The sequence below is a fragment of the Pristis pectinata genome, chromosome 11, assembly GCF_009764475.1.
Source record: "Pristis pectinata isolate sPriPec2 chromosome 11, sPriPec2.1.pri, whole genome shotgun sequence".
Lineage (NCBI taxonomy): Eukaryota > Metazoa > Chordata > Chondrichthyes > Rhinopristiformes > Pristidae > Pristis > Pristis pectinata.
The window spans coordinates 24,512,237-25,502,255 of NC_067415.1; the positions used below are offsets into that span (position 1 = coordinate 24,512,237).

A 990,019-nucleotide genomic window follows, 5' to 3' on the forward strand; every position below is an offset into this window, starting at 1 on the left:
TGGGATGTGAAAGGTGAACAAGGAAACTAGGTGGACCAGTGAGTGTGCGGGAGGAAAATGCTGGAGGTACCGAGATACACCTTTTGCCTCCACAGATGCTCTTGGCCCCCTGAGTTTGTCCAGTGTCTGGTTTTTGTTCCAGATTCCAACATCTGCAGTCTTGTTTGTCTTGTTACTTGTTGATCCCCATTTTAAGGTGCACTGGGTTCAGAGCTACCAATTGAATAGGGAGATTTAGACTTTGAGGTTCATGAATGGTACCGATGACCTGCCATTAACTCACAATGGAAAACTCATTTGACTCTTTCAAAGATGCAGTTCAGAGGGCATAATTAAGACCTGGGAAACATCAGAATTGTCCTGGGCCAATGTCCAAAAGTTACAGGTGTCACACGGGTACATTTGGGATCATATTGACGACCCGTCCTTTCAGGTATTTACCAGCTATATCAATAATCTGAACAAAAACAGAAGTGTGGGGGACATCATCAATCCCACACATGCACATCAGAAATTCATGTTCATTCCAAAATCAGCTGCAACTTTGAAACATACAGAGTCCTTTCTGAATATGTATATTTCAGTTTTAATTGAGGGCATGTACTTCCCTAAGATATTGAAAGCTGTTGGGCTGAGAGACCAGAGGCTAGCCTGGTTTGAGACTCCAAATCTGTTGCCACATGGAACCATCTGAACCTATATGGCAATTAAGATTTCTGTCCTTTGAACTCTGACCCAACCATTGAAGTTAAACTAGTCCCAGAGGTGAAAGGTGAAGGACCAAGTGACTGTTTTGGAAATATTGGACCAATTATTCTTTCACCCCTCACTTGAGTTGTCTGAAATAGGCAGAGGTCATGAATTCATGCAAATATGAGGCAATTAAAATTCACATTGTATTTTACTTTGGAAGTCTCACCAGATCCCTTTTTCATGAAACTTCGTAGTTGAAAAGCAAAAAGCTACAGATGCTAGAAATTTGAAATAAAAACAGAAAGTGCTGGAGACACTCAACAGGCCAGGCAAGTCTTCAACCTGAAACATTAACTCTGGTTCCTCTTCCAAGATGCTGCTTGACCTGCTGAGTATCTCTAATCTCTATGTTTTTATTTACAAATTTTAGCAGGTCTGTTAGCAGGTCTGAAATAATATTTAATACCACTTTATGTGTGGCTATGATTGCTGGGTCCTGAGGAGACATTTTTGTTTCTGAATAACTACCTTCCCCAAATTAGCGTTTTATTTACCCCCACCTGTATTTTATCTCCCTATGATGGCTTTTATTGTTTCTAATTTATTAGCATTGAAGAAAACTTAAGGAGGAGCAGACGAGTCAAGTTCATTAATTTGTTTTGTTTTGGATCAGCACTGCATCAGAAAGCCATTCACCAGGCTAATTTTTGGGACTTTTATAGCTTCCTTATAAAAACAAAATAGAAAATGTTAGGTTTTGCTAGTGTTAGGCATCTGTGGAGAGAGATACCTGCCATTCATTTTTTTCTTGGTCTCCAACCTATCACCCCATCCCATCACCCACCTTCTCTGCAACTTAAATCATGCCTGTTTTCTAAGTGTTTCCATTCTGAGGAAAGGTCATGGGGTCTCTCTCCACATATGCTGCCTGAGGTGCTGAATGTTTCCAGCATTTACTGTTTTTATTTTCAGATTTCCAGAAAATGAAGTATTTTGCTTTTCACCTCCTGCAAGCACCGTTGTTGTTGGCTGGAGCAGAGGGCTGTGCCAAGCACTGGCTGTTAAAATAATCAGAGGTCCATTGGTGTAATGCCTAGGTTACCTGGCTGATGGCCAGAGATCTGGAACATTGATCCAGAGAGGCAAGTACAAATCCTGTCATTGCAGCTAGAGAATTTCAATTCAAGTAATAAAAGACTTGGATATTTTTTAAAAATAAACTCAGTAAAAGTAATCACAAAACCACAGCAATATTGTAGAACAAAATCTTGTTAACTAATATCCTTCAGGGAGGTAAATTTGCCTTTCTTACCTGTCTGGGTTATATGTGACTCCAGACCTAATGCGATTGACTCTTATTTGCAATTAGGGATGAACAATCAATAACAGCATTGCCAGCAATATCCACATCCTGCAAATGATTTTTTACAAAATCTATTATACTTCTGGAGACAGAAAAAAGCTGCAGATGCTGGAATCTGGAGCAACAAACAATCTGCTGGAGGAAGTCAACAGGTTGAGCAGCATCTGTGAGAGGGAAAGGAATTGTCGACATTTCAGGTCGAAACCCTGCATCGGTCTTGAAACATCAACAATTCCTTGCCTCCCCATAGATGCTCCTCAACCCGCTGAGTTCCTCCAGCAGATTGTTTGTTGCTCCATTGAACTTCTGTCTGCCACAGGGCACATCATCCTGCCTCACCATCTTCTGAGCACCATTGCAAACAATAGAGCTTGCAGTTTTCTGTTTGTCAGACTAATAGTGTATCATCTTCTGTATTTACTGGCACAATCAATACAAGAAAACTCAGGTATTTGTCCCTCAATTCTACACTGCACCATGGCATTAGAAGAGAGAAAGTGATCCAGAAACATTTGAACAGGGATCTCTCCTCAGTGGTACACCATCAATGAATCAGGATCATGAAAGTTTGCACATGATGCAGGCATCAACTCCAGCCTACCAGACAACCTGGACCCATTGCAATTCGCCTATCGCTGAAACAGGTCTACAGCGGATGCCATCTCCATGGCCCTACACTCAGCTCTGGAGCATCTGGACAGTAAAGACACCTATGTGAGACTACTGTTTATTGACTACAGCGCTGCCTTCAATACAATAATCCCAAGCAAGCTTGTCACCAAGCTCCGAGACCTAGGACTCAACACCTCCCTCTGTAACTGGATCCTTGACTTTCTAACAAACAGACCGCAATCAGTGAGGATAGGCAGCAATACCTCCGGCACGATTATTCTCAACACTGGTGCCCCACAAGGCTGCGTTCTCAGCCCTCTACTCTACTCCCTATACACTCATGACTGTGTGGCCAGATTCTTCTCTAACTCCATCTACAAATTTGCAGATGATACCACCGTTGTAGGCTGTATCTCAAACAGTGATGAGTCAGAGTACAGGAAGGAGATAGAGAGCTTAGTGGAATGGTGTCATGACAACAACCTTTCCCTCAATGTCAACAAAACAAAAGAGCTGGTCATTGACTTCAGGAAAGGGGGCGGTGTACATGCACCTGTCTACATCAATGGTGCTGAGGTCAAGAGGGTTGAGAGTTTCAAGTTCCTGGGAGTGAACATCACCAACAGCCTGTCCTGGTCAAATCACGTAGATGCCACGGCCAAGAAAGCTCACCAGTGCCTCTACTTCCTCAGGAGGCTAAAGAAATTTGGTTTGTCCCCTTTGACTCTCACCAACTTTTACCGATGCACCATAGGGGGTGGGATAGAGAGAATAAAGGAAATGTCCAAGATTGCCCAAGGTCCTAATACAGGATGGTGAATAATTGTCAATTGCAACTGACCATATTGAAAGAATATTGAAATATTGAAAGAGGTGATGTATACTCAGCACATCAGGCAGCATCTGTGGGGAGAGAGAGAAAAAAACTGAACTAATTTTAGAGATGTATTACCTTACATCCGATGTGGTCAGTTCTGACACAAACAGGGAAGGCTGGTTATTGGAAATTGTTGAATTCAATATCGAGTCCTGAGGGCTGCAATGTGCCTAGATAGAAAGTACAATTCCTCAAGATTTCTTTGGGTTCATTTGGAATAGTATAGGAAGCCAAAGACACAAAGATCACAGTGGAAATGGCTTGGGGAATTAAAATGATGGGCAACGTGAAGCTCAGGGTCATCTTTGTGGACTGAACAGAGGCCTTTTGCAAAGCAAACACTGAATCAGCATTTGGTTTCTCCAATGTCAAGGAGACATCATCGTGAGCAAAGGATGCAACACGTTAGATTGGAAGAAGAGCAAGTGAATCACTGCTTCACCTGGAAGAACTGTTTGAGTCCCTGGGTGGTGGGAATGGATGAAGTGAAAGGATGGGTGTTAAATTGTTTGCAGTTGCTATGGGAAATGATAGGTGGAGGTGGAAGTATGCACCAGTCAGGGAGAGGATAGTCCTTTCAAATGCTAAAAAGGGAGAGAGAGGAGGTATCAGGTGTGGAATCACTATGAAGACAGCAGGAAATTACAAAGGGTGATCCATTGCATGTGAAGGTTGGTGGTGTGGAAGGCGAGAACAAGGGGAATCTTATCCTCGGTCTGGCTGGGAACGGAGGGGTGAGAGCAGAGTTGTGGGAAATAGAGTCATAGTTGAGAATCACCGACTATGATTGAAGGAATGCCACAGTTAAGGATAAAGGAAGACACCAGAAGCTCTTGTGTGGAAAGTATCATTATCAGATCAGATACCATGGAGCTAGAGAAATTGGGAAAATAGCATAGAGTCCTTGCAGAGTGGGAGGAGGTATAGTCAAGATAGTTGGAATCTCTAGGCATGTAAAGGATATTGTCAGAACTGGCTAGTTCTGATACAAGGTTACACCTGTTACACTAACTCAGTTATTTTCCTTTCACAGATGCTACTGGATCTTCCGAGCATTTCCAGCATTTTTTTTTAATTTCAGATTTTCAGCCTCTGCTGTATTCTGTACGTCATAGTTCTAGCATTGTGTTTGTTTCTCTCCACTGCCCCCATTCACTCCTCCAGATGGATCAAGAATTCATCACCCTCTCCTAGATGGCACCAAAAGCGTTTGCATCACCTGAGCAACCTTGGTCTCCACCCTATTATGAACACTCCCTTTGTTCTCACTACACCTCTCACTTCTCTGCAACTTAAAACAAACATTTCTAAGTTCTGATGAAAGGTCGTTGACCTGAAACATCAGTGCTGTTTCTCTCTCCACAACTGCTGCCTGACCTGTTGGATATCTACAGCATCTTCTGTTTTAATTTTAGATTTCCAGCATCTTCAGTTCTTTGCTTTTCAATTTAATTGATGTGTTGGATATAAAGTGAGGAGGGGTGTTTGAAGGAATTAGTGGAGCAAACGGTAGCTTATGAGAAGTGAATGATAAAGGAGAGCTTGTTTTAGAAACAATGATGTGGAAGGAGGGGCTGTTGGTTTTGACATTATGTCCCTGTGGTTGAATATTGAAGAATATGATGGAAGGAAAGGAATCATGGAATGAATGTGAAAAGAATGAGGTCAGTTCTTACAAAGAGAGATGGAAAGGTGAAAAGCTGTACTCAGAAAATCATTGAACTTCTCCCCACTCTGAAACCAGCCCTTAGGGGTGATACCGGCACTGACTCTGTCACTTGCCCCAGGCCATTCCTGCTGAATAGTCATCCCAGAAAGGCTCCTGCAGAGCCAGGGGAGCAGAATCTGCTCTGATAATGACATTTTCCACACCAGTCTTTTCCCACTAAGAGACATTAGACAACTGGAAGATACCTTCTGACTCCTTTGTTGTAGTAAAAATATATCCACTGTGTCTAAAGGCAGGGACTCAGACCCCACTTCAAGTGAGTTTCATATTCTCATATGACATAGAAGGAGACCATTCAACCAATCATGTCTATTCCAGCTCTCATCAATCCCTTCTTCATCTTATTTTCCCTGTAACCTATCCTTTTTCACTTGCTCTTCGCTCCTGATTATCCTACCACTGACGTACATGAGAGGGAGTTTACAGGAGTAAATAAACCTACCAACCAGCACGCCTTTGGGATACAGAGAGAAACCAGAACATTCAGATAAATCCATGCAGTAACTTTCTGCCCATTCTACACAACCTAAAGCTGAATCAGGGCTGTAATTGGTGATCCCAGCAGAGCTATAAATAACCCACCTTTGTTGTTCTTTTTGTGATATATCACTCACATCTTCCTCTTCAAACGCTCCAAGTTCACCATGTTAACAATTCCATTCTTTGTCCAGCATTATGGGACTGTCCTTGCTTAGTTTTATTCTGACCCATTTGAAAATGTATTATCAGCAGTGACTAAACATCTCTCTCCCTGAAATGTGATTTTAGGAATTCTGTCCTTGGCTATCTGGTCCTCCTCATTAAAGGAGCTCCTCTCAGATGCAGGAACAATTTCAGCTCTCATTCTAATATAGCAACCGCCTTTTTTTGCATTTTTGATCTGAACAGTCGATGTTGGACTGCTTCTCTAACATTTAGTCTTGAAAACAGCCATCACTTCCTTCAGTTCAATATATCAGAACGCCTGGGCCATTACCATGAGGCCTTCATTCTTTTGGCAGTTTTCAAACCACCCTTTCTGCCACCTTCAGAACTGGGCCAGTTGCAATTTTGGAATTGCATTAACCTCAAATTGAGTTTTGAACTCTTGTTCCACTCCAGCACAAAATGACAACTTCCACCTTTTTGGGAACCTTACAAGCTCTACTCTCCTTAAACTCAGACTCTTTAAACTTGAGTGTTCAAATTCTCTATTTCCCTAACTACAGGGTTTTTGGCATTATCATTTTTACTACAATATAAAGAGCAATGTTGCAGATTATTTAGCTGTTTGTATCCTAGGATTGGATTCGAATCGCTGAGCTGTTTTGAGCAGAAGGAATTGGTGGGTAGATATTAAGGGGCTCCTGTGTGATATTGAAAGAGATGGAGAGATAAAAAGCTGTATTCACCTGTCATAAGACCATTAGACTTCTTCCTACTCTGTTGTCAGGACATGGGAGTGATACTCCTAGCTAGCACTTACCCTGTCAACCACTGCCCAGGACTGCCTGGCAATTGCATTGGGGAGGATTCCCAGGAACAGAAACTTCCTCCTTGCCCTGACTTCTACCACAGGGAAACATTAGAAAATCTAGATAATTCTCTGATCTCTTCATCCTACCTGAAGGAGGGAATAGAAATCTGGCAGAGCATTGTCCAATTCTTGGCATAATTAAGTCATATTATAATGAGTGAAAAAATCTGTAGATGTTGGAAATCTTAAATAAAAACAGAAAATGCTGGAAATGCTCAGCATGTGTAGAGAAACAAAATTAACATGTCAGGGTCTTCAACTTCAAGTAACACTATTTTCATCCAAGTTATCAGGGGAGCTTTGTCTGCTGATCACCCACTCTCAGAAATTTCAGACCCATGGGGTTTTATCTGCTGGTCTTCATCCACTCATCTCCAGCCAGCACATTGACCACAGGCTTTAAATGAGGGATTGCTGGCATGAAATAAATCACAGGGTGGTGGTGGAGGGGAGTGGGGGGCACTGTTCTTCCTGGTCTCACAATGGAAAGTTGCACCCAGGTGTGCTTTTACACAAGCCACTGAAGGCCAGGAAATGATTAAGATAGAGAATGATGTGTTAGCCATTATTTCAAGGGGATTTGAATACAGGCATAACAAAATCTTTTTGCAGTTGTATAGGGTTTTGGGGATTTTTGGAGTCTCTACAGTTTTGGTCTCCTTATCTGAGAAAAGATATATTTACCATAGAGGGATATCAGTAAAGATTTACTAGACATTTTACAAAGATGGTGCATTTGCCATTCGAGGAGAGATTGAGGAGACTGGGACTGTAGTCCTTAGAATTTAAAAGAATGAGAGAAGATGTCATCAAAACAACAAAATTCTTTAAAAGACTTGACAGGCTTGATACAGGGAAGTTGTTTCCCCTTGTTGAGGAGTCCAGGACTGGGAGAGACAGTTTCAGAATAAGGGGTAGACAGTTTAGGACTGAGATGAGGAGAGACTTCTTCAATCAGAGGGTGGTGAACCTTTGGAGTTCTCTATCCCAAAGGGCTATGGAAGCCCAGTCAATGTGGTCATTCAAAACACAGGTCATTAGATTTCTGGATATTGGGGGTATCAGGCCTTATTGGGATAGTTCTGGATAATAGCACTGACAGAAAATCAGCAATGATCAATAATAGCAATGGAACAGGTTCAAAGAGTGTACTGCCTACTCCTGTTCCTATTTCTTATGATCTTGCCTAATGTAGGGAGACAAGCTGCTACCCAGTGAAAAGGTTGCTCAGTTTAAGTGTCATCAGAGACACATTGACCTTGTTGGACATTAATTAGTATCTATGCTGGAGGCTGCTACCTGGATTGGGAAGAGGGCTCATTCACCTTCAAAACCAATATATTATCCCTTATTTTAAAGTTTCCTTCACCAAACTTCAGAATTTTCTGATTACCTTTTTATTGTAATCAACCAACCAATCTTTCTAATTCTTGATTGCTGGTTCTGCATCAGTTTCTTTAAACCCTTCTGCAAAATCCCTTGGGACAATTTTAATATCTAAAGCATTATATTAATATATTGTTTTTGGATAATTCTCTGTGCTCTATTGAGTGATTTTTGGGAATATAATTAGTCACAGAATACATCTGAATCACCCAAGGTTTTAATTGTGATTACAAGCTCTCAATGCATGAAAATCCTATTGTATCTGCTGATGAAGATCAACAAAGCAGAATAACAAGATGAATCACAACTGAGTCACGCAGTCTGTTCTTCTGAAATTCTAGTTCTCACCTAATCCTAATTTGTGCTGAAATAGCCACACAAGGATTTGAAATTCTTTACTTGCAATGATAATTGCAATCGTGCAAAACACAATTAGCATATTGTCTTCATTTTCTGTTCTCAAAACCATTGCCTTGTGAAACTCAAGCATTCATCTAACCCTTTCTACTTCAGTGTGTTCTATGTATATTTAGAACATTTCATTGGGCAAGAGCAAAAACAGGACCAGAAAAGATTGTTGAATGATAGTCCATCTCAACACCTAAAACATCTCTCAAATATTGCAAGAACATTGGGATTAATGGCTCAAAAAGTGAATTAGCTAAAATTCCTACTCCCTTGACCAAAGCTCCTCAAAGAGGCATCAAGTAGGTTTATCACCCTATCTATGCCACGAGTTGACAATGGCAATGTCTTCTTCTTCTTCTTCTTCTTCTTCTTCTTCTTCTTCTTCTTCTTCTTCTTCTTCTTCTTCTTCTTCTTCTTCACTTGCTTTGAAGGCATTTCAGACAATTATGAGCATTTCTCCTATATTGTCTACTCGTTCAAAGACCTGTCCTTCTCTCTTTTAGATTGTTCTGCACTTTGTTCTTCAACTATTGCCCTGAGTAATTTTTATACCATTCATTGCATCTCTCTTTTTTAAATCTAGAGTCACTATCTACAACTCCAGAGTTATGAGTTAATTTATTTATTCACATTAGTGTCTCAAATATTTGACTGATATTAACCTCCTAATCCCCAGGGAAAATTATCCCAGATTCTTGAACATTTCCTTAAAGCCCAGGTGCTTGATAGACAGTAATTTTAAAAATAAAATAAGGACTGTTTTAATACATCTTCCATCACTTCAGGATGTCTTAAACTGCTTTACGGCCAATGAAGTACATATTGTAGTGTAGTCATAGATACCATATAGAAATGCGGCACTCATCTTTTACACAACAGAATACCAATGTGAAAATGATCCAGTAATCTTTCCCATGCTTGGTTAGTAGGATAACGGGGGATACCTCCTCTATTATTATTTTCTAATACTACCATGGGATCTTCTATGTCCACCTAAGAAAGGAGACAAAACCTCAATTAAATATCTTACTTGGAAAACAACTACCTTTACATCCTTTGTGCTGGTCTTTGGAAAGGTGCATTAAATCAGTGGTGCACAGTCAACAAATATTCACTTCAAGGGCCCAGTGCTGCAACACTGCACGGTCCAAATGATCCAATGGATCAGGCGATAGATCAGATCTTACACACCTCGGGAGCTGAAAAGCCTTTTCTTCATGCATTCCCTCACCGTGACATGAAAGAAGATAAATCATGAGCCAGATTTAAATGTACCACATGGTATGCAAATATTTGGTACAACAGAATTTTTATTAAACCTGAGCCGCTAAAGGTGCAACCCTTCATGAATAACACGCTAAAGTATCAGTCTAGTTTTCTGAGCTCAAGGCTCAGGAATGATATTTGAAAATCTTCTGTGTCAGTGGTAAGAGTCAGACGTTTTGTGGTATACATTCAATTCACTGAAAACATACAGCTCCAACAGCTCAGGACGCTTGTCACCATCTAGAGCAAAGCAGTCCACTTGATTGGCCCCTGGTCCTTCACCTTAACCATCCCCCCTCCACAATTGGACTCTGTGTCTGTACATCTACAAAATGTACTGCTGCAATGTACTTCAGGGCTTCATCAACATGAGGAATGTCCCCCAAACCTACTCTCTACCATTTAGGCAGTTGATGTAACATACAGGCTGTTGTCCTTGGCATTGTAGAAAGTGAATTTTATATTTGCTTATCTGCCAATTCTTATAGCCCTTTCAAATCAGTTCTCCTGTTCCTGATCACGATAAATGAAGCCACTTTTGACCTTTATGGGTCAAGAACACCTGTGCATTTCACAGACCTTCACTGTCATTCATATATTAACTGCTCAAGGACCAAGACAATAATTTTTAAACATTACAGGACTACATCTTCCATTCTTTGCTTGTTCTTTCTAACTTTTTAAATAGTGGAGCAGCATTTTATGGACAGTTAACTAATGTCATAACAAGACAGCAGAACAAATTTCCCTTGTCTTACTACGTGCAGCGGTTCAAGAAGGCAGCATACCACAATCTTCTCAGGGGCAATTAGGGATGGGCAATTAAATGCTGGCTCAGCCTGCAAAGCCCACATCCCTTGAATGAATAAAAAAAATCCTGTCGTGAACAATGGTAAACAATTAAACAGATAACAGGAGCTGGGGACTCTGCAAGCATTGATGGTAGAGTCCAGAAAAGACAAGTGTTACCTACAGTTTTCAGCTAGAAGTTCCAAGAAGAAGGTTCAATCTGGCCTCCTTCTGAGGGCTCCATCATCACAAAAACTGGTCATCAATAGTTCATTCTGTACGATATCAAGAAATGACTAAGTACATTGGATACAGAAAAGCTATGGACCCAACAACATTCCAGCTGCAACACTGCAATCGTTGAAGCCTGAAACATCATAATTAACATAAATATTGTGTCTATAACAGTTCACCAGACTCTGTGTATCCTCTACTGAGTGACTAGTCTCCTGATTCCCAAAACCTATCCAGTATCTTCATGGCAAGTCAATTATTGAAGAAAATTATTGTTTTCCTTTCTGTCTTTTCTTTGTTCCTCTCTTTTTCCTCTCTCTCTCCTCTCTTTCCTTCTTGTTCACTTTATTTATCTTTTTATATCTAACATGACACTGTTTCACCAGTTTTCTTTCTCTAGCTTGTTGTGTCTCTTTCACCATTGTCTTTTAAGGGGAAGACACTGGGCATAACTTTCCTGAGATCCTGGAACAATTCTGCACCATTTTAATCTATTGCACCTCTGGAAATTCAGGGCAAATACAGTACATGCATTCTAAAAAGTGAAATAAAAAACTCATTTGCGTTACTCTCTATGGGATGACAATCCAACAATCCATCAACTTTGCTTTTTACACGTATAGATATCTTCAGAGGAGGAAGCGTCATTTTCAACCCAAATGGGCCAACAGCAGTGACTGATATGGTTAGATTAAAGCTTTAAAGGTTTCATGACAAATTCATTGCTTTGAGTTCTTACAGTTTTGTAACTTTCACTAGCACAAAGCTGAAGGACAAGCTCACTGCACAGTATAATATGACTCACAGGTTTCACTTTCAATGCAATTAGCCATTTGTGCCTTATGATCCTGAACTTGCTCACACATTTCCTTTTTGCTATATGGGAATTAACAAATGAGTTAACTATAAGCAATTTAACCATCACGTTATCTTTGTAAGCAAAAAACAAACTGCTGGAGGAATTCAGCGGGTCAAGCAGCATCTGTGCAGGTAAGGGCACAGTCGATGTTTCGGGTTGAGATGCAACATCAGGACTGAGTTCCTCCAGCAGCTTGTTTTTTTGCTCCAGGTTCCAGCATTTGCAGTCTCTTGTGTCCACATTACCTTTGCATATACAAACCAGGCACACAGCTGCTTCATGTTGCAGTTTCTGAGTATTAAGGATGGGTGAACACTTGAAACATCATAATTTTTCTTTTTAAAGATGAGACAACCAGCTATGTATTTCCAGAATGTTTTATTTATATCTTCCACGCTTATACATTCTTAAATGCTAAATCCATTTCTCCAGACTGTAAATTTTTATAGTGACAGCATTCCATGTTTGTCAGCAGTGAATATAGCGACAGGACAGGTTTAACCTTATTGTCTGAACAAAATCTGGCACTGTGTATCACCTGTGTACTTCATGGCGATAACTTATCTTGGTGCCTTTCTAATATATTACAGTTCTTCCCCACCTCCTTGATCTCTAATTTTTAATACAACATTGGCATGCTGGGTCAGTTCTCTCGTGCAAATCAGAATGAAAGCAAATCAACAGCTCATTCCACTCCACCTGATTTTCTTCCTTAGTCGATGGATAGGTACAAAACAGGCTGCACATCCAACTTATATCCCAGTGGGTCTTAGTTACAAACTTGCCAGTCCTAATAAGACCTGCTGGTGAGTCATTAAAATTTGATATCCTGATGCAAATATTAACCATATTTGAACTTCTTTCTTCACTTTCCCTGGCTGTGCCTGTGGCAGGGGCTGCATGTTATCACAGTTATTAATAGCTGCCCAATATGCTGAATTTCTCTGTTGCTAACCTGAGTATTACAGGGATGTATATTGATGTCCAGCAGAAAACTCTGTCCACATCTGGATTGGTTAATATTTGTTTTATTTTATGTCAGACCCAGGGAATGCAGAGTATATAGAGAAACACAAAGCAACACAGAGAGCTATTAAAACATGTCAAACTGGATTATTTAACTCTGCAGTTACACTAAGCACATGCATATATACCAGACACACATGTCATAGATTTACATACACCACACTACTTGCCCCCTTTTTAAAGAAAAAAAATGACTCATAGATTATTTACAGCTTCACAGGTCTTCTGAATCTCTAAGATCTTCTTAAAGGAATTTGTGTTTTTGGCATTGTTTCCACTTCTTAACTTGAGGAAAACGTCACTCTGGACTCAGTTCAGTAAAATCTTGAGTCCTTTCTTCCACATTTTCCACTGATCAATTTCTACTATACATTTATAAACACATAGCTCTTCAACATTCTCTTGTACATCTCTTTCAGGAATTAAGTAATTTACATGTACACATCTAATTTCATGTTTACTTCCTCGAGATATCTCCTTATATTGCATACTTTGATTATCACTCCAGTATCCCGTTTCCAAAGGCCAGATTTGACAGCTGGTGTTAACACACTTACTCTATCATGTTGTTAAGTTGTTTCTCTCAAATGAATTGAATCATAATTTAGGTTCTACTTTAATTGTCTCTCTTCTACCATTCCTTCAAGATTTGGCTGAACTGAGTTCAATCGTGTTCTGAATCTTCATATTAGTTCAGCAGGTGTTTAATTGTCATGGAATATGGCATCATTCTGTGGTTTATCAAGAAATTTCCTGATCACTGTCTCTTTGTTAAAGTTGAGCGTCCTGTAATATTTGTGTCTTCAACATTTCTTTGATAGTTCTCACTGATCTCAAAATCATACCATTTGATATTGGATGATATGGTTATATATATGTGCTTAATTCTATTTTGTTTCATGAATTGCTTAAATGGAAATGAATAAAACTGAGGACTACTATCCAAGACCAATTCTACTAGGCTATAATAAAGAAAACCAAATCTCAATTCTTTGATATTATGTTCTGCCATAGAACAGGATCCAACATGTTTTGGATGAGACAGAGAAATAATCTGAAGCAAAAAAAAATGCTGGAAGAACTCAGCAGGTCAAGCAACATCTGTGGAGAATCCCTTTGCCTCTATGCTGTGTGACCCGCTGAGTTTGTCCAGCAGTTTATATATTGATCCAACTTGTTTTGTCTTGATCCATTTCAAGTGACTATCTATGAGCAAAGTTACTGGAATAATCAATAAAGACCTTTGGAAAGATCTCATTTGCCATTTCTAAGTCTATAAGGGAGTCTTCACTGGCCCGGCTTTGCAAACCTGACAGACAGTGCATTGCCTTTTATCCCTTCAGGATCCTTATCTAGTCCAGGGCAATAGACAATATCTTTGGCATTAGCCATCCTGTTCACAATACCAGAATGTTCAATGTGAAGCTCTCTGAAATTTGTTTTCTCAGTACAAAGGCTTGTGGTAGGTAACCAAAGTAAAAGCTCTGCCCAATAGATATTGAAGAAACATTTTAATTTGTTATGCCGAGTATCTGCCCCCAATTAAATCATCTGGACTAATTTAGCCCATTCTTGTGAAGTTTCCTTTTTATCCTTATTTTACAAAAATATCCTTTCGTTATTTCTTGGCTACTCCACTGTTCTAACCAGAAAATCATCTCATAGAGTCATAGAGCAATACAGCACGTATGCAGGCCCTTTGGCCCAACGAGTCCCTGCTGACCATGGTGTCCTCCCAGCTAATACCAATTTCCTGTGTTTGGCCTATATCCCTCTAAGCCCTGCCCCTCCATGTACCTATCCAAGTGCTTCTTAAATAATACTATTGTACCTGCTTCAACCACTTCCTCTGGCAGCTCATTCCATATATTCACCACCTTTTGCGTGAAAAAGTTGCCCCTCAGGTCCCTTTTAAATCTTTCCCTTCTTACCCTAAATCTATGCCCCCTAGTTTTGGACTCCCCTACCCTAGGGTAAAGACTGTTACCATCCACCTTATCTATGCTGCTCATAATTTTAGATATTTTTATAAGATCACCCCTCATTCTCCTACGTTCGAAGGAATAAGGACCAAGCTTGGCCAGCCTCTCCCTATAACTCAGGCCCTCTAGTCCTGGCAACATCCTCGTAAATCTTTTTTGCACTATTTCCAGTTTAATCACATCTTTCCTATAACAGGGTGACCAAAACTGTACACAGTACTCCAAGTGCAGCCTCACCAACAACTTACACAACTGCAACATAATGTCCCAACTCCTATACTCAAATCCCCCGACTGATGAAGGACTGCAAGCTAAACGCCTTTTTCACCACCCTGTCTACCTGTGACATTGCTTTCAAAGAAATATGCACATGTACTCCTAGTTCCCTCTGTTCCATTACACTCCCTAGTGCCCTGCCATTCATAGTTTAAGTCCTACACTGGTTTGACTTTCCAAAGTGCATCACCTCACACTTCTCTGTATTGAAATCCATTTGCCACTCCTCAGCCCACTTTCCTAACCGATCAAGATACCCCTGTAATCTACGATAATGTCCTTCACTATCAACAACACCTCCTAATTTTGTGTCATCTGCAAACTTACTGATCAATCCTTGTGCTTTTGCATCCAAATCGAATAACAAATAACAAGGGTCGCAACACTGACCCCTGTGGCACTCCACTAGTCACCAGCCTCCATTCTGAAAAACAACCTTCAATCAATACCCTCTGCTTCCTACCTCCGAGCCAATTTTGAATCTACCTAACAAGATCTCCCTGGATTCCATGGGATCTAACCTTTCAGATCAGCCTGCCATGTGGGACCTTGTCAAAGGCCTTGCTGAAGTCCAAATAGACAACAACCACTGCCCTACCCTCTTCTACCGTTCTGGTTACCTCTTCAAAAAATTCCAATAGGTTTGTCAAGCATGATTTTCCATGCACAAAACCATGCTGACTTCTAATCAGACTCTGTCTATCCAAATGCTGGTAGATCCTGTCCCTCAGAATTCCCTCCAGTAACTTCCCACTACTGATGTCAGGCTGACTGGCCTGTAGTTCCCTGGCTTGTCTTTGCTACCTTTCCTAAACAACAAAACAATATTAGCCACCTTCCAGTCTTTGGGAACTCCACCAGTGGCTAACGATGAACCAAATATCTCTTTTTCTCTAGCCTCCAACAAAGTTCAAGGATGCACTCGGTCAGGCCCTGGGGATTTATCCACCTTAATGCACTGTAAGGCTGCAAATACCTCCTCCCTGGTGATACGAATGTCCTCCAAAACAGCTCCACTTGTTTCCCTTATCTCTTGAGCAACCATGATTTTCTCCTCAGTAAACACCAAGGATAAATAGTCATTAAAAATCTCACCCATCTCCTATAGCTTAGCGGCCCTGCTAATCTCTCAGGGGATCTACTCTCTCCCTAGCCACCATTTTACTCTTAATATATCTATAGAACTCTTGGTATTTTCCCTAACCTTACGGGTCAGATCCACCTCATACCTTCTTCTTTGCCCTCCTGATTTCCTTCTTAAGTGTATTCTTAATCTTTCTATAGTCATCAAGGGATTCACTTGTCCCAAACCTCCTAAACCCAATGTATGCTTGCTTCTTTTTTCTTGACCAGGGCCTCAATATCTCTTGTCAGCCAGGGTTTCCTAAACTTGCTAGGTTTACCCTTCACCCTAACAAGAACATGCTGCTCCTGGACTCTTGATATCTCACTCTTAAAAGCCTCCCACTTGCTATTCATTCCTTTCCCTTCAAACAGGCTCTCCCAATTGACCTCCACTAGATCCTGCCTAATTCCCCCAAAATTAGCCTAGTTTAGGACCCTAACCTGTGGACCTGTCCTATCCTTTTCCACCACTACCTTAAAACTAGTAGAATTATGGTCACTAGAGCCAAAGTGTTTCCTGACTGGCACTTTAGTTACTTGCCCTGGCTCGTTCACTAAGAGAATGTCCAGTAATGCACCCTCCCAAGTAGAGCCCTCTGTATATTGACTCAGGAAACTTTCCAGGACACATTTCACAAATTCTACCCCGTCCAAGCCTTTAACTTCAAGCCTTAACAGTCAATATTGGGGAAATTAACATCTCCCACTGATACAACCCTATTATTCTTACAATTATGAGCAATTTCTCTGCACACCTACTATTGGGGGGGGTGGGGGGCAGGTCTATAATACAGCCCTAGTATTGTGATCCTCCCCTTCTTGTTTCTGAGTTCTACCCATATGGTCTCACTGGACGATCCCCCAAGAATGTTGTCTCTAAGCACTGCTGTTACGTCCTCCCTTATCAAAAAGGCAACACCCCCTCCTCGCTTACCTGTACCTCTGTCACGCTTGTAGCATCTGTATCCTGGAATATTGAGCTGCCAGTCCTGCCCTTCTCTCAGCCATGTTTCTGTCATGGCTATAACATCCCAATCCCCAGATCCAATCCATACTCTGAGTTCGTCTGCCTTACCTGTTAAACCTCATTCATTGAAATAAATGCAACCGAGTATTCCTTTCCCTGCCTTTACTGTGCCCCTGGCTATCTTGATTACTAAACTTGCTCTCACTGGCTACCACTTTATCCTATGACTTGCTCTTGCTCAGGGTCCCAATCCCCTGCCAATCTAGTCTAAACCCTCCTGTGTAGCATTAGCAAATTTCCCTGCAAGGATATTAGTCCCTCTCTAGTTCAAGTGCAACCCGTCCTGTGCTTCTTAACTTCTTAACTATACTCATTCTGCTGGACCTAATCCCTTGTTCTACCTATGTCATTTGTACCAACGTGTACAACCACTTCTGGCTGTTTGCCCTCCCCTTTGAGAATTTTCTGCAGCCACTCAGAGACATCCTTGATCCTGGCACTTGGGAGGCAACACACTATCCTGGTATCTCTTCTGCAGCCACAGAATCTCCTGTCTGTTCGCCTCACTATCAAGTCTCCTATCACTATCGCCTTGTCTGACTGCATGCTTTCCCTCTGAGCCTCAGAGCTGGTCACAGCGCCAGAGAACTGACCACTATTGCTAGCCCCTGAAAGAACATCCCCCTCAACAGTATCCTCAGAGTATACCTGTTAGTGAGGGGAATGTCCACAGGGGAACCCTGCACTGACTGCCTACTCCCCTTACTTTTCCTAGTGGTTACCCATCTATCTGAAGCCTGTACCCTGGTGTGACCACCTCAGTAAAAGTCTCAGCTATGATGCTCATCTTCTACTATTTTCAGTGTGATGATCATGACCTCACTCCTTATAATCAGAATTCTCATATAGTAACCTCAACAATGCATCAGCAATTGCATTTTGTTTTGGACACTTACATTCAATTATCATCATATTAAATAAGAGAATGACCCACGTTTCTTGATATAGCCTTTATCAGTATATCTGAAAGATCAAGAATTGCTCACAAAGGTTTATGGTCTGTGAGCAAATTAAAAGCTCTACCCAAAGGAACTGATGAAACTTGTTCACTCCAAAACAATCTCTAATGTTTCTTTCCCAATTTTTCTCTTGTGTAACTGCCTCTACACATTTTACTGTCTGAAGATTTTATTCTCCAATACTTGTGGCCAGTAGTGCATTAACTCAATCTCACAGGTAATGTTCTTGCTGACATCTTATTGACAAGGCAATCAATACCTTGTTGTAACTTATTCATTGCAGCCTGATAGATCATTGGTGATGACTTCAGATCATATGGAGTTTTGTGTTGAAATAAAGGAGTAAAACTCTGTTGATTATCCAATACTGCTGACTCAATGCCTTTTATGCACGCTTTGAAAGGGAGAATAACACTACACCTGTGCAAATCCCAACAGCATCCAATGACCCTGTGATCTCTGTCTCAGAGGCTAATGTGCGAAAATCCTTCAAGAGGGTGAACCCTCATAAGGCGTCAGGCCCCGATGGTGTACCTGGCTGTGCACTGAAAACCTGTGCAGACCAATTGTCTGGACCATTCAAGGACATCGTCAACCTCTCACTGCTGCAGTCTGAGGTTCCCACCTGCTTCAAAAGGGCAGCAATCATTCCAGTGCTCAAGAAGAGCAGGGTGAGCAGCCTCAATGACTATCATCCAGTAGCACTCACATCTACTGTGATGAAGTGCTTCGAGAGGTTGGTTATGGCTGGAATTAACTCCTACCTGAGCAAGGACCTGGACCCGCTGCAGTTCGCCTACCACAACAGGTCTACAGCAGACGTAACCTCACTGGCTCTCCACTCTGCTTTGGAGCACCTAGAGAACCGCAAGACATACACCAGGCTACTGTTTATCAATTACAGCTCGATGTTCAACACCATTATTCCCTCAGTACTAATAACCAAGCTTCAAAACCTGGGCCCCTGTACCTTCCTCTGCAACTGGATCCTCGACTTCTTTATCAGGAGACCAGTCAGTGCAGATAAGCAATAACATCTCCTTGCTGACTATCAACACAGGCGCACCTCAAGGATGCGTGCTTAGCCCACTGCTCTACTTTCTCTACACTCATGACTGTGTGGCTAAGTACAGCTAAACGCCATCTATAAATTCGCTGATGACACCAGGTGTTGGTCACCAGGCTGATCCCTTGGTTTGATGGTTTGTTGCATAAGCCCAATGGGCCTATACACTAGAGTTTAGAAGAATGAGTGGGGAGCTCATTGAAGTGTACATAACAGTGTGGATGCAGAGCTCTTGTAGGGGGCACAGTCCCAACTGGCGTTGAGGAAGCTTACAGGATTGAGATAGATCAGCCAGTTGAGTAGTGTCGCAACAAAATCCTCGCACTCGATGTCAACAAGAACACACACCAGTCCTCATTGAGGGGTCAGCAGTGGAAAAGGTGAGCAGCTTCAAGTTCCTGGGCATCAACATCTCAGAGGATCTATCCTGGACCCAACAGATTGATGCAATCACAAAGAAGGCATGCCAGCGGCTCTACTTCATTAAGAGTTTGAGGAGATTCAGTATGTCACCAAAGGCTCTTACAAATTTCTATAGATGTATGGTGGAGAGCATTCTGACTGGTTGCATCACAGCCTGGTATGGACCCTCCAATGCACAGGATCACAAGAGGCTGCAGAGGGTTGTAGACTCAGCCAGCTTCATCATGGGCACAACCCTCCCCACCATCAAGGACATCTTCAAGAGGCAGTGCCTCATAGTGATGGCATCCATCACTAAGGACCCTCACTATCCAAGACGTGCCCTCTTCTCGTTACTACCATCAGGGAGGAGGTACAGGAGCCTGAAGATCCAAACTCAACGATTCAGGAACAGATTCTTCCCCTCCACCATCAGAATGCTGAACAGTCCATGAACCCATGAACACTACCTCATTATTCCTTTTTTTTGCACTATTTATTTATTTTTGTAATTTATAGATTTTTATGTCTTTGCACTGTACTGTTGCCACAAAACAACAAATTTCACAACATATGTCAGTGATGATAAATCTGATTCTGATTCTGAAGGCTCTCCTTTTCCACTTTCATTTGAGGATATGCACGTGACAACCTAGTTTGTTGAAAACTGACTGCCACCAATCCTGCATATAAATCCCAGGAAGAAAACAATGTATATTGCTCAGTATTAATTACTTGCTTCAAGGTCACCATGTAATCACAACAGCTGTAAAGCAAATATAGTCTGACAGTCATTTTTGCTTTAATTACTACTATAATTTCAATAGATTGGTTTGCTGTTGGCTTGACACAGATATGAGCATTGTAGCCTATTATACTCATGGAGACAGCCTTGAATAATTCTGCACACTTTGACAGTAGAGTGTCCAAGTATGATTGTGAAAGGCAGAGTACTTTTCAAATAGTGAGAGATAGAAAGGTGTTGGCCACCAGACTGATACCTTGGTTGGGTGGTTTGTTGTATAAGCAGACTGGGCCTAGACACTCCAGAGTTTATAAGAATGAGTGGGGATCTCATTGAAGTGCACGTAACAGTGTGGATGCAGAGCTCTTGTAGGGAGCATAGTCTCAAAATAAGGGGTTGTCCATTCAAGACAGAGATGAGAAGAAACTTCTTCACCCAGAAGTTACTTGAGCTTTTACTTTGGTCACAGACCACATGCCTTTGTACTGAGAAAGCAAATTTCGAAAGAGCATTACAATGAACCTTCTGGTATTGTGAACAGGATAGCCATTGCCAAATATATTGATTATAAGTAGATAAGGATCCTCAAAAGATAGAAGGCAAATGTACTATCTGTCAGGTTTAGAAAACCTTTGTGGAGGCTCGGTCACCTTTCTCACAGAAAACTGATAGATTTTTTGATATGAAGTGAATCAAGGGTTATGGGGTTAGTACAGGAAAGTGGTGCTAAGTTAAAAGATCACCTATGATCTTATTGAATGGTGAAGTAAGTACATGGGGCTGAATGGCCTACTCCTACTTCTATTTCTTATGTCCTACAAAGAAATCACACTACTGGAGATGCATTTGTGTTTGGACTTATGGATATCTACCCATTTTTCTGGCGATGAAAATATATATGTCACACCTGTACAGAAACTTTATATGTGACTTTAGTCGTAACAACTTGAGCAATGAACCCAAGGTCTGAAATTTGCAGTTGTGTTGAAAGAAAGATGTACTTAATAATTGCTCCATTATGAAAAAAGGACCAAGACATTTCATCTACATCATTTATATTGTTTTTGCTAAATACTAGGTAGATAATAGAAAAGATATGTAGTTTCTAATAATCTTTTCTGAAGATTTGTAGAAACACACTGACCATACAAGAAGCAATGACCTCAGTAATATGCCTCACAGCTTCACCCTGATCTCAAGTGGAGTCTGTGATGTCCAGTTGTCGTTTATGTGATTTCTGACTCACAAATAATGCACTGTCCATCTTAGACACATCCTGTGGTAGTGTCTACTGGATCCCACATTCTCCTCATAAGTAAGCTCAGAACCTACAGGAGTGGAAGCAAGTCATCCTCCATCCTAAAGCACTCCTTAAGAAGATCTCCAGTCCTGCCTCAATCTGCCAGGTACTTCAGGACTCCATGAGCATAGCCTAACAATGGAGATATTGTCTCAGTGTGCTAATGGTTTGTTTTATCTGATTTTGTGTTTCAGCATGGCTTTTATTGTGCAGCACAACCCTCAGCCATCGGTTCACTAGAGAACCCTCTCTTCCAATAGTTTTGGTTTTGCCTTAATGGGTCAAATGTGGCAGACACAGAGGATTGCTGCATAATGATATCATTAGCCTGCATCAACCTGTGTGAATCACTTCCTCTGGTCACACACTAGCCAGACATTGAGAGAGTGGAATCCCTTTTTGTTTCAGTATAGAAAAGAGGTAACACGTGGTGCTCACAAAATCTGCACAGATAATAACATCCTGCGCCATAGGGAAGCTTGCAAGTCACAGCAAAGTTGTATGTTTTCTCTATGTGTTGTTCTGTCCATTCATGTATTTCTTTGCACAACAGCAGATGGGAAGCTGTGAAATGTTGCAAATATCTCCAATGGCAATTTAGAAGGAGCCAGCCCCGTGGAAGTTGATTGTTGCAGTCAGTTTGGCAGCCCTGCTACTGATGTCGTTCTTCTGCCCTGAGGCTACAGTGGTGCTTGAAGCAGGTGGCAGGTTTCAGTGAGGATGCTCTTATTATGTGCAGCCATCTTGTACCTTGTCTCTTTCTGATGTGCAATGAGGAAGTTGCTTCTGGAACCCTTTGCTTAGCCTCCAGCTATTCCAGGCAGTGGGCCAAATACAGCTCAGCTTGGCACAGGTTCTTTCTGTGCAATGAAGGCAATTAATACAAGATAAAAGTGTTACACAAGCAACTAAATTAAGATGTCTCTTGTTCTCCTCCTCCTGCTTCAACCAATTTCTCCTGTTCTGCCTCTCTCCTACTCACAAGTATTTTCAAGGGAATATCTGATAATTCACCTGAATGGAAACAACTGTTTTGTGCAGAAGTCTTGGTCTGTAAATGTTTCTTCAGAACTCCCAAATTGAAATAACCATAGTTAGTACCAATTGCTTATAGAATTGTAACAGCGACCAGGATAAATCAACCTCTAAGTGATTTATAATTGGTTAAGAAGTACTGGTCTGGGGGTCTTTTCTACTGTTGAATATATGTTCAAACACAACTTGTTTAAGTAAGAGGTTCAGTGGATATATCTAAGGTGCACTCTTTGCATTAAATCAATGTTATACACCGATTGATATCATGATCTACATTGTCATCAAATCAGATCACAAATGTATGCATCTCTACGACTGCTAATGAAGATCTCTAAAGGCACTCAGCGTACCCAAAAAATAGACACCACCAATCCCAACTTCTCCCAATTTCTGGAGTATTAAGGACTTTATTTTCTGCTTTTATGCTCATATTTTCCTTAACCTATGAAATTATAAGGGGCTCAAAGGTGCTGGCTATATCTGGTAGTTCTCAACTCAGCAGGTGCCAGACTTACGTGGAGCTGCTGTGAGTCTGGGATGTGCTGGGTGACAGTCTGCCACTGATCTGGTACAGGATTGCAGTCCCCATCATTTGAATAGGGATTCCCAACCTGGACATTAAGAGGAACAAGGTTATTTATTTCACACTTATTTTGTTTTAAAGGTTATTTATTATTTCACAGTGATTTAAGATGTTTCAACTATTTTTTAGTCAATAATATATATCCTTTTATTTAGAACAATCTAAATAATTTAAATGTCTCTAGTTTTGTTTCCTGTCAGGGTGGTCCAGAGATGGGGCCTCACTAGTACTCTAGATAAGGCTCATTCACTGCTGAGGCCAGATACCTCCCAGGGGCTTGTTGGGCCTTGCTAAAACAGGCCCAGGTAAGTGATGACAGGTTGTGACTATACCTTATTTCAGCCCAAGTACTTTCTGTGCAATGAAACCAATTAATACATTGCATTTGCTGGAGCAGCATTCTCTGGTCAATTGTGCTAAACAAGCAGACAAAATTAAGATGTTACAGAAAACAATCTGCTGGAAGAACTCAGCAGATCGAGCAGCATCTGTGGGAGGAAAGGAATTATTCGCATTTTGGGTTGAAACCCTGCATTAGGACTCTTGACCCAAAACGTTGACAATTCCTTTCCTCCCACAGATGCTATTTGACCCGTTGAGTTCTTCCAGCAGATTGCTTGTTGCTCCAGATTCCAGCATCAGCAGGTCTTGTGTCCCCAAATTTAAGATGTTATAGAGTCATAGAGTCATAAAGTACTAAAGCACAGAAACAGGCCCTTCAACCCATCTAGTCCATGCAGACCTGATCTTCTGCCTAGTCCCATTTACCTGAACCCAGACCATATCCCTCCAAACCCCTCCCATCCATATACCTATCCAAACCTCTCTTAAATGTTACGATTGAACCCTCATCTACCACTTCACTGATAGCTCATTCCACACTCACAGCACCCTCTGAGTGAAGAAGCTCACCCTCAGATTCCCCTTATATATTTTACCTTTCATACTAAACCTATGTCCTCTAGTTCTAGTCTCACCCAACCTGAGAGGAAAAAGCCTGTATGCATTCACCCTATCCATACCCCTCATAATTTTGTGTATTTCTATAAGACCTCCCCTCATTCTCTGCGCTCCAAGGAAAAAATTCCTAACCAATTCAACCTTTCCCTATAACTCAGGTCCTCAAGTCCCGGCAACATCCTTGCAAATTTTCTCTGCACCCTATCAAACTTATTGATATCTTTCCTGTAGGTAGGTGACCAGAACTGCACACAATACTCCAAATTCGGCCTCACCAACGTCTTTGTAGAAGTCTTTAAAGTGGAGATTGATAAACTTGTGAAAGATTGGGGGATCTGACACAGGTGGTGTTGAGGCCTGGTATAGATCAGTCACATTCATATTGAATGGTGTGGCAGGCTTGAGAAACCAGGTGGCCTGTTTCTATTTTCTTATGTTCTTATAAAAAATTTTAAGAGGAATAGATAACGTAGACAGCCAGCGCCTCTTTCCCAGGGCACCAATGATCAATACAAGAGGACATGGCTTTAAAGTAATGGGTGGGAAGTTCAAGGGAGATATCAGAGGAAGGTTTTTTGCCCAGAGAGTGGTTGGAGCATGGAATGTGCTGCCTGGGGTGGTGGTGGAGGCAGGTACATTGGTCAAATTCAAGAGATTGCTAGATAAGCATATGGAGGAATGTTAAATAGAAGGATATGTAGGAGGAAGGGGTTAGATAGTCTGAGGTGAGGTTTAAAGGTCGCCACAACATTGTGGGCCGAAGGGCCTGTATTGTGCTGTACTGTTCTATGGTTCTATGGTTGTACAACTTCAACATAATATCCCAACTCCTGTACTCAATGCCATGATCTATGAAGGCCAAAGTGGCAAAAGCTCTCCTTATGACCCTATCTATCTGTGGCGCCACTTTCAAGGAACTATGAATCTGTATTCTTAGGTCCCTCTGTTCTACCGCACACCTCAGAACCCTACCATTCACTGTACAAATCTTACCCTGGTTTTTCCTCCGAAAGTGCAACACCTCACACTCGTCTGCATTAAGTTCCATCGGCCATTTTTCAGCCCATTGTTGTTTGTTTGAAAGGAAAACCTGTTCCTATTATTCTTAAAGATGGGTGTTAACCTGAGATGCCTCAGGGCAGTGATTAGTGATTAATCAATGCTGGGTACTAGTTTATTAATCTGTGTAAAATCATAGACTGAATTTTTGATGTATGCTGTGAGTGGACAAGAGGCTTCTTAGAGCTAGAAACTGTCTCTAATCTCTTGGAGTTCTTTACCTCACGGAGTCATGGAGGCTGATTCATTAGAAGTATTTGAAGCGGAGGTAGATAAACTTTTGAAAGATCAGGAAAGTGAGGTCCATGGAGATCTGACACAGTGGAGGAGATGAGGCCTGGGATAGATCAGCCATGATCATATTGAATGGCAGAGCAGTCTTGAGAGGCCAGGTGACCTACTCCTGCTCCTATTTTATAGTGTTCTTGTGTTCTAGTGTTTTCATACATGTCTGACGAGAGTATATTTCTTCACCCCTTTGATCAGAATTATCAGCTGTCATTGTAGTTGCCTTTAGAGTCCAGTGAGGATAAAGCTCTACATTAGCCAACAAACTAACATCAAGGCTAAGATTCTGCTAAGATTATGGTTACTGAATAAAATTGTGACAAATACACAAGTTGTACTGAAACTGTTAATGCTTAGAATAAGATATGTTCCAAATTCCCTTGCAAAATTTACTCAAATGTAGCGGCTGCTACTGCGATGTGAAAATAAAGACGTGAGCCTGTGAACTGTTGAACAAGACTGATTTATTTTCGCACCTTCCGCGGGCCTTTTAAGGAGTGCGGTTCCCGCCCTCCGAACTCGGAAATGACGTACGCGCTATGTCATCAACTTTTTGCGCGCGCGGGTTCTCCCCCATCACTCAGGGAAGACGAAGGCCCAGCGCCATCTTGGGCCTCGCTGTTGCGACGACGTGCGCCCCGACCGCCAAGCTGGTTCGCTTGCTCGGACAGTGAGTCGCTACACAAAGATACAAGACCTCTTACAGAATTTTCAGCTGAAAAGACTGGCCAGAATTTTCTTAGAAAAGATATTTTCTATATTAGTAGCATTTAATGGCACTGGATTTGCCAAATTTATTGCACTTAAAGAACCTTAATTTTCTAGAAATAGAGATTTTTGTGTTGCTGAAGGAATAATTATATTCTTACCTGCACTTTCCTAATGATTTCCAAACTTGAAAATTATATAGCTTGCTAGAAAAGCTTTTCTTTATCTATAATTCATAAGCTTTTATGCCACCATCCTCTGTTTTTTGATTCATTGGAATTTTCCTGGTATGTATGGACCGTGGCACTAAATTGTCAAATTGAAGATAAATCCCAGAAGTGAAGGAGTTAAAGTTTTCACTTGGAATTGTTAAAGCACAGAATTAGAATCAGGTGGAAATGAGGAGCAAGGTGGCCAGAGAGTGGGTGAAGCATTGATGTGGCAGATACTTCATGTGCAATGCTCCAAACATTTGTTAAGAATAGCTTTCACTTAAATAGCATTTCTAATGTAGACTGAGGCATAAGCAAAATTGGATGCAAGTTTTAAAATCGGAGAACAGATTTTAAGAAAGCTTTAAAACAAGGAGAAGCAAGTTTTGGGAGGGATTAAGGGAGGAAAGTCAAGAGAATAAGCCTATACTGTTGAAAACAAGGCCACCATTGGCAAGAAGATCAACAAACCGAGTTGTAGAGTCGAAAGAGTGGAGAGATGGAGGCTGTAAGAACTTAGTCCATTACAAGTTTAGGTGTGACATGGAAGCATGGATACTACAAAGAATTGGAGAAACTTAAATAGAAGGGTGGGGATTTCAAACCTGAAATTGTTGCAGCCCATTGTGAATAGGAACAGGCTGCTAAAGCCCTAAACTCTGAATTCCCTCCCTACACCTTTTCACATCATTGCTGCCCTTTCCCCTTGAAGTTGCTTCTTAAAGTCACTTCATTCACATCATTATCCCTCCTTTCGTCTTGGATGCCTGACCTTGAACCTTATTGTCTACCTGCAATGCACTTCCCTGTAGCTGTGACACTTTACTCTGTATTCTGTTATTGTTTTTACCCTGTTCTACCTCAATGCACTCTGTACTACCTCAATGCACTGTGTAATGAATTGATCAGTAAGAACAATATGCAAGACAAGTTTTTCACTGTACCTCGGTACAAGTGACAATAATAAACCAATACCAATACCAATTCTGTTTGGCGAATGTCCTGTGAAGTACCTTGGAACACCACTATATTAAAGGTGCTTTATGAATATAAGTTGCTATTGCAGTTGTGTTGTTCTCCAAGTATTTTTAAATTTTTCAGCTATTTCCTATAATCCTCTTCCATTACATCCATTTTAATAATATTATCCCCCCAGCACCCTTAGCCGTTTCCAAAAGGAACCGTAAATGTTTCAGCAAGACACAAGAAGGACTGCAAATGCTGGAAATCTGGAGCAACACAGAAAAAAATGCAGGAGGAACTCAGCAGGTCAGGCAGCATCTATGGAGGGAAATGAACATTTGACGTTTCAGGTCGAAACCCTTCATCAGATCCATAGATGCTGCCTGACCTGCTGAGTTCCTCCAGCAGTTTTTGTGTGTTGCTCAATAAATATTTCATCAAACGGAAAGACTTACATCAATATGTACGATAAACTCTCTTGCTATTATCATGTATTTTACTTGTGGGTAGGAGTACAAGTTCTAACTAAATCCTCAGGTACATCATTAAATTATACAATAACAAACATTTACCTATTTTAGATTATTACTATTGGGTGGAGTTAACCACCTATGATACTATTGGCATCATCATAAAAAGGAGAACATTACCTTTGGTGATGATGGCAAAGATTAATGTCTGATATCACTGTACACATCAGTAGGAAAGAGACTTCAAACACTTCTTTGAACGAGTATTTTAGCTCAGGTCATAGGATAGGTTTTTTGAATTGCCAATCAAAATTCAGAGCCTTTTGAGTTAGGATTGAATATGGTGAATTTGCCTTTGAAGGTCAGAAAACTCGATTATGGTTGAAGATTGTGCACTGACCTTTCATGTTCCTGCCATGGACAGCTCTACATTCCAAGCATTGATTTGTAAAACATACTTTAGGGTTGAAACACAGGTTAAATTTTACAAAGTGCAAAGCACTGTAGCAAGAGCATGAACTTTAACCCACTGTTTCATCCACTGCCAGAAACCTCTTTCTTTGTATTTATCTAATATTTTTGACGTGGTTTTATGTCATAATTTACTGCTTTTTATGCTGCACTGTTTCTCAATGCTCTGATTGGATCTCAGCTGGGTCACTGAGATCAAAACTTGAGCAAATTAAAACCTACAGGTGAATACTAATATTTGTATAAAATTGTATTGGCTTAAGGAAATTTGAATAAGTCAGAAGAGATTTCCATTTTTCTCTCTCTTTTCCATGTTTATTGGTGATGGGCCTGAAGCCACTCTCTGAACAGGGACTTACCTCTAGAATAAGTCTAGTAGGTGTGTAAGTTGGTGGAAGTTAAAGAGTCAAGCATGAATTGGTAGCCAATGCAATATAGCTGGATTTGCTTTCCCATTAGTATTTTGTACCACACTTCCTGAGATCTAGTTCAGTTATAATTATCATCATTGAAAATTTGAAGTCAATTCTCTGAATAAGTTTGTTGTTAATGTCTACGCTGAATTTTAGCTAACACTCTAATGCCACTAAAAGTAAGATTTTTTTGTATAAGGTAATGTGTCTTGAGACAATGCAATGAGGTGCAATGTGGGATGTAGGTTTACACCACAAGTTTCCCCTGCATGCTGAGTTCCCACTAAGAACATGAGCTGTCAGATAACAAGCTTTCCCACAGAGTCAGGCTGAGAAATTTTCCATAAGCTGTCTTCAAACTACCAGGCAAAACTGGTTTGTTGTCCATCTGTTCATTCAGCTGGAAGAGAATTTGAAGCATGAGGAGGCCTAGCAAAAGGAAGAATTCATTGGAATATTTGACCAAAATATAATTTGTCAGGTGTGTCTTATGCATAAATGCACGTGGATAGGGATGTAATTGCAGGGATGACATCATCTATCAGGAGTTCCTCCTGTTGCCTTGGTGCTGTTTACAGCTGCATGAAATATCCTGCCCCGCCAGGATCTGATCCATTATCACTTCAATGGCACCTACTCTATGACAATTAATCAATTAATCATAAACAATTGAACTGTTGAGAATTCAGCAAATTTGAAGTAAGAGTTTGAATTTTGTAAGATGCTCTATTGGTATAGGTTGCCTATTTGCATTGCGACTAGGTGGCACTATATGGTTATCTTTCAATATAATGCTAATAACTCTGACCCTCAGATTTGGCACATGATCACTGGCATGTCCAAAGGGCAGGTACCACAGAACCATAGAACCATAGAACAATACAGCACAATACAGGCCCTTTGGCCCACCATGTTGTGCCGCCCTTCAAACCACACCTAAAATTATCTAACCCCTTCCTCCCACATATCCCTCTATCTTAAATTCCTCCATATGCTTATCTAACAATCTCTTGATCTTGTCCAATGTATCAGCTTCCACCACCACCCTAGGCAGCGCATTCCATGCACCAACCACTCTTTGGGTGAAAAACTTCCCTCTGACATCTCCCTTGAACTTCTCACCCATTACCTTAAAGCTATGTCCTCTTGTTTTGAGCATTGGTGCCCTGGGAAAGAGGCGCTGGCTGTCCACTCTATCTATTCCTCTCAATATCTTGTATACCTCTATCATGTCTCCCCTCATCCTCCTTCTCTCCAATGGGAACAGCCCCAGCTCCTTTAGTCTCTCCTCATAATCCATACGCTCTAATCCAGGCAGCATCCTGGTAAATCTCCTCTGCACCCTTTCCAATGCCTCCACATCCTTCCTATAATGAGGCGACCAGAACTGGACACAGTGCTCTAAGTGTGGCCTAACCAGAGTTTTGTAAAGCTGCATCATCACTTCGCAGCTCTTAAACTCGATCCCCCGACTTATGAAAGCTAACATCCCATAAGCTTTCTTAACTATCCTATCTACCTGTGAGGCGACTTTCAGTGATCTGTGGATATGAACCCCCAGATCCCTCTGCTCCTCCACACTGCCCAGGATCCTGCCATTTACCTTGTACACCGCCTTGGAGCTTGTCCTTCCAAATTGTATGACCTCACACTTCTCTGTATTGAACTCCATCTGCCACTTGTCAGCCCAGCTCTGCATCCTATCAATATCCCTCTGTAAGCTTCGACAGCCCTCCATACTATCCACAACACCACCAATCTTTGTGTCATCTGCAAACTTGCTAACCCAGCCTTCCACCCCCTCATCTAAGTCGTTAATAAATATCACAAAAAGTAGAGGTCCCAGAACCAATCCCTGTGGGACACCACTAGTCACAGACCTCCAACCCGAATGCACTCCCTCCACCACAACCCTCTGCTTTCTACAGGCAAGCCAATTTTGAATCCACATGGCCTGGATCCCTTGGCCTCTGACCTTCTGAAGAAGCCTACCATGCGGAACCTTGTCAAACGCCTTACTAAAATCCATGTAGACCACATCCACTGCACTACCCTCATCAATCTTCCTGGTCACCTCCTCAAAGAACCCTATCAGGCTTGTGAGGCAAGATCTTCCCTTCACAAAGCCATGCTGGCTGTCCCTAATCAGTCCATGATTCTCTAAATGCTCATAGATCCTATCTCTTAGAATCCTTTCTAACAGCTTACCCACCACAGATGTAAAGCTTACCAGCCTGTAATTCCCTGGACTATCCCTACTACCTTTCTTGAATAAGGGGATAATATTCACCACCCTCCAATCCTCCGGTACCATCCCCGTTGGCAATGAGGACTCTAAGATCCTAACCAACGGTTCAGCAATCTCCTCCCTCGCCTCACGAAGCAGCCTGGGGAATATTCTGTCAGGCCCCGGGGACTTATCTGTCCTAATATTTTCTAACAACTCCAAAACATCCTCTCTCTTAATATCTACATACTCTAGAACATTACCCTCACCAACACTGTCCTCAGCATCATCAAGACCCCTCTCCTTGGTGAATACTGAAGAGAAGTATCCATTGAGAACCTCACCCACTTCCACAGCTTCCAGGCACATCCTCCCACTTTTGCCTTTAATCGGACCTACCTTTACCCTAGCCATCCTTCTGCTCTTCATGTACGAGAAAAAAGCCTTGGGATTCTCCTTAACCCTACTCACCAAAGCCTTTTCATGTCCCCTTCTTGTTTTCCTCAGCCCTTTCTTAAGTTCCTTCCTGCTACTCTATATTCCTCACGAGCCCTGTCCGATCCTTGCTGCTTATACCTTATGTATGCTGCCTTCTTCTTCCTAACTAGTTGTTCCACCTCTCTCGTCACCCACGGTTCCTTCACCCTAACATTCCTTCTCTGCCTCACCGGGACAAATTTATCGCTAACATCCTGCAAAAGATTCCTGAACATCGACCACATCTCCATAGTACATTTCCTTTCAATAATGTCACCCCAGCAAGTCCAGCAACTGAAATTAGTGTCTGAAGCAAATGATGCAGTCAGGAGGATACGGCATTTAAAGATGCATTCAAAAACCTTGGTCTCTCAATTGAGATTAGTAAACTGCATTCATGTTCTTGGAACTGTCTTCCTGGTCTTGACCACTGCACCTATCTATTAGCATTGTTGCTGGAGTAAATACATGGAAAAGCTCCTGCCTTCCTGAGGGAACAAAACATTTCTTCTAAACTAAGATCTGCTATGCATCATCTGAAAACCTTGTACGTAGTCGGTCTTTGTTGAGTATTGTACAGCAAAACATTTGCAATTATTTCAGTAGCTACAACATCCATAAACACCATCTTCTGAAAGAGGCACTGCCTAACTTTAATTAGTCCTGGATACTCACAGTACTGCACCACTGAAGGGTGTATGGAGTGCTGGCAGCACAGAAAAATCAATGCACGGATCTCACAAAGCTGGGGTACTGTTTACATTTCAGTGAGCAGGCTAGGGTCAATAACAATGTGCTCCATGAGTCTATTATTGGGGATTATCCAAATTAATCCCCAAGACCTTATCTTTCATTTATTTTTTGTTTCTTTCTCAGCACTTATTGACTACTCCATTTGTCGACATTACAAGGACTGCATTTTGTAAATAACCTATTGTTTGTAAAATTTCATGTCCAGAGGATATGATGGAGCATTGAGAAAGCAACTTACTTTTTTCCCTAATTTGTCATGAAGAACAGAAGTATTGTTGAAAACTTGAATTTTTAAATAGATTTTGCATTTAAACAGAAGTTACTACTATGAAAATACTTCATCTCTTATTGGTAAATGCTGCTTAGACACAAAGATCTTATAATTCCTCAAATGTCTTCTTATGTACAAATAGGAGTCGATGGTACTAAGCTTAGAGCAGAATCACTTGATACTCAGTCTAATTAAACTGAAGGTTTAACTATACACGGGTGTCAGGTGTCAAAGTCTTCATAGGCTGATTCATCTGGAAATTTAATAGCACATCCATGGGAGATGAAGCAACAGCAGGTCAGGAAATGAAAGCATATTGAAGTTCAAAATAAGAAGTCATTTATTACCTTAGTTTTTAACAAAGATATGTTAGCTACCATACACTGGCTGTACCTTAGTTACATACAAAAGACTCAGCAATTTAAACTTTAAAGGTTATGTTTGCTTTCTTGTGAAATAAGGGTCTATGCGTGTAGTTCAGTCCAAGGATGATGTCTGTTTTTCCAAGGTTCCCAGCTGCTGTTTGTTATCGTTTATGAAATGAATGATGCCTGAGGAATGGAGTCCTGACTGTTGCCAAGATTCTTATCAAGTACATTTGCAAATGAATCCTTGACAACAAGATGATTTAATTGCCAAGAACGTTAGATGATCCTATTTTAGATATTTGCCAATGAAGGCTGGCCATGTTTATCAATATATGTTTTGATATTTGAGTATTAAAGTTACAAATTGACTTTGACACCCTACTTCAATGACTGCATTTGTGGAGGACTTTTATGGATCTGCTATATGCCTTTTGTTCTGTGGCCTTGATCTGTCATGTACAAGTCCCAAAACAAAACAGTGTAAATAGGTGATTTTTATATCTTTCAGTTATATTTTTCTTTTCTATTGTATAAGATATCTATGAAGAGACGAGAGCTTTTCTGTTGTCTGTTTTGCGCTATTGTCCAAAATCAAAATTACTTCAAAGTCCTCTACTTCAAAAACCATATTCTTTCATTGAAATTATTTTTGGGTCTTTTGTGCAAAGGTCACATAACTTCCAAATTTGTTCTGGGTGGTCCATGGATTTAATGCAAATAAACACATATAAACACAGAGCCTGTCCGGTGTCTGCATTCACATTAAATGGTTTCCAATGCAAGTTTTGACGTCATGGTGAAAAATTCATTTGTACATAAATGGTCCACTAGTAACATGAATCACTCACCAAAGAAGACCCTTAAAGGACAACAACATGCTTTTGCATTACATAAAAAGGATCAGCCTTACCTGCCTGATGAAACCAATGTGTTGATCTTCTATCAGCTAGATTTTCTTCAAGATTTTTCATTACTCTTTAATCCCAGAACCACACCCAGACCAATCAATCCACTGATCAGGCCCCCACACCAGCTCTCCAACTCCTCCCAAACACCAATTGACCCCACCAAATCACTTCTCTGACACCACTTGCCTTCAATACAAATATTTCTTTGACTCTACCCTCAATCCACCAGGCAACACCATCACTTGCCCAATAGGTTGTCTAATACACCACCTCACCCAAGCTCAATTGATTCTTTGACATGCTCGCCAACAGCAGGCACTGTCCACTTGTCCCCTGTAAACTCTCACCAGCCATTGGATCTTCTGACCAGATCATCCTGACACTTAAAGTATGAATCCAGCCCTTAAAGATCTGATTCCCACCACCCCCCTGAACCAAAGTCTAACTCACTCGACCCACCAATATCCCCCTTAATCTATGACCTACCACGGCAGTGAAGCTAGCAGAGGCCTTTGTGTGGGTTTGCATGTCCAAGATCTATCTATCACACATGAATTTTTGGGCCTTGTTGTGATGGAGTGGGAGATAGGTAGCTGGTGTAAAATACTGGTGCTAGCCCACCATGCCGTGTTACCTTAGAGCACATTCTGAGGCATGGAATTTCTAGATTCGCTCTTGTTTAGAGCACTAAATACGTTCTGAATTTGGCACTAATGCTCAGTTGCAGGATCCCAACAAATTGTGGAATTGGGTATAATTACTTTACAAAATCAGTAGGATGGTTTACACACTGACTGCTGCATTGAAATATGACCTGCTCTGTTCCCAATGTCAGCTGCCTGCAAAGATCTGCTGTACTATGGCTGGCATGGAGAGTGTTCTTTGAGACTAAGATCCATTTCACATGATTTCTGGTGGCTAAGACACATGTGCTTGCAGAGATTGCAGCCATTGTGCCTTTGACACAAGGAGTCATGAGCAGTGAATCTTCATCTTAAAGAACTCTTTCCACGGCTGCCAGAGAACAGCAAAATAAAAGGCTACCATGGCTGTGAGGTGACAGGGAAAAACGTGGGACACATGTCAATGCCACAAGAGGCTCCATGTCACTGAGAGGATGAGCTCATTATTCAGGTAGATTTCACCGCATTTTTGTGCTATGCTTGACTTTGAAAGTCTGTGATAAACACTGTGACATCCTGTAATGATGTAGTGACTATGCACAGCACTGGCGACTCAGGCAGATACACACAGACCACAACAGATTGATGCTCCAGTTGTTATTTTAATTCTTTTATTTCTTTTAATTCACTTCCCCTAGCCAACTTGTTGTGGGGTTTCCTCTTTGTTTTACTGAGAGAGATAAATGTAGCTCGTATGTTGTACATTATTGCTCCAATTTCTGTCCATAAGGCAGAGATGAGTATAACGAATGTTGATGATGTTATTCCATGCTTGAATAATGCAGGAAAAAGGTCAGCTGTGCAAAGGTGAATTATGCCAAAAGTGCTCAATCCAATTTCCCAATGGATGGGACTTCCACCAGAAATGATCACTATCACATTGAAACTACCCATAATGGCTTTTACGTGAAGTTTGCCCTTAAAAAACTGACACAACACTCTCCAGTTTCAAGCTATATATTCTAACAATGGTATAGAAATATTTATTTTGACCTCTCTCTTTTCATTTTTCCTGGGGTATTCCTGAGACTAAATGTTATGAGACAAGTTCGAGGTCTCAAAAGTAATGGACTCTAAACACAGTCTGGCGAGGAAGGATTTTATTTACAAAGGCAAATGTGGGAAAAGCTGATGAGGGCAACACACACACACACACACGCACACACACACACACACACACACACACACACTGGTGATAGCATGCATGGGGAAATCCCAACAGGGGTAAAATACATGCGTGTGTGCGTGCGCGCACACACACACACACACACACACACACACAACAAACTGGATACAAACAATGAAGGAGAAAGCACTATGCTACCCACCACCCCTTGACTCAGTGCAGGCACAGCTCCACGCCCAGGGAATCCTAACTTAAGCTGCTTCTAAACCTGTGGAAATGCACACTCTTACCAATGGTCTCTTCAGCATTGTTTCACGATTCCTCCGGGGCAACAAAGACCCAGAACCAACACATGGAGCACTCTTTATAGTGCCGGAGGGCTGGGGGCGGCCCAGCCTAGGTAGTTCGAACAGGCCAAGGTACCAAGGTGTTTACCAAAGCCAATCATCAGGTGTGCCCTAATGAGTGGGGGTGGAGCTAGGCCTTGATTGACAGTGGTGTGGCTTTCGACCAAGTGCCGGGCCGTGCTGTCACGTGACAGCCTCGGCCTTCTACAATACACTAAACAATGTGGATTTTTAGCTATTATACATCAATGCACAAATGAAAATGCTTATGATCTTTCTAATTATGTGTCTAGCGGCCAGATCTTGCCCCCTTTACAAATGTGGTTTCCCATCCATGAAAATCTGTTTTGGCATCTTAAGAAGCTTTGAATTACCCAATAAACAGGTGCTATGGAACCCAATTTAGACCCTTCCACCTGTCCCTTCCTTCACATTCTTGCTTTGCTGATGCTGTTTGACGAAGCAATGTCATCCGGGAGAACTCAGCATAGCCCTGACAGAAATTTTAAAATTACAAAATGGTTGCATAAGATAGATAAGGGGAAGATGCTCCCACGTTGTGGGGGGTGTAAACCTCCAACCAACTATAGCACCTCTACATCATCTCTGTTAGACATCAGTTAATAGTTAAAATTATGATAGAGCCTGGACCTTTTAAAGAGTATGCTCCAGGAACTTATTGGATAAATTCACTGAGCCATCAGAGATCATTTATTATCAGGGTTAAAAAGTACATCAGGCAGAAGAAAAGGATATTTGTGAATATGACAGTTATGACGTGGTTGTGTGTCATTTTCCACCCATGCCTCACAAGAGTGTATTGCTCAGTGGGAAAATAATACCATAGCACAGCCAGTGTTTCACCTGAAAAACAAGTCAAATTATACTCCATGCTGTGTACAAAACATACAAGGTCACAGCAAGTACATTATGTGCTGATGGTTTGTGATAACTAGTGTCAGTGCTCTCTGGATAAGGATATTCTGCTTTTACGGACTGGGTGAGAGACTGTCTCTGTGCTTGATACAGTGAAAAAGAATGCCACCATGAGTACTGAATGTTCTTTCTGCCATCCAAATGAGCCGAAGTTATTTTTAACTCATTCATCAAAAAATATATTTACATTTGACACACTGTCATTCAAATGCCATTAACCTTAGTTTCTCTTTGCACAATTGTTTTGTTTTACTTAACTACCAGTATCCTGTAAATGGGAAGCATTTTCTGAATGGAATAAATGCAATGACACTAAAATACGTGGTGTCGTAGACAGTGAAGTTGGTTATCAGGAACTGTAGAGACATCTTGATCAGCTGGGTAAGTGGGCTCAGGAATGGCAAATGGGGTTTAAGATAAGATATCTTTATTAGTCACATGTACAGCGAAATACAGCAAAATGCATCTTTTTGCGTAGAGTGTTCTGGGGGCAGCCTGCAAGTGTCACCATGCTTCTGGTGCCAATATAGCATGCTCACAACTTCCTAACCCCTACGTCTTTGGAATGTCGGAGGAAACCGGAGCACCCGGAGGAAGCCCACGCAGACACTGGGAGAATGTACAAACTCCTTACAGACAGGGGCCGGAATTGAACCTGGGTCGCTGGCGCTGTAATAGCATTATGCTAACTGCTACACTACCGTGCCTGCCCTAATTCAGATAAGTGTGAAGTGTTGCATTTGGAAGGACAAGTCAGGATAGGACTTTCACAGTGGGGTAGGGGCCTGTGGAATGTTGTGGAACAGGGCGACCTAGGAGTACGTACATGGTTCCCTGAAAGTGAAGTCACTGATAGACAGAGTGGTGAAGAAGGCTTTTGGCACAATGGCCTTCATCATTGAATATAGAAGTTGGGATGTTATGTTGCAGTTGTACAAGACATTGGTGAGGTCATATTTGGAATATTGTGTTCAGTTTTTGTCACCCTGCTATAGGAAAGATGCCATTAAGCTGGAAAGAATGCAGAGGAGATTTACGAGAATGTTGCCGGAACTCAAGGGACTAAGTTAAGGAGAGAGGTTGAGCAGTTTGAGACTTTATCCATTGGAGCATAGGAGAATGAGGGATGATATTATAGTGGTGTATAAAGTCATGAGGGGCATAGATAGGGTAAAGGCATACAGTCTTTTTTCCCAGGGTTGGAGAATCAAGAACTAGATGACACAGATTTAGGGTGAGAGTGGAGAGATTTAATAGGAACCTGAGGGGCAACTTTTTCATCCAGAGGGTGGTCCATATAGGGATTGATCTGCCAAAGGAAGTGGTTGAGGCAGGTACATTAACAACATATAAAAGGCAATTGGACAGGTACATGGAGAGGAAAGAGTAGACGGATACGGGCCAAATGCAGTCAAATGGGACTAGCTTAGATGGGAATCTTGGTCAGCATGGACCAGTTGGGCTGAAAGGTCTGTTTCTGTGCTGTATGTCTCTATGACTCAGTAATGTTACTCAAATGAAAATAATGCAGGTTTCTCACTTGAACCTTCTTGGATAAGCCACCTATTCAATGGTTGGGCCCCACTAACTAAAAATGTTTTTCTGGCATCATGTCAGATTTCCATAGATCTTATAGGAATCACACCTATTTCGTATTAATAATAATCTGATGGAAAAGTATACATATTGTAATTTAAAATGTGGGCTAATACTGTATATGACATGACTATTTTCAAGTTCCAGTGATTAAATTGACCTGCAGGCTGATTTTGTTGAGAGTTATGTGATTTATCCTTGGAAGTATTGGCAGAAAGTATTTTGTGCAGCTAGTAATAGGTTGTTTAGTTATGAATAATTCTGCACTGCTGCAGAAGCAGGTGTTCTGAAGAACAAACATCACATTTTGATCAAGAAAAGCATTAAGAATGCTGGTTACTTTTCCCATATCATCCAATGATTTAAAGAATTCTCCAGCCCTAGAGCCAGTGGTGTGAAATCTGGCCTGCAGCAACAGAGAACAACCAAAATTTGGTTGAAGGTCCAACACAGAACTTTTAGGTTTCCACCTATAAAGTAAGTGATAGACTGAGTGAAACTGCACTGATACAGGACACAGAGGTTTGCCTATTTATGGACTGAATGCTCCTATTATTGATTTGGAGCATTAAAAATTCACTGATCCATGAAGTTGATGAGATACTCAATAAGCCACATTGCAAGCTCCCACCTAGAATTTAAATATCATGGAGGACTAAACTAATTTAGAGAGATAGCTCAGATGTCATCTCCTCGCTCTTAAACCTTATAAGCAATTTACTGTTTTATAACACAAGTGTGCACAGAGGTGCATATTAAGAAAAAGAAAAGCACAAACATAAAAACAAATTTCTGTCACACTGCTGCCCCACCAAAAGCAAGAAGCCACAGTTGGAGCATGGCAAGTTTACACCGTCAATTAATATTTTTAATGAGAACATAGAAATGAGAAAAAAATTGGCACAGAAACATAACCACAGGACGTGAAGTATGATTGTTTTAATAACATTTTATCTTTATATTATTCTTATTGTTTTAAGGTTAACTCTGCTGGAATTTCTTTGCCCAGTTTCTCTTTGTCTAATTTGCAAATAGTTCATTTCCAGTAAAGCTAAAGGACTTAAACATTTTCACTTCACTGGTTGAAAGAATACTATGTGAAATAAGTTTTAGGCAATCTGAATTAATAGTTTTACTAAAGGACCAAGTATAGTATAAAAAAGGAAGGCATGGGATTTCAGAAGAGAGAAGGAATCTAAAGAAAATTGAGAGGAGAAAAGAGATTTCAGAAGCATGGAGGAAAGGATAAACATTTTCTCCTCAGACCCTGAAACAGAAACATTCAGGCAAACTGCAGTTTCCTACCTACCATCCAACAGACATCAGCAAAGAATAGAGATCAGATCTGCAACTTGATATCTGTGATCTGCAGTCTGTGATTTGATCTCAGTGACAATGAAGTAACAGAAATATAACTTTGTTAGAGTAGTATGTTACTTGGATAAGAACTTGCAGGTGCTGGCATTCCCAGACTGATGTTTCCTCTGTCCTTTTAGGTGCTCTAGGAGTGTTACAGGTGCTGTCGAAGAAGCCTTGGCAAGTTGTTGGAGTGCATTTTGCTGATGGTGAGCTAATGGTGGAGCAGGTTAATAATTAGGACGCTGGATAAGATTACTTGGTCCTGGATGGAGTTGAACCTGTCGAGCATGCTGGAGTTGCACTCACCCAGGTAAATGGAGATGATTGAACCACACTACTGACCTGTGTCTTGATGGTGGAAAGGCTCTGAATAGTTGAGATGAGTTACTCACTGTAGAATATCAAGCATCAGATATGCTCCTTTTCTCATAGTATTTATGAGATCGGCCATGTTAAGTTTCTGGATAATAGTGAGCCTCAGGATGTCGGGAGCAGTAATGCCACTGAATGTCAAGGAGTGTGGTCTTATTGCTCTTGCCAGCAGTTTTGAGATAGGGATATCACTTACCACACTAGCTCATCCCTGACTGCTGTCCAGATCTTGCTTCATGTTCGCATGAACTATTTCATTATCTGCAAAACTGCAAATGGAACTCTGCAATCCCATTTTTGACATTATGATAATGAAGTTGCTGCGATAGCTGGGTCTAAGACACCACTAACTGAGGCTGAGATTATAGTTTCCACTGACCATAACCTTCTTCCTTTTTCCTTGGCTTAACTCCAATGAAAAGATTTTCCCTTAATTATACATGATTTTAATTTCAGCAGAGCTCCTTCATGCCACAATCAGTTCAAAATTGCCTTAGTGGCAAAGGCAATGATTCTCACCTGGCCTCTGGAATTCAGTGGTTTGTTCATACTTGGACCAAGGCTGTAATGAAATCTGAACTAAGTGGTTCTGGTGAACCCAAATTTAGCACCGGTAAGCAGGTTATTGGTGAGCAAGGCTAAGTAGATGTCACTGTCATTGGCAGCTTCTATACCTTTGCCAGTGATTGAGTGTAGACTGATGGACAGTCACTGGCTGGATCAGATTAGTCCTGCTTTTTAGTGGACAGACATTCCTGGGCAAATTTCCATGTTGTCAGATAGATGTCAGCATTGACTATTGCCACAGCTAATTCTATGGCATGCATTCAACATTATGAAATGATATTGTTTGAAGCCATAGCTTTTACTGTATCTAGTGAATTCAAACATTTCGTGATGAACATTGGAAGTGAATCAAGTCAAGCCAAAAGGCATAAGGAGAATCATGGATTAAAGAAAACATTCTTCAAGAAGTTGTCACCTTGCTGTCAGCAATTTTCATTTTCTTCCTTCTGTTCTGCACCACTGTCTGGTGCACAATGCTGCAGCAGTTAGTACCACTAACTCACAACTCTAGGGACTTGGATTCAATCCTGACCTCAGGTGCTGTGTCTGTGGAGTTTGCATATTCTTCCTGTGACCGTGTGAGTTTCTGTCGGGTGCTTCAGTTTCCTGCCACATCCCAAAGAAGTCCTTGCGAAAAGATCCTAAGGAAAGTCGATGAACATGCAGCAGAGAATAAGTTGCAGAGCTACAGGGGAGAAAGGAGAGGAAATGGGACTGATGGAATTGCTCTGCTTGGAGCCAACATGAACCCAATTGGGTTGAGTGACCATCTTCTGGCTATGAACATCGATTTATGTTATTTACATGGTTTATGTTATCACTGGATGGCCCAAAGTGCCTCAGAACTATTTGTTTTCATAACATAGGGGAACATGGCAGAAACATCCTTCACTGATGGCAAACAACACTCAACTAACAGCAATGGCTGACATAACAATGTATCAGAGGTTATACTGTAAACCTTTAATGTACTACATCCAATTAGTTCATTTCATATGCTGTTGATGTCAGGACACTTATAGAATTGAAACAAAAGCAGAGAGTGCTAGAAGCACTCAATAGGTCAAGCAGTGTCAGTGGAGAGAGAGACTGAGTTGATGTTTAGGTTCAAGCACTCTTCTTCAAAACTGGAAAAGTGAGAAAACGAGCATGTTTTAAGTTGTGTAAAGTGGGAGGGTAGAGAGAACAAGAGCAAACACCTGTGATAGGATGCAGTCCAAAGTTGTTAAGGTAACAATTACTCTAAAATCAACAGTTGGAACAAGGTAGTACAGAGACAAATATCAACTCTCACCTTCTCCCATTCTGCTTCCTAGAAGGAATTTGTTCCACTTCCCAACATAATTTCTCTATTTCTGTCATCTGTTCTGATGCCAAGGCTTTCCACGTTATTCCTTTAAGCGGTCTTCCTTTATCCTTAACAGTGGCTTCACCTCAACCATCGTTGACAGGGTGCTCATCGCCTCATTTCCCATCTCAGCTTCTTTCCTCACAGCCAGAACAAGGATAGGGTTCCCTGTGATGGACATTCACTTCCCAGGCCCCAAAAAGGCTTATTGCTAACTTCAGTTTTTTAACACAGTAGCATGACCTGTCCAAAGGTCAAAGTGGTTGCTCATTAAGCTAAAATCCCTTTTGTAAAAAAATGGCAGAAATCGTCCAAGGTTCAAGATGTTTGTTATTTGTTCAGTTAAACTTCTAACCAATATTCCCTGCTCAGCCTTTTAACATAAACAAGAGAACAATGGGATCCACATTTACTTAGTTAAACACTCCAGTCACCTGGCCTGAAAATGTGGTTGAAAAAATATCACATGCTAATGATGTCAACTAAGTGAAAAAACAGTATAAATGTTAGAAAGCAGTCAGGGTCGGGGGAGAGCGGTTACAGAAAGAGGGGGGTTACAGAAAGAAGACCTAGAATTCATTCCTTAGCCTTAGGTTTTTGCGATGGATGTTCATCTCCAACTTGTTGATGTAACTTTTTAGCCTGTAAGAATTGTACTTGTGTTTGGAAATCTTTTGTAAGTTACAAGTCGTTGTTCGGATCTTTATGACACAGAACAGTGAGGAGGAACTTGCATGAGAAAAACTGCATCTGGTTTAACAAAGCACACAATGAAATTGATGCAGTCAAGTTTTATTCAGTGATTAAGAAGCTGTTGTAGTTGGAAATAAAACATTTAACTGAATCACGACTGGTAAAATAATGATGTGTATTAATGACGTGAATGTTCCGCCAGACCAAGTAAAATGCTGATCGACTCCATCTCCTCCAGGGCAGTCTTCTGGGATCAAGAATAACTTGTTTCCACTCCGGCTTTGTGAGTTCCAATTGGCTGATGGGGCCAATGTGGGAAACATCAAGCAAAAAAAACCAAACTGCTAGAGGAACTCAGTGGGTCAGGCAGCATCTGTGGAGGAGCAGTTGAGCAGTAAAAGGATTGACAGGATAATATCATGGTAGAGGATTCATTTGCTGTATTTACTGCCAGGATTTAATCCAGAAAATCCTTGAGACTTTTTTCATGTGTATTACACTAAACTTCCTGGCCATCGAAGATGACACAGTGCAACCCCCAAAAGATCACAAGATTAATGGAAAAGTCCCTTGTGAGACAGATTAGTTTTACCTGAATGATGATGAGCTGTTGCAGTATCAATCCTGTTCAGTACAAGAGGAACCATAGGTTCGGACATTTGGCGTATGCACTTGGCTGAGGGGCCAATGGCGCAAAGCTACTGTCCACGGGATTATGACTGAATGCTAAATCAGAATCCTGCCTGTATGCCAGTTTCATCCAGCTATTCCACTGTAGGTCCATCTATTGCATCCACTTTGGGATTCAGGCTGTAAAGTCAGGTGAAAGTTGCAAGTAGATCTTCCTCATCTGTGACTGGCTACAAAATGAATTGAGGGATATGGATCTAGCGCAGAAAAGTGACGCAGATGTGGATTAGCCATATCCTTATTAAGTGGCAGAGCTGGCACAGGATGTCAAATGGCCTACTGCTGCTTCTACTTCTTATGTTTTTATATATACTTGCAGACTCTTGCTCCAGTGAAATAAACAAAGTGTTGCTCACCTACAACAGAATCAGCACATTCAGCAAATGCTACCCCTTCAATACTATGAAATTCAAAACTGTCAAACGTCAATTTTCCCATGGCTTATTAGCCAAAAGAAAGCAGGGTAGCAAAATAGAACACCCAGTCCAAATATACACAAGTCAAAAACTGCATCAAGCACCTGGATTAAACAACTTCCTCTGCAGCTTCCATTTTGTTTCTTCCATAAATAAGCACATAACCATATAATAAACAAGCAGAACCACATCTAGCTTGAATTTTAATTTTCCATTCACGGTAGCTGTGTGTGCTCGACTTCCTCACAGCAGAGCATTAACTGAATTGCAAGGAAACATTCAGCCTTGTGGCTGAACCTAGAAACTTTCAAGTAGATGAAAATATATTCAATTCTTATTAGGGTTTGCATGTGTAACGAAAGGCACAGCCAAGATCCATACAGTAGCTTATTGGATTTTGCACCATTTCATGCATGATACATTTCATACATCATACCGAACCTGACATGATTCAATCAATTTGATATATCATGTTAATAATCCAAAATACAATTGTGTTCATAAATTCTGTGAACAACTCCTTTTTCTGTCATTTTGGTGACATTACAAGTTATACATGGACCCTATATTCTTATTTTTTGGGAAAAGGAGCAAATAACCTTAATTTTGCAAAAATGTTACATTAGGAATCAAATGGAGACTGAGCAGAAGCTTCTATGAAGCATAAATTTGTTTGAAAATTCACACAGAAAACAGGCCAGTGCTCAGGACCACTGCTTTGTCATAACTGAAACTGTCAATTTTTATCTCACTGGAGTAAGGAACTCACAAACTTTTACCAGTGTTGTGAGCACACTATGAAATCAACATTTCATTATTTCAACAACTGCTGTATGTTCACTGAATAAGCACATTTCTTTATTTTATGAAGCATTTTATCTTTTTATACCAGTGTTTTGAGGTATCACATTCTGCAATTCTGGCAAGACTCCAACGTATTGGCTGTTATTATTGCACAATATTAGTATTTAATTGCTCCAAGAAAATGGAGGGAATCTTGACACAAGGATGAGAGCTATCATTTAGTAAATAATCCTCTACTGTTTTCCACTGTACATTAGTTACAGCTGGTGACATTGGTGTGTAACTCCAGCTGACTGTGGTTAGCAGAAACAGGCTTCAACAATTTTGTTATAATATATCAAAATTAGCAAAAACATTTTCAAATTATACCAACAGTATAATCCTCCATTAATTTGGCTTATGTTAGAACTTGTATTTAAATGTAAATTTAACTCATTTATTCTTTTCATGTGCCAGAGTAATTGTTTCACTGTCAAAAACACAACCTGGTGAAGAATAGAGAGAGGATGGATGGCAAAGGAAAAAAATGAGAGGAAAGGGGAAATGAATGAGAGCAAGAGAAGATAAAATAGATGGCAATAGATGAAAGAAAAAACAGAGGGGATGATGCCAAAGACAAGGGTATTTCTTTGAGGAAAGGCGGCAAAAACATAAGAGCAGCAACTTGGTGTGAGGACGAAGGAAAATACGAGCACAAAATGAGAGAGTGCTGGGACAGAGAACACCAGAATAAAGTGGGGATCAAGAACAGACTACAAGTTTGAACACTGGAAGGTTGGGGGAGCCAAGGGTACTGACTGCATTGGGAGAGTGGAAGAAGAGAACCAAATGGACTAGATTGAATGAGAGGAGTTCCTAGTTGAATTGACAAGGAAGCAAGAGTATCAAAATGAACTGCAGTGGATGGAAAAGAGGGTGAATACAAGATAAGATAAGACAAGATTTCTTTATTAGTCACATGTACATCGAAACACACAGTGAAATGTGAAATGCATAAACAGGGTCTTCACAAACTCTTAAGTCCTCTGTCTCTTTTGATGAGAAGGATGACTCGAGAGCTTCCTCGTTCTTGTCTTAAGATCACCAGGTGCTAAGTTTTATGGGAAAAAAGATGTTACCTGCCTCCTAGATATTGGAAGGTGAGCTAACCTGAGTGGGTTCAGAACAGAATATTGAACAGGACTCCCGAGCATGAAAGATGTCTTTATAAGCTGGTTGATAGAGGTCAGGCAAATGGCTGTTGTCACCTTTTTCCAATTATGGTTGTCGATCATAATTCCTGTCCCTATTTCCTGGTATAAAAGCTGACCTAAATGTTCTCAGAGTGGTGAGGGCCTACAAGGAATACTCAAATATGAAATGCTCCAGCACACTGCATATTCTATTTGGATTAATAGTGAAAGTTTCTGTTGGCAATCACAGTGGTTGCAATGAGATTGATGACTGACAGATGTTTGAGCTCTGCTACTTTGTCAGATTTTTGTGAGCCTGGGCCAACTTTGAACAACTAACACTGCTGGTCAGCTTTTGTTAGTTCCTGGATTAACATTTTTGAAGAAACGATGATAAGCCACATTATATATGCATTATGGAAGTGATACTAATAGTGTTACTGATAGCTTTATTTTATGCAATCCTATCTTATAATCTGAGTTTTTTTAATTGTCCTGGGAAATGTGCCGATCAGACAAGAATTCTTACCTGTGAATAGTATCTAGTGCATCAGTGAAACCAAGTGTAGAATCCTTGAAGAAAGAAATCAGACAGTAAAGATTATATGAAGCAGTCATGAAATAATGTTATTAGGGTCTGCACTGAGGAATTTTGTTGGCAAATGAAACAGTATTTGGTTATTATTTATAGCTCATAGAAAATATGATATCTGATCCAGGAGGGGAATCCTCCAGAGCAATGCAATGGCAACTTGAGAAATAACTTTGCACATTTCTGACTGATTGATTCTCACAGCTGTTCCATCTGGATTCTTAACAATGTTGGAAACCTAGAAGATAAATGCAATAATTCTTTTCTCTGGCACTTGGAACCATGGCATTTGGAATCCAATTGAGGGACACAGACCAGATGCATGGCATCTGTTTAAATCTCTGAAGATAGCAGCCGTTTGACCAGTCAGCAGAAGTTACCTGCTGTGCCTTGATCCCCAGGGACTGTTTTTCTGACTGAAAAATAATCATAAGAATACTGCAGTGAGCATTCACGTTTTCCAACTTGCTTTTTTGTTTGTTAAATAAAAATGAATAGCACACATTATTTCCTTAGTTTTGCTGCTTCTTTTGGAGTAACTGCTGCAGACCATCTCCAAGGAGGTTCCAGACTGCCAGGAACAAGAGCTACAGCCAGTAATAGCAATGATCAGGACTAGTTTTATCAGGACTGCCGCCCTGGAGCCCTTTGTACTGTAAGAGAAGCCAACCAGATCTGGCAGTAATGGGATTTGGGTGGTACCTATGAGAAGCACAAGAAATGAAAGAAGGATCACATTTTATGACAAATCTTAAATTCTACCAGATTAAGTACAACTGCGGTTCTTGTAACATTAATAAATGAATGAGTTGCTAAGAAACTTCTGCAAAGCAGTTCACTTTAATGTCAAATGTCTTAATTTGTTTGACTACAATGAAACTATTGGCAACTTAGTGAACAAAAATTTCTTCAAACAATAGTAATTCATTGTCCTGACTGACAAATACCAAGCTACCTTTATCAAATTGTTACAACACAGCATTGCTTCGATTATTGGATCTCTCACTGTTCTCTTTAGTTCGTGCTGCAGTACGAAGATCTAGATCATTTTTCCATGTGTAGTTAATATAATTTCATTATTCATCTCCATGACAAAACTACTGAAGGTAGTGCATTCTGTCCTCTGAGGTAAAATCCCTGAGGCTTGACAAGAATTCAACACATCAGCTTAGATTAAAACCTCAGCCACTGAACGCGGTTGTTGATAATGAGATTTTGTCTTCCGTTCCTCTTGCCTATTGGGACAGGTAAGTTCTCATCTCATATCACAACTTTTTGACAACAGAAGGAAGTAAGTTTTAAGTATTAATCATGACTCAAGATGGTTCAATCTCTAAAATCACGCAAACAACATGCTCTAGAAATAATGCAGAACTTGGAGCTTTTTGAATTGGTTGTCTGCCAGTAGCTTTTGAATATGAAAGGGGCAGCCCCCTAAGAATGGTCAACATAAAATTGGGTAAAGCGATATTTCAGGTGCCCTTAACACCCAGCCAGAAAGATGATACATCATTATCTAAATGATACATTTCCACCTATTTCAGGAACCCCACTGTCAAACTTACTGGCAGAGGGCAAAGCAGGCATAGACTTAATCTACACAAGCTTCCTCAGCTGCTGTCTAAAGGTTAGTGTACAATAAGTACATTTTAAAACTATTCTTGAGTGTAGCAGGAGAAGCAGGGGCCCTTCCCCTGACCCTTTAGTATCTTCATCAGTTGACCACCTCCCTGCACCCTGCAGCCCAACCTGCAGTCCTGATGAAGAGGCTCGATGCAGAATGTCGACTGTCCATTTCCCACCACAGAAACTTCCTGACCCGCTGAGTTCCTTCAGCATTTTGTGTGTTGCTCCAGATTTCCAGCGTCTGCAGTCTCTCTTGTGCGGCCATCTACTGGTAAGTCAAGTGTCTATCTAAACTGAGTATGCTACTGGTGGAGGCTCGATGTACACTAGCTGCTCACTTGAATATTAACCTCAGTTCAAATTCAGACCTCAGGACTGGAGAGTACACTCCATGTTTGACATCCATTTCAGACCCAAAAAAGGGCTGAAATCAATTTTGGCCCTGGTATTTCCCTCTGCTTAGTACTTTGAAAAACACAAGTAAGTCATTTATTAGTGTCTGCTTTATAATAATGAGAAAATAGTGAAAGCTTTCCTACAGTTTATAGCTGATGGAGTCTGTCAAATTTCTTTTACTGGCAGACATTGATTGACTAAGTGATAAAAACACAGTGCAGTGGATGTTTTGATTTTGTCATTTTGGATTTAGTCCTTGGAGTGCCTGATAAATATGTGCAACTGGGTGAAATTTAGACAGGATCGGTTACACCAGATTACTGCAGGGAATACAGGTAGTGGTAATTCCTAACAAATTCCTGGAGAATGTAAAAACCTGAGGAAGTATCTTCAAGAAATAAGCAGGAGTTTAACTTTAATAATTCCGTAGAAGTGGTTTAGAAGATGATGCAATTTTCTGATCTTCAAGACAAGAATTGCCTTTTAATGTTTCCATATAAATAGCATTGCTGTGTTATATCCTTGTGTACAGAAGTATTTAAAGCACCAGCCTTCAAGTTTCATGTGTGTTCTCAGTGCTTCATGATGCTCTCCAGATATTGTATTTGAAGCATATTTTCAGCATAGCTTTTAAGGTATCCAGTTTGTGCACAATAGGGAAATGTGGGCTCCAATGGGGATTCCTCACTATCTGTGCTTTGGAGGATGAAAACAAGGAGGTAAATCATATTATTTTATAGAAGACTTCACACATCCTCTGTAATTCTGACCAATCAAAATAACAATAATTTTCCCTAAACATCTGAAGAACGATGTACCTGGTGGCTACAGTCCCTCAGGAACACAGAGATTCTTGTGATGTTTCCACCATGTTGGTACAGAACCAAGCTCTGGAGCATGGGCAGTACGACCAATGGCTGCCAGCTCGCTCAGTTTGCCTTGTCTCACTCAATCCAGACTAGCACAGGCAATGTCACTGATGGCAATCAAATTATCATCCTCATATGTGGTAAAGAGGTTGTTGCTGCGTTGTTTGCCAGAGAAAGGAATTGTTGAATTTTGAACATTGGAAGCTGTCAGCAACTGCCAAAGACCTGGCTTTTCCCAAATGGCAAGATTTCCTACAATTCAGGACATTTGATGGTATGCAATAGAGTCAATTTTGATTCCCTTCACCTGGCTTGGATGGTAAAATTTTCAGAAATCTGAACTTACTGCCCCATCAGTTCGGACAATGCAGGAAACGCCCTTTTATAGGAGCTTACCAGCAGGTGACCAAGACATTCGTCTAATTAAGGCACTCAACCTTAATATGACAATCAGGACACTATGACATAACTATGATCTGATGACCATTTGAGACAGGAACTGACTAGAGTGCTGGTTTCACAAGTGATGGGATAGAGACTCAGTTAAGATAGGTTTTTATTTATTTGTTAGGTCCCAGAAGATCTGGAGTCCTTTTCCAGCATTCAGAAAGAGATTGAATCAGTGTCCTTCTGGGACTCTTACCCTACACAATTGCCACCCTAACCCTGATGACTACCCACTTCATATGCCTTCCTTGATGTACCAGTACTGAAGCAGTTATCCCTTGCCACCCCTGAAAGACTGCAACCTGAAAGAGTTGCATTACTTTCTAACTTCACTCATGAAAAAAAGCACTGAGTTTGTGCAGTATTACTACTTCCCTTGTTGTCTCTATATCTTATGACCTAGATTGTTGCTGAACTACATCAACATTGACATTTACCTTCTCTACATCCAGAGTATAAACTTGCCAGCCAAAATCAATGTTTTTCAATGGTTTTGATGCCTCTGATGGTCAGAAACTTCTGAATTATTGAAAATAGAACAACTTTTTAAAATTATAATTAAAAAAATATCAGCAAAAACACTGAAAAGCATTCTTAAATATTTGAAAACATTGCTGCAAACAGAAATAATTGTTAAAATGGAACTTACTCTTTTCTTTCCTCCTCACAGCCATGAAATTTCCATTGACATGAACAGATTCAAGGGGACAGATTCCCCATTTACCAGATCAGAGGTCTGCACCATTGATTAGGAAATCTTTCATCTTTCATCTGGAGAATTTAAAAGAAATTTACTGATTACATGTCAAGTAAAAAAAACTGGGAATAGGTAATGGCTACCGTGAAGCTACCATATTATTGTAAAATAAAGGTCTGGTTTATTAAGGTCATTCAAAGAAGGAAACCCGCCGTCCCTACCATGTCTGGCCTATGGGTAACCTCAGACCCACCTATGTAGTGTACTCTTAACTGTCCTCTGAAATGACGCAGCAAGAGACCAATTAGGGATGGACAATAAATGCTGGCCTGCCAATGACATTCACATGCAGAACTGCCGGCAAAACACAACAAAATCTGGTGCAATGTCTACTTCTTTGGGGTGGTGCCACATTTTGTCTCACTACCCTTCTGTGCAACTCCCCGGGATCTTTTACCACAAGAGCATCAGCTATTTACAAATTAATGAATGAGTTAGGTGAGGGAAATGAGGGATGAACATAATATATCTAAGTCAGCCGATGGTATAAAGCAGATGAGAAAATAATCTGTAGGGTGGCTGCAAAGAGCTGCATAAGAACATAAGAATTAGAACCAGGAATACACCATTTGATGCTCTTTGGGTCTGCTCTAGTATTCAATAAAATCATGGCTGATTCTAGGCCCAAAGTTCATTTTCCCTATACCTGCTGATTGTCACAGTGACAAAAAGTCAATTAATCTCAGCCTTGAGAATACTCAATGACTGAGCATCCACAATGATTCCAACAGAGAATTACAAAGATTTACAACCCTTTTTTCATCTTAGTCCTAATTAACCAATTCTTTAACCTGAGACAACATTCCCTAGTTCTGGACTCTCTACTTGATAGAAAATAATGTTTTGCATCCATCTTGTCAATTTTTCTCAGAACTTTGTATGTCTCAATGCAATTATATCACTTCTGCACTCCTGTGAATTAGACCACTGTTACTAAATGCTTCTTCAATGGTCAATCACAGGAATCAATGTAGTACATCTATGCTGTATTGACTCCAAGCCAAATGTATTCTTCAGGAATATAGATGGTTAAATGAGTGAGCAAGAATGCAGAATGTGAAGTATCCACTTTGGTTGGCAAATGTTCTAGTTGGAGTCTCTTTTTATTCTATTGTTTACTGCTTTATATTTCATCGTGTTCCATAATTTAATCAAATTCTTGCACCAAGTGATTTATGTGTATGGAAAACAAGAAACCACCTAACAGAAATCCCTGCAAGTACTAATGTATCACATCAACTACAGTCCTTTTGTCTGATTATACGTATGAGACAGAGATTAGAGATAATTTTTGATGTGGAGTCACTGTCAAAAGAGGTTGAGACCACAATAGTTTACTTAACTTGGAGCTGTTAAAGTGATTTGTGATAAGGGAGGAATCTTTTATATCATATAGTTTTGTGCTAACCATTTTCAGCATCAATCACCTGATACAAGCTCAATTTCTCACAATGAAGATTCATCAAAAAATATGGTGAAGTAATCTAGGTAATTTGTTATTGATACATTTAAAATTTTATACTAAACTACAGCATCTGGAATAAAAATATGAACAATGCAATTTATTCCCATTTAATGTTTTGTCCACCTTATTATTTTATAAGAAAAGCAAATATTTGGTTTGATTGTTTCCAAAAAAAGATAAAATTGTATAACATTGTTCAACTTGAAATATTATTGGCTATCTGAAATTAATGCAGGGGAGTTGAACAGGGCTTGCAGCAGCACACTACATGTCTGTGTTTCATTGCTTCTGTAACCTGAGGCTATAAATTTAGTTAAGTGCTATGCACTTAAATTTTTACCTTGCAGCTTAGTAATAGTGCACTACCCGGTTAAGCTATTTTCAAAAGTGGTTTTAAAAATGAACTGACCTTTATTGACTATATAGCCAGTCAGAACTTGGTTCCAACATAATATCAAAACAGCGTAAATATTGTATTTGAGTAAGATTCTGGAAGATCAAAGCTCAGATAGCCTCAAGAATCACTGGTAACTGAGGCCAAAATGAGAAATAGAAAATTAATTTCCAACTTCCAGAGGCCTATTGCACCTACCTCCCCCCACATACAGACAGCTCCTTTCACTCTTTAGCTGTCTTTCTTCTAGCTATTCATTGGGGATTAGACGTCATTAATAATCAAGTTGAAAGGAATAAAGGGTGAGTTTTATTTTGTAATGGTGTGATAACACACACACACTGACAGATCGTGTCTTGAGAACCTTGTCTGAATTCATCTATTTGTCAGCTTGAAACAGTGCTTCATTTTGTTGAATGATATCTACACAGTAATCCATATTTTTGTGACACATAGATTGCCCAAGCCTTTTTGAACAAAGCTGTCACACCCACTGCCCAAATAATAGAGTCTTAATGGCACAGAAGGAGGCTATTTGACTCAACAAGTCCATGCTGGCATTCTGTAGTCCAATCTAGTCAGATGCATTCCCTCGTTCAATCTTATAACCCTGCGAGCTTACTATCCAATTTTGTTTGAAATCATTGATCATCTCTGCTTTTACCACCCTGTAGGCAGTGAGTTCCAGGTCATTACCACTCACTGCGTAGTAAAGGCCTTCACATTAACCCTGTGTCGCTTGCCCTATGTCTTAATTCTGGGTCTTCCAGTTCTGGACCATCACCTAATTGGAACAGCTTTTGTTTATCTACATTATCCAAGCCTATCTTATTTTTGTACACCTCAAACAAATCTCCTTGCAAACCCCTGCTTCTACAGCCTAAACCTTGTAGCTAGAATCCCTCATCCTTGGAATCATTCTGGTCAATCTACCTTGCACCCCTTAAGAACTTCCACATTTTCTTTAAGTGTAATGACCAGTGCCAGACACAATGGTCTAACTGTGGCCTAATCGGAGCTTTATAGATGTAACTTCCCTGCTTTTCTACTCAGTACTTGTATTAATGAAGCCCAAGATCTGATATGCTATATTGACTCTTTCCATCCTTTCTGCCAAAATATATCACCTCGCACATGGTGGTTAAATTTCCTTTGTCACTTATATGTTGAGCTAGCTTTGTCCAATTACAATTGTTTGGTATTATCATCACTGTCTATCACACCTCCAAGTTTATCACAATAAATGTTTAGAATTTTACTTTGTACTCCAATATCCAATTCCTTTATATATATGTAAAAATAGTGTTGTTCCTAATACTGACTACCAACATCCAGTCTGAAAAACAACCATTTACCATGACTCACTGTTTCCTGTCCTTCATTCTTTTATCCTAATCGGCATTGACTGCATACAGTATACTGGGTTCATGCAACTAGGTGCTCCAACACGCAGAAATCATACAATGGTATAAGAAGGCAGACCTTACCCTCAGTGTACAAGGATGAAATAAGGACACTTCTGTAAACAAAGCAAATTAAACTTCAACATGGCACAGGAATAGTGCAAGGTGGGTGGTTAGTTGAGGGAGTGTGGAGTTAGAAATGTTAATGGACTCATGGGTCTGAAATTTAATGAAATCTGTCTAATTTTAACAACTGGGCTTCTTGAATAGAATGCTGCAGATACTGGAAATCTGAAATAAAATCAAAACATGATGGAAACAGGCAACAGCTGTGGCGAGAGAAACAAAGTCTTCCTTGAAACCATTGACCTTTTGACCCCATTGACCAGAACTCACTGTAGTGAGACCAGCGAGCTGATTGGGCTGTCAGTCAATCCTGTTGGTAACAGCCTGGCTCTCTGTTAACATTGTGCAATTTCAGGTGGGTATCCTGAGCTCATTATTTAAAGTGTGAATGTATCTCTGAAAGGGAGCTGTATTTACTCATTTCACTTTTGGCTTCAGAGATTATTTTGTGCTTCTCTAACTTTGCAGCAAAAAGGAGAAAAATTACTTCATGGTTTCTGGTACCTCCCTGTAAGTGATACACACCACAGCCCGGGAGTGAAGTAACAGTTTCACAAAGCAGCAAGAGGACACACAACAGTATCAGCAGAAATGACTGAGTAGAAGCGGTAGAAAGAGTTCGCATCAAAATGTTCCCTCTGAGAACCTGGAACCATTGCCACAGGAGGCAGCAATGCTCACACTACACTCACTCACACTCCAGCTCATCTCCCTTATTCTATCCAAATGAGCAAACATCCTGTGCACCATCACTTCCTTCTCTGCTGGTTACGAAAATGAACTCTACCACCTCTTGTGCATATTCCAAACACAAATTCCTTTTTTGCTTGTTGCTTTCACTATTTCCACAAGTGCCGGCTCCACTCACTTGCTCTCAAGTACACAACCTGCACCTCTTCCCAACTCTCCTGCAAATTCACATTCAAGGCACTGTTTTCAAGATATTCTCCCACCATCTCTCCTCCCTATCATTTTATGAACTACACCCACATTGCCTCCTGCCTTCTCAGTAGCCACTAACAGCTCTTTCTTTCCATTTTATAACAGAACACACAATGCACTGGTTGTTGATAGTGAGGAGGGTAGTTTTAGACGACAGAATGATATAGATTGTCTGGTACGTATACTGGACAGGACAATGGCAAATGGAATTTAATCCTGATAAGTGTGAGGTGATGCAATTTGGGAGGTCAAATAAAGGTGGGACCTATATCACGAATCGTAGGGCCCAGGAATTATACAGGAAAAAAGAGATTTTGATAAACATGTCCAAAGACTCTGAAGATGGCAGCCCAAGTAGGTAGGGTGGTGAAGAAGGCAAAGGGGATGCTTGCCTTTATTAGCCAGGGTATACAGAATAGCAGCAGTGGGGTCTTGATACAACTTTATACAACATTGGTTAGGTCATGACTGGAATATTGTATGCAGTACTGCTTGCCATACTGCAGGATGGATGTGATTGCAGTGGGATGGATGCAGAGGAGGTTCACCAGGGTATTCTCTGGGATGGAATGATTCAGTCATGGGGAAAGACTGGATAGGCTGGGTTTGTTTTCCTTGCAGTGGAGGAGGTTGAGGGGGGACCTGATAGAGGTATACAAACTTATGAGAGGCATAGATAGGGTAGATAGTAAAAAAAAATTCCCCTGACGGACGTGTCTAGGACCAGAGAGCATAAGTTTAAGGTGAAGAGTAAGAGGTTTGGAGTGGATGCAAGGAAGAATTTTATCACCAAATGGTGGTTACAATCTGAAATGCACTGCCTGAGAAGGTGGTGGAGGCAGGTACTCTCAGGATATTTAAGAAACATCTTGATCAGCACTTTAATTGCCAAGGCGTAGAAGGCCTGGTAAATGGGATTAGTATGGATAGGTACTTGATGGCTGTATGGACATGGTGTGCCAATGGGCCTGTTTCTGTGCTGGATGACAACCATGACTCTGTGACAAGAAGTAAGTTCCAAACTAGAGAGGACCAAACAACACTCTGCCCTTCTGTCCTGTGGAGCAGGATTGGCTAACAATGAATGTGGTTTCCAGAGCATCCTGTCTCCAAAGACACTATGGAAGCCAGGAGAGTGAGAGATTTCAAAACTGTGATAGAATTTGTCAGGTATTAAGGAGTGAAGGTGATACGGAGCTCTGAGGACTGAGCCATCCAAAGGATTTCTAGTTGGGTGGCCAAGCACAGACAGGTGGAGCCAAATGAAACATCCCTGGCTCACAAATATAGTTTGGGGAATATTTGACTAGCCTAGATCGATGTCTTGATGGGTCACTTGATAATCCACTCAGCACTAGTAACATTTGGGAAAAGTATCACCTATTTTTGACTCAAAATACAACTCCTGTATTAAAGTTGATCACCTGCCTGAGACGTGTGAGCTCTCCAGCCAGCCATTTGAAAGGCTGCTGTGGAGGACTAGACAAGTCTTCAAAAAATTCACCAGCTGTGAGAGCTTGTAGTTTACAAGAAGGATTGAATAGACTGTGCTCTTTTCAAAAGAAAAGACCAATGTGTGACCTGATGGAGCTCCTTCATTTTAGGTAATGGTTTGGTAGGGTAAGTATAGAAAAAGTGTTTCCATTTGCAAGTGTTACTGGAACCAGGGGTGATCAATATAAAATAGCTATGATATTGAATTGGGAATTCATGAAAATCTTATTTGTCCAGATAGTAGTTAGAGTGTAGGACTTACTTCCAAGAGGAATAATTCAGGCAAGTATGATGGATGCATTCAACAGGAAGGCAGATAAATACAAGAACACAAGAGAGAGAACAGTTTTGAGAGATATGTTGATAGAGTCAGATGAGGATGAGTGAGAGAGTGCTCATGTGGAACAAAAACACCAGTATGACCTTGTGGGATGTAATGGCTTGTTTCTGTCCTTCAAATACTTTGTTCGCTTTACATGTTGTTTATGCCAATCAGTCAAAGTTAAAAAAAAACTCACCCCTTTCTTGAAAACATTAAGTCGAAATCACTACCCTGCACATATTGGCCCTTTAATCTTTGCTATTGTAACTTAAGTATGCTCACATAGAAAAGAAAACAGCAGGTTAAAGAAAGGGTCAACAGATGAGTGTTTTAACTTATTTAAATTTAGTCTGGAACTTGTATAACATGGATATGTTATTAATAGGTCTTTAATTAAGCTTACCCACATTAAACATTATTTGGTCATATTGCTCCAATTCTTGTGTGACTTCTTGCAGTCATTTGCTTCTTATGTTTTGTAGCATTTATCCCTAAATTCTTTAACCACCTTGTGACATTTTTTCCATGATAAAGGTACTACATAAAGGCAAGTTATTGTTGAATACCCAGTAGTGTACCTAATTATATTTTAGACTCCAAAGACATAGTCCTATCTAAACACATGTCCTGTCAAAAATCACATTTTAATAACATGTCTGACAATATATATTGCAAAGCATTTCAAAAGAAGTATTATAATTTCTGACCAGTATGTTCATTTGGTCATAGTGGAACATATTCTTTATAGTGTGTTTTGCATTGAAATTACAGAATTGAAACAGTCCTCACTGGTGTTTTACTCTCACATCCCAGTTTCACATGCCTTCTTGGTTTCTCTTAATTCTTTAATCATTTTTGTTTAACTAGCTATCTAAAGTTTTCAAATGGTAGTGCTACCATTCAAAAGTGGACCAGCTCTACACACAAATTAGGTTCATTTGAGGCTCCCTGGGGACCTTATTACCATTTGTAAACTGGAAGCAAGCAGCACATTTCTCGAAATCATCACATATCAAATTTCCTCGTATATTCTTCAAAATCACCTTTCTGTTATCTCCAGGATGCTGTTGCTAATTCACAAAGGCTCATCAATCACAGCCAAATTACAAACATAATTAGAATTTATCTGTACCTTTCTATTGTCAGTGCAACATGTTTAATTGTGTATTCAGGATTAAATCAAAACTTTAGGAGTGATTACAAGGAAAACCCACTGCTGGCAATGATTTGATTGCCCATTATCTGAATAAAGTAATGTATCACTTTTATAAACATCTCACCAAGAGTGCATCATTTTGCACTTCTAAATTATGTATTTATTATACAATTTATCTGCATGAATTGTCAGTGGCAATAATTGTTAACAATGTAGTGTTGCTGTGGCATCATTTGATATGTTAAGTTTCAACTGATTTATTACTTAGCTATTCAGACTAGAACTGTCTGTACATCATGATCATCCCAATGGTAACAGATTCATTGAGTACATCAATCCAGCAACTTTCTAAGACAACTGTTCCCACAAGCAGCAATAAAGGTTGTCTTAGTGCAACAAATCACTCATTGCCACTGTTTTCAGTGTTTGTATGAGGACTCTTTTCAGATTTCATTGACAGTTCCAATAAAATTGTGCTAAGGTCCCAAAAATTTAAAGGATTATTGGATTATTCACAATTGCCATTGTTTCCCAGGATATTTGCGGCTGACAGTGTTGGATGAAGAAGGGTTGGAGAAGGTTTTCCACAGCATAAACTCTGATAAGTTAGGACCAGATTGTTTGTTTCTGAGCTATAGATTCAATGAAAAGGCATTTATGATTTCCAACATCTTACATTTTATTTTAGCTCTCTAGCAACTATGCAACTGCATTTTTAAAAAGATTAACCCCAAAGAATAGCTTTGCAATCTAATGTAACAACATTGAAAAGTGCTTGCTCCTTTAAAATCCAATAAAGAATGAAAAATCTGTCAGAAACAAACTTGGTAGATATTTACTGCACCAATTTCCACATAATATTGGTAGATTCTTGATAAGCACCAAAATGACCAATTTTTCTAATCCTCATTCTGTGGAATGGGTAATCAAAAATCTCTAATGAATCTGAAACAGGTATAATGTAGTAAGTTACAAGAAGTGGGTGGGGGGGGGGGAGGGAGGGCAAATTCAGTGAGGTACCACATGGCTATTTCTGGTATAGCATGTTGAAAATATACTTGGAAAGGGTTGTCTTGTTCTTGTAGCTAACCTGAACTGCTAACAAAATTATAGATGGAAACATTTGAGTACCAGCTTCATAATGGCTTCAAGTTTGCAGGGTTTTTCCAACAGTTTCACATGGAGCTGTCAGCAATTTTTAGCACAAATGCTGATAAGTTTCAGATCTCCTGCAACTATGCCAGTGTTATGTTACAGGAGTAGCAAGATAATATCATAAATTAATCCCATGTGGTGAGAAGAGAGGGTTAAAGGAGAAAGGAAGATAATTTAAATCATCAGTGTGAATTGGGAAAATTGAAGACGCAGTGAACATTAGAGCAAGATAAAAGAAATCATTTCGGTGTACTGATAGCAGGCATTGCATTATAGGACCAATAAAGGGGCATTAAGGGTGATTGCTGTCAGGAGGGTACAGATTTATATTATTTTGTGCAGTTTTGCTGCAGAGAACATCAGCATTATTCTCAAGCTGCTAGGTAAAGAGGTGAACAACACATCCAATTTTAAAGTGGAAATAAAAGTCACTAATGAAATGTTATTTGTAAGACTGAATGACTTAAAAGTTCATAAAAACCCTTAGGATGTGACCTTCAGTGGACTGGTCAGCTTCAACTATGCCTGGCTGGGATCCCAATAAAGTACCCTTGCACTTCTAGCCACTTACTTATTCCTGACATGACCTTAGGCCCCTGATTATGATTGACAACCATGTCCCTACACCTATCCTACAGCATTCCCTCCCCCCAAACCTGGCCATTTACCTGTTCACTGACACTACCTGAACCTACCACACCTCCATCCACTTATCTGATCACCAACCCAAACTTTGGTTGAAGTTCAACCAAATATTTGAGTACCAGATGTACTGCCTCTGGTACATCTGCCCAGCCTCAGACCTCTCCGGGACCTGTTCCTCAAAACACACATTGGACCTGAAGTGCAACTGAAGATTACAGCATCAGATGCAGGGTGGAAATAGCTGTAGTCTAGCCGTTGCTTCAACAGCTAGCACACCCATGAGGGCACATATACTTAATTTATATTTTTATTGCATATCATGCAGTCAAATTTTATTGGTATCGTATAATGAAGGATAGAGTGAAGCAAAATATGCATTATTCAAGCAGAACCATAGGTTTTTTTTCCAGACAACCACTTTGTTTGAACATCAGGAAATGTCAGCTGCTCCAAAGCTAATAGGGATTTACTGGTTTGTGTTAATTGAGACTAAACACATGAATAGTCAATAAAGACATTCTGCTGTGATCCATTATATTTATATTTCAAAGAAATATAAGAAATCATTCCATGTAATGAGATTGAAAACTGGTAAAATAACAAGGTTATCTCTAATACAAAATATAGCATGAATTGCATGTTATTCTCAGTGTATGAAATCTAAAGAGTTCTGTTCCATAAGCCAGGTATGGAGTATCAAACGTTTCCAATCATGATCGTTTTCATGGCAGTGTCAAAACCAACCAGAAATCAAATTGGCTAAATTGTGACAGTTTACCTTTCTCTCTTTCTTATGGAGACAGAACTCAGGCCACAGTTTGCAAAGCAAAGGTGATCAGAGATGGAGTCAGAATATGGAATAATGTATTTGGCTCCCTGAGCTGCTACTAACCTGGCTCAACCAGGATCTGCTGTTTCATTGCAGACTGATCTATCCAGTGAGAAGAGGTGTACTGCTTCCACTTGGACAGAAGTTGGCCTGCTGCAGTGTGTGTGATGAGAAACAGGCCCAGGCCACTATTCTTGATTGTCTAATGCTACACAATTGACCCCTCTGCACTTTGCTGCTTGTCACAACAGGCAATTGCTAAAATCAGTGTACAATATATTCAAAAGAATCTTTCCTTCTAAATCCAAATAAAAACAATGCACATGTCCATGGATTTACTATAATTAGAATTTGATAATTATGTCCCAACTCACATTTCTCTCCTTATGCAACATACAAGTTCAGAATATCTTTTCACTGTAGGCTGGACTGTCAGATTAATCACAGCTTCGTCTTTCAGTATCAGTCAATACATCTAGACTCTCTACCATATCATTCTGATCCAAACAATAGAAGGGTAAAGTATATTTTTGGTAGTAAATATATATGAAGAACACATAAACAAATATTTGACCTTTGGATGCTCTCCAAAGGACAGGATTATGTAAAGTAAACCAACAAGGACAATTCTGAGAATTACTGATAGAAATACAAATAATCATGGAAGTCAAAGAGCATAATGTTCACAGCAGATAAAATACAATCAAAACATGCACTGAATGTTGCTCACCTCACACAAACTCTGTAAATTTCACAGTGCCACGACATATCTTCCACATTCCTGACCATCCCACTGTCACCCTTTCTGAACCAAAGTCCTAGAGGTCATCAGGGCTTATCCTCAATGATTTCCCACAGTAACACAATTCTGTATTCTGTGACGTGATGTAAATACTCCAAAGTGTCAAACCATTTTTAATATTCTATAAACCAAAATGAGATTCTGCATTTATATACCTATAATAATAAAAATCTCTGCATAAATATAGGTAAAGAGTCAATGTATGACTTATAAACATGTAAGCATGGACAGACATGTAAATGATAAAAATCTTCCAAAGTATGTAGCTTGATTATGCTGGTGGATTGTACATGTTGGTTGTGTAACTAAGCAAAGATTTAATAATAGAGATAATGTGGATATCTTGGAAATTTTTAAATTCCCCTAAGGGAGAAGAAAAAAACCCTATCCAAAAACTATTGAGTGGAGGTTTGAGTGGGATCACTTAGGGTCAGATGTGGGTTTGTAGGTGGTGTGTGGCCAAACTGGGAGGCCTAAGACTTGCTCCAAACTGGGGATCATTTAAACATTTGCACAAATTCCCAGTTCCCGTTGCACCTGCTCAAGTGGCTCATGCTTTTGGTGATAGGCGTCAGCTCACTTGGCTTACTGAGTGCATCCCAAAGACAAGTCTCTCGAGTTGGGGAGATGGGGGAGGAGCTAAGACAGTGGTGGGAGGGGCATTGGTTACAGCAGTGAAGATGAGGGCACACTCATGGCCTCCTTGCTCCATAAAATTTTCTTTTCAAATCCACCTTTCATTGGAGCAGACATTGATGAATCCAGAGCCTGACCGTCCTCAAGCCTCACTCACATCTGTTGGTTTCCATGGGAGGAAATTAACAGCATTAACCAAATATAATGGTAAATACTGATAGCACCTCCCAAAGCTGTGGGCTCCACAGCTGGGAGAACAAGGGCAGCATGCTCATGGAAATACCACTACCTGCAATTTCACCTCCAAATTGCACTCCATCTTGATCTGGAAACATCACTGTTTCTTCATCGTCAGTGGGTATACATCCTGGCAATCTCTCCTCAACAGCACTGTTGGAAAACCATTACCAGAAGAACTCCAGTAACTAAGGAAAGTGGCTCATGACCACCTTCTCAAAGACAATTTGGGATGGGCAATGAATCAGTGACATACACACATGATGAAAAATGACTAAATAACAAAAACGTACATGGACAGTGAGAACAATATACCGTTGAAGAAAAAAGCCTATCAAATTACTTTAGCAGTCATTTTGGATGCCATGTTGGATTGCATACTAGGATGAACACTTACTACTAGAAAAATAGGTTTGTAGCAGTAAAAAATTGACAAAATGATTTAAACATAGATCAATAACATATTGATCAATATGTTGGGAAGACTTTTGATCCAACTTCACTGAGCTTGCTGAACTGCCTTTGCTCTCTGTTAAACCAAACCTTAACTTTAAAACTTCATTTCACACCCATGGCTAAATCTTCTTCAGCCTCAGGGATGTCTAGACTCCTCCAATTCTGGACTATTGTGCATCACTTGAATGCTATCACTTCATCAGTGACATCTTCAGTGGAAAGGTTCTAAGCTCCAGAACTCTTCTTCAAAATCTCTCTGCCTCTCTAACTCTCTTTCATCCTTTAAAACTTCCTTATAAATCTATTTCTTTGGCCAAGCTTCAGTCTTCTGTCCTTATGGCTTGGTGTTGATCTTTTTTGCCCTTGTAAAGTGCCTTGGAACATTTTTGCCTTGTTAAATGAGCCATATAAATAAAAATATATGGACGTTGCCAAGACCAACTCTTGTCAATTGCACAGATTCAACAGGTAGCAGGATACATACTGTTCCCAACATACATTTGTACCTGATGTATACTGAATTGAAAATGGCCAGTTGTATGAACTTGATTTTTGTAAATTCTTTGAACTTTTCTATTCACAAGTATTAATGGAAAGCTACTGAAAATGAAAATCTCCATATTTTCTTTGGAACAATGAAATTAACTGGAATTTATTCTAATTGTGCATAAGACATCAAAGCAAAGTGACTTGTAAAGTTATTTGACCTTCTCCACTGCCACAGCAAGGACAAACACAAACTTGAAGAACAACACTTCATTTTTCACATGTCTTGCTTACAACCCCAAGGAAATAATACTGAATTTTAAAATTTCAGGTAACCCACACCCCTGTGTTCCTTTTCCACTCTAACTGGTCCACCTAGATGATCTCTCCCTTGGTTCACTTCTTCCATTTCGCACACCCCCCCTCCACCCCATTATCTAGATTCGTTACCCTCCCCCATCACCCACACATCTATCCACCTGGGTTTCTTCTCCCTTGGCTTATCTTTCCTATTGCCTCAACTACCTGGTTCTATCTGCTCATCATCCCTCCCTTATCTAGTTTCACATCACCTTCCAACCTCTGTCTCTATCTTCCCCCTCCCCTCCCCCCTCCTGGCCTCATCTGCCCATTTTTTTTCATGATCTGTTTCCATCTATCATCCACCAGCTTCTGTCTCAAAACTGCCCCCCATTTCCACCTGGCTCCATCTGCCCATCATCCCCCACCTCACCTGGTTCCACCTATTACCTACCAGACCCTGTCTCACCCCTCCGTTTTACATCTTTATACTGTCTGTCTTCCTTCTACAATCTCAGTCCTGATGCAGGGTATTGACCTAAAACATCGACCATTCCTTTACCTCCACAGATGCTGCTCAACCCACTGAGTCCCTCCAGCAGTTTATTTTTGACTCCAGATTCCAGCATCAGCAGTCTCTTGTGTCCCCAATTTAGAACATAGAACATAGAACGATTACAGCACAATTCAGGCCCTTCGGCCCACAAAGCTATGCTGAACATGTCCCTACCCTAGAAATTACTAGGCTTACCCATAGCCCTCTATTTTACTCAGCTCCATCTACCTATTAACAGTCTCTTGAAAGATCTTATCGTATCCGCCTCCACCACCGTTTCCGGCAGCCCATTCCACGCACTCACCACTCTCTGAGTAAAAAAACTTACCCCTGACATCTCCTCTATATCTACTCCCCAACACCTTAAACCTTTGTCCTCTTGTGGCCACCAATTCAGCCCTGGGGAAAAGCCTCTGACTATCTACCCTATCAATACCTCTCATCATCTTATACACCTCTATCAGGTCCCCCCTCATCCTCCGTCTCTCCGAGGAGAAAAGGCCGAGTTCCCTCAGACTGCTTTCATAAGGCATGCTCCACATTCCAGACAGCATCCTTATAAATCTCCTCTGCACCCTCTCTATGGTTTCCACATTTTTCCTGTAGTGAGGTGACCAGAACTGAGCACAATACTCCAAGTGGGGTCTGACCACGGACCTATATAGCTGCAACAATACAGGGTCAACCTGCGCCGCCACTTTGAGTGTCCTATGGACTTGGACCCCAAGATCCCTCTGATCCTCCACACTGCCAAGAGTCCTACCATTAAGACTATATTCCGCCAACATATTTGACCTACCAAAATGAACCACTTCACACTTATCTGGGTTGAACTGCATCTGCCACTTCTCAACCCAACTCTGCATCCTATCTATATCCCTCCGTAACCTCTGACAACCCTCCAAACTATCGACAACACCCCCAACCTTTGTGTCATCCGCAAACTTACTAACCCACCCCTCCACTTCCTCATCCAGGTCATTTATAAAAATCACAAATAGTAAGGGCCCCAGTACAGATCCCTGAGGTACACCACTGGTCACCGACCTCCACTCAGAATACAACCCCTCAACAACCGCTCTTTGCCTTCCGTGTGCCAGCCAGTTCTGGATCCACACCGCAATGTCCTCTTGGATTCCATGTCTCCTCACCATCTCCATAAGCCTCACACGGGGTACCTTATCAAACGCCTTGCTGAAATCCATATACACTACATCTACTGCTCTCCCTTCATCAATGTGCTTAGTCACATCCTCAAAAAATTCAATCAGGCTCGTAAGGCAGGACCTGCTCTTAACAAAGCCATGCTGACTATTCCTAATCATATTATACCTCTCCTAATGTTCATAAATCCTGCCTCTCAGGATCTTCTCCATCAGCTTACCAACCACTGAGGTAAGACTCAACGGTCTATAATTTCCTGGGCTATCCCTACTCCCCTTCTTGAATAAGGGAACAACATCCGCAACCCTCCAATCATCTGGAACCTCTCCCGTCTCCATGGACGACAAAAAGATCATCGTCAGAGGTTCCGCGATCTCCTCCTTCGCCTCCCACAGCAACCTGGGGTACATCTCATCCGGTCCCGGTGACTTATCTAACTTGATGCTTTCCAAAAGTTTCAGCACCACCTCTTTTCTAATATCTACATGCTCAAGTTTTTCAAGCCACTGGAAGTCCCCACTACAATCCCCCAGATCTTTTTCTATGGTGAATACTGACGTAAAGTATTCATTAAGTACCTCCGCTATTTCTTCCGGATCCATACACACTTTCCCACTGCTGCACTTGATAGGCCCTATCCTTTCACATTTCATCCTCTTACTCTTCACATACTTGTAGAACACCTTGGGGTTTTCCTTGATCCTGCCCGCCAAGGCCTTCTCATGTCCCCTTCTGTCTCTCCAAATCTCTTTCTTAAGTTCCTTCCTTTTAGCCTTGTACTCCTCCAGATCTCTAACATTTCCTAGCTCTCTGTACCTTTTGTATGCTTTTCTTTTCCTTTTGACTAGATTTATTATAGCCTTCATACACCACGGTTCCTGTATCCTATCACGACTCCCCTGTCTCATTGGAACATGTCTGTTCAGAGCTCCATACAAATATCCCCTGAATATTTGCCACATATCTTCCGTACTTTTCCCAGAGAACATCTGTTCCCAATTTAATCTTCCCATTTCCTGCCTGAGAACATCATAATTCCCTTTACTCCAAGTAAACACCTTTCTAGCCTGTCTGTTCCTATCCCTCTCTAGTGCTAACGTAAAGGAGATAGAATTATGATCACTATCACCAAAATGTTCACCCACTGAGAGATCTGACACCTGACCAGGTTCATTTCCCAATATCAAATCAAGCACAGCCTCTCCTCTTGTAGGTCTATCTACATACTGTGTCAAGAACCCTTCCTGAACACACCTAACAAACTCCTCCCCATCTAACCCCCTCACTGTCTGGAGACACCAATTGATGTTTGGGAAATTAAAATTCCCCATCACAACAACTCTGTTATTCTCACACCTTTCTAGGATCTGCTTCCCTATCTGCTCCTCAATAACCCTGTCACTATTGGGCGGCCTATAAAAAACACCCAGCACCATTATCGACCCCTTCCTGTTCCTAACCTCCACCCACAGAGACTCCATAGACAATCCCTTCACAACGTCCACCTTTTCCGCAGCTGTGACACTATCTCTGATCAACAGTGCCCCACTTCTCTTGCCTCCCTCCCTGTCCTTCCTGAAACATCTAAAACCCAGCACATGAATCAACCATTCCAGCCCCGGAGCCATCCAAGTCTCCGTAATGGCCACCACATCATAGCTCCAAGTATCGATCCAAGCTCTAAGCTCATCCGCCTTGTTCACAACACTCCTTGCATTAAAATAGACATATCTCAAGCCTGTCTGAACACGTCCCTTCTCTATCACCTGCCCACGGCACCCACTCCTAGCCTCCTCCACTCGAGAGCCAAACACCTCCTCCCCAGTCTCTCCAGTATGGATCCCATCCCCCAACAATTCTAGTTTAAACTCTCCCCAGTAGCCTTAGCAAACCTCCCCGCCAGTATGTTGGTCCCCCTGGGATTCAAGTGCAACCCGTCCTCTTTGAACAGGTCATACCTGCCCCAAAAGAGGCCCCAATGATCCAGAAAACTGAATCCCTGCTCCTTACTCCAATCCCTCAGCCACACATTTAACCTCCTCATTCTGTTCCTATACCCACTGTCGCTTAGCACAGGCAGTAATCTGGAAATTAAACTCTAAAGTTTGTTGAGGTATTTTCCAAAAAGTAAATACTGATTGCTTTATTTATGCCATCATTTTGAGAAGTCAAATTTAGCACTTTGAAAATCCCCACTGTTTATTTCTCACATTTTGCACATAAACTACAATGCTGTACAAGGAGTTTTACAAAGGAAACATACCATAGATGTTGATAATCTGAAAATAAAGACAGAAAAACTTGGAAATATTAAGTGTGTGTAAAGAGGGTAATAGTGTTAAAAATTCAGATTGAACATAATGTTATTTTATGTTTACTTCAGACATAAAATGATCAGTATAAATTTGAAAGTCTCAAATGAATGTATCACTTCTCAAGTATGCAGAGCGATTTTGAACAAATGCCTTAAATTTAAACACATTTACTTAAGCAGAACCTTTTCATGTATTTTCTTTTAATTCCAGAAGTTTCTGCAAGTGAAGTGCTTCTCATAGAGTGAGTAAGAACTGAAAATCTTGCACTGTTAGTTTTTTGTCCTCATTGTGCTGTGTTCACAATTCAGGCTCTGTGTTCTCCCTGGTTTCACAAAAGGTTATCAGCCTGAGGCATAACCATTTCCCTCACTGCAACTGCTGTTCATTTCAAGCATTTTATGATTTTATGTCCACCAACACTGCTCTCACTGCCCCTAAATGGAAGAAAGTTTAATTAGGCAACTTAATTTGAATCAAATCAGGTTGTATTGCAACAACCAAAATCTTCACTATTTTCACACCATATTTTGACATACGCCACCAGGCTCAATTTTTTCGGCCATTCAAGGCCATCAAGGTTTATTGTTAGAAAGTGATCCAATGAATGTACTTGCTTCCCACTATCTTTTTCTGTATGCAAAAAGTTAAGGAGAAGTTTGCTATTGAAATATTGATTATAATCTGTGATTCTGTATTAGCATTGGTTTTCTCCAGATTTAGGCTCATTGGTTTTTTGGTCATTATTAATTTTATTTAATTAGCATCATTAAAACAGATTAGTGGTTACAATGATTTGCATGTCTCTTTGCCATGCTATTCTAATACTTTCCTTAATGTAAAATAATATGCTCAGTTGATTTTAAATTATAATTTGACTTTCAGATGTCTAAATTTACATTGCAAAAACACAAGAATGTTTGACCTCTTGCACATGGTAGCATACATGAAAGGAGCAGTAACCTACTGTAGTTCAGTTCACTGATTTTAATGAACTCTTCTGGATTAATGATCCAAATGTTAAGGACTGTAAGATAAAGTCATTCCTATAAAGCATGGAGATATATTGTGATGCACAGCAAGGAGTGCGTCTATGCAAAAAGTGTGGAAGTTAGAATGCAATTTTTATGGCAGCTCATAAAGGCTGCATAACTTGGTACTAGTGGAGCACAATTTCTGTGTAGATATTTGTAAATGATTGACTTTTATTCTCCAGATTGACTCTTAGTCTCTTAATAAATGAAGTGGGAGGAGGGGCAGGCGGAGGGGGGTGAATTCAATACTCCCAGGAACAGGCATGGGAATAACAGTAAGTGATTAACCCACATTTACTGAGTGCAATATTGACAGCATGCTAATATCTTAAATGATTTCAGCAGCAAGGCAGTGCTAACATTATTATTGATTGGCTGGGCATAACAACAGGGAATGAGTATTCACTGGTGGTCAAGGCCAGTTAATAAGTCTTCAAATGCCATATCCTATCAAATATTATCCTCAGATGTTGCTTGATTCACCACATCCCTATTACTCAACTACCAATCAGGTCCTATGCCTAATATACACATGCTGTACAACATCCTCACATTTAGCACTTCTCACTTATATCTCACAATTTGCATTGACTACCAACTATTCAACAAGCATGGCTATTCTGCCCAAACAGGATATATAGTACTCATTAACATGTCACTCCCTGTCATGGAGGACAAGGTAGCGTTCCAACAATGACAGTAGGTGCACCTACATGTCATAACCATTCTGGAGGAAGCAAACAATGCTGGTCAAAGTTGGGTCACAGTTGTGGCATTGTGGCAAGTAGAAGAACTGAAATTATCAAAGAATTATCTTAATCCTCCTTAGAATATTCCACCTTCCCCTCAGCCCACACTCTGTTCAGATTTACTATTTATCCTTGTGCCTTCTCTTTTCAGATAGATACTGGTGAAGGTACTTCTTGACGATGAGTGTATGTTCAGCTGTGCCATATTAAGGGAAGGCATTAGCCATAGTGCTGAGCACTGGCTTCATATTCCTGTAGCACATGGGTGTTACAGTGGAACAGCTTGTAGAGCTGATGCCTCACAGCTCCAATGACCTAGGTTCCATCCTGACTTCCAGTGATGTCTTTGTGACATTTGCATGGGTTTCCCTCAAGTTTTCTGTTTGCCAAAGATGTATAGGTTGACAGACTAATAGCTACCATAAATTGCCCATTGTATGTAGGTGAGTGGTAGAATCTAGGGAGAGTTGATGGGAATGTAGATTGAGTAAAATGGGATTAGTGCAGGATGAAGGTAAATACACATTCGATAGTCAGTGTGGACTCAGTGGGTGAAGGCCTTTTTCCTAGGTGTATGACTCTATGGCACATTGATTAACATCATGACTTATTTGCACTGCATATTATTGGTGAGTGCTGTGCAAATATCCTCATCAATGTAATTGTTTTCAAAGTGGGGGACATGGTCCTCAGGTGGGTTGCCGAATGCTAATAAGTCAGTCACTATCTCCATTCCTTTAAACAAACACCAGTCCACAAATCAGAAAGCTTATTATTATTGGGCTGCTTAGGTGAACTAGTTGATTACAGCGGGCCACCTGAAAAAAATTTGTTGAAAGCCACTACTTTAAGGCACTCCAAACAAAACAAGCACTGTTGTTTCATAATTGTTTGTAACTGCGGCCAGCTTCCCTGGTGACCATCTGAAGGAAGTGCTAGATCTCCTGTTTCAGAATATCTTCTGAAGGTTAGGCTGCCCTGAATTCAATCAGTGCCTGGGCGTGTGGAGCCTGATCAGCAGTCCACTGGAGGCTGCTTTCAAAAAGGTACAATTCTGAAAAAAAACAATAACTGATTAGTACATATTGATGAGGTTTCCACTGGATTTAGGAAACCTATTTATTAAAATTACTATCGGGCAGTATTTCCCAAGAAAATAGCCATTCAATTTTAACTCCAAATCTGTCAAGTTAAAATCACTCAGGGCTACTTAGGTAGAAACAGATGAAGCTTAGGAACGAGTCTTAATAGAATGAGTAGTTATTACAAGGAATAAATTTAAGATTATCATTAGGAATGTAGGAAGCGATATTTTGCTGGTCAATGTTGAACCCTGGATATTGATTGTGCAGGATTCCGCAATGGTAATACCACTGAATGTCAAAGGTAGGTGGTTTCTCTCTATTATCACTCTATTGTTGGAGATAGTCATTGTCTGGTACTATGGTTACTTGCCACTGAACAGCCCATGCCCCAAGGAACTGCTGCAGCGATATTATATGGCTGGGATGATTGATTTCCAGGAACCACAACCATCTTCCTGTTTGTGAGGTATGACTAATCATTAAAGTATTTTCTTCTTCATATCTATTGTCTTCAGTTTTACTAGAGCTCCTTTATACCACAATTGCCTTGATGTCAAGGGCAGTCACTCTCACTTTGCCTTCTGGATCTTAACTCTTTTGTCTTTGTTTGGACCAAGGCTGTAATGAAGTCTACAGCTGAGTGGATCTGGCAAAACACAAAACAGGATCATTAAACAAGTTATCAATGCATAAATCCCAGTTTATATCATTGCTACAGTATAACACTTTCCACCACTTAATTGGTAAATGATAGTCTGATGAGACAGTGATCAGCCAGATTGGATTTGTCCTGCATTCTGGGACAGGACATTCCTGAGCAACTTTCCATGACGTTGTAACTTTAACTGGAACTTGAGCTGTTGGGTTGCGATATTTATTCTTGCCCACTTTAGCAAAAATTATTTCTGCATATAAAAAGTTATTTGAATAAGAAAAAGCATAACTTTTAAATATTAATTTTGGAGTGCTTGATACCATACATCTGAACAATCTGCATTGCCTCTGAAATGAGTTCATAATCATAAAATCTTATGGACTGTATTGTGTGTCTATGTCATTTGCAGATGCATATATATTGCATGATCTGGAAAGTGAATGGCTCACTAAATCAGAGCAGACTACACTCTTTTTAAATTTATGAAAGCATTTCTAATGCCCCAACCTTAAAAGGCTTGCAAACTGAATTGGTGTAGACAATTGTACCAGAAAGATAACAAGTCAATTCAACCTTTAAAATTGATCACTTGGGTCATCAGCTTATTCAATATTCCAAGTTTAGGATCGATCGCTTTAAGAAGGATTTATTCTAACATCACAGAGTTCAATATAAGGACTATCTGAATAATTAATTGCCAATATAAAGATTGAATGTACTTTAGTGGTTTTTCTTGTACCTCTATTTCCATAAAGTCTCTAATATCAATGTAGTCTGTAAAAAATAATCAAAAAAAGACAGGCAAAATTTAAATAACTGGTAGGTTTATTTCACGAAACAATCACTAAATATAAAGACCTGCTGCTATTTTTTTCAGAATATGTAATGTTGTTGCTTTTAAAAAGTATTATCTTGGTCTTGTTTTATTGTTTCCAGAATCTGATTTCTTTTTTGTTATATAATTTTCCCTGTGTTTTATAAGCCAGTCTTCTGAAGCTGCTGTATAATGTATACATGCTTCACTGTACAAATCAAATTCATTATTCAAAAGGATGAGCAACTGCTAAAATCACAGTTTGGTGTGAAACTTGTATGTAAAAATCAGAATATATTAACAAAGCTTTGGCAATCATCGGTTTTACTTGATGTAATACCACACAGCAGCAAATGTTCACATTCCCGGCAACAACATACAACAAATTGATATTTATCCATGAGAAGAACCTCACAACATATACATCTTTGAACCAACAGCCATTGCTTAATCTTAAAAAAAATGAGAATGATTTTATTTCTCCATTTTAGCTCGCTGCTTTGTTCTGAAGCACAAACATGAGTGAATGATCTGCAGATTTCAATTCTGCAATTGGTCAAGCAGATTTTAATCTGTAGGAAATGAGAGATCTGATGCAGAAGGATTTCACCAGGCAGTCTATTGATAAATTTGTGCTTCTGTTTCATGGTAAGCTCATAACTATATTCAAGCTGCATTATACCTGCTGTTGCTATGCAGTAATGCAGGACCCACAGAAAACATGTACTCCACAGAATTTTAAGTCAAAACCAGTTCCGTACAAATACCACACAAGTACACTAAAGCCTAATGAATTCCTTAAATTTCTAGTTTCAATTGCACCATCAAACAGTAGAAATTGCCATATTTCACAGCCATAGAAGGCCACTCAAATACATTGTTGCAATTAGTTCAAATGGAATTTAGTAGGAGGTTCCCTGTCATCTCAGACAATAGAATAATTTGTAGATAGGATTTCTATAGGTAACAATTTCACTCTAAAATCGCAGTAATCCTGTGAGTGTCAGAGTGTGTATTTGACACATATTTCGACTTCTTAAATAAATATTTCACAAGACATAATGAGTGCAGTTTCAATGCAGGGAAATAAAATTTAACTTTGGCTGGGTGCGAAATGAACTTCTGCTACACATTATCTTTCCACTGATTCGCAGACTGTATTCACTATTGATCAAACTGTGGCACTGCCTGATTTGAATTTCGTACCCTAAGAGTAAGATTCCATGGCTAATTTCATTGCCAATTTATTGATGAAATAACATTGAGCAAAACGACTTTTTGGTTTCCATAGCAGTTTGTATGTCTGCAGATATATTTTAATAAATCTCCGCAGAGACCATTCATTACCGTCTGACAACACATTCTGTTACATTGGCAAGAAAATTTGAGCCGGGACAAACAAGCAGCTAATCCATTGCTGCCTTACTGAAAATACATTTCACCCCATTCTACCTTAAGTCTAGAATTAATGGCGTCCACCTAAGTGTGGCTGGAAGGTTGCCCTGGACCTTGCAGGTATTTCTATCTCTAGCTTCTATTTATATTTCTATCCTTCTGACCACGTGAGCAACATATCTGGCAATCAAGTTACGATAATATTCTATTTTTTTGTTATGGCTGGCACAGAGTTATTTGGTGGACAGTCAATTAAACAAAAATTTTCAATTACTACCTGAATTTAAACTTAAATCAAAAATTTAAATCAACACATCATTATACATACATTCACATAAAATATGAAGCCCAATTTTCCACATTCACGTTATCTGTATCCTGGATTATTCATGAGAACTTTCAGAATTAATGGGAGCCCAGGGAAAGATATAGAGTTATAGAATTATGGAGCAAGGAAACAAGCCCTTCAGCCCATCGAGTCTCACTGATCATCCTGCACCTATCTACATTATTTCTATGCTAACCCCATTTTATTCTCCCTACATTCTCATCAACCCCCCCCCCCACATCTGACTACTTACCTGCACTGTAGGGCCAATTTAGAGTGGCAATTAACCTACCAACCCACATGGCTTCAGGATGTGGGACAAACACAAAGGAAGCCCATGGGGTCACAGGGAGAACATGCAAACTGCATACATATAGCCCCAGAGGTTAGGATTGAACCCAGTCACTGGAGCTGTGTGGCAGCAACATTAAGCATTTCTTTTCTCTGATGATCCATGTTACTCCTGCCAGAAGACAGTGACTGCTACAGTTAGCAAACCTGAATGGCTTTCCTCCAGCAATCCCATCTGCATTGTGCTGCAAAAGGTGCTGACAGGTTTAGCACTGGAATGATGTGTCTAGTAACTGCATTGTATCAGGGGAATATTACTGTCTGTCCCTCAATAGTCGGCAATAATTCCAATGTTTGGAATTGTGAGCTCATGGTAGATGATTCTGGTGTTGCACTGCTAGTGTTTTGGTTGAACTATCTGAGGTACAGAATATTTCATTGAAACGAAATTTGGTAGAAAAAGCTTCAAATATTTTAATATGAAGTCCAATTTCTCTGATCGTAATGGACAGCTCTCACAGAAGCGTTTCTCAAAATATTGCAAATGTACAGCCTCTGCCTTAATTTTAATAAACAGAGAACTGAGGGTTACATCCCACAATTTCCTTCCAGCATTCCCATTGGGAACAAGAGACAATGGAACCACACTACTGCAACAGTATTCCAAAATCTGCACTCAGGGCTCATAACTATAACTATGCTACTAAATATTTGACTGGAAAATTTGGGTGAGTGAGTTTGAATGCGGCAAAGATTTCAAAGTTCAGAGTATCAATTGTAGGGAATCTGGAGCATTTACCCAAAAGGTTTGTACTGTAATCCAATATATAAAACCATATAATCCTAAAATCACTACCTGGCAGAAAGACAACCAGAATAACTGTTATTTCAAGTCTAAAACAAAATCAAGCCCTTTGGCAGAATTCAGGATCAAACAGCAGAATTTCTCCTAGTTTGATAATCAATTTTAATGACTGATTGTTTACCATATTACATGAAGGGTTGATGTAGAAATTGCCAAGCTTTTGAATCATTTCTCTTATTCAATTTCATAGTGTAACTGCTTCAGTTTAGAAGCCTTTGATAAAATCAGAATGACTTTACTTATCAAGTTAACTGAATTCTGTTTGTGGATTTGTCTGCTATAATCAGTTCTAGTAAACATTTAAGGCCCCATTGCTACTGATTGCTTGACTGATTTCCATTGCAAACACAGAGGTATATAGTATTCTTAGTATAAGTGTACTTTGGGTCATGAGTGTAATTTGATTCTATAGATAGTTAAAAATAACAGTTAAATCATGAAAAGCATCACACAAAAATCCAAATCACAGCTCGAGCCAGTTCTAAAATGTAAATAGATGTAGGCCCAATAACCGTCACAAGAATTTTATTTAAATAGAATTAAAATATTGATCCAGTAAGTGGGACCATCTCAAAGTACTTGATGCGTGACATAAATCCATTTGGATTTAATGTGAAACAAAATTGCTGGAAGTACAAAGCAGATAAAATTCACTATCTGAAAATGAAAGTTAATTAAATTCTGGACACTATAAAAAGGCTAACTTCTCTCCCCAATGCTGACATGTCCGCTGTTCATAAATATTTTCTTTTTAATTTTAGGTATATATTCCCCTTACTTTTGGCACTGATACAAATCTGAAAATGAAATGCAACTCTGGAAGAGCTTTAATTCAGAGGAAGTTTTCTGTTGGCTGGTAGTGAGAGACCATTGAGAGACCTGGGCCTTATCAAAAAGCTACCAACCAGGTACCCAGCTGAAAGCAACATCCTGGACAAAGGGGTGGTCATTTAAAACTAAGATGGGTAAAAATTCTTCCTCACTAGGAATGGTGAATCTCTGGTACTCTCTTCCATGGAGTGTTGTGATGGTTAGATCATTGGAAGTACTTGAAGAGGAGGTAGATAAATTTTTTGAAAGTTCGGGGAATTGAGCGTTGTGGGAAACTGGCACTTAAGAGGAGTTGAGGCCTGGGACAGATCACCCATGATCATGTTGAATTGTGGAGCAGGCTTGAGATAATTTTTGCTCCTATTTTCTTATGTTCTTGTGGAAACACCCTGCTATGTTCTGGCTACCACAATATCCAATAATCCAGAGCTGGTCCAGCTGTCAGTCATGGATAGGGGTGCTGGTGGTGGGAGTGTTGGGGGAAATGGACAGAAGTTGTTGAAGTACAGTTGGGAAGGTGCCTGGAGTTTAGAAGTTTCACTCTCATTCTCGTTCCTCCCAAGAACTTCCCATGATGTTGTAGCAATGTTTTCTCAACTAAAGGTACAAAAGTGGCAAAATCACTGATAAATGACATAATAATTTGTCAAATATAAAATAATTCTCAGGGGAAAGGTGCTGACAGAAGAAATCTGACATAAAATGACAGGTGAAATTTGTAGGGACAAAGCCAGAAGAGAAGCATTGAAAATGGAACCATGAAGACTAGTCAAGAAAGAGATTAACAAGAAATCAAATGTCCTACATAAAAAATTAAAATTAAGAGGCTTTCAAAGCTTTAGGGAAGTGAGAGAAATTAAAATTACAAGAGACAGTTCAAACCCAAAAAATATATAGTGCTGAATATGCACTAAAAATTAAACACTTTCACATGATCACAGACCAGATAAATTAAAGTGCATACTATGGAAGAATGAACACAAGGAATATTATGTAGACATAATGAAATGAATCAAGTAATTGGGAGTTACTGTAGGCCATGCAGGAACCCAAGTGAATGCATGTCTGATCAAGTGAAAAGTAAACTGCAGCAAAACTACAATTTTGTCTTGATTCATTCTCAGGGTGTGGGCATAGCGGCCAAGATGGCAATTATTGTCCACTACCACTTGTTCAAGGTTTGATATGATGGAACAATTTGCTGGGCCACTTCAGAGGATAGAGCCAAATGCAATGGTCTGGGTCTGCAGTCAGATGTAGTGCAGCTTGGCAGGTTCCTTTCCCAAATGCACAATCTCATTGTTGGGAATTTCACAAATTTATTTGTATTTTCCTATTTATAATTCCTCCAGAACTACCATTACGTATTCACTATTTACCAGACCCTACACCTGGCTTCCTCACTTCTTTTGTTATTTAATATCTCCTGCTATCCACACTATCTTTAACTTCCTTCATGGACTCTTCCCCACCCTACATCCCTTCCCTCTTTCCCTGCTGGTTAAAATACATTTTATCTCTTTTTCTTTTTTACTAAAAGGTCATTGACTGAAATGTTAGCTCTGAGTCTTGCTCCATAAATGCTGCCAGACCTGCTGAGTACTTCTGGTATTTTCTATTTTATTTCTGTATCTATTCTGTAACAATACCAAATGCTTCATGCTTTTTTTTATTTCGACTTAAAAGCAACTGACTCAAATTGTCAAAGTGTCATGGTAGGATTTTAATTCACATTCTCCATATATAAGGCATCAAGGGCTATAAGGAGAGAATAAAAATATGGTATTGAGATTGATGATCAACATGATCATAGGAATGTAGACCATTATCAAACAAGACTGTATCATTGTCCCAACACTTCTCTCAATCTTTCTTATAATGTTGCACCTTTCAACCAATAAACATTCTGCAGAAGTAAACCTAATCTTCAGAACTCATGGGAAATGTTCAATCTATGGCAATTATACTCCAGAACCAAGGTCACCTTGATAAGTGCAAACATCACCTGCATGTTGCTGCTTATGTATGCTTGGAAGCAGTCACTGAAGCATATAAGACGATGAAACATATAAGCAATGTTCATAGGATGAAAGACTTGCTGCACCACACTGGTCTCTGACAATAAAAGTCCATTGCAAGTCCCAGGAAAACATCAATCACTTTGCATATCTTGTGAGCCTCCTCAGTTGTCAGCTTCCCATAGGCAACTTGTTCCAGATCAGAACCATTTACTGCATAAAGGTTATCCTCACACTTCCCCCGTACGTTTTGCCCATCCCTATAAATCTGTGTCCCCTGGTCCTTGAACTATTTTCTAACATGATCAGCTCTCCTCTCTTCATCCTGTTTAAACTTATAGTGATCTTGTACTTCTTATCAAATCTCTCAATATTTTTTGCTCCAAGGAGAACAACCCCTGCTTCTCCAGTCAAACTATGGAACTGAAATCCTTCACCCCTGGAACCATTTTAGTAAAATTTCTACTGCATCCTCTCTAGAACCTTTAACAAAGTGTGGTAACTGGAATTGAATGCACGGTTCCAATTGTCCCCTTCCCCACGTTTTATAATGTCTTTGTGTTCATATTCAACATGTGTACATGAAGCTCATTTGGAATAATGCACTCAACTTACTTAAGATATTGAAAAAAATCTTCAGATTCTGAAAATCAACAAGAAAGAACAGAAAATACTGGAGATACTAGAAATTAAACACTGTTTAAAGTTGCAGAGAAGGGAGAATGGTGTAGAGATAAAGGCTTTGTCTCTGATAAGATGAAGACAAACAAAGGCTGAATGACACAAGTGACAGTAATGGTGACTGAGAATGCAAAGGTTTCATCACCTTTGCTGCCACAATTTCAGCTTTGTTCTCACTTTCACATGGTCCATCCCTGACCCTGCTTTTTCAACCTCTATTTTTTTCTCAGATAATAGGTTAGTAACCAATATCCATTACAAGCCCCCAAACTCCCAGAACTATAGAGTCATTGAGAGGTACAGCATACAAACAGGCCCTTTGGCCCACCGTCCATGCCAACCATCAACCACCATTTACCCAAACCCTAAATGAATCACTTTCTTTTCACCCCACATTCTCATCAACTCCCCCTAGATTCCACCACTCATGTACACCCTGGGGGCAATTTACAGCAGCCATTCACCTACCAACCCACATGTCTTTGGGATCTGGGAGGAAAATGGAGCACCTACGGAGACCCACGCCATCACAGGGAGAACATGCAAACTCCACTCAGACAGCACCTGAGGTCTGTATTGAACCCCAATCTATGGCGCTGTGAGGCAGTGGCTCTTCTGGCTGTGCCACCCAATCTTCTCCCATCCTGCAATGACTCCATTCCATTCACCTAGTTTCTCCAGCTCCATGATACCCATCCTGGTGATGACACCCTCCACACCAGAGGTTCTGAAATTCCACCTTTTGTCCATAACCCTAGTCTACCATGGTTGACAGGGCTCACAACATTTCCTGTAATTGTGTTCTCACTTACTCTCCATTCAACCAAAGCAAGGTTAGCATTCCCTTGTCCTCGCCTTCCACATTCAACGGATCATCCTTTGTCACTTCCACCACCTTTGAAATGATGCCAACACCAGACACATCCTCCTTCTCCATTCCCTTTCAGTATTCCAAAGTGACTGTTCACTTTTCAACTCCCCAGTTCACTCCTCCATCTCCAGCAACACTCAATCTCTTTGTTGCTGCAGGAAATGCACACCTGCTTTTTTATCTTCTTACCAGACCCAAACATTCCTTCTAGGTGAAGCGGTGATTCACTTAAGCCTCGTCCAATGTAATGTACTGCAATTAGTTCTCATGTCATTATCTTCTCTACGTTAGAAAAACCAAATGCAGATCAGGTGACCCCTTTGCAGAATACCTCTGTTCAGTCTGCAGGAGTGACCGTGAGCTTCCAAAATTTTTTCATTTAAATTTTTCATTTCACTCTCACTCTGACTTCTCTATCTTTGGGCTCTTGCATGCTTCAAAGAATTCCAAAGTAATCTTGAGAAACAACATCTGATCTTCCAACTGAGCATCTTAAAGATCTTATGAACAATGAATTTAATAACTTCAGATAACCAGTCTTTCCTGTTTGCATCAGAATCAAACAGGCTGACCTGCTGAGAATACGCTGCATTTGTTTTTAATTTCAGCTATCAGCAACTGCAATATTGTGTACCTCACCACTGCAACATTTCTGTTTCTTTCCTCTGTTCTCATTCTTCTCCTTCCGTTCACATTCTAGACAGATAAGCGACAATTGATAAGCCAAGGCCATCCTCTTTCAGCTGGCATTTGTGTCATTCAAACTCTCTTGATCATAGCAATTCCCTTTGTTCTCTCCACCCTTTCCACTTCTTTGCAAATTAAAATATGTTTGGTTTCAAATTTTCCTAATTCTGATGAAGGGTCATTGACCTGGAATGTTAATTCTGTTTCTCTCTTTATAGATGCCCTCTAACCTGCAGACTTTTGATATTAATGGAGTATTTTGAAATCATTATCAAGTATGTCGGTTAAGTTAATATTAATAAAAAGGATTTTAAAATGGCTAAACAAATAAAAAGTTTAATGTCTAAGCATCTTATTATAATATAATGCGTCCATTGTCCAAGAGAGAAACAACTCTTGTAATCTACTAAAAACAAAATGTCTGTTGGGAACATAAAAGACCTACAGGTTCCTGGAACCTAATTTCATTAAAATCAAAAATGTCACTGCACTTGGCTATACACAGCACAGTTGTATATTTAATCAAGGATACCTAATGCAATTGATAAAATTGCTTAATGTCCATGATGCGTAAAAGCCAGACCTATCTTCAGGCTGTTTAACAATAAGATGCTCTTGATAAGCCATTTTTTATCATTCAGTAAGGTGATTGACAGAAGAGAGGCTAATATGTCTGTCATGTCCAACAGAAATTCTGGGGTGTGAAAGACAAGCTTTTATGTCAAGGCACTGCTAACACTGCCATGACAGCCACACAGAGATTCAGTATCCCTGGAAGTGTGCCCTCCCTACTCATTTCAATGATTTTACCATTGAGCTCATGCTAAACTATTGGTTGAGTACCTGGACACATTTGCAGAGGCCAATATGTGAGGGGTTAGCACCAATTAAAGCAAGGCTGCACTAATTAAACCTAGCTTAATCTTGTTAAAGGGGAGGTAGATAATGGCTGGGACACGGGCTGACAACTGAATCTGGCCTGGCAAACATTGCAGAATGGTGTAACGTTGGAGAAGATGAGTTCCAAGCTTTTCAAACACTAGAAGGCTGAGTGGATGAGATGAAAAGGAGGGGATATGTCTTGTATCAGCAAGGGGCCAGAGGCTCTCTGGACACCTATTCAGAAAGCTGTGAGACCAGATAGCCATGGTGGTCACTGCCACAAACCAAGCCTCAAAAAATTGAGAGCAATTCTTAAGAAGTTTGTGGACCACAAATGTTAAAGAGGTAGTGAATGGAAGCCCAATCCCACCGACTGCATCACCAACCTCAGATACTGCTCAATTTTTTATTCAATTATTTGTTATTGAGATATGATAGCATTAAAAAAGCACCATTCATTGTCCATCATTGATCATCTGAGTGAACGCCAGGCATTTCCTCAGAATTGCTGAGAAATTTAATAGTGAATGTGAGTATAAAATGGGAAGGTTCGTGCATTGATGTCTCTATACAAACTATTGACAGGCACATTTCGCTCTGTTTGTGTTTTGACCATCATTCCCCTGGCAACTGCTAGGTTGCACATCCCTCAACTGAGACAATAAATAGTTATAATTTTTGGTCACTTCTAGCACCAGCCTGTTGCAATACTCTGACACCCTGGGACAGTGTTATACATGTAAATCAAATGTGTTCTACACCTCTCTTTAATGGTCATGCTAAAATCTATGATTCATGATCAGGAAAATTGCAAAGTGCATACAAATCTCTCTCTCTGTATATGTTGAATACATGAAGCATTGGAGCTTTAAGGTTCAGCTATAAATGAAATTATATCGTCTTATTGAACCTACTCAAACAGTGAGCAATTTTAAAATTCAAAACATAGCACAATAATACCATATTAAACAACCATGATATATGGTGTCTGATAAAGCACAGGTTGTCGTCAACCCTGTGACCTAGGGATTGAAGATTGCCGTGCAAACAGAGTAACGGTGTGAGACTATCACTGTTTAGGTCAAACGCTCATCATTATTATATTGGGTACCTCTGAAGGCCTCACAATTTTGGCATGATCCAAAAAATATTGCATATTCTCAGGGTCAAAAAGATGCTGCCTGTTCTGACTGTTGAAGAGTCCCAGTGTTCTTGGAGCCAACTGGGTTGCAGAAACATCAGCATCAAGGTAAGCAGCATCCATTATACGATGAGATGGACTCTGACCTCACGATCTACCTTGTTGTGACCTTCCACCTTATGCACTGCACTTTCTCTGTAGCTGTGACATTTTACTCTGTATTGTTATTGTTTTTACCCGTACTACGTCAATGCACTCTGTACTAACTCAATGTAACTGCACAGTGTAATGAATTGACCTGTACAATTGGTGCGCAAGACAAGTTTTTCACTGTACCTCGGTACAAGCGACAATAATAAACCAATACCAATACCAATCAGCAGTGTCAGCTGACTGGGGCACTGGCAGGCCCTCAAAGTGAGTGGGACAGGGGTTTAATTGTGATCTTGGGTGTTGGGGAGGCAGGAAGTAATGGAGCGTAACTGAGGCATCAGGGTCTGAGGATATTGAGGGCAATTAACAAAGGTCAGGAAGCAGATTGACATTTTGGAAGTCAGAAGGAGGCTCGGACCTTAGGGAACAAGTTTTGGGGCTCATTGTTAGGTGTTTGTGATTAGAGGTTGGGGAGGATGTGAACAGGAATCAGGGGTGATTTATAATCAGGGCCCTGGGCAAAGGTAAGAAGGGGAACGTATATGGGGCTCCCTTCCGGCAGAACATTGATAAAACATCGATAAAGTGTACAGGGAAGATAGCCTATATAAGGAGATGAAACGGAGACGTGAGAAAGGGGCTGGTAGGTTAATCGGTGAGATGGAGGATGAGGGGGATGGAGCCAAGACCAGGAAGGGGAGCAGGGAGTTTAGAGACAGACGCTGGTGGTTGATAGGTGGAAACAGATAAAGTTTAAAAATAATAATAAATATGGTCAGATGAAGCCAGATAAGGGGAGGAAGAAGGTGGAGACAGAGGCTAGAAGGTGATGAGGAACCAGATGGGGGCGGGAATAAGAAGAGTAGGACAAGGGAGAAGAAAACCAGGCGGATAGGTGCGTGTGGGTGATGGGCAATTGGAACAAGGTGGGGGAGGGTAACAAATCTAGTTAACGGGGAGGTGAGGGGGGAATGGAGAAGGTGAACAAAGGGAGAGACAATCTGGGTGGACCAGAAGGAGTAGAAAATATAATCTCTGTTTGTTCATCTTTTTCATACAGTACTAAAAATTGGAGATAAATTTATAGTCATGTTATTGTACAGTACACAGAAGCAGTCCTTTAATGTTGCTGACAATAAGAATTTGCATTTAGATAACACCATTTACGACCTCAGAATGGAAACTCCAATCATTCTACAGCCACAGGATTAGTCTATTTAGCCCCTCAAGCCTGATCTTTTATTCAATGAGGTCATGGCTGATCTCCCTTCCCTTTCAATTTCAGATTTTAAATTAACAATTGATCAGATGTAAATTGCCATTTGTGGAAGAGATTCTAAATTTCCAGCTCCCTCTGAATTTATCTTTATTAAATACAGTCCTGAAAGACTTGCAGTAATATTGAAACTTAGTTTAGTTCTAGAAACCGCATCCAGAAGAAATAGTTTCTCCCCATTTAACCAATTAGTTCCTCTTAACAGCTTGAAAACTTAAAACCATCATCATCCCATCATCCTTCCAGGAAACTTGCTTCTCGTTTGTGTAATTGTTCCTCAAAATATAACTCCTTGAAGTCCATTCATTATTCTGCTGCTCTCCCACCATGGTCATACACTTCCCAAGGAGCAGTGCCTAGAATGCCTCTCTGTATTCCAGATGTGGTCCAACGATGGCCTTGTCTGCTGTAACAAAAATTCTATCCTATTGAATCCGGTGCTCCAGATATAAAGGCCAGCATTCCTTTAACACACTTGGTTATTTTCTGCAAATTCCCTGACATTTTAATAATTCACATGACCCTCCATAACGCATAACACCCATGTCCCTCCTTCCTGAATTGTGTTTTCCTCTATGCCATAGTTGAGAGAGCCCTTGACTGTATCTCATCTATTTCTCACACCTCTGCCCTCACCCTCAACAAAGCAAGAACAGAATTCCCCTGGTCCTCACTTCCCATCCTACCATCTTCGCAATTTCTGTCAGCTTCAACAAGATTTCATCACCAGGCACATCTCTCCCTCTCTTCCATGCCCTTTTATCTTTTCCATTCCCACCATCCCGGGACCCAAACAGTTCTTCTAGGTGAACTAGTGATTTGCTTCTTGAAATCTAGTATACTGCATTCAGTTCTCACAAACCCGGAATGAGTGAGCCTTTGTGGAGCACCTGCATTCAATCCGCAGGCCCAACTGTGAGCTCCTGGTTGCCTGTCACTTGAATTCTTTACCACAGTCTCACTCTGAGCCATCTATCTGTGGCCTCCTGTACTGTTACAACAAGCCCCAACATAAATTTGAAGAACAGCACCACTTCTTCAGTCTGGGCATATTGTAGTCTTCTAGACTCAATATTGAATTCAACAGCTTGACTTAACTTGCTTTCCCTGCTTGCATCACAAATGACCAATTCCACCATAAAACAGCTTTCCTCTCTCCATTAGCAATGCCAGATGTGTTTAACAAAACTCAATTCTCTACGATTTGCAAGTTTTATATTCCAGTACTTATATATTCTCTTTCTAACTACATTCATCTCACAGTTTTAAGTTTCTTTGTATTACCTCTCTCTAACTGCCCTCATTAATCCATCATACCAGGTTACTCAATCAATAGTTTATCCACAAGGCAACCCTGACCTCACCCTATCAGAGACGTTCTCTTTGTCCTATCTATTCCACCCCATCCCCCCTACAAATTAAAACCTTTCCTTTAATACACCAGATATTTCCTGGATATTGTGGAGTTTATTTTCTCTCTTTGCACATCTGCTGAGTATTTGCAGCTTTTTTCTGTTTTTATTTCAGAATTTCAGCATCTGCAGTCTCCGGATTTTCTTTTGGAATGCCACTGTTTCTACGGGATCTTTCATGGTCCGTGAGAGGGTGCTGCAGCGTCTGCTTTAATTACTGCACCCAAGTCTTCGAAGAAGACAGCCCCCTGTCTTAGAGCCACAGATTTTGAGTCCAGGCTGACTTATAGGCATGCTCAAAAAATATTTTGACATTACCTAGCAGCCACATCTGTAAAAGCTAAATGGACCTGTATTTTTACATCACAACTCATAGGAAATGGAAGGCAATTTGAACCAACTTTAATTTAAAACCGTTAATTAATGTTGCAGTAAAAAAATAATGAAGCCCCACAATGTTAAGGAGAAATCTGGTGTAGGTAGGGTTTTACACAATACTACTGGTTCTATATTGATTGTACTACTTGATTGGACCGCTAATAGATATTCATACCTGTATTTTCCAGTAAAGAGTGAAATGGTTATGGCTGCAATTAAACCTCTTGGAGATTTAAGATAAATTGACAGCCATGTCAAACCAAGTAGAATTAACTACCATAAATAAAAACAAGTTGAAAAATACACAGCAGCTCAGCACACATGCAAGAAATGAAAAGATTAATTATTCAGATGGAGCTGTTCAGAATTTAGCAGATAACACATCAGATAACTGTCAGAATTATTGTTCTTAGGCCTGGCAGTTACAAAATGACAGCAGGTCATTTGGCTTGGTCAATCATTGTTCAGCTTCCATTTAAACAAATAGTTTCAATCACTTTTCTTATTCATTCAGGGGAAGTGGGTGTCACTGAAAAATAATAGTCTTCTCCTAATTGACTTTGAGATGGAGGTGATGAACTACCTTCTTGATCCGTTCTTGTGGTGAAGGCATTCCTTCAGTGGTGTTGGCTGAGAACGTCTAGGATATGGAGCCAGAGATAATAAAGCAACAATGCTCTATTTCTTTTTAAGGACAGGGTGTGACTGATAAGGAATTTAGTGGTATTCCCATGTAGCTTCTAGATGATATATCTATCCTTTTTCATATCCCTTGAGCTCCTTTTCCTTCATCCACCTAGTTGATCATGGATGATGGAATAAATGGTTTCGTGGCTAAGTTTGCGGATGACACCAAGATAGGTGGAGGAGTAGGGAGTATTGATGAGATAGGAAGGTTGCAGAGAGACCTAGATAGTTTAGGAGAATGGGCAAGGAAATGGCAGATGAGATTCAATGTTGAAAAATGTGCAGTTGTACACTTTGGAAGCAGAAATAAGCAGGCAAATTATTATCTAGAAGGAGAGAAAATTCAAAGTACGGAAGTACAAAGGGACTTGGGGGTAATCGTGCAGGATACCTTAAAGGTTAACCACCAGGTCGGATCGGTGGTAAAGAAAGCGAATGCTATGTTGGCATTCATTTCAAGAGGTAAAGTGTATAAAAGTAAGGAAGTGTTGATGAGGCCCTATGGGGCACTAGTGAGGCCTCATTTGGAATATTGTGCGCAGTTTTGGGCCCCACATCTTAGGAAGGATGTGTTGACATTGGAGAGGGTTCAGAGGAGATTTACGAGGATGATTCCAGTAATGAAAGGGCTTACGTATGATGAGCGTTTGTCGGCTCTTGGACTGTACTCACTGGAGTACAGAAGAATGAGAGGGGACCTCATAGCGACATTTATAATGTTGATAGGAAAGGACAGAGTAGATGTGGCTAGGCTGTTTCCCTTGGTGGGTGAGTCCAGGACCAGAGGGCACAATCTTAGAATTAGAGGGTACAGTTTCAAAACAGAGATGAGGAGAAATTTCTTTAGCCAGAGGGTGGTGAGTTTGTGGAACTCCTTGCCACATACAGCAGTGGAGGCCAGATCAGTGGGGGCGTTCAAGGAGGAGATAGATATCTAAATAGTCAGGGTATCAAGGGATATGGGGAGAAGGCCGGAAATTGGGATTAGAATAGGTTTTTTCCACCCCCCCCCCCCATTCCCCATTCCCCATTTCTCATTTCTTTTTTTCCCTTTTCCTTGGAGCAAACTCGATGGGCCGAATGGCCTGCTTCTGCTCCCTTGTCTTGTGATCTTGTGATCATACCTTACACATAAACATTTCTGCTTCTAACCCTGGAGGTGTATTTCTTTGCTTTAACTAAACATTTGTATTAACTGAACTAAAAAAGCTAAAAGCTAAACCCAATTTCCATAGCAGTTCTGGTAGGGTCACAACATAACCTCCGTGGGAAAATACTGGGACCTGGATACACCAGTTGCCTTCCTAGATGGAAAATCCCATCAGCCCTGTAAGGACAATGGCTTGGTGCATTAGCAAGGATGTGGATTTCATTCACTGATAATGGTCTTGATATATGACCATTGACTGATGCATCCTGGGCGTCATCTGCAATAGTGAGCTCTACTGCTGAGGAAGAGATAGAGTTCAGACTAGAGAAACAGAAACTAGAGAAACAAGAACATAATATTTGTACTTACAAATGATATAGAAAAACTTATATTGAGCCACCTGATTTAGCTAGGTGGCCTCCAACAATGCCAAGTGGACAATTGAGATGCTTAGCACAGAAGATCATGGTGAGCAGATTGATCTGAGACTCAATGCCACAATCTCACATTGGATCTGTGGGACAGGTGGCTGCAATCTCCTAGCCCTGGGCAGACTTGATGAAGTATCTTTTATTGTCTTCTTGGTGGCTCATGATGAGTGACTTCTGCAATTGACTCAGTGATGAGATGCTGGTTCTAAATATCATGTGCATCTGATGATTTCATCAATTTGGACAACAGGCTGACATTGATACATGAATTCCAATTGTTTATTCCCAGAAAAAGGTAATGTGACTTTAAGCTCTATTATGATGTGCTGAGGAAGTCTTAATCAATGGGAAAATAGGGTATTAATCAGGAGTTTTATAATATGTGATGTCATTTCATGGGTACTTACAATAACACAGAAGAAGGCCATTCAGCCCATCAACTCCTTGCCAGCTTCCAACAGAACAAACCCATAAGCCCATTTCTATTTCCCCTCTACTTATTTCCTATGGCCCTGAACATATTGTCTCTCACATCTCCACAAACTCCCTTCTGATGCTCTTGCCATTTACCTACCATAGAGTCATACAGCACAGAAACAGGCCCTTCAGCCCAACTGGCCCATGCCAACCAAGATTCCCATCTAAGCTGGTTCCATTTGCCTTCGTTTGGCTCATATCCCTCTAAGTATTTCATATCCATGTACCTGTCCAAGTACCTTTTAAATATTGTTACTGTACCTACCTCAACCATTTCCTCTGGCAGCTCTTCTCATATACTAACCACCCTCTGGATGAAACAGTTGCCCCTCAGGTTCCTAGTAAATCTCTCCCCTGTCACCTTAAACCTATGCCTTCTAGTTCTTGATTCCCCAAGAACTAGAAGGCATAGGTTTAAGGTGACAGGGGAAAAAAGACTGTGCACATTCACCCTATCTATACTCATAATTTTATACACCTCTATAAAATCACCCCTCAGTCTCCTACCCTCCAATGAAAAAAGTCCCAACCTGCTCAACCTCTCTTCATAACTCAGTCCCTCGAGTCCCAGCAACATCCTCATAAATCTCCTTTTCACTCTTTCCAGCTGAATGGCATTTTTCCTATAGCAGGGGTAGAGCAGGGGTCTACTCCGAGGGGTAAGTTACAGTAGGCAATTGACCTCTACTATGTGAGTGGAAACCCACATGGTATAGGGAGAATGTACGAACTCTGCACAGGCAACACCCAAGATCAGGATCAAACCAAGGTCCCGAGAGCAATGCCAATAATGTGGGACAGCACCCAGACTCACTTAGTTGGGATACGAGGTACAATGAGTGGGTGCCTTTTGGAGTCCTCTTTTATATGTCACATGGAAGAATAATTGAATGAAGAAGAGCAGGGAAGTACTGCTGGATGCAAAGGAAACAACCAAGGCAGATACTCCTGGATCTTTTAGAGGATCAATACTTTAAAAAGTTCCATTCTAGCAGAGAGATCGTTTTGTCACCTGTTTCAAAGAAGTCCTCAGGTTATGGATGAAAATATGAGCATGTACTTACTGTGCAGTAAAGTCAAAATAAAGAATTTTTTCTCTAATGCAGGAACGTTAAATTGTCGGCAGCCAGATCACTGAATTGTGCAGCGGTCATATTGTTATTGGATTTCTCTGGAACATTTTCAAGAAGTAAGTTTTGTTGGTGGACTATGTTTCCATTTCCAGACAAGATGGCTAAATAGTCAATTTATAAATCACCTCACACTAAAATTGTGACATTTTCCTGAGAGAAATATTCTCACTGCTGACTAGGCTGTAACACTGTCGATGCCTGCCTTTCTGCCTGTGGTACTTCAGAGGGAAGGGGCAGCTCTTCTTCTGATTGCTGACCCATGAGCTAATTTTAGAAACTTTAGCTGTGTATTTATGAAATTGAATCCCATCAAGCTGCCACATGTCTTATTGAAATGTACCAATCTACTTTTAGCACCGTGAATCTGCTTTTCTGTAGAAATTTGATCATCCTTGTGAGGAAAGATTTTAATAATAGTTGGGCAGAGATGGATAAATGTAAAGGTAGCATTGAGCTGAAAATGAGGTAAAGTGGCATTGTTACCTTAGATAATATTCTTTAAAAAATGCCTTGACATTGTTATGCAATGGAGAAGCATTTTTGTTCTGGAGAAAAATGCAATGATGAGCATTTTCAGGTTGTTTCACATCGCTTAGAAAATTCAACTTGACATCTCCCTGCATCAGTAGAAAATGCTGGAAATGCACAATGGGCCAGACAGCATCTAAAGAAAGAGAAACAGAGTTGACATTTTAGGTTAAGACCTTTTGTCAGAACTGGGGACGAGGGAAAACAAGTTAGTTTTAAGTTGCAGAGAAGTTGGGGGAAGGATGGATAGGACAAAGGAAATATCTCTCATAGAGTGAGTCCAGGGTTGCCATGGAGATTAGCTATTGATGAAAAGAGTTAGAGACAGAGAACACAAACAAAGGAACATAAAAGCTGTGAAACAAGGGCAGTTAGAAAGTGAGAACACATTAAAATAAATATAGAAGCTATGAAATGTAAAGCTGTAAGACATGCAGATTAGGCACTGTTAGCAGAGAGAAAAACTCAACCAATATTATAGATGGATGACCTACAGAACAAACTGAGGAAGCAAGTTATCCAAAGTTATTGATTTGATTTGGACCTTCTGGACTCAACTTTCCCCATTAACTTTAAGACCACAGTGGTCTCACCCTATCAGGGATATTCCCTATGTCCTATCCACCCATCTGTTTTTATTTTGGATATTATTTCAAATGTCCAACATCTACAATTTTTTGATTTTCTCTTCCCTACATCGGTCAACCAAATTTGATTTCTAGATCAGGGATTCATTGGTTGGCATCATTCCTATGCATTGTTCCTGTTGGAGCATTTCAGGAGAAACTCACACCACATTTTTCTGGAGGCACTGGTTCTTGGCCACATTCAGGATGACAAGCTCTTACTTACACAGTACCAGATTGGGGATGCATAATATGCAATATGTCATGCATGGAAGCATCGGTCTTCAACACCATGGAGCGCAGAAACTGTATGGAAGTCCCTTACGTGCTTCAAATAGTGAGGTCACTTTGGGGCAGCTTTGCCCTCAGGTGGGTGATAAGATATTGCACTGGAGGTGGGTTCCAGGGGCAATATTCCTTTTTCATTGCCTGCCTTCCCCCCCCCCCAACCTACAAACAAAGAACCCTTGTCAGCTAGAGAATATTGGTGTCAAGCACGATGATTTCAATGATTACTGTACTTGTGGACTCCCTGACAGAGGTAGGGACAGTCCTTTGAGGTCATAGAATCATAGAGTTATACAGCACAGAAACAGGTCTTTCGGCCTTCGTCTATGCTGACCAAGGTGCCTTCCTGAGCTAGTTTAATTTGCCTGCATTTCTCCCATATCTCTCTAAACCTTTCCTGTCCTTGAACCTGTAAAGTCTTACTTACACAGTGCCAGATTGGGAATTCTGCAAGGAAAGTAAGATACTTATTGGCAACCTTGGGGATGCCTCCCTCACACTGCGCAAGCTGTTCATCAGTTTAAAATCTCTTATTCACCAACAGATCTGGGATTCTCCTGACCCTATGATCTTCCCAACCCCCACCCCAATGAGCTGTTGATGACAATTTCTCCTCCTGTCCAACACTTGATTGCCACAAGAACTGTTGGATGTCTCAACCACAGTCCCATCCCCACAGTAATCTGCTCCCAATCCTTTGGACATAGCTTTGAAGTTTTTGCTGTCAGTTGTTATATTTCTTACTAGATTTCTCTCTTATTTTAATTTCCCTTATCAATTTACATTTCTTACCCTGATACAAATAAAGCCCTACCCATGGATATCTCCTGCTTTCCTCAGTGTTGGTTCCAGTACCCCATGAATTAAAACTTATATGAGCCACACATTTACTTTTTGATCTTACTGATCCCATCCCAATTTGTACATAGCTCAGGTAATAATCCAGAGGTAATGTTTTTAAATATGTACTCTACCTGCCTATACTCCTTTAGTAGAACCTCCTACATGAAAACATGAGACCTCAAAACAGAATCCTGTGGCAGATGTATTGTCCAGACTTCTCAAAGGGAAAATGAAAGCATCATCTAAAGCCTATCTCAAGTGAGTATTTTCCAGTAGTGGCTTTGAAAATTATAGAATAAATACATTAAGTTGGGGTTTTAGATTTTTTAAAAAGTGGTTGGAATTGCAGAAACCTATGAATGAACAATTTCACTTCTGCCAAAATGCCATCAAGAGCATTCAAAATGAGGCATGTGTGTGACAGTACCCGTTGTTCTAAGATAAATGATATTGACTGAGTTACATATGGGCACACTTGTATAGGAGCAATGAAGACAAATGCTCACAGTTCTATATGGACCAGGTTTGGATTGAGATCCAGAGGAGCTGACAAATCTGTACACTGTCTGTCAGCAGCACAGTTCAATACCCACGAGAACTTTATTGCGAGAGCGTACATGGTCAATAAACCTCTTTCAACAAGTGTAGATACATTTTTGAGGAAAGCAATATGACCATTTCTTAGTCCTACTGACAGTCATTATGATTTGTTGGAAGTTAAAGTCCATGGGAACTTCTGCTACCAAGGAATCTACCTGAGATCAGCTTAGAACATTTTTTGTATGCCAAAGTCTACTGGAGGAAATAATCTCTGACAATAGACCACAGTTCCACTTGAGGTTTCTTAACAACTTTGTGAGAAGGAATGTTATCAAACAAACCTCAGTATTGCCCAATTGTTCAGCATCCAATGGCCCAACAATCTGTCAGAATAATAAAGGACTCCTTAAAGAAACAAGTACTACAAGTTTCTTTTTCTTTCAGCTTGAAGTAATGATTAGTAAATTTCCTGTTAATGTGGAGATCTACTCCACATAGCACTGCAGGGTACATACCAGAAGAACACCTCATGAGAAGACAATTATGGATGAGATTGAGATTATCATAACTGAGTCTTACTGACAGGGTGAAACAGAAACAAAATTGTCAGAAATGCAAACACTGATCATGTCTGAATCCTGAAGCCTCTAATGGATGCCAAGAAATGGGAAATTGGAATAGTTATTCGTGTTTGTAATTTCAAATGACATCTCATTTAGATTTCTGACAAAATCAGGAGTGTGCATGTGGATCACGTCTCTGGCAAAGCATTACATGACTGAGTCAAATTATAATCACATTTAAATTATGACATAGGTTGTGTTGCACTAACTGCAGCAGCACCCTCATCACCACCACATTCATCAGAATTTTCAGCAACATCAGTGGTGGCAAAGGCAGATCATCAGCGAGGGCAACACCTGCAGCTGCAAATATTCAACCTGCAGGGTAGCTCCAGGGGATGAGCCTGCTGGAATTGGAATTGGAATTGGTTTATTATTGTCACTTGTACCGAAGCACAGTGAAAAACTTGTCTTACATACTGTTCATACAGATCAATTCATTACACAGTGCATTGAGGTAGTACAAGGTAAAACAATACTGAATGCAGAGTAAAGTGTCACAGCTACAGAGCGAGTGTAGTGCAGGTAGACAATAAGATGCAAGGTCATAACGAGATAGATTGTGAGGTCAAGAGTCTATCTTATCGTACTAGGCAACCATTCAATAGTCTTATAACAGTGGGATAGAAGCTGACCGTCAGCCTGGTGGTAGGTGCTTTCAGGCTTTTCTATCTTCTGCCTGATGGGAGAGGGGAGAAGAGAGAATGTCTGGGGTGGGTGGGGGTCTTTGATTATGTTGGCTGCTTTACTGAGGCAATGAGAAGTGTAGACAGAGTCCATGGAGGAGAGGCTGGTTTCCGTGATGTGCTGAGCTGTGTCCACAACCCTCTGCAGGTTGCTGCGGTCCTGGGCAGAGCAGTTGCCATACCAAGCTGTGATGCATCCAGATAGGATGCTTTCTATGGTGCATTGATAAAAGTTGGCGAGTGTCAAAGGGGACATGCCAAATTTCTTTAGCCTCCTGAGGAAGTAGAGGTGCTGGTGAACTTTCTTGGCTGTGGCTTCTATGTGGTTGGACCAGGACAGGCTATTGGTGATTGGTGAAATTGAAGCTCTCAACCCCCTCAACCTCAGCACTGTTGATGTAGACAGGTGCATTTGCACCATCCCCCTTCCTGAAGTCAATAACCAGCTCTTTTGTTTTGCTGACATTGAGGGAAAGGTTGTCATAACACCATGTCACTAACCTCTCTATCTCTTTCCTGTACCTCAGCTCATCATTATTTGAGATACGGCCCACTACGGTGGTATCATCTGCAAACTTGTAGATGGAGTTAGAGCAGAATCTGGCCACACAGTCATGAGTGTATAGGGAGTAGAGTGGAGCTGAGGACAAGTTTAGGAGTGAAGCTATTTCTGGTGAAGGTGCAGATGGAGAAGAATTTAGACCTATGTGAGGATCTACTACTTAGTACAATCTGTGGCAAGATAAAATCTATAGGTTGTTCATTATACCAAATCTGCATTGCTATTATTTCTAAGTGATATATAGATATAATGAGTTTACTAAAAAAAAAGTAGTTTGCATTTTTAAAAGGAGGAGCAGTTTAGTGTGTTTCCATATATGGATGTATTATGCTGTAGTTGGATAAGGGAGTCATTTGATATATCTGCTTTGCAACAATAGAGTGACTGAAACAGTCAACCTAGGGTTAGAGCTTATTGGAATGTGCATAGTTCAGCCTTGATAATAAACCTTGTTAATATTATTCTTCACTATCTATTAAGTTCATTTGTATGTCTTAGCACCATACATGAAAGACATGGATCAAACACTGGCTACTGGTCACTGGCTATACAACTTCAGATTTATTACCATGCACATTGTAATTTATGTTCTAAACAGGTTCCCAGAAAATTGTATGATAAATAAGGAAGCACCTTGTTCAATTTATGGAGCCAATAACCAGCATCACCATGTAGCTAACTCCATCCCTTCCTGATTATGTAAGGGTTTTAGTCTTCATAGATCAGAAAAATGTATGTAATCACATCATTTGTCAATGCTTCAGAAATACTGTTACACATCAAGGTGTATTTCATTTATTGCAATTAGTCTGAAATAATCTCATGAAGAATTTTTGTAAAATCAACAATAACAAAGTGAAGGTAAAAGAAAAATTCAAAATCTTGATTGGGGGCAGAGTATAATCATTATGCAGTATCAGTAATTTAACCTAGAACCAAGATATTAATATGATGCCATTTTAACTTTTACAGATGCACCATAGAAAGCATCCTATCTGGATGTATCACGGCTTGGTACGACAACTGCTCTGCCCAGGACTGCAAGAAACTGCAGAGAGTTGTGGACACAGCCCAGCGCATTACGGACACCAGCCTCCCCTCCTTGGACTCTGTCTTTACTTCTCACTGTCTTGGTGAAGCAGCCAGCATAATCAAAGACCCCACCCAGCCGGGACATTCTCTCTTCTCTCCTCTTCCATCGGGTAGAAGATACAGGAGCCTGAGGGCACGTACCACCAGACTTAAGGACAGCTTCTACCCCACTGTGATAAGACTATTGAACAGTTCCCTTATACAATGAGATGGACTATGACCTCACGATCTACCTTGTTGTGACCTTGCACCTTATTGCACTGCACTTTCTCTGTAGCTGTGACACTTTACTCTGTACTGTTATTGTTTTTACCTGTACTACATCAATGCACTCTGTACTGACTCAATGTAACTGCACTGTGTAATGAATTGACCTGTATGATCGGTTTGTAAGACAAGCTTTTCACTGTACCTCAGTACATGTGACAATAATAAACCAATACCAATACCAATACCAATGATGAGTGGATTTAAGCTAGGTAGGAACTTAACAAATCCAAAACAAAGTTATCACATCCATTTCCAGTTTTAATGAAGGTGTACGGAGAACTAAACTGCTCCTGGCTGATGGGGAACTTGTGTAGATATTTTAAAGAGGCTATGCCTTAGATTTTCTCTGTTTCAGGTTCAACATTGGTTACACAGGTCTCCCAGACCTAAGACGGTAAGGGAAAGTGAAACTACCATATGATACGGTAATTGCTAATCCACTACCTTTTTCGGACCAGGACAAGACAAGAATGATTCACTCCTATCCCACAGGATTTTCTGTTAACCTCATCAGAAATTGGACTCCACACCCACAGTCTGATCTTTCCCTGACCCCATCTCTCTCTCCAGTTTCTTGCTGTTTCTGCTCCAATCACTTCCCATTCCGCCATCCCTGTACCCAATCCCTTTCCAACCTTCTGTGATCACAACTAAAGCAACACTCCCCTTTCCTACACTGTATTTTTACACCAGGAAGCACAGGGTGGTACATTAGGACCAATGCATTATACACGTGGTGTAGGACCTTAAAGGTTACTGAGGGGTTGGAGAGGTCTTCCCTTCTTTAAACACTCCTGACCTTCTGGAGAATTATCTGACTGACAGGGAGCTAGTCAGAATGGAACCCAATTGGGTGAACTGTTTAAATAAAAAGTTTGCCTGCCATGAGCTTAGAATTTCATGAGACTTTGGGGAAACCCAGACCAGGACTCCATCCCTTCCAGCTGGAAATCCCAGCACAGTAAATCCAGTGGCCTCTGTTTCACTGACCTTTATCTTCAAAAGAATACTGTCAAAATTACAAAACTGTGTTTCACAAACATGTTATTTATCTGAAAATGACTTTCAGACAGATGTACTCTAATCAAAAATTTAGAAAGATTTATCAAATGTTCTACTCTCTGTCAATAGATGTGTTTAGATGTCATTGATTTTAAGCTCCATTATATTTACAAAACACTTGAGATCTATTTTAAAATCAATATTTCCTTAAAATGAACTCTTCACCCACATAAACACACAGGTGAACTGAATTTGAATTATTCAGCAACTCCTTTCAGTTCTGCAGTTTAAAGAAAGGTCAATTAACTTTGCTACAAAAATATGTTAATTTAATGCTGCAGAAAACCTTGTCATTTTAAGATGAATCAATGATAAGTACAGTTCAAAATATTTTCCACAAATTAAACATTTTTCCCAATTTTTTGATTCATTTTGCATGGAATTTTAAAAAAAATTATATGTAAGCGGTCACATTTGTCAATTCTGCAGTAGCTGATGTGAATTTGGTGTAACGTTCATTGTTTTTGTCCACTGTGAAAATAAAGCATTATTCTCACTAAGAGATGACTGCGAGCAGCCAAACATCCTTGTGAGTCAGATGGTTGTGAATTCAAATCCTTACCATGGAGTTGAGCTAATAATATCAGCGCACTTTCAAGAGAGTACTCCATTGTCAATGATTATGACTTATTAAATTGAGGTCTGATTTATCTGTATATATGGACATAGAGAATGCTCTCTCTCATATAGAAAAGAATACATAAAACACATGAATTGATGTATATAACAAAAATTGACTACACTTCAAAAAGTAATTCATTGCTTTGGGATATCCTGGGAACAAATATTCCTATTTAGCCTTTAGTGCACTTAACTCAGAATTTCAATATATTAACAACTGTGCTGTGAAGAACTAATATTTAGGATTAGCATTTTATAGAAGTACAGATGAATAATAGCCTTCCTTCCATAAGATCAGTCTTCCGGAGGATGAACCCGAGGAAAGCATCTGGCCCAGATGGTGTCCCTGGCCGTGTCCTCAGATCCTGCGCTGATCAGCTGGCAGGGGTATTTACAGACATATTTAACCTCTCTCTGCTTCAATCTGAGGTTCCCACCTGTTTTAAGAAGACCACTATCATCCCAGTGGTCACTTAAAACAAGGTTACGTGCCTTAATGACTACCGACCAGTGGCTCTGACATCCACCATCATGAAGTGCTTCGAGAGACTGGTCATGGCACACATTAATTCCAGCCTCCCAGACAATCTTGACCCTCTGCAATTTGCTTACTGCCGAAACAGGTCTACAGTAGACACCATCTCCCTGGCCCTACACTCATCTCTGGAGCATCTGGACAGAAAAGACACCTACGTTAGACTATTGTTTATTGGCTACAGCTCAGCCTTCAATACTATAATTCCAAGCAAATGCATCACCAAACCCCAAGACCTGGGACTCAACACCTCCCTTTGCAACTGGATCCTTGACTTTCTGACCAACAGACCGCAGTCAGTGAGGATAGGCAGCAACACCTCCAGCACGATTATTCTCAACACTGGTGCCCCACAATGCTGCATCCTCAGCCCTCTACTCTAATCCCTATACACTCATGACTTTGTGGCCAGATTCTACTCTAACTCCATCTACAAGTTTGCAGGGAATGCCACCATAGTGGGCCATATCTCAAATAACGATGAGTCAGAGTACAGAAAGAAGATAGAGAGCTTAGTGACATGGTGTCATGACAACAACCTTTCCCTCAATGTCAGCAAAACAAAAGAGCTGGTCATTTACTTCAGGAAAGGGGGCGGTGTACATGCACCTGTCTACATCAGTGGTACTGAGGTTGAGAGGGTTGAGAGCTTCAAGTTCCTTGGAGTGAACATCACCAATAGCATGCCCTGGTCCAACCACATAGATGCCACATCCAAGAAAGCTCACCATGCCTCTATTTCCTCAGGAGGCTAAAGAAATTTGGTATGTCCCCTTTGACACTCACAAACTTTTATCGATGCAGCGTAGAAAGCATCCTATCTGGATGCATCATGGCTTGGTATGGCAACTGCTCTGCCCAGGACTGCAAGAAACTGCAGAATTGTGGACACAGCCCAGCACATCACTGAAGCCAGCCTTCCCTCCATGGACTCTGTCTATGCCTCTCGCTGCCTTGGTGAAGCAGCCAGCATAATCAAAGACCCCACCCACCTGGGTCATGCTCTTTTCTCCCTTCTCCCATCAGGCAGAAGATACAGGAGCCTGAGGGCACATGCCACCAGGCTTAGTGACAGCTTCTATTCCACTGTGATAAGACTCTTGAATGGTTCCCTTATACAATGAGATGGACTTTTGACTCACAAGCTACCTTGTTATGACCTTGCAACTTATTGTCTACCTGCACAGCACTTCCTTTGTAGCTGTGACACTTTACTCTGTATTCTGTTATTGTTTTTACCCTGTACTACCTCAATGCACAGTGTAATGAATTGATTTGTACGAATGGTAATGCAACACAAGTTTTTCACTGTACCTCGGTACAAGTGACAATAATAAACCAATACCAATACCAATAGTCACGTGATATAATGTTCAATGGCTATCAGAGATGAAGAATGTTGCAGAAATCATCTCATGATTGACATGAAATTTTAAAAGTAGCTGGAATATTTCTTTGACATACCAGTTTTACTAATGTTGCAGAAGACCAACACTATGAGTAACATGGCTCATTCATATCTATTGGTTAATAGGTATTTCAGGCTTGCAAGAATAGCTATATTTTTTTCTGTACTAAGCATAACTGAAGAATACTCACATGATTTGAAGTTGGTGTGCTTAATAAATCCATAAAAACCCAATCAGTGTTGTTGTGACTAGATTGGATATTTCTATTGTCATCAGACGTGAAAAGCATTCCTGTTAATAAGCTCTTGCTCCCTACAAAATGAAGTGTGACCATCAGCGTAGACTATTTGATCCAGGAGTGTTTTCCAGAACTGAACAGGCATCCTCGTTACTGCTCACTGGAAATAATACTAACTCGGTGCTATAGGCATTATTCAATAGGTCAAACTCCATTAAAGTAAAAATTAAACAAGAGGATAAAAATTAAATTGGCAGATTTTATTAACTTACAAAATGTAACTAGCCCAGGTGCAAAATAATTAAATTTGCAACTCTCCCAACAGTAGTGAACTTGGATGGAGACTGTAATGGTAAGCCTATAACTGGAGGTTGAGTTGACCCATGCTGAGATAATTTAAGAGTAAGTGATATAGCTACTGGCTGCAAGAGATATTTCTCCACTGGAGCAGAGAAATATCTATCAATGGCATTAAAACAGCCATATTGTTCTGCCTACTTTTTTGAACTGTATCCCCTCCCAATCGCACTCTCCTCCCCAAGAGGAATTAATAATTAATATAATCCATTTTGTTAGAAAGTGGTAATAATGACTTTCTGGCTCAAGTATGCAAAAAAAATATTAGCATTGGTATTTGATGGTAAACATTTTTTTTAAAGTACTTTGGGCATTTTGGGACCTATAATGCAAATACCATCAGACAAGATCAATGATCACAATATGTTCCAAATTGTCCCATTAATCCTCTATCTCTATTTGTCCTTACTCCGTCCATAAATTTAAAATCCAATCTCAACATACTACCACAAGCATCTCTAGCCTTACCACCTTTCATATTTTCTTGGTCATGATTATTATGCTTCCTTACCACATGCTCACTCATCTTACCTTTCTCCTACCTTTTAGAAAACTCTTTCAAAATCCAGCTGTCATCTTTAAAAAGACCCTTCAGGACTATTCCTTTTCACCAAGGTCTTTATTGCCTTTTCAGGGTTTTTCACAAAAGCAGAGACAAATCTCAGTAAAGAAGAAATATTATACATACTGTTGCTGGGTCTCAGCTCTGACTATTTCCTTATTGCCCTAATTTAGCAACTATTACTCAGAATATACAGAAACTATGTCAGGAGAATAGAGAGGTCAGCTTATTCCATTCTGGTTGCTGTTTAAACTCATTCGTTCTCATCACAAATGAAAGCAGAAAATGCTGGTGATACTTAATTACTGTCTGATCTGGCAGTACCTATGGAAAGACAAACAGTTAATTTTTCAGGTCAGTGGGTCTTAATCAGAAGCTTTTTTTACTTTCTTTCATTGGTTGCCAGACCTACATTTCCAACATTTTGTGTATTTATGCCAGATTTCCATTATCTGCAGTATTTTGCTGTTGTATTAGTTCATATTTACCCACTTTATTATTAACATTCCTTCAACCCTGTTTCTTTCATCCATCCATCAATCAAATCCTGAGCACCAATGCTGCAATTGAATTCCAAGCCCCCTGCTCTCTTCTCAAAATTCTTTATATTTACTCATCTCCACGAGTCTTCATTCTTGAATCTTTCTCTACTGCAATGAATCTACATATATTTATTGTATTCCACCCTTTCATACTTAGAGCATTTCTAACAGGTTTCCCCATAATTTGGACTGAAAAGATACACAGCCTTCGAAGTTCTTACATGCTAAAATAAATCTGTGTGAATGACCCACTTTCATTAGTGTTCTCACTGTTTTTCTATGTATAATATGCAATATGTCATGCATGGAAGCATCGATATTCAACATTTTGGAGTGCAGAAACTGTATGGAAGCCACTTATGTAAACCGCTGCTTCAAATAGGCCACTTTGGGGCAGCTTTGTCCTCAGGTGGGTGATGAGGTGGGTTCCAGGGTCGATATTCCTTTTTCATTGCCTGCCTTCCCCCCTACCCCCCCCCCCCCAACCTACACACGAAGAATCCTTGTCAGTTAGAAATTATTGGTGTCAAGCACGATGATTCCAATGATTACTTCACCTGTGGATTCCCTGACAGAGGATAAGGTAGGGACAGTCCTTTGAGGTCATAGAATCATAGAGTTATACAGCACAGAAACAGGCCTTTTGGCTCGTCATCCATGCTGACCAAGGTGCCTTCCTGAGCTAGTTTAATTTGCCTGCATTTCTCCCATATCCCTCTAAACCTTTCCTGTCCGTTAACCTGTCAAGATATCATTTAAATGTTGTAATTGTACCCGCCTCTACCACTTCCCCCAGCAGCTCATTCCATATACCCACCATCCTCTGTGCAAAAAATGTGCCCCTCAAGTCCACTTTAAATTTTTCCCTTTCACCTTAACCCAATGTTCTCTAGTTTTAGATTCCCTACCCTGGGTAAAAGTTTGTAACCATCCACCTTATATATGTCCCTCATGATTTTTTAAACCTCTATTGGGTCACTCCTCAGCCTCCTTCGCTCCAGAGAAAACAGTCTTAGCCTATCCAGTCTCTCCTTATAACTTAAACCCTCCAGTCCCAACCACATCCTTTTGATTTTTTTTTCACATTCTCTAGCTTAATCACAGCCTTCCTATCGTATGGTGACCTGAAGTGCACACAGTATTCCAGGAGTGGTCTCACTAACATCTTGTACAGCTGTGGCATGAAGTCCCAACTCTTATACTCAATGTCCTGACCAATGAAGGCAGGTGTGCTGTTCACCTTCTTCACCAGCATTGCCATTTTCAGGGAACTATGTACTTCTACCTCCATGTCTCTCTGTTCTACAACACCCCCGCCCTGTCATTCACTGTGCATTTCCTGCCCTGGTTTAACTTCCCAAAATACATCACTTCACATTTGTCTGGATTAAATTCCATCTGCCATTCCTTTGCCCACTTTTCCAGTTAATCTGGATCCCGTTCTAACCTTAGACAACCTTCTTCACTGTTCACTGCACCACCAATTTTGGTGAGATCTGCAAACATACTAATCATGCCACTGACATTCTCATCCAAATAATTGATATATATGACAAGCAACAGGGAACCCAGCACCGATCCCTGTGGCACAACACTGGTCATAGGCATCCAAACTGAGAAACAACCCTCAACTATCACCCTATGTCTCCTTCCACCAAGCCAATTTTGTGTCCAATTGTCTAGCTCATCCTGGGTCCCATGTGAACTTGCCTTCTGGACCAGTCTACCATGTGGGACCTTGTCAAAAGCCTTGCTAAAGTCCATGTAGACAATGTCTATTGCCCTACCCTTATTAATCCTCTTGGTCAGCTCTTTAAAATAGCTCAAATTCCTGATTTCTCATGCACAAAGCCATGCTGACTATCCCTAATCAGTCCTTGACTTTCCAAATACAGATAGATCCTGTCTCTCAGATTTCACTCCATTATCTTTCCTACCACTGATGTTAGGCTCACCTGCCTGTCATTCCTGGGCTTTACCTTGCAGCTCTTCTTAAATAAAGGTATAACATTAGCCACCCTCCAGTCTTCTCGTACCTCACTCATAGCTAAGGCAGATACAAGAATCTCTGCCAGGACCCCAGCAATTTCTTTTCTTCTCTTCTCATAACATCCTAGGATATACTTGGTTAGGCCTCAGGCCACCAATACCTCCCCTTTCATAATATCAAAATGTTTCAGGCCATTGTTGTTCTCTTCCCTGAAGTTCCTAGTTTTCATGACCTTCTACATTGTATGTGGAGGTCTGAATCATGTCTTCATTGCCCAGAAAGCCTGATCCTATGCTCAAAGCCAACGGCATTTCAGAAGCCTGTAGCTGAACTGCAATATCAAAACAGCAACATCAGTTGAATTTTGCATGCCCAGGGGCTTTGTACCTGAACAGGTCATAGACACAGAGGATCATGATATAATTTACTGGTGCACATGAGCACAGAGGTGCCAACCGACAATCAATTTTTATCTACAAAACTACTGTGTAGTGCATAAAGACATGCTGTATGCAATAGATTACTAGTCTTTCATTTTACAGGTTTTTCTTTATATTTTTATTCCTTCACACACTAAACAGTATCCTAGGGCAGCCTCTCCAAAGCCTCAATAGTGTGGCACCTAAAATGTGCACACTGTTCTAATTAAGGTCTCGTTAGTTCTTTGGATAGGCTCAAACCTCTTTGCTTTCATCTTCTGTACTGAGAGGCAAAAAGTAGAATTCCATTGCCTATTGGTTTTACGGCCTTATTAACTTCAAATACAGTTTATGAAGCCACTAAAGGAAACATCGACCTGTTTGCAGAACACTATTTGCAGAACACTCTCAGGTAAGTACAAAAAACTGGCACACATATTGTTGGCTGTTCCCATGAGATCAACAATGATCTAGCAGTCTTGGCCCCTATCATGTTGCCTTTCCAGCTGAGAAATGAAGTACATTACCAATGTTGATCTTAAACTGGAACAATAGCAATCAGCAAAAGTAGCTTCACATAGGCAGCAGTGGACAATCGCTCATTAGGGCAAAAAAATGGATATCAAGGAAACAATTCCAACCAAATAACTCCATGTTATTTGGAACTCTCAGTCAACAAATCCACTTAAATTCTTAGTTATGAAACAAAACGCTATGGAAAGTTGTGTAGCCCAGGCTGGCCATCAACAATAGATGTCATAAGATATATGATCTTCTCAGGTAAACAGCAGTGGCATCAGCAGAGCTGTTTCATGTTTCAACAATGCAATGTTTTGTTTAAGGTGCTATGGCTTGTATTGGTTAACCATTTCATTTTCTCTCGATGAGATGCGAACTATAAATGACTATCTACTTTTCATCTCCTCAACAATTTCCATTTGCATTGCTGATCTACAAAACAAGCAGAAAAGCAGGCCATGGTCAACAGAGTTCAAGAATTAGGCAATAGTGATCACCATATTGTTTTCCTTGTTTTCTTTAGTTTTTGTTCTAATTGTGATTTTAATGTTAGTATAATTTATGTTGTTAATTTATGTTTTTCTTGTGAATGATGTGTATCTGATGCTATGTACCCGTGATGCTGCTGCAATTAAGTTTTTCATTGCACCTGTGCACACATGTACTTGTGCATATGACAACAAACTCAACTTTGACTTTGTTCGTCAGCCTCCAGTAAATGCTTAATGTCTTATTGAGATTCACCTCTGTGGTTCATTCCTTCCTATCACAATAGAGGAAATGAAGGGAAGTTGCCTTCCATTCAAATCAATAACAAAATGTTTATTATTTATTTTGAGATCTAGGCAGCTCTGACAAGACCAGCTTTTATTGGCCATCTCTAATTGCTCTTGGAAACTGAGATGGATCAGCTATTTTCCAGCAGAATATAGTTGCAAACACTTCAAGCTTTTCTTTAGCACTCAGATACTTGGCCCCGCTATTGCTGGGGACGGAGATGTTCTTGGAGATTTTTTCTTCCCTTAGCTGTTTGATTGCCGACCACCATTGATAACTAAATGTGGTAGGAGAGCAGAGTTTCGATCTTATCCTTTCCGTTTATGATCGCTTAGCTCTCTCTTTTGCAATGAAGACGCAAGAGACTGCAGATGCTGGAATCTAGAGCAATAAACAATCTGCTAGAGGACCTCAGGTGTGTCAAGCACATCTGAGGGGGTCAGAGAAATTATCAACATCTTGAGACAAAACCAGGGTATTGAATCCCAAAACATCACAATTCCTCCCCCCCCCCCCCCAACCCACAGATACTGCTTGACCCACTCAGTTCCTCCCGCAGGTTGTTTGTTGCTGTCTTTTGCATATTGCTTTTGCCATTTAGCATGTAAGTAATTCTCTGTTGTAGCCTGACTAGGTGGGCACATCAGTTGCGTTGCTCCTATACGCCTTTCTGTACTGCCTAGTAAACCAGGGTTGATTTACTAGTTTGATTGTAATGGCAGAATGAAGAATACGTAGAGCTATGAGGTTTCTGTTTGTGTAATACACATTTCTGCTGCTGCTGGCTCACAGTGCACCATGCCACCAGATCTGCTCAGAGTCTATTCCACTTAGCATGTTCCTTCACATACTGGAGGATGTCTTTGGTGTGAAGATGAGACTTTGTCTCCACAAGGACTATGCGGTGGCTACTTCTACCAATGATGTCATTGAGGACATCTGCCATGGGTGGACAGGTGAGGCCGAGTTCAAGTAAATCTATCCCATGTGTTTCTTCACTCACTATCTGCTGCAGACCTGACAGCTTTGTCCCCCAGGACTTAGCCAGCTCAACCCATGGTGGTGCTGCCAAGCTACTCTTGGTGTTGAACATTGAAGTCCCCTATCCCAAGAACATTCTGTGCCCTTCCTTATACTACTACTTTGCAGATTTAACATGAGCTCACAAGGATAAATTCTCACTCCAAAAAATCTAACAACAAATCTAACAGTGGGTACACCCGCTGCATCTGTGCTATCTCTTATCCCAACTATTATTGGAACACCCAGGGATCAAATGGTGGGCATGTTTGTACAGTGGATTGAAAGTGCTACTAAATTAAAATAAATAACCTCACAATTGATTAAATACTGAGCCAATGCACTTATGCTAAAATTGAATCCCTGGGATAAAATCAAGTAAAACCTAGTGCATTATGCTGTCCATGAGAGTAAGACCTTTATAAAAGAAGGAAAACTATAAAGCCCATTGTTCACAAAGGTATCAATAATTCAAATTCTACCTGGCTGTAAGATCCACTGAATCCAGTCTCAAAGGAGGTAATTAAAGATAGGTTTTACTTTGTCAACAGTAGGTCTTACTAAAGTAATATTTCTCAAAATGATAATTACGATTCACTAACTTCCAAGTCATAGGAGAGTTGCAAATAAAGGCGATATCTATTGCTGCACATCTGTTTCTCTAAATACAGGCTCCATGGAGAAGCCACTAAAAGACAAATAAATGAAATCCCTGCTCCAGCACGTCTCCTCCTCTAAAATTAGTAAAGACATTGGAAAGAGCACTGAATGGATTTTTTTGAAAATAGTATACAGATAAAACACTTGGTATTTCAGAAGAGAAGGAAAAAGCCATTCTCAATTTCTCTATTACACAAACTGGACTCACCATTCTCACTAACGACAATTTTTAAAAAATTATTCATTCATTGGGTTATCGGTGTCACTGACAATACCTTCATTTTTTGGCCTTCCTCAATTGTTCATGAGAAGGTGGTTGTGAGCCATGTTCTTCAACCACTGGTAGAGGTTCTCCCACAGTACTGTTGGGTAAATTTCCAGGATTTTGACCTAGTGATATTGAAAGGCCAGCGATATGTTTCCAAGTCAGGATGGTGTGCGACTTGCAATGGAACCTGCAGATGGTGATGTTCCCATAAACCTGCTTCCCTTGTTCTTTTTGGCAATAGAGGCCACTAGATTGGGAGGTGCTGTCAGATCACCTAGGAAAGTAAATACAATGCATTTTGCATGTAGTATGTAAGCCCAGAAATTGATCATGCCCAAATTGGGGAGAACTGTATGTGTATCAGTCACTGTATACACCTGGAGAATGGCAGTGGTATGACGTTGTGAAATATATCTCCTTTCTTCGGTTGATTAGTGAGCTCTATGTGCGAGTTGTTGACCCAAAGGGAGCTTGTCAATCCTAAGAACATTAAAAGCATAAGAAAGTTCAAGGCGGCTTAGGGTAAGGAATATCCAGCAGCTCCCCCTAGCTATAATGTGGAGCCAGCCTTTCTACACCTCTTGGCTCTCTAATGAGGTTAACAGCAAGAATCCAAAACCTTACTATTCCTCTGGTTTGCATTCTGTTTTAAAGTCATTAGGTCAATTGTGGAGCGCTTGAAAATTATATGACTTTCTCAGCACAATCCAATTTTGCAAAGATGGCCTCAAACAGACATTGGACGTTTTTTTGCATATTTAAAATATTGATTGCCTGTTTCGGGAAATAAAAATAAAGAAAACGCAATGCTGGAAATCTGAAATAAAACAGAAAATACTGGAAGCGCTCAGCAGGTCAGGTAGCATTTATGGAAAGAAAAGCAGTCAACATTCTAGGTACAGAATCCTTCATCAGAACTGGAAAGGGAGAAAAACAAGTTAGCTTTCAGTGGCAGAGAAGGTGGGGGATGGGTAGAACAAAGGGAATACCTGATGAGTTAAATTAAACTAAATGGAATTCCACATGAATTTTATCAAATACAATTTATCATTAAGCCACACAAGAAGGTACTATGGCAGATAACCAAAAGATTGGCCAAAAATATAACTGTGTGTCTGACAGGAGGAAACTGAGGTAGAAAGGTGGAAGGGGGTTGGGAAAAGAATTCTGAGGGATTAGGGCCTTTGCAGCTGAAAGCATAGATGACAATGACATAGGAATTTCATATGTTTATTGATTATTCAACAACTGTTTCTAATAATGACATTTCTAATCATTATCCTGAAATTCAATTGGATCAGAAGATGCTGCCAGCTGCCATCTGACCATTGTTCACTTCTGATCTTTGTGTTAAGTAGACTTGCCTTTTCTAAATTCGTCAGTGCTAATTTCAACTATATGGTGAAGCCATGGCTTTGCATAATATAATGCAGTTGTATAGATGGCTGGAGTAAGCCTTGCCCATGAATCAACTTCACTTTTCTCATCCAGCTACACTATTCCCCTAGGTTTAGCTCACTGTCAAATCTGTTCAGGACTTTGAAAGCTGTTAAGTGTTCCTTTAATAGATTTTGAACATTTCAGAGTCATTGAGTGTAATACAGTATGGAAACAGGCCCTTCATCCCTACTCGTCCATGCTTGCCATGGTGCCTTCCAAAGCTGTCCCATTTGCCCACGTTTGGCCCATATCGCTCTAAATCCTTCCTATCCATGTATTTATCCAAATGTCTTTTAAATGTTGTTATTGTACCTGCCTCAACCTCTTTCTCTGGAAGCTCATTCCTTATATGCACCACCCTCTGCGTGAAGTTACCCTCAGGACCCTTTTAAATCTTTCACCTCTCACCTTAAACCTATGCCCTCTAGTTTTTAGTTCCCTTCCCTGGGAAAAAGACTATGTGATTTCACCCTATCTATACCCCTTGTGATTTTATGCACCTCTATAATGTCATCCCTCAGTCTACTACCTTCCAAGCCTGCCCATCTCCCTATAACTCAAGCCCTCAAGTCCTGGCAGCATTCTTGTAAATCTTCTCTGCACTCTTTCCAGTTTAATTATGTCTTTCCTATAACAGGGCAACCAAAACTGAACACAATACTCCAAGTGCAGTCTCACCAACAACTTATACAACTGCAATATAATGTCCGAACTCCTATACTCAGTGCCCTGACTGATGAAGGCCAGTGTGCCAAATGTTTTCTTCACCATCCTGTCTACCTCTGACCTTGGAAAATATGTACTTGTACTCCCAGGTCCCTTGTTCCACAACACTACCTAGGGCCTGATCATTCACTGTAGATGTCCTATCCTGGTTTGACTTCCCAAAATGCAGCAATTCACACTTATCTGAATTGAAAGCCATTTGCCAATCTTTGGCCTACTTATCTAGCTGACCAAAATCCCGCTATAATTTTTGATGACTTTCACTGTCTATGATACCATCTATTTTAAATATCATCTGCAAAGCTACTAACCATGCCTTGTACATTCACAAAGGTCCCAGCACTAACCCCTGTGGAACAAGTCACACGCCTCCAGTCTGAGAAACAATCTTCGACCATCATTCTCAGCTTCCTACCATTGAGCCAGTTATGAATCCAATTAGTCAACTCTCCCTGGATCCCATGCAAGCTAACCTTCCAGACTAGCCTGCCATGTGGAACCTCATCAAAGGCCTTGCTAATGTCCATAAAGACAATGTCCACTGCTGCACCCTCATCTATCCTCTACCTCTTTGAAAAACTGAGATTTGTCAGACACGATTTCCATGCATACTGATCTTTAAGGGGACTTATTCTTTCCTTAGCCACCCTTTTACTCTTAAGATATCTATAGAATCCTTGGGAACTTCCTTAACCCTGCCTGCCAGAACAATCTCATGCCCTCGTTTTGCCCACCTGATTTCCCTGTTAAGTGTACTCCTACACTTCTTATAGTCATCGAGGGATTCACTTGTTCCTGATTGCCTAAACCCAATGTATGCCTCCTTCTTTTTCCTGACCAGAGCCTCAATATCTCTCAGAAGCCAGGGTTTCCTAAACTTGCCAGCCTTGGCCTTCACTCTAGCATGAACATGCTGCCTCTGGACTCTTTTAAAACCCTCCCACTTGCCAGTCGTCCCTTTACAAACAAACAGCCTCACCCAGTCGATCTCTGCGAGGTCCCACCTAATGTCTCCAAAATTGGCTCTGACCCAGTTTAGGACCTTATCCTGTGGATCTGTCCTATCTTTCTCCATAACTATTTTAAAACTAATAGAGTTATGGTCACTGAACCCAAAGTGCTCCCCAACTGACACTTTAGTCACTTGCCCTACCTCGTTCTCTAAAAGAGGAGGTCTAGTGTTGTGCCCTCTCTAGTAGGGCCCTCTATATATTGATTAAGGAAACTTTCTTGGATACATTTAACAAACTCTGCCCTGTCTAAGCCCTTTGCACTATGGGTGTCCCAATCAATGTTAGGAAAGTTAAAATCTCCAACCAATACTACCCTATTATGCTTACAACTATGTGCAATCTCCCTACACATCTGCTTCTCTAATTCCCACAGACAACTGGGAAGCCGATAATACAGTCCCATCAAAGTGAACATTCTCTTCATCTCACTGGATGATCCCCCAGGAAAATCCTCTCTCAGCACTGTTGTTATTTCCTCCCTCATCAAAAAGGCAACTCCCCCTCCTCTCTTACCTGTAAGTTACCAGTCCTGCCCTTCTCTCAGCCATATTTTTGTTATGGCAATAATATCCCACTCCCCAGAGGCAATCCATGCCCTGAGTTCATCAGCCTTACCCATTAAGCCTCTTGCATTGAAATAAGTGCAGTTTAAAGTCATTCCTCTCCCTTTACTGTGCTCCTGGCTTTCTTGACTATTAAACTTACTCTTGTTGGTTATAGTATTTTCCCCCGACTTTTCTTTGGTCAGGGTCCCATCCTCCTGAAAATCTAGTTTAAGCCCTCCTGAGTAGGATGAGCAAATCTCCCTGCCAGGATATTGGTCCCCCTCCAGTTCAGGTGCAACCCATTCCTCTTGTACGAGTCACCTCTGCCCCAGAAGAGATCTCAATGATCCAAGAACCTGAATACCCGCGCTCTGCATCAGGTCCTCAGCCACGCATTCATCTGACCTACCATTCTGTTCCTGCCCTCACTAGCATGTGGCACTGGGAGTAATCCAGAGATCATTACCCTTGAGGTCCTGTTAACTCTCTGTACTCACTCTGCAGGACCTCATCCCTTTTCCCACCTATGTCATTTGTACCACAGTGTACAACAAACTCTGGCTGTTCACCCTCCCCCTTGAGAACGTTCTGCAGCCACTCACAGACAAATTTTTGATGTCCCTGACATACAGATAGATTCAAAAACTATTATAATTCAATGAAATAATTAAACAATTAAGATTATAATGTTGGAATGCTTTAAAACACTTAAAACAATTAAAATCACTTAAGCAAACTCAAATAATTTAAACATCACAGTGATTTAATCCTAACTCTTGTCCTATGGAGTCATTCCATGGAAATGAATGTACGATACTGTGCGAGGTCTAATCTAATGCAGGATTAGTGGGTAGATTCCTTAATATAAGCACTGGAGATTTGCAGCAAATTCAGGCACTGCCATTGGATTCCATGAGGAGTCCATTTTTAGAAAAAAAACTAGCAAAGAGCAATCAAATTGTTTGCAACTTCTGCATTTACAGAAGGGTCCACAACTTCCTAATAGAACACAGAACTTAGAAGAGTACAGCACAGGAACAGGCCCTTCAGCCCACAATGTTGTGCCAGACTAATTAAACTAGTAATTAAACACCTAACTAAATTAATCCCTTCTGCCATATCTCTCCATTCTCTGCACATTCATGTGCCTATCTAAGAGCCTTTTAAACACCCCTATCAAATTTGCCTCCACCACCAGCCCTGGCAGAGCATTCCAGGCACCCACCACTCTCTGTATAAAAAACTTGCCCTGCACATCTCCTTTGAACTTACCCAGTCTCACCTTAAATGCATGCCCTTTAGAATTAGACATTTCGATCCTGGGAAAAAGATATTGACAGTCTACTCTATCCATACCTCTCATAATCTTATAAACTTCTATCAGGTCTCCCCTCAGCCTCCTCCGTTCCAGAGAAAACAACCCAAATTTGTCCAATCTCTCCTTACAGCATATGTCCTCTAATCCAGGCAGCACCCTGGTAAACCTTGTCTGCTCCTTCTCTAAAGCCTCCACATCCTTCCTATAATGGGGCAACCAGAATTGAATGCAAAACTCCAGATGTGGCTGAACCAAAGTTTTATAAAGCTACAATGCAACTTACTGACTTTTGAATTCAATGCCTTGACTAATAAAGGCAAGCATGCCATACACTTCTTTACCACCCTATCAACCCATGCAGCCACTTTCAGGGAGCTATGGACTTGGACCCCAAGATCCCTCTCTACATCAACACTGTTAAGGGTCCTGCCATTAACTGTATCCCTTTACATTGGATCTCCCAAAGTGCAACACCTCATACTTAGCCAGATTAAACTCCATCTGTCATTTCTCTGCCCATATCTGCATGATATTTTGCTGTATCCTTTAGCAATCTTCTATACTATCCACAACACCACTAACCTTTGAATTGTATGCACATTTTGTAACCCACCTATCCATCCATGTTTTCATCCAAGGCAGTAATACATACCACAAACAGCAGGGGTCCCAGAATAGGTCCCTGCGGAACACCACTAGTCATGGACCTCCAGCTAGAATAAGTCCCATTAACCACTACCCTCTGTCTTCTATAGGCAAGCCAATTCTAAATCCAAACGGCCAAGTCACTGTGGGTCCCTTTGTGCATCTTAATCTTCTGGATGATCTTCTAATGATTACTTTGAGGAAATACCACATTTCCCAGAAAGTTCAAACCTAGTAAGTTTTCCATTTTTAATTTGCTTTATCCCCCCGTGGGTTGACATAATAACTGATCACTCTTTGGATTTGCTCACACCTTTAAATTATTAAGTAGTTCCTGAAATATGTATTAATACTGGTTCTGGTCTTTTTGCAAAACTAAAAAATACTACTTTTTTTGAATAGAAAATGAAGAATAAAGTATCAACTTCTGTTTTATTTCCACTTCCTTGCTTTTCATCTCATCGTCGATATTCAATTTTCTTCCTGTCATTCTATTTACTACGCCTATTTCTCATGTTCTATGTCCTATGTCTAAGAATTACTGTTTATGAGGGAGAGACAATCTATGAACAGTAAAATGCCATAAAATCAAATTGAAATAAAGATATACCAGGCTTTTAAGGGCTATTGCAAAGACAGGTGTTAAAACTAGGCCTCTTTTCCTTTGACTTCAGAAGATCAAGATACAATCTATATAGTTAGTTGGAATGACAATATTTTAAAAGCAACATCAAGTATTGCCTGTATCTGAACCTTTTGTCACTTCTCTGGAACAGATGCAATTAGTGTTTGAAGTATAAACTGATGTCAATGTGAAATGCTGACAATCCTGCATTGATCTGCTGCAGTTCTACTTCATCTGGTAAAAATACCTTGGCTCAATTGGATTAGAACTTGCACATTATTTCTAAAGTGTGGTGGCAGCAGCAGACAAAATAATTATAAATGAATATCCTGCAACTTTTGTTTGTATATGCAAACATTTTTTTGTTTGATGAATATTTGTATTTAATTTTCTTTATCCAATAGGCAAAGCCTCCATATCTGAAATAAAAATGCTGGAAATACTCAGCAGGTCAGGCAGCAACTGTGGAAAGAGAAACAGTTAGTGTTCCAAGACCATGACCCTTATTTTTATCCCAGGTTTCCAACATCCATATTTTTTTATTTCCATGTCTGAATATCTTGTGTGTCTAAATATAACTGAATATAGTTTTACTAATTCCTTAATCATCAGCCTTGGAGAGGTGTAACTCAGATCAATTAGTATGATACCAGTGCTTATAAAATTATTTGCGGGGTGGTTACATTAATTTGCTGCATAATCCCTTCAGTTTAAAAGTTTAGATATTTTAAATGATGGAAATGATTTGGTGTAGCACCTCCTGTAGAGGGGAATAATAACAGAATATCTTGCTAAACTCAGCAAGTCAAAAAATTGAATTTTTAAACTGTTTTTCCCTCTCCATAGATACTGCCTGACATGCTAAGTATTTTCAGCACTTTATGTTTTAATTGCTGACTTCCAGCAGCTGTTATACTTTGTTTTAGGATCCTTTAGGGCGAATCTGAAACCTCTGAATAAAATAAGCGACTCTGCACTTTCTTAACCTATCTGATAGAAGAACCCTGACTGAGGCTCAGCCAGAAATAGTATGAGAATAATTAATTCAGTGCCAAATCATGTAAAGAAATCAAATCAGAGAAGCATTTAGAAATCATAATATGATTAATTGCCAAAATGGATAACCATGGACTAATAACTAAGAGTCAAATGGAATCGTGGACAAATTTCATTTAACTTACTTGGAGTTTTTGTGAGGAGTAAAGAGCAGGTAAGTGATGGAGTGCATTTTTGTTTCGAGAGACTTTCAAAGGACAATCAATGACCCCATATTATGCTTGCTAACCAAGCTAATGTAAGGCAACTGGACAGCAGTTCTTGATTTCCATGTTTAAATGTATATGTGTTCTTGTTGGAAGTTGCTCTCCAATTTATAGTAGTATAATTCTTACAATAAAATCCTAGGTGATGAAACATTTTGTCCAATGTGACACTCATCCCAATCTCTGAAAGGCAATTAAGGAATTCATCAAATTCTATGTTAAATTTCTGGGTTGGAAAATGTTTGTCAATTTTTTAAATATGCCTCCAAAAGGAAGAATTTTAAGATTCTCGTGTAAATTATACAGAGGCATAGAACTGTACGGCATAGAAACAGGCCATTTGGCCCACTATGTCCCTGCAGACCTCTGTACATACCTACACTACTCAACTACCCACATTTGGTCCATAGCCTGCTATGCTTTGGCAATTCAAGAGATTCTCTAAGTACTCCTTAAATGTTGTGGATGTACCTGCCTCCACCACCTCCTCAGGCAGTGCTTTCCAGATTCCAACCACTCTCTGTGTGAAAAATATCCCCTCTATACCCCCTACCTTTCATCTTATACCTATGCTCTCTTGCTTTAGAAACCCCAATCAACAAAAAGGTTCTATCTATCCTTCTATCCCTTTTATAATTTTGAATGCCTCCAGCAGGTTACTTTTCCCACTCCAGGGAAAACAAACCCAGCCTATCCAATCTCTCTTTATAACTGAAATACTCCAATCCAAGCAACATCATAATGAATCTCCTCTGCACCCTCTCCAACTCAATCACATCCTTCCTATTGTGTGGCAAATAGAACTGCATGTAATACCTAACCAATGTTTTATAAAGTTGTAATGCTCCTGCTCTTATATCCTATGCCATGGCTGAAGAAGGCAAACATCCCATATATCTTCATCACCATCCTTCCATCTGTGCTGCCACTTTCGGAGATCTATGGATTCGTATCCCAAGGTCCCTCTGTTCATCAACACTGCCTAAACTCTACCATTTACAGTGTATGTACTATCCTTGCTTGACCCTCCAAAATGCATCACTCCGCAACTGTCTAGATTAAACTCCATTTGCCATTGCTCACCCAATTTTCCAACTGAATTATATCATGCTATAGCCTGACACTTTTCCTTGCTATCTTCAATACCACAGATTTTCATATCACCTGCAAACTTACTAATCACTCCATCTACATTCACATCCAAGTCATTAATGTATTTATTTGGCAAAACTATTTATTTCTCTTTCTTGCCGATCGAGGCTAAAGTTGTTGCATGGCACTTTGTAAAAATGGCTATTTGTGTAGCTGTGCAGTAAATAACAAACGCAAGAATGGCCAACTTCTGCCTGAATTTTCCTCAGTGATTTGATGACCAGCTGCAGAAATCCAAGTGATGATAACCAATACAGAACAGGAAATGAAATTAAGCTTGTCCCTTCTTAATAATATTAAATAATGACAAGCTTAGTTTGGCTTCTTGTTCTGTATCAGTCGGAACCGTTTAGATAGACATTCTGTTGTTGCTGCATGCTGTAGAAACCTGCACTTCAAATTTTCTATTATTAGAAAGATAAACAGACAGAACTGACTTTACTGCCCTTCAATCACCCACTTATTAAAGGTTAATTTTTGAAACATTTGCAAATTGAGTAATGGTTGTTTAGGAACTTTCAAATTAACTGGGATGGCTTGTTGGCAATAGGTACTGGCTTTTGCCTTTTGAGCAGTTATTTTTTGTAAAGAGGTTTTTTTTAATTTAATTAAATTAATTTTGTGTCTGAAATGTCAAATAACTCGAGGATACAGAGCACTCACCTACAGCAAAAAGAATTTACTTAAGGTAAAGGTAGTTTGCTAATTGAATATCCAGTCTCTAAGTAGAGCCCTCCTGTCCCTTCACTCTTGCAAAACCCTTGATGATCTCCTTCTTACTTGTCTCCCTAACATCAATCTTCCCTCTGGCTCCTTAATCATTCCTCTGGCACAAGTCACAGTAATTTCCCCTATAACCTTCTACATAATCATTTCCTCAACGGTGTGTATGTATAATGGAGCAGGAGACACAAGAGAGACCGCAAGATGCTGGAAATATGTAGCAACGTACACAAAATGCTGGAGGAACTCAGCAGGTCAGGCAGCATCTATGGAGGAAAATGAACAGTTGATGCTTTGGGCTGAGACCTTTCATCGGGGAGCAGGACTGGGATTTGTCAGCTCTACGATGCCCTGATATCAAACTGACAACCCAGAAATCAGGGAATTGCTAGGGAAGAATATTTATGCACAGTAACCAAAATTCCCACTCCCCAGCTACAAGATGGATTGCTTTTACCACATGTATGTAATGCAGGCAAATATCACCTAGCGCAACTGATAGAAAAACATCTCAGTTGGGGACTATTCTAAAAGTACCCCTCACATAACTCTTAACCATACAGCTTCTTTGAATGTTTTTTCAGTTGGAGCAGCACTTTTCTATGAAATTTGCTCAGTAAGTATTGGCATACCAGTGAATTGTACTGTTGAAAGGAAGGGAGAAGTAAAACACATTTAAAACCACAATATCAATTTTGTTGTAGACCACAATAGGAGTGCAAAAGCAGTGCAGGAAATGTTAAACATTGCATGCTCTAATAGTTCAACGGTTCAACCATGTCTGGCACTTATGATAAGAGCATACACTGCAGCTCTTAAATCACACAAAATAATTTCCCTATTAAAAAAAAGCACTTTAGCTGCCAAGAGGTGATAATTAGCTCTTGCTGGGAAATGTTAGCAATTCCACACAAAACAGCTGGCCTTTTTCAACACAAGTGAAAGTAAGTTTTCAGATATAGCCCAAATTTGGAAATCCTACATTTATCAGCTGACCACTTTCTGGTTGCATTCTGGATTCCATGGGGAGAATCTTGCCTGGGGCAGAATTGGTGAGCATAACTCTTCAAAAAGAAAAATGAAGCAGAAATTGATTTATTTATCTTTTTAAGTATTTATTTTTAAAGATGTCTTTGAATCACATCTAGAAACATCAGAAAATCTTGATGAAATTGAGACCGCAGCTGTGAAAGGCTTCCATAGATGTTTTACAAGAAGGGATCCTTCTGGCCAACTCATGTGACCCCAATGTATTACTGAAGGCACATATCACTCTAACCTGCGACTGGCAAGGAAAACAAGATCCTCCTTCTGGATTTTTCTGTCTGGGCAGTAGAGAATGCCTGAGTAATACAGGCAGTAAACTAGTGTTGCTACAATCTGGGCTAATGTAACCCTCAGTTTTGTGGAATCAGTGTCATTCATTCTTCAAGTACAATCACTAAAATTCAGATGATGTAGAGGGTATGATAATGCATGAATTCCCATCAAAGTTGCATTAGGGTATCAGTTCAGGCCAAACCTCAACATTAAAGAGGATGTGTATAATATTACTTGAAATTTAAAGTAGATTAACAGGCTTCAACATCAGTCATAACTACTTTCCCAAACTACAAAGTTGATTAAGTTGTTCTGTTGTATAGTTATTTTAATCAACCATACAATTCAAATACTTTGGGTCAAAGTAACTGAATGGGTTAAAACCATTGGTTATAAACATTAAAGAAACTCCTGTCACAGTCATGCTTCAAAGGTTTTGACAAATGGTCCCACTTAGATGAAGAGCTCCTTAAAGACCAATGTTTCTTTGCGGTTTCAGCTGTAGATTCCTGCTGTCAGACAATCCAAACCTGCACAGGACCATGTTTATTATGCCAACAGCTAGATTTGTGACCAACTTATGAATAGAAGCAACTTTAATGGGATTATTTTCATTACTGATGGACATTGAACTAAATGCTCTGGGGCTTTCTCAAGTTTCCTTTCTACCTGTCAGCAGCAGAGTAAATTTAAGAAAATAAGGACAGAGGTGATCGTTACTTTGCAATACATTCCATGATTTCAGAGTAGCTGGACATAAGGAATTTATGCTTTACCACAAGTCAATTTCAATTGTATTTGCCAAGTGCAGGGTTATTAAGCAATTCCATTCTCATTGCCAATTACTTCCAGTATTTTTTATGGATTCCAATGATAGAAGTCTAAAATTACCTTTTAAGTTATTTTCCAACAAAAACATCAATTTCATACTGGTAAGTTTATGATCTTTTGACCATTTCAACCATGATATATTCTTGGGAATAACAAAATTGCATGTCTGAGACAATGCAAGGTTAAAATTTCAGCTTTATTTATGTTACATTGTCGTGGATAACATCATTTTCTTACACTTTTGTCTAAACTTTTATCTGATACCTGTTTAATTATATTAAAAAGTAGGAATCTGCAAGCTGTCTTCTAATAGGCTGGAGGAACATTGTTATTTTAAAAGAAAACAATAAAGAGTAGCATTTTAATTGTTTAATTTTTATCAAATTCATCGTATTTGTGGAGGCAAGTAATTTTTATTGTAGTTGTTTTTCAGTATTGCTAATCTAATGGGAAATAAAGCAAGCTTACAATCACACGAACACAATGAGTAGTAGTAGGCTACTGGGCCCCTCAAGCACTGCCATCCAATATCATCTATGCTGGCCTCAATTTCTCTTGTGCCAGTTCTCCATAACCCGCAATTCATCAGTCTTTCAAATATTTACCCATCTCCACCTTAACTACTATGCACTTCAGTTTTAAATGACCTGTCCCTTATTTTCTAGCTATGAGCCCCTGTTTGTGGCTGTCCCACTAGTGGAAACATCTCAATTATCTATCCTGTCAAGCCCCTTTAGGATCTTACTTGTTTGAATAAAGATGCCTCATTCTTCTGAACTCCAAGAATAGAAACCCAAATTGTCTAGCTTCTCTTGATAGGACAGCCTTCTCATCCTTGGAATTAACCTGGTGAATCTTCTTTGGGCTTCCTCCAATGCTACTCTATCCTTTCTTAGGTAAGGGGATCAAAATGGTGTGTAGTGCAGGTGTGCCTCACCAACATCCTGAACAACTGTAACAAAACCCACTGTTCATATAACTCCAACCCTCTTACAATAAAAGCCAACATACCATTTGTCTCAACTACTTGTTGGACCTGCCTGCCAATTTTTTGTGACTCATGCACTAGAACACCTAGATCCTTCTGAACTTCACTCATTTACAGCCTCTCTCCATTCAGATGATCTGCCTTTTGATTGCTCTTACTGGAATGCACGACCTCACATTTCCCCACATTAAACCTCATTCGCTAGGTTTTCACCCACTCATTCTATCTCTATCCCACTGCATTATCACAAGGACTTCATCATGTGTCCTCCCACCTAATCTTCGTATCATTGGCAAACTGGAAAACCTTACATTTTGTTCCCTCTTCCAGATCATTAATGTAAATAGTAAACAATTGAGGGCCAAGAACCAATTCCTGGGGTACTCCCACAACTTGCATTCTTCCCAGCTGAAAAGGACCCATTTATTCCAATTCTGTTTTCTGTATGACAGCCAGTTTTCAATCCATGCAAACACACTTCCTCCAATATCTCTATGCATCAGCCTCTTATGTGGGACCTTGACACTCACCTAATATTTATCAATTCATTTGCTGATCTATTTGAGATAAATACAAGTAGAAAATCATTAATTTGCATGTCATAAAGGTGAGCCACTTGTCACAGCATATCTTGCCTTTGACTTGTTCTTGTAGTCATAATATTTATGTGGCTGGTCCAGTCAAGTTTCTGGTTAATGGCATCCCCCCGAGATATTGATGTTGGGGTTGGACACTGCTTGGATGTATTCCTGCAGTGACATCCTGAGACTCTGATGCTTCACTTTCAATAATCACATCTAGCTTTCTTTGTGTGAGCTAATAGTATGTTTTCCCTTTGATGCTCATTAACTTTAGTTTTTACCAGGGCTCCTTGCCCTCATATTCAGCCAGACACTGCTTCAAATGTCAAGGCAGTCTTTCTCTCCTCACCTCTGGGAATTCAGCTCTTTAGTCCAAGCCTAGACTAAAGCTGTGGGTATTCCTGGCAAAGCCCAAACTCGGCACTGGTAAGCAAATCTGGGAAGCCCAAACTCGGCACTGGTAATTATTGGTGATAAAGTTTTGCTTGATAGCACTGAAAATGAAACCTTACAGCACTTTGCTGATGACTGAAGAATAGACTGATTGGGTAGTAATTAGCCAGACTTCATTTGTTCTATTTTTTTTGTGAACTAGACATGCTTGGTCAATTTTCCACATTATCAGGTAGATGCCAGTATAACAGTACCAGAACCACATGGCTTGAGGACAGCTCGTTCTGAAACACAGGTTTTCAGTACTACTGCTGGGACAATATCTGCTCGTACAACCTTCGCTGTATCCAGTTCTCTTAGCTGTTTTGTGACATCACACACTATTAGGTTTAGAGCAATATGAATTTGTAAGAAAGAAGGATGATCAGACAACTTGAGAATATTTATGTGATGGAATCCAGAAAGTATTTGTAGCAGAACCAGTTGTATAAAATTGACTTTGGATTAATAGAAAACTGTTCAAGATTATTAGGTAAACAACAGGACTGTCTTGGTTGAAATAACCACATAGGATTTTGAGACTTGCACAGGATATCACAGGTGTAACATCTGGTATGGTACATTTCTCTGATAAGCACTGCATTAACTCTACTTAGAGAGAGTTTGGGTTGGCCCTCTGTGTCCATTCTGACCATCAAGTACCTATCTATACTAACCTCTTTTCCAGCACTTGCTATATAGCCTTCTTTGGCTTGCCAATTCAAGTGCTCGTCTGGATCCTTCTTAAATGTTTCTTTATCCAGTCTTTACCACCCTCCCAGGCCATGCGTTCCAGATTCCAACCACCCTCTGGGTGAGAAAAGTTCCTTCTTAAATCTCCTTTAAACCAATTATTGCTTATCCTAAGCCTATACCCTCTGGTTTTAGACACCCCTGCTACTGGGAAATGAAATATCTATTTCTCGCATAATTTTGTATATCTCTATTAGGTCCACCCTCAGATGCCTTTGCTCCAAAGAAAACAAACTCAGTCTTTCCAGTCTGCAAATCCAGCCTATCCAGTCTTCTGGTAATGTTTCATGATTCTTATTCAATTGCAATTTATGTATTTTTTCTATGGTGTATCATGGCTCTTCTACTTGGGCAGAAAGAGACAGAAGAATTCAAAGCACCCTTTTCCCAGTGCAATTGTTATGAGGAGGTGAAGTAGTCTAACAATTGTAACAACTAATAATGAATGCTAGATAGTGGCATCCAATAAGAAAATCCATATATAAATGCTGCAATCCAACAATTACAAATCTCAGACTCTCTTGAAACAACATAGGAGGAAAGATGAACTTGCATTGATATCTTCAGTTTTGCTGGATGCCCCCAAATGCTTTACAGTTGATAATGAATATCTGAAGAAGTCATTTTCAGGGAAACAACAGTATATAATGAAACATACATTGCAAATGAAGCACTTTAGGGACGAATAAGATACAAGAAGGCAGAAGCAATAGCACATACAAAATATACTACAGTAGAGACCCTAGCTATATTATTCAGCTTTAATTCCTTTTTTTTTAGAAAAGGACACAAAAATTATCAGTCCACTGTGCCAAATATTGCAGCAGGACCACCTATTTATGAACCTGGATATTATATTCATGCAGAGTTTACTTTGATTTCATCATACTTAATAGAAAACTCTTGCTGGTCCTACAGAATTTCAGTATTGCACTATGTTAGCGTAGATCCATTAGTATTACCAGAAAATGGATATCCCTACCATCTTTAGCATGTATTTAAAATAACCAGTCTTATTAATAGTTCAAGAAGCCTGCAAAGACTTTTCACTGGATATGTGGTTACAATTTTGGCACTACAACCAAGCAGCAACTTGCTCAAAATAACACATAAACAGCCAGCACAGAAAAGCCACGACTACAGTTTATAAAACTGATGCTGCTATTTCAAGATACTTTAGTTGTAATAACAAAAACCTCAACATTGATTTACACTCTGTGCAGGCAATTTTTATAGCTGAGAAATATATACACTGAAACTTGTGCTATACAATGTGCTAACTTCTTTATCACATTAATAAGGACATAATGAATACGAGAACCTGTTTAAATGATTGAACTGAACTTCGATAGATCAAATCCTGAAGCATATTTCTAGCAGCAGCTTACATCAACTTTGTGCAGTTCAAGACACAAGCAAAATTTCACTATAGCTGACAATTTCTCTCCAGTAACTCAAATAGCTACCTTTGTAAAACAAAATAATTTTAATCTGATTAAACCCAAATTTTGGTACAGATTGACAATACAGAAATAAAAATCAACAAGGAGAATATTATTGCAGGCATTTTTTTTTACGATATATCAAGTGCATTTCAAGCAGAGCAGAACAGTTGTTACAATGCAGAAAGGCTCCTTGTCTCATTAATCACATACCACAATGAACAACTTTTAACATGATCTAACTCTTGGGAACCATAACTTAGGGAGGATTATCCTTCAAAATACACAAGTTTTTTTTCCACTATAACAAGGCAAACTCAGTTACAGAATTTTATTGATACAGTAGAGTGATACAAATTTGACAGGGAAGGTAACTAAAGGTGTACAATTTGAATGACTAATACACCATCAGTATTAAAATATTTTAACTAAAACCCTTTTATTTTTCCAATTTTATCTAAATTTCTAGACAGTTCTGGCATTAATACTGACAAGTAAAATGCCATAAGCATTTTTAGCTGACTTCACATTTTATACAACTGAGGACTTCCTGTCCAACAACTTCAGTGGTGGAAAGCAGAAGCAACAGAGCTGGTTACAGAAACAAGTAGATATAATCATACACTCAAGGGATTTAGAAAAAGTGACTTTCCAACAAATCTAACCACAGAAGTATGTGCTGCAGGAAATTGCAATATGCATTTGTTCTTTCTAAGAACCAGTCCCTTCTCAAAAGGATGCCACAGAAGGTACAATTATTAAGTATTGCTTCAGTTGTCAACGTTCATTGTAACCAACTTTCTTCACCTACACATTTAATACACAGTTGTGTTGGTGATTTAAAGCTGTAATTTAAAAGCTATACAAGCACATTTTCAATCAAAACATTAAAAAAAATATTTACAATATCATTTATTTCAATCTTTCTATAAAGTCAGTACATTGTAGTCAGCACACATCACAATGCACGACAACCCACAATTAATGAATTGATGTGTTTGCCAAAAGCTTGTGACCTTAGGACTGCAGATGCAAGGGTAATAGATACAAGATGCCTTCTTTAACAACCAATTATCTGTTACACTGTGTCCTGCCTTGAGCTGTACAGTACAATTGTCAAGCTCCAATGCAAACAGAAAATATTTACTTTTCATCTTCTTTCCCTTTTGTTGGGCTTGCGTCGCACCTGTAGGACACAAAATAGTTTTATTTTGAAAGAATAATACTTGATATGACACTTCAGTTATGGTTTTATGGCATTCAAAATGCAATGTGTATTCCCTAAGTTTAGTTTTGAATAACACACGATTCAAAGTTTCGGAACAAATAAAAGGTAATGGTTTGAATAGGATTCATTACAAGATTTACCAGATGTTATGCTTCTATTCCATGTTAAACAACTGATCCATGAGAAGGTAAAAAATGGAAACAATAAAGAAAAATGTGCTTTTATTTTTTCTTCTTTATTAATTTTACTGCTACTCAGAGGTTTTCCAAAGTGAGGTTGTAATAAAGAAGTGCTAATACTCTGGATATACATCCAAGATTTGTAAAAACAGTTATATATTAACACACATGTACATTCAATCGATAACCATACCCTCAGTGTACTTAATTCATTTTCCTCTTCTGCGTTCACTCCATCCATTGAGCCTTCCTGGGAAATATCCATATTCTCCAATGAACTATCATGACGTGAATCCATTTCTGAAGAATCATTCTCTCTACTGGCAGCTTGTCTTGATCTTCCTCCCCGACTGCAAAGACATGGGAGCAAAGTATTTTCAAAACTGCCATGAGGAGCCCATTATAACAAATGATTGACGTGGTGAATAATTGATACACTGATCTAAATGTGATTCATTTCTGGCTTTCAAGTTCATATTTTGCATCAGAGTTTACATTCATTCTGACATTTTCAATACCAAAATTTGTTGGATTAAGGGGTACTGTGTAAAGATGTCCACTACTTAGCTCACCATTTACTTTAATTGAAGCTTAATACTTCGAATGTGGTGTTAAAAAAAATTGTACTCTTAAGACAGGGAAATATCCAAACTCAGTACCGCAGACCTGCTATCACGCTTTATGTAATGTCTGGAAACCAAATATGCAAGGATACACTTAGTGTCCAAACTTCAGTGTCTCAGCCCAACAGCAAGAATTCTCATCTCAGTTTAGTGCTGCAGTAACTAATGTGAAGTCTCACTTAGAGTGCACTGCAAGGATACCCATTGTTCAATAGTGCATTTTCCAAGTGTGCTGATAGATTGAAATATTCGCGCTCTCTTACTGTACCTAGCAATAAGGCACCCATTTTAAAATTAGTTAGCATTATTGGGTACAAAAGGTGAACAAGAAATTCATATCCTCCCTTCCCTGGTACTAACATCCGTGAGCAACATAAAAGGTTAAAATTTATGACCTGTAGACCAACCACTTGTTCTAAAGTTATGAGATTCTACTAAGAACAGTGTGACTATGCATTTAAGCCAATGTGAATCAATCACAGACAGCCACATGGATTTTTAAAACAGGCATGTCTATAATTAACCTTGTTAAATGCAAGTTTATGAACATCTCCTTCTTTGCCTGTCCCTTGGGGTCGAGAATGACTTATTTTTATTCCAATACTGAGGTGTGAGAGTTGTTCATGCATGATTTCTTTTAATTTGGGTAGTCATGGGTTCGATAGAAAAAGGTCATGGACCAATTGCAAAGAAGTCCAAGATGACTGGATTCCAAGTTCTGTAGCATGCACTTAGCACACACCATGTAAACGCACACACCATGCACGTGTGCGCGCGCACACACAGTTGATAATCTAGGATCTTTTCCCAAGCAGGATTTTTTTTGCATTCTTTCAACATGGATAATCAAGACCTGAAACCTCAATTACACCATTTGTTTATACTTGGAATTGGCTCAACTTTAATGGATTACGTAGTGTTAATTATCAGGTGGAAGTCATGTAGCAAAAAAAACTGTTAAAACTAATTTGTATGTTAATTCATCCTGACAAATTCTGTTTTCATAAAATCTAAGTGAAAATATCTGTGTAATTATAGGTTATTTTGTGCAAGGAAAATAATTCTTCCTCTTAACATGGTAGATAAGCAAGTATCAATAATAATTATTTATTTACAGACTTGGCAATGAAGACAGTAAAGACACCTATTGTTTATTGACTACAGCTCTGCCTTCAATACTATAATTCCAAACAAACTCATTTCCAAACTCCTAGACCTGGGACTCAACACCTCCCTTTGCAACTGAATCCTTGACTTCCTGACCAACGGACCACAATAAGGATAGGCAGCAACACCTCTGCCACGATTATCCTCAACATTGGTGCCCTATACACTCATGACTGCATGGCCAGAATCTGCTCTAACTCCATCTACAAGTTTGCAGATGATACTACAGTAGTGGGCCAGATCTCAAATAACGATGAATCGAAGTACAGGAAGGAGATAGAGAGCCTAGCGACATGGTGTCATGACAACAACCTTTCCCTCAATGTCCAGCAAAACAAAGAGCTGGTCAGTGACTTCAAGAAGAGGGATGGTATACATGCTCCTGTTTACATTGACAGTGCTCAGGTCGAGATGGTTGAGAGCTTCCAGTTCCTTGGACGTGAACATCACCAATAGCCTGTCCTGGTCCAACCACGTTGACACCATGGCCAAGAAAGCTCACCAGCACCTCTACTTCCTCAGGAGGCTAAAGAAATTTGGCATGTCCCCTTGACCGACCAATTTTTATCGATGCACCATAGAAAAGCAACGTATCCGGATGTATCATGGTTCGGTATGGCAACTGCTCTGCCTGTGACCGCAAGTAACTGCAGAGGGTTGTGGGATACAGCTCAGCACATCATGGAAACCAGACTCAGTCTACACTTACTTCTTGCTGCCTTGGTAAAGCAGCTACATAATCAAAGACCCACCCATCCTCTCTTCTTTTCTCTTCACCCTCTCTTCTCCCCTCTCTGGGCAGAAGATACAAAAGCCTGAAAGCACAAACCACCAGACTGAAGGACAGCTTCTATCCCGCTGTTTTAAGACTATTGAATGGTTACCCAGTACAATAAAGTGGACTCTTGACCTCACAATCTACCTCGTTATGACCTTGCACCTTATTGTCTACCTGCAATGCACTTTCTCTGTAACTGTAACACTTTATTCTGCACCCTGTTATTGTTTTACCTGGTACTACCTCAATGCACTGTTGTCCGTGAATTGATCTGTATGAAGGCAAGTTTACTTACTGTACCTTCGTACATGTGACAATAATAAACCAATAAATTTACCAATTCAATGGTCTCACACAATGATCATTAATGACTTAGATGAATGAAAAGTAGTTTCACAAGAATAGTGGATTGTATTGGTGCCTTCTTAAGGACAGCTATATATAGGCTGCTTGTGTGTACTACAGCCAGTTTTTATTTATCACAAATAGAAACACAAACAAGGGATATATGGATTATTCTAATTTTCACTGCATAGTTTAAAAGCACTTCCACTTCATTGATTCATAACCTTGCCCTTGTTTAAACAGCTAAACATTGCTGATTCCATTCAAAACCATGTGCATTAAGCAGAAAGATTCAGCTCTTATTTTATTTGCTTCTAACTCACACTAGACATAAGACTTGTATCTTAATATTGATTCTGTGAAACAGAGATGAACTGCAACTAGCACAGTCATTTAGTATTTTAGGATAAAAATGATCAGCCAGGAGATGTATTTATAAAAATTTATATATCTTAGGAAAATGAGAGTGTAATGATGACCAAAGTTAAAATGGAAAACTATAAAATCAAGTTGAGTGTCAGAACACACAATCGTTGAAGAATTTTTACACAGATTCAAGTTTGCATGTTAGATGTAGTTTATATAAGCAAAATTACTCCTCAATAGCAATTTAAAGTTATACTGATGGAGATGCAAAAGTCAGGAGAATTAACTACATGTTAATTAAAGGAAATAGCAGAATTCAGGATCTATTTTAAAATCCCGTGACCTCACAGATTTTATTGTGCCTTCTATAACTGTTGGGACCACTTAATTCCCATTGTTACAAAAACAGGGGAATTGCTCCAGCCTTTGGACAATTCCTTCATCTCCCAAACATCCCAACTCTGCATGTTATCTCACAAATTAGAAATTAGACAAGTTCTTAATTTTGCAAACACATCTGACTAAAAGTTTTTAATTTTCAACTTAGCAAGGATCAGATTTATTTATTTTTCATCTAAACTGTCATCAGTAGAGGTACAAAACAGTGTTCAAAATATATGATTTTTAACAAAGAGCTTCTATCTTCAATTTTAAAACGGGTCATCACTTACAAATTTTTCTTTGGTTGTGATTGAGATGTAGGTGGGGTCTTGGGTGGCCTTCCTCGTTTCTTCTGTGGTGTTGATTCCGTAGATAGAGAGTCATTCACATCAGATTCTGGAGTTTCTATTCTATAGTACAGATGATTATAACATTTAGTATTCTTAGCTCTATTTGTTATAAACTTACAAACACATCCAGATAATTATATATGAAAGGTTTGACCTAGTAACTTGGAGGACATCTAATAGATATAGAATTAGTCTGTAAAGTTACAATTTATACAAAAATAAAATACTGCAGATACTGGAAATCAGAAATAAAACGTGTACTGGATATACTCAGCAGGCTAGGCAGCATCTGTGGAAAGAGAAGTAGAGTTAACATTTCAGGTCAATGACCTTTCATCAAAACTATAAGCCAATGACAAAAGATTAAATTACAGAAAGTAAAACTTCATCAGTTCATAATCATCAGTTGAACTTTTCAGTCTTCAACTTCTTCCTTCGTTTATGTTTTCAATTCATATCATTTTGGATTAAGTATTTTAAAATCCATTCTGAATTTACACAATAGGCAGATATAATCTACCTATACCTCTCAATTTTATATACTTTTATCAGGTTGCCCCTCAGCCTCCTATGCTTCATTGAAAAAAATCCAAGTTTATTCAACCTCTCTTTATAGCTAATAGTCTCCAATCCAGGCCAACATCTTGATGAACCTCTTCTGCAGCATCTCATGCCCCCTCAACTTTCCTATTGTGCAGTGACCAGAAATGCAGACAATACTCCAAATATAGCCTAATCATAGTTTAATACAGCTGCAACATGACTTACCAACTTCTATACTCAGTGCCCTGACCCATCAAGGCAAACCTTCCTTACCACCTTATCCACTTGTGTTGCCACTTTCAGGGAGCAATGGATGAGCACCTCAAGATCCCTCTGTACGTCAATGCTCCCAAGGGTCCTGCCATTTATTGTATTCTTTCCTCTTTCATTTGACCTCCCAAAATGCAAAATGTCACATGATTAAACTCCATCTGCCATTTCTCCACCTAAATTTCCAACTCATCTATATCCTGCTGTATCCTTTGACAACCTTCTTCACTATCCACAATTTCACCAATTTTTGTGTCATCTGCAAACTTACAATCAGACTATCAGAGGAAAAGTCCAGAAAAATACAGCTTTGGAGATTTAATGAGTAGGCACCTTGAATTATATGGGTCTGTTATAGCAAGAAGCAGTTCAGAAGAGATTGATAAACTGGGGCTTCATAGATTTAATGAAAACAAACTTTTCACGGAGCTAATAACTCCAGGTCTACAACAATGACAAGGTAAGAATATAATCTTGTAATCAAAATACTAGACAAGTGGGGTCTTAATGACCATTCAGGTAGCTTGCCATGCATGTGCAGTGGAGGACAATGAGGGCAAAGAGCAAGAGGTACGAACAACAGGGGTTGGGAAATTCCAGATATTGCATTTAAACAGTGGGAGTTGCCATCATCAAAGTATTTAGTTGACTCAAAAAAGTCATTCTGGGACTGAGTATCGGAGGGACATTCATACACAGCAACAATCAGTTAGGCTACAGAATGTGTGAGTAGATAGTAGATTAACATTTGAGGGTAGAACAAGGATTTATGATCTTTAAATAGATTAAGAGATTTGTAAATTGTAAGAGCAATGAGTATTTGTAAAAGGAACAATGCATAATCTCAATACAGTTAAACTCGCTCATCATCCATCTCGTTATGAATCACAAACTCAAACTTCTATTGGAGAAGAATGATTGGGGGAACCTCAGGTCCTATGCTCTCAAATCCCTTTTGGAAAATGACAGTTAAATTTGCTTCCATTGCTCTTCCAAGGCATGAATTGAGATAATAAACTAGTAATTGCAAGGACTATTGGGTTACAATTAATCTTGACATTTTACAACAATGATCGAACGCTCTCACTAACTGTTATTAGGTTTAAAATAGCCGATTGTACTCAGCATTCTGAAACAAACAATGTCTTAAAGAAACCTTAATGATTGTCAAAGACAAACCTAAAAAGATTATGGCAGAGGTAGGTGAAAATTTAGTATAACTCAAAGTGTGAAGCTGCATGATCTTCACAAGGTCACAGAATCAGAGTAAAACTGCATGGAAACATGCTCTTAAACCTAACGAGACCACTCCAACCATCAAGTATCCATTTACACTAATCCTATACCAATTGCATTGTATTGCCCCATGTTCCCTTCAACTCACATCCAGATTGTATCATTCATCTATACACTAGGGTCTATTTACAGTTATCAACCAACCTACCAACCTACACTGCTTTGGAATGATGGAGGAAACCAGTCCACCCAGAAAAAACCCATGCAATCACAGGGAGAACATGCAAGCTCGACATAGACAACACTGGAGGTCGGAATCAAGTCTGGCTTGCTGGAGCTGAGAGGCAGCAGCTCCACTAATTGTGTCACTGGGCCACCCCTAAATTAGGTCAAAAAGGAACTCAGGGAGGTAGGAAATGGGAGGGATACAGATGTGGATGAGTCCAGCATCAAGTGGAATGGATATATGAGGACCTGACTGCCTTTTTTTTGTATGGCATTTTGGCCCAGAAAAGATACATTATAGCAGAATTGCATGAAACTGTACCAACATAGTGAGGCCCCACCTTCCTGTTCTTATTTTTGTATGTGAGGTACATACAAAAGATCATTTAGTTAAGGTGCAGATCACAAGAGTTGCACTGGCAAAATGGCAAAGTGGGGTGGGCAGTTCAAGTGGGGCACAGAATGGAGACATGTGACTGGGTTAGGGGTGGGGTGTGTCCTGAATATTATCAGCAGGAATCAGGAGTAAATACCTGCCAAAAAATTGTCACATTAGTCTTGATAAGCATGGTCTTTTATTAGCTTCAAAGCAAGCCTTAACTCCTCATTCAAGGGATTCCTCTGCGAGTGTCTCAAGCCATTAGTGGACTTAACATGCAAAGATGGCACTGTTTGATGTACTGCACACATCTGCTGACCTCTATGCACATGCTCATTGTAAGCAGGGAAATGCCAGAACAAATTTTTGAAAATGGGCAAACCTTATAAAAATGACTTAACTACTTTGAGCAATTAGGTTTTTACATTAAAACCCTTCCCAGAAAAAAAAGTGGCACTTTTTGAAAGAATTAGAGTAATTTGTAGAGAATACAACACCACCTGCTGGTGTGACCAAATTAGCATGTTAATTTTACCATTTAACACAAAAACTTCCATTACAGTGCAATCAGATGCCATGTTGGGAATAAATTAAATGAACATATTGATATATTAGTGAACAAACACTGATGAAACTTCCTGCTGCTTGTGAAGGGTGGGTTTATTAAAAGTATGAAATTAATTCCAATAACTTTATAAAAAACTGAATGTTCATCTTTCTCTTTGGATGAATGGACAAGTCTTTACAGATCTCTATGGTTTCTAGTTTTTCGCCATCTGAAAGTACTTAGTACTGCCCATTTTAGATCCAATTCAAAATCTTGGTTACAATGAAATTTATTCTGAAACAATTTTGCCCATTCACTCAATATTTCTAATATGTTTCGAATTTAATGCTTCCAAATATTGTGCCCTGTGCCAACGACATTAGCCACCTTTGTATCATTAACACACTTGGAAATGTGGTTTCAATTCCATCATTTTAATAGCATATAAATTCAGTTGATGCAAAAGAGTGCAGTTGTTAGAAATCCAAAACAAAAACAGTGAATGCTGGAAGTGCTCTGCTGGTCAGGCAGCAACAGTGAAAAGAGAAACAGTGTCAATGTTTTGGGTCAAGGATCCTTCATTAGAATTGGAAAAGTGAGAACATAAGCATAATATTAAAGTAGCAGAGGGTGGGGTAAAGAGAACAGGGGGGAATGTCAGTAAATGGTTGAACATAGCAGTGAAAAAGTTGAGAAATCCAATCTTTCAGCAACATTCTGGCAGGTTTAATTGTCTGTGTTCTCACTAATGCCTTGCTAATGAAGAGAAACAATCCTACTTCCCAACTGCAAATGTTCATAACCTTAGTGACCTGAAACTATGCTGCAAAGGTTGCATAAATTTGAGTTATACGGGGACAATTTCTATTGGAAAAATTATTTAACTACACCCATCAAATTTAATCAATAGATAAAATCCAAAACAGAGCTTCAAACCATCAATATAAGCACTTGCCAAAGTTAGTTCATTGATTTGGCAACTATCTGAATAGTTTCCATGCTTACTCTTTATAAAATTTACCATATTTCTATTTGTCCTGAATATTTTGTAGGTCTTTTTAGAATTTTACTTGAATAATAAAAATCAATTAATGTCTTCAAACATCAGTGCATCCATAGCCAAAAAATTATCCATTTCCAAGTACTAACCTTTGCTGGGATTTTTTGGGTGTTCTTGGCTGCCTCATTCTTTTTTGCTTCTGTTCTTTGTTTTCATTATCTCCATCACCATCTTCTTCATCTGCTGATACTGGCCTCTTCTTACTCCTTTTGCCTCCTTTCCCTTGGGTCTCTCCCTTTGAGAGTTCCTCATTAGCAGCTTTGGGTGGACGCCCTCTCCTCGTTTTCTTTGGTGGACTATTCTGTTCATCTTCATTCTCCAAGAGGTCTTCTTTTGATCTTTTCTCTTCTGGCCACTGCTGTTCATCTGATTCAGAGGTATGTGCAGCTCTTTTTCGGCCACGTTGACTTGCTTTAGCAGGTTTCACCTGATCCAGAAGTTCTACACTTGATCTATCCTCTTGATCTAATGAAATTGCAGAGGATCCTTTCTTTCGTCCTCTAGGTTTATCGGTTTCTGACTATAAAGAATAATTGGTTAACACCATTGATTTGTGGTATTAGAACAGAAATAGCCTTTATTATCCTATTGCAGGTATCTGTTAAAGCAATAAACAACTGTGCAGTAGCATTTATGAGACTCATTTACTCCAAAAATAATCTGAATGAGAAGCTCATTGCATTAAGCAGCCTGCAAAGTTACCACACTGTGAAACATTTAACAGGCAGATGTAAACACAGATTATTCAAGTCATAGAGTAATAAAGCATGGAAACAGGCCCTCTGGCCCAAGTAGACCATGCCAAACAAGGTGCCCACCTAAGCTAGTCCCATTTGCCCATGTTTGGCCCATATCTCTCTAAACCTTTCCTATCCATGTACTTATCCATATGTCTTTTAAATGTTGTTATTATACCAGCCTCAACTACTTTCTCTGGCAGCTCATTCTGTATACAAATCACTCTGCATGAAGTAGCTTCTTAGGTCTCTTTTAAATCTTCCCATCACATTTCAAATCTATGCCCTATAGTTTTGGGTTCCCATTCCCTGGGAAAAAGGCTGTGTGCATTCACCCTATCTAAAAATTATTCTATTTAACCAGAACAACTACAGATTACATTTGGATTATTCTACTTAAACAGAACAACTACAGATTACATTTGGATCTGACTGCAAAACCTTTGACAACTTCTTTCATGCTCACAATCCTGTCATCACCACTTAGCTATTCATTTTTATTCTTTGCAAAGTTATATGCTCCTTTTCGCTAACATCCTTTCAAGGTGTCAGAACACAAACAGAATGCATCCTATGTGTAAAACATGGCTTGTAGGAAGCTGATCCAAAGCCAAGTTCATCTGGGAGAAATTACCATTGCCAGTCAACCCTAACAGGATAAACATATTACAAGCTTAACCTTGATGTTTGATATTAATGAAGAAAGACTGTTTTCAGGAAATATTAGGTACCAAGAGGCAAGTCACAGATTGTGTTAAATAAATACATTATGTGTTTTCAAAATGGAGGAAGAGGATTAAAAATCTCAAGCACAGGGAGACATTAAAAAGTCAATCTAAAAAAGGGAGGAACTTGGTGAATTTCAAATGTTAAAACAAGCTCTTTGAGAAATAATGCAGTTTCAGATGAACAAATCTTCAAGCTTTAAAAGCCTGCAGATCAGAGAATTCAAAAGATGATGCAAATGCAGCAGTCCCAATTTTAATGCTGAGGGAATAGTCGATTTTACAAGTCTTTTTATTACTGCTATGGCTTTAGAATGGAAAATTCTAAAAAAGTTGCCTTATTAATTAAGAAGGGACGGAATAACTCTCCCTTACTGAAATACACGTTAATAAGTTGCACTCTGAAAATGACACAAAGCTTGAAAGTGTCACTGACATCCATGTTTTCAAAATGCTTAACTTTTGGCACAGCAGTTCACTCAACACATCTCTGCAGCCTCCAATCTAGGCAGCAACATACTTGACTCCACCACAACACCCTTGTCTCTCACCCTGACCGTTCCCTCAATTTGGCCATCTTCTCCAGTCCTTTAAGTCTAAGACACAAATGAAAGTGGATACAGCAGATCAATAGCTAAGCCATTCATTACCAGATCAAGCTGAACCATAGAAAGCATGACTGGGCACTGCTCTCACTCATTAAAGCTAGTAATTGCTCCAGGATCAAAGAATGCAAAAATAACCCTTTACTTCTTTCCTCCACGGCCAACACACTTTTTAAAACCCCTCTGCACAGTTTCCTCCACCCTTACCAGCAGGTCACGGAGCCAATGAATATCTTTATTACCAAAATTGAAACTATGCCATCATCTAACTTGACATTTCCCTCCCTTCCTCTGAATGGAAGAAATTTTCAGAATTACCAGAAGGCACCATCTCTTCTTCTTCACTATCCCTCTCCTCAAAAACAAAGCAAATCCTTGATCCCTCCAATCTTCCTAATAATTATTGCAATTCCAACCCTTGAACATATTGCTACCCAAATTTCCAATTTTTTTCCCTAGAACTTCTGGTTTGAATCCTTGAGAGAAAGATTTCTGTACCTGCCACAATTTTAAAACAGCTAGTATCAAATTCACCAATGCTTGTGATATTGGAATCATCCCTTCTTGACTAGCCTGTAGCATTTGACATGGTTGATCACATTATCCTCCTCTAGAGTTCTTCTACTGTTGCCCAGTTGGTGGGATTCCACCCAACTACATTAATTCTTAGCTAGGCTGTGTAGCCAGAGAATAACCCACAATGGGTGTTCTTCCTGCATCGGCCTCTGGCGAACTGCTGGGACCTATTCTTGCTCCTCCCTCTCATCTTCACGCTGCCCATTCTGGAAAAAAAAAATCGGCAATTTCCACAGCTACCACGATGATAACCAGCTGTACCTTACCACTGCCTCTCTTAATCTTGCCAGTGTCTCCAAGTTATGTTGAATCTTGGACTGCAGAAGTTTACTCCAACTAAATAGCGGGACAAGCAAAATCTTCATCTTCGCTCTGTTCCTTCGCCACCATCTCCAATACTTTTGTCAGCAACTATTGATACCTGAACCAGACAACTCAATCTTGTGTTAAATTTTGCCTGAGATGAGCTTCAGACCATGCCATTTATAAGAACTGCTTATTTCTACCTCAGTAATTCCTGACTCCAGCCTTGTCTTAGCTCATTTACTGCTGAAAATTCAGGCCTTTGATATCTTTACATTTGACCGTGCCAGCATGACTGTAGCTTGTTTTCCTTGTTCTAGCCTCCATAAACTCTGCTACCCGAATCCTAACTCGTCCCAAATCCCAATCACTGGTCAAGCCTGTGCTTCCTGATTCACACTGGATCTTGGTTAAGCAATGCCTTGATTTTCAAAAATCCTCATTCTTTTTTTTAATCCCAACCCCCCTTTCCACCAACTATGCCCACAACTGACCCTACTATTAAACTCCTCCAATCTTTACTAATCCCTATGCTAATCCGATTTGGATCTCTTAAGAATCCCTTCAATTGCTTTAATAATCTTAGCTGTCAAGTCCTTGAATCTGGAATTTCCTCTATTCTCCTTACACCCTCCTCTTCCTTTTTCTCGCCTCAGGATATGCCTCAAAACCTACCTTTCTGTTAAGCTTTTGATCACCTGTCATCCATTGTCTAGTACCTCATGTGGCTTGCTGTCAGTTATGCTCAAAAGCACTCATGTGTACCACCTTATGACTGATTGTTACATTAAAGGTACTTTATCAATGAAAACCAACCAAGGCTTAAAGAGTATGAAGACAAACTACATTATTGTAGTTTATATTCCTTGAAGTTTTGGAAGTTTAACAGGTGATCTGACTTAAACCTTTAAAATGAAGAATGGGTAAGGATGGATGTAGAAAAATCTTCCAGTGGTGGGGAAAAACCCAGAACAAGAGGTGAAAAACTCTTAATTTGATCTAGGTTGACTTGCAGTGATATCAACAAATACCTTTTCTTTGAAACAGCATAGCACAAATCTGGAACTCAATATCCTCTGAAGTCTGAGAGGAATGGCCTGCATCAGGGTGGCGTGGGGGCAGGGTGGGGAGAGTCACTGAAATTTACAAAATTGGAATCAGTAGAGGCAAGATTTGGAGCGGGAGCTTTGAAAAGAGGTGAGTCTCTGCGCGTGTGCCTGTGAGTTTCATTTTGCAAGAGTCTAAACGAGACATATTTGCAAGTTGTTAATAGCTGATTGGCTTATTAACAGCAGCAAATAAAAGGAAGGTAGGTGTAAGCAGAATGGCCAATGTTGGTGTGGATGAAGGTTAGAGTGGGGGACTGAGGCTTTGGCGAGAGGAGGCTAAGGCTAAGGTAAGGCTCTGGTAAGTTTCTATCTTTCTTGCTTTGTTTTCTCCTTTAGTACCAGGCCAGAGTAGTTACAATGGCTCCAGGGTCAGTGGTGTGTTCATCTTGTGAGATGTGGGAGTTCTGGGAGACCTCCAGTCTCCCTGATAGCTACATCTACAAGAAGTGCATCCAGCTGCAGCTCCTTACAGACTGTGATAGGGAATTGGAGATGCAGCTGGATGACCTTTGGCTCCTACGGGAGAACGAGGAGTTCATAGATAAGAGCTACAGAGAGGCAGTCACTCCTAAGCTGCAGGTAGTGCAGAGTACCCCTGTGGCCATCCCCCTCAATAACAGGTATCCTGCTTTGGATACTGTTGGGGGGTGGGGGGGGGGGTGGTGGGATGACCTACCAGAGGAAAGCCGCAGTGCCCAGGTGACACAGAAGGAAAGGGGTGAGAAGAGGAGAGCAGTAGTGATAGGGGATTCCATAGTAAGGGAGTGGAGGGGTGGGGGGGGCAGACAGGAAATTCTGTGGACATGAAAGACTCCTGGATGGTATGTTGCCTCCTGGGTGCCAGGGTCAAGGGTGTCTCCGACTGGATCCACAGCATTCTGAAGGGGGAGGGCAAACAGCCAGAGGTTGTGGTACATATTGGTACCAAGGACGTAGGTAGGAAAGGAGATGAGGTCCTGAAGAGGGAATATAGGGATCCAGGTAGGAAGCTGAAAAGCAGGACCTCAAGGGTAGTAATCTCTGGATTGCGGCCTGGGCCACGTGCCAGTGAGGGTAAGAATAGGTTGATTTGGCAGACGAATGCGTGGCTGAGGAGTTGGGGCAGGGTTTCAGATTTGTGGATCATTGGGTTCCCTTCTGGGTAAGGTACGACCTGTACAAAAGGGATGGGGACCAATGTTCTTGTGGGCAGGTTTGTTAGAGCTGTTGGGGAGGGTTTAAAACTAGTTCAGCAGTGGGATGGAAATCCAAGTGATAGGTCAGAGGTTGGTGCATTTAGTGTATAAGTAGATGCAGTGTGTAGAAAGACGGAGGAAGGATAGGCATTTGAAAGGGCAAAATTGCAGTCAGTTGGATGGGCTGAAGTGTGCCTACTTTAATGCAAGTAGTATCAGGAACAAGGGTGATAAACTTAGAGCATAGGTAAATACAGGGAACTATGATATGGTGGCCATTACAGAGATCTGGCTGTCACAAGGGCAGGAATGGCTGCTGGATGTTCTGGGGTTTAGATGTTTCAGAAGCGACAGGGATGGAGGTTAAGAGGTGGGGAGTGGCTTTGCTGATCAGGAACAGGGTCACAGGGGCATGAGAAGGCCTTGAGTAGGATTAAGGAAAACCCCAAGGCGTTTTACACCTATGTGAGGAATAGGATGATGACTAGAATGAGGGTAAGACCGATCAGGGATAAAAAAGGAAATATGTGCCTGGAGTTGGAAGGGGTAGGGGATGCCCTTAATGAATACTTTGCTTCAGTATTCACCAGTGAGAGAGACCTTGACGTTTGTGAGGATGGCGTACAACAGGCTGATACGCTAGGGCATGTTGATGTGAGGAAAGAGAATGTGCTGGAACTTTTGAAAAACATTAGGATAGATAAGTCACCAGAGCCGGATGGGATATATCCAAGATTTTTACAGGAAGGGAGGGAAGAGATCTTTGCATCACCACTGGTGACAGAATTGGTGCCAGATGATTGGAGGGTGGTACGTTTTTCCTTTGTTTAAGAAAGGGAGTAGGGATAACCCTGGGAATTAAAGACCAGCGAGTCTTACTTCAGTGGTGGGCAAATTACTGGAGAAGATTCTTAGAGACAGGATTTATGAGCATTTGGAGAAGCATAGGCTGATTAGGGACAGTCAGCATGGCTTTGTAAGGGGTAGGTCGTGCCTCACCAGCCTGATTGAATTCTTTGAGGATGTGACAAAGCACATTGATGAAGATGGAGCAGTGAATGTGGGGTACATGGATTTCAGTAAGGCATTTGACAAGGTTCTTCATGGAAGGCTCATTCAGAAAGTCAGGAGGCATGGGATCCAGGGAAACTTGGCTGTATGGATTCGGAATTGGCTTGCCCATAGAAGACAGAGGGTGGTGGTAGATGGAGTGTATTCTGCCTGGAGGTTGGTGACCAGTGGTGTTCCACAGGGATCTGTTCTGGGACCCCTGCTCTTTGTGATTTTTATAAATGACTTGGATGAGGATGTGGAAGGGTGGGTTAGTAAGTTTGCTGATGATACAAAGGTTGGTGGTGTTGTGGATAGTGTAGAAGGTTGCTGCCGATTACAACAGGACATTGATAGGATGCAGAGCTGGGCTGAGAAGTGGCAGATGAAGTTCAACCCGGAAAAGTATGAAGTGATACACTTTGGAAGATCGAATTTGAAGGCAGAATACAAGGTTAATGGCAGGACTCTTGGCAGTGTGGAGGAACAGAGGGATCTTGGGGTCCACGTCCATCGATCCCTCAAGGTTGCCGTGCAGGTCGATAGGGTTGTTAAGAAGGCGTATGGTGTGTTGGCCTTCATTCGTTGGGGTATTGAGTTCAAGAGCTGTGAGGTAATGTTGCAGCTCTAGAGAACTCTGGTTAGACCTCAGTTGGAGTATTGTGTTCAGTTCTGGTTACCTCATTATAGGAAGGATGTGGAAGCTTTAGAGAGGGTGCAGAGGAGATTTACCAGGATGTTGCCTGGATTGGACAGCATGTCTTATGAGGATAGGTTGAGTGAGCTAGGGCTTTTCTCTTTGGAGAGGAGGAGGATAAGATGTGACTTGATAGAGGTGTACAAGATGATAGGAAGAATAGATAGAGTGGACAGACAGAGACTTTTTCCCAGGGCAAAAATGGCTAACACAAGTGGGCATAATTTTAAAGTGATTGGAGGAAGGTATAAGGGGGATATCCAAGGTAAGTAGTTGTTTTTTTTTGTTTTTACAGAGTGGTGGGTGTGTGGAATGCACTGCCGGCAGAGGTTGTGGGGGCAGATGCGCGAGAATCATTCAAGAAACTCTTAGATAGACACATGAATGATAGAAAAATATGGAGGGCTATGTGGGAGGGAAGGGTTAGATACACCTTGGAGCAGGATAAAATGTCAGCACAACACTGTGGGCCTAAGGGCCTGTACAGTGCTATAATGTTCTATGTTAGGTTAGGATATTGCTGTTTAAAGAACAATAGCATATAGAGTTGAAATATGATGAATCAGAATCTAATTAAGTTTTGGAATAGGGTCTCTCATCCACGAGCAATTCAGGCTCTTTAAGAATTGGAGTATAAAAACTGGGTGAAGTACAATCAACAGAAAAGACCAAAAACACACAACACTAAATGTATAGATATACAAACAGACAGATTTGTTTTCAATGAAGCACTTCTTCCTTGAAAAGCAAAAATGAAAAAAATCTAACCTTCCAACACTTTCCATAAAAAGTACTTATGCCTACCAAGGAAATCACTGGGTTAGTAATGAGCCATTAATCATCTTGATAAGCCATCTTGTCTTATCCCAAAACCACTGATATGATCCTTAATAACACTAAATCAAATTAGTTCCGACCTCAAGATAGCTTTGCCATGGAATAAAGTCTTCTCTTAAACACAGTTAGACATACCCTCAGATGGTCCGAGTCTTCCCTCTTTTCCATTTTCTTTGCTTGAAGAGGGGGATTCTTCATTACTGTGATGTCTTCATTTTCACTGTGATCGATTTCAGAGCTATCCAGCCTCGAATAAATGATTTGCAAATTAAACATTTAAATGCACCTAACATAATTAAATTGATTTTCTCATCCATCTACTTCATTTCTAGAAGTAGTTTTTCCCCAATTTTTCCAAATTGATACCATATCATAAGATGAATAGCAACTACTGTTTAAACATTATTGGTTATTCTGAAAGAGAATCATTAATACATGTATTTGTTTACTAATGGGTCCTTGGGGAATCCATTTTCCCCACATTAAATAACTATTACCTGTATTAAGATTATGCAGCTATCATAATGGTTGTCTGAAAAGGATAAAATTAGTCTCTATCATCATCATGGTTATTTCAAAGTACTTAGTAGAAAGATTATAAACTAGGAAACTCCATTCTTATTTTGTTTACTTTTATGTACAAAATGAAGCTTCCTACAACAGAAATAATCTGTCAAATAATTATGAATTAACTAACTGCAATTTTAAAACACAACATGATATCAACAGTGAACAACACTGTTATCCTCATCTCTATTATCTTTAAAAGAAAAGCAAATGCCAGGGTACTATAGCTGGGCACAATACTTCTGTGGGTCCAAGTCTGCAGAGGCTGATTAGTTCCTCTCCTTTTAGCTATGTCATTCCTTTTAAAAGGAGCTGCTGGGCAATGTTCACTAAAGAGTATCTAAGATAATTTTCCCTTTATTTGAACAAATGGCAATCTCACCTGGGACCTTCCTAATCAATTATTATAGTTTGTTATAGAACTAATTAGTCAGCCATTATTCATAATCTGCCACTTTGACAAAAATTTGCAACACTTGCTTTCTCTAAGAATGTTTTCTGCAAACATATTTCATTTTTCCCTTTTGAATATTTTAGTTATCTTCTGTTTTTCTTAATTTTTACTTATAGAAATGGCATCTCAAATCATTTTCCCTACAGAAAATATACTGGCTTTTAAAACAGTTACTATTTACATCTAGTTTTTCAAATTAAATGGCACTGGAAATTCTTAATATTAGGCATTTAGCTAAAAAGTATTAGAACAAAACTAAATGTTATACTGGGAATTATGCATTCCTCCATGCAAAATAATTTAATTTAAATTTGCTAAAATTTGAAAATTTCTCAAAAAAGCTAAGCTTCTGGATTAGAAACTTCAGGGAACTATAAAAAAAATTGAGTTGATTGACAACTGAATGTCTTTTGGTAGACCAAAGTTACTCCTAACCAAATAAGAAAATATCAGGCCTGTTATTTTGTACCTTCCTTTACTTCTTCCAGGAGAACTGGGATTAGAATTGCTGCTGGCATTACTCATAGTCTCCATCCGCGATGACTTGGTCTGTGCCTGTTTTCCAGCTGAAGACAGAGGCTTATTTACTGCACCAAGAACATTTGTTGCCTTCGGCTATATGGAACAGAAATCCAGAATGACATAGTACTGATCAGTAGTTAAAATTCAAATTAGTAAACAGCAGTTTTAAATTTTAAGATCTAATTAATATATTTAATGCAATTAACCATGATAAAAACAAATACACTTTTTTTTAAAAACACCATTACTTCACCTTAAAAAGATCATTCCTCAGCAAGTCAAAAAGATATCAAAAGCATAAGAAATGAAAAAAAGGTCAAAGGCTTCTATTTTATACAAAATGAAACAAAATCAAGAATGAGATTTGTGAACAGATATTGAACAGAAACTGAAGTTTCTCTATTTACATGCATGTTAGAATTTAAAAGATGAAAAAATACCTTTCCAGGTGTGAAAAAAGCTTTCATTTCTGAAGGCAGATAATTTTTGCTGTTGTTGAAATTCTAGAAAAGGTTGAGAAAGCAATCATATCAACTCCAGTAAATATCGATAATGTTATAATACAGTAAAGTAGCAAGACAGCAATTTGTCAACTTCAAATCATTATTCATACTAGGATACTCTATAAAAGTTCTGAAACTGTCAATAAGATTTTTTTTTAATGAAAAAAACAAAATTCAAATGAACTTTGCTTAGATTCTCCTTTGAACGAAATAAATGGTCTGAGAGCAAGGATAGTTTTATTATGATGAGCCAAGCCAAAGATAGAGAGGTGTAAAACTACCTTTTCTCACAATAAAATCATTTTTGTGGTTGCTAGTACCATAAAATGTTTGAAGTTGTAGTACCTGGAATAAACATGCAAATCAGGTTTTCCCGACAGTATCAGGAAGTTTCATTTTACTTAAAAAGCCGGAATCCCTGGTGATAACTATCAGAAACACAGGCAGAAGTGATGGAGCCTCCTAGATTTTTTGGGCTATTCTTTTGCCTCTTCATTTGGAGAGTCCCACACTTCCATTTCCTTCAAGCTATTTTCAGCTTAAAACTAAAGCACTGGTTTCCATTGCAATCTATTACAAATGCTTAAACAAAATTAGTGAAAGGTAGGGAAGAGGTAAAAAGGGTGTGATAACGGTTACAATTAATAAGCGATTTTAGTGCTGGGGAGAAATAGAACAAAAGAATGCTCTAGAGGAATTGAAGACAGAATCTATTTGGTTAGATTTAAGCAGCAAGGGATTTATCACACAACTGGGTAGGCCACCAAATAGTGAGAGGGAAATGCAAGAACAAATCTGCACAGATGTGCAAGAACTGTGCAATGACAATATAAGAGACTTTAATTACCCTAATATTGATTAAGACAGAGTAAAAGGTGAGGGGGAGGAATTTCTTAAATGTGGTTAGGAAAAGTTCTTTGTTCGGTGTAAATTCAGCTCAATGAGGAAGGAGGCATTGCTAAACATGGTTCTCGGGAATGAGGTGGACTGACTGCAAACATAAAATCAGTGAGCATCCTAGAGGCTAACTTCAAAAGGATGAGTGGGTATCTGGCCAGGATAGTGGAATCAAATATTGGAAGGATAATGGAACAAATGAACCTTTAACTGTAATGGAACAAATTAACTTTTAAGTGATATTTCAGGTACAGTTTAGGTCTATTCCCACAAAGGGGGAGAAAGGTGGAGAAAGCAAAGCCAAAACTCCATGGAGAACAAAATAGAGAATGTGATAAAACAAAGGGCAAGGGTGGGGGCGGGGCAGGGCGGGGGGTGGGGGTGGTGTATAATTCAAGTGAGAACCAAGCTAAGTATTGGAGAATGATGGCGAAAAGAAAAAAGGGTACAGTAAAAGAGGAAATACAAGAGAAGGGCAACCCAAAAGTCTTCAACTGACAGCTAAATAATAATTGGGTAGTAAAAGGAGGCATGGGACTGATTAGGGATGAAGCAGCTGATTTGAACATAGATTAGCTAGAACACTTAATTGCTGGTATTTGCTGACAGATCCAAATTACTGGCTAAGCTCTGGTGATTTTGCAGCAATATTCTGCTATTTGGTGCTAGAGTCCAATAGTAGAGCAGGAGCTTGTTGAGATTCCTCAGTACCTATGCTTGGGAATCTGCACTCAAAAGCTGCGAGTTAGACCTACCGCACAATCCGCAAGGCCAATCAGTGAAAGGGGATTTTAGGGTTACGGAGAAGGTAGGCAAGAACAATTTCTCAATTTATTTATTTGGTTTTAACATTTAAATCTTTTGAACGTAACTATGATTAATTTTATTTTTTTTCAAAATGTAATTATTTCACTTCCAAGAGGTTTCAAGCGTCTGAATAACAGGCCCATTTAGAAACACTGGAAAGCCTCCACAGTTTTGATAAACAGCAAAATAGGGCATGGATCTTTGCCGACTGTAAACATCTTAGAGTTTGTGGAAGGGGTTTGTTCTGGTCTGCTGATATCACCCAATTCTGTCATTCAAGGCCCTCCAGGCTTCACTTCTACTTCAGGAGCACCAAGTGTCAACAAGATTGGCTTTCCAGAGACAGGCGATGGCACTAAGTGACAGGTGGTGGTAAAAGGTTAGATAAATAATAAAAAGTTTGGAGAAATGTAAATACGAGATGAATAAAAACTGAAATCATAGAAGGAGAAAATACTCAACGCTGAAATGGCTGTTTATCTAAAATTGCTGAATTCAATGTACCTGGCCGGAAGATGATGTGTTGTCCCTCAGGTTTGCAATGGGCTGTCCTCTAGGAGTTTGCATCCTCCTCTAGGAGGAGGACAAAAAAAGGCCATAACAGGAGCAACAGACAATCTGCTGGAGGAACTCAGCAGGTCGAGAAGCATCTGTGGTTCTCCAAGAGATTGTTTGTTGCTCCAGATTTCAGCATTTGCAGTCTCTTGAGGCCATAATAGGAGTTAGATGTAGAATTAAAGTGATAGGCAACTGGATGCTCAGGAATCAAATTTGCACACTTATGCAGGCACTTTGGTCAACCAAACTATGTTTGGTTTCTCCACAGTAGAAAAAACTGTATCATGAGTGCCAAACGCAAGATACTAAGTTGAAATAGTACAAGTAAATCATTGTTTCTCCTGGAAAGTATGGTTAAAGTCCTGGAACACAGAAAGGGAGGAGGTAAAACAACAGGTTCTGTACTTCCTGCAACTACATGGATTGTGCAATGAGAAGGGCAGATGGAGGTATGAACCAGTCAATGCCAAAGGGGTTACTTCTGAAAGGAGAAGGCAAAATGTATCTAGTAACTGTATCAGTTGCAGATCTCAGAAATTGTGGAGGATGATCCTTTGAGTGTAGGGGTTGGTGGATTAAAGGTGAGGGGAATGCCATTTTTGTTCTGGTGGGAAGTGAGGGGCTGAAAACAATAGTGATAAAAGGTACAATCTTGGCAGAAAGGACAAGTGGAGACAATATTGACGAACCATTACATGTAAAGGTTGTGTTGGAATAGAGGGATTTGGGGGTATGTATACCTGGGTGCACTTAGACAGAACATAATGAGAGAACAGTTTGTAAGAACAAAATAAGATTCTAGCTTTCATAAACACATATGAAGTACAGAAGAGAGATGAGGAGGAACCTTTATAAAACACCAGAGAGGCCATAATTGGAGCACTGATCCACTTCTGGTTAGGAAGAAGACAGTGACGTAGCTGATAGAGCTGCAGCTTGCAGCACCAGATACCTGGATTCAATCCTGACAATGTGTGCTATGTGGAATTTGTACATTCTCCCTATGACTGCATGAATTTTCTCCGGGCGCTCCATGTCCAAAGACACGTGGGAAGGGAGGTTAATTGGCCATTGTTAATTGCCCAAAGTATGTAGGTGAATGGTCGAATCTGGGGAGAATAAAAAAAAGGGACTACTGTAGGATTGTGTAAACGTGTGATTGATGGTCAACATGGATTTGATGGGCCAAAGGGACTGTATCTCTCTATGACTCTAAGGTGAACTAATGATTAGAAGTAGATTTAAAGTAGCAATATGATGCACTATTAAATAAAGCAGCAACTGGAATCTTACCACAAAACATAAGTGAAGGCTATGTTGAAAGCCACTCATAGACTGTTTGTATGACAGCAAGTGTCTCATCTCGAGTTTCAAAAATCTCTCCACCATCTACAAAGCACCAAGATGGTTTACACTTTCCTGGATGAGTGCAACTCAAACAGAACAGAGGATGCATGATACCATCAGGATAAGGCAGCCTACGTAAATAGCACCTAGTCACCACCCTCAACATTCAATCTCTCCTCACTGCACTTCACTGCATTGCAGCTGCAGTGGTTACTTCTGAGAGCAATGATCTCTCCAATCTGGAAGGGCAAAGGCAGCAGGGTGCTTAAAGTTCTCCAAATCACACACCACCAGGAACTGGATATATATTTGCTATTCCTTTAGTTTTGCTTCCAAATAAACAGTTCTGTGGGATCACCATCGCAAGGATCACATCAGTGAAAGAAACTAACCAGCATCTTCATAAGAATGCTTTACAATGGGCAACAAATGTTGTCTATGTCAATAACATTTGCATTCCATGAATGGAGACAAATACAACATTATTAACTTCTATTCAAGTCTCAGATTTTCATAACATTTCCACAGATTTACTACAATGTGATATTGATGCATATTATATATTACATTCCCATTTTTTCATATGAAAATGCAAGTACAATGTAAACATTAGAGGAGCATTTTGAATAGAAATAACTCCTAAATTAAACTGACCGTACATACCTTATCAGGATGAGTGAAATATTTAGCAGGGAGGACTGGGTCCTTGGGAGACTCCAAGCTATATGTAGTACTTTTAGAAATGATGATGTTCATTGCAACATCACAAACTGTGTATAATTTCTAAAAAGGAAGCATATTAGCATGTAAATCTTTCCAATTAATATTTGAAGAGAAATATGAAAATGTTCAGCCACATTTAATATATTCCTTCCTGTTAAAATCCTACCAGTTTTCACCTAAAAATACTGAAATGATGCATTTTAAATCTTCAATCATGTTTTCTAAAAGGAATTAATCAAATATACAGATTACTGGTAGGTTACCATGCTTACGATTGTGAATTATACAGTGGCATGCAAAAGTTTGGGCACCCCTGGTCAAAATTTCTGTTACTGTGAATAGCTAAGTGAGTAAAAGATGACCTGATTTCCAAAACGCATAAAGGTAAAGATGACACATTTCTATAATATTTTTAGCAAGATCACTTCTTTATTTCCATCTTTTACAGTTTCAAAATAACAAAAAAGGAAAAGGGCCTGAAGCAAAAGTTTGGGCACCCTGCATGGTAAGTACCTAGTAACACCCCCTTTGGCAAGTATCACAACTTAAACGCTTTCTGTAGCCAGCTAAGAGTCTTTCAATTCTTGTTTGGGGGATTTTCGCCCATTCTTCCTTGCAAAAGGCTTCTAGTTCTGTGAGATTCTTGGGCCATCTTGCATGCACTACTCTTTTGAGGTCTATCCACAGATTTTCGATGATGTTTAGGTCGGGGGACTGTGAGGGCCATGGCAAAACCTTCAGCTTGTGCCTCTTGAGGTAGTCCATTGTGGATTTTGAGGTGTGTTTAGGATCGTTATCCTGTTGTAGAAGCCATCATCTTTTCAGCTTCAGCTTTTTTTTTTTACAGACTGTGATGTTTGTTTCCAGAATTTGCTGGTATTTAATTGAATTCATTCTTCCCTCTACCAGTGAAATGTTTCCTGTGCCACTGGCTGCCAGCCGAAAGCATGGTCGATCCACCCCCGTGGTTAACAGTTGGAGAGGTGTTCTTTTCATGAAATTCTGCACCCTTTTTTCTCCAAACGTACCTTTGCTCATTGCGGCCAAAAAGTTCTATTTTAACTTCATCAGTCCACAGGACTTGTTTCCAAAATGCATCAGGCTTGTTTAGCTGTTCCTTTGCAAACTTCTGACGCTGAATTTTGTGGTGAGAACACAGGAAAGGTTTTCTTCTGATGACTCTTCCATGAAGGTCATATTTGTGCAGATGTCACTGCACAGTAGAACAGTGCACCACCACTCCAGAGTCGCTTAATCTTCCTGAAGGTCTTTTGCAGTCAAACAGGGGTTTTGATTGCCTTTCTAGCAATCCTACAAGCAGTTCTCTTGGAAAGCTTTCTTGGTCTTCCAGACCTCAACTTGACCTCCACCATTCCTGTTAACTGCCATTTTCTTAATTACATTACAAACTGAGGAAACGGCTACCTGAAAACACTTTGCTATCTTCTTATAGCCTTCTCTTGCTTTTTGGGCATCATTTATTTTAATTTTCAGAGTGCTAGGCAGCTGCTTAGAGGAGGCCATGGCTGCTGATTGTTGGGACAAGGTTTGAGGAGTCAGGGTATTTATAAAGCTTTGAAATTTGCATCACCTGGCTTTTCCTAACGATGACTGTGAAGAAGCCATAGCCCTAACAAGCTAACGAACGTCTGAGACCTTGGTAAAAGTTATCTGAGAGCTCAAATCTCTTGGGCTGCCCAAGCTTTTGCATGGTTTTCCTTTCCTTTTTTCACTCTAAAATTGTACAAAACAAAAATAATACACTAATCTTGCTTAAAATATTGAAAAGAATGTTTCATTTATGACTTTTGGAAATCAGTTCATCTTCTACTCACTTAACTATTCCCAGTAACAGAAATTTTGACCAGGGGTGCCCAAACTTTTGCATGCCACTGTAAGTATAGTCATCTAGTGGAATTGTATTTGAGATCCATGTTAATGATCTGAAAATTTAAATTTCACCAGCACAGCCAGTGAATTTCAGTTAAATTATATTGCTACCTTTATCCATTGCACAAGACTCTAGATCCACTTCAATAGTTAACTACTCTTCAAAGTAGTGGAGCAAACCATTTAGTTCAAGGTAAACAGGATGCCGATTACACCCACATCTCATGAATAACAAAAATTTGAGACACAAATGTTTATTTCAATGTACCTCATTAAAGGTCTCAATACAACATTCAAACAGTGCCCTTCTCTTTGATTAACAATAGAATTTTTTAAAAAAAGTAACAGGTCAGATCATTGTGACATTGTGCTTCCCTTGCAGTCAATAGTCATGCTTGCCCAAAGGTCGAATTCACTTTTTGCCACTGCACAGCTCCCAACACACTGTTAGCCTATCCTGCAAACTGCAACGAAGCCGTGGTGTTAAAGGGGATGAGAGTACAGTGAAGCTGATGGCTTCCTGACCACTGTTTCCAATGTGTCTGATAATCAGGGATTTCTGAAGTAGTTAAAAAAATAATTTAAAAATTGACAGCTTTTTTCATAATAATATGCCACTTCTACTTAATTAAAATAAATACAAATTGAAATAAAGAAAAACAAACAAAAAATGGACAAGGTGGGTCATAAGGGCCAGTTTCTATGAAAAATATATTGCCTTTATATGAAGGTCAACAACCACAATTTAAATGTATGGGTCTGCACTTGAAGCCCTAACCATGACTGGCATAAAGCTCAGCAACTTACGCAGTCCAATGGACTCAAGAGCAAATCCATACACAAGAGCAAAAGGTCAGATTTGTGTGCATCTGACCTTCTGTGGATCCTCAATTCGCACTACAGTGTGCAAGCACAGATGTCTGGAATGCATTGCTGCACTCTGCAGTTACATGGAGATTCTCAAAGTTCCAACCAAATACCCTAATTATTGAAGCAAAGTACTATAGATGTTGGAAATCTGAAATTAAGAAAAATCAAATGCCAGGAGGTTAGGAGCATCTGTGGAGAGAGAAACAGTTTTGCATCAATTTTGATTGAAGGTCATCAACCAGAATTGTAATGCTGTTTATTGCTCCTCAGATGCTGCCTCACCTGTTGGGTAATTTCTGCATGTATTCTTGAATATGCAGGTTATTTGCACTAAATTTATAGCCAAACCTCATTCATCTTTGGATCATCTGGTCCTTGGACATCTTTTGTCTGTTTTATATTTTCTACCATTTTCCTAATAAAAGCATGACTGTTATTTTCATTTTTAGCCATCAGGATTTCAAGCATGAACCATAAGCATCTGGAAAAGATAATTAAAAGAGAAATTCATTTATCAATTAAAAAATCTGATTTTATGGAAGATATGCAGATTTCCAATTTAACCCTTTTATTAAAATAGGCATACTTATCTACTTCTACTTCAATTCAGAACATTTGATGAAGTAACATTCAACAGTACTTTAGCAGCAAACAACTTCTCCCCAAATGCTCTACTGTATCAATTACATGGGGATAGATCTACATTCTCTATCTCACTTGAGTTTCCCTCTTGCCTTACAATTTTGATAACAGGAAACTTATTCTGATATTACAACCCTGCATGAGGTGTGACCAAGGTCTGGTGTAAACTGTTAAGAATCTTCACCCCCTCTCTTATGACTTGAAGCATTTTATATTTGCATTCCATCTTAGAACTGGGAAAATTGAAGATGGAGATATCTACCACAAAAACTTCCATATTCTGCAGTTGAGCCACACAACCTATGCTCCAATATTCTAAAATCTATTTTTTTTTGCTTAAGCACTATACAGGTCCTCCCCAGGGTACAAACACCCTACTCACATACAGCTTGTACATACGTTTGAGAGACCAATAGTATGGATTTGCTGGCAGCATCTTCTGTATCTGGGAACTCAGTTTGCGGCTGCATTTCCTACTTGCGATTACAAATGGTTCACAGGGACAGAACCCTGCCATAACCTGGGTAGGACCTGTAGTTCTCACTTAGTGCCAAAACAGTGGACATATTTTATTTGGTTGCCACCTCAAGCTTACATAAACCACTACACATAATGAAGACAAGTGATAGTATCTTCTTTCCCCTCTTGCACAAAATTCCCATCTAGACCAGAGTCATGACTCCAGCATAAGCAATCCATTCTGTACAATCCTTCTAAAGCAAAGCCATTATTTTCATTTACTCTTTTCCCAAGAAGTACTTAAAAGATGTGCATATCTCCCCTCCCCCTAAAAGTAAATTAAGTATTTGAAAGATGTGCAGATCATTTACCTTTTGCTGGATGCGAAAAAAAGGTCAAGATTAATGAGGTTTGTGAACAAACAACTCATTTAAAGTGAAACTCTCAACTTCAGGAGAAAACCCTCTTTTCTAAAGGAAAGACTTGATTCCCCCACCCCCCCTTTCCCCCAATAATTATACCAATTCTTCACAATTTTATTTTCAAGAATTTGGTTAATTCTGACTGCATTCTCCCTGAAAATAGAGATGCTTTGATGTCTGATAATCTGAATGTAATGTCTTCTTAAGAAACAATCATTGTAGTTCAAGATAATTAATTATTTATGAAACATTTTAAGACATCTAGAGGATGTAAAGGTTTGTCCTAGATCTAAATTTATTCCATTTGTAATCATGAAGTCAGAAGACTAATACATTAAAAATGAATGCAGTTATTTTTTTAAATAACAAAGTAGTAAATTTCAGTCAGTTTCCAGAGCTGTTGACAAAGTGAACAAATATACAACACAAGGGAGGAGTGGTACAAAGAAGAAAAAAATTAACCAGCCACTAGACAAATGCAGGAAAAATGAACAAAGAGCTAGAAGCAACCAGATACAGAAGGAAAATATTAAAGAGTTTGTAGGATAACATACACAGATGAAGAAGTAAATCTCTGCAACTTTAAATTATTTTGTAAGCACAACAACATTACAGTGAAATTGGATAGCATACTTACTCTTTAATGTCCTTCAGCTGTTCAATATCCTGTACCTTTACATAATCTGGATCATGAGCAAGAAGGTGAATTGTGTACGGAACAGCATACTCAGGCAGCAATGATAACAACTTTTCTGCAGTTGTGCAAAAGAAAAAAAGATTAGTAACTTTCAAGTATTCCAGAAAAAGGACACCCTATTACAACTGCAATGGTGACAAATTTTTCATTTAACACCAAAAAGAATTTGCCTAATTATGTCAGCAAAGACAGATGGAATTTAACTCGAATAAGTGTGAGATGTTGCATTTTGGGACGTTAAGCCAGGGAAGGACTTGCATAGTAAATGGTAGGGCCCTGGAGAGTGTTGTAGAACAGAGAGACCTAGGGGTACAGGTACATAATTCTCTAAAAGAGGTGACACAAGTAGACAGGGTGGTAAAGGGGGCATTTGGCACGCTTGCCTTTATTAGTCAGGGCATTCAGTACAGAGAATGGGGTGTTGTGTTGCAACTGTACAAATCATTGGTGAGACCACACTTGGAGTATTGTGCACAGTTCTGGTAGTCCAGCTATAGGATGGATGTCATTAAGCTGGAAAGGGTGCAGAAAAAATTCATGAGGATGTTACTGGGACTGGAGGGCTTCAGTTATAAGGAGAGGCTGGATAAGCTGGGGCATTTTACCTTGGAGCATAGGAGGCTGAGGGGAGACTTTACAGATGTATATAAGACCATGAGTGCCATAGGTAAGGTGGATGGTCAGTTTTTTTTCCCAGGTAGGGGAGTCTAAAACTAGAGGACATAGATTTAAGGTGAGAGGGAAGAGATTTAAAAGGGACCTGAGGGGGCAACATCTTCCACACAGAGGGTGGTGGGTATAAGGAACAAGCTACCTGAGTAAGCTATTGAGGCCAGTACAATTACAACATTTGAAAGACATTTGGACAGGTCCATGGATAGAGAAGATTTAGAGGGATATAGGCCAAACGCAGTCAAATGAGACTAGTTCGGATAGACATCTTGATCAGCATGGACAAGTTGGCCAGAGGGCTTGTTTCCGTGCTGTACAACTCTATGAATCTATAAAATAAACTGACAGTTCTAAAGATTTTCAATATTTATACTTGCTTTAGATGACTCTCACCTCACCACAACCCCCATTTCAGATGGCATATGCTGTTTCTCATAGCATTATGTACAAATACCAGAAACTAACTTATTTGGACACAATCATTCTAGTCAAAATAGGAAAATTTGTGACATTAATGTTAAAAGTCCCGAACCTATTCTTACAAGCTGGATTTAAAAAATTATAATAGACAAAAAGTTTTCCAAACTGTAAAGCAAACAAAAATGCAGTTAAAGGCATGCTGTAGTAATAGATGCTTAAGCTGTATCAGCTCGTAACTGTTATACACTGTTTAATTTATCATCAGCCTTATCGCTATGAGGTGGAGGATTGAAGCTAGGTACTCAGGAGAAAGTGATGGAACACAAGGGTTCAGTCACTTGACTCATTTTCTACATCTACTGGCCAGACCTCACATTCTGTATTTGGGACAGTTGGCCAATAAAAAACAATGGGAAGAAAAGCGCTCTTGTATGATTGACAAAATAACATTCTTTAAATGCTGGTGCTGTTTTATATAATGTTTTGACTATCATCACTTAGTGATAATACATTATTTTGAAAAGCATTGAATGTACTTTGAAAAAGTGAAGATTCATTACAACTCTATCATAAGGTTTCATTATATAGAAAATACTGCCATAAATAAATCACCAAGAATACAAAATTTTTTATGTTATTGATAGTCAATATTTGCAGCAAAATCTTGACCAATAAGACAATGACACCTCAGAGTACTCCAACCAGGGGATGAAGCAACCATCACACTACTCAGTGGAGCCTTACCAGCAAGCAGCATTAACCAAATCAGTTTGAGAACCCACCCACAGAACCACACCCAGTTAATCTTCCTATTACAGATCTTGGACATTATATAACTAAGCAATAAATACCACCTACCAAATAGCCATTTTTCAAGCTGTCAGCTGAATGCTCAAAAACTATCATGTACAAGGCATTCTATGACAGCAATGCAGGTCAACAAAGAACACTTGGGGGGGAAAAAAAAGTGAAATTACTGAAATATTTGAAGTTAGATAATCATTTCAAATTCACCAAGTATTTATCAGTTCATAAATCCATCAGTGAGTAGCCTGAAAAACACCTTGATCATTTCCCTTGATTTTATTTTAAAAAGCTATTGGCCCATTTTAACTCATTACTTTTAATTAACTTCTCTAGCTATTCACCTGCGTACACTACTCTGAGTGGGAAAATAAAATTAAAGTGATTTTAATAAGAAACCTCTAATACTGTGGAATTAACTTCTGCCTCAAGAAAAAAAGATGCTGCACACTTCTTTGAATAAGAAAAATAAAACTATTAGAATTTCTTCTGCTGCAACAGGTTATGTTATTTCCTAAAACTTGGTGACACCTACCACTCACTGCTGCATGCTGCTTCAGATATTCCCTCCTAATATTGATATTTTTCACTAGGCATTGCCTGGCATGTGCTCTTCTTTCTTTTGCTGGGTCCTTTGCACACAGTGAAAAAATTGCCATATACTCCAGTGGTAGTCGTAGCTTGGCAAGTCCTTTGTTGAGTTTCTGTGCAAATATCTGCCTCACTTGATAACATTCATCCTGTAAATAAACAAATTTCACTGAAACAGACATAAGAAGATAGCCAATCTAAAAATTAGAAACTAAATGCTTAAACTGACATCACAACGTACAGATTCCAACTTTTTTTTTATTGATTCACACCATTTCATAATCAACCATCGAAAAGCTCTAACTTGCATAAACTGTAAGCACAGGATTAAGAAAATTCAACGTTTGACATATAATGTCCTGGTTGGTAAGCCAGCTACACTTGATGCAGGTTTTTACACCATTTAAAAAAAATTTAACCTGCACTGTTTAATCTGTCTACAGTTTTGAACTAATCAGCATCAGTTCCAGAAACTACATTCAAAGCACTCTGAATTTTATGCTGAGAAGCCTAAATTGGAGTAAATTATAAAGCTGAATTCCAGACCTTTTATGAACAGTTCTACAAACATTTCATTACTGACCAATGAATACCAAATTGTTTCTGAAACATGTGGAATGATTATGCTTTAAAAAAAATTGTTCCTGGTACATGGACCACACTTACAAATCAGTTTATTGCCTTTTTCAGTTACCCTAAGAGGATTGAAACTTCATGTAGGCCACACTGTTATGGTAGCTTCACATCCCTGCTGCATATTAATAAATTACATTAATTTCCTTCACCATTCATGCATCATGGCTACAAAATGTACCACCTACAAAATGCAGTGCAGTTACTTGCCAAGGCCACTCTAACAGCACCGCCTAAAGCTATGAGAATTATCAACAAGTGCAACTCTCAAACCAGTGACATTAACAGCAAGGAAGACAAGGGCAGTAGGCACAGTGGAACACCACCACCTGCAGGCTCCCCTCCAAGTCACGTACCATCTTGATGAAGAAATATATTGCTATTCATTTATCGTAGTGAATAACTGAAAAGCAAAAAAAAACTGCAGATGCTAGAAACTAAGTACTTTCACCAATAGAACAGTAGTGGTTGCCCGCAATGCCTATATCCCAAAAAAAATCTTAATATTTTCATTTAGTAATTTGTAGGAAAGTAATGATATGTTGAAATTAAATTTCTCAATTTGCCATAAGACAATGTGAATTTATCTATTCCAGAACTACTAATGCTCAGCCACCCTGTGATCAATTTTAAACACTTTTCAAGTAAAAAATGCCAATTAAGAGTTTCCTGTTCTTTCTTTAATCAGAAGGTTAACTCTGTAATCATCTTGACTGTCAGGGTTCACCCTACAAGTTAGCTCATGCTTAGAATACCAACATCCTAATTGGTCCTTTGTTGGATTCTATGAAATGCACTGATCTACACAAAAATAAAATCTATTAACATGATAAAAACTCTTAAATTTCTGTGCCTAGGACTGCCATAACTGCAATGAATCAATAGCTCATGCATGACAAATAAAGATCACAAAAATAAAAATGAATGCCCCTCAAGCAAGACTTAGGCCACTTTCTAATCAGATTTCTCTACTAAAGCTGATACTCAACAGAAGCTTCACAAGAGTTTGATTAATTTACCACAAATCAAACTAAGCATGTGCTTCAAAGAACCAATCCTTGACAAGTTCAATAAGAAGATCATGATGGAGTTAGATACGATGAAAAAAAGAGAAGTGTTTAATCAGCAACTGGTTCAAAGACCAGGAACACAGTTTCAAAGTGGAATGTGAGGGAAACCAAAAATAAGATACTGGATTTGAATAGAAACTTAGTGTTCCAAGGGTAATGATGAATTAATCAGGGCTTTCAAAAAGAAAATATATAATCACCTGAGAGAAAATAATTTTGGGGCCAAAGGGAAAGAGGCTAATTGCAGTCAGCTGGTATGACTCCAAGGTCCAAATGGCATCAATGTCATAAAAACAGAGTAATGAAATTAAGTTATTTACAGCTGAAAAAATATTTTAGGTAGCAGATTGTTGGTGAAAGTATACTTTCACCTCTTTCCTACATAAAAATATAAACAGCAGTGAGATTTGTGATTAGATCCATTTTAGCTATGTTGACCAGTCTTACCTTCAAGTACTGCACTGTGGTATTTTGACAACATCTACCAAAAAGGCAAGGCAGAATTGCAATTGACCATCTCATCTGAATCTCAGCCTCCAACAACATAGCAATCCCTTGTATATTGTATTGAGGTGCTGGCCTTGATTACGCGCCCAACCCTATTGTATGACTTTAACCTATGATCTAACTCAGTGGTTATTAAAGTACCATAACGACAAGTACAATGATATTATATCCTTAAATGCAGCAATGCTCTTTGCTTCAAAAACTTGTGTGAAAGCATTCTTTATTCCAAGAAACTTCAAGTGCTTGAAAGGAAACTAAGAGAATATTCTGGAACAACTATTAGCAGTTGAAGAACATTTCTGTTAGTATAAACACATCGGGACTTGGCTTTCAAACAGTATTAATTGATTAAAGTCAGCTATCCATTTCAAATTCAAATAATCCTTCTAGATATTGGCTCCTTGAAGCGCATGCTTTGTTTGATGTTGTAGATTAGTATACTAGGTGTGAATAACTATATGAAGAAAAAAAATTTAAAACATTTATCATCAAGAGATTGTAGGAAGGAATACAAAATGGCCTGGAAGTTCTTGAGGAGGGCCTGCCAGCTGTATCCCTCATTGCTCAGAGTTTAACTTCTTCAAATCTGGATGGTTAATCTTGGTGACTGGCTCAAACAGTCCTAAAGCAGAGTAGCAAGGCTAGGAACAAATTCAGCTAACGAATGAGGAAGATGGTGGAAGGGTGCTGGTTGAGCCCCTGTTCAAGGAAGAAGCAAATAGTCCTAAGCTATCTGCTAAGGATAAAGGTGTACGGGGAATGACATTCACAGTGAAGGAGAATGGTTATGATAAGGAAATTGCTCAGTGTTCCTCGGTGGTAGAGAAGATATTGGAGAAGATTCTTAGGGGTAGGATTTACATGTATTTGGAAAAACGTGGCTTGATTAGGAACAGTCAACATGGCTTCATACAGGCTAGGTCATATCTTACAAACTAAGTTTTTTGAGGAGATGACAAAGGTTGATGAGGGTAGGGCAATGGATGTTGTCTACATGGACTTTAAGCATTCGACAAAATCCTGCATAGTAGGCTGATTCAGAAGATTAAGATGCACGGGATCCACGGTGATGTTTTTTTTTGATTTCAGAATTGGCTTGCCAATAGAAGACAGAGGGTAGTGGTGGAAGGTTGTTATTCTGACTGGAGGTCTGTGACCAGGGGTGTTCCGCAGGGATTGGTGTTGGGGTCTCCATTGTTTTTGTTGTTGTAATTAATAAAATCCTACCGTAATGTAGAATGTGTTTTGTTACAGGAACATGCAAATGTTTAGATGCACAATATAGCTTATATACAGTATTAATTACTCTCTACATATATTATAAGTTTGCAACTCTGTAAAGCAAACTAATTCACTATTGTTATAAAATGTTAATATATTGTAGTACAAAACAATAATAGAAAGACAAATATATTCAGTGATTTTTCAAGATCAGTTTAAATTAAAAGCTTACTTTCACAATGTATTATCAAAGCAAAATTAGTATTCCCCCACCCACCATTGAGAGACTATTGACTTGGTATTTATTTCTGAAAATCCAAAGCAATAAATGTAATCAGATAGCCACCAAAAATACAAATTAGATTAAGAGAGATAAAAATCACTTACATTCATTACCAGTGCACATAACTGAAACTGTTCCAGGGTGATGATTTCATAGTAACATGGCTCCTGTGCTAGCTTCAAAACTGCACAACCAGCAGCCAGGCGCAGGCGTGACATATCGGGCTTGCTGCACAGGAAGAAACAGGGAAACAGAAAGATTAATTGGATGGTCATTTACACTTTAAATTCATGATGTGGATTAAAAACCCTACTTGTGTTTAACTCAGTTTTACAATAACTTGACTAATTATTTATTACTAGTTCCTTATTTCTCTGAAGTTTTTATGAATACTTTTAATACTATGCACAACACACATCAGCTTCCCTTCTACCTCACTCAGTTTTCAATTTCTTGGTAGTACATGATTTCAGTTTGAACAAAACTAAACAGGAGTTTTCATTAAAGCACCAGACTAAGATATTATTGTGAATACTGAGCAGTAAACATATGAGGCTTGAAAAACTATTTAAAATCAAATCACAACCATATGGTTAAATTAAGTTCTTAAGAGAACTTATTTTCTTTACATTGAACTAAACACACAATTAAAAGCAGAATCAACTTATTTAAAAAAAACCTCAACACTTTTTTATCCATCCTCGTGGCAGACAATGATGATCATCACCTACATCCTAGATGTAGTGAAAGTACATCCCACAAAACAAAAACAGTAGAGAACCCAGACCAACGACATCGGCTCCCTATCTTCCCAAGTATTCTCAGTGATGTCAAGTACTGTTGGTAGAGTTGCTAATCGTAATCACTTATTTTCAAAAAAATTGGTCTGCTCTCAATAAGTTATAAAATGTTCTAATGTGAGCGCCAACAATTTTCCCCTGTGGACACAATGATCATTGGAATTTAAAATATGTTCAATGTGGGCCCAATTTACCACTTCAATTTATACTCAATTAACCAAATACACCAAATACACACAATGTCCTTTGTTTGGAGAAGAAAACACAAGTTCCAGTTCATTTAACCACCATTCATGCCCATCAGGAAGGGAACCTGTCACTGGAAAATATTTTCAATTTTTACTACAACTCATGCTGTGCCATTAAAAAAAAATTCAAAAATACTGCAGAACATAGAACAATACAGCACAGGAACAGGACTTGCACCCCAAGATCCCTCTGTGCATCAATGTTCCTAAGGGTTCATCCATTTACTGTATACTTTTCACTTACATTTGACCTCCCAAAGTGCAATACCTCACACTTGTCCAGATTAAATGCCATTGTCATTTTTCTGCTTACACCTTCAACTGATTTATATCCTGCTACATCCTTTGACAACCTTCTTCACTATCTACAACTCCACCAATTTTTGACCACTTTAGTCTACAAACTTACTAATCAGCCCATTTGCAGCAACTTGTGTAACTCTGCAACCTTTTAAGCACCATTTTTGGTTTGAGTGTCTCCCAGAGTGCAAATAAAGTGGAAGCCCCACATCTGTCAAAGTAAGACAGTTTAAGTTGAAGGCCAAGGTTAAAACATGTCCCTGGGGAATTGCATTAAGCATTTTACTGTGTTTAAGCAATATTGCGTGAACTGTGTGTTCTTAATGCCAAGACTGAACCCAAAAAGCAAATCATCTAATTCTATTCCCATGTGCAGAAACCTATTTCCTTTGATGAGGAATGCAAGAATAGTTTTGCTGATTTCAATGCCTAATCACCTCCCCTCAGAAATAAACTTCATTTTAGTTCATTAATTAGTATCCACTGTTTCACCAAACTAAATTACACTTGATTACCCCACCCACTGTTTAATGTAGTTCTACACAAAGAAAAAAAAAGCACCCCCCCCCCTTCTTGAATTATGGCAATTGGTGGGGTGGGGGGGTGTGAAATTATTATTAGAGTTAGACTTATCTTACAAAATAAACAATGCACAAAATGGAAAACCAAACACCTTACTATTGTATTTATACAAAATCTTAATTGGATTGCAAAAATCGTATTGTTCCTGCAAGTTGATAAACAAAGTACAAAACCTACCTGAAAAGCACATACACTGTCTCAACTGGTTATTACACACCTAATTTTCCCCTGTTCTGTCAGGTCACCATCACTATGTAATATTGCAGTTAGCAGTCTCAAGGTAGAGGTCCCTGATTTATTAGCGTTGGTCCTCATTCCCATCAACCACCGTACCATCATCTTCATGGCCTGTATCTGTAAACAAAACACACAATATTGATACATTTTTAGAAATAAATGATCTCAAGCTATATTTTAGAAATATAAATTACAATTACAACAACCTACAAATTGACAATTAATAACTGCAATTATTAATTATACTGAGTTATGCACTGCATACATTCACATTGATTATCTGAGGGGTAATTAGTTAAAAGAATGAGGTTATAGAGCTACAGCCAGTGAACCTATTTGCAAATATTTTAATGTCTTAACTGATGTAAGAATTGTATATTAATTCATAGACAATCTATTACTAATACAACATTAATGTAACCTAGAATGACAAGGGCAGCAAATGCAAGGAAACACCACCAACTGTTGGTGCTCCTCCAAGTTACACACTCCCTTAACTTGGAAATATATTGCTGGCCCTTCATCTTTGCTGGGTCCAAATCCTGGATCTCCCTACCCTCTCACACTGTGGGAGTATCTTTGCCAGAGGGACCTCAGCAGTTCAAGGTGGCAACTCACCACCACCCTCTTAAGGGCAATTAAGAATGGGCATTAAATTGCTGGCCTTGCTAGTAATGCCTAGATCCTGAAAAATCAAGGTTTGTGATAATTGTAGGCAGATTTAATTGAAATTAAATGCTTAAATGTTTTACAATTTAAATCACATTTGATCAGATGCATTTTTTGACTTCAGGGTGGGAATCTCAATTACAATATTTGAAGGGCTTACAATGACTTGGCAATTAATCTCAGCAAGGATTCAAATGCATTTAAACTGACTCAAAGAAATAAATCTCATCAGTAGATTATTCTTGTTGTTTCAGTGTACCAGACCTAGACAAGCAGCTCCTCAAGCCTGTTTGCCACGTAATGACATCACAGTTGAACTATATACAAACTTCTTTTTAAAGTGCTTTGTCATTTCTCAAGACTTCATGCTCATTTCAGAGACTTCAGATTCATGGCTTTCCTGGCAACCCACCCAAGCAGATTAGCTTCTGTGTGTATAGATATACTTCATGTTAACTGATTAAATTTTCTCTTCATAACTTTCCTGCTATAGGGAGTACTGCAGGCAGACTCAACAAATCTTAGAAGAAGTAGATAAATATTTGAAGTAAAATGGATAAGTATTTGAAGCAAAAGAAAGTAGAATGAATAATGCTAATTATGGGATGTTCCTACTTCAAACAAGAAAAAGTGATGGTAACCTCTGGTGTAAGATCCTGATAAGATTCAAGTTAATGTGGTTAAATGAGAATGAATGGTGTTTATTTTGGGCTGAGCTGTGCTGTAGTTTGTCTACTGCAGTCAGTGGACTTATCCTGGGCTGGGTGCAAAGGACAGAATTTGCTGGGACCAATGCAGGGAAATTCCCAGAGTTCTATTCAAAATACAGCTCATTTTATCTGTTGGTTCTTCGTTTCCCTCTACTGCTGGCAGTGAAGCTTCAGTGGTGAATGGGCTTCCGATGGCATACTGCTGAGGCCCCAATGACGGTACACACCAACAACCTTCGACAAGAGAAAAGGTTGGGGAGTGAAGCCTGAGCTCTTGTCAAAATTGCCCAGATTTGGCAATGATTTTTAACTATCTTTGATATTCAAAGACATTAAAAAAGTCATTAATATTGATTTACATAATTATTTTATTAAGTAAATTGGATTAAAAGAATACATTCAATTTAAGTATTAAATGAAAAATATTTCCAGGTCGGGAACACTATTCAAATGAATGGGAATTCTAATCCTACAACAGATTCCCCAGCTGTGGTGGTGGGTCTGTTTAAGTGTGGCATATACCAGCGAGTGGCAGAACACCAGTCATTTCCTGCAGAGCTGGTTGTCTCAGTCAACACAATCTGGCCCCTGGTCTACGCCATGAATTATTTTGTAAAACACTGCAAGAACGAACGATCACTCTATATTTCTATCCTCTCAGAAACTTAATTATTTTGAATATCATCACACAATATTTATGTGGTCATGATCCTGGAATTATTTTTAATACAACCAAAATATTCAACTGTAGCCAGCACTATGACTTTTTCTTAAATTTCCTGATGTAAACTTTAGGACAAATATACTACTGGATTCATCCAATTTCTAAATTTCTTTCCAATTAAATTGTTGGGGCAGGCTCAAGTTCCTGAGTGGCCTTCAGCCCTACTACAGTATTCACTTAACAATATGGCCCAACAAATTAAAAAGTTCAGTTCTGCAATCACCATTGCAAATATTATACAACACAGATATACAAAACATCATTCCTAATGTGGTATCAGTGAAATGGACCATATAGTTTTCTAATTGTACTTTTTCTATTCCTATGTTATAGGTCTCAAATCTAATCTAAGGAGTGTACTCTTTACTGCGCTAGTACAATTATTTTAATTTCTAACACCAGCCATTCCAACTAATTTAGTTTCCTAATCCAGTAGGACAAGATAGAATATTCATCCTAGCCTGGATTCAAAGTACCAATAATTCAAACTCAGCAATACAATAAAAGTATTTTTAATTTTTTTTTAATATTCTGACTGAGATGAAGGATTTACTCACTGCTTCTGGAATTTTGAATTCAAGATTGCACTTAATTAATTCTTTTCCCTTTGAAATTTCCATTTCCTCAATTTGTGACTGAAACTATTAATCAACTCTAAGGCTAAAAGGCAGAGTATGACTGAAACAGATAAAATGAGCTGCATTTTGCGCAAAACCATGTGGATTTCCCTGCACATGCTAGCTTGTTCGGAGTTTTCACACATGTATGTACAAATGCAAATTCTTGAACTTGCTAACAGACATTCATTTGCTACTCCCTGACAGCAGACCAAGAATGAGTACAAACTTGCAGCTGCACTCATGCTGGGCAATCTGCTCAAAGAACATACACCCAGTTAAACCTGATTTAGAGAGCCATGCTTCATTGATTTCTGTGAACTATGATGAAATATGGTACATGTTAATATTTGGAGATTTTAATCATTTGAATTTAAGGTGTAGGTGTCCCCATTTTCTTAAAATACTTTTTCTTTTAAAGATAGTTTAATTTTTAATCAATTTGAATGTTACAAAATTTAGGGCAATGCAGCTTTTCAAAGATTTTTTTTAGCATTTCTGTGGATGGTGCTTGATCTGGCACCAAAATGAGTCAGGATTTGAGAATGGAAGGCCATGCCATGGCACTGGGGCCTCACAGCCAATATTGGAGTTGGCATTCTCACAAGCTGGGAGCATGATATTTTTTCATCTAACTACCATCTGCGTACTTTGAGCCAAGATACTTTTCCTTGACAAATCCCATTATAAATGCTTCTAAATTGAGGCAGTGCTTATAAAGTACTTCTTTAAAGTTCCATTTCAATTATGCAACATATTAAATTCTTGTAAAGACAATTGCTTCCCCTATTACCATTTTTGAACAGCTTTATAACAATTGATCTCAAATATATAGATATCTTTTCAATCTGAATTATTATACACAGTACTAAGGGTACAATGGTGATGCAGTGTTTAAATTACAAGTCTGGTAATTCAGAGACTTGGACTAAGGATCTATATTTGCCATCCTTGACCCTTCTGGCCTTTTTACGATTCCTGATCCATGGCAATGTAGTTTCTCTTAACTGCCCTCTCAAGTACCCTAGCAAACCATTCAGTTTTAAGCTTACTGGTCCATTACTGCAGTGGCTAAAGATCACCACCATTTTCGCTACAAGAAAATAGAAGCAGAGTAGCCACCTGGCCTCCCAAGTCTGCCCTGCCATTCAAAACAATCATGGGTGATATGTGTCATATTGGGTTGAGGATTACCTCCCCTGTAGGATATTAGTGAACCAGATGGGTTTTTAAAACAACATTCTAAAATTATACTGCTACCATTTTGGTACTACCTTTATACTTCCAGACTTACTTATAACTACAGTTTAAATTTATCAGCTGATGTGATGGGATTTAAATGTCTCCACATCAATGGTCCAGGCCTCCCAATACTACTCCAATAAGTCAACAGTATGTTAATGTAATCCAAGTACAGGATCCCTCTGCAATTGGATCCTTGACTTTCTTATCGGGAGATCACAGTCAGTGCGGATTGGTAATAACATCTCCTCCTCGCTGATAATCAACACAGTTGCACCTCAAGAATGCATGCTTAGCCCCCTGTTCTACCCTCTCTACATTCTTGACTGTGTGGCTAAGCACAGCTCAAACGCCATCTATAAATTCGCCGATGACACCACTGGTGTTGGTACAATCTCAGATGACAATGAGGAGGCGTACTCGAGTGAGATAGATCGGCTGGTTGAGTGGTGTCGCAACAATAACCTCGCACTCAACGTTAGAAAGACCAAGGACTTGATTGTGGACTTCAGAAAGGGAAGTGGGGAGAACGTAGATCAGTCCTCATTGGAGTCAGCAGTGGAAAAGGTAAACAGCTTCAAGTTCCTGGGTGTCAACATCTGAGGATCTATCCTGGGCACAACACATTGATGCAGTCACTAATGCAGCACGCCAGCAGCTCTACTTCGTCAGGAGTTTGAGGAGATTTGGTACATCATCAAAGACCCTTACAAAATTTCTATAGATGTACAGTGGAGAGCATTCTGACTGGTTACATCGCAGCCTGGTATGAAGGCTCCAATATACAGGATTGCAAGAGGTTGTAGACTCAGCCAACTCCATCACAGGCACAACCCTTCCCACCATTGAGGACACCTTGAAGAGGCGGTGACTCAAAAAAGTGACATCCATCTCTGTGGACTTTCACCATCTGGGACATACCCTCTTTTCATTACTACCATTGGTGAGGAGGTACAGGAGCCTGAAGACCTATACTCAACGATTCAGAAACAGCATCTTCCCCTCTGCCATCAGATTTCTGAACGGTCCATGAACACTACCTCGTTATTCCTTTTGCTTTGCACTATTTATTTATTTTGTGTAATTTATAGTACTGTTAGGTCTTTGCATTGCACTGCTACTGCAAATTTCACATCATGCAAGTCAGTGATAATAAATCTGATTCTGATTCAGTGCAAATGGAAGAGTACTGAATCAGGTCTGAGTTTATCTGGAATGATACTAAGGATACTGAGAAGCAGATTGGGAGGCAGATTTTGGAAAGGTGCAAAAATAACAGGGTTGATATCATGGGAGACTTCAACTTCCCAAATATTGATTGGCACCTGTTTAGTAACAAAGGTTTAGACGGGGCAGAGTTTGTTAAGTGTGTCCAGGACGGATTCCTGTCACAATATGTTGACAGGCCGATTAGAGGGAATGCCATATTAGATCTAGTATTAGGTACTGAACCGGGTCAGGTGATGGATCTCTCAGTGGGTGAGCATTTGGGGGACAGTGACCACTGCTCCCTAACCTTTAGCATTGTCATGGACAAGGATAGGAGCAAAGAGGACAGGAAGATATTTAATTGGGGAAGGGCTGAACCGTTGGCTAGGATCTTTGAGTCCTCGTTGTCCACCAGAATGGTACCAGAGGATTGGAAGGTGGCAAATGTTGCCCCCTTATTCAAAAAAGGTAGTAGGAATAGTCCAAGGAATTACAGACGAGTCAGCCTTACGTCTGTGGTGGGTAAGCTGTGGGAAAAGATTCTTAGAGATAGGATCTATGAGCATTTAGAGAACCATGGTCTGATTAGGGACAGCCAGCATGGCTTTGTGAAGGGCAGATCACCTCTCACAAGCCTGATAGGATTCTTTGAGGACATGACCAGGCAGATTGATGAGGGTAGTGCAGTAGATGTGGTCTACATGGATTTTAGTAAGGCATTTGACAAGGTTCCACATAGTAGGCTTCTTCAGAAGGTCAGAGGGCATGGGATCCAGGGAGGCTTGACTGTGTGGATTCAAAATTGGCTTGCCTGTAGAAAGTAGAGGGTTGTGGTGGAGGGAGTGCATTCAGATTGGAGGGCTGTGACTAGCGGTGTCCCACAAGGATCGGTTCTGGGACCTCTACTTTTCGTGATTTTTATTAATGACTTGGATGAGGGGGTAGAAGGGTGGGTTGGCAAATTTGCAGACGACACAAAGGTCGGTGGTGTTGTGGATAGTGTGGAGGACTATAGAAGATTGCAGAGGGATATTGATAGGCTGCAGAGCTGGGCTGAGAAGTGGCAGATGGAGTTCAATCTGGAGAAGTGTGAGGCGGTGCACTTTGGAAGGACAAACTCCAAGGCGGAGTACAAAGTTAATGGCAGGCTTCTGGGTAGTGTGGAGGAGCAGAGGGATCTGGGGGTTCATATCCACAGATCACTGAAAGTTGCCTCACAGGTGGATAGAGTAGTTAAGAAAGTTTATGGGATGTTAGCTTTCATAAGTCAGGGGATTGAACTTAAGAGTCGCGAGGTAATGATGCAGCTCTACAAAACTCTGGTTAGACCACACTTGGAATATTGTGTTCAGTTCTGGTCACCTTATTATAGGAAGGATGTGGAAGCGTTGGAAAGGGTGCAGAGGAGATTTATCAGGATGCTGCCTGGTTTGGAGAATATGGATTATGAGGAGAGACTAGGGCTTTATTCTTTGGAGAGGAGGATGAGGGGAGACATGATAGAGGTATACAAAATATTAAGAGGAATAGACAGAGTAGACAGCCAGCACCTCTTTCCCAGGGCACCAATGCTCAATAAAAGAGGACATGGCTTTAAAGCAATGGGTGGGAAGTTCAAGGGAGATATCAGAGGGAGGTTTTTTACCCAGAGAGCGGTTGGGCCATGGAATGCGCTGCCTGGGGTGGTGGTGGAGGCAGGTACATTGGTCAAATTCAAGAGATTGTTAGATAAGCATATGGAGGAATTTAAAATAGAGGGATATGTGGGAGGAAGGGGTTAGATAGTCTTAAGCAAGGTTTAAAAGTCGGCACAACATTGTGGGCCGAAGGGCCTGTATTATGCTGTACTGTTCTATGGTAAATTATGAGGCTGTAAGGCTAGAACTTGCGAGTGTAAATTGGGATGACATTTTTGAAGGGAAATGTACTATGGAGATGTGGTTGTTGTTCAGTGATCTCTTGCAGGATGTTAGGGATAAATTTGTCCCGGTGAGGCAGAGAAAGAATGGCAGGGTGAAGGAACCATGGGTGACAAGAGAGGTGGAACATCTAGTTAGGAGGAAGGCAGCAGCATACGTAAGGTGTAGGCAGCAAGGATCAGATAGGGCTCTTGAAGAATATAGGGTAGCAAGGAAGGGGACATGAAAAGGCCGTGGCGAGTAGAATTGATTAGATTAATTGAAAGAGAGGGAAGAATTGATTAATCTATTTGGTTAGAATTAAGGACTAGAGGAGGGTGCCATTACACTACTGGGATTATTCCAGAGGACTTAACTAGTGACAAGGACGAAGAGGAGCAAATTTGCAGGAAAATTTACAATATGTCCAAAAACCTTAGAATTCTAAGGGGGAGTTCAGCTATCGTAAAATTGACTGGTATCGTAACACAAGAGCAAAAATGAGGAGAAGTTTTTAAGTGTTGAGCTGAAATTTCTTGATCAGTGTGTTCCAGGCCTAATCTGGAAGGAGGCATTGAGTGTACTTTGTCCTAGGGAATGAAGATGGCAATGTAAACAAATATCACCATGAACATCTAGGGAAAGACTATTATAGTATTATGAGGTTTAGAATAGTTATGGGAAAGGATACGGACCACTCTTATGGTTAAAAAAGTCAATTGTAGAGGACCAATTTCAGATCTGGCCCAGATAAAATGAAGGCTAGCAAATAAAACTAGATTTGAAAAATGGATTAGACTTTAATGAGGAAATGGTTCAGATACAGTCCAGATACATTCCCACAAGAGAGGAAGATTGGGTAATTGAAACCAGAACTTCTGGAATGACCAAAGAGAGACCAATGTAGAAGAAATGGATGTATGATAGATGTTAGGTTGAAGGCACATGGGAACCAGGTTGATTATTGGAAATATGGTTGGGGAGGTGGGGGGGGGGGGTGTGAAGGTTACTGGTAAAAGAGCAAAGAGAGAGTATGACTGGCAGCAAACATAAAAAGGATTCCAAAATTCTTAATTAGCATTTAAATAAGAAATGAGAGATAGGGCCAATCAGAAATCAAAAAGGGGATTTAGCCACAAAAGCAAAGATACTACATGAATACTTCTACTAGGCAAGGAGATATTGTCCAAGTTTCAAAGGATGAAGATGTACCTTAGAATGATCAGCTCTACTTAAAGTGGATGATCACCCAGTCCAAATGTGTTGAGGGAAGAGTGGAAATTGCAGAGGCAATGGCTGTAACCCTCTAATTGCTGTAATCCTCTAAACATCTGCTGATAAGCTGCTGACTAAAAATGCTGCACCTTTTTGGTTTTGGGCAAGTGTGCAATGACACGAGAAATGCAGGCCTGTCAATTTAACTTTTATGATAGGATACTCTTGGAAATTATAATCATAGAATCATAGAACAATACAGGCCCTTTGGCCCACCATGTTGTGCCAACCTTTAAACCATGCCTAACACACATTGTATATTCTTGATCTGAATTCTCCCTGACCTTTAACCATGCCTTTTTTATCCACAGGGTCCAGTTCCTCCCTGAACACCTCGCTGCCTTCACCTGGTGCCTGGTCCTATAGTGCCTCGAACAGCTCCTGCAGCACCGTACAGAGCACTTCAGCTTAGAAGGATTGCATTGAACCATCCACTGTCTGAACCTTTTTTTCCCCCTTTACTTTCTATGGCTATGTATTAACGGTTGTAATGACAAAATATACTGTTTGTGATCTATGTAGTATGTAATATGAAGTTTACTATGCATTGTTTTATCAAAAAAAACATAATTAAGCAGATTATGCTGTACAGAAAACTCTGTTGTTTTCTGCCATAAATTTGAAGAGGCAGCACCACATCAACTTGTTTGCCTGGGTTAGGTTAGACAAAGCTGTAATTTCAATTCTACTGTTCGTCCTTAACACTTCAATTCTTTCCTTATGTTCCACCCCTAGAATCTACTGCCTCAGTTTCCTTGTCCAAACCAGTATTCCTTCCCCTTCTGCTGTGCGTGAGTTAATACTTTCTGGGGCAGAATTAACAGTCACTTAGATAAAAGTGGTTTCATTTGGGAAAGCTAATTTGTGTTTAACAAACTTGAGAACATTTGTTTGATAAATTAACTTTCAATAGTTATCCAATGAGAGGCGTCACTGGGGCTGAATGAAAAGTGGCAGCGGTAGCATGAATAGAAAACTGGATAAATGATGGACAAAAGAATAGTAGTGAATGTTTATTTGAATTGGAAGGAAGTGCACATTACTGTTCCCTATGAGTCAATAACAGGATCACTGCTTTTCTTAACGTACATTAATACTTGGATTTGGGTATACATGGCGCAATTTCCAAATTTGCAGACAAGATCTGTAAGGAGGACAGTAATAGATTTCAGGAGAATACAGACAAACACCAAAGGCAGATGAAATTTAATACAGAGAAATTCAAACTATTGTATTTCAGTAGGAAGAGCAAAGAGAGACAATATAAACAAATGGAAAAATTCTAATAAGGGATATAGAAACCGGGGCATGAGGGTACATGTGCTTAAATCATTGAAAGTGACAGGCAAACACGAGAAAGGGGTTTTAAAGAAATGCATAGTAAATCCTGAGCTTTATAAATAGAAGCACAGAGTAAGAGACTGAGGAAGCTATTAAGAGTTGTGGCCAGTTCTGGTTACCACACTTTAGGAAAGATGTGAAGACCTTAAACAGGCTGCAGAAGAAATTTACTAAAATTATTCCAAAGATAAGGGACTTCAGTGACATAGATAGATCAGAGAGGCCTGGACCATTCTCATTGGAACGGAGGAGGTTGAGAAGGGTATTTAGAATTATGAAGAAGCTAGACAGAGTTAATAAAGAGAAACTGTTCCCATTGGCAGAAATGTCAAGAAGCAGAGGACATAGGACGAAGATGACTGGCAAAGGAATTAAAAGTGATATGAGGCACATTCAATAAGCAGCTGGATACGCACTCAAAAGAAAAAAAATGCAAGGCAATCATCAGGGAGAGGAGAGTGGGACTAGTTTAATTGCTCTTGCACAGAGCCAACACAGACTTGATGGGATGAAAGGGCTCCTGCCATGCTGTAACTTTTTGACATTAATCCAGATAGGATCAGGAATAGCTACTTATTGAGTTTTACTACATGTGTTCACCCACTCAATGAGATCATGGGCAGTCTTTCTTCAACCCCATTTATCCACATTACTTCACATCTTTCCCAAGCAAATTCTACCAATCTGAGTCTTCAACATCTAGAGGCTTCTGTGGGAATGAGTTCCAAACTTCCACTCTAACCTATTTGTAATCACTTCCTGCTTTCACTAAAATGTGTTGACTCTAATTTTACAGGGTGAAATTCACTGGTTGGCAAGTGAAAATTGGTGAGGTAAGAACTTTGAGCTTTTAAAATTAAAATTGTACTCAGTTGTTGATTCTCTCAAAGAAAATAGTTTACAAAGGCAAATCACTGCTGTAAAATCTGAAATAAAAACAGAAGAATTTGAACATTCAGTACCCATGATGAAAGAGACAAGAGTTAACATTGCAAGAAGTTCTGTTTGTTACCTGCCATATCGAATCCCTTAAAATTCCTTGAGTAGCTCATTCCTCAGCAGTGCAAGATGAAAGCAGCAAGAGAAAACTAATTGTTTTTTTACAATGTACAATGAAAGCACTTAACTGAAGGGCACTTACTTTTGTCAGTGTCTCTGGACATACTTCATCATCTGGCACCCAAAGCTTTGTTGTTTTCTTTACTGGGAACTAAAGACAGAATATTATGACTGGTATTAAAGCACCTAATCAATTGAAATACAATAGCATTTCAGGTATTTTTAAGAAAAACATATTTAATCAACTGGCCACATTCAGTTCATAAAAAGCTTGAAAAGAACATCTCTGAAATGAAATTATGCTTTAAACATTTTTTCAGTTAAGGGAGGCAGGGAAATTGCAGAGGTATTAGCCATAGGGAAACACCATGATAAATGGCATGAAAATAGCAAGGAGGGCATAAATTGGCCTTGAACTTTTTAATTTTTATTTTTGTGTTACTTTAGGTATTGCCAGGACCATTCTTTTCAATATACATTGGTGAGTGGACTTGGATATACAAATTACAAATCAAGCACTTTTGGTCTTTTAAAATTAGTTTCTATAAAGCATACATGAAGAGATAATAATTACATCACATGGACAAAATCATAATGACTTCATTACTTGTGCCCTGGCAAGTTTTGTTTTGGTAATATAAATACTTCTACTACAATATGATATCAAAATATATACGTAATAAAAACCAAAAACGTAATTCTTGAAGCGTGCTATCCACATAACTTTCAGAATATATACTGTAGCTGAACAAACTATGGCATCCACTTTGAAAGAGTCCACGAACACTACTGGTCTCTGCAACTGCAGTCATCAACGATGCAAATCTGAAAGAACTCATATATCTACAGTAGCTGAAACAAAATAATGTGTACCCCTTTCTAAATATGCCAGTGCTGTGGCAACTAACTTGTAGGGTTAGAGTGAGCATATCACAAGTGCAGAGCCCATCAGAGGTGATGTGGGCATTTATCAGACTTATGGGCAGGCATGGTAGTGTAACGGTTAACGTAACACCATTACAGCGTCAGCGACCCGGGTTCAATTCCGGCCACTGTCTGTAAGGAGTTTGTACGTTCTCCCCGTGTCTGCGTGGGTTTCCTTTGGGTGCTCTGGTTTCCTTCCACATTCCAAAAGACGTACGGGTGAGGAAGTTGTGGGCATGCCATGTTGACGACGGAAGCATGGCGATACTCGCGGGCTGCCCCCAGAACACGCTACACAAAAGATGCATTTCACTGTGTGTTTCGATGTACACATGACTAATAAATATATCTTATCTTATATATTCTTTGAATAGATTCTGCAGCACCTTTCGATCTACTTTTGTGCAAACTAATTAAAGACTAAACTCTAATCATCAAATGTTTAGAAAAACTGTTCCTTGAGTGGAGAGTCATTGGCTTGCACATTAACCCAAAACAAATCTTCCTCCTGAAATTGCAGCACCTGCTGTTTTTAACATAGGTTAACATAGAACACTACAGCACAGTTCAGGCCATTTGGCCCACAATGTTGTGCCGACATTTTATCCTGCTCTAAGATCTACCTAACCCTTCTCTCCCACACAGCTCTCCATTTTCCTATCATTCATGTGTCTATCTCTGAAATGTCCCTAATGTATCTGCCCCCACGACCTCTGCCGGCAGAGCGTTCCACGCACTCACCACTCTGTGTAAAAAAAAACTTACCCCTGACGCCCCCCTTATATCTTCCTCCAATCACCTTAAAATTATGCCCCCTCGTGCTAGCCATTGTCGCCCTGGGAAAAAGTCTCTGACTGTCCACTCGATCTTGCCTCTTATCATCTTGTACATCTCTATCAAGTCACCTCTCACCCTCCTTCTCTCCAAAGAGAAAAGCCCCAGCTCACTCAACCTATCCTCATAAGACATGCTCTCCAATCTAGGCAGTATCCTGGTAAATCTCCTCTGCACCCTCTCTAAAGCTTCCACATACTCCCTATAATGAGGCAACCAGAACTGAACACAATACTCCAAATGTGGTCTAACCAGAGTTCTAGAGAGCTGCAACATTACCTCGCGGCTCTTGAACACAATACCCCGACTAATGAAGGTCAACACAGTATACGCCTTCTTAACAACCCTATTGACCAGCGCAGCAACCTTGAGGTATCTATGGACAGGAACCCCAAGATCCCTCTGTTCCTCCACACTGCTAAGAGACCTGCCATTAACCTTGTATTCTGCCTTCAAATTCGATCTCCAGAAGTGTATCACTCAACACTTTTTCGGGTTGAACTCCACCTGCCACTTCTCAGCCCAGCTCTGCATTCTATCAATACCCTGTTGTAATTTACAGCAACCTTCTACACTATCCACACCACCACCTACCTTTGTATCATGACAAAACTTACCAACCCACCCTTCCACATCCTCATCCGAGTCATTTATAAAAAATCACAAAGAGCAGGGGTCCCAGAACAGATCCCTGCGGAACACCACTGGTCACTAACCTCCATACACCACATCCACTGCTCTACCTTCATCAATGTGCTTTGTCACATCCTCAAAGAATTCAAATCAGGCGCGCGAGGCACGATCAATCCCTCACAAAGCTATGCTGACTGTTCCTAATCAGCCTATGCTTTTCCAAATGCCCATGAATCCTGTTGCTAAGAATCTTCTCCAGTAATTTGCCCACCACTGAAGAAAGACTCACTGGTCTGTAATTCCAAGGGTTATCCTACTCCCTTTCTTAAACAAAGGAACAACATCTATCACCCTCCAGTCATCTGGCACTACTCCTGTGGCCAGTGAGGACGCAAAGATCATTGCCAATGGCACAGCAATCTCTTCCCTCACTTCCCGTACTAACCTTGGATATATCCCATCCGGCCTCAGTGACTGCTCTATCCTAATGTTTTTCAAAAGTTCCACCACATCCTATTTCCTCACATCGACATGCCCGAGCGTATCAGCCTGTCATACGCCATCCTCACAAACATCAAGGTCTCTCTCATTGGTGAATACTGAAGCAAAGTATTCATTAAGGACCTCCCCTACCTCTTCCGATTCCAGGTACATGTTTCCTCTTTTATCCCTGATCGGTCCTACCCTCACTCTAGTCATCCTCTTATTCTTCACATATGTGTAGAACGCCTTAGGGTTTTCCTTGATCCTACTTGCCAAGGACTTCTCATGCCCCCTTCTAGCTCTCCTAACTCCATTCTTAAGCTCCCTCTTGGCTACCTTGTAACTCTCCACAGCCCTGTCTGAACCATGCTTTCTAAACCTCAGGTGAGCGTCTTTCTTCCTCTTGACAAGATAGTCTACATCTCTTGTCAACCATAGTTCCTTCACTCTACTATCCTTACCCTGCCTCAATGGGACAAAGCTATCCGGAACCCTATGCAAGTACTCCCTAAAAAACCTCCACATTTCCGCTGTGCATTTCCCCAAGAACATCTGTTCCCAATGTACCCTCCCAAGTTCCTGCCTAATAGCATCATAATTCCCCCTACCCCAGTTAAATACTTTCCCATATTGTCTGCTCCTATCTCTCTCCAAGGCTATGGTAAAGGTCAAGGAGTTTTGGTCACTATCTCCAAAATGCTCTCCCACCAAGAGATCTGAAACCTGATCAGGCTCATGGCCTAGTAACAGGTGCAGAATGGCCTCTCCTCTAGTCAGCCTGTCCACATACTGTGTCAGGAATCCTTCCTGTACACACCAAACAAACTCTGCCCCATCTATCCCCTTTACACTAAGGAGGTGCCAATCAATATTAGGGAAGTTGAAATCACCCATGACAACAACCCCGTTATTTTTGCACCTCGCCAAAATCTGCCTCCTGATCTGCTCCCCAGTGTCTCTGCTGCTATTGGGGGGCTGTAGAATACTCCCAATAGAGTGATCGCTCCCTTCCTGACTTCCACCCACACTGACTCAGTAGACAGTCCTTCCAGGACATCCTCCCTTTCTACAGCTGTGATACTGTCCCTGATCAGCAAAGCCACGCCCCCACCTCTTGCCTCCGTACCTTTTCCTTTTTGAAACATCTAAACCCGGAATATTCAGCAGTCATTCCTGCCCTTGTGACAGCCAAGTCTCTGTAATGGTTACCACGTCATAGCTCCACATACTTACCCACGCTTTAAGTTCATCACCCTTGTTCCTGATACTTCTCGCATTAGACAAACTTCAGACCATCCAACTGACTGTAATTTTGCACTTTCAACTGCCTATCCTTCCTCAGTCTTTCTAAACTCTGCAGCTACTTGTACACTAAACGCACCAACCTCTGACCTATCACTCTGGTTCCCATCTCCCTGCCAAACTAGTTTAAACCCTCTCCAACAGTTCTAGCAAACCTGGCGGCAAGGATATCGGTCCCTCTCCAGTTCAGGTGTAACCCATCCCTTTTGTACAGGTTGTACCTTACCCAGAAGGGATCCCAATGATCAACAAATCTGAAACCCTGCTCCCCGCACCAATTCCTCAGCCACGCATTCATCTGCCAAATTATCCTATTCTTACCCTCACTGGCACATGGCACAGGCAGCAATCCAGAGATTACTACCCTTGAGGTCCTGCTTTTCAGCTTCCTACCTAGTTCCTTATATTCCCTCTTCAGGACCTCCTCTCTTTTCCTACCTATGTCATTGGTACCAAAATGTACCCCGACCTCTGGCTGTTCACCCTCCCCCTTCAGAATGCTGTGAACCTGATCCGAGGCGTCCCTTACCCTGGCACGCAGGAGGCAACATACCATCCAGGAGCCTCTCATGTTCATAGAATCTCTTGTCTGCCCCTCTTACTATGGAATCATTTATCACTACTGCCCTGCCCTCCTCTTCTCCCCCCTTCCCTTCTGCACCACACGACCAGGCTTAGGGCCAGAGACCTGGTTACTACGGCTTTCCCTTGGTAGGTCATCTCCCCCCCAACAGTATCCAAAGTGGTATATCTGTTATTGAGAGGAATGGCCACAGGGGTCCTCTGCACTACCTGCCTATTCTCATTATCCCATAGGAGCCAAAGGTCATCCAGCTGCAGTTCCCTTAACATGGTCTGTAAGTGGATTCCCTTAACTGGATGTCTCCCAGAACTCCCACATCTCACAAGCTGAATACATCACTGACCCTGGAGCCATTCTCACTACTCTAGCCTGGCACTAAAGGAAACACCAAAGCAAAGAAAGAAAAGAACTTACCAGAGACTTACCTTTGCCTCTTCTCGCCAAAGCCTCTTGAGCCAAAGCCTCAATATTCGAACTCTAACACTGGCCCACTGTCACAATGGCCGCTCCGCTTATACCTGCCTTCCCTTTATTTGCTGCTGTTAATAAGCCAATCAACTGGTAACAATGTGCCTTGTTTAGCCTCTTGCAAGGTGAAACTCAAGCCCAGGCACAGAGACCCACCTCTTTTCTAAGGTCCCGCTCCAAATCTGGTTCCAACTCCCGACCCTGCAAGGTGAAACTCACAAGCAGACACACACAGAGTCACCTCTTTTCAAAGGTCCCGCTCCAAATCTGGCTCCAACTCCCGACTCTGTAAGGTGAAACTCACAAGCACACGCACAGAGACTCTGTTGCCTGCCATTTGGTAAGTATTGAAAAAATGATTCAAGCCTTTCAAATATGTTGAACAGTTGGGATTTTGAAGGAAAATCCATCACTTCACTAGCACCTTCTCAAGGGCAATTAGAGATGGGCAATTAAATGCTGGCTCAGTCTGTGCAGCCCATATCCCTTGAATGAATAAAAACATTAGTTTCAGGTTCATAAATCACTATGGCTTTCTTCAGATCTTTTTTTATTGAGGTTGTGGCGACTCACTGCACTGGCATCGAACCAGCTCCCGACATCGCGAACGTCGTTGGAGGCCCCGATCCAAGATGGCGCAGGGTCCTCCTTCTTCTCCATCGTCGGGCTAGGAAAGCCTGCGCACGGGAAGGTCAGGTGACCCGCGCGTTAAGTTTTCGGATATTAAAGGCGCACTGCGTCCCTGTCGTTCATTCGACTTCTGACTTCAAACCAGAGACTCTGTGTCTTCATTTCATAGTATGTAGCTAGCCGCTACATCGGTGACCTGGACAGGCCCAAACATTTTTGGACCCACGATGTCTGCACAAGAGGTACAGGCAGTAGCCCTTAAAGTGCCCACATTCTGGACCGTCAGGCCTCGTGTCTGGTTCGACCAGGCCAAGGCCCAGTTCCACATTTGCCAGATCACCAGGGACAACAAGTACTACTACTATGTGGTGAGCGCCCTGAACCAAGACACCGCAGCCCAGGTCGAGAACTTCATCCAGGCGCCCCCGGAGGAGGAGAAGTATGGTAAGTTCAAGACCCCTCCTTCTTGAGACTTTCGGCCTTTCCCAACGCAAACGGGCCTCCCGCCTCCTTCACCTTGATGGGTTGGGTGACAGAGCCCCCTCTGCGCTCATGAACAAGATGTTGGCCCTGGCAGACGGCCACAAACCCTGTCTGATGTTTGAGCAGGCCTTTCTGGAGCAGTTACCCGACGACATCCACCTGCTCCTAGTGGATGCCGATTTCAGCGACCCCTAGTAGGTGGCTGCCCGGGTGGATGTCCTTTGGCGGGCGAAAAAGGAGAGCGGGGCGTCCATCGAGCGCATTGCCACGCCACGTACCCAGCGGCCCAGCAGGCCAGACCTGGCAATCGAACGCACCCCACCCACCACCAGGTCTGAGACACCGACCGACCAATGGTGTTTCTACCACCAGTGGTGGGGCGCTGACGCCCGCAGGTGCCGGCCACCATGCAGGTTTCCGGGAAATGCCAGAGCCAGCTGCCGCTGATGGCTATGGCAGCTGGCCACCCGGATAGCCTCTTGCAGGTGTGGGACAGGCGTTCCGGACGTCGGTTCCTGGTGGACACTGGAGCTGAAGTCAGCGCCATGCCTCCCAACAGCCACGAGATTCGCAACTGCACACCAGGACCCGTCCTCAGAGCCGCCAACGGCAGCGCCATCCGGACCTTTGGCACCTGTTTTGTGCACCTCCAGTTCGGCACCTGCAACTTTACTTGGAAGTTCATCCTGGCCACCATCGTGCAACCACTCCTCGGGGCAGACTTCCTTCACGCCCACAGTCTGCTGGTTGACCTGCGGGGTAAGCATTTGGTACATACTAGGACCTTCCAAACATTCTCATTGGGTGAGGCCAAGCTACCGGCCCCACACCTCGACTCTGTCACCACATCGACCAACGAGTTTGCCAGGGTCCTGGCAGAGTTCCTGTCCGTACTAACGCCCCAGTTCTCCACCACCTTGCCCAAGCATGGCGTCCAGCATCACATCCCCACCCAGGGCCCTCCCCTCCACGCCCCTACCCGGCAGCTACCCCCGGACAAGCTCCGCCTTGCGAAAGAAGAATTCAAAAGAATGGAGGAGTTGGGGATCATCCGCAGATCAGACAGCCCATGGGCCTCTCCGCTACACATGGTCCCCAAGGCAGCCGGAGGCTGGCGACCATGTGGCGATTACAGACGCCTCAACGACATTACTACCCCGGACCGGTACCCCGTGCCGCATATTCAGGACTTTGCTGCCAACCTGCACGGGCGGTCCAGTTTTTCCAAGGTCGACCTCGTCCGCGGGTATCACCAGATCCTAGTGCATCCAGATGACATTCCAAAGACAGCGCTGATCACACCTTTCAGCCTCTTTGAATTCATCCGGATGCCCTTTGGCCTCAAGAACGCTGCTCAGTCCCTCCAACGACTCATGGACGCGGTTGGGCGCAACTTTGACTTCGTCTTCATATACCTTGACGACATCTTGATCACCAGCAGCAGCCGCCAGGAACATTTCACGCACCTCCACCAACTCTTTTCTTGCCTGAGGGATTTCGGCCTGACCATCAACCTGGCCAAGTGCCAGTTCGGGCTTAAGACAATTTATTTCCTGGGCCATCGGATCGACAAACACGGCACCACGCCCCTGCCTGCAAAGGTCGACGCCATCCGCCATTTCGCCAGACCCACCTCCATCAAGGGCCTGCAGGAATTCCTCGGTATGGTAAACTTTTATCACTGGTTCATACCATCCGCAGCCCGCATCATGCGCCCGTTGTTTGCTCTCCTGTCAGGCGGAAGCAAGGACATTGTTTGGTCGGAAGAGGATCACACCGCGTTCGTCGAAACCAAGCAGGCCTTGGCGGACGCTGTTATGTTGGTGCATCCTCGTACGGACGTCCCGACTGCCCTCATGGTCGATGCCCCCAGCACAGCAGTCAGGGGCGTTCTAGAGCAGCTTATCGAAGGGCGTTGGCAACTGCTAGCGTTCTTCAGCAGGCACCTTCGGCCACCAGAGCTCAAATATAGCGCCTTTAACCGCGAGCTGTTGGCATTGTATCTGGCCATCAGACACTTCCGATACTTCTTGGAGGGCAGGCCGTTTACAGCTTTCACAAACCACAAGCCGTTGACCTTCGCTTTCAACAAGGTCTCAGATCCCTGGTCAGCACGGCAGCAGCGGCACTTGTCGTACATCTCAGAGTACGCCACTGACGTCCACCATCTGTCTGGGAAAGAGAACGTGGTCGCAGCTGCACTGTCACGGCCCACCATCCGAGTTTTGTCCCGGGGGTGGATTTCGGCACCTTGGCGGAGGCACAGCGAACGGACATGGAGATGCCCAGCTATCGCACCACAGTCTTGGGCCTGCAATTGCAAGACCTACTGGTAGGCCCCGGTGAGTGCACCCTGCTCTGCGATATCTCCACAGATAGACCCCCGCCCCATCGTCCCAGCTGCCTGGCGCCGACGGGTGTTTGATTCCATCCATGGCCTTGCACACCCATCCATCCGGACTACTGTCCAGATGGTGTCTGACAAGTTCGTCTGGCATGGCCTGTGTAAACAGGTCTCCGAATGGGCCCAGTCCTGCACACGCTGCCAGACCTCAAAAGTACAGCAGCAGGTCAAGGCCCCCCTGCAGGACTTTCAACCTACCCGCCGGAGGTTTGACCATATCCATGTTGACCTGGTCGGCCCCCTCCCAGTCTCCCGAGGAGCACAGTACCTCCTCACGATTGTCAATCGTTTTACCCGCTGGCCTGAAGCCATTCCCCTCGCAGACACCTCCACCCAGTCCTGTGCACGGGCCCTTTTGTCAACTTGGGTGCCCCGTTTCGGTGTCCCGGCACATATCACCTCAGACAGGGGAGCTCAATTCACCTCCGGCCTGTGGTCTGCCGTTGCCGACTTGTGGGGTTCCCGGATCCACCTCACCACCGCCTACCACCCCCAATCCAATGGGCTGGTGGAGAGGTTCCATCGACACCTGAAGTCGGCACTCATGGCCCGCCTTAAGGTGCCCAACTGGGTGGACAAACTCCTCTGGGTCCTGCTGGGGATACGCACCGCACCAAAAGAGGACCTGCATGCCTTGTCCATGGAGATGGTCTATGGAACGCCCTTAGTCGTCCCCGGCGAGTTCCTACCAGCCCCTCGGGGGCCAGAGGAAGAACCTGCTGAGGCGCTCAACCGACTGCGCGAGCGGCTTGGAAACCTGGCCCCGATACCCACCTCGCGACACGGACAGGCCCCAACCTGTACGCCGACTACCCTCCGAGACTGTGAGTTTTGTCTTTGTCAGGAGGGGTGTGCACTGAACACCACTGCAGTGGCCGTATGAAGGGCCATTCCAGGTCGTCAGGAACAATGGGTCTACGTTCATGCTGGACATTGGGGGGTGCGAGGAGGTTTTTACAATTGACCGGCTGAAGCTGGCTCATTTAGACTTGGACCAACCCACGGTGGTCCAGCGAGCACAACAAAGGGGCAGGCCACCCAAGTCATAGTTTATTTAATTCTGGTTTTTGCGATGGTATCGCCAGTTCGGGGGGGGAGGTTATGAAGCAACTCACCACACCGGCATCGAACCGGCACCCGACATTATGAATGTCGTCGGAGCCCCCTCATGGGGTCGTCCTCCTTCTCCATCGTCGGGCTAGGAAAGCCTGCGCGCAGGAAGGTCAGGTGACCCACGTGTGACATCAGCGCAGGAACTGTAGTGTGGGAAGTTTTCAGATATTAAAGGCACACCGCGCCCCTGTCGTTCTTTTGACTTCTGATTTCAAACCAGCGACTCTGTGTCTTCATTTTGTACTGTGTAGCTAGCCGCTACAAGGTCTTGCTTTGATTCTCACACTAGTCAGATAAATTCCTCGTGAATGTGGGCTGCATCACTTTCTGGGGCTTTGATTAATACAGAGCAATGGTGTTCTTTGACACAAACTTAAGCTGGTAAATAAAAAGTACTTTTTCTTCATAATGACAGCCATATAGTTTGAGGAGTTGCTGTGCTATGTAGCAAAAATTCTGCGCAATATACAGCTTTAGCAAAAGTAAACCAACAAGATATTGTAACTAAAAATAGAAGTGGGAAGACCCTTTGATTTGAAACATTAACTGTTTCTCTTTGTGGATGTTGTCTGACTTGCAGAGTGTTTCCAGCATTTTCTGTTTTATTTCAAATTTAGAGCATCTACAGTTTTTTTTAATTTTCAAGACTTTTGCCACTAAACCAATATCCTGGCACATCGCAAAATAGGTTTGATTCAATACCTGTGCACTTTTGGATAAAGCACCAGCATGAATGACAAAATCCAACACCTTTTTTTAAAAAATAGATCTAAGGACAGCGTTTTTGCATCATGTGAAACGAGTGGCAGGAGTCCTGAAGGTTTATTCCTCTAAAATCAGATCAAATGGATTTCAATTTTTGCAGCAACTTCATCATGTAGCTTGCAGAATTGTGCACAAACATATCACATCTCCCCACAACATTTTGAACTTTCCTAAGCAATGTTGTGGAAGAGAGGGAATTGCATACTTGCACAATTTCCATTTCAGCCGTCAGAGTATTCCTCTCAAATTCATTCTCACCATCATAGAATGTAAACAGAACACAAACAATGTATCTAAGGACTTCCATTAAGAGTATTTTTTTCGAAGTTCCTATTATGCCTGTCAATCATAGAGTTGTACAGAATAGAAATGGGCCCTTCAGCCCACCATGTCAATGCTGACCTTTTTGCCCATCTACACTATTCTTATTTGCCCACATTGAATTTATATCTTTCTATGGCTGGCCTATTTAAATGCCTGTCTAAATGTTTCTTAAGTGCAGTGATTGTATCTGACTCTACCATCTACTCTGGCTGCGAGTTCTGGATATTAACCATTCTCTGTGTAAAAACTTTCCCCTCAGATCCCTTTTAAAACTTCTTCTCACTTTAAACCTATGCCCTCTTGTATTTGATACCACTACCATATGAAAAAGATTCTGACCATCTACCCGTTCTATGCCTCTTAGTTTTATATATCTGTCAGGTAAGCCTCCTTTGCTCCAGGGAACTAGACCAGCCTATCCAATCTCTTCAATCCAGGCAACATCCTGGTGAATCTCCTCTCTCTCCAGCACAACCGCATCTTTCCTATAGTGCGGCAACCAGAACTGCACACAATATTCTAAGTGCACTCTAACTAGTTTTGTAAAGTTGCAACATAGCTTTCCAACTTTTATACTTCATGCCCATTCTATGAAGGCAAACATGCCATATGCCTTCTTCACCACTCTTTCTACTTGTATTGCCACTTTCAGGGAACTATGGATTTGAAACAGAAACCACAAGTCCCACTGTTCATCAACATTCCTTTGCATCCTACCATTTATTGTATATGTCCTACCACTATTTTTCTTCCAAAATACATTCACCTTGCACTTATCCAGTTTAAATTCCATTTGCCAACATTCCACCCAACTATCCATTTGATCTATGTCTTCCTGTAGCCTTAGACACTTTCTTGCTCTCCACACCATCAACTTTCATGTCATCTGCAAACTTGCTAATCATACCTCCTATATTCACATCCAAGTCATTAATACACATCACAAATAACAAAGGTCTTAGCACCAATTCCTGCAGTGCACCATTGGTCACAGATTTAAAATCAGAAGAGCCTCCTTCCACCATACTCTCTGCCTCCTATCACCAAACCAATTTTAGATCTAATTAGTCAGCTCGCCTTGGATCTCATCTGCCTTAACCTTTTGGACTAGCCTACCGTGCAAGACCTTATCAAATGTTTTACTCAACTTAATACAGACAATGTCTATCACCCACCCTTCACCAATTGCCTGAGACTTCACATTATTTTCTAAAATGGCTGAATAATACTTGCTGTAAAGCTGGTGGGCAAAAGGCAGAATTCTTGCTGCTGGAGCTTTATTGTGATGGAGGTCACATAAAAATCCATGCATTTGATTCAGCACAGGTCCCAATTACACTGCCACTCATACGAATTCAAGAGTAATATTCTCCTCACCCTCATTCTTTTACATTTTAATTAGTTTCTGATTTCCGTACTGCTCCATGTTGAGGCTATAGTTTTTCAACAGAATGTACAAGGCACTGTGTAAGTTCCCCAAAAATCAGTCAGGTTTTTTTTCCAGAAACCACAGATATGACAACTCTGTAGTTAGAACATAGAACACTACAGCACAGTACAGGCCTTTCGGCCCACAATGTTGTGCCGACATTTTATCCTGCTCTAAGATCTATCTAACCCTTCCCTCCCACATAGCCCTCCATCTATCATTCATGTGTCTATCTAAGAGTCTCTTAAATGTCCCTAATGTATCTGCCCCCACAACCTCTGCTGGCAGTGCGTTCCACACACCCACCACTCTCTGTGTAAAAAAAACTTACCCAGACTAGCTCAGGCACTCCATTAAGTAATTCTTCAACAAAATCTTTCTTTCCTTTCACAATATCATAAACATCTTGATACTTATATTGCCCCATTTCAGATTCCATATTCACTTTTCTGGAATTATTCCCACAAGTCACCACTTTCACATGACTTATCAGTGCAATCCATAGACAATGGGACTGGTCACTAATCGCAATGTTTGGACTTTTGAGAGCGCTTTTCTTCCCATAAAAGAAAACTCCATGAAATTTTTCAAGGTGTATATTTATTGTCAGCAGAGTATTTTCTTGGTGAAAAATATTAGATTTTTCCAGTAGGCCTTTGGCTGTTTGGTTTTTAAAATCTGTTGAAAATGAAAAATCCAAGCCCCATATAGCTCCAAAAGTGTGTGCAATACTGGAATGACTGTGAGAGAGAGGGCGAGAGCATGACAGAGATATCTTTATTAGTCACATGTACATCAAACACACAGTGAAATGCATCTTTTGCATAGAGTGTTCTGGGGGTAGCCCGCAAGTGTCGCCATGCTTCTGGCGCCAACATAGCATGCCCACAACTTCCTAACCTGTACATCTTTGGAATGTGGGAGGAAACCAGAGCACCTGGAGGAAACCCATGCAGACACGGGGAGAACGTACAAACTCCTTACAGACAGCAGCTGGAATTGAACCCGGGTCGCTGGCGCTGTAAAGCGTTATGCTAACTGTTACACTACCGTGCCTGCACAATGACTAATAGGAAATCAGGAAAGTAGAGAATGCCATCAGGATTTCTTTTGTTTTTCCTTTCAAGAAAACTCTCCGCTTACGTTTTCTTAATATTTGTCCAGTATTATGAAAGGACATGCTACATGCTAGAACTACAAAACACTGCAAAAATGGGAATCAGCAAAGGCTTAATGTTTTCTTACAAAGAGCTCCCAATCTAGAAGATTAGGAAGCAGAACAAATATCGACTGCTGGGTTACTAGAAGAAAATAGCATCATGAATGTGGACAATCAGTTTGAAGTACTTACATTTTTCATACTTCAACTATTAATAAGCATTAGTGAAATCTGGGAACAAATTTACAACTCATCTTCTTGGCTTGAAATTGGTGGCAGGTGGAAGATATCACAAATGAAAACAACAGAAACAGCAAGCTACCATATCAGTACTTACCCGGTCATTCATTAACAAATCTTTCACAACAAAACCAGCCACCAGGGATTTCAGAGGTGCAGAAAACTGTTCTGGAGCCAGCATAGCTATATGCCCAATTGAAATCAAAGGCGTTATGAGCTGCTCTGGGTTGCTAGGATCCAAACTCTTGTGTAAAGGCTAAAATAAAAAAAACAAGAAAAGGTCGTCAGTTTACAATGTCTTTTTCTGCAAATGCCACAGTTGTGTTTCTGTGCTCTGACATCCCAGTGTAGTGATACTATTAGGGAATGCTTCACAGGAGGTTGTGGGTGCAATTTTCCAAGTGTTAAATGAAGCTCGAGAGGTCTGGTGGCCTACTCCTGGCTCCTATTTTCTTGTGATCTTTTCTTGAAAATTACAAACTGTGATTTCCCAGATCCATTCTCTGAGAGCACTAAACTGCATAATCATTCTAATGAGCAACAAAAGATAATAGGCTGATGCCGAGTTATGAATGGGTTCGATTTTTACTGATGCCCATAAGTCGATCTTGTCCATATGTTGGAAAATACACAAAATAACTCTATATAGTAACTGTATCTACACAGTATTGTAATGAATGGTGCCGATGAGGGCCAATTAATGCGAACATTTATTTATTGTCTTCCCTTGCCTAGTTACAATGGCAAAGAATCAGGATGTCCCATGCTGAATGGCTGGTTTCAATGGGCTTTAAGTATCAGTGGATGTTACATTGTTTATTGGAGTATCATTGCACAAGTATCAAAAGAAGCAATTGTTTGTCAATTTCCAAAGCAACTCTTAAGTGGCTTCCCGTGGCAAAACTGGCAGCTTGGGTTCTTAAGAGACAATGGTACCTGATTATTGCAGGGAGGTTAAATGTAAACAGTTTTTTTCTCCAAGACTGGTTCTCATTTGTATTTAATAATATTCATGGAATCTCATTCATATGTAAAGGTGTCCAAAAGTGGGGCGTTTGCAACCTGGGGAGGGCCTGCATAAAGGAATCTAATGATATTTGATATGTGTGGATCGCTTTAACAAACTGCATTTCAGCAAGATTATGTATCTTTCACTAGAAAATGTCACTTTCCTTCTGAATATTACATTTCTGGGAAGAGTAAGAAGGGATTTAAAGATGTTCTCTGTGCAGTTATCAATACTTTGAAGCCTTTCGTTAATCAACTGAACTACCCTAGTTAGAATGAATATTGTATCCAAAATAAAGCAGAAGAGGACTTCTATAAACCAATTCATTGCAGATTCTGACACAGCTACCACAATAAATAAGATAAACTTAGGAGTAGTTTATGGTAATAACATTTAACCAAGTAGGCAGAGGGACAGAGAATTACTTCACAGAAACACAGAACTTTTGATTTCCTTGACATTTCAGGTCGAGGACCTTCATGAGGACTGGTCCACATGAAGAGTCTCGACCTGAAACAATAACTGTACATTTCCCTTGAGATGCTGTCTGGCTTGCTTAGTTCCTCCAACAGTTTGTTTTTTTCTCCAGATTCCAGCATCTGCAGTCTTCCTAGTATAGTTATTTTGAAAGGACCAGGAGCACATAGTCCTGATCATTTTAGAACATTCTAATTGTGCAGCACATTCCATCCTCCAAGAAATTGGATTCTTTCAACAGTTACTATCCAAATCCTTAAAATTAATCTCATGATCTTTGCAGAAAACACAAAGTTTATTTTGGGACATTAACCCAAGAGAACCCATTTGACCTTGAATGCTGATAGACATTAATAAAAAAGACAATTTAAGAACACAAGCTAGAGATTCCATTTCACCTCCTTTATTAACCTCAGTGATGAACTGAATTGCCTTTAGTAACTGTTTAGAGTTGGGAATACGACTTCAATGCTTTTGATGCAAGTATTAACTAGAATTTCTTTAATTAAGTAATCTCCATGCATCAAGATTACTTCAACTAGACAGGCCCAATCTTAGGATGGTGATGCTGCAGAAATTAAATTTATGGACTTGCAATTCATAGACTTGGCTAACAGTCCAAACAACAAAGTTCAAATACCATCCAAGGCAGCTGTGGAACTTAAGCCATTAATATTTTGAAATTAAAACAACTGATTGTTAAGTCATTATGATCACAGAACTGCTGGAGTATTGTAAAAAGCCACCTAGATCATTAATGTCCTTCAGGGAATCTGCAAATCTTACCCAGTCTGACCTACTGGTAACCAATGTGGCTGTCCCCAAAATTCTCCCTGAAATGACCCAACAAGCTTCTCACTTGTACCACTGAAATACAACAAATAAAACTGGATGGACAACCCAGCATCAACCTAAGCACCAAATTCACCCAAGGCAAAACCACGTTCAGGCCAGTCAACCTTGGAATAGCCTCTTCACAAAAATCTAGTGACTAGTGTTCAAATTAGTAACCTTCATGCCATAAAAATGACAGACAATGACCATCTCCAACAGGAGGGTGTTTACCAACTACCCTTGACACAATGATACTTCCATTGCCAAGTTCCCTACCATCAACATCCTGCGGGTCATCACTGCAAAGAAACTCAACTGGATAAGTCACAAGATTTTGTAACCGGGTATTCTGTGGCAACCAACTCCCATCCTGACAAAGATTTTCCACCATCTACTAGACACAAATCAGGACCATAATTGAATACTCTTCACTTGCCTGGAGGGGTGCAGCTCTAGCAGCACTCAAGTGCGTCAACACCAAGCAGTATAAAGCAATCCATTTGACTGGTACCTCATCCACCTCCCTAAACTTTCATTCCCTCTACTATCTGCTCAGACTGGCTGCAGTACGTACTATCTACAAACTGAACTGCAGTTCTTCCCCCAAGCTGCTCATTGAGCATCTCGCAAACTCACAACTTTTATCATCAAAAAGGTTAAAGGCTTCACTTGCATGGGGAACACCACCACCTGCACGTTTCCTTCTAAGTCCCAAATCATCATAATTCAGAGATATGTTACATCCATCGTCATTGGATCTAAACCTTGGAACTCCTTCCCAAATAGCAATGCGAGTGTATCTTCACCAAAAGGACTATAGCTGTACAACAAGCTATTTCACCACCATCTTTTCAAGGGCAATTAGGAATTGGCCATAAATTCTGACTTTCCCAGAAATTCCCTGATCCAAAAAAATGAATAAACTTCTTTACCCTACATGCTCAAATCAACAACATGTCATGCCACCTTCCTGCAGGTTCCCTCGGACAGATACTAAATATAACAAGTTTCTTCAAAAACACAGATCGGGTTTTGGTGATAGCATGAGGGGGCCAGGGGAGGGCACAAATGCATTTTAACTCAAGACCTGTACAGTAAGCTAAAATTGCTTTCCTATCGGGCTAACAAAGTGGAAGGAGGAAGTTATGAAATAAGTTATGCTAAATTGTACAAAAATGCTAGTCTAATATAACTGTCGAGGCCATAAACAAAGTCTTGTACATGTAATCACAACCAAAAGCAAGTTACAGTTTAGAGTATAATGTGGAATTTAGGTTATTTGAACACGCTTATAAAGATTTTACCCTCATTAAGCTAATACATCAAACAGAAAAACAATTTGGAACCATCAATTGATCTTGGTAGGAATAGGATAACTGCAAATATAATTGAAATTCAATTTAAATGGTGAATGTTTTACCTCAAATATTTGTGCAAACTGTGTCTCTTTGCTGGAGAATATTGCATGAATGCAGTGAATGGCATGCTTGGCTTGTCGAGCAGTGCCTTTCTTGGCCTTCTGTTGCAGTACTGGTAACAAAGCGCTAGGAAAGAGGAAAGCATAATGTTGACTTTGATTGTGGTTTCACAAAATTTGGGAAAATTGAATTGATTTTGCAAGTGATAGAAAGGTTAATACCAGTGCCAAATACCCTTTGGCACTGACCTGAATATTTCCAAGAGCCCCACTCATGGAATAGCACCCTCTGCTGTCAGTAGATTTGTCCACCTTATTTCACGTGCACACAAGACAACAGATGGGCAAAAATTAATTCTGCGCTAAGAAATTAATTTGAGAGTTCTTTTATCATAAATCAAGCAATACCAAACCCAGTGACACAACCACCAATGTGCAATTGAACATAATTTACTTCAAATTTTTAATAACTATTTTGACTTTTGTTCCATTATCTCGTGAACGTGGAATGCAGCAGGGCCAGTGGGATGCACTAACACAGCATTTTAAAATTTTATGGACATACTTGACATACAACTTTTTTTCTCCCTCTTTCTAGCCCTCACCCATCGACTGTACATTTTCCAGTAAATTCAGTGTGGAATTCATGTTAATACTTGATGTATTGGAAGAATGCTTAATTTTCCATTACTAATGTTTTGTGCAGCAGACTTTTAAAACAGTAGTTAGGAGCACAAGTCAATACAACCTGTCCACTCACTTTTGTTTTCTACAACAACATTCAAACTTGTACAAAAGCACATCACAACAAAGTTAGTGAAAAATGCATCCATTGAACATGAAAAAACATTTACATCATGAAAGAAAGCTAATCTGCAATTCACAGAGTAAAAAATATTTAATACATTCAAAATTCCAAAAGCTGATTTTTCTTGAATAACCATTCTGATATTAATCGGGATAAAAAGCTTGAATCTTGCAGGACAGAAAAAAAAACATATGCTCATACTGGCTCTTTGAAAGAGGTATTTATATTTCACTACTACTCTATATCATATATGGTAATGAAACATACGATCTGATGTGAGGAAAGTCATCTTCAATTTTCTGCCCAGTATTTCGGAAGATTTGTAAAGCAGCTTCTGCTACCTTTTCATCATCCATTTTCAAACACTGCAGGAGGGATTCAAATGTTTCCGCAGAGTGAAAAGAGATTGAATGAGTGAATGATAACACCTAGAATAAAGAGAAAGAAGTCTTTAATGGATAGGGTATTCTAAAATAAAAGAAATTTTGAAACTCTGTCAATAATTTAATTTTATTCCATGAAAACATATATTTTAGAAATCATGTTAAATATATGTTACACAATACTTCATAGCATAAAGCTGTTTTGCATGTTCTTAATATTTTGAATGGAACTGTAGGGCACAATGATACAGCAATTAATAACTGCTGCCACACAGAAAAAGAAGCCTTGGGTGTTATCTGTGTCATGTTTGTATATTCTCCCTGTATCTCAGTGGGTATCACCTCCCTTACCAAAGACATGCTAATAGGTTAACTGTAAATTACCCCTTGTGCAGATGGATAGCAGAGGCATTAGGGAAGAATTGATAGGGCATGTGTGAGAGTATGGTTAAAAGGGGAAAAGGAAGTGGGGAGTGACACAGATGGAATGGTCTGGTGGGAGCCAGCACAGACATGATGGACTGATTAGCCTCCTTCTCTGTTGTGATTAGATGTCATATTTTCCAAATGAAATTCAATCATTCTGAAATATATTCAACTCAATTTCTGAAATTTTGATCCATTTAAGTAAAAGGGATCTGAATTTCAAAACCACAGCAAATGCAAGTACAGTAAAACTGATAATCTGGCACCCATGGCACTTTGGTGGTGCTGGACTGACAACTTTCAGACAAAACACTTTTAATTCATTTTCTTCAAAAACAAAAAGGATGTTACACAGTATTATAATAAATTTTCCAGTGAACTTGACAAGTTGAAAGGGAGGGTGGGATCCAGGGCCCCATGCCAAACCTCACCTAGTGAGCCTATTGCCAAACCATGGGGATTTCTGAAGAGTGAGATAACAAATTACTGGAGTTTTTCTGTACTATTAATTCAGCCATTTATTGTTACGATTGTCTATTCATTATAGACAAGCTCTGGAATTCATTGAAATGAAAATTAGGAAGTGTCTATCACTGTCCTCCAAGCTACCATGGGATGAGAGATGATTTTATTGACCCATTGATATTTTGATGGGCCTTGATATGGTAGATACTGAGAGAATATTCCCTCTCATGGGGCAACTGGGTTTGGGGGATATAATTTCAAAATAAGTTGTCCCACATTTAATATAGAGATGAAGTGGAATTTCTTCTCTCAGAAGTTTGTGAACCTTTGGAATTGTCTATCCCAGAGATCAGTGGAAGCTGTATCACTGCAAATATTTAAGGTTGGGATATTCAAGGATAAGAAAGACAGATTTTGTGTCTATTGCCAAGTGGTATGAACAACAGGGAGGAAAGTGGAAATGAAGTCAAAATTAGATCAGTCATGATCTTATTGAATGGCAGTTCGGGCTCGAGAAGCCATATCACCTGATCTTTCTATTTCATTTATTCTTATTATGGCCAGATCTATGTCTAGGCAGCAAACTGAAAATCTCTCTCAATCTCTCAGGAATCCACTGGTATGGTGCATTACAACAATTCTCACAAAAAACTTTACTAGAATTTTCTCAGCACATTTTTAATCAGAATGAAACAAAAATGAATGCAATTGCATCATAAATCCATCAAAGTCTTAAAATTACAGCAGTTAAATTAAGGTATACTTTATAATCAAAGACTCACAGAAGAATTAATTAAACATGCCTGCCCAAAGACTTCTAGGACAATTCTACTGATATAATCTTAAAAATTACTGCTTCCTGTTACATCTTAAAACAGGTCTTTTTTTTTAAATCTTCCTCTAAAAATATCTGAATTTTCAAATTGGATTGTTTTAGACCACTTCAATGAATCAGGCTGCTTTCTTTTAGAGAAAAAAGGTGGTACAACAAGGTGACCTTCCAAATAGCTGATCTTAATTTGTTTTTAACAAAAGAGACAATAAATAGAAAAGGTGAGGAAAACGAACTGCAGACTTGATACATTGGTCCTGCAGAACATTGACAAGAGAGAATTTCTAGTGTATCCCAATGCAATTCATTACAGTAATAGTGGACATATTTCAAATTGATGGCTTTCCTAGATACAAGGGTTGTTGATGCACCCAGATGCACAGAAATCAAATATTACAATTAAAATGCCTCCTTTGCCAATCAGATAAAGTTCCTTATAATCATCTTGATACATTACCATGATACTCCATATGCAACTTTCATGGCATTGCATTTACATAATTTCTATCTATGAACATCGTGGATCACTTTACAACCCAATTATGAAGTTTCAAAGTGTAATATAAGAAATAATATTCTGTGGTGCAGTGCCACATCCCACTAAAAAGATTTAATGATAATGTTTCTAGACCCTAATTGAGTCTGAACTTGAAGGACTCTTTTTACAGAATCATAGAAATGGTTACAAGAAACCACTAATCATAATATAATTGAAATTTATTATTGAAAGTATTATTGTGTCAAATTATGAATAACTTTAAGTTGCGGTACTTCAGACATTTACCTTAAGCAATTCAAGGCCTGCTCGAATTGCTTCATCAGTTGGCACACCCTCCTCTTCATCATCAGCTGTACCATCGATGGATTTATTAATTTGTTTGATTAATGCGCTATTAAAAACAACATATGAACCATTTTGTAAAAGTACCATGACAAGTCATTTAATAGCACTATTTTTTTAAAAAAAAGATTGAGACCATACACAAATTATCAAACTGCAAACTTCAGCGTAGAGGTGGTTCTTCTATAATGTGATGGTTATATTCCTAAGGAACCTGGCATTACAGAAAGTTGCATTACAGCATTGCCTTCAGAGCACAAATTTAAACAGGTTTTCCTGACTGCGATCCTGCTATGACCAATTGGGTTGTAGTCACGTTTTGGAAACACATGTTATAGCAAAATTACCTGTAGTACACAATATACTTACACGTGAAAATGACAGGAGAATATTATTGCCAGATCAACATCTACAGTAATCCATCATTTGAATTATGAATTTTCTCTATAATGCCACTGACTGTTTGGGAGTACGTGTCACAATTCACAAAGCTATTTTTTGCTGTAACAAACTGCACACCACTGTCCACTCAAGGCATTTGGCTCTTCCTCTCATATCACTGTGTTTTCATTGTGATCATAATGCCCTGCTTGCTATTGTGATTTATCAAAATTTATTTTGTGCAGTCTTCAAGATGGCTTCAACTATTCCAGCAACTCGAAACATTGCACCCTCTAAGAATCATGGCAAACTACAGCTATTGCTGCAAAGCTGGAAGTGAAAGCAATGAACTCTCGGTGGACATTGGTCATTCCTTAAATCTTGCAGTGCGAACAATCCTTAACAACATTGAAAAAATAAAAGTATCCAAAACTATTATGCCTGGAAGTGATGTTACAATAGAAAGAATGGAAAAGGGGTTAAGCATGTGGTTAGTAGATCCAAATTATAGGTATGAATTCCTCTGAGTTTGATAAAGATCCAGGAAAAAGAGGGATCATTAAGGCAAGACTTGAAAGATGGTGAGGAAAGTGATGGAATCCTGAAAGTACTAGTACGTTCAAGTACTGTTATGGCTGGTTTGAACATTTCAAGTAGAAAATTATCCCCACTGCTTCAGGCTTCCAAGGCAGCCAAAGAACATCCTACTCCCTCCTTGGAGATGAAGTTGAGAGTGACTGTAAATTTAAGTCTCTCCTATTCTACCATTTGGAGAAACTGGGGGCTCTGAAGGGATAATTAAAGTCTGAGCTTCTAATAATGTGCTGCCTTTCCAAGATGATATTACATAGTTTCTCTCCCCATACACCGAACAATATTGTGCAAAGAATAACCTGGACAACCTCATCACCTCTGGATCCATTTAATATCGATGACATGGCTGACAACAGTGAGGTAGCATGTTTGCTCCCCAACACTACTTCATTGTTACAATTATTAGACCAGGGTGTTACTGATATGTTCAAGACTTACTGTTCTGTCTGTCCTAGTTCTGATGAAGGGTCTTTGACCCAAAACATTAACTCCGTTTCTCTTTCCACAGATGCTGCCTGACCTGCCAAGTGTTTCCTTCATCTTCTGTTTTGATTTCAGATTTCTAGCATCTGCATTTTTTTTATTTTAGCAATGCTTTAACATGTCATGCTGTCAAAAAAGTTGGATTAAGTTAGGCTGAAGGACCAGTTTCTGTGCTGTGTTAGTCTAAAAGCCCACAGGATTCAAGCAGTGCTGGCAAATTGGATCCATAACTGACTCAGCAGTACGAATCAAAAGTGCAATTATGATAGATGGAAGACGGTTAATAGTTGGGTTCCACTGGTCTCAGTACACTGTTCTTTTCTTTTTGTAATATTTATTGAAGAATAGGGCATAAAGTAGGCAGCACAATAAAGACATCTGCAGGTGACACTAAAATTGGCAGTGTGGTTTACCATCCTGCTCTTGTATTCAATGCCACACCTAATAAAAGTAAAGATTTAGTCTGCAAAATATATAAATGATCTGGTCAATTAGGCAGAAATGGAATTCACACTTGAATAGTGTAAGGCAATATATTTGAGGAGCTGCAAAACAGCAACAGAATACAAAATAAGTGGGAAGATACGTAGAGATGTTAAGGAACAGAGGAACTTTGGGGTGCAAGTTCTCAGGTCCTCAAAGGTTGCTAAAAAGGAGAGCAGGGAGATAATGCTAGTACTGTACACACCAGTTATATCACAGTTTGAGTAGTGTGTAAAGTTCTCATCAAAATACGAGAATAGGTGATTGAGTTAGAGAGTGTACAGAGAAGACGTTCCAGGATTGGAAAATTCTAGTTACGTGCTAAGATCAGATAAGGTAGGTTTGGTTTCTTTGGAACAAAAGGGGCTGAGACCAGATGGGCATTTAGATGTGTAAAATTATGATGGGTCTGGATAGAGGAAAGAGGAAGAACCTTAGCACAAAGGTTCAGCTAGTAGAGCTACTGCCTCACAGCACTAGAGACCCGGATTCAATCCTTTCCTCAGGTGCTCTCTGTGACCACATGGATTTCCTCTGGGCACTCCAGTTTGCTCCCACATCCCAAAAGGTGTGTGGGTTGGTAGGTTTATTGACCACTGTAAATTGCCTCTATGTGGGTCAGTGGTAGAACCTGAGGAGTGGGGCGGGTTTAATTGATTAAAATGTGGGGAGAATAAAATTAGGATTAATGTAGGATTAGTTTAAATGGGTGGCTGATGATCAGTGTGGAGTCAATTGGCCAAAGAGCCTATTTCCATGCTGTTTGTCTCTATGACTCTTTTTTGACCAACATGGACAAAATATGCCGAAAAGCCTGCTACTGTCATAAGTTTCCTAGAATGCCAAGACTAAAGTGGTTCAAGAAGTTGGCTCATCAGTATCTGAAGACTAATTAGATTTGAGGAATAAATGCATGTTTTGACAGCAAGGCTGCTGTGTATTTGAAAATAATACAACTGCCAGGATCGAAGATCTCTTTAACCCCTTATTGAACAATTGCACAACAGATGTGGGGACTGCCAGAAGGTGAGAGGCTGGTTCTGTCAGAATTTTCCTAGAAGGAGTCAGTAAATCAGCAAATTGAATGTCAGTTCAAACTACTCTCCTTTCACTCAGATTATGCAAACACTAAGCTCTCAATTTCCAGAATACCATATGCACATCAATAAGCTTCAGCTAATTAAATATGAAATAAATGATACAAATCTAAAGAGTTGAGGGGATGGGGATCCATACTAGCAACAAATACACCCAGCAAATGTATACAGTATGTACTTGTCTTTCAAGATATCAGGCCAAGCTGAATACACTGGTAAAAAAAAACAGGATCTTTAATGTTAATCAAGGGAAAGAATTAAAAAGCAAGTTAGCCAAACCTTTCTACAACACTGATTGTCAATTGGCTGATGTACTGATTTCAATTCTGGGTGTTTGGCTATTTCTGTCAAAGTGCCAAAACTATACAATTGGGTTAAATAGCCTTCTTTTCTATGGGGTTTCATTCTGAAATGCTATGAATAAAGAAATTTATATTTTGAAAATATGGTATCAAATATGCAAGCAAATTAACAACAGGCTTGAGGTAATTTAAACATTTTTATGTATTTGTTAAGTTACACTCATAAATATAGAAAAGTGTGTGTTATGAGATCATTGTTTATACCTCACTAAATCTCCTACCCTTTACCTTAAACTGATGTTCCCTGGTCAGAATCATCTCTGCTAGGGGAAAAGATTCTCACCATTTACTCTACCCATGCTGCTCATTATTTTGTCTCTCTCAATCAGGACAGTCCTTAACCTCATCCACTCCAAGAACAATCCCAGCCTATTGAGTTGTCACCTCAAAGCTTAACTGCTCCATTCGTGGCAACATCTTGATGATTCTCCTCTACACCTCCCCTAGTGCAATCAAATACTTCCTGAACTGCACATAGTACTCTAGTTCTGGTCTAAATAATGTGTTCAACAGTCGTATCATAACCCTTTTTTTATATTCTATGCCACGGGTAATGACATCATGTATCCCACGTTTTCTTGACCACCTTATCTACCCATGCTGTTGAGATCCTTCGACTTGTACACCAAGGTCCCTCTGCTCTTCAGCATATTCTAGGATCCCACTGTCCACTTTGTACATCCTAGCCTTATTCGTCCTCCCAAAATTTTTCAGCATTAAAATCCATCTGTCATTTCTCTGCCCATTTAACCAACTCATTAATATCACACTATAGTTGAAGATTACCCCCCTCACAATTAACCACACCAATCCCCATGTCATCTGTAAACTTACTGATCATCCTTCCTACATACATATTCAGATTATTAATGCATGTAACAAAACAGCAAGGGTCCTTGTGGTATACAGTCACAGACTTCCAATTGCAAAACATCCCTCAACTATCACCAAGCCACTTTCAGAAACATTTTGTCAAATTTCCCTGAATTCCATGGGCTCCTACCTTTTGGACAGTTTCCCTTGTGGAACCTTTCCAAAGGCCTTTCAAAAGCCTGTGTAGACTGATTCTTTCCCACACCATCACTTTTGAAAAACTCAGTCTGACAGAATCTCCCTTTAAAGCCATGCTGACGGTCCTTGATCGATTCCACCCTCTCCAAGTACAGATTAATCTTCTCCCTCAGAACTTTTCCCAAATAATTTTCTTACCACTGATGTTAGACTTCCAGTCTGTAAGTACCTGGCCCCATTGCTTTTCTTGAATGAATGTACCATATTCACTGTCCTCCAGTCATCTGGCACCTCTTCTTTGACCAGAGAAGATTTAAATTATTTTTTTCAGAGCTGCAGACTTTCACCACCCTTGCCTCTCATAGCAGCCTGGGATACATTAAGATGTATCCCAGGCTGCTATGAGAGGCAAGGGTGGTGAAAGTCTGCAGCTCTGAAAAAAATAATTTAAATAATTTGATGTCTTATTGGAGTTAAAGGTGGATAAATCCCCAGGGTCTGATAAGATTTATCCACCTTTAACTCCAATAAGACATCAAATACCCCCTCCTTTTCTATGGTAATTTGTTTTGGAATTCCACCATACTCCTCTGTGAATTTCAAACTACAATGTCCTTCTTAAATGAAAATTTCTCATCTGTATTCATTTAAGAACTCATCACAAATTTTCATCTAAATCCTCTGCTCAATGCACAAATTGCTCCTTAGGTTACCCTCCTGCCCTTAATATATGCTTTGGGATTTTCCTCAGTTTTGTCTGCCAGTCCTATTTTGTGTCTCTTCTTCACCCTCCTAATTACTTCTTTTAAAAAATACCTTCCAATACAATCTGTACTCTGCAGAGCCTCTCCTGGTTTCATTTCTCTAAACATGCCAATAAACCACTTTTTTTTTCCATTATCCAACCCTGTTTTGGATGTTAAAGTAATTGAGAGTTTAATTTCACCTTTAGTCCATCAAGCACAGAAACTATGAATGATTATATCATTCTAAACATTCTTCCCACACCAACTCATGGAACCCTTCCTTTACAGAATACTAATTCCCTGCCAGTAAAATAAAATCATTTTCTGATCTGCTCATTTCAATCGCATTTCACAACAGCTATGGTCAATTATCACATGATTCCTGACAAAGACTACATTGAAATGGGCAAAGATAATAAGATGAAACATTTCAAATTTACAATACTTCACACTTTAATTAAAATGCTGATTTTTTCAAAACAACAAATGATTTCTGCCAGGTTCCCCCAACATATTCTTTTGGATTCAAGGGACCATCAGAGCACTCTGGTAGCAATGGCATGGTGGGGGGGGGGGGGGGGGGGGGGGCGCAGTGGTTTGGTTTATATGTGCAATTAAAAGCAAGCAGAAGAAATGAAACAAGCAAGTTTAGCGACAACGTTAAAAGATTCTTTGTGAAGTATATTGCCCACTATATTAGCACAACTTCATTTCCTTCAGCAAGATCTGCATTCAAAAAGTGGTTTCTATTCTCTCAGTACCTTCATTAACATTACCTTTGAACAAACTCAACACAGATCACTTTAGACTCACAGCCATGGTACAAAACTACTTTCAAATTAGAACTGGTGTTAAGCTGGCAACCTTATTCAATCACAATGAGTCGTGGTGAAAGGTACAGTAATATTATTTTCAATGGAACTGAACAGTGGGATATAGAACTGGTGGCAGGTACTCATGCACGTGTTTAGCTAAGATTACAAATGCGAAGATTACCTTTGGCATAAAACCTCCAAACAATAACACAGAAGAAAGAAATAGGAAAAGGCCATTCCAGCATTCAGTAAGATCACAGTCAATTTTTGTTTTAAAACTTTACCTCCACTTTCATGCACTAATTCCAAGTAGTTTTATCTGGGTCATGATTAACTGATCCCTTATTTTGATACCAAGACCCATGATGTACACATTTCAATCAGGGGGGGAAAAAAAAATCAACTTTGCATCTAGCCTACTAAGCATGTAGTGTTGTAGGTTTCAGTAAGATTGCCTCTAGATTCAAGACAGTATAGGCTTAGTCTAATTTCTCTCAAAGGACAAACTTATCATCTCATGGATCGATTTGGTTAACATTTTGTTGTGCTCTCTCCATCTCAAGTACGTCCTTTCTTACATAGAGAGACCAGAACTGTACACAATATTGCAGATGCAGTCTCACCAGACCTCTATATAACTGAAGCAAAACACTTCTACTCCTCTACTCAAACCTTCTCGTAATAAAAGCCAATATGAAGTTTCCTTTCCTAATTGCTTGCTGTGCCTCCATGTTAACTTTCAGTTTACAGACATCCAGGTCCATCTGAACACCAACACCTTTTAATCTCTCACCATTTAAAAATTACTCTTCCCTCCTTTCAAGGTGGTCAGCATACACCAAATTTAACTAACTGTTAGTGGGAAGGTGTATGCTGAGCACTTTGACAATTTTGTATTTGCACTCCTTATGGTATGATTATTAAGGAAGCAACTCTAACAAGAATACTATATAGAGAGAACTCACCTAATTAAATTTAGACAAACTCTCACTTAAAAGCTTTTCATCTTCATACAAATCAGTGATGTGCGTAAAGTTAATAATAAAGAGCCATGTTGGAATATAAAAAAGTACAGAGGATCTTAAAAAAAGAAATAAGTCAAGCAAAGTGCATGGAGAACATGCTACATGGCTGAAGTTCTAAGTGGATAGTTTCCATATGCCTTTGGAGAAGAGGATATTACCAATGCAGGAGGTTTACAAGTGCTACTTGGGAGGTGCAGGGAGGTTTGTTATTGCTACTCGAAAGGGTTTAAGCTAGTGAGGCAGGGGGTGCAACCCAGAATGACAATGCAGCAGATGCAGAGTCAGAATCATATGTAGAAAAGAGAACAGGCAAGTCCAATGGGCAGTGCAAACAGGGACAGGTGGGAAAGCACGAGAAGGCTGGTAGGCTTAACTGCATTTACTTTAACGCAAGAAGCTTTGCGGACTTTAGATGAGCTGAGAGTATGGATCAGCACATGGGATTATGATATTGTTGCAATCACAGAAACAATGTTGAGGGAAGGGCAGGACTGGCAGCTCAAATGTTCCAAGGTATAGAAGTTTCAGGCACGACAAAGGGGAGTACAAAAAGGGAAGTTGTTTTGCTGATCAGGGAGAGCATTACTGCAGTAGTCAAGGAGGATATTGTGGAGGGATCAGCCGATAAGACTATATGGGTAAAACTTAGAAGTAAGAAAGGGGAGATCATGTTAAGCAGTCATATAATAGGTTTCCCAATTGTTAGCCAGAATTGAAAGAACAGATATGTAGACAAATTGAAATAGGGGGTAAAAAATAGTGCTGTAGTACTGAAGGATTTTAAACTTCCCAGTAGTGACTGGAATTGCCATAGTGTAAGGCGTTCGGCAAGCAGGATTAAGAAGGATCCCAAAACCTTTATTAATATTGGAAAGCAAGAGGGTAGCTAGGGAAAGAGTACAGTGGCATGCAAAAGTTTGGGCACCCCGGTCAAAATTTCTGTTACTGTGAATAGTTTAAATGAGTAGAAGATGAAATGATCTCCAAAAGTCATAAAGTTAAAGATGAAACATTCTTTTCAACATTTTAAGCAAGATTAGTGTATTATTTTTGTTTTGTACAATTTTAGAGTGAAAAGAGGAGCACCATGCAAAAGTTTGGACAGCCCAAGAGATCTGAGCTCTCAGATAACTTCTACCAAGGTCTCAGACCTTCATTAGCTTGTTAGGACTATGGCTTATTCACAGTCATCGTTTGGAAAGGCCATATGATGCAAATTTCAAAGCTTTATAAATACCCTGACTCCTCAAACCTTGTCCCAACAATCAGCAGCCATGGCCTCCTCTAAGCAGCTGCCTAGCACTCTGAAAATTAAATTAAATGATGCTACAAAGCAGGTAAAGGCTATAAGAAGATAGCAAAGCGTTTTCAGGTAGCCGTTTCCTCAGTTCATAATGTAATTAAGAAATGACACTTAACAGGAATGGTGGAGGTCAAGTTGAGGTCTGGAAGACCAAGAAAACTTTCCAACAGAACTGCTCGTAGGATTGCTGGAAAGGCAAATCAAAACCCCCATTTGACTTCAGGAAGATTTAGCAGACTCTGGACTGGTGGTGCACTATTCTACTGTGCAGTGACACCTGCACAAATATGACCTTCATGGAAGAGTCATAAGAAAACCTTTCCTGCGTCCTCACCACAAAATTCAGCGTCAGAAGTTTGCAAAGGAACATCTAAACAAGCCTGATGCATTTTGGAAACAAGTCCTGTGGACTGATGAAGTTAAAGTAGAACTTTTTGGCCACAATGAGCAAAGGTACGTTTGGAGAAAAAAGTGTGCAGAATTTCATGAAAAGAACACCTCTCCAACTGTTAAGCACGGGGGTGGATCGATCATGCTTTGGGTTTGTGTTGCAGCCAGTGGCACGGGGAACATTTCACTGGTAGAGGGAAGAATGAATTCAATTAAATACCAGCAAATTCTGGAAGCAAACATCACACTGTCTGTAAAAAAAAAAGCTGAAGATGAAGAGAGGATGGCTTCTACAACAGGATAACTATCCTAAACACACCTCAAAATCCACAATGGACTACCTCAAGAGGCACAAGCTGAAGGTTTTGCCATGGCCCTCACAGTCCCCCGACCTAAACATCATCGAAAATCTATGGATAGACCTCAAAAGAGCAGTGCATGCAAGACGGCCCAAGAATCACAGAACTAGAAGCCTTTTGCAAGGAAGAATGGGCGAAAATCCCCTAAACAAGAATTGAAAGACTCTTTTAGCTGGCTACAGGAAGCGTTTACAAGCTGTGATACTTGCCAAAGGGGGTGTTACTAAGTACTGACCATGCAGAGTGCCCAAACTTTTGCTTTGGGCCCTTTTCCTTTTTTGTTATTTTGAAACTGTAAAAGATGGAAATAAAAAAAGTAATCTTGCTTAAAATATTAAATGTGTCATCTTTAACTTTATGCCTTTTGGAAATCAGGTCATCGTTTACTCGCTTAGCTATTCACAGTAACAGAAATTTTGACCATGGGTGCCCAAACTTTTGCATGCCACTGTATGTTTCTTCTCGGACCAAAAGGAAAAGTCATGTGTGGAACCAGGGGACACGAGCAGGATCCTAAAGAAATACTTCTTATCGGTATTCACCAGGGAGAAATATGTGGAAGATGGAGAGTTAGGGGAGGGGTACACTGATATTCTAGAACACATCTGTGTCAGGAAGAAGGAAGTGTTGGTGATACTGCATACAGTAAGGTGGATAACTCCCCAGGGATTGACAGGATCTATCACAGGGTGCTTTGGGAAGAAAGGGAGGAGATTTCTGGGGCTCTAATGGGGATTTTTGCAATTTTGTTAGCCATGTGTGAGGTACCAGAAGATTGGAGGATAGTTGATGTTGTTCCCTTTTTCAAAAAGGGCATAAAGGATAAGTCAGGAAACTAAAGACTGGTGAGCAATACATCAAATAGTGGGGAAATTACTGGAAAAATTTCTAAGGGACAGGATCTATGTTCACTTGCAAGTGAATTCCTGTCTCACATCTGATTGAGTTTTTTTGAGGAGGTAGCAAAGAAAATTGAAGAAGACAGGGCAGTAGACATGGTTTACCTGGACTTTAGCAAGGCTTTGACAAAGTCCAAGGCTGGCCCAGAAGGTTAGAGCACATGGGATCCAAGGTGTGCAGGATCCAAAACTGGCTTGGTGATAGCAGGAGAGGTTAGTGATCAAGGGATGTTTCTTAGACTTGAAGTCTGCAACCAGTGGTGTACCGCAGAGATCAGTGCTGGGACCAGTGAGGCTTTTTATGTACATAAATGACTTGGATGAGAACGTGGGGGGGGAGCTGATTAGTAAGTTTGCACATGGCACAAAAATTGGCATAATAGAAGATAGTGAAGTTGATTGTGAAAGGATACAGAGGGATTTAGACTTCAGGAGTGTTGATGTACAGAGGGACCTTGGGGTGCAAGTTCGTAGCTCCACGAAAATGCAGACGCAGATTGATATGGTAGTGAAGAGGGCATTCAGCATCCTTGCCTTCATAGGACAAGCCATTGAGTATCATTCAGAAAGTCAGGAGGCATGGGATCCAGGGAAACTTGGCTCTGTGGATTCAGAATTGGCTCACTCATAGAAGACAGAGGGTGGTGGTAGATGGTGTATATTCTGCCTGGAGGTCGGTGTTCCGCAGGGATCTGTTCTGGGACCCCTGCTCTTTGTGATTTTTATAAATGACTTGGATGAGGATGTGGAAGGGTGGGTTAGTAAGTTTGCTGATGATACAAAGGTTGGTGGTTTTGTGGGTAGTGTAGAAGGGTGCTGTAGATTACAACAGGATATTGATAGAATGCAGACCTGGACTGAGAAGTGGCAGATGGAGTTCAACCCAGGTAAGTGTGAAGTGATAGACTTCGGGAGATCGAATTTGAAGGCAGAATACAAGGTTAAAGGCAGGACTCTTGGCAGAGTGGAGGAACAGAGGTATCTTGGGGTCCATGTCCATAGATCCCTCAAGGTTGCTGCGCAGGTCAACAGGGTTGTTAAGAAGGCATAAGGTATGTTGGCCTTCATTAGTCAGGGTATTGAGTTCAAGAGCCATGAGGTAAATGTTGCAGCTCTGTAGAACTCTGGTCAGACCAACTTGGAGTATTGTGTTCAGTTCTGGTCACCTCATTATAGGAAAACTTTAGAGAGGGTGCAGAGGAGATTTACCAGGATGTTGTCTGGATTGGAGAGCATGTCTTATGAGGATAGGTTGAGTGAGCTAGGACTTTTCTCGTTGGAGAGGAGGAGGATGAGAGGTGACTTGATAGAGATGTACAAGATGATAAGATGCATAGATTGAGTGGACAGTCAGAGACTTTTTCCCAGGGCGTTGGAGGAAGATACAAGGGGGATGTCGGAAGATACAAGGGGGATGTCAGAGGTAGTTTTTTTTTTTACACAGAGAGTGGTGGGTGCGTGGAATGCTCTGCTGGCAGAGGTTGTGGGGGCAGATATATTAGGGGCATTTAAGAGACTCTTAGATAGCCACATGAATGATAGAGAAATGGAGGGCTATGTGGGAGGGAAGGGTTAGATAGATATTAAAGCAGGATATAATGTTGGCACAACATCGTGGGCCAAATGGCCTGTACTGTGCTGTAATGTTCTGTGAGAGTTAGGATGTCATGTTGCAGTTGTACAAAAGATGTTGGAGTACTGTGTACAGTTCTGGTCGCCGCACTACAGGAAGGCTGTGGTAGCATGAGGAAGAATGCAGATGAGATTCACCAGGATGTTGCCTGGAATGGAAGGCTTTACTTAGAGTGGATAGGCTGTGTTTATTCTCACTGGAACGTAGGAGGCAGAGAGGTGACCTTATAGAGGTTTATAAAGTTATGAGGGGCATTGATAGGATAAATAGAGTCTTTTTCCTAGGGTGGGGGAATCTAAAAATAGAGTGCACAGGTTTAAGGTGAGAAATTTAAAGGAGATTTGAGGGTTAAGTTTTTTTACATAGCGGATTACAGTTATATGGAACAAGATGCCAGAGGAAGTGGTATAGGTCGATATAATTAGTGTTCAAAAGGTGTTTGGACAGGTACTTGGGTCATGGAGTCATACAGCAAGGAGACAGGCCCTTTGGCCCAACTAGTCCATGCCAACCAAGATTCCCATCTAAGCTACTCCCATTTGCCCATGTTTGGCAAGAGAGGGATACCAGTCTAAAGTAGGCAAAGGGGATTAATGTAGCTTGACAAATGACAAGTTGGGCAAGTGTCCTGTTTCTTTGCTGTACCATTCTATGAGTCTATGCAACAGTAAAGGAGGGCACAGTGGCAACACCGAAATGGATAAAAAAAATTAAAGACCGACAGACCTCAAAGTAAGAAAGTGATCCAGTCTAGATGGGCTCATCTGAAGTTACTGACAGAAGAATGTTGAGAACTACAGGAGCTCTGGCCACAATTTTTCAATTGGAATAAGAAACAATACAACTTGATGGTAATATGTTTAAGAGTTGAAGAACAGAGTTTGCTGGAGGATGTATACAAATCTTTGAAGGCGGCAGCACAAGTTGAGAAGGTGGCTAAAAATGCATATACTAATAACAGAATAGAGTACAAAAGCAAAAGCTAAACTTTATAAAATATTGGTTAGCCTTCAGCTGGTGTACTGTGACTAATTGTTGATGAAGCTTTAAGAAGAATGCCATGGCCTTAAAGAGGATGCAGAAGAAATTTGCAAGAATTCTATCAAGACTTGGGGACTTCAGTTCTATGAAGTAACAGGTTTGTTCTCCTCAGAGCAGATGTAGTTGGGAGGATATCTGGTAGAATTATTCAAAATTATGAAGAAGTTTGACAAGAATAAACAAATAGAGATTGTTTCCAGTGGCAGCAAGATCAGCAACCAAATGTTGCAGCGAAATAATTTATGTAACAAGTTGTAATCTGAGATACTCTGCCTTCGAGAGGTGGAAAATAATAAAATAATTCCATAGCAACATTGAAAATTGAACTGGAAGAGAAACTATTTACAGGGCTGTGCAGAAAGAAGTGTGATAAATTGGATTGTTTAACCAAAAAGTAGGTACAAACACTAATGGCCAAAAGTCTTCCTTCTATGCTGAATTTTATTAGTCAGCGGTACCATTTATGCCAATTATGTCCTGGTCTGACATTGGTAATTAGAAATTAAAAAATGTCAACATCAGTCGTGCAGGGTTCAATTTGTGAACTTCTAATTGTAAGTTTTTAAATCTCAGACCCATCTCCTCACTTAACTGGCACGTTCGAAAAGAAATAAGACATTTGGCACATGTAGTCATTCTAACATTTATGCACTACACAAGCCCCTTTAAATGTTTCTTTGGATATTTATCAGATTCCACTAACCCCTTCTTTCTCATAAAGATGCCTTTAAATGCTTCTACATTATTTGGCTCAACTATTCTACTTCAGTGCCTGCATTTCATTATTTACTAAGTTTATCATATTATGAAAAAAAGGTTCCAAAGTTAAAACTTGTATTGTAGCCTACACATAAAAAATAATACTGGATTGGTGTTGTATCCAGTTGTCTGGATCCCATTTTAACCAGCAATATGCCCTCAAGAACTGTAATATTTAAAAGCAGTTCTGATGGCAAAATAATCAGACTTTTTGTTATTATTAAAAATAATAATACCTAATGGATTCAGTGTCTATATGGACAGGTGCTATCCTCTCCAGGAGAAACTTCACCATTTCCAAAAACGGGTTTGTAGGTTGTTTAGGGTTACTTAACTTTCGGGTGATTTCACGCTGTTCAAAAAGAAAAAGAGAATTATTGAAACAATATAATTGTGTTTCCAGGAATTGTCAATACACTTTAATATACCATGATTTCTGCAATTACCACACATCCTTCTGCTTGCTTGCAGGAACAGTTTGGACTAACAAGCACATCCAGTTGAGATCTGATTCGTTCATCCTCTTCTAAAAATTGATCAAATTTCTTCATGAAGTCCTGGGCTTTTCCTGGATCAGGCAAGTTTTCTGACAACAAAATATTGTTTTAATCACATTTGCTGTTACAATAATTGTACTGTCCATCCTTGGTGTTTTGTCTTACAGTTCTTCATTATATTCATTGCATTCAATTAACAGTATGCAATATTATAAATAACAGGCTTGCAAAAAAAATGCAAGTATAAATACTTACTGGCAATGATCATCACTTTTGAGAATATGGCTTTATCAGTGGGATCAGACTGAAAATTAAAGATAAAAAAAATTAATATATTTTCACACACAATTACAATGCATTTAACAATCAAAATCATAGATATTTGCCCAGTGATTTTTTTTAAGGAAGCATATACTCCAATTAAACAAATGTTTTACTCACACGTCATACATTTGCTTAGTATCAACTAACAAAACAAAACAAAAATAAGTACCTTACTGTGACAGAATTTAGCTGGCTGGCTAAAATTGGTTTCAGACAAAGTAGTGAAGAAATTGTGATGAGCCAAATTGCTCTAACTTACAGCCAGCAATTCCAAAGGAAACAACTGGCGAATAGCCATTAGTCCAGTACGTCTAGAACTTCCATAAATGTGCATTGAAAAGCTGAATGCCAAAAAACCTCCAAATGATCAAATGCCTATGCGAGCTTCACCATGGACTCAACTACGAGGTCTGGCAGCAGAACACTGATATGAAGAGAGGGGCTGGATGTACCTGACATCCAGCCACTGCGCTTTAAGCCTAGGAGAACTGGCACATGAATGGAAACTCCATTCATTTGGACGTCACTCCACCCTACAGAAAAAGGCAGGTGTAGGTTACATGCTCGAGTTGCCTGACAATTTAAAATACTAACAAATAATACAAAATATTAAAATATGCTCCAAGTTTTACATTTTTAGTAAAGCAATTTAGATATCAATAATTTATATAAAAAAGTCTGTAACAGATTTTTAAAAACTAATCAGAAGTCTTTGACAGAGACAAGTTGTCAAAGGTTGTCAGGTGGTTCTGCGGTCAGGGCCTCAGTAGCATGTCACCCGAGTGTGTTCGTCATTCAGACCTTGTTCTGCCTTGTAGGGTCATTCTTGGGTACAGTGGGTCAGCCTGACCAGCCTCTGCATCCAGGAAAAGTAAGTCCATACAGGCAGGGATCGCTGGTGACGTGTCCAGGGAGTGAGCGCATCAAGGACATTCCAGCTCCATAACTCCCTTTCTCAGACTACTTTTGGGTTCACAACCTCTAAGTACTTGGCTCCTAATCAAATTCTCATGGCCAAAAATGCATACAAAAGACCCCACCCATTAAAATAAAAATAACCTCAAAATATTTAATTATTAAATAAAAAGAATCACCTATGTCATATTCCTGATAGATGTCTATAAGATTATAAGAGGAATATACAGGGTAGACAGTCAGAATCTTTTCCCAGGTTAGAAGTGTCAAATACTAGTGGCCATCCATTTGAGGTGAAAGGGGGAAAGTTTAAAGGAGACATCCAGGGCTTTACAGAGAGTGGCAGGTGCTTGGAATGGGCTGATGGGGGGAGTGGCGGAAGCAGATATGATAGTGGCATTTAAGAGGCTGTTAGACACATGAATATGCAAGTAATATGGATCATGTACAGGCAGAAGAGAATTAGTTTAATTTGGCATCATCTTCGGCACAGACATTGTGGGCCAAAGTGCTTGTTCCTGTGCTGTACTGTTTTAGGTCCAAAGTATGCTGACCATTCCATACTGCACTAAGACAGAGATTGTCAAACTTTCTGATGCAAGTTCTCAACCCAAAATGTCGACCATCCCTTTGCCTCCACAAATACTGCTCAAGATGCTGAGTTTTTCCAAGTTTATTTTTTGCTCCAGACTCTAGTATCTGCAGTCGCTTGTGTCCCCAAAATAATGACAGCAATGCATAGCCAAGTGTATGTATGACCCACAGGGAACTTGGAAGTGATCAGGTTCCCACGACAATACCGCTCTTATCTTGGCAGTAAAGGGAAATGCTGATGGGGCAATTCTCTTGTATTGTGGCATCCTGCAGACATAAAGCACCAGCAAAGAGAGGACCGACAGCTTAGTAAGAGGTGGACTGACCAAGTGAACTGCTGTATTCCCTGTGTATACTGTGTTCAGGGGTTTGAAGCAACTTTGGTTAAACCAGGCAGGAATTATGGTTCCAGGTAAAACTCAATGCAAGGAATGAGGTGGTCTTCCCCAACGAATGTCATGTCTATTTTAGAGCTTAGGCAGAACCAGAATTTAAGATTACGTAACTATTTCGACACTGCTACCTGCACTGCAACTTCCAAATACTGATGTTTGGATACAAATGAATGGCATAGTTTGAACACGGAACTAAAATTGAAAATAGAAGGAAAATTGAAGTGATGGTTGCGTTGAAACAAGGCCTAGAACAACATTCTTGCAGGCAGGTTTACTAGTATATTGGGAAGGGTTTAAACTAACTTTGCAGGGGGATGGGAAGCTGAAGATTGAATCAAAACAGAAAAAGAATTGGAAAATAGAAAAGTAGTTAGAAGGCTGAGTAAACAAATGTTCAAAAATAGGCCAAAAATAGACTGTGTTTACTGGGATATACCCAAATGCAAAGTGTTCAGTGAACAAGGAAGTGAGCTGAAGGCATTGCTAGTCACATGGAAGAATGATATTTTAGCTATTATTGATAAATGAGAGGATTGGCAGCTTAATGTTTCTAGTTACAAGGCTGTTAGATGAGATACATGTAAAAAAAATAGGGATAATGGCAATAGTAGTTAAAGAAAGAATTAAGAGTTTTGTGATGGGATGATATGGTAAAAGGATCATCAAATGGAAACTATGCAAGTTAACTAAAGTACCAAAATACAGCAATCACACTGTTGGTAATGTGCTACTGTGAGGGAAATTAAAGAGCACATTTACAGGCAGATTTCTGAAGTCCGAAAATATTAGGGTAGTAACAGTGGGGGATTTCAACTACACTAATATTAACTGGAATACAGACAATGTAAAACCTATTGGGGGGGGGGGGGGGGGGGGGAGGGGAACACAAAGAACTCCTAAATTTACATTCAGGAGACCTGATTTATCCATTATGTAGCAAGCCCAGCAACAAGTGGAGAAAGGGGGGAAAACTATTCCAAATTTTCTTATGAGGAAAGAAATAGGGAAGACCATAAGACCACAAGAAATAGCACAAGACCACAAGATGCAGGAAGAGGAATAAGCCTGCTTCACCACTCACTAAGATCACAACTTATCCAACTTTCACAAGTTCTTCAATTTGGAGCGGGAGCTTTGTAAAGAGGCGATTCTCTGCATGTGTGCTTGTGAGTTTCACGTTGCAAGAGTCTAAATGAGGCACATTTGCAAACTACCTGATTGGCTAATTAACAGCAGCAAATAAAAGTAGATATAAGCGGAGCGGCCATTGTTGGTGTAGACCAGGGTTAGAGCGGGGGACTGAGGCTTCAGTGAGAGGAGGCGGAGGCTAAGATAAGGCTCTGGTAAGTTTTTCTTTCTTTCTTGCTTTGGTGTTTCCTTTAGTGCCAGGCCAGAGTAGTTAGAATGGCTCCAGGGTCACTGGTGTGTTCATCTTATGAGATGTGGGAGTTCTGAGAAAGCTCCAGTCTCCCTGATAGCTACACCTACACGAGGTGCATCCAACTGCAGCTCCTTACAGACCGTGATATGGAACTGGAGATGCAGCTGGATGATCTTCAGCTCCTACGGGATAACGAGGAGTTCATAGATACGAGTTACAGGGAGGCAGTCACTCAGAGGCTGCAGGGGGCAAGTAGCTGGGTGACTGTCAGAAGGAAGGAAGGAGAATGGGCAGGTAGTGGCCATTCCCCTCAATAACAGGTATACCACTTTGGATACTGTTGGGGAGGGGGAAATGACCTACCAGAGGAGAGCTGCAGTGCCCAGATATCTGGCACTGAGCCTGGTCGTGTGGTGCAGAAGGGAAGGGGAGAGAAGAGAAGAATGGTAGTGATAGGGGATTCCATAGTAAGGGGGGCAGACAGGAGATTCTGTGGTCGTGTAAGAGACTCCTGGATGATATATTGCCTCCCAGGTGCCAGGGTCAGGGATGTTTCTGATCGGGTTCACAGCATTTTAAAGGGGGAGAGCGAACAGCCTGAGACTGCAGTACATATTGGTACCAATGATATAGATAGCAAAAGAGATGAGGTCCTGAAGAGGGAATATAGGGAGCTAGATTGGAAGCTTAAAAGCAGGACCCCAAGGGTAGTAATCTCTGGATCACTGTCTGTGCCACGCGCCAGTGAGGGTAATAATAGGTTGATTTGGCAGATGAATGCGTGGCTGAGGAGTTGGTGCAGGGGGCAGGGTTTCAGATTTGTTGATCATTGGGATCTCTTCTGGGGAAGGTACAACCTGTACAAAAGGGACAGGTTACACCTGAACTGGAGGGGGACCAATATTCTTGCAGGCTGGTTTGCTGGAGCTGTTGGGGAGGGTTTAAACTAGTTCAGCAGGGGGATAGGTCAGAGGTTGGTGCATTTAGTGTACAAGTAGATGCAGCATGCAGAAAGACTGTGAGGAAGGATAGGTAGTTGAAAGAGCAAAATTGCAGTCAGTTGGATGGGCTGAAATCTATCTACTGTATCAGGAACGGGGTGATGAACTTACAGCATGGAACTATGATGTGGTGGCCATTACAGAGACTTGGCTGTCACAAGGGCAGGAATGGCTGTTGGATATTTTGACATTTAGATGTTTCAAAGGGGACAGGGACGGAGGTAAAAGAGGTGGGGGAGTGGCTTTGCTGATCAGGGACAGTGTCACAGCTGCAGAAAGGGAGGATGTCCTGGAGGGATTGTCTATTGAGTCAATGTGGGTGGAAGTCAGAAACAGGAAGGGAGTGCACTCTATTGGGAGTATTCTACAGACCCCTCCCACCCCACCCCACCCCACCCCACCCCCACCCCACTATAGCAACAGAGACACTGAGGAGCAGATCAGAAGGCAGATTTTGGAGAGTGCAAGAACAACAGGGTTGTTGTCCTGGTTGATTTCAACTTCCCTGATATTGATTGGCACCTCCGTAGTGTAAAGGGGATAGATGAGGCAGAGTTTGTTAGGTGTGTCCAGGAAGGATTCCTGACACAGTATGTCGACAGGCCGACTAGAGGAGAGGCCATTCTGGACCTGGTACTAGGCAATGAGCCTGATCAGGTTTCAGATCTCTTGGTGGGAGAGCATTTTGGAGACAGTGATCAGAACTCCTTGACCTTTACCATAGCCTTGGAGAGGGATAGGAGCAGACAATATGGGAAAGTATTTAATTGGGGTAGGGGGAATTATGATGCTATTAGGTAGGAACTTGGGAGCGTAAATTGGGAAGAGATATTCTTAGGGAAGTGCACAGTGGAAATGTGGAGGTTGTTTAGGGAGTACTTGCATGGGGTTCTAGATAGGTTTGTCCCACTGAGCAAGGGTAAAGATGGTAGAGTGAAGGAATTGTGGTTGACAAGAGATGTAGAATATCTTGTCAAGAGGAAGAAAGAAGCTTACCCAAGGTTTAGAAAGCATGGATCAGACAGGGCTCTGGAGAGTTACAAGGTAGCCAGGAGGGAGCTTAAGAATGGATTTAGGAGAGCTAGAAGGGGATGTGAGATGGCCTTGGTGAGTAGGATTAAGGAAACCCCAAGGCATTCTACACATACGTGAAGATAGGAGGATGACTAGAATGAGGGTAGGACCAATCAGGGATAAAAGAGGAAACGCGCCTGGAGTTGGAAGAGGTAGGGGAGGTCCTTAATGAATACTTTGCTTCAGAATTCATCAGAGAGAGAGAGACCTTGACGTTTGTGAGGATGGCATATGACAGGCTGATACGGTCAGGCATGTCGACGTGAGGAAAGAGGATGTGCTGGAATTTTTGAAAAACATTAGGGTAGATAAGTCACCAGGGCCTGATGGGATATATCAAAGGTTATTAGGGGAAGCGAGGGAAGAGGTTGCTGCACCTTTGGCAATGATCTTTGCATCCTCACTGTCGACAGGAGTAGTGCCAGATGATAGGAGAGTGGCACACGTTCTTCCTTTGTTCAAGAAAGGCCTCGGAATTATAGACCAGTGAGTCTTACTTCAGTGGTGGGCAAATTACTGGAGAAGATTCTTAGAGACAGGATTTATGGGCATTTGGAGAAGCACAGGCTGATTAAGGACAGACAGCATGGCTTTGTGAGGGACAAGTCACGACTCACGAGCTTGACTGAATTGAGGATGTGACAAAGCACATTGATGAAGGTAGAGCAATGGATGTGGTGTACATGGATTTTAGTAAGGCCTTTGATAAGGTTCCTCATGGAAAGCTCATTCAGAAAGTCAGGAGGCATGGGATCCAGGGAAACGTGGCTGTGTGGATTCAGAATTGGCTTGCTCATAGAAGACAGAGGGTGGTGGTAGATGGTGTATATTCTGCCTGGAGGTCGGTGACCAGTGGTGTTCCACAGGGATCTGTTCTGGGACTCCTACTCTTTGTGATTTTTATAAACGACTTGGATGAGGTTGTGGAAGGGTGGGTTACTATGTGGCTGATGACACGAAGGTTGGTGGTGCTGTGAATAGTGTAGAAGGTTGCTGTAAATTACAACAGGACATTGATAGGATGCAGAGCTAGGCTGAGAAGTGGCAAATGGAGTTCAACCCAGAAAAGTGTGAAGTGATACACTTTGGAAGACCAAATTTGAAGGCAGAATACACGGTTAATGGTAGGACTCCTGGCAGTGTGAAGAAACAGAGGGATCTTGGGGTCCATGTCCATACAGGTCAATTGGGTTTTTAAATTGTGTTGGCCTTCATTAGTTGGGGTATTGAGTTCAAGACCTGCAAGGTAATGTTGCAGCTCTATACAACTCTGGTTAGACTACACTTGGAGTGTTGTGTTTAGTCCTGGTCGCCTCATTATAGGAAGGATGTGGAAGCTTTAGCGAGGGTGCAGAGGAGATTTACCAGGATGTTGCCTGGTTTGGAGATCACGTCTTTAGAGGATAGGTTGAGTGAGCTTTTCTCTTTGGAGAGGAGGAGGATGAGTGGTGACTTGATAGAGGTGTATAAGATGATAAAAGGCAAAGATCGGATAGAAGTAAACAGAATATAATGAAAGGACCAGGGTGATCAGGGAGATAATGGACAAAAAGAGATGGAAGAAAACACATTTCACAATTTCAAGGCACCATATACCATGTGTATATTCCCTGCCTTTCTTTTATTCTTAATTTTTTAATTCTTAATAAAGAAATAAGGAAAGGGAAGATAGATTATGAAAGTAAACCAGCAAAGAATATAAAAAAAACTTTTACGATCTGTTTTTAATCATATGAAGTGGAAAAGGGTGGCTAAACTGAACATGGTTCCCTTGGAAGATGAGAAGGTGGAATTAATATTGGGTAACGTGGAAATGGCCGAGGCCTTGAACGACTATTTTGTGTCAGCCTTCATGGTGGAGGACACATCTAACATGCCAAACAGAGATGCTATAAATGCGATGGGAGGTAAGGACCTTGATACAATTGCTGTCACTGAAGAGGTAGTGATGAGCAAACTAGTGGGCCTAAAGGTCGACATTTCCCCTGGTCCTGATGGGTTGCATCCCAGAGTACTGAAAGAAATGGTGAAAGTTTTAGTGGAGGCGTTTGTGATAATTTACCAAAATTCTCTGGCTTCCAGGCAGGTCCGGGCAGATTGGAAGGCAGCAAATGTCACATCACTGTTTAAAAAAGGATGTAGGCAAAAGGCTGGTAACTACAGGCCAGTTAGTTTAACGTCTGTTGTTGGGAAAATGCTTGAAGCTCTCATTAAGGAAGAAATAGCAAGACACCTGGATAGAAGTGGTTCCATCAGGCAGACAGAGCATGGATTCAGCAAGGGGAGATCCTGTTTGACAAATGTACTGGAGTTCTTTGAGGATATAATAAGCACAGTGAATTGAGGGGAACAGGTGGATGAGGTAAAGAGCAGGGATATTATGTTGTGATTGTACAGGGTACTGGTGAGGCCGCACCTGGAGTACTGCTGCAGTTCTGGTCTCCTTACTTGAGCAAAGATATACTGGTTTTGGAGGTGGTGCAGAGGAGGTTCAACAGCTTGATTCCAGAGATGAGGGGGTAAGCCTATGAGGAGAGATTGAGTCGCCTGGGATGATACTCACTGAAATTCAGAAGAATGAAACGGGATCTTATAGAAACATGTAAAATTATGTAAGGGATACATAAGATAGAGGCAGGAAGGTTGTTTCCACTGGTAGGTGAGACTAGAACTGGGGGACATAGCCATGGAATTCTCTGCCCAGGGAAGCGGTAGAGGCTACCTCATTAAATATATTTAAGACACAGTTAGATAGATTTTTGCATAGTAAGGGAATTAAGGGTTATGGGGAAAAGGCAGAAAGGTGGATCAGAGTCCACAGCCAGATCAGCCACGATCTTATTGAATGGTGGAGCAGGCTTGACGGGGCAGATGGCCTACTCCTGCTCCTTATGTTTTTAATTTCCTATTGGTTCACATCATATTCAGTGTCTTTTTGGACTTCATTTTGTTCTCCTTTGAGCCTCAGATCTTCTGAGAAAAATTACAAGAAAAAAATAATCTTTATTGAAAACAGATGGCTTTGGTGTACAGGTTGCAAGATAAGAGTGGTGAGAAGAGATAAAGCTCAAATCATCTATCATAAGTGTTGGAATAGTTTGAATTTGTGCTGATTTTATATACACAGAATACATTTGAGTTTTTTTAAACCGCCTTTGCAACTTTTGCAGTTTCAAGAGATTTCTCCCACCACCCCCCTCTCCAAAGTAATTTCAAAACTTTGTAGTACAACACATTTATGGCTACTTATCAAGTTCAATTAGAATAATCTTAACAGCAGCAAGTTTGGAATTTCAACACTATCAAAAGTTCACTAGTGTAATCTACATAATACAATGGAAATATAACTTAGCAAAGTATCTCTAAATAATTCCCAGAGATATTGAATCAAATATCTATAAAAACTGATACTGTAACTCCAGTTGGCATACTCCTCAAAATTGAGACATCCCATATACTTTAATGTAGTCAGAGTTCCATTCCTTGGCAGTACAAAGAAAATAAGAAACAAGTGAGAATAGGTCATTTAGCCCCATATACTTGCTCCATTGTTCCACCATTCAATAAGATCAGAGCTAATCATTTACCTTAAAGCCACTTTCTTATGCCAGCCCCATATCTCTTCATTCTCTGATTCTCTTAATATTCAAAAACCTATTAATCTCTGCCTTTATATACTCAACAAATGAACCAATGATACCTAGCATTGATTGCAATAATTCACAGCCCTCTTACATGGAGAAATCCAAAAATTCTCTAATTTCTGGGTGAAGAAATTTCATCTGATCGCAATCTTGAATGGGTGACCCCCTATTTTGAGGCCTCCAGCCAGGGGAAATATCATGCTTATTTACTCCATTAAGCCCTATAAGGATTTTATACATCTCAATGAGATCACCACTAATTCTTCCAAAATCAAAGGAGAAAGGCACAGTCTACTTAATAGCTGTTTGTACAACAAACTCGCTACTCCAAGAATCAAACTGTTAAATCTCTGTGCACTCTATTACAAGTATGGGGCTCCCCGGATTATGAAAAGACCCAACTTACAGAGACCAGACTTTACACAAGTTCTCCCATAAATTTTTAAAAAATTTTTCAAGGTAGGAAATCCAGTTACAGAATTGCAAGCATCTTCAGGAGTTATGGGATAGGGATAGCAGCGAGTTAATTCAAAAGACAACCAGTCCTCAAAATAAAACTTTGTTTACATGTAACCTCCAGCATAATCAAACAGACACCATTATCTGTTAAGAACGCAGCTGCCAGTTCACAGCAGGATGCAGCTCTGTTAAGAGAATTGCTTTGGAAACTAGCAAGTCTCTTCTATTGACACTTGTAAAATACTTTATCAAACAAATGTTACATCCATTGATAACTTAATGCCATCAAAACTAGCCTTTGGACGTTGAGCATTCTGATTCTGTACCTCTGTAACTACGCAGGGGAAGACAATAAATAAATGTTCATGTTAAATAACCCTCATTGAAATTGCTTGTTTCTGACTAACAGGAAAAAATCAGTTTATGGACAGTTCTCAAAACTCTTATGTAACCTGAGGACTGTCTCTAAAATTAAGTAGGCCAGACCTGAACACAATATTCCAGTTGTGGTCTCAACAGGGTCCTACGTAAATTCAGAATGGTGTCTTTACTCTCATATTCAAATTCTCCTGAAATAATGGCCAACATATTATTTCTTCCAACAAAGTCCTAACAAAGATCTTCAACTGAAACATTAACTATGTTTCTTTCCACTGCTGCTGTCTGATCTGCAGAGTGCTACCAGCATTTTCTTCTGCTATTTTCTTGATTTCCATTATTTGCCCTCCTAATTGCTTGCTCTGTCTGATAATTTTCAGTGATTTGTGTATGTGGACACACAGATCCCTCTGAAAACTAACACTTTTCAGTCTCTCATTGTTTAAAAAAATACTTTGCTAATCTTTTATTTCTAATAAATTGGATAATCTATATTTTTCTATACTATATACCTACCACACCCTCACCCATTCACAACCTGTCAGTACACTCCTGACGATTCTCTACCATCTCTTTCCAATTCAACTTTGTATCATCAGCAAACTCACATATTACACTATTCTCTCAGAGAACGTTTAAGAGGAAAGTACTGCTATATAACAACAGCAGCCACAAAGCACTCTTGGCCAAGGCCTGCTGAAATACACAGCAAATTTATCTTGACCAGATTAACATCCTTAAAAAGCTTACAGAATTAACACTCAATTTATAACACAAGATATCTTTATTAGTCACATGTACATTGAAACACACAGTGAAATACATTTTTTGCGTAGAGTATTATGGGGGCAGCCCTCAAGTGTCGCCACACGTGTGGTGCCAACATAGCACGCCCACAACTTCCTAACCTGTGCGTCTTTAGAATGTGGGAGGAAACCGGAGCACCCGGAGGAAACCCACGCAGACACAGGGAGAACGTACAAACTCCTTACAGACAGTGGCTGGAATTGAATCCGGGTCACTGGTGCTGTAATAGTGTTACGCTAACCGCTACATTACCATGCCTGCTGAATCAACTCACATAGTCTCTAATAAGAAAAATTATGACCACCCAGTTGTTGTCTGAACTTCCCAAAATATTATCCTCCAAGGTGTATAGTTGTTAAAAAAAAACTCAACATGCGACCATATGCAAAAATAGTGGGACAATATATTTGAAGAATCACATTCAGTGCAGTTAGCACAGAAGAAATTTAATTTGCAGCCTCAGTTATTCTCAATATACTGTTCATTAGAAGAGACAGGGAGAGATTTTGTTATAATCATAACTGTATGTTCAATGCAGTCAAGGTACAGATGCTGACAATTTATTTAAAGTTCTAACCAGCCTTTACCCCCACAAACCTTTGCTTATCTTTTTATTTCTACTATATTGGATAATTTATATTTTTCTATATTCTATTTCTACCACATCCTCACTCATTCATAACCTGTCAGTACACTCTTGAACATTCCCTATTGTTTCCTTCCAATCCACAATGCCAACTAACTTTGTATCAGATATATTACATTAACTCTCAGAGGACTAAGATTTGAAATCTCAAGGATGACCTGATGAGTAAAAGTCCAATCTTATGCAAAACATTTAAGTCCAGCACAATGCACAAATTTGTTATTTGTAAGTCAACAGGCACTAGACTGAAATAGAATTGGGATAGCATATTTGTAACTTCTGGCTTAGTTTCACCTCTCAGGAACTAATACAAGGACAAGTTTCAACTGTTCCAGAGTCCTTGAGCCAAAAATATACATAAAAATCAATTGCTCATTTCATGATCAGCACAACATCCTGGCGTCATAACATTTCTATCTAACTCCCTGCACATTAAGTGGAAAAGCACACTTACTTTTTGTTGTTTGTGCAAATCAAGCAAGTCGCGTACATGATGTCTCAGCATGTTCTGACACTTCCACATTTCGTTTAATGCCCTGTTAAAAATTGAAATAAAAAGCAAGGACAACATAAGCAGCCAATTTCAACCCATCTCTGGCTTCATTACGTTATCATTTTCAAGTCCACTACAGAAATATTGAGGAACTTGTTAGATCCTTCTGTGGCACAACATGCCCAATTAATTTAGACACAGTTTATTATTCAGTTACTAGTACTTGAGTATGTGGGCAGCTCTCAAATCTGCACCAATCTTTTCTGCAACCAAGTCTTTGAATTTATTCAATCAGGTTTTTGCCCATCACACCACTAAAAAGGTTTTACTAAAACTCACAAATTACATTACATACCATTGTGACCATGATGCAAATTTCTTTCTCCCCCTTCTCTATCTCCCTGAAACCTTTGAAACTGCATTCGTATCATCTTCCTTTAATGCATCTCTTGTTCAGTTGCATGAAATTACCATTTACTGTCGCTAAAGTAACTGTGGCATTCTGGATGCAAGGATCAGGAACTTCTTCCATAAAATTCTCCCACGTTTTAAGATCTTTGCTCAAACTTTCATTTATATGTGGAATAAGCACATCACAGCCATAAAACAAATAAAAGTAATGTCACATTTCGTGTCTATGCTAAAGCCAGTCACAGAAAAGTTTGGCTGATTTCCCCTATCAGTCACACTTGGTAACCATTGTTTTATTTGTAACTGAAATAATTTTGTGCACTTAATTTATGTAAAAATATCCTCGATTCATTACATTTTACTGGAGAATTTGCTATGCTTTTAATGGGAGAAGCTGCTGCGGTTTCTGTTTCTTCTGCTCTTTAACAGGCTCTGTTCATTAATTAATTTGGCTTTGTCTGCTACACAATACAGTTCTTCTTCTTCTTAGGTAGTTCTTGGCATTGAGGATGATTTGCTTCCACTTCGCTTTTGTGAGTTCTAAGGTGGCTAACAAGGCCAATGTGGGAACTGCAAACTCTTCCATAGCTGAGACATGAGGTGGCCAATGGGTGGGTTTGTAGGTAGCTTGTGAAGTGGTGTGCACCTTCTGCCACTTACGTAGGACTTGTGTGCTTTCAATACCTGGCCAAGGTTCTCAATACTATCATGAATGTTCCTTACCCACTTTGAGAAGTTATGGAGCAGAGGCGGAAACGGGTGGAGAGGAGATGTGGTTAGTGGTGGGGTCTCATTGCAGCTGGCAAAATTGACATGGGGGGGGCAAGTGCAAGCAGAAATAATGGGTCTACCTGGACAGTCCTGTTTGTGGATCTTGGGTAAGAAATAGAAGCGGGAAATGCAGTGTTGGGGCACTCTAGGTTGGAGGCTGTGAAGGGGAGATCTAATGTGATGACATCTGTGAAAGTGCAGGAGACGGTGTTCTGGTGTTTGTTGGTGGGGTCATGGTCCGGGGTAGGTATGAGAGGGTACCCAAGAGCTGTCGTCTGGCCTCTTAGTTTGCCAGACTACAATGGCACTGCCCTTGTTTGAGTGTTTGCTGACTAGGTTGGGATTGGAGTGCTGTGTGTTCGGTGGGGATGAGGTTAGAGTGCGTCAGGGGAGAAGTACAGTTGATGTCGCAACAGCAAATGGAGATGTTAAGATCAAGAGAGAGTAAAATGTCTGAAGGCGCTGTTCAAAAGGAAGGGGGGAAAAGTGTTGAAGATGTGGGAAGGTGCCAGTGGGTTTGAGGATTTCTTGCTAAAAGAATAGACACAGGAGGTGGATGAAGAAGAGCTTGACATCATGACAGGCCCAGAACTTGTTGAGGTGTGCCCGCAGGGGTACAGAAGTAAGGACTCTGCTGAGGACTGACCACTCAGTATCAGAGAGTAGGATCTGCGATAATGAAGACCAGGCAGGGATTGGAGGTGGGGCAAGGTGAGGGGTGGGGGAGCTCAAGGGAAAGAGGGGAGGTGGAAGGGAGAAGTGTGGTGCTGGGATGAGGTCAGAGGGTGGGGGGGGCTGTGGTGAGAACAGCAGCAGGGGAAGGAAGGAAAAGAATCTGAGTGTTAGGAGCTTGGGGCCAGGCAGGAGAGCAAGGTGGTACTGGCGGAGTTTCAAGAGACTGAAATTAAGCGGGAGACATTACTGAGTATGGATAATAGATTTCCTGAAATAATAATATGAATGATTGAGTAAAACGCCCGGGTTTGACCTCACATTGCCCTTGGTTGGCCTATGTTTTTATTTAAATACATTGCCAGGCAGCTGTTCTTCCAACTTACGAACCTTTCGGATTACGAACTGTTCTCGGGAACTGAACCCTATCATAACCTGGGGAGGTCCCATATGTATGGAGGAACTGAATTCTCTCTCTCCCTCAGTGACTTTTCACACACCTCTATAAATTACTGTACAACTTCAAAATAACAATAATGCACTGAAATCTCAGTGAAGCTATCACTTCTGAGTGGTAGCCCATAATTTCCTATGATGATGAAAGTAAAATCATCACAACATGTCAATTTTGCTGTGGAGTTTAACGCTGCTCTAAGTGCAGCTGAACCGTTCCAGTAATTGATGTGTCTAGTACAGATGGAAATTTGCAATTTAAATAAAGGAAAATTTTAAGATGATGCTGTTGGAAGATTTCAATCCAACCTTTAGAAAGCTGACAGCCTCCATGAATCAATAGATCAAGAGAATTTCACAGCTAAGTTAGTTTTATAATTCAGGGTTTTCAAAGTTGTTCTAGCAATAGTTATAACAAACTCCACATTATGCCATGCTCCTTCTGAAGCAGAAAGCTATCTCCTTAGGTGTAGGGAGCATAGGTCCTTTTACTTCAGTGCTCATTTCAGTTGGACAGCTGGAGTGCAGCACTTCAGCAATCCATGTGTTGCTTGTTCAGAAGGTAAAAACATTTTCATCAGATCTCAAGCCTTGAGCTTCTGTTTAATCATCACACAGCTGAACATGCTTAAACTCTAATTAGCATTATATAATTGCATACTTTTGTAAAGAGAATATTGTTTTCTTGAAAATTTAGTCAGAGCAAAGAGACAGCAGTGAATAACTCGGAATCATGCACTTGGCATTTAGTCAAACCAATTTTAAAACATACTTCACAGCATTGGTGTCCAGGGTTGCATAAAGATAGTACAAACACTTCATCCTTTCTGAAGTCTCCAAATTGTGAGGCACCATATACTGTGCAAATATCCGTTCAACAAGTAATCTGCAAGTTAGAATTAAAAGCATGTTTAAGAATTTAAAGCACACTTGGTTTGGTTTTAAAAATATTGCAGTATATTGTTCAAATGCAAGTTTTAAAAAGTACAAAAGATGTAACACTTTTAAAACAGTAATTACTTCTGCAAACTATTTGATATTGTGAATAATTGTATAGTGACCAACACTGCACACAAGAGGTCACTCTTCCAATTCAGGGACAAATTCATCTGGCTAAGCATACATAGTAAACCCTCCAACATTGATTGTTTGTATTCACACAAAAATAGCCATGATATCTTTTCATCTGTAGGCGAGTGGATTGTCCTATCATTTTTCTGACATTTTGTACCCTGGTTGAGCAGTTCTGCATTCTGCAGTATTCAAAGAGATTAAGTACATATGCTAAGCAAAAGAGCAGTTTATGATTATATGGTGTATGTAGATTACACTGAATAGCTAAATCAGATAGACATTTTGAAATAAAGCAGGGTGAACGTCTTAAACTCCATCTTTAAAGGGCTTGCATTTTTAAAGAAAAATAAATTTGATTAATGCAGTGCGTCAATTACTGGCACAATATTGTAACTCTACAAAATAGCAGGCCAGAAAATTTCAATGGTGAGCACGTTTTGAAAACTGTAATTTCCCTTCCAATTCCTTTTGGATACCAAGGATTATTTGACAATTTACACAGAGTAAATCCATTTTTAAAATGTCGTCGCGTGCAGAGCCATGGGATTAATTCTGATCAATATTAAAAGTAACTTTGTAAAAGCTTTGGCCAATAGTTTGACTTGTAGATTTAAGAAAGGGCAACTTCAATTAAAATTCTGAATGACTCTGCAATGATAGCTGATGGGTAATGATGTAATTGAATAAAGATAAACTACAGAGATTACAAAATCCCCAATTCAATTTTTGATTTTTTTTACAGGAGCTTGATAAAAGTTACTGCAAATAAATGCTGCACTTAAAATGCATGGAAATATACACTGGAACTAGAGAGGTGCAAAGAAAAAGCTGTTTCTTTATAGAATCTTTAATTGAAAATAGTACTTCATAGACAGGTGTACATAAAGTGGGCTCCAGGATGATATGAAGAATATTAAGAAATGAGACACACAGTTTTACAGATGAACTGGGTTTCCAAACAGCTTTCTGAAGTAGGTGTAGCTAGGCTGCATCTGGAGTACTGCATTCAATTCTGGTTGCCCCATTATAGGAAGGTTGTGGAAGCAATGGAAAGGGTACAGAAGAGGTTTACCAAGACGCTGTATGGATTAGAGAGCACATGCTATTATTAGGAGAGGTTGGACAAACTTGGACTGTTTTCTCTGGAGCGGCAGAGGCTGAGGGGAGACCTAATAGAACTTCATAAGATTATGAGAGGCACAGATAGACAGCTGATAGCTTTTTCCCCAGGGTTGAAATATCTAATACCAGAGGGTATGCATTTAAGGCAAGAGTGGTTAAGTTCAAAGGAGATGTGCAGGGGAAGTATTTTTTTTAAAAAAAGAGTGTGGGTGCCTGGAATGTGCTGCCAGAGGTGGTGGTGGTGGAGGTGGAGGCAAATATGATAGAGGCATTTAAAAGGCTCTAAGATAGGGACATGAATGTACAGAGAATGGAGGAATATGGACACTGTGGAGGCAGAAGGGATTAGTTTAGTTAGGCACTTAATTACTAGTTTAATTTGTTCAGCGCAACATCGTGGGCTGAAGACCCTGCTCTTGTGCCTATTCAATGTAACAGCTAAGACAAATGAAGGAATCCCCAGAAAGTAAGGTGAAGGTGTCCTAAGGTCCTGCTACAACAGGCCAAAAATAAGAAACAAAAGCCTTGGATGGGAATGAATGCATTAAAGATTTCTCCTAGTTATATACATACATTAAAGAATTGTTTGCACTAACTTCCCCATCTCAGCTGAATATACTCTCCAAGTTCATTTTTTAACCTCTTGTTCTTCACATGTTCTATTGTAGCTATGCACTCTATGGAACAGATGTGACTGCCAAGAGAAAGCTGGATTGAAGTCTCAAATTTTACACTTGCTGTATTAATTGGCAGATAGCCAATGCACATCACAAAAGATAAATAGGACTTAGTGCAGGGCAGCGTACACACAAAAGTTCTTTTTAGGCTATGGAGTTCATGGAAGGTGGTGAACAGAAAGACAATAATGCTCCCTGAAATGTCAAGTTCAAAAGGTGGCAAAGCCAAGCATAAAAATTTTAGCAGCAGAGGTTAAGATGGAATAGAGGTTGTAGCATTTTGTTATCATGGAGAGGATACAGATGTGAAACTTGGCTCAGGGTTAAACAGCACATGAATGCTCTGCTTTAGACCAAGTCAGTGGTTGGGAAAGGAAATAACAAAGTAATAGTTAGCTTTGAGCCCACTGTTCAATTTAATCAAACCATAACTAATCCTCACTTCAACCCTCTTTTTGCCACATTTGATTCATCTATTAACACCCTTAATTAAAGGAAAAGACAAAGCATATTCTGTATTTCCACTAACATTCATTAGAAAAAGCATTTTCTAATTTCACTCCTAAATGATCTAGTTCTAATTCTAAAGATTGTGTCCTTCTGCCAGATTTTCCAGAAGAACTACTTTGTCTGGTCTACTACTATCAGGTAGTTTTTTCAAACAGCTTGATCATCTCTTAAGTATATTAACTCAAGGCAATACAAGCTAAGTTTTTCAACCTCCAGATAATGTCCTCATTACTCAACGTTTTAAGTCAAGGATCATCCGCTGAATGTGCAGTGTACCAATTTCAAGCACTCTACAGGGCTTTGATTAGTCCATCTGAAATAATGTGTACTAATATTTAGAGGCAATGCAGCTTAAGTTCTCTAACTTGATCCCTGGAATGACGGATTTGTTCCATGATCCTATGAAAAAAGATTGAATATAATGGGCCCATATCATCAGGAGCCTTAGAAAACCAAGCTGTGATCTTATTAAAACATAGAAGATTCTGAAGGGGCTTCACAAGGTAAAGGGCTTAATCGTAGGATAAGGTGGCAGCCACTTAACATTCAAAGAGGAAGAATCTCATTTCTCAAAATGCTGTGAATCTTTGAAATTTTCTATCCCAGATCACCGTAGACATTAAGTCTTCAGGCACATAATAAGCAAAGGCAGACAAATGGAATGGTATAGTGGTGTAGCTAGCGGAGCTGCTGCCTCACAGCTCCAGTGACCCAGGTCCAATCCTAACCTCTGGCGCTGCCTGAGCAAGGGTTACGAGTCCTTTCTGTGACTGCATAGGTTTCCTCCAGGTACTCTGGTTTCCTCCCACATCCCAAATATGGGCAGGTTTGTAAATTAATTGCCACTGTAAATTGCCCCTGGTATGCAAGTGAGTGGTGGAATCTGTGGGGAGTTAAGGGTGAGTATAGAGACTACAGGGATTAGTGCAAGATTGGTGTAATTGCATGATTCATGCAGACTTGATGGGCTGAAGGGTCTGTTTCTTTGCTCTATGACTAATCCATTTGAATAGAAGGGGAGTTAAGATTATTTGGAGTTAGATAAGAATATTGAGCTGTGGCCAAGGATCAGATGAGCCATGATCTTACTAAATGGTGAAGTAGGCTCAAAAGGGGACAATGTGACTCAATGTTGCTCCATTTTCTCATGTTTAGGTGTATCTATCTTGAGGAACCATGTTGAAATATTACTTGTCAAACAGATGAGGTAACAACTTCCTTTCACATTCCAGTCATACTGCTTTTAACACCAAATTTTCAAGAGGCTTTTGACATTTTGTTTTATACATGTAAATTAGCTTTTAGTGTTTTGAGGATGCAGACATTCAAATACCATGGTTGCTCTTCAGTTTCTATCAGCGTTTGAAATGATGATAGAACTGTTAGAAAGGCGGCCAACTTTGCATTGTGGAACCATTCACATTAGCTTTGGTGTTCCCTGGATATTAACCAAGCAATCTGACAATGTAAAGGCAGTCCTGAAAGCATGGATACACAGGTTGGCATTAACAACTATAATCTAGAATTTCAAAAGAGATTTGTTGGGAGGCAAATTTTGGAAAGGTAGTCATCCTATTCCAAATGATGAAGTGGAATGCATGATATATAGGAAAAGAAGATTTGTGGGGAAATGGAATAGTGAATCTGGAGGTGTGTCTAGATGAGTTACAGGTAGGACCAATATGTGACACCCATGTATCAGTTTTACTGTATGGAAGACCCTCTTGATGTGTCAAACCTCTGTGAAGAGTCAGCTTGATCCATCCCAGTAACTTCTGGCGAGGGCTCATCTATTTTTGAAAATTACATTTTCTCCCCCCTCAGCTCCAATGACAATAATACTTAAAAGCAGGCAGAATGGGAAAAATTCAACTTGGCAAATTGTTGATATTCTTCTGTGGATCTTTTACAATCAACGTCAATTTATCATTTAAGTGGTTATAACACAGTATAGTATGGAATATAAACATCACTAATGCATTATGCTACAATATATCTGATAATAGGTACTCATCTATTATTAGATATATTGTAGCATAATGCATGTGATATTTAATGTAAACTTTTAGCTCATTTATTTCTAGAATCTGATGTAGTCCAATGTACTCTGTCGACAGTTAACACGCGAGTTATTCTTTCATGTTACCTGGGAAAGGAATGGTAGAAACCACCTGCTCTGTGACAAGCTGGTGGTGAGCAGGGCTTCTGCTCACCTGGTGATGGTTATGCCAAGTGACAGCCACACCCACTGCTGAGGCCTCCATTTCACTTCTCTAATACAGCTTATAACCTTGGCCTCCAGCTCCTATTAACAATGGCAATGTTCCCCCCTCCATATTCCAGCTTCCAAGTTCCAGTGCCTTAAGCCTCCAGACCTCTGCTCAGCAAAAGCCATGGCCCGTGCTGTCTCTGGCCCCTAACTCTAGCTTGTCTCACTGCATCCAACTCCTGGTTGCTGCTTTGATATCTCCATCAATTTCATTATCATGCCACAAATTATTAGGCAGAAAGAACTTCTTCCTGTGGAGATTTGCAAAGTTTGTTGGGTGTTGAAGATCAGAAGTAGCTGCTGTCTGGATCTGTGCAAACCAGGAATGAGGGGTGGGAAACTTCCTTCAGTGCCAAGGGATAATGGGGCGAATCCTAGCCAACTGTTATTCAGCACAGGACAGATCAGGACAGCCCCAATCAAATGAGGATTGTTGGCCATCCTTGTTAGGGATAGAATTGCACTTCATGATGGCTGAGGTGTCGAGAGTCGTTTCTTCCAATAATCATTTTAAATGAGCACTTGAGCCATGTAAGAAAACTGAGAACAAATGTTCCACCCTGACTTGGAAGACAAATGGGGAAACGTATCTTCTTAAAATGCAAAGCTAATTCAATAGAAGAGATAGAAAATTTCTTTAAGGATGAAAATTTGAAGACTCCAGAAAGTAGCAATTCAAAATGTATTTCACAGGGGTGAAATTATTTTTGTCAGCGAGTATACTTTGGCACTAAAAGTAACCGCATCCACAGCTGTGAAAACAAATATTATTGAAAGAGTAAACATTCTTTTCTGGGGTGATGATGGCAATTTTTGTGAATTACTCCACATGCACCCAATACACAAGCTCGATGAGATCTTTCAAAAATTAAACAACATGTCACTTATCCCAGACTGAAAAAAAATCTGCAGAATGCCACGGGGGTGCTTTTTTTTAAATCTATGCACAAAGAAACACCTATGCCAAAGACTGGAACTAATCCTTGTGATCTCAAACTGACCTATCAAAATGTTGTGCTATATGTACTTTTTGGAAGAAGTTACAAGTGGCATGTAATAGCAACCGATATTGGGAAAGTCTTTTCAGAAAATTCCTCAGGATTGAGTATAACTTGTTTCCACTCAAGTTTTGTGGTACTGAAGGGGTCAGGATTTAAGACATGTCCAGGTGGGTCAGGATGTGCTCGACTGATGGGTGGGTAGTTTGAGAGGTGATGTGCTCCTCTCACCATTTACATCTGGCTTCTGTCCACTCCAAACAAATAGACTAAGTCAAGGGCTGGGGACTTCAGCAAGTCAGTTGGGATTTTACAATTTTTGACAAGGAAGCTTTGAAAATATACTTGAATCTATTCCTCTATCCACCTGTGTCTGCTTTGGGAGTCTGGTGTCTGACATGCAAGCTACCTTGCCAGTCCATCAAAGCCCGTCGAGTGTAATAATTGCACATGGAATAGTAACTAATATAGGAAAGTATAAAGTTGATAATGGCTGAATTTGTAAATTATTACAATCAATACATCTTTACATAAATTTACAATTTTATGGATGGCAATCCACAAACCACGTAATCTTCTATTACATACTAGGCATTTTGGTACAATGGTGCCAGTATGCTGTGGTTATAAAACAGACATAGGAGGCATAATCATAAATAAATACTCTTCACTTCCCTCATTTTCTATCACCACAGTAAAAGAACAAAGCTTAAAAAAAAACAGTACGTTCACTGAATGAAAGGCAAAACTATCACAAACAAAATAAATATACATGTTAATGAAAAAGATCCAGGGCAAAAAAAAAATCAAGGCAATGGCACTGAGATTTTCAGATTATGCTGCAGTACTGTTCATTAGAAACTACTTCACAATGTAAATTAGTACAAAGTCAATCTGTTAAAATGGCAGTGGAGTTAGAAGTTTTGTCTTCCAAGCGGCAAATTCTCACAGCTACAAACCGGTAAGATTCCATCTCCTTTGTATAATCTATCACAGAACAAAAAAAATGTTCAGCACTTTTCCATTATATTTTAAATAGGGTAAGTTTCAGGAATTAAAAGAAATAGGTACCAATGCCGCAGGCAGAAACAGGGATGAGGTCCTGCAAAGGGATTTTAGGGAGCTAGGTAGAAAGTTATAAAGCAGGATTTCCAGGGTTATCATCTCAGGATTGTGAGGTGAGAAATAGATACATAGTGCAGTTCAATATGTAACTAAGGAGCTGGTGCAGGAGTGAGGGATTCAGATTTATGGATCATTGGGCTCTCTTCCGAGGAGGTGGGACTGGTACAAACAAGACTGTCTGCATCTGAACTGGAGGGGAACTAATACCTTTGCTGGAAGGTTTGCTAGTGCTACTCAGGAGGGTTTAAACTAGAGTGGCGGGGGAAGGGAAGCACAGCAGCAGGTGGTAGAGCTGAAGGCAAGAAAAATGGTATAACGAGACTGAAGGGAAGGACAGCAAGGGGCAGGCTAATAAACATAGTGGGTGGGACCGATGGGCTGAAATGTGTTTATTTCAACGCTAGGAGTAAGGAGGATGAACTTAGAGCCTGGATCAGTACATGGAATTATGATGTTGTTGCCATTACAGAGACCTGGTTGCATGACAGACAGGACTGACAGCTCAATGTTCCTGGATTCCTTTGTTTTAGACATAATTGGGGGGGGGGGGGGGGGGGGTAAAAGAGGTGGAGGGGGTCACACTACTGAGAAGGGAGAATGTCACATTCTACTCAGAGGACACACTGCAGGGCTCATCCACAGAGGCAATTTGGGTGGAGCTCAGAAAAAAGGTGCAATTATGCTGATGGGATTATATTAGAGGCCTCCCAATAGCTACCGCAAGGTGGAGGAACAGATATGTAGACAGATTATGGAACGGTGCAGAAACAACAGTGTTGTCATAGTGGGGGACTTTAACTTCCCCAGTATTGATTGGAACTTCCTTAATAGAAGAGGCTTAGGTGGGGTGGGATTTCTTCAGTGCTTTCAAGAGAGGTTCTTGAAACAGTATGTGGAGAGTCCAACTAGAAGAGAAAAAATACTGGGCCTGGTTTTGGGAAATGAGCAAGGCCAGGTGAGAGACCTGATAGTGGGTGAATATTTTGGGAATAGTGACCACAACTCATTATGTTTTAAGGTAGTTATGAGTAATAATAAAATCGGATCTTGCGGGAAGGTACTAAATTGGGAGTGGGCAAATTATGATAGGATAAGACAGGAGCTAAGAGGTGTTGATTGGGAGCAGCTGCTGTCAGACAAGTCCACATCTGACATGTGGGAGTTGTTTAAAGACCAGCTGAGCAGAGATCAGGATTGGCATGTTCCAGTAAGGAACAAGGAAAAAGATGATAAGGTAAGGGAACCTTGGTTGACCTAAGGGGTCTTAAATTTAGTCAGCAACAAAAAAAGGAAGCATATGTACAGTTTAGGAAACTAAAATCAGACTGGGCCCTTGTAGAATACAAAGATAGCAGGAAAGTGCTCAAGCAGGCAACTAGGAAGGCCAAAAGGGGCCATGAAATGTCAGGATCAAGGAGAATCCCAAATCATTTTATACTTATATTAAGAAAAAGAGGAGAACTAAGGAGAGGGTAGGTCCACTTAAGGATAAAGGAGGGAATTTGTGCTTGGAGTCAAAGCAAGTGGCTGAGGTACTAAACGAATACTGTGTCAATATTTACTGAGGAGAAGGATTTGGAGGATAGTGAAAGCAGAATGGGGCATGCTCATGTGCTGGGACATTTTAAGATTGAGGGGGAGGTAGTACTGGGTCTCCTGAAAAGCATTGAGGTGAATAAGTCCTCGGGGCCTGATGGCATATATTCCAGAATATTGAAAGCAGCAAGTGAGAAGATTGCTGGGGCTTTGACAAAGATCTTTGTGTCCTCACTAGCAATAGGCAAGGTCCCAGAGGGCTGGAGAGTAGTAAATGTGCTTTTGTTCAAGAAAGGAAATAGGGATAATCCAGGTAACTATAGGCCAGTGAGCCTCACGGCAGTGGTAGGGAAGCTATTGGAGAGGATACTGATGGAGAGGAGTTATGTGCATTTGTAAAGGCCATTGCTTAGGGACAGTCAGCATGGCTTTGTGTGGGGCAGGTCATGCCTTACAAATTTGATTGAGTTTTTTGTGGAGGTGACAAAGGTGCTTGACGAGGGTAAGGCAGTGTACGTCATCTACATGGACTTTAGTAAGGCATTCAGAAGATAAAGATGCATGGGATCCAGGGTGAACTGCAAGTTTGGATTCAGAACTGGCTTGCCCAAAGAAGACAAAGTAGGGGTGGAAGGCTGTTATTCTGATCGGAGGTCCATGACCAGTGGTGTTCCGCAAGGATCGGTGCTGGGACCTCTGTGTTTATGATATACATCAATGATCTGGATGAAAATGTAGATGGGTGGATTAGCAAGTTTGCTGATGTCACCAAGATTGGTGGAGTTGTGGGCAGTGTAAAAAACAATCAAAGAATAAAGTGGATATAGATCAGTTACAGATATGGGCAGAGAAGTGGCAGATGGAGTTTAATCCGGGCAAGTGTGAGGTGTTGCACTTTGGGAGGTCAAATGAAAGGAGAAAGTATACAGTTAATGGTAGACCCCTTAACAGCATTGAGGTACAGAGGGATCTTGGGGTCCAGGTCCACAGTTCACTGAAAGTGGCAATGCAAGTGGATTAGGTGGTAACGAAAGTGTATGGCATGCTTGCCTTCATTGGTAGGGGTGTTGAGTATAAGAGTAAGGAAGTCATGCTGCAGCTGTATAAAACTTTATATTGTGTGCAGTTCTGGTCACCCCATTATAGGAAGGATGTGGAGACTGTGGAGAGGGTGCAGAAGAGGTTTACCAGGAGGCTGCCTGGATTAGAAGATATGAGCTACAAGGAAAGTTGGAAAAACTTGGGTTGTTCTCCCTAGAGCGTCAGAGACTGAGGGGAGACCTGATAGAGGTTTTTAAAATTATGAGAGGCATAGATAGGGGAGACAGTCAGAATCTTTTCCCCCCAGTGTAGAAATGTCAAACACCAGAGGACACACTTTTAAGGTCAGAGGGCGTAAGTTGAAAGGGGATATGAAGAGTGAGTTTTTTTATGCAGAGAGTGGTAGGTGCTTGGAATTGGTTACCAGGGGTAGTAGTGGAAGCAGGCAGTTTGGTGGAACTTGAGAGGCTTTTAGATAGACACATGAATATGAAAGGAATGGAGGGATATGGATGATGCACAGGAGGAGGACATTTGGTATAAACTGGCATCAAGAAGAGCATAACATCATGAGCTGAATGGCCTGTCCCGTGCTGTACTGTTCTATGTTCTAAATAAGTCAGCAGGTCGGACAGTATTTAGGCAGAGAGAAGGTTGGTTATCTTTCATTATAAATGGAAGGTGCTATAACTGGACAGAGCCAGAGAAAACGAACAGCAAATAAGCAGTCTGTAATATGTTACCAGGATTTTTCATTTTAGGTTTACAAAATCTGCTGTAATTTGGTGGTAAAAATTTTAATATTCTCCTGCAATAGTGTAATCACAATGTAAAAGACCTATAGTGTCACCAATTATTAATCCTAACATGGCAGGGAATTGATTTAGTCATCTCTCGTGAATGTTTGAATAAGCATTATGCAGGCATTTTAACTCTGTATAACAGGTACAATAACTTTCATTTCTTTAATAGTTAGAATTGCTACAATCACCTGCATTACATTTACGTCCAAAAGTTATCACGTACTTGTCATCAATGCTGTTTTGATAGTATATATGCAGAAGTTTGTCCTTAATCCATGAAATCTGTTTGGAAGCCTCTTTTCCTGCCTCGGCTTGTAAACAATACTTTTTATAGATCTGTGCCAGCCCCATCATAGCTTCTCTTCTTACTCTCCACTGGGGAGGAAAAAGAAGTATTACTTTAGAAACATGAAACCATATGCATTTGTATTTACTGCACAACAAAAAATAATGAAACAAGCATAAATGTATGCAGCTTGTTTTTATTCTATTTAAAAGGTGCGTGTGCGTGTGTGTTGGGGGGAGAGGGGGTTCATAGTTGCACAATTCTACTGAAAAGCAGAACAAAAAAAAATCATTGCAAGATTACACAATTGGCATCCACGGTAAAAGGCTACGAACAATTGGATAAATTTGTGAACAGTATCCCCGAAGAATTCTGAGCCTTGATTTAAAAAAAACTTCAACTCTTATTGTGATTATTACATTGTATACATGCATTCACCAAATGTTTGTTAAACTATAAAAAGATGACACTGGAAACCCCATTGTGATAGCATTCAAGAGACCTGGATTCTGATACAAGCCCAGAAAGTCAGCTAAAATGTGGCAGGCTGTGGATATTAAATGTTCCCAATTCTTACATAGGCAACTTCATGGAGGATTGTACGATAGTCATAGAGACAAAAAGCCTTCAGCCCATGCTGACCATCATCCACCCATTTACACTAATTCTAAATTAATCCCATTTTTAAAAAAATGTTTTCCCCACATTCTTGTCAACTCCTCCAGATTCTACAACTCATCTACATACTAAGGGCAATTTACAGTGGCCAATCAACTTACCAACCTGCACATATTTGGAATGTTGGAGGAAACCAGAACACTCAGGAAACTTATGTGATAACAGGGAGAACATGCATACTCCCCACAGACAGCATCCAAGGTTAGGATTTATCCCAGATCTTTGGAGATGTGAGGCAGCAGCTCTACTAGTTGTGCCACTGTGCTGCCCCAAGTAGGAAGAAAACTAAGGTAGCGTATTCAGCTATTTCGTAAGTACATACTAGCTTCTTTGTCCATCAGCACAATTGACAGAATGCCTATATAACTGACAATTAAAGAAATCTGTATTCCTATCTTGTTCTAGTCTCTTAACTCTGGATAAAGAAATAACTTCCAAACATTGGTGCAATGCATTGAAGCACAAAATTTGCTAAACATTCAATGACGAGAAGCAATTTTTAAAAATCTGGTTCACTGTATAATATTCAAGTGACATATCTAAGAGTTTAAAAGCTGAGCCCTGGCAATCCCCAAAATTAAGGAAGGAAAACTGTAATGAAAGAAGAGAATAAAGGAAAACAAAGGCCTGCTATTCCAAACTGTAAACTTCATGGAGAGTAATAGCGGAAATGTTTGGGGTCAGTGGGTGGTTGGTGATGTAATCCCTGCTTAAAAAAAATTAAAGTATGCAGCACAGGGAAGCATTTTAAAGAAAAAACTCAAATCTTCTCACCCGTTTGTCTAATGTCCTCTCTCTTACAAAGTTTAGCAGCTGGTCATTAACAAGTGAGAGATCCTTTTTAGCAGCAGTTACAATGGATACAATGACATCATGTCTTATCGCTTCTTCAGGATCATGTGATCTGACTTTGAGAAACTCTGCAATAGATAATAGTCATATTTTTACTGCTCAACTCAACTTCAACCACAAAATGCCAAATACCAGTTTTCAACATTAAGCCACTACCTCTACTACCTTCCAAAATTTAGTAAAATGCTGCATTCATATTCCGATAAAGACAATCTACCCTGGAATCTCATTATTGCTTTTGTTTTAAATGGTTCAGAAGACATTAGTAATAATAAGCCTTTACTAAAATTAGAACCTGTAAGGAACCTCTGCAACTGTACCGAAACTCCTATGAATTGTGATAATCCAAATTTCACTTTTATTCTTGCTTTACAGTAACAAAGATAAGACTATTTTATAGAAAACAACCTGCAATGTTTAAATATTATGGATTAATGAAAACCATGTGAAAGAGACTGTAAAATAGCAATCCTCAAAATAGGATAAATAAACTGAGGCTTCAAGGACCATTTGTTGTCTCATGGTTTGAGATCATACATAGTGTGGATTACAAGAGCAACATGCATTCAAAAAGTACCCAGTAGTTGTTGTTAATTTACTGACATGCTTTACATTACATTTTTATTAGCAACTTAAAACACTAAAACCTTAAAACACAAGAAATGTGCAATAAGCAACTGAAACAAATAACACAAAGCTTGATATGGATTCATTTATTACACTGTCAGTAAAATATGTAAATAATCAGTAGTGCAATATTTGGAGGGTTCAACATGTAAGATTAAAGTCAGATAATAAACTTAGAATGAGGTTACATATCCTGCCTTTCCATCAGGCAATCAAGCCACATCCAACTTTCTGGTCTGAATTGCCAAATTATCTCAATGTTCTCGTACAAAATTATGAGGAATTTAATATGTACAGGCTATCCCTGGGTTAAGAATGCCCAACTTATGGACATTCCCTACATATGAAAGAGTTCCCATAATATTATTAAATTCAAAAGTCTGACTTATGTACATACGTTCATTCCTACGAACAGCAGAAATAGTACGTCTCACTCTCTGCTTTCAGTAATTGTTGCTTCTTATCAACCTTATGTGCTTTTGATGCCATTCATTACAATACTGTGGAGGTATGGTTACCATATTGAGTGATTTTTGTGTATTTTGCAACTTATAGACAAAATCAACTTAGGAATGTCTGTTAAAATGGAACCCATTTGTAACCCGGGAATGGCCTGCATATGAATTTCACACATTTCACCTACAAAATTTAGATTTGATAGTTTTCTAAAATATATTTGGAAATAGTGAATTATGGAGTTGAGCTGAATCAAAATGGCTTTTGCCACCAATTCCAAAACATCACTGCAGTTTAACATCAGCCATTCCTATTGGGCAATCAAAATCCCCAATAATTAGAATGCGGATTCCCAACCTGGAAATTTAGTAGTAAAGTAATTATTTATATATTTTTTTAAACTTTATTTTAGTGCTTTTTACTTGTTCATATCTTTTCTTTTACTTTCAGAATTATTTAAATCAAATTTAATGGTTTTAAGTTATCCTCTTCTATCAGACACTGTAAAGCTTTAACAAAGCCATGGCAACTTAGAAAGAGGCAAAGCTCCATCTCAGCCTTGCCTCGTTAAGGACTAACAAGGAATTCCAGGGGTGGGAAGTTCAATAATGGGACAGTCAAGGCCTAGTCATTCCTTATTACAACTCGCCACCTGTTTGTGTAATGTTGAGGGCCAGGTGATAGGGACTCATGCATTTTTACCAATTAAGTATAAATGAGGAAGAGTGTATAGTGGGGGGTGAATGGAAGCAGAATCTAGCTTGATTTGGTCAGTTATATAATGCCATGCAATCCACATGGGTGAAGTGTGCAAATAAGGAAACATTGCAGGAATGAGGCAAATCACTATCTGATCACTGCTGACTTTGAATTCAGAGCTGAAGTTTCAGTATCAGACTAATTACTAGGTAGAACTAATAACAGCAGGGGAAAACTACACTGACAAAACATTGCCGTTATTAGAATACATGGGTTATACAGTGCACAGCAAAAGGACCCCATTACTCACCTGGTATGTTTTATTTACTTTACATGATGCAAATTAGGCTCCTAAAATAGCTAATTTGGCAAAGGTGATTTTTTTCTTTCTTCTATTTTTCTCTAAGTCATGCCACTAAGCAACTCCTTAAGCAATAACAGCTCACAATCACTACTGCTACACAGCACTTGTACTGAGCCAACCACTTTAAGGCCATAATAAGTGCAAGGCAAAGGCTGAATTTTCTGCAAGTAGTTCAGGTCTTGACCTCTCACAGTCTATCCACAAGTCTGAAATCAGGAGCTTGATGAAATATTCAGCACCTGCCTAAGAACAAGTCCAATAGCACTTGAGAAACACAATCCAAAACACTACAGTTTGCTTGTTGGCATCAGTGATCACGTTCAATAACATCCTCATCAGCAGCACTCAACAGCTGCAGTGTAATTGATCTATAGGGTGTACAGCAACAACTCAACAGTCTAACATGACTGGATCATCCTCTGCTGAGAAGGACAAGCCATTTTGACTTCGGCACACCATCAAATTCTTCAAGAAAGAAGTCACACCAGTTCTTTCATTGCCAGAGGACTGATATTCTGATACATCCAACTGATCTGGATCACACTAAACCTGTCCCATAGCACCTCACTGCTGCCCCCCAAAGCCATGAACTATGGATAGCAAGGTCCACCCACAGACACTCCTTATAATCCATGCATCAGAAACCTTTTTCACCATTTCCAAACATCTCTGATGATCAAACATTAATATTTCAATTTTAATTTTTTTAATAGTCAATGAAAAATTTAGAAACCCATTAAACTGCAATTAAATAAAAACAAAAACTTCCATTTGGCTTTTAAATGAAACCCAGCATCTTTTTCCAATAAAACGGGGCAATATATGCTGGTTACGGCAGGACTAAAACTGAAACTTATCTAGCCTCTCATTTCTGCCCCAGCATTCAAGCACGAGTCCAGGAATGGAGCAAGAGGTTAGATGAGTGCACGTTTATCTTCCAGTCTTCCACGCTGCAATGAATAGGAGCAGAAGTCCAGAATGCACTACTATACATACCGCAATGAGCCAGTGGTGTTCCACTACCAGCTAGTCAGAAGTATGTTTTGGTCCAATATGAGAACACTTATCGAATGAAGCAGTTTGAAATGATTAGAGAAAAATGTCTCTAATAATAGTGATGCATCAAGCTCAACTTCATATTTTAAAAAAATACCCAACATATTTGGATTTCATACACAAACAGCAAAATAAAAGTTACAATGTCATTCATGCAATTTGAATTGCATTTTGACTTTCATCACCAAAAAAAAATCAATAAAACTCAGAGGAGGAGCAACATGATTTCATTTCAGTCCTGGAAGTACAAAATACCTTCAAATTGTTTTGTTCATATCCATTTTCAAAATGGAAAGTAAAATTTAGAGTCTTTACTATACAGGTCCTTGACACCTTACAAACGCCCGACTTATGTGCAGCCTGTACATATGATCGAGTATTTGGGAGACCAGCAGGATGGATTTGCCAGCTTCTGCTGTGTATGAACTTGGTTCGCAGCCGCACTTCAGATTTACAAGCAGTTCAGGGAATGGAACACTGTAGTAACCTGGGGAGGACCTGTAAATATTTATAAATTCATTTTCCACGAACCACATATGAATGAAGCTTCTTTGTTTCCAGCAGGAATGTATCTTAAATCCTCAAAGGAGACTTCAAATTTTCAACACCATTCTCATCAAGAATGAATTTATACATTCCTTTTTAGAGTTGAAGCCATTAATTACTTCAGCTGTGAATGTTTTCAACACATTTTTGATACAATGAGGACTATTGGGCAATTCTTGCAGTTCATTATCACTTGAGGTTAATTAATTTTCTACACACAGTCTAGCCTATATATAAACACAATTCAAAAATCACTGAAACTGCCCACATCCTTTCAGAAATTTAAAGACCCAGTTCACAATTCCCATAATCTTGCCTCTAATAAAAACCCAGTTTAATTCAGAATCTCTTTTCATAAAGATCAATAGAAATCCATGTATGCTGTTCATATGCAGTAATTCTTCCTTCTCAATACTGAAATTTCAAGTCCTCAAAGAATAATCAAAACATCACACCCAGATCCAAATATTTATTAAATTACCTGAAGATTTATTTTAAAATCTGCACATCAACACCTCCCAAATTTGTGCCTTTCTCTTCTGCTGTGTCCTGTTTGAAACTCTTCCAATTAGCCTTCTCTCCCTGAAGCACTCAAATAGCCCTAACCCAAAGTCATAAGTAACAATAAAAGTACAAGAGATAAAAGTACCCTCAATTAGACATGGAATTAAAATCCATTTTATTCTCTGATCTTTGTGGGGTACATCTTACAATGTGCAGCCAGCTACCCAGCTTTGCCAGTCTTGTGTCATTTATTTATGCACCTTCTGGGGTTCAATCTTCCAATGGGAAGTTGCCTCCCTGTTGACTAGGGAATCAGAAAATCTTCGATTACGTAGGGACCACTGACCACAAATGGCTAGCCCACCCACAAATGGCATTGACAGCCAGCAAGACCCACATCCAGGATCACTGGCTGTCAAAGCAGTCTAATGACCAACAACACAACAGACAATTCTGATGAAGAGTACTTGAACTGAAACATTAACTCTGTTTCATTCCCCGTGTACAATTTCTTTCTGTTTCAAGAATATATGGCAACACTATTGCCAAGTCCCCAGTTATCAGCATTCTGCTGACCAGAAACACAATTGGACCAGTCACATAAATACAGTGGTAATGAGAACAAGTCAGAAGTTGGATATCCTGTGGTGAGTGACATTCCATTCTTTATCTAGATGAACCTGTTGAAGTATTCCAGAACACTGTGGTAAAAGGAAAAACCATTCCATGATTTACAAGACACCAATCAGGAGAGTGATGGTATACCCTCCACTTATCTGTGTAAGTGCAGCTCCAACAGTTGAAGAAGCTCAACACCATCTAGGGCAAGACAGCCAGATTGATTGGCACCCTGACCACCATGCTAAACATTAATTCCCTCCATCACTGCTGTAAAGAGACCGCAATGTACATCTTCTACAAAGTTCAATGTGGTACTCACCTAAGCTACTCTGATAGCATCTCCAAAACCCACAATCTTTACTATGAAGAAGGTTAAAGACAGACACATCAGAACACCACCTTCAGCTGGTTTCCCTCCAACTCTCATGCTGTCTGGACAATACATCACCATTCCTTCATTGTGACTGGGTCCAAAATCTGGAACACTCTATCCAACAGTGTCATGATAGCTCCTTCACCACAAAGACTGCAACAATTCAAGATGGTTCGCCACCATTTTCAAGATACAATAGGATTTAACTATACTGTCCTTGCCATCAAATCTCCATATTTGTGATGACACAAACATATTTCTTTCTTTTTTCTATTAGTTAAGAAATCAGTACATTCTTTACAAATTAAAGTCACTTGTATACTTACCAGTAAGGTCTTTTGCTAAATCCGGATGGTTCATAAGACAGTGGCTTGCAAACTTCACACATTCAAGACGGATAGGAACATGGATGTCATTGAATCTACAGGAAGAATTGTAGAAATAATGCAAAGATGGAAACAGTTCATTGAATTGGAAATCTATTTAATGTGCACCTTCAGGTATATTTTCTTATCACCAATTGGAATCATGAAAATCATCAGTAGTCCTTAAGTGGAGTACACCAATAATGGTTTAATGCACAACAATTAACTGCAACAGTTGTTGGGCAGCTGGAGCAACCATACAGAGTTGCTTTTCTTATAACATTAAAATTATTATAAACGTATGTGATTATATCTGAAATGTCTCACATTTTCAGCATGCGAAGTGCTTCTCTTTAGTTGAAGGTAATTTGTCAGCTGAACCTACACTAACTGCAGACTGGTTACTACAAAGGAAGCAACAACTGTTCAGCAAAATGTGATGATTTTTATGCAATTCTTGATCTATAAAGAATTGCTATAAAGGTTGAACATCACTGAACCAAATCTGCACCGTAGAAAAAGCCTCGGTCAATGCATGTCAGCATTTATATGCTCTACTCAAGCCCCATTCATCCTCGAATTTACATCATTAACCTCTGCTCCCTTTTCCCTCAGATGCTCATCTTGTTTTCCTTAAATGCATGTATGTCTGCAGTATCAATTGTGGTTACAAGTTCTCCATTCCTGCCACTCTCTGGGCAAGGAAGTTTTGACAAAATCCCAACAGAATTTCTTGCTGGGTGTTGAATTCATAGTGCAGACACAAAGAATGTTTCTGCTTATCAAAACTGGTCAAATTTTTTTTTAAGAGAACACAATTACTCTTTAGCCAGATCCTGCTACTACATCCTTTCCTGAAACCTTGTACTTCCATCATTATCTTTGTACAGCATTTAAAAAACTCGAGTATCTTTATCTAGATTACAAAACAGTGACCAAAACTGTGCACTGTACAGGGGCATCAGTTTTCCATCACACTACCCCAGGTGCCAATTTGCAAACAGAATAGAAAGACTAGAGTGGATGTACTAAGCAGACCCAAACAATGTCCAATGAGGGAACATGGCTCAGCAACCCCAGTAAATATTACAATAGTCATTGTGGAATATTCAAGCCAAGCCATCTTCAGCTGCTTTATCAATAATCTTCCTTCCAAGTGAAGACTGTACATTATTCAATTCTATTCACTACTCCTGAGAAAGTGAAGTAGTTGATGCTTGCACATGGCACAATCTGGACAACATTCAGAGACAGGCTGACAGGTGGCAAATAACATGAAGTCACACGTGCCAAGCAGTGAACTTCTGCAATAAGAGTGATGGACACTTACCCTTGACATTCAGAAGACCATCAATATCCAGGGAGCCCCATTGACCAGAATTTCTATTGGACCCGCTACATAAGTACTGCAGTTATAAAGGCAGGTTGGCGGCTGGACATCCTGCAGTGAGCAACTCACTCTCTGAGACGCTAAAGCCTTTACACTACGAACAAGGCACAAGACAGGAGCTCGATGGAATACCTTCCATTTGCCTGGATGAAAGCAGCACGACCACCCAAAACAAAGTTGCTTGCTTGAATACATACTCACCAGCCTAAACATTATTTACCTGCACCACTAGTGTGCTGAGTGTAATGTGTACCTTTTACAAAAACCCTGAAGTTATTTGCTCGAGCAACTGCTCTGATAACAACTCCCAAATTCACAATTTCTACTGCCAAAGACAAAAGTAGAAGAGACATACTGCTACCATACTAACGTGGGAAACAAATTGTAGTTGCTGGTGAAGGAACAGCAAAAACACTGAAAGTACCTTCACCAGCAGAACTGAAGCAACTCAAAGAGGTAGCTCACCTCAACCCTCCTAAGAGCAATTAGAGATAAGCAATAAATCCTGGCCTTGACAGCAACACCCACATACTGCAAATGATTTTTTTTTAAAACTAAGTTGCATACACTAGAGGTTCCTAAGCCTTTGCTGTGAAATCTTTGTAAGCTTTGCCGACTTTTAACCTAAAGTAAATGCATTTCATTTTCAGCAAGCAGAAACCCTGTAGATAGATGTAGCTTTCTCAGTAGCCAGATACGAAGGTTCTTCAAAGGGGAACTTAAAACTTTTACAGATGGTTGACTCCAAAATGTACTGAAGAAAACTCAGCATCCCTTGATCAAATTAGCAAATCTATGCTGGATCTTTTTGCCCATGACGTAATGCTGAAAATCATAACCATCTGCAATGTAAATAATATTGAACAGATTCATGACATCCTTTCATTGTATACAGGCCCCTATAAATGTGAAAATGAAGATATCATTTGTAATTTTTTAAACTTGCAATTCACATGATACTGGAAGAACTTACACTTATCAGCTCCTTTCATGGCTTTAGGACATCCAAAGCACTTTGCAATAATGAGAAACTTTTGAAATATGTCATTGTGTCACCAAACTCCGAGACCTAGGACTCAACACCTTCCCCTGTAACTGGATCCTTGACCTTCTAACAAACAGACCACAATCAGTGAGGATAGGCAGCAATACCTCCGGCACGATTATTCTCAACACTGGTGCCCCACAAGGCTGCGTCCTCAGCTCTCTACTCTACTCCCTATACACTCACGACTGTGTGGCCAGATTCTGCTCTAACTCCATCTACAAGTTTGCAGATGATACCACCGTTGTAGGCTGTATCTCAAATAGCGATGAGTCGGAGTACAGGAAGGAGATAGCTTAGTGGAATGGTGTCATGACAACAACCTTTCCCTCAATGTCAACAAAACTAAAGAGCTGGTCATTGACTTCAGGAAAGGGGACGGTGTACATGCACCTGTCTACATCAATGGTGCTGAGGTCCAGAGCTTCAAGTTCCTGGGAGTGAACATCACCAACAGCTTGTCCTGGTCAAATCACGTAGATGCCACGGCCAAGAAAGCTCACCAGCGCCTCTACTTCCTCAGGAGGCTGAAGAAATTTGGTTTGTCCCCTTTGACTCTCACCAACTTTTACCGATGCACCATAGAAAGCATCCTATCTGGATGTATCATGGCTTGGTACGGCAACTGCTCTGCCCAAGACCGCAAGAAGCTACAGAGTGTTATGGACACAGCCCAGCGCATCAAGGACACCAGCCTCCCCTCCTTGGACTGTGTCTTTACCTCTCGTTTTCTTGGTGTAGCAGCCAGCATAATCAAAGATCCCACCCACCCAGGACATTCTCTCTTCTCTTCTCTTCCATCGGGCAGAAGATACAGGAGAATGAGGGCATGTACCACCAGACTTAAGGACAGCTTCTACCCCACAGTGACAAGACTATTGAACAGTTCCCTTATACAATGAGATGGACTATTACCTATGACCTCATGACCTCACGATCTACCTTGTTGTGACCTTGCACCTTATTGCACTGCACTTTCTCTGTAGCTGTGACACTGTACTGTTATTGTTTTTTACCTGTACTACATCAATGCACTCTGTACTAACTCAATGTAACTGCACTGTGTAATGAATTGACCTGTACGATTGGTTTATAAGACAAGCTTTTCACTGTACCTCGGTACAAGTGACAATAATAAACCAATACCAATACGTACCTTCCCAAGTAACACTGCCACAATGGTTTGTTCTGGGATGCCAATTCAGAATCTTTTGCTCCAAACATTTTTGCCAGCAGCTTAACAACTGCTAAACGTTCTTCATTATCATTGCTCTGTGAATAAGAGAATTGGAGAACTTAATTGCTGTGCACATTTTTTTTATATATACAAGATTCATCACTTATGCACCATCTCATCAAAATAAGCGCTCCCTAACATCATCATTAACAAATGCAATTACTTTGCCACTATTAGTGAAACTTGGTGGCAGGAGGGGCAGGACTGGCAGCTCAATGTTCCGCGGTTCCGTTGTTTTAGACATGATAGAGGGGGAGGTATTAAAGGGGGAGGGGTGGCAATACTCAACAGGGAAAATGTCACGGCAGTGCTGAGAGAGGACATACAGGACGGCTTGACTACCCAGGCAATTTGGGTGGAACTGAGGAATAAAAAAGGGATGACCACGTTAATGGGACTACATTATAGACCTCCCAATAGTAAGTGGGATTTAGAGGAGCAAATTTGTAGATAGATAGCAGACAGTTGTAAGAAATATAAAGTTGTGATAGTAGGTGATTTTAACTTTCCACATATTGACTGGGACTCCCATACTGGATGGGATAGAGTTTGTCGAATGTGTTCAGAAAAGTTTCCTCAATCAATATGTAGAGGTCCCAACTAGAGAGTGCAATACTGGATCTCCTCTTATGGAATGAGACAGGGCAGATGACAGAAGTGTGTAGGGGAACACTTTGGATCTAGTGATCATAATTCCATTAGTTTCAAGATAATTATGGACAAGGATAAGACTGGTCCTAGGGTTAAGATTCTAAACTGGAGGAAGGCCAATTTTGATGGCATCAGAAAGGTTCTGGCAGGTGATTGGGATAGGTTGTTTTCTGGCAAAAGAATGCTTGGTAAATGGGAGGCCTTCAAAAGCGAAATACTGAGAGTACAGAATCTGCATGTTCCTGTTAGAATAAAAGGCAAGGCCAACAGGTTTATGGAACCTTGGTTATCAAGGTAAATTGAGGTCCTGGAAAAGAAAAAGGAGGTATAGGCAGTTAGAACCAAATGAGGTGCTTGAGAAGTATAAGAAATGCAAGAGAACACTTGAGAGAAATCGGGAGGGCAAAAAGAGGACATGAGGTTGCTCGGTCAGACAGGGTGAAAGAGAATCCCAAGGGTTTCTATAGCTATACTAGGAGCAAAAGGATAGCAAGGGACAAAATTGGTCCTCTTGAAGATCAGAGTGGACATCTATGTGTGGAGCAGAAAGAGATGGGGGAGATCTTAAATAAATTTTTTGCATCTGTATTTACTTAAGAAACAAACACAGAGTCTATAAAAATGAGGAAAAAGAGTAAAGAGGTCACCATATCTGCATTACGGAAGAGGAGGTGCTTGCTGTCGAGGCGAATTAGGGTGGATAACTCCCCAGGGCCTGACGAGGTGTCCCCTCGGACCTTGTGGGAGGCTAGTGCAGGAAATTACAGGGGCCCTGGCAGAAACACTTAGAACGTCCTTAGCCACGGGCCAGGTGCCGAAGGACTGGAGAATAGCTAATGTTGCCCAGTTGTTTAAGAAAGGCTCTAAGAATAAGCCAGGAAATTATAGGCCGGTGAGCCTGACATCAGTCTTGGGTAAGTTACTGAAAAGTATTCTGAGGGACAGGATAATATAACTATTTGGATAGACAGAGCCAGATTAGGGATAGTCAACATGGCTTTGTGCCATGGCAGGTAGAGTTTTTTGAGCAGGCTACCAGGAAGGTTGATCAAGGGAAGTGGTGGACGTTGTCTATATGGACTTCAGCAAGGCCTTTAACAAAGTCCCACCTGGGAGGCTGGCCCAGAAGATTAGGTCACTTGGCCTTCAGGATGAAGTTATCAATTGGATTCAATGTTGGCTTAGCAGGAGAAGCCAGAGAGTGGTAGTAGATGGTTGTATTTTGATTGGAGGCCTGTGACTAGTGGTGTGCCACAGGGATCGGTGCTGGGCCCGTTGTTGTTTATCATCTATATTAATGATTTAGATGATAATGTGGTAAACTGGATCAGCAAATTTGCAAATGATACCAAGATTGGGGGCATAGTGAATAGTGAGGAAGGCCATCAAAGCTTGCAAAGTGGTCTGGACTAGCTAGGAAAATGGGCTGAAAAAATGGCAGATGGAATTTAATGCAGACAAGTGCCAGGACAAACCAGGGTAAGACTTGCACAGTGAATAGTAGGGCACTGAGGTGTGTGGTAGAACAAAGGGACCTGGGAATACAGATTCATAATTCCTTGAAGGTAGCATCACAGGTAGAATTGGTTGTAAAGAGAGCTTGTGGCACATGGGTCTTCATAAATCAGGGCAGAGTACAGGAGTTGGGAAGTTATGTTGAAGTTGTAATAGGACGTTAGTGAGGCCAAACCTACAGTATTGTGTGCAGTTCTGGTCACCTACCTACAGGAAAGATAGCAATAAGCTTGAAAAAGTGCACAGAAAATTTACATGGACGTTGCCGGGACCTGAGGACCTGAGCTACAAGGATAGGTTGAATAGGTTAGGACTTTAATCCTTGGAACACAGGAGAATGAGGGGAGATCTTATTATGAGGGGTATAGATAGGGCGAATGCATGCAGTCTTTTTCCCCTTAGGGTGGGTCAGACTAGGACTAGAGGTCATATGTTTAGGGTGAAAGATGAAATATTTAAGGGAAATCTGAGGGAGAACTACTTCACTCAGAGGGTGGTATGCGTGTGGAACGAGCTGCCAGCGGAAATGGTAACGCCGGTTCAATTGTTTGGATAGGTGCATGAATGAGAGAGGTATGGAGGGCTATGTTCCGGGTGCAGGTAAATGGGACTAGGCAGAAGATCAGGTCAGCATGGACTGGATGGGCCAAAGGGCCTGTTTTTATGCTGTAGTACTCTACGACTCTTAAAAACAAAACTCGAAGAATTCTAGTCCAGTAATCAGGATTCAGAATCTGGATCCACAATATGGAAAAGTTAGAAACTAATGTCAGGAACCCAAAAATTGCAGAAAAAGACAAGGTAAAACAAATGAAATTGTCACTGATGGACAACTACAGTTGTGTCTGGGCAGGCAAAAGAAATTCTTACAGAGTGGCTTAAAAATAGCAACTGCTTAAGACCCAGCAATCCAAAGTTCTTAGAAAAAGAAAGGACAAGCTAGAATAAGAAAGGGCATTTGAGGATTATTTGGTGATCCAATTACAAATTTCATGACAAAATATGCCATTCCTAGCAAATGGCTTGCAGAAATTTTGCAGTTACTTTTCATTTGGAGTACATTCATTATTGTAGGTGCAGAAGTCTAATTTTGCTTTTTGTAAACAAGATCTACTTGATATTCTATTATTTTTTTAAAAAAAAGTTTTTGTGTAGAAGAGCAGAGCAGCTCAGCTCAAAAAATGATTGTGGCTACATGAATGCTTCAATGGATGCAATCAAGAGCATACTCAAATTTGTTCTTAAAACTTGAGTATGTTACCTGGAATTCCCCGATAGGTGACATGATGTTATATTTTCTTGGATATTTACTTTGCCAGTTCTAAAATCCTATCTACCTAATATTTCTATTGTAAGGTTTCTCTTATAATTCAACACTGCCTTGACATGCATGAACTAAACTGCAATACCCATTGTTTTCCACAAAAAGGTGACAATATTTATCAGTATCAAATAACATATCCAAATAACAATAGCAAATCCTTGTTCTGACAGAGCAGTTTTTTTTTTACAGAATGTGGACTGTACGATACTAGCTGACATATGCTCAAAAATGTGGCTAGAATAACAAATATACTTTAAATATAAATTGCAAAATTCTCTGAAACAACTCTATGATCAAAATCAAAACAAGTTGTGTACTGAACTGCATCAAACAAAACACCAGCCAATAACACAACCTCAATATCTCAGATATGGAAGCAGCCTCATCAGTACAAGGATGCATAATTGTTTATAGTCACTGGTAGAGGGAGACTTGAAAACGTGTTTTCATGATTAGTGAGAGGGATGTAAACATAAAGAGAATAGAATAGGGAAGACAGGAAATTAAATTAAAAAATAACTACATATAATAAGAGCACATGAAGGTTTTCACAGAAATTGGGGCTCTTTTAGCATTCATTAGAATTTCAGTCTTATTTGTATACACCAAAGTGTCCAATCATTAAAAAAAGAGCAAAATCTTCATAAATTTCATGTTTATGTATGCATGTATCATTTACTTTAAAAGTGTAGTGAAAATAAGCATTTAAAACATAAACTCAGCTTAAATATCAATAAAATTATTAATGCTACAGAAAGGCAGTTACAGAAGAACAGCTTAAAGGTGAAGTACCATATGGCCACAATAGAGAACTCATCACCAAGTTCTTAAATGAACAAACAATAGTTAATATTTAGATGGACTGTGTAAAAGCTAATTGTTTACCAAGATCTATTTGAGGAAATCAACTTGTTCACTCGTGAGAATAATATAAAAACTAACACTAGCACCTGCCACTATAAAGAATCCAAACAGATTTATATTTTTTGGACCTCCAACCCAACTCCAAACAATTGTTTTCTCTTGTACTTCAAAAAAAATGCAGAAGGCAGTCATTTGGTCCAGCAGGTCCATGGTGATTTCCAGGGGAATAATCCCCTTAGTCCCATTTTCCTCTATTTTCCTATACCCCTGCAACTTATTCTCTCTTACACAAGCCCATCAACGATCTTTTCATTCTTTTTGCCATTAACCTGCACTGAAGAGGTAATTTATAGTAGCCAATTAACTTACTTTGGGATACAAGAGGAAACTGGAGAATCTGGAGAAACCTACATGATCAAAGAGAGAATATACAATCTCCATACCTCAGCACCAGAGGTCAACAACAAACCTGGGTCCCCAGAGGTGTAAGGCAGCACTAACTGTTGCACCACAGGGCCACCCAAGGTGTCTGATCATATTGTCCCAGCGAACTCTCTTGTCACCTTTTAAGATCTTTTCAAGTTCCATTTGTCCAATTTCCGATCTACTCATGCCTAAGTAACTAACCTGCTCAAAGTCATCCTCCTTCAATCATTCTGGATGTTCTGATCCGATCATCTCAGGCATTACATAAAACTTTTACATCTTGTCCTACTTTGTTGTTAAAGCAAATTACATATCCCATCCTCATGTTTGTCTTCCCCTTCCTCAACCCATCTTTCCCAAGGTTCATCTTGAAAGACAATTTTAACTGAAACAAAATATAAATTTACCATATATCTAGAAAGTAATTTGGCAGGAAAAATATTTTTAAATGTATTCCAAGAAATAGTGTTACAGTGCAGTGGGCAGTGAAGGTTGAATAGAGTTAAAGAAACTTAATGGTCTAATTATATTAATGGCAGAAAATTATCAATAATTACATCAATTTTAAAGAAACATTATTATACATTACTTATTAATAACTTAAAGATCAAGTTGCTGCTTCAGTAAACATGTAACATATAGAAATGAGTTAACAGATGTACCTTAAGTTTAAATTCCAGCTGTGGTAAAACAGAAAGCAACAGATGACTATCAATATTGTAGAGCTCAAGGATCAGGTCAAAGACATGCTCTGATAGATCACTGATGGAGGTCTTGCCCAGCATTAAAACCTGGTTAAAAAACTGTTGGCAGAAAATTTACCAGTTAGTATGAGCTGTATTAAACAATCTGTATTAAATATCAGTTTTATAACTATCCAAAAAAAAGCCTACAAAAAAACCACATCTAATGCAAGAGTGAACATCCTCTCCAACAACCCCCTCCACCCAAGCACTAATTATAAATTGCCTCAAGCCTTGTGATTAGCTGCCCAGCAAAGTGCAAGTCCTCATCAACTGGCAATCCACAGAAATGCTTTGAGAATTGATAAGCCATGCCTCTAGACCGAAAAGTTGTCAGAGGGATCAATTTAAATTTTTGAAAAATTACATTTAACATACCTCATGGTTGTTTCTTTCCTGTGAAATGAAGGGAGTCAATCAACCTGAGCCAGATCTAAGCAGGTAGAGAGAAACAGTGGGCTGATTTCCTAGCATACATGCTGCTTAACTGTGGAAGTTCACTTTTCACTATTGGACTATGAGCCTTTCAGCACTGAAGCATCACTAGAAAAATCCCCAAGTATGTAATTTCCACATAATTGCAAGAGATCCCAATCTTGGAAATAGTTCAGGAAGTAAGAGAAAACAGGTCTGTGTGGAACAGTGAGCTTTTTAAGCAGAGATTTCAGACTACTGCAAGCTAAGAATTCTTGGCAATTAAAATCTGTTCTGTGGGTTCAGGTATTATCTGAACCCATGTGAATTCTTCTTCCTACAAGAGTCCCTTGGGATCGAGGTTGACTAGATTCCACTCCAGTTTTGTGTGTTCTGAGGTGATTGAAGGGACCAATAAGGAGATACTTCCACAGATGGCGCAGGAGGTGCCCAACATAGTAGTAGGCAGTTAGCTTGCTGAGCTGACATGCTACTTCTGCTGTTTACACGGGGATTCCATGTGCTCCGAATGCAGGATTTTGAAGTTCTCAATACCATCCCCAATGCTCTTTTTTCATTGCAACAATCATGGGCCAGAGAACAGTGGAGCTGTCGCACTTCTTCCCCTAATGAGGCTTTTAGCACATCCTTGTCTATCTGGTAATCTCTTCATGCCAAAGAGCTTGGGGGGAGAAAACGTCTTTCAGGAGTCTGGTGTTGGCTATGCAAGTGAAGTGGCCTGCACCAAGGAACAAACTGAGTGTAATTGGAGCTTTAATGCTGGAAATGTTGGCCCAGGAGAGGATACCGACATCGGTTCAACTTTTCTTCCAGTATACCTGGAGGATTTTGCAGAAACAGCATGGTGGCAATTTTCAAAGAGTACTGATTTCAGGACCAAGCTTCATAATATTGGAGAGGGAAAATCAATGAGACCAGCTCACCATCAATAGCAAATATTACTCGCTGAAGACAGCATTCCTCCAACAGTAAGCCCCTTCAAAAGGAGATGTACCCACCATTTTGTTCTTTGAATTGGCTGTCCACTGCCCGTCTCACTCATAGCAGCAATGTCAATGTCAAAGTATTTGCGTTCCCAAGCTAATGACAGCAGTATAGCATTCAAGTCTTTCACTGTTGAGAATACCCATCATGGTCCTAGCACTCAGTTCAGTACTTCGTATTGTGGATTAGAAATAATCTGTGCATGGTTTCTTTCAATGTAGGGCAGCATTGCAGACCAGATATCACATGGCAGGGGGAGGGGGGCTGGGTTGGAATAGGGAGGCAGGCAAGACAACAGGAGACTAAGTTCTGCTGCACAGACATTGCAACGCATGAAGGGAGGTGTAAAGTAACCTGGATACTTGGGCAGCACGGTGACACAGCAGTTAGCACTGCTGCCACACAGCTCCAGGATCTGGGTTTGATCCTGACCTCTGCTGCTGTCCTGTTTTCTCTGCACATTTGACTGTGGCCATTTGAGCTTATACTGGATGTACAATTTTTCTCCCACATCCCAAAGATATGCTAATTGATTGACTACTGAAGATAAAGAAAAACTTCTGGAAATAATGGAAGTCCAGAGTGAATGAGAAACTTAAGGCAATTAGCATCAGGAGGAAAACTAGTATTGGGGAAGTTAATGGGACTCTGAGGTGATATATTAACAGGACCTGACAATGTGTCCAAGGATTTTGAATGAGAATAAGGATTCATATGTTGACAGCTTCCAATATTTCATAGATTCTAGAGCAGTTTCCATAGATTTAAGAGAAAACTGAGGCCCTCTAGCACATAGCTTAATTATCTTAAGTCTGTTATAGATTTTGACACTTATCATTTGACTCAAAATTGAAAATACAATCAATTTCATCAATATTTTTGCATCATCTATTTACAATGCATGTGAAGAATAATGCTAAAAGCAGAAACGTAAAGCTTGATCAACTCTAATTGGAAATGGATTGGTCCTTTACTCCAACTAACGTGGATTACAGTAGGTAGGGGAAGCTGTGAATGCAACCGATAAAAACTGTCCTAACACTTCCACAAAACTAAAGACAAATTATTGATCTGGTTAGAGATTGGCTGAAAAAGAAAACCTGGGGACAATGGGCAAACATTAAGATACGCACTTCTGCATTGTAAAGTCACTTTTAATAAAACTTAAATTAAAGTACGTTTAAGTTTATGTGATGCAACAAAGATGGTAAAATCCAACCTAAAACAAAGGTGATGCTATAGGGATAGCTATTACTGATTAGGGTGTGCCACTTATTATACAAATCAAACCAGACCCAATATTTTCCAAACAGTGAGTCCTGGGGGAAAAGAAATCAGTTAAAAACTTACATTTGTAATATATGGTTCAACTGCTTGAGCAGTTCTTTTCAATAGAGCTTTTGCTAAATCATATGCTTGCTTGTTTAGATTCTGCAACAAAAACAAAACCATCAGATATAATAAATTGAAATAAAGCTATGTTAATTTGGTGAGTTATAGCCAAAGCATTCTGAACTCAGTTCATATTGATGCATAACAAAGAAGTGCACAATATCAAGTTGGAGAAACATTTACAGCATCTTTTTAACCTATGCACACTGCATTTACAAAGGCCAAATTCAGAAGCACAATATATAAATCAGCATCACATTATTAAAAATGTTCTAAGCAATACTAATGAAGTAACTGAATGTTTATAATATTCTGCACTTGTGGCAGTGATGCATTTATCCCTTTACTTGAGATACCCACATAGCTGAAAAATAATTCAAATTATATCAGGGGAAATGGTTGTGCTACAAGACAAGGAGCCTACAGTTCTGTAGATATTAAGCAAGCAACTTGCTTGCGGCTGTTTGGTCATTTTCAGATCTTAATATCTCTTCCTTGCATGCTCAATTATATAAGGAAAATCCACAGTTTTTGTTTTAATTAAAATCTCCACTACTTGAATGGCCTTTTCTTCAATAATTATATGCAGGTGTTCTGCTTCTTCCATTATCACCTTTCCTGCTAGCTCTTTAGGTTCTCCTGTTTCGGCCACTGCCCATGAACACCAAGGCCAAAAGAAGAAAAATAAGAAATGACCACAGTCAGTAGCATTGGGTTACCAGGGTATTTTCCATCACTTAATAAATAAGTCATATATTCATATCTGATGCACCAAATGAAAGGTATTATAATAAAAGTAAATAAAGTTATTTTTAAATGTTATTAAGAAAAGTAAATAGCAACTGCTTAAGTGACATTTTTCAAGATTTTACAACAAGTGCATGGTCACTCCTGAGATTAAAGCAAATAGCTGGTGGAGGGTCTTAGCGCCTTATTGAAATAAGTGATATTTTAATTATTTAGATGGATATCCTGCTGCTGCTCGATGCTTCCACTGTTTTTACAGGGCTACCTACAGAGTTCATATTTTAATATCCTTGAAGTTTGTCTTGGATTGTGTCCCATTTGAAGTGATCACTTACTTACTTACAGAAGCAATAAATCAATGTGTAATGATGTTTACCAAAATGTACAAGGTAAAAGAAAATTCTGCATCTTGATTTGTTTTATATATTTCTGACCAGAATATTTACTTTAGGAGTTTTCCATTATACAAGTTTTAGACTGTATTTTATAATTTTAAAAATATTTAATATGCTTTAATTTAATATGTCCCTGTCCATTCCAAATTCCTTAGTGAACAGAGATGCTTACTTTGCTATTCAAAAACTTGTTACAATAATGAGGCACCGAACAGTGAAAATGAAAAGGGAAGACCAGTTACAGAGAGATCATTAACACTACACACTCTTTCATAAGGTGCCTAAAAGGTTGGCAGTCTTCAAGTAGAGAAATCACCTGACCCAGATGGAATAAATCTGAGATTACTGAGTAACGCAGGAGTTGAAAATTGCCGAGTATCACAAACTTCAAATGCTCCTTAGATATGGAGTGATAACAGAGGATTGGAACATTACAAAAGTTACACTCTTACTGAAAAATGACTGATAAATCAGGAAAATGCAGGCCCATTAGAATAACACCTATGGCAAAGAAACTTTTGGAAGTAATAGTCCAGAGGGCTCCTCAGACCCATACTAATCTCTTAGGGCAAAGAAAAGTCTTGGGATAAGAGAAGAGGGAAATAGAATTGAATTCTCTACCAAAGCACTAGCATGTAGGTAAAATGGTTTCCTTTCAATTTAATCATTCTACAATTCTATTTTCTAAAGAAGACAGCCCCAACCTGATCAATCTATCCTCACAACCAATATTCATGTAGATATCCTTTGTGTATTCAGATTCTTTCCCCAGCACGGTGTCCTTTTCAATAGTATAGAGACCAAAATTGCACAAAAGTGTGTGATGGCCAGAGTCCTCTACAAAGTTTCACATCTTCACTTCTTTTTAATTCTGTATCTACAGAAGTGAATTCCCATTTTTAATTGCTTTACTGACCTGAAACACTGCTGGTACACAACAAATGGTGTAGAGCACCAAAGATCCCATACAGATGATGATGTCAGAATCAACTAATATTGGAGAAAGCAAAATACATGCTGCAAAGATATCAGATCTTTGTGACAGCTTTCCTCAAAGCCAGCAGCATCACTGTACTACTGACCACAAAACACTGGCCTGTATTTCCATATTCAATCTAAACAACACACTCGGCAATGGCTTAAAGGCCTTGGTACATATGGCACAAATTCACCAGAATAATTTAGGGTAAGGAAGGAAAAACAAGGGATATTACATAGATTGTGCTTGTATCCCCTGGAACATAGAAATTAAGAGGCGATTTAAATAAGATGCTCATGATTAAACAATCTGGCAGGGTAGATACATATGAACCATTTCCCCTGGGGGGCAGTCCAAAATAAAAGGGGAATTAATGCCAGGTTTGTTGTCCAAGAGCTCCCAGAGGCTAAATGGAATGAATATCTAGGGCACTTTCCCCAAAAACAGCTCAAAGATAAATCAAGTCCAAATTTTTAAGCTGATTATTACTAGATTTTTGTTAGTTCCATAACCCTTAGTACCATTGTCGAAGTCAAGTAGATTGAGTTAATATGGGGAAAAAAAAGCCGTAAATGGTAGAAAAGGATAGAGGGACTGGCTGTATTAATTAACATCAGCACAGAAACAAGTAAAGTTATATACAGTATATACATAATCTTAAATCAAACCATTTAAGATGAGTAATTTTTCCACTTTAAGTGACCACAATATTAAAACTGTTTCAATACAGGAAAGTAATAATCACCATTGATTTTAATGGTAGTTACATTTCAGCAAATGTAACGTCAGTTCATTGTAGAGGATCCCAGCAAATTCTGGCGTGGTGTACATAATGCTAGAAATAATTATTGAATTTCTGGAGGAAACAAGGTAACTGAATCGCACATGCACTTGAACTATGGAGCAAGTTTCATCAAATATTATCGCATTATGTTGTTAATAACATTTTAAATTTACTGAGAACACAACTGATGTAAAATGATTATCAAATTAAAAGATCCATCCTAAAAGGCAGGTCACTAAGATTAATACATTAGCATTAACTTTGAGGTATTAAAGTGCATATTTCAAATGATTTTTCCTGTTATAAATGCTTGTTGAAAATGCATTTTGGTTTTACAAATCAAATCAATCTGTTCTAAATTTACCTTTTCCTTGAATTCAACAAGTATAATTACTATTTTGCAATCTTAAAATAGAATAAAATAACATTGGTTACTCACCTTATGAGCTGGTACAAGGTTGACAAGAACAGTATCCAAAAGTTCCTGAGAAACAGTGTCCCCTTCACAAACAATGGAACTCATCAGATCCACCATGTGCATGTGAACTTTTTGGTTATGGCCATTGCTACAATATATTCAAAGAGACAAAATGCATCAGATTTAAAGCAAATAATAAGGAATTTATCATGATTTATGACCTCAGGCCATTACTTAATTCATGCAAGATCTAAATACTGAACCCCCCCCCCCCCCCCCCATTCAACAGCATCACACTGCACAGACTGCAGCAATTCAAGGCAGAGGCTCAGCATAACCTTCCTTTCAGAAAACAAGTACAGGCAATTCCCTCATTAAGGGGGGGGGGGGTGTGGTTGTGTTCCTAGAAAATGGTCTGTAATGCAAAACAACGTCATCTCTGCATACTTCAAGAAACGCGAGTTGAAGAAAAGTGTTGATTTATTTACTTCTTGACAAATTCTGAAAAGAATCCTTCATTGGTCTCTTCTGCTATGGTGTAGCAGCAATGCATTTCTCCTCTACGTTTCCTCATCTTGTTCAGTATTAAAGAGGACACTCATGTCCTGGACTTCTGCAAGACAGACTCTTACCGTGATTTTTCCCTAGCTCTTTAGACTCTTGCTTTCAAATTTGCCTCTTCAATCATCTCATATTGCCTCTTTACTTTCACTATACCTCCAATCTGAAGAAACTATAATGGCCCTAGATCTGTATCTAAGTAAGCTAAATTCACCATTATCAATAAGGATTTTAAACTTGCACTGACATCCACCTTTACCGTGGAAGAGAAGGTGTAGTGAAATAAGTGGCTCAGTTACAGCAGAGGCTAAAAAATTGATAAAGGGGAAACACCTGAAGCTTTAGTTTGCTTGAGATAGTTAAGTCACCAGGTTCACACAAAATACTTCTTTAAGTTGCCAAGATAAGCAAAAGGTTAAAATTGTTGAGGTACTGGTCATAATATTTCAATGCCCTTTAGATGCAGGGTGCAGACAAAGGGATGGTGGATTGTAAATGTTACACATGTTCAAAAACAGGATATAGGCTGCCCCCCCCCCCCCCCCCAGTTACGAATGCCCGACTTATGGATACGCTTACATATGAATGAGCTCCCATAATATTATTAAATTCAGAAGTCTGACGTACACAAGTTCATTTCTATGAACAGCAGACCTATTTTCCTCTCTCTCTCTTTCTACTTGTAGTAATTGTTCTTTATCATCAGTCTTGTGTGCTTTCGTTGCCATTCAGTACATTACTGTAGCAGTATGGTTACCGTATCGGGGGGTGTTGGTGTGCCTTTCGACTTATGGACAAAATTGACTTAAGGACACCTGTAAAAATGGAACTCGTTCATTACCTGGGACGGCCTGTATTGTTAAATTGAGCAACAGGCATAAAAGCTATCAGAAATGATAATCATGATCAATTTTAACAGTCATTTGGACATATATATCAAATACAGAAAGCAAATTGACATTTTGATGTGTTAACAGAGGGTTCAGATAGGCAATAGACGGCTCTTTCAGAAAGTCAGGAGGCATGGGATTCAGGGAAACTTGGCTGCGTAGAATTGGCTCGCCCATAGAAGACAGAGGGTGGTGGTAGATGGAGCATATTCTACCTGAAGGTCAGTGACCAGTGGTGTTCTGCAGGGATCTGTTCTGGGACCTCTGGTCTTTGTGATTTTTATAAATGACTTGGATGAGGATATGGAAGGGTGGGTTAGTAAGTTTGCTGAGGACACAAAGGTTGGTGGTGTTGTGGATAGGGACATTCAAGAGACTCTCAGAGAGCCCTGCATTTTTCTATCATTCATGTGGCTATGTGGGGGTGAAGGGTTAGATTGAACTTAGAGCAGGATAAAATGTCGGCACAACATCTTGGGCCGAAGGGCCTGTACTGTGTGGTAATGTTCTATGTTCATTGTGGCTGATGTTGTACCATAAATTAAACACAATTGAAGGCAAGAGATACAAAGAGCAGTAATAGCATAGAATCAAAAGTAGCTTATACATAGCAATGTTTGTGGCTCTGGTTGTTTTTCATTAGGGGTCAGTATTATAATAGGATCACTCCTTTCCCCCACCGCACCAACACACAAATAGCTTCTCCCACAAGCAGAAACATCCTCTCCACATCCACCTTGTCAAGACCCCTTATGTTTCATTCAAGGCCAGTATCACTCTTCTAAACTCCATCAGATAGAAGCCTAACCTATCCAACTATTCTTCAGAACACCCATTCCAGATATTAGTCAATTGAACCTCCCCCAAACTGCATCCAAGGCATTAATATCCATACTTAATAAGGAGATTGATACTGAATACATTAATCCAGATGCAGTCTTATCAATGCCTATTACAGCTGAAGATAACCGACATATCCTGGGATCAAATGTGACTAGAACTGGACCCTCCATGGGGCTGTGCCCAACAACATCAAACCCTTCTCCGAGCTCTGCATTGACCTATGCTCAGAAGACACCCAAAAGCAGGTGCACAAAGACACTCTTAAGGCCACCTTCGAGCAGAGAAGCACCAACAACGATTACTTGGGGGCAAGGGGTAGTTGGGGGGGGGGGGGTGGGGGGTGGGGGAAGGGGAGAAGAGAACAAGCTTCCAACTGCTCAAGTGTACTGCCACTCAGTTCATTAAGTTAATGCTATTTCAAGGCCCAAAGACTCAATGCCAAGGCAGAATGATAATAGTTGATGAAGAAGGTTCGCAATCCCACCTCCCTGAGCAACACATGCCCCCATGGCAAAGAACCGGTCTGTCCAGAATCAGCTGTCTTTTGAAGACCCATCAAGCCTGATGGACACCTTTAATGATTCCAAGGGACTATCAGCAGCAATAGAGCTGAAGCATAACCTCCCTATTTTTATATTAAATTTCCCTATCAATAAACAATAACATTGTCAGCTCTCCTAATTACTTGCAATACCTGTATACTAACCTTTTGCAAATCACCTGTTAGAAAACACAGATCCTTCCTCATCTCTGAATTCTGCAATCTCTCACAACTTTAGTTATCGAGGCGGTGCCTCAAGAAGACGGCACCTCAAGAAGACGGCATCTATCATTAAGGACCCTCACCATCCGGGATATACCCTCTTCTCATTACTACTGTCAGGGAAGAGGTACAGGAGCCTGAAAACCCACATTCAATGATTCAGAAGCTTCTTCTCCTTTGTCATCAGATTTCCGAATGGCCCACGAACTCTACCCCATTATTTTTTTTTTGCACTATTTATTTATTTTGTAATTTATAGATTTTTGTGTCTTGGACTGTACTGCTGCCGCAAAATAACAAATTTCACATCGTATAAGACAGTGATAATAAACCTGATTCTAATGTTTTCTTCTTTCTGCCAAAATGAACAATTTCATACTTTCCCACTTTATCTTCCAGATCTTGCCCATTCACAACCTATCCATATCCCTTTGTAGTCTTTCTTGTATCCCCTTCACAGCTAACTTTCTTACATATCTGTGTCGACAGTAAATTTAGCCGCTATATCTTCAGTGCCTTCATTCCAAGTCATTTATATAAACTATTAAAAGTCGAGGCCCTAGTACTGATCCCTGTGACACACCTCTTGTTACATATTACCAAAGGATCCATTATTTTTACTCTCTTTTTCCCATTCTGTCCATACCAATACCTTACCTCCTATAGCATGAGCTTTAATTTTCCATGATAACATTAAATGCCTTTGGAAATCTAAGTATAGTACATTAGTACCTCACTTAACATTCAGGAATGTTTTCCTAGGCACCAGAGTGCTAAGTGAATCAGCTCTAAAACATTATGTATGTATGGAGATGCATTACCAAAAACATTATTTTTCTGCCTATGAACAATAAGGGCTTCATTGAGGATAAACAAAGGGTATTACATTATTAAACAGCGAACATGCAAAATGCATTGAAAACTGACAAAAATTAATTCACAAAGACATTAGAGCAGCTGTAGTAGCAGGAGACAAAGTGGAAGAGGCTACAGCTAAGTGGATAAGCCAGACTACAGCTCATCCTACTGGGAAACTGGATCAGGTTGTGACTTTTTCTTTTTGAAGAGACCTAGGGTTAATTTCTTTACATGGAGCATCTCTCTCATCCAGTCTTAGACGTTACTGGAGCATAGCTTCTGCCAAACACTGCTCATGCAAATGCTGATGACTTCTACCTAATATTACTGATGTTACCAATGGCCTTCATGATATTATGCAACCTCCAGAATTCCCTTATTAACTGCTTATCTTGACCACTTTTTGGTACAACTGTTTAAATGTGCATCAAAGAAAGGTAGCAAGCCTTGAAAAAGTATATGATATTCTGGTCCATTCACTGGATAAAGGTTGGCATATGTAGTAGAAAGTACATCATCTCAGGAAGGCAAGTTGGTGGACTATCAATGTTCTGTGGATGGCCTGGAGCACTGTCAAGTACTAACAGTGTTTTAAGCTCAAGGTTATTTTCATTGCAGGAATGTTACATTTGGGTAAAAACCTGAACCACTTCTAGAAGATGGCAGCTATTATTCAAGCCCTCATTCACCTTCCAAGTTATAGGCAAATGCTCTTTAGAAAAACCTTCCATCACTCGTGGATTTTCTACGTGATCAACAAGATTTCAGCATGTCTCTTCCCACATTATCCACAGCAAGAGCGTCAGGCAGTCTTTGGTCACCTTAAATCCAGCTTTATGCTTTGCTTCTCGGGAAAAGGAGGTGCACAACAGCATTGCTGTCAGTCCTGATGAAGGGTCTCAACCCAAGACGTCCTGTCATTCTGATGCCAGTCCTGATGAAGGGTATCGACCCAAAACATCAATCGATTATTTCTCTCCATAGATTCTGCCTGACCTGCTGAGTTCCTCCAGCACTTTTTGTGTGTGTTGCTCCAGATTCCAGCAAATAGTGGTCTTGCTGGAAGCTTTTATATCATTAGGATGTGTCAAAATTCTTTGAATAGTCAACACAGCTAAATTGAAATCTTACTCAATATTCACCTGCTTAAAGCAGTCTCAAAACTTGCAATTTTTTTTATGGATTACTAACATTTTAATTCATACATTTATATTTGTGATGTTTAAATCTGTTTTTTTAAAATATTTATTGCACTGTATTAATCAGTGCTCTTAAGTTATTAGTTGTATTTTGAGACTTTTTTGCAACACCACATCCAATAATGTAAACTTGATAATTTAAAACTGACTAATGCTACAACCTTCTTTTACAATTCTCCAGTGGGTGGCAAATTGCAATAGAGTCACACAGCACAGAAACAGGCCCTTCAGCCCACCGGGTTCATACTGATGAAGCCAACTACACCAATCCCATTTTTTCCCTCTCGCATCCCCATCAATTTCTCCTCCCTCCACCCCAATTCTCCTGTCACCCACTTACACTGGGGTCAATTTAAAACAGGCAATTAACCTATCGACAAGCACGTCTTTTGCGTGTAGGAGGAAACCAGAGCACCAGAAGGAGAATATGCAAACTTAAAGATCCAAGGTCAGAATCAAACCCAGGTCTCTGAACCTGTTAGGTAGCAGTGCTAACTACTGTGCTGCCCATTCTTCTGTTTCATACTGAACAGATATATGTGGCTTAAGATCTGCTAGGTGACATTTGTAGAGGCACTGAAGTTACAACAATCGCCTATGAACCATTTGAAAATATGTTACTGAATTTTAATTGCCCAACCAGTTATGTGATACACTCCTTTTGGCCAAGCACATCTTAGATTTCAACTCTCTATTCCTTCCTGTCCCAGTCTGTTTATCATTTCCCTTGTTAAATTACTTTCTCTCCAACCTTGTTTCTACTTTTTGATTTACATCTTTACAAATATGAACCTTAAGCCTCCACCTCCCCCGCCACTTACTGTACAATCCTCTCTCCTATCCTGGTTATGCAGCACTAACATAATTTAGATATAGACCATCCCAACAGTGCAGTTCTCGCTTTTCCCAGCATTGGTGCCAAGATAACCAAATTTCCATGTTAAAGAGAAATAACTTTCTCTTGCTCCTCTAATCATCAAAAGGACCAATCATATCCTTGTGATATTTTTGCAGTGTGATCATTTTGATGAAGGCACTCAGTTAAACTACGTATTACAGGCCATTATCAGGAAAAAAACGGTTTCATTTTTACAGACATCCTTAAGTCGATTTTGTCCCCAGGTAGAAAAATGCACAAAAGTCACTTGATAAGGTAATCATACCTCCACACTAGTATAATGAGTGGCATCAAAAGCATAAAAATGATGATAAAAAAACAATGACCAAAACTGGGAGGGGGGGGGGGGGTAGGGGGGCAGTGGAGGGAGGGAGGGAGGGAGAGGGGAAGCTAGTTCTGCTATTCAGAGGAATCAACATATATACATACGAACTTTTGAAGTTTATATTATGGGAGCTCATTTGTATGTACAGGTGTCCATAACCCAAGGATGGCAGGTACAATACTCTGGTATCAACATACAATAGCAGAGAGTTTAAAAAAAACACATGGCCCAGATTTTGTGGCAACAAAGTGATAATGCTCAACACTGACATTGAATTATGTTTACCTTCTACTTTTGATTTCACCTTTCCCAATGCTGCTGTCAGATGTAGATTAGTAATGCCCAGCAACAGAGAGGTCATTAAGTAAGATGAACAGCCAAACATATCAGAAAATTTTCACAAAATAGGCAAATAAGGAAGTTAAAACTTTTAAATTTTTTAATTTAAATTTAAATCTTTTTTTCAAAAAGTTTTTTAAAATTTTATTTACAGCGTGGGAACAGGCCCTTCTGGCCCAACGAGTCTGCGCCGCCCATTTTAAACCCAAATTAACATACCTGTACGTCTTTGCAATGTGGGAGGAAACCGGAGCACCCAGAGGAAACCCATGCAGACATGGGAAAACGTACAAACTCCTTACAGACAGTGACAGGAATCAAACCCTGTTTGCTGGTGCTGTAATAGCGTCGTGCTAACTGCTACGCTACCGTGTGCCCCAAAAGTAACTTACAGTGGCCAATTAACATACTAACCTGCATGTCATTAATATCCGGGAGGAAACTTGAGCACCAAGAGGAAATCCACCTGGTCACAGGAAGAGCATGCAAGCTCCACACGGACAGTACCAGTGGTCAGGATTGAACCATGATCTCTGGTGCTGCAAGGCAACCTCTCTACTAGCTGTGCCACTGTGCAGTATATTAACAAGCTTTATTCTGTTTAAAGATTGGAACAACTATGGAGATTAAGGTAGAAGATGAATACATTTTAAATTGTATTTTGAAATACTCTGAGGAAAAGGTACAAGAGGTAGGTGATTAGAGAGGGGTGAGAAGGCGGCAACAAGACAATTATTTAATGCAAGATTGTTTAGCAACCTAAACTCCATTTCACATTCACTTTACTTGCAAGCAAAACTTACTTTATTACTTGAAAAAGTGTTCTGTACAACTGAGTGAAGATATCATTGCTATCCTCCAGTTCAAAGCAGATGTTATATGACTTTACCCAGGCAATATTCTAGAAAGAAAAACAAGTACGATCAATGCCCAGCAGGGTTAAGTAGGTGAACTTAAGACGACTGTAGGAGTAAAATCATGTTACAAAATTCAATAATACTCCACATGGCATGTTCTCAATATGACCATACCAATAGTATCAAAAGGTAATTCAATACTCTGCAACAAACAACAGTGGCAAGTCATTCAAATATACTTGGACACCAGCATGCAAATTGGCAACATTAAAATGATCATAACAGCTCAACTTACAATTCTCCAACACTTCGAATATTAATAAAATGAAAGAATTTTATTTCTAAGGAATGAAACCAACGGGGATTCAAGAGGTCTCAGAAGCCGAAACCATCATCCTTTCAGATATTAATCTATTTGTAGTGCTCCACATGGTCCAGCATTAGTTCCAATTTTTTTTTATATATTTAAAATACAAAATTTTTATAAAGAATTCAGATCAGTAAAGCAGTAGGTCCCTCTCAATTGAAGAGAACGAAGTTCTGCAGCAGAACTTCATTACCTCTCATCTGTTCCTGATTTTGCCTGACATACAACCACAGAACAAGTATATCAGTACTAATTTCGCTATTCCAGAGCTAGGGAGGAGATGGGTAAATAGTAGAATATTACTGCCTGAGCACCAACAGTCATCCAGCAAATATCAAGATGATTATCATCTCATTGACAGTAAATTAATAATTGTGAGATTCAAGATAGAACAATTTTTTTGTTATATTGGGGATATTACATTTACCATTCCAAAGGAAATGGGTGGAATCATTGAGCTGAATGGTTCAGCAGTTTCCTGCAGTTCGCAACAATTTCACAACTGGTAAGTTGCGTAGATATGGGTGTTTTATTGTCAAAAGGCTAAAATACATGGTTTTAGTTTTTGTTTCAATCACAATAAAGGACTAGTTCAACACCAAGTCAAGACAAAAGTTCTGTAAGACAAGATGCAATAAGGCTCTGGGTTTTGTGGTCATGAAGCTGAATGAAACAATTTGAATGTGGAAAACTAAGAATGAGTAAATACAACAAATAAGGCTTTAACAAAGGCAGAATGCTACAATCAAGCAGTATTGACAGAGTTAATAAAGAGAGTTATCAAAAGAACAAAGAAGAACGCTACAATATTAACTTTGTTTCTGATTTATGTAGAGAAGTTGAGAAAGGGTTGTATGGGCTCAGCACAAGTTAGTAAATCTTCCTGAAGAGCAAAATATGTGACCAAAATTATAGCTCCATGGATGAAATGACATACTAGATGCTGAGACAAACACAACAAGCAGGACTGCAAAATATCACAGTTTCCAAACAGGAACAAAAAGAAGAGACAAGTTGGAGAACTTAAGAATGACCAAGCCAAGATCACCATTGCTGACAGGTGAGTCCAGCAGCTGGAAGCTCAGGGAATGTCTCCATCGTCTCAGAAAACGTGGCTGCAGGGCAGGTCTGCAGGTAAACACGTGGAGGGGCAGAGTTGGGGGGGGGGGGGGGAAAGCCCCTCTAACAATGAAAGGGGTGTCACCTCAGGGAGCCACATTAGTAGCAATGATGCTATGTTTGTGTTCTTGTTTTCTTTAATTTTTACACTACTGAAAGTAACAATCATGAATGTTAAGCTTTTGTATTTTGTACGGTTTTCTTCCTTTGTAAACATGTTTCTTGTTATTATGAATAAAGCTTATTTTTGAAATTTAAAAAAAAGAGTCCTAAGGACCCCCACCATCCTCCTGGCTAACGTATAATCTCTGGAAAATAAAACTGAAGACCTCAGAGCAAGACTGCAGTAACAGAGGGACATCAGGGACTGTTGTGTACTCTGCTTCACAAAGACATGGCTCACTCCCAGCACTCTGGACACAGTGCTCCAGCCCAAGGGCTTCACCATCCATTGCATGGACCGGATGGTGGCATCAGGAAAAGGCAGAGGCTGCAGCATTTGCTTAATGATTAACTCATCATGGTGCACAGATGTGGCAGTTCTGTTACAGTCCTGCTCCCCCGACATGGAACATCTGGCAGTCAAGTGTCATCCACTCTTTCTGCTGAGGTGCTTCTCCACCATCATCCTGGTAGTGGTGTACATTCCACCCCGGCAAATGTCAAGCTGCCAGTGGAGGAGCTAAGCACTGTGATCAACAGTCACGAGACAGTGTACCGATGCATTCCTGATCATCACGGGGGACTTCAACCTAGCCGGCTTTAAGAAGTCTCTGACAAACTACCACCAACATGTCACCTGCAGAACCAGAGTAGCCAACACACTCGATCACTGCTACACCCCCATTAATAACGCTTACTGTGGCATCCCACACTTGCACTTTGGCAATCTGATCACCTGGCTGTACTTCTACTCCTGACATATAAGCAGAGATTGAAGACTGCAGCACCAGTAGTGAGGACCACAAAGATATGGTGAAGGGAGGTGGAGAAGCATTTACAAGACTGCTTTGAATTGGCGGACTAGACCATATTCAGGGATTCATCTTTGGATCTGAATGAATATGCCATGGCTGTCACCGATTTCATCAAGACCTGCATGGACGAATGTGTACCGTCAAGAACATACCGAGTTTTCCTAAACCAGAAGCCCTAGATGCAGTCCGCTGGGGGCTAGATCTGTGGCATTCAAGACTGGCGATTCAGAACCCTACAAGAAGTCCAGGTACGACCTATGGAAGACCATCGTGAGAGCGAAAAGGCAATCCCGTGTGAAATTAGAGACAAAATTGGACGCATGACAGCTGTGGCAGGGTTTGCATGCCATTACTTCCTATAAGGTGAAAGCTAACAGCATGAATGACACTTCACTCTCTTATGAGCTCAATGCTTTTTATGCACGCTTTGAAAGGGAGAATAACACTACACCTGTGAGAATCCCCACAGCATCTGTTGACCCTGTGATCTCTGTCTCAGAGGCCGATGTCAGAACATCCTTCGAGAGGGTGAACCCTCGCAAGGCATCAACCCCTGATGGTGTACCTGGCAGGGTACTGAAAATCTGTGCGAACCAACTGGCTGGAGTGTTCAAAGACATCTTCAACCTCTCACTGCTGCAGTCAGAGGTTCCCACCTGCTTTCAAAAGGGCATCAATCATACCAGTACCCAAGAAGAGCAGGGTGAGCTGCCTCATTGACTATCACCCGGTAGCACTCACATCCACTGTGATGAAGTGCTTTGAGAGGTTGGTCATGGCTAGAACTAACTCCAGCCTGAGGACCTGGACCCGGTGCAATTTACCTACCGCCACAACGGGCAATCTCACTGACTCTCCATTCAGCTTTGGAGCACCTAGACAACAGCAAAATAAACGTCAGGCTGCTGTTTAGCAATTACAGCTCAGCGTTCAACGCCATCATCCCCTCAGTACTAATCAAACTTCAAAGCCGGGGCCTCTGTACCTCCCCCCCTCTGCAACTGGATCCTCGACTTCCTTATCAGGAGACAATAGTCAATGCGTATCAGTAGTAACATCTCCTCCTCACTGAAAATCAACACAGGCACACCTCAAGGATGCGTGCTTAGCCCACTGTTCTACTCTCTCTACACTCATGACTGTGTGGCTAGGCATAGCTCAAACACCATCTATAAACTTGCTGATGACATAACTGTTGTTGGCAGAATCTCAGATGGCGATGAGAAGGCGTACAGGAATGAGATAGATCAGCTGGTTGAGTGATGTCACAACAACCTTGCACTCAACGCCAGCAAGACCAAGGAAATGATTGTGGGCTTCAGGAAGGGGAAGTTGGGAGAACACACACCAGTCTTCATTGAGAAGTCAGCAATGGAAAGAGTGAGCAGCTTCAAGTTCCTGGGTGTTAACATCTCAGAGGATCTATCTTGGGTCCGACACATTGATGCAATCACAAAGAAGGCAAGCCAGCGGCTCTACTTCATCAGGAGTTTGAGGAGATTTGGTATGTCATCAAGGACTCTTGCAAATTTCTACAGATGTACAATGGAGAGCATTCTGACTGGTTGCATCACTACCTGGTATGGAGGCTCCAATGTGCAGGATCGAAAGAGGCTGCAGAAGGTTGTAGACTCAGCCAGCTCCATCACGGGCAAACCTTCCCCACCATCGAGGCCATCTTCAAGATGTGGTGCCTCAAGGCGGCGGCCTCCATCATTAAGGACCCTCACCATCCAGGATATGCCCTCTTCACATTACTACTATCAGGGAGGAGGTACAGGAGCCTGAAGACCCACACTCAATGTTTCAGGAACAGCTTCTTCCCCTTCGCCATCAGATTTCTGAACGGTCCATGAACACTACCTTGTTATTTCTCTTTTGCACTTTATTTATTTTTGTAAATTACGGTAATTTTTATGTCTTGCACTGTACTGCTGCCACAACATAACAAATTTCACAACATATGTCAGTGATAATAAACCTGATTCTGATTTAAATGGACAAGCTAGGATTTGTTTCAATATTTACAGAGAGGCAAGGAAGTCTACAAAAGGCAATGGATAAGAAAGCTGAAGTATCACAAAAATTGTGTATGTTGATAAGGAATAAAAACTCTTTAAAAACTTTGGGCTATTATTCCTTATTAATATTCACATTAAGGTACATTGTGAAGGTAAGGTCACTTTTGACTTAACTTATAGAATTATCGCAAGAATAACATATTAGCAAAGTTGTGGGGTAGTGGAGACCAACTGAAAAGAGGATAGAGGGGAAGCAAAGAGTAATTAAGGCAGAAAATGGTATTTATTTTTACTCATTGTCATAAAAAACTAAATATGAAAAGTCAATACATTTTGATCACTCTGTACAAGGCAATGCTGGGGCCGTTTTTGGAAGAGTGCCCAGTTTGTTCTCCTTCTGCAAAGATGAAGAAATGTAATAGCCTTGTTAAAACAGTACTGCAGATTACCAGCTGACACCATAGATCTGAACTGAGAGAAAGACCTGGAACACCAGCACTATCTCAAACAAGACAACGGGGTCAGGGGTCACTGAGAATGAAATTCTACAGAATTGTTCAACACGAAAAAAGCAAGGAAATGCGGTCATTACTATTGATAGATAAATCAAAATGTGACCAGCTGAAGTAAGCTCTAAACACTTTGAGGAAAATAAGAATAAAACTTATTGTGTAACGGGTTATCAGAGTACTGTGCAATAATTGGAAATTGATGCCTAATGGTTTCAGGTACACACCTATAAACAGGATTATTTACAGAGTATAAGGAGGAGCTGGAAGGAAAACAAGTCTAAAATTAGACTGAATGGGGCAAAAATCAGTAAATATGACAAATCCGTATTAAAATAGTTTTGTGTTGTAAAACAGTTTGAATGGAAAACACGATGATGCTGGAGGAACTCAGCAGGCCAGGCAGCATCAGTGGGGAAAAGCAGACGGTCAACGTTTCAAGTCAGGACCCTTCTTCAAAGGTGGGCACAGGGTGATTATAGGTGATAGGCAGGCAGGTGCGGGGGAGAAGGGGAGGGCAGATCCACTGGGGGATGGGTAAAAAGGTAAGAAGAAAGAGAAAAGTGGCTAGGAAAGGAAAGAAGAGAAGAAGCATGATGGGGGGGGGGGGGTTGTGGGGAAGGGGGGGCGGGGATCACCTAAAGTGTGAGAATTCAATATTCATGCCATTAGGCTGCAAGGATCCAAGATGGAAAACGAGGTGCTGTTCCTCCAGTTTGTGCTTGACATTCTCCTGGCAGTGGAGGAGGCCAGGGACTGTCATATCAGTGATAGTGTGGGAGGGGGAAGTTGAAGTGACTGGCAAGGGGGAGATGCAGGTCGCAGTTACAGACAGAGTGCAGGATTGTTCTGCACAACGGTCACCTAGTCTGCGTTTGGTCTCACCAATGTAGAGGAGGCCACACTTGGAGCACAAATGCAGTAGATGATATTAAGGGAGGTGCAGGTGAATCTCCGTCTCACCTGAAAGGACTATTTGAGTCCCTGGATGGAGGTGATGTAGAGGCAGGTATTGCACCTATGACGGGTTCAGTGGAAAGTTCCTGGGGTGGGAGCGGGATGGATGCGGGTGGAGGAGGAAGGGGTGGTGGGGGGTGGGGGGGTGGTGAGAGTGGAGGCGCAGGAAATGGCAGAGATACAGGTGCGAGCTCTTTCGCCCACAATCGGGGGGAAGCCCCAGTTAGAAAAGAAGTTAGACATCTTGGATGTCCTGGAGTGGAAAGCCTCATCATGGGAACAGATGCAGCAGAGGTGGAGAAATTGAGAAAAAGGGATAGCATCCTTGCAAAAGACAGGATGGGGGGAACTGTAATCGAGGTAACTGTGGGCATCAGTGGGATTATGTGTTCTGAACCTGTAATACTGCTGCAAGCAAGTTTTTCATCGTACCTGTACCTCACTGTCCTTGTGCACATGACAATAAATTCAACAACTAAAATTTCTGTATGTCTTTGCTTCTCAAAGCAATTGAGAACTCGCTTGAGAATTCAACCATAATTACTTGAATGACACAATTAAATATCAAATATTGTGTGACATAATAGCTACATTAGCTGCCATTGAAAAGTCTATGCTTTGCAAACAGGATTTTGTTTGTTGGAATGGACCAATAAGAAATTCAAGCAGCAATCTGCTATTAACTGTGGTATTCAAAAAATGCATTATATCACTCACCTCAAGTAAATAGAAGTATCTGTTAAACTGTGCACTTTTTGTATCTTCCAGTCCCTTTAGTTGTCTAGTTATGAACATAAAAATATCCTAAACAGAACAAAATTTTAAAATGCTTGAACAGTTTTGAAAACAGACTTCATTGAGCAATGCATAACGGTATTCCAATAATTTACAAATGAAACCGACACCATCGCAAACCTGATTAAGGAAAAAGCAAATTTAAATTTCTTTATCGATTACAACTATACCTTAAGTTTATCTGGCGATGTGTAGGGTGCCTCTGGGGCATAGATTCTAAAAATATCAGCCAAGCAGCAGGCAACCAGCAGTCGCACATCCTTATCAGGATGTTTAAGGAAAAAATCAGAAGCAAGATGTAATGCCAAATTGAGGTACAACTCCTTCTCGTCCTCTGAATCTTGGTCCATGTCCATGAAGGTTTTTACAACCATCTAAGGGGAGAGATAAAGTTATACATTATAAAGATAAGATCTCTTTATTAGTCACATGAACATCAAAACACACAGTGAAATGCATCTTTTGCATAGAGTGTTCTGGGGGGCAGCCCGCAAGTGTCACCACGCTTCTGGCGCCAACATAGCATGCCCACAACTTCCTAACCCGTACGCCTTTGGAACATACTTATAGTGCAACTTCAGTATTTAGTTAAACCCAAATTAAATAATCTGAATAATCAGACATATAATCTGAATGTCTGCAAAGAAAAATTTTCCTTTCAAGTCAGTCATATCTGTAATACTTAACTAGTCAGCAAGGTAATGAGAATTGTAGCTCAGGGCAACTTCAAGATCTGCCATTAGTCATTTGTTCCACCAGGTACAAAGTTAAAACTTGGAACACAATAAGAGGGAGGAGCTACAGATTGAAATCTCAGAATCACTTATGCCCAGGATTAATCAATTTTACAATATCCAGTTTACTATCATCCACAAAGTGAAAAATTACATTCCTATCTATGGCATGCATAAAATATGCGCTTATTGGGGAAAAAAATTGACAAGTGTTTGTATTTTTTGTCTTTACCACCCTTACAACCTAGATCCCAGGAAGTTAATTTGGGGGTGGGGGGCAGGGAGATCAATGTCAAAAAGCAACAACCCTGGTTTAAACTGCAAATAAGTCCACCTAAACAGCTTTCGCCAGTCACCTCTGCTATGAAAGTATGGTTATTCCTGTCGAATATAATAAGCAAAAGGGAGAACACCATTAATTACAACTGGCATGAGCTAACTGGTACATGAGTTGCTGACTTTGAGACTAGCTGATCCCAATGCTGGATTTAGTTTAGTTCAATGCTGCCACACAGCAAAATTACAATACTTATACTAGACAATGAAGCAGCCTTCGAATAGCTTCGACAGGCTAACACAGTGAAAGTGCTGACTTTTTGATAATAGAGGAGAACAATAGAAAGCCCAAAGCGAGCACTGATGACCTCCTGGGTACTTGAGACTTCAAAAAGAATCTTTTCAACATAATTTTAAAAACAAGAGCCATTGCTTTCAAGAAAGTACTTAGTCCGGATAATGGAGTCATAGAGTCATATAGCACAAAAACAGATCCTTTGGCCTACCACATCCATGGCGACCATCAAGTAACATCCACATTAATCACATATACGAACACCTTTATAGCTTGGCAATTCAAGTGCTTGTCTATATACTTCTCAAATATTGTGAGAGTACCTGCTTCCACCACTCCCACAATCCCTTCGGGAAGCAAGTTCCAGATTCCAACTGCCGTCTGGGTGGAAAAAAAAATTCCTCCTCAGATCCCCTCTAACCCCTTACCCTAAATCCACGTCCGCTAGTATTAGCCACCTGCGTTGAGGAAGCGTTCCCTACTTTCTATCCTATCTATGCCCCTCTTAATTTTGCATTTTTCTATCAGGTTTCCTCTTGGCCTCCTACATTCCAATGAAAACAATACCAGCCTATCCAATCTCACCTCCTAACTGAAACATCCTGGCAGCATTCTGGTGAATCTCCTCTGCATTCTCTTCAGTGCAATCACATCCTTCTTATAATGTGGTGACCAGAACTGCACAGAGTACTACAGCCGTGGCCTAACCAAAGTGTTACCATAACCTCCTTGCTCTTACATTCTACGCACCAGCTAATGAAAGCAGGTATCCCGCATGCCTCTTTTCCCACCTTATCTTCATGAGCTGCCACCTTCAGGGATCCTTAAACTTTTACACCAAGGTCCCTCTGTTCCTCATGGCTCCTGGGATCCTTACATTCATTGTTTGTCCTACTCATACTCCCAAAATATATCACTTCACACTTACCACCTGCCATTGCTCTGCTTATTCTTACCAACTGATCAATATTGACCTATAGCCCAATACCATAATGAATCATCTGTGAATTTACTAATCATATGTCTTATATTCATATCTAAATCATTAATGTTTGTAATGGTCATTAATGCATATTATCTTTGGTCCTCAAGGCCTAAACTTCTTTATGCCCATGGTTCAAACAGTAATTTATTTTTAGCTTAAAGCCCCAATTCAGAGCATTGCGAGTGTTGACACTGGAATTTCAGATGATTTCAATATCAAGAAATCTCACCATTAATGATTAACAGTGTGAAGTCCATAATAGGAATACCAGTGAGGGAATCTTCTTCTCAAAGCCAATCCAATTGTTATTCTTTGTACTGTGTACCCTTAACCTCTATGCTAACACAATATGCTGAATCAGGAAACAATTCAGTTCCTTTTTGAATTTACGGCACAGTTTATCACTAGGTGGCAGTCTACTCTACAAGTCCTTGGCTCTGTGTGAAGTAGTTAGCTTGCTATACCTCAAATTAAACATGCTGATTCTTTAGCTAATTCTATAGTATAATCATATCTGTTAACGGTTTTCTGATCTGAAACAAAGTACTTTGTTGATGTATGGTTTTCTTTAATAACTTCTCGGCTCTATTTTACCCAGTCCCACTAAACTACAGTAAAAGTCCTTCAAATAACAAATAATTTAGCTGAAGTCTGTAATTATTTTTGATCTTGCCCAAATCCTTTCCATTGCTGCATTTCCAAAAATATGACAACTGTACAGAATACATTATATATCATAAATGGTGTATCACCATCATTTATTTCACATCATTTTTATATCTCAACAATAGATGATTGACATTCGCAAAAAATCTTCACACATCTGACTACAATACTTTGGAGTTCATCCATTGCCATTCTGTATTAGTTTTGTATGAATGTTACAGGTGATGAAAGTCAATTACAGGCAACCCCCACATTATGGCTGTTTGGGTTATAGAAATTCGCCTTTATAGAATTCACAAATCACTAAAAAAATTTGAGAAACGGAATAAAATTTGCACTCATGGAACTTGTGTGGAAAAAAAGTACACAAGTCAACACAATTTTTTTCAACTCGCGTTTCTTGACACATGCACAGATGATGTGGCTTCGCGATGTGGCCATTTTCTAGGAAAGCAACCCCCCCTCCCCTGTAACTCAGGGTTACCTGTATTCAATTTGTGTTTGCTTGTTTTCCCCACCAAACAAAAACTGCACCCTCTCTATCTTAATCACCGCCTTCCTATAGTGGATTAATGTCCTCAGAAGCGGAATGATTCACAACATCTACATGTTTGGAATTTATTCACATCTAATTAATTAATTTTGATGTCTAATCAATATTGTAATCACTGTTGTAACATAAGGTAACCAAGGTGCATAAATTCCAGTTTATTATTTTATTTTAAAAACAAACCTTTAGTCTTCGAACCATTTCTTCCTTAGATATTTTGTCAGAGATTTCTTTAACCCCGGGTGGGTATATAATCTTTCCGTCATTGGCCTTGGGCTTCGTGTGAGCCATGATAAAAGTTCACGTTTCCTCACCTGAGAATAAACGGAACACAACAGTAAGCACATTTTTTTCTCCCAAAAGAAAAACTATCCTCAGCTAATAAAAACATTAGGTGCCACTGAAAGGGATTTCTTCCCACTTCAGGTATTTCACACTATCAGCATCAAGTACTCAAGGATAGTTTAACCATATGTATGGCATAATCCCCTCTTTAATTCACTATCCAACTCTATGGCCTACTGCACTGTTACAAGACCCAATGCAAGCTCAAAACACACCACCTTATCTTCCATCTGGGTACGTTGCAATCCACCATCAGATTTCTGAACAGTCCATAAACACTACCTCATTATTCTTCTTTTGCACTATTTATTTAGTTCAGTAATTTATAGTAATTTTTAATGTCTTGCACCGTACTGCTGCTGCAAAACAACAGACTTCACAACATAGGTCAGTGATAATAAATCTAATTCTGGACTCAGTATGGAATTCTCCAGCTTTAGATAATATGCTCTTTCTTCTGGCCCACACAAAAACCAATTTTTGCCTATCATCCTTCATTTTCCTTTCCTCTCCAACAAGGCAGAACCACATTGACAACAAATTACACAGTTTAATATAATCCCACCCGACTTCAGTTTATCAGAGAAATTCCCTTTGGTCCCACCCTCCAATCGCCCTTGCTCACTTTCACTGCTACCTCAACTAGCTTGTTTCTCTTCTTCTCAGATAAGATGAAGGGTCCCTCACCTGAAATGTTACCCATTTTTCTTTCCACAGTTGCTGCTTGACCAGCTGAGCTTTTCTTGCATTGTTGTTTTTATAATTTGTTGGTTCATTTTTCTTATCCTACTCATACAAGGCTGGCCTGCTGGGCAGGTGCCACAACCTTACCGTTACATAAGCCAAGAAGCTTAATATGTTTGTTTCTGTTTTCATTAAGCCATTTCATCTTGGCCTATCATAGAATCTTCTCCCACCTTTTCTTCTGTTGAAAGTTAACTCACATCTCTTTCCCAGTTTGATGAATGGTCAGGGATCCAAATCATTAACTGTTTCTCTTTCCACAGATGCCATCTGACCTGCTGAGTTACTCAAGTGTATTTTGTTTTTATTTCAGATTTCCAACATCTGTTTTATTGATTTTGTATGCCTCCTTCTGTTCTGTCCCAATCCCCCCCAAAAAAGCACACTCGATTGCACTAACAGAATTATCCACATCAATGATACTGTGTAAGTGAGGCTAATACTAATCTAAACTCAACAAAAAGCTTTCCAGTATCTGAGCTGCTGCATATTTCCACCATTTTATTTCATATTTTTCATAACGGCAATGCTTTGTATATCAGCTCTGGTATATTTAAAAACTCATTGATCATCTTCTCCAGACAGAAGATGGGAAATTGATAAGCCTTTACCCTCTCTCAGCAGGCACCACCACGTGTATTGCAATCTCTTTAGTTTCCACCTTATCAAAAATAATCCTTTTATTCATTCCTCCCACACCCTGCAACTTAAAACCCCACTCCTTTGCTAACTCTGCTTGGTTCTGGTGAAAGTTCAATGATCTGAGAAGTTAACCATCATCTCTCTTCACAGATGCTACCTGAACTACCAAGGTACTTCCAGTAGTTCCTGTTTTTATTTCAGATTTCCAACATCTGCAGCTTTTGTGTTTTGAGTAAGGAAGCCAAGTTGAATTTGTATAAAACAAATCAGGTAGACCAATACTGGAATATTTACAGTTATTAAATATACAAGGTATTAAAAGCGTGGATTAGTGACAACCAAGATTGACTGGAATGACACTGGGCCTAGCCAGCGGATGGAGGCGGGAACTTAAAAAGAAATGGTAGAGCAAGGTAAGGTTAACTCCCATTTTCTACTAACAGACCCAGCGAGCAAAGTCCAGCATATAAAGGGGAGTCAAGCAGAGTGACTGTTTTGAGGTCAAAGTGCAATGCTTGAGGTCTAAGTGAAGAGGTTTTGTTGAGTAAGGTTTCAGCAAGAAGGCTGAGTGGTGGCAAGGTACAGTAAGGCAAGGTCTTTCTTTTAACCTAGTACCAATTTCAAAAGGTAGAAATGGCAGTCAGCAGGATACTATGCTCCTCCTGTGAAGTGTGGGAGATCAGGGAGAAGCATCTCTAACAACTACATTTTAAGGAAATATGTCCAGCTGCAGCTTCTCTTAGACCACATGGATCAGTTGGAGTGGCAGCTGAACTCACTGAGGATCATACAACAGGCAGTGTTATAGATGACTTTTGGGGAAGTGGTCACACAACAGGTTCAACCAGATAAACAGAGAAACAAAGGACTGCAGATGCTGGAATCTAGATGAAAAACGATGATGCTGGAGAAACTCAGCAGTCCAGGCAGCATCCATGGAGAAAAGCTGGCAGTCAATGTTTCAGGTCCTGCTTTTCTTCACGGATGCTGCCTGGCCTGCTGAGTTCCTCCAGCATCATAGTGTTTTTCATCCAGATAGATGGTTGGCTGTCCAGAGGGGAAGGTATATAGTTCAGGAGTCCCCCATGGTTTTTCCCCTCCAAGACAAGTATACAGTTCTGGATACTGTTGGGTTGGATAACCTCTCAGGGGAAAGCAACAGCATCAGCCAGATCAGTGGCACCATAGCTGGCTCTATTGTACAGCAAGGAAGACCAAAGACTAGGCAAGCAGCAGTGATGGGGACTCTATAGTCAGGGACACAAACAGGCGTTTCTGTGGCTGAGAGTGAGACTCCAGATGGTGACTTGTTTCCCTGGTGCCAGGGTCAAGGATGTCTCTGAGCAGGTGCAGGACATCCTGAAAGGGGAAGGGTGAGCAGCCAGAGATCGTCGTGCATATTGGTACTAACGACATAAGTACCAAGAGAGATGAGATCCTGCAAAGTTAATATAGGGAGATAGGCAGAAGATTAAAAAAGGACCTCAAGGGTTGTAATCCCTGTTTACTCCCTGTGCCACATGCTACTAGGGGTAGGAATAGGAGGATAAGACAAACAAATGTGTAGCTGAAGAGCTGCTGCAGGGGTGAGGGCTTCAGCTTTTCTGGGACAGAGGTGACCTGTACAAGAGGGACAGGTTGAATCTGAACTGGAGGGGGACCAAAATCCTTGCGGAGAGGTTTGCTAGTGTTACTCAGGAGTGTTGAAACTAGTCAGACAACAGGGCGGGATGCAAAGTAGTGGTGTATCAGATAAGAAAGTTAAAGCAAATAAGTCCAGTAGGCAGGCCAGCCATGGTGTGCGAAAGGTCCAAATAGGCTAAGCTACATCTAATTTAATGCATGAAGCCTCATAGATAAAACAGATGAACTCACAGAATAGATCAGCACATGGGATTGTGATATTATACTTACTATGGAAACGTGGTTGAGGGATAGGCAGGACTGGCAGCTCAACATTCAGCTCAGGTAATGGAAATTCACCCTTACAGAAATCACAAATCGCCACCAAAAAATCTGAGATATAGAATAAAAATCTGTTCTCATGAAATTTATGTGAAAGAAAGAAATAATTTTTTTTCCAACTCGCATTTCTTGCAGCATGTGCAGATGACGTGGATTTGTGTTAAGGAAAATTGCAAAATGCATGTACAGATGCTTCTGGCGTGACAAAGATGGAGGTACAAGAGAAGGGGGAGTTGGACTATTGACTAAGGAAAACCTCATTAGAGAGGATATCCCCTGGGTAGAGGGTGAGCAGGGGATACATCCAGTGAGGCCATAAAGGTGGTACATAAAAACAAAAAAGGGTGATCATATTGATGGTGATTATATTGATCAAGAGGAGTTCAGGGCCAGCATTTTACTGTTGCTGGCAAGATTGGGGAACCTTAGTTGATGAGGAATATTGAAGGTCTAGTCAGTAAAATGGAGGCATATGGGATCAAGCGAGTCCCTTGAGGAGTACGAGGGATGTAGGGGTAGACAAGAAAATTAGGAGGTCAAAAAGGGGCGATGAGATATCCCTGCCAGATAAGATAAAGGAGAATCTTAAAAGATTCTATGAATACAAATACATTAAGAACAAAAGGGTAGTTAGGGAGAGAGTAGAAGGATCAGTGTGATTGTCTATGTTGAGCCATGGAAAGCAGGTGAGGTTTTAAATGAATACTTCTCGTCAGTATTTACCGTGAAGGTTGTCAGGGAAGCTAGCAAGTTCAGGGGAGGGAACAGTGATATACTGGAGCATATAAGGATTATGAAGGAGGTAGCGAAGGTCTTGAAATGCATAATGGTGGATTAATCGCTGGGGCCTGACCAGATGCATCCTCGGATGTTATGGGAAGCAAGGTAGGAGATCGCTGGGGACGTGGCAGAGAATAGCTAATGTTGTGCCTTTATTTAAGAAGGGCAGCATAGATAAGCCAGGAATAGGCCAGCGCATTACAGACACCAGCCTCCCCTCCTCGGACTCTGTCTTTACTTCTCACTGTCTTGGTGAAGCAGCCAGCATAATCAAAGACCCCACCCACCTGGGACATTCTCTCTTCTCTCCTCTTCCATCGGGTAGAAGATACAGGAGCCTGAAGGCACATACCACCAGACTTAAGGAGAGCTTCTACCCGACTGTGATAAGACTATTGAACAGTTCCCTTATACAATGAGATGGACTATGACCTCACAATCTACCTTGTCGTGACCTCGCACCTTATTGCACTGCACTTTCTCTGTAGCTGTGACACTTTACTCTGTACTGTTATTGTTTTTACCTGTACTACATCAATGCACTCTGTACTGACTCAATGTAACTGCACTGTATAATGAATTGACCTGTACGATCGGTTTGTAAGACAAGCTTTTCACTGTACCCCGGTACAAGTGAATAATAAACCAATACCAATGAGCCTTAATTCAGTGATGGGAAAGTTATTGGAAGGGATTCTGAGGGACAGGATTTGTTTGCATTTGAAAAGTCAAGGACCAATTAGGGAGAGTCAGCATGGCTTTATGTATGGGAATTTGATTGAGTTTGCTTTTGAAGAGGTCATCAAGAGGATGGACGAAGGCAGGGAAGTAAACATAATCTCCATGGACTCTAACGAGGCCATAACATGGTCCGGCACAGTAGGCTAGTCCAGAAGGTTAGAACACATAGGATCCTGCGTGAGCTAGCTAACTGGATACAAAATTGGCTTGGTAGTAGGAGGCAGAGGGTGGTAGTGGAGAGTTGTTTTTCCAGATTGGAGGCCTCTGACCAGTGGTGTGCCATATGAATTGGTGCTGGGCCCTCTGTTGTTTGTCATGTATATTAATGATTTTGTTGAGAAGGCACATGGCATGATTAGCAAGTTTGCAAATGACACTAAAATTGGTGGTATAGTGGGTAGTGAAAAAGGTTCAACTGGGAAAGTGGACAAGGGAATGGCAAATCAAATTTAACTCAAATGAAAAGTGATGCATTTTGGATCTTTAAACCAGGGCAGTACATGCACAGTGAATGGCAGGGCCTAGGGGCCTCCACTCCCTGTGGAGTGTTGTTGAACAGAGAGACCTTGATGTACAAGTACATAGTTCCCTAAAAGTGGCAACACAGGTAGACAGGCTGGTGCATGGTATGCATGTCTTCATCAGCTGAGGCATTGAGTACAAGTGCTGGGACATCATAGTACAGTTGTACAAAACATTATTTAGGCTACACTTGGAGTACTGTGTGCAGTTCAGGAAAGATGTGATTAAGAGAATGTGCAGAAAAGATTCACATTCCTCATCAGCCAATGTTCCCTAATCTTGCCAGCCTTGTCCTTCACTCCAACAGAGAAGATTCACACTTTCGTTGGAGGGCTTGAGTTATGAGAAATTGGATAGGCTAAGTCTGTTTTCCCTAGAGTGGAAGATGCTGAAATAGAGATACAAAATTTAGAAAGGCATAGATAGGATAGATAACCAGAGTCTGTTTCCCATAGCAGGGGTGAATAAAACTACAGGGCACAAGCTTAAGGTCAGAGGGAGGAGGTTTAAAGGGGATCCAAGAGGTAAATTTTACACACAAAAGCATAATTGGTATCTGGAATGAGCTGCCAGAGGAGGTAATGGAGGCAGGAACAGTAACAACATTTAAGAGGCAACTGGACAGGTACTTGAATAAGCAAGGTGTAGAGGAATATGGAATTAATGCAAGCAAGTGGGATTAGTTTTGACAGGCATGCTGGTTGGCAAAGATGCGGTGGGTCAAAAGGCCTGTTTCTATGCTGTACAACTCTACAACCTATTTATTAAGATAAAAATTTAAGCATTTTTCATGGAAGCAAGAATTTTCAAACAATGGCTTTGAGAACACATTATTGCTTCCAGTTGTCTAAGTGTAGCACAGGTATGGGAAAGGAACTCAAAAGTTTTTAGGAAAATAAGTATTAGAGTAAGCAAATAGAGTCCAAAACTACCAGGGAAAACCACAATCCAAAAAAAAGAGGGGAGAAAGGGGTGAATAAATCAAAAGTGGCAATTGTAATAAATGTTTTTTGGGCATTTTCTCAAGACAAAAGCCTTTAAATAAACCAAAATGAAAAAACTAATTTCTTGGCAACATGAGTAAGTTTATCCTTTTTGTTAAATATTGTCAAAGTCAACTTTTTCCTTGAGGTCTCTTTGAAACAAGCTTGACTTGCTCCCACTGCAAGTATGTGGCTGATGTGGCCAAAGTGGAATCCCACAGATTCTGCCATGGGAGAGATGATGGGCATTTGACTTCCACGTGACCTCAAAACTCAGAATCAGAACCAGGTTTATCATCACTGACTTATGATGTGAAATTTTTTACTTTGAGGCAGCCGTACAGTGCAAAGACATAAAAATTACGATAAATTACAAAATAAATAGTGCAAAATAAAGAGTGTTCGTGGACTGTTCATAAAACTGATGGCCGAGGGGAAGAAGCTGTTCCTAAAATGTTGACTGTGGGTCTTCAGTACCTCCTCCCTGATGGTAGGAACGAGAAGAGGGCATGTCCCAGATGGTGAGGTCCTTACTGATGGATGCTGCCTTCTTGAGGCACCGCCTCTTGGAGACATCATTGATGGTGGGGAGGGTTGTGTCCGTGATGGAGCTGACCAAGTCTACAACCCTCTGCAGCCTCTTGCAATCCTGCGCATTGGAGCCTGCATACCAGGTTGTGATGCAACCAGTCAGAATGCTTTCCACCATACATCTGTAGAAATCTCCTCAAACTCCTAACAAAGTGGAGCTGCTGGGGTGCTCTCAATGTGTTGGGCCCAGGATAGATCCTCTGATGTGTTGATGCCCAGGAACTTGAAACTGCTCACCCTATCCACCGCTGACCCCTCAATGAGAACTGGTCTGTGTTCTCTCGACTTCCCCTTCCTGGAGCCCACAATCAATTCCTTGGTCTTGCTGACGTTCAGTGTGAGGTTGTCGTTGTGACACCACTCAACCAGCCGAACTAACTCACTCCTGTACACCTCCTTGTCACCATCTGAGATTGTACCAACAGTGGTGTTGTCTGCAAATTTATGGATAGCATTTGATCTGTGCTTAGTCACACAGTCATGAGTGTAGAGCAGTGGGCTAAGCAGGCATCCTTGAGGTGCTCGTGTGTTGATTGTCAGCAAGGAGATGTTATTACTCACTGTGGTCTCCTGATAAGGAAGTCGGGGATCCAGTTGCAGAGGGAGGTACAGAGGCCTAGGTTTTGAAGCATGGTGATTAATACTGAGATGCTGATGGTATTGAATGCCGAGCTGTAATCAATAAACAGCAGCATGATGTACCCTTTGCTGTTGTCTAGGTGCTCCAAAGCAGAGTGAAGAGCATCAAGGACAGAACTGTGCCTATCCTCAACAATGGCAGTAAATGCAACTACCTTCAGCTAGAAGCTGAGTGGACAATCCATCTTAGCTTCCTTCCAAGATTCTCGTCAGAAAACAGTTTTCATCCAATTCGATTCACTCTATATAATACCAAGAACTGGCTGACTGCACTGGGTACAGCAAAGGCTATGGAACCTGACAACTAAAAGACCTCTGTCCCTGAACCAGCAACACCTCTGGCCAAGCAATTTCAGTGCAGCTACATCTCGGCTATCTACTGAATGTGGATATTTGCCAAGTTCGGTCCTGTCTGCAACTAATTAGCACAAATCCAATCCATTTAATTATCATCTCGGTTTATTCCTAAAATGATGGAAGGTATCGTAAACAACACTCTCAATCAGCACTTACTCACTAATAACCTGCTTAACAGTACTCAGTTGGGTTTTAATCTTCCACTGTGCTCCAAAACATCATTACAGCTTACTCTAAACATGGAAGTGCAAATGACTGGCCTTGACAGGAAGGCAGCACCTGACTCAACAGAGCACAAAGGAGCCCAGATAAACTGAAAGCAATGCAAGACAAAAGGAAAACTCTTAGTTGGTATGATTCTGGCCAATGTAAAAGAGAAGGTTCCATGTCAGCATATACACCATAAGAGCCTCCTTCTATCCTAAATGTTGCAGGTCTGTCAAATTCTTCTAGTCCTTTGTGTTTGATTTAATTATTCATCATCCTTAAAAATGTAGTCAAGCTATTAACCTCAACTATTCTATTTGATGATTAAAAAAAAGATTCTTTTAAATTTCCTTCTATATTTATTGCTCCCCATTTTGAACTCCCCCTGAATGGAAACTTTTTCTATAACCAGTTATCCCTAGTCAATATTTATCCGTTAATAGACATTGCAGCAAACCAGATTGTATAATGATTTTCTTATTACTCTATGTAAGAACTTGATCTGCTGTATTTCCTAATTATTACAAAAATGACTACACTTCAGAAATACTTCCTTTGCTGTAAGATCATGAAAAGTAGTAAGTAGTAAATAAACCCAAATCCTTTTCTTCTATTTTTACATCCATCCTATTAAACCAATCAATGGTTTTAAAGTAGTCCATTCTGTCACCACTCAGTTGTTTATAGTTAAAGTGACAGAGTCTGTTCAGTTCTTTCTCCATGACTTAGTTATTATCTGTCACTTCTGATATCATCGTTGCTAGTTCTTGCATCTTTTCTGATGCCTCAATATACTTCTAGTAACACAAGCTGAATATGTTTTTCGAAAGTTCTTAAAAGGGACTAGATTTCAAAAATGCAATACAGTTGAAGTTTATATGAAGTACCAACTTATGTGCATGTATGAGCAGAATTACAAAATGCATTTCTCCTGATTTGAAAACATACATCTCTTTGCATTTCTATTTCATATATTGAAATTCAAAGTGGAATAATGAATTCAATTAGGTTTTCAACTGGATCAGTTATTGAAAATCATTAACTTCATAGAAAGTGAAGAAGCTGAACATGAGTGGCATTTTTTTTGCCTGACTTTTTTTCCTTTGCATGGTAGTTCATTTCAGTCAAGTAAAAAGTGCAAATGTTTATTGGTCAGAAAATACTGGCAGCTATGCAATATGTTGCTCTCAGATTTTAGTCAACTACTACCTTTTTGGTTTGCATCTTGTGCAAATCTATAAAATATCTTTTTTAAAAAAAACCTTATATTAGACACTGCATTTACACTATATGTTAGCTACAAGTCTAACCCATTCTCATTTATTTTCAAACAAATGCAAAAACTATTGATTATTTAACACTCTACAGCAGAGATATCAAGTAGGCTATGCTTCATTTTATACCTTTGCAATTAAGGAAATAGTTTTTAGTATAAATTAACCAATTCAGTGCTCTGGGACAGGTAATAAATGCTGGCATTGTTTGTAATCCACATATTCCAACAATGATAATATGCTAACCCTGCTACATCATTATCTACAGCAGTAACTTAACAAATGAAAATCTTTCCTCGGAAATTTCAGCTTAGCAATTTGTTTTCTATTTAATGAACTTGTTTTTTTACCAAATGAAATACTCTTTCATATAAAGCAGGAAGTCAAGTGGCCCACAGATGGCATTAGCAATACATTGGCACTAGCTTATGTAAACAAAAACTACAGAGACACAAGAGACTGCAGATGCCAGGATATGGAGCAAAATAAAAACAAGCTGCTGGATGAACTAAGCAGGTCAGGCAGCATCTGTGGAGGTAACAGAAGTCAACGTTTTGGGCCAAGATCCTATATCAGTACTCAAAAGAGCGCGTTAGTAGAGAGGAACTGGTTGGATCTAAATCAACACCAATACCAATCTATGTTCTAGAAAGAAACGGAAAGACCCAGGCCTTCCTCAGGGGGAATAGAGGTGCATAAGGAACTGGACGTCCGTGTGAAGATAAGGCAGTGGGGGGCCGGGAAATAAGAAATCGCTAACATGGTGGAGAGCATGTGAGGTGTCCCGGATGTAGGTGAGAAGGGACTGAACAAGGGGAGCAGAAGACTGCATCGAGGTACAAGGAGATACATTCAGTGGGGCTAGCAGGCAGAAACAATCGGCCTACCAGAGCAGTCCTGTTTGTGGATCTTGGGGAGGAGACATAAACAAAAGTACGGGGTTGGGGCACGATTAGGTTGGAGACGGTGGATGGGAGATCTCCTGATGTGATGTGATCTGTAATGGTATGGGAGATACCAGCCTGGTATTTATTTGTTGGGAGTCCCATTTGAGTTTTGCAAAGAATTGCCTTCAGTTCATTTGTGTTTTAGCCAAATTTTCTGTGTAAATTACAAAGAATTATGTATTAATGTGACCTCTGTCAGCTTTTTCCCAGGGCAAAAATGGCTAACACAAAGGGGCATAATCTTAAGGTGACTGGAGGAACGTATAAGGGGGATGTCAGAGGTAAGTTGCTGTTGTTTTTTTTACACACAGCGAGTGGTGGGTGCGTGGAACGCACTGCTGGAAAAGGTTGTGGGGGCAGATACATTAGGGACATTTAAGAAACTCTTAGACAGCCACATGAATGATAGAAAAATGGAGGGCTATGTGGGAGGGAAGGGTTAGATAGATCATAGAACAGGATAAAATGTAGGCACAACATCATGGGCTGAAGGGCCTGTACTGTGCTGTAATGTTCTAATTTCACTTTTCCAAAGAAAGTGGAATACATTCTTTGAGCTAAATTGCACAAATAAGTTTAAAAGAATTATGCTCCTGTCTGGCACCCACAGGGAGCAGAGAACCTTAATTTTGAAAATTAGTCATACTCTAAGCAACATGGATAAATGGTGCCTTTTTAACATGGTGATAGATCCCAAGTTTCATAGCCATCTACAGTTTTGCTATCTTGGGTATTTGATACATTTTTGCTTTTCCTCCCCAAGAAAATATGAATAACTGAAGTTTTTATGTGAAGTTATAAATATCTACTTTAACTGTGCAACTAATTTAGTTATCGCATGTATGTTCTGTGGAAAAAAAAATTATTTATTCCTACACTTCTCAGATAAATGTTATAAACACAAGTCAAATGAAACAGAAGTTACTGGTTCCTTATCCTGCTGGCCTTCCCAAAGGTTCAAGTTTCAAAAGGTACCAGTAGACCTCGGGAACCAGACCCAAATAGCATTTCAATATGTGCGAGAGTGAACACCAAGTACTTGGGCTTTTCACCAAAAGCAGAATAAAATGGCTACAAGTGGTGATTCAACAGAATCGAAAATTAGAGGATTTGGCTACATTTCCCCATACTAAAAAAAATTACTTATCCATGTCTTCCAAAGAATACCTAATAAAAGTTGAATGCCTGTAGCACTGTATAGAATCAACAAAAAGTATAGTTTTCAAGTGAAGATTGTTAAAAGCCAAAAGGGAGGACTGGAATGTTGGAAGAGAGTTGAAAAGGAATAAAAAAATACTGGAGAATAAGGGATATATTAATAGTTAATGACGAGGGTGAACAACTATGGCTCAGTTCTCAAGTATTTTTCTGGATGTAGTTAATAGTTTTGGAATGAAATGCATAGGGGAAAATGGACTGAAGGCACAGAATCAACTATGATACTGGATTGGTCCAGATGGCATAATCAGCTTCCATTACTTTGATAAAATTTCCATGAAACTTGGGATCTTTCACCATTTTAAAAAGGCATAATTTATCCACGTTGTCTGGAGAATGACTACTTTTGAAAATCAAGGTTCTCTGCTCCCAGTGGATACTAGACAGGACCACAATTCTTTCATACCTATTTGTGCAATTTAGCACTGAAAAATGTGTTACACTTTCTATAGAAAAGTGAAAATTAGTTGAGAGGTCACATTAATACAAAATAGTTTGCAATTTACACAGAAAATTTGACTAAAACACAAATGAACTGAAGGCAATTCTTTGCAAAATTCAGTTCCTCTTCAGTATCATCTAACCCAATACTACTACTGCTCCTTAGACAGACCTTCAGGTTTGAAGATGACTTGCTTGCACTGCAGTTCTGTGGTTTCTGAGGTCAATGTGGGACATGCAGCTTGGACCACAGGTGGAGCAGATGGTGCTTGACAGGGCAGGCAGGTGTAATGTGACATTTATGTTTGGCTCCCAATAAAGGGACTCTAGATGTTCAGTGCAATTGTGAACATTCCTTCTCCATTTTGAATGATCATGGGCCAAAGATTCCCACAAGTTTACTGGGATGTTATGTTTCTGTTAAGGAGGTTTCCAGAACATGCTCAAATTATTTCCCTTCCTGGTAATTTCTTGCAGTGACTGAGCTGAGTGTACCTGTTTCAGGAGTCTAGTGTCAAGCATGTGAATATTGCGGCCTGCCTGAAAGAGCACTGAGAGATTCAAGTGCTGTGGATGTTGGCCTGTAAGAGGAAGTTGAAAATTGTTCACCTATCCTGATAGTAGATCTGGAGAATCCTGTAGAGACAGTACTGGTGGTACTTCTCTAGTGTATTCTGCTGCCTACTGCAGATAGTCCATCTCTCAGAAGTATACAGGAGAGAAGGAATCATTCCTATCCAGTTGAACACAAGCTTCGTGCTGGGCTGGAGGCTGTGAAACATTTCTTCTCTTCTGACTACCAGAAGCTATGCTGATGCACTTAAGGAGATTGCACATTTCATTAATGATGTCTGCTTTCATTGATAGGTGCATCCCAAGATAGGTCCTCATCTTCCAGTCTTGTCATGGATCTTTAGATTGCAATATTGGCAGAGGATGTAGGTTGATGAGGACTGTTGTTTTGTGGATTTTAGTACAAGTCAATTTGCTCATATGCCTCTCTGTGAACAAGCTGAACATAACTTGGGAGCGTGGGCCCAGAACATGAGCCTATGTGAGAACTGTCTGCTCATTGTGGCTCAATGACTGAGGTTGAAGTGAGCCTGATTCTGGAGTCGAGATAAAGTTAACAGTACCCTCATTTGCCCTGCATTCTGCTTCCATTCTAACAGGAAACTCATTTGAGATGAGATGCAGTACTGTACTGAGCAAGTTTGAGGCAGGTGTTGGGGCAATGACACAACTACATTGGCACCAGTCTGCACTAAGATGGAGTATGTTCCGGATCCCTTGTTCAAAATCATGGCTTATTGTGATCATGTCACAGTCAATAGAACGGAGATGAATTTCTGACGGCAGCCAAATTTAATATAAACAGTCCATAATCCCCCATGGCTGACAGTCAAAGACTTATGAAAAAGACCAGGTATAATCAACAATGCTAGTAAAGATCATGTCGACTATACCTCAAAATGGACAAAATCCATACTGATTCAGGAAGCAACCTCTTTGGCCACTAGGAGGCAGCAGTTGAAGAGAATACCTACAAAAAACTTTCCCTTTGGCACACACCAGGAAGACCCCTCTGTAGTTACCACATTTTGGATTTGTATCCTTTCTTGAAGATGCTCATTAATGGAGCATCCAAGGTCTCCTGGCACAGCTTTGGCAGAAATACAATCTGTCCCTAATGCTTTGTTGTTTTCCAGTTGACATATGGCCTTTCCAACTACTTATTGGTGGGCTGGCAACAAGTCCAGGCCAGATAGTTTGCTGTGGAATGGAGTCAAGGACATTCATATCATGTCAAGGACAGAGTTATACAGTGGCATGCAAAAGTTTGGGCACCCCTGGTCAAAATTTCTGTTACTGTGAATAGTTGAGTAGAAGATGAACTGATCTCCAAAAGTCAAAGTTAAAGATGAAACATTCTTTTCAACATTTTAAGCAAGATTAGTGTATTATTTTTGTTTTGTGCAATTTTAGAGTGAAAAAAGGAGCACCATGCAAAAGTTTGGGCACCCCCAAGAGATTTGAGCTCTCAGATAACTTTTACCAAGGTCTCAGACCTTCAGTAGCTTGTTACGACCATGGCTTGTTCACAGTCATCATTAGGAAAGGCCAGGTGATGCAAATTTCAAAGCTTTATAAATACCCTGACTCCTCAAACCTTGTCCCAACAATCAGCAGCCATGGCCTCCTCTAAGCAGCTGCCTAGCACTCTGAAAATTAAAATAAATGATGCCCAAAAAGCAGAAGGCGGCTATAAGAAGATACCAAAGTGTTTTCAGGTAGCCGTTTCCTCAGTTCGTAATGTAATTAAGAAATGGTAGTTAACAGGAACGGTGGAGGTCAGGTGGAGGTTCAGTTGAGGTCTGGAAGACCAAGAAAACTTTCCAAGAGAACTGCTTGTAGGATTGCTAGAAAGGCAAATCAGAACCCGTTTGACTGCAAAAGACCTTCAGGAAGATTTAGCAGACTCTGGACTGGTGGTGCACTATTCTACTGTGCAGTGACACTTGCACAAATATGACCTTCATGGAAGAGTCATAAGAAAACCTTTCCTGCGTCCTCACCACAAAATTCAGCATCAGAAGTTTGCAAAGGAACATCTAAACAAGCCTGATGCATTTTGGAAACAAGTCCTGTGGACTGATGAAGTTAAAATAGAACTTTTTGGCCGCAATGAGCAAAGGTATGTTTGGAGAAAAAAGCGTGCAGAATTTCATGAAAAGAACACCTCTCCAACTGTTAACCATGGGGGTGATTTGATCATGCTTTGGGCTTGTAGCCAGTGGCACAGGGAACATTTCACTGGTAGAGGGAAGGATAAATCCAATTAAATACCAGCAAATCCTGGAAACAAACATCACACCATCTGTAAAAAAAGCTTAAGATGAAAAGAGGATGGCGTCTACAACAGGATAACTATCCTAAACACACCTCAAAATCCACAGTGGACTAGCTCAAGAGGCACAAGCTGAAGGTTTTGCCATGGCCCTACAGTCCCCCGACCTAAACATCATCGAAAATCTGTGGATAGACCTCAAAAGAGCAGTGCATGCAAGACGGCTCAAGACTCTCACAGAACTAGAAGCCTTTTGCAAGGAAGAATGGGTGAAAATCCCCCAAACAAGAATTGAAAGACTCTTAGCTGGCTACAGAAAGCGTTTACAAGCTGTGATACTTGCCAAAGGGGGGTGTTACTAAGTACTTACCATGCAGGGTGCCCAAACTTTTGCTTCAGGCCCTTTTCCTTTTTTGTTATTTTGAAACTGTAAAAGATGGAAATAAAAAAAGTAACCTTGCTTAAAATATTAAAAGAAATGTGTCATCTTTAACTTTATGCTTTTTGGAAATCAGGTCATCTCTTACTTGCTTAGCTATTCACAGTAACAGAAATTTTGACCATGGGTGCCCAAACTTTTGCATACCACTGTAATTAAAGAGTTCTTCCAAGTGTTCCAGCAGCCATCTCCCTTTGTTTAATAAGTTCTCCTTTTGTCAAGTACCTGGACCATAGATGGTCTTAGCACTGCTGAAGAATCCTGCACTATTTCCACCTACCATCTGCTCTGCAGGGCATGGATTTTCTGTTGAGCCTTAAGTTTTAAGAGCCTGCAGAGGTGTTTGTTTTCCCTTGAGGTGTGATGCTCTTTCCCTATTCTAGGGCACTTAGTGTTTGCAGATATCAACCTGGAATTCCTCTTGATTCCATCATACCATGCCTGGTGTTTTCTGGTACAAAAGCCAAGAGTCTCTTCAAAGGTACCAACTACAACAGACTTCAGAGCCTGTGGTGTAGTAAGGATCCCATCGACACATCCTCCAAAGATTAAGTCTATGGCTACCTTTTTGACACTGCCCAAAACTGGCAGTGTTGTGTCTCTCTCTCTACTGTGAACAGTTTGTAAAGTCCTGGGTTTATCTCTTACTGATTTAGGGGAACAGATGTGAATACAATCTGAGGGAGCAGTTTTTGCCTCCAACATGACCGGCTAAATTTAGAGCCTCACATACAGAGCCAAGGCTCCTAAGGAATGGGAGAGGAAGGTGTTGCCTGAGGCAAGGAAGGAAAGAGGAGACAAATAGTGCAAAAGAAAGGATAAGGGTTAGTGGGAAGGGAAATGAGGGATGGAGGATGCTGCGACTGTAGAGTGAAAATACTGAAGCAGAGAAGATTTCAGGGAGGACTGAGGCCTGGGAGAATGGGAGTGAGGAGGTGGTGTGTGCGCGTACACATTCATGTCGGAGTGGCTGGTCTTCAAGTCATCCTGAAGCCCCTTGCCACTAGATAAAGAAAGTACTTTATCAAACTTGTGTGCAACTGGTGTACAATCATCATCCCAAGATAAAAGACAATCACAGGCAACTTCCGCTCTTCAATATGAAGTTCGGGATTTGAAACATCATGACTTTCATAGATAACTCCAATAGGAACAGATCTGAATGTTGCATCGCTATAGTAGCCCAAGAACTCAGTTGATCTGACATTGATATCACTGTTCTGACAGATACAATGGGCAGGATGATTAGATCAAAGAACAAAGGGCATGACTTGATTAGAGCAAAGAACAATGTGCTGGGTACAGTACCTTTTGCAAAAGGTTCCTCTAACACAGAAACAATGTTGTAATCATTAGTGCATACATCCTAACCATGGAAATCATGGATTAGGTTAAGGAGGATTTCTGCTGTTAACTTGGGAGATAGTGGGGTGGGGGAACTCTCTGGTCCTACTGGGAGACCAATGCCAGAGATACAAAGGATATAAATTTCTGGAAATCAGGGAATGGGAATACCAACTCCTCCTACAAAGCTTGTAACACAATCTTGTTATAACCAATGAAGTGTTTTGTCAGAGTGAGAAATACAGGATCTCAGGTCAATGCCTCTAACAACTTCTGAACTAACCACCACCCAATCTACGTTGTTGTTTGCATAAGCATGGCCCTAAGACATCAGTAACAACAAGAATGCTGCTGCAAGCAAACCATTGTTGAAGGTTTCAACCTGCAAAGAAAACTTTTGTCAGACCCAACACATCAGGGGGGCTGATAGCAAACCAGATAGAACACCATCAGGCAGTTTTTGTGGGCAAGAAAATAACAGCTCCACTGTCATAGTGACTGCACAGGAAAATCAGAGGCTGGCACAGTGGTACAGTTTCATCTCACAACTCCAATGACACAGGTTCAATCCTAACCTCTGGTGGTCTAAGTGGAGTTTGCACATTCTGCTGTGACCACATGGGTTTCTTCTGGGTGGTCAGGTTTCCTCCCACATCCCAAATGTTTACTAGTGAGGGTGGGTGGTAGAAGAATTAGCTTGGAGTCGATGGGCACAGAAGAACAACCAGCGGAAATGGGATTACTAAAACCAGGCATTGAAGGAGAAAGAGGGGCTCATTCAGCCCACAAAGTTTATGTCTTAAGGGTGTAAAATCAATAGGGTGTATTTGTGGAGGATTTTAACTTGACTGGGATTACTTTAGTGTAAGGGGTTTAGATGGGGTGGAATTTGCAAAATGCGCTCGAGGGGATTTTAAGGCTATATGTATAAAGTCCTACTAGGAAAGGGGATGTACACGATTTTGTATTAGGCAATGAGGATGGGTAACTGGTGGAAGTGTCTGTGGAGGAATCCTTTGGAAACAGTTACCATGGTTTGGTACTTTCAGGGTAGTCACAGAAGAAGATAAAGTTGGTCCTAGAGTTAAGCTCTTAAATTAGTGGAAGGCTGATTTCAACAGTACAAGGACTATCTGGCTAAAGTAGATTGGCAGCAGCTGCTAGAGCGATATACAGCATTCAAGAAGTGGAGGGTGTTTAAAGACGAGGTAGTAAGAACTCAGAGTCAGCATCTCCCAAGTAAGGATAAGAAACAAAATGGAAAGACTAAGGAACCTTGGTTTATAAAGGAACTAGAAGGTTTGATCAGAAATAAGGAACCATATGTCAGGTATAGGTATTTTGAGCGAGACCTTTGAGGTTTCTAGAGGATGTAGGAGAGAACAAGAAAGAAATTAGGAGGGCAAAAAGAAGACATGAACATGGCTTTGGTAAGCAGGATTAAGAAGAACCCCAAAAGCTTTCTATAATTATATTAGAACCAAGAGGGTAGCAGGGAAATAGTAGGTTCCTTCAGATGTGTGAATCCAGAGAAAGTGTGCAGGATCGTAAATGCATACTTCTTATTGGTATTCACCAGGGCAAAGGATATGGATGTTGGAGAGTTAGAGAAGCAGAATGCTGATCATTCTGGAACACGTCTGTTTCAGGAAGGAGGAATATTGGCACACATTTAGGTGGATAAATCTCCAGGGCCTGGTGGGATCCATCTCAGGATGCTATGGGAAGCAAGGGAGGAGGTTGCTGGGACTCTAACAAAGATCTTTGCATCTTCATTAGCCATATACAAGGTACCTAAAGACTGAAGGATAGCTAGATGTCGTTCCCATATTCAAAGGGGGCAGTAAGGAAACACCAGGAAACTACAGGCTGGTAAGCCATACATCAATGGTAGGGAAATGATTGGGGAAAAAAATCTAAAGGGACAGCATTTATGTTCACTTGGAAAGGCAGGGACTTATTAGGAGTCAATATAGTTTTGTGCAGGGGAAATCCTGTCTCACAAATCTAATTGAGTTTTTTTTTTGAGGAAGTAACTAAGAAAATTGATGAAGGCAGCACAGTTCGTGTGGTTTACATGGACTTTAGCAAGGCTTTTGATGAAATCCCACATGGTAGGCTGGTCCAGAAAGTTAGGGTACATGGGATTCAAGGTGTATTAACGAACTGGATTGAAAATTGGCTTGGTGATAAGAGATAATGGCTGAAGGCTGTTTTTCTGACTGGCAGTCTGTAATTAGTGGTGCACCACACAGATCAGTGCTGGGACCATTGTTGTTTGTCACTTGCATATAAAAATGATTTGGATGGGTATGGAGGTGGACTAATTAGTAAACTTGCTGATGACACAAAAATTGGTGGTTATGAAAGGATAGAGAGTCATAGATCAGTTGGAAAGTTGGTGGAGCAGTGGCAGATGGAATTTAATCCAAACAAGTGTGAGGTAATGCATTTTGGGATGTCAAATACTAACAAGACATGTACAGTAAATGGCAGGGACCTAGGAGTGTTAATGTACAGAGTGATCTTGGGGTACAAGTTCGTAGCTTCCTGAAAATGGCGACACAGGTGGATAGGGTAGTGAAGAAGGCATTCAGCATGCTTGCCTACATAGGCTGAAGCATGAATACAAGACTTGGGATGTCATGTTACAGTTGTTCAAAACATTGGTTAGGCTGCTCAAGGAGTATTGTGGACAGCTCTGGTTGCCACACTATAGGAAGGATGTGGTAGTATTAGAATGCAGAAGAGATTCACCAGCTTTAGTTATGAGGAGAGTTTGGATAGGCTGTATTTATTATCATTGAAACACAGGAGGCCGAGGGGTGATTATTAAGAGTTTTATATAATAATGAACATCGATAGGGTAATAGTCAGTCTTTTTCCTTGGGTGGAGAAAGTCTAAAATTAGAGAGTATAAGTTTAAGGTGAGAGGGGAGACATTTAGAGACCCAAGAGGCAAGTTTTTTTCTCCCCAACATAGAGGGTGGTGGCTGTATGGAATGAGCTGCCAGAGGAAATGCTAGAGGCAGATACAATTAAAGTGTTTAAAAGGCATTTGGGCAAGTACTTAAATAGGAAAATAGAGGGTTACAGGTCTAATGCAGGCAAATGTGATTAGCATAGATAAGCATCATGGGTGGCATGCATAAACTGGGCCAAAGGACTCATTTCTATGCTGTACAACTCTATGACAAATAAAAACAGCAAGACAGAAATACTTTACAGTACAAGGCATTTTATTCTGTTAAAGCAAGTGCTGCATTTGCTACCTGTTCTTTTTGAAATGCAACCACCTGTGGAGTATTAGTCCTGGCTTTTCTCTTAAGACATACACCACAGCTTTTCACAAAGTACCAAATCTGTAAGTTTTCAGTCTAGCAAGTTTTACCTTAAGTTAAGTGCAAGTCAGAAAAGTGCTATATCCCAGCATAAGTGACCTTCATCAAAAAACTTCAATATTCACAAGAAAATAATTATGGAATTTACCCATTTAGGTTACTTCCAATTCCCTGCTCTCAAGAGACTGCAGATACTGGAATCTGAAGCAAAAAAAAAATCAAACTGGTGGAGAACTCAGCAGGTCAAGCAGCGTCTGTGAAGACAGAGGAATAGTCGACATTTTGGGTTGAGACCCTGCATCAGGACTGACAGTGGAGAAGGAAGATAGCCGGTATAAAGCTGCAAGGCGGAGAGGTGAGGCACTTGCTGGTGGGGAAGGGGAGATGGAGCCAGTCTGGGGTTGGGGGGTGGGGGGGGGGGGGGGGGGGGGGGGTGGAGTTGGAGTTGGAGTTGGAGTTGGAGTCAGAGCCTGGAAGGTAATAAGCGAAGACAACAAAGGACTGCAGATTCTGGAATCTGATAACCTGCAGAAAAAGGGCAGTGCTGTTGTGGTCTGGTGGCTCAGATACCTCCTCATATCTACCCAGACCAGGACCCCACAGACATACACCAGGTCACTGTCTCCCAGACCCTCACAGATCTAATCGCATTGGGGGATCTCCCCTCAGCAGCCTCCAATCTGATAGTGTCCCAACTCCACACTGCTTCTTCGATTTCTTAACCAAGATTCACAAACAGGATTGTCCTGGAAGGCCCAGTGTTTCCACCCAGTCTTGTCACACTGAACTTATCTCCTCATACCTTGACTGTCATCTTTTTGACACCTTCCAATTCCCTGACCCCCATGCTTCATCTTCACCATGAACATCCAGTCCAAATACATATCCATCCCCCATCAAAAAGATCTCAGGGTCCTCTGGTTCTTTTTGGAACACGGATCCACCAGTTCCCCTCAGCCACCTCGCAGAACTTGTTCTTATCCTGAACAATTTCCACTTTTGATTCCTCTCCTTTCTACAAATCAAAGGTGTAGCCATGGGTACTTGCATGGCTCCAGCTATACCTGCCTTTTCATTGGCTACATGGAGCAGCCCTTGTTCCAAACCTTCTCTGGCACAGCTCTCCAAATCTCTCTCCACCACGTCGATGACTGCATTGATGCTGCCTTCTGCATTTGCGTGGAACTATTCAACTTTACCATCTTCGCAGCTAACTTTCACCCTGCCCTCACATTCACTTGGATCATTTCTGACACCTCTCCCCCCCCCCCCCCCTTTCTGGAGCAACACACACACAAAATGCTGAAGGAACTCAGTAGGTCAGGCAGCATCTATGGAGGTAAATAAACAGTCGACGTTTCGGGTCGAGACCCTTCATTGGGACTGGAAAGGAAGAGGGCAGAAGCCAGAATAAGAAAGTCAGGGGAGAGGGAGATGTGTGTGAGGGCTATAGGGCTCCATGTTGACTGTACTTTATGACTCGGCCTCTACTGCTTACGCAGTAATGAATTCCACAGGTTCACTACCTTCTGCAGAAAAAATTCTCCTGATCTCAGTTCTAAATGGCATACTTTATACCCAGAGGTTGTGACCCCTACCTCTGGACTCTCTAGCCTTTGAGATCATTCTCCCTGTAGTCCATCAGTTCCTGTTAAGAATTGTATACGTTGCTATGAGGTCACCTATCATTCTTCTACATGCCCATAAATGCAGCCCTACCAATTCAATTTCTCCTCATCCATCAGTCCTGCCATCCCAGGGATCAGCTTAGCAAGACTTTAATGCACTCCCTCGATGGCAGGAATATCCTTCTTCAGATAAGGAGATCAAAACTGCACATAGAACTCCAAGTAGTTTCACCAGGGTTCTGTACAGCTTCAGCAAGACACCATTGCTCCTTTACTCAAATCCTCTTGTAATGAAGGGCAACATACTATTTGCCTTATTAACTGCTTGCTGCACCTAAATACACACTTTCATTTACTGGTGTGCAAGGACACCCATGTTTTGTTACATTTCCCGTTTCCTCAACCTGCCACCATTCAGATAATAATGCATTTTTAGAACCAAAGTGGGTAACCTCAGACTTATCCACATTAAATTGCATTGCCATGCATTACTCACCCAACTTCTCTGAATCACATTGGAGCCTCTTTGCATCCTCCACATAGCTCACATTTCCAGCCCCACCTCCAGCTTTGTGTCATCTACAAAATGTAGTAATCTCAGCCAAATCATTGAAATATGTTGAGAATAACTGGGGCCCAAGCACTGATCCCCATTAGTCCCCATCAGCGATTTCCTTCAATGCCTCCCTCTCACTGAGCCTTGGTTTCCTAATACATCTCGGAGGCTATTTGTGTCCTCCTTTATGAGGGGGAAACCAAACTCTGCATTTACTTGTTTACCATTTCTTTTCTTCCAGTTTTAGTTTCCCCACTTTCTGACTAGGGGTTCTATATTTTTCTTGAGTAATATTTTTCTCTTCGCTTATTTACAAAAGCTTTTGCATTCCCTACAAGCCAGCATTTATACAGCACCTCCAACCACCTCCCCCCCCGCCAACCCCATCCCCTTTCCAGTCTTTTTGACTTCTTTACCGAATTCTTAATCTCTCCAAATTCTTAGGCCTGCCAATTTTTCTGGCTACTTTAAATGAACCCTCTTTAGATCTAATACCATATCTAATTTCCTTTGGAGACCACAGTTGAGCCCACTTTCCCAGCTTATTCTTGTGCCAGATTTAGTATCAGTTGTAATTGATATATACATTTTATAAACATTGTCCATCGATCATCAACCTACCAAGTACAATTCCCCAATCCTTGGTGTCCTTTGCTCAGAGTCAGGATCCTACTTTCCAATTCTGCAACTTCATCTTCTATCTTAATTAAGAACTATCACGTTATGGTTGCTCTTCCCTCAAGGACCACATACAAGATTGTTAATTATTTCTTTGTCTTTGCACAGTACCCACTCTAGGACAGCCCATACTTCAACTGGTTCTTCAATATATATTGGCCTAAAAAAAAATTCGTCAGGTAAACACTCCCACACTCCAGGAATTTCTCCTGCACAATATTACACCTTAGTTGGTTTGATCAATCTAAGCGTAGATTAAAGTCACCAATGGTTAATTGTACCCTTCTTGTGTGCATCTCTAATTTCCTGTTTAATTCCATCTCTTACATTATCACTTTTATCTGGGGGACTAGAGATAATCCTCTCCCCAATGTTTTCTCCCTTTGGTGTTTCTTAGTTCCACCAAAATAGATTTCATGAGCTTTTCTAGGTTAATGTTCGTCTTCACCATTACATTGGATTTTCTCTTTTTACTTATACCACCATCCCACCTCTTTTCCCTTTTTTGCTCCTACAACATAGTAAATATCCTAGAATATTCAGTTCCTATCCCTGGTCACCCTGTAGAAAGAAGCCGAGAATGCCACTAAACCAGAGCCTGACAGTTGGCAAGGAGAAACTAACTACTGAATCCTACAATAATGGATATCTTCCTCAAACTGATATTCCTTCAGAACTGCAGTTTTCAAAAGTACCAGAGTGCTGATAGCACACTAGTATATACAATTCTTATTTTTCCATTAAATATTTTCTACACAAATTATCTCTCAAAGTTAAATTACCAATCAAGGCCTGATTGTTAATTATACTTTTACACCTTGTTATCAAAATTAAAGAAAATAGTATCTTGCAAGGCTGACTAGCAAGAGTGGCTTGGTAACCTCTTTTAAACTCCCACCACTTCAGATTCTTCTCTATATGCCCACAGAACTAAAACGTCATTCTGTGGATACCAATAACTTTCACAAATCTCTCTCCCAGAACCTCATCCACGATCTTCTAGGCATTATCAGTCATGACAATGGAAAGCATTTCATTGTAAATTACAATACTATGCATCCTATCCTTTGTTGAAAGGCAGCCAACAGAGAATGGGATCCTCCCCCCAGCCCATAAATAAGAAATAGTTAACGCTGGCAAGGAAACAGAACTTGGTGCCCATCCCCATATTGTGCTGGTGAATATGGTACTGGTCCATCATGATTAATCACACAATGAAAAAGGTACCAATTCCATAATGATTTGGAAATTCAACAAATGCTATTTCTCAATCATTCTATTGCATTCAGTAAACTTATGATAATCTACTAGCTGATTATTCGAAAATCCCAATGGTTTGTTTTCTGGCACATCAGGCGAAGTTTGCCTGCTCCCCAAAAATCACTGGGGCTCGTTTCCTCACTTCCCTGAAACTCTCCGGTAGGCCAGTTGCCAAATTCCCCTGCTGCTCCAGTTTCCATGGTCCCTTTAAACTTACTGGGTACACTGGAAACATTTTAATATTCCAACACAATTCTATTACATAGTATTAATAGGAATAAAATCCAACAATCCTGAAAATCTGCTAGTCCAGCAGCCCCAAAGTCTTGAGCATGCCAAATTATCGGAGTTTTACAGTAAAACCAAATTCCATGAACACTATAAATTTACAACTTGACCAAGTGAGACCATTTGCTTTGTTCAGAAAGTATGATTTCACTTCACAGAGATAGTTATTCTTCAAGGCAAGGGAGTGGTAAACAAACTTAAAAAGCAGATAAGTCAGTATTTTTGAGACTTGTCTACTGACTTCCTATACAAGTTGGATTTGATCACTGAACACCTGCGACTCTTCACTCCCTCCTGACGAAAGATTCCGCCAATATAAATGCAGAATATGATGCTCACGTGTCAGCCATACCTCAGTAGGGAGGAGTTTCAACCGTGCAGCACTAATTACCAACCATTAAGGAATGATCTAGAGTACAAAAATCTAGTCTAATGTTCCAATGGTATACTGAGGGAGTGTGCAACAGAGGCGTAGTTAAATGGAGGCTGTTGGCTCTCTTAGATGGATACAAAAGAAACCAGTGCATCGTGTTGAACAAGACCTAGGGAGTTTTATTCCTAGTGTCCCATAAAATATCTATACCCTCCTCAAAACAGCTGAATCAGATTATCTTGTCTATTTCATACTGCAGTTTGTGGGAGTTTGTTGTATGCTAATAGGTGGGTACGTTTCTAACATCCCAAATTTATTCATTGAGTATTTTATTTGCAGTGAAATACTGTGCATCATCCTACCATCTTGAAAAGGTGCCATGTATATGAAAGTCTGATTTCCTACTTCAAGAGTTTAATAACACAACTTCAATTTGACCATTTTTTCCAGAGAACAGTGGAACACATGTCAAAACTACAATTATTCCTAAGCAATGCAATTTTCAGATTGGATTTTTAATAATCCAGTTAGGTAATAAAGTAGAAACTGCCAACTACCTTTGAGAGCTTGGGCAATGCAAGTAAGATTAACTGTGAAATAAGTCTGCCTAACACAATCATGGATTTCTAGTCTCATTTCTTTAAGTTATTAATCACAATAATAATGGTCATTATTTCACTAGCAATATGAGAAAACCTGCAGCACTTTTGATCATTCTGTTACTGAATGAATGCCCAGTAAACACAGCTCCAGAAACAACAACTTGATTATAAACACAAAATAATACTAATAATTAATGAAAGATAAAGGTGTAATGAAGGGTTTTAAAAGAAAGAAGAGGCAGGAGGGACACAGCATTTTAGGAAGGGAATATTAGTATGTGAAATTTAAACAGTTGAAGGTATTGCTGCTGCCAGTGGGGTCAAATCAGGAGGAATGAAGAGTGCAAGGAAAGACAGAATCCTGTAGGACTTGAAACTTCAGATAGGAGATATAAAGGCTATGAAAATATTTGAACCCAAGATTAGGTTTTTGAAATTGAAGGCCTAAAGGTGTTGCAAGGCAGTCCATGTTAATAAGGACAGGGACATGAATTAGTGCAGGATATACAATTTGGATAGTATGCAAGCTGAAGCTTACCTCAACTGGAAGATAGGGCAGTATTGCAAATCTGAAAATAAATAGAGATGAAGGCTACAATACCAAATGCCAGAAGGACAGGAGGTGAACAAAGTTACAACGGCAAAATTGGAATTGGTTTATTAATTGTCACTTGTACGAAGGTACTGTGAAAAACTTGTCTTACATATCATTCATACAGATCAATCCATTACACAGTGCATTGAGGTATTACAAGGTAAAACAATACAGAACGCAAAGTGTCACAGTACTGAGAAAGTGCAGTGCAGGGAGACAATAAGGTGGAATGTCATAACGTGGTAGATTACGAGGTCAAGAGTCCACCTTATCGTACTAGGGAACAATTCTATAGTCTCATAATGGTGTCCTTGAGCCTGGTGGTACATGATTTCAGGCTTTTGTATTTTCTGCCTGATGGGAGAGGGGAGAAGAGAGAATGTCCCAGGTGGGTGGGATCTTTGATTACGTTGGCTGCTTTATCGAGGCAGTGAGAAATATAGACAGAGTCAATGGAGGGGATGCTGGTTTCCGTGATGTGCAAAGTCGTGTCCACGACTCTCTGCAGCTTCTTGCAGTCCCTGGCAGAACATTTGCCATACCAAGCCATGATGCAGAGATAGGATGCTTTCTATGGTGCATCAATAAAAGTTGGTGAGTGTCAAGGGGGACGTGCCAAATTTCTTTAGCCTCCCAAGGGATTAGAGGCGCTAGTGAGCTTTCTTGGCCAGGGCATCTATGTGGTTGGACCAGGACAGCCTATTCGTGATGTTCACTCCTAGAAACTTTAAGCTCTCAACCCTCTCGACCTCAGCACCATTGATGTAGACAGGTGCATGTCTTTAGTCAATGATCAGCTCTTTTGTTTTGCTGACATTAAGGGAAAGGTTATTGTCATGACACCATGTCACTGGGATCTGCATCTCCTTCCTGTAATCTGACTCATCATTATCTGAAATATGGCTCACTACAGTGGTATCATCTGCAAACTTTAGATGGAGTTAGAGCAGAATCTGGCCACGCAGTCATAAATGTACAGTAGAGTAGGGGGCTGAGGATGCAGCTTTGTGGGGAACCAGTGTTGAGGATAATCGTGGCGGAGATGTTGCTGCCTATCCTTATTGATTGCAGTTTGTTGGTCAGGAAGTCAAGGATCCAGTTGCAGAGGGAGGTGTTGAGTCCCAGATCTTGGAGTTTGGTGATGTGTGTGTTTCGAATTATAGTATTGAATGCAGAGCTGCAGTCAATAAACAATAGTCTGATGTAAAACACAATGATGCTGGAGGAACTCAGCAGGCCAGGCAGCATCCGTGGAGAAAAGATGGCGGTCAACATTTTGGGTCAGGACCCTTCTTCTGGAGTTCCTCCAGCACCATTGTGTTTTTCATCTAGATTCCAGTATCTGCAGTCTTTTGTTTCTCTAATAGTCTAATGTAGGTGTCTTTACTGTCTACATGCTCCAGAGACGAGTGTAGAGTCAGGGAGATGGCATCTGCCGTAGACCTGTTTCGACGGTAGACGAATTGCAGTGGGCCGAGGTTGTCTGGGAGGCTGGAGTTAATACGTGCCATGACCAGCCTCTCGAAGCTCTTCATGATGGTGGATGTCAGAGCCACTGGCGGTTGTCATTAAGGCACGTTACCTTGTTTTTCTCGAGTACTGGGATGATAGTGGTCTTATTTAAATTTTATTTACAGCGTGGTAACAGGCCCTTCCGGCCCAACGAGTCCACGCCACCCATTTTAAACCCCCAAATTAACCTACCCGTACGTCTTTAGAATGTGGGACGAAACTGGAGCACCCGGAGGAAACCCACGCAGACACGGGAGAACGCACACTCCTTACAGACAGCGACGGGAATCAAACCCCGATCGCTGGCGCTGTAATAGCGTTGCGCTAACCGCTACGCTACCGTGCCACCAGAAGTTGGGAACCAGGACATAAGGTCAGAGATTCAGCTCTAGGTTGAATGGGTCATTGAAATTGCAAGCAATCCAATTTAGAGAGACCAAAATGCTTGGGGAGAGGAATGAAATTGGTTTCAGACATCATGAATTTGTGGAGGTAGGATGGTCGAAAACACAAGCTCACCACCATGAAAAATATCCAAGGCCTTGCAAAAGATCAGATCACTACATCATAACAGCAGATTCACATTTTAAGCAGAAGCAACAACCCATGTCACACACTGAAATGATATTTTAGCTACATGCAACCACACTTATTCCATCTCTAATATGAATGAGGGGGGTGGGTGAGAAGGGAACCAAGGAATGCAATGCATAAATACAAATATGACAACAACACAAAGTTCTGAAAAGAAAACAACATCTTACTACATCTTGAAAGGGCCAAAGCACCCTGCTTACAATTAAACACAATGGCTTATCAAAGCAAATTCAGCAATTCAGTTTGGTACAGTAGAATATTATAAACAAGTGAATGAGTGACCCTGGGTAATAAAGGGTGAAGGTGGAATGTTGGCCAGGACAGTATAAAAACTCTAGAAGTGTGCTTTTGGGCTTTAAACAAAGGGAACTTCAGTTTAAACATCTCACACAGTAGGCAAAAAAAAAGTAGATACCCAGTTTACTTACAGTAAGTCTTGGAGAGCAGTTTGAATCTAGAACATTGACTCAAAGCCAAGAGGGCTATGAACTCACCAAACAAATAAAAACCCCTCTGCTGGTTGATTTACATCTAGGATGTATATCCTGTAATTCTTTTTCAACATTAACTCAAAATACTTTCATCATGTCATGTTATTTTTGCTTCATATAATAAAACTCTGATAATCTGGCACACTCGGGGTTTCTGTGACGCTGGACTGGGGATTTGAGAGGAAAGTTTTTTGTATATACATGGAGCGTAGTTGATATCTGGAACTCACTGCCAGAGGACATGGTGGAGTAAGGTACAATCACTACTTTTAAGAGACATTAATACAGACACTTGAATAAGCAAGGCACAGTAGATATGTACCTAATGCGGGCAAATGGGATTATTGTAGAAGGGTAAAAAAGTCAGCATGGAAGTGGTGGGCTAAAGGGCCCATTTCTGTGCTGTACAACTCTATGACTGGCAGATCTTCTGGACTGTTGGATGGTACTCCTATTAATGGTCAGCACAGACATCATGGGTTGAAGTGCCTGGTCCTGGATTGTACTGTTATATATTCTATGTCAATACCCCAACACGATTCTATTATACAACTCACTTTTTAGTATACCAGTTGAGTGTAACTAGACCGCAGGAAACAAAGCTTGGTCAGTTTCAAGGGTGCATGCAAAAATGGACTTTGATGAGTTTAAAAGGAGTGCTGGAAACAAGCTCAGTGAGGCCCCACTTCTAAACTTCCTTTAAACTCACAAGGCCCTAAGCAGCATGGGAACTGGGCTCTGGTTAGTCAGGTGCTAAACCATTGGATGGAAGACTATTGAAGCTATATTGTACTAATAAATCAACCAATTTACCTGCTTGTCATCCTGCTTTTGATACAGTTAAACTTTTAACAGGTAAAGAGGGTCAAGGTCATGACACTATCCGGTCATTACATATCCATTTCAAGTTTTCATGTTTCCATATAAATTTTGATGTTGTATTGTATTGAGGAACAAAAACTGTCAATTCACTTACCAAATTCAAATACTGTAAAGCAGTTTCAGTAGGCATAAATAGCCAACTGAATGTCATACTGAAATTTTATTGATAGAAAGTACCCACTTCTAAGAACAGCAGAGTTAGACCAAGCATCCTTTACTGACTAGCTGATAGTTAACACAGATTCAGTTGGAAATTCAAATGCAATTAATTCATTTGATATAACTCAAGAATACAGAATAAAATTTTAAAATCATATGAATAAATGCTCAAGGATGTTTATTGTGAAAAACAGGAGCAACACAACATGACTTTGGCAGAAGTCCAGTCCTTATCCCAAATAGAATCCATCACCCTATTTACCTCACCAAACGACTGTTCATTTTATATATTGTTTGAAAAAAACAAAACAAAAAAAATCACAATTACTTTTGTTAAAATAGCTATTTCACAAGTGCCATTTCTTCTTTGAAATTCCACAAACCTTAAACTGTGTTCCAGAATAAAATTATACATCCACCTTGTTCATCACTAAATATCCAAGACCGCTGGTAGCTTCATTCAAGTTATATACAAATTGTAAAAAGTTGAGGCCCCTTGCCAATCAGAAAAAGACCCATCATGTCCACTGTTTCCTATTAGCCTGCCGATTTTCTATTCACAATGATATTTTTCCTCCTACATCATTAGCTCTTATTTTTTTGTAATGATCTTCCACTGGCACTTCATCAAATGCCTTCTGGAAATCTGTATACATCTACCAGTTTACTTTCATCAGCAGCACGTGCTTCCTAAGAACTTCAATTAAAATAAAAACAGTTAAACATGATTTTACTATCACAAAACCAGACTGACTATGACCAATTACCTTGAATTTTTCAAAGTGCCCTTCTAGAATATATTTAACAACAGTTTCCAAAATTTTCTGTCTCCCCCTCCCCCACAAACACTTTTAATACCAGAGTAAAAGACCAGACTTTAATGGAAACTGATGTGTGTCAGATACAACTATAATATCCATAATTCTTAGATGCATCACCTCAATCACACATATACAGTCTCCTGTATTTTGTAGATAAGAGTCTTGTACTGAAAACATGTCCCAAACATCTTCAAAAATTAAATCATTATCTAACATATTGGTCATATTCATTCTTTAATATCTCACCATTTAAAATGACTAAAATTATAAAAAGATTGCAATGTCCTCAAAGGCAAGAGTCATCACACTTTCTCCTACCTGGCATCACCTGCCTATCATCTTACATTTCTCCTCAGTCCACCAATCACCTCAGGCTCCTCTCTCACAATTCCCCTTCCCCTCTTTATATTGGCCACCTTGCCCCTCTACTCTTAGCCCTGATGTAGGGTTTTGACTCAAAACATTGACAATTCCTTTCCTCCCACAGATGGTGCTTGACCTGCTGAGTTACTCTAGCAAATTATTTGTTGCCAACCATCACATAGGTAGTTTTTAACAAAACCATTAATTCAAATGTCACCAAGGAAGATACATAGTTAAAAGATAAACAGAAACAAAAGCTGCCTTTTCATTGAAGAACTTTATGCCACCATGCATGAACACTAGCTGTCACTGACAAGACTTACTTTTTGATTCAAAATCAAGACTGACCGTAAACTACTAAAGATACTTTTTTTATTCCCTTTCTGAAACACATTGTATTTTGAACTATTCTTGTGGGAAAACCTCAATGCACACTTGGCCAGTTAGGTTGCTGAACAATTATAGCTTGTACTATTAAAAACTCACAGACCCCATGTAACAAAGTGCAAGATTTAAGGTATTTCATAAGAGGAGGAGTTTGAAATTGCCAAAATTAACAGCAGTTCCAGCAGTTTCTGCCCACTGCAATGCATAATGTTGCAAGTAGTAAAGTATCCATAATCACCGACAGCATCCTCAAGATTTCCAAGTTACAGTGTGCATGCATAAAAGTCACAAAGCTTCTGTCATTTTTATGGGGTAAGAGAAACAAAAGCCAATACCATCGTCTCTGACACATAATCCAACCTGCAACTAACACTGACCCAAGCACAATTGATAGAGACTGAAGCAAAAAAAGTTCAAGTATTCCAATTCCTGCACAAATATCCCTTTAAATTAAACTTCAATTTTTAAAAAAAATTTTATTTACAGTGTGGTAACAGGCCCTTCTGGCCCAACGAGTCCGCGTCACCCATTTTAAACCCAAATTAACCTACCCGTACGTCTTTGCAATGTGGGAGGAAGCCGGAGCACCCGGAGGAATCCCACGCAGACACGGGAGAACGTACAAACTCCTTACAGTCAGCGACAGGAATCAAACCCCGATCGCTGGCGCTGTAATAGCGTCGCGCTAACCGCTATGCCACCATGCTGCCCCTGATCAGAATAAACAATTAGCTAGACCAAAAATGAGAATGATTGAAAACAATTCATAGTCATGTTAAAATCTTCTGATTTAAAATGTTACAAGATAAAAATTGATTTTATTGTCTTTAAAGCAGGAAAGCTCATAAATCAGTGTAAATCCAAGTCAAAGGACCACTACAATGCTGTTACAAGGCACATTACAGATGAGCTACATATTTCCAAGATTCCAACGAAACACCAGGAGACCCATATTGACTGAAACGAAGAAGAAATCCTTCTAAGAAAATTATTTCAACTTCAATCACATTTATTTGAACTTTTCAGAAACGTGGGAATAATCATGACCGTATGTCATAACTGGCAGGTATCTACAGTGTGAGTGGCATTCATGTGGTTGAATAGCAATGAAGATGATAAATGCAAGGATATTTCCCATATGTAATTATTTTCTCTATTTTGCCCAGTATTCTATTTTGTAACATAAATTACAACTTCCCACGTTCCAAATTAATATGTAGATTAGCTTTATCCAAATCAATATTTTAGTTCAACTTGAAGCTTGTCCTAATTGTAGCAATGAACAAAATATAATCAATACTTTTGATCTGCTCACCCAATTCTACATCACAAAATATTTTGGTTGTTCCATTAGATTACAAGATTTTATATTAAATTCACCTCACTTCCACAAGTGGCACTTCTCTCAGTTGCTTATCTACAACTTTGGGTAAATTGCAAACTCCACGCATAGCACTGTTTCAATATATAAAATAGCTCAAATTGGGCAAAAAGTTTTCACAAAATGTGTATAAACAAGAATTTCAAAATTCAAGGTGATCATATCAACCATAATTAATTGATTCTCTTCCTGTTAATACAGAGTTTAGATAAAATACATTTTAATAACCTCATATTTCACAGCAACATTGTATTTAATTAATATACTGTTACAATATTAGCCCAGAAGCAAACATGTTAATTGAGTCCTTACAGCATCAATGAAACAGGGAACAATCTGAAACTTAGTAAAAGGTCAGCTACCAAGAGGTTTTATGCACAACTATTAATAGAGATACCTGCAAATTGGAATATCCAGTTCAAAATCAACACCATTTCTTTGAGCTGCTGATATTCTCATTGATTTTTTTTTATTAAACAAATACACCTTCCACTATATTTTATTAACAATAGTTTAATAATTTCTATAGTGGCATCTTCCCAAACAGGTACTGGTCAACAAATACATGGGTGACAGATAACGAAAAAAGTGCAAGTTAGGATACCACCAAAGTTTTAGATGAGGTCACGTTAATGAACTTCATACAAAATTTTATTTCACAAGATATAAAAGACAGTAACGTACCACAGCCCATCTAGTTCCGGACAACATTTCTTCATCAACTGACATCACTAAAATAGACCTGATAATCCTATTGCTGTTTGCATATCTGCTGTGTGCAAATTGACTTTGAGGGTCTACATTAAAAGTGACCACGCTTCAAGAAGTGTCAAGCTTGGCTGGCTATCTCCAGTTAGCCTTTGACCACCCTGCTAGTTACAAACCTTCATGACATTTCTGACTACACAAAGCCATCCAGCACTAGAATTGGTTAAAGCATAGAAGGAGAACATTTACTCCATAAAGTCTGCACTAGCTCAATGAAAGAACAACCCAGCTGGAACTAACCCCATCCCTGCAAATTCTGCCTTTTTAGATGCTTGTTGAACTCCCTCTTGAATGCTACAATTGAATCTGCTTCCATTGCTTCTTCTGGCAATCCACATTATATTCAAAACACTCACTGCATGAAGGTTTTCGTTCTTCTTGTTTTTGACTCTTTTGCAATCACCTATGTCCCCTGGCTCGTGACCCTTCCACCACTCTGCCAATATCCTTCATGGTTTACAAACACCTGTATCAGATCCTCTTGGAACCTCCAATGTTCCAAGAACAACTCTAGCCTCTCCTGGAGACACAAGAGACTGCAGATGCTGAAATCTGGAACAACAAACAATCTGCTACTGGAAATTCCCTCCAGCATATTGTTTGTTGCTCTAGCCTCTTCTGTCCGTTCACTTAACTAAAGTTCTTCCTTGTACCTGGATTCATTTTGGTAAATCTCTTCAGAAGCCTCAATGAAGCCTTTAAATCTTTCATAACCCAGAAATGGTCATGATACTTCAATTGTGGTTGAACCAGTGTTTTATCAAAGGTTCGTCATGACTTCCTTGCTCTTGTACTGCATGGCTCCATTTAAGGACCCATATGCTTTTCTCAGTTGGCCCTACCACTTCTAACAATATACATATCCTCCCAACCTTTCTGCTCTTATATCCCTTTTAGAATTGCACTCTAGTTTATGTTGTCTCTTCTCATTGATTCTTTCCAACAGAATAAAATGTCATTTCTCAGCATTAAATTTAATCTGCCACTTCACCACTCATTGCAACAGGCTATATATAACACTTACAGTCTTAATACTATCCTTCTTACAATCAACAAGCCTCCAAGTTTCGTATCATCTACAAATTTGAAAATTGTGCCTTATGCATCTAAATCCATAAAGAACAGCGACAGTTTTTGAACCCCTTGAGGAATTGCACCATATAATTGCATCCAGTTCAAAAAATCTTTCACTACTACTCTCTGCTTCCTGTTAACCATTTTTTTCTAAACAAAAAAGCATGCTATTAAAATCCTCTTAGTTCATGGGATTCAATCTTGATAACAACCCTACTTTGTAGAACTTTATCACTTGGAAGTCCATTCATGCCACATAACAATCTTTCCCTAATCGACCCTCTTTTCTTCAAAGAAACTATCAGTAGTACAGCAGTATCACAGTGATTAAGTTACCAGACTAGGAATCCAGAAGCCTGTACTGACGATCCAGAGAACCAAGTCCAAAAATCACACCATGGCAGCTGTGGAATTCAAATTCATATTAATAATCTGGAATATGGTAAAAAGAAGCAACAAATATTCTTAGTAATGATGAGTGCAAAAAACTACCAGATTGCTATAAAAAAGATTCACTAATGTCCTTTGAAGGAAGCAAAACTCTCATCCTTACCAAATCTGACTTTTGGACCCACTTCATGTGGTTGATTTGTAAATGCCCTCTGAAATGGCCAAGCAAGCCATTCTAGGGGCATTTAGGGACAGCCTCACCAGCTGTGCCCAGATCCTGAAAAGTAGATTTAAATGAAGCTGACATGATTTTCTTTCAACAACGTTATCCTGGCTTTTTTTGATCAAACCACATTTGCCCAAGTGACCACCAATTCTCATGCTGATTGTTTCTGCAACTTTCTCCAGATGTTAATCTTAATGGGCTACAGTTAGTGAATTTATCCTTGCACCCTCTTTTTGTACAGGAATGCAGCATTTGCAATTCATCTCTTTGTACAACAAGGTGGACTCTTGACTTCACAATCTACCTTGTCATGGCCTTGCACCTTATTATACCTGCACTGCATTTTCTCTGTAACACTTTATTCTGCATTCTGTTGTTGCTTTTCCCTCGTACTACCTCGATGTAGAGAAATTATCTGTATGGATGGCATGCAAAACAAAGTTTTTCTACTGTACCTTGGTACATGTGACAATAATAAACCAATTACTAATCTCCTGAACATATCCCTAACATTAAGATCAGGGTCTGTCAAATTTCCTCCTCTACTTCCCTCAGTAACTAAGGATACATTATATCTGGATTAAATGGCTTATTCATTTTAAGTGCAGCTAGCCTTTCCTGTTAATTTTTAGCCCATCCAGCATCTCACTACATCTTCCTTTGCTGAGATTCCAGCAAAGTCTTCTTCCCTGGTACTAAATGACATACACATTTAATTCCTAGCCATGTCTACTAAAGCCATAAATAAATTCCCTTTTTGTTTCTGATCAGTGCACCTCCTTTTTAAGGCTACTTGTGCATATCCCTACAAGGTATTTTGGCATTCCCTTTTACATTTGCTGCCAGCCTTTTCTCGTTCTCCCTTTTTCACTTCTCTTTTGAAGCACCCACAATCATTCCTGGTTCTCATATATGTTAATGACATAGCCTCTGTCAAATGCTTCTCTTTCAGCTCCATTTTACTCTCTACCTTCTTGATTATTGAGGGAGCTCCAATTCTTTGCATTCTGTGATTGCACCCACACTATCATTGAAACATCTCCAACTTAAATTTCTCCTTTTGTTCAATTACGGTTTTGCCTGCCAAGCTCGACTCCAATTTATCAAGGCCAGATCTCTTCTTATCCTAATGAAGTTGTCTTTCTTTTGGAATGCTCTATATTCTTTTCCATAGCTATCCTAAACCCTATGATCACCTTTTCCTTTACATAGTCGCAGCTGGTACATGCTCCACTTCCTTGAACCAAGTCCAGCAATTTGCCTTCTTCATTGGGCCAGAAGCATATTAATACTTCAGAAACTCTTCCTCTATTTGTTGCTTATGTTACTGCAACCTTAGTCTGTAATTGAACAGCTGATATCCTCCATTATCACTACTTTGTGCCTTTTGCACATTCCTGTAATTTCTTTGCAAATTTGCTCATCAGTATCATTTGCACTAGTTGGCAGCCTATAACATCCCAGTACGGTGTCCAGTTCTGATGACGGATCTTTAATTTGAAACATTAACCATTCCTCGTTCTACAGATGCTGCCTGACCCACTGAGTTTTGCAAGCATTTTCTGTTTTTACTTGAAATTAGTTTAAACTCCACCCCCCCCACAACATAAGCAAAACCCCCACAAGGATATTGGGACCAACTTTATGGAGGTGAAATCTGTCCAGATTAAACTGTTCCCCTCATCTCCCCAAACTGTTCCATGGGTTCAATGTACCTTCGTCCAAAGCAAGTCTACACTGCTACATGTACTCAAATTAATCATGCTGTATTCTAAAATATTTTCTGAAATATCAAATTCAAAAGAAATATATTAAGGTCAGCTCACTAAAACTTCTCTACTAGTATCCTACCTCACACCAAATCTCATTCCATCCTCATCCATATCCACTGACCTACATTGGCTTTACATTAAGTAACATCTCAAATTTACTATGTTCAGCTACATTAGCCGATCCTTCCATAGCTTTACACCTCTCCAATTCTGTAATCTTCTCGAGCCCTCCAAACCACCACAGCATGAATGCACTTCTAATTCTGACCTCTGTGCACCCCATTTTTAAATTCTTTATCCATAAGCAGTCATACTTTCTATTGCCCAAGTACTTAGCTCCAGAATATCCCCCCCCCCTTTAAACCTCTTGTCATCGCTGTCTTATCCTCCAAAGACACTCAGACTGTCTTCTGTCTTGCACTAATGCCACGTACCTGTAAAACATCATGGGACATTTTATTATATTCAACATGAACACATTGTTGAAATTTATACATAGAGTTATTTTAGGACTATTTAAACCTCGTCCAGTAATTGTCTACTCTCAGACTTGAGCACTTAAAAACATGTCAGTTCTTATTCTATAGAGAACAAACTACTAGAGCAAACTGGAATCCCCCTTTGAGTTAGTTGTCTTTCCTTCTGTGTACTGCCTGCCTGTTTGTTGGCTACGTTTCAGGCATTGTTTCAGATTTCCAGCATCTGCAGTATGTTATTAATAATCAATAATATTAGGCTATCTACAGTCATAAAAACAAAGATTAAGTATTTAAGACTATACAGATTTCCATTACCTAATCCAAGTGTGGTTAAATTCCCTTTTGATGAAAGCTATTTGTAGAATTACAGTCAACTATTCAACACTGAAAATACCAAAGTAAACTCTACACAGTTTAGATGATTCAACTCATGTACATGGAGACCAAAACTGGAAAGGTTGAACTATTAGACACTGTAATGACACCAATATTTACATGCCATTGTAACATGTTATCTACATACTTGAATAGGACTTCAGATAGTGGTTCTTCTATGTTTAAGTCAACCCACCAATATAAATCTGCATCTCTCCATTGGTTGTTCCTTGTAACCTAAACTTTACTATGTTATAATGCAAAGAACAAATTTGCAATCTTACTTTTCACTTCTCAGAACATCACAAACATTTTACACTCCAAGCATGGTTGTTATAGTTAACGCTTTGGCAAATGCAGCAATTAATTTACATACAACAAAAAGAAAGATGGAACTGTGGTCAAAAATATGTGCTGTCAATCTGAAGTCCAGGTGTTAAACCCAAACTTGTACTTTATATCTCAAAGACAAGAGTTATACTGCTATGCCAAACTGATAGTCATGCTACAAACTAACTGATGCACATCAAAGACTACACAGAATTTCTAGTGCAAGGTAAACCAGGGAAATTTACTTTCAACAGGCAAAAGGGCCCTTCGGCCCACAACATCCATGCCAACCATCAAGCACCCATATGTACTAATCCCATTTAACAGCACTTGTCAATTCAAATGCTCACCTAGATACTTAAATGTTGTGAGAGTACCTGCCCCCACCACCTTCTCAGGCAGTGCATTAAAGATTGCAATCTCCTTTTGGGTGAAACAGTTTTTTCCCCTCAGATCCTCTTTAACCCTCTACTTCTCACTTTAAACCTATGCCTTCTGGTTTTAGATGTCTCCTATTAAGCAGAAACATTTCTCATAATATACCCTATACACACAGCTCAAAACTTTGAATACCTCTTCCCTCAGCCTTCTCCACTCCAAAGAAAACAAACCCAATCTATTCAGTCTCTCCTCATAACTGAAGCATTCCAGCCCAGGCTGTATCCTGGTAAACCTGTGGGTCTGGTGCATTCACATCCTTCCTATTGTCTGGCAACCAGAACTGCACACAGTACTTTCACTGTGGCCAAACCAAAATTCTATAAGGTTGCACCATGATTTCTATGTTCTTGTATTCTATGCCCTGACAAATGAAAGCTGACATCCTATATGCCTTCAACACCTTATCTACCTGTGCCTTGAGAGATTTTACTAACTCGTACACCAAGGTTCCTCCATTCCTCAATACTTCTTTGGGCCCTGTCCCTTATTAAAACTCCCAAAACATCAAGTTGCACTGAGCAGGATTTAATTCCATCAGCCATTATTCTGTCCACAAGACCAGATGATCAATAGCATTCCGTAATTTAAGACCATCCTCCACACCATCACTTTGTCATCTGCAAGCTTACTAATTATACCTCATAAATAATGCTGTGTAAGAAAAGCAAACTTTTATCCAACTCTGGCATTTGCTAAACCCAAATATTCATACTTGATATGGACACCAAACAGAAAGAGGTAAGAGAATTGGAACACTTCTGTCACCTCCCCCCCCCCCAACCTTGACATAGACGAGAATACAAAAACACAAGAAATGAGGAGTAGGTCATATAGCCCCTCAAGTCTATTCAATTGAGATAATAGCTGACCTGATTTATGGCCTCAAAGACAAAATTACATAACTTCAGAATACTGATTGTCCAATCAACAGCTTTTTTTTGTGAAAAGTTAATAAAAATGGGCACTCAAATTATGAAGTCAGATTGGCTTCCAGACTCCAATGAAGTGTCAGCTTCACTGAGCTACATGGAACTGCCATCCACTATGGGGGGGGGGGGGGGGGGGGGGGGAGTAAAAGTACCATTCTGACAGCTAAAGAGTGCTTTCTGTTTTGAAAATATGGGGACAGCAGCTGCAACACCTTCACAACAGTTAAATAAATCTGAATTCAAGGACCATGATTGATTTGTTTACAGGCTTTTTTTTGCTCTGATCTAAACAAACGAGAACAATTATTCAAAATAATGCCATTAGGATGTGGGGAAATAAATAAAGCCAGTTTATATTCTTTATAAAATGCAGAAAATTCAGAAACTGTTTACAATACTTGGAAAATTCCTTTTGCTCTCAAATGGTAAGTTTTTGCTAATCAAAGCTAGAAAGAGCCATAAGAGTCCTTGTTTTCTTGAAAATCATGCGTTACGTTTAGTTAAAAAAAGTTAATCTGCTAAATATGTTTTCTGATTAAAAACTAAATAGTGGCCTTTTCAATACCAAGGGTGGAAAACACTTGTGCATCAAAACCTGTAACCATTCAACGGCTGCTGTTTGTCGCAGGTAGCAAATGAGAGGAATGTCATAAACACTACCTTGATTTACAGTATTTACCCTCCACTATCAATCACTTTCTAGATCGAACCTAACATTTACAGTAACAATAACAGATTTAATTACTTACATATTAGCCAACATAATCGTCTACAATTCAATACGTCCGATCTTAATTACTTTAAAGAAAATTCTACATCAAATCGGCGATTTCTTGATGAAAGGGAGGAAAAATATAAATATGTGGAGAAGCGCAAGTACGTCAAGCTCTAGGCCAAAGCAAAACACGAGCAAAAACAGGCCCCAAACCCCTGCAAACTCGACCCTTTAGGGAAAAGACCAATCAACCACACTTCTGATATAAATGTTCAATCTCTCTCTCTCCCTTTTACACCCACACACAAAAAAACATACACACACTGCAATCATAATCGTCTCGCCCCATGGCTTCCAGCGGAATCCAAAAGAGCTTTTCACACCAATCCCGGGCACGGTGTCCAGCAGCAGAGACACTCTCCCGATCGCTAAAACAAAACGACAGCAACGAGAGGCAGAGGCGAGTTCGAAAGCAGCGAAGGCGGACAGGCAGGGAACGGAGCCGAGACGCCACTGCGCCCACACCGCAAACTCGGACAACGTGTCCCTCAGCACGCCAACTCTGCGTCTACTACCTTCAAAATGTAACACGGGAAGGCAAGAAAAAAAATAAAATATACCTCATCTTACCTCTCCTCCCCAGCCTTCTGCCCCGCACTCACCCGTGTCAAAACCCAGTCCTCGCCGCGCCGCTGCCGCCTACCCCCGGAACGCTTCAAAATGGCGCCAATTTGTCTCGGGCTGCACCAATGAACGACAGCGGCGATGAGCCGGTTTGGGAGGAGGAGGAGAAGGAGGGGGGTGGGGGTGTCAGAGAGGAGGAATGGGAGGTGGAGAAGAGCGGGAGGCGGGAGACGCTGTCAACAGATAAGTGAATCGCACGGCGCGCCGAAGCTCGTTCACTGAGGCAGTGCTGCACGGGTAGCGACGCGAGTTACTGAGAGCCCTTCCTGGTGTGCAGATATGTTTTGGGAGGGAGCAGGATAGAAAAAAAGGGAGTGAGGTCGCCAACAACCATGCACTCCCCCTGCAAATTATGGGTGTGAATAGAGAATTGTAGCACGACTTGGGATATGAAACAATACACTGCTAATCACGAAATAAGCGAATGGCCTGTTAACTGTTACCGTGCATGCTTTTTATTATACAACATTAATAAAAGTTTAGCCGTAGGAACTTTATGATTCGTGCCACTTCGCTAGAAAACTGAAGCAAGAGCATCTCCAAACGTCGAAAGAAAGGTATTGCAAGCTTGGAAAAACAAAGTAGCCTAAAAGTACTCTTCACGAGATTGGGGATGGAGTTTTGATGTTGATTCATTTGCATCTTGCTATGCATAATGTTCACAGTTTACAAGCATTATTCGTTACAACGCGGTTGTGCCAATATATTTCGACGAAAGTAATAGATTTGTAAAGGAAAAGGTTCCGAATTCGTTACAAAGGATTTCCTTACAGAGTGGTGGAATGTTGGTTCCATTGTTTAAAGGATGCAGAGCGTGTGTTCAGAATCCCATCTCTAAGCATTAAAAAATCTTAATATTGAATTTTTGTCATGGATGTTTATTGTTGTTAGTTTATACCATTCGTATCATTGCGAGGGTAATGCCTAAAGTTTAAGGTCACTAATATAACAGCAAAAGCATGCATTATTTCACCCCCTTAACCTAAGATTGGAGCATCACATTTAATCTGATGCTCCAATCTGACCTCATTGGCGCATCAGATTAAATATGATGATAATCACATAAAGAAATCTTAACGACATATGTGTAGGTAAACGTTTGGTCTTAATTGAGGAGAATGAGGCAGAGAGGTTTAGAGAGGATACCAGGACTTTGGACCAAGGTAGCTGAAAGTGGAGACACAGGAGACTGCAGATACTGGAATATGGAGCAAAAAATAAGCTAGCAAAGGAACTCAATGGGTCATACAGCATCTGTGGAGGGAAATGGACAGTTGTCGTTTTGCGTCGAGACCCTTCATCTGGACTGATTTCAAAGGATTATTAAAGGATTGGAAGGTTTCCAGAAACATGGAAATGTAAGGCTGAAGGGGGATTTGAAAACAAGGGTAAGAATTCTGAAATGAGGTTTTGCTGGATCAGGAGCCAGTGTAGAACAGCCAGCATGGCAGCAATGATTGAATAAGATTTGATATGTTTTAGGACACAGACAGCAGAGTTTTGGATTAGCTCATATTTTCAGATGGTGTCGGGTGCAAGGTCAGTTTAGAGAGTATTAAAAGAGCCTAGAAGTATTAAAAGCAAGGATTAGGATTCCAGCTGCGGATGTGCCAAGGCAGAGGTGATGTTGTGCAGGTGGAAGTAAATAGCTTTAATGATGCAGAAGCTATATTGGATTGCACACCTTGGATGACCTCAGGCAGTTGCTAGGGGGAGGGGAAAAAATGGTGAAAAGCAAATGAAGTTTGTGATGAGGACTTAAAATAATTTGATCTTCTTAATAGTTTGATGGAGAAGTTAAACAGGAAGCCTGACAAATTACAAACAGTAGATGTGAGTTATGGTGTTCATATTAAACTGGGTACGATCATCTTACATATGAAAACGTAACATCAAGTTCCATATAATGTCAGCCAGGGCATGTAGATGAGAAGTAGGGTGTGCAAGAGTATACTCTTGGGGACTCCAAAAGTAGCTGTAACTTTCCAAGCCAAGAGGGTGGCAATGGTATGGTCAATTGTGTCAAAAGTGGTTGACTGGATAAGAACTGTTTCAGAACTAATCTGCAAACCCATTTTGAGGAATTCAAGTACAGAGTTGTGACGAAGCTGGGCATGGATTTAGGAAACAACATGTTTACATGAAAACAGTGATGCGATTTCAGAAAAAAAATTCAGGTATTTTAAGTTCTTGAACAGTAATATTCAAGTGCAGTCTTCCATTGTTATTTTCTAGTAGCTATTTTAACGTGTGCTAGTTCCTCCTAATACCAATGGTGCTGTTGCACAAGGAACTTTGGCCTTTACGCATAACATACATCCGCTGTTCTTATTGCCTCCAGAGGTGGCGGTAGAACCTATGTTTTAGAAAGAAAAGTGAATTTTACTTGCTTGAAGATGGTACTGGAAGCACTCTTTGCCTATCACAACAGAGTAAAACAACAGAGTTTCTATCAAATGACACTGAACAAGGTAAGAAGAGATTCATAATCAACTATTATTTTCTTTCATTTTCTGTGAATATTTATTAATTCAAAGGATGTGATCATCATTTGCAAGACTGTCATTCATTGTTAGCAGTTGTAAATTGTGGGATGACTTTGAACTGCTGAAGAATCACCTGTCATCATTTAACTTGCTGCGCCCATTGAAAAGATGATTAATTGTCCCTCACCTGTATGCAGAACTGAAGTCCTATGCTGGAGGGTGGGTAGGTATAGGTGCTAGGGTTCTTTTTTAAAAAACAATTTAATGATGTGAGAAATTCACAGGTCACTTTTTTTTTTACTGATTCTTGGTTTTTAATTCTAAATTGGTTTTGACTAGAATTCAAGTAATTCAAACTATCATCATGGAAGGTGGAGACATGTTCTCCCAAAAGAGTCTGAATCTATGTTCAGGAATATAATGCTAGTTAAGCAACAAACACCTGCCACACATTCTTATTGTCACATTCGTTATGTGTCAACTTTATCACAACTTGTGACAATTGGTAACATTTGAAAATAATGTCTATTGATTTTTTTTGCATACTGAGATCTAAAGACTTCTATCATGACTATTGCAGTTACTAGGCATTACCTTCCGGAGCTTCCATCACTCTGACTCTGTTGTGCGTTTTGGATCTCTTTCTTGCATTTATACAATGGAATACATCTTGTAGGAGAGCAAGCAACAATGTTATTTAATTTAATTAGAGCCAATATGCATTTATTTATTTGTTAATCATTTTTCCTGTGTTTTTTTTGTTGTTTTCAATTGTCACCTTGGTTTAAACAGTTTTTTGGTGCCAGAATTTAATTCATCTTGTTTGTGCCTTGACTGACTTTCTTAATTATATTTTTCTATGTATTCTATTACTAAATTTATTTTTATTAGTATTTAGTTCATCAGTTAAAACAACAGGATGCATTTATATAGAACTTTCAGTATAGAGAGAAAAATATCCCCTCTGCTTTATTGGCCTGACAATGATCAAAGAGGTATTACAGGGATGATTGAAAGCTTGGCCAAAGATGGGTTTAATGGAGAGTAATAAAAGAGCAGACATTTGAGAAGCAGAATTTTGACTATTTGGCTTTGATAAATGGATGATCTGGGTATTTACCTTGGTTAGGAAACCTGGTCTACATTGCACTAGTTAAGGACAGGCTGGTGAAAATACTATGTAATGAAAATTCCCAGCAAAGATTTACTGAAGTCAACCAGGTTATGTTGGTATGACAAGGGAATTTAGAGCATAGAGTCTTCACAGACGAAGGCATGCCTCCATAGAGTCAGAGGGTCACAAAGCATGAAGATAGGTTGTTTGGCTCATCGAGTTCCTGCCAGCCATCAAGTACCTATTTATCAGTTCCCATTTTCCAGTACTTGGCTCATGACCTTCTATGCCAATGTATTTCTTTGCTCATCTAAGTATTACTTAAATATTATGAGAATATTTGCCCCAGTATATGTGTTCCAGATTTCAACCACCTTCCAGGTAGAAGAAAATGCAGATCCCCTCGAAATCACCAACCAATTGTGGATTGACTAAGATCAGAGATGTTTAAGCATTCAGAATCAAAACAACGTATCTTGGAGCACTATATGGCTGGTGGATTTTGCAGAGACAGGGAAAGTTGAGGTCATAAAGGGTTTGCAAACAGGCACGAGAATTTTAAAATTGTCTTTATTTATTTGGAGCCAATGTAGATCAATAAGTGTAACAGGAACTAATGGAAGTTAGGACACCAAGATGCAGAGTTTGGATGACCTCATGTTTAAGGAGGGTAGAATGATGGAGGGAAGCCAGGCATGCATTGGATCCATAGAACATAGTACAGCATAGGAACAGGCCCTTTGGCCCACCGTGTCTGTGCCGACCATAATGCAAATCTAACAAATCCCATCTGCCTTCACATGGTTCGTATCCCTTGTTACGTACCAGCAACAATAAAAACACAACAAGCCATGTATAAGTGTTAGAATCTATATATTAATAACTACTTGTAATAATAAAAGAAATAAAAACATTAGATATTAAACATTGACCCCAAAAATAAACTAGAAGTGTGTGTGTGGTAAATTTCCAAACCCCAAATCTAGGAATAGTTCTCAAAGTTCAGTTCAGCAAGTCATAAGGTAGAACGATGAGCAAAGGCTTCTGAAAATCGCAGTAGATTGTAGAGAGAATGTAGAGAGAATTTACGAAATCCAGAAGTTCCACAATGGAACCCATACGACACCTGAATGACCAAAGATCTCCAATTGCTTTGTTCCGAAGTATCTGCCACACCGAGGGCACTCGATTTGTGGTCACCCACAGATATACCTGTTTTCCAGTACAGGTTAACGACAAAGTGGACTCCACAGATTGCTCCAAAAATCCATACATGGATTGTATAGTGACAGTCACAGCTATTGTTCTTCTTCCATAGATGCAAAGACTGGCAGTCAGTGTCTCTCTTGCTCCCCATCTCTCTGTGCAGCAGCCAGTACGTTCCAGTTATAGTCTTGCAGTCGTCAGATAACACCACACACACTCTACTACGCTACTGTCCAGGTCCCTTAAAGGGACATTCACAAAGTAGCAACCTGCCTCGTAACACCCTATATTCCTTGTCTGTTTATGTGTAAGTTTAAAAGCCTCTTAAACATTGCTATCATATCTACTTCTACCAACTTCCCTGGCAGCAAGTTCCAGGCAGCTGCCATTCTCCTTGTTTTATTTTTAAAAAAAAATTGCCTCTCACATCTTTCAACTTTCTCCCTCTGACCTTCACACTATGCCCCCAGTATTTGCCATTCCCACCATGGGAAAAAGACTCTGATTATCTACCCTATCTATGCCTCTCATAATTTTATATACTTTGATTAGGTCGATTAATGGCCACAAGAGCATGGATGTTGATTTTTAACAGCAGAGCATTTATGGCTGCTGTGATGCCAGCAATGTTACTGAATGTTGGACAAGCAGTTTGACAGTTTAGAGATGATGGCAGGGTAAAAGGAGTTTGTGCCAGAGTAGAGCTGGGTGCCTTTAGGAAACTGAAATTGTGATTCAGAACCATATTTTCTAAATTCAGAAATGAAAACAGAAGATCAAAGCTGGATCCTTGGGAGACACCAGAGGTTTCAATATTAGAATAGAAAGTGAATCCATTGCAGGTGAATCTTTGGCTATAACAGAATAGATGAGGCATGTGAAATCCTATCCATCTGGATGATAATAGAGAAATGTTGGATAAGAATGATGTGATCAACTTTTGAATGAATAACCACAAGTTGAGAAGGGCAAGGATAAATAGTTTACTTTTGTCACATTTGTATAGGATATAGTTTGTGACTTTGATAGCTGTTTAGTGCCTTGAGAGTGGATTGGGGAGCAACCCCTTTAGACACATTCCCTGCTCTTTCCTCATAGCCCTGCATATTATTCTTTCTCATGCCTATCCAATTCCCTTTTGAAAGCACTGATTGTTTCTTTTCTGTATTGTCCATTTGAAAAGGCCAGCATCCATTGTACGTTCCTAATTACCCTCGAACTGAGTGGTTGAAATCCTTTGCTATTTCAGAGACAAACACACACATAGGTCAGACAGAGAAAGAACAGCATATTTAATAGTGGCTCAGTTGGGGTTTTACAACAATCTCTCGTATTTTTAGGGATTTTTCTTTAAATCCATATTATTAACTGAATTTAAATTCCACAGCAGGATTTGAATTCAGGTCTCTGGATTACTTATCCACTAATTCTCTACCATCTTTTGCCCTGCCACCTTTACAGGCAGTGAGTTCTGGATTATTATTACTTTCTAATTAAAAAAAAAACATTTTTCCTTGCATCATGGTTGTGTCTTTTGGCCAAAATTTTAAATCTGTAACCCTTGGCTCTTGACCATCTTTACTACCCCATCCAAATCAGTCACAGTCATATACACCCTTCATAAATTTCATCTCAAACTTTTTTTCTCCAAAAATAACGATCTCTTTCTCCAGCCTAGCCTCAGCCCAGGAAGCATTTTAGTAATTTTATTTCTGTTATTTCTTTAGGACCTTCACATACTTCCTAAAGTTAGATACCCAGAATTGGATACGATGTTCCAATGTCAGAAACAGAAGTAGGCTGCAATTTCCTGCCCTATTCCCAAACTCTAAATTTCAGTGTCCAAAAATCTGATGATCTGCCTTTCTCAAATGGATAAAAAGCTCCAACATAATAGCCACCAAAGTTATGCTGTAGGAACCTGTTTAGTCTTTGCCAGCTAAAATCACAACTAAGATGTTTTTGTTTTTCATTTTCACAGACTTAACACCTGTGGGAGTTATTTTGCAAGATAGAACTCCAATGGTTTACAGTTCTGCCTGGCAGGCAAGCACATAGTCACTCAAGTTTTAGTTTAACCTTATTTAGTGCACTAAACAGATACAGTATTTGGCACCAATGCTCCAACAGTGGAGCCTTAAATCCCTACATTGGGAAAATTTACCTTAAAATAAAAAATTGATGTGCTGATTGTCACCTTGATTGCTATGTTAAAATGTGACCTGCATTTTCCCTGATGGAAAATATCTTAAGGGGTCACAGCTGCCAAACATTTGCCTCTCAGAGCAATGGAAACATGTCTCAGCCTTAAAGAACTCTTCCCATGGTAGTCAGTTAAAAGTAGAAAAGGCTACAGTGGAAATTGCAGTGGATGTGCAAAAACACCCATTTCCAACCCTTGCTATTTTCAGGGTAGCTCAAGTTTGTGGTGCATCTTTACAGAGTTTGCAGCATGAATCCCTGCTGTGTATAGCTAAAAAAGCACTGTGAGGACCTCTACCAAAGGTCTGCTGCTGGCAACCTCAATTACTCATTGCCCATCTTTCTCTAAGAAAACAGATGCATAACAAGACTCTGGAAATTGAGGATCATTTTCACCATCTTGTGAGTCACCTCTAGAACATAGAACAGTACAGCACAGGAACAGGCCCTTTGGCCCACTAAGTCTGTGCCAACTATAGTGCCAATCCAACTAATCCCATCTGCCTGCACATGGTCTGTATCCCTCCATTTTTTGCCTGTTCATATGTCTGTCTAAATGCCTCTTAAACGTTGCTATTATATCTGCTTCTACCACCTCCCCTGACAGCACATTCCAGGCACCTACCACTGTGTGTGTGTGTGTGTGTGTGTGTGTGTGTGTGTGTGTGTGTGTGTGTGTTTAAAAAAAACTTAAAACTCCAAGTAACGAAAGAATTGATAATAAAATTCACCCCACCTCTAGTGTGCCAGCACAGTATCTGGCCATGCTGGGAAAAGAATGCTCAAAGATCAAGACTTCAAACCCAGCAATCTGCTGGGCATCTGTGCCTGCAGAGATGTGGGCTACCCACAACATGCATCTCAAATCATGGAAGGGCTACCATCAAGGCTATCTTTGCATCAACAATTGACCAAACTATCTTCTATAACCATAGACATTGTATGAAACGAACTCAAGCAATTGAAATAGGAAGAAGAAAATATTATACAAGATTTGTCTGAAATCGGACTATTACACTCTGACACCAGCAATTATGAGCCAATCAGAAAGAAAAAATGTGAAAGCTATGTGATTTCAAAACACTAATTGTTTATATTTTAATCTGAGTGCAAACCAGCATCACATGCACCTCAAGGACCTGATCTGGCATCAGTGGGTCTCTAGGACCTGGGCCCAACATCAATTTGGCTCCAGAAACTGTACCGACAGTGAGGGAATATGAGTCTTTACTGCAAGTCCTCAGCTGAGCCTTCTGTTCACTCTGCATTTCTGGGCTTCATGTTAAACCGGGTGATGACATCACTAACTGCTCTTTTTAAGGATTTTGTTCTGACTTGGCAATTCCAGGCACTACCCATGTGACCACCAAATTTTACAAGGAAATTGGCATCCTGTATCAACGTTTTAAGGAAGAGACAACTTTAAGTTACAATGAATCCTGTACAATATGGGACTATTGGCAACCCAAATGAAAATAGAGAAGAAAGGAGAGCGGACCAGATTTTAAGGTTTTTATGTACCATCTCTTGTTTTCTCTGAACATTCAATGCACTTCCCCAGTATTTTCCTATCCTTTTATCTTCTACCTTTCTCTCTTTCTTTATTCTCCGATGTCCCTTCTTCCTTCACAGAAACTTACTCTTGTCCATCTTTTTCACTCTTCACCAACCCCCGTGGCACCCCACTCACCACCTATTGCCAACCAGAGAAACACCCATTTATCCCAATTCTCTGCCTTCTATTGGTTAACCAATCCTCTATCCATGCTAATACATTAACCCCAACTCCTTGCATCCTTGTCTTATGGATGTCTTTTATGTGGCACCTTATCAAATGCCCTCTGGAAATCCAAGTATACAACATCCACCTGTTCCCCTCAATCCACAGTACTCATTATATCCTCAGCTTTCTCTGTGCAGCTTTCTCTTCCTCTTCTCCTTGTCTCACCACTTCCTGCTCCTCTTATCTCCACTATTCGTTCCTTTCTTCCACCTACTCTCACTTCTCCTTCCTGCCCTGCTTTCAGTTACTCCTATTCAATATTTTCATCTGAACCTGCTTGCCCTGAATCAATTTGGGGAAAAACCATTGGAGAATGGCCTGCAATATGTTAAAAATAAGATGTTTGCATGCAATGTCAAGCAAGTCTTATTACAAATTGCACAACCGATAGCCATGATAAATTTCTGTAAATATGATGGACTCTGTAAAACAGTCATACAGCATAGAAACAGGCCCTTCCGCCCACCAAGTCCATGCCAACCATCAAGTACTGTACTAATCCCAATTACGAACACTTAGTCTGTAGTTTACTATGTCTTGGTGATTCAAGTGCTTGTCCAGATGTTTCTTAAATCTTGTGAGAGTACCTGCCTCCGCCACCATCTCATGTGGTGTGTTCCAGATTGAAGCCAACCTCAGTGAAATAATTGTCCCTCCGATTCCCTCTAAACCTCTCACTCCTCGCCTTAAACCTGTGTTCTCTGGCCATAAACACCTCTGACATGAAGAAAAATTTCTCACTATCTATTATCTCATAATCCTGTACACCTCCATCAGGTCCTCCCTCTGCTCCAAGGAAAACAAATCCAGCCTATCCAGTCTCCCCTCATAATTGAAATATTATATTGTAGGCAACATTGTGGTAAATCTCCTCTGCGCCTTCTCCACATCCTTCCTATATTGTGGTGACAAGAATGCACACAATATTCCAGCTGTAGCCTAATCAATGTTCAATAAAATTGCGCCAAGACCTCCCCGCTCTTATACTCCATGCCCCAGCTAATGAAGACAAACCCTTCACCAACCTATCTGTCTGGGCTGTCACCTCCCAACAATTAATGGTATATATTCTACCCTTATTACGCACAAACCCCCCCTCCCCACCCCCCCCCCCCCCCCCCCCCCACACACACACACAAATACATTGCCTCACTCTTATTAGGATTAAATCTCATCTGGCATTGCTCAGTTTAATTTACCAATTGATTAATATCATTCTGTCTATCATTGCCTAACACTATCCCTCTTTCCCTCATTGCTACCAACAACACCACCAATCTGCAAACTTATTAATCATACCTCTTACATTCACATCTAAATTGGAGACATAAGAAGACTGCAGATGTTGGAATCTGGAGCAACACATAAAATGCTGGCGTAAATCAACGGGTCAGGCAGCATCTATGGAGGGAAATGGACAGTCGACGTTTTGGGTCGAAACCCTTCATCTGGACTTTCAAAATAACATCCAATAGTCCGGAAAGCAGGCTGGTTTATTACCACCAACGTCCTCCTCACTCCCCAATGCTGGATTATCTGAGTTTTCTGTATCTGCCCGAAACCATTTTAAGCAGCCTATGTAGACAGAGGAAAAAAAAGTTAAACTGCATCCAAACAATCTGCTGGAGGAACTCAGGACTGATGCAGGGTTTCGACCCGAAAATCCAACCCCCGTCGATGCTGCCCGACCCGCTGAGTTCCTCCAGCAGATTGTTTGTTACTGTAGATTCCGGCATCTGCAGTCTCTGGTGTCTCCAGAATTTAGTTGCATGGCTGATTAGCGTCAATTAACAATGACACATTGTGGTGAGTGAACTACAACTCCCAGCATGCTGTTGACCAATGACGACGGCAGGTCAGCCATTTTCCCGTTGTGATACGGTCGGCGTTGAATTTGAGCGATGGTATAAAAGGCCAGTTTTTGGTTAAAAAAAGGATTTTCACACATAAACTTCTCTTGGTAATGGTGAGTTTATGTTTTGACCCTTTCTGGATTCTGCTGTTGTCGTTCATTGTTGTTGTTTTAATTTATTTGATTGAAAATACAGAAATTTTGCGTTGAAAGGATTGAAGCTTTGGCCTCGTTACGACTCCTGAATGCTCCGGGACTAACAGTGAACTTTGTAATTTGTCAACGTGGTTCTCGTTCGGATTGTTTTACGGAAAATGAAGCTGACCGGAAAAGAGGAAGCTAGTTCAGAATCTTCTTTGAGGAAACGAAGTCCCGAAATACTGCGTTTGTTCTGTATCAGTCAGGCCATGGCCTTAAAGTTCCTTGTATCAAACGTCGAAGTCTATGTCCTCAGTGATTGTCCGTCAAGAGAATATATGCACTTTGTTTGAGATGTTTTATTTACTGTGGTCTTCACTTTTTTAAAAAAAATCTTAATTTGTCGTTAATTCGCTAATCAAAAACTACATTCATATACAATTCATTTATAGTGAAGTCGTTGTTTGTAAAGTTAGTTGCTTTGTCACTTCAATTCTCTGCCTCACTCTTACTCAGACCTGACAAACAGGAGATGCAGTACATCCTAACAACCTACCACCATTTATTAAGATCAGGGCTGATCTGGTCTTAACCAGAAAGTTGTTGGGAATTCTCAACAAGTCAGAAAACACCTGTGTTGAGAGAAGCAGATTTAATGTTTCAAATCGCTTTAGTTTTGCTTTTGGTCGGCTAGTCTGATCATTGGTCTCAGTTCTTTAATCTTGGAGCTAATGTTGAGCTTTGTTGGGATAGTTTGAGTATGTTCCATTTTTCCACCTATTGCCAATGACCTTTAATTTTCCTCTATAATCCAATAATATATTTTAGCCTTGACAGTCACAGCTCCTTGAGGCAACGAATCTCAAAGATTTGCAAGTGGCTGAGCTCCATATCTTAAGAAAATGCCACGTAATATTATACTCTCTCACCAGGGGCATTTCTCCTATCAAACTCCATACTGAGTTCCTCCAGCATTTTGTGTGTGTTGCTTCAGATTCCAGCATCTACAGAATCTCTTGTGAAACTCCATATCCAAAGATAGTTGCCTCTTCCTAAACTCCAGAAAGCATCAGCTGATTTTACCTAGTTTTTTCTCTTGGGACAAACACATCCTCATAGGAATTAATATAGTGAACCTTCCTGCACTGCTGCTGGCAAGAATATCCATGGGTAAGGAGTTCGAAACTGTACAGAGTACACAATATATACAAATAAGCAGAACAGCTCATTAGGCCCCTCATGCCTGCACTGCCATGCAGTGCAATTATGATTGATCTTTTACCTCAGCACCACTTTCTTGCACTAATCCTATATCTCTTGCTTCCCTTTAATATCTAAAAATCTATTGATCTGTCTTGAATTTACTCTGTGATTGAGCCTTCGTGGACAGAGAATTCCAAAGATTCAATCCATTTTGGATGAAGACTTTTTTCCATTGTGGCTTTAGATGGCCAGACCTTTATTTTGAGATTGTGATCCTCTTGTTCAAACATCAACTCTGCATATATCATATTAAGCCCCTTAATAATTTTTAAGATCTCCTTTGGTTCTTCTAAACTCTTGAGAATTTCGGAGCAGTCTGCTTGACCTTTCCTGTATGACATGTCTGACGTCCCAGGAATCAATCTGGTGAATCTTTACTGCACACCAGGGCGACTCACCAAAGCCCTGTACAATTTTGCTTGTATCATGCTTGTAATAAAAGCCAAACTTTGATTTATCTTCCCAATTACTTCCTGTACCAACTTAGCTTATTGTACAGGAAAACCTCTCTTTAGGATCCTCACACTCAACTGACTAACCTTGCAATTCCCCTCTTTATATTCCACCTGCCTCTTTTGCCAATTTACATGCATTTGTGTTTCTGTAGACATCTGTGCCCTCACCATAACTTAGTTTTCCAGTTTCTGCTATCATCACAAACTTTCAAAACAATGCATTTTGCCCCTTTTCATCTTCAATATTATAATGCACCTTCTGACCATGTGAATCACAGGCTTCCAGACCCAACATTGTGTTTGTTATATTCTGATGATGTGTTTCTGCCATTTTTAGTTCTGTTTTCTAATGTCCTCACACATTCTGGTAACTTACGTTAATTTGCCTGAATTTGGACCTCCTCCAGACAGACCACATTACCAGATTTTTCAAACTTGAAGTTTTCTGATCTTGAGGTAATTTATTCTCCTTTCATTCCTTGATTGTAACAAAAAAAAGGTAAAAATATATTTCACTTTTTAAATTTGAAACTCAAATAATTTCTTCACGTTTCAAACTGTCAGGAAATATATTTTTGATTTTGAATCAGGTTACCATTTCTAAAACCAAATATTTCTTATTACTTTAAACTGCAACTATAGCACTTGCTTGAATTATTGTCCCTTCTGTGATTTATTCTCTCCTGCCTCCAGCATCACAGACTTTGCCGTTTGTTATCTCCTTCCCACTCCTCCCACTTTCTCTACAAACTTAAACTAGCATATCTCTGGCTATTCCCAGTCTTAAAAATTAAGAAAATTCAGAACCTAAACTCTATTTCTCTCTCCACAGATGCTGTCTGACCTAATTATAAAATTTTGTTTTTTGTTATATAGCAGAACACATTTGGTAAAATGAAGCCTTTTAGTTCTGATTTTTTTTAAATTTGAAGGTGATATTTGCATTCTCTCCACATATAGATTAATGAGTCATCAGGCCTCAGTGTCAGCAACATACATGGTGGAAACTTGCATTTTAAGGAGATTCCAAACAATTATATTTTAAGATAAGGTATTTATTTATTAGTCACATGTACATCAAAACACAGTGAAATGCATTTTTTTGCGTTACTGAGAATGTGCTGGGGGCAACCCACAAGTGTCACCACTCTTCCGGCTCCAACCTAGCATGCCCACAGCTCCTAACTTGTACGCCTCTGGAATGTGGGAGGAAACCGGAGCACCCGGAGGAAACCCACGGAGACATGGGGAGAACGTACAAACTCCTTACAGACAGCAGTGGAATTGAACCCGAGTCGCTGGAGCTGCAATAGCGTTATGCTAACTGCTAGACTACCATGCCAGTTTAACCACTCTGTTCAAATGTGACTGGTTACCGTCCAACTGTATCCCCAAGAAAGTACTTTTAACTATTTGAAAATTTATCATATTCCTACTTTTGTTAATGTTTTGGCAATATTCAATTGTGCGCATTCTAACTGACTTACAGAAATAAAAATAAGCTGTTAAACTATTAACTTGTCTTGTACATGCCTGACCTTCCCTGTTAAAGAACCATTACAGAATAATAAAATGTTTGAACAATTTTTTTCAAGTATGTGTTGCGTAGTTTAGAAAGAAGTGGGAGCACTGAGCTGTTCTGTATCAGTGTTCTTTCATTGGTATGATTTGGAAAATTGGATGAATGGAAATTTAGTTGCAGAGCAGGTGCTGTAATTTGCAGTTTAAAGTATTTACTTCAGAAATGGTAACCTGATTCAAAATTAAAAATGTATTTTCTGACAGTTTGAAACATGAAAAAATTACTCATGAGTTTGAAATTTTAAAAATAAAATATATATTTTTCCTTTTTACACAATCAAGGAATAAAAGGAGAAAAAATTATCTTGAAATCAGAATAGTATGAGAAGTAAAAGTTTGGAAAGTTTAACTCTGATTGCATGCACATTGTTCCTTCAACATTTTTTGTGCAAATAATTTAAACTGAAATAGCACCAAATCTTCACATTTAGTACATTAAGGAAGTTCTTTATCACCTTTTGTCTGGGGGCAGGTGTAATTGTAAGCTTTTAAATATATACATTGTGTGGTTATGCTTTATAAAATATTACTTAATAGAAACTTATTTACCCACTGTTTATCATGTTTATCAGATGCCTGGTTCAGAAGTTAATACAGAGTCTTTAGAATTAAGTGATGAAGGAGCAAGTATTCCAAGTTCCAAAAGACAAAAGACAGAGAACACTACTACGCAAATTGAAAGCAACTCTGAATTGACTGTGAAGGAAAAAACAGATGATGCTCACCAACAAAGTGAAACTGATGTCCCTACACCACACAGCAATCAGAACTTTCAGGGAGATAGCAAAGAGAAAGAATTGTCAGCTGTTTCTATATTCAATGAGGAGACTGGGCCATATAAAGAGAATTGTATTACTGTGCCTGAGAACACATCTGAAATTGAAAATGAATTAAAGTTGTTTTATCAGGAATTGGAAAAGATTGAAAGCGAGACTGATTTGCTTGCAAATGGATATGTGGATGGTTCGCAAGATTCAGCAGAGAGCAAAGAAGATGCGATGAATAAATATGGATTAAATACAACTGTTAAGGCTTGCAAAAGAATTGCAGATGTACAACATATGTCTGGAAAAATAGAAAACCCACATACACAGATTTTAACAACTGAATGCCCATATACAGTACATTGGAATCACAATCTTGGAACCCCCATAAGATCTCAGTGGAATCAACTACAGACTTTCATAGGTCCTCAAGGACCACCTCTGCCAAGATTCAATATACCACTTGCTGATCAAAGATACAATGTCTTATCACGAGAGTCAACTTCTTTCCCATATGACCAAAAACTACTAAGTAATAGTTATGTTGATGACAGTAACTTTATAGCATTTTCAAGGAAAAATGATAGTATTTTGCAGACACGGCCTATTAATAACTGTATGATACGATCTAGATATTTTCACAACTATGGCCCACATGAAAATACCACACACCACCAGCAGATTATGTTGAAGCCCAATTTGTGTCAGCAATATCGGCAGGCAGAGCAACTTACAAATCCAGCTGTTGGAGATAAACTGCTTATATTTATGCGTGGTCCTCCAGGCTGTGGAAAATCCACACTTTCACGGTAAGTTTGATCCCAATTGTTTGCAATTCAGTCCTTGTTTTCGAAAGAATGTGATTGTTTATATTAGCTTAACTGCTTGCACTTAGAGAAATCTGCAGTTATTGAATCAGACATGTAATTCATTAGTTATGTGAAAAAGTATTTTGATCTGGATAAACTTTAGTATTAGAACATAGAACAGGAACAGGCTGTTTGGCCCGTGATGTTGTGTCAAACTAATTAAACTAGTAATCAAATGCCTAACTAAATTAATCCCTTCTGCCTACACAATGTCCATGTCCCTGCTTTCCCTGCAGATTCATGGGCCTATCCAGGAGCCTCTTAATAGCCTCAATCGTATTTGCCTCCACTACCACTCCTGGCAGCACATTCCTGGTATCCATCACTCTCTGTGTATATAAAAAAAACTTGCCCCCTCTCACCTTAAACGCATGCCCTTTAGTATTAGGCATTTCGACTCTGGGAAATAGATACCAATTGTCTACTATAAGCCCCTCATAATCGTATAAACCTCTGCCCTCAGCCTCTGCCGCTCCAGAGAAGACAATCCAAGTTTGTCCAACCTTTCCTTATAGCACATGCCCTCTAATCCAAGCAGCATCCTGGTAAACCTCCCCTGCACCCTCTTCAAAGCCTCCATATCCTTCCTATAATGGGGCAATCAGAATTGAATACAATACTCCAGGTGCAGCCTAACTAGAGTTTTATAAAGCTACAACGTAACTTCCCAACTCTAGAACTCGGTGCTCGACTAATAAGGGCTTTACCACCCTATCAACCTGTGCATCCACTTTCAGGGAATTATGGACTTGGACCCCAAAATCCCCCAATACATCAACACTATTAAGGATCTTGTCATTAACAGTATACTGTCCCTTTACATTTGATTTCCCAAAGTGCAACACCTCACATTTGGCCAGATTAAACGCCATCTGCCATTTCTCTGCCCATATCTGCAATGATCTATATCCTGTTGTATCCTTTGGGAATCTTCTACACTATCCACAACACCACCAATCTTTGTATTGTCTGCAAACTTACTAACCCACCCATCTACATTTTCATCCAGGTTATTTATTCATAGTATTGCTTGAAACAATTATGATCAGATTAATTTTTAATGCAGTTTTATAACATTAGAATGAAAGTTTGTGTCAACCTAGTTAAGGTAATACTAGAATGATTTGTTTTATTTTAATTTGTTAATAAAGTATACATTTTAATGGTAAGGATAGAAGATTTTGAAGTTTCCATTTAATTGCCTTAAAGACAACTAAAATTGTTTGAAGATTAAGCAGAAAAGGGTAAATTTGTTAATGATTGGACTTTCTCTGAAAGCTTGGTGCAGGTTTGTAGTTTCAAACTTATATACTATAATGCTGAAATTGTTTCCAAAATTTATGGTTATTTAGACTATGATACTGATATCTCTAGGATATAAATAACCAATAACAGATTCTCATCCTCAAGCCTTGTTTTGGAGAGTACATCCATTATGATACATGTGTGATATTCTGTCAAGTGCCAGGCAGTAACTATATCCAATAAGAAAGGTTTCAGCTATCACCCCCTGACATTCAATGGCATTACCATCACTGGATCCCCCAACTATCAGTATCCTGGCAGTTACCATTGGCCAGAGACTGGAGTAGCTATATGCACAATGAGTCTACAAGAGGTGGTCAGAGGCTACGAATCCCGCAGCGAGTAATGCATCCTCTAATTCCCCAAAGCCTGTTCACCTTCTACAAGGCTCAAGTCAGGAAGATGATGGAATACTTTTCATTAACCTGGATGAGTGCGGCTTCAGCGGCATTCATGCAGCTTGACATCATACAGGACATAGCAAACCTCATCCATAACTATTCATTCACTCTACCACCAATGCATAATAGCAGCAGTTTACCGGATACACTGCAGCAACTCACCAAGACTCCTTAGACAGCACCTTCCAAACCCACAACCTGTAGCAGCTAGAAGGACAAGGGCAGCAAAAGCTTGGGAACACCATCAGAAGTTGCCCTCTAAGCCACACCTGACTAGGAATATAGCACTGTTCCTCTGTCACTGGGTCAAAAATCCTGGAACTGTCTCCCTAACAGCATTCTGGATATACACACATCTCAAGGATTGTAGTGGTTCAAGAAGTCAGCTCACCACCACCTTCTCAAGGACAATTAGGGATGGGCAATTAAATGCTAGCTCAGCCTGCAAAGCCCACGTTCCTTGAATGAATAATAATAACTAAAAAAAAAAGCCCTCTCTTGGTCCAAACTGAGCACACTTTTGTCCTGCATGTGTGCGACTATCCCCCATGACCTGACCTGGTTAACTGCAGGAAATGCAACACCTATCCTTTCATCCCTTCCCTTCCCTTCCCTTCCCAAACAATATTTGCAGGTGAAGTAGTGACTCACTTGCACTTCCAGTCTAGTGTTCTGCATTTGCTGTTCACAATGTGGTCCCCTCTATATTGGAGGAATCAAACCCAGATTAGTTCATCACTGTGCAGAACACCTGAATTCAGTTAACTGGAGTGATCATAAGCTTTTAGTTGCCCATCACTTTAATTCTCCATCCCACTTTGAACTTTCTGTCTGTGGCTTCCTGCACTGTTATAAAGAGAACCAGTGCAAATCCACAGAACACCTTGTCTCCTGTATAGCCATGCTGTAGCCTTCCAGACTCAGTATCAAATTCTGTAGCTTTAACTAATGTGATTTTTTTGCTGGTGCCAGAATTGGCCATTTCTGCCATATGTCATCCATCTGTGATTTTGACTTTGTTTTTCTTTGTCCATTAGTACAGCCTAGTCTGCTGGGCATGTTCCATACCCTGCTTTTGGTAACACAACCCAAAGAGGCATAATTACCCTCTAACTGTCCTATTATGCCTTTTGACTTGGTCTTATCCTATCACAGACATTCTCTTTGCCTGATGCATTCCTCCTGCCACATCTGCAACTTAAAATTGTTCTTTTTAATATTTCTTCTTGTTTCTAATGAAAAGTCTTTGACCTGGTATATTAACTCTGTTTCTCTTTTCACAGATGCTGCTTGACCTGCTGACTGTTCCAGCATTTTCTGTTTTTATTTCAGATTTCCGGTATCTGCAGTTTTTTATTACCCTTTTGGATAGTGTTAAGGGTGATGGCTCTTCAGGGGAGTGCAAGCAGAGTTGGGAACATGGCCCATCTGCTCAGGAGGGATGCAAGAAGAGTGAGACATCAATAATGATAGGGAATTCAATAGTTTGATTTATAATGTGCCAACGAAAAGGGATAGCAATCTTATTGTAAAGTGGCCCCTAGGAAAGAGTGCCTATAGTATGATATCTCGCTGTAGTAATAGGCCATAGGTGAGACCACACCGAGAATATAATTGCAATAGAGGGAGCATTGCAAAGATTTACCTGATTGGTACCTGTGATGGCAGGTCTGTCAAAAGAGGAAAGATTAATAGGCTGGGTCTCTTCAGTAGGGTTTAAAAGAGTGAGAGATGACTTCAATGAGACATGCAAAACACTTAAAGGGCTTGACAGGATAGATAGAAAGAGGATGTTTCCCCTTGGCAGAGATCCAGAATTAGGGATACCACTTTCAAAATAAAGGAAGGTGATTTAGGACAGATATTCTGGAAGAACTTCTTTACATAGAGTAGTGATTCTTTGGAATTCTGTACCCTGTGAGCTTTGGACACTCAGCCATTGATTGCATTCAAAATAGATTTGGGAATAGAGAAGGAAAATATCAATTGCACCCTTCAATTTACTGGGAATGAGATTTGTAAATATGGCAAATGCTTTCTCCAAGAATATTTGTTATACTTTACTAATTTATCTGTTAATTATAGAACCAATGTGTTATAGGATACCTTTTACCTGCATTTTCAGCCTCTGGTCTAGAATGAATTAGCCTATTCCAATCTGCAAAATTTCCTGATCAAATTGTGATGTTGTGACTGTTTATTTCAATTTAGCAGTTGGACAGTAGAATGTACATGACATGGTATGACATTGTTGCTTTCACATGTTTGTGGCTCCTGATTTACTATTAACAGTACATTTGGGAAAAGGATGCTTGTGTATATATATTTAAGGCTGAATAGTCATTCAGTGTTGTCTCTCACAGGGATAGTCTGTTCATTTTTAAAATCATTTGTCATGGGATGAATAAACTAAAAGCACCAGGTAAGCAATTGAGGTTGGAAATTGGTGTTGGCATTAATACTATTGACTTATAACCATAAACAAAAAAAATCTTGGTTTTTTACTGCTTTTCAATCAATTTGCCTGTTTTCTACTTTGTGATACATTTAGGTGTGTGTGTCGGGGGTGGGTTGGAAATTCCAGGAAAATGTAACTGATTACAAATTTTGAATGACTCAATACTAGTTGCTATCTATCAAGACAAATCAAATATAAGGTTTATACATTTTGTGACGAATACATTATGCTTTTTTTTAAAACATTTCATGGAAAAAAATCATACTGGTAACTTCTGCAATTTTGCACATCATTGTTGACACATTGACATGTATATCTGTTCAATGACAAGAAATTCATAATGTTACAGTAATTTAGCCCACATTTTAAGTATCTACTGAACACGTAAAGTTATCTATGTTTATTATACACTTGCATTATATTTGGGGAAGAAATCAAATTGCCAGTATAATATTTTTTGGTATTTCTATATACAGGTTGCTGTTAGATCAGTGTCCTAATGGTGTGGTCTTGAGCACAGATGATTATTTCTGTCAAAACGGAGGTTACTGCTTTGACCCCAACTTCCTTGGGGAAGCTCATGAGTGGAATCAGAACAGAGGTATGACTTGCTTTATTAAATAATTCAGTAGACACTGCTATCTCATATTTGTATCACTTTTGATCCAAAACAATCAGATAAATGTGTGTGGTAATTATACCTATTTTATTTATGACTCAAAAAGGATAAACCTTCATGGGTTATTTATGGAGTATTAATGAAAATAGAAAAAATGTATATGATTACAGAACGTCTGAAGTAGCAGTCTGCCATTTCCTTTCAACACTATAAAAAGTTGAATATTAGGCCGCTAAAAATAATGCTGGAATTCAAAATTCCAAGTATTTTTCAGTGCATTAAACTTCAACTAAAGTAAAAACAAATCTTGAAATAATTGCACGTTAATTGTTTCCGAATCCTAAGATGTTTTGTAATTCAAAATAAATGAAATTTTGACCTTGCTTTCACATATCATGATGCTTGATGATGTATTAATCTGCAAGTTAAGTAATGGCCTTTTTGTTGATCCCTTTAAGATGCTCTTATTATTTGAGCTGTTTGAGTTAAGAATTTGGTTGTTTGGAGATTTAGATTGTGCTACTTACTGTGGGAGATAAGTAGACTCAGTTTGTCATTGGAGCTTAAAAGAAAAGGAAGTGGCATTTGGCAGATTGATATGCAAGTTTAATAACTATACGCACATTTAATTGCTTTTTAACAAGTTGTATTTTATGTTGTTTAACAAAGTAGATATCAACCTTTCTCACTTGATTCATTATCTCTCTCCATGAAGTTTCTCACTTGTTCATCTTTCCAAAACAAAAAAAAACTTTTAAGCCTTTCCTTTTAACAATGTGCACAGGTACTGTCATTCAGCAAACGTTAACTCTGTTTTTCTTTCCACAGGTGCTGTCTGACCTGTTGAGTGTTTCCAGCATTTTCTGTTTTTATTTCAGATTTCCAGCATCTCCAGTTTTGAATTTTCATTCACTCGAGCCACTAAAATCTTTGTTTTTCTTTGACTAAAAATGAATATAGTTAAAATTCTGATTTGTTTTCACCACTCCACATTTTCTGCATGGGAATTAATCAAACATTTGCTCTTCATTGTAAATGGAACTCCATTTTGTTTAAATTTATACTGTACATAATTTGCCCTTAGACTTTCCTTTACCTAATGTAACACAATTTGTTGAGTAACTTTTGGCTCTGTGGATATCATAATATTGATTTCTTCAGAGCTTACTTAATTGTTAATCAATTACATCTGAGTTTCCACACAATGCTTTGGTGGCATGGTTTTTGTTAGTTTACGTTTCATGATGAAGTCTCAGTGCGTTTTGTTTAATATTGTAATGGCAGGTTTTTTCATTAAAGGGAAGAACCACAAAGAAAGTATGTATGAGACCTGGCAAAATTGGAAATAGACTAAGATTTCTGGATTGTTTAGGTTTTATGATGAACAATGCTGGAAATGTGAAATAAAAATGTTAAATGCTAGAAATACATGGGTAGGAGCACCTGTGGAGAGAAGCATCTAATATCTTGGGTCTGTGAAATACAGGTGCATTGAGCCTTGCTTTCATCAATACATTCAAACAGGGGTGAACTCTATTGAGTGTCCCTTTATCAGAATACACTATGAAATAACCATATATAGACATTACCAGTGGACAAGTAACCAACTTTGTCCATCCTATTCACCCTCCATAATGATCATAATACCCTCCATGTAGGCCCAAAAAGGTGTTTTCTTCGTCATCTTCTGTTAAATTTAGGCTCTCATGCTTCAGGTATTTTGTGAATTATGATTGCCACCCCATCCATCTCACGTCCCCTAAGTCTTACTTCCTGGTTTTAACAATCCTTTGCCCAGTCTAATTGTACTTGTAACAACAGCTTGAACAACCAGCACTTAACATCCTGCTGAATCTTTAACTTTTGGTCGTATCCCATCATGCTTTGTTAGGTTGCATTTACAGCATCTTAGTAGAGCAGAGTACATCGCTGAAACAGCATGCTGTACAGTTTGTAAGTTTAAAATATTCAAAATATCCTAAACAAGCCTAATTTGTGTTTTCCTAGGGCAGCAGCACTCAAAAACACTGGCTTTGTTTTCCTTGTGTATGCTCATGACAACTAGTTTTAGATTGTGCCACCTTCCTTAACCCTTAAGCTTCCTTACGACAGAGGGGGAGGCTATTGAGTCCCTGCTGGCTCTCAGAGCACATCCATCCATACTAAATCCCCACTTATCTCCCTGTAACCTTTTCTAATATACCGATTAAATCTCCCCCTCACTCTACCATTCACCTACACTAGGGCTCAGTTACAGCAGCCAATTAATCTATTAGCACATCTTGGGGATGTTGGACCCCAGGGTGTACTGGAATAAACAAAGGCTTCCCATGTCTTAGCTCACACCAAATCCTGTGTACCCATCTCCTCTGTGCTTTCTGACCTATATTAGTTTATAGTTAAGCTTGATTTTAAAATTCTCATCTGTTTTCAAAGTCCTCCATGGCCTTGCCCCTCTATCTCTGTGCTCCACTGAGCTATGTGCTCCTCCATTTGTGGTCTCTTGCTCATCCTGAATTTAATTGCTATCTATTCCCTAAGCTCTGGCATTCTGTCCACAAACCTATCTTCCTCTATGTCCATTTCCTCCTCTAAGACACTCCTTAAGACTTAATTTTGATTACATTTTGGTCATCTATCTTTGTGTCTCCTTCTATGACTTCTTGTCCTTTCTTTTTTGTTTGATAACCCGTCTATGAAGTGCCGTGGCTTGATTTTGCTAAGTTAAAGCATTGTGAAAGTTTTTTTTCCTCTCTCCTATTTCCTCTTATTCTCTTAGGTTTTAATTCATGCTGCTTCAACTATATTTCCACAAACCTGATCACCCATTTTCCCTGCCTGATTCGCATCTAAGCTAATATTGTTTATTCTTATGTTAGGATCTTCATTGATTTCAAATCTGCCATCAGCACCTCTTAGCAGAAAACACACCTGTGACTATTATGTCCTTTTGCACTTTGGACACCATCTCCATACCCTTTTCAAATTTCTTGAATGTGCTGCTGTTAACAAATCCAAATTTGAACCCTTCTGATCAAGTGTTTACCCCTACTAAGCTTTAAAATGGTCCTAATTTGTGTCACAAATGACATCCTATGTGAAGTGAACATAATGATAGAGTCCTTCTGCTTTCTCAGGCTGTCTGTAGCCTTTGACATGGTTGGTTTCTTGGTCTGAACATAACTTCCTTTGTTGTATAGTGGGTGGACTGTCCTTGCTTAGTAGAGATTAGGGACAGCTAATCTTCCTGCTCCTCTATTTATTCTCTACTTAGCCTAGTTACACTCTTGTTTCTCAGCCAACAACCAGAAACACACTGTTAACATCATTGATGCCTAATTTCATCCTGCCATCATCCCTCTATACATTAAACTTCACCTTCATTGATTGAAAGGTGAATTTTTATAATACTTTTTGCATCCCTCTTGTATCAGAATTTTAGTAACTTGAATTCAAGGAAATATGATGATCTATTTGACAGAGCTAAGCAAAGTGATGAACAGATAATCTGTTATTTAAGAAGCATTAAACATTGGCCAGGATAGCAGGGATAATTCATGGTATCTTCAGCATCCTGCTAAGAAGACAGATGATTTCAGTTTTGCATCTCGCATTGAAAAATGATTATTTTGCAAACTTGAATTTAATGGAACTATGTAAATAGGGAAAGCAAGATGGTGATGGGGAAAGGTTTTCAAAAATATATTGGGCATGATTGACTTGTACAATGATGTCATTTACTGTTCACTCTGTTCTTTTGCTGAATTGTTGCATTTAACCAAGGAGTGAGGTTGGATTGTACTTGCAGCTGTTTGTAGTATGGGGTGCAAGTCTTTGTATTTTAGACTTACCTTAATCTTTTATCTTTGGAGATTTATTACTATTTTGCTTGATTAAATTACCTGGAAGAGATTTCTTTCCCCCTTGGATCATTTATTTTCTAATAGCCTTATTATGCAAGATTCTTTACCAATCCAAGAGAAATATTTCTGCAACTCCTGTGGGGGTGCGAGTGAGAGGATATATAAAGTTGGTGGTGGAATTGCCAGATGTACACAGACTTTCAGGGAGAGACAAGATTCCCTTGCTTGGAAGAACACATGGATCACTTCTGGTCTGATTTGAGGGAGGGGGGCATTGACAGGTTTGTACAGATGCTTTAAACATACAGTATATTATTATTTTCATGGTGTGAATTATTGGGCTCTGAGGTAGTTTGAGTTTTGAATAGTTAAGAATTAGATCTTCAGCTTGTGATTTCATCCTCTCCACATGCCTCATCCCTCTGCAAACTTATTAATCTAGATGGAGGAAAGTCTATTTTCATTAGAGAGTAGTCAAACTAAGGGAGAAAACAGGTTGGTTTAGATTTTTCATTGTCATGATCAACCCTATAGAGTCATTCACTTGTATCTTATCCCTGCAATGATTGGATAGAATGAGCAGGGACATACGGAAATCATCAAGCAGATTGAAATAGTGTAGCTCAGTAAAGGGCTGAGTAAGAGGATAAAAGGCCAAAATGATTGGTGTTGAAGGAAATGGCAAGCTGTTCTGATCAGATTCACTGGCCTCCTATTAAGTGAGTCAGAAGTGCGGCCTAGTGGCACAGCTAGTGGAGCTGCTGCCTCACAGCGATGGACCTGGGTTCAATCCTGTAAGTTGGTAGGTTAATAGGCCGCTGAAAATTCCCCTTAGTGTTTGTAAAATCTGAGGGGAGTTAATGGGAATGTGGGGAGAATAAAAATGGGATCGATTTTGAATTAGTATTAATGGTTATTTGTTGGTCAGCACATACTTGGTGGGCCAAAGAGCTTGTTTTATGTGCTGTATCTTATCTCTGCACTTTGAAATCAAATTGTAATGTAATTCGCTATGAGAGTTATTTGGCGCATGGTGTTTTCACCGTGCACCAAGGGTGTTGGCAGGTATATATAGTATAAACTTTAAGCCTTGTTTATATTGGGGCATCAAATCTGGTTCAACAGTGCTAGTGTGCTAGTTGTAATCATTTCCTTTGGATTTGCTGCTGCATTGGAAATGAATACTACTTTGGTCCAGAATTCTCTATTCGTTCTTGGTTCAGCCGCAGCTTGTTTTCCAAAAATAATATTGGGCTGGAGGAAGGTGGAACGTGTGTTCCTCCAAATTTGTGCCCTTTATGACTAATGTAAGAGAATTCTGTCAATAATACCTGCTATTCAATGCAAGAGTTTTGTCTCTTTACTCATTGAATTCTACTTTTTATGTAAAAAGGCAATCTGGTGTGAAGCCAAATTTATTTCTCCTCTGTGATTGAGCTGAGTAATTTTGGATGGCAAAGTTAATTTATAAATACTGCACCAGTCCAGTATTTACAAAACCAGATTATTTGAATTCTATTTTCACAGATTTGAATTTTAATATGCTTTTAAAAACTGCATTTAAGATTACCCTGAGGGGATAGTTAGCTGGATCATCTCACGGGGAAAAAAATCTTTGGTGAGGGACGGCTACCTTCCTATATTGATCAATTATACCTTCTGGTGAGTGAACCAAGAAATGGATATTGATGTCTTTGAAGAAATCTGATATGGGGATTTATAAAATTAAAATGGCTTTTTGAAGAGTAAGGACAAAAATATCTTCTTTCACTTACTAGTTTTATGTAATCGTGGCCCAGAATTTGCTGGAGCAGGACATCTGGTATCATGCAGCCTCTGTTGACCATCTTTTCTCATCTATTAGCTCAAAAAAAGAAGTTTGCAGTGGATATTGCTGGAAAGGTGTTCAGTGATGTCAATGGGGCATCCAGTAAGATTTATGAATGACCAATTAAAGAACAGTGAAGTAGATAGAGAATGACAAAAGGAAGCAGAATGAAATAGACCCAAATTAGGTAAAGGAAGATTGGACAAAGGCTACACAGAAACTTAAAGGAAAATTAAGAACATTTTTAAACTTTTAGAAACAAATTATTATCTTCACATATGAGACTCCAATTTCAGTTACTAGCTTTCTGGACTTCCAAGGTTGTGTGGCATTGCAAAACCAATTTTGTCATTAACTGGGTTATTAAGTCATCTTTCTATAGTGAGTTCATTAGGCAGTTTGAAGATTGGCAGTGAGTTCCAAATTTTTGTGAATTTTCCAGCTCTCTATGGCACTTCATAATTTGATATCCTGCTATAAATATAGTTTATTAAATCACTAGTAAAGCATGTAAATGAAGCCTTGAACATTATTTTGTCCAGCAAATTCTAGGCCTTTATACTTAATATGATGAAGTTTTGTATTCAAATGTGTTTATGGGAAAAAAAATCTATCTATAACTGAGAAACTGCTGTTTACTTAATTTTGATGTACTGTCTCTCTATTTCTACCAAATGCTCTGAATCGCTGTGAGTATTGCCAATGCAATCTGCATGTTTATACATCAAGTTATGTATACATTGCAAATGTTTAGAAAGAATCAGCTTTAATATTGAGGTTGGAAGTGTAATACTTTGCAATTCTTGCCTTGCAAACCAAAAACATTTACAATGTTGATCTGCCATCTCTATTCTTCGAAGAAATGTTATTTCATTACCTAAAGCAGTGGATGATGCAACCTTTTCATACTGTGACATGCAAAAACAAACAGAAACAGAATGAATGGCATAACTTTAAAAATCGTCATATGTTGCTTGTTTGATGTCATGCAACCTCATCAGCAAAACTCAATAAAAGCTAAGTAATAAGTTTCAAGTGCAGGATGAGCACGTCCAAACTGATTGAGAAATACAACAGAAAAGCATCCACACAGCAGAGTCAGAAATCTGTTGCAAAGTAGAAGTGTGATCATTCAAATTAATCACAGTAAATACATGAGAGCCTGTATAGAGATATGATCAAACTGAATTTTAATTTGTAATGTGCAGTGCTGGAATACTATACTTGGATGGAATGGTAGATTTCACCATTAATATGAAGAAATTGTTATTTATTTAAAATGAAAATTGTTAAGCAAATGAGCATTGAATTAATAAATATATTAACAAATCGGAAAAATGTATAGTACCTTGAACCTCAAAATTGGGGTTTGTAAGTAGGTGAGTCATGCATTAAAGAAATAAGTGCAATCTTGTTGGAGGTTGTATGCTAAGGGCATAGAAATACTAGCAGGTATCATTTGAGAAATTTGTCAAAATGAAGAAATTATAGAGTTTTTGAACATTGCTTGTGCTTTACATGACCGGAAACCTAACTACATTTTTCAGAGAAATAAACTATAATAGTTACAAATCTGAATGTAATCTATATTCTCTTTATTTAATAGCAAAAAGATGTATGGATGAAGGCAGGTCACCTATAATTATAGATAATACAAATATCCAAGCATGGGAAATGAAGCCATATGCAGAAATGGTAAGGTGTATGCGTGCTTTAGAGATTAATTCGTAAGTAGTGACTGTAGCCACTTGCCAGATATTGATGGAAATCTTATTAGTACTTACAGAAAGAGAAAGCAACTTTACATTATTTAATATGCAGAAGAGTTTAAGAATATTATGATTGCCTGCATTGCATGCATCTTGTAACTGATGTGCAGCTAGAACTGCAAATTTGTATCAGTTGGAATTTGTTTATTTTATGTATATTGGATAATTTTTTTAGCTTGTGTTGCTACAATTGGGCTTACCATTATGAAGTTTTAATTCTAGTATCCATGCACCTGTTATTCAAAATATGGAACATATAAAGAAACATTTATGTAGAATTGCAAAATGTACATAATTAATCAACCAGGAAATGCTTATTCCTGATGTTGTTTACTTTTACCATCCACAGGCTGTGAAGCGACGTTATAGAATGAGTTTTCGTGAGCCAGAAACTTGGTGGAAGTTTAATGTTGTGGAGCTGGAAAAGTAAGAAAATTACTTTAAACTTTTTGAATTGATTGCTTGTATTGAGCATTACAGAAAGGGCAGTAGGAAAATTTGATATGCTGCATATGAAAGTGCAAGTTGAGGGGAAATCTTCTTATAAATGCCTGAAACTGTAGCTTTTTCTAGGTTTATAGCATGAATGGTGTTATGTTTAATTATGTTCTGTAATATTATCAGTTGTGTTACCATTGTTTGATCTTCTATGTTGGTACTTCCTGCTTCTGAAGCAGAAGTTATGTTCAGAACTATATTTATATTTACAAAACAGTATTTGTAAAATCACAATAGATAATTTGATGTTTATTTGTGTTGACATATGGGTACCATAAAATATTTGTTGTCCTGGACTGATAATACAAAGAAGGCAGGTTCAAATCTTATTATGTTAGTTTGTGAATTTGAACTTGAAAAATCTAGAAATAAAAGCCAGTTTATTCATTCTAATATATTTTTAATATCCAAACTTTTTAAGTAGCAAAAATGTTCCATTTCAATATACAACTCTTGCATTTTTTTGACACTCTGGAAAACTGACAATTCCCCACTTATGGAAACTTGGATGAATAAATTACTATCAGTAAAATGACTGATAAAATTGTCAACATTGCTATCAAGTGGCACTTAATTCAGCAATGATCTCCACTTCAATATTTGATTTGGATCCATCTTGATTCTGGCCATTCTGCAGGAGTTTTTCAGGGCAGTGGTTATGACCCAACAATCTCATTGGTTATTCAGTATTCCTCTCTCAGTCAAAAAGTTAAAAGTACAGATTTTCGCAAATGATCATAGTGCATCAGACAATGAAACAGTTCACCCTTGCGTACATTTTGGCCTAGACAACATCCAGACTTGAGCTATTGTGACAGAACATTCAGGAGCACTAAAGAGGTAGTGACTGTTCTAAAGGAGGAGCTAATCATTTTGGTATTATTGTTGTCAAGCCTTTCTGAGTGCTGCCATTAACTAAAAAAACTTCCTAACTTGGACATTTATTTCTGTTCCTTAAATTTTGCTGGGTCAAAATCCTTAAACCCCCTCCCCAATAACATTTCAGAGTACCATCACCATTCAGACTACAGCAATTGAAGAGACTAAAGTTTACCACCATCTTTGCAAGGGCAACTAGTTGCAGAAATAAATGCTGGACTCACTGATAATATTGGATGATTTGTTACCTTTGTGTGGCAGATTATTTGCAATTTAATCTGTACTACCACCCCTGTCTGCCAATGTTCTAGACTAATCAGAAGATGGAGCCATAAGATGCATTTTGCATGGTATCAATTATATAAATGGCATATCCAGTCATTAAAACTGAGCACTTAAAGTACTAATTCCATTCTCTTTTCTTGTTAGTGCTCATATCGTGTGTGCCAAAGTCTTCCATGACATCACAGCATTGTGCCACAATACTTTAAAACATCTGCCTTTCAAATGTCTTAAAACACATCTCTTTAACATTGCCTTTAGTTATTAGTAATTTCTTGTCTGGATCTCAAACAATGATAAAGACAGAGTACAGGAAGGAGATAGATAGCTGAGTGGTATGATGTCAAGACAACCTTTCCCTGAATGTCAGCAAAATGAAGGAGCTGGTCATTGACTTCATAAAGTAGGGTAGAGTACACACCCTTGTCTGTGTCAATGGTGCTGAGGTGGAGATGGTTGAGAGCTTCAAGTTCCTCAGTGTAAATATTGCCAACAATTTGTCATAGTCCAGCCACATGTATGCTATGGCCAAGAAAGCACACCAGTGCCTCTACTTCCTCAGAAGGCTAAGGAAATTTGGCATGTCCCCGGTAACACTTACCAATTTTTACAATGCACCATTGAAAGTATACTATCCAGATGCATAACAGCTTTCCCAAGACTGCAAGAAATTGCAGAGAATTGTTAATGTAGCCCTGTCCATCATGCAAACCAGCCTCCCCTCCGTTGACTTCTTCTACACTTCCCGCTGTCTCAGGAAAGCAGCCAACATAATCAAGGATCCCTCCCACTGTGCTCATTCTCTCTTGTCCCTTCTCCCCTCTCCCGTCGGGCAGAAGATAAAAAAGTATTGAGAACATGAACCACCAGGCTCAGGGACAGGCTCCATCTCACTGTTATCAGACTCTTGGATGGATATTTCATACGCTAAAAGATGAACTTTTGACTGTGAGGAAAGTAGATGTAAAGCATACAAGTAAAGACAGAAATCGACTGGTGGTTGAGCATGGTGGGACTAATGTTCTGAGATGCATCTGTTTCAATGCAAGGAGTATTGTAGGTAAGGCAGATGAACTTAGGGTGTGGATCGGTATGTGGAATTATGATGTAGCTGTCAGTGAGACTTGGTTGCAGGAGGGGCAGGACTGGCAGCTTAATGTTACAGGGTTCCAATGTTTTAGACATGATATAGAGAGGGAGGTATTAAAGGGAGAGGGGTGGCATTACTTATTAAGGAAAATGTCACGGCAGTGCTCAGAGAGGACATACTGGAGGGCTCATTGCTGAGGCAATATGGGTGGAACTGAGGAATAAGAAAGGGATGACCAAGTTAATGGGACTATATTATTGACTTCCCAATAGTGGATTTAGAGGAACAAATTTGAAGAGAGATAGCAGACAGTTGCAAGAAAAATAAGGTTGTGATAGTAGGTGATTTTAACTTTCCACATATTTATTGGGACTCCCAAACTGTAAAGGGATTGGATGAGATGGAGTTTGTCAAATGTGTTCAGGAAAGTTTCCTTAATCGATATCTAGAGGTCCCAACTAGAGAGAGCGTGATACTGGATCTTATGGGGAACGAGACAGGGCAGGTGACAGAAGTGTGTGTAGGAGAACACTTTGGATCTAGTGATCATAATTCCATTATGATCCATTGATATTCTAAATTGCAGTAAGGCCAATTTTGATGGCATCAGAAGGGATCTGGCAGGCGTGGATTGGGATGGGCTGTTTTCTGGCAAAGAGATGAGAGGTAAGTGGGAGGCTTTCAAAAGTGAAATATTGAGAGTACAGGATATGTATGTTCCTGTTAGAATAAAAGGCACAGCTCACTGGTTTAGGGAACCTTGGTTATAGAGGGATATTGAGGCCCAGGTAAAGAAAAAGAAGGAGGTGCCAATCAGGTATAGGCAGTTAGGATCAAATGAAGTGCTTGATTAGTATAAGAAATGCAAGAGAACACTTAAGAGAGAAATCAGGAGGGCAAAAAGAGGATACAAGGTTGCTCTGGCAGACGGTGAAAGAGAATCGCAAGGGATTCTATAGCTATATTAAGAGCAAAAGGGTAGCAAGGGACAAAATTGGTCCTCTTGAAGATCAGCGTGGTCATCTATGCATGGAGCCGAAAGAGATGGGGGAGATCTTAAATGAATCTTTTGTATTTGTATTTACTCTGGAGACAGACACAGAGACTATAGAACTGAGGCAAAAGAGTAGTGAGATCATCGACCATATTCGGATTACCGAAGAGGAGATGCTGGCTGTCTTGAGGCGAATTAAAGTGGATAAATCCCCAGGGCCTGACAAGGTGTACCCTCAGACCTTGTTGGAGGCTAGTGCAGAAATTGCAGGGGCCCTGGCAGAGATAATTAAAATGTCCTTAGCCATAGGTGAGGTGCCAGAGGACTGGATGATGGTTAATGTTGTTCTGTTGTTCAAACAAAACTCTAGGAATAAGCTGGGAAATTATAGGCTGGTGAGCCTGACGTCAGTCATGGGTAAATTATTGGAAGGCATTCTAAGGGACAGGATATATTAAGTATTTGGATAGACAAGGCCTGATTAGAGATAGTCAACATGGCTTTGTGCAGGGTCTTGACCAGCTAGGAAAATGGGCTGAAAAATGGCTGATGGAATTTAAGGTAGACAAGTGTGAGGTGTTGTACTTTGGGTGGACGAACTCCAGGGTAGGACTTGCACAGTGAATGGTAGGGCTCTGAGTTGTGCGGTAGAACAGAGGGACCTGGGAATACAGATCCATAGTTCCTTGAAAGTGGCGTCACAGGTAGATAGGGTCGTAAAGAGAGCTTTTGACACTTTGGCCTTCATAAATCAGGGCATTGAATACAGGAGTTGGGCTGTTATGTTGGTGAGGACATTGGTGAGGCCGAATTTAGAGTATTGTGTGCAGTTTTGGTCACCTACTTACAGGAAAGATATCAATAAGCTTGAAAGAGTGCAGAAAAAATTTACAAGGATGTTGCTGGGACTTGAGGATGTGAGTTATAGGGAAAAGTTGACTATGAGGGGTATTGATAGGGTGAATGCATGCAGGCTCTTTCCCCTCAGGTTGGGTGAGACTAGAACTAGAGGACGTAGGTTTAGCGTGAAAGGTGAAATACATATGGGGAATCTGAGGGGAAACTTCTGAGTGTGGAACAAGCTGCCAGTGGAAGTGGTGGATGCAGGTTTAATTGTAACATTTAAGAGAAGTTTGGACAGGTACATGGATGGGAGGGGATTGGAGGGATGCGGTCCGGGTTCAGGCAGATGGGACTAGGCAGAAGATCAGGTCAGCATGGACTAGATTCTGTGCTTTAGTACTCTATGACTCTACGAATGGTCCTTGGTTGGGATAAAAGCAATTAAACAGAGCAATATACAGCCTCTAACAACTGGAAAGTTGGCAGTCCAAACAGTCCTCTATTTATAAGTATGTAATAGGTCACATGCTGCTTCTTTCAGCAATGATTACTACATTTTACAGGGAATTAAAGCCAGGTAAACAAAATGTGCAAGCTTGTCAAGTTATAATTTTATTTTGGTATATGTTTGAAATCATGTAAATGCAATGTAAATGAAATTGTTTCTTTATCACTGCAATTGCCCAGGACAATAACTAAACCAATTTTAAACCTTAGTAAATGCTGCTTAATGTTATTTTCTAGCTATATATTGATACATTTTAATTTCTTTCAGGAGGAACAGACATCGGGTTCCACGTGAGAAGATTATTCAAATGATGGCACGTTTTGAACATCCCATGTCTTCCGATATAGTGTTAAATTCAGTGGAGCCTTCGTACAGTAATAAAGTTATGCTGAATCTATTTCCACATTCTAACCAGAGGTGGGAAGGACCGCTTGGTTCAAGTTCCATCAGTGGCGTGACTAATAGATAGCATTAGTGATGCTCATGAACTGTTGGCATTTCAGTACAATATAGCAGACCACTTCTTCCCATAATGTGTATTTCTGGGAGACCAAAGTTTTAACAGCTTATAGTAATAGCTATTTTAGAATATCAGAGTATGTTATTTACACTGGAAAAGGTAGTAAACTGACATTTGGAAAATTTATGTCTTATAATACTCCATTTATTTTCTGTGTCTGAAAGGCATGCCAAAAGGCATAAATATAAGGTTTAGATGGAAAAATATTTTCTTTTATCCTGCTTAAATTTATTTAGTGCAGTTTGTAGTTTTATACATGAATTTGTGACATGAATATAACATGAATTGGAATTCACCGTAACAACTATTTTTAATGAAGGGACTGTTAATAAGGGATACAGATAATGCATCCAGCTTGTTAATTCTAGTTTGACTGCTTTCTGCAGAATTGCACGATAAGGTAGTATATTATCTGTAATTTGTAACAATTGATCTGCTGAACAACCTGCTGGATAATTCATTTATTCTTACTTAACATCTGGACAGCAGTCAGCAAGTTAACCACAGTTCTTGTCCAGATCAGAAGCTTGAATTTTTGTGTTTGTGGATATTTGCATGTATTTAGAGAAAAGAAACCCTTTTCCTTTATTGGTGGAATATCTCAGATGCCCTAGATTTGCATGAAACAGTTGTGAGATTGACTGTTGTAAATTGAATAGGGCTTTAAGGTGGAGAAATGCAACAGTGTTGTTCATTATGATATTGGACATTTTCAAGTGAAAGCTGCAGACTTGCAGGTTTAGTTATACTTTTACTTTGCACTATGGCTTTGACCATTAAATGATCAGTTAGAACATTGATGTAACCTGGTACTTCAAATGCAGTTGGACATATTGTAATGGAGGCCATCTCCCTAATCTGGGAGATAAATTATTTAATTCGTACGTAATATTATTGAGAAAGATTACCAATACTGTACCTTCTCTTAATTATTATTACTATCCAGATAAGGTTTTAAAAAGTAATACGAGCTAGACAATGAGTAGCTGGAAAAGGTTGAAGTTCTTTTGGCTTACTTGTAGGATGTGCCATATAGGAAAATTATTTTTCGTAACTAATTTTGAGCTGTAATTTTAGTATAAAATTGGAATCTGTAATTACACTTTTTAAAGGATTAATGGTGAGATGTGACACAGAAAACTCCAAGCCAGTTTAATTCGCTGAACACAAAAATGTAAGATCTAGGAATAGGCTGTTCAACCCCTTGTGCCTCTTTCCCCATACAGTAAGATCATGACTGATCTGTACCTCTTTGTTACTTTCCTGCTCTAATTCCATGAGCTTGATCCCCTTAATATCCAAAAATTTTTCAATTTTTATTTTGAATATCGTCAATGACTGAGCATCCACCGAACTCTTGAGTTGAGATTTAAAGTTTCAACACCCTCTAGGCACATCTGCCCTGACTGAAGCATTTTGCAGCAGTCCATGAAACATATTAATTTTTAATCAATGTATAATTCAGCCATTGTGTTCAAAGCTGTCAATCTTGACACCATCCTGGTGCCCAAGTCAGAAGACTGTGGTTTCAGTATCACTTCATTATCCATAATCCAGCCTGCGTGTTCAACAAAGCACTAAATCATTTACTACTGTAAAATGCATGATCTTGGCTGATAATGGAGCATGTTACTGCTCAAGGTGCAGTCTTCAGATGAGTTGGAAATATGTGAAGAGAACTTAATAGGTCTGCTATTCATTGATGATATGACCGTTCTGCAATTTTTAAATATCCGCCTTTTCTTGATTCCCATTACCTGATGATTAACAAATATCTTAACTCGACTTTAAAATTAGTACTTGTTATTTATTGAGGAGTTCCCAATTTTAACTGCCATCTGGATGTCAAAGAGTTTACTAAATCTTTTCCAAAACACCAGCTCTAACTTTGAGATGATAACCACTAGTCTTCTGCTCTCCACCTAGTTGAAATGATGTCTTTCTGTCCAACATGACATGGGAGCATAAAACAAATGCTGGAAGATATTACTGGATCAGGCAGCATCTGAAAAGGCAGAGGGATGGTTGATGTTTCAGGTCTGACTTGCTGAGTTCCTCCAGCAGTTTGTTTTTGCTCCAGATTACAGCACCTGCAGTCTCTTGTGTCTCCAGTTTCCTGTAATATGTTGTTTCTAAATTTCAGAGAATACAACCCTAGTTTGTCTAATGTTTCCTCGTAATTTAGTCCTTAGAAACCAGATATCATTTTGAAAAATCTGCCTGCACTTTCTCCAAAGATGATGCATTCTTCATTAAGCTGTTGTAGATCTCCCCCTCCCCTTTCAAGTGGATGTAAAAGATCCAATTTGAAAAACAGCAGCGTTTTCTTGGCAACCTGCTCAATATTATTTTCTTCGACATTATAGAAGTTTATTTATCTTGTCAAGTAATTCTTTGCTGTATATGACACCTTGCTGTGTGCAAATGAACTGTCAGATTGTCCCATTTCTCAACAGTGACTACAGTTCAAAAAATACTTAGTTGCATGTTGTGATGTCTGTAAGTTGTGAAAAGTGCTGAATAAATGTGTATTTTTTTTTAAAGGACTTTTACTTAAGTTTTCTTTCGAAAATCCTATGACCAGCATTTCAAATATTTTAGCAAAAACGTATAAAGGAACATGAGCCTGCCTGTAGTAGCAATATTATACCCACTCTTCTTCTCGTACTAAAGTAGTACCAAAGCATCATACCAGAAATCTGGCATTTTCTGCTCTTTTATTTTACATTAGTTCTATATCCTTCCAGGGAATTGGTTAAAATACTAAATGTCCTTTTAACAATTCCCTGGAAGAATATAGAATGTCCTTAATTATATTTGAAAATCAACTTTTATGAGTACTGTTAACACAATTGTGCATTTGAAATAGTGAAAATATGCATAATTGTAAATTTTGATCGGCTTGCTTGAAAAGGGTGTTTAAAACGTGATAGTTCAGTAACTTAATCAAGTTGGCTGCTGGATTTGTTGTATTTTTTTTGACTTGAGCAATTCCTTTTGAGAAGCTGCCATTGAAATGTCACTGGAGAGCATTGACTGACAAATTTCAAGTTACCAGGTGGGTCGATACAATTAGGTTTTCTAATGGTTGTGGACATCCCCACATTAGCTATATTAAAGTCATAGGTTATTTACTAACATTTGCCATTACCACATAATTAATTGCATTTTACAAGGCTTTAAATTTGGATATAATTGCTGTGAATAATCTTTGATTAGTAGCATTCATTTATGTTAGAGAAATGTATGTTATAAATTTGCTAAAATTCATTACAGCTTGTACAGGAATTTGTTTTATAAGTTTGTATTAAATCTCTAAGTAATTGTCAGTTAAATTGATGGTGGAACATTGTGTCACATCATTATAACTGTTCTGCTAAGTAGGAATATACATTTTGTACAAATATACTTAAAATTGTGTTTGTAAATTTATATTTGAAGACATAGAATTAAATAGGCTAGGATTGAAAGTTTCAATTGCAGTAATTCTATACATAAAAAGTTCTAAAAGGTTGACTGGGAGAAGCTCTTGGGTAACGGGACATCTGGGAAGTGGGAGGGTTTTAAAAGTGAGATGGGGAGAGTTCAGGGCCAACATGTTTCTGTGAGAGTGAAGGGCAAGGCTGGCGGGATTAGGGAACTCTCATTGACAGGGGATATTGAGGCCCTGGTCAGGAAAAAGGAGTCATACGTCAGGTATAAGCAGCTGGGATCAACAAATCCCTTGAGTATAAGCAGAAGTACACTTAAGAAGGAAATCAGGAGGGCAGAAAGGGGGCATGAAAAAATCCTTGTCAGATAAGGTAAAGGAGAATGCTAAAAGATTCTGTAAATTAAGAACAAAAGAAGTAATTAGGGAGAGAATAGGTTGCATTAAGGATCCGTGTCATCTGTGTGTGGAGCCATAGGAGATGGGTAAGGTTTTAAATGAATACTCCTTGTCTGTATTTACCATGGAAAAGGTAAAGGAAGAGAACTGTGTTGCCCTGAAGCATATTGACATTACGAAAGAGGAGGTGTCGGCAGTCTTGAGGCAAAGAAGGTGGACAAATTTTTGGGGCCTGACCAAGTGTATCCTTGGACATTGTGGGATGGGGCCCTGGCATCTGTAAGGTTAGATCACATGGTATTCAGGGTGAGCTAGCCAATTGGATACAAAATTGGCTTGGTGGAAGGAGTGAGGGTGGTCATGGAGGCTTGTTTTTCAGACTGGAGGCCTGTGATGGCCAAAAGGTATGGGTTACGCCTGAACTGGAGGGGGTCCAATATTCTTGCCGGCAGGTTTGCTAGAACTGTTGGGGAGGGTTTAAACTAGTCTGGCAGGGGGTTGGGAACCAGAGTGACAGGTCAGAGGTTGGTGCATTTAGTGTATAAGTAGATGCAGAGTGTAGAAAGACTGTGAGGAAGGATAGGCAGTTGAAAGGGCAAAATTGCAGTCAGTTGGATGGGCGGAAGTGTGTCTACTTTAATGCAAGAAGTATCAGGAACAAGGCTGATAAGCTTAGAGCGTGGGTAAGTATGTGGAACTATGACATGGTGGCCATTACAGAGACTTGGCTGTCGCAAGGGCAGGAATGGCTGCTGGATATTCTGGGGTTTAGATGTTTCAAAAGGGACAGGGACGGAGGTAAAAGAGGTGGGGGAGTGGCTTTGCTGATCAAGGACAATGTCACAGCTGTAGAAAGGGAGGATGTCCTGGAGGAATAGTCCACTGAGTCAGTGTGGGTGGAAATCAGAAAGAGGAAGGGAGTGACCACTCTATTGGGAGTATTCTACAGATGCCCCAATAGCAGCAGAGATGCCAAGGAGCAGATCGGGAGGCAGATTTTGGAGAGGTGCAAAAATAACAGGGTTGTTGTCATGGGTGATTTCAACTTCCCTAATATTGATTGGCACCTCCTTAGTGTAAAGGGAATAGATGGGACTGAGTTTATTTGGTGTGTACAGGAAGGATTTCTGACACAGTATGTGGACAGGCCCATTAGAGGAGAGAGCATACTGGACCTGGTACCAGGCAATGCGCCTAATCAGGTTTCAGGTCTCTCAGTGGGAGAGCATTTTGGAGATAGTGACCATAACTCCTTGACCTTTACCATAGCTTTGGTGAGGGATAGGAGCAGATGATATGGGAAAGTATTTAACTGGGAGAGGGGGAATTATGATGCTATTAGGCAGGAACTTGGGAGCGTAAATTGGGAACAGATGTTCTTGGGGAAATGCACAGCGGAAATGTGAAGGTTGTTTAAGGAATACTTGCATGGGACTCTGGATAGGTTTGTCCCATTGAGGTAGGTTAAGGATGGTAGAGTGAAGGAACTGTGGTTGACACGAGATGTAGAATATCTTGTCAAGAGGAAGAAAGAAGCTTACCTGAGGTTTAGAAGGCATGGATCAGACAGGGCTCTGGAGAGTTACAAGGTAGCCAGGAGGGAGCTTAAGAATGGACTTAGGAGAGCTAGAAAGGGGCGTGAGAGGTCCTTGGCAAGTAGGATCAAGGAAAACGCCAAGGTGTTCTACACGTATGTGAAGAATAAGAGGATGACTAGAGTGAGGGTAGGACTGATCAGGGATAGAAGAGAAAACGTGTGCCTGGAGTCGGAAGAAGTAGGGGAGGTCCTTAATGAATACTTTGCTTCAGTATTTACCAGAGAGAGAGACCTTGACATTTGTGAGGATGGTGTACAACAGAATGATATGCTAGGGCATGTCGACCTGAGGAAAGAGGATGTGCTGGATCTATTGAAAAGCATTAGGATAGTTAAGTCATTGGGGCCAGACGGGATATATCCAAGGTTATTACGGGAAGCCAGGGAAGAGATTGCTGCGCCTTTGCGTCCTCACTGGCTAATTGGAGGGTGGCAAATGTTGTTCATTTGTTTAAGAAAGGGAGTAGGGATAACCCTGGGAATTACAGACCAGTGAGTCTTACTTCAGTGGTGGGCAAATTACTGGAGAAGATTCTTAGAGACAGGATTTATGGGCATTTAGAGAAGCATAGGCCGATTAGGGACAGTCAGCATGGCTTTGTGAGGGACAGGTCATGCTTCACGAGCCTGATTGAATTCTTTGAGGATGTGACAAAGCACATTGATGAAGGTAGAGCAGTGGATGTGGTGTACATGGATTTTCATAAGGCGTTTGATAAGGTTCCTCATGGAAGGCTCATTCAGAAAGTCAGGAGGCATGGGATCCAGGGAAACTTGGCTGTGTGGATTCAGAATTGGCTCGCCCATAGAAGACAGAGGGTGGTGGTAGATGGAGTGTAGTCTGCCTGGAGCTTGGTGACCAGTGGTGTTCTGTGGTGATCTGTTCTGGGACCCCTCTCTTTGTGATTTTTATAAATGACTTGGATGAGGATGTGGAAGGGTGGGTTAGTAAGTTTGCTGATGATACAAGGTTTATGGTGTTGTGGATAGTGTAGAAGGTTGCTGTAGATTACAACAGGACATTGATAGAATGCAGAGCTGGGCTGAGAAGTGGCACATGGAGTTCAACCCGGATAAGTGTGAAGTGATAGACTTCGGGAGATTGAATCTGAAGGCAGAATACAAGGTTAATGGCAGGACTCTTAGCAGTGTGGAGGAACAGTGGGATCTTGGGGTCCACATCCATAGATCCCTCAAGGTTGCCACACAGCTGGATAGGGTTGTTAAGAAGGTGTATGGTGTGTTGGCCTTCATTAGTCAGGGTATGGTGATGTTGCAGCTCTATAGAACTCTGGTTAGACCACACTTGGAGTTTTGTATTCAGTTCTGGTCGCCTCATTATAGGAAGGATGTGGAAGCTTTAGAGAGGGCGCAGAGGAGATTTACCAGGATACTGCCTAGATTGGAGAGCATGTCTTATGAGGATAGGTTGAGTGAGCTAGAGCTTTTCTCTTTGGAGAGAAGGAGGATGAGAGGTGACTTGGTAGAGGTGTACAAGATGATAAGAGGCATAGATCGAGTGGACAGAGACTTTTTCCCAGCGTGACAATGGCTAACACGAGGGACATAATCTTAAAGTGATTGGAGGAAGGTATAAGGGGGGAATGTCAGGGGTAAATATTTTTACACAGTGAGTGGTGGGTACGTGGAACACACTGCTGGCAGAGGTTGTGGGGGCAGATACATTAGGGACATTCAAGAGACTCTTAGATAGACACATGAATGACAGAGAAATGGGGAGCTATGTGGGAGGGAAGGGTTTGATAGATCTTAGAGCTGGATAAAATGTCAGTACAACATTGTGGGCCAAAGGGCCTGTACTGTGCTGTAGTGTTCTATGTGACTAGTGGTGTGCCATAGGGATCAATGCTCAGTTCCCTTTTGTTTGTCATATAAACAATTTGGATGAGAATGTAGGTGACATGATTAGCAATTTTGTGGATGACACCATAACTGGTGGTGTAGTTGACACTGAAGAAGGTTGTCTAAGGTTACAAGAGGATCTATATCGATTGGAAAAGTGGGCAAGGGAATAACAGTTGAAATTTAACTTGGACAAGTGCAAGATGATGCAGTTTGGGAAGTTAAACCAGGGGAAGAGTTGCACATAAATGACAGGGCAATGGGGCGTGTTGTAGAATAGAAAAACTTAGAGGTACAAGTAGATAGTTCCCTGAAAGTCGCGACACAGGTAGACAGGGTGGTGAAGAAGGAGTTATGGCATGCTTGCCTTTTTCAGTTGGGGCCCTGAGTACAAGAGTTGGGACGTCATGTTACAGGTACAAAACGTTGGTGATACCACACTTTGCTATCCTATGGGAAGCATGTAATTAAGCTAGAGAGGATGCAGAAAAAATTCACAAGGATGTTGCTGGGATGGAAGGGCTTGAGTTCTAAGGAGACACTTGATAAGGTGGAACTGTTTTCCCTGGAGTAAAGGAGGCTGAAGGGTGACCTTATAGGGGGTTCATAAAATCACGAGAGGCATAGATAGGATAAATAGTCTTTTTCCAGAGCAGGGGAGTCTAAAACTAGAGGGCATAGGTTTAAGGTGAGAGGGGAAAGGCTTTAAAGGGCATCTGAGAGACAAGTTTTTCACACACACGGTGGTGGATATATGGAATGAGCTGTCAGAAGAGGTGGTAGAGTCAGGTACAATGACGAAGTTTAAAAGATATTTGGACAGGTATGTGCATAGGAAAGCTTTAGAGGGATATGGGCAAATGGGACTAGCTCAGGTAGGCACTTTGGTTGGCATGGACGTGTTGGGTTGAAGGGCCTGTTTCTGTGCTGTATGACTCTGACTAAAATGAGCCAAATGGCCTTCCTCATTGTTACTTTCTTTTATCATCATTGGGTAATTTTAATTGTCATAAAAATACAAGTGGATGCTTAGTAAATGTCATCATATTTGTGTTGATGAAAAGAGAAAAGTAAACCATTGATTTTTCACACTTTTTTTAAATTGATTTGGAACTTTTACGATAAACCTTCAGTAAAACTAATCTATGTCATTTTATATCATTTTCTTCTCACTTGACCTTTCATCTTTTAGAACTAAAGTATAGCTTTTGTGTAATGTTTTCTGGTTTTATTAATGAGCACATTTTTGTTTGATTTGCTGGCAGTGTATATAATTTCCCAGTACTTAATTAATGCTCCATAATGGTCATAGAGTTGCACGGCACTGAAATGGGTCCTTCAGCCCACCACATCCATGCAGATTTTTTGCTCATCTACACAATACCATTTGTTTGCAATGGGCTATGGACTATTTGTGCAAACTGACAGCAAGCAATTAAGTAACCTATAAACTGTCGGCCAGTTTAGAGAAGCAGCAGTTTTTACTGCCTATAGTAGATTTATTTTCATTCATTGCCTGCATATAATGGTGTGGTCTTTGTGTTAATAATAATGACATTGGTTGAACAGTAGCTTCCAGTATCTATGCTGACATACAGATACAGATAGAATTTATCAGCAAAGACACCCAATCTCTCCAAAGAGTTGTACTGTAACAACCCTTACTGATAGACTTTTCCATGAAAAGGCATAAAATGGCAAGAACTTGGATACTTCATCATTCGATTACCACCAAAGACACCTGATTAGAATATGTAGTCATTGTAAAGCCCATGGGAACTTTGCAGGATGGGGACCTCAAAAATTTGAGAATCCCTGATCTAAAGAACATTTTTTTTAGTAAGTATAATTAAACATCTAAACACATTACATTCAAACACTTTTAAAACTTAAGGTGTGTTCATCACTTACAATTTTGTAGGTTGTTCCATTAGCTGCTGAAGTGGCTGTTGAAAATATCCTTTGTGTGCTTTCCAATGTTCAAAGTCTTTTTTTGTAAATTCTTGGATTGGTTAATTGTGAAGTGTACAGTGTAATCACACCAAACTAGGAAACATTACTGATGAAGATGTCTATCAGCAGTTTTTGTGACCTGAAAATTTGTCTCCTAGATTTGAAAGCACTTTTTTCAGTTAGTTATTATAGTAAAGGAAGTGAGGGGTTGTCACTATCCTTACTGATAGCTGCAAACAAGGTATTAATGTAGATCAAGTACCCACTTTAAGAAAGAATTGGCACTCTGTAAATTTATAAATCCATCCAATGGTCTAATTTTGTTCCTGTACTTCTAAAATGCAGCTGTTGTGTTCATGTTATGAAAATATACAGTAATTACTTATACATCTGAAGAAGTAAACACTCTTCAACAAAAGATTGAGAGTATTGATGTGCCCTTATTACTTATGTAATAAGAAGGATATTAGATAGAGATTATTTTCCATGTGTGCTGTTGACTTGAAGTAACCTGACTACATCTGTTTCTTAAGAATAAGTAAAACTGATGCTTTCATGGTGACTGAATTTAAACAGTTAACTTCCTAGCCTTTCAATTATTTTTGTATTTATTCGTGTTCCTTGCTCTGTCAGTTGCATGTTATTTATTTCAGAAAATTCTGCATATTATCACATAAATGCTTTTCTGTTGTAAGATATGAATTTGGAGCAGGCCTAGAGCTGCTCTGTCATTTAATAATATAATAGTTGATTTTAACTTCAACTCTGCATTCTGTCCACCCAAGGTGACCTTTCACCTCTTGTCAAGAATCTGCTCACCCTTGCCTTGAAAATATTCGATAACTCTGCTTTCACCATCATTTGAGAGAGTAAGTTCTAAAGACTCTCAAACCTCAGAGAAAAAAAATGCTACTTCTGTTTTAAATGGGTGATTCCTTATTTTTAAACACTGACCCTTAGTTCTAGATTCTCACATGAACAAATATTCTGTCCTCATCCAACTATGCCAAGGCTCTTCAAGGTCTTGTATTTCAATAAGTCCCTTCTCACTCTTCTGAATTTCAACAGATACGAGCCCACACTGTCCAATCTTTTTTCATGGATACTGAACTGCTTCCAACATAATAATATTCTTTCTTAAATAATATTGCCCACAGTACTCTAGATGTAGTCCTATATCACTGAAGCATAACCTCCCTACTTTTCTATTTATTAATATTGTACTTTATTTTGCAATAAACAATAACATTAGATTGACTTTCCTAATTATTTTCTTTACCTGCATACTAGCCTTCTGCAAATCATGTGGTAGGACTCCAGATCATTCTGCAATCTCTCACCAGTTTGATATTTTTTATTTTTCCTGTCAATTTCAAATTGGATAATTTATCGTTATCGCATTTGCCAGATCTTTTTCCATTCACTTGTCCCATCTATATGCTTTTGTGGCCTCCTCGTGTTCTCTTCACAATTTACTTTCCTAACTTTCACTAGCAAAAGCCACCATACCTGTGGTTCCTTCATCTAGGTTATTTATATAAATTGTAAAAGGTTGAGGTCCCAGCACTGGTCCCTGTGGCATAGCCCTTTTTTACATTTTGCTGACCACTAAAAAAAACACATTTATGGCTACTGTGTTAGTTCTGTTAGCCAATTACCTGACCATTCCAGTCTGTTACCTCTTACTCCCATGGTTTTTTTTATTTTCCACAATAACCTTTGATAGAGCAACTTATCAAATGCCCAGTGGAAATCTAAGTATAGTGCATCCCCTGGTTCTCCTTTATCCAGAGTACATTACTACTTGAACTCCAATAGATTGGTCAAACATGATTTTACTTTAACAAAACCACATTGACTTTACTGATTACCTTGAGTCCTCTGCTTTAATGTCTATAATGATAAATTCTAATATTTTATAAAAAAACAAATACAGTATCCTAAATTTGGAAGAAGTGCAAGTGAATTCCTGCTGCATTCAGAAGGATTGTTTGGCTCCCTGGATGGTGGAAAGGGAAGAGGTGAAAGGACGGGTTTTGCATCTACTACGGTTGTATAGGAAAGCATCATAAGATGAGGAGTGTTAGCTGGAGATAGAAAAATGGACCAGAGAGTCACAGAGAGCAATCCCTTTGAAATAATGAAAAGGGAAGGAAATACGTGTCTGGTGGTAGAATCTTGTTGGAGCTGGTGGAAATCACGAAGGATGATCTATTGAATGCAGAGACTGGTGAAATGGAAGATAGCTCTGTCCAGGAGGTGAGGAGATGAGAGCAGAGGTACAGAAAATAAATTCAGCAAAATGCCCTGTAGATATATAGAAGGGAAGCAATCGTTCATGAAGGAAGCATTTCACAGGCACTTTTATAGAACATCTCATTAAAGCAAATGAGATGGAGAAAATGAGTGAATGGAATGGATTTCTTGCAGGTTGCGGGGTGGGAGTTTGTGGGCTTGTGATGGATGTTTGTGGATGGAGATGGAGAGATCCAGAAATGGAAGGGAAGAGCCACTTCAATCCTCCAATGAGAGAAACACTTGTCATCTATCAGTTTGTCAAGTAAGGTCATTGTAATAACCACAAATTTTTGTGAGTGCAGTCTCTAATTTACCCATTAGAAGTGGTGATTACAGTAAAGAAATGTTAAACTTAGACACCCTCCAGAGATTAGAAGTACAAACACATGCTTTCTCAACATTGGAGGTCATTTAGCACATCGAGTGTATGCTGTTTTTCAGAATTCCCTCATCATTCCCTGTAGCCTATTCTCTCACATGCCCATCAATTCCCCTCAAGATTATTTTATCACCCACCTACACTAGGAGTAATTTACAGTAATGAAGCTGTGGATAAATTTTGTGCTGGTGGTATTTTGAAGTAATCCTGGCATCAGTAATTTTTATTTTCATCACTCTCACAGTGATTGAGCATTATTTCATGTATGAGGAAAACTGAGGTAAGTTTGGATTTCTGTTTGTACATGATAACTAACTCCACTTTTCAACTAAAGCAGTGTAACAGTTCTCAAACTTAAGTCCATGGATTAATTGAATCATATTAGTGATGGTATTGGATGGGATGGCAAATATGTATCAATATAACTCTAGGAAATATTTTTTTTAAAAACTGCTCTATGATGCAGTGGATTGAACCAGAAATAACCAGTATGCCTAATGGGCTGAGACTTTTTGCCAGAGATTTGAAAGGAAATTGCCAGTGAAGTCCTTCTTGCCAGGCAGAACATTCCTGATCTTCACATCTGGGCATTGCAGGGTAGACATACAGAATTTGCTGGAGGTCGGCAGCTGGCACATCTGGACTTCCTGACCTGTCGGATTCGGTGCTGAGTATGGGGGTGAACTGAAGGGCAAGGAGCACTCTCCATCAGGTTTTTCAGTAGCCAGCGCAGCCCCATTCATTTGAATGGGATCACTGACCTGGATTGAAAAAGTAAGCTGTTTATTTTTTAATGTTTCTAAATTTTGTTTTCATTTATTTTTACCAAATGTCTTTTTTAAATTTTCTTTTAAATGTGTTTAATCTATTTCAACTGATCAGTGGCCCAACTATTTATAATTGACCCATATGGCAAAAGACAATAGACAGTTTGGCTGATATGTATGGCTACATGTGGTGAATGTGGATGGTATGAGTGGTGAAGACTTAAATTAGTTTTATGAATTTATTTCAAGTTCTCTGTCTTAACTGGCATGTTTTTGATAGCATAGAAGGTCTACCCTATCAAAAACATACCTATTCAGACAACACAGAAATTACTGAATGTTATGATGTATCACCAACATAAAGAGTAAATTAAATTTGCAAATTTCTAGGCTCTTGTACACTTAGAGTTGTGATTACTATTACCAAAATGTTCTCCCACTAAAAGGTAATTCATCTGTCCAGGCTCATTTCCCAAAACAAGGTCCAGTATGGTCCCTCCTCTAGTTGGACTATCCATGTACTGTTTCAAGATCTCTTGAATGTATTGAAGAAATTCTGCCCCATCTAAGCCTCTTGTGCTAAGGAAATCCCAGTCGCTATTGGGGAAGTTAAAGTCACCCACTATGTTAACCCTGTTGCTTTTACATCTTTATATAATCTGTTTACATATCTGTTCCTCTACCTCCCAGTGGCTATTAGGAGGCCTATAGTACAACCCCATCAGAGTGATTGTGCCCTTCTTATTTTTGAGCTCTACCCATATTGCCTCAGTGAATAAGTGTTCCAATATGTCACAGCTGTATTCCATGAGGACATTCTCCTTGATTAGTAATGCAATTCCTCCACCTCTTCCACCTCCCTCTCTATCTTGACTAAAACATCAAAACCCAGTGGTACCAATGTACTTGAACCCCAAGGTGTCTTTGTTCATCAACATTCCTTAGTGCCCTACCATTTATTGTATATGTTCTACCCTTATTTTACTTAAGGGCGAACAGATAGCCTGGACCTGATGGAGTTTGCTGAGTCTTGGAACCAGCAGATTGAAAAACCACAAATGTGACTCCTTTGTTCAAGTAAAGCAAAAAGCAGGTAACCAAGCCGAATGAACTAGGCTTCTGTTGTTGGCAGGATGCTGTAGTCTATAATCAAGGTCATTTGGACAAGTTTAATAGCCAACATTGTGTTATGAAAGGTAAATCATGTTTGATAAATTTACTAGAGTTCTTTGAGGATCTAACATGCATAGTCCATAGAGGGAAACCTGTAGATCTAGTGTATTGGATTTCTAGACAGCTGTTGACTAGGTGCCAGATAAAAGGATGGCATACAAAATAAGAGCTCACAGGGCAAGTATATTAGCATGTATTGAAGACTGGTTATCACAGAGTCAGAATAAATGGGTTCTTTACAGGCTGGAAAGTTATAACTAGTGGGGTACCCCAAGGATCAGGTCTTGGCTCTCAATTATTTACTATCTATGTTAATGATTTGGAGGAGGGTGGCAAAGTGTGAAGTATCCAGATTTGCCAATGATAGGAAAATAAATGAGACGACATGCTGTACTGAAGATATGTGGATTTTGCAGTAGGACGTTGATAGATTGAGTGAACAAAAACTTGGCAAATGGAGTTTAATGCATGAAAGTGTGAAGTCATGCACTTTGGTAAGAGGAATCAAAAAGCAACTTATTATCTAAATGGAGAGAAGTTGTAAATGGGTGGAGTACAGATGAATCTAGGTAATTGCATTCTGGTCTTTATAAGAGGTAAGATTTCTTTATTAGTCACATGTACACCGAAACACATAGTGAAATGGATCTTTGCTTAGAATGTTCTGGGGGCAGCCCGCAAGTGTCACCACACTTCTGGCGCCAACATAGCATGTCTATAATTCCTAACCCGTCCGTCTTTGGAATGTGGGAGGAAACTGGAGCACCCGGAGGAAACCCACGCAGTCATGGGGAAAACGTACAAACTCCTTACACACAGCAACCAGAATTGAACCCTGGTCGCTGCCACCGTAATAGTGTTATGCTCACCAGTTGGCGTTTAAGAATAGAGGGGTATTATTGTTACAATATACAGGGTGTTGGTGAGGTCACACCTGCAGTACTGTGTGCAGCTTTAATCTCCTTATTTAATAGATATACCAGCATTAAAGGCAGTCCCAAAGAGAATCACTTGACTAATTGCAGGGAAGAGAGAGAGCTGCCTAAATAATATCTGAGATTCTTTCAGTTATTAGTGTGAACTATGGAATATTTTGCCAGCATATTGAACTATAGAATAATAAATGCTCTCTAGTTCCTGTACTTATTAGAATCAGGTTTATTATTGTTAGGATTATTCTGGAGTTATGAAATTATGGATAGCAGATATTAATTAAAATGAGGACACGAGACTGCAGAACCAGTCTTCAGGAAATAAAATCTGTTTACAATTTAACTTCAATTGATACTTTAAGGGTATTGAAACCAATCATTGGGTGTGGGATATTCTGATTGTTCCATTGAAACTACATAGGGGAAGATAATAAATGAATGTTCATGTTAATTGCTGCTCATTGAAAACTTTAGAACAATTAAGTGGCCATCTCCTGTATTAGCACATCGTTAAAGGCGTATCCTTGCCACTTATGCACAGTTCAGGACAGGTCTGCTTTGTCACTTAATGTTCTGGGTGGTTGTATATTCAGGGAGCCATCCATCAACACAGTGACAAAAGAGGTATAGTTTGGGTGTCTGGAGTTTGCGCTCAGAAGCTTTCCAAACAGACACCAGTATTGAATATTCAAACATGTTCTGCTGGTTGGAATGTGCTACCATTGTAAATAAGTAATTCTGCAAATTTACCTGACTATATTCAAAATGTTAAAGTTAAGTTGGTAATTATAGCCAGTGAAACTGCAGTTAATGATTTATTGTTATCTTTGTGCTTAAACAGTATAAAACAGGAGAGAGTGATCCTCTTCGACTCCCCAGTAGATCTGATGTGTAAATAAAGACTTCTATATCTCCCAGTTACAGCTTCCATGTGGCTCAGTTTAGTCAGTCACATCAGTTATCACTGACTTGTATGTCGTGAAATTTGTTGTTTTGCAGCAGCAGTACAGTGCAAAAACATAAAATTATATGTAAATAACAAAATAGTGCAAAATAAAAAAGTGTTCATGGACTGTTCAAAAATCTGATGGTAGAGGGGAAGAAGCTGTTCCTGAAACATTGAGTGTGGGTCTTCGGGCTCTTGTACCTTCTCCCCGATGGTAGTAACAAGAAGAGGGCATGTCCCAGATGGTGAGGGTCCTTAGTGATGGATGCTGCCTTCTTGAGGCACTGCCTCGTGGAGATGTCCTCCATGGTAGGGAGGGTTGTGCCCATGATGAAGCTGGCTGAGTCTACAACCCTCTGAAGCCTCTTGCGATCCTGTTCATTGGAGCCTCTGTACCAGGCTGTGATGCAACCAGTCAGAATGCTCTCCACCATATATCTATAGCAATTTGCGAGTCTTTGGTGATGTATCAAATCTCAAACTCCTAATTAAGTAGACACACTGGCGTGCCTTTTTCATGATTGCATCAATGCGTTGAGCCCAAGTTTGATCCTCTGAGATGTTCACGCCCAGGAACTTGAAGCTGTTCACCCTTTCCACTGCTGACCCCTCAATCAGGACTGGTATGTGTTCTCCTGACTTTCCCGTCCTGAAGTCCGTTATCGATTCCTTGGTCTTGTTGACGTTGAGTGCAAGGTTGTTTTTACGACGCCACTCAACCAGCCAAGCTATTTCACTCTTATATGCCTCTTCATCACCTTCTGAGATTTTATCAACAGCAGTGGTGTCATCTGCAAATTTATAGGTGGCATATGAGCTGTGCTTAGCGACACAGTCATGACTGTAGAGAGAGTAGAGCAGTGGGCTAAACACGCATCCTTGAGGTCCACTTGTGTTGATTGTCAGTGAGGAGGAGAGGTTAAGGAGATGTTATTACTGATCCGCACTGACTGTGGCCTCCGATAAGGAAGTTGAGGATCCAGGTGCAGAGGGAGGTACAGAGGCCCAGGTTTTGAAGCTTGTTAATTAATAGTGAGGGGATGATGGTGTTGAACACCCAGCTGTAATCGATAAACAGCAACCTGACATATGTTTTGCTGTTGTCTGGGTGTTCCAAAGTAGAGTGGAGAGCCAGTGAGATTGTGTTCGCTGTAGACCTGTTGTGGCAGTAGGCAAATTGCAGCAGGTCCAGGTCCTTGCTCAGGCTGGAGTTAATTCTAGCCATAACCAACCTCTCAAAGAACTTCATCACAGTAGATGTGAGTGCTACTGGGTGATAGTCATCGAGGCAGGTCACCCTGCTCTTCTTAGGCACCAATATGATTGTTGTCCTCTTGAAGCAGGTGGGAGCCTCGGACCACAGCAGTGAGAGGTTGAAGATGTCCTTGTTAGTGGTTGAAAATTTTGAGTCAAAAATGATGTGCACTGATGAACTGATTCGAAGTAGAGCAATGTCCAATTTTGTAAAATTACTTACTGATTCCAAACAAAATACTGTTGTATGAGCGCTGAAGGGAAATAATGCTGAGGGTTAACAAAACAGTTGCATTTGTCCAGGGATTGAACGCTAATTTAGTTTGTATATGCATTCAGACAGGCAGATGAATCTCTCCAATTCCTCTGTTTTGGTCACGTGAAAAATTGTCACTTAGGTAAGAAACTGAGTGTTTTTGGCATACTTTATAAAGCTTTAGAATTCCTCTTCGCCTTCTAGCCCCGCCCTTCGTCTTCAACCTTTCCGCCTCCTTCGCTTCCTCCGCCCTTAGCTCTCTCACCCACCTAATCCCCTCCCACATCCCTCCCTATCAACTCTACTGGTGCACCCAGTGCCCATCCAGTATTTACCCAATGCACTTCTGGTTGTTCATTAATCGCTTTCCATCACCCGTCCGGGCAGTGCACTACAGATATGGAACTCCGCACACAGTTAAGAAACCATCTGTGCTTGCGCCCAGTGACCTAACGAATGCAACAACCCTGGTGCCCAGCCCCACCCACCAGCTGCTGCTTCTTGGTGGCGCTCTGCTCACGTCATTGTTGTCGGAGGGAGAGGGGGCGGGGCCACAGCTCGAGCCGCGGAGGCAACCGCGCTCGTCATTGGCTGCGTGACGTGATGCGGCGGGCGGGGGCGCAAAGGTTGGCGTGGACAGACGGCAGGTGCGAGGCTGGCAGTGGGCGGGCGGCCGTCGACATGTCGGCCGAGTGTTTGGCGCGATCCCTTCAGAACCTGAGCCTGCAGCAGCCCGGCGCCAGGCGTGCGGCTAAACCGCACCGAGGCCGCCTTCGCAAGGGAAAACGGCTTTACTTGCTGAGAGGACTTCCTGGATCGGGCAAATCAACTCTGGCCAGGTTTGTTTTTCAGCCCCTGACCGGTCCCGTATTTTTATAATTACAGGAGCTGGGGACCTTTTACACAAACTGATCCGAAATATAGATGGGAAAGAGCGCCAACATTAACAGTTTCTGAAACGGTGAACAGACTTTAAACATAAGCAACTGGGGAAAAAGTCATCGTATTGATCAATGCACTCACAGGAGCCACGGTGCGACTCAGAGTTAGGAAACGAACATTGATCAGTATAAGTTTTTTTTAAAGAAAGGAATATGCAGTAGTTATATCTGATGAATTAATGCAGAAAAACATACATGATCCTATGGCCATTAAAGAAGCTGCTTACTTGGTGACCTAAATTGCGATATAAATAATTCCCCAATTCCTGTATGTCTGTGTTACCCGCCAGCCCTCCCACCCATGGCAAGTAGAGGTTACCTACCCCTTTCATTGCGCCAGCCTCCAAGTACAAGAGATTACTCTAGTAATTTCCGCCACCTTCAATGTGATGCTATTATCAACCACAATTTTCCCTTCCTTCCCCCTTCCGCGTTCTGGAGGAATCATTGCTGACTTTCAAGTTCTCCCTTCCATCGTCACCAATAATAATTCCCCTTTTCGTGGGACTTCACTTTGTAATCACAGGAGATACAACACCTGCCCTTTCATCTCCTCCCTTCTCACCATCCAAGGTTCGACCCACATCTTCCAAGTGAAGGAGTAAACTGCTTGTACTTCTGAAATAAAAATAGAAAATGCTGTAAACACTCAGCAGATCAGGCAGCATGTGTGGAAAGAGGAATGGTTAATGTTTCAAATCCCTTTATTTTCACTTCTACTTCCAAGTTAGTTGACTACGTTTAGTGCTCATAATGAGGAACAAAATGCAGATTGGGCAACCACTTCGCAGAACATATCCAAAGGAACAAAATGCAGATTGGGCAACCACTTCGCAGAACATATCCAATCAGTCCACAAGGGTGGCCCTTATCTTCCTGTCTCCTTTATTCTTCATCCCATTCCCACCTTTCTGTTCCAACAAAGACCAAGATAAAGTCATCTGACCGTGCTGCTCATGCTTCCTCCTCAAGCAATGCACCCAAGAAGCATTTGAGAGGCTCTTATACAGTGCCCAGCCCCTCAGTGTCCAGTGGCGGCAGGATCCTATACCATGGTCCTTTTACGTAAAGCCTTTGTGGAAGCTGCACTCTGGAATATGCCAGTTAGCTGCATTCACTTGGGGACGTCTCCTTATACTGTCAGACGAAAGTGCACCTTTCACTGAGTTGATGATCTTCCAACACCAATTGATGTTTGTCTTGGTCTGCATTGCTTGGGGTGAATCTCAACAAGGATCCTCTTCCAAATCTTCTTGGCAGGCACACAGTCCACGAGGAGCTGGATGATCATCTGATCTGCAATGTAGTTATCTTGAAGCAGCATATGTTGGAAGTGAGACTGTCAAGCAGGAAGGATCTGACAAGGAGGGTGGTTCTTACTGCTGGCTAAGTGAGGTCTTGGTGCTTGTTTGTGAGTTCTGGCGATGAGGCATTCTACCAAATGACGTTGGCAGTTTGCTTGGGAACCCATCCCACAAGATCCATTGTGTCCTTTTACAGGGCATTCTGTGTTGACCACTTCCTGAGGGAGTTGTAGTCAAAGTTTTTCTGCAAAAATCTGAAAGGCAGAAAATGCGGCAAGCATCAAGTGAGTAGAACATGACGCGGCAACCAGGCCAAATCCATCCTTCACGAGACCAGGGACAGATGGAACCCCAGGAAGTAGTTTGTGGAAAACAAAAAAGTAGTGACACTTGGTGTTATGTGCTCTGGTTCTGCACACAGAGCTTGAAGCAGCCACACTCAAAGGTAGCCATCAGGGTGAGGGCTATGTTAGGTATATTTCCCCCCACCCCTTTCTCTGGAGAGCTGTGAATCATGACCCAATTGACACATTCTAGATCCACAGATGAAATGGAAGATGTCTTGGGTGATTGCCACTGTGTAGGAGTGGAATGTGGGCCATACTTGTGCCAAGTATAGCAGCACCGAGAACATTTTGCACCTGATGACCAGGTTCTTGCCTGCCACCAAGAGGGAGTGCTACTCACACATTCCCAATTTCTCTTTCCACTCCAACCAATTCTTGCCAAGAATCCCAATTCCCAACCAGATTCCCAGCACTTTCAAGCAGTTGGACCTGATGGTGGAGGAAACAGAAGATCAGTCAAGCCAGTTGCCAAAGAACATAGCGTCATTCTTTTTGAGATTGATTCTGGCCTCTGAGGCTAGTTCAAACTTGTCACAGAAGCTGATCGATCTGTAGACATACTGTGAGTCTGAGCAGATGACGGTGATGTCATCCATGTACAAGGAGGCTTTGATATGAGTGCTGCCACTACGTGGTATTGTTGCCCCTCTTATGCCTGTGTCTTTCCTGATGGATTTGGCGAAAGGCTCAATACAAAACACAAAGCAAGACAGGAGAGTGAAGAGCATTGCTTGACTTCAGCTTTGATGGAAAAACATTCTGTTTCCCATCCATTAGTTTGGACTGCACTACTGATGTATGTGCAGAGCATTTGTGTCCAATTCCTGATTTCCTCTTTTTTTTGGAGAGCACGTATATCATTTATGTGTGTGATATTCTGTCAAGGCTTTCTCCTGGTTTATGTTCATCAGGCATATGTGTGCCCCTTGTCCCACACATAGACATTGGTATCCTTAAACAGCAAAGGTTGTCAGAGGTTTTACTGCTGTATCTGGTGCAGGTTTGGTCTGGGTGGATTACTGGCCTCAAAGCAGATTTGCCTCCATTGGTGATGACCTTGTACAGAATCTTGTAAACCATATTCAACAGTGAGGTGAGTTGCCAATTTCTGATGAACTCCCTTTCCCCCTTCTGATTGTAGATGAGAGTGATGATAGCCTTCCTTATGGATTTGGACGTACTGCTTGCTAGAAGTGTAGCATTCTACATTACCAGATTTGGGCCCAACCAGTCAAGCAAGGCCAAGTAGAACTCAGCCCATATGCTGCTGTTCCCCTTAAACATTCATTTTCCACTTCTATTAGTGTAGAGCAGTGATGTTGCTCAGGCAATGTACGAAGAGGATTTACAAAGCAGATTCTTCTAATTTCTCTCTTCCCCCACCCCTCCCCTGCCACCCCCCTTCTCCCAACTCCCCAAACACTGTTTATTCAACCAGGAATCTAAAACATCAGTTTCGTGGTGCAGTGATACTGAGTACAGATGATTATTTCATCAGACAAGATGGTTCCTATTTATTTGAGAAGTACTTACTTGATGAAGCTCATGAATGGAATCATGAAAGAGGTGAATGCTGAAATTTGTCTTTATGGATTTCTATTTTTATATATTGCATTTGGAAAAACTTTAGATGTACAGTATAACACCTAATACATTTGTATAATGCATCTGTTTTCAGCCAAATCAGCCATGAGACAAGGGAAATCTCCAATTATTATAGACAATACCAACATTCAAGCATGGGAAATGAAACCATATGTGGTTATGGTATAACCTAGATTTCAATTAATTTCAATGTGTAATATTGACTGATATGGCATCCATATTATTTGAAGATGCTTTTGCTGTTTGTAATTGGCAGAATTCTGTACTATAAATTTTTCTTTTTCTATTTATATTTGTTAAAAACCAGTTTTACCTTATTTACAGGTTTATTTTAACTTTAACATTGTACTTTAATAAAGGGCATGCCACTGCTGTGCTTAATCATTTAATTTGTTGCAATGAGCTATGTTATTCTTACATTTGTAATTACCACATCTTTTAAAAATATGCAATGGCTTGAATTTTTCAAGGAAATATTAGCAATCATCTGCTTAACTTGCATTTCCCCTCACAACCAATGTGTTTGGGATTTTTGTGCGAATGTAGAAGTCTCAAAATTTGCTATATTTTCTGAGATTTTGGATTTCCTCAAAATCCAGCAGTGAGTGCAGCTCCCCAGGGCAGGGTTAGATCTGGTAAGGGAGGAAAAAGACAAATTTTAGTTCATATACATTTTTGTAGGTTGTTATAGTTTATTTAAATGTTTTCATTTTTAATTCTATTTTTAGTAATTTTCAATGTTTTTGAAACATTGAATTTTAATAGGTTTTAATGCTTTTTGAATATTAGATACATTCAGTCTTTTTTGACAGCTTTGATAGCTGGTTAAGCCCAGGGATCTGAATTAACTGGCTATCAAAGCTTTTTTTTCAACTGCTTTATGAGCCAGGTTTGTTTTACAAATATTCCTATCCAAATGTTGACAATATTTACAGGCATAAGAACCTTCCACTTTTCAGACCCTCAGCAATAAGAATCAAACTGTCTGGAATCACAAGTTGACGAGGTTGGGAGCATCTTGAAGCAAGTACAGACTTTTTGTACATTAACGAGTATTGCCAGCTGGCAATACTCATTGCTGACTCAATGATTACTGACTGCAAAGCCTAGGCCATTATTGACAAATTTAGCATGATACGTTAAGGCATTGCTTTGAACAACTTAAATTTTGAAATTCTTTCAAGATAATATTCAATAAAACGAAAGTATCTAACTGGAAAGTATCTAACTGCAGAGGGGTATAATAAAATAGATTACATATGTTCCTGTAATTCTAAATTCATCTCTTCTGTAATTAAGAAATCGTAGTTGGTTATTGCTTAAGGTGACCATAATCTCTTGCAGAACTGTATGAAATCATGACACCAGTCATTCAAGCATATTACAGTTTTTTTTATTTGCTTTACTAGCTATTTCCTGGCATAAGTATTGCATTATAGTGTTAGAAATATCTTGCAATAGAAAGATTCAAATTATAATTATGTTCTTTGTTGACATTGATTTTTACATATTATACAAGGACAACCATACAAAAACTCCTGAATTTTAGGTGGAAATGTTGCTGAAATTCAGTATTAGATTGGTTCTCTAGATTTTAAACCCAGGATTAATGTTTTGTCATCAACAGGCACAAGAAAATGGTTATGACGTGAAATTCAGAGAACCAGACACACCATGGAAATTTGACATTAGAAAACTAACCAGGTTTAAATCTTTCAATCACTTAATGTGTGAGAATAGCAGTTGTGTTATTGAAAATAGTTCAGTCTATTGCAGGCTTTTATAATGCACAAAGAAAGAGCTTAAGGTCATCAAAGTTAATATCATCTTCTATAGAACCTATGTATATATAGAAGTCTGCATCTGTGTGTCCAGAAATTATTCTTAATTGTGTTTATTTAGTCATAGTTTCTGTCTTGGGCACTAACTCTGGAAATGAATTCCACCAACCTATAATATGTATAAAGATGTTTTTTTTGTTTATTTACTGTATTTAATCTTGAATCTGGATTCTTACTCCAAATTCTTGAAGCAGTCCAGTTTAGCTGTTGTCTTCCTTTCATAATTATAAGTACTTCCATAATACTGTCCCATAATCTGTTCGAACAGATGTAATTAGTCTTTTTAGCACTTTTTCTTCCACCTTAATTGCTTTCTAACTAGTTTTTATGGCATCCTGACATAGAATCATAAAAATTTATGTCATTTGGCATATTATGTCCATGCAACTGAAAAGGGGCTATTGTGACTACAGTGAGTTTTTTAAAGGCAGATAGGATTAATCCAACATTACAGTTCTGTCTGTAGCCATGGGGTTACAACACATCAACTGCATATTACGGTACTTATTACCTGCAATCATTTTCTTTTACCTCAATCATATTCTTATGGGATGAATTCCAAACTCCTATCATTCAATCAATGATTTGTTTTCCCTCAACTCTCCTCTAATTTTTTACCCATTAATATAAATTTGTGGCTTCTGGCTATTGACCTTTCTGCAAAGGGTAACGGGTCCTTCCCAATCACCCCATTTAGACCCATTGTATTTATGTGTACCATTGTTAAATCTCCCCTTGGCATCGCCTTTTAAAGAAAACAAGGCAAGTCTGAAATTCTTTGCTCTTGTTCTATACTTTCAAGGATCACTTTATCTCTCCTACTACTTTCAAGAGTCTATGAACATGTAATCCAAGGTCACTCTGTTCTTATGCATTTCTTGATGTCTTTCTGTTTATTTTGCACACCTTGCATTGTTTGCACTTAGAAACATAGAAAAACTACAGCACAATTCAGGCCCTTTGGCCCACAAAGCTGTGCCGAACATGTCCCTACCCTAGAAATTACTAGGCTTACCCATAGCCCTCTGTTTTACTCAGCTCCATATACCTATCTAACAGTCTCTTGAAAGACCCTATCATATCCGCCTCCACCACCGTTTCCGGCAGCCCATTCCACGCACTCACCACTCTCTGAGTAAAAAACTTACCCCTGACATCTCTATATCTACTCCCCAGCACCTTAAACCTATGTCCTCTTGTGGCCACCAATTCAGCCCTGGGGAAAAGCCTCTGACTATCTACCCTATCAATACCTCTCATCATCTTATACACCTCTATCAGGTCCCCCCTCATCCTCCCGTCTCTCCAAGGAGAAAAGGCCAAGTTCCCTCAACCTGCTTTCATAAGGCATGCTCCGCATTCCAGGCAGCATCCTTGTAAATCTCCTCTGCACCCTCTCTATGGCTTCCACATCTTTCCTGTAGTGAGGCAACCAAAACTGAACTCAATACTCCAAGTGGGGTCTGACCAGGGACCTATATAACTGCAACAATACCTCACGGCTCCTAAATTCAATTCCCCGATTGATGAAGGACAATACACCATATGCCTTCTTAACCACAGAGTCAACCTGCGCAGCTGCTTTGAGCATCCTACGGACTTGGACCCCAAGATCCCTCTGATCCTCCACACTGCCAAGAGTCCTACCATTAAGACTATATCCTGCCAACATATTTGATCTACCAAAATGAACCACTTCACACTTATCTGGGTTGAACTTCCTAAATGCATGTTTTTGATTGAATTCCATTTACTACTTTTTTTTGCTGATTTACTCAGTTTGTTGATATATTCCTACTCTACAGAATTCTTTTACACCCTCAACTACATGGCTACTTTTTCCATTATCTAAAAACTTCTTAATCATGTCCTCTGCCTTTAGCTCTAAATATCTTTTTATATCCTGTTGCAGTTTTTTAATCTCTCTACTGTTTTATAATATGTTAACTTCCATTATTGCAACTAACTAACTCTCTGGCCTATTCTTTCTGAAACTAAATAATTTTCTTCATTTTAGTTGTATCTCATCCACATTTATTTAACTGAGCGACATAATGGCACAGCAAGTAGAACCGCTGCCACACAGTGCTAGATACCCAGGTTCTATCCTGATGTCAGTTGCTATCTGTATGGAGTTTGCATGTTCTCCCTCTAACTCTGTGGCTTTCCTCCACATGCTCCAGTTTCCTCGCACATCCTAAAGATGTGTGGTTTGATAGATTAATTGGCAATTTACAATGCCTCTGGTGTGTAGGTGAGTAGTAGAATGTAAGGAGAAATAGATGAGAATATGGGGAGAATAAAAAATCAGATTAATGTGGAATTAGTGTAAATGGGTAATTGATGGTTGGTGCTGACTTGGTGGGCTGAAGGGCCTGTTATTGTGCTGTATCTCTCTGATTCTGTTACTTAACTATTTTAGAATCAGAATCATGCAGTACAGAAACAGGCCCTTCAGTTCACTAAGTCAGTGCCAACCACCTCGTGCTCATTTACAGTAATCCTATCAACTCCAGATTCCACTGCTTGCCTGTACACTAGGGCCAATGTGGAGTGGCCAATTAACCAACCAACCTGCATGTCTTTGGACTGTAGGATGAAACCCACGCAATCACAGGGAGCTGTGCACAAACAACACTGTAGGTCAGGATTCAACCCAGGTTGCTAGTGCTGCGAGGCATCAGCTCTACTAGCTGCTCCACTTTTGCTCTTAGATCTAGCAATGTCTTCATCACTGTATTATAATTAAAAAGTAGTAATTTTAATGTCGAACCTTTTATATAAGTGGAAAAGGAGTGATGGGGATTTAGTGAAATGTGTCCTGGAGGTAGAAGAATGTGGTGAAAAGAATGTTAGGGTTGATCAGAATCTTCTGGTTAAAAACCCCCTTGAGTTTAGCGAGCAATAAAGACGATTAATGGGATCAGAATTTGATACTAATTGGTTGAAAGAGTGCAGTAGTTCTGGTATTGAACTTTTGCAGATGTTGAGTTGACATCAGTATATGTGAATGTTTTTACATTAGCTAGATTAAAGAAATCTTTCAATCTGTCAAATGGTGGACATAGTACTCTTCCCTTCATCCTATCCAGTGTAAACTTAAAGCTTGTATTTTTGTCCATGTAAGATCATGAGAAATAGAAATGTGAGTAGATCACTGGTCCCTTTTGCTTGCTCTGCATTCACTAAAGTCATGGCTGATCTTTCATCTCAGCGTCACTTTTCTGCACTAACTCCATATCCCTCAGTTCCCTTAATCACTAAATATATATTTATCTCTATCTTGAATGTGCCCAGCAACTGAGCCTCCACAGCCCTAGTGTGGAGAATTCCAAAGTCTCGGTATCTTCTTGATGAATAAATTTCTTAATGTGGTGCTGAATTTCTGACCTCTTATTTTGAAACTCGGGTTCTTGGTTCTACATACCCCAGCCAGGGTAAATATCAACTCCATGTCTATCCTGTTAAGCCAAATAAAAAATTCTGAATGTTTCAATGAGATCATTTCTTACTCTTCTACACTACAGGAGGCATTGGCCCATTTTACCTAATCTCTCTTCATGTGACGAATCTGCTTTTGCAGGAATCAATCTGCTGAATCTTTGCTGCATTCCTGCTATCACAAGTGTTCCTTGCTTAGTTAGATTTAAGGTGAGAGGAAGGGGATTTGAGGGGAAGGTTTTTTTTTTACACAGAGTGATTGATATCTGGAGCTCCCTGCAAGAGGAGGGGGTGGAATCACATACAGTTACTACATTTAAGAGACATTTAGACAGGTGCCTGAATAGGCAAGGCATAGAAGAATACGGACCTGATGTGGGCAAATGGGATTATTGTAGCTGGGCAAAAAGTTTGGCATGGACATGTTGGGCTGAAGAGCCCATTTTGTATGCTGACTATAGTTAGGGAGGCCAGACCTGCATATAATATTCCACTTGCATTCTCATCTGGTCCCTGTGTAATTGGAACAGGATGTCTTTATAAATTGTGTTCAAATCCTTTTGGACACAATATACCTCTTGACTTAATTGTTTTTCTCCATGTTAACTTTCAGTAAAAGGACAAGCAGGTCATTGAAACACCAACTCCTTTCAATCTGCCACCATTTAAAAAATATTCTGTTTTGACTTTTTTTCTAGTAAAGTGGAAGACCTCATTTTTCAACCTTGTGTTCCACCTGTTATGTCCTTGCCTATTCACTCAGCCTGATTATAAGCCTCTAAAGCTCCTCTACACCCTCCTGACAAACCACACTGCCCCTTTATTATCAGCACACTTGGATATATTACTCTTGATCTTATCCAAATAATTGATATAGAATGTTAACAACCGGGGTCCCAGTATCAATTCCTAAACCACCCAATCAGTCACTGCCTCCCAACTCAAAAATGCCTTAATTATTCTGTTTTCTGTCCATAAACCAACCTGTAATCCATGTCGGTAGATTACCAGCAATACTGCACACTCTACAATTAATTTCTTCTGTGGCATCTTATGGAAGACCTTCTGAACATTCACTTACACCACATCGAATGGTTCACCCTCATCTGTTATGCTAGCTGCGACATCAAAAATGTCTCTAACAGTGTTGTCAAATGTGACTTCCCTTTCATAAGTCCATGTCGACTCTGCTGGATCTTATTATTATTTTCAAATTGCCCTGTTACCACTTTCTTAATAATAGATTCCACTATTTTCTCTACTAATGTCAGGCTAACTTCATTGAAGGCATAGTGGTAGTGGCTAATCTTTGAGGAACAATTGCAGGAACCACAACAGTTAAAAAAAAATTCCATTGTGCTACAACAACATCAAAGGGAGTGACCAAATCATGGCTAACAGAGGATAGGATTGGATCCAAATGGGAGCCACATAAAATTGTCAGAAAAAGTACCAAGTAGGAGCATTGGAAGCAGTTTAGAATTAAGCAAAAAAAGGGACCAAAACTTTGATTAAGGGAGGGAGAATAGAGCTGGAAAGTAAACTTGTAAGGAACATCAATGTGGAGTGCAAAAAATTCTGTAAGTATCTAAAAAGATAAGACAAATGTAGGTCCCTTGCTGTCCGAAATGAGTGAATTTATAATGGGGAACAAAGATATGGCGGGGCATTTAAGCAAATACTTTGATTGTCTCTTCACGAAAGAGGACACAAATAACTTACAGAAATGCCAGGGACCCAAGAGGCTAACGAAAAGAAGGAATTAAAGGAAATTGGCAATAGTTTAAAAAATATGCTGTAGAAATTAATGGGGCTGAAAGCTGATAAATTTCTAAAGCCTGATAATTTGAATCCCAAAATACCAAGAGAGGAAGCTAGGGAAATTGTGCATTGATTGTCAACATCCTGACTGTGGAATGGTCCCTGTAGGTTAGAGCTTGGCAAATGTAAATCCACCATTTAAAAACAAAATAGAGAAAACAGTTAACTACAAATTCGTTAGCCTAACATCACTAGTATGTTAAATGCTAGAGTCTACTTTAAAGGATGTGATAACTGCATATTTAGAAAATATCATTGGGGTTAGACAAAGTTGGCATGGATTTATGAAAGGGAAATTATGTTCGATAAACCTACTGGAGTTTTTTTTTGAAGTTGTAAATGTTTGAATAGCTAAGGGAGAACCAGTGGATGTAGCGTATTTGGATTTTCAGAAGATCTTTGATAAATTTCTACAAGAGATTAGTGCGCAAAATAAAGCAGATAGGATTACAGTATACTGACATGAATTGAAAATTAGTTGACAGAAAGGGGCAGAAAAGGAATGAATGGGTCTTTTTTTGGGTGGCACACAATGACTGGTGGGGTACCTGAGGGACCAGTGTTTGTGATCCAGCTATTCACAACATACATCAATGAGTGCACTGAATAATATTTCTAAGTATGCTGCTGATACAAAACTGGATGGGCTGACAGCGAAATGAATGATTTTATTCTGATTAGTTGGTGCTAATTGAAATATGAATGAATATGGATACTGAGAAATCCCTTTGTCGCCTTCCACTGGATCTTTTATGTCTATTTGACAGTATTTAGTGGCCATTCCCAGTTGCTTTTGGTGACAACCCCTGATGTTTGGGAGTAGAGTTATCTAGATGGAGATGCCAAACTCCACTGACATTAGTGAAACATAATGAACTTGAATTTTTATGAAGATACGACAGTGGTCATGAAATTTATTTTATTCAGTTTCATTATTTTCCATGGTGGTATTTCAACAGTCAAACTGTAGGAGGCTGGTCCAATATCATGACTATTGAAATAGTGTATGCATTTAATATCTTACTTGAAAGGTGACATGATTAAACCCATAATCCCCTGATGTTGCATGAAGGGTAGAGACTAAATTACATGCTTATCCTCAATGGGAATTTTAACACAAAAGAGACAGTGTTTTCATTGAGGAAAGTTTACATGTTTAGAACGTAGAACACTACAGCACAGGCCCTTCAGCCCACAATGTTGTGCCAACATTTTATCCTGCTCTATTAACCCTTCCCTCCCACATAGTCCCCTATTTTTCTATCAATAGTTTTTGCTATCATCTGAATATTAGGATAATGATCATTTAAGTTGTATCATATTCTGTAAGTTTATAGTAGATAGTTTAATTTTATATATTTTTTGAATGTGTGCAGAATAAATATTCATGGTGTTCCAAGAGAAACAATTGAACGGATGAAGGAACGGTATGAGAGGAATATCACGATTGACAAAGTGCTACATGCAGAAAGGGGAGTCCAAAATAACTGATGCAAAGTTTCAGAAGAGGAACGAACTGAGATGGAGAAAAATCTGATAAACTTAGTACATGGAGGAGTAATACTTGTTGGACAAATCCAGGACTTTCCTCCAAGATTGATAAATCACATTTTATTCAGAATGGAGCAAAACTGCTTTTAAACTAACTTTTTAAAAAAATATTAAAAGCGGTAAAGCACTAAAGGTCTTTAATCACAAACTAAAAATGATAATTGTGACCAACAGATTTTATTCCATAACAATTTTTGTCAAATGCAATTTTCTAACCCTTTTGAGATGGTTACAAGGTTGAATCAGAAGCTATTATTGCAAACTCCTGCGCCAAATTTTCCCGCAGCTATTTTCTATCAGTATTTGTAGATGGGACGCTGTATTGAGAAGTTGTGATGGTAAAAATCAATTTTTTTGTTTTTTAATTATGTTTTAATACTAATTTAAATCATAGAACTGGTGCAACAATTTTATATCCCTAGTTGTAGATGTATATTGTATCTACAATTATTTTTAATTCATTCTCAGGATGTTGACAATGCTGGCATTTATCGCCCATTTCTAGTTACTCTGAGAAGTTGGTAAGTAGTATTGATCTACTGCAATATTTTGTAGCAGTTTTATACAGTTGAATGGATTAGTAGACCAGAGGGCAGTTATGTCTAGTACAAAGATTCACAAATACAATATTACCCTTCCATAAAGAACTTTAATGAGCCATTTAGGTTTTTATGACATTGCTTCATATAATCACTTATATTAACAGGCTTCAATTTCATTTTAAGTGATTTAATATGTTTACCACAATATGTATGTAAGTTTTATATTATGTAAATAAATTAGAATGAAAAATTGTAATAAAATACTATATTGCTTTTAAATGTGTCTTGCTGAGCACTTAGTACAAGGTTTTCAAGGTTCAAATCCAGTTTATTTAGAATGGTGTTTTGATACTTCTGCAGCACTTCAGTCTTTTTACAATTGTAAAGATGCATATCTCTTTGATGCAATTGATGTCAATTTTGCAGTGGACTTGGAAGAGTTCTTTTAAATCTGTTAATTTTTGATTGGCAGACAACTACATTTTAAAAGATTCCATGCCCAAAGTAAACCACAGTGCAGATTTTGAGAGAAAATTCACTGTGGAGCAATAGGAAGGCTGAGAATTTCCTGGATCATATTTTCCAAGACAGCAACCCTGCAGCCAGAGAGAATGCAGGATTACGAATGACTGTCTGAAAGGGCAGGAATCTTCAGGTGCCATTCTATGTTGTAAAAGTTAAATGCTGGCAGGAAAAGATTGAGGGAGAGGTAGCACTAGTGCAAGCAGTACCGTGGTTTTAGATGGGCCACCTTGTATGGTATATGTACATAAATGTATTATACAAGTTTGAAGAGGTGCAGGTGGAATTTGTCACTTGAAATTAACATGTGGCAGTAACACAGACCTGACCAAATAAAGCATGGGATGATACTAAATATCGCCGGATACCAAGTGTTCAGGTAAGGCAACCAGATCAGGAAAGTCAAGCAGTATTGATTTTGAAGAGTATTGCACTGCTGGGACTATACTCTCTGGAGTTGAGGATGAGAGTTATTGAAACATAGAAGATTCTTGAAAGGGATATTAAAACTCATGAAAGATTGGGAGAGAGAGGAAAAAAAACTCTATCCACTGAAGGAATGTCACTTGCTTTATAAGGAATTAGATATTATAGAAGATGATGGGTAAGAGGAAAAACTGTTCTATGCTACATATGGTTGCAATCTGGAATGCACTGCAGGCAATAGTAATGGATGCAGACTCAATAGTAAAGTTCAAAAAAGAGTCTATTTGCTTAGAGTTGAGAAATATAGTTGAGCTATTATGCTATCACAAGACAAAGGAGCAGAAGTAGGCTATTGGGCCCATCAAGTCTGCTCCATGAGCTAAACTAAAACTATTCCTATCTAGCCCCAAGTTCTGGCCTTATCCCCATATCCTTTGATACCTTGACTAATTAGATACCTATCAATCTCCTCCTTAAACGCCCCCAGTGATTGGGCCTCCACAGCTGTATGTGGCAAAGAATTCCATAGATTCACTACCCTCTGGCTAAAGAAATTTATCCTCATTTCTATTTTAAACTGGTACCCTCTAATTCTAAGACTGCCCTCTAGTCCTGGACTCACCCACCAAAGGAAACAGCTTAGCCACATCTACTTTGTCCAGTCCTTCCAATGTTCTAAATGTTTCTGAGGTCCCCTCTCATTCTTCTGTACTCCAGTGAGTACAGTCCAAGAGCCGACAAACGCTTATCGTATGTAAGCCCTTTCATTCCGGGAATTCCTTGTAAATCTTTTCTGAACCCTCTCCAACATCAGCACATCCTTCCTAAGATAAGGGGCCCAAAACTGCGCACAGTATTCCAAATGAGGCTTTACCAGTGCCCCATAGAGCCTCATCAACACATCCTTACTTTTATACGTTATTCCTCTTGAAATGAATGCCATCACAGCATTCGCTTTCCTTACTACCAATCCGACCTGGTGGTTAATCTTTAGGGTATCCTGCATGAGGGCCCCCAAGTCCCTTTGTACTTCTGTACTTTGAATTTTCTCCCCAACTAGGTAATAATATGCCCGTTTATTTCTTTTTTCAAAGTGTACAACGGCACATTTCTCAACATTGAATCTCATCTGCCATTTCTTTGCTCACACTCCTAAACTATCTAAGTCTCTCTGCAACCTTCCTGCTTCTTCAATACTCCCTACTCCTCCACCTATCTTGGTGTTGTCTGCAAACTTAGCCACAAAACCATTTACTCCATAGTGCAAATCATTGATGTACAATGTAAAAAGCGGCCCCAACACCGACCCCTGTGGAACACCACCGGTAGCCAACCAGAACAGGATCCCTTTATTCCCACCCTTTGCTTTCTGCCTACCAGCCAGTGCTCCACCCATTCTAATACCCTACCTGTAATTCCATGAGCTCTCATCTTAATAATCAGCCTCTTGTGCAACATCTTGTTGAAGGCCTTTTTAAAGTCCACACAACATCCACAGCCTCTCCCTTATCCACCCTACCTGTGATTTCCTCAAAAAACTCCAATAGGTTGGTCAGGCAGGATCTTCCCTTCATGAAACCATGCTGGCTTGCACCTATCTTGCCTTGCACCTCTAGGTATTCCATAACCTCATCCTTGAGGATCGATTCCAATAACTTGCCAACCACCGATGTCAGACTAATAGGTCTGTAATTTCCTTTATGCTGCCTCCCATCTTTCTTATACAGCGGAACCACGTTTGTGACCCTCCAGTCCTCTGGAACCATGCTGGAGTCTATTGATTCCTGGAAAATTATCACCAATGCCTCAGCAATCTCTAAAGCCACCTCCTTCAGAACCCGAGGGTGCACTTCATTCGGTCTGGGAGACTTATCTGTCTTTAGTCCATTTAGCTTCCCTAGCACCATCTCTCTAGTAATCTTGACTGAACTCAGTTCTATCCCCTGAGACCCCTGACTATCAGGTATATTGCTGATGTCTTCCACAGTGAAGACCGATGCAAAATAGTCATTTAGTTCCTCTGCCATCTCTTTGTTATCCATTATAATCTCTCCTGCACCGTTTTCGATTGATCCTATATCTACCCGTGTCTGTCTTTTACTCTTCATATATTTAAAAAAACAGTATCCTTTTGAATGTTATGTGCCACCTTCCTTTTATAATACATCTTTTCTTTCCTAATGACCTTAGTTTCTTTCTGTAAGTTTTTAAAAGTTTCCTAGTCTTCTGTTTTCCTGCTAATCTTTGCTTCCTTGTATGCCCTCCCTTTTGCTTTTATTTTAGCCTTCACCTCTCCTGTTATCCACATTTGTGCCATTTTTCCACTCATCACCTTTTTTCTTGGAATATCTATCCTGCATTTTCCTTATTTCTTGTAGAAATTCCATCCATTTCTGCTCTGCCGTCACTCCAGCTAGCTTACTTTTCCAATCAATTTGGGCCAGTTCTTCTCTCATGCCGCTGTAATTTCCCTTGTTCCACTGAAATATTGACACACCTGATATCAGCTTCTCCTTTTCAAATTTGAAACTGAACTCAATCATATTGTGATCACTAGTTCCTAATGGTTCCTTTACCTTTAGTTTCCTAATCACTTCCGGTTCATTACACAGCACCCAATCCAAAACCGCTGATCCCCCGGTGGGCTCATCAACAAGTTGCTCCAAAAAGCCATCCTGTAGACATTCCACAAACTTGCTCTCCTGAGATCCACTGCCTTCCTGGCTTTCTCAATCCACCTTCATGTTAAAATCCCCCATAATTATCTTGACATTGTCTCTCTTGACACACTTTTTCTATTTCTAGCTGTAACTTTTATAGTCCACATCCCAGCTGCTGTTAGGGGGCTTATATATAACTGCTATTATTGTCCTTCAACCCTTGCCATTTCTTAGCTCCACCCATAAGGATTCCACTTCTTCTGACCCTATATCCCTCCTTTCTATTGATTTTATATCATTACTAACCATCAGGGCCACACCACCCCCTCTGCCTACCCGCCTATCCTTCCTATACACTGTGTACCTCTGGACATTCAGTTCCCAATCACATCCGTCAATAAGCCATGACTCAGTGATTGCCACAATGTCATATTTTTTAATCTGTAGCTGTGCCACTAGGTCATTCACTTTATTTCTAATGCTACGTGCACAAATATAGTACATTTAGACCAGTATCTGCTACCGATTTCGCTCTATTTCTTTTGTTCAGCAAATTAGCCTGTCTTTTCACCTGCCTGTCCTTCTTACCATTTTCACTGCACACTGATTTGGACTTTTTCCTATACGCCTCTTTCTCTATCCTAACGTCCTGGTTTCCTTCCCCCTGCCAAATTAGTTTAAACCCTCCCTGACAGCTATATTAAACATTCCTGCCAGGATATTGGACCCCTTGGAGTTCAGGTATAACCTATCCTTTGTGAATTGGTCATACCTTTCCCAAAAAAAGGACCTAATGATCCAAGAACTTGAAGCCCTGCCCCCTTCACCAGTTACTCAGCCACGCATTCATCTGCCTGATCTTGCTATTCTTACTTTCATTAGCACGTGGCACGGGTAGTAATCCTGAGATTACTACCCTAGAAGTCCTGCTTCTCAACCTTCTTCCTAGCTCCTTGTAATCTTTCTTCAGGACCTCCTCTTTTTCTACCTATGTCATTGGTACCTACATGTACCAAGACTCCTGGCTGATCACCCCCTTCCCCCCAGAATATTCTGGACCCAGTCCAAGACGTCCCGTACCCTGGCACCAGGGAGGCAACACACCATCTGGGTATTGTTGTTGGGGTCACAGAATCTCTTATCTGTACCCCTCACAATAGAATCCCCAATAACCACTGCATTTCTCCTTGCCTGCTGGACCACAGCACCAGGCACGGTGCCAAAGTCCCGTTTGCTGTGGTCTTCCTCTGTCGGGTCATCCTCTCATGAGTATTTTGTAGGAGTATGCAAAGGACCAAATTTGCAGGGAAATTAGAGATGTGCAAATGCCATAGAGTAGTGAAAACAATGGATCTCAATTTTGTTAGAATAGGTCGTTACTATTGCAAAGAAGGGAAGGACACAAAAGGGAAAGAAAAATGCAGGGGTATGGGGAGAAGGACTATATGGATTGCTTTGCAGAGCTGAAACACGTGACTCTTATGCTGTAACCTTTCTGTGCTGCTGTTCCCTGCGCAACTATCTGCGACTTTATAGGATTTCCTCAAGACTAGCTGCTTGCAGTAGCTTTGCAGACTGCACTGTCTCTGGGGTGAGTGTGATTTGGCAATTTATATGGTGAGGGATTCACTCAATTTATGCCAGTTTGGACCTTTTGGCATGTTCCCCATTTATTTCATTGGAGGGCAATAAACTAAGTGTTTTAAGAGATGTTATTTTATCTTTAAAAATTGTTTTATTGAAAATTTGTTTTGCTGAATTCAGAAACATTCAGTAATTCAACATTTTGGACAGGTGGTTACATCAAGTTGTTTTTGGGCATGCTCTGCCCCACTCTCTCCAACACATAACGGTGTCCAGGTCACGTAATGCTCTGTTACCGTGCTGGGCCTCAATCCACCTGATGGCTAATGACTGCTCTTGGTATTCACATTGGTAAGTTGAATTTTTTTTATAAATATAGGCAGCTAGCCACAGAGAATAAATTCTGGGACGGCACTTTCAAGGTAGAGTTGAAATGAACAACTATTTAGCTGATAAAATGAAAAGGGATGCTATTTCATGACATTTAAATACTGTTGCTTTTTCATACTAATTTTTTTCAATGCTTTAATGTTTACATCCATAATCTACTCCACCCTAATTAGCTAAGAGGAATTTGATTGCCAAATACTACTTCTGGAATTATGGAAGGATGTGTATCTATTGGAAGAGTCCCCACTGAAAATAGCATCCAGTCACTTTTAATTCTAGCGTTTCTCTTCAAGTGGGTTGTTGCCTTGATAGTCAGGGCCAGCATATGCTTGTGATTAACTCACAATGCGACATGTTATTTCTTGGGGCAATGCTTTTGAAAGGCAAGTCAAATTATAGACACTTAACAAGCATTTCTTTCAAAATTGTAAATTTGTGTGATGCATTACAGCTAAACATTAGACTCTGGGATGCCCTTGCCTGTGCAGTATTTTTCCACCTTGGGAATAACACAATCCTCAAATTGCTAATGTGATCCAAGCCTTTGCATTTGCACGGAAATAAACTCAAAGAATCGGTGTACTGACAACCTTAAACGCTCAGGGGTTTTCTGAATAATATACGAGCTACAGAACTCCCATTTTTTTCTCACCCTGGCACTTGCTGTGGAGATAATTAAAAGTTGTTCAATCTCCGAATTATAAAAGGACCAGAATTTCCTGGGTAGTACCAGCAGTTTTACAGTGAAGGCCCAGTATTTCTTGGGGTAAGTGCTACCATGTTTGGCATTACTATGCAAATATGCCGACTTAGAATGCCAATGGACACCAACAATTATGGGGATTGTGCTTGTGGAATCCATGCTAGGGTAAATTGCCTGGGTCAGGTAATAATTCCTGTAGGTTGAATTTAGTTACAGCAATTGACTGAGTTTTAAATATTTTTTAAAATGCTTCAGTGAATGGTAATAAGCCATTTCTGAATGTCCAAAGTATTCAAAATCTTTGACAGATTTAACAGCAGACTATGTCTAGGGATTGAGCTTCACTTTAAAAAGTGCTGTAAATGTTAATGGGCAGTCGTAGGGCCCTGAGTAGCACAGATGATGATTAAGGGAACACTATTTGTATTACACAAGCCAAGTTGGTAATGTGATTTTGATTGGGATCTGATTCTGCAGTAATCAGACACCATTGTTTCTTGAGCATATGGGCTGCCTGTTTCGCCATTTAAGGGAGTTCCTTTGGAAATTGACATCATTTGATACTTGTGCAACAGTACTCCATTGTATAATATAACATACAGCCTTTAGTAATTTTAGCTTACAGAAACAAAATAAGCTTTAGCTATTAAAGGTGTTTTATTTTTGAAAATCCTGCAAAAATAACTTTGTTACTGCAAGTCTGTAACTCACTAGCCCCCAACCCCCCTTTTTCCCCCATTGACAATTGTTTTTATAACGTGAGGTTTCTTAAGAACACAACTATTGTGTTACGGCAGAACTACTTGTTGTTTCCTGTGCTGTTACAGCTAGCAGCTAGACCTAGCAACTTTCATGCATGTTCTTGCATTAGTGAGCATTATAGAACATAGAACAGTACAGCACAACACAGGCCCTTCACCCACAATGTTGTGCCAACCTTTAAACCTAGCTTAAGACTATCTAACCCCTTCCTCCCACATATCCCTCTATCTTAAATCCCTTCATTTGCCTATCGAGTAATCTCTTGAATTTGACCAACGTACCTGCCTCCACCACCGCCCCAGGCAGCGCATTCCATGCCCCTACCACTCTCTGGGTAAAAAACCTTCCTCTGATATCTCCCATGAACTTCCCACCTATTACTTTGAAGCTATGCCCTCTTGTATTGAGCATCGGTACCCTGGGAAAGAGGTGCTGGCTGTTCACTCTACCTGTTTCTCTTAATACTTGTACACCTCTATCATGTCTCCTCTCATCCTCCTTCTCTCCAAAGAGTAAAGCCCTAGCCCCTTTAGTCTATCCTCATAATGCATACTCTCTAAACCAGGCAGCATCCTGGTTAAATCTCCTTTGTACCCTTTCCAATGCTTCCACATCCTTCCTATAATGAGGCGACCAGAACTGGACACAGTACTTTAAGTGTGGTCTAACCAGAGTTTTATAGGGCTGCATCATTACCTCACGGCAAGAGATCGCTAAACAATGACCACATCTCCATAGTACATTTCCCTTCAAAAATGTCCCAATTTACACTCGCAAGTTCTAGCCTTATAGCCTCATAATTTGCCCTTCCCCAATAAAATATTTTCCTGTCCTCTTTGGTCCTATCCTTGTCCATGACAATGCTAAAGGTTAGGGAGCAGTGGTCACTGTCCCCCAAATGCTCACCCACTGAGAGATCTGTCACCTGACCTGGTTCATTACCTAATACTAGATCTAATATGGCATTCCCTCTAGGTGGCCAGTCAACATACTGACAGGAATCCGTCCTGGACACACTTAAACTCTGCCCTAAATCTTTGGTACTAAGCAGGTGCCAATCAATATTTGGGAAGTTGAAGTCTCCCATAACAACCCTGTTATTTTTGCACCTTTCCAAAATCTGCCTCTCAATCTGCTCCTCAGTATCCTTGCTGCTACCAGTGGGCCTATAGAATACTCCCAGTAGAGTAACTGCTCCTTTCTTGTTCCTAACTTCCACCCACACTGACTCTAGAGAAGATCCTGCAACATTATCCACCCGTTCCGCAGCTGTAATAGTAATGCCACCCCTCGTCCCCCCCCACCCCCTTCCTATCCCTTTTAAAACACTGAAATCTGGGAATATTCAGTATTCATTCCTGCGCTGGTGACAGCCAAGTCTCTGCAAAAGCCACAATATCATAGTTCCATGTATTTATCCAAGCTCTCAGTTCATCACCCTTATTCCTGATGCTTCTTGCATTTAAGTCTATGCACTTTAGCCCATCCACCTTACTACTTTCATACTGTCTGTTCTCCTAACTATTGAGTCCCCTATCACTATTGCCCTCTTCTCCTCCCTTCTGAGCAGCAGGACCAGTCCCAGAGACCTGGCTACTGCCGCTTGATCCCTGTAGGTCATCCCTCTCAACAGCATCCAAAGCGGAATACCCATTTTTGAGGGGAACAGCCTCCGGTGTCCTCTATGTCTGCCTGTTCCCTTTCTCTCCCGACAGTCACCCATCTATCTGCCTCCTGGACCCTAGAAGTACTTGCTCCAAGGGAGTGACTACCTCCTGATGCACAGCTTCTACATAACTCTGCCTCCCTGATGCTTCGCAGTGTTTGAAGCTGCGACTCCAGCTCATCAATTCTGAGCTAAAGTTCCTCCAGCCTCAAGCCCTTGCTGCAGATGTGATCACAGTGCACCACAGCAGGGTCCACTAGCTCCCACATCATGCAGCTGCAGCACATCGCCTTGCTCTTCATCTGAACTTTTTCTTACCTAGCTGTAGTCTACTTAAAAGTTATAACAATAACAGTAAACCTTACCTTTACTTACCAGCTACTCACCAGTGTTGTTGCAGATGGTCTCCACCTCTTGATGCTGAAGCCTGTTGTGCCAAAGCCACTCTGGACTCTGTCCACTCTGCTTTGCACAACCTTTTTATTGGCCCTTCCAAATTAGCCCAGACCTGTGAGGGACCCACTGCTCCTTGGTCTCTCAGCTCCTGATTCACTCTTAAGTAAATGCCGAAGCCTGTTGTGCCAAAGCCACTCACTCTGACTCTGTCCACTCTGACAATTATGCTCAGAAATCTAGTGTTGCACAAGTATGATGTTACTGAAGCTTAAACACAGGATAGCAAAATGAATAGAAGCTAGATGCTGTAATTTCTGCATTTTCTAATTATTGAATCAAAGATTAATAATAAATTTTACCATTAACTGGAAGGGCATAGCCAGTTAAATCTTGAATTAAGCCCAAAATCTTAATCTCTATTAAATTGACTTCAAATTTTAGTTTATTTTGTTTTAAATTTCAAGCTCATCTTTCCCCAGTATTTCAATATAAAATCAATATTAAAAGTGAAACTATTTGTCTTTAATAGGCTTTGTCAGTTTTGTAGAAAATATTTAATATGTTTAAAACTAGTTACCAGTTGAATAGTATCCTGATTTGCTGACAAATGAGATCAGTCATTATATATTCACCATTTTGATGACAAGGGCATGGCCCACTGATAATTTTGGGCAAACCTAGGTTAATGCAAACTTGCATTTTTTTGTTGGTTTGACTTATTTTATGCTACCCAATGGTATTTACTTAAAGGAAGCTCAAGTAGTGGAATTATTTGGAAGGCAATGGTTGAATGATGAACAGAGTGAGAAATCAGGATAAATTATCAGGAAACTAGAAAGCTCAACATTGATGAAAAGCAATTTAATGGCAACTACTTTGGAAGTGCAGAGTATAAAATCTTGGAAGTGAAAATAAAACTAGTTTCATGACTAGCAGTTTTCCATGGGGGGGTCTGTGTTGTGCCTGCTACTTTTGATGTTATATATTAATGATCTGGATGATGGATTAATGGCTTTGTGGATGATACACAGACAGATGGAGGGGCATGGAGGCTGCAGAAGGACTTGGACAGGCTGGGAGAATGGGCAAAGTAGTAGCAGATGAAATAGAGTGTAGGGAAGTGTTTCGGTTATGTAATTTATTCCTTCTAACAAAGGTGTAGACTATTTTCTAAACAGGGAGAGAATTCAGAAATCAGAGGTGCAAAGGGACTTGGGAGTCCTAGTGTAGGATTCTCTAAAGGTTAACTTGCAGGTTGAGTCAGTAGTAAGGGAAGGGCAATGTATATTAGCATTCATTTTGAGAGGGCTAGAACATAAAAACAAGGATGTAAGGCATTGGTCAGTCCACATTTGGAGTATTGTGAGCAGTTTTGGGCCCCAAATCCAAGGAAAATGTACTGGCATTAGTGAGGGGTCAGGAGGAGGTTTACAAGAATGATCCCAGGGTTAATGTAGGAGGAGCATTTGATGGCTCTGGGCCTGCACTCGCTGAGTTAAGGATTTTTTTGGGGGGGGGGGGGGGGGGGGGTGGGGGGGGGGGGAAGCAAAAAAGAGAGGAGGGGAGGGAGGAAAAGAATCTTACTTAAAACTACCAAATATTGAACCAGAGGGTACAGCCTCAGAATAGAAGGACATCCCCTTGGAACAGAAATGAGGAGGAATTTCTTTAGCCAGAGGGTGGTGAATCTGTGGAATCTGCCATTTAAAAAGCAGAGGTTGATAGGTTCTTGATTAGTAAGGGCATCAAAGGTTACAGGGAGAAGGTAGGAGAATGGGGTTGAGGGGGAAAAATAAATCAGCCATGATCAAATGGCAGAGCAGACTTGATGGGCCAAATGCCTAATTCTGCTATGTCTTGTGGTCTCTAATGGATACACAATTAGTATACTATTTTTCTATAGCTGTATGAGGAACTTTGATAAAGTCCATCCTTATTTCAAAGTACATTTACAACTAGTAGAAAGTAGTAATGTTATGGGATCAGCAATGGTCTGCAGCTAAGACATTGTGTTGAACACCAGTTTCACTCAATTGAATGCTTAATTACAAGATTGCAGCATGGTCTAACATGAAATACATATAAAACAAAAGTTTATTTAAAGTTGACACATTCTTACATTAACAACTTCAAAATTTCCAGAAATATTAATCACAAGCAGCAACAATGCATGGATCAAATTTATACCCAAATAATCACCCTTGGGTAATGTGCATGTCTGGGTGCAATGCAAAAGATAAAATAAAAACCAAAAGTAATGCTGATAATTGCAAGTTTCTTATGATTATCCTATTTGTTACATAATTATCTCCATCCTGTACGTTAATGTTACTATTGCTTGGTGGTATGACTTGTTTCTAACTGGCTGAAAACTTTACTTGGATGTATTGTACTAGCTTCATCTTTACGCCTTCTTTTGGACTGTGATCCAACAGATGGACATTTATTAGGTGAAGCACTAACTGTTTCAAGTTCAGATTCAAGATAAATGTTAATATTTTGTTTCAAGGCAGCAGGATCATTAGAACTCTCAATTTGTGTATCTTCAACATTTCCCTTGTTTTTTTCAATACTCTCATAAAGCACTTGGGTATTTATCATTGCAAGCTCTTCATCTGGAACCCAATTATCTTCAATGAATTTGGTAACTTTGCTCCTGAGTTCATTATTGAAATCATTTCCAGTTTGTGGCATTAAGGCAAGATCTGTCATTTTGACAACTTGGGACTTTTCAACCTTTCTGCTGTCCTTCACACTGTAGCCATTAGCACACTCTTCGTAAAGTGCCTGTGTATTTATCATTGCAAGTTCTTCATCTGTAACCCAGTTGTCTTCAACTATTTTGGAAATCTGAGTCCCAAGATAATTAACATTTTTGGATAAGGTGGTATGGTCTTTTGAACTGGTGATTTTTGCCCTTGTAGCTTTTCCTTTGTCATTTTCACTGAACCCATTTTCCCAACCTTCAAGAAGTGCTTGAGTATCTATCATTGCAAGTTCCTCATCTGTAACCCAGTTATCCTCAGCCACTTTAGAAATGTCAGTCTTTTTCAAAGATGACACCTGAACAAGTTTGTTATTTCCAGTTTGGATTGCTTCAGAGCTTTGTGGTGTGACACATCTCCTGGGTGGTCGAAAACTTCTCTGTACAGATGGCGAAACACAAGTGGAAAGGCAAGGCAATGGAACAGGAGAAGGAATTTGAGACAAAAGATTAAGTTTTCTCTTCTTCAGCTCTGTGAGGGAATCAGCAGGTGTAATCTTTGTGCTGCACAATGTAGATTTGGATCCATTTTCTGTAGTTGGTGGTGTTGGTGGCTTTCTTTTAGCATTTGATGAAGCAAGCTGTCGAAAGGCCAGCGTGGAAAAAATAAATTCAATGATTCCAGATATTAATGTATGAAAAACAGTCCTGTCAACTTTTAAGTAATTTGACAGAATTCACTGACTCTCGTCTTCTGTCCTACAGCTTCCTGAGAACTATTCTCGTTAAGTTTCTTGTGCACTTCTCAATTTCTTTGGCCCATATAGTCAATTAAACTATTAAAATATGTATTTATTGTGATAAAATTTCCACTTTTGCCCAGTTTTATGAAAGCATATCACAAACTATTGACCTTGCAGATGGCTGCTGCAGTGTAATGCAAAATAGAGGGAAGAGAAAAAAAAGTAATTAAACGCTGTTAGCTGAACAAACTGACAGCTGTCAGCAGTAACCAAAGTTGATCTAGCTCTGTAGTGTGTGTAAATGAGAGAATAAGTGCTTCTCACATGGATCATTAAACATCAAGGAGGCTGCTTCTCTTCAACATAAAGACACATTTCTTAGTGTGGTAGCATCTGGGTCGAATAACAGGCCAACATTTAGGAAAAATAAGTAATGCAGGAGGATGGACCTTAAGGTCAGAGCCTATCACCAGCAACCTGTCTCAAGTACATCTCCATCTCCTGTCTCAAATTGTGCAGTGGAAAACTGGATTTAAATTAATGGTCGATTTAGCAAATCTCTATGGGCTTTGTAGTGAAAGCACCAGGGGAAATTGAGGACAAAGCATAGAGAACCTCAAATCTACAGGTGAGTAACTGCATGAATGCATATTATTATGACTTCTGCTTGGGTCATAATGGGGTAACTTAAATCTCAGGAAATTCACTGTTCTAATGGCTGAATGCATCATGTCTTATCAGCATCTAATTCTGCCTTACTGAAGCTCTGTGAAACCTCTTACATTACAGCAATAAAAGTTTTCTATAAATGCAAATTTTAAAAATTTTAGATGACCCTTTAATAGGATTGCTGACATGTCAAAGTTATTTTATTCTACAAATATATTGTGCAGTATAGTTCTGTATCTTTAGAAAAACCAGCATTGACCTTTTTTTTTAAACTGTTTTTGGGATGGTGTAGTGAACTACTACTGCATTGTGTGTCTTGATCCAACAGCGATTAGGTGGGAAGTTAAATCCAGGACTTGAAGGGAACTCAGGTTTGGTATTCTCATGTTACTGTTTTTCTTCTTGGGAGTAAAAGACAAAAGGTTCGGGGAAATACAGTGAATCTGTCTTGTTGGATTGCAGGAATTGAACACAAAAACCATGGTGTAATCTTGGTGGAGAGGGTGAATATTTATGATGCTAATCAAGTGAGTTGTTTTGTCCAAGACAGTGTTGCAGTTCTTGTATCTTACTGTAGCTCCATGCATCCAGGCAAGTAGAAATTACAACACTCTCTCACACATCAACCTGGCTCTTTGTTGGTAAAAACACTTCAGTAGGAGAATCATTCACCACAAAATATCAGCCTCTGACCTGGTCTTTTAACTACAGTATGTTGTAATGGCAGTGGTAGTACTATTTAATTTCAAGGGTAGGATGGTTGATTCCACCAATGGAGATGATACATGTGTGAAAGACTTGGTGCAGGTATACAAGATGATTGGTTCAGATAGAGTTAAATAGTCTTCATTAGTGGATGACTTGAGGACAGAGCAATAGAGAATCAAAATGATGTGCAAATGACAGACTGTGTATAAGTGAATATCTTAAAAAATGCATGAATGGTTATGATCTGGAGCTCACTGTCTCCACAAATGGTAGAAACAGAGTTAACTAGGGCTTTCAAAAGTGAATTAGATAGGCACAAGAGAAAGTAATTTGCAAGGCTTTGGGGGAAATGTGACAAATTATTTCTCCACAAAAAAGTCTAGCACAGTCTTAATGGGCTGAATTGTTGCTTCCTTTGAAGTACTCATGGTGTGAAGGTTTCAAAGCAACAAAGTTTCTTGCTATTTTACAGTCATCCAGGTTTTGTTGCATGTGGCTATGGGCTACAACATTGAGGAGAAATGAATAAAACTGAACACCCTACAATCATCATAAAAAAAAATCAATGACAAAGCAGTTCAAGATTGTATCCAACAACCACAGTCATCTTTCTCTTATGTTTAACACCAGCTAGTGGAGTTTTCTATATTCCTATATATTATGGGTTCAGTACTATGCTGAATTATTTCTTGACTTTAAGACTTTTGGTCATCTGGTCAGAACACAAACTAAGTATTAATGAGCAATTGTCATTCAAGACCACCGCTGGCGACCCTTTTTCACAACTTTGCAGATAATAGGTAGGCTACTGATTTGCTCCTTCCTTTAAGCCTTCTGGTTCAACAAAAAGCATGCCAAGAGCAACGCCAAGCTTAATTAAAATGAGATGCTATGCAGTGAAAGCTGTAGCACAGGTAGTAAAGTAAGCAACCCTCAAGCATTTGATCATTAGCTCCATGATAGATAATTGGCTGGATTAGATTACCAAAGTTAATTTGTTTTGAAATGCTGTAATGTACCCTATATTTTGCTTCAAATACTGTTTAAATGTTGATCATAGAAAATAAAAAGGCTCACCTGCCTATCTAGAAGAATTTTAGGGGAAAAAACGTAAATACAAATATTCTACACATAAAATCTATTTGCAATGTTTGTTGGAATACATTCATACATACCAAAGTGCCACTAACTGGAGCAATGCTGGATTTTTTATTGTTCGGAGTAAGTATATCACCAGAGTCTCGGTTCAACCTTGGAGTACCAATTGTTCCAAGAATAGTCTTCATCTTTTCCTCAGTGTTCTTGATGAAAGTCTGTATATTCTAAAGCAATCAATTAAATGATGCACATTTCAATAAACAAACATAGTATCTGGACTTATTGGTTTTAAAGTGGTGGCGTTACCTCCAAAACGTCCAATCCTTGGCCAATTTCCCAGCTACATGACACATCACAGCAACATTGTTCCCCTGATGCTTCACTTTCCTCCCACATCCCAAAGACATGTTGGTTGTTAGGTTAATTGGTCACTGTAAATTACCCCAGTATTGATGGATGGTAGGAAAATCAGGAATCGCTGATGCATGTGTGAGAAGGAGAATAGGTTACAGGGTAATAAGTAGGGGAATGGGATAGATGGAATTGTTTAGAGCCAGCATAGACTTAATGGGCCATATAGCCTCTGATGCTGTAAGGAAATATGAGGATCCCCCAATTCTGCTGTGTGTACAAATACAGTAGTGTATTGGCCAAGATTCTGCAGTTGTAATGGTGGAAAAGTGCTTATCATTACAGCATGAAATTGACAGCAATTCTAATGTATAGATAAACAGTTAAAATGGAAAATTCAGAAGCTGTGGTCAGTGTTTCATTGCTCTTCTACTGGCTGTGCTGCTTTGTAACTTAGTGGCAATAGCTCACAAGTTTAAAGGGAGTGCAGGAACAGGGTGCCAGTGAATTTAAAAGGAGCACAGGAAGCAATACCCAGTGAGATGGATGCCAAACCATTGGCATTTCCAAGCAAGCAGATAGTGTATTATCAGAATTTTACTGTACATCATTTAAAATTTAAACACACTGTCACAGCAACCATTCTTCTTACTTGTAATCTTAAAACTCCCTCACCAATCTTTAATTCATGCATTTACTTCTCAGATTTTACCCAACCTCAACTAATTTCTATGTGGCTCAGGTCAGGATCTGGATATTACCATCTTTGTAGTTTGGCTTTTCAATTTTGCTCCAAGCTACTCAATTCTTCAGCAAAACCTCCCACCTAGTCCCTATATTGTCAATACCTCTGGGAGTAGGGGGGGGGGGGGGGGGGGGGGGGGGGGTAGGTGGTGGGGAAGTGTCTGAAATGCAGACTCCAGCTCCAACTGAGCCAGAACTCCCCATGGAACCAACACAGATTACAGATGTGGTTACATATGGCATCCACCATTTCCCACATGTTCCAGCTAAAAAAAAATTGCCTGCCCAGCCAAATGATTACAAAGCAATTTACTAGGATATTACTGGTCAATATTAATAACCACACTAACGTTCTTTTTCTTAGTCTGTATACGAATCCACTGCAGCTTGATGAAATGGAAGATACTATCAGATGTGATGACATCTGATGCATCCTTAATATTCCTGCACAGTAATTCTCATGTTAATGGAGATATTATGGTTTAAAAATACATGGGCTAATGCCACCATTTTATAAATGGAGACAAAAATTTATGTTACGTCTTTGGGAAACAGAACCAATGACCAGCCTTCCCTGAAGTGCTTGAATTCTGGCATGCTGACAATAATGCCTACCATTGCGTGTTTAAACATTAGAATGTTGAATACTTCTGGATCTTCAGACTTCGCTTTGGTTAATTTTCTGCTAAAAGACCAGAGCTTACTTAAAATACCTGCTAAACTGACAAGTATGGTGAAAATGGTTGATCAAACTGCTATGTCAATCTGGAGGGTAAAGATAAAGAAACCTTGAGATATAGGGCAACATCACTGTAAAAACCAGGCTTTGTTTGGTTGCATCAGTATTTGCAATCACAGGGAAGAGAGCATATAAAGTTACTGAAATGTTTAAGAACAGCACACAACTGTTCACAAGTCTGGCCAGTGCTCAGTGCATGTGTTAGACCAGAGAGAGACACTGCTGGAAGTTGGAGGATTATTAACCTTTTAATGTGTCATGGGAACAAGTCAGCATCAAGTTTTGAATTCTACAACCAATTTAAAACTTACTTGTCATAGACCATGGAATAAGCCCTTCAGCCCAACACGTTCATGCTGACCCAGATGCCCATTTAAGCTAGTCCCATTTGCCTGCGTTTGACCCATACCCTTCTAAACATTTCCTATCCATGGCCATAGAGGGATATAAATATTGAAACAACCACGTTGTCTTGGTGATGTTGTCTCAGATTACTATAATAAAACTAAACAACCTAAAGTTCCGGGACAGAACATTGCAAAGCCAAAGGAATGCTATTGGATACTCCATACTTCTCTCATGTGAAATGGTTCTATTGTGATTAGAATAAAAATTTAGCATTGATGGGGCTTAATAAACTGTTAGTCTTATCCACTAACATAACTCTTATGTCATGTTCTTTGTCCTTATGAACATTTCAGATTAAAGTAGTTTGGCATTATGTGTACGCTTACTAGTGGAATTATTCCAGATTTCTGTATGACATCTAGTAATTTTTTCAAATACCCCACCTGAACAGAACTTTTTAGTTGAATGTATTTTTCTCGTAGATAGCCATCCTTCGGATTTGCAGAGAAGTTGGAAAGATCCCCAGTTAACAGCACAGGAATACCCATGTAACTCTCCGATGTCCACTTCAAGTTGCTTGCAACAATTAAAGCACTTGGCTTAACAATATCTTCCACAGCCAGCTGTTTAAGACTTGTCCAAAATTTTATAGCTACTAGATCCTGATTTTCATCAGCCAAATACACTGTTGAAGGTCCATCTATGGTTTAAAACAGACAAATTAATGTTCCTTCTTGGAACCATATATATGATGACTTGTGCACAAAATGGGCAAGCAACATCAGTGAATTGCAATGAAGAATAAACATCGTGCATGAACCAATTAACTATCACAACAGCAACCTTTTGACATTTCCACTGAGTACTATGGACATTGCATAAATAAGACTTCAAAATTCAACCAATGCCTAATTACTGGCTGCTTCTGAGTTGTGCGCACACAAATTGAACTTTTTCAGCTGTTACAGGTTTTTCTTCTCAACTATTTCTGCTGCATCATAAACTAGGTCTCAAAACTGCAAACAAACATGCAATATTGTGTTTTAAAAAATACTTTAATAATTCCTTAACTACATGGGCACCCTCAGAGATGAAACATCAGGTCTTTATTAATCATTTCCAATGTTACAACATTAGGGAATGATTTGAAAGGGTGGCACAGCTCCAGGGACCCGAGTTTGTTCCTGACCTCAGGTGCCTTTAATGTGGAGTGTGCATGTTCTATCCATGATTATGTGGCTTTCCTCCCACATCCCAAAAACATGCTGTTAGGTTAATTAGCCACTGTAAATTACCCACTGTAAGTTACCCCTTAGGGCAAGTTAATAGCAAAAATTATGACGGGGGAGTTGACAAGCAAATGAGAGAGAGAATAAGTTGCACTTAGTACTTGAGAGTAAGGGGAATGGGAATAATAGCACTGCCTCTCCAGGAGACATACAGTACCTGGACCCAATGGCTTCCTTCCATATTGCTTTGACCATATTATAAAAAGGCAGAATTTAAATTTAAAGGCATAAGTAGCTGGCTAAATTGTAATGCAACTGAACTAGCCTTTTGTATTGCTTGTTCTCCAGTAGAACTAATTCTACTTGAAAATTACTGCATGTGATAAGCATATTGTTCACCAGGATGAGTTTTCAATCCAAACAGTTCAGACAACTTGATACATCTCAAATCACCAAAATACATCATTTGTAGTCATTTAATAATTGATATTAATTGTGTTAGGGCATTTTACCACATACTGTGGTCTTTTTTAAAAAAAAAGGAAAATTATGGAAACGATCAGCAGGCCAGGCAGCATTTGAGAAAAGTGAAAGAGAGTTAGTGTCACAGGTCAAAACGTTCAAGACTTTAAACGTTAATTCAATTTCTTTTCCCACAGGTGCAGCCCAACTTGCTGAGGGTTTTCAGCATTGTTTTTATTTGGCATTTCCAGCATCTGTATTTTGAAAAAAAATTCCATTTACTGTAGTCTCATATCCAGCAATACTAACAAAATGCTTCCATCAGATCACTGCAGAAAAGCTATGAGCCAATTCAAGATTTACAAACTAAGCTTAACCTTAACCCAGGTTTAAGTTTTTTTTAATTCAGGCATTTTGTTTTATAAACATAATGTAATGGCTTCCTTAATCCCCGACTCTTGTGCAAACAATTTTCTTTCAGTTGAGAGATTGTAATTTACAGAAACACCTTTGAATTTTTATTCAGCCTTGTAATCAATTGTGAAGGTGCTTCAGGACATAGAACACTACAGCACAGTACAGGCCCTTCAGCTCACAACGTTGTGCCAACATTTTATCCTGCTCTAAGGTCTATCTTCCCTCCCACAGCCATATGAATGATAGAAAAATGGAGAGCTATCTAAGAGTCTCTTAAATGTCCCTAATGTATCTGCCTCCACAACCTCTGGCAGCAGTGCATTCCATACACCCACCACTCTTTTAAAAAAAATACTTACCCCTGACATCCCCCCTATACCTTCCCCCAGTCACCTTAAAATTATGCCCCCTCATGTTAGCCATTTTTGCCCTGGGGAAAAGTCTCTGACTGTCCACTTGATCTATGCCTCTTATCATCTTGTACACCTCTATCAAGTCACCTCTCAAAAGAGAAAAGCCCTAGCTCACTCATAAGACATTTGAAAGGATCTTAAACATTTACAATATTCACAAAAGAAAAAAAATCATTTGTTCTGTGGAATAAATTACATTGAACCAAATGGCCTTTTAGGGTTCCATACATCAAATCCTGCAAAATAATTCTTTTTAATGAGTACCTGTTTTCCCCAAAATGTAGATCACATATCCTGCTAGGTCCACTTCTTTGCAGACAGCTCTGAAGAATGGATCATAGAGCATGCCAAATGTCACTGCTTGCCTAGGTTGGTAGAGTCGATTTAACACACTGGAAGATGGCTAAAAGAGGAACAAAAATACACTGTTGAATCTCTGTTCTGCCACCCAGAATGGGTGTATGGTCCCTCAATGCCACATCCAATTGTCTCCAAAATAAATTGGTGATTTTAGCCTCTCCAGCTCCATTTTGGATCCAAGCCCAACTATCAGACAACTTTTTGACAGTCCAAAATGTGTCTTCATCTACCCTCAAGTTGCCAAGGCTTCCTTGACAGCAATTCCTAAAATCTGTGACCTCTCCAGCTAAAAGGACAAGGTTGCAGGTACATGTGAATTCAACCACCTGCAAGTTCCCTCTCCATGTTATATAACATTTATGAAAAATAACCCATAGGCATTTCTTCAACATTGCTGGGCCAAGAACTTGACAATATTGTGGAAATACTTTACTACAGCTACTCTAGAAGTTCAAGGTGGCTGCTTACCACCACTTCAAGGACACAAAGAAATGAGTACTAAATACTGGCCTTCCCAAAGACACCCAGCTCTGTAAATACATCTCCCTATCCTACTTTTAGAGCTTTATTTAAAAGCAATTTTCTAAATGTACTACAACTTAAACACCTACAATAACTCTAGCCTTGATATATTAGCTCTTAGTAATTTGAGCTGCCTCGAAATCCAGATACGGCTAATGAGAGAATTAAAGTGACAGGGGACCAGAAGCTTAGAGTCAGCCATGTAGACTGAAAAACATTACACAATCTGCATGATTTCTCCAATCTGGAGAAGACCAAAATGCGAGTATTGAATATAATACATTAGATCCGAAGTGTTAGTGAATTAGTTCTTCACCTAGAAGGACTGCTTGAGTTTGTGGATGAGGTAAAAAGGCCACTTTGCAGAACACAAAGCTGACCCTGAACTTCCAGTTGCCTCCTATCCCACTCCTACTTCAAGCCCTCTAATGCTTAAGCTTAGCTTCCTACACTGTTACAAGGAAGCCCACCGTGAGCTTGAAGAACAGCTCCTCATGATGTAGCTCTTGGGACTATATGTCAAACTCAAGCATTTTAGACAAGGAGCTTTTCTTGTTTTTGTCAGAATGGAGTTCTGAGTCAAGGTCATCCACCTTAACTCAGTTTCCCTCTGATCTGCTGAATATTTCCAGTATGTTCTTTTGTTTCAGGTTTCCTGAAAGTACCATGTTCTGCCTCTCAGAGTAATAAAAAAAAGAGAATGCTGGAGACTAACTAGACAACCCTGAAAGTACCAAATCGTGGACAACCTCTGTCTCCGCCCTATTACGTGCATTTTCTTTGTTCTTTCCACTTTTCCTTCTCTCTGCAACTTAAAACATACTGGTTTCATTTTTGCAGTTCTTCTGAAGGGTTACTGACCTGATTTGTTAACTTTTTCTCTCTGCACAGATGCTGGCTTAGTATTTCAAGAACTTTATTTTTATTTCAACTTTATTTTGTTGTGCAGCAGCCCTGCACTTGTGGCCCAACATGTAGTTATTTTAACATAGTTTATTTTATTATACTCTTTTTACCAGTCCAAGGTCTCTGTTTAATGAATTGAGATTTCAAATTTGACACACAAATCAAGAAAAGTTTGTAATTATTCTGACGAGTAACAGGATTAATAACATTGTATTTTTCATTTTAACTTACATCAAAATTTCTTCATATAACATGCTCACATCACAGTAAAATATTAAACCAAATGTAAAATCAAACTGAATTACCTGTAGCTGTTGGTATCTAGTTTTCTTTGTAGCAGTCAACTGCAGATCAATATGACTATGCCGACCCTTGCATGATGCAGCAGACAGATAACAGATCCAATATCTTCCACCCTCCTTTAGCAGGGAATGTAACTCGGCAATTGGGCGCCAGATATTTAACATATAGACTATTTGGAAGAAATACAAGCTCGGTAGTGTTTGTTCAAAAGCCCACAAAAATTTAAATATTTTTATGAATAAGGGCGAGTAGAAAGTAGTTTGCAAGCAATTTTTTTTAAAGAAACGCTAGAGCATCATCTATGTATGTCTGTTCCTATACCATTTATTTGCCCAGTAATAACTCCTGCATACTATCTACCTTAGCCTTCTGAACAATAATACAGAACATTTGCAATAATTATATTAATAAATAATTTTTATAATCAAGTGAAAGCAACAATTCAGAAATTGTCTCTTCTTTGGCAACTCCTTGAACTTGCTTCCAATTCAGTTTTGTGGGTTTTCAGGTCGCTGATGAGGCCAATGTGGGGCCTACAGAACCTGCAACAGATGGAGCAAGAATTGCCTGAGGGAATGAGTGGAACAGTGGGGAAGATAGAAATAGTACTTTGGGCAGTGCGCTCCTGACAAATGGACAAAAGGTACTCAAAGTCACCCTGAATGCTCCTCTTTTTTTTTTAAGTGGTTGTGGGCCAGGAATTCCCATGAGCCAAAGAGGATGTTACACCTTTAACAAGGAGACTTTGAGAACATCCTTGAATCTTTTCCACTGTCCACCTAATAATCTCCTTGATAGAGTTTGGAATAAAGTGTCCATTCCAGGAGTCAGAGAGGCAAACATGCAAATGATAATGGCCTGCACAATGGAGTTGACTGAATGCAATTTGGGTCTCAGTGCTCAGGATGTGGGAGCACACTGGTGTTGGTTCACCAGTAGATTTGGAGAATTTAGCAGGGATGATATTGGTGGCATTTCTTCAGTGTTTTTAGGTGCCTGCTGCAGGTAGTCCATAACTCAGAAGTATATAGGATGGCAGCCAGGTAAGCCAAGACTTTTATGCAGGGTTTGAGGTCTTCATCTTCAAACATTTTCCTTATATGGATAAAGGCAAGTGCTAATGAACACCGTCAGTGATGTATTTCTTCTGAGAAAAGTTGATCCAGAGATACACAAAGTGAATCTTTATTGTTGAAAGAGTACTGAACAGTAAGGGCACTTTGATGATCTTTATTTTGTGAATGTTGAGCAGAAGGCCTATTTACTTGTATGCTCAGTGAATGAATTTACACTGACTTGGAGTTTAGCCCCTGAATGTGTGAATACTCAAGCAACAAATGTGTACTGAAATTTAATGACTGATGCTAGGCTGACTTTGGTTCTAGAGTGGAGACAATGTAGATTGAATAGTTTCCATTTGTCTTGTAGATTAGTCCCGCTCCATCAGGAAGCTTGTGGAGGAGAAATAAATTACAAACTGCTTGAAGAACTCAGCAGGTCAAGCAGCATCTGTAGAGGCGAAGGGATGGTTGACCTTTCAGGTTGACACCCTGCATCATGACTGAGAGATATAGAAGTGAGAGGGAGGGTTGAGACAGGCAATAGGAGGAAATCAGATTGGTGGGTGGGGGTGGGGTGGAATAATGAGCAGATGGAGCCAGAGATGGGGAAGAGGGGGTAATGAGTCTTGGTAATGACAAGGAGATATGGTGAATGTGAACAAAGGGAGAGAGAACCTGGGTGAACTGAAAGGAGGGGGAGAAAGGAACATGGGGGATGTGGATTACCCGAAAATGGAAAATTCAACGTTCATACCATTGGGTTGTAGGCAACCAAAGTGGAACATCAGGTGTTGTTCTTCTAGTTTGCACTTATTGTGGCAGTGGAGAAGGCCACAGACAGACAAGTTGGTGTGGCAGTGGGAAAAGGAGTTGAAATGACATACAAGATGGCCATTGTGGACAGAGCACAGGTGCTCTGCAAAATGGTCACCTAGTCTACTCTTGGTCTCACTGATGTAAAAGAAGCCACATTGCAAGCAACAAATAGACCATGTTGGAGGAGATTTAAACAAATCACTGCCTCATCCGTAAGAACCATTTAGGTCCCTGGATGGTGAGGAGGTGGTGAAGGAACGAGTAACACACCTCCTATAATTGCAGGGGAAAGTCCCGGGGACGGGGCAGAATCGGTGGGAAGGGATGAGTTGATCAGGGAGTCATGAAGAGAGTGGTCTCTGCAAAGTACAGAGGATGGGGGAGAGGGGAAGATATAACTCGTGGGATCCTATTGGATGTAGTGGAAATGGCAAAAGGATGATATGCTGGATGCAGAGGCTACTGGAGTGAAGTGAGGACCACGCCAACTCTATCCCTGCAGAGAGGGTGGGTAAGAGCAGATGTATGGGAAATGGACGAAATGCACGAGGGCTCCAACTTGGCAGAGGGGAAGCCACGCTTCTGGAAGGAGGAGAACATTTCAGAAGTTCAAGAGTGGAACGCCTCATCTTGAAAACAAATACAGCAGAGAGAGATAATCTGAGAGAAAGGGATGGTGGCCTTACAGGAAACAGGTGGGAGAAGGTGCAGTCCAGGTAGCTGTGGGAGTCCGTGGGTTTATAATAGGTAATTAGTGGCTGATTTGTCTCCTGAGTTGGAGACAGACAGATCCAGAAAAGGAAGAGAAGTGTCAGAAATAGTCTAGGTGAATTTAGGACCAAGGTGGAAGTTGGTGGCAAAAGGTGATCAAATTGATGAGTTCTGCATGAGTGCAGGAAGCAACACCAATGTAGTCGATGATGTAGCAGAAAGTGAGGGAGGGGTGTCAGTAAGTTTGGAACAAGGATGGTTCCATGTAGCCAACAGGCAGGTGTAGCTGGGATCCATACAAGTGCCCATGGCTACACCTTTGATTTTTAGAAAGTGGGTGGGATCAAAAGAGAAGTTGCTGAGGGCAAGGACAAGTTCCGCCAGGCAGACAAATGTGTTAGTGGGAGGGAACTAGATGGGTCTTTGCTCTAGAAAAAAAAGGAAAGACAGGGAGTGACAGTGTATAGACAGTGAATGTCCATGGAAAAGATAAGGTGGTCGAGACTAGGGAATTGAAAGTTGTCAAAATAGTGGAGGGGATGAGAGGTGTCCTGGATGTAGACGAGAGTACTGGACAAAAGGGAGACTGGATAGATTCAAGGTATGAAAAGATAGCTTCAATTGGGAAAGAGCAGGCAGAAATAAGTGTCTACCAGGGTTGTTCTTTTCACAGATCTTAGATAAATGCTGTCCGTGGTTGGAGCACTATTCCTTGGGGCATCCCTTCCTACTCACCCACCCCTCCCTCCCTGTTGCCTGGCATTCCTCCCTGCAATTGTAGGTGTAACACTGTCCCTTCACCTCCTCCATCACCACCATCCAGGGATCTAGACAGCCCTTCCAGGCAAGTCAGATTTACATGCACCTCAACCAATCTGGGCTATTGCATTTGATGCTTGTAATGTAGTTTCCTCTACATTGACAAGTCCAACCATAAACCATGCAACTATCTTGCAGACCATTCCCACACCAACCTGTTTGTCCTCTGCCACGGTGAGCCAAACACAAACTAGAGCACCTCGTATTCTGCCTACAACTGCTAATTTCCAATTTCAGGTAATCCACTCCCATTCTCCTTCCCCACTCTCACCATTCCACCCAAGTTCTCTCCCTTTGTTCCCCTTTTCCATCCCTTCACCCCAAGACTCATTACACTCCCCCACCTGGTTCCATCTGCCCATCACCCACACACCTATCCACCCTGGATTTCTTCTCTTGATTCACTTTTCTTATCTATCCCCCTCCCTCACCTAGTTTCATCTGCCCATCATTTCCAACCCCTCCCCCCCCACCAAATCTGGTTCTACCACCACCTACCAGCCTCTGTGTCACTCCTCCCTCTCATCCCTATATACTGGCTATCTTCCCTCTACATTCTCAGTCCTGATGCAGGGTCTCAACCCAAAACACCAACCATCCTTTTGCTTCCACAGACGCTGCTCGATCCACTGAGCTGTTTGTTTTTTTACTCCAGATTCCAGTATTTGCAGTTTCATGTCTCCTGTGGAGAAGAGATATAGCACGGAGACAAGAAAGATTGAGAGAAAGATTGGGGCAATGATGCAGACTTGCTTAACGCGACTTCATTGAGGTTGTGGGCCCTTGGTTAAGTCATAGGGAGATACAGCAAGGAAACAGGCTCCGTGTTGATCATCAACCACCCAGTTATAACAATCCTACATTAATCCCTTTTTTATTCTCCCCATATTCTTAGCAATTCCACCCCCAGATTCTTTCATTAGGGACAATTTAGAGTGGCCAATTAACCAACCTGAATGTCTTTGGGACAAAAGGAGGACATCGAAGCAACGAGAGGAAACCCACATGGTCACAGAACATGCGAACTCCATGCAGACAATACCCAAAGTCAGGATTGGACCCATACTACAGCACTACAACACAGCAGCTCAAATAGCTGCCAATGAATTTCTGCAGGCAGCCAAATTTAAGAAGATCTTCCATTATTAAGCAAAGGTCATCACCTTTGTTTGGACAAACTTAATGTTTGGTTAAGGATATTTAGCTAGCATTTTTCCATACACACTTATACTATAAAGTCCTTTTTGTTTTAACAGGCATTCAATGGAGTTGAAATTATAGCCTTTCAATGATGCTATTTCAAGGAGGATTCTACTGATCAATTTGATTGAATAATACCCTTACCATAAATTTATTAAATACTGATTAACAATCACATCAAACACTCACCAGCACTACTGTCCTGGCTTTTGTAGTCCATAACACATAACTTCCACAAAGGGGTGACATTCCTTTTTATGTAGCCGTTATCACCGTGAGCATTCTCTAATGCTTTTTTGAATTCAGCCTCAATCTGGACCTGTTCTTGTTCTTTCAACAATTGTCTGTAATTATTCAGAGCTTTTAACTGCTGTTCACACAAACAAGCCTGCAAAGTCAATACAATATATATCCTTCATTCCAGGGAATAACATTAAACTCACAGCATTCTAGACATACGTCAGTCAATAAATGTAGAGCTGCACAGACCTGCATGCCCAGACAGAAACCTATACTTGTTGAAAAATGCTCTCAATGTAACAGAGAAATTGGTGAGGAAACACCCAAGCATAGCTTTGCTTCAGCATAATGGATGTCAATTCAGGCTAGCTGAAAATCAACATGTTCCAACAAAAAAAACCAAGGAGAAAATAAATGACTTAAACAATAGGGGTCTTCATAGTGTTTGGAATTCTCTTCCCAGGAAAACTGAAAATAAACCAGACTGCACCAAAGTCAATAACTTCAGGCAATCAGCCTTTCTAGTTTCATTTCCAGAATATTCCAGTCTCTCCTCTAACTGTAATAGAAGATTGGCTGACTGGCAGAAGGCAAAGAGTGGGAATAAAGAGGGCCTCAACTGATTGGCTGCCAGTGACTAGTGATGTTCTGCAGGGGTCGGTGTTGGGTCCGCTACTTTGCGCATTATATGTTAATGATCTGAATGACAGAATTGATGGCTTTGTGGCCAAAGGTAAGTGGAGAGGCAGGTACTGTTGAGGAAGCAGTGAGTCTGTGGAAGGACTTGAACAGGTTGGGAAAATGGGCAAAGAAGTGGCAGATGGAATACATTATAGGGAAGTGTATGTTCATGCACTTTGGTAGAAGGAATAAAGGCATAGACTATTTTCTAAACAGCGAGAATTCAGAAACTGGAGGTGCAAAAGGGACTTGGGAGTCCTAGTGCAGGATTCCCTAAAGGTTAACTTGCAGGTTGAGTTGGTAGTAAGGAAAGCAAATGAAGTGCAATAGAATACAATGTCCTTGCTTTTATATTCGAGTCATTTCAAGAGGACTAGACTATAAAAGCAAGGACGTAATGCTGAGGCTTTATATGGCATTGGTCAGACCACATTTGGAGTATTGAGAGCAGTTTTGGGCCCCGTATCCAAGGAGGACATACTGGCGTTAGAGGGGATCCGAAGGAGGTTTACGAGAATGATCCCAGGGATGAAGTGGTTAAAGTATGAGGAGCATTTGATGGCTCTGGGCCTGTATTTGCTGGTGTTTAGAAGGATGGTGGGTGGTGGTGGTGGTGGTGGGGGGGGGGAAGAACCTCATTGAAACCTACTGAATATTGAAAGGCCTGGATAGAGTGGATGTGGAGAGGATGTTTCCAGTAGTGGGGAAGTCTAGGACCAGAAAGCACAGCCTCAGAATAGAGGGACATCCCTTTAGAACAGAGATGAGGAGAAATTTCTTTAGCCAGAGGGTGGTGAATCTGTGGAATTCATTGCCACAGATGGCTGTGGAGGCCAAGGCATTGGGTATATTTAAAGTGGAGGTTGATAGGTTCTTGATTAATAAGGGCATCAACGGTTATGGGGAGAAGGCAGAAGAATAGTGCTGGAGAGGGAAAAATAAATCAGCTATGATCAAATGATGGAGCAGACTCGATAGGATCAGAATTAGGCCACTCAGCCCGTGTCTTATGGTAAGTTTGATTTGATTTGTCTTTGCCCATTTATCCTCCCATAGATATACCTTTATTATTCACTTGCCTGTAACCACTTTCTTTCAGCTAGCACCACCACTTGGGCCATGCACCTGAGCACTTGAGGTTGAAACATTCACATCCATATTCAGCCAGAAGTGCCAAGTGGGCTGACACACCTCAGCTTTCTCCTGAGATCTCCACCATTATGGAACTAGATTTCAGCCAATTCAATTAACTCCATCTGGTATGAAGATACAGTTAAGAGCATGTGAAATGGCAAAGGCTATGTTCAGACTGCATCCCAGTTGTAGTAATGAAGACAACTTCAGAACTAGCTGCACCTCAAGCCAAGCTGTTCCAGTACAGCTAGCATGCTGGCAAAAATCTGACAATATGGAAAATTGTTCAGACATGTTTTACCCTCAAGGAAAACAAAATAAAATATATCAAAAAAAAATTTGAGTTCAACACTCAGAATACAACCAACACAAGAACACCAAATGTCTTAGGTTACTGAAGCAGACATCATCTATTGCAAACAATGCCACAATCAATTATTTGGTTGTGCATTGTTAGTCTTCTTGAAACTTGAAGCACAAAAACATCATTGGTTCAATTAATTTCTGTGACCATGAGTGGCTGATCAGGCGAGACTTCAGTTCCTCAGATCAGATTAGTTTACTGTCATATATCCAAGGGTGCAAGAAATTTCTTGCTCACGTGAAGCTCACAGGATAAAAAAAGTATATATGGTAATAATAAATAGTGAGGGGTCCAAAACAACAGAATGGTGCCAAGTATAGTAGTGCAAAAAGAAACACTATAGTGACAAAAACGGAGGAGGTAGAATTAAGAAAATGTGGCAGCATCACTTGGAAGGGGGTGTGAAAGAGGTGATTGGTTCAGAAGTCTGACAGCAATGGGGAAGAAGCTGTTCTTGAGTGTGGTTGTCCGGGCTTTCAAGGGGAATGAATGGCCAGGGTGAAAGGCATCGTTGATGATACTGGTGTAACGCACTGTGAAGATGGACCAGATGGAAGGATGTGATGTGCCTGTGATGGACTGGGCAGTGTTTCCCTCAATAGATGCTCAATGCTAGGTCCTTGTTCTTCATGGTATACATCAATGACTTAGAGGCATGTAGGAGACATGCTTAAAAAGTTTTCCATATGGTGTCAAAATGACAATGTGGTCGAAAGCAAGCAAACTGTAGACTGTAGGAAGATGTCAGTGTATTTCATTTAGGGAGGAGGGAAGTGGCAAGTGGAATTCACTGTCGAAAATGGAGGCAAGGCATTACAAAATACTGAACATGTTTAGAGGAATAGAAAGACTGTCAAATCCACGTTAACAGAATCTGGAAGTTGGCAGGACAGATTCACAAGGTGGTTAAAGGGATACTTAACCTTCTTAAACAAAACAGTAGGGAGATTGTAGAAAACACTAGTTAGCTCACATCTGGATTACTACATATGTGTATGCTCATTACTTTGAAGGCAGATGTGAAAGTAATAGAGTGCTGAGGATATTATGAGAATGATGGCTGGACAGGAGAATTTTGATTTTGAGACAAGTTGGACTGGGATTGCTGAGGAAACTGAGAATAGATTTAAATTCAGTATGTTATTATAAGAGGCTTAGAACTGGTGAATAGGAAGATTCTTTTTTCCTTTGACAATGATGGGGGTGGGGAAGCATAGATTTAAAGTACTTAGGAAAGGGCTAGAACACAAGTGAGGAAACGAAAACAGAAGTGCTGGAGACACTCAACAAGTTAGGCAGCTTCTGCGGAAAGAGAAAGTAAGGGAGTGTTTCTACCCAAAACGTGTGGCAGCCTGGACTTACTCCCCAAAAAGTTTATGAACACAGAAACATTCATCATATTTAAGTAACACCTGATGATCGCTTGAATGCCATGACATTCAAGTGATCAATTGGAGGTAGGATGTGTGAATTGGGAGAGCAGCTACCTATATATGCAATAAAAAGGGGAAGAAGGAAGTGCATACATTTTTACCTCAACAGATAATGGATCAGAAGAATTCTGGACAGCTTCATACAACTCTTTTCCATCTTGAAGCATCATGATTTGTTGTTCACTTAACATCTGCATTTTGTGTTCCCTTTTTTCCTTCTTGTCAACTTAAAAAAAACAAGAATTTTCAATTAATGTAGTCAACTTTGTTCTCGTACTTTAAGTCAGCACATCTTGGACGCCACACAGCAGTGATTGTAGCCTGTCACAATCAGATTAGAAAGATTTGTATAACTTTAGTATTCCTCTTTGCTTCTATATTCAATTGCAAAGATTAGTATTCCACCAGGTACATGTGCATGCATATGCAAACACAGAGTGGGATAACCAGATCATCACTACAATTTGCAAGTAATTTTTCCTTTTGCCTTTCAGGATACAGTTGTCCAAAATAAGGTTTCAAGTAAAAACTTGGTTACCTCAGAGGCTAACCAGGCTGAAGGGGTGGCTTTTCCTGATACTGGTATCACTCAGGCCACAGCCCCCAACCTAGCCAAGGTGACAGATAACCAATATGTAGCTATCTTCTGGATCTTTTATCATGCATCCTTTTCACTTAGCAACGAATATTCTATCCAGGTATATCTAGTGCACCAGTCATACTACATGATACTAATAGACACTCTCAATGACCATACTCTTCCCTTTGTCTTTATCACTGCAGCCTCAGAAGATACTAACCTTTCATCCCACTGCTCCGCACAGCAAGACTACAATAGAATTATAAAGCACTTGCTCAGATACCGGTACTATGGGTGGTGAACAGATTAGATTAGAGATAAACCAGCAATAGCAGGTTGCATTTAGCCAAGAGACATAGGGAGGGAAGTGTGCCAACGCCTCTGAAGAAAAGGCAGAGCATCAGTACTGTCCTGGAGGACTCAAGTGAGGACTAAAATGCAGGATCATTCTTAGGAAGCCTCACATAGACGAACTTCAAAATGCTTAGCACATTTTCTGACCTTTGAAAAAATGCAAAATATGGCAGGGTAATTTGAAGAATTCATCTGCAACCTATCATGGGACCTAACCCAGCAGTGCGGCATTTCTGATCATGAAACCCCCATACACCTCAAGTACCAGGCCATATTGACATTCCCATGGGGCAGCAGCTCATAGAGTTGTTATCTGCTTTCAAAGGAGGACAGGGTATGGATTCTCAAGCCTGCTCCATCAGAGCTCTGCTCGACTTCACCAGTAAAATGATTGTTGTTCTTTAAGAGCTGTGTGATGTCAACCAGCTACAGAGTTGCACTTCAAATAGAGCTGTCAAATGAGGCCCTCCCCAGAAGACTGCAGAGTGACCCAGTGTAAACACCCAAGTCACATCATGGACCAGAGGGTTTCAGTGATAATTATTATAAAAGTCTTCAGCACATGATGCAATAGTCTTCAGATGCACTACTTGGAATATAGACAGGAGTTAAAGGCAAGAAGAAAATGATGCACAGTGGCACAGCTAGTAGAGCTGCCGCCTCAGTGCCAGAGACCTGGATTCAATCCTGACCTCAGGTGCTGTCTCTGTGGAGTTTGCATGTTCTCCTCTTGACCACAGTGATTTCCTCCGGGTTGCATCTGCATCCCAAAGACATGCAGGTTGGCAGGTTAATTGGCCGCTGTAAATTGCCCCTAGTGTATGTGAGGGGTAGAATCTGGGGGAAGATGATAGTAATGTGGAGAAAACACAATGGATTAGTGTAAGAAGAGAAGGTAGAATTAGTGTAGAAAAAAAAATAGGTGCTTGATGGTCAGCAGAGTCAGTTGGCCAAAATGCTTGTTTCCATGCTGTATGACCATGGCTAGATGATAAAAATCCCCCAGGAACGAGCCCTACACTTAGTGATAACTTAAAAAATGGAGGGCAATGCAGACTACCCATGGAAAAAAAGGGTCATGTGAACTCCCCAGATACATGGCAATGGGCATGAGCAATTTATTATCATAGTTTCCTGTGTTATACATTAAGGGAGTACTATACATTTCAACTTGCACAAAGGTTTGTATTCCAAAAGGGGAATCTGAAGCATTTCACGAGTGCAGTCCAGTGGCCCCCTGATCCTTCAGGAAACTTGTAGTCTTCATAAATTTGCACATCTGTTCAGCATAACTATTTCCTTTGCAAAGGCTGAGTGCCTTAAGTAGAGAGCATCAGTAACCTCTCTAATGCTGTGATCTGCAGCAAACTAGAACACAGAATAAAGATCAGCTCCACCACATAAATGCAATCATAAGGAAAGCGCACCAGTATCTTTGCTTTCTAAGGGGGTTCAGCTTTCATCACCAAACACTCCAACAAACTTTCACAGACGTACTGTTGAAAGTATCCTGACTGGGTGCATCATGGTCTGGTACTGCTATTCAAATGTAGAAGAATGCAAGAAGCTGCAGAGAGTAATGGACTCTGCCCAATACATCATGGTCACATCCCTCCCCACCATCAGTAATATGTACAGGAGGTGCTGCCTCAAGAAGGCAACATCTATCAAAGATCCCCACCATCTGGGACATGACATCTTCTTGCAGCTACTATTGGGCAGGAGGTACAGAAGCCTGAAGTCCCATACCACCAGGTTTAAGAACAGCTACTTCCCTTTAACCATTTGGTTCTTGAACCAACTGGCAAAACCCTAATCACTACAGTTTAGCAAAACTATAACCACTTTGCACTAAAATGGACTTTTTTTTTGTTTTGTGTTCTTTCTTATAAACATTGTGTATAACATTTAATTTATGTTTTTCTTGTGAATGCTGCTTATATAATGCTAGGTGCCTGCAATGCTGCTGCAAGTTTTTCCATTGCACCTATACATACATGTACTTGTGCATATGACAATAAACTCTACTTTGACCAATGATCTGAAGCCCAGGGAGTTCTGAGTATCAGTGACCTTGATCTCAATGGACAGATACATCCAGGTCCAGAGGCATGTCTGTAGCCCCAATGACAGAAGGTCAAAAGTCCTCCACTATGAATTTAAAAAGGTTCAGCCTTCAGAAAAGTTGCTCTTTGGCTCACTGAGCCCTTTTGGGGACTGTGCTTTTACTTCCAACTCTCCAAAGCCTAGATACAAGACCTCCTCCCACAGGGTACCAGAGCGTAACTACCATACCTCCAATACCTGTTTTGTAGCTCCAGTTTGCGCAAACACCCAGCAGGACCACCACAGAAGCACCCATGAAAAGGAAGTAAAGAGTGCTGAAATAGCAGTGGACTTCACCAAAAGTCACTATGGTCATCAGCAGCAGTCTCCAGTATTAGCAGCACAAGTATGTCAATTCTGAGTGACCTCTTAAATCACACAGTTGCAATGAATAGAACACTGAAAACATGAGCCTCCAAGTGGCCAACAGTTTGCAGAAAACACAGCAGAAAAACATGACCCAGTTTGTCCAGGCAGTGTATTAAATAGTTGACATATAATAGCCTAGTGTTTCTAAGTTTGCATGCAAAATTATAGATTTTCCAATAACAATGTTTAAAAAGGCAGTGCTAGGTGATCCGATTTATAAATATCATTATCCACATTTAAACAAAATTCTGCATATTTGAACTATTAAACTTTCTTCCCACCTACTTTTAAAGCAGCTACAATTACTTGGAGTTACCCATTAGAATATTTTGCCCTCACTGCACTTGAGCAATTGCCTTGAGGAAAACTTCACCAGCTAAATACGACAATGGTTCTCCAAAATCTAGATTATCAATAATATCATAGCACAAGTTTAAAAATGTCAACATGGGTTAGTGCAAAATGTCGATCATCTGTTGCACAGAACACAAATACAAGCATGCAATCAATCTATTAAAAAAAAGTTTCTGATTGCATTTACAACCTGATTGCAACAGACCACAATCAGTGAGGATAGACAGCAATACCTCCAGCACAACTGTTCTCAACACTGGTGCCCCACAAGGCTGTCTCCTCAGCCCTCTACTCCCTATACACTCATGACTGTGCGGCCAGATTCTGCTCTAATTCCATCTACAAGTTTGCAGATGATGCCAGTGCTGCAGGCCGTATCTCAAATGGTGATGAGTCGGAGTACGAGGAGGAGATCGAGCGCTTAGTGGAATGGCGTCATGACAACAACCTTTCCCTCAATGTCAACAAAATGAAAGAGCTGGTCATTGACTTCAGGAAAAGGTAACGGTGTACATGCACCTGTCTACATCAATGGTGCTGAGGTCGAGAGGGTTGAGAGCTTCAAGTTCCTAGGATTGAACATCACCAACAGCCTGTCCTGGTCAAATCACATAGATGCCATGGCCAAGAAAGCTCACCAGCGCCTCTACTTCCTCAGGAGGCTAAAGAAATTTGGTTTCTCCCCTTTGACTTTCACCAACTTTTATCGATGCACCATAGAAAGCATCCTATCTGGATGTATCACAGCTTGGTATGACAACTGCTCTGCCCAGGACTGCAAAAACCTGCAGAATTGTGGACACAGCCCAGCCAATCAAAGACCCCACCCACCTGGGTCATTCTCTCCTCTTCCATCAGGTAGAAGAGACAGGAGCCTGAAGGCACGTACCACCAGACTTAAGGACAGCTTCTATCCCACTATGAAAAGACTATTGAACAGCTCCCTTATACAATGAGATGGACTCTGACCTCATGATCTACCTTGTTGTGACCTTGCACCTTATTGCACTGCACTTCCTCTGTAGCTGTGACACTTTACTCTGTACTGTTATTGTTTTTACCTGTACTACATCAATGCACTCTGTACTAAACTGATCTGTACTATCGGTATGCAAGACAAGTTCCTCCACTGTACCTTGGTACAAGTGACAATAATAAACCAATACCAATAATAAAACCTATTTAATTACTGCTACATGTACGAAATAAAACCCAGCAATCATAGCTTTTAAACAAACGTGGCTGATTTCTTTAAAGGATATCCATTTTGGTTGCATTACCCCTATTTTGATCCTGTAGTTCAGCTTCAATTTTGGCATACAACATCTCCAGCTTCCTTTGCTGATTTTCAAGGTGTACTTGAGCCTCCCGTTCTTCTGCTCGTTCATTCCGGAAGACATACATTCCATTGGTGCTTTTTTCCATCCACTAAAAAGAAAACCACATCACTTTGCAGAAACAAATTATGTAGTGGAATAAATGTCCATCTGATCACTCTGGAGAAAGACTCTATATTCAAATAGTTTAATTAACAATACATATGCACTAGAACATTACAGAATCACCCATGCAAGTTGGACAGTAATACTGCATGGGCCACAGGCAACATTGAGCAAATGAGGATGTATCAGAGACAATGAGGAACAAGCAATAAGTGGAAGAGAATTAAATACAGCAATGTTGACAAAGGATTAAGAGAAGAAAGCAAAGACAGAGGGTAAATGAAGCAGGGTAAGGAGGTGAAGATTACTAGAAAGTAATCATGCATAATACAGGTAACCCCAGTGTTATGGTAAAATGTCTTCTATATTGCAAATTTAAAGTGACCATTATTGAAAATGTGCCACCCGGGATCAAGGCTGGGCTGGTGAAGGATCAAGGCTGGGAGTTGGGTGTCTTCTGCTAAACATACTAGATATATCAGAATAATATAATACAAAAATAAAAATTTTGCTCAGATCTTCACATTCAGCCTTTAATTAAAAAAGACCCATCTCACTAATTGCTTGTTCCTTGTAGGAATGGACCCAACGATAAAATTCCACCTGAAGGAAAGTGCTCCATTGCTCAAGTTCAGGCCCCTACCAAAAAAGACATTGCTGAAAATCAGAGGTCATAGTCTATTCAAGGAGAATGATTTGTGGCAACCACCCAAGATGTAGGAGATACCAAGCAGTATGGAGTTGGGACTTAAGGTTCACATTGTGTCTACCACCAATCACTCCTTCCTCATCCAGCACAGCAATTTATCTATTAATTGATATAGCTAATCCTGAAGATTAAAACATGGGAACCATGGAGACTTAGTGCATTGGATTCAAAAATTGGCTCAGCCAATTTGAGGGCTGATATTCTGGCCAGAGGTCTGTGACCAGTGGTGTCCCACAGGGATCAGTGCTGGGACCTATATTTGGAAGAAAATGCAGGAGGGCTGATCAGTAAGTTTGCAGATGACATGAAAATTGGCAGAGTTGTGGATAATGAGGAAAGGTTGTCAAAGGATACAGCAGAATATAGATCAATTGAAAATATGGGCAGAGAAATGGCAGATGGAATTTATTCTGGACAAGAGTGAGGTGTTGCACTTTGGGAGGTCAAATGCAAGAGGAAGATATACAGTAAATGGTAGAACCCTTCATAGTATTGATGTACATAAGGATCTTGGGGTGCAAATCCATAGCTCTCTGATAGTGGCAACATAAGTAGATAGGGTGATAAAGGTGGCATACAGCATACTTGCCTATATTGGTCAGGGTATTGAGCATAAAAGTTGCACGTCATGTTGCAACTATACAAAACTTCGGTTAGGCCACATTTAGAGTATTACGTGCAGTTCTGGTCGCTACATTTCAGGAAGCTGGTGAGGCTTTGGAGAGGGTACAAAAGAGGTTCACCAGGATGTTGCCTGGATTAGAGAGTATTAGGCACAAGGTCGGACAAACCTGAATTGTTTTCTCTGGAGCAGAGCCTGAAGGGTGACCTAGATTCATAAAATAATACAGCATGGAAACAGGCCCTCTGGCCCAACTTGTCCATGCTGATCAAGGCGCCCACCTAAGCTAGTCCCATTTGCCCACGTTTGGCCCACGTCCCTCTAAACTTTTCCTATCTGTGTACTTATGCAAATGTCTTTTAAGTGTTGTTATAGTACCTGCCTCAGCTACTTTCTCTGGCAGCTCATTCCATACATGCACCACCCTGTGCATTAAGAAGTTGCCCCTCAGATATCTTTTAAGTCTTTCCCTTCTCAACCTAATCCTATGCCCTCTAGTGAGAAGTATATAAAATTGTAAGGGGCATAGATGGGGTAGATGGTATTTTCCCCTGGGTGGAAAATCTATGCCCTCTAGTATTTGATATCAAGGCAAGAGGGGGAAAGTTTAAAGGAGAAAGACAAGGGATAGTCAACATGCAGACAGATGGGATTAGTTTAAATTGGCAGCATGGTTGGCCGAAGGGCCTGTCTTGTGCTGTACTGTTCTATGTTAAATACAAGTGCAGATCCACTGACATCAACCCTTGACTATCTCTGGAAATAATGAACAATTTGTCTGCTCCTGACTGACATTAACACAACCATGACAAAAATCAGTGTAATCAAGCTTTATAACAGAATTAAAAACGTAAGTAAGCCTTGTAAACATTAAACTGGAAGTTTTAGCCAAACATGTCAATCTTAGATAATTCTTTTTTGTTACTAATTCACAAGGCACAGTATAAAATTTTGCTGCCCAGAGGTATGATCTGCAAAGACACAATAAATCCTTTGTTCAGTAAAGAATCCAACAAAAGAAAATTTGAATAAAAGGATAAAGCAATGAAGTGTCAATTCTCTGATCTGTGCTTCTTCACCATGGCTCCTCACTGGAAGCACAGGGCCGATGGATTTATCCCAGAGATTTACAACAGTAAAATGTCAAAAAGAGAAAATGTATATACATTAAGGGTAATTACCAACTGTGTACGACTGTTAGGACGCTGCACTCTATGTGAATACACAGAAAATATGTTCTTTTCCCCCCAACTATCAATTTAATATCGAAATTAGTTGATTAAATAAGTTAAAACAAAAGTTCCCACTCCATGACAGCAGATGGGTAAATAGAGCAACGCACTGGAGCATGGTGACTCATTGCAGATCTGCTCATTACTTTTACTAAATCTAAATTCTATGTCTCTAAGAATTACTGATAATGTTCTTTTAAATCTTCTTACAGGGCTGATGATCTTCCGGCTTCCAGGAGCAATTGATTTACTGACCCGACTCCCGGACCCAGATAGAAACGACCAGTGAGGCCTAGGACAGACCCATTCACGTGAAAGCCTGTGCAGGGTGAAGAGCCGACCCCACCAAGCCCCACAACTGAGACCTAACTCCTGGAACCCACTGGAGCATGTGATGTAGAGACCCGAGGACCTAAGCAACAAAGAAAGCATCCTATCTGCATGCATTTCAGCTTGGTATGGCAACTGCTCCGCCAGGGACCTCAAGAAACTGCAGAGAGTCGTGGACACAGCTTAGCACATCACAGAAAGGAGCCTACCCTTCTCACTGCCTCAGTAAAGCAGCCAGCATAATCAAAGACCCCACCCACCCCAGACATCTTTCTTCTCCCCTCTCCCATCAGGCAGAAGATACAAAAGCCTGAAAGCACGTACCACCATGTTCAAGGACAGCTTCTATCCCGCTGTTGTAAGACTATTGAACAGTTCCCTAGAACAATAAGATGGACTGTTGACCTCACAATCTACCTAGTTATGACCTTGCACCTTCCTGTCTACCTGTACTGCACTTTCTCTGTAGTTGTGATATTTTACTCTGCATTCTGTATTGTTTTAGCTTGTACTACCTGAATGAATTGATCTGTATGAACTGTATGCAAGACGAGCTTTTCACTGTACCTCTGTATATGTGACAGTAATAACCCAATTTCATTCTCTTAAGTGGTGAACAATTAAAAACCATGCTAGGAAAAATATAGTAGCTAAGATAGGATATCAAATGCACAAGACTTATAAGAAAAAGCCTGTTAGCTTTGCACATCGCTAAAAACATAAGCATCACTCACTTAATTAAAGAGTTTATTTAATTTAAACAATGATGTTCCGTGATCTTAAAAATATTTAAGAACTCATCTAAAACAAAAAACTAAACAATTTTTACCATGTTTTCCATACCTGTATAGGGTAAATTCTTACAACAATCACATCAACACATCCAACCATTCCACCTTCACAAAATAGGGAAGATAGTGGCAATGGAAAAGGTCGAGGATCACAATGAAATCCTAGCTTAGCATACCATCGAGCAGGTCTTGTACTGTTGGCTGATATCTAAAATTAAAACAGATTATGTTGAATTACTGCTGATATTGCAATTTTATTGTTACAGACAAATCCAACAATTATTTACTTTACACTTTTGCACAAAAAAAACTAGGAATGACTAATGCAACCTCATCTTAGCCAGTTTATACTATTACATTATTTTATCCAGCCACTTTACATTACTGACTCTTGGATAGGATTTTCAAACAAAGCAGCAGAATCTCCAACCAGTCCATTTTATTTGAAGAAAATGGAATGCATAGCACCACAGTCAAGCTATGCGACAGAATTAGGAAATTCTGAGGACAGAATAAATGGACTGGTTGGTGTTCAATATTAATGTTGGCAAAATGAAGATCTATAGACTCTGTATCTGTCAACTTCTTGGTTCAAGTGATTGCACCAAATAACCTTTTTATCTGGTAACAAAATGCCCTAGCATAATAACAAGGTTTTTCGTTCTTGTGATTTAAACAGAACTGGTTATTGCCAATCTAGTTAGAACCAAAGACATTCAGAATCAACCACACAATTATGACCAGAGGCAAATGCACACACCGAATAGAGATGGTGGGTTCCTTTGCATTTTTAAAACAACTCTTGTATGGTATCACATCCACTGAATAACCAGTGCAGATCCTGTAATTCTACAGGCACTAGCACCGATAATTCTAAAAAGGAAAATAGTAATTAGTATTTTAACTCTGAAATGAGTCATAAATCAAATACAAAGAATGTTAGTGGCATAAATTTTGCAAAGCTAATTTAGGGTGGAAATCATGGAACTTCCATACAAAGTAGATGTGTAGAATCTTTCCACTCCAAAACAGAAAGTCAGGATTAATTGAAATTTGAGATTTATCAGTTAAAGCTAGCAGGCAATGGAGAACAAGCATGGATAAATGAAGCTAAGTTACAGATCAGTCTTAATCCAACTAACTGGTGTAACACAAGGAGCTGAATGGGCTACTATTGGTCCTATGAATGACATGGAATATATAGCACAGAAATAGGTTATTCAACTTAAATGATCCACGACTATTTGTTTCATCCAAGCCTTCCATCACCCCAACCTGTCCAACCTTATCAATACATTATTGCAATTATTTCTCTCAAAAGCATTTAACTAGCTCTCTCCTTAAATGCAGCAATGCCCAAACACATCTCAGTGATACAAAACATCTATTCAGATTGAGTGCAGTTGCAGAGTTATGTCCTTTTATAAAATGTCAAAATTTCACATTTATCATCCAAAAGTAAATTTCAGTACACTTGTAACAAAAGATTGCAACAGGTTGAGATTCACATAGAACAGGACAGACAAAACATAACTGGCATGATGGAGAACAGGGATATGTAAAGGACAGAAATTTGCTCTCTATTTCTGATGTGAACCACCTTGAACAAATTGTATTCTTCTAGAACAAAATGAGAAAGGAAGCACATCTAGATAGTCCTGATCAACCATTGAAGTCAAATACGAGACACCTTTTTCAATTACCAATGTGTGAGGTCAAATGGATAAAATAAAACAGGAGAAGAGAGCAAACTTGCTATCCTCCTCAGAAACAAAAGCTATTGATAAAAATATCAGAAAGCAGAACAATATTTAAAATCTTTAATTATGGTAAAAATGTGCAACTGTTTATACTTACCTTTATCATGAGTGATTCTGGAGCCTCTAGGGGTGAGCAAGGTTCCTGTGATCCTATTAATTCTGCTCCATGCACGATAATCTTTTGACCAATGACAAGTCTTCTTTTTCGTAACAAATTGGTGAGTGGAGAATCCAGAAGGGCCTTAATTCCATACCATCCATCAGTGACTTCAATAACTCCAAATGACATATCCTTTTTTGTTTCAATGGCACTTTTTTCAATAAGAGTTTTAGAATCTTTAACTGCATCATCAGGATTTTGGTTATTTTGGGATGATCTTGAACCCAATGATACTATTTTAGAAATGCAAAGCACTAGCGTTTTTGCTGCTACGTCATCCCGCTCCATGACTTTTTTTAAGGCAGATCGCCGACTTTGATCAATCTCCACATCATATCTACAATGCCAAATTTGTTTTAATTAGAACATCTGCATAATTTTCAGATTTTCTACTTACATTTACTCAAAATATATCCTTTAAAACAAATACATATTCAAAATTCTTCCTTTCAAATTAAAACTCAAGCACACCAACCTTCAAGAATATTATCTTAAAGGAAAAATAAACAAAAGTGAAACTTAGTCTAAAAGAAGAAATTTGCACCCAAGCCATCTCTGCACATAATGAAAAAGCAAAAAGCATTTAAAGAAAAAAATTACTAGAATATAGAATGCATGACCATAAGTGCTACTAAAGTAAAATTGTATGAGAAATTTCTCACCTATTTTACTTCTGCAGAAATGTGGATGGAAACAAGTTGGAAACATTTAGCTGCATACAGACTGGAAAAAGTGGAATTGTATAAGAGCTGAATAATATAAAAGAAAATGGGCAAGGGCGTTTTGGAGAGATTGTGAACAAGGAACAGTGATAAAGCATCATAACAGCAGGCATTGTCCATAACTTCAGTTAGAATTCTGTTTGTAGAAACTATGCAATACTCCTGTAATTCCCAATCCGATTTAATATTGGAGGTTAATTAGAATGGGCATTTAAGATAATTTTTCATCAGGGATTCTAAGGGTATCATCGAATAAAGTCTAACACCACACTAAAAAGACTTGACTAAAGGACAATAGATCACAAAAACAATAAACCCCAATGGAATGCTGTCAATTAACTAACTATATATGTAGATGGTATTTATTTCAGAGATGGATTAGGAACTATTTCAGATTGCTTAGACTTGGTGATTAAACTGCTTTTAAACTGCATACTTTTTAAACTACAATGAACTCTTAAGTCAACATAAGGATTTCATTGGTTGTGAAATGCTTTGGAATATCTTAGGAGGCAATGAATTGCATACTGTAGGTACAAGTTATTTCTCCTTTAGTGATTCTTCTACTTTTTAGACAGAGAATTACGAGAAAAATAAATTAGTTCCAGAAGTAATCTGGTAAAGTATGGAGGAAATGACAAAATTCAGCTTCCAACAAGAACTGGCATTTATATAGCATCTGTAATATTGTAAAATGCCCCACGGCATCACAGGAACATTCCCAAATAAAAGTAAGATGGATCGGCTGGATAAGTAGTGTTGCAACAACATCAGCAAGACAGAGGAATTGATTGTGGGCTTCAGGAAGAAGTCAGGAGAACACACACCAGTCCTCATTGACAGGTCAGTGGTGGATAGGGTGAGCAGCTTCAAGTTCCTGGGTATCAACATCTTGAAGGATCTATCCTGGGCCCAAAACACTGATGCAATCACAAAGAAGGCATGCCAGCAGCTCTACTTTGTTAGGAGTTTGAAAAGATTCAGCATGTCAAAGACTCTTGCAAATTTCTATAGATGTATGGTGAAGAGCATTCTGACTAGTTGCATCACAGCCTGGTTTGGAAGCTCTAATGCACAGGATCACAAGAGGCTGCAGAGGGTTATAGATTCAGCCAACTCCATTACAGGCACAACCCTCCCCACCATCGAGGGCATCTTCAACAGGCAGTACCTCAGACAGCAGCGCCTCAGATGGCAGCATCCATCACCAAGGACCCTCACCATCTGGGACATGCTCTCTTCTCGTTACTACCATCAGGGAGATGGTACAGGAGCCTGAAGACCCCCACTCAACGATTCAGAAATAGCTTTCTCCCCCTCTGCCATCAGCTTACCGAACGGTCCATGAACATTACCTCATTTTTTTTTTGGACTTAGTTATTTTTGTAATTCATAGCAATTTTCTGTCTTTACATTGTACTGCTGCCGCAAAAGAACATACTTCACATCATATAAGTCAGTGATAACAAATCTGAATCTGATAAAATTTGACTTAGAAGCAAAAAGATACTCGGGCAAATAACAATACGCTTAGTCAAGTGGGTAGGTTATAAGGATAATCTTAAAAAGGGATATAGAAAGGGGTAGAAGGGCTGAGGGGAAGGAAATTTCATAGCTGTGCATCACAGCAGCTGAATGTATTGGTGGACTTGTGGAGAGATTTAAACAAGGCCTGTAACAAAAGCCAGAATCAGAGAGAAAAGATACTTTAAGGCTTGATGGGTGCTTGGTTGGTGCAGATGTGGTGGGTCAAGGAGTCTGTCTCTATGCTGTATGAATCTATGGTTGCAGGAGATTACAGAAGTTGACAGGAGACAGACTATGGAGAGATTTGAAGATAAACATGAAAATTATAAAACAGACACTGTGGGCCAGGATAAACAGGACATGGCATGAGCTGGTATACAGGCAAAAGCGTTTCAAATGTTCAGCTTAGAAAAAAAAAATTCAATGAATTATAAATCAAGTCTACATCTTTAGTCCCAAGATATCTAATTCATTGAAATAGATCACCTGTATTTAAGTTGCAGAAGTATTCTTTCTGGTGTCAGGCACCTGCCACCAAACTGTTTGGGGAAAGCGATCTCCATAGCAGCAAGCTTCCATACTAACCACCTATAATGGTTATAGGCCCAAACTTCACTGATTAGGTTGGAATCTACACCAGGAGTATCTAAAAGAGCTCTGGAAAAATACGCAATATTACTGATAAAATTCAGCACATCAAATGAGAGTTTTCCCATACAAGAATATGTATACATGGCTGATCTCATCCAAGAATCTGAAAACGGACACCAAGAGGCCGTTTCGTCTTAGTGGTGAGTCTGGAAGTATAGGGCATATTCTCAGGAAAGACGTCAGCCATTTAGGAATGAAATGAGGAGAAATCTCTTTATGGGGAGTGTGGTAAACCTTTAAACTTCACCATGTCTGAAGGTTATGGGTGCTCAGTTTTTGAATACATTCAAGACAGATTGATACATTTTTTGGACACCAATTGGATCAGAGGAATAGAATTGGTGAGGAAAATAGGACGCAGGACAGCCATGATCTTACTGAAGAACGGATAAGAAATAAAACTGAGGCATTCAAAATGGAGACTCAATGGATCATGCCAAATCCACAATCATATCCTACCCTAACAACAACACTGTTGTGTTATTTCCTTGGCCACACTTACCTTTTGTAGCTCTTTGGAGTTAATCAAAAGGTCTGGATAGCACTCATGCCCACAAAACAGATGAACTGTGAGTGGGAACTAGGCTTGAGGCAATGGATCCCAAGATCCAGCCCCAGAAGACCCGATGGGTTTTTGACAGCTTCCCATTGTCAAAGATCCACTGAAACTATTTAAATGAATCTGATAATCCAAAACATTTAAAAAAAAATCCAAATACATTAAAATATTCAAAAATAATGTTTACTAAAAAATCCTCAAGCTACCATTAATTTATTTACTGATATTTATGTTTTAACTTAAGAAAAATAAACTCCCTGGCTAACTGTACTGACCATTTTAAATCAAGGTCAGCAATCTTAATGAAATGAATGGGTTGCACTACACAAGCCAGCTTTGGATGGTATACAGCTCAGGGGCCAAGTGCAAAGCATATTTTAAATGTGGAAAAGTCAGGAACATGCTGACCCATGAGGAGGATCTTGTCAGTGATTCTCTGTGGAACCACTAGCCAAAGACAACTTTGATTAGCTGCAACGCAATAAAGAGAAAGAAAGGCATACAGTGTGGCATGTATTTAAATCCAAAGATCCATTGGACCAAATACACTTTATGTAAAACAAAGCATGTAAACTAAGCTGTATTCCATCAGTAATTGAGAAACAAAAAAGTGAATTAATAATTGAAATATTTTTATTGTATAAAAATGGAAGTAACTATTCTATAGTGCAAAAAGTGAACTGCTATGACAAAAGATTTAGGTGGATCGACAACGTCAGTATGTGCACATGCGACAGAATTTAACAAAATGCCTGCGCATGAGGGAAGAAAAAGTAAAAACAGGAATCACTATGTCAAAGGAAGTAAATCAGATAGAGAAGGATACACATGACACCATTCCAACAGTACTATTTTCCATGCATCTTTTCTGAGGCAATCCCTCAGAATTAAGGATGAATATCTTCTCCCTCCCTCCCCCAGTAGGTTCTGATGTGATTGCTCAGGCTCAATGACTGATATTGGAATGGTCTTGGTTCTGAAGTGTAGGCAAAAGTTGAAGTCTCATTCAGCCCTGGTGCAATATTGTACCTCATCTTCAACATTACTACAGCAAGGAAAATTGAGCAGTGAAGTAAAGACACAGCCTTCCTTCACCCCAGACTGCCCTGTTTGACTTTTTGCATAGAATTGCAAGATGTATGTCATCATGCGGTTGATTTAAAATGAAGACAAATTTCTGAATGCAGCCAAATTTTGGAAGGATTCTTCACAGTCCCTCCATTTACAGAATCAAAAACTTCTGAGGTCAGAAAAGACCATGATTAGTAGTTGATATTGCCACATGCATTTTTCTTAGAGTTGATGAATTTAATCTACTACAGCTCAGGGAGTATATCTTAATCCACTGGGAGGAGGTGATTGAGGAACCTTGCATTGATTTTCCTGTAAAACATAGCAGAGAGACTCTTCCACATGGTTTTACAGTGGACCTTGGCATTCAGATGCCTACAACATAGTTTCCATTCCAACAACACTTTGATCTTGGATCTCTTAGCTGTTCTCATCAAGTCAGTTCCAATGTTTTCTGCAACAAAAGCCAAATGTATTTTTGTCCTTTTCCCTTTCTCACCCCACTCCTAAAGGTGAAAAAAGGACAAGAAAATTACTTCACTATCTTGGTAATATATTCTTAGGACAACACAAATTGACTTTCCATCAGATTTTCCTAATTTTGTTAACTTTAGTTTTGATAGCTTCCCACAGAACATTGGACAGAGTGCAAATATGCACAGTTAGTAACCCTACAGGTGAATATATGTTATAGCATGATCATGATGCATACAAAATAAATTTTAAATCTTTAGTACAGAAATAAATGGGTAAAAAAAGATCTATGTTCTAACCTGTAAAATTCAGATTTTCCTGCCATCCCATTGTCATCTGGAATAAGACAACCACCATCTGCAAGCTGCAGGCCATTGCTAGCATTCAATAGCTCCTCGGAGAAAAATTCTCGACTGTTGATCTGGAATGATTCTGCATTTTCTGCTCGTACACAGAGAGTACTTCTGTTGACTCCGTAACTATACAACTGGGAGAATGAAATATTTTAAAATTATAAAACATTGAATAAAAATTTAAAAGGAGTACAAAAGCCCTTAACTGCATGTCTTGGGGTAGGACCTCATGATACAATGCCAGATGCCTATGCAGAACTTGGTGCCTATTTGGGTGTGCCCATTACCTGTCAGATGTGGTGAGTCAGCTCATCTAGCAATTTGTGCTCAGAAAAGGTTAGGTTAGACAGGCAATACAAAGGACAGCGATTCCAGGCAGTGGGCAAAGTTTAGGATGATTGAGCCCCATATTTTTGTCAGTTCAGAGTGGTCTTGCAACAGACTCGAAAAAGTTAACCAATTAATTTATTTTTTAAAAAAAAAGGAATCAGTGATCAGAAACCCTACTCTTACATAAATTACAATAAAATTTTATTAATCCAGCATGCTCGGGACTTCAATGGTTCCAGTCAAGCAAATTTTCTGAACTATTGGATGTTATTCCTAGTAGTATCCCAATGCACTTCTAATTCACTTTATTCTGTATGCTGTAGAGTAGAAAAATAAAATTTTCCAGTGAACTCTGCAACTCCAGAGGGAGCAAAGGAATTGGGGCCCGATGTGTCCAAAGGACATAGTAATCAGCACACAGTAAGCCAGATGCTGAACCATTGGGATTTCTGAATAGTCGAACAGCAGATTATCAGAGTTTTACTGCAATGACATGGATACAGAATCATATTTGAAGCAACAATGATTTGGAGCATTTAACCATAAAAGGTAGCACAGAGCTAAATTATTCAGATCCAAAGTGTTGATAAGCTAGGCAGTAATACTACCACAGACATGCTTAAATAAACATGTGGTGTTACAAAGTGCTAACATTCTTTAATATCATAAGCAGAAAAATTTAATTTGGTGTTCAGGAGCTTTCTGTGAATTGCCTGTTACATAGATATTTGCAATTGAATTTAAATTAAAAACAAATTAAATAAATACAATGCAGCCTGTACCTTTTCTTCTGTAAAATGAGTTGGAGCTTTTCCTTCAACAGCTGTATGCAGAGAGAGTTTTGAACTGCAAGTTTTAGACCTGCATAAGCTCCCTGGTAGTGGACGAATAGTTTCCCTTTTTTTCTTCATTAATCGCATTTCCTGTAGATTCCTCGCATAATGCCAATTTTGAACCATCCTTGAAGATTCTATAAACAAATGCCTCAAAATCAGATAGCTCTGCTGGGTAGATACAGGAAGGATGTGTCCTTTGACTGAGGAGTGTCAAACTAGGGGTCGCAATCCAAAATAAGGGGTAGACTATTTAGAGTCGAAATAAAGGCTTTTTTGAAATGGCTATTTCACTTAGAGGATGATGAATTTTTGGAATTCTCAACCCCAGAGGGCTGTGAAGACATCAATCACATTCAAAACTACTATTGATAGACATCTGGACATTAGCAGACTCATTGACACGGCACGGTAGTGTAGCGGTTAGCGTAATGCTTTACAGTGCCAGCGACCCGAGTTCAAATCCAGCCACTGTCTGTAAGGAGTTTGTACGTTCTCCCTGTGTCTGCGTGGGTTTCCTCTGGGTGCCCCAGTTTCCTCCCACATTCCAAAGACGTACAGGCTAGGAAGTTGTGGGCACGCTATGTTGGCGCCAGAAGTGCAGCGACACTTGCGGGCTGCCCCCAGAACACTATGCAAAATGATGTATTTCACTGTGTTTCGATGTACATGTGACTAATAAAGAAATCTTATCTTACATGAGGAGAGGGCAGGAAATTGATGCTGAAGTACAAGATCAGCCATGATATTGAATGGGAGAGCAGCCTTGATGGGAGAGATATCCTACTCCTATTTAATGTGTACTTATATTCTTCCGTTCTTTAGGGAGATCATTGTCATGTCACCTTTGTCAATGCAGCATTATTTATCATATAAGTGCTGCCAAGACCAGGGCATTTCCACTTTAACGGGTTTTCATGATTCTAAACATTAACATTATTATATCTTATACAATGAAGAACTTTCCAAATTCTTTAAAAGTACAAAAATATTAAGTCTACATGGGCCATCTTCATTACTTCCTTCTTTTCCCTATTAATTGCTTTAAAGCACTGGCCTTGCCCATGATAAAACTCAAGTTTAAAATCAATTTAGTATTTTTTCCTTCAACCAATTCATTTTAAGAGAGAAGGTTTCAAAAATCTGGATTTTTAATGAGTAAAAACAGCTTTATTACTGTCTAAGTCCCAATGTGATTGCATTAGGCTTCGACTTATAACTATGCAAAAGAAAAACACAACATAAGTAATCTTAGTCTTGTTCCCCAGTTAAAGCTAATACTGACTAGAGAAAAGAAAGCACAAGTAATTGAAATGCGAAAAAAAGCTACAGATGCTGAAAGTCTAAAATAAAGACAGAAAATGCTGGAAATACTCAGGCAACAACTATAGAGCGAGAAACTCCTTTGAGGACTGAACGGTGTGTTTTGCAAAGTGGAATAGCTGGAGAAGGACTAGGGGAAATCATAATCATACAATATCTTACAGGTAACTTGAAACAGAGCAGTTTTGTAAGTATGGCAGAGATAAAAATGTAATTAGACATTGAAACAGAGTTCTAGGTTAGATGGGCATGTATCTAGGGAGGTTATACAGTATAAACCTATTTCTCACGTTTCTAACCACCAGAACAGTGGTACACTTTGGAAGGACAAACTCCAAGGCAGAGTACAAAGTTAATGGCAGGATTCTGGGCAGTGTGGAGCAGAGGGATCTGGGGGTTCATATCCACAGATTCCTGAAAGTTGCCTCACAGATGGATAGGGTAGTTAAGAAAGCTTATGGACTGTTAGCTTTCATAAATCGTGGGATTAAGCTTAGGAGCCACGAGGTAATGATGCAGCTCTACAAAACTCTGGTTAGACCACACTTGGGAGTACTGTGTCCAGTTCCGGTCGCCTCATTATAGTGGGGAGGGGGGAAGGAGGAGGACGAGGACGAGCATGATAGAGGTGTACAAAATATTAAGAGGAATAGATAGAGTGGACAGCCAGCGCCTCTTTCCCAGGGCGCCAATGCTCAATACAAGAAGGCATGGCTTTAAAGTAATGGGTGGGAAGTTCAAGGGAGATATCAGAGGAAGGTTTTTTACCCAGAGAGTGGTTGGGGCATGGAATGTGCTGCCTGAGGTGGTGGTGGATGCAGGTACATTGGTCAAATTCAAGAGATTGCCAGCTAAGCATATGGAGGAATTTAAAATAGAGGGATATGGGGGAGGTAGAGGTTGGATAGTCTTAGGCGAGGTTTATGGGTTGGCACAACATTGTGGGCTGAAGGGCCTGTATTGTGCTGTACTGTTCTATGATTTTATGATTATACAGGAAAACTTCCAGTTCTTGAAAATTGCAGGGGTCACGTCATCACTACAGCAATATTAGCCAGGGAATTATTTTCTACAAATAGTAGTAAAAGTCCATCTACCATTTTATTGATTAAGAGTGGCAAAAATCAGTTTTCTTTTGGTTTAGTTAATAAAGTGCAAGAATGATCAAAAATTTAGAAGAACCTGGCATTATAGTGTAATTATTCTCATGTATATTATACTAAGAATATTAACATTTTAGAAAGTTATTCCTGATCGGTCTGTGTCCTTGAAATCTATCAGCAAACTATCTTGATGAAAACACTGACAAAACCTCTGACATTAATTATTGCTTATGATTGTTTGTGTTTATTGATAATAATTCACTAATGCTTAAATTAAAATATGCAGAATTTTTAAAAAAGTGGCCATCTTAAATACAAATCCTCTTTAATTCAAATTGTGGTGAAATCAAGATTTATACCACACATATATCAGTTACTTTTCAAACCTGGACCTCAGAACTAGAAAACTATTAGTTTTCCTTTTCCTATGATCTTCAAGATTTAAAATCAAGTTGCTAATGTCCAAGAAATACATCTAATTTACTTTGTTCCTTCATAAAGCCTGTTCTATGGATCATGACCATTCACCAGTTTCTCAATGTAATTAAATCAAGTGGCAAGAATAATATTACATATAAAGTAGAATACAAGAGGAAATATAACAGTTATGGGAACAATAGTAATACCTTTATTGCTAGCTTTAAGTTCTTCTGAAGTACCAGTTATCGATTGGAGTTTGTCTTCATGATATCTAGCTAAAATTAGATCATCGTTTAATGGACCACCATCTTGCAAAAGCCCACTGCAGTTGCTGACCTTTGCATTAGATTCACTTTCATTTTGCATTGGAGAAAATACAGCCTCCGTATTTCCTTGCTTTTCCATTTGATTACAACTTGGAAGGGTTTTAAACGGTGGGAGGAAGGTTTTCTCTGTCTTTGATGTAGTCCGTCTGCTTTTATTTAACTGCCTATGACCACCAGAGTGACTGTGGAATGGAGGTTTGAACACTGCAGCTTGACCTTTCGACAACTTAATGTCACGATAAAGATGTAGATCTTGCCGAACTGAATCTTCATGGATAGGGATCGCAACATTAGGAGAAATCATTTGCTGATGGCTATTGTTTGAAAGACTGTCAAAGTAAAAATATATAGGCATTTAAGTTACAAATGGTGCAATTATAAGATTTTCTTCCAAACAGAATGTTGCTTCTGCTAAGTTATATGTTCTTTTAAAAATTTATTTTAAAAAAAATGAAATAACAATGAACTATTCAAGACTCAAACTGGAAAGATTAAGTTACAAATCAATATTCTACTTATTTTTAAAGATTAGCAGTTGAATTTCATTTCCAAACTATGCTGCTGAAATTACCTTTTGACTTTTGATGGAGAACAAATAACAGGCTTAAGTGGGACATTGTACATGAATTTCCTTCGATCATGAAGTGCTCCTGAAAGAAACAACACTTTCATTTTCTATTTTCCAATTGTTAAAATTAGATCTTTTGGGTCATTGAAATCACTGATTAATTTGAACACATTTAAATCAACTTTCTACCCAACTGGAAAAAATCTGCTTTCTTCAGGCTTTCAAAATTTCACTGCCAAATTCTCCTCTTCTTCAGCATTCCCTCAGAATTGAGGATGACTTGCTTTCATTACACTATCATGGTTCTGTGGTGGTATCTGCAGACTCTGCCACAGGTGGGGCAGTGGGAGCTTGACAGGGTAGGTGGGTGGACATTTTGAGAGGTGGTACACTCCTTCTGTTATTTATATTTCACTTCTGTATACCCTCAACAAGAGACATGGTTCAGAAAGTCATCTGGCACACTTTTTGAGCAGTTATAAGCCCTGAATTCTTATGGATTGGTAGAGATATTACATAGATATCACATAGATATCCTTGAATCAATTTCCCTGCCCACCTGTTAATCTCTTGCCATGATAGAGTTCTGTTTTGGGAGTCTGGTGTCAACAATGCAAACAATGTGGCTTTCTCACTGGAGCTGACTGAATACAATTAGGGCCTTAGTACTGAGGGGAGTTGGCCTCTGTGCAGTCACTGACTTTGGTTCAGTTTTCCTATCAATGGAGGGAAGATTTTACAGGAGCAGGTTTAATGGTGATTCTCCAGTGCTTTGAGTTCCTGCTGTAGTCTCTGTCTCAGAAGTGCATGAGAAGGCAAGGATCACTGCTGCTCAGTTGGCTGTGAGCTTTGTGCTGGGTTTGAGGTTTTGATCTCAGAATACTTTTCCTCAGACAGCCTAAGCTGTGGTGGTGCAATGAAAATACTGTTGAGTGCCACCAGTGATATCTGCCTTCATGGCAGCTCTTAAGATTTGGGAAACAATCCATATTTACCAGAGGCTTGACATGATCCAAATAAATAGGATGTGCACAGTAAAATTTACCAAAAAACAGAATTTATAACAGTCTTGGTGCACCCATATTGTGGAAAATTTAGGAAAAAACAAACATTTAAACATAACTGAAGCAACTATTGTTTATGGCTATTTGACAGCAATTAAAATGTGATTTAATTTCTCTTTAAAGAGCCATTAGTTGCATTAAATATTTTATGTCACAACAAGGAAAACATCTGTACTTCAGTAAATGGAATATTTTAAGAGAAATTTATAAGACAATAGATCCTCTCAATCATGAACAATGCACAACACAAAGCAAACAGCTCTCTTCCAATCCCCTGCAGCAAGTTTTTCCTGCTCTCTCCTGGACTTTCAAATAAATCCAGATCCATTCAATCACATCCCTAATCTTCTCACTGGCAAAGGTAACATATTGTTTTAGTCCCAGTGGAATTCAAGCTAGTAATGACAAGATAACAATAGATGCATTTTCCTTCCCAAAACCTTTACTATCACATAGCAAAGGAACTGCAGGATAATAAAATAGGATTAATTAGACCTGTAATGCATAAAGCATTTTATAAGACTGTCTATTATGTTTGAATTATTCTTTTCTTGATATCACACCTCAGTTGTCTTTAGGTCAGTATTATCCAACGTGTAGGTGATTGCGAATTCACATATGGATAATTGCACTTTTCATTTACAACTAGTAGTTGAGTAAATAAGCATTGAGCATACGATCTCACCCTTTAACATACTGGAGCCCTATTTCCCACACTCCCTTGAAACTCACTGGGTTCACTAGAAAATTTTTTATACTACTGTGCAACATCTATAAAATGTGTGTTCAAAATGTTTTGGAGTATTAATTGGAAAAACATCTAACTATCCAGCACCAAAGTCAGAAGGGTCAGTAGTAGCAGTAAGCCAAATCAAGCTTGGACCGTCTAGGAGTTTTTCCAGTTTTTAACCGATTAGAACCAATTGGTCACCTTCCACCCCACTTGCATTTTTTAGCCTTTTTGCAGACTTACTGCTTGCTCTTCACTAACGTTTCTTTATCAGCAAATATGGATATGTTTCACTGTCTTTTCATCAAAGCAATCATTAGAGAAATGGGAATAATATCCCATTACTGATCCTTACAGCACCACACTAAGAACACCCTGACAACCTGGACCTGTAGTTATTCCTACATCTCACTTCTGCTCAGAAACCTGTTGTTTACCAATAGTAATTTAATACCCCAAGCTCTATAAGCCTTTATTTTATACAACTTTTTCTAAGAAAATTAAAAAAAAATGCACGAAAACTTCTATAATGGTAGTAATAACAAAGTATGCCCCTTTAAAATCTAATTATGCAAAACTGGGAGCCTACCTTCAGGGTTACACTTTAAGGGTTTGAGAGTAGACGCGTGATCATTCTGTAAAGTGTTGTCAAATTCAGATAACAACTGTCTTTTTGGCAGAGGCTCCTCTGAAATAAAAATTAATGCAGTTTTATTAAAGATAACCATATAAAAGTGAATATCAAGTCCTTCTGATCCAAGTATTATAAAATGCAAAGTAGTTACCATCTTTATTCTGCCAAGCCTTTTGACAGCAAAGAAATGCCCCACTGAATTTTGCAAAAAATAGACAGGCAATAGTGAAAAATTGGTCTAAAATATAAATTTAAAAAAAAACTTTTAAAGTTGAAGAAAGGGAGAAGCAAAGCAGAGCAAAGAGAATTCCAATGTAACACTGTCATCTGAAGGTCAAGGATGCAATTTTTTGGTAAAGAGCAGGAAAGATGCAGAGGTGACCACTGAAAACCAAAGTATGCAATGGATTAGGCTGTTGAACAGTTTGAGGAAGAACATGAGAAATTATACATTTGGTGTATAGGTGACCGAAGACCAATGCAAAATTAATGCAATAAAAAAATATACTGGAAATAATGAAAAAGAAATGGAGTTAAAATTTCAGGTTGCTGAATTTTCAGTAGACCTGAACCAAAAGCTCTCTTTTCACAGATGCTGCCTGACCTCGGTATGTCATTTTATTTTAGATTTCCAGTATATGCAGTTTCTTCTTTGCTTTTTGACTTAACAGTGAAAGTGGCGCCAATGGGCAAGAGCAGGACGGTCTTGAATGATTTTAAATCAAGAGGAATGGAGGAAACTGACAAGGAGGCTAGCAAGGGAAAGAAATGTGTTAATGTTATCTTTGGTGGTAGGAATAAAGTACAGGTAAAGATAGCCTATGTTGAGAAGATACAAGTAAGCTGCCTTGGTGTCATTCAAGGTTTGATACCCTTGAGCTTTTGAATTTGATACTTGAGGACATGTAGAGGTGCATGAGAAGGGCAAAGCTATTTGAGAAACTGGGTTCTTTTGAAGGACCCACGGATTGACGGTTGTCCTAAAGCTTAATCCTGTAAGTAATAAGAGAGTGACTTTCCAGGGGAAGGATATGATACAACTTAATGTGATTCGACAAATATGGCAAAAGAGGAAGTAGGACAACTGGGGAAAGAGTAGAGAGTAAAATTAAATTGCACGTTAATTGGCACAAAGATGCTACAAGCACGAGTAAGGAGGAAGTCAACTGTGTGTGAAGTAGTGGGTTAGAGGAGAACGAGCTGGATATTTATTATTTCTGAGGGAGCTGGATAAAGAATCTCTTTACGCAGAAATACAGGTTAACAGCAGTGGACTTGAAGAAAACAGTGAGGTGATCTTAATCATAAAGTGCAGATTGCAAGATGTAACAAAATGCAAGATCAAGGGAATGGCCAGAAGTAAGGGCTAGAGAGTCTGTGTGAAAGGTAAACAAACATTAAAAAAGAGATGTCAATGAGAAAGGTAGTATTATTGTTATAACTGCAGTTTACCATAAAGAATAAACAAAGACAATAAATAAATTGAGGCATTTGAAGGATGGGAAATTGTCAGGATCTGGGAAAAGTGGCAGAGAATGAAGTTTGGAATGACGTTTGCAGTTTTTGCTTCCACATTTTTGAAAGGAAACCAAAGGAGTACAAATAATGTAGAATCTATTCACCTGGATGCAGTCTGGTACGAAGAAAAATATGGAGAAAGGAGCTATTTTAGTTGGAAGAGATCTGGGAGTAATTTGGTGGAAGTCCTTAAAAATGTAATTGGATGGGATAGTGCAAATGAAAAACAAATGGACAGCTTTCAGTATGGAAGAGATTTTGAACAAGAGAAACAAACAAGGTTAAATAAAAACAGATTGAAGAATGAGTTCTCACAAAGGGTCTTCAGCCTGTTGTGTTAACTGTTTCCCTTCCAATAGCTGTGGCCTGACCTGCTATTTCCAGCATTTTCTATTTTTATTTTAGATTTCTAGCATCTGAAGTTTTTTTTTGATTTTCATTTAATTACTTGAAAAGCTGGTTGAAAGTAATTTGGCTAGAACGATCTACTTCAGAAATGCAACTTCATCTCATGAGATACAGCATTTCAGTAGGGAAAATAATGGAATCCATCTCACAAAAATCACAAGAAAATAGACCACAAGAATTAGACCATTCAGCCCATCGAGTGGTCTGATTTTTCCCTCTCAACCCCAATCTCCTGCCTTCTCTCTGTAATCTTTGACACCCTTACTAATCAAAAACTTATCATCCTCCGCTTTAAATATACCCAATGACTTGGCCTCCACAGTTGTCTGTGGCAATGAATTCCAGATTCACCACCCTCTAGCTAAGCAAATTCCTCCTCATTTCTTTCCTAAAAGGACATCTTTTTATTCTGAGGCTGTGGGAAAGGTGTGATAGGAAAAATAGAAGTAGGTCACTAATTAATACTATCATGGCTGATCTGCCCGAGACCTCAACTCCCCTTCTGTGCCAGTTCCATAGAGCCCTCAATTCCCTGACCTTTTCTCCTTGAGAGGGGAAAGAAGTCAATCAACTTTTCCTTTATAACTATTATGTCAATACATTTAACTAAGTTTGTGGAAAGCAAATTTGCGAACCTCTGGGAACAACAGAGTTCAATAATGCACTAGCAGGGACAGGAAACAGAATGGATAACAAAGAGGTTAACCTCCAAGGATTGGCAACAGCAATATTACTGGCCAATTGAAGGTGTAATGGGCTATTGCAAAATACTAAGGACCTTCCATGACTGTTTCAAGCAAATTATTTTAGGATGGTGGGATAAAAAAAATAAACCAGCAGAGAAAAAACACAGAACAAAGTAAGCCAGGGATGACAAACAGAAATGGAGTGGAAAAAGAAATTATGCCCAGCCCTTGGACAAAAATAATCATGGGGTAAATAGAAACACTGCCTTATATTACACAAGTGTTTTGTGTTGAGTTCATGTGAAATTTATAGATCACTGAAAATAACCCACTCAAATTCATATTCTGTATGTCAAAGACGTTCAATGAAACTTCACAAAAAGAGGTAAATGAAGCAGAAAATTAGGAAGGCAGGAATTAAATAAAAAAAAAGAACTAGAAACAAGACTAAAGAAATTGATTTTTGAATTTGGAGAGTTGAGTGAATAGTCAAAAATTAGCAGAGATCATTAGCTATCTGATCTTCAGTATCCAACAGCAACACAGTATCCTCTGAAATATTTAAATACTGCTGGCCTACAATATTTAATGCTAATGCTTAATTTTTAGCACAATCAGAAGCTTCCTCTGGCTATATGTACATGGTTTACACTGAAGAACATGGCACTCAATTGATGCACTTTTGCATCTTTATGGAAATCAAACATATTATCCCACATAGTTTAACCAAAGTTCAGTAAAATTTACCTGATGTAAATTTTCCCTCTGATCTCAGCCTCTTCCCTGTTCTTAAATCTGGTCCAATAGTTTGATCTGTGAAAGCATGGGTGTATCTGAATGCCTTGCCCAACATAAAATCCAAATGTTCATCATGGTCCATTGCTGCCTTTGAATCATCCGTAGTCCATTTTTCCACATTTTCTTCTAGTATTTTGGGATTTGTTTTTAATTCATGCACAATAGGTGTAGAGGCACAACTTGCACTGCAAATTGATTTAATTCTTCCTTCAGCAAGAATATTAGATTTCTCAGCAGCATGGCTCAGTTTATCATTTTTATTTGAAGCCAACTGTATTCTTGCCATAGTTAAACTGCTTTCTTCGACCATTACTTCCTTACCCGTTTGAAATCCTGACATGAGCATACAAGTACTTGAACAAGATGCAGACAAATTTCTTGTAGGTCTATTAACCTCAAGATCATTAATTTTCTTTTTGCTTAATTCTACTTGGATGGAATTTTGTATGTTTGAAGTCCTCTCTGTACAGTCATCCAATATTCCGTGAGCTAACTGTGAATCTTTCTTATTTCGTTGTTCATTGCTCATGGTATCAGAGAACAGTGAAGAAGTGGGTGATAATTGTAATTGCTGAGCTTTTTCAAAAAGTGTATTTTTTGCACACTTTGGGCTACTTGGAGAACTATTATTCATTTCAGATTCTTTTAACATACATTTAACTTTCTGAAGAGCAACATCAGAAACTAAAACTGGTTTCCCGCTTGCCGTGTTGAAACCAAGAGATGCCTTTGTATGGCAGGTATCTGAATGCACTTTTTCTTGTGAATGTCTTTTCCCCTTGGACTTCACATCTTTCCCACTGACCACCTTAAATTCCTCCTCGCTGACTATTATTTCAGCAAAGATCTGCTTGCAATTCTTTACAGATTCTTCTGAAATTTGAACAGGCTTCCCACTTGCTGTGCTGAAGGCAATTGGTCCTGTATTTTGAAAAAGCTGAGGAAGCTCAGACACAATATCACCAGTAAAATTACCTTGGTTATTATCAAAGGTAGTATTTGAAACTGAAACTTTGCTTTCTCCAGGTTCACTTTCTGAAATGTTCTCTTCTGTGTATTTCAGGTTTGCTTCACCTACAGATATACTGCTACCATCTGCAGCACAGTGGCCTAAACATTGTTTAGGTGGAAGACTACTCACTTCATTCATCATGTCTAACTTGTATGGAAGCTTAGCCTCTAAAATTTTGTCATTTAAAGCACTGCCCTCACAAGGTGCATTTTTAAATGTTTCAGGTGACATTAAACTATGTTGAATGCTAAATCTATTATGATCATCAAGAAACAAAGCTCTTCCCTTATTTAAAGCTATCTTTGACACACTGACTTGTTTACCACTTGCCATTTGGAAGCCTTTCATTTCTATATTAGTATCCAGATCCAAATCCTCGAATATATGCTTACTTTGAACTGATAAGTCATTCAACCTGCTATGACTTTTAGAATTCACATGACTGCGGTTATCCTTCAGCTGTTTCACTCCTCCGCTTTTTACAGCATTCTGAATTAATGGAGTGCTAATATTTGGTAGAAGGGATTCTAATGAACTATTTTTCCTAGTATATTTTGTTTCATTCAAAAGATCCTTCTCAGCAAATAGAGCTTTGGCTTTATCGAGAGATGCTTTACAGACATTAACCATCTTACCACTAGCGGTTTGGAATCCTTTCATTCCAGTCTCTATTGTAGTAGAAGGTGCATTAGTTACAATTATTTCTTCTATATTTTGAAGTGAATTACAGGCTTCAGAGTTTTCACTATTTGGAACTATAAACGCAGCAGAAACTGAATGACCTGATGTGGCCTGTTTTTGATCACATAATTGCATATCTACATCATTTTTTTTCAAATTCATTTGAGAAGTGTTTATCCTCTTATCAAGTTGTTGAGATGCATTTTTTTCTATTCCTGTAAGCAACTTAGGCTTTTGAAAATTTTCACTGCAGCAGTCTTTGGCCTCAAGCAAATTTGTTGCTTTATTCAAGTCTGTTTTGGAGACTGTGACTCCCTTACCACGTGCAGTTTGGAAACATGTGATATCATTACTTTCCTCTGTATTTATAGTTTCATCTGAAGATTTGATGTGGCTTGCAAAAGGGCCAGACAATAAGTCGTCATCTGATAGTTCCATCTTACTGCCAAATTCCATGTTCTCATTGTCTTTTGCGCCATTGCAATCAGATTGACATACATTCTTTTCCCAAGCCATATTTTTCACTGTACCAAGTTTCGCTTCATCTACTCTATCAGACCTTTCCAAGACATCTTGTTCAGTGGATAAATACATTGCTTTATGTAGAGTAGCTTCTTCTAATATGTTGGCAGACCTGTTCCCATCTGTCTGAAAATCATCTTTCCTATCACTATTCACAATTTTCTCATTTTGCAAAATGTTATCCTGACTATCTTTACTGTTTAAATTGGAGATACCTGGATGCAGCAAGTATGACTCGCTGCTTCTTACAACCTCTGTATCCCTTAATTTAACTTCAGTTACCTTTTCAGACCCACTAATAGAATTGCTTAATAAGCAACTTAAAGCATCAATTGCAAGTACACGATCATTTGTTTGATCAAGGTCATTGCCAATATTTTTGAAAACATTTTCTGCTTTTTTCAAACTCTCAGCAGAGAGCTTTATTTCACTCCCACTTGCTGTACAAAAACCCCCATGGTCTCCTTTAAAATTCACTTTGTCTTTCAGAGGTGAAATTACATCATTGAGCATTGTTTCCATATGCATATTAACACTGTCCGAGGAATTTGTGCAGAATTTTGGCACTGGAAGTGCTGTAATTCCTTTATTTTTATTGATAAAGCCAAAGGAAGTAACAAGTTTACTTGGTACGGTTTGGTCCATTTCTTCTGTGATCTGCTGACAGATTTCAGAACTAGTCCCCATTTTTGAAAACTCTGCTCGCTGTTGTGAGTTGCAAGGCTTATTATTCAATATCATTGAAGACTGAACATGAAAACTGACATCCTGCCACTTATCCAAAACAGGAGGTGGAGTATAATCTAATTGCTTGATGAGCAGGTTGGTACCCTTGTTCACATCACTGACTGCAGACTCCTTTCCAAACTGTGTAAATTCAAATTGGCTATTGGTGTCCTCTAACATAGTAAACAGTTTGTTCACATCTTCTGCTTGACTAGCTGTCAAACATTTGTAGTCACCAAGCAACTTTTTCTGAGATAAAGTTTCAGAGGAATTAAAAGTGCATGTTTTTGTAAAAGGAAACAATGACTGTTTAACAACTTCCATGGTAAGTTGGAGCTCAGGAGATTTGGATTTAGTCTCTGGATTAATAGAGGAGATTGGACAATTACCTTTTTGATTCTCAAATATGTTTTCTGAAGTGACAACTTCATAGATGGCTGCTTGTGCAGAATTTGCTTCTAAGTTGTCATTTTCAAATTTTTTTAATGATTTCCCTTGTGAGGGGTTTTCTGTAAGCAAATCTGTGCACTGTTCATTACTTGTAAGATCTCTATTGCAGGGTCCACATTTATAAGCTTCACAATCTTCCGATCTCATTTTTTTGGTATTTTCCAAAACTGTACAAGTTTCTTTTATTATTACAGAATTTAAATCAGCTCCTGGATTCCCAGATTTCAATTCTGTTTTATCAGTGTTCTCTCCTTTATATAGTTCAATGTTGTGTGAAAATTGGGTTATTTCAGCTGGCTCATACAATTCTGCTTTGGTAACAAATGCAGAAAAAGCTGCTCTTGTTTCATTATGTAAATTCCCTGTTAATTCAGATGATTTGCTCCAATGCATTCCAAGACCAGAGAGAGCAGAACTTGCCAAGTTACATGGTGCTTTCTTGGCTTCCGTAGAAGGGTTTTCCTTGCATTCTATTTCACATTCAGGCAATACAGTTGTAGAAACCAAAAATGCATCACTGATGTCAGTTTTCAATTTTCTAGCCTTCAATGCAACTTTTCTATTATGAATATGAAGATTTGTATTATCAGAACACTCTCTCTTTTCACTTCCTAATGAATTATGCAAGTCAGGTCTTTCATTTGTATTCAACAATTCCTTTTCCATAATGAGACTTCCCTCAAAATGTTTCTCTTGGCTCAAACAAATTGATACTGTCTCTATGTTTGGTTCTATTTGAAGTTCAGACAGATCAGATTTGTTCTTCAAAGTTTTCTTACATTTTTCAGAATCAAGGCAAAGCTGTTCTGTTTTATGCAAAACATTACAGATGCAGGAAGAATGAGATGATATTGTGTGAATTATAACTGAAGTGCCGGCTTTTACATTGGTTGATAATTGGGCAGAAAATGGTGCAATACAAGTATCGTGATGATTGAGAGAACTTACGCTGTCTTCAGATGTAGTTTCACTGCCGTCATGATGCACAGAACTTTGTTTTGCATCAGTTAAAGGTGATAACCTGAACTCACAGAATCTCCCATTATTCTGGGAAACAGTATTTTCAGATACATTTGCTTTCTCTGCTTGAACACAATTAATAACTGCAGGTGTACAGATCGTCTCTACATCTTCAGCTTGTACATCAAAACTATTAGTCATTATTTTAGATTCCATGTTTAACCTTTTAGCCACTGTGCGACAAGCTGTGGCAAAGATTTTACGCTCCTTCTTGTTATGAGAATGTCTTCTGTTCAATGGGGTCACAAAATTATCCCAACAGCTGTCATTATTAAAAGCGTGTGACAGCTTATCAAAAGTTTCATCTTTAAGATGCTGATGTGTTGCTACATCTTGTATTTTGCCAGGTTTCTCAAAAAGCTGACGTCTATCTTGTAGAATTTCATTTGCTTCCATGCCATGCTTCCCACTGGCTTCAACATTGAGATCAATGCACAGAATATTTTCAGGAGTAGCACCATCTTCATTTTTTCTATAAGGAGCTGTAGTAATGAAACCCAAACAGAAAAACATATTGAATATTAAACATACCCAATTCACATAAGATGAACCAACAGTGTCTACATGAACCTGTACGTGAAGGAAATACTGACAGTAACAGGGGCATAGAGTGCACTCTAGTCAAGGGTTTCAATGACTGTCACTTACAAATGCTTCAGTAGCATCTCTGACCAAGCTTACGGAGACCAAAATGATACAGGTGGTGAAAGAACCAACAGGAAGGATTAACTTACCGACCACACCCTCACCAATGATGCAGATGCTTTTCTCCACAAAAGTACTTGTACAAAAATGATCAGTAAGTACTCCATAAGGAAACAAGTCTGATTTTCATTCAGTGGAAACTGTCCACCATGTTGTGTGGCTAAAAACATCTCATTTGGTGAAACTATAAAGTGATCACAAATGCCAAACAATGGAAACAGCAGGCAATAGCAATAAGGTCATAAGCAAAGGACCACTTCACAGCTCTTCAATCCTGCCAAATCAGGTTGTGAATAGAGGTGGGCAATTAAAATGGTAATATGAAGAGGCTATTCCAGGAACAATCCCATCTTAAAGATGCTGGAGCCCATCTTCAACCATAAATGATAAATTAGATATCCATTTAGACCTGATATCACTATCACTGCAGAAGCAGAACTTCAGCCAATTTAACTCACTTCACATGACATGAGAACACAAGACTTAGCAAAGGCTACTAGAACAAATTATACCTTGCTTTAGAGCTGAAGATCTGCTGTCAAAAACTAGCTACAGGTTCCATAGCCTCCAAATGATCCACTGGCATATGGGAAGTTATTTTGGAATAGGTCTGGAGACTTGGTGTTCCCACCTAGAATCACCACCAGCAGTTTCTCCATACATATACTTAACTAATCTTACTGTAGAGGACCTAATTTGCTGTACAAAAATATTCCAAAAACTATCTGGATGACAGGCGTCTCCAACAGCTCTATAAGGAAACCCTGCCTCTGTGCTCTGCTGGCTGTGAGTATAGTTTTAAATGTTTTTGATATTCAAAGACATTTAAATAACTAGAACTGAAATAAACAATACTTAAAAAGCTATTTAAAGACAAATTAAAAACATAAAATAAAGCGAGACATTTAAAAGTTAATATGAATTGACTTTAATCTGAAGCTTTACAATTCCCAATGACAACAGTTGGTCCTGGATCAAGCACCAAATGTAGCCTGACTCAGGATCCAAAAATATTGTTCGTCTAGAGAAGATGTTGGGGAATCCACTTAAAACCACTTTTGGACTCCACTTAAAACCCAGCAGCAGAGTGAACAGACCGAGTCAGCATTCCAAATTTGTCAAAGTCCTGTATTGCTGCATTTTACAGCAAGCATATGCACAAAGTTCTGAACTTGCTAAATATTGATACTTCCAAATACAGCCAGACAGTTGTCAGAAGTCCAATTCTTTCAAACCAGTCTACAAATTGCAAATAATATCCAAATAGATCAGTTATGATTTCTAAACCCCTGATGGGGTAGCATGTTATATTTTTCCCCCTCTGTTATATGTAACTAAAGCAAATCAAATCATAACAAGGTAATTCATTAAACACCAAATTTAAAAACTGGTGCAGTCCACTATGCAGTAATGTGCTGCACTACAGACCAGCACACACCATTTCTTGGCTTTTAATCTGTTTTAGACCTGGCATGTGACAATTTAAATTCCATAATACTGATAACAGGATGCTTTCTGCTACAAATAATGTTCCCGAGATCAATTATGTATTGCAGCACAATTTGTATTTCACTAATGTACTGCAGATTTATTGTTAAATTTTGCCAATGAATTGTTAGCTTCATCAGTATAGTTGTTAGAGTCATATAGCACCATATCGACATCAATTATCAAATACCCCATCTATAATAATCCCATTTACCAGCACTTGGTACAAAGTCTTCTATTCCTCAATAACTCAAGTGTTCATCCAGATGCTTTTTAAGATGTTATGAGAGCAAGTACATCCTCCACCTTCTCAAGCAGTGCGATGTAGATTGCAATTAATCTCTGGGTGAAGACATTTTTTCCTCATATCCCCAGACCTTAAGCTTATGCCCTCTGGTTTTAGACATCCCCATTATGGAGAAAAAGTTTCCTACCATCCACCCTGTCTATACTCTTCATAAATTTGGATGTCTCTATCAGCCCTCCATTCCTCTCTTCTGCTACAAGGAAAACAAACCCAGTCTATCCAGTCTCTCATCATAACAGTAATGTTCTATCTTAAGGAACATCCTGATAAATCTCATCTGCACCCTCTCCAATGCATTCACGTCCTTGCTAAGTGTGGTGCCTAGAAATATACATAATACTTAAGCTGTGGCCTAATCAAAGTTTTATGAAGTTGTATAATGACCTCTATGCTCTTGTATTTTATGACCCAGCTAATGAAGGCCAGCATCCTGCATACCTTCTTCACAACTTTAATATATGCGCTATCTTCTTTATGGATCTATGGACTTGTACATCAATTTCCTCAATACTGTGCTTTGTTTTTTGTTTCAACCTATTGATATGTCAACCTTTGTTTTCACCTCATGGTTTCAGAAGTCCAACAAAAGAGCACAGAACAGAAAAAGGATTTTGAATGTAAAGAAGCCTTTAGCAATCCCTCAAATACACAGAATTTAAGAGTAGAATCTAGTGACTATTCATCAATACGTCAAAAAATTACCAGCCTAATAGAAAGATGTTTGATGCATTCCAGCAATTAATATAAAATCACCTCAATTTATAAATGCATCTGAAATTGAAAAGTTAGAATATTGGCAAGAGTAAAAATTAGCACAAGTTGAATTATACCTGGGTTCTGCTGGTTTCCAAATTTTCGGGCTGATGACATGCATGAAGACTTTGATGCCAAAGGAAGAAACTGTGTTTTAATTTGTAAGTCAGTGGCCAAAGAGATGTTCTTATGTTCATGTTGATTTAAAGGATCTTGCACAGAGTATAGGAACTTCCTTGAATGCCCCTTTAGGGCAGAAAGCAATAAACTATGGTCTTCTCCAGCTACTTGACACTTTACTGGATCCAGAACCAGCGAGGTACTCCTAGAAACTACAGGCTGATTGGACTTTTCGCCATTATTGATAGAATCTGTTAAACTGGCTTTGTGATCTTTTAAAGCAGTCACTGGCTTTATTTTGCTTATTTTACTTTCAAGATTACTGCCTTCTATGCACACTCTTTCCAACTTGCATGAGGGGAAAGATCCAACTGCTACATTTTCTGAATCTGAATCCATTCTTCTGTCATCAGATGGATGACTTTGCACTGAATCGCCAGTTACAAAATAATTTGTGTCAGGAATTAAAGGATTGAGAAGTTTTGACAGTTGAGATCTATCACAAGTACAGTTTGGAGTACTGGATTTTGCTTCTGCTTTAGAATTATTTATGCTTTCATCATCTGCTTTGAAATCCTCAGCAACTCTACAACAATTGAAGTGATTCTCTGTTACAACATATTCTGAAGAACAAGCTGAATTCCGTGCTACTGACCCACGTTCTTCACCGGAAAAGCAACTAAATCCTTTATCCATATCTTTTTCATTTGAAAGAAATGCTAGATTCTCTGTGTTGCTCAAAGACAATGCCTCTGCGGAACGATCTACATTGTCTGAGCCTCCATTAATCATCTGGCTTTCATCAAGTTCTGAGAGATTTAGCTGTGACCAGTCAGACAGGGAAGATATATTGTGGCCTGATAACTCCTCTGAGCTTCTGTCATACAAATGTTGATCGACAGACTTCTTGCTATTCAGGAAAACTCCTTTCATTTTGCAGTCTTTAACTGGGCTAAAAGCTAAATTATTGGAAACCATATGGAAGTCTAATTGAGCTGCAGTGCTTTGCAAGGAATCATGTGATGGTAAGGCTTTACCACCGTTTATCTTAAGATTATTCACTGCAAGTTTGTTCTCTCTCTTTACAGTATTGGATTTTATTCCTCGTAGTCCCAAAGGTGTACACTCAGTGAAAGATACTGCTTCATCAGGTACAGTCTGCTTTCCATCTTTATAGCTTCTGCTCTCATTAACCAAGTTAGCCACTCCATCATCAGGCTCTAAAAACATGCAAAAAAAAATCAATAATCTCAAGTCTCCATAATTATCAAAGCTTACTTGGATTCTGCAGAGTTTTGTTTTAGAATTATCATTCATCCCCAAAAGAGAAGCGATAAAACTTGTGTGCTAGAAGTTATTAACATGCAAAATAAATATTAAAATCTGGACTGGCTTTTAGATTTCCTTGTGTACTTTCAATGTATACTTTGGAAGTAAACACTCAAGGTCTAGACAAGTACACAAGGTCAGGATCAGGCTCTGCTTTAATTGCTCCCCCACCCTTGCCACCCCCTCTTATCCATATATTGTACCTAATCAAATAGTTGGTAAATCACAACATGTCTGGAATGTCACATTCGTCCCATTCAAAGTTTTTATAATGAAGGCATGAAGGCCTGTAAACAATGACAAACTTCTGAAAACTGGATTTTGGAAAGCATACAAAATGATTCTCAATGCCTTTCCTTTTAGTGCATTAGAAATACCAAAGTGGATATGATTCAGCAGATCTGAATTTGCAATTTAAAAAATGAATTTGTATAGACTTCCAAAAGATCAAAAGCAAATGTCATGTTAAATTTCAAGATTTTAATGCACATTCAAGGGAAATTACTCGTAATTATGGAAGAAGCAAACATGCGCAGTCAGTAACAATGATGCTGGTGACCTCAAGAAGAGTTGCCCACAAAGTTCCAGTGGTCTGTGGCACAGACTACTACTTTATTGACATTAATTGCTATCAGATGTCAGATCAAGGAGGTTCTTGTGTCCTGAAACTGTGATGCCATGAAAGAAAATTAGAAAAAAAAATGGAGGAGATGCTGGAAATCTGAAATCATAACAGAATACACTGGAAAAGTTTAGCCTGTCAGGCTAATAAAAGTGGAAAGAAAAGCAGAGTCAACATTCCACAAAGACTCTTTGCCAGAAAAAGATATGAAGTCAAACTGGCTGAGCAGCTAATCACATTAGAGAATACTTAGATTAGTAAATCAGAATTAAAAACAAAACAATTTTAATTAACTTTTCCAACACTTTACACAACATGGTAAAAAATCACACGCAAGGCTTTGAGTAATTCCTCATCACTTGAATTGCCATGTAGGAAAAAAAAGTATTAAAAGAAAAAGAATTACACTTACTACAACTCTGATCAACCCCTTCCATTTCTTCACATTCCTCCTCCCCAATTACAGGCAGTATGTGTTGTCCAAAAGCATAAGCATTATGCTCTATATTTAAGTTACTGTGTAAAAGCTGCAAGCAAATTAATAATTAGAATGTTAATAATGAGCTCATTTTAAAAAGTTCATTACCTTTTTAAAATCTACAAATAGGGTGATGTCTTTAAAATTGAAATCAAAAAGCAAAGTGAAATAATATTCCTCTATGTCTGCAGAATATATCATTTGTTTAGCTTTAGTAAAAACAGCTTGCTTTTAGTCCAGCTGCTTTAGTTTGCTGGTTTTCAAATTCAGCAATCTGGTATATTAAAACAATCTCTGGAGTTCACTTCAAATTTCTTTGTATTTACCTAATGCAGTCAGTTTTGCATATTAATTGAATTAAGCACAGAAGGATAACAAAGAACATGCATATAATCTCTGCATAAATAGATTGAAGAAATGGCCATCAACATACTGCACGAAGTAATAGGACAAAATTAAATCTTAATTTATTCCTACAATAGTGATTAACAAACTACTTTATATAGTTTGTAAGTGCAGCAGAATGTCTGAAAAAAAAATCAGGATCAATATACATTAAGCCTCAACCTGAGCTGAGGTCCTGTATACCACTGTTAGAAATAAAGGCTCTGCCTGTTCCTTACATTCACCAGTTACACAGATAGGGAAAAAGTTAATGAAAATTAGTACTAACTTTGTAGCATCTGCATTTTTATATCTTCAAAGGACAGTATGCCCAATGGAAAGAATCACACTGATATTACCATTAGTTACCTGATCATCTCTGTAGGGATCACACTGGAGTTATGGACCAGACAGCCAATGATTTAAGCCCAGCCCTTTTCTTTAAATGCAAACTCTCTACAAGAGGGACTGTCTTACTATTTCCAGGACCACAAAAATTTCTCCCCACAGCAGACCATTTTGTGATTTGGGATACAGAGGTAGTAGGTGTGGCAACCTACACTAAAAAGGCAAATTCTCACTGATCCAACATTCTCCAACAAACTTGATGGAAAGGTTCACCAGTGGGTTCATTCCCAACATAAATATGAACATCTAACCCAAAGGAATTTTGGTACATTCTGTTCCCCCCAACCTCCTCCCACCACCCCCCCCCCACCCCCCACCCTTTGTACTACCTTGATGTACTTATATATGGAATGATCTGTCTGGATGGTATGCAAACAAAAGCTTTTCACTGTATCTCTGTACATGTGACAATAATAAACTAATTACCAATTAACTATTAAAAATGCATAACCACATTAGCCATTTTGCAAGTCACAAATAGTAAAATCAATCATCAAAATCCTCTGATGGTGAGGAATGACAATATGCAGCCCAAAACTATAATTTATGAAAGATAAAAAGCTCCCCTATTATTTCCTATCAGTAATGCACACACAAGCTTACCAAAGGTACTTGTACTTCTTTAGCCTTGTCTTGAAGCAATTCACTTTCTTTGGCTGAAAACAAAGAATTCCCATAATTTGGAGACATACACACAACTATTTGGGAAGAAATAAAGTGAAACTATTGACAGCACATTTCAGAAGAGGTGCCATCCTTTCTTCAGCAAGTCCCAGTCTTCTGTAGTGAAGCACTAGCTTCAATAACATAGCAAAACTCTGTAGATATGGCCTTGTTCATAATCCACAAATATTTGATTTACTATTTCCAACCTTACTAACTTTATTGGTTTATTCAGCAGTGTTTGCTACTTGTTTTAAAACTTTCAAGAGAACATAAAGAACATTTCAAAGTGTTGGTACAAGATCCAGTTGTCATAACTGAATCTGTACACTCAATTTAAAAAACATAATAAAACTATTAACACTATAAAACTTTTACTGAGTTTTGCAAACGATTACTTTGTCCCCATTCAAGCTGAAAATTCATTTCGTAAGCTCACCTTTACAAATAATAACTGTTGGAGTTAGTGATGGAGGAGTTGCTAACGAACTAGTCCAAGACATGTCTGGATCCACCTCAGCCCCAAGGCTTTCTAAAATCTGTTCTGAGATGACCTAGTTTAGAAATAAGATTTACAATATTTTTCCTTGAAACAGAAAATAAAATAACAGAAAAATCAAATTAAAAATCCTTACCTTACTTGTTACTGGAGAACTGAAAAATGAACCTCTATCATCTGGAATAAAATATTTAATGGAATTATGAACATTTTGTACCTCTGTTGGAATTTAATTTTTCAGAAAACTACAAAGCCTGTGTGAAAAGATGTGACCTATTTAAGAAAAAGCCTAATATTCTTTCTTAAAACAAAAAAGCTTGATTGCATCTTTACTTTCAGTTGAATTATCGGACTTAAAAAAAAATCAGAAAAATTATTTCAATAGCTTTAGATGAATGGCCCACACACTTTACTGGTCAACATTCTGAAGTGCTATGGGAACCTAATCCAATCTCTACTGGATTATTTTAGGAAATCAAATAGAACATTTACTTACCTTGAGTGGTATGGATGTGTTGCGGAGTCCTGCAAGTACCGATCAAGACCACAGGGCTAGAATGATTTAAAAGAAATCTCAGTACACACTTTTTCTATTGTTACTGGAACCCATTTATGGGATCACATAACTTCAGTATCATCACTTTCCCATGGGTAAATAATATTATGCAGGAGTAATTCAAAAAATATCATGTAAACATATCCAAAGTTTTGCTGGAATCAAGCCGACAATTCAAGTAGACTCAAATGAAATCTGTATTTTTATTTCACTTATCACCTTAGAATCATACTTTCCTTGGCAATATTATAACTACAAAAACACAGGAATGCAACCATGAATTTATAACTCCAGGACAATGAAGTAGCATCAACAGACTGCAACTTCTCTACATAGTCAGCCCCTCCATCTCAGTCAAAATCTGCATAACGCCATCATGCAAAAGCACAAGTGAAAGCCTCAATAGAAGGACTGGTCTGAACAGTGTTACCAGAAACGTGAAATAAATTCTGAATGAAATTCATGCATTTCACTTTTCAGTGGTCATTCCATTTCTACAAGTTGTTTATTCATCCCATTAGCTGTTTTTGTTCACACCTGTAAACTTGAGTTTTCTACTTTTTTTTGAACAAACATGCAAATGTGAACTCTGCTTTCACCACTTCATTTTTAACCAGACTGCAAACATTTTTATTATATTTAATTACTCCATTAATTCTATGATTACTAACTATTTTGTGTCTTGTAAAGGCATGACCAACAAATAGAAACACATTATTCTTTTATCACAACTCTTAAAAATTAAGATGAATTACAATTTTGAAGACAACCATCAGGTCATACAATAATTTGTTCTAGTGAGAAAAAACCCATTCCTCAGTTTCTCGTTACTTCAACTCCTCAACTTTATACCAGAGTGAAACTACATTGCATTGTTTCCATTTAACCTATGATAACATACCCAAAATTGATATGTATCATTCTACCTATTACCAAATTCCAATTTACTTCCTTGCTTTTACATGCTAACTCTGTATGGACAAGGGCAGAAGTTTAATTAATCTGTTTATGGCATTAATTCAGCTCCTGTTCCCTGTGTGACATTAAATTAGATCTGCTCACTTTCCTACATTAACCCCAAATCCCTCAATTCCCTTAATATCTAAAAATGATCTATCTGAAGATCAAGATTCTTTAGTTCCTGCAATCCATTCCAATTCCTATCGTTTTAGCAGTATTTGTTTTCACCTTTAAATTTAAGCACCATTTTTCTGCACTGATCTAAATCTAGCAACTATCTAAATTATCAGCGTTGGCAAACCATTTATGTTCAGAAAACTAATCTAGCTATTCCTAATTAGCTCAATTCTCCAAATGCAGACAACTTGCATTACTTCAACAAATAAAGCAGGACTAAACAGTCCTCATTTAGTCTAACTTTTTGAGCAGTAAATCATATTTGCCATACCAGTCTGCTGACATAAACTTCCTTTCCACAGAATTTTGGAAAATGATGGTCAAGGCTTGCATTATTTCTTTCTCAACTTCCCTCAGATGCTCAGATAAGTAAACCACAAGCTTTATATTTCAGAACTCAGCCAGTCTGGTAACCTACAGTGCATCCGAGCTACTCTTGGTAAATTTGCCTTTTATTGAGTAATCTACTGCATACCTATAATTTGATAAGTTAGTTCAATCGAGAAGCATGATGAGTTTAGGGAGGGAAGGTAGAGAAAGATAATGAATTATGGATAATAGGATATTCTGAAGGGCAGGGGAATCTTGGAAGTATGTCTACAGATATCCAAGAGGTAGCAAGACAAGTACATAGATATGATGGTTAAGGAGGCATAAGCAATGCTTGCCTTCTTGACCTAGGCACAAAATGTAAAAAGGAAAGCCATGTAACAACCAAACCAAACCTACTCAGCTATCAGCATATGTACTGCACACAATTCCAGGTCACCCACATCAGTTGAAACGTAGGACAGCACTGCAGAGATTGCAGAAGAGATTTACAAGAATGTTGCCATAACTGAGGGCTTTAGGTTACGAGGAGAAACTGGCTAGATTGGGGTCATTTTCCTTGGATCAGTGAAGGCCTTGTATGGCAAACACAAAAAACTTATTTCCCTTAACTCTGAGCTGAATAACCAGGGGCAAAAATTATAAATGGTGGAAATATTAGGAGTTAAGGAAAACATTCTCACTCAGGGTTCTGGCTGGTCTATAACTCATTGCCTGAAAGGATGGAAGGACATAAAAATCACATTTTAGTAATATTTGAATAAGCACTTGATCTGAGGTAGTCTACAGGGTTACACCCCAGGAACTGGAAATTGGGTTCATTTATATAATGCTTTTGACCAGCACAGACAGGAGGGTTGAATGGAGTTGTCCTGGCACTAAATTTCAATGATTCTAGAGTTCTAAAACAATACTATAGTTGACCCTTAGAAACAAGACAGAATCATTGCACCACCAAGCTAAGTCCAGTTCCAATATACTTTGGGCATTAATTTTATCCAGGAAGAAAATCTAGCCTTTCACTAAAATACAGAGAGTTAGATTAACTTACCTTTTCATCAGAGAAACATCAAAAACAGGACTTGAGGTTGTATGATGGCTTCCCTTGTATGGAGGTACAGTTCCTTGTCCCAAAGCAGAAAAACTGTTTTCTGTTAAATGCAAATTTTCACTAATTACCTTGATACATTTATTCATACTCATAATAAAATGGAGACCAATGCTCTTAGCCTTGCAGTACTTTACCACAAATTAACACTAACATAACAATCTTACTGCTTTATATAGATGTAACAAAGAGAATGGATTCAATCTTGTTTTTACAATTTCCCAGCAAGTTTCTACATTTTACCTATTATTGGTGGAAGTGACAAACAAAAGGCTAGAACTTCTCTACATAATGGGATGAGACACTGGACTGTAGGTTATCTCAGAGAGCTCTCTCAATCTTCCTACAAGAAAATTAGATTGTTACAATGGTAAATCTCCAATATTAGAAGTGAGTCAGCTGTCTATTTACTCATTAAATTTCCAATAAGTAAAAAAATTAGAATGTAAATAGCACTAAAGTACAAAATTTTGCCCCAAGAATATTGAGATTTTCAAATCAGGGTGTGGTGTGCTGTGGAGAGGAAATTTCTGGTGGTAACTTTCTCCACTGACCTACTGCCCTTGTCCTTTAAAATGGTCGAGGTCATGGATTTAGGAAGTATTAGTGAATAAGTCATTTATTGATAGCACACAGAATGAACTTAAATGCCTAAAGTCTGGCTCAAAAGAAAGGCAAAATGGACCATCCACAAAACTTCAGCCAGAACTGATTCACTCACATGCCAAGCACCGCCAACATTTAAACAAAGATAATGCTCATAAGGCCTTTTCTTCTTACTTAACTGTCAACATCATTCATTGCTGTATTTGGTAGCACAGGAGTACTTTGATCTGACTTGTTAGTTGCAAGATCATGCATCTCTGTATACTACCAATTACTTCTGCTATTTAGCATACACATGGTCCTTTCTTAACTTCATTAATTTAGCATTTTTTTTTAGGTATACTTAGCCTACTCCTTGCTTAGTATGGTGACAGCAAATTAAATTACCAGAGTAGTAACCCAGAAGCATGGACTAACAATCCAGAGACCTAAATTCAACCAAGGCAGCTGTGGAATTTAAGTTTAGTTAATAAAGTGAACTTTAAAAAAAGTCACTGGTAACAATGACAACAAAACAACAGATTTTTATAGAGACTCAGCTAGTTCATGGAGGAGGAAATCTGCCATTCTTACCCAGTCTTGGTTATGTAACTCCCAAGCCACTAGTTGGCAGTTAAATGGCTTTTGAAACAGCTTACCAGGTTACTTAGCTCAAGGGCAGTTAGGGATGGGCAATAAAATCTGGCCTAGCCAGTTATGCCCAGATTCTCTCTCCCCAAAAATACCTCTCAAATACCCTCCACTAAGGCAGCAGTGGCCCTTGAATGCAAGTGAAGAATGTGTCCAAATTTGAGGATGCACATCATGGTGGAATACAACTGCTGCTGCTGGCTGACAACATTTCGTGAATGCCACATTGAGTTCTGAATATAGTATACTTGACATGGTAGTACTGCTACACATTGGAGGGCGCCTTCAATGCCATTGAGGGTCTTTATTGCCAGAAGTAATAAGCAGTGATCAGTCCTACCAACAGTTAAGGACAGAAGCATCTGAAACAGGCTGACAGCCAAGAAGAAAATAAAGTTTCCCTATATTTTCCTCATTCACCACAAACAATCTGGCAACTTGTTTATTGGGACTCAGCCAATTTGCTTCGTCATGGTGCAAATAAAATGTGCCTGGTTGTGAAAAGGGAAGATCTTCATTCAGTGTACACTACATCTCTTTATCACTCTCAAAGTTTCTTCTAAGTGGTGATCAATACGGGAAGGTACTGAAGCACGAACTGAAGGAAGTTAGTAGTGATCAGCAAAAAAAAACTTCATCTGCTAATACATGAACTAACACTATAACAATCCAGGGAGGGCAGATTAAACGAGATAATTTACAAGGTAAATCCTCCCACTCACATCCTCTTTTGCTTAACCTACTTTGGAGGAGTTCTCCTGGTCAAACATACCCAAGGATCACAACAGAAGAACCTGGGTCATTGGCTTAAAGTTATGATTCTGCGAGTATACGTGCTTGCCTAGTCTGTGGCATGTCCCCAGATTTTACGAGGACTCCCCTGGAGGGTCATATGGGTCACAGTAGTAGCTTTGATGCCAAATAGTTCAATAGGGTTTAGTGCCATAGAGTTAAATAGCACGGAAACAGGCACTTCAGCCCAACCCATTCATGCCGACCAAGATGTCTATCCAAGCTAGTCCCATTTGCCTGCGTTTGGCCCAAATCCCACTTCTATCTTGCAGATCGAGGAAAATCATTGGGCTTCAGAAGGAGTGCCATTCACTATGATACTCAGCCTCTAACCTATACCCATATCCACAGCATTTGTAGCTCGTTCAGCTGAGAGTTTGCTTGTTGGTGAGCCCCACAATTTTGATGATGGAGATCTTACTGACTATTGAATGTCGAGAGAAGGTGGTTAGTCTGTTTGTTTTAAGAAGGTCACTGAGTGGCACTTGTGGTGTAAATGTTACTTGCCACTTACTAGACCACACCTGAAGTTTTGTTTAGGTCTTGTGGCATGCAGGCATGGACTGCTTCAATTGCTGTTGAGTTTGTGCAACCGGGAAGGAACATCTCCACTTCTGAACTTAGAATAAAAGAAAGTTAGCGAAACAAAAGACTGCAGCTGTTGGAAGAAGATGAAAAATACAATGATGCTGGAGGAACTCAGCAGACCAGGCAGCATCCATGGAGAAAAGCAGGCGGTCAACGTTTTGGGTCAGGAACCTTCTTCAGGACTGACGATAGGAAAAAGGGAAGCCCAATATATTGGAGGGAAAAGCAGAGCAGTGATAGGTGAACAAAAGAGGGGAGGTGGGGGTGAGCACAAGGTGGTGATAGGTAGATGCAATTAAGAGACAGTGATAGGAAGGTGTGGGGGAAGAGGGAAGGGCAGATCCACCAGGGGATGGATCAAAAGGTAAGAAGAGGGAAAAAAGGGGAATAGAAAAAGAAAGACAGGAAAAGGGAAGAAGAGGCATGGTTGGAGTTGGGTGGGGGGGGGGGGGGCAGGAGGCAGGATTTACAATTGAAAGAAAAGGTCATTGATGAAGCTGCTGAAGATTGTTTGACAGAGGACACTGCCCTGAGGAACTCTAGCAGTAATACCCAGAGGCTGGGATGACTGACTGCTAATAACCATAATCACCTTCCTTTATGTGATGCAAGACTCCAACCACCAAGAACGTTCTCTGCTCAATGTCCATTAAATTCAATTTTACCAGGCTCCTCAATATCACAAGTCAAATGCTGCCTTGGTGTCAATGGCAGTCACTCTCACCTCACTTCTGGAATTCATTCATCCACATTTGGACAAAGGCTGTGATGAATTCTGGCGCCAAGTGTCCTGAAAAAACCCAACCTAAACATCAGTGAGCACCACTTGAGAGAGTTCCATCAGTGAGGCCATCCATTACTTTCTTGGTGATTTAGTGTAAACTGATTGGGTGTTAATTAGCCACATTAGATTTGTCCTGGTGTTTGTGAACGGGGCAATTTTCAACAATGTCAGGTAAATGTCAGTGTTGTAACTCTACAGGAAGAGCTTGGCTTGAGGCACAATTGTAGATTGATTAGGAAGCCAAATCATATCTAACTAATCTGATATATTTTCTAAATAACAGGGAAGTCAAAGAGGGAAATGCGATTGATGTGGTATACATATGCACTTTGAAAAGACCTTTGATATGCTGCTACATAACTGGCTAGTCATTATCATTAAAGGCCATGGGAAAAGGTATGTAGCAGTTTGAATAAAAAAATTGGCTAATAAAAAAAAAGTGATAAAAGGTCATTTTTTTGAACTGCTGGCAAGTACACAGTGAATTTTCCAAGTACAAAGGCTCCCCAGGTTATGGAAGACCTAACTTACAGAAATCAGACTTTATGCAAATTTTCCCATGCATTTTTCTTTTAAAACGCATTTTTTCCAGATAGTAATAACAAGTGTTTTGTGGTACTCATTAATGACCGAATCCAATACATATTCCATTAGTTTAATGATGGGTAGTGTTAGGGTGAAATGAAAGAACTGTAGCAAGTGTACATAGACCAATACGATATGGGTTACAATAGAAAATGGACATTTCTGACTTGAGAGAATCAGGCTTATGGGCAGTTCTCAGGAATAGAACCATTACAGAACCCAAGGACTGCCTGTACTAGGACCACCGTTTTCCTTTTTATAATGTTAATGACCTGGACAAATGCATAGGACACAATTTTCAAATTTCTATATGACAAAATTTGGGAGGCATAGTAAACTATGGGTATAGTAATCGCCTTGAGGACTGTGGAAGAAGGGTCCTTGTACATTTTTAAGGCAGAGTAGATAGATTTGGCATAAGCAAGGTGGTGAAAGGTTAACAGTGGTGAAAGGAATGCAGAGGTGAGATTACCAATCAGAACAGCCATGATCTTAATCAAGTGACAAAGCAGACTTGAGGGCAAGTGACCTACTTTAGTTCCTAATTCATGTTTGTTATACAGGCTGGTGGAATGGATCAATAATAGCAAATGAAATTTAATTGTGAGAAATGGTAAGTGTTACATTTTGATAGGAAAATTCAGAAGGGCCACATGAATTAGAGCGCACAATTCTGAAAAGAGATACAGAGGTTGGGGATAGAATGTGCACTGTTCACTGAAAGTGGCAGAGCAGGTTGAGAAAGTAGTTAAAAAGCTTGGGGGATCCAGGGCATTCTAAACAGAAGAAAAAAAAGCAGAACAACAAGAAAGTCATGTTGAATCTTTATAAAGCACTGATTGAACCACAACTAAAGTAATTGTGTCTAGTTCTCAGTGCCACATTTTAGAGTTCAGAGTGATGGGGAAGTTTAGTAAAACCGGTTCCAGGGGTTTTAGTTATGTGGATACACTGGAAAGGTTCAGCTCATTCTACTTGGAATAGGGGAGTCTGTGAGCAAATTTGAAAGATACTTACAAGCATGAAGGGTATGAACAGAATAGAGGGAGAAACTGTTCCTATTGGCAGAGAGATCAAGAGCTAGAAAACACACCATGAAGGTGATTGGCAAAACCAACTGATTAGGATTTTTTTTTAATATATACATTTTATAAACACAGCCACTGGTCAGGATGTGGAATGAAACGCAAAGGGCAGAATGAAGATACATTTGATTGCAGCACTCAATAGCAAGTTGGACAAACATCTCAAAACAATGAATTTGCAGGATTGTGGGGAAAAGGCAAGGGAGTGAAACTAACTGGATTGGTCTTGTTTAGAGCTGATACAGACTTAACAGATCAAATGGCTTCCTTCTGTGCTGTACAAATTTGGAAGCTGTTAAAGACCAGTCCTTTTCTTCCTCAGTTCTTTGTTCACAACATAACCACTTTTATTTCCAATGCTATCCACCTGGTTGCTAGTATTTCTAAGCTCACAAGGGAAGTTATAGAACAAACTGGGACAGGAAAGGTTCATTTCAAATTAAGTGGTAAATGTATGGCAAGGAAATTTTTGTGCAAACTTCAGGACTAATGGCAAGAAACAACATTCATAAAAAGTGATTTTTTTTTGGGTAGGGATCAGCTAAAAATTAGCTACTAGGATAGGGCAAGTTTTTCTAGGAACTTCCAGAGTGTATGATCTTAAAGTTTACAACTTTCAAATCTCCAAGTCCCATAAAGACAAAAGTGTTTCAAATAATGAAAGATATGGTCTAACCAAATTGTCAGTTTATTCTTGAGACACAAGAGACTGCAGATGCTGGAATCTGGAGCAACAAACAACCTGCTGGAAGAACTCAACAGGTCAAGCAGCATCTGTGGGAGGAAAGAAATTGTCAATGTTTCAACCGGAATCATTGACAATTCCTTTCCTCCCACAGATGCTGCTTTATCTACTGTGCTCTTCCAGCAGATTGTTTGTTGTCAGTTTATTCTTCATGGATTAATCTTCAGCTCTTCACAGAGCCTTATTATGACCTTTTAAAACACCATCTCTTCATTGCTCAATTTGCACTTTCATACCAAACAGCCCAATGTCTCCTCAATATCCCACAATTTTACAAAATTGAAGTTAACTCTAAGTATTGCATCTCTCGATTTTACCTTTAACTCCATAACATAATAGACAAACACTACCCCCCCCCACTACCAGTCCGAGTTACCACAATAATCGCTTAATTGATAAATAGTCCACCCAATTATTATCCAGAATTCTTAGTAATCAAACGCTTGCCTTCATTCTATAGTCCTCATGCTTTTCAATCCCAAGTTTCACATCACGTATCCAAAAACCCCCAGTTTGCTTTTGTCTTTAGTTCTGCTATGTAAACGACCACACTCAGAATCAGGATTACATTCAACTGACATAGGTCATGAAATCTGTTGTTTTGCATCAGTAGTACAGTGCAAAGACACAAAATTACTATAAATTACAAAATAAAGCAATAACGAGGTAGTGTTCATGGACCATTCAGAAATCTGATGGCGGAGGGGAGGAAGCCAAATCTATTTATTATTTGGAATAGGCAAGTCTAGGTGGGGCTGAAGAACTAAAGAATACAAATATATCAATCATTGCAAGCTGTGCCACAGGTTAGCAAGGCCTTAAAGAAAGCATACTAAGCACAAGGGTCTGTTTCTCAAGGAATATAAACTATCCTAAACTTGTATCAAACCTTGCTAAGACTTTGATTATTGTGTATAGTGTATTTGAGAAAAAGATACAAATGGAGTACGCCAACATGGACTAGTTGGGCCAAAATGCCTATTTCCATGCCTTGCATCCTATGCAATCCTGCATAAACTGTTAACACTGCCAGAGGCCATAGAATATGATTGTATGACTAATAATAAACAAGGCAAGTTCTAATTTGTTATCAAGCTACTTTATGCTCCACAAAATATCATACTTAGCATGCAAATCAGCCACAGGAAATCAAATATAATGCCAATGATCATTGAGGATTATTGTATAAATTTGATGCCTTACCTGGTTTCATCCTACTGTGTTCATTCCTTTGATCAGATGTGCATACTGAAGGGATTATTAAGGGGAAACCACTGAAGACTGATGGAGTGCAATCTAGCTGGCTATGTAAAGTCTGCTTCTGCCATGGTGTTTTGAAGTAATCATTATTGTAATCAGATGTAGCAAAATGGACATCACCTCCAGGTTGTTTAAACTGGCTAGAACATGCTGACAAAGTTAGTTCTTCAAACCAGTTTTGACATAGCGGTCCCAAATCTGCAATGAAGAATAATAATTGATTTTTTTTTGTTTACAAAGGTCAACAAGAGACAAGCAAAGTGTTATTACCTTATTCGAAACAAAGTGGTTACGACATAAAATGTAAATTTACCAAACAAAATTATGACATGCATACAATAGATTTTACCACTGCACTGCTGTGCCACTGTGGCAATAATACATGAACAACTTTAAAGTTATCAGTTCTTACCTTCCTGACAGAGCGCTATTAAATCAAACATTACTTGATTTGAATTCTGTTCCTTCATCTTCTTGAATAGAATATTACTCCTGACCCAACTGCTCTTCCTGTGAAAATGGAAAGTGTTTAAATTTCCAGAAAGTTTTCCCCTATCAGAAAAACAAAACAAAGTCCAAAATAATAGAATGTACTAGTTTTGAGGGTACTTGTTAACTCACCACAAAATAAAAGGATAAAAATTAAGCAAAAGATTCTAACTAGACTACTTTGGTATCTGTCACTTGGGTAAACTTTTACTTGGCTGTCAAAACATACCCATCTTGAATGAAGCCACATGATTCTGCTGGAAACAAAGAAAAATGGGCAAGCAAAAGATGTCACTGGAACTGACGAGACTAAAGGTGACCTTAGAGGTTTATAAAATTATGAATATAGACAGGATAGATGAGAGTCTTTTTCCCCAGGGCAGGGAAGTCTATAATTAGAGGACATAGGTAAGGAGAGAGGGGAGAAATTTAAAGATCTAAGAGGATGGTGATTATAGAAGCATCAAATAATATAGCAAGGAAACGGGTCCTTTGGCCCAATTCGTCCAAGCCGACCAAGGTGCCTACCTGATCTAGTCCCATTCGCCTTCATTTGACCCATATCCCTCTAAACCCTTCCTATCCATGAACCTATGCAAACATCTTTTAAACATTGTAATTGTACCCACTTCTACCATTTCCTCTGGCAGTTTGTTCCATATACCCACCACTCTGTGTGAAAACCTTGCTCCTCAGGTCCTCTTTAAATTTTCTATCTGAAACAAGCTGTCAAAGGAAGTGGTAGAGGCAGGTTTAAAGAAGCAGGGCTAAAGAATTTAAATAAAAATTTAATGTGATACCAAACCAGTTTACACCTCTGGGAAATCTAGCAGCCAAAACAAGTAACCATTGACAACTAGGGGGTAAAGGGGAAAAACAGTTCACAAAACGATAACAAAACAAAATAACAGAATAGGTAGTAGGAACACAAAATAGTATGAAAATAAATGTGCAATGGATGTCAAACAGGAAAAAGTGTGCAATTATTTCAGGTATAAAGAACCTAGAGTACAAGGAATCACTCAAAAATAAGGAGTAAGGAATAAAGAATAAGGAGTCACTCAAAAACTAATAAATGTTGAAACAGTAAATTATTTAAGGTTCTCTTAAGGGACCATTCCTTTATTTGGAGAAGTGGCAGCAACCCAGGTTCAATTCCGGCCACTGTCTGTAAGGAGTTTATACATTCTCCCCATGTCTGTGTGGGTTTCCTCCAGGTGCTCCAGTTTCCTCCCACATTCCAAAGAAGTACGGGTTAGGAAGTTGTGGGCACGCTATGTTGGCACTGGAAGCGGGGCGACACTTGCAGGCTGCTCCCAGAACACTCTACATAAAGGATGCATTTCACTGTGTGTTTCGATGTACATGTGACTAATAAAGACATCTTATTTAGGAAAGGCAAGGGGAAAAAAAAACACCAGGGTATTATAGACAAATTACCTGTACTTCAGAAACTACTTATCTTTAAGTTGAGAATTATACAACCATATATAGAACATTACACCACAGGAAAAGGGCTTTCAGTCCACAATGTCTGTATTGACCGTGATGCCAGATTCAACTGCCCATCAGTCTGCATGTGGTCTCTATCCCTCAATTCCCTCATTGTTCATGCATCTATCTCAATACCTCTTAAGCATTGCTATTGCATGTTTTCACCACGTCCCTGGCTAGTGTGTTCCAGGCACTTAAAAAAAAACTTGCCACATAATTCTCCTTTAAACTTTCTGCCTCTGACCTTAAAACTTACACCCTCCAGTATTTGACAAATCACTTCTGGGAAAAAGACCATCTAACCTATCTATGCCTCTCAGTTCTATATATTTTGATCAGGTCACTGTTCAGCCTCCAACACTCCAGGGAAAACATCCAAGTTTGTCCAACCTCTCCTGATAGAGAATGTACTCCAATCCAGGCAACATCCCGGTGAACCTCTTCTGCACTCTCTTCAAATCCTCCACATCCCTCCTGTAATGTGGCAACCAGAACTGCACACAATACTCAACATGTGGCCTGATAAAAGTTTTATACAGCTGCAACATGACTTCCCAAGTCTTATACACAATGCCCTGACCGATGAAGGCAAGTACGCTAAACGTTTTCCTTACCACCCTATCTACTTGTGTTGCCACTTTCAGAAGAGAGTTATGGACTTGCACCCCATAATCCCTCTGTACGTCAAGGGTCCTGCCATTTACTATATACTTTTCTCTTACATTTGACCTCCCAAAGCACAACAGCTGAAAGTTGTCCAGATTAAATCTGCCATTTCTCTTCCCACATTCCCAACTAGTCTATATCCTTTGATGCCCCATTATCCAAAATTCCACCAATTTTCATGTCTGTAGACTTATTAATCAGCCAACCTGCATTTTCATCCAAATCATCTATATATCATAAACAGAGGTTACAGCACTGATCCTTGCAGAACACCACTGGTCACAGACCTCCAGTCAGAAATAACAATCCTCCCGTTTTCTGTGGCCAAACCAATTTTGAATCTAATCTACCAAATCTCCACAAATCCCATGTGTCTTAATCTTCCGGATGAGCCGATCATGAGGGACCTTGTCAAAAGTTTTACTAAAGTCCATGTACACAACATCCACTGCCCTACCCTCAACTATCTTCAACACCTCCTCAAAACAAAACCTCAATCAAGTGGGTAAGACGCGAACTCCCCCGCACAAGATCACGCTATCATTAAGTCTATGCTATCCAGATGCGAATAGATCCTATGCCCAAGGATCCTCTCCAATAATTTTCCTACCACTGATGCAAGGCTCACCCGGTTTCTCTCTACTGCCCTTCTTAACCAGAGGAACAACAACTCCGGTCCTCCGGGATCTGGCGTCTGGCCAAAGAAGATACGAAGATCTCCGTCAAGGCCCCAACAACCTCCATCTAACCGAAACAGGATTTAAAGTGTCTACTGCCCCTGCCTGACACGACAGGGCAGCAGCCGTGACGGAGCCCCACAGCCCAGCCGGCCGCAGACAGCAACAGTGTGGCCGCTGGTAACTCAGAGCGTCACCCCCACCGCTTTAAATCGAATTAAATCCACCTCCATACCCCGAAGAACTGAGCGCCGCCTCACCGGAACCGCAGCCCGTCAGCGGCCCAACGTGGCCGCCCGGACCAGACCCGCTTTCCCGAACGTTCCCCGCCCCAAACAAACTCCCGCCACTTGGCGCGCTCACGCACAGCGCCACAGTTGATTGGTCAGTGACCCCACCGACACCTCCAGCCAATCGAAGCAGCCGTTTTTTTCTGTTGACGCCAAGACGTTCCCTATGCCTCTGTGACGTCCGCGGGAAATCTTCCGCGAAAAAAGAGAGGAAGCAACGAGATGTTACATGTTGTAACTAGAAAGTGCACAATCTAAGGTCAAAAACACGGCCCTCAGCGGGTGATTTTCATTGAGTTGTTGCTGCAGAATTTATCCTTTGTCCCTCCCTATTGGAATGCAGTTTATATATTGCTGTGGCAGAAGGAGCAGCCGCAATTCAAAGTCCAGGTTAATAATCTATTCAACGGCCTCAGCTGAGGCAGTGCGAATGGTTGTGATGCCACCAGAAGTTGATCTGGGCAGGATTTCAGTATCTGGGTGACGGCCTGACCGGTTCCCAGAGTCACAATTTTAGCTGTCCATCATATTTCACTTATGCAGCAAGTAGCCACGTCTTCTCTTGCCTATCCTCAAGCAATTGAGGATTGTGTAGGTTTTGGAGACACAAGAGACTGCAGATGTTGGAATCTGGAGTAACAAACAATCTGTTGGAAGAACTCAGCGGGTCGAGCAGCACCCGTGGGAAGAAAGGAATTGTCAACGTTTCTGAGTTCTTCCAGCAGATTGTTTGTTGTGTAGGTTTTACTTGAAAGGTTAAAGCCTGGGACTTCAGTGCTAAAATTAGGTTCTAGGTGCTGTTTAAGGCCGGCTATGGGATGTGTCATCTTGCAATGGGGCTGTCATTTGTTTGTAGGGTTTGGACTGTGTTCCAATAGTGGCTGTGGGATTTTAGACATGCATGAGTAGGTTCATGGTCCTTAATGAATGGGAGTGTATTTTGGCTGTCAACCAGTGTTTTTTTTAAGGAGAATGTTTTCCCAACCAAAGAAGTTTAATGTGGGCTGGCACAGGAAGTCACTTGAACTCTATTAAAAGAAGCAAAACAGATACACTGAGAGAGACTTTGAACATGAACTTTTGTTCTTTCCATAATTCTGCAAGGCTTCTGAGTGCTCCCAGTGTTTTCTATTTTTGTTTTGGCATCTCAATGCTTGCCACACCATTCCTTTTCAAAACACAGGAATATGACAATTTGGACATGCATTTTCATTAGGAAAGTGCTACTTTTACACTAAAATGTCATTCTCAGTTGAGGTGCACAGCAAATACAAGTTTTCTACTTTACCATAACTTCCGAGAGTAAACCAGAACAATGTAACAGATAGAGTACAGTGCAGAAAAATATAAAGTTTGGTATTTTTTTAAATGGTAAGAGATTGGGAAATGTTGATTTTCAAAGAGATCTAATACACACTACTGAAAACTAACATACAGACCCAGGAGGCAACTGGGGCAGAAAATGGTATGTTGGCCTTTATTACTAGAGGATGTGAGCACAGGAGTAAAGATTTCTTATTACAGCAGGAAGGTCCTTGGTGAGATCACACCTGTGTGGATTTTGGTCTCCCTACCTAAAAAAAGTATATACATGCAGTACAGTGAAGATTCACTACGTTGGTTCCTAGATGTCTGTCAGATGTTGGTCTGTCGTTTGAGGACAGATAGAGTCGGCTTGTCCTTTGTAGCGAGCAGAACAAGAGGTGACCACAATGAAATGTACAAAAATTTTAAGAGGGTTCAACAGGGTAGATGAAGGGTGAGGCTCTCCTGGCTGAGGAGTCTGAAATTAGGGGTTACAGTCATGGAAACCAGCCTCACCTCCATGGCCTCTGTCTATACTTCTCACCACCTCAGTAAAGTAGCCAGCATAATCAAAGACCCCACTCACCCCAGACATTCTCTCTTCTCCCCTCTCCCACTGGGCAGAAGATACAAAAGCCTGAAAGCTTCTACCCCACTGTTATGACTATTGAATGGTTCCCTAGTACGATAAGATGGACTCTTGACCTCACAATCTTCCTCATTATGACCTTGCACCTTATTGTCTACCTGCGTTGCACTTTCTCTGTAGCTGTTACACTTTATTCTGCATTCTGTTATTGTTTTACCCCATACTACCTCAATGCACTGTGTAATAAATCGATCTGTATGAACGGTATGCAAGACAATCTTTTCACTGTACTTCGGTACATGTGACAATAATAAACCAATTCCAATCTCAAAATAAGAGTTAGGACATTTAGGACTCAAATGAGGAGAAATTATTTCATTCAGAGTGGTGAATGTTTGGAATTGTCTACCCTACATGGCTATGGATGTCCAGTCATTGATTGTGTTCAAAACAAACTAATTATATTTCTGTGTATTAAAGGATTCACAGGACATGGGGTAAAGGGCCATTAGAACGTGTCTGAGATAAAGGATCAGCTGTTAACATTGCATGACTGAGCAGGCTTAAGGGGCTAAATGATCTCCTCCTGCTCCTATCTCTGAATATTATTTTTTCCGTTATATTTGTCTAGTGTTCTTCGCGGTAAAAGAAACATCTTTCAAAAATTCAGTGACAGTGGAAGCTTAGGAACAGTTTTGCACATTGCAAGGTTCCATGCAGCGTTTTACTTACAATTTGTTGGTTAGGAAACAACAGAAACTGATCTACAAGGAACGTTTAGGATATTTTACAAGCGCCAGAAATAACTGATGGGCATTGGTTTAACAATCGCAAAACTGAAACACTTCGCTGAATAGAGTCACATGATTTAAGTATCCGGAGTGGGACTTGAATGGAAGGCGAAGGCTGGGGAAGAAGGTTATGCCGTGACAGGACAGCAGCAATTAGTCGGCCTCGTCCTTACTGGCCAATTACGTAATTCGTTAATTCGTTTTTCAATTAACATCATTTTGATCTTGTTCGAGCTTAATTAACACCAAATGAGGGCGATAAAATAGGACCTACATAAAAGGATTCCCTGGGCTTTGTAATGTGAATGTGTTTGATGATGGAGGGATTTGTGTATTCACCCCTCAATACGGGCACTTATAGTAATGGAAAACCGAGGCAGCAAAACTGGAGGCAAAGACATTACCCCCAGGGAACTGTTGAAGCTGTTGACTACTTGGACAACTACAAGAGAGCACAGCTAAAAGCTATTCTCTCTCAGGTCAATCCCAATTTAACTCCACGTCTCAGGAAAGCGAATACCAAGGAGATTGGAATTCAGGTTAACCCAAAGGTAGATGCTTCTGTCCAATGTTCGCTGGGGCCTAGGACCCTACCTCGACAGAAGCGACATCCTGTAACCGAAGGAGCCGCCCTGAGAGCTCGGTCGCCGTCGCCAGCCAGTGCTACCGATACTAACAGTGACCCTGAGGGTGCTGGCGCCGCATCTCGGCCCCCCGCCGTCGTGCGTTTCTCTCGCCCTGTCGCTATGTCCATCTATTCGCCTGTATTTGATCGGCGTCTGGGAGGAAAGAACCGAGAACGAGAAAAGCCAGAAGTAAAGAGTCCCCCAGAGGACTTGGAAGAAGATTCTGCTCCACCCCAGGAAAAAGAGGCTGCTCTTTCTCTAAAAGAAACTGTGGACGCACCAAATGTAGGAAACCAAGAAAAAGTAGGTCAGAATGACCAAGAAGTTGAGGGAAACGAAGGCAAGCAGAGGTTTCGGTTCCAGGTAAAGATGATCTCATCACAAGACTAACTCAAATAATGAACAATTTGAGTACTTTACGGGAGTCACTTGTCCATAAGCTATCTATTTCGGATGTGAAATCGCCTCTAATTCTACTTTAAGTGGAAGTTAATTTTTCGGTGAGGTCGTTCATTAAAGAAATGAAAGCAGGCCCAAGTTGGGGAAACTTCCCAATTAATGTGAATTAACAATTTTGATCGTATTATATTAAAATACCTTCAATCTTTTTGTAGGTTTCGGTCCTCGACTTCGTTTAGGAATGGTTGAGGGTCGTGAAGTTCTGTTCTTGCCTAAATTGGATATTCTGACATTCTTTAGCCTACTGTATCCGAATATACCATGCTCTATTGTTTTATAATGTAGTCAAAACTACTACTGTTCTAAAACCACTTGTTCCTTCATCTTGATTAGATGTACTATTTAACCTGGTGATCATTTGAGTTCTACTAGTTTCCAATCTCTTTCAGTTTCTGGAGCAGAAGTATGGCTATTATCACTGCAAGGACTGCAACATCAGATGGGAAAGTGCTTATGTTTGGTGTATTTCAGGAACTAATAAGGTAAACTTTCAACTATTATACTGCTACTGTGGAGTGGTGGAAATGAGTGGGTAGATATTTATAAAAGTGGTTTCTGATTGCCCTTGTGTTAGTTTGTTGCTGGAGCAATTTATTATAAACCTCTAGCTCAATTTTTTAAAAAAAAACTAAAGATCCTTTCCTTTGAAGGATAACAGAGCCACACTTGTTAAGTTCCATAATCCTTCCAATGCTTGATGGCCTTCACTATTTCATAGTGACACAGCACAGAAACACAGGCACTTCAGCCCTACTTGTGCATTTTGTCCAAGATGCCCATCCAATTGGGGCACTTTTGGATGGAGTTTGAGTGATTCTGTGACATGTCCTTTCATGAATTCTTAAGCCCCTTGCAATGCCATACCTTTCATGGACACCTTGGTAGCTTTCACAAATGGTTCATAAGGCCCCAGTGCATGAACTTGAGAACCATAACTTGATCTCCCCAACAAACATGTTATTGGTGATAAGGTTTCAGTTTAAATCTTTCATTAGAATTGGACTTTTTAAGCTTAAATTCTACAGGCATAGAATGAACACAGGTCTACAATTTGACTATAAACTAAGTGAGATTGAAAGGGAGGGGGGCTGCTAACTGTAAAAAATGACAAACACCAGTTTAAAAAAAGTGGAAATTGAAATGAAATTTGAAATTCTTCAAGAATCCATTCTAGTACAAGATTAGAATGGGCTGATTTTTGGATGCCTTTGATCCTTCAGTATGGCTTGTCAGAAGATTGCAGTGTTTCTCACTTGGATTGAACTTTGGCTTAGTTTTAAAACAGTTCAGAGTAGGATGGAAAATTAAGTGACTGGTAATGAAAAACTGTTACAGTGCAGTCTAATGGAGGGCTTCTGCAAAGCAGACACCACTATTTCTCCTATACACCAAAGTTGTTGAGGATACTACATTGAATGTAGTGTATAAAATAGAACTACAAAGAAGTTAATGTTTTTGTACACTACATTCAATGTAGTATCCATGACTTTCTAATTTCAGCATCAGCAATACTTGCTTTTGGATTGTTTAATTCATACTTCCAGCTTGTTGCTCATGATGAGGGGCCACTCCTAACTGAGGAAAGCAAACCAACTATTCTGCAGAATTCTGCCTGCATGCCATCAATCAGCAGTAACTCTTGTTACAGCAGTGTCTTGGACAACTTGGTGATACCAAATGACTACTTGTTGCATGGCAATAGGCCCTGTTGAGTCTGTGCTAGCCATCAGCGCCAATCTGCACTAATCCATGTTCCCATCAGCTCACCACTGATTCTACTACTCACTGACAAACTAGCCACAATTTACAGTGGCAACAAACCTACAGCCTGCAAGTCTGTGGGCTATGTAAGGAAACCAGAGCACCCAGAGGAAATGTGGTCACAGGGAGAATGTGCTAACTCTATATAGGCAGCACCAAGGTCTGGATTAAACCAGAATTGTTACCACTAAGGTAGCTGCTCTACTAGCTGCACCACTGCTGTCAATGTATTGTGGCTCTTCTGAATCATAAGTAACAGATCTGGCTTGTTTAGTTCCACAGTAGGCATTTTGGTGGGTTTTGTCCAAAATGTCTGATGGACACTATTACAGTAGAAATCCTTGATGTTGAATTCTCATCATAAAATTGAATTTTTGAGGAAGAGAAATTCTAGTAATTGCCTAACCACTCCTGCTAATCTTTGTTCTGGTCTTGTAGGATGTGCCTTTTGACCAATAATTGCTGGCACAAATGGTCTTGGCCAATCCTGGCATTCCACAAGTGGGGGGGGGGGGGGGGGGGGGGCGGGAGGATAAAGGTAACTGGCTTTGCTGTTCAAAGTATTTCCTAACCTTTCTAGGTTTACTTCAAGCAATTTTGCCGCAAGTGTGATAAGGGATACAATCCTTACAAGGTAGAAGCTATTCTATGTCAGGTAGGCTAATGTTTAAATATGGATTACTAGGCATGAACCATCAATTCAGTTCCATAACTGAAGATGTGAACATTCTCAGTACACTTAACTGAGAACAAGCACTTTAATGATTCTGTAGATTTTCAGACCAAACATTTATGCCAAACTATGTACAACACATGCACTTGAATTTAATGTTTCTTTTATAGATTGATAAAATAACTGCCACCTGGAAAATATTCATGAAGGGTTAGTGATTTGTTAACATTCTGATTAGTTGAGTATTAAAACTTCATATTCTTGGCTTCCTAAGGGAGGGGAAGCAGATGAGATTCTGAAAATCCATATACACAAGTACACTTTTTGAATTGTACCTAATTTTATCCTGAGTTTGAAGATGTTCTTTATTTTAATACTAGCTCTTTTATTTAGACATGTTTCAAAAACTGCTGCACTTGCACTCAGAAGAAGCGGCACATTGATCCAAAAAGACCACATCGCCAGGAATTGTGTGGCCGTTGTCGGGGCAAACGGTTATCCTGTGATAATACATATAGCTTCAAGTATATTGTTTGAAATTTGCCACTTTGCAGAGTCAACAAAATACTGATCTTGTGTGGTACTAGGTTACTTGGCATGGAAAATCTTTTGTACTCCTAAACTGTAAATTTACAATACTATATGAAATTAAAGCACTTATTCAAAGTTTCTGGTGTTAAGCATTGTCCTTGAGAGCAAAAGTGCCTACTTTTTAAAGTGAATCAATTTTTTTGTTAGCAGTAACTTAGCAATGTACCAGATCTGTATCCAGAATGTTGAAACCAGAAGGGCCATATGGGAATTAAGGCAGGAGGAGAAGTTCACTGGTGCCACCTGGTTCACCAGCATTGAGCTATTGAGGCCAATTGATGTAGAAGAAGAAAGGGACCAACCTGGTGCTCCCTGGATTCCTAATTCTAAGGAACTACCATTGTTCTTCCTTGCAAGTCCCATTAGATTTGTTAGGGGCCAAAAGACTACTCATCAATATTGCTTGCTATTATCTCCAAGCTGATTCTCAATATTGAAAGTGAAACTGTAGACACTAGGGAAAGTTATTAAGAAGAAACTGATTCTCCATCTTGATTTTCTGCACAAATCATCCTAGCTTTGATCATCTTGCACTAGCATTCCTGTAATGGCAATCAGATTGTACTTATCCCTTCTACAATGTAGTAACTTCTTGATCTTAATTTCTGGCATAGACTCGCCAATAGCCATGGTGATGTGGCAATCAATCCTTTGGTCAAGTTTTTCTCAATGGGAAATTAACACTAATTCAGTCAGCTACAGCTTTAGTAATGGAGGTGATGTGGGAGAACATAATAGAAGCAAGAATAAGCCCCTTGTGCTTGTTCTGACCTTTTTGATCTGTCACTTTACTGCAGTAAACCAATGTTCCTTAATATCTGAAATTGATATTTTGTTAGCAACTGAGCCTCAGCAGCCCAGGGACTTTTCATCTCCAGCTAAAGAAATTGTCACTATCCTGAATGGTTAACTTTTTCCTAAGTTTACCCCTGGTTTCAGGCACCACAGCCAGTAGAAACATCACCACCCCAGCAAGTCTTAAGATTTTTATGCTTCAATTAAATTTCTGCTCTCATTCTTAACTCTTAACTAGAATCCAGGACTAGTCTAGAGTCCAATTGACTTAATTTGTCACCATCTTGGGAATCTAGTGAAATCTCATTGCACTTCTATTGTGAATTACTCCTTCCTTGGGTAAGGAGACCAGACGGGTACACATTCCAGGTGATGTCTAACCACATGCTTGTCCTATACTAAACAAGTTTTTCAGAACAATGATTTGTTCAGAAGGACACCAGTTCAATCTGAACAACAATACTATCTGGAAACCAGGTCCTGTTGCACTGTACATCTGTGCTGTAGCCCAAGTTGCAAGAGTTCTGAGATGCCTGCCTTTAGCTTTACCTGTTTTGGTTCTTCTAGAACACTGCTCTTGCCTTTTTTAAACTACCTGACCATGGCTTGGGTGGCTCGAACTTGCTATAGGCTGGAGGTGCTTTGGATACCTTAAGGCAGAACTCCACTCAAGCTCTGCATGTTCTCTATTGGTCACCCCAGTACTTGGTGCCATTTCAGAATCAATGCCTCTCAAACTATATCATGTTTAAACTTGGGGAAAAAATTAGGAGTGGTACTATTGATCCTTTGCTTAAATTTGAAGATATTTGGAGTCCATTTATTCAATATTTTCACATGATGTAGATCCCCTTTCAATAACTTTCCAACTTGAAGGAATGGATTTGAAGACATAATATCACCCTGTTTCTATTGAGAAATTTTAGCCCAGTTTTTTCTTTTAAAAAAAATTGTTTGTTTATTTATAATTATTGATTTGTTTTTAAATTTATACAATAAATCTTTCTTTCCTTTTATATTCATTTACTAGGAGATCATTGGATCTACAGATTTTTTTATTTTATTGTTCTTTGTTTATATGCTATGATTGTTATCCTGATCTCTTTGTATTACATGTATAAATATTGATGCTATATATCAATCTGTATTAATTTGAAAACTAATAAAAAGATTGAAAAAGAAAGGATCAATGCCCACTCTCCCCAGAATAACTTTTTTTGCTCTCTTCCTAGGTTTTCCTATTTTTTCCCCCATGCCTTGCCTGCTTTGCCCAGGCCTTCAGTGCCTGCACTACCCTGGTCATTCCTGTACTTAGTGCCTATTCTTCCCCAGGTTTCATTCTGACTAGTTCTCCTCAGATCTCCTTGTGTCTTAGTGCATACTCTTCCCAAACTGCCCCTCTACAATTTTCCTAGATCTCCTCTCTAGGTTGACTGGCTGCTTGATTCCCACTCTTTCCAGGTCTTCCCCTGATCAGTTCTTGCTCTACTCAGTATCTACTGCTGTTCTCACTTTCCACAAGTCTCAATGTCCATTCTCCATCACCCTCTGTCCCTTAATACCCACTCTTACCTGGTGCCTACTCTTCCCAGCCCTCCCTGTCACTCAGTACATTCTAACCTAGGAATGAATTTGAAATGCAATTGCTATTCTAGTTTAACTGTGCTGGTATACACAATGGGGAATAATACATGCTACAATCACAATTTATAATACACAAAATTTAATGTGATGCAAGTCTGTTTGAGAGAATTACAATTTGATATTTTTTTTGCACCATTCAGATCTATACCTCCACCTGCCAGAAAAGAAAGCTAAGTTTCAACAAAGATATAGTCAACTTCAGAACCTGCCTTTTTTTTTTACTGGAGGTTTTGACAGACCAGTTGAAGTGCAAGGAGTGCAATGGAAAGCATTAAATTAAAGCTCACTTTTCCACAAGGCATAATACATAGTTATATGACATACTGCAGCTATATATACAGTGCATGAATTTACAGAACAAAACAAACAAAATACTTCACAGTATGTGGAATATTATTTACAAGAGAAGATATGACTGACTCTAAAGATGTTATTAAATGTGCAACTGATCTTACATGCAAAAAAAGTTGCAGAGCTTCTGAACAAGCTTTTCAGAAATGAGGCATAATCTCAGCACTAGAAGAATGCCCCATCCACACCAATGACATGATAATTCTGAACCTGCTGAATGTAGAGCTACATGGCTTAATTTAGAAAGTTAAAGCATTGACTACTGATTTTCAAAATGCTTCAATGCAATTTATATTTTACATATAAATATGCATGCTAAGCAGCTTAGCGGGCAATGACTAACAAGGGAAAATTTTCAGCCTCATCTACAAAACTATTTAAAGCAGCCTCTTACCTATTATTTATAAATAAATCCATAAAAGCTTCCATCTAGTAGAAAAAGCAGCCAATACTCAAATATTTCTCATCTGGATTGTTCACGGTATTTCAAATACAGTACAAATCCTGTTGTATGGCTCAGTAAAATACCTTCTCAGACAACACAAGTGATATTTTTCTAACAAAAATGTGCTTTGTAGCAGTGTGACCAAATTTTAGCCAGAAAAAGGTTAAAACACACAGGCTTTCAGCTTAACAAAACTGCTTCCTAGTGCATTGCATACAGCTTCATTTTGCCTGCTATTAAGTCATATAAGCAAGTAGGCATAAACCACACACAAAAAACCTTTAGTTTATAATCTGAAACAGTTCTGGGGCAGTAGTATCAGTTGCTTACAATTTTAAGTAAAATTACATCTTTGTCAAAATAATTATTTTGAAAGAATACTTTCAATGTCTGATAACCTTTGGTATCCTCAGTGTGAACTTGTAGCCTTATCAACTTAATATAATTGCCCAATGTAGAATAAATGTGTGCTTTGAAGAAAGCTATTTTAATATTCAATTGGTTATTTTATTTTACTTTTGATCTTTTGGTATTTAGACCTTCCCATTTAAGTTTACTGAAACTGTGAAGTGTCACAAGCGTGAGAACAGCCTGGCTAAGTTTTCCTAAGGGTGAAAAGTCTTTGAAGGATTTCAGAGCAGCATTGCAGCATTTCCAGTCGTAAGCAAAAGGGAGACAGAACATTTCTGTCAGAGACTAGTGTTGGCAGTGCTGGTATCTGGAAGGTAGGTATTGATAACACGATAACTCTGAGCCTTCCGAATCATATCCTGAATCTCTCCATTCAGCTCCATCAGCTTGGAACCAATTTCTGATAGATCATGATTAGAGCCCAGGAGTGCAAATGTGCCTGTTTGTCCTAAGGTCTGGTGTCTGAAGTAAATATTAAGAAGAGTTTGGACTTCATCCTCCATATCACTGCCAAATATATCATTGGGCCATATGGTCCTGTAATAACAAGAAACAAAAGGGTTTATTTAGAAAATATTGACATATCATTTAAAGAAACGTTTGTACAGATTTTCCAGTTATGGAAAATGGAATAGATGTGAAGTATAGGTAAAACTTATCAGGAAAGCAGATAGTTGGTTCTACCCGATTTCCAGTCATTTAACATTCCAACTGATTTTACATTTGAGTTTTTTTACTGGTGCTAGATACATCAGCCAAGATGTAGGTTAATCTATTAAAATGAGGTTCCACTGGGGTGTAATGTTCAATCATCAACCCCACAGTAAAAAAACATGTATTCGTTATTCCTCAGTGTGCTGTTTATGAAATACATATAGCGTCCTATGACAAAATTTTGTAGTACCATTTTGAAATTATTTTTTAAGCTTTGTCTCCATTTTGTTTTTGTCCATAAGAAAGTTTTGTACCAAGTGTCTGGAACTCCTCTATTGCTTTATGCTATTGTTATTTTCTTAAGCCAGAAATATACACAATCAGAACTGTCATTGACCCCCATGATGCACATGTAGTGTGCATTGGGTCAATCTGTTCAAAATTTAATTTTTGGCTCTAAATTCCTGCCCATTCAAAAGCAAGTGCAAACATTCAATCCAGGATTGAAAATTTTGGAACTATAAAACTGATAATCATTGTTAACCTGATTAACAAAGGACTGCAGATACTGGAATCTAGATGAAAAACACTATGACGCTGGAGGAACTCAGCAGGCCAGGCAGCATCTGTGGAGAAAACCAGGCGGTCAACATTTTGGGTCAGGACCCTCCTTCAGGACAAAAGACAGGAAAAGGGGAAGCCCAATACCTAGGAGGGAAAAGCAGAACAGTGAAAGGTGGACAAAAGAGGGGAGGCGGGGTGGGCACAAGGTGGTGATAAGTAGATGCAGGTAAGAGATAGTGATAGGCAGGTGCAGGGGAGGAGGGAGAACCAGCACCTCCATCCACGGACCCAAACAGTCCTTTCAGGTGAGACAGAAATTCACCTGCATCTCCCTTAATATCATCTACTGCATTCGGTGCTCCAAGTGTGGCCTCCTCTACACTGGTGAGACCAAACACAGACTAGGTGACCATTTCGCAGAGCACCTGCACTCTGTCCATAACCACGATCTGCATCTCCCCATTGCCAGTCACTTCAACTCCCCCTCCCACACTATCACAGATACGTCAGTCCTCGGCCTCCTCCACTGTCAGTAGAATTCCAAGCGCAAACTGGAGGAACAGCACCTCATTTTCCACTTTGGAACCTTGCAGTCTAATGGCATGAACATTGAACTCTCCCACTTTAAGTATCCCCACACACCCCTCACACCCACCCTCAACCATGCCTGTTCTTTTCTTCCCTAGCATCTCCCTCTTTTATTCTACACCCCTTTTTCCCTCCATACCTTTGACCCATCCCTCAGTGGATCTTCTCTCCCCTCCACCTGCCTATCACTATCTCTTACCTGCATCTACCTATCACCACCCTGTGCCCACCCCACCTCCCCTCTTTTGTCCACCTATCACTGCTCTGCTTTTCCCTCCTATATATTGGTCTTCCCCTTTTCCTATCTTCAGTCCTGAAGAAGGGTCCTGACCCGAAACATTGACTGCCTGCTTTTCTCCACAGATGCTGCCTGGCCTGCTGAGTTCCTCCAGCATCATAGTGTTACTGTTAACCTGCTCCCACCTGAAATGAAAGTCACAGATATGTCAAACTCAGTTGTTTAAGTTGTCCTTCCTCCTGTCACAAAACACCAGAGTAACATTAGTGGACATGTTATATATAGTATTTGTTCCCTGCTCTTCCTCCTTCATTTTCTCCACTGTCCTGAAGGTAAGGGTTACATATCCACAGGCACTGATTACTCTCTAGAACCCCACTTGAATGGTCAACTGCTTGCAAGGGGAAGAACTAACTCATAGCCAAGGGGTTTAAGTTGAAAATTGAAACTGGAATCTTCATGTTCTGATTGGTTCCTGTATGTTTATGGAAGGATTTTTATTTCCACTCATAAAGCTTAATATCACTTTGTATGTTCATGATTTTTACTCATTTATGGAAACAACATACCTAAATTTGGAAGACCAACAGCATTTATTATAAGTTGTGAAAAGTTAAGAATTGCAGTATATTGTCAATATTTAACACTTAGCAAAATAATGCGCTTTTGTTGGAAAAATAAAAAAAACTGAGGAAATTAGATTGCTTATAAATAGAAACACCAATTGCCTTACTGTGCTCACTTTTATATTTAACATTTTATTTTGTACTTTTTTTTTAAACACAGCATAGTCAATTTCTGGAACTTGCTGCCAGTCAGATAAAAACTTGATGGAGTCAGATAAAATCACCTTGCTTAAGAGACATTTAGACAGGCACTTAAGTACGGAAGGCATAGAAGGATCAAGTCGTAATGTGGGCTTAAGGACAAAAAGGTCAGCATGGATCGGGTGGGCTAAAGGGCACATTTCTGTGCTGTATAACTTTATGGCTCTATGACACAGGATTCAACTAAGATCCCATGTTCAAAATGTAATGGCTTTTGGAGTTGACATCATTACTGTCAATCTGCACAGGTCAACAATTCATTAATTTTTAAGCTCATTCCTTTGCAAATCAAGTGACAAGGTTCAGGAGGGATGGAATATGGGCCCAATTCACTAACCATGGTATCAATAGTCCTGCAGAAGAGATAGAATGAAGAAGGTATATCCTTTGTCCCTGGAGTGCAGCAAGACCACTGAATTGGATATGACGAGCAGGTGGCAGCAGGAACACTAGAACTATTTTCATTGTTGGGCTACTGAAAGCCATTTATCATACTGCCAGCTTTATCTGATGGCATGCGCAATCTCCAAGTTGGTGGAGAGGGACCCTCGTCTGGCATGATTGAGTCCACAGTATCTGGTGCAACTGAGCTTGCAATGGATATCCCAAGTATGCAAGTACCTTCTGGACCTTCACTGTGCAAGCTTCCCCCTAAAAATGTAAGTTTTGTCTGGGCGTATCTGCATAACTGCACATGTCCGTGCTGCTCAACTGCATTTTATGGAGTCTCAGAAGAAAGTTGCCACACAGCTCCCCAGCCTTCATCATTGTATGTGAGGTAGAGGTGGTGGAAAATGAGGAATCAGAATGCAAGATGCTCAGATAAAGGAACTGAGGGCTTAAGAAATGTGCATTTCACTTGGAGAGATACCAGCAGCATAGTCAGACCAGCTCCCTGGAGGAAGGAAGAGGTTGCTCATTAGTACTATCCTGGAGGACTTCAATGATGAATAAGCTAAGGCACCATACATCGGAAGGTTGATGCAGATATGTCAAAATGCTTCATATTTAGTTAGAATGCTTTAGATTTCAGAGTCCATTTCCAACCACTCAAGGAATTAAAAACATCATTTCCACTGTATGCTGCACCCTTTGTAAGCTCATGTTAGAGCTGTTGACGAAGCAGATTTCTACTCCCATTGAGGCAGTGCTTCAATGGTGTCTCAGGTCACTCTGATTACTGTTACCCAGAAGCAGACTGCTCTTCTTCAAAAACCACTCTGGAATGGATTGTTGCCACCTGGGAGCTAAGTGCTTCCAAGTTTTGAAGGCACCGGTACTATCTGGGTCATAGCAGATGTACAGCCCGTTCTTTTCCTGGCTCAGAAGAGTTCCAATGGTATTGTGCAGTTGGAAGTTGCTGTCCTCTCCCAAGATATCAGAATTTTGCTTCCCACCAGAGTTTATTAGGCAATATCCTCACCAGTGCTTCACTGCCAACTACCCTAGAACACATTTTCAGATGCAGAGGTGCTGCAGTTGCCAGTCACCTTTCGAGGGCAGGAGCTGATTGTGGTCATCCATCACAGCTGTCTATCCAACTATAAGGGAGCAGCCTTCCAGTCACCAACCCTCAGGCAAAGTAGAAGTAAAAGGCCTGGCATGCCTAATTGAAAGGTACTCACAAATGGAAAATAATATTTGGTTAATTATTATCAATGTATAGATAGTATGTTTCATTTACTATTGTTGCTGTGACAAAAGTGTTCATTAAAAGATGTACTTCAATTATTCCAGCATCAAGAATTTCATTGATATGCAGATGGAGAGTCTGGTGAGATTTCCAAAAGTTAGTGCAATACTTGCTTCAATCTGTCCAACTGTTATCATTCAATTATGATAAACCCACTATTTCAATCTGTGCCAATATATGATGCATCTTTTCATTCCCCTTCATCAAGGAAAAGGAAGTGATGAAGGGGTATTGAGAGTCATCTAGCAGTCCTATGAAAAGTGCATATACAGTAGCAAGGAGCTGTGCCACTGGCAATTAATTTGACTGTGTGTTGTTCTGTATCTGTGAAATTTACCATCATTTTATCAGTGGCAGATTCTTTCTTGCCACTTGGAGGATCTCATTCAGAAAATTAAGGCTGCAATGCTCATCGACCAATACCGATCTGACTTCAGTAGTCAGCCTTCAGATGACTCTGTGGCAAAGTGCAGAAGTGCATGTCAATTTTATGAGTGGCCCTTTAAATCAAACAACCGTAGTGAATGAAACACTATCAAAACCTGCTTCCCTATAAGTAAGGCTAGTGAATTATCTTAAGTGGAAATATGTGATCCAATAACCACAGGCAGCACTCAAGGAATATCGCATAAGAAATTAAATCAGTTTCTCCACATTCTGTGTCATTCTGGCATGTGCACTCCACAACTGGACATGCTTGGTAGAATTTCCCAAATTGTGCGATTCTCAGAGTTAAAGCAAAGAAACTTTTTTCATTAAAATATCTTTGCATCCAATTAAACAGTTATTTAGAAATAATGCAACTATATGAGAAAATATTGTCAAACTCATTACTGAAATTGAAAATAATACATCTACAGTCTAACCTGTAATCCCTGACTTGGCGCAGAGCAGATTTAAGATCCCTGTTCTTCAGACACTCCAGCATGGACTGAACAGCCTCTTCTGAGGAAGTTAATGTGGCACCGTGCAAACTGGATTCACCTTTCAGAGGTTCAGCTGCTATTAGAGCTGAGGCTTCCTTCAAGTTATCTCTCAAATCATTCAGCTCTTTTGACATATTCAATAGCTGGTAAATGAACATAAATAACAAGGTAGAAATCAGCAGATTCTCATTTTGACTTTTTCCCTACCACCAAACTCTAGCATTATGGTAGCATTTCAGCATTACTGAAAAATAAATGGTTGTAAGTTTATTTACAATAAAGTTACATCAAAATGGTGGCAAAGCAACTTCATGCTCTAATGTAATATGCCATGGAGCAATAGTTGATTTTAAGCATGTTTTTGGGGAAAGCGCTGAGCAGAAGGGAAGGGTAAGCCATCCCCAGGTCACTCATACACATCTGTTCCCTTCAAGCTCCAAACTAAATTGGTAAAGGATGAAGGTTATGTGCTTCATTTCTTTCTGCAGTCACAGCATGGCCTAGCAAAACCATATGCAGAAAACAGATTTAAATAACAAGCATTCTATTCTCTCTTCTAAATTTACCTTCCATAATTATTAGAAAGTTAGGAAATCCTAATACTTTGCAGCACTGAAATTCAAAAATTTTGGATCCCTTACCATTTCTGTGAACTATCTGTACTGAATACCAGGAAGAGTTCACTACCTCAATAATCTTTGACTGGATGGGTTGTTGCTGAGCTTGTTTGATTTTATTATAAATTGTATCAAGTTGAAAACTATTCTTAAACAATAATCAGTATGGGCAATGATTTGCATTAATAAAGTAGGATGGTAACACCAATGCAGTACAAAAATTGTCTATGAAATTTGTGGTAAATGTACAATTTGGTGGAGCACAATAATCTGCTGTCTCATATCATTACCCTGTGTTTACATTGTTATTTGTAACTTCTGCTTCTACTGAAAATAATTATTGAGCGAAAAAGCAGTAATTTCTTACATTGTCCTTACAACCATCACATTTGGTCCACTATATACTTGAGAAACGTACAGAGTAAAGATTTGGAACATAGTTGGAGTCAATTTTTTTGCTTTTTCTTCAAAAGTATGTCCTCTCTGTATTATCTATTCTACAAAATATAATTGTAATGTTTATAAAAGTTGTTAGAAGAGCCAGGTCTTTCTCCCTCTCTCGCCTGGCACTTCTCTCTTGATCTTGCTCTGCCACCTCCTCTCCCCAGGCATTACTCTATGACCATGCCTGGTAGCTTCTCATCTGGATATCCCATTGACACCAGCAGGAGCCTGCAATGTTACAGACATGTACTATAAGGAAAGGGTTAATTAGATTCTACTTAAGTCCACTAATGTTACACCGCTATTGATTTCTCTGTTGTAGTAACCTAATATTTATGTGTAGTTTTCAACCTTGAGACAATAAAGATTAATTTCAAGGCAGCGACTGCTGAACTGTTGAATTAGACTGACCTTGAAGCAGTGGTCAGTTTAGACACTTCAGTAAATCTAATTAAAAAACAACTCTATGTAATTATATGCAATCATAACAGTGAACTTTATGCAACATTAAGTAGTTTTGACATTTTTTTGGTTATTGTAAGTTGCACAGAAGGAAATATTAATGACTACATCATTGTTTATTTTAGGAGGACTTGCCATGGATTGATACAGACTAATAATTGTTCAATTGGTAGAATGACAATTGTACATAACAAATATGAATGCCTAAATTAGCTACTGAGTGTCTATGGACAAAATAACATAAAAACTGAAATTATCAAGAAGGAATAACTTATTAAAAATTCTCCATAACTAAGAGTTGTTTCATCCATTGCATAACTGCATGTGTTGTTACAGATGATAGTAAGAAAAGGGTATAAAAGCTAGCTGCTGGCACAGACACGTAGGTATCTAGCAAGGTTTGATTTATCTGCAAAATCCCAGGTTTTAAGCATACATTCACTAAACCTGTCACACTTATTACATAGTATTTTTATGAACGTTTTTGATTTGAAAAATTAGCACATCTCCCTCTCTACCAGTTCATCTTCTGCACCAAATCCAGCTCAGCTCCTGCAACATTCAGCATCTTTTACAGAGCTATGGACTGGAGGATTCATGTACATGAGGTAAGCACATTTGCAGACTGACTTGCAGGAATGTGCAAGAGCAGAATATATTTTAAAAGAATAGTAGATAAATAGTATGATACCGTTCATCTTTTAATGAAGGAAAATAGCCTACAGCAAGCTAAGATCAGACCGTCCAGTTCAAAAACTGATGGGTAGTCAATGCGCTTGGCCTGTTATTAGCTTCCTTCCAGTGGTTGTTTAGTTTCAAAGCAAGGTTCTTGGTAGAGTTAATTTAGTTTAGAGAAAACAGAATTTATTTGTAATACTGCAATACAATGGGGAAGTGGATTGTAGCAGCAACATTTTGAGGTGCAAAAAGATGAGATATCATGCCCCCAAAATTCCCCATATAAATACAATCTGACAGGTTCCAGGCTAAATGGAAGCTGTGCATGAAGCTGCAGGGAAAGAGGTAAGATCAGGGAGTCATCACATGCTGTTCTTATACCCATTCTAGTGGATGGTTCGGGAGTAGCACTAGCATTGCCTGTGAAGCAAGTCATTTGTCCAACCTCTGGGGTTTTTTTTTGTGCAGACATCCAAAGAGGATAGAAACAACAAAACAGTAAAAGGAAAGAAAAATATGATTTAGTAGTTTGGAACCACAAACAAATCATTGCTGATATCAAAATAACCACACTCCCACTTAAGGCAGCTATCTATTAAAGGCTGTTGATTTACACTATGCACATCACATTCCAACATTTGCCACATCATTAATCACAAAAGAACTTGTTTTACCTCTGGCATTGAACTGACCACGTGGATCTGTCCAATTAGTTTAGAGTAGGACTGAAAGAGCAGTAGCAGCTGAAAGTGGAGTTTATAGAGTCTTTGACACAATTCAAGTTGCTGTGAATAAAGAAATCAGGCAGTTTAAATAAGCATGAATAATATTGGGAACAATATTTCTTTCCAGTTCTGTAAGCATTTAATCACCAAGCAAAAAGAAAATTATTAAAGATTATGGAAAGTCTAATGTGCATACAATTACATATTAATGCAAAAGTACAATGTTGTGCTTACCCATCATCTAGTACTTTTAAGATGAGGAATTAAGTAAGTAAATCATTAAATATGACCAATGTCTTTTTAAAATCAGTCTTCAATTCTTGATTAACAACTTGAGGAATAATCATTATCTACTCAAACCAATACAGGGTTACAAACAAATGCTTGTAATTATTTATCAGTGTTCAATTTGAAAATAATATTTAGATTGCATACAGAGTTTGCTGTCAACATTAATTTATAAGCTTCCGCTAAATCAAATATATAACAGCTGTTGCCCTATAAATCCTATAGCATGGCACAGTATTTTCAAATGGAATTAAAACTGAAGGCCGTGGAATTAAAGGGGCTACAGCAGCATGGGTGGAATATTGGCTATGCAACACAAGAATGATTGTGAAAAATTGCTTTCAGGATTGGAGGGAAGAGTATGAGGGTTGATACTAGGAGCATTGCTTTTCTTAATTAAATATTAAGGATCTGGAGTTGGAGTGCACAATTTCCAAATTTGCACATGATACAAAACTTGGAGGCACGGTGAACTGTGAGCAGGACAGTAATAGGGACATATAATCAGGCTGGTGAAATGTAATGCTGAGAAATGTGAAGTATTACATTTTGCCTGGAAGAATAAGAACCAGCAATATAGGATACAATTATAACTGGTAGAAGAACAGAACTCTCTATGTGGGGCTATATGTCACAGGTTTTTGAAAGTGTCAGAGCAGTTGAGAAAGTGATTAAAAAGCCATATAGGATTCAGAATTGGACACAATATTCCAGATGCAGCTGAACCTGTATTTTATAAATGGTCATAGGAATTACTCCTGTGCCTCTGCATATAAGAACATAGGCTTTCCAAAGACAGAGGAAAATGTTACAACTACAAGAAAAGTCACAATGAAACTTTATAACACACTGGTTCAGGCCAACAGAACAATACAGCAAAGAAATAGGCCCTTTGGCCCACGATGTCTGCACTGACCAGTACAGCACAGGGACGGGCCCATCTGCCTGCACAAGGTCCATGTCCCTCTATTCCCTGCCAGTTCATGTATCTGTCTAAATGCTCCTTAAACATCACTACTGTATCGGATTCTACCACTTACCCTGGCAGCGTGTTCCAGGCACCTACCACCCAATGTGTTAAAAAACTTGCCTCTTAAATCTGCTTTAAACTTTCCCCCCTCACCCTAAATCCATGTCCTATAGTATTTGACGTCTCCATCCTGAGAAAAGACTCTGACCATCTACCCAATCTATGCCTCTCATAATTTTATATACTTCTATTAGGTCACCCCTCAGCCTCCTTTGCTCCAGTGAAAACAATCCAAGTTTTTCCATCTTTTTCTTAGAGCTGGGCTGCATCAGAAATATTGTGTCTAGTCTGGGTGCCATGGTTTAGGAACGATATAAAGTCATTAGAGACAGAGTAGAAGAGATTTACCAAATAAATGTAGCTATGAGGGACTTTAGTTATGTGAATAAACTGGGAAGCTGGGCAATGTTCTCCCTGGAACAGTGGAAGTTGTGATAAGATCTGATAGAGGTATTTAAAATCCTGAAGGATACTGACAAAGCAGAAACTGTCCCAGTGCAGAGGGAAGATAGAAAACGTAGGAGACAGAAAATGAAGGTGATTAGCAAAAGAACCAATCATGACATAAGGAGAAACTTCTTTTACACAGTAGTGGCTAGGGTCTGGAATGCATTGCCAGTCATAGTGTTGGAGGCAGATTTGATTGCAGCATTTATTAAGGGGTTGGCTAAGTATCTGAAAGGAAAGAATTTCCAGGACTATGGGGAGAGACTGGGGGACTTGGACTAGCTGGAGCACTCTTATATAGAGCCAGTATGAATTCAATGGGTCAAATGATCTCCTTCCCTGTTGCAAACATTCTGTGAATCTCTGAAAATAATTTTCCCAAATCTGATCGCCCTGTGGAATGATAGAGCACTTCCATATTTTTGAACCAGGACCTCAGTGAATATGACGTTCACTCACTGTACATCATTTATACAAAATTGGACAATGTAGCTTAATCACTGAAACAGGTTTGTTAAAAAGACTGACATTGCTTGAGTGTACAAGTCATCGATTATCCTCCAGTTAATTTGCTCCTTCAACTTTTCATTGCTTTTGCTAAATTCATACGCTTCATCCCACCCCACATAATATCCAGGCCAATGTTCCCATTCCCTCTTTGCTCACTTCCTTGCAGCTGATAATCTCCCCAAACACCCTGTTTGTCTTTTCTAATCTTGATAAGCTTTGTTTGGTTGTTGCAGTTCATTGTTTCACTATCTGAAAAAGCATATGTAATAAAAAAAAGACTCCAATGGTCAGAGATTCACTGTATAAACTGAAGTCTCAAAGAGAAAGATCATGTTATTGGGGAATAAAAATTGCTGTACTTGTATAGTAGTCAGAGTAAAAAAATAATTTTGGTGCAAGATAATGAGAGATTTACTTTTGTTTCATCTTATGCTTATGTCAGAATATCTGACAGTGACACCAAAGACCAAATGTATATAAATAACTTACTAGTACTCACACATTTACCACATTAAACAAGAGAAAACAAATTACATAAAACAGGGAGTATTAAGAAAGAATGGGACCTTGATGTACAAGTCCAAAGATCTCTGAAGATGGCCGCCGAGGTAGACAGATTGGTGAAGAAGGCTTACAGGCTGCTTGCCTTCATTGGCCAGGCCATAGAATATAAGAGCAAGGAAATTATGGTACAGCTTTATAAAACATTGACAAGGCCACATCTGTACTACTGTGTGAAGTTTTGGTTACCACAGTATAGAAAAGACATGATTGTTCTGGAGAAGGTGCTGAAGTACTTCACCAGCACGTTGCCTGAGATGAAGTGTCGGTTATGGGGAGAGACTGGATAGGCTGGGTTTATTTTCTTACTTTCTTTGGAGCAGAGAAATCTGAAGTGAGACCTGACAGAGGTGTAGAAAATTATGAGGGGCATGGATAGGGTAGAACGTAGTAAACATTTCCCTACAGCAAAGGTATCTTAAATCAGAGGGCATAGCTTTAAGGTAAGGAGTAAGAGGTTTACAGGATATTTAAGGAAGATTTTTTTCACCCAGAGGGTGGTTAAAATTTGGAATGCACTGCCTGAGAGAGAACCATCCCGACAAGCACCTGAATTGGCGAGGCATGGTATGCTACAGACTAATAAATGGGATTAATACAGAAAGAACTTGATGGTTGGACATGGTGAGCTGAAGGGCCTGGTTCTGTGCTGTATGCCTCTATGACTCTGAAGTAATGAGTTCAAACATTATTCCTTTTAATTATTTCTAATAGTTTGATTATAAGTTTTGAAAATGTTCAAATGTATGTACCTTTAAATAAGGTTATAAAGTTTCTGTTTGGTGCCAGTTTGTATTACTTTAAACAGAAAGCAAAATATTTCACCAGAGATTTGTACTTTGCATAGTATAAGATTTTGTGGGGAAGCAGCTTTTGAAATAGCACATCTTTCTTTTTCTTTTAAGTATATTGCATTCAAAATTATGCAGGCCAAGGAGGGAGTACATTGACAGTTAACAGATTGACTCTTATTTGGAAATTAAGAGTTTTAAGTGATGATTAGAAAGACTGGTTCAAAATAATGTTGTACTAAAACAATTGACTGACCTATTCCTGTTATTACAAATTTTTTAAAAGTTGCAATGTAGAGCATTTGTGCAAAGTTAGGCTTTGCAATTACATAATATGATCGACAGAAAAAATTGTCTGGTGAGGTGCAATGGAAGGGTGCCTACTGCAAGTTTCAGTTATACTCATGAAAGGCATGGTACACTTTCTTAATTGAAAATCTCCCATCTTATAACTGGCACTGAGACCAGGTTTAATGGGGACTTGGGTTCAGGATGGCAGGTGGCTGATGGGGTCTATGCTGTGGCTGGGATGGGGGAGATGGGGTAAGGCATTGGAGTCTGTATTGCTACTGTGCTTTGGTTGTTCAAGGGTGCAGGAGGCATTGTAGGGGTAGAGAGACATCAGAGGCCTGTGCCTTGTTGGAGCTGGTGTTTGGCAGGGGCTGCAGTAGATTGCAGTGATTGGGAGAACTGTGGGTTGGTGCTTGGACCTTGAGGGATGATGGGGTTGGATGGTGGCCTGGGCCTTGGGGATCATGAGGTCATTCGTGTGGTGTTCTGGAGGACATGAAGGATGAAAGATAGGAATAGGATATGGGTCCCAGTGTTGGGCTACAATGGGTAAACCAGGTCATTCTGGTAATGTCCAATGAAGGCCACTCCAAGGATAACATAATCTCAGTTACATGCAATGCTCCAAAAGCTCCCTGGTGGATGATGTCATCCAGTGTACCCATGACAGGGAAATCAAGTCTAGAGTGCATGACTGACCGATCCTGGATGTGCCAGGTCAAATTGCTGGAATGATACGAAACAACCAGACAATGAATTTTTCCCTAGAAAAACAATTTTGAATTGCATAGCATTAAAAGAAAGCATTGCATGATTATAGGCAACTACATTTTAGTGTACGCAGACACAGAAATAAGTGATAATTTAGAATCACAATATTTTATTGGTGTTTTAATCAAGTGTGATTCTACTTTTGGGATATCTTCAGGCAGTTAATTGTCATCACTATCAAACTGGAGTACCAAGCAAGTTTACTGTTTGCTCCACTATGAAATATAATAATATTGTAAGGATTATTTAAAAATGTTTACAATGTTTTTTTCTAGCAGTTGAATCTTTGCGGTATTAATTATATCAGGACAAATATTAGTTTGTCATTTCTAAGTCAATCACTTAAAAAGATGAGAATAACCCTTTAAACATCCACATCCAGTTTCTGCCAGGTTCTCTTTAATGACCACATTACTGTAAGATCTGCTGAAATCATTGAAAAAGGCATTAGTGTTGCTTAGGACATTACAGCTTTTGGTGAAGTTATGGCATTATAGATAACCTCTGCAGAAAATCAACTGTTCTCATTTTGCTAAAACAAAACCTGCTATGAATTCTATGAACACTAAATATAGAAAAATTAAATCATTCTGCAGATTAAGACTTAGGAATAATATTTTAAAGACAGAACTAACCAATTAGCAATAAATATTTGAATTTACCATAAAATAAATAATACTTTTTCAATAATATGTTTACAAGTGCACACAAAATTCTGTAAATATGATAAATCCAAAATCAATCATTACACGTGTAATGAGGCTCAATTTTGTGGAGGTCCTCTAAAATGGGTATCAGGTCCCTGACATACTGTATAATAATAATGCATAAAATGCCTGTTTTAGATCCCTCCAAGCTGTCTTGAGCCCAACAGGTGCAGATTGGCTCTGTTCAGGTTTTCTAGATATGGCATCTAGTAGGATTTTTATTTTGAGTGCTTCATTATGATTATTCTTGTCTTCCATTGTACCGTTGATTTGATCAAACAGCATTCAAATATTTGGGCATTTTCTATTTAGAAGTTCTTCAATCTAGATACTGTCATACTAAAATTGTGCCTTGAATGAAATATTATGAAGAAATTAAGCTGCAACAGATTTGAAAACTGGAAAAGCTTTTAGTAATTTATATATAATGTTGCATAAAAGATGTCAATATACTTGACATGTGCATATGTTAGTAAGCAGAATTTAATTATCTAATAGAAAGTAGTCAAGAACTGTAACTTACTGCAAGGGATTCCATTTGCTACACAGCAAGCATGTCACAGGAGCAAAAAGCCAAGAAAACAGAGTGTAGAAGATCATTGTAAAACATGCATTAAAGTGCACAGTTCCATACAAGGCATTACCATAGACGAATATATATTTGAAAGAATCAAGATTCAAACAGCTGCTAATCCAATGAGATCTTTTTTTCCATGTTAGTGCAAATACATCTATGTACATGCAAACGGGTAATAATTTTGCATCCAAATTAATTGCCTATTCTGTTATGAACATACGGTTCATCATTTCTAGATTTTATAGATATTTAGTACATAAATTATAAAACTAAGCAACTGGAGGTGGTAAATTACTAAATCATATGTTTAATATGCTTTCTGCTATTTTACAGAAGTCAGTACACACTGGATAATTGATTGCAATGAACAGAAAATCACACAGAGTGCACCTGTAATGTTCTGCAAAATGGTAAATGTGTGCAAAGCCCTGCTGGTGTTGAGGGCATTGCATTCTTACTTTATTATATAAACAATTTTTGGAAATCCCTACTCAACAGCACCATGGAAGTGCTTTGCTCAAAAGGACTGCAGTGGTTCAAGAAGGCAGTGCATCACCACCTTCCCAAGGGCAATCAGGTTGGGCAATAAAATGCTGATCTTGCCACTGATGCCCACATCCCGACAAATAAACAAATAAAGACGTTTAATGGTCCCTGAGTAAATTCACATAGAATGGATATTCATAGTCCTTCTAGTCTGTTACAAAGTAACTATTTCAAATGTATTAACTCTGTAAAAAAAAATGCTGAAAGATTCCTGAGTTTTAAGTTCTAAATTCTTAATGACATCACTTTAAACATAACTTTATAAATCTGCAATGGAGATTTTTTTTTACCTTTTCTTCTGCATCTCCTGGCTGGTTTGTAATTACTGCATCTCCCATGCTTCCAGGAAATGATGCTTTACAGTTCGCAAGCCACTATTTTCAAAGAAAATGCAATATTTACTTGCATCATAAAAATATAGTTTCTTACACCCAACAGGCATCTTAATAAAATGCACATTTGAGTTAACAGATGCAGCAACAGTGACCTGATGCTACAAAGCTTAAGAAAAAGTGGTGCAAGCTGTGGGCAAAAGGCAGAGACCCTTTACATCTGGTCTGGTACCTTTGTGGTTGTATGATGCTGCTGGGGGAATCCCCCGTTAGAAATAAAAGATGGGGGTTTGGGGAGTTGTGGGAAATGGGACCAAGGCTGTGCAGAGAAATTTAAATCTGACATTGTTCTTAAATCTAACCATGAGAAATTTTGTTTTATGGTCGCAGAACACTTCCATTCACAAGTGATATGGGTTCACCTTTGGAGCCCAAAGGGAATTCATCACTCCCTGAACATTCTCAGGAACCCAGAAACCTCACATAACCACTCCAACTGGTAGTCTCTCCTCAAGGAAAAGGAGAGTTAATAAACCCTATTTAACAAAGGAGACAGAAAGTAAGACTCAAAAATAAAGCTATATTTACAATTACATTTCTAGCAAATAAACATGCCACAGTTATAAATTTTATCAGGTGTTAAATATGCATTCTTTGATATATTCTTAAAACTAACAAACCAATTGTGCAGCTTCCTTCTTGTTGTTGTATGTGTCCAAATATTCCTGTAGTTCCAAGACATTGAATTTCAGCCTTTCAAGAAGCCCACAAGAAATCAGCTGTAGAAAAGATAGTTGATAACAATAAAAATTATATTGAGCATATTGTTAATAGATATGAAAAACAAATATATCATGGAATGAATTTCTGCTTGAAGAAATTGAAAGAAACATAAGTATTAGCAGAGGTAAAAGCTTAAACAGATCTCAAATAATAAGGAAATAATAATCAGGATTAATAAATAATTAAATGAGAAGATGTCAGTCAATAGATACTTACAGTTTCAGCATCTAGGAAAATTGTGGGACAATCTGAACAAGAGGTGAGCACCTCTGAAGAACTCATAAATTTTGATCCTATTCCTCTCAGACTGTCCCCAAGGAAACTTGCTGCATCCCAAGTTAAAGAACAAAATTTTTTCTGAATGCACTGAAAAATAGTTCATAGTATTTATTTACTTGTATATATGTTTCCAATTTCTAGTTCTGTCAACTAACATGTATTATCAATTGATTTTCATCCTAAAACACAGCAATGCTTTTCTCCATTAATTTTACATTTAAATATTATTTAGATCTAAAGCACAGTAATAACTCATGTCATAAAATATGGAAAATGGATCACATGTGGCAGGTAGTGTGTCACTCAATATAATAAAAATTATCTCACATATGAATTAAAGAGCAAAGATTCTCCATTAATTTATAGGGTAAAAATGGGTATGCATAGTGCTCATTTTACAATCAATGATAAGATCCAAGGTCCAATTTTTCAGGACTGGGAGAGTCCTGGACCTGAAACATTAACTGTTTCTCTTTCCTTAGATGCTGCTTGACTTACTGAGTGTTTCTAGCATTTTTTGTTTTGATGCTCCAAAAACTAGTACTTTCTAAAACATTTAAAGAATATGCAAGTGTAAATAATTTACTTTTCAATAAAATAGTTACTTATACAAAATTATCAACAAATAATTGTAATTTTAGTTAGAGAACAGTACATTAAGTTTCACTATCCATTCATACAATACTGTAATGTTGGAAAGAATCCTTTACATGCATGTATTCAGGTAATATGAAAATCCCTTTGCATTTTTCTCACCTGAAACAGTGAAGAGAAGACATGAAATGTATGGACTGCACAAGAACCATCAGAATCAGACATAAGTTGATTGATATGGGTGCGCCATGCCTCTTCTGCATCATCACATGCTTTAGGCTGAAATGCCGCAAGAATTGCAGAAAAGAAAGGCGAAGGAGGGGGTGATGAACGGAGATCGTGAAGCCCAAGTCTATCCCCTTCAGCAAAACTGCAAGAAAGTGAGATAACTATCAGGGAGACACAAAAGACTATAGATACTGGAATCTGCAACAACAAACAAAAACCTGGAGGAGCTCAGCAAGTAAGGCAGCATCTGTGGAGGGAAATGGGCAATCGACATTTTGGGTCAAGACCCTTCATCTGGACTGCTCTGAAGGAGGGCATCTCAGATATCCTGGAGTGGAAGGCCACATCTCAAGAACAGATGCAACAGAGACAGAGAAACTGCAAGAAAGGAATGGCATTCTTACTAGAGACAGGGTGCAAGGAGTGTAGTCTAAGTAGCTGTGGGAGTCAGTGGGTTGTAGTAGATGAAGGGATTCGACCTGAGGTGTCGACTGCCCATTTCCCTCCACAGATGTTGCTTGACCCACTGAGTTCCTCCAGCTTTTTGTTTGCTGTAACATAAACATCATGTTGTGGAACTTGAAAAATGAGTAAGTCCTTAGAGCTAAAGACCCATTCAATCTTAGCTATCTAGACATTTGTTAGTAGTTCCTCTGGTGTTGGATGAATTAGTTAAACCTGTCAGTGCCAGCTTCAAATTCATTGCTTACTACCACTTTTTGTTCCAGGTACTGGCAAACTTGTTTATGAGGGAATTATTTGGCAACATACTCCACTATAAAATGTGCAGGATCACTAGAGATCAATGAGAGAAGAAAATTATGACACTTTCACCTTCACAATGATATTAAGATTGAAACTGGATGGAGATAAGAGGAAAAAAGAACAACTGCCAATAACTAACGACAATGAAGAGATCTAACTGTTCAGCTGTCTAATGATTCATGTGAGGAGTTTTTGCACAGCCCACAGGTTCAGATATTCCATTACAAATGAGGGCGCAGGAACAGAATACCTCAAATTACTAAATTCCACAAAGTCTTAACTCCATGATCTTCTGCCATGGTGGAGGGTGCAACGGAAGTGAGCTGGGGACCAGAGTAGGACTGGGGTGGAATGGGATGTGAGGAGTGGGAAGAAGATGGAAGAAAGGATTCCATGATCTTGATCCCACTCTAGAGATGAATGGAGTAGGGAGGTGGCAGGGTGGGGGGGGGGGGGGTGGTGTGGTAGGAATGTGGTTTTGAGAAAATTGGGACTGGTTTGCAAATTATATGGATTAGGGGTTGGGGATCATTGGAGGAGTGGGGTAGCTGGGAAGTTACTGGGAGAAGGGATAGACATGGGGAAGTAGGTCTGATGACAATGATGCCCAGTGTCATTGGTAGTGAGTGGGATGCCATAGAGGTGTGGGTGGGATGGGGTTGGTGGGGTGCAATCAACAACTATAGAATTGCTATGAAAATTTAAGGGCAGCATCAACTTGGCAGAAGATCCTTCAGAGATTCCAGCAGTGACCAAGTGAAATCAAACCCTATGAATAAGACCATCCCAAACCACAACCCTCTTGTTAGTGCAGCAATGAGAGTGAAGGGACCATTCTAGCAGCAGTGGTGGAGAGGCTTAACGAGTAAAAAAGGCTCCTTCTGTGCTACCCTTAAGGATTTGTATAAATGATTACTCATATTTCATGGTTCATTTATACTTTGTAAAATCATGTCACTGTAAAATGTCTTTCTATAGTAATTCTACCAACTTCACACTTTTCTAGACTAACCTCCTTGTCTACAATTATCTCATCACTATCTACTATGCTGCCAAGTTTAATACATTAACTATGGTCTAAGACATCAAAATTTATTTAAGGCTATGTGAAGTTTACTTAAACCTTGAAAGTCCTGACTGATTCACATCTCCTTCACCCTTTTCTTCTGGTTCTGTTATTTCAAGGCTGAAACTGTCATTGCCCTCAAGAGCTGAGGGAAGTTCACTTGTAGATCCAGAAAGTTCATCTTCCTCAGTCATAAATTCAATTTCCTAAAATAAATTAAGATTCAAGAATTAGAACAATAAGTTCAATAAAAAAACATCAAATTAACAAAGCTAAGCAAAATCTAGCAGAATACAAGCATTCTATAATATTGTCATCATTAATTTCTCTATAAAATGTAAATAGCATATTATTAGCAATCATTTTAAGATATCTATAGCCAACAAATTACTGTGAATGATAATAAATGAAGACCTAATAACTCATTTTAAAATCACGACAATATGTTAAAATATGTAAATAAATTTGTCTCTCTTTCAAAATAGCAGGAATAAGTTTTGACATGAGTGCATTTAGCAATCATACTATCACATAGTGATTTTTAGGTTTTTATGCTTGTAATTATCATCTTTCAAGATTCCAGATTAAGAACATACAGATTTATAGATAAGGGCAAACAAAATATAAACAAATTATGTTTAATACTTTACATTGAAATAATTAGAATCTCTTGTGCGACTCACAATTAGAACAGCCCTATTGAATTTCTAAGGTAATTTGAAGTGACCTAGAAGTGGTTGTTATAACATCTGATTTTAGGGTAAAATGGTTTTCAATTGTATAATAACAATTTAAAATAGCAAACGTAATTAAATTTCCAGATACCTATAATCGAACTCAGAACACAAGAGAAGTCTATATTGACATCATGGAATTGCACTATCATAAAATTAAGTACATTCTTTAACACAATAAATTTAAATCATGGGTTTGTTTTAGGATGCAGCAGGTGATAAGGTGTCTCAAAGTTCATTATTCGGCAAATTATTAGGATGAGTTAGACATAGGTTCAGACATAATAATTACAATACTTCCATAAGCACGGGGAGCAAACCAGAATAAGAGGGACTGGGTTTGTCTGCAATTAAGCCTTTGTCAGGTGGGATAGACTTCACCCATATTGTTTTGTGTACAGCGTACGACCATTTTGGATTCTATGTACGCCAGTCCCCTGTGCAGTCTTTTCCTAACCAAGCCATTTGGTTTCAGGATGAATACCGAGGAGGAAGTATCACCTGCAAATTTAGTGCAAGATCACCTACAAAGACAAGTGAATCTCAAGCATCACTAATACCAAACTGTGAGATACTGCCATCACCACTTACAGCTTAAAGGAAACCCTTTATCTAGTGTCATGGAATATATCTGAATATATGACAGCAGGGATATCAAATCGTTGCAGGTACTCCAAAAAGTCATCCCATCAGCAAACTGCTGTGCCTGAATCAGTCAGAAGGAGGTTTGCAGCACGGTTCTGACTGTGTTTCCAGATTTATGGTTGTGCATTGCACGCTACATAACTTTATGATAACAAGGGACTATCTCTTACTCTCACCCATGTTGCTGACAATAGTCAGATTCCCAATTGGGAAGTTCGGCATCTTTATAGATGATATGCCAACAAAAAGAAACACAGAACTCCCAGCAACACAATATTCAGAAATCATCTTAAAAAAAAATATGAAAAAAATAAAACAGTAAAAAAAGCCCTTGAACAACATATTATTGAATAAGATTTTAAATATGGTTCTAATTTAGTTTGCAATTGTGAAAGCCAGATGTAACTTAGAATAAAAATAATGCTTCAAACAATCTATTTTTATCTTTGAGTACTATAAGACCAAAGATATATAGGAGCAGAACTAGTCCATTTGGCCCATTAAGTCTGCTCTGCCATTCAATCATGGCTGATTTTTTTTAACCCCATTCTTTTGCTTTCTCTCTGTAACCCTTAACCCCCTTACCAATCAAGAACCTATCAATCTCTGCCTTAAATACACCCAATGACTTGGTCTCCAAAGCACTCTGTGGCAAACAATTCCACAGATTCACCACCCTCTGGCTAAAGAAATTCCTCCTCATCTCAGTTTTAAAGGAAAGTCCTTTATTTTGGGGCTGTGCTCTCAGATCCTAGACTCTCCTACTAATGTAAACATCCTCTCCACGTCCACTCTAGCCAGGCCTTTCAGTATCCAATAGGTTTCAGTGACATTCCTCCTCATCCTTCTGAACTCCACAGAGTTCAGGCCCAGAGACATCAAACTCTCCTCATATGTTAAGCCTTTCATTCCCAGGATAATTCTTGTGAAACTCCTCTGGACCCTCTCCAGGGCCAGCACATCCTTCCTTAGATACAGGACCCAAAGTACTATATTCATTGTAATAATTTTACATTCCAATAGAGCAATTATAGAGTTCATCTCTCACCAACCTTAACATCAGAGGACTGTTGATTGCATCCACGTGTTGATTATATCCACGTGTCATTGGTATTTTTTGAAGTCTCAGGATGTGCTATTTTAGCTGGATACCAGCAAGTATGTCCTTGGAGCAATATGCATAACTACATAGTATTCTCCCAGCCACCACATATGCAGTATTACACATGCAGATATTCATTACTTTGTTATGATCATATGGTTAATAGGATAAAGAATAACCTCAACCTATCCAATTTTTTTCATAATCACAGCAGCTTTTCAAAATTATGTTTAATGGTTAAGTACAAGTAAACAGTTGGCAGTTCTAAGAATTGATTTTTTAGTGCAAACCCTTTAATGATCATTTCCCAATGCCAAGACAAGTTGAGCAAAGGATAACAAAATACATGCACACCCACATATCCCTAAGCAAAGGATAATAAATATATGCACAGCCACTCATCAGCAAATCACCTAAATCAATGACTCCAATCCCACTTAATCCCAAAATAATTGTCCACAGAAATTTTGAAATATTTATTTAAAATTAACATTCATTGACATGCCACCAAAGCTCTTTCACCTTTGACCGCTCAGGCACCTGCTGATTTGCTTCATCAGCCAAAGAGACTTCCAAACTAGGTGTTCTTGTGTTTACTGAAGGTGGATCTATGGAGGCCGTGTCACCTGATGTTGACAGCGAATCCATATGATTTGTGTCCTCAGCAGGAGCAAAATTCATTAGCTACAGAAGACAAATTTAACAAAAGAATATCAGTACTACTGGTGAGGTTTTAATGTTTTAATGTCATGCTACTCAAAACAAACTTAAACCTTTCATGTGTGAAATTCTAGCATTTATGAGTCGTATTCTGTTCTGAAATTTAGTTACATTGAAATCAACAGAAACAAATTTTGAAAGCTGAGTTTACAATATCATATCTGTTGTCTTAGATTCCTCTATTAGCAGAAAAATGCATTTCTTTTAATGTAACATTATCAACTACTTCGAAATCCTAGAGTCAAATCAAAAATATTCCTTAACTGTCTATTTTCCAGAAATGATAAATTCAGCTAATGTAATTTCTCCTCAAAATTTAATTCTTGGAGCTTTCATAACATTCATGCAGAGCAGTTTCTTTTCTATTGGGTGCAAGGGGCAGAATTCTAAGATGTGATCTAACCAAGCCTTTGTATAGCTGTAGTTAAGTTGTCTCTTCATTATATTCTAGGCTTTCAGATAAAATCACCATTATTCTATTACATTTTCCAATTGTTTTTCGTACATGACCATACATTTCAATTATCTATCTATGTGGAGCCCTAAGTCTCTTTGGACATATAATTTTACAACAATAAAAAAAACACTGGGACCTGTTTATCTATTTCTTTAGATCAAATGAAATTCATCAGCTCTAGATTTGTTCACTCACTTAATGTGACTTCGTAATTTTGTATAGTTGTCAACACTGATAACAACATCATCAATTTTTAAGAAATTGGCAAACTTGGATATATAGCTCTTTATTGTGTTATACAAAATGTTAATAAAAATAGTGAATACTTGAGGCCCTAGTACAAATCTTATTATGGGATGCCACTGTTCATCTCCTTCAAAGTTGAGTATATATCTATTACTTCTCCTCCCCGAGTTCTACCACCTCATCAACCTTCAAACAAGACCAATATTTTTCCTCAGTTTCCATGAATTTCTTTGCCAGTTTTGAAATGTCTAAAGTTGGACAAACTTTTAAGGCTTCATAGCAAAATCACACTATTATTGGATGCTAACAGGCTTTAGATGCAGTTGCACTGTTGAAGCTCTTTCTTAACATGACAATGCTGACACTATACAATGATAGGTAAATTAAAGTAATCTGCTTATCCATCTTACCTCAAGGTCTCTGTTTACACCATTAAAAGTTTCATTTACGTTAGACAGCATACATTGGACATATATCTGAATGGCTGACAGTTTTTCTAAAGCTTTTCAATGTTTCTAGATTTACTCTTTCATTTGGAAGCATATTTTTATGTATGTAAAGGAAGAACAAATTTAACACTTAAAAATGTGCTTTAGAAAATCGATACCTGGTATGAAAGTTTGTCCTAGGAGGAAAGATTAAAGATGTAATGAATATATATGCTGAGAGCTGGCAAAAAGTCGCCATGCTCTGGCGCCATCCTGGAAAATTAAGTAAAGTGGCCCTCTTGCCTTTAGAAAAGTAGAGGTAAACACTGAAACATACAGAGTTCTGAGGGGTTTACAGGGTAAATGCAGAAATTACATTTCATGTCTCTGGGGTGGCAAGAACCATGGGTTTTGGTCTCAAACTAAAAGATTGGCTGTTAATGGCTGAAGTCAGTAAAGATATGAGGCAGAGAGCACAGCAGGACTGTGGAGTAAGTTATTCATCTTATTTTCCTACAGAATATTTTGTATATATTAATAACAATGCATTCATTTTTAATACAAGCTAAAGAGAATATAAGCAATATATTAATAACAATGTATTCATTTTTAATATAAGCAAAAGAGAACATGTGTATGCAGGCTTGTATTTTCTTGTCAAGGAATTACTTGTGCGTGGAGACTTAGAAAGGGAACAAGAGAAACTACTTTCAAAAAGAAAAAAAATTTCTACATTCAAATAAATATTTACTTTTAGAAGTCATACTAAATGGTTTAAACACAATAGTTTAATGCCTGATATGATGGAAGATGCTACAAAAATGTTAACTTATGCAATTAATTTAACTTTTTGGTTCTTTCCATGATATGCATAATAAATTATAAAACATTGACATACTAGTTGTGATCGTGACAGAATTTGGCTTGCTGTGAGTGCTTCCTCTTCAGAGGATTCATCGGAATCTTCATGATTAATTTTACTTAGATTTGGTGTGCTTCCTGAAAGTTGGCTCTCCTCCAGAAGTTGCATATCTCCCTTGCCTAGGCTATCAAGCGAGCGCCTTCGCACTCCCCAATTGAAGGTATCCATACTCTCACCCTGAGAAAAAAGGAAAGTGCAACATAATTCATAAAGAATACATGTGATCACTGCTTATACACTATTTAATCATAAATGTTTGCATAAAATAGAAAACTAATCCTAATGTGAGACTATATATCTACTTTTTCAGCAGCACAAATCCAGACACTGGTAAAAATTTTTCTACAACCTTAAGATATTTATTTACACAGATTGTAACAAATTGCTGATAGCAGTTAATTTATTATTAATTTAATAATCTATTATTATTAATCTAATAATCTACTATTATAGGAGTTGTTTTCCTTTTTCATGAATAATAGCAACAGAGAGTATTTCTGGGACGTAATGAAGTGTGTAGACCACTAAATAGTTGATTGCAGCATTACTGACTCACAAATTGATATTGGAGCAAGCATTCTCTGGTCACTTTGGGAGGCATTTTCAGCTACCACAAAAATTGAGTTTGTGTCATGCAAGGTATCCACCACGTCCACTTGTTGGTCTTTGTGCTTTGCTTAAATCACTTCCAAGACAGCTTTCATTATAATAATTATTGATAGTCTGTCAGTGCTGACAGGCATCTGTGAATTGAGTCAGAAGTCGAACATTAAAGGGGAAAAACATGGAAGTAGTGGATGTGCTTGGGAAATTATTTGCAATTTTTTTTTTGATTGGTCTGCAATGATCGCTTCAAGAAGCACTGGATGGCAGGTTTAACTTTCATTACTGATGTCACCAAAATTTCCTCAAGTTCTTAAGTATGGCTTAAGACCCTGACAAAGTTTTGCAAGTGCACCTCTGCCTGCTTTCCTCATTTCCTGGCTCATCCCAAAATTGCTGTGAACTGAACATTGGTGCTCTAATTTATTGTGGATTACCTATCCTATTTCTTCCTAAGTGTTGTGAAAGGCTCTCTCTTTTTGTCTTGTGACAGAGTAAGACCTTTATGAAGACCCGTTGAGAAGCTTCTGGCCTGAATATATATGAGCTGTGATTGCAACATTTACAAGGGCATATCTACTGGTGCTCTCCAGTGCTCACTTCACCAGATGTTGCAGGTTGAGCATGAAAGCAGCTAATATTAGCTGCCTTAAAGCAGAGGGGAATGCTCAGTACCTAGCTTTTTTCTGGAGTTACCACAGAAATTCATCATATTGCCAACTAATTTACTGTTTTTAAAAATATGCTAGAAATACTAATCAACAGAACATTTATATATGCATTCATAATATCACTACACATAACAATCTGAAGAAGGAAACTAAACATGGAGCATTCCATTTCTTAATTTTCTTAGATCTCTTTGCCAAAAAGCAGGTGAAAAAAAGGTAAGGTCTCCTGATATTTTATTGTTCTGCATGAATGATGCATAAAAGATAGACTGTAGGGCTGATAACTAGGGGTGAAGGGAGTTGAAGTGTGGGGGTGGGGAAGAACTTAACCATATCTATAATCTAGAGTTGGATCGCATTGTTGCTGGCATGGCTGCCACTAATTAAGTTGCATTGGCTGGAGAAACGAAAGCCAATTAAAACAAATATCCATGTTAAGGGGTTAGGTTTTGAAGGAGCATGTTTGTTTTTCTCTTCTAAAAGCAAACTAAGATAAATTTCTTTAATGACATTAATTTATGGTCTGAAACAATACAAAAAGCTTCAGAGAAACTGAATATGACTAGCTTCATCTGTCATTCCCCATTTAATTCCCCAATCTACAAGGTTCCAACTGTTGGAAGATTTACTTTCAATGATGGGATGGCTTAGGTGTAATGAAGTATATTCTAAAGTTCTCCCCTCTAGGCTCACCTAAAGAATAAACTCTTCAGGAAGATGCAGAAGATGTATTTTCACAAGTATAAATGTGGATAATGAATTCAGGTGAGGAGTAAAAATATTGGAAAGAAATCTTACTAAGATCTTACTAAATAATTATCCCGGAGAGTTAAATTTCAATTACTTTAAGAGATTAGTCTAAAACTTTAAGGTACTGAAAGATGATCAGAAGAAAAAGAAATGCAGTTCCTATTAACAAGAAAACAATAGTCTTAAAAGAATTGAAAGACCCTTCTGTACTTAGCAACTGCTATAGCACAATTTGTTACAAATACACTAACAAAGAATTCAACCACTTAGCAAAATACAATTTTTACAATTAACATTTGACAACTTCAAAATGCAGGCTTTATATGACAGCCTTAAAAATCTACTTAAGTTTTTGAAATAAAATGATGGCAAAATGTAGCCTGGTGTTATCATTGTTATTACCAGAATATTTTTTCTGAGTAGCCACAAATGAAAAAGTAAAGCTATCTTTGTAAATATTGTATAATGGACTTTGCTTTACATGCACTTAAAGCATTTCCCAATATGGCATTGGAGTTCATTTACTGAACATAATGCAACAAGCTGATGAATGCAGCACAAACATTCCACTTGCAGACTACAACACATCAACAAAGCTGCATAATGGAACATCTTACCTGGAGTTCCTAGACAGCAATAAAGAGTGAAAAAAACACATTATAACATTTGATTTCTAAGAAATGAATATATTTTCACTTTCTACAGAAGCAAAATTCATTTCTAGGCTTGCCACTGCTGACATTTCCTTTTCTATAATATAGGTGACAAAATACAGCACCTTTCAACGATATACTGTTGCCTATATGAGGAGAATTTTTATGAACTCCTAATTTTTATTTTCCCTATAATTGCATCATTTTGCTTTATTGCTCTCTATTTGGCTCTCAGAGTTGTTCAGCCTTATTTGAGAACACCTGTGGTTGCAGGTAGTTCTAAGTTGATGATCAAGACAAAATGTCCATCCCTAATCAGGCATTTTTGAGTTCTACTAAACTATTCCTTATCAAATTTTTGAGCTACATTTGAACTTCTACTAATTTCCATCAACATATCAAAAAATTATTGTGACTGATTATATTTTATAATCATTATCTTAAACAATGTAATCCTTTGCTGATAGCTGGTTTCTGTATTATTATTTCCCAGTATACATACTGAGTAAGATTAAAACTTCAAACAGTAAAAGGGGCAATATAATGACTTACTACGGAATCTAAAACAATAGAGAGCAAAATAGAGGTTACTGAGTTTAGAAGAAAAGGTTAGTACAGCTGACAGGTGGCTGTAGGAATAGGGGCGACTGCAAGGCTTGAGCCAAGTCCAGTGTCATCCCACCCATTATGACCTTAACAGCATGGTGTTATTGTCTGCAACAAACAATCTGCTGAAGGAATTCAGCAGGTCAAGTAGCATCAGTGGGGGAAAGGAATTGTTGCAGGGTTTCGGCCTGAAACGTTAACAATTTCTTTCCCCCAATAGATGCTGTTTGACCTGCTAAGTTCCTCCAGCAGCTTGTTTGTTGATCCAGATTCCAGCATCTGCAGTTTCTTGTATCTCAATGGTTTTATTGTTGGCCTGGATGTTGATTACAACAGAGAAGTTGCATTAACCTTTCTAAACTCAGAAACATTTAAAACTAAATTTACTGTTTTTAATTGCTGAACTAATATGTTAATATATAAACTGGTTAAAACACTGTCATATCATTCTTAAAGAATGTTCATCCAATAGATGCATTTCCAGTAATTCTTAATCAAGACCAGAATTCATCCACCCAAATTTGATAGCAATGAAAGATCTGTTAATCATTTTGGTATCAATGATAGTACTGGCCTATATCTTTCCACTAAATTCTCATAGATATTTTTAATGTAAGCTTTAATAAAATCCTACCTCTCCATCCTCCAGCTCCACATCCAGAAAATCAAAATCTCTAAAAACTCTGAACTGTTGTTCACTTGTTGTGTCATCCATATTCTCTGGATCCCTTGGACCATCTTCTGAGGATGACACCAAACTTGCCTGATGTTCAATAAGGTCAAGATCCCCACTTGATGAGAAGATAACCTGAAGCAGATTCATGTCATATCTCAGTTTAAAGGTATCATTACTGGGTCCATTGACACTTATTAGTAAAATACTTAATAACATAAAAGATTACTAATATGTTACAGACATTCAACAAAAAGATACCCATCAATTACTTATTTAAGAGAGTTGATCTACATTGTTCCAGTAACATTTTTAAAAGGAAACAATGTTATTCCAGTGTATTGTTTCCACTGTAAAATATATTTCCATGCTTCCTGAAACTTAACTGATTATAAGCAATCAAAGATATTTATCAGCAAATTAATTAAATGTTCCAACTAATTATCCCACAGTAACTACAATTTATTATTTGATATAGCTAAAACCAAATTATTAATATCACTAACTGAGCTTTAAAGCCTTAAGGCTATAAGAGTGTACTGTTGCTTCAGTGATGTAGTTGCTATTATCACTTGAAAGTGCCACAAGTAGATTTTTCTTTATCTCACTTTATATTTCTGTTTTATTCATGAACTGCAGTAAGTGTATTTAAATAATATTATTTTTTATTTATTTGATGTTTTTTTCAACCATCTCTTAATGCCTGTGATAATCAAAGACCTTTAGAGACAGTGAAAAGGCTTTACAACTTGAACTGTCAAAAGGCCATCAGGGTTGTCTGTGGGTGGGGCTTCAGGTTGCAGTGCCTGAGGCCTACTTGCCAGTCATAACTCCCTCCACTTCACAGAGTGACCCCCTGCAGCAAGGTCTTTAAGCTAATGGAAGCTTTGTGGCTGTAGGACTAGTGCACGAGGGTGGAGGGAGGGCTGACTGCGAGGGATGTGCTCAGAACAGTTTGATTGAGCAGGAAAGTGTGTTACTGTTCCCCTGAATATTGATCAACAATGGAGAACTTGTTTTAACAGGGGTGGGTGGCAAGTGATGAGTGGACCAAGGAGTCATAGACAGAGTGGTCTCTGTGGAAATGAGAAAGACGGTGGGCAGGGGGGAGGGGAAGATGTGACAGGATGGAGCTGGCAGAAATGGCGAAAGATGATATACTCTAGTGGGATCCACTAGTCACATCCCCTTTCTCCAGGTGAGGAAGAGATTCACATGCACCTCCTCCAACCTGGTCTACTACATTCAGTGCTTACAGCGTGACCTCCTCTACATTGAGACCAAGCGTAGACCGGTGAATATTTAGCGGAGCACCTGCTCTCTGTCCGCAAAGGGCATCTTTAGCTTCTGGCTGCACGACATTTCAACTCTCCTTCCCACTTCCACACTGAATTGTCTGTCCTTGGCCTTCTCCACTGCCACAGTGAGGCCAAATGCAAACTAGAAGAACAACACCTCATATTCCACTTGGGTAGCCTATAACCCAGTGTTATGAACACAAATTTTCCACTTTCAGGTAACTCACTCCCCGTGTTCCTTTCCTACTCCCGCCAATCCACCCAGGTTCTCTCTCCCTTTGTTCACGTTTTCCATCCTTTCCCACTGCCCCCTTACCAGGACATTACCCCGCCCCCCCCGCCCACTTGGTTCCATCTACCCACCTCTACTCTCCCCCTGCCCTTCCCCACCCGGTTCCATCTGCCCATGACCGCCACTCACCTCATCTGGTATCACCTACCAGCATCTGCCTCACCCCTCCCTCTCCCCCTCACTGTTATATACCAGCTGTCTTCCCACTACAGTCCTGATGCAGGGTCTTGAACCAAAACATCAACCATCTCTTTGCTTTCACAGATGCTGTTTGACACCACTGAGTTCTTGCAGCAGTTTATTTTTCTTGCTCCAGGTTCCAGAATCTCCAGCCGCTCTTGTCTCTGTGGCTCTGCATGGAGCCAAGTGAAGGAGTTTGATCATGCTGGGATTCCTTAGTATTAGGCACCTCCCTGATTCTACCACAAGACCACAAGACAAGGGAGCAGAAGCAGGCCATTCGGCCCATCGAGTCTGCTCCAAGGAAAGGGAAATAGAAATGAGAAATGGGGAATGGGGGAAGAAGAAGAAAAAAAAACCTATTCTAATCCCAATTTCCAGCCTTATCCCCATATCCCTTGATACCCCTACTATTTAGATATCTATCTATCTCTCCCTTGAACGCCCCCACTGATCTGGCCTCCACTGCTGTACGTGGCAAGGAGTTTCACAAATTCACCACCCTCTGGCTAAAGAAATTTTTCCTCATCTCTGTTTTGAAACTGTACCCTCTAATTCTAAGATTGTGCCCTCTGGTCCTGGACTCACCCACCAAGGGAAACAGCCTAGCCACATTTACTCTGTCCTTTCCTATCAATATTTTAAATGTCGCTATGAGGTCCCCTCTCATTCTTCTGTACTCCAGGGAGTACAGTCCAAGAGCCGACAAACGCTCCTCATACGTAAGCCCTTTCATTCCTGGAATCATCCTCGTAAATCTCCTCTGAACCCTCTCCAACGTCAACACATCCTTCCTAAGATGTGGGGCCCAAAATGGCGCACAATATTCCAAATGAGGCCTCACTAGTGCCCCGTAGAGCCTCACTAGTGCCCCGTAGAGCCTCATCAACACTTCCTTACTTTTATACACTATACCTCTCGAAATGAATGCCAACATAGCAGTCGCTTTCTTTACCACCAATCCGACCTGGTGGTTAACCTTTAAGGTATCCTGCACGAGTACCCCCAAGTCCCTTTGTACTTCCGTGCTTTGGATTTTCTCTCCTCCTAGATAATAATCTGCCCGCTTATTTCTGCTTCCAAAGTGTACAACTGCACATTTCCCTACATTGAATCTCATCTGCCATTTCCTTGCCCATTCTCCTAAACTGTCTAGGTCCTTCTGCAACCTTCCTATCTTTTCAATACTCCCTACTCCTCCCCCTATCTTGGTGTCATCCGCAAACTTAGCCACGAAACCATTTATTCCATCATCCAAATCGTTAATGTACAAGGTAAAAAGGAGCAGTCCCAACACCGACCCCTGCTGCACACCACTAGTAACTGGTAACCAACCAGAACGAGATCCTTTTATTTCCACTCTTTGCTTCCTGTCAACCAGCCAATGCTCCACCCATTCTGTTATCCTACCCGTAATTCCATGACCTCTCATCTTATTAATTAGTCTCTTGTGAGGCACCTTATCAAAGGCCTTTTGAAAGTCTAAATACACAACATCTACCGCCTCTCCCTTATCCACCTTACCTGTGATTTCTTCAAAAAACTCCAATAGGTTGGTCAGGCAGGATCTTCCCTTCACAAAACCATGTTGGCTAGGACCAATCCTGCCCTGCGCCTCTAGGTATTCCGTAACCCCGTCTTTGAGGATAGATTCCAATAACTTTCCCACCACTGACGTCAGACTAATAGGTCTGTAATTTCCTTTATGCTGCCTCCCACCTTTCTTATACAACGGAACTACATTTGCGACCCTCCAGTCCTCCGGAACCATGCCGGAATCTACCGATTTCTGGAAAATTATCGCCAATGCCTCCGCTATCTCTAAAGCCACCTCCTTCAGAACCCGGGGATGCACCTCATCCGGTCCGGGAGACTTATCAGTCTTTAGTCCATTTAGTTTTCCTAGCACCTTCTCCCTAGTAATCTTAACTGAACTCAATTCCATTTCGTGAGACTCCTGACTAACCGGCACATTGCTGATGTCCTCCACGGTGAAGACCGATGCAAAATATTCATTCAATTCCCCCGCCATCTCTCTATCGTCCATTATAATAGCTCCTGCACCGTTATCAATTGGTCCTATATCAACCCGTGTCTCTCTTTTACACCTTATGTATTTAAAAAAACTCTTAGTATCCTTTCGAATGTTATCTGCCAACTTCCTTTCATAATTCATCTTTTCTTTCCTAATGACCTTCTTAGTTTCTCTCTGCAGGTTTTTAAAAGCTTCCCAGTCTTCTGTTTTCCCACTAATTTTTGCTTCTTTGTACGCTGCCCCTTTTGCTTTTATTTTAGCCTTCACCTCTCTTGTTATCCACATTTGTGCCTTTTTTCCATTAAAAACCTTTTTTCTTGGAATATATCTATCCTGCAATTTCCTTATTTCCTGTAGAAATTCCTTCCATTTCTCCTCTGCCGTCCCTCCAGCCTTCTACATAAGCTAGGGTTGGCAAAGCAGTGGCAACCAAACTGAACTGATTGGGAATTACAGTCCTGGAAAAAGTAAGCTAAGCACAGTTCACTCCTTTTGTACTTATTTTAGTGTTTGTTATGGAATCACAGAGTTGTACAGCAAAGAAACAGACCCTTTAGCCCACCATGTCAGGCCAACCTTTTTGCCTATTTACACTAATCCCATTGACAAATTGGGTCTGTATTCTTCTATGCCTTGCCTATTTAAGTGTCTACCTAAATGTCTCTTAAATGAAGTGATTGTATCCAATTCCACCACCTCTGGCAGCACATTCCAGATGTCAAATGCTCTCTGTGTAATAAACTTTCCCTTCAGATCCCCTTTAAAACTCCTTCCTCTCACCTTAAATCTATGCCCTTTTGTTTTTGATACCTTTACCAGGGAAATCAAGATTCCGACTATCTACCCTGTCATAATTTTAGATACCTTTAATGGGTCACTTCTCAACCTCCGTCAAGGAAAACAAGTCCGGTTTATCCAATCTCTCCCTGTAATGAACATCCCCCAATCTAGGCAGCATCCTGGTGCATTCCTCTGCACTCTCTCCAATGCAATCACATCCTTCCTATAGTATGGCAACCAGAAATGCACACAATACGCAAAATATGGTCTAACCAGTGTTTTGTAAAGTGGCAACATAATGTCCCAACTTTTATATCCTATGTCCTAAAAATGATGGAAAGCATGGCATATACCTTCTTCACCACTCTTATCTGCTCTGTTGCCACTTTCAGGGAACTATGGACTTGAACCCCAAGGTCACTCTGTTCATTAGCATTCTTTATCATCCTACCATTTACTGTGTATGTCCTCCCCTACCTGACATTCCAAAATGCATCACCTCGCACTTGTTGGGATTAAATTCCATCTGCCAATGCTCCACCCAACTTTCCATCTGATCTACATCCTGCTCTAGTCTTAGACAATCTTCCTCACTATCTACACCACCAATTTTTGTGCCGTATGCAAACTTGCTAATCCAGCTCCTAGATTCACATCCAAGTCTTAGCGTGGCGACTCGTTGCAAGCTGCTCTCTGCAGCTCCACTCATTACACCTATGTACACTCTTTTAAATCTAAATTCTATCTCTCTAAGAATTACTAACAATGTTCTTTTACACTTTATTCTGCACTCTGTTATTGTGTTACCTTGTACTACCTCAATGCACTATTGTAATGAATTGATTTGTATGAATGGTATGCAAGACAAGTTTTTTTACTGTACCTCGGTACATGTGATGATAATAAACCAATTTACCATTTATGAATGTATCACAAACAAAAAGGCCCAAGCACTAATCCCTGCGGTGCACCACTGGCTTCCAATCAGAAAAGCATCCTTCCACCACCACCCTCTACCTCCTCTCACCAAGCCAATTTGGAACCAAAATTCTCCAAAACTGCATTTCACATCCTTTTCAAAACGTCCCAAAGTGTGCGGAATTCTGCAAAGTACTTTTGAACAGTAGTCACTGTTGCAATGTAAAAAGAATGGCAGGCCATCCATGCATAGCAATCTCCCAAGCAGCACATAATGCAAAGACACTAGCCTAGAAATTCCTTCTTACAATGTTAAAAGGGAACAATGCTGTGCAACTGGCATGCAGGAGAAAAGGAGAGGAGAGGCATGGGCAGAGGCAGATGACCAGACGGTGTTGTTGAGGATGGAAGTGGAGGAAATAGGCAAGAATATTTTAAGTGGACAGTTTTATGTAAAGAAAGGAAGCTGGGAATTATTGTTCCTGGAATAGTGAGGCATTTTGTTGATGAGAACATGGTTCGATCTATGCTACATTTATCATAGAATAGTATTTGATTCTATAAAACTTTTAAAACAATATGTAGTTATTTAATTATTTAGAACAATCAAGGATATTAAGTTAGTAAATTTGCTGCCTCACAGTTCCAGCAACCAGGGCTCAATTTGAACCAGTAGTGTTATCCATGTGGAGTTTACACATTCTCTCTGTGACCATGTAGGTTTCCTCAGTGTGTTCCGGGTTCCCCTATATCTCAAAGATGTGAGGGTTTGTAGGTTAATTGGCCATTGTTTGTGGTACCTAATGTAGGTGGGTGGTAGGATCTGAGGGGAGTTGATGGGAATGTGGGTAGAATAATTTACAGGAAAAATTAGTAGGGGAATAGATTTGCTCTGTAAACTGACATAAATTTGATGGACTGAAAGGCCTCCTTCATAAGGAAATATGGGAAACTGTAGCAAAGCCATAGAAGGCAAGGCTCCATCCCCAGACTTGACTCCTATCAACGGCATCTGAGGCAGGATCCAAGGGCTAAGCCACCTGAACCCTACCTACTGCTTGGCCTTCCGCATCCATTGATATTTCTGGGACTAAAGATGGGAATCTCAGGATCTGACATTTTGGGGATCATGGGGTGACAAATGGAAGGTCAAGACCTGAAACTCAAGGAATTATAGGGCAGTATATCATGAATTTCATGCCTGGGCCTCAAAGGATGATAGGGTTGTGGTGAATGTGAGTAAGATTGTAGAATGGTAGCGGCAGGGGCAGGGAAGGGAATGGGGTCCATGGAATGTGGTGAGGGGTGGATGCCCAATGGATGAAGACAAGTAAATAACTTCCCTGGTATCAATCTCAGCCCAGTGCTGCACTAGAAAGCTAGGTTGTCCTAGGAGTGGCCAACCAAAATCATTCAAATTGAGTCGGGGGTGCAAAGAACAAATGGCTGTAATTGCCCAGTCAAGTTCCTGAAATGATATAAAACAACCTGGAAATAGTTGCTTGTGTGTGTCACACCAGACAATGTTGATTTTCAAATGCCAAGTGCTGGAAAAAAAAAACATTAGCCCATTGAATTTTTTGCACCAAAAAGTGGATTGTGTAATGCCATGTTTTTCTTATTATGTGATTCAATTGCAATGAAAAACTGGTGTGAACTGGATGAAGTTTCCAATTTTTGTTTCGGCTTCTTCATGCATCATACTTGCTAAAAGACTGAGAACCTCAGAATATATTCAGTCCAATGACATGCAAAGCTTCCTTTTAGATGCCTCTCCTGTAATTTTCATCATGCATCTTTGGCTTGTGCCTTCAGCAGGAAGTTCATAGAGAAGATGGGTTTTATGGCACCAGTAAGGCCTGCTTCTGAATAATTTAGAATGAGGCCTACCTGATCAGGGTCCTGCCACTACTGCAAAAATGTCTTGGGTTAGTTGTCTTTAGGGCAGCATTACCTAGGTCTCATTTGGGCCTGCAATCCCACTTGTTCCTGGATTGACGACCATTTCTCCCCAAGTTCAAAGCACTCAGCTGACTTCTCGCCAGCCCATAGATCTCCTAATCTGCTCTGACTGGAATCCTCCCTACTCCCCACCCACAGATCGTCAGACTCAATGCAAACACTTCCCTGACCACTGACAATCGCCACAGATGATTCTCTAATTTAGAGTCTCATGCAAATGTTGATATCTCCAATAATACAACAATTCTCAGCAATGTACTGGAGTGCCAGCCTAGATTTTTCATGCAACCTTATTAGCTGTGGCTCAGAGTGCAACCAACTGAGCCACAGCTAAGAATTACTCACATAAAAAAAATAATCAACTTACAGAAGGATTTTTGGTCAAGCCTACTTCCTGACCACACAAAGTAAGAACATTCACCAACTTTTCTCGTGTTCTTTTCTATAAGAGATCATAAAATTAAAGAGATGACAATATTAAAGCAAAATAAAACATTTTCAATTTTTTCCATGTTCTTTTATATCACCAATACACACCAGGTAACACTTCACCTCAAATTTCAACACAAGGTAAAGGTGACACAGCAAATTAAGTATTTCAACCATACCTGCGAGAACTGGGGTCTCTTCCAGCTCACAGGAACTAAAACATTTGAATTAGAGCTTGATGAGGTGGATGAAGTGCTTCGGGTGACAGCTATCGCCCGAGGTTTTCCATCCCTTCCTGACGGACCATGCAAATCATCATAACTTCTTCCAATCACAGGAGTCTCCAAAATAAACAAGAAAAACATGTTAACTTCTTATTACGAAAGCTATTAACACTTTAAAAATGATTTGGAAGCAAATATAAGAGATATGATTAGTAAGTTTGCAGAACAGTGGCGTCATTGACAGTGAAGATGGTAGTCTTTGGCTACAGAACAATCTTGATCATTTGGTAAGGTGGGCAGAGAAATGGAGCTCAATCCCAAAATATGTGAGGTGATGCATTCTGGGACAACTAATAAGGGTAAGATATACACAATGAATTATAGGTCCATAATACTGAGGAAAAGAGGGACTTTGGTGTACATGTCCAAGGATCCCTGAAAGCAGCAGCACAGGCAAATAAGGTTGTTAAGAAGGAATATGGGATACTTGCCTTCATTAGCCAGGCATAGAATATTAGATCAGGGAGGTTATGGTGCAACTATATAAAAATTAGTCAGGTTATGGCAGGAGTGCAGATCTGGTCACCATACTATAGGAAGAATGCAATTCCACTGGAGAAAGGCAGAGGAGATTCATTAGGATGTTTGCTGGGATGGAATATTTCAGCATAAAGAGAGACTGGACAGGCAGAGTTTGTTTTCTTTGGAGCAGAGGAAGCTGAGGGGAGATCTGTTTGGGGTATACAAATAAAGTGGGGTATAAATAGGGTAGATAATGAGAAACTTTTCCCTTAACAGAGGTGTCTGCAGCTAAAAAAGTCATGGATGAGTGTATCAGTAGAGTAAGGCAGCCTGGACTTCAGCATTATTACACAGAGAAGTAACTGGCTTTATAATGGAATAGATATGGAAATGACAGAGTGGCTCAGTGATAAAACATACCTCAGAGATATCAAAGCGAAATTCTAGTGTCTTCCCTGGCAATTCTTGTGAAGCATTTTTCCATATTCGATTCATATCCACATGAGAAGGGTCACCATATTGACATGATGGTAAGACCAGACTTGCAGATCGACAAACTACAAGTTTAAGGATGTTTAAGGCCTCCTTCCAGTGAGCACTCTATAAAGGTTAAGCTAAGACAAATTATTTTCAAATATTTATGACAGATGAACACCAGTCTGAAATCCACACTTATTAAATATCAACAGCTTGCCCATATTCAGTTATACTGCAGTGCAGTGTGGATTTTCTTTTTTTTTCTCTCTGTGCCCCTTTGGGAATGGGGTCCTAATTCCATCAAAAGCAGACAAAAGCTTTAATACAGAGGGTGGAAAGGGCATGTACTATTTTCTGACTCACAGTTATTGTATAATTTGACTCTTTTTGCATTTTTATAGGCACCATGGACAGCAAGTAAGTTCCAATGTGACAACAATGCACACTTGTGCTACACATGATATCACCTGCCAAGTTGATGAGGAAATTAATAGAGTAACGTTCAAGTCCATTGGAAACATGCAGCATTGGCAGATTGTAATGTCAATTGGCATGCAAATCTTATTTGACGCCAAACTTTTGGGGTACAATACTTTAGCTAAAGCCTTCTTTTATTCAGCAGCATGTGAGACACCCTTCCACAAATATATAATCATATCATGAGGACTCTTAAGTGCTTGGTGCTTTTCAAAGTGCCTTAAAACTCCTGAAATCTACAGCACATAGTGTGCTAAGTGACGATGAACTTTGCATTTTAAGGATTCTGTGCAAAGTTGAAGTCAAAGTCAAGTTTATTCTCATATGCACAAGTGTATGCACAGGTGCAATGAAAAACTTACTTGCAGCAGCATCACAAGCTATTACTACAAACCACTACTTTTTGACAAGAATGTATTTGTAGTCAATCCATCAGAGTCACACAAGACTGAAAGTGAGCTTGTTATATGCAGAGCAGGACAAAGCCATAAAAGGGAGGAGGAGTAGAGGGAGCAAGGTTATTATCAGGCCATATTGACCCCCACTGCACAGCAATGAGCCGAACCAGACTTTTTTTGCCTATTCATTCTGCCTTCCATGCTCTTTTACCAATTTTCTGTCTTCTATTTCAAGCTCTATTTTTTTCCCTTGTGAATCAAAACTCATCTTCCCATTCCCAGTGTCAAGCTAGCTTAAACCCTCAATGACAGCACCAGCAAATCCTTCACAATGATATTGGTCTAGGCTCTAATGAGGTGTAACATATCTGGCTTGTAAGGATTCCACCATCCTTAGAGATGATCCCAGTTCATCTTCATGCACCATTTTTCAGGCACTATTTCTTGGCACCTCATGCCAATTCTGAGATGTACAGCAAATGAAAGAGCTTCTATTCTTAATGCCTGAATGGTATGAAACAATACACAGTGAATTGTGTAGGTCAAGGCTCATAATGCTTATAGTAGTCATGGTGCCTTTATTCTGCACTACTTCATCATCTACATTGAGCCACTATGATACGTACTTGTTGAGTTGGATAAGAGGCGGGCAAGAGGTAAAGGACGGAGAAGTGGAAGAAGATTAAGAGCAGGTGTAACACGGTCCTTTTCTAGCTATGTTGTCTATAAACAAATATGAAAAAGCAAAAAAATTGCAGATGCTGCAAAATCTGAAATAAATGGTGACCAGTGGTGTACCTCAGGGATCTGTTCTGGGACCCTTACTCTTTGTGATTTTTATAAACGACCTGGATGAGGAAGTGGAGGGATGGGTTAGTAAGCTTGCGGATGACACAAAGGTTGGAGGTGTTGTGGATAGTGTGGAGGGCTGTCAGAAGTTACAGCAGGACATAGGATGCAAAGCTGGGCTGAGAAGTGGCAGATGGAGTTCAACCCAGATAAGTGTGAAGTGGTTCATTTTGGTAGGTCAAATATGATGGCAGAGTATAGTATTAATGGTAGGATCAGAGGGATCTTGGGGTCTGAGTCCGTAGGACACTCAAAGCAGCTGCACAGGTTGACTCTGTGGTTAAGAAGGCATATGGTGTATTGCCCTTCACCAACTGTGGAATTGAATTTAGGAGCCGAGAGGTAATGCTTCAGCTACATAGGACCCTGGTCAGACCCCACTTGGAACACTGTGCTCAGTTCTGGTCACCTCACTACAGGAAGGATGTGGAAGCCATAGAAAGGGTGCAGAGGAGATTTACAAGGATCCTGCATGGATTGTGGAGCATACCTTATGAAAGCAGGTTGAGGGAACTCGGCCTTTTCTCCTTGGAGTGACGGAGGGAGAGGGGGGACCTGATAGAGGTATATAGGATGATGAGAGGTATTGATCGGGTAGATAGTCAGAGGCCTTTTCCCTAGGGCTGAAATGGTTGCCACAAGAGGACATAGGTTTAAGGTGCTGGGGAGCAGGTATAGGGGAGACGTCAGGGGTAAGTTTTCTACTCAGACAGTGGTGAGTGCATGGAATGGGCTACCGGCAACAGTGGTGGAGGAAGATACGATAGGGTCTTTTAAGAGACTTTTGGATAGGTATATGGAGCTGAGAAAAATAGAGGGCTATGGGTCTTTAAGGTAGGGTCACGTTCAGCACAGCTTTGTGGGCCAAAGGGCCTGAATTGTGCTGTAGGTTCTCTATGTTTCTAAAATCGAGAACTGCTAGAAATACTCATAAGGACAGGTGGCACCTACATTAATATTTCAGGTTGATGACTTTTTGTCTGATGTAACATTAACTGCTCCTTTTTCCACTGCTGCTGCTTGACCTGTCCGTGAACAGTTTATCTGACAAGAATACCAGTGATCACAATTCGCAACTCCAGTTTCTCACTTGCCAATCATCCCCCAGCTCATCCTCTCTCTGTTGCTGATGATCTCATTGCCTCTTGGCCACAATTGAAGTGTGAAAGCTAATTTGAAATAAACAATACAAATCTGCATATCAAAATAGACCAAAGTGCAGAGAAGCATCAGCTAATCAGCCTTGTGTCCATCTTTTATGTGCTCATGTTAATCCTAGTACTCCCACAACTTCCCACCCACGTGGCTGCAGCATGACTGAATTTTCAGCAGAGGAGGCTGCAAATGCAGATTGAGCAAGATCTTAATCACCTATATTCATACCACTACTACTTATCTGGGTGATGCCTCAGCAATTCTACTGACATGGTGAACAGGTAGCTGACTGTTGTGCCATTTTGCAAACATTGTTGAACACAAACCAGTGCCCTGAACTTTCATGGCAACAAGCTGAGTCCACAAGGCATTCATCTGAGCTTCCGCTTCAGAACCTTTATTTTGGCGGATTATTGCTTGTGTTGCAATAGAATGAGTTATCAGCTATTAGATGTTGCTTTCTGGTAGGATGTGCAAACATGCTAATGGAGGTGCCTATTATTTCCATAATGAAAAAGCTAAGCACCAAGCTCAGTGAAATGTTCTGTGCAGGGTTGGTGCTGGACTTTCTAGGTTTCTTCATAATGCATGCAAGCTTTCTGGTTGGCCTTCCGATGGATCCAACATTTTATTGTGCATGTATGTTAATTTTCTTACATTAGGGTGCTGCATTGGTGTTCTCATTTGAATGCTGTGCAATAGAATTCATGTGTGAGCTTGTCTTGTCTCGTCTTTTCATACCATTTCTGCTGCCCTCACTGAAGGCATTTTATACCACATGCAGATTCCAGAGAGAAGTGAGGTGGGGAACAGGTGGAATGATCACTTATCTTTGTAAGGATTATAAGCTTCCCCACCATGCAGGGTGTATGGTAAGTATGTAGGAATCTACCTGAAATCTACCCAGCTTTGAAAGTGGGCTCCGATTAAGTTCAAATACTTGGCCTAGGATCTATTGCCATTGAGTCAGGAAGGAAGATCAAATCTAATTGGTCCAATTAATAGCAATGTTTTCATCTGAAGAAAACAAAGTAATCAAAGGAAAACAGCATAAAATCTTTGTTACCGGTAATTGCAACCCTTTAATTGTTAAATAGGAAGTATTAAAATAACACCAGAGTGTTAGTCCCAATAAATCTTTTTCACTGTATGGAATATTTATAATATTGATAACACTAACCAACTCTACTGATACTTTGGTCTTGCCATTTGTCATCCAATTTCATGAAGGCCAGAAGCAAAAACCAAAATTGTTTGTTGATTAATATTTTACCTGAATAAATTTTTCAATGATCTTCAGGACTTCCATGTTCAGTTGCTTGACAGGTATTGATGCTAAGTCTACATGGCTCAGAAGACTATGGATGATTTGCAATAGAGACTGTTGCATACTGGGAAGACCTTTATCCAAAAGCTGTTAGGTCAAAAGTGCACTTATTAGCTCACTCAAAAGTTGATTTCACCTTATGTAGTTCATCCATTACAGCTATGATGTTAATTTAAATACATTTTGAATAATCTCAAAATTGTGCAGTAGAATTCATGAGTGAGGTTGTCTTGTCTTGTCTTTTCATACCATTTCTGCTGCCCTCACTGAAGGCATTTTATACCACATGCAGATTCCAGAGAGAGGCGAGGTGAGGAGAGTCTGATTAACCTGATTAATAACATAAAAAATAGAAGAAGAGACACACTATTTGTCCCCTTGTACCTGCTCTCCCATTCAATGAGATCATAGCTGATCTTTTCCCTCAGTGCCATTCATTTTAAAAATCTACACTTGAACATACTCAGTGACTGAACCTACACAATTCTTTTGGAGAGAGAATTGCAATGACTCACCACACTCTGGGTGAAGATATTTCTCCTCATCTCTGCCCTGAATGGCCAACGCCTTAAGCTTAAGTCTCTAATCACAGATTTCTATGTACCATAGCCATTTACTCCTGTATGTACTGTGTGAAGCCCAGTAAGTTTTAATAAGATTACTTCTCATTCTTCTAAACTCATGAATAAATGCATTCAACCATTTGTTTGCAAAATTGATTATTCATTTTTTTGTAAAATTGATTATTCATTTGAGTAAAATTTGAAACATGGATTTAGAGATTGGCATCTTTCAAGTCTAATCTTCGAATTCTTCAGCTGGGCAAATCAAAAGAATGAAAATTCATGATTTTGGGCACAAGGATATTGCTCAGAAATTTTATTTTAATTTAAACATACAAACAAATAGTTTAATATGAATAGATATGATATTTATACACATTCATGAGTTTAGAAGAATAAAAGGTGATCTCCTTGAAACAGAAAATTCTTTTTCACCTTGATAAAGTACATGCAGGGATAAAGTTTCTACTGGCTAAGGTGTAATCTCAAAAATTTCCTTTGTGCATAGGAGAATGAAATGATTTGCTACCATTTGATATGTTCTTTGGGTGGATGAAACCACTATCATAGTATGCTTTTGCAACTAGGCCATTTGTATATTTTCCTCCTCATTATACCAAGATTTAATGGAGGTCTATTAGCACAAAGCCTTACTACTTAATATATTACAGATTGTCAAACTGCAGCAATGATGCACAGTTCATATTGTTAATTCCTCAAAGAATTATAAGTCATACATTTCTTTATACAGTTGAATCCAAACTTTAAACCTGATCAAACTTGGGGAATCAATAAATTAATCTAAACTCATCAAATCCAGGTCAATTTGGATTTAGATCAACGCTCTGATTTCCTATTTATTATTAAAATAAACGTGCCAAAATATAGAGAAAAGTCTTGTAGATACTAAAAGCTCACAACACAAAACAGGTCAATAAACGACTGTGGATAATCAGACATCTAAAGTATATAAAATAGTATGTGAAGAAAACTTATTGCACATACCTCTGCCAGGTAGGTAACCAAGTTCAAAGTGATTTCAGTAAATGATTCATGAAGGTAACGGCAAACAACATTAACCCATGTAGCACAATCTCGTGTATAGCTGTGGGTCTTGTATAAAGTCATCACATGTGCTAGGTTTGAAAGCTTAGGATTCTTTTCCTCAATACAAACCTAACAGAGAATAGAATAAAAAATATTTAATATTTATATTGTAAAATGTAATGGTTTTTAAAAGAATTTGCTTGCTAAAGCACAAACCTGGGCTATTCGATCTGCAGTATCTTTGCAAAACTGAGTTGGGTTATCAAAGTGCTGAATCAAATGTGGAAGGAGGCATAGAACATTCAATGGGAATCCTGAAATAGGCAAATAATGGAAAAATAATCAACAACTACTCCTTTCCAAACAATTTCTAAAGCTATATTCTTCAAAAATTTCTAATATTAATCAATCAAATCATATTTGCAAAAGATAAACATTGAAAACTTTGATTCTCTATTGATATTCATTTGACTATTTAACAATATGTAACTATGCAACTGTCTTAAATTATTTAAGCAACAGCTTACTAATCACTAAATAAGATTTGTTGAAAATTATGCAATTTACATAGGCAGAAGTTTTCTTTCATTCCTAGATTGTAGCAAACTATGAAGGTATTATCGTGGATGATATTTTCCTACAAATACAAAAGGAGAAAAATTTCCCTGCAGATCGATTGTTTGTTCATCAATCCAAGAGGAAAATTTTTAAGTATTTGTATGAACAATAAGAGCAGAGAACTTCATCCCCAGATAGTAGAGCTAAAAGCACTACATTGTTGCATTAGCATACTGTACTCTTCCTCTGAAATTCATTCCATTAATGTTAATGGATCTTCTTATGGCTAAGTGTTTATTAAATATAATCTTCAGCTTTCCTTCAAATAATTAAATATATAAAATATTCAATGACTGAAGGTCACTTAAACATAAGCAGTATTATTTCATAATTAGAAGTAACTTATGCATTTACCTATTGCTTGCGTTAAATCTACCACTGGTATCCGAGAAACAGCAGTTAGCTCGCTAAAGAGCTGTAGAGTTAGGTCTGTGGTAGATAGAGAAGTAAATCCTTTCAGCAATAGCTGCTGTAACCCAGAGAAGTTAGTCCACTTCAGTTGTCCTTGTAGTTTTTCAAGTTTTTCTCTTGTTTCTGCCTTGTCCAAAGGAAGATGAATCAGAAGTTTAATTAACAATCGCTGTGCCATTTGGTATTCAAATTCAAAATCTGACTCCATCAAAGCTACAGAAGACCAGAAAATCGTGGCCAGAAGGTTCATAGGATTATTAATATTAGTAGGGTCAATTATGTTGTCTTTAAGAGAGGATGAGCTTCGGGTTTTCGACACAACTTGTTGTCCATTTGCCTGGATTCTGTCCAATGTAGCACTACGTGGTGGATCAGAGGATCTGTCTGAAACACCAAATTTCTTTGGCACAGAGAAGCTTCTCTGATGCCTACTGCGTTCGGCTGTAATTCCACCACTACCTAATATGCCTGATGTCAGATTTAGCTGCCCAGTGCTCTTCCGGCTTGATGCAAGTTTAGTATTCATCGTGAAATCAGGAGAGGATGATCTATTAAAAACAAAATAAGAAATGAATAAAACATAATTCATAGGGAATTACTTCTAAATGCATTGAGAAATTCGCAGAAAATACCTTCTTGGTACACAAAGCCATTCTGATTACATGGAGTTGCCTAGAAACCTCAGGAAATGCTAACGGGTGCACTGGATGGGCACAGCAGTGGGATGGGCACAGCAGTGGGTAACAATGACTACTGGCCATAGTCAAAAGCACTATTGACCAAGTTTCAGCTGTGAGAATGTGCTGAATGGTACTTTATGGGAGGCTGGATTGGGATTGTTGGTGGGCATGGGACTGATTGTATGTACTGTGGCCGAGGTGGTGGTAGACGTGGAGTGGGAGAGGAGGATGAGGGGGAATTAGATATTGGCAATTGAGGAAATGGTGGGGTTGTGGACAGGAATTTCATAAGAAGTGGGAATTGAAGACTGACAATGTGAAGGGTGGAGGGTGATACCAAGACCAAAAATTCAGAACTGGGGACCACTGTCAGGGGAAGGGATAAATTAAGTCAAGATTGGCAGTTCAGAAGTGGGCTGGTGAAGGAGGAAAAAAAAATCAGGGACTAGCAGTTTCAATGGCAGGAATCATGGGGTGCGTGCAACATATACAGTCGAACACATACGCAAGAAACACACATTTCCACCAGCTAGGACTGCCCACTTCTATATGACCCCACCAAGGACAACCAGGACATTATCTCCTACACCATCACTGACCTCATCACCTCAGGAGATCTCCCCCCACAGCACCAACATGATAGTTCCGCAACCTAAGACTGCCCAATTCTATCCCGTTCTCCTACTTCCAGCCCTTTTCTTCCACCTGGACTCCCCCACCAGGCCTGTTACCTTCCCTGGACCTATTCATTGCCAACTATCAGTGCAACATCAGCCCACCACCCCTTCTGAATGCTCTGCTCTCCACTCCCTCCACACCAACCCTGACATTGTCATCAAATCAGCTGACAAAGGTGGTGCCGTGGTAGTCTGGCGTACTGACCCCGACCTTGCAGAGGCCAGACGCCAACTCTCAGACACTTCCTCCTACCTACCCCGAACCATGACCCACCAAGGACCACCAGGACATTAGCTCTCACACCATCTCTGACCTAATCACCTTGGGATATCTCCTCCCACAGCACCAACATGATAGTCCTGCAATTTAGGATTGCTCGCCTCTCTCTCACACATACTATCTACAGGTTGGAACATGAGCCTCGGGCAATTGTGGTATTGGGACAGGGTGAGTGGTGCAGGTTGAAGATCAGGGGCTGTCAGGGGAGGGGCAGTGGGTGGGTGGAAATCAGTGCAATATAGGGAGTTATTTTATTAAATCCAGAGGCTTATGACTTGATAGCCTAGAAGTTCAAACTCACTTAGAAGTTTGGATTAAAATGCCACTATGCAAAGAATCTGTGTCAGGTCTGGTGCTGCTGGAGAAAGATTTTCATTGACTCATGTTGCACAAGACTTTGTGGGAATATTAGGCATAATTCACAACCTTTTGCAGCTCCAACTGCGGCTGCAAGTTGTGAAGTTAGCAAAGGTGAAAAGGTTGGAAGTGCAGGACCTGGTGCCCTGATGTCCAATGTTATCATGGAAATTGTGATGGCAAGGGTGGGCACAAGAGAAATGGAGCACTTTGGGAACCCAAAATATTTAACAGGATTCACCTGAATAATAAGCAGACATCTGACTTATCATTGCAGTTGAGATGACTCTTCCCCAATATACTCCACAACAGAGTAGGTAATGAGAAATCCCTCTAAATAGCACACATGCTAACTTGTATCCTGCTGATAGTTCCTGGACATTCTACTGTATTTACTGTCTGCAACAAACTCTCTTTACAACATCTGTGTTGCCAGTGTGGCAACAGTGGTGGAAAACATGCTAAGCATGACAATTCAAGCCATCACCCTTTGTCCACAATGCACACAGAAGCACACATTCCAGATAGGCTTATGCTTTAAGATCCAGATTTTTTTATTTTTACTTCTACAAATTTTACTTCACAACTCAATCCTGTATAGCATAAAAACTATGAGACTGAATTTCCAGTCTAGATTGTCTTACTAGAAACAGTGACAGAATCAAAGAGGGCAAGAAATAATATTTAAAAGAAGATGGATAAGAGGAGGGAAATGGACTTGCAAAATGCTTGTACAGAACTAATGGCTTGACTGTATTCAATATAACATTTTGTCATACACCAGCATAGAATCGTATGTCAAAAATTTTTATGTTAAAATAAAATTATAAAGGAAAATGTGGTTAATATATATATTGCTGCCCATACTGAAGCAAATCCCAAGTGACTGCAAAAATTGCCTTGTGCTATTAATTTTCTTCCCTCATTTTTTATTGTCTATCCTTTTCCTTTTATTCTGAAGGCAAGAACTCATTCTGGGGATCACTTCCATGGATTCTGAACGCCCTCCAGTGCCTACATTAAGTGGCCATTATTCATCTGCTGAAGGGCCCATTTCTGTGCTGTGCACTTCCATGACTCTCTGACCAAGGATTAAAATTTCACTCTGAATGCCCTAATAATTAAGCACTTTAATAAATATTTAAATGACTTTAGTTGAGCTGATGAAGTTATTTTTGGCACATCTACACAGGGAGGGAAAAGTCACTGTAGTTTTCATTCTGGATCACTATAGAGTAGCCCAAGGTGGACATGTTGTTTGTGTGGGACCAATGGGACAAAATATGATCAGGGTCCAATATGATTGAATGCACAATCAAAAGAACCCATGCCAACCTTTTTGCCCATCTACACTAATTCCATCTGCCTGCATTAAGTCCGTATCTTTCTAAGCCTTGCCTATTTAAGTGTCTACCTAAATGTTCCTTAAACATAGTGATTGTGTTGGATTCTACCACCTCCTCTACCAGCAAATTCCTGATATCAAGTCCTCTCTGTGTAAAATACTTTCCACTCAAATCTCCTATAAAACCCCTTCCCCTCACCTATGCCCTCTTTGATACTGCCACCACTGGAAAAAAATTTTCTGACTATCTACCCTACTTATGCATCTCATACTTTTATACACTTCTACCAGGTCAGCTCCAGGGAAAACCAGACCGGCCTATTCAATGTCTCCAATGCAGGCAACATCCTGGTGAATTACCTCTGCATTCTTTCCAGTACAACCACATCTTTCCTGTAGAGTAATCCACCCACAATACTCCAAGTGTGGTCTAACCAATGTTTTGTGAAGTTGCAACATAACATCTCAACTCTTATATTCTGTGCCCTGATCTATGAAGGCACATGTGCATTATATCTTCTTCACAACCCTATTGACCTGTATTGCCACTTTCAGGGGACTACAGACTTGGATCACCTTGCACTTGTTGGTATTAAATTCCATGTGCCAATACACCGGCCAACTTTCCATCTGATCTACATCCTGCTGTAGCCTTAGACAACCTTCTTCACTATCCACAATACCACCAACTTTTGTCTCATTAATAAATTATTGATCCCTTTCTCACTTTTGGTAATCCCCTGAAACCTGGCTTTGAATTTGGAAATATCACAATACAATGAGCAATGAACAATTGGAGGAGCCCAGTCAGTCGAGCAGCATCTGTGGGAGGAGAGGAACTGTCCACATTTCGGGTCAAAATCCTGCATCAGGACCACACTATATTAATATTATTATCAGATAATGTCATGGAAAGAAAAACTCCAAGTTATTTAGGTTCACTCTCTTCATCATGCTGCAAGAATGTCCCAAACACGGTGCTTTTTAAAAATAATCTTCACTGCAGCAAATGCCTCAAGTTATTAGAGAAACACCCAATTACACAACCAGCTGCAAAGAATTTATTTGCTATGTTGGGTAAATTAATAACAGACAATGGCGAAAGCTGAGAGAGAAACTGATCAATTTTTCCTACATCTAAACACCATCATTGATTCCTTATCCCCAGTCTGTTTTAGGCCCTTCCCTACAATGCACTGGGACTGGACAAAAATGCAGAATGACCTACTCAGAGACATTTTCTATGCTGATCTATAATCTATTTTTATATATGATCACTTTTGGTATCTCATGCTCTAATCCAAGGAATATTTGTAGAAACTTTTAAATTTCCTGCATTTATTACAGTGTTTATAAAGGACAAGATAATTACTTTTTTTTACATTTTAGAAATGCTATCCAAATTACTATCCCCATTTATGCAGCCGCTTAATTTGTAAGAGGTTGTAATTCCCCAAATATGCCATTTCTATCACTGGTAGCTCTGGTAAGAACTATTTCCAATCTTACTCCTTTTGGTGAGCTCTCTATAACCGCAAGGGATCTTGTTTGTTTGTATCAAAATGCATTATATTTTTTGTGCAAGTAATCCTATACTGTCAGTGTTTGGTCAAAATAGCAGACCATAAAGCAAAATGCTGGTGTTGTACATCAGGAACAAACATTTTTTTTTGAAATATCATATCATACATAAAATACATTATCTGTTAGAGGTAAAACTTCTTACCGAGACAGAACAGCTAACAGGTCACTGTTCTTCAAACAATCTGCCAAATTGTCAATTCCTGATTCCAGTGTGAGAAGTGCTTCCATTACATAGCCCTAGCATAGTAACAATAAAGAAAATTTCAGTTTTGTAAGCAACATTTTTTAAAAGATTCAACAGATTCTTTTCAACTTTTATCTGACAATTATACCTAAATAAATTTGAGAACCATTTCACTGAGAAATGCTTGCTAAATAATCAGAGGCCACAAAAAATAATTTGAAAATTTTTCCCAGGTGTGACAAGCTGGCCCAATAGCACCTCTAGAAGATGTGTTATTCAGTTACTTTATGCCTCCTTTGCCTGTTTAGAGCAACATAGTTCCACTCAGGATTTCTAGGCTACAGTCAAAGTGAGTGATATTCATGCACCCAGGGAGGACAAGATGACTCAGATTACAAGGGAATGCAAGGCTCTACTCTACTGTAACTAGGTTGACAGAATGGACCACTGACAATTTCAGCCCATATTGTTTAAAGGTTTAGTTGGAAATGGCATTCTAAGCTCACTTATCTATTTAAATACTTTTGAAATCTCTGAGATAATTAAAATATGTTTAGCATTTTTGTAAATGCAATAACAATTAATATAATCATGTTATTGTGTATGATTATCACAAATTTTTCTAAGCATAATAGATATTCTGGTTTCATAAGTGAGATTTGATCATAAGCATTGAATTTGTGAATAATGATGATAATGTGTCAGACTGAAAATACTTGGTGAGTTATTCAGTACTCTGTTTATAACATTTAAGCTTGAAAATTCCTCTTGTGAATATCAATGGAGTTGTAAACCATTTTTCTTGCGCACATTTCCTTCAATTCTGACGGCAGGGAGCTCATGACAACTTTCAGAAAGAGGGTTAAATTGAATAACAAAGCCAATCATTGTTAGCTACAGAACAAACTGCTGGCACTACAATTTTCATCTTGATAACTGTGATTGATGCAGAGGAAATGGAGTATGCTCCTTGCTGTTTCTATCACCTTGCCTGACAGTTTTGTCCCAAAATAAATGAAGTAAGTAAATTCCTGCAGCAACATTAAAACAGTCGACAAACTAAATGCACTATAAAAATTGAAGGACAAGAAAATTATGGCAACTTACTGAAGTACATTACAAACCATGCATGCAGAAGACATTCAAGCTATGAGCTATTTTATTTATTTTAAAATAACAAGTTGAGGTTAACTAACTGCACGAACCAGATGTCATACCCGAGTCCTTCTTGGTTTACATGACTCCATTCTACAATGGACGGGTACTGTACTTAGCCACTGAACCATGATGGAAATTATTCAAAATTCGAGTTTATCTTACAGTTGTTTGCTAATGGTTGGATGCGTACCTGAACTTCATCACCATGTTCTCCTATTACTTCTACTAATCTTGAAAGTAGGTCAGATAAGGCATGTGCAGATAGAGGTTGCTTCAAAGCCCTGAATATTTGGAATGAGCGACCTGCATAATGCCTTGATGAGCTAGAAAGTGCTGTCTGCAAAGCAACTTCACTCAATCGCTGTTCCATACAGCAGCCTAGGAAAAATGGGGAGACCATGTATTTTAATTATTACAGATGTCTCCAATTTTAATACAAAAGGGATACCGACAGCATTAAAAATATTTTACATCATAAGTTAAGTAATGATGTGGAAAACACCATAATTTCTCATGATCTCAACAACAGCTTTTTATTTAACTGGTGGAATTTGGTAGATTGGGGCAGGCAGCAATGTGTCTTGATATTTGGCTGCATGATTATGAGGTGTATGCCTTGTTAGCTTCTAATCCTAAACTGGCCAAAAGCAAAATTCATCTGTCAAGTAGCAGGAAGCAGCCATTAACAACTGAAGTGAAGTCCATGGCACCCAGATAACGTGCAGTGAGAAACTCTCGGAAAGTCCTCGTGATTTTATGGTGATTGGGTGGGGTCTGGAAAAGGGAGGTCTGAAGACTATATTAGCAGAATGATTATTGGAATTTCATTCAAATAATTCCAATTCAAACATACAGATTAGTTTATTATCATATACACCAGGCTGCAATGAAATTCCTTGCTCACATTAAGTTCACAGAGTAAACAGTATACATGGTAATAATAAATACAACACTAAATACAACAACAAACACAAAACAGCAAAATGGTACAAAGATTATAGTGCAGCTAAAGTAGTACAAAAGGAAATGCTGAAGTGACAGTAACAGAATAACTGAAAGAGGTAGAATTAAGAGTCTGAGAATGCAGTAGCACCACTGGGAAGGGGATGTGAAAGAGAGGATTAAACTTGGCTCGATGTGCTGTCAAATTGAAAGACAAAAGAGAAAAGAAATCTGAAGTCAAATTTGGTTTTGCAATTCAAGGTAGCTAGGGGAGAGCTTCTGGGTGATCCATTCTAGTTTGTAGGCAATCAAATAACAGTACTGGTCAAGTAGTAACATTCTTACCACTGAGAAAGAGGCACACAGCCACAAGTTCCATTCTGGAGGCTTAAATATGAAATCTCCACTAATATTTCAAATGGAAACAAAAATAGCATCCAGAAGTTCAATTCAGCTCCATGTTTTGACTGAATGCATTACAGGTCTGTGAAGGTATTTATCCATGAACATATTCTCATAATTAAAGATATGGTGCAGGTTAGGCAATAAGACAACAAGAAATAAGGACAAAAGTAAAACATCTTTTTAAGTTATATGCACATAATAACTAATGAACTATTAACCTCTTTTAAATATTTCAGTGTTCCTTGGTAAATACTGCTTTAATATAAACTTTTCCTTATTTCTTTTAAGAGTCCCATCTTGCTTTAATTATCTCAACTGCAGAGGAGGCGGTACAGCTTTGGCCTTTGAGGAATTCCACCTACCATTAATTCAGGCAGAATGAATTCAATTTTCATGGAAAGCAATTGTTTGTTTTAGTTTCTTCCAACTTTGCACTGAAAATTAACTATTTTAGTGCTTGGTTTATTGATCAGATTATAAGTTTTCAAAGCATACAGGAAAAGGACACAAAGTTTTCCATACAAGTCTGCTTCCATCTTGCCACTGATGAATGTTGAGATTACATAAATATTCCTCAAAAATGTTAATTTATTTGGACATTTTAACAAACTGCAGATACTGGAAATCATAAAAAAAATAGAAAAAGGAGGAATCACTCAACAGATGGCATCTGTTTTAGGTCAAAGACCGTTCATCAGAACTGAGAGAGAGCAATATAAGTTAGGTTTAAATTGTAGAGAAAATAGAGAAGGGGGGAATATCAGTGACAGGGTGAGGCCAGGACTGGCATGAGGATAAATAATGGTTAATGGGTTAATGGTGGCAGTCAGAGAGTGAGAGTACAGAAAAAGGAGTGTAAAATATTGTGAAATGTAGGGCTTTTGGATATTCCCAGCTGGTCAGGCTATGCTAATAGAAAGAGAAATGTCATAGATGGATGACTGCCAGCCGAATTGGCCAGTTCTGATACAGAAAACCAATTGTTCTCTCTTTCCCATTTCTGATGAAAGTCTTTGACCTGAAACATTAATTCTGTTTCTCTTTCCACAAATGCTGCCTGACCTGCTGAGTGTTTCAACCATTTTATGTTTTATTATGTTTGTTTATTTATTCCAATGTAACACTAGCATTTATAGCATTACATTAAGAAATAGAACATGAGCATCACCAAGCAGTTTCACATGAAGCTTGCTCCTTTGGGTAAATCTTCAAGAAATATACTCATGGTGGAACTGCAAGCAGGCTTCAAATTTAAGGTATTCCACATTACCCGTTACAGATTTGCCCAACATGGCATTCTATACATCAGATGAATTCCAAACTCCATACTGGTAGAATGATTGTGATGAAGAGAGTTAATATTCAAATGCCAGGTCAAGTGCACTGAATCTTTAGACTTTGCTTTGCTATAATCAGATGAAAATCTCTGTCGCGCCTCCTGGCCAGCACTTCCAGATTGTAGCTGAATGCTCCAGTTTAGGCCCTCTCTTAATACGAGTTCAGTCGCAGAAATGACACCACATTAGTGCAAGGCATTGGAGTTCTGATGAAGGGTTTCTCACCTGAAACACTGACTCTGTTTCTTTTCTCACAACTGTGGTCTGACCTGCTGAGTATTTCCAGCATTTTCTGTTTTTGCTTTAGATTTCCAGCATTTGCATTTTTTAAATTTCCACATTACTGCTTTTCAGTAGTTAGGTTACTTGATTTCTTTTGGCTATTACAATTCCATAGTTAATTCAAATTGCAAAAGTCAACAGGAAGTGCATTGCAATATTGAAGAACTTCTTGCTAACATCAAGATTTAAAAGGAAACAATCAGCCACTGAATCTATGCTGATTTTTAAAGCAATCCCATGGAACCCATTCCACCACTAATTTCCCTGTCATTCATTCTCTGTGTTTCTCCTACTGCCCAGCTACACAAGGGGTGATTTACTGTGGTCAATTCACCTACTAACCAGAACATCTTTTGGATGTAGGAGGAAACTACAGCATCTGGAAGAAACCCACATGGATCACAGGAAGAATATGCAAACTCCACACAGGTAGCACTGAAAATCAGGAATGAACCTAGGTTGTTGAAGCTGTGAGGCAGCAGCACTAACTGCTGCATCACTGTGCCTCCCTTAACTATAAGATAAATGTGAAAAACAAGAATATGAACAAAAAATGATTTTAAATTACTTAGTATTGCTGTAACTGTAAATATCTGGAAATAGTAAAGTAAAATACCTGATTTCACATCTTTGAATACAGACACAACATGACGTAGGAAGTTAGTTAGCTCTTCAGCACTTTTAGAATTGCAATTCTTTGGAGTAATATCTTCATGGCACCAAAGAGGTCCAAATGTCCTGTACAAAACAATTCTATTCTGTAACTGATTCTATTAAAATACACATGATTATGGCCTCCTATGATAGTTGTTCAGAATCCTGTAATCACTTCAGTCAAAAGTACAAATTTGAAGTATGTAAATATTAAATTATTATAGTCTGTCTCTTTGTTGTGATAATATACAGGACAGAGAGACTGGAAGGTTATTTTCACTGTAAAATACCAAACAGTTTATATACAAATTAATATCTTCTACCTTTTAAAATATAAAGAGTTAGATTTGATTGCTAGTAGCTGTCCGATGGTTCTGTGGCACACCTAGTCTATTTTGTTGGTCACACTGCATTGGTATTGAGCTCGGAGAAGTTCCTGGAAAATGAACACCCAAGGCCGCAATAAAGGCTGCCGCAAAATAAAACTTATTTGGGAGACTACTTTACATTGGGTACATCAGGACGTAAGGTGTTGAGTCAATGTGGTGGATAGTCCAGATAGTGCAGTCACTGATCCCACATATTCTATATAACCCTGAATTCCATAATATAAAACCTTGCTTCCTTACTCAAGCCTTGGGGAAGATAGGAAAGCCCACACCATTGGCTGAAATGCCATTATGAAAATGAATTAAATCTGAAATTAATAAATATTTCCCTCAAAAGTGTTCTTTTTCTTTTCAGTGTGTAACAGATTAGGTTACTATTGGTGAATGTCCCTTTAAGACATTGCACAATAGTGTGTGTGTGAGTGTGTGTGTGTGTGTGGCGGGGGGCATGGTTACGACAACAGGAGATAAGGATGTAATGACGTTTTTGGAGCAGTCGGAGTCAGTCAGAGAAGAGAGGGAGAGAGAGAGTGAGAGAGAGAGAGAGAGAGAGACCAGCCTGCTGGTCTCTGTATCGATGGATGAAAAACAATAACTGTGTCTGTCACTACAATCCACGTATGGATTTTTGGAATAATCCAGTGGAGTCCACTTTGTCGTTAACCTGTAGAAGGAAGCAGGTATTTGTGTGGACGGCCACGTCTCGAATGCCTTTCGGGGTGGCAGATACTTTGGAACAAAGGAATGGAGATCATCAGTGATTGAGGTGTCGTATGGGTTCCATTGTGGAACAACTGGATTTCGTAACTTCTCTCTATTTTTTGTCTACATTTCCTCCTCAGTCAACGGTGGTTTTGCAGAAGCCTTTGCTCACGTTTCACCTTATGGCTTGCTGAACTGAACTTTGAGAACTATTCCTGGACTTGGAGTTTGGGAATTTGCCAACACACACTCCGAGTTTAGTTTTTCGGGTTAATGTTTAAGATCTAACAATTTTACTTCTAACATTCTAACATTTTTACTTTTATTTTTCTTATTATCATAAGTAGTTATTAATAAAATAGTTTTTAACACTTATACATGACTCGGTGTGTTTCTTTTGTTGCTGGTACATGACAAATGTCCCAACTAATTTTGTGTTCTGGTTAATATATACACAATTAAGATCAAATAATTTCAGATCAGGTCTAGAAAAAATAGACTAAAATCATTCTACCCTTGTCCAACATTTCACTCAAGGCTGCAGAAAACAGCAACACTTCACTCTGCGTTTCAGCAATATATTTCTCAATTTTCCTTCTAAGTATCCAGTTTTTTTTAAGTAAAACTGATACTTTGTTTAATTGGAGGTTTTGAGGTGACCAAATTGAAATAAGTACCAAAATGAGAAAAAAAGGGAGACAAATCAAGTGGCTTATTTGAACTTTGATTGTCTAAACTAACTAACCAGAGCAGACTCTCAGATCAGAAGAGTTTCTCCATCACTCTGAATCAGGTTTCAACTCTAGTCACAAATATATAAGGTAAAGAGTTTAATTCACTGTCCCACCAAATCTTGCAGACAGGAGTTTCTTATCAAACTTGTATCTGCCGGAGTTTAGAATAGTGAGATAAGACTTGATTGAAACATAAGATCTTGAGAGGTCTTGACAGGGTGGATTGGAAAAGATGTTTCCTCCAGTGGGAATTAGGACTAGGGGTCACCCATTTAAGACGGAGATGAAGCAAGTTGTTTTTTTTCTCAGAAGGTTGTGAGTCTTAGGAACTCTTCCTGAAAAGGCAGTGGAAGCAGAATCAGAATATTTTTAAGGCAGTTATTGATGGGTACTAGATAAGCAAGGGGGTGAAAGGTTACTGTGTGTAGATGAAAATACAGAGTAGAGGTTACAAACAGATCAAGCATGACTTTATCACATGGTGAAGCAGACTTGGGAGCCTGAGCAACCAATCCTCTCCTAATTCTTATGTTTATGGTAATTTTGACACGGTGGTTTTCTGAGCTAAGATCAGCTATATTGCATTTTTTATTTTATTGCCTTTGTCTTTTTCCACATCTGGCCTGATTATTTCTTTGTCCCAAACAGAGGTTCATAGCCTGCTCCAAGTGAAGCCTAAATAGTTTCAGTTCTTGACATTTTCAAAAGCATCCACCACTTGTGGCGCCAGTGTGAAAATCCAAATAAGGTAATTTTGTTGGGGCTTATGGTAGGTTGGCACCGTGCAGCAGAAATCTCATGGGGAGCCTGGCATGCATTGGAAATAACTGTTGATCTATGAAAATCAGTTGGGATAGCACCAAAATTAAAATCCTAGCACTATTATTTGAAATTAAATGTACTCCTCTCAAGTAATTTGCCATTAATATACAACCATCATTATCTAATAGCATGATAAATCAGTTTATCAATAAAAATACAATACAATCATCAAGCATATTCAAATTCAGCATTTCAAAATATACACATCAAGTTTTTATTGATTTTCTCTTGACTGAGGTTCTGAAAAATTGATTTAATCAATGTACCAGTGAAACTAATCAAGCGTCCTATGTGGCTCAAGACAACTAAACGGCTTCTGTATTAATCTTCCCTTAAATTGAATTTCAGTAGGCCCAGAACCAATAAGCTGCTTTAGCATTTAGGATTCAGAGCACACTTGCAGGCCCAGTATTAATCAGGGAACTGAATTTAACAGCATAAATGCCTGGAGCTGGTTTATGACTCAGGTTAAGGTGACTCTAATTTTAGATCTCTTCACTGACATTATAGCAAGTGTGGCTGATTGAGGTGCTGCTGGGTTCTTAGCATTTCTACATCACGTCTCAGGGAATTGTTGTACATTCCGTATCAATTCTGATTGAAAAATCTTAAAATGGCAGGATGGAGCTGGTGGAGCAGCTTTGGCTGCTTTTACGTACAAATGCATGGAGTACAAAGTAACCCCCAAGGAGTATCTTTATTCCAAATATTAAAACACATCTAACATTGCTTTACTCTGAGCTTTCTCAGATTTCCATTCTGAAAGTTCAACCAAGAAAAGGCCTGCTTTTCTTTGTAAATTGTCTAAAATTAAAGAAACAAAATAGCAACATTTTATTGTAACCAGGAATTTTTGATCCACTCTGATAAGATTTGGGGCAAATTGGATGATGAAAGGATGATCTGATGCAATGCAAAGGTTACCTCATCTCCATGCATTTTCCATTAGTGATGAGGTATCCTAATTATTTCAATTTTGCATAGCAAATACAATACATGATTTATTGTGTCTTGTCCTTCTAATGTCACCAATGGTAAAGATTTTTAAATTTTATATGAATTTCACCCAACACAGGTCACAGACTAGCCGAAAGACATAGCTGGTTTTATGCTCAATTACCTGGTTGCTAAAAACTCAATTAGCTTGTGAGCTTTCTCATCTACTTCAGCTGTAGTTCCAATCTCTTCCATCTCTTGTGAGATTTGTGGTAGGTTTCCACTGCTACCTCCCAGACTGATACTGGAAGAGGTTGAACTGGAGCTTAATCCTGAATCTGGAACTGGAGAGGACTGATATTCTCTCAAGAAGTTATAACCACCTGATACAAGGAAACATAATTACTGTTGTGAAAATCACTACAAAAATCATATACATGTTGCATTGCAAGTTTCAATACACGTATGGGTATGCCAAGCCAGCATTTATTCCTGATTACTCTTGGGAAGGTACTGGTGAGCTGCCTTCTTGAACCTCCACAGCACTTCTGGGAAAAGTGCTCCCAGTTATGGGGAAGGAATTCCAGGATTTAGATGCAATGATGATGAAGGAACAGCGATATAGTTCCAAAGCAGGATGGTGTGCAACGTGGGAGGGGAACATATAGTGGCTTTCACATAAACCTGGAGATCTTGTCTTGGTGGTAGAAGTGCAAGTTTGGAAGGTGCTGCTGGAGTACTCTAGCTGAGTAACTGCAGTACTTTTAGTACCCACTAGGATAGCAAAAGGGGACTGCTTTATCCTGGAAAATGTCAAACTTCTTGAGAGTCCTTGGAGAGGCATTTATCAGGATAAGTATTGAGTATCACGCTGATTTGTGTGTTGTAGACAGACTTTGGGGTATCAGGAGGCAAATCTTTTGGCATGAGATACTCAGCCTCTGATTTATTTGCATGGCTGGTCCAGTTGAGTTTCTGGTAAATAGTGAACACCCTCTCCATGTTTTCAAACATGTATTATTCTGTGAAAAAATGTCTGTACAATGTATGGCATTTAAAACAAATAATTGCAAGACATACCTTTCAATACCTTAAAAGCCATTATCTTCTACAAGTCATATAATAATGGGAGAGTGGTACTGTTCTAGTAATACAGAGAACTGGACTACTAGAGAATACAAGTTCAAATTCCTTTATCTGATGATAATCATAACAATTAAGTTAAAATTTTGTTTCGATGAATTCTTGTCGTGTGTGTTACTGGATAGAGATGCATTTATTACCTATTTCTAGTTGTGTGTTTCAACACAATTTTATTGCAACCACCATCTGCGTTTCAATTTTTTTTAAATTAGAACTGCCAATGTGGAATTTGAATTTATATTCTGTAGATTAATAGTCCAGGTCTCTGAATTACTAGGTAATATAACCGCTCTCCCATTGTAAAATCGATGCATCACATAATAACTTCTACCCTAAAGTTTTGACTTTCATTCTATAGGATTCAATTCACTGTAACTGTCAAATATCATTTTTATTACATAAAGTTCTGAACCTTTTAGCCAATGGATAAGGTCAAAACTCATAGAATATCCAAATAACAAATACTTGCTTTCAAAATTTTGTTTTATGTAAAAAAAACTGCAAACAAAAACTTTTCTTAAATTCTAAGTTACAAATATTTAGCCATTTCAGATGTAAGGAATGGGACTGGATCCATCCAAGGCCAGTTTTTCGGCATCCAATCGAAAGGTGTTCTCAGAAGACGGAAAGGGGTTTTCAAAGAATGGAGAAACAAAACATCGGCACTAGTATGCAGTTGTGGGTGTGATAAGGGTGCAGTACATATGTCATTTAGTGGGGTGTGATTTTTAGACTGCCTAAGTGTATGTAACACAGGGTTTAGGCTCTTTGAATAAGTTAATCGGAGACCTACATTTACATAAAAGGAGTAAATTTCTTCACTCAGAATTCATTAGCACTGTCTAAGAAAATGAACTTTCCATGGAGGCAGGATGAGCAGAAGTCTGTGTCGATGACTCTCCCAGGATTTATCTGAGGGCTGTTGACATGTTGGCCTAAAATGCAATCCTGCAGAAGGATGAACAATCTGTGAAGGCACAATAGGAACAGGCACTTTGCCTGGAAAATTTAGGTGAAGGCTTATGTCTCTTTGTTTGGCAGGTAATGCTTATAATGCAGTTTTGAGTTCTGGGCCAAAAATAGCCTCAGACTATTTTTTATCCTTTCAAATGGATGTTAGCTAAGAGCATTCTGGTAACTAATTAACCTTGTTGGTGGTGTCACACACTGATTTGTGTGTTGTAGACAGACTTTGGGGCATCAGGAGACAAATCTTTTGGCATGAGATACACGGCCTCTGATCTATTTATGTGGCTGGTCCAGTTGAGATTCTGGTAAACTGTGAAAGCCCCTACCCCCTCCATGTTTTCAAACATCTACTATTCTGTGAAAATATGTTTTTCTGTTTGTGTTTGTTGGTACAAAGTATTTTCCTTTACTCTTTGCTGAGGAAAAGTTAACAATAGAGCCACTAAAAGAGAACTCAAAATATCATAATAGCAGAGTTATTTGTGATGTACATATAATGTACTTAAATTTCCAAATGGAATTCAATAAGATGTTACATGAAAGGTTACTATACAGGTAATGAGCTCATGGTATTGAAACTAATTTATTATTATTGTTACGGACTCGGTGAAAGTCCCTTTAAGATTGTGTGTGTGTGTGTGTGTGTGTGTGTGTGTGTGTGTGTGTGTGTGTGTGTGTGTGTGCGCGCGTGCGTGCGTGCGTGTGTGTGTGTGGCGTGCTTACGTCAACAGAAGATAAAGGACGTAATGACGTTGTTGGAGGTCAGTCGAAGAAGAAGGGAGAGAGAGAGAGAAAAGGGAGAGAGACACTAGCCTGCTAGTTTCTCTATCGATGGATGAGAAATAATAACTGTGTCTGCCATTGAAATCCATGTATGGAAATTGGAAGTAATCCGGTGGAGTTCACTTTGTTGCTGACCTGTAGAAGGAAACAGGTATTTGTGTGGACGACCACGATTCGGATGCTTTTCGGGGTGAGGAAGTCACTACCGAGACAACACTGAAGTGTCGTTTGGGTTCTATCGTGGAACATTTGGATTTCGTAATTAGTCCCCCTATGTTCTCTACATCTACATCTTATCTTCAGACAACGGTGGTTGTTGAAGAAGCCTTTGCTCATGTTTCACCTTATGGCTTGCGGAACTGAACTTTAAGAACCATTCCTGGACTTGGAGTTTGGGACTTTGCCACACACACACGAAGAGTTTAGTTTTTGGGGTTAATGTTCAAGGTTTAACATTTTTGAATTCTAACATACTAACATTTTTACTTTTATTTTTTGTATTATCATAAGTAGTGATTAATAAAATAGTTTTTAACACTGAATCATGACTCAGTGTGTTTCTTTTGTTGCTGGTTCGTAACATTATGAGTAGAGGATTGATCACTGACAGGAAACAGAGTTGTCGTAGATAGGTAATTTTCAGGACAGCATGCTGTAATTGGTGGAGTGCCTCAGGGAGATAAGCCATGTACAATCTATATGAATGAATTAGATGAAGGAACCAATTTATTATATCTAGGTTCACTGATGATATAGAGGGATAGGTAAGTTGCGAGGAAGACAGGAAGAGACTGGTTAAATGAGTAGCAAAAACATTTCCCCTCACAATACTTTGGAGCATATGAGGGGAAGTGTGAGGATAGTCACATCGGTAGGAATAAGTGAAAAGCAGAATATTATTTGAAATGGGAAACTATTAAGTGTTATGGTTCAGAAAGAGCATTATGTTCTCATGTAAGAAACTGAAAATCAGCATGCAATACACAAAGTAAATAAGTCAGCAAATGAATTATTGGCCTTTATTGTAAGGATGATAGAGTACAAGAGTAAGGACATCTTGCTGTGTTTATGCAGGGCTTTGAAGGGATCACACCTGGAGTTCCATATACAGTTTCAGTCTCCTTACTTAAGAAGGGATATATTTGCCCCAGGATGTGCAGCAAAGATTTGCCAAATTAATTCCAGGGATAAAGGAGTTTTCCTGTTGAAGATTCAACAGATTCTAAGGACAGTTTATGTGGATTGTAGAACCAAGGGGCATAGTTTCAGAATAAGGGGTCAACCAATTAAAATCAGATGAGGAGGAATTTCTTATTAAAAGGTTGTGAATCTTTATCATTCTCTCAACAGACCCATGGATGCCCATTCATTAAGTATATTCAAAATTGAGTGAGATTTTTGAATTACAGGAGACTGAGAGTTATGAGGATTGAGTAGGAAGATACAGTTGAGGTCAAAGATTACCCATGACCTTATTGATTCATGAAACGGTCTGGCGGAGCCATATGGCTCTCTCATTTCTAATAAGGGATTTAAATGAACTATTTCAAAATAAAATCCTACCATACAACATTCAAACAGGTTTATGAATCACAGCTGGCCTTGGAAAACTACTGACTTAATTTAGTATTGTGGTTTAAAAATATTTAAAATTATTTATCATTTAATTTCATAAATTCACCAACTCCCAATGCAATTACAATTTATTTCAATTTTATTTTACCTGAATAGAGATACTCTGGTGGGTAAGCTGGTTTCACTGTGAGTGTTTTACTTTCACTGACTTCTCTGTTAAGCAGAAGGACAGTAGCCACAGCTTGGAAATTATCACTGCAGGATAGAGCTATCAAGAGGTGCAAAAGTAATCTCTTGCTGTGTTCGAACACTTCTGGACGATAATGATCAAGACCTAAAAATTGCATAATATAAATTAACTACAATATTGATATTCAGCTATTTTGTTATATTATATTGAACAAGAATTGTAATGCTGATGTAAACTTGAGAATGATAACAAATGGTAATTTGTACTTTTTTGCAAAAGGTGCATAAGAAATATGCAATTACTGGAATATATGGGCTCAGATATCTTGACAGAGCTGTGAAGATTGCTGGCTGTACAGCTGGGCATGAGAGGCATTAGGTAGGTTGGTGATGGATTTCTGTAGAGAAAACCTCAATGTACGGATTTTTGGAGATTCTAATTTTTCACCTTGTGCTCAGCATCTATCAGATTGACAGGCTTGTTGCCTGCTGGATAGGAAAGCAGCTAGGGAGCAGATTAGTTGGAAATTGAAGGGGTGGGGAGAAAGTCGCACATCATGGGATGGGGTGGAAGAATTTGGAGGTAGTGGGATTAGCCAATTGCGGGACACATGGGAGTGATCACAGGAGGACTGCAGTTAGCAGTGAGTCAGAGCCCAGCGAGAAGTGATAGTGAGCAGGGTTGGAGAATGACAGGACATGGAAAGAGATACAACTTGTGTCCTTGAGAACACATCTGCTCCTTCAGGAACAAAAGCTGTACTGAAAATGCATCGATCTCATGGATCTGGACCTTCTTGCTTCTTCTTTTATCTGTCAGGATTCAGGGAGACTTAGGCAGCTAAGCTTTCGTGGGGTAAAAAATAAAAATCAAGTTAAAATGGAGACATGCAGCCACTTTAAACAATTTGACAAACCAACCTACTTTCTGAAGGCAAGTCAGTTGTCTGTCTGTCTTTAAATTAAAACTAACTTCTTCTTGTAACAAACAATAGAACGTCGTTTGTGCTATATCTAGACAAGGAAGAGAACTTGGCTACATGGTAAATATTCAAATAAAACAGAGAGAAAAATGTTAACGATATCTACTTTGGTGTACTTGTTGTTTGATTGTTGCAGTTAGTCATAGAAAGATAAAATTGTGCTGCACAATATTAATTAAAGTGTTCATATATTCTATGAAATTGATGTTATTGTATTTTAAAATAGATAATTTTTTTCATTAAAATATCAAATGCAGTAACACTCCAATAATCTGGCATCCTTGGGACTTTGGTAGTGCTGGACTAGTAGATTTTCCGGACTAGTAGATTTTCCAGACTATTGGACATTACTCCTATTAAAACCCAGACACTTTTATTTCACTTTTTTAAATATGTTACACAGTAGTATAATAAATTTTCCAGAGAACCTAGTAAGCTTAAAGGGAGCAGGAAATATACAAGCACTCCACACCCTGGTTCTGGCCAAAACATATACTTGTTCCTGACCCTTGGTGTTCTGACCCCCAACCTCAGCCCTGGTGCCAGCTGCACTCCAGACCCTGGCTCTGGCTGCATGTCCCACTTGCATTCTGGATCCCTGTCTCACATTCTGGAGTAATGAGTGAGCCAGATACCAGACTATCAGGATTTCCAAACAATTGAGAAACAGATTATCGTTTTACTGTGAAGAAAATAGGAATATGGATTAACTAATTTTTTAATATTGTGAATACTTCAATCTATTATAATAACTGGAAAGCATGAACCTATGCCACTTGTAAATTCATATAAATATTTTTGTCAATTTCAAATATAAAAAATAAAATTCAAACATACCTAGAAAGAGTGCATGAATCAACAAAGGAAGGTGGAGAGCCCAGTCTTCCCTGACACTGTGGTCAACCACCATCTCAGTCATGAAGATGACAGCAATATTGCACCTGTTTCCACAGAAATTTGAAATGTAATACTTCACAACAATACTGTGCAAGTTCTTCATGGCAGTGCTAACAAACTTAAATATATTTAGTTACACTAAATTCAATTTCTGATAGCTATGCAAAAGATTGGTATGTACTAATATAAAACAGTATTCTGTCATTTGGCACATTGACTGCAGCTATCTTGGACTGAAGGCAATGCTACTGTATGGAGACTGGCAATGCTACTGCATGCAGACTGTCAATGCACAAATTAAACTACATAATCTGGATAGGAAATTGGGTGAGTGGTGCTCAAGTGTACTTCCTACATATTTTCACTGTTTACAGAAATTATATTCCATCTTGCTCTGTTCACTCATTTACTATGTTTAACTTGGTGTAGACATCACAAACAAATTGCTGAAATCTGTTGTTGCAGATACTTGTTACAGTGTTGCCAAAATCTATAATGCATTCATTTGAATGACAGCCAGAAAGGTGGCTTGTTTTAATTATATAAAAAGTTTATTTGTACCTCAGTATTTGATGTATAAGTATGACTGATTGAGTGAGCATATACATGAGTAAGGGGAGTAAGAATTATCTTGACAAAGATGGTAATAGTACAGATGACCCCAACTTTTCTCGGACACCACAGTATTTTGCTGACAGGTTGAAAATTTTACATCGCAAAACAGCATAGTTACGTGGTTGTTTTATATATATTTACGTAAAAGCTGACAGAAAATCTGTAGTTTTCTCATCAGTTTGAATAAGATAATTGTCAAAATTATTTTATTTCACCCTTAGCTTAAACATAATTTAGTGCTGCTTTTATAAGGCATTGTTGGATTTAGTAGCTCTGCTTTATCTGGTGGATAATAAAAACAGAAATGCTGGCAACACTCAACTGGTTAGGTAGCATCTGAGGAAAAAGAAACAGAGCAAGAGTTAGAAACATCAGACCCCTTTTCAGAATTGTGCTGATGTGCTGAGTGTTGCCAGCAGTTTCTGTTTTTATTTCAGAATTCCAGTATCTGCAGTTTTTTTGATTTTCATCTGTTGGATAATTGTATCAAGTGAAATTTATTCCGTGGAATGTGCACTATGTTAGATCAGCATAATGCAACTCTTCCCAAATAAGCTTCTAAACCGTCCAAAGAGAAAGAATCCCATTCGTTGTTTTATGTGTTTGAAAAGGAATACTGACTTTTATTTAGAAGTAGAATAAAAAGATAAATTTTCTGTGTATCCAAGGAATCATTCCCAACCATACACATTTGAAAAAACACATCAATATTTCCTATGATTGTAGCGTTTCAGTAATCTACATTTCACAATGAAGAAGAAAATCCATTGTTGCTTCAGATCCTACAAAAGTATCAGCTATGTTTTTATTCTTATCATTGTTGAGCATTTGTCTTTTCAGTTAAAGCTTCCAGGATGGATAAAGTTTTAAAGATTACAAGGAAACAGGGAAAAAATATCTAATGGTAAAGGCAAGGCTGATACGACACTAGAGACACCAGATGAATAGGGAAAGTACAGAGATTGTCTAAAATAAGGGAATAAAAGAATGAAAATAGATCACCAGCTAACATACGTATGAACTCCAAAAGTCCCTTAAAAACAAATACATTGGAAAAGATAGTTAAAAGAAGGTTGAATTCACCGGAGATTAAAAAAGAAATCTTTCACGTGGAGGTGATGGGCATGGTGAAGCTAATAATTTTTTTGCATCTATCTTCACTGTGAATGCTGCCAATGTCACAATAAAGAAGAAAGTATTAGTGACATTGTACAGGGTAAAATTAAACAAGTACTTATCAGGTTAGCAGTAGAAAAGGAACCCACACCAGGTGGAATGGATCACAGATTACAGAAGGAAATCAGGGTGGAAATTGCAGTAGCTCTGGCCACAATCTCTCAGTCTTTTTTAGATACAGGGATGGTGCCAGAGGACTGTAAGATTTCAAACATTGTTCAAAAAAGGGAACAGAGTAAACATTGCAATAGCAGACTGGTCAGCCTAATCCCAGTGGTGAGAAGCCTTTAAAGGTAATGAACAAAGAAAAAAAATTGTGAATATAAAATTAATGGTTAATAAAAGTCAGAACAGATTTTTTGTTTTAAAAGGCCAGTAATATTTTCTTAAATTGATTAAGCTCTTTGAGATAACTGAGAAGGATGATGAGGGTAGTATGTTTGATGTTCATTTGGACTTCAAAGGACATTGACAAAAAGTGACAAAAGTTTTGAGATTGATGGCCTGCATGCACAATCTACTATCATGAACATGACAGTAGGCTCATACACACTGGTTTGGGGTTGTATTACATAAATTTTAATTTTAGTTTAATTCCAACCCTCTGCCACCCATTTTGTAATAAGGTTAACATCAACTCTCTTCTACTGTCTGCATTCCTTAAGTATTAGACAAAATTTTCAGATTTAGTGAAAGGACGGAGGAGACACTTTATTATAGAATTCTGCTGTCTGTGATCTCTCATTGCTTTTGTGATCTGATGCCACCTTTCCCCATAATCTTATGTTCCCTGCCCCAGGAATCCTTTTTCAAACCAATCACATCCCTAAACCTTCCCCATCCACCAGTCACATACTGTGGCTGCAGTGAATATTATCTACCATTGGAATTGCAGCTACTTGCCTAGTGTGATCGCCCACAATGTTTCCCAATCAGTGTCTTAATGTTGCTGGCTTTCCAGTGGGAAAATGAATAATATAAAAAGACTGCACTATTAAATTTGCCAAGCCCTGACCACACAAGAAAAATAAGAAGGGCTTTGACAGCAAGCTAAACCAAGCCTCCCAACGTTGCTGGGTGTAAGAGCTTTCAAAAATATAGAATGACATTCAGAATCATTCAAAAACTATGAAATTAATCAAATAATTAAGAAATGATATGTCTAAAGAAAATAATAAACTAAAACAAACATTTAAGAACAATTAACAAAAAAATGACGTGAACTTAAACATACCTTGGCAGATGCTGTTCCTGTGCTAAGTCATTTTTTGACATTTTTTGGGTGGGTTCCCCAGCAGATGAACTGCTGAGACTTCGTGGAATGCTATTGGATGCCATATCAAGGTGAGGCTGCAAAATTGTTGTTGAACGGCAAATTCTGGATTTCAAATTTTGTGCGCATATTTACAGGAATCCTGAACTAGGTGGCATTTATATGTGAATATATTATATGACTAAGTATTCACCTTGCACTGCTAAACACATGTTCAGTAGCACAATCAACATGCCCATGAGCTCTACTTAAAGGAGGAACCAATTACTAAATTGGTTGCTGATTTATTTACACTGAGTGTTGATCAATTCCATTAGTGTTTGGTGTTTCCAGAATTTCGAGTTTGCAAAGTCTACAAGAGATGAGTTTGCTGGGGCCTTGACCAAGAACGTCCTGTCCTGTCTAGCTAATGCTGCTCCGTTATTCAAGAAGGGAAATAGGGATAATCCTGGAAACTATAGACCAATGAGTCTCACATCAGTGGTAGGGAAGCTATTGGAGAGGATTCTTAGGGATAGGATTTATGAATATTTGGAAAACCAAGGCCTAATTAGGGACAGTCAGCATGGCTTTTTGTGGGACACGTCATGTTTTACTAACGTGCTTGAGTTTTTTGAGGAGGTGATGAAGGTGATTGATGAAGGTAGAGCTGTGGATGCTGTCTATATGGATTTTAGTAAAGTGTTTGACAAGGTTCCTCATAGTAGACGCATCCAGAAGATTAAGATGCATGGGATCCATGGTGACTTGACGTTTGGATTCAGAATTGGCTTGCCCATAGAAGACAGAGGGTAGTGGTTGATGGGACTTATTCTGGCTGGAGGTCTATGACTAATGGTATTCTGCAGGGATCCGTACTGGGACCTCTGCTGTTTGTGATACATATAAATGACCTGGATGAAAATGTGGATAGGTGGGTTAGTAAGTTTGCAGAGATTATAAAGATTGGGGGCATTGTGGATAGTGTAGAAGATTGCCAAAGGATACAGTGGGATATAGATCAGTTGCAGATGGGTGAAAAACTGACAGATGAAGTTTAACTGCGAGGCATTGCACTTTGGGAGATAAAATGTAAAGTGGCAGTACACTGTTAATGGCAAGACTTGATAATGTTGATATACAGAGGGATCTTAGGAATCCAAGTCCATAGTTCCCTGAAAGTGGCTGCACAGGTTGATAGGGTGGTAAAGGCGGCATTTGGCAGCTTGCCTTTATTAGTTGAGGCACTGAGTTCAAGAGTCAGGAAGTTATGTTGCAGCCTTATAAAACTCTGGTTAAGCTACATCTGGAGTATTGCATTCAATTCTGGTCACCCTATTATAGGAAGGATGTGGAGGCTTTGGAGAGGGTGCAGAAGAGGCTTACTAGGATGCTGATTAAAGGGCATCTGCTACAAGGAGAGGTTAGACAAACTTGGGTTGTTTTCTCTGGAGCAGTGGAGACTGGGGGGAGACCTGATAGAAGTTTATAAGATTATGAGAGGCATATACAGAGAAGACAGCTGGTATGTTTTTCCCCAGGGTCGATATGTCTAATATTAGAGGGCATACATTTAATGTGAGAGGGTAAGTTCATAGGAGATGAAGTTTCTTTTACACAGAGAGTGGTGGGTGCCAGGAGTGGTAGTGGAGGTAAATACGACAGAGGTATTTAAGAGGTTCTTAGATAGACACATGAATGTTCATAACCCTCCATTCTCTGCACATTGTGTAGGCAGAACGGATTAGTTTAGTTAGGCATTTAATTACTAGTTTTATCAGTTTGGCGCAACATCGTGGGGTGAAGGGCCTGTTCCTGTGTTGTACTGTTCTATGTTCTATGAATGATGTGCCAGGCAATGGAGATATCGGGCCTTCCAAACTTCTGCAATAACTGGCTTCTTAAAATGGATCTTTGATCATGGAAGTGCAGCATAAGATAATAAGCACACAAAGAGCAAAACAAATTGTTCAGAGGAGGAGCAGGAGAGGAAGGTCTCTCAGCAGGACACTATACCTATCGAGTGAATAATTCCTCGACGTCCACCTCAGCAAGGAGTAGTGAGGTGCCTATGATTCACCCAAGCATGTCCTTAATGAAGTACTTAACATGTTCTAGCCCTAACTCAAACCTCAGAACTTTGTGAGGATGACTTTGCCAGTCACTTCAAAGGTAACAGGCAGGCTCTTTTCAGGCTGGAACAGGAGATACCTGCAACACATTACAAACTGCTGACCTCTGTTGCATTATAGAGTTCTCTGTTGCACCAGAAACAAAGTGAGCTAAATATATCTCATGGTCATCAGCAAAAAATGGAGTGAGCATCTGACTCTGCTGTGACTGTGGACTTCCAAATGGTCAAGTTGAGGATGTCGTGAATCAACTCATATGAAGGGATTCTACTTCCTTGGCATTAAATTGTATGCCATTGTACAATGCTATTCATGATGGTGAATTCACTGTAGTTAGGCAGCAGTCATATTGGTTTTATTTGACAGCAGTCTATTGTGCCATTGCTGCAAGATTTCTATGGCAAAAATGTTGCTGCTGGTTGATAAAAGCAAACACATAGTTCCTGTTTGGTGTGTGTGTGCAACCCATACACACTTGGGCAGCATGCCTATAAAGAATGGCATGCTTTTATGTGGATTATTATAAAACATAGAAGTGGCTTGCTTAAACAAAATTTCTGCTGCCTGGAGCACTCTGGAGGACCCCTGCAGCAGTTTTTGACGTCTGTGGTGCTCTTCTGTATCCATTGTTGGCATTCATTTCCAGAGGTATAGTGTATAAAAGTAAGGAAGTGTTGATGAGGCTGTACGGGGCACTAGTGAGGCTTCATTTGGAACACTGTGCGCAGTTTTGGGCCCCACATTTTAGGAAGGATGTGCTGACGTTGGAGAGGGTTCAGAGGAGATTTACGAGGATGATTCCAGGAATGAAAGGGCTTACGTATGATGAGTGTTTGTCGGCTCTTGGACTGTACTCCCTGGAGTACAGAAGAATGAGAGGGGACCTCATAGAGACATTTAAAATGTTGATAGGAAAGGACAGAGTAGATGTGGCTAGGCTGTTTCCCTTGGTGGGTGAGTCCAGGACCAGAGGGCACAATCTTAGAATTAGAGGGTACAGTTTCAAAACAGAGATGAGGAGAAATTTCTTTAGCCAGAGGGTGGTGAATTTGTGGAACTCCTTGCCACGTACTGCAGTGGAGGCCAGATCAGTGGGGGCATTCAAGGAAGAGATAGATAGATATCTAAATAGTAGATGTATCAAGGGATATGGGGATAAGGCCTCAAGTTGGGATTAGAATAGGTTTTTTTTTCCCTTTTCCTTGGAGCAAACTCGATGGGCCGAATGGCCTGCTTCTGCTCCCTTGTCTTGTGATCTTGTGATCCTACAACATCTTGTTGTAATAAAGACTCAGGTCTTAACATCAGCTGTATGTAAAGCAACTACGGAGCAGAAGTAAGAAGAGGAGAAGCAGAAAGAGGAGGAAGGGAGGTGGCTACAAGGACATCCCTTTTATGGATGGGCTCCTTATTTCAATAAATATAACTGCAATGCCTATAAACACATCCACAAATTCCAACCCATCAATTGTCTGACCATCAAGATATCCAGCCACAGTGTAAAAATAGAAGCATCACAACTTAAATTTTCAAGCCAAACTTGTACATAAAACCATGCCAACTGCCAACTAATCACCTTTGTGAATTTCCATTGTTCAAGTTTTCTGTATGCCTTCACCTGTGCTGGTATTAAGATCTGGTTCGCCCTACAGCCTGTAATATGCTTGTAAGGAAGTTGCTGACTTCTAGTGGAGGTAGCTTCCAGGGGATCTTGGCCACTTTAGCCTGCATACTCTCATTATGAGGAACAGCTTTCTTGACTGCATGGCTAATAGACAACAGCAAGGCAACCAGCAGAGTGGCAGGGATGGGATCATGAATGCCATCATCCTGACAGAATTCTGGTTGTCACTTCACAGCCATTACCATTTCCCTGGGGTGGTATGTCAGCAATCCTTGTAATCTGTTATCACACAGATGGTGAACAGATGGCAGAGCAGAGCCACCTAGCCTCCTGGTGGAAGACCACTCATGCTCAGTCTCTCTCCTTGAGCAGAACTCATCTCTAGGCTCCAACCCAAGAGGATGGCTGGGGAATATTAAAACTGAATGACTGTGAAAATGAGTGACTGTGTACCTTCATCTTTGTTCTCTTCTGACTTTTGCATTATTCCCTGGTCAGGGTGAAGCTCTTAGCTATTTGAATGCAGGAAGGCACAAAGGAGGGAGATGTGACTTGCATGTTTACATCTTCTGGAACTGTAAACCAGAAGAGGTTCGAGGATGATAAAGAAAGAATATACAAGTAGTAGGATTAGAGTTACAAGGAAATTAGTTTCAGCCTGCCAATGGGCACAGACTCTGTTGTAGCATCTTGAGTTACAGACTATACTGTCTCTTCCATGGAGTACAGCAGTACAGATGCATTTTCCCCTTACATCCAGCCTGCTGATGCTGCTGGCAATTATGAATCAGCTTCACTTACAATAGAAAAGGAAGATTGTTTCAGCAAAGCTTGCACAACATGTTTGGGTGATATACCTGACATCGCAGTGTGTGCAAGTTGTGAAATAGGTGACCCTACTGGGTACCAGATGAACCTTGGAGGGTGAACAGCCAGTTGTTGTGGTGCATGTAGGTACCAACGAATTAGGAAAACAGTGGGATGAGGTCCTACAAGCCGAATTTAGGGAGCTAGGAGATAGGTTAAAAAGTAGGACCTCAAAAGGTAATAATCCCAGGATTACTACCTGTGCCACATGCTAGTCAGAGTAAGAATAGCAGCATAGTCAGGATGAATATGTGGTTTGAGCAGTGGTGCAGGCGGGAGGGTTTCAGATTCCTGGGGCATTGGAACCAATTCTGGGGGAGGTGGGGCCAGTACAAACCAGACAGTCTACACCTAGGCATGACTGGGATCTATGTCCTAGGGGGATGGTTGCTAGCGCTCTTGGGGAGGGTTTAAACTAATATGGCAGGGGGATGGAAATCCATGCAGAAAGACAGAGACCAGAAGTAAAGCAGAGACCAGAGCAAAAGTTAGAAAAGAAAAAAGTTAGAAAAGAGAAAAGTAAGAGTGGAGTACAGAAAAATCAATGTAAAAGACACAAAGGTTACTAGATTCTAAAAGGACAAGGAATGTCAGGGCACTTTATCTGAATACCCATAGTATTCGAAACAATCCGAAATTAGGAATAGGAACGGAAAAAAAAAAATCACTGGTGGAAGTTGTCTATAGGCCACCAAATAATAACACTACAGTGGCACACTCAATAAACCAAGAAATATTTGATGCAAGTAAGAATGGAATGACAGTTGTCATAGGGGACTTTAATTTCCACATAGATTGGGCGAATCAAGTTGATCGAGCCAGTCTTGAGGAGGACTTCATAGACTGCATCTGTGATAGCTTTCTTGAACAGCATGTTAGTGAACCTACAAGGGAAAATGCTATCTTAGATCTGGTCCTGTGCAATGAGACAGGTAAAATTAATGATCTTGTAGTTAGGGATCCTCTTGGAAAGAGTGATCATAGCAAATTTGAATTTCTCATGCAAATGGAGGGTGCAATAGTTCAATCTAAAACCAGTGTATTATGCCTAAACAAGGGAGACTACAACAGGATAAGGGAGGAACTGGCTAGCGTAGACTGGAAACACAGGCTATCTGCTGGGATAATTGAGGAACAGTGGAAGACTTTCAAAGAGATTTTTCACAATGCTCAACAAAAGTATATTCCAGTTAAAAGAAAGGACAGTAAGGGTGGGGAGAGCCAGCCTTGGATAACTAAGGAAATAAAAGAAGGCATCAAGCTAAAAGCTCATGCATACAAAGTTGCCAAGAGTAGCGGGAAACTGAAAGATTGAGAAAACTTTAAAAAGCAACAAAGAACCACTAAGCAAGCAATAAGGAAAGGGAAGATAGATTATGAAAGTAAACTAGGACAAAATATAAAAACAGATAGTAAAAGTTTTTATAATTATATACAGCAGAAAACGGTGGGTAAAGTGAATGTAGGACCCTTGGAAGATGAGAAGGGGGATTAATATTGGATAATATGGAAATGGCTGAAGCCTTGAACAACTATTTTGTGTCGGTCTTCACGGTGGAGGACATGTCTAACATGCCTGAGAGAGATGTTATGGATGCAATGGGAGGTGAGGACCTCGATACAATCGCTGTCACTAAAGAGGTAATGATGAGCAAACTCGTGGGCCTAAAGGTAGACAAGTCCCCTGGTCCTGATGGGATGCATCTCAGGGTACTGAAAGAAATGGCGGAAGTTATAGCAGACGCACGTGATAATTTACCAAAATTCTCTGGACTCTGGGCAGGTCCCGGAAGACAGCAAATGTCACACCATTGTTTAAAAAAGGATGTAGGCAAAAGGCAGGTAACTATAGGCCAGTTAGCTTAATGTCTGTAGTCAGGAAAATGCTTGAAGCTATCATTAAGGAAGAAATAGTGAGACATCTGGATTGGGGGTGATGTATTAGTATGGATAGAGGATTGGTTAACCAATAGAAGGCAGAGAATTGGGATAAATGGGTGTTTCTCTGGTTGGCAAGCAGTGGTGAGGGGGTGCCGCAGGGGTCGGTGCTTGGCCCGCAACCGTTCACAAAATACATTAACGATTTGGAAGAGGGGACTGAGGGTAACGTATCTAAGTTTGCTGATGACACTAAATTGAGTGCAAAGGCAAATTGTGCAGAGAATGCAAAGAGTCTGCAGAGAGATATAGGTAGGTTAAGTGAGTGGGCATGGGTCTGGCAGATGGAGTACAATATTGGTAAATGTGAGGTCATCCAGTTTGGAAGGAAAAATAGATGAGATTATTTAAATGGTGAAAAATTAGAGCATGCTGTTGCGCAGAGGGACTTGGGAGTGCTTGTGCATGAATCACAAAAGATTGGTTTGCAGGTGCAACAGGTTATCAAGAAGGCAAATGGAATGTTGGCCTTCACTGCTGGAGGGATTGAATTTAAGAGCAGGAAGGTTATGCTGCAACTGTACAGGGTACTGGTGAGGCTGCACCTGGAGTACTGCGTGCCGTTCTGGTCTCCTTACTTGAGGGAAGATATACTGGCTTTGGAGGTGGTGCAGAGGATGTTCACCAAGTTGATTCTAGAGATCAGGAGGTTAGGAGAGATTAAGTCACCTGGGACTATACTCACTGGAATTCAAAAGAATGAGAGGGGATCTTATAGAAACATATAAAATAACATATGAAATGATGAAAGGGATAAATAAGATAGAGGCAAGAAGGTTGTTTCCACTGGTAGGTGAGACTAGAACTGAGGAACATAGCCTCAAGATTCAGGGGAATTATTTAGAGATGAGGAGAAACTGCTTTTCCCAGAGAGTAGTGAATCTGTGGAATTCTCTGCCCAGGGAAGCAGTCAAGGACTACCTCATTAAATACATTTAGAACACAATTAGATAGATTTTTGCAAAGTAGGGGAATTAAGGGTTATGGGGAAAAGGCAGGTAGGTGGAGCTGAGTCCACGGCCAGATCAGTCATGATCTTATTGAATGGCAGAGCCAGCTCAATGGGCCAGAGGCCTACTCCTGCTTCTATTTCTTATGTTCTTATGGTCTTTAGAGTTCAAAGTCCTGAATGACAGAACAGATGGGAACAATAGAATTCTAGGAAGATTAGTCAGGTGACCCACAAGGGGGCTGAGTGGCCTACTCCTGATCCTATCTTGTTTATTTGTATAAGGGGAGCAATGGGGCAGGTGTGGATTGAACAAATTTGAGGCTAGAGATTGCTTCCTGAACCATTTTCTCCCACTGCCTTTGTAATAACTGCTTGGAAAACCCTTTGGTTCTGAGGATAGTGGAAATTTCCTTCCTATATCCCCAATTAATGTTTCTGCTGCATTGTTGGGGAAGTATTGAGTTTACGCTCTCTTGCGTTGCATCATGCCTGCTTGAACTAGTCATATTTGCCGCCACAATCACTCATACCAATTTAAAGAGGTGTTGGCTAGCTTTAGTAGAGCATGCTAGTTTCAAATGACACTCCTAAAATTGCTCTAGTGCTACTGAGGCACAAATTTAATCAGCAGCCTTAATATTGCAGTTTGGACTACAATCATGTTAAATAGGTAGCACAATTTTTTTGTGCTGCTGCATTTGAAAGGGAATGGGTTAATTGCACATCACAATCCCTGCACTTGTTCCAGTACTATCTTATCCCCCAAAGTAGCTATATTTGTTCTATATAATTAAAATATTTTATTGTGCACCTTGTAAAAGCATAGATAACATTTTGAAGGCTACTTCCTGACCTGTGAAGTGGTCCACGAGGTGTTATTGTTTCCGGAAGATAATCCACAAGGGGGGCCCAGCAACCCCCATTGACAGGCATTGGCAGGGGCTGTGGTGAGTTAGCCTCAACAGTCTTCATCAACCAACTAGCATATGGAGGCAATGGATCACCTGAAGATTATAGACAGAACAGTACTGAAGATAATACTGGTAAAACATTAAAGATCTTGGTTGAAGGCAATTCCCATTTTATCAATACTTGTCATTTTAAAACACTGACAGCTTAATACTCAAATACTCAATACACAGCTTTCTTATTCACATACCAGGAGACAGGCATTGCCTTTAGCATGAATAGTAAATATGGCAAGCTCGTGCTTGCTTGCAATCAACTCATAATGGAAAATGACTTATGTGCTGGCCATTGGTAGTAGGTGAAGAGCTGTCAGCTCTGAGCATAAAATTTCATCACAATTGTGTTGACCTTTCTTAAATAAAATCTTTTGTACAATTGAAATAATAATGAAAAAGTCTCGTGATTATTTGGCTTATTCTATCAAATAACTTGTAATTCTGGTCCTAAATTTGAAAACTATAGATGATCTGTAAACAATAAAAATATAGGCCCAAATCACACATGTGATGGCCCATGCATTGAGTACGGCCACTGTGCTAGTCCAACGGTCATACTTACCTTTTGCAACTCAGAAACTGTCAACTTCCTCCTGGCCCCACTGCTATGGAGTGGTCTATGAATGGTGACCAGCCCTCAGGAGGTGGAATCTAAGGCCCTGCACTCCTCATGGACCATCCTGATGGCCTTCTGACAACTTGTGTTATTAAAAGCCTTTTCAACTGCCCTCTTATGTCTCTGACGATCAACTAACTACTGTAATTAATTCAGAATATAAACGTAAAATGAAATAAAGAAAAATACAAAAAAATCTAACCTTCACTTTTCTTTTTAATTAATGTGAGTAATCCCACTCAAATGAATGTGGTTAGACTACGTACAGCAGCCATGGTATGAAGCTGAGTGGCCAAATACGCAATAGATTTGACCCTCAGGTCAAGATGATCTAGAACTGCCAATGGATTCAGTTGTGGTTCCAGTGGCGGAGCAAGAGTTCAGATGCATCAGTCCCCGATCCTGAATTATCACAGGCAATTGCTTATATTTGGCAAATGGCCATAACCATATGCTCTTATTTCCAAGGCATCTATTGGGCAGTAGAGGTTCTGGTCAATGGGGATTCTATTGATATTGCTGGTAAAGGACTCAGTAATACCACTGAATATTCAGGAAGTGGCTAGATACTAAGGGGATTCACATCATCCACGAAACAAATCCCTCCCCGATCTCATTCAATGGTCACAGGAGGATTAAATACTTCAATGAAAATTTTATTCTGTTCTTATAAGCTGCATAGTTTAGTTCCATCTAAACCATAAATGTGCCTGCTTTAGAAAATTCTATTCCTGCTACTATAATTTTTCCCTAGCATAGGATGTAGGTGGATGGGTGATGGAATAGGTTACAGGAAAATTATTGAGTTTGGCCTCCTGCTTTGTTGTAAGGAATTATGGAAGTAATGAAATTTCTTCAGGATAGTTAATCATTCTCAACCAAGCTATGTTGTTAACTCCCTCACAAATTGTCCCTGCTACCCACAGCTCCACTCAGTTCCACTGATTTTCCAATGTCCTTTAATGTTCCCCCTTCCAGCAATTTTCACCTATCATCTTCCTGCCCCATTCTGCTATTCATCTCCCTCCAATCGTTCCCCTCATGATCTTTTCCCCATGCCATGATCTTGTTAGCTCAATTATCTCTCCCCACCAATCTTCTTCCAACTTATTTCCCACCAAGATCCTCTCCCTCCTCCATTTTTTGGTATGAGCTTCCTCCCAAAATGATCCTCCCTTTCCTGAGTTTCTATCTTGGCTCTTCTTTTCCAAACCTCCCTGATCTTTCCCCATTCCAAACTTTCTCCCTGTCTTTGCCAACCTTCTGCCGTGGTGAGATTGCAGAAGTAAGATCTATCATGTGGTCTGTGTATGAACACACGTGCAATGCCCAAGATTGCCACTTCTAACATGCACAATGCTTTGCATGGCATGTGTGTGACAAAGTTGGTCCCCAGTGGCCTGGGCCATGCTGATGCCGGTTTACTGTGCAGCCTGGCTTCAATGCATGTTTTCATGTTTTGAAGAACTTCTGTGTTTTCATAGCCTGCAACTTTCACTCTCACTTTCCATACTTGCTGAATGCTCATAAAATGGAACAGATGCGAACAAGTTACCAACTTAATACAAGACATATTGAAGAACACTGATGAAAACATAGAAATGGAAAATAAGTGCTTGAGCACAGCATATAACTTGTACAGACTTGACAACCATGTAATCAAATTTTGAGGAATAGCTTCATAACTCAACCAGGAATTAGAGAATTGTCCTCAACTGGATAAGTAATTATTAACTGTTATTTATATTCTACAACCAGCTGAAGTGGAAACTTTCATGTTTAGTTCCTTGCAACATCAGAAATGAACATCTCACATTTTCAACAGTTATCTTGGCTACTGATCAATAGGAGCAGAGTTCTTCAAACCATTTGGAAAAGAAATCTCTTTACGCCTAACATTACTGAAACATTAGGTGGCAGATGTGAATTATTCTTTGGATTAATGGATGTGTGGCGACTCACCGTCTAGTCGGGCGAACCGGCTCGGCAGTCGGGTCGCGCAGTGTCGGAGCGACGAGGCCCAAGATGGCGGCGGGCCTCATCTTTCCGAGCGACGGGGAGAACCCACGCGCGGGAAAGTCCTGATGACGTAGGACTTACGTCATTGCCGGTTTTCTTTGGGCAGGAGTTTTCTCCCTTAAAGGGCCCGCGCAAGGCGGGAAAATAAACCAGTTCTGTTTGGCAACCCTCCGAGTAGAGTCTTTTTTTATTCCGCGGTAGCAACCGCTACATTGGTGACCCCGACGGTCCAAACGGCTTTTGGACCCGCGAAATGGACGACAGCGCAGCAGCCAACGCAGTGGCCCTCAAGCTGCCCACCTTTTGGACACGTCGGCCCAGCGTCTGGTTTGACCAGGCCGAAGCGCAATTCCACCTTCGGCAGATCACCTCCGACTCCACGAAGTACTACCATGTGGTTAGCTCTCTGGACCGGGAGACAGCCACCCAGGTTGGAGACTTCATCCAGTCGCCTCCGGAGGAAGGTAAGTACCCGGCTTTCAAAGACCTTTTGATCCGGACCTTCGGCCTCTCCCGTCATGAGTGCGCCGCCCGCCTGCTTCATCTGGATGGCCTGGGAGACAGATCCCCATCCGCCCTAATGAATGAGATGCTGGCATTGGCCGAGGGACACAAGCCATGCCTGATGTTCGAACAGGCCTTCCTCGAACCAGCTCCCGATGACATCCACTTGTTGTTAGCTGACGCTGACTTCAGCAACCCCCGTGAGGTGGCCGCCCGGGCAGATGTCCTGTGGAGGGCCAAGCGCGAGAGCGGTTCGTCCGTCAGTCAAATCACCAGGCCGCGAGCCCAACGCCCGCCTCGCCCGGCCCCAGCAACCGAGCAGCCACACCCCAGGAACGCAGACGACGACACGGGTGCCCAGCTGTGCTTCTACCATCAGAGGTGGGGTGCGCAGGCCCGTCGATGCCGCCCACCCTGCAAGTCAGGGAAATGCCAGGGCCAGCCGCCGCTGATGGCTGCTGCGGCTGGCCGCCGACAGAGCCTCCTCTTCGTTCAGGACAAGAAATCTGGACGGCGTTTCCTCGTTGATACTGGAGCGGAGGTCAGTATTTTGCCCCCGACAGGCCGCGACACTCGTGACAGGCCACCAGGTCCTCTACTCAATGCCGCCAACGGTACAACGATACAGTCTTTCGGCACCCGTACCCTTCAATTACACTTTGGCGGCAGCCGTTTTACCTGGACCTTTACCCTTGCCACCGTCGCCCGACCACTCCTAGGAGCCGATTTCCTTCGGGCCCACAACCTGTTAGTCGACCTGCGAAGGAAGCGGTTAGTTCACTCTAGCACTCTCCGGACCTATCCCCTGGGAGAAATCAGCCCACCAGCCCCGCGCCTGGATTCCATTTCCCTTTCTGGCGACGATTTCGCCAAGCTCTTAGCCGAATTCCCATCGATTTTGGCACCTTCGTTTACAAATTCTAGGCCCACACATGGGGTACGACACCACATCATTACCACATGGCCACCCATTCATGCCCGAGCACGGCGATTACCTCCAGACAAGCTCCGCCTGGCAAAGGAAGAGTTCCGTCACATGGAGGAGCTGGGGATTGTTCGCAGGTCGGACAGCCCCTGGGCCTCCCCCCTGCACATGGTCCCCAAAGCCACCGGAGGGTGGAGGCCCTGCGGCGACTACCGCAGGCTGAATGACGCCACCACCCCGGACCGCTATCCCATCCCTCACATCCAGGACTTCGCAGCGAACTTACACGGGGCCCGCATCTTTTCCAAGGTGGACCTTGTTAGGGGATACCACCAAATCCCGGTCCATCCGGATGACGTCCCCAAAACTGCGATTATCACCCCATTCGGCCTGTTCGAATTCCTTCGGATGCCGTTCGGCCTTAAGAACGCCACGCAGACCTTCCAGCGGCTGATGGACGCGGTAGGCCGAGACCTGGACTTCGTGTTCATTTACTTGGACGACATACTGATCGCCAGCCGTAACCACCAGGAACACCTTTCCCACCTCCGCCAGCTGTATTCCCGCCTCCGCGATTTCGGCCTCACGATTAACCCGTCCAAGTGCCAATTCGGACTTGACTCTATCGATTTCCTCGGCCACAAAATCACCAGCGACGGGGCAACACCCCTACCCGCCAAGGTGGACGCTATCCGCCATTTTGCCCGTCCCGACACAGTCAAAGGCCTACAGGAATTCCTTGGGATGGTCAACTTTTACCATCGTTTCATGCCTGCAGCAGCCCGTATCATGCGCCCTCTGTTCTCGCTGCTGGCTGGTAAGGGCAAGGACATCACCTGGACTGACGAGGCTGCGGCTGCTTTCGTTAAGACCAAAGACGCCCTGGCAGACGCCACGATGCTGGTACACCGCAGGACTGACGTCCCGACTGCCCTCACGGTAGATGCGTCCAACACCGCGGTGGGTGGGGTACTGGAACAGCTACTTGAAGGCCACTGGCAACCCTTGGCATTTTTCAGCAAACACCTTAGACCGCCCGAACTGAAGTACAGCGCTTTTGATCGGGAACTTCTAGCGCTGTATCTGGCGGTCTGGCATTTCCGATACTTTCTAGAAGGCAGGCCTTTCACCGCTTTCACTGATCATAAGCCTCTGTCCTTTGCCTTCTCCAAAGTCTCCGATCCCTGGTCAGCTCGTCAGCAGAGACAATTATCCTACATTTCCGAGTTCACAACTGACGTCCAACATGTCTCCGGAAAGGATAATGTTGTTGCTGATGCACTTTCCAGACCAACCATCCACAACCTATCCTTGGGTGTCGACTACACAGCCCTGGCTGACACACAGCAAGCCGACGACGAACTGCCCAGCTACAGAACCGCAGTCTCGGGTCTACAGCTCTGAGATTTCTTGGTTGGTCCAGGTCAGCGGACCCTACTTTGCGACGTTGCGACTGGTCAGCCCCGCCCTATAGTCCCTGCAGCCTGACGGAGACGCGTTTTTGACTCAGTACATGGGTTGGCGCACCCGTCCATCAGATCTACTGTCCGACTGGTCGCCAGCAAGTTTGTCTGGCATGGCCTGTGCAAACAGGTCAGTGAGTGGGCCAGGACTTGTCCGCACTGCCAGACGTCAAAAAACCAGCGACACACCAAGGTCCCACCACAGCGGTTCGAGCCTACCCGTAGGAGGTTCGACCACATACACGTCGACCTCGTGGGCCCTCTGCCGGTTTCAAGAGGAGCCCGGTAGCTCCTTACCATCGTGGACCGGTTCACGAGGTGGCCTGAGGCAACCCCCCCTGACTGACATCACAACTGATACCTGCGCCCGAGCGCTGCTCACAACTTGGGTCTCACGTTTTGGCGTTCCGGCCCACATCACTTCAGACAGAGGCACCCAATTCACTTCCAGTCTCTGGGCTGCATTAGCGAACCTGCTAGGGACGCAGCTGCACACCACCACGGCCTACCATCCTCAATCAAACGGGTTGGTGGAACGTTTTCACCGCCATCTAAAATCGGCCTTGATGGCCCGCCTGAAGGGTCCTAACTGAGTTGACGAGCTGCCTTGGGTCCTGCTCGGCATACGCACTGCCCCCAAAGAAGACCTCCGCACTTTGTCAGCTGAGCTTGTATACGGGGCGCCACTAGTTGTCCCCGGGGATTTCATACCTGCCCTTCGGGACCAAGGGGAACAACCCCCAGCAGTCCTACAAAGACTGCGCGAGAAGCTTGGCGCCTTGGCCCCAATTCCCACCTCATGGCACGGTCAAGCCCCATCCTGCCAGCCCAAGGAACTACGGGACTGTAAGTTTGTTTTCGTTCGCAGGGGCACACCTCGGGCGCCATTGCAACGACCATATGAGGGACCGTTCCGAGTCATACGGAATAACGGATCCACTTTTATTTTGGACATTGGAGGCAGGGAACAGGTTTTCACGGCGGACCGCCTCAAACCGGCCCATTTGGATCTGCAACAGCCTGTCGAAGTTGCCACGCCGCGACGCAGAGGCCGCCCCCCTAAGCAGCAGCTGGCACAGCCCAAGGACCTTGGGGACTGTCTCGCCGGTTCTGGGGGGGGTTGTGTGGCGACTCACCGTCTAGTCGGGCGAACCGGCTCGGCAGTCGGGTCGCGCGGTGTCGGAGCGACGAGGCCCAAGATGGCGGCGGGCCTCGTCTTTCCGAGCGACGGGGAGAACCTGCGTGCGGGAAAGTCCTGATGACGTAGGACTTACGTCATTGCCGGTTTTCTTTGGGCGGGAGTTTTCTCCCTTAAAGGGCCCGCGCAAGGCGAGAAAATAAACCAGTTCTGTTTGGCAACCCTCCGAGTAGAGTCTTTTTTTATTCCGCGGTAGCAACCGCTACAGATGGCATATTAATCTTTTTGTTCATAGATTCTGTGTGATGAGAGTCACATAATTTATTTTCACAGATTCAGCCTGCTGAAGTGCATGTTTGATTAATTGATTATCAACGGTGCCTTTGCAGACTGTATCAAAATCTAAAGAATTCTTCAGCCTTTATAAAATCTCTACCACCAAGCACAAAATTCTGTCCCAAAATGGATTCTTGTGTGGAAATATACAGTGCAGCAGTCAGGAGGGAGCAATTTCTTAACCTATGTTCAGCCTTGATGTACATACACAGATTGCATTAATGAATTAAGTTTGAACATTTACTTTGTATAAAATATTGCAGGAAAAGCAATCTATTCATCCAACTGCCAATTGCAGATGACATGAGCTCAATTAAAAATTTCAATGAAGTATAAACTTACCTTTCTCATCATCATAGGAGCCGCCAGAGCTGTTGCTATATCTTGATTCAAGACGAGAATGTGCTCTTATCACAACATTGTTGAACCTTCAGAAAATGTCAAAAAGTCATTAAAAGCATTCGAAGAAGGAAAAATTATGGTTTAATTGTATAATAGGAAAATTTCAGTTTTCATTGGAACAAATGTATGATCTTGTACTTAGTTTGGGGATCTCTCATTTTCTCTGCTTCTTTCTCCTCTTCCAAAAGCAGCAATTGATGGCAATGATATAACTGCCATGAAGGCTTCAATTTAGTCAAATGTTCATGCTAATTTACTTCAAAGCTATTTAATGACTTCCATCATGTTCTCAATCAGCAGGCACACTTTGCGGCAAGGATAATGTATAACAGTTAGGAACTGAAACTTTGGTAAATTTCACTCCTCCCTCGCACACAGATATGGAGGCCCAGTGGTGAAATTACTCAACATGCTGGCAGGATTACTCGCTATACACATTTTAAAGGGACTAGCCAGGTAACATTTTGGAGGAAAGTTCTCCCCCAAGCACCTGCCCCCAACCAGTACAACATCTTTCCTTCCTCACAGACTTCTACAGAGTTTGTTGCAGGGATATCAGTCATTCTCCAGCAGCTCAACCAAGTTGTCATACTTCTTGTGTGACCCTGGATCGTGAGTGTTAACAGTTCATCTGACGTGGAGGAAAAGCAGAACCCAATCTAATCTTCAAGTATTTCCATATGTATTCACTTTCTATCTAGGGAAGATGATATCAAAATCAGTTTGCTAGCTCAGAAATGTTGACAAGAATATAAGGAAAAGAGGCTGGAAAAGGCTTTTCTGCCCTATGAGTCTACTCCACTGTTTAATAATAACTTGATTGATCTTTTACCTCAGTGGTACTTTCTGTACTTTGACTTCTTTAATATCAGAAGCCTGTCTTGAATGTATAGTACATCCCTGCATTACGGAGGGGTTGCTTTCCTAGAAAGCCGTCTGTATCGATTTTCCGTAATGCAAACCCTTGACAAAAATTGACAAGATTTGTTGTTTCTTTTGCATTTTGTGTTCACAAGATCATAAGACAAGGGAGCAGAATCAGGCCATTTGGCCCATCGAGTCTGCTCCAAGGAAAGGGAAATAGAAATGAGAAATGGGGAATGGGGGAAGAAGAAGAAAAAAAAACTATTCTAATCCCAATTTCCAGCCTTATCCCCATATCCCTTGATATCCTGACTATTTAGATATCTATCTATCTCCTCCTTGAACGCCCCCACTGATCTGGCCTCCACTGCTGTACGTGGCAAGGAGTTCCACAAATTCACCACCCTCTGGCTAAAGAAATTTTTCCTCATCTCTGTTTTGAAACTGTACCCTCTGGTCCTGGACTCACCCACCAAGGGAAACAGCCTAGCCACATTTACTCTGTCCTTTCCTATCAATATTTTAAATGTCGCTATGAGGTCCCCTCTCATTCTTCTGTACTCCAGGGAGTACAGTCCAAGAGCCGACAAACGCTCCTCATACGTAAGCCCTTTCATTCCTGGAATCATCCTCGTAAATCTCCTCTGAACCCTCTCCAACGTCAACACATCCTTCCTAAGATGTGGGGCCCAAAACGGCGCACAATATTCCAAATGAGGCCTCACTAGTGCCCCGTAGAGCCTCACTAGTGCCCCGTAGAGCCTCATCAACACTTCCTTACTTTTATACACTATACCTCTCGAAATGAATGCCAACATAGCAGTCGCTTTCTTTACCACCAATCCGACCTGGTGGTTAACCTTTAAGGTATCCTGCACGAGTACCCCCAAGTCCCTTTGTACTTCCGTGCTTTGGATTTTCTCTCCTCCTAGATAATAATCTGCCCGCTTATTTCTGCTTCCAAAGTGTACAACTGCACATTTCCCTACATTGAATCTCATCTGCCATTTCCTTGCCCATTCTCCTAAACTGTCTAGGTCCTTCTGCAACCTTCCTATCTCTTCAATACTCCCTACTCCTCCCCCTATCTTGGTGTCATCCGCAAACTTAGCCACGAAACCATTTATTCCATCATCCAAATCGTTAATGTACAAGGTAAAAAGGAGCAGTCCCAACACCGACCCCTGCTGCACACCACTAGTAACCGGTAACCAACCAGAACGAGATCCTTTTATTTCCACTCTTTGCTTCCTGTCAACCAGCCAATGCTCCACCCATTCTGTTATCCTACCCGTAATTCCATGACCTCTCATCTTATTAATTAGTCTCTTGTGAGGCACCTTATCAAAGGCCTTTTGAAAGTCTAAATACACAACATCTACCGCCTCTCCCTTATCCACCTTACCTGTGATTTCTTCAAAAAACTCCAATAGGTTGGTCAGGCTGGATCTTCCCTTCACAAAACCATGTTGGCTAGGACCTATCTGCCTTGCGCCTCTAGGTATTCCGTAACCCCGTCTTTGAGGATAGATTCCAATAACTTTCCCACCACTGACGTCAGACTAATAGGTCTGTAATTTCCTTTATGCTGCCTCCCACCTTTCTTATACAACGGAACTATATTTGCGACCCTCCAGTCCTCCGGAACCACGCCGGAATCTATCGCTTTCTGGAAAATTATCGCCAATGCCTCCGCTATCTCTAAAGCCACCTCCTTCAGAACCCGGGGATGCACCTCATCCGGTCCGGGAGACTTATCAGTCTTTAGTCCATTTAGTTTTCCTAGCACCTTCTCCCTAGTAATCTTAACTGAACTCAATTCCATTTCGTGAGACTCCTGACTAACCGGCACATTGCTGATGTCCTCCACGGTGAAGACCGATGCAAAATATTCATTCAATTCCCCTGCCATCTCTCTATCATCCATTATAATAGCTCCTGCACCGTTATCAATTGGTCCTATATCAACCCGTGTCTCTCTTTTACACCTTATGTATTTTAAAAAACTCTTAGTATCCTTTTGAATGTTATCCGCCAACTTCCTTTCATAATTCATCTTTTCTTTCTTAATGACCTTCTTAGTTTCTCTCTGCAGGTTTTAAAAAGCTTCCCAGTCTTCTGTTTTCCCACTAATTTTTGCTTCTTTGTACGCCGCCCCTTTTGCTTTTATTTTAGCCTTCACCTCTCTCGTTATCCACATTTGTGCCTTTTTTCCATTAAAAACCTTTTTTCTTAGAATATATCTATCCTGCAATTTCCTTATTTCCTGTAGAAATTCCTTCCATTTCTCCTCTGCCGTCCCTCCAGCCAGCTTACTCTTCCAATCAATTAGGGCCAACTCCTCTCTCATACCATTGTAATTTTCTTTGTTCCACTGAAATATCGATACACCAGTTATCAGTTTCTCTTTCTCAAACTTGAAACTGAACTCAATCATGTTGTGATCACTGGTTCCCAGTGGTTCCTTTACCTTTAGTTCCCTAATCACCTCCGGTTCATTACACAGCACCCAATCCAAAACAGCCGATCCCCTGGTGGGCTCTTCAACAAGTTGCTCTAGAAAAACGTCCCTTAGACATTCCACAAACTCCCTCTCCTGAGTACTACCGCCATTCTGGATTTCCCAGTCCACCTTCATGTTAAAATCCCCCATTTTGTTCATTTTGTTATTTTTCCTCACATAGATTACATAAGAACAAACTTATATTCCGTATCTCAAAATTTTTGATAGTGATTTGTGGATTCTGTAAGGGCGAATTTCCATTACCCAAAGTGCCATAATGCTGGAGGTACACTGTATTCAGTGGTGAGTACATCCTGCTTGCTGTTAGAACAGAGCCTTCGGCTCACCATGTCTGCGCAGACCAGGATGCCAATTTAAACTTATCCCATCTGCCTGTATGTGGGCCATATCTCTGTTCCCTGCCTACTCATGTGTCTGCCTAAATGCCTTTTAAACATTCTATCAAATCTGCACTTCTACCACCTCACCGGCAGCACATTCCAGGCACCTACCACTCTCCATGTAAAAAGCCTGCCTCGCAAATCTCCTTTCAACTTTCCCCCTCTCACCTTAAACATATGCCCTCTAGTATATGATATTTCCACCCTGGGAAAAAGACTCTGACTATCTACCCTGTCTATGCCTCTCATAATTTTACATACTTCTATCAGGTCGCCCCTCAGCCTCTGATGCTCCAGTGAAAACAATCCAAGTTTGTCCAACCTCTCCTTATAGCTAATACATTCCAATCTAGGCAACATACTGGTGAACCTCTTATGCACTTTCTCCAAAGCCTCCACATCATTTCTATAGTGTGCTGGCTAGAACTGCACACAATACTCCAAATGGGGCGTGACCAAAGTTTTATACAGCTGCAACATGACTTTCCAACTTTTATACTCAACCTCCTTTACCACCTTATCCAGTTTAAGGGAGTTATGGACTTGCACCCCAAGATCCCCCTGTACATCAATGCTCCCAAGGATCCTGGCAGTTACTGTACACTTTCCTCTTGTGTTTGACCTTTCAAAAGGCATCATCTTATACTTGTCTGGATTAAACTCCAATTGCCATTTCTCCACCTAAATTTGCAACTGAACAATATCCTGCTGAACCCTTTGACAACCTTCCTCACTATCCACAATTCCACCAATTTTCATGTCATCTGCGAATTTAGTAATCAGATGACCTATATTTTCATCTGAATCATTAATATACATTACAAGTGGTCCCTGTACTGATCCTAGTGGAACACCACTGGCAACAGAGCTCCAGTCAGAAAAACACCTTCTACCACTATGTCTTCTATGACCAATCCAATTTTGGATCTAATTTACCAATTCACTGTGGATCCCATGTGCTTTTAATCTTCAGGAACAGCCTACCATAACGGACCTTATCAAATGCTTTACTAAAGTCCATGTAGACAATATCCACTGCTCTACACTCATCAATCATCTTCATCACTTCCTCAAAAAACTCAATCAAGTTTGTGAGACAGGGCCTCCCCCACACAAAACTATCCCTATTAAGTCCACACTCTTCCAAATGCAAGTAGATCTTAATCCTAAACATCTTCTCCAATAATTTCCCTAACACTGACGCAAGGTTCACCAGCCTATAATTTCCTGGTTTATCCCTGTTGCCTTTCTTTAGCCAATGTTTTTCCTTTGTTTTTCTCCAGTCTTCTGGGAACTTGCCCATGGTTAAAGAGGATACAAAGAACTCTGTCAAGGCCTCAGCAATCTCCTCCCTTGCCTTCCTCAGTATCCTGGGATAGGAATCATCAGAACTTGAGGACCTATCCACCTTAATGTTTTTCAAGACACCCAACACCTCCTCCTTCTTAATATCAATATGCCATAGCCCTAACTACCACTCCCTAATCTCATCATCATCCATGTCTTTTTCTTCGTGAATGTCGATCCAAAATACTCATTAAGGACTTCACCCACTTCCTCTGGCTCTACGCAAAATTCCCTTCTTTGTCCTTGAGTGGACCCATCCTTTCCCTAGATAACTTTTTGCTCCTCATTTAAATATAAAATGCCTTGGGATTGTCCTTAATCCTGTTTACCAAGGACATTTCATGGACCCTAATTTCTTGTTTAAATTCTTTCCTGCTTCCTTCACATTCCTCAAGAGCCTTGTCCGATTTCAGCTTCCTAAATCTTACATATGCTTCCTTTCTCATTTTGACTAAATTTACAATATCTCTTGTCATTTAAGGTTTCTGAACCTTGACATTATTATGTCAGCCTCACAGGAACATGTTGGTCTCAAACTCTGATCAACTGGCCTTTAAAAGACTCCCACGTCAGGTGTGGATTTATCCTCAAACAGCCACTCTCAATCTACTTTCTCCAGTTCCAGCCTAATACTATTGTAATTAGCCTTCCTCCAATTTAGCACTCTCACCCAAGAATCAGTCTTATCCTTATCCATATCTAAAAACTTATGAAATAAGTTCCAAATTGCTCCTTGACTGAAACTTCGATCACCTAGCCAGGCTCATTGTCCAATACAAGGTCTAGTACAGCACCATCCCTAGTTAGACTATCTACAGATTGTTTCAAGAAACCCACCTGGATGCATCTAACAGATTTTGCCCCATCTAAGCCCCTGCCCCAGTAAATATTGGGGAAGTTAAACTCACCCACTATAATAACCCTGTTGTTCTTGCATCTTTCCATGATCTGCCTACATGTCTGTTTCTCCACCTCCTGCTGGCTATTGGGAGGCCTACGGTATAACCTCATCATATTGATTGCACCTATTCTTATTCCTGAGTTCTAACCATAGGGCTTCACTGGATGTGCCCTCCAAGATCTCGTCCCTTAGTGCAGCTGTGACATTCTCCCTAATCGATAATGCAACTTCCCTAACTCTTTTACATCCCTCTCAGTCACGTTTGAAACATTTATATGCGAACTTTGAGCTGTCAGTCCTGCCCTTCTCTCAATCAAGTTTTTCTTATGGCTACAATATTGTAGTTCTGTGTACTAATCCAATCTCCAAGCTCACCTGCCTTGCATTAAAATAAATACTCTTCAGACCTTCATTCCTGCTGTGTTCATTATCTTGGCCCTGTCTGTTTTTTTCTTTTAGACTTACTTGACTTAACCTCCACCTTCTCTTCAATCACTCCATCTGCTGACCTATTGCTCTGGTTCCCACCCCTGTGCCACACTAGGTTAAACCCTTCCAAGTAGCATGAATAGCATCTGAGTTTGCAGAGCATTTATAGCCATTTGAAAATGTTAAAAGAGGACCTAAAAACACCATTTATTTCTGTATCAGGTGAAAATTAGATGCAATTAAAGTTCCAGAATGTCACGATTTAATACATTATGATGCTTTCATTTTAGATGCTTTTGTTGCAAAACAAAATTTTTTGATTCCAACTATTAGTATGTCATTTTTAAATTCATAAGAGTTGCTTATTTGTTTAAAATCCTCTTTTTACCATGGCTCTGAAGAAGATAAAATGCATAAATATATTGACCAGTTTATTATTTTCTTTAAAAACACAAGACAATATAGTTGATTCTAATGACTTTTTCTGGCTTTAAGATTTTTTGATGTTCATCTTGCATAAACATCAAAAAATGTGGTTATCTTATGGGCACAGAGCTTCATTCTGCCAACAAAATGCTTTTTAAAAGACAAAATATCTGGCTGAGGAAATTTCCTTTTCTATAAATAAATGTATCAACTGGGTTCTTGAACATCACACTCTGAATAATCCTAGCTATCTTTACAGCCTGGAGCTAAGGCTATATTTTATTGAAAATAGACCATGGTCCCTTTTCTGTAGCAATTAACCCCAATTATTCTTTATCTCACCACACGTCACAGGATTTGCAAAGACCCTTTCAAATTAACACACTGAGGAAGCTTCTAATGAAACCTTAGCTCAGGATATAATCTTTAGTTTGTCTATTATGTATTTTGTAGGGCACATCTTCCTGAACATAAAGCTATCCTAGTACATATTCATTGGTTAGATGACTCTTAACAAAGAAACACTATACTCCAACTGTTAGCATTGAGTTTATAACTTAAGATGTCCTACAAACCTCTCATCTGTTTCTTTCATCACCCGTCCCTCATCTATTTCTGGGAAACTTTCTTGTCCAGCAACCAGTGTGTTGGTGCTGGATGTGGTTCCTGTAACAAAAAATGTATTTAATAATCACAATAACACACAGTTTACTCAATAATACTTGAAGAATCTAGCAAGATCACACGAATTGATATCAGGACACTAGTTGATGGATTCATAGAAATGTCGGTATTTAAAATATCACATCTTAAGCAAATATTCAATACAACCTTTCCAACCATAATATTGGATTCCAAATAAAAATCAGCATCTAGAAAGTTTTACTCCTCAGGAGTGGGTGCGATGAGAGCAACAGCCACATAAAGCAAAGGATAGATTATGTGTTTAAGTCCCTGGAGTAGTGCTTGAACACAAAACCTTCTGACTTGAAGGTGGAAGCATTATCTATGAGCCAAGCCTGATACACAACACCAAATATAGGCAGCCTCTTACCAAGTCATCGAAGTACACCGAAATCCATTAAAAAAAAACCTATAACTTACCTGATGCAGCTGTGGAAGCCTTGTTGCTAGCAGCAAAGCGATAAAAGGGTGGATTATCACAGTGCAGGACCACAGGATTCACAGGATCTGTCTGTTGCATTTCGAACAACAATTCATCCATTGTCTGAATAGTGTTGTTACGACACAGGTAGATTACTACTTTCTTTATCTGAAATACAATGGATTCATATTCATTAAAGTAACAATAGCTTTTATGCTTCACATTACACATAGTGAAGGTCTGATTACATTTTATAGAATTGTAAGGAAAGCATGGACACTAACTCGAGGCAGAACTTGTTAAGAGTGATAACCACATCTGAAATTATCCCAACTTCTTCATCTACCATTCCTCTTCTACTATTTCAGATACTAGGGCCTTGGTAGATGGAATCACGGTTGTCAATGGAAGAGGAAGTCTATGTTTGGGGATGGATGGGTGGGGTTTGGATTGGTGGGAAGGTGGTGGGAGGATACTTAAGAGGCCAGAGTAAGAGCAAAGTGTTTGTGAGTAGTTGTAGTTATGGAGGCTCCAAGAGATAGGAAAGGATGAAAAACTGAAAAGAACTAACTCACATTCAAGTATCCTCTCGTAACCTGAGAATGAATGAAAAATCTAGCATATGGATATTTTTTTCTTAAACAGTTGTATTCATGTAAATGGTTTAACTTTTCAATTATTTTGAAAGCAATAGCCCCATAATAATGAAGAAACACATTATGAAGAGAGGACAGGGTTCGAGGGCATGCAAGAACTCAGAAGATTGTTTGAAATTAGTTACTTTTAAACTTTCCAGCTAGTTTTGGTGTCTGATGCAGCAGCAAGCGAAATGAAAATTTGCTGCATGACCTTGAGGCAGCTCTGGAGATCAGTAGCATATCAGAGTTTGACAATGCTGTTGGAGAGAGTTTAAAAGAGTATGGATACCTGAACAGAGGTAGAGAAAAGGCAAACAAGAGAAGAGGGAAAGGATAGAAATGAAAAGAAAAATAGAAAGCAAAAGAGTAAGACAGGGGAAAGGGTGAGAAGTAAATAGAGCTACCACAGACCTAACAGGTGCAAGTAATGCAAGGAAAAGTGGTAAAAAAATTAAGAGCTCCATAATTAAATACACTTGATAGTGAAAAATAATATCAATAAACTAACAGTATAAGTAGTGATAAATGGGTGTGACCTGATAGTTATTACAAAGAGATATGATTACAAAGAGATCAAAGCTCTGAACTCAATATTCAGGGATATTTGACTTTCAGAAAAAAACACGCTTGAAGGAAAAAGTGGTGGGGTATCTCTATCAATAAGAGATTAAATAAATAGTTGTGAAAGACAATCTGGGCTCCGAAGACGTGCAGTCTAAGTGGGTGGGTGTTAGGGATTATTCTGGAGTTATGAAATTATGGATAGCAGATATTAATTAAAATAAAGACACAAGAGATTGCAGAACCATTCTCCAGGAAATAAAACCTGTTCACAATTTAACTTCAACTGATACTTCAAGGCCAGTGAAACCAATCATCAGGTATGGGATATTCTGATTCTGTACCATTGAAACTATGTGAGGGAAGACAATAGATAGATATTGAGGTTAATTAGTGTTCATTGAAAACTTCAGGACGAGATCAGGGAAGTCATTGAGTGGCCATCTCCTGTATTAACACATTATTAAAGGCGTAACCCTGCCACTTAATGCGCAGTTCACAAGCCCGTTGTATATTCAGGGAGCCATCCCTCAACACTGTAACAAAAGAGGTATATTTTGGGTGTCTGAAGTTTGTGCTTAGAAACTCTTGGACCAGCTACTAGAAACTAAATATTCAAAACGTGTTCTGCTAGTTGGGATGTGCTTCCATTGTAACTATGTAATTCTGCAAAGTTACCTGACTATATTCAAAATATTAAAGTTAAGTCAGTGATTATAGCCATTGAGACTGTAGTTAATTGTTTATTGTTATATTTGTGTTTAAAAAGTATAAAACATTGCATCAGGAGAAAATCTGAGATTCTCCCCTGAAGATCTGCTCTGTTCAATAAAGGCTTCTATATTTCCCAGTTTTCTCAGTTACAACAGGGTGTGCCTAAATTGCTACCTGCGGAGACACCAGCTAGAGATGCAAACCCAAAGACCTAACTCATTCTCAGTGGCATCGTCAACAAGCAACATTTACATAAACGTCAGTCCTAGAAAACAATCTAAGCAAATGGTTCTGTGGGCTGCTGACCAGGAGATGTTGAATATGTCCTCAGAAGTATCCTGCAACCAAAACAATGAGGGTCACATTTGGCCACGAAGTCCGGTAGCCATCAGGTCTCCTTCTATGACACTTGAGATGTCAGGCAAACCTGACATAATGGCCCAAGCTTATTAAAACTGCTAGTTGGACATGTCAAGGAAAATCTGTCTCTGTCCACTTTGTATTGAGAGCAAGTTGCACCCATCTGCTCCTGCCCTCTCTACTGCCCAGCTCCGTAGTTCCCAAGATTCTACTGGTGGTGGTCAGAATGTCTAATCTAAGGCACCCAAGAGGTTCTCAGTGCACTCTCATTTACCTGTTTTCACATCCCATCTAATTCCAAACCCAGTGTCTCTCCAGGTTAAAAATCTCTCCATTGAATTAAAGAATGAATGAACTAAACACTCATAGGAAAAAAATTGTACAAGCTTTGACAAAAAAGCAGAAAATTTAGCATCCAGATATAAACGCAGCATTTCCTGCAAAGTTCCATTCCAACAAAATATCATCTGTTCTAATATATAAATGTTAAGTGAAAACTAGTAAGTTTTCCAGTGGCGACTAGGTGATTCCTATTTATATAACCTCCTTTACTCCACCTTTGCTCAGCCAGTTATAAAAAAAGAAATTTTAATCTATTAACTATGTTCAGTAAGTGCTATTCATTGTATTGAAATATATAAATGCAAAATATTTAATGATAAATTTAATAAACAAATGTCATAAATTCCAATATTAATTAATTACTACATGAGATATAGCATTGTCCAAAATGAATGTAGCATTGTTGACTGACAAAGATATTATTTGCTATTATTCATCAATTAATTATGCATGCCTAATTCTTTAAGTATATATATCTTGCTGGCTATAGCTACTCACATATAGCAGAAGAGATGTGTCACTGCTAACTCCACAAAGACTGATCAAAAATTGTAGGGCAATCCTTAGATTATTGCTCCATTTTTCATTGTCCACTAGTGCATTCCAGGCATTTTCCATCTCTGATCCAGGAACCTCATCTCCATACTTAACGAAACAAAATATAATTTTAAGAACCAATTTATGAGGAAAACTGCTGAAGATCATCAGATGGCATTTAATTTTTTTTCCTTCTCCAAATTCAATTACCATAACTGTTCATAACTATGTAACACCTTGCAAAATTAACTTTTCCATTCTGAAAGAGACTTTAGATCTGTAAGAAACATAAATAGATAAACACGATTTCTGATTCATACTTAGCAAAGTTACAAAGGTAGAGTAGAAGCATTGCTGAAGAAGTTCTCAAATAATGTTCATTAGAATGACTCAAGGAGGTGACGGTTATGGAGGCTTGCAATATTCTTACTTTATCTCAAACAAAAACAGAAAATGTTGGAAATAGCATCTGCAGTTTTTTGATTCATACTTTCAGTTTTCTTTTGTAAAGCAAAACTAAACAGTGTGTAAAATGGGCAGTCTACACAAACCTGCCAGTTTCCCACCAGAAATGTTAGATTATAATATCCTGAGGGACCTGGTAGAAGTTTTCAAAGTTATGAAGGGCTTTGAAGAAATAAATACTAACAAAGTGCAGGACTACCACTAAAAATTCAAAGATAAAATTCAAAGTTATAATCAACCAGACTGACATTTAAACATGTCAGGAGAAATATGTTCTCAGTAAGAAGCTACATCTACCAAAGATGTTCAAGGAGTAACTTCCATACCCAGACCTCATTCATGATTTCTTCCCTGAAATATGCTACTTCTTCAAGAAGAGGCCAACAATGGAGCAAACTGACAGAGTTTCAAAATTTCAAATTCTTAAATATAGCTTATTCTATTTTTGGATTGCTACTATGACCACTGGCAAGGTCAGCATACATTGCCCATCTTAGGGAAGATGGTGGTGAGCCCTTCAGACTTCCTGGTGCTGTTGGGTAGACTGAGTGATGATGAAGTAACAACAATATACTTCCAAATCAGCTTAATATGCAAGCTGGAGGGAGCCTTCAGATGGTGGTGCTCCCATGCACCTGCTGCCCTTGTCCTTTTAGGTGGTAGAGATCACAGGTTTGCGCAGTGCTATCAGAGTAGCCTGGGTGAGTAACTGCATTCTGTAGATGGTGTACATGGCAGCCTAGGTGTAACACATTGCTTTGAGCTGGATGGTGTTGACCTTCTTGAGATTGCTGGAGTTGCATTAATCTATGCACACAGAGAGTATTCCATTTTGCTCTTGACTTGTGAGTTATAGATGGTGGAAAGGTTCTGGGTTGTCAGGAAGTCTCCCTGCAAGATATTCAGTCTCTGACCTGCTCTTGCAGTCACAGACTTTATGTGGCAATTCCAGTTGAATTTCTGGTCAATGGTGACTCCTAGGATGTTGATAATAATTCCACTAAATATGAATGAAAAATGAATAAAACATGAAATATGTACATACGAATATCAAGGGTAGGTATCTTGATTCTTTTTTGGAGATAGTTATTGCCTGGCTTTTTTTTTGTGGTCTGAATGTTACCTATCACAAATCAGCCCATGTCTGAAGGTTGTGCAATTCTTTCTGCATTTAGGGATAGACAACTTCACTTTGTGAGGAGTTGCAAATGGAATTGAACAGTGTGGAAACATTAGCAAACATTCCTACTTCAGACTTTATGGTGGATCATTCATGATACAGCTGAAGATGGTAGAGCTTATAACACTGCATTGAAACACTCCTGCTGTGATATCATGGGGTGGGAAATTGACCCCTAACAATCACAACTATCTTCCGTTGTACAAGATAATGACTCCCAATTATTTGAGCGTTTTCCACTTGAAGTCCATTGACTTCAGTTTTACCATGGTTCCTTGAGACCATACTCAGGTGAATGCTACATTGATGACAAGGACAGCCACTCTCACTTCACATCTCAGTTTTTTTGGATCAAGACTATGGTGAGGCCTGGAACTGAGCAGTCCTGGCAAGACCTAAACTGTGCATTAGTGAGCAGGTTATTGGCAACATATACTGTATATAACACTCTCCCAGCAATATCTGCTATCACTTTGGTGATGATCAACTGTAGACTAATTGGGTAGTAATCAGTAGATTGGATTAATCCTGCTTTTTGTGGACAGATTCAGATTAGATTCAGATTTGTTAATTGTCACATACACCAGGGTATAATGAAATTCCTTGCTCACATGAAGCTCACAGAGTAAACAGTATACACGGTAGTAACAAATACAACAATAAATACAGCACCAGGAGCAAAACAGAGAATGGTGCAAAGTGTGGCTGTGCAAGCTGAAGTAGTGGCAGCATGGTAGCGTAGCGGTTAGCGTAATGCTATTACAGCACCAGTGATCAGGGTACAATTCCCCCCGCTGACTGTAAGGAGTTTGTACATTCTCCCCGTAACTGTGTGGATTTCCTCTGGGTGCTCTGGCTTCCTCCTATATACCAAAGACGTATGGGTAAGTAGGTTAATATGGGTGTAATTGGGTGGCGTGGGCTCGTTGGGCCAGGAGGGCCCATTACCGTGCTGTATAAATAAAGTTTTTAAAAAAGGTAGTGCAAAAAGAAATGCTGAAGTGACAATAACAGATGAGATGGAGTTAGGTTTCGAGAACGTGGCAGCACCACCAGGAAGGGGATGTGAAAGAAGTGACTGGTTCAGAAGTCTGATGAATTACTGATGACATAGCTGGAGGCGCAAGAAGCTGCAGATACTGGAATCTAGTGCAACGCACAAGATGCTGGAGGAACTCAGTGGGTCAGGCAGCATCTATGGGTTCGAGACCCTTCATCTGGACTAGTCAGATGACGAGTCTCAATCCAAAATGTCAACTGTCCATTTTCTTCCATAGGTGCTGTCTGACCTGTTGAGTTCCTCCAGCACCTCAGATAACATAGCTGGGCAATTTTCCACATTGCTGGGTAGGTGCCAATATTGTAACTGTACTGGAACAGCTTGGCTGGAAATGCAGCTAGTTCTGGAATTTGTTTGCAGTACTACAGCAGGGATATTGGTTGGTCCGACAGCCTTTGCTGTATCTGGCGCTCTCAACCATTCAACCATGGACTGAATGAGTTCAGTGATGAAAAGGATCTCAGGAGGAAGCCAAGCGGCATAATTCATTTGACAAATCTGGATAAACATAGCTGCAAATGCTTCAGCCTTGTCCTTAGCACTCGCATGTTGAGTTCTGACATTGCAGAGGGTGGAATGTTTTTGGAGCCTCCTCCTCCTGTTAGTTGTTTAAATTTGCACCAGTGTCCATAATTAAAGGTAGTGTGAGAGGTTTTATCACATTATCGGTTCTAGGCTCTGCCCAATACTTGCTGATTTTGCTATTTATGGCACATATAGTCCTGTGCTGCAGTTCCACCTGGCATTTCCTTCTGCACTTCCCATGGAATCAGGGTTGAAATGCTGGCTTGACTGTCATGATAGAGTGAGATGGCAGACTGTGGTAGTGAACATTTCTGCAGGTGATGATGGCCCAGTGCACCATGAATTCCAAGTTTTGAGTATTTTCTTTAAGTATTTGTCATTCCAAAAGAGCAGCTAGGAGATAAAACAATCCAGGTTCTTTCATTCTCTAACCGTTCCGTTCTCCTTAAATCTACTTAGAAGATGCCTTGGATGCATTGGTTACTTCTGGCATTTTAAAGAAGAATTATATCTGCATTTAAATATGTCTATGGGACTTGTTGTTGAAAAATCAATAGTAATATACATTTGTTTTTTTTACTGTCAAGAATAAAACATATATGTCTACAATGCCATCTCTGGACCAAGTTGCATCAGTGTATTGTATTTTGACTCAGTAACTCATTCCATTGATTTTATTGTGGGTATGAATTTTTAGGCAATATATTATGTGTAAAACTAGTTCTATGTCTTCCCAATCAGGTGACTTATGTGGTGAGCAAAATATCTATATATGCCTTTAATGCTGTCGACTTACCTAAAATATTATAAATAAAAATAAGAATACTTCAGCTGCTGGAAATCTTGAATAAAAACAGAAAGTAATGGAAAGATTCTCAATACCAATGGAGGGGTAATGCTTGGAGTAACATGACTGTTGATAATCTTACATTAGAACCAAACCAAAGGGAATTGACTTGAAATTGCCCTACTTTCTTCTATCCACAGATGACATTTCTGCAACATTTTATGCTTCTATTACTTGAAATTTTAGTGTTTGCTGTGTGGTTACCAGAGGGTTAAAACAAATCATCACAGAATAGAAGAATGGACAGTGTGTTCAGCCTTAACCGATATTTGGAAATGGCCACATACAAGGCTGGTTAATGGTACATAGAGGATTCACAACAAACTCAGATAAAAGGAGTAAGTTGTCCAGGAGTGATTCATCATGAATTATGAATTGATTTGAAGAACTACCAGTGGCAACTAAATCATCTGTGAGTTCATCACAAAGAGATCTGAATCAAGGACAATCACATTGCAAAGGTCTCATTGAGACATACTAATCAGCTATCATCGAACTCTCAGTGAGTCACATACACTGGGTGTGTAGTCAAGCAAGGTTTGAATTGGGACAGTACAGGAGCTTTAGTGTGCTTGCTGCAGAAGGAATGCTGCATTGGTTAATCTATGAATACAGAATCAACAAACTAGTTCTTACAGCAAATTGATCACTAGATAGTGGCTTGCACGATAAATTGAAAACTTACTCCTCACCCTGTTTTATCTTTATCAAATCAAAAGAAAATGATAAAATGCCAAATTTCACTGGTAATTATCATTACAATTAAAATACTATGTCAAAATACACAGGAAATGAGATTAAATTCATGACATTTGTAGCAAGGAAAATCAAAAACTACCTTGGCAGTCATATACATGAGATTATTTAGAACCAGAGAAGTGGCTTGTGGTGAACCCCAGCCATTTCCTTTCAGTCCATACTCTTCAATCATTTGCTCCTCCTTACAGTTGGCTTGTTCCTCAGGAGTTTGTGGGTTTGATGTTATAGGAAGAAGTCCACCATCCACAAGCTCAATATTACGAAGCCATGGCAAAAGATAGGTAAGCATAATTTGGCGACCATTTGGATGGGTGGTTGGAAATCTTTGGCTAATCTCTGATCAAAGAGATGTAAACAAACATTGTGATTCCTCAGTATTTCTAAAAACATACCTGTAGTAGCAGAAATCCTATCAGTGTAAAATAGCTCTAAAATAGGTGATATGAAGACACAAATTTCTGTTACTTTAAACAATGTTGGATTACAATATCTGTACAATAAAACTCTGTTATTTCCAGGTTAATGTTTGTAAGGAAATCCCAAATATATTAACAAGAAACATTAAATATAATTAACTTGCAGTACTAAAGATGTTGAAAGAGAATAACTTTAAAATAATAATATTTGTTTGCTGGCTTCTAGGTTAGAGTAGTAAAACTTAAATATAGGCAACAATATTTGTAGAAACTAATGTAACAGATCTTTCCTGGTGATACAGATCATTAATTTTTAAAAGTACTTAAATGCTTGACTTTAAATAATTTGGGAAAGATATTCCAGTTGCTGCACTGGCCACGTATAACAGAACCTATTCTTAATTAAAATTGAGTTGTTTCACCAACCTCATCTTGTCCTGCACGGAATCCTATCCTGAACCCTATTTACCTGCACACCTTTGGGTATCTGTGAGCTGTCTGTGTTTCTGCAGCCATCATTTTCTCATTCTGAATAGGAAGTTAATGTGGAATGGTATTAAAACTTGACACTAAATATCAATGAGACCTCATGCATGGATCAGAAGATTACCTAAGACCTGTATGGAGATTGAAAACAAAACACTCAGATGCTGGAAATTTGGAAAAAATGAAAATGATAGAAACACATAGCAGGCCAGGCAGCATCCGTGAAGAATGAAACGGAGCCAAGATTCCTGACCGAAAACCCTTCAACATGAAAGGTCATTAACTTGAAACACCAACCCTGCCCTCACTCCCAAAGATGCTGGCCAAGCCTCCAAGTATCCCTAGCATTCTCTGCTCTTACACCAGAACTGCCCACTTCAGGTACAAAATGACCTTTCCAACATCTGCTGAGTTTTGCATTTCAAGTAAGAAACTACACTTTTCCTGTGTGTTCCTTCCTCAACAAAATATCTGCTAAGAGGATTAATATTATTATGCATTTAACATGTTAGGAAATACCTGAAAACATAGGAAGTGTGAGCTCAGGATACATCCTTGCCAATTCATTTGACAACTGGGACAATGACACAGAATAAAGATGAGGTAATGGTCCATGTGTTCCAAACAGAATACTATCAGGTTTCTGCTCAGCTGCTTTTTTAGAATACAGGAATAGTTTTGCTTCCAGAATCTGAAAACAATAGATTAAAAAGTCAACCATCATGTGAACTATAACTGAATAAAACATTACTTGTTGGAATCCAGATTTCATGTTACAATATTCATCATTTCTGATACTCTTGGACCAAAGCAGGTTGATTTATGACATTAAGATCAGACTCTTGACATTTTACATGATATTTCAAACACAGCAAAGCACTTAGGAACAGTATCCTTTCATTCAGAAATACATTAATTCACTTCAAAATATCTATCACGATTTAATCAGGACATAATGCAGGGTTTCGACCTGAAACATCAACAATTCCCTTCCACCCACAGACACTGCTTGACCCGCTAAGTTCCTCCAGCAGATTGTTTGTTACTCCTGGTCACATACAGGCCACGTCAGGTTAAAATGGAAAATTTCCATCCTTGATGGATATTAGATGGGTCAGCAGTAAGCTGCATTAGAGTTGTCCTGCTTTTTCATGAACAGGAAAATTTTCCACAAAGTCAGATAGATGACAGTGCTGAAGCTATATTGGAACATCTTAGTCTTCTTCAGGGACTTCTTTGGCAGCTCAAGACTTCACCACTGCAGCTTGACGTTGTTGGGGCCGTTGTCCATGGTTTTTGCTACACTCAATCAACATTTGATAGCACAAGGAGTGAAATGAACTGGTGTCTCTGATGGGAGAAACCTCAGGAGGTTGGGACGATTATTCATTTAGTGCTGCTGACTTACGGTGTTTGCAAATGTTTTAATAACTTGTTGGGTTCTGACAATATCTCAAATGGGGATGTTCACAGAGCTTCTGACCTCATATGGTGGTCAAATGAAGGTCATCAGCTTTCAACTGAGAAATGAAAGACTTCTGGACTCAACCCTGGAGTTCAACAATTTCAGGTCCTATTTGCACCACCATTTGTCTCTTTGTTTATTTTCAAAGCACGTTCACAAATCTTTGTTCTCATTAATTTCCAACTTTCCACCTTAGAACCTTTGTTCTTTTCTTCCTTTCAAATTTCTCTTCATCTTAAATCTTTTTTCTCTACTTTTTTTAAAACATGTAACATTGATTACATTTCTCTCACAGTAGATTTTCAGTGACCTGTGAATATTTTCAGTTTTCATTACAGAGTTCCAGCATCCATTGTACTTTGTTTCGTAAAGAACTAAGTTTGATAAAGCTAAAATCTAAAAAGCATATAACAAAACTGAAGTTTGTGGTATAGTCACATGAAAAATACTGTAATCTAAAAATAGAAACAACAAAGTGACAAGATAAGCTGAGATGGAGTACGAGAAACTTCCAAGCAATGTAAAAACCAAAGCACAGATCTCTATAAACAACTTTGAAAAAGAGACTAATTGATCAATTGCGTACAAAAGGTCCATGGTGAAATCCTTAACTTATAACGAATATCTTGCTTCAGTGAAAATATTCAAAATTCTGCAACATTTCACACTTTTGTACCTGTAGGAGTTGCATTGAGATTTCATAAATATCCCTGTCTGTATCAGAAGCTTTAAAAAGCACCAGGTTCAGCAGTGTCACTATATCACATGGATAGTTCCTGTGAAGGGAAATGAAAACACTTCACAATTCACTCTACGGAAGCTAACTTACAGTTAGATAGAACCTCAACCATACCAGTTTAATAAATAAAAGCATCAGTATCATTTTCTTTTTGTATTGAGCAACTCTGAAAATTGTCAATTATAACTGAGCTGGATCTTGGATTGGACAATATTATATGAACTAAGACTAGAACACACTGCAATCATAGTCTTACCACCCTTTTTGCACTTTTAAAAAAAATATTCTTAATACCACCATAAAATGATCACATTAATTATTAAGAATGATGGCAGACTGGGAATAATTTTGACATTAGACTACCTATATTGGCTCAGGCACCAGTTAAACATCATTCCTTATTTTTGTTTCCACTAAACTCACTGGAAATATAGCAACAAACACGCTGCTGGAGGCACTCAGCAGGTCGAGCAGCATCTGTGGGAGGAAAGAAATTGTTGACGTGCAGAGTTTCAACCCGAAACGTCAACAGTTTCTTTCCTCCCACAGATGCTGGTTGACCTGCTGAGTTCCTCCAGCAGATCGTTTGTTGCTCCAGATTCCAGCATTTGCAATCTCTTGTGTCTTCACTGGAAATAGAAATCAAAAGAGGTGTTTCAGTGATGCAGTAAGGAAGAGTTGTAATGCATGGACTTGAATCCCACCCCAAGTGCCACTGCAGCTGCTACTCCTAGCTGCTAGAACATAGCTGTGGGATTTTGCAATAACAAATCTTTCAAATATTGCATCAGGTCACAGCTGCAACAAAACATCTGGTTGGTGCCTGCTGCTGACTTACCTCACCTCAAACTTAAAGAAAGAGCATTAATATTGCACAGACAGAAGATTGGGAAGAATATATAAAAAAAGCAAGATTAGTAAGGTAGGAAAAATTACAGTATGAGATAAAGCTAACTAGAAATGTGAGAACAGATTGTAAGTGTTTCCAAGTATTCAAAAATGAAAACTGTTAACAAAGTGAGTGTTGGTCTTATAGAAAATGAGTCTGGGAAGTTAATAATGGAAAAAGTGATGGCAGCTGAATTAAACAGGTATCTGGTATCAACCTTTATTAGGGGACTGAAAACAGAAACTTAAATAGGCAAGCGTAGATGGATACGGTCCTAATGTGGGCAAATGGGATTAGTGTGGATGAGCAAAAAGGTCGGAGTGGATACGAAGGACATATTTCTGTGCTGTATGACTCTATGACTCTAAACAACATTCCTGAAGTAGCTGAAAATCAGGAATTTCAAGGGAGGGAGGAACTCAGGAAAATTACTAGGGAAGAGGTACTGATCACTTTATTGGAGTTGCAGCTTGACAAGACCTCAGGTCCTGATAGATTATCCCAAGGTCAAAAGAAATAGCTAGTGAGACAGTTGATACATCAGTTTTAATTTTCCAAAATTCCCTAGATACGTGGAAAACTCCATTAAATTAGAAAATGTTGAATGAAACTATTGAGGATGGAAGGGAGACAGAAAGCAGGAAATTACAGACGAGTTAGCTTAACATATGTCATAGGAAAAATGTTAGAAGCTATTATTAAATATGTAAAAGGACATTTAGGAAAATTCAAGGTTATCAAGCAAAGTCAGTGTGATGCAACACATGAGATGCTGGAGGAACTCAGGGGGTCAGGCAGCATCTATGGACGAAAGTGGACAGTCGATATTTTGGGTCAATGAGACGTCAACTGTCTATTTCCCTCCATGTGCCTGACCTGCTGAGTTCCTCCAGCATTTTGTGCGTTGCTCCAGACTCCAGCATCTGCAGTCTCTTATATCTCCAGTATGGCAGAAGATTTACTGGTTATCAGGAAACAGAGAGTAGGTATTAATACGTCTTTTTCTAGTTGGCAAGATGTAACATATGTTGTATCACTGTTGCTGGCAAGCTCTCAACAAAGGGACCAAAGGGGTGGTTGTTAAATTTACTGATAACAGGAAGTTATGTAGGAAACTAGACAATAGGAGAATAAAGAAGGCCTCTGGAGACTACAAAGGGATAGAGGGTAAAAATGAGTTGGCAAAGATCTGGCAAATGGACTATGATGTGAGGAGCTGAGGAGTGGCAAATGGAGTTCAATACAGATAAGTGTGAGGTGATGCATTTTGGAAAGTCAAACCAGCGTAGGACTTATACTATGATTGGTAGGGCACTAGGGAGTGTAACAGAACAGAGGGACCTAGGAGTACAAGCGCATAGTTCATTGAAAGTGGCATCAGAGGTAGACAGGGTAATGAAAAAGGTGTTTAGCATGCTGGCCTTTATCAGATAGCCTATTGAGTATAGGAGTAGGGACATTATGTTGCAGTTGTATAAACTGTTGGTGAGGCTGCACTTGGAGTACTGTGTACAGTTTTGGTCACCCTGTTCTAGGAAAGACATGGTTAAACTGGAAAAAGTGCAGAAAAGATTTACAAGGATGTTGCCAGGACTAGAGGGCCTGAGTTATAGGGAGAGGTTCACCAGGCTAGATCTTTATTCTTTGGAATGTAGGAGAATGAGGGGCAACTTTTTCATGCAGAGGGTGATGAGGATATGGAATGAGCTGCCAGAAGAAGTGGTTGAGGCAGGTACAAAAGTATCATTTAAGAAGCAATTGGATAGGTACATGGAGGGGCAGGGCTTAGAGGGGTATGGGGCAAATGCAGGAAGTTGGGACTAGCTGGGTGGGCACCGTGGTTGGCAGGGACTCGTTAGGTCATAGGGCCTGTAGCCGTGCTGTATTGCTCTATGACACTATGTGGTATAATATTAAATTGTCCATTTTGCAGGAAAATAAAAAAGAATATTGTCTAAATGGTGATAGATTGCAGAGCTCTGAGATGCAGAGGAATCTGGGTGTCTAAGTGTGTGATTCACAGAAGGCGAGCTTTTTGGTATAGCAAGTAATTAGGAAAGCTTTCAGATTGTTGTTATTTATTGGGAGGGATATTGAATACAAAAGTAAAAAATTATGGTCACATCTTGAGTACTGTATTGATCTCTTAAGGCAGGATATAAATGTAGAACAACATAATACGGCACAGGAACAGGCCCTTTGGCCCACGATGTCTGTGCCAACCATGATATCAATCTAACTAATCTCACATGATCCATATCGTTCTATTCCCTACCTTTTCCTCTGTCTAAATTCCTCTTAAACATTGCTATCGTAGCTGCCTTTAGTGTTGGAGGCAGATCATAGAGCACAGAACAGTATAGCACAGGAACAGGCCCTTCAGTCCATGACATCTGTGCCAGCCATGCCAATTTTAACTAATCCTATCTGCCTGCACATAGTCTATTTCCCTCCATTCCCTGTCTGTTCATGTGCCTCGTCTAAATGCCTCTTAAATGTTATTATCTATCAGACAAGGATTACTGAACTGATATCTGGAAAGTGGAAGTTGTCTTATAAGGAAAGTTCGTTCAGGCTTGACTTGTATCTACTAGAGTTTAGAGGAGTGAGAGGGGTCTAGAAGGAAAGATGTAGATCTTGAAGGGAAACACAAGAGATTCTGCAGATGCTGGAATCTGGAGCAATACACACAAAATGCTGGAGGAACTCAGCAGGTCAGGCAGCATCTATGGAGGGAAATAAACAGTCGACAGTTCAGGTTGAGACCATTCATCAGGACTTGAAAGGAAGAGGGCAGAAGCCAGAATAAGAAGGTTGGGGGAGGCTGCTCCCACTTTCTCCAAACCATAGGTATAGCCATGGGCACTCGTATGGGTCTCAGCTATGTCTGCCTTTTCGTCGGCTACGTGGAACAGTCCATGTTCCAAGCCTACGTCGGTAATACTCCCCAACTCTTTCTCCGCTACATTGACAACTGCATTGGTGCTGCTTCCTGCACCCATGCCGAGCTCGTCATTTTCATCAACTTTGTCTCCACTGCCCTCAAATTTACTTGGTCCATCTCCGACACCTCTCTTGTCTTTCTGGATCTCTGTCTTCGTCACCAGAGGCAGATTAACCGCTGACATATTTTAGAAACCCACTGACTCCCACAGTTACCTTGACTACACCTCTTCCCACCCAGTCACTTGCAAGGATGCCATCACCTTCTCCTAGTTCCTCCACCTCCACTGCATCTGTTCCCATGATGAGGCTTTCCATTCTAGGACATCAGAGATGTCCTCCTTTTTTTCAGTAAAAACAGGGTTTCCTTCCACCACCATCAATGCTGCCCTCACCCACATCTCCTCCATTTCCCACACATCTGGCCACCCCCTCCGCATAACAGGGACAGGATTCCCCTTGTCCTCACCTACCACCCCACGAGCCTCCAAATCCAATACATCATTCTCCGCAACTTCTGTCACCTCCAACGGGATCCCACCACCAGGCACATCTTCCCCCCTCCCTCTCTCTTTGCCTTCCTCAGGGATTGCTTTCTCCACAACTCCCTTGTCCACTCGTCGCTCTCTACTGACGACCCCCACCCCCCCGGCACTTATCCCTGCAACCGTACAAGGTGCTACACCTGTCCCTACACCTTCTCCTTCATCACCATTCAGGGCCCTAGACTGTCCTTCCAGGTGAGGCAGCACTTCACCTGTGAGTCTGAGGGTGTCATTTATTGCATCTGGTGCTCCCGTTGCAGCCTCCTCCACATTGGTGAGACCTGATGCAGATTGAGTGACTACTTCGTCGAGCACCTTCCCTCCGTCCACCACCAAAACACCACAGATGCAGGTTGGAGGAACAACACCTCGTATTCTGCCTTGGTAGTCTCCAACCTGACGGCCTCAACATCGATTTCTCTAACTTCCAGTAACCCCTCTCCTCTTCCCCACCCCTTCTCTTTCCCCTCCCCCATCCTCATGATCTGCCCATCCATTCCCCACCTCCTTCCCTTTATTCCATGGTCTACTGTCCTCTTCTACCGGATTCCTTCTTCTTAGGCCCTTTGCCTCTTCTACCTATCACCTGTTAGCTTCTTACATCACTCCCTTTCATCCCCCCCTTCCCCACCCACCCACCTACCATCCCACCCTCACCTGCCAGTCTGTGCCCCTCCCCCTCCCCCAGCCTTCTTATTTCTGGCTTTTGCCCTCTTCCTTTCCAGTCCTGATGGTCTTGACCTGAAATGTCGACTGTTTATTTCCCTCCATAGATGCTGCCTGACCTGCTGAGTTCCTCCAGCATTTTGTGTGTGTAGATCTTGAAGGGTCTTGACAAGATGGGTCTGGAGAAAATACTTCCTCTTGTGGAAGAATCTACAACCAGGGGCTACTGTTTTTAAAAAACACTTTTAAGACACAGATGAGGCCATTTCTCAGTGGGTTGTGGATCTATGGAAGGGGTGGTTAAAAGGGTAGTGAAAGCAGTCTCTGAAGATTTTAAGATGGGGTAAGTGGGTTCTTGATAATCATGGAGATAAAAGGTTACTGGAAAATGCAGGAATGTGGAGTTGAGGTTACACTCAGACCAGCCATCACCTTTTTGAAAGGCAGAGCAGATTTGAGGGCCAAGTAGCCAACTCTTATCCCTAATTTGTTTGTTTGTCTAGATGAAGAATGAGAGACTAGTACAGTCTGATTGTCAATTGCCATAAAGGTGAAAATCTATCTGCAGAATATAACTCAAAATGTGAAAATATTTAAGTGGTTATACAAATAGTAGTAAAGATTTTAAGATTAAGATGCTATAGTGAGGAATCACAAACATCAGATCTAATAGTATCTGTAATACATGTGCTGAATAAAGCCAAGAAATTTCAAATTGATTACCTGCTTCCACATACAGTAGCAATTGCTTTGAAACACCCTGAAGCCAACTGGTGAGATCCTGTATAGCAGCGATCTACAGCCCAATTGAAAAGATTTACTTGGTCTGGATTTAGTTCTAGCAATAATATCACAACTTCGCAACCAAGCTGGTGAACCTAAAAAAAAGTATAAACAACTCCTTATTATCTGGAAGTTCCATTATTACTCTATAAATGTTAAAAGTATTTACATCAAATTCCTTTATACACTATTTTGGCCAGTCAAACTTTTAGATATTTGAATATCTTTTCTATTAGAACAGTACAGCATAGGAACAGGCCCTTTGGCCCACAATGTCTGCATCGAACACGATACTGAACTAAACAAAATCTCTTCTGCCTGTACATGATCCGTATTCCTCCATACCCTGTATATTCATGTGTCTAACAGCCTCTTAAATGCCACCATCATATCTGCTTCCACCATTCCCCTGGCAGCACGTTCCAGGCACCTACCACTCTCCGTGTAAGAAATTGGTCGCACACATCTGCTTTAAACTTTATCCCTCTCACCTTAAATGCACGACCTCTAATACTTGACATTTCTACTCTGGGAACAAGATTCAGACTGTCTACCCTTTCTATACCTTCATAATGTTACAAGCTTCCATCAGGTCTCCACTCAACCTCCCATGCTCCAGAGAAAACAATTGTGGAAACTGTCCTTATAGCTCATACCCTCGAATCCAGGCAGCATCCTGGTTAACCTCTTCTGCACCCTTTCCAAAGCCTCCACATCCTTCCTGTAATTGGGCAACCAGAATTGCACACAACTATCGAACTAACTAGTACAAATATCTTGGATACTTACAAGTACAAATTAGGATTTATTAAATACGATGTATAGGAACATTAAAAATATTTCCATGCTTATCTGTACTTACAAATAAATAATGTTTAATTAAATTAGTCTTGAATGCGGAGATATAAAGTGATGGAAAAATCCAGAGGTTTGGAATTCTGGTTAACTAAAATAAATTTAAAAGCTTCCTCTTGACATTTACACCTTGAAACTGGATAGCACAGCACTATAGTTACGTGCTATTTAATCCAAATTCGACAAAAGTGAAAAAGCTGGGCATTTACTAGATAGACAGGAGTCCTGAAATATGCAAAGGCATCCATTGGGATGGAATGAATGTCTGGTTATTACTGCCAGAACAATCAGTTGTGCATGGATGGCTTTCTGAGGCTTGCTTCTGTGCCACTTAAAAGGAACCTCCTGAGGAAGTTCCAGGTTAAAGCAAGGAACATGACTCAGCTAGATTCCCTTTAACTAATTTATCAACCTAGCTTTTCAACAGGCCATACAGCAGCCCCATCCCAACCCATGAGAGTCATTCCCATTCATCCCTTACAACCCTTACCTGTACCTGCCACTGATCAACCAAGGGACCAGACATGATGTCCCAGTCAGCCCACATGTTCCTGCCAGCTACCAACAATGCCCAATTTCACCCTCTGACTCAACTACTACCAGTCTGTCAATCACATCCCATGGCAACTTACCCCACCCTTGATTAACAATCATTTTTGCAACTTGATTAACCTCACCCCTTGTCTCTTGCAACACAACTACTTCATCCCCGAGTAACAATCACACCCCAATTCCAGCATCCTTGCCCAAGCTCTCTGATCCCTTTCCAAACCCTTTCCTGACCCTCACCCCATTCTGGTGCTCATAATTTTCTTACCCGTAGATCATGGCATGCCAAAATATTATCCAACCATTTATAAAGGTAACCATCTGGAGAGAGACCTACATTATCAAACACGGGGCCACAACACAGCACAGCTGACATTGCCTGAGAGGAGGGAAAAAACAGAACAAGCATTTTAATATGTGACAAATCCAACAAAAAATTTTACAGCAACAGTTTAGGTTTTATTTAGATATTTCAGTTACATCATTTTCTCCTTGACAGGAAATTGACAGAACCCCAAGAGGAATTGGTGTACTTAATTAGATCTCACATGGAAGGCCCCAGGAAACATAAACTGGAGAATGTACAGTTCACTGCCAATGAAATGTTATCATAATTTAAGGAGTTAATTATGAGCATCCTGAACTCCTGCCTTGGGCACACCACAATAGCTGAATGCCTTGAGCACAGATCTGAGAGGTCCAAGGCCCCCCTTTTTGTGCACAGGCCAATCGACACTTCAACAATCTTTTTCCAGTCATGAGTCAAATAGCCTCAGTACCCTGTGATTGGATTTGAGCCAAAGGGTAGGGAAATAAACCCTGACAGAAAATTACATATGCAGCATCTGCTCAGACAGCATGATGAATTCTCCCTGCAGTTATCACTACTCATGGTGATTTTAAGCTGCACTCATCAGCAGATGGTGCAAAATCATTTTTAACCTGCACTACCTTAGAATAGTTTACACTACTAAAAGCTAACCTAAAGCCTTTAGGTGCAATGTGCATTGTGGCTGCAGCAAGCATTAGGAATTGATCTACAAATGAATCGGAGAGAACAGGCTCTCAAACTGAACATCTTAATACAAAGGTACAAAGGAGCTTCCTGGGATGTAAGCTCAGAAGCCAATGGGAGCAGATGGTCAGAAAATAATCACAAGGAGTTGAGGTCAGTGTTGAAAGAAGACTCACATTGGTAGTCTAGGTCATTTCACCTTACCATCACAAACGTAACACTGTTGCACACTTTACACCTAAATTTTACACTCAGTCCCAAATATTCAATCAAGACAATCACATCACCCAAACAGATTAGGTAATACTCACTCTCTCTCTTACAGATGAAGGCAACACACAACCAGAGGCAGTGGGGTGAAAAACTCATCTGCTTGTTCTAATCCCAATGGAGGAGTCAGTGCTAGCTATTGTGGAAGGGCCATTGGCAGGGTTCAAACAATTGAAAATGATGGTATCCTCACACTTAACCATGCTTTCCACATCCCACTTTCCCTTCATCCAGTGACAGATAGTTGATGGTGCAAATATGTACTTTTTTATTTTCTTCTTTGTATTCACTGACAGCAACCCAACCCTTTTCCACTCTCCATTTCAGATACCTGAACTTCAACCTGCTCAAGCAGTGGGGAAAATGCAGAGAGGCAGTGAAGTGGAAAGGACACCATAATCTGAAATCTGGAGTCCAGTATCCAAGAGGGTGGAGAGTCAGGCACTTTCACAACATTTAATATTTAGATGAGCACTTGAAATGGTATGGCAGAATGCTGGAAAATGGAATTTGTATGGATAAGTACCTGATGGCTGGCACAGATATGATGGGGTGTAGGGCCTGTTTCTGTGCTGCAAGACTCCATTTAGTTCACTCTTGCAACCACCAGCTCATAATCTACACTGGCTATAATTTAGCAGATTTAAATTGAAAATCTACACATTGTGAGATGAGAAACACAAGTATACTACAGCCAAGGAAGGGAAAAAGAGAGTGCAAGTATAGGGACACAGAGCCAGGTTTCACACTAGTTCTGCTCTAGGCAACTCAAGATGAGGAACTCAATTGGCCAGCCTACAGAAAATTGCTGTTAGTGTTCATACCTAAACAGATGGCACATAGGGAAGCCTGCCACAAAGACTGCATTCACTGACAGGAGCATGAAAGAGTTCAACACAACTTGGCACAAGGATTTCCACAATTTTCTAGTTCATTCCTTATGGTACCGAGCTAGTGGCCAACTCTATTGACTTACCTGTAGAACCAATCATGAAGTAGCAGCTGATGGTTAATGCCTCAACTCTCACTACAGCACAAGCAGTTGCCACTCAACAACTAAGACCAGTAGTATAACCTCAGTCTCTTGTCACCATGGCTTTGGAAACCAGTGATAAGAAGGGCATTCAGAGTGTTATAGCAGTCCAGTAATTTGTTCCGTATCTGAGTATTAATGCTGTAATGACACTTTGGTGTGAATAACAGTTTTGTGGAGTTAGATTCCCCTCAGGGAAGTAGCAAGTTTGTTCCTCCAGCCATTACTCTATCAATATATTAGTCATCAGCAGCCAGCCTAAGCTGTTGAAACCCATGCTAATACACTTCAATCTAATTCCAAGTCTCCTGGACCCCGAGCTGCTCAAGGTTATCTGCAGTTTTCTTCATTGATAGTCAGTAGCCTTTCATCAGCTATGCTGCAAGTAACTCCTTGCAGGAACATTGGGAGAGGCAAAGACAGATAGAGAATCATAGAATTTTACAGCACAGAAATGGGCTCTTGCAGCCCACCTCATCCATGCTGATCATGATGCCTATCTACACTAATTCCATTTGTCCACATTAGGCCCTTATTTCCTATCCAAGTGCTGTCCATTGCCTTTTAAACACTGTTATTGTTTCTGACAGCTCAACCCAGATATTCACCACTCTGTGTGGTAAAACAAATTAACCCAGCCTATCCAATCTCTCTTTATAACTACAGCCCTCCATTTCAGGCAACATTCTGCTGATTCTCTTCTGCATTCTCTCTACTGCTACCATATCATTCCCGCAGTGTGACAACCAGAAGAGTACACAGTACTCCAAGTGCAGGCTAACAAATGTTTTGTACAGCTGCAACATGACATCCTAAGTCTTAAACTCAATGCCTTGGCCAATGAAGGCAAGCATACCAAATGCCTTTTTCACTACTCTATCCACATGCATTGCTACTTTCAAGGAGCTATGGACCTGCACTTCAAGGTCTCTATGTACATTAACGCTCCTAAGGTCCCTGCTATTTACTCCATATGTCTTCCCAGAATGTGACTTCCCAAAGTGCATTACCTCACACTTGTCTGTATTAAATTCCATCTGCCATTGCTCCACTCAAACTTCCAGCTGATCTACATTCCACTGTATCCTTAGACTATCTGCTTTGCTACCTGTGACTTCACCAATTTTCATTTCATCTGCAAACTTATTAATCATACAAACTCACCAATATGCTCATCCAAGTCATTTATATATATATACACACTGGCAAATACGTAAGGGTGATTAGCTAATTCTTCTACATAATGTGTCATTGATGTCATTTAGAAATTTGGATTGAAAATTGTATTTTATGTTGACATTTTTTTGCATCGTAGTAAGAGGACAATATGATGGTCAGTGACAGAGGTAAGATAAGGAGCAATGGACTGCTAATGAATAGAGAATTGGGATTGAATTTGACTCCAGAATTAGTTGCTCACATTCGGCCTGGCAAGATGAAGATTACCAGGAAGTAGCTTCCCTTTTTCTTTGATGTCTTCTGCTTTCTCCTTTGCCTTCTCCTACTCCTGTTGCTCAGCTTCTTGATTAATAGATAGTGTCATAGGGAAATTCCTTATAATGGCAAGGTTTTGACAGTCTTATGACAAAAAAAATCATCTCAATGACACTGGTTTAGAAAATATTGTATCAGTGAACCTGCATTCTATGTGCATGGATGAAGAACTGTATTCCAAATTTACATAATGCAATATTTTTAAAATTTAGGGTACCCATCAGGTGGTATCACAGTGGTTAGTGCATTGTCTATTCACTTCTGGGACCTAGGTTTTCATCCAAACTGAACTAATGCTTTGTTATACTACTATTGGTAATGGTTCATGTGAAATGCATTTGCCAGTCTTCTTCTGCTTAGACAGTCCTTCAGTATAGAGGATGACTTAACTCCACTCTAGCTTTGTGTGTTCCGAGATGACAAATGAAGCAATGTAGGAATTTGCAAGCTCTTCCACAGAGGATTCAGGCTGTGCCTGACAGGATGAGAAGGTGTATATTTTGTGAGGTGGTGCGCTCCCTTCGCTACTTACACAGGACTTCTCTGCGCTCTCTTGAAGTTCTCAATACCATCCCAATTACTCCTTCTCCACATGAGAGGTCTTGGGCAAAAGGTTCTCGAGAGTCAATCAGCATGTTGCACTTCTTCAGAGAAGCTTTGAGTACATCCTTGAATCTTTCTCTGTGTCCACCTGATGATATCCTCCATTGACAGAGCTCAGAATAAAGTATCTGTTTAGGGAGTCTGGAGTCAGGTATGTGAACAATGTGGCTGGCCTAATGTTGCCAACTGAGAGTAACTAGGGCATCAATGTTGGCCTATGGGAGAACGTTGACATTGGTTTGCTTATCCTTCCATAAATTTGGAGGATTTTGTGGTGCACACGAGTCTGCAGCACAAAATTAATGTATATGAAATAGGCATATTTTTAATTCATCAGCATTCTTGACACATTTGCTGGAAGTACTCAGTGAAGCAGACTGAGGCTTGGTCAGTACTTGAATTGGAAACTACCTGGGAAAACTGGGACCAAAAGGTTCACTGCCTGGAGCAACAGATGCATGGGATAATGTCATTCCCCATGCAATGCTCCTTTTGCTGGGGAAATTGGACTACATTGGGAAACTTGAAACATTGTTGGGAAATTTGGGCATGTTGTCACAGGTATGCCCATTGCCCATCCAGAAGGTCTGCAATTAAATAAAATACCTACTTAAATCCTTTGGATCCTTCAACCTCCAATGTACAATATCCCACAATTTAATGGACATGCAGACTCTGATCTATCCATCCCATTTGTAAAATACTTTGTCACTGATCAGCCACCCTCAACAAATGTAACAGTACAAGCTTTTGGTCCCTACATCAAATACCAAGTCAATTGCTCATGACTGCCAGCTGCTGCCTTGTTCCCCAAACAACCTTTCCCCATGACGTGCAATCCTGCTCCCTGATTCCTGCTACCCACCACAGGGTGCTGTCCTATTCCTTAATTCCCCCTCCTGACAATGTGCTGTCTTGTTCTCTGATCACCGTCTATCCATGACCATGATGTCCTCCTCCATGATCCCCTCAACCATGTGCTGTCTTGCTCTCAAACTCCTCTTCTCCCCATCTGAAATACTGTCCTGCTCTCAAAGCTCCTCTTCTCCTCCATATGCCATAGTAGTCAGAGTCCAGAAGCACCACTGATAAATTCAGGGAAGTCATTGATCCAAAGCGTTTCCTTCTTCCATCCCCCAAGCCCAGTCTTGGGAGAAGAGGACCAAGCAGCACACTTGTGGCCTTTATGTCTTGGATTTAGCCTATCCATATTGTTGAATAGCGATGAACCATGAAGAACCTTAACCTTAAGAAAAATGCAACACAAAATCAATCAAGGGTAAACATACCTTTAATGCACAGTACTGGTATCTTGTGATTTGGTGATTTCGGTCACTATAGCGATCCAGAGGAGTAAACATGACACTAAATGGCCCTGCCCACTGGCTGAACAAGATGAAGAGATGGTGACGTAAACTCTGTTGTGGAAATAGGAATCTGCGGTGATGTACTAAAGAGAAAAATATTGATTTAATTTTTACTAAGAAAAGTCATATGAAAGAATAGTAGGCATGTCTAAAGAGAGGCTATTTTTGTGTCATTAGTTATATGCTTCAGGTAATGAACAAGTTGTTTTAAAATGCAGCATTCTCATGTTAGGATATAATGGTTTCATGATTAAACCTGTAAAATGATATTGCACTACCCCTTGCACTGCAATTTTATACAGCAGCTAATAGAAAAAATTTTGGCAACATGAAGACCGAGGTGTGAATGCTTTTTAATATTTCAAATAATTACAGATTGGGTTGTAATCTATTAATGTAATCCAAACTGTATTTTGAATACCCACCATTATTAAACTGCAAAAGGAAGACTAATAATCAAGGTACGGAAAACATTTAAACAAGGAGATTATGTGTTTAGTATTAATCGATACTGATAGAACTGCCATTGTAACCTAAAATAATGCTCATGAGAGTATTTTAAATATAATTCAGTTTACAGGCTATTTCTTTCCTCCATTCAGTGTTTTATTTGTCCAAGTTGCGCTTAGAGAATGTGATGGCTTCTTTTGGCAGTGTGTAGTTCATTACCAGAAAAAAAATGGATAACATGAGCCTTTTATTGAGAAAATACAGATTAATCCAAAGGGGAAACTGATCCAAAAATAGTAGGAACAGCTGCAATAAAATTAGATACAAATCCCACTTTGCTAATAATTCTATGAAACACCAATTTTAAAATTCTATATTTCATGGGGTTTTATTAGATACCAATGGTTCAACACAAACCTGAGGTTTCTAGTTAAAATGATTAAACTTTGGAAAAGGAAAAAGGAATATTTTAAAAATTAGTAAAAGAGCAAGCTGATGTGGGAATATGACATGTTTAGAAAATAGGTAAGTTTATTGGCACTCTCTGATCAGGAATACTAGTGCACAATCTATCTGAAGGATTATACCATTAAGTTTAAACATAACTTAACAGCAATGTTATGAGTCAAATAACCTGCACTTTAGACAACAAATGAAAAACAAATGAAAACAATCTGATGAGGTTCTACATAAGATCCTAGCCACAAGAATTATACTTTAATTTGATTGGTTGTAGTTCAAAAATATATTCATGTTGTTGAGTACAAACTGCTATGCAAGATTGGCACATATGATTATACTGAAATGAAACTGAATTTGACAAGCTGATGAGAAGAATTTATGTACTTAGAATGGTGAAAATCGTTCATTTCCAACTTTTTTGATGTGAGATGGGCTAGAGTTTAATGAATAGGAAATGTGGACATGAGCACTTCAAATATTCAGTACTTAAACAGAAAGATTACAGAACAAATTTAATGTTATTTATCTTCTAATTTTCTCCTGTTACTGCTCTCCTACAAGAGTCTTTTAGCCTAGGAATAACACTACATATTATAATTCTAATATCAATACACATCAGGGATCAAAGCTAGTTTTTTTTTCTGATTTCAATAAGCCTGTAAGCTGAGGCGCAAATAGTTTGGTTTGTTTTCATCAACCCACTGGATGAATATACAATGAAAGCTTAATTAGTTACCTACATATTATTACCTTTAATTTTTAGCTTTTGTTTAACTAAAATCAATTTTGTTTCAGTATGAAGCTATACATTTGTAATTTAAGTGGTGGAATACTTAATATAACAGGACATAACATTTGTCTCTGTATTTTAAACACACTGACAGAATTTCTCTCGTCTGTCAGGAGAATTCAGAAAAATGCAACAATATTAACAATTCAAGATGGTTAAAAGCTAAATCAAAGAAAAATGCCTGAGAATGTGTAACGTTTTGCCCTAGAAAGCCTTAAATTCAAAACTAACTGAAAGGGTAGAAAATTGATAATACAACACAACAATGCTTCAACAAATCAATGTTTGACTTTTGGACCAAATCAATACCTCATGGTATTATAAGGCAATAACTAAAATATTCCTATTGCTTTTACTGGTTGGAAAATAAATTATAGTTAAAAGAATTATAATTGTGTATAAATATTAAACAAAATAAATACGATTTCCACTCAGTTTTGTTAAATTCTGCTTATGTGGATCTCACAGCTATATTTGGTATTCAGGTGTGGTTAGATTTAAAACATGAGAGTTCATTTTCTAACTTCAGAATGTTGGCGTGGCAGTGCATGGGGAATTTATGCCCACATTGTTTATAATTCTTTTACCATCTAGATCCACAGATTCATTGAATTGAACAGCACAGAAATGGGCCCTTTGGCCCAGCACAGAAATGGGCCCTTTGGCCCACCACGTCCATACCAACCTTTTTGCCCATCTATACTAATCCCATTTGCCTGCATACGGGCTGTTTTTTTCTATGCCTTGCCTACTTAAGTGTCTATCTAAATACCTCTTAAATATAGTAATTGTAGCTGATTCTACCACCTCCTCTGGTAGTGCTCAACCACTCACGGTGTAAAAAACTTACCCCTGAGAAATCCTTTAAAATTCCTTCCTCTTATCTTAAACCCATGTCCTCTTATTTCTGACACCTTTACCATGAGAAAAAGATTCTAACTATCTACCCTATCTGTGCCTCTCATAATCTCATATAATTCTATCAGATCACCCCTCAACTTCATTCGCTCCAGGGAAAACAAGCCTGGTCTCTCCCCATTAATTCTAATCCAGGTAGCATCCTGCTGAATATCCTCTACACTCTCTCCAGCACAACAAGATCCTTCCCATTATGTGACAATACTCCAAGTAATCCTAACCAGTATTTTGTAAAGTTGCAGTATAACGTCCCAACTGTTATATTCTATACCCCGACCTATGAAGACAAGCATTCCATATACCTCCTACTACCCTATCAACCTGTGTTGTCACTTTCAGAGAACTATGCAATGGGACCCATAGTTGTTCATCAACATTCTTTGGTGACCTAACATTTACTGTATATGTCCTATCCCTATGTGACTTCCCAAAATACATCACCTCACATTTATTGGGATTGAATTCTATCTGCCAAAACTCCACCCTACTTTCCATCTGATCTATATCCTGCTGTAGTCTGAGACAACCTTCCTCGCTATCCACACCACCACCAATTTTCATGCCACCCGCAAACTTACTTATCATACCTTCTACATACAAGTCATTAATATGTATCACAAACAACAAAGGTCCCTGCAGTACAACACTTGTCACAGACATCCAGTTGGAAAAACATCCTACCATCACTATCTTCTGCCCCCATCACCAAGTCAATTTTGGATCCAATTAGCTATCTTGCCTGAGATACCTTGTGGCTTAACATTCTGGATCAGCCTACCATGTCAGACCTTGTTGAGTACCTTACTAAGGTCCTTAAAGATGACATCTACCACCCTGCCTTCATCAATCTCCTTTGTTACCTCCTCAAAAATCTTAAATTAGGGAGACTTAAATTAGGGAGACAGATTTCCATGCTGACTATCTCTAATCACTTCCTGCCTTTCCAAAAGAACATAAATCTTGTCTATTAGAAATTTCTCCAGTAATTTTACTACCACTGACATTTGGCTCATGAGCCTGTAGTTACCTGGCTTATCCTTGCTGCCCTTCTTAAATAAAGAAACAACATTAGCTATCCTCCTGTTTTCTGGTGCCTCACCGGTGGCTAATGAAGACGCAAAAATCTCTATCAGGGTCGCAGCTGTCTCCTTGTTTCTCATAGCATTCTGGGATAGATCTCACCTGATTCTGGAGAGTTATCCACCCTCATGTGTTCCAAGACATCAAATACCTCCACTTTCTTAATACTGACATGCTCCAGATTATCAAAGTTAAAGAAATTGCTATCCTCTATGTAATTCTCTTTGGTGTATTCACTTAGGACCTTGCCCATATCTACTGGCTCCTTTAGCTCCTGAGGGGATGCCCTCTTGCCGGCTACCTTCTTGCTCCTAATAGAATGACATAAGATTCCCCTTAATCTTATCTACCAAGGATATTTCATGACCTCTTTTTGTCTTCCTAATTGCTTTCTTAAGTACACCCCTATACCCTTTATATTTCTCAATGGACTCGATTGTAGTTTTCTGTGCTGTCATATGCATTTTTTTCCTGATCGAACCTTCAATAAACTTTATAATGCAAGATTCCCGAATCTTGCCATCTTTACCTTTCACCCTTATCAGAACATGCTGGCCCTGAACTCTTGCTAACTTTCTTTTGAAAGACTTCCACTTATCAAATGTTGTTTTCTGCAAGCATCTACTTCCAATCTACTTTTATCAGGTCCTCTCTGGCACTATTGAAATCAGCTTTTTCCCAATTTAGGACCTCAACTTCAGGACCAACTTTATCCCTTTCCATGAAATTTACAGAATTATGGTCATTATTTCTTAAGTGTTCCCCAATGGACACTTCCACCACTTGCCTGGTTTCATTTCCTACGATCAAGTATACACTCTTCTCTGGTAGGAATATCTACATACTGCCTCAAAAACTATCTATGACACACTTAACAAATTCCACTCCATCTAAGCCCCTTACACTATGGCACTCCCAGTCAATACTGGGAAAGTTAAAATCCCCCAATAGTTGGAAAACGGGGTGCAGACCTTCTCCAAATCTTTGCTTTGTGGTCCTAGTAGCTGGGGTCCCTTGCCAGAGTATGAAGTAATAACATTTATCCTATTGTATAATTATTTAAAAAAATTTTAAGCCTTCTTGTGGTAAATATATGAAGAAGAAAAGGTAAGGTTTAACTTTTGTTTTTGGAAAATTCTTTCAGAATGAAACTTGCCACACTAGGATCAAGAAATTGACAACCATCCCTCATAAAAGTAGAAAAGGAATAGCTAAGAATGGCTTTACCTGGAACACACTGTATCAAATTGGCTACCATTGCACTAAAATGGGCTCGGATGTCTTTTAGAATTTCAACATCTTTGTCATTTTCTGCCTCCAACAGCATCCTGGTTAAATCGACATATTCTAAGAACAGGGCTCCCAGTGCCAAAGTATCCCGTTCTAAAGCTCCATTAGTACTATCAAAGAAAAAGAAAACTGTTGATTCAAAGTGGTTGAAGATTAAAAGGCATTTATTTACAGCACTTATTTAAACACAAAGGGAACAGTCATCATCAATCAGTTTAAAATGATTTTAAATGGTTAAAAACTAATATGGATCTTGTTAGAATAACAATGTGCTAAAAAAGTCAATTTGCAAGGGTCAGTCCTCTTGTATCATTTTTCACATCTGCCAGTGCAAATAATGGAAGGGTATAACTGTGGTAGGAGCACAACACTGTGTAGGTGAAATTAAAGGATTTGGAGAATTAGTAATTATAAAACAGGGGCAAAGTTTCTTGCAGTTTTTGGAAAAAAAATCTAAAGCTTTTCAAATAATAGGCAAACAAAGGAAGGGAATCCAATATAAAGGCATGAGTTTGCCAACGAGTCATAAAGCATTATAAACCAGGGCACTTATGGATGGTGATGAAGTGGAGTGGTGTTGCATGAGATGGTTTTAAAGTGAACAAGTCAGTTTGAATATCAAAGCTTTGCAATATACCTGGAAGAAACTGGATGAATGTTTGGGCTGCAATGACTTTCACTGCTGGCACAGCCACGTGGTAGCTGTAGATGTTTAAAAGATAGACAGCAAAGGCCTGCATTTGGCTTTACAAAACTTCAGAATCTATTTCAATACTTTCCCACAGCTGTTACCCTGTCGGTGTAACGATATCTGGAATATAGTTTTGGTACCGTGGCAAGGAGGTATAATATTAAGTGTTAATTGCCCTAATAGTTTTCTTTTATTAGATACTAAAGAAAAAACATGATATGCTGTGACTGAAATAAAGAATTAGACATCAGTTAGAGTGGGATTCATAACTTTTTGTGCCATCTAGTCTGTTGTCCCAGTTTTCTCCAGGAATACACCTCCTTGCTTGCGCTAATTCTGTACTAAAGCATCTCCAATCATACTGGTGGATAGCCATAGAATACCTGCGGAGCAGCCTGACCAGTCTGGCATTGCACACACCAGCCCCCAAGAATGGTATATAAAATAAAAACAGAAAATGCTGGAAATACTCAGCAGGTCAGGCCGCATCTGTGGGAAGAGAAACAGAATTAGGGTTTCAGGTCGAAGACCCTTCATCAGAACTTTTAAAAAAAAATTTTCATTCCCAAGAATGGTACCCCTTCCTCTTATTCAAAAATCTGGGACATGGATTCCAATTTGGAAACTTCTGGTGAGCCTGGTAGAGTTGGAAGACAAAAAGCAGCAAAGTATTTATCAGATGTGAGAGGGGATGTGGAGATGTGAATTTTATTTTTTTATTATTTCTTTAAATGGACTTTGCTTGTAGTTGTTTCAGCAATGGCAAAGCTAGTAGAACTTTTCTGCCTCTGAGTCGTACTGCTTTGTGCTCATGTTCAAACCAGAGACTATCTAGGGAGCATTCCAGTGAAGTACCAAGAGAATGTGGCATTGTTAAAGATGCCACCCTTAGTTAGATCCTGTCTGCTCTCTAAGGTAGATGTAAAAAGTTCCCATAGCACTAGTTCAAAGAAGAGCAGTTGTGTTATCCCTAGTGTAATGGCCATAACCAGTGTGAAACCAAAAATGATCTAATTATTATTAAATAATTATTTCTGAGAGAGCTTACTGTATGGAAACGGATGCCAGGTTTCCTTCATTACAATCATGGCTAAATATTAAAGGTAATTCAATGGCAAAAAGAAATGTTTTGAAAAGCATTATATACTGTAAATGCAAGTCTTTACTCTTCTGATTCTTCACCCTTGATGAAGAGCCATCATATAAGACTATCAAAATCATCTTTCAGTATACACCACATAACATTGAAAGACAACGTGCAGGAGATATTTTGACTCAGTGACATGCCCTTTGACAACTTTAAGGAAGTCGTTCCTGTGGTTCCCATCTCTTTCCCCAGGAATATCAAGCCTCATTACATATATTGTGGAAATGCAAAAACTCAAGGATTACATAACTTTGCCTTTACTTAGTAAATTATATCATGCAAATTGGCACCCTTGTGATATGACAGACTTGAAAATAGTCAACAATAGCTTCTCACATGCAGAAAATATAAGCAATCAAATTTTTTATGTATTTTTAGAAAAGTTAGTAGCGTTATATTGCATAAGCATTCCATATATTCCATGCAGTTCACTATAAAAAACAACATGCAAAGTTAACTTTTAAAATAACTCACAGTATTTTTCCTGTATTGCAGGAAATCTTAAGACCAGGTCCAACAAGTCAACACTTGGCAAAAAATACTTAATCATCTTTTAACTCATTTATGTTGCAATGCACAAAAAGCTAGAGGAACTCAGCAGGTCAGGCAGCATCTAAAGAGGGAAATGGACAGTTGACGTTTCAGGTCAAGATCCTTCATCAGGACTGGGTCCTGATGAAGGGTGTCAACCCAAAACGTCAACTGTTAGGTCGAGACTTCACATCAGCGGGACCTGATGAAGGGTCTCGACCCGAAACATCGACTATTCATTTCCATCCATAGATGTTGCCTGACCCGCTGAGTTCTTCCAGCTTTTAATGTGTTGCTCCAGATTTCCAGCTTCTGCAGAATCTGTGTCTCCTGTGAACTCATTTATGTTGTTTGTTTCACTATATTTTCCTGGTAACAAATGATAAAACTCCAATAATCCAGCATCCAATTGTTCAGAAATCTTGATGGTTCAGCATCAGACTCACTCATTAATCTGCAATGTGAATCAACAATCCAGAGTGCAAGCTGGTGTGTGGCCAGAGCCAAGGTTCAGGTCTGGAACACCAGAGGTAGGGAATGTAGATTAGAGTCAGGGTCCAGAGTGTTTGCATATTTCCTGTGCCCTTTAAACTCACAGGGCCTGCTGGAAAAGTTATTATACAATAATATAACGTTAAAAAAGTGAAATATAAGTGTGATTGGGTATTAGTAGGAGTAAAATCCATTGGTTTGGAAAAGCTGCTAATCCGGCAAAGTCCCACAGGTGTTTTGCTGTATTTCCCTTTCTATGAAATTCTCTCCACTGAATTTTATCCTTACTCTTGCAACTTTGGAACAAATACTGCATTGTTTCCAGTGTTTCAAAGTAAATCTAAGGGCCTGCTACAGCTTGTTGTCTTCTTATATCTCAACAATACAAAATCATGTTTCTAATATGAAATACTAAATTATATATTACACAATGGAAAATCATCTTAGTCCTTTCTTATATAGTAAACTTACTTATCACTTATGACACCAGCATCAGCAAGAAGTTCAAATATTCTTAGAAGCTGCAATCTTAATAAATCTCGACGTTCACGACGCTTCTTGTTCTAAATTAGAAATGCAAAAAGCATGTCCACACAGATTGAAAAGTAAAACATGATCTGATTATATACATGAAAAGTAAAATTTAATAAGATCTAACTCTGCTGTAATTAAATAGATTAATAGAAACAAAAGCCTTTGAATATCCTCTGCGTAACTAACACCAAGTTGCTGTAGCCTGAGAAGGAATGGAGGGAAAGAACTGAGATAACTGTGGAATTTATTCTGGGTTGCATTTTAATAGCCTACCATCTTTTTTAAATCAAATTTGTGTCAGCAGTAAGAGCAATTGCACAAGGGCTGGCAGGGAGGAGGAGGGAAAGTATATTGGGTTCAGGGTCAGATGTAAAATTTAAGGTTGATTTTGGTAAAGCAATCTATGGCAAAGCAATTTATTACATAACCAAAATCAGCATGAAAAAACAGCAACATAACCTTGCAGGAGTCAGGAGTTAGAGCAAGATTTGGCGTGGGAGATTTGAAAAGAGGTGAGTTTCTGCGCTTGTGCTTGGGAGTTTCACCTTGCAGGAGTCTAAAAGAGGCACATTTGCAAGTTGTTAATAGTTGATCAGCTCATTGGCTAGTTAACAGCAGCCAATAAAAAGAAGCAAGAGTTAAGCAGAGTGGCTATTATGTGAATGGGCCAGTATTAGAGTGGGGAGTTGAGGCTTTGGCTCAAGAAGCCTTAAGGAGAAGAGGCAGAGGCTAAGGAGTTGGTGACTTAGAGTGAGTGATTTGAAAAGAAGTGAGTCTTCTTGTTTGCTTGTGAATTTCATTTGCAGGAACTTAAGAGGCAAGTCAGCTAATTGTTAGTTAATAGGTGATTGGCTAATTAGCAGCAACTAATAAAAAGTTAGGGTCATGTCAAGTGGCTGCTTTGGAGCAGCCATTTTCAGAGTGAATACCAGACTTCAGCGAGGATGGCAAGCAATACTAAGGTAAGGGTAGGTCTTATTCATTTTTTTCTGTCTCTTTATTTTCCCTCAAAGCTCATGGCAAGTGAGCTCAAATATGTGTCATACTCCTCCTGTGCAATGTGGGAACTCAAGGAGGCTGCCAGTGTCCCTGATAACTATGTGTGCAGGAAGTGTCCAGCTGCAGCTCCTAACAGACAACATGATGGCACTAGAGCTGCAAGTGGATTCACTTTGGAGCATCCATGATACTGGGAATGTTGTGGATAATGCATCCAGTGAGTTGGTTGCACCACAGTTTAAAGGCAGAGGGAAAGATAGGGAATGGGTGACCAACAGGCATAGCAGTAGCAAGAAGAGAATGCAGGAATCCCCTGTGGTCATCTCCCTCCAAAACAGACATACCACCTTGGATACTGTTGGGGGAGATGGCTTATCAGGGAAAGGTAGCAGTAGCCAGGATCATGGCACCATGAGTGGCTCTGCTTCACAGGAGGGCAGAAAAATGAGTGGCAGAGCTATAGTGGTAGGGGATTCCATGGTAAGGGGAATAGACAGGAGCTTCTGTGACTGCAAATGGGACTCCTGGTTGGTGCCTTGCCTGCAAGGTTGTCTCGGAGTGGCTGCAGGGCATTCTGCAAGGGGAGGGTGTACAGGGTAGTTGTTATGGTGCATGTAGGTACCAATGATACAGGAGAAAAGTGGGATGAGGTCCTACAAGCTGAATTTAAGGAGCTAGGAGATGGATTGAAAAGTAGGACCTCAAAAGTAATAATCTCAGGATTAAGTACCTGTGCTGCGTGCCAGTCAGAATAGGAATAGCAGCAGAGTTAGGATGAATATGTGGCTTAAGCAGTGGTGCAGGAGGGAGGGTTTCAGATTCCTGGGGCATCGGAACCAGTTCTGGGGAAAGTGGGACCAGTACAAACTGGATGGTTTATACCTGGGCGGGACTGGAATCAATGTCCAAGGGGGATTTTGCTAGTATTGTTGGGGAGGGTTTAGAAGATTTTAAAAAAAGCATACAGAAAAGTCAAACAAAGGACAGACAGGTTACTAGATTCTAAAAGGACAAGGAGTGTAAGGGTCCTTTATCTAAATGCCCATAGTATTCGAAATGAGGTCTGTGAAAATCAGTACAAAGGGATATGATTTAGTGGCCATTACAGAAATGTGGTTGCAGGGTGGAGATGAGTGGGAATTAAATATCCAAGGGTATCAGGTAATATGGAAGGATAGGCAAGAAGGTAAGGGAGGTGGGGTAGCACTCTTCATTAAGGATGAGATCAGGGACGGCATGGTAGCATAGTGGTTAGCACAATGCTTTACAGCGCCAGTGACCTGGGTTCAAATCTGGCCACTGTCTGTAAGAAGTTTGTACGTTCTCCCCATGTCTGTGTGGGTTTCCTCCAGGTGCCCCAGTTTCCGCCAACATTCCAAAGACATGCAGGTTAGGAAGGTGTGGGAATGCTATGTTGGCGCTGGAAGCATAGCGACACTTGCGGGTTGCCCCCCAAAATCACTACACAAGATGTATTTCACTGTTTTGATGTACATATGAATAAATATCTTGGGGTAATAGTGAGAGATGATATAAGATCTAAGCAGAAATATTGCGTTCATCTGGGTAGAGATCAGGAATAGGAAAGGGAAAATAATTACTGGTGGGAGTTGTCTATAGGCCACCAAATAATATTACAGTGGCACAGGCAATAAACCAAGAAATATTTGATGCATGTAAGGATAGAATGGCAGTTGTCATGGGGGACTTTAACTTCCACATACATTGGGTGAATCAAGTTGGTTGAGCCATTCTTCAGGAGGATGTCATAGAATACATCCATGATAGCTTTCTTGAACAGCATGTTAGTGAAACTACAAAGGAAAACACTATCTTAGATCCGGTCCTGTGCAATGAAAAAGGTAAGATTAATGATCTTGTAGTGGGGGATCCTCTAGGAAAGAGTGATCACAGTATGATTCTGTTTCTCATACAAATGGAGGGTGCAATAGTTCAATCTAAAACCAGTGCATTATGCCTAAACAAGGGAGACACAAGATAAGGGCATGGAGTTGGGGGTAAGGTATTGGCATAGATAGAGAATTGGTTAACCAATAGAAGGCAGAGTTGGGATAAATGGGTGTTTCTCTGGTTGGTAAGCAGGGTGCCACAGGGGTCTGTGCTGGGCCCATAACTGTTTACGATATACATTAACAATTTGGAAAGAGGGGACTGAATGCAGTGTATCTAAGTTTGCTGATGACACTTAATTGAGTAGAAAAACAAATTGTGCAAAGAGTCTGCACAAAGATACAGATAGGTTAAGTGAGTGGGCAAGGGTCAGGCAGAAGGAATACAATGTTGCTAAATGCAAGATCATCCACTTTGGAAGAAAAATAGAATATTATTATTTAAATGGGTGAAAGATTACAGCATGCTGTTGTGCAGAGGGACTTGAGTGCTTGTGCATGAATCGCAACCTGTTGCACATTCAAACCAACATCTTATCAAGAAAGCAGATGGAATATTGGCCTTCATTGCTAGAGAGATTGAATTTAAGAGCAGGGAGATTATGCTGCAACTGTACAGGGTACTGGTGAGGCTGCACCTAGTGTACATGGATTTTTAGTAAGGCATTTGATAAGACTCCTCATGGAAGGCTCATTCAGAAAGTCAGGAGGCATGGGATCCAGGGAAATTTGGCTGTGTGGATTCAGAATTGGCTTGCCCATATGAGACAGTGGGTGATGGTAGATGAAGAGTATTCTGCTCGGAGGTCTGTGACCGGTAGGGTTCTCTGCAGGGATCTGTTCTGGGACCTCTGCTCCTTGTGATTTTTATAAATGACTTGGATGACTATGTGGGAGGACGGGTTAGTAAGTTTGCTGATGATGTGAAGGTTGGTGGTGTTGTGGGTATTGGTTGATTATTGTCACTTGTACTGATGTACAGTGAAAAACTTATCTTGCATACTGTTCATACAGATCAATTCATTACATAGTGCATTGAAGTAATACAGGGTAAAAGCAATAACAAAATACAGAGTAAAGTGTCACAGCTACAGGGAAGTGCATTGCAGGTAGACAATAAGGTGCAAGGTCAAACAAGGTAGATTATGAGGTCAAGAGTCCATCTTATCGTATAAGGGAACCATTCAATAGTCTTATCAGTGGGATAGAAGCTGTTCTTGAGCCTAGTGGTATGTGCCCTCAGGCTCCTGTCCCTTCTGATGGGAAAGGAGAGAAGAGAGAATGACCTGGATGGGTGGGGTCTTTAATTATGCTGGCTGCTTCACCAAGGCAGCGAGAAGTATAGATGGAGTCCATGGAGGGAAGGCTGGTTTCTGTGATGTGCTGGGCTGTGTCCATAACTCTCTGCAGTTTCTTGTGGTCCTGGGAAGAGCAGTTGCCATACCAAGCCATGATGCATCCAGATAGGATGCTTTCTATGGTGCATCCATTAAAAATTGAGTGTCAAAGGGGGGCATGCCAAATTTCTTTAGCCTCCTGAGGAAGTAGAGGCATTGGTGAGCTTTCTTATCTGTGGTGTCTACATGGTTGGACCAAGACAGGCTTTGGTGATATCATTACTAGGAACTTGAAGCTCTCGACCTCAGCACCATTGATGTAGACAGGTGCATGTACACCACCCCCCTTCTGAAGTCAACAATCAGCTCTTTTGTTTTGCTGACATTGAGGGAAGGTTGTTGTCATGACACCATGTCACAAAGTGCTCTATCTCCTTCCTGTACTCTGACTCCACATTATTTGTGGCCTAACCAGAGTTCTATAGTGCTGCAACATTACCTCGCAGCTGAACTTAATACCCTGACTAATGAAGGCCAACACACCTTCTTAACAATCCTATTGACCTGCATGGCAACCTTGAGGGATCTATGGACCTGGACCCCAAGATCCCTCTGTAGAAGTGTGCTGTAGTGTAGGATTGTGTAGAAGGTTGCTGTTGATTATAACAGGACATTGATAGGATGCAAAACTGGGCTGAGAAGTGACAGTTGGAGTTCAACCCAGAAAAGTGAAGTGATACACTTTGGAAGATCAAATTTGAAGGCAGAATACAAGGTTAATGGCAGGACCCTTAGCAGTGTGGAGAAACAAGGATCTTGGGGTCCACGCCCATAAATCCCTCCAGGTTGCCGTGCAGGTTGATAGGGTTGTTAAGGTGTATGGTGTGTTGGCCTTCATTAGTTGGGGTATTGAGTTCAAGAGCTGTGAGATATTGCAGTTCTATACAACTGTGGTTAGACCACACTTGGAGTATTGTTCAGTTCTGGTTGCCTCATTATAGGAAGGATTAAGCTTTACAGAGTGCAGAGGAGATTTACCAGGATGCTGCCTGGATTGGAGAGCATGTCTTGAGAGGATAGGTTGAGTGAGCTAGGGCTTCTCTTTGGAGAGGAGGAGGATGACTTGATAGAGGTATACAAGATAATAAGACATAGATTGAGTGGACAGTCAGAGAATTTTTTCCCAGGGTGACAATGGCTAACATGAGGGAGCATAATTTTAAAGTGATTGGAGGAAGGTATAAGGGGAATGTCAAAGGTAAGTTTTTTAGTGGTGGGTGCATGGAACACACTGCCAGCAGAAGTTGAGGGGGCAGATACATTAGGGACATTTAAGAGACTCTTAGATAGCCCTCCATTTTTTTAATCATTCATATGGCTATGTGGGAGGGAAGGGTTAAATAGATCTTAGAGCAGGATAAGATGTCAGCACAACATTGTGGGCCAAAGGGCCTGTACTGTGCTATAATGTTCTGTGATCATGAAGGGTATTTGTACTTGAAGTGGGATTGATAATGTGGTAAGGCTAGCAAGTACTGGCTACAAACTCTGGTTTCCACTGCTCTTTTCCATTTTAGCCATTATTTGCAATACTTTATTCTATGGTTTAGATTTGGTGACAAAACTTAATTTTAAATACACTTGTATTTTCTTGTTTAATAATTCTTGTTACAATTAATTCAAAATGTTCAATCCTTGCAAAGATGAATAGAAACCATTTAGATTGTCCAAGGAAAGAAATAAGCCCACCAGAAACTCTCTTTAACAATATCAATGACAGCAAAATCTAAAGAACAAACCTCTGGTCGGCGTTCAAGAGCTTCCTTCATCAATGGATGTAACTCTTCGACTAACTCCCTGAATCAAGAAAGAGGAAAATGTAACTTGTGACATTCTGTAAGATAAGCATTGAAACTATTGTTTATGATATTAATGAATGGCACTTTTGCAGAAAAAATCTATTTCCATTAAAAACAGAAAATGCTGGAAATAGTCAGTAGGTTAGGTCTAATGGAAGGTCATCAACTTGAAGCACTGTGCTTCTCTTGCCAGAGATGAAGCCTGACCTACTGAGTGTTTCCATCATTTTCTGTTTTCATTTCACATTTGATGGTTGTGCAGCATTCTGCTTTTGCATCTATTTATAATAAGTAGGTTGAAGTAAATAGGTTAACAAGTTCATTTGAATGGAATACAAAAGTGTATCATACAAAGTTGACCATTTGGCCTCCACTGAAATCTTCCTTTGTTTGAGGCTCTGGGTACAAATGATTCAGAGTGCTCAATCACTTCTGCCCAGTACTTCAAGTAGTCCATTCCAAGGCTGAGTTTCAGGTGGTGCAGCTCAATTGGACCTGTGCTTTCCCTATGGAGTCAGGGGAATTGGAACTCAGCACCTTAGAAGTTTGTGGGTGGAGGCATCTGGGGTTGGTTTGGGAACTGACATTTGTTATTGTTTGTGGCAGAATGGGGAGGATGGGTAATGAATAGATTGGGACATGAAGGAGTTGAAGGATGGAGGAGAGAATCATGTTCAGTACTGGGATTTATTATATTGTTGGGTTGAGGAGGGTGATCAGGATTGGGAATGGTATTTGTCATTGTTGGAGGTATGAGGGCAGAAACTGGAATCAAGATCACTATTAATTATGTCATTGGTGTAGCAGCCAGAGATGGCAAGAATCCCATCAGGCTCTGGAAAAACACTGTTGGCTAGAAAGCTGCTAGGAACAAAGAACAAAGCAGCAAAAAGGTTAATGTAGCTGAGGGAGCTTTACACCCCACTATGAGCTATCCCACTGTGAACCATCTGGAGAACAGAACAAGCGAATGGAGATGTTTTGAGAACCAACATCATGTGAAACAGTCTGATGGTTGAGGTAATTGTGGAATGGCACCTTGAAAATGATGGCAGCCAAACTCAGCCTAGGAAAGGACTACCAAGCAGCACATACTTTATTTGAAAATGTGCCATGTCCAGTCAAGGTCTTAATTTTCAGTGGAAGGCCACAACAGAGAGGTCATTAGTATCCTGCTGCTGCACTCATCTAACACCTTCCTGAGGATGCATCATGATTTATAGTCAAGACTGTATTTAAAGTGCAGAAGAAAGAAACTACAACAACCTTCCAATAAAAACTGAGTAATACCACAGGAAAACAACTGAACGAAGGAGATATGTAGATATTTTGAGCATTATATTAATCTTAACACTGCAGTGTTGTAATAAAGTAGTGCTGTAATATCAAAGGCATTTGTTTTTCAAATGGGATGCTAAATCAAAGTCTGATCTGCCTTTTCAGATTGGCTTAAAAAGTTGCATGACAATGATGAAGAGTAGGGAAGTTCTTCTAATGTTGTCCTGTCTGATATTTTTCCCTCAAACAATGTCATTGGTCATTATTGCAATGCTGATTGTACTGTATTACTTCTCAAATGCACTGCTGCATGTTATGTTACAACAATTCCAAATCTCAAATGTACCTCATTGGTTTTAATGCACTTTATGTTGCCCTTTAAAGTGTATATTTACATAGCCACTTTCATGAAAGTGACAAGGCTTTAATAGATGACAAACTTTCTGGGACATAGTTACAACGTGGAAACAGATAGTTTGGTCCAACTTTCAATACCCGTCCCTCATGAGTAATAACCCTTAATTACTTATGCCTGCTTTGTTCCCAAACCCTTTACTCCATTCCATCTACTACCGTACTCAAATCCCAACATGGTCTCTAATTCCATCACAAACTTCAGTGATGTATTCTACTGTCCCTTAATGTAAAAAAAAATTCTTAAGGTAGATAAAAGTTCAGTCAGCATGTAAACAGATTTCCCCTTTTATATTTATATTAACTTTCCCACCTATGTCCATGATAGAATTTATAACAATTTCAAGGCAAAAAGAAACCTTTTTATTATTTTTTCAGCCATTAAGCACCACATTCTGAATTTAAGCAAAGTGGGACTGGTGCCTCAAATAAAAAGCAGGCCTCTGCCAAAATCAAACAACCATTTCCCTGAATATTACATTAGCAATTGCAATGTCAAAGTGCTAAACAGCACTTCAGTGCCCCAAAACAGATTGAGCTTTAATGCCTTTAAAGAAATGCACACAGCACTCTCACCATGCCATAGTCAAGCAGTGACTTGGAATGCAGTACAATTATATGCAAAATATTTTTTAAAATCTCATTTTATTACTGTAGATACCCTTTAATAGGCAAAGCAAAAATGGTTGTTATATAGGTACCTGAACACAAGAGAATTTGTCCTTCCAAATCCTAGTACAAGTGACTCTGTAATTTCAATGCTTTCAGCCCGCATCAGTGGAGCCAGTTGTTTCAACAATACAGCCACAGATGGTGTTCCTATGACCTGTGCAACAATAATGATAACCCTAAAATATATTGAAGAATTTTCTAGTACAAATAGGTAACATGACATACTACCTTACAGATCTTCAGTGGTTTTATACCAAAACATTTACAAATAAAACTAATTAAATAGAATCCATGAATGATGACACAAAAGTAATATTTCACAAGCTGACTCAGTCTACATTTTGCACACTTATGTAAAAAGTTAAGCCTATTGTCAGTATGTCAGTGGTATTGCCTGTGGAGTATTAGTATAGATTTCTCTTCAAATCTTTTGATTCAGAGATGGAATACTGCTGCTGAGTCATGCTTGCAATAAGCAAAAGGATGCACAAAGCATGGACTGACTTCTTTGTCTTCATTTCTCTCTTCTAGCATTCAGCCATATTGGCTCCCTTAGCTCCTCCAGAAGAAACATGGATGAAGCAAGTGACTAGAAAGATAAGTTATATGCACCATTGCTCATTTATAGTACCAAGAAGTGGCTTTATTGAGACACAGCCTATAATAGCATGGCAAGTATTAATTCAAAATTAACGATACTGTCTAAATACATTTAAAGATGATGTAATCTCTAGAGTTATGATTTTGCTGTAGAAAGTTGCTCAGATGTGAAACACTAACTCTGCCTTGATATTAAACAAAAGTTTTGTTACCTTGTTATCATAGCTATAACTACCATCAGGAGTTGTAGCCATGATCTCTGGAGTTGAAGCTCTAAGGTGACCAGGACTCATGATACTAGGTTTTGCTACTCCAAAGCAAAGGATAAGATAGTTCCTCCAGAGGGCCACATAATTGTCGACACCACATGTTGTGCTTGCTTTTTTTGTGTACATGGGACTACTGCAACATAACAAAATAGAACTCTGAAACTGAAATCATCCTCTGCATAGAATTAAGTAGCATTTACAAGTAATTCAGCCCAAAAGGCATTTTTGAAAGTTTAGAATAGTCTCCTCTTTCTGCCTACCCTTTCCATTTAGGCTGCCTCCTTAAGTTCTCTTGTGTATTGTGGAGGGTCATGGCTGTCACGTGACAGCACTGCCCACTACCTGGTCAAAAGACACACCACTGCCAATCAAGGTTTGGCTCCACCCTACCCATCAGCACACACCTGACCAATGATCCCTTTAAGCACCCTTGTACTTGGCCTTGGGTCATTGGCCCTTGTGATCGATTAGACCTTGCTGGCACCAGGCTATTGGCCTTTAAATTACCTGGGCTGGAACCCCCCACCCCCCGAGCCCTCCAGCACTATAAAGAGTGCCATGTGCTCAGTTCTCCCTCTTGCCTGCCCCGAGGGATCACCCTGCTTCATCCCAGGCTGAGGACCGTGGAATGGCGCTGGAGAAATCATTGGTGAGGTGTGCACTGTTAAGAGTTGGGAGCATTTTAGTGTCCCTGGTAGTATAGAGCCATGACTGCACTGAGTCAAGGGGTGGTGGGTATCGTATTGTTTTTCCTTGATTGTCTGTACCTAGTTCATTGTGTGTGTGTGTATCTTACCCATTGTGATTTTCCCACGCTCGCTATAAACTGTGTATGTTATTCCCATTACCATTTTCCCACATTCGTCTTTTATAAATAAATCATTCCTCTCCAGACTGTTCAGAGTCCTTGCCTGCTGAGACCTTGAAGCTGTTTCACAACACCTTAGTTTTAATGTTCCTTACAGATTATTCTTAGATGGTTTCAAAGTTAAATTTTATCTTTGATTAGGATCAATCATGGGGATCAAAAAAAAAGAACTATTTCTATTGTGCTTACAGCTGAAGTATAGGTCTACTTTTACTCTAAATTATTTCACTGGTATATTAACATTCCTTAAAAATAAAATTTACTCAGTATTACTTACTTAGGGTCAACATGAGGCATCAGGAGCTGAAATCTGGTAAAGCCATATGGCCAGGCATAGCTAAGTGCTGTGGGACAATGCTTTGGAAGATTCTCCTGTCTGAGAAAGCTGAAGAGGCACAGAACCCAAGGGTCTTTTACAGATTGAGCAAATATCCAGACATGAGAAGGACTCTTTACATCATAATGGCTGTTAACCAAAACTGCATTCCACTCTACCAGGCACTGTAAATCACCGTTGTGTCCAAAAGGTATGGTAGTCTGCATAGAATAATAAATACTTAATATTATTTATCCTGAAAGCTTGTGCTTATTCACATTCACCATATTGGTTACTCTAAGAAAGCAAAAGACCTTATGATCCTGGTGAGAAGAGGAGAGTGTGGATTTTTAGCACCCACTGATTGACATGAACTTTTCAAAAGGAACAGCAGGCTTACTTTTTGGTTTCTCACCTCAATCTAATGGACAATAATCTTAATTTGAAAGTAACAGGAACACCTCTGGAAAGTCATCACAGGTTTCTTCAAATATGCAGACCAGGCTTCAATGACATTCTTAGGATCAACTGCAATATCAGTCTTAGACCCAAGTCAGGGAACAATGATGGCTTATCTATTGTGAAGACTGATGTGAAATATGTACTATTTCTACTTAAATTTATTTCTAAGATAAATTATGTTTTTCAACACTCATAGGTAGAAGTTTTACTTAATCTCTCACTGTCACAAAGTGATGACTTTCTAATGCTTCTCGGAAAATATATTTCAATCACTGGAAAATAAACATGAGGAAAGGGAGAAGGTAGTCAAGCTTACAGAACAGCAAACAGAGTATCCACCTGAAATAGGCAAGAGGTTATTTCAACATATAAAGCCAGCTATTAGAATAGTTCAGACCACACGTTAGCAGGAATATGCAGCTGAAATAGCTGTGTTGCCAACTTTGGGTCTATTTTGGATGCTACTTCAAAACTGCCCTCTTATACTGTTTACTCTCAGGCAGTTTCTGAAGACGTATACCACTCTGGAACTGAGTTTTCTAAATTCACAGACAAATTATTTATACTTACTGAATCTGAGGCTGCTACATGGATAAAACTCTCCAAAATAGATGAACTTAACTGATCCATGACTTCAATCATTGGCTTATCATCATCCTATTAAAAGGAAGAACAAATATTTTAGTACAAGTAGTCAGAATGCCAAGATTACACACAATTTTAATTATGTTAACTGTAATTTAGAGAAAAATGTGTTTTTATTTATAAATTCTTTATCAATCTTTGTGATTGATCATTTGGAACAAAGTGTTCATGTGGTTCCCAGGCATATGCCATGGATCAAGGTAAATTTTGCTATTGGAAAAGCTGGCCAGTTATTTATTTATGCTTTAAAACTTCAGAAACTGAACTGGATTGAACTAAACATAACATTGCAATCACTGACTATGTTTCCCATGTTGCTCTTAATAATCCTTCTGTGCAGGCCACGGACAGTGACTAGGCACTAAGGCCTTATCCTTGGAATGTTCTGCGCAATTAGCAATTGAGAGTCCAGGATTAGAGCACGCATCTGATCTCCAGTGCATTTCTGGCTTTCCTGCTGTAAGTCACTAGCAGTTCTCTACAGCCCTAGGGGGTAGTCATTAGTACATTTGGGATAATATGGGGAAAGTCCCTGTGCAACCAGATCTTGACCCAAATTCCATTTCCCTTCCCAATTTCCTACCAGCTCTGGCTCAATTGACAGCATTCTCACCTCTGAATTAGAAGGTTTTGTGTTCAAGTCCCACTCCAGCCATGAATATAGTGCTTCAGTGTAGTACCAAGGGATAATTTGTTAAACTGAAGCAATATAGACTTTCTCAAATGGACAGGAAAAATCCCATAGGGGACCCATCCTGGCCAATGTTTATTCCTCAATAACACAAAAAATAGATATTGTGGTCATTTGCAAATTGGTGTCTGTGGGACTAATATAATTGCTGCAAAAAAGCACTTCAATGAATGATGAGAAAGGTATATAAAAGCAAGTCTTTCTTTCTATGCCAGGACTATTATTTGAAAAATAACAAATTTTGAATTACCAACTTTGCAAGTGCAAAATTATTATATAGTCTCAATTATTATTCACTGATATTATACCAATTTTAACAACAAAAGAAAGAAATCTCCATACCTCTGACTGTCCTAAAGCTGAAAACAATGCACGGACTTCCTTCAGGATAGAAACAGCCAACTTTCGTGTTGCAATCTGACAACTACAAAGTAAAACTAGGGCAAATCCTTCCACAGCATGTAGCACATTTGAATGAGGACTCTTTTCTTGCTGAAGCTAGTAGATATATTTGAAAGCAATATTGTGATAATTTGATAGCAATTCAAAATATCTTTAGAAAAAAACATATCCTTATTTACATTGGGCTTCAAATGTATGCCATTCATTTGAGCCCTTTCATTTTAAAATTACATTTAAAATATAATAAAGCAGCATATATCCAGAGGATAAGTACAACCTCTGAAAATTAAGGTGATCTTACAGGTTTAAAATCATGCTAGGGTATCTATTATTTATTTTAACTTGCCAAGTAAAGTTTATATAGATAGAATTATTTGAGTTTTTTTTTCTCTTTCCTCAGTTTAGTGAGTTAGATACTAGCTTTCACCCATACAAAGACATGGATATACACCTCAAATCTTTGAGTTCTGCAGCATGCTTTAGACTTTTACTATCTCTCCATATGGATGCTATTTGGCTGCTGTGTTAAATTTGCAGCCCCAAACAAAAACTTACCTGATCAAAGGTGTGAGGAACCCTCAATCTAGACAATATTAAGACCCAACTTTTGTGGCTGGACTACTTTTAGGTATTTACTAAGTGCAAATCCAGGAAAATGGTAATGAGAAGACTTTTGACATGCAATAAGTTAAATGCAGAAAAAAAATTACTAAGGGATTTCACCAGATTTCACATGGAAAATATTGGCACTGGCCTAGAGTTAGGGCTGTTAGGAGCACTGATCAAATGCTTCAGCAGTGAGATGGCTTTTAAGGTTGGTCTTAAATGAGATGACAGAAGTGGAAAAGTAAAGAGGCTTTAGGAGGTGAATTAAGGGCATTAGGCCTGTGGGTGAAAACATCAATAACGGGGTGCACAAAGGTGGCCTGGTATGGCCTAAGATATTAATAAGATAAAATTTCTTTATTAGTCATATGCACATCAAAACACAGTGAAATGCATTTTTTGCATAGTGTTTTGGGAGCAGCCTGCGATTGGCGCCACGCTTCCGGCACCAACATAGCATGCCCACAACTTCCTAACCCATACGTCTTTGGAATGTGGGAGGAAACCAGAGCACCTGGAGGAAACCCATGCAGAATGGGGAAAACGTACAAACTCCTTGTCTACTGACAGCTGAAATTTAGATAAAAGGCAGGCCAGGAGAACACCAGAGGTGGATTCTAGAGACAACGAGTATGGAGATAAGATTGAGCAGCTGACAGGCTGAGACAGTGGCACAAGTGGCCAAAAAGCTCTGGTTTGAAACGAATGACAAAGTTATTAAGTGGTTAGGAAAGAAAGAACAGAACAGAATTTGCTATTGGGGGCTAAAAAGATAACTTCCTCTCTTGTTATTTTGTTCGCGGGAACTGTTGTCCTGCCTCACCTAATGTTCAAAGAGCAATCTGACAATAGAGGCAGTGGCATTATATACCTTTATGAGTCACACGTACATCGAAACACACAGTGAAATACATCTCTTGCATAGTGTGTTCTGGGGGCAGCCTGCAAGTATCGCCACACTTCCGGCGCCAACATAGCATACCCACAACTCCTAACCTGTACGTCTTTGGAATGTGGGAGGAAACCCATGTAGACGTGGGGAAAACTTACAAACTCCTTAGACAGTGGCAGGAATTGAACCCAGGTCGCTGGCACTGTAATAGTGTTATGCTAACCGCCACACTACCGTGCCTGCGCCTCGCAGGTTACTACGCCTTGCCTAAAAGCTGTTTGGGAAGTAACACAAAGAGTGAGCAATGTAGTTGTGAAGGTTATACAACAGCGAATATAATGAGGCAAAATGTGAAATTGTTCATTTTGGAATGAAGAATGAATGAACAGTACTATTTAAATTTAAAAAAAACTGCAGAGAGCTGCAGCACAAGGAATCTGGGGGTTCTTGAGCAAGAAACACAGAATGCCAGCAGACAGGCACAGTAAGTAATAGGGAGGGCTGATGGAACATTGGCCATTATTTCAAGGGGCTGGAATATAAAAAAAATTGGACAACGTTATTGAAAATGTACAAGGCACTAGTGACACTACTTCTAGAGTACTGTGAACAATGTTGGTACCCATATTTATAAAACTATGTTTAATTGGAGGCCATTCAGAGAAAGTTGGCTAAGATGATCCAGGGTCCTATGAAGAAAGGTTAAACAGGTTGGGACTTGCTGAAGTTTAGAAGAATAAGAGGCAACCTTATTGAAACATACGAGATCCTTAGCAGGCTGGACAAGGTAAATTCTGATAAAATGTTTCCTTTCAAGGGACAGCCCAGAACTAGAAGGCATAGTTTCAGAAAAAGTGGATGCCCATTTAAGACTGAGATGGGAAGAATTTCTTCTCTCAGTGGGTCATGAATCTTTGGAACTCCTTGTGGGCAGATTCTTTGGGTATATTTAAAGCTGAGATAGATTTCTGATCAGTAAAGGAATCAAGTGTTATGGGGAAAAGGCAGGTAAGTAGACTTGTGGAATATTGGATCAGACATCATGCTTTTGAATGGTGGAGCAGCCTCAAGGGACTGAATGGCCTTTAATTTTACTTCTTATGCCTTAACAGCATTATTACATTTCTCTGTGTAACCCTATTTGGAATGGCATTGAGAATCTCAAATCTATGCATCAAGAGCACACAGTGCCCCCATGTAAATGTTGGAAGGAGCTCGAAGGTGCTACAAACAATGCATGTTATGCCTGTTCTTGTGGGCTGAAGAGAATTTAGATGGAGTCTTCTTTCCTTGAGCATTAAGTTTGGGTAACCTGTGTTATGTAGTAGTGAGGTGTGGGATGTGGCCGAGATCAGCAGCAGGAGCTGGCAATAATTCCTAGGCTAGGAAACTAAGAGTGACAATGACCTTGACCTTCATGGGCAAACCAGATAAGGCACATATGTGAGTTTTTACAAGGACTCAGATTGCAGATTGATTGTTGGTCCATTTAAATGGTATAACTTTAGGGAAAACAGTTAGTAAGAGCCAGTTGTCTGTGAGTACATAAAGTGCTGCCACTTTTCAGACCAGTGACATTGAAAATCTCACTGCAGCTGAACTTAACATGTTGCATTGCTGTTGATGTCATTTGGTAGAGCTTTATGTTAGGAAAATTTATGCTAGAGATAACAAAAATCTGGCTGAAAATTAAGACGACAAATTTCTCAATGGGCATTAAGACGCACAAAAATGTGCACAAAATTGTATTGCTCCAATTTTAAGTTAACTTTCAACAGTGACCCAATTTTTTTTCCAGACATATGAAATCAAATTTCTAGCCCAAACTGTGGTAGAATGGGCCTTCATTTGTGTACATATGGAAGCTTACCCCAAGTCTGAAAGTGGTGTCCTCATGAGAAATATATGGATAAGGAGGGGAGAACTAAGAAGGACTGTTGAGCAACTTAGCTGTAAAGTTGGTGACAGAAATCATTTGAACAGATAGGTAAGCATATTACTGAGAGCATGCCTATACAGCTAGAAAAGAGGTGAGCTGTGCTGCTGATATCCAAAGGCAACAGAGGTGAAGAAGGATGAAAATACATGAGTTGTATAAGGTATTTGTTACTTTGGTAGCATTTTGCACTACTGGATTTGCATTGGTTTCTGCATAGAAGAAAATAACAATCTGATGTTGATTACAAATTTAGCAGTCATTTAAGGTTAATCCAAATGCACCCATTTCTTTCAGAAGGGCACTATGGGTATACCCATAGATCAGGCACGAAGAGCAAAGTGGATGAAGGCACTATGGAGCTTTGCCAAATACAAGGTGCACTCCAGACAGATCTCTCTCACATTCAGTTTTCATTCAGTTTCTTTAGAAGACAACCATCATTGTTAAATATCAATGACCAATGCAATCAGTACCCTTGTTGAAAATATCTTTGCTAACTGATTAGTAATTGCACATAATCTTTACATTTGTTTGATCATTAGGAAAGATCACATAAGATGTTTTACATAATATCTACCTGGTATATATAAATCCTATTAGTAATTCTGTAATTAGATCTGCAAACACCAAATTACATACATCAACATCTAATTTTAGTATTTTAGTTGTGATTTAAACAGTTCCATTGTTCAACCTTTCACAGATGTTTTCTTTCTCTTTTCCTGCTACATTTTTACCTGTCTTGCTTAAAAGCTGTACACCACTTAACATCATTCAATTCTGATGGTTTTCAACTTGAAATATGAACATTTTCTCTCTCAACATATGCTGCCAGATCTGATGATTGTTTCCAGCAGTTTTATTTCTAATTTTCAAATTATTAATTTTATATTATGATGACATGCTAAAATTATCCTCACTGAAAGATACTCTAAATGAAGACGGTAACATTGTATTGTTTAGGTAAAAAAAATTACAGTACACAAGATAGCATGAATGGTAAAGTAACACTTCATTGTGTGAATTTATGTACAACTTTGCACAGCTCTGAACACTATAGCTGAAACACTGTTTAATGTTTAAATGCTTCAAAAGGAATGATGTAATGAATATGTAAATCACACATCATTGTTATTTCAAGGAATGACACGTATAAAGATGATAAATTTGAACCTACCTCTGAGGTCCTTAACTTAGATTGGTCTTGGTCCTTGCTTTGAGTTTGTATTGCAAGTTTCCATTGACTGAGCAGATGGACCAATAATTTCAAAGAGCTATCTAGAAGATTCTGTTGTGTGTCATTAACTTCACGGAGTAGAAAATTAGTGAAACCAAACAACACATCTTCCCTCCAATCAGCAAAATCAACAAGAAGGCTCTGAAGAGAGTTTTGTGCAATGTGACGAAGTTCATCATCCATGTGGATGGTTAGTCTAAATTGAAATTTGAAAGTTTATAATTAATAAAACAAGATAGGCTAATTTCAAACAATAGGGAGGAACTTGTAAAAATCCCAATCACAAGGGATATATTAGAGAAACTCATGGGGCTAAAGGTGGGGATGGAGAGAAAGAAAGGGAGTGAGGCAGAAGGAAGGTAGTGGAGAGAGAAGGGATAGGGTCAGAGAAAGAGTGGGCCAGGGATAGAAAGGGGAAGAGGAGAAAGAGCGAGTAGGATGCAGAGAGAGATGGCCAGGGAGAGACTGAGCTGGGTTGGGTAAAAGAGAGGTAAGGAGAGAGTAAGATGAGTGGGTCAGATGATGAGGGGTGAAGCAGAGGAAAGAAAAAAGGAAGGGTAAAAGGGAAGTGGAGGGAAGAGAAAATGTAATGAGACAAAGAGAGTGGCAGGAGAGAGAGTGTGGCAGGGTGTAGAACAAGCAGTGGAGGAGAGAAATAGGGTTGGGGAGAGAGATAGAGTGAGGGAGGTGTACAAGGTCTGTCAGCATTTGAAGGAGGGAGCAGAATTTGATGGTCTTGGTGACAACGGGCAGCGCAGGTGGTGGTGAGGATCTGAGGTCCACCAACAGAAAATGGGTCTGATGTGGTCCAAAATTCGAGGTGAGGGCACTGATGTTCAAGGCTCATAGTCTGAGAAAGGTGCAGTTAAATACAGTATTTATCTCTAATGCTCTGGTGCAATTATTTTCATATTAGTGCATGGAATTATCACGTTAAAAAATAAATGTGCTTATTGTTGCTGTTAATGCACATTTCATGTAAATGGAAGTCCTAATATCCATAATAAAAGTCTTAGCTTTCACTACTGTTACTGCTTATTTGATGAAGAATTTCATGCAGTTACAAACATCTGTTAATGTGGGAAGAGATGTAAATCCAGAAGTGAATGATCTTTCTACCACTATACGGAAGGCACCTACAGCACAAGAGCTAAGTAGCATTTTAAATTTTATTGTTATGTGTGCCAGATCTGACTGACTATTTGATCAATATTTTAATTAGAAAAATAAAAGCTTCTTACAAGGTAACTATCAGTGAAGGAGGGGTGTCTTTCTTTGGCCTAGTGGTGTCTTTCTGCTTCACACCCTCTAGGGCTGTGATGCTCCACTTCTGACATATAAGCAAAATTATATTTGCTAATTTGCTAACTACTGTATTTTTAAACCATCAAGCTGTTCATTTCAATAGTTCAGCAGTATTCCGTGCTTGAGCTCACTGTAGCCAAACTTCATTCGAGCGGAATTGAAAACCAGGAAAGCGTTTTAATGAATGGCCAGGCTGATGTTATACATTTTACACATTCACTGAAGTTGTTGTTCCAGACCCCTGTTCTAAACCACTTACAATTAACAGGCATCAATGCCTCTCATTTTTAAACACCTTAATTACTGATAAAAGTCTGCTTCTAACTATTTTGTCCCATTTGTCCAAAATGTTAAAAAAAATTACATCATCCAATACACTGTATTCTAAAGCAAAAGGCACAACCTTTTCAATTCATCCTTCCTCTCTGCATTTTCTCACAGCAGGTATACCATACCATTGGATTTAATGTCCTTACTGTGTGATGGTTATCATTGTAATGGTTCTCCAGCTGAGTTTCTCCCAAAGGTTTTATTCAGCTGATCATTTCTTTACTGTCACTGCATGTATGGAGTCAAAAGCTAGAATTCTATAACTGACCCCTGTCTCACCACTCCCCCTCTCCTCTTTATACTGGTGTTCTTCCCTCCCTTAGTCCTGATGCAGGGTTTTGATCTGAAACATCCCCCCAACAGATGCTGCTTGACCCCCAAGTTTCTCCAGCAGATTATTTGTTGCTCTCGCATTCTATCCACTCTTTCAATTATCTAGTCTGATAAACTGCCTTTAATACTCTGTGCATCTGTTGTCTCTCTGCTGTTCTAAACTGTTAAGCTTACTTCTATTAGTGTTATATTATGTCAAAATGCAAGGCCTGCAAAAGTACAGATTTCTAAATTTGTAATAAAACTCACTTTAAATGATTTTCAATCATAATTTCAACTGAAAGCAAAACACATACCTTGCCAGTAAATCAATCAATTCCAGTTTTGACATTCCATCAGGGATTATTCGTGGAATGGCTGCTACACTCGTTCTAAAGAGGTCAATTTTTGGTTTCCTCTCTCCTCTGAATTGATATAGAGAACAGTTAGTTGATAACATAAACAAAATAATACTGCATTTTTACATTCACCTGATTAACTATGTAGAAGATATAAATCAAACAACAGTGTACTGATTTCTAGATAATCTTAAAACAAAATAATTCACAGACAACAATTTAAATGGCATAGGCCAGTAATAAATGCTGTACCATTATAAACAGCATGTACAGTAGTTAGCTGTTGTCTACCTTGCTAGTTCCTTTTATTTCCCACATCTGTTTGAACTTCATTACTATACAGTTTTCAATTCCAATCATTAGTGTGCCCCTTGCATGAGATTAAATCTACACTTGCATGTAGAACAATTTATTCAAATGACAAAAAAAGAGCACCATAGCATATTATTCATTGAGAAGATTTGCACCCAATCTGTACCCTTTGAGACCGATTTGAAACAGTACATTAAAAAAAACTTCCATTCTTTCACCATCGACTCTAAATTCCACATAAGCAATATGCTAGCTTACGTGATCATGTCTTCAGGTTCTTTGTTCAGTATCTGCATGTTTGTCAACATCATACAACGCCCAACTTCTTTATCGAGATGCCTTAAGATGCTATCTAAGGCTTTTCTTAGTTGCGGATAGTACAGAGACATTCCTGTTGAGTTAAGGAAAAATGTAACTTAAGAATGGTTTGGATAGACTCCACTAACTGTGGATAACTCCATTAACTCCAGTGATTAAAAAAAATAAGATTCCAGATGCTGAAAATCCCAAATAAAAACAGAATGCAAGTCAGACCGCATTTGTGAGAGAGAAACAAAATTTAATTTTGATGCAGTTTGACTTGGTAAAGATTTCAAACATTTTCTATTTTTGTCCTCAGTAATAAACACAGCCACACCTTGCTAGTTGGGGTTGGGGGATGTAGCCTTGGTAGTCAGTGGTGTGACTATTGATGAAAGGGAGGGTGCTATCAGTAGACAGAAAGTCAGAGTATACCATGATTGTAGAGGAGACCAGATTGGGTTTACAGTTTGGTGGGTGAGAGAATGCCTGGTCAGGAGACTGATGGGTAGTGTCTAGTCAGGTGAAGGCTGTGAGCTTGGTTATGGACTTTGTACTGGGGTGGTGCAGCAGGACAAAGGAAAGACAGGTAAGTACATACCTAAATGGGATTTATCTAAACTGGCTTCACAGCTGCCACACAGACACACTTCAGAAGCACAGAATTGACTTCTAGATTGTACATGTTTGGGGTCCTCCATGTGTAAGGTTGTCAGATGCATGGAGGACTCATATGAAAATCAGAAACTGCACAGTCAGCATAAAGTTCTGAATTTTCAATTATCACATTATGACTTTTTTTTAAGTAACAGGTTATGACTAACCTATCATTTTTGCTTCTTCTTCTGTAAGGGTTTTACTCAAATAAGTTTTCTTCACCCTGAGTGTGTTCCCAGATGGAAGAACAGCTCCTGTGTTCGGCATTGGTGGTTCTCCATCCTTCTGCTGCAGATTGTCAGCAACCACAAGGAAAGCCCTCAAACCAATGTTCATTCTCTGTGAACCATAACACAAAAGTGGAAATTAAAACTTTATTATAACAATCTTTCTTGTATTTTACATGCTAGAACATAGAACAGTACAGCACAGAACAGGCCATTCGGCCCACAATGTTATGCTGACATAGCTAATCTCTCCTACCAACAGAATGCCCGTATCCCTCTATTTTCCTCTCATTCATGTGCTCATCCAAGCCCCTCTTAAAAGCTCCCAATGAATTGCCTCCACCACCTTATCAGGCAACGCATTCCAGGCATTCACCACTCTCTCAGTAAAAAACGTCTCTTCTGAATCTGCCCCCTCTCACCTTAAATGCATGCCCTCTGGTATCATCCCTCAGCCTCCGCTGCTCCAGAGAAAAAAGAGCCCAAGTTTGTCCAGCCTCTCCTGATAGCACATGCCCTCTAATCTAGTCAGCATCCCAGTAAACCTCCTCTGCACCCTCTCTAAAGCCTCAACGTCCTTTCTACAGTGAGGTGACCAGAATTGCATGCAATACTCTAAATGCGACCTAACCAGAGTTTTATAGAGATGCACCGTAACTTCTTGACTCCTATACTCAATACTTCAATTAGTGAAAGCAAGCATTCTATAAGCACTTATGTTTAAAATTTATAACTATCTTCAATATTTTCCCCTTATTTAAGGTAGAATCTAGAACATCCTCTCAATTTCTAGAAAATGTCAACAATTTTAAGTCAATAATTTTCTTAGTTCAAAACAGTTTAGCTACAAGTTAAATAACATTGTTTGTAACAAATCTAGCAGTCAACCCTTGACATTTTTCAGAAATAGCTGTCTCAACTGAGAAGGAATACCACAGATCAAAAAGAAAGTAGTTGTTAAAAAACAAGGATATATATTACAAGGACTAAGATGGGTATAAGCTTTGCCAAGATGGCTATCAGCATCAAGTGGTATATACAGAAGAAGAAAAAGTGGGCCTTTAGACACATTTTGAATTGAGCAGCTGGAAGAAATGGAACCTAAAGTGTTTTTGCAATACCAGTGTAACATATATAGTGTTTTTTTTTCCAATTTCACCTGTAGAAAGTTCTTCTTCATTGTTGATCAATGCCAGAACATGCATTTGATTGTGGAACCAAGATAGTCCCAATTACATTAATTCATCATTTATTTCACAATGTAGAAAACAGATACCTTAGAGATACCTTGTCACCTTGGAGCTTACTGTGCACTGCACTCAAAAAAAGTTTTACATGAATTTGAAATTCAAATCATTGTCAAGGAGAACAAATCCTTTTTGATAGATAAATTCATCCTTTATACCTCTGGATTCAGACTGAAGGTCTTTGGTGATTTTCCAACACTAAGAAGGTCAAATATGATTTCTTTCATGGCAAAATCTAACCTCTCCTGTAAAGTAAAGAAAAACAATTAATGAGCTTTAAATTGCTTTTGAAAGCTGTTGCAAAAAATTCAGTCAAAATTAACACAAAAAAGACAGAATTGTGTTATGTGGAAGTATATTGGCAGTGCTTTTTCCACACCTCATGGTTAATATTTGTCTTGGACAGTAACTCAAAATGGGTGATAGTGCTTTTACAGCCAATATGTTCTTGACCAGATTTGTCTTTACGCTGGAAAGGAATCAGGCAATGTGTAAAATGGGTCTCTAATTCTGTGTGCTCCATACTATGTCACTGTCCAGTCAATGTCCTTCCAATGGTCTCAATGGAATTCCTGCAATGTGTGTATCAAAATAGTAACTGAATATAAATTTCCAAGGGAATGCAGCTTCACAATGTCTAAAAGTATGCAAGTTGCCCCAAGGTTTCCAAAAATGTTGTGATCAGTATTTACATGCCCCCTCACCCGATCCTGAGGCTTGGCTGACAGGGAGAATTTAACAAAAAAAAAGCAGTACTGGGGGGGTGGGGGAGGGCGGGGGAATGAGTCTTTTCTTTAAATTTCACTCACATTTTTAAAATCCCATAACCATTGAAGTTCTTGGAGAGGTTTAAAATTGTATGCAAGTGAAAATTGGGTACAAATGGCATATTTCTATTTGTGTGTATGTAAAATATTGCACAAATCAATTAAAGGTGGCATCGCCTGGGAAGAGTGGTTAAAAATTAAGCACAAAAATGCAGTTGAACCCAAGAATAAGTACTTTAAACTATTACTCAGTAAAAGTAAACCATTACAGCAGGACAATTAGCAATACTCCATATCTGTAATTCATTATGTATTTGAGGAGATCTGCCTTCCCCCACTTCACAGCAAGGTGAGCAATAAAATGAACCCCGACAAGTTCTTTATTATGTTGTTATATTATGTAAAATTTTGTAATCTTTGTTTGAATTTACATAGTCTACCTTGTCAGTGAGATTTTCAAGAATGAAGTAATAGGTACAATGTGAATGATTTTGTGACTGTACCTGTGCAATGAACTGTATGATTTTCACAAAAATGTTGAGAGGCATATCTCTTGGTACCACACTCCGAGATCCCTTGGGAAAAAGTGTTGTTGTAATGCTTGCAAGTCGACTGTAAAGAGAGATTGACAGTTGACCAAATTCTCCACTTCATATAAAATTAAGGAGATGTTTCAGCAGGCTTAAATCACATTGACAATGAAAGACTACATTTAGTCTACAGCTATAGCATAATAAACATTATCAAGCCACAACTGATTTACAGACTAATGAGATACAGAGATAGAAGAGCACATTAGATGAATATTTCAGTGAATGAATACCTGAGATGCTGGAAATCTGAAATAAATTTACATTTTCTGTGTTTAAGTTGCCCTATCTATTCATCTCCCACCCTCTCTGCAACAGAAGATCAACTTGTTTTCTCTCTTTCTCAGTTATGATGAAGGGTCTTCCTGAAACACTAACTCTTTCTCTTTCGCAGATATTGCTAAAAGTTTCCAGCAATTCCTGTTTCTATTTATTCTTTATATTTTAATTTTATTTTGTTCAGGATAGAGTCATGAAAATATAGAATTGCAACTTTTTTAAAAAATAAAAATGGGAGAAACCTCAACTTTCAAGTGAAAATTTTGATTAACTGAAAATCTGAGGGAGCATGGTTTAGTACTGTGCAATAAAATTCAATTCTCATCCAGAAATCAGGAATACACTACCTAAGGGAATGGTGGAGGAAGGCACTCTCATAGCATTTAAGAAGTATTTAGATGAACATTTGTAACACCATGGCATAGAAGACAAGTGTGGGAAAATTGGATTAGTTTAGATATGTACTTGCTGGCCGGGACATCTCCGTGCTGTATGGTTTTATGACTCTTAACATTAACCATTTCACAAAGATAACTGAAAAACGTAAAGAGATTGATAGTTGTACCTGTGGTGCAGCATACATTTTCTCGAGGAGGTATGGTAAAGGAACTATTTCAGATACACAGAGAATGTCACTGGTGGAAGTATGCAATTAAAAGTGTGAACATAACAGTTAATTTTATGAGTCTGATTCACTAAGACCTGTTTACCAACAGAGCAATTCAGAATTTAAGATATTAAGACATTTATTTATTAGTCACATGTACATTGAAACACACAGTGAAATGGGTCTTTTTGCGTTACTGAGAACGTGCTGGGGGCAGCCTGCAAGTGTCACCACTCTTCCTGCGCCAACATAGCACATCCACAGCTCCTAACCTGTACGCCTCTGGAATGTGGGAGGAATCCAGAGCACCCAGAGGGAATGCACGCAGACATGGGGAGAACGTACATACTCCTTACAGACAGCGGCAGAACTGAACCCAGGTCGCTGGCGCTGTGTATCTATTCAGAAAATTACAGGCACTTTGTGTCTGAATTTCTGGTTCATCTGCTGGTGAGTGGTAATCCCAATCACGAGCAGAGGTGCATAGAATTACCCCATACAGTGCAAATGATATGGAATAATCACCAGACAAAAAATCACAAAATGTTTGCATTTCATAAAGAAGTGTCAGACTTATTGCAAAATTCCTGTAAATATACATTGTATAGGTATAGACAAACATAAACGTTATTAAGGATATAAGCAAAGGAGTAGAAGTGAGAATTGTGGGATTTAATAAATTACATTAAAGATGCTATGACTGTGAGGAGAATGTACTATTTTAATGTTAATGTTCCTGTGCTTAAAGAATGCCAGACCCCAGATGTCATGATGGATAAGCTGAAGAACCCTCTCAAAAACCTCACCCATGCAAAGGAGAATGGCTGGGAAGAAATGTCACACTAAAATAGCTGTCAGTGTTTCCCGATTTAAAGTTGAGCAACTTCAGCATGTCCACGCAAATGTGAAAGTTCCAAGTCACATAGTTATTTGCAATTTTTTCCCCAAATACAATTCAATATTGTGTACTGCTGGTCAGTTATGTTGGGAAATCCACTAAGGGACTTGTCCAGGTGCAGGCAGTGCTTCTCCATTGATTTCAATGAAGCAATGAAGAGAAATCACTGCAATGGACTCAGTTAAGTATTTGTTAATTTGGATATTGGATCATTTAAGTGTTTTAAGTGATTTTTCATTGTTCTAAGTTTTATACGTATATATCTTGAAAATTCAAAAAAGATTTTTTTTGGTAGCTTTGTTTTCAGAATTTATAAATGTCAGAACTGTTCTACATTTCTACATTCCAGCTAAGCCAGGAAATATATTCAGCTCTCCAAGATTTCTTTCCCCCTTCGACTTTTTGTGGGTGGTTTTGTTCTGTAACCCCTTAGCACATTATCACACTGTCACAGAAAGATCTGTCAGAGGGCAGGGCCCAGCCTTAAGAGGTGGAACTGGCTCTGTAATGCAAGTTCCCTTGAAGGGGAGCCAAATTAAGTCCAAAATTTGTTTAGTAGTCAATGGTAAGCATGGACAATTGGGTACTAACTACTGACTGCAAATTCTGAACCAAATTTGAAGTTTTTTGGGATAAAGACAATTTTAAAATTATTAAAACTGTAAAGAGTGGTGAAGTGCAGATTTGCTGACATGTGCTCTATTGTGGTAATGGAAATCTGGAACCTACTCCTAAAAACATCTGTTACAATGGGTCAAATTAAAAAAAATGGAGTTTGATAGATTTGTATTGAGTATTAATCTTCAGGGATACGAAACCACATGTGACAATGTAGATCAAGTACAGATGCTATTGATAGAGTTAAGATGTCCCAATCCCATTGTTCAGATCAAAGCTCTGCACTCCTGCCATATCTTGTGATGATTGGTGGTGCAATTAAATAAGTAACAGGGGGTGGTAGCTCTATGAATATCCCTATCCTCAACAGAAGAAAACCCAGCACATAAATGCAGAAGGCAAGGCTCAAGTATTTACAACACTCTTCAGGCAGACTGCAGATACTGGAACCTAACCAAGAAACAAATTGCTGAAGGAACTCAGCAGGCCGAGCAGCAGAGAGAAAAAAATACAATGCTAGAACAGTGATATGCAGAACACAGCAGTTGCTGAGAATCTGAAATAAAAGAGAATATTGGAAAAGCCCAGCAGGTGAGGTGGTGTCTACAGAGAGAGAAAACTGTCACTGTTATAGATTGATGACTTTACACCAGAAACTGCTAGTTTTCCATTTTTCATCTTCCCCTTCTGGGCATACTACAGGTTCTGGGAACTCAAACCTGAATTCAACAATTTCATATAACCAGCCTTTCCAATTCCAGTATTATTTATTCCTCCTGTCCCCACTGTTCTGATGCATCTCCATCTATTTACACCTTCCCCTGAGAGATTAGCTTCCATTAACAAGGTTTCACCACCCTCACTCAGTGAACAATAATCTGTCATCCATTTTCTCTTGTTCTCCACTTTATTACAGATAGTCCCTTCTTCATCCACCTCCTGCAACCTCTCTTAAACTTAAAACATGCTGTTTTATAACTTTTCTAACTCCGATAAAATATCATTAAATGAAACATTGTTTTTCTCTCCACAGATTCTTGCCTAACCACTGAATAGCTCTGGGAGGTTCTGAATTTATTTTGGATGCCCAGCACCTGAAGTTCTTTGCTTTATGATTTGTAACCCAGTTTTACATCTTTAGTAATCTAAATACAAAATGTATCCATTAGTTGGCATAAGTGTGACCAACACAAAAGCAACGTGTGTGTAGGAGATCTAGAGGAGAGTTCAAAGCTGGGAAAAGACATGGAGGAATTCCAGGGGAGAATCCAGAACATGTAGGTGATCTGGGAGAATAGTCTAAAAGCAGCCTGTAGAAGATTTTGAGACATACAGGATATCTGGAGTACCAAGAGGCCTAAGGAAAGTCTGAAATTTGAAAAAGTGGTCATATTCCAGGACTGTCCTGAAGGAAAAGCTCAGCTGGTAGAGAACTTGGTAACTGATGCACAGGGTAAGAAGTTGAAGGAAATTACCAGAAAAGTTTAAATTTAAACCTGAATGACCAAAAAGATTGAGGTTACTATCAGATCAGTCATTATTTTATTGAATTGCAAAGCAGTAATGAAGGGCCATTTTGCATACTCTTGCTCCTAATTCAAATGTTTGCAAAAATTGAAATTATGGGACCTAAATTCTGACATTTAACCCTGAATTTAATCTTGACTCGTGCAAATTGATTTTGGAAGGTCAAATAAGGGTAGGACTTCCACAGTAAATAATAGGGCCCTAGGAAGTATTAATGAACAGAAGGACCCTGGAATACATCCATAAATGCCTGAAATTGGAGCATAGGTGGATAGGGTGGTGAAGGAAGCATATGGGATGCTTGCTTTCATCAGCCATAGCACTGAATACAAGGCCATTGATGTTATGTTACAACTTTAAAAAAAAACATCGGTTAGACCACAGCTGGAATACTGTGTGGAGTTCTGATTGCCACATTACAGGAAGGACGTGATTGTGCTGGAGAGATGCAGAGGAGATTCATTAGGATGTTGCCTGGATTGACACGTTTCAGTTATAAGGAGAGATTGAATAGACCGGATTTGTTTTCCCTGGAGCAGAAAAAGCAGAGAGGTGACATCACAGAGGTATACAAAATTATGGGTAGATAGTAATAATCTTTTTCACATGGTGGGGCGTCTAAAACAAGAGGGCATAGATACAAGGTGAAAGGTAGGAGGTCTAGAGGGGAACTGAGGGGAAATTTTTTGGGTAGTTGAAATCTGGAAAGCACTGCTCTAATAGGTAACAGAGACAAGTACTCTCAAAACATTCATGAAACATCTAGACAACCACCTGAATTGTCAAAGCATAGAAGGCAACAGACCAAATGTGGGTAAATGGGATTAGAATAAATAAGTACAATGCTTGGCATGGACACTGTGGGTTGAATGTCCTATTTCTGTGCTGTATGACTTTATGAATCCTGAACAGCTTCAAATCTCAGTGTGAAATTTTAAAATTTCTTTGTTATCCATTATTTTATGTTAACTCAATCTATCATCATTACAAGCTGATAACATCAAGCAAACGTAGCATTCATGTTTGTGAAGTTACATGCCCCTCTATAACAGTGGTAAAATGAGAATACAGAAAAAAGGAGTAGGAGTAGGCCACCTGGCCCCTCAAGCCTGCCCTGCCATTCAATGTGATCATGGCTGATTTAAGCTGGCCTCAATTCCTCTTATGTACCTGCTCTCCATAGCCCTCAATTCCCCAAACTTTCAAAAATTTATCTAACTCCACATTCAATAATTCTAAGAATCTAGCCTCCACAGCCCTTTGGGGTAGACAATTCCAGAGATTCACTGCCCTCTGTGACAAGAAATTTCTATGCACCTCTATATTAAATGATTGGTTCCCTATCTTGTAAACTCTCCCACCAGTGGAATCAAATAATCTTGAATAACTAGCAATATGGACTGCCTCTGAGAGCTGAGCAGCCATAGTAACCAACAAAGGAAAACCTTGATGTTGATGAAGATTCATCAGAGTTCAGTCCAGATAGAGAAAACAGCAATTTTCAAATTAGTTTTGCAGACACCTGTCAGAACTGCTCTATCATTTAAAGGGGAGTTTAATTGCAGTTCATATACAGAAGTAAAATAGAGAAGATCATCTGCAAAACATATCAACCTTCTCCTCGGCAAACAATACAAAGCATATTATCATCAGGTCGGTTTGAATTATTTGCAATCTGCTTTTCTTTCATTGTGAAGGAAAGATAGAACCACAACAAACCTTCAAGATTTTATGACACTGGCGGGATCTTAGAAGAAACGAGGAGTGGAAAGCAGTGTTAATTCAGAAGTTGAAGGAGGGAGAATCCAAATTTTACATTAAGCTTCCCACTGTCAATAAGGCCTTGCTGATAGCATCGAGATCCCTGAAAAAGTGTTCAAATTTCCAAAAGACAGTGGCAGCATCTCAAATGTTCTCTGTTGTCATTTGAAAGATCAAAGCGGTTTTTCATAATGATGACGACCTTCATGGTTAGTAATAACACCTGCTGTATTTTTGATTGACGTGGAGGAACTTCATAGCCCTGGCTACACACCCAATTCTTAACTCTCTGTTAATCCTTGGCCTGCTCAGGCACTATTCTGAATTACACAGATATTTTTGGTCTTTTTGTGTTGTCCAGATTACTCAGAGCACTAATTACCATATTTCATAAGATTCCTTGTTCTCTACTCTGTGAAACCACTCTTTGTTTCTGTTCCTTTACCACTACGATACATTTACCAATGACTGCAATTGAAACAATAATCTGCTAACCACTACCTTCATGATTAGGACAATGCAGTAAAATTCCACTAATTCACTATCTGATATTTGGGAAGTACCATTGGTTTGGCATCTGCTCACCTGGTTCTGCTTCCTACTGTTTCCTGTGCACCCTTAAACTCCCCAGGGCTCCATTCCCAAGCTCCCTTTGAAGTCACCAGGGCCCCAATTCCTGAGGTCCTTTGGTTACACACTTATTTTTAATTCACTGGGGCCTTGGTTCCCACGCTTCCCTTAAACTCATCAGGGCACTGGTTCCCAAGCTCCTTTTAAACTCGCTTGGGCCACATTCCCATGCTCCTTTTTAACACACTGGCTTTCTGTTTCCTGGACTCCCTTTAAACTCACCCAGTTTACTGGAAAATTTATTATTCTACTGTGTAACATAATAAAAATAGTGAATTAAAAGGATGATGGTATATTAATAGGAATAATATGCAACAGTCCAGAAAACCTAACAATCCAGTACATCAAAATCTGTATGCTATTATCACAAAATCCAGCTCCTAAAAGGAATATTTTGATTTGATTATGTAAAATGAAATATTACAGAAGGTAACTAGTGATCTCACGTTCTAGAAAGCAGAACATTATCCCTTTTTCCCTTTTACTTCCAGTTTTTTTTATTTACAGTAATGCAAACAAAATAAACAGTTCTTCAGTACTTTCTAAATCACATGAAATTTTACATTATTATAACATGCTTATGTTAAAATTAGTATTGAGAAGACAATTTTTTACCCCACTTGGTCAAAAAGTGAAGCTAATAGAATAGAAACTCAGATGGACTGCAAAATAAACATTTGACCAAACCAGATGACCAGATCTCAATGAGTAGAAATTGGGGATAGAGAAAATATATATAGGTTTTCAAGATGTGGCATGCTGATCATACTAATTTAATATTGTAGAATTCTATTACCTCTGTGTCACATTATTGCTTTCACATTTGATCCTGATCATGTAGACCCACAACAATCTGTACAATGATTCTAGTGCAACACGAGCCATTTTAGGATCTTTATTCTACAAAAAAAGATAGTAATATTAATTTGTTTGTCTACATGTTCCGTTGTTACTAAAAATCTTGATTTTGCAATAAGTTTTGAATTTCCTGATGTATATGGCTCAGCACCATGCAAGGCAGAAAATTTACCTATTTACCAAATAGAATGCCCTCTTTAACAAATTTTTGTATTAACAAAGAGGAATTAAATACTTTTTTAAAAACAGTTCTGAATATCTTACTTGGTCATAATTACAGATTACCTGATAAAATTGTATGCAACATAGTAATAACATTGAGCTTCACGACTAAAGAAAAACATGCAACATTATGTATGTCGAAATATCAACCTGATAATTCAACCAATCAGAATAACCAAGGCAAACCCAGGCGTATTAGTAATCGCTCTAATAGTCAAATACTAGTTGCAATTGCCAGAAAAAAATCAAGAAGTTACATCAAGGTTTGCTATGTGCTGGTAGAATTCCAGATTCCTGTGAAGATGGTCAACTGCAAAGTTTTTCACAGAACGCTGGAGATATATATATAAAAATTATGATACATATAAAGTACATTACACATACAGTACATTAGTGTTTTCTAATGCAGTTAGTGCATGTGGCCAAAACAATTTTGCTCTGGTCATGTCTGTGGCAGGGCCATGATTTCTATTGTTCAGCTTGTTCAGAACTGCACCGATTCTTCGCTGTAATACGCAAGACTTGGGGCGCGTTATATTTTATACAGGGAGTGTAAAACACATTCCATCCTTACAATCACTATACAAACACATACACATGCATATACAAGCACACACACAATATAATTGACTAGAACCACTTTACTGACTTTGAGATTGGACAAACAATTGTTCAGGAAGATATGCCATCGAATAAGAAAGAATTGCTTCTGGCTGACACAAAGAAGGCAAGTGACCAAAGGGAACAACGCCTATGGAATAAACAAAGAAAACATTAGAAATAATTTTTTCAGATTGAGAGAGCGCAAGCAAGAGACAGAGCGGGCGAGAGACAGACAGCATTTTTCATAGTTAGTTTCTCCAAAGTGTTCCCATACAGGGACCCACAAAAAAAGTTTTTTTTAATTAGTTAATCTAGTTTGCTGACATAAACATAGAAAACGCTGGATATACTTGGCAGACAACATTCGGTGGACAAGAAAAAAGCAAATCTTTTGAGGTTGATGAAAAATTATCAACCTATAATCTTATCTCTGTCTTTCTACACAGAGATACAGCTCAACCTGATGTATACTTCTAGTAACTTCTGCTTTTATTTTGGATTTCTAGTTAAGCATCTGGCTTTTCAATTTTCTGCCAGATTTTGTCCAGGTCTAGGTTTGCCAACACTCTCTGGACAATTGGGCAGTTCGTCCTGCTGCTTCACAGCTCCATGGAGGATTGTTTGGGTTCCTGGATGGGAAAGACAGGTGTTGCATCTCCTGCAGTTCCCATGCAAGTGCAGGAGGTGTAACAACTGTCCTTTTATCTGTACTTCCAAGTAAAGCAGTAATTCACTTGCACTTCCTCCACTCTAGCATATTGCATTCATCACTCACTATGTAATCTCCTCTACAATGGACAAACCAAACACAGATTATGTGAGCACTTTGCAGAGCAACTGCCTTCAGTCCGTAGGGGTGACTCAGATCTTCCTGTTGCCTGCCACTTTAATTCTTCATCCCACTCCCATTCTAATCCATCCACCTGTGGAATTCTGCACTGTTATAACAAGGCCCAAAGCAAGTTTGAGGAACAGTACCTCATTTTCTGTCTCGGCATGCCACAGCCTTCTGGACTAGATAACAAATTCTACAACTTCAGATAACTTGTTCTCTCTGTCTGCACCAGAACTGGCCATTTCTTCTCTGTCGTCCACCTGTGATATTGGCTCAGCTTTCTTCTCTCCATTGGTATAGCATGACCGATAGGCCTGCACTTTACAATCTCATCCTTCTTTATGTGTACTTACTTATCTTCTTTCTCTCTCTCTCTCTCTGATCTTTACAATTTATGCCCATGCCACCCTTGACCTCACCCAATCAGAGATTTTCCCTATGTCCTACCCATCCCTCTCCTCATACCTTTTGTGACTTAAAACTAACTTCTTTTCTCTCTTTCCTGTGAAATTGCTGTCAGTTTCACAGAGTAACAATAGCAAATATTGGAGGTTTTGGTGTCAATACTACTACAACATCTGGAACAATGTAAAATCAGTTTGCAGTGACAGGTTTCTCATGCTTATCACTTAATAATGTCTGGAAAGTGCTAAGCATAATCATGTCTTATAACACTTAAAACATTATTTTGTTTGCCTTTTTCATTCTTCTGGAATAATTATTAATCATTAAACTGCTAGCAGAAGCAAAAACCTTCACCATATATTTTACATTGCACATCTTCATCAAGATAATGGACACTTCAGTGTCACTCTTTCATTTTATGATATACTTGAGATACTCTAATATTCCATATATTCCAGATGACACTGATAAGATGAACACTCTAAAACTACTGATGCAACTATTGATGGTGTTCTTGTGTATAAGTTAGCAGATAGGTGCAGTAGGTTCTTTAGACAACAAGGGCACATTGACCTTTATTGCACAGAGTTTAGAAGTAGGGGAGTGTTGGTGAGGCCACACCTAGAATACTGCATATAGTTTTGGTCTCTAACAAAGGATATAGTAGCATGGAGGCAGTCCAAAGGAGATTCACTAGGCTAGTTCCTGAGTATGTATTCTTTGGAGTTCAGAACAATCAGAGTTAATCTTATTGTAAGATCTAACGGGGCATGACAGGATAGAGGTTTTTACTTGTAAGAGAGTCTCGAATGAGTTTCAAGAAAAGGAGATGGTCATTTAAAACTGAGATATGTAGAAATTTCTTCTCACAGAGGTTAGTGAACCTCTGGAAATCATTATAAATATCTAAGGTGGGTAGATAAATTTGTGAAAGATCAATGGATCGAGGGCTATGGGGATCTGGCACAGGGTAAAAGTTGAGGCCTGAGGCAGATCAGCCATGATCATATTGAATGACATGGTAGGCCTGAGAGACCAGGCGGCCTACTCCTGTTCCTGTTTTCTTGTGTTCTTGTGTAACATGCAACCCATCACCAAGTTCCCAAAGGATAAATATTTTAACATTCTTTATCAGTGTAAGCAAGAGTATACATACCAATGAATGCTTTTTCCGTGCTGACAATTCTAATGTTGTGTCATAGAGGCTCTCCACAAAGTTTCGAAGACAAGGTACATTTACTTCATTTTTAACCGCCTTAAAAACATGAAAAAAATAATGCAATGCATGTGATATACAACTTATTTAACATAATTTAAGGTGTAATTGATTATACTCACTGCGGCCACTGGAAATAGTATTTCCACAAAAAGCCCAGCCAGTGCATGCCTAATATCTTTGTCCTTAACTTCCAAAAAATACTGTGCACATTCCTAAGGAAACAAATGAAAATAAAAATAAGAGTGCTATTTTTAAACAAACTGTTACACGGATTTGTTTTTGTTACTGATTTAACATTTTGCTAAGTCTTATAACTTTAACTATAAAACTACATAAATCAGCAATTATGAAAAGCAAATTACTCAGACAATAGATAATATTATTATCGACTGATTCTAGAATTTAAGGCTCTTTCTTTTTGGTGAGCTAAGTGTGCTGGGCTCAGCTACTAGCATCTAATCCAATCTCTCCAAAAACATATGGAAAATTAACCACAAATACATAAAAAGCTGTACATGCTAAAACAGAACTTCAGCTGTTCTTCTTGGAACTTCTATGCAGGGCTTCATTTGCCACATCATTGTCATGTTGACTGCTGGGAAAAGAAGTCTCTCCATGGCAGTAACAGTACAAAAGCAAAAAATTATGCCAAGGCAAGAGAAAACAGAGGAGAGGAACACTGCTCTCTTCAGTATATCTGGGTCCTTCCCCATGTAACAAACTGGGCCAATAGGGACCCATATCTCAGTAACTTGCAGGTTTTTTTTGTTAATTATAATGAAAGTCGTAAACAAACCCCAAAAGCTCCAATTTTTGTTGGTACTGGTGGAAGCATGCACTGCACAATCTATGTTATCATTGACTGCATAACCGATGTTAAGGAATCATCAGCTATGCTAGAGTGAAATCATCTCTGGAAGTGGTCAGGAAAATTTACTGATGATTCCTAATCAACCCAGTGAAGATTCATGGACATAAAACTATTTCAGCTCATTTTTGATTGACACAATTAACTTTTGCTAAACTAAATATGAGGGATATTTCCTTAAAAACATCCATTTTTATCTTAAATAAACTATTTTTATAATTATTTGAACATTAATATGACAAGGGGTGAAATAACAACTTTTTTCAGTACTATGAAAGGAGTACACTATGAACTGCTGACTAGTTTTTAGAACCTGCCTGTTTTTTTTTCCATTCCATTGCCTGAGTGGTTTTTCTTCAAATGTGCATTTTGGGATCTGATGATGCTACTAATCCCATACTACAATCTGAACTCTGGTCTGAGTGGACAAATGGCTACTGTTTTGCCTTAAGGTGAGTGTCTGTTATAAGTAGAAGAGGGCATTCAATGTATTTCTCATGTTCTTTCATATGGCTCCTCCAAAACACACGTAGAAGGTGTGGGCAAATGCATGTTAGTCTCCTCCTATTACTTGAGCACATGAATCTCCAAAAACTCGTTTGCCAGAATGCCAACTTGTTGCCCTATCAGATAAGAAATATGCTCATGGCAAATTAGTAAGGTTAAAAAAAAGTACTGGCTTGTTCTGCCAAAGGTACCCAGGAAATTAACTGCCTCCTGCAGTTTCACAGTGGAAACACACTAGGAATTTGAATTCCACCCCTCCCTCTTTGATGGTACTATATATTACTACCCAACTGTATATTACATAAACATTACTGCACAATTAATACAGCTAAACCAGCTTCAAGAGATAAATTAATTACCTGCATAAATTGAAAAGAGGCTTCAAAGTCCTCCACAGGATACATCTTAATTCGAAAGAACTTCATGCCCATTATGAGGCTAATACTGCTTTGAACTACATGTGGGTTCTGTTCTTTCTGACGTAGTTCTTTAAGTTCCGACATAAATTTCTTTTTCACAGCTGGAAACCTACAAGGTGAAGTACATGATTCTATGCATTATTTGTTTTCTGTTTTTTTGAAAGTCATAGATCACAGTAATACTTTATAGATCTTTCTGTAGCTCAGGCTGATTTAATTCTCATCATATGTCACTATGTCAATTTTTGTGAACCATTTTGTAGTCAAATTTCAACTTGAAATCCCAAACTGAAATCTGACCATAATACCATGATCCAAAAAATATCAACTGACAAAATTAGTTATTATAACTCACCCTAATTTATGGTTGAAATCGTAAAATGATGGTGAGAAGTACAACAATTACTCATTACACTGAAATAAATTGATGTTCTGATCAGTACATAGAAATATAAAAATATAGAAGCAGAAGCAGGCCATCTGGCCCTTTGAGACTGTTCTGCAATTCAATACAATCACGGTTGATCCTCTACTCAAAATCATATTCTCAATCTCTCCCCATACCCTATTAATGTCTTTTGTGTCCAGAAATCTATTGTCTTCTTAATTATATTCAACAACTTCTGTGATAGAGAATTCTACAAGTTTACCATCCTCCGAGTGAAGAGTTTCTCCTCATCTCAGTTTAAATGTCTAATCCCATATCCTAAAACTGTGACCTCTGATTCAAGACCTACCATGCTCGTGAAAATATCTTTCCTGCAACTTCTCGAGCCTTATCAGAATTTTGTACATTTCAATAACATCTACCCTCATTCTTCTAAAGCAATTCAGAGAGGTCTAGTTGACAGGCATCCCTGGAATCAGTCAGCTGATCGGTCACCTTGGTTGAGTGGTGCCACAAAAACAACCTCTTGCTCAACGTCAGCAAAACTGAAGAGCTGTTTGTTGACTTCAGGAAGGGGAAAGAGGGCGAACATACGCCAGTCTCCATTGGGGGATCAGCAGTGAGAGAATCAGCAACTTTAAATTCCTGGGCGTTAATATATTGGATGACCTGTCCTGGGCCCAGCACATAGATGAAATCATAAGGAAAGCATACCAGCATCTTTACTTTCTTAGGAGGTTAAGGAGGTTTGGCTTGTCGTCAAACGCTCTAACAAACTCCTACAGATGTACTGTTGAAAGTATCCTGACTGGTTGCATCATGGTCTGGTATGGCAATTCGAATGCACAGGAACGTAAGAACCTGCAGACAGAGGAGGCGCTGCCTCAAGAAGGCAACATCTATCATCAAATATCCCCACCATCCAGGCCATCTTTTCGCAGCTACCATCAGGTAGGAGGTACAAAAACCTGAAGTCCCACAGCATCAGGTTCAAGCAAAGCTACTTTCCTTCAACCATTCGGTTCTTGAACCAATTGGCAAAACCCTAATCACTAGAGTTTAGGCAGGCAATGACCACTTTGCACTAAAATGGACTTTGTTTTTTTTTGTTCTAATTGTGTATAATTTATGTTTAATTTATGTTTTTCTTGTGAATGCTGCTTATATAATGCTATGTGCCTATGATGCTGCTGCAATTAAGTTTTTCATTGAACCTGCACATACATGTACTTGTGCATATGACAATAAACTCAACTTTGAATTTGAATCTGTTGAACTCCCTCATGGCAAATATATGTTTCCTTCAATGATGCAATCAAAATTGTACACAGTAATCCATGTACAGTCTTGCCAAGGCCTTGCGTAATTGTAGTAAGACATTCTTGTCCTGTACTTAAAACCTCCTGCAATGAAGAATAACATATCCTTTGCCACTCAATTTTCATCAACCAGCTGTCATATTCTGCTGGAAATTGTTGGTTAGCTAACTGGCAGGATTCCAATAAGGAAAGGCAGTTAAAATCTGTTAGATCTCTGATTCCATGCTAGACTGGCAGCTGCTCCTTCCACATGCCAGCTGAGAACTAAAATTAGCTTTGATTTTTATGCTGCACCTCCAGTAGAGACAGAATAGTAGAGTGATAGCAGCTCTGAAGAAATTTCTAGCTGATTTTGTGAAGGCATTGCGGTTACTGTGTTATACAACTCTTAAGATATATGTGAATAATCCTTATCCACAATGGCATATCCAAAATTCATTATCCACTATAAAAAGTAATGCTGTACTCACTTTGATTGTGCCAGGACACCAATTACTTCTGCATACAAATCAGCTATTATATGCATATTTCCAGTGTTGGGACCAAGGTAACTAAACAAATAGAAATGAGAATAATTTAAGGTGAATAATAAACGTATTTTTAAAAAAGTCAATAAAGCTAATAATGAAAATGTATGTGTTTTACCCCTCTTTATATTTAAAGTGCTTGAATGCTAAATTAATAACTTCATGGACCAAGTTGTCTGGTACAGGATGAAGTGAAATCTGAAAGGAAAAAAAAAGTACAATTTAATCTAGTTAAACAGAAGATATTGCAGATGATTTTCATTTACCCACTTCTAGCCTGGCAAACTATTAACTGGCAAGACAAATTGGGTAGGAGCCTTTTAATCCCCTTTAATGTTTAAGGCCTACTAATTTAATTTTTAGGAAGGTCCCGAAATGAATACCCAGCCCTCCAAACCAAAACTAGTGGAAAACTGTTTAAATATGTAAATCTGGATTCTACAGAGGTTGTAGGATTCTGATTACAGTTTTCATAATAAATGAGCAGAATTTCCATATTGGGCTTAGTTGCTCCAGATGCTCAGCAACTTATTCATGTCCTCAGGAAAGGGTGATTTTTTTCTTTATATTGCTGTTGGAGCTAGAGGGCTTATGATCCTCCATGATGCCACTGAAATTAACTGAAATTTTTTTGATCGACTGGCAAGATATCCTGCCTCTGAAACCTGCTTCTCCCAAATGGTCTGTTACCACTCGATAGATCTACAAAAACCTGAGGAGTGAAGAAGAGCCCCCATTTTGGACCTACAATTTCTTAGCTGAATTAAGTGGTAGCATAAATGTGAGATGGGCCTTGCAATTGTAACCTCCCTGAGGAGCAATGTCCATGCAGCCTGGGCTTCATCAAGACCATCCTCAGTGAGCCCAGATGCTGAATTTGAGGCTATAGATGGTTTGTGTGCTCTCCCTACTTTACACTTATGTTGATGCAAGTTAAAATTTGCATGGCTGATGTTATTCTAATCAATGTCACACGTTGCTTTGCTATGGGAATTCCCTTCCTATATGTATAAGAGTGTTCCAGTTTCTGATCTCCATTGTTGGAACACAGTATTCAAAGGAAATAAATTATTGGATAATAATGAATTAGGAAAGCATCATCGCACTTCTGAATTATAACTTAAATGACTGTAACAAAATCAGAGTCATTATAATGGAGACAATTTACAGTTGACATACGAGTTTTGAATGTAAAACATATTGGAAAGTAAGGCAACACTGGACACATCAACAGATACAACCACACACAAAATAGGAAATAGTTGCTTACCTGTTTTAAAACTTCAATTAATACTAAAGAAAAAATAAAATCAATTGCTAGATCCCTTCTCTCCAAGAGATAATCCCTTTGTTGTTCATCTCTGAAACAACAAAAGTTAAAACCATTTTGTAATTAAATGAATTATCTAATGACATACGAGTTTATGTCAATATATATCAGTTTATTAAATGCATATGTACAACATTCAAAATTTAAAATTTACCTGTTTAGCATTCATTCCTTAGAACAGATTACATACCATTCTCAAATTTCTTTGTTACTTTTCTCAGTAATTAGAATAAAGAAATAAAGGTATTTGCAAAAGATAGAGACATTTCCCAAGGATGAGAACACGATGGACCCATTTGGGGGTCAATAACGGTACATTTTCCTTTAAGTGAGAGGGTCATGGCATCAAGTCCAGCTCTTTGATGAGAGCCTATTCTAGTGTGACATTCCAATCCAATATTGAGGATTTGCTCCATATAGGAGGTATCATCCTTAGATAAGGTGTCAAAACAAGATTCAAATCTGCCTGTTCAGATGGACATAAGATATATTGTGGCGGTATTTGAAAAGTAGGAATGGAATTTTACATGGAGTTTTTTGTTGTTGTTGTAATAGCCATTAACACCAAAACAGATTAAATGACCATTTATGTTATTATTTCCTGAGAGCGGGGGGAGAGGGATTTTATGTGTGAATTAGTATCACATTAACATACATAACAGCAGAGACCACACTTTAAAAGTAATTAACTCATAGCTTTGAACTGCTTTTTGATATTCTGAGAATGTGAAAGGTGCTATATAAATGCAAATCTTTCCTTTCCTAATTAAAATGAAAATTAGAAAAACAATTAGAAGACACCTGCTCCATATTCAAGGCAAGAAGATTTCATCTATTTTTCCTGAGACTACTGGAGAAGGCACAGTGCACATAGCCACTGCAGGTTTTCTCAAAGTGCAGCATTCATACACTACAGTTTTACACAAGAAAACCCAATGACACTGTTTTGACGATGGTGATCTTTATGGGTTTCTTTTAAAAATAACATTAGAGTGACAAACAATGCTGTTTTAATGCAATTAAAAAGTAGCAAAGACATTTCTTGTCTGCACAGTTTTATCCTCAAATCTGTGACACTGACCTTCCTTTCAAATTGGGTACTTTGATTCAATAAACAATCCAAAGTTTTAGGTGACCAAGTTCCTGAACAAGCAACAGGGGAATGAAACCCATAAGACAACCTGAACAAATGCAAATAATTATTAAAATAAATTACCCTTTTGACTTTGTGCTTGTCCTGGGCCGATACTCATGGGACTCATCTTCTATGCCGTTTTGTCTTTTATACCAATCAAACAGTGTTCGGAGAACAGAAGGAAGACAGTATTCTGCAAGTGAACTCATTGAGCTGATCAACTGGGAGAGAAAAGTACAATAGATGAAAGATTATACACAGTTAAATACCTTACTAGTTTCGCAAAAAATAAGTTACATATCAATCAAAGTCAACTGTTGGTTTGGCTCAGTGGTAGTGCCATTACCTTTATGTCAGATGGTTATTCCACTCCAACATTAAAATTGTCCCTTTCCACTTTGTAATCTGCCAATTCTGATTCATCCATGCTTTCACCATTACAAACCTGACTAGTTCATTGGTCCATAGTCTACCCACCTTCTGCTCTTCAGCTTATTCAAGCCTCTGCTGACTGCTCCCTGACTTATACCACCCCCAGTCAATCATTACACCTGGGCTCACATCAAATCTTAGTATAACAATGCATCAAATTTTAAATTCACATATTAAGTCCCTTAAATCCTGTTACTCCTTTCACTTAAGATGGTCCTTAAAACTTACTTTAATTGTTGAAGTTTGAGCCAAGAGCTGTACAGGAATGTGTCTCCATCTTACCTTTGCTCCATAAAAGCATGCAAGCCATGAGATTAGAATCTATTTCAGTGAAGATTGGTGTTAATTAACATTGGATAATTGCCTTAACTCTTTTCTGAATCTTTCTCACCACAATGTTGCACTTCACCTTCAACAAACTTCTTCTATCATTGGAGTGGAATTTATCTTCTGAACTAATGGGAAACTGTTCAACATAAGGCAACTACACTTCAGAACCAAGTTCACTCAAACACCAGTAGTCAAACTGCAGTACGCAAACAACACTTGCATTTGTCATACTCAGAGGCCAAAGCATATGAGGATGGGCCTTACGCTCAACATTCACAAGACCATGGTCCTCTACCATCCCTGCTGCACCACACTGCCCTCCAGCAATAGAGGTTCATAATAATATAGTGCAAAATACTGACTCTCTCCCTTTACACAGGAGGCACCTCTCAGCAATGGCAGATATTGATGATGAAATTCATGATTGCTCTTCAACATATCAGAACAACATTTGGTCAATGAAAGAAAAGGGTAGTTGAAGACCTTGGCATAAAACTCATGGTCCATCATACAGCAGTGATCCCTTTGCTATTATATGCTTCTGAGTCCGGGACTATCTATAGCTGGCAGCTCAAAATACCACCAATACTGTCTGCGAAATAAACCTCTAAATTCACTGCAAGGATAAGCGAACCAATATCAGCATCATCTCCTGGACCAACATCCCCACCACTGAGGCCTTAGTTAGTTTGCAATGCTGGAATGTACACCTCATTTGAATGCCTGGCACCAGATTCCTTAAGCAGATATTCTATTCTGAGCCCTACTGCAAGAGATTACCAGAGAGAGAAAAAGATTCAAGAATGTATTCAAAGCTTCTTAGAAAAAATGCACTGATTCCTGGGAACTTCAAGTTAATAGAAACATTGAGACCATGCATCAAAAGCACATAGAAGGCCTGTGTCAGTGGCAGAAGGAGCACACCACCTATCCACCTGCCATATCAACCACCTGTCCCTTTGTGGAGGAATCTGTGGTTCCCACAGTGGCCTCATTTCTGAACCCATAAAACTAGAGTGGAAGCAAGTCATCCTCGATCTGAGGAGCTGCCTGAAAAGGTAAACTGAGGGAGTACTGAATTATAGAGGATGCCAGCTTTTAGCTGAGTCGCTAAGTTTACATGACCCTAAACACTTTTTGAAAATTCAACATTTAACCCAGAACATCACTAACACATTAAATACAAAAGCAAAAATTTGCAGATGTAAATCTGAAATGAAAACAGAAAATGTAACCTGACCTGGTGAGTGTTTCCAGTATTGTCTATCCTTATCACCTAAATTTTGTTAAGTTTGGGGAGAGAATTGTTAGCCATTGCTTTGTGGAGACAAGGGCGAGATTGGTGGCAAGGAATCAATAACCTGGTGGGACTTGTGGAGTGCATTCATAGTTTTCTTTGCTCCACATTCAGGAAAGGATATTTTAAAAACTTACCTTGTTGGCTGTGGTCTGACAGCTGGTTTTGCGAAGCTGGGAGGCCAGTTGCTAAGGGGTAAATTCATTTTGAACTGGGGGTTACAAAGTGCTGAATGCCTGCTTGAGGCATGGGCAATGAGTTTTGGACAACCCATATGATGAGCACCACTCTTTCCACCAACCATTAGTGTGCACTTCCTGTTTATCATTTTGAAGCCTTAAGATTGCTTAGCACATAAGAAATGGCTGTTGCATGACCATATTCAGTGATTTCTGCAGCAAGGTGTCTCAAAATTTTTGAACTCATCCACAAGAACACAAGGAAAGAATGCCTAGATATCCATGTTAATTTGCCAGACAACTTAATATGAACATGGCACCTCTTAGTCATATGTAAAGCATCTTATAAAAGTGAAGGATTGCCATGTGGCTCCTTGCATCTGTGGGTGCCTAGCCAGTCTGCAGAAATGAATAGTTTGCTCTGCTTGTATTTATGATGTGGAAAATTATTTCCAGGCATCAACCACCAGATTTACATACACTGAGTACTAAGTATCATAAGCAGATGTGGAAAACGAGCATTTGATTTCTTGAATACAGAAATAAGAGGAGGAACACACAGTACCAAATTTGTAAAAGATGCAGGTTGATCATTGCCATGCATATTTTGTTCAGTTTACGATGTCTTTGCAGAACATGTAAATTTTAGCTTTCTCCTACTTATCTTGGTATTGTGTGTTGATCCTGCCTCATAGTGACCCCCTTATATTTCTCCTCCACATCACCCATCACCAGTGATTGTTGTTTTGGCATCCTGGCTGGCCAGTTTTGTGAAGACCCTGATAGCACATTGAAGCATCTGAATGGTTTCAGTAACTTCTCTGTATCAGGAAATTGACAATTTAGGCAAAATTTGGAACCAGATTTAGGCTTCCATTTTTGGGCACAAGCTCCAAATACTTTTGCCTACTTCAAGCTGGAAAGTGATTGAAACTAATTCCTCCCCATTTTTGACTGTGTCTTTATTTGAACCAAAAATAACAAAATGCCACATCATAATTAGATAATAGCATCATTCAGTTGATAGACAAAATACTCATTTTTTGGCTCTGTGTATTGCTACAAAGACACATTGTAATGGAAGATTTTGTCTGTCATTACATTTTTTTTAATCATTCCTTCATGTCAAAGCAGGAAGGGTGGACCCTACAAGGGTTTCATACTTATAACAGGAAGGGAGGAGAGTCTGGGCAGTCTGTGAATTACAAGCCTTATTCACATCAGCTTTTAAGCCAGTGGCAAGATAAATCCCAATTCTGTGTTATAGTTGGAGCAGATTAAATGTGTGTGTAAATATGGTCTTATTGCAATGAAAGCTCATTTTCTTTCATTATAAATGAACTTCATACAGTTGGTAGCTATCACTTCAGTGTACTCATATGTCTGGTTGTTTTGACCTTGGACTTGCAGCATGAAAATACACTTGTCTGTTCAAATGAAACACTGTGCTATTTTTACTGGCGCACACTAGTATAAATAAACTGATGAAGGTTTGCTTCTTGACAGTTAACCACACATAGGATTTATAGTTTTAAAATCAATGATTTTACTATACTGCAAGATTCAAATGAATAAAACTGCCATTTGGATTTTAACGTAGTAGTTGTCTGATTCAGATTTTTAAAAATTGTCATTCCCAAGAAACTTCTGTATACTTTAAAACTCTGAATAATAAATTATATTAGCAGTTATTAATTGTTGATAATTGCTCTTAGGATCCCCAACATTATGTTAATATTTATTATGCTTTAAATTTAATATATCTAGTTACAAAATTGCATTTTAAAAGCAACTTTTTGACAGAAATTATTTCTACCTTTGGCCCTTTTTAAGTTTGGTTAACCGTTTTCTAGTACTGACCAATATGTCAAGGAGGAGTAATTCCATTGCCAACTTTGTGGAAAAGGAAAATATTTTACTTATTTTCTTTAAGATTTTCAATTATTTGTTACTGTACTAATATTTTAAATATTAATATAACAGGAATAAGTAAATTTAAGTATTTTTATTTGATTAATTATTTAAATCCTTTTTAATATTCCTAAATGCCTCTATCAGAGACATTTAATGATTATCAAAGACTGTTTGGGCATTCGGTCTCCTGGCAGTATGCAGCCTGCACTGCCTCACTGGATGCCTGTCAGGAGGGTCAGCTTTAGCCCACAGCATCCAGGAAATCTAAGCGTGGGCAGATAGGAACTGTTCGGTGTCCATTGATTATATACTGTATTTGGCTGAGTTCTATACTTGAGCCATTACCATTTCTCCTTTTTTGCTTCCTCATGCTTTTCTATCATTATTCTTTTTTTTGTCCCTTTGCCATTTCTTCCCTTTTGGCATTTTAATCCAGGCCCCAACCAATCACCTACAGTCTTGCTACTCTAATAGACTTAAATCCCCTTCAGATTAGAACCTTCTGTATTCATTCATCATTTTTACATAGTCATAGTTAGAGTCAAAGAGTTATTCAGCATAGAAACAGGCCCTTCTGCCTAACTTGTCCACGCCGACCAAGGTGTCTTCCTGAGCTTGTCCCATTTGCCTGCATTTGGCCCATATTCCTTCAAATCTTTCCTATCTGTGAACCTGTCCAAATGTCTTTGAAACATTGTAATTGTACCCACCTCTACCATTTCTTCTGACAGCTTGTTCCATATACCCATAACCCTGTGTGAAAAACTGGTCTCTCAAGTCCCCTCTAAATCTTTCCCAGCTCACCTTAAACCTATGCCCTCTAGTTTTAGACTCCCCTCCTCTCCAAGTGTGGTCTCACCAACATCCTACACAATTTTAACATGACGTCTTAACTCTTGTACTCAATGCCCTATCTGATGAAGGCAAGCATGCCAATATGCTTTCTTCACCACTTTGTCTACCTGTGTCACCACTTTCAGGGAACTACGTATTTGTTACACCTGGGCCTCTCTGTTCTACAACACTACCCAGGGGCCTGTCATTTACAGTGCAAGTCCTGCCCTGGCTTAACTTCCCAAAATGCATCACTTCAGACTTGTCTGAGTTAAATTCCATCTGCCATTCCTTTGCCAACTTTCCCAGTTGATCTGGATCCTATCGTAACCTTAGACAACCTTCTTCACGGTCCACCATACCACCGATTTTAGTGTCATCCACAAGACAACTAATCATGCCTCTTGTATTCTCATCCGAACTGCTAATATCTATGACAAACAGCAGAAGACCCAGCACCGATCCCTGTCGCACACCACTGGTCACAGTCCTCCAATCCAAAAAACCCTCCACTACCACCCTTCCATGTGCCTATCTAAGAGCCTTTTAAATGTGCCTATTGTATCAGCCTCTACAACCATCCCTGTAGCTACATTCCAGGCACCCACCACTCTATGTAAAGAACCTATCTGTGACATTTCCCCTGAACATTCCTCCTCTGACCTTAAACAAATATCCTCTGGTATTTGCTATTACCGCCCTGGGGAAAAGGTACTGGCTGTCCACTCTACCTACGCCCCTCATAATCTTATACACCTCTATCAAGTCGCCTCTCATCCTGCGTTGTTCCAAAGAGAAAAGCCCTAGTTCACTCAACCTTTCCTCAAAGCGTATTCTCTAATCCAGGCAGCATCCTGGTAAATCTCCTCTGCACCCTCGCTAAAGCTTCCATATCCTTCCTATAACGAGGTGACCAGAACTGAATACAATACTCCAAGTGTGGTCTAACCAGAGTTTTATAGAGCTGCAACATTACCTCACAGCTCTTGAACTGAATCCCCCAACTAATGAATGCCAGCACACCATATGCCTTCTTAACCACCCTATCAAGTTGCACAGCAACTTTGAGGTATCTATGGACTTGGACCCCAAGATCCCTCTGTTCCTGCACACTGCTCAGAATCCTACCATTAACCTTGTACTCCACCTTAATGTTTCTTCTTCCAAAGTTTAACACTTCATACTTTTCTGGATTGAACTCCATCTGCCACTTCTCCGCCCAACTCTGCAACCTGTCTGTCTATATCCTGTTGTAACCGTCAACAACCTTCTACATTATCCACAACCCTTACAACCTTTGTGTCATCCGCAAACTTACTAACCCATCCCTCCACTTCCTCATCTGTCATTTATAAAAATCATAAAGAGTAGGGGTCCCAGAACAGATCCCTGTGGAACACCACTAGTCACCGACCTCCAGGCAAATTATTCTCCATATACTACCGCCCTCTGCCTTCTGTGGGCAAGCCAATTCTGAATCCACGCAGCCAAGTCTCCACAGATCTCATGCCTCATGACTTTCTGGACGAGCCTACCATGGGGAACCTTGTCAAACGCTTTAGTAAAGTCCACATACACCACATCCACCACTCTACCTTCATCTGTTTGTTTTGTCACCTCCTTGAAAAACTCAGTTAGGCTCGTGAGGCACGACCTGCCCCTCACAATGCCATGCTGACTATCCCTAATAAGACTATGCTTCTGCAAATGCTCGTAAATCCTGTCCCTAAGAATCCTCTCCAATAGCTCGTCCACCACTGATGTAAGACTCACTGGGCTATAATTCCCAGGATTATCACTATTACCTTTCTTAAACAAGGGAAAAACATTAGCCATCCTCCAATCCTCTGGTACCACTCCTGTAGCCAGAGAAGATGCAAATGTCATCGTCAACGCCTCAGCAATCTCTTCCCTCACCTCCCGTAGTAACCTGGGGTAGATCCTGTCCGGTCCTGGGGACTTATCTATCCTAACGTTTTTCAGAAGCTTCAACACTACTTCTTTCTTAACCTCAACATGCTCCAGCACATTAGCCTGTTCTATGCTGACCTCACATTCGTCAAAGTCTCACTCTCTAGTGAACAATGAAGCAAAGTATTCATTAAGGACCTCCCCTACCTCCTCCGCCTCCAGGCACATTTTTCTCTCTTTATCCCTAAGCGGTCCTAACCTCACTCTAGTCATCCTCCTGTTCCTCACATACGTATAGAACACCTTTGGATTTTCCTTAATTCTACTCGCTAAGGCCTTCTCATGTCCCCTTCCAGCTCTCCTAAGTCCCTTCTTAAGCTCCTTCCTGGCTACCTTATAATTTTCAAGAGCCCTGCCTGATTTTTGTTTCCTAAAGCTCAAGTATGCTTCCTTCATCCTCTTATCTAAATATTTCACCTCTCTTGTCAACTGTGGTTCCTTTACCCTACCATCCTTTCCCTGTATCAGTGAGACAAACCTATCCAGAATTCTATGCAAGTGATCCCTAAGCAGCCTCCACATTTCTCTGAGAATATCTGTTCCCAATTCACGCTCCCAAGATCCTGCCCAATACCATTGTAACTAGCCCTCCCCCAATTAAATACTTTCCCATATCATCTGCTCATATCCTTGTCCGTGGCTATGCTAAAGGTCAGAGAGCTGTGGTCACCATCTCCGAAATGCTTGCCCACTGAGAGGTCTGTCACATGACCAGGTTCATTGTCTGGTACTAGATCCAGTATGGGCTCCCTCTACTCCGCCTGTCCACATACTGTGTCAGGAATCCTTCCTGGACACACCTAATAAATTCTGCCCCATCTAAACCTTTTGCACTAAGGAGGTGCCAATCAATATTAGGGAAGTTGAAGTCTCCCACGACAATAACCCTGTTATTTCTGCACCTTTCCAAAATCTGCCTACTTATCTGTTCCTCAGTGTCCTGGTGACTATTGAGGGGCCTATAGAATACTCCCTTCCTGTTTCTAACTTCTGCCCACACTGACTCAGTAGACAATCCCTCTATGATGTCCTCCCTTTCTGCAGCTGTGATACTATTCCTGATTAGCAATGCCACTCACCCCCTTTCTTTTACCTCCTTCCCTATCCCTTTTGAAACATTTAAACCCCAGAACATCAAGCAGCCAATCCTGCTCTTGCGACAGACAAGTCTCTGTAATGGCCACAACATCATAATTCCACCTACTGATCCATACTCTGAGTTCTTAATACTTATTCTTAATACTTTTCGCATTAAAGTAAAGACATTTCAACCCATCCAACTGACTGTGTTTATGACCTATCCACTGTTTACCCTTCCTCAGTCTCTCCGCATAATGCATCTACCTTTACACCAACTGCTCCATCATCTGATACTCTGGTTCCCACCCCACTGCCAACCTAGTTTAAACCCTCCCCAACAGCTGTAGCAAACCTGCTTACAAGGACATTGGTTCCTCGAGTTCAGGTGTAACCTGTCTCTTTTGTACAGGTCATACCTTCCCCAGAAGAGATCCCAGTGATCCAAAAATCTGAAACTCTGCCCTCTGCACCAACTCTTCAGCCATGCATTCATCTGCCATATCTTCCTATTCTTACCCTCACTGGCGCGTGGCACAGGAGCACCCCTCTGACAAAAGGAGTAGGGAGAAAACCATGTGATTGAGGCCAAACAAATCACTGTTGGTGTTTTTGGTGGACTATATAGCAGAAGGTACTTTCCAGTGGAAAGGCTTCAGTAATAGCAGGGTGTTATCACCTGTGAAGCAAATTTCTGTTAAAGCCCAGATGCAAATGCAATAATCCATAGGTTACAAATAACAAAGCTCTTGTTTGTGAGGAAATAGGCACTCTGGAGGAAAGAGAGTGCTGGTGACTTATTGATATGTTGAAAGAGTCCAAGGGGGCAGTTGCGACTATCTACGTATTGCTTGAGAAAACTTTCCTGGACATGCTTAACAAATTCAGCCCTGTCTAATCCCTTAGCACACTGGCAGTCCCAGTCAACATTAGGGAAGTTCCCTAAAGGACTCATCAAGACCTCCATTGTTATCTCTTTAATCTCTTCCCGTTTCCTTGCACCAGCGTTTTTCCTTAAGTGGGTCTGCTGTGTATTGATCACATTATCCGCTTTCCTTCCCATTCATCTCATTCACAACTGCCCCCTTGGGCTCTTTCAGCAGATCAATAAGTCACCAGCACTCTATTTCCTCCAGAGTGCCTATTTCCTCGCCAGCAAGATCTTTGTTATTTGTAACTTGTGGATTACTGCATTTACATCTAGGCTTTAACAGAAACTTGCTTCACGGGTGGTAACACCCTGCTATTACTGAAGCCTTTATAGACCACCAAAAACACCATGATTTCTGTGGCCTCAATCACATGGCTTTCTTCCTACTTTTTATGTCGTCCATGCCTCATTTAGAAGGTTAAAGGTTCAAATGCCAGTCCAGAGACTAAAATACAAAAATCCAGGCTGATACTCCAGTGCAGTACCAAAGGTGCGCTATGTTACAGAGATGTCATCTTTTATATGAGGTCTTAAACCAAGGCCTTAGCTGTTCACTCAGATAGCCTTAAAACATTGCAAAGAATTATTTAAGAAGAGTAGGGGAGTAGTTTCTCATATGACACAGGAGGCTGCCATTTGGCTCATCATGTCTATGCAATCCTATCAATTGTATTCCCCACTATTTCTCTGTAATCTATTCTCTCTTACATGAGCATTAACTCCCCCTGCTTCTGCCACATCTAACGTGTGGTAATTTATGGTAACAGATGAACCCGCTTTAAGGGTGTGAGATGAAACTGGAGCACATGGGGAAACCCATGTGGTCACAGAGAGAATGTGCAAACTCCACAGACAGCACCAGAGCTCAAGATTGCTGGAACTATGAGACAAAGCCTGATGTCCTGGTCAACATTTACCTCTCCATCAGCATTTCATAAACAGATGATCTAGTCACCATTACACTGCTGTACATGGGAGCCTGTTGTGTGAAAATTGGCTGCTGTTTCCTATATTACAACACTGATTATATAATGAAAGTACTTTACGAACTGTAAAGCACTACAGGACATTCTGAAACAAATGTGAAAGGCACCATATAAAACACCATGTTAAGCACTTTGGAATATTCCAGAATAGATACGAAAGATATTATACTCACGCATTTCTCACTTTTGTTCCTTTTCCGCCTACTAACATCTCATGTTGCCCTACTCTCCTCTTAAGATCTTCATTCTTTACTGCCTTTCACCTATCTCTGCAATTTTCAGTGAGCTCAGCACTTTTCTTTTCAGCCTTTGCAGAGAATAATTCCTCTTCTCAGTGACGTTAATTATATTCTCCAGCCACCTCACCCTCTGTCCTTCTGATTTCACAGCATTCCCTTCTTCCCTTTTTCCCTTCATAAAAACTGACCAAACAGTATTCATGCTACCCCTTTGGTTGCATCATTATACATGATCTCTTTTCACATGATGTGTCACTCATCCAAATACCCAAGTCCTCTGTACCCAACAAAATAAACTCTCTCTCAAGTTAGCTGCATTTTGAGGTTGAGAAGTGGTCTATTGATTTGCTTAAAATTCTGAGAAGGCTTAACAGAGTAGATACTGAGAGACTGCTACCTGTGACTGGAAATTCTAGACTTTGAACCATGATCTCAGGATAAATGGACAGGTATTCACAACTGAAATTAGGAGAAATCTCTTCATTGGGAGTCCTTGAATCTTTGGAATGCTCTATCCCAGAAAGTAGAGGAACATCAGTCAAGATGGGGAATGATGATTATTGTATTCTAAGGGAATCAAGGAGTATGGAGATTGGGCAAGAAAATTAAGATCAGTTCAAAGATCAGTTTTGATCATACTAAATGATGGAGCAGGTTGCTGAGCCAAATAAGTCTCGACCCAAAACGTCAACTGTCCATTTCCATCCATAGATGCTGTTTGACCCGCTGAGTTCCTCCAGCATATTGTGTGTTGCTCCAGATTCCAGAATCTGCAGTCTCTTGTGTCTCCATGACACATTTATTAATTGTTAAAGGATAGAACACTTCATTATTAAACAGAAGTGTTGAACATTTATTAATGATTTTGTTTTCCTTACCTGATCAAACTGTGGATCTTCTCCCCTCTGCAAGGATTTTGTCAATGCCTTTTCCTATAATAGAACACATTATAAGTGTCATCACAAATGGATTAGCAACAATCAGGATAGCACTGAAAGATGAAGCACTTATTTGTAGCTCCTCTAATTTGCAACAAAATATAATGTTCAAAACTATTATTGAATTTTTAAAAAAAATTCAGCATTGTGTGTAAGAAGTATCTATCAATGTTAAAAAGATCAGACTGCTACTGTTTAAGAGTGCTGCAGTGTATTTCAGCTGTACTAATCATTGCTGGTTTTTACCATTATTCATTCAGGATGCAGCTATGGTGATTTATGCTCATCATTAGTGATCATACCCTAAATATAGGTGACTATAAATTCAATTCAGCAGGTAATTAGCCATACAAAAGGAAGCATGTCGGAAGAGGTCCAGATAACGTGTCAATGCCAAAATTTATGTGACCATGATATTGAATCTGAGCTGGACTTTGGACAAACATACAATTTTCTCATGTTCCTGCTGAAGTACCACTTACCCACAGCAAGACCATTATTGGGATTTTTGTACAGTTTTACAGCATGGGAGAAAGCATTTGGCATTCTCTCTCAAGCTGGCCCTGTGCGGGAACAAGTCAGTTTGAGCTGCCCTGTGTCTTCCTCTGCATCAGTGTTTACCCATTTTTCCCTAAACTAATGAAATCTTCCTTGAATTAGTGATTCCATAATTCAACAGCATTCAATGAAAAGAAATTCCTTCTAGCATTGCTCTTCTATCACCGGGACACAATTTTAATCTGATGATTCCTAATGATCTGTTTCCCAACCTGAGAAAATGGCTTTGCTCAGTTTACTTGGAAAAAGCTGAGTGGTATTCATGTTCCTATGTTTCAATGGCAGCATAGATTCTACAACTTCAATCTGAAATAGTGACAGCACCACTGATTAATAGAAATTCTTCTGCAGATCTTACAATGTCAGCTGAGTATTGCTTATGTTTCTAATTAAGCACCTATTCTGCTTCTCCCATATATGTTTCTCTAATGGCGTTAGAAAAGCTGAGTTTTGAGTGGCCAGGTTTCTGAGTTTCTGAGGGACCGGCTGCAAACTTTAGCATTTCTTCTACTATGGGGACACTTAGGCCCAAGTGTCTATCTGGTACCCTAGATAGCATTGTTTATGGGGATGGGGAAAGTAGCAAGTGTGCTGATATATTAAGAAAACAATAAAATAAAAGTGCTTTTAACCTGAATCTAAAGAGTGCGGGTGATGTGTCTGGAGTTGACTAATTCAAGCACCTCATTTCAAATTGGTGGATTTTATGTTTTAGCACATTCTTTCCAATGTTGGACTATTGGATTTCTCTCGTCTTCTTCACCTCTTCCAGCAGGACCTTGTGAGGTGCTTTAGCAGTTCTGGGAGCTTGTTTCCTTGGCATCTCTGCTTTTCTTTTTCTCACAAAAACACTATATACAGGAGAGGGAATGGGCCATTGGGCCCCTCAAGGTTACTCCACTATTTAATAAAATTGTGGCTGCTCTGGTCTTTGGCCTCAACTCCATTTTTCTGTCTAATCCCTTTAACCCTTGATTCCCCTACAATACAAATACATTACCCCAGCCTTGAGTACACTTAAGGCTTAGGTTTTTTTTCCAGTTTTTATTCTTAGTTTAGTTTTTCTTCAGTCTTTAGTAGAGTTTGGCAAAATTGATTAAGCACAGAAACTAAATTATTTCAGTCAAAGAATGCATCAACTTTCAGCTTAACCTATTAAATATGTTGAGATTTTTCCTAGCAATGTTGGGTAAAATGCAAATTATACACTTGCAAACTTCAATATTTTTCGATGCATTTCTGCCATTTTTGTTATCATCATAGAACATAAACAGAATACTTACAGCTGGGTTTCCATTTATCTCAGAGTAGTTCTTACTTTTTAAAAAATTATTCACCATACTTGCAAAGCATAGCATGCTATTTTCAAAAATACCTGGCAGATACTTGATAAGTAACTGATGTACATGTAGCAGAGTTCTTGCTGCTGTAGTTGTTTTTTTCAAGTAGCTTGCCAAAGGGTCTATCCACTTAATTCAACATGGACCCCAATTGCACTATCCAAAATAAATCATGAATGACATCCACTTCTAAAATATTTTCTTTTCATTTTGATTACAATTTCTGCTTGTGACATCCCCACGGCTCCAGAGGTTGAGAAAGTTTTTTTTTCATATCTTGTGTGCGACGCACTATGTAGCTGCTCTTAAATCCAATGGGCAGGTTTGAAAGAAATGACAACTCAGCAGTACAGGCGACCCCCGGGTTATGGCTATTTGGGTTACACAAATTCACCCTTACGGAATTCTCAAATCACGACCCAAAAATTTGAGATACGGAATAAAATTTGCTCCTACAGAATGTGTGGGAAAAAATAAACCAATAAACACAAATTGTGAAAGAAACAACAAATTTTGTCAGCTGTCATTTTTAGTCACTCAATATTGTGGGGCAATAAGAATTGAATATGACATCACCATGCTTATTGGATTACCAGTAACAACTAAGTCCCTCCTTTGCCACCCCCTCTCCAATCCAAGGACATGTGAACAGACATCTCAGAGTGCAGTGCTGCCATGCTCTTCGTCTGTGAGGAATTTCTCCAACGCAATATATTGTGGGGAGCTGCACTGGCTATGGCCAGCTCCTTAAAGTAATCCCTCAGCCTTTTCCATGAAGTCACCATGGTTTAATCCAATACCAGCTGAACTCCTTCTACACCACCTTTCTCCAATGAACCTTGATCCTTGAACCCCATCCCTTTCCCTGATACCCCCACTTCCTAAACACTGTCCTAATCCACAAGCCTTGCACATCAGAATAAATGCCTCGCAGGTGAAGAGCACAGCAGCGCTGCTGTGCTCTGAGACATCTGTTCACATGTCCTTGTACTGGAGAAGGTGTGGCAAAAGAAGGACTTTGCTCTGACTGCCAACCCAATTGACACAGTGACATCATATCCAAATCTTATTGCCCCACAGTACTGAGTGACTAAAACTAAAACGTGACAAAATTTTATGATTCTTTCACACAAGCTCAGTCTATCCTCTGGGTCTAATGTTGGCCTCAGCTGTTAAAATAACAGCAGTGGGTCACTTTGTCATTACCGATAAAGTGGCCTAATACAAGAGAAAAACATTCCAAAGGAATGCATCTCCACTTATAACACGGGATTCAATGGGAAAGGGGGGTTCACATTACGGAAAATCACCATATAGATGGTTTTCTAGGAATGCAACCTGCATGCACACTGGTTCAAGATTTATCTCATTACTTCTTTGGCAAAATCTTCATTTTCTTTCACATAATGATGCATACTATTTGTTTTTCACCTTATTTCTGCCCACAGTCTTAGTCTCCCAGAACTTTAGATCACCATTAAGCCACCAACTACCACATCCACAATTAGATTAGTCATCTATATCTGCATTTTGCAACCCACATGCAACAAACTGCACTGTTGACATTTATTGCCGGTGCAGACATTTATTGTGGAAAAAATATCCTCTTTTAGTTTTTAAAATCAGTTAAAACTGAAAAACTCTGGCCCAAAATATAATGTCTCAGGATCCACAGTTCTCTGAACATTGTAAATCTTTGAAATTTTTACACCATAGAAGAAATTCCTCCACACCTTGGTGTTGGGTGACTAATCCCTTGTCATGAAATCATGCCTCTTAAGTTCTTGTTCCAGATTTCCCCACTAGAAGCAACATTCTTAAAGTGCCCACCTTTATTGGGCACACTCAGAGTCTTTTATGTTTCAATGAGATTATCTCTCATTTCATTAAATCAGAGAATACAAATCTATTCAGATCAATCTTCCTTATAAGACAACACCGGCTTTATGGAAACCCTTTCATCCTTAAAGTGCAATCCAGGTTACAGCCTGCCAATTTAAAAATGACCTGTTTGACCTTATTTCTTGTTTTCCATGTTAAACAATTCTCTATCAATGCTTGTACGTTACCCTTAACCCTGTAAGTCCTCATCTTGTGCAGTAAATTTTATGTTGCACCATATCAAAAGTCTTTTAAAAATCCAATTACACTACATTCACTGGATCCCTTTATCTACCCAGCTAGGTAATCCTCAAATAAATGTAATGTTTGTTAAACACCACTCTTCTCTTGATAGATCCAATACTGGCTCTACCCAATCTTGTTATGTCTTTCTAAATGTTCTGTCATCACTTTATTAAAAATAGATCCTTGCAATTTTCTGACATCTGGTGTTAGGCTAATTGGCCCACTGTTCCATTTCTTTCACCCTCCTTTTGGAAAAAGGCCACCAATGCATCCATAATTGTGCAATATCCGTTTTAAAAATCTTGATTACAGGCCATTGGATTTTGGGGATTTGTCAACCATTAGTCTCTTTAGTTTGCCCAAGTAATTTTTCTGTAGGGATAGCTGCTGCTTTAAGTTCCTCATTCTCTTTTGCCACTAGGTCATTCTTTTGGCATGCTGTCAGTCTTTTCAAATACAAATATTTGTTTAACATCTCTGCCGTTTCCTTATTTCCCAATATGAATACACCCATTTCTGGATCTAAGAGGCCAATGTTTACTCTTGCTACTCTCTTCCTTTTTACATACTCGTGGAAGCTCTAAGAAATGTTCTTTAATGATTTTTTTTTGCCAATTTTAGTCACCCTTTTCTGGTTTCTAAAAATTACCCCAGTCCTCAGGCCTACTACTTTATCACACTTTACTTTCAATCCGATATTATGCTTAACTTCTTTACCCATGGATGAACTGCTTTTCCCATGGAGCTATTATTTCTCAATAAAGAATTATGTGAGAATTATAGATCCACCTGTCATATCTATTATTATTTAAGTTATTTATTTAAGTTTAAGACTCTAGATTTAGTCTTATATATGTCACCATCAAACTGAATGCAAAATTCTACTGTACTGTCATCACTCTTGAAGAGAATTCTTTGCTCTGAAGTATTAATCCTCTCTCATTGCAAATGACAGAGTCTAATATGTCCTATAGCCAGGCTGGGTCCACAAAATGTTTTTTCTGGCAAATAATGTACTCCATGGGCTCACCTTCGACTATGTTTGTCAGTATAACCTGCTCAATCTATATGAAGATTATTCTAATAGTTATGGTAAACTTTAACCCTTGATACAAGTCCCCCATTATTTCTCATTTGGTCATTTGAGATATAGCGTTCATAGAGTCATACAGCATGGAAACAGGCCCTACGGCCCAAGTGGTCCATGCTGACCAAGATGCCTCATCCCAAGCTAGTCCCATTTGCCAGCATTTGGCCCATAACTTTCCTATCCATGTACCTGTCCAACTGTCTTTTAAAAGTTGTTATTGTACCTGCCTCAACCACTTCCTCTGGCAGCTCATTCCACATGGATACCACCCTTCGTACAAAAAATTTGCCCCTCAATTTCCTATTAAATCTCTTCCCTCTCACCTCAAACCTATGCCCTCTTGGTCCTGATACCCCAACCCCAGGAAAAAGAATGTGTGCGTTCACCCTATGGCTCTCATGATCTCGTACACCTCTGTAAGACCACCCCTCATTCTCCCACACTGCAATGAAACAAGTCCCAACCTGCTCAACCTCTCTCCATAACTCAGTCCCTCAAGTCCTGGTAACATCCCCGCAAACCTCCTCTGCACTCCCCCCGGGTTACTAAGATCTTTCCAATAGCAGAGCGACCAAAACTGAACACAATACTCCAAGTGCGACCTACTGGAGTTATTTGATTAGTAGAGTAGATAAGGGGGAACCAGTGGATGTGATGTATTTACCTTATCAGAAAGCTTTTGAGATGGGCTCACACAGGATTACAACAATTTGAGGGGTGATATGACACAGATGGAGAACTGGCTATTGGACAGAAAGCAATGAGTGGGAATACATGGACCTCCCTCAGGCCATCAGGCAGTGACTGGTGAGCCCTGCAGGGATCGGTGCTTGAGCCCCAGATCTCCATCATCTATATCAACGACCTGGCTGAAGGCATCAAATGTTGCAAGTCAGCTGGTGATACCAAAGCCAGTGGGATCGTAAGCTATGAGGCGGATGTGATGGGGCTTCAAGAGGACACAAGCACACTCAGTGAGTTGGGGGGGGGGGGGGTGCAGGTGGAATGTAACGTGGAATAAATGTGAGGTCACCCACCGAACTGTCTTCATCTCAGCCTCCCGAGGTCATTCTCTCTTCTCCCGTCTCCCATCAGGCAGAAGATACAGGAGCCTATAGTGGGAGACTTGTAACAAATGTAAACTTTGCCATAACTGTTGCTACTATTAATAGGCCTCTTACCATCATTTTCTTCCCCTAGTTATTCCCACACTATCTCAATGCAAATTTCTGATCTTCTGAACAAAGCTTCATTTTCATTACTATCCTCATGTTATACTTTATTATTAAAGCTACCCTTCTTTTCCATTCTTTGCATCTTCACAAGCATCAGATACTTTGGAATACCATGATTAACTCTATTTGTGTCACTATTTTATCTACTTTTTAAATAAATACTTCATACGTTCAATGTCGACATGTTATTATTTTTCGTTACCCCTACTTGGTTACTGCACAATTACCTTTATATGTTTTGTCCCTTCCTGTCACATTCTGTTTACTATATTGTTACCCTCCCATTATCTTTATATTTCCCCTTACCTGATTCAATACTACTCCCTACCACTACCATAACTGAGATGGTATTAACTTACAGCCCTAGTTATATGATTTTCAGGACCCAATTTTCCAGCCCAATTCACATAAAGCCTCTCTGGGCAGCACAGTGGTGCCGCAGTTAGTTCTGCTGACTCGCGACTCTGATAATCTGTGTTCAGTCCTGAGCTCAGTACTGCCTATGTAAAGTTCACACGTATTCCCTGTGAGTGCTTGGGTTTCTGGCAGATGCTCTGGTTTTCTCCCACATATCAAAAATATGCTTGTGGGTTAATTGGCTCCTATAAATTGCCCTTTAGTAGGTAAATGGCAAAAGAATCAAAGGTGAGTTAATGGGTTTGAGAGAGAGGATCATCTGCAGGCTATAAGGAAATAAGAGGAGGAATGGTACTTATGAGATTGCTCAGCAGGGAGTTGGCATGGATCAGATAGTTTGAATGGCCTCCTTCTGTAATACAGTAAGTAAGTTTAATCTGTCACAGTAGAACTTCTTTCCTGCATACTTGTGTCATTACCAAGACTCAAAATCCTGAGTTCTGACAATATAGGTCTTTGATCTGTTTCTCTTTCCAATGATGTTGCCAGAACTTTCTGTTTTAAAATCTAAACAGTATTTTCTGTTTTTAAATTAGCTCTTTAATTTCTTTGACCTCCGCTTAATTCGCATATGATCAGGCAATAATCTAGATAGTCACTTTTATCTTACTCCTTGATAATTTAGACTAACTCAGCAAATTTCTTTCTTAGTTTAGCCATAATGTAGGAAATAAAAATGTAAAATAGAATGCTAACATGCTACCTCCCATTTACACTGTTACACAAAGACTGTACGAAACAACTCTACTGACCCTTAAAACAAAATTGTTTACTGCAGTCATAAATTGACACTGCAAATGTTTATATTTCCAGTGGAGCTGTGATTATATATTTCTTTCCAAGCTGCTTAAGTGAAGCACTAACATCTTCAAATCTAGCACTTGGCATTTACTGGAGATTTCTTGGTATAAATCTTCTGCATTATTGTCAATCTATCTCCATATTTCCATAGCTTCTGGCAGAGTTAGTTTTAGATGGAATAGTGTCCATTCAGAAGCCCAGTGGAGAGAAATATATTCCTGTGGGATTTAATGAAAATTAAGCAAGATAACTGAAATTTAGTGCTTCAGAAACCAAATGCAAAACTGAATTTTTGGTATCTGCATGCACTTGTTATTCTCCATAGTTTCTGTGATTACACAAATTGTCTCATGCTGATCCAAAGAACATTAATATTTGGACATTCTTATACTTTGGAAAGAAGTACTATTGATTTGGTTAATATATTTTGTGGAAAATATGGCTAAAGCTATTTTGTGTTGTAACCATAAATTCACATTTTTGAAAACAAGGAAACAGCTATCAGATTCAAGGTCCAACATACACAAATAACAGTATACATAATGATCACATCCTTTTGGCATAACATTCAAGTATTTCCAGACTATTTTTAATAACACAGATTTCTTCAACTGCAACAGCAGATTTTAGTTTGCAAAACATTAACTTAAAGGTTTGGATTAAATGCCAACAAAAGGGAAAGACTTCCTTGTAAGCGTATATAAAGAAAACTGCAAATAGATATACTGTTGCATGGAATATATTTAGTGACTGCATTCGTTACAAGAATTAAGGAAGCACTACATCAAAATATCACTAAAATAATAATATTTTGAAACCAGGCTGAACATTTTAGAACAATTTGCTAGTTTGTAGTTAGTTATTCTTGTAAGTGTAATCCCTACTTTTACTGTGTTCACTAATCCTCAAATCCATCATACTTATGTACTTGAAGTTTGACAATGCACAGTCATAAATAATGCTTCAAATCTACTTGTCAAATATTGAACAAGTTGCCAGTTTGATTCCATATTTAGTCACCTAAGTTACGTGCAGTTTATCATTAGTACTCAACACAGATTAGTTTTTAATTTGATCTTTTGCATCCATTAATTGTGAGGTTACAGATCCACTTTTTATTCCTTTACATTAATGAACAGAAAATTAAAGGCTACCTGTTTCAGATTTTCCAGAAATTTTCACTGAAGGGTGAAATTGGCTTCCAGTGGAGCTGTTGGCACTTACTGCAAACTATCCATTTTTATATCCACAATGGGGTGCTGATTCACCATTGCTTCTTTTACTCCATTAACAATAATTAATATCACTCCATAATGTTTCATTGCAACAATCTCTCTGGCCTTTCCACATGAAATGTGACAGTGGAATTTACAAATTTGCATTTCCAGCATAGAGCTTCTTGTAATCAGAAGGGTAAATGTGTAAGATTTTACATGGTATGAATTTATTCTCCTTTGAAAAGAATGTTTTTCTAATAGTGAATGCAACCCTGACAGGATAATTTCTAGTAAACTACTGAGATTAATGGTACTTATTCAATATATTCCATGCAAGCATTATATAGAACAGATAAGAGCAAAAGAAATCACGACTTATCTATAATTGTGGACTCAATTCCAAAAAAATGATATTTTAATGGTTCAGAATAACTTCACTTTTCTAAACTAAGTTTGGGTTTAGTTCAGAGCTGCCATTTGTTATAAACATTAATCCATTTGAAGCCTATTGCCATTTTCTTTGTTGGTTAAAAACAAATACAGGTGTTGCTATCTATAGGAACTGTTGCCCACAGTTCAAAGTGGAAAAATACATGTTAATAAATTGAAGTGACAGACCTGTTTGAAATAGAACTTTGGTAATTCAAGCTTCAGTTACCTTCAAAGTATTTTACAATTACAAAGAGTGGGCAAGAGCCTCCAGCTTATTATTTCTGTTTACGGACAGATTGAACGTTACAGATTTCAGCAAATTGCAGAAGTAGATAATCCATTATGTGGTTACCAAATTTCCTCCAACTGTGAGCAAAAAACTGCTGGAGGAACTCTAGATGAGGGTCGAGACGAAAGGTCTCAACCCAAATCGTCGACTGTCAATTTCCCTCCACAGATGCCGCCTGACCTACTGAGTTCCTCCAGCAGTTTGTTTTTTGCCCTGAATTCCAGCATTTGCAGTCTCTTGTGTCTCTGATTAATGTTATTTTCCCTAATTTCCTACCCTCCATTTAAAATGACTTCTTAATTTCACTGCATGCCTTATTTTGCCTGTGAATTTGTTTTTTTTTTCCTTCAGGCAGTCCCTTGATCAAGGATGACTTGCTTCACTCTTCTTTTGTGGTTTTGAGTGGCTGATAAGCCAATATGGGAACTGCAGACTCTTCCACAGATTGGACATCAAGTGTCTAATGGGGCGAGCAGGTGGGCAATGTGTGAGTTGCTGAGTTCTTTCTGCTATTCATACAAGGCTTTTGTGTGCTCCTGATGTATGCACTTGAGGTTCTCAAACAATCCCAAATGGTCCTCCACTTTGAGAGGTTATTGGCAAGAGTTTCCATGGAGTCAGTGAAAATGTTGGATTTCTTTGAGGAGACTTTGAACACATCCTTGAATCTTGTTCTCTATCCACCTGGTAATCTCTTCCCCTAACAGAGCTTGGAATAGAGTGTCTATTTTGGGAGTCTGGCATCAGGCATGTGAAAGTAGCCTGCCCAATGGAGCCATCTTGGCCTTATCAGTTACCTCAGAATCCACAGAACTAAAGTGTGAGCAGGTCATCTTCGATCCTGAGAGACCATCTAAGAATAGCAGCATCCCTAGTGTCTATAAGCTAGCACTTTAAGCTTTTATGCTGACTCCTACTAACCATCAAAGATGTTTCTATACTTTCTCCCCTCTAACACAAGCGATTTCTATGCCTTGCAGTTTCAAATTATCCATTCAGCTGTATCTGCTGTTTCCCATTTTCCTGTTTTTCCACAGAGTCAAACTTTCCCCTTAGTCTTAGGTTTTCTTATCAAATGCCTCATGCTCTCTTCAAATTCACATTGTCCAAGAGACTTATCTTTTGTTCCTTTGATGCTATTCACAATAATGGGAAAATGCCTATGTTTCTAGGCCAACACCTCTTTAACTTTTAATTGACTGTGATATTCAATTAAATTTTAATATGAATTTAACTAGGTCATATCAATTATGCACAGTTGCTAACTCTGGCACTAGATACAATTGTGGTCTTATGAAACAAGTAACTAATTAACAATGTTCTGAGATCACATGGGTATTGGAAACATGCGACTTCTTTGTTGGAAATGTATTTTTCAAGTGTACTTGCATTGCATCACATTGTGACCGTTTTCCTTTTTAGCAGGCTTTGTCTTGCGGGAGCTAAACTAGCAGATAGGCCTGTTTGTCTCTCCTCTGCCCAATTTAATTTATAATTAAAATGCTGGAGTTTCAAAAAAGTGCTGAAATTTATAGGAATATATTTAAATTACTCACAGCAAGGATATCTCATGTTTCTATGCAATGAGCCAGCTCATATGAAATAGATGCATCTGAGAATGTATTAGCTTGTCGTTGAAAGACAGATCTTACAATTAATGAATCAGCATAAAGGAAAATAATGTAAATTTAAACCAGAAGCAAAAGCAATAACAGAAAATAAAAATCAGAGAGCAAATTGCAAAGGTAGAAACAGGTAAGCTAATAAATCAATATAAAATAATTTAGCAGAAGGGATCACAGACAGCAGGAAAAAGTGAGTAGAAGAGAAAATCAAACCGACCGGTGGTAATTGGAAAATAGTCTTAAGCATGGGAACTTTTTTGATCCCACAAAGGCCGTCAACACCTCTTAATAGTCATTTCCTTCCTTATATGTTTCCTCTGGAGTACCAGGGAAACATACAAGGAAGGAATTGACTATTAAACTAGCACATAACTTTCCAGTGTGCTTTGAAGACTCTCTTTCAGATATGTGGGCAAAGAGGGATGTTCTTCGTCCTAAGAAGTGGTAAGGCTTTCTGATAGCAACTCTACTGCAATGCAAAACATACAATGGAGACCATTATTCAGAGCATTAGCTTCCCTGACATAGCTAGAATAAGAAAAGTTTAATGACCTTACTAGAGCTGCTGCAAAATGAATACTGGTTTTTTATCCTCTGCTCTCACTGCAAGCTGCAATACTCTTCGTACTGCACTCATACACAATTACCAAATCACATCTCATCAGGACTCCTCTCTTCACATTGAAACAGTTACCTTTTTTAGAATCAATACCCTTCTGATCATTTCCTACAAATTACAAGTCAGTTAGATCACTACAACAAGCAAATTCAACAGGCACATTCTGCAGATACCTCACAAAACTGTTTCTAAAAGAATGTTTCATGCAGGATAAGGTCTACCACCATTCCAGATAGCATACTGCATACAAAGGAAATGGAGTCTGCCGATCCATTCCAAAAAAACACACCTGATGCAAGCAGAAGAGAAATCAAATCTATGTCAGCTTACAATTACAATCTCACTAGCTATTTTTATACCAATTTTTTGTGCCTTTATTACATTTGAAGGTCAGATCTCTGTCAGAATTTGCAAGTCTTATCTGCAACTACTATCTTCAAATCCTGCCACGTTTCCCTGCCCATCACCTTGAATAAACCAGTGTTATCATTGGAGTGGACAACCATTGACTGACAATGAAATACTACACCTTGGGTTCATTTCAATTCTGATTCCATAGTCATTTCATTTGCAAATTCAATACTCCCTTCCTGGGTTTTATTCTCCATTGTCTGTCTTCATCAGTTCCTTCCACTCAGTCATGCAGCTTGATTCTTCAAAAGAGAAAAGCAGGTCTTTTTCCATCACGTCATTTCCTAAGTGCTGGGACTTCATTTAAGTTCCAGTTCCAACTAATAACTCATCGTAGTTTTCCAGTTCAATGCACTGTCACAGTCTGTCTCTCTAGTGCTTTTCCTAATAGCCACCCCATTTTTTGGTACAGACTCGTGGTTGCATTGGTGATTCGCCCAGGCACTTCCAGTCTCCACTTTCACCAATGCTGCACTTCATTGCCCATTTTTTCCTTCCTTTCCCTTGAATCGGAATCAGGTTTATTATCACTGACATATGGTTTGTCCTGAAATTTGTTGTTTTGCGGCAGCAGCACAGTGCAGGACGTAAAGACATAAAAATTACTATAAGTTACAAAAATAAATAAATAGTGCAAAAAGGGAATAACAAGGTAGTGTTCATGGACTATTCAGAAATCTGATGACGGAGGGGAAGAAGCTGTTCCTGAAACTGCTGAAGCAAATGCAAGCTTGTGATTTGAGGTTCAATGATTATTCCGTTAACATTAGTTTCAGATGAAGGAGAAGGTATTTCCAGCTTTTCATTGCATTCATTCACAAGGCTTGAGAAATTTTCAAGTTCAAAGATTGATGACATTGTCTTGCATAGTGATGTCTCTTATTTACTCCTCCACAATCTTTCAGTGGCATATCGTCACTTTCCTCTACATCTTTCACAAGAGCAGCACTTCCCCTGGATAGAGGAGAATTCTTCTAATTAGGTCCCTTCATGTACTTAATAACTCTGAAAGGAGATAAGCATCTCATCAGGGAACACTACATGAAGACCCAAGAATGTCTTAGACACCATATCCTGCACCTTTGACCTCTTCCTGTAGTGAGTGCAACAGGTCACACTTGCAAAGAGATACAGAACAAGAGGAAGCTTGCTGGAAAGCCAGTTCTGCTCTAAACTCTGCTGAGGAAGTCAGAGATGCAGGATATAGTGTCTAGGCATTGAGGAACTTCATACAAACAGTTTAATCTGGTGTTGGAAGGCAGGTGGCTGAGTAGGAAGTTAAGGCTCTGTCTAAGGATAATGTATGTCACTGCTGGAGGAAAATGGTGCTTTATAAGTGGAAAGGTCGAGAGTACTGTGAAGTAGGAGTGTCAGTGCTGCAAATAATCTAATACAATTTACCAGAAGGCCATCTTTGCACAGATGAGTGAAATAATGTGGTATTGCCACTATAGTACTTAAGAAAAATTTAGGAAAAGAGGTTCCATCTCTCAGTACTAAACCATTTACTTTAATCTCTGAAGAACATCACTACCAATTAACAAATTAATAAAATACTAATTTTGTAAGACCACTGGCTGAAATCTTAACCTAACTTACCAGCGGTTCTGCCATGATGATTCGAATCTTTCGTTCAGCCTGAGTAGTAAAGTTGGCAAATATGCTTTTTAAGACATATTCTCCTGACTTAATGTCAGGATCAACATTGATGGGCATCATAATTGGTGGTCCTCTGTCACCTTGTGTACTGCTCGCAGGTGTTGTTGGTGGTTTTATGTATCCGTTGCCGACTGGAGAAGCTGGAAAAAAAATAGAAGAGTCAGTAAACTTCCTGCACACAAAGTTGTACACAAACTTTAAAACATATTTTACAGGTGTTTTCCACTGATTTTTTCCTTTGCTTTCTTTACAGGTTAAATATCCAGAAGTTCCAACACTGATATTTTTCAAGCACAAATATAACTGATATAATTTTGTGTTGTATATTGCTCTATGCCAAAAAAATTGGGGAGGATCATATTCGTCTATATCTCTGCCCTGAATAAACATACTTATGTTGGCTGAGTGTGGAGGCAGTGAACATGCAGGGGTTTATTGCAGTTATACCCGCTGAATGTTGCCATTTCAGATTAGGACCACCACCAATTGTCAACACAAGGTAGCCCAATGTACTGCCAGGAATCAAAAAATGCATAACTGGTTTATTGCTTCTTATATCCCCTGTTCTGGCCCAGAAGCTATCAATGCTACAAAACTTGACCACACATATTACACTGACCATGATTTTAACTCCACTCACCCAGCAGGAATGGTGCGGGTACAAGGTAGTTACAAGCAGAAAATTCACTTACTACTTCATTCCCTTCACAAACTATTTAATCCTGACTTGAACAGAACAACTCACTCAGGTCAGGGATGACCTGCTAGAAACTGGCAGGTGAATGAGGAATATATTTAAATTGGGGATCTATGATATCAAAGCTATTTTAACTGGACATAAAGTAAGTCATACATAGTTACAAAATAACTCAACTGACAACAGTAATCCATCAGTTGGGACTCTACATAATCCTCATATGCTCTAGTACACACAGACTCACTCATCACTACTTTAAGCCTTCCTCAGAGCCTCACAGTTCTCACTGTAATATCTCAGTTTCCACATTCTACTGGCTATTCAAGCTATTCAACCTATTCAACCATGATAAACATTTCATCCAATAAACTTGCCTTTCTCTTGTTATAGAAGATGATGTATAATATGAACAATGGGCATAGCCTGCATCCATTAGCTCACTATTCTGGACTCATTACTGGTTTAGTCAGTGATAGTTCAGAATTTAATGAAGAGGATAATATGCTTACACTAAAGTTCCTCATATTATATCACTATAGTTATGAAAGTATCCACCTTTTAGAAGCCCCTTCCCATCACTGTGACCCTATCCAGTGACATTCTTCTTTAAGAAAGCCTGGAACTCCCATTGACCAAACAGCACCACCTAAGCAAGAGGACAATGAAACAGCTGGGGCCTCACTAATTGATCTGACAGTCTCAACCACCAGGCTGGATACCGGCACGTTACGTGGCAGAGAGAGTGCCTTAAACATAGGAAAAGGACATAATGAATCATTGGGAAAGCCGATAGCAAGGAAATGACACAAGGTTGACCCGCCAATGGCACCCTACAGTGTGAATCTGCATAGAAATTTTCCAAGACTTAGTGAGGACATTTTCGGATGAATGAGCATGCATAACAAGAAAACTTGCATGAAATGTCAATGAGTAGGAGCACGGGATGGGTAATGGAATGGAGTCCAGCTCCAACCTTGAAAAAGGCTTTGTACAATATCCAGAACCTATTTTTTCCAACCACCATGCAGCAGTAGGTTGCCAAGTTTTCAGCATAACCAGAAGCCATACAAAAGTCAGTCTCAGGCTTCTGGTATAGAATCTCAGACAATTGCCACCGTGTTTATTCAGAGAGGCATCAATATGTCATAGCAATGGAGCAACCCATCCTCCAGCAGATTACTAGGATTCTTAATATGGTGCCAGAATGGCAGTAACTGGATACAGCATGAATGGGCAGTCTTCACTCAGGAAGCCACCACTGCCAGGATACTTACTGTTATCTTTCAGTCATCTACACCAGAATGCTGCCATTCACAGCAAATGGTTAACATTATGTGAGAATGGCTACTGCAATACTTAGGAATAATAAGACAGGCAAAAGTATGCAAAAGACATGCACTAAAGGTATATGCAAGGGCAATCAGTTAATAACTGTTTTTATATTTGATTGGATGTATAAATTTGGTTTGGAAAGTTGACTTCCTTGCATTTTGTCTTCATCAATAATGGTCAAGTAGTTCTGGAATTGATCAGCAACAGAGGGAAGATAAGGAACTATGATAGAATGAATAATGTTTGTTCCTTTTGTTTTACACATATGAAATGCTGACAAAGCTATCCTTAAGAATATGATAGGTTGAAGAGCGCTATTGGTAATCCTTGGATATAACTAGTAAGGTCATTTTAAGTCTGAGATTGATCTGTAGTGATTAATAAGATGTGTATATGAATGCAAATTAGTGAGGTGGATGGGAGGTGGTTTCAATAAGAATATTGAATGAATGTTGTAAGCTTTCATCAATACCAATGCAGAAATTTCACAAAAGGGCTTCCCCAAACATGACAATAGGAAACCCTATGTCACAGAACATGCATAAAATCTCAGCTCCACAGCCTGACCTCCAAAAGAAATCATGCTGCGGATGACAGGGTACAACAGAAAATTAATATTTGAATTAACTGTTTAAAAAAAAGGGGAAAAAGGAGGAAAAGTCAGTTCTGGTCATGGCTGGGATTGCTGAAGGGGCAAGGGGTGGATGAGGGTCAGAACAGATGTCGAACAAGTGATGAAGGAACTGTGAAATACAAACAAATGGTACACTACAAGTGGAAACATAAATATGCTACAGGAAGCTCTTTTGGGGAACTACTTCCTCCACTGTTAGAAACACCAAAATCCCAATAGTGCTTGGCACTTGCTTTATCATCATGCTTTCACTGAACTCATTATACCTCACAATATTACACAGTCAGGCAAGGACAGTGTTGCATATAGCATTCACAACTAGATTAAGCTGGGATTCTGCTCTAGGAGTGGAAAGCAGTGGAATGGGCAAAATGTGGCTCGCAGCAGGAAAATGTGAAGAAAGGGATGAGGCTATGCGGACAAACATAAGCAAATTCCACACAATAATAAAATTTGTGTACAATACTTTAAGTTAAACAAAATCAATTGAAAGTCTGAATTTTGTAACAGTTGTAATATGAAGAATTTTAATTTTCTAAGCACTCAATTGTCCAAGGTGACACACATGGAACTGTTGACATGACAGCTGTAAGTTCTGTAGATATTAACACCTATACCATTATACACCATGGTGAACATGAACATAGTGCAACTCACATGGGAAGCTATTACAGAGCCTTCTTGCTCCAATAAGCTGTTTATGGGGATTGCATTGACTAGATTACTGCATATCCATTTCCTTTGTGGTATCTAGGGTCACAGACTGACAGACGGAAGACAGCAAAATTGAATACTGTCTGGCCCTATTTCTGTTTACTTTTACATTAGTGTCGGAAATGGCAGAAAATGGCTTTGCTTACACGAAGAGAAAAACCAAGTTGGAGCAACTATGCAATGGATGGACTCAACCTGATTTTCCAATTGTTTCAGTATCTATTAGACCTGATGAAGGGAGACTACAGAAGAGAATGCAAAGTGTAATGTTTTAATGCATCTGTGTGTCTGTTGCTCCTTGTTTCACAAATGTCACTAATCAGCAATGTATACATTTTCTATTGACAAGTCATAGGTAATGATAATCAGGGTGTCCTACATATACACGTTTACACAAATATGCAACTTGATATGACAATACTTGAAATGTCAAAATATTATCAAAGATTTCCCTATTGCTGCCCATGGGCAGCAGAGCCCAGGGCAGCATGATAGCATAGCAGTTAGCGTAACACTATTACAACACCAGCAACCTGGGTTCAATTCCCGCCGCTGTCTGTAAGGAGTTTGTACGTTCTCCCCGTGTCTGCATGGGTCTCCTCCGGGTGCTCCGGTTTCCTCCCACATTCCAAAGATGTACCGGTTAGGAAGTTGCATGCTATGTTGGTGCCGGAAGCATGGCGACACTTGTGGGCTGCCCCCAGAACACTCTATGCAAAAGATGCATTTCACTGTGTTTTGATGTACGTGTGACTAATAAAGATATCATATCAGATGTGAGATTGGACAACTCTAGTTATACAGTTTCTCTTTCTTCCAACTACTTCCTACCTTGTATAATAAGATTTAACAAAAACAGAAAAAGTATCTCTCAACAAATTTTCTGCTTGTTTCATTGAATACAACTTATTTCTGCACAACAGAGTTGTGTAAAACTCACCTGACAATGACAGAGGTTCATGTGGTTTTCTATGTCAGAGTCTGAGTAAGAGCTTGAAGAGCATTGTTTTCTGCAGGTTTTAAAGGATTCTGATTTATTTTGTTTCAATCAGCTTCACAGAAAACACATTAAATTTACATTCCACAAACTGAGGTTTGCCACTGTAAAATTGTGCCCCAGTCTGGCAAAATCTCCTAACAGGAACTGTCGGACCTATGTTCAGCACTAGGCTACTATTTCAATATACTTTGATACTTGTTCCCTATGGCAGAAAGACAGTGCTTATTGTAACACCTCAAATGACTATAAAATATTTAAATACAATCTTAAAATGAAGGCTTTAAAAACACTTCTAATGTAAATTAATTTGAATCAGACATTGGAAATACAGTTTTCCTGAAGCATTCTGCTGTTACCTGACATATTCGTACAAGCATCACAAGGGTAATCTGATATCGTCAGTCAGTGGATCCTTATTTAGAACAGCAGTGACCATCAACACGAAGGAAAATAAATTCATTTCATATAAGCTTGCCAGCCCAGAATTCAATCTCCCTGTGTAAATAGAGTACTAGACTCTTTTTAGTGCAAGGTAATTTTGTGTAAACTTCAAATGAAGTTTAACTTTGTAACTTTACCTCAATGATCCTACGAAGTATTGTAACTGTTTCAGTTTCTGTTCTGAAACTTTATATTAGCTTAAAAATTAGAACTTCTTTGTACTATGGCTAATTATAATGTAATAATTCCTGGCAGTTGTTAGTAGATTTTATGTTCTAAATAATAAAAACTACAAAAAAGAACAGTGGCAAAGCAGCATTCAAATAACTGATAAGTGACAGAATCAATGAAACGGCAACTAGTAAAAGTTTAAAACACTGAGTGTTGACATGTTTATTATAGTTAAGTTTCCAATTCAGAAAAAGAGTATGATTTTTAATAACTTCTTTCACAATACTTGACTATCTATCTGCACTCTATAGTAGCATTCATTTTGTTGCTTTAGTGTTTCTACATGCTTTGCCAGATCACCCTGGTATCACATTAAGAATTTCTCTCTTGCCTACAGTTGACAAGTTCTGTTTCACACAAATACCAAAAACACCTATAGTACAGAGTACCTACCAAGCCCTTTTATCAAGCTGATCACAGTGGACTTCCTCCAACAGGCTGCTGTAATCTCCATGAGCTCCAGTTTATCTGAGGAATTCAATTGCTAAAATTCTGAGCTAAAAAGCTATGTATAAATATTTGTTCTACCATTTTGTCACCCATTTCCTGTGGTAAGTGACGTACATTATGAAACTATCCAGTTTTCTTGGCAAATATTTCTTTTACAATCAGTTCTGAAGGGGTGTTTTGTTGCAATACAGTCTAAGCCCTTCTGCCCAGCAGTTGAGCTTTCCACAACTGAAGGTCAGAGAAAGGATAATTTTTAGCTGAGGCACACACTGATGGACTATAACATGTATAGTGGCTGCATGTCTATATTTATCCAGCACATACTAGGCTATGGATTACTGAAATGTCTACAAGTGTGAGTGGCACTATTATATTTATCATACAAAATGGTGAACATGCCAGGTTTTATAAATTCAATACACTACTTTTAAGAAATGCCACTAAACACTGTCAATTCCTACAGTGTTAAAAACATGCAGTTCAAGCAAATACCTGCATTCGTTTGCAACAAATATAGATTTGCTAGGATTGCATTACAGAAAACCCCTGCATACAGAGTAACTACCTGATGCAGCATAAAACCAAAAATTATTTCACAAGGTTTCAATCTCTGGTTGCATAAAAACCCTGGATGTTGTTTTCTAGCCTCTCTAATCACTGTAGAAGCTGCAAACAAAACTTTCTGAAACATTATATGCCCATAAATGAAATGGCCTATTCCAAGGAAACACTAAAATAGGTTTATAGTGTAGTCCTCTACCAACTATATAGTATTATACATTAACACTTTGTAGCATCTTGCAGTCATCTTTAACCTTTAAATTATCTTTTGACATTTTTAAAACTTAACAGGAACTTATTAAGCAGTTGATACCAAATCTGGAATTCAAAGTTCTACAGTTCTCTTTTCATAATGAAATAAGTGCTAACAAAGAACTCAACACATTGAAGCTGAACATAATTTAAGTAAGAATTGAACACAATAAATCTACTTGTATCTTCATATAGATTATACCACAATGGAAACAATGTGCTTGAGTTTTTGTTCAATTTACATTTTCAGTAGAGACACGTTTTCATAAAGAGGCAAAACAAAAGAGCAACTAAGATCTGGCAGATCAGTTATGACTGGGCTCAATATTCATAATCAAACTTTAGACAGCGATTTTAAGTTCCTACTGGAAAGAAATCCACATATCACAGAAGAGATCTGGAAAATTTTCACTGCAAGTGTATGCAGGAGGGTATTTAAAAAAAAACTTACAATGGGAAACACAATATACCTTTCAAAAAGCCCTTCTTGCAGTATGTTTCCTAATGCCAATTACACTAAGGAGCCAAGTGTGACTATTTATTTCTTATTTTATCACTAGCACAGAGTGCTTAGTACCAGCTGTATTTTAAAGTGAAAAGTTTGATGGAAAAGGGGATCTGGGGAAGAAGATTAGACATGCCAGGCTTCCCAAGAGGTGTTCTGTGCCCTTCTGCCTACATCTGCACCCAAATCCAACACCTGCGAAAAAAGATAGCAAACCCCATCTTAGCAAATATTGTTAGTGGAAGTGGATAAAATGTCGGCACAACATCATGGGCCGAAGGGCCTGTATTGCGCTGTAATGTTCTATTTCCTATTGTTAGGAAAAAGCCATAAATTGAGACAAATAGGTTTAGTTTTTTCTTCTAGCTCCTAATTAATATCAATGCAGCATATTTAACTCAGTGGACATGTTCAAGAACCCCTGAAGGGAACAGCATCAGAAAATAAGGCAGTTACATTGGCATATAGGACACTTGACTTCATTAGCTGAAGCGTAGAAATATAAGAGCAGCGAGATTATGGCACAACAATACAAAACATAAATTATACCATATCTGGAGTACTGTATGCAGTTCTGATCACAACAGTATAGGAAGAATATGATTGGAGTGGAGAGGTGTAAGAGGGCCTTCACCAGGATGTTGCCTGGGATAGAGTATTTCAAGCTTGAGGGGAGACTGGATAGCCTAGATTCATTCTCCTTGGAAGGGAGAAGACTGAGGGGAGACTAAACTGAGGTATACAAAATCATGAGGAGCATATATAGCATATTCAGTTAGAAGTTTTTCTGCATAACAAAGATATCTATAACCAGAGGCCATAGGTTTAAGGTAAGGAACAGGAGATTTAGAGGGTAATTGAGGAAGAACTTTTCACCCAGAGGGTGGCTGAAATCTAGAATGCACAGTCTGAGGGGTGGTGGGGTCAGGCACTCATGAGGATAGAACATTCTTCCTCAAGTACCTCAATCTCCTGTTCTGTACCTTAAACCTATACCCTCTGGTTATAGACATCTTTTAAGGAGGAAAGTTTCTCATTGGCTACCTTGTTGGGGGCCAGCATGGAACTGATGGGCTGAATAGCCTGCATCATAATAAGTATATCAAAAAACTGAGCTAAGTTTTACAGACAGCCTACCTGCTTCAAACAGGCTAAATGGGTGTTTCCAATGTAGAGTGGATATGTTTCACTCTCCAGTTTCTATTTTGACATCTGATCAAGAAAGAGAACTCGTTTTAATTTCAAGTTCCATAATATTAAATATGCCACACTCCCTACTTGTCACATCAGTTTATTCCTGCACAGCAGTTATCCTTGCATAAATTTCACTTTGTCTCAGCAAACCTACAGTAACCTTTTTTTGATATTTCAGTGGTGTATGTACGTATTCTACTTTTAACGGTAAATTTCTTTCACCTTTTGTTTCCCATAACCTGTAAAACCATTCAAGGAATTAGGTGATGAGGTGTTTTTTTTTCCAATTATTTAATTTTGGAATTTTGTTTTCAATTCTCCACATCATACTCTGACACAATGTTCTGGAAGGAAACTGTGACCCATTCTGTTCCGCGGTACTTCCTAGGGTCCTATTATTCATTGTGGACATCCTACCTTTATTAACCCTCCTAAAATGCAATACCTCACTTTTTTTTAGGATCAAATTCCATCTACCATTGCTCTACTCATGTTACCAATTGATCAATATCAGTCTGTTGCTGAAGAATCCCCTCTTCACTCTCAACAATACCACAATTTTTGCATCATCTGCAAACTTACCAATCATGCCTCCCACATTCACATCTAGAACAATAATGCTTATTAAACTGCAAGTGTCCCAGCAATGGTCCCTACAGTATATCACTGGTCGGCACTAGTCACAGGCTGCTGAATGTTAAAACAGTTTTTTTTACTGAAAATCAAGTAGACTACATCAACTGCACTATCCTCATGGATACACTTTGTCACTTACCCACAAAATTCCATCAAATTAGTCAGAAAGCATTGCCCCTTACAAAACCGTGTAGTACATCCTTGATTAACCCCTGCCTCTCCAAATGCCGATTAATCTTCTCCCTCAGTAGATAGATTCACCAGCCTGTATTAACTTGGCTTATCCCTGCTGTCTTTCTTGAATAAGAACACCATTTATGCTGTCCTTCAATCATCTGGTACCTCACCTGTGGTTAGTAAAAATCTACAAACCTCTATCAGGACCCCAATAATCTCCTACCACTGCAGTGTGTGATGCATCTCATCAGGCTCTGGATTTATCCATCTTTAAGGCTGCTAACACCTTCACCTTTTTGGTGAATTGTTACAGAATTCCATCATCCTGCTCCCTGAATTCCCCAACTATAATGTCCTTCTCCACAGTCAATATAAGTATTCATTTAAGACCTCACCTACATCATCTGGCTCCACACACAGACTGCCATATTGCCAGTGAACCTAGTGAATTTAAAGAGTGCAAGAAACAGGGTCCTGTTGAATTTAAAAGGAGGAAAGAAAACGGAGCATTGGTGTGTTTAAAGGGAGTGCGGGAAAAGGGGTCCTGGTGAGTTTATGACTTACAATTAGTTCACTATCCAATGCAATAGCAAAATTTATGACAAATTCCATTAAGAGCCCAATAGGAAATATGTACTGTTGTAATAAAACAAATCTCTGTATTTTGTTTGGCAGTCATTAGGTTCCAAAAAGAGGTGACCAGTACGGTTCAAAATATTCATATTAAAATATCAGTACTTTCCCCATAAGCAAAAACAAATATACAACCATTACCATTTTATGCCACTTGGTGTAGTTCAGCAAGTTTGCAGTAAATTTTTATTGAACTGCAAATTAGGATGCTATTGTCCTGCCACATTAATATAAAGATAACATCAAGGAAACAGTCTTCATTTTCATCAAGATTCCTGCAATTTGATTGTATTACTATTTCATTATTTACCATTTTCAAATTAATTTCTGCATTTAATTATTTACTGCTGTTGTAAAAAATTAAACATGGAGTGCATTTTATCCCAATTGACATCACTTCTAGACATTATCTCAATGACCAAACAACCCTCTGCAGTTATTATCCTTGGAATCGTTTCTGCTTTTGGTTTTCATGTCATTCCTGTCAAGACCATTGTAACTCTCAACTACCACAGTCATAATGAGCATGGCAAATTCCTACCACTGTAATCAATCAATCCTGGGTTCTCTTTAAATTTTGCCATGAGTGGTACAGTAATTCTCAGGAACAATAACTATTTGCTTAGTCATCCAATTCCTTTTCACTGTCAGTGCCTTGTGTAGAGTGAACACAAAAGCTCAAAGGGGCTAATTTATTTTTGAGAGTGTTGGAGTAGTTAAGTCATGAAGTAACAAAGTGAAAGATGAGAGTTTCAGCAGATGAGCCAAGGTGGGGGATGAATTAAACAATGGTAAAAAGGAGAAATTCCTGGCGGCAGCATGGATGGGAACTAAACTCAGGGTTAAATACAACATGAAGATTGTTTGCAATCTGGTTCAATTCATGATACCTAGGTGAGGGAAGAAGTCGGAAGCTAGGGAAGGATGTTAATGACAGGAACAAAGGATGGTGTCCTCTGCCTTCACAATATTTGCTCAGAGGAAATTGCTGCTCATCCAGGATGTTGCCTGGGATGGAGCATTGAGAGTGAAGTGGAAGCAGAGTCAGCATTTAAACAGTGTTTAGACAAGTACTTGAATTGCCTATGTATAGCAGGCTATGGGCCAAGAGCTGGAAGATGGGATGGGCAAGGAGTGCTGAATGGCCTGTTTCCATGCTATAAGACTTTATGACTCTATCCAGAGCTGGGCATCAGAAAAACTAATCAGGAGTGTAGAGTGGAGTCAAAGAAGTGAGTTGTAAGATACAGCAGGTAATTGTCAGAGTATATGTGGAAACTGACATTCAGAAACTGTTTTCAGAGGAGAATTAGGAGGGAGCCATAAAAGGGACATTTACACTCAAAAGTAACAGTGTGGGAAGGGAAAAAGAAGTTACTGCGGATGGCTCTCCAGCTACAGCTGGATAGATAAGCATCAGGCTGGAACAATCTGGAGAGACATAGAAAGAACAGTCAACTCTATCAAAAGGCTGGACGCAAGGGAGGGATATTGTTTATCTCAAGTCATAATAATTTTGGAAGTCATTAGTGACTTTGATCAGAATGATGTCAGGACTATGGGACAGAATGTAGACCAATGAATTCAAACAAGGAGCCCTAGATAAAATGGGCATAAATTTGGGTAGCTCGGATTTGAGTTGGATGGGGTAATAGTTTCCAAGGACAAGGGTCAAGGGATATTGATACGAAATGGAAGGAGAGAGTTATGTCAGTTACTAAAGTGACCAGGATAAGTAATGCAGTGGGAAAAGGAGGTGAATCTTATGGGCAAGGCGAGTTTGCAAAGGCCATGAGACAGAGTGGTGAGAAAATCAGAGAAGGATGAGAGTGTGGAACGAGAGAGAGAGAGAGCGAGAGAGAGCGAGAGCGAGAGCGAGAGCGAGAGCGAGAGAGAGAGCGAGAGAGAGAGAGAAGCCTGCTAGTCTCTATCGATGGATGAGAAACAGTAACTCTCTGTCATTACAATCCACGTATGGATTTTTGGAGTAAGCCGGTGGAGTCCACTTTGTCGTTAACCTGTAGTGGGAAACAGGTATTTGTGTGGACGGCCACATCTCAGATGCTTTTCGGGGTGGCAGATACTTCGGAACAAAGCAGTGGAATTCACTTTGTTGTTGACCTGTAGAAGGAAACAGGTATTTGTGTGGACGGCCATGATTCGAGTGCCTTTCGGGGTGAGGCAGATGCGGTGGAGTGGTCACTGCTGAGTAAACACTGAGGTGTCGTTTGGGTTCCAAAGTGGAACATTTGGATTTCGTAATATCTCTATTTTCTCTCTACGTTTTGTCTTCAGTCAATGATGGTTGTTGAAGAAGCCTTTGCTCATGTTTCACCTTATGGCTTGCTGAACTGAACTTTAAGAACTATTCCTGGACTTGGAGTTTGGGAATTTGCCACACACACACTTCGAGTTTAGTTTTTGGAGTTAATGTTTAAGATTTAACATTTTTTCCTTTATTTTTCTTATTATTGTAAGTAGTTATTAATAAAGTAGTTGTTAACACATACATGACTCAGTGTATTTCTTTTGTTGCTGGTTTGTAACACATGAGACAGTAGGGAAAAGAAGCTGGAGGTTGTCCTTACTGTCCAAGATTTTCCTGGAAGAATGAACATTTCTCACAGATGAAAACTGGATCTGATACTGCTTTATGTGTAAAAAATATATCAATCAACATCTAAACTAGTTATCCACCTCATTTGTTTAAGCCTGCATCCTTTAAACAAAGGAGTGAAGATAAAGGCTGCAACAGGGGAGCAGCCAGAATGAGTGGAAGTAACAGTAATGGGAACTTGGATGTTAGCAGTGGAGGCAGGAATTCTGTTGAGAAGAAAAATTGAGCAAAAGGCTGAAGTTTTTTCTCATGGGTGGACACAAACAAAATAGAATTAGGAGGGGGAAGGGTAATGTGGTAGACAATAAAATAAGGAAGTATTTAGACATGGCCCTTTTTGTGATTAAGACAATGGGAGTAGCAACAGGGACAAGACAAGATGCTTAAAGGAGAACATTTCACAGAAGGAGGGAGATGGATGATATAATTTGCCAGAAATAGTCTTAACACACTTGCACTGTGGTTACCGTGTAGGAGGCAAATTGATTGCACTTAGAGGAAAAGGGTCATCTTCTACAATGTGCATTTCCATTAAGGTCATAATGTCTATGAGAGCCATTTATTTCCTACAATCTTGGAGGAAGACCAAAGAGAGAAGTTGATAACTGACGCCAATGGCAGTCAGCACTGGGTGGGACACTGGAGGAGGCGGCCACTGGCAAGACTAAGCCCCTGTGAAATTGCTGGATGGTAAAGTTGGTAAGTGAGTGGGTTGGGAACTTCTCATAAGTAGGAAGCAAAGAGTACCTAGATGGCCCTTTCAGCTGTAGCCTAGGAAATCTCAGAGGGGAACTATAGGATTGTTTACAGTGAGTTAAGATTAGAATGACAGGAGAATAGAAAAAAGTCATGGAGTGGTAAGAATCAGGGTAGAGATTTGGGAGTAGAAATGGAAATATAAGTGTTGAGATCAGGTCTGCAGCATCAGCCAAAACATATATGCACATAGGTACAAAAACAACCAAGTTACATCACAAGGCCACAGGCATGATTGAAGAAGGATAGGAGCAATACAAATATCTTGGTGAGGAATGGGAATTAGGGAGGAAAAAGTAGCAGGGACTCCAAAGATAAAATCAGAACTCCCATTGTGGGATAAACATGCTTGTCAGTAAGCTACATCAACAAAACAACCTAAATTTTAGTAGGCAGTTTGGGAAGAAGGATGCAGCCCAGAGGCAGTTTGAAAAATAGAGTATCAAAGAGAACACAACTGGAGGTTTTTCCATTAGATTTAGGATACAAAAGAAAGAAAAATCTATTGCAGTGAAGAAATAGAAAACTGAGAAAATTAGAGGTCATCACAGAATTATGGAATTTTAGCTAGGAACCAAACCTTGTCTGAAGCTGAAGAACCAATTTCCCGGTTAGAAGCATAACAGCTGGGCTGTAAGAGTGTATCCCTTTGCATAAAGTTTAATTTTAATGTCCTGAGAAGTTTAAGAATTTGGAATCCAAAGTTAAGAGAAGATTTAATGTTTACATTAAACTCACAATTAAGCAAAGTCACTGCAGCTGAGTCTGACTGTGTTGGAGGAATCCATGAGTTGAAAAGTCAAATTTCAGCAAACTGGAAAATGATATGCAAACTTTTACTTAATGTAATGAAAGAGAGCAATATATAGAAATGCAAAATTAAGTAGGTTTTTACAAACTCAGGTGTTAACCAACTGAGTTAGAATTATATTACACTTGTGCTTATATTGTTCAACAAATAACAAACAAATTGTAGAATTGTTCTGTTTGATGTTTCTAACAATTTTGGAAGTCATATTTTGCTTAATTACTTATGCAATTATTTTGGACTTGAAACTTATTTTTAATTAAGCTTTGAATAAACCTTGTATAAATGAGTACATAGGTGGGTAACAGCTATTATTAGAGTCCTCCATTGAAAATAAAATGTAAACAACTGTAAATAAATTTCAAAATGAGACAGAATTGCTTAGAAACTTAGTTAATAATATACAATCAAAACCTGGTTAAAACATAACTGAAAATAAGATCACGAATATGGTTGCTAAAAGACATTTGGACAGGTAAATGGATTGGAAAGGTTTAGAGGGATATGGGCCAAATGCAAGCAAGTGGGACCAGCTTAGATGAACATCTTGGTTGGCATGGACGAGTTGGGCTGAAGGGCCTGTTTCTATGCTGTATAACTCTACGATTCTATGACCAAAAGAACAGCACCAATGGATAGTCCACCAATATTCATCATCTTTAACAGAAGGAACAAGTTTCACAAAGAGATAGGCATATCTAAATATGGATTTTTACAAAAAACTTATCTTAATGTTTAATTTGCAGATGCAGGTTGAATTAATGACACTGTGCTTCTTATATTCAGGCAGGACTTCTTTGATTAATGCACATTTTTTTATTGCATTATTTGTCCACATAGAATGTTACTAATTTTGTTTTTTGCATGGAATAAATCTCTTCATTTTTTCCTCAATAGCAATTGAGACAGTTGCAGCTAGTTGCCAAGAGATGCATAGAGATGATTTTCGATCCCTTCCTCCCCATTGGGAGATACCTGGCCTGTACACAGTACCTCCTCACAGGAACATTGAGGAAATCTGGAAGTTAACATAGTAGGCCATTGAAAGTGGACACAACCATCCTGTGCTCTGCAGTTTGCATCGCTGTATCCAATATCCACACTTGCACACTTCACTAATGAATGCCAGAAGTTATGCATTGAGATCGCAAATATAGTATTGAAAATGTTATTTTTTTAAAAAAGTTATGGCTTTCATCATCTGGCAAAAGTTAAAAATCTTTCAAATGGAAATAACTGCTGAAAACATGGCTAAGTATTTACAAGAGTTAATTAGCCAAATAATATTGAAAGTTTTTTCTTCCTCAAATAGCCTACCAACAAAATTGTTTATTATTGTAATTGCATCACAAGAATATTATACTGCTTAGATCTTGGAAAATTAATTTCCATCATTTTTTCCTTAAATTTTTTATGAATCCTGCAGACATTCTCACAAATAAAATTATAATTTACTCCTAATAATTCAAAGTTCTTCTCGTCAAATTATCAAATATACAAACAAAATAACAAATTTACTTCTGCTCAAAGAAAATCAAATCAATAACTTTGAATAAAAAGAGCCAGATAATACTTGGATGAAGACTTCAATAAAAACTAAGATCCTTTCAAATGAAATGTCTTTTGTTTGATGTTAACAACTGTCTGCAAATTTAGATATCAAAAATTAAAGATGGCCAACAATGTATACACAGTTCTGTCATGACCTTAAAATGGATTTATACACAAGCAATTCAAGTCTTCAAATATAATTGCATGTACTCAAAAAAGCACAGTGTATTATCATAAATATCTTTGACTGTTCTGTTTGTTTATAGTATCAGTTTAAACTTTTAGCACAGTATCTCTCAATTGCACAACACATTAAAAACATTTTGAAGGACACAAACATGAAAGAGGCCTGTTAGAATGTAAACAATTCCAAAACCAGGGTCCAGAGGTAAAATATACTGACCCTGAATAATGCAAACCAAAGCTTGATTTTGAATTTATTAAATAATTGTGTATTATAGTACATATAAAACAAGCCTGAAAATAGCTGATTCTATACCAAAATGCATTTATGCTATCTGAAACCTCCATCTTTATTGTTTTTTCTAAACAATGAACTACTAAAATAAATTAAATATACATCTTCAGAACAAATTTCTAAATTTTAAATAAATATGCAAGGTATGCTATTGCCACACCTATGAAATATAGAATTCTATCAAAAAAACGAAGACAAAACAAAACATACAGGCACCTGAAAACGAATGTCATGTTGTAGTCAATTTGGGTGTTAAATGATAACATCGTTGCATTTAACTGTTACCTCCCAGAACTACGCAGTTCTAAAAAGCAATTATAAAAACTAGCATGGAGTCGTATCGTACCACCCTCCTGCTTGTCTTTTTTTGAACAACACGTTTTGTTTATGACAACTAAACATAAGCAGGAAATGCTATTCTCGAATGGATTGCATTTGTAGGCCTGAAGGGAACTTGATTAGGGAATTCAATCTGGACAAATTTTGTTTAATTCTATTACAGTCGCTGCAGGTAATGTGCTATATTTAAATCTGCGACAATTTGATTTCAAGTGCTGAGAAAACAAAAGGAAACGCATTTTGCATCAACGGCATATACAAACCATATACATTATGCATTAGAAAATACACTGTACCCAACAGAACGAACCATGGTCGATGTTTACTTACTATTACTCCAGGATTTCAGCAATGACTTGATGCTGATCTCAAAGAATCCTGAATCTTGCTGGCTGGCCATATCGGCAGTATACAAAGAAGCCACTGTGATCCTAAACAGCAATGGCAGGTACTGTGCACAATCAGTAATGCAAACACCAAGTCAGAAGACAAGAGATCTCTATATTGACTCTTATTCTTGTTCTCGACAGTCCTTTTTAAAAGAAGATATAATGTCTTTAATTGATCTCTTGGTGCCTTGTGTAGCTTCTATCTTCTCGGTATTCTGTCTGCCAATGGTCGGCATTTATCGGAGGACTGAAATGATGTTGAGGTCTGCTGTCTTTCAACATGCATTCTTTGTATATTTGCTCAAAGAAATTGCTAGACAAATGCTATTAGAATGGGTCCTTCAACAATGTTTGAGGTGTCCTGTTCATTGCTTTTCTGTCTGACAGACTTAAATCTATGCAAAAAAGAGAATAGCGCTGTACTATTCCATTGAATGCATGCGCCTCCTCACGCAAACACAGCACCGTCTAGGAACAACAATAAGAAACCGGTTAAAGCTTTTTTTTGAAGTCACGACAATTTAACCGGTTGTCTTTCCTCAAATGAGAACTCAGTGAAAATTCGACAGATGCAGCGGTGTAATCTTTCCTTCAAACAGTGTGCAGTGATATATATTCAGTCGCATCATGCTGCAGTAAAATAGAACTGCACCCATATATCCAGTTGCAGTGACGTTAAAAAACCTATTGGTCAACCCAATCCCAGGGGAGAGAGCATGCGAATTAGCACCGGCTCCGCGTTTAGCCTGGCTTTTTGTTTCTATCCTTCCTCTACGTTAACTCTGGTTTATTTAAAAAAATGCCGGCCGTCAGACCATACAACAGCAATCAAAAATATAAATTTTGGATAGGTGAGATACTTTTTTTCCCTTTAATTATCATATAACTTGACACTTTTTAAAATGGAATAATAACATCTTGTCTCACAGTAATAAATAATTTTCGCAGCCACGGAGTCAATTTAATTATAGCGCTTACTACAGTCACAAAAAGCATACTGCGACAGCATCACTGTCGTCTGTTTATAATACTGCATCTTTCAGAATGTATGATATAGGTTATTGCACTTTCTCCTTTAGATTACACCATCCTCATTTTAATCGGCCAGACGATGATACCAAAATAACAAAATTAACTTCGTTGTTCATGTGTAAACGGTACAGAAACTTCACAGGAGGGGCGGATATGCAGTTAAATTCAAAAGTTGTTACCTAGGTTATGTCATTCTGCAAATAAAGGCACAAAAATTGCATTTTGTTGTCTACCTCACCAATGACATAGGTTGAATGCACATTGTACAGTTGGAAAGATTCAGTTCCTCAAAACCTCTGTCTCACCTCAGGGGAGCAGGATCAGGACTGCGATGCTGTGATTAGAAGAGCACAGAGAAATAAGCCTGAGGAGAAACTGTGAAAATGAACTTCAGGTAATGGGAGAACCAGTGGCAAAGAGCAAAGAGGAAACAGCAGACTTGAGACAAAAATGAGTGGAAAAACTCAGTGATGGCATGGACAGCACATTGTATAGAGCAGCAGGGCTAAATCATAGACAGTTTGTTGTTAATACTTTGCTACATTTTTAAGTTTTTGGAATTTGCACTTTTTATAGCTAGCAAATTAAGTAGTATTAAAAGGTAAAAAGAATTTTTAAAGAATTATTTATTTATAACAGATAATGAGTTATAGCTGAGCAGGTTGTGTTTCTGGACTGTAGTATGTGAGAATTGATGAAATGTGAGGAAGCCCTGAACAAATTCATTTGCAATAAAATGTCTTAACATCAATTCTCTATGGCTCAGACAGAAGGGACAGTTTACTCCAGACTTCTGTCTCAATCAGGGCTGGATTGGTATTATCAGAAGAGAGAGAGTAAAGCAAAGGTAAGTGAGATAGAGAATGAAGGTTGGAAGGAACTGATCCTTTCCAATAGGTACAATGTACTTTTACTGGTCAGGATAACCATGACTCCTTAGAGATGCAGGCTCCAAAGGGAGGAGGAGAGGAATTGTCATAGGGGATTTACTAATTATGGGAGCAAATAGTACCATTTATAAGCAGAATAGAGAGTCCTGCATGGTATGTTGTCAGTCTAACACTAAGGTAAGGGATAGTTCAAATATGCCTGAAAAGATATTTGAGGGATAAGAGAAAGAGATGAAGGATTCCATTGTTTAAGACCAATAGCATAGGAATGGATAATCATAAGTACTAAGATGTAAATTTAAAGAACAAGGCCTAGGGATTATAATCAATTGATCATAACCTGAGCTATATGCAATTCAGTACACAAACATGCAGATTAAATGAACGAACATGTGACTGAAGAAGTGCTGAGGAATAAGGGTCCTGTTTCATGGGACATCAGCATCAGTCATGGGATGGAAAGAATCAAAGCCTTTGGGACAAGCCCCACCTGAATCTGGCTGCAGCCAGGGTCTTAGCAGAAAGGATAAACAGGATGGTTGTTTGGAAAGAGGACTTGGGTGGAAAAGGTAATAAAAATAATAGTTTTAAGACAAAGGGAAGTTAGTGGAGTAGAGTATCAGTGAAAATTAGTGCTCTGATACTATAGGTTGGAAAAGGAAAAACTAGAATAAAACCAGAAGTTTGAGAAGTAGAAGGTCTGAACAAAACATTTGAGCTAAAGGATAGGTTAGTGTTAATAAATAATCTATCCTTATTCAAACACAGGCATGCAAGGGATAAATTGAATGAATTACAGGTGTAATTTAACTTGAAATGCAAGGCATGATGGCTGTTACTGAGACATGACTGTCAAGACTGGAACTAAATATACCAGGTGATATAGACAGGAAAGAAAGAGAAACAATAAAAGGGAGAGAAGTCTCTTTAAGTATTTATTTTAATAGTGACTTTATGGGTACAATTAAAAAATAGAAGCAGATTTAAGATTGATATGGGAGTTGAGTGTAGGCTCCCTCGTGGCAGCTTTGAAGTCATATAATGTATAAATGCCGTGATTAGATAAGCATGTAATGATGGCAGAAAGGTTCTGCATTTCTTGAGTGTGTTCAGGATAGTTTTTTGCAACAATGTTTCTGGGATCAACAAGGAAGCAGGCCATATTTGATTTAGCAATGAGTTGTTTTAGAAAGCTTGTTACAGGTGCATGAACATTCATCCAACAGTAATCATAAAATGATTAATTTTAATGTCTTCAACAGAAGGAAACTTAAAGCAGCTATGAGGATTCTAGATTTAGGAAAGGCTGGCTTCAGAAAGCCCAAGGTGAAATGGACAAATCAGTTAACCTCTAAAATGACAACATAATAGTGGGGGGTGTTCACAGATAAGCTTAATGTATTAATGGTTTCTCAAAAGATAGGTCTAAATAACTAAAGAGGCAACCAACAACATAAAATGCAGAAAAAACACACAAAAATTAAAACCTACCACAAATCATGGCAACTGGAATAGATACCATTACAATAATTGGTGACTATATAGAGATACAATAAGGAATAATAAGAAACATGCAATTGCGAGCAAGTCAATACTATTTTTATAAAAATATTAGGGAAAAGAGGGTGGTAAGGAGCAAAGTGGACCTCTTGCAAAATATTCACCATGATATTGTAAATGAAGATCAGGAAATGGTGGATAATTTATAAATATAACTGCATCATATTTTTTTTTACAAACATAGCATATTGGAAATACCAAGGAATGTAAAACTGAATCCAGGAATGGGAATTCACTAAAATTAGCACAAGCAAAATAATAACTGTATTGATGAGAATAATTGATGAGAACATTATAATTTTCCAGAAATTGCTTGATTCTGGAGCTTTTCCTTTAGGTTGGAAAATTGCACATAACACTCAGCTATTTATGAAAAGTGAGATGCAAACGACTAAATTATAGATGTCAGTAGTGCCAGAGGACTGGCAAGTGGTAAGTATTACACTCTTGTTCAAAAAGAGAGAGCAAGAATAAGCCTAACAACTACAGGCCTGTCAGTTTAACCTCAGCAGTGAGAACTCTTTTAGAAGTATTGATCCGGGACAGGATTAAACATCAGAGTATTAAGCACTGGAGGAAACTGGAGTCAACATGCACATTTAGCAACTAATTTTGGTTTAAAGTGCAAGCTTTAACTAATGGTGGGTGCATTTGCAAACCTTACCATAGCAAAATTTGCTCCATTTGCATTTTTTAGGATAAGCATATTTGATATTTACCATTAAAGATAAAACATTCCTTGCAATGAAACTCTTTAAATTTGAAACATCTATCTTTGCTGTATAGGCATGCCATTATGAACTTAAGTATTTTGCAACATTTCAATATTCCTTGGCGCCACAGTGAAATTAGTTCTTCTCACATCAGTATAAAAACAATATACTTTTTAACAAATTTAGTCATACAGCACAGAATCATGCCCATACATTTCTTAAACATTTGTCTCAAATTTCCTAATACTGTACTTACAATTAAAATGAGACTCAAGGAAATCTTTCTCAAAGTTGTCAACTGCTATTGTTTTTGTTATAAAGTTCAGAACCTGCAATAATAAAGATTCATCTGACTTTGATGCTTTGCAATTTATAGCTGAAACTAACCTCATAGGTTTCCTCTGGGTGTTCCAGTTTCTCCCCACATCCCAAAGATGTGTGGATTGATGGACTATCTGGTGAGTGTAACCTTTCCCTAGAATGTAGGTGGGTTGAAGAATCTGGAGGAATTGATGGGAATGTGTGTGGAATAAAATGGGATTAGTGTAGGACTAATGTAAATGGATGCTCGATGGACAGCATGGCCCGATGGGCCGAAAGGCTCGTTTTGCTGTGTGACTCTAAAACACCTACAGATCAATGAAAACATTAAATGGCCAAATCTTTCTCTAAATCTGTGTCCAGGATAACATATAATCTGGGAGCAAAACCAATAATGTGGGTTTAAAAAATAATGGGCCTGATGGTACTGGCTGAGGGTTGTTTCAGAAGTGTACCACCAGCCTTCAGCCATTTGCAAGCAAGTAAATACTGTACTTACATGGAACTGCTCTGAGACAGGGATTAACAAAGTGATAGAAGCTGCTGCTCCATTGCTGAATTCCACATGGAGTTTTGCTGAGATTCAGCATTACTCTTGGGAATCTATCTCCCTTATCTGTATCAGTTACACCTGCTGCAGCACTGGAAACCACATTTATAGCAGTGAAGATTCTCGTCATGAAGAATGCAGGATATCATGTACTTTTTAACACTAATTTCCTTATATTTAACAATTTCATGGATTTTAGGTGTTTTAGAGCCATTGAGTGAAACAGCACAGAAACAGGACTTTCAGTGTATGAGTGCATGCCTTCCATCATGCACTCACACTAATCCTACACTAACCCCATTTTATTCCCCCCACATTCCCATCAACTCCCCTCAGCTTCTACCACTCACCCACACACCAAGGACAATTTCCAGTAGCCAGTTAACCTACCATACTCTATTTCTTTGGGATGAGGGAGGAAACTGGAAAACCCAGGGGAAACCCATGTGGTCACAGGTAGAACATGCAAACTTCAAAGACGGCAATGGAGCTCAGGATTGAATCCAGATTGCTGGAACTGTGAGGTATTAATATCAATTCTCATTAACATAAATTTACTTTTTAACTATTTATTCTTAAAAATTATTTACATCATCCATTCACTTCTTGTCTTTCTTCAGTCATGTTCTGTGTCAACTCTTCTTCAACTGTCTTCATCAGGACTCACTTCAGGAGTGTACTCAAGCTCACAATCTTTCTCTATTCTCGAGTACTTTGCCTGATCCTCACGCTTTCAATGGTGACACAAGTTTGGGAACGATATATCTTAACACATTCTCCAAAATCTCATTTTCTCAACTCGTATCTGCCTAGTAGTGTCAATACATGAAGCTTTTCATGTGATCTGAACCTCCTCCCTTTTATATTATGTGTCATGATGTTTGCTTCATTTCAACTGCCTTTCTTCCACCTTCCTTTTCAGATTTGGCTGAAGCAGACTCAGATTCTTCTGTGCATCAGCATTTATGCAGAAGTGTATCCTATCATGGAACGTGGTGCTAATCTTTAACTCAAAAGAAAGTCTGAGAATTTCATACACTGTCCACATTGAAAAGACCAAATTGTAAACTACTATCTGATACAATATCCCAGGAACGGTCATGCATTACAAAAATAGATGAATTCTTCTACAATGCATTTAATGGTGGTGTGTGAAGCAATGTGCTTTGTCACAATCCATTTAGAATGGCTGTCCATTCATTAAGTTATTCTAAGACTTCTTCATTAGTCACATGTACATTAAACCACACAGTGAAATGCATCTTTTGCGTAGAGTGTTCTGGGGGCAGCCCGCAAGTGTCGCCACGCTTCTGGCACCAACATAGCATGCCCACAACTTCCTAACCTGTACGTCTTTGGAATATGGGAGGAAACCGGAGCATCCAGAGGAAACCATCGCAGACACGGGGAGGACGTACAAACTCCTTACAGACAGCAGCCGGAATTGAACCTGGGTTGCTGGCGATGTAATAGCATTACACTAACTGCTACACTACCGTGCCTGCCCTTCACAATAGTCTCTGTTAAAATGCTGGAATGGCCTTATGAGCACTTTCACACGCAGAATGATGTTCTTGGTGGCTGTGATCCACAGTCTTGGTAAACTGTACAATTGATGGCTAGCTCTTCCAAATCCTTGTCCAAGGCTGGTCCAATAGATAAAGCTATGAGCTACTGCTTTCATGTTAACAATATCCAAATTCTCCAACTGAAGTTCCTCCATTATTCTACTTCATAGTTCTTAGGTCTGTACCTCTTTAGATGCAGGACTGATGTGTGAACAGCTTGTGATATCTTTGATGGACAGGCTTTATATTCTCATCCAAACATGTATCCAAATTAGTCCAGCCACTCAAAGTATACATGTATAATGGTTTGGATTCTGAGTCAATTTTGCTATCTGCATTGCTTTTACAGAAAGTCATCCCCTACTGCCTCTAAGATGATTATCACATTGTCTGTTTCAGTGTCTTCATGCTGCAATTTTAATAATGCATCTGTCTTGCCATTCTGTTTGGATGCATGATTTTCAATATCATATTCATACTGGGAATGGAAGATGGTATAGTGCTGCATTCTTAAGCTTGCATTTTGGGAATTGCAGACCTGGGTTGAAGAATGGCTCACAAGGATCTGTGATCAGTGACCACTATGGATGGTCTCCCTGACAAGAAGTGGCAGAATCTTTTAATCCCAAGTATGATTCCCAATGCCTCCTTTCCTATCTGAGCATAGTTCCTCTCACGCTTTGTAGTGTGCATAATACAAGGATAATAGGCTCTTCCTGGCCATTGTCTGTGATACGACTTATAAATGCACCAACTCCATCATCACAAGGAAGCTTTAGCCTGCAAGTGGTTCTGTAATGCACCAGGAAGGACTCACTACTAAGATTTACCTTCGAGGTTATATGACTTGGTCTTGGTCCCATTGCCATGATCTGTTTTTCTTCAGCAGTTAATGCTGTTGTGTCAATACCAATGCAAGACCCTGCAGAAGCCTGGCACAATATTGAACCATGCCGAGGAAAGATTAAAGTTTGATGACGTGCTCACAATTATAGTGGCTGATGACACAAACACATTAACTCTGTTTGGAAAAAGATTAGCTTAAAAAGTTTAAAAGTGAATTGGAAGTATGTATTTAGTGTGATCATATTTCAACCATGTCCAGATAAGCATCCAGCGGCATTTGCAGGTATGTCTATTGGTTTGTATCCTAGCATGAAGAACTTTTAGAAAGTCCAATTTGATTCATCCTAATTTAATTTTGCATATGAATGTAACGGGTCTAACTTGGCAAAGTCTTTGACACTTGGCAATTCAGCATACAGCTCCTGCATGATGTGATTAAGGGTTACCTTACAAAGTCCCTGCAAAGTCATATGGGATTGCCTACTCGGAGCACCGTAAAAATGGATGAAACACAATGATGCTGTATGGTTTTGACATTTATGTGTTGCAATTCCTGTGTGTTCAACTCATCTCCATTTGAGCTTTCAGCAAATTAAGCACTGGTGTGGTCTCATAGTAACTTGGCATTTGTCTTAATGCATATGTGGGCTTTATGTCCCTTAATGCCGAGACATGCATCGTTGAATATACATGCATATTGCTTTAGAGGCTATGCAGACATGGTTGCAACATGATCACACTACATATATTCTCTTAGTTCAGTTTTAAATCTTTGTGCTAATCTTTTCCTTTCAGAATTGATCCATTTATGCCGTCATCTATTGTAATAGGTAGCCTCACTTTTTGACCATTAAGAGAAACTACACATGACATCTAACCTAGATTTTTCTGACTCTCATTATGCTTTGACTTAATAGGACTTTACCGAACTTCTTGATGCGCATATTTCAGCTCATAATCGAGCATTATATCAATATGCATATCAATACACTAATTCTTACCTTGCACTTTAATTTTAATAATGCTGCATTTTCTTTATGGCTGCTGGTGATATATATATATATATATATATATATATATATATATATATATATATATATATATATATATATATATATACACACACACACACACACACACACAGTTTAAGCTTCACTCTTCATGCTGCTCATAAGCTTCAAAGCTCTCCTATCTCACATTTTGTGTTATTTATGTTGTCCTTACATTGAGAATCTATTTGGCTGATGATATTAGGCTTGCAGTCTTGGTTTTATCATCATCATTGAGGCCATGTATGCTCTTTCTTTTTGCAATTGAAGCTCTTAACTACTTCTAATTGGCATACTTGTGGTGGATGATCTCCATTACATCGGTATCTGTTTTCACAGCAGTCTTATGTTTTGTGCTAAACTCACTCATGTGATTCAGGATCAGTACCAGATCTCCTAAACTTGTTACTACCATTTGTCTATGCCCTGTCATTATGCACCAGCCAAAACTCTTCTGCATTTTTGGAATCCATCTCCTTCAATGGCAATTCTCATGGGCGCTCAAGTATTAAATCTTGATTGTTTAGTAACTTTAAGTAAATTTGTTCATCTGTTAAATCACGCCCAAACTTGTCAAACAGCATTCATTTCAGGAAAGCACCAAGATTACAATGATGAAACAGGTTCTTCAACACAACAACAGAATCCACAATGGTTTCATCTAATATTTCATTTCTGGTTCTAAATTTGTAGATATCCACAGTGCTGAAATGCCACATTAAAGTGACTCAGTAATCTCCCCATCTCCCTGTCAAACATCTTCTGTGGTGCTTAGAGGCCTGCCAAGGTGGCATATGTATCTGAGCCTATCTATATTAATAAAATTGCTTTCTAACGCTCTCACATGGCTTCATTTTGAGCAGGCATACTTTCACCCTTGCTCTCAATTTCAATGATATTGTTTGTCCTGAAGAACATTACCATCCATTCTATACAGGAACCAAAAGGCACATGCACTTTATCACAAACGCCAAGGTTGCTGGTATTGCCAGAAGGTGTCAGAGCTGCCATCTTGCAGTATTCACACTGAAGTGTATACAAGGCTTATATTCAATGATCAGTGATTATTTCTCCTTTGCTTGCCTGAACTGGAGTTCTATCAGCTGAGGTCTGCATGTTAAAAATCACTGTTCCAAATAGAGAGTTGCCAAAGAGTCATGCAGCACAGAAAAAGCCCCTTCAGCCATAACGTTAGATGAACCATCAAGAACTCATCTACACAAATTCTGTTTCTTTTTTCTTATACCTCCATTAATTCCCATCTTATTGTCCTGCCACCCACTTGCATTAGGATTAATTTACAGTTGCCAATTAACCTACTAATCAATACACATTTAGCATGTGGGAGAAAACTGGAGTGTCCAGATGAAATATATGTAATCACAGGAAGAACATGGAAGCTCTACACAGACAGCATTCAAGGTCAGGATTGAACCTGAGTCTCTGGAGCTGTAACCCAGTAACATGCAGAGTGTGCCAAGTAATACACGGAGAACACAGCTGCAGAAGCTGTGTCTAGTTTGAGGTTCCATTCACACTGTGCATATAATGCAAAAATATAGATACATGATCAAATAAGTCATGCAGTGCTGACACATTTACCTATACTTCCAGGATTTTAGGTAATTATGCTTATAAATACAATATGCCAAGTGTTCACTTTCTTTTAAAAAAATAACTGACAACCAAACCTATTGCACAAACAAATCTTTATCTGCAAAATTGGTCACAAACTCAACCACCAAATGCATGTGTCCCTGAGTTCAGCTTATTCTCAGGTGCTACTGGATAGAAAGTTATCTTCTGTTATTTTAGTTAGCTATACACGACTCTGTAACCATTATACAGCAAAGGCGTACGAAACTGCTGAAGAGACATTACTTAACAAGAGAAATGACAATACCTGCAGCAATTGATGCTCCCCTTCTCAATACCATAGTTAAATTACCTTTGCTCACCTTAGAAGTTGCTGTGAAAACAATGCAGTTAGTAGTATAAAGACTAAATTTTTTAATTTATTTACAGCGTGGTAACAGGCCCTTCCGGCCCAACAAGTCCACGCCGCCCATTTTAAACCCCAAATTAACCTACCCGTACGTCTTTGGAATGTGGGAGGAAACCGGAGCACCCGGCGGAAACCCACGCAGACACAGGAGAACGTAGAAACTCATTACAGAGAGCAACGGGAATCGAACCCCGATCGCTGGCGCTGTAATAGCGTTGTGCTAACCGCTACGCTACCATGAATAAATGGTCACTCCCTAGGAATTTTTTTAAAAATGGTTTAAAACATATGGACAAGATTCTGGGGCAAGATTCTACACATCTTGTGGTCTTCTTGCTATTACCAATATTACAAGGAATACCGGATGCTCTAAATGGCTTAATCTCTGCACCTTTACCAATTTGTGAAATTGAATGCATGGACTCCTTTCAGTTTATCATGGTAATACACACAAGGAACATGAGCAATAGTCTAAAATCTAGGTGACTGTAGAAATAGTTTGTCATCTCACAATAACTTACACCTTCAGTAGATCATATTCTAAGTGCTTGAATTTAGTACAATAATAAGTAAATGAAGATGCACAGAAAGAATATGGAGAAGCAAATAAGTGAAATCAATGGAGTGAAAGCAATTTCAATAGGAACAGCAGGCAAAGTAGTGGTGTTAACAAATTGTTATGCAGAATAATATGGTACAAATATATTGAGATGTGTAGCTCTTAGTGGATAACGTTAATTGTCTGGAATCCGTGGGGATTAGGTGGCCCACAAATTGCTAAATTGGAATTGCCTGCATCATTTGGTAAAAGATCATCAGCAATAATCAAATATGTAATTGACTCCTTGAAGCCATTGTACATTTTATACAAGGAATTAAACATCACCATTCATAAAACTAAATCTGTTATCCACTAATGTGCACTTAAGACTATTAAAATGGAGACCAAACAAAGCACTAATGGCAGTTCAAATATCACCTCAACAGTGTTGAACATATTTTACAGCTACATGCAAAGTGCTGGAGGAATTCAACGGGTCAGGGAGCATCTATGGAGGGAAATGGACAGTCAACGTTCCGGTCGAGACCCTGCTTCTGATGCAAACTTTCCTCAGTGGGATGCATATTTAGCAGTGCAGCTTAACTTGTAGTATACCTGTTTTGCAATGACACCACTTTAGGTAGATCTTTAATTTTTTGATATGTAATTTCGTCATAATAGACTAATGTTGTGAACTCCTAAACAATAAGGTTTGGCGTCACAGTGACATAGGATTGCCAGAATAAGTGTATTGCTATAAAGTCCTTCAGAGGCACCTCAGTTGCAGTATGTCATGCTTTATATGGCACAGCAGAATGAGGATCATGCCAAAATGCCAGCACACCATAATAGGAGACAAGCCAACAAGCCACTGACTATATCTGTTCCCATCTGTCTTACCAGGTGGATATAAAGGATCCCACGACATGAAAGCAACAACACAGGGAGGTTCACAATGTCTGTGCTGACCATGATGCCAATTTAAACCAATTTCATCTGCCTTCACTTGGTCTAAATCCCTCCATCCCCTGCCTATTTATGTGCCTTCTAAATGCCTCTTAAATGTTCCTATCGTATCCGCTTCCACCACTTCCTCAGGGAGCATGTTCCAGGCACCTACTATGCGTAAAAAAAACTTGCCTCATTAATCTCATTTAAATTATCCCCCTCTCATCTTAAATCAATACCCTCTAGTATTAGTTATTTCCACATTGGAAAAATGACTCTATTTTTCTTGCCGTCAACCATGCTACCAGTTCTTGCAAACTTCTTCCTTGTGGCTGCTACATCCAAGTTTAAATCATTGCAAAGTATATGAAAAACAAATAACTTAGCACCAAGTCCTCAAAAACAAGTGCAAATAGCATTCCAATTATTAAAACACTGTTGCCTTTTGCCATTGAGTCTATTTTGGATCCAACTTGCCACTTTCAAATGACTCCTGCATGCTTTTACATTTTTGATCAGTCAGTCATGTGGGACTTTATCAAAATCCAGAGACAGTGTGAAATGTACTACCTTCATCAATTTTCCTCAATATCCAGAATATCAAAAGTCGCTGCACAGATGTAGTCTTCCTTTAACAATTCCAAGCATTATGGTGATTTTTTTTTGGCTATTTTAAGAATGTTTAAACCTTTTAACCCTGGAAATTCACTTGATCCTTATGACAAGCATGAAAGCAGTGCCACGTGGTTCACCCTGCCATTTCATGCTGCAGTATTAAGGTCATGTTTTTCCAATTGTAATTCCGATGCAACAGCACAGGCTCATTTTCATAAGGCAGTGCTCCCTAATAAAGGAAACAGCCCTCAAAATGATCATTACCAAATTACTTTCATTCTATTGCTGAGCACTATCTGCACATTCAATTCACAGAACTCTACCTTTGAAAGGGACATTTTAAATAATGCCAAATACCTTGCTGCAAGCTATGTGGCTGAAGAAATAGCGGGAGAGACATGGGAGAAGGCAAGGAGCATGGCTCTTGTTTACTGATCATAACCTTGAGATTCTGGAAGATGAAACTCACAAATGGAGAAAGATTCAATATGCCAAGGAGGAAGAGGACGCCTTCAAGGGTTACGATTTGATAGAGCTGGCAGGAAGTGGCAGTCATGGTCTCAACCAGGAAACATGAACCAAACTCAGACACTCCCTCATCCCACGCATACACTCAGAGACAGCTAATAACAGCTTTCATTTTGTCATAATTGCAGTGATGTCAAAGCAGAAAGTAGGGGGACCCTCTCAGGTTCAAATCCTGACTTGGATGGAGGAGAGGATCCAACATCTGATGGGCAGTGGGACAGCTGGGCATCATGCTAATGGCTCCACAGAATTACTGGTATCCAAATATCCAATGATCGTCATCTCTGTCTCTCTTATTTAAAAAAACAATTTTGTCTAAAAAAAAACTCATGCTGGTTACTTCCCACAAAAGGACAATCTGTTCAGTATTCTATTGCTTTTATTTTTCTGACTGCAGGTTTTTAAGACCAATCACAAAGATGAGAGGAAAATGAAGTAGCCACGGAGTCTGCTAATGGTAGGTTGGAGGAAGGATACCACTTATCATTGAGTCTCACCCTTCCTAGCACCAGCTGAGATAGTGTTATCATGAAGACAAAAGACTAGAGAGGCATGTTGCACAAAGAGGGATACTTGGTATTAATGGGCTGCATCAGGCAAGAAGCAAATGAAATCTAATTTGCTGCTTCCCAGAAGGAGAATCCATATTAATACTATTCTGAGCATTCATATAAAGATTGACTCCATTTTGTTGCCCTTGGTTCAGTCCCTTCCTACCTATGTCCATGACACTTCACATGCTCTTCATCACTTCAATGACTTCCAGCTCCCTAGCCCTGACCACCTCATTTTCACCACAGACATCGAGTCTCCATACACTTCCATCCCCCATCAGGAAGGTCTTAAGGCTCCCTTAAGGCTCTCCGTTTCTTTCTCAATAAAGACCCAACCAGTTCCCCTCCACCACCACCCTCCTCCATCTGGCAGAACTGGTACTCGCCCCTAACAACTTTTCTTTTGGCTCCTCCCACTTTCTCCAAACTAAAGGTGTAGCTATGGGCACTCACGCGGGCCCCAGCTATGCCTGCCTCTTTGTCGGCTACGTTCAACAGTCCATGTTCCAAGCCTACACCGGTAACGCCCCCCAACTCTGGGGATAAGTCAACTTACCAGAGAGAGGTAGGACAGCTGGTTGAGTGGTGCTGCAACAACGACCTCTTGCTTAAGATCAGCAAAACTAAAAAGCTGATTGTTGACTTCAGGAAGAGGAAAGAGGGCGAACATGTGCCAGTCTACTTTGGGGGATCGGCAGTGGAGAGAATCAGCGGCTTTAAGTTCCTGGGCGTTAACACAGCGGATGATTTGTCCTGGGCCCAACACATAAATGCAATTATAAGGAAAGCACGCCTGTGTCTTTACTTTCTTAGGAAGTTAAGGAAGTCCGGCTTTTCGCCAAACACTCTAACAAACTTTACAGATATACCATTGAAAGTATCCTAAGTGGTTGCATCACGATCTGGCACAGCAATTCGAATGCACAGGAACGCAAGAAGCTGCAGAGAGTAGTGGACTCTGCCCAATACATCATGGGCACATCCCTCCCCACCATTGTTAGCATCTACAGGAAGCGCTGCCTCAAGAAGGCAACATCCATCATCAAAGATCCCCACCATCCGGGCCATGCCATCTTTCTGCAGCTACCATCGGGCAGGAGATACAGAAGCCTGAAATCCCACACCACCTAGTTCAAGCACAGCTACTTCCCTTCAACCATTCGGTTCTTGTCAGAGGTTTCATTCCCTTAATACTTCATTTGCCCTACACCCTCTCTTCTCATCCAAGTCATTTGTATACATTACAAACAATAGAGGTCCTAGCACAAATCCCTGCAGTACACCACCTGCTACAGATTTCCAGTCAAAATTACACCCATCCACTACTACCCTCTGCCTAATCACCAAGCTAATTTTGGATCCAGTTCACCAACACACCTTGGATCCTTGTGCCTTAACCTCCTGGTCCAGCCTACCTGGCAGGACCTTGTCAAAGGTTTCATTCCCTTAATACATCATCAAACAGTATGATGGCAAGCAGAAGAATACCTTATACTGAACAAGGTGGATCTTACATACAGGTAACAACAAAAAGACAAAGAAAGGTACAGGAAGAAGAAAACACATGAAGAATGTAGAAGGCTGGCTCAGCAGATCATGGGAACACCATGCATTGAAAACTGCCGTCTCAACAAGGAGGAGATGCAGGTGTGTCTTCAGACCAAATTGGGTACTGTAAATAATAAGACAGATATTGAAAAGATGGCAGGATACTAAGGCAAATAGGAATGGCATAAACTGATTAAACACATTGAGGAGGAGAGGATTGAAGAGGCCCTGACAAGTCCAGACAGGATGAAAGTAAAAGACCTACAGTCCTTGACCAGTAAGGATGAGACATTACTCTCAAACCTCTCAACTCTGTGGCTGAAATAAAAGTGAGTAGAACAGTTCTACTGTCCTTTTTTACACTATTTATTTTGTAATTGATAGATTTTTATATCTTTGCACTGTACTGCTGCCATGAAACAACAAATTTCATGTCTTATGTCAGTGATAATAAATCTGATTCTGATGCAAAAGGCCCAACCATCTTCAGCTACTTCATCAAATGATCTTCCTTCCACTGTCAGGGCAAAAGTGGAGATGTTCAATTCCATTTCCACCTCAACAAATGAAGGAGTCCGCACCTGCATGCTGCAATCTACCAAACTGCTTGAAGTGGATCCCAGACTGATGACCTAGCAAAATACATTCAATTGTACCTCAGGGAGAAAGGAGTAGTAGGACATACAGACAGGGATAGATGAGGTACAGTGAAGCAGACTTGTATGGTACATAAACATCGTAGACCAGTTGGGCTAATTCTGTCCTGGAAGTGCCATGTAATTGGAATCAAATCTTTTAACATAAATAGTGTTTTAACATGGAGGATTGTGCATATCCTAGCCAGTGAATCTTTCTTTGCTGGCAGAACTTCATATCACAAATGTAGTGTGCTGAACAAATCATGAGGGGCATGCTTAAGGTGGATGGCCACAGTCTTTTTCCCAAGATAGGGACTCTAAAGCTAGAGGGCAGAGACAAGGTGAGAGAGGAAAGACTTAAAAGGGACCTGAGGGGCAACATTTTCATGCAGAGGGTGGACAGTATATGGAACAAGCTGCCAGAGGAAGCTGTTAGAGGCAGGTACAATTACAATGTTTAAAAGACATTTGGACAGGTGCATGGATAGAAAAGGCCTAGAAGGATATTGGCCAAATGCAGGCAAATGGGACTAACTCAGAGAGAACCTTGGTCAGCATGGATGAGTTGGGTCAAAGGGCTGTTTCCGAACTCTATAACTTTGTAATATTTGTGCCTTCAGAAAGGATTATTCATACACAACAAGAATGGTGGATAAGAAGAATAAAAATTGCAAATCTGAAATAAAAATAGAAAATGCCAGAAATACATACCTGTCCGTCATATTCATTGTCTGTCCAAGATAATTAAGTGAACTGATAGTGAAATGAGAAACCACATAAATACGTTTTGTTGAAGTAGGCGATTCTCATGTTTTAGAGGTATTGATAGGGTAGATAGTCAGAGGCTTTTCCCCAGGGCTGAATTGATGGCCACAAGAGGACATAGGTTTAAGGTGCTGGGGAGTAGATACAGAGGAGATGTCAGGAGTAAGTTTTTTACTCAGAGAGTGGTGAGTGCGTGGAATGGGCTGCCGGAAAAGATGGTGGAGGCGGATACGATAGAGTCTTTCAAGAGACTGTTGGATAGGTACATGGAGCTCAGTAAAATAGAGGGCTATGGGTAAGCCTAGTAATTTCTAGGGTAGGGACATGATTGGCAGAGCTTTGTGGGCCAAAGGGCCTGAATTGTTCTGTAGTTTTTCTATGTTCTCTAACTGGCTAAAATGACCAATATGGGTAAAAACCATGCTACAGTTTGTGAAATACAGGACAAGATCAGAAGATATTTAATTTAATCCTTGCAAATACTTTCTGTAGCTGTAATCTCACTCACCCAGTTAAAGTAGATGTTATAGATCCTTTACCTGTATTATTTTAAATTGCATTGCTGGAGGCTTCATTTGACTTATACACAGACAAATATTTTCAATGGAATCCACTTATTTTCTCCAAAATCCCAGCAATGCTAGCGATGATTTGTAGTGCCTTTTTTTCCTATATGTTTATACTGCTAAGTTCATACTTCAGAGTCATAGAATGGTTTTAGCATGGAAGGAAACCATTCAGGCTATTGTGTAAATGCTGCCTCAATGCACGTGATCCAGATAGTCTTGCAACTCTGCCCTCTCCCCATTACCTGGCATTTTTTTTCTTTTCAATGACTTATCCAGCTTCCTTTTCTCCATAAGAAGTAGAAGGACTTGACCATTTGGCCCCTCATGCTTGTTCCAGCGTCCATTAAGATTATGGTTGATCTATTACCTCAGTGCTACTTTCCTGCATTAACCACATGTCTCTTGATTCCTAAAAGTCTACCAATCTCTGTATTCAATATGCGCAGTGAATTAGTAAAGATTTGCTACCATCCCTACACCTGTCAGACCCATTGTGAATTTTTTGTTTTAACAAGATCACCTTGAGAGTGTAGGTCTAGTCTTACTGAACAAAGTCACCATTTTCATTTTTAAACTTTTTCCCTCTTATATTAAACTGACTGGCTGTAGTTGCTGTGTTTATCCCACACTCTTTTTGTGAACATGACTGTAAGATTTACTATTCTCCAGTCCACAAACACCACCCAGATATTTGGAAGATTATGGCCAATGCCTCAGCAATTTCCATCCTTGCATCCTTCAGCATCCAAGAATGCAGCCCATCTGGACTGACTGATTTATCCACTTTAAGTACAGCTAGCCTTTTTAGAGCAGAAAACAAACAGCTGGAGGAACTCTGTGGGTTGAACAGCATCTCGAGGGAAGGGAATTGTCAAGGATTTGGGTCAGGGCCCAAAACATTCGACCCAAAACATTGGCAATTCTCTTCTCTCCACAGATACTGCTTGACCTACTGAGTTTCTCCAGCAGTTTTTTTGCTCCAGGTTACAGTATCTGCAGTTTCTTGCATCTCTGGACTTTTATTACCACCTTCTCAATTTTTAGCACATCCAGTTTCTCAAGTATATTGTTCTTTGGTGCAACTCCAGAATTATCTTAATCCTTGATAAATTCTTGAAGAACTCACTTTGTACCTTGGCCATGCCTTGAGCTACCTTGAGTAGATTTCCTTTTCGGTCCCTGATCGGACCCAATACTTCTTTACTGCCCATTTACTGTTTATGTGCCAATTGACAATTCTTGGATTACCTGTTTATATTTGCCACCAATCATTCTTTCTTTGCTTCTTTTATTTCTTTTTTCTACTTCTTTGAAAGTTCTATAATCAATGTAGTTCCTGCTGATTTAATAATCTAACATCTGTCATGTGCTTTTTTTTATTTTTTGTTTTATCTTACTCCCCCTTTGGTCATCCAGGGATTTTGGATTTAATTTCTGCATCCTCCTCCCTTGTGCGATTATACCAAGAATTTATCTGAATCACTTTTTTGCCTGCCAAATTTTGCTTCCCATTAATGCTGCTCAGGAAATGTTCCTTCAAATGACATTTGTTACGCTTGGCCTGCTTCATTTCTCCAAACCAAATCCAGCAACGCCTCTGTTTTCATTGTGCCAGAAATATAATGCGGCTTTTTGCCCTTTATTTGTACCACCCTAACCCATAATGGGAAAGTTATGTACTCCACTATCACCAATCTTAAATTTTTGCATGTTACTTTAATTTCCCTGCAAACTTACTCTTTTATTTCCTTTCTACCAGTTGACAGCCTGTAGAATGGTCCCAGTTGGTTAATGGCACCTCAATTACTTCTTGGTTCTAACCAAATAGTTGCAGTACTTGTCTGTCCATAGATTTCTTCCTTCCCTTGTGTCCAGGAATACTTAGCATCCAGTCCTGTCTATGTTTTTTAGCTGGATCTCCATGAATGGCGCAGCATCCTAATTCCATGTTGCTAATTGCACCTGCAGCTCTTCAGCTTTGTTTAGTACACTTTGTGTATTTACAAACATGTACTGAAAACCGATCTTAGAGCTACTTGTACACTCTCGCAGTAATGTTTTATTCTCATATTATTCCTTTCTCTTTTGCCATTTATTTGCACTTATGGGATTGTACCCAGTAAATGAGTGCATTCCGAGTTTTTATGTAGTAGAAATATAGGGTCATCTATCCAGTAACCAACCACCACTATGAGAGGTCATGTGGACAGATGCAGTAGTTAGGCTTGGGTATATAGAGCCAGTCTGATTAAAGCATGATGCGACAATTGCTTCTTGGATGACTAAATGGAATTGGGCAAATTGGGTATTCAGGTGAAAATCTCACTTAATCTGGATATTATTTGGACATTCGTGTTAACTTCTTCCTACCCTCCTTAGTGTGATATTCTCTCCATCGTAGAGGCAGATTTATGCTTGTTTCATGCAGGTACTTATTCATGTGCTTAAGTGCATCATCTGTTGTGTTTTTTGTTGCCAAATGTGTTAATGATAACAACAACAAACAATAACACTATGTTATCTTGAAGTGTTAGAGTTATCACAATGAGGCTCAACACATGGTTGAGAAACAACATTTCATCTTCTTTCTGAGCACCCTGCTGCCTTCTGCATTTAATATCGAATCCTCCAGTTTTAGGTAACTCAACTCTATTTTTTGTATCAGAACTGGTCATTTCTGCCTGTCATCATTTTGGCTCAGTTTTTCTTATTCTATTCATATAGTCTAGCTTGCTGGGTTTGTCCCACAGCCTTGCGATTAACAACACATTCACTGACAAGGAAGCGTAATGTGCTTGTCACTGCCCCATTAACTCATTTAGTCTCATGTATCATATATTCCTTTTTTCTATCCTTACTCAAACCCCCACCCACCACCTTTTCTGAAAACTAATATGTTTTACTCTCTTTTAGTTTTGACAAAGGGCCCCAGTCTTGAAACAGTAACTGTTCATCATTCCACACGCTGCCTGACCTGCTGAGTGTTCCCAGCATTTTCTGTTTTTATTCTATTCATCATGATCGTGGTGAAGTCTCAGCAGTATTGGCTGCCAGTTATCAATACTTTTCAAAACTCCTCCTCCTAAACAGTAGCCTGACGTATGTCTTGCGGTTGTCTAGCTGCTCCGAAACAGAGTGGAGAGCCAGTGAAATTGCGTCTGCTGTATACCTGTTATGGTGGTAGGCGAATTACAGCAGGTCTAGTCCTTGCTCAGGCTGAAGTTAATTCTAGCCATCACTAACCTCTCAAAGCGCTTCATCACAGTAAATACGAGTGCTACCAGGTGACAGTCATTGAGGCAGCTCATCCTGTTCTTCCTGGGCACCAGAATGATTACTGGCCTTTTGAAGCAGGTGGGAACCTCAGACTGCAGCAGTGAGAGGTTGAAGATGTCCTTGAACACTCCAGCCAGTTGGTCGGCACAGGTTTTCCGTACCCAGCCAGGTACACCATCGGGACCCGACACCTTATGAGGGTTCACCCTCTTGAACGAGTCATTGGATTCTGTGGATATTCACACAAGCTAAGAAACTGCTGCAATTATAACCTGGGGCTGGGATGACTGTCCTCCAAAAACTACAGCCATCTTCCATTGTGCAAGGTGTGACTCCCTTTGATGCCTATTGACTTCAATTTTACCAGGCCTCGTTAATGCCACACTCAGTGAAATGCTGCCTTGATGTTAAGGGCGGTCACTGTCTCCTCACCTTTGGAATTCAGCTCCATGTTTGGACCAATGTGGTGATGGTCTCTGGAGCTAGGTGGTCTTGGCAAAACCCAAACTGGGCATCAGTGAGCAGGTGAGTAAGTGCCATTCAACAACATTGTCAACAGCACCTTCCAGCACTTTGCAGATGACGGTGACTGAGTGGAAGGTACTTAGCTGGATTGGATTTGTCCTACATTTTGTGAATAGGTCATATCTGGAAAATTTTCCATAATGCAGGGTAGATGCTAATGTTGTAAGAGTAGAGGAACATCTTGGCTAGAGATGCAGCTCATTCTGAGTGCAGTTCTTCAATATTACAGCCAGGATGTTGTCAGGAACCAAAGCATTTGCTTGTATCTGGGTGTTCTTTTGACAGGGTTTCCCTAGTTTCCCAAAATATTCATGATCTACAAAACTTTTACTAAAATTGTAAGGAATATCTCAATCTAAAATTGAAAGTAACACTAATATGAGACACCTAAAGCACAGACTCCAAATCTTAAAAGTTTCACATTCAACAAGAAAGACAACAAATCTAATCTGTGGTGCCCAGATTTTGTTTGTCAAGCAGTTGTTACACCTCCTCCCTATGACGTCACATTTGAGGATTTCTGGCAGTGTGCCAGGACTACTGCAAGAATTCCACCACATAAATTCTACCAACTCCAAAGACCTCTTGCCTGTTCAGAATATTTGAATGCAAGGGTGCACAACTGCTTAAGACCTCACTTCTGTGGAACAAGATTCTGGAATTTTTTTCCTAAGGAAGAAATAAATTTAGACAAGCAAGAAGAGGCATAGATAAAATGGAAAGTTAAAAAAAAGGGAAACGGAGAATCAGTTAGCTTAAATAATTACAGTAGAATTATTAGTTTAGTTTATTCCACTTCTCACTTCTCTTTCTTCACCAAAATCTCAAAACTTATTTTTTCCAACTATCCCACCTTCATGTTGGTCAACCTAAATCTCTAACTTACCATGAGAAATACTGCATCAGGATCAGTTTCTTTAATGTGAATACTGCATAAACATAATTCCACTATTTAAAATTCAGAATCTGGTACAATTAATAACATAATGAAAAACACATTATTTAATCTAAAGTTTCAAGTGAATGTATTGCTTTGCAATAATTCAAGAATGTTCTCACAGATCACATTGTGATATGGTTGAAATAAACACTTATCAACAATCTTCAGGCACTACTGAAGAAGAGGAATGCAAAGCATAACTTTAGATAATTACCAATTGCTGGCTTTGCAATCACTTTCCATCAGTTCTGCTTGGTCATAAACAAACTCTTGCCAAGGGCATTTTTTAAAAAAACTCTTGTGTATAAAACACTTGTGGCACACCATGCTGTTAAAAAAGACAGCACATACTACATTGTTAATCTGACCAATACCTATTATTTGGGTATTTTCCTAGGTAGATTGGTACATACAAATGACATTTTAAACTAAAAAATCCAAAATCTGCATTTATTGAAATTTTGATAATCATTCAAAATGGTCAGACATCACAAAAATATCTCCTACCTTGGAAAATTGAAGGTCTTTTCTTAGGTCGCCGTATATGTATTTGCTCTACATTCCTATAGCTTCTGTTAGCTTTTTCATCATTATCATCTCTTTTCAAGGATTCCAGTGAAAGACTGACTTTCCACCTTGAACTGAATTCATTCTGGAATAAATTTGTGGCATCTTTGATTCCAGAGTTCAAATTACTATCGTCGAGTGCCATTGAAATGGTCTTGTCAACTGAACAACAGGAAGTAAAGTCAGCTTCACAAAGAAAGATTTCTCAGAAGATCTTGTTCCTCTAACGTATGCAAGCCTACCTATCTGATTTGTCCATGGTTTACCTTACATTCTCAGCTCCTGCACTTGCTTGGGCAGTCCAGCAAGTTAATGGGCGAGGCCTTATTCAGGTGTAGAATTACGAAATATCTCTCCTACTAGCAGTGTGTAGTTTCAGAATATAGTTAAAAATACATATGCATTAAATAATTAAAATCCTATTCCACACAAACTGTTACAAATATCTGGAAATAACTGCAATATTTAGAAGAATTTCAGGAAAAGAATTGAGCAAACTATGAAGATATATTCTTTATATGCAAACATTCCAACTTCTTACTCCCTCAGGATAAGATGGTACAGTCCACCACTGACACTGTACTTTATGAAGTAATCAGAAGTTGCCTAAGGTACATGAATTAATATATGCTTGGGAAACTCTAAACACTGGTAAATTGCTGAGGTACTGTGGCATAAGAAATTTAATAATTCCTTAGAATAATGATTAGCAATCTTTTTTTCTAAATGAAGGATTACGTTAATGAATGATTTTAATTATACATTAGTTGCCACTTCAAAACAGCTTACATTTTAAATTGCTCATGCAAATCAATGAAGCAAAGGTGGGTCATAATATTACTCACCGACCCATTATTTGGTTGAGTACCAAAGACTTTACCAGCACTGATAGCCTTTGTGTTCCTGTTCATCACCTTCCAGCAGCTGTTTCTATCTTCATCCTCCTCCCACCCCCACCTCACTCCATCTGCATCTCTCTTTTTCTCTGCCTTCATCCATCACTCACCTGCCTCTGTCTCCCAACTCTACCCTTCTCCTCCCCTACCTAGCTTGATCAGTCTGTCATCCTTCACCCCTTCTTAGTCCACCAATCACCTCAGGCTCCTGTCTCAGCACATCCCGTCCCTTCTTTATACTGGTGATCATCCCTCTCAGTCCTGATGCAGGGTTTTGACCTGAAATTTGACCCGAAATTTGACCCTTTCCCCCACAGATATTGCTTGACCCACTAAGTTCCTCCAGTAAGTTGTTTGTTGCTCCTGATTCCTGCATCTGAAATCTCTTGTATCTTCAAAGATTTTAATATTTTCCTATCATTTTATACAATTCATCACAGAAACATACAAAAACAAAAATTCAGGTTGTTTCTATAAGAGGCCACGAATCCACAATGCCAATTTTACTCTTGAGCATAAACACAAAGACCTGCCATTATATCTCTCTTAATGTATCAGTTTCTAAATACTGCTGTGTGTCACGTCTTAGGTCCTCTGTTTTTTTTAAGCATACATGTATGCATTCCATGTCAGAAATACACCACCAGGCATTTCATTAAAAGCTCTTGTGTAGGTCCTTTGGGCGCATGCCTGAAACAGACTTCATGATCCTTGATTTTGTTTTATCCTATTAGCTTCACGCAACAATATAATAGTATACCATGGGGAGGGGTGGGGGAATGATCTGGGTGTCATCAGCATTGAATCCTCACTGCATAAAGTCTCATGACATTACGACAAAACTCCAGCAGATTTCTACCCTCAGTCAAGTTTCAGCATTTCTCTCAGCTGAAAACAACATATAAAGGAGCAACAAAGGTAAGAAAGTCACAGAATTCACTCCTGTTCGGGTTTAATAAGGTCTATCACTAAAGATGTCTTGATTACACTGCCACTGTCTGTGCCCTGAAGGACACATCTGCCAGACTGTGTCTGTGAGACCATGCCGGGAAACCTTTTTTGATGTGTTCTCACTAATATACCTGTTGCAGATTGTCTATGACAATACTGATAGAAATGATCACTATTCAGATAACAAGTAGATTTCACAAACTGACCATGAGCTGACTGGACACATGTTAGCTGTACATTGTGGTCACAGTACAATCCTAATTCAGTGTCCCTTCCCTGATCCTCCACCCCATTATTCATGTGGAACCTGACTTTTTAAATGAGAGTTACAAACATTCCGTGCAAGGTAGTGCATCACCTTCAGATTAATATTGGACAAAATACTGTGATTTGTGAACCTGGCAGAAATTAAGGAGTTTAGTAATACCTAACTTTCTTATCGACACTTGCCTGGATCCCACACAAAACAAGAGATTAGATTACCATTATTAATGAGTTTAATCCTCTTTTACCTGAAATAAAATAACTATTTAAAAACTGCTTATGCCAAAGTGATGTGTACACCATGTGAACAGACCAAATTGTGCTGTCATTCCTGAACGTGGGGAAATGCTAAGTGACATCTGATTCATACCAAGAGATCACATTGCTCTGTTGCTGGACTCCATACGAAGTCTAATGATAAAGCCTAACCTTATAGGTATTACCCAGTATTATGCTGGGGAATTTGCCTCTCTGAAAGTACACCAATCAGACCTGGCACAGAATCAGATTTCCCACTGAAATTCACTAGGGATCCTCTGCCTGTAGAATGGTAAAAGATAAGCTGTTGTTTTGATTTTATTGATTTGCAGATGTTTTGACATTTCTAATTGACTTTATTCTTCTAATTTGTTAACTATTTACATCACATTTTACAGTTTTTTAATTATTTCTGAATATCGTAGACATTTTTAAGCTTTAAAAAGTCCTCACAAATTGGGCCTCACAGATTGACAAAAAACAGAGCTCTTCTTCTAGCTTTGCCTACTGTCAAAGATAGTCAAAGCCAGAGCAGAATGCTGCCTGAAACTGGTTGCCACTGAAGCATCACCACACCTTGCTATCAGTTAGCCCTCTCTGCCTCAGGCTCAAATAAGCATGAAGAAGTGAAGACTATGGACTGGGTTCAGCATGATCCAGCCCATTATGTATATTCATAGCTGAAATATACTTCTGTACTTTAGGTGTAATTTGGAATAGTGGAGTTGAAGCTGAAGATCAGATCAGCCATGATCTTTTAGAATGGAGGAGCAGGTTTAAGGAGGCACATGATCTAACTCTCCTCTTTTTTTAATATATAAAAAAGACACTAAAATCTGTATTACATGTAACAACTTCAACATTGATATGTGCAACTTCAGAGTTTGTATTATGCAACCATCTGCTGCTTTTTATCTTGCAACATTCTTCAGCTAGAATTTATGGCGCATCTGTCTCTGGAGAAAGCCACAGTAAAAAGAATGCAGTTTTGATACTAAGTACCCTAACAAGTAAGGGATTACTGACTATTTTCCAATATCCCAGATATTGAGACAGTTCCAGAAGAGCTGTCTGGAATTTAGATACTGAATAGGAATGCCAAACACTGGTTATGAAATTATACTGTGGACATAAACTGAGAAACAATGAACTGCAGAATTTAATTGTGAATTAAATTGTAAATTAAGCTGAATTCGAGAGGCTAGTCATGGCACACATCAACTCCTGCCTCCCAGACAACCTCTACCAACAGCAATTCGCCTACCACCGAAACAGGTCTAAGGCAGACACCATCTCCCTGGCCCCAAATTCATCTCTGGAGCATCTGGATAGTAAAGACACCTATATTAGACTATTGTTTACTGACTACAGCTCTGCCTTCAATACTACAATTCTAAGCAAACCCATCTCCAAACTCCTAGACCTGGGACTCAACACCTATCTTTGCAACTGGATCCTTGACTTCCTGACCAACAGATCGCAATCAGTAAGGATAGGCAGCAACACCCCCACCACGATTATTCTCAACATGGTACTCCACAAGGCTGCATCCTCAGCCCCCTTACTCTACTCCCTATACACTCACAACTGTGTGGCCAGATTCTGCTCTAACTCTATCTACAAGTTTGCAGATGATAGCACTATACTGGGCTGAATCTCAATTAATGATGAGTCGGAATACAGGAAGGAGATAGAGAGCCTAGTGACATGGTGTCATGACAACAACCTTTCCTTCAATGTCAGCCAAACAAAAGAGCCGGTCATCGACTTCAGGAAGAGGGGGCGGTGCTCATTCTCCTGTTTACATCAACGGGTCTGAGGATGAGAGGTTAAGAGCTTCAAGGTTCCTAGGACTGAACATCAGCAATAGCCTGTCCTGGTCCAGCCATGTAGGTGCCACAGCCAAGAAAGTGCACCAGTGCCTCTACGTCCTTAGGAGGCTAAAGAAATTCAGTATGTCCCCTTTGACCCTTAGAAAGCATCCTATCCAGATGCACCATGGCTTTGTATGGCAATTGCTCTGCCCAGGACCTCAAGAAACTGCAGAGTTGTGGATAGAGCTCAGCACATCCCTGAAACCAGCATCAATGATGAAACCTCCATCAATTCTGTCTACACCTCTCGCTGCTTCAGTAAAGCAGCCAACATAATCAAAGACCCCACCCACCCCAGACATTTTCTTTTCTCCCCCCCTCCCATCAAGCATGAGATACAAAAGCCTAAAAGCACATACCACCAGGCTCAAGGACAGCTTCTATCCTGCTGTAATTAAACTATTGAATGATCCCCTAGTATGATAAGATGGACTCTTGACCTCACAATCTACCTCATTATGACCTTGCACCTTATTGTCTGCCTGCACCGCACTTTCTCTGTAACTGTAACACGTTATTCTGCATTCTGTTATTGTTTTCCCTTGTACTACCTCAATGCACTGTTGTAATGATATGATCTGTATGGACAGTATGCAAAACAAATTTTTCACTATACTTCGGTACATGTGACAATGATAAACCAACTTACCAATTTAATTGAAATGGTATACAGTGGAACAAATAAAATTGCCCAAGCCACTGAACCTCTAGGCAAGTAACTTGTCTAAAGAATGGAGAAAACACAAGAGTTCACCTGTACACTGAGCAGACTATGGCAGATAAACCAGAGTGGACTAAAGAGTGGAGAGAACTATACTCTAGCATGAAGCCCTCAAATGAGACCATGGAGAATGCACTAGATATATTACAAGCTCATTACAATCTATCTACAAATGAAAAAATGACTCTTATAGATCTTTTACACTGAATCTGGAGCAGAAGAAATCCTTGATACTTCTTTAAAACAGGCATAATAGCAGTATCACAGATTCAAAGGATTCACTCTTTTGTGGAATTTGACAATCCAATCTTTTATATGGAAAAAAGTAACTCTAGGAGAGTGGCAAAAGACACGAAAAGCTGCAAAGGCCACTAAAAATGTTGCAAACAGCAGAAAGTACATGTGGTTAAGTGGGTAACAGAAGGTAGAAGAGAGAAAGTAATGCCATAGTGGCCTAGATACCATATTGTTCAAACCTAATAGTTCTTGAGAATGTGGTGGCGAGCTGCCTTCTCAAACTGCTACAGCCCTTTTAATGAAGGCTGGTGGTGGAGAGAATGAATGTTTAGGCTGGTGGATGGGGTACCAATCAAGTGGGCTGCCATGGCCTAAGAAATTGTCCCTCCTGCATGGTGGAATGGCTTTGGTGTCACGAGGTGAGGCACTTGTCATGGGTCACCCAGCCTTTGACCTGTTCTTGTAGCCTTAATTATTATATGGCTTGTCCAGTTACATTTCTGGCTAACGTTAATTGTCAAGGACTTGACAATGGTAATGCCATAGAGTGTCAAGGATAGGTTGTTAGACTCTCTGTTGGAGATGGTTATTATCTGGCATTTCAGCAGTGAAAATGTTATCTGCTGCTTGTTAGCCCATAGAACATAGAACATGTACAGCACAGGAACAGACCCTTCAGCCCACCATGTCTGCGCTGAACACACTGCCAAATTAATCTAAATCTCTTCAGACTGTACATGATCCACATCCCTCCATTCCATGTGTCTATCAAACAGCCTCTTAAACACCACTATAATATCTGCTTCCAGCACTAGCCCTGGTAGCCCGTTCTAGGCACATAACACTATGTTAAAACACTTGCCCCGCACATCTCCTTTAAACTTCCCTCTCTCACCTTAAGTTCATGTCCTCTAGTATTTGACATTTCTACCCTGGGAAAAAGATTCTGACTTGTCCTGAACAAAGTCACACTGACTATCCCTAATCAGGTCTTGTTTTTTCCAAAAGTGCATAAATATTATCTCTAAGAATCCCCCCCATTCAACAGCTTACCTACCACTGATGTGAAGCTCATCCTGGATTATCAATATAAAATGTTTTGGGATTCTCTTTAATCCTACTTGACAAGGATATTTCATGTCCCCTTTGGCCTTCCTAATCCCCTGCTTGAGCTCTATCTTGCTGCTATCTTTATATTTCTCAAGGACCCTGTCTGATTTTCGGTTCCTAAACCTTACATAAGTGTCCTTGTTCTTTTTGACGGAATCCATAACCTCTCTTGTCATCCAAGGTTCCTTTACCTTGCCATCCTTGAGCTTTCTCCTTACCGGAACATGCCAGTCCTGAGCTCTGATCAGCTGGTCTTTAAACAACTCCCACATATCACATGTGGAATTGCCCAATGATTGCTGCTCCCGGGTAGCTCCCTCTAGCTCCTGTCTAACAGTGTTGTAATTGGCCCTTCCTCAATGTATTACTTTCCCGCAAGGTCCGGACTTAGTCTAATTCATAATTATCTTAAAACTTAAGGAGTTGTGATCACTGTTCCCAAATGCTCCCACTGACAGATCAGCCACCTGGCCAGGCTCATTTCCCAAAACAAGGTCCAATATGATCTCTCCTCTAGTTGGATTATCCATGTACTGTTTCAAGAAACTCTCTTGAATGCACCAAAGAAATTCTGCCTTGTCTAAGCCTCTCATACTAAGGAAGTCCCAATCAATATTGGGGAAGTTAAAGTCACCCACTACAACAACCCTGTTGCTATTACATCTTTCCATAATATGTCTAACCTCTCTCCCATGATGAATGTTATGAATGTTGTCTTGGTCTTGCTACATCCAGGCCTGGACTGCTTCATTTGCCACAGAGTTGCAAATGGATTTGAACATTTTAAAATAGCATCATGACTTCTGACCTTATTATGGAAGAGGGTCATTAATGTAGCAACATTTTAGGCCTTGGACACTGTCCTACCAAACTCCTGCAGTGATGTCCCGGGACTGGAATGATTGCCCTCCAAACACGACCATCTTCCTTTGTGCAAAGTATGTCTCCAACTACTGTAATGTTTTCCTTTTAATACCTACTTACCTCAATTTTAAATGCCACATTTAGTCAAATGCTGCCTTGATATCAAGGACAGTCATTGTCACCTCACTTCTGGAATTCAAATCTTTGGTGCATGTTTATACCAAAGGTGTGATGAGGTCTGGAGCAGCGCAGTCCTGATGAAGCCCAAACTGGGCATCTGTGAACTGGTCGTTATTAAGTTCCTTATGATCGCACAGTTGATGACTAGTTTTATCACTTTGCTGATAATGGACAGTAGATTGATCAGCAGTAATTACTGGATTGGATTTGTCCTGCTTCTTGATCACAAGATCACAAGACAAAGGGGCAGAAGTAGGCCATTTGGCCCATCAAGTCTGCTCCATGACCTAAACTAAAACTATTCCTATCTAGCCCCAATCTCCAGCCTTATCCCCATATCCCTTGATACCTTGACTAATTAGATACCTATCAATCTCCTCCTTAAATGCCCCAAATGATTGGGCCTCCACAACCATACATGGCAAAGAATTCCACAATTTCACTACCCTCTGGCTAAAGAAATTTATCCTCATTTCTGTTTTAAACCGGTACCCTCTACTTCTAAGATTGTGCCCTCTAGTCCTGGACTCACCCACCAAGGAAAATAGCTTAACCACATCTACTCTGTCTAGTCCTTTCAACATTTTAAATGTTTCTATGAGGTCCCCTTTCATTCTTCTATACTCCAGTGAGTACAGTCCAAGAGCCGACAAACGCTCATCATAAGTAAACCCTTTCATTCCGGGAATCATCCTTGTAAATCCTTTCTGAACCCTCTCCAACATCAGTACATCCTTCCTAAGATAAGGGGCCCAAAACTGCACACAGTATTCCAAATGAGGCCTCACCAGTGCCCCATAGAGCCTCATCAACACTTCCTTACTTTTATACATTATACCTCTCAAAATGAATGCCAACATAGCATTCGCTTTCTTTACTGCTGATCGGACCTGGTGGTTAACCTTTAGGGTATCCTGCACGAGTACCCTCAAGTCCCTTTGTACTTCTGTACTTTGAATTTTCTCCCCATCTAGATAATAATCTGCCCGTTTATTTCTTTTTCCAAAGTGTGCAACAGCACATTTCTCAACATTGCATCTCAATTGCCATTTCTTTGCCCATTCTCCTAAACTATCTAGGTCTCTCTGCAACCTTCCTGTCTCCTCAATACTCCCTACTCCTCCACCTATCTTGGTGTCGTCCGCAAACTTAGCCACAAAACCATTTACTCCATCATCCAAATCATTAATGTACAAAGTAAAAAGAAGCGGCCCCAACACCGACTCCTGCAGAACACCACTAGTAACTGGTAGCCAATCAGAAAAGGATCCCTTTATTCCCACCCTTTGCTCTCTGCCTACCAGCCAATGCTCCACCCTTTCTAATATCCTACCTGTAATTCCATGAGCTCTCATCTTATTAATCAGCCTCTTGTGCAGCACCTTGTCGAAGGCCTTTTGAAAGTCTAAACACACAACATCCACAGCCTCTCCCTTATCCACCCTACGTGAGATTTCCTCAAAAAACTCCAATAGGTTGGTCAGGCAGGATCTTCCCTTCACGAAACCGTGCTGGCTTGCACCTATCTTGCCTTGCACCACTTGGTATTCCATAACCTCATCCTTGAGAATCGATTCCAGTAACTTTCCCACCACTGATATCAGACTAATAGGTCTGTAATTTCCTTTATGCTGCCTCCCACCTTTCTTATACGGCGGAACTACATTTGCGACCCTCCAGAACCATGCCGGAGTCTATTGATTCCTGGAAAATTATCACCAATGCCTCCACAATCTCTAAAGCCACCTCCTTCAGAACCCGGGGGTGCACCTCATCCGGTCTGGGAGACTTATCTGTCTTTAGTCCATTTAGCTTCCCTAGCACCATCTCTCTAGTAATCTTGACTGAACTCAGTTCTATCCCCTGAGACCCCTGACTATCAGGTATATTGGCTGATGTCCTCCACAGTGAAAACTGATGCAAAATACTCATTTACTTCCTCTGGCATCTCTGTTATCCATTATAATTTCTCCCGCACCGTTTTCAATTGGTCCTATATCTACCCATCTCTCTCTTTCACTCTTCATATATTTAAAAAAACTCTTAGTATCTTTTTGAATGTTATCTGCCAACTTCCTTTCATAATTCATCTTTTCTTTCCTAATGACCTTCTTAGTTTCTTTCTGTACGTGTTTAAAAGTTTCCCAATCTTCTGTTTTCCCACTAATTTTTGCTTCCTTGTATGCCCTCCCTTTTGCTTTTATTTTAGCCTTCACCTCTCTCGTTATCCACATTTGTGCCATTTTTCCACTCAAACTTTTTTTACTCGGAATATATCTATCCTGCATTTTACTTATTTCTTGCAGAAATTCCATCCATTTCTGCTCTGCCATCCCTCCAGCTAGCTCTCTTTTCCAATCAATTTGGGCCAGTTCCTCTCTCATGCCACTGTAATTTCCTTTGTTCCACTGAAATATTGACATATCTGATATCAGCTTCTCCTTTTCAAATTTGAAACTGAACTCAATCATATTGTGATCGCTAGTTCCTAATGGTTCCTTTACCCTTAGTTCCCTAATCACCTCCAGTTTGTTAAACAGCACCCAATCCAAAACAGCCAATCCCCCGGTGGGCTCATCAACAAGTTGGTCCAAAAAGCCATCCCACAGATACTCCACAAACTCGCTCTCCTGAGATCCACTGCCTTCCTGGCTTTCCCAATCCACCTTCATGTTAAAATCCCCCATAATTATCTTGACGTTGTCTCTCTGATACGTTTTTTCTATTTCTAGCTGTAACTTATTGTCCATATCCCAGCTGCTGTTAGGGGGCCTATATATAACTGCTATTATTGTCCTTTTACCCTTGCCATTTCTTAGCTCCACCCATAAGGATTCCACTTCTTCTGACCCTATGTCCCTTCTCTCTATTGATTTTATATCATTACTAACCATCAGGGCCACACCACCCTCTCTGCCTACCCGCCTATCTTTCCTATACACTGTGTACCCCAGAACAGGACACAGCTGGGCAACCTTCCACATTGAAACTTGATTTGATAGCATCGTGTAATGTTTTCCTGAGAGAAGTCATCAATCGAGGGAATGCAGTTGAAATCAAGAAGTCATGTGTAGTTAATGTACAAGACTACACTGAAGCCTACTGGGTGTTCTCTGAACATGGTGAACCAAAGGAGTCATCCAAGATATAATATGGATAACGTCATAGTAAATTATAAGGATGTCACACCCACACTTGAAAGTAGATCAGTACAACTAATAGGATAGAGATACACCAAGATAGGACCATGATGATTGCTTGAAAGCAATGAATCACTTCAGCCACACAATTCAGTTGTTCATCATATAACAGGCTAACTACAAGTGCAAAAAAGTGTAGGAAGACAACCAAAGGCCAAAGGAAGCCAGGCACACCACAGCAAAGACTTGCACCATTAAGAATTGCACACACAATGAGGATGAAGCCTACATCAGACAAAAAAAATGTATGAAATAGAAAGCAATGGCAACTGACACATACTACACTACAGACAATGATGGAGGGCATCCCACATTGAGGAACAGATGACAATTCCTGGAAGACTACTTAAGAGCTTTACTGGACAGGAGCAGATTGAGATACCAGAGGATGTACCACTAACACTGCAGAGCAAAATTGCGACAACTTGACAACAGGCTCTGGGAGTATCGGAACCAGATGTTGATCCAAATGCATGGAAAAGTTTGTGTTAAGATATGCCCACAAAAACTGGACCATTATTTTGGACATAATTTTTGTTTCCATTATTGAAGGAGAGATGTAATATATTAGGCACGTATTATCTTGGCTGATACTATTTTAAGAATTGTGTCATGTGAAAAAACTACACTCTCTTATGTGTTGCAACATTGTTTAGTGTGAAACTTATAGGGAATCCATGAGTCTCCATGGGGAAAGCCACAGTACATTTAGAAATACTTCCTTGATATTCTAAGCTTTTATTTAAGAAAGAATCTTGTTGTCAATTTGAATTATCAGCTAATCTTCAGAATTACAGAAAGGGATCAGGTTTTCCTGTTTATTCTATTTTTTCAAGAATTCTGTTAATTTCTGCCAAATTTACAACAGGTACCCAAAACAATACCCCTAGATCTTTAGGCAAAAATATTTTGAAAATCGGTTGAAATCATTTAATCAAAAATTCCCAAACCCTTGTGTTCAAACAATCTTCCCCATCCCACCCTTACATAAACAAATTATACACAAAACAAGTCATTATTCAACAACAAAAGCTGTAAAAAAAATGTTCTGGAATGGATTAGAATAACACAATTACAAGAACTCCAACCAGAACCAGAACTTGCTCGTTCTAGCCGGTTTTGCAAGTCCAGTAAAAAGCAATAAGATGAATGAGTGATTTGAATGTTCAAAAATACCTTCACAGCTGAATTGCATGTTTAATGACTTTAGCAGCTTTATCCATTCATATTAATTATACAATTCAGGGGATGCCATTTGATCCACCATGTATGTGCCAGATCTTCAAAACAATTATATCAATTATTCAACACCCAATTATTCAGAAACTAACAATTTTTTTCATAGAGAAACAAAAGACTGCAGATGCAGGAAACTAGATGAAAAAACAAGATACTGGAGGAACTCAGCAGGCCAGGAAGCATCCATCGAGAAAAGCAGACAGTCAAAGTTTCGGGTCAGGACCCTTCTTCAGGACTGAAGATAGGAAAAGGGGAAGCCCAATATACACAGTAGGGGGGAGAAACACAGCAGTGATAGGTGGACAGAAGTGGGGAGGCGGGGTGGGCACAAGGTGGTGATAGGTAGACACAAGTGAGAGGTAGTGCTAGGCAGACGCGGCAGAGGAGGGGAAAGCAGATCCATCAGGGGGTAGGTCAAAGATATGGAGGCAGGCAGCATGGGGGGGTGAGGGAAGGAGAGGAAAAGGGGAATGAAAAAAATGGCAAGGAAAAAAAAAGGGGTAGGCTAGGAAAGGGAAGAAAAGAAGAGGCAATGTGGGGGGGTTGGTTTACTTGAAGTGGGAGAATTTGATGTTCATGCTGTTAGGCTGTAACGTCCCAAGGCAGAAAATGAGGTGTTGTTCCTCCAGTTTGTGTTTGGACTTCTCCTGGCAGTGGAGGAGGCAGACATACCAGTGATAGAGTGGGAGGGGGAGTTGAAGTGACTGGCAACGGGGAGATGCAGATCATGGTTATGGACGGAAATTTTTTCATAGCCCTGTACTGTAAATGTTCCATCTTCATCTCTACTTCCCTAACTCGCCAAATATAAATGGCCCAGAAATTCAGCTGCTCCCCACTTGGAGTGTGAAAACGATGTTGTGCAGTTCATCACACACCTCCTCATAGTAGATTATTGGCATCACTGAATTATCACATTCTCACCATTAAGTTTATGCTACCCTCTGCAGAAGTTTTCTTTCCCACATATCCTTCTTATATTAGCCTTTGTACACAAACTTAAATCTGTTTACCCTAACCATGACCATCATCACCTTGTAATATTCTATCAAATTGCCTCTAACCTTTTGCTCAATGGAGAACAATCACTAACTTTCATTCTCAGGTTATTCTCAGGTAATATGTTCTGCATCCTCTGGGACATTCCAATTCTTACTAAATTGGGGTGATCAGAATTTGATGCAATTAGGCTCCTGCACTAAACAGTGGTTTATAGGTTTAAAATAAATTTCCCTGCTTTTATACTCTTCTTCCATTTATAAAACAAGGATCCCAAATACTTTACTAATCATTATCAATATGCCCTGCCACTTTCAAGGATTTACGTGCTTATGCATTCAGGTCCTTCTGTGCCTGCACTCTCTTTTCAACTGTGACATATAATCTATATTGTTATTTTTCGTCTTTCATTCATTCTGCTAACTAACATGGTTTTTGAAAGTGACCTTAGTTCTCTATTAAGAGAAGCAGTGCACCGATTGATAGTTTGTCATTGAATTTCATGCATCTGCTGACATGCAGTTTACACATCATGACTATAGCCCTTCCACAAAGCTACATCACCACTGTATGTGGTCGGATTTCTGGAATGGCATATACAGACAAGGGAGTGTCCCTCCCACTTTACAAACTGTCTTTTGGAGATCCTTGCCCAAAGAAACCTGGCACTACTAAGCTACAATTTGGCAAGAGTCAAAAAAAAACTTGGTATGCTAACTTTCTAGAGGAAGACTTCACAGATTAGTACTGCCCTGGGGGACTCAGATGAGGACTTTGATAAGGGAGTATACAGTGGAAGGCTTGTGCAGATGAATACCAATATGCTTGGTTCAATATCTAACCTGCCAGACAGTCAGCACAAGATGAGGCGGGACAGAAGAATGTGTCTCTAACCTTGCACTGGAGGGAGGTTATGCAAAGCCACGTATCAATAATTCTGCATTCCAGTGATTGATAGATTAAGTTTCCATTTCTGTAGGACATAGGCATAGGTCATTAAAGCTCTTTTTTAAAAATATATTCATTGAAGGGATGCAGGCTTCGCTGGATGAGCCAGCATTTAATTGCCCATCGCTAGTTGCCCTTGAGATGGTGGTGGTGCACTACATTCTTGAACCGCTGCAGTCCTTGAGGTGTGGAAGAGTTCCAGGATTTTGACCCAGCAACAGTGAAGGAACAGTGATACATTTCCAAGCAAGGATGGTGTGGTTGCTTAGGCTGCTCCCATTGGAACTCTGCTAATTGGAAAATTATTGTTCTACATGAAATGTTAGCAAATTCACAAGAGAACACTCTATCCCTCAGGGAGGAGATAGCTGAACTATGGGATTTGGTTACTGAAGTTGGCTTAACTTTGGAGGTTTTAATGTCACTACTGCAATCTGAATTGTAGTATACTGCCATCCATTGTCCCCCAGTCTCACAGGAGTCCCAGCAGCAGCAGAGTTCGAAACTGCTGTACTTCCTCAGGACATTATCATTTCACCTTTCAACATCAGTTCCCAAGCAATGACCTCAGCTGTGTCCCACAGCCAGCTACCCTAGACTACAGCCACCCATGGTGGAAAACCATTATTGGAAGCTAGTCCATCCAGCACAACAGATCTTTGTAGACACTCAGCATGAAATCTACCATCTTCCCCAAGGAAAAGGAGCAGCTTTCCCGCAGTTAGGCACCAACCAGAGCCAAGTTGGAAGGTACTCACTAAAAGGTGAAACACGAGGGTCTTTGCTAAATATTTATATCAAGATATTAAATTTCATTTTGATCCATATTTTGTTTATCTATAAATTAAACATCTAAGATTCAAGAATCCAATGGTAATTGGCAAAGCAGTTTGCAGGGCAGACTAAGGCAGTGCACATTACTGTTCCTCATTTTAATATGATCCCCAATCAGCCTTAACAATGTGGAAGGAACTCAATCACTGAGACACAGGAGTTGAGACACTTAACCATTTTTCTGAATAAAAGAAGGCAGTGTTGCAGCTTTGAATGGAGCAATATGGTCTGCATAATCATAGTGTCCATTGATAGGGACATACACTATTGCCTCTCAAAGCTTTATGATCATAAGAGAAGATATCTTTTATTAGTCACATGTACATCAAAACACACAGTGAAATAGATCTTTTGCATACAGTGTTCTGGGGGCAGCCCACAAATGTCACTATGCTTCCAGCACCAACATAGCATGCCCACAACTTCCTAACCGGTACATCTTTGGAATGTGGGAGGAAACCAGAGCACCCAGAGGAAACCCATGCAGACATAGGGATAATGTAGAAACTTAAGTCTTATGTTAAGTGGAATCCTCCAATGGCTTTTTTCCCCAGTACTCCCTCTTCCTCTAGCTACTTTCATTTAATTATGCTGCAAGACTCCAGTCAGGAATGCATCTGCTTTTTTTTTGGAAATTCATCTACAGAGATTGCTGATTTTTAAAACTTAATTTTGATGAACACAAGGTACTATTTTCTCTAGTCTGATTTGCAAATTCATCTGTTACATCTTAAAAGGTCCTAGCATCGCTCATCAGCTCAGAACTAGAATATATCCTAGGAAGCCTTTGAAATGGCACAAGCTCCTTTTTTCATATTTGTGTAACGACTCACCGTCCGGTCAGGCAAACCGGCTCGGCAGTCAGGTCACGCGGCATCGGAGCGACGAGGCCCAAGATGGCGGCAGGCCTCATCTTTCCTGAGCAACGGGGAGAACCCGTATGCAGGAAAGACTTGATTACGTAGTACTTACATCATTGCCGGTTGCATTGGGTGGGAACAGTCTCCCTTAAAAGGCCCGCGCAAGGCGGGAAAATAAACCAGTTCTTGTTTGACAAGCCTTCGACTAGCGTCTTGTTTTATTTCGCGGTAGCAACCGCTACATTGGTGACCCTGATGGTCCAAACGGATTTTGGACCCGCGCAATGGACGACAATGCAGCAGCCAACACAGTGGCCCTCAAGCTGCCCACCTTTTGGACACTTCGACCCAGCGTCTGGTTTGACCAGGCCGAAGCGCAATTCCACCTTCGGCAGATCACCTCCGACTCCACGAAGTACTACCATGCGGTTAGCTCTCTGAACCAAGAGACAGCCGCCCAGGTCGGAGACTTCATCCAGTCGCCTTCGGAGGAAGATAAGTACCCGGCTTTCAAAGACCTTTTGATTCGGACCTTCGGCCTCTCCCGTCGTGAGCGCGCCGCCCGCCTGCTTCATCTGGACAGCCTGGGGGACAGATCCCCATCCGCCCTAATGAATGAGATGCTGGCATTGGCTGAGGGACACAAGCCATGCCTGATGTTCGAACAGGCCTTCCTCGAACAGCTCCCCGATGACATCCACCTGTTGTTAGCTGACGCCGACTTCAGCAACCCCCGTGAGGTGGCCGCCCGGGCAGATGTCCTGTGGAAGGCCAAACGCGAGAGCGGTTCGTCCGTTGGCCAAATCACCAGGCCGTGAGCCCAACGCCCGCCTCGCCCAGTCCCAGCAACCGAGCAGCCACACCCCAGGAACACAGACGATGACACGGGTGACCAGCTGTGTTTCTACCATCAGAGGTGGGGCGCGGAGGCCCGTCGATGCTGCCCACCCTGCAAGTTTCAGGGAAACGCCAGGGCCAGCCGCCGCTGATGGCTACAGCGTCTCGCCACCGACAGAGCCTCCTATTCGTTCAGGACAAGAAATCTGGACGGCGTTTCCTCGTTGATACTGGAGCAGAGGTCAGTATTTTGCCCCCAACCAGCCGCGACACTTGTAACAGGCCACCAGGTCCTGTACTCAATGCCGCCAATGGTACAACGATACGGTCTTTCGGTACCCGTACACTTCAATTACAATTCGGCGGCAGCCGTTTTACCTGGACCTTTAACCTTGCCACCGTCGCCCGACCACTCCTAGGAGCCGATTTCCTTCGGGCCCAGAACCTGTTAGTCGACCTGCGAGGGAAGCGGTTAGTCCACTCTAGCACTTTCCAGACCTATCCCCTGGGAGAAATCAGCCTACCAGCCCCGCACCTGGACTCCATTTCCCTTTCTGTCGACGATTTCACCAAGCTCCTAGCCAAATTCCCATCAATTTTGGCACCTCCGTTTACAAATTCTAGGCCCAAACACGGGGTACGACACCACATCATTACTACAGGGCCACCCTTTCATGCCCGAGCACGACGATTACCTCCAGACAAGCTCCGCCTGGCAAAGGAAGAGTTCTGTCACATGGAGGAGCTGGGGATTGTTCGCAGGTCAGACAGCCCCTGGGCCTCCCCCCTGCACATGGTCCCCAAAGCCACCAGAGGGTGGAGGCCCTGCGGCGACTACCGCAGGCTGAATGACGCCACCACCCCGGACCACTATCCCATCCCTCACATCTAGGACTTCGCAGCGAACTTACACAGGGCCCGCAACTTTTCCAAAGTGGACCTCGTTCAGGGATACCACCAAATCCCGGTACATCCAGACGACGTCCCCGAAACTGCGATTATCACCCCATTCGGCCTGTTCGAATTCCTTTGAATGCCGTTCGGCCTTACGAACGCCGTGCAGACCTTCCAGCGGCTGATGGACACGGTAGGCCGAGACCTGGACTTCGTGTTCATTTACTTAGATGACATACTGATCGCCAGCCGTAACCGCCAAGAACACCTTTCCCACCTCCGCCAGCTGTATTCCCGCCTCCGCGATTTCAGCCTCACGATCAACCCGTCCAAGTGCCAATTCGGACTTGACTCTATCGATTTCCTCGGCCACAAAATCACCAGCGACGGGGCAACACCACTACCCGCCAAGGTAGACGCTATCCGCCATTTTGCCCACCCTGACACGGTCAAAGGCCTACAGGAATTCCTTGGGATGGTCAACTTTTACCATCGGTTCATCCCTGCAGCAGCCCGTATCATGCGCCCTCTGTTCTCGCTGACGGCTGGTAAGGGCAAGGACATCACCTGGAATGACGAGGCTGCGGCTGCCTTCGTTAAGGCCAAAGATGACCTGGCAGACGCCACGATGCTTGTACACCGCGGTGGGTGGGGTACTGGAACAGCTAATCGAAGGCCACTAGCAACCCTTGGCATTTTTCAGTAAGCACCTTAGACCACCCAAACTGAAATACAGCGCTATTGATTGGGAACTTCTAGCGCTGTATCTGGCGGTCTGGCATTTCTGATACTTTCTAGAAGGCAGGCCTTTCACCGCTTTCACCGATCATAAGCCTTTGTCCTTTGCCTTCTCCAAAGTCTCCAATCCCTGGTCAGCTCGTCAGCAGCGACATTTATCCTACATTTCCGAATTTACAACAGATATCCAAGATGTCTCCGGAAAGGATAATGTCGTTGCTGATGCACTTTCCAGACCGACCATCCACAACCTGTCCTTGGGTGTCGACTACACAGCCCTAGCTCACGCACAGCAAGCCGACGACGAACTGCCCAGCTACAGAACCGTCGTCTCGGGCCTGCAGCTCCGAGATTTCTTGGTTGGTCCAGGTCAGCGGACCCTACTTTGCGACATCGCGACAGGTCAGCCCCACCCTATAGTCCCTGCAGCCTGGCGGAGACGCGTTTTTGACTCGGTACATGGGTTGGCGCACCCGTCCATCAGATCAACTGGCCGACTGGTCGCCAGCAAGTTTGTCTGGCATGGCCTGCGCAAACAGGTCAGTGAGTGGGCCAGGACTTGTCCACACTGCCAGGCATCGAAAATCCAACGACACACCAAAGTCCCGCCACAGCAGTTCGAGCCTACCCATAGGAGGTTCGACCACATACACGTCGACCTCGTGGGCCCTCTGCTGGTTTCAAGAGGAGCCCGGTACCTCCTTACCATCGTGGACTGGTTCACAAGGTGGCCAGAGGCAACCTCCCTGACTGACATCACGACTGATTCCTGCGCCCGGGCGCTGCTCACAACTTGGGTCTCATGTTTTGGTGTTCCGGCCCACATCACTTCAGACAGAGGCACCCAATTCACTTCCAGTCTCTGGGCTGCATTAGCGAACCTGCTAGGGATGCAGCTGCACACCACTACCACACCTCAATCAAACGGGTTGGTGGAACGTTTTCACGCCATCTGAAATCAGCCTTGATGGCCCGCCTGAAGGGTCCTAACTGGGTTGACGAGCTGCCTTGGGTCCTGCTCGGCATACGCACTGCCCCCAAAGAAGACCTCTGCGCTTCGTCAGCCGAGCTTGTGTACGGGGCGCCCCTAGTTGTCCCAGGGGATTTCATACCTGCCCTTCGAGACCAAGGGGAACAACCCCCAACAGTCCTACAAAGACTGCTCAAGAAGCTTGGCAACTTGGCCCCGATTCCCACCTCGTGGCACAGTCAAGCCCCATCCTGCCAGCCCAAAGAACTACGAGACTGTAAGCTTGTTTTTGTTTGCAGGGGCACACCTCGGGCACCGTTGCAACGACCATATGAGGGACCGTTCCGAGTCATAAGGAATAATGGATCCACCTTTATTTTGGACGTTGGGGGCAGGGAACAGGTTTTCACAACGGACCGCCTCAAACCAGCCCATTTAGATCTGCAACAACCGGTCGAGGTTTCAACGCCGTGACGCAGAGGCCGACCCCCTAAGCGGCGGCTGGCACAGCCCGCAGACCTTGGGGACTGTATCGCCGGTTCTTTGGGGTGGGGGGGGGGGGGGGGGTTGTGTAGCGACTCACCGTCCAGTCAGGCAAACCGGCTCGGCAGTCGGGTCACACGGCGTCGAAGCAACGAGGCCCAAGATGGTGGCGGGCCCCGTCTTTCCTGAGCGACGGGGAGAACCCGCGCGCAGGAAAGACTTGATGACGTAGTACTTACATCATTGCCGGTTGCATTGGACGGGAACAGTCTCCCTTAAAAGGCCTGCGCAAGGCGGGAAAATAAACCAGTTCTTGTTTGACAATCCTTCGACTAGTGTCTTGTTTTATTTCGAGGTAGCAACCGCTACATTTGTTTATTTTTTAGCCTAAAATGTGGCTCATCACCCTTGAAATCAGGGTGATGAGTCATTTTCTTGACACACTGCAATCCTTCTGATGAAGATGCCTCTACAATACTTACACATAGGAAGCTTCAGAATTTAGAACCAATGACAACGAGGATCATCAATATATTTTCAAGTCAGGATGCTGCACAATTTGGAGGGGAATCTGCAGGTGGCAGTGTCGTTGTCGACATTGCCCTGGTCCTTTCTGGTGGTAGAGTCAAAGGCTTAGGGGATGATGTAGGAGTGGCCCAGGTTAGAAACAGCAGTGTATTTTTTGTAAATGATATGCACTTTCCAGAAGTAAGGTCATAATTCTGGGTGCTTAGTGTGGTGGGGTTGAAATAATTATGACGTCGAAGTAATTTTTCATCCACCTGGAACAGATATCAGGTCTAACCTGGTGAGTGGCTCACTCGCCTTATAGCAGGTAGATTGGGACGGACAAGTCGGAGAAAATGTTCAAATCTATTCTTTATACCTGCTCCTACACAATGTTGATCCCTTCACAATGTAGGGTGTGGCATGTTCTATTGCAGAGAACTAGTTCAATGAAGCAAGTTGAATTTTCAGCCATAAAACTCAATTTAAAAGGTGAGTGATGACACAAGACAAATATTTATTTCATCATTATCAGGGTTAAAAATCAATTTTGCATACTCGTGAACTCTGTCAAAAGCTCAAGTGAAGGAATGAAGTACTGGCTAAAAATAAAAGTGAAATGAAAGGAAACCAGTATAGAGGCACAACAATTGTATGGGCAATGAAAAATTGACAGAGTGTAGCGGTTGCTACCGCGGAATAAAACAAGACGCTAGTCGGAGGATTGCCGAACAAGAACTGGTTTATTTTCCCGCCTTGCGCGGGCCCTTTAAGGGAGACTGTTCCCGCCCAATGAAACCGGCAATGACGTAAGTATTACGTCATCAAGACTTTCCCGCACGCAGGTTCTCCCCGTCACTCGGGAAGACGAGGCCCGCCACCATCTTGGGCCTTGTCGCTCCGACGCCGCACGACCCGACTGCCGAGCCGGTTCGCCCGACTAAACAGTGAGTCGCCACACAACCCCCCCCAGAACCGGCGATACAGTCCCCAAGGTCCGTGGGCTGTGCCAGCTGCCGCTTAGGGGGCCGGCCTCTACGTCGCAGCGTGGCAACCTCGACAGGTTGTTGCAGATCCAAATGGGCCGGTTTGAGGCGGTCCGCCGTGAAAACCTGTTCCCTGCCTCCAATGTCCAAAATAAAGGTGGATCCGTTATTCCGTATGACTCGGAACGGTCCCTCATATGGTCGTTGCAATGGCGCCCGAGGTGTGCCCCTGCGAATGAAAACAAACTTAGTCCCGTAGTTCCTTGGGCTGGCAGGATGGGGCTTGACCGTGCCGTGAGGTGGGAATCGGGGCCAAGTTGCCAAGCTTCTCGCGCAGTCTTTGCAGGACTGCTGGGGGTTGTTCCCCTTGGTCCCGAAGGGCAGGTATGAAATCCCTGGGAACAACTAGGGGCGCCCCGTACACAAGCTCAGCTGACGAAGTGCGGAGGTCTTCTTTGGGGGCAGTGCGTATGCCGAGCAGGACCCAAGGCACCTCGTCAACCCAGTTAGGACCCTTCAGGCGGGCCATCAAGGCTGATTTCAGATGGCGTGAAAACGTTCCACCAACCCGTTTGATTGAGGATGGTAGGCTGTGGTGGTGTGCAGCTGCGTCCCTAGCAGGTTCGCTAATGCAGCCCAGAGACTGGAAGTGAATTGGGTGCCTCTGTCTGAAGTGATGTGGGCCGGAACACCAAAACGTGAGACCCAAGTTGTGAGCAGCGCCCGGTCGCAGGAATCGGTTGTGATGTCAGTCAGGGGGGTTGCCTCAGGCCACCTCGTGAACCGGTCCACGATGGTAAGGAGCTACCGGGCTCCTCTTGAAACCGGCAGAGGGCCCACAAGGTCGACGTGTATGTGGTCGAACCTCCTACGGGTAGGCTCGAACTGCTGTGGTGGGACCTTGGTGTGTCGCTGGATTTTTGACGTCTGGCAGTGCGGACAAGTCCTGGCCCACTCACTGACCTGTTTGCGCAGGCCATGCCAGACAAACTTGCTGGCGACCAGTCGGATGGTAGATCTGATGGACGGGTGCGCCAACCCATGTACCGAGTCAAAAACGCGTCTCCGCCAGGCTGCAGGGACTATAGGGCGGGGCTGACCAGTCGCAACGTCGCAAAGTAGGGTCCGCTGACCTGGACCAACCAAGAAATCTCAGAGCTGCAGACCCGAGACTGCGGTTCTGTAGCTGGGCAGTTCGTCGTCGGCTTGCTGTGAGTCAGCTAGGGCCGTGTAGTCGACACCCAAGGATAGGTTGTGGATGGTCGGTCTGGAAAGTGCATCAGCAACAACATTATCTTTTCCGGAGACATGTTGGATGTCAGTTGTGAATTCAGAAATGTAGGATAAATGTCTCTGCTGACGAGCTGACCAGGGATCGGAGACTTTGGAGAAGGCAAAGGACAGAGGCTTATGATCAGTGAAAGCGGTGAAAGGCCTGCCTTCTAGAAAGTATCGGAAATGCCGGACCACCAGATACAGTGCTAGAAGTTCCCGATCAAAAGCGCTGTACTCAGTTCGGGCGGTCTAAGGTGCTTGCTGAAAAATGCCAAGGGTTGCCAGCGGCCTTCGAGTAGCTGTTCCAGTACCCCACCCACCGCGGTGTTGGACTCGTCTACCGTGAGGGCAGTCGGGACGTCAGTCCTAGGGTGTACAAGCATCGTGGCGTCTGCCAGAGCGTCTTTGGCCTTAACGAAAGCAGCCGCAGCCTCGTCAGTCCAGGTGATGTCCTTGCCCTTACCAGCCAGCAGCGAGAACAGAGGGCGCATGGTACGGGCTGCTGCAGGGATGAACCGATGGTAAAAGTTGACCATCCCAAGGAATTCCTGTAGGGCTTTGACTGTGTCGGGGCGGGCAAAATGGCAGATAGCGTCTACCTTGGCGGGTAGAGGTGTTGCCCCGTCGCTGGTGATTTTGTGGCCGAGGAAATCGATAGAGTCAAGTCCGAATTGGCACTTGGACGGGTTGATCGTGAGGCCGAAATCGCGGAGGCGGGAATACAGCTGGCGGAGGTGGGAAAGGTGTTCCTGGCGGTTACGGCTGGCGATCAGTATGTCGTCTAAGTAAATGAACACAAAGTCCAGGTCTCGGCCTACCGCGTCCATCAGCCGCTGGAAGGTCTGCGCGGCGTTCTTAAGGCCGAACGGCATCCGAAGGAATTCGAACAGGCCGAATGGGGTGATAATCGCAGTTTTGGGGACGTCATCCGGATGGACCAGGATTTGGTGGTATCCCCTAACGAGGTCCACTTTGGAAAAGATGCGGGCCCCGTGTAAGTTCGCTGCGAAGTCCTGGATGTGAGGGATGGGATAGCGGTCCGGGGTGGTGGTGTCATTCAGCCTGCGGTAGTCGCCGCAGGGCCTCCACCCTCCGGTAGCTTTGGGGACCATGTGCAGGGGGGAGGCCCAGGGGCTGTCTGACCTGCGAACAATCCCCAGCTCCTCCGTGTGACGGAACTCTTCCTTTGCCAGGCGGAGCTTGTCTGGAGGTAATCGTCGTGCTCGGGCATGAAGGGGTGGCCCTGTAGTAATGATGTGGTGTCGTACCCCGTGTTTGGGCCTAGAATTTGTAAACGAAGGTGCCAAAATTGATGGGAATTGGGCTAGGAGCTTGGTGAAATCGTCGACAGAAAGGGAAATGGAGTCCAGGCGCGGGGCTGGTGGGGTGATTTCTCCCAGGGGATAGGTCTGGAGAGTGCTGGAGTGGACTAACCGCTTCCTTCGCAGGTCGACTAACAGGTTGTGGGCCCGAAGGAAATCGGCTCCTAGGAGTGGTCAGGCGAGGGTGGCAAGGGTAAAGGTCCAGGTAAAACGGCTGCCGCCAAATTGTAATTGAAGTGTATGGGTGCCGAAAGACCGTATCGTTGTACCGTTGGCAGCATTGAGTACAGGACCTGGTGGCCTGGCACGAGTGTCGCGGCCGGTCGGGGGCAAAATACTGACCTCTGCTCCAGTATCAACGAGGAAACACCGTCCAGATTTCTTGTCCTGAACGAAGAGGAGGCTCTGTCGGTGGCCAGCCGCCGTAGCCATCAGCGGCGGTTGGCCCTGGCGTTTCCCTGAAACTTGCAGGGTGGGCGGCATCGACGGGCCTCCGCACCCCACCTCTGATGGTAGAAGCACAGCTGGTCACCCGTGTCGTCGTCTGCATTCCTGGGGTGTGGCTGCTCGGTTGCTGGGGCCGGGCGAGGCGGGCGTTGGGCTCGCGGCCTGGTGATTTGACTGACGGACGAACCGCTCTCGCGCTTGGCCCTCCACAGGACATCTGCCCGGGCGGCCACCTCACGGGGGTTGCTGAAGTCGGCGTCAGCTAACAACAAGTGGATGTCATCGGGGAGTTGTTCGAGGAAGGCCTGTTCGAACATCAGGCATGGCTTGTGTCCCTCGGCCAATGCCAGCATCTCATTCATTAGGGCAGATGGGGATCTGTCCCCCAGGCCGTCCAGATGAAGCAGGCGGGCGGCGCGCTCACGACGGGAGAGGCCGAAGGTCCGAATCAAAAGGTCTTTGAAAGCCGGGTACTTATCTTCCTCCGGAGGCGACTGGATGAAGTCTCCAACCTGGGCAGCTGTCTCTTGGTCCAGAGAGCTAACCACATGGTAGTACTTCGTGGAGTCAGAGGTGATCTGCCGAAGGTGGAATTGCGCTTCGGCCTGGTCAAACCAGACGCTGGGCCGAAGTGTCCAAAAGGTGGGCAGCTTGAGGGCCACCACTGCGTTGGGTGCTGCGCTGTTGTCCATTGCGCGGATCCAAAAGCCGTTTGGACCGTCGGGGTCAGCAATGTAGCGGTTGCTACCGTGGAATAAAACAAGACGCTAGTCGGAGGATTGCCGAACAAGAACTGGTTTATTTTCCCGCCTTGCGCGGGCCCTTTAAGGGAGACTGTTCCCTCCCAATGAAACCGGCAACGACGTAAGTATTACGTCATCAAGACTTTCCCGCGCGCGGGTTCTCCCCGTCGCTCGGAAAGACGAGGCCCGCCGCCATCTTGGGCTTCGTCGCTCCGACGCTGCACGACCCGACTGCCGAGCCGGTTCACCCGACTAAACGGTGAGTCGCCACAAGAGCAAATATTCTTATTTCTGATTACTAAGTGGTCATGCAATTACAGAGGGTTGAGGATATAATATGCTCACTGTGAAACTTTAAAGCACTCTTCCCAGAAGACATCCACACACAGTTCATTGCAGCTGATAAAGCAGGAAAATAATTCACAACTACGTCTGGTTTCTAATTGGTGCCCAAATGTTGCTTAGTCAAAGTGTTCCACTTATATTTCTTGCTTATTTTACTTGTATACTTTATATACTTATACTGGTATTAATATAAATAATGTATATAAGTAACAAATTCAGAGCAGGGCAAGTATCGCTTTGGCCATGAACATACATGTCTCTTCGAGGAAGGCACTGTAAGCCTATTGTATCTCATAGTTTGCCATACATTGTAACATAAAGGAAGTCACTGAGGCTCTCTATTCAAAAAACAGTGAAGAACATTTCATTCTCTCACCAGAAACCAGCAGGTACAGAGAGCAAGCGCACAGCTTCGTTAGGTTTACTGATATCCCTAAGACTGTGCAGATAGCTATACAATGCCATATTATCAAACCACCTTTTGCAGGAACCAAAAAGGGATTCCACTCCCTCATTCTCTGGTTGGTGAATGACATCATGCAAATAAATCATACAGACTAATGCTCAGCACCCTAGCAGCAATCTTGTCAACTTCACTCTGTACCCATCTGGTGTGGTACTTGCATTTGAACCACCAATGCAAACCAAAGGATGATTCTGAGCTACACACACTCTCTGCTAATGATATAACTGATGATTCCACTGCCCAATCCTTGCATACATGCACAACATACATAAATGAAAGCCAAGCTGCTACATGAAAGCTGACAGATCACTGGCACACCCAAACAACACTTCTGTTTTCATACTGCTTTGGTGGAGCCTGCAGTGCTTGACAAAGCAAGTAAGAAGACTTACTGTGGCCTGTTATGTGCTGCACAATCTCATCATCCAATGTGGTCAGTTCTGATGACAATAAGGAGGACAAGTTCAATAAAGGCTGCCCAAAAAAACCTCAAGTTCAATTTCCCTATTCCCACACAGCTTCTGCCACACTGGTCATCATATTTTCTGCTTGACTACAAAGCAAAAATAAAAGTCACTGAAAATATTATAAAACTCATGCTATGTTGTCTACAAAGGTAAACTAATCATACTTAGAGACCATCCTAGGCTCTGACATAATACTACCAGCTAGCTGGAGTATGGGTAGTGAAAGTGTATCAATTAGCAGAGCAAAATGTAAATAGCTTTGGAGGATGATGTTAATTAGCTGTGTACTAGAAACCCACCTCACTGAATTTCTCCCGTCCTCAGCAGAATTCTCCAGAAAACTGTCACTTGTTTTTATGCAGGCCACTCATGCTAGTCTCACCACATGCAGATCTCAAACCTGGCCTATCCTACTAAATTACAGGCAATACCAACATCTGGGCTGATGGTTCACAAGTGTGAAATCAGGTGACGACAAGTCTTCTTCATTGTTATCTTTTTTCTCTTCCTCCATTTTCTGGCCAGGTTGTGGTTCTTCGAAATCTGAAAAGAAAAGTGTACAAGGATTTTCTAGGATAACTGTTAGCTACTCTTTTCAAGATAATATTCTTAAAATAACACCATCCCAGCTCCTTCTCCACCCACAAAGAAGTGAAGGACTGATTATTTGTCTCTTAGATCAAAGCTATCTGCTCATCAGTCTCTGTCATTTCCCTCCCTTCTCCTCTGTGACCTGGCTAGACTTCCCCAAATATTCTGGTCTGCTCGACTTCTCTAATCCCGAAATCATATCTTTTTCTATATTCAATTCAAAAATGTAAATTAAGAATTGAGTTATTTAAATGTATTTAATTGTATTTACTTTAAGAATTTTCATTGAAAACTATTAATTTTTCAAAATATGTCTTAAGGTTTGAGAATGTCAGAGACATTCCCAAACATTCAAGGCATTTAACAGCTTGAACGGCCACTTTAGCTGGTGGGTATAACTTTATCAAGTCAAAGCAATATGTTCATAATGATACAGAAGCAGGCCATGAGTTTGCAGAAGCAGGGCCAAAGGACTGCAGATGCTGGAATCCAGATGAAAAACACTATGATGCTAGAGGAACTCAGGAGGCCAGGCAGCATCTGTGGAGAAAAGCAGGCAGTCAACATTTTGGATCAGGGCCCTTCTTCAGGAATGAAGATAGGAAAAGGGGAAGCCCAATATATAGGAGGGAAAAGCAGAGCAGTGATAGGTGGACAAAAGAGGGGAGGCAGGGTATGCACAAGGTGGTGATAGGTAGATGCAGGTAAGAGCAGGGGAGAAGGGGAGAGCAGATCCATCAGGGGATGGGTCAAAGGTAAGATTCAGAAGCAGGCCATTCAACTCATTATGTCTATCCCATATCCCAGTGAAGCTATTCCATTAATCCCAGTACCCTTCTCCTTATTTTTCTGTGCTCCTGCAACTATTCTCTCTCACACACACGTCCATCAACTCCCCTTTGATTTTTTTTTTGCCATTAGAAGGTCTACACTAAAGGTCTAATTTACAAAAGCCAACTCATCCATCAGCACAACTCGGGTATGTGGAAGGAAATCTGAGTACTCAGATGAAATCTGGATGATCCTGGAGAAAATATATATACTCTACAAAGTCAGTATCCCTGAAGTCAGGATCAAATCCAGGTCCCCGGAGCTAAGGCAACAGCACTAACTGCTGCACCACGTGTTGTCCTGATTACAATGGGAAGCTCATGCCAATCAGGTTAGATTTCACAAGGAAGTTATTTCTAGGAGCCCACTCTCGGTATCAGGGAGCTCAGTTGCTAAATGGTCAGTAAGCGCTCCAAGAGAATTTCAGGCCACCATATTTTGAAAGAGATTCAGGCTCTGATATTCTGAGAGGGTAGACAAGTGTGGAAAATCAGGTGAAATTGATGATAATGTGAATGGGGATTTTGAAGTGGGGAGAGAAAAATTATGGGATGCAAGGGCACGAACCTGAGATATTGGAGGCTGGGCAGAAGAGCAGTAACTGAAAAGTCAATAGCAACAAGCAGGGAACTATGCAGCAAATACCAAGTAAAATAGTTAAAGGTAGATCAAGCAGCAAAAATCCAGTTAAGGCATGGCTCAGTGCAAGTGGCCCATACTGCTCAATGGCTTTGACATTGATATGTGATTTGACATAGGTGAGAGGCCAATGTGTGCTGGCATAATTAAGTGTACAATAAATTTTATTTGCATTATACCATGAAGAAATAATTTGTAATCCATATTTTCCTCAGACAAAAACAGAAAGTATTACATTTTCTATTCTTATTTCAGTTTTCCAGCAGCTGCAGTTCTTTGATTTCCATTTTTTCTTTGTTCATTATTAAGGTGCATCACTGGTAAGGACATAATTTACTGTCTCAACTCTCTTCAGAAGATGATGGTAAATCACCTATCTAAATTGCTGCAGTATGTGTGCTATTCTCATGGTTTAGTTCAGCTGAGCAACTGGCATTTCAAAGACAATTAATAATTAACTACAGGGCTGTGGATATGGAATGCTCTGTGATGGAGATGAGGAGAAATTTTATTACCCAGAAGTTTGTGAACCATTCGAATTTTTTTTTTTACTATAGAAGTTTTGCGATGGCTACTCATTGACCATCTTCACCGCTAAAACAATAGGAATTTTTGAACTCAGATTCAAGGAAATAGGAATTAGGCTAAAAAGTAGAGTTTAGGAACCAGTAATAACTTTATTTTTTTTTAGTAGGGTTGGGGCTGTAGGATCACTCTTGCACCCATTTCTTGTCCTCATCTTTAATGGTTTACAGTCCTGCCCCTAGCCAATGCTTCAATAAAATACTAGCATCTTCTGTAATGATTACACAGAAATGCCTATACTTATTTCTCTGGTTACCACTTGCTGGCTCTGGTTTTATGCCACCTTATTTGTAGAGGGAGCAAGTGTGACAAAAATCATGAAGTTTCATGGAATTTTTTTTAATGTGGTGCCTTGATTGGTTGAAAAGCCTGTGCAAAGAGGATGTGGGCATTGCAACAGTGCTAAGTTGAGAGGTTATGCTGGGTGTATGTTAGGCATGTGATGAATGGAAAAGGTTGGTAGTGACAGGAATACAGTGTCCAAGGCAAAATGGACAGTTGGTAGCATGTGATTCACTGACCATGGGCACTTACAGTTGAATAAAGATGCTGAGTAGCTGCATGCTAGCGATGCAAGTTAGCTTTAAGCTATGTAATCTAGATTTAATTGCTGACAATTGTTTTAGTAACTTCCTTATTCACTCTCCAAAATATTGCAAATAGTCTACAACAAAGATACTTTATTTATAATATGATTAACAGATCCAGAAGGCATGCCTACAGTTGTGTTCTTTCAAACAGTCTCTCCAGAACCTTCTGTCCCTAAGTACTGATGACCTTCAACTAGTCTTAAAAGACGTGAAAGACACAATTGTCTCACAGGTAATATCAATCTGTGGATAATCGAATTCACTCTGTAATAGTAATACAAATATGCACAGTACATCCAAATAATTGTCCTGTCTCTATGTGATCTACTTTGGCATAACCCCCTCAAATTATTTCGGTTAATGGGCCATCTTACCCCCATTTGGTTGCAGTTCTCCAGGAACCTGATGTTGGGCTATGGTGTTCTCAGTTCTGCAAAATGAGTGGTGATTCCAGTATCTCCAGTGCTGCTTCAGTTAAAGCTCTTGTGTTCATTTTAAGATGGTACCTGTTCCTCTGATATGCGATGACCTCATGCAGTCTGGGATTGGGTGTCACAGAAACAGGCCTTTCAGTCCACTGAGTCCACACTGACCATCAAGCACTTATTTTTACATTAATCCTACCCTAACCCATTTTATTCTCCCCATGTTCCCATCAAGTCTCCCCAAGATTATACTACTCATCTACACACAGTGGTCAACTAACCTAGCAACCTGCATGTCCAGAGCAAACTCACACAGTCAGAAGGAGAATAGCATTTTCCACACAGATAACACCAGAGGTCAGCATTGAACCCAGATCATTGGAGCTGTGAGGCACTAGCTCAACCAGTTGCATCACCATGTCACCCCTGCTGTTTCAATTCATCACTGCTTTCTGCCACATTTAATCTAGGTCTGATGTAGACTTCAGCCCCACGTCTTCAACTCTGAGCAGTGCTAATTCTTTGACATTTTGGTGGTAGTAACTCATCCATCTTCTTTTAGTCACTTTCAATTGTCTTCCTACACTATTTTGCATTATCAGTTACAGCAATCATTGTTATTATGAGTATAAGAACTTTAATTCCACTCCCAAGTCTCTGCACAGGACTGCTCATCAACCTTAGATGTATTGTAGCTGGCAAGAATGCTAAAGTAGAGGTCTGTCTGTGATGATTTATGCTTTTTCAGTAGTTTCTTGGTAACATTCAGTGCTTTTTTTTGTCTTTCCATTACTCCAGAAGGTCTGGTGACCAAACTGCCAGTCCTTTAGGAACCTCATAATTTACTTGAATTATGGCCCATTATCCATGATAAGCACCTTGGGCATATCAAATTTGGAAGGCTCTCCACTGAGCTTGCAAATGATCAATAAGCGAGTGTTTTCAAAGAAATCTATCTCCAAGAAATATGAAAAAAGATCAATTGTCACGAGATATATTTTCCCCACCTAAATGGAAAAGTTCTGTCCTAACATTCACTTGGAATCTCGATGTGATGATGACAGTGAAACAGTTCCTCTGCTTGGTTCCTTTCTAGAGATCTGTAGGTCTCGCATTTCCACATTTGTGTTCATTGGTGGCCATTGGTGCTTTCTCCTCACTATGTGAAGGCAAGTAATCACTTCCAGATATGAGTGAAAGTCTTTTATCATTTTGTTCCTTCATAGCTTGGCAATGATTAACCTTTTCTCTTTGAAGCTCAGGTCATCTTCATTGCCCAGTTCGCCTCTCACGTCTAAGTATGATCATTTTATGTCAGTATCGATTTTCATCCTATATGAATCACTAACTTTAAATGATGCATCATATTATCTTGTCTGAGAACATCTTCAATCTCTTACATCATTGACTGAGAGACTGAAATAGGATTTGACGTGTTGATTGTCTCAGGTCCAGTATCCTCAGCATTTCTGGTGTCCCTGTGATAGCTGGCATGCATAATTGAACCTAAATGCATGAATTTGGTTAGACTGTACCAAACATTTATACAATTAGCTTGCATCCACACAAGCGTTTTCTGCAACCTCTGGTGCACCATGGAAGGGCTTAACAGCAAATGATTGAGAGGTTCATGACCACTTTGCACAAATAAATTTCTCCTGTAGGTGTCTTCAGTCCAGAGATCACGACTCCTTCATCATTTTTAGTCTTCCTTGATGTTAGGGATTTCCATTCATGACACTGCTTATAATATAAAATCAATATATAGTGTTTCAGTAGCCTCCAATATTTTTGTTCTGCTCTGATTGGTTACTCTCTTGATTACATTTGTCGTGGATTATTGCTCATTCACATAGTCACTCCAGTGTACATATATTGATGGAAAAAAAAATCTGCTGAGAGCCCTTCCCAAAACATCTGATAATTTGAGATCCTTTAGTAAATTTTCACAAACATCTTAAAAAAAGTCTTCAAAATGTAATTATGAAGGAATATCATCCAGAAATTTTTCAGTACAACTTGGGTGCAACAAGTTCTACTTTTCAATTTCCACTTTATTCCTTGTATACTTCATGGTCGAGCACCGTGCACCAATTTGGGAAGCCAGCTGACAGACAATCACCTGCACTAACAATGCAAATAGTATCTGGAATGTTCAAGACACCAACTGGCTGGTAGGTTTTGTTTTCAGCATTGGACCATCTCATATCAGGCACAAACCAACCACATACTGAGTACTCTGGACAGAAATTAACCATAATTTGTCACTACAGCAGAACCTTAATAGTATCCCTGCAAAACAGTTGAAATCATAAAACATTTGGGATACATACTGTAGCCCACATTGACTTCACCATCTGAGTTTCTTGGGAAAGCAGCTGGAACAAAATAACCATTCAAAACAAGCACCCAAGTTATAGTTCCAACAATTGAGTCTGCTGATTTCAAGCAAGCCAGAAAGGAGCTGACTTTGCTCAATTGAAAATTTTTTTTTAAAAACCCGCAGATACTGGAAACCTGAAATAAAAACAGAAAATGTTGGAAATACTCAGCAGATCAAGCAGTAGCTATGGAGAAAGAAACAGTGTTAAAGTTTCAGGCTGAAGACCTTTCCTCAGAATTGTGAAAATAGAGAAAACAATTTAATTTTATGTTACAGAGAAGTTGAGGCAGAGATGTATAGGATCAAAGGGAATATCTGTGATAGGGCAAGGCCAGGTTTGTTGTGGTTTTCATAATTCATATTCAGCAGTGCAAAACTGTTGCAATGCAAAAATCAAGCACCAATGTGTCCAGCTATTTATTGTTTATTGCAACTTCTAGCCTACTGCAAATGTCTCTTCATAAATTAGTAGCCTGCTTTACTTTTGACTACTCAATGTGTTATTTCTAATGGACTTATCAAATAAAAAATGTTTCTTTAAGGTTGAAGACCTTAGTATTATTCAGCCGATTCTAGCAACATTTTTCTTTATTCAAAGTATGCCCTTTTATAGAACCAAAAGTTGAAGGCAGCTTACTTAGTTCTCACTGAGTGCTTTTTTAAAATTAGGAATTACTCCTTGCCCTTGCATTACAATTGACATTGGCTTATGCATACTGGTAAATAAAATTATGTACTGAAGAATTTAAGAATATTTTGATTTATTACATTATGAAGTGACAGAGTTTCCCACCAAAGGTTTGCATTCTTAAGCATTTGTCATAAAAGAGCAACTACCCCATCTGCTGTACAGGATTGGTAGAAAAGGTGTAGTTTTTAATCAGACACATTTGACCAGAGGTGGTGCGGAGAGACAACCCATGCAATCTTTAGTGTGCCGACTTTATGTCCCTTCTTGAAATCAACTTTTTAATTATTATATAACCAACTTCTCTCCATGGAAAATAATTATCATTGGAAGTTACCTGCTGGAGAATGGAAAATCATCTGCTCTCACTGTACTTAAATGACTTACAGCAGGTTAACAAGATTGGAATTGTGATTAGCACCTTCCTTCTTCCTTCCCATTAAACTATGTTGTGAAGATTAGCAATTTCCTCCCCTAACAATACTCTTCCATTATTCCCTTAGGTCATAAGGGGGCAGATACCAAGACTGACTTTTCTGATTTTCATAGACTTTTATTTCCATAATGTTATGTGTGATTTTGTGTTCTGGATTCTAGTTAATGCCAAGTCTATTAGGCCAATGATACACTCAGATTCTACACAGATCAGCTGGCAGGGGTATTTGCAGACATTTAACCTCTCCCTAGTTAAATCTGAGGTTCCCACCTGCTTTAAGAAGACCACTATCATCCTGGTACCTAAGAAAAATAAGGTAATGTGCCTTAATGACTACTGCCCAGTGACTCTGACCTCCACCATCATGAAGTGTTTCAAGAGGCTGGTCATGGCACACATCATTTCCAGCCTCCCAGACAACCTTGACCTATTGCAATTTGTCTACCGCCAAAACAGGTCGATGGCAGATGCCATCTCCCTAGCCCTACGCTTATCTCTGGACCATCTGGGCAGTAAAGACACCCATATTAGACTATTGTTTATTGACTACAGCTCTGTGTTCAATACTATAATTCCAAACAAACTCATCTCCAAACTCCTAGACCTGGGACTTAACATCTCCTCTTGCAACTAGATCCTTGACTTCGTGACCAACAGACCGCAATCAGTAAGGATAGGCAGCAACACCTCTGCCATGATTAGCCTCAACACTGATGCCCCACAAGGCTGCGTCCTCAGCCCCCTACTCTACTCCCTATACATTCATGAATGCGTGACCAGAGTCTGCTCTAACTCCATCTACAAGTTTGCAGATGACATTACCAGGGTGGGCCAAATCTCAAATGATGACGACCTGGAGTACAGGAAGGAGAGAGAGAGCCTAGTGGCATGGTGTCATGACAACAACCTTTTCCTCCATGTCAGCAAAATGAAGTTCCTAGCAGTGAACATCACCAATAGCCTGTCCTGGTCCGACCATGGCCAAGAAAGCGCACCAGTGCCTCTATTTCTTCAGGAGGCGAAAGAAGTTTGGCACATCTCCTTTGACCTTCACCAACTTTTATCGATGTACCGTAGAAAACATCCTATCCTGATACGTCATGGCTTGGTATGGCAACTGCTCTGCCTGGGACCACAAGGAACTACAGAGTCATGGACACAGCTCAGCACATCACAGGAACCAGCCTCCCCTCCATGGACTCTGTTACACTTCTCACTGCCTCGGTAAAGCAGCCAATATAATCAAAGACCTCACCCACCCCAGATATTCTCTCTTCTCCCCTCCTCCCATTAGGCATAAGATACAAAAGCCTGAAAGCATGTACTACCAAGCTCCAGGACAGCTTCTATTCCACTGTTATAAGACTCTTGAATAGTCCTCTTGTACGATAAGATGGACTCTTGACCTCACAATCTACCTTGTCTGCCTGCACTGTACTTTCTCTATAACTCTTTATTCTACATTGTTATTGTTTTCCCTAGTACTACCTCAATGCACTGTTGTAATGAATTGATCTGTATGGATGGCATGCAAAACAAAGTTTTTCACTGTACCTTGGTACCTGTGACTATAATAAACCAAATCCAATTCCAATTCCAATCAGGAAATCCTTGAGACTCCCTCTCACAATGCTATCCAGTATGAAAAAAAATTAAGTGAATGGGCAGAGACATGGCAGATGTGATAAAAATGTGGAATAATGCAAGTTCATTAACTTTCACAAAAAAAAGGAAAAGCAGAGATTTTTTTAAAATAATGATAGATGGAAAAGAATTGTTCAGAGAGAATCAGATGTCCTTTTACACAAATCATTGAGAGTGAACATGCAGGTACAGTGAGGAATTAGGAAAACAAATGGTAAATTAGCCTTATTGCAAGAGCATTTGAGTACAAGAGTAAAGACAATTTACCACAATTATATAAAGCACTGATGATCCTGCATCTGGAATACTGGGTGCAGGTCTGGCCTCCCAACCCAAGGGAGAATGTAATATTTGCAATAATATACTTGCAATAAATGTTCAACCAATTGATTACTGAGATTCCAACGATGAGAGATTGCCTTATGATTAAACAGACTGGTCCTATAGCCTTTAGAATTTAACAAATTGAGGGATGATCTCATTGAAACTTACAAAATTCTTACATGGCTTGGCAGGATAGATGTAGGGATAGTATTTCCCCTGGTTGTGGTGTCCAGAGATCACCTTCTGGAGGAACCAGGGGTTAGAGTCTCAAAATAATGGATCAACTATTCAGGAACAGAAATTTCTTCACCCATAGGGTAGTGAATCTCTAGAATTCTGTACTTACAAGGGGTGTTTTGGATATTAATGGAACCAAGAAATATGGGGCTAGAACAGCAAAGTGGCACAGAGGCAGAATTATCTTAATGAAGGACTGAGCAGGCATGGGGGGTGGGGAGATGGCCTGTTCCAGTTTCCATTTCTTTTATGTTCTTATTTATTTAAACATCGCTACCAAAGTGATAAGTGAATAGTATTACACAAATTATTCTAGGTTTCCTACCCTATTCCATTCCACTGCCACCCAACATATTCCCATGTGTCTGTTGATTTTTCAGGTTATCTGAATAATTTATAACCTGCCTCCCTGTTTCCCATCTATTTTCCACTTGGCTAGCCTAGTTGAGGAAATTTATGCGCACTCATTTATGAAGCAGCATACTTAATTCATATAATCTATAAACTGAGCATTGGGGTCATCTGTAGCCTGCAATATTTGAGGTTCAGATGTCAAGCCAAAAATTGAAAGACACTGCATTTCAAGAAAAGTAATTGCTTTTCCCTCTGGTTGCAGAAGGAGGTGCTACAGCAAGTGTCCAACCCCAGACTGATATACCTGCCAGTTATTTGTTTGACAGCCTGTCCTTAGACTAACATATTAGGATTCGTAGTCTTTAACTATTGACCCAGAGCCATAAGTACATATCCTAACATGGCAACTGGGGAATTTTAATTAAATTAATCTGGAATTTAAAAAAAAATGAGCATCTATTTTGGTGAACATGAAAGTATCTGACCTGATGATCAGGTAATAAAGATCCTTGAGGGAAGAAAATCTCAGTTTTATTTGGCTTGTTGCATGTGACTCCACTGCATACTAATAAAAGTTAATTTGAACACCCACTGTTCACCTGTACTTACAGCTAACAATCCTGCTCAGGTTGCTATGTTAATATTTGCCTCATTCCTCCAAAATCAGCATTATATTCAAATGTAAGACTTTGGGTTTTTTTTATGATGCTCTTAGGTGTCACATCCAGCACTTTATCATCATTTTTGCCAACCTTTGTTGAATATCTTAATATACTGTTAATTTGTTTGGTCATCTGTGCACTGTCCTCCTCAAGAATAATAATCCAATCCTTAAACTACAGAGAGCATGTGTGCAAATTTCTTATTCCTAAATTCTTACGAAAATTGACTTAATCTAATTGGTATTGGTATATTATTGTCACTTGTACTGAGGTACAGTGAAAAACTTGTCTTGCATACCAATTGTACAGGTCAATTCATTAGTGCAGTTACATTGAGTTAGTACAGAGTACATTGAGGTAGTACAGGTAAAAACAATAACAGTACAGAGTAAAGTGTCACAGCTACAGAGAAAGTGCAGTGCAATAAGGTGCGAGGTCACAACAAGGTAGATCGTGAGGTCATAGTCCATCTCATTGTATAAGGGAGCTGTTCAATAGTCATCACAGTGGGGTAGAAGCCATCCTTAAGTCTGGTAGTACGTGCCTTCAGGCTCCCGTATCTTCTACCCGATGGAAGAGGAGAGAAGAGAGAATGTCCCGGGGGGGGGGGGGGGGGGGGGGTCTTTGATTATGCTGGCTGCTTCACCAAGACAGCAAGAGGTAAAGACAGAGTCCAAGGAGGGAAGGCTGGTGTCCGTAATGTGCTGGGCTGTGTCCACAACTCTCTGCAGTTTCTTGCAGTCCTGGGCAGAGCAGTTGCCGTACCAAGCCGTGATACATCCAGACAGAATGCTTTCTATGGTGCAACTGTAAAAGTTAGTGAGAGTCAAAGGGGACAAACCAAATTTCTTTAGCCTCCTGAGGAAGTAGAGGCGCTGATGAGCTTTCTTGGCATTGGCTTCTGCGTGATTTGACCAGGACAGGCTGTTGGTGATGTTCACTCCCAGGAACTTGAAGCTCTCAACCCTCTCGACCTCAGCACCATTGATGTAGACAGGTGCATGTACACCGCTCCCTTTCCTGAAGTCAATGACCAGCTCTTTTGTTTTGTTGACATTGGGGGAAAGGTTGTCGTCATAACACCATTCTACTAAGCTCTCTATCTCCTTCCTGTACTCCGACTCGTCACTGTTTGAGATACAGCCTACAACAGTGGTATCATCTGCAAACTTGTAGATGGATTTAGAGCAGAATCTGGCCACACAGTCATGAGTGTATAGGGAGTAGAGTAGAGGGCTGAGGACGCAGCCTTGTGGGGCACCAGTGTTGAGAATAATCATGCCGAGGGTATTGCTGCCTATCCTCACTGATTGTGGTCTGTTTGTTAGAAAGTCAAGGATCCAGTTACAAAGGGAGGTGTTGAGCCCTAGGTCTTGGAGTTTGGTGACAAATTTACTTGGGATTATTGTATTGAAGGCAGAGCTGTAGTCAATAAACAATAGTCTAACGTAGGTGTCTTTACTGTCCAGATGCTCCAGAGCTGAGTGTAGGGCCATGGAGATGGCATCCACTGTAGACCTGCTTCGGCGATAGGCGAATTGCAATGGGTCCAGGTTGTCTGGTAGGCTAGAGTTGATGCGTGCCATGACCAACTTCTCAAAGCACTTCATGGTGGTGGATGTCAGAGCTACTGGTTAGTAGTCCTTGAGGCATGTTACCTTGCTTTTCTTCGGTACCAGGATGATGGTGGTCTTCTTAAAACAGGTGGGTTTTTGTAATCTAGTGCCTTGTTTAATTTTCCACTTTTCTCCTTACATTTAATCTTAAACTATAGAATATTATGGTTACATTTAGCTCAACCAAAAAGCCAGAAGAACTTGCAACTCCAGATTATGTGAAATGCTAGCATGGTTGTTCAGTTCCTGCACTAGTATCCAGTGATTATAATTCATGAAATTTAACTCCAAAATTTGATTCCCAATATCACCGGACCGCACATGATGATTGGAAGAATCCTTTGATATAATTCCCCCTATTTCTCTTGATCACTCTTTCTTTCCGTAATGTTTTTTTCCTAACCTGTTTCCTGGTGGACCACAATAGAAGCAAGATTCTACCTCTAGCAAAAGATGGTGACACCCTTTTTACTTTTAATTCTCCTGTTTCTACAGAATTCCCTAATGAATTGCTGATTTGACACCAAAAGATGTTACTTTTAGCAGCATGATCAAAGACTTGATGATCCTTAAAGAGCTAGTGTCCTTTATATAGGCATCCATTGTTTCACACTAATTGGTCAGAATAATTTGTGCAACCCTGCTGTAGCTTAGCCCTTTTTATTTCTCAGCCACACAATTACTCTTTGTAAAGCTTGCTTCAAAATTTTTTATTCTTCCCAGAAAGATCTGGTTGTCTTTAATTGTTTGAGATCCTAAGTTCAAGCAACATTGATCCAAGACATTTTCTGCAGATGTATCTATCCAGTGCTCAAAGCTCAAATCAGAATAATTCCCTTTGCTTCCATCATTTCTACAAACTTTGTTAGGTGTAGAGTACATTTATTTTTTTTTCATGTTTAAATTATAATTAAATATTACCTACTAACTTCTTTCCTATGCGCCTTGAAATTCAACTTTCCATTTCTATTTTAAGTACTGTTCTCACTCTTGCCAGTTTAAACTGGTGTGTTTTCATTACTAAATCTTTTCAATTCATAATTTAAGAAGACTTAGGCAGTGAGTACTTTTGTGAAAGTAGCTTTGATTTTGGGGCAGTGCACAAAGTCAAAGTCAAGTTTATCATCACATGCACAAGTACATGTATGCGTGGGTGCAATGAAAATCTTACTTGTGGCAACATCACAGGTACATAGCATCAGATACACAACATTCACAAAAACAAATTATACACAATTTTTATGAGAAAGAACACAACTATAACAAAAAAAAACAATGCCCATTGTAGTTCAAAGTAGCCATAGTGTTGCTATACTGGGTTGTGCAGGTTGGTGCAAGAACCGAATGGTGGAAGGGAAGTAGCTGTGTGAAGAGGAAAGGTAGGGGAAAATTATAAGATTCTTCCAATCAAAAGACTTTCTCAAGTTCTTTCTTCTCACCATATTCACACATGAACTCATAATAATGCATCCAAGGATACCAGTTTATCTGCAATACAAGTGATATTTGAATTGATCTGTTCAGTGATAATATTAACAAAGTTCTCTTTTTAATTTTTTTAAGTAGAGGCAAAGTACCACTTATCAGGTTGTAAAGCAGCACAGGAAGCCAGACGTGCACAGCACAACCCGTCACTTGTGCTGTCCATCACAAGAACACTGAAGGCACAATTACCTTCAAATTTAGTCAGTCAATTTCAATAAAATGTACCATTAGTTGCTGAGTACAAGTGGTATGCAATTGGATGACTGGGAAACTGATGAGAGACACAAATTTGACTTTGCACTAGCAATTGCTGAGCCCTGGATTAAGACATCATACATTCTGTAATTAAACGAGATCATTACACATGGTGTTAATTTTATCTGAACACCTGGCTGTGCTTCTTCTGCTTGCCTACAGACAGACACTGAAGAGCGTGGCACCAGGGAAGAGGACTATGAAGAGCTGGATGGCTGAGGCAAAGGAGCAAATTGAGGACTGCTTCGAGTCAGTGGACTGGACCACGTTAAAGGATTCATCAGCAGACCTAAGTGAATATGCCACAGTCGTCAAGGACTTCATAAGGACGTGTGGATGAGTGTGCACCCACAAACACATTCCAAATCTTCCCCAGCTAGAAGCCCTGGATGAATCAGGAGATTCGTAATCTGCTGAGGGCTAAATCTGTGATTAGGGATGGTGACCCAGAGTCATACAAAAAGTCCAGGTACAACCCCTGGAAGGCTATTGCAAGTGCAAAGAGGCAGTTTCAGACTAAACTGGACGCTCGACTGCTGTGGCAGGGCTTGCACAATATTACTTCCTACAAGGTGAGATTGGTTAGCATAAGTGGCAACAATCCATCACTCCTGGATGAGCTCAATGCCTTTTATGCAGGCTTTGATAGGGAAAACTATGACATATCCACATGAACTCCCACATCTCCGGGTGACCCTATAATCTCTGAGGTGGACATCTGGGCAGCCAGGGTGAATCCATGAAAGGCATCTAGTCCATTCGGCGTACCTGGCCAAGTACTAAAGATCTGTGTGGACCAACTGGCTGGAGTATTTACGGACATATTCAACCTCTCACTTCTGTGGTCTGAGGTTTTCACCAGCTTCAAAAAGGCATCTATTGTACTGGTGCCCAAGAAGAGTGTGGTGACCTGCCTCAATGACTACCATCCAGTAGTGCTTACATCAACCGTAATGAAATGCCTAGAGAGGTTGGTTATGGTGCAAATCAACTCCTGCCTCAGAGATGGCTTGGATCCACTTCAATTTGTCCACCGCCACAACAAGTCAACCGCAGATGCTATTTCTCTGGCTTTTCACTCTGCTCTTGACTATCTGGACAACAGGAACTTGTACATCAGGCTGCTGTTCATCAACTATAGCTCAATGTTCAACACAATCATCCCATCTACACTAATCATCAAGCTTCAAACCCTGGGCCTCTGTACCTCCCTCTGCAACTGGACACTCGACTTCCTCATCAGCAGACCTCAATCAGTGATGATCGTGCTGACCATCAACACAGATGCACCTCAAGGCTGCGTGCATAGCCCCCCTACTCTACTCTCTGTACACACATGACTGTGTGGCTAAGCACAGCTCCAATACCATATACAAATTTGCTGATGACACCACTATTATTGGACAAATCACAGGTGGTAATGAGTCACTTTACTGGAACGAGATAGGATACCTGGTTGAGTGGTGGTGCAACAACATCCTCTCACTCTATGTCAGTGAAACTAAAGAGCTGATTGTTGACTTCAAGAAGGGGTGTACTTCTACAGATGTATTGTTAGTTTCTTGACTAGTTGCCTCATGGTCTGGTACAGCAATTCAAAAGCACAGGAACATAAGAAACTGCAGATAGTGGACTCTGCCTAATACATCATAGGCACATCCCTCCCCACCATCAGTAGTATCTACAGGAAGCGCTGCCTCAAGAAGGCAACATCCATCATCAAAGATCCCCACCATCCGGGTCATGCCATCTTCTCACATCTACCATCAAGCAGGAGGTACAGAAGCCTGAAATCTCACATCACCAGTTTCAAGAACAACTTCCCTTCAACCATTCAGTTCTTGAACCAACTGGCACAACCGTAATCACTACAGTTTAGCACCACCGTGACTACTTTGCACTAAAATAGACTTTTTTTTGTTCTAATGGTGTTCTCTTTTGTAAAAATTGTGTTTAATTTATGTCCAATTAGTGTTTTTCTTGTGAATGCTGCTTATATGATGCCATGTGCCTATGATGCTGCTGTAAGCCAGTTTTTTCAGTGCACCTGTATCAAAGTCAAAGTAGAGGTTATTGTCATATGCACAAGTAATGAGGTGATTTTGGGATACACATGATGCGGTGAAGGTGTTCATCATTTCCATCTATGCAGTTTGACTGATAAATTGAACTGCAGTATACCATGGAGACCGCTTTTATGTCAAAAGCACTTGCAGTGATTTCCCCAGAATACTTTATACTTCGCATTCCAGGCCCATTAAGTTCTAATGTATCATGGGATTACTCAGAGAGCCATTATGCAGGAGTGGGTAGATATATTTAGAGTCTCTCTCTCTCTCTCTCTCTCCCCCCCTCCCCCTCTCCGAGAAATATATTTGATTTATCGAGCTGTTTACCTCAAAAATTGTGCATAGGAAAGAGAAAGAACAATACATTGCACCACACATGAGACATTTAAACGTCAGACTCTTTACTGGTAAAGAGTGAGGACTATAGTCACATCTCTTCCATTGAGGCAGCAGCTAAAATAAGAGGCTAAGGACTAGATAACAGAACAAAACAAAAAAAAAATGAGCATATGCACTAAACCCTCCCAAAGAAGTAAATTCAGTTTAACCCTACGTGCAGTTCATCCAGAGAATTCCTATCTGCTATTGTACCCTACTTCTCAACCAAAATGAAAAATGTAATGTCATGCACTATAACTTACAACATCCTATATAAGTGAAAATAAAAATAATTTCACACAAGTGACATCAATTGTGTAATGCTATCATTACACATGTCCAATGACCTCCATAAGTATGCACATCATACCATAAGACCACCAGGACAAAATTTCTGGAAACAATTTGCATACATAAAATATTCAATTACATTTAGCGATTAGATTTCAGATAAAATATTATTCTGAAATGCACAAGAATGTTGCACTACACGTAATACAATTTCTAAATGCAAGAGGAATGCAAATCTGACAAGGGATCATTGACCTGAAATCTTAACTCTGTTCTCCCTCCAGATTTTTGCTTTTCAGCATCTGATTTGAGAATATATTTTATTTGTTGATTATTCCATGTATGAAAAAGAATCTGATAACTCTTCTACTCCTAGTTTAAATTAACTTATACCTTTTTAATATATTTAAAAAATACACTAAACCTATTCTAATGCCTTTATGGAGATCACATCTTTCTTGCCAGGTTATCATTTTAATGCCAGGTGCAACATTTATATCCTACTGTTTTGGCAAAATGGTTCAAATCAACTTTGTTGATTATTGCCGTACATTGTTTGAATCTTTTCATTGTCAAATCTACTCATATTTCAAGTTCTCCTTTAGCTATTTTTATACCCATTTTGAAACTCTTCATAATATTTCACAACTCTTTTTTGATTAGTTGCTATTTCTACTCCAGCCAGATTCCTACTTATTTCAAGAAAATATCAAATTTCAAACATTTTGGAGCTTAATTTAAGAATTAGGTTGGATTACTATCGAAAACTATGAACATTTTGGAACACTTCTATCACGGTCTGGTTGGGTTGCTACTATCTCAAAAAAGTTAGTTTGGCAGCAGGTTCCTTTTCTGTATGCAACATGACTGTTACTAACCTGACCACAAAACACAAGAATGTGAAAAAGTTTGTTCTGTGAGCTCCTGCGACATTGCAAATGAAAAAAAAAACCTTATGTGATACTTAGGCAATCTACAGCCTTAATGTTCATTGAGAAGTTGGAAATTTTCCCAGCATGTCAGAAATCTCCCAAAGACTTTATCAAATGCTAGGACTTCTGCCCTTTGACGAGTAGATTCATATTTCAAAAATCAGTAATGCGCATTTTTACTACTTTGAAGATTAAAGCTGTACTGACATAGAACATAGAACAGGCCCTTTGGCCCACAATATTGTGGCAACATATCTATTCCCCCCTACCTACAGAATGCAAATATCCCTCTATTTTCCTCTCATTGATGTGCTCATCCAAGCCCCTCTTAAAAGCCCCCAGTGAATTTGCCTCCACCACCCTATCAGGCAACGCATTCCAGGCTCTCAGTAAAAAAGGTACCCCTCACGTCTGTTCTGAACCTACCCCCTCTCACCTTAAATGCATGCTGACCTTTACTATTACCAGTTAATTTTTTGTTTGTACTCTTCAATGAAGTATTTCTGGGATGCCAGCCAAAGAATTTGAGGTGGAATGGGGAATATGATGGTGCATGCAAAAAGAAATACATTGTAGACAATAAAATCAAAGCAGCACTTTTATTTTTTACTTCCTGCTATGGATTTTTCAGAATTCAAGTCACTCTGACAGTACTATACATTATTTTCCAGAACACTGAATTTAAGCTATTAATAAAGGAACTTCATTTCCTTCACCTGGACAGTGCGGAGAAAACAGATCATTCCCGCTTCTAATTGGAATTTCTTTAAAACTTGTGTCATAATTATTCTGCTCCTCCATTGTACAGCAATATTCTGTCTCATTTTTCCAGATAATTGTGATACATCATTTTTGTTTGATTCTAGAATTTTAGGAAGGGATTTTTAATGTTCCTGGTGCCACAGCCATATTTAAGTTAATTATTAAACTGGCTCTTCATTAATGTTGATCACAATGTTCCTGTTCATTTACTTGTCATAACTATTTAGAGAATGGGACTGCTTAGAAAATAAACAGACTGATTTATCGCTCAGAAAATAGTAATATTTAGCTTTGTTTGTTTTTAAAATTGGCATGGTTTTCTAGATGTATTGTTTCAATGACTTCATGGATATTATTAATATTAAAATTCAAAGATTTTTATTTATATAAACCCAGGTGACATTAGACTAATAAATCATACTTTGTCCTCTTAATGGTCATTTACCACTAAGACTATAGGGTCTGAAAGCTGCTCATGGGGTGTACAAATCCACCCTAAAATTAAGCAAAGTAATGCAGCTTAATTCAACTGTCAGCAATTGTTGTTAAATCCACTTGCCTTTATAAATATTAGGTTAATTAATTCAAATTACATTGCCGTATGCATTGACTTTGAAGGAGAAAGAAGCCTGGCCTTTGGTCTAATCAGAGTTTTTCATGAAAACAATAAAAATTAGAACTCACCTTCAGTTCTATTATTTTTGCTTTGCTTTTCAAAACTTACATTACATCATCTAAGTACTTTGCTTGAGTTAAAAACATTAACAGCAAATTAGAAGATAAACTGATATGTTCACAGTGGCATAATTAATAAACCAAGAATGTTTAGAGTGGCTTAACAACAGCAAAGTTGGTATATGAATTAACAGACATCATGCTACACTCTGTAACAAAGAAAAGTGTTCACAAACACAAGGATACAGTTTGTTCTTCTGCTCTTTCCATTTTGCAGCAGATGACCCAGCATTTCCTAAATCCAAGAACCCAGATTTAAATACATTCTGGTAACCAGAAAGGGAAGCAGGACACCTGAAACCTGAATGAGCAAAGATGTATATCATGATATATATCCTTAATCAATCAGATTGCAGTATTGTGAACTGACCAGTGCAAGGTCTGAGCAGGAAGTGTAAATGTAGAGAAAAACAAAACAATAAATATACAATTTTACATTTTTAATAGATTTAACTATAGTTATAAATATTGGTTTGGATCCAACATGGTTTGTTTCTGAAGTTCTAGAGAAATACAATGCAACCTATGCAATATTTGAATATATAAATTTCCACATGTAATATTTAGTTTTTTAGTGCCAGAGGTGTTCATTAAATGATTGGCTGAAATTAACTCACAATACCCAAAATAACAGAGCTTAACATGTGAACTTAAAAATTTCACACATGCCATTCAAAAACATAAATTTTACAACATTCAGTGAAATCGCACGCTTGTCAAAGCTGATCACGTGAGGCAATTTAGACAGCAGCTTTTGGATTATGGCATTTAAAAGTGCATCTGTTCTTCTTCTGCATTGATTTTATACAAATAAGTTGCACAGCATTAGCATGTTCTTGGTCCAATCACGTAGATGCCACGGCCAAGAAAGCTCACCAGCGCCTCTACTTCCTCAGGAGGCTAAAGAAATTTGGTGTCTTCTTTGGCACTCACCAACTTTTATTGATGCACCATAGAAAGCATCCTATCTGGATGCATCATGGCTTGGTATCACAACTGCTCTGCCCAGGACAGCAAGAAACTACAAAGAGATGTGGATACAGCCCAGTGCATCACGGAAACCAGTCTCCCCTCCATGGACTCTGTCTATACCTCTTGCTGCCTTGGTGAAGCGGCCAGCATAATCAAAGACCCCAACCACCCAGGTCATTCTCTCTTCTCTCCTCTCCCATCAGGCAGGAGACTGAGGGCACATACCACCAGGCTCAAGGACAGTTTCTATCCCACCGTGATAAGACTCTTGAATGGTTCCCTTATACGATGAGATGGACTATGACCTTACGATCTACCTTGTTGTGACCTTGCACCTTAGTGCACTGCACTGCACTTTTTCTATAGCTGTGACATTTTACTCTGTACTGTTATTGTTTTTACCTGTATTACCTGTACTAACTCAATGTAACTGCACGGTGTAATGAATTGACCTGTACGATTGGTATGCAAGACAAGTTTTTCACTGTACCTCGGTACAAGTGACAATAATAAACCAATACCAAAATCTGGAGTATTAAACATTTATCGAAGCAACTTAAGTGATCTACTAGCACTCGTAACCTTTCATAAGTGCTTCACAGCTAATGAAATAACTTACTTAAAATTCAACAAACACCTCTTTTGTTCATTACCTAAATGTTATTGTTACGAAGTTCACGGAGTCTTTTAAAAAGAATATTTCTGCAACAGGTGCGCTTTCATTTCCCATTCTTTACTGTATTTGCAATACACAACCTTAAGGAATTTAAGTATATAAAAAGCAATTTGGAGTTCGATGCCATAGGGCAAAACAACAGTCAAAAAAGAAATCCACTGAGCATCACGAAATAGCATGCAGAGATAAATGTGGAAATTTTGATCGAACACTTTCCACAGTACCGAAACAATAGTGTTTTAAATTTAAAGCAAATTAAGCGTACTGTTGAAAATTTTGATCATATAATGTCATACAATGTACGAAAATAATACTTAGCTTTCAGGAAGAACTTGATTGTCATGTTATAAGAGCAGGGCAGAATCAGCGGGATGGGCGGGGGCACAAAATCCACCAGACGTTTAAGATTCCAAATCGGGACAAGAAAGTTTTTTTAAAAAAAGTTGTATGTCTGTGTAAGGGGTAGGGGCGGATTCATAGAGTTTATTGATGACATTCTTTCGGGAATTTATCTGAGGGGCAAATTAATTTCCTTCCCAAACCTCCCAAAAGAATATAATTATACTCTTTATAAAGAACCTTTCTACCTGAACACCGTATACGGGATGGGGGGGGGGGGGGGGGGAAGGTGTTCGTCTGAATATTTCTTATTGATAGAGAATAAATAAGTAACGGTTGTTTATTTGTGCACGTGTGTAAATTCAATCGATATACCCAGCCCATACCGTTTGTCCGTTGATCCAAACCGTCGCCATGGTTGCGCCGCGCGGGAACCGTTAACTGTTACTGGTTCCTTCCCAACGGCTGCCGTTCCTATGGATACAGGGTAAGCTCCCAATTCCCTTCCCATTGAACCTGATGGAACATCGTCTGCCTACTCACTTTGACTGGCTATTTAAAACGTAGCCCAAGCCAATTTTTCATTTGAGTGGTCAGTGAAAATGTCGATTACAATAATTTCCGCTTTCGCGTTTGGGGTTTGCCCTGTCCTCGCCGATTTTCAATCACCAAAACAAATGTTCCTTCCAGGTCCTAAAGTCCGCAGTCAGACTCTGCTTTCCACCAAAGTGTGCACCAAGACTCTTGAAGCAGACGATGCAACTGCATTTAGAAGTCTTTAACTTATGTAATGCCTGGAAAACTCCAGCAAACGTCATTCAACTCGTTTAGGATTCTCTAAACTATGCCTGCAAATTGAAATGCTTTCCCCAATTGTGAGCATTCAGCAATAATATCAAGTATTTAGAATAAGGTATAGAATAGCACTTTCCAATGGAAAGTTAGCTAAATTTATTCTGATTTAGCAACACACCAGTCCCAGCCAGAAGAATAACATTGTGTCAGTGAGAGTTTTCAATCCATATGCAACACTTCTAAAAGAGACTGTTAGTTTTATGCCAGCTAAGGCAAAAAATATGTTTTGGGAGGTCCCAAAACCACTTTGATGTTGTACTCTTAAATTTATTGTATTGCAAAGAACTTTTTTTATTATGAAAAGCAAAATAAAACTGCAGATGCTGGAAATCTAACATTAAAGAACAGAAAATGCAGGAAACACTCAGGTCAGGCAGTATCTGTGGTGAGAGAAACAGAGTTTATGTTTCAGGTTGAAGACCCTTTGTTAGAACCAGGAGAGAGAAAAATCAGGAATATTATGTTGCAGAGAAGGTGGTGGGGGGGGGGGGGGTGTGGAGTTAATAAGTAGGACAGAGGATATCTGTGATAGAATGAAGCCAGGATTGCATTGGGGATAAGTTGGAGAGGTTATATCATTGATGTGTTAAGGGGGAAATGCATGGAAAAAAGGGACAAAATTATGATCTCAGGGCATTTGGGGAGTGAGAATACAGACAAAGCAACATGAAAATTGAGAAATGCAAGTCTATTCAACATGCCCAACAAGTCAGACTGCGCTAATGGAGAAAAAATGACAGACAGATTTATTTCAGCAAAAATGGCAAGTTCTGATACCAACAAAGAAAAAAAGTTACCTGAAGTTGTAGAATTTGATATTGAGTCTGGAACAGTTGTTGAGTTGTTCCTCAAGATGGTATCTGGCCTCATTATAACAGTGCAGGAAGCCATAGGTCAGAGTGGGGATGGCATGGAGAATTAAAGTGGCAGGCAACAGGGAGCTCCAAGACCACTTTCTGGACTGAATATGGATGCTCTGCAAAGCAGTCACCCAATCTGCTTTTGTTTTCTGCAATGTAGAAGAGATTACATTGTGAAAACTAAATGCTTTATACATTAGAATTGAAGATATGCAAGTGATTGGTTGCTTCACTTGGAAGAATTGTTTGGTCCCTGGATGGTGGAAAAGGACAAGGTTGCAAGGGAAAGTGTCATATCAAAGGGGAGTGGTTGGTTTGAACAAAGGAGCATACCAGAGAGACACAAAAGGAATGCTGAAAGGAGATGGAAGATGTTTTTGATGTTGGAATCATGTTGAAACTCACAGATGTTGTGAAGGATGGTCCCTCAAATATGCCAGTTGGCAGGGTGCAAGATAAGAACCAGGGAAACTCTATTCTTTTTATTATCCCATCCAGTTGGTTTCAAATCTTACCTCTCAGCTGAAAAGTCTAGTGATCTTGTTTTAAAATGCATAGGTATAAATGATGAATGAACATCAGACAGGCTTACTTGAAATATATATTTTCACTGACTTTTGATCCCTGTGTTACTGAGTACCATTTTTTAATTCATTCAGTTCATATGAGAGTAGTTTTTTTTTGATAATCACCCATTTGGTCTTTTTCATTTCAATGTTCCATTCAATGACAAATACCTGTTAAACCCAGGTCAGTTAATCAGTTATCACCTCCTTTAAAAATGTCATTTACAAAAATCACAATATGGAATCATTGATCAGAGAATCAGTCAAATTATTTGCTTATTTGGTTTGTGAGGAATGGATAAGTAAGATTTATAATGGTTCTTCATATTATTTCAATTTTTATTCTCCATCATTTTCAAAGGAACATTGTTAACCAATGAAGTTTTGAATACTTGCAAACACCACTTTCACACCTGGAGCTGTACACATGTTCATGGAGAAATTGGATCACATTGGTAGTTTGTTTCAAACTATGCATTTGAAAAGGTCATGCTGAATATGGAAATTGACTCCTTTATTATCCCAGGAGTTATAAATGGATATATATATTGTATGAACTTCAGTGAACAAACCCATTTTCAACTTAAGGATAAAGGAAGGTTATTGATGAAGCGATAAGGATAGTTGAACCTAGAATGCTAATCTGAGAAATTCCTTCAATGTCCTGGGTTGAAATGGATGGGCTCCAACAACCAAATGCACTTTCCTTTGTAACATACCCCTGTCATTGGAAGCATTTCTTTCTGATTTGTATTGACTTCAGTTTTATCCTTGATTGTAATATTTAAAGTAAGTGATTTCAAGAGGATGCTGAGAAGGATCATCTACATGATGCTTTGGATTGAAAATGGTCGCAAACACCTCAGCCTTTGCCCCAACATACTAGTTTTGCCATCTTTGAGGATAGGGATATTCATGGAGAATCCTCATTTCTTTAGTATACATTTGAAAGGAAATATTGTGAATGTAGTAATCATTTATAATTGGGATGCAATTTCTAAAACAAGGTAATTATTGCCAACAATGCGTCTGCCAAAGAATTTGAGGAGGGTAGGATGCATGCTTCATGGCAAACAGTCTATTTTGCAGAGAAAAAAAACATTTTACTTACAATACAATTCATTTAAAGAACAGAGAAAACACATAACAGTAACTTCTCCCAGTAAAAGAAGGGTAACCTTGGAAGAAAATGCAGTGAATGAAGGGTACTTGTATATAAATTATGTCCATAAAATCAATCTCTGTCTTTCACCACATATAATTGACAAGCAAATTACCACTCTTGTTGCCTATAACATTGTCACCATATGCAGCCTTATTTTAAGAAAAAACCTTGCAATAAGATAGTCTATTATTTTGAACCATTAGGTTACTATGCCCTTGCTGAAATAATTTGTTGTATGTTTATTCTTCGTAATGTGAGGCTTTTAAGCACAAGGATACCAATCTTCAAGGGCTTAAATGGCTAATAAAACTGAATGGGGAATATTTTGCATCCAATCTAACATTGTTTATTTTGATGATTATACATATGAAAAAAGGTAAAGTCCAGGCAGCAAAGGAAACTGAGAAAAGGAGATACTCAAATTATTTTTAATAATAAAATGTATAAATAGATAATACTTGTGTATTAGAAATAAAAATAGCAGAAGTAAATAGAAGAAAAAGAATGGGAAAGCCATGAGAATAATGATAAAAAGCAAGAGGTTTGATAAATTAAAGTATTTAAAGTTGGTATTTATTTTTTAGCAATTTAGGGTTAATACTACAAAAAAGTTATATCAGACATTTGGAGACCTTTGTTCTGTATTAAGAGTGAATTTTGTTTTTGTGCTAAAAATCTACAAAAATTAGTTAACCGAACCTGTAACTCCTAAGAGATGTTGATGGCATTAAGTGTACAAGTAAACAGTTTATCTGGTGCAACTTATCACAATTGAATAATTGGCACAGATTTCTCATTCTTTCTCACTGCCTATTCATTTTACAAGAATTTCACAAAATAACAAAGTACAGTTAAATTAAATTTAACATTAATTTTGTTAAATACGGATTTCATTTTTGTTTGCTTCCTCTGTTGAACTTCTATCTTCAAACTGAAGATAGTAATACTAAACAACAATATTGTTTTTAACGCTTTGTGAATTCACTTTCAGGCAGTAACCATTACATTATCTCCAGAGTTGTCTTCCTTCTTCAAGTTGTACAGTTTTAGAGGCACACGCTCAAAACACAGACAAACAACAACTTTTGCTTTCCATGTAAACTATACCTCCACATTCATTGGTATGAATGTTCCAAAGTATCAGTGATGTCTTGAAGTCAGTATGTTTTCTAAAGCAGATATCCTTCTTAAAAATCTAAATTTAACTGACGAGGTTGACTGTTTTGAAGAGTTCTCTGTCCAGGAGTCCTTTCCTTTACATGAATGCTTGCAAAGAAACTGTTTCATCTTTTCCCTGAAGAAAGTGGTTGTGAGCGTATGGAGAATTGGGTTCAAGGCACTGTTTATTGGGAGTATTAATATAACCACCCATGACGTAATTGCTCCTAAAAAAAATCAAAAATCACCAGTAAAAATACATTTAACTTTTTAAGTGAATTTCGTGTTCTGAAATATAGTATTTGCTTACAAAAGTATAACAAATGATTTGGTTGTTGGAAATGCTGATACCGGAAAAGCTCCAGACTGTTTTCTAATTTCTTCGAGGCCAACCCAATGTTGTACTTATCTGATGAAGGGTCTTCAACATGAAGCATTTCTCTTTCATAAATGTTGTTTGATCTGCTGAGTGTATCCAGCATTTTCTATTTTTGTTTCATATTTTCAGCATCTGCATTTCTTTTGGGTTTCATCCAATGTTATACTTGTTGTTTTTAAAAAACATAAACATTAATTAAAAGATCAAGACAAAAAATTTGCTTTAAAATGGATTCCCCACTCAACCACAGCAAACTATAATAATGTTCATCAAAAAATAAACTGCTGAAAAAACTCAGTAGGTGGAGGCATAGGGACGGTCAACATATTGGGTCGAGAGTTGCATCATGACTGAGAATACAGAGGAAATATAGCCCAGTGAGAGGGAGGGATGAGACAGAGACTTTTAGGTTATAGATGGAATCAGATGAAGGGGGGATTGATGGGCAGATGGGGCCAAGCGGGGGAGGGGAAGTGTTGAGACAGAGTATGGTAGATGAAATCAGATAGGAAGGAATGAAAGGTAGATAGACCAGGTAGAAGTGGAGGATAGGAAAGGTGCACCAAGACAGAAGAAACCCAGGTGGATAGGTATTTTGGTGATGTGCAGATGGTAACAGGTGGGGGAGGGTAATGTCTTGGTAATGGGGGAGGGGTCATGGAAAAGGTGAATAAAAGGAGATGGAACCTTATGGACTGGTAGGAGTGGGAAAGGAACACAGGGGGTGTAGGTTATCTGAAACTGGAAAATTCAATGTTCATCCCATTGCATTGTAGGCCATCCAAGTGGAATACGGGGTGTTGTTCTTCTAGATTGCGTTTGGCCTCACTGGCAGTGGAGAAGGCTGAGAACAGACACGGCTGTGTGAGAATGGGAAGGGGAGCTAAGATAACATGCATCTGGAAGCTCAAAATAGCCATTGCAGACAGAGGGTAGGTGCTCTGCAAAAAGGTTGCCAAGCCTACAATTGGTCTCAGGATGTAAAGGAGACCATATCGTCAGCATCACCTGTAATCAACCAGGTTGGAGGAGCTGCACGTGAATCTCTGCCTCATTTAGAAGGGCTGTTTAGGTCCTTGAATGATGCTGAGGAAGGAGGTGAAGGGACAAGTGTTGCACCTCTTACGGTTGAGGGAAAAAGTGCCAGGGGATAGGAATGGGTGGGTGGGAACTGCCATCCTATGACAGTTTCCAATTTCAGTCAATCCCCTGTGTTCTTTTTCCACTCCCTCTAGTCCACCCATGTTCTCTCTCCCTTTTCACTATTTCCATTCCTCCTCCCCTCATTACTAAGACTTGTTATCCTCCCCCATCTGGTTCCTTCTGCCCATCACCCAAATATCCATCCACCTGGGTTTCTTCTCCCTTGGTTCATATTTCCTATACCCATTGCCTCTGCCACCCCAGCTTGGCTCCATCTGCCCATCATTCCCCCCTCATCTGGTTCCACCTATCATCTACCAGCCTCTGTCTCACCCCTCTCTCTTACTTCTACATACTGGCTATCTTCCCTCTATGCTTCAGACTCAGTCCTAATGCAAGGTCTTGACTGGAAAAGTCAAACATCCTTTTGCCTCCATAGATGCTGCCTGACCCACTGAGTTATTCCAGCAGCTTGTTTTTTGCTCCAGATTCCAGCATCTGCAGTCTCCTGTGTCTCTATAGTAATGTTCATTAGGTTATTGACACACTTTGATTGCAAGATGCAGCAACAGGATTTCAATTAATATTTAGTAGTAGAATCTATACCAGCAAGTGGTTCTGGTGCAATCTATATCAATGAATAACTTTAGAAGAAAGACTTGCACTTATATTCTACATCCTAGGTAGATAAACAAAGTTGGTAAGAAGACGACAGACACATTAATCAAACTTTTCTTGTGGCAGCACAGTTGAACAAGCTGTGTGAATATGAAGAATAATGCCGTAATGTTGGCCTAGAAATTCAACAATGTAGCCCTAATATTTTCAGTGTTATGCCTGACTGTTTCTGAATTATTTTGCACCACTCCAGAAATTTGTCAGGGCACTTCCTGGAATGATTACTCCCTATATATCTGATGCAATTGCTGTACTAATTGGGGGTACCATCTGCATGGCTGGAGTTAATTGAACAATTTGGTAGATATTTCACAGAGAATCAGCTGCAGCTTTTGGCAGAATGAATTGAATGCTCTTATTACACTATCCTCATGTGCTATTACAAATGGAATGACTTGTGGCCCAAAGGTAAGATCCCATTAAAAATAATAGCAACATGGGAGCAGGCAGACAGAGTACAGGCATTTACTCTGTTCTCTGCAGGCATCTATAGTCTGCACTCAAGTTCTTGGAGACCTCCCTGGTGACTTACTGCCAGGAGCATTGGCTGTGGCCCTGAATGGCCTACGTCATGTTTCATTGCACAAAGAACATGCCTTTGGTCCTTTGGTGACTTGCTGGCCCAGGGGGAAAAGAAAATTGATTTTCTAAAATTTCACATCAGTTCTGAATCATTCAGTATTGTAGTAATTATGTTATTTAAATATCCAGAGCAGCTACAACTAAATATTAACCACCTCTACCTGAGATAAATATCTCCAAGCATTTTAAAAATTTGATAAAGTTTTAATACTGCCTGTCCTTTTCCCTTTTCTTTCTATTTTTCCTTTTTCATATTTAATCTACTTCAATTTCTTCCCCTTTAAAAGACCCATTAAATCTATTCGAGTAGAAATTATATGTGCCTGAAAAGTTAGATTTAACGGAATACTATGTGGGGTCCTGCCTGGTTTGTAAGACTCCCTGTGTCCTTGTTCCTGCAACTCGCATGCATCCCAGAAAGAAATTGCACTGTGCAAGGGCCCAAGGCACAGTGCATAATAGAACAGGCCATGCCTACTTTGTGCATATAAAAATCTTTACTCTATTCAGGAGCATGCACAAGATGGAATGAGCAGGGACAGGTGCTCCCCAAATAATTGCTTCCCTATTGGAACTCCCCAATAATCAATGAGCACATTAAATGATGGCACTTGTATGTATAATTGTATGATATTTATACTTAACATACCATTCCAAAAAAACAATCTCCCATTTGATAGTTCCCACCATACAGGAGCTCCCAGCGGAAGTGAGTTGAGCTCTGGTTTGTGGTTGAGTGGATAAGGCTGGGGAGAGTGGGCAGAGCAGAGGGAGGATGGTGGAAGATAAAGAATAGACTGGAGTAAGAAATTGATTTGATCAGAGAGATGGTTGTATTGGAATCAGTTATCGGTCAAAGAATGGATCAGGAACCAGAGGTGAGAGCTTGGTAGAACTGTCATACGATGGTTGGCCTGCATGCCAAACCATTTCAAGGACATCTTGAAAATGATGGACTCTTGGATTCCTTGACCAGTTAAGATTTGATGCCTTTTAACTAATGTTGAATGAAGGCTTCAACCCTTCGGTATGGTTTGTTTTGATGTGCAAGGCCCTGCTGTACATGTGCCTCATGGTGCAGAACAACTTTGCCCAAGTGGCTTCAAAATCTACATTGCACGCCATTTATCTGACCTCTCTGTATATGCATGTCATGTGGATAGAGGATCCACAACTAATTTAAGGAAAGCTACCCCAGCACATTAACCACTGACTGTTTAGTGATCGGACTTTTTAAAACATATGAATACCTGATTTAGTTGCAGGGTTCCACTGGGCCTTTTGAGGCTGCTCACCATTTAGTAAGATTGTGGCTGATCTGATTCTAACCTCAACTCCACATTCCTGACTATTAATAGTAAACATAAGCCTCCTTGCTTATAAAGAATCTTTCCAATTCTTCCTTAAAGTATTCAAAAATTTTGCTTCCATCACCTTTGGGGGAATAACTGTTCCAAAGGCTCAAAACCCTCTGAGAGATAAGCTTCAACTCATTCCTTGTCTCAAAAGAGCAACCCCTTACTTTTAAACAGTGACCATTCAGTGGTGTAGTATACTGTGCTATGTGTTAGAGTATCTCAGCTGTTAATCATGCTTCCCTTTCCTCCTTGAAAAGATGAAACACTGAAGTCGGCATGGTTATAGTTCACAGCTAAAGTAGTATACTGTATATGCCAACTTTCTGGAATAAGAGAAATTGTAAACCAGAAATGTGGGCATGCAAATATAGCAAATTAATATATTTGTGACCATTAAGAGTTCACATTATCTTTCTATATTTAAGCACATATTCTCCCTTTTGCAGTTAAGAGATACCTGGAATCTCCACCTGAATCAATGAAAGGACTTTCAAGAGAAAAATTGGGATCCAACAGAAAGCATTCGAGAGCACTATGAAGAAAAATCTGTAAGCCACTGCAACTTCACTTCGAATATGTCTTTTCATTTCTGGTGTCTGGATTCCAGTTTTGTGAATAGAATAAAACATGCTGAAGTAAGAGAAGACAATTATGATGAAGGCAATCAGATTCAAGCCTGAAAAAGAAAGAAATAATATGTTGTCTAAGGATATAACTTAATCATTTATTTTCATTTGTTGCTCATTATGAATACAAAACATAAGTAGGTGACCTATTTCAGGCTCTTTTTCATGTCACTTTATAGCTCATAATCTTCATAGCTGTAATGGAAACTCTCATGCTGCACAGATCAGTCCTGCTGGAAAGTTTATTTATCGTAAGCTAAGGATGCACAGCCAATTTCATGGGAATGTATGTTGGAAATAAACATAGATTTGATGCATTTTTGCAATGCAAATGAGTTCTGCCACTTCCTGAAATGTCTCTAATGCCTTCATGTTGCTGTTTCCTTTGGTCACCTTTTCTCTCATTTCACTTTGCTTCTCTCTTCTCTTTTTGTCTGTTCTCTTATTGCTCTTTTGATCGGGAAATGTTGCATTGTCAGTGGGAATACAACCTATTAAAGGCCACAAAAGTTGCATAGATGGCTAGGAAAAAAATTAATCTTATTTTCTCCTTTACCGATTTCTCTTCCAATTGCTGGTGGACTAAATGTAGCAATTCCAATTGCTGCATTTAGACCTTCCATCTCATCATAATCTCTACTCTTTTCAATTCCATCTACTGATCAATATCCTCTGTCTGTCTTACCCTATCTTATACATGTTGAAAACAGAAACGTGTCTTATCAGCATTAAACTTTTTGATTTATCTATGAATGAAAACAAATATGTGGCTGGCTTCAAAATTTAACTAGTTTTATATTGAAAATTGAACATTGATCTGAACAAATATCTAGTCACATGCCTTTGTTACTCCAAGAATACCTCATTAGTTGTAAAGCATTTTGAGAGATCCAAAGGTTCATGAAAATAACACAATGTTTATTAACAATACCATTTCCGCTGATGTGTGGGAGCTGGGGTAGGATGCATGAATCACAATAAACAATATATACAGTAATTTAGTGAGGAAAAAAAATCTATTTAGAGAGCAGAGGAAACAGAAATTCCAGTGACTTCTCTCTATGAAAACTTGGTAATTTCCCTGGAAAGATGCAATGAGGTGAAGATAGTTACAGATAAATTGTGTACATAAAATCAATATCAGTCATGCACACTAGTGTGCTTAGTCTGTCTGACAGACAAAGAAAATACACAAAGTCAATTCTGTAGAATTATTTCCCTATACAGCTTTAAATACAAGTGTTTCTTCCTCAATTTAGTATTTTTTTGTGAGTGAAAAATATAAAATGAAAATTATACTCATCTTTGTACACTCATTTTCTCATTCAGCTTGCTTAGTTAGAAATAGCCACATTAATTAATATAAAGATTACCTCTTATGCTTTTCAGATTTGATACAAAGCTACTTGAAAGTGTCAGGAATGTATTATTCTGAGTGGAACTGACTGAATAATGTTGAAGCATCCTGGGAAATTTCAAGTGTTTAGATCTGAACACAGTCAAAGTCAAGAGTGGGCAAAACTATCAACCTAGACATTTTATTGAGGAATGCAATACTCTTGTGCAGAAGATGATTAAATTTTCTAAAGAAAAATTATCAGAATTGTGTGTCCATAAATGTTTGGTGGTTGTCCATGCGTAAGTTATGTTGACACTGAGGTCATTATATGTGTGCTGTGATGATAAATGCCATGCAATGTGCACTTTGCTATCATCCACATAAAATTGTTTGTGCACATGAGATTCACAACTGTGAAGTCCTAACATACCATAGCAAGCCTTAACGGGTCAGTTCATAATTAAAGGGAGCCTAGATATAACTGCTCAGCTGCTGGAGTGCCTGAGTCTTCCATGTACATTCTCTTTCGTATAGTTTTTTAAAATTTGCTCCCAACCCCACCTCAATGCCTCCCTGAACATTTCTGGTCTGTAGCCCACCCCCACACCTCCCTATTCCCTGCAAAAACACCTTACTGAACAATCTCCATCTATCAGCCTGATTGTCTATCTGCTCAGTTGGGCTCAGCCCATCAATTGCATGCCTGCCTGACTCTGACCATAAGCAGCAGCTGCATTGTTTACCTGACCCAAGTTTCTTGCCCAGCCCTTCACACTGACCCTCCAGTTGGTTCCTCTAAGTCACAAATAAAGTGGTTAAGGTAATGATTGATGAGAATTTTAGTAAATGAAATGATAGAAGTTTTGAAGGGATCAGGACTTGCTTTTTGTGGGACATGTCAATAATCTGGGCTGAAAAGTGGGGGGCCATGTTCAAGAAGTTTGCTGATCATACCATAGGTTTCACTGCAATTAATAGTGAGGACGAAGATTGGGGCTACTGAAAAATATCAATGGATTGGTCAGGTGGCCAAGAAAGTGACAAATGAATTCAATCCAGAGAACTTTGACATAATGCATATAGAGATGCCAAACAAGGAAGGGGAATTCATAATCAATGGTAGGATATTGGGAAGTTTAGAGGAACAGAAGCATCTTGGATTGAATGTGGACAGATCCCTGGTGCAGCATAGGTAATTAAGAAAAGTTACGGGATACTTTCCTTTAATAGTTGATGTTTAGATAAGGGAGACCACGCTGGAATTACATAAAATGCTACTTCGGCTAAGTTAGAGTATTGTGTACAGTTCTGGTCGCAGGAAGTATGTGATAGCAATGGGAAGGCACAGAAGAAGTTCATGAGGATGTTGACTGATCAGAAGAATTGTAGCTCTGAGAAGAGATTTATAAGGCTGGAGTTACTTTCTTTGAAACAAAATAAACTAATGGAAAATTTAGCCAAAGTATACAAAATTATGAGAGGAAGATGGAGAGTCAGGAATGAAATATTTCCCCTAGCAAAGAAGTCAACAACTAGCCTGTAAATTGGATCACAAACCATCCATTTTGTAGGTGCCTCCTGGTTCAATTTTCAACGTTATCTGGCATAGATTACAATGATGATCATTTCAATGAGAAAATTTGCCAGGCATGAAATTGGACTTGGTATTTCATGCACTATTCACATTACTGCACCCAAAACTTTTCTGACATCAGTCAAGCATGTACTTGTATAATTGTTCACATGATTCCCACTTCCATCCTTCTCAACATAAATTGTACTGTCATTGAATAGTCTCACTGAAACTAGCACATATTATACTACTTTGCTGCATTTTTAGCTGTTTAAAGGGACACTGCTGACATTTGGAGACTTGACTAGGCACTTTCAAAAGTGGCTGTGGTCTGCTCAAACACCTTCCACGGAGTGTGTTATAATCAACTGTGAATGCATTTTATAGAATTTAACTGCTCTGATATTCCATACAAAACAGAAACAGGCTTTTTGGCCCATTGAGTCTGCGCTGCCAATCAAGCACACATTTACATTAATGAGACACTAATCACATTTTGTTCTCCTTACATTCCCATCAATTCAGCTCAGATTCTATATCCACCTGCAACTTACAGTAGCCAGTTAACCTACCAACCAACATGTCTTTGGGATGTGGGAGTAAGTTCATGGTTACAGGGACAGCATGCAAGCTCCACTGGAGGCATTGCTATAGTCACGATGACTCACTTGGTGTATCAGGGACTTTGGGATAGGAAGCAAAGACAAACCCATTAGTGAAATGCCTACTCTCAGAATCTTCAGAGATTGGCTAATAGCGCCATATAAAAGATATTATGGCATGAGTGACGTGATCATTGCATTCTCCTGGAACTCATTTTCATTTTATGGGGTCCGAGAGAATCTCCTCAAAAGTAAAGACAATAGATGGGATGGGGTTTATTCAGTGCCTGTAATGCTTCTTGCACATAGTATTTTGCAAGAGCTAATATTTTTGAAGGCTCATAATTAAACCTCAAAGAAGCTTCCAATCATAAATGATACAAAAGTACCAGAGATCCTGAAAATCAGAAATAAAAAATAAAATATTGGAAATGTTTTCAGCAAGTTAGGCAGAATGTCTGGAGAACAACAAAATTAATATTTCAGGTAGATGACCTTTCACCAAAACTGGAAAAAGAGATGAAAGCTACACAGAAAGGGTGGAGGTGATGCAACAGGTGAGAGAGGAAAGAACAGAAGAGAAGCTCTGTGATGGTGTGGAATTAGGAGCCAGGGATAATTGCAACATCACAGGGTTTGTCAATCACGATTGTATAAGGGAGATTGATAATTTCTTTACACATAAAAATGTGCACATTTCATTCCCTCTTGCTAGAAGGCAGCCAGTGGAGCAGGTTTCTTTATGATGTAGGGTGTCATTGACTGCATACACATCACCTTGCAGAACTGCACGTCAATGCAGATGTCTCTATTTCCTCAATATCTAGCTGGCAGCTCTCATAATGTGTTCATTATGCAGTAGTTTCCACAATAAACCAAATGGTAACTACTCCCTGGGCCGTTTGTTGTGATGGCAAAACTTGCATTTACTGATGAGTTTAAGAATGATACAGTCAGGGGTTTTGCAATCCTGGTATGGTCACCAGTTGTGGTAAGGTCATAAATGAGTTACCAGGAAATGTATGGTCCATTACAAAGACCTCAACAGCATGGTAAGCAAAAGGAGTAGGGCTACCTCTCAATAGATGAGAAGGTGAATGAAGACTGTGCAAGCTCCAGGTCAAATCAGTTGTTCTTGCCATTGGATACAGGAACACTTCCACAAGTTTTTGTGCAGCTATTGTTGATCAACAGCTCCCTGACACTTAGCAACTTAAGAGCTGTCTTCTTTTATAGGAGATCTTTTATTCGCACCCCCCCCCCCCCAACCTGTAAATGGTAACAAAAGCAGTTGAAGTGGTCACCAGTTAAAAACTACATGCAGGTTGTGACCACAAGAGAACTATCTGGCATATGACTTAGACTGGTTAGTGAAGGACTTTGGGCAGTTGTGCCACAACTGAGCAGAACATTTTATGAACCTCATCTTCTCTCTCTCTCTCTCTCTCTTTCTCTCACATATCTATATCTATATATATTTATCTATATATATCTATATCTATATATATATCTATATCTATCTATATCTATATCTATATCTATCTATCTATATATATATATATATATATATATATATATACATATATATATATATCACTCTCTCTCTCCATATATATAGGCCTAGAAATGGTGCCCCAAACCCCCAAGCAAAGGCCATCTTACCACACCCAAAATGATAATTCTATCTGCCAGCATCAATCTGCCAGCAGCTGAAAAGCAAAAATATTTCTTCGAGCCGGGTATGTCCATACCCCACTAGGTTACTCAAAAGGTGAAAGGTCCAAGTGCAGCACAGCAATTGTTGCTTGAAGTGTGTCAGCTACATCACTGCTTTCAGCAGGAAAAGATTGCAGATAAAGGCTATTTGAGAAAAGAAAATGGTGTCTACACCTATGAGAAAGGAAAGGCAGCAAGCAACAGGCAAATATATGGTGTGGCTTTGGAACCAAGGCCACACCATATATTTGAGCTCCCCATGGGTTTTAATGAATGCCTCATGAGCTTTTGCAGCCAAATGGACAACAAATTTTTATTGCAGATAAAGGCCAGCAAGTAAATTACAATTGTCTCATAGCAACTGCAATTAACCCTGCCTCTAATACCATATGTAACATCAACCAAAATGCTTCCTAGACTCAGTTTCCAAAGGACCCATAAAAAATATAATCTGTGGAGGAGATCATCCTCAACCATGAATTAATTGATGATGATGGTAACTTTGGGGTGACAAGGATAGCCTGCAGACAAATTTTTCACCAGCATTATTAGTAATACACATCAATGTTGGACAATGAAAACAAACAGAAGAACAGAAAGATTCCTTCCATGCTGACTTTTACAACATTCCAACTATAGATAATTTAATTCTTTTAGGGCACTTAACTGCAAGTATTAGCTAAGGGAAGGAAGTCGTAGGAAAGACCAATTTCTGATGGCACTTTGCATTCAGTAAATGTGCAAAGCATGGTCTCATAAATACAATCTTTAGAGAAAGCAACAAATACAAAACAGCTTTGAGAAGGTGTGACAACCTTGAAATATTTTGTCACTCTTTGATTGCAGATAAAGGTCAGAAAGGAAATTACAACCATCTCATAGCAATTGTGATTAACCCTGCTTCCAATACCATATGTGACATCAACCAACATGCTTCCTGGACTCAGTATCCAAAGGACCCATAAAAAATATAATCTGTTGAGGAGCTCATCTTCAGCCATGAATTAATTGCTGATGATGGTAACTTTGGGATGACAAGGATAGCCTGCAGACAATGTAGCACAACTCACACATAGTTGGTTAGCATTCATAAAACAAAAAAAAACTGCCATTTAAATTGTGATGGAGTGGACCACTAACATGCAAAATACTTATGCTTCTTAGATTGTTCTGCAGGAGCCAGCTCCCAATATTTGTCTGCAAGATTTGTGCTGATCTGCGGTATGCTGTAGAACCTCATCATCAGCCAGACATATCTGGCTGTATGGCAAGTAACCATGGAAGAGGAGGAAGGGAGAAGGCAACCTTGACTCTTTCCAGACAGGCTGACCATGACGATTGACCAGACTGCTACACCAGTAAATACAACCCTAAGTCACCAAGAGTCCCACTCTTCTACCACCACCGCAGACTGCAGTTCCACGCTATCTGAAAGGAGAAGGTGACAAAAGTAAAATTGTGGTGAGTGGAGGATAAGGAATGTAAGATTTATCTGGTTACCTCAGCTTGTAATCAGCAGAGGTTGAGGAAAGAGGGATGCAAAAAGGGATTGGTTTCAGGCAATGATAATATCCAACAAGAGAAAATCCAGCTATCACCACCTGACATTCAACGGCATTACCATCACTGAATTCCCCCCATCAGTATGCCAGGGGTTACCATTGACCAGAAACTGAACTGGAGAAACCATACGCACAACATGGCTAGGAATCCTGTAGCATGTAACTCGCCCCCTCTAACTCCCCAAAGCCTGTTCACCATCTACAAGGCACAAGTTGGAAGTGTGATGGAATACTCTCCACTTGCGTGGATGAGTACAGCTTCAATAACATTTAAGAAACTTCGTTTCTCTCTCTACAGTTGCTGCCTGACCTGCTGACTATTTCCAACATTTCCTGTTTTCATATTTTAGCTTCAAGCAATGCTAACTACTTGTAATATTACCCTGCTGCTGAGGCACACAGCTGGTGAACTAGTTTTATATAAATATTTGCAGAGTGAAGTATCAGGGTTCATGAGTTTTCATGTTAAGAACAAAAGAATTTACATTAATATAACACCTATATCAAGGATACCCCAAAATGCTTCACATTCAGTAAATGTAGCCACAGCTGAACAGTAAGCATCAGTTAATTTGTGCACAGCAAGAGGCACAAACAGAATGAGGTAAATGACTAAATAATCACCTAGTGTTGTTGCTTGAGAGACAACTGTTGGCCAAAACACCAGGAGAACTCTCCCGCTCTCCTTCCAGTAGTGCCACAATATCTTTTATGTCCACCTAAAAGTTCAAAGAGGATGATGGTTTAAAATCTCAACTGATAGATAACACCTCTGGCAAGGCACCATTTCCTCAGTTTGTACTACAGTATCAGTTTGCAGACCAAAGGATTTCTGGGAATACTTCACCTGTTCTTATTATCTATCTATCATATATAGCCGTCTGTCTCAGTAATGGCTTTGTCTAATTAATAAAAATTAATTATGAAAATATTTAAAAAGTCATACCAAGGAATATTCCAATGGAATAGCCTTTTGCAGCATCCTTTTCAATTTGGTCTGCATAAAGAGGAAAGCAAACCCTATTTCTTCCATAGTAATTTCCAAATGTATCTTCATTCCAGAGTGGAATTGTAGCAATAATAAATCCAATAAGCCAAATGGAAATGAGTATTATCAAAGTCTGTTGCTTTCCTGGCTTGATGTTACTGAATGGAAAGACAATGACCACATACTTCTCCAGACTCAGGTAAGTCAATAGCAAAACTGAAACTTCTGTAGAAAGCATGGCCAGAAATCCTATCATTCGACACTGGACACTTTCCATCCATCGATGTGCATGTTTGTTGTACTCCCCACGATAGTTGACATCGAAAATTCCAACAAAGAATAGATATACTCCCATCAAACAATCAGCACCTTGTATGCAAAAAAGAGATGAAACATAAATTTTTGTTATACAAGATACTATATTTTGTAGCAATATTAAGTTGAAAACTTTGCTGTAAAATATAGAAATTATACAGATTTGCAAAACCTATCAGGACCTCCAGATACATTAGGCTTATTGGATGTGACCTGTGCTGTGGGAACATTTGTTTTCTGAGTAAAGAGCATAGAAAATTAGGAAACTGAATTTGTTGGTTCTCCATCCTTTCTGTATTTAACTGAGTTTTCCTGGGTAGATAGGGTTTGATGTGTCCATGCCGAATAAAACCCATATTAAGCACTCCCACTCCCAAGCTGGAAAGAGGAAATTTTACATTTACTCTATTGATGAAATCATACTCTGCAAATATTGCTCAATTCACAATTATATTAAGACATCTTATCACATTAATTTAATATAAGTTCTCTAGAAAAATGATGTACCATAACCATTATTATTTTATTGCTACTAATGAATTTCATTAGTAGCAATAAAATAATAATGCTAACTTTTAGATAAAGAAAGAAGTTTTGGCCCAATGCTTTTCCATCTAGCTTTGGAAGCCAGGTCTTTACTTCCAAATGAGACAGTTACATATCCTTTCTCTGACCAATACTGCTAGATTGATAGCAGTTTTGGCTTAATGGATTTATATTGCCAGACACATTTTGCTTAGGAGTGAGCACACATAGAAGACTGCTATTTTGTCAGCAAACCCCATCCTCGGCTCTCAACCATCCAGCCAACCCTAATGTGTTACCACTCTAGAGCTAGGATCACAATCAAAATGATTGCTATTCTAATGCAATAACACCATTCCAGCAAATCCTTTAACATATATTAGAATCTACAGATGCTTACCTTTTAAAATTTTAGTTAAATCAGGTTGCCAATCAAATTAACTACCCAGTCCTGCTGACCTTTTTCTCCACATCATGTGATTTGATAATAAGTTATAAAATCTAACAATGACTCATAAATTCTAATGGCCATTACCTCAGAATTACTCTAGTATCACATTCATGAGCATCCTCCAATAGTAACTCCTTTGGTATATGCAAGATTAGGCAGAAAACACCTAATTAACATTGGGCCTTTCATTTGGACGATGATCTATCTGCATCTTAAGATCATCCAAATGTACTAATCCAATAACATTTAAAGATAGTCCCAATTAAAAATCTACCAATCTCAGTTTTAAAGTTTTTTTGCCATAATATCAATTGCTAATTTTAGGGGTACAGAAAGATTTCCAGATCTCCCCCTATCATGATATCAGAGTTATTTTCTTGACATCACCCCTGAATAACTTATGACTATTTTTAAGATTATGGCCCCTTACTGTATCTTCTGCCACCAGAGGAGGTTTCTCAATTGCCATAAATACCTCAAGTATAGAGCCATAACGTCATACAGCACAGACACAGGCCCTTTATTCCACCATATCCATGCTGACCATCAAGTAACTATCTCTACTAATCCCATTTACCAGCATTTGGTGCATATGTTGGTCATGTGTTGGCAATTCAAGTTCTTGTCTGGCTACTTTTTAAATGTTGTACAAGTGTCTGCCTCCACCGTGCACTTAAGCAGTGTGTTAAGTCCACTTGGACTACATCAACCGCACTGCCCTCATTAATGCATTTAGTTACCTTGTTGAAAAATTCAAATTGGTCAGAAGGAATCTCCCCCTAACAAAACTGTATTTTGATTATTGCCTGCCTTTCCAGGTGCAGATGAATACTCTCCCTCAGAATTTTTTCCAATAACTCGCATGAGATCACCACTCATCTCCTACATTCCAAGGAACACAAGGCTATGCAACTTGCCCTCACTTGGTCCCAGTATTATTCTGGTGATTCTGTGTTACACCCCGAGATAAATAATCCTTCCTGGGGTGTGGTTCCCTGACCTAAATCAACTAAAGTCCAACTGCACAATCACTCTGTCCCTAATAACAGATTATAGTAATTTCTCTGAAATGAACAATAGGCTAATAAACCCAAAATTTACTTGTTTCTCTCCTCTAGCCTTTTTAAAGAATGACATGAGATTTTTTCTAATCAATTGAAAGATTTTGGCAGAGGCATCAAAAGTTCTTCACTGACTTATTTAATACATTGGGTTATAGACCAAGAGGTCTGGAGATTTGCTTAAATTTAGACTCATTAGTTTCTTGACACATTAAAAAACATATTAATTAACCCGAGAATATAAAGTAGCTATTAAGTCCATTGTTTTCTGATTTCCAATTACATTATCATTTCCTTCTTTCTCAAAATACTCACATATATTTTAGCCACTCTTATTATATTTGAAAAATCTTAAGTGCTGTTTTTGATATTCTTCAGAAGCTTTTGCTTGTATCCCCCTTTTTCCCCCATTAGAATATAGAACTTAGAACATTACAGCACAGTACAGGCCCATTGGCCCATGATGTTGTGCCGACATTTTATCCTGCTCTAAGATCTATCCAACCCTTCCCTCCCACATAGCCCTCTATTTTTCTATCATTCATGTGGCTATCTAAGAGTCTCTTAAATGGCATCCCCCTTATACCTTCCTCCAGTCACCTTAAAATTATGCCCCCTCGTGTTAGCTATTTTCGCCCTAGGAAAAAGTCTCTGACCGTCCACACGATCTATGCCTCTCATCATCTTGGACACCTATATCAAGTCACCTCTCATTCTCCTTCTTTCCAAAGAGAAAAGCGCTAGCGCACTCAACCTATCCTCATAAGACATGCTCTCCAATCCAGGCAGCATCCTGGTAACTCTCCTCTGCACCCTCTCTAAAGCTTCCACATCCTTCCTATTATGAGGCAACCAGAACTGAACACAATACTCCAAGTGTGGTCTAACCAGAGTTCTATAGAGCTGCAACATGATCTCACAGCTCTTGAACTCAATACCCCGACTAATGAAGACCAATACACCATATGCCTTCTTAACAACCCTATCGACCTGCGCAGCAACCTTGAGGGATCTATGGACGTGGACTCCAAGATCCCTCTGTTCCTTCACACTGCTAAGAGTCCTCCCATTAACCTTGTATTCTGCTTTCAAATTCAATCTTCCAAAGTGTATCATTGTTGCCACTTTTTTTTTATATCCCTATTTTGTTCTTTATAATCTTTCCAAATCCACAGGAGGGCTGCAAATTTATTTGCTTTGGTCTTTTAGTATTTTTATTTTATTTCTCACTATCCTTTTCCTTCAATATTAATTATAAGCAGGTACCAGTGTTGCATTCTACAAAAGTATTATTTTAAATATCCCCCACAGTTCATTTGTACTTTAATAGTTTTGCAAACTTACTGTAGTTGATTCCCCTCATCCATTCAAAGTCATGTTTATCCAAATTTAAATCTTTGGATAATAACTCATATTTCTTAATTTAATATTATATTCTATCGCAATCTGACCATTGTTAACCAGGTATGCACCCATGTTAAATTATTGATAATTCAGACATTATTCATATGATGATATCATGGGAAATAAGCTTCTTAACTCCTTGTTGAAAGGGTTGTTTCTTGGCGTGGACACTGATAACTTGCATCCTTCAAATGTCCAACCCTTGCACTTGAGCTTCTGAAGTTATTTCAGGTGCCTCTAAGATGAAGGATGCAAGAAGTTTTAATGCAAAAAAATCCCTATTCCCATCTCCATCTCTGCTTCCTCCTTTTTACTGAGTGTCTTAAATGCTAATATTTATATTTCAAAATCAATTTTTTGGCATTTTCCACTGCACTTCCCGTGTAGAATTTCAGGTCCTGTCTTACTCAATGATAGATGGCAGGCTAATGTGAAAGAGCTGCAGGAATAAAAGTTTTACCTGCTACATTTTTTACAAGACTCTTAAAACCAAGAAGTAATACTTACAGCATAAAATTTTTATGGACATAGTATGAAGTTTATTTTCAGCTCGAATAAATGACCTCATAAAAATGACAAGAAGGTTTCCAAAACATGTGAGACAAGCTATGATCCAGACAAAAACTCTGAGGATGATGCTTGCTAGTAGGTCTTCAAAAGAAGATATGCCATCTGTATTTGGTTTACAACTCCGTACATGAGGAGAATATGCACAGTACTGAAACTTTTGAAAATATCTGTGAAAATAAGGAGTACAGGTAAAATACAGTGAGAAGTATGTCCAGTGTCATCAGAAAAGGAATTGTACATTGAGTCAGAGTGGTAGTAAAAGAATAAGTGTACAGAATTTCATTTCTCTTACTCCTTCTTGAATGTAAGATGGTAATCAAGCATAGTGGTGTATATCTATTTTCCTTGTTTAAATGATGTGGCAAATTTTTGGATTCAGTTTATGATCTAACAAAATCTAATGATTTTGGAACTGTTGATGCTCTTTCAACAACAGTGAAATTAAATTTAATAATCAATCATGAAGCAAAAGTAATAATGATTCATTAAAACCTCAGAACAGATCATCTATCAAGTGGCATTGGCAATGTTTCTTAATGTAGCCGTGAAACCCACAACCTAACAATACTTGAGAAACACCTATTTTACTGAAAATGTTCTTCATGTACTAGTAGAACTTTGAGAAATGCAAGCACATTTTTGGAATGTGCAGGCAGCTAAAAATATGCAAATGAGGTAGCAAATAATCCTGCTAATAGAACAAAAATATTTTAATTACTTCTTCACAGCTTATAGAAACATAGAAAAACTACAGCACAATTCAGGCCCTTCAGCCTACAAAGCTGTGCCGAACATGTCCCTACCCCAGAAATTACTAGGCTGACCCATAGCCCTCTATTTTTCTCAGCTCCATGTACCTTTCCAACAGTCTCTTAAAAGACCCTATTGTATCCCAAGAGCAACTCTGGCTTCACCATTTCAGATGTTATCCCTTTTGTCTTTTCTATTCCTTCCTAACCCTCCCCGCAAATTAATACTAACTTATTTCTTCTCCTTCCCAAATTTGATGACGGGTCTTCAACCTGAAATGCTAACTTTGTTTCTCTTTCCACAGATGCTGCCTGACCTACTGAGTATTTTCAGCATTTTCTGTATTTACTTTTAATTAGTGATGTAGATATAAACCTCAAAAAGGGAAAAATATAGCCATAGACCCTGCCATAGGTGGGGAAAGAGATGCTTGACAGAATGGGAAGATGGGTAATTTGTGAGATGGTGCACTCCTTTCACCATTTACACTGAGCTTGTCTGCATTCCCAACAAATATACCCAAGGTTTTCAATGCCATCCTATATGCTGCTTCTTGGGTTTAAGTGGTCATAGGCCAGGAATTTCATGAGTTGGTGGGGATGTTGCTCTTCATCAAAGAGGCCTTAAGAATGAATCTTTCCCTTTGCCCGCCCACCTTTCTCTCACTGTAACAGAATATGGAATAGAGTGTCTGTTTTGTGAATCTGATGTTGGACATCTGAATGATGTGGCCTACCCTTTGGGCCTGGTTAAATGTAATTCAGGCTTCTATAGTGGCCATTGGCCTGGTGAAAGATACTGTTGTCAACTCACATACCTTACCAGTAGATTTGGAGGATTTTGCGGAGGCAGTATTGGTGGTATCTCTCTAGAGCTTTGATGTGCCTCCAGTAGGTGGTCTCAGAATTATAAGGGAGATCAGGGATTACTGTTGCTCAGTGAACCATGATCTTTGTGCCAGTGAATGTAACACTGATCTTCAAACACTTTTTTCCCCCTCTAATGGCTAAAGGCTATAATGGAGTACCAAAGGGGATGTTGAATTTCATCATTGATGTCTGCCTTCATTGAGAGATGGTCCTGAGACATAGAAAATTATTCACAATGGGATATGACTTACAACAGTGGCAAATTGGTAGATTATTTTTGTTGCACGGCTCATACTCCCATATGCTTCTGTGAATAAGTCAATGATAATTTGAAACTGCCTCTGAATGTGCACACATACAACTGTCATCTACATGTTGCAGCTCCTGGATCTGGAGTGGAGGAGACATATGTTAGATGGCTTCCTATTCTTTCTGTAGATTAGCTCCACTCCAGAAGGAGCTGATTGAAGTTGAGGTACTGCACTGTGGCAAGAAAGATTGAGAAAAATGTTGGTTTGTTGATGCAACCAAACTTTTCACCAGTCTTCACTGAGATTGGGCCTGCTTGTGAGCACCTCGAAAAGTTTTGTGTCCAGAATAGTTGTCATCTGAACACAAACTATATAACTCTCCGTGCTAAACCTTGTCAAAAAGTTACAGTATGGATGTCCTGTTCTAAACTCAGTCTTGCTGCTCAACCTTCAAAAGTTGGTCTTTGAGATCATCTGGACAAATTGTCTTTTTCATTCAAAGGACCCTAGAGTTGCAGTACCAATGTGGATGAGCAAAGGCATGACCTAACACATGCCCATACAATCACAAGCACAGCTTTGTGTATTGATTACTGGGTTGCTGGGGTTGGGGTGGGGGTATGGGGGTGAGTGGTGGCACGTGCCCTTGTTTGCCTTGCCCTCTGCTTTACTGTCTGGCAAGGATTCAATAAATAAAGAGTACCATTGAAATTAGCATCGTAAAGCAGCCAATGAAGGCTGAGGAAGAATGCACTGAGGGAATAAATTGTCATAGGCTAAATCACTCTTGCGAGGGATTTCCTTGGAGATTTCCCAATTTGTCTCTGTCATTTTGAAGTAAGCCAAGTAGAAAGTATTGATGGACACAAGAACAATTTCATCCAATTAGCCCATAATGTTGTGACAAACCAATTACATTAGTAATAAAATGCTCAGCTGAACTAATCCCTTCTGCCTACACAATGTCCATATCCTACCATTTCCCTCACATTCATGTGCCAATCTAAGAGCCTCTTGAACACCCCTATTGTATTTGCCTCCACCACCACCGCAGGCAGCGCATTCCAGGCAGCCATCACTCTCTGTGTAAAAAACTTGGCCCGCGCACCTCCTTTGAAATCCCATCACCTTAAATGCCTGCCCTCTGGTATTAGATATTTCAACCCTGGGGAAAAGATACTGACTGTCTACTCTATCTATGCCTCTTATGATCTTATAAACATCTATTAGATCTCCCCTAAGTCTCTGCTGCTCCAGAGAGAACAACTCAAGTTTGTCCAACCTATCCTCATAGCACATGCCCTCCAATCCAGGCAGCATCTTGGTAAACCTCTTCTGCACCCTTTCCAAAGCCTTGACATCCTTCCTATAATGGGGCGACCAGAACTGAATGCAATACTCCAGATGCGACCTAAACTAAAGTTTTATAAAACTGCAGCATAACTTACTGACTCTTGAACTCAATACCTCGACTAATGAAGGCAAGCATGCCATATGCCTTCGGTACCGCCATATCTACCTATGTAGCCACCTTCAGGGGGCTATGAACTTGGACCCTAAGATCCCTCTGCTCATCAACACTGTTAAGGGTCTGTCTCTTTACATTTGATCTCCCAAGGTGCAGCACTTCACATTTGGCCGGGTTGAACTCCATCTGCCATTTCTCTGCCTATATCTGCAACTGATCTTTATCCCGCTGTATCCTTTGCCAGTCTTCTATGCTATCACAACACCACCAATCTTTGTATCATTTGCAAACTTACTAACCCACGCATGCACATTTTCATCCAGGTCATTTATATACTTACATATGTTCCAAATTTGTCATGGGTTTGAACATTCTGCTTTCTATGTTTGTAATTTCTATTCCTTCAATACCACTGTTAAAAGAAAATAAAGAAAAATCTCTCAAAATACATCCTTGAGCAAAATACAAACACAGTTATACGAGTTTTTGGTAAGGTGAATTACCTTATTAAATAAAACTTAAACAATGAGATACCAAACATTTTTTTGAAGTCTCATGAAATATATGCCTAGTATTCATGCTTTTAAAACAATGTAAAACAATGCAGTTGCTCACTTTTTTGATCTCACATATTTTATGTATGTGATGAATGCAAGTCAAATTATATAAAACTAAGTAACTGATTAGATTAAAACTGTATCTTAGAGATGCACAACATTTTATTTTACAAAAACAATAGGTAATATTACTATAAATTTTCTCATTAACTTACAGAGATTGAAGGTGTTTGAGATTATCAAACTGTTCAAGATGAACAAAATTGATTGGATTGTCAGATATATTCCTAAAAGAAATTAGTATGATAATTTTATGATAGAATTTAAGTGAATAATAATGCACCAATCACAAAAATATTAATTGGTTTTACTTACAATTTTTTCAGTAATTTAGTATTTTTGAATAGATGTTTGGGGAGTTCCTGAATCTTGTTTGATGACAATTCCCTGATAAAAATACAAAATAAATGATCAGAAATTTGTAGGTTAGGTTACTTATTCAACAAAGCACGACAAGCTCACAGTAAAATAAAAGTTAAAAATACATTTGCACATAGAAACAAAATATTAACATTGACATTGTTGAAAGTTGTTTTCAAGGAACAAGGTTGAGTTGACTTAATGAAAGGATACAAGATTTTAACTAGATAATATGGATAGTGGAAAGCTGTTCCCATCAGCATGTAGCTCAAGAATCAGGTGTATAGATTAAAAATTGTGGCCAAAAGATACAAAGTGGATGAGTACCACATGTGTAGTACATGGTACTCACAGTAGCACCACTAAAACCTCCAGTTACAAAGGTGACAACCAATTGTCAGATATTTCTCCTGTAGATATTAAGAGCTAATGAACCAGACTGGATTTCAATTCAGATCAATTCTTGAACAATAAATTCTAGTGCTTAAAAGGTGTATTAAAGTGTTGCTACACAATAGTGCTGTGCCTTAGTGTGGTGCGTATTAGAAGTGGAATTCGGAATAGACGGGTTGTTGTTCATAGATAAGATTAGAGATCAAAGGGCATCAGCAGATTTTTTGTGGAGGAGAGGAAGGTGTTGGTGTTGATATTAAGGAGGAGTTGGAGCGAACTGTAAGCAAACTACATAAGGGAGTACTTACATAGAAGAAAGTGGATGCCTTGGACTCCTTGATAACTGACCTGGTATGGTTGTTTCCCCTTTTAATTAGTGCTAAAGTAAGCCTCCAATGCGACTGACCTCTGCCATTCACTGGCCTTGTATACATGCAAAGATTTATAGGCTTACACCATTCGATGACATTTCTCAGGCCCTGTTAACTCCATGCACAGAGGACATAAACAAATTTCCAGGTGTGTATCGCCTATGTGTTGTATTCAGGGTTTTAATAAAGACCAACAGAGCAGCACACAAAAATGTTGCATTATTTAATTTCAAATCCCTTATATATTTCTGGTGAACTTGATAGAATTGTGATTTTTTTAACATTGGCACAACTGTGATACTTGGGTCTTGACTGCAACAGTAATAGAAGAAGTTATTCTAGCAATATTTTCCTAGTAATGTTTCTGTGCCATCTTTCTAATTGGCTGCTTACACCTTCCTGATTATTCTATTTTATCTGAGACTTAATTAATAACGACAAGTAGTTTTTTTAAATCAATTTGATAAATATAAATCATTACATTTACTAATCAGGACACTTCAGGTGGTATATCAAAAGTGAGAAACCTTGCCATACATACATGAAAGGCTACCTCATTAAATATATTTAAGACATACTGTAGTTAGATAGATTTTTGCACAGTAGGGGAATTAAGGGTTATGGGGAAAAGGCAGATAGGTGGATCTGAGTCCATGGCCAGATCAGCCATGATTTTATTGAATGATGGAGCAGGCTTGACAGGCCCGATGGCCTACTCCTGCTCCTATTTCTTATGTTCTTATACATAATAAAATATAGATAAATTAGCATATATTGTAGTGGAAAGCACATAGACATACAGATCTATCAAACTGTGTAATGTAGCAAATGTCTTTTCGGAAATGGTAGCAATTTCATTCCGCTGAATATACCTGTTGAAGAAAAAAATATATTACATAATGTTGGTATGTGTGTCATTAAATGGCAGAGTTTCCTACAGATCTGAAATACAGATCTTCAAACATTTTTTTTCATTCATTCAAGTTGTTTGTGCCCTAACATTGTCCAATCCCTTTGCCCACCTTAGGAACCAATCCTCACCCAAGTTTGGAATTCCTTTCTTTGTTTTATCTCTGTCTCTTCACTTGTCAGCGAGAGGAAATGCTGGAGGTCAGAATGAGCATGAGTAAGGTGGTGAGGAGCCAACATCAGAAAGTAAGCCATTTCCCCTCAACCTCATTGATGTATTTATTCTAAAATGTCCATTTATGTAAGGAATGATTGGAAAAATCTCATTATATCAACCCAGTGGAGCTATTACAAAGGAATACTTGCATGCCAGAAACCTAAACAACAAACTAGAGAGAGCTTTGTCATTACTTAATCAAAAAATCAAAGTAAAGTGGTCTAGCCATACAACTGAGCATGGTAGTGGATAATAAAGCAACTAACAGAAGCTGAAGTCCTGATCAATATTGCCGTCTTGAACTGTGGTGCAGCTTGCCGAGGGAGGGCAAGAGACATTAATTCAACTTGCCATTTTCCCTAGATCCTCACCACCAATGCAAAAGCCAAGGTAAATCACAAAAGAAAAATAAAAAGGAAAGCAAGTAAGTTTCTGCTTAAGGAGACCCAGACTCTTGACATGACTTCAAGTGTTGTCTCACCCATAACCTGTAGCAAGACTCCCCTAGTTTTATATTCTATCTCCTGACAACGATGATCTACATTTCATTTGCTCTCCCAATTACTTGCTGTACTTGCATAAACTTCTTGTACTGTCAGCCAGATCCCACAGCAGAGCAGCATTCAGTATTCTCTCTCTATTAAATAACATGCTGTTTTTCTGTTCTTTCCACCATAGTGTACAATTTCACATTTCAGCTAATTTTTGGAAGATGACGACCAGTGCATCCACAATCTGCACAGCAGCATCATCAAAACCATGCAGTCATGGGGAGAATGTGAAAATGGTTGCCGGGATATTCTAGGTAAGAGAACTCTCAGAATCTCCTCATCTGTGTGAGAGCAGTAACAGAATACAATATGGATGAATAATGGGATTTACCTTTTTTAATGCCTTCATATTACAAATAGATTTGATTACATAAATATACTTACAGCACAGCCAGTTTATCACATTTCAGGAAAGTTGAATCATCCAATGACTTGATACGATTTCTGTCAAGATCCCTAAAAGTACAATTGGGTATCAAAATTAACTTGAACACAAATTAATTGGACCATAATGAATAGTTTTAAAATTGATAGTGAATAATAACATCCAAAGTTAAATACAAAAGAAAAAAGTTTCACTAATTTTATCAACAATGAGAAAATAGTTTTCACTCACATCAGGCACAATTTTGGGACTTCAGCGCATATTGTTCTCTTTGGTAGGTTTTCCAATAAATTGTTTACCATAGATCTACAAAGAAAAGGTTAAATATTTGCAGTAGGATGAACTATCAAATTAAACATTTGCCCACGGGTCACTTATTTTCAGATTAAATATCCCCCATTCTTAGTTCTTCGTGACATACCCTAGACCTGGGATTGTAAATGCAGATCTGACCTGTCTTTGTTTTGGGAGCTGAATAGGTGATGCACATGCAACATTATTAATACTAGCTCCGCAATCTTCAGTTTCCCAGTTACAAATACATGGGATTTATGCTTATTTGTTTTATACAGAAGGTCATGTGACAGAGGAACACATTGCTGATTTAGTGAATGAAACAGAGACCTCGTCAACGTTAATTGCGCTTTATTGCTTGTGCTTGCATGGGAAAATACTATATGGCAAGGACTAGTAGGTGGGGACGGACCCCTTCAGTATTTTGAAGGGATTGCTCCCTTCTTCCGCTCCTCTCCCCGGTCCACTCTTCCGACCCCATTTAGTGTGAAAGGTCATGGCTGTCACGTGACACCATTGAGCACTGGTCGAAAGCGACACCGCTGTCAATCAAGGTCTGGCTCCACCCACCCATTAGTGCACACACTTGACCATTGGTCTCTGTACACACCTTTTGTACCTGGCCATGACCTATTGGACCTTTTGAATTACCTGGGCGGGCTCCACACAGCTCTCCAGCACTATAAAGAATGCCACATGCACGTGGTTCTCTCTCTTTTGATTGCTGCAGGAATTGAAACCACGCCGAAGGGACCATTGTTAAGAGTGTGCACTTCCACAGGGGTTTAGGAGCGTCCTGAGTAGATTCCAGGTAGTGTAGAGCTGATGCTTGCACAGAGTCTGCATCGTATTGTTTTTTCCCTGATCATTTGTAACCAGTTCGCTGTGTGTGTGTGTGTGTGTGCGCGCGCGCGCGCGCACCTCACCATTGCGATTTCCCCCACATTTTGCGATCACCCGTGTGAGTGTGCATCTGTTCCCATTCATTCTGTTCCCGCGTTTTTGTCTTTGTCTTTGTGATTAAATCATTTTTAAAATTCCAAAGACTGTCCAGAGTCCTCTACCTTTGAGACCTCAAAGAACCTTTTCTCACAACACCCCATAGGGAGGGCAATGCCTGTTTTTTCACCTCTTCCCTTTCAAGCATCCAAGGATCCATGCATCTTTCCAGGTAAGGCAGTGATTACCTTGCACTTCTTCCAATCTAGTGCACTGCATTTGGTGTTCACAATGTGGTTTTCTCTACATTATAGAAACCAAACACAGATTGGTTGATTGTGAAGTGCCTGTCCTTAGTCTGTGACTGAGTGACTGAGCTTCTGATTGCCTGCCACTTTAATTCATCATCCCATGCCCACTCCCACCTCTCGGTCCATGTCCTCCTGCACTACACTGGAGGATAGGGCAAATGATGGGAATGGGAATTGGTCTGATAATGGGTGTGTACATGAATCAGGTAGATGAGTTTGGGGTGAGGAGAAATCAGGCAGGTGACTAGGTGTGATTGTGCTAAGGACACGGTCAGTGAGGGGTGGGGTGATAAGTAACAATAGTAAGCTGAAGGAGGATACTTGTAACAAAGTAAGCTTGGAAGATGGATACTCTGATAGTGACTCATGTAGGCTAGAAGCCTTCAACTAATGCTGAAGGAGGTTTCAACCCTCTGGTTAAGACCAAGTTCAATGTTCATGCAAGGCTTTCATGTGCAATATATTGAGTGAGTATGTGACTTTAAATCTACATGTAACATCTGGTATGACTTTTGATATTCTGTTGTACCAATCACTACTGCTGGTTGAGCATTGTCCACCTTTAATAAAGGATTTTTGTTGAGTAGCTCTATCTTTATTGCTTGTCTTAATAAACAGCAATACAAGAGGGAATATGAATGAACATGAATATATTAGTGTTGAATTTGGGATGGTGCTGCTTGAGTAGGTAGTAAGGCAGTAATCAATTAGTGGTTACACTGGTCTATGATCATTTTGGGGCTACTACGGATGTTGGAAAATATATTAGGATTGTATTAGGATTTTGTGTGGTCAAGATGATAATTATGAGATGTGCAATTAGTTATATATAAAGACTATTGGAGAGGTAGTTCATCAGGATTATCTATATCAGGAGTAATCAATTATAGAAATGATAAGTTTGGTGTTAGATTTTAGTGATGCGTTTGTTGTTGAGAAGACCAGAACATTAGTGGACTCCTATTTACTTACATTTAAATTATTCTATCACTTGACATACATTTCTTAATATTTGTAGATCATTATTGCTGGTATGGATTTGTTAGCTTTTCTTAAAAGAAAAGCAGTATAATATATATATTGAATATATATGTACCTTTAAGAAATATGTGTACATTGTGGGATGACGTCTGAATTACAGTGCTGTTGTACTAGCCACTACTAATCATTGAATGTTGTCTGCTTTCAATAAAGAATTCTCAAGCAGTAGCTCCTACCTTATTATTTACTTCACTAATCAACAATACAAAAGAGCCTACAGATACTAATAACATGAATGTAGATTTTTTGGGCAAATGATGCCAAACAAGTTTTATCTGCAACTTCACCAGGCAACAATTTGTCACGTGGTCTTTTGTTCCAACTTCAAATATCTCATAAGTGGCAGTGAATTAAAACACTTTCTTTCTTCAATATTTTATACAATCTGAAATGCATATTAAATGCAACACCAAAATGTCAAAATATATCAGCCTTATTCCAAAAAACTGATATTAGCACATTGGTTACAATCATCTTAATACCTCTTTAGAAAAGTGAATGCCAAAAGCTCTAAGCACAAACTTCAATAAAACCACATTCTTCATAGAGAAAACTATTAAAACTTTTACTAACTGGAAGGAGTGGAAAAATGTACTTACAAAATACATAAAGATTTCAGTCCAATAAATATCCGTGGTGAGATTTTTGATATAAGGTTGTCATCAAGAATTCTAAGAAAAAAAGAATTGCACTATTTCAAACAAGGAAGATGAGATATACAGATTTGGGTTTCATTCAGCTGCACGTTACATAGAATGTGCAGGACAAAAAACAGTCACGTAGCTTAACTGTTTCAGGCGGATGCTTATGCTCCATGTGAGCCTCCTTCACCTCTACCTAAGGAAAGAGGATAACAAAGAGCTAAAAGAGATCAAAACCATAGCCTGTGTATGAATACTTAATGAATACTTTGTATTTGTCTTCACAGAAGAGGGGAATGATATTGACATTAACATTAAAGAGGAATAATATGAAGTATGCATAAGGAAAATTAAGATATCAAGAAACATAGGATCTTTAAAAGTGGCAATATCATCAAGTCTGGACAAAATGCAATCTAGGTTCTTACAAGAAGCAAAGGAGAAAATAGTGCAGGTTCTGACTATCAATTTTCAATCCCCCTTGCCTCTAGGCATGATGGTAGTGGATTGGAGGCCAATGTGGAACTGTTACTTACAAAAGCAGGAAGTGACAGACTGGACAACTGCAAACTTGTGCCTAACATTCGTGGTGGGTAAATTAGTGGTGGGAAAATTTCTGAGGACAGCATAATCAACATTGGGGTGCAGATTAATGAAGGTATAGTCAGCATGGATGCATTAAAATATGATGTGTCTGAGTCACCTGATTAGTACATTGGAAACTGTCCACATGGATTTAAGTGAGTGCTTGACAAAGTCTCACGTGGCTATTTGATTAATAAAGTCGCATGTGATCCAAGAAAAAGCGGCAAGATTACTTCATGTGCTTATCCAGATAACCTTTAAAATTGATAAAAATAATGATCAATGGGAATTTTCATGATCCAAGGGCTCTGTGCAGTTGACTCAGTACTGGGTCCCTTGTTATCTTGTGACATTAATAACTTAGACTTCAATCCAGGTGTCATGATTAAAATGTTTGCTGATGATACCAAAATTGGTAATTGATAATGAGGAAGAAAATTCTAGGCCACAGGAAAATATCTAAGGATTGGTCAAAAGAGTTGAAAACTGGCATGTATAATGTAATCTAGAGAAGTGTGAGGTAATGCATTTGTGGAGGTGAAACAAAGATGAGGGAATGAACAATGAATGGTAGGATACAAAGAATTGTGGAGTAAGAGAGGGACCTTGGGTTGCATGTCCACAAATCTCTGAAGGTATTGGAATTGGTCAATAAGGTGATGGTAAAGGCAAAGCATGTAAAAGCATGGGGTGGAGCAGAGTTGGAGAATTATTGTTATTTAGAGAGACTAACTAGGCTGGGTTTTCTTTTCTTTGAAATAAGACTGAGGAGAGATTTCACTGAGATGTATACCTTTATGAGAGGCTTTGACAAGTGGAATAAGAATGTCATGTTTTCCATCAAGCAAAGTCAATGACAAGCAGCAAACACTTTAAATTAATTTGGTGGAAGGATTAGAGGAGAGATTGGATTAATTTTTCATCCAAAGAGTAATGTGTGTCTGGAACTCACTGTCTGAAATGGAGATGGAAGCAGACACACTCATCATACTTAAAGTGCCTAAATTAGCACTTGAAGACTACAACTTACGATGTTATGAATCAAGAGCTGGAAAATGTGAGAAATCCAAATAGTTCAATTTTCGACCAGTCTGGACACAATGGGCTGATTGGCCTCCTCCTAGATTGCAAATTTCTTTGATTTCAAGAATCCTCTCAATGTAACCCCCTATCCATTTTTTCCCTTGTTTATCTAGCTTCCACTTAAATGGTTTGATGTTATTTACTCAGGTATTCCCTATGGTATTGAATTCTACTTTTAAACCATTCTGTGGGTAAAGAAGTTTCTCCTGATTCTCCCATGGTGGTTATTAGTGACTACCTTCTATTTCTGGCATTCTCTATTGGCACTGCCTTCCATTACTGTGACTAATATCATGTATCGTAGGGTATATAAAGTATTACAGAGTTGGTCAGAGGTGGCACAATATGCCATGTGGAAGAAGTTCCTGCTCAAGGACGTTGGGTGCAACCTACCACGGAAAACTAGAGCAAGGGGGTTGTTTGCCTATAGGGAGGTTTCACCTGTTGTATATTCATCAATTTGAAACAATTAAAGCAGCAGTGAATGTACTTGTGATTTACTGTTGTGGTTCATTGTGGAAAAGTTCTGCATTTTTGATATGTTAAATGTGTCCTGCAAATAATGTTAATGCCAATCTGTTGTCACAAAATAATTTTGAAATTGGCAACTCTTTGCTTTAAGGAATGGCTATTGTGGTTTGCTCCCACTTAAGAACATTAAAACCTGACCTCACGTTCATCGCTACTTGCTCGACTCACAGCAGTAGTATTTACATGAAGTTAGTCAGCACTTTTAAGAGATATTTCCATGGCAATCCCAGGCTGCCTTTGAGATGATGGAAAGTAGTAGGAATGGTGGAAAGTTAGGGTTGATGGGGGAAGAGAAAATTGAAGCAGGGGAGTTGTAAAAGCACATGGGTGTCAGATCGCTGACTCTGAAGTCACCCTGGTGGTCATGCATAGTTTTGACATTCCATAGTTACAGGCAGCATTTTGTCCACTGAGTAAAAGGTCTATGTTCACAGACCCTTCGATCATTACAGAGGCATTCTGACACTATGGTAAAAATTGCAAGGAATGCTATTTTACACATAAATATGATGGCATGGGAGGTCACTTTAAATCTTGCAGAGTTCACTACATTTAGCATGATGCACTCACTTTATTGAGAGTTATTTACAAAGATCATAAGCCATGATCTTTTGGTTCAATTTCTGTCATTGAATAATTAAAATGATCTGTGCATGTTGATGATGTCATCACATCAGAAAAACAGGAAAATTAAACATGTATTAACGTGAATCACAGACAGAGAAAAACAAAGATGACATCTGAGGTGAATGACCTTTCATCAGAACTTTCCTCTTGAAATGTTAACTCTGTTTCACTGTCAGTATATGCCATCTGACCTGCTGAGTACTTCTAGCATTTTCTGTTTCTATGTCAAATTTCCAGCATCTGTAGTTTATCACTTTTTGATTATGGTGAATATCTACAATAAATGCTCTGTCCAGTTTACCAGTGGCAGGGAATGGGCACAAACCCTTTCAAAACAGTTAAACACTTTTAATGCATGATTTGCACATAAAAAAAACAAGTGCAAATGAATTCAACCTCCAACCATAGGTTGGCTCTTGTGCTTTCAGATCTGATGGATGCACGAGCCCAGATGCAGACCTCTTCAATCTGAGATTGGGTCTCTGACTGCATGTTGGGGGCAAGGATCCTAAAAAGACAAAACACTCTTTTGCATGCCTAGAACCCTGCAGGTACTCCAGTTGATAAGGGTAAGTGACAGGCCATTGTGTCATCTTTCAGTGGGAGCCCCTGAACTTGTAAACTCCAATCCCATTGTAAGACCAGGTTTTTATTGTTCCCTGACAGGCCCATGGCTTCCACTTCTTCTAGCCTAGGAATCCTCTACTCTAGCAAGGTTAGAAATAGCCATAGTTCTCATTGCTGACTCTTAGCAAACAGCTCTAGGAAGATTCTTATTTTCCTCTATAAGGATTACTATCTGTTGCAACAAACAATCTGTTGGAGGAACTCAGCTGGTCGAGCAGCATCTGTGGGAGCAAAGGAACTGTCGATGTTTCGGGTCAAAACCCTGTATCAGGAGTGTAACCATCTTTTGCTATATGTTGTTTCAGCTTCCCGACCTCTATCCCAATCATTCTTCTTGCCCTCTCACTTCTACCATTATTGATTAATAGTTTGAGTAATTTTACAAAATTATATTCCAAGCAGGAAACTTCACCCAGTAGGAGTGATCATTAGGAATATGTTTCCATATGCCTTATTATTTTCTATTTATTTGGACAGAAAATCATATCCAAATTGCCATTATATAATCTTAGAAAAGCGGTCCAGTACCAGGATTATGATTTGGTGAGCTTTGCTCTACACATTCCAAGATATCTTTTCAGGTTCTGTTAAATATAAATGTTTATAATTTGTAGAGCATTTATTAAACCTGTGACCTCTATATTCTAGAAAGACAAATGTACCATATGCATAGGAGAATCAACAACCACAATGCAGGGTGCAAATGTCAAATAGGTGACCCACTCACCTTCTCAGGGGCAATGAAGGATGGGTAATAAATGTTGGCTTTGCCCTCAATGCTCACATAAATAATGAACAAAATATAAATAAAGCTATTAGAAATAAAGAAACACAATTGTTCTGAGAACAAAGTGCATATAAGAATGCTAAGTAATGTAAATAATTCATAATTTATCATAAGCCTTGTTTTACAATAGGATGTATAGCTAAAGATTGAAGACTTCTGCACCTGGGCTCATGCATGCATCAGATTTGAAGGTACAAGGGGCAGCAAGGGAAGGGTTTCCATCAAAGACGACTCTGGGACTATTTCAAAGGTTTTTGGACTCTTAATACCAATCTTATTGAAAGGTGATGTACCTCCTTTCCAATGCTCTCATTAATTTGCATTATGACAAAATTTAATTGTCTCTGGTACTTCAACTCATGACTTAAGGAAGTACAAAAGCATGTGTTAATATACTACAGATAAATGGAACTTAACTAATTTCCTGGACACACACATCTTGACTAGGAAAGGTTTAGAGAGTTATGGGCCAAACACAGACACATGGGACAAGCTTAAGGTCAACACTTTGGTCGGCATGGACAAGTTGGGCCAAAGGGCCTGTATCCATGCTGTACGGCTCTATGACTGTATCTTAAAAATCAAAATATCATTGTGGCCAAAGGATTACATTTAGAAAGAAATGTTGATCTTAACATGCAATTAGTTATTACACAAATTAAATTAAAAGGCATCTCAAATGTTTTTTAAAATAGATTACAAATATCAAGCATTGGAGATTAAAATTGATGTGACTGGACTGCAGTGATAGAGAAATAGATGCTTGATACATACAAAACTTCCAGATTATGAAGGTCTTGAAATAGTCTTGGCTTCAATGAAGTGATATGATTGTGATTGATGTACCTGTAAAAATGTACAATTAATTTGCTTTCTGGATAAAACCATTGCAACTATTTACACTAGTCCTGTAAACATACAAAAATCAGAGAAAGTATTGAGTGAATAAATAAGTATAAAACAGTCAACAAATCAGCCTAAAAACATAATTGGATTTTATTGGATTACATTGTCAGCTTGGCAATAATAATATGCATTTATGTGCAGCTGACATTGCCTACATGGACTTTAACAAGGCCTGTGACAAGGTCCCGCATGAGTCTGGTCTGGAAGGTTAGATCACATGTAGTCCAGGATGAGCTAGCCACCTGGATTAAAAAAATTGCCTTAGTGGAAGGAGGGTGGTAGTGGAGGGTTGTTATTCAGATTGGAGGCCTATGACTAGTGGTGTGCCACAGGGATCAGTGCTAGGTCCACTGTTGTTTGTCATCTATATTAACAACTTGGATGACAATATTGTTACTGTGATTAGTAAGTTTGCAGATGACACCAAAATTGGTGGTGTAGTGGACAGTGAAGAAGGTTATCTAAGATTACAACAGAATCTAGATCAACAGGGAAGTGGGCCAAGGAATGGCAGATGGAATTTTTACTCAGACAAGTGCAAAGTTTTACATTTTGGTCAGTAAATGGTAGGGGGCTGGAGAGTGTTGGAAAACAGAGGGAGCTGGGCATATAGACACATGGCTCCCTGAAAGTGGCAACACAGGTAGACAGGGATGTGAAGAAGGAACTTGGCATGCTTGCCTTCATCTGTCAGGGCATTGAGTACAGGAGTTGGGTCATCATGTTACAACTGTACAAATCGTTGATGAGACCACATTTGGAATATTGTGTTCAGTTCTGGTTGCCCAATTATAGGAAAGATGTTATTAAGCTGGAAATTGCACAGAACAAATTTACGATGATGCTACCAGGACTGGAGGGCTTGAGTTATAAGGAGAGGCTGGGTAGGCTGGGACTCTTTTCCCTGGAGTGTAGGAGGTTGAAAGGGGACCTTACTGAGGTATATAAAATCATGAGGGGCCAAGATAAGGTGGATGGTCACAACCTTTTTCCCAGGAAAGGGGAGTCTAAAAATAGAGTGCATTGATTTAAAATGAGAGGGGAAAGATTTAAAAGGGAGCTGAGGGGCAACATTTTCACACAGAGGGTGGTGGATATATGGAACAAGCTACCAAAGGAAGGTGTAGAAGCAGGTACAATTACAATGTTCAAAAGACATTTGGACAGATACATGGATGGAAAAGGCCTAGAGGGATATGGACCAAATGCAAGCAAATGGGACTAGATCAGATAGACATCTTATTGAAAGGTGATGCGTCTCATTTCCAATGCACTCATTAATTTGTATTGTGACCAAGTTTAATTGTGTCTGGTACTTCAATGCACAAGACGAAGCAGAAAAGCATGTGTTAGTATACTAAAGATAAACGGAACTTAACTAATTTCCTGGACACATACATCCTGAATAGGAAAGGTTTAGAGAGGTATAGGTCAAACGCAAGCAAATGGGACAAGCTTAGGTAGGCACCTTGGTTGGCACAGACAATTATACCAAAGGACCTGTTTCCATGCTGCATAACCCTGTGATTCTTAAACCCTAGCAGAGTAAAATTCTTGTTGACAAAGCTTTGGAAAGATTGATCTCCACTATTACATTTTGGTAATTGTTGAGTGAAGCAACCTGAGCTACCCTTAATAGTGCAATAGCTCCCAAGCTTTCATTCTTGTTGGCATTCATTTCACTTTTCATGCTGTATTTAACAGCAAATGGTGCCTTGGAAGTACACGATGTGATTCAAATTGTTCAAATACTAGCTTTCATCACTTCACAGCATGCAAGCTGGAAAAGGCAAAATAGTGGCTGAACATTGATAGGCAGGTGAATGCAGTTTTTCTGACTGCAATAAAAGCCTTGGTAGAGGAGACAGGGAGGATTAAAAATAGCCTGATCTGCACGGAGCACAGAAGGCCCCCAGATATAGGGTTAAAAACAAGAAACAACAGGTAGATATTGAAATCAATGTCAACTCCCAAGGACATGAATGTGGTAGGACAAGGAGTTTAATGAACTCACCGAAGTGAACAAGATTAGTGAAAGCATCTTCAAAGGGAAAATCCTCTATCTTCAGCTTAGTCAATTCACCACAACTCCCATCTCTATTAATCAGGTCTCACACTAAATATTCATATCCTAAAACTTAAGTTACAAGCTTCACACCCACACTACACAGCTTGAACATCCAGCCAAGTGTTCAATCATGTGAGCCACACCTTCCCAATACACTGAATGCAGCTTACTAACACACATTTCTACACCTTGAAGCCAAAAGTGGCACACAATAGAAATCTATAGCCAACCAAAGATGGAGGGGCACACTTGATGTGCCTAACATACATACTATGTTGGTCATTGTAGGTAGGCCATTGTTGAGCCCGTGGACACTGTTGGATTGAAACCATTGACGATGATGGAACCCTTATGCCCAAATCTCCTCACATTTCACCTCCTCATCCCTTTTGATTTACAAGCTGGTGATGCACCTCTTGTGTTACCTATGTCCATGTTTCTTTTCAGATACCCAAAACCCTGGGCAGTGGTAATGGAGGAACATTAAGGGGATAGTGATGATTAAGACACGGCATCATCTGAGGTGATACTTTTAGGCACCAGCTCAGATATTGATACTATTTGCATTTTGAGGATTCCTTGGACTTCTAAGTTGCATACAGTGAAACACTGAGCATGAAACACTGCAGCAAGGGCAGGGTTCAAGAATTGCCTGGGCTAGATTGCCATAGGTTAGGTTAAGGATCACATGTAAGTTCTGCTACAGAGAAGCTATACAATGGCTTCAATGGGGCAGGAAACTAATGCTCGTCATTTCTAGTAATTTCTAGAGTTCATAAAGTCTACAGGACATGTTTTACCAAACAATAATGGAGTTTGGCTATTTTCAAGGATTCTGCATTTTCCTGTAAATCCTTGACATGAGTATCTTTGTAATCATTTCACTTGGAGTACAACAGCATTGAGAGAATGGGCAGGATGAATCTAGAGCAACACAATGTGCTAGAAGTGGGATGAGGAGAAAGGAAAAGTGATTCATAGCAAGAAGGCATAAATGCCAGTTTCAATTTATGTATGGAAATATTTATAAGCTTATTCTGAAGCATTAAAATAAGTCAGAGTATAAATTGTTTACTTACAATCGTTTGAGATTGTAAAGTCCACAAAAGGCAGTTTTTGAAATAGATTGCATTTGGTTATGCTGCAGGTATCTGTAAGGCAATGAAATTATAACATTGTTATTGTCTTCTTAGATTGTTTTAAATCCACCTCCAACAGCCAAATCATCCTACCAGAAGAAGCAGTTTCTTCTTATATACTGTACCTTCATAGAAGTCTCATAAAATTGCTGAGGGAGGTAATATTTTATGGGTTTTGGTAAGAATATATAGGGATACTCTTATCAAAGTCCCATAGTAGGTTAGTGGTAAAATCTGGGGAGCAGTTGATGGGAATGTAGGGAGAATGAAATGGGATTAGTATAAATGGGTGCTTGATTGTTGGCCTGGATCCAGTGGGCTAAAGAGCCTGTTTCCAAGTTCTGTTACCCTATGACCTCTTGCTAAACTTAATCTTTCACACTTATGACAAGAACAATCCCAGTTTCTCTAAACTCTCCTGAAGTCCCTCAAAATTGACATTATTCTATAACTTTACTCTGCACCCTTTCCAAAGCCTTGACATTCTTCCAAGACAGTCTTGAACCCAGAATCTGATATCATAATCCTGCTGAGGTTTTGCAAAACATTTTTGCTTTTGTACTGCAAAGGGAAGAAACCCATGAGATTATTAAAAAAAAAGCAGCCTTATCCACTTAATTTGCCACTTTCAAAGGTTTATGAATGTGAAGCCTTTTGCGTCCTAACTCATGCATCTCTTTAAGATTGTACCATTTAGTTAATATTTATACTTTATTATTCATCAAAGCAAATTATTTCACACTGCTCAGCATTAAATTCAATCTGCCTGTTTCACCACTGTTTTGGGTGACTCTTTATGTCTGTTACCAGTGTTCCCATGTGTGACCACACTTCTGAGTCTCATGTTATCTGCAAATACTGAATGGTGTTGCCTAGGTCCAGTCGATCTGCCTCCATATTCAATGGATCATGTATCACCATTTCCGCCAACGTCACACATATCTTTCCCTCCAATTTTAGCATTGCAATGGCACCATTCTATTGGTAACATCCCAGTTCTGCCAAACAACACTTAATCTATTCATGACACTTAAAAGATGTAATGTCAGCTCTTTCTATCATCTATGCGATTATTTTACAAAAATGTCTCAGATATCCAGTAACTTGTGTCACGAACCAGCAAAAAAAGAAACACACTCAGTGTTAAAAACTATTTTATTAATCACTACTTATGATAATACGTAAAATAAAAGTAAAAATGTTAGTATGTTAGAATTCAAAAATGTTAAACCTTGAACGTTAACCCCAAAACTAAACTCGTTGTGTGTGTGTGTGTGTGTGGCAAAGTCCAAAACTCCCAGTTCAGGAATGGTTCTTAAAGTTCAGTTCCGCAAGCCATAAGGTGAAACATGAGCAAGGACTTCTTCAACAACCACCGTTGTCTGAAGATAAGACGTAGACGTAGAGAAACATAGAGAGAGTAAATACGAAATCCAAATGTTCCACGATGGAACCCCAGCGACACTTCAGTGTTTACTCGGTAGTGACTTCCTCACCCCGAAAAGCATCTGAATCGTGGTCGTCCACACACAAATACCTGTTTCCTTCTACAGGTCAGCAACAAAGTGAACTCCACCGGATTACTTCCAACTTCCATACATGGATTTCAGTGGCAGACACAGTTATAGTTTCTCATCCATCGATAGAGAAAACTAGCAGGCTGGTGTCTCTCTCCCTTCTCTTTCTCTCTCTCCCTCTTCTTCTGACTTCTTCAACAATGTCATTACGTCCTTTATCTTCTATTGACATAAGCACGCCCCACACACACATACACACACACTCTCTATCTTAAAGGGACATTCACTGAGTCCGTAACACTTGCCATTTTAATTCTTCTCCCCCACTCTTCAGCTCCCAGTCTACATATTTTAGGTCGGATCTCATTGGACCCAGCTCACCCCAGGAGTTGAGAGCCATAGCCCACATCTGGTCTGGAGGACAAATCTTGTTAACCTGTGCCCTCAAGTCAGGTGACAATGGTACACTGAACTCTGCTGCAGACGGTGCAACTCTCTTGACAGATTTTGAGATAAGGTAAGCCTGGCCCTGATTCTTTGGCTTCTGTCAAACCCATGAGGCATTTTAAGAGTTTTGAAAACTCTATGACATTTAGAGATCTTTAAAACTATTAAATAATGAAGTAAATGATCATAAAATAAATGTTATTCATTGCTTTAAATTAAATATGTTCATTAGAATCATATAAAGATACTTTGAAATAATTAAAAACATTAAACAGAAGTTATTTCCCTCCTAATCTGCAGCCCTGAAATCCTCACTTAAATCAATTTGGTCTCCAATTTGGTACCAAATTGGACCTGGCATTGAAGTACAGAGGTGATTTCCCTGCAAGATGTGAAGGAATCAGGGGCAAAATTGGGCTCTGGAATCTGTTAGTCAGATTCCTGTGTTTGGCATCACACACGAGAGAAACCCACATCAAGTGAAGCTCCAGCAGCCAAAAGTCAACAATTATAATTAGAACCACCAATTCCAGTTTTGGTAACTCCACTGATGTACAATGTAGGCTGGAGGAGCACTATCCTTCCTCTCAACATGTGCTTCATATCTCTGTTGACTAAGTTGAACAATTATAACTATTTCCCATCACAGAAGTATTGGAGTGACTACTAAATAGTTAGTTGCTGTAAATCAGAAAAAAGTTGGAAATATTCAGCTGGTCAAGCAGCATCTGAAGAGACAAGATGATTCTGCTAATTCTCATTTACCCTTTTAATGGACTCAACTTTTGTTTCTTTCTTTGTTCCATCTCTACCCACCTATATCTTGCACCTGATCCATTTGCTCTCTCCTGCCTCCCATCCTAGCACTGATGTTCTCTATCATATTTCCCTATCTCTTTCCTTGTTTAAAACCCATTGTTGCTCTAACAGAATCAGAGTCAGGTTTATTATCACTGACATATGTTGTGAAATTTGTTGTTTTGCAGTAGCAATACAGTACCAGACATAAAAATTACTATGTTACAAAAATAAATAGTGCAAAAGAGGAATAACAAGGTGGTTTTCATAGGCTCATGCACCATTCAGAAATCTGATGGCAGAGGGCAAGAAGCTGTTCCTAAAACATTGAGTGTGTGTCTTCAGGCTCCTGCACCTCCTCCCTGATGGTAGCAACATGAAGAGGGCATGTCCCAGATGGTGAGGGTCCTTAATGATGGATGCCACCTTCTTGAGGCATCGCCTCTTGAAGATGTCCTGTATGGCCTGGAGGGCTGCACCCATAATGGAGCTGGCTGAGTCTACAACCCTCAGCAGCTTCTTTCGATCCTGTGCATTGGAGCCTCCATACCAGGCAGTGATGCAACCAGTCAGAATGCTCTCCACTGTACATCTGTAGAAATTTGCAAGAGTCTTTGGTGACATACCAAATCTCCTCAAACTCCTAATGAAGTAGAGCCAAGAACAGTTTACTTTGTGCCACTCTTCATAATCCTTGCCCAATTTGCTGAGTCTTCTTCCAGTATCTTCTCATTCTATTGCAGAAACACTGCTGAATACACACGACCAAATATTGATGCAAGGAAATTTGTGCTCAATATTAGGAGCAGGAAGGGTTCTGACACCAGCCCAGCAAAGAGGTTTACAAAGAGGCAAGCCTTCCCAAATGGTGCAGGTGATGTCCTACATCAGCACATCTGGTGGACCAACCACAATGGAGTGTCTGAGCTTCATGTTCTAGTTATACTTTATTGTCATTCACCCATATGCTATAAAAACACATGGAGGAACAAAATGTCGTTTCCTCCCAGACTCACACAACAGAGGACATACATAGAACAAAAGACATACAATAAACGCAGACAAAAAAATTGTTCAAGTACAAATAGTGCAAAAAATGGTTTTTGCAAACTACAAAATTAGTGCAGGGTTAGTGCAAAACCGAGTTGGACAAAGAAAATACAGAACTCAGTGTGTTGCACTAAATGTACAAACAAGTTCAGCAGCAGTCAAAGTTCTTATACGCCGTTGTGCAAACCAGAGCTTTTGATGTGGCATTTGTCTGAAACTGCCTCCAGGGTATTTAGGAGACTGACAGCCTGGGGGAAAAAACTGTTGTACAGTCTAGTAGTTCTGGCCCGGATGCTCCGGTACCACTTGACAGATGGCAGTGGGACAAATAGGTCGTGGGAGGGATGAGAAGGGTCATCTATGATTCTGCAGACCTCCACTACAGCATAAACTGAGGATTTCCAACTGAAGACAATATACTGCACTGGAATCTCAGATAATTACCTTGCAAGCTTGGACTATTGCTAACATGGTCCTGGATACCAATACTTGAAGGGGCTTTCTAATTATCACAGCAAACTTCCAATCTGTTCTTCAGCAGGATTGAAGAACTTGGGTATCAGATGCTGTATCATGGATGGCTCCACAAGTATGCTGATGGTTTTTCGCACTACTTTCACACTGGAAAGGATGGACTGAAGTTCCACATAAAGCTCCATGTGACAATGCATACAGGTTTTCTGGTAGGACTGTCAAGGCTGTGTTTCATTGTGTTTACAAATCAACTTTCTTCTCTCGCCGGCACATTGAAGTTCTCATTTCAGTCCTCTGAAGCAGAATTGTTTGTGATATTTCTCACCATGGAGCAACTATTTGCACAATTGTTTTGCTTGGCTGGTCACAGAATGTGTCATGTTTCATCAAGTGCAAATTCTAGCTCCAAACTGTCTGCTACATTACTCAAAGAGTCAGTATTTGAGCTGGTGACTGGAAGAATTACATTGAGTGAAGATGTGTCCTTGATTTTTCTTTTCTTCCACTACTTAGCCAGGTTGCATTGTTTGGCAAAATGAATGAGGTTGTCATGAGGGAATGTGGGGGTGGATAAGTGGTTCATGCTTGTCATCTGTAGCTTGCCAATCAGAAGGGTATGGGGCAAGTGGGATGTGTAAGGGAGGATTATGCTTAAGAACGTGATCATCTTCAATGCTTTCATTGCCACTGCTGGCCACAACTCATCCATAATCTCTCTTATGATGTCTTCCTCAATGGTGAAAATGGTGTTGAAGGCATACCTGTTCCCTGCTAATTAGCTAAAGTTGCCAGTGATTATACATTAGGATATGCCGTTTAAAGGTGCATTCACCAGCCTTAGCTGTGTATACATCTGTAAGTACTTAGTCACACCACATCCCGGTGGTTGGTGCTTGGCTCCAGGCATTTATCTCGAAAGGATTCTCCTGCTTCTACCTCCACAGTGTAAATCTGGAGACAATCCTAGTCCCTGTGGGCTGATTGTATCACTCCTCCTGTTTATCTCGTCAATCAAGACTTCCAGTGCAGCATTGGGAATGCATGGAGCCATGTTGCATTCATTCCCAGCAGTTTTAAAGGCAACTTAAGTAGCTAATCAACTTCAGTGTGGTTGGATGCTACAATATGTCAATGAAGACCTTCTTGGACTTCCCAATGGATATAAGAGGCATAAAAGCATTGTAATGCATGCACCTGTTTCCCAGCACAACGTAATTTATCTCTCAAGGTAAACTGTTGGAGACTCTATTGCTGCTTTTCCTCCTCTTCATCTAACAGCTTTTCCTGCTCTTAGTAGCCTCTCTTCGTTGTCCCCGCCCCGTCTAAAATCCAGAAGGATCTCTATCACAATACAATCTGAAAGCAATTTCTTTCAGCATAAGATTTTATATGACCAAAACCTATTCTATATTAAAAATTTAGGCGTGTAAAGGAAATTTCCAGAAATGCTTACAATGACAAGGAAGGAAAGCAGCAACTAATGGTAAGTACTTAACAATTCTTTGAAATTGTGTTGGGAAGTGGAATGAAAGGGAGTAGGAAATGGACAAAAAGGTGTTCCTTCATTCTCTGTAATGACACCTTTAGTTGTGAAGCTCTTATCTCCATGGTACTTTGATTTATGTCCTAGTTTATCTATCTTGCTTGTTGGGAGAAAATATTGCCATCCTACTTCCCATTTTCGATATTGGTTTATTATTGTCACATACTGAGGTACAGTGAAAAACTTGTCTTGCATACCATTTGTACAGATCAATTCATTACACAGTGCATTGAGGCAGTACAGGTAAAACAGAATACGGAGTAAAGTTTTACCGCTACAGAGGAAGTGCAGTGCAGGTAGACAATGAGGTGCAAGGTCATAACAAGGTAGTGTGAGATCAAGAGTCCATCTTATTGTATAAGAACCATTCAATAGTCTTATAACAGCGGGATAGAAGCTGTCCTTGAGCCTGGTGGTATATGCCCGCAGTATCTTCTGCCTGATGGGAGAGGAGAGAAGAGAGAATGTCCTGGGTGGGTGGGGTCTTTGATTATGTTGGCTGCTTCACCATGGCAGTGAGAAGTATAGACAGAGTTCATGGAGGGGAGGCTGGTTTCCGTGATGTGCTGGGCTGTGTCCACAACTCTCTACAGTTTCTTGTGGTCCCGGGCTATGTATGCAGTTCAGACCTAATTTCGTTTTCTGTAGCTGATCAAAAATGAACTTAGCCCCTGATAAAGACATCATTTTGCTGCTATATGGGGGTGCAGAGCAAAGAACAGGTATATCCTGCAGTAAAGGAAGGGATGTTACCTCAAGCCACTTTTATGCACCTGCTAGTGAATTCTGTGGCACAGAATTCTGCCACGATAAAATTTGCTGATACTGTTTTAAACTGATATTTTCTGATGATTTAGCCCCCTGTTGGAAAGAATTCAGTGTATAATTCCAATAAAAGAAAAACCTTTGCTGATTATTACACTGTGGTAGTGAAAACCTAAAAGCAATTCAATCGCCTCCACTGTACCAAGGTACAACATGGTGCATGATGTGGAGAAATCAGAAACCCAAGAAAATAGTTCTGTCCTCAATTTTTATTTAGACAATAATTAAAGCTTTCTACAGTAAAAATAAAAAGAAGCCACAGATGCTGGAATTCTAAAACAAAAACAGATAATGATGGAAAAACTCAGCAGTCAGGCCACATCTGTGGGAAGAGAAACAGAGTCAACATTTCAGGTCAGAGACTCTTCGTCAGAACTTCATCAGAGAGGCTTTCTACAGCATACTTTAGACAAGAGGTGACATTAGTGACAGTCAATCACATTTTTGTTTATTCCTTTCTAAAGTACATCAATATAAAAGTTAAACATAAAGCAGTATCATGGAAGGCAGGATAAATAAAGTTAAAGAAACTCTCATGATTGAGAGAAAAATAAAATTGAAAATGCACTCACAATTCCTTCAGGTCAGAGAACATGAGGAAAGCATCGTCAGGCAGGCTTTTGATCTTATTGCTCTTCAGAGACCTATTATGGAGAAAAGCACTTGTAATATTTATAAAGTCTGATCATGTGTAACATAAGGAGGGTCCATGTTCCTTTGGCGGCCTGCTGCTCCTAACACCTGGTAAGATTCACCTCCAATATTGCCAGCAGTTGCTTTTATTGAGAAATGCTAATATATGCAATTGCGCTAAGGGCCATATATTATGACCACAGCTGTTTGCTTGCTGCAAATGCATAAAAACCTTCCCAATAGCTCTGGAGGAAATTGCTGCAGATCTTTCATTCAATTTAACTTGTATTTCATTGTGTTATTCAATTCCTAGCCTCCTATATCTATCAAGGTGGGTGTAAAAGTAATGTTTGTTGGATAATTGAATAACCTTTTTTAACAGATTGAGCAGATAGACATAAGCTGTCTGATTACACACTTTAATGCCATTGGAGAGCAAAATACATCCATACCTGAGTTACACACATACTCATTGAATCTAATGAGGAATCATGAAAATTGTATCTCTGTATTAGTTCACATCACCACATCTTGAAGGTAGCAGAAGGCTTCATTGTTAAAAAGTTGCATCTTTTTAAACCAGTTTTCTTTACTGTCCGGATCCTGCTGGATGCCACTGTATTTAAAGTATTAATACTATCCGATTGTTCAAATAGATTTCCAAAGAGTTGAACGGCCTTATGTTTCACATACCCACACCACATTATTATTTCTTATCATTGTTAACCCATGTCATAAATCTGTTCAATTCCATAAGCAACAAATTGCTGTTTCATGTTGCTTCAATCACCTCTTGCACTGATGTGATGAAAGGCCTGTGGTTAAATGAGATTTAATAACACCTATATTTCAGAATATTATGAAAGCTTCTATTGGTCCAAAACAATATAGACTATGTGGGGCACACGTGTGATAAGAGTCATCTCAGACAATATAATGATGAGGGCTGAGCCCTTATATCCTGAACCTTGCTCTGAACTGGATGGAAAAGGTAGATCACATCATCAATCAGTACAGTCCTGCTGAAGGGCCTCGAACCGAAGTGCCGACAATTGCTTCCCCCCCCCACCCTCCCCACAGGTGCTGCTCAACCCACTGAATTCCTCCAGCAGTTGATTTTTGCTCCAGATTCCAGCAGCTGCGATTCTCTGGTGCCAGCATAAGTATTTACTTGAGACCAGTGCTGCTTGTTATCTTGAAACTCAGCTTTCCAGTTAACACAAACCCATCAGCTACAGGAAGGACTTTCCAGCAGTACTGACGAGAAGGAACATGAATTGCTGGTGCCATGAATAGGTGTCAATTGATTGTTACTTGCTGTTGCTGCAAATCTACAAATGCTGAGAATTAGTTCCAAGTTTACTGCAGCACTAAAGGAAATGGTGGTAGCAGTCATTGAACCTTTTGCTGCTGCTTTAAAAAAAAGTTCTGCGCAAAACTAGTTGCTTCCAAATATATGCTCAGTGGTATCATTTGCTTTGCAATATGGTATGACTGGAAGAATGAGCAGAGTGCATGCCAACCAAGACAAGATGCTGGAAGAGGGAAAGAAGGGGTCAGCTGTATTCTCAGGGAGAAATTCCCCCACCTGAAATTCATTGGGAAAGCACAGATGTGTTTGCCGATGAGGTCCACACTGCAAACTTCTACCTGCCGTGATATACTTCCATTCTACAACAGTCTGCTATATCAGCTGCATTTGAGTCAACGTATCAAACAAAAGGTGGCTGTTGTATGACAAAGGTTCATCTGGTGCACACATGAGCAGAATCCATGTAAGGAAATCTATGTCATCATGCTAAAGAAAGCTGCTACATTCAGACTGGTGGGTTGTGACCACCTGAAGGCACTTTGCCACATTGTTTATCTTGTGCTTGCATTTCAGCCACAAATAGAGGTTGCAATTACAGTACTTGAAGGTCTCCGTGTCTAGGTGGGTGGATGATTGAAAGAGGCCAGTTCAGAGCAACACATTACAGTAATGAACATGGGATATAGGGAAGTCCCTGGCTGCAGAAAGTAACCCTGGGTGAGCTTGCAAAAAAAGATAAAGTGCAAGTGTTGTTTAATTTCAGTAAATGTTGCCCGAATCCTCCATTCACTAGCTGCCCCTCACCTTAGTTTCCCTTTGTCACTGGCCATCAGAACAATTGCTTGGCCAGAATGTAGATATTAAAGGCACCACAAAATAAATATATTAATTTGAAACATCTGATCATGTCATATTCCACACAAAAGCCCATTAATAACTAATGTGCATTTCTTCATCATTCTTTTCCCATGAATGGTTGCATATGCCAGAGCTCTTTGGCAGTGTCACCATAATGACTGCAGCATGGCTGATGGAATGCTGTTGCCTTCCAGTGGAAGCAACTGAATATAGATTTGGAAGAAAATATTAGGCAGCTTTGTGCCTGGAGGGGCTGTCTGTGACGTATGCAATCGTGGCATACATGGCAGGAATCCAATAGCAAGGATGGAAGAACAAATGACACTTATCCTCCATGGAACTATAGATCTTTGCACCAAGTCTGCGTTACTGCCACCATGTGAAAGTTACAGCTGGTGACCTCTTCCTATAACCTAACCATATCTACAATTACCCATGCCTTAATGTACATGGTTCGGTGGCTGATTCCTCCCATGTCTGAACTGTTCCTCTTCCAGTCCTTAATGCTTTATCCTGACGCTTACAACAGCCAAATTAGTATTAACCTTTACTGACACTATATTAATTTGTAATCCCATGATCATAGTATTCCTAACTTGGTTGAATTGCGATCAGTCCATCTTGAGTTAACACCTAATATAGTACAGTTGTATGGTTGGTAATGCCATCTTTCAGATCAATCTTTAAACCAAGGCTCTTTTTCCTTTCTCAAGTGGATGTAAAAAATTACATGATAGTATTTTAAAGTGGAGTGAGTAGCTTATCTCCAGTATCTTACTCAAAATACATCCTTCAGTCAAAATCATTGAGTTAAATTATTTGGTCATTATCATATTGCTTTTTGTGAAAACTTATTCCATACAAATTGACCTTTATTACAACATTGTCTACAGTTCAAAACAAAACATGCCCTTAGTTTTGGGATGCCCTGTGGACATGACATGCATTGTATAAGATTCAAGGTTTTCTGCACAGAACTCATCCCATTGCTTCCAGAATCAGAAGCCCTCCTGAACAAGTTCTCAACCACACATTAACCTGCACCTACCAATGCATAGCTCTGGGCATAATCCAAAGGTTATTACCCTTGAAGACCTGTTTTTTTTCCACTACTTCTCTAAATCCTGAAGCTCTTCTTTATACATTTCTTTCCTATGATATCGTTTTTTACTTGGATCATCACTTCTGGCTGTTCTCCCAGCATACCTCCCCCACCCTAAATGTTCTGCACATTAATTGGTATCCTTTAGTCTGGCACCAGGGTGAAAATACACCATATGAAACTCATGCTGGTAGCTGGATTACTACCTTTCTATTGAATCGCCAATAACAACTGCATTTCTACTATTGTTCTCTATTCCTGCCCTGCCTACCTTTCCCTCCTGCCACATTGACATCCATTTGCAAGATTTCTATAAAGTACATTACGGGAAGTTTTCTGCCTATATTTGTCTTGTGGTAATCCAGCATATCATCAAGCTCAGAAACATGTTTGAGTTTCAGGAGCTAGACACAGTTCCTGCAGACCTGGTCATCTGAGACACATTCTGAAAAATTGTAGGCAACCAATTCCAGCTGACTCAATACATTTTGCCTCAAAGAATCCCTCTTGATCCTCAGATGTGTTTCAATCAGAATACCTCATGCTCAATGTTATGCATCTGGTTTACCTTTCAAATCAACCCTACATCCCAAATGTTATAGGAAAATGCCCTTGGTCTTCTTTTTCCTTGGCTGTTTCACTCGGCAGAAAGATAGCATTTTGGAGAATAATGTTTAAACCAATTATTTCTACATCACTATACTATATTATAATAAACTCAAAACATACTTAACAATGTCAAATATTCTCTCTAAATTCTGTAGCCTTGTATTGATAATTTTTCATATAAAACTGTTAAATTTTATGGATGGAAATCCTACATTTAAGAGCTTTAATGCAAATAAGATGTTTTTTTTTCCATCATGACTAATAGACGTGCTTGCAAAACATAACTTAAATAAAAAACAGAACTACTTACAGAAGAGTCACATTTTCTGAGACCTGTGGCACATTGTGTAGATTCCTGTTCTCACATACCAGTTGTGTTGCTTTGCAATCACACTTCTGCGGGAAATGTTGAAGTACTGTAAATTAAGAACATGTCACATCAAATCATATTCAAAAGACATCAATTGTTGTATTGCTAATGAAGATTTTTCTCTGCAAATTGATATGAGGAACAAAAAAAAAGTCCAAGTAGATTAAAATTTGGATATTCTGAATCGTTCGATTTAAACTAAAACTTACGGGATGATTTTTATTTGCACTGAAAGTAGGGCATTTTGAACAGGCCTTTATATGGCCATCATGGAACTCCCAATAAAACCAGGAAGACTAGGCGAAGGTTCTGTAAGATTTGAAAATAGCTATTTAACTCATTTATTCAAAAAGGGAGGAGAAAGTAAGCAGGAAACTACAGGCCAATTGGCTTAACATTTGACATGGGGAAAATGTTAGAAGCTATTATGAAAGATGTTATAGCATGGTGCTTAGAAAAATGTGTGATCAGAGAAATTCAACATAGTTTTGCAAAAGGGAAATCATACCTGACCAATTTATTGGAGTCCTTTGGAGAAGTAATGGGCTATAGATAAAGGGAAAATAGTGGATGTACAATACTTGGATTTCTAGAAGGCATTTGATAAGGTGCCACATCAAATGCTGCTGCTGAAATAAAAGCTGATGGATTAGATAAAACATACTGATATGGATATAAGATTGGCTGACTATCAGGAGACAGAGTAGGCATAAATGGGTATTATTCAGGCTGGCAAGATGTAACAAATGATGTGCCTTAAGAATCAGGCCTCAACCTTTTACAATTTATGTAAATTTCTTGGATGAAGGCACTGAAGGTATAGTTCATTCGCTGATGACACAAAGTTGGATAGGAAGGTGGAGTTGTGAAGAAGACATAAGGAGGCTTCAAAGGGATAGAGACTGATTAAGTGAATGAACAAAGATCTGCAAAAGGAGAATAATGTGGTAAAATGTTAAATTGTCTATTTTGGCAGGAGAAATAAAACAGAATATTATCCAAATGGTGAAAGATTGCAGAGTTCTGAGATCTGGACACTTTAGTTCATGACTTGAATAATGAGGAAATCTACCAGAATGTTATCATTTATTGCTAGGCAAACTGAGCACAAAAATAGGGAGGTTTTGCTTCAGTTACATAAGGCATTGATGATACCACCAGGAGTACTGTTTATAGTCTTGGCCCTTTATATAAGGGAGGATGTTAATATGTTGGAAGTAGTTCAGAGAAAATATACCAGACCAATACCTGGAACAAGCAGGTTGTCTTATGAGGAAAGGTTATGTTTAAATCCACTGGAGTTTAGGAGAATAAGAGGGAACTTGATTGAAACATTTAAAATTTTGAAGGGTCTTAAGAGGTGGAAATAGAGCAGATATTTCCCCTTGTGAAAGAATCTAGAAGTAGGGATCACTGTTTAAAGATTGGGATTACCTACTTAATAGAAAGATGAAGTGTAATGTTTTCTTTCAAAGGGTCATGTGTCTTTTGGAGCCTCCTCTTTAAAAGAGTGGTGGAAGCAGAGATTTTGAATGTTTTTAAAACAGAAGTAGATGGATATTTGATAAGTGAGGAGTGAAAGGTTATCCCAGGCAGATGGGTATAACAGACCTGAGGTTACAAGTAGATCTGTTGTGATTTTATTAAATGGATGAGCAGGCTTGAGTGGTCAAATGGCCTATTTCTGCTCCTAATTTATATATTTACATGTCTCCAAGCTCGATGTAAAATTCTCATCCTTGAGTTCAAATCTCTTCACGATCTCAACTTTTCCCTAATCTCATCTAGTCTGCAACTTTCTGTGCACCCTATAACCATCCAATTCCAGCCTGTTGTTTATCTACCACTTATTTCACTCCACAAGTAGGCACTCTGTTTTTAGTTCACTAGGTCCTAATCAGAGGATTTGCATCTCTAGATCTCTCCACCTCCCTCATCTCCTTTAACACCTCCTGCGACTCAGCTTCTTCTGCAGTGCTAATTTTTATTTGATTGCACTTCTGCAATGCTCCTTGAGATATTTTGCTGTAGTAAAATGATCAATGTAAATGCAATTTGTTGTAAAATTGTTTTATCTCAGTTTTAGCATTTTCAATATACCAGTCAGTGGAGAGTGCATGGCATGTGCTCCATTTGGTGATACTCCACTGGCCTTGATTCTATGCATTCAATGTCCCAACTAGCTCAGAATGCTCAAAAACAAGTATGGCTAAAAATGAATTCATAGATTAAAAAAACTACATTCAAGCCCTTCAAATATCAGCCTCGATGAAGCTCATACATCCTCAATTTTGCTTCCTCTGTTCTTCAACTAGCTTTACTAAATGGACTCTTCACTGAAAGCAATAGATTTTTGTCCATCTCTGATCTGTGAACTGCTCAGAGTATGTTGGTGGAAATGAAGCACAGCATGAAAATTATTTGCATCCTGGACAGATTCCATCAGAAGGCCAATGGGTTAGGTCTGTCCAACAACTCTTAATAGAATCAGTCACCAGAAACTTGTCACCATGAAATCTAAAGCTAGAACTGGATTTCTTAACCCCACCAAGCTCTGTTTTAATATCTAAAATAATGGCAGTTACAATGTTTTTTTAAAAATGTTACTTCCAGGCATGTGCAGAACCTTTCGCTATAGTCCCCTCATCATTCCAAATTGATTCCTAATTATATTCAGAATGTCAGAATCTTATTCCTCTGTAAAAAAAATAGGTTCCAGTTTTATTAGGTTTTAAAACAATCCGCAAACACATAAGCATGTTTGAAGTAACTAGATCACTTACAGCAATCATCTGATAATTCATTGTAAGTTGGCCTAAAATAGTTTTCAAATGTAATTGCCAAGCCGGTATTATCATCTAAGAGGAAAGATAGGAAAACACATTTCAATAAATTTCAGAAACAAAATGCAACTAATACTGAGTTGGGAACACAAGGCCTTGTCGACTAAGGATTAAAGTCAAAATCAAAATAAAAATTAATTATTTGGTTACTTCAGAGTACAAGGACAGAAATTGGAACAGCACCCCAATTTCTGCAACTCCTGGTACAGCAGGTACACATATTATAAAGTCAGTTCACATTTTAATATTTTTCTACATTGATTTTTCTTAAAGATAAAATTTGCAAGGCCTTATGGTCACATTGGGGTACACATGTACATATTTATATCAATGCATATGTTGCAATCATGGAGGCTGAACGATACATGGTTAGATCAGCAGAGCTTAGATTCACTGATGTACGCACAATGTCGAGAGCAACTTCAGATAATATGCGAAGATATATGGAAAGGGAACAATTTTCTGAGTAACCATGCGATCTAAAATACCCAATACAAAATCTATAAAATAGTGAAATATTAGGATGTGTTTTGCCACGCGCAATCCACCCACTTAAAAAAAATTTATAGCATAAAATAACATGCAAAATTGCATTAATTTGTTCAATGCAAAATATTATTTTTGTGAATTTATAATATTGCACAGGCAATTATCCAACAGTATTTCCCCAACAGCAGTTGAAAATCAGAGTGATGCAGAAGAATGGCCAAAATTTTTAAAAGGTTTTTAAATTATTGAACTTATTGTTGTGAAATATAGTATGTGGATAAAACAATGTTCAGAATTTATTGCTGAATATTGGCTTAAAAACCCCCCATGGCACACCATGGCCAAAGGTGATTTTGAAAATGCTGACTTTACAAAAGGACCTGCATTTATTTCAATTCATGTGTGAAAAGCAAAAAAAGTACCATATATATCTTAAGGTAGGCAAATCCACTACTTTGTAAAGTTGCTTTGTCACATAATCCCACAACTATGCTGAATTGGCAACTTCCGCCGACTACAAGGACCACATTCAAACAGCATGTAATAACATGCCAAATTACATTCAATTTTCAAAACTTGTATTTTTCTAACCAGAATTATAGACAGTATTAATGACAGTCAGACAGGTTACTCCATTTCACATGATAAAAACGTGCATTACCACAGTCTTTCTCATCAGCTCCGTTTTCACAATCTTCAATTTTATTGCAATGCAATGACTGCGGCAGACATGACGAGGTATTCCCACATGGGAAAAATCCAACAGGGCAATGATGATTCTGAGGGATAGTTATAGTCGTCATGACTCCTATAGTAGTAAGAGAGAGAATGAATAAAGCACTCAAATTAATTTTATATCTCTTATTTTCAAGTGTGATCTACAAATTATTGATGTATATCATTTCAGAACCTTAATTAAGCCAGGCAATATTTCAGTGTACGAAGAACAAAAAAAAATCACAGAGTCCAAAAAGAACAAACTGTTTGATAAGTGCCAACCTTAAAATTGATCCAGGTCAATATGAAAGAACAAAATGGTTCAAACATTTTTTTTCTGATTAACTCCCATTTCTGTTCTTCCTAATGTCAGGGCACCAACTGCCGCTGGGTATGTATGTGAGCCTAAGAGTATGAGGCCAATCTTTCACACTATAGATTACAACTACGCTAAATCTCCTCTTTGCAAACTTTAAAACACACTTTTCATCTGGGATTAAAAATAGCAATTACACACAGGAGTCTTGCCTGCTTTTGATTTCCTCCCTGGGAAATTCTGACAAAAATTAGTAGTGCCCTCATATTAGTTCAGCAATGTACAGATCTCATAAATATGACTCAGTAGTCATGCTGCTATGCATCATTTCAGCAAGCAATTGTAGAAGTCACAATCACAGAAATGGAAAAAATTGCATTAGTAGCATTAGTAATTGAGAAAACTCCAGTCTGTACTCGTATTTTCATTTGCTAGATTTGCACATACATCAGAATTTCAGCTAGCAATCTCAAGTTCACATCAGTTGTGATATGAAAACAAAGATGTGTTAAGCTTCCTGCAGTGAATTTACATATCCATTTTTTGTCCCAGCATTGCATAATTTGATGTGGCTCATGTAATGGCTCTCAAAATGCCAAAATATTTATCGTGCCAAACTTGTAAATTCATTGAATATAACATCAAGTCCTGAGTAACGGGAGTTGATAGTTTCAACTAGAGATCTCAAAAAAAAGCAGTAGGTATAAAACTTTCCAATAAACAATAATGGGATATTTTCTGGAATCTTCTGTCTGTGTTAGCTATCCTGCAATTAAAACGATTAAGAAAAAGATTGCTACCTGGCAAGCATGGATGTAAGACCCTAACTATTTCTTTGCAACTTTGAAACATAATATCTTCAAGAAGTAATGTACTGTAAAGGAAAATTAGCAAGAGTAATTTTATATCAAGACCTCTCGTCATAATGAAAAACAGAGAGAATTGAGCAGTTTTATTCCAAAAGGGAAAACAAAGCAATGACTGATTTCAGATTTTAGATAAGCATAGTGTAAATGAAACCAGATCTTATGTTATAATGAAAAATTAATGAGAATTACACTATTTTCAGAAAAGAAAAATAAGCAATACATTCAAATTTTAAGACATATAAGTAGAGACCATGATTATCAACTTCGTGTCTATCCTGAAGTATTTTCCATGCTAAAGAATGGAGCTATACAGTAGCTTCCTACCAACAGTGAACATTAATGCCACTAAAAGATCTAATTAATAATTGATCATGAATGATAATAATAATGACAATCAAATATTATGCTTAAGATGCCAATTTTTGTACATCTCTAGTACAATTTTAATGCAAGCTATTTTTGCCTGTTTTTAAGGAAGAATTAATTTTGAGAGCATAACAAATCTGCTATAAGATTACACATTTCACAGAAAACATCCCTTGTAGTTAACTAATGCTAAAAATTTCTGATCAGATCTATGGCTGAAGGAAACCTTAAATTATCTTTACAGGTCCTCGAAAACCATGAGCAACAAGAATAATATCCTTTTGCCACCCTCAGACCTTGCCTTCTGTGATCATGACCTCCTGCCTCACAACCTAATTTGCAGGCAGCTGAGCTGCCCCAATCTCTTTTAAAGCATCTACCATCCTGCAACTCACTGGTGAATTTAAATAAGATCATCTGTCTCAAAAACAAGCTGAAGAACTCAATAACCAAATAAAAATCAAAGTAACTGCACGTGCTAGAAATCTGAAATAGAAGCAAAAAATGCTGGAAATACTCAGCAGATCAGGGAGTATCTGTGGAGATCATTAGAGATATTGACTGAAAACATTAACTTTGTTTCTCTTTCTGCTGATGCTGCTGGACCTGCTGAGTTTTTCCAGCAGTTTCTATTTTTACTTCACTCCCAAAAAAGGTGGGTAATCAGCATACACTATCAGTTCCCACTTACATGTCAAATTTATCCAAGTTTATGCAATATAACAAATTATATTAGGTAATGTAACAGCACCTGACTAACCCAATTTTCTCCTTCAGTGCAGATTTTATTGGCTATGATAGCTATCCAGTTTTAAAGCACACGGCAGAACCTTCACCCATATTACATATAGTTCCATGGTGAATTCTGGATTTAGTCTTTGGTTATTAGTAAAACTATTTGGAACAACAAAACAAGGTAGATTTATCTAAAGAATTCTCTTTAATTCAGTCCAAATTGGGAATGAACTTGTTTTATACTTCTCAGCTTTGTTATTTCTAATATTATGAGCTTTATTTGTTGTTGAAACAATGGGTAAAAATTGGGGAAAAATTGTCTTTGTGTACAATGTTATACATTTAATGTGACTACATAAGAATGGTACATTGGAGTCCTTACTTTTGTGAATATGATTTATTGGGCCTGAAACTAGAACTAGCAGAAATTATAACTTAGAAGAGGACATGTTGAATGGTTCTTATAACTCTTACAACAGATGACATTCTTCTGCTGTCCATGAATAACTTTTAGTAAAATGGTTTGCAATTTATAAAATGAAAGGTACATTTTGAATTGATGGGAATTACCTTCGGAGCTTTTGACAATATATTGGCTTAATCACTTCATTTTGGTGTGATTATTTTTGACAATGTTATTTTATACCTTTAGCAGAATTCTCTGTTAGAAAAGTGACAGCAATATTCTCTGTCAATTTTTAACTGCTATTGTGTGACTGAGCTACATTGCATTGCTGGTTTTGGGTTATCTTGAAATTACCTAGATAGAATCTGTTCACCCATTACCTCCATTATTTAGGTTCAACGGGATTACAATAGTTTATATAATTATGATGACTATGTGTTTTTCAGTAGAGCTTATCATGTTGGCAATATTCCCCTCATTCCATTCTGCAGTATATCCCAGTGACTTAACTCATGATTGGATCTGTGAATATTTTTAGGTTACCAACAGCAATCAACTGTGGCCAGGTGAACAGAGTGAAAAAGTGTATTCAAGATGTGAACTATCAAAAGGGTGGTGAGAAAAGAAACAAGGTTTATATGCTTTGCTGGTGGATCCTTTCCCACAATATTATTGGAAATATATTGGACACCAGGGAAATGTTGATTTGAATACATTAAAAGCTGGCAAAAGACTGTACTATGACTCGTGTGCATCAATCACCTTTATATTGCATTTATGACATGCTGAAGCTTAAGAAAATGACTGAGTTAGCAACTTCTTCTGTGAAGATATTCAAGGGTTTCGCACAAATGGGAACATTTATCTGTTGATAATTGATTATTTTTCAAATTTCTTGGAGCTAGAATTCTAAGATGGCAATGACTCATCAGCGATGGGACAGTTGGCTGCTCACAAATTCCCTGAAGCGCTGACCACAGGTAATGGGTCACAATTAACAGCAGACAACCTTGTGAGCTTCTCAAAGGATTGGCAGTTGGGTCAGCAGATAACCTGCCCTCACTTTCCTCAGAGTGATAGAAAGGCAGGGGAAGCTGTGAAGGTAGCCAAAGAACTGGTGGAGAAGGCTAAATAAATAGATATTTATTTATTAGTCACACGTACATCAAAACACACAGTGAAATGTGTCTTTTTGCGTTACTGAGAGTGTGCTGAGGGGCAGCCCGCAGTCAGTCAGTCAGTCATACATGCAGTCAGACCCCTGCCGAAGCTTCCTCTCCCAAGGAATGATGAGCAATCTTGTGCTGACACATCAGAAGGTGAGGTAAAATTCTGCACCCACGCTCTCAACTTGCCTTGGCACTTTTGATGAATTATGTATATCGTACTGAATTTCGGTGGACTCCATCGTACACGTTCCACCAGTCCAAAAACAACTTCTCACTACTGCTCTTTCTATTTCTGTAGCCAAGTTTCCATACTGCTAACAATCTCTTTTATTCCATAGCCTTCAATCTTGATGACAAACCTATTATGTGGCATCTAATCAAATGTCTTGTGGAAGTCCATATATATGTGCCCCTCCTCTCCTCCTAACCCTTTCCCTGTTCACATGCCCACAAAATATATTTTGGATTCCCTTTTATATTGGCTGTGTGTTTTTCATGCTCTCTATTTGCCTCACTTATTTCCTTGTTTTACGTTCTGTCTGAACTTTCTGCAATAGGTCTGGATCTCACTTGCGTTTACAACCTGACATCTGTCTTATGCTCATTTTTCTGCTCTATTTTACTCTATCTTTATGATCATCCAGAGAGCTATGGCTTTAATTTCTTGACCTTTCTCCCTCATGGGACCGTTCCTACCTTGTAGCTGAAATATATTGCGTGTTGGTTTTGATTCTGATTTACCTGGACAGATCTGCTTCTATCCATTTGAAAATGGCCTTTCTCCAATTGACCGTTCTTAGCTTGGAGTGGTATACATCCTTCTCCATAGTATTCTAAGCCTTAGGATATTATGATCACTACTTCCTGGATGTTATCCCACTTATAGTTGATATTTCATCCACTTTTACTGGGACATTCCCCAGATCCAGATTCATCAATGTCATCCTCCTCACTGGGCCATAAATTTACTGATCAAGAAACTTCTCCTGAAAACACTTCCCTTTTTTGCTTTTAATGCTATTGCTACCCCATTCTATTTTTGGATAGATGAAATCCCCCATTGTCACTACTCCACTGTACTTGCACATTTCTCTGCATGTTTGCTCCTCAGTATCCTCTCACTAATTGGTGACCAATAGAGTAGTTTCAATGGTGTAATCATACACTTCCATTGATTAATAACTCTAAACAGAGAGACCCTGTCCTTGATCATTCCAAAATATCCTTTCTCCAACATTGCAACATTCTCCTTAATCAAGACTGTTACTCCATATATTTTTTCCTTTTCTGAACACCTTCTACAAAGAAATATTTGGAACCATTCCTACCCAATTTTAGCCAATGTTATGACACATCATAATTCCTTTCTATCAGTTACACCTGCACCTTACCTACCTTATTTAGTATACTTCTTGTGTTTATGTACTATGCATTATAGATCTATGTCATACCTTCTTATATCTCTTAGTTTGGTCCTGTCTAAAAACTTTGTATTTCTTATTCTGGTACTATTTATTTCTCCCTTTCACACTCATGTTATGCAAGGAACAAACTAGATTAGTCACTTTCCAAGAGAGTAGCAAGGTGCTGGAAAAGGCTACCATTTCATATGCTGAATACTATTTCACAAAATTCCTTTAAACCAGAGCTTAATAGGTCTTGGTTTGTGTTGAAATCTTCTCATACAAGGCTTGGTAACTGATCAGGTTATTCGGAGCTAAGGTGTTCTTCCAGATTAGTTTGAATTGCCAAGGAGGTTAGAGAGGAATTTCCTATAGCTTGTTTGTTTTCTTGACACTGCTATAAGATTATTTGGCTTCTGTTAATCTGCGGAGTCTATAATATGATACATAAGATATTCTATCCGTTGGAGTTAGGCTGAGTGGATCACAGTGTCATTTCCTATCTGAAATTTTCATAAATTTATTCTGTTCAAATGGTTTAGTCTTCTCAAAATCAAGTTTTTGGCTAATATACACATCAAAATCAAAAATGAACCCTATTGCACTTCCATTCTCAGTTACTGATTCATAGATCTGCATTCTGACCTTTAACAAGATAAGTGAAGAGACCACAAATCAGTCTCTGACTCTGGACTTACCCATTCCTGCTCTTTGTCAATTTCCATTTATCCCCTCACTTATGTTTATCACTGTATTTCTTTCCTTAGCCAACTTATTCCTTTCTCATTTCATCTATTATCACAGATTGGCCTGCAGAGATTAGTACACAGACATTGTAAAACACAACTAGAGGAAATGAGGGAAGGAAGAGATAACAATGCACAGCATCAAAGCAAATAGCTGGATAATTGAAAAAAAAAGTTAATTAAAAATAATTCACAGCAGCAGATTTGATGAAATTTTGAAGATAATACAGAAAGTCATGCATTGAAATTTCATTCTAGATACTTGAACACAAACGGCAGAGATAAAAGATGGTATTATGCAATGAGAATAACTAATAACCTCATTATGAAAGTGCCCCTAGGCGGTGGCAATCTCAATACGATAAAGTTTTACATTCAGGTTTAGAGAGAGAAGAATGGGTCAAAAACTAATATTTAAAACTTAAACTTAAGATCTATTGTATGGGCATGAAAGCAGAGCTAGCTAAAGTGAACTGGCAGGTTAGGTGAATGCACTGGTTAATTCAGATGTAGCAGCAGACATTTAAGGGGATCTTTTGGAATGTATTAAATCTTCACAAGGGGGAGGGGCACAAGTCCCATGGATAATAAAATAATGCAGATATCACTAAGGCTGCTGGCAATGATAAAGGCTGCAATCATACAGCAGTCAACTCTCCATGGATGTAACTTCTATGCAAGTTTCAACATGTGATTTTGTCATCAAAACAAATTGAAACAATCAAACATTCCATATCCCGACTCCAGCTGTAAAACCACCAAATTTCCTGACCCCCAGGTTTTCCAATTGCAAACCCGTTCTGACCAACTACTGATATTTGATAACTTGCCAGCACGAGACATCAAATGCAATCCATCTCATGGGCAAACAGGATTCATCAGATCGTCCTCATCGCCGATGACACCACTGTAGTTGGCAGAATCTTGGATGGTGATGAGGAGGCGTGCAGGAATGAAATAGATCGGCTGGTTGAGTGGTATTGCAACAACAACCTCGCACTTAATGTCAGCAAGACCAAGGAATTGATTGTGGATTTCATGAAGGGGAAGTCGTGAGAACACACACCAGTCCTCATTGAAGGGTCAGTGGTGGAAAGGGTGAGCAGCTTCAAGTTCCTGGGCATTAACATCTCAGAGGATCTATCCTGGGCCCCAACACATTGATGCAATCATGAAGGCGGCACGCCAGCAGATCTACTTCATTAGGAGTTTGAGGAGATTTGGTATGTCATCAAAGACTCTTGCAAATTTCTACAGATGTATGGTGGAGAGCATTCCAGGACATGCCCTCACCACCCAGGACATGCCCTCTTCATGTTACTACCATCGGGGAGGAGGTACAGGAGCCTGAAGATCTGCACTAAATGTTTCAGGAACAGTTTCTTCCCCTCCGCAATCAGATTTCTGAACCCATGAACACTACCTCATTATTCTTTTTCTGTATTATTTATTTATTTTTGTAACTTATAGTAATTTTTAAGTCTTTATGTCTTGCATGGTACTGCTGCCACAAAACAACAAATTTCACAACATACAGTGGCATGCAAAAGTTTGGGCACCCCTGGTCAAAATTTCTGTTACTGTGAATAGCTAAGTGAGTAAAAGATGACCTGATTTCCAAAAGGCATAAAGTTAAAGATGACACATTTCTTTAATATTTTAAGCAAGATTACTTTTTTATTTCCATCTTTTACAGTTTCAAAATAACAAAAAAGGAAAAGGGCCTGAAGCAAACGTTTGGGCACCCTGCATGGTCAGTACTTAGTAACACCCCCTTTGGCAAGTATCACAGCTTGTAAACGCTTTCTGTAGCCAGCTAAGAGTCTTTCAATTCTTGTCTGGGGGATTTTCGCCCATTCTTCCTTACAAAAGGCTTCTAGTTCTGTGAGAATCTTGGGCCGTCTTGCATGCACTGCTCTTTTGAGGTCTATCCACAGATTTTCGATGATGTTTAGGTCAGGGGACTGTGAGGGCTATGGCAAAACCTTCAGCTTGTGCCTCTTGAGGTAGTCCATTGTGGATTTTGAGGTGTGTTTAGGATTGTTATCCTGTTGTAGAAGCCATCCTCTTTTCATCTTCAGCTTTTTTTTTACAGATGGTGTGATGTTTGCTTCCAGAGTTTGCTGGTATTTAATTGAATTCATTCTTCCCTCTACCAGTGAAATGTTCCCCATGCCACTGGCTGCAACACAAGCCCAAAGCATGATCGATCCACCCCCGTGCTTAACAGTTGGAGAGGTGTTCTTTTCATGAAATTCTGCATCCTTTTTTTCTCCAAACTTTCCTGCGTCCTCACCACAAAATTCAGCATCAGAAGTTTGCAAAGGAACACCTAAACAAGCCTGATACATTTTGGAAACAAGTCCTGTGGACTGATGAAGTTAAAATAGAACTTTTTGGCCACAATGAGCAAAGGTATGTTTGGTAAATGAGTAAAGGTAAAAGGGCTTGTGTTGCAGCCAGTGGCACAGGGAACATTTGAGGCAGGAAGGTTGTTTCCACTGGTAGGTGAGACTAGAACTAGGGGACATAGCCTCAAGATTCGGGGGAATAGATTTAGGACAAAGATGAGGAGAAACTGCTTTTCCTGGAGAGTAGTGAATCTGTGGAATTCCCTGCCCAGGGAAGCAGTAGAGGCTACCTCATTAGATATATTTAAGACACAGTTAGATTTTTGCATGGTAGGGGAATTAAGGGTTATGGGGAAAAAGCAGGTAGGTGGATCTGAGTCCACAACCAGATCAGCCATGATCTTACTGAATGGTAGAGCAGGCTTAATGGGCCAGATGGCCTATTCCTGCTCCTATTTCTTATGTTCTTATGTTCTAATGTCAGGCTAACTGGTCTACAATTTCCTGTTTTTACCTCCCTCCACTGATAGTTCTTTGGGAAAATATTAGAAGCTATTATTAAAGACATTATAGGAGAGCGTTTGGAAAAATTAAAGGAAGTTAGGCAGAGTCAATGTAGTTTTGTGAAAGTGAAACTTCTTTGAAGAAGTTACATGTGCTGTGCATAAAGGGGACACCAGAAGATATCATACACTTAGATTTCAGAATACGTTTGATCAGATGCCACATAAAAGGCTACCGAGGATAATAAAAGCTCCTGATGCAGGGAGTAACATATTGGTGTGGATAGAAGTTTAACTGGCTCACAGGAAACAGACAAGTCATAAATGGGTTTTGTTCTGGTTGGTAAGCTATGATGAGTGGTGTACCAGAGGGATCAGTGCCAGGGCCTCAACTTTTACAATTTATGTTAATGACTTGGAAGAAGGCACCAAAAGGTATGGTTACTAAATTTGCCAATGACACAAAGATAGGTAGGAAAATAAGTTGTGAAGGGGGCATAAGGAGACTACAAAGAGATAGGAATAAATTAAGCGCATGGACAAAGATCTGGCATGTGGGAATTAGGAGGAAAAATTGGAAATTGTCCTCTTCCTTCTGAGAAAAACCATGCCTGAAAAAATTGACAAAATGGAATATTATACAAATGTGAAAGAACGTAGAGCTCTCAGATGCAGAAGGATCTGGTGTTCCGGTGAATGATTTGCAAAAGGCTAGCAATGAGGAAAGCCAACATTAATCGCGAGGCGTACAGAAGACAGAAGTCGGGAGGTTAGGTTAAGGTTAGACATTTTCAGCCACCTTTAGGACATATTGAATAAAATAATAGGTCCTCGAAATTACATCGCGAATTGTAACGAACCCCCCAAAATATTTTTTTTATTTCGATTGTTGTTATTCAAGTTATCTCTGCTCTTATATACTAAAATCGAGTCATATGATTTATTATTCCCGGTGACACACTTCATACGCGCATTTTCTAAACATACGAAATCTACTCATTCACAGAATGCCATTCGGTATGACTTAAAACTAAGCCCCGAAAAAAATGCCTTCCGTAATGTCACGAACGCCCACAAGATGACCACAGAAGAATCCCAATTGTGGAGGAAGCGGTGCGGTCCGCAGGGAGGCGCTGTTGAACCGGCTTCACAGAGAAACCGCAAAGAAAAACTCATCTGGGAAACCCTGAGTCTACGAGCAGTTTATTCATAGCCTACATTACTTGCTTAAAAACATTAAGACCCAAAACTGCAAGATTATATTTGAATACAATTTTAATATCTTTCAGGAATCCCAGCAAAGAACATAATACGCAAGTAATATGTACAGCCTTTGGAAAACAAGTAAGACTGCAGAAGCCGGAATCTGAAACAAAATGCCGAGAGAACTCAGCCAATCAAGCAGCATCTGTGGAAAGGGAAACCGGGCTCTGTAACCCTTTCACTCTTCCTCCAATTCTGAGGAAGGGTCCCGACCCTAAATTTTAAACTGGTTTCTCTTTCCACGGGTGCTGTTTGACTGGCTGAGGTCCGCCAGTAAGTTGTTTCAGTTTTAGATACCGCCCTTCTCGTCTTCACCATGCTTTACAGAATATGAATTTATTACTGAAGTGTAATTGGTGTAGGCAAGTGCAACAACCCATTCATGCATAGCAAGCCCCCACGGACAGTAGGTCCCCACATCTCTGCTGAATTTTTATTTATTTCTTTGATTTAAAACTCGTTGGGATTTTCTTTTGCATAAATTACCGTTTGTGAGATGATGGAGATACATTTATTTCTTCAATGCCTAGGTGGTAATCTGGTGGAACGGATCAGTTTTTCCACAATATTTAAATCAATGGAACTGATGTGCTGTGGATTCTAAACAGGGGCTCCATCAGTTTAATACTCAGAGAACAAGAAAACTTATCCGGTTGTGTTAGTTGAGTATAAATCAATAAGACAGCTCTCTTGCTCTTTTAATTCATGGCATGGGAATTTTCTTTTATTTATTCGAGGCACAGGCTGAACTTTTGACATCTCATGCAAAAGAAAGTACTTCTTGAAATCTAGTGCTCTTTTATTACAGAACTAAATACTCCCAAGAAAAATCTTCCTACTAAATAGATTACTTCTATTGACATTATTAGTTTATCGTCAAAGTTGCATCCACATTTAATGACAAAATTTGTGCTGTTGGAATAAAGCTCAGATTTCTTTTTCAAGATCAGCTCTTGTGCCAGCTTCACCATTCAATTGGGTGATCTAATCGTGGCCTCAACCCCACCTTCCCAACTCTCCCCCCATTCTCATTGACTCCCCTGTAGTTCAAATATACGTTGGTCTTTGCCTTGCATATATTCAACAATTCCTTCTCTACAGTTCGCTGCAGCAGTGAGTTCCAAAAAAAATCAGTGACGCCGGGACAGAACAAAATTCCTCATCTCTTTCTTAAATAGGTGACCTCTTATTCTAAGACCATGTTCCCTAATTCTGCACATTTTCCCTTTTACAGATAGTTGAAGAAAAAAACAAACTGAACATCCTACCATAGCAATATTTTATTACCTATATTGATGTGGAATAGTGACTAAACATAGATAACATTGTTGCTGAAATACAAGTAGTGAACAGGCTAGGGATTAAGGGGATGGCTATCCTGATATTTTCCAGAGATATACACTTTATCTTGCACAACAAGAGGTGCAGGAATTATGGAAGTATTAGGCCAATGAAGATATTGGCAATACAATAAACTTTCAGTTAAGAAAATCATTAGTTATTGTATTACTTTGGATTTCATATATTTTGCAAGTACCCAGGGGATCCAATATTTCTAGACAGAAGAGAATGCAGTTGCTGGAATCTGGAGCAACAATCTGCTGGAGGAACTCAGTGGGTCAAGCAGCATCTGTGGAGGAAAAGGAATTGTTGATGTTTCAGGTCAAAACCCTGCATAGAATTGTCAGTTTATTATTAACTGGATGGTAAAGTATATCATTGTTATAACAAACACATCTAGTATTTTTACTGGTGTTGTGGAAAAAAGTCATTTGGTGATTCCATCATTTTTTATGGAAACTGTAAATCATCAGCCATGATCGTTATTTCAGTTTAACTTCTCTTTCTAATTCTTAACTGTACTCAAAGTCAGAAATATTTTGTTTTGTCATTATGAAAGCATTTTACCAAGTGATGCTCAAAGCTTGTTACATGACTGAGCTGTTTGTGCCAATAGGAAGAAAGTTCATGAGCAAAGCTGTAGGCTGCTAAATAACAAGTAATAGGGAAAGCTTTGGGCTGCTAATGACCGGTCTTTTAAAGCACCAAATAGAAATGACAGTAAAGCAAAATGCTACTGATAGGTTTCCCATGAGGAAATGTGATTCACCATGAGGAAGTGTTTCAAAAATGGAGCTTCTTGGAGACTAATTGCTGTTACTCTTTGTAGTTTGTTTCTGATTGGACTACTGTTTGTAAATCCTTTATATTACACATTGAGTTACATTCAAAGTAACTAGGAAGCAAGAAGGACTAACTTTTTGTCATTTTCAGTGTATCTTTAAAGATTGTTTGAATGGAATTTTCTGCTGATTTATTATTTTATATTTGAGCTGGTCGGACTTACACTTGTTATTTACACTTGTTATTTGTGAATTTCCAGTGTGACACTGAGATATAATAGGTGTACTTGATGCAAGTCTGTTCATGTATATTTTAGTTGCATAGTTAACGATTTCATTATCTGAAAGAACCAATATATTTTCCACAGCTTTGCTCATTGGCTTGGAAAAGTAGGATCTGGAGTGAATAAGAATCAGCAACTCAGAAGGACTGGAATATAAACCAGCAGGATTAAACAGGGAGTTGGAAGTATAATGGGGATCACCAGGAAGTTCAGGAAAAGTTGCTTGACTGAAAATGGCATTGGGGTAATACAGAATATAGGAAATAAAACCAATAGGAATGAAATTAGCAAAGGACTGGCAAAAAAATAACAGTTAACCTCAAACATTTGCTTAGAAACTTTGAGAGCTGAATGTAAAGTAATATCCCTTGAGTGAATTAGATTAGCTCATTATTTCTACTGTAAAAAGACTTAATCAGAAATAATTAATTTCCTCTCAGAGCACTTGATTATTTTAGTTCAGTATTTCTGATGTGAGACAAAAAACCCAAAAAGCTCAGAAGTAAGCTCAGATTGAATCAATCTGAAAGCTGTCTGTGCATAGGTACAATGGATATAAATACTTCTAAAGAAAGATAGATAGATTTATTTTTTTATTAAAATATTCCTGCTTTTCCCCCACTGAAATGCCTTCAGTTCCATGGAGTAAAGTGGCATTTACTCTCCTAAATGTTGGCAAGTATGGGACTCCCATGCAAACATAGAAGTCTCAAGTTTGCTGGCAGGCTACCCTGGTAGTTTTCCAGCTGCACTGAGCCCAGCAAGAGAGAATAACCCTATTGCATTTCCCACAGGTATGCTGGGGAATCTGATTGTTGACTCCATATAAAATTAGGCCTGGAGCAGACACAGCATTTGAAATGAAAAGAATGTTTCTTTAATTCTTAAAAGTACTTAATTATTTCAAAGCATTTTATGAATTTTTAATGTAAACATTTTAATCATTTATTATTTTATTTAAATCGCTTGATTACTTTTTAATAATTGGGCAGCAGTGGTGCAGCAGGTAGTGCTGTTGTCTTTCAGTTTCTGATACCTGGGTTCAATCCTGACCTTAGCTGTTGTCAATACAGACTTTGCACATTTCTCTGTGACCCTATGGTTTTCCCCAGGTGCTTTGGTTTCCTAATAATCTTTTCCTTTTATAGATAGTAACTGAATTTCTATGTACCACTTAGAATTGCATTGATGCATAACAGAAAATCACATTGTGTTTTACACTGCAGAAACTGGCCAGTCTTATATGCCTAGCACGTGTCTCCTCTGACCTTTCCTCACCTATATTCCAACATTTCTATTTTTCTATGGTTTTCCAGCAGAGAGCTGATCATTTTTTTCTTTAAAAAATTAGGATGGGCTGAAACCATGTTTCAAAAACCTCACATCTACAATGTTAGTGTAGCAATTTTATCTGCTAGATTAATACCAGCGCATGAAGGAAAAGAGATACTGAGCTGTCACATCAAAGGAGTTTAAAAACATTAAAAGCAGGGCAATTAGGCTGTAAAATATCTGTTCTAAGATTACATCCTTCATCCCAACTTTCACTAGTTTCCTTCCGCATCTTCCTATCTCACTAGTTTCTTTCCTATGTTCACCTCCTTCTCCCAAGGCTCTATTCCTGCTATACTGCTAACCAGCTAAGCCGCCTTCCTGGGTCCTATGCTAGCTGATAGCAATAGCTCCCTGTTAACATCACCTCTGGCCAAAATAAAAACAAACCTTGATCTCTGCTTTATGTAAACAACTGTCTCAATTCCAACTACTTTTTTTCCTTCTACAAGTTGAGTGTATTGTAGCTTCCAAAATTTGTGCCCATTTCTCCTGGAACTTCTTCCAAATTCTCCTCACAGCAGCTAGGTCACCAATGACATCCCATATTATTGTGACAAACTAACACATTCCTCGCTTTTCTTGATCAGCTTCTTGCACCGTTGAGCATTCTCCTGTGATGTTCTCCACATCTGGGTCGCACTGCATTTATCTGGTCTCATTCTTACCTATCCAGTAATAGTCAGAGAATCAGCTGCAATGGCTTCTCTTCCTCCCCGCCCTGTTACCAAGGAGCTGTCATTGGGGTGCTTCTATTTCTCATCTATGTACTGCCCCTCAGAACATCCTCTGAAAACCCGGTGTCAGGGTCAACTAGTGCACTGATTAAACTTGCTTAACGCCACCCGTGCTTTACCTCCTTCATTGTCTGCGGGTTGTCTGACATCCAGTACTGTGTGGACAGTGATTCCTTCCGATGAAACGTTGGAAAGAACGAAGACACATGTTGTGTTCCTGCCAATAGCTGACTGCTAGCTACTGACTGCATGCCTTTCCATGGTAACAAACTGAACCATGCTTTTTTGCACCATTTTGGAGACCAACACCATCTCAAAGATGGCATTCATAACATCAGTCACCTGCCTATTCCAGTACTCATAATACAAAGACTTCAGCAGCTCAGACAGCCTCTATGGAAAGGGGAACAGGTCTGGGATCCTTCATTGGGACCTGAAACATTAACTGTTTCTCTTTCCACAGATGCAACTTGACCTGCTGAGTGTTTCCAACGTTTTCCGTTTTTTTAAATCTCAGACTTCCAGCATCTGCATTTTTAATTTTAATGTTCTCATACTCCCTCGGCCACCCAGTTTTTTCCACTCTCCATTAATTTGAGGGTTATCCAAATCTCTGTTACCAGTCCATGGAATGGCACCAAACCCCGATCACCCATCACTTGCCCAAATTCAACACCTCCCAGTTCAGCAATGCCTTAATTTAAAAAAAAACGAACATCCTGGTTTTGAAATCCCTCCAAGGCCTCATCCCCAGGAAACTTCTCCGGTCCCACAACCCTCGGATAAATCAACATGTCTCTAACCGTGACCTCCCCATTATCCTCACCTTTACTTTCCCCGACATTGGTGGCGGGAATTTACTCTATTTTTATTCAGCAAAAGATCAGCATAACTAACTTTCATGCTATTTTACATATTTTATTTGTTTACTGTACAAGGAACGTTTTCCGATCAATGTGAATCGATGGAATACAAAGGGCTACTGTTCAGAGAAGAGTGGAGGCTAAACTGGTGTGGAAAGCATTACACCACTGCGAATTCTTACTAGATGTCGAGGAACATCAATCAAGAATATAAAGTTAACAATGTACAGTTACACTTCAAAAATGCCTTGCATCACGTCTCTTGTGGATTTTAATGTGCTATTTTTAGTTCGTACCAAAGGTGGAAATGTAACAGCAGAAACAAGGCTGCAATGAAGCGAACGCTGGAAACCACGTCCACGCACAAGCTCTTAGCTGCTTTGTCACAACATAGCACAGCTCAGGTCTGTTAATTGATTATGGAGCCAATGTAACTCCACCCTAGAGCTACTTTAAATCAAACACTAATCTGAAAACAAAGAATAGGGCTCCTAACAACAGTAGGTTTACGACAAGGTTAGGCTTAGCAAAAACACAGGTCAACAGAGGGAGCATTCGCCGTTAGAAAATCCTGGCAGGATCGACAGATTAAGTTATTTTAATGTTAACATTGATATTAATGTTAAAATACAAAGCCGTTTTAACTTCTGGGAGGACAGGTTCAATATATTCAAGTGGCAGCGTTGTTGCGCACACTGTGAAGTGTCCGTAGTGTTGACTTCAAGTTACGTTAAACAATAAAAGCCATGCTCCCATCAGCAGTCGCCGGACACACACGGAGCGCTAAATCCTCCCATCACATTGTCAGACTCAAAATATTCCTCCGGATTGTGAGACGAAGTTAATGATAAGCAACAAGCGCTTTTGAAATAAGAGGTGGGAGCGGAAGGATGGGGAGGGGTTCGAAGCGTTATCGATAGGATTTTTAGGTATTCACTTAAAATATGAGAGAATAGACAACATTTGTTGTGGAGAAGCACAGGAGTGGAATATCCAGTTTGGATTACACTCAGAATATGCAACGCACCTTCAGCAGGCAACTCGCTTTTCAGAATAACAAATGTGGAAAGTAATTACAAGATAACAAAGATCGGCTTTCAAATTAACTGAACAGTGCTCGTGAAACGTCGCTGTTCTACGGCCAGCCGTCCAAATATGTTCAGCACAATGTCTAACATGCAAGTTATAGAATAACTTCCGGACATTGAACGAAGCCACGTTAGGAAAACTGTTTTCAAGAAAACCTTCACCAAAGCAAACCCGCGTTTACAGCTTTCGCCGAATTCAAAGAGCAATCGGATCAAGGCCGTTCGATTGTTTCTTTATATTGCAGGTCAAACAATCATACCAAATGATTGAGTGGCAGGTATTGAATGGGATGAAGGAAAGTTCAATGGTTGTGATATCCCCCGCCCCCTTCTGGTAACCTTTCGTTTATGGTTATCACTTTCATGCAGAAAATTACGGCCGATGAAAGTTTATTAAACTTCATTAATTTTTAGCAATCTCGACTCACATCGTTGGATGGGAGTGGTGGGGAACGCTACCTTGAAACTTAAAGTAATTTGGGGAAGCATCTAAAGTGTGGCTGATTTGGGTTTACATAAACCATTTAGCCAGCAGACAAATATATTTGGACCTGCTCGTTTACCTACTGAGCAACACTTTAGTTTTCAAAATCAAGTATGACAATGCGGACAGAACAAAATGTCCATCATTTAAGCCCACCATTCCCCTCATTTTAAACCGACGCTACAGTTTGTGCTGTCGTCTCCATAACCCATCCTTATCAGATGTCCTGTCCTCTCCATAACTAATTCTTATCCGATAGCGTGCCGTCCATAACCACTATTGGCCCAATGCTACCGCTGGTTATCCTTCCAACCAAACCCGAGGTCTAGTGCGAAGGGAAAGGCGCGTCTTCTCCATGGTTTGACCATCTTTGATAACATCGTTCTGTAATGCCACACTACTTCTGCGGCTTTCACGTTAGGCGACTTCCAATACGTTTGGGCGAAATTGCCCACTCGTCATTTATTTAAAAATTAACACGATTACTAGGCAGGAGGCACAGGCACACCAGCAATGTAAAACGGCGAGAGAAGTCTTACCGTTTAGCTTACCAAGCACTAAGAGGTATGGAAGTATCATCGCGGTGCGTCCATGAGCCAGAAGCGGCGGGAGACTCCGCTGGATTCGCATACTCTCCACTTCACATCTCCCGGTTGTGCTAACGAGGCTGAAGCTCGACTCTGCGCAGGCGCTTGCTCCAGGATCGGCAGAAGCTGCTGAGATGCAAGGTAATAATAAGGAGCTGGCAGCTTATTATAAAAGGTGCAGGTGACTTGACCAGTTGGAAAAAGAACTTGTCGTAACCTGCTTGGAGGTCAGAAATAGTCGGGGTACCACTCTCGTTGTGAAATGGGGCGAGGGGGATAAGGGCTGTTTAACCTCTGGCACCAAAAGCAAAGGCTGTCCAGTACTGGGAGACTGAGGGAAACTTGTGCTGATAGGCGCTAGTAGTTGCATTTGATGCTCATAAACCTGCGACGAAACACATGCAGCGAATTCAGCCAAGGAAAACGCTGAAGTCTTCCAAGGCATTGTTATCCGAGCCATTGAGTGAAAGAGCCAGAGGATGAAGTGGCCTGCGTGCAATCTCAATTATTAATCCGGAATGTGTATTTAAACACTTTAACGTATTAGAAATGGCTTGCGTCTATAAATGGCTCAATAATATATCTTCATCGTGATACCCATTATAAACTTTTTTAAGCCCAAATATGAGATGTCGGATTAAATTTTGAGTCGCCAATTAAAAATAATTTTAAGTCACTCAAATTTGCTACGAAGTTCCTGGTAACGGACGAGGATCCTGTATAAGCCTTTTTGTGTAGAGCAACCCGTGTCCCAGGGTAACTTCCTCCTGTTTCTTGCAATGTAGACTGTTGAGGTGAGGCGGATTATGAACCGCAAATTGCTTTAATTTACGTGAAGAGGCCAGTATCACTACTTCTTAGCCACTTCCTATTCCTTCTCAAAACTCCAAAATGATAAATGGCGCAAGTGGTGCCCTTCACAACGCTCTAATTATACTCAATCAGCTCTGTTGCACAGGCCATTCTGTTCGCATTGTGGACCCGACAGCGGACTCCTGAAATAGACTCGTTATTCTCTAGCTCTGTCGCAGGGAGAGATTATAAGGGAGCGGAGGAAAAGATTCAAGAGGGGGAAAAAAAGGCAATGAAAGCTCAAAGTGGAGAACTGGCTTTAGAGATGGCACTGGAGTACATCTATCAGGAGCACAGGAAGCCCCTATTAAAGGGTGGAAGGAGTGACGCACCGCAGTCCATCTGGTCAAGTATCTGCTACCCATCTGTGGTAAAGTCTGAGTCCAATACTGACCTCCGAAGTCACCTCAGAACTCAAAGAACTTGAATGGAAGCAACTCATCTTGAATACCAAGGGACCAGCAAAGGCAAGAGACTTAGTAAGTTTTAATAACAGGGTGGTTCTTATTTGCAAAACTAGTTTCTTTAACTATTTTATTGTTCAGCCCCAAAACTACTGTTGATTTCTTTAAAAACACAGAGAACTATTCAGACCCTTCACTCATTGCAGCTCAGCTGATAGTGCAGAGGATTGACTCACTGAGTCATCAATCAGAACTATCCTCAGCCTCTGTTCCACATGGTACTCATTGAAATTACACTGGGCCATTTCTCTAGCATTCCTATTGTGTTCTGTTGATTGAAAAACTTTCCAATATTCGAAGTAGCATCACTAGTCAATGTTATTACACCTTGTAGGATACTGACCTTAGCTGTTTTTCTCATTAAACTTAATTTTTGGCATTCACGTTGAACTGGTCCTGAGTAACCTGCTCTCTCCTGCATCCTTTATTCTATGTCCAATATTGTTTTGGACTGCCTGGTCCTTTTCCTTTAAAACCTTTTTGATAACCTTCTAATGACATTTTGAGAGGTTCCGAGGATGTAGCCCATCCGACTCAAATTTTTCCATTTTGCTTAGGACTCTGTTCATTCCCCCTGTACATTTTCAGCCATCACTCAGTTTCTTTCAATCTTGCTTCAAGAGGTAAGTCAGGAGCTTGCAGGTTTCAAGGCCATTTCTGGAGATTTGAGCACAAAGTTCCAGACTGATGCTCTGGGACAACACTGAGGAAGTGTGCATTGTTGGAATACTGCTTTTGGATAACACGTTAAAATGAGAGCCTTCCCACTCTCTCAGACAGGTGTGAAAGATCCTGAGCCATTATTTTTAAGAGCTGGCAGTGCCCCTGATGTCCTGGTTCATATTTATCCTTCAAACAATACTACCTTTTGAAATAAAATTCTGGTTATCGTTGCATGCTCTCAGTGGGATTTTGCTGTGTACCCCATCTTCTGTGTTTCATATATTACACTTCTAAAGTAATTTCTTATCTTAAAAGACATTGGGTTATCCTGGAACCATGAACAGCACCATATAAATGCAAGTCATTCTTTCCTATGTTTTCATGTTCATTATGGTCTCTGGCCAATAACTAGCAAAAATTATTCCAAACAATTTATTACCAAGTACCTGTAACTTTCTTGCCAGGGTTTTTGTTGCTCTTCATAATTTGAGTCCCAATGAAACCATTGATTTGCTATTTTTTTAAGGAAGCAAAGTTTAGTGATTTAAGATCTCCAAATTTGCTTTAGGAATAAGAGTACCTTCTTAGCTTTCCTGTTTAATTTTGGACATCTTCATCTATTCCTTTGTATTTGCTGATAATATTTGATTATGTTTCATCAATGAATTTGATTATGTTTTAGCATTTCAGTGAGATTCATCATTTATGTAGCTGATCAATGCTTTATGTTTATGTGCATAACTGTAGTTGTACCTGTACTACTACTGTGGCCCATTTTTGCTGCCTTAGTTGCTGATCTGCTGATTTTGTTCTCTTTGTGTTGGATGTGTGATGGAAGGACAATGGCATTTATGTGGTCAAAGTCATCCAACTAGATAAAGAATGTACTCTGTTTGCTAAGGCTTCTGTTGTACTCTGCATTATTGTAAATCAATGAGTGACAGCGAACGTAACAGCAAACATTCCTGCTGAGCTCCAGATTACACATACCATGAAGATACCATCATGTACTATATGACTCTGTCTTTGGCATAAGTGCCTTTGAATCCATTCCACAGCAAACTCTCAGCCTTGATGCAGGGTGTTGACCTGAAACTTTAACAATTCCTTTCCTCCCACAAATGCTGCTCGACCCGCTGAGTTCCTCCAGCAGATTGTTGTTCCAGATTCCAGCATGTATCTCAAGTTCAATAGGCTGCATGCCAATGGAGGAAAAACAAGGCCTTGGGAGCAGATGGTATCTTTGCTGAAGTTCTAACACATGTCAGAGAGGAAAGTCAGTAATCTGACTGCGGTCTGTCTGCTTTCCCACAGGAAAGGTCATCATCAGGCTCTTTCACAACCACCTCCTCCCAGAGACCAAAGAGCTGCTCCCTAAATCACAGTGTAGATTTCATCCATTCTGTATTGTTTTACATTGTACCACCTCAACGCACTGTGTAATGAATTGATCTGTATGAATGGTATACAAGACAAGTTTCTCACTGTACCTCGGTACAAGTGACAATAATAAACCATTTCTAATTCTATCTAAAGGCACAATGGCCATGGTCTCCACTGTCTGTCAACTCCAAGAGAAAGGCAGGAAATAGCTTCAACCTCTGTGCATGCCCTTTTTGGCAGTTATTGTAAGATGTCCCTACTTTTATGCTTCAACCCCTTTTTAATAAATGCCAGCATTTCATTAGCTTTCCTGTTTACCTGCTGGAACTGCATCCTGGGTCTCTGTGTTCCATGTACAAGGAACCCTAAATCCCTTTGTGCTGCAATTCTGCAGACTTTTTTCATTTAAATAAGGATCTATTTTAACATTCCAACTTCCAAAGTAGATCATTTCACATTCCCCAAGATCTACTCCGCTTGCCTTTTTTTTTGCCTATTCCTTTAACCTATCAATATCTCCCTGTATTCTGGTTGTATCCTCTTCACAGCTTACCTTCCGTCCTCCTTTTACTTTAGTTGCAAATTTAGCTACAGTACATTCACTTGCATTCTCTAAATCATTCATTAATATACAATTATCCTTGTAGCACCCCGTTGATTTTGTCTAGTTGATTTTGTTTAATTTTGTTGCCAATCTGAAAATGATTCTTTTAACTGTAATTGCTGCTTCCTGCCAGTTAGTCAACCTCTAATCATGCTGATATATTATGTCCAATGCCATGAGCTCTTATGTTGCCAAATAACCTTTTGTATGACACCTTGTCAAATGCCTTTTGAAAATCCAAATATATTACATTTATTGGTTTGCCTCTATCTACCCCAGCTAATACTTCTTTGAGAACCAATAAATTTGTCAGACATGAATTCCCCTTTCCCCTTCCCAAAACTTCTGTTATTACCTCCTTAATAATTGAGTTTAACATTTTTCCAATAATAGATTTTAGGTTAAATGGCCCATAGTTACCCACTTTTTGCCTCCCAGAATATTTTCCTACAGGGACAGGGATTACACATTGCAGGCACCTCAAAACTCTGGAGAGATACCATCAATGTTGCCTCCACAAAATTTTCCAAATTCACTGGAAGGATAAGTGAACCAATATCAGTGGCCTCTCCCTAATTACACTCAGACAGCTTCAATGGGCAGACCATATTATACGCATGCCTAGTATCTGATTCCAGAAATAGATGTCCAATCCTGAAATCTCTGCAAGGGATTGCCATGAGGACAGAGGAAAAGATTCAAGAATATTTTCAAAACCTCCTGGGGGAAAAAACATGTCCCATCCCCACAGACTCACTGAATTCTTGGTCCATGATGGATCAATGTGGAAAAGGAGCATTCACGATGACACTGAGAATCTCAAATAAACTCATTGGGAGCGCACAGATGTCCAGTATATATGGCTGAAGAAGTGCACCACCTCACAAACAAACCACTCATCTGTGCCATCAGGCACCTCCTGCCCTATCTGTGGAACAGTCTGCAGATTTCATTTTGGCTTCTTCAGTCACCTCAGAACTCACAGAAATGGGTTGGAAACAAGTCATCCTCAATCCCATAGAAAGCCATATAGAGAAGATTTTGCACAAAGGACTTTTTTTTATACAGTTTATGTTAGTTAATATTCCTCGTATTCCATCATACCTTAGTCATGTCCAAACTGCATTTTGATCTGCTTCCTAGACTATCAATTGCTTTATTAAAACTGTTGCATCATGCTTCATCTGTCTTTCGTGCCAGTCCTTTTGATCAATTCCTCGATAGCCGAGTACTAAACAGTTGTGACTCAAAATTAGCTTGAAAGCAACATCTGAACATTATGATCCTAAACCCTCATCAAGATAAAACAGGCAAATCTTCAAAATTTACAGTATATTAAATTTCAGTTTATGTTTATGATTTATTTCTTTTCATCATGGTTCTGCCTAGGCTTGAATCTTAAGATGGCAACATTCCTTTTGATGTTGAGTTGGGACTTGTTGGTTATCACTTGTGGTTGCAAATTGAACCATTGTCTTCTACCCATTTAAACAGCAAAAGCTCCCAGACATCCTCATAGCCACTGTCAAATGAAGAACTGTTGGAATTGCTGCCTGATTTGGAAATCTCTTAGTTCACTTCTCCAGGTAAAATCCAATAGTGGAATCCAGTCACGTTGGGATTCCTAGCTTTATGTTGGGTATTACCTTTCAGATCCTGTACCAGGTTAGGCCATGCTAGATTTCAGTGAGGAATGTGATGTATGAGATTGGGAAGTAAAGAGGAAGGTAAGCTTGTTTCTCAAAAATTATTTAAATTTACTTTAAGGTTTTTAATGATGTATTTAGTTTTTAGGTTTCAACTATTCACATGTTTTACATATTTAGGTATTTTTAGGTTTTAGTTAATCATGTGTTTTAGGTGTTTTAACTTTTATTTATGTTTTATTATTATTGTTTTAAACATTTAATCACCTTTAATTTTAATTACTTACTTCATTTTTTATAGTTTGTAAATGTCTCTGAATATAAGCGACATTTGAAACTATTAAAAATAGCTTCCAGCTTTTACCTCAGTAAAACTCGGGTTTGGATTTATCAAAAGCTCTCAGGGCATTTGAAGGCCAGAACCTCTTCACACCACTCAGACCACACTTCCAGGGTGCTTTCAACCAATAGAGGACAGACATTGAAAATTTAAAAAAACTGCAGATGCTGGAAACCTAAAATAAAAGCAGAAAATGCTGGAACTATTCAGCAGGTCAGGCTGTATCTACGGGAAGAGAAACAGAGTTAACATTTCAAGTCAAAGTCCCTTTGTCAGAACTCATCTAACCTTCAACCTGAAACAGTAACTCTGTTTCTCTTCCCACAGATGCAGCTTAACCTACTGAGTACTTCCAGCATTTTCTGCTTTTAATTTAGAGCACAGGCATTATCGGGACAACAGATGGCAGTTCTGAGTGGGATGACTGGATCTGCAGAATCTGGTAGCTTTCACCCCAAGGTAAGAAATATTGCAAACTTTAGCCATTAGGGACTGAGGGAAATACAAATTTAGAATCTTTCCATTTGGTGTGTTATTGCACATTATACTTCTTTACTGCTCTACAGTTTTATGCTGTGGTTGTTTATATTCACAGGGCATTTTAAACCAATTCAGAAGCAATTAATTCCTTTTGAGGAGAAGTCATCTTCTGTTGGTAAAGGTAGTAGCCGATTTGAATATAGCAATAAGATAAATAGCCAGGAATTGTAGAACTGAGCAAGCTTTGAACACTTAAATGACTTGTTATGTGTGACTTTATTAGCCATTTATACAAGTTTTACAATTTTACAATTTTATTTGCTTTTACAACTAGCTTGGTCTACAGTGAAATCTATCCATCTCTGTACTAAGTACATGCAACAGAATATCCACAACCTTCATTGATGAAACACAACCCTTCAGTTATAGGAATTTCTTTTCAACTCTGTTCTAAATGGGGAAAAAAGCTTATTCTGAGAATGTTCAGTCACTTTTACATCTGCCCAGAATTCAGCCTATTGATCTCTTTATGAATATTTTACAATTTCATTAGATAATTCCCCTTTCTTGGTGAATATTTTCCTAGAGTACTCAATATCTCATCATAGGACAACATTCCCTACCCCTCACCCGTTCTAAAAGTAGGTACAGCCAATGTCTCCATGAGAAGTATACTTGTCCTTAGTTAAGGAGACTAAAACTCTAGATAGTACTATGGATGGGCCAGAAAGTGCCTACATAATCACAGTTACTGTTACATTCCAATTCTTATGTAATAAAGGCTAACATTTCATTTGTTGTCTGAGTTGTTTACTGTATATACCTATTAATGTTCTATGAGTCTGTGCAAGGAAGTTGAATCCCTTCTGTATACTGATATTTCCCCGGCTCACGCTTTAAAAAGTCATTGTCATTTCTAATCTTACAACCAAAGTGGATAATTTTCATTTCTCCATACTATATTCCTTCTCCTCCTCTTGCCCATATTGGCAATCTCAATATGTTGGCATAGTGCAAATGATCCTAACTGCAATGATGTGGTTCTGAAATACACTTAGATCATAAGGTGCTTTGTTACAGGAAATGAAAATGGACCCCCACAGAAATGTTTGATTTATGAAGGCTGAAGTGCACATTCTACATGGCAATCATACTGCTGAGAGGCCAACAGATTCAGTAAAATGTGTAGCTAATATTGGAGGTTTCCCCTCTTCTGTCAGTTTAAATGATGATGTTGAAGAAAGAATGCTGAGTGGCAACAATAATCGGTCAAATCAGCTTCCTTCTTAATTCTTAGTTCAGTGGATAAAACCTCTGCTCAGTGCAGAATGGGCATAACACATGAACAATCCAAAGTTGATTACCCCACGCATGCCTACAGGAAAATTCATTTGCCAAGTTTTGCCCTTTCATTTATGGTTCCTAGCTTGTTCTGAGTTAGTTGACTTCAGCTAGACAGAGGGTTGTTATAATCACTGTCAATTAGAAAAAAATAGTGAATGGCTAAAATAGACCTCCACAGACTAACGCTAGTAAAGGAAGGAATGGGGATCAACTGATCTTCTCTACAATTCTTGCTGGAGAGTACATGTTCATATTGAGAGTGCATAAGGTCATTATTAGTTTTAATGACTCAACAACTGAATGACCAACTAATTCCCACTATGTAGGGTTATAGAAGAAGATTGGATATTACCAGTCCCTCAAGGAGGCTTTCCAAGGAATAGGGCTTCAACTGAATATTCCAGTCCGTCCCACCTCTAATTGAGAGTGTGCTACATTATTTGTCATTATCACCATCAATTTCATACATTGCAGTCACTTCCAGCCATCCCAACAGAGGTCATTTTTATTACAGGATGTTGACAGGGAGTTAAAAAAAATTCATCTGGATCAGACTCCGAATGGTAAATGGAGGCATAAAATTACAAAGAATTATTAATAGACTAAGTGAAGGGGCAAAAACTCTGGTTAGACCACACTTAGAGTATTGTGTTCCATTTTGGTCACCTCATTATAGGAAGGATGTGAAAGCTTTAGAGAGGGTGCAGAGGAGATTTACCAGGATGCTGCCTGGATTGGAGAGCATGTCTTTGAGTGACCTTGAGTGAGGTTGAGTGAGTTAGGGCTTTTCTCTTTGGAACGAAGAAGGATGAGAGGTGACCTGATAGAGGTGTACAAGATGATAAGAGGCATAGATCGAGTGGACAGTCAGAGACTTTTTCCCAGGGCGAAAATGGCTAAGACGAGGGGGCATAATTTTAAGGTGATTGGAGGAAGGTCTGGGGGGGATGTCAGAGGTAAGTTTTTTACACACAGAGTGGTGGGTGTGTGGAACGCACTGCCTGCAGAGGTGGTGGAGCCAGATACCTTAGGGACATTTAAGGGACTCTTAGATAGGCACATGAATGATAGAGAAATGGGCAATGTGGGAGGGAAGGGTTAGATAGATATTAGAGCAGGATAAAATTGTTGGCACAACATTGTGGGCCGAAGGGCCTGTACTGTGCTGTAAAGTTCTAAAACTTGGCAAATGGCTATCCATCTAGGCATGTGTGGAGTAATCAATTTTAGACTGTTCAGATTACTTTTCTCACCTTACCTGCTGAGTGTCTCCAGCATTTTCTGTTTTTCTTTCAGATTCCAGCAATTGTAGTTTTGTTTTTATTTTCATTAACAAAACTAGGATGTATTCCCTGGAATTTAGAAGTTTAAGGTATGACCAAAATGTCCAAGGTACTAAAGGGGACTGATTAGGGAATCTATGACCAGCATCCCAGTTTGAAACTTGGAACTAGGTTTTTTAGGAGTGAGGTGGAAATCTGGAACTTTCTTAACTTTGAATCTGAGATTGATAGATTTCTGTAGACCACAGTTATTGAGAAGCTAGGGCAAAGTCAGATATACAGAGCAAAAAACAAGTTGCTGGAGGAACTCAGTGGATCAGGCAGTACCTATGGAGTGAAATGTACAGTCGATGTTATGGGTCGAAACCCTTCATCTGGAATTAGGTTATGGTTTGACCTGTGACATCAACTGTCCATTTCTCTCCAGAGATGCAGCCTGATCACTGAATTCCTCCAGCAGCTCATTTTTTGCTCCAGATTCCAGCATCTGCAGCCTCTTCTGTTGTCAGATGTACAGAGTCAGGTCACAGATCAGTTGTGACATCGCTAAATGGAGGAACAGACTCCTTTTCTCAGCTGTAACCTTTCACTTCATGATCTGTAAATACAAGTAACATTAAAAGAAATGAATAAACTGAAAATAAATGAAATTCAGAAGAAAAATAAACTGCAGATGAAATACAAACAATGGATAGAAATGATTTATATCATTGAGGATTCAATAACTGAGAAAGCACCAGTTGGCCTAGCAGAAAAAATTGAGATAACTTCATTCCAAAAGTGAGACTCGAATCTGAAATAAAAGCAGATGATGCTGAAAATACTCACCAGCTGATGCATAAGTTGTAGAAAAAGAAACAAAGTTAACATTTTAGGTTGATGACTTTTCATCAGATAACCTCAAATAACATCAGATAGCAGTGGATGTTGTCTACATGGATTTTAGGAAGGCATTCAACAAGGTCCCTCATGGTAGGCTCATCCAGAAGATTATGCATGGGATCCACAGTGACTTGGCTGTTTGGATTCAGAATTGGCTTGCCTATAAAGGGTAGTGGTTGATGTGTCTTATTCTGGCTGGAGGTCCATGACCAATGGTGTTCTGCAGGGATCCATGCTGGGACCTCTGCTGTTTGTGATATATATAAATGACTTGGATGAAAACATGGATGGGTGGGTTAGTAAGTTTGCAGATGACACGAAGATTGGTGGCATTATGGCTAGTGTAGAAGATTGTCAAAGGATACAGTGGGATACAGATGAGTTGTAGATATGGGTAGAGAAATGGCAGATGGAGTTTAATCCGGGCAAGTGTGAGGTGTTGCACTTTGGGAGACCAAATGTAAAAGGAAAATACACAGTTAATGGCACGGCCTTTAACAGCATTGATGTACAGAGGGATCTTTGGGTCCAAGTCCATAGCTCGCTGAATGTGGCCGCACAAGTTGATAGGGTGGTAAAGAAGGCATATGGCATGCTTTCCTTTATTAGTCAGGGTATCGAGTTCAAGAGTCAGGAAGTTATGTTGCAGCTTTATAAAACTCTGGTTAGGCCACACTTGGAGTATTGTGTGCAAATCTGGTTGCCCCATTTCAGGAAGGATGTGGAGACTTTGGAGAGGGTGCAGAAGAGGTTTACCAGGATGCTTCCTGGACTGAGGGCATGCGCTATAAGGAGCGGTTGGACAAAATAGGGTTGTTTTCACTGGAGCGGTGGAGGCTGAGGGGAGACTTGATGAAGTGTATAAAATTATGAAAGACATAGATAGAGTAGACAGCCAGTATCTTTTTCCCAGGGTGGATAATACTAGAGAGCATGCATTTAAGTTGAGGGGGAAAGTTCAAAGGAGATGTGTGCGGTAAGTTGTTTACACAGAGAGTGGTGGGTGCCTGGTATGCACTGCCAGGAGTGGTGCTGAAGGCAGATAAGATAGAGGTGTTTAAGAGGCTCTAAGATAGGCACATGAACATGCAGAGAATGGAGGGATGTGGACGATGTGCAGGCAGAAGGGATTAGTTTAATGAGGCTTCATTAGCTTAATTAGTTCGGCACAACATTGTAGGCTGAATGGCCTGTTTCTGTGCTGTATTGTTCTATGTTGTATAACCTTTATTTCGCTCTCCACAGATGGTGCTACTTCCAATAGTTTTGTTCTTTTTTGAGATAACATTATAATTTGAGATCTGTGAATCTCACACTATGAAAGAACCCCCGCGAAAGAACAGAAAATGAGCAAACAAAAATACTATGCTCACTGTTGTCACCCTTTAATATGATTTACTGATTGGCCAATAAATGGACATCACATAAAAATCTGAAGGAACTCAACAGGTCAGGCAGCATCTATGGTGAGAAATGGACAGTGATATTTCAGGCTGAGACCTTCATCTGGACTGGACCCGAAACGTCAACTGCCCATTTCTCTCTATAGACGCTGCCTGACCTGCTGAGTTCCTCCATATTTTTGTGTTTTGCTTCAACTTCCAGCATCTGCAGTCTTTTGTGTCTCCAATAAAATGGCACGTTGTCTATTCATGTATTTCTGGCTGTAGGATGCACTGAGCAGCCTATAAGGCTGGTTTAATATGAGAATTGTCCAATATGCCATCACCTCCTCCCCCAGTGCTCACGCCTCCTTCCACAATTGTAGCAGAATTCCTATTTAGCAATTTGCTGGTAGCAATCAGAAAATAGTTGGGATCTTGCAATACTGCCCACTGCCTTACAACTACTTTTTAGCTTCCAACGCATTTCAGGAAAGTGTTGATGATCACTTCATTTGTCTCGTATTGAGTTCTTCATAATGTTTTTGGGATGGGAGGTTCCTGCCGAATTGGCCTGTTTTCCTTGTTAGGATTATAAGTAAAACTTAGTTTATGTGATGGCTTATTTCACTTCTCAGAAGGTGTTTCACATAAAGAGTATTACTGTGAAAGGACAACTCATTTCCTGCATGTAACATTTCTGCAAATTTATAAAGTGAATGAGCTGTTGATTAATTTTATCACTGATCATGGATTGTCTGGGACACCTATAGAACTCTCAGTTGTCATATGAATAATATTGCAGGATCTTAACAATCACTTGAACAGTTTATCTCCAGCAAAGGACTGACATCAGTCTAGCTTAACATATACTGCTGCTATCTGCATCTGAAGTCTCTTAATGTCTTTTTAATTATACAATAGATCACAGTTTGGTTCGCATCTGTATTATGCTTGGCTTTCATGGCAATTCAGACCTCCCACAGTGTTGCGCCCTCCCCTTCATATAATCAATAAGAATGTTGTGCTTAGATTTTGTAAACTATGCTGTCCTAGTGCCATGATAAAAAGATTATTGATATGAATTGTATCATATCAATAAAAGATTGAAAAGATCTAAGGGATCGTTTTATGAAGCTTCATTCTGTGTTGAGCCTTATTAGATGTGATACAGAATTGGCCTTGTGGTGTTCGAATTGTTTCTGATTCACTCTCTGGTCCATTAAAGCTGAATTTGCAAATGTACCCCAATAAAATTCATTTTAAAAACAAAACAAAAGTTCTGAAAACAGTGCATGAATCTTGATTTTAACCCTGCATGTCTGATGAGAAAATGTTGTAAAGTTAAAGAAGCTTTAGGGTATTATCACTGAATTCTCTGAGCACTTTTGTCCTCTGCTATTTTAACTGAGTGGCAAAGGTAGATGGTGTCTCCATAACTACATTTGAGTTGGGTTTCTATAATGCAACTAAAACCCAGGCATCATTTTTACTTCAAGTTGAGATACTCAGACCCAGCATGATTGCTCTCGCCAAAGACCAGATAGTTGAAGGGTCATTCAATTTCAGCTGACTGGATTACAAGATAATGGTGTTAGCTAAATTGCCTTCAATAAGTGTTGTCTTCTTATTATGGATATTGTTAATCTCAATTTCATGCAGATGGAGGAATGTTTGGCAGAAATTGCAATCAACAGCAGTTGTGCCTGTTGCCAGATAGTAAGTGAGGGGGGAGAGGGCTGCTTACCAGAGACTATAAACTACAATACAGCGGGTGCTAATATAAGGAAATGCCTGTGCTTCCCCCCCAACAAACTCAGAGCTGGTTCGGACGTGATGAGCTGAATCGCTTCCTTCTTTGTTGTAAGAAAATATGGAATATGAAATATATGAAAATAAAAAGAATGAGCTTTGATGGGATGTATGGGCATCATTTGTCTCTGGGTTTTCTAATGTTGTTCTTTCAATAGAGTAAAATCTGACTTGGAAACGTTATGCGAATACCGATGAATTAAAACACTAGTGAGTGCAACATTTGTCTTCATTCCAAAATAGTGGATTATGTGATCATTTCCTATTATGCACGTGTCTTCTCACTCACAACTGTATTGTCATTTAAATGTTAACAGATATCAATGCTTGTGATTATGCAGTATATTGCAGTAATTGGGTGTAATTAGCTGTAATGAATACATAATGATGTTAACAATCCTGTTATAATCACATTGACAATAATGTTATTAAATTCCTGTGTAAATAGAATGCAAGGCTAATGTGTTTATTAGAACTGATGCATTGTAAATAAATTCATAACTACTCTATTTTAATTTAACTCCTACTATAGGATACACTTCTACCCAGGCTATGTTTATAGGTCCAGAGGAGTACTCCTGAACTGCTGGGTCAAAGCAGAATAAATTCTGAATGTACCATTTTAAGCTGCTTTGGCTGTTTGACTGATGAAACTAGTTGGAGCATGCACATCACATACTCTGGTCAGGGTTGTCCTAAAATCTTTTGAATAATGAAAAAAAGGGCCACATAGAATACTTCCACTTGGTGCCAACTTGTACAATACTTAAGCTCATGACCTTAATGCTTTCCCATAATCTTCGATCTTTAACTTCAGAATATGGCTAATTAATATGTTAACCATTAAATTTTAAAGCTATTATGTTATAGAATCTTACAATTTGCCAAAGTTGGTTGAAATATAACTTTCCTAATACATATGCACTTCATTTTATTTTAACTTTATCTGCTGCTCATCAAAGAAATGGAAGTGATTATAAAATAATAGTTCTTGAAAGAGTACAGATGAAATCTATAGCTACAGGTCAGTGGTCTCGTATCCTGGAGCATGTGGAAAGCTCAGACACCCCAGATCCTTTCCACCATCTATAAGGCACAAGTGTGATGGAATACTCTCCATTTGCCTGAATGAGTGAAGGTCCAACTGTGCCCAAAAAGCAGGATATCTCCCAGGACAAGATGATCCACTTGACTGGTACTGCAGTTACCATCCTTAGCACTCACTGACCCCACTATGGATGCATCACAACTGCAGTGTGTTTCATTCACAAAATGCTTTGCATCTACTCAACAAGGCTACTCTGACAGCTTCTCCCACACTGATCCCTGACTCCAAAAGGGCAAAGGCATCAGATAGAGGGAAAATGTCACCATCTGCATTTTCCTCTCCAAGGTAAACATTCTGACTTGGGAAAATATTTCACTGTTCCTTTATTGTTGAGTCTAAATCCTTGAACTGCTGGACCAACATTTTCACCAGAAGCACTGTAGCAGTTCAAGAAAAAAATTCACCTCCACTTTCCCAAACCAATCAGGGTAAGGCAATAAATGTTGGACTTGTCAGTGGTGTTCACATTCTGACAACGAATAAATAAAAAACATAGTCAGAAAGAGTGCTTAGCTTCAAATAAGATTGGATGCTCTATGTATTTAAATGATAAGTGTTAGATGACGATTTATAATTGCATTTATCTTTTTGTACTTCGGTCAACTGATATTGCAGCAAGCCAGCAATTTAACTGTACTAACATCAATTTGTTGCTAAAAGTGAAGGCAGATACAGCAGACTTTAGAAGAAAAATGCATGTTGGCCTTTACTGCAATTGTACAACATAGGTGGGGCCACACCTGAGATATTATGTTCAGCTTTGATCTCACTACCTAAAGAAGGATATACTTGCATAGGCAAGCATATACTTTATGAGGACAGGTAGGTTTGCGTGTCTGTACTCTTTTGAGTTTCAATGAATAAGAGGTGATCTCATTGGAACATGCAAGATTCTTAAAGGAATTGACAGGATAGATGCTGAAAGGCTGTTTCATCTGGTTGGACAATTTCAATGTGGGGGCATAGTCTCATGATTAGAGGTTGGTCATTTAGGATCTAGGTGAAGAGAAATGTCCTGACTCAGAGTTATGTAAATGTTTGGAATTCTCTACCTCGGGAGGAGTGTGGATTTTCAGTGTTGAGTTTGTTTGAGGCTGAGATTGACAAATGGGCACCAAGGGATTAAGAAAAAAAATGGTGGAATTTATTTTAATGAATTTGAAAAATAAGTGTATCTTATCTAGCCATTGTGAAGTTGGCTTTGCCAAGTTTAAATAAATTCAAAATGTTGGGAGTATGCCAACCAAAATATTTGAAATGCTGCAAGAAACAATGTTGAGAGTTAGGATTTAAATAAATAAGGACAGATAGTTTATTAAAAAAAAACTTTTTGATTTAATTGTTAAAAGCCCTGGCAGTGAAATTCAAGTGAACTATTCTCAGTCTTGCTCTGTTCACCACATGCATAAGCGGTATGAAAGAACAATTTCTCATGATGTAAAATTTGCAGTTGTTAATTAGTTTATTAGAGAAGTAGCAAAGATTCAAAAGGACATGGGAAGTTACTTAGGTTAACTATGGAATGGTTAATAAACTTCCTGTAGCAAGCATATGTTTTGGAATAATTGGTTTGGAGAGTATAAAAATTAAACAGTTTGGAATTAGAGTGATTTAGGAATAATCATAAAAGTGTAATTAATATGAATATTTTGTAACCATGGGGGAATCGTGTTTTAAAATTGTAGCTATCTTTTCATTGTGGTGCAGATCACAATGGTTGCACTTTCAACCACTTGGAATGGCTGTCTCTTAATATGGAGAAGTTGTTTCATTCCATTACTCAGTATGGACACTTTGGAACAGCATTGCAGGGTGACTCTAAGTTGATGATCTCAGAGGTTGGGCCCTATAATGTGTTAACCATGTCTTTAATTTCTTGGTTTAAACCAGGATAGTAAATGAGATCATGCACCACTACTTTCCTGTGCACCAGCCAACTTGCTGGGCATGGAGTTCGCTTGAAATGCTCTGCAATAACACCCAGTGTTTCCACTTAACCCCACCCTGAATTTTTAGACAGTTCACATGTCCTGCAATAAGGACATAGGAAATCCTTGGTGATACTGACATCAGATTTGTTCCACCCTGACAAGGTACATTTATAGACCTATCTTAGAACGGCATCCTTTGAGTGGCCCTTGCAGTTTTTTCCAGTGTTAAAATAATAGTTTTAAAATTCACATTGGTCCCTTCACATAGGAACTTTGAAAGGCCATCAGTGTTGGGATCCAGTTTTTCAATGCAATGCTCAGTTTTGTAGATATACATGTAACCTTGTAATCTCAATGGTGCCATTATGGGATTGCTTGAAAGTGGCTAGGAGGTGTTTGTGGTCTGAGGAATGCCCTGTAATATGTCCATGACAACCTGGAACAACCTCAAGGCAATGTTGTGTATACATACTAACAAATCAAGTAATGTAGGTGTTGTGTAGGTATCCAGCCCAATTTCTATTAGAACACCACCTTTCTTCCATTTGTGAATGGTTTGTTCTGCTCATTATCACTTACCTCCTGCTACTTCTATAATATTTTTGGTGAGAGAAATCACTCCAAATATATATGAAGTGCTTTCCTTGTACTTTTCCTAGTTACTCAGTCTTCCAATTTATCTATCCTGAGTTTAAAAACCTATGAGTCTTGTCTGGAAACTGGAACACATTTTCCAGTATTGAACTGAAGAACTGTCAATGTACTGTCAGAAATACCAGCTTTCATTGAGGCATTAATCTAAGCTCCTGACTGCCCTTTCATGTCATATTCAGTGAAGAGCAGCTGAGCTTTGCTGATCCCAAGACCAATATTTATCTCTTAAATAACGTCACTAACTCAGATTATCTGGTTCTGTACTTCATTGCAGTTTATAGAATTTCATTGTACACCAATAAGCTGCTGCATCTTGTTACAACAGTGACTACACATTGAAAGTACTTCAAGAGCACTTTGCAAAAGTTCAGTATAATGCAAAGTCTTTAAATTTTGAAGGTTTTTAATTTTTTTAAAAAACAGAAACTAGTGCAGTGAGTTTGAATTATTTTATGCTATTGATAATGTTAAATAAGTGTGCATTTAAAAAAAAATCACACTTGCTGATATTTCCCTTTTAGATTGATGACTTTTTTGACTGAATACACTTTGGGGAAAGACCTCAGAATGCTCTTCTGCTTTAAAACCACTGCATAAGTGTCAGTTAGGGAATGTGCAGCCACTTACACTTACGTAGAACCTTTTGGTACACTTATTCACCAATAATCTGTTCACAGTTTCACTTCTGCCAAGTCCACTTCACTCACCTGGTGAAAGGTCATTGACCTGAAATGAAAACACTGTTCCTCTACAAATGCTGAGTGACTGCTGAGTATTTCCTGTGCTTTCTGTTTTATTCCAGATTTTCAGCATCTGTGGCATTTTTGTTTTTGTATGGTACTAATGACTCGAACAATACAATTGAGATTCATTTATCCAGGTGTACTGGTGGCCCAAGATAGCTGCATAGTAAATAGTCAGGAAGGCATAAAAGTTACAAAAAGACATTGATAGGCTGAATAAGTGAACAAAATGGTAGCAGATGGCTTTTAATGTACCAAGAAAAGGTAGAAATTAGTGATTTTTAAATATTTGGAAACAGAACAATGGCCATTCAGACAATTAGAGGTCCATGCAGACAAAAATGCAGTGACATGCACAAATAATGATTATAAAGGATATTTGAATATTAACCTTCATATTTAGGGGGTTGGAATATAAACAGGAACATGTATTGCTGAAGCTATATTAAATCACATCTGAAATATAGTGGACGATAGTTCTAGCGACTGGACCTTAGGATATATTGGGCTTGGAAGGAGTGCAGTGCAGAGTCACCAGAGCATTACCAGTGCTTTTAAATTATGCAAAAAGAGTGTATGAACTATTAATGTGTTCAATGGAAATGGGAAGGCTATAAGATTTTTAAGATATAAAATAGGACTGATCAGGTAGATGGAGAGAAGCACTTTCACTGAATAGCCAGGACAAAATTCATGACAAGCTACTCAGAGAATTTCGAAAATGCATCTCTGAGCAAAGAGCGAGGCAGTGTAAGACTTATTTTTAGATAAAGCAGTAGGATTTCTGTTCAATGAATAATTTTAAGTCTGAAATCAATAGACTTTTTCCAGCCAAAGGTTTAAGGGAAATGAATGTAAGGACATAGGAGACAGAAGTAGGAAGCATTCAGTAAGATCGTGGCTGATCTTTTATCTCAGCTTTACCTTCCTGCATTAATCCCTTAATTTCTTTAATCTCTAAAATACATTGATCTCCATCTTGAATATATTAAGAGAGTGAGCCTCTACACCCCCGGTTAAAGAAAGTTCTTCTCAACTCTTACTGAATGGTTGATTCTTATTTTGAGACTGTGATCCCTGGTTCTGGATGCTTCAGCCAGGAGTAGCATCAACTTTGTGTCTACTCTGTCAAGCCTGGTAAGAAATTTGTACCTTTCAATGAAATCAACCTTTATTTTTCTGCATAAGCTCTCCACATACAGCAAACCCACCATCTCAGGAATGAGTCTGGAGAACCTTCATTGCACACCTTTACTGCATGTTTGTCCTTCTGAAGGTGGGAAGGCCAGACAATAGTCCAGATGCAGTTTTGCCAGGCTTTGTAAAATTGTAGCAAGACTTCTCTATTCTTGGTCTCAGAACCTCTTGAATAAAGGCCTAGATGCCTTTTGTCTTCTTCATTGATTGCTAAACCTTCATGTTAATGTTCAGTGACTTGTATACCTATATCCCTCTGACTAAAATCTGGAATAAAATAGAAAGCACTGGAAATACTCAGCAGTCATTCAGCATTTGTAGAGGAACAATGTTTTCATTTCAGACCTTTCACCAGGTGACTGAAGTATACCTAGGTCCCTCTGAACATCATCACCATTCAGCATTTTAAAAGTACTCTGCATTTCTCACTAAAATGGATGACCTTGCATTTTTCCACAGTCTGTTCCATCTTCCTTGTGTTTGCCCCTTAACTTAACCTATCTAAACCTTCTGAAGCCTCCTCACATGCTTCTCATAGCCCACACTGCCACCTAGCTTTGTATCAGGGCAAGTGGATGGAATCAAAGCAGGCCTGTGGAGCCAATTGGTCTAGTCCTGGACCTATGAGATATCTGGTGATACAAGAACCTAACATGTAGCAAGTCTGACTTGCTTTAACTTCTTAAATGAATATCGAATGGAATAGTTCCTCTCCGTTTTAGGCAGGGATCTCATGGTTACTGCAAAGGTTAAACTGCAAGTGTTTTTGCTTCCAGTCCACAAAAGGTTAACCTTGTGTTACAGTTGAAGATTGATTACAATTCCATGAGACCAATCCTGTTAAATTATCACATGTTCACAACCTAGAGTGCCTCATTTTATTTTCCCCAGACGTCAACTAATCAGTCTTTTTCAAAATTTGCTGTTAGTCTGTACTTTGGGCTGAATTTTAACTTCCCAATGTACTGAGGTGGACTCCAGTAAGTAAGAGAGCTGAAATTTTCTGAAGTACATTTAACCCAATCACCATATTAACATACTATGTCTAGATTTCCTGACTAGTTAGGCTGAGTGGATAATATGTATGACACAGTTTCACTTATTAAAAGCAAAACTTTGATGGTTTCTTAACTCAGCTATATACCACAACAGATTCCCAAAATGGATTGTGGGTTATCTGATACACTTTCAATTTTAGCAAATGATTGAAGATTCACCCCAGTCCCAGTACTGATCCTTGGTGAAGATTCTGTTTCTGCCCCTGATCCCTTGAACCTATTCCTGTCTCCTGAAGACCACTACCTCCCCACACTGCCCTCTCCCAAATCTGCTTACCTTTCATGCTGACCCAACCCCAGGCCCTGATTCGTGTCTCTTCCTGCTCCCACCCCCCCACCCTCGATGCCCAGACCCAAACCCAAGTGGTGTGATTTGCAGCCCTGAATCATGTCTCCTCCCCTCAATGCCCAGGCCCAAACCCAAGTGACCTGTTTACCAGTACAGAAAAGTCCAGGCCTTTCTGGTAGTGGCCAAGTTGCCGCCTTGAAATTTACAGCAGGACGTGAAAATGAACTGTCATTAGCATCTTTGGCTGGAAGCCAAGCTGTCAACACCGCACCACAGTCTAGCGCAGTGTAGGGGTTGTCTCAGCACAGGCAGCCAGCTGCACTTACGGATGGCTTTGACAGCTGGTGAGACCACCCTCTCTCCCCCACCCCAATTATTGTCAAGCTTATCAGTGTTATTGGGTGCACTGAGTGCCTGTGACATGCACAAACCTTTAGTTTCTCCAAAGGCTCCAACAGTCTTTCCAGGTGAAGCTGTGCTTCACTTCTTCCAATCCAGTGACATTGCTCTCCCCACCCTCCCTGCAGCTTTATGAGCTTCTTCTGACTCCTTTTCAGTTCTGACGAAGCATCTCCGACCTAACTTTGACTTTGTTTCTCTTCTTGCAGATGCGGCCTGTTACACGCACGCACACACACGCGCACAAACACATGCAGTGGGTTGACGGAGATGCCAACATCTCACATCTGATAGAAAAAGAAATGATTACAAAAAAAGCTGAGCAGCCAAAGGACAGGATAAAGATTCAGAGGTGACAAGAGGAAAATGCAATTCAGTTTTAGTGTTTTATTTCTGCAAAGTCACATTTCATGCATGAGTTGCTTTCAGATGTGAAGCATAGCAACCAAATGATTAAAGATTAAAGGATTATCCTTAATAAATTAAGTCAAGTCACAACTTTGCATTAGAAGCTTGTCTGAAGTACAGTTACATTCTTCCCTTCTTAAATGCAACTGATTAACATTTCTTTTTATCGTATTACAGGATGCCAGAAATTAATATAATTGTTTATCTTATCTCTCAGGATATGTAATCTGGCAAGTATAATGTTGAAATTAAGTCATGTGACACAGTTGCTCTCAGGGCAACAGAAATGAAAATCAGTTACTTCCAGTGTGGAAGCTATTGTGCCTATATATCAGGGTCAAATTGAGCTTTGCTAAAAATTGCCTGTTACTTCTGGTTGTGAATTGCGATTGTGCTGATGACATGAAAGGAATTACATCATTCCCCATGCAATGCCACTTTAGACTGTTGCCTGGAAAATTAGATCACATTTTCCTGTCATTGGATACTCCTCAGTTTTCATAGATGAATGAAGTTTTTAAAGAGGGTCTCACTAAACTGCTCTAAGCCCAGCATTCAGAATCCTAGATCCTTTTTATTTCATTTTTACTAGTTCTCCTTGAGGGCACTATTCCCTCCCAACAAAAACAATAGTTCCCTCGCCCTCATGACATTTCTAACCATAGATCACCCAACCAGTATCCAGCCCTGATCAACCTCCTGTACCACGTACTGTTTGGACATCTGTCCCTGAACACTGGCCCTTTCTCCCATTCAGCACTTTCAGTCTCTGCACCAAGGCTTACGCACAATTCATCTCCACGTACCTTTTGGCTTCAGTTGTTGCTGAATTTTGCTGCTGAAATTTCCTAACCTACATTGTTGGCTTGGCACACTATGCCTCTTTAGCATGCTTTCCCTGGCTTAGATGAATTTCTAGGCAAAGTTTAAATGTGTATCCAATGTGAACCATAAATTAGAAAAAAAAGATTTGACCCCCAAATCAGAACTGGTTCATTTCTGTTTGCACTAGTGAATATTATAGTAGTCAAGAAAAGATATTAATACATCCAAAATGGATGACAGAGCCTGTGGCACTAAAATGACAAAATTGTGTAAGAGAATGGTCAAGACTTTTCTGTGCAAAGTTAATTGTGGGTACGTTTGCATTTCTGGTGGCCCAAGTCAGAATTTAAAAAGTGTAGGTTGGTGGTGTATCAGCACTAACATATATCAACAAAACAACATTTTAGAATGTCTTGTTACGGCTAATGTTGTAGTGCAAAGTTATATTACGTTTAACTACTGGACAAATTAATCTACAAAGATGAGATACTGAATATTCCTGTGAACAATGATATGATACCCATGGCAGAATTTAAAACCTAGCCCAACAATCAAATTGGCTACCACTCAAGTTCAAATTCTAAAATCTTAGAAATTATTAGGATTCTATACATCCCGAACATCTGGGAAATTTTACAATAGAGTTTCCTCACTGTCGATGGGCCTAGTGTAGTTTGTATATCTTTAACCGCATGGGGATGGTAATAGTCATGAATGGGTTTATCAAAGAGTTAATGAGATACTTAAATTGTTAAGTTTGTTGTATCTTGGCAATAAGTTTAATTTGATAGTAATGGGTGTTCCTTTGTGACCCAAAGGCTCTATATTAATCTGTTCCCTAATCACCAGTCCATTCAAAAATCTTCAACAAAAATCAGAATATCCAGGGGATCAATTCTTTATAATGACAAATGTAGTTCCTTATTTCCTTACAATATATAAAAAAATCATTCAGTCCATCCATTCCTCTACTAATCTTCCTTACAATGGATTCCCCCACATTCCCATGAATGAACATAAATGTATAGCTAATTGGACACACATTATAAATCTTTTTCTTTGTAAAGCTTTGGAAAAACCTGAAAAACTTTACAATATTCTTATTGATATCCTATATATTTTAAGGTCAGTCCTATTAATCTAAATAGAAACTTTTAGTACTGTTATGGAATAACAGTATTATTAATAATGCTCCATCATCAGTAAAGTTACCCAAAAGTGTCCAAGGCAAAGCTATTCAATTGGCTGACTGTCCAAGTCACCAGGGCTGCTCCTCTCCAATCAAAACTGCATTCCATAACTTGGGATGCATACAGCCACATCCCATCCCAGTATCACCATGAAGAACTTGCACAATTATACATGGGAACATTATTGACTTCCGATCCCACGTTATCTTGACTTAGGTATGTATGGTCAATCCTTCATCATCACTGCGTTGGTATTCTGAAATGTCATAACAGTGTCATCTGTGGTGGTTGAAGGAGAAGATGTACTTATAAATTCTAGGCTCAACTAAAAATCTTCATTGTGACTTGCTACATCCCAATAACAAAATTTTAAAAGCATGATTTTGGAAGAATAACAAAATTCCTTTAAGGCACCTTTTATTATCCAAATAATTGAAAAGAAACATAGTGGTTTTTTTGGAATTCAATTAAAGGAAATCAATCTAACACAACCAATGTAATAATTGTTGGTAAACTCCAGTTTATTGACACATTCTCCTTGGCCATTGAATTGCTATCATTAGAAGATTTAAGTAGGACTTCCAATAATCAATGCACTAAACACCAAAGAATGAATAACAATAGATAGCCACCCAATGAATGTGCTGAGGGATTAAAACATTAATAACAGATTATTCTGTTATGCATTGTTCATTTATGAATACAATAAAACTCATTTGCTAAGAATATAAAAATATTCTCTTAGATGAAAATTTTGAAATAATTTTTGTTTTTAAATATTTTTAACAATATGGACTAGAATTCTACTTGTTAGTGATTGTTAAGGTTGGCAATCCCATGCATGCATTATGCACTTTGGGAAATTATCGTTAGTTGTCTATCCACTTACACTTATGCACAAGGAATATATGCTTATGATAGTAGTCAGCATGCAACACGACTGATGTTGTTATGAGGAGTGTGCTTCACAAATGGCATGGCCTCATTTGCAGGAACAGAACTGGGAAGGGAAAGGGCCCATCTCTACCTGCTCCTCTGTGAGGGAGTCTAGTGGTGAGCCTCACTTTTTCAAGGATAGGCCCATTTATGTTGGTCTTTGGGTAAGTTCTGGCAAATAGCATGTCATGCATGTTTGAGTGTTCGTCCCTGCTGTAGAGGATAAGGACACCTCCACCCTCAATCTCTTACTTTCAGGATCATTACAGGCAACAGTGTCTCATATAAGCCACGTGTCAGGGTTTGAGTTTCTGTGTTGTGAACCCAATGTCATGGAAGCTCTCCTCTCAGGGAGAGGGAACTTCATTCCTTCTTCTTGAGTAGAGGTCAGAGAGCATTGTGAATTTGCCAGGACTGTGAGATACCTGAAGTCACCAGGAGTGGTGGACTGCACTTATGTTTTCATCTTGGCTCCAGATGTGTGCCAACAGCTCTTCAGGAATTGCAAAGGTTATCGCTCCCTGAATGTACAGATAGTATGTGGCCAATTACAATAAATCCTGCTTGTATGGTGTACACAGTAGTGTTAATTTCTGGCTTCACCTCATCTGAAAACATCTGACATCAGGTGTCTGTCCTATAGCTGCATGTAGTGTGCTCCTGAATTAAGAATTTTGTCTTAATTTCACCTCTTGTCATCTTTCTTAGTCCATCTTTCACAATTTGAACTGAGATGGGTTGATGGGAATGTGGGGAGAATAAAATGGGATTAGCGTAAAACAGGTGCTGAGTGCAGATTTGGGGGCCAAAGGGCCTTTTTCTGTGCTGTGTGGCTCTGTGACTCTGTCACTCTTAATACCACCTCTGCAGTCTGTCTGCAGCCATCTGACTTATGCTCTCGAATTCACAAAAGTATCTTGCTTCTTGTCCATTAATTGATTAAGCTCCAGCAATACAAGTGTTTGTTTGTGGAAACTATGTCATTTTGCAGACGATAACAAACTTTGAGTAGTTTTGAGCCTCATTCCTTTGCTTTGAAAAGAGATGATTATGAATAACCAATCAGTTTCTCATCTTCATTCCCTGTGGAGTGTGATAAAGCTGTAAGTCAAAAGTCATCACAGAACAATGGCAACAGCTTCACTAGGTCGTTATGAACGTAAACCTGTGAATTTACCAGCAAATACTCCAACTCTCTGAATGCAACATCTTGTTTCTTTGTTCATTTTCGCTTGATCTTGTGATTCAGCAACTCATGTAGAGGTCCTAAAACTTAACAAAGGCAGAAAATATCCGTTATAATTGATAAGTCCCAGATAGACTGAAATTCTGGCAAGTTCATTGGACTTGCTGCATCCAGTCCTGCTTTAACCTTTTCCTCTAGTTTAGCATCTGCCTTATAACCAAGTCAGGCTACTACTGAGGTGGCAGAGACACATTTGTCTTCCTTCAACTATCGTCCAACTTCTAAGAGTCATTGAATTACAATTTCTGCAATCCCCCTGTTTCCATGCTTTGCCCTTCCAGACACCAAGTTATTATTTAGATAGTCTAGGCAATCCTTCAAGGAAACTATTCATTTGATGGTTGAACCTATCTGATTCCCTTCTGATACTCTGGAAGGTGCGCAGAGCTTATGCTATTCTAAATGGTAGTTTGCTGTCTTGGAACAGTAAAATGTGAGTATGTATCATTGAGTACATTTTGAATCATTGCTATACTCAATCTATTGGTAAGCTTGTGACATGTTAAGAGTTGGGAAGATTTATCTTCCTCCCAGCTGCGAGATCAAATCATTAATCAGAGGTAAAGGTTATCTGTCGACCTTTCCTTCATTGTTGATTGTTGTTTTATAATCTCTACACATCCTAATGGTACTGTTTGTCCTTTCTAAAGGAACGACTGGAGCAGCCCAATCAGGCAACACAACTGGTTCAATGTCCCTGCATACTCTATCTCTTCAGCTCTTACTCAACCTTTTCCTTTATACTGTAAGGTCCAGGTCATACTTTGAAGGACCAAATTACAGCATTCTCCTTCTGGTGAATCTTGGCTTTCATACCTTGAATGCCAACAAGTTCATCTTCAGGATTCTTGTCTGATAGAGAGAATTTCTTCATGTTCTTTATCTTTTCTAAATTTAACTTTATCAGTTCCAGCCTATGAAATTGGATCCTTGTCCTGGAACAATCAGCATGGGAAAATTTACTTTTCTCTCATCACTTCTCACTCTATCCCTACACTTACTTATCACCTTGATATTCTTACCAGGGACAAGGGACAGTGGATGACTCCCTGGGCTTTACTTTACATTTAGAATTTCTGTTGCCACTGTAGCAGTGACAATCTCACTTAATTTCTTGCTCATAATTACTGACATTGTAGTGCTAGTGTCAAATTGCATTCGCGCTCCAAGCTATACCAATGTACGGAAAGATTTGATAGCCTTTTGGCTTAGTGTGAATATATATAAGCCACCTAGATCACCACTTTCTTCAATTTGTTCACATGTACAATGTCTTTTACTATTATTCCCAATAGACTTTGCTCTGCTTGGTTACCTGAGTTTGCAATGGACTTGCTTTGCTTTCAAGGTCCCTTGAATCCACAATTATGTCAAATAGACACCTTGAATCTGCATTCATTAGCTGAATGTGTGTTACCACAAGGAGAGCTAGGAAGCCCTCCAGACACACGCTAAAGTGGCCATGAAGGAAATGCCAGCAATTTAATGCCTAGGACCTGAAAACGGAGTCACACATTGAATTTTCAGATTCAATGAATCCATCTTCAAATGCCATATCCTACCTGTTTTGCTTTTAACTTCCCACACTGCTCAATACACTGCGCTTCATTCATTCACTTACCAAAAACTTATCAATCAGGAATGGGACCTAAGGTTCCTAATTCCACAACCTCAATCAAGCCTCAGCCGCACATTGCCAGCTGTTTGACAGTGACAGGTACAATACCCAAACACATTTTGCAACACTCACACATTCTTTGTGGAAGGAATTAAACCCAGCAACAGTACACTAGAAGTGAAGTTGCAAAGCTGTAATATCTTCCCATCACCAGCAACACTTGTCCCCAATCTCCACACTCCCAGCCCTGTGCGTTAGAAGGCTGCCAGAAAGCATACATCCAAAATTGAGGAGCAAGGCAGTGGCCACCACCAACCTTGGACTGAAAGCTTACAAATCCCTAAGGATTGCTGACTTGTATCCTAAGGGTTGCAAAGGGGTGGCAAAGTTGGTATTAGTTGATTATTGTCACTTGTATCGAGATACAGTGAAAAACTTGCACACCGTTTGTACAGATCAATTCATTACACAGTTTTAGTACTGGGTAAAAACAATAACAGGATACAGACTAAAGTGTCACAGCTACAGAGGAAGTGCAGTACAGGTAGACAATAAGGTTCAAGGTCATAGCAAGGTAGATTGTGAGGTCAAGAGTCCGTCTCATCGTATAAGGGAACCGGTCAATAGTTTTATAACAGTGGGATAGAAGCTGTCCTTGATTCTGGTGGTATGTGCCCTCAGGCTCCTGTATCTTCTGCCTGATGGGAGAGCGGAGAAGATGGAATGACTTGGGTGGGTGGGGTCTTTGATTATGCTGGCTGCTTCACCAAGGCAGTGAAAGGTATAGGCAGAGTCCAAGAAGGGGAGGTTGGTTTCTGTGATGTGCTGAGCTGTGTCCACAACTCTCTGCAGTTTCTTGTGGTCCCGGGCAGAGCAATTGCCATACCAAGCTGTGATGCATCCAGATAGGATGCTTTCTATGGTGCATCGATAAAAGTTGGTGAGTGTCAAGGGGGACATACCAAATTTCTTTAGCCTCCTGAGGAAGTAGAGGCATGGTGAGCTTTCTTGGCTGTGGCTTTGACGTGGTTGGACCAGAATAGGCTATTGGTGATGTTCACTCCTCGGAATTTGAAGCTCTCAATGCTCTTGATCTCAGCACCATTGATGTAGACAGGTGTATGTACGCCACTCTCTTTCCTGAAGTCAGTGACCAGCTCTTTTGTTTTGCTGATATTGAGGGAAAGGTTGTTGTCATGACACTATGTCACTAGACTCTCTATCTCCTTGCTGTACTCCAATTCATCGTTATTTGAGATGCAGTCCACTACGGTGGTATTATCTGCAAACTTGTAGATGGAGTTAGAGCAGAATCTGGCCACACAGTCATGAGTATATAGGGAGTAGGGGGCTGAGGATGCAGCCTTGTGGGGCAAGAATAATTGTGCTGGATGTGTTGCTGCCTATCCGCACTGATTGCGGTCTGGTTGGTCAGAAGTCAAGGATCCAGTTGCAGAGGGAGTGTCGAGTCCCAGGTGTTGGAGTTTGGAGATGAGTTTGCTTGAATTATCGTATTGAAGGTGGAGCTGTAGTCAATAAACAATAGTCTAACATAGGTGTCTTTACTGTCCAGGTGCTCCGATGCTCCAGAGATGAGTGTAGGGCCAGGGAGATGGCGTCCACTTGTAGACCTGTTTCAGCAGTTTGCAGTGGGTCTAGATTTTCTGGAGGCTGGAGTTAATGCGTGCCATGACCAGCCTCTTAAAGCCCTTCATGATGGTAGATGTCAGGGCCACCGGTCAGTAGTCATTAAGGAAGAAACAGATCCACCAATTGCCATCTTCTAATGTTCCGTAGATTCTAAAATGGTTCCCGAAGAATGGAAGGTAGCAAGTGTAACCTTACTGTTTAAGAAAGAAAGGAGAGACAAAAAGGGGGAACTGCAGACCAGTTACCCTGACATCCAAATGCTAGAATCTATTATCAAGGGTGTGGCAATAGAGTGCTTAGAAAATAATCATTGAATTGGACAGATCAACCCGGTTTTATGAAAGGGGAATCGTGTTTGACAAGTTTATTAAAGTTTTTTGAGATTGGAACAAGCAGAATAGATAAGTGGGAACAAGTGGATACATTGTAATTGGACCTTGACTAGGCCTTCGATAAGATGCCACACCAGAGGTTATTAAACAAAATTCAAGCACATGAAATTGGGGGTTGATTAACTGACAGATAACAAAGTGTAGGAAGGAAGTCTGTGATCGGTGCTAGGGCCTCAGTTGTTCAGAATTCAGATCAATGATTTGGATGTGAGGACTAAAAATAGTTGGCAGAGTGGGTTATGACAGGGTGTAGAGAGGCTTCAGGGGATATAGACTGGCTAAAAAATAGTTGCAGGAAGGAAACTGTGCACAATGTGGAAAAATGTTAGACTATCCACTTGATAGAACATTTTTTTAAATGGTGAGTGATAGACTGGTGTTGGTGTTCAGGGGGATCTGGGTGTTTGCGTACATGGATCACTTAAAATTAATGTGCAGGTAAAGCAAGGAATTAGGAAGGCAAAAGGTATGTTGGCCTTTTTTGCAAGAGGACTTGAGTACAAGAGCAAATATCTCTTACTGCAATTTATAGGGAGCCCTAGAAGGACAGCACCTGGAATATTGTGCACAGGTCTGGTCTCCCTCTCCAAGGAAAGATATACTTGCAATAAAGGGTATGCAGCAAAAGTAAGCTGAATTAATTTCTGCAATGAGGGGATTCTCTATACTCTCTTGAGTTTAGCAAAATGAGAATCCTTGTAATTCTCGTATTTGGAGTGTTGTGAAGACACAGTCATTGATTGCACTCAAAACAGAGATGAATAGATTTTAAGAGAATCAAGAGATATGGTGTTGGTGCCGAAAAGTGATGCAGAGATAGAAGATCAGCCATGATCTTATTCAATGACAGAGCAGCATGAGGGTCCAAATAGCCTAGTCCTGCTTCCATTCCTTATCCTTCGACCTGAAACATTAACCCTGTGCTGCCTGAGCTGCTAAGTGTTCCACTGTTTCTGGTTTTACTGTTTATTATGTTCTTGCACAAGGCATAGAATAGATCAGCTGACCAGCTCCATTTTAACACGATGGATCCAACCGTCATTTAGAATTGAATTCAACCATCATGTGGCACAAATAGGTCACTCGATTTTTGGGCTTTTAGGGCACACGGCACCTCAGCTTTCTGCTGTGCAATAGATTGAGAGCTGCACCCACTGGAAGAGCATTGTGTAAAAGCATTAGGGAGGCAAAAGCACGTGGAAGACAGGCAGTAAGGGTATGCACAACTGGACATATTTTTTTCACAATTGGATGTATACATTTTGCAATGTGATTTCCTATTGACTTTAACTTTATCATTGTGGTTAAGTGAGTGCTGTGATGATCAGTAACAAAGGGAGTATAAGCAGGGAATGGAGAAATAGGATTGTTAAAACTTAAAACTAACTTTTTTCTCTTTTTCCCAATTCTAATGAAGGGTCTTTGACCTGAAATATTAACTCTGCTTCTATTTCCACAAATGTTGCCTGACCTGCTGAGTGTTTCCAGCATCTTCTGTTTCAATCTGCAGGGTTGACCATGAGCTGCCTGTTCCTTGCCACTTTAATCTTCCATCCACTCCCAGAGTGACCTATTTGTCTGTTATAACAAGGGCCTGTGCAAGCTCGACGGCCAACACCCCACCTTCCATCTGGGCAAATAACAGCCTTCTGGACTTAATACTGGATTCTACAACTTAAGGTAACTTGCACTCTGTCCATTATCAGAACTGAACTTTTCCTCTATAAGTCATCAATCTGTGATATGGCTCTCTCTCTGGTTTTTCCCTTTCCATTAGCACACCCTGACCTGCCATTTGCAATGCATTTCCTTTTCAACATGAATTGTCAATTCATTGCCGCATCAACCATGGCCACGCCCTATCCAAGGTACTTTCTCTGTCCAATCCATCCCTCCCCAATATTCTCTGGAACTTAAAACTAACTTATTTTCCCTCTTTCCCAGTTCTGATGACAGGTTTTTGACATGAAACGTTAACTCACTATCTTTTGTCTATCCTGCTGAGTGTTTCCAGCATTTTCTTTTTTTGTTATAGGCAGAGATTATGCAAACTATGCCTAATATTCTTGCATACATTTATTGTTTGTGACCAAAGACAAATATCTCTCAAGTGACTTTTAGGGTATGTTCACTGATCGGAAAAATAAAAAGGACAAACAAATAATCAATGAGAAAGAAGTCAGACCATAAGAGTGAAATATCCATGGCAACGTAAAAGGAAGTTCAGTGCGTAATTGAAGAAACATTTGTTCCAAAGTGTAGAAGTCATAGAACCAGATATTACAGATGAAATAGTAAATTGCTGGAAATGAGAACAATCTGAGGTCAGTTCTCTGGTGACCGATGAGAATATAATATTATTTTGACCTCTCTGGAGAAAAAAGATTTATCTCAGAATAGCACTATGAAGCGTTCTGATTCCAACCACATTAAAATGTGTGTTTGCAGACAAAGCTCAAAACTCCCGTACAATGCAAACGAGGCATGTCATTCATCATCACAGCAGACATCTCTGATGAGCCTACAAAAGATTTAATTCCACAATAATTTATCATCCATCATATTCAGGGCACAGGTGTTGCTATTCTTCAGACTCTGGTACAATTTCCATTTAGTTCTTTCTCCAGGACAAATGGCCATTTATTCCAGCTCCTCTGAAACTATCTTGTCTTCCAAAAAAAATCTTTAAACCATCTTTCACTCTTCATTTGATGAATATAGTCAACCTAGACAGATTTTTCATTTGATTATTGCATTATTTAGGTCACACTGTTTCCATGGTGTATTTGGGTATGCGCTTCAAAGATTGTATTGTAATTCTGAAAATTGGAAATTAAACTATTACAGAGTCCTGGAACTGTTAAGGACGTTAAAAGAATTGACTTATTGTTATCAAATGATTTACATTTTTACAACGCATTAATCTTGTGTACCTTGGATTATTATGCTTACTCCACTTCCCTGTGGTCTCAACTCTGCACTGGTATTCCTCTGGTTCTGTGTTGATTCCAAATAGAATTTTCCTACAAAGGTACCTATCCAGTTGTGTGAACTGGATCCATTAAAGTCTCTTAGGTCTAAGCTTGCCTCTTGATTTTTCAGCACACATACCCAGGAGATGTGTTTACCTTTTGCCTTTATTGTCTCTGCCTTGGCTTTAAAGTTTTTTTCTTGAAAGTTACTGGAACATGCCTAGATGAGTGTACCAATGGCTGCTTTATCTCATGTAATTGCCTTCATTTTTCCCTAATTTCATTAAAGTCTTTCATTTGGAAATTTTATGACTTGAGTGATTGCTTGCATTGAATTAGTCTACATGCTCTGTCATGGTAACTCTTTATCAGTCCCATCTGCTCTACTGCAATATTTCCAAGTATAGGTTTGACGGATTTCTAGTCTACTGCAATGAAATCCACATAATAGCTCTCTTAAATTTTTGAGTTTGCTATTTTCAGGGAGTATCTCATAGCTTCAATGTAGTCTTATTATATATCAACAACACCTGACTTATTTGTTTGAACTGCACCTCAAGGAGATTGAAGACTTGCTTTGGGAACATATTGCATGTTGCACCCAAGTCAAGTTCAGTTGTCATCTTGCACCAATACCTTGTCAAAGTCAAGTTTATTGTCATATGTACAAGTAAGTGTATGCACAGGTACAATGAAAAACATCACAGGCGAAACATATCACATGTGATGCACAGGCACTTAGCATCATAGCAGCATTCACAAGAAAAACGTAAATTAAACATAAATTATACACAATTTTTACAAGAAAAAAAAACACAATTAGAATAAAAATAAATGAAGTCCATTTTAGTGCAAAGTACATATATTGTTTGACGGAGACTCAAGAAATTCTGCAGATGCTGGAATCTGGAGCAATACACAAAATATGCCGGAGGAACTCAGCAGGTCAGGCAGCATCCATGGAGAGAAATAAACAATCGATGTTTTGGGCAGAGACCCTTCATCAAGACTGGAAAGGAAGAGGGCAGAAGCCAGAATAAAGAGTTAGGAGGAGGGGGAGGAGCACATGCAGGTAGGGGATAGGTGAGAGGGGGTAGGTAGATACATTGTGTTACCAGTACTCTGAATCTGACCTTCTCCATTCCTGCACAGTAGTTTTTGTCCATTCAAGGGACTTTCAATGCCCTCTTCATGATGCACTGTTTGTAGAAATCATTTTCCATTTCATGGCATGTGTACTTTTTTTCCATATGTTGCAATTTTCTTTTCCAGCCACTTGTGTTGCCATCCAGAAGCTAAGTAACCTTGTCAGTACTTTCCCTGTTTTGCCCTTTGTTCCACACTTCATTGCATGTTCTTCCTTCTTTTGCCTTCCAACATTTCTAGCCTGGTTTTGGATATATTTTTGTTTCTTTGTTTGCATCTTTCCAGAGTTAAGTCTGTCTCACATAAATACCTTTCCCTCATGAACAATCCATTCTCAGACGAGCAGGTCCTTCAAATCTATGAAAATGCAATTAACTGCTTTGAATCTTAATCAAGAAAATATCAAAGGATTTCCTCTGCTCTTGGTTGCATGTAAAGAACCAATAACAGTCAATAGTGTCATTTTTAGGCAGGTTGCAATATGAGGATAAAATTCACCATCATCTTCAATGTACCGGAAGAGCCTTTGGTCAACTGAGGAAAAGGATATCTGAAGATCAAGACTTCATGCCTGGCACAAACTCATGGTCTACAAGGCAGCAGTGATCCCTGCCTACTTACAGCATCAAGACAATGGTAAAATATCAATAACATTTTCTCCACAAAATAGTCCAACTTTGCTGGAATGATAAGTGAAGCAAAGTTAATGTCTGCTCCCAGGCCAACACTCCCAACACTGATGCCCTAGTTAGTCTCAATCGAAGACATTGGACAGGCACTCTGCACTGAGCTTTGTCATGAGAGGAGATTACCAGGTGGAAAGAGAGAAGAGACTCAAGGATGTGCTTAAAGCTTTGTTGAAGAGAAAAAACATCTCCACTGACTCCTGGGAACCTCTGGCCTATGACTGTTTAAAATGGAAAAGGAGCATTTAGGAAGGTATTGAGAACCTTGTGGCCATGCATCAGGAGCTGACAGAAGCCCAGTGTAAGTAATTGGTACTTGACCCCCCTCCTCCACTACCTGACTCACCTATGTAGGGCATAGGATCCACATCCGTAAAACTGGAGTTGAAGCAAGTCATCCTCATTCCTAAGAGACTGCCTGAGTAGAAGCAGCAATATGCTTGCAACATCTCTAATGCATTCCTCGGGGCCTTATTTGAGGGCTTTATGCTACGGTATAGTTCAAACATTTTGTTTTATCTTCATCGAATCACACAGCTTACTTTCACTCGGGCCACAATTACATATTATCTCAATGCTGGATCATACCCAGTGCCTGATACTCCAAATGTTATATTTAAACTAACGCCATGTCTCAGTATTTTCTCTCATTTACTCTCAAAGATACATGAGGATAGCTGATAAACCAACAAGATGTATGAAAGAATTGTTGCAGTGGTTTTCTCTACAGACATGGACAAGTTCTGGCAGTTTCTAGAGTAAAAATTGTAGTAACATACAGAGAGCATTTGCTATAATGCTGCAATTCTTAAAGTAGTAAAAATCAAAATGACAAATTATTCAAATTGAACGGACCTCTTGTATGAGAAGATGGACTCTTGACTTCACAATTTACCTTGTCATGGCCTTGCACCCTATCATCTGCCTGCACTGCACTTTTTCTGTAACAGTAACACTACTTTCTGAACTCTGTTATTCCTTTTCCCTTGTACTACCACAATGTACTGATGTGATGAAATGATCTGTATGGTTGGCATGCAAAACAGTTTTTCACTGTACCTCGGTATATGTGACAATAATAAACCAATTACCAATTCATATTTCATCAAACTTCAGGATCTGGGTGATAGCAGCAAGGCTGGCATTGATAATTGCTCTTGAATTGAAAGGCTTGACAGGCCATTTTCAGGCAGCATTTAAGAATCCGCCACATTGATGGATGTGAAGTCACATGGAGGGCAGACCAACTAAAGGTGGCAGATTTTCTCCCAGAAGGATATTAGTGAACAAGAGGACCTTTTACACCCACACAGCAGTTTTGTGGTCATCATTACTGCTTAGTGATTTTTAAATTAACTTCATGTTATTAACTGAAATTAAATTCATGGCTGCTATGGTGGGATTTGAACTTGGGTCTGTCCATTGTTATTGTTAGTCCTGTCCTCTGGATTACTAGACTGGGAATTTAGCCATTCCCTTATGTTACAGAATAAATGAGGGCCAAAGATCTGGCACTGTAGTTGTGTCAAAATGATAATGGAAGCAATTAAAGACACATGAAAATTTGGTAAGCATTTCAATGGAACTTTCCCGATATTCATTGGGATGTTCAGTGAAAATGCTATTTATCAGCATTACTTTTGTAGCAATAATTTTATTCCTCATTAATGGCATCAAGGAATTGAAGGATGGTTCCTTTTGAGAGCTCTCTATTAAACCATTTTCTCCATGAGTCTCTGGCCAGTCCACCGAATGTATAGGATGTCAAGATTAACCTTCAATCCCTGTGAATGCATGCCATGCCTGGTTAGAGATGGCAAAGCAAATGAAAGTTGTTTTGTACAGCTAGAAAACATGGAAGCAAACAAGCAAGGGATGTTATGGTCTCAATAAGATTGCTAAGAAGATATCTAAACCTAGAGGGCATAGGTTTAGGGTAAGGGGTAAGAGGTTTAGAGGTGCAAGAAGGCACTCTGATTTTTCGATATTGCTCAATGAGGTGCTTTGGTCAATGAGATGAGCAGAAAGAGATAGATATTCTTCCAGAAGGAGTCAGGAAGTTGTTCCCCAGGGCAGAGGTACTTAAGACTATAGGGCATAAGTTTAGGATAAAGGAGAAGAAGTTTAGAGGGGATCTGTGGAAGAACTTTTTCTGTGGAAGAAGTGTAGTCAGCTCCCTTTGAATAGGGAAGATCAATGAAATCACTTATGCAAGAATGGGCACAAACTGTATGATATTCCAAATACCTTCAGGTCCAGGCTGGAAGGTGTTTTGGAAGGAATTAAAAGTGTGTTCCTTTTGATGCTCCCAATTCAACATCTTTCTGCTTTGCTAGAGAGCACCAGGCGATGCAAACATGCAGCTTGGTGAAGATCAACTACTTCCCCATGATATAGGTCCATTGACTACACAGATATACTTTTAATGGCTGCTGTATGCAACCCTGAGATGTATCTGCTGTAGAAAGATTTGCCTTTCATGCAATAGACACCCCCCACATGACTGCCAGTACCATTGCCTGACTAACTTTGTCACACCTCCTTTCATCTGCCAAGACATTAGATGGCTTCCTGGTTACTAAAGGCCAATCTGTATTATAATTATATCTACTGACAAGTGTAATCTTGTCTTTGGTGAACTTAACAATGCTCCTACTCCTTCTCATACCTCCCTCTGGACCACACCCCCATCTCAAAACATTAATCTACTATTTCCCAATATTTGATTAATTCTTCATTTCAGGAGATTGTCCTTCCAACCTCATAGTCACTACTCAGGCACACTTTTAATTCTACCACAAATTCCATAGGTACTGCTTTCACTAAGCCATTGTATCAACCTGTTCTTTCTCAATACAATATTTATTTCTATCTTGACCCTTATTTTTTTCCGTTGCCCCGTCTCTACCCACTTCCATCTGCAAGATTTCAGATGTCATTTGTTATTTTTACAGTTTCCATGTTCCAGTTTCCTGATCCTAGTTGTTTTCTTTCCATTACAATCATTCTTCGTCTCCATCCCTCATCAGGATGCCCTGAAGGCCCTCCACTTCTTCCCTTTAATGGAGGACAAACTGTCTTCCTCAACAACTAATCTCCTTTGCTTGGCTACACTTGTTCTCATTTTGAACAACTTTTTCTTTGACTCCATTCACCTCCTTCAAATAAAAGTTGCTATGGGATGGATGGAGCTATTCCTGTCTCATTGTGGGATATGAATTTCCACATCTTTTGGACTATTCTTGTTCTTGTATTGAGTTGTATAATTTCATGAATTTGTTGCCAATTTCTACCTACCCTTCATCTTTACAAGTCTCACCTCGAACCCTTCCAGGTTAAAAAACAGTTTTAGTTAGTGAATAGAGGAGAAGTAACCACTGATGATGTGGTTTTCTCCATGTTGGTGAGACTGAATGCGGATTGGGTGATGGCTTTCTAGAACACTTCCATTTAGTACAATCTTAAGGTTGCCTGTCACTTCTCCATCCCATTCCCAATTTGCACTCTCTGTCCTCTAAGTTCGACTTGATTCCAATGAAATGAATTAATTGTGATTTGTTTGGGCACCAAGTATTCTTTTTAGAATTGTGTCCATTTCTGAAAGCTCAGTGTTAGGCAGGAGGGGAAAGTTGATCATTAACTTAAACTTCTCAATGAGATGTGTTTTACAAGTGTAGGTAATTAAGCCAGGAGGATTGGAATCTGTGGTCATTCTAATATCTGACCAAATGAAGTGGAGCAACCCATGAGATCAGATCCCCTCAGGAACATCACCTTCAGTCATGATTGATGAATAGCTGCTTTGTTGAGGGTGCTAGCATAACAGCACCAAGCCTGAAAGTGAAATGTCAATCTCGTGAAGCTACAATACGGAACAACATGTATGCTAAACAGCAGGAACTGGATGTCATTAACAGAAATAGTTGATCTAATGAACAATGGATCAGATCAAGCACTTCAGTCCTGTCACATGCATTAGGAAATGTGAGCTTTCAGCTAAACAGCTTAGGAAAGGGTTTTATGGACTGTTAAACATCTACTGTTTAACACTCAGGAAAGTAACAGAAATGTTATCCTCAACGATGGTAGGGTCAAGCATACAAATGCAAAAGTAAAACATATTGACCAGAAAAGCCAAATGGATGGTCCATTCTGGCCTTGCCCTCTGGTCTCCACCTTTAACCAAGTTGATTCACTGCATGCAATAGCAAAACATGGTTGAAAGTGTTATGAGCCGTGATAACAACTCTGCAGTGGAGGTCAAGACTTGCGCTCCAGAACAAGCTGCATCTCCCGCCCAACTGTTCAACTGCAGCAACATTAACAAATGCTCACGCATCTCCTGTCCAGAAAAAGCAGGACAAATCAAATTCAACTAGCTACCTCCGGTTACTCCCCATCAGTGTAATCCTGCAAAGTGACGGAAGATGTTATTGACAATGCTGTCTTGTAGCATTTACTCATAAAAAGGCTACCAATGTCCAATTTAGATTCCACCAAGACCAACAGGTCATGAGTTTTATGCAGCCATGGTCAAAAATTAGAAAAAAGACCTCATATCCTGGGATGAAGTGAAAGTGACAGTCCTTGATTTGAACACATTATTTGTCTTAATGTGGATTCATGGAGTCATAGTAAAACTGAAGTCAATATTTTTTATGGGATGGACTTTCCACTCTTTGAATTCCTATCTGACATAAAGGAAGATGGCTGAGGTTGTTGGAGGATAATCCTTTCAGCCCTGGGCCATTGTTGAGAGATTTCCCAAGGGTAGGGTCCAAGGCCCAACCATCCTCGGTTGTTTCATCAATGATCTTTCATCCATTATAAGGTCACAAATGAGGATGTCTGCTTATGACTGCAGTGTTCATTTGCAACTCCTCAGAAAATGAAGCAGTCTATGTCCAAAGCTTTTGTTTACTGTTCAGCATTCAGAAAAGTATCAGAAAAGCTATTGATGTGTCAAGTTATACTTGCCTCACACAAATGTCAGACAAAGACCAGTTCCAACAAATGACAATCTTACTACATTAACTTGACATTTAATGACATTAGCATGATTGATTAACATCCTGAGAACAATATGGGGGAGGGAGGTTGCTATTTACTAGAGATTTAAAATGGAATAACCTCATAAATACTATATCTGTTACACCAAGTTATAAACTGGATATTCCATAATGAGTGACTCATGTAATGATTCCTAAGTTCCTTCCATAAAGCATAGAGAAGGCATGTGATAAAATATGATAATGATGTCAAACAACACACGGGAGTTTCTGTTGGTGCAGGATTCAGTGGCATGGCAGTGTGCAGGCCTACAGCTGCCGTAATGTTGGTTCTTCTTCAGGTCCGGGTCAATGAGCATGAAGGGCAATTTTAGTGGGAAATCCTGCCACCATTGTCAGGGCAACCATGTGTCTGCTGATGATGGTTCAGGATTGGTTGTTGACTTTGTTGGACTATACTTTTATATGTTCACCTGACTTTTAATGTGAGCTTGAGAATACTCATTATTTATTTATTTAAAGTATGAGTAAACAATCCAAACTTTAGAATATCTGTCTCTTGCAGTTTTCAGTTCAAGTCTCTTTCCCACTGGACCTGCCTTGGCAGTGTTGAGTCATGATGACTAGTCAATTATTTGATCACTAAAATATGTTCTTAACTCTAGAACTGCTGATCCTGTTTCCTAACAAATGTTACTTTGATGCTTTTAGAATGAGCTTTTCACTCACCTTTGCTAACTTTTGATCTGCCTGTTCAAAAAAAGGAATAGGTTTATTCATTTCACATCTGTATTCGACTCAATCTAAATCAAACACATAGCCTGTATAAAGGCATAGAATCACATCATAGAAACACTGAAACTTACTGCACAGAGGGAGGCTATTTAGCCCATTATGTCCAAGCCAACCATGTCAATCTTTTTATGTCACTCCTGTTCCCATCTCTTGATCTGTAACCTTGTTGCTTATGGCTCCAAGTTTTTTTCCAGGTACCTTTTAAAAATGATGAAGGTTCCTGTCTCCACTATCCTTTCAGGCAATGAGTTCCAAACTCTTTGAGTGAATATTTTTTTCACCATTTCCCCACTAACCCCTCTGCCAATTAACTTAAACTTGTGTCCTCTGGTTATCTGTTTCTCTGCCAAGGGAAATAGATCCTCCCTCTTCAGCCTCTATAGACCTCTCATAATTTTGTATGGCACAATTAATCTCCCCTCAGACTCCTTTAAAGCAATAGAGTCATAGAGTTATACACCATAGAAACAGGCCCTTTAGCCCACCATGTCTATGCTGACCACCATGTCTTTCTATACTAATTCCACTTACCTGCATTAATTCCATATCCCTCTATGCCCTGCTCATTTAAGTACCTGTCAAAATACCTATTAAATGTTGCTACTGTCACTGCCTCCACTGCCTCCCCCGGCAGCTCATTGCAGATACCAATTACATTTTGTGTGACAAGTTTACGTGTCAGATTTCCTTAAACCTCCCCTCTCTTGCCTTAAACCTATATGCTCTAGTTTTAGATACCCCTGCTTTGGTAAACAGACACTGGCTACCTACCCTATCTTCCTCTCATAATTTTCATTCTCATAATCATGTATCAATATCATGTCATCTCTCTCATAATTTTCATTCTCATAATCATGTATCAATATCATGTCATCTCTCAGCCTCCTTCATTTCAGGGAAATCAGACCCAGCCTACTCAGTCTCTCCTGATAACTCAGGTCCTCCAATACAGGTGACATCCTTGTGAATCGTTTCTACAGCCTATCTATCCTAATCACACCCTTCCTATCGTGTGGTGTACAAAGGAAACAACAAAGGCAGGAGAAGGCAAAACAAGAGGTTGTGCATTACCAGAACAACCAGGTCTTTGAAGCCCAGTGTTGGACTGGGATTTCTCACTTTCTATCCTTTGGCTCCTTAACCGCACCACCAATCTCCCGCGCCCTTTGATTTCCACCAGACACTCTGTGGGTCACCAGATCCAACAATTGCCTCCCATCCCCCAATCACCCCATCATTCCACCATTCTCATTACCATGGACCTTCCCCATGGGCCCATCCATCTTCTCAGGTCCATGTTGGAGGCTCTGCTCCAAACCAACTTCCTGCAGGCAATTAATTGATAAATAACATTACCATGTCCCCAAGTCATGATTGCGCTTATGTCAGCTGTTTGCCTCTCCCCACCTGACCTGTTGAATCTGGTCTAAGTCCTGACAGGCATATCTTTGTCCCCTCTAAAGTGCAACACCCATTCACCCATGGCCAAATTGGTCATCAGGATGTGACATCTGGTGTACCCATTAGGATGGACTTGAATTTCTCGATCAGCTTATCTATTATTTTTCAATCTGCTGTGGCTGGGTGCAAGCTTGCAAAATGTCATTGGCAGAAGTTTTGTAAAATTTACCTTGTGTCACCTGAGTTACCAAAGTGCAATTTTAACATTTATCTGTGGGATAATAACCTACAGCCAGTTGGAACCAAACATCCTTGAGTTGTTCCCAGTACTGATTACAGTCATGCAAATCAGTTCCATACAGAACGGGTGAAAGTAAGAGGGAGACACATGAGGTTGCAGATGCTGTAATCTGAAGCAAAAACCAAACTGCTGGAGGAACTCAGTGGGTCAGGCAGCATCTGTGGAGGCAAAGGGAAGGTCAACGTTTCGGGTCGAGACCCTGCATCAGGACTGAGAGCGTAAAAAGGAGATAGCCAGTATAAAGAGATGAAGGGAAGGAGTGGGGCAGGACCTGCCAAGTGACGTGGATTCAGGTGCGGAGGGGTTGATGGGCAGATGGAGCCAAGTGGGGCAGGGAGGGGTAGAGATAGAGGCTGGGAGGTGATTGGTGGAGACAATAAAAGGAAGGTGATGAGTGAAAACAGACAGGGGAGAGATACTGGGCAGATGGGAGGTGAGGGGATCAAGCGGGTAGAGTGTGTGGGTGATAAGCAGATGGAACCAGGTGGGGGAGGAGAAAGAAACTGGGTAACAGGGCTGGGTGGTGGGAGGGGTTTGGAAAGAAGGGGATGAGTGAGAGGACCTAGGTGGATCAGAAGGAGAGAGAAAGCAACAGAGGGGGTGTGGGTTACCTAAGGAGTCCACATTAAGAGCACCAAATGCAAAGGGCAAGGCTGGAAGAGGTGCACGTGAATCCCTGCCTCATCTGGAAGGGCTGTTTAGGTCCCTGGATGGTGGTGAGGGAGGAGGTGTAGGAGTAGGTGCTGCGCTTCTTATGGTTTCAGGGGCAAGTGCCAGGGGATGGGGAGGGATGGGTGGGGAGGGATGAATGAACCAGAGTCACGGAGGGAGTGGTCCCTGTGGAAAGTAGGAAGGGGTGGGGAGGGAACGATGTAATTGGTGGTGGGAAATCATTGCAGCTGGCAGAAATGATGAAGAATAATGTGCAGGATGTGAAGGTTAGTAGGGTGAAGAGTAAGGACCAAGGGATCGCTACCTCTGTTCTGTCTGGGGGACAAGGGCTGAGAACAAAAGTGTGGAAAATGGGGGAGATGTGTGTGAGGGCCCCAACCACTGTAGAGGGGAAGCCATGTTTCCTGAAAAAGTGGACATTTTGGATGTCCTGGAATAGAAAGCCTCATTTCAGGAGTAAATACGGTGAAACTGAGAGAAAGGGATGACTTCCTTACAAGAGACAGGGTGAGAGGAGGTTTGGTCTAGGTAGCTGTGGGAGTCAGTGGGTTTATAGTAAATGTCAGTGGATAGGTTGAGACAGAGAGATCCAGAAAGGGGAGAGGGGTGTCAGAAATGGTCCAAATGAATTTGAGGACCAGGTGGAAGTTAGTAGCAAAGCTGATAAGATTGATGAGTTCCGCACAGGTGAAGGGGACAGCACTAATGCAGTCATCGATTTAGAGGAGAAAGAGTTGTGGAGTGGTGGAAGTAACTTTAATATCTTTTTGGTTTCTTGTATCACTACCATTGCCGAGTTTACCCATCTGTACTGAATGTGTTGGCCACTTTCTGACTGATATGCTGTACAGGCCCATTCGGGCTTACTTCTAACTGATACAGACTGAAGATTACCACACCCCAATCCATTTAGTTATCCACAATGCTGATGGATTTGCTCCTTATCCCTATAACAATGGCACAATTTCTAGGTATAGCCTGCAATGATCTACACTTAACATTCAACAGGATTCAAATACACATGCTACATTTTATTCTCATTGAATGCTGATGAAAAGCTGTCTGTTGTAACACTGGGATATTAAATAATAAATACACAGACTACATAAGGTCATGCTTTCAGTTTGAAGAAGTAAATTAAAAGGAGCTATATGGGAATTAAACAGGAGAAATGTTAACTGGTGCAAGATGTGGGAAGGGAATCATGAATCAAATAGCAAACGTTGCTAAATGTTGGTGGTGGGAGTTCTGGGGATATTTTTATCCAGGGACTTGATGGAATGTAATGCTCAGGGTCCCCAGCTTTAAGAGATGGCTGCCCACATATTTTTGTGGTGAAATTTCCATTTGATTTCTATTTAATGTGGGAATATTTCCTGAAAATAGAAATAAAACAAAAAATGTTGGGAAAATTCAGCAGGACAGGCTTGAAAAGAGAGGTTGGTCTGCTTTTTTTAACCTGCACTGGAACTGAATTCCAACTCTCAGAAATAAGCCTGAGGGCTGCCCCAATGTTTCTGATGTCTCCCTGCAATTCCTGGTGGAAGAGAACAGTATCAGAAGGGAAATTCCTTTGCCATATTGGGAAGAAGATATGCAGTACCTGTAGCCATAATGCCTTGAGAGAGAGAGAGATGGCTGACAGGGTCAGTACCAGAGCAATGCTGAAAGGATTCACTTTAGGGAAAGTTCAATTGCATTGTAACTGCAGCCAAGGCAAGCATAATTCTTCAATCCCTTTCTCTCAATATTTTTATTCTCCCTTCCAGCACTTTCAAAGTCTCTTGCCTCCATCAAAAATATGGTCCCCTTCCCTTCAACATCTTCACTCCAGAAACAATGTTCTCTTCTTACATGAATAGTACACCATCTCAGGAATCTTCCCTCACTTCATATTCCACACATATGACTTTTCATTCATCACTGCCCCATCCTGATTTAGTTTGTTTCTTCCATAGTTCTCTACCAATACTTTATATATGAGGTTAGTATTTGACAAGAATACAGCACTCCAATTGGAAAGCCATTATCTTCAGCTGATACTATAAATTCTGTTTCCTAAACGTGACTCAATTCCTCTCTCTTGTTACTATTGAAGGCTGAACCAGACATTGTAATCTTATCCTTCCATTATCAAGGCTGCTTACTTTCACATACTTGGCATCATCCATCTCTGTCTCTGCCACTGAAGTCATAATCCATTACCCCTTCTTACTGCCAGATTCAATTCAGACCATGTCAAGGTCCAACCTCTCACACTCCATAAACCTGAGTTCATTCAAAACTCTGCTGTCCATGCTCTAACTCACATTGTCTCATTTACCACTGCCACCACCCCCCAACTCCCATGCTTGCTGAGCTGAATTGGTTTCCAGCCCAACAATGCCTCAATTTTAAAATGATCATTTATGTTGCAAATCCTTCCGTGGTCATATCATTCACTTTCTTGGTAACTTCCAATTCTACAATTCTTCCTAATGAATATACTCTGCAGATTTTCTTGGCATTTCCAGTTTTCTTTGCTGCATTCTTGCCAGTTGTTCCTTTAGCTGCCTAGACCCTAAGCTTTGGAAGTCTCCCTAAACTTTCCCACCTGTGGTCTCTCTTCTCATTTAAGATACATTTTAAGAACTTCATCTTTGATCAGACCATTTGACCATTTGCTAATATGTTAATTGTTTTGGTCAATACTCTGAAGAACTTTGAGTTGTTTTAGGATTATAGGGGGCTAACTTGGACTGCACAGGAAAACAAGTGCTTAAGCCTGTTAATTGTAATCTCTTTGTTGAGTAGGTTAGGACTTTGAATAGGTTAGGACTTTATTCCCTGGAGCATAGGAGAATGAGGGGAGATCTAATAGAGGTATACAAAATTGTGAGGGGTATAGATAGGGTGAATGCATGGAGGATTTTCGCTTAAGGTTGGGTGAGACCAGAACTAGAGGACATAGGTTTAGGGTGAAAGGTCAAATACATAAGGGGAACCTGAGGGGGAACTACTTCACTTAGAGGGTGGTGCAAGCGTGGAACGATCTGCCAGCGGAAGTGGTAGATGCAGGTTCAATTGTAACATTTAAGAGAAGTTTGGATAGGTACATGGATGGGAGGCATTTCGAGGGCTATGGTCCGGGTGCAGGTAGATGGGACTAGGCAGAAGATCAGCTTGGCATGGACTAGATGGGCCAAATAGCCTGTTTCTGTGCTGTAGTACACTACAACTCTGTGAGTCTTTAGCATGATTCCAATGATTATACTATGCTGTTTATTGTCTTGGAATCTCACCCAATTTTGTGACTAGCCTCAGTTTGAAGCTAGCTCACACTGATTGCATATTTAAAGGGGGGTGGGGCAGTGCTTTGTGACTGTCATTGGTGGTAGATACCATCTTGCTGCAGCCTCATAGAAGAGTTGCCAGAATAAAGGAGGTTTTGGTCAATGAAATGAGGAAATAGAGATAGGTGACCTTCCTATTGGAGCCAGGAGATCCTCACGGAGAGTTAAGTGGCAGTGGAAAGATATGGCAAATCAGATCACCAGTAATGTGGAAGCTGAAGCTCTGAGAACTTGAGTTCAATGTCACAAGAATTTTAATAACCTCACATGTGCGGTCATGATCAGTGAAAACATCATCTGATTTAAAGAAAAATACAGATGCTAGAAATCTGAAATAGAAACAGAAAATGCTGGAAAAACAATAGGTCAGGTAGCATCTGTAGAAAGAGAAACAGTCAACATTTCAGGTTTGCAGTCAGAACTAGAAGAGAGAGAGACACAAGTTCGTTTTTAATGAGAGAGAAGATGTGGGGATGAATGTGTAGAGCAAAGGGAATGTCTGTTTAGAGAGTGAGTTAAAATGACTTAACGGTGGCAGTTGCCAGCACATTAGACTTCTTGGTCTGTTTATCGTGTTATTAATGGTAAGGTGGTGGGACCTGCCTAGTGGTCCAGACCATTGTTGATCAAGGTCTTCTGTGGCAGACCAGTTGCATATTGAGAGTGAAATTCCTCATGGCTATGGCTATGTGAATGTGGTTGATGGCTCCTGGGACCTTCGAAACCCCACAATCTGATGTAATCCCATCTATCTCTGTTTCCTCTTGAGGGAGAAGGAGATGAATTTAGGTCTCCTCAAGCAGACTGGATCTGTAACTTACTGATAATACATGGTTATGTGGCTTGGCATTTACTTTTGTTTGGTAATGCTTTTGTGAGAAACCTTTTGACATTTTGCTATGCTGAAGGTGAGATGTATGTAGAATTTTTTGTTGTTTCTCATGTTAAAAAAGTTATGGATAATGAAATTATGATATCCCAATATGCACCCCAGATTTTTAGCTGCCATTGCAGGGAATGTACCTATAAAATCATCTTCTATGTGTTATATATTTTTCAGACTTTCACATGCTGATGTAAATTATTGTGTTCCAACAGCATATCTTTTAATTTTTCATTTTGTTCATGCTTTAAGAACGGCAATGGAGAGACAAATATAATTACTGGTCTGTAATTATCCTAAGACTTTTAAGCACTACTTTTGCAGTGTGAGATAGCAACCATGTGCCAACAGAAGTGATAGGTTTTCTTTCCTGATCAATAGCTATGTTTTATAATTGAGCCTGACAATGTGGATTTATAGTGCTTATGTTCAGATGTTAACTGAAGCATCTGCAGATTTGTTGAACTCAATTTCATACCATTCTATGGTGGATTTGAAATTGCAAATTCTAACCCAAATTTCTGCCCACCGCCATGACCACTAGACTGCCATAACATGCATGGTGTTTGACTGAACATGGCATTCTGCCATGGTTTTATAAAGAAAAGTAGGAAAATAATTTGAATGTTTTCCAAATTTTTTCTATTCCTTTGCAACATAGGCATCCTGAACTTCAATTACCCTTTAATGTTTTTCTGCAGGTGAGGATGTATTATTTCTTTCAATTAACAGCCTAAATTTTGTTGCCTAGTCAACTTCAAATTTACCGTATTTTGTTTTGTCTAGGAGACAATGTAAAAAAAGGAAACATATCCTCATTAATCTGGTTAACATTGAAGGAAGTTTCAAGGGAGACCTTTCTATGATATTTAATTTTTTTTCCTTAGATTTTAGATCCTGTTTTTCTTTCTTTCTGCTCTGAATTTATTGAACCATTGAGTTAATTGCTAAAGATGTGTGCGCCATTTCATCAATCCATTACCTGCTGTTAGAATTATAGCTATGAGGTCTTTTCACAATGGCAATTGAAATGATGCTGTCCCTGTACATTCAGGTAATTGAGGCACTTATGATGCATTATTCATTCTCTTTTCATCTTTCTGAAAAATGAACAATCTTTATAACAAAGGGACAAAGGAAGTTCTGTCCTTTTGCAAAATTCCCATGCATTTTGGGTGTGCCTCTGCAGAGAAGACAGCACATCTGTTATCCATTGCAAAAGCAATGCTTCCACACATATGTTCTGCTATGTGTAGCAGAAACAGTAATGAATATGTTGTAGTGACTCACCGCACCGGCATTGAACCGACTCCCGACATCGCGATGTCATCGGAGGCCCCGATCCAAGATGGCGCGGGGCCCTCCTTCATCCCCAGCGTTGGGCTGGGAAAGCCCGTGTGCAGGAAGGTCAGGTGACCCGCGCGGGAAGTTTTTGGCTATGAAAGGCGCACTGCGCCCCAGGTCAGCATTCGACCTTTGATTTTGAAACCAGCAACTCTGTGTCTTCATTTCGTGGTGTGTAGCTAGCCACTACATTGGTGATCCCGATGGGCCCATATGTTTTTGGACACATGATGTCTGCACAACAAGAGGTACAGGCAGTAGCCCTTAAACTGCCCACCTTCTGGACCCTCCAGCCCAGTGTCTGGTTTGACCAGGCCGAGGCCCAGTTCCAGGTTCGCCAGATCACCAGGGACGACACCAAGTACTATAACGTGGTGGGCGCCCTCGACCAAGACACCGCCGCCCAGGTCGAGGACTTCATCCAGGCGTCCCCGGAGGAGGAGAAGTACGATAAGTTCAAGACCCTCCTTCTCGAGACTTTAATGGCCTTTCCCGACGCGAACAAGCCTCCCGCCTACTCCACCACGATGGGTTGGGCAACAGACCCCCCTCCGCGCTCATGAATGAGATGTTGGCCCTGGCAGACGGGCATAAACCCTGCCTGCTGTTTGAGCAGATCTTCCTGGAGCAGTTACCCGACGACATCCACCTGCTCCTGGCGGATGCTGATTTCAGCAAACCCCGGAAGGTGGCCGCCCGGGCGGATGTCCTTTGGCGGGCGAAAAAGGAGAGCAGGGCGTCCGTCGAGCGCGTTGCCACGCCACGTACCCAGCGGCCCAGCAGGCTGGCCACCTTGCAGGTTTCCGGGAAACGCCAGAGCCAGCCGCCGCTGATGGCTATGGCGGCTGGCCACCCGGATAGCCTCTTGCATGTGTGGGACAGGCGTTCCGGACGTCGGTTCCTAGTGGACACCGGAGCCGAAGTCAGCTTCGTGCCTCCCAATGGCCACGAGACTCGCAACTGCACACCAGGACCCGCCCTCAGAGCCGCCAACGGCAGCGCCATTCGGACCTTTGGCACCCGGTTGGTACACCTCCAGTTCGGCACCTGCAACTTTACTTGGAGGTTCATCCTGGCCGTCGTTGTGCAACCACTCCTTGGGGCAGACTTCCTTCGCGCCAACAGTCTGCTGGCTAACCTGCGGGGTAAGCGTTTGGTACATGCCAGGACCTTCCAAATGTTCTCGTTGGGTGAGACCAAGCTGCTGGCCCCACACCTTGACTCTGTCACCATGTCGACCATCGAGTTTGCCAGGGTCCTGGCAGAGTTCCCGTCCATACTAATGCCCCAGTTCTCCACCACCTTGCCCAAGCACGGCGTCCAGCATCACATCCCCACCCAGGGCCCTCCCCTCCATGCCCGTGCCTGGCGGCTACCCCCAGACAAGCTCCGCCTCGCGAAGGAGGAATTCAAAAAAATGGAGGAGCTGGAGATCATCGACAGGTCGGACAGCCCATGGGTCTCTCTGCTACACATGGTCCCCAAGGCAGCTGGAGGCTGGTGGCCCTGAAGCGATTACCAACGCCTCAACGACATTACTACCCCGGACTGGTACCCCGTACCGCACATTCAGGACTTTGCTGCCAACCTACATGGGTGGTCCATTTTTTCCAAGGTTGACCTCGTCCGCAGGTATCACCAGATCCCGGTGCATCCAGACGACATTCCGAAGACGGCACTGATCACACCTTTCGGCCTCTTTGAATTCGTCCGGATGCCCTTTGGTCTCAAGAACGCTGCTCAGTCCTTCCAACAGCTCATGGATGCAGTCGGGCGTGACCTTGACTTTGCCTTCATATACCTCGATGACGTCTTTATCGCCAGCAACAGCCGCCAGGGACATTTCACGCACCTCCGCCAACTCTTCTCTCGCCTGAGGGATTTCGACCTGACCGTCAACCCAGCCAAATGCCAATTCGGGCTGGAGACAATCGATTTCCTGGGTCATCGGATCGACAAACAAGGCGCCACGCCCCTGCCTGCGAAGGTCGATGCCATCCGCCATTTCGCCAGACCCACCTCCATTAAGGGCCTGCAGGAATTCCTCGGTTTGGTAAACTTTTATCACCGGTTCATACCATCCGCGGCCCGCATCATGCACCCGTTGTTTGCTCTCCCGTCAGGCGGAAGCAAGGATATTGGTCGGAGGAGGCTCACACCGCGTTCATCAAAACCAAGCAGGCCTTGGTGGACGCAGTCATGTTAGTGCATCCGCACAAGGACGTCCTGACTGCCCTCACGGTTGACGCCTCCAGCACAGTGGTCGGAAGCGTGCTAGAACAGCTTATCGAAGGGCGTTGGCAACCGCTGGTGTTCTTCAGCAGGCACCTTCGACCACCAGAGCTCAAATATAGCGCCTTCGACCGTGAGCTGTTGGCATTGTACCTGGCCATCAGACACTTCCGTTACTTCTTGGAGGGCAGGCCGTTTACAGCTTTCACCAACCACAAGCCGTTGACCTTCACCTCCAACGAGGTCTCAGATCCCTGGTCAGCACGGCAACAGCGGCACTTGTCGTACATCTCAGAGTTCACCACTGATGTCCGCCATCTGTCGGGGAAAGAGAACGTGGTCGCGGATGCACTGTCACAGCCCACCATCCAGGTTTTGTCCCGGGGGTGGATTTCGGCGCCTTAGCGGAGGCACAGCGAACGGACATGGAGATGCCCAGCTATTGCACCGCAGTCTCGGGCCTGCAACTGCAAGACCTTCCGGTAGGCCCCGGTGAGCGCACCCTGCTCTGTGATATCTCCACAGGTAGACCCCACCCCATCGTCCCAGCTGCCTGGCGCAGACAGGTGTTTGATGCCATCCATGGCCTTGCACACCCATCCATCCGGACTACTGTCAGACAAGTTTGTCTGGCATGGCCTGCGTAAACAGGTTTCCGAATGGGCCCGGTCCTGCACTCATTGCCAGACCTCAAAAGTACAGCAGCACGTCAAGGCCCCCTTGCAGGATTTTCAGTCTACCTGCTGGAGGTTCGACCATATCCATGGTGACCTGGTCGGCCCCCTTCCAGTCTCCCGAGGAGCGTGGTACCTCCTCACAATTATTGACTGTGTTACCCGCTGGCCTGAAGCCATTCCCCTCGCAGATACCTCTGCCCAGTCCTGCGCACGGGCCCTTTTGTCAACTTGGGTGGCCCGTTTCGGTGTCCTGGCACATATCACTTCAGACAGGGGAGCTCAATTCACCTCTGGCCTGTGGTCTGCCGTCGCCGACTTGTGGGGTTCCCGGATCCACCCCACCACCGCCTATCACCTGCAATCCAATGGGCTGGTGGAGAGGTTCCATCGCCACCTGAAGTCGGCACTCATAGCCTGCCTTAAGGAGCCCAGCTGGGTAGACAAACTCCCCTGGTTCCTGCTGGGGATACGCACCGCGCCAGAAGAGGACCCGCGTGCCTTGTCCACGGAGATGGTCTACGGAATGCCCTTAGTCGTCCCGGGCAAGTTCCTACCAGACCCTCGGGGGCCAGAGGAAGGACCTGCCGTGGCACTTGACCGGCTGTGCGAGCGGCTTGGAAGCCTCGCGACACGGACAGGTCCCGACCTGTATGCCGACTTCCCTCCGAGACTGTAAGTTTGTCTTCGTCAGGAGGGGCGAGCACCGATCACCGCTGCAATGGCTGTACGAAGGGCCATTCCAGGTTGTCAGGAACAATGGATCTACATTCGTGCTGGACACGGGGGCGCGAGGAGGTGTTTACGGTTGACTGGCTGAAGCCGGCTCATTTAGACTCGGACCAACCCATGGTGGTACAGCGAGCACGGCGCAGGGGCAAGCCACCCAAGTCATAGTTTATTTAATTCTGGTTTTTGCGATGGTATTGCTGGTTCTGGGGGGGGGGTTACGTATCGACTCACCGCACCGGCATTGAACTGGCTCCTGACATCACGACGTTGTCAGAGGCCCCGATCCAAGATGGCGTGGGGCCCTCCTTCTTCCCCAGCGTTGGGCTGGGAAAGATGTCAGCGCGGGAACTGTAGCGTGGGAAGTTTTTGGCTATTAAAGGCGCACTGTGCCCCGGGTCAGCATTTGACCTCTGATTTCGAAACCAGCGACTCTGTATCTTCATTTCATGGTGTGTAGCTAGCCGCTACAATATGTTATTAGTAGACAGGGATTTTTAAAAAATTTTATTCATTTTTCACAATCTAGGCTTTGCTGGTAAGGTCAGCATTTTTTGCCCATCCCCATTTGCCCTTGACAAGATGGAGGCTCATCACTTTTTTGAAGTGGTGCAGCTGTTCTGGCGAAGATACTCCCACAATGCTGTTGGGTAGGGAATTCCAGACTCAATGATAATGAAGAAGTGGTGATTTATTTCCAAGTCGGGATGGCATGCACACAGAGGAAGCTATAAGTGGTGGTATTCCCATGTGCCTTCAATTTATTTCAGTTTATCTGGGGCTTCAATCTCTCCTCACCTCTGCAATTTGCCTCTTTGCTCTATGTTTAAACCAAGGCTGCAATGTGATCTGGAGTGAGTGCTCCTGGAGAAATCCATTCTGAGCATCAGCAATTGTGTATGTTGTGCTTGATAGCGCTTTAGAAGATATTACATTGCTAATTATTGAGGGTATCGGTTTTGCCATTTTTTTGCGGACAATACACACCCGGTCAATTTCCTATATTGTTAGTTAGATGTCAGCATCATAACTGTAGTGGAACAGCTTGGCTAGAGGTGTGGCTAGTTCAGGAGCCCAGGTCTTCAGTTCTACGCCTGGGACACTGTCTGGTCCCATTGCCTTCGTAAAATCCATAATCCTCAGCCATTTCTGTGTAGTGTAGAATCACGTTCGCCTAACACGCGAAAGGTCCCCGGTTCGAAACTGGGCAGAAACATTACCCAGGCACGGTAGTGTAGTGGTTAGCATAACGCTTTACAGCGCCAGCGACCCGGGTTCAAATCTGGCCACTGTATGTAAGGAGTTTGTACGTTCTCCCGTGTCTGCGTGGGTTTCCTCTGGGTGCTCCGGTTTCCTCCCACATTCCAAAGACGTACAGGTTAGGAAGTTGTGGGCAGGCTATGTTGGTGCCGGAAGCGTGGTGACACTTGGGGGCTGCCCCCAGAACACTGCGCAAAAAGATATATTTCACTGTGTGTTTCGATGTACATGTGACTAATAAAGGTATCTTATCTTATCTTGATATCGCATGAAGCAAATGGCTTCAGAATGGTGTGGCTACATCATCTCTTTTGCAAGTGCAATACTTCAGTTTCAACTGTTAGTAACTAACTTTCAAATGAAAATATAGTCAACTTGAAATCTCTTGGGGGAGTGGCGGAATTGGATGTTGATGGAAACGTGTACTGGGATCACAGTGCTTGATTTATCTGTGCCTATTTGACATAGTATGACATCTACATTAAATTCATGCTGCCTGTTCATTGTCATGATCTTAATGATGAGCCCAGCACTAACTAATTGCTTATTGCCTAGGTACATCACCACTGAGCCCAATGTCATGAAGTGCTAGCACAGTTTAGGCAAGTCAGAACTGATTATAGATGGTCTGGACCATCAAAGGAGGGGCTGAGGGGAGCCAATGGTTGTAATCGATATTCAAAGTTGTCTCTCTGTTTACACCTCCTCCAATTGTGATTAACAAGGTTTCAGCAGCCCACTTTGGTGACATCATTCTGTCTCATCCATCTTCTCTATCACAGACATTCCCTATGCTCTTTCAATTTCTACCCCTTTGCTGCATGTTTTTAGAGGCCTGTTTTCTAAATCTTCCTAGTTCTGAAAAAGGGTCATGTTGACTCTTGTTACTTTCTCCACAGTTGTTGCCTGACCAGCTGAGCATTTTCAGACTCGCAGCATCTGCTCTTATTTGCTTTTCCATTTGAGCAGATCCAACTGTTATACCACAGCTGATGGTGAATGTCTCCGATTCCATTATAGCTGCAGCAGAGCCCATAAGTGCAGCTCTTGTGTAAAGTCAGCCCCAAGCCATGCAAGCTCAAACTCCTGCTGTTATAGCTCTGGATAACAGCCTTGAAAGAGTCATTGAGGGTGGTGCAGCATTCTAACATTCTGTCCTTCAAAAGATTACAAGGTTTGCTGATACACTGCCCCAGCAGAGTGGCACAGTCTCCAGGGTGGACAACTTCACTCTCTCTCTCAGAATGACGACATTCATGATCATATCAGGCAGTTTCTGAGTGCTTTTATAGCTGCCTGTCAACTAGTCAGCCAGATCGCCAGAATGCTGTCAATGAAATTAAATCAGTGCAATCTGAAGTCAGGAATTCCAGGCATGGAGATGGCCAGGATGATATTCCAAGTACATCTAATCATCCTCTGCTGGAGAGCACTATGTGGGACTACAAGATCAGGCAAAGGCACATGCAAGCCAGGAACTAAGGGAATGCACAGAAGTGATTGGTTGATGTTTATATGACTTTTGCCATTGTTATATACTGTATATAAATGTGTTTGAAATGTTAGTTTGGTATTAATCTATATTCCGTCATTGTTGTCAAGCAGATGGTGCATTGATCAGAAAGAGAGAGAAGGTAAGTTGGGAACTGCAGCTTCTGGGGTGACTGGAATTGTGGATACTGATATTGCAGTCCAATCAGTTGGTCACAAACAGCTTGGACAGAAAGGGGATCCCAATATCATCATCTCCTCCACTTCCTCCTCCCAACTCCAACTCTGCAACTGTTGCAATGCCTGGACCCACATGATTGACTGTTGACACAGCATACAACAAATGAACATGAATTTGGATATCCACAATGCTGTGTACTCCAAGGCAATACCAGAGTGGTTCAGGCATCAGAAGCATTGTTTGAGTACACCGGCAGTTTTTCCAATGAGGCTGCAGGCAACATGTTTCTTGTAGGTATATTCTAATCATGTATTGGGTTTTACACTGCAGTCAAAAGCCAGGTGGTAGCATTATACCCCTTGTCTCCCATTAGCCATCCAATGTGTTGGTGTGTTGGCTCAAAGGTGGAAATAAAAGCACATTGGTGCAAAGTAGAAGCAACCCCAAGCTTTTATTTTGGTGATATAAAACTATTGTGTGTATCCAAATGTGGAAGTTACATAAAGTTGAAAACTTGAATTGCAACATTCACAGAACATCCTTGTTGGATCCCCTTGTGTAACATGTCATTGAAACTAACATCGTCAGCTTCACTACATTGATCTGTTGCTGGTTCTCACAGTTGGCAGCATGTAGCCCTGCAGGTGTGATCTTTGCAAATGGCAACATAAGCAAAATTCTTCCAGCTACAAGAGTGTTGCTACTGAATGAATGGATGGTGCAATGAAGGGAAGGGGTGGGGAGGATGTCCAGTGCTTAGAAGGATCAGGTGAAGAACACTGCCCACACCACAGGAGGCATTGTTCTTTGTGCCAGAAAGCCATTGGAAACCCTTCAAGGCTACAGTCTGATGATTCTGGCAGGAGGAAGTCTCTGTAAAAACATGGGTGCAGTCTACAAAAGCTTGCCCTTTCAGTAGTGTCCAGAACTGCTGGAGGCTGAAGGGAAAGTCGATGGATTCTCTTCCCTTTGAGACTGGAGTTTGAGTGACCTTCCCAATGCAACAGTAAGTAGCAAACTGTGAAATGTGGCACAGATCAACAGCAGTAGTATGAAATGATCTTGAATCTAAGAAGTCGAGAGTGGCCATGACTTTGACATCCATGGGCAAAGCCGTCAAGGCACACATGTGCAGTTATATTCGAAGTTGCAGGAGATCACACATCCCAATGAGGACAAAGAACACAGTTAATTTGCCTTGTAAAAAGGACAATCAGGTACCTCAAAATTGAATTTCACTCTCATTTGATGCACTAAACTTGAGCTTCATTTAGTGTTCATTGGATCCCTGACAAAGATTTGTGAAAGTGGCCAAAAGCAGGTTAAAAGCAGAACTGTAAAACTTTGCACAGAGTAACATGCACTAAAATGGGGCCTGTTTTGGAGCTGCTTGAAGCCCTCATTCATTGCTTAAAGTGTTCTCCCTATTGCAGCTACAGATTAGTTGCAGTAAAGTCTGCAACAGTGGTGAGATAGAAAAAGGAAGAAGGGGTGTCCACAATTACCTGTGTGTCTGGGTGCATATGCCCCTGTGATGGTCTGCCATAACCGTGTCCCATGTCTTGTAGGATAGTTGAGGAGCATTAGTCGCAGCATGCAGCTTGGTGTGATTTGCATGAAAAGGCTGTGAAAACAGTGAAGGGACATCCAGAGATTCTGCTTCCATTATCCTGATTAGTGAAAGTTGAGCTGAGGGATCTTGTATGCCACAGATGTCACAGTGCAGACCATCTAATTGAGCTCTTATTTCGAATACCAACCCATTTAATTTTTTATGAGTGTTTAATGAAAGTCATTGGTTGTGCTCAAATCCTCCAATTTATACAGGCGTTATACCCTCCAATCATGTGATTGTGATCAACAGTGCTGAGGTTGAGAGGGTTAAGAACTTCAAGTTCCTTGGAGTGAACATCACTAATAGCCTGTCCTGGTCCAACATCTAGACGCCATGGCCAAGAAAGCTCACCAGTGCCTCTACTTCCTCATGAAGCTAAAGAAATTTGGCATGTCCCTGTCAACCCTCACCAATTTTTATCAATGCACCATAGATCATAAGACAGGGGAGCAGAAGTAAGCCATTCGGCCCATCGAGTCTGCTCCAAGGAAAAAGGGGAAAAAAAAAATGAGAAATGGGGAGGGGGGGCAATGAGAAAAGCATCCTATCCGGATGCATCGCAGCTTGGTATGGCACCTGCTCTGCCCGTGACTGCAAGAAATTGCAGAGAACTGTGGACACAGCTCAACACATCATGGAAACCAGCCTCCCCTCCATGGACTCTGTATATACTTCTTGCTGCCTCAGTAAAGCAACCAGCATAATCGGACATTCACCATCCCGGACATTCTCTTTTCTCCCCTCTCTCATCGGACAGAAGATACAAAAGCCTGAAAGCACATACTACCAGACTCAAGAACAGCTTCTACTCTGCTGTTATAAGTCTATTGAACAGTTCCCTAGTACGATAAGATGGACTCTTGACCTCACAATCTACCTTGTTATGACCTTGCACCTGACTGTCTACCTGCACTGCACTTTCTCTGTAGCTGTTATACTTTATTCTGCATTGTTTTACCTTGTACTACCTCAATGCACTGTGTAATGAATTAATCTGTATGAACTGTATGCAAGATGAGCTTTTCATTGTACCTCGGTATATGTGACAATAATAAACCAATTCCAATTTTCTTGGCACATGCAGGACAATTGCCAATTTACTCTCATTGACTTCCCTTTTTGAGTGGGACTACTTGTGCGCAATGGCTTTGAAAGACAACACACCTTTAAATCTACTGAACAACTACAATGAGCAAAACATAATTAAGTTGTGAGTGTAAGAGTCTGCTAACTCAGTTATCTTTAAGAATTGTCTTTAAGAATTCAGATTAAGAAAGCCAAGTCCTTAAACTTCCTTGTGCCCAATTTATATGGATGAGGCAGATGGGATCTTGGCCTTCATTTAATTATTTTAATGGTGCCTGTAAATGGAATTAGTCAGCTGCCGAAAACTGTGCCATGCAACAACATTGGACAAGGAAAATCGCTTGCCTTGCCCAACAGAATCATACAAAATTGACCCCTGCATTTATGTCTGCAAACAAAACTGTTTCAGAGCTAAGAATTTGACTTCAGCATTGGCTCTCTGCTGCACTCTTTTCTCAATATTCAGTTCCATTGAAGTCAACAGAAACAAATTTAGGGAGATGAGTACAAAGGGCAAGAGGGCTACAGTACCTCTTTAGGACCAGCAGACAATACTATTAGAATATGTTCAGGCTAATTTATTCCCAAATATCTTCACCAGTATTTTTTTATTGGTAGAGTACTACATCTGAAGTTATTTATCTTTATAGTAGCTACCACCAATAATCCATTTGTTACACAAAATATTAAAAAAAAGACACATGAACTAAACCTTGCGACTCACCTAAGAGAAAGCTCTAGCTAATCTACCTTAATTGTGCTTCTCATCCTACACATTGCTAGATTTTTGTTGTCTAGCTAAACATAATATAGAATTAGACTTCATTTTTGATGGCCCAATTTGGCTAATCTTCAACATCACATTTGCTGTGCCAGTCTGATTAACTATCATGATTTTGGAAATAAATATGGAGGATTAATGTACCTGTGCTGCTACAAGCATCTGGATCCAAGCAGCAAAAATGTTGCATGAAACTGAAGGGATACAGTGACAAACTAGAAATAAAGAGCTTCACTGTACCTCAGTGCAAGTGCTGGTTCATAACTTCCCAAGATATGCAGACATATTGTAAAGTTTATTATCCAAGAGTCTGTAAAGGAATGTAATGCATGCTTCCTCCATGATGAAGAGGCACAGTTCAGGAAACTCCCCACTATATCCTTTCTGAATGCTATACTCAGTTACTTCAGTAGATATCAACCTTTTAGATAATCACAGGCTCATCACAATGTGTTGCTTCAGGAAGGCTAGTTGTATTGTCATTCCCTGGCCATTCCCATTTCTCTCTTCTACCTTCTAGGAGAAGATACAGGAGCCCGGATGTCCAGACTTAAGAACAGCTTCTTCCTCACTGCTGTCAGACTCTTGAACCAATCACCTCTTTCACATCCACTTCCCAGTGGCGCTGCCACATTCTCGTACTCTTAGTTCTACCTCCCTCGGTTATTCTGCTATTGTCACTTTTTTTTTGCACTATTTCAGATTGCATGACAATCTTTGCACTATTCTACTGTTTGGTACTCATCACTGTATTTATTGTTGGATTTATTATTACCATGTACACTGCTTACTCTATGAGCTTTATACAAACGAGGAATTTCATTGCACCCTGGTGCGGGTGACAATAAACTAATCTAATCAAAATTAATCTAATTCTTCTATTATTTCAGACAGCTCAAACAGATGATATAACTGCCTTGATTTGCATCTTTTATGCTCTTGCACAAAAATCATTATAAAGCAGCCTGATTTTCATTTTCACTGAAAGAATTTCTATATTGTCAAGCTTTATATCCATGTTAAAATTACACCCTATAGTTCCTTCCTGAGTAAAGTATTAAGTACAGTAAAAGGCACTTCATATCAGTTATCAAAAATATTTAATATGGTGTCAAATGGAACATAGAGCAATCCTATCCTCATTCCATCTTGGAACATTGTAACCTTGCTAAGCGATACTCAGTGCTTGCAGAGGTTGGGAAAAGAACATTAGCTAGGTTCTGCTGCTTTATCTAAGTTCTGCTATTTTGATAACTGTATCCACAATTTGAGTCTCATTTATAAAAAGATAATGCCCTGTGTTTGCTTAGAGTGAAAAGGTGTACTTTGAATTGTCACGTTGTACCTTCAGAAGAGCTGAATAATGATTGAATAGAACATTGTAATTCTGTAGAATTTTTCCACCAGTCACAAGCTACAGAACAGTGTGGTATTCTTACTTGTGTCTCACTTTGATTAATCTGTTTTTTTCAAGTAGTCTACTGTAAAACTGGGGCTTTTAGAACTGTTGTCGGTCCAGGGGGAGAGCAGATAGCACAGCTATATTCATCAAGATCTCATAGCAAGTTGAAAATGGGAATGTATTGACACTGAATTACAGCAAATATATATTTTCTTAAAAATCTTATGGGAAGTGTGGTCCAGCTGTGGGTGATGTGAAAATTGAAAGAGGTTTATAATTTTGCAAAGAAAAATGCATTAAGCACGAGGATCGGGTGAATTTTAGGATTTAGCAAAGGATGACAATGGAATTGATAAAGAGAGAAAATGGTACTTTAGAGTAAACTGGCAAAAATGTCAAAGCCCACTTTAAAAGCTATAATAGGAAAGTAGGAAGGAAAGGATTAGAGAAAGTAAATGTTGTCCTTTAAAAGCAAAGCCTGCAAAAATGTAATGGGGAAAATGAAAAAGGCAGAGACATTGATAAATGTTTTCCTTCACAACAGAAAACACAAACAATATTCTGGAAATATTGTGGAACCAAGAGTCTAATAAGGATGAAAAGAAAATAAAGAAATTGGTGTTGGTAAAGAAAGAGTCTGGAGAAGTTGATAGGATTATAAGCTAACGTTCCCTGCAATTAATTGCCTAGGATGTTAAACTACAGATATAGGCAGGTTAGGCAGCATCTACAGAGAAACAGGTCAACGACTTTTCATTAGAACTGAGAGAAGTTAGGAAGTTGAAGAGTAGGAGGAGGAGTAGAGAGAAAAAAAAGGGAATGCCAATGAGGAGGCTGAGACCAAGAGAGACTGCATGATGCACATAGTAAAGGTTCTGGCTGAGGAAGGGTGGTGAAGGTCTATCTAAGGAAGATGTAAATGGAAGTAGATGAATGAAAACAGACAATGAAAGAAAAAAATGCTAAAAGTGAGAGATATAAAACACTACAGATGCTAGAAATGTGATATAAAACAGAAAATGCTAGAAATATTCAGCAGGCCAGGGTGGATTTGTGGGGAGGGAAAAACAGAGTTAACTACCAAACACAGATGGGCTGACTGTTTTAAAGAACATATCTGTGCCTTTGATGATGGGATCCCTGAGCTTCCAGTTGACTGTCACTTTAATTCTCCATCACAATCTGACCTCTCAGTCTTTGGCCTCCTATACCGTTCCAATAAAGCTCAGTAAAAACTTGAGGAACAACTGATATTCCAAATGGGAACATTCTAGACCCTGAAACTCAACATTGAATTCAATAATTTCAGATAACAATCTTTTCCAGTTCACTAGTAACAAAATATAAAAAAATCCTCACATATACGTACATGATGGATCAAATGGCTTCCTTTCATGCTGTAAACATCCTTGGTTCTAGTAGTTAGTAAATATGTGTAACTTTGTTAATTGTTTAAGTTGTAACAAAGGTAAGCTTTACAGTGCTGGTAAACATTAAGGGTAAATGTTCTTATCCAGCCAGGGAATGAAGTTGTCTGATTGCAACCTAACTTCCGCCATGGTTCATCTTTAAGATGTTGCTTATGCATTCTATTTTCTTAATTATAAAACTCAGACTGACAATTGATTTTTATTTCCTGTAAACTTGCTTTTAAATATATTGGGAAAAATGCTGGGCAAACCTGAAATTTTAGCAGGAAATATAAAGAAGCATTTTGTCTAAATGCTGTGAGATTACAGGGCTCTGTGATGCAGAGGGACTTAGATGTCCTTGTGCATGATTTGTACAAGATACCATGTGGTACATGAAGTAATTAGGAAAGCTAAAAGAATATTATTGTTTTTTTGCCAGAGGAATTGAACACAGAAGTATGAAGGTTAAGCTTCAGTTGTATATTATAGTGGTGAGACTACATCTGGAGCATTGCCTACAGTATTGGTTTCATTAAGGAAGGATGTTGAACCACGGAAACAGATCAGAGAAAGATTATTTGACTACCCCCTAGAATGGATGGGTTGTAATGAGGAAAGGTTGGACAGCCTAATCTTGTATCTTCTGGAGAATGGAAGAGTGAGGGGTGATTTGATTGAAACAATAAGATCCTGAGGATCTTATATCTCTCACTTCTAGCATTTTTTTCTTTCATTTTCTGGACAATGAGAGGACATTTTTTTCTTGTGGAGAATCCAAAACTGTTTAAAAATTATGGGCCATCTGTTTTAGACAGAGATGAGTTGACGTTTTTCTCTTGGAATGCCATGAGTCTTTAGGACTCTTCCTCAAAGCAGAATCTTAGAATATTTTTAAGGCAGAGTTTCATAGCTTCTTGGTAGGAAAGGGGATGAAAGGGTACCATCAGGCTAGCTATGAGTAATGGAACGCAGAACTGAGTTGCCTACTTCTGTTCCTAATTTTTACATTTTTATGTTTGCCCATAGAGGCCAATTAATTGCAGCAATTCACATTAGGTACCACAATTATTAATCTTGCACCCCTGGATAACCAGAGGAGGGCACCAACACCCAACACCAGCACCTGGAAAAGAACACAAAGGCTAGACATTGAAACTATTTGTGCTCATTTATTATGCATAAAATACATGTAAAATCACAGAAGTGGATGTTTAAGTTATCAATGTTCTAGTCATCAAGAAACTGGACCAGGCATTTCTTGCAATGATTCAACCAGCAATGAAAACAATGGCACTGGAGACTGCTGACATTTTGCTCCCAAGGAAACACTAAAATATTCCCATTCTTACCTTTTAAAGCTAAAATCTGCAGCCACGATAATTGCAGTAACAAACAATGTTTGAAGCCATCTAAACACATTAGCGATTTTATGATTGCTAGACGGATACGACGGACATGGCAGACCAGACCACCTGAAAGGCAAATACAGCACGTAGTTGATGGGGAGGACCTCAGGTAAGTCTAAAGCATCGAGGATTGAGTTACCACTCCCCACCCCAGCATCTCCCGGCTAATGAGCAGTCATTGGAAAACAAGATAGAGGACCTAGAGCAAGACTGCTGTATCGGAGAGACATGGGGGACTGCTGTGTCCTCTGTGTACTCTGTTTCACAGAGACATGGCTCACTCCCAGTTCTCTGAACACAGTGCCCCAGCCCAAGGATTTCACCATCCACTGCATAGGCTGGACGATGGTGTCAGGTGAAGGGAGCTGCAGTGGTGTTTGCTTTACGATTAACTTGTTGTAGTGCTCGGATGTGGCAGTTCTGCCTCAGTCCTTTTCCTTTGACCTGGAACATCTGGTGGTCAAGTGTATCCATACTATCTGCCGAGGGAGTTCTCTGCCATTATCCTATTGTAGTATACACCCCAACCCAGGCAGACGTCAAGTTGGCACTGGAGGAATTGATCACTGTGACTAGCAGGCACGAAATGGGGCAGTCCAATGCCCTCTCCATCGTTGAGGGGGACTTCAACCAGGCTACCTTGAAGAAGTCTCTGCTGAACCACTATCAACATGTCACCTGTAGCATCAGAGGACCCAACACACTCGACCACTGTTACACCACCAAGTGCACCTACCGAGACATCCCGCGCCCGCACTTCGGGAAATCTGACAACCTGGCTGTGCTTCTGCTTCCTGCATTCAGGTAGAGACTGAAGAATGTGGCACCAGTGGAGAGGACCATGAAGGTATGGTCAAGGGAGCTGGAGGAGCCTGTACAGGATTGCTTTGAATCTGTGGACTGGACCATATTCAGGGATTCATTGATGGATCTGAACAGATACATCACAGTTGTCGTTGACTTCATCAAGACCCATATGGACAAGTGTGTTTCCACAAAAACATATGAAGTCTTCCCAAACCAGAAGCCCTGGATGAACCAGGAGATTCGTAGTCTGCCGAGGACTAGATCTGTGGCATTCAGGACCAGCGATCCTTCTGGATCCTACAAGAAGTCCAAGTACAACTTCCAGAAGGCTATTGTGAGAGTGAAGAGGCAATTCCAGATGAAAATGAAGATGCAAATGGATGCTCAACAGCTGTGGCAGGGTGTGCACCCACAAGGTGAAATCGAATAGTATAAACGGCAATGATGTTTCACTCCGTGATGAACTTAATACCTTTTATTCACACTTTGAGAGGGAGAATAATGACACAGCTGCACAAGTCCTCACAGCACCTAACGACCCTGTGATCTCAGTCTCGGAGGCTGACATCAGAACATCCTTCAGGAGGGTGAATCCTCGCAAGGCATCAGGCCCTGATGGCATACCTGGTCAATTGCTAAAACCCTGTGCTGACTAACTGGCTGGAGGGACATCTTCAACCTTTCGCTTCTGTGGTCTAAGGTTCCCACCTGCTTCAAGATGGCATTGATTGTACTGGTGTCCAAGAAGAGCAGGGTGATCTGCCCCAACAACTACCATTGGGAGCACTTACACCCACCATAATGAAGAGGTTGGTTATGGCTCAAATCAACTCTTGCCTCTGTAAGGACCAGGACCCACTTCAATTCGCCTATTGCCACAATTGGTCTACAGCAGACACTATCTCACTTGCTCTCCACTCTGCTCTGGACCACCTGGACAACCAGAATACGAAGGTCAGGCTATTGTTCATTGTCTACAGCTCAGCGTTCAACACCATCATCTCCTCAAAACTTATCGTCAAGCACCAAGACCCGGGCCCCTGTACCTCCCTCCACAATTGGATCCTCGGCTTCCCCACTATCAGTGCAGATCGAAAACCTCATCTCCTCCTCACTGGCCATCAACACAGGCACACGTCAGGGCTGAGTGCTCAGCCCACTGCTCTGCTCTCCCTATACCTATGGCTGTGTGATTAAGTGTAGCTCCAACTCCATCTGCAAATTCGCCAATGACACCACTTTTGTTGGCAGACTGGAGGTGGCATACAGGAGTGAGATAGGTCAGCTGGTTGAGTGGTGCCATAACAACAACGTTAAGCTCAATAGCAGTTAGACCAAGGAAGGAACTGATTGTGGACTTTAGGAAGAGGAAGTCAGGCAAACAAGCACCAGTCCTCATTGAAGGGTCTGCGGTGGAAGGCATGAGCAGCTTCAAGTTCCTGGGTGTCAACATTGGGAGGACCTATCCTGGGCCCAGCACATAGATGCAACCATAAATAAGGCGCACCAGCATCTCTACTTTCTTAGAAGTCTAAGGAGATTCAGCATGTCATCGAAGACCCTGACAAATTTCTACAGATGTACAGTGGAAAGCATTCTGACTGGTTGCATCATGGCTTGGTCTGGAAACTCCAATGCACAGGACGCAAGAGACTACAGAGAGTGGTGGACTCAGCCAGTTCTATCATGGGTACAGCTCTCCCCACCATCGAGGTCATCTACAAGAGGTGATGTCTCAGGAAGGCAGCATCCATTATCAGGGACCCCACCACCTGGGCCATGCCCTCTTCTTGATGCTGCCATTTGGCAGGAGGTACAGGAGCCCGAGAAGCCTCAAGGTTCAACAACAGCATCTTCTCCACCGCCAACCGAACCACCTTAATACGATATTTCTTTATTCTCTCTCTCAATCTTGCACTAGTGTCATTGTGTTTATTTAGATGTCTATTTTGGACATGTGTAAGTTATGTAATTTATGTTAATTTAAATTTATGTCAACTTATGTTTGTCCTCATCATGTAATGTACTGTGCTGCTGCTGCAGGGTATGCCTATGACTACAATGAACTTGAACTTGACTTGACATGACATGAGCATCATTTCCAAGGTGCCAACTGCACATGTGATGCATGAAGCTTAATTAACATTTGAAATTAAAGCAGAATTGTGCAAATGTTGACCCTTTTTTTCCTTACCGCAGAACAGGTAGCAAATCAAGCAGAAAGTCCACAAGCAGATTATTAAAGCGTCCTCAATGGAGCATTGATTTTTCTTCTGTGCGATTGCGGCTAGCTGAATGATCAATGACCCTTGTATGCTAGAATTTATTAGCTTGTGTCTGCTCAGAACCACAAAGATAGCAATCTTTGGATTATGACCCGAGCCACTTGGAAATTTGTATAGGGTCAATAAGATCATAGAGACAAACAGAGTCATAGAGTACTACAGCACAGAAACAGGTCCTTCAGCCTATCTAGTCCACACCGGCCTGGTTTTCTGCCTAGTCCTATCTACCTGCATCCAGACCATCGCCCTCTGTACCTCTCTCATCATGTACCTATCCAAACTTTTCTTAAATGTTACAATTGAACCTGCATCTACCACTTCCACTGGCAGCTCGTTCCACACTTGTACCACCCTTTGAGTGATGTAGTTCCCTCTCAGATTCCCCTTAAATATTTCACTTTTCACCCTAAACCGATGACCTCTAGTTCCAGTCTCACCCAACCTTAGGGGAAAGAGCCTGCATGCATTCACTCTATCTATACACCTCATAATTTTGTATACTTCTATAAGATCTCCCCTCGTTCTCCTTTGCTCCAGGGAATAAAGTCCTGACCTATTCAACCTTTCCCATACCTCAAGTCCTGGCAAAATCCATGTAAATTTTCTCTCCACTCTTTCAAGCCTATTGATATTTTTCCTGTAGGTAGGTGACCAGAAATGCACACAATACTCTAAGTTTGGCCTCACCAACATCTCATACAACTTCAACATAACATCCCAGCTCCTGTACTCAGTGCCCTGATTTATGAAGACCAATGTGCCACAAGCTCTCTTTACATCCCTATCTACCTGTGTTGCCACTTTCAAGGAATTATGGATCTGTACTCGCAGGTCTCTGTGTTCTACTGCACACCTCAGCGCTCTACCATTCACTGTGTAAGTCTTATCCTGGTCTGTCCTCCCAAAGTGCAACACCTCACACTTGTCTGCGTCAAATTCCATCTGCCATTTTTCAGCCCATTTTCCAAACATGTTGTTTGAAGATTGGTGTGGAAGAAATGTGTTTCAATTCATGGGATAATGACACCTGTACAGGGGAAAGAGGGAACTGCCCATGGGAAGGGCTTCACCTGAATTAAGCTGGGACCTGTGTCCAGATGAATTAAATAACTAGCACTGTATATGAGACTTTAAACTACATTGTGGGTTGGCAAGGTGTTCAGGCAAGGGGGAATTTAGAAAGGTAGGAAAAAAAACATGGCAAAGTGCATATTTGGGTATTGACAACCAAAGTGTCAGGAGGGGATTGAGCACATAAACAAGAATATGCCTACAATTAGAATCAGAACAGGGAAAATTCATTAAAAAAAATAACACTTAAGGCTCATAGAGTCATAGAGTTGTACATCATTGACACAGGCCCTTCGGCCCACTGAGTTCATGCAGACCCTCAAGCACCCATCTACACTAATCCCATTTTAGCTTTTCCCAGGTTTCACCGTTCAACTACACATGAGGGATAATTTACAGTGGCTAATTGACCTAAAAACCTGCATGTTTTTGGAATGTGGGTGGAAACTGGAGCACCCAGAAGACACCCACACAGTTACAGAGAGAGTGTGCATGATTGGGCAACATTGAACCTGGGTTGCAGCGAGTTGTGATACTGTGTTGCCCTAAACTGGGAACCCTCTCTAGATCATATGGAGATTGAGCCTTATATGAATGCACATAATTTTCTTAGCAAAATAACTAAATAGAATGCACTAATAGAAATAAATGGATATGATCTAATAGCCATTATAGTGTCGTAGTTGCAAGGTGACCAAAGTCGAGAATTAAATTTTCCAGTTTACTTAATTTTTAGAAGAGTTAGGCAAAGCAGTAAAGGAGGAGGGGTGGCCCTGATAATAAGGAGTAAGCTACAGCCAGCAGAGAGAAAGGATCATGGCTCAGAAAACCAAGAAGTAGAATCAGTTTAGGTGAAGCTAAGAAAGAGATAGGGGTAGAATTGCTGGTTAATATCCAAAAGCACAATTGAAAAATAAAATCATTTAAAATTATTTTAAAAAGTTTGCAGACATTTAATAATAATTAAATGCATTTTCATAAACTGAAGTAAAGCGGCCTAGGTAATATGTGGGAGTCCTTCTCTAAGCTCAGGTAGGACCATCGGTTGAGGCAGGAATCATTATTTCCTGACCGCAGTGGAGTACATCTTCATGCCATTTACCATGGAGAATCCCTTAAAGCACCTCAACGTCTCTGCACCCGCCATGGTGCCAAGCTCTTCTTCCCTTGCTTCAGCCTTTGTGCCTACTTCTTCGGCAAGGATTCCCCACCCCCCACTGATGACCCCTTCTCCTGCCTCAAGCCGTCCTCCTCCTCTGGCCTTCTGCAGGCTCTGGATCTCTTCATCTCTAATTGCTGGCGGGACATTAACTGTCTTGACTTCACTACTCTCCTCACCTATTCCAACCTCACCCCCTCTGAACGCACTGCCCTCCAGTCTCTCGCACGAATCCCAACTTCACCGTCAAACCCGCAGACAAGGGCAGTGCCGTTGCAGTCTGGCAGACTGACCTCTACCTTCCAGGGGCCAGACAGCAGCTCTCAGACACCTCCTCTTTCTTACCCCTGAAACAGGACCCCATGAAGAAGCATCATGCCACTATTTCCCACACCATTACTGACCTCATCACCTCCAGAGATCTCCCCTCTACAGCCTCTCACCTCATTGTTCCCCAACCCCACATTGCCCGTTTCTACCCCCTACCCAAGATTCACAAACCAAACTGCCCCAGTAGGCCCATTGTTTCTGCCTGCTCCTGCCCCACTGAACTCATATCCTCATATCTTGACTCCATCTTGTGCCCCCAGTCCAGTTCCTCCCCACCTACATCCGTGACACCTCACATGCTCTCCACCACTTCAAGAAATTTTAGTTCCCTGGCCCCAACCGCCGCATTTTCACCACGGACGTCAAGTCCGTGTACACTTCTACCCTCGTCAGGAAGGTCTCGGGGCTCTCGGTTTCTTTCAGGAAAACAGACCCAACCAGTTACCCTCCACCAACACCCTCCTCTGTACTTACCCTCACAACTTCTTGTTCAGCTCCTCCCACTTTCTCCAGACCATGGACACCCGCATAGGTCCAGTTATGACTGCCTTTTCATTGGCTGTGTGGAGAAATCCATGTTCCAAACTTACATCAGCAATGCTCCCCAAATCTTACTCCGTTGCATCAAAGACTGCATTGGTGCCACTTCCTGCACCCATGCATAGCTCATCAGTTTCATCAACTTCACTATCAACTTACAACCAGCCCTCAAATTCACTTGGTCCATCTTCAACACCTCTCTCCGCTTTCTTGATCTCTCTGTCTCCATCTCAGGTGGTAGATTATCCATTGACATCTTCTACAAATTCACTGACTCCCATGGTCATCTTGACTACACCTCTTCCCACCCTGTCGCTTTCAAGGAAGCAATTCCCTTTTCTCAGTTCTCCGTCTCCACTGCATCTGTTCTTACGATGAGAATTCCCACTCCAGGACGTCCAAGATATCCTCCTTTTTCAGAAAGTGAGGACTCCCCTTCACTGCTATCGATGGATTCCTCACCCGCATCTCTTCTATTTCCCATACGTCTGCCCTCGCCCCATTCCACCCACCCCCCGGCATAACAGGGATAGAGTTCTCCTATTCCTCACCTACCACCCCACCAGCCTATGCATCCAGCATATCATTCTCCACAACTTCCACCATCTCCAAAGGTCTTCCACCACCTGGTGCATCGTTCCCCCCCCCCCCTCCCCTTTCTGCAGGGATCACTCGCCCTTGTCTGCTTGTCCCTCCCTGCTAATCCCCCTCCAGGCATTTATCCCTGCAGCCGCGCACAGTGTTACACCTGCCCCTACACGTCCTCCCTCACCACCATTCCTAAAACAGTCCTTCCAGGTGAGGCAGTCCTTCACATGCGAATCCATTGGTGTCATTTATTGCATCCGGTGCTCCCGGTGTGGCCTCCTCTACACCAGTGAGACCCGATGCAGATTGAGGGACCGCTTCATCAAGCACCTTTGCTCCATCCACTGTACCAGCCAGGATCTCCCGGTGCCCAGTCATTTTCATTCCACTTCCCATTCCCACACCGACATGTCTGTCCATGGCCTCCTCCATTGCTGAGTTGCGGCTGGATGCAGATTAGAGGAACAGCACCTCATACTCTTCCTTGGTAGTCTCCGACCTGATGGCATGAACCTCAATTTCTCTAACTTCTGGTAACCACTCCCCTCTGTCCTGTCCCTTTTTTTATTCTTCTGATCCCACCGACCCCCAATGCCCTATCTCTTTCCCTCCCCCACCCGCTCCAACTGCCCATCACCCACACTTTCCTCCCAATGGTTCCCCTCCCCACCTCCTTCCCTTTATTCCATGGTTCACTGTCCCCTCCTAGCAGGTTCCATCTTATTCAGCCTTCTGTCACTTCCACCTATTACATCCCAGCTTCTCACATCATTCCCATTCTCATTCCTCCCTCACTTGCCTTTCACCCCCCCCCCCTCACCTGGATTCACCTATCACCTGCCAGTTCTTGCTCCACCTTTTTTATACAAACCAATTACCAATTATCAAGATTACCCCTCATTCTTCTTACACCCCAATAAATATAGGCTCAACCTGCTCGATCCTTTTTCATATGTTAACCCCTTCATCTTAGTAAGCCTTCTCTGCACTGCCTCCTTAAATATGGAGACCAAAGCTGCATTCATAACTGTTGGTTCCTTGTTCCAAAAAAGTTCTTGTCTTTCTCTAAATTCTTAAACATTTTCTTTTCATTCAGATCATCAATGGCCATTAAAAAACCTCAGCCACCTTTGGGATATCATTGCTTTAAACTGCATATTACTATTGATGTGTTCAAATAGTTCTTGAAATATAATATTTTGAAGAGGAAGACACAAGAGAAAAACAAACTGGAGGAACTCAGCAGGTCAAGCAGCATCTGTAGTGGGAGAGGGATTGTCGAAGTTTGGGTCAAGACCCTACAGCAGTTTGTTTTTTTGTATCCTTTCTTCAACTTCTCCAGTAGCCTTCAGTTTCTCCCTTCAGTCATTTTCATTGATGATTCTGCTCGTCTTTCCTAAGGCCATACCCTTTACTGATATCTATTTGTGACCCTTCCTTTATAAGTGTGCACTATTTTTTATGCTTGAGATGTCTGATACTTTTAATCCTATTTCTTTATTCTGTTGCATGCATATATATTACCTCTGTGCATTGGAAATTTAGTATGATCGTGTCTTATTTCAAACTATTAGTTTTTAATCTGCTTTTAATTTTTTTATATCATTATGCAGAAGCAGACTTACTAGTGTAATTATAGAATTTTAAGGACAGTACCGAAACAACCAGCAATTGCATAGTTATAACAATGATTGTTGTTATGTCAACTTGAGCCTCATTGCTGTGAGACAGTGGGTTCATGGTTTAAGAAGATCAGATTAAAGGATATAAAAAGGTATGAAATAAAGACAGTGATTTGTAAGGGGGTAGCTAAAATTTTGAATTAGTACTAATGGGATTAATTTTGTGTTAATAATAGTGACGCGGCTATCATATCTCACTGATGTTAGAGAGTAAAACAGGCAGTAACTTTTAGCATTCACATCCACAGAATTAAACGTTGAAATTCAGATGCTGCTCCTGCAGGAACTGCACCATTTTGGTATCTTGCCAGTGGACTCACAATGGAATCCAATTGGAGCAAAGCTACCTGCATTTTTATTGTCTTTTAATACAGTAAAGTGGGCCTGGGTACTTCACAGAAAGCTTATCGCATAAGCTGATACCAGCTGACATCAGGCAATGTTAAGGCAGATGGCTGAATGAAGATGGGAATTTTAAAGTCAAGGCATTACTGGTGAAGTAATGGAGAGAACCAAGCTAGCTCAGCAAGCGGGTTAGGGCATGAATTATGGAGCAAAAACAAACTGCTGGATGCAGGGTTTTGACCTGAACGTCGACTATCCCATCGCCTCCACAGATGTTGCTTGACCCACTGAGTTCCTCCAGCAGTTTATTTTTTGCTCCAGTCTGCAGTCTCTTGTGTCTCCATTTTAATGCTCCACTGAGAAGTCTCTCAAAGGTATACCCACATTGAAGAGGTTTTCCCTCTGTCTTCAATGGGATTTTTGTGATTGCCTTTCTCACTACTCCCCCTCTGTGGTTTCTACTCTCTTGCTCTTTGACCATGTTCTTACTCAGACTCTCTGCTACAGCTATGTGCCCTTCCTCAGTACTTATTATTCACCATCAACTTGTCCCGTGCGGCTTCCAGCTCAGTTTTCAGGTCTCCCAGTTTTGTCCCAGCCAGGATCCCAGGTACATACATTCAATTCACCACTTCTCCGTGTTTTCTCTACATGATCGATGGTCTACCATCTCCACCATGCATCAGTACCTTCTGTCCTTTTTTCTCTGTATCTCCCACAGCTCCATTCCTCGCTTTCCCAGATGTGCCAGGGTTTGCCATTCTTCTTCGTCCTCCACCAGATCCACTCTTTCAACCAGCGGTGCTTTGTGTTCCTAATCTCTATGAAGGTTCGGAAACTCACCTGCCCCCAGGTCCCTGACACTGGGCGGGGTCCTCGTCGCTCCCCTGCCTGCCCACAAGCCCAGGGCGTCCTCGCCCTTACCTTGCCACTAGTCTCATCACCCTCCCCTACCCTGATCTCATGTCCCAACCCCAGCCCAAACACCACTGTCCACCCTTCTCCCTCCCCTATCTCCCCTGAGCCCTCCTTCCCAATCACCATCTTCTGACCCCATGCCATGTCTTTACCATTCTCCCCCCCTCCCCCCGACCCCCTCTCTGATACTGAGTGGTCTGACCTCAGGAGAGGCCTCTCCTTCGTACACCTGTGTCAGCACCTTACAAGTTTCAGGCCCCATCCTGATGTCGAGCTCTTCTTCCATTGCCTCTGCCTCCATGCCTAATTCATTAGAAAGGGATCCTCACCCTCCATTGATGAGCCCTCCTTGCATCTCCAACACTCTTCTTCGTCTTGGACACCCCCTTCTGGCCTCTTACCCTCTCTTGACCTTTTTGTTTCCAGTTGCTGACGTGACATCAACCACCTTGACTTCTCTACTCCCCTTACCCACTCCAACCTCACCCCCTCTGAAGACATAGCTCTCCACTCACTCCACACCAATCCCAGTTTTGTCATCCATCCCACAGACAAGGGCAGTGCCACTGTAGTCTGGCAGACTTCTCTACCTTGCAGAGGTTAGGTGGCAGTTCTCAGACACCTCCTCGTATCTCTGCCTCCAGAGGTGCTGTTTGACCTGCTGAGTCCCTCCAGCAATTTGTTTTTGCATCAAATTCCAGCATCTGCAGTCCCTTGTGTCTCCAAGGGTAATGGAGGTTTAAATGGATGGGAAAAGACAAGTTTAGAGGTAAGAAGGTCATGGATGAGGGTTTTAGCAGCAGTTGAACTGTTATGGGAGGGAGTTGAACAATATAATGAAGGTGGTAAGGAACCTTAGTGATGGCACAAATATGTGGCTGGATGGTCAAAAATGACAGGAAAGTTATAAGCAGGGATGGAGATAATGCACAAGGAATAGAGTTGATGCTGAGCATCATGGACAATGGCTTTGGTTCTCCCATTAAATAAATTTCAATTTATCCCGCACTGCATTTCGGACAAGCAGTCTGATAATTAGAGAAAGTGGAGAGGTCAGGAGTGTGTTGTAACTTCTGATGATACTTCCCATATGTCTTCAGCGCATAAATTAAGACTCATTTTATTTTTGAACAGTGTTACACATAGGTGGGAATGAGGAGGACAACAATAAATTCTTGAGAGATGGTAGTGGTATTAGCGTAGGATCAGAAAGAAAAGCCATTATAGGTGGATCTCTCGCAATGACTTGTTGGATAAGTGTACAGTTTCACTGTAGATAGGGAGCAGGAGTGTTTGGTCAGCCTTGACAAAGGCTGCACACAAGTTGAGAAGGATGTAGAAAGATGAATTACTTTTGTCAGAATCACATAAGGTGTAATTTATAATTTTGATAAGAGCTGTAAATATTTAATCTGAATACTAATAATCTAAATACCATTGAATTGATCATAAATTAGGGAGAATTGACAACAAATTGGCAAAATTAATTTAGCATTGATAGGAGGGATTTGATTCCACAATTTCTTTGTGGGATTAATAAAAGGAATCTGACAATTCTTTACACTTTTGATCAGTCAGTAATCTAATATATAAAAGGACTCTATGCAGCCAAGAGCAAAATAGTTAATTCAGCAAATGCAGACAAGTATTTCACTGAATGAGTAACCTAAAATTGTGAAATAAAATAAAAAGTGCTTAGTGATTTGGATGATTTCACAGAACATCTCTAAAGAACCTCTCTGTCCAGGGCATTATCATTGTTGTGATGGAAGGAAAATGGATTAACATATTTTTAGTTTTGATAGTTCAGTATCCTTTTCATTTGGATATTCTCAGCTGGACAGCATCCCCATTCATATTAGAACACTCAGTCTTCTCTATTGAGTGGATTACCTTAAAAGAGATTATTTTCTTCAAATACACATTAATCCAAGCAAGTGGGGGTTATTTTGGATGGCTCTAATACTGATTATATCAAAGTTCTAGTGTTGACATCAGAGGTTTTTCTGCACTTAACATTGGATTGATCTCAATGGGGGATTGCCCTAATGTGTCTGAAAGGACTGATTTGAATATACTTGAAAAAAATCTGCTTTTTGGTGACTGTATTAATGCATCAGCAAAGAAATGAAAGAGCTCTGTACATAGCACAATTCTAACTTCAGATCCAGCATTGGTGTTTGTACATTTAGTTATAGACATAAAATCAGACAATAAAACAGAGGATTCTAAAGGTGGGCATGGAAGACATTTCCCATTGATTCAAATTGGAAAATCAATATGTGTTCAGAAAACTAAATTACAATTTAATTTCCAAATTTAGCTAACACATGTAGGGTTGCCCTGGAATGCAAAAATAACACCTGCCTTCTTAAACCCCTTTCCTTGTTTCATCTACCTTTCCCTCAAACAGTGTGAAGAATTCATGTACTTCTTTGTCACTAAGACTGAAACCATCCAGTCAGCTGCTTCTGCCACTCCCTTACTCTCAGCCTACCAGGCCAAAACTCCTCTGATACCCTCTTGAATTTTTTCAGTTCCTGTACCATGCTTTTTCCAAGGATACCTTGTTGACGAGACCAACCCCCTGCTTCCTCACCCATGGTTTCACTAAATTGCTCATCACTCAACTTCCTTTCCTAGCTTCCCTGTTGGATATTGTTGTTAATAGTTCTCTTTCTTCAGCTACTCTCCTTAAAATCTATCATCACCACCTCTGCCCATGAATAAAAGTCAACCCTTGACTCCTCTATCATGCAAATTTCTACCCTTCCCCAACCTCCCTTTAATTTCCAAAATCCTGACATGCTCCTTTGCTCTTTGAATATTTCCAATCACAATGGTTTTGGAATAATTGCAAGTGGCCTCCTGTGTGACAACAACCAAGGTAAACCATTACCAATCTGTCTGCAGCCTTTAATGCAGGTGATTGCACCATTCTTCTCTAATGTTTCTCCACGGTTGTCCACCTGGGTAGGAATGTACTCATATGCTGCTGCTTTCATTTATCTAGTCAGAGCCAGAGAATCATTTATAACAGCTTCTCTTTCTACTTGCATACTTGCATACCTCTGTTGCCCTCTACCCATTTGTATTTAACATCTACCTGTGATAAAATGCAAAAAAACTCTGTTGTACGTGCACACTGGCAACTTCTAAATTGTCAGATTGCTCGTCTAACATCCAGCTCCAACTAGGTTTTCTCCAGCTGTCTGGTGAAGTTTAAACCAATAGTCATCCATTTTTCTGACACAGTCCATTCACTTTCCACCACCTATACTCCTTTCCATGGCAACTGTACCATATAGTTCACAATCTTAGCATAAACTTTGATCCTGAAAAAAGTTACGTGGCACATATCCATGCCATCACTAAAACTGCTTAATTACCTCCATGTAACCTTGCCTGTATAACTTCCCTTCCCTTATCCACTTATCTCAACTGTTCCAGATGCTGTCGTTCATGCCTCTGTTACCACTAAACCTTACCATCCCCATGCAGTCCTATCCAGCCTCCAATAAATTTGTTAAAGTAAAACTCTGCAGCCATGTCCTAACTTTCACCCTTACTCCTGTGCCAGCTAATTCACATTGACTTCTGGTTGAATAATAATTTGATTTCAAAATTCTCATTTCTGTGCTCAGATATATTCTAGCATGAATGAAATGACCTTTATTATGGTAACTGTGTTGAAGGTGCTTTCTCTGGTCTAGCAAGCTGAAATTTGTCCTGACTTCTACAGACAATGAAATCTTTATGACTCATAGTTACTTTTGGGTCCATCTTTGTGTTATTTTCCACTTTGCATTGCATCAGTCCAAAGAGCAGTAAATGTCAGGGGCAAGTTCCTAATAATTATCCCATTAAAGAAAATGTATAGAAAAAACTATTGCTGGTTAAGAGATGCAACATACCAAGGAGTAGAAAAATCAAAGGTTATATTTGCAATATGCCAGTATAGATTTTCTTCTGTGATGTCTCAGGATTTACTTTGGAGGTGTAAAAGCCAGTGTTCTTCTTTATGGCTTCTTAAGTTAGTCCAGGTGGATTCAGTCAGAGGCAAAGATTAACATCATTTTAAAGTCAATTTCAGTGATCAGTGTCCATTTAGAAACAGATATAGGTTCCTTCCATATGCTGCTGGGGCTATGGCGGCAGCAGGTACTGACAACTTGGTCACCATGGATTAAAAGGATTTTGGTGTACTTTCTGAATTCATGCTTCCCTGTGCACAATGAACAGAAGATTGCTTTGAACAGTAACATCAATCAAGGCCTTACTTTTCACTTAATGCTTGGGTCAAAAATAAAATTACAGAAACAGTAGGCCATTCGGGTCATCTTAAACTGAAATAATGTGTTTTCTGACCAGTTACACCTGACTGATGCAAAGAAAGAGGACAACAATAAAAGTGGGCTGAGATCCATTGTATAATATTCCCAGCTGAATGTTTTCTACTAATCTCTTATGCATTCCAGTTAGCTCTTAAGTGCATATAGATTAAGCTATAAAAATTAAGCATAAAATTATGGATGGCAGAGTGGTGCTGCAGGAAGTGCAGGAATCTCAGAACTCCAGTGACTGAGATTTGGTTCTGACTTCTGGTGCTGTCTGTGTGGACATTTTCCCCATGACTATGGGAGTTGCCCTCGGGCACTCTGGTTTCTTCTGGCATCCCAAAATGTGCTGGTTGTTTGGTCAACTGGCTGCTGAAAATTACCCCCAGCGAAGGGGAATTGGGGAGACTTTCCATAACTTACTAAGCAGAGGCCTGGATATTATTTCTATCTGGTCCCACAGCATTACACAAACCGTACTGGGCACATCTTCCACAACCCCATTCATTCGGTCACCAACTTAACATGAGTCATCAGGGCTATTCCTCCTGCCTGCTGCCCACTCACCGCTCCACCTTGTAGACAGACTGGGTCTGAGCTGATTTGGCCCATTAACTACAATCAACGTGGATTCAATAGCTTTGCAAAGGATATGGTGTACTGTCAAGTTAAATAAGGTCAAGCTTGGGCTTTAAAAGTGATAACCTTTCTAAAGGCCAGGAGAATGTTAAAGTTCTCATTTGTGGTGAGTTACATTTCTTTAATTGTATCTCGTTAAATTTGCCTTTCACATCGTTAAGGGCTGCTTACTTAGACTGATTCTTAACAGTAGACTTAACATTCAAATGAAAGTTGGCTCAGGAACATCAGTCTCAATCACCATAATAATGGTTTCACAGAGATCATCAATGCATGCCTAATCAGAGGGTTTACTCTACTATATTTTATATAGTAGATAAGTACTCTATTATACTTAGAGCAGAGTATTATACTTAGAGCAGAGTACATCTGCTCTATATTCAGGGGTTAATGTTCTGAGCTGTAATCTTGAGACCTGTACCTGATCAATAGATCAGAGACATGAGTTCAGATTCCTCCCCACCCCCCAGCAGATGGCAAATTTTAATTCAAGAAATCAAATAAATCTTAAATTAAAAAATATATCAGTCATGAAGGCCATAAAACTACCAGATTGTCATAAAAATGTAACTAGTTCACTGATGTCTTTCCAGGAAGGAAATCTGCCGTATGAGCGCAAGAGCATAAAAAATAGGAGCAGGAGTAGATCATATGGCCCCTTGAGTTGTGCCATGCTTTTCCTGAAATGACCTTGGTTTCCACTTGGTGATCATTTCCACTTTCTTGCCTGATTCCCATAACCCTGGACTCTGTAATTCAAATTTCAGTTTATCTTGGACTTGTATATATTCGAGAGTTCAGCCTTTATGGCTCTGCAGGGTGGTGCTTTCCAAAAATTTACACCTCTCTGAGAGAAGACATTTCTCCTCATCTCTGTCTTATATGGCCAACGCTTATTCTGAAACAATTTCTGGACTGGTCCTGATGAAGGGTCTTGACCCGAAACATCAGTCCTGATGAAGAGTCACGACCCAAAACGTTGACTGTTTACTTCCCTCCATAGATGCAGCCTGAGCTGCTGAGTTCCCCTGGTTCTGGATCCCTTCAAGAGGGGAAGATCCTCTTGGCATGATCCTGTCAAATCCCTCTGAATTTTAAATAAAAATAAAAATGCTGGAAACACTCAGCAGGTCATTCAGCAGCTGTGGAAAGAGAATATTTAACGTTTTAGGTCGGTGACCCTTTATCTAGGAAAATGGGGGAGGACAATGGGAAGAGCAAAAGAATTTTCTCTGGTAGGCTGAAGTAATGTGACTGTTCAGAAGCAGTTAAGCTCCTTTGTCTGTGTAATGCGTTGCTGATGTTGTAAGGACATGCCCTGCAGGCTGGACTGTACAAATAAGAGAAGGAATGGGAGGGGGAGGGTGGCTGGGGAGGGGTAGACAAAATACCCTGTCCTGATACAAACAGAAAGAAAGAGCAATTTAACTGTGGTTGGACAATTCAATATCGATTTCTACAGGTTGCAGAGTGCCCAGATAAAAGATGAGATGTTGTTCCTCAAGCTTGCCTTTGGCCTTATTGCAACAGTGCAGGAGGCCACAGGGAGAGAAGTCATAGTAGGAGTGGGATGGTGAACTAAAGTGGCAGGCAACCAGAAGCTCAGGGTCACTCCTGCAGACTGAGTGTTCCACAAAGCAATCGCCCAATCTGTGTTTAGTTTTTCCAGTGCAGAGGAGGCCAGATTGTGAACACTGAATGCCATAGACTAGATTGGAAGAAGTGCAAGTGAATTGCTGCCGTACCTGGAAAGACTGCTTGGCTCCTGGATGGTGGGAAGGGAAGAGGTGAAGGGACAAGTGTTACACCTCCTGCAGTTACATGTGAAAGTACTGTACGACAGGGAGTAGTAGGTGGGAATGGAATAGTGGATCAGGGAGTCACGAAGGGAGCAATCCCTTCGAAACGCTGAAAGGGGTGGGGGATGAATATCTGTTTGGTGGTGAAGTCTTTTTGGAGAATATCTGAATGTTACATTCTTCCATAAGATCACCTCTTAATCTTCGAAGTTCGGGTGATAATAGGCAATGCTGCTCAGCCTCTCATCATAAAGAAAACACTTCATCCTTGAAATCAACCTGGTGAATCTTCTCTGAGCTGCTGCCGGTAGAAGATCCCTTCATAAACATAGGCACCAAAACTGTACATGGTACTTCATATTCTTCTTCAACTGGCCTATTTATGATTCCAGATTCAGAGCACTTTAACTGAGTCTTAATTTCCTGGTAAAATAGCCCAACATGCTATTCAATTTAGGGGCATTTATGAATGGGCAATAAATGTTGGTCTAGCCAGTGATAGTCACATCCCACGAATCACTAATAAAAAAATAGATCATCTCAATAAAAAGAATATAAGCCAACCTATTTCCTCTGTTTATACTTAAGATAATAGACTAGCTATTGAAATATATAATGTCCTTTTTCTTTTCAGCTAGAGTGAACGACAATTTTTTCTGTCAAATAGATATTAAGGATATGATCACAGCAGCTGGGACCAAATGAATTTTCAATTGTAATTTTCAGGCCATGTAATTTATATCTTTAGAAAGGTAGGTTCCCAATTTAAATAATTGAAAAGGAAGGTTTTGAGCATTCTGTGTAAAACTCTGAGAAAAGAGTTAAACTAATCAAAAGTAAATATCAAGAGGACATAAGGGGATATACACCATGAAAGGTAAAGTCTTAGGGAGTATGGAGGAACTGAGGAACCTCGAAGGACATCCATAAATCCTAGAAGGTGGCAAAGCAGATATATAATGTGGTCAGTAAGGCATATGGGATACTGCCCTTCATTATTTAGAGCATTGAATACAGAAGTTGGGAGGTTATGCTCCAACTTTATAAAACCTTGGTCAGACCTCAGCTGGAGCAGTGCATGCAGTCCTGCTCACCAAAGCTATAGGAAAGATGCAATAACATTGGAGAAGGTGCAGTGGAGATTCACCAGGATGTTGCCTGTGGTGGAAAAGTTCTGTTATGAGGAGAGACCTGAGAAACTAGATCTTTTCTCCCTGGAGCGGAGGAGCTTAAGAGGGAACATGATTAAGGTATTTAAAATTATGAAGGAAAAAGATAGAGTACACTGCAGGAAACTTTTCCCTATAGCAGAGGTAGATAAAACTAAAGGACATAAGTTTAGGGTAAGGGTGAAGAGATTCAGAGGAGATATGAGGGGCATTTTCTTCGCCCAGAGAGGGGTAAGTACCTAGAATGCACTGCCTGAGGGAATGGTTGAAGCTGGGTCACTGACAGTATTTAAGAAGTGTCTAGCTGAACACTCGAATCACATAGGCTTAGAGGCTGTATGTACTTCCTCCTTGGTGGCATGGTGGTGCTTCAGTAAAAGTTGCTGCCTCACAACTCCAGGGTTCTGGATTCAATCCTGACCTTGGGTGCTGTTTGTATGGAGCTTGAATGTTCTCCATGTGTCCTCATGGGTGTTCACCAAGGATGAACTGGTAGATTAACTAGTTAATGTAAATTACCCCTCAGTGTATGTAAGTGACAAAAGAATCAAAGGGCAGTTGATGGACATGAGAAAGAAAGTTGAAAGACTACAGGGAATTAAGGAGTGGAGGACTGGGATTGATGGGATTGTTCTGCTCGGAGCTGGCATGGACCCAATGGACCAAATGGGCTCCTTCTGTATAATGGTAACTGAGGAAGACTTCTATGATTTATAACCTTCAAACCCAAAGCATAGCTAAAATGCCTTGCACATGTTCCATGACTGGAGAATTAAATCAGTTCATATGCATCAATCACTAGTGAAGATGGCCAAAATTTTAACCTGCGTCTTTCAATTGAGTTTGCACTTCCCCTGAGATAGCAATGGAAGGGATATGATGTTATTGTGATACACATTGTGCATGTTGAATTCATTTCATTCCTGTGAGTTGTGCCATGCTTCAGTAATTGCTATAATACCATCTACATGCTACTGCTGCATGTATAAATTGTGGCATTTAATTCAGAATGTTCATGCATAAAGCAGCTGATTGCTTTCCCTTCTCTATTTCACTTTTTGATTTATACAAGCATTACTGAAAGTGAGCGGGGTTTCAAAAGCATTTTGATTTTTTTGTCAGGATGATGAGAGACATACAGTAAAACTCTGAATCTCGCACATGTGGGACTTTATTGCTGCTGGTCGACAGATTTTCCGGACTATTGGATGCCATTATATTAATAATCCCACACATTCCCAAGATGTTATACAGTAACATCTATGTACACCCGGTAGGTTTAAAAGGAGCTTGGGAAAAATACCATGGTAAGTTTCAAGGGAGCGCAGCCAATAGTTTAAAGGGGGGGGCAGGAACTGGGGACAGGGGAATGGACAGGGAGCATGTGAACTGGGGTCCCTGTTGAGTGGATGGGGAGTATGGGAACCAGGGCCCCAGAGAGTGATTGGAGAGTGTGGGAACCAGGGCCATGGAGAATGGATGAGGAGCACGGAAACTCAGGCACATATTACCTGGTGAACCAGATGCCAAACCATTAGGATTTCTGAATGGCTGGAGAGCAGATTATTGTTTTACTGTAACTTTAAATTAAAATAGAGTCCTGAATATGGGTCCCACTAAAATAGTTACCTGTGAGTCAGTTTGGTTATCTTGTCACAGACTATGAAGTTAAATAAGGTTCTGTAAATATTGCATGCAAGAATTTTTATTTATATTTCCTTTAAAATGGTAAAAATTCCCAAGGAATTTAAGAACATTACTGTGAATGATGGATCCATCTAAGGAGACGTAAGGATTACATGTTTTCCTGTTTTATCCTGTTTTACCGAAATTGAATATTCCTTTCCTAAATGGGCTTCAACACAGGAATATCAAATGGGATTGTTTGCTTATCCCCCTAGAATCTGCTTCCAGATTCTTCTTGGGAGGGGATATCCAGGCAGCACGTTTTCAAGTGTGAAAATGGCAATGCCTGGTTGGGCCTCAGATGCAGTGGGACAAAGAAGAAAATGATCATCAGTGCACCCCCTCACCCTTCATCTGCTGCCACCACACAAACATGTAGAATGTATTTGGGGAATGTATTTCTTGGCAGCAGTATTTATGTTCTCTCTTTTTAGGCTCTTCACATGCTGATTTTTGTAAAGATACTTGCTCTGCAACATTAGTGCAAAACTGCTGATATCAAATCTACCATTTTGCACCATTTTTTTCCATTGTTCAACTGAAAATAAAATTCTCCAGTTTAAAACAGTGCATTTTTTCAGTTTCTTAAAATGATATTCAGACTTTTAAAAATTCTGATACTCAAAAGGTATCAATTCCAAGATTTAAACAGAAGGAAAAAAACAAGCTGCTAGATCCAGTGACAAAAAGAAACTTTCCCAGTACACACTTAAAATGAGCGAGCAAATATCAATGCATGATCTTATCAAAAGTTGAATGGAAATACATCTGTAATTCATTTAAATATATTAGGATATCTTAATTCGGATATTGACAATTTTAACACATAACTAACAAAAAAAATAGAATGCTCATATGTGATACAGGATTTTTGTTTTAATATGCCTTAGATACATTCAGGCCCCACTGCAATTCACCTACCGCCGAAAGGGAGGATGCCATCTACCTGGCCCTACACTCATCACTGGAGCATCTGGACAGTAAAGACACCTACGTTAGACTTTTGTTTATTGACTACAACTCTGCCTTCAATACTATAATTCCAAGCAAACTCATCTCCAAACTCCTAGACCTGGGACTCAACACCTCCCTTTGCAACCGGATCCTTGACTTTCTGACCAACAGGCCGCAATCAGTAAGGATAGGCAGCAACACCTCCGCCACGACTATTCTCAATACTGTGTCCTCAGCCCCCTAGTCTATTCCCTATACACTCACGAGTGTGTGGCCAGATTCTGCTCTAACACCATCTACAAGTTTGCAGGTGATACCACCATAATGGGTCGTATCACAAATAACGACGAGTCAGATTACAGGAAGGAGATAGAGAGCTTAGTGACATGGTGTCATGACAACAAATTTTCTCCCAATGTCAGCAAAACAAAAGAACTGGTTATTGACTCCAGGAAGGGAGGCAGTACATATGCTCCTGTTTACATCAATGGTGCTGAGATGGAGAGGATTGAGAGCTTCAAGGTTCCTAGGAGTGAACAACACTAGTAGCCTATCCTGGTCCAACCATGTGGATGCCACGGCCAAGAAAACTCACCAGCACCTCAGGAAGCTAATGAAATTTGACATGTCTCCTTTGACCCTCACCAATTTTTATCAATGCACCATAGAGAACATCCGATCTGGATGCATCATGACTTGGTATGGCAACTGCTTACCTGTGACTGCAAAAAACAGCAGAGAGTTGTCGACACAGCTCAGCACATTACAGAAACCAGCTTCCCCTCCATGGACCCTGTCTACACTTCTCACTGCCTTGGTAAAGCAACCAACATAATCAAAGACCCCACCCACCCCGGACATCCTCTCTTTTGCCCCCTCCCATTGGGCAGAAGATACAAAAACATGAAAGCACGTACCACCAGGATCAAGGACAGCTTCTATCCTGCTATTATACAACTACTGAACAGTCCCCTAGTATGATAAGGTGAACATTGACCTAACAATCTACCTTGTAATGGTCTTGCACCTTATTGTCTACCTGCACTGCACTTTCTTTGTAACTGTAACACTTTATTTTGCATTCTGGTATTATTTACCCTGTACTACCTTAATGCACTGTTGTAATGAATTGATCTGTATGGACAGTTTGCAAGACAATATTTTGACTGTACCTCAGTATATGTGACAATAATAAACCAATTTACCAAAGTGCCATTTTTTTGCATTCCACAGATGGTCCAATTTAATGCATGTCCAGATCTTGGTGCCATACTGATTCACTGCTTAGCTGCTAAATTTTAACTCACTAACATCTTGTCTTAACCTTGGAAAACTAAAGACGTGTTCAGCAGCAGGTAGGTTTCCCATCAGCAACATCTTTTACTTGCAGTTTAATTGCTGATTGATTTCTATTTATGATTTCATAATACCTTGATACCTTCTGGGGTTCTTTAAACTAGAGTGAGTGATTTGTCTGATGCCGCGTGTCTTTGGCTTGTTTGCAAGGTGAATGGATAAGCTTTGAGACATGGATGTATCGGTAACCATTTTGTTTGGACTAAGCATGACCAGAGAGCAGGACAGACTTCAGGAAATCAAAGAGGAGAAAAGCTCTTGGCAGAGTGCACTGAGAACATACAAATAACTCATGCTCCATCAGAGTATGATCACAGCACAGAAATTTAATTAATTAAATAAATCTGGGAAAACTGTTAATATCAGTAATGAAACTTCCGGATGGACAAAGGAAAACATCTGGTTGACGAAGATTATATGGGATATGAAAATAAGCCTTTCATATAGAAATATCAGCGACCGCCTTCTGTTCCCTAATGTTTAAAATTGCCACAATATTCTGTTAGACTTATCCCTGGACTCTTCAGCTCAAAATATTTTCACCTTTGAATTTTCTGAAATTGCATGCTGATAGCATTTCAGCAAGGAATAAAGGACATCAACTTTTTCTGATTGAACAGGGCAACTGACAATGTATCCTTAAACAGTCAGATTGAGGAACTGAGAAATAAACAGTGCTCGAAATGTTTTTTCAGCTTTTCTTCAGCTTTTCTTCGGCTGTTTTCTGCCTTGCAGGTGGGAATGATGGGGAAATTGTGCAGAATGCAACAGACTACTTACTCTCCCAAGTTCTACTGGGCAACAGCAGACAAGTTAATGGAAGGATTGCAAAAGTGTGCTAACAGCCCGCTTCATCACCTTTAAGTGGCATGCAATGTACACAGCTACACAGCTGTGAAGATCGTAGATTAGAGACGTCAACCAAATTGTCGGCAGATTGCTCTTCTCACCCTGGGGTCAGCATTTGGTTTGCCAAATGCAGTTGTCACAGATTAAGAACATAAGAACAAGAAGCAGGAGTGGGCCATCTTTTACCTCAGCACCACCTTCCTGCACTAATCCCACACCCCTTATTCCCATTATATTTAAAAATCTATTTCTGTCGTGAATATATTCAGTGATTGAGTCTCCACGGTCCTCTTGGGGAGGGAATTCCAAAGATTCATTATCCTCTGAATGAAGATATTACTCGTATTTCTTCCTGAATTATTTTGAGATGGTGATCCTTGGTTTTAGACATCACTGCTGGTTCTTCAACTGCAATCTGCAATCAATTCTGCAACTACCCTAATAAAAATGTCACATGTTTTAGTGAGATAATCTCTCTTTCTTCTAAACCCTAGAGAGTACAGGTCCAGTCTGCTTAATCGCTCTTCATATGACAAAACCACCATCCCAGGATTCAATCTCATGAACCTTTATACTTAACCATTTATTGCAAATACATTCTTCCTTAGGTAGGGAGACCAGATCTGTGCAGGATACACCAGATGCGGTCTCACCAAGTTTTTATGTAATTGGAGCAAGCCATTTTCATACGTTCATTCAATTTTTTTGGAATGAAGACCAGCATTGGCACAGTGTTGCAGAAAGAAGACTGTTAAGAGAACTTTCTGCCTGCCTACCTTTGACAATGCAGGATGAAATATAATTAACTTTCTTTGACTAGACAGCCTCACTTAGCTTCCCTTGCACAGCAATGAATGGCAAGCAGAAATATTTCCTGCTTCTAGCTTGGTAGGAATCAGAAGCATAAAAAGTAATTGCCACAGTCATCATTACAACCACTGGTGACATGAATGCTGTACTGCTTTGAGGTTGAAGTTATGGATGTAGCACATACCAGATTTCAGTAAGGACATCCTTGTTAAAAAGCAGAAATGTTTCAAAACACAAGAGTTTTGCTCCCTGAATATCAGAGATGGAAATGGTTTGTGATGAGAGCATTTCTCTCTTTTTCAGCAGCTTATTCTTCTCTGCTCATGATGAATTACAGCGAGAGTGCATGTTGATTCATCCAAGTCTGGGAGCAATTGGTTTATGCAGAAAGTTTGAAGGTAGCAAAATGTTCTGCCAGACCATTCCCTTTAAAGTTTTACAACTTAAAACTATTTTAGAAATACCCAATAACTTATAAACGTACCCATGTCACAAACACCATTTTGGAGGCTTATAGAGAGAAAATGTTTGCTAATAATTGGAGTCCTCCATAAATGTTTATTTTATTGAATCTTGGAGCTGGTTCAAGCAATAGCTCCATGATTACCCTACATCTAATTACCTCTGAACTCTCCCACAGATCTACAACCTTTTGAGATCTGTCTTGCTTCTATTCTGACCTTTTGAGAATTCCTGAATTTTGTGACTCCATCCTCTCAGCTGCCAAGTCCTTAAGCTCCAGATCCCCCTCCCAAGGTCCTCTCAGTTTCTTTACCTATCTTCCATCCTTTAATGTCTTTTGCTTTAATCAACCTATTGGTTTTCAGTTCTAATATCTCCTAATCTAATTTGGCATCAAATTTTGTTTAGTGATGCTCTTCTGAAGTGCTTCGGTGCATTTTTCACAGAAAATGATGTAATGTGAACGTGAATTCTCATTGCTGTTTCATATCAATTTTTATATTTTGCCAAAAAATAGAGATTTTGTTAATGTGACAGTAGATTCCATGCTGACATCTGCATGGCTAAATAACATAATGCTACATTTATATTTCATAGAACATAGAACATGGATATCATGATATTTTATCAAATCACTTTATTGTACAGCAATGAGACATTTCAAAGGTTGATACTCAATTCCATCTCAGGAGTTGTGTTCTACATATTTCCTGCAGCAATTCATTTTAAATTATTTTTGAGTCAAATTTTAAGTTGAGAAAAGTTCAGTGTTAATAATTCAGGAAGAAAACCCAGTAACACTTGCCCAGCAGTACATAAAGCAGTTAGCTAAATGCCCTAAAGGACTTGCTTTTAATTCTACAACTAAGTGTGGAACTGAAGCTTGCAGAGCAGATGGGATTGGCTGAATTCCACTGGGGTGATATTCGATGTCCTTTTTTCAGTATTAATCTCCCTGAATGTAGGAAAAGAGAAAAGTAGGTCTGGCCTTTTACTCCTTATCAGTATCCACTCATCTCTAATGTGGATGTGATAGATATTATTTGAGAACAGATTAAGTTGTTCTGATTCACCAGTTGACTAAATAGTTTGTGAATCATCACTGTCTGATGTGACACACACAAAAAAAAAATAACTTGACTGAGCTACAAACCAGTGCTGTGCCTGTGAGGCTACATCCCAGAATATAATTGCAACATTTGTTAATTCTGGAAAGGAAAAAAATGCCTCATATACAAAATAGCTCTCTTACAATAAAATTCATGATAAAAGAATGTATCTTTTGCCACATTAGCTGAAGTGCTTCATATTGGACCCCACAGCTCTGTAAAGATTTAAGATTGATTCCTGATGATCATATAAGAAAGGTTGTGAAGTGGGTTTCTTTCTCTTCGCACCTGCACTCTTGGTCTGACAAATGCAGAGAAATGTTTCCACCCATTTAAAGAAAGAGATTCCATAATACAGTTATGGGTTCCCAACAAACAATTGTAATGGAGGAGGAGGAAGAAGAGGACCAGCAGTTCAAGAGTGTGAGGAACCCTATGGGGAGTATATACCTTCAGGCATGCAATCCGAGTCAGAAATGCCCACTTGCATCACTTTAAGGATAGTAGAGTTTTATTGTGTGACTCGAATGACAAATAGCAGTGTGGTTGAGCCTCCCAGTTTTGCTGAATTTCCCAACATACAATAAATCCTTGGAGTATGACACTTATTGTCATCTCCTATTCCAAAGTTTCTTTACATTGGTATGCATCATTCTTCTATGCTTCTCTTATGTTATGTCTAAGGTTGTCTGAAAGCCAGATTCAATGAAGTTTTGGTTTCTTTTCATCTAACTCCTCAACACCTTTCCCTTGAGTTTGTCTGTCTGCTCAGATTAAATCTTTAAAGCCACTGACTATAATTTGATTCAGTTTTGCATGAGGTTCACAAGATACTTGTTGTCCACTGTCCTGCAATTGATTTTATAACTGGGTAAGCTTGACATAATTTACTTAGATGAGGCAGAAATGGATAAGGAGTCAGAATAGGAAGAGATATATTACATGGGAGGAGGCTTGTATGCAGAATCCGGCAAAGATCAGTTGGACTAGCTACATTTTCTATGCTGGAGATTCCATGGAGTCTGCATAGTTTCCTCTCTGCTGCAGCCCAATGTAACTGGGTTACGCAAAATTTCCCCAACTCCGAAAATGATGGGTACGAAAATGAAGCCAACCATAACAAATTAAGCAAAGCTGTAGATCAGCTGGAGAAGGGAGAATGCTAAAAGGGGTGAGTGCAGGAGAAAATCTATGATAAGTATAGCACTTTCTGGGCAATTGGCTGAGAGCACTTTGAAAGTTTTACTGTTTAGGCTGACACATGAAGAATGTTACCTTGGGCAAGGTATCAGGAAGGAGTCTTTATGAAGGCCAGACAAATAGTTTGAAATAATAAATTATGTTAAACTGGGGAAAACATGCTTGAAACAAAAGTAAAACTTGAGAATGCCACTGCAATTGACATTCTTTTTATTTTAATCGACAAGGCTACAAGAGAAAAGCTGAGGGAATATACGAATCATCTGACCATCCTTTCAGGCTGAGTTCATTTCTAATGCAAAATATAACTTATTGGGCTTTACAATCCAAAGACTAGAAGCAATTTTGCTTCTTTTTTTTTGAAGTGCTTTTAAATGACTCCCTGAAGCTATGAATGCTCGTTAACATTTGGAAATTATGAGTCTGAAACCTTCAGAAAATCCAGCTGAATAAAGCTGTAGGGAAACGCTTTAAGAAAAAAGCACAAGACACAAGGGCAAATGCAGTTTTAAAAATGTCTCAGAAATCCTTTTAACTTATTGTTTTTAGATAAGACGGAATTGATTACATTGATTTTAGTATTTTCCAGAACAACAAATTGCAGATGGAGGTGGAAGTAAAACTTTGGAAGCAAATCTATGATTAAAAGATGTAAGGTTCAAAATTTGGTTCTGTAGTATGTCTGTGTAAAGAAAATGATGAACAGAGGCACCCAAAGTCATTTGTGGGCAATGATGTACTTTTCAACTGTTTTAATGTAGTAAAGAATGAAGGCTCATAGTGAACTATGAATGCACAAAGATAATTGGTTTATTTAAGCATCTTTCATATTACCATTGAATTTATAGAATTATATTGGAATATTCACTTTCTGGTGTTTTTTATTTTTGTGCTGTCAGAGAGATGAAAGTGTGATGGTTAGTAACTGAGAAAAGATAAGAAACCAGAGGTTGTTTTGAATGGGCGAGCATTACCAAGATATTGTTTATGGAATCTTTGATCCATGATCAGCCCATCAGAAAAGGTCTGCCTATGTTGCAGCCTCGCTACTTCTTTCAATTCCTCCACTTCATTATGGTGTTGTTTCTTAGTTTCACACCAGACGAGCAGTGATGAGGGCTGCTCCCTCATAAAAGCCAGGATATTCAGGCTGTAGCATACTACCACAGAGCTTATAACCACATAGATGACTTGAACTGATGTATTCTGGGCTGGGACAGGCAATGGAAACATTAACTGGAAGTGGGGATGGTGTGTAATATAATGTTCCTTGTGGTAGTAAGGCTTTTGTTATATGTCTAGTCTGCATATATCTGTGGATTTCAGTCTAGATTTTTGAACTATGTCATATGTAGCTGAACCGTTATCCAGAAGGCAGCTCTGGTGGGCCAAATATATTTGTCTTTACTCCTACATACAAATTCTATTGTAGTAGAGGACAACATACCATTTGCCTTCATAATTGCTCACTATAGTTGCACATTAACTTTCAGTGATTAAAATACAGCACCCATCTGCCTCTGAACACCTTTTAATCATGGGGACCTTTCTCTCCTTACCTTTGACCCATCCCCCAGTGGATCTGCTCTCCCCTCCTCCCCCGCACCTGCCTATCACTATCTCTTACCCGCATCTACCTATCACCACCTTGTGCCCACCCCGCCTCCCCTCATTTGTCCACCTATCACTGCTCTGCTTTTCCCTCCTACATATTGGGCTTCCCCTTTCCCTGTCTTCAGTCCTGAAGAAAGGTCCTGACCCAAATGTTGACTGCCTGCTTTTCTCCACGGATGCTGCCTGGCCTGCTGAGTTCCTCCAGCATCATAGTGTTTTTCTTCTAGATTCCAGCATCTGCAGTCCTTTGTTTCTCTACCTTTTAATCTTACACCATTTAAAAAGTACTCTCCTTTTCTACTTTTTCTACCAAGATGGATGAGCACATTTTTCCTCTGTTACATTCTATCTGCCATGCTCTCACCCTCTCAGTTAGCCTGTATGTATCCAACATAAGCTTCTCTGCATTCTTCATGCAATGCACACTGCCACCCAACTTTGTACGATCAGCAAATCCAGAATAATTTTACTTGGTCCACTCATCAAAATCCTGATTGTGATTAGCTGGGGCCCCAGCAACAAATCAAAACTTCCCAACCCAAAGATGTCCCATTATTTCTGCTCTGCTTTGTTTTTCCTGTTAACTGATCTTCAATCCATGCCATGTATTACCTGCAATTGCAAGTGCTCTAATGTTGTTTATTCACCTCTTGTGTTGCACCTTATTAAAGACCTTCTGAAAGTCAAAGTACATCACATCCATTGGTTCCCCTTATCTATTCTACCAGTTAGAAATGTAATTGCCCCAGGAGCATGGGGAACAGAGCCACAGTAAATAAAAGCAATTTGGGAAACATATCCAGTGAGTGCAAGAAGCAAATCCCCATTGTTTAAAAAGAACGTGGTGAATGGGGCCCAGGTAATAAAAGGAGCACAGGAAATAGAGCCCCCTGAGTTTAAAAGGAGCATGCGGACCAGGAGAAGGCCTTTGACAGGCTATTGCACATGTACTTGATGGACATGTTTTCAAAAATGAGCTTTGGGAAGGAAAGCAGGAACTGGATCCAACACAGACATCAGTAGTACAGTCTAAATTAATGGGAAGGAGTGAAGTAGCTTTCCCATCAAGTCTAGAGACAGGTGGGGTTGTCCACTCTCCCTGATGTTGCATAGAACCCTTTGCCAAATCAATCTCGAAAGATTGGTGACGATGCCAGGCAGTGGGGCCCTCAGATCCTAGTCATCCAATCCACAATTAGTCTGCAGATTGATCAGAATCTGCAACCAGTTTGAGATGGCCCCAGGGGCCAGAGACGACTGTAGGAAAAGCAAGAGTGTGCTCTTTGGCAACTGGCTTGGCCAGTCCTCTGTTACCTTCACCATCTTGCCTGACTACCTGAAGGTGCTGGGGATCTGGTTCAGAGGACCAGGCGTGTGCAATAAAAAAGCAGATAGACAAGATCCAATAAGTATTGGGAACATGGGAACTCCCTCTTGCTGACGGGCAAGAACCTGGTCATCAGGTACAAAGTACTCCTGGCGTTGCTGTACCTGATGTAGGTGTGGCCCAGACCCTGCTCCTGTGCCATGGCAGTCACCCAAGCCATCTTCCATTTCACCAAGATGGATCATGTGACCGATGGGCCAAGATGCACAAGTCCCCAGATAACAAGGGGGGAAAGCAAACCCAACATTGCCCTCAATCTGATAGCCACGTTTGCTTGTGGCTACATCAAGCTATGCATAGAACTGAAGCACGCAAACACACAGTTCACTGCTTGCTGAGGTTCTGCCTGTTCCTGGTGTTGGCCTCTTTGCCGTGTAATATTCCATTCAGTTGGACCTTGCTGCACTATCTGTCCTTCATGGAAATGTTCCTTCTTAAATACACCTTTGAGCACATGTCCATCAGGCAGTGATTGGCATGGAACGTCCTTCAGCCTCTGCAGGAGAAGAACATGATGCATCCTGTGGGATAGTTTCTTGAACAAACTGTCAAAGCTATCTGGCAGAATGCCTAATCGCCAGAACTCACCAACAAGCACCAAGACCTTGCTTGGCTGTCAGTGAGAGGGGCCCTCCCCATTAGATACTTGCTGCATTGTTGGAGTCTCTGTCCCAATGCACACTGTCCTTGTGATGGCTGTGATGAGGATGACACAATAGTCCACCTCTTTGTGGCCTGTGCATTTGCAAAGAAGATCTGAAATAGGATGCAAGAGAGCCTGTCAAGCTTCATCCTGAGCAGCTGCGTAACAAGAGGACTCTCTGATCTACGGTTGTTCCCAGGACAGATACCAAGAAAAATGTTAAGTGCTGCTGGAAGGTCATCTCCTCGGTGAAAGACACACTTTGATCTGTCCAAAATATGTTGGTCTAACAAGATATCCACAAATGAGTGCTGCCACCTGGCACATTTCAGGTTGCAGGTGTACATGCTAAGGGACACACTGAAGCTTGGTACAGCCAAAATAAAGGCTTTGTGTAGACGGACTGCAATGTAAGATTCTGCTGGCATTGGGCACAGAGTGACTGGCTCATGTGCAACAACCGTGCAGTCAATGAAGGGTGTATTGTTCAAAGAGGCTACATCAATGGCATTGGTGCTTTGTACATAGAATGTATTAACTTGATGACACTACAAATGTATTAACTTGACAGTACAATGTATATAACGAAATCCATGTACTGTTTGTATTTCTAGTATATGTTTTTTTTAATAAAGTTTATTTGTTAAATTAAAAAACAACAGATTCCCTGTGAGTAAAAGGAGTACAGGAAACAGAGTCCCATCGACCAAAAAGAATGGAGGAAACAATGCTGTGGTTAGTTTAACAGTAGCATGGAAAAGAGAGTCCAAAACATTGATATGAACAAAAGAAACAGAGCCCAGTGTGTTTGCTTTAGACAAAGAGCCTGGAAATCAAAGAAGGTGCACTCGTTCAAGTAAGGCAGTAAGAAATTTAATAATAAGAGTCATAGAGTCATACAGCATGGAAACAGGCCCTTCAGCCCAACTGGTCCATGCCGACCAAGATTCCCATCTAAGCTAGTCCCATATGTTCATGTTTGGCCCATATCCCTCTACTATCCACGTACCTGTCCAATTACCTTTTAAATGTTATTAATGTACTTGCCTCAACCACTTCCTCTGGCAGCTCATTCCATATACTGACCACCCTCTGGGTAAAAAAGTCACCGCTCAGGTTCCTAATAAATCTTTCCACTCTCACCTTAAACTCGTGCCCTCTAGCTCCTGATTCCCCAACCCTGGGAAAACGACTGTGCGCATTTACCCTATCTATGCTCCTCATAATTTTATACACCTCTATAAGATCAGTATATAAAGATATACTTAAAATAAGATTTAAAGTATATCTTTATCTGTTAATTGTGTTAGTCTAAATAATAACTAACCACAATCTAATAAACATCAGCCCTGTGGAATCCACTCCAATGCCACAGTTGGGAACGCTCGGACACTTTCCATGTCCTGCACCACCACGGGTGGGGGGAATTTCATCAGATGGAGGAGCTCAAGCTCTGGGTTTTGCGGTTTGAGCAACAACTGATGTCCCTGCAGTCCATCTACATGGCTGAGTGTTTGAGGAAAGCACCTTTCAAGAGATGGTTCCCCAGTCCCCACCCCATTGCCCAACACCAACCCCCCCCCCCCCCCCATCCCACCAACTCACCAGGTGAAGAGAGTGCAGAGGGAATGGATGACAGACAAAAATGGGCAGAAAGGTAGTTCAGGCATCCTGAAGCATTATTAGCAGGAGTGTACCAATAGATCCCTCAACACTGCTTCACTATTCAATATATTGGCTGATCTGATTGTAAACTCAGCTCCATATTATTCTGCCTTAACAATATTCAAAGACTCTGCTTTCACCTTCCCCTTTGAAAAAAAGAAACTGCGAAGACTTGTGACCCTCAGAGTTAAATTTCTGCCTCTTCTCTATCTTAAATGGATGACCCATCATTTTTAAACAGTGACCCTCATCCTAGATTCTTCCACAAGAGGAAACAAGCTCTCTACATTCTGTCAGGATTCCCTCAGGATGTTATATGTGCCCATTCTGCTGACTTTGAATTTGTTTCAACAGTCTGAAGTCAGTTCTGGATGTGCTCAGGCTGGTCTCCCAATATCAGCAGAGAGACCCTTGAAATAATAGAAAAGAGCTTTTCTATTTTCCTTAACCTTTTGTTAACCTTTTGTTTTTCTTTTGGCAAAGAGGTGCAGCTAATGGTGCCACTGCCTCACAGCATCAGAGACCTGGGTTCAATTCTGACCTCACGTGCTGTGTATGTGGAGTTTGCACATTCTCCCTGTGACTACATGGGTTCCCTCCAGCTGCTCTGGTTTCCTTCCACAGCCCAACAAAGCACTAGTTTGTAGGTTTATTGGCCACTGTAAATTTCCCCTAGTGTGTAGGTGAGTGGTACAATCTGTGGGAAGTTGATGAGAATTTTGGGAGAATAAAATAATGAGATTAGTGTAGGATTTGTGTAAATGGCTGGCACAGGCTTGGTGGGCTGAAGGTCCTCCTCCCCTGCTGTATTGCTCCATGACGCAATGGCTCTATAAAAGCAATAAACTAGCAGGATGTGGTCCTCACTGAAGTAGTTCCACGTTGATCAAAATCTGTACCTTTGAAGTCTGATTTACATTGGCATGGATGGAAGTAGGCATCAGATGAATAGTGACCTCATTTGGTGCACACCAAACCCCAGGAAAAGGGCAGGTGTGCTAATGGTGCTCGCGACCAGAAGTACCTGTCCAGTTTTGCGATTGGTGTGATTTCGCCTCAAAATGATAGCTTGTGTAACCTGCTTGAATTAAAATCAGATGTGTACCTCTGAAAAAAACTGGTAAAAGTTCCAATTTTTCGGTAATAATGTCAGGCTCCAGTAAATGTTTATTTTATCAAAGAAAGATCCTCATTTTAACTCTGATCATACTTATCTAGTAATTGCAAGATAAATGATTTGTTTGGTTCAATGTGAGCGCTGTAAGGGGGAGATTAGGTTAAAGATATTGTGGTACAACACGTAAACCTCATGAACAGAAATGACTGGAAAGAGTGAGAGCTATGAAGCTATAAATCATGTACAGATTAACAACTAATGTGCAAGCCAAGTTCATAGTGATGGTGTAATTTCAAGCATCAAAACCAAACTCAATGATTTTGTTGGACCCCTACCACTTTTAGTTATTAGTTTGTCACACTGCCCTAAAGTAATAACTCTCTATTTAAAAAGGCAAAGTTCTTGATAATTCATTATAAAGTAAAAACAGAAAATGCTGGAAACACTTAGCAGGTCAGGTAGACTTTCTGCCCAACCAACTCAGTGTTTTCAGCATCTTTTGTTTTTATTTCAGATTTTAGCATCTGTAATATTTATTTATATTTATTTAGTTATTATTGTCACATGTTCCAAGATACAGTGAAAAGCTTTAGTTTTGTGTGCCATCCAGACAGGTAAGATAAGATAAGATTTCTTTATTAGTCACATGTACGTCGAAACACACAGTGAAATGTATCTTTTTTGCATGGAATATTTTTTCTGGGGGCAGCCCGAAAGTGTCGCCACGCATCCAGCGCCAATATAGCATGCCGACAACTTCCTAACCCGTACGTCTTTAGAATGTGGGAGGAAACTGGAGCACCTGGAGGAAACCCACGCAGACACGGGGCATGCCATATTTAAGTACATCAAGGTGGTAAGAATAAAAACGGAATGCAGAATATAGTGTTGCAGTTACAGAGAAAGTACAGTGCAGATAGACAAATAAAGTGCAAGGGCCATGATGAGGTAGATTGGGAGATCAAGAGTTCGTCTTCTAGTGTTTAGGAGGTCCATTCAAGGGCCTGATAACAGCAGGATAGAATCTATCCTTGAGCCTGGTGGTATGTGCTCTCAAGCTTTTGTATTTTCTGCCCATTGGGAGTGGGAGATGAGAGAATGACTAGGGTGGGAGGGGTCTTTGATTATGTTGGATGCTTTTCCGAGGCAGCAGGAAGTGTAGACGGAGTCAGTGGAGGGGAGGCTGGTTTGTGAGATGGACTGGGCTGTGTTCATAACTCTGTGCAATTCCTTGTGGTCATAGGCAGAGCAGTTGCCATACCAAGCTGTAATGCATCTGGATAGGATGCTTTCTATGGTGCATCTGTAAAAATCTGTATAATTTTTTCGATTTTCACTTGATAATTAATTGACTTTTTCACCTCCTCAAAACAGACAGGGGTGGGAAGAGGCTCAAACCTTCAGATGAAACAAATGTAACTTTAATGATTATTATAACCTATCAGCCTAAACTTAAAATCAACAATTTTGAACAATCAGCCATTCCAGCCTTATGCCTTACATTGTTCTTTTTTCTTTGTTAGTATTTGAGATTTTATACGTCTTCCTATTTACCTCCTCCTCAGAAACACCTTTTGTTATTCAGTAGCCTTCACCACTTTAGTCATAGTCTCTCCTGTCCACCACCATGTTGGATACCTTTCCTCTTCTTCTCTCTGGATTCCCCCCTCCCCTTTCTCTGTGTTTTATCTCTAATTTACCAGTTTTGTTGAAAGGTTTCAGCTTGTTGAAAGGTCATCAGGCTGAAATAATTAACTCTGTTTTTCTCTCAACAGGTGCTGATTGACTTACTGAGTATTTCCAGCAGTTTCCCTTTCATTCTGGCATCTGCACTATTCTGACTTTGGATGTATAGTTTTATGAATACTAAATTCATTTTCCTCAGGAAGCTGTGATCTTCTTGTGGAAATTGGTGTTTTGAGAAATAAAACAATTTGAAAGAAGTGGCTGAGCTCTGATCCAGACATAACAATCAGTTTGATAACTTTATAAGAATCCATTGTGTTAAAACTCATGACATAACTGAACAAATTTAAATATTTCTATGAATAAAAACTTGAAGGGGAGAAAATTACAGGGCTATAAGAAAAGGGCGATGGATGCATACTTAACCCACTACTTAGCTCTCTCTACACTCATGACTCTGTGGCTAAGCACAGCTCAAACACCATCTATAAGTTCACTGACGACACCACTATTGTTGGCAGAATCTCAGATGGCAAGGAGGAGGCATACAGGAGTGAGATAGATTGGCTGGTTGAATGGTGTTTCAACAACAACCTCGCACTCAATGTCATCAAGACCAAGGAGTTAATCATGGACTTCAGGAAGGGGAAGTCGGGAGAACACACACCAGTCCTCATTGAGGGGTCAGCATTGAAAAGGGTGAGCAGCTTGAAATTCCTGTGCATTAACATGTCGGAGGATCTATCCGGCCCAACACATTGATGCAATCATGAAGAAGGCATGCTAGTGGCTCGAATTCATTAGGAGTTTGAGGAAATTTGGTATGTCACCAAAGACCCTTGCAAGATTCTATAGATGTACGGTGGAGAGCATTTTGACTGGTTGCATCACAGCCTGGTATGGAGCCTCCAATGCACAGGATTGCAGGAGGCTGTAGAGGGTTGTAGATTCAGCCAACTCCATCACAGGCACAACCCTCCCCACCATCGAGGACATCTTCAAGAGGTGGTGCCTCAAGAGGGCGGCATCCATCACTAAAGACCCTCACTATCTGAGACATGCCCTCTTCTTGTTACTACCATCAGGGAGAAGATACAGGAGCTGGAAGACCCACACTCAGTGATTTAGGAACAGCTTCCTCCCCTCTGCCATCAGATTTCTGAACGGTCCATGAACCCATGAACACTACTTCATTATTCCTTTTTTTTGCACTATTTATTTATTTTGTACTTTACAGTAATTTTATGTCTTTGCACTATACTGCTGCCACAAAACAACAGCTTTCACGTCATATAAGTCAGTGATAATAAACCTGATTCTGATTCTGATTCTGGAGTCAGACGAATTGGATAGCTCAAAAACACGATGATGCTAGAGGAACTCAGCAGGCCAGGCAGCATCTGTGGAGAAAAAGCAGGCGGGTCAACGTTTCGGTCAGGACCTTTCTTCAGGACTGAAGACAGGGAAAGGGGGAAGCCCAATATATACGTAGGAGGGAAAAGCAAAGCAGTGATAGGTGGACAAAAGAGGGGAGGCGGGGTGGGCACAGGGTGGTGATAGGTAGATGCAGGTAAGAGATAGCGATAGGCAGGTGCAGGCGAGGATAGCTCTATTCGATAGCTCTATTAGCATACGCTAAAGGGCTTCCTTGTTGTTGCAAAATTCTATTAATAGATTTTGGACACTGAAGAAATCAGAGAATCTGGGGATTGGGTGGGAAAGTCTGCTTGAAACAAAGGATCAGTCATGATCTTATTGAATGCAGAGCAGAATCAAGGGATGTGCAACCTCCCCTATTTCTGTTCCTTATTCTCTTAAAGTTCCTGATAAAAACTGTGGAAAGTTGTCTAATAGAGGCCAGATATTTTCCATATGAATAAAAGATCAATGGGACCAATTGTTCAATGTAATTCTTCTGCTTTGATAAGTTGGATTATTCCTGCCTCTTAATGATATTACTTTCTCTCCCTGGAGATCAAGAGGAGAAGGGACAGCACTGAACTCTACCTTGGTCCTCACACTACAACACAGCACAATATAAATGAAAACTTCAACATACCTGGAGAAGCATGTTTGTTTAAGCAGAAAAAGGAAGATGGGTTTAAACTGGAACCTGGATTGTTATGAGTGTCATTTCAGACACTAAGAGAGGAAACTCTAGAGCATTAATCCATATTGCAAACTATATTATTGAACCCTCCTTCCTTCTTCCCAGCCCTACCCCACTGCAACCATCTAATTACTTGCAATCTTAACTTTTCACTGTACATAAATATTAAGCTCTTAAATACTTAAAAGCTTGTTTGCAATCCATGCTTAAATCTAGATAGTTTATGCCTCCTAGCAATTTAGCACTTGAATCATATCTCAATCCTCTTTTGTCACTTAAAAAATAATCCAGTTCTGCAAATCCCTTTTCATAATACAAAGCTTCAAAGTTCAGAAATTCAGTGAAATAGCTTTGCTTTTTTCAGCTTTGTACATGTGAAAATCAATGACTCCGATAGTTTCTGGTTTAAATTGCACCATTTTGGAAATTCAGCTGGGCCCTTCTGTCCATTAATCATGGTTGTGCAGATCAGTCATTTGTTACATTGGATATACATGTAGGGAAGTCATTCTTTTTGTTGCACTCATGTGATCTTCATCGGGAGAAATTAGGTCACATTGTTCTGAAGTGTGCCTGTTGTTGGACTGTCTCAGCTCAACCCGGTTTTAATAATACTGTGTACTCTGAGCTACACAGTTTCTACTGTGGCACCAGGAACCCCATTCAATCCCCATTAACTTATTTTCTTGCCGACTGTTCTTTGAGCCCAACATCCCTCTCCCTATGGTACTAACACCCATTCAACCTTAAGTTCATGAACCTGGCCCAACTGAACCCTCACTAACCATCTCCCTTTGCATCTCTCAGCAATCTCTTGAACTCCCAAACCCCAGTCATCCACATCCATCCAGTGGACTGCTGATTACAGATCTCTAACTCATCCAAACCCAGCACCAGAGCCCACACTTCTGATCTATAACCATTCACAGACTTTCTCCATCACGGTTCCCTGGGCCTGGATCCAGACTTGGCACTGGCCCTGGATTTTTTTTGCCACACCATGTAAAAGTCAGTTCAGTGGCGTCTGATGCCTTGGGACTTCTGTGCTGCTAAATTTCCAAGTGTCAGGCCCACAAACAATTGCCACACTGAGCAACAGCTGACTGACGCACCAGTGGAAGAAGCCATTGAATTTTTAGGCTCAAAGCTTGGACCAATCAACATGCAGTTTATTTTCAACTCTTGGATGATGGCATATTCAATGTCACACACAATATTCCAATACTAGCTTCATTAAACATGTTACGTATCAGTTAAAACACTGATTACTTTAGCCCATATTTTAATATAGAGTTCACAGGGGAAAACTTCACACGTACAATCATAGAGTTATAAAGCAATACAGCACGGATACAGGCCCTTCGGCCCAACAAGTCTATGCCAGCCACGTTGTCCACCCAGGCAGTCCCAATGTCTTGCGTTCGGCTCATTTCCCTCTAAGTCCCGCCCCTCTAAAATGGTGCTACTGTACCTGCCTCAACCACTTCCCCTTGCAGCTCTTTCCATATACTCACCACCCTCTGTGTGAAAAAGTTGCCCCTCAGGTCTATAAGTCATTCCCCTCTCATTCTAAATCTATGCTCCCTAGTTTCTCCCCTACCCAGGGGAAAAGACTGTTACCATCCACCTCATCTATGCCTCTCATAACTTGAGACACTTCTATAAGGTCGCCCCTCATTCTCCTACGTTCCAAAGAATAAAGACCTAGCCTGGCCAACCTCTCCCTATAACTCAGGCCCTCTAGTCCTGGCAACATCCTCATAAATCTTTCCTGCATTCTTTCCAGTTTAACCACATCCTTCCTATAACAGGGTGACAAAACTGTACACAGTACTCCAAGTGTGGCCTCACCAATGACTTATACAACTGCAACATAATGTCCCAACTCCGATACTCAGTGCCCTGAATGATAAAGGTCAGCATGCTAAATGCCTTTTTCATTACCATGTCTACCTGTGACGCCACTTTCAACGAACTATGCACTTGTACTCCTAGGTCCCTCTGTTCCATTATACTCCCTAGTGCCCTACCATTCATAGTACAAGTCCTACGCTGGTTTGACTTTCCAAAATACATCACCTCACATTTATCTATATTGAAATCCATTTGCCATTCCTTGGCCCACTTCCCTAACTGATCAATGTCCCCCTGTAATCTATGATAAGCTTTTTCACTATGAACAACACCTCCTAATTTTGCATCACCTGCAAACTTGCTGATCAAGCCTTGTGTATTCACACCCAAATCACTTATATGAATAACTAGGGTCCCAACACTGACCCCTGCAGCACACCAATAGTCACCGGCCTCCATTCTGAGAAACAACCTCAACCAACACCCTCTGCTTCCTACACCCTCATCTACCCTTTTGGTTACCTCTTCAAAGAGCTCTAAAAGTTCGTCAAGCACTACTTTCCATGCACAAACCCATGCTGACTCCTCCTAATCAGACTCTCTCTATCCAAATGCTGGTAGATCCTGTCCCTCAGAATTCCCTCCAGTAACTTCCCCACCACTGATGTCAGACTGACTGGTCTGTAGTTCCCTGACTTGTCCTTGCTATCCTTCTTAAATAACGGAACAACATTAGTCACCTTCCGGTCTTTTGGAACTTCACCAGTGGCTAACGATGAAACAAGTATTTCTGCAAGGGCCTTCGCAATTTCTTCTCTAGCCTCTCACAAAGTTCAAGGATGCACTCAGTCAGGCCCTGGGGATTTATCCACCTTAATGTGCTGTAAGGCTGCAAATACCTCCTTCCTGGTAATATGAATGTTCTCCAAAACATCTCCACTTGTTTCCCTTATCTCTTGAGCAATCATGATTTTCTCCTCAGTAAACACTGAGGATAAATATTTGTTAAAAATCCCACCCATCTCCTGCACCTCGAGACACAGGTGGCCCTGCTGATCTCTAAGGGGACCTACTCTCTCTCTAGCCTCCTTTTACTCTTAATATATCGATAGAACCTGGATAGCCTGGATAGATTACCTTGAAGAAATTCAGGTAGGATTGTATACCCTCAATGGAGTGGATATGCAATCCTGCCCTCAATAAAACCAGATCATTGCAAATTTTCTTCTTTTCTCACTGGTTTGATTTCTCTTTTTTAACTTAAAGTATATAGCTGCCAGGTTTGTTGAATTTATTTCAAAATACCTTTCACACCTGTGACTGAGATAACTTTAGCACTGTATAGCAGACAAACTCTCATAACTGTATTCAAATGCTAATAATTCCATTAGTTATCTTTTCATCACTGACATCCCTGTATTCTTGACCTCTATTGATTTCTCTCCTAACATCAGAGCAGAAGAATTAGGAGCAGTGGACAGTGGGCTTTTTCAAGTGAAGACAGAGAATGCTGGAATCACTTAGCAGGTCAGACAGCATTTGTGAAAAGAGAACTGAATGTGCAGGATCATCTTTGTTTCCCAAAGGTAAAGGGCCAGTGGTTTGTGATCCAGTCTTGTGAAAAATTATGGAGTAAACAGGATAGAGTTTTCTCTGGGCACTTTGAATGGTCAAGTAACAGATGTACCTACTGATCAATAGTCCTGGAGGGGAGACCTGATATATTTGGGTTGCCAAGATACTGGTGGAAATCAAGAGCCATGGTGAGAGAAACATAGTTCTGACTGGCTCAGTTACAGTAGCTCCAGGCATCTGATTTTATAAAGTGTGAAGGAGTATTCTTATTTCTCCATGCTTCAGAAAAGAGATTTAAATTCTACACTCCTTTGTTGAAGCCTGGAAGGATCTGCATCCCCACATCTGCATCTACCAGTCTCAATATTAATTATTGCATTGAAGGACTTTGAGAGACTAAAGGAATTCAATTTCCTGTGTTTTCCTTGGTTTGCCTCGACTGCAACAAGCTCCTTACTTTTCTAATGACTTCATTTTCTTCAATGCATCTTTCAGCTGTCTGATGCAAGGATAAATTCAACCAACTAACAATGTTTTCTTTTTCTTTTGAGCATCTTATCAGTACTTCCTCAACCATGTCTTTACCTTCACCCGCCATCCCTGCACTGGTTTTCGTAAAATAATTACACAGTTTTCACTTCTTCACTTCTGAAGCAGATTCATATATTTACAGTTATAAACATATCTCTGATTTCTACAGTTGTTGATTGCCTTTGATGTATTTCCAGCAATTTTTATTTTTATTTTAGAATAATTGGAATATTTATTGCTTGAGTGGAGAGGTTAGATAAGATCTGATAATGGGAAAACAAATTATTCTGGTGTGGGTTGTGCTTAATAAACCAAAAGAGGAAAAGAATTCCCTATAATTTCATATGTAGGAGGACATAAATTTAATGTCACCCCAAAGCAACAAAGGGGATAATTTTCAGAATTCTTTAAGCAAGGTAATTTGTGAAGATACGGAAGATAAGCACAGAAGAAACAAGAGCAGTAGGTTGTCTAAGCAGCCCCCTGCATTACGGAGGTATTGCGTTCCTAGAAAACCATCCGTATCATGATTCCTTTTTCTCATTGAATCCCATAAAAGGAGATGTATTCCTATGGGATATTTTTCTCACATACTAAGCCATTTTATCGAAGATGACAAAGTGACCCACCATTGTTATTTAACAGCTGAGGCTAACATTAGACTTGGTGGAAGGACAAGGCTCGTGGATTGGGAAAGGGTTTAGGAAGTGGGATGTCAGGGATAGGGATGGGATCTGAGAATCGGGGTTCATGGGAGAAAGATGGTATTGAAGAAGTTCAATGTGATAATGGGTTAAAGCATGGTGACTTAGTAGAAGTGGAGTAAATGTCAAGGGATTAAGCCATGGCTACTGTGGCTCCCACAATGCAGTGCATCAGAGAAAATTCATTGCATACGAAGAGCATGGCAGCACTGCACTCTGAGATGTCTGTTCACATGTCCCTGGACTGCAGAGGGGGTAGCAAAGGAGGGACTCGGCTGTGAATGCCAACCTAGTTAATGCAGTGATGTCATATTCAAATCACATTGCCCCACAGTATCGAATGACTAAAAATAAAAATTCATAAAATTTGTTGTTTCTTTTGGATTTGTGTTTATTTATATATTTTCTCCCTCATAAATTCCATAAGACCAAATATTATTCCATAAATTTTTGGGTAGTGATGTGTGAATTCTGTAAGGGGGATTTTCCATTACCCAAACTGTCATAATGCGGGGATTGCCTGTATAACCCCTGAAGCCTGCTGCATGATTCAGTAAGATCAGGGTTAATATGATTTTGTCCTTGCCTCTATTTTTCAGCCTGCTCTCTGCAATCCTTGACTCACCTGTAGACCAAGACTCCTGTCTATCTCAGTCTTGAATATATATGATACAGCTCTGCAGCCTTCCATGTAGCAAGAATTCCAAAGATACACAATTTTCTGAGAGAAGGAAAGATCATCCTCAGCTTCATCTTAAATGAGTGACTTATTCTAAATCTATGCCCTTTAATTCAAGTTTCTCTTACAAGGGGAAAAATTCTCTCAGCATCTACCCTATCAAGCCACTTCAGGATGCTGAATAATGCAATGAGATCACCTCTCATTCTCCTAAACCTCTATTGGTAAAGTCCCAAACAGGATAGCCTTGCCTCGTAAAACAACACCTTCATCCCAAGAGTCAACTTTATGAACTGTCTCTGAATTACCTCCAGCACAAGTATAATTTTTTCCTAAATCCTTCCTTAAATAAGGAGAGTAAAACTGTCAACAGAACTCAAGGAGCAGTCTTCCAGTGGCCTGTACGGTTGTAGCAATGTTTCGCTGCTTTAACATTCTATCCCTTTGCAACAGGTGCCAGCATCCCATTTCCTTTCTAATTATTTCCTGCATTGCCACGTTACCTTTCAGTGTTTCATGCATGAGGATACCCAGATCCCTCTGTACAGCAGCATTCTACAGTCTCCACTTAAGCATATTGCACTTTTCCTTCCTTCCTACCAAAATGAATAATTTCATATTTCCCCACATCTAACTGCATCTCCCAAATTGTTGCCCAGTAGCTTAATCTACCTTTATCTCACACTTATTTTCCCGATTATCTTTGTATCAAAAGCAAATTTAGCGTCAACACACTTGAGCAATCTACTAGAGTCACGGAGTCATAGAATCATACAACACAGAAATGGGTACTTCAGCTCATTACACCCATGTTGAACTTTTTCCCCATCCACGCTAATTCCATTTCACAAGATCACAAGATCACAAGATAAGGGAGCAGAAGCAGGCCATTCGGCCCATCGAGTCTGCTCCAAGGAAAAGGGAAAAAGAAATGGGGTGGGAAAAAAGAAGAGAAAAAAAAACTATTCTAATCCCATTTGCCAGCCTTATCCCCATATCCCTTGATACCCTGACTATTTAGATATCTGTCTATCTCCTCCTTGAATACCCCCACTGATCTGGCCTCCACTGCTGTGCGTGGCAAGGAGTTCCACAATTTCACCACCCTCTGGGTAAAGAAACTTCTCCTCATCTCTGTCTTGAAACTGTACCCTCTAATTCTAAGATTGTGCCCTCTGGTCCTGGACACGCCCACCAAGGGAAACAGCCTAGCCACATCTACTCTATCCTTACCTGTCAACATTTTAAATGTCGCTACGAGGTCCCCTCTCATCCTTCTGTACTCCAGCGAGTACAGTCCAAGAGCCGACAAACGCTCATCATACTTAAGCCCTTTCATTCCTGGAATCATTCTCGTAAATCTCCTCTGAACCCTCTCCAACGTCAGCACATCCTTCCTAAGATGTGGGGCCCACCTTAGTTCCATATCCTCCTATTGTTGTCTATTTAGGTGCCTGAATAAAATCTCTTGAATGTACTAATTGTATCTGGTTCCACCACCACCTCTGGCAGCGAGTTCCAGAAATCAACCACTCTTTGTGCAGAAAACTTTCTCCTCGAGTCCACTTTAAAACTCCTTCCTTTCACTTTAAACCTCTTGTTTTTGATTCCCCTAAGATGGGAAAAAGATTCTGACTATCTATCCTATCTATGCCTCTTATAATTTAATGTGTCTCTATCAGGTCACCTCTCAACCTCCTTCACTCCAGGGAAAACAAGCCCAACCTATCCAATCTCTCACCATAACTAAAGTTCTACAACAAGACAACATCTTGGTGAATTTCTTTTGCGCCTTCTCCAGTGCAACCACATCCTTCCTATAGTGTGATGACCAGAACTGTTCACAGTACTCCAAGTGTGGTCTAACCAGTACTTTGTAACATAACATCCCAACTTTTATATTCTACATCCTAACCTGTGAAAGCATATGCAATATGTGGCCTTCACCACCCTCCCCACTTGTATTGCTACTTTGAGGGAACTATGGACTTGAACCCCCAAGGTTCTACTGTTCATCAACATTAGTTAGCACCCTACCATTTACTATGTATATCCTAGCCCTATTTGACTTCCCAAAATGCAACATCTCGCACTTGTCAGCATTAAATCCCATCTGCCAATGCTTCACCCAGCACTCCATCGTACAAGTTTTGCCACATACAAGTGAACTCGTTTATGAAAATTATGCAAGTAGAATTTTTTGCAAAACACACATTTTATATCAGACCTACACCATGGCAAGCTACAACAAGAAAAATTCAGGTGATATTAATAGATTAAGCACAACTGTAAAATGTTGGTGACCCTTGCTGTTAAAGTGAAATAGTTCTCCTTCATAACAGCTCAATATTTTTAAACATTCCTGACCCACCAAGCACGTGTTAAACCTATACTGTAACTCTCTTTGCTATATTGATTACACTTGTGTTTTAATGTTGCCATCACATCATTACACAACCAAGATTTGAAAAATACAAACATATGAGTTCATGAGGATGTAATATTGCCTTTTAAATGATCAGCTTCTTCTTAATTTTGAGGGAGGAAAATCAAAGTGAACTTGATGCTCTTGTTCTGACTCAACTGCTGTCAGATATAACGTCTCTGATGCATTTGAAATGGCAGTTCATTCTTTCACCCTTGCCAATGTGAAGAACATTCAAAGCAAGAATAAATTATGTGGTCCCTCTTGCCTGCCCTTTTACCTCAGTGCTATTTTCCTTATTTTCCTGTACTAATGCTATATCCCTTGATTTCCTTTATCAATTATTCTGATCTCATCCTAAATGGCCAACCCAGTGTTTTGAGACTACAAGCTTCAATTCTAGACACCCAGTCAGGGAATACATGTTCTCCTTTGCAATTTGTAACTGCAGGGTCAGGAATAATCTGAGAACGAACTGGACATCGGGGAATGTCAATGTGTTAAAACTTGCAGTAACTTTTCAGGAGAGCTGAAGATCCAAAATAATTTCCTGCAAATGCTGAAATTTTGAAATGATATCAGAAAATGCTGAAAATACTGAGTAGGTCAGGCAGCACCTGAGGAAAGAGAAACAAATTTGATGACCCTTTGTCAGAACTGGGAAAGAGAGAAAAAACAAGTTGCAGGGAAGTGGGGAGAGGGATGGATAGGGGAAAGAACATCTGTGGTAGTGAGGGGCCTGGGTTGTCATGGGGATAAGTTGTCATGGAGAGGTCACCAAGAGGTCGTCGAGTTAAATCAAGTCAAATGGGTTAATGGGGGCAGTTAGGAAGGATAATACAGACAAAGAGGTGTAATATGTTGCAAATATCAGGGCTCTAGAACAAGCCCAGCAGGTCAGGCTTTACTAAGAGAGAGAAAAACTGAGCTAATATCACAGGCTGATAATAAAAGCAGAAAATGATGGAAACATTCATCAGGTCAGGTAGCATCTGTGGAAAGTGAAACAGGTGGATGACTTACCACAGAAGGTGGTAATGGAATGAATTGATGCAGTCCCCATTGGAAACACTGATTCCAATGTTTACAAACAAACAGCAGCAAGTTCAGCAGCACACTTCCGAATGCACATGATGTTCAACAAGCTGCATTCAACCAGTGGTCCAAAGCAATTGTTTAGTGTCTTATAGGCATGTAGTTGGTGATTACAATGTGGAAGCTTTCAGTGCAACACTCCTCAATTAAGACCTCAGCTTTTTCTGATTCATTTGCAAACTATTTTTGTTTTCAGGTATGAATCAGATCACTTTGATAATTTTGTAAAACAGCTTGTACGTGATTTTAGCACCAGTTTCAAAATTCCAAAACTGATCTCACAGAGAAACTACAAAGTATTCAAGTATTTGTAACAGCAAACAGATCATTTTAAATCTTTGAAGAACTTTGTTTCAAAATGGTGCCCCAAAATTGTTTCATCCTGTTCTGAAGGAAGACAACTTCCTATCAAGAGTCATGTGACTTATGGAGTCATAAAGTCATACAGAACAGAAACAGGCCCTTTGGCCCGACTCGTCCATGCTGACTGAGGTGACTATCTATGCTGAATCATTTTTCCTGCATTTGGCCCATATCCCTCTATCCATGTACCTGTTCAAATGCTTTTTAAGTGCTGTGACCGTACCTGCCTCTACCACTTCCTTCGACAGCTTGTTCCATATACCCATCACTCCCTGTGTGGAAAACTTTCCCTTCGGATCTCTTTTAAGTATCTTTCCTCTCTCACCTTAAACCTATGTCCTCTAGTTTTAGACTGTGATTTTCTACCCTATCTATGCCCCTCATACTTTTATAAACCTCTATAAGGTCATCCTTCAGCCTCCTCCACTCCAGTGAGAACAATCCCAGCCTATTCAATCTCTCTTTGTAACTAAAGCCCTCCATTTGTACCTTTTGACAGGTCATCTGGGCCTTGCTAAATTGTAATGTAGTTTCGACGCAGGGTTTTTGTGGAACCTATGTGGCTCTCCATCTTGCTGCTGACACACTTTTGAGTGCAGGAAAGACTGGCTACACTTATTACAGAAAGCCTTTTTCAGCAATGTTTGGAGAAAAGCTATTGTGACTGTAGACATGTTGTTATTACTGTTATTCCCAACTGAATTTAAAGAATAGGCAACACAAGGAACTCAGCAAATAAGTGGGATTAGTGTTTTAGATGTGTGTGTAGAACATTATATCATCCCTACATGTGCTAGCATTGTTAAATGATTATTCACAGAATGTCCATACCTGAGCTGTTCACCATTGCAGTTACACAGTGAGCAAAGCTTACACTGTATAACGCTTCAATGGCTGAAATCCAAAGGATGGTTCTACAATTTTCCTCTTTGAATTAACTAATATAAGTGGGATAGACATCTGATCAATATGCAGTCAATCTGGTGCTGAATTCACAATCACTGAAAGTATTTGGCCTAGGGCAGTTCTGCTACAATTTTGTTTTTATGTTCCTGCCCTATCAAATTAATGAATTCTACACAAGTTCTTGACGACAGATAAATTGGTAAATTAGTTTGTTATTGTCACATGTACCAAGGTACGGTGAAAACTTTGTTTTGCATGCCATCCATACAGATCAATTCATCACATCAATACATCGAGGTAGTATAAGGGAAAAGCAATAACAGAATGCAGAATAAAGTGTTACAGTTACAGAGAAAGTGCAGTGCAGGCAGACAATAAGGTGCAAGGCCATAATGAAATTGTGAGGTCAAGAGTCCATCTTATGGTACAAAGGGACCATTCAATAGCCTTATAACAGCGGGATAGAAGTTCTCCTTGAGCCTGGTGGTACGTGTTATCAGGGTTTTGTATCTTCTGTCTGGAGGGAGGGTGGAGAAGAGACAATGTCCCTCGTGGGTGGGGTTTTTGACTACGTTGGCTGCTTTACCGAGGCAGCGAGAAGTGTAGACAGAGTCAATGAAGGGGAGGCTGATTTTTATGATGCACTGGGCTGTGGCCACAACTCTTTGCAGTTTCTTGCAGTCTTGGGCAGAGCAGCTGCCATACCAAGCCATGATGGATCCGGATAGGATGCTATTCATGGTACACCTATAAAAATTGCTGAGGGTCAATGGGGACATGCCGAATTTCTTTAGCCTCCTGAAGAAGTCGAGGTGTTGGTGTGCTTTCTTGGCCATGGTCTCTATGCCATTTGACCAGGACAGGTTATTAGTGATATTCATTCCTTGGAACTTGAAGCTCTCAATCCCCTCGACCTCAGCACCATTGACCTAAACAGGAGCATGTGCTCTACCTCCCTTCCTGAAGTCAATGACCAGCTCTTTTGTTTTGCTGAGGGAAAGATTGTTGTCATGACACTGTGTCACTAGGCTCTCTATTTCTTTCGTCATCGGCCCAGATAGTGGAACTCATTGCTATGTGAGATTCAGCCCACCATGGTGGTGTCATCTGCAAACTTGTAGATGGAGTTAGAGCAGAATCTAGCCACACAGTCATGAGTGTATAAGGAGTAGAGTAGGGGGCTGAGGACGCAGCCTTGTGGGGCACTAATGTTGAGAATAATCATGGCAGAGTTGTTGCTACCTGTCCTCACTGATTACGGTCTGTTGGTCAGGAAGTCAAGGATCCAGTCACAGCAGGAGGTGTCGAGTCCCAGGTCTCCAAGTTTGGAGATGAGTTTGCTTGGAATTATAATATTGAAGGCAGAGCTGTAGTCAACAAACAAAAGTCTAATGTAGGTGCCTTTACTATCCAGATGGTCCAGAGATGAGTGTAGGGCCAGGAAGACGGTGTCCATCATGGACCTGTTTTGGTGGTAGGCAAATTGCAGTGGGTCGAGGTTGTCTGGGAGGCTGGAGTTGTTGTGTGCGATGACCAGCTTCTTGAAGTAATTCATGACGGTGGATGTCAGAGCCACCAGGCAGTAATCATTAAGGCATGTTACCTTATTTTTCTTTGGTACTGGTCTTCTGAAAGCAAGTGGGAACTTCAGATCAAAGTAGAGAGAGGTTAAAAATATTCGCAAATACCCCTGCCAGCTGATCTGCGCAGGATCTAAGGACACAGACAGGGACACCATCTGGGCCAGATACTTTCTGCGGATTCACTCTCCGGAAGGCTGATCTTGCGCCTGCAATGGTAACTGTGGGTTCAGGTGCATTGAAGCCTGTCGGGGTGGGTGGTAACATTCCATTCCTCTCTGTTCAAAACGTACGTAGAATGCGTTAAGCTTGTCGAGAAGGGATGTGCTGTTGTCGGTGATGCTGCCTATTATAGCACATAAGACCTGCCACTACTGACAGCTGGTCTGGGACTTGATTTTGGACTGGTATTGTCTCTCGTCATCCCTGATAGCTTTACAGAGGTCGCATCTCAATTTATTGTATAGATCAGGATCACCTGATTTGAATGCCACAGTCCTGGACTTCAGTAGGGAGTGGATCTCCCAGTTCACCCATGGTTTCCAGTTTGGGAACACCCGGATTGATCTCTTTGGTACACAGTCCTCTACACCCTTGCTGATAAAGCCCATAATGATGGTGACATACTCGTTAAGGTTGGCTGCTGAGTCTTTGAATATGGACCAGTCTACTGATATGAAATATCGGTATATACCAACTTAGTGAAACACATAAGATACAGATACGAAATACCAATATAGATAAGAAGTATTACCTTTGCTCTTTTAAATGAACTTAACCACATGATGTGCCATAAGTAGATAAAACTGAGCCATCAACTCCAAAACCTTCAAATACTTTCCATTACATGATGATTCTAAATGCTCATCATAACACCAATCCACATTTACCTAAGAATTTGTAACTGCCATAATTTTCTTAAGGACATTTTACCAGTGGTGACATTTTGATTGAAATTATGATTTTAGACTTACATCTGCTGAACCTGCTGTGTATGTATGCTATACCCACACGAGAGTACCATTTCAGTGTTTCATTGGCATAAGGTATACCAGGATTAGTTTATGCTGGTGTAGTAGTAAAGCACATGGCTGTCATGTGAAAGTAACAACACTGACCCCTCTGGTCATAGGACAGCATTGCTTCTCAGATTGGAAGTGACACCACTGTCAATCAAGGTTTGGCTCCACCCCACTCATCAGGTGTAAGCATAGGGATTGGCCTTGGAGAGCACCTTTGTTCCTGGGCCTGTCTGACCATTGGCCTTGGTAAACACCTTTGTCCTTGACCCCCAAACCATTGGCCTATCTAAATTACCTGGTCTGGCTCCACCCAGCCTTCCAGCACTATAAAGAGTGCTGCACATTCCTGGCTTAGTCTCTCTCGACTGCCCCAGGAATAGTGAAACAATACTGCAGAGACCATTGGTCAGAGTGTGCACCACCACGAGGTTTGGGAGTATCTTAGTCAGATTACAGGGAGTGTTAGAGCAAATAGTCCTCTAGGTCAAGGTGTTCAGGCATTGAAGTATTTATCCCATGATAAGTTGTAACTTGTTTATTCCGTGTGTGTGTCACCTTCATTGCAATTTCCCTTACTTTCACGATCTCCTGTCTGTGTGTGTGCAAGTGTACATTCGTACCCATTAATTCTGTTCCCATGTTTGCCTTTGCGATTAAACTATTTTTAAGATCCAAAGCCTGTGTCCAGAGTCCTTCATCTTTAAGATCCCAAAAGAACCTTTTTCACACAACAGCTGGTCTTGGTCCATTAATGTGCTGATGGCTCAGAGAAGCATTCAATATGTTTCCAATCATTGAATCCTTTGATAAATCATGTTCTTTGGCAGAAAGAATTTTGTAGGGAAAGCCAGTGATATTTCCAATAAATGGGGAATAAATAGCTATTTCTGTAACAGATTTTCACTATGCAGCTGATTAGAGGAATTGGAACAGAAATAATTAAGTGCCTGTGGATTATGATGTGGGGAAAACCACGGCTGAAGGAAAAGCAAGTACTGGTACAGAAGGCTGCATCATCAGAAGAGATGCAAAGGAGATGGAGAAACTTGGGGAATGGGATGGAGTCCTTGCAGGAGGCATGATGGGATGGAAAGTGGCTAAGACAGTGGAAAGACAGATTGCTAACTATCCCCTGATTTGGAGATAGACAAATCAAGAAAGGGAAGGGAAGAGTCAGAGATGGACAGGATGAAAATGAGAGCGGGGTGGAAATTGTCAGCAAGGTGATGAAACTATTGAATTGTCTTATAATCATGGATGTTTAATGTTTAATTTTTATGTTGAGGTGAAATTCCTATTGATTAAACCACACTGCTATATAGTAATAAATCTCATATATTGTGGTCATGCCTGCTTGAGCATTGTCCTCATCATTTATTCACTTCACAAAATCTTCTTCCACTCAAGTTCAAATTCAAATACCAAATATATTTAATTTATAGCTCCTGTTCAATTCATAAATGAATCAGTGTGGTAAAATGACTGATGAACCTTGGAAGAAATTATATTGCAGATATAAAGACCATTTTTTATTCAGTTAGGGGTGGTGGGTGCTGCTGACAGAGCCACCCATATATTACCACTCCTAGTTGCCCTTGAGAAAATGGTGTTTGAAAATAGTCTGGTGAAAGTACTCCTATACTGTTGCTGGGTAAAAAGTCCCAGTGTTTTGATCCAGTGAATATAAAGGAACTTACCACCTCAATACATCCCCACGTGCTTGCTAACCTTGTCCAAGATGGTAGAAGTTGCAGAGGTTGGAAGATCTACTGAAAGACCAGTAGCTTCAGTGCATTTTGTGGATCATACATCGAGCAGATAGTGAATGTTTCGGGTGGTGTGTGGGACACAAGTCAAGCAGGCTGCTTCACTCTGGATGTTATGGAGCTTCCGACTGTCGTGGTAGGACAATTAGCAAGGAAAATGGAGAGTATTCCTTAACACTCCTGACTTGTCCCCAATTGACAGCGGTTTTGGGAAATTAGGAGAGTTCCTTGCTGCAGGAACACCCAGCCACATATCTGTTCTTGTTGTCACATAATTTGTGTGCCTGGATTAATTCAATATCGGATCAGTGATGACTCCCCAGAATGTTGATGATGGGAACTTTTTGAAGATCGTGCTGTTGAATTTCAACTTTAGCTGGTTAGTCCCATTAGTTGAAGATGGTTGTCACCAAGCACATGTATGGTATGAATATTACTTTCTAATCATTATTCTATACTTGAATGTTATACAGGTCTTACAATATATGAGATTAATTACTACATATCAGTATGGTTTAATCTGTAGGACTCTCATCTCTGAAGAGTTGTACTATAATTGAATATTTTGGAAATGGACACTTCTGACCTAATGTTGGAAAGAAGGTCATAGATGAAAGTGATTGTACTTGGCACAACTCATACAACCAACATCCATTGTGCTAATTATAACTCCACTCTAGTCAGCGGAAAGGTTTGTTAATACTTTGGTGTAAGTTATAACAGGATTAGTTCATTTTATTCATGGTCAAATCATGCTTTAATTTCATAACCAGCTATTCTTATTGCACCTCCAGAATTCAGTCTATTGTCCATTTTTGGACCAAGACTACTGGAAGGTCTGGTAATGTGGGCCCTGACAAACGGTAACTGAGCATCAGTCAGTGAGTTAATAGAGTCACAGGGTTATACAGCACGGAAACAAGCCCTTTGGCCCAATTCATCTTTGCCAGCCAAGTTGCCTACTAGTCCCATTTGCCTGAATTTGGCTCATATCCCTCTAAACCTTTCCAATTCGTGTACCTGCCCAGATGTCTTAAATGTTGCAATTTTACCTGCATCTTCTACTTCTTCTGGCAGCTCATTCAGCATACCCACCACTCTTTGTGTGGAAAAAGTTGCCCCTCATGTCCCCTTTAAATCTTTCCCCTCTTAACTTAAATCTATGCCCTCTAGTTTTAGAATCCCCTACCCTGGGGAAAAAGTCTGATCACTCACCTTATCTATGCCCCTCATGATTTTATATACCTCTGTAAGGTAACCCCTCAACCTCCTACTCTAAAAGGAAAAAAGCCCCAGCCTATCCACTCTCCTTATAGCTCATGCCCCCCCAGTCCTAGTGACAGCTTTTCTGCATCTTTTCCAGCTTAATGACATCCTTCCTCTGGCCAGGAGACCAGAATTGTAACAGTACTCCTAGTGACTTGAACAGTTGTAACATGACATCCCAACTCTTGTGCTCACTGCCCTGATTGATGAAGGCAAGCATGCCAAATGCCTTCTTCACCACCTGTTTACCTGTGACTCCACCTTCAGGGAACTTTGTACTTGTACTGAGGAGCCACAGCACTGGCAACCTCATCCATTTGCTGATTTCTGGGAGTTGATTAATGGAGTCAGATTGGATTTGCCTTCTTTTATGGCATAGGATGAACCTGGGCAATATTCCACAATGCTATGAATATTCCAGTATTGCTTTCATACTGGAACAGCTTAACTGCAGGCACAGAATTTTGTATGCTTCCTTGAGATCATCTCTCATTCTTTTAAAAGTACAGGTCCTTCCCAGGTTACAGCAGGGTTCCATTCCTGTGAATTGTTTGTGATCCAAACAGTTCACAAGTTGGAAATGTGGCCACAAACTGTTTTCTCAAACGGTACAAGATGCCTACAGCACCACAACAGCCAGCAAATCCATTCCGCCTGTCTCCCGAACACTCACTTGTACGCACAGGCTATACCTAAGTCAGGCATCCATAAACTGGGGAGGACCTGCACAGCCCAGTCTGCTTAATCTTTCCTTGTACAATAAACCCACCCAAGGAATTGATCTGTTGAACCTTTGCTGCACTTTCCTCTCTATGGAAACCAAACATGTACACAATATTGCAGCTGATGTCTCACTGGAGCTCATATAATGGGAGAAGGATGTCTGTGTTTACATATTCAATCCCCTTGCAAAGGCCAACATACCATTTGCCTTCCTAATTTCTCCTTGAAACTACAAATTAACCCTATCCTCTGAATCCCAAACTTTCTCCCCCCATTAAAAAAGACCCCATCCCTCTGCTCTATCTACAACATGAATGACCTCACATTTTTCCACATCATATTCCATCTACATTGGCCATGCCTCTCTGCACCCTTCTCACAGTACCTCCCAGCTTTGTATTATCAGTGAACATGGATATATTCACATTTGATAAGGTTCCTCATGGAAGGCTCATTCAGAAAGTCAGGAGGATCCAGGGAAACTTGGCTGTGTGGATTCAGAATTGGCTCATTCATAGAAGACAGAAGGTGGTGGTAGATGGAACACATTCTGCCTGGAGGTCGGTGAGCAGTGGTGTTCCACAGGGATCTGTTCTGGGACCCCTGCTCTTTGTGAATATTATAAACAGCTTGGATGAGGGTGTGGAAGGGTGAAGTAAGTTTGCTGATGGTACAAAGGTTGGTGGTGTTGTGGATGGTGTAGAAGATTACGGTAGATTACAACAGGACATTGATAGAATGCAGACCTGGGCTGAGAAGTGGCAGATGGAGTTCAACCCAGAAAAGTAAGAAGTGATACACTTTGGGAGATCGAATTTGTAGGCAGAATACAAGGTTAATGGCAGGACTCTCAGCAGTGTGGAGGAACAGAGGGATCTTGGTGTCCACGTCCATAGATCCCTCAAGGTTGCCGCACAGGTCGACAGGGTTGTTAAGAAGGCGTATGGTGTGTTGGCCTTCATTAATCAGGTTACTGAGTTCAAGAGCCACGAGATAATGTTGCAGCTCTACAGAACTCTGGTTAGACCACACTTGGAGTATTGTGTTCAGGTCTGGTCATTTCATTATAGGAAGGATGTGGAAGCTTTAGAGAGGGTGCAGAGGAGATTTACCAGGATGCTGCCTGGATTGGAGAACATGTCTTATGATGATGGGTTGAGCGAGCTAGGGCTTTTCTCTTTGGAGAGAAGGCAGATGACAGGTGACTTGATAGAGATGTACAAGATGATAGGAGGCACTGATTGAGTGGACAGTCAAAGACTTTCTCCCAGGGCGAAAATGGCTAACACGAGGGGGCATAATTTTAAGGTGACTGGAGGAAGGTATAAGGGGGATGTCAGAGGTCAGTTTTTTTACACAGAGTGGTGGGTGCATGGAACTCACTGCCTGCAGAGGTTGTGGGGGCAGATACATTAGGGACATTTAAGAAACTCTTAGATAGACACATGAATGATAGAGAAATAGAGGGCTATGTGGGAGGGAAGGGTTAGATTGATATTAAAGCAGGATAAAATGTTGACACAACATTGTGGGCCGAAGGACCTGCACTGTGCTGTAATGTTCTATGTTCTAATCCCCTCATCCAAATTATTTTTTATATATTGTGAACAGCTGGGGGCCCAGCTCCAATTCCTGAGGCACTCTGCTGGCCACAGCCTCCCTACATAAAAATGGCTTTTATTAATACTCTGTCTTCTGTCCATTAAGCATTCTCAATCTATGCAGTATCCTGATGCAGGGTCTTGACCTGAAACATCAACTCTGCCTCCACAAATGCTGCCCGACCTGCCGAGTTCCTCCAGGAGTTTGTTTTTGCTCCAGATTCCACCATCTGCACTCTCATGTGTCTCTCTGTCCTCAATCCATGCCATTATTTTACCCCCAATACTGTGTAATCTAACTTTGCTTTATAATCTGTTGTACAGCACCTTACCAGAAGCTTCTGAATGCCCAAAAGCACAACATGAAGTGGTTTAAAAAAAATTGAACAGATTTATCATAAGCCATATTGACTGTATCCAATCCTATTATTATTTTCCCAGTGCACTTATACCACTTCCTTAATAATAGATTCCACCATTTTCCCTCCAACTGACGTCAAGCTAACCAGTTTACAGTTCCCTGTTTTGTCTCTCTGTGCTTAACCACAGTTGGACCCTTTGCTTCTTGGTATTTGTTTCACTCACCGCTCCGCACCACCTCCACCCCCACTTATTATTCTATCATTTTTATCTCTGGTCCTTCTACTGTTCTGAATGTGTTGACTCTTGTAAAGTGTTGATCTGATGGAGACATGTTAATATCTCACCAAAAGACAATGTCTTTCATTCGTGATCCTAGAATCTGTATTAAGCAGTGACCGGGTACATGACAATAAGTACATCTATATCCAAACCTGTCCTCGTGTAACATCCATACAAAGCCATCATTAAATGGAAACAAGATGCAAAGACCTGATGTGTATAACTCAGATTTCAAGGTCGTTAATAGGGTCTTCATAGTTTGCTGTACAAACACACTAAAGAAATAAAAACATGAGGACATAAGAAGTAAGAACGGGAGGAAGCTATGTTGCCACAAGTCTGTTCATTCATTAAGATTAAAGCTGTTCTGACTTTTGGCGTCACTTTCCTGCCCGATCCCCATATATACTAATTCTCTTATAATCTATTCCTCTCTGGACAGGGAGGAAGAAATTCAAGTGGAGCATAAAAACCAACATGGACCAGTTCAGCTGGATGGCCTGCTCCTGTGCTGTAACCATTTTATAATTTTACTTTAGAAAGACACTGAAGAGGTTTTGCCTAAATATTATGTCTCCTTAAATCTTACAACTTTTTGTGTTCTTCCTTTTGTTTATAAATTGTTATTCATCTGACTATGAACTGAAAGGTCAAATCCCAAATCAGTAAGTACCACATAAATGCTCATGAATAGATTACACAAGGACTGGAAATCCAATGACGCCAAGCTACTGAAGCTTTAAAGTTTGAGCTACTACAAGCTACTCAAACTGTTAAAAGCTACTTTCAAGCTACTAAAGCGGACTCCACAGCTCCTCATTATCACTTAAATGTGATGTAAGGCCCAACATCAGGTGAGCGTTGGACCTTCCCATTAATGTGCAGGAATTGTTCTCCAGATTTTAGAGAATCATTTTTCCAAAAATGGTCTAGATAAAATTCTGGACCGTTTTTGGAAAATCCATTTATCTTTCCTGCTCATCAATGCAGATAGCTATGACTCCTCCTGTGTATTTTCAGTTAACTTTTAACCTAAGCTAACTCAGATGATCCCTTTAAATGAATGAAAGGTGATTCCATTCTTAAAAGCCAGTAATTATTGAATTTTGTAAGAAATTTATCAATAAATGTCAATGTTTCTATTAAGTATAATTGGTTTGAAACCAATTTCAGGAAAAAGAGGCTGTAAGCAAAACCAACAAGCTGCTAAACATTGCCTGTACTAGTAACAACTTAGTTTCTTTCTTTGATTAGATGGGAGTTTAAGATCTTATCACAGATTTTGGGTCCTTAAAATAAATTTGGAAGCTATTCAACAGCTACAAATTTGTGTACCATTTAAAGTATAGAATCATAAAAAATATAATTAATTTCTCTGTTTCTTCTAACTAGTTATTGGTACTTTGTATTTTAATTTAGTTTTCCTTCTCCATATCTTCTCCAATTGATATTTTCATTATTGGCTTGGCTAGGTTCAATAAGAATTTACTAATACATATCAAATTCTGATAACTCTCTACAAAAAATGTTCTGCTGCTTTTCCTCTTTATGCGTTAAGCAAATGTCATTTTTATACCACTTTTTCTCAAAATAAGTACCTTTCCTCGGACAACATTATATTATTCAACACTGGAGCTTATATTTTTATTTTTCCAAGGGAACTCTCCTTTGCGTTTTGGCTTCATTTCATTGAGAAAGAGGAGGAGGATGCTTATCACAGTGTTGTATATTTTATCCCCATTGAATGGAACCTTGCAGTTCCATAAAGGGGCTAAATGTAATTTGGGGAAGAAGGTATCTAGCCATTTTAATTCAGTTATTAGATAACTGCTTGAAATGATAATTAACTAAATCTTTCATTTCATGTATGTTATTAATATTATGAGATGGTTTCATTTACTTCATTTTCGATTGGTTGGGTGACTAGTCATGGCTGATATATTCTAATACAATGCAAGTCACTCCTGAGGATTGTAATTAAAGGAATTGTAACAGAAATAAAGAAGGAGAAAGAAAGACTGGATTAAGGAAAAAAAGCAAATGAAAACCAAAAATTTAAAAATACATTTTAAGTACATGTTCCTTTACTAAATTTCTGGTGAATGAATAGCTGAAGAAATAAACTTCTTATTGTAAAAGTTAATTTCCAGTGTGGGAATGATTGACATTAATTAATGGTCATCTCAATATCTGCTTAAAATGACAAGACTTCTGTGATAAATTCATTTATCATGGAAATGCTGTTTTTGTGAAGCCAAGAATGAAACAGCTGAACTCAGCAGCTTTCAGATATCCACATTAAATTGCATCCATCCCTCACCTGAAGTGCTGCAGTATCTATGCATAATTAGCCAGCAACGCTTCAGGCCCCAACATTACTTTGACAGCAGTATCTGACCCATTACTAAGGCAATTTCAACAAAAAGAAGTTTGCTTTTAATTCCATCAATGCTATGTAAAACATTATGATGCTGGGGGAGCTCAGCAGGCCAGGCAGCAAAAGGTGGACAAAAGCGGGGAGGTGGGGGGGGGGGGGGTGGGCACAGGGTGGTGATAGGTAGATGCAGGTAAGAGATAGTGATAGGCAGGTGTGGGGGAGGAGGGGAGAGCAGATCCACCGGGGGATGAGTCAAAGGTAAGGAGAGAAACAAAAGGGTTAGAAAAAAGAGAGAGGCTAGGAAAGGGAAGAAAAGGCATGGTTGGGGGGTGGGAGGGGTGTGGGTATTACTTAAAATGGGAGAACCTTTTGTCCACTTATCACTGCTCTGCTTTGTCCTCCTATATATTGGGCTTCCTGTTTCGAAGAAGTCCTGAAGAAGGGCCTGACCCGAAACGTTGACCACCTGCTTTTCTCCACGGATGCTGCCTGGCCTGCTGAGTTCCTCCAGCATCATTGTGTTTTTCTTCTAGATTCCAGCATCTGCAGCCCTTTGTTTCTTTAAGTAAATGAAAATTGAATTCTCCCAGAGTGAAATGTACTAACAATCAATTTCAGGATGTTTTGCATCACTCCAGAAATTTCATCAGGTACTTCTCAGTATGAGTTGTGCTTAAAGGGGCACCACATTTCCAATGTCAGATGTGCACCAAATGATATCATCTGGATTGTCCTGAAGTCCACCACTGTTCACCACAACCTTACTGAGGTCACTAATGCTCACTGCTCTAGAATAATTAACTTCCCCTATTCCTTCTTCAGCCAAGAACATGTTACTGAATGGATGCATGGATTCGTCATAACTTACAACAGACCACACCGTAAGCTTCTTAAAGGATTGGTAGTTTGATCACTTTCCAGGGTAATGGAAAGGCAGAAACATTGTGAGGATGGAATGTTGTAGCTTTTCACTTTATTCTAACTCAAAGGACGCCAAGAAATTCTGCATAGAGACGTGATGAGAGGAACTAGAATTCTTGTCCCAACGTCAGAAAGGCTGCTTGAACCAGAAATACAAGAGAGTATGGGAAGGCAACTGGGGGGTGACCAAGAAATGACAGGAGGGACAAGGAATGCCAAAGACCTGTCACTCTTAACAATAAAGGGGACATCTGGCTGTCATAGACATAGTAATACAGTGCCTCAGACTTCCCATCAAGTTCATTCAAGTTCAAGTTTATTGTGGTAAGCATACATACCCAGGGTATAAATGCCATAAAAATTAAGTTTTTGCACAGTACTTTACAAACATGACAAACATAAGTTAAGATAGTGTTAAATTTACATGAGTTATACATAAAATAAGAACCTAAAATTCCCCATGAATCACAACACCTTCCTCTCCCTCCATTTCAGGTCATATTTGATCTGAATTTCCTTGTGGTCAATGCAAAGCACTTTGAAGCTTGCACACACCTTCAGACTAAGCCACTCACAGCTGCCTTTCATCTTTCAGGAGTCACACTACCCTGATGGATGGATATAAGATGATAAAAAGCTATCCCTTCCTTACCTGACTACTGAGTGTTCCAGACCACTGCAGCTGAGTGCTACTACTCTAATGAAACCCATAGCAGCCTATGGACCTTAGGATAGATAATTAAAATGCCTCTTCAAAATGAGATTTTGCTTCCTTTATCTTTCAGAGGCCACCCTCTATATTCACAATCACCAGACAAAATCTTCTACTTCGTTTTCTTTTGATACTAACTGCACAATTTAGCACACAAGCTTAGCACATAGCACAGGAAGAGGGAAAGGCAGCAGGTAATGCAGCTGAAAGAGGAGGAGATGAAAGAAGGAAATGATGGGAAGTTGGTCTGGCATCAATTGCAGCCACAGCATGTGCCACTGGAAGATCAGGGTATGAAGTGGCATTGAAGGGGGAGCCTATCTGAACACACTGTCAGGGATGGTGTTATACCCCAGGGATTCTCATGATATGTGTGGCACACCTGTTTCCAGCCCACTCATAGGCAATGCCAGTGATGATCTATATTTTCACAGAAGCCACTTATTAGCATCTGAGAATAGCCTTCAGTTCATGGTCCACAAGAAGACCTTTCAGAGATATGGACCACGTCTCCTGCTGTCAACCATACAAATATAACGTGCTGAAAGATGTGTTTAAGATTGCAGAATTGTTCAGTTCTCTTGCTTCTGTGGAATCTCTGTGCCAAGCACCTGGTGATACACCATAAAATTAAAGAAAAAGAATGTACTTAAACATTTCTTTGATTCATAATTATAAGATTTTATATGATTGAGCTATATTGGTTTCTTCAAATTAATTAGACTGGATTCTCATCAGCCTGGGCCCATCACACCTCCTTTGATTGATAAAACTCTCCAGATAGGGTCAATCCTTTCTCACAAAACTCATCTCATTCTATCAAACATTCTTGCACATTTCAGTTAACTTTGATGTTTTAACAGATTTGGAATCAAATAACTCAATAGATGCGTGGCCATGATCAATGTATGGTTAAAGCAGTAGCCAGTAAGTAGGGTGGTAATGTGACTGTCAGTTCTCTATTAGATTTAATAAGATGGTAAAACTAAACTAATGATCCTATCAATTTGAGTCTATCTACAATCAGCATCTTCGTGGCATCAGTTAACTTCAGAGGTTAGGGGTGAGACTTTTCTTCTTTCATGCTAACATTTTGCATGCTTGCACCTGGGAGCCAGTTATAGAAATATAGTGCCCCAAATCAAGCAAAGGAAATGAGATCAGAGTCACGAGTTCATCAAGGCTACATGTAAAGCTGGTCTGTCGCCAGGTCGGTGATACAACCATCAGTGACTGTATGACATTTGACTGCATGTTCACTCTATGGAGAAGTCTTTGATGATGATAACGTGTTGGAAACGAAGATCTTTGTTTACTCATGAACAGTTAATACTGAGGGCTTGATCCCCATAAATAGCTTGTTTAAATGGTGATGGGCTGTGGAAGTGGAATGTCACATACCTTTAGATAGATTCTCTCTCCGTGAATGGAAGGGCAATGGCAAGTTTAGGTAACTCTGCTTCTCTAATAGACTGCCCTGACATGACTACAGTGCAGATCTCTAGAAAAGAACCAGTCAAAGAAAATGCTTCACTCTCAACAAACCCCAGACAGATTCTGGACAAAAGTCAAATGTATTACATCCAGATGGCAAGGTGTTTCTGGTGACAGTTGATCATGTTTCAAATTTCTGGAGAAACTACTTTGAAAACACCCATTCCATGATGATCATTCATAAACTAATGTGACATCCCTAAGGTGTTGGTCATGGACAATGGGACATAACTTACAATAGACCACATTGTAAGCTTCTTAAAGGATTGGTAATTTGATCACTTTCCAGGGCAATGGAAAAGCAGAAAGGTTACTATACTCTAACTCAAAGGATGCCAAGAAATTCTGCACAGAGACGTGATGAGAGGAACTAGAATTTTTGTCCCATCATCAGAAAGGCTGCTTGAACCAGAAGTACAAGAGAGTATGGAAAAGCAACTGGGAGTGACCAAACAAAGACAGGAAGGACAAGGAATGCCAAAGACCTGTCACACTTAACAATCGGGGAGACAGTGAGGATAAGACTCACATATATGGCAGAAGGCAGTGGCGACTCAACAGACCCCACAGATATGTGGGGTCGTGGCTGAGGAGAGCATCCATATCAGAGTAACAGTTGCCATATCCAGGCAACCACTAGAAAGGTTTGCTTAACCAACATACACATGGAGAAACTGGAGTGTGCATTATTAACCTTGTAGAGTGAGAACACCACTGCTTGACAACAAGCCCTTGGGGAACTGCAATCAGTTTTGGATGTTCCAGATTTGGAAAGACAGACCATTGACCCAAGTAACTAAGAAAAGATATTTGTTTATTAGTCACATGTACATCGAAACACAGAGTGAAATGCGTCTTTTTACATTACTGAGAATGTGCTGGGGGCAGCCTGCAAGTGCTGCCACGCTTCTGGCGCCAACATAGCATGCCCACAACTTCCTAACCCGTACGCCTTTGGAATGTGGGTGGAAAGCAGAGCACCTGGTGGAAACCCATGCAGACACTGGGAGAACGTAGAAACTCCTTACAGACAGTGGTGGGAATTGAACCCAGGTCACTGGCGCTGTAATAGAGTTACGGTAACCACTACGCTACCATGCTTCTGTGCCAAAGTAAAGCACACAGACATTGAATAGTTATTTTGAATGTTTTATATTCCTTTATTGTTTTTCCTTATTCAAGAAGTGATGTCACTTCTCTGTCATATATAATAATGGTTGTTAATAATCATTGCTATTTTAAGGCTGTATTACTTTAAGAATTGTACTGTATGATTAGCTCCATGCTGTGTGTTGTAAGAATGTTTACTGTAGAATTGGCCAGAAATTGTTTGTGGAAGAAAGCCATGTTATCCTGAAAATGTAAGTTATTCACTTGTGTAATAAGTATCTATGTTATTCCTTTAAACAAATAATTATTTTTCTAATACCTTAGAGGGAAATGCTGAGGCAACATGGGCAGTATTGTGGAATTTTAAATTCTCTTGTAGAGTCTGAAAAATAAGATACACATTTTTCAAAGATAGCCCATAATACAATGGAGTTCACATCTTCACTTACTTCAGGCCCTACATTACCTGCATTATTTGAAGCAAATGCCAGCCCGACACACAATTAGCATGAATCAAGAGTGATACCCTGATGGAGGAGAAAATAACAAGATAGTAATGAAATATGACCAGCTATAAGCAATGCCATCGAGCCCTGCTGAGTTACATTGTGATTCAAATTTGAAATAGCCACTAACAAAATGATTGATCCTTCATGACCAAATTTCAAACTTCATCGAATGAGAATGTAATGAAGTCTCATTAACCTCTCTGGCTTGCTGAACACATCAATCCTCCCAACAAACAAAGGAAAATCATCTTTCAAATACCATTGTTCTTAAATAGTATTTCCCTTCCATCATTAATGTCCTGTAATTCAATATGAGCAAGATATAAACTAAAACTTCCATAATGTACACACACACAAGTGTGCGCACACATTCACACGCACACACACTTTAGTGCCTGAAGCCATAATACCCGGGTACTTTTCTGTCTTGTTATTTTGTAAAGAGAGTTATTCAACAGGATCAGGATGAATTATGTATATCTCATTTTCTCACATGCACTTGCATACAGATGTATAAACACATTCTGAACCTTGTCACACTTGCCTTGTTCCCTCTAACCATCCCAACCGGAATGTCCACTCACAATCCGTCCATGCCCACTCCTACCCAGACCTAATGCTGTCTGACTGACTCACTGGTCCTCTGCACCCAGGTCCCCAAAGGCATGGTCTGGATTTGCGACTGGGCTTTGCAACACAGTGAGACGGCACCATCCTGAGACGCACCCAACAGCCTTTTACAGCTGGCAGAGTTGACTTATGGAATGTTTAAAAGCTATCAAATTGGAATCAAATATTAAAAAATAATAAAATCCCTTATTTTATTTTATTTTATTTTAAAAGGTAACAAGGTTAACTAAAACATACAGAACAGATAAATAATTCAAAATATTAAAGTGAACCAAAATAACCTTTATAAAATAACTTACTCTCCCCTTCTACTTTTCATGATGATTATCCAACAATCCTTCTTCAAAAGGATCTTGGATCACCACTCCCCATTGTAAATGCCTAAGTCAAACCAAAAGACCGCCCCCATTTCTGGACTCCACGCTGATTTATATTTTTCCCATGTGAGACCTCACTGTGCACCAATGCCCAGTTTGGTTCTGATGTAACAATATTGGAAATGCAGCAGACAGTTGCAGATTGTGCAGTACAGTGGTACAGCGAGTAGAGCCACTGTCTCACAGCGACAGTGACCCAGGTTCAATACTGACCTTCGGTACTGCCCGTGTGGAGTTGGACATTCTCCTTGTGACCATGTGGGTTTTCTCCAGGTGCTCTGGTTTCCTCCTATATAACAAAATTGTCTAGATCAGTAAATTATTTGGTCACTGTAAGTTGTCCCTAGTGTGCAGACACTAATGGGCAGGCACGGTAGTATAGCGGTTAGCGTAATGCTTTACAGTGCCAGCAACCCAGGTTCAAATCCGACCACTGTCTGTAAGGAGTTTGTACATCCTTCCCGTGTCTGTGTGGGTTTCCTCCGGGTGCTCCGGTTTCCTCCCACATTCCAAAGGCGTACGGGTTAGGAAGTTGTGGGCATGCTATGTTGGTGCCAGGAAGGTGGCAACACTTCCGGCGCCAACATAGCGTGCCCATTGATCGCCTGGCAAACATTTCAACACTGATGTTTCCATGTGTAGTTAAATTGTGGACTGGTATTCAGAGACCTGGACCAGAAATCTGAAAACATGGGTTTAAATCCAACTTTGGCAGGTGGAGGTTAGATTCTTTCCTTACACCCTACCACTATCCGTCACCTTTTGACCCCTCTGCGTTTTCTCATCTGTCAGCTGCTTGTCTGATATCCAGGGCTGCAGGAGAATAAACTTCTTGTAATTCATCATGGGAAGATTGAAGCCATTGTCTTCATTCCCCACTAGAAACCCCATCCCTCTCTTCCTCTCTCCCTCTCTCTCCCTCTCTCTCCCTCTCTCGTGTCATGTCACTGTTTGAGACTGAATCAGATCAGTGTGCTGGGGTCCAATATAATCTATCTGACTATACTGAATGGTCAGATGATAAAGTATTTCCTGCACAAATCCTCCCAATTTCCCACGGATAAGATCCATTTATCCCCTTGAAATAACATGCCCTTCTTCTCTTACATATCACTAAATCATAAGGTCTCTCCCCAGAGTAACCTGCCTCCACCATACACAAAATGCATGAGAAAGTGGAACAGAGAAATTTGTTAGGATGTGTAATCATACAGGTCACAGCTTCTTGTCCAGACTCTGGAGAGCTAATAGCAGTTGGTAATAAGAGCACTGGTATTATTCTTTTCTGTGGATCATAAAATCCCACAAGCTGTATTCTTTCCCTTATACTTAATTAGCCAGACTCATCACAAAGATATCTCTTTCATTTGCAAAAATTTAAATCTGACAGCTATTTCTGACAGCTTATGATTTAACAGAGGCAATTCAGCTTATTGAATCTCAGCTAGCTCTCAGAACAATCTCATCAATCCTATTCCTCACTTATTTTCCTGTTACTTATTCTCTCTCACATGCTCATCAACACCCTAATTCTGCCCCCTGCCTACATTAGGAGTAAGTTACAGTAACCAGTTAACCTGCCAACCAGGGACGTGGGAAGAAACCCATGCAGTTACAGGCAGAACATGCAAAGTCCACATCAACAGCACAAGAGGTCAGGATTGAACCTGGATCACTGGAGCAGTGAGGTAGCAGCACCAACTGTGTGCCATTTTGTCACCTGATGAAGACTTGAGAAGGGAAATGAAAGAAGTTACTCTCATCTTGTTTCTTCTGCACTTATTGAATGACCAACAAGCTGCATTGCTTTCGAAAATGATTACAAATGAGTTGACTTTTGAACTTCCTGTTGAATTCTGTACAACTATTTGGCAATATTGTACCAGACTGCAGTGACATTTTTTACTCTGACCCTGGTGCAGTGTTTGCATGGCTTCTTTTATCTGTCTTATTTTCATTCTCATATTTTCTTGCAGGAAATCTGCATTTACTCCCAGCTGTTCTCAGCAAACAAAATACATGTTTTCCCACTGAGTCACTAAGCAAACAAGAAACATCGTCCCTTCCCAGCACTGAATCATTTGCAGGTCATCACAAGATAACAAGACCTGTACTCAGGGGCTTTATTTGCTAGCTGATTATTGAGACAGAGATCCAGAAGATTTAGTGTCAACATGTACAGTTGGTCAAATCTACAAAATATGATTACAGATGCTCCTGCTATTGTGAACCTTAGGCATGCTGATTTTGTCAAAGAAGTAACTGTAACATCAGACACTCAAACACAATGAAAGCCTCAGTGCCTAAGAAATCCAGCCAATAGGGTAATAAAGCTTTGAGAGGCTACTCATGGCATACATCAACTCTAGCCTCCCAGACAGCCTCGACTCACTGCAATTCACCTACCACTGAAACAGGTCCACAGCGGGATAACAGCTCCCTGCCCCTACCCTCATCTCTAGAACATTTGGATAACAAAGGGACCTACATCAGATTCCTATTTATTAACTATAGCTCTACCTTCAGTACAATAATTTCAAACAAGCTCATCTTCAAACTAGGACTCAGCACCTCCCTCTGCAAATGGATCCTTGACTTCCTCACGAACAGACCACACTCAGTAAGGATAGGCAGCAACAACTCTGCCATGATTATCCTCAACACTGGTGCCCTGCAAGGCTGAGTCCTCAGCCCCTTACTTTATTCCCTATACACTCACGCTGGTGCGGCCAGATTTTGCTCTAACTTCATTTACAAGTTCGCACATGTCACCAAGGTAGTGGGCTGGATGTCAAATAATGATAAGACAGTGTACAGGAAGGAGATAGAGACCCTAGTTGCTTGGTGTCAAGACACCGACCTTTCCCTCAATGTCAACAAAACAAGAGCTGGTCATTGACTTCAGGAAGTAAGGCGGAGTACATGACCCTGTATGTACCAATGGTGCTGAGGTGGAGATGGTTGACAGCTTCAAGTTCCTAGATGTCAATATTACCAGTAGCTTGTCTTGGTCCAACCACATAGGCTCTATGGCTGAAAAAGCACACCATTGCCTCTCCTCAGAAGGCTAAGGAAATTCGGCATCTCCTGATGACTCTCACCAATTTTTACAAGAACTATAGATAAGATTCTATCTGGATGCTTCACAGCTTGGTATGGCAGCTGCTCTGCCTGTAACCATAAAAATTAAAGAGAATTGTGAACACAGCCTAGTCTATCTTGGAAAACAGCCTCCCCTCCATTGACTCCATCTACACTTACCACTGTCTCAGGAAAGCAGCCAACATACCCCAGTCATTCTCTCTTCTCCCCCACTTCTATTGGGCAGAGGATATAAAAGATTGAAAACCTGCACCACTAAGCTCAAGGACAGCTTTTATCCCACAGTTATAAGACTCTTGAATGGACCTCTTGTATGATAAAGATGAACTCTTAATCTTACAATCTACCCCGTCATCGCCCTTGCACCTTATTGTCTACTTAAAATGCACTTCCTCTGTAACTGTAACAGCCCATTCTGCATTCTGTTATTGGTTTTCTCTTTGTAGTTATGTTTGGAATGATCTGTCTGCATGGCATGCAAAACAAAGTTTCTCACTTTATCTTGGTACATGTGATAATAATAAATCAATTACCAATTCTAGTTCTTATTGTTATATTTTCTAAACAGTGAAGTTCAATAGCAGAAACTACAATCAAGGATCTGAGATTGATTTTTGAATCTTATAGTTTACTTTAAAAATTGGTGTCAGATGATGGACCTCATTTAAGGTCATATCTGTTTGAATACATTATGCAGAGGAAAATGCACATTAAATCCCCCATTAGCAGCCAACCTGTTTATGAAACAGTTGAAAGTCTCTATCCACTCTTAAAGAAGTTTTGAAGTAAAATGTTTTTCAAGGTTGTTTGAGGCCAAGCCTGAATTATCATTTTGTTAATTTCATTTTCAAGTATCATATAATGCCACGTTCTACCACAAAACTCACTCCAGCAGAGCTGTTAATGCATTGCAGACCCAAAATAGGCTTGGGTTTACTATAGCCGAGCTTGGAAAAGAAAATGGAATGATCGCAATTGACATAAAAGGTTCACGTCTCAGCAATTCATTGGGATGTGGTAACTCAAGGCAGTCCAAACAATGCTAGAAAGTGAGAGAACTAACACTGGCAAGGAAGTACCACAAGTAGGATATTGTTGATATAGTATACTGTACTAAACAATATCCAGTTCGCATTGGAAGAACAATCAAATATATTCACATTGACCAAATGACTGTGTCATGCGATTTACCAGAAAATATTGGATAAATATATGATTATAAATTTATTCTAGAAGGGGAAATACAACTTTAATGAGGAGGCACATCAATAGTTAGTTAAATCAGAACGTCACATATTTTTCAGTTCAAGACGCAACTACACCGAAGTCCCAAACACAATTAATGTGGCCTAAGTGCCTGAGAAAATCAGTCAGTCAGTTGAACATGTAAATGTGAAATACATGTGAAACTTTTTTTCGAGGAGGAAAAATAGCAGGCTATATGTATGAGAATCATACATAAGACACGAGTACACAAGGTAGATTTCTGTGGTCTTCAGTAATGAAGTAACATATGTTCTGAAGTTGCTGGTGTCTCTTAGAGCTGATTTAACGCAGTACTTGCCAGGTGTACAAGAATGGCTCACATACTATCTCTCAAAACATTAAAGACATTGAAGTAATGGAACTGCTGTTCCCAATTGTACTTAAGAAGCACAGTGCAGAATTCTTTCCTCATTGAACCTGAAGTAAATCTTCACCAGGAAATTATAATGAGTTTCAAGCTCTCTTCAATCCAGATAATAAACAATATAGAATTAAAAGGAAAACATTGCCAATGCTGGAAATCTGAAATTAAACAGAATATGTTGCTATTACATAGCAAACCAGTCACTGCCTAAAAGTGGAATTATAAAGGTTATTATTATTATTAATTAATTCAAGAGATGTGGATAATACTAGCAAGGGCAGCATTTATTGGCCATTCTTAACTGCTCTTAATAAGATCCAGATGAACTGCCTTCTTGAACTGCTGGAGTCTATGTAATGAAGGTATCCTCAAAGTGCCCCTAAGTAGGAAATTTCAAGATTCTGTCCCTGGCAAGAACCAAGCAATACAGTGTGATTTGGAGGGAAACTTGCGGGTAAGGGCCTTGCCATTCACTTCTTGCCCTTATTATACCATATTCTTATAGATGGTAGAATTTGAGCTTTGAGATATACATTTAAAGGCGGCTTGATGAGTTCCTGCAGTGCAACTTCTGGCTGATATGCACTGGAGTAAGATGTGTCAGTGGTAATGAAAGGAATGGCTGTTTAAGTTGATGGATGGGCTGCCAATGGTTTGTCCTGGATGGTATTGAGCTTCTTTAGTGTTAATTCAATCATACTCATCCAGGTAGATGGAGAATATTCCATTGCACTCCTATTACAAGCCCTGTAGGTGGAAGACAATGCTTTGATAATAACTTCTGAGCTCCTTTTGTATCCACAGTATTGGTGAGGCTGGACTAGTTAAGTTTCTACTCATTGGAGATTCCCAGGACATGGACGGTGGTGAACTTGGCATTGGTAATATCACTGAACTTCAAGGGGAAGCATTTAAATTCTCCGTTGTTGGAGGCAGCCATTTTATGGCACAAATGTCACTTATTCATCAAGAAATACTTTCCAGGTCTTGCTGTTGCAGACATGGAGAAGCAAATGGAATTGCACACTTTGTAATCATCAGGAAACACACCAACGTGACCTTTTGGTGGAGGGAATGTCATTCATCAATGAAGAGCTGAAGATGATTAGGCGTAAGTCATTATCCTGATCAACTCTTGCAGTGATATCCTGGAACCATGATGTTTGGTTTCCAACAATTACAGTCAGGGGTGGCACGGTAGCATAGCGGTTAGTGTAAAGCTATTACAGTGCCAGCAACCCGGGTTCAATTCCGGCCGCTGTCTGTAAGGAGTTTGTACGTTCTCCCCGTGTCTGCGTGGGTTTCCTCTGGGTGCTCTGGTTTCCTCCCACATTCCAAAGACATACGAGTTAGGAAGTTGTGGGCATGCTATGTTGGCGCCAGAAGCATGGCGACACTTGTGGGCTGCCCCCAGAATACTTTACGCAAAAGATGCATTTCACTGTGTGTTTTGATGTACATGTGACTAATAGAGAAATCTTATCTTGTCTTCCTTTGTGCTTGATATGGCTATAGCCAGTGGAGAGATTTCATTGTTATCAATTTTCTTAGGGTTTCTTGATGCCACACTCAGACAAATACTGCCTAGATGTCAGGAGTAGTCATTCTCTCCTCAACTTTGGAAATCAACTCATTTCTCAATATTTAAGTCAAGTTAAGGTTCAGTCTATCACTTATGGTAACACACTTTTCCAGTGAAGTACAGCTGTGACTGCAAATAACAAGGGTCTCCAATGCAGAGTACATTTATTTTTATAAAACTTAACATCTTAATTGAAAGCCAAGTGAAATAACTTATAGAATCTTCATAAATGAAAATACTCAAAAGATTATGCCCTACTGAATGAAAGTGGCGATTTGTTGATATCTATAATTCCTGAGAGCAAATCCTAATAGAGTTGAATTTTAAACTAACTGTAGAAAAATCTCCAAAGATAAAGTAATAAGTGGCTAAAACTGAAGGAAAGAAAGACAACTGGTTGAATGCAATACACCAACACATTGATTTATTTTGCATTAATAAATGGGAGTTAGCCTTGTATAAATTGGCAGCCATGTTTCCAAAATTACTTCCTGGATTACACTTCAAAAATAGCTTATAGACAGTGAAGCATGTTGGGATGTTCTGAAAGGGACGTGGAGGCTGAAAAAAGCAAGTCTTTCTTTTCAAAAAAAATCATTCCTACTTTGTATTTTAGGCTTTGATAGTACCTCAGGGAGTGGAGTAAAACTAGTTCTATGCTTTACCCTGCAGAAAATTAAGAAAGCAACGCTAAAAGCATTGTCGGTCAGGAAGTTTCTCAGAGATGGATCCACGCCATTGGTGCTATGTGCCCATAATGATCCAATGTCAGGGAAGCAGGAGCATCCTTGAGGAGCTTTCCAGCCTTTGTTCACAACTGGAAAGATAGAACAGTTAATCTGTTTTTAATGGTGCTGGTAAAGTAATAAATACTTGCTGGAACATGAGAAGAACTTCCTGTTCTTCCTTAAAATGTGTCATGAGACCTTTTATATCTAAATAGGTACCTCGATTTAGGCTTTCATCCAAAAGACAGGATGTCAACAGTGCAGCATCCTCTCAGCACTGCACTGACAATTCTGGTTAGAATATATCTTCCAGTTTTTAACCAAATCATTTTTCTTTTTTAAGATAAGCATTGGCTGACATCACTGTTACTATTGACAGCACATATACAGACATCAGATCCCACCATATACACCTCATGCATTCTACAATAAGAAAGGACTTTTGTTCCATCGATGTCTGCCATGGATACAATTTATGAAAGTCACTGTGAATTAACCTCAAAGGAATTAACCATGAAACAGACTTAAGAATTGATTTTTACTTGATTTATTTAGGCATTAATACGGTAATGGACTCAAAAGAAGAACAATAGTGAAGTGACAGGCTCTATTACACAAAAGGGGTCTACAGACCATTGAGGAATATACATCCTAAGATGTAATAAGACCATATACCAATTTTATGTTGAAACAAGTGAAAATGTTCACCCTGCACCTTTGATCAGTCTTGTGGATGATGGAGATAAAGAGACTCAACAGAGACTGTAAGGAATTTGTTCTGCAGGGCCTCACTGACCAGGAGCTCCATTGCAAAAAAGGTAATGTGGTTTCCAGCCATTCCAGGAACCCACTACACTAATTGCAACCTTCCACCTTGAATTGTTGATGGTCAAATGGCCCAACATGGTAGTCATCATGGAGAGACCCCTGAAAACTCCAGCTTGCCAACCTAAACTAAATAATGGAAGGATCTCAAAATTACTGTAGCCCTCCACTTCAGCTGTGAATGATTGGCTAGGACACCCCTTCATTTGGAAAATTGCCAATGTGATACCCCTCTTCAACAAGGAAGGGAGGCAAAAAGCAGGTAACTATAATCCAATTAGTCTAAGTCAGAATCAAGCAGAGTCCATATGGCTTCATGAAGGGGAAACTGTGGCTGATAAATGTGTTAGTTTTTTGAGGAAGCCTTGATCAGACTGAATAGAGGGAAACTAATACATGTATTGTATATGAACTTCCAAAGGCTTTCAACAAGGCGCCTCACTAAATGTAGAGGATTGGCTAACAAACAGGAGGCAGCAAGTAGGGACAAGGGGGTTATTTGCAACTTGGTGATTTTTAACCAGCCAGATTTGTGGATGGGAGAAAAATAGGTAGGAAGACAACTTGTAGGAGGATACAAGCAGTTTGCGGTGAGATACTGATGGATGAGAAGAGTGGGCAAGGAATTGATAAATGGAGTATAAGATGGGAACATGTGAATTTGTTTATTTTACAAAGAAGAGCAAAAGAACAGTATTATTAAAAAGGAGAAAAATGACAAAAGCTGCAGCACATTGGGATTTGTGGGTCCTTGTTAATGAAGCACAGAAAGATAACACACAAGTACAGTAGATAATAGGGAAGGCTAATAAAATGTTATTAGCAAGGGGGTTGGGAGTATAAAAGTATGGAAGTCTTAGTACAACTGTACAAGAAGCTACTGAGGTCACATCTATGGTGCTGTGAATAATTTTGGTGCCCCAATTTATGAAAAGATATTATGTCATTAGAGACTGTTCAGAGAATGTTCTCTAGGATGATCCTGGGTATTAGAGTAGTTGTTCAACGAGGAAAGTACAAAGGTTGGGACTCTAGTCATTGTGGCTTGGAAGAATGAGAGGCATTTTTTATTGAAACATATTATTAAGGAGACAGACAAGGTAAATGCTGGGAGAATATTTCCTCTCATGGAAGAGTCCAGAAGACATGATCTCAGAATATGGGAGTGTTCATTTAAGACTGAGATGAGTAAGAGTTTCTTCTCTCAGAAGGTTGTGAACTCCTAAAGAGAGTTGTAGAACAGAGTCCTTGGGTATATTTAAGATTGATATAGATAGATTTCTAATCAATTAGGAAATTAAGGGTTATGGGCAGGAAAGTGGACATGGATTGTCAGACCAGCCATGGTCCTATTGAATGGTGGAACAGACTTCCAGGGGTTGAATGGCTCCTGTTCCTATTTCTTATAGTCTTATGATAGACTCCAGTGCAGAAAGTCTATATGCATACTGAAGTGAACCTTGTACTATACTACAGTGCACACCCCTCCTCTCCCTCAAACCTCCTCGCCTCCACCACCTCTCCCCCCTCATTATTCCCTTCCTTCCCTCTATACGTTCCTGTCTCCTCTAAACAGCCTAGATAGTGCCATACAAATGCTATGTTTATTTGCAAATTAAATTTGATCACTATTATTAAAATACTGTTATTATCAAAATACTGTCAATCAATTGACTTCCCTCAGATTTATCATATTTTTCCCATAGTTTCTAAGTGTAGCCCTTAAAATAAGCAAGGGTGACCAACAAAAGCATGCGCAGAATTAAAATCACAAAATAAATTCATCTTGCTTCAAAATAAGAGCTGAGAAAGTAGAACATCTGCCTACAACATTTTATTTAAATGTTAAATAATTTATTAAATGAGGTTCAAAATGAAGAGTTGTCCTAAGCTGTAATAGTGATTGCATGCATGCATGCATTTCAAATTAATTATCTTGGGATTTAGCTGAAATTAAGTTAGTATATCCCATATCGAATTTTGTCTAGAAGCAAAATGTATTGTTTGTTAAATACATCTGAAATAATTGGATCTTGAGTGTCATAAACACATTGTGGGACAATGACATTTTCACTAAAATGTTGAAATTAATAACTTTTCGATATTGGATAGTTTTTCTAGTAAGAGGTCTTAACAAGAAAGCATATTTCAGAGAATTAAAGAATGAAGGAGGAGGTTATCTTTGCTTTAGTGTTAGGATTCTTAAAATATTTTATTCCAAGATGGAAATTGAATGGTAAAATCACAATTTTCAATTCATTTCTTTTATTTGTTCACAGAATATGGATGTTACTGGCAAGGCCAGCATTTATTGCTAATTTACCTTTGAAAAGTGACAAGTCACTGCCTTAAACTGCTGCAGTACAAGAGGTGAAGGTATATCCTACTTTTAGGAAGGGTTTGTCAGGATTTTGACCCAATGGTAATGTGAACTGCAATATCATCCTAAATAAGTATGGTTTGTGACATTGAGGCAAACCTGGGAGGTGATGATGTTACTGTACTTCTGAGGTTGTCCTTCTAGGCAGCAGAGGTTGTTGGTTTCAGAGATGTTGTCAAGAAAGTTTTGCTGAGTTGGTATGATACATTTTGTAAGTGGTACATACTTCAGTCATTGTGTGCTGGTAGTGAAGGGAGTTAATGCATTAAGTGAAGGCTGGCTGCTTTGTCCTTGTCTTTGAGTGTTTTCAGGCCATTGGGGCAAGTGAAGAGTATTCCATCACATTCCTGACATTCTTAGTGGATGTTGGGAAGATTTGCAAGGTGTTTCAGAATGTCCAGCTTCAGTTGTACCCTTGTAATTTTGTGACTGATCCAGTTGCTGGTCAGTGGTGATCTCCAGGATATTGATGGCAGTGTAATGCCATTGAATATCTTTTCAATCCTTTTACTAAATTTCAAATTGATATGCATAACAATAGTAATTATACACATGATATAAAGAGATCGGGATTACAATAATAACAGTTAACATGTACAAACACAAAGAGTAAAATATGTAATCTGAACCTCCCAATCTCTTAATAATTGAACATAAAAAAGTTTTAAAAGAAATTTGATTATATGAGGGGAAAAAAAACCCCAACCTAAAAAACAAGTAACAAACCAAAATGAATGGTAATAATAAACAAAAACTAACCAAGAACTAAACAAAAACTGGGCTGTCATATGTCATCGACTAGAAAAAATTATTATGTCATTAACTCCGCTCCTCTATATTCGAATAGAAAGTTATTGAGAAGGGTTTGGAAAAGGTCAGCTTACATTATATGAAAATGCTGGATAAATGGGCTCCAATTTTTTTCAAAATTAACCCAAGGATCAATAGTACACCATTAAATATCAAGAGCATGTGTGTAGACTTTTGTTAGGTTTTGTAATTGCCCAGCACCTCCAAGTGAATGTATAGTGCAAATATTTCTTGTGATGATCAAGCTGAAATGTCGATCAGAAGTCATTACATAAATTTGGGCACAGAGCACTTCATTATTGGAGGAGCTGCAAATGAAACTGAACACTGTGCAATCATTAGTGAATAGCTTCACCCTGTGATGAAGAGAAGATCTTTGACATGGTAAGTGAGCTGGGCTTGGGATTCTGCTCTTAGGAGCCAATAACCAGAGAAAGAAAGTCTTGGAGATCCCATGGCACATCTACTCAGAAGAGTAGGAAAGTCATCTATGGTCTTCTGGCCAATAGTTAAATCTTCATCGCTAAAGTAGATCTTCTGGCTGCGGAAAGTTGCTGAGCATCTGTCAGATACGACAGTGACCACACATCATATGAACTTTGACATCATGCTTCTGTCTATAGGTATCCAGTGAGCGGCCACTCTCGGATTCACTGGCTTTCAAATCTGTCATTTATATCATATGGCAAACATTCAAAGTCACTCTGGACCTCTTTTTTTTAAAAAATATCTTTTCGAATTACTTTTTTGAAAACTTTGAAGTTAAAAAGCAAAAAGAAATGCACAAGGGCAACCTTTTAGACAGTTAGAATCATGTAGACTAATTTAATTTAATCCAAAGCTTTACTTAGCTCAATCCTGGAAGCTAACAGCCCATTTATTTGAATATGCCCATTGAGTTTGGGGCAGGTTAACCTGGCATGCGTTCAATGGGCAGAATTCCTATTCTGAGAGTTGGAAAATCTGTGAAAGTTCTCATTGCTCTACTGAACTTCTCCAGCAAAGCAGCTTAGATGTTACAGCCTCTGAGGAACGACCCGATTTTGCCCAATGGAAGTATGTATGCATGTGAATCCCAGCAGAAGATTCACTCCAATATATTTAGAATACCTTCGATTTACATCCTGCTTTGACATGCAGTCATGGAGTCATACAGCAGGGAAACAGGCCATTTGGCCCATCACACCCATGCTGACCAATGATCACCCATTCATATTAGTCCCATCTTCCAGCAGTTGGCCCAGATCTTCAATGCCCAGGCAATTCAACTGCTCATCTAGACACCTCTTAAACGTTGTTAGTGACTCTGCTTCCACCACTCTCTCTGGCAGTGCATTCCAGATACTCACCATTCACTGGGTGATAAAGGTCTCCCTCTGTTGTGTGAAATCCACATGGCTGTCACGTGACAGTAACGACAATGACCCCCGCTGACCAGAGGACAGCATTGCTCCTCTGATCGGAAGTGATATTACTGTCAATCAAGGTGTGGCTCCACCCACCCCTCAGGTGTGAGAGTACCTTTTGCCTCTGAACTTGCCTGACCACTCTGAACTTGCCTGACCAGTACCCTTTGTCTCTGAACCTGCCTGACCATTGGCTGTGGCAGGAACCTTTGTCCTTGACTCCCACACCATTGGCTCATTTAAATCACAAGTGAGGCTCCATCCAGCCTCCTAGCACCATAAAAAGGGCTGCATCCCCTAACCCTCCCTCTTTTGATGACCCCAGGAATAGTGAGACAACGCTGCAGAGATCATTGCTAAGAGTGCATCAACACATGGTCAGGGAGCGTTTCACTCAGACTCAGGGAGCATTAAGGGCTAATGCCAGTGTGGGACAGGCATTGAAGTGTTATATCCTGAAGTTGTACATTGTTATTGTGTGCTCACTAATATCAGTGTGTGTGTGTGTGTGTGTGTGTGTCTGTGTGTGTGTGTGTGTATGTGTGTGTGTGTGTGTGTGTGTGTCTGTGTGTGTCTGTGTGTATTTTACCCCAGCTGCGATTTCCCTCTCGTGTTCGTGATATCCTGTGCGTGAGTGAGCGTGTGTCTATTCCTATCCATTCTGTCCCACGTTTGCCTTTGTGATTAAACTAGTTTTGGTCTACAAAGCTCACGTTCAGAGTCCGTGATCCTTAAGACAGTAAAGAACCATTTCACACAACACCATTAGACCCCCACTAAATCTCTTACCCCTTACCCTAAATCTATGTCCTCTAGTTTTATTCACCTCTGATAAGGGGAGCAGATTCCTGCAGTCTACCTTATCTCTAATCCCTCATAATTTTATATATTTCAATCATATCCCCTCTTAACCTCCACCGCTCCAGGGAAAACAGACCCGGCGCCTCCAGTATCTCCTCAAAACGGAACTGCAACATCCTGGTGAATCCCGTCTGCACCCTCTGCAGCACTATCATATCCTTTCTATAGTGCGGTGACCGGAACTGCACACAGTACTCCAGCTGAGGTCTGACCTTTGTTTTATAAAGCTGGAACATTAGCTCTCGGCTTTTGTATTAAGACTAACGAAGGCCAGCATCCCATATGCCTTGGTAACCACATTATCTACCTGCGCTGCCGCCTTCAAGGATCTTTAGACTTGCACAACAAGGTCCTGCTATTCCTCAGTACTCCCTAAGATCTTATGTCATGGTGTGCAAAATAATCCTTTTATTACATGAATTAAGTAATTAATTTAATTTATTTATTTTTGGGATCTGGTGCTGCTAGTTTCTTGAAGGTGTTGGTGAGCCACAATCTTGAACTGCTGTAGTCCTTCTGGTGAAGGTACTCCCTCAGTGCTATAGTGTAGGCAGTTTCAGGATTTAGGCCCAGCGATGATGAATGACCAGTGATATATTGCCAAATCAGAATGGTGTATGACTTGATGAGGTGCACAGGTGGTGAAGTCCCCCCGAACCTGCTTCCCTTGCTCTTCTCACTGGTAGACATTGTGGGATGTGACAAAGTAGCCTTGGTGAGTATAAAAGAGTGCATGTTGTGGATGGTACACTGCATGGTGTGCATGTGGTGGAGAGCATAAACATTTAGAATGGTTGATGGGATGCAGATCAAGCAGGCTGCACTGTCCTGGGTGGGGTTGAGCTCCTTGAAAGTTTTTGGAGCTGCAATCACCTAGGCAAGAGGAGAGTATTCCATATTGCTCCTAACAAGTTCCTTGAAGATGGTGATAAGGATTTGGAATGTTAGGAGGTGAGTCAATCGCTGCAGGATACCCAGCCTCTGTGCCTCTGTATCCACAGTATTTGTGTAGCTGGTCCACCCAGAATGTTGACAGTGGAGCTCAGGCACGGTAATACCACTGAATGTCTCTCCTCTTAGAAATGGCCATTGCCTGGCACTTCTGTGGTGAGGATATTACCTGCCACTTGTTAAATCAATGCATGCATGTCGTCAAGGTATTGCTGCTTGCAGCCATGGACTGCTTTATTTGCTGAGGAGTTATGAATAGAATTGAACTTTGGGCAGTGAGCATCACCACTTCTGACTTACGATCCAAGGAAGCTCATTGATTAAGCAGCTGTAGATATTTGGCTCCTTGACACAACCCTGAGGAACTCTGGACTGATGTCCTGGGTCTGGAATGACACAAGTTGCATTTAAAGTAAACAAATTAAAATGAAAGAAATGAAAATTTCTCCATTCATTGCAAGATATTGAGGGTGAATGTCACCTTCATATTTTAATAGAGTAAAAATTGTGCAATAATATTTGTTAACTTTTGAAAACATTCAAATAACATTTAAAATGTACTGCGGTGCTTTAAAAAAGTAGGTATTTTACTATATGTAACACAATGGAGCTTGCGATGCTGTCATATGATTACCTCTTTAATGCTGAAATGAAAAAGGGTAAATATCCAAGGATAAGATAAGCACTTTTATAATTTTGTCAGAAGGACTGCTGTAATGTTCCCTCAGTGCTACTTAAAGTTAAACATTAAGTGGAATTATCAGAAAGCACTTTCTTGGTGCATATGATTTGTTGGACTGTGATTAACTGAAGGTCTTTGCCTTCTAAAATTGAAATAATTTTCCTTTTGATGTATAAAATGCCTTGGGCTGTACTGAAAATATATTAGAAATAATTGTAATATTTTTCTACTTGCATTGGACAACATATTTTATCATGTCCCTACACCTCCAAAATGACTACCTGTAGTTACCATTAACTACCAGCCTATCTTGTGAAAAATGATCAATCCATTTTCCAGTTCACACAAGTTTATGTTTGACAACATCATTTATGTATCACAATACTTCTCACACCAGTGCTGAGCTCATCAATTTCATCAATTTTGCCTCCAACTACCACCCTGCCCTTAGATTCACTTGGTCCATCTCCGACACCTCTCTCCCCTTTCTGGATCTCTCTGTCTCCATCTCCAGAGACAGATTAACAACATACTTCTTCTACAAACCCACTGACTCCCACAGTTACCTTGACTACACCTCTTCTACCCTGTCACTTGCAGAATGCCATTCCCTTCTCCCAGAGCCTCTGCCTCCGCTGCATCTGTTCCTATGATGAGGCTTTCCATTCTAGGACATCGGAGATGTCCTCCTTTTTCAGTAACTGGGATTTCCCTTCCATCACCATCAATGCTGCCCTCACCCGTATCTCCTCCACTTCCCGCATGTCTGCCCTCACCCCCTCCCCTCCCCCGACATAACAGGGACAGGGTTCCCCTTGTCCTCACCGACCACCCCATGAGCCTCTGCATCCAACACATCATTCTCTGCAACTTCCGCCACCTCCAACGGGATCTCACCACCAGACACATCTTCCTCTCACCCTTTCTCTCTGCTTTCTGAGGGACCACTCTCTCCATGACTCCCTTGTCCACTCGTCCCTCCCCACTGATAACACCCCTGGCATTTATCCCTGCAACAGCACCAAGTTCTACACCTATCCCTACACCTCCACACTCACCACCATTCAGGATCCCAGATAATCCTTCCAGGTGAGGCAGCACTTCACCTGTGAGTCCGAGGGTGTCACTTATTGCATCCGGTGCTCCCGGTGCGGCCTCCTGTACATCGGTGAGACCCGAAGCAGATTGGGTGACCGCTTCGTCGAGCACCTTCGTTCCGTCTGCCGCAACAGCCTCCCAGTGGCCACCCACTTCAATTCCACATCCCACTCCCATACTGATATGTCTATCCATGGCCTCCTCTATTGCCACATTGAAGCCTGATGTAGGTTAGAGAAACAACACCTCATTCCGCCTTGGGAATCTCCAACCTGATGGCCTCAACATCGATTTTTTTTTCTAACTTCTGGTAACCCCAGCCCTTCTTTCTCATCCCCCTCACTCCTTTGTCTCCCTTATTCCTGTGGCTCCCTTCCCCCGCCTTGATGACCTGCCCATCTCCTCTCCTCCCCTCCTCCATCCTTCATTCCATGGTCCACTGCTCTCTCCTACTGGATTCCTTCTTCAGCCCTTTGCCTCTTCTACCTATCACCTCTCAGCTTATTATATCTCCCCCCCCCCACCCACCTTCCCCCTCTCACCTGAACTTGCCTATCACCTGCTTGCGTGTGCTCCTCCCCCTCCCCCCCACCTTCTTATTCTGGCTTCTGCCCTCTGCCTTTCCAGTCTGATGAAGGGTCTCGGCCCGAAACGTCGACTGTTTATTTCCCTCCATGGATGTTGCCTGACCTGCTGAGTTCCTCCAGCACTTTTTGTGCATTGGTCCAGATTCCAGCTTCTGCTGAAGTTCTTGCGTCTCACACGTCTAAAAATCATTTAATTTGAATTATGAATTAACATACTTTACTGTGGCAAATAAGTTTTAAATTAAAAAAATGAATAAAATGTGCAAAATATCAATGCTTTTATCATAAAGCTAGAATAGGAACCAGTTAGCCAACACAAATGACACTTTAAGTCGGGCTAGGTACTGGGTTGGTTGGCCCTAGAAGGGGCAGAATACAAATGAATCAATTCTTCAGAATTATAAGCGTTTTAAAAAAGCAAGGAGCACGGTTAGGAATTTGATTACTTGCATAAAACTGTTTGCTTCATGATCGTATGTCAATTCACTTTAAAAACAGAAATTATTTCTGTTTTTAAAACGAATTTGCATAAAATTATGAAGCAATTTTCTGTTGTGTATACTGAGATTGAATTTAATGTTTAAAATTTATCATTGCAAATTTTGTGTGAAAAGTAATTGTTAGATATACAATATAACCCTGATAATCCAGCAAGCACAATAATTTTAGGATTTTGGTGTGCCAGACTAGCAGATTTTCCAGACTATTGGAGGTTACTCCTATTTATTTCAACTTTTTTTTTTAAACAAGTCATACAGTAGTATCATACATTTTCCAGTGAGTGACGTGGGTTTAAAGGGAAGGAGAAATATGCAAGCACTGCCTCTGGCCTCAAAATTACCCACGTATTTGATTCCTGGAGTACCGAATCCTGACTCCAATTCTAGCTGCACACCCAGCCCCAGTCCAAAATCCAGCTCTGGCCACACTCTGAACCCCTGGCTCTGAAGGCACAACCCATTTGCTCTCCAGAACCCATGCTCCTGGATTAAGGTGTAAAATCGATGTCAAACCATCAGGATTTCCAAACAATCAGATGCCAGATGATTGGGGTTTTACTGGAAATACTTCATGCCTTATGCTAAATAGTAAAAGGTAAAAAATAAGAAAACATGAATGGAGAACTAGCAAACCATTTCAATAATAATATCTACTAAGCAGTTTTCAAATTGATACTTAAGATCTCACACTACCCTCTAACTGTGATGCGCAAAATCAGCTTAGATGTGCAAAATCAAACGTTTGAAATTGCTTTTCATTTTTCAAGAATAAAAATTATTAGCTGACATCTGTCATCAAAAAAAAAGGAGTTGGCCTTCCTTGACCTGTAACGGGACATCTGAAGCACAGATCCTTCAGGAGGCAGAATAAATAACCAGAATCCAGTTACATTGGAAGATGTCACTTTTTTTAAGCAATAATAAATTTGGATTAGGAGGATGGGTGCTTCATTTGCATTCTGCATCCCTAGCTCTTCCCGACATCAGATGAAGAGGCATGGGCAGAATAATATCAGCCACCAGAAATACCCAACATATTATTAAGTATGTCTGTATCTTGTGTTGGCTCCATTTCTTGTGAATCATTTGCTGGGATTAGTGTTAGGCCTTGGGGTATGGTTGGAGGATAGGCTGACAAAGTAAACAACACTGAGATGTTTTTTCTTAAATTTCTTAAACTTGGATCTCTGGATTGTTGGTCTAAGTTTCCACCATATCCACAGAATCGATATTGTTTCCACTGCAGATATTGTTTGAAGAACATTTTGACTTCAGATATTAACAGGATGAAAGAATACAAATTCTATTATCAATTTTAACTCTGATTGTGGGTGTAAGAGGGTGCATCTCAGGAAGTTATTAAATCTTCTTTGAGATCGGGATTCCAAGAAAGGCATTTCCACCAATAATATAGTTGGTGCATCAAACAGATTTCTAATTCCTTTCCATAAGTATAGAGTTTGATGGTTATTTGTAAGAAACTGAAATCACGGTTATAAAAGCACATTTAAACATTGATGATTAGTAGTTTAAAGGAATGTTTATCAGCTTTACAAGTTGATAAGTTTGCTACTTTCTATTCTTTGAAAATTTTGGCCACCTGATTCAGAAAATGAAAATAAGAAATCAGAAAGTAAAAATTGTACATGATCCACTGGAAAGAATGGATCTTTCAACACCTTCATTTGTTATTGTGCAGAACAATCACTTGAGTGACTTACTAGAGGTCTTCTGGCACACAGGAAACTGTTCAATAGTGAAAGTATGTGCTTACAGGAGGGATGATGGGGGAGGGGAAACCAAACAGAGAGATCACCTTAAACTTAGTTCCTGATTGGCTAATTTGGTCAATAAATATCTGATCTCAGCATTTCCATGACAGCAAGCTACGAACTTCAACATGATGATGCTCCTTGCTGTCATGAATAGGCAACTCTTCCAACAACATTAAAGACACATTCTAAGAGTAAATTGCTATTTCTTGACAGTTTCCTCCACCAGTTTATTCTTCTTCCCCAGCCCTCCTGTAGGCATTCTTCCCCTTGGGCATTCCCTCATGATAGAGGATGACTTGATTCTGCTCCAGTTCTGTGGATTCTGAGATGGCTGATGAGGCCATTGTAGGATCCTCAGATTCTGTCATGTGGGGCAGGAGGTGCTTGGTGGAGAGGTTGGTGGATAAGTACATTGGGGGTAGTGTGCTCCTGCTGTTTACATCAGACTTTGTGCTCCCAATGTATGGACCCAAGGTTCATAGTGCCATACTCAGTACTCCTCCTCCTACTCTGGGAGTAACGGTTCAAGGATTCCCAGGAATTGGTAGAATGTTGCACTCATCAAGGTTTTGAGAACATATGTAATCTGTTTCCTCTCTCCATCTTACTGTGACAAGGTTTTGGATCAGAGTTTCTATTTTAAGATGCTTGTGTTGGGCATACCCAATGAATCCAAATGAATGTAATTAGGGCAGGAGACGTTGGCCTGGGAGAGGACACTGATGTTGGTTTGCTTATCCTTCCAGTGAAACTAGAGGATTTTGCAGAGGTAGAATTAATGATAGTTCTCCAGTGCTTCAAGGAGCCTGCTGTAGGCAATTCAAGTCTCAGCAGCATACAGGAGTACAGGGATCACTGCTGCCTGGTAGACCATGAGCTTTGTGCTGGAACTGAGGACTTGATCACTGAGAAGTGGGTCCCAAGATTTGTGGTCCAGGGTCTCATTGTCAGATAGTGGTTTGTACAGAGAAACAGACTGAGCAGAGGAGCAGCTTTGTTTTGCAGATGTTAAGTGTAAGGCCCATCCTCTCGTATTCTTCAGTGAAAAAGTCAAAAATGACCTGGAGCTTGGCCTCTGAACATGCACATATGGTGGTTTGACTACTGAGGCAATGGTGATCTTAGCTCCAGAGTGGAAGTGGTGTAGGTTGAACTGGTTCCCATTTCTCAGAGGTAAGGTGCAGCATCGTGACAAGGAAGAATGAAAAAATTGTTAGGACAATGGTGGAGTCTCCACAGTCCTTCTCGATTGACAAAACCAAACACTTTAGTGAGGTTGTGAAAGGCCACAATTAGTGGTTGTTGGTGTTCCTTGTATTTCTCTAAGAGTTGTCACACAGTGAAGATTTTGTCCACTGTGCCTCTAGGTGGACAGAGTCCACGTGGTGAGCAGCTCTTCAAACTCTGGGAGCAGGCAATTGAGAAGGAGCCCAGTGATACTTGCCCTGCGGCAGATGGCAGGGAGGGCCCTCTGTAATTACTGCAGTTGCACTTGTCTTCTTGCTTGAAGATGGCACACTTTTGGTGCTATTGAGGTTCCCCAGCATATCCTCCTCTTCCAACATAAGTTATTGACTGAAGTTTCTCACCACCAAGCTTTAGGGCAAGAATACCTCCGCTCCTGAGGCCTTGTTATATTTTAGTTATCAAATGGTCTTTTCAGCCTCTTGTTGCTTAGGGGTGAGGACAAGGCTTGCTCAGATAATTTGTTGTTTAAGACACTGGGCATTCACTTACTCCTGTTACAAAATGATCTGGTTATTTCTAGATATTTTGCTAAAAAGGAAAAGTTTAATGTATCTGGCTTGACAGGGTATACAAGTGGCCATTTAAAAAAAAGAATTAAGGTTGTTTGCTCCTATCCTTGCCCTGCATCATATGTGCATTTTTAGGAGTAAAGTACAGAGAGATCTAGATGTCCTAGTGCATGAGTCACAAAAAAGTTAGAAGGCGGATTCCAGCAAGTAGTTTAAAAAGTCAAAGGACCTACTGGCCTTTATTGCAAAGGGGTTGGAGTTTAAGAACGGTAGGGTGCTGGTGAGGCTACACTTGGAATACTGTGCACAGTTTTGGTCTCCTTACCTAAAAAGGAATGTAGTAGCATTGGAGGCGGTCCAAAGGAGATTCACCAGGCTAATTCATGGGATGAGGGTGTTGTATATCAAGAGATGCTGAACAGTTTGGGTCTGTGTTCCTTGGAGTTTAGAAGAATGAGTGGTGACCTTATTCAAACATACAAGATCCTGAGGGGGCTTGACGGGATAGATGTTGAGATGTTTCCACCAGTGGGAGAGTCACAAATGAGGGGTAATAGCTGCAAAATAAAGGGCCAGTCATTTAAAACTGAGGTGTTCAGAAATTTCTTCTCTCAGAGGGTAGTGAATCTCTGGAATTCTTTGCTACAGGGTGATGGACGCTAGATCATTATATATATTTAAAGTGGAGGTAGATAAATATTTGAAAGATTGAGGGTTATGGGGAACTGGCACAGAAGAGGAGTTGAGACCAGCATAGGTCACCCATGATCATACTAAATGGTGGGGCAGGCTTGAAGAGCCTGCTGGCCTTATCCTGCTTGTATTTTCTTGTGTTCTTCCTGTTGAATGATTACCAGGAGGAAGAATACTAGCCATTATTTCTGTCCCTAATGCACAGTAATAAGATAAATTGTAGTACCAGTGCTGCTCTCCTCACCGAGATTGGCCAAGTCAGCACAGTAGAGAGGACTAACTCAAAGCATTATGTATCTGTAGATAATCTCGTTGTAAATCATTCCACAAACAAATATGTATAAACCTTACACTCTTAGGCTACATGTTGAATAAAGAGTGAAAATTACAAAAACAGCAGATGCTGGAAATTTGATATGAAAACAGAAAACGATGGAAACACTCAGCAAGTCAAACAGCATCTATGGAACAAGAAATAAAATTATTATTTCAGATTGAAAAACTGACAAAGTGCCTTCAACCTGAAACATTAACATCTCCTTCCTCAGATGCTGCCTGACCTGCTGTGTGTTTCCAACATATTCAATTTCTGTTCTTGAAGAAACAGATTTGGTATATTAATAGGGTTAATGAATATTAATTGTTATCAAAAAAGTTTGCATAGTGTCAGTTTGTCAACATTTCAGAATATAATCTCAGTTCTTTCACTAAGGTTATCAAGGTGAACCAATCAGATCAGTAGGAGGATAGCAGTGAAGTGTATTTGAATTAATCAGATGTAACTTTCTTCTAACATTGATAGTATATGAACCTGTGATAGAAAACATCAGGATGGAACATTGATTTTGGACATTTGCAGTTCTGATGTGTTTACTGATCATATCCACAATGTGCAAGCCATGGATTACAGCTGGAGCACATAACAAAAGTAACCACGATCAGTCCAAAGTGCACCAGGGCTTGTTCTTCTCTTAAAGTGAGAACAGTGACAGGAGCTTGACAATCGGTGACTGTTACGGATGATGTAATAAGTCTGATGATGGATTTCTGCCGCTGCACTCAATCTCTTTAAAATGCTCAGAAGCTGAGGATCACAAGCAATAAAGTCCAGGATTGAATATCAAAACAAGTCGCAAAAAATTGCTACAATGCATTAAATTTATCACCTGTACAGAGCATGTAGACCTAAGCTAACAACTTATTTGCTCCATGTTCTTTCACTTGAGATTTTGAGGATAGAAAGACACTCTCTGTGAATGTGTTGGTTGTTTTTTCTGAACATACCTGAAACTGAAATGCCAATTAAGTAATGTATGTAATTTTAATCTATATAATAGTTAAGTAATGTATGTAATTTAGTTGGAATAATTTTAAATTTTATTTATGCTGTTAAAATATTTTGATACTAGTCAGAATATAAGTAATTTGACTGCAAAGTCTGAAAGTGTGCCAAGCTTTGTTCTCTAATGTGTTTAGCTTCCTCCGAATGTCTGTAATGCAGCTGCTATGAAGAAACTGCTTCATGTTGGATTGATCAACATTCGTATGGTGAGGAGTGGCATCAACAGTTAATCAGAGTATAATTTGTTATAAGGCACGCAGTCAGTCAGATACAATTGAAAGAACAAAGTTCAAAACCCTTTTCTAGCCAAACATCTTTTTTTTTCATCCAGATGTGGACTGTTATGAACAGATTGCATCTGATCCTCTCCCCTGGTTGCCCTGAGGTAATAAACAGCTCAAGTGCTTGTGACTGCACTCTCATAGATTGTTAGGATTACAGAATTCTGACCAAGCATGAATTAAAACAATGGTGATATATGCCCAAGTCAGTATGGCATGTGACTTCAAGGGAACTTTCTAGAATATGCTAATATTGTTCTTCTTCGATGGTAGTGGTTATAGGGCTAGATGCTCTAGTAATAAGTGGCTGAAATACATTGACCAGATAGCAGAGAGTGTTCTTACAACGCATCAGTATTGGATATTGATTTCTTGAATTTTTTGTTGAAGCCAACACTATTTTTAATGGAATGCATTTTAACTGGTAGAAAACAAACTTCTTTTTTAATTAGAGGATTAAATAACATTAACTCCTTTCAAATTCTGTAGCCAACTTTGCTGTTAATGCCCACCTTTTGCACAGTTAAACTCCAAAGGCCTGGAATTTGCAAATATACTGCTCCCTGCAGTTTTGTGCCGAACAGGCCCACCTCCCCTATCTCTGCATTCTTGTACTGCAACCCTTTTTATGAAGAATAATGTATTTGAATTTCCTCAATCTGCAAATTTTAATATTAACCCATTTATTTTAATTTTTTTAGGAAGTTTTATTTATACATGTAAAGCTAATGTTATTTTCAGATCCAAATATGACTGCAACTCTTCAAGGAAAATAATATTTTAGGCAAAATTCCAGCAGGTGTCAAATTTTTAGCAAATGCATCAAAGAAAATTGAAAAGCTTGATTTTTTTTTGAGGTGACTTTAGACTCCCCTTACCACTCATCTCACTTCAATAGTTTTGAAATCTGCTATTGCTGAAAACAGTGCTTTATTCACCCGGCAATACAAGTGTTGGATCATTGACTGTTCCCGTTAGTCTCTGCTGCACTGAGCTCTTGTCTTTACCATCATTAGACGTACTGCATCATCCTTATCGTTCACTGAAACTCCTGTGATTGTTCTCACTTTAAAACAGCAACCTAAGCCCTGGTGTTGGAATTTTGGACTGACCTTGGATACTTTTGTTAGGTGCTCCAGCTGAAACTCATGGCTTGCATTTTGTGGATGTAAATGGCAAATCCAAAGATTAGATTAGAAATCCCTTGGCATTTGTTTCATCCAAATGCAGGTGTTCAAAAATGCATCTGTCTGATTTCCTCAAAGTTTGAAGATTATTTAATTGTTGACTGAAAATGCTTTTAATTATTGTATCATTATGGTAATATAATTATGGTATCATTATTGTCTCCTTAGAAAGTACCTTGGGGTCAAAGGTGACTTGTTTCCACTGCAATGCTGAGGTGCTTAATAAGTCCGGTGAGGGATTCTGTAGATTCAAGTGAAATTTAATGGGGCAAATGGATGGATGGCTGGATTTCTGCAAGCTCCTTCCACCATGTACTCCCTTTCGAGAGACTGGAGGTGCACAGTGCCTCCCTGGATGCTTCTCTGCCAGTTTGAGTAGTTTTAGGCTTGGAATTCCCATGTGTCAGTCATGATATCAATTGTTTTGAAGAGGTTTTGAAGACTTTAAGTGCTTCTGGAAATCACAGTGTTAGTGAGATACCGGAAGACTAGAGGGTGGCTAATTGTTATGCCTTTTATTTAACAAGGCCTGCAAGGAAAAGCCAGGGAACTACAGGCCGGTAAGCCCAACATCAGTGGTGGGCAAGTTACTGGAGGGGATTCTGAGAGACAGGATCAACCTGCATTTGGAAAGGCAAGGTCTGATTAGGAATAGTCAGCATTGCTTTGTGTGTGGGAAATTTTGCCTCTCAAATTTGAGTGAGTTTTTTTGAAGAGTGACCAACCAGATTGATGAGGGCAGGGCGGTAGACATGTAGACTTTAGCAAGGCCTTTCACAAGACCCCGCATGGTAGTCTGGTCCAGAAGGTAGTATCACATGGGATCCAGGGGGAGCAACCAATTCGATACAAAATTGGCTTGGAGGTAGGTGTCAGAGAGTGGTTGTGGAGGGTTGTTTTTCAGATTGGAGGCTTGTAACCAGTGGTTTGCTGCAAGGGTTGGTGCTGAGTCCACTGTTTTTTTTCATCTACATCAACAATTTGGATGAGAATGTAGTTGGCCTGGTTAGTGAGTTTGCAGATGACACCAAAATTGGTGGCATCGTGGACAGTGAAGAAGGTTGTCTAAGGTTACAACAGGATCTAGATTAACTGGAAAAGTGGGCCAAGGAATACCAGATGGAATTTAACTCCGACAAATGCAAAGTGTTGGTTTTTGGGAAGTTAAACCAGAGCAAGACAAAGTAAATGGCAGAGCCCTGGAGAGGATTGTAGAAAAGAGATACCTAGGGGTACTACATAGTTTCCTGAAAGTAGCAACACAGTTAGACACGGTGATGAAGAAGATATTTGGCACACATGCCTTCGCTGGTCAGAGTGTGGAATACAAGAGTTGGGATGTCAGGTTACAACTGTACAAGACATTGGTGAGACTGGACTTGGAATATTGTGTGCAGTTCTGGTTGCCTAACTATAGGAAGGATGTCATTAAGCTAGAAAGGGTGCAGAAAAGGTTCACAAGGACGTTGCCAAGGTTGGTGGGTTTATGCCAATAAGGAGAGATTGGTTAGGCTGAGACTGTTTCTCCCTGCAACGTAGGAGGCTGAGGAATGACCTTGTATAGGTTTATAAAATCATGAGGGGCATAGATAAGGTGAAAGGTCACAGTCTTTTTCCAAGGGTAGGGGAGTCTAAAACTAAAGGGCATAAGTTTAAGGTGAGATGGGAAGATTTAAAGGGGATCTGAGGGGCAACTTTTTCACAGAGGGTCGTGGGTACATGGAACAAGCTAAAGGAGGAAGCAGTAGAGGTGGGGACATTACTATGTTTAAAAGACATTTAAACAGGTACATGGATAAGAAATGTTTATTGGGATATGGGCTGAATGAAGGCAAATGGGACTAGCTCAGGTAGGCATCTTGGTTGGCATGGACGAGTTGGGCCAAAGAGCCTGTTTCGTGCTGTGTGACTGTGTCTCTGAGAGTAGAGTCCTTCCTTCAGTGACACTAAAGTTGTCAACTGTCTAGTTTCCTTTCCATGGTAAGATGAATGAATCTGAAGGGAACAGCTTTGGGTGGAGATCTAAGATCAGTGACTTCTGTCTTCCCAGTATTTAGGTGGATGACATGTTTCTTAATCTAGTACTTGGTGTTGGAAAAATTGTCTGACAACTTAGACAGACTGTAGGAGCGAAGGTTGATGGCAAAGTAGGTGTCCTTGTATACATGTGGCGACTGGCTGTCTGTGGATCGCACTACCTAGAGGCAGGAGATAAATTAAAAATAGGACATACTGACATTGTCTTGTATGGTAGCGCTTTCCATTTGTTTTAATATTGCAGAGACTTTTGAGTATCTGTGATTTAAATTCAATTGATATGATGCCACTTTGAATAAGGTAATTACTCTTCTTCAAGCTTTGCCTCTCCCTTACCATAGTGTACTCCTGAATTGCAATCGAGCATGCTTGGTTGAAATCAGTAATTCATTTATCGACTCCTGAGGTTAGTTCTGTTTTAATTTTCACCAATGTTTCTGTTCTGGTGGTGAGTGTGAGAAGTTCATTGCAGAATAAATAGGATACCACTGTGTACCTGATCATGCAACTTTCCATTCACACCATGTTTCCTCCCTCCAATCCTCTGATACGTACTCTTTCTTTGAATCACTCACCTTGTTCCATTCCTCTTACCTTTTCTTTGAAATCGCCCCATACATCTTACCAAAGTATCTTGCATCATTTCCTCCCTCAGATGCTGCATTGAACACTCATCAGTTTTGGAAATCTCATTATTCTTATCAGGACTCTTACTTGACCCAGATTTTGCCCCCACTATACTTTCTCCTGCCTAAATTCATAGCCATCCAGATATTATCATCACATAATGGATGGAATACTTCACAAATAGTCCACCTCCAACCAGTTCTTTGTACTCTCAATACTACCCTGGAGCCAGAGTTTGAGTGCACTCTAATTTCTAGGCTGCTTTCTCCACTCACTGGCAGTTACACATCTGCACCTGCAGTCTGGAGTAAATATACCTCATGTTCACAATGGATACTCTAACTTTAATGGTGATATATGTTAACAAATGGTGGAAATAAATGTCATCCAAGATTGGATATCACCCAGGCAAGCTCATATCACAGAAGCTGCAGGGTGGAGGAGGAGGATGCCAGGAGTAAGGGGTGAAGGTAGAAAGTTATAGCTGGACATCTGGGGCTAATTGACAGTCTATTGTGGTGAACTGAGGTTCATTGTGGCCAGCCAACTGGAAAATTGAAAGTACAGTTGTAAATAAGGTCTGGGGATATGGAGGTGGTGCATGTTGTGTTACGGATTAGGTTGCTATTTGGTGAATGTCCCTTTAAGACATAGTACAGTAGTGTGTGTGGGTGTGTGTGTGGCTTTATTACAACAGCGGAAGATAACGACGTGCTGATGTTTTGGCAGTAAGAAAAGAGAGGGGGGAGAGACACTGCCTGCTGATCTCTGTATCGATGGATGAAAAACAGTAACTGTGTCTGTCACTACAATCCACGAATGGATTTTTGGAATAATCCAGTGGAGTCCACTTTGTCGTTAACCTGTAGAAGGAAACGGGTATTTCTGTGGACGGCCACATCACGAATGCCTTTTGGGTTGGCAGATATTGGTATTGGTTTATTATTATTGTCACTTGTACTGAGGTACAGTGAAAAACTTGTCTTACAAACCGATCTTACAGGTCAATTCATTACGCAGTGCAGTTACGTTAAGTTAGTACAGAGTGCATTGATGTAGTGCAGGTAAAAAAAAACAATAACAATACAGAGTAAAATGTCACAGCTACAGAGAAAGTGCAGTGCAATAAGGTGCAAGGTCACAACAAGGTAGATCATGAGGTCATAGTCCACCTCATTGTATAAGGGAACTGTTCAATAGTCTTATCATAGTGGGGTAGAAGCTGTCCTTAAGTCTGGTGGTACGTGCCCTCAGGCTCCTGTATCTTCTACCCGATGGAAGAGGAGAGAAGAGAGAATGTCCCGGGTGGGTGGGGTCTTTGATTATGCTGGCTGCTACACCAAGACAACAAGAGGTAAAGACAGAGTCCAAGGAGGGGAGACTGGTGTCCATGATGCGCTGGACTGTGTCCACAACTCTCTGCAGCTTCTTGCAATCTTGGGCAGAGCATTTGCCATACCAAGCCATGATACATCCTGATAGGATGCTTTCTATGGTGCATCGGTAAAAGTTGGTGAGAGTCAAAGGGGACAAACCAAATTTCTTTAGCTTCCTGAGGAAGTAGAGGCGCTGGTGAGCTTTCTTGGCCATGGCATCCACGTGGTTTGTCCAGGACAGGTTGTTGGTGATGTTCACAAAGCAGTGGAGATCGTCAGTGAGGGATGTGTCGTGTGGGTTCCATCGTGGAACATTTGGATTTTGTAATTTCTCTCTATTCTCTCTCTACATTTTCTCTTCAGTCAACAGTGGTTTTGCAAAAGCCTTTGCTCACGTTTCACCTGGACTTAGCGTTTCACAAGTACTCCTGGACTTGGCGTTTGAGAATTTGCCACACACACACTTCGAGTTTAGTTTTTGGAGTTAATGTTTAATATCTAACATTTTTATTTTTCTTATTATCATAAGTAGTTATTAATAAAATAGCTTCTAACACTTATACATGACTCGGTGTGTTTCTTTTGTTGCTGGTACATAACAGTTGAGACTGGAATGTCAGTGATAGTTATTTTTTCATGAACAGATACAGATGAAGGGAGTTGGAAGATGTAAGTATTGAATTTCAGCAGCTCTTGAAGCTCCGGGTACTACTGAAAGGGTGCTGTATTGTTCCACAACAGGAAATTCCTGGGACTGAAGTCAGGTCTGGGAGTTTGGAGGGGTGGCATGTGGTGAACAGGGGATTGGGAAGTAGGTTAGCAGAAAAAGGGTGAGAGTTGATTACCAAGGAAGGTAATTGACTGGTGACAAGTATGATCTAGAGTTGAGGGTCGAAATAGCAATCAGCTAATGGACCAGCAGTGGCGATCGAGGTCATAATGGAGCATCGGGCCCTGACCCTGTCAAATCAACATTGAAGTCGATAGGTGTTGAGTGGGAGATTTGGTGTTGTGTGGTTTGGGGTAGTTTAGTTGGCTTGAGGTGGCCAGAGGATTAATATAGGACTTACCTAACAGGAGACCTAATCAACAGTTGCATTTTTGAAAAGTATTTTTTTACAAGAATGTTGAGTGATAGTCATTCCCAGGGTAACTTAGTATAAATTCCCATCAAAATGCACTGCATGTGGAAAGCTCCCACAGGTGACTGATATGGAAATCACATCAGCTGGGAAGAACCTGACTGAATTTCCAGCTTGTTGTGAAATGACCCAGAAATGTTTTTTTTAATCACTTTTCATTCCAGATAAAGTCAAATTTCAATTGTATAACAATAAAAAAAAGCATTGCGATTGAAATTCTAGACCAGTTTTATCCATCTGCCATCTGTTTAGTATTCTTTCATTTTACTTCCAAACACCACAGAAGGGAATTTTGATGCCAGTAATGATACTGAAAATGAAATAAAACTCTTTATTTAAAAAGTCAGAACTGTTTCTGAAAATACCAAGAACAATAAATAATTAAGAGTAAAAGGCAATAAATCCCAAAACTGGTTAATCGTTCTTTTTTCTGGTCTTTTAAAGTAATAATCAGGAACTAGTAACCTTCAGCAATCTAGAACAGTTATAAAGCTTAGGGGGGAAAAAAGAACCAGGAGACATCAAAATATGGCACAAGAAGGCATTGTACTAAAAAATCAATTTCATCCCAGTTTTTGTCAAAGGTGGTCTGTCTACATCAGTTTTTGCCTTGCTGACAATTTGAAATCTTTCAGATGTAAAACTTCAAACTACAGAATAGAGATACTATCAACGCTACCTAAACTATTGATTAGGCAACATTTGGGATATTCTGGCCAGCTGTCAGCACTTTGAGAAAGATGTCAAGCCATATAGAGTAGAATAGATTCATTCACGTGGAAAATGGAAAGAAACAACCCCTTTTTTTTGAATGGACACTGAACAAAGAAAGAAAGGTAAACCTTATGTTACTAATTACTTATAACTTATAAAAATAAGTAATTTTAAATTATTATGTGCTTAAAATTATAATGGTGAGAATTAATGCCCCTGAGTTACCAGTTGTAACCAAAGGGATTGTCAATGATTGGACTTGGTAACCTAAGAGCATAAAATAAAAATAATGATCAGAAGAATAATCAGGGCAGTTATTTATATAGAGAGCATCCTGCAAAAAAAAATAGTGGTGGAAACAGAATCCAGTCTAACTTTTAAAAAGCATATAGGTTACTATCTTTGTAGCAGATTATCTTGCCTTGGCTTAGTGATAGCTCCTTATCACTGAGCAAGAAGGTTGTGAGTTCAAGCTGAATTTCAGAAAGACTCCATAATCTAGAATGATTCCTCGACAGACTACAATAGTGCATCGCCAAAGGAATCTTTTTTTTTGATGAGACATTGTTCAGGCCTTTGCTAACCAATTCAGGTGCATGTAAAATATCCTACACAGAGAAAAGTAAGGGAGTCCTCCTAATTGGGTGTTAAACTTCATGCTTATTGCCTATCTGCAGTATATATACAAAGGTTAGTCTTTCCTTGTAGGAAAGATGTGATTACACGGGAGGGGAGACGTATGCAGAAGGCAATGCCAGAAATGGAAAACTGTAGTTGTGAGGAAAGACTGGATAGGCTAGGGTTGTTTTCTTTGGAACAGGGGAGAATGAAGGGAGACTTAAATGGGGTGTATAAAATTATAACAAGCCTAGACAGAGTAAATAGTCTATCTCTTCCCTTTAGCAGAGAGGATTGAAAACCAAGTGGTAAATATCAAAGATTTAATGTAGTCATTAGAAGGATTAGAGGGGAGATAAGGAATTTTTTTCCCCACACAGAGTGGGGTTGGGGTCTGGAACTCATTACCTGATAGGTTGCCACATTTAAATAAATGCCTGTATGTGTATGCAAAGCACTGACAAAAAGTTGCATTTGCCGGAACTTATTAAATCAGGCAGATTCTGGAAATCCAAAATGAAAACAGAAAATGCTGGGAATATTCAGCAGATCTGACAACATCTATAGAAGTAGAAACAGAGTTAAAATTTCAGGTCGAAGACTTCTTCAGAACTGGAAAAGAGAGAATAAGAGATAATTTGCAGAAAAGGTGGTGGGAGAATTTGACAGACAATTTGTGATGTTACCTCAGTCTCCTTTAGTACAGCCTAATCCTTTGAGCATGGCCCACAGCCTCGCTAATTGCCACACATAACACAGGCAAAGAATCCTCTAATACCTCCTTTAACTCATTTGCCCAGATGATTCATCCCCACTGCAACCCTGACCTCACTCTAAATTCCCTTCATCCTTTACATCCCTCTCACTACCTGCCGTGCAACTTAAAACGACCTTTGTTATTTCTCTTTCCCATTTCTGAGGAAAAAAAGTGACCTGCAATGTTAATTCTGTTTCTCTTTCCACAGATGCTGTCTGATACACTGAGTGCTTCCAGCATTTTCCATTTTCAAAGAAAGAGAGCACAGAAATAGGCCCTTCGGCCTATTAGGTCTGTTCTTGCCATCAACCACTCAATTACACTAATCCAACATTAATCCCATTTTTTATTCTCTCCAAATTCTCATCAGCTCTGCCTAGATTCTACCACGTACCTATACACAGGGGGATTTACAATGGCCAATTAACCTACCAACCTGCAGGTATTTGGGATATGGGAGGAAACCAGAGCACCCTGAGGAAACTCATGTGATCACATGGAGAATATTCAAACCCGGCAGGTCAGAGGCAATATTCATGAGGAGAGAAAAACAGTTAATGTTACAAATTAATGACCATTTGCTGAACTGGCCATTTTCAATACAAACCAGAAGGGCTGATTCAACACGCACATTGCTGGAGGAACACAGAAGATCAGGAAGCATCTACGGAGGGAAGTGGACAGTCGATGTTTCAGGTTAAGACCCTTTATTTGGACTGAAAGAAAAAGGGGAGATAGCCATTATAAAAAAGGTGGAGGGAAGGAGTGGAGCAAGAGCTGGCAGGTGATAAGTGGATACAGGTAAGAGGGGGATGATAGGCAGGTGAACGAGGTGGAGAGTGGGAATGATATCAGAAGCTGGGAGGTGATAAGTGGAAATGAGAAAGGGCTGAAAATAATGGAATCTGATAGGAGAGGACAGTGGAGCCTGGAATAAAGGGAGGAAGGTGGGGAGGGGAAGCAGTGAGAGGAGTGTGTGGGTGGTGGTCAGATGGAGAGGGTGGTAGAGGGGTAAGAGAGGGTGATAGAGGCCAAGTGGATCAGGAGGAGAGAGAAAATAGAAAAAGGAAAAAGGGACAGAGGAGGAGCAGTTACTGGAGGTTTGAGAATTTGCTGTTCATACTGTTAGGTTGGAAACTGCCCAGGCAGAATATGAGGTGCTGTTCCTCTGATTGTCTGAAACTATTGAACTTATTGCTGTGTCTTATTGGCTGTCACACTCCCGGTGGGAAGATGTGGTGGCTTTCCTCAAGCTTACATTGGGTTTTGTCTAAACAATGTAAAAGGGCAAAGAGAGAGAAGGAGTGGAATGGAGAATTAAAGTGACAGGCAACTGAAAGCTTGTGCTGTGCTTGCTCTTCAGGTCATGCTTGAGGACTGAAGTCCTCTACAAAAAGGTCACCCAATCTGCATTTGGTTTCTCCAATTTACAGGTGACCCATCACAAGCACAGGATGCTAAACTGGAAAATGTATAGAGAATCTCTGCTTCACCTGGAGGGACTGTTTGGTCCTTAGAGAGTGGGAAGGCAAGAGGTGTAAGACAAGCTTTTAACTATACCTCGGTACAAGTGACAATAATAAACCAATACCAATACCAAAACCAAAAGGCCAAGCATTCCAATTCCTGCAGTGCCAAGAATGGGAATGGATGTTGATGGAGATGGAAAAAATGAACCAGGGGGTGACAGAGGAAATGGCTCCTTTGGCATGCTGAAAGGGAAGAGGCTGATATGATCTCAGATTGATCATAGGAGAAATTATGAAGGATAATCCATTGAATGTGGAGGCTGAGGGTGAACATGTTAGATGGAGCAGACGTGTTTGGGAATCCTGTCAAGTATGTTGGAGGAGAAGCCACAGTTAAGGAAAAAAAGAAACCAGCTCAGAAGGATGGGTGTGAAAAGTTTCATTTTCAGAACAAATATGAGGAATTAGAGAAACTGGGAGAATGGAGTAGAATCCTTCCAGGAAGCAGAGTGGGAGAAGGTGTACTCAAGGCAATTGTGGGAATCTGTGGTCTTGTCATGGAAATTAGTTGCTGAGCTATTCCTGAGACAGAGATTGAGAAGTTGAGAAAGGAAAGAGTCAGAGATGGACCATTGAAAATGAGAGCAAGGTGGGACTTGGCAGCAAAGGTGAAGAAATATAAAAATAAACCTTGTCAGTTTGGAGTGAATTGAAGATGGGAGGAGATAGATTCCTCTGGAAAAGTTGGCATAAGTTGCCAGTGAGTCAAGGTTACCTTAAGGGTTGACTCTGCAGGCACTACAAATGGGGATACCAAGTGACATCCGTGCTCAGCATTTGGGAATTGTCACATAAAGGTAGCCAGAGATGTATTGGCCTGAGATTGATCTGGACATTGTTCTGATGAAGTCCAGCTCGATGTGTCAGGACTGCAGGTCACAACCTCACACAGCAAACGTGGAGATGGCCAGTTCATCCCTTCCAGCAGACGCACATTGACTTCTTTCGGTTGGAATCAGCGTTTCCTCTGCTGGCTAATAGCCACTTAAAGTTATTGGACATGTGGCCTTTTGCGTCATGTGCCTCCATAGAATCAGTTTTTGTAACACATGATTTCCTTGAGCAGCTGGTTTCTGCTACAGGTGTGTCCACAGGTCTGGTGCACATAGTTCGTCTTGTTCCTCCACACTTATGGCATAGCTGATTTGTCCCCTGTAATCCAGCATGATGAAGGAAACATGAACAACTGTTGTTGTACTATGGATCAAAATGGTCACAAGTCATCATCTGGCATTATTTCTGCTTAAGAAGAGGATCATCCCACACTCTGCCATAATGAATACCCCATCTAATATAATAGGCTGACATTTACAGATGTGGCTGAGTTAGATGCAGTCTAACTTTAAAGAACAGGTGGAGGAGGAGAAGACGCAAGGAGTGGCACAAGTCACATGGTCAAGAGAAACAGTTTCAAAGTAACTTATTGGTTCTGAAGCATTTTGAGATGTTACACTTACCTTTCTCCCCCACCCACCCACAAGTTGAACTTCTGTAATATAGTTTCAGGATAAAGTGGTCCAATACAAAGGAACACATGGAATTGGTGATCACCTCTCCCAGCCACATGTCAGCCTGACTACTGAAAACGGGAGCAAAAGTAACTCAGTAGTGAATGTTGCGGGTAACAGTAATCTCCATAGAATGACGGTTCTGGCGGCATTTGCCAATGCTGGCACAAAGGCACAAATTATGGTCAAAATTACAAGGAATTTCAGATTTTATTCTCAAACTGCCAAACTCATTTGCATAACACCAACAGAAGATCTTCTTCAAACCAGCATTTTAGAGTGCAATTATTTAAATAGTAATTTGCATTATTAACTATTTCTTGATATATTTCATGGAGGTAACTGGATACAACTTTATAAAAAGAGCTGAAAACAGGGTTACTGCAAGACAAAGCCCAGTAATCAGAATGCCTGGCCACACTTACATGTAAGTTTACTTTAAATAAGCAAAACTGATATTTAAAACTATATATCGTTACATTATCATCACTAATTACATTATCACACAGTAGTCAGTTTTTTAATACAGTAAAGTAAATATTTAAGATTTTAAATACATCCCTTTAAGTGTTCTTGGAGCTAATAAAACACTTTAAAAGCCTTAAGACCTGCCAATAGGCACATTTGGCAGAAACATGTCATAGAGATTAAGGAAAATAAAATGTAAGAAACAGTTCTGGGGTATTAATTCTCCTTAAAATGCTATATAAATGACTACCAGCATTATAACGAGTTCTTGGCAATTAAACTTGGTATATATTTTATTAAGCTGCTATTTCTTCACTGCTATGGATGCATCATCAATTTGTGGGTGGTACTGACTTCTAACATAATACTTTTTATACTACCACAAAATATTGCAGAAAATTGATTTGCATGGGAAGTAATTTTGTTCAAAATTCCATAATTTTTTGCAATGGTTTAGCTAATTTCAAGTGAAATGCATCGGAATAAAACAGCACAGCAGGAATTTTACATTTTTCTGTGCATATTATTTCCTTTTCTCCCCCAGACATGTGGTCCTAAATGTCATTGCTAATGAACTGGTCATACCAGGATGCATGCCTGATATCCTGCTACATGGCCCTCTACGTGCAGGGTGCAGATTAGTGCAGAGAACGGGGAAAAATTGTACCTAACATTGCCCTCATCCTGATGGCCACATTTGTGTGTGGTGGATCAAATTGTGCTTAGAACTGACGTATGCAAACACCCAAGTGTCACTACTTGCTGAGGTTCTGGCTGTCCCAGTTTTGTGAAGGATGGGCCTGGCCTCATTGCCATGCAATGTTCCTCTCAGTTGGACTTTGTCACACTACCTGTCATTCATAGAAAAGCTGCATCAGAAAAACATCCATGACTATCGGGCAGTGGTCAGCACAGAATGTCCCACAGGTCCTGTGGAATAAGATCCTGTGGGATGGTTTTCCTAGCAGACAGTCAAACCAATTTGGCAGAATGCCTCATTGCTGGAATTCAACAGCAAGTACCGAGACCTTGCTTGGCTGGTAGTGAAATGGGCACTCCCTGTCAGATCCTTCTGGCACAGTTGGACCCTTCAGATTGCTGTGGTGAGGATGAGACAGTCATTCACCTTGTTGAAGTTCGGCCTGAGCAGCTGCAAAGCAGAGGACTCTCTGATCTATGGCTGTTTCCAGGGATGCGTACTGAGACAAACAGCAAGTGCTGCTGGAAGATGATCAACTCAGCGAAAGATGCACATGATCTGCCCAAAACTTGTTAGTCTTCTGGTACAACAAGATGTCCATAAGTGAATGCTGCCAGCTGGCACATTACAGGTTGCAGGCATACGTCTTAAGGGACACACTGAAGCTTGGTGTAGCCAATGCAAAGGCTTTGTGGAGAGGGACTGCTATCTAAGGACCTGCTGCCACAGGGCACTGAGGGACTGGGTCCTGCATAACAGCCCCACAATCACTTGAAGGGTGTATTGTTCAAAGAGGCCACATGAGTGGCATTCATGCTTTGTACATAGAATGTATTAACTTGATGACAAAACAAATTTATTGACGACAACACTATGAATAGACGGGTTGACCGTACTAACATAAAGAAAACCATGTACTGTTTTGTATTTCTTGTACATATTTTTTATGAATAAAGTTTATTTCTGGTTTAAAAAAACTGCTAAGAATGTCATAACTTTTACAAATATGTTATTACTTCCATTTTAACATTTTCCCCAAATGGAAATGTAATCATGAAATTATTTGTACAGGACTTCTCTGGAATTTTCATTACACTCATAGATTATACCAGGAACAACATGTTCCAAATCTTAGATATAACACATGGAACATAATGTTCTCTTTAAAGATTAATTTATTGTGCATAGGAAATAAATTGAATCTCGGTTCTTTTCAAGTGGATTCATCCAGATGTGCCAAAAATAGAGCTAGGAAGTACTCATGAAAATTAATTTAACAGTTATTTTATATATATTCAAAGATACATATGGCAGATTTTCAGCTCATTGTAGTTTGCTCATAAAAACCAGACCTTCTGATCAAGATATTTTATGTGGGCTCAACTCACCACAGCAGTGAAGCACATGCATAATAACTGAGTTTAATTGGCCAAGTATTGATTTCTATATACAGGTACATATAGCATTTTAGGAGAATTAATTCACCACAAAGCTGTTATGTTTTCCATCCTCTCTGATTGCAAAGATTCAGACATTTGTAATGTTCCTCTTGTAAAAAATATTAATTCTCACTGCCTCTCCTCAATTGGCATATTTTTGAGTGGCATCCATTTCCACCTACAATTTGCAAGAAAAATAAATATTCAGGCATCCTGGTGGGTATCATTTAGCATGTGTGCAAACTGTTCCATCATTTGATAAATAAGAATGTCTAAATGGATATTTATCACCATGAGTAATTTTTCTTCCTAATCATGTGCGAGATTTCAATGTATTTGCTTAATCATTTCAAAAACTATAAGTTGAGTGTGAGGTTTTTGAAAGAGTGTGACTTCAAATCCTACAAAATGGCATGTAAAATTAAATAATTAGGAGCTTCACCACAGGAATGGATGTTGGTAGGGATGTTAGTAGTTCAGATGCAGATCAGCTATCTAATTAATATCTCCTGATATTAATTTCAATTGATCCATAGCAAGTGCAGCTTCTTGGTCAATAGAATTCCAGACTACAGCCATCATTTTGTGTGGAAAGGTATATTTGATTTCACTCCTGAATGACCTAGTTCTATGTTCATGACTGTGCCCAACTGTGAACTCTCCAACATAGAATGTAGATTTTCTGTGCCATCTTATTGACTCTTTTTCTCAATTTAAACACTCCAATTGCAGCAGTTCTCATTATTTAAATTTAAGAGAACACAAGCCAAGTTTATGCGACTTATCCTCAGAATATAACCTTTACGACTCAGTAAATTATATAATTTGGAGTTCTTTGATATTATATTAAATTCTAAGTGCAATTCTAAGCTATAAATGAATGAATTATAACTATTGCTGGGCACAGACCTGCAAGATGCACTGTCTCCTGTCAGAAGCTGGACAGGACATTACTCCAAGGTATTTTGGGAGCAAGTGGGGATTTGAAAATTTTTAGGAAACATAAAAAGAATCCCAGTGCATCAACTTGCAGCATTCAGCTTATCATAATTTTATTTCAGATTCGGATTAGTTTATTGTCATATACAGCAGGGTGCAATGAAATTTCACGTTAGCCTGAAGCTGTCAGAATAAATAGCATCCTATCTGGATGTATCACGGCTTGGTATGTCAAATGCTCTGCCCAGGACTGCAAGAAACAGTAGAGAGTTGTGGACACAGCCCAGCGCATCATAGACACCAGCCTCCCCTCCTTGGACTCTGTCTTTACCTCCCGCCGTCTTGGTAAAGCAGCCAGCATAATCAAAGACCCCACCCACCCAGGTCATTCTCCTTTCTCTCCTCTTCCATCGGGTAGAAGATACAGGAGCCTGAGGGCACGTACCACCAGACTTAAGGACAGCTTCTACCCCACTGTGATAAGACTATTGAACAGTTCCCTTATACAATGAGATGGACTCTGACCTCACGATCTACCTTGTTGTGACCTTGCACCTTATTGCACTGCACTTCCTCTGTAGCTGTGACATTTTATTCCGTACTGTTATTGTTTTTACCTGTACTAAATCAATGCACTCTGTACTAACCCAATGTAACTGCACTGTGTAATGAATTGATCTGTAAAATCGGTATGCAAGACAAGTTTTTCACTGTACCTCGGTACAAGTGACAATAATAAACCAATACATAGTAATAATACATACAGTGACGAACACAAGACAACAGAATGGTGCAAAATACAGTGGTGCAAACTGAAGTAGTGCAAAAAGAAATGTCAAAGTGACAATAACAGAAGAGGTAGAATTAAAGGTTCAAGAATGTGGCAGCATCACTGGGAAAAGGATGTGAAAGAGGTGATTGGTTCGAAAGTTTGGAAGCAGTGGAGAAAAAGCTGTTCTTGAGTCTTGTCTTCTGGGCTTTCAAGCTCCTGTATCTTCTCCTAGAAAGTATAAGAGAGAAAAGGGCCAGGGTGACAGGCATCCTTGATGATACTGTTAGCCTTGCTGATGCAACACACTGTGAAGATGGAAGGATGTGATCAGCCTGTGATGGACTGGGCAGTGTTTACCACTTTCTGAAGATTCTGTTGGTTTGAAGTTGGTTTCAAAACATTGAGAAAGGTGCTGAACCACATGATGCAATTGCATTCAAACATTTAAAGGTTTAGTGTAAAAATGGAATTTGTAGGAGCTAGAAGGAATTGGACAGAAATATTCTACCCCAGCAGGAAGGAAATGATCCCCATGGCCTCCAATGAGAAATGTTCTGGAATGATAATGGGTGGCATGCACGGCTCTATAGGTGCAGTGTGTGGCACCTTGCACTCTATGGAAGCCTTAATTGTGCGCAAAGTTCAGTACTCTCATGTTGTACCTTGTTTAGTGGTGAGGAAGTGCTCCTTCTATTGGTGACATCCTTAGAAAGCAAACTGGAAGGTGTCACTGAGGTCATTTGCTGCAGCCTGGAAGGAGAACACTACGTAAATGCAACCACATTAGACAGATCGATGACTATATCCACATATCTACTGGGAGCTGAAACATACAAAATAGCTGCTTCCTGTACTATTTCTATCCGGTACTTGCAAATATTATTTCTGATTCCAAAAGCCAAGTCAAACTTTAAAACCTATAAGAACATAATTTTCCACAAATATGCGGCTGGCCATTGAAGTACCTCACAACTTGGGCTTATATGATAAATCCATTTAAATTTATACCTATTTTATCACTTTTACTATTAATGATACAAATATTTTGCACTTTTCTTTCTTCAAAGACAGAAGGCCAATATTGTCTATTTTTATATATACCCTTCATCAATGTATTTTCTCATCTATATTTTCTGTTATTTTAATGAAGAATTACATTGACATTGTCCAATAACAATATCATTACACATAGTGTTGTTAAGTATTGTAAGACATCTTAATAGATGTTTCTCCTCCATACACTGACTTATCAAGAAACAAAGTAAATTATTATTTTACTCAGTCACGCTGAAATCTTACTTTTGGTTTGGAATAGCTTCCACTGGCTGAGCCCAAATATTGTAATTCCAGATTTGCCTCACTGTTTTTTGTTAATTTACTCTAGATTTTTAGAAATGAATTGCTCAAAACAATATTGCAGACACCAGACAGATCTTCCAACTAGAGGAAAATCATCACAGATGCACCACAACGGTTGTTCAAAGCTTTGTATATCTTTTTCTGAAGCTCACCACAATCTACTAACATAAAATGTGCTTTCAAATTGGTAAATAAATTGGTAAGTTGGTAAATTGGTTTATTATTGTCACATGCACCGAGGTACAGTGAAAAACTTTGTTTTGCATGCTATCCATACAGATCATTTAACTTCAACAGTGCATTGAGGTAGTACAAGGGAAAACAACAGAATGCAGAATAATGTGTTATAGTTACACAGAAAGTACAGTGCAGGCAGACAATAAGGTGTAAGGCCAAAATGAGGTAGATTGTGAGGTCAAGAGTCCATCTTATTGAACTAGGGGACTGTTCAATAGCCTTATAAAAGAGGGATAGAAGCTGTCCTTGAGAATGGAGGTACACGCTTTCAGGCTTCTGTATCTTCTGCCTGATGGGAAGGGGGAGAAGAGTGAGTGTTTGGGGTGCGTGGGGTCTTTGATTATGTTGGCTGCTTTACCGAGGCAATGAGAAATGTAGACAGAGTTCAAGGAGGGAGGCTGGTTTCCGTGATGTGCTGAGCTGTGTCCACAACTCGCTGCAATTTCTTGAGGTCTCAGGCAGAGCAGTTGACATACCAAGCTGTGATGCATCTGGATAGGTTGCTTTCTATGGTGCATTGATAAAAATTGGTGAATGTCAAAGTCAACATGCCAAATTTAATTCGGAATTTTCTCCTGAGGAAGTAGAGGTGCTGGTGTGCTTTCTTGGCCATGGCATCTACATGGTTGGACCAGGACAGGCTATTGGTGATGTTCACTCCTAGGAACTTGAAGCTTTCAGCCCACTCGACCTCAGCACCATTGATGTAAACAGGGGTGTGTGCACCGCCCCTGTTCCTGAAGTCAATGAAAACAGATAAATAATTGTCTTGCACCATTTACTTTAAAACAGGAGTATTTTACTATCTTGTTTCTGTTCCAGATACTTTAAAGATTTATGTAAAATCTTGAAATACTGATCTGCAATACAAATATATTTTATGTCTTTCAGCATTCATTTTAAATGAAAAGTCTAGTTTGATGAATAGGCTCACAAACTTATTTATTTATTGGTTTATTGTCACATGTACCGAGATACAGTGGAAGCTTTTGTTAGTGTGCCATCCAGACAAATCATTCCATACACAACTACATTGAGGTAGTAAAAAGAACACAGAGTATAGTGTTGTAGATACAGAGAAAGTGAAGTACAGGTAGGCAAATGAAGTCCATGGCGAGGTAGATTGGAATATAAAGAGTTCATCTTTTAGCATCTGAGAGGTTGGTTCAAGAGTCTGATAACAGTGGAATTGAAGCTGTCCTTGAGCCTGGTGGTTCATACTCTCAAACTTTTTTACCTTCTGCTCGATGGGAGAGTGGAGAAGAGAGAATGACTAGCATGGGAGGGGTCCTTAATTATGTTGGCTGCTTTACTGAGGCAACAGAAAGTGTAGATGGAATCAATGGAGGGGAGGCTGTTTGAGTGATGGACTGGGCTGCTTTCACAACTCTCTGCAATTTCTTCGGTCTTGGACAGTGAAGTTGCCATACCAGGCTTTGATAGGATGCTTTCTATGGTGCATCTATAGAAATTGGTAAGAGTCATTAGTAACATGCCGAATTTTCTTGCCTTCTGAAGAAGTAGAGGCATTGGTGTGCTTTCTGGACCTTAGTGTCAATGTGGCTGGACCAGGACAAATTGTTGGTGATATTTATACCTAAGAACTTGAAGCTCTAAACCATCTCCACCTTAGCACCATTGATACAGACAATGGCATGTACTCCACCTTGCTTCCTGAAGTCAATGACCAAAATTAGGAGAAAATATCTCCATCCAACTTGTTGTATTGTTAAAGGGGAAAGAGGGGCTTTTCAGATATGAATTTAATTGAAATGGACTAGGCAAGCAACAGTGATAGGAAACTCTTTAGTCAGGGGCACTGTTAGGCATTTCTATGGTCGTGGGCGAGACTCCAGGATGATGTGTTGCCTCCAATGGTGCCAAGGTTAAGGATGTCTCTGAGCAGGACATTCAGAAAGGGGAGGGTGAGCAATCAGAAGGTGTGGATCATATTCAAGATTTAGTTAATTGTCTGGTAGCATGGCTTTGCAGTTTTTTAATAATTACTTTATGTTGATCTGATTAATTGTGAATGTTTGTTAACAACTCACCAAGTTAGCAGTGAATAAGAATCAATTTCAACTTAGTCTATGCATTTAATCTAAAAGCAAATTATGAGGATGCTGTAAGTTGGAAAAAAAAGAGAGAAAAGGGTGGAAATACATAGCAGGTTGAACAGCATCTTGGATAGTGGGACACATTTTTGTCTCATCAGTATATTTAATCCATTGTCATTCTGGTGAAAGGTCACTGACCAGAAATTTAGCTGTTTCTTTCTCCACAGATGCTACCTGAAATGTCAAGTATTTCCAGCATTTTCTGTTTTGATTTTTATACATTTAATGTTGCATTTGTCTTGCCCAAACCAGGAGAGTAGCCTTCTGATAACTAGGCATGATTTAAATGCCGTATTAGAGCTTATTTGATTAAAACCAAAGCAAATGGGGTACTGAATTGGAGAGGTTTATGGGATTAGGGAAGCATTTTATTAACATTTGACAAGTTCTTCATCCAAATGCTTTTATCTTTAACCATGTTTATACAAACACTAGAATGTAATGTGTTCAAACTTCCACACTCTAGTAAGAGTAGATTCTTAAATATTAATATTCTATTACAATTCTAACACCCAGTTTGGAAAATATTTCAAATAATATATGTATGAAGCCTTACACAGATAAATACAAAACTTAAATGACAACCACTGAACTATTATACCTTAGGGGAAATTTTCATGACTTGGGATCACCTGGATGCGGTGAATACCAGCATTGGGAAAACCAGGCAGTTCTTTTCCAGGCATGCTCTTTAACTCACCCCATTCTCCCTTATTTGCTGTTCATATGCCATCTAATCCACCAAGGAAGATTATACCTCACACAACACATTGGAAATTGCTCTTCTTTGTCAGAAGAGAATCAGATCAACAAAAACATTCTATTGCAATGCATTCAAACCTAATGCTCACATATAATGATTAGGAAACAGAACTGTCATGTAGATCTAAGGGCAATCAGAATGCAAACTGGCCAATAACTTGTAGTAAGGAAGAGATGCTCTATAAATTGTGAATTATTAACTTCCTGGCCTATTTATGCTGCACCACCGTTAGCTACAGGGTAATGGCATCTCAGGCTTAACTGTCTATGATTTTCATATCTAATTGCATTTGCACATTAATTGCTCACTAAACTAGCTTGGTAATTAATTCTTTTAACAGCATAACAATTGTTAATGGCTTCCAATCAATTTCACTTGTCCAAAAAATGAAAAAAAATGTCTGGAATTTCAGACCTTCAAGCTGTAAATGATCTTAGCAGATGTTAAAATGTCAAATTTAGAATTTGTTATTTATTTCTGTTCTTCTTCAATCAATCTTATTCTTCCTATTCATCTTTCCCTTGCTATACTTCTGTTCCTGTGTCAGAAATGAATTCACTTACTCTAATTCACCCTCCTCAGTCAATCCTCTTATTTATTTTTCAACCCTTAAATCTCATTCGATAAAAAGATACAACGATTGTCCTGTTGTTCACCAAGATATGTGATGTCCTTGTTGAGCTGTTATTTGTTGGACTTCCAGCAAAATCTTGGATATGAGTTCTGGTATGCCCCATGCAAGTAAAACTTTGTTAAGTTTAATGCTAATTGTCATGTTCCCACATTAAACTAAGAAGCAATGTTGAAAAATCTCATGAGAAATACTTTATGCTGCATCATAATACATTAATTAATTCTATCTACTCATACATGGGCAATTAGATTTCGAATGCAAATAGATTATTTTAAATGAGCAATAATAAAACCCACTCTGTTTTTGATATGACTTATGTGGAATGTATGTTAGTTGACCTGCCCCCAATAATTAAATTAATTATGTCCGTTCACTGCCTGCAATCATTTCCTGCTGTTTAAAGTATAATTAAGATAGCCCACTTAACCTTAAGCTTCTCATGTAAATTCCATGACCTACTGAATCACTTCTAAATGATTGATCACAAACAAGTGTTTCCACCTGTCATTAAACATCATCTTTAAGCTCCCCAAGCAACTACATTTTGGCAAAGTTTCCCTTTGAAGATTTTATTTATTATTGTTTTCAAATGATTTTACACTTTTTTGTTATTAAGTCTCTTTAAGGTGTGTTTGTTCATGATGCCATCTTCCTGTAAGTGGCTCTACTTAAGTGGAAACAAGAAACTAATAGGACTGTCTGGTTAGGCAGTTAAAATTATCTAAGTTACTCACCTTAATATATTTGTATAATCTCTTTGGATTCTTCGTTATCTTCTCCTTTTCCGGACCTGTCTCATGTCCTCTTTTTTTTTCCCTCCTGATTTTCTTAAGTGAACCACTAAATCACATACTCTTCAAGGGATTTGCTAGATCCCAGCCGCCTAGACATGTCATATGGCCTTTTTCCTGACCAGCACCTCAATATCTTTGATCAACCAGGATTCCCTAATCCTGCCAGTCTTTCCCTTTACTCCAACAGGAACATACTGCCCCAGAACTCTCCATATTTCGCTTTTGAAAGCCTCCCACTTGTCAGCCCTCCCTTACTGTGGGTCTCTCACAGCATGATCCTGCAGTTCATCCGGCCACTTACTCACTATTAACAGACAAGTTACGAGCTATAGCATTTTATGCCACTTGCTATTGAAGTCGGCAGGACTTAAATAAGATTTGACCTCTTAAAATGACAACCATTCTGCTGCACAGGTATGATAATAACCTGTCTGTGCATAATTTAGAAAGTACCAAAATCTACATATTCATAATGGAAGCATCTTTTAATACAATTGGATAAATAATATGAGGTTTTGTTTTTCTCTTTTAAAAAACCAAAGGCAATTTTTTTGGTTTTTTCCAAACACTTACAGCACAATTTGAGGAGTTTTAGGAATTATTTTGTACATGCGTCAATTATACTGAATGCATTGTTGCTAATGCAATTTGACTACTTTGCTCAGTAAATGTTGGAATTGTCATAGGTTGCAACATAAAATTCAATTACTATGCAAATTGCTTTCAGCCTATTTTTATATTGGGCTGCCAAGCTTAATCATAGACAGCTTATTTGCTCTGGGAGCTGTTTATCAGATATAAATGTAAGTAATCAAAGTAATAATCATACCTTAACAAAGCAAAAAGAGCTGACCGAAAATTTGCTTGAGGACTTGAGCTTATCCAAAATAATCAGAGATTTACATGCACAGTGCTTTTGTAATTGGCCTCTTTGAGAATGGCAAATGGGTACTGTTACATGGTTATTGAAAATGGTTGTTCTCAACCATGGCTGGTGTAAATACTGGGGTCTGTATTCCCCGAGACAAAGCTTGACCAATTTAAGGTTAGCATACGTGAAACTGAATAGAGAGATCATCAGATACAATTGCAAAACAAAATATTGTGCAGCTGTATCTACTTTCAGATGGGCAAATATCGCAATTGTGAAAGCGAAGAGGCAATTCCAAGTGAAGCTAGGGACACAATCAGATGCATGACAGCTGTGGCAGGGTTTGCATGCCTTAACTCCTATAAGGCAAAACCTAACAGCATAAATGGCAATTATGCTTCACTTCCTGATGAGCTGAATGCCTTTTATGCACACTTTGAAAGAGAGAATAACACCACACCTGTGCAAACTCCCACAGTATCTGGCGACCCTGTGATCTCTGTCTCAGAGGCCAGTGTCAGGACATCTTTCAAGAGTATGAACCCTTGCATCATGGTAAAAGTATCAAAAACAAGAGAGCATAGGTTTTACGTGAGATGAAGGAGTATTGAAGGGGATTCTAGGGAAAGTTTTGTTTTTACACAGAGCGGTTGATACCTGGAACTCGCTGCAGAAGAAGTGGTGGAGTCAGATATAATCACCCCATTTAAGGGATATTTAGGCAGACACTTAGATAGGCAAGACAGAGAAGGTTATGGATCTAATGTGGACAACAGGGATTAATGGAGATGGGCTAAAAGGTTGGCATGGTCGTGGTGGGCCAAAGGGACATTTCTGTACTGATCGACTCTATGATTCTGTAATTCAACAATTTCATATAAGCAGCCACTCCAGTCTTAAATCTCACAGTTCCAGCATTTGGCATTTCATTCACTCCTCTTCTGGTATTTCAGATTTCATTCCTCTCCTCCTATTTACAATTCTTTTTTTATTATTATTCACGGGCCTTCATTGTCCTTTTTCAACTACACCACTAACACTTATGACATGCTAAATCTCCTGATCAGACACTTTCCCTTTTGTCCTCTCCATCCCACACCGTCTCTTCCTCTTTACTGTAATTTTAAACTTTTTTCTTTCTAACTTTTCCCATTTGGATTAACAGTGATTAGAATTGAATGTCTTGGAATATGCAATTAAAATAATTGTTCTATAAGCTTTGACAGCAAGTCAGAATATTTAATTGTTGATAAAACTCCTGTAAAGGATATCCAAATGCTAAAACCTAATCAAATTAAGTTTTCAAATTCTATGCCATCTGGTTTTGGCGTAACAAAAA

General features: G+C 39.9%; 7 protein-coding genes and 1 long non-coding RNA gene across 37 annotated transcripts; 4 read left to right on the forward strand and 4 right to left on the reverse strand.

Annotated features, from left to right (window-relative positions):
* The first annotated feature begins 37,203 nt into the window (after nt 1-37,203).
* LOC127575672 (uncharacterized) lies at nt 37,204-50,660 on the forward strand. The gene is made up of 3 exons (XR_007957112.1): nt 37,204-37,279; nt 39,991-40,163; nt 50,516-50,660. It is a non-coding gene; the product is annotated as an uncharacterized LOC127575672 (long non-coding RNA).
* Nucleotides 50,661-117,775: 67,115 nt separating this feature from the next.
* Nucleotides 117,776-312,632, reverse strand: pds5b (PDS5 cohesin associated factor B). Of its 14 annotated transcripts, XM_052026036.1 has the most exons (39): nt 312,028-312,632; nt 306,077-306,144; nt 303,069-303,228; nt 297,249-297,279; nt 286,572-286,628; nt 271,141-271,271; nt 267,622-267,825; nt 267,374-267,460; nt 260,653-260,750; nt 253,195-253,321; nt 249,809-249,889; nt 246,959-247,099; nt 241,436-241,551; nt 237,806-237,900; nt 232,156-232,301; nt 230,641-230,792; nt 220,035-220,148; nt 216,917-216,998; nt 205,100-205,148; nt 204,794-204,933; nt 204,584-204,699; nt 190,910-191,015; nt 188,287-188,447; nt 187,215-187,338; nt 183,572-183,730; nt 169,783-169,851; nt 158,937-159,073; nt 156,894-157,017; nt 153,020-153,224; nt 150,529-150,643; nt 148,717-148,849; nt 145,549-145,668; nt 141,214-141,276; nt 140,721-140,866; nt 139,366-139,477; nt 131,506-131,936; nt 127,097-127,216; nt 123,340-123,496; nt 117,777-122,925 (listed from the first exon to the last, which is right to left on the reverse strand). In XM_052026036.1, the coding sequence occupies exons 6-39, from the start codon at nt 271,246-271,248 to the stop codon at nt 122,890-122,892; spliced, it is 4,374 nt and encodes a 1,457-aa protein (XP_051881996.1). In that variant the 5' UTR covers nt 271,249-271,271; nt 286,572-286,628; nt 297,249-297,279; nt 303,069-303,228; nt 306,077-306,144; nt 312,028-312,632; the 3' UTR covers nt 117,777-122,889. The 14 variants fall into 14 exon arrangements, with proteins under 14 accessions (XP_051882000.1, XP_051881996.1, XP_051881995.1 ...); XM_052026035.1 differs by lacking the exon at nt 297,249-297,279 and having other exon boundaries at nt 312,060-312,632; XM_052026032.1 differs by lacking the exon at nt 297,249-297,279.
* A 1,819-nt stretch (nt 312,633-314,451) lies between these two features.
* Nucleotides 314,452-415,431, forward strand: LOC127575639 (NEDD4-binding protein 2-like 2). 9 transcript variants are annotated; one of them, XM_052025505.1, is made up of 8 exons: nt 314,452-314,552; nt 320,438-320,598; nt 322,921-325,631; nt 326,734-327,734; nt 332,435-332,559; nt 339,875-339,963; nt 340,387-340,463; nt 345,399-348,229. In XM_052025505.1, exons 4-8 carry the CDS (start codon nt 326,734-326,736, stop codon nt 345,598-345,600), a joined length of 1,494 nt encoding a protein of 497 aa, XP_051881465.1. In that variant the 5' UTR covers nt 314,452-314,552; nt 320,438-320,598; nt 322,921-325,631; the 3' UTR covers nt 345,601-348,229. The 9 variants fall into 9 exon arrangements, with proteins under 9 accessions (XP_051881465.1, XP_051881468.1, XP_051881461.1 ...); XM_052025508.1 differs by lacking the exon at nt 320,438-320,598 and having other exon boundaries at nt 314,536-314,552; nt 325,541-325,631; XM_052025501.1 differs by lacking the exons at nt 314,452-314,552; nt 320,438-320,598 and adding an exon at nt 322,629-322,838.
* LOC127575640 (NEDD4-binding protein 2-like 1) lies at nt 363,435-376,570 on the forward strand. Of its 2 annotated transcripts, XM_052025510.1 has the most exons (6): nt 363,435-363,737; nt 366,929-367,056; nt 367,169-367,257; nt 368,723-368,799; nt 372,464-372,587; nt 375,575-376,570. In XM_052025510.1, the coding sequence occupies exons 1-6, from the start codon at nt 363,502-363,504 to the stop codon at nt 375,608-375,610; spliced, it is 690 nt and encodes a 229-aa protein (XP_051881470.1). In that variant the 5' UTR covers nt 363,435-363,501; the 3' UTR covers nt 375,611-376,570. The 2 variants fall into 2 exon arrangements, with proteins under 2 accessions (XP_051881470.1, XP_051881471.1); XM_052025511.1 differs by lacking the exon at nt 372,464-372,587 and having other exon boundaries at nt 363,439-363,737.
* On the reverse strand, nt 387,523-459,492 carry brca2 (BRCA2 DNA repair associated). 5 transcript variants are annotated; one of them, XM_052025496.1, is made up of 27 exons: nt 459,442-459,492; nt 456,268-456,365; nt 455,799-456,053; nt 448,724-448,823; nt 446,146-446,201; nt 445,786-445,826; nt 445,590-445,704; nt 445,091-445,143; nt 443,630-443,744; nt 441,224-442,486; nt 433,432-438,375; nt 430,028-430,126; nt 427,648-427,726; nt 426,957-427,405; nt 423,854-424,041; nt 422,688-422,875; nt 420,120-420,290; nt 417,322-417,721; nt 415,517-415,672; nt 411,619-411,766; nt 406,677-406,801; nt 402,913-403,111; nt 398,119-398,285; nt 396,290-396,428; nt 393,948-394,204; nt 391,400-391,546; nt 387,523-388,745 (listed from the first exon to the last, which is right to left on the reverse strand). In XM_052025496.1, exons 2-27 carry the CDS (start codon nt 456,323-456,325, stop codon nt 387,732-387,734), a joined length of 10,926 nt encoding a protein of 3,641 aa, XP_051881456.1. In that variant the 5' UTR covers nt 456,326-456,365; nt 459,442-459,492; the 3' UTR covers nt 387,523-387,731. The 5 variants fall into 5 exon arrangements, with proteins under 5 accessions (XP_051881456.1, XP_051881458.1, XP_051881455.1 ...); XM_052025498.1 differs by having other exon boundaries at nt 456,268-456,407; nt 459,442-459,486; XM_052025495.1 differs by having other exon boundaries at nt 459,417-459,477.
* Nucleotides 459,493-462,264: 2,772 nt separating this feature from the next.
* LOC127576044 (zygote arrest protein 1-like) lies at nt 462,265-466,341 on the forward strand. 2 transcript variants are annotated; one of them, XM_052026375.1, is made up of 4 exons: nt 462,265-463,145; nt 463,631-463,723; nt 465,583-465,657; nt 466,069-466,341. In XM_052026375.1, exons 1-4 carry the CDS (start codon nt 462,462-462,464, stop codon nt 466,210-466,212), a joined length of 996 nt encoding a protein of 331 aa, XP_051882335.1. In that variant the 5' UTR covers nt 462,265-462,461; the 3' UTR covers nt 466,213-466,341. The 2 variants fall into 2 exon arrangements, with proteins under 2 accessions (XP_051882335.1, XP_051882337.1); XM_052026377.1 differs by having other exon boundaries at nt 465,564-465,657; nt 466,069-466,097.
* Nucleotides 466,342-468,147: 1,806 nt separating this feature from the next.
* LOC127575757 (protein furry homolog) lies at nt 468,148-698,269 on the reverse strand. Of its 3 annotated transcripts, XM_052025805.1 has the most exons (62): nt 698,053-698,269; nt 659,110-659,309; nt 645,290-645,343; nt 634,303-634,442; nt 633,027-633,117; nt 631,875-631,954; nt 631,700-631,780; nt 629,463-629,631; nt 627,848-627,940; nt 627,666-627,764; nt 625,316-625,417; nt 624,383-624,486; nt 617,180-617,288; nt 616,068-616,154; nt 614,603-614,774; nt 613,737-613,869; nt 613,125-613,232; nt 610,801-611,056; nt 606,127-606,282; nt 605,019-605,105; nt 603,948-604,207; nt 602,746-602,935; nt 601,963-602,087; nt 599,510-599,567; nt 593,402-593,493; nt 590,007-590,179; nt 585,002-585,162; nt 579,566-579,676; nt 577,834-577,988; nt 572,005-572,104; nt 570,383-570,554; nt 569,041-569,297; nt 564,087-564,233; nt 560,973-561,141; nt 560,444-560,534; nt 552,938-553,023; nt 545,483-545,633; nt 534,014-534,117; nt 532,153-532,338; nt 527,719-527,917; nt 523,914-524,035; nt 520,522-520,709; nt 519,132-519,226; nt 514,010-514,614; nt 513,254-513,351; nt 512,996-513,166; nt 511,374-511,514; nt 507,165-507,344; nt 506,178-506,339; nt 505,937-506,011; nt 498,066-498,239; nt 494,125-494,325; nt 491,898-492,059; nt 488,952-489,100; nt 486,998-487,205; nt 486,179-486,328; nt 485,860-485,958; nt 485,138-485,221; nt 484,248-484,265; nt 478,278-478,388; nt 475,343-475,545; nt 468,148-470,449 (listed from the first exon to the last, which is right to left on the reverse strand). In XM_052025805.1, the coding sequence occupies exons 1-62, from the start codon at nt 698,255-698,257 to the stop codon at nt 470,191-470,193; spliced, it is 9,168 nt and encodes a 3,055-aa protein (XP_051881765.1). In that variant the 5' UTR covers nt 698,258-698,269; the 3' UTR covers nt 468,148-470,190. The 3 variants fall into 3 exon arrangements, with proteins under 3 accessions (XP_051881765.1, XP_051881766.1, XP_051881767.1); XM_052025806.1 differs by lacking the exon at nt 484,248-484,265; XM_052025807.1 differs by lacking the exons at nt 484,248-484,265; nt 698,053-698,269 and adding an exon at nt 675,506-676,176.
* Nucleotides 698,270-749,512: 51,243 nt separating this feature from the next.
* LOC127576144 (relaxin receptor 2-like) lies at nt 749,513-818,377 on the reverse strand. Its single transcript, XM_052026531.1, has 18 exons — nt 818,299-818,377; nt 800,654-800,800; nt 799,444-799,518; nt 796,601-796,706; nt 792,349-792,420; nt 785,063-785,134; nt 781,784-781,855; nt 776,728-776,799; nt 773,775-773,849; nt 773,543-773,614; nt 772,282-772,353; nt 770,673-770,744; nt 770,513-770,584; nt 770,081-770,152; nt 766,340-766,569; nt 762,035-762,445; nt 754,128-754,346; nt 749,513-749,757 (listed from the first exon to the last, which is right to left on the reverse strand). The coding sequence occupies exons 1-18, from the start codon at nt 818,375-818,377 to the stop codon at nt 749,513-749,515; spliced, it is 2,235 nt and encodes a 744-aa protein (XP_051882491.1).
* Between the last annotated feature and the right edge of the window lie 171,642 nt (nt 818,378-990,019).

What these genes read in the sequence shown, in the direction of transcription:
- pds5b (XM_052026028.1), bottom strand. Translation starts at nt 271,248, where the DNA reads ATGGCTCACACGAAGCCCAAGGCCAATGACGGAAAGATTATATACCCA. An exon ending in ATAGACACTGAATCCATTAG is followed by an intron (nt 191,016 to 204,583) that starts GTATTATTATTT and finishes TGTTTTTAATAG; the next exon opens with CGCATTAATCAAACAAATTA. An exon ending in ATTTCACTCATCCTGATAAG is followed by an intron (nt 141,277 to 145,548) that starts GTATGTACGGTC and finishes AACCTTTTCTAG; the next exon opens with AATTTCAACAACAGCAAAAA.
- LOC127575639 (XM_052025500.1), top strand. An exon ending in TGAGTGGAATCAGAACAGAG is followed by an intron (nt 332,560 to 339,874) that starts GTATGACTTGCT and finishes TTTATTTAATAG; the next exon opens with CAAAAAGATGTATGGATGAA. An exon ending in TGAAGCCATATGCAGAAATG is followed by an intron (nt 339,964 to 340,386) that starts GTAAGGTGTATG and finishes TACCATCCACAG; the next exon opens with GCTGTGAAGCGACGTTATAG.
- LOC127575640 (XM_052025510.1), top strand. Translation starts at nt 363,502, where the DNA reads ATGCGGCGGGCGGGGGCGCAAAGGTTGGCGTGGACAGACGGCAGGTGC. An exon ending in GACATTAGAAAACTAACCAG is followed by an intron (nt 368,800 to 372,463) that starts GTTTAAATCTTT and finishes TCTACACTACAG; the next exon opens with GAGGCATTGGCCCATTTTAC. An exon ending in CTTGCTTAGTTAGATTTAAG is followed by an intron (nt 372,588 to 375,574) that starts GTGAGAGGAAGG and finishes GAATGTGTGCAG; the next exon opens with AATAAATATTCATGGTGTTC.
- brca2 (XM_052025496.1), bottom strand. Translation starts at nt 456,325, where the DNA reads ATGAAGGAACAGAATTCAAATCAAGTAATGTTTGATTTAATAGCGCTC. An exon ending in GGAAAATCTGAATTTTACAG is followed by an intron (nt 420,291 to 422,687) that starts GTTAGAACATAG and finishes GTATTTTTCCAG; the next exon opens with AGCTCTTTTAGATACTCCTG. An exon ending in CTAGATACCAACAGCTACAG is followed by an intron (nt 396,429 to 398,118) that starts GTAATTCAGTTT and finishes TTCCTCTTTTAG; the next exon opens with CCATCTTCCAGTGTGTTAAA.
- LOC127576044 (XM_052026375.1), top strand. Translation starts at nt 462,462, where the DNA reads ATGTGTTTGATGATGGAGGGATTTGTGTATTCACCCCTCAATACGGGC. An exon ending in GTATTTCAGGAACTAATAAG is followed by an intron (nt 463,724 to 465,582) that starts GTAAACTTTCAA and finishes TAACCTTTCTAG; the next exon opens with GTTTACTTCAAGCAATTTTG. An exon ending in TAGAAGCTATTCTATGTCAG is followed by an intron (nt 465,658 to 466,068) that starts GTAGGCTAATGT and finishes TCTTTTATTTAG; the next exon opens with ACATGTTTCAAAAACTGCTG.
- LOC127575757 (XM_052025805.1), bottom strand. Translation starts at nt 698,257, where the DNA reads ATGGCACTCGACGATAGTAATTTGAACTCTGGAATCAAAGATGCCACA. An exon ending in ATGCCTCATGTTGACCCTAA is followed by an intron (nt 602,936 to 603,947) that starts GTAAGTAATACT and finishes GTTATGTTGCAG; the next exon opens with TAGTCCCATGTACACAAAAA. An exon ending in CTCCTATGATGATGAGAAAG is followed by an intron (nt 545,634 to 552,937) that starts GTAAGTTTATAC and finishes TATAATCTTCAG; the next exon opens with GTGATCCATTGCCTCCATAT.
- LOC127576144 (XM_052026531.1), bottom strand. Translation starts at nt 818,377, where the DNA reads ATGCGAATCCAGCGGAGTCTCCCGCCGCTTCTGGCTCATGGACGCACC. An exon ending in CTTCATAATCTGGAAGTTTT is followed by an intron (nt 776,800 to 781,783) that starts GTATGTATCAAG and finishes TTTTTTTCTTAG; the next exon opens with AATTCTTGATGACAACCTTA. An exon ending in ACTAAATTACTGAAAAAATT is followed by an intron (nt 770,585 to 770,672) that starts GTAAGTAAAACC and finishes AATTTCTTTTAG; the next exon opens with GAATATATCTGACAATCCAA.